The sequence below is a fragment of the Phalacrocorax carbo genome, chromosome 3 (assembly GCF_963921805.1).
Source record: "Phalacrocorax carbo chromosome 3, bPhaCar2.1, whole genome shotgun sequence".
NCBI classification, from domain to species: domain Eukaryota; kingdom Metazoa; phylum Chordata; class Aves; order Suliformes; family Phalacrocoracidae; genus Phalacrocorax; species Phalacrocorax carbo.
This window is the reverse complement of record NC_087515.1, coordinates 70,715,747-71,869,179: the sequence shown is the minus strand read 5'-3', so window position 1 is coordinate 71,869,179 and position 1,153,433 is coordinate 70,715,747. Positions and strand designations below refer to the sequence as shown.

Genomic DNA, 1,153,433 nt, shown 5'->3' with positions numbered 1-1,153,433 from the left:
TATATATATATTTTCTCATTAAATTGAATTATTCAGAGTTAAGTCTTGAAAATATGTAGACTTTTTTTTAGCTGTAAATTGCACTGCCAAGACTCCACTTTTGTAAAACCAAGCTTTGGTAGCCATAATTTATAAATATTATGCTGAATAAGAAGCATTGCTTTAATTTAAAATGGTATCCTGTTACAGTGTTTGAGACAAAAAAATGTGGCATTAAGAAAACAAGCTTCAATGTCATTGCCTTGTTTAAAACTAGCATAAAGAATAAACCAGCATACATGGCAGGATGTGAAGTGGACGGTGAAAATTAATTTATATCAAATGACTGGTAAGTGTAGAAATGTCTTTGCAACTACAGAGTTATCAGCACATAACGTCCTCTCAGCTTGTTATTTCAACCTGTCAAGCACAAAAATATTTTCAACAAAATGTCTTACTACAGCAAATCACAGCTGTAAATTAAGAACTTGGCTTTTAGAGCCAAGGTAAACACTGAGGGTCGTGTTCTGTTATTATTTATGCTGAGAAATCAGGGAATTCAAAGGGAATTCGAAGGACCTACAAAGTGCCTCTAGGTGTGCTTGGAGGGGTGTTCTTGTGGTCCTGCTGGGGCTGGGCTTGCAGCCCAGGCAGCAAGGAAACCTTCTGAAGCTGCTGGGTGTGAGGGTCCAAGAAGCCTAGCTCATTTAGCAAGCTATGGCCTGTCTGCAATGTCTGCAAGTGGGCTAGAGGCAGAAAGAAGGATCTTTTGTTCCTAGCAGGAAACCTTTCCTGAGATTCAGTGAAATGTCAGATATGCACAGATGAACTGCTTCACATTTAGTGGGATGGACCAGCTCACACACACCTGTCACTCCCTTGCCACTTGCTCTTCTTTATCCCAGGATGCTGTGAGGTGAAAGGGTGTTTGTGAGCAATCTCCACAACCTCCACGGAACAATGAAATATTTCACCCCTGCACCTCAGTTACCTCAGGTAACTTATTTTATTGAAGGTAATCTTCAGTTTGCCTGAAAATCAAGTCTAGGCTGAAAGGATGACTGACTGGATCCACAGGAAAAAGAATTTGTGTACTGCGTTTGTATCCAAGTACCTAACTTTGTATTGATGTTACTGGACATAGAGAGATCCAAAAAGGAGCAAAGTCCCTTCATATTTATTGTAGATCTCTGCTATTAACATCTGTGTTACTCAGGCCTAGATCAAGCTTCTTCAAATACATCAGCAGTAAAAGGATGACTGGGGAAACTGGGCCTGCGGCTGAATGAGGTGGGGGCCCTGGTGAGGCAGGATGCAGAGAAGGCAGACTTACTGAATGCCATCTTTGCTTCGGTCTTTACTGCTAAGGCTGGCCCTCAGGCATCCCAGCCCCCAGAGGTGAGGGAGAAAATCTGGAGAAAGGAACACTTCCCCTTGGTTGAAGATGATTGGATCAGAGATCACCTAGGCAAATTGGATCCTCGCAAATCCATGGGCCCTGATGGGACGCATCCATGTAACTAGTGTTCCCTAGGGGTCTGTACTGGGTCCAGTCCTGGTCAGTGACTTGGATGAAGGGATAGACGGTAACCTCAGCATGTTTGCTTCCCAGTTAAAGAAGGACAAGGAACTGCTTGAGCAAGTCCAGTGGAGAACTACAAAGATGATCAAGGGACAGGAGCATCTCTCTTATGAGAAAAGGCTGAGACACCTGTGTTTGTTCAGCCTGGAGAAGAGAAGACCGAGGGGGGATCTTATCAATACTTATTAATATCTGAAGGGTGGGTGTCAAGAGGATGGGATCGGACCCTTTTCAGTGGTGCCCAACGACAGGACAAGGGGCAATGGGCACAAGTTGGAACACAGGAAGTTCCACCTGAATATGAGGAAAAAATCCTTTCCTGTGTGGGTGCCAGAGCAGTGGCACAGGCTGCCCAGGGAGGCTGTGGAGTCTCCTTCCCTGGAGACATTCAAAACCCACCTGGACATGGTCCTGTGCCCCCTGCTCTGGGTGTGCCTGCTCAAGCAGGGGGGTTGGACGAGATGATCTCCAGAGGTCCCTTCCAACCCCTACCATCCTGTGATTCTGTGATCAGCAGGGCTACTTAAATCATCATAAACTAGACACCTACATGCTTAGGTGAATCTGGACTTTGTGCCCTGCCACTGAGCCAACCAACATCACAGTGTTTCGAAAATCTTGCTGAAGTGGTCAACATCTTGAAGAATAAACTTATTTTAATATGGAAAAAAAGGATCTGAAAACAGGCAACAGAAACTAGTCCCATATGCATTCCAAAGTGTATGTTTAGTATCTAAATCTGCAAAAGCAGCTATGATAAGGGTAAAATGAATTATTGGGAACTGTTGGTTTTCTCCAATGCATGTTTATCCTTTTTAGCTAACATTACAGGAGTTTTGGTTTGTTCAATTTCTGAAAACCAGCATACTGATGGAATAAAAAATAAAAGTATTTTCTGGATACTGAACTGCATCCAGTTCAGTATCTCCAGAAGAGCAATACAGCTTTCTGAGATCAGGTATTTAGAGTAATCAAATTCATGTGGTGGCGGTAGACCATGAAAGCAGTTATGATGAAGGAAGCAGCCATCCTTGAGAGGCATTGAAGCTGCTATTTAAAAATAACAACTGGTACTATTAATAGTATTCTGGCTATCAGTGTGTTCAGTAATGCCACAACGGTTCTGTGAGTGAGTGTTTGTAAAGAAGAACTTGCTGAGACAGATCAGAGCTTTAGTAACTTTTGGAAACTGTCAAGTAGCATCATCTGGATATGGCAGAGTGGTATCTGGAAGGACAAATAGGACACAGCATTATTCCTTTTGCTTTTTGAGAAGGGAGGTGTGAGCTACTTTGATGATAAAAGACCTCTCAGCATTACCAATGTAATAAGTGCTACTTTAACAGTCTGTATAAATAGAAAGCCTGCGCACATAGTATCAGAGTTTGGAATAAGAGTCCAAAAATATTTTATTTTTGTTAGAACAGGGACAAGTTTTCTGAGTAGCTCAAGATTTCATCCCTTCCACTGAGCTTTTTCAAAATTATTGCCACTTCTGAGTGGCAGCCTGAAAGATGATCTCATTGTAAAAAATTGTCCCATTGTAGGTGTTCCCAATTTGAAAAGCTGATCCTTCAGCCATATGACTTAAGTAATGTGGATGTGTTATAATGTATTATAATTTTCTCCTCAGTGGAAGAACATCAGGCATTAAAAAAAACCCCCAAAAACTAGAAAACCAAGCCAAAACCACCAAAAAATTCCTGCCTGAAATAATATAAAATAAAATGAATGCATATAAAGGTAAAAGTAAAAATTTGTCAGGGATCCATATTTTCAGTAAATTATAGTTAAAAAAAATAATGAAGTAAATGGAGTCTGGACTCCCATATGTTTTATCATTTCTTAGCAAAATTATTGACAACTTGGGGTAATGTAGATGATTTCTATAATCGTTTCTCTGATTCCATGCTAAGCTGTTTGGAATCAAATGAGAGCAAGCTTAGCAGACATTATTTTTTGCTGAAAGTAGCCAGAAGAGCGATTCATCAGTCAAATATTTTTGCAGTCTCAATAGTTGTAGACTACAATCAAATTTGAAAGAATATTTTTATCCCAAAAGAGTCAGGTTGTGTAACTAACACCCACATCAGAAGTATGCATTCCAAAATATCACTGATTTTAAAGCTATTTTGTGATTGCTTGGGGAGAAGGAAAGCTAAAAGAAATCACTCTGACTGGAGACAACACTTTACTCACTGAACCTTGAGGTCAGAGACAGGAGGTCCTCATTGTGACATCACTAATATCAAGAAATCATGAACCTAAGAAGTGTCTGTTATGATTTAGGAACTGTTCTGTTGCACGGAGAAATGAAAAAATTCCCTGCCATAGTGTCATTAGTGAACCTTTTTTGAGAAAATACAACAAACCTTCATCTGAGCTTGACAGTTTGTCCGAAGTAGAAGCTAGTGGGAATGGCCCAGACCTACTTCTATGCCAGCAGATTAATTTTTTTAATTACCAAAGAAGAGAATTTCACCAAAAGCCTCACTTGTTTTCAGAACAGGACTGTTTGCCTTCCATGAGTATGCTTAAAAATTTTAAAATTTGCCAACAGCTACTGAATATTTGAAATCATGTTGCACCCGGAGAACTGCTAAGGCTAAATGGATTAACAGAAGAAAAATGGGAAAAAAGTAAATAAAGAGCAGGAATAAAGAACAAACAAATACAGACTGAAAAGTAACGGGCTTTGTTCAGACTTAGTGAAAGCTATAGCTATTAAAGACTACTAGAATTTGTCTGTCACTGTAAAAATTTATAGTTAGAAGAAAACATCATTCCTTTGTGATTCTTACTAAGAGGTAGAAGGAACAACTGTAACATTTTAATATAAATATAATTTTTCCCCTGCAGTAGAGGCAATGTTTGCATTTCAAAATTAGCAACTTAAAGTTAAATTTCGATCACTTGTTAACAAGTAATTTTTCAGAAATTAACAATTACTCCAGAGCTAACGTCAGCTATTTCTCTTTAATGGGTTTTGGTGGCTGATTAAAACAAAATTGTTATTTACTTAAATAATGGTGCATTTCAGGTTCAACATTAGACTGATCCTATGATAAAACTAAGATGGCTGAAATCAAAGTTTTTTGGTTTTTTTGACAACAGAAATAACAGAATTATTCTTTTTTTTTTATGCAACAGAAACCTACAATTTCTATTTATCCTTAATGAACTGTGAACTTCCTATAACATTTCTTTCAAGTGCCCCTTAATTCAGTAACTCATAAGGAAGGGTTTGCTCCCATCCTGCAAACAACGGTGACACAATGAAGACTTATTACATATACAAACATTTGCTTCTTACTTAACTAAATGTGAAATATTGTATTCAATAGAAGTTTAGAGGTTACTCACAGCAATAAAGCATACAGGAAAAACCTCAGTTTTTTTCAAAAACCCTGATAATTCTGTTTGTAAACTTTACAGGTGACCTAAACAAAATAACTTTCAATAAAAGGGTAAATATAATCAGTCGGAACAACAATATCAAAAGATATATGACAACATTTCCCAGTAGGGCGAAAGGAAAAAAGTTTGCAGAAAGGGACTTAATTCTGCAAGAAACAACCGATTCACTTCTTTTCAGAGCCTGATGGACACAGGCTTAGCAAAAATGGGTTCACAGGTGTTGAAATGTTGACTTCATATGCATAGTACAGCATCGGAGGAGAAATAATAATGTATCAAAAAGATTTGCTTAGAGGTTTCAGGCAATAGGGGGAAGCTTTATTCTATCACCCGTAGCAGCAAAGCTACCTTTATTTTCAGCTTGGCTGTCTAGAATTTGCTAAAAATACAAAAGCTTAGCTCAACACACTTTTTTCCATTCAGTTTCTCTGTTTTGTCTGGCAGGAGTATAAAGAGAACAAATGCCTAAATTACTCTGGTTTCTGTTTTGCTCAATACAATTAGCTGCAGAGCAATGGCAGCATTATGAATTTAGCCCATGAAGCAAGGAACTTAAAAACATCCAATAAAGGAAATAATGTATCAGCTTTGATTTCCTTACATTGATCTTCACAGCTGTGATTCTGCAACTCTTCCTCATGCTCCAGAAAAGCCCTCCACTGCCTTGCAATTCAGCCTAATTGTGTCAGTATTTACTGGTTAATGTGAATGAGGCTTCAGAGATGAACTCTAAAGTAAAAGATGTTTGAATGATAGCTAGGTATTAGCAACTGGCAATTTGCGTTTCCCTACCTTTGACTTGTGGTGGACAGCTCCAAGACTACAACTCACAAGTCTGAGCAGTTGATACATGCAGTCCAATTCGTTTGAAAAGGAGTATTTGTAAAGCAAGGTGGTCATTGATGTGAACAAAAATAGACTGAAAGTGAAGAGCACTTGTCATCCCATTTTCCATTTGTGTCTAGGATGCAACTGGCATCTGTAATGTTCCTGAGGGCAATCCAGAGCTAGTGTCTTGCATTGTATATATGTAAAAAGTCAGACACTGACACAAAAAGTTAAATAATTTCTCAGATCAAACTTAAGCCCCTGAGGTTTCTCACTAGTCCCAGTTCCCTGTGCCTTCAGGAAAGGAACAACTTTTGGAGCAAGCACTGATGTTCCCACACCTCCCACCTCCCCATCGGCAGTTCTTGTACGAGAGGAAGGCAAAAACTGTTTCACTGAATCTCCCTGTAAATCTTCCGAGACTCTGAAGAAAACAACTGTTCAGTCACTGGGTTTGTGCTGCAGCTGGACCGGCAAAAAAAAGGGAATATTACTCTTTGTGTCATGTCTCTGTAGAAGATTGGTTACTTCTCCTGCCTGCCTTTCACAAACACCTTACGATTTGAGATAGGGTTAGAAAGTGAATTTGATATAGTTGGAGAATTACAGTTTGTTAGTCTATGGACAATTTGGGGAAAAGACACTTGTTTTCTAGAGGTGCTTTAAGGTGCTGCAAGGAAGGAGCCATTATAATTTAAAAGGTCCGCTTTGTTTTACATAAGTGATACCTGTTAGCAATTTTGTCACATGAAGTTTTTTTCAGTAACAGAGTCAAAAACTTCCATATCAATTTAAAAAACAAAGTTACCCACCTTTTGACTTCAGAGTTTCCACAGGTGCTGTAAAATAGAAGAAAACAGTCCAGGAAACAAATTTTACAAGCGCATAAGAAATTAAGATAGATCCTAACACCTCTTCCCTTGGTCAATATGCTCCCTATCTATGCAGAGCAGGCATTCGTTTTTTTTGTGCAGAGGAAAACTGACACACACATATGCTGCTTGTTTGGATAGTCTCATGACAGACGACTAATTAACCTGCAGATTAAAAGCAGTGGAAAACAAGGTCAATAGGTGAGTTTTATGTGGAACTTCAATAGCTGCACTATTTTCAAGTAATGAAGACGTGAGAAGGAGTAAAAACAGGTTTCAGAATAAGCAAATATCAGACACAGGTGGAGGGTATGCAGTAGAAATCTTTTAACAGTTTCATTAATTTGGAAAAGTTAAGGGTGGGTTTTTTTTTAATTTGTTGAAAACTCAAAGCACAGAACTCTTCTAGTATTGATACAGGGTAATATCCACTTTCAAAAGCCTGCCTTAAACATATTTTTTCAATTTGATTTGTTTATTAGTCTTCATAATTGGGTTAACTAAATCCAAATTAATCAAACTACCACATTTCTCTTCCTCCATTATTCACACCTCTATTCTGAAACACTGTGACAGGTTTTTATGCTACAGAAAAGGACAGATTCATTTTTCTATAAATTCACTGTCTACTGTAGGATTTTTTTTTTGCTCTGAATCTATATCTGAGAAAATAGAGTCATCTGATGAATGAGTCATCAACCCTGGCTGTAAAAGGAGTTGAAAATCTTTATGCTATCCCAAATTTGGTTAAACGGGAGAAGTAGGTTCCCGTCAGGAATAAGAACAGCAATAACAAGAACAACAATAAAATACACAGGCATGGATACTTGGAATAAAACCAAAATAAAACAACCCATATTTTTCCTTCCCTTCACACTCTGAAGCTCCTATTTCTGTGTTTTGGTCTCCATCCGTTTACTGTAACCGCCAAGCAGCCCCCTTCCTCCTTGAAAAGATAAACCTTTTCAAAGCTGAAATAAAAAAATGTCTCTCTCTTTGTTCTTCTCAGCAACGTTTGATGAGATCCCAGTTCCAGAAGACCAAATGGCTGCATGTCTGCTCCACAGCCACCAATTTGCTCAAGTAACTTTGATTAAACCAGGAAATCTTTATCTCTGGCTTCACTTATTTTGTCCCTTTACCTAATCCTGTCTCAACTTAAAATCAAACCAGATAAACAAGACTCTAAAGCTTACTTTCACAAGTCTTACCATGTACTTTTACTTCTTTCTTTGCTGTTTTGGCTGTAAAAACAAGCAAACAAAAAGCAAATATTGACTTTTGACAATTAATTTAAAACATTAGGATAATTGAAAAGTAAGATAAAAAGGGGAGAATATTCACCAGTGTCCATCATTTTTTCTTTCTTGTGTGGTTCTGAAAATGAAAAAAAATCCAAATTACTTTTCTTTTCTTTTCTTGTAATGTTTTCTCTAGTTGCCCTGGACAACCATTTTCACACCACTACTGGAAGTTGGATGTGGCATATTCCTTTGGACTCTCAGTTCAGGTGAGCCCTTCCCTACTTTCCTGCAAGTCAAAATAAAACCTTTATCATTGTCATCAGTCTCTTCACTGCTTTTCACGCTGCACAAGCAGGGTCACATAGCTGTAAATAATGGACACCAAACTATTTAACTCTTATAATACGGTGCTAAAAGGAAACTCTAGAAACAGTGTAGGTTAAAACATCTGCAGTTTTACTTCAGGGTGGTCTAAATGGAGGGCTGGAACCAGCTGTATGTGCCTCAGGACACCTGTGATAGAGTCCTTGCCTTTCTTCACCGGAAAGATTGGAGAATGAGCAGAGCATCTAGCTCACCTGCTGCCCCTCTGTAGCCATGGGGAGGGGGTCCTGGCCTCTTTTACAGGAATACACAGCATGGGGGCAGCGACAGCTCACAGGAGCTAATCACTGAAACAGGATCTGGGAGCTGAAGGTGGAAAGCTTCATCCACCTAAACCTTGTACCCTCTGGCAAACCATGACTGGGATTTACAAATTTTTTAATGGTAGTTTCTGTAACAGCTCTTACCATCTTGCCAGTATGTGTTTCAAAACCCTCTCAGAGAAGGAGTAGGAGGCATACTAGGGGGAAAAGTGAGAGACTGAACGTGTGTCTCAGAAAGTGAGCGTGATCTACCAGCCAGGGCTGATGTTCACAGTAACTAAAATGGAGATAAGCTTTTGCTGTCCGCAGATGATATCTGCAGATGCTTTTAAACAGCATATATAAAGGTTTTGGTGTGCAAGTTTGGATCCATGCAGGCACATTACCTAAATTCAAGAGTACCTGAGCTGACAGATTACAAGATAAAGGCAGTTTTTATTAAATACATACATTTACCCATGCTCATAGCTTTCCGGTATCTGATGACTGTATTTTCTCCATGTTTATTATAACATATATTTGTATTAATGCTGTGGTATACAGCTGACAAATATTAAGGTTTAAACAGTTTCCACTCTAGAATCAAGGTATAAAGTTCCATGTTCAAAGTGATTTTGAATGTTGTGCCCTCATTAAAAGCAAGCTTATCCTTAAATTTGAGCTATCCTTGAGCTCAATAAGCAAAAAGGAACAAGAACTGCCAATAGAAAATAAAAAAATTAATCAATAACATTAATATGAGTAATAGTCACATTAAATACTAATTCACAATCAATATTAACATTGAATGCACGGTGGACATATAAAAGAGGTATACTCCATGAAGAACTATGAAACTAATTGATATTAGAAAGGGCAGGCTGATCTGGAATATAAAAAACCACACAGTTGCTAAGTTTTAAACAAAATACGTCACTGTTCCATATTCCCACTCTCACTAAGTTTGTATGGAGTAATGTATGTAGTTATAACTGAAATTAAATGTTTATTTTTGACTGAGTTTTTAAATCTGAGGAGCCAGCTTATATATATTTCAAAGCAAAACATAGTTTCTAAAATAAAAATTTGCTTTGAGTTTTTTTTTTAAATAGTTTTATCTTTCTTTTTTTTTTTACCAAAAATATTGATGGAATTTCATCACCATTTCATAATCAATATCTTTCAGCCACATGTATACTTTAAAGCAAGAGTAGTTGACTGAAATCAGGGACACAGCTTTAATATGGTTATATAAAGCACATTTTATTGTATTTATCATATAATATAAATCTATTTAAAATACCATAGGTGCTTTATAGTCACATTGTATATGAGGCATGAGATTCAGTGGAAATGGTCGTGAAGCAGGTTGATGTGGTCAAAGCAATGAGCCAGGAATATGAGTTTCCAAGCAACATGGAAAAGTGATGGAGCTAGAGAGTGAGTTGGCATTAAATAGTTTATTGCCTGAATAAATGTTATATTCTTTTGATGGCACCCTGCCTTGGGTGGCAATCCTAGTATAGGTCAAGGAGGAGAAACATAGCAAGAAGTGAGAGGACAGAAGTTTGGGACTCAGTAGTTCGGCTGACTCAGTGAGCTTAATCATAACAACAGCTGCAGCTTTGGTTTTGTGTAACCCAAGTGCTCTTCAGAGTACCCAATTTCATATAGATATTTTAGGAGTCATTCTGTGAAATGAGAATTTTGATTGGTTTCTTGGGGTTTTCTGTTTTGCTATTGCTCAGGACTGCTTCCTGGAAACTGAAGGAAATGTAATTATGACTTTAGTGGTTCTGAGGCACTTATTTTTCCCTCTCATTTTAAGATCTGTCAGCTCTCATGAGATCAGGGAACAGTATGACATTAACAACACTCAGTAAGTGTTTTGCAAAGTATAAAATTTTCCATTTATTTAGCTTCACCTCCTGTTTTTCAAAACTGCAAACATTAAGGAAGTTCTATAGAGCTTTTATAATAATTTTACTTCCAGAAGCATATGAGGTAAGATCCTTTCCCATGGGGAAAAGAAAAAAAAAAATTATAACATAGAATTTGACATCAAGCATTTCTGGTGTAATCTGACAAGGTGTGAAATTTCACATGATTCCTTCCTGGTCTGATATTTTAATGGAATGAATTGAAACCTTGTATTACATGAGCCATAAACCAGGAAAGTTCAGACCTAGATCTTCCTTTTTGCTACGGGTTATCATTGCTTGATCTTGTTTTTTTTTTTTTTCTTTTTGTTACAAATGAGTAGCTAGTATTACACATGAAAGGATATTTCCAACAGTAGACACATTAAGCAATTGCCATGACATTTGTAATTCTTTTATCTTTATCTATTTTTGTGTGTATATGAAACTCTACAACATGATTTTGTTCAGGAAACTTTTTCTGGTAATACATTATTTTTCTACCATGCATGGAACTGAGAGTTGATTTAGTTTGACATTTCACTATTTTTATAAGCTCTGATGCTTTGAACAAATAGCTTTTCTTTTTTATGAAAATTGGCAAAGTTATGTATAACATGCCAATAAAACCATACAAATGTATTTTTTGTTTCATTGTTAGTGACATACTTGTAGACAGCCACAGGAGCAGAAGTGAGACAGAGGAGAACCTGAACCTGCCTCTGCAGTGGTTCCCTAAACCACACTCTTCCCTGAAGTACAAACAATGCAGAAAAGCATGCAGGCTGGCATGTTTGCTGTGGTGCACTTTAATCTTTATTATCAGGATGGATGGTCACAAACTGTGACCCTCTGCCATCCACCAGGAGAGAACAATTGATATCCCATCCTAATTTGTATAGCTATGTGTACACATATATCTATGTGTGTGTGTGCGCGCACGCACGTGTGTTATCTCCTAATTCAGATAAAGCAGTCATGTCCAAGAAGTGTTCAGAAAAATAAAAATTGTATATGGAATCACACAGATTGATAAAAAGCTTAAATAAATGGCATTTCAAGTGGATTTGCTGTTCTGTGCTGTGCACCACATGGGAAATAATCAACACTATTTGTTTGCACTCAGTAGCTGCATAAAAGTGTTTTCTGTACTGTTTAATTTTTGCCGCAAGTATTTCACAGAATCACAGAATCCCAGGTTGGAAGGGACCTCAGGGATCATCTAGTCCAACCTTTCTAGGAAGAGCAGAGTCTAGACAAGATGGCCCAGCACCCTGTCCAGCCAAATCTTGAAAGTGTCCAATGTGGCCAAGTCAACCACTTCCCTGGGGAGATTATTCCAATGGGTGACTGTCCTCACTGTGAAAAATTTCCCAACTGGTGTCTCCCCAAGAGCAACTTGTGTCCATCCCCCCTTGTCCTTTCCATGTGACTCCTTGCAAAAAGGGAGTCTCCATCTTCTTTGTAGCTGCCCCTTAAGTACTGGTACATGGTGATGAGATCCCCCCTAAGCCCCCTTTTCTCAAGGCTGAATCTATCTCAATGCATCTAGTTTTATATTCATTAAAGCCTACTGTTGTCATATTCATGCAATGTCTTGAATACTTCAATCCTTAGAAAGCAGAAATTTAGCCTGGTCTTGCAGTCTTGTAATCTCACTTTTATAGGCCATATGCCTGTCACTTCCCTTCTCAGACCTTCATACCATGTTGGTTAAGTAAAACCAAATGAGACAGGGTGTTAAAGCTCTCCAAGATATCCTTTCATTAAGAATACTGTGAACATAAGAAGCTAGATACAGACAAGGTCCCTTTAGCTCCTCCTGTCAAATGGAAAGGATGCAATATGAGCTCAGTCATGTTATTAGGCCTAAGTTAATCCACATGAGAAAGTTTTGCATCAAACTAGATTTTTCCAGTTCTTCTGCTCCCAAGAAGTACTTGTCCTGCTATATTGGGCTGCTGTTCTTCTTACTGGTTCAATATAGAAAAACTCACTACCACCATACGCTTTGATTTATAAAGCTAATGAACTGGACAAATATATGTCTTTCTGGACACACCAAGGAAAGCCCTTACTTGGTAAGATCATGCCATGCATATACCTGCTGCTCTATAAGCGAACATCTTTTGAGGGGGGTAACAAACAGTTTTTTAAATGGATTTTTGTGAAGAAAAGGAACACATGAGACAGTTCTCTCTATCAGTATCTTTGTATTAGAAATCTGCTACTATGTTGGGAAGTATTTGGGAAAAAACAATGTGCAAAGAAAAGAAAGAAAAGAAGCCTGGATGAAATGCAAATGCTTTTGGTCTATACTGGGTCTAGAGTTTTTCTTCAAAGGCAGAAGGCAATGGCATCAACACTGAGGATGGAAGCCTTTACCACTGAGAAATGTCTCAGGATCGCTGAATAAAGTAGAAGCCGGCAAAAGGACTTAAAGATGTCTGTGTAGACGATTATGCTTTTATTCAAGATTTTGACACTAGAGGGTTATACTTTGGTGATTTCGCTTAATAAAATAAATAAATAAATAAATAAATAAATAAATAAATAAATAATTGGGAGGCAGGAGATGGAGATGCTTTCTCATATCCAAACACTTGCTTTCATTAGTTGCCTTAGTCTTATTTTAATACAGCTTATTTCTTATTAAATACAGGTCATGCATCATTCTGGATGCATGACTGAAACTCAGTGAGGAAGTTAGTATTAGGATAGACACCATCAAATTGGCTAAGGTCCCTAATTTTGAGTGAATGTTGTCAGTCCTCAGCAAAGGCAAGCTAGACTCTCGTGTTTTCAGAATCCTCACACACCTCCATATATCAATTTTTGCTATAAAAGTCTGTATGAGGAAGAGGCTGAACTGGTCATACCTTGCTAAATCCCTCTTTATGTTTTAAAGGAGGCAACAAGCTCTGCCTTTTCCTTAGAAGGTCTACACAACCAAAAAACCCATCCTGAAGTTAGAATAACTGTAACAGTACATGGTCTTCTGTGTTATGTGAACATACTTGAATACAGATTGCTAGAAACCTTCATTCAAGCCTAGTACACTTTTTCTTACTCCTCAGCAGGCTAGATAAAAAAAAAAAAAAAGAGGTGATCAAAATGCATTGAGCACTGTCTCTCAGATGTAAGACTCAGAAACTAGAGTCATTCTTAGATTTCACATCCTTCTTTGAACCTGATAGGATCTATCTTCCCATACTTGAGTAGGCAGAAAGTCTATCTTTTTTAAGAACATCAGGTTGCATTAACACAGCGGGAAAGCAAATACCTCTTTTCACAAGGCTCAAGTATAAGTACGCTGAAGCCTAAAGACAAAGCTGTCACTCAGAAAACAGACAGACACTTTTTCCTCTCCAGAATCTGAAACGCTCTGTTAGTTTCTGCAAAAGTTGTGATAATCAAGAGTAAAAGATCCATCATAAAGAGGAAATGGAAAGAATGCAGATTTCTGATGTCTGTCCTGCCAGCCTGGCAAAGCTCCAGAAGTTCCTCAATTAGAGGAAAACCTTCCCCAAGGACTCAAATCACAGGCAAATCAGTTCCTCAAGTCAACACTCTCTAAGCACATACTTATGTAAGAAAACAACACACTTCCATCACTTTTGCCATATAAGAAGGGGAAGGTGTGGGTCTTATGGTTTCTCATCAGAAGGAGCAGAACCAATACAAAGTGCAGATGTATTCGTAGACCACAGGTGCCTAATTTCCTATTGAAATAAAAATATTTTTTAGTTGGAATCCTTAAAAAGAATTGATCCTTGATTAATCTTACAATTCTGACGAGGGAACTGCCTGTTTTCAAAGCTGATGTACCACCCATGAACAGCTCTGTGTGAAATCCTTACATGTTATGAGCAGAGCCTTTGTGAAAAGATTAGTTCTTAATGCCTATTGCTAGCACTAGTTTGTTTTAAGAACAAATTAACTTCACTAGTCTCAGGATTTCTGGCATGGCCATTCAGGCTAAGGATCAGCTGGCAAAAAAATTTATTTAAAAAAAAAATATTGTGATTCTTTAACGCAGAGAGTACTTCCAGCCTTTTGAGTACTCAGATGGTCAAGCTGCTCAGACGCAGAGTATTTCCAGTCAATCCAATGAATAGAAGGACATGTATTGGATTTAGAAAAATCCTGTGTTGAATCACATCTCTTTGAACCAGGAGAACCTCTAGAGAGGCATCACTCCAGGTAGAACTTCTCAAAGGAGGGCAACAAGCAACATGGCAAATTACTGAGCATGACATCAGGTGCAGCCATTGTTTGCATGCTCATAGACCACTGCAAGGTGAAGGTAATACAGTTTTCTCAACAGTCTCTCATTGTGAGGTAAAATGAGCCATATTACTTTGTAATTGATTTATGACAAGAGCATATGCACTGAGGGAGGTCGTAGCTTGGATGGCACTCAGCTCTTACTACTTGCTCATGCTTTAGCTTGTTCATACTCCACCTTCTTATGACAAGGGAACGACTTCTGCTTCAAGTTCTGTAAGCCATTGAGAATATGCGTCTGGAACATACATTTCAGAAGAGAAAGAAAACTTTGAAGTAAATACCAGTTCTAGGTTTTGCCTGTCATTAGGCCAACATGATGTGCAGATTAAATAAACTAATTCAGTAACAAAAACAATAGTTCATAAAAATTAGTGCAATGAGATCCTAAAGGAATAAATTTAATTCAAAGTTAATGAACTTAGTAGAGGAGCTCTTACTGTAGCGTTTGACTTAGAGCTGCATACTGATGTCATTTAGCCCAAAGAAGTAGGCTAGAATGAGACAGTGAACAAAAGCTATTTGCTCTCAGAGCCCAAGTCAAAGGACGAGCATGTGGTTAAATATTTCGAAAGGCTTCTTTGACTGCCTTAGCCAGGACAAGCAGCTTCTTCAGAGGGTATTTGCAGAGGCAGCATCATGGGGGACACTGACAGAAGGTGCTAGGAGAAATGTGCAGCTCAGGCAGTCAATAAAGTGCTCTGAGGAGTCTACTGTATGCACAAAATAAACCCAGCAACCACTACTTCTGAAATATATAAAGCTCCAAACTTGGGCTCTCCAAGCAGCTGTTATAGAAAAGAAAAAATGATCAGATTATTTGTGACATTCTGCAGACTAAAGTGGTACTGTGCATTAGTAATGGCTTGTTTTGTACATATGAGACTGGACTGCAATTTCTTAATACAGAAACTTTCAAATCTGTAGTTGATGTAAACCTATATGATGATGTGAGAAAATTAATATTTAAGAAACATCACAGTTAAGCATATTGTGTTTCCACTTGCTCTCTCGCTAAAACATAACACTGCCATGTCCAAGAACATAACAAATTATAGATGTAATATAATCATATACAGTATAGAACACTGTAGTCCACACCACTGCTCCCCTGGAAATCAAATGCTATTTTCATAATGGTCTCAATGATCAAGACAAGGTCCATTTATTCCCTTTCCCGTAAAGCAAAGGTACCACTCCTGAAAGACTAATACCTGGGAAGGTAGCCATATACATAGTGTATATTCAACAAATAGTCTGCGTTCAACAAAGCTTAAAGGCTTTGCTGACTCAAGATAGAGTTAAAGACATGTTAAGTGCTTTGCTGAAATTGGGCCCAATTCTTGCCATAAGTGCACTTAAATCATGAAGCAACTTCAGGACCATGAAAGATAGCCAGCCTCAGAACAAAGTACTTTAAAATGTCTTTTCCATAAAGATTACACACTTAAATAATCCTTTTAGCTCTGATTTGTATTTAAATAGCATTTAAATTTGACCCTCTTTTATTCTCTTTATTGTTACTTTCATGTATTAAATAATTTCTTTTTTGTAGTTAACTTGCTCCCCCTGCCTTGCTCTTGAAGTAATGCTATTTTTGTGCTAGTAATACAACAGTACTTTGCTGCATTCAGTAGACTGGACCATGGCATTTAATAATACCTGGTAATAAGAAAAGAAATAAGGCTGAATTTTTAGTACAGGTGTTTTCACAGCTCACTACAATGTGAAAGGAAATATAGGAAATTATTTTAATTCTATATGATCCTGAAGCAGAGGATAGAGTAAGGAAGGTATAAATGCAACAGTGTTGTAGTAGTATGCCAGGCTATGAGACTGGGCATTCCAACATCCTAGCAAAAGTAGAAAAAACATCCTGAATTCTAGGCCACTTACTCAAAAAGATTTTAAAAATTAGTGAATAAAAACTGGATTTCAGATTAAAAAACCTCATGAAAAATAAGCTTGTTCAAGCTCCATCCTGTATGTAAAGAAGTCAGGGTTGTAAAGTAAAATCTTCTAACATTAGAAAATTCTTCCCCTGTGAGGGTGTATGTTGTGACATAAGTCAAGAATTCATTTTTCCTTTCTGATTCAGAGTTAGATGATGATCCAGTTTATATAATCCTGTGGACAATTTAAGACCTCCTGGTCTGCAATAGTTCCTCAGACTTGAGATGGGATGAAAATGTCAGTGGGTTGGAATGATTTGTGGAATTTGTATCCATCCACGTAATAGATTCCTGCAGATATTTAGAAGCAGCTGAGTAATGGACTACTGCAATAGCAGCAAGGTTTTAGCTGTTGAGGGTATAGTGCATTGCTGGCAGACCAGAAGCAGAGTCAGCTGCGAGGCTTCACTAAGCCTAGCGGAAGCTCTCTGGGACAAACAAGTGAGGACCAAGACCCATTTCCTCCTACCCTTCTACAGGTTGCTGAGGACTGAGATCAGATAACTTCCACCTACTGTGCAAAGACAGCCAAGCCTGTATCTCTCCCTTTAAAACCAGAAAGAAACTGAATAAGTCAGAGAAGATATGATATTTACCTACCCAAAGAGTTAAGGTCGGAGTGAGGAAGAATTATGCTAACCTGGACCGAAAGGAAAGCCTCTGTGATCCAAAAGGACTATAGAATAATCCTGAACGTAAACCCAAGGACCCTGAGCAGCAGGATTTATACAGGTAGGGTTTCATTATTTTGTTTACAACTGCATATTCATCTGCCACCTGACTGAAGATTTATTTTGTCCAGAAATAAACTGCAAAGCCTATCCTTATGCATGCAATAAGCTACCTCTATCATTTATCCCTGAAGAGTTAAACTGTAAACCCAGAAAATAAACCCTGAAAATGGCTGTTCTTATTTTATGAAAAACTCTAAGAGGTTAACATCAGGGACTAGAAAACTGAACAGAGTATGCCAGCTACAAGAAGAAATTGCTGGGTAACACCAGTACCACAGGTATACATGCAGAGATACAAACCAGGGGTCGTGGCTGCTTATAAATACAAATTTCAGGGCACACAGAGGCACTCAGACATAAGATTCTGGAGATTGCAGGATGGCAAACTCTACTAGGGCCATGTTTACATATGGTGAGAGAGAAAGAAACACTATTCATCTCCTTTTCCTCTTTCCAAAAGTACTTACATGGGGATGTGTACCATATAATTTACATTGGTGCTTGATGTCTCTTCTCTTGGTTGATATATCTACACAAGAAGAGAATAAGTAGGTGGATGGATGATGGAGGGGGTGTAGTGCTGTGAGTAAAATACATCCCTGATGTGTGACTCAAGAGAACCTCCTGACTGTGAGGGACCTGAAAAAGAATCCATGATAATTTTGCCTGTTCCACTGTGTTGGTAAATCATTCAATAGATGTGCTGAATTTTATTACTCTTTTGTAACATTTACATGGTTTTAGCATTCTTTCTACTTAATTCTGTCTTACAGGTGATCGTTAAAAGACAACCAACAAGCCCAGCTCCTTAGCAAGCCTTTCCTCCATTTTAAAGCATACCTGCTGTCTCATAAACTTTGTGTTATTTCTTTCATTTTAAGTAGAATAGCACTGGTTATACCATATGGCAAGTACAAAGGTTCTTCCCTGCTGCAATTTTTGTTGCTGTTATTCATCTTGAACCAAGAATTGAAATAATTTGTCTTTTAAGTAAATACTTCCCATCACCAGTAGAACTTATCTTCCTGCATTAGGCAGAGAGATCTGAACCTCTTAAACCCATCCTCTGACCAGGTTTTTCAGTATAACCTCCATTCCAATATTCTGTACTTATCTCACAAACTCATTCCCTATATAATGTGTACTTTTTTTTTTCTTTCTGCTTCTTACCAACAGTAGGGAAATCAGAGACATAATAAAACTTTAATAATTCTAGTACAACCAACAGAGTCAGTTTGAGAGATTGGATGCAGCTGACATCATAGAATCATGGAATGGTTTAGGTTGGGAGGGACCTTAAAGATCATCTAATTCCAACCCCCTGCCATGGGCAGGGACACCTTCCACTAGACCAGGTTGTTCAAAGCCCCATCCAACCTGGCCTTGGACACTGCCAGGATGTGGCTTCCACAGCTTCTCTGGGCAACCTGTTCCAGTGCCTCACCACCCTTAGAGTGAAGAATTTCTTCCTTATATCTAATCTCAATCTACCCTCTTGCAGTTAAAGCCATTACCTCTTCTAATGAGCACTTAAAATTGGCTATTTGTCTGTCACACTTATTTTATTCTTTCTGGGTCCAAACTAAATTTCACTCATTTTCAAAGGGAAAACGGTGCTCAAAAAGAGTTTCTATTATGAACCCAAAGGGAATAATGAAAAAAGATGGTTTTTTGCATGTGTGTGGAGAGGAAGATGGGAAAAATTAGGCATTAAAAATCAGTAATTAGGCAGTTAAGTGACAGTACAAAATCTGTTAAACATACTGTAAAATTAAATTAAAAATTGCAAGACCATTCCAGGGAAGTTCTAAGCTGTAATTAGGATTTAATTTTTACAGTGTTGAAAAGAGTTAGATCTGATTTTTAAATCAGGCAAATCTTCGGGGGAAGCACTGTGACTAGTGCTTAAAGAAGGTGCAGGAGTGTTGTGTACAATGTGAGGCTATTCCATGAGAGGATTCACAGATCTCATCTACAGTTCTCATCCCTGATCCCAGCAAATGGAGTGTGCAGGGCTCAGTGGCACCAAGGTTTCTTGCTGCCTGCCAGGGAACCCAGTCACCCTTCTGTTAACTCAGTTGCAAACACTCCCTGTGTGGGTTGAGACTGTGCTCCCTTCCCTGCCCTGCACTGCCATATGCTTGCTTTCCTCTTGGTGCCAAAACAGACCCAGCAAAGTTACCAAGTTCAGGTGTGATGTGTCAGTGCCCCATTGCTGACACCTGGACCGCTCACACAGCAGAGAGTTAGTGATAGCTGTGGGGTGTGATATGTGAAGTGGTGTGGGAGCTCTTCCCTGGGATGGGGGCAAGGGGACAGGTTTCCTTTCCATCTGCCTGTCCTGCCAGAGGATGGCAGGATGAGGCAGCTGGTTGGCACCTACACCCCCAGGTCGGAGAAACCCTCCAGACAACACACTGGACCCAGCACACAGAGAGCGCCTGAGGAAAACCTGTGAAATAAATCTGTGCCCCTTCTCAGGAAAAAAATGATAGATATTTTGTAAGGCTGGGTCACTCTCATACCTGTTCTGCTGGCATAGCTGTGGAGGTGATGCGCCATGGTGAAAGAAGAGGAAACAGCATTGGGTTTGGGATGGCGACATCATAAGGCAGTGTAATTGAAGACTAGTGTCATGAAATACCTTCAAATCTGGTTTCTCCCTTCAGAATAACACCACTTGCATATACCTATGAAATATTCTGCTTTAAAGCCAAATACTATGCTCTCCAGCCCAGCTTCAGATGGGTGCCAGAGAGGTAGTTTTTTCCAGTTAAAAAAACCCCACTACATTTGAAAATATCTACTTTGAAAATCAAGTAAAAGATATTCTTTGGGGCTGGTTTCCTATAGCAGCCAGCAATTTCCAGAAGCAGAAGCTCTCATAGACTTCCAAATACCACATCCACTTTTTTTGCTTTCTTTGTATAAATATATGGAATTAAAAATAGTGCACAGTGTATTAGGTGGGTTTTCTTCACCAGTAATATTAAGACCAGGAGCATATGTGATATAGAAGCACTGGAAGATGACCAGCTGTGCTCTCAGTCTGTTCAGTCTGTTAATAGGACTAAACCTTCAGCTTTAGGCACTCTGGGGTACAGGTTGCGGTGTAATAAGATATATGGAAGATAATGAAATATGAAATTGGATGATGTATTTAATTTACTGTACTAATATGCAGCAGTCTAGTTACGATGTTGCCAAACAAGCATATTTAAAATTTTGTTATGGTGAGTTATTCTGGGGGTAAGTTAATTTTCAGAGAACAGTGTCATTTGGGGAGGGGAAACAAAAATGTAGAAGTCAAAACCTACCGCTCTTTAACACTTTTAAGGCAAACTGGATATTTAGGAATGTGTCAGCACAGACAAACTCATTATATTTTTCCATAAGAAGCCATGCCAGTTTTTCCCCTTTATCTTAAGCAGATTACTGTCATCACCATTCTTGCCAACAAGCAGACTCATTGGAATATTTTTCAAAGATTAACACAAATATTGGATGCAAGCAGGTGGAATGAATTAATTCTAAGCATATGGTTCTAACATAATGATTTCTGCAGTGTACTGTCGAGTCATCTAAGGGTCTAGCTACACGATGCACTTTGGCAACAAAGCTGCTTTAAGAAATTATCAGTTACACAGATATAAATGTTTGTGAAGCCAGACTTACTGAAATGATCCAGACTGAGCACCCTGACACACACACACATTTCTAGGACAGTTTTTAGCTCTAAGCCATGGCAATGGTGTGGTTGACATTGTTTTCCCAGGTGTGTTGGCACAACTGAACGTGGTGTCAAACAAACAGCAGGAAGGGACTGGGAGCGTCAGTGGGGAAATGGTGCTTCTTAGGCCAGCTTCACACGGTACAATGTACAGCTGTACTATATGCAATATGCTAACCTGTATTGACTTCAGTTCCAGGCTGCAAGTCCTTTTGTGGTAGAGAGAACTGAATATGTTCCTGGCTTGCACTGATCCTTGACCAATTCCCAATCTCCCCTACTGATACAAGTTATTATTCCCTTATTTGGTGGAGATGACCTCTGAGACAGACCACCAAAATGGTCTGAATTAGATAAAGACAACTAGAGAACAATCTTAAAGAAAAATAAGAAGAAAATAGAAAGACCCGAGATCCACATAGCCACATATAGTGGGATCAGCTAGAGGCAAGAAGCAGCAGAGGGAGTGGACAGGCCACTCCTGTGATGCCAGAACAGGTACATCTCAGCAGTACAGACTCTGGTGCAGCATCAGCCGCTCTACTTTAGAATAATATTATGGCTTTATATTGATCTAATTTAATATGCAAAATCCTGGGGTGTTTTTTTAGTTAATTTAAAATGTAGTAAACCCACAAATGTTCTGAACATCTGTTATTCACAGAATCACAGAATGGCAGGGGTTGGAAGGCACCTCTGGAGACCATCTTGTCCAGCCCCCCTGCTTGAGCAGGCACCCCCAGAGCAGGGGGCACAGGACCACGTCCAGGCGGGTTTTGAATGTCTCCAGGGAAGGAGACTCCACAGCCTCCCTGGGCAGCCTGTGCCACTGCTCTGGCACCCTCACAGGGAAGGGTTTTTTCTCATAGTTAAGTGGCACTTCCTGTGTGCCAGCTTGTGCCCCTTGTCCTGTCGTTGGGCACCACTGAAAAGAGCCTAGTCCCATCGTGCTGACACCCTCCCTTTAGATTTCATTATATTGGGTTTTATTAAATTAAGCAGAGACATGATGTGGCATTTTTGAAGATGGCTGTGAAACAGAAGAGATCAGAAATCAATAGAAGTTTGTAGATTTTTGCAATCCAATCTGAATTCAGATATGATTTTGTGCCATTATTTTGTTTAAAAAAGTTTGCTTGTCTTTTCAGGGTGTATTTATGATTATCTAAAAGAGCCCCAGTTTTGTAAAACCTACTGTGAGACCAGCACTTTGAGTAATCAGGTCCCTTTCTTGAAGGGCTCAAATACATCTTCACATGGAAACTAATTTCTGTAAATATTGCTTTTTAAATCCATCTCTAGATTCAGATATATTTTTTGGTCTCAAGCCCTGCAGAATGGCCTAATATGGCACCTTACAGGTGCCATGAGAGGACAAGCAACCATAATGTTAGAGATCAATGCAAATGTTGTTCCTTAAAGATTGCACATACAAATTGTCACCATTATTTAGAGCAAACAGAGAAAAACCCCCAAACCGCTGGCTTTTGTATAATCCAGCAGATGGTGCTATGATGCAATGAACTGGTTCAGGAATACGAGAAATGCACTGGATGTGAACATTTTGTTCCTTTACCTGGTGCTGCTGCTTTCTTGGTGGCTGGTTTGGCTGCAGGAGCTTTTGCTGGCTCTTAAAAAAAGAGAACAAATTAAACCAATTACTACAAAGCATTATATCTTAAAAAACCAGAAATCTGAGGAAAGGCTTCCAGTGAGGTACAGCCTGTAGCAATTTTTTCACTGAGGAGTTAGTCAAAGAGATTACCCAAGGAAAAAAAAGCTGAGTTGCCTTCAATAAACTCAAAGGCATCAACAAAATACCCAGCTGAAGGCCTAGTAAACACTTGCTGTTAGGCACTGAATCACTTCTTTTAGCTTTTTCTGTCTACTAATTCAGTATCTATTGGCAAAGCAGAGCAAAGCACATATCTAGGGGTTTGGGCATGGCCTCAGCACTCAGGCAGCAGCAATGGGCTGGGAGCCCCCACTTTTGATCTTGCAGCTTTGAGAGCAGAAGTTCCTGAACCAGCCTGCACCAGCTGGGGAGGATTCCCTGTTGTGAATTCAGCAGTGGTGCTTCTTGGGATCCCACAGCTATTCAGGGTGGCATCCTTTCCTCTAATCTGAATCTCTCCCTTATGAGAAAAGGTGAAACTGGGCTACTTCTGCAAAGTGCCTTCACACACAGAGCTACACCAGGAATCTCTCTTCATCCTGAGGAACTGAGGAGCATTAGGAGAACAACTTCATGTTTGATCCTGCACTTGAAAGAGCAACGGCTGGATTCTCCTAGCAGAGAAACAGGCCCTCTCATGCTGCGTAACTGTAGTTCTTCTGTTCTTGGCCTTTTCATGAAACATTTGCACTATCCTTTCTTTGCTGAGGTAGAACATTTCCTTGCAGAATGAAGGTCCAAATGATGAAAGATGTGTGCACCCCCAAGCAGACTTGGAGAATCTCAGCCCTAGATAGAAGAACCTGACTAGCATACTGGATTTATTTACTCTTTACTAGTGTTAAGTTAATAATTTTTATCCTCAGGAAATATTAAAACAGACTGTACTTAAACTACGATAATTTGACAAATATCCATAAGACAAACTTTCATAACAGATTTTTTTTATATCAACTAGAAAATCCTCTAACTTAAAATTCACATTTCCATATTGTGAGAGGAAATAATTAATCATTTTAATCACAATCTGAATTACAGAATGCCAAAAAAATGTTAGTTAATCCTTCACATCTGTCACCATGTTATTACAAAGAAAAAGAATATGGCTATGTAATTTTGAGTTCTTCGCCTTCAGTCTTTTGAGAAGTTCATAAAAGATGCATCAGATTGTCTTGTGAAACAGAATGAAACAAAATATATTTTGCATGTCTGGGATTGTTTTGTTTCCATCCATTTAAAAGTCTGCAACAGATAATTATATCCTAACTTAGTTATTGTCACAGCATTGTAATTACTTGGGGTGTTCACTGCTCCTTCAGGGAAATATGTAGAAGAGTTTACCTACTGTTACTTTCCTGAGTGCCTGTTCTTGCAGAAGAAGCAGGAGATCCAACACACATTCTGCAAGTGCCAAGACAGACTTAATACAAAACTGCAGGACTCCTGCTTTTATTCCCATCTGAGTTCTCAGCTAGAGCTTGCTGGACAGCAAGGCTTCTCTTATTTTTTTTTTTTTTTGTAACAACTGTGAAAATAAATTAAGCTGTGATTCTTTTTGTTCTACCAAGGCTTTTATTTTCATTTGAAATATTTCATGTCTGAGCAACTAAAATAATTTTAATTGATGACAAAAAATAAAATGAAGGATATTTTGGAACAAAATCCTCTGTAATTTATATATTTTTTACTTAACTTTTCAGTAACATGGAAACAAAAGTGCCAAATGTGTTAAACTTTCTTTTTATATGCTTTTTAGTTTGCAGGTCACAAATTATTTCAGTCCTAATGATTCTGCATCTTTGTATGAACAAATTTCAGCTGAAAATTTCACTGTGCAAATTTCACTCATGCGATGGAGCTGGGAATTTTTGCCATGACAGCTGCTGAGGAGTTCTCCCATGAGAGGAATCGTATGCCCAAATCAATAGATCCTTAAAGACATGCTTGCAAACAGACAGTTATTTCATTAACAGGACATTACTTGTAGAGTAAGACCATTGAATCATTTGTTCAGTGTTTCTTCAAAATTTGGGTGGGAAACCAATGCATAAGCTTTTCTTGATGACCAAAAGAAATCTTTTAGTAAATTCCTCCAAAACTGAGGATGGCAGGGATTCTCCTGCCATACAGGTCTGGAAAGATCATATACAGAAAATGGGAGTCAGTGGATTCTTTAACCCTGAATTTGAATAAGATTTCAAAGCTCCATAGCTTTCCTAATTTTTCTTATATACCATACTTTCAGAAAAGAGATCTGAGTCTTGCCAGTGAAATTTTTATTATCCTTACTCTGTTGAGGCACTGATGCTTGCAAATTTGTAGAAAAGGAAGATGTAAGAGTTCCCTTGTTAACAATACCATCTTTTCAGGGCGTTTTTTGGTTATTTATGCAGAACAGCCCAGCCCCTACCTCTCTTCTGCCTCAGAAGTCTTCTCAGCCTTTACCAAAATTACTGCCACTAAGAATGTGTTTGGCTGAGACCTCATCTGACATTTTCTTCCCCATGAAACCTTTGTTTTTGAAGACAGTGGTAGAAAAGAGGGGAAGGCAAAACTGTCAGTCACAAAGAGGAATGTAGAATTAGAAGTAGGATAAGAATGGATTTAGAAAGTAGGAGACAGCTGAAGTCTAAACACGTCATTTTTCAATTATAAATGGTTTAGCTACTTTCTTCTCTGTATTTTCAACAATTCAATAGCTATTATTTCAGATTATTGAAACGTGCTGTTTGAAACTACATGACATATAAAAGAGATCATAACCTATGGCACAGTAGTTTCTTACTTTTGAGTTCTTTGGACACAGCAGCTTCTTTTTTATCTGTAAGATAAAAAACCACATATGCATAAAAACATAGGAAGGCTATAGGTAGATAGAAAACTGCACTGTGTGCTTTAGAGCTGAAACAATTTACATGCTGCAAAGTGCATTTGAATGATGCAGTGAATCAGTTCACTTCTGTTTCATAGAACAGTTGCACTAATTTAACCTTAAGTGTAAATGCAACAAAGCCTGTGTGAAAGTGAATAGTTTTGTTTAGTTTCATTATTATAATATGTGAGATTCAACATGCAATTGAGTTACCATGGCTTACATGTACTAGATGACCCATGGTTGCTCACCATGTGCACATTGTCAGGTTGCCAAAATGCAAGAGAAGATGCTCTAGGAGCCTAAGAATAGAGACATCTAACGAAATGGCATTATCTTCCTACAGTTGTTGACAACCATACAGCTGAGGCCTAGTTTGGAAGGCTCTACGTAACACTTAGCCAAAACTCCAGCTGCCACATATTTCCCACATGCCAAAACAAACAGAAGTTTTACAGCTAAAGAGAAGAGAGAGAGAATCCGAGCCATCCCTTCATCCAGCCTGGAAGAAAGATCCCTGTTTCCCCAAACTTTTGCCAATGTTCAATTGAAGTTCAAGCTAATCATTTCATTCATATTTGTGAAAAAGAAAAAATAGAGCACCCTTACCAAAACTAAGCCAACATGGAGTACCTTATGAATCTGAAGAAACACAGTCAGTCCTACATACGGACCTTGTAAGAGTAGGCAAAATCTGTCCCTGGCTGATTTAAATAAAGTTAAAATAACTTGTCTATATCAAATACAGCATGGCCAGGCGGCCTACCCAGAGAGACTTAACTAAGCTGTTCAGTCTCATCTTCAGTTAAGGTGGCATTTATGAGCCACTTTTTTGTAGGACTTTTTCTGATGTCTGAGTGAATATTTGGAATCTTTATTAAGAAGATGTAAGTGGACAGAAATACTCAGTGATAGCTTCTCTCTCAATTATAATTCTTGGTGCTATTCTGCCTCATGGTTTTTATCTGGGTAGAGAAATCAGCCATTTTTATAGCCATTCTTGGGGCCTTATATACCTTTTTCACTAGTCATTCCTGTACAACTGAGAAATGGTTCATGGACGTCCTGTGAAATAGGAAACAGAGATGCATAGAGTAGTGGTAGAAGTTACTCCCTTGGGTGCCTTTGAGGAAATGAACATTCTCTCTAATAATCTATAGTGTGCCTAGAATATTGGTAGGATAAAGCTTATGTCCACAACATATATGAATGATAAATTAATTGTGCTCTTAAACACTCTTAAAAGTAATACTTCAGGGCAGAAGCTGCCAAAGTAAGTAGCTGCAAAACCAAGACTATCCCATTACTTATAATAATACAAAGTTGTTTCAGTTTCTGTTGCTCTCTAAATTGCTGTGAAGAAGTTGATATGAGATAAGGTAATGCAAATGACTGCCAAGTAGTCTAATAAAAAGTCTTGAAAAATTCAGAGGAAAATACATTTCTATTTGGGTGATATGCTGCTCTGAACTGAAATGTTTCTAGGTTAATCCTCTGCTTCCACTAACTCTCTGTGAAAGCATGTTTTGCAGGCATTACTTCAAAGTATGATAATTACCACATTTAGATGAAATTAATCATGAGGCAGCTTTCAGCCACATTATCTGGCTAAGGAGCCTATTGAAGCCTTCAAGAAGTGCCTATTAGTTGCCAGATATGGAAATTTTAGAAGGTGTATATTGCAGCGATATGAATCATTTATCACAATATTCTTCTATTGCTGGAGGTTATAAAAAAATAAATAAATTGGCAGCATCATTTAAAATAACAGGCTGGATATAAATAAAGCCCTCAAGTTCTTTCTTTCCTTTTTTTTCATATAACTCATCATTTATTAGGACAACATACTTTAATATATTCTAAACCCGTAATTTCTGTTAAAAGAATCAACGTGTTTTTCCATCATCTGAAATACAAAACATATAGGAAATTCTGAGTGAATATCTGGGCTATTTTTCCAGTAAGAAAATCTTATAATTTGGGGTGTTTTTTAATGTATTTTTGTTTTGTTTTGTTTTTTAAGAGCAGAAAAATTAATAGCTATTCCAAATAACACATGTTGGTATGAAAATGTAAATATTTTTATCCTTAAGCTATTTTTTTCAAGCCAAGGTGCCTAAAGATTGATTTCTAAAGCCATACTTATACAACTATGCTGGAATGATTTACAGAAAATTGTCCAGAGGAGGCTTTGTAGGATCTTGAACCATAGGTATTCCTTTGAAGGTATATAGCATTTACATCTAGGCACCTCACACTTGAATGAAATAAATGACCTAATTGCAAAGAACTGAACAATTGGTAGGTCTCACAGAAGGAGGGAAAACTGTTCAGGACTTCTGAAGTCCCTAAATGTAGTTACTTGCTATAAGGCACAAATAGCATGTAACTAAACAACTCAAAGGAAAATAATAGCAAAAATGAATTGAACAATGAGTTATATTAGTGTAATTTAAGTCAATGAGCATTTTCCCTCATTCATTTCTGTTTTGCACAGGTCTAGGGTTTAACTTTTAAACTATGGGCACGTGGTTGGGGAACATAGCTTATTTTATATCAGGTTTTTATATTTATTATGATTTTTTCTTAAAAACAACAACAAGGTCTCTGGCTTCTTGGTGGGTCTTTTTTTTTGGGTTAATTAAGAAAAGGAATTTCCAGAAGAAATTAACTTTTTCAAACACCAGTGTTAGGCAACATATGAACATTATTCTAAATACATCCTTGCCAATCAGCCTAGGGAGTATAATCTCCAGACCTTTAGGCTATTTTCTCTTTAAAGCTTTACATCTCAAGTCTGGCAACAGGAAAGGCAAGTGTGTGACATGAGAATGATGCCTACACTTCTTGGAAGCCGTGTAACTTCATTATGACCCATAGAACACATGAACATCAGTCTGGGCGCTCTAGCAGCCTTAACCAGTAGTACGGTCAAAAGCACTGTGACTGACATCGGTATCAGTGACAGAACTATTTAACATCCAACAACAGGGAATGCATTTTATTTTCAAGTAAAAACCCACTTCTACAACAATGTAAAGCAATAATAATAATAATAATACCCTTAATAGACTTACTATAGGTGATAAGACTTCAAAATCTGATGCTTTTGGTAATTTGGTGCCTAATCTGAAGCAGTCAATTTTTCTGTAGTTGTTGAGGATCCATTTTATATTCAGGTCTTCTTAAAGGGCTTATGCAAACCACCCAAATACTGAGCAATTAAAAGTTTTTGGATACCTCTGAAACGCCTGGCCATGGCCTTTTTTTCAAAAGCACCTGCAACAGGCTTTAACAGGCTAAACACCATAGCTAACGAAAGAGTTGTCAGCTGTGGAAGACTGTGAAGCACCCTCTTCTTTTTAGTTATTCCCAGGAGATATCTGAAGACAGTCATATTCTGGTCTGTATTCTTAAAAAGCAAGCATGGTTGTACAAATTTCCTTCTTCCCAGGTGAATGAACAGGTTTTTCTTTTACTGACTCTTGAAAAAGATTAAAGTAGGGTAAATTTTTTAAAAATTATTTTATTAAAAACACCAAATACTTAAACAAACATAATCTGACTTTGTTCTTATCTGTACAGGCTGGAAGGATCAATTTTGAATTTAAACAAGGAATGAGCATTTGGCAGCCAGCACAGGTGTATCTCAGTAGAACAGCAAAGCAGTATTTTATTCTTTTGCCTCTTTTTAGCACATAGCTCGATCTTTTCCTCAGGCCTCGATCAGCATTCTTTTGAAGTAAACTAGCAGTACACAGTAACTGCAAATGACATCTAAACTACACATGGGGCAAGAAAAAAAATCCCTTTAAGCTTATATAGTGCCTTTCATGCTGGTGAGTCCCTGGGAGGTTGGTAATAAGCCATTAGACAAGGATGCCCCAGTGCTCTAGTACTGAGTGTGGTTGCTTGAGTTTAAACAAACTCCCAAAATGGAATATTTCAAACATTGCTCTGAAGTGAATTCTAGATCTGGGGTTCACAAAACTTTTACACCTTTTTTAGCAATGGATTTATAATACAGTGTACATTGTACATTTGAGAACAGCAGATCTTCAGCAGCTCTATACAACCTATAGTTTTTTTATATAAAAAGAAGTTGCGGGAAATAAATGGGTCTTAAATTGTATTCTCTTGAAAAGCTTCTCTGTGCTTTTTCTTCCTAAAATTTCTCACTCAAATACATATAAGTGTATAAAAAAAATCTTAAAATTGTTTTTTGGATAAATGAATATTTCAGAGACTATATATTGATAGCTTTGCTAATGATGCACTGTTTAAAATAGCTGCCTGAAACCACTTTTACTATTGGAAGAATTATATTATATGTGGCATCTAAACCAGTTTTTCTTTGGAAGCTTACCAAAGAACATGATGGTAATATCAAATTTACAAACAGAAACTAATTTCAGCATCAGTTAAGAACCACAGTGAACAGAGTGGTAGCTAATATCCTAATCAAGCATTGTGTAAACCAATAGCTAAGGTTAAGGATGCTAAGGATGCAAGGGTTCCTCTGTATTGGCTGATCTGGACTAAGCACCAAGGCCCTGGGGAATTACTAGATGCCTCTGAAAGACATGACTTACTGACTAAAAAAAACTAAAGAGAAATTTAAAATGTTAAGCAGCAACTAAAGGAGGTATTCTCATCCTAAACCTCAGCTAGCACTGACCATCTACCTTCTCTGTCTTTTAGCTGATGATCACGTAATAGAATGGACTTAATCAAACCCCACTGATCAGCTAATGATCTACATAGGTCCACAGAAAATAAGTTGTGTGATGAAGATGCCTCACACAACATGACCATAGCTCTACCAGCTGACTCAAAGAAGAACGTTTCTAATAAGACTCGCACAAATCTTGTGTCATTGCTTGACTCTTACCATTTATTTTGACTTAGGTATTCAATTCACTTTGTAATTAAAAATAGGAGAGGAAAATAGAAGAGGGCAGAAAAATGAACAGAAATTTCAAGAATCAGAGACAATTGTGTTGAAAACTGAAATTATATATTCCAGTGTCTTGAAGTCAAAATTGTGCTGGTTGTCCAGAAAAAAAAACCAACGGTTTCTGGCTGTTATTACTGACCAAAGCAAAATAGAGAGCATGCTTTGGGAGCTCGGTTCTGGCTTTGCAAACGCAATACAATAGCAGAGCTTTTAAGACAATGCACCTTACAAATGCAACAGCTAATGTTCCCTTTGCTGCCCTGAGCAAGGGTTCACAAGAGCGGAAATAAAAATGATAGCAGGTGGCATCTGATAGCTAAGAATTTCCATCATGTGAATGAAAAACATGAAGTCGCCTAGAGACCCGCCTCAGTACAGTCTGCAGATGTACCAGAATTTAAAAACAATTTATTAAGTAGCAAGATTTGCCGTTAATGTGATTTACAGTGGTAAAAGAGCAAGACACCCCAGATAGCTGAGCATTATGAAAAATGAACTTCTATTGAACATACACTAATTAAACAAGCATTTTCAAACCTCCTACTGAAATATACTGTGGTCTAGCATTTATTTTTTCATTTACTTGGAGTTCTTAAAACTTATTTCCACAAACTAGTATTGATTTCAACTAATATTCCAACACTCTGAGAAGTGTTCAATTCTGAACTTTCTTTAAGAATTCGCTATTCAGTTGCTTTTTATTTTATACTATTTTTCACAATTTTACACTAAATGTATGGCATTAATGAAGTAATTGTAATCTTACCACACCTCAAAGCTTTTGGAAGTATTTTTGATTGTTATTTCAGTTATTTCTGAAACAGCAGATGCTCACATATAGGGGCATTTTATCAGAGCACCTACACTTTCTCTTGTAACGTCTCCATTTTACAATTAAGATTTTTAAAATTTCACATTACAGGGAATTAAAGCAATGTTGTTTCTTCTTTTCAATGGACTTAAAATCTAGGAAGGCTCTATCAAAATTGATCATACTAATGTAAGATTCATTTTTTTAACATACTTTCCCAAAATCCTAAAATCTGACATTGGCATAAAAGAGCTGTTCAGAAATACCAACGTTTCTCCCACATGGAAAATTCTGTGTTTCAATCAACATTTGGTTTTGTTCCCCATCTTAATCACTGAACATGATATTGCCGTATGCTCTGTGACAACTACAGATAAAATCTCCTCTTGCCTTTCCAAAATATCGTTTCTTGGTGAGCATAAGAAAAGCATCTCACTGCACCAGCGAGACTGAAGATGTGCACAAGGAAAAGCAAGGTACTGTGCCACTGCTACCTCAGAGCGGTTCCGTGACCCGTCTGGTGACAGCAATAAACTCCCTGACAAGAGTTTACCTAGCTTCCTTTGAGAATAACTTGGGACTAACAGGGAAATTTATTGGCAGAGGCCAGCAAGCCTTGAATCCCAGATTGCAGGTTTTGTGTTTAAATCTCTCCAGGCTGTGGAGGGAAATTCCACACCAAGTGCAGGGAAACTGCAGGTGACATTACTATTGCTGGGGGAAAATGGGAGGAAGTGGAGCTCCTGTAAGGTAAAGTGAAGTTTCCTCAATCAACATGAGACTGGACTATAAGAAACAATTCTCAAAAGGTATTGATAACCAACGTGGGATATAAAGGGGTTTGAAGAATTTAGGACTATGAAAAACTAGCTAATTAGCTAACACTTCTGTTGTAGGATGCAATGGCAAATTGGTGATAGTACTCTAAAATTTTGACAGATCATTTTCCGCTGAAGAATGAAAAATATTCAAGCCCTTCCTTCCACTCTCTGTGAAGGGTGCCCTCTCTCCTCACCCACATCTCTATTTTCTCCCCACTCACAGTAGCAGGCTTTTTGATAATTTCTTAATTCTTTGGTGTCTCCAAGCCCCTTCTGATCACCAGCCCTGACATGTGTTGCTTCCCCGCTGCACTGTCTCCTCTTATCACTATGTCCATTGCCATTTACAAAGGAGCTCTCTATTATGTGCAGCCACTGGACGCCTGCAAGCCGTGAGCAGCACAGCATCAGAGGCAGGTAGTAGCCTAAAGCCCACAGACCTTTCCAGAAAGTCGTGTGGCAATATGTGTGGCTGAAATACTAAATATTACCTCAAACAGATTTCCCAAGATCATTAAAAAAGTTTGCTCAATAAAGTGAAAAATAAAGCAAGTAGTGAGGGATGTGAGCAAACAAGTGATTCAGCTACACTTGTAGTAAGAAACAGCCTGCACTTTGGGAATGGCCAATTTCAACTGTACCAGTGATTCATGGTTCCACTAATTAGTGATTTCTCCTTTCTACTTTGTAATTGCTGAAATGGATTCAGTCTCCCCCACTGCAGAGCAGGTGGAAACATGTTCCATTGCCTTCTGCATTCATCAGGAGTGGTTTAAAGCAAAACTCTGGAGCATGATGTGAGATCACAGTCATCCATCCACACACAGGAAGCTGTAAGTGCAGTTAATTACACAAGCTGCAGTCATTTAGGGAAAAGGTAATGCTTTTTGTGTAGCAAATGCAGGTAATAATAATTCAAAAAATATAAGAAACAGACCTTTTCCTGGAATAAACTATCATTTGAATTAGTGTAAATATTATAACAGCTGAAATTTTTCTTCAGCATTTTTTGCCTTTTCCTGAAACAGCATGAGGGATACACCTCCTACATTTTTCTTAAGGAAGCTAAGCACCAATACTTTTTGAATGATTCACAAGAGATCTCTTTCTGCACTCCTCAACACATTCCAATTTCTTTCTTTCTGTTGGATGGATGTACAGATGACATCTGTAGACATTATCACTAGGCTGGAGATATTTTTCATACTTCTGAACATAGATGCAGTAAGCATTCTCATTCTGTGAAACGGGAGATCTTGAATAATGTAATGTCCATCCGTTCATTGTTAGGTGACACACTACCCTAATTACACTCTTGTAAGTGAAGCAAAATCTATGAGAAAGCAACCTCATGCAGAACCTACTGCAATCAAGCTAAAGATCAATGCACTTATAACCACAGCTATGTATGGCTCTTCCGCATAAGAACATCTGCTCATTCTATTATCCTAATCATTGAATAATACTTCATCCAACTTAGTCTCTCAGCAATATACAGAGCAAAGCCACAAAGTTGGCTCTGCCTCTTGAAAAACAGATCAAAAGAACAAGCATGGCCATTGGGAACATTTACTGAAAGGTTAAACAATTGTAACTAAGAGTGAAGTGTAAATGATGCCCTATTATAAGTCAGGAATACCTCGGGTCTATGAACCTTTCTAGGGAAAAGGCATCCAAGAGACTGAAGTATACTTTCAAATAAGTGACATGAAAATCTTTATCAAATATGTGTTCATTAAAACTTAATAAAAGATTTAAAAGTTCATTTCAAGATCAAGGGAAAATTTACTTTTTCATTTCAAGTGTAAAGCAAAAGAAAAGAAAGAAAATCAGCCTGATCTGAAACTCTGAAGATTCCTACTGACTTTACTTAGCTGTGGGTCAAGCCTTCAACTTGTCCATTGAGTGACAGCAGAAAATAGGTAGTGCTGCATAGGTATGTCATTGCAACCTGGCTGATGTGTCTGCGCATGGACGTTTCACATAGAATGATTATCCTAAATATCAGCCTTGCTGACTCAGATGTGCACCTTATTTTGAGGGCAGAGAACTCTTTTCCTTCATTAAAAAGATTAATTTTGCATTATTTGAGGCATAGGAATATGCTAAATCTGTTATTTCTGGATGTGACTGGAAAAATAAACATTTCATTAATCCTGAGACCAACATAAACAGGGTTGATGCAATAAATTAGATTCTTTAATTAAAGCTATGCCACCCGGCTGCTCACGTAGCACAGGTACTTCATTCTACATATCTGAAAGTCCAAAGTCAAACTGATTATTTGGTTACCTGTGTGGACTTTAGATTGAATATGTATGATTATTTCTAGTATGACATTTCCCCAAAAAGTTCTTTACAAGACTGACAATGCAGCGTCAGAAGAGATTGCCTGTCAGAAACTAAAATTACTCCTATGCTTTGCTCAAGGAAGATTCTCTTGCCAACTCATCAAAAATTGAGTTTGTAGTACAAGCCCAGGCCTCCTCCCTTTTCTCTGTGTTTGTTAAAAGCTTGACATTTCTAATTCTTTGCAAACCAGATCTTACCACCATCATTCACCATTTGCCTTTATCACATCACTTCCTGCTTTGTGCAAAGATGTGAAAGAACAAACAGAAAGAAACTGGTCTGGGCTGAGCAGCACTGAGCATAGCCTTGAAAGTGCTCAACTCACTATAGGTAGCAAAGGGGCTGCTGAAAGGTACTTAAAGCTTATTCATCTGCTGTTAACATTTCATGGACAGAGCAGGCACCTCAGACAGTGACTATTCACCTTCTTTGCTTCTAGAGCTTTCATTGCACAACACATGGAGGTGGGCAAGGATGGGAAGAGAGACAGAATTTCCTCTAAAGCTGATTCATACTAAGTGAAAGAGGTCAGTCTTCCACCTCAGAGTCTCCACAACAATCACAACAGAGAGTAGGTCTTATGCTGAGCCAGTTGTTACTGCGAGGTGAGGGAGAGACAAGGGGAAGGTGGGAAAAACTTGTTTCTAATTCTTTACCTCTTTGCATTTCACCTCGTTTCTAGCTCTTGAACACTAAACCCTTAACGTTGCCCTGGAAGAGCATAAGTGTTTGGTTTGGTCTTGGTATAAATAACATTACCATTCCCAGCTGAAGAACTCTTTCAACAGGAAATAAGGGACAATATTTTCAGAAATACCACAGTGACCTTGCAGAGTCTTTACTTTTTTCAGAAGTGGTAGAGGTGTTTAAGAGCTCAGTTCTCACAGAAAATCAATGGGATTTATGTGCTTGGCCTACTTTGACGTGTTTGTAAATCCCACCAGGTGCCATGCTACATCTTTAGGCACCTAAATATCTTTGAAATCATGTTGTCAATCACCGCTGACTACGGAGCATAGAATTCAAAGTCCATGGAGTGCTTTGAAACTTGTAGTGTAGGACGTATTTGAGCTGCCTTTTGTCTTGTCTCAGGTGCAGACTCCCTTAACCGCCAGTCACATGGAGACCATGGGAATTGTTTTTCTGCTGTGTTTGCATCTCTGCTTTGCTGGATTTTTTGCCTTGTCCTTCACTGTGACCCTGTTTTTATTATTCTGTTTTTATCTGATTTTTACTAAATAACCATATTTGTTGTCTCTTGATGATTTCTGGAAATATCAATTAAGAAAGCAGTCTTCCTATTTTTCCATGGAAGACTGAATACTTAGAGGATGACTACCAGTCATCCAGCTTACAAAGGCGTATAAAAATAATGAAGAAAGGAATTTCTATTTTTCCAATGAACCTGCAAGACTGTTGTCTCCAGCTGCATTCCTGCACTGACCCTCCACTGTGTTGTCTTTTAGCTTATCATGTGTATCTCAGGATATACTTCCATAATGTTCCAGGCTAGAACACACCATTGGGTTATCTAGCCTGACACTTTGTTGCCAGAGACTCCTATATTTCAACTAGGCACCTTTTCAGCTGATGTGTATATTCCATTAGATGAAAAATCATCTTCTGCAGACATCAGGGAAAGCAATATCCACCCTATGCTGTGGTAGTTTATCACTCTTAGCGTTAAGAACATGTGCCTCATTTTCAGTCTGGATTCAGTTAGCTTCAGCTCCCAGTCATTCATTCTTGTTAAATTCTTCCTACTAGATTAAAGGGAACTATAGTAGCCAGAATATTTTCTTTTCTGTGAAGGCACTTAGTATCTACAATAACAAAGTCACCTCTTTCTGAAGAGATGAATAGAATACTTGATTCCTCTATGTGAAGAATATCCTTAATTGGTAAATAACTTGAGTGACTTTTTTCTGTTCTCTCTCCAATTCGGACACTCTATCAACATGCAAGTTCCACTCTCTCTAGTGCCTTGTACACAGGTGATATGTCACTATGGTTTGTATTCCCTGTTGCAAGGTTTATAATTTCAGGGCTGTATGAAAAAATATCAACTTCAACTTGCCATTCACTTTGTCAGTTTCAAAGCTACTTTCCAGATGTAAATGTAAGTGGCAATATAACACATGAGGCAGTAGGGAATTGGGCCCTGAGGTTAGAAAGACTATATTTGGGTGTCACAAGAGAATATAACTCTGAGTGATGGGATAAAATTAAGCAAGGGAAAATTTAGGCAGGCTGGAATGAAATACTTCTTAACTGTGAGATCTATTAGGTTGGAGAATAATCTTCTGTGGGAATTGATGGAGGCCTAGTTACTTCAGACATTTAAAACTAAACTGGATAAAGCACTTGAAGATATTCTGTAAGGAATTATCCTACATTGCCAGAGGGAAGGATTAGATGACCTAGTAGGTCATTTCCATCTCCACTTTCTGCAATTTTGTTGTACAAAGCCCCACAAACAGGAAATCTTTCTCAAAGTCAAGAGATGCCACTAAACCCTGCCTGTGTCAGCAAAAGAAGAGTGAATAACATCACCTGCTGGTAACTGTGCAAGAATCCTTATCCAGCATTTCTGCAGGTTAGTAAATACAACCAGTGCTGAGGGCTGGGTGTATAGCTTCTGTCTGAAAACAGAAGCCTTTACTAATGCAAAAATGTCAGGAAACAGCAGGTGAGTTATGAATAAGATCCAGGAGAGGAGGAGTAGGAAAGAAAAAATCAGGATGGGCCTGACATGCATAATAGTGTCATGAGCAAGGTATTAGTCAGGAATGAATCAGCTTGTAGTACAGGAGATGAAACCTGAAGCTCCAGTCAGCCAGCTGAGAAAACTAGATGTTTTTTATAGGCTTTGGAGTATGGGCATTGATTCATATAATGATATTATCAATTGAAATCACAGTTAAGATGAGACCAGAGCCAGGGTCTTTGCTAAGGGTTGTACAAACACACAGCAAGCCAAGCCCTGGCCCCTGCAGAAATGTACAAGCGGATGAACAGCCCAGCAGAGAAAGTGGTCAAAAGAATATTGATAAGTAATACTCTAGAGAAGGATCATGCAGTTCTACAGTCTATAACTTGATCTTCCTTTTTTGTGTGTGTGTGCTTTAACATGATTTGTTCCTAAATTTGTCTCAGCTCATAACACCCTGTGCTCCCTTAATTATTGCTCTTATGTGTTCATTTGTCTGCATAAGGCATCACTAGGCAACTCATTCCTTATTATTTCTGTTACTTAATTTTTACCTTTGTCTCTCCTCCTAATCTCTCTAAACCTTCTTCAAATAAACATGAATTACAGGTTCTTTTACTGGGTCTGGCTGGGATGGAGTTAATTTTCTTCACAGTAGCTTGTATGGTGCTGTGTTTTGGATTTGTGGCTCAAACATTGTTAACACACCAGTGTTTCGGCTATTGCTAAGCAGTGCTTGCACAGCATCAAGGCTTTCTCTTTTTCCTACTCTAACTGTCCCCACCAAGTTAGGAGGAGGTTGGGAGGGGACACGGCTGGTACAGCTGACCCAGATTCACCGGAGGGATATTCCCTACCATATAATGTCATGCTCAGCAATAAAAACTGAGGGTAGAGGAAGAATAGGGGGAAGGACAGCTGTTGCTCAGCCTGGATGGGCACTGGTCTGCTGTGGGAGGTGGTGTGTGATTGTCATCTCACCACTAGTTTTTTTCCTCCTTCTTTCACATATTAAGTTGTCTTTGTCTTGACCCACAAGTTTTCTCACTTTTGCTCTTCCTGTTCCCTCCCCCATCCTGTTGGTGGGTGGGGAGTGAACAAGTGGCTGTTTAGCTACTCACCAAGGTCAACCCACTGCAGTGACTTATTTTTAATAAAAAAAAACCCAAAACAAAAAAACAGTCAGATAGGGTTATAGCTCTCAAAACTCGTACCTTCTACATGTTGTATCAGCCACTCTGAAAAAGAGCCTGGCCAATCAAAAATGCACAGTAACATGTATACGTGCACCCCAGTTCCTTACCACTGCAGTTTTTACCTTTTCCTCATACTCTGTTGAATAAGCCACAAGAAAACTCATGAATAGACATGTTTTGTTTTCTGTATGTGACCAGCCACTTTCAAAGTACTTTGGGTCCTCTTGGTCTGCCTTCACAGCTCTGGCTGCTTGCCCTTGTAAGCAGCCTAATTTGAGACACCTACACCTCACTGGCCCTTGCAGACCTGACATTGGGGTTCTTCTGAAAGCACCCATCACCCCCCCATCTGCTGACATCTATTGTGTGACATCTATCACATTGGGGAACAGGAGACACATGGCAGTGCCCAGCCTGGGCTGCTGAAAGCTGTCAGCACTTCAGTTATTTCCTAGCTGGAAATACACTCCTGGGAGTGGGTAGGGCAGAGTGAGGAGTTTCAAACCCTACTCTTGAGAGACAACAAAGGCATCTTCCTACAAATGTGTGCAAGCACAACCCATTTGCTCATCAGCAAAAATCTGGGATCAACATTTGGATCCCAGATGAAGCATTCAATCCATTACAGATGGATCAACCCAAAGCATTTCAGGCAGTGTGGTGTGCATCTACTCCTCTAGATCAGTGGCTATGCCAAGCATGGTTTTTTTTCTAAGTATACACTTATGTCATAAGGTATATTTTAATTCATTTTACTTTTCTGGCAGTGCTGAAAGTACTGTCATTCCAAAATGCTTCTTCTGAGAATAGTGTCATATTTGGATAACATTCTAACGTCTTTCTAGCCATGAAAGCAACAGGAAAAGAAGCATAGGGAAATAAGTAATAGGTTCATCATCTCATCAGCAAACTCTTTAAATAGCCACATTTGAAAGCAAACAAAAAAAACCCCCAACATATAGAATGAAAGAAAAAGCTAATTGGCCACCAGGTGTCAGTAGTTGTTCTCTTAATGAAATGGAAAGATTAATATCAAGACTGCAAGGGTAACAGTTGAGCCAAGGAAGTAACAAAATTAAATAGATTTTTTGTTGTTGTTCAGACCAGGAATTTGAAAACGATCAGAGGAATTTGTCTTCCTGTCTGTATAGAACACAATAACAAAGAACACATTGTTGGTGTATAAAATGGTCTTCTCCCTCCATTTCCTATTAAATCATTGCTTTTCTGCAAATTACAAAGCCTGTCCTTTAAAGTGAAGAAAGTACAGTTGATGAAAATGCATCTGTAGTCAAACCATGCAAAAAATCATTGGGAACTGGTAGGTCTTTTGTCTAATCACCTCCACTCTGCTCTACCGACCTAGTACTATAACATCGCTCCTCCAAAGGATGATTAAACATAGACTTTCCCCCAGCTACATGATCTCACTGGATAACAGGGTGGCAAGAATAACCTGGTTAACCTGGTTCTGTGGCAATCATAGAGTAATGTTTTCCATTTTTACATCTAAGATTAATCTTTAGGTTTTTTTTTTCATGACTGCAGGGTGAATTAACTTGATTGTTACAGTGACATCATTAAAATGTACCTCAGTGTTTGTAACTGTAAACCCCCAGAGGCTTTTCCTATTCAAGAGGCAAGGATTTACTTTGGTAGCTAGAGAGACATCTCCACTCTCCTCCTCTGCTGACACTGTCTGGTGTGAAACATATGACAGAGTATCATGCATCATAGATATACCTTTATCGTAGTCCTATCATTATCAACGATCTGGATGAGGGGATCGAATGCACCCTCAGTAAGTTTAGAGATGACGTCAGGTTGGGTGGGAGTGTTGATCTGCTTGAAGGTAGGAAGGGTCTACAGAAGGATCTGGACAGGCTGGTTCGATGGGCTGAGGCCAATTGGATGGGGTTCAACAAGGCCAAGTGCTGGGTCCTGCACTTGGGACACAGCAACCCCATGCAATGCTACAGCCTTGGGGAAGAGTGGCTGGAAAGCTGCCTGGTGGAGAAGGACCGGGGGGTGTTGGTTGACAGCTGGCTGAATATCAGCCAGCGGTGTGCCCAGGTGGCCAAGAAGGCCAACAGCATCCTGGCTTGTATCAGGGATAGATGCATCCTTAACACCGGTTGTGCAACCACTGCAACCTAGCTCCCGATTTAGTTAGGGGTTGCAATGGTCCTTAGTAAGGGCTTGGATGCTCTGTTGGGGGTATTCATGTACAATAAAATAGAAATCAGACCATGGTCCCTGATCTGGGGTGAGTAAATCTGCACATCAACACCTTGACTTTTTTCATCTCTGCTAAGCAGACCTGCTCAGGCAGGTACCTGAGTTTGATACCCTTAAAACATTTGTCACTGAAGGGCAGACCCTAGGGATTCTTGAATACTTGCCCAGCTGATGAAGCCTTGTGTTTTTAAGCAAAACCATTTTCTTCCTAAACATCATTTGCCTTGGTTGGTGCCCCTGGGTTTTCATTAGGAAAATAATAAAAGTGTATAAAAGTTTGGGATCTTTAATCCAGTTAGCTTTGGTTTGGCATTCATAAGGTATATGTTGTAAGTCTCCTGGACAACTGGCTTCGGTGGCATGTCTACTCCTGAATTTGCCTTTGTGGAAAGCGGAGGAAAAGGCGCTGTCCTTCTAAAGTAGTTCTAAGATTTACTATCAAAAAATGCTGCACAAGACCTAGGTATTTTTATTACCGTTATTATCTGAAATTATGCAGCAATAACAGGAAGGTAAGATCGTCAATGACAGTTGAGCAGAGCTTTAGTTAGCAAATGGTGTGATGATCCAGGCTGACATTTTCATTGCTTTATAAGCTCATTTATTACCTATTTTATTTGTTGTAAGAACCAAAACAAAGTGGGAAAGGAGTTTGCAGCAATAAAACTTAAAGATAAAAGCTGCATGTACACATAATGAATTTTTAGGAAAGCTGATACAAGAAGGAGCAGAGAAGCTCCAGACTGTTGAGACTGAGAAAGGGACCATCAGGAAATACTCTGCAAGCAAACTATGAGTACCTGAAAACACCAACTACTGCATAATCATTATCATGTAGGGCTGTGCACCAAAGCTTTAATAGAGAGGGTCTCCTTTCTCAGTCAGATTTCAGGCTGGACCCCTTCAAGCAAATGTGTCCCAACCACCAGGAGCTTTGGAAGACCCTGGCAAAGGCTTGTCTCTGCCAAGTCTCAGCAAGCGCCTTCATGGCGATTTGGAGATGCAGCTCCTTCTTTATCCAGAGTAGCGCTGGATGGATTTTTGTAAAATGTTTTGAAGCGTGACTGTGCGAGACCTTTGTATCCAACAATTATATTTGTTTAAGCAAGACCTCTGAGTTTGTAACAATGGAATTATCTATTTTTCAGGACAATTAACACAATGTTTTTGTATGAGCTGAAGGTCAGAGGATTAATGTGGTTTTATCTACAATGCATTTTTAAAAGCTAATTAAGAATCATTCAGTTCACTCTGTACTAAAGACTAAGAACATTCCACGTTAGATGACTCTTGCTCCTCTGCAGCAGCATAAAAAGAGAGAGAGAGAAAGAGAGGGAGGACTGGAGGAAGAAAGGCATGGAGAAAGAGTAAGCTGGCATGCAAATAAACAAATACGTCACAGGGATGCAATTAATGGAGAGCAATAAAAAACTCCATTCTGGTAACACTAGAGATAAAATTGTCTCCTGGACCAAAGGGCTAATCTAAAATACTAATCAGCAAAAATATTCAGTATTTGCAATCACAAAAATTCCGTGTTAGAGGAAGAGAGACGGAGAGGAATAGAGGGAGGTACTGCTCTTAGAGCATTATTTTAGAGATGTTTTCTCACCTAGTGCTTACGGAGCATTTCCTTCTCTCTCTCTCTCTCTCTCTCGCCTGACAGCCTGTACACACCACCGTTCTTCTGTGGGGAAAGCCTGGTTAACGGGCCTCCTGTCAGAGGTGAGTTTTCTGGGAGGAGGTATGCGAGGGTGAGGAGCAGAGGTGGGACTGGGGTGCCAGGCAGCCAGCTCCTGGCAGAAGGAGCTGCCTGCTGGTGTGGGGATGGATATGGGTGGCGTTGAGGGGGCAGCATGCCCCCCACACCCCTTGGTTTCAGGCATTGCACAGGTGGGGGGAAGCAAAAGGAGACACAAAATCAGAGGCATCCAGAGGCAACGTGAGGATTTGAAAAACACGGTGAGGAGTTTATTTTTAATGCAGCCGCCTCTGCCTAGTCTTTTAATGGGAAAAGGTAAGAAAATTGGAAGCTGTTCCTACACTTTTGCTTTTGGATGCTTATCTACGCTTCTGATTCAAGCGATCTGAGGTTCATTTGCTGTGTCTGCCCAAAGTATGTAAATACTATTGGACATTGAGGTGCTTCATTTCAAAACTGGGCTATGCACTACTGTTCTGTTGATCAAATGTGGCAATTATTTCAGGCTTAAAACCTTTTAGGGATAACAATAGGTGCTGCCAGTCAAAGCTAAAAAGTACACATGCATTCAAAGAGCAAGGCGAATGAGGAATAACAGCAACATGTGTAGCTAGAATGTATTATGGATTACCATCCTTTTACACAAAGGCTAGTAAACTCTTCAAAATGCAGCAACCTACAGAGCTAATAAAAGGGACAGAAATGTGCGGATGTCTCGGTTTGTCTAATTTGTGTCTTCCTAGCATTGGTAGCATGACTCACTGGATTTAGCAACAGCTTGTGAAGATGAACATATTAATAACTTCATGCTGCAGCTCTGCCATAAAATGTAATCTTTTACAATTCTGTATTCTCAAGTGAAATACAAGCTTAGACCCAGAATAAAATTAGAAAAGATATTTGAATTGTCAGCTTATTTTCTTTTAAAATCTGTGCTTATACATTTAAACATGCAACTTAACTTCATCCCCATCCCTTCCCCAGTGTGCCACTCCCTACTATAAAAGACTGAAGCATATTTAAATACAGGGCTACCAGGATAGTACTCCAAGTTATTCTGTGTCTTTCTGTGTATTTTGTATTGTACCAAACATAAATTAACATTTTTCTTGAATAGGAAAGCTTACGTAGACCATGTACACCTCAGTGGCAAAGAAGTCACTTGCACATTGAAATTTGCATATGTAATCCCTTTCAGCTTTTGAGAAAATTCAACAGATACAAATAATTAGATAACAGAACACAAGGCTTGCCTTGAGGGCATAGTAACTATAGCCCTGGAACTCTCAATCCTATTTTAAACCTTCCTCCATAGTTTTAGGCATTAGTCTAGTCTACAGAAAGGGTCATCTGAGTACTTGATGGCTTGTAGAAAGTTGTATAGAAAGTGTCTCACAAAGCAGCAAGTAGAACCAGCGTTTCTAGGTATTAAGATGAAGACCAAACCACTAGATTGACCATTGTGTTTCTCCTTGATTTTAATGAGACTTTGATTTTAATGAGACAGTTTCACAGACTGTGTCACTTGCTGGAGATATGTTTACATTTGTGCATTAAACATACTTGCAAATTGCTGAAATAACAGGTAAGAAAAGTTACAACAATTTTAGTGTAGACAAGACCCAAATGTTAATTTTTACTCTTATTGAAAAATGTATCTTTCTATGCTAAATAGCACAAACCACAATTGATTAGGTTCAGGACATTCACTGACTTAATTTTTAACTTAAAAAAAAATATTTTCTGGGGATGGATAAAGCCTCAGAAAGATAACTATCTATTTTCTACCACATCAAGTGGTTTGATATGTTGATGTTTCCATTTATTACTAAAAATGAGCTGAATTTGTGCAATAATTCATGCAAAAATCTATGCACTCCATTCAGTCTTTCCATGCCGTGCGCCCTTTGAAACTACTTATGCTCTTGATTGATTTAGTGTATAAAAGAAAGCATTGTTTCTAATGTTTCTGCAAAAATCCCAAGCTCATGGAATTGAAAATTACATATATTATATATACACATATGTACATGCATATATATAATATGCATAAAATACTATATATATAATATAATGGAAACATATTGCACTCACACACATATATATCTATATCTATAAATACACTGTGTATATACATATATATCTCCAGATTAGATTCTTAAGAGATAATTAATTACATAGGCCCCTATCTCAAATACTTAAAACCTGAAAGTGCTTACACTAACTAGCGAGATATCTACTGCAGAGAAAGACAGACTTGAATTTCTTACCTGCTTTTTTAATTTCAGGGACAGCTGTCTTCTCATGAGCTTTCTCTTTTTTTCCTTCTTTTTCTAAGATTTAATTAAAGAAAGTAATTCGATATGCTAGTACTCTGAATCATACACTCAAATATGCAGTCAGCCAAGCCCTTGTGGGCACATGCTGAAAAAAATGTGACTTATTTGGGAGTTTAGTTCACATTATTCCCTTATAGCACTTGCACCCAACTAGCCACAGAGCAATCAGCTGAAAATGAAAATTAATCAGTATGCATCAACTATGGATGATTTGGACCCTTAATAATTCATCAAAGGCTAGGCAAAAATCATCAGTGCATGAATGTGGTACCTTTTAGCTTAAGCTCCAGTAGCAATGTGGTCATTAAAAAATAATGAATGACATAAATATTTTTCCCATGAAAGCAAGACCTTAGTGGATTTTAGATGTTTCCTGGGAATGAATGATCAAAAATTTTAGATGGTTGTCAATGCTTTGCAGCTTAGTCACTGCAAGTTTTGGTTGAGATTCTATAAAATAAATGCATAAATCTACCCCACCTTCAGAAAGATGTGTACCATGAACCGAGTGATATCTCCCATGAGTTTTGTGTATGGCAGTATCACTATATCCTGATATACATAGGAACTACATTAAACTGTTTAACAAGCCCACAGATGGCATCAAACAGGACTTTTTATTTGTCAGAAAAAGTTTTGAAAATATCAGACACTGAACACATCAGACACTGAAGAAGTGATAACATGCAAATAGTGACTAAGCAACCTAAAGGACTATAGAGAGCCAGAAGCATAGGATTAACCTAGCGAAAAACAATGGGATTTGAGCCAGGAGTGGGAGCAAAAGCTGAGTGAGGCCAGTAAGAAACATTCCCAAACCATACCTTTCTTCTTAGTTTCAGCTGTAGCCTTCTTTACATCAGCCTTTTTCTTTTCCTCCTTTCTCTCTAAAAACGGAAACAGAAGTTCAGCTGACTACTTTTTCACAGAGATATCTATACACACACCTATGTATGTATGTATATATATTTGGGATGGGAATCCTTGACTGACTACAATAGGTTCTGGATTTGATAAGCTGGTCACTTACTTAGGAGTTTGCTATGAGCAACTCAGAAATACAGCTTAATACTCAGAGTGAACGTGGTGCTGAGGATACAACTGGTATGTTGTGTACTTAAGTAAGTACTAATTCAAGAAATTATGCCCATTAACCTGGTGTAACTAGGCTTATTGTAGTGATTCAATAGCCATGCACCTGTTCTGTTTCTTTTATAAAATCTGACTGAATGGGAGCAAAACTTGCAAGAATGTTGCTCTTGTAATGTACCACTAAAACATTGCACTTAGGGATATGTGCAGAATGCCATGAAAAGCCTGCATATATAATATACCTTTATAACACTTTTTATGACTTGAACCTTTGAAACTGTCATTACAGGACTTCTGTTATTCATGGAGAATTGCAGTTAAAACATCGTCTACAAAAGAACATGACTTGAATTTTTAACAGCATTTGCCTCTGTTTTGTCAATTAATTGGACAACAATAGAAATAAGGATAATGTTTTTGCTTTTTTTACAAAAACCTACAATTTAATTACTTATTCTATGATGTTATTAATTAGAAAACTGAGAGTTCAGTAAACAAAATGGGGAAACTATAATTCTTATTTTTCCTTTGGGAGATGAATGTCCATTTTGATGGGGGATAATACACGAGTACAAGAATAGCTAAAATAAATGTTCTTTTTAACTGCTCATCCTCAAGAAGCCAGATTTGTTACCTTCAGTTTGTGCTGCATGGCACTGGGTGTTGGTGTAATTAGTGGAACTATAGTTTTCTTTTTGTGATGTTTTACTGTTATGAATGTGGATAAGAAATCAAGTTTCATTACCATTTATAATGGCATAAACACAGGACTATAAGCTTTTAAACAAGAGTCTTTTCTTTACTTGACAAATATTTAAGGTATAGGAATATTTTCTGAAGCTAGCAGATCCAAGAAGCAAATATGCTATTATCCCTTGCATAAATTAACATGAAGATAAAGGAAAAATGAAGACACTTACTTTTCACTTCTCTAGCTACCATAACAGACTTTTCTTCTTCATGAAAAAACATATACAAACAGGGAATGAAAAAAAAATTGAAATACTGCACAGCATGCTTCCTAAACCAAAACAAAATATGTGTATGTTTGATAGAAGAATTGCCATTTTCATGGAGTGCATGAATTCCACAGTCCATGGTGGTTTCATAAATAGACTTGTTTTGCCTATCATGGAGGCAAAGTATTTACCAATATTCAGGGTCTCCCCAAACCATACTTCTGCGGATTTTCTAACAATAGTGTTTAAAGTTAAGTATCATCTTGACGTGTTCCATTTCTTTGTTGTTTTAAACCGATTTGCTCAATGTATTTCCCTTGTTATTGTCCTGACAAAATGAAGCAGAAAATCCTTGCATGTGTTTTACAGAATGTTTCTCCCAGTGTTTTGTGTGCTTAATTCTCCCTGCTGAAACCCTGAGCATACTGGACTTCAAGCTACAAATTCCTTTGTGTCCTGAGCCTGCTTTATGGTACTCAGGTCTCGTAAGCATGTATAGAGCATCAGAGTACTGCTCATCCTCCACGAGTTTGTTTGGAGCTTCGTTTTGTTGTATATTTTAATATTCTTGTTACTGCCTATCTCTACGGTTCCTAGGAGTCTCTCACTCTCTCTTTGACATGCTGTTCCAGAGACTGATGCTGGGGGCTGTGGCTGCCTCCTCAAAATGGAAGACTTTTCAGTCTCAGATTACACATAAGCTGTTCCACAGCTCCACTTTCCTGTGTCACCTATGATTTTTCACTGTTTCAGTTCCACATGCAATGCGCAACTCTTCTAATTTCTAAACTGTGGTTTAATTGTTTGCTTACTCTTCCTGATCTGACTGAAACTTTTAAACATATCAAGGCCATTAGATACTGCCAGAAAAAAGCTTCCTTCTAACTGTTTTCCTTCCACTAGCCTTCAGTCCTAGAACTAGAGACTGAAGCGCTGCTGGTACCTCTGTGGTTTCCATTTTTTTCTGAGTACCTGAATTCTGGAAGAATTAGATTTTTATTTTTTTATTCCTTATACTTCTGGTGTTAGGTGATGCATAGGAATAATTTGTAAGCCCAATGTCCTTACAACCAACAAGATTCTCTTTAATCAGAGACCACTTCTGCCCTTGAATTTGTAGCATTTTACATGATTCTGGGGCCCAGCTAAGCCACATGAAGTTTGTTCCAAGCTTCATAGCAGGGTTCAGAGCCTTATGTGTCTTAAGAGCCATAAGCTGAGACATGGAGCTTTGAGAAGTGGAGCTTTGTACGGAGGATGTACAGGAAGTAGCAGCAATTTTTACTGCAGATGACCTAAAGCACAAAGACTACATCCCTGGCTGCAGAGATTTTTTGCAAAGTCATTCCACCAATTAATCCCACTGACATAATGTTCTTCCGTCAAGCTCCCAAGCTGCAATATTCAGAGTGTCCAGGGAGCATAGAGATATCTATATTTGTTATGATTTTTTGAGAGGATGTTTACATAGAGGTATTAAAGGACTGTAACCCCTATTTCCCATTAGCACTGCCCAATGAAAGATATGCACTCTTGGTCAAGTTTGAGAAAAACGGTCACAGGGTTTCCATTCACATCTCAGCTGCATCTAGCCCCATTGATGTCCCTCACAGCTACTACTGAAAAAAGTTTATGTAAATTAGAAAGATGGACTTGGTAAATGGATATTACGGAAAGAGCTATTTCTGATTTAAGGAAGCAATCCCATTTCTTGAATAAATTTATTTCCTCTCAATTTGAGTAACTCACATTCGGATTGTTGCATGTGAAGTGTATTTTTAACACCAGAAAAAATTTGTCATTTCTGAAGCAGTAAATGCAGTGGGTTTTCTCCAGATATGTACTCAGCTAAATTAAGAGGCAGAGCAAATAATTAAATAGGAACTTATGCAGGCCTTTTCCACTGTAAAACATGAACTCCATCTGTTAATTGAAAGCACTTATTTTGTTAGCTAGGAACAGTAGCAGGGCTACAAATGTCCATGGATCAGCTGCGTATGTGTGAACAGTGGGCTACACAAGGAAACACAAGGTGCTTCTGATGATTCGGGCTTGACTACAATATGGAGTTCAAGTGCAATTGACTATTGAAAAGTCTACTGTTATTGTTACTTTTTCTTGATAATGTAATTAATGCTATTCTTCCACCAGGAGCACTAGTCCTGAACCACGTTTTGCATACAGGGTGTAAGAGATATGCGTACAAAAAGACCTCACCTTCAAAAGCCTGCAATGTCTTTACAAGAATGAAATAGGTGTGTATATGTGCAGATGGCAGCGTACAAGATGACAGAATCAGTCAGCAAGACAAACAATGGACTTTGTATTTAGTGAAGTTTTTTCTGTAGACTCTACACAGAAGTGGAGCTTTATGTAGTACAAGGAAGAATCCAGTGAGCAAGAGAAGTGTGAGTTAGAGCAGTGTTGTGCTACTGAATGGAAAAGTCAGGTAAATTTTTTTTCCTGGAGGTGAAAAATAAGAAGTATAGAACAGTTTTCTTGGGAAGTGACTGAAGCAAACAGAACAGCCCTAAAGCAAAGAAACATCTGAGGTGGAATTATTTATTTATGAATAAGGAGTGAGGGACTGAGGACGCTGGTGAAAATCCAAGTAAGATTCAACAGAGACTAAGAAGTGTTTCAATCTGAATTGCCTTTACCAGCTTTCACAATGTCTTTGTGTTATTCCCATGAGACATCAACTAACTCTTGGACAACAGGGGGAGGGGAGATAACAGAAACATGCTAACAACGCAGCACTTCAAAACAGGCCTGGTAAGACCAGTGTGCTACTGTGCCAGTGCTGAGTGGAATCTAAATTTAGGGATGCACGTGAGTCACTGGGCAGAGTGTCATGGGAATGCCACCCAGAAACGGGAAAAGGAAGGTGCTCTAAGAGTTTCTTCTCTCTATTGCTCCAGTTGCTCCATGTGCTTATGGAAACACTGACTCTGGAAGGAGTTGTCAGCTCATCCCATCCCCTCTGAGAAACTGAGGTAAGGAGGGCAAAAATACAGCCACAGGTACCTTCTAGTGGAGAGGCATGCGTATAACAAGCACTAACTAATAGGGCCATATGCCAGAAGTTCAGAGATGTTTTGGTTCAGAAAAGCCTTCTAAAGTTCAGATACTTATACAAGGCATATCTGCATTCATCTAAAACCCTGTTGTCACGAGGTCTCAGGCGAAAAGCTCTTGTGAGAAACTTTGGATATTGCCTGGCTTTGTGAAATACTACAACAGCTTTTCTTGCCTACTGATTCTGCTCCTGGCAGAAATGAGGAGCAGCAGAGATATGTGTATACTCACAAATAAAAGAGAACAAAACAAACATTAATTTAGCTTTTCCTGAGAAACTATAATTCAGACAGAATGCAATAACTTCATTCCAGGTAGAACTTCATTCCATTTTTCTGCAATCATCTCCATAGACTTTAAGCTGTCACCAGCATAATTTTAAAAGACCATTTCAAAAAAACCCCTAAATTGTATTTCTGAAATTTTATTTCCTTATTCGTTTTTGAGAGATTATGGCTGTTCTTCCTTTGTTTTAATTGGTGACTGAAATCGTTTCCCAGCTGAAGTCAATGAAAGTTTTGCTGTTGATTTTAATGGGACCTAGATATCCCCTTAAATATTAAACTCATTACCTTTCAGCTTTTGATGACATTTCTTTACCCCTTTCATGTTGCTTAGGGTGGTGACTGACAATGACTGGTCAGTTGCACTTTCGATTATAAACAATTTCACACATATTCACACAATAAGGCCCTTTTAAGGTTACGAATATATTTGAGGAATTAAAAAAAAGCTACAAGGAAATGTTTCTGCTCAGTGGAGGAGATCATGTAAACTAGTACTTTTAAAATTAAATCTAAATGTCAAGTAAAAGTTGACCTCAGCTGTCTCTGAAAAAAATATCTTTCTGGGGTAAGAGTGCTCTTCTTGGTCCAGTTATTTTGTCTATGAGAAATAACTAAGTCTTGTCTCAGCCAAACCACTGAAAAGTTAAGATCAAATAAACCTAAATAGTATTAATCTAAAGTTCTCCAAATGGCTTCTTTCCACACACAAACACATATACACATGTGTGTGCACACACTCGTGTACACTCTCTAACTTACAGGTGAGTGTTTAGGCCAAAATTTAGTGCATTTTTTGCAAAGCTCCGCTCAAACCGCACCATTTCATTTCAGCAGAGTAATGCAATACAATTTGTTCTTATATTGAGCAAGTGAAAGACTAATGTGGCACACAGGTCACTGGAGATCTAGTACACCCTGAAGTCCTAGGCAATCTCTCCAGACTGATTTTGCTTTTTGAAACTGCTTCACTGTTTTCATATCCCAATCTGAAACCCTATTTGGCAGCTTTGAAGATCGCTTATGGAGATATTTTTGAAGTCTGCAGAAAGTATGTAACAGTTATATCATGCTTGAAATTCTGAGCACTTTTGTGTGACCCACATGTGTTCCTTATTTCTTCCTGTTGTGATGATAGGCTCCTTTTTCATGGTTCTGTTGAATTAAGCACCAAAACTGTTTGTTAATAGCATGGGGCCATATGTTGCCCTCGCTAAACAACACAGTGGGGAGCAAAGGAGTACAAATACCAGTGTAATAAAGCCAGAGTATGCATGCCAAGGGAAAAAAGAGAGGGCATGCCAACTTCCATGACAAGACCAGCAGTAGAAACTCCATTGGACAATGGTCAATGGCAAATATGATGCAAATATGATTATGATAAAGAATAAAATTCCCAGGGGAACACTGACTTCTTATGATACGACCTTCCCTAGCAAAAGCCAAACCAACACAGCTAAGGCAGCAGGGTTAGCCTTCTCCCTCCTTGTGACTGACATTCCTACTAGGCAACACAGATGAACAGCAGCACTAATTGTGTTACCAGTGCTGGGAAGGGTTGTGATGATGTTATTTATGGGGCATGCTTTTGAGCAAGAATGTCTGAGGTTTAGCAAAATGGTGTGACCAGGTTAAGCAGGACCTCTTCTGCAAGGGTTTCCTTTTTCTTTCCAAAGGAACATGGAATTTCTGCATTTGAAAGCCCAGAGAATCTTAATCCAAGTAAGTATTTTTCATCTGCAGGTGCAATGTGTGCAAAAGATTATTGCTTTTCTGTAACACTTAAAAACATTTTAAAAAATTAAAATAATTTTCAGAGTTATTTGGTTTTATTAGGTAGATTTTGATGATAATTCATTTTTAAATGCATAATCTAAGATTGTAAATTAGAATGTTATTATTAATAGTGAGAAAACATAATAATGTGTCTAATCAAAATACACATACCATTGTACCTAATGTCTGTTTAATTTTTCCTGTCTTATGCCTGAATGAAAGTAGTACAGAAGAACCTCATGTCATTAAATAAAATGTCAAGGGCTTTCTAAAACAGTGAAGATTTAGGCTTTTTTCATCATAGCTAAATCATTAGAGTTTACTGCTTACATGTCTAATCTAAATCATTAACTAACTCACTTTAAAACTTTCTGCATATTATTTCAAAGGCTTTACTGTCTTCAGTACAGACTCATGGAGGTGTAGGGCCCATATTTCTCAAAAAACCTGGGTTTTATGCTGTATATACGTTACCCTGTTAAAACAATCTAAACTGTTTCTTTTCATAAACTAGATTAAAGCCTAGCCCATTTTATTATAATATTTCTGACAGAAACTTTTTTCTTATTTCTTTTTATTCTCTCTTGGATCAAAATTTATAAGAAAATGGATTTTATCCACAAATCATGCCAGTATTATTAAAAATGTTCTCAATTTAGAGAAAACTTCAAAATTCTGCATTTTTGAAAGGTTTCCGTTGTATCTTGAATCACTGTCTTTCACTAGAAGGATTTTTTTTGTAAGGGTAATGGATTTTACATTTGAAAAGAAAAAATGTTTTTATAGAACAATCTGTGTACAGAAGAGAAGGCGGCCATTGACAGACTGTACAGAGACAGATTGATTTGTACAAGTTTTATACACTTCTATAAGTCAAGGGAGCTTTGTCAAATTTGTATTGGCTCTAGTAATTTAGATACTCTTGGTTATATCCCCTAATGTTATATTCATGAATTTAGGTATAGACTAGAAATTCTTCTTAAGACAGTCAGATAGTGTACATTCTATACAGCAACAAAGATAGATGCAGATTTCTATTTCAATGCCAATTTAACCTCCACAGAAGTTTTGGAAGAAGTTAAACATATTTCAGAGCAACTCACTTTACTGTGTTCTGGAGAATCTGCAACTAAAAGATTCAAATAGTGATCTAGAGAAAATATTTTTTTCCTCAGAGATCCTCCAAAGACATTACAAAGAGTTTAAATTTTTCTTTTTTACCTCATTTAATATCAAAAGATGGCAAAGAACAGCTAGTATACTTCAGTCAAAGGAGGGGGATATGTCAGAGCACATCACATTAACAGCTCAAAACAGTTATGTTGATGACTACTCCGTAAGAAATGCTCTCCCATTCAAAGATACAAGCACAGGTTTCTAGGACAATATAACCTGGAAAATCATACTCAGTTACGATGCTGTTCAAAGTTTTTTGTGATACAATGTTCTTCAAAGAGGTACAAAGCATACTGTCTGTTTGAGATCGTATGTAATACGCATCAAGATGCCTTCCACTGAGAGAAGGATTTTGATACAGGCTTCTCACAAAGGTGGTGTGATTTTTTGAGAAAGCAAAGACATGCTATTCTGGATTAATTGCTATGAAGCCTTACTAATAACTAACTGAACCTCTGAGCTTAGTTTCAACATTACTTGTTTAACTGCAGCATCCTCCGGAGAGATTACCCTGCCATGTCAGAGAGCATAACATGGGAAGACTATCAGAAAGGAGACTCCCCCTCAGGTGAATGAGGAAATGGAGGGAGATAAAAGCTATGTGAGCAGAGCAAAAAAGTCAAGACCTGAGAGAGAGATTCACAGAGAATCAGTCTTCACTGCAAAGCAGTTTTAGGATGTTAGTGGATAATGAAATACAAGAAAGCTAGAGTTAAAACAGGTGGAGAAGACTCCAAGTCAAGGAAGAAGCATATTAAAGTCGAAGTTCAGATAGCCATGGAGAACAGATCTGTCCAATTACAGCCAGCACCAGCGTACTCCCTAGATGGCAGCATCAGAGTGTCAGCCAAGCTGAGAGTACTGCTTCCAAGTCCTTGTGAAAGCTCCATAAAAAAGATAAGATAAAGAATTTAAAATGTGTTCTTTTACTTCATGGGTTGCCAAACAAGGTTTCCAAGCTTGGAACACAAGTAGAAGTTATGTATCAATGTCTTTCTCTTCACAAATTCATTTTCCCTCTTTTTCTTGTTTATTGTTACAAGCATCTTTTGTTTTGTTACTTTATTATCTTCTGTTGGTAACCTGAAACTTTAAACTCTTAACTGAATTTTGAGTGTAAGATCTCAAGGCAGCAGTGCATTTTGAAAAAAGACAAACCACCATGAAATAGGAGAGCAATGATCTGTTCTTTTCCCTTCTGACCAAATGAGTACAAAGCATTTTTCTTTCCAACCAGGAGATATCTGAAAAGTTCAATTCACATGCATACACTTCAATTCAATTGATTGCATGCTACTAGAATATAGTGTACAAATTAGGATTATTTTACATAATCACCACTTTTCCAAAAAATTTACTGTGGAGGTGACGGAAGAGAAAATGGCAACGACAAGGAGAGAAAGCTTGAGTTGAGATTTAATACATAATAACAAAATGCCATTTTTCTAAGACCTCACAAATTCAACAGAGCATAGTTTCTACTGCGCATTGGATACTATCCAGGAAAAGCTTTCTGTCTGAAAGTATCGAATAATCTAAAAATGTTAGTGGCATCTGGCACGTATACTGCCACCATGTTCACTTTATCAGAAATCAAGAATGGTTCAAGATTACCTAGGAGGAAACAAGACAGTAGTGAAACCATCTCTGTCTAGAAAAAGAATAAAATCTTTTCAGCCTTTACCAGCTGCATGGTTTTGTATCTACTGTCTGAATATCACTGGGTTGGAAAGCCTAGGGTCTAAATAGATTGGTTTCATAAATTTTCTGTGTGACAACTGTTCTGTTACTTCCTACCATTTTATATTTTTTTCAGAGCTGGTCGCTTCTGTCAAAGACTGGCCCAGTCCTTCCATGTTATATAAAGTATATTTCTCAATTAACAAATGCTTGTACTTATTCCCTGTTCCGAGAACTTATTATACTCTCTTCAACTATATTTATCATAAGAAGAATCTTTCGTTTCAAACCATCCCTTCACCTGACCAGTGATATTTAGTGATGTACCAGTCACAATGGTATGTAAGCATTAAGAAGTCACAGACAGATGTCTCTCCAAATATTTCAGAGAACTAAATTTCTCTGCCTACTCCTCCTTTTGCCCTCTGACATTGTGCCAGATATTCCAATAAATTGCTTAATTATTTTCTCCAGGGCTGAAATAAAGCTTGAGGGTTTAGGATTCCTAAAGGCACTGTGACATACTTTCTCATATATGGAAACCACACAATAGGGCAATATAGCAGCCTTTCACAGCAGCATTTTGCAAGCAATTCTTCCTTCTTCATTTCCTCCAAAACTCTTGCATGAACAGTATTGTCTCCTAGTGACTGGCCTTGAGCCTTAAAGGGAATTTAATTGTATGATTCTGAGCAGATAATCTGCCCCCCAATTTGTTTGCTAAATGGGTGTCTAACTTACATTCACAATTACCTCAATTGCATGCATAAATGAACTAATGAAACACACAAATGTGTAACTGGTCATAAATAGTCATTTCCATGTGCAATTGCAGTAATTGCATGCTCCTCATGATTTTGAAAATCAAGAACTTAATGTTAATTTGATGCTAGCTCATGTTGTATAACAGTTATATTTAAAGATTAAGCTTATCAGTCAGCAAATGCAGCAGCCTTTTTCTATTATGTCTTTTTTCCATTATGGTTAATTGGTGGATAACAGTGTTTAACATTGCAAGGACTTCCTTTTGCTGATAAGCAGGGTTCAATCATTCCCTTAAAATAAGCAGGATTGCAATTCTATTTATATACTATATTGTGTCACAATAACTACAGTTTTATACTCCTTTAAACAGGGTGTTCATAAAGAAATATTCATTTGAGGTAAAGGAGATTTTGGGGAAAGAGGTAATAAGTCACATCATTATTTTTATCCATATGTTCTGATTCACAATAATCACATTACAGAAACATCTAGTTAATTTAACTCTTTGTTTTGTCATAGGTTCTGCCAAAATCTAACTCTCATTTTCCGTTTCCAAATGCAGGCAAATCTTGTAGCACTTGTTACTTATTCTGCTTCCATCCCATCTGTCTTTCTCTTAGATTGCAATTGCTTTCTGGATAACATAGAACTAAGACCTCTGTGAGAAAGATTAGCAAGTACCATGGTGTGACTGAATGACTCTGAAGTATTATATGAAAACTGCTGCAGAATTACATGAAAAGGCTCACATGTTTAGTACTATTAAATTGTATGGTATAGAGATGAAGAATGTATATTATAATAGTAGTTTTAAGTCTAGTCCATTTTAAAATTAAAATGTATATTTCAACCATTTTACTGATATGATTGGACTGTAAACAACATAAGTCTGTTGTGGGGGTTATGTTTTAATATTCTGAAGGTAAGAACTGACTTTGTGTTTTTCTTTCAGTGGTTTTAACAATAGGAATATGGTTGATAAATGCAGAGCCAGAAATATTATGTTCATTATTGCAGATAATACACAGAAATGTTACTGAATAACAATAGCTGAAAGAGTAATCCAAAGTATATTAAGAAGATAATGTTGATTATGTTTACAGTTAGATAGCAACTTAGGGCTGAACACCATCCAAAGCATTTTACAGATTGGGCCTCAATCCTGTAATCGATTTCTCTCAGAAAATCCCCTGAGCCATCTGTGGGACTACTATAAGGTCCTGTCATGCAAATACGATTGTACCATTCATGTCCCAGGCCTAATCGTTTCACAGAATCACAGAATCACAGAATGGTAGGGGTTGGAGATCGTCTTGTCCAACTGTTTGTTCAGTTTTGCAATATAGATTATATTTATAAACAAAATCTGTTAGAACAGAGAGTCAAGTTAATGAGTAGAAGTCAATAAAGGAGGAAAAAACACAACTTGCCTTCAATAGCTGCTGGTTTCTTTCTTGGACTATGTTCTAGAAGAAGACGAGGTGGTACCATTTCCTTATGTCCTGCACATGAGTATACAGGTTAAGAAGCATAGAAAATGCATTCACTAACAGGCTGAACAGATTCTCTGGAAAGCTTAGCTCCCTTCAGAATTGTTAATGTTTAAAATATTACACTGAGCATAAAAGCTATTATCTTCCGGACACCATAGGAAGGAAATGTATTTCTCAACAAATAAATTTATTTATTTTTAAGAGACACATTTTAAATCAATGAAGTCCAAGTGACTCAAGCATATGCTGAAATGTTTACAGTTCTATTTTTCTTCATTAAACTAAAAAACTCTGTAGAATAATACTGTGATAATAAGGTTACATATTCATGATGCCTCTTCCACAGTAAAAGCTTATTTTCTTCTCTCAAACAAATGATCTTCAGTTGTTCCCTCAAGTCCACTTATTATGAACTTCTTGAAACACCAGTAAAAATTATTATGTTTCTCATCCTTAAAGATTGTTCTTAATTAGCCAATACCAACCAGGTCATGCTCTGTAAACACTGACGAGGTTCTGATTCCAGCTACTGACTGAAACACCTCTACTGTCTCAGAGTGTTGAACTGGGACTTTCTGTGCTGTCTTAGCCTGTGTGCAGACACCATGCTTTATCCAAAATATTTTCACTTCATTTACCCAAAGACTCACAAACAGATCTATTGCACTCTTGTATTACTTATGCTTCTTTTCTGGTTTATAACACCTGTTTGCAGTCTCCTTATGTCTTTCTCTGACATTTATGCTCAGTAGCTATCATGTCATTGTCATTTGGAAGGCACAATTTGTTGTGGCCTTTGAAATAAAATTAAGTACTACAATGTAATATCAATTCAGCCATATGCACCAGCATACATACACTGCAACGAAGTCTGCATGCAATCAGGCTGTTAAATCTCAGCTCCAGCTCCACATCAGAAACTCAAAGCCATGCCTCATGCTTGGTGATAGACTCAGAAGAGAAATTAAGATCTTAATGAGCCTTGGAAACTGCAGTATCATACTTACCCCTGTTGTTTTACAAAGGTATGTATACTCATGGGGAATGCATGAGAAAAACATCATCTTGAAGACAGCAGCGGGATTTGAGCACCATGGTCTTAATGTTATTGCATCTCATCAGCATATGTACGATTGCAGGCAAATAATTTGCAAACTTGTAGTTTAGTTCATCTGGTAATTTGTGTACAATATCACATATGGAGCCACTCAAACTTGACTCACATGCCTAAGCCACTGACAAAATATCAACACATTGACAAAATCAATGCATTGAAGGCGCTGTGCAACAAATGGTAAAAATCTTAGGTTTTATATGTATTTCCTGTCTTGGCAATAATCACAAATGGGTAGTTACCAATCTCATCACAGCATGACTCTAGCCTGAAAATGAACGGTAGGCAAACTTCAGGAATCCAGATGTCTAGCCATGATTTTCCAAGTACTTTATGTCTTTAAAAAAAAACCTCAAAATTGCAAACTGAGCTAGTGAGACGCTGAATACCTTTTGTTGCAAACCAGAATAGAAAAGTTATATCCATAACCTGTCAACATATAGAAAATTCATTAATTAAATTCCTAGTTCAGAATGAAAACAAAAGCAATGTAAAAATTAATGAAGAATGGGTAAATAATCTTATTCTTTCTGCTAGTTTTGATTAAAGTCCTAGGCTAAAGTTTAGCTCTTTTTTTTTCTTTTGTTTTTGTTTAAACTAGATCACATACCCAGAGATGGAAAAAGTGATAAATTTTATAACTTGGACTAATTTTTTTGTGTGAAAGATGATAAACGGCAGTTGCTCAGAATGTTGAGTAGATCAGTAATGAAGGAAGACAGTCAATAATTTGGTCTGCAGTGTGGTATCTTCTGTGTGGGGCAATGATCTAACACCTCTAGGTCAAAGTATAAGCTGGTCCCATTATCTCCCTGTTCTTTGCCGTAGCAGCAGTTTTCTAATAATTGCACCAGTGTTAGTTAGTATAATGCCAGTGCGACACCACTTACTGCTAATGACTTGTCAAGTTCTATTTTATAGTTTTACAAGTTTTAAGCAAATAATTTATTTCATGCAAATTGGCCACATGATCCAATATGAGAGTGTTTTAAGCACCAAAAGCTTAAGCTTCACAGATCAAAAACTTTCCCTTAGGCCAGAATGTTTGTTCCGAGCAGGTTCCCATCCACTCTGATAAAAAGCTTTCCATGTGTTATTAAATGTCTCTCTATTCACTTTGATGGGAATGCAAAGGACAGTAGCTGAATAAATATTTTATCCATTCTTTTGATGAAATATGTTAAAGGGGATATCCTAGCTCCAATTTCTTTTCCTTTCCTTTTTCTCTCCTTTCTAAGTTTTAAAGCACAAGTGGTTTTCTGCAGTACAGAGAACTCATAAATAGAAATGAGGAACAGGCCTCAGCAGATCAGACCAACAGGATTGATGGTGTCCACTACCTTGACTCCAGCAGTGGCCAGTTGGACATGTATCCATGAAGTAAATGAGGCAAGCAGGATGTTTTTAATGATCCCAGTGGACAATCAGAGCAGTCCATCAGAAGTCATTATCCAGATGACCACTATTATTATTGGACATACAGTTATCTCACTGCTTTAAAAATGCAGCCACAGAAGAGAACTGTGGCTGCAAATTTAGTGTCTGCATATTTATTTCCATCTCATTTCAGATTTAGACTTTATTTTTCTACTCTGAGATAAACTGATAAGGTTTGTTTGACTTGATTTTTGCCTTTTTTCTGCTTTTTTTTAATTAGGGTTTGATTGCTCGAGGAGATGTAATTGTAAACACAAAAATGTGCGTATGTTTCTATGCCTAATAAGTCCATGCAGTTGTGCTACAACATTTCTATGCCAATCTGTCCATGCAGTTGTGCTACAGATATCTCCTTCATGTATGATACTGTAAACAGCTATCAGGCAACAAATTACAGCCGATGGAAACTGAAATAGCGAAATATTTTTACTTTAAGCTCATGGGAATGTGCCCAACAGGACAAAAGGTGTCATCTTAAGACATAAGTATCTTCCTCCACTTCCTGAAAGGAAAGAAATATGCTGCAACAATGAGCAGAAAGTTTAGGACACTAGATGGTAACATGGATACTTAATAGAAAGTAAGCTACAGTCCTCAAGCTCTGCGAAAATTCTGTCATCGGTGTTTATTAAATCACTTGAGATGTCATGAAGAAATTCATTCTGACTTGGTTTATGAATATTTTAGATTGTATATTACATGATAAGGAATACAAGACAAACTTTAATTACCTTACTTTTCTCAATCTAGGAAGTGTCTGTCTACATGTGTCAAAAATGTCATGTCCAAGCATTGAGGATAAATTGATTTCTTATGATAATAGCAAATCATGTGGGTTTTCTTCCTTCCCTGATTTGCTCAGTTCAATTTTTCTGCAGTGACCTTAAATTGACATAGATAAAGTATCTAAATTTATCTTTTTAAATCAAAAGTTCATGGCAGAAAAGAAAATAGTTCTAAAATTATTCTAAAATCATTATTATTAACCAACTAAAGGCATTGTAGACAGGTGAATATTCCAATTGGATATGGGGACAAATAATGCCACCACAGAAAGCAATATGCGGAAACACAGTTCCTATGATTGTGCACTTCCTCATATCCACATACTGGTTATCTGAACAGTGGGAAACCTACCAGCACCACCAACACTTTACTACAGTGTCTCTCAAATAACTCAGCAAAATATCTTCAGATAAATCTCATTCTGTTCAGATGTTACACCTTTCCCTAATGATAATAGATATAATTGAAATAGAGTAAGTGTGGTCTTTGCAGAGTCATTTGTTATGAAAAGTAAATTCAAATCAAATGTTTCATGGAGCTTGGCAGAAGACATGGATCAGCAGAACAAGGTAAGACTGCCAAATATGCTTTTAGAGGATTGAAATCTTAATGGAGTCCCACCATTCTGTCCAGGATTCCCATTTTGACGTGTAAATTGCTTAAAGTTAAAGATGATCCTCTCCCTTGTTATCAGTTGTTCCTCTTCAGACATTAGACTGTCACTGTGCTGAGGAAGGGTTTCTCTGCATGAAAAACTATGAGAAAACTTTTTAATTAAGAAATAATAGGTGAGGATCAAGAGGTGAGACTGTGTAACTGTTTTGTACAATGCAAATGCTCATTTTGGGGAAGCAATCAATTGAAATACAGGTGCCCAAATCGGCAATCTTTCTAAGAAACACAGCATAACATGATGGTTTTACGTTCACTAGTAAATTAAATGATGCCTAGGAATGTTACTGGGCTCTGGAATTCAGACATACATATCCTGCAACATTTTTTTGAATAGCCTCCAACAATTTTGACCTGTACCAATTAGCAATGTCTCAAACAATTCATTGGCTCAGTTCAGGAGTTAACAAGGGCCAGAGACCACTCCCAATATACAGCCGGGATGCAGCTGGCCCATTTTGACCTTGAGGAAGTGTAATGCATTCAGATCACTCTATGACAGAAGGAAGCACATTCAGAGAACAGTAGAGTTTAATTTATTAATGTAGATGTAGCCGACAAGTCTTAAAAATGATAACAAAACTGTGTCAAATGGAAAAAAATATTTTAAACAGGGTCTTAATGACCTATTTGGAACTCAGTTTTTGACAGTGGCAGATGGAATCAATGGATAATAAAATGAGGCTTTTAAGGAAGTCTATCCTAGTAGCCAACATATCTTTTGGTTTTTCAATTACACTCAGGATCTGGCTCTTTATTAAATGCATAATTGCCCAAGATACAGTGAAACTCTTATTTTCATGAGGTTGATATTACCTAAGGAAAACCACTGTTACAGTATATGCAATGATTACCAGTAGCAGTAAAATCCTTTAAATTTTCATACTCTGTTACACTGGCTATCAGCCAGTTAGTATTATGATTCATAAGAAAAGAAGAAAAGGTGAGATTATCTGGAAAATGCCCAATCTATCTATATGTTCCACCTGGGTTTAAAATACATTAAAAATAACACAGACAATATTGGAGCTCTGCATAGTGCCTGACTTATGTGTAAAGCGTGCTATTGAAAGATACTCCCCCCTTAACACACGGACAACAAAACCAAGCCTATTATAAATAACCTAACAGCCTTGGGAGGCCATCCACCTATTAAGCTAAAAGCAAGCACCAGTAGGTTAACACTGAAGGTGTAGGAAGGGTGGACGCAGACTGATAATCTAAATGCTCTTTTGAATGGAACAGAGGGAGGGATTAAATTTCCCTTCTCAAGGCACCAAGCAAAAAGTAGCAGTAACTTGATAGTCTTCTGGTTTTAATATGTAGAGATTTGAGTTTGTCCTATGGTTTTGATGATGCATTCTTATATATATTTATATACATTTATACTTATGTAATATGTACTATATATATGTACACGCATGAGCAAGTGTGTACATATGCATGCACATACATACACAAATAAATATTGATATTTATTTAATGATGTTTCTGAACAGAAAATGCTTTTTCTAGCCCTGCTTGATTTGGTAATTGAACAGGTGTGAGATTCCATTGGGGCAGATTCCTGGAGGTTAGTTGGTACGTTTTCACTCAGCCACCAAACCCAATTAAAGTCACAGTTGGGAATTTGATTTTTTTTTCTTTTCCTGTGGGTTTGTGCCTCACACAATGCAAGTGTGCATAACAAGTATATGAATTAGGCAGGCAAGAGAGGGATAAGTAAAGCTATGAGTGGGGTTTTCTTTGCTGTTTTAACCTACTGCCGATGCTGTTGGTCCCAGCCATAATTGTATGCAACATATTTTACCTGCATGACAGAGATGTGCAGTTAAATCCATTTGCAATATATCTGTTGAGAATTCTTTTCCAGAGATTTCTACCACACTGAAACTCCAAAATCCCTCTTTAACTCAATCCATATCTTGTGAAAGCTGTTCTAATTTTTGTGTTCAGTAGATTGAAGTCATTGAGGAGTTAAGTTTTAACAGTTTTGTCATTACACATTAAGTAAGAAGTCACTCAGCCTTTCCTGACATGTGAAGAAAATTGAATTGAAAAAACTGAAAATTGAATTGAATTGTCTCCACTTCCTCCCATTATTTATCATGTGCATTTAGCAGGTAAAAATAATCTTACATGTTATGTTTAGAAATATTGAAAGACGGATCTCAAAGAACTAAGTCCTAGGACATTGCAAATGATGGGTTATTGTGTGGAAATGATGGGTTATTACAGTTATTGCTACATACTGGAGTGCAAAAGGACTGTAAAAGCAGATTATAAAATGAAAATACATATTCAGCTTTCCTCCCTCTCCCCAAATAACTTTTAATAAATCGGTATCATATACAGTGATCCCTAGCATAATTAACACAAATACCAGGAGTTGGTATAGATGCATACTTTTCACAATATGAAGTATTCACAGGAAAATAATTAAAACAGAGAAAAGAAAACACTGCAATTAAATACTTGCTGCTAACAATTAAACAGAATGGAGGGGACTGATAAGCTGTTTTGAAGAAAGGCAATAGACACTGACTATGCCTTGGGATCACTGTTCAGTAATTTCTGAGTTATTTGTACTTGGTTTATCTGTACATAGCATCATTTCAACTGTCATTAGTCCAACAGCATCTCAGAAACACTCAGTGCTGAAGTCAGAAAAGCTATCTAGACATTACTTCAACAATTCTAAAACTTTATATTGTCTTCAAAAAAGAGTGCATATGCCAGGTCTTGCTAAAGAAAAAACAGCCTAGCATTGATAAATACAAATTACAGACACTATAATCTCTCACAATTAGAGATATTTGTAGATAATGAATATGTTTAATACAGAAATCATTTGAAGTACAACTGAATCCAAACAGCTGTGACCACAAGCCAAGAAGTTTTTGACCTCTCTCAATTTTTTTGTCAGAATGAAAGAAGTTAATGATTGTTACCTGTTTTGTCTGTACTTAACAATCACTTATAACCATTTTTCTGAAGTTAGAATTTCAATAACGGAGTTTGAGATTAGAGGGAATGAACGGAGAGATTTTATTAGATCAAATATCAGGAGTAGGGCACAAAAGTACAGAGGTTATTGGCTATTAACTCCTGTTCCTCACTCCCACTGAAATCAATGAGAGCTAAGTATTAGATAAGTGTGAAGTACCTAATATCTTTGAAGCTTAGGATCTGTATAATTAAGAAACTCAGCGAGCTTTTTCTTTCTTCTAAAAGGGCCATGGCTGTAACATTTTTGGGAATTACAAAATTGTGACATAATAATAGCAAAAAAAGAAAAAAATGAAATTCAAGGCTAGATCTTACACCCTTTAAAACATATGGTGATGTTAGGTTTGAGGCAACACTTCTCAGCAGCTGTGGTTTCTACAGCGAGACAGAATACATGCCCTGAACTGTTTCAGGCTCAAACGACTTCAACTAAAGCTGCTAGTTTTGCATAAAGGGCAGGCAGAATGATGAGAAATACTGGAACAAGCAAACCTATAATACTGGAGATAATGATTACTTTAAACCAACCACATCTTGGTAACTTCTGATTCTTCCTTTCCTTTTCCCAGGAAAAATCCTCTTTCCTATAAAGAGTTTATTTTTAGGACAGAGTCCTGGAATTCTCTGTAATGAGTTCCAACTCTTGTGTTCAAGGTCTCCTCTATTATTTTTGGGAAACTGACTTAACTTACCATGCCTTTCTATTCCACCTATAAATGGCTATAACAGAAAATGTCTTAAAGAAAAAAAATTAAAAAAGAAAAAAAGAATGCTGACAGCATACAGCGACTAAAAATTCCGAAGCTTAAATTCTATGAAAGTAGAAGTTGTAAAGACGGGGGTTTTGTTCTGATGTTACAATTACTTAAGCTTCTTTTATTTGGCACATTTGGACAGGGAATGCCCTCCATATTTATTCAAGTAAATATTTTCCTCTACATTTCTTCCTTTTCCCCTTCTCTCACTCCCAAAATTCTATAGCAATGCTGTTATTGCTACTGATACTTTCAGAGTGCCATGGCTGGTTTCTTGGCTGAGGCAACAGCTGCTCCTGACAATACCATTTGAAATCTTATAAAAACTTGTCATTTCAAGTCTTCTTTTGAGGAAAAGCCTTCCTTGCACATTTTTATCATACTTCTTGAATGTATCTAGGCTTTTTCTCAACCAGACATTTAGACGTTAACTTTTAGACAGTTAAATCTAGGTAAGTCACCCGAGGGATCCATTTATAGTCAATGGAGAGAAATTGGTACCTTCAGAGGGTGATTCATCTTTTCTATCTTAGGCATGTTTTTTAGGATGAAATTGTCCTCTGGAGGCTTCCATTTCATACCATTGGCTATAAAGACAGCTGAAGGTTAAAGTTTAGCAATTAACTTTTCGATATCTAAACGAGATGCAATGAATTGCAAACATCTCATTTTGCAGTTCTACATAAAGACGACACTCCATGCCACCAAAATATTCCAGGACTAAAATCAAGAGCTGTGCATGATTTTTCATACTGTAACTCTTGCCTAGTAACACAGTGCTTCACAAACCCCTAGCAGTTTGATGAATGAATATTACATAGAGAGAAAGGATTTTGTTGTTAAGGAAAACAAAACAAAACAAAAAGATAAAATCATTGTTCAGGTTTAATGTGTGTGGGCATCGTACGCCTTTTGAACTCTATGTGCTGTTTACTCTGTCAGATAACACTGAGTGTATTGAAGGACAAAGTGAAACAAGAGGAAGGAAAGTGAAGTACCAGAGGAAAGGATACTGTTTCCTGATGAAGAAAAAATAAATTGACTCATTCTAGGTATATGTCAGTAAGTCGCATGTCTTTTCTGACAAAGCAGATACATGCAGAAAGAAAGTGGATGGCAAAAGAAAGAAACGCTTGAACGGAGATGGCGAAAGGAAGGGACCTGCCACAGCTGAATATCACAGTGGCTGCGGACTAGATGCAGAAGGAAGCAGACATAAGCAAGGCAGGGAGAGAACAAGCTGCTTAGGCCACAGCTGAACACTCCTCTGTCCTCTGCATTGCATGTTCTCACAGCAGAAGAGGTGAGGAATTATTGCTAAGGTGGAAATACTCCATGATGGAATGTATCTTGTCAAAGCATTTGTAGATCCTGTCTATGCTCTTCTTATCTGTGCGGTATGGTGACTGGGTTACCCTTTCTGTTGTTAAAACAGAGCTTCCTCATTTTCCAGCAGAGAAAGCAGAGAATCTATATTTGGATGAGGAGATTAACTTCTTCCAGTCCCACAATGCAACTATAGGTTTTGCCTTGTTAATGAAAAATTCAGAAGAAAACCAGAAGCCTTTCAATATGCATTTTTCCTTCTTCATGATGTTTCAGTGTATTCAGCATCAGGAGGTGTTTAAAGGCAGGTTTGCATAGATGTCAGCTATTTTCTATTAAAGTTGAGAGAGACTCATTGTATGGTGGTTAACATCCGTAAGACAGTTTCAGGTGTATATTCTAAAGGTAATGGATTCATTAGCTCACTTATAATTTTAGAAATATATCTATTTTAGAGATATATAACCTTGGCTTATACAACTAACTGAAGGAGAGATTGTGGGTTGTCATGTCTCATCACAGACAGATGTTCACTTGTGACCCACGAAAGGTTCCTCGTTTCCTGAAATGATTGGCATTTAAGATGTAGTTGGCTGGCTTTGTTGCCTTAAGCAACTTCCTGATGGTCTTTATGGTTTCCTAGGTATTGTGTAAGGATATTAAGCAATTCATTAAGGTCTTCAGAGACTATTAGGTTGATAAGTGTTTAAAATACATATGCTGCAGTGCTCAGTGTTACAGCATCAAAATATTTCTACAGGTGTAGAAAAAGCAGATGTTCCAACCTGTGAAACAAGTCATGCCTTTTAGTGAGTCCCAGTTTTAGCTAGTTTAGGAACATTTGAAAGGGACGGACTGAAGGAGGCAAATTTTCAATGGTCAACACAAAATATCTTTTTAAGTGTTGGAAATGGTTGAAACATTTTGCCTAAACTAATCATCTTTACTGGAAGAATAATCTGTCATGGCAAGTTTTGAACCTTACCAGCTGCAGTTTGGCAGAGCCATGTGTAACTCAGTGACAGTCTTTCCTACCAACATTGCTTATAATGTCATCTCAGCTCTACCAACAATTGCATCCCACCCCTTTAAAGAACTAATCCTTTGTGCTGTCCAGGTAGAAATACTATCAGCAAAATCTGCAATATACATAATCACTGTCTGGATTCTTTTGCAATACATAGATTTTTAAAAACTAATAAATCTAGGCTTGAAAAGGAGGCTCTTTCTTTTGGGAATTGTGTTTTTCCCCTTAGTAGAAGCCATCCAAGCTCTAAGAAAGAAACATATGCTTTTATAGGCTGACATTTGGAACTTACAGTTTTTAGGTTTCTGAGTTGTGTCCTTGCCAACTATGCCTCAAAAATACAGATAAAACTACTTTTGGCTTTAATTTTCTGCAAATATTTTTCATATTGAATTAACTTCTGACAATGATATTGAGTGCTGAAAAAGGGTTGTGTAGCTCTATAATGGTTCCACCTTTTAACCTACTTGAAATACCATCAGTATTTGTTGTAATAATTCTAACTGGAAATCAATGAATCACTAAATGTAATAACTATTTTACAAGGTGACAACTTAAACTTGTTTTTACCTTTTTAATGTGAAACTCAATTTGTTTATTATTAGCTTTTTTGTTGTTGCATTTAATTTTTGTCTTTCCTTTCTACATAGCTTACTTTTCAAAACTGAAGTGGTTGAGTCTTTTGATGATCCTCCACAACATAACTAGCTTTTTTCAGACATTGTTAATGAATCTTTTGAAATTACCCTTGATTCTGAAACTTGATTACTGAACTATATGAAATAGTAGTAATAAAATATAATACAAGTGTGAGAATACTTTTGTTAGTCTAATCTCTCTGCCTTCACAGATTAGATTGGTTTATTTCCACTAAAATCAAGGATTTAAACTCATTTACACCAGCAAAGGTTTTGGCTTTCTTTTGTATCACATAAGTCTGACTCCTTGGAGTGGCTTGCAGTGAACTATCAAAGAAAGAGACCTGTTTCTCTCTACAGAAGCAGAATACCATGCATTCCCTGGGTAGCTGCTTCTGAGAGAGTAAAAGTAGTTTGAAATTTTTTTGGCAAAGTGACAATAATGTGCCATAAGAGTGTTGACAGATGCAGCTTTGTGTGCCAGCATCTGGCTCTGATTCACAGTGGGATGATATAAACAGGGAATAATGGATAGCTGTTTTGCCTCTGTGGTGCAGGATCATGTGCTGATAACATCCCCATTAATAGATCAATGTCATTTCAGAGTTTGACCAAATAGACACAGCTTTTGGGGTGAGAAGGGAGTTATAGAAAAGAACCTTGTTAAAATTACATCACATCAGTGGATGTCTTCTCATAGTTTTACATAACTTAATAGAAACGTAAAGAAGCAATATTTAGACTCTAAATGACATCTAAAACTATTGCAATAATTGCACATCAATAAATTAGTTAGAAATCAGAATTTTTTCAAGAATTAAAACTTAATTTTCAGTGTCTTATACATATACTTAAAATTTCTCTTCATTACTTCTTTCCTTTCAGACTGTTTGAGAAGTATTCAGAACTCTCCCAGATTACTAGAGGAATAAATGCTTCTGTCATTCAATCATCTCCATTTATGTCTTCAGCAGAAACAAATGTGTCAACAAGTGTTTCATTATATGAACAGCTTTTTTATAAACTGAGGACAATTAACTGTCAACTCTGAAGATGAATCCAGATGAGTCTCTGCAAATTTTGGGATACATTACTGCCCTCAGAAGGAGAAGACCTGTTAGCTCTTAGGTACCTTTCCTGTTTAAAAAGTAAAACTGGAAAAGTTTCACAGCTGCCAACTGTCCCTTCAGCATTTCACTAAAACCAATATCTGGTTTGCTTGTTTTCTGCTATGGGGGAGAGGACTATTGAGTAGGTAGCATCAGAAAGCATCTCTCCACAGAAAAAAAATAAAAATATTCTTTAGTGTTCTCTCTCAAAAGTGAAAGCCTATAACTCAGTCCACAGTTTTTCATGCTGAATTTCTCCACACAGGAAGAAAATAACTTGTTATTCTCTTATTTATTATGACTGATTTTTTTTTTTTATTGCACTGCATCAAATATAACTCCAGAGAAACTACACTGGTATCAGAGTTGCCGCTATGTAAATATAATATAACAAGGTGAAAAGTTACACCCTGTCATTGATATATCCACAACACATCCTAGTCTTTAATCAAGTAGGAGTGACACTTAAAATAGTTCAAGAGCCTAAAGCGTTTTGCTATCTGAACAACAGAGGGCAAGTATTTAACTCCAGTGCTACAGCCTACCCACAGCAAGTACAGGCATTTTTACGTTCATAATTAGGCACTTAATGCTTTCAGACTTTTTGCAGTATCTTGAGCTTGCAATGATCTTGCAATCAACCATGATCTTGCAATATTGATATACTTTTATACCAGTATCTCCATAAATATTTTTGTATATTAAATGGCAAGTAACATACTGACAATGGCTTGGAATTCTGTTACTACATCGTGTAATAACAATTATCTTGAAGTATTCTTTGACTGAATATTCTTGACAATGGAAGAGAAGAGACAAGCCTTGGAAGAACATTGTAGACATGAAGGACATTCAATCTGCCACTTCCTTCCAGGACCAAACAGACTGTGGGGTTTCCTATGGACTCTCACCACAACTTGCCTGAATTTCTTCACTGTCTATGTTTGTTATATTTTTTTTCTTTTTTTTTTTTCTTGACCATATGTGCAAAGGGTGAGTCTTTGATGATTTTTTAATGAGAAGGTGGGATGACTGTTTTACCCTATAGGATACGCTCTTGCCATGTAAATATGCCAGAAACACTGATGAATTTTTCCAAGGCAAATATTTTTCAACAGTATAAGATTAGCAAAATCGTCTACATCACTTTGGCTTTTAGACCCTAGCATGGAAATACGCAATAAACATGTGCGGGTAAATTGATGAAAGGAAATGGTATGGCCACATTCTTTTGCAGTTTAGCTATTATTGGAAACAGTCATGTAGTGGTATAAGCTCCATAGGGTAATTGATTCTTTTGGTGCAATGATTTTAGATAGGCTAAATTGACAATAATATCATGTCTGTGCTCCCCCAGTCTTTGTCGTCAATTAGGTAACTGTAAAGATCATCCAGTAGCGAGTCCAGTGTACTGTGAAATGCAGGTTGTTTAACCAGAACTAGAACACAATAAAACTATGCATGTAAAATAAAGTTCCAAGATATTAAAATGAAAACAAAATCTGACCATAAATATGCAGTATGCCTGTGGGAAACAAGGGTGCCGTGTTAACGATCAAATATCCAAGAGATGCTTATCACTCCTAATTCAGCAGTATGCAGCATGCACAACTACATGCTGAGGTGGGCATGCAGAAAGACCGACATGCAAGAATCCACTTTAGGTAGCTGCAAAGTACAAAAGGCATTTCATTGGAGCGAATCCTTGATCTGCCAGAGTAGTTCAGGAAATGCAAACGTAAAGCAAGCTGGCAAATGTTGCAGGGAAAGCAGGGGAGGAGCGGTAAAACAGGAGTATGGTACAGGGGGAATAAAACAGAGCAGATCCAGTTAACTTAGAGAAGCATGTGCTAAAAGAGTGACCAAGTAGTGACTCTGATATCCATCCCCATGGGTAAGGATTTTAAACTCTCAAAGGGCAAAAAAACAGTTATGAAAATCAAGTTAAAGCTTTCTGCTAAAATAGAACATTTTCTCCTACCAATAAAATATAGAAATATGAACAAGAACACTAGAAATATTACTCAGAACAAAATTCAGGAATACCAAATAAATTATCAAATTCACGCAATAGACTATATCCATGAACCTAGACAAAAGGAAGTCAGTGGCCGCCTCTATCAGAAAGCTGGCACTGGACCTCAGAAATACCCGTGCCAGTAGAATAATAAAGGTGTCAGTCAGAGCCATTGTGTCTCAGCATCTCTTAAAGTACAAGTTTTCCTCTTTAGGTTTTAAAGTTTTAGAAGCAAAACTTGAAAAATTAACCCTGAAAGATATGCATATTAATTCTTCATCTACAGGCAGCCAGAAGGAGTACAGAGCAATTTGGGCAGAGCAATTTGATAATGCTGAGACAGTACTGCCCGTACTTGGCTAAGAAACTGTAGTCCAGGGATAAATAAGATCAGAAAATCTATCCTTTGGAGGAAAGATGGTTCAGCAGTCCCTCTGAAAAATTGTCACTTATCACATGCATGTTAGCCAGAAAGTATAAAATATTCTCAAGCTCCATACTTCATCAGATAAAATCAGAAAGGAATTTATTATACTGTATACGGTAGATCTCAAGAGGGCTATCTACAAATGTCTCAGTAGAATCCAGGGTAGGTCACTGTTGCAGTCATGATATTCATAAGATGGACTTCAGGTTTAACATAATCTGTCTGAGTTTATGGCTAACCCCCCACTGATATCTATTGTAAAGGGCTGAGAACCGCAGACACTTTTCTTTGATAAAAAGTGAAATAAAAGTCTTGGAAGTTAATTGATATTGAAATAATTATTGCAATTTACAGGAGGATCTGCATGAAACTAGTTGGAATCAGGGAGAAATGCTGGCCAGAGAAGCAAGAAAACCGCCTAATGCTTGATGAAGCAGCTTAGCAAGAATTCTCCTTTCTCTGGTTTCCTATGAATGCTCCGTGTACAGTTTACATACATTTCATTCATTTTTAAAGCTAAGACTGCAGTAACATAACAAAACTTTGACCAAAATAACAATGTTTTGGCCTTATTTGTTAAAATCAACACAAGAGCATTAACTGACCTCCAATAGCTTGTTCAGTTGACTGTCAAAATGTATTAACTGATATCTTTTGAAAAGTATATCTAATTAATGAAACCCAAGAATTTGAGTTTTACTTTTAATTATTTGATTGCTATAAAATCCCATTTTAAATGGTCTACTTTGCTTTAAATTCTTGTATAAAATTAATATAAATCTAAAATAATGTAATGTTGTCAGTAATTACTATGAATATTTCAATAATACAGATATTCCAAAAAGACTATCAAATAATAAATATTGAATGGTATTGTTATTACTGACATTATAAATCCATGTATTGTGCCTAAGGAATCTAATGAGTGGGACATTGCTTTTAAAACTCAGGAAGACAGAAATTCATATTTGGTGCAAACAGTCCTACGAAAGCCAATATTCCTATGTGAAGGAATTTTCTATGAGGAAAAAAATGTGGTTTTCCTCCTTCATAAATGGCAAAATTGGGACTGACAGAAATGATTCCTGGTTTGAAAGGACTGCGACGTCAGGATGACTGTAATTAAATTCCTTAGTTGAATTGCATGCAGATCTCTTTGTTTGGACAATGTAATTTACCATAAAATATATAAACTGATAAAAGGATAAAATATAGCAGATTTGAAAGCTAATTGGATATTAAGGCTATTAAAGGGGCTTAGTGTGCTGGTGTTTTCCCCACATTTATCTATTCAAGAAAAAGAATTACTGCAATATTTCAGTTCACAAAGGCCAGTGTGAAATGAGCACGTTGCCTGAGAAAGGCAGTAACAAACACTGAGCAATGTTTGGTGGTATATTTGTCAATGATTTCTATAAAGAGCACAAAGCTGGGCGTACCTGGCCTTTACCTTGCTTCTCAGAGATATGGTCTGGATGTTTAACCAGTGCCTTTCACAGCTTGTGGGTTGGCTAAATCTTGTTTTGAAGGCAATGTTTTATCTTAACTCCCACAAAAATGTATCAGGCTCCATGAAAACAACCATTCACAGCATTTAACTTCAGATGCTTACAAATGACTTATCAGGTCAAAAAGCAGTTGCTTTACAGGTGGAGCCACAGGTAGACTTTTGGAGACCCTAAGTTAAGGGGCTGTCATCTTTCTTTTCACTTATAAATCAGATTATTTGAGCTGCTTTATGACTTATTTCCATCTAGAGTCCCAAGCTGGCACCCTAGCTGTTCACCTGTAAGGGCAGCTGACCACCCAACGACCAGCGAACATTTTTCAGCCGTTTAACCTGTGGTTTCTTAGCACAACTCTGCCATAGTACACTGAAGCAATACAAGTCAAACATTGGGAGGCAAGAACAGACAGTCATGTCTTTTGTCTTCTGAAATTCAAGTCACTGCAGGCTTTTCTCTCTGTCTCCCTGCTCCCCTTCATGGTCCTCTGAGTTTCCTCACAGCTGGAAAGGTCACAACTGAGAAGCAATCTTCTCCAAAACTCCCTTCTCACAGCATGTCTGCTCTGCCTTAGGAGAGTGCCAAACAGCCCAGGGAGCCATATGGAAAAAAGGGCTCTGACATGTATCAAAGCTGCTTGCAAATGTCAGGAGAACTATAAGAGAGATCTTGAAGATCACCATGAAAGTCTTTGTCTTGTGATTTATTAATGGTACAGCTGCGTAAAGTCAGAAACTGGTACAGGGCGATATTTTTAAAATCAAAGCATAACTGAAGGTCTCTGGAAGTTTTTGCTAACCTTTCTCCCACTCTAAGCATAGACCAGTCCCTCTGTTTGTAACTGGCTGTCTTTAAAAGTCCTTGAGGTGACATAATATTTTTCTCTCTTTTAATGGAACCCCCTATCTGTCCATGTCACTTTCTGAGAAGAGGCTATACAAACTCTCCCCCTCCAAAATCCCAAACTTGTTCATTTTTTTTCCACAAAATCCTCTTTCTCCCCATTTTGAGAGCCTATTTCTCAGATACAACCTTATGACTTCCCAGCTCTGAGAGGATGTGGGCATGCCAAGAGAGGACCTAAGCCACCTAAGGTAGAGATAAGAAAACACATCCAGTTCAGAGAAGTACCAGTGGAGAGCTTTTGAGCAAATAACTGACTAAACAAAGCTTGTAAGGCTTAGTGTGTCCTTAAATATTCTATCCTTGACTTTTTTTTTAATAAATATAATTGCTTATCATTCCTAGGATTATGTCTTCTCTATAGTATTCCCACTTGCACTGGATTTCAGAAGGAAGAGTGTCCTTTAAATAAGGTCAGGTTAGATTGACTTAGTATTGTGAGATGATGCTCAGTCATCATCAGTAGCTCTAGCTTCTTTTTTTGACTAAGAATTGTCTGTGTTAGGACAGATGAACATGAAGATGTAGGAAGAGAGAAGATAAAGCACAGAATTGATGGATCAGCTAAGATACTGTATATACTAAGAACAGCAATGGCAGTTCTATTTTTGAAGCATTCTGGGGCTAAGGCTTGCTATTTGTGGGGGAAAAAACTCAATAAGCTATTAACAATAAGCTCTTTCCTCTTGCATCTCAGCCAAAAAAAAGCACGGAAAATTTTAGCAATTTCTATAGCCTTCCATTGACCCTACTTTTAATATAATCTTAATTCATGCATTGTAGACAGAAAATTAAAAGCTTTAATAATACAGCCATTAGCTCTTATGCTTTATTAAAACTATTTGCACACTCTTTGTTGCACTTGTGAGACCTTTCAACAATACAAAACACACTTTTAATACATAAAGGAGCAGAAAATCTCAGGAAAACAGAAGAATATTAGAACAGAGTTCAATGATGTAGGAAAGTACCTGGATAAAAATCCCCTTGCGCAAACATGTCAATCACATAGCGACAGAATGCATATTGATCTAACAGAGCAAAAAGGAAAGAAAGAGTGATGAAGAAAGCAAACCTAAAATGTTGTTTCTATTTAACAGTGAAGATAAAGCTTGGCAGCGCAAAGACACATTTCAGGTATAGTCTTACTTATACGTTTGTTTTTTTTTTCCTGGCCTTCAAGTAATTCACATGTTCAGAAAGAGACAATTTATTGTCCAGATCTAATTCAAACCTCCCATCCCAGACTTCAGAGCTACCCGTGCCCCAGAGCTACCAACTCTTCTTCTGGGCTGTCAGGGCACAGTGCATGTCCCAGCTCAGCTGTGCGCAGCCTCTGTTCTAGCATGCGTCCTGACCCCAGGCACAAGTACTGTGCAAAGTACTGCCTGGCCACAAGTCCCAAAGGTTATTTCTTATCCTTGAAGATCCATTTCAAATAGTCATAGCCAGGTGATAGAAAAATTCAATAAAGTTTTATAACACAGTATTTTGTTAATATTGTTTTAACAGTATAATCAATACGTACATTTAGTGAATGGGAATATAAAGAGAACTCTGTGTACTTACACTCCTGCAGCAATGAGATTTTCCAAATTTTATCATTCCACTACAGAATCATTTTCCAAACACCAATCTTTACAAATATACATATATGCATATATTAAATCTGTATATATATGTATCTCAAAACTATGCTATTCAGAAATTAAGGCTTCTGAATATAAATGAAACTCTGATTTCAGAAATGTTGGTTGCCTATTGATTTCTCCTATACATAAGCAGAGTTGAAGACCTTAATAAAAAATTCTAACATTAAGAATGGTGAAGAAAAGTTACCAGTTGTAACTGAGTGCAAAAGGTTGCAATATTACTGCTGGATTCTCCAGTTGACCAGAAAAAAGCATGTTGCACCACTGGACTCTGAGGGACGTTAGCTTTGAAAGTTAACGTTGATGACTAAATGCCATCTCTGGTTAGCTAAGTTAGTTCCCAACTGTCCTTCATTTAAGCATATTCATCCATCTGTCCTAGACTGTTCTAGCACAGTTCCTAGGCTACAGAAGTTACAGCTCTTTCTCTCTCCACCTCCTGTTGCATCTCTCGCCTCTCACCTACAAAGCTACTTACTTCCTCTTTGCCAACTTCAAAATAAAATTATGCAGAGTTTGGAATACTTAAAAATTTAAAAATGGCATAACTGTTATACTTAAATGCAAAATTACATTCTCGAGTATATAACACTGATTGTATTATTTGCTTTCTTACATAGTTCACTAGAGCATCAGTATTAGTTGATGCTGAGGATTTTGTGATTGCTGCTCTGTTATGTTGACTGTCATAGAAGCCTTGGGTGGAGAACGGCAGCTTTCAAGTCATGAGTTCTTATGCAGCTGTAGAAATTAGGGAAGGGTTTACAAGCTCAGTAAATATCCAGTTGTTTCTGCTAGTCGATAGGAGCCCATGCAGCCATTTCCTGTTACTGAGATGGTAATAGTAGTCAGTATTGCAGAATCTAGGGCAAATCTTGCAGGATGCACACAGGGCTGTGGCTATAAACACTGCTCTTAATACCTTTCATGACTATTCATAATATTCATAATAGTCATGTTCATAATAGTTTCTTCTTTCATATTTAGGCATTCAAATGTATCATTTTGGCTGGCTTCAGCTTTGGATTCCACCCTTAAGGAATCTAAAGAATTTGGCTGCAATATCTGCCCTAAGTCTATGTGCTAATTTTCTGAAAATTAGTAGCAGCATATGTGTGAGAAAACAAGTATGTACAAATCTGTGCTCTCGATAAGGCCATCGAAAGCCACTGAAGTCAGCAAAGTGTTTGCACTGACTTAAATGCACTTGCAAATAGGGCTTCAGTGAATTTTAATAAATAAAAATGGACCAATGCTAATTCTTTAGTCCAGAAAGAAAATGGCAGAGCACAGCTCTTGCCCACAAAGCTGAGTTTTTATTACCCTTCTCTTGCCAAAACAAGCTGCCTTCATCCATGCTGCCCCCTGGGAAGAGCCCCTGGACTGTTTTGGGGCATTGTACAAAATACTGGTGGATGGCATGGGACAGAACTATGTTAGAGACAGAGCACAAGCTTGTGCTGTTTCTATTTAGGTTATGACATAGACATAGCCTGAGGGCCTAGCAGCTGACACCATTTCTTTGATATTAAAATAATAATTTTCTTAAACATAGTAATATAGACCTGGATTAACATAGACTGTGGATGTTTGGGTTGGTTTTGGTTGGCTGGTTGGTTTGGGTTTGGTTGGTTGGTTGGTTTTTTCAGATTTTTTTTTGTGGAAATGTAATTTGAATAAACTTTAAAAAAAAGCCTTAATCTTGATTGTACCTAAGAAAAAGATTTTATATTAAGCTTCTCCTCATAGGACTGCTTTAGTAACTCAGCCCCTGAAAACCTGGATTTATAAAAGAAATTGAAGGCAGAATATTAAACTCTGAATAACAAAAATAGCATTTCTACTGTATTTAGAATAAAAAGGTGCACTGTAACATCCCATTGAAGTTCATGGAAATTCTGCCAATCAACAAAGATTGAACCCTAAGGAATTTTAAATTAATATGGTTTTCCAAATGTCTCTTCATAGCTAGAAATTAATTTTAATTTAAACTTTCTTATTATAAAAGAATTTCACACTACAGTTTTCACCCTATAGCTCTGCAACAGTGGCACAGATTTTCACCCGAGTACTAATAAATCACAACAAAGTTTAGGACTAGATTCTTATTGAGAAAAATGGTCAGATATTTCTGTCATTGGACCTCATGTGATTTACCCCGGGAGATGACCTATATTTTTTTATTATTTTAATTTGTGTAAGGAATGATACAACTACAGGGAAATTGTAACATATCTTCAGTGTTTACTGTTATATTTTTTATATTTTTACAGAAAAACTCACAGAACTACTCCCTTGAGCAAGGAAAAGTAAGGTCTGTCGGATCAGGAAATCTTGGCAAAACCACATTGACTTCAAAATTATGTTCACCTTGGGTTACAGTGGGGCTGAAATATAGAACTGAATTTTCTGAGAGCATCCAGCTAGTCAACATATGGCAGAAAAAGGAAGGATGAAAGTAGAAAAGGCAGCTTTCACTGAACACGTGTAGCTCTATCTCCAGTGGTAAGAGCAGTTGAAGAGGTGCCTTCCTTTCCTCACTCCAGCTGCTCATTCCCACTTTCACCTGTCACAGTTTTGTGCGCAGTCATTGGGGTCATACTCTAAAGCAGACTTACAAAGTGATCTGTTAGTGTCTGATGTTAAGATGGATCATTTTGCTTATTTTCATCGGTGAAAGGGGGGGAAAAAAACCCACAAAAACCAAACCAACAAACAAAAAACCACCAACACTCTCTTACTGCTCTCTGTAATCTTTGACCTCTACTTACTTAAAATATTTTGCCGTCACAGAGTAAAGTGCCGCATCTGCACGCCATTGCTTTTTGAGAGCCTTATCCTGAACGGTATGGAGTGCATTCCACTGCGCACTGAAACTGTGTCAGAGCAAATGAAAACTGAAAGAGATTTGCACCTCCCAAGAGGAGCTCAACAATTTGCTGAACTTTCCCCTGGTGACAGCAATCAGCATGAAAGATGCTGCTTTGATTTTATGCCTCAAAGGCTCCAGTATTTCAAGTAAAAACCAAAATTAACTGGAATACAAATAAATGCTAAAAAATACTGGTTCAGCACACTATGCATATCAGAAAAGGGGCTATGTCTCAAAATCTTTCCCTTCAGATTTCTAGAAATATATAATTTAGGCAACTCCTATGGGGTCCAGTGCTGATGGCTATGAAATTCTGAGAGAATCTGCCCAGGCAGATTCAGATATCCAGACAGGGACAGCTGCTCTGGCGCTCAGGCATAACAATTTATCTGTGGTTATCAGCTGAAAGGATCAGATAGGTGCGCCACGCAATGCTGAGCTGTCTCTATTAACGTCAGAATAATCCTGTGCCTGAAGTGTGGCAATGTGTACAGAGAGCCAGGTCCTGCTGCCTTCATTCATACAAAGTTGTACCTAATGTCACTGAAGAGCCACAGGGAAATCAGGGGACCAGTCAGTGCAACTTGGGGTTGGAAGAACCGTGGCTGACCCTGACAAAGAGGAGCATATAGCTGACACCTGTGTTCGGCGTTGATGCATGTTGATTATTTGTTTTATCACTTAATTTCTTCCTTTCACTAGCATAATGGCATTTCTTTCCTTTTTAGGAGAAATTTGGAAGCTGGTCACACCAAATTACATCAGGCAGGTATATCACTGTGTCATACAATACCTGACAACGTGACAATGCCTCATATAATCTGATGTAATACAAATTGATACATTCCCTTTCCTCTGCTGCTACTTTCCTTATTGTTATGGAGGGTATATGCAGATGTAGAAACAAACCATAATTCGCAACAGGTCATTGGAAAGCATGTATTTTCCAAAATAACTTTACTAGCAATATACTACATAAGATGATACTGAGAAAATCCGTGAAGACTCCAGCTTATCTGAAGACAAATTGGTCCTTGTTAAAGAAGGATTTAAACTAAAATGAATCTTTAGCCATGGCAAACAGTTAGAACATTCTGGTTATTTAGATTAAACTTATTTTATTCTTGATAGTCTCCTTCTAGTGGTCTGATATTCATCTGGAATTTTTTGTACTGCACTTTTGTTTTTCATTGGTGGACTTTGGTCCTTGCCAGTTTTAACTTCATTCTCTCTGCTTCTTCCCTACTACCTTTTTAAGATCTTCGTCTGTTTCCTCCTGAGTTTGTTTACCTTTCTTTTCCGTTTTAGTTACAGTCTGAAGAGCTTTCTCCTCCTTAACTTTTGGTTTGGTCTTTATTAGCCCAACTTCTGTTTTACTCTCTGTCTGCTTGACCTTCTCAATCGTCTTTGCTTCTCCTTTTCCGTCTTTCACTTCCTTTTTAACTTTTGCTTCCACTTTAGTGCTCTTTACTTTCTTCTCCTCTGCAGGTAATAAAGAACAAGCTTTCAGTGTCATTCTTTCCCCCCATAATAATAGTCAGTACCATTTATTTTATCTTGTGCTATTACTAATGAGTTTTTCTTCATCATTAACACCTTGCGCAGATCTGATGAAAGCTATAATCCCCCCTAACCAGACAGACTTAGACAGAAATATAAGATGCAAGGCTGTTTTGTCTTCAGTCCTGTGCCAAGTGTTTGACCAACGATAAGCATAGTAGGCTTGGCAAATAGTATTCAATATTTCTAATGACAACATGCTAGATTTATGGTATTAACTGGCTAGACAAATGTGGTCATGAAGCAAACAAATATGGAAGGTAACTTCCTGGCTAAATCTGAGCAACTTTAGACTTCAGAGATGAGAGATAAGCTCTGTTGTAAGCTGTAAAAGTAGTTGATTTAAAGTGTGGCTATTTGTAAGGGTTGCTTTTATGCACTGATTCTAGGTCTCTGGCCAAGAAGTCTTGAGTTCTTGAGTCTCTCACTACACCAATTTCATAAGCTGAAAGACTAGGCTGAGACAGGCCAATTCATGTTGCACCTTGCAGCAGAGTGAGAAGGTTTCCAGGCAGAATTACTGAACTGCAAATATCAGTGGCTGAAGGTACATGGAGGTTGGACCATTCCTTCTGCTTGTATATACGAGCAGCTTTTTCTCATCTGAGACATGGATTATGATGAGATGTGTGTTTCTTGTTCACTAGTGTGGAAAAACCAATAGCAGTTTAAAATGCCACTGAATATGGTTTAAACTAATCTCTTTAGTGTGATGTTCACAATTCTCTTTTCTTCAGAGCTCTAAAGATCTCCATCCTTGAGGCAAAATTTGAGTGTTACAAAATCCATGTCTTCTGTAAGGCTCTGGACTTCTATTTCTGTTAAGCCACTGGACTGGCTAGACTGGTTTTATCAATATGCAAACTGAATAGCTCTACCTATTCTAAAACAGAATACAGATATTTACGCAAGGGCAATTCTTATTTACAAACAAAGCCACAGCATGATCAAATATTGCTGGCTAGTGAAGAAAGAATTTCCTTAAATAGTTATAGAGAAAATGTATATGCCAGTTCACTTACAGATAGCCCTACTTCTTTTTCAGACGAATGGTGGTTCCTACCTTTAATTCTCATCTTTGAAATCTCAACAGGTTTTAAAAGGGATCATGCATAGAACTAACCCCTGGATGTTCTAGAGACATTTTAATTTGAATTATATTTTAATTTTATTATAGTGTCGTGTAGCTGATTTTTCATACACATTATATTCTCTGCTCCAATAAAATAAAGTTTATGAATTTTAATGTAAATTCTGGTAAAAAATGTAGTATAAATAAATAAATACCTTTGGGAGGAGGTTTCTTTTCAGCTTTTTCATGTCTTTCACGTTTGTCTTTTTGAATTACTAGAAATGAGTACAAATGTATATTAGGAAAAAAAATCACAAAGAATGAGAAAATATTACTAAAACACAACAACATCCCTCGAAGTTTCACATTTCATCATGATTCCTGTTTTTCAGATTGCAAAATTCTTGCTTCTTTTTCTCAGATTCACACGCATTAGGGTAAAAAGCTTCAAAATATCTTTTGCGACTCACCTAACCAGAAGACAAGGCAGTCACACAGATCTGAACCTTTGTTGGGAATGTTTATACTGCTTATTCCAGATGACACAAACTTGCTCTGCCCATGCTCTGAGCAGACACAGGCTTGATCTTCTTGTGCTCCAGCCAACAAGAAGCTGTGCGACTACATTCATCTTACAGAAAGGGGTTTTTCTTAGCTTGGGCTCACTGTCATACAAACACAGCCACAAGCCGGGTGCTCATTTCAGAGCCCAGCTTGAGTGAGTTCATGTCTGTACAGGATACACTGTGTAAACACACACACTGCTATGTCCCAGAAAGGCTGTCAAAACTTTATGTGGAGACTTCTATCTTTCCTTTCTTGGTTGCCATCTAGACATAGTGCTGGAACAAAACAGCCTTGGGAGTTAATTACACTTCTTTTGAGTCATAACTCCATAATAACAACATCCTCTCTAACAGAATTGCAGCCTGGAATTGCTGCCTATATGAGCCATGAGTGATATTTAGACTTGTTTTTCTTTTTTTTTTTTTTTAAGATAGCTGTTTCTTAGATGACATGTTTAAATAGCATTCATATCAGTGATGCTTTCTGGAGCCTTTAACAGGGGCTGAAGAAGTACCCTGTCTTTTTATTGAGGATAAAGAAAATCTCCTGACTCTGGGGGAAGTAGCCACCTGGTTTTCAGCACGCCTGTTTCCTGAAGTTGGCCGGGGCCTGAGCATCCTCACTTCCTAGGGACTGCAAGTGGTTGAAATGGCCCCTCAGCACTGCTGGGAGCTGATCTGGTTTAGAGCAGATGCCAGACAAAAGGGAGGTGAGCCTGGCCATGGAGAGGTCAGCATACCACTGGCATAAATATGCCTTAAGAGGTGCTGAAGGCAATGAGTGTCCTAGTGCACTGAGTCCACCCACAGGGACTCACATGGCATGAAAACTACTCAAGAGAGGTTAGCATGTCTATGCATGCAGCATGTCTTTGCATGCAGCAGCAAATCTCCCTAGCTACAAAGTGGCCAAAATCTTCATAAAATTTTCCAGCTGGTGACTGGAGTCATGGCTGCTGTTAAACACATTAAAGCTCTAAGCGATTACCTGGTTAGCTAGGAGAAGATAAATGGGTAAACAGGCTGGCTGCTCGTTAGGAATATCTCAGTGATTCTTAGAAGTTATTTGCTTTTCAAATCTACACAGATGCTGTGGGCATTCATCTTCTCTGGATTACTCCAGTGTGATTTCACTTTATAAAAAAAATCCTACACTTTCAAGCTGTACACTGCAAGGCAAAAAAATGACCAAATATCCCTTTTAAAGAGCAACTGGACAATGTCTAACTATCAAAGTCTTTTAAGGCTTTAAGTCTTCATTCCACTTTTTCTCTTTCTTCACTCCCCCTTTCTGTTTTCACATTTCTCCTTAGAGTAAGGTTGAGTCCAATAGAGATTGGTTTGTACATTTGAATCTATCTGAACAGATTAAAATTAAACCTAACTAATTAATAAATCCCATCATCATGAGAGTAATCTGAATGGCATAACAGACTGATACGAAGATTCATTGGATATTATTTTTTCCCAAGATTTACCTGAGTAAAAGTAAGAAGAGACAAAGACTGAAACCTGACTTAATTTTAGAAATATCTGGCTTCCAAAAAGCAAAAAAGCAATGCATGTAAAAAAAACCAAACAAAAACAAAACTGAGCAAAAACATTCAAATACTAAGCAATAATAAATGTTAGTCTTTACAAAATGGTGTAACAGATTAGATTAGATTAGATTTTTAAATCCCCCTGTCCAAGTCATGGCTAAAAATGGAATTATCAGTCAAAAGAATACTGAAAATCACCTCTCATACAAACTATCGCTTCAGAATATATATGACAATTAGTAGATTTGTAAATCTTAACCAAAGCCACTTCTGCCATGGAGGACAGTACAAACCATGTACTGAAATGAAAATGTTATTGCAAAAAAATAAAGGCAAGAGAATTAAAACCTATTTTTTAATATGATGGAAGACCCAGACGGAGAGTTAGTGAACACTCTCGCATTAGGTCTGTACCAGATTGAAAACTGATACACAAGAGAAAGCCTTCTTTGCAGGCAAATTACTGAACTCCATTGTGGAGGAAGCGACATCAAGGAATGTAAATATAATAGTCATAGGCTTATTTCTTTAGCTGCACAAAAATGATTCATAATTACTTCTGTGCAATAAAACAAGAAAATGGAGCAAGAAATATATGCTGAGCAAGACTCAGGGGTTGATCATGACCTGCTCAAGCAAAAGTGAGAGCACCCCAAAAATGTAGAACATGGACTAGGAGAGCTCTGCACTTTAAATATTCATCTCCACAGTCTCCTAAATTATATAAGCACTAAAGACCTAAAATTGTATGAGGTCTAATAATAATCTACATTACCTTTAGAAGGTGCTTTCTTTTCATGTTTTTCTGGCTTTTCAGGTTTTTCTTTGTGAATAGCTAGAAATAATTAACAACAATATTAATGGCTATTGAAAAAGAGAAACATCACATTTTCAATGATAAAAAAGAGAAAAAAGTTTAAGAAACACAAGTAGGCATCATGACTCTCCATGCAAAGAACTAGAAAGATTGGTTCAGCTGCTGCTGTCTGCCGCTGATGCCATTCAAACTTTCAAAATCTTGTCTACCATCCCTGAGCTCTCTGCCATCAGCTGGGGGAGGAAACTGTAATCCCATGAAAGAAGTTAGTCAGGAAGAGTCATGCTTATTTATGTTTACTGGTTCATTTTGTTTGTTTTGTTTATACTGTCATTTACTGGTTTATTTTGGTTTATTGTTATTTTTGAGCTTTCTTGTTTATTACTTCGGTTCATTTCTGAAGGATTTTCTGAACTCCACATAACAACTAACAGTTTTTCCAGCTATGAATGATTAAACACTATAATTAATTACAAATCTAATTGCAGTGGCATTATAACTAATGCTCTTTGGGGTTTTTTGTTTGCTTTTAATTTCCACTTTACAAATTGAAATAAAGTACACTGTAGTGACTAGATTTCTGGCTCAGGTTTCACAATACACCTGAGCTGTGCAATAGTCACTGAGTGGTGGGTAGTCTGGAATGGTCCTCTATGTGGGCTCTGATTTGCTAAATGTTCGCGATTACTGTTTACACAGTAACTTATTCACAGGTGTGCAGAACTAATATTTGTATGTGTTCATATCCCCTGAGGTACCCTACAGGGACCAGGCGTGTGAAAACACTTAGCTGCCTATTTGACCATGGCATATGAGTTTATTCTAAGAACACAAAAATGCATGAGCATTGGTATGTACTCTCCAGCCTTGCGGTGGCGGTACAAAAGAAATTAAGAATTGTGGAAAATAAAACAGTGCTAGGTACATATTTATTGCAAGTAACTACTTAAAGAATTAGTCCTGCCCTATTCATGCCTATGCAACAGACCTACTCAGTATTGTATTTAAAATGTTGGGGTTTTTTTCACATGGGCTGCCTCATTACCTTTGTTTACCGGCTGTCAGTTGTTTTTTCCTGGATGACCATATTCTCGTACTAACTGTGAGTGTTGGAAATACTCAGCGATTACTGGGAGATTGTACTAATCCAGAGTATAATATATATTATATCCCTTCCTCAGAAAAAAAACCACAAAACAAACATGCAAAAAGAATACAAAATGCAACTCAGTCTGTATGACTGCAAACCTTTATATGATCTCATGATGTTTATTCATAAAGTTCTATAACATTTTTTCCAATCATGGGGATGCATAAATGGAAATTGAGTAGACAATTGGTTCTGGGGTACCTCAAAATGTAAAATGAGTTCTGACATTAAATCATTACCTGCACGTCTTTCCTTTTTTTCAGGTTTTTCTTGTCTTTCTGGTTTCTCTTTATGTGTCACTAGGAAAGAAGAAATGTGTTCGTATATATTTAAAAAAATGTGAAAAAAAACTTAAGAATCAAAAATAATTCTACCAAGATGAGCCTTAGGAGACAAAATGGTGTTACTTGTGAGCTATCCTGTGCATATTTGTACAGCATAGGTCGTACTGCACGGGTGCGAGCAGACAACTCTGGCTAACAAGTTACTGCTTACTATCCAAGCCGTGGTAACATCTCAGCTGTTTACTACAGTAACATTATCGCTTACAATTTTCTGTCCATTCTTGAAGAAAGATTTTCAGAAAACTGTCAAGGACTAAGGCAGAGCTCAGAGTAAATGCTGCTGCCTCCACTAGAAAGAGGACCTCACCTGGGCCACCCCATACTCTGTCAGGCAGAGGCTCATAAAAACCCTGGAATCAGTCCTGGAGCATAAAAGCATCACATGCGCAAATGATACATCTGTCACTTGCCAGCTGGCTTGAAATGGATAACCAGTAATGGATACAGATAGCTAGTAACGGGCACTAGCTGAGATCAGTCCTTGGCAATGATGATCTCAGAGCCGTAATTAGATGCCCAGTAAGTGCAAACTGAAAAATAACATCATGACAGTGGAAACTGTATTATGCCATCCACTCATTCATATAACATTTTCCACTCACTTTTCTTAGGATTTTACACAATAATTTTCCAGACAATGAGAAATAAGCATGTGGATTTTAGAGTACTTCAGAAAAAAATCAGCTCTGAAACTACAGGCTAGCTTTAACTACTGTGGAGCTTTCATCCAGTTTAGTACAACTCCCTTTGTCAAGCATGAGAAAATAAGGACGTTCTTTTACAGTACCATGAATTCTACATCTAACTAGAAGCAAAAGAATAAGGGTAGGGAATATTCAGGGTCTCACATTTTTTAGTAGTATAGTGATGAAATACATGAAAATTAGTTCCCAACATAGCTGACTGAGTTGCTTCTAAGTGACTGAGACATTTCTAATTATTTTCTGGATCATTAGATAACTTTCCTAAACTTCATCACAGAAGGTGATTAGAAATCAGAAGAGGATGTTATTTACCCTCTCCATTATCAAAATCTTGAAAAGGGAATGTATTTAAAGTAGAAAACAAACAGTTAAAATACAGGGATGCAGTGAAACTTTGGAGTTTCCCAGTCAGACTACAATGAAATGGGCCTTAAAAAGACACACATCCATAGTCATAGTTTTAGAATATAATGTACAGTCTGAAAGCGGTGTTTCTTAGTACTGTGAATACAGAGAATCTTTATACACAGTAGTGTTTTAGTAGAAATTGTAGCAATAGTTCACTAAACAAAACTAATACATTCACTTTAAGATAAAATACAGTTAGGTAGACAGAATATTAGTAGGAGTTATGACAAGTTAAGGCAGTATAATAATTCTTATTGTTCATTGGCTATCTGAGATTGGCTGGGAAAATTTTTTCCTCTTCTAAGAAACTTTTGAAAACATTAAATATTGTTCTCCTATCAAATCAAATTGAAGAGTTTCCCAAGTTTTTCACAAAATAACAGAAGCCTCAATGACACAATAATATTTTAATATAGGACATTATAGTCTTCTCTCTGTCATTTTTCCAAATCTCGAAAAAAATTTCTCTTGTTATCACCGTTCCACTTTTGAGTAATAGATATTCATTCTAACAGAAACCTGAACTTATGTGCCTGCCATTAACCTCTAGAGTCAGTCTTGCAAACTCAATGTATTTTGAATTATTCATATCAAATGGAAAAGCTCCAATCAGAGACTATTAGAAAGGCCTAGTCAAGAACAGGTTTCAGGAAGGTGCATGTTCGCTTGGGTTGTGAGACTCATGTTCTTGGTCTGAAATAAATCAGCTGTGGCTGGATATTGGGTCGTCCCTTGTTTGGGCGATTTATTATGACCGTTGCCCTATTTGCTCTTCCAGAGTGGATATTTTCCTCCTGCCTGAGACTTCATTAGTCACATTTTTATGTAAAGGACATATTCTCAGAAGGCTTAAAGTGTTTTGACAAGTAGGTATGTTCCAACAAAATACCAATTTGCCAAAAAATCCCTCACAAGAGGCAAAATAGATAGTGTCTCTTGGAGCCGAGAGCTAACTCATGAGTCGTGGGTGGAGAGGAAGCAGTGTCTTGATTATGACTCCTACAGCAGGCGGATATGTAATTTGTTGTTGGCAGACACCAACAACGAATTAGTAAATTCTCTCTAACACCCTCTCCCCAACACCTCTGAAATAAGTCTGAGGAACTATTTTTTCTAGAGCAAGTGTCTGAAGCAGAATGCCTCCAGGGACCACGCCCAGTGAGTTATAATTTACTCATCATGTTTTGCTCAGAAGTATTCCCAAAGACAAATATTATGCTTGGATTTGTTCAAGAAGAATAAAAAAGGTACCTATTTATGCTCTGGGCATCTTTTACATAAGTTAATGATATAGTAAAAACTCATTCATTAATCTCTGAATATAATTTTAGCCTTTCTGCAGAGAGATGAATTCAAAGTGCTTTTAAAAACCTCATTCTCCTTCCAGCTGGCTTTCACATCACCTCCTTGATCCTTAAACATAATTGGGATTTACAAGAAGGGTCTAAGAGTCAACAGATTAGACAGTTTTGAACCACTGGTAAAAAGACAAAGAACATCAAATGCTGAATACATACCTCTTAGGGGTTCCTTCCTCTCAATTTTTTCTTGTTTTTCAGGTTTGTCTCTGTGAATTACTAGAGATAAAAAAAAAAAAAACCCAAACACAATAAATCTGTAATATAGAGGTATTATGTACACATTATTTCACCAAAGTGATCAAGGAAAAATATTTGTTAATTTAAACAGATTTTAGCTCTGAGTCACAGGTACTAGATGATGTATAGACCTTCTTAATGTCAATATGTAATAATGATCCAAGAGAAATATTTTTCTTTGAATAAACCTTCAGATGTTAGACCATATTTTTGCAAAATAAGTGATTATCCAGCAACCTTAATCTAATCTGTGGGATCTGTTTCGGTCCCATTACACAAGCACCCTGACTTTAAGATTTCTGACAGAGGAAATTCTTTTCAGTCCTTGACAACATTGCTTTCTATTCTTAAAAAATGGCTAACATATTGCTTTCCATGCTCTTTTTTCTTTATTTTTAGCTGTTACTTCAGCCACAGGATGGATTAACAAGAAAACATTTCTTTGAATCAGAGCGCAACTTCAGGAAGAGCAGCTGTTCAAAACACAACCAACTACACGTCCTGCTAGAAGCAGGCAAACATGAATCCTTACAGACTCTTGCCCACTCAACTTTCAGACCATGTTTTTAGACATGGTTGTATTCCACATCCTAATGATTTAGACAGATAAAAAATGTTCCTTGTCAACCTCTACTAGAAAAAGACTAGTGCTTTGAAATTTCGGGGAAAAAATATTTTCTTTGCAATACTGAAGTCTCTGTCAACAAGTAAACCACAGAAAATCCATCTCTGATTTGAAGACAATGGTGAACTTTATACACACACAGAGTAATGTTTTTGCATAGATTCATTTCACCAGCTTTGCAGCAAATGTCATTTCACAGAGGTGCAAGCATTTTTTTTTTTCTGTTAAATATTACCTCATTAAAAAATAGGTCCACGACTTTAAGAAAACTAATTCCAAACATTCAGTAATTTCAGTATGCCTTGCAGGTGTCTGCATTATCCAAATACATTTCCAGTCATAACAGGTAAATTATTGTTGGTAACAATTAGCAGTTCAGTGGAAAGCGATGGAAGGGAGATTTTTCAAAGCATTTAAGGAATGTGGACAGACAATTTACACAAAAAAACAGCCTGTGAAGAATGCGGCAGCACCAGCAGTATATTACTGAATGAATTACAGAGTAACTCATTCATTTGCTTTAGGACATTAGTAGCATACCCAGGAACAGAAGTCTCATCTCTCCCTGTACTGTGTAGAACTTAGACTGAATATTTTTGCAGAAACTGTAGCATCCTTTTACATCTTATATTTGTATTAGCAGGTGTTAGCTCGGTGAAAAACACTTGGAGCCAGCGTGTTGTCAGTTTTGGATGGGTCAATAGCACAGTTTTGCAAACAGTAGCTCTGTGATGGTCAATGGCAGTGAAACATGAGCTTCTGCACATCAGACAAAAGCCCTTGTAGTCTCTATGCCAAAAAATGTAGCTCGACTATACAGAACAGACTGGCAATCAGAAACCTTGTTTTTAGCCACAGAACATCTTACTTGTATAAGGAAGACTGTTGTGGGATTTAAAAAAATTTATTCTAGTTTCTCCATAGCATTTCCTTATTTCATGCTTTTGAAAAAACCCAAAACAAGCCTTGAACAACACTGACTGAATTGACTGTCAGCAGACCTTAAAAGTGGACAGAATAATCTAATTTATCATCAAAATGGTATAAAGGGCTAAAATGCAAGGAAATATTAATATCTGTGTGGACTTCAGGCTAAAAACATGGAGAAGGGATCAGTTGGCTCCTTCTTGGGAAATAAAAGCAACTTGACGTATCTGGGCAGGGAGCCTGGAATGAGGATAAGCAGAGGCATAAGCATAAGCTATTTTTCTCTTCCCAATGATAGGCTGAAGGCAATCTCTGGTTAGTCCAAGAGCCCTATCCTGTGTGTTGATACCCCCATTGCCTCAGACCTTGCTAATCTCAGATTGTAATGTTTACCATTACCTCTTATGGACACTGTCAGAGCTAAGCTTTTGGGCAGAACCTTATCCGAGGAGGGCAGGTGTTGCCAAAAATTAAGGTGTTCATGTTTCAGGGCTGTGATGACTGGCCATTTTTGACTCTTCAGTCACAGTGCAGCAGGGACATGAAAGTCCACTGAAGCTTTTGATGTCACAAACTTAAATATGATTTTGCTTTTGCATGTTAACTCTATTTTTTCCCCTGAAACATTTTCATATTCAGTTTCATATGGAGTCCTAAAAGTTCTGTCATAGAAAATACTTCACTGCCTATGGATCTTTTCCAGATTTAGTCACTTGGGTATCTATTTCTTTGCAAAGGGCTTAATACATACCCTTTTTCAAGCCCCCAGTGCTTAAGTGCAAGCCTTATATTTTAGAAATAAGTCAAGCTGGCCATACTGCCATGTTTCTGTGAAACAAACTAGAGTTAATAAGATTTTCTTTTTTGCATGTAAAAAAAAAGAGAAAGAACATAAAAATGGTTTTAAGGCAGCAACATCAAGCACTCTTCAGCTGAAATATGCTGGAAATAAAACTGCTCATTCAACTTTAATTCAACCATTTTATTTGCTTTATGGCACACTTTGTAATTAGATCACCTCTGTAAAAAGATCGCATCTTTTCTGTCTTTAATAGGATGCTGGTTTCATCCAGAAAAAATAAGGATAACTGAAACTAGTTTTATGACACTTGTGTAAGCTAAAATTTTCCCATGACTTAAAGACATTTTCTTGGACTTCCTAGCAAATACCAAAAAAGCACGAGCTCAGAATAAACTGCTATTAACATTGGAAAAAATATAATACTCCAACCTAATTTTCACTAACCCAGATTTTTAAAATTGCTGAAACATTTTTATATGACTTTGGATGAAAATTCAGCCTGAGGCAAAAAGATGAGCATGAAAAATTTCATCCTCAATGACTGGAGTGTGGTAAATTTGTAAAAAAAATCTAAAATAGGAGCTTATAATGGAAAATTTTAAGGTAATTTAGCAATGTATTCCAAACTTAATTGTATAAGAATATTGCAATCTACTTCACATAAAATTAAAAACAAGAAACACAGCATATGTGTGTGAGTTTTTTCAAAATTTCAGTCACCTAATAGTATATTTAATTTTCATCAAATGGAAGACGTAGTGAAGGGGGATGTGATTTAGTTTTTCTTCATTAAAGTGTTTGAGCAGAGACATTCCCCACCCCAAAAAAGCAAGTGCAGAAAGAAGAGATGTAATAAGGAGGCACTAATTCCATACCTAAGGGAAGTAAAAATAGTTTCCAGCTGAGTAAGTCTTCAGTCTGCTGCTTAGTATAAAGCTAGGTGATGAGTGCAATAAGCATGAAGCAGAGATTGCTTGCTCCAGCTAACTGACTAAGTGCTTGTCTACAGAGCAACACTCAGAAAAGTTAAGATAAATGAACTAATACAATGAAGTTAGAGTGCATTAGTCAGACAGCATTAAATCTCTGTGTAGATGCTTTTATTCAAAAGTAAAGTAACCTTAGATGGCTATTAGTTAATTCTTCTTGAAGGAACACTCAAAAAAAAAAAAAAAAGGGGGGTGGGGGGCTTAATCTGGAGAGGCACAGTCTTCCAGGTCCAAAACAATAATCTAAGGAAATCCCAGCAATTACTGAACTGTGGAGGCACCTGTATTCATTACAAACCACCTCAGTCTCAGTTACCTGGGAAGAGGGAAGAGGGAAGAGGCTTGCCTCTGAGTTTGCCCTGATCGTCCCTAACTGGCACCAGACACGCACATGTTGCTCACTGCAGCGCCTAACCCTGTGCTGGATTTAGCCCTTCAATATGGAACGTAAATCCTTCTATAAGAATGAGACAATGTCTCATGAGTTACATGTTTGTACAATTTAAAATTAGATTAATTGCAGCCGTCAGAGTGTGTTACATCCATCTGAACTGAGATTTAGGTTTGACAGCTACTGGTGGTAGTCAAACTGCCCACAGCACTGGCTTCACCGAAGGCTGCTGTAAGCCTATACAGTTAAATGAATACTTGACAGCTGTACCTGAGCCACTACAGTTATGGTGCTATCTGTACCATGTTACCCAGTTTAAAGTTAACTCAGGTATATTTGTAGCCATACCTCCAGAAATCAGGTTAGACAGCACCTGTGTCAAATATAAATACACCATTTAACTTGCTAATTTTGTCAGTTTATGTGGGTTTCTAGTACACCGTGGATTTGTATGGGCCAGCTCTATTTATCTACTTAGCTATCTCAAATACCTTATCTTTCAGCTACAACAAATTAAACACAGGGACACATTATATTTGTCTTTATAATCTCACAATTTATCCATATGCTAAAACACAGACAGCTTTACTCTGTGATGTTTAATATTTGCATTATCAGTACGGTCCTATTAACAAGTCAACAGGAGTAGGAGTATTTACTATGCTACACATAGTAAATACAGTAGTTTTGAAGGGCTTGGAATCTATTTGTCATATCAGGCTGATTTCAGAGATACTTTCTGCAAAGAACCAGAGAGGCTAGTGTTCCTTCAGAGGCACAAGAGTGTCTGTCCTAAAATCATTGTGATTTAATCTGTGTCTATCAGAGGTAACCTTTCATCATCACATTGGCTTCTTCCATCCCTTGCTGTAACAGCAATGCATTAGTGAAGTGTATTTGGGAAAAACCACACAGTAGATCAACCTTTTCCCATGCCTTCCCAATGCCTATGGTAATAAGAGATATTTCCCAGAAAAGCAGGAGAATTCACTTCACTGAAAATATCAGTTTTTCATGAAAATCAGAAATGATCAGTCCATCTGGATTATCTTTGGACCTTCCATTAGACAGAAATTATATAGTTATATATACTTTTATCTGAATATATTTTATTATTATTCTTCCATGTTGCCAAAGTATTGCATAGTTTCCTCTTATTCATTGGTAGTAATAGTAATAAAAATTGTAGCACCTACTGTTAAACAGCCTTCAGGAGCCGCTCAGTCTTGCAAAGTCTGTGTGTGTCACAAAATGACAGACTCACTGGACAGCTGTCCCAGGCTAAGCCAGCTCCATCCCTCAGCCTCTCCCCTCTGGACACCTGCTCCAGCCCTGACCGTTGCAGTGGCCCCACACTGAACTTGCCTTGGTTTCTGGATGGCTTTCCTGAACTGGGAGGCCCAGAAATGGATGCAGCATCTAGGTGTGGTCTTATGAAAGCCCTTACCTACAGTGACTGGCCGAGCTCATACAGTCCAGGGTGCTGTTGGCCCTTGTGAAAGTACTAATACATCAAATACCGAATAGGAAAGACCCTATTTTGTAGTGAATTTGTGCTTATGTGTACACATAATCATGAAATAATTTAATTTCAGTGCTCTTAAGCATGAGCAAATGTTTTGTTGAATTATTTCTCAGAGTACTTCTTTTCAGTATTAAATTGACTAAGCGCAATAATTGAAATGGACTTTATTACTAGGAGTTTATAAAAATATTTAATTAAAAGCAAATTTTAGTGCACAAGTTTGCCTGGCTTTTAATACTGTAAAAATCTTTCTTATAATTTCAGCCAATGCCTTCTGGGACTTCCTTTCATTGTACCTGTTCCTGATATTTCAGTACAATCCTTTCAGAATGAAGCTTATGGGAGGAACTCCCTTGTAAATCTTGGGACTTGTTTCAGGGGCATTTGACTATTTAAAAACATACTTTAAATTATTTTTAAAACTCTAATGTCCCGATATTTTTGGGTGGAAGTCAGAAATTTGTTTGATTTTTTGAAATTTGTTGATTTTTCCGATTAAAAACAATAAAAGATTGTATTTGCACTTGCTTCCTGGAGGTACTTTAGAAGATAACAGTAAAATTCCCTAAAGATTCATGCCTTTATCATGCTCTAGCTTGAGGCCAGACAGAATGTTTTCTTGTAATTGTTCCTCCTGCACACAAGATGCATTTTTGAGACTAAATATGAAAATGAAAAATAGAAAAAAGCATATTTGTCCTGTGCTTCAGTAAGTAACTGTATAATTAAGGACTGCATTATCAGGCATATGCATAAAGGGACTTAACTAATGACACCTGAGTGCTTTTTTTCTGGTGTCTTATAACTTCTTAGTAATCATTTCTGCAACGTTAATGTTCTTGTGTGTAAAGCAATGCGCTTTGGTACAGATGAAATGGTACACAAGAGGCTGTTTTGGTCAAGGCTGCAACTTCATTTGTGTTTTTAGAATACTGTGCTTGAAAAGACCTTAACTGGGATCCCTTGTTAATGGATTTGGGTTTGTTATTGCCTGGCTAGCCCACTGATACCCTAAAAAATTCGTTTTCATACAACATGATCTATTAAGAGGTGGGGAAGCAGTTCTAGATGTTCCAGATGACCCTGATTAGCACAGAACTGGAAAGTTAGCACTAGAGGTGTAAAGTACTTTAAAAACATATAAAGAATATATACAGAAATTAATATAATTGTGTGAGGGAGGGTGTATGTATATGCACACTATTTTGAATAAGTCCCTTCTTGCTTCCTCCTGCCATTACTAAGCACAGCACTGGTGCATCAGAGAGATGCTCATCAAATTTTATGCGGCCTAACCTTTACAGAGGAGGTTTTCCTAGGCAAAAAATCTACACATATCCCAGGAAAATTCTTTGTTTACGTGACCTCTGAAACCAGTCCAGACTAGTTCCTCTGTGGATTTTTGGAAAGTGCCAGTTAGAGGAGATTAAACACTCTGAAAAAGAGTAGGTTCTTAAAGTGGAGACTTTTCTTATCTCTGATACACACCTGGCTCACTGTTAACTATGATTTCCTAACTTGGATGGCACCCACTGGCCTATAAATTTGCTTTCTTCCTTGACTAACACACTTCATGCATTTTCCACCAAAGCAAGTTCATCAGCACTCTACTTTCTTGCACCTTTGCTACAAAAAAGATTCCTGGATAAGTGTGGGCAGGAAAATCTTATTATGAATTTGCATTTACAATATAGCCACACAAACAAAATTACACTGTTTGTTAAGGTATACATGAATTTTTCTTCATTTACAGTCTATGACAACTGATCTTTGGGTGTTTCTATAATACAGCAGTGGTAACATGTAGTTAACACACACTGTATATTGCATACATATATGTAGGTAAATGAACAAAATAACCCAAAGTTACCCTTCGGTGGTGTTCTTTTTTCATGTCTTTCTGGTTTCTCTTTATGAATTTCTGAAAACAATGCAATGTAGAGTTATCAATATTAAAAGAATTTTCACACATGAAAATATCAGATGCATTCTCATATAAAAAGCAACTAAGTTCTTGAAATATTAAAGCAAAGCCATGACTTTATCATCTACATATTCAGAATTGTATACAATAAAATTCAATTTTATGTATACACACACACACACACACACACAGAGATAATATATATATGGACAAAAATCATAACATTGAGTGACTTTAACAATTATTCTGTTTTAAATTGAGCAATACAGCTATGTTTAAAGTAAAAAATAGGATTTGCTGATCTGCAACAGCTACAGAGTAACATCTGTTGGTCATGAATCAGAAAAAACACGTTTTTGCTAAACATTTTTCTGTATGTCCCTTGAATTATTTCTCAGGATTAGTATTTTATGTTTTCCAAATTACCTTTGGAAGGAAAAATGTTATTTTTACTACACATTCTAAATTTTTATAATGCTCAAATGCTCAATTGGTAGCTCCAGCACACAATAAAAGTTAGACTCAATGCTGTATAGAAATTACAGAGATAAAAGTTCCCAGGTTAGGGATTGTTGTCTTGGAGAATGACTCATTTTAATCATGCTGTATACCAACGCACTGAGAACTGCCTTGTTAGTAGAGGAAGTTGTGCAGTATTTACCTGCCCTTGCTATGCCATCTCTTTTGAACAAAATTCCTCACCTGTGACACTGATATTAAATTACTGGTATATACCTCGTAACTGATTTTTTTCCTACTATCCTTGTTATGCCAAAACCAGGATAATATAAAAAATTAAAAATACTGAATTTGAGAAAAAGCAAATGAGAATTAAATCAAGGTTGCATAGCACTTTGCATACAGTGGTGGAAATTTAAAGGCTGTTTATTATTGGTACACAGTAAAGTCATTAAGATTGTACAAAGTGTCTGGTTTTTGGTGCTGTGCACGTATTTCTTGCAGTAGGAGATGGATATAAAATACTGGATCAAATTCATCTTTGACAAAAACATATGCGAATCTCACTAGACTTTATGGGAGGTGCTTCCTTGTATTTTAGGGTAAGATTTGGTCTGCAGGATCTAAATAACAAGAACACTGACCCTGAAATTAATCCATAATTAATATTACATCTCAGCTCTAAGGAGCTACTTTAGTGCCTGTTGAAGACAACTGAAATCTTCCGCTTGTAACCTTAGTTATTTGCTCAGGTTGTAACAGCATGCACATTGCCAGAGAGATACAGTAGAAAATGGTATTTTCCCTTCCCAAGACTCTGATTTTTGCATAGATCTTTGAAAATAAATGTATTTGCATCTGAAATAATGATTGTGTCTGGATTGCAAGAAACATAACTATTCTATGGCATCAGCCTATGTTGTCTTCAGATAGAGAGAACTTTATTTCATGGAGAAAAAGGGTTACAAAGGCCAAAATATGTATTACTGCTAGCCACTCATGTATGGCAGCAAAACTAAGCTAATTATACGATGTCATTAAGCTAAAAGGGCTTCTTATTCAGTTTCCATCTTGTTCTTTGCAGCCTGGGTGTGTAGTTCATTTGTTTTTCTATTTGTTGAACTCAAAGGTTCTGATTAGGAAGAAATCATGCCATATTGATTTACTGTATTTCAGCTGAGCTTGGTTTATTTTTCTTTCTGCAACTATGTGAGGATTTTTTTATTTTTTTTTTTTTGCTATCAAATGAGAGAATCAAGTTGATAGATTTTTGAACTTTTCCCACCTGTTCTGCTTAAAAGGATTCACAAACTAGTTTAGATAGCATAACTGGTAGGAATGGTGCAAGACAAGAACAGCCAGAGGACTCCTGTCTGATTCTGAGCACATCTGAGGGGTTCTTAATGCTGCTGCTCCAGACTGCCTCCAAACCCCAACTTAGTGCATTTAAAGAAAGCTGAATCACTTCATCTGCATTGCAATATATAGTGGAGACATATCTCACGCAGTTCAAGAAGTCATCCTACACAGAGATATGAAGATGGCCCACTAAGTGATAAATCACATTCTTCAGGCAGAGATTCTACAAGGACGTGCATTCCTTGCTTGCCTTAAGGTGCTTCAGCTCCAGTGGGTTCCCACCACCTATTATATGGCTCGTTACGGAAAATAAGCCTCTTTTTCTTGAAAAAATAGATATAAAACTTTGTTATTTCAAAAAAAAAAGAAGGCTTTTAAAAATCGTTTTAGGGAATTTTTTATTGCTACTTTGACTGCTATATATATATATGCAGCAATGACTGTTGAGCTAACCATTTAAATCAGCCTCACACTGTATCAGCAGTGAAGCTTACTTGACACAACTACTGCAGTACAGTACACAAAAAGGTATCTTCTAAACAGCAGCTCTGAGAATCTCATCTAACTTGCTTCTGCAATTAGGATACCACACATCACAAAACTCCCTACACAAGTTCCTTGAAGTGAAATACATCTTCATAATGCATAAGTGTGTGCATATATATTTTTATATATTGCAAAAGGGGCCATCATTAAGATCTCTTCACAAGCTTCCCATTATAGTTTGAATCACCATAAAAAATTGGAGGCTGGAACACATCAATTTTGATACATTACAGCCTAGTTCTTCCCAGCACAAATAAATCTAGTCACAGTATATGCTGATCTTGATCAATTTACAAGGCAGAAAATGACTCTTTGCTAACTCCAAAATATTTAAAATAAAGAAACACATTAGATTATTGGAGACTTTTTTTCTATCCTGAGAGTTTTGATACTCTCTGCTTCATCTTTTATGACAAATAGATTTAATTTTTTAGTAATCACATCATATCTTATTGCTGAGTTGACAAAGTGGCTATAATGTCATAGAAGACTTACATGGCCAGTTTAAAGCATGTAATTTATCTCTATCAATGTGACACATTGTTAATAAATCCTAAATATTATGAATTCATGTTTAGGAAAATGACAGAATCAAGCAGCAGCAAGGATAATCTTTGTCACCACGGCAACCATCCTGATTCTTTATGAGATGACAGCATGGTTTATTAAATTATTGTAAGGGAGTATGTATTTTAAAAGCTGTATTTCATTGTTTGTTTTCTTTGGTTATCAAGCAGACATGAAAAATTATCTTCCCCCTTGCATTTCTTGGGTTTTGAATGGATAAGTACTTTATTTCCTTAAATATAGATACTGCTTGACACCAACTTTTCTAGACCTTGGGTCTTGTGCAGATATACAGAACATGCAGGGTGATTGTTTTAAATAACTCCAAGATGGGAAGCCAGTAGTGTCCTCGCAGATCATTTCAAGAGGCTGAAAGGAGATATATTAGACTATATTGCTGCTAGCAGGCTGCTATATCGATGTCCTTTTGACCCAAAGCAGGCCTTTACAATCAGCTGAGGATCAGTATCACAGACAGCTTTACTGAAAATCCCTGCTGACCATGCAGTTTGGGTGCTAGATTCCCCCACCTCTCATCCAGCTATTTTCATTAACAGCAGTTCACAGTGTCTAATGACAGCCCAGCACTGGCCGCACACGAAGAAGCCCCGGCTCTGGGAAGATCAGGGTGGGTGAAAGAGAAAAAAAATTACAGTTCCCTGAATCTGTATGAGCTAGTGGTACAGCACTGCAGATTTACGTCAGTGTGAATGAAGAGCACAGCCCCTCATGGTAGGGCACAAGGAGATTTTCTTAGTTCCTGAGACAGAGTTCCCTTCTTTGTCTGCTCTCGTTCTTCTGATTTTGATTTTTTGTTATCTCCTTTTTTAACATAATCAAATATATAGTATTATTCTTCAGTAGTTTATTTGTGTTTCATTATGATAACATCTCTGGGCATCAGCCCACATGAATTGCTTTAGGTACCACATGAAGTTATAACACAATATAATATCCCATCTCTGTAACACAGGAGTTCAGACTATAAGGGGGCTACATTTCTTTTCTTAGTGGGAAAGCACAGCCCTGCATCTTGCTTCACTAGAGGACGAAGTTGTGAGCAGCAACTTGGCCTTGCTAAAACTTCTCCTAGACCTCACCCTCTGCTGAGTTCCCCTCTTACAGATGAACTGTACCTTAAAAAACCCAACCAACCGAATAAAAAATGCCAATGATATAGGAGGCAAAGTGGGAAAAAAGGGATTATTGTTCCTGTCTGAAAGACAGGAATGCTTTGTGTTTGACTTTCTGACTTTCCCAGAAAGTCAGCAAAAGAACTGGGAATTTAACTCTGATCTCTGATGTTCAACATCATCCCCTCATGCTTAAAGCCATCCTGTTTCTACTTAAATACTGTCGTGAGGATGACACATAGGTTTAATGTATCTACTGTTTTACAGGTATAATTGAAGAGATAGAATTTTGCTTGAAATGATAATACATTGCTCTTTCTAAGCAAATTTTACCAGTTGGTCATCTTTTGCATAGTCTCTTACAAGTAACCCAGAAACATACACCTTCACCGCTTTGACATTCTTTCTCTTGTAAACATCTAAGTGTGAAAAGGAAAATGAGTCCTATTCAAAGTCCTGGTGAACTAGAGGTTAATAATTTGCTTTTGAGCAGTCAAAACCCTTACAGCTACTGCCAGCAATTTAATGGGGCTATATCCTTGCTAGTTTATCAAGACTAATTGGTAGCAGGCAGCTGATTATCCTGAAGAGTTGGTGGAAATAGATACTGAGGGCAAGGCAAGAGTGAGTGGTGTTAAGAGCTTTAGAAGATGAGAGGGATGTCATTTCTAATGTGTTTCTAGATGTTGTCTGTATGAAGAATTGTAGTCAACTCTCTTGCTGCTGGTAACCTCAGGAGAAATTTGCAATTGTGCAGCTGATGTCTATTTTTAATCTAGATAGTACCAGCTGGTCAGGGTGACAGTTATCCTTGTGGGGCTAGGAGAAGAATAAAGGAATTTGTGCATTAAAGCAACTTCCAGCTAACTACTAATATATCATGTAGCAGTACTCTAGAGGAAAGCAAACAAACAAATTTTGTGGGGGGCTGGGGGTGGGGATGGGGCAGCGGGAAAACGGGGAATTTTTAATTGGGGAGTTAAACTGGTGTATTATGCTTATATCCAAAGACAGTGTAACAGAAGGCTGTAAGTAGCAACATTCAGTGTTGGAAAGTCTGAGTGACACATATGACTAATTGAGGTGACTTCCCGTTTGGCTTGCTGGTAGCACAGTCTTATCCCCAGTGTTTTCTTAGACCTTGCCCTGTTCTAAGGATTCATGGCAACTTCAGGCTGGAGTACAGAACAACTTTTTCTGAAGCTGCGTGCCTAAGATCTTTCTTGAAAATGTGACTGGAGATGAATAGCCTCTTAACGATGAAAACACTGAACAGTTTGTGTGCTCATCCACTGTGTGAGATACCAGGCCACAGTGCCTCTTAAGTATGGTTTCAAAACTGTTTATCCACCTCTCTGGAAATCACAACTACAATTAAGAGTGAGAAATAGGGGTTTTTTTTTATTATTTTCTTTTCTTTTTTCTTTCCTATTTTGCAGAATTATACAGCGTTTCTTTCATTTGCTGCATAAGACTACTTTTGAGAGAGGTTGCAGAAGACCGTTTCTCATTCTTCTTGGTGAAAACCCACTGCTCTGGTGTATATTTACCTAAAACAACATGTCCTAAACTGTACACATTGCTGTGAAGTGACGTTGATTGGTTCTAAACCTATGCAGCAAAGCTCAGCTACTTCACCTTTGTTGCCTATGCTCCCCTCACTTGATACTTGGTTTGGCATCACTAAACAGCTATTAGAGATACAGAGAACGACTTGAATATTTCTGAACAATTTACCTATCTTAGGAGGATACAGCAAACAAGTAGGCTTTATGTTCCCCCAGGAATAGAGGGTTTTAACATGGCTTCCAGATATATATTAAGCCTTCTTTATAATGCCAGAACAGGACAAAATTAAATAGCTTAATTTCCAGTTGAACAGATATCCCATTGTTTCCATACTACTGTCGTTTCATTGGGCTGTAATAAAAAACCACTGTAGATGATCTGCTGACATCTTCGTCATCGTGCTGAGGAGTGCTTTGATTCCAGGGTGATGCTTTACCCTATTTTTCTTTTTACAGGACTATACAGCATTGTGAGGAAGGCATTTTCAAAACAGTGTGCATATTATTTTCGTAACAGCAAAACATCCCAGCCCATATAGAGATTTTATTATAAGCCACTCTTTCCTGATCTCCAACTCTTTAAACTGAATTTATTCCACTCCTCCTTTTCTTATTATGTTAAAGACAATTAAATATGTACATATTTTTCCATATTGCTATATTTGAAATAGCCTTCCTTTTGCTATAGAATAAAATAGCTTTAGCAATTAATGGTGAGTAGAAGTATATAATTATATTACTATGTGCTTATTAAAAGACTTTTATCACAAAATCACTGATTGGTGTCATTGACCTTTCCCTTTTGTTTTCATATGTTTAAGCACTTTCATGTATCTACCAGGACTGCTTAAAAACTTAATCCTGCAAACTCTTTCAATACAAATTTGCTTTTTAGAAAAATAGGAAAATATTTATTTTTCCTGAAAAGCTGAGATGAGAGGGAAAATTTGATAGAAGTCCCCAAGGCTGGAGTATTAGCTGTAAACATGGGAGCAGTTACATAGTTCTCTTAAGATTTGTTTCTTTGAGATAAATCCAAAAGTTGTACTACATCCTCCAGGAAAAAAAAAAAAAAAAGTCAACAAAAAAACCCCAAACAGTTGTGGTTAATTCCAGCTTGAAATCCCCAGTTTACCAAGGCAAATGGAACATGACACACGCACAACCATGTATTTTCTTTCTTTCTAAAGCCTAACTGATTTTATGCCTTGGGTTTTCTTTTCCCCCTGGTAAGGTAGAAAACTGCAGCAGAAAGCAACAGCTTAAAAGAAAGGGTTTTACGGGAAGGAGGGTACTTGCAACTATCTTTGACTAGTTATCCTGTAGGCAGCACTGGCGTCATTCAGGAAGACCATGGGCAGACTGTTTTATATGGAGGAATTTTAATGACTGCGCTTTTGAAAGAATTAAAAGTGGAAGATATTATAAAAGCTTCAACCCTAAACATTTTTTACATAAAAGTAATTTTTATTCCAAGTATATAAATATGTTAGGACAGGTTTTTTTCGTTCCCAGACTGCAGTTTGTACATTGGTTGTGAAATGTAAAAGGAATGTTAATTACACTTTGATTAAAAAACAACAAAAAAAAAATAGTCACAAAAAAAATCCGCAGCCCAAACGAATCAGAGATAGAGCCATGTGATCAAAACCAGGTTTTTCTTTTCTGTCTGTGGAAAGTAAAATTGTCTTGACAATTTTCTCTTTGTGGATCCCAGCCTGTAAAGATGTTATTGGACCGGTTTTAAATTATGTTTTTCATAATCAATTTTATCAGAGTCTGCATTTAATTTAATGTAATTTTATGCAGACAAAATGCAGACAAAAACTGTAGACCTCTAAGTAGAGCAAAATGATATATACGGTAATACAAAAAATCTGTAACCTTGATTAGCATCAAAGAAATCTTTTCCCATATAAATCCATTCAGAAGTGGGTTTTTTTTGTGAAAGGAGGAAAAAAATAAGAAAAATAAGTCACAAGACTAACCACAGTTCCTCAGCTCATCTTTAAAAAACATCAGCTCTGCAGATCCTACCTTAAGGTATTAGCCTGCAAATATATATTCCTATAAATTCCATCACTTTTAGATCCAATTGATTATTTTTTTTTAGGGGCCTGGCATGCGAAAGAGAGATACTTTCTGTGGGTCATGAGAGTGGGGCTCTACTTGCTAGTTCTTCTTGGCACAGTTCTCTCAGAAACATGCAGGATCTCCAGTTTCGGTGCTGTGGGCTTAACTGAGTTTTGGATGACCCTCTCACTCACCAGGTCCGGCACCTATTCTGCCTCAGGCACAGCAGGCTCCCAGCCGGGGGGCATCTGCCAAACACTGCCCTCTTCCCTCAGAGTGAGCACCTCCTCGGTGCTCTGCTGCTGGGGCACAAATGAAGATTGCCACCGAAAGAACATGTATAAGTTCTCTTCAGTTTTCCCCTGATTTAAGAGGATAGCTTAAACAGCTGCAAACCTCTGTGCTGCTACGCTCTGGCCAGGATTCCTACTAGCTTTGTGGCTCAAAGTTCTCTCTGTATCTTTTAAAAGTTAGCTGGCATGTTTGGATTAAAATGTTTCAACTCAAGTTGAAACCCGATCACTATTCTTCAACAGACAGAAGAACTGTAATTGAACATCCCTATTCCCTAGCGGTATATGGTTTTGTTTCATCTGAATATTACGGAAAATATTTTTTTTTACATTATAAAATGCTATTTTATAGTGGTTATGCTATTACTGTATTGATCAGAGTAAGTAAAACAAGCTGAGATTGTTAAAAGAATATTAATAACAGAAATGGATGCCACAGAAAAATGCAAAATGCAAAAAATACATATCTGGAAAAGCAGTTTAACATCTGAGAATTGAATCAATCAATGATTTTCATCTTTTAACACAGGGTATACTTTACAAAAAGATAGGCAAAATGCTTTGTAGTAAAGTGTAGCCTAGGGAGACAGTGAAAGCCTTTTAGAGAGATCTATAATAGCAACTCATACACAGAAAAGTGAACATTGCCATATGTTCAATATAAAAGAAACTGAATTCAGAAGGCATTACCAGTACCAATACTTCAGGGGTGAATGGAGCTGCATAATTAATGTCTAAGACACACATATAACAAGCACATTGGCAACTCGGTTTTCAGGTTGCATCTATGGTATTCTGCATTTTTTTTTTCTCTCCTCCATTTCCAATTTTTTGTTTGGAAAATGTTTTCTGAACATGAACTCAAGAAAACCCACTCATTTTCTTTATTTTTCCAGATTTGTTATTGTATAACAAAAGGACTTCTAAATGATAAAAGACGATGGTCTAATTTCAGTGGTCTGCCCAGAAATAAAGTTAGTTGCCACATTAGCTAGCAATGAGAATTTTTCCAGGTACTCTTCTGTTATAAACGATAGTAATAACAAATTATTATTTATATATAAATTATAGTTATTTTAAATTTTAGAAAACTGTTTTAGTAAAGAATTTTAAATCGTAAGATACTCTGGTATCCACCAGCTACCCTATAAGGGTGCACTTCTCCCATAGGTCCTGCGACATTTCTGTCACTCCCATGCTACATCTCAGATACTGTGTGGTACCTGAAAGGGCACTAGTCAGTTATGTTTATTCACCTGAATCCTGCCATCTGTGTTTCTAGTGTGGGAAAAGGTTATTGCTCAGCAATACTGAGTTAAAAGCAAAACTTTCTAATGTATACGGGACTTCTTTAAGATAACACATGAGAGGGACTAATCACTATGGGAATTTAGGAAAGAAACCTGTCTTTTCCAAAATATTATTATGAAACCTAACTGGTTCCGGCTACTTACTGCCATGGTGGTTTTGTTCCCTAATGGTAATGTACATAGTGTCTGTAGTCCTGTGTTCATAGAAAGCGGTAGAATGTAGAAGCTATGCAAGAACTGTCCCTGTTGAATTCAGTGACACCATGGTTTGGGGAGTTCCTGACTGGGGAAAATACCTAGAGCATGGAGAACTGTTTTGGAAAATTATCATGATATTTTTAACAGTTCTTATACCCTTCCTGAGGCATTTGCATTGGTCACTCTTGGACAGCGATAAGGACTTCTGTCCAATCCACTGAGCGAGCTGGACTTTTGGTCTGATCGTAAATAACCATTCTTATGTACTTAATAGATAAAAACAATCTGATGCACATTATAAATTGTAGGACTAAAACTTTGTCAGTATGTTGTTCTCTACCCTCTTTGAATACCCAAACCAGTTCTTTTTAGGGTTATACAGGCCACAATATCAAACCCACTTTCAAATTCAAATTAGCAAATCCCCTATGAATCTTCTCTAAGCAGCTTGTTCCTACCTCTCCCCTTTCCCAGGCAAAGCTGTCATAGATGTTTGCTTGATCACTCTTAAAAGCAGATGTAGGAAATGGTCTGGTTTGAGAGCTTTTCCTTTCAGGACCATTGTGTTTGTTTAGCTCAGATTAATACCCAGGTCTGAACAAACAGATAGTCTGTGCTGAAAAAATTCTGACTCTTAGCCTTGGGGTGGAAAGAGGGTTAATGGGAGTGAGTGTCTGGAGTCAGGCCTGGGGGAGCTACACCTTAGCCAGACATGCTGCGGGTAACTCAGTGCAACCGACTGTACCCTTAGAAGCTGCCATGTCTTTTAAGAAGAGCATGATTTTTATGTCTTCAGCATATCAATAGCCAGCCTAATACTCAGGCAACCATATTCTCATTTGAGCTGAAGAGAGAAGGATAAGGTGCTTTGCTGAAATGTTTATTTGTAATTAACAAAGTTTCTTGCAACATGTAACAGAGATTTCTATTGTTTGTGGCTTCTTGTTTTAATCTATGATTTGTTAACTGTGTTTTTCTAAACAAAGAGTTTTATAGCCAAGTAAGAAGAATAGGATCATTTCATACAACTATTTTATACATCTTTCTATCTCATACATAGGCTAACTCACAGAAATTTAGAGATCCTTCAAGGTAATAAACTTTCATTTGATTGTTTGTATAGAATAATCTTATTCTAATAAAAACCTATTTGGTAATACACAAGATGCTAACAGTGCCATGATGGTGCTTTATTTCTTACTCTGCTTTCTAAGTTCATTGTATTTATTGAAATGAAAATTACTTACAACATGATGAGAGAGAGAGAGCACACAAGAGAAAAAGATAGAGAGACAAAGAGAGGATTTAATCTAAGCCCAAATATAAAATCAAGGAAGGATATCTTACAAAAACAATTTACTAAGTTTCAAAGTATAATGTAAAAAGAAATAAATTACTCTGACCTTAGAATCTTTTTCAAAGGTTTCCAACAACTTACTCCTGAGACCACATACCAGATTCACATTTCCCGGCCAGAATGCATTGGCTATTATGAAGCAGAAGATGCTACTTTAATCTACAAGACCCACTGCTACATGTGCACGGCTTGTCAGGCACAGCCTGGATAGCTAAATGAGGAGTCCATGTTCGGATTTTAAATTTTTAGTTACCCATGTATAAACTGGAGTGAAGTTCCAGAACAGTTTAATAATGACATTTTTAGCCATGGATGACAATGCTGAAGTGTCTGCACTTGCCTATATTTTACAGACCATTATTTCCAATTTTGTGCACCAGGTTTCTCAGCTCTTCTCCAAACTCACAATTGATGCCAGTAACGTCCACCAAAAAATAGTAAATATTAATAGTAAAAAAGACCAAAATACAAGAAAACATACAGCTGTTAAATAACTGGATTTGTCTAACCCTGAAAAAATGAACAAGAATATCAGTCATAACCATTGTCCTAGAAAGAAATGAAACCAAAATCATATTAAGCCTGCAAGAAACTGTTATTAGGCTTCTCAATATCTTTTATGAAAATGATCTGCAGTTTTAGCATGTTGAGAATATGCATTGTTAAAAACTGCAAAGTCCTCTACAGAATAATCTTTCACTACTTCCACTGAAGAACACTTTTTTTATGGACAATATGAAATGTTCACTCTCTTCCAATTATTAAAGATAAATATTAGTGATAAGACTTGGACTGGCAAAAATAATTGCAGTAAAAAAGGCACTCGAGAGGCATTTTCATCCTTTCTAAAGGATTCTGAAACTGATATTAGCCCTGTTGCATGTGCAAGCCCATTGTCATTATTGTACTTTTATTATCTTTGCTTTCAATTTACATTGCTAGAAGGTGATCTCTGCCTTCTTTGGGCTCGTAATTATCATTACACTTTTCTCTGCTTCCTTCATCACTACACAGTGTCCTTACCACTCCCCTTGAATTTTTTTCAATATGTAATTATATTGATTGTGGTACCAGCAATCTTCTTATCTTTCAGTTACTATAGACCATTATAAAGTAAATTTTGTGCTAACATTTTAGCATTCATAAAATCTGCTAGTCAACAAGGCAAAAGATTGAAGGCTTGTCTATACACCAAAAATAGGTATGGAGATTTTTCAAAAACTCTCAGCCTTTTCATGAATACAACAATAACTGTGAGTTAGAACCAATACAAATACTTAAAAATCAGGCACAGCAATCATTATGCACATTTCCAGAGTGAAATTTGAGAGAGGCATCCTGTAAATATGTGCAAAAAGTCAAACGTCAATCTGTTCATCTTCTGGAGACAGCAGTAGTGTACTGCACAATCTCACTGGGTCATTTTTTTGTTTAAGATATTCAAATGCCAGAAGCAAAAGAGCCACCTAAAGAAAGATCGTTCACAAAGCTATAGATAACAGTGCTGTGCAGAGTGGAAGAGCCTTTGATACAGAAACGGTCCTTTACATGAAAACAGAATACTCCATATCCTAAAGACTTGGCTCTGATTTTGATACTCAGTCTCCAAAATAATTTGTATAGCTGGTCTTCTTTTGGGTCCAGCCCTACCAGCAGGCAGATGGGAAAAATCACAGATGCAATGCCTTGTTTTCTTTTCGAAATCTTTTCTTTTGGAACTTTTATTTCTGGACCATAGACAAGATAGCACTCATTAGTAAGGAAAAGCTAGTCAAAGAGGCGTGAACTGTGTGCTCAGAGGAACAGGTTGTGATGTCTGTGAGAGTGCTACCTGCATGAGCTCATCTGAGCTCTCACCTCACCTCCCACGGCTTTGCCTTCTGCGCTCATGAGCTTTAGCCCTGGGAGCGAATTTCACTGTGCCTAAGCTGAAAAGCTGTTGACTCTGGCCTTAAGCACAGACCTCTTAGAAAACTTCTATATAGGCTTAGACTTAGGCAATTCAACTCCCTGTTGTTTACATAATTTTAAGAGAAGTCTGCAAAGAGAGTAACAGCTCTGAGGAGCTCACAGCTGCCTGTCACTGAGCAGACATGCACAGTACTCTGCAATGGCCTTTCTAAAGGACTGTTGGCTTCAGGCCACATATGTTGTATTTATGTAGCCCAGAAAAAGAGGTGATGAAATCAAGTATAATCAAGGCCAGATCCTAGCTGCCAGGGTAAAAAGGAGACCTCCAGTCATCTGGAGATGGTACATCCAGGGAACGGAAAACCCCATGCAAGATCTGTTTTACAGCTCAGGCAGGTGAAGCATGTCCAAATTTGGGCCCTTTCACATCTGTGTATATGAGTTATCCTGTAAGATACCAGCTCCAGAGGAATCACCGGCTCCTTGTCCATTTCCTTCACCTTAAAGACAGAAGGCCTTCCCAGGCATTTTTCTCCAGAGCAGGGTTGTGAGCTTCAAATACTGAGAAAAATATTTCAAGCTGGCAGTTAGGTACTCAGCTCCTTGGATTGAAGACTTTTAGGTCCAGTCAACCATCTTATCCCTTCCAACTGACTAATTTAAGCAGCTTCCAGTTTATTATGAAGGCTTCTCTGAATTCTATTTCTACAACCTAGTGTCCCAAAGCAAAGTGTATGTCACTGATATCCAAAGAAGCTGGCATTGCAATGCCGAGCATGGTGCTGTCTATAACATTTTTATGCATTAAGCCTTTCCAGCAGTGAAGTACCTCCACAGTACTCCCTACCTGGTCAGCTACACTGGCCCATGGTGAGTAGACGCCTTCCACCCATGTATGCGGTGGCTTTGAAAGCAATGTGCTACAGAGTCAGACTCTTTGCACCCACTGTAAAACTAACAATGCATTTCTCTCTTTGGGAAAAGAGACAGGGCAATGCTGAGCCCTTTTTACTCTATGTTTTCTTCAGTCCTAACATGAAGGATCATCCATAGAAAGATGAATGCTCCTGGTCTTCAAGCCTATTCATTCCTCAGATGTCCTATTGAGACTGACAAAATATGTCATTAATCAGAAGCCTGATCCAGTTCCAATTAACTTCAGAGAAAACTGGATTGTAATCTCAGCACCAACTGGGGTGTTAGATTCTTCAGTATGGGCATTTAACTATTGACAATTTGATGGATACCAAATTCAGATCACATAGGGCTGGTTACACATCCTGTTATTATCAAGCTCTGCTTAATTTGGAGAAAAAAACACACCCTAGTTTTGAAAAGCTTTACATCCTATCACAGATATCTCAAGCCTTCTAACATATTTTCTTTTTGATTTAATAGAAGTTGGACTTAATTTTGATGTTTCAGCATAACAATTTTCATGTCTGAAAAGATTTACATTATAAATCCTACTTGCTTCACTTGTCTGCTCTACAAATTCAATGAAAACTAAGTAATTTTTTTTCAGAAGATTCAGAAGTAGTCCTTATTTTAGGGTTCACCATTGGCACAAGGTAAAATGCTTTTACAACACCTCACAATTATGTCTCACTAAATATTTTTTCTATATTATTATTTCTAAATATTATTTTTATCCATACATACATGTAATTCATATTGACATTAATAGGAGTCCCACATACAGGGCAAGGGTACAGATAATATTATTTCTGTAATTCTACTGTTTGTTTAATGAACATTTTTCAGATTTTCTGGGTAATAATGAAACAGCCAAGAACTGTCACAGAGCAGCAAAATACAGCAAGTATTATTGCTTAAGTTTCTTGTTTAATGATTTTGTTAAAGAACAACTTACATTGTTAGTAGACTGACATATAAGTAATGACAGAATCTATATCACAGATATATTAGTTAATTCTTAAACTAGTTGCAAAATATTTGCCCTCTATAATAAGGCAACTGACCCACCTTTTTTCAGGGGTGATTCCACTTCACCTAAACCAAGAGAAAAGAACAAATGTCAGAGGAGATATATCATAATTTGAAAAAATAATGTTTTTCCCAAATTGGCTCATTTTAATTTTTTTAAAAAATTCTATTCTTTATACGCTAAATGGCAAGCACTCTGTTCTGAGATTTTGGATTTTTCATAACACATCTCTGTTACCATAGAGGTTTTTCTGGGTCTGGGGTAGATAAATTCAATGTGCAGTAGTAACCAAGGAAACATACAAATCTGTGTTTATGCCTCTGAATGATAACTTGTGACTATAATTCACAATTTGCTTGATTTTATGCATGTTTCCATGCTTTAAGGAAAGGCCCAACATTTCTGTTTTAGCTCCAAATAATTAAATGCATATAAGGCTTAGCAAAGCTGTAAATCTAGCAACACTTCCAGTGAAATCCAAGGCAAAAAATACACAATTTCAGTAGAACCATGAGCATTTGATTGCTGCAGTGTGTCACTGCATCTCCATGCGGGACATAGAATTTAAAGGATTGAGCCTGGACAACTGTGGCAAGTGTGCACTGACCGCCGCACACAATGGGCAGTGAGTTCACACGCGCTTACTTTTTATGATATAATGCAATAAGTTGCCTACTGCCCATTCACGCTCCTGGTAGGTATTGATGAAATTCCACTTGGGCCAAAGACTGCGACTGGAGTTTTCAAACACTTCTTAGTGAGCATTCAGATCTTGCATTTTTGTATGTCAGGTATTTTATGACCTTTCCTGCTTTCATTAACACTTATCCACTTGAGTATTTGAAAGCTTGCAGGTGCTTTGGGAGCTATCAAATGGTAAAAATGAACACTTTTCAAATTTTAGCAAGCTCTCCATATTTCACCTTTTCAGTTTCTCAACCATATGAGAGATTGGCTCTCTGCTAGTTGTAAATCATATCTCAGAATAGGATGCCCAGTTCACAGACTCACACATAGCAGCTTATCTATTAGTATTCATATATGGTGCTAATATAAAAAGCTCATGCACATGTTTAAAAGGTAGAAATTTGATAATATGTCAAGTTTCTGAACAAATGGTTAGAAGTCAGTTTCAGTGCATGTTGCTTTTTAATTATGTTCTGGTATAGCCAAATAGAATATAAAATAAACTACTGTGAAATGAAGATGTCACTCCTACACTCACCACTTGCCAAAATGACCAATACGATGTGACATGATGATCCACTACTGCTCTGCTCATACCAAGGAACTACTTTTTTTATAACAGAAGGATAGCTATTTCCAAACTTGAAATGTTAGCAATTTACTTTCATTTATCAGATGATGTCAGATGAAGAATGTTACTGTAATGGCAGAACCATAATTTCTAGTAAACTGAATTATTTGCAATATGCCATCCAAAATCCCCTTAGTTCAGCCAAAATGTTTTTTCTTTCTACTTGTCTCTTTTTTCAATATATTGTCCTGTCATCAATATATCAAAAAAAAAAGTTCTAAGTTTCTTGGTCTATCTTGTATATTTAGTGGCGTTCTTTAGATTCTTGCTGATTAAAAGAAAATAGCTATTGTCATTCTCTGAAGCAATATCCTGATGCATGTTTTGGTGTGGCTTTGAAGTCTTGTATAAATTAGTACTCTTTACTTCAAGATGTACTAAGGGTAATATTTAATTCTGACAGCTTTTCTGTAATGGTACATTAAACACAAGATGAAAGCTAACAAAGAGACCAATTTACTGAAGCCAGTAGATGCTTTATTAGCAACAACGTTCACTTTTCATTTTGTTTGACCTTCTTGTCTGTGAGGTTAAAAGCTGAGTAAGCCAAGATAATGCATGTAAAACAGCAGTTAGAGCAGTTACAGAAGTCTTTACATTACAAATACCTTCATCACTGTCATCATCATCACTCCATACGATGTCAGACAGTAAAGAAATAAAGCCATAAAGCCAATCAGTGGATTCTTCCAATGTCTCATGAATGATTCTCAGTGGTTCTGTGCTGAGCTTGTTAACAGATCTTCCTGAGTGCAGAGTTTCAAACAAAAGCAGTTTGAAAAAAAAAACACAACACACCTTGTTCAGTGATTAAAGTTAATCTCCATTTTATACAGGACTAATTATACTACCTTGTTTAACAGAAAAAAAAATTGTGAATGTTAATTTTTATTATTTAAGGGTTTGAGGACAGCTCTCCTTCCTGTGCAAGACTGGTATAAACTGTATCCTACTGTACTTGCTGTTTGCAGAGTGATTCAGGACCCAGTGCATAATTTGGTCTGATACTGCACTCCAAGGTCTGGCTCTTCCGAGGCTTGGTTGGGCAAAGGATAAATACAGATTTGATTCTACCTAATATTCATATGTTTAGATAATCTCTTCTTTTCAGCCCAGTTTTTTTCTCTGGCCCAGGTCCTCGGCCTCTTGATGCCTCTTTAGGATTCACTGCTGTCTGTGTCCAACTCCTCATGTCTCCTCATGGAAATTGCTGAGCCCTGGCTTAACCACACAGACAGGTCGTATCATTGCCATAGAGTACACGTAAAGGATGGGAAGAAGAAAGCAATGCATACTTGGGCCAAAATAAACCTGAGTCCAGAATGAAGGGGAATGCAAAGTCCAAATTGGGACACAAAGACAGCTACTTCCATACACATACTCCCGTATACCTGGTTCTTCTCCTACAACTTTTCTAGAGTTTCTTTCATATACACTTGTGCACAACAGCATATTTAACTGGTTCATGTCTTACTGCTCCTGTAGGCAAGTAAGCTGGCAAACAAGGAAGCTGTGCAGTTTAATGTACTTGACCTTTGTGGGACCTCTGATGGAAGTGAGGCCCCTGCTCCCCACTGTATCCACTCCCAGGGAGAGCAACCATCAGTGGGTAAAACAAATATTCCCTTAAAGGCTTCTTCAATTGTGACTTCGCCAGATTTCTCCCTATCCTGTTTATGCTGACACAGTGTTTCAGAGGAACTTCCCAGCCTCTGACAGAGTATTTCTTCTGATCTTTCTTTCCAGCAAGCTTCAATTTTCTTGAAATCTGTTCCAAACACTGCTTATGAAGAGGAACAATGCTCATTCAGTCCATATTACTGTTGTCCGCTGTACTTGAAATGGCAGCCTGAATGATTACTTATCTGTGTGAAGGTTTCCTACAAATATAGGCAATGGAAGGTAGGTCATAAATATGATTTGAGTCATTGGCCTAGTCTTGTTCCTAGGAGTTTCAAGAGAAATATATACACTGAATTTAACAACACCAAGATGGGAACCATATCTCTGTTTACCTCTATCTTTCTGTATACAAATATTTTAGCAGGAAGTTAAATACAAGTCTCTTCAGAACCGCTTCTGACTGCAGTGTTCTGACTCACAAGACAAATCTTAGCAGAAATCAGAAATAGTCTCACATGGACTTGCAAGTTACAAAGACAGGCAAAGTGCAGGCTTGAAGCAACTTCTTTGATGGCAGTGGTATGAACAGTTATTTTCTAAAAGTGCTGTAATGAAATATATGAGTAACTTTATCTGAAATATAAATGTATCACAAAATAATTCCTTTTATTTCTAATTAATTAATCTGAAACAGAAAAGACCGGGCTGATTTTCTATTATTTTGCTTCTGCTTATTAAAAATGTAGATCAAAGAAATATCTTGGTTAATGTTTTTTGAAATTGTATTATATAGATATATGCTACTGAACAATCATCACATAAATAGTGTGCCATGGTGAAATGACATAATTGCAAAGAAATATGCATGATCTCTTCATTTAGTGTACTGTTGTGTGCACTATTGTATTCAGAAAGATTGAGTAGTGTAATAGGGAATATTTAGCTTGCTTATGATAAGGCATTTATTTATTTGCATTGGCCTCAGGCACTGAGATTTGGAGATTTTATTTTTTCAGCTGATTTGCCACAAATGCTATTCTCAAGTGTTTACCAGGAGAATGAATACCTATGTTTAGGGAGGGTATTAAAAAGTAAATCTGCAACCCAACCCCTGATGTCATTTGCACTTTATTCTAATCTAGAGGTGCTAAGGCGCCCAAGCGGACTAATAGAATGGACATGGCCAGAATGGTCTTAGCATAGCTGAGGTTTTGATTCACAAGCAGGGATGGTTTAACTTTGGACAGTTGCTTTGATTTCCACTCTGGCTATCCACCTACCCTTTACCCACTGGTTGCTTAGGGATGGCTCAGTTGCTTTTACAGCCAGAGGCTTTTACAGCTACAGGGACTACAGCTGTAAACCAAAAAAAATTGGTGTCAATTTATTTTATTACACTGGTCTATCAACTAACAGTTCAAGAACTGCTTCACAGGTAGCAGAGCTGTCCCCCTGGGCAGGCAAGGGAAATACTCAGAGAAGAACAAGATCAAGAGCAGAGGAAATTTTTCTAACCACCCCAAGGCAAGCCATCTTTGCTGATGAATCAGAGCCCTCAACATCATATCCTGGTCTTTAATTCTTAACATCTCCATAGCAAACTATGGAAAGGGATTAGAAATTGTAAATGTCCAGAGGCAAAATTCTCCAGTCACTCCTACCCTAACAGGCCAAAGTTGCAAATCCTGTTTAACATAAAAAGTTCAGAAAAATCAGTTTGGAGCTGTGTAGAGGACACTTTAATGGTATCCGCAGAACTGAATTTTGTACACAAACAGATACTGTGAGATCCACTTCTGGTCTGATGCAAGTGACATAGGCCTGGAAAGTTGTCTCCTTGTGCATAGGTCTTCTATTTAACTTTTGTTGTATTTCCTACATTTTTTAAAAATAGTGCTAACCATAATGATGTGTCCTAAAATGTTTAGGAACACCACACCAGGTAATGCTGAAGTGAAAATTACTACTGATCAAACCCATGCTTTTAGCTCTCTCCACAACTTTAACAATAGTAGGTTCTTTCCCTAGTAGAACAGAACACACAAGAAACCGGGGAAAAAAGCAACTCAGGAGGTAAAAAGTAGAGAGAAATGCCATTTGCCTCACACACATGCAAAGAAAGATAACCATTTCCAGAGGATTTGCATACTCTTTCTTCAAGAGTGAAGCTGAGAGAATACAGATTTTAATAACAAAGTTTGCGATTGATATTTTGATGTAAATGAGATTTTTGTATTATTATTTACAGATGTCCAGCAAGGGTACAGTATGATGACTTTTTTTTAGAATAGCCTTGGATTCAACACGTTTGGACTGGATTCGCTGTCCTCTCTCTGTCTGACTTTTCATTTCTTGGCAGACCTTAGAACACAAATTATTTTAAAATAAAACTCACAGTATACTTCTTTTGTTAATATATGTTATATAGTATGCAACATATAATGTGTAACTAATCTATAACTATAAACTATAACATATGATATATAATATATTGGCTATAAACTATAATTAATATATCATATATCATATATCAACTATTGTGCTGGGAGTAGCAGGGGCAGGATCTTGAGTTTAAGCTGTAAAGAGCCTTCATGAATCCAGAGTATTTCTCAGATTGATACAGGCTGTGAAATTCTACCTTTTGCTGAACTTGTTAATAGGGACTGAGCCAATTGTTCCTCTTAGATAATGTAGTAGAAAATTACTAAATGTCTGTCAAAGGAGGAAGGAGAAAAGAGGGAAAGGAAGAGAATGGTTACTCAGCAGGTTAAGCTCAGGGATGAAACATGCAATTAATATTGAAGACTTTTTGTTGACAGTATATAATTTCATTTAATCACAACTTAAATTCAGATTATCCTAGCCAAATATACCTGAAAGCCAGGTGTTGAATCCCTGGTGGTTTCTAGACTCCCTCAAAAGCCAATGCAGAAAGACATATTGTGACCTTCAGAAGGCAAGTCTCTTACCTTCCTCTGACACCTTTTTTAGGGCCTATATGAATTAAGTTCCAAAGATGCCCATCCCTTTTCTTTCACCAGGATGGAAAGGAAGCCTGAAAAATTAGCATGGACATGACACCTTATTTTCATATAACTGAGGTATGTGACATGGATCCTATTAGTAGTGCTGTTTCTTATTTAAATCCATCTTGTCATTGTACACTTTGGCTAAGCACTTAGATTTGTAACTTTACATTCATAATTAATTCCAGGTCAACGTGACCATTCACCTCGATAAATTACTTACATTTCAAAACAGCACTGATACTGCCAACAATGCTTTAATATAACATTTTATTTTGTCATGGCCTTTTATTACTTGCTACGGCATAAGAGATGTTTTTCGGTTCAGTAAAAGTTCAGCTCTACTTGGGCTGGCACTTTCACTGTTAAGATGGCACTTTCACTGCTAAGAGAATAATTAACAGGTTTGGATTTTATTTTTTTTTTAGTGGGTACTTCAGAATTTTCATTCCAGAACTTTCTGGCAACTGCTGAAATTTGGAAGAGTTAAAGCTGACAGAGAAAAAATCCCAGACAAACTGAAGGACTTTGTATACTACCTTTCAACAAAACTTTATTGTAGGAAGCATCAACTGAATTTGGTTGGAGAATATTCCTTACCTGTTGTAGATATCTGCAAGAAAATTTGGAAGCTTGTTTGGATTTTCTTTACTAAACATATGCAGATTTGGTGAAAATAATTGTTTAAGGAATACTTTCAGATGTGTTGTATTTTGAAACTGGCTTTCATGTCACTGCATCAAAATTAAAGTGCTATATTTCTTTGTAGCTCTCCAATGTTGTTGGTACAGAAACTGTAATTTGATTCAAAATATGAGAACAAGAATTCTGACCAATAATTTCTTCAGCTTTGAACTATCCTTGGCTCACAAGTTTAACTCTAATTGATTTGAAAATAGAGTTTGTATCTTTAGTGACAACTAATAACTCACACTTAACAGAACTTTTTGAAATCAGCCAATAACAGACTTCCAAAGTTACCTGCAATCAGCATTAGGTATGTTCTTGGAACAGAAGATAATTTTCATAAAGAGACAAAGTCACTTCAACTTCAGTAAAATTGTAGTACTTTGTGAACAGAAGAAACCTGTTTTTCATCATGACTGATAATGGATCCTTTAACAGTGGCTTTTGAAAATAGGAATTAATTAATCACATGGTATGATTTGTTGTAGTACCTCGAGCAAATTTGGTTATGTTTCATGGTCTGTGTCATTTATTCCTGTGAAGTGCACAACAAAAAGTGACTAATTGATTTATCTGTGCAAATCACTTCAGTCGTTATTCCAGTCTTAATAACTCTGCCAGGAATGTAGTCTCCTATCAATCTTTTTTGCTTGTCAAATAGTTAAAAATATATTCAGAGTTCAACCTATTTTAAAGGGATTTTTAATGAATTGCAGTGAATTACTTAATAATTGTCGGATTTTCATCAGTTATGTATTTTGACTCCAGTGAATTGAATGCAATTAAATTACAAATGATGGTAATTATCCGGTGTAAAGATTGATCTATGAGATATAATCTAATTCATTGATACTGACAAGGTACAGCTGATGAAGACAGAGAATTACTGTCATGTTTGATAAAATACAAAAGCCTAACACTAGCTTGTGATAAAAAAACATATCCTAGTTTAGTAAAATATTCTCTTATAAATATAGAGACACCTATATTTTAGTTTGAAAGTTTATATATTTTTAAGGTTTGTTATTATTATTTCTACTCTGTGGTCTTCTGAAGAGTAGTAGCTAACATATAGAACTCAATACACACATAAAGTCTTCCACTGTTAATATTCCAGTTTATCAGCATAGGTATCCTTTGGTCTTATCTCCCTAGTTCATAGACTAACATTTTTGCCACACTTACAGCACTAAGCTTCAGGACAAACTCTGCTGGGTATCACTGAATTAGAAGTGTAAAAATAATAACTTCATTTTGAATTACAAGTATAAAAAAAATGCCAAAGAAAAGTCAGAGTCAATGTTGTCCAGTAATTTGTATTTTATAGGTACTTAAATTGTAAATATGAAGACTACAGTCTGTAGCATAGATCTTCCCTGGCTCTTCCTAATATCAGCCTTAGATAATTATATTGAGGTCAAGTCCATAGAGAAAACCTCAGCTGAAAGTGGACAAAGGCATTTTTCCCAAAATTAGAACGAAGTAGTTATAACTAGAATCTACTTGCCAAAATTTAAAAAGAAATTCACAAAGTGTCACAAAGTATTAAGCAGTTTCAGGTACTTTTGACATAGCCATACACATGGACAGGAATGGAGGTTTAGGATGGGCTTTACATGTAATTTATATGACTTGATTTTATGTCAGCTGAAAGGCTTCTGGTTTGATGGATCAGACCCTAATTAGGTGGTGTTTTCTGAAAACTACCTAAAATAATTTGAAGTTTATTTTTCTTGTTCTAACTATTCAATTCTTTGACTAAGAACACTGATCTTAACTTCAGATTAAAAAGGCAATGCTGTTAAATAATTGTACAATGGTATTTTTAAAGGGCATTTATGAGGGTAAAATGAATATGTCTCAGCTTGCCACGATTTCCTGTGAATCTCCTGACTGAGGGCATCTCTTAGCCGACAGATCTATTTCAAGCATGATGTGAAAATCAAGAGGAGGCTATTGCGATCAACTTTGAGCCCCAGCCAGCCAGATTTGGGGGTTAGCGGAGAAGCAGTGCTGCCACATCCTGGCACTCTGCTCGTGCCCATGCTTTGTTACCGCCGGCCAGCAGACCGCACGCACACACGCGTACTCAGAACACTGCAGGCAGAACATCTTTACCAGGTGGTAAACAGGGATCATCGCAATGTTGTGAATAGGTGGCTATAGCGGATGGCAACAGGATGAACCCCAGAAAGGCCAATAAAAAAAAAGGAAGAAACACCGTTAGCAATAACGAACATCCTCAGCTGTCGCTTGACTAAAGGAAGCAGTTACAGAGTGAAGTGAGGAGTTATTTCATCTCTGTGGGGCTGCTGTTATGAAGCAGAAATTGGAGTTCATTAAAAAGAAAAACAATACGCTCTAGGTGTGAGATAGTACAGTACAAATCAGAGCAACGTAAAAACATGGTTAAACAAGGCACAGGTATTTTCACAAGTTACAAACATATTCTATTGCTGGAAAGAATATATTACATATAGTTGATTCTAGTTGAATTATTTTGATTTCTTCAACAGCAAATAACCAAAGAATTATATTACTGCAATTGTTACCGAAATGAATTACTGGGTTTGTTTGTTTGCTTAAAATCAGAAATTTCACAGATACCATTATGGGCCGGAAATTTGGTTTGTGTTTTGTATCCTATGCAGTGCATTTAAGCATACAAGACTTATCTCTCGCCTTAGATCCTTCCCTATTCATTGAGTCAGTTTCTGAAATCTCATATTTTTGACTTCATCACTTCATGAAGTTTGATCTATCACAAATTGTCTTCTTGTATATGCTAGACCATTTGGGATGATCGTAGTACTTGCAGCACTGCAGTATTTCACAGACTGTCATTCTTTCCAGTATAAACTCATTTTCTAGGGGTTTATAACTCAGCTGTAAGATTTGCTGCAGAGTGAAACATGAGAAAAAAAAGATGTCATCTGGGAAGCCCTTCTTTAAACTGGAATTGGGTTTAAATCCCTTTAATTGTTTTTATCATTATGGAAGACAGTGAAAAAATTATTTTGTGGGTTTTGGGTACATTAGTGGCAGTCCCATATAATTCAATTAAGAATTTCAATTAAGAACTTTGAAATATATAAGCTCTTTACTCATGTGCTGGACTGACACTTGTAAATACAAGAAAAATTGTATTTCAAAAGACTATAGCACTATTTTGATAAGTTCCAAGGTGAGCACAGAAAGCGCCAATCCCTTTTTTTTACATCCTACTCCTTAGCTCTGTGGGAGACTTGTCTAGGGTTTCTGTATGCATGGAAAAGCTTTTACCAATTATTTCAATTTGGTGAGACTATGAAACACCTCTTATACCAAGAGACAAAATTATTTGTTCCGTTAAGTTTGCTGGTGCTTTAAATTAAGCCAGAAGTTAATTCTTTTTCCTGAATAAGTGCAAAGCTATTATCAATTTTAATATTGGTGAATATACTGTCATAAAATACAGGATTAAATGTAAGTACAGTTGTCTTCTGCAGTTCTTAACATTTCCAGTTAACATGAGCCCAACAGAACGACTACAGGAATAATGTTCACAGAGAAAAATGACGGTATGTGTTCCTGATAATGATTTTTTTCACAAAAAAAAAAAGAAAGAAAGAAAGAAAAGAAACCCAGTAGAACAGCCATATTTTGCTGACTTCCACCTCTCTTAACAATGAAACAATCACTCTGTACCTAACAGGTTTTGCACCTTAGAGTTTTATCATGCAGGAGACCAGGAAAGCAAATGTCTATGTTTCAGTTCTACAGTAGAAGGTATTTGGAGTCCTGTTCTTTACCTTCCTGTGCCTTTTTTCTCCAAAATACAGATGTTCATGTGAATATACAATTTCCAATTTTTTGTTTCTTTGTTTTCCTCTACTGGAAATATTAATAAGTGTATCATCCTGACTACCCAGGGCCAGAAAAAAGGTGTATAATTTGGCCAGACATTTTGCCATTAACTTAAAAAGGAAAAAAAAAAAAAAAAAACAACAGAAAAAAAGAAAAGGCATTAAAGAGAACATCTCACTGGAATCCCTGCTGCTTCTTGTGGAGCTGGGAACTCCATGCCTCCATGCCCTCCTTGCTCCCCATTCCTGTCATTGAGAGGCATTACCGCTGCAGAGATCTGCCTTTGTTGTAGGTCTCTAAAAAGTCTCTTTATGGCTGAGCAAAGTGAATTATCCACAACAAAGAGTCTGCTATTTTTAATTTTATGAAAGCAGTCATGATAAAATGGCAAGCTCACCACACTGTGTGTGTGCTCTATATTTTCAGTTAGATTATTTTGTGGATAGTTTTGGTTTTCATAGATTTGGTGAGATTTCATTAGGTTTGATTTAGTCTGGCCTTTAGGTGACTGGCTAAATCACTATCAATTTACTCTGAATATTGAACACTCTGGAGCTGAAATTAGGGTGGTGTTAATTAGCTGTAATTGGTCACAGAGATGGCAGAGAATTCTGAACACTTTATTAGCCCATTAGCAAATGTGGATTCCTGCGCAATCAATCTTTAGGACTAAAATAATCTTAAATTATTTAGTTACCTTTACCAATTAAAATATATAATCCAGTTATGTGTACGAGAAATGCATGAAATACATTCATGAATTATGAAGCCAATTAACAAGGTGTATTTTCTAACACAAAGGCTGGTAGTGATAACAAACTGTTACAGAGCAAACATCAAACCAAAACGAATGGTTTTTTCTGCATTTCTGAAAAATCTGAGAATATATAAGAGATCTTCCAAAGTGGTATGTTACTTATTGCATATTTATACACATTACATACTGCATGAGATTCGTATTTTCTTATCTCAGGCTTTTGTAAGGCATGTCTCCTTCATACCACGCTAGAAATATTTCAGTCATGCTTATAGTTGTACAATACAACATGATAGGAATGCAACCTTTCATTTCTTCCTCAAAGGAATGAACATAACGCACTGAAGTGAAATACAGCAAAATTTAATTCCCTTCTTCTGGGTAGATAGAACAGGGGCAAATATTTCAGCACTGATCTAATTCTTGGCACATGCTTTCCTCAAATTCCACTGCCAAAGCTGACTTGCAAATCCCATCTCTGTTCTAAACTCTGAACAAACGGGCACATAACCACCAAGGAGGCACAGCTTTACACATGCACCCCATAATACAAGGTCCTCCTGCAATACTTTATATCATAACCAGCACCTCCTGAATACTACACAATACTATAGAATTTACAGTAATCATGTTCTGCATGTGTAGAATTAAAAAAATGTATCTTAAATCTTTCTGAGTGGAGCTAGAATACATGTCATCTAACTTCAGCTACCTAAAGCCTACGTGTTATCCTCCCTCAGTCCCTCTCAGTTCTAAAGGCTCCTTTTCAAATAGGAGGGTGCCTGAATAGAGAGGGTGCCCCAAATAGTAATTTTCCACATCTGTTTCAGGATGAAACCAAATACCTCATTTCCATACAGTTACTTCTGGGACAAACTTAATCTTTTACAAATTGTCAAAATTTCCAAACTTGATAGTTTACTTTTAAAAGAACATGAAACCATAGTAATCAAGAAGCAAAACCTATGGATTGGCACTCTGTAATCATAAAGGCAACGTGAAGTTTATACTAATATAAGAATACGTAAGAGCTAAAACACATATACTAATACTTTAAGTCTTTTTGTAACTCTTTGCCTTTAAGATAATGAGAGCAAAATTGTTAATTGTTGAAATAAGAAAACAATCCTTGAGTTCAGGTCTAAAATACTTCCTACTCTGCTGATGTGTTTTGTTTCTACTGAGCTCTACAAATCTCTGTGTAATCTAGGTAAACTCATAGCATTACATTTCCTTTATTGGCCAGAGGCTAGCAGCTCTGTGGTGTAATCAGAAGGAGCAAATCTGTGTGTATTCCTCAGCCACACAGTTCCCAGCCTGGTTTACAATGTCAACCCACTCCTGTTTTCTGCTACAGTCAGTCCTCTGCAGTACAGTCACTGCTAGCAGCTCTCCTATGGAGATGATAATTTCTGGCACAAAAACATGGTGGAAGTCTCTGGTGGGAGCCCATAGGTTAGAGCCAGCCCCAGTGTGGAGGTGTGTGGCACATTTTCACTCAGTGCTCCTCCAGATCAGGTCCTTGCTTCCTGCAAATCTGGCACAGTATGCTAGTATGCATAGTATGCTTTTAAGTCATCCCACTATAGAAACAGTGTGAAACACCTGCATGAAAATCAACAGGATTAACTGTACGAATGAGTGAGTGAAATCCTGACTACAACGGTCCATGAATCCACTCCTCATATGTGAGGATGAGAGTATCTCTCCCTTAATTATCTTTGTGTCTCCACTGAGATCTCTGGCTAGATGCTTTCTAAATACCTCGTGTGATTCTAACAGATGTTTTAATGAAATCTTGCAATCACATAGATCTTGATCAGAAGGTATCTCTAGAATTCATCTAGTCCAATCCTTCTCAGTGAGGAACTGTTGCCAACAAAGGATCTGGCCAGCCATGCCCCTCTGGTGAAATCTTGAACACCACCAAGAATGTAGAATCCACAGTCCCTCTCAGCAACCTGTTTCAGTGCTGCACTGCCCTCCTGGTAAAGACTTTTTCCCCCGCAGTGTTCAACATGAACCTCTCAGGCAGCAGTTTCTGGCTATATCCCCCTTGTTATATCACTTGATACAAGAAGAACATCATCTTGGTAACTGTCATCTGTCATCTTTGTATCTGCCCTTCAAAAAGCTGCAGGCTGCTCTTAGGTCGCCCCTCAGTTTCCTCTTCTCTAGACTAACCCAGTTCAGCTCTCTCAGCTTGTCTCATTCATATGCTATGCATACTTTCTAAACTTGAACTTCATGGATCTTCAGGTAAAGAAATGGGAAAGAAGCTGAACACACTGACTTAGGAAAGGCAAATTGGTATTTAAGGAAAAAATACACTGAATATTCTGTGTTTTATAGACTAAAAAATATACAGTTGAACATAATTTCTTTGGCATCTTTCATTTACATTTAAAAACTAGGAAATTAATTTCAATCATGCTTGCAAAACTAAACATACAGTTCTGAAAATAGCTATTCACTTTTTTTTATGCAGTACTGGTTATTCAAAGAGCAGTGTCAAACCTAAGAGAAAAATAACACTGGGTTTTAGTAAGGAGTTACATAAAAGTATGCTCCAAATTCTACTTTCTGTATGAAAAGACAGCATTACATCCACTGGAGGCAAAGGGCCAAACTGTTAAAAGGTGAAAATCATTCTAGTATCAATAGCTCCAGTCAGGTGGTCCTATGTGAAATCTTCAGCTATTTCCATGGAATTTTTATTAATCTGTGAGTTTCACCTGGAAAGATCAGACTGAGTAGGAACTCAGGAGTTGAAATGCAGGGGTCATGGTAAGAGCTATGTAGCCATTGTTATATTTATATAAATATAGAAAATAGTCTAATAAATCCTGGTCTGAAGGAGCACAGCAGTTCCTTCTCTTAACATTTCATTGTTGAGACCTGATTTAAATGCTGGCTTAATTAATCACGTATGAACAGAAATATATTTGGGAAGGAAAAGAAACAAACTCATGAACTCAAAATACTAAAGTATCATCTCTCAGAGATCTCCACAAAAAAATGGACTTATCTTGCAGATTAAATTTTACATTCTTTTATTTCTACAGCCTGGTCTGAAAATGTCAGTTTCCATGATCACCTTTGGGATTTAAACTCATTTAAGCAATATAGCATGAACATCAGATTTTTATCTGCTTAGAAAGTTTCCTTTGGTCCCCAGTATGAATACAGATTCTCATTGTTCAACATTACCCTGACTAGTATATTGAGCACGTACGAGCTGACAGCCAGTCTAGGAATCACTTAGTTTAGGAGTTTTGCCTGAGTTATGCCCTGGTTCCTGACTGCTTATTGAAAACATATTAAGAACTTGATTGACTGACTGATAGTTAATATGGAAAATTAAAAGCAGAATATGGCAGTTTCTCTCTCTTGGTTTACAACTATATTGTAACATTAAATGCGTTATGTCCAAATTAAAATCTGATGTCTGCTTTGGGAAGATCACTCAAAAGGAACTTTATGTTTTGCTGTGAGTCAAGAGAAATCCTTCTGAAAACAAGGGCAAAAAATTTAACAGAGGTTTGTGATATGTTTTCTTCACATTTCACGCTTCTATGTCATCCATTGATCCAGGATCAAGCGGTTTCTTTCAAGCCCTATGTCTCAAAATCTTTTTAAGCAAATCTTGAGGTCAATATTGATATATAGCAGGACAAAAATCTATGGATTTATCAGTAAACTAATAAAGTCCAGGAAATTAACTTTGAAACATCCACTCAATTTGTTTTGAATTAAAAGGCTCAAGTCTGAATTTCAATTCCTAGTTAATTATTGTGACAGATGTGATAGTTTTAGAGCTGGAGTTCTTATTTAAGAAAGAAAAGGACCCTAATAATTTCTTTTCTGTTTCATTTAACGGGTTTCCCTGTCATTACAGTCTGTTTACCCCACAAAAGTTTTGCTGCCAAAATGGCTTGCTGAACACTTTTCCCTTTACAAACATAGGTAATTAGTTTATTTTATTTCCCTATATATCATTGCTGGATACAAGACACAAAAATCAAGTAGCAATGAGGTAATTTCTATTCCCCATCCTTTTCTTCCCATTCCTCAACCACAGTCACAGTCCTTGTACCACACAGACACACCTTCATTTTAATCTTTGCCCTCAATAACCAATATTTACCCCAAAATCTGATCTTGTTCAGCCAGTTTGTCCTGTTTTAAACTGGGCTAGAATTATTACCTTATTGAAGATTGAAGACTTAGCTAATGTTAAGAATCTGGTCCTCTGTGTTTATGGTTTTTGAAGATGAATTTAGAGTTAAAGTTTATAAATGATCTTTTGCATATTTCTTGCTATTGAACTGTGTAAGCAGATGCCACAATACTCAAGACAACTATGAAAGATTTTAAAATATATTTAAGAAAATGTGAATTAATAATTAATTTTATTTTTTAAAATAATTTTATATAGAAATTGCAAAACAGAAGCCTGACCACACATGCTCATATACATATTATATTACTATCAATGTCCACATTTTCTAGGATGAGGATGGGCTGAAAAGTGAAGAGATTTAAATTATAAAGACATATGAAGTGTAAACTAATATGTTCTGACATTTCTCACAATATCTCCTCTCTTGTTAAACTCAGCAGAGACAGTGTGCTCGCTCTGAGAAAGTGAGAGATGCATATTTACATAATACATATTCCTTAATAAATTTTTAAATTTTAATATACAAGATGTCAAACAGAATATGCTGAATTTTACCTGCAAAGGCTTTGTAATCCACCAAGTCAAACATTACAATAGCTACTGCTGACCAGGTAACAATCAGAGCAACAACAAGAAGCCATGCTGCTGGTGAGCTGAACGTTGTCACGAGGTCTTCTTTAACTGATTTCTTGCCCGCTTTCATGGATGATGAGGGAACTGATCCGTTCTTACCATCTATTATTGTCGTGGTTGTAGACGTATGTCCTAGACAAATAGTCAAAGCAGAGGAAATAGAATGTAACACTTGGAGCCTAAAAATCGAGAATATAAGGGTTGTTTTGAAATTGCTGTGTAATCAGAATACTTAAAATAAATGTAAATATTGCACTGTTAAAGACAGATTCTTTTGCTTTCTGGAAGGAGTTTTTCCTGAACTGGGGCCACTTTTCGTAAAGTTAATTTGGGAGGAAACATGATGTGGCTATTTAGCCACGACGGGCCTTTTTGATTATAGTATGACATTTTTTAATCTGCCATGAATAGCTACAGACCTAGGAGAGTGATTGATAAAAGAATAAAATATTATTACTCTCCAAAGGACTGTCTTGTTAGGGGCTGTATGCCAGATTCTCAGGTGATGTGATTAAGTGTACCCCCATTGACTGTAATGGAGTGAATGTGTCTACTCTACTCAAGGTTTGGCTGGAATTCTGCTGTCAAGGACACGTATCGATGATAATAGAAATGTATATACTCCATTTCATCTAACAGAAACACAAATAATTTACATCTCCGCTATCTTTACAAGTTGTAAAGAGGCTTATAGCTGATTTTCAAATGCCCTTGTTTGTAGCTTTTTTTTCACTTAATGAAATACTCTCCTAAGAAACAAGAGTTACAGTGCCAAAGCAGACCTAATTCCAGAAAGCGTGGGCTTGGTACTATAAGGGTGGTAGGAAGGTGAGTACGTATGCTAGCTAAGTCAACAGTTGACACACATTCGCTGTTTAATGGACAGTTAACAGTAGTGACTTAACCTACTTTTTCCTGGGGTATTAAGAAATGTTAATTCTGGATACAAACCAAAATTACGGTAACTGAAATCTGACCACATTTGAAAATTCTCAAATAACTCTTCTTCGCAAAAGAAAGCAATAACCTAAACAATCTTGGCTGGCATTTGTTTTCCAGTATATACAATAACAATAGTACAAATATTCATAACTCCACAGTCAAAACCAGTAGAAGAACACAGTATCTCTAGTTAGCTTAGCTTACAATATCTGCTTGTAAACTACTGTTAAAACATTCAAAGATATGTTACATACGTTCCTGGTCTGGTTGATGGTACCGACTCTCCTAAATTAATGTCAGTGATTTCAGGGACCTTTGCCCACATAGAGGTCTGAAATTTCAAGGAATCAGGTGAAGCCTGGTTTGCTCATACTTTTGCTCCTCACCCTGAGATCTCCTATCTTCTGTCACAGCTCATACAACCCATAAAGCTGATAATTTTCTAGGATTACAGAGGTAAGGAAAGCAACAGAGCTGCTCTATAGAAAGCTAAAAAGATCTAGTTTCTCTTTTCACATGGAAAACGCCACATATGCATTTGGAAACTATCATTAGAGCTAAGGTACAAGGCTGTTGAAGACTTTCAGATATTTGCCATCACAACATGTATGTAGCCTCTGTTTGAGAATCACTATATTGATATTCTTAAAGAAATAAATGAAGAAAAGATTAGATCCTTGATATTATCCATAGGTACATATATTTGTCCCCCCCCCAAAAAAGGCAAACAAGTCTTCCAGTCGTTATGCTAATGAATATTGGTTTTGTTCCTTTTTCTGTAGAAAGTGAAAACAATACTTTAAAGTGATACTGAAATGACCTTTATGTTTCTCACATGTATCTGGAGAACTGGGAAGGGCGATTTTGGTATCAGAAGTTCCCTAACTTGTACTCTATCTTATCTGTAGAGTGTTAAAATTCATACCCGGAACTATTCTACATTTCTTTTATTTATTATGTAGTGAACTGAATATGTGTGTGCTTACCTTAGCTCTACCTTTTAAACTTGCCTCTGCACAAGCATCCTGACACTGATCAGTGCCTTGCTTCAAGATCTGGAAAGCTGCTCTGCTACAGAGCAGTGTTGTATAAGCAGAACAAGACTGGCATATTGCATGTTTTTTGTTACTTATTTGAAATTTAGTTTTACTTACAGAATGTTTATTCTGCTTATGAATAATGTCTATCTACCAGGGTAGAATTTATACGCGTTTTAAAAAAATATTATAAAACCATCACTGCTGCCATTTCTCCAAACAAATTTTAGATCAAACATTTCACAGCAGGAGAAAAAATCTGCCAAGTGACAACTAGCAATAAAAATCAGTTTCCTAAAGTCAAATTCAAAATCAATAGCATTTTGTTACCCTACTGCATACAAAATGCAAGTAAGTTGTGCATCCAACAGGTCATAAATGACACATTATGCATTTTTTTCCCTTGGGGATTTCAGTCAGAGTTTATGTTGTGTAAGAGAGAATAGAAATATCCTGTCTTATCTTGACAAATCTGATTAGTACCACATCATATCTCCAAGGACATACTGATGACAGATATTTGCACAGTTACAATACAAGCAATTAAAACTCTACGTTTGTATACAGATATAGACTTATGCATATAATTACCATTCTAAGGATCATTGCTCCAGGTCTCTTGCTAGGTAAAAATAGTTCCTTCCTATTTGGTATACCTAACACTTAAAATTCAGACTGCTATGTTCATGTTCTTTCTTTGGTGAAGAAAATAGTTTCCCATAATTTATCGGTCTGAGTAACACTGCAGAGACAAAGTGCAAGTAGGCTAGAAGGTTACCTACTGCATGGTTTTGGCTGTCGATGTAACCAAGTCAGATTTGCCCTTAAAAATTCAGGATGTTATACAACAAAATCACCACCATTACATTCATTGAGGTGGGAGTGAAAAGCTATTGATGCAAATTTGACTGGAAGTCAAGCTAAGAAAAATACTGTTGTATTCTAGAGGTTCCCAGTGCAGGTGCTTGCAGTATGATTCAGGTGCCTAAGAAAGGTCTCCAGTGTTGTTATAGATGCTTTATGATATCAGAGACATCCTCACAGGACTGGCAGGCAGCATGTACAGGACAGCAACTTCTGAACCGCCTGAAAGGACCCAGGCAGGATGCCCTAAACCACTGAAAAGAGAAATTAGATTTTTATGTCCCTAGCTACTAATATAAACAACATTGGCTGGAGAAGTTTATCTGACGACTCCTGAGGAATACATTGTTTGCTACTACATAGTCACAAGTAGGGTGGATGGAATATTGATACCATTGTAATTTCATTACTCCAGAAAGAAGAGGGGATAACACCAAGATGACTGCCCTCTCCACTACAACCACTCTGTTATTGCAATATCCATGGTGCTATCCTGATGCTTTTCTCTGCCTGTTCCTTGCTTTGTAGTGCCCAGGCGTTCTGCACATTTTTGTCCATCTCCTACCAGTGCTAAGCTCTTCCCCAAACCTGCAGTGATGCTATTTACACAGCTAGACCAGTAGAGAAAGAGGGGACCTACATATGGGTAATGTTTCCAATAATTCAGCCAGCACCAATTCTCCTTGTTCTCAGAAAAGTGCCAAAGTTAAGCAGAGCTACTGCTCAAGAGGTCAGTGGAGCTTCAGGTGCCCGGTGGGGGAATGAGAAAGACAGGCATTTTTGTGGATTTGAAATTAGCTGATGGAGCCTGTTTTCACTTTTACAATTGACAGGGTTAATTCAGCAACAGGTTAAAATCAGATTCCTGAACTTCTCCAGACATCCTTGCCACCTACATAATACACATCTTCTCTCCCAAGAAAAATTCATGGACTGTATTACAGCCAACCAGAATCCAGGTCAGTTTACTTTAGATGAACGCTGCCATGGATCAGGAGATTCATGAGCAGATCTGTTGTCCCTGCTTTGGGGGACGCAACATCTGTCACAGGAGCGGAGGGTGCATCTGAAAGCTGCTACAGTTTCAGCCATCCAATTTTAAACCACCACCACATGTCTGCTAGAGCCTCCTGGCACTTTGGGTTGTGATTGCTATTGATTTTCAATGAGGATGGGAAATTTAAAAAGTTGTATATACATTTCTATAAAAAGATTACTCCAGGGATATATACCTCTGACTCCACATCACAATTTCTCATGCTCACAGAACTACCCTATCAGGTCACAGATATCACCTTTACATCAACAGATTGATTTGCTAAATTCCAAACAGCTCAAACTCTGAGGTATTCACTATTCCTCTGGTTTCAGCATTGTCACTTAGGATACAATATGAAGACCCATAAGGTCTTGTGAGTATAAACAAACCTTGACAATTGGTGACAACTTTGAGAACACCGTGTGACTTTCAGAGTCCAGAGTGAGCTTGCAGTCCTGGCAGCTTAGATAACATACCCTTTGTATTTGTGAGTTGAGCTCTCCTTAAGGCATAATAAGCATGGGAGTCCATGGTTAAGATGGGCACTTGATTTTACAGTTCAACAATTATACCTTCCACTACCCCAGAAGAAAAACAAAACAAAACAAAAATTCTAAACAAAACAAAAAAGTACCCTTACTCCATTCAGACACATTCAAATGTAAAACAGTAATTTTCTGTATTTATGTTTTTTCAGAGTTATTTTATGTATTACAGTCCCTATTCTGTCAACAACAACACACATGCACGCAAAAAAAATCAAGTAAAATATTTAATGTAAAATGCCTTTTTAAGGCTGTGCATAGTAAATGCAGAGAGCTAGTCATGCTGGTAAAAGAAAGAGGCAGTTCCCTTTCAAATAATAATATTGTTGCTAGGGCAAATCAGCTGGGATGTGAGAAGCCTCAGTGTAGTATGCTGTAAATGAGAGAGCTGGTAGATTTTGACTTGTCTATTCCTCTCCCCAGATGAACGCTCCAATAAATAGACTATAGAGTATTCTGGATTCAGGTCATTAATGGCTCCTGTTCGACCTGTTCCACTTCACTTGGAATATTTAAATACTAATTAAGGGAGCAGAATAGAGAAAGAGTGATTGTATAAATTGACACTGTACATTAAAAACCGGCTCGAGCCTTGGGCTTTAACCTGGTGACCTTATCAATTCACCACTGTTGCGATGAGGCAGGCAGGAGTCTCAGGCTATGGTAAGGAGGGTACCGCAGGGAGAAGAGGACAAGGGATTTGAACCCTTCAGTGAAGGACTAGGCAATGGATATGCAATAATCTGCTGCAATTTTCAGGCCCAGCACATCACCCTTAGTGACTTTACAGACATCTGCAGCTCTCACAATAATCACTCTTTCCCATGCGGGGAAAATGCTTTCTACCACAAGAAAAGACTATACCTATGCCTGTTGATCAGGTGATACTTATGCCTGACTGTGGCATCCTCCTCTTTTCACCTCTCTGCTGTGGTTTTTGCACCCTTGGCTTATACAAATGGAAAAGAAAAGACAAAATTTCTGCTGTGGTTAATAGTTGGTAGCTTACTATAAAATATAAGTAACAATATTCTTTCCTGAAGTGGTCTAATGACTTTGTCTGGAAAACTTTTACATCATCATAAGCATGTAGCCAACTTCCCAGCACTTCCATAGGCACAGGGAGTTGAAAAGTCTTCACTGGACTCATGCTTTTTGCCTTCTTTCTACATTTATGTATAACAAAATGCAGAGCAGAGAGAAGAGAGGCCCTCAGAACCCACTGTACGATCCCGAACAGAGAGCCTCCACCATCTTATCCAGCCAGCTGCAGAGGCCAAGAAATGCAGGTAGTAGACCATGAGTTACAGAGCACAGAAGAGCACAGAGGAAGAGCAAGAGGTGTCCAACTGCCAAAACCTTTTGCTCTCCCCCGAATGCTGTTAAATCATGTGATTACAGTGGATTTAAAACCACTTACTATGGAGAATCTGTAGTCCTGATAACCTTCAGTAGGTTAGGAACCTAGTTAGATTCACTACCGTGCCACACGCTTTCTATTGGACATTCATGGTTATATAAAGGCAAGACTCTTCCTAACAGTGAGAGGAAGGCAGATAGAAACAGGGAAAGACAACTTAAATAGGCAAGTTCAGCTTGTCTTTGAAAGCTCCTCTCTCTCACCATTATCTGCAACAGGCTCTGTGAGCAGGGCAGTGATTTACAGTTCAGCCCAGAAATGGGTGGCAGGCACCTAGTGTAGGTCTTCTGAGTATGAAGGATCTTCTGCAAGCTGTTGAGCAGAAATGTGAACATTTAAAAAAAAGCTAATTTATTTAGAGCTGCAGCATAAACCTTCTCTTGAGATGGCTGACATTCAGCTATTTCTTTTCTTTTGTATCATACTACATCCCCGTACACATGAATGAATGAAAGAATGAATGAATGTAACTGGAATAACTGAAAGGGAATAATATATAAAAGGAGTTTCACAACTGATACCAGAATTTAGAGACTTCTAAATTTATCACACAGAGAACTGAAGTGTTGCTCTACAGTTTATATAATTAAAGTGCAAAAAGAAAAACCTCTCAACACATACCATGTACATATTGGCAAACTTCTCAAAATTAAAGGGTAGTCTTTCTGTAGGCTAAAGATTTAGAATGCTGGGACTGGGACTGCCTATGAGGGAACATTTGCAGATTTATTGGTGACTGATAGTTATAAAAATGTAATATTCTTTATGAAATGTGGAAAATAGGGTTGGAGATTATGCAGCAACCAATTCTACACAACAAAAGAAATAGAATAGAGATTATGGAATATGGAAAGGACAGTGCATGAAAATTAACTGAACAATTGAATTCATAAAAGACACTTATAATTACATATGGTGTTGTGTACTTTTTTAATTTCCTTTTCTATTATTATATCTGTATTGGTTTTATTTTTGATCAATAGAGAGCATCTGACAGTTTAAAGAAGTAAATTTTATTAATCTTTTCCATTCATCCTCTGAGAAATTATGTACACCAATCTTTTGATCTCATCGATTTCAATAAGAAGTTGGTAAAATAAAAGATACATCCTATCAAGCCATTTCATTATCTAGTTCAAAGAAAACATGTATTTCATACAGTATCAGTAAATAATACTCATAGCAGTACTACTACTAATAAATAGTATGAGGTGAAAGCTGTCTTCTAAGGTGTGATATATATTTTGGGATTGTAATAATGACTCTTTCTTAGAATACAGTACACTACCATGTGCTCTGTGCAAAAAACCCAAAGTAAAGAATCTCTGAAGAAAATAGTTTAACTATTACTAGTTAGAAAACCTCCATAACTCTATGAACAGAAAATTACTTTCCAACGATGTTCATCCAAATTATGATAGGGTCTGGGCAACTACATGAAAGGAAAAAGGACTTTTGAACACAAAGACATAATCTCCATCTCAGGAATTTCTCTTATTTCATATCCCTACATGCCAAGTAAGTATTCTGGCAGGGCAGGGGTCAAGCGTTTAATGTCTGAACTTATATTTTTTCCTCAGCCAGTGGCTGCTGCTGAAGACAAGATAATGCACCAGCTGGACCAATCCTCTGACATGCTGGTTGTTCTTGTGTTATTGCTGACCTTATTTTCATCAAATAATACAAAATAAATATCAAAGTCAAAGAAAAATCCATCTTAACAGTGTGTTATTTCTGTTATTGCTTCTCCATTGATCTTTATTTGCAAAGTTACTTGTATGGACACAGGATCTTTCCACTTTAAGAACCTGCTGTTTCTACCCTACTTGCAGTCATAATTGTTCCATTGTGATATTGCAACCGTTTCCTGTCAATCTATTGTGAGTATTGCGATGATTCTAAACGGGAGGGAGCAGCAAGCAAAAATGAACTTTTAAGAAACAAATCTGTTACTTTTATGCAAATGTCCTTTATAGTAAAAAGGAGTAATATAAAATGTATGGGAGGATTTTTTTTCCACAACGCACAATATTTCAAAACCTGCTGTGAAGTGCTAGTGACTCTAACGAAAGAAATATGGAAAACTCAGAAATGAAGCTCCAATGTTTTTATCTAGGTTTCTTACTAGTTTTTGCTTTTCTTATATTATGCATCATTTACCTGGTATAAATCACTTTTTGAAATAATTAATCAGCTTAAGCACAGCAGCTGTTCATCATACTCCAAGAATACCAAACCAAATCCTTCCAAACTGCACATTTTCCACCTAGCTACAATTATTTGAATACTTATTTCTCATTTTGCTTTTTTCTGAGGACAGCTACAGTGATTACTTTAAAGATACTTTTGTATATATAAAGGAATGGTTGTATCTCATGCAACAAGTCGGCATGCACGGTTAACTCCTTGCCATGCAGATTCATATGATGGATTTGGACCATTGCTGTACGCAACGAGTCAGAATCCCCTGAGGGCAAGCTGGTCTTCACCCCCATGGGAGCGCTTCTGATCAAGGAGAGAAATCCAAGTATAGCAATAAAGGATGGTTTGTCTGGAAAAGCTCAGAGTGTAGAATGGGATAGTACAGAGGGAAGTCTTCTACAGCTGGGAAATTCAATTTGCGGTAGCAACATGTAACTGAGAACACTTCCCCCCCTCCACTGGCCACCCCCAAAAAAACCCAACCCACCACCTTCATGCTTGTGAACCTAATAGGCAACATCTGCATTTTAGGGAATGCACCATTGGATCCCCTTGAAGAAATACTAATACTAGCTATTACTGGTTCTGGAATAGGCCAAGGTATGAACTGTAGTATTAGATAAATTACATACGAGGAAGAAGAATTCTATCTATTTGTACAGATGTCTTGAAGCAAACTGAGAAATTCAAGGAGGGGAAGTGGAAACCATTTTCAGTCATTACACTGTGTTTTAAAATACGATTAGCAGTAAAATAATTTAACTCCCTCTCAGATGATGTACTTCTAATCTTTGACTTCAGAGAGCCCAGTTAGATCAGGAGATGTCTGCAGGATTTAGGAGCCCACATTTCATTGAAAATTCAGACAAGATGAGTCCAAAATCACTGGAGAAGTTGAACTTCAGTAACTTGGAGCCAAATTTCCATCTTTCTTTATATGTTTGAATTTCATAGGAAAATTTGTCTCATATACCTTTGTGAGGAAGTGTAACAAATGCCTTCACCTCCTTCCAGAATTTCTTATAAAGAGCATTACGCCAATAAGACCTTTAACCTTCTGTTTCTGTGTGGTTGTTTCTTGTGTGTGTATGTGTTTTAAAGAGCTTCTACATTATTCTGATTATTCAAGTACAACAGACACAGAAGGGATTACTGGTTAGTTAGCAGTCTGTGTTGTTGAGACTGCTGAAATAGTCTTATATGACTGATTGTATTGCAAGCCTCTCTGCAATAATTCATACCTGAAATTACTTTAGAAAGAAAAGTAAGGGAAGCCCTAAGGACCAGGTTTAAAACATAGCAGATTTTATTGGGAAATTTTATAGATCATTTTACTTACAGCTATATCACTTTGTGTAGTAATTTCTTGAGAACTTAGCAGACCACAGGGGTTAACAATAATCAACACAGGAGAAATTACTTCTATAAAATCAAGACTGCAGGAAGTACAGTTATAAGAACAAGAAAAGTGCCTATTAATGCACTTTATACCAGCAACCAAGCATGGCAAAGGGACATTGAGATGATCCCTTTCCAAAAGGCAGTAGACTTCGCCTTTTCATAACCTGGAAGTTGGACATTTAAATTTTTCTCTTTGAAATAACTCCTCAGTTTGATATGTGTTTTACATTTTCTTTTAAAAATGCTAAGATTTGTTTAAAAATCAAATGCTTCATTTCCAGCTTCTCAGTATGCAGATAAGAGTGTAACTGAAGTCTAAACACACTACCCTAAACTAACAGCACCCTGAAAAATCCATAATTTGTTTGGCTCCACACCTGAATTTTGTTATTGATCTGTAGTAATACTTTCCCTTATTTGGAAACAGGTTGGTGCTATAAAACAGTAAAAAGAAGTTTTGCCTTCCTGTTCATCTTAGAAACCTGACATTTCAGAAAGAGATGCCAAAGGGATATTTAGATATACTTGTGAGTTGATATAAGCTGAGAGGTACATCTTATATTTTAAAATGTCAAAATGAAGGTTGGAGGAAAACGGTTGCCATTTATCTTTAAATAGCATGAAACCTTCTGCAGCAAGAGCACCGTATGCATTCCCTTTGTTATTTGTTTTTGGAAACTTAGCTCTACACATCCCCGAAACCTTCAGAGGGGATTAGGGAAAAACAATGACTATTTTTTTGTTATGGAAAAAACAAAGAAAAAAATCTGTTCCCATCTGTAAAATAATGATAGTCATAATAAATATTAAAAGTCACTAAGATAAGGAATAGGTTACAAATACCTCTGTTGTTGCTTGGACAAGTGTACCAGTGTAAAGAAACTCTGTGAAGAAGATTCCAGACCTGTTCTTCCTCTGGCAGAACTACTGTTACCTCTCAAATAAGTGCGTCTCTGAATGATTAATAAGATGACTTGTTTGATTTCTTCTATTCCAAGCTAACCTGACACTGGAGGTGGAGGTAGGACCAACTTTGTGCGTCTTAACAAGCTAATATCTACAGCCTCTGAAAATGAAAGCAGTTCTAGCAATAATTCAATATACACTCCACAATTTATAGTGCAAGAGTATCTCACATCACAAGTTTGCCAAGTCTTCCATACGGAGCTATCCAGTCATTACAGCATGCAGATATGGAGATCACCACATGGATACAGTTTGAATATATATATGGATAAGTCATATCAAAGAGAACTGGTCCCAACTGTCTCACCAGAGACAGAAGAAAAAGGCATTTTTAGCCAACAAGAATACAGAAATTTCTATACAAGAATTATGCAGTAAAAAAAAAAAACTATTGAAAAAACCTTGCTAAAAAGCAGAGGGACAGAATTCCTCCTTTAACAAAAGGAGAAAACAAAAATAAGTGCTTGTGGCAAGTCAGTCATCTATGTCACTGATACATCTCATCTATAAATGAAAATTTACTATGAATCTGTATTATAAGTTGTGATGTCTGGGAGAGAGAAAACTGAAAGAGGTCTACTGAAGAAAACTGTTACATGGCTTGCAAAAGAGTATAGCAATTTCAGGAGAGGCAATAGTTAGCTGTAGTCCATAGCAAACAGGAACAGATGAATCAAGGACCACCTTCTGTCAAGGAGTTACTTTCTAATAAATAGAAGACTACTCTATCTGTGTACTTACAGAATAGCTAATGGAAAGTCCACTACATAGGTACCTAAAATACTAGGAAACTAGCTTTTCTAAAGCTTGCTTTAAAACTTATGTGGCTATCAAAATATACCCCCAAAAGTCCGTTCTGATATACTATTTGTATTCAGTGTGTGTTCCCACAAGAAAGGATTCTAGGAAGCAGTGGCCGTCATGATAGAAATGGCTCCTCTGAAGGTTTTGTTTAGTTTTTTTCTTTTCTTCTTTTTTGGTCTGAAACAATGCTTTGGAAAATATCCCTTCAGTTTAGGGCATGAAATGGGTCTTGAACTGACACTGAGGAACAGAATTCAGTGTTTAGGTAAAAGTTAATGGTGTGTTTTATAATTTTCTTTTTGTAATACTGATTCCAAAAAATGGTAATCTGAAGTTGAAGTTTAACACTGATAGACTACATTAATATTATTGTTCATCTCTGATCTTTATTTGGAAATAGGTGTGATGTCAATGGGCAGCTGAGACACATTGAAATCACTGTCACAGTGAGGACAGTTGGTATTTTTTGAGGGAACATACTCAAAATACTTCTGTCATCTAAAGTGTGTTCTGAGATTCTCAAGAGCTGGGGAATATTTGCACTGTCTTACAAAGGTTTCTTTAATAGCAGATAATGCCAGATACTCACATCTTAGAATAAAACTTTGTTTTGAAGGAGTAGGAACTAATCTGGAGAAAATGGGTTGTTTTTGAGACTATTGAGACCCATTCTAAGTAGCAAAACCTTTGACCAAGTAGGAAAATGTCACTGTGCCCTCCCTTACTCACAGCCATTCCTGAACCAACTACCATGAATTAGCCATGTTTTAATCCATTTTATTCAGGATGATACTCTCGAATTTGTGAAAAACTTAGCAATTTGAGTTTGATAAAAAAAGATCACTACACAGTATTCAAGTATAGGTACAGAGTCTTAGGTATCTTTTTTCTCCCTATGCAGATATTTTTATGGCACCTCATCTACACACTGAAAAGAAGGAAACCCAAGAAGATTTAGGATTCCTGGAAGTTCACCTGAGGAAAAAACAAAATCACTTTACCAATCGCATCCATTCTCTGCATCCTTCCTCCTACCAGCCCAAATCAATCAACACCTGTCAGCAGAACAAGGTTGTGACCAGATTTTAGAAATTGTTAGCAATACCTGACTTTTACCCACAAGTAAATTAACAACAAATGAGACTATTAGTGAGTCTGTCTTGTTCTCATACCTAAGCCTGGAGGACTTCTAATACTCCTAATTTTCACACTACCACATTCTGAACAAACGAACACAGAAGAGTTGCTCAAGAGCACAATGAATAGCCTACAGGTTGGTTTAGGGACTCTTATTTCTGTGAGCTGGAAATCAGGCTTACAAACTGGTGTAATCTAATTTTATCTATTATAAGTGATCGGAGATTGACCTGCAATTTAAATCTTCCTATCACACCTCTTCAGATCTCTGCAGAGTAAATAAGATAAAATAGCAAAGACCTCAACTGACCGAATAGATCAGAGATTCATGATGGTCTCTAATTTACCCCAGTGACAAATGCCAAGAAGTGGTTACCTGGCTGCATTATTTAGCTCCAGAAATTGAGCCATCCTCTATAATAATTCCTAGAACTCTACCTCACTAGGCAGTGAGATAACCATGTGGCATATAAAATGAAACCTGATATCACAGGCAAGTCTGGATTACAATGTATGCACAAGTAAGTACTGTTCCATACCTCTCCACTATTACTTGTCTGAAGAAACTATGGAATCCAAATTCAGCTTTTAGGGGTCAGCTATGACTTCCTCCTGCAAAAATGAGTGCATGTAAAACAACTCTTTGATGTGTGCGCTTAAAAAGGCTATTTGTTTTATTTCCAAACTACAGATGAAGTTCCAATTGCTACATCAACTGTAACTTGAAACGTCATATACTTTGCATGATAGCCATGGAAATATGCACAGAAGATAGCAAAAAATGAAAGTTTTTTAAAGCATATATTTGGTTTTGTGTCTTATATTAGGCTTTTCATGTGTATAATAATGGCATTATACAACTTTTGTAATTTAGAGAGAAAATTGGCACAATTATCAACTGATTAATGTAGCTCAAGGTTTTCCTGTTTCCTACAAAAGAAGCAAACTTATTTTCCCACCTGGCAGAGTAAATCCAAATCCCAAATGAATGCTTTTTTCAAGTATATATGCCACAAAATTCTGTATTAATGGTTTCCACGTAAAGAAAGAATGACATATTTTAAGGCAACATTTTTTTCACTAAGCACAAAATTGCCAATACTAATACAGAACATGTTCCTAATGTTGTAAATATATCTATTTTTTCAGTATTAATTTGCTGAATCATAAAAGTAAAAGTGGCTTTTTCCCTACCTCCTTGAAAATGTAAATATTTATCCATACAAAAGCTGTAATACCTGAGGAAGATGTTTATGATATAGGATTCAGGCTTTAGAAAAGAAAAAAGAGTTTAGATCCATGGTTTGACTGTTAAGTGACTCAGAGAAGTGATATCCTAATCCTGAAAATGATTCATATGAAAGATTTACTTGTAGGCTAACAGTGCTTTAAACTTCTTCAGTGACAGATAAGATAAAAATCTCTGAATTCAGATTTCTAAAACAGTATATGATTTATTTTTAATATCTGTCTATATAGAGTATGTCTAAAATATCTCTTTATCATACTTACATTAAGCTCATATATGTATAACCCAAAACAGGGAGAATGAGTTAATGTTAAGCCTGTGTGTTTGTAATATACATTAAATAAAAATAATCTCTACTGAGACATATTTGTGAAATTATTTTAACAATGTAAGGTTCTAAATTTTAGAAAACAAATTCAAACTACACATGCTTGTGCAGAGCATAGAATGTTGCAAAATGATCGTTAATTTTAATTCACTCTCACTGCATTTTTCTAAAAAGCTCTAGCACAGAAATGGAACAGAAGTGTTGAAACACCTCTGAGTTGCCCTTTCTGGGCACCTTTCTGTCCTGTACATGGATGGGGCATCCATTTACTCACAGTTTTGGAATGTGAATCTTTCTGAAGTTCATAGCCTTTCTCAATTCCTGTGTCTGCATTGAAACACTAGACATTGATACAAGATAGCATTAAAACACTAGATGTTGATACAAAATAGAGTTCCACCGTATTTGATCATGGAAGACTAATTAACAGAAAATGAACTACACCAGGGAAAAATTTTGACCTGATTGGAATGATAGTTTCCTTATTTCCTCCCATGGATTCTCAGTCAAATAATCTTTAGCATCTGTTGTAAACATGCACAAGTCATCCCAAAACCCTTCAGCTCTCATTCACAAGCTATAACACCTTCCCACGTTCTCTGTAATACCAGATCCATATAGTAGGAGCTCTAGTATTCCTAGCCCACAGTAACAGCAGGTGCTACAAAGTTTCCACCCAGCTTGAGTGCCTTGCACGCTCATCAGACACTTGCAGGACCTTTGTGATGCTCCTGGCATCTCGCCCCAACCTTAGCCCTCTTGTGCTTCATTCCCTGACTCTCATGGTGATAGGAAAAGAACAAAGTTGCATATCTATTCCGGAAATGCCACCATGATGCCTGAAAAGGGTATTTGTGCATATTTGTCCTCATTTCATCCCACTCTCTTTCATCCAACAGAAAACCCCTTTTGTTCCATATCAATGAAATAGAGACAGCAGCTGGAAGGACATTTTTCAGCCTGGTATTGCTTTCCAAACTACCTGAGCTGTGTTCACGAATCCTCTACTGATGCTCAAACAAGTCTGTATAAACACGTCTTCCTATTTACTAAACCTTCACATAGTCTCAGGTCATATTCAAAATGTGCAATTCTGTTCTGGGTATTTTTATAGATCTTCAAATCTGGATTTATTTGCTCCTAGAAGTCTAACATTTATCTTCCCTCCAGCTCACACTCTGATGTAAGGCAGTACTATTTTCATTCAAAAGAGAGGAAACGATGGAGCAATTAAATGAAGAGCGAAGGCCATACCGGAAGTCTGGCGGGAGACAGAGCTGAACCTGGGTCTCCTGTTCTAACTTCTGGTTCGTTGCTCCTCTGCCTTGTTTAAGCTAAATATATCACAAATTTCCTCTGAGTGTAGTTGTTCATCTTCTTTGCCCATCTCTTCAAGCCATTTATACACATTCAGCATGCGTATAAAGATTCTTGAAATCTATCCGTCTTGGATTTTAAGAATACCAAAGCTACTGCTATTTTCTTATTTCAGGAAACTTCCAAGCAATTCTCTGAAGTTTCTTTAATATTAATACAGCAGTCTCAACTCATAACTTTGTCAGTATAATGAAAAGAGATAGAGATGTCCTCTGCAGATGTAGAAGTTGATAGTCCTTTCTAAATTTTTAAGAAAGGGTTTGAGAGCTACTTAGTTATTCTAAATACATCTTTGCAAGATTTTGCTGGCTGTTATATTCTGGTCAAAGGCCTATTCATCATCTAACCTTCCTTTATTAATTTCCTTTTGTATTATATCAATAGAGTGCAGCTGCAGCTGTAATTTGATAAGTGTTAATAAATAAAAAATGCATACTTTCATATTTATTGAAGATGAACATTTACATTACAGTCAATATTTCAGCCTTACAGCTTACATTGACTATATTCTTATGGTCACATAACTGATAATCTTTCACTCAGTAACAAAATTCATCCCCCCAAAAAGTACAATACATTCAGAATGCTCTTAAAGTATTATGATGCAAGACAAGAATAGACACAAAGTGTATCTAGAATGACTGATAATGAATTACATTCACAATACGAAATAGAAGTAGGCCATAAGACATTGTATTGCGTTTGCTATAACTTTTCTTGGCTTTTTATTTAAGGTAGTGCTTTATTTAATCCTTAGGCCAGTTGCCACAGAGGAAGCGTGAAAGAAACTGTATAGGATGGTGTTCATAAAGAGCTCTACCCACATACTGTACAGCATCCCATGTGCTCCCCAGGAGCTATGCAAGAAGGCTCCTTTCGACAGGTCAGTGGAGAAAATTTGAAGTGCCTTTAGGTTCTTCCACCATTGGGAAATGCGACAAAAGGTTCATCCCACCCAACCAGGAAAATAAGACTTAAATAAGAGATCAGCTGAGCCTATTTCCAAGTCCAGATCAACAGTTCATTCCTGCTCATCCTGCTGATCAGGGCAGGAGCAGTATTGTTGGCTTTTAAGCTAACAAGACATGTGTTGTGGGAAAGAGCTGGAGATTTTACTTGGTTACCAAATGGGTGGGTGAAGGTTAGATTTTCTTCCCTCTATTTCTAGAAATGCTCAGACCTGGAGGACTACAACCTGACAGAATCTTTGGGTATTCATTCCTCAGAGGGTGCTATTCCCTAGCAGACCACTACACAAATGGACTTGGAAGACCATTAAACATCAGGGGCTTGTTGAAGTCACCGTTCCAGTGGTCAAGTGCTGAAAATGTTGTTATTAGGTCTGCAAATATAAGAAAGTGTAAGATCTACTTGTCATGGAAAAAATATTGCCAGGATTTGTGTTATGCACAGTGTAGTTCTGTCCCAGATGATACTTCAGTTTACAGGGTCCTGCAATTAGTATCACCTTTAGTCAGGAGCTACTTCTCTGAAAACAGAAGTATAGATTAAAAAGAGTTAGAGTGCTGAAGTCTGCTGAACTTGCAGATTCATATAGTGGAAATTTGGGGCAGGTAACTTTTATACAGAATAAATTCAGATGATACCTTTGGAAGGCCACAAGCCATGTAAAAGGTATTTGTACAAGAGACCCATGGAAGATTATAGTCCATGTGTTGGGAAGTTCACATTATTCATATCTATGTCCACAAAAGTGTTCATGAAATGCTGGTTATAAAACCAATGAAGAATGAAATAATTTATTACTTCCTTATCTTCCCTCTTCATTGCCCTAGTGTCTAAGGAAGTTGGAAACACAAAACAATAGAAAAGTTTCTGCAACCAAAAGTAAAACAGCAACTTGCTAACCGATGACAAAGGAATAAAAGTATATGCTCCTTCACATAGAACATGTGCTTTTCTTTTTCAGCTGATGAGACACTCCTGTAATTCCAGTTTTATTCAAAACCATCGAAAATATTCTCCTCAATCACTGTGAGAATAAAAGATAATATTTCTACACTTAATGTAGCAGAAATGTAGTTTGATTCTTCCAATTAAAAGAATGAAAGGCATAAAAGAGGAAAGATTGAAAGCAAACATAGATATGAAGTCCTGACTGTAGCTGAAAACAAGAGAATCCTTTCCAAAACCAAATTAAGAGATTTAGCAAACTTCATGTAGGCAACTATCATTAAAGACCTAAGTAATTGCATCTACTTTTTGAAGAATTAGAATTATTCAGCTAGACAAATTGAAATAATTCTCAACAAAACTTTAAAGATAACATGGATTGTTCTGGTAGTAATAGCAACAACAGTGATTTCTAATGTATTGACTTATTCAATGAGTTCACAAATGCAAAAGGGTTTACAGTAAATGTAAAAAGTGTAATACGAATAGGAGTAAGATAAAGAAAAAGGTGGAATGATATCTTCAAGAATCTGAGTGTAGAGGAGGTATCCCGTAAAAATATAAACACTTTAGCTGAGTTTTCATTCACACTTACTTGAACCAGTGAATATGTGGAAAAGTTGTTTTCACTTGTATATTCCTCAGGGACAGCTGACAAAAGTTGTTTTAGTGAGGAAACTAATGAGACAACTATTATAATAAAATGTAGAATATATATATAAGTGTACACTGAGATTTCTGAAGTTTACAATATGATTCTGCAAAATCACAGCCTTTAAAACAGGGTGCAGTTCTTCATGAAGGGCACTAAGCCTGAAGATTTTAACACCTCCATTTCTGTCTGCAGAATGCCCAGAATATTCTCTATTAAAGTGCATACGTATTTACTCAAATAAAGCACACTCTAAAAGAGAATGTACCTACCTTTGGTATTGCTTACATTCAAAGATGAGAACTGAGAGGAGAAAGAGGAACACAGTGTACAACCAGAACTTCACAGGCTTTTGTAAACGCTCCATTTTTTTTAATCACGCTTTACATAATTTTGTTTGTTTTTATATGTATTCTTGTGCAAAAGAGAAAAAATCTGTGGCTTTTTTGGTGTTTGGTTGGGTTTTTTTCAGTTTAGAAATTGATCTCCCTATTACATAGTGAATAACAGGCTGTTCAACAGGTATCTGAGAAAATGATTAGTGCAGGTTGGGAAGAAGAATTTTCTAGGGATTTACAAGCTTTATTTTGCCATTCCTTTCTAATTCTTAACACAAGGATCTAGTATTAATCATGGCCATTTGTTAAGTCCTGTGTGCCTACATGACCAGGAATTCAGACTTCTGCACAATTGTTTGCAGACATCCTACAGGACAAGAGGAAAGGTGTCCCTTCCTGCTTATTTACATAAACCTAGAAAAACAGGGAGAGGAATTGGCTGAAAATGAGATTGCTGGGCTAGAAAACAGACACATAATAGCATTATAATGTGGTTTTTGTTGCTAGTTAAATAATTTCACCTGGAACAGCTGCTTCCTCCAGTGGGATATGGTTGACACTGGAATTACTCCAATGAAACCGATGTACATCTATTTTCAAGAGAAGACGCAATCCATATCTGCCTACCTAGGCATTTTCAGGGAAAGAAGGAACATCTGGAAGTTAAAACTGTGTTCACATTTGAGAAATTCCAAGAAAATGTAAACAGCCTAATGAAAGAATAAACAGGAAACTGGCTGAGTATGCAGATATTCAGAATCAATGGTTATAATTTGATATTTGTAAATATTGTGTTGCATTCAACATCTCTTAGAGCGGCCCAGGGCCACAGAGAGAAGAATGGACACGGGTTAGCTGAAATTTTACATAATGTTTGCAATATCTAGGGAAAGGTCAAATTATGAAAGAAATCTTGGGCCTTAGGCTTGCAAAGGTACTTGTCTAGTTTTAAATTTAGGCATCTATATTGCAGGGTCTGAAGCCTGCCTGTTAAAACTCATGAAAGATGAACATTTATTTAAAGACCAATTACAACTATGGTGAAAAATTCTTTTGGAACATGAAGATTTCTGAGACTGGAGAATAGGTTCAAAATCAGTGTAAGTACAAGAACTAAGAAGTACTATTGCTGCCTGTCCTGCTTGAAGTAGCGGTGATTTGAGGGAGCAGAACTAAGAATCTAATAGATGGGATGATTAGTGGGAGAACCAAAGGCAGGGAAAGGGAAGAATGAAAGTGGGATGGAGAGGTGTGTGCCTATGGGGTGCATGGGCTCAGCTGCCCTTTTCCCTGTACTTGGGGATGTGGGACCACCACAGCCATATAGCACTGGGAAAAGAGGCGACCCATTGCAAAAGGCTCTGGTGGGGGGGCAGCAAGGAAGCTCACAAGTCCTGAAGCCCACCAGATCTGGTTGTCTCCAACTGAGTGGAGAATGGAGTGATTTCTTTTCTTCCCTTTTGGGTTACTCATGTAAAAAAACCCAGCCAGCAAGGAGAAAATGTAATGCATGATATATATACCTAAATAGAGCTGGTAAGCACTAGAAATACCCTCAAGAATTTCAGTGTTCACTTTTGGAGAGTTGTAAAGTTTAATATTTACTTTACTAGAACATTAAAGATTAAAAATATTACCAAGAGGTAATATTCTCTAAAATATTAAGGAAATCAAAGAAACTTTACAAGTTAAAATTATTGTAAGATTCTAGTGTAGAGACTGTTGCTTGCTACATGAAGTAAAGTGATTATTCCAATGCAGTCCTGACCCCTAGGCACTACCACAGTAGATAATAATAATAAAAAAATAAAACAGATCCAATGCTACTCTACAGTTCTGGCAGCCTCTGCAGATGCAGTATTATTTCTGGTTTTCTACACTTAGCATGACACAGTGAAGAGTGGATAGCAACCATGTTGTAAAACTTAGTCATTTGTATCCCTTTTGCCTTTAGCACTTCACAGTGTGAAATGCATTAGCCAAGATGGGGCAACAAATGAAACGATAGCAAATATATTTTAAAAGAAACTTCCTCCTAATTAGTTTTTAAGACAAAAAAAACTAGTCCTTATCATTGTTTTGGCCATAAGGTTGAAATAATTCATTAACCCAAGGAAAATTACACATTGTCCCCACCACCCCCGATACACTAATATCTGTATATGCACATTTAATTTTAATTTTAAATGTGTGCTGAAACCTCATCAACATTCATAGCTAACATTGCAAAACAAAAAGGCTTTCCTGAACTGCATTGTAGCTATTTTCTCCATGATTTCCAAAGTTAATAAGGTCCCTTCTTTCCAGAGTAACAGCCACCTAGCAAAGTTGCCTTGTGATCTTTCTTACATGAGCGCTGTACAAATCACTAAAAGAAAACAACAACAAATCACTGGAAACCTCTGGTTCAATAGCAACTTGCAGGAAAAATGTAATGAAGTTGCATTACAAATTCTATGGATTTCTCACTTGTGATAAATGCAGGGAATGGGCAAGGTGACGGTGGTGTGTCTGGGCAGAGAACCCTGATGCTCTTGTTTCTGGAAGGGGAAGGAAGAGGAAGAGTAGGTCAGGAAAGAAGAGTTTCAGTTGTTGATGATCTGGAATTTCACCACTTCATCTGGTTTACTAACAGCAGAATAGAGTATCACATTCTCCAGAGCATTTTGAGTGGCTTTTATGTAATCAGTATAAAATTACAATGTCTAGAACAAGAGATGCATTTTAGGATAAATGTATCTCACATGGATTAATTATGCTTGGGTGTCTGATAACAGGGCTACTCTTGCTGTGAAAAAAATGCTTGTATTTAGTTCTGAGTTGACATGCCTCTTATTAAAGTGATAACTTTATCAAATATATTTACAGATTTAAAATTAAAAATAAAATTAAAAAAAACAGAAAAAACCAGCTTTTTGAGCCCTTCCTTTTTTGAAGCAGGAGGAAGCCTTGTATCCTCAAAATACGCTCTCTACTACCAAAATAACATCTTCATCAACTTTACAGGTTGCAACACAAATTAAGAGCAGAATATGTAGTGGTTTTGCTCCAAGTGATAGGATGTAGTCAGCCATCTAGTCATGCCCTGCCCCAGGCAGACAGGGGTCACATTCAACCTCTATCACAGATCTTTTGCTATACTTAGTGTCATAATAATACCCCTGGTTAAAAAAAAAAACAAAACAAACAAAAAAAAACCACAAAACAAACAAAAAAAAACCAAAAAACCCAAAACCTCCAACAAAATAAAACCAAACAACAAAAAAATTCCCCAAACTAAACCAACAGTAAATATTTAAAAGTGTGAGTCTAACTTTTGATATCTCCTTCTGATATACTCATATTTTTTAATCCTATAGTGAATGGTGGTGCAACAAAATCTCTAGGACAAAGAGGGTTTGAAGTTTTCCCTTGAGAAAAGCAACTGAAATTATACTAATTTCGTGTTACAATTAAAGTTTAAATACCGGAGTCGTAAAACTGTGAAATGTATATAGCCTGAACCATATCATACACATGCAATATCACCTCTTTGGGATGTTCTGTCCTGCATCATATATGCTCATGTACCAATTCAGTTGACTTTGTAAGAGTTACATACACCTGAAGCCAAAAATTAAGGTCCTATGTGTTATAAGAGGAAAAGGACAAAGCAAAATGAGGATCTTAACATTTGAATAGACGTATTAAATTATGCCTCTAAACACAGTAAAATAGTTACCAGAAAACTATATTTATGGTAATTGTGTCAATTGTGAATAACCTCTTAGTGAAGATTGAAACAAGATTTAGCCATCCTGACATGCATAGAGAACCAAAACTTAAATCTACATAATGGAATATAGGGAAAAAATGAGTGCATTTACATACCAAAGGAGGCTACAAAGGCTTAGATTCATTGTGCTTTTGACAATTTGACTCCAGGCAAAGGTACAGAGATACTTTTGAAGTTGTAAGAATATAAGCATATACAGGAAGTAGCAGGTCTTATTACATATTTGTAAAGGTTTTTTTAAAACTATCTTTGAAGATAGAAAGAGGAGACTTCTCTAGTGGGAAAGTTTTTCTATGCCTGACATTTTGTATTTTTCCTTCTTGTGGCAAATGCCTTCACATGGAACAAAGCAGAACTTTTAGGCCAGAGACAAGTTCATATTACGCTGTAGGACTGGTTCAAAAAAACCCCAAACCAGCCACAGGACTCAAGTAAGGCTTATTCCAGACTTAAAGCCACAGCTTTTTCATTCTGATTTCTAAGGGCAAAACCCAACACTGACCATGATTTTGAGCAACTGATTTGACTGAAATTGTAACACAGGTGAGTTTTAGCCTATAAGAGTTTGGGATGAAAAAACCCCTCTTCTATAGCTTTTCTGTTTAGCCTCCTCTACCTTACACGTTCTGTTTTGTAAAGTCATCTCTTTTCCTCAAAATCTAATGAGTCTGAAGAATAATGTATCTGCTTACTCTGTGCTTTACCATGTTCTTCTGATTATGTTTTGCATTTAGAGAAGGGACCAGAGTTATGCCTCCTGCATATTACCTGCACCATTATCCGTCAGATCTTGGAAGAGGGAGGAGAAGAGAAAGAGAAAAAGGAAAATCATTACAGAGCAAGAAAAGTACCAGAGGCTATAAAGAAAAGGATAGGATGTGGGACAGGACAAGATGTGTTGGCAGCATCATCTGGTATCTCTGCTTCTACTTATTGGTGTCATTATCTCTACCATTAGTCAAATATTTGGTAGCCATGTACTTGCTTCATAATTCATGAAATAGACTTACTTACATAAGTCAACTGTGTTGTAGGCACATATTAGAAATAAAACTAGAAGCTAAATCTTGCTGGTCCCTTTTGACCTCATACTGCCTAAACACATCCCCCCTCAGGGATCTAAAGTCTGAACGGTCATGTTCCCATGCATCAAAGCAAGATTTATATAAAGAGACAGGGTTAAGTCTAAAATATGAACTAATCATAATTTCCAATAAATATGTTTAAAGCTGAAAAGAGAACATGACAATGGGATCATATGGGTAAGAAGTATACCTAGTTGTCCATTCAGTTTAGATGCAGTGACTTTACAGTACAGATCTGCTTGTCTATTTTATGTTCCCTGTTACCAGTCTGATCTGCCAATGTAAAGCAGTAAGAATATTAAGCCTATACCTCTCTGTAAAGTTCTTTTTGACCTTACCTTTGAACTGGTTTTAAATTAGTGTGAAAGCACTGTAGAAAAAAATACTGCTGCTGTAATACACTTATCTATACAAGTGCAACTACTGAAGACATTTCAATATTCATCTTTCATAAATCTTCAAATGATGCTGCAGTGGGGGAAGGCAGGGAGTAAAACTGTTGGTGCTTTTTGAATCACAAACTGAAGTTTTCTTTAAATGTTTTTAAAAATACACCTTTTAGATATTTAATATGAAATTAAGAAAACCTGTGCTAAGGACTACAGTTTTACACTACTACTATCTATTAAAACAACTTTCATTTAAACAAAAAGCTATGATCAAGCCATTACAATTGTGAAGAAAGTTAAAGAAACAACTGAGGATTTGGAAATCACTGGCTAAACAAATGGAGTCAAATTAAGCTATCTTTTTTCTTTTTGAGTGTATAACCTGTTTGCAACTGGAAAGAATATGTTCTTAATTTCAATTTATTTTACTATTTAAACTCAATTATTTTCTTGTTCTATGCCAAGAAGTAATTAGGATTTTTTTTTTTTAAAGTAGAAAATATGTTTTCTTTCTCTAACCTTTGAATAAACATTATATGAAAGAAAATGAGCTCCATCAGTAATATATTCTTGCAGGATGCAGAGGCCAGAAACTGAATTACAAATAGTATATTTATTTAATAAATCGCTTCACTTATCAAAACAGATTCTATTTAAAATTGACTTTCCCTATATATCCGGTACATTTACAGTATACAAACAAACAGTTTTAAAATACTGGTTTTGTAGGATTATAATTGAATTCCGATTTCCATCCTAATGAAGCTTGGCAGAAATCACAAGTAAAAATGAAATCATTATCTAGTAAAAAAGATGCACAATTTTCCATTCTCTATCATAAAAAACCACCATGTAAGGCTAAGAATCTGAATAAATGGCCCCTGAATTATAGAATAAATAGACAGACATTTAGGTTATCTTTCTCTCTATGAGTAAAAAGCACAAATTTAGTGAGAAAGACTGTATTCAGTCACCATATTAGTAATCAACTGGCAAGAATCAGTGACTCTCTTCCATTCTTTTGGGAAAAAGAATAATAGATGACATGCACAAAAAAGATTAAAATTGCCGTTTTGAAATCCAGATTTCTTGCTTGCTGATTTAAATCATGATTAAAATTGGTGATTTAAAAGGTTTTTCAATCATTTTGATTTAAAGAAATCCATCCTCTAGTGCTTTAAATGTGGTTTAAGCTGCTAAATGGGCACTGTCCACTAGCTCAATCTGCTTAAACAGAGTAGAAACCAGGGTATATCAGCATCAGAAAGAAAAGGAAAGCTTCTCCATTTCTGTAAGCGGCTGACCTGCTTCAAAGAGGGCAACTCTGGTTTCTCCTTCCTCAGTGTGTCCTGGACTGAAGCCAGATCTGCATTATGAAATGTGCTTTAAACTAAACCAGCTTCTGCTTTCTGGAGCGGAGCAGTAAAAGCAACACGAATCCACCTCTTACTCAGTGTTTACTCAAAATATTTATGGACTAGGTTTTTTTCAAGGACTAGATACCTGAAGGTGTAGAGTGGGACTTTTGAGAATCTAAGTAGTTGCACAGACTTAATTTTGAAATCAGTGGGAACAGATCACCCTAATAACTTGAAAACGCTACCAGACTTTTAAACATATTTCTCATTATGTAAGTAACCTTACTACGTGTTCCAAATACTTATGAACACAAGGTTCTTTTAAAAAGAAAAAGTGAATAAATGAACAGACTTACAGTCAGCTGTCTGCACACAAGTAGCTTAAACCTCTGGTTTATAGGTTTTAAGGCTTCCTGCTGTCCGTACCTAGCTGACTTTCTAAGGGGCCACCTAAGGTAACGGGATGTTAGAGTTTCTCCGTACTGACTGAACACTCATAGGTATCATATCAGTGGTGAGTAACATTGCCCACAAATTCTTAAACCTAAAACTTAAGCTAACAAATTTGGCCTCATGCTTGCTTGCCTCAATAGGCTGCGAGAAAGCACCCAGGCTGCAGCCAAACTAACAAGCTCGGTTGTCCAGACCCACTGGCACAGGGGAATCCAAGTTCTAAGGAATTTCAATGAGAATTTGGAGCTTCTGTTCCCCCCAAAGACTTACTTTTTTACATGCAGTCCTGAGTTTGCTGACCTTTTTTCTCTCTGGGTAATTGGCTGTTGACTTTACCTGGTACTTCTGAACAAAAGCAGACTGATTCCTTCAAAAATGCCTTGCCAAAATTGTTGTGTTTTCTTTACCCTGCTGCAAAAGGTGTACTATCTGCTTCCCTATTAACACTGAAATCCAGAAAAAGAAAACATCTTTTTATTTTGCAAATTCGCTTGTTGCAAATAAATTCTATAGAAACCTCCTAACTCAATGCTTAAACTGCAGTCTAAATGAAGGCTAGGAAACACTTCACAAGCTTTTAGCCATCAAAATGAATCATCTAATCTAATTTATTCATCTAGGCCCCTTTTGCATTTGGCACAACTAGCACCTCTAGCAGCAACTCATGAATTACCATGAGAAGTATCTATCTCCCTCTTGCCTGTAGCGTGACTTCGTTAAACTTTTTGCCAACCAAAGACTGCTGTTAGCTTCTGGCCATCAGACTTGTTAAGTCGTTATGATTTTACCCTCTGGCTCTTTTGTGTTATTTCTCATACATTATCAGTTTCACGTATATTAATCTTCAAGCATACAGATCTTGTTAAATCTGCCTTTTGAAATGGTTTGCATCTTAAAACTTTTCATAGTTATCAAATAGCCTGAGAAAAGGACTGAAATCCAGAAGCTAATTTTGATTTTGTCACTGACGAGCTGTGTGTGGCCTCAGGGCTAGCCTGTCTCCTTGCAGCCTGCTCCGAGACAGAGGAAATCTGTAGCTTCACAGCTCTCAGCAGCAGAATAAGGACCAAACTGTGACTCATTGTCACACTCCTGTTTGACTCCTGCTTCCCTCTTGCTCCACTGGGGAAATAAGTTGTGGCAGACAAACAGCTGGCATAGAAACCTTGTCTTTCTCCTCTCTTCACCTCCCCAGATTAGATCAGTGCACAGTCTCTGGTGCATCGCAGCAGGCAGAGCTGAGTCTCTGTTCATTCTTCCCTGTGTGGAAGGATAAAGTGCCAGGGGACAGCCATCAACCTTGCACTGTGACCTGCAGTAGATTGGACTAGAAAGGACCAACTATAGGGCTGCTGTGGGGCTATTGTGCACATACAGATTAAGCTGTACATCAGTAGAAGCCATTTCTCAGAGGCGCCAGGCTTTTTGTATTCGTATTTCAGTGGTGACAGCTCTAACTACATCTGCCATTGAGTCCAGCCCAATCCCCGTGTTCATAAACACAGCAGAGTAGCATAGTTAGATACCAGTGACTTTCTAGGCAAGCTCTTAAGTGGACCACAGTAACTCCCTGTCCATTACAGAATATTCAGTAACAGCTGAAATGTAATAATAACAATATAATAATAAAAATAATAGTAACAAAAAAATAATAATAAAAGATCCTGAGAGTGTTGCAAAGACTGAGTACTTAGTATCTCTACTGAGATTTTTTTTTGTATACAGTTTTAAGAACTTCCATATCTTAATAGTACATTTCTGTGGTTGCAATTACATGTAATACGAAGATGCTGAAGATAATCCCTTGGAATCTTCTCCTAAATATTTGTCAGCAGGAGACCTAAGTCCTGCCAACTTTCTAAGGACATTTATAAATTGCTGTCTTCAGAGATCTCCTTTTATCTTTCACTTGGAACACTTCATCAGTATTTCCACAACTAACAATTTGTAGCTGTAGAAATGAATAGGCAGCACATGTGGCTTGCGATGCAACTAGACAGGCCAGGGTCATTGCTTGGTGGCTACATTTTTAAGCTACTTAGCCTCATTGTCATTACCATGATGTTGACCTGAAAGAGCACCCCATGCACCCCGTGCATCTGTCTCTGGATAGATCATGGTATTGACATGGGCTGTCAGAAGAAGGTACCTTGAGATGTGCACCAACAGGATCTCTCTGCCAGGACTGGACCATTCTGTGTGATCTCTCCAATCCAGCAGTCACACTGGCCATGGCAGTGTTGAAGCCTGCGTCATGTTGTGCTGTGCTCTGTGATGTGTCAGCGTGGTACCCCACAAGGCAAGGAGCCTGACAGTCTAGCTGTTGTGTGGCTGACAGTGTAAAATAGAGTTAAGAATACCCTCCACAAAGAACAAGTACATTAATCCTAATAGTCATGAAGACCCCAGCAAATCATGGGCTTGGATGTAGGATGAAACAAAATAAAATCAAAAAGGAGTTGTGTGAAGCAAGACGTATTTCAATTGTTTTTTATCTGTCCAAACTATGTGTTGCTGAAGTTTAGACCTGAACTTTCAGGCTGCCTTGTGAGTGCCAGCAGTAGCCCCAGAGGAAAATAAACTGCAGTGAAACATTAGCCCCAGGCTGAATTCTTAGTTTTCTGCCATAAGTAAACTCTCCACCTCGTGGATCCAGAATTTAAAAATCAGCCAATTAACATAAGTCCATTCCACATACAAGAAAACAAAACTAACTGAACTGAAGTACACTAAACTAATTATAAGGCTTATTTACCTGTCACGCTGAAGGTCAGGTTACTGTGGAGCTCATGCCCCTTATCACCTGAGGTTTATTGCTTTGCACAGAAAAATCACAGAAGAAAGACACATAATATTATAGCTAAGGAACACCTGTAAAAACATTATAAAATCACTATATAAACATTTTCATATTCTTTGGTTTATTTTTCTTTTCATTTAGGGCCTTTTATTTTCTTTATTTAATAAGCTATATGACTGAAAAGTAACTTCCAGACTGATTGAAGTCTTCTATTTTTGCTATTAATTTTGGACTAAAAATCTTGCTAATTTGGTTTTTTTTTCACTTGGAGAACCTTGCAATAGGCACTGCCATACTGCTCCTCTGACACTGATGGTATTAATGCACGCATTTTGGAAGACAAATATAATTTCCCCATTTCCCTGATAGCAGCTATGAAATAACCAATGTCTCCAATAAACCTGGTTAAGAATATCCAAGTAAACCAGTGCTAGCATTTGGGTCGGGGCTGTCAGGATGAGCCACCTGTTTTGGCAGTATTTGCTGCCAGAAGCAAATTATAGATCCATCCAACTGCTGATTAAAAAATCATACGCACATCGTCTCTTTGCTGTGGCTAAGCAGACAAGGCAAGGATTGTACAATTTGACATAGTCCTAACATCAGTCCTTTAGAAGCCAATGGGCTCACTCTCTAATAGCACTTAATGCGGATCCTCTTACAAATATTAACAATGAAAAATGGAAGATGAAAAGTACAACTTCCATATACTGAAACACCACAAAACCTTGACAAGTAGAATAAAAATAACTTTCAGAAGACTGTTTAAATGCTTTTTTTTTTTTTTTTTGTAGTGTTATTATTAAATTCAGATAAACAGTGGAGTAATCCGCACTGGAAAAAAAAGGCTGGAATGAAATTCAACTAAAATATTCAGTATTAAATTTAAAGAAGGTTGCATTTTAAATATATCCCCTGTCTGACCGGGGATGATAAAATATTGTTATGCATCTAAAATGTTATTTAAATATGAATGGTCAGGAAATATTAAAGTACATGAAATATTCATATTTTAGAATATGTATTTATCGGTTAATACAATTGCCTTTCATTCTTGCAGGCCTAGTTCTGGCGTACTTTTTCAGCACAACTTTCACTGACTGCTTTAGAAGTTTACCTGAATAAGGATTGCAGAGTTGATGGCTTTTACCCTTCAGTAACTTCATGTACAGTTCTCCTTATGGAAAAATCAGGGCCACCAAACAAAGTTATTCTGACTCTGGCAAATCTCCCATTGTAAGGGTCCACCAAAGCTTTACCTGAGCAAAGGCTTGGGGGTGGAACCACCTGACATTCCGCTTTTTGTATCACTCTGATGGAGCTGCCTAAGCAGTGTTCTGCAAATGAGTCTAACGCTATTTTTAGAGGTGTACAGAGATCTAGCTTCAGTAACTGGTAGAAGCTCAGGCTACAGGAGTGAAAAAGAAAAAAACAGGAAAGAAAAGTAGAAAGCAATCCAACAAACAAAATGAAATAATCCTGGAGTGAAAGCACTATTTGCTAAGAGCAACAAATCATATTGACACGCTAGCTCAGTTACACTGTCAAAGTACATATCATTTTTGGTTAATTATATTTGAAAATAGTTACCGTACCTTCTGCTGTAATCTCGGCCATGATGATGATGGTAAGAGATACTCTGTTAAAAAGGTCAAGATCTACTGTGGCAGCTTAGATAATACTTCTGGGTTTCTGGCTCTTGCAGGAGCTGCAGATTGAGGAGGAGGGAGGTCCTCTGCTTTTTCTAATTCTGTTCCTTCTTCTTTTGTGCACCTCTGAACTTTCTGTTTCCTCTGCAGACTCCTGCCCTCCGAGAGCAACCTAAGGCCTTCCAGAGGCAACACTTAAAGCTTAGTCTAAAGTATCAGCTTCTAACAAAAATAGCCATGCCTCACAGTGAATCTTCAGCATGTTTTTTCTAATATCCTAAGAACCATGCACACTACAAATAAAAAGGAAAAAGGCCCAGCTCTAAACAGGACAGGAGCTCATAGAAAGGCAGCAAAAAGCAAAAGAACTGGGAAAGAACTGTTTAACGCTCCTGCAGCCTCACTAGCATAATTGCAGTTCTTTGGGGGGTATGTCAGGAAACATGAAATATAGAGTTCAAAGTAACCTTATCCATCCCAGCTCAACTTTATTCTTAGCACACTCAGTGCTTAGCACATTCTTCCTGGCCTTATTTGGTTTGGGGAGGGTCCTATGAAGATTACCGCTGACTAAGGGGGAGGGTAAATTTAGGTGATTTCTCCACTTTGATTCTTAGTGGCAGTTCAGCACCAGTTAAGACACCGCTTTAAACCTATGAGATTGGTAACTTCTTCAGTTTGGATTTTTTTGGTACTCTTCTGATTTGCTGCAACTATCACACATACCAGTGATGTTCATTTAAGAATTACAGAACACTGTTAAAAATGTAAAAAGTAATAGTTTATATAGTCTAAATGCATGAAGGCAATATGCAAAAATATTAAACTGATCAGTTTTTTTCTAGGTCTGATTCAGGGAAAGAATTGAACAGCTCAAAAATTCTGTGATTTTAAATGAGATTTTATAAAACTGAAAACAAGTAGACTTTTAAAACAATTTAGAGGAACTAAAATCCTAACAATTTAAATAAGAATAACAATTTAAAAACCTGAGCAATCTTTTCATTGCATTGCTTGCAATATCACAGCTGTAGAATTATGTATGTGAGCAAGAGCTGAAAATGAAATTAACAGAAAAGTGCGCTCTAGCCAGCATACCTCTACATAAATGTCATCGCCACATGAAATCAGAAACCATCTTAAACAGTTCTTTCTAGGGAACCTATAGTCAGCTCGTCTCTGCTACATGGGCTGGCATTTGCACTTCTCATCTTTCCCCCAGGAGATATAAGCACCTGGCTCTGTGGCAAAGTATAAGGAAAGGAATCTACTTTACCACTGCACAAGATGCAGAAGTGAAGATTCACTGAACAGTTTACAGTCACTGCCAGGACTTTTTCTTTTCCCTTTAACACTCTTCAAACTTGCCGCATGTCTGAAAATGTTAACCTTTTCTAGCCAAAGCTTACAATCAGTGCTCCATCCCCTTTCTTCTTCAGCTCTACTGACCAAATCTTTTGCACCGACAGTTTTTCATTACTCAACACGCTGCAGTCAGTGCTTTTCTGATCATCCTCCTAACCCTCTGTTTCCTCCTTTAGCCTGTTCTTCAGAAGGCCCGCCTCACTAAGGCTGATGAAAAGATTTTAGACAAAACCTTATTCCTTCAAAAATACTCTTTCATGAATACCGAAATGTTCTGTGGAATCACATTCTCATCAACAAAACAGCTGCCCACAATAGCTCAGTGGTTAGTAAAGGGTGTTAGGACATGTGATAAGGTAAAGCCCTTGCCCTTCTTAGTTACTTCTCTCTCTTCTGCTGGAGCAGTTCCATTTTACATGAGTAGTTAAATATTTTGGGTCATCTGTATTTTGACAGCTATACTACTTTCTTGAGATGTGAGAGAGATCATCTCAGCTGAACACCCGAAGCACAGAGCTAATCAATATTGTGAAGTCAGGATTGCTTTTACATGTATTACTGTTCAAACTGAAATAAAATAATACAGGCTCAGTTTGGGTATATAAGAAGAGAGAACTGGGGAAAATATTAATGTCTGAATTTTGTTCTTGTTTTATGTCGCAAGATCCTGAGATTCTGGACTATACCCAGACATACCGGTTTGTATAACTGTACGTGTATGGTTGTCCCTCAGTGTTTCGATTTCAGCTCCTACCACCTGCCCTCTCACCTCCATGTCTTACTTTCTTTGTGTATTTATGCTCACCTTCAATAGTGGGCTGATATTCTGAAACCAAAATAAAACAGCAAAGGGAGTGAGAGAATCCAACTGGAAATCAATTTTCCACAACAGCAGCCCAGTGGCCAGAAAGAGAACTGCTTGGTAGTCTCTGCATCCCTTGTATGTGCAAAACATTCATTCTGGGAAGCAGGCTAAAGCTGTCATATGCACAAATATCTTACAACAAGTATAGCTCTAAGCAACTGTATTGGAAGTTACACAGTTGCTCCCTTTAAGGCAGGCAAAGTCACGGGAGCTGGGTGTCATATTTACTGGAGATAATCACTGCCTTTGCAAAAATACATAGAACTAAGGTAAAACAAGTTCTGCTTCTGTGTATATGCGTGTACATTTACTTTGAAAAATGAACATTACCATCTGAAAATGATACAGAATATCATATTTCATCTTTAGGAGTCTAGTCAAAGGAAAGTCTCAAAATTTTATTTAGGGCTGGTTAGAAGTTTTAAAATCTGAAGTTTAGTGTCTGGCTCAAGTGTAGGAGTTTCTTCTACACTAATCTGTGAAATTCACATTATGCAGAAGGCCAGCACAAAATCTATACAGCTCTTCATCCAACAAAGTAAACATTAATTCCCTGACCTAGCTGATACACTGAAGCTCACCCAGAATGCATTTTGTGGGAGCTTTCTCTGTCTTACCTGATAGGAAATCTTCTTTTGTAAAATGTCCTTTCTTTCTCCTTGTTCATATTTCAAACAATAACAAAACCAAAAAATTTAAAATTACTTTGGGTCTTGCAAGTGATATCCAAACCTGGACACACACAATTTCTCCTCATTTTCTTCCCATCAGGTTTCCAGCACGATGTGAAAATGCTTTTGGCTCGAGCTAGCAATAGGTACTGCCTTACCGCTCACAGGGACTACATGGTAAATGCACTGTCCCTGGATCAGGTCTCACGTTCAGTGGCCATGGAGGGAGTTGTAGCAGCAGGTTAAGTGTCCCTGCTCAAACCAGATTCCTGAAATACACAAGTCTGTGTTAAAGAAAATAAAATGAAGGTTCTCTTTCCTCTGTAGTTGCCTGGATAGGGAAAAAGTAACAGTCTTATGAAGAGGGGAGAAGAAAGTACTGTATGCTGTTACAGATGTCTGCATGCAACCATGTGCCTTGATCTCAGATAACGTGTATTTCAGTGTGAACCCTAACTGATAAATTAAACAAAAGCAACTATGTGAACATTTTATTTTGGGAAAATGTCAAAGGTTTACTATTTGACAGACTCTAATACCAACTCTGGCTTTTAGATTAAAAGTTGTGTTGTTCATATAATCAAAGTAGGTGTATACAAATACTTTATGAGCCGATTTCTGGGTTTCCTTGATGATATTACTAAAAAAGGAATAAGGAAAGACAATAGATGACATTGAATTACAAGATAATGAGAGGAGAGACTTTCCTACTGATACACGGAAGCATTTGCAGAATTGAGTAAAATTGTCAGTAAACAGGGAAATGCAGAACAATATTTGAGCTTGTCCGCTGAGACATTAGCAAGGAATTCTCAGAGTTTGGTCCTACAAAATCAAACTAAGCAAAACAAAAGGGCTTTGTACCTCAGTGCGTGCTCAGCAGCACAGCAGGATCAAGGAAAGAAAACTTAACCTTAACTCTGCTGTATCTGATGAATCTTGGTAGAACATTGCATCAGAAACAGTCAATAATCAACTGATAAGAACTAAATATAGAATGGAAGTATAAAGCTAGGGAGAGGGCGGACGGTACTGAATCCAATGAATAATAAAAACACATGCAGAAGCAAATATAGGATTAGAGTGATGTCTGCCACTGAGCTTTGACGTGCATATGAATTAAAATACTAATATTTGTTTGAGGCAACATCTGGTTTCCACTGAAAAAGATTTTTCACTCCTTTTTCTGTTTGATTTTTTTGTTTAGTAATACTGTTACTTATTGATGACACTTTCATTCCATTTCAGTGGTAATATCCTATGGTTTTCAGTATGAATAGGAGCACACATTCGTATTCTGATGCCCTTGAAGTCCTCATCAGTGAGAGATGTATTTGTGAACTTCTATGTGTCATTACACAACTCTAAAGTAACTGTTTTCCATTTGTGATTGACATTTAATGACTAACAGCTGCAAGATTTTTGGAATCAACATGACCAAAGTATAGCCTTATTTTGGTTATTCTAAAGTACACCCAAAGTACAGAACTAAACAAGACCTAGGTATCGGATCTAGGTTAAAGCTTGCTATATGTTCAAACATTCTCATAAATCAGTCCGCATCATTTTTCAATTAGAGTTGCATACATAATATCTTTAAACAATTTCTTCTTCAAATAAGTAGGAGACAGTTAGTTGAACTCCATAGTAGATCTGTCCTACATTTAGTGCTAACAACTGGCAGACAGTTAAGAAACCCTGTCTCTGTAGGCAGACTGGTCTAAATGCAAATCAACCTCTGCCTGGGGACAGCTGAGAAGCACACTGGAGTCACATCACCCTGGCATTCTGAGCTCATTAAGGGGCATTTGGTAGGTTAGGTTTCACAAAAAGAAATTACTCTAAAGCTACATGATAGAAACTCAGCAGGTACAGAAGAAAATATCTGTGACACTGAGTATTCCACTTTACCATAGACAATACTCCCGATTAGACATCATGCTGCAAAACTGCTGATGTAACCTCAGTCTGGGTGCGTGACTGAGTAACGAGCCATTTCCAACATCCAAAAAAGCCCACTGATTATAAAACTACTTCCAGGAAACAAGGTTCTTAAAAGATATCCTACTTGGTCTTCTTGCAACTGACTGAGTCGACAGTCAGTCAGTGGAGGAAATCAGGCTAAAGCAGCCCCCTTGTTTAGGGCAGGTTTTTTTTTCCAGTGTTCTTTGCTCTAACTGTGCCAAGTATTACTATGAGCTGGGTTCAGAGGGGGCATCTATTGCAGCACGGCAAGGTGGGCTGCATTTGGATAAGCTTTAGCAGTTCCATATTACATGCCTTTTTCTTTTCCTTTGATCTGCTTTATTCTTGCTGTTCTTAATGAGTATTGTTTTATTAGCACCCTTGTGGCTTTACTTTCACATCTAGAAATTTTCTCAGAAGCCATCTCACAGGTAACACAACCTCCATGATAGTGAAGAAGGGATATCTGGAACTGACCCTTTTTAAGAAGCAATGACAAAAAGTCCATTTTAATTGTGCTTTTCTTCAGGACAAGCGGTGTCCAAGGTTGGTGGTGTATGGAACATCAAAATTAGCTGATTAGTAGAAATGGGGGTTGGCTCTGATGTGACATGAATTACCCTTGTCAGGAATACCGATAGAGAACTGTTCTAATATCCTAATGAGCTTGGTGTGCTGGCTGGTCAAAAATGGTCTTTCAAAGTAAGATGTCTTCACTTCTGACAATTTTTTCCTTGAGAACAGGAATTTTTTAAAAAAAATCTACTTTTTTCAAAATTTTATTTTAAACCGAGTTTCTATGCTTCAGCATAGAACAAGACTCAGAAATGTATCACACAAATACATGTAGCAAAAGAACTAAATTATTCCTGAACTTCAAACTTCAGACCCATCTCCAAATTTCCACTGATACATTTCAAGTTAGTCTTCGGACTTTACTCATAAAAGGTTTCAGCAGAAATCAGCATCAAAAATATTTGGGTGGTTTGGCTTTTTTTTCAGGTATTATCACAGTTGAGCACACTGCCTAAAACAGATGAAAAGGAAGACAATTTTGGACAAAAGTCTGATGTGAAAAGACAAAGGAAAAATATACATGTTCTCACACCAAGTACCTGGAAAAAGATATGGGGTAAAACTAACACCCAGGTATCTTCACTAATGTGAACCCTTTTTGGATGCTCAGAACTACCTGCCCTTCACAACCAAGGAGAACTCTCACCTTCTTTTCCTTTTAATGGCTTGTTTTTCTGCTTGATATGTTATCTTACATACCATGTGCTCTTAGAGACTCAGGCTTGACTGGACTTCCCATAGTCATATTAGCAAAGGATTCCCCTTGTAAATAAGTCCAGTCAAAACCTCAGGAGCCCAATCTGGATTTTAGCTGTTTTGTAGCTTTTCTGAGAGCAGACACTCATGATCTAGGCACAGTGAATTAAAAGCCGCTTCCAGGATGAGCACCATTTGTTTGGAAATTCAACAGCAGAAGGTTATATATCCCAATCTTCTCTTGCAAGTTTAAGTAGGCCTTTTTGTCCCACATGTCCCTCTGTGTGTGTGATAGAGTTGCATCTCTAAGAGTGGTCCTGCAGCTGGTGTGTGTCTCCTGTCGTTTTTTTTTTAACTGCAGGTTTTTCTGTTATTCCCAGGTCCCTGTTTGCCCTGGGACATTAAGACCTGCTTGAGTTATGCATTTCTACAGATGGGAGCGATATCAGCTCCTGGCAGCTGATAAATCATTCTTTGACTCCTGAAACACAAAAGTCTGCAGCTGGAATTAACCTTTTGTGTGCCACAAAATCAGTCATCCACCCAGTAATACACAAACTTATGATGCAAAATATTAAAGATAATCTGTTATTTGTCACAAGTGTACAGAGAAACAGATACAGAAGAAAGGAGAAAAATATCGAAAGAAGGCAAAATATTTCAGCGATTATCAGCTATAAGAAACAAATTACACAACAGAAACCAGATTTATTTTTTAAAAAGTTTGTTTCAACAATAGCTATAATTTTTCATTGTATTCCCTCTTTCTTTCTCCCTCATTCTAGCCACAGTCTTGGGCAGATCACAGTCAGAATTGCAGATGAAGAACCCACTTCATTATTATTGTTATTATCACTATTTAAAAAGAAAATCTAACCAGGGAGTTTTTCATTAGGCAATTTAGCTTCTTTACAGAGTACAAGCAGAAGATATGAATTAGTAAATTCAACCTTGTCAGTACGAACAGCTGCAACTGCACTGAAAAAAGTATGTATAAAAAATAAAAGATCTTTTTAAAGGAGAAATAAGTTTGAGCATTAATGTCTTTACCACTCATCATAGCAGATATATACTATTTTTCCTTGAATAGTATGTCACCACTTGTCACTGTCAATCACATTAGATTCCTGTCCAAGCTCCAACATATGTCCAAAGTCAACTTCCTAGTGCAAACCATAAAGAATATTTGTCTGCAAAGCAGTTACTGAAAAGACTTGCTACGTCTTCCTTACTCCTCCCCCGTCTCCCTGAAAGAGCAGAACACAAATGAGCCAAACGCAGGGGAATACAATGATCCTAAAGGGACAGTTAAATCATTTCATTTTTCTAAATCCACAGTTTAAATGAAAATAAAAGTATTACCCCAGAGACACAGAGTAGAAGATCCTCAGCTGCGTCCCCAGAGCTCGGAAGGCAAGGCAAGGACATTGGGGACTTTTGGAAGCTCCCGGCTGCATTCCCAGGGCCTGAGGAAACCGTGCAGCTCTGGTACTGCTGGCACAAACCGCAGCTGCCAAGGAGCTGTTGGCAGTTGTTCCCTGTGGGGTGAAGGGGCTGCGCAGCCACATTCAGCAGTGCAGCATGTTGAGCTGTTGTGCCACTGTAAAACAATCCAGACCAAGACATGAGTATTTTCTGCATCAGGAGGATTTGGCCTCCAGTATAAAGGTGTGTGCTTGAGATAATTTTGTGGGTCTTGAAAATAATTATAACTCTACTTGTACATTTTAAGTTCATAGACACTTTTTGAAGTGGGCATTTGGCTATAAAATCCCTTTTTATGATGCCTTAAAGATTTTCCTCTCTGATCACTTGTGGTTATTCCCCTTTCCTGAGCTACCTGGTCAGTTCAGACTTCTGCTCAAATTCATGCCTGGTGAAAGGTTTTTTGAAGCAAACGTAACCTGGATATTTGGATTCCGCCTCTCCTAACAATGCCACCTTATGATGAACAAGGAAAAGCCATGTTTCTTGTTACTTAGGTAACAGACAATTGAGAGGGGAGCGGGTTTTTTTGTTTGGGGTTTTTTTTTTTTGAGAGAGAGGGAAGGTAGCTAAGGTTTTACTTAAACTCTGCAGAAGGTAGATATAACAATACTCCTATTCCCCACATTTCTGAGTAACAACAAAAAATATCATCTGTCTACAAATAAGAAACAGAGCATGACAGTTGGAAAAAGCAACCCTTTGGTTCAGATGCAGTAATGACAAGAGCAAGACAGCATTGAAACTGCAGAGATGCAGGACTGGAAGTACAATCAACCAGAACATGCACTTTTCAGACATTACCAAATTCAAGCTAAAGTTCACAATCGTGTTTATGTCCCGTATACTGCAAAGAGGCGTCTGACAGAAATTTGGGTGCTGCGCAGTCCTGGGGGAGGTTATGCATAGAGGCAGAAGACCACAAGCAGTGAGAGGTGCATGTCACAAGCAGGACTATGGTCCCAATCACCTTCCTTTGCTACCTGACTTGACAGACCTGCTCTGAAAATGACACCATCCTGCTTCCTTTACAGCCTTTGTCAAATGAGTCCTTCTTATCCCACTTTCCCCATTGTACATTTCTTTTCTTAGGTAAAAAACAACTCTTCACTTGTCACAGTAGTGCCCTGACAGTGACCAGCAAATGCTACTGGCAGACTAAATCCTAATGGTCTTCATAAATCACTCAAAGTAACGTTACCAATTCTTCCACTCCATACTAACACAAGTGGGCTAAGAAATACATTTGTTCCTGCTCTTTTCCTCCTAAAAGACTGCCATGAATGCATATTAGGAAGAGAACAAAAGCTCTTTTCTCTTGTCTGGCCTTGCAAGGTCTATCAATCCTTTCACTGGAGTCAGAAGGAGTGGTGGATCAGGCACTTAAAGCTGGTGGTCCCGAAGTAAATTCATGTCTTGAATAGTCCGGGTGTTTTCTGAGAGGTTAATTTAAACACACCTGTCACTCCTAAGTACAAGGCAGTTGGGGGATATTAATATTCTCTTGAATTATTTAAAAGATATTACTAATGCTTCATGTACCATAAGACTGTTATCTGCAAAAATAACATCTGTGTCAGTCATTGCTGGGCAGCTAGGATTTCGTCACTAACATTTATCAGTATTTCTGAGTCCTGAGTGTGAAGGATTCTGCCAGGTTACCAGCTCTCCTGCACATTCAGGTGTAAAACCCAACCTACAGACTCCTTCACATTGTTCCTTTTGATCTGGGATGAATCAGACAAAAGTATGGGGTTTCCTTCCAGAGCAGAACCTCATATAAAAAGATCAAAAATATTTCAGAAAGATTTCTGCTAAACAATTTATTTTAACCACCAAAGACTGTGGAGTGGGTAAGTTAGACAGTCTGGCATGATATGTGTCTTCTTTCAAGAGGGCAGAAATTGTTCCTACAAAATTTTTTTCTGAGTCCTGAAGAAGAGCAATATTATCTAATGCAATAACTCATGGAACTGAACAGAATACAATCTAATAACTAAAAAAATGTTCTCAAATAAACCCCTCCTGTGGTGGTGGTAAGGTGGCCAGGTATGTATAAAACACAGTCTTCACTTGCACACCAGCAATGAACCGTCACTGGGAGGAGAAATGAACGGCTATTAAAAAGTATGAAATGCACATTTTAGTTCCTTCATTCAGCGTACCTGTCTCCTATAATATATGTGTGATGCCAGATGAAGAACATTTTGCCATGGAAGTTATTTCTTATAAGTATCCAACTCTGTTTGAAGCAGTTCATAAAGGAGACTGTATCTGCATTCTGGTGTTTCCAAATGGAATGGCACCAGCACAGCAAACCATGCAACCCTTTAAAGGTATATTTGTCTCAGTGGTTCATCAGAGAAAAGTAATGTGTGCAGTACAAGTACATTTCGAACAAAGCAGTCCCTTTCCTGCTACAGCATGAATGGCAGGAGCTTTTTATCACCTGTTGCTCATTAGAGGAGAGGTTCTTGCACCGAAGAACCTCTTACTCTTGCTCACCTGACTAGACCAGTTGTAGCTCAGTTTTAAAAGTGTCAAAGATTGCAGTGAAAGCAAGTGGGAGCTGCTGGAAATTTCAAAAACAGAATGAAGGTTAAGTACTTGTATTGCAGATACACTTGCATTGCACATGCAATCAATACCTATAAATGTAAATATTTAATTGAAAGCATGCATATGCTATGATCATACTGAAAACCAATAATTTTTTCAAGTTATCCAAAGCTTTGCAGTCAGTTCACCAACTGTCTTTGTTTAAATATACAACATAGCAGAGAATTTGAGTCAGGTTATGGAAGAAATGTCTGAATGAATGAATGAATAAATAAATAGTAGCCACACATTTTAAAGGTCTAGTGCTTTATTATTTGGTGTTCTCAGTGCAAAAGGACAAGTAATATCTCTGTTACATTTCTTTGCAAATCTTGCTCTCCTTTTTCATTTACTTCTAAAGTAATTTTGTAGTACACTCCACAGAATTGAAACTTCATTTCCATAACTGAGAATATCAAGACATTGGCTCTCAGATTTCAGCTGAATTTTTTAAACTTTGCAAGTAGTTTGTTTTGCACTTCTTTGGACTATTACAGATATAATGTACAAAATCCTGTAGCTCATCAATAGAGCGATGGCCAGTAGTCTCACACAGTGGCAGCAGCTTACCTCATCATAGTCACTGATAGGAAGAAAATGAACTTCAGTGTGCAAATTACATCCTTCCCCCCAACATCAAACCCATGTTTAGATAATTTCGAAGAATTCAATTTTCACAGTAATATTACACTAATAATTTTCATTTAGGTCTTGGTTAGATCCCAATGTGTTGTATGTAGCCAACTGATAAGACTTGTGTTATTGTGGGAATGGGAATTGCTACATTGCTCCAAATCTGCGTAAACATCTAGACAGAGCTTTTGATTGGGCCTGCTGTTAAAATCTGGGCTGAGTAGATGCCTAAAAATTTCTGCTGGCACTTTCTGGATGTGTTCTGGGAGAGGCTGCCTTGTGATGGCTGGCTAGCTGCGCGGGATTCTGGTTATGTATATCCCAAGTCAAAATACTGGAAAATGTGGCGACTCAGGAGTTCAAGCAGAGGTCCAGATGTAGAAGCATATATCGCCCTGGTTTGAACAGTAGCAGCGTTGTGGTTCCTTAGTCTGTGGTTAGGCATGCTTGAAAGTGAGATCTACTACTACAGCAGAGCTGGAGGAGGCACAGTGAGGATCAAAGCTAACCATCTCACTTTCCAGATTAGTGCTAACCTTCACCAGGGGAGATATTTGAAATCAATACACCTTCGGAACAGTAAGCAGATATAGGTATATCAAATAATTTACAGATGAAATGTTCTGATCCAAGTGTGTTCCCTTGCCCTGGTCTTGAGAACTGTTTTGGGCCATATTTTCAGATTAGACAGCAATTTATGTCCACAACTGTAAAGAAGAGGTCAAGTACCCTGTTAGAATGTGTCTCACTTGGCTGATATACTTTTAACATTTCCATTAGGGTGATTTCCATTGTGCCAAAGGCATCTAAAATGAAACATTAAGATGTGAAAGCTAAATGATTATTTTACAAACCTTTGCAAGAATCTGGAACGTTATGTAAAGAAGTTTACACCTGTGATCACCTACTGTGTCTGTTGCTCAACACCAAAATAACATAGGGAGTATTCGTCTGTCACTATTAAAAAGAAATGAAACAGAACTATTAAAATGTAAGCTCACCATGAGAATTTTAAATACTTTGACATATTTTTATATTAAAAAAAAACACTAAAAAGCTATTTTTCAAGTGATTAACATTGATTAATTCACCACTAAAAGATTATTTGCATAATTTTTAGGATATATAATTAACACAGTGATTTGTATGAACACTTTAGTCTTGAAAGAGTTTTTTAAGGTTCTCCTTCCAAATCAAGCTGCTATTTTTGCATTCACAAACAGTAGGGCAAAATTAAATATATATTCACAGCTCTTTATACTGTCCATACTTAAGTTACACAGAGAATAAGAAAGTGTGTTTTGAGGGAAATACGGTGCCTGAGCCTTCTGATAGCTACACAATACAGTGTCATTAAGGTGGAAGAATTCCAGTAATAGTTGCAATTTTACTGGTTGTTACAACAGACCACTGCTGCTCACACCTGATCACTGCTGAGAGAAAGCCCAGTGTTTTGGAGCTTTGTGTTTTGTTAAACTCAGAAAGAACCAAACCTGGTTGTATGAGAAAGTATGTTTAGAAAGTGTGAATGCCAAAATGCAAAACCGAAAGGACAATGCAAGAGGAAGAGGAAGAGGAAGAGGAAGGTGGTATACTTAGTTTTATCATTTCTGACTTGAAAAAAGACAAAGACGATGCAGAATTTGAAATTTTCTGTGTTATCCACCCATTCCTTTTAAGATAATCTAGCATTAGAGTCCTTGTGATCCCAATGGGCCAAGGCAATCTGGTAACAGAACAAAAATGCACCTCCTTTGTTTATTTAATCTTTGGCTGCTGTGAAGCTCATACACTAATTTTGCAAAGACGGAACATTCTCAATACTCCAGCAAAAAGGGGAGCAAAGCTCCCTGTGAATTCAGCACAGTATAGAAATAAATTGCCTGGTCATATCTGCCAAGGAAGTACCAAAAAGATGGCAGGAAAAAAAGGATTCTTCATGTGAGCAGACATGTTTTTCTACTGCTGTTAGAAAAATCAGTCTGTAGCCAAAATGCCAGTTCATTGGTCAGATTGTATCAAAAAACTTCAGCTACTTCAGAGATCAATATCTAATCTACATTCCTCTCCTGACAAGTTTTAAAACCTTCACCATATTTTGGAGGATCAGAAAGTCTACATTCACTATGCTTGATGACTTGTCAGCAGAAGGATTTGCGTTTTTATTGCAAAAACAGGCACAAACATACTTGACCACAAAGATTTCCTTTAAAGGTTACTTATAAAATGACAGCTTCTTTTCTGTCTCATTTCCCTCTGGAAAACCTATCATTCACAAATTTGATCTTTTGTCTTCCAGATTTTCAAACGTCTCCTGAATCTTTCCAATGTCATATTGATTCTGTTATTAAGTTTGAGATTAAGTTAGTCTCTTCTTAAAACCCTTATTTCACTATTCTATCTCAAAGACTATATTAAAAAATCCCTTGCACTTACCATTTATTCCTTTAGCTTTAGAAATCATCTGCCACAAAATAATACTGGAACAAAATATTCCCCTGGTATTTCTCATGCACGTACCCCAGTCCTCCTCTGGTAGTTTGACTATGCTGCAAGGACATATAAAGCAGAGGAGACTGGCAAGCCGTTCTGCCTGATTCTACAGACTTGCTTCATCTGGTCCCACCAGGTTTTGTCCTTACTCATTTGGGAGCACCGGTACCGTGGCAGTTGATACTTGTGAAGAGCTACTAGACAGCTACCATTTTGAGCCCTGTTGCTCCAGTGAAGGTCCTCTACTACCCAGACAAATCTATTCCTTAGCTGAACAGAAATTAGGTGGATTCCTATATATGCAGGCTGATGAAGAGAAATGGATAGCTTTGTCTTGCAAGGGCCATCAGAAATAGGCTGTTCAACTACCCTTGGCATGGTTGCTTAGACAGAAGGTGATCATCACAACATAGAATACCTCTAAGTACATCAACAGTTAGACTAAGCTAACTTTATCCTGGTGGCAGGAGACATGAAATAATTTCATACAGTTCATTCAGTCTTTATCAGCAAAACTCCATCTACATTCACCAGATACAGGCAACACTAGCCACAGGCCTTTTGTCCCCTTCTGAGCCTCCGGGTACTGTTTCTTACCACATGGGGCCTCCACCTGTCACTCGAGGCAGGCTTTTTTTGTTACTTGGATAATATCACAGTATCAAGGAATATAGAGGCAATTACTGAAAAGCAGCTTCTCTTTGGATAACCTCAGAACCAGGTAGGCAGCTGACAGATCTACTGCAGTGTCTTTATGGTTACAGTGGTCTCATATAGAGACCATAGTTTCTTTAGTGACTGCAGAATCTCCAGTAACAGTTCGAGATGTAAGGCTGAATATAAACAACAGACAAAATCAGAGGCCACTAAATACAAGTTCCCCCAATTGTCAGGTTTGTCTCTTTTTTTAAAAAGAAAACTATGGGGCTAGTAATCCCATCCATCCTTTGGGACCTTCACTGTCTCTCACACCTACCTGCTTCCAGCTGATTTGACAGTCTGCCTAATTTATAAGGCAGTTGCATCAGTGTTTCTACTCTTTCCATTTTAGTGATTCAGCACACTCACCTCAGGTCTCTCTGTCAAATATCCTTAACAAACAAAACACAGAATGCAAGATATGGACATCTCTGTTTTTCAAATTTGAACCTAAAGTGTTGGCTAAAAACTAATTAAAAGAAAGTAAACGATCAAATTTAAATTTACATAAGAAGAAAGATATATCGTTCTGAACCAAGTGTTGGAGCACTGATGGTCAGTGTTGGGGACTAGCACAAAATTCCATGGAAAAGTTCTGCTACAACACCACTAGTCAGCTATACAAAGCTATGCTGGTCTTTCATTGCAAAGACTTAAATACAGCCTAGTAACAAGATGTATAACACTGCATATTGGGACCTATGAACCTACTTCTGCTCTCACTGTAAGGAGCTGAAATGTATGAGCTTTTAACTTTAATGTGGATGAGTAGTGCTATTAATGTACCTCTGTCACACTTCATTGCAGTCTAACACTTGTTTGGAAAGAGGGAAAAAAGCTTTCATGAGAATTGTGATAAATAGAAATATTCCCTATCAAAAACAGTCCTGTGGCTTTATCCTTCATTTAAGCCTTCTCTCAGGATTCCAGATTCTTATGTGTAGTTTACCCCTGACTCATATGATCCTTAAGACTCAGAGCATACTGAAGATGCTTCTGATATTGACATGGTTCCTTTTTTTCTGTTGCATTAATTATTTTGGTAGTTTGCCTATTGATGAAATCACTGAAGATTTCAACTTTACCTGCATTTCTTTGCAGCAACATAGAACAAGATTATGAATAGATTTACTTCTGCTGTATTTCTTCCTAAAATAAAAATATGTAAGCTGTCTCTCTCTCTCTCTGCTTTAAATATGCACAGACCAGTTGGCTAAAACTGTCTTGGGATATCTGAGAACTGAATATAAATAATTCTATTAATTTTCACCAACTAAAGACTAAATCATAGGTTTCTCCTCCTACCTGCTGTCCACATTATTCTTCGGTGGTTAGAAGCTGACTGAACTTATAGATAATATATCATTATCTTATTTTTTTTTATTGTAACTATTATTGCAACTACAAAGGAACTAAAAAGTTACATGGAATAGAAAGGGAAGTTTGAAGACAAAGGATTAGTTTTTAGCAGTCTCCTGGCAGGTCACTGTTGAGTTGCTCAAACCTAAACACCCTAAAGAGATTCAGGGTTTTGTTATCTTTGTATTGCTCCAGACCTAGGTCCAAAAGGACAGTGCTTAGTGTTTTGGTAAAAAGTGGGTTTCACCACCCTGCAAGAGAGCCCCCATTTCTGTACCTGACATCTCAGAGAATATGAGACAAGTACAGAGGGAGCAGACAGTGGAAGCTCTCATCCCCAGCAAAGGAGAGAATAGAGAAAATAACATATGCCTGCAAAATTTATTCAGAAAAAAATCCAAATATAATTTTAAGATGTGTTTCATTGGAGCAATCTCCAGGGCTAGAATCCTATTTTAGGGTGGAATTTCTAAACTTGCCTATGATCAAGGCTAGTATAAGAAAATGAAGCTGAGAGACCTGAACAAGGAGGCATTGCAAGGTACTAGGCTGATGCTAAAACACTTTCTTCCTTACACATATCCACATTTTCTTGAGGAGTCTAGTATTCTTGTCTCTGGAGGCTAGTTTTTGTGATCCTTCACTAGTGAAAGAAAACACATTTGTCTCCTTATTCAAATAACTTGCCAGAAACTGTGAATCCCAACTGTTTCTCCCTAGCAAAGGAAGATGTGGCTCTCTAACTGCCAGATAATCAATTAATTTTAAACGGCACACACCAGTTTTCACTTTACCCTAACAGGATTTAGTTACAGATCAAGAGCAGTAGACTTTTCCTGACCTCATTAAAGTTTAGAGTTGTAGAGCACATCATGAAGCTGTATTCCATAACTAGACTTCTGTGGGTTTAAAGAAAGACTTCAAAGAGGTTAGAAACCATTTCTTTCAGCGTATCAGGACTGGCATCATACTTTCTAATCATTAATGAAAGTAAAGCAGCAGCACCATCACACACACTTCATGGTATTTATTGTTGGGAAAGGCCCTAAGAAAGGAGCAATTAAATTCAATATCTTAAAAGTTATTGAAGTCAGATTGCCATTTTAGAAAACAGTGGGAGATATCAACAGGAAATGTGATAACAGGGAGGAACGGGAATTCATTTTGGAGGTAAGCTGCTGTATCCTCCATCTGCACTGCCATTAGCGAAAACCATCTTAAAGTTTTTTCCTACAGGCACCCCACGTCCAGAGGTTCAGTGAACACTAGCTAGGAAAGATGGGTTAGAACTTGTTAGGGTCGATAAAAGGTGAAGGGTTTACAGTGCCTGAAATACAGTAGGAGTGTTCAAATGTAATTTCTAGTCAACCCTTTTTCATCCTGAATTAGACTGTAATTTTTCTTCCATTGGGCATCTCTTATGATATTTTTAGGTTTTCTAGTAACAGAAGATAACAGCTTGAGTAATAAGAAATTCATTTCTCATGTGTTAGCAACAACCAGATGTTCAGTTCTAGGCAGCTAGAAGAAAGAAGAAGAAAGAAAAGCAACAGATGACATGAAAAAACTTCTCCTTAGAACCCTGATTCCTCTTGCTCTGCATGAGTGTAGCAATGCCATATAGAGACTTTTATGATATACTACTTACCCAGCAAAGAATAGGAAATACCTCATGTCACATTCACTAAAATATATTAGAAATGTGTTTGAGCCTGGCAACTTTGAAAGAATGGTTGTTTTTTTGAGTATGCAAGCACAACAGTTAGAAAACAGAGAATTTTTATTATCTTTTCCCCCCAAATATTAAATAACCATATAAGAACTGCATTCTTTTGCTATTTCTTCTATCTATCATTTTGCATTAATAACTGTAGCTTCAAGTCTATAAGAACCTTGTCCTTACATCCCAAAGGAACAGAATCAATCTAAAGAAAAAGTAAAACATGAAAAAGAGAGGATGAATATTTTGCTATGAATGAGACAAATATCTCTACTAGGTCTTTTCAGTGCTCCAAACTCTGGGAATATTTCATTACTGAACATTTCTTCCATGTTAGATCAAAGTTGTACACATTTTCCATTTGCCTCTCAAGCCTAGAATATTGAAGATATGTTAGCCTTAAGTAAGTGACTGTATTCATTCACTCACACTGGATAACAGATTGTATCCCTCACTATTTCTTCTCCCTGCCAACTCATTTTGCAGTGTGCTGGTAAAAAGAGTTTGTTGGTGGAGGTGGAGTTTCGCCAAAGTGGTCATTATTGGCCATCAGCATCTGTTCACTGTCCTGCACACAGGCTAGAGAAAACAAGGGAGGGATTTCCAACTCCCTGTCGTAGATAAGCGGTACAGCTTGCAACTGAGCCCTTCAACAAAGATCAGCCTATATTAGAGATATTATCCTTGGTGAATAGGAAATCTGGGAACACATTGGCATAGGTCACTTTATTTCTGTGTTCTGAGCCAAGGGTAGAACAAATTGTAATTTAGAGTGGTACTTCTTAATTAGGGGGTCAGTACTATGGAACTGTAGCAGGTAGCTTGATATTGAGCGGTCCTTGTCAGCTCCATGACAGAAAGAATTGACAATTTAAAGAACAGTGTCCCCTAACCTCCCAGCTGTAATAAGGATCAGGATCCAGGGAGCGCTACAGGACCCTGGAGGGGGAGGATATCTCTCCTTAGTGATCATATATGCACTGTAAAAGTATTTATGTCCTGAAAATCTTTCCAAGGACTAACTATTAGAAATGGTATGGAATTAATGACTGAATGACCAATTCTGAAGAAGATTAAAAATATTTATAGAGATACATGGCAACTCTATTTGCAGCTACATACTAAATTAGGGATTTGTAATAGCTAATAATAAGCCCTGAATACCTTTGACACTTGTAGAGGATAGATGAAAACAATGCCTGCCCACCTCCAGTGATTTCCACCATGGGTAGCTGGATGACCCAGATCAATCACGTCTGCCTCTGTCCCCAGCGTTCCTCAGGACTGCTGTAAAAGTTCGTAAAGAGCCTTCCTGCTTCTGTCTTCCTTGGCTTCCAAGTCACAAGAATTGTCCTCAACCTGGACCTGTAGTTTTCATAGCCCTTTTACATGACTAACCTCAGCCTTTACCTTGAAATCATGGAACCAAAGTTGGGGTAAGCTCATGCCAAAAGCCAAGATTTAGTTCTTTTCTCTCTTGTTTTTCTTTGTTATCTTTTTTTCATTTAATACATAAAGGAAATAATATTCATAGGTTGGAATATGCCATTTTGCCATCATTAATTATGTTAGAGTAGCAGTCTCGTGTTATTTCCTATATATTCATGTATTAACCATTCTCATGATAAATTAACATTAAATCAAATGAAGTAAAATACAAGGTAAAATAGACATAAATTTTGAAAAGTATACAGAAATGTCTACATAAGAATGTGAGAAAAGAAAATGAAAAGTAACTTTTAGGAAACTTCCTTAAATTTAAATATCAGAAAAGGAAAAGTAATTAATCAATTACACACAACAGGGAGTTTGATTATCCCATGATAGTAATTCCCCCAGGCCTTCCCTGCAGTTTTCGATCCAAGATATAAATAGCATCACAGTAAATGCTAACGGCTGAGTTTCACATTCATTTTCCATGCAATCACTGTGCAGATCTTAAGGGATGCATTCCTGACAATGTCCATCATGCCCTTCTGCAAAATGAGCAGAATTTCAGATGAGGAACTGAACAATAGATTTTAGAGAGAAAAAATATTCTGAATTTTTTTTTTTTAACAAATCTTGAAATAGAAGGAGCTGCTATTATGGAAAATCTCACACTTTCTTTCATATGCAAAGTGCAAAAATATATTTCCACCTCTGAATCATATTTATGAGAATACCAGAAATCTAATAATAATCATCATATTTCCATTAGTGTTTATATTTTGTACCCAGACTACAAAAGAATATTGCATGGCAGCTGGAAGGAATATAGATTAAAACTGTGTTAAAGAGTAACTCACTGGGCTTTCTATAAGATTTGGATATTCTTGAATCAAGAAAAATTAGTGAGTTTTCAATCAATTTAGAGAAAGTGATGGGAGGAAGCAAAGGGTTTTAATAGCTGGAAGGAATAAGAAACATTTGCCATTAGATAAGCAGATTTCAGAGAGGGTTTTATATACAAACTGTGTTTTAGTACTTTTCACCAGTATGTATTTCCACCCTCAAATTCAGTGTTCTCAATTTAAATAACAAGGTAAGGCAGCCATAAATATACGCTGGGAAGGCATCATGACAAACTGGAACTCCTTAGAGGCACAACTTACCATGTGTGATCAAACTTGACATATTCTAATTAATATACAGTCTCAGTAGCTTTCAGAGACAATGTTTCACTGGGTCCAGTGGTTCTGTTATCATTTTTCAACTTGCATCTCATGCATGGAGATATGAAATGTAGCCCCACTTACTTGCTTGAAGTTTCTTTTTTCAGCAAAGATACCACAAGAGACTACTTATTCCTACTCTAAAATTATAATTTTTATCAGAACAGAAGTCCACCCAGTAAAAAAAATGCCGTGGTTTAAGCCGGCAGGCAGCTAAACACCATAGAGCCATTCTCTCACACCCCTGCACTGGCATGGGAGAGAATCAGAAAAAAAAGGTAAAACTCATGGGCTAAGACAAAGGCAATTTAATAGGACAGGAAAGGAAGGGAAACTAATAACAATGATAAAAGAATGCATAAAACAAGTGACGCACAGTGCAATTGCTCACCACCCACTGACCGATGCCCAGCCAGTTCCCGAGCAGGGGCTGCGCACTGGCCAGCTCCCCCCACTTTTTTGTTCAGCATGACGTCATGTGGTGTGGAATATCCCTTTAGCCAGTTTGTGTCAGCTGTCCTGGTTGTGTGCCCTCCCAGCTTCTTGTGCTCTTCCAGCCTCCCCGCTGGAGCATGCTCAGCAACAACTAAAACATCTGTGTGTTATCAACATTATTCTCATCTAAATCCAAAACCACAGCACTGTGCCAGCTGCTATGAAGAAAATTAACTCTATCCCAGCTGAAGCCAGGACACTTTTCGTATTATCAGCCAACACATAACGCTGAACATTCATGATTAACAAAAAATAAAGTGTAGAAAATATGCAAACATTGGCCATAATTTTTATGTCTCTTACAGGTTGCTTTTCATTGGTGGTTGTCAAAGCCCTGTATCATGAGATAACATCACTGACTGCCATTTTCAGGCATGAGAAACGAAACCACAGAGAGGAACGTATATTTACCAAGACCAGCAATTACTAAACAACAGAATTTGGAATACAAACAAAATTTCTTTAGTCTCAGGCCATCACACTGTTTCCAGTTATTTCTATGATCACCTCTATACTTTTCTATAAACATTTAATAGAAATACTTTATCATCTATCATTCAGGTTATTCAATAACAGCTAGGCGCATTTGATGTTCCTTTGCAGTGCTAAGCTTGTCACAGGATCAAATCCACTTACAAATTATTTCCATTTCTGTTTTTCCTCAAAACACATTTACTTTCTTTTGTAAGTTTTAAAGAAAAAGAATTCAAAAATATTCAGAATATAAATTTAAATAATCACAGGAGGAACATAATTTCCTGTTGCAAAGACTCCCACTTACCTTCAGTTATTCTTTTTCTATTCTTATAACGTGCCAGATGTTAATTTGGCTCACAACCCCTTGCATACAGCCCTATTGCAACTTTAATCAAGTGATTAAGAGAGCTGTTATTTCATTAGTGCATCCTTTTACTGATCATTGTGACACATTAGTCATAGATAAAATGGATACCAGAGGCTTACTTCAAAAATTGCACATTGTGGTTTCAACTGCAACAACACTTTTGTTGCCTTTCAACCTGAAAAAATGTCATTGTTCTAAACAATCAGGTCTAGCAACTCTTCCATCTCTGTATAAAAAGCTTTTCATTCTAGAGCAATAACTATTACTTTTCTCTTTTTTATTATTAAAAAAAAAAAGAAAGAGAAAGGATCAAGCAGTGCAGATGGGTATTTTATTTTCTTATTTTCAAAGGTCTCTTGACAGGTGGGAAAGACGTTAATAATAATCAGCCAGATGATACCTCCTCCATCACTTGTGGTAAATTTGACCTAACCACTGAAAAAAAGCACTATGCTACAGTTTTCAGTTTCCTGTATTTGCTGGCCCATGTATGCAAATGGCTCGAGGGAATGGATGTGAGGAGCTGAGTATTCTTCATAATGGATTCTAGTAAGAAATGGACTCCATAGTGCAATCAAAAGTTTATAGGGACAAAAGCATTGCTATTAATAGTCAGAATTAAGGTATTTATATTACCAACTCCCCATTTTTTGAGCTATGTGTGAAAAATATGAGAAGTTTCCACACAGGTAACCAAAGACATATTATACAAAGGGTAGCCCTTTGTGAATGACATATGCCTCAGATTTTAAAAATTCAGAGTCTCTGAAATCCAATCTTCCCAGATATCTTCAGGTTCATACTATACTGACATAATTCAGCACATAATGACAAAAACTATTTAGGTGTTCACATACAGTCACGATTTTACCATTTTGGAGCATACTGACCAAGAGTTTGGGGCTCAGCCCCAACTGGTGTCCTCAAGGGCCACTCCACAGCCAGTGTCTCTCATTTCCCCAGTGTGGACCTGCAACTCTTCATATGTCTTCAACTGTCTTCATAGAGAGAAATCAGATTTGGTATTACAGTAAATGGGTCACTGAAGAATTCCTTGATATTAATCCTTAAAAGATGTGTTGAAGGAAGAATTTTTAGTAGTTGAAAGCAATAGCTTTTTTCTTTCTGCACAATTGACTACAGAACTCAGAGACCAGTGGAAAAAGTAACAGAGTTTTTTGTCCAGAACTGGATATGATCTAATCTAAGGAGTATGTCAACTTCCTTCAACACAGAAACAGGCCTTTTAATTTTGAACCAGCAGGAGGGCCTAACAGAGCAGGTCAATCTTCCTCCTCAATTTAAACCAGAATTTGTAAGATAAACAGATTTGTAAATAGTCATTCATTCCACCAAGAAAAGATGGCTTTCAGAATCGCTATTAAAGAAGCATTTGACATGCTATTATTACAGTCTAATTGCTGCACACATTCACAATGTCATAAATTTGTGAAAGGGTACGCTGTTACTTTTTGCTGGCAAGTGTATTGTGATGTAAAATGTGTGGAAGTATAGGGTATGAAAGAGCTATAGTGAAATTCAATTACTGTAGCATACATATAAGCTTTGAGAAAAATGTAGCAGGAACATGCAGCTCTGTGTTACTGACAGATAATCAAAGTACTGGCTGCTTTTCAGAAGTGTTGTAGGAAGGGATTTTCTATTAGTTTCTTTTTCTTCTTCTTTTTTTTTTTTTTTAAAGTAGAATATGTACTGCTTCTTTAAAGATTACACAAACAACCAAACAAAAGCCAAAAGAATAAAATACTTTAACAAAAGTCACATTCAGTCTTCTGTAAACCCTCCTGCCTCCAAAACAATTGCAGGTTAGCCCTGCATTTTATTATAGGTTTCATCAGTAGATTCAGATCCAGAGCTGTGATTAGGGCCTGAAAATCTTAGGCTGAAACTGAAAGATGCACTTCAGCTGCAAATATGTAGCAATTAAAATGAAATGAAGTTCATTCCACATTTTAGCTAATCACCATGGAAACCTATATTCATTGGCTCCTAATTGGAAACGTTCCAGACCTGGAAAACATTGTAGGCTTAAGACTGCATAATTTCTTATTTAAGCAATTGTACTATTCTTCTGTGTTTGTGACAGTACGCCATGGCAATTTTGGCAATAACCCTAGAGAAAATATATTTTTCTGAGAAGCCTGTCTTCGCAAGTATGTCTTTGCATTCTGGTGGGACTTCTACTCCTATAACATTGCTTCATCAAGCCACTTCTACCATTTGTGACATTAATACCTGAATACCCAGACACAAGTATTATAGAAGGCTGCTGTTCCGGTAACTCTGAGTTAAAATTAATACTTGAATACTGCTAAAACAAAAAAGTTTTTAAAATCCTTATTATATACTTTATATATACTTATTATCATTATTATTGTATATTTATTATTATTTTCTACTTTATATACTTATATACTGAGCTTTTCTAACAGATTTAAAGCTAAATTTTCAAACTTTAGTGTCAAAGGTTAGCTATCTTTAATATAATTTTTAGGAAGGTGCTTGGACTGCCGTAAGCAGAGATGACACACTGATTTCCATCAATGCATATCTAAATCCATCCTCCAGATTTGAAAATGTTCTAATATGCAAAAGTGATGAATATTTGTAGGTTGTACTAATATTACTAGGACCCATGCAGACCTTCTCTAAAAATCAGATTATTTAGTTAATTCATTTATTTTTCATCACCCCTTTACCTTTACATTCCTGAATATTTTTATCAGAAAGACAAATCACCATTTTATATGCATGTCTCTCATGTGTGTGTATTTGTACAATCTCAGTTACATAACTTTTATCAAAGATGGCCACAAATTCCAGTTGCATGGATCATAAAGGAGACTTTTAACCACAAGTTCCTAGAATATTGCTTTCTTTTTTGTACTGTGCAATTGCACTCTCTGGCTTTCAATTAGGACTGAAGCGAGTAATTTTCCTTGCCTTTCAAAATGAAGGGTTCAAGCAAGAGTTGTTTTTCTGGAGAGAAACCCTCACTGACTTTCTAGGTTAGCTTACCTGCAAAGTTTCCATCTTTTTCATTCCCCGTAATATATCTGTAACAGCTCACATATTTCTTTTCAAGTCCATCTGCATAATTGTACTCTTTTTGGATGATATAGAGCTAATTTTCTTCATAGTAGTTTGTATGGTGCTGTGTTTTGAATTTGTGCTGAAAACAGTGCTGATAACACAGAAATGTTTCACCTATTGCTGAGCAGGGCTTACACAGAGCCAAAGGCCTTTTCTGCCCCTCACCCCACCTCACCAGCGAGCGGGCTGGGGGTGCGCAAGGAGCTGGGAGGGGGCACAGGTGGGACAGCTGACCCCCACTGACCAAAGGGGTATCCCACACCATCTGGTGTCATGCTCAGCATATAGATCTAGGGGAAGAAGAAGGAAGAGGGGGATGTTTGGCGTTACGGCATTTGTCTTCTCAAGTAACCGTTACATGTGATGGAGCCCAGCTTTCCTGGAGATGGCTGAACACCTGCCTGCCCATGGGAAGCAGTGAATGAATTCCTCGTTTTGCTTTGCTTGCACATAAAGCTTTTGCTTTACCTATTAAACTGTCTTCATCTCAGCCCACAAATTACCTCACTTTCACCATTCTGATTCCCACTGTGGGGGAGTGAGTGAGTGGCTGGGTTAGGCTGAACTACCCACCGGGGTTAACCCACAACAATAATGAAGGCTGTATCTTTCTGTTTGAAAGAAAACTGTAGTCCAGTGAAGGTGTTAGGAAAACTTGTACAAAAAAAAAGTCCTCGCCAGGGATTATTCAGTTTGCTGTAGCACAGTGCACCGTTAGACAGAAAGGGGTAAGCACAGGCTGCAAAAAAAACCCCTGTGTAAAGTAACTTCTAACTTAGAGTCACGCCACCAGACCAAACTCAAGAGTATTTCTAAATTACAGAGGTATTGGTATCCGAACTAGCTGTCAGTTCTGGTTCATCTGCAACCACGCTGTTAGATTACAATGTAAATGCTTCCCAGGCTGCTATCAAAAGCACACTACAAATGCATTTCTTTTATCCATTACTATCTTCAAGAAGTAAAAATAAATCTTCATTAAGCAGTTACAACAGGGGCACAAAATACTTCAAATTATTGGAAATAGTTCTGGGGTTTTTCCTTTCTGTGCCTAGAAAGATTTAGTATTCCTGTTCCTCTTCCTCCCTGAAATTCAGACAAAAATACAAAGAGCAAAGGAATATCCAGAAACTTACAGCCTTACATGCATATATACAGTTGTCATACAGTGATCATTAAAGAGAACATTTACATATAAGTTCCATGGAGTCTGTTATAAAATTAGGTAGCATTAGTCTGTGCAAACTGATAGCACTAGTTTGTTGGCACAGCATTAATTCGTACAGCCTAGTTTTTCTCAGTGGAGTGGTACTTCTTTCTAATCTCTGTTTTCTGCTAGAAAATGAATTAAAACAGTTAAAAGAACATATTCCTCAAATATAAAACTAAAATTAAGTGTGATTGTGTATGAAAGCCATGATTTTCTGGTGGAGTAGGGTATGTTTACTTGAATTTCAGATATGTCTTCAAGTAATTTAACTAAGAAATACACAATTCTTTTTCATTTACACAAGGTTAACATTTGATTTTGCATGTTGACAGGGCAGTGTGTGACAAAGTCTTTAGTTTGTTCTTTCTCTGTGCCAAATCACCTTTCTGGGTTCAACCTCCCCTGACAGAGGGAAGCATGGAGAAGTAACGCAACTGTTTCAGCATCTAGTGAAAGCTTTTTTGGATCAGCTACAATGAAGGTGTGGAAGCATGTGAAAACATACCTTTACTCTTTTTGTTCTTCAGCTCTTGGTTTGGACTTAGCCTTTGGCTCTCAGTCCCTACACCTCCACCTTGCTCTCTCTATTTCACTTACAAGCTGCTGAGAAGGTACTCCTAACTTTACTATGCAAACTCCTTGTCATGAGTCTTAGTATTATTGGGTAATTTGCAGTGCATATTTAATTCTCTCCTTTTCTTACAATGGAAATTGCCTTAAATTCATGTCCAGTCTTGGGTGGTTTTGCCTATTGAGGTTGCTGCTGCCTCAGGTTAACTATGGCCAAGTCCAGGGTTTCAGGGTCCCTGACAAGCAGCACAGCCTTTCCAGCACAAAGAGCTGCTGCCAAAAGCTGCTCCCATCCCTTCTTCCACCCACTAATGACTGCAGCCTTCTGCTGTCACTTTTGCAAAAGCAGCTTATGTCCCTTTTTTCCCAAGCCCTTCTCTTTCCCCTAATCCTCCTCTTTCCCAAGGAATAATCACCAAATAATCCTGCCTGCATTTCCTCCACTGATTTTGTGGGCATGAGATGATAAAGGAACAGGACATCCATTTTCCTAGCAGCACAGGGAAGGATGGTGTGTTTCAACACCAGAGCAGCACTGTTGTGTGAAAAGCTGAAGTTCTTTTTCCAAAAAGTAGCCATTGTTATGCCTATTGCACCTCACTGCTCCAGCTTATTTGCTAAATTTGAGTTTTCACCAGGGTTTTGCTGCCTCAGTAGCCAAAAGATGTGAAAAATATTTCTAATTTGTTATTTCAGAGAAGAAACTTCCTGCTGGCTACTAAAATCTTAAATGAGTGTTTTGCATATCTGTCACATTGACTTTAAAACCTTCCAAGCTTTAGGAACCATTCATATTAAACATCATGGCCCAGCATCCTAATTTATCTGGAATTGAGAAAACCTTTAAATTTTGTTCTAGCACTCCTTCGAGTTTCAAGTCTTGATATATCTGAGAGCTAAAGTTTGGATACATAAGGCGGCTTCTGCTACATCTCCTGAGAACCTTATGAATAAGCAGTCTTTAGATGATTAAATGTATTCATTCATTTTATTAATGCTTCCTATCTCTGAGTAGTGTTCCTTCTTTCCAGAAAATGTTTAGCAAACTTTGACGTTTTTGTTATTCTAGCACTTAAGAGCATTCAGAAAGTGCTGATAGCTTGTGCTGAGGTATTCTCCCCAAGTCGTCTTATTGCCCTCAAAAGAGCCACTTTATTCCTGCAAATGGTTATGTGAATAAATGCATGTTTACTGCTAGTTACATTACAAAATGAGCATTTTTTTGAGTTCATGATCTGAATTCTTGTTCTCTAAAATCCATTCCCATAAACGGAACTCCAGAAAGACTGATGATGTTAAATTAGAGCATACCTATTTTAAATCTGATTGCTCTCTTAATGATTACATTCCTGTCAGTATCTTCCTTTCTATATGCTTACCACTTGCTCTCTTACATTGGCAAAGGGAACGTTGGGATGGCAAAGTGGGAGTTGTGAAATAAAAGGCTTTTTCCACTTCAGCTGTACAGAAAATGAATGCATGAAATTAAAATTAGATTTCATTAAATTAAAAAGCAAAACAAAAGAAATTCACTTCAGGTAAAATAATAATAAATATTTATTAATAATTATGTAACTTGTTAACAGCAGGGTAATAGATATTGCCTTGTTAATTTATATAGAAGACAAGTAAATAAAGGGCTGATTTGTAAAAAATGGTTGTGGTTGCCATCTCTTTCCCAGAAGTGCAATGTTTGAAAGAGTCTTCCAGGACATAGGAGGTAAAGATTTACTTTAAATCCCAGTCTTCAGCGATTTAAACAATAAAGCCCAGACTGGAATATCCCTGTTCAGGGATAATATGGGAAGTTTTCAGTTTTCATACCATATGTAACATGCTGTTTTGCCCCAAGTACTTTAATATTCATCTAGCTGCAGACAAAATGACCAAACCTTGTCTTTCTTATTTTAAAAGCCATCACGAATATCCAGGTTACATCACTCCTCATCTTGGGATTTTCTTCCCCTTAAGACTAACTGGGCAAGAACTTGTCTTGGAGCCATTTGTTGTCCAGCTGGGAGCAGCTGCTGGAGGCCGCATTCAGAGGGGAATGTTTCTCATTAGAATTTAAATTTTTGAGACCAAATACACCAATAAAAACAAACAAACAAACAAACAAACAAAAAAACCCCGACGACAACAACAACAAAAAAAAAAACAACCAACAAACCAAACAATGAACAGTTAACAAAACCACAATGTTTATGAAAGGAAACAGCTCCGTGCTTTTCAGAGTATACCCTTCTTTATACATTCTTCTGACGGTTAATCTTTCCGAGCATAACTGAATTTGATTTATGTTAGGTACCTGCCTTCAAATAATGAAACTTTCCTAAAATCAACATTTCACTTTCTGGAGATAAAAAGTTGATGTGTGAACAAGATACATGTGCATCTAGCTAAGTTAAACCCTTTCTCCTATGGTGGACAAAGAGATGCAGACAGGGAGATTGAAATCAATGTATTTTTTAAGAGAGGAATTAATTTTAAAACTTACAAGGAAGAGATAAGGGAAGACATATTAGTAGGGTTCTGAAAGCAGAGAGGGCACTATGATTTGAAAACCTTAAGATACCCATTTTATAAGGTTAATTTATATCCAGCATGTTATTAAAGTCATTTAATGGCATTCTTTTTCTTAAAAGACTGTTTAGGAGCTTGGATAGTACAATGACAGGTGCTAATAGAAAACCTAGAAAAATATAGTAATGCTACATTAATTCAGATGGAATAGGTTGGCTGGGCTTTACAAAGTTATTCTCGTAAACTTGTTACTTTATAATACTGTGAACAGCTAAGTAAATTTCAGAATTTGAGTACCATGATAATAAATGCTGTCCAAAATCTTTTTAACTTTTGTTAAAGATATAGAAATGAAAGGAGAAAACAGTTAAACTTTATGACATATAAAGAACTAAGCAAGGCTAATTTTAAACATTTTTTTTTCTATTACTCTGCTTTTGCTCTAAAGCTTTTATAAATAGACTTCTTGTATCACAGCTTTTAGATGGTAATAGCTGTCCATTTGGTATAGTGAAAAAAAAGTAAAAGCTGTTTAGATAGATGCTGTTGTTGCAGTCTGTGTCCTTCAGAACAAAAGAAGACAAACACAGACAAAAAGAAGACAAAAAAGAGCAGCGAAAAAAAAGATGCAGCTTCTGCTTCTGAGTTTCGCTTTTGGCTTATCGACTAGAGTTTAAGAACTTTTTAACTACGGTGAAGGCCATGCTCTCCTTCTGGCTGACCAGAAGAGGGCACATTCCTCCTTTGGGCATATGTACGACCCAATGCAAGTCTGGGCTGGGCCTTCCGTTCTCTAATTGTATTTTTGCAAGGTGTTTGAGAATGGGTAAGTTTCTTTCCCATAATGAAAAGAGGATCCTGTGGACTGGACAGAGGTTATGCTGTTCTAACCTGCCCTTCAGAAAGACGATGTGAACCTTCTAATATATTCAAGCTCTTCAAAATCATTAGCATACTTGGATACAGAAAGCTGAGAGGCTGCCTTAGCTAAATCGTGATGTCTGGTCACCCCACCAGAGACACACATCCTTTTCTGCTCGCAGCTGTGCTGACTGAAGAGGTTAATTTTGTCAGCCAGAAGCGGATGAAGTATTTGCTCGCTAGTCTGTGTGTGGGACTGGGAAAACCTCTTCCAGCAGCAGATTATTTCAGAACATTTCTTTTGCAACTCTGATCTGAAGCTGTGGCTGGCAAAACCAGGCCCTTTTTTATACAGAAGACCAAAGAGAAAAATATCAGAAAAAGAGAAAGCAGATAAAAAGACATGTGAGGGAAAGAGCTGTGGTATTAGGGCTTTATCTCATACTGTGAAGCTGGCATTTGCACTTAGTTGTCTCCATCTGGCGTGGTACATTCAGGGCATTTCTCACAATTCTCTGTGAAAGTTTTGGGTGTTTCAATGGAACCCCAAAGATCTTGGGTGTGGGACCTGGAGGGGCAGATCTCAGTTCTTTCAGTAAAGAAACTGGTTATGATGGTAGGAATATGCTATTCTCTTAGCTGGTTGTGTTGTTTGTTTGTTTGTTTTATCCACCAAATGCAGTAATTTTTGGTCCCACACTCTTGTCTGTTAGACATGATCCTTAGCACAGCCCTCTGTGGATAATTTTATGATAATTTTTTTTTTTTTTGGAAGAAAAGAACAGCTTGGCACAGTCAGTATAATACTGGCTTAACAATCTCTGTATGAGATGAATTCAGAAAGTCACAGAATTTGCATAGCAAACCAATTGCAATAATTACATCGACAAACCAAAACCATTAATTGAAGAACCTGTGTTTGAAGATAATGTCTTTAATTATAATGAGGTTAAATATTTCTGACAAAAGTGAATCCTTCCAATGACACGTGAGTTGGGAAGAGAATGGTAATCCATGTTGAGTTCCATGGCTGTAACTTATTATTCTTCATAGACTCAAACATGCAAGAGAGTTATATCAGAAGTTGCTTAATACTGATCTTTTTACCCTCGAGATTGTTGCAAATGTCTATCATTAAGGCAGCTACAGCTAGCCAGTCAGTTAGTGTCAATCAGAGCCTGTGAGGCATTTTACAAATTAGTCCCTATTGATATATAATGATAGATGAATTAAAAGCAAGAGATGGAGCCATTTGTCATTATAACAGCTAAGTTTCCAATTAGCCTATTTAGATACTTTTATTATATATGCCATGTGTATGCCATGCATTTTTTATTGCTCAATGCATTTTAATTGAATAACACAATGCTTGAAGGAGCTGACATTAAATCAGAAATCTCTGGGTTTTTTTAATCAACTGTGTGCATGGAGGAAGGAGGAGAATAACGTTTCTTATTTTATTCTTAACTTCATTTTGCTGTGTTATTTACTTCACATTTCTTCACACGCAGAGAGACTTAAGTTATAAACAAAGCCTTTCTGACAATATTTTGGGGACAAATTTGGTGATAACAAAAGGCAATAGAGCATTCTTGGAAAGAAATAATCCAGAGTAGAGTTATCTATCTCACCGATGTAGACTAGCTTAACTCTGATGATGATAACTGAGTTCCTGTCACATTTTACCAGTGAAGCTGAGATGAGAAGCCAATGCATATTTTTCAAACAGTTTGTTGGGATTACTTCTGCACACCTGTAGTGAACCTAGCTGGAACTACACTCTTTTGCAAGTGTGTTGGTGTACTCCAAAATTCATGGTCAGTTTGCTCCCCAGGATACTTTACCGTGTACCAGGGAGCAGAAGAAAGGTAGAATGACATTCTTGCAACTGTACCGCAGCATTTCTCTACTCCCTGGAGAGGCATCACCCAAAGCATAAAGAATCAATTCAGCAGCTGGCTGATAAGCTGCAAGAATGGAAAACTGATGCTGTGTCAGGAGTTGCTTTTCTCTAGTTGGAACAGGAAAGTACTGTTTTAATTACTCTGTATTGCTCTAGATTTTAAGTGGTGAAGTATCTTTGTTTATCTCAATTTCTAAAATGTAGCTCTTTCACGTATAATATTCTCTATCAGAACAGTAATCCTACCAAGATTATTCCTGAGTTATTTGCATTCTACATGCTGATTTTTGCATACCAGATCTTAAGTATTTTAGACATTGATTTATCATTGTTTGTCCTCTTGTACTCAGAGAAGATGATAGTTCCATTAAATGACTCTTGGATGATTCTGAATTTTAAAGTGACATAATGCCCTAAAGAATAAGGTGATTTTCCAAAGAACAAGAATACAGAAAACTTCAAAAATATAAAAAAGGAAATTATGCATTTCACATAATGATATAAAGTAGTTACACAAATCTGCTAGAATATGGAAGAATAATCACAAGTAAAAGAGGGAATTGTTAAGAAACTCTCTTTTCTAGAAGATTTATACTCCAAAGCTTCCTGCGAGATACTCTGTTTTGAATTTTCAAAAACAGCCAAGGGATTTAGATGTTAAAGTCCTGCTGGAAGTGCCTTTGAAAGTCCTCCCTAGGACAACAGCCTGGAAGGAATTTTGTGCAAGGAGTCATTAGGAGCTAGTGTGTACCTGCAAGCTGAGCAGATGTAGAATAACACCATCTGTATAGTAGCTCTAATTCTGCAAAGAATTTAGGCCCAAAATGTCACCTTCCTTTACTCATTAATCCGATTGTCCTCATTCACCACTGAACTTTCCCCTGTGTATACTCCATCTACAGGAAGAACACTCAGAGTTAACTGATTGCATTGGTTTTTTAGTTCGTAAAAAAACCCCATCCCTTTAATGAGAGCTAGGCTATTTACTGAATTAAGAGTGCTTGTTTCATTGTAACACCCTGCTACCACTTCTTGACATGAGACTGAATATTACATGAGCATGGTGGAGCACAGGTGCTGCAGGGTATGGACTGACCAAAAGGCAGAAATAAAGGCAGGTGAGAAGGAATCACAGGGAATGTTAAAGCCATGGGAGACTGCACAGAAATAAGTGGGACAAAAAGAGACAAAAGAATCAATATGAGTCAAACTCCTTTAAGGAAGGTGTTTTAAAAGGCTTTACAGGTATGATCCACCTTCACGCTGGCGGAACTCTGTACTGCTCTTAAAATAAAGGTGAAATTCCTGAAACAGTTTATGAGAGATCTTTATTTTCCTGATATAAATTGAGAATAAATGCCATTAAAATCATGAGGCTGAGAAGAAAGTTGATTGTTCTCTCACAGGGTAAATATGAGAAAGAAGGAAGAGTGATTTATAATGAAGGACAGAACTTGCATAAAAAAAAGAAAAAAAATCAGTGTACATTGGTGAGGAATTAAGTCAGGCTGGAAATGAGAAACTATCTAACCATCTTGAGAGCAGAGTTCCAAAAGGCTCAGCATGTGGCCCAGAAAAATAATCCATTTTATGCTGGAACATGAGAAATTTATAAGGGCAGTTGCAAGATAGTTTCATGTCCTGGGAAGTGATTATAAAGTGAAAAAAAATCCCCAAACTCCTCCTGTCAACTGTTCAGTCGGCCTGCTGTTTATTATTACATACTTAAAACTTTAAGCGCTATTATCTTCTCACTATATATTTGGACAGAGCAAAGAAGAATCTGAACCAAATAGAGCTAACATGGTAGAAATAATGACAAAATAACACTGAGGTTTAAAGAGAGCTATTTAGGGAAAATATTAAATTATGATAATATCTTCCATAGAAAATTTCAGTAAACCTGCCAGACTCAGGTAAGTTCAGAATCAGTGAGACGAGGCTATGACCACATTTATTAGGTAGAAATGACCCAAGTGAGTCATTTCTGTGAATGGGGAAAATCAAAGAAAGAATGGGAAATAGCTTCTTGGAAAAATGAGAACTTGGAGTTCACTCAAGACAAACATACTGTGTTTTCTTTCTAAGCACAACAGTAGGGTTAAACTCCTTACTTTGCAAGCACCAAATTATCCTAGATGTAGCTCAAGCTTTAGATTTACATAAAAATACCGGTGCGGTAGCCAAGTAACAGGAACCATACAAAGAGAAGCAGCTCTTCTTTGAAAATAAATGTTTCAGTGTGCCTTTACTATTTATTCAAATGCCTTAGTGTTCATGTAGAAGCAAGAGACTATTATCCTGTGACAATGTTCTGATCAAATCATATTATCTCTTAATTAAATTAATGTATTCTGCATTGCACACACTTATTAAAGTAATTGTTTGCGTAAAGCAGGGATATCATAGATATAAACATTCTAGTCATCTCAATATGATTCAGAGACCTTTGCTAATGACTTACTTGAGTAAAAGACTGGATTTGTCTTGCCCTCTGTGATAATAACTGACTAGAAATTGGGCTAAATTATTATGCAAATGCTTTACCAGGCTTACAAACCTAGCTAAAACTATGAAAGGAAGATTAAAGGAAATATTTTGCAATTGTGAGGTTTGGTGATCCTGTTTCCAGACTCAAATATCTAGGCAAAGTTTCAATTCATACAAAGCAAAAGTAAATGAGTAACAGCACTATCCCCCTGCCTCAAACACAACATAATAGATGGTCAGAGACAGCTTGTACTCTGGAGTCATGAACCTGTGTCTTCACAGTGGGCATTTGACTCAAATTCATCAATAGCTTCGAGATTTTCAGTACCATTGTCTCTGAGATAAATTTATCTGTTGTACATGTCTCTTTAGCAGGACACTTTCCAAAACAATGACATGGAGAGTCACCTCTTTTTTTTTTTTTTTTTCATTTATTACTCTCTCCCCAAGGCATACCTGAGCTCTCTGAAGGTTAGTGAAAAAAAAAACTGTTTATTTACACCAAGGATTTGAGAGAAAGCAACTGATTTTCTCTACATGTAGAAGTTTCCCCCAACAGCTATTAACTTGGTAATGTAATATTAAGTGAAGAATTGTCATGACATGTTTTTTGACTAGTACTATTTAACAAAGCAATGATACTAGTGTCCTGGACATCACCTCAGACATCCACTATATACAATGCTTGGGAATCCAAATCAGCCTTTGACCAAATACTTTTCATTTTCACTGAAGTGGACATCAATAGCATGGATTCCTGAGCTGACCTTGCCTTACTGATGTCTTTTATGCAGCCTTGATAATAATCTTAACCAGATCCCATCTTCAAACTTTTGCAAGGCTGGGTCTAGAAACACATCAGAAGATTATCACTGCTAAATCATACTATCAGGTGATACGCCTGTAATGAGAAAAAAAAAAAATACAGCTTCCTCACACATAGGTATTGCAACTCTAGTCATGCTCAAGTTACAGACTTTCCTTTTTGTATCGACCACCTTAACATAGCCAAATGTATACTCCTGAAGATTTTGCTGAATGGTTCAACTGGCTTTATAATACAGCAAAAAAACCCACAGAATTACTTATAAATTGTGGAATTGGCTCCCAACCCAGGAAGAGATTGGTTGCTATGGCTGCTGCCTGTGAAAGCAGCTGGCTTCTTCAGCATCTGATTATTGTAATATATTAAGTAGCAATCTCCAAGCACCAGAATTAAAAATTATATATTTTTTTATATATATATATGTAAACCTGCATAAATAACATTAAGGAAAACATTACCTATTTGAATATTCCATATCTCTACATTCCTCTTTCTTTAATGTTTCAGTTACTGGGCTCAACCAGATATACTTTATAGGACTTGATGGACAAATTGTCTCCTTCAGTATTGTGAATTCTATGCTCCTACCTCTGATAAATTCAGGTTGATGCTATGACATTTACTTTCACTTGTAAGGACAGGTAGGATAATTCATTCATATCTATTCCTCTCAACTGTTCCTTTCTTTTTTTACCATGAAACTGAAAAGAAAAAAAGAAAATAAGGAATTATTTGGATTCAGGGTTACTATATTCTTAATTTTGAAAGAAATTATAAATTGCTAGCATCAACCTATCTTTTGAGTAATTTTTGCATACTGTTCTAAAACAATGTGGTCAATTTTTCTTTAGTTTTTTTATGGGTCAAAGAATCAACTACAAACAAAATTAAGTAAGCATATTAAAAAAACCTTTAATTCATAATTCACTGAGACAGAGCTGATTGTCCTATTTTTTCTTTTCTTTTTTCCTGTTCTAAAACTAAAAACCAGAAGGCGTTTTGTTTCTTTGGTGCACAAGTCATTACTTACGCTTGTGTGACATCAACTTGTTATACTATAACAAGAATTTTCATGTTCAGCTACAACGACTTTCAGAGCAAATCAGTTGTTTTCAAGGCTTAAGCTGAAAATGGAGAAGTTCCAAATCATTACCTAAATTTACATTGTTTTCTCTCTGGAAATATATTTTATAACTTGCAGACTTTGTCCTATTCCTTTTGAAGTCAATAGGAATTTTGCAATTGACTTCGCTGTGAAAAGAGCGTCCCTCTAGTTTTTAAGGGATAACTGAAAGTCACAGAATCATAGAATCACAGAATAGCCCAGGTTAGAAGGGACCTTGAAAGACCATCTGGTCCAACCTTCCATGGGAAAGGGAGAGGTAACCAAGATGAGAACTATGCCATTCTGCTGTTAGCCTGTTTAGATATTACTCATTGCCTATATTTTATATTTTATTCTATTTTAGAATTGAAAGGATCACAACTTGTAGAAAAGACCTGTAGTCTTGCAGAGGATAGATGGTTATGGATATAAGACTAATGTTCTCTCAGAGAAATATCTTTTTATGCACATGTACTGCTGAGAGTTATTTCTTACATTTGAAGTGCAATATAGCAGCCAGTAAATGTATGTAGGAGCTCTTTTGTATGACAGGGGGTGAAATCCTGCTTCCCTTAATCATTAGGTAGAATCCTTCAGGAGTAAAGGACCTGACTAGTAATTCTGCTTTGAAATGGAAAACTTGGAGGGCAGAAGATTTCACCACTTAAAGGAACAAGGTATACTGATATCAGTCATCTTAGAATTCAGATAGCTCCCTTGTTGCAAAGGTTGTGCTAAATATAGGAATGGTTTTGACCTTAGGAAGAAAACCTCCAAAATCTGCAGAAAACCCTGGTCTAGAGAAGGTTTTTTGCTTGTGAGACTTCTTATATATCTGTAATTAAACAAATACTTAATCAAGGCCAAATTCCACCAGTTTACAGGAATCCTTGTTAGACAAAAATCTCATGATTTAGATAGTAGAACAATAGTTGCCAGATTTGGCTGATTTGTACTGTGAGTCAGAAAGAACAAAAGAGGAATATTATTCCTTTTTTTTCTGCAGTCACTCTCATGCTATCTTTCCCTCCCAGATTAAGAGCATTATCTCAAGAAGCAGAGAAAGAAAAGGAGAGCAAGCATTCATCTAAAACAAATTTAATGATTTTTTTTTTTTTTGCCATAAAGTCAGGTTAATATTTTTGGCAACTCATATTTTTCCCCCTGCAGCTGGAATTCAACAGCTCATAGCTGTCTGCCAAAGCAGATGCATAATCTAGGCCATTGCCTCACAACTGCTTTTGTGAGCATTGTTAAAAGAAACACTTTCTAGATAAATACTGTGGGAATCTTAAAATTAGAGAGTTTGAATAAAAATGACAGGATTCACTTGTCCAAGTTGGACCAGAGGATCCAGCTGGTTGCACAATTTAGGTATGGAGATATTTTTTCTCAGTTCTAATAAATAGACATTATTATTTCCTCTCTACTCATAAAATAAAGATCTAGCTAGTAGTTCTGATCCAGGGGATGCTGTATTATGTATTAATAAAATCAAGCATTTTTCACAGAATTCTATTAACTTGAATGTAATCATTATATTACCTTGAATACAGGAAGAAATAAACCACCAGATTTACCTGTTCACAGTCCCAAGGATGCTTCAGCTATTGTCCTGACTTTATACCTTTCTTTCCAAGTACACTTATACTGCTGGGATGACACTTTTCTCTCCCTTTTTAATTTTGCAACTTGCTTCTCACACTGTTCTGTTATTGCTTGTCTTTCTCTCTCCACACACATACCATGCACATGTGTGTATGTACCTATTCAAGAAAAACAGTTAGCAGTGTCCTCCCATTTTTGACCTGGGTGGAAAAGGGTGGGGTTTTGGGGGATTTAGATACTGCTATTTACTCAGCTGTCTCCTGCGAAAGCACTTCCACTAATATTCCCAGTAAAACTAAACAATTAAACTCATCAGTTTCAATAATGTTCTATCCCATGCAATATTTTTATAGTGCTGACAAAGATCTCCTTCAGATCAGGGCAATTTGGTGGAACTGTCACCTGTTACATAAAGTTTAACAATTTCTGCATTTGGTTCTCCAAATTTTTGCTCAAAGTACAGGCGGCTTAGAGCAGGTTGTTCAGGGCAAGGTTTCACAGACTTACTGGGAAATCTTCTCCAGTCTTTAATTACGCTCACTCTGTGTTGTTCTTACTAATATATACTCAGACTTTCCCCTATTTTAGCTTGCGCCTGTTGTCTCTTTTCCTTTCATTGGTGACTTCCAAGAACAGTCTGGCTCCTTTTTTTCTACACAGCCTGATTAGGTAGTTGAAGACAGCAGTAAGATTCCCCCTTAGTCTTCTCAAGGCTAAACAGAGTTCTCTCAACCTGCTTTCACATATAGTGTGTTCCAGACTTTAATCACCTTGGTGGCCCTCAGCTGCATTCACTCCAGTTAGACAACGCCTGTTTTTGCAGCAATGGCATGTTGGAAAACCCAGCATGGTAGAAAGCCCCTGATAGTGGAAGTCACAAGCTTACTGCTTCTTGCTCTTCCACAAGCTCTATACTAGCCTTCTGTCTGTTCCAGCTTATGGGATGGCTTTTTAACTAGGGACATTTTAGGTCCAGAAGCAGTCTGCCCTCTGCATGTCACAGTTCCCAAGCCAATACTCCTTCCCAGCACCAGAGCAGCTGAGGCCCGTGATACAGGTAGGTCCAAGCAGCTCCATATTGGTCTAGAAGTTGGTTAGAGCTTCCTAATAAGAGCTGGTATCTCACAGAGTAGCCAAGTTTTTTCTTTGTCATCAATTCCCAATCTTCTGAGGAAATGGCTGATCAATCATGCCAAACTTCACCCATTCTCCATTAAGTCAGTTCAGGTGCATCTATATCATGGATGGTGAATGTCTGGTTTCTGCGCTATCCAATAGTCTTTTTTTGTAGGTACGTAGATTCACGTATCTGTGTATCTACCCATGCATCTATCCCACAGTTTACAGAATTACAATTAATCTAGAGAAAATAAAATACCATCCAAAACACTGAATTATTTCTTTGTGGCCATTAATAGTGAAATAATCAGGACATTAGGTGTGAATTAAACATCACCTCTGTACCAACTGATGCAAGGAAGACCTTGGTATCTGCCTTGTCATGCTTTTCACGCTAAAGTATTAATTCTGTGTAGGCACAGTGTGCAGAATGACACAGAGCTTTTATTCTAAAAGACTCAGTATTCTCTAAAAGCTTCCCTAATCAATAACTATTTCTGACACTGATTGTGGAAAGAGTCAATGTGTTTTAATGGAATATCCTCTCTTAAAAAAAAGAAATTAGTTAAATGCACATAGTCCTACATCATGAATAAAGGTATTATGAAAAGAAGATAAAGGAGAGGAGAGGCAAGGAAGAAAAAACCCAAAATTTCTAGTTACCACATTAAAAAGTTTTTGATCTCTAACTGATAGAGGGTTATCAGGGAACAAGTCAGAAACTCTTGAGTATGGTATTAGGTAAACCTTAACTACATATAACAGAGCTTGTTGGCCAGTTTCACAGCTGCATTCATTAAGGTTCTTTCTCAAGCAGTATTGTAGTGAACATATTATAGTTAACATTGTCTTAAGGAAAAAAAAAAGAGTGATAATGAACTACAATGGGTATCGCTTAACGTTTTTATATTCTTGCCATGAAGACAGATGTGTTCCTTTTGTACTGCCTGATATATGTATCCCTGAAGCAATAACCACATGAGGTCACTGTTGTTCATACAAGAGTCACAAGCTTGAATCACAGAATTTTCAGATGACTGAAGCCAAAATGTGTGACTGGAAAATAAAGTTGCACGTATTACACATTAACAAAAGTATGCAAAAAGAATTCATCAGCACGGGGTATATTAAATGCAAACTTTAACTGGATAAATTACAATTAATATAAGTTAATAATTTATTTGAAAAACAGTTTAAAATTATCTCATAGTGGCTGAAAAGAAGCAAAGATATTATCTACTATATTTACTGGAACTTCCTCTGTAGTAGTTACTCTCTTCTGTACCTGGTTATAGAACGTTTGATGGACTGTGCTGACATAAAAACACCAAAAGAGTTTCAAGAAAGAACTAGAAGTTTGCAATTGTTTAACTGTTTATCTTTCATGTGAGAGATTTCTTCTTTTCTTTTGCTTTTACATGTGAAGTTTAGTGTCTTCAGAGGTGTGAAACTAAAAGGCTGAAATATTATGAGCAATGTGAGATGCGCTGGCATTAGAGAAGCAAGCAATTAGAGAAGCAGTGTTACAACAAACCTGTGTACTGAACTGTGGTGTGAAGCCATTCTGACTGTAAATTTTTGTCAATTCTTATAATATATTATACCTATTATGCTGATAGAATTTCTCTGAATGATTCATCCATTCATGGGATTACATCAACATACATTACCATAACATCTTCTCTTAAAAGGTTACATAATATATATGATGAATTCAGTCTTATGAGATTTCAGAGAAGGTACACTTCTTTTTTACTAAATTCTTCTAATTTAAGAATAAGGTATCATATTTTCTAATGCTGTATAGTCATGAAATTAAAAGCCTTATCGCGATCAAAATAATCAAGATAATAGAACTGAAAGAGCAATCAAAAATGTCAGCTGAATTTATAGACCTGCATAATTAAAATCTTACTCTCCAAACTGAATCAAATTCACAGTCATATGCTGAGATTCTTTCAGTAAGGCATGTTTATATGTCGATGTATTTATTGACATGCATTTAGATGCAAAAACATGACTTGTTCTACTAATAAAATAAAAGATAACTTTAAAAGTTGATTACTTCTTGCAACATCTTTTATCAAAGTACCATGCATATTAACTGGTACATTTGAGTACAAAAAAACCCTCTCTACATAACCTACAAAAAGACTTCTTTAATAGGACTTTAACATAGCAAAAAACCCAGTCATCCGCTCAACAGTTCTTGCATTTATTTCTTCATCTTTAGGCAGGTGAGTAAATAAAATTCCTCATATTATGTAATTATTTCATAACTTTGGTTTCCCATATGGGATTTAAGAGACCATGGAGAAAACTTAAAAATTTAACATATTCATCTTTGGTAAAATAGGAAGACAATAACGAATCTTAAAGGACAAAGCCTGTATAAAAAATGGATGAAAAAGTGGGTCAATACAGGACATTATCCCAAATTTCTATTGCCAGTTATTGCCTTAAAACTGCAAAAATAAATTGTCCTCATAATTAAATAACCATTAGCTTAAATTCTACAGTAGATCTGACTACACATAAAGCGACCTCCATGTTTATAGAAACAAAACATAGTATAATTACAAAATATAATTAACTGTACTAATTAAGCTATAAAATAGCAATAACTCTCAGTAAGTATCTCACTACAGTTTGCTGCTTAGCTGAATTTATGACTGTAAAGGAAAGCTAAAAGGACTAGATGCGGGAGTGAGTGCAAGAGTTCATCCTGCCCCAGAAGTCAACTAGATTTAGAAAATCTCTCGGAATACTTGGTGAAAATTCAGTAGCAACAGCATGTGCAGCAGATGGTTGTTCAACGGTGGAAATGAGTTTGAGTGTGCAAGGCTGCAACAGCTCTTCTAGTAGCTGGTGCCCTTACTGCACTCTGAAAGGACAAGAAGGGGTTTGTTAGCTGGGTCCCCAAAACAGCAGCTTAGCCAGCACTGCTCTCAAAGAGCAGCCAAGGCACTACCCAGAGAAATATTTGATTGGCGGGGAAGCAATAATAGGGTGTTTTCACTTCCAGAGCACAATATATAAAATTGCTTGATACATCATGCAGGAAGAGAGAAACCTGTTGCACCCCCAGACTCGGATCACTACCGTGGAACAAGTGAATACTTTTGTTCTGGCTCTTATGTCCAAATAGATCTTGATTTATTGGACTAGCAATTGTCCTAACATAACTGACCTTTTAAACCATACAAGCTGACAACTGTTGTACAAGATAAATATATGAAGGGTATTTTCAGGAACAAGCCATATGACAAACAATTTCAACTTAAAGTTGCTTAGGTGTTTATCAAGTAGGGAGTTGCTTCTTTCTTTTGCTATTTTTTCTAATAAAGTATTTCTGCCTAAGCAAGCAAATAAGCTAACATATATCCTGCTACCTTGCCTTTACTCTCTGTAATAAAAATCCTTACTGAAAGAATTTATCACAGGGTAAGGAGCATATTTTTTTGAGTGGAATCCTTCAAGATATTGGCAACACATCACTGGATTCCCCAGGAAAGAAAGAAAAAATCTTCTTTACTAGAAAATACATGTTTTACTGCCAGCTACTATTCCACCTAAAAGATCAACAACTCAGGAGACTACTTTTGATCACTGAGTGTTGTTGCCCAGTGTGTCACTCCAGCAGATGATGATGGGGCAGGTGGAGGGCACTTCTATTCATTTCTTTCAAGTGGGTTTTAATTTATTCTTCACCTTTTCTTTCACTGAGAATTTCTCTCCTTTGCCTCAGTAACCTACCTCATTCAGTGTGTCTGCCAAACCAGTGAAGAGGAGATGGGCTAAGATATTTCTGTGTGAGTCATATGCTGGTAATGGTCTGAGCTATTTTACTGTCTGAAGTGGTGTAGCTCTTTCATCTCATAGGTAGTTTTGCCACTACTGGTTAAAGGTTTAAATGAATGTATGGCCGGTCATTCTGAGGAGTAGCTGACACGCAGTCAGAAAATACATTGGAGAAATTTTAGATCAGTGAGGTTCAAATATCATTCAGAAGAAGCAAGCAAAAAAAAAAAAAAAAAAAGCCTTTCATCACAGCCCTGTGATCTCAAATGTAGCTTTTGTATTGTATCTCTATAGCTTATAACTTATAAGGATCAAATTTGTAGCATCCTTTAGAGAAATTTTTGAGATTTCATCATTTCAGTTGTTCTAGATTACGTTTATAAGAGAAAAATTAGCACAGTTTGTGTCAAACTACCCATAACTCTTTTATAAGTATCCACACCATTTAAACAAACGTATTATAAATTTTGCTTTTCTTTTTCAACAGATTTGTCATCCATCCATAGAGATGTAGAGATTCCTGCTAACACAGGCAAATCAGGACTGGAAGTCATTCAGAAGTCTAACAGGATATTATCATAACAATAACAATAATAATACTACCATTATTATAATAATAATTAAACTTGTGTATAACATTCATACAAAGTAAACAGTTTGTTCCAACTGTTGTGCAGACTTTTGGAGCACCTTAGTCTCTGTACAAAAGTTTCTTCTTCCAAGCCATGGCAGTCAAGAATCAGAGTCACAAAGGCACCATCTCTCTGATTGACAGAAAGTTTGATCCTATTCCTGTGGTACATATACCACTTGTATATACTTTCCCTTTAAGCGAGCGTGCTGTTTAATCTCCACCTTATCAATACACCTGGGACATGTAAATATGCAATTAGTTATCATCAAGGCATTTTTGTAATACATTTTTTCGTGCGAAATGTGTGTGTGCATGTGTGCACATTTTTGTGTGTGTAAACAGGGTCACAGAATAATTTAGATTAGAAGAGACCTCTGGAGGTCATCTTGCCCAGCCCCCTGCTTGAGACAGATACACATTCACTAATTAGGCTAGAAACAGCAAATTATTTATCTATATTAGCATCAGGACTGCTACAAAAAAGACACATATCAGTGATAAAATAGTCTAGTAGCTTGCGATTATGTACATTAAGCACACCATTTTTCAGTTACCTAACAGATACACATTTCTCTTTGGATGCATATATAGATATTTATATATATACACACACCCCACATATAAAGATACAAACACGTAAGTTGGAAAGACATACAAAAGGATGTGTAAATATACAGATGTAGCAGAAAATGTATTTGTAAAAAGGAATACGCTTATGTGAAATGATATAAAATAATATTCTTTTCCTCCTGAAAAAAAGGCAAAGCCACAGAGTCTACTAAGAGAGCTAAAAGAGGTCAGAAGATAAGACCACTTGTCTTTTACTTAGACCAACCTTTTTAAACAGAAGTGTTGTATAATGGAGCCTGGATACAGAATGTGACATTTTGAGAGCACATCAGTTGCCCTTCAGTGCATTCCGTATGAGCTTAACAAGTCAATGCCAACCTGGGTGACAAATAATTAAGACACTACTAATGAGGCTGTAAAAATCGGAGTCCTTAGAGATTTCTGATTACTGACATCTATTGCTCTTTGGTCATTATATGGGGAGAAATGTCCCTGAGTGAAAGTTTGAATGTTTCAAATAGCTTTTCCAGAGCACAGCTTTCTGTGATAAATAGAAAACAAATGTAGTTAATCATGCAGATATCAGAAAAACATGGAACATTATGCCTTTGTGTTCATGCAGAAAGAAAATGTGTCTGATGTAGATGTTTAGCTTTATAATAGCTTAATAGAACCAATATTTGGCATATTCAAATACCGAACTACAAACAAATGTGCTGTCACTCTGAAAGCTTTCATATGGTTGCAATTTTCAAATTAGCAAACTGAAAGTTATCTAAAAGGCAACATATTGTTATACTCTAATGGGCCATTATGGCATAACTTATTTTTATTTAGTTATCTGTTCCAGCCTAAATTCAGTTTCTCCAGATTTTGGACTTAGAAACCCCACAGGGCTTTTACAATTTGGCTTCTGCAAAGCCTACTCCTGTCTCAAGAAGTAGACATTTTCTTCTGGACCATATTACAGAAGCATGAACACTACAGGGCTTGGCAATACATGTGAGTAATTGTGACCTGTATAGGCATTTTTTTCCTGTGCTTACCATCCCTATTACAAGAATAGTGTAATGCAAAGACTCCCTTGTCATAGTATACCCTTGCATACAGTACAGCAACAAGACTGACCTGAGCCTATTCAGAGAGAGAATATCTGATCTCAGCACATAGGGAGAAGTTGAGTGAAGCCAGATTGCAGCCAATTGACCTGAAAGGAAAACATCCAAGCTCCTATATTAGTTCCATTGATGCTCTACTGGCTGAAAGACATTTATATTCATGATCATTTCCCTGTGATCTCTCTCCTGACATTTTATTTTCCTAGTTTTAAAGCAGAGAACATGGAAAAGGTTGCCTTCTTTATCCCATATACATAACCCTAACTCAGTAATGCTGTTTTCTCAGATTCAGCATCTTTCCCTGACCCAAACTTTAACTGCCCATGAAGTAGATGTCTATATATGAAAAAGTTGCTTTAAAAAAGCTGGCTTTATAGTCAATGGAAAGTTAGTCTGTATAGTCAACATGGAGTCTGCCTGAGGAGGCAATGCATCTACAGCTTCTTTTCATTGTAATTACCAGGTCCCTGTTGCTCCCAGAGATACTGCAAAATGATTTTTCAGAGATCCTGTTTTTTGTCAGATTCCCAGAATTCCCTCAATTTGTCTAATAATAACATATTGCTCAGTGTAGTTACATCTGAAAAAACAAACATTGAAAATATTACCTTGTTCCTTTGACTTTCGTCTGAAGGGCTGTTTCTTTAAAGCATCAGATCTTTCACTCTTACATATCAAATGACTTTCTGAATTCATTTTGATCTTCATTTACAAAATCAGAGTGTACACAAGTGAGGAGGTAAAGTTCTCATCTTTGATACTCAGAGATAACCACAGCTGGAATATTAAACTCAGGTCTAATTTAACATTTTTCTGTTCTCTACAAGTGTCTAAAACATTCAGTTCCATTCTGGAGTTTTATGCAGTGTCTACTGCAGTCTCTTGAAAGATTTGCATCGATGTCCATGCTTACTGTATTATGTTCCTGATATTTAGACTTTTTAAGAAATTGGGAGAAAAAGACCCCTGAATTCTGAATTAAATTTGGTATTCATACTGGTCAGATTTTCCATGCTGTTGAATGATCTGGATGTCCTTATTTCTACATACACACTGTATATAATCTTTGACTTTCTCTTGGTGACTTTTCTTTCAAAGATGTCTAAAAACTTTTTAAGATTCTTCTCAGAGCTACCTTCAATTTTTTTTCCCCGATGTATTTCTAATATAGAGATGCCCAGAACTGGTCACAGTATTTCAATTGTAGCCAGGACAGGAGTAATTATGTCCCCATTAATGCATGTTCTTTAAATATGCCAAGCAAATCTTTGTTTCCCTTCACAGATGCAGTATTAAAATTGTCTATCTGCTTTGCTGCCAACAGACACCTTTCATCCTTTGAAGAACAATGAAAATCAGGCTATTACCTTCTATGTATTACATTGTTTTATACTGTTCCCCAAATGAAACTGCATATGGACTCAGTGTTATCTGCAAAAATGTAATGTATTTTCTCCTATATAATGAATATGCCATTTATTCTTCTTCTCCTGAGCTTTTACTTCAGAAGGAAGAAAAGAGTGGCTTAGCGATGATTCAGTGGGAGTCATCTTACTGACTTTAGCTATTGACAATGTAGATAAACTTTTCAATTCACAGTTAGATGATCTTTCTTTTATAAAATCATTATATGACTTTATTTCTCTGCCTTTGTTTTAGAAGTAATTGTATCATATCTATTAAGAAAAAAACCCATGGTAGTTATATTCAAGCTATTTTCAAATTATTTAGGTAGAATTTGCTGTCCCTAAAGTAAAATTGTAGTTGAAATCTAACATAGTCCTCAGGATAGAGTTGGAGATTCAGTTGGAGAACTCCAATTTAGATCCCTACTCCCAAGACTGTGTGTTTAATAATAACAGGATAAAATACACCAATAGTACTTGGAGCAGGAACCAGACGCTGGAAGTATCTTCCCTCCCAGATAAAGACTTTTGTCAATTGTTTGTTACCACTGGTTTTCCTCTTTCTGCCATCTCTTTACAGAATGGCCCATTTTTACCATGAACATGAGGAAACATCTTACTACTATGGTATAACTGGTGATTAGGACAGTTTCCTTGACAACAGAGTAGTACGTAGCTGTTTCTCCAGATTAGTCACACCAGACCTAGTAGCTACATGCTACAGTATGAACCGTGTGAATAACTGAAGAAAAAATGTTATTTATCCATGCCACGTACAGGAGAGGTTCAATCACGTTTCCTCATCAGCTCACACTTTATAAGACAACTCTGACCCATTATATCTTTCATAATGAAATTCATAAATGACTAATTGCAGAAGAACATTTTTGACTTTCTGTTTCCATCTTCATATACACACCAACTGAAGACTGCAGGGAAGCAGCTGTTAGCAAGATTTCAGATAATCTACTGTTTGTAGTATTTCCTGTTGATTTTTATTCATGTAAAAGATCTAAGAAACAATTGTTTATATCTATATTACATGATCTGTACACAGACAACTTCTTTCAGACCTTTTGCCGAGGCTCTTTTTGAAGCTATCAGTGCTTTCAGTACTCTTGGAGGAAAAGCACTGCAAATCAACACTCCTGATTAACAGCCCAGGTTATTCCCTCTGGTTACCAACATTAACACAAACCAGACCCATAAAATCTTCAGAAAATAACAGCAAAGCAAGACTCTTCAGTATGCTGTCTCACCTACACTTGCAACTCCCCAAAACCCCCTACAGAGGCATGACTTAATGACTTCTCTGGGGTGTATCTCTGTTGCCTTCTGCTGCACAGCATGCTGAGCCCTGAGGCCTGCAACGTGCTGGCTGGTATTGCTTGAAGTGCATCGGAGATCCCATCTCGAAAGTGCACTCAGATTTCATTTGCAGGGAAACAGGAGACTGTGCAAAAACGTGGGGAGGAGAAGAAAAACTTGGAGAAGAGCTGGTGTATGCCCTTCTCTTGCCCCACCAGGATAACCTCATGCATCTGTGCTTGAGGTTTGCTTTCTGTAAATCAGGAGTCCAAGCCTGAGTCATAATGCAGCACTCATGCCTTCCACCTCATCATTCATTGCTTTCTGCAAAAGGAAACCTTTAAACTTTTTGATATATATTTCATTTTAAGATTGACCTGAGAATTAAAATCCTGGAGGAAGCCCCAGAGGCGTCCTTTGTTATTGGTATTCTATATTGTATCATGCTAGGTTTGCTAACTGATTTCCTTTCCTATGTTAAATCATTTGATCTCACCCAACTGTAAGTAATTTATCACACAAAATGTACTGTTATTCACTATGCCAACAAATAGAATGCAAATATTTCCCAGTTTGGTACACGGAGCATGTGTCACATCTTGTGACCAAGCAACAGCAGCACACTACATATAAACAAGAAGATAAAACTCCTTGACAATATATCAGTCATCAGTTATCACCTCTCTCTCAAGACAGTGTAATATAAAATTGCTTAATAATCACCTGCTATTTTTTTTTTTAATGAATAAGCCACACACAAAATTCTTCCCATTTAAGATAAAATGTACTCTTCCACTATTTTCTCATTATGTCTTTTCCTCAAGGAACCATCTGAGAATCTTGTGAAAAGAGGTTTTGGCCTATTTGAACAAGAGTTAAAATATCTATCTATCTATCTATCTATCTATCTATCTATCTATCTATCTATCTATCTATCTATCTATCTATATCTATCTATCTATCTATCTATCTATCTATCTATCTATCTATCTATCTATCTATCTATCTATCTATCTATCTGTCTGTCTGTCTGTCTGTCTATCTATCTATCTATCTATCTATCTATCTATCTATCTATCTATCTGTCTGTCTGTCTGTCTGTCTATCTATCTATCTATCTATCTATCTATCTATCTATCTATCTATCTATCTATCTGTCTGTCTGTCTGTCTGTCTATCTATCTATCTATCTATCTATCTATCTATCTATCTATCTATCTATCTTTTCACTAATAGATCTCTCAGCATCCCACCGATGATGGAAGTTTACATAAGTAATCAAAAGACGTTTTCATGACCTATTTGTTCTGTGGCTTTGACCCAATCTGTTGGAAGATTAACAATCCCCGTTCACGGCTGCTGTTTTTGGAAAAAACAGGGAAGCAGGTATACTGTGGGGTAATTTTCTAAGATGTTATAAATCTTCACATTGCTTGTATTACGACATGAATAGAAGGAACACTCTTAAAGATAAATATAATGTTTATAGACATTTATATGGCAGGTCAAATGGAAAAATTATTCTGTTTTATTGAGAGATAATGATTACTTCTTATGACTAAATTTTATAGTGCTGCATTATTTACAAAGCTCTGGGCAGACATTAAAATAGTCATTACCAAGGGGAGGATTCTCCTTTCATTCTGTCTCTGTTCTTTCACATAAAAGAACATATTGCAAATGTAAACACACTTTGAGCTGAATATATACAGTATTTTTAACACTCTTTCTGGCATCTTGCTGGCAGATGACTAGCTGTGATATAAAAAATGTTTTTGAGACAATTGTTTTATGTGCTTTTTACTGAAACTTTCTTCTGATATATATGCTGTCAGAATGCACATGCACAACATATTTATGCTCTGTTGACCATCCATATTTAAAATATACCAGCTGGATATAAGACAATGAATGCAGTCAATCTCAGATGTCTATGCATCTCAGCTCTGCACACTGAATAACTCCAGGTAGCTTTTTAAAACTTACATACCTCAACCCCTCTGTGTTTCTATTTTCTCCCCTGTGTCTGTTTACTTTATTTGTATGAACAAGAAGGAAAAAAGAAACTTGCGCATTTTATTGTTACAGGCAGGATGAGGAATTTCAACACAGACATAACTGAGGTGCCTCCTTTTAGTCCAGACTCCCCATGAACAGCCCCCGAAGACAGTGTGCTCCTCTGAGACCAAGCCTTTTTACTCATTTCTCTGAGCAGCCTTAGAAACCCATAAGTGGTACAGGCTAACAGCAAATGTTAGCCTATACTACCAAGAAGTCACTTTTCCCTTCTGCTGGTTGCTCACCTGAGCTAATCGAAAAGCCTGTGAACCAAGGAAAAGCAGGTGCTAACTGGTCTCTCTGTGCAGCTGTGGACAGGTTAGCTCAGAGACTGAAGTTGTGCCCACCGCAAGTGCAGAGCCACTCTCTGCTTCCCAGCACATGAAGGTGTAACTGTTAATCAGAAGTTTCAGTTGGCTGCAGTGTGGTTAAAAATTGTGTGGGCCTGCATGAAAGGAATAATCAAGACAGAAAAGGGGTGGGAGGCTGAGCTCCATTTACATCTGTAAAATGTAAAAAGAAGGTCTTACTCCTTTGCGAAAACCACAGCCCACAGGGGAGTGGATTATTGCTGTGCAATTGATGTAGCTGTAAGCTGATTGCATGGTGTGTGGGGTGGATGTGCAGAGATATGAGGGAGAGAAGGGAAGCCTATGGTCTTACGGACTGAATATGCTTCTGGTTAGGTAACGGTTCTTAAAACAGTCCCACTATGTTGACTGAGATGGTGGCTGCCATATGTATGCTGTAAAAATATCACCTTGAGTGAGTCATCCAAAATAAGCACATCAAGGAGAGATAAAGCAGGCAAATTTGGACAGAAATTAATTCCACTCATTTAAGCCAGTGTTAAAAAAAAATAAGTAATACTGATCATATTCCTTTATTTGTGATGATCTGCATTATCCCAGTCAGCTCTATCCACTTCTAGAATCTTGTCTGATGAAATGAAAGTGGCTTTAGTAATATAGTTTGCAGAGGGCATTGAGAACAAGATTGTTTATTCTTATGTTATAACTTTATTACTCTGCATATTTGCAGGAGAAGTTGCTTACTATAAGGAGAAAAATGAAGGTTTATAGCTTGGGTATTCACTTCTGATATTTATTCTTCACTTACATTTCATTTCCCATCTCATTTTTAGATAATTAGAAAGAAAGCTACAAATAGAATCAAGTCGAAGACTCACTTAGAATAGGGAACTTTGGCAATGTCAAAACCTGCCTGACTTAAGTATCTTCATTTTTTGATTGCATTTTCAATATTTTTTGATCAAACTGGTATAATGGGTAAATAGCAGAAGTTGGAAGAATTTCCAGTATCTCTGAGGCTTCTTCTGTTTTACCCTGTAGCCACATGTCGAATGTACAGCTGCAGTGATTTTTTGTCCCCCCGTGCTGTTCAAGCAACGATCAGAATGCTCTGACTAATGTTTTGAGAGTCAAGAAAAACAAATAAACAGGAAAGAAACACCAGGACTACCAAAAAGATCACCTTGAGAGTCTCCTGAAGGAATGATCTGCAAATAAACCACAGAGTTCTTACGAAAGTTTGGGGTATGGAAGCGATTTTAGCAAGTGAAGAAAGAACTTCAGTGAAGAAAGCTCAGTGTCAGAAGCAACACCTACAGGCAGTGAGAGCAAAAAGAAAGTGAGTCAATATGTGTGAAAAGAACAGTGTCAGGGAGTAAAACAGCTGAAGAAAAAGTGCTAAAGAAAAAAAGAAGAACAGGAACAGGAACAAAATGCGATTGGAGAATGTAGTTTTACTATGGATGATTTATTTATATGCAATCTTCCTAACAAGTAGTTAAAGATTACTCCAGGGTGGTTAAACCTTCTCAGAAAAAATAATCCTCAGAAACAGGCTGAGGGGGAGATTCATTTTGGACTTTTGCTCAGTATAATGGTAGAAATAGTACAGAACTCTCATCCTCAGAAATAAATGGTCTTTCCTTTTACAGTATTTACCACCTTATTCACTATAATCTACCACACTGTTTTGTGAGGGTCAGCCAGAAAGAGAAAGTTTTTTTATTATTTTCAAGGAACTGTAGGAAACTACTAGTAAAATTCATATTTGCTGAGAAGTCTTCAAGCCAAAGTTAGTCTACCTTGGTTAGTTGTGCTTCTAGCACAGCTGCATGGGATAGTAATACTCAGTAGCTGGCTGGAGAGATGGATGGGGAGCACATGGGAGATACATATGTGTTGTTAGGTGAGGGCACAAGGAATTGAAATGTACCTCAAGAATTTAAATACCAAACAAGAAACAAGACACATAATTTTCGAGACACAAAAATAGAGATAGGTGATTTGAATCCACAAAGACAATGGAACAGTTCTCTCAAGGAGGATGGTTTTCTCCAGAGAGGAACATAAAGAAATACCCAGAACCATCAGTAAAAGTCATAGGGAGAAGGGAGCAACAACAAATCTTAAAGAAAAATTACAAAATGTAGGAAAAACTGCAATAAAGACCCAGATTTCGTGGCTGCAGGAATTGACAAACCTTTCTCGTTTAAATCTAACCTCAAGGCAAAACATGAAAAATTGGAAAAAGCATTAATTGCAAGAAAACTGAGAGAGCTGACATTTGCCACAGCTAAAGAGAAAAATGAAATATAGTCCCTTTGAAATACTTAGTGAAATTAAGAACAACTGAAAAAATCTGCAATAAATCTTAACAGGATACACAAAATAGGAACTTTAAGAACACAGTTCTTTAATGTTCTAGCCTTTTTAATGTTCATTTTTTTAAATGCCCGAACGTATTAAACATTTTACGATACAGTTAAAGGCCCAATCTGTGTCCCAAAGAATTCAATTTAGATTTAAAGCACAGCTTAGAACAAAAGCATTTCATAAAAAAGGACTGGAATTGGTAATATCAGGCTATACTGTTCAGGTGGCTGCTTGTTAAGCTTACGTGAGCCTCAGTGGTTCGTGAAATCCATGTTTCATGTTGGAAAAAGCATGTCAGAGATTAATTTTAAAGAAAGGTTTAAAGAAGGAGAAGCTAATGGGATGAGTGAGAGAGAACAAAATAGACCCTAAATTTCTAAAAATAATCAGAGACTGTTACTGTTAAATAATCAGCTTGGCGGTAACTTCAGGAGCCCATTACTATAAAGAAAAAAGAATCATAATTAAAGATCAAAGCTTAATCTACCTTCACGGCTCTCTCGAAGGTTGGTGATAGCAGGGAAGACGTTTACTTCACAGTTTTTATGATGAGACGATAGGTTTTTTACAGCTTTGTTATAGCCACCTTCTACCAAAATATCTAATTCCTGTCCTGAGGAATTGTTTGACCTAAACTTTCCTTGTTTCACTCTGACAGAAAAAGAAAATAAATCTTAAAAAAAAAATAAATACTGTATGGGGGTTATTATTATAGCTAAACTAAAATACATTTAGTGATCTGAAAGGTTAATATTTTTCCAACATGTGTGTTCTTTTAGCACAATAACATTTTGCTACTATTATCTCCACATATTAAATCTATCTCAAATCTCTGTGTCAGCTATATAGTTGAAGAAAATCACCATTCATGAAAGATAAATGGAAAGAATCTTCTTCAAGTAGCACATATAAACCACAACATAGTTTGCTGTTATCCTGATGCCAAGGCACAAAATATGACACTGCTGTTTGATAAACTTTTTATGCCAGTGAGCAAAACCTGACCCATTAAATCCCTTCCCCTACTCTCTGTGAACCGAGTTAACCACACAGCTGGAAGCTGTTCCTGGGCTCTTTGTACCAGCTTTCAGGGCACAGGAGAGGAGCATCACCACACGAGAGACCTCTTTGCCTATGTCTTCCCCATCACACAGTGCTGAGGACTTCTGCCTAAAAGCCAGGAGGATCTGCAAATTCAGATGGTAACCCCAAGCACTGCTTTCCCCCAGTGCAGAAGGGCACTGCAGTCACTGTGCAGAATGGCAGGCATGCTCCTGCCTCTGTGGCTCTGACGAGGTGCCCGGCCACCACAGGGCTGGGGCAAGGACTACCAGGGCCCCCACTCCAACCTGCATGCTTTCTGTCCTGATCTCCTGCTGACTTTCCCACCCTCACAGCCTGCTGCAGGGGAAGGCTTTTGGAAATCTGGATCTCTTCACAGCTCTGATTTACAGCCTGATTCCACAAAAAATTGCACAGCATCTCTGGGGAGGACGTCAACTGTGGGCAAAGCCTTGGTGAGAGCAAGAACTTCTTCAGCTGGTCTCACTACCAGCAAAAACATAATGTGAAATTTTATCCTAAAGAATGTTTAATGGATGTGAATCATGGCAGAAGAAGATGCCTGATTCTGGAGAAATTCCTACTGCCTATCTTTGGCAGCACTCTGCTCTTGCTGTTGGGAATTAGCTTTCAGCCTCTTGACATGCATTGCACTGCGAACATCCAGCTTCTGCTGCACATTTTACCAGGCAGCAAGGCACCAGGGTCCTTTTGCAAATGTTGCCTGAGGATGATAAACTAATAACAAAAGGGGAGGACGGGGGGGAGGGGAACAGAGCAGTCATTTAGCACAAAATCAAGACACTAAGAACAAAATTAATCAAAGCTCCAAGGGATGTGAAGAAGAAAAAAAAATCTTTAATTGTTTATACTTCAAGGCTAGGAACCCAGTTAGTAAACAAGAATTGGAATGGTTCATTTATGAGCATGCATATGTCCTCATTGGTATTACTGAGACTCGATCAGGTGATCTGCATGACTAGAATGCTGAAATCATTGGTTGTAATCTGTTTAGGAAAGATGAGCAGGGCGAAAGAGTGGAAAATGACATTTCATGTCAAAAATGGCACTACCTCTTTCCGAGTGCGGACAGTGTAGAAGCGATCAATATTGAAGGTTTATGGGTGAATATTTAACTGGCAAAGCACAAAGTACCAGCTGGGATTTGCTGCAAGTTACCATATCACAGCAGGAAGCCAGGTGGTCAGCTGAGTACCTGTCTATAATGCAGGAGGAATACGTGGCTGTGTTATGAGAGGGACTTCAGCCTGAGTGACATATGCTGAGGAACTTCTGATGCCAATGTTAAAACTTACCTGGAATTTCAAAAAGTTATAGGTGAAAATTTGTAACACTGTAGTAGGCAAAATGTCATGGCTACATTCATGCAAATTCCTACATTTGTTGACTGCACAGAGAACAAAGCTCAGCAAGCAATATGTATTGCTTTAAATGGGTTGATTTCAGAGAGTTGAGAGCAATTAAGAACCAAATTAAATGGAGGGAAGAAAAAAAAAAAAAGAGTACCCCAATATAATGAGCATACATTGAAGTAGGAACTGGAGGAAATAAGTAAAGGAAACAAGAGTAAAAGAATACACAATCATTTTATAATGGTTCTCACCAGATCCAAGTAAATTGAGATGAATCAATTACAAAAGTGAAAAGGCAGTTAAGACCTGCCATGGCTGTTAAGGTCAATAGGAAGAGAGACTATTTGGGCTTTAAAAAAATATATTAAAAGCAAATAAAAGAAAAGAACAATATTGGATTTGTACTGGCAGCTGGGAATCACAGAATAAAGAATAATAATGCAGGCAAGCCACGTGTGCTCAGTGCATGGCTCCGTTCTGTGTTCAAGAGGGAAAAAAGTAGAAATTTTATCATAAGGCAATGCTGAAGTCCTCTCCATTCTAGTGGTCGCTCCAGAGAATTAAAAGGCAGTTACTAACAGTACACATTTCCAAATAAAAAGGTCCAGATGATTTTCATTGAGGAGTTTTAGAAAAACCTGGCACAGATATTCTCTGGACCATTAATGTTGATTTTCAATAAGAGTTAGAGCACCAGAAAAGCCCCAGAGAAAAGGAGGAAAGCTAATGTTGTGCCAATATTTTGAAGGGGTAAATGAGATGACCTGGGCAATTATACACCTGTCAGTCTAACATTGATCTGAAGCAAAATGATGAAACAGCTGATATAAGACTCAATTAATAAAGAATTAAAGGAGGATAACATAACTAATGCTGATCAACATGAGTTTATGGAAAACAGATCTTGTCAAGCTAAGTTGATGGCTTTTATTGATGAGATTACAAGTTTGGATGATGATGGTAACTGTGTTCATTTAAAAAGTTCAGACTTTTGTGAGCTTACTTTGATAACCATTTGATTAAGAAAACCAGAATGATGAAAAGTCAAAATAGTTGTTGACTATGCTGTTGACTATTGATGTTAAGTTAGTCAAAAAGTTAGCTGATATGTCTCAAATTGTAATTTTAAATGGAAAACAACCACTGAATATGGCAATAGCACCTTGTACTAACTACCATTTAAATTATTTCTACATAAAAGGAAAAAAAGAAATTGCTATGAATAGAGTTTGAAGATTAAAAATAATTTCAGTGGCATGTTGTGAAGAGGACTGGCTACTTTCTATGCAATTTGGGTAACCTGGCAAGCTAAACCCAAAGAAATGTATGTGTCTGAGCAGAGCAGGATGCAAAGCCCCATAGCCAAGAACGGACAAGGTAATTCAAAGGGAACCGCCGAAGGAGCCTGTCCCAGGAAACACCACCAGAGAAGCAACCGCAGAGGTCATGGGAGATGCACAAGATGGACAGGATCTCTTATCAGGATGGTGTAAGCAAAAAAGCTATGAGGCTTTCTGCATTTGATAATCCCACATTCCCTATGAATATACCGTATTAACTTCTGCTGCCCACATAACTAGAAAATATTGAACAGCTAGGGAGGATTTCAAGAAATGCTGTGAGAATGATTAAAGGATTGGAAACCTACCTGGAGGTAGAAAACACAGGGACACCAAGGTCTTTAGCTTATCAGAAGGCAGATTACAGATCGAAATGGTAACAATCTAGACAAGATTACAGACAGAACAAAACTTGTAACCTTTTTAATTCCTGAAGGGAACCCTTCAGTGTTGCAGACAGAAGTTGAGCAAGAAGCAGTTCTTGAAAATGAGCTTTAGACTAGAATTAAAATGCAAATTTTTATATCTGCTACTGAATTCATAGGATAAATTACATAATGCTTTGTACATTCTTTATTTTTAGAAAACTTTAAGTCATGTCTGGATCAGCGTTTCCCCAAAGTTTACCTCAATCACAAATCAGTCCAAGGAAGACTTACAACCCCTTGCAGGAGGCCAATCTGGGTAAACAAAGGGACTCCATTTCACACAGAAATGCATCAAAATGTATAAGCAAGCCCAAATACGGTTATTCTCTCTGATCAGTTGTGTGAGTTACAAGCCCACCCATGCTCTCAGGAAAACAAAATGTTTTCCAAGATCAGATCTTGGAAAGATCTTGGAAAGATCCAACGGATCTTCTGCACTTCTTTTACGTTTCCTTCTTACATTTCACTCTTCACAGAGTCCATTAATCTGCTCATGTGACAAAGTGAAATCGTGTTAGACACAAGCTGCCTTCTGTAGCTTGGTGTCTCTGCACCAGCTTCCTCCGTTCTCCGGCAGCCAGGGAAAGCCAGCTGTGCTGTCGGGAGCACGGTTGTGCTGGCAGGGCAGGGCAAGGAAGGACAAGGCAAGACAAGGAAGGGCAGGGCAGGGCAAGGAAGGGCAAGGAAGGACAGGGCAAGACAAGGAAGGGCAGGGCAGGGCAAGGAAGGGCAAGGAAGGACAGGGCAAGACAAGGAAGGACAGGGCGGGGCAAGGAAGGGCAGGGCAGGGCAGGGCAAGACAAGGCAAGGCAGGGAAGAGCAAGGAAGGGCAAGACAAGGAAGGGCAGGGCAAGACAAGGAAGGGCAGGGCAGGGCAAGGAAGGGCAGGGCAGGGCACCGAAGGGCAGGGCAAGGCAAGGAACGGCAAGGCAGGGCAAGGAAGGGCAGGGCAGGGCAAGGCAGGTGGACGCACTCGCTGGCTGGAAACCTGCACATCCACAGGCGTCAGCAAGGATGGCCGGCTCCAGTGTCGGGTGTTGTGTATAAATGAACATAGTGCCCTCTTTTGACGGATCGCAGGTGATAGAGAGTATCAAGGTTCTGCTGTGGTTGAGAGCTACTAGAGTTGTACCAGCTGCTCAGATGGTGACAAGATCTCTCCACAAAGGCAATATGAAGGTTCCTCCTATTTTTCTATTTGCCCATCAAGTTTCTTCTTTGAAGATGAGCCTTCCCCCCCCCCTTTTCTGATAGGACTCTTTTTTCTCCATTTCTAAGACTGTAATCACACTTCTGTCACAGCTTCATCACAAAAGAAAATGTCCTTGTGTTTTTCAAACATCAGGATTTTAGTTTCACTGGTAATCAAAATATTTGCTGAAAACAGAGCCCATTTATTCCAGAACTAAAATGTATCAAAATATTTTGTTAAATAGATTATACTAAATAAAAACTTTATAAATGGAAATCAGACTTGACAATGGCTTATGGAAAAGGCAACTTTCAACCATATTAATAGTAGAATGCTTAAAAATATATTGTTAACGGGCATGCATCCATGATTCCATGACAATGAAGCAAATAGAATAAACAATGGTCACAAAGAATAATTTGACCTCCACATTGGCCAGTTTTGAAAGTGAAAGGAAATTCCAATGCCAGGAAAATTATTTCTCCCTTGTGTTACCTTGCCCTAGGCAAAATGAGAACACATTTATTTTCCAGATGAGGTTTATAAGAATCAGAATATTTAAGCAACTTGCTAAAGGTTACGCAAGTTTATAGGAGACAGATAACAAAACTCTGCTAGGTGAATGTCCAAAGTACCTAACATATGAAGTGTTTCAAGCCTCTGTGCTCAGATCTACTGAAGCATAGGATCAATAATATTCATTTACCTATACAATGCTTTAACATCCACAAGTGAGAAAGCATCGACTAAAAATAAAGTAGTAATAGTATTCCTAGACTCTTCCCCCCCCGCACTGCCCCAAGAAAGAAAGGCACAGAAAATTATGGTGTTAGTTAAGAAAAACATTGTGGAGATTGTGTCCACAGAGAGCAGTGGTAAGCCTCCAGGATGGCAATTTTGCTAACCCTGCTGCTGTGTGAAGCAACACAACATTGCAAGGCATCCCTCCTCCCCTCCTATTCTTCCTTTTTTCCCGTTCACTACAGACAGCAGAGCTGTCTGGGAATTGCAGGAGCTGTTGCATCCTTGCTGTCTCTACAGCCTGGGCGGAGGACAAACTCAGCAGCAAGGATGCAGTGACAGCACTCGGCTGCTATTGTTTTGTGGCCTGGAGTAGGTTTTTGCTGCTTGCCGTGTGCTGCAGTTGGTGGTCCAGGAAGGTCAAAGACACCCTTGGGCACTGCTCTGCTGAGCTCTGCCCATATCTAATGGGGGCCCTGTGCTGCATCCCAGAGTAGGAGGTCAGCTGAGCACCTGGCTGCAGGACCCCTCGAGTTAGGTTCAGCATTCAGCCTCATGTATAATTTACTATTATTTTCTACTAGAATTCATAATAGCAGGTATGTGATGGCTACGTTGTCTACAAAGTCAGTGTATGACGGAGTGCCAGGGACACATCATTCTGTTCTTCAGTCTAACTGCTTGCTGAGCTTCCCTATCCTATTTCCTTCACATTTTGAAAACTGGCTTGCCCTTTTCCCATGCGCAAGAAGTTAGAATGCTACTGCTGCTACTTCATTCGCTCATTAGCAATTACAAAATACCCAGAAAATTCCCTTACTGGTTAGCATAGCTAGGTAGAAATGAAATATCACACTCAAGTAACTGAATACATAAAATGAATGGATTATCCTTACAACTTCTATTACTTATATCTCATCTAAGGTATGGTCATTGTTGAATAAGGAAGTTAAACCTTATTCTTCTCTTCACACCAGTTCCACTGACCCAGCAGTTCTGCACAGAAAGGGAAAAGGTGCCTGTTTTTTTCTCTCCAGTAGCCAGACTGCATGACATGGCCTCAGATCTCCAGCGCAGGTTGGTAGGAAAAATGGGGAAAAATAAGTTTTCCAAATAGCAGCCAAGCATTTTTTCCTCTTTACAGCAGCTGGAGTGTAACACTAGGCTTCCTATTTCTGTCCTTCATTTCATTCGTGAAACAATGCCCCTCCTAATTTGCCTCACCTTCTGGCTAGTTGTTGTCTGGTGACTTTTATAAGTCTTAAATTCATGCCTGAAAGAGATGATACTGGTCTCCTCATTCAGTTAAAACAAAGACTTGCTTAGAAAATGTACACATTTAAACCCACCTTTATGTTTCAAATATCATTATTTTCAGTAGAAACTGTTTCTTAGTTAAATGGCTTTCAGGCATCAGACTATTATATGACAGACGATTTTGTCACTATGCAAAATGTGAAACCTGTAATCAACTTGTTATGGCATTTCACAAAAGTATGTGACAGTAAAATAAGTAAACTGTCATTTGGGCAATCAAGTCTTGAAATCCTGCAGGAGGAAAAAAAGTACCTGACACTCAATCTTCATGGTGGGGATGAGGTTCAAAAAATAATTTAATACTGCTACAGTCTTACAGGTTTGAATAGAGTTTTTATTGCAGTGTGCTTAAGCCTGCAATAATTTTGTATTATGTTTTAATCATGTATTTTCCCCCCTAATTGATTTTTTCCCCAGATAATGGATATGTATGTCACACAGCAAGGTCTGCTCTGTTAACAAGGCGTTGGTTAAACTGAAACAATATTTTGCCTTTACTATTGATGACAACATTATCAATTACCAAGCACTCTCAGACTGGTTTGATATGGGAACGGATACAGTAGGCAGGAGCCCACGCTGATTTACCAGTGCCTGCGACAGCCTGAGCAGACAGGGTGATGGCAGCAGAGAAGGGCAAGCTCCTACATGGCTGGAATGCTTGGGATGAAGCGCTGCTGAACCCGCACTGTGCTGGCTTTAATGGAGTTCACATAAAAGTTTTATTAAAGGGAAGGGATATACAAGCTACGGTTCATGAGCCGCTTGTGACTCTTCATGCTGGTTCATTTGGCCTGTGGCTTGTTCTCAGAAGTCCTTGTTCTCCCCTGTGGCTGCAGGCTTGATGCTGCGGGCTGGCAGCTGCAGCCCCCCTGGGCTCCCCTCTCCCCCAGGCACTCCCCCAGGCTCAGAGAAGGAACAGGCTAGGGACAGGCTTACAACGGATTAGTAAGTCCTGTCAAATCACAGGGAAGGCACTGGGGGGGACACAGGCTTTCTGCCATTTTGCCATTGAAAGGCATGTTCCTCACTCCCCCCAAAAGAGCAGACGCCATGGTATACAGCCAGTAGCAATAAGCTCTTATAACTGGGACTGTAAAATGAATCTGTAGCCTCCTGTTTCCAGTCATCGGTGACAGACACAAATTTTGGAACTGATCTCTTCCCAGAGATGAAGTCTAGAAATAAGAATAAAATTACACTTGATTACGAGAAGAGTGTAGGGAAAAAAAAAGAAACTTATTTTGACATTTTTTTTTCTTGTGGCCTTTTAAAAATTACAAACCAACAGGTGAAACCACTGAAATCTGCAAGTTAATATTTTGCATGGAATAACCTTCAGTGAAGAACGCTGCACAGCCTGGCTCCACAGAAAATTGGGTTTGTTTTGACAAAGTTATGAACGTTTGGAAATTACTCACTGAGCACACACAACAGGCCTTTTGTTAAGTCTAACTGGGAGCCTACAAAACAATATTACTGTATGTACACAGCTGATCTCGCTGCATGCTGAAGCTGTGGGGCCTCAAGAACAGGCTTAGACTGGCCTGGGAAAGGCCCTGAACATTTGACCTAATGAGAGCTGAATCCTGTGGCTCACCTCGAGGGAGCAGGGAGCTCAGGGAGCAGTCCAATAAAGATCCGGGGCAGTGCTTTACTCACCCTTCCCTGCCTGCTCTACATAGTCACACCATAACTTTTTTTTCCCTCCCAATATATAATTTGTAACTTCTCTAATTGCACAGACCAAGCAAAGGCAAGCCCTCAGCAAGCCTAAGCGTGGTGATTCTGTTGGCTACAGGGAGGAGGAATCTTCTTTGACGCCTCAACAGTGGGTTATGGCTGGAGATTCTCACAGAGAACCTAAATGTCACTATTGTCAACAAGCTTAACAAAGATGGAGGAATGCCTTTCTCTTTAAATCTCAGCTTTTGGGAAGGTCGTGCTTGGAAAGGTAGCAAGACTGGAACAGCAGCAGAGGGAAACAGTGACGGAGGCAACACCAGAGCTCAGACAAAGGTCAGGAAGCAGTTCATGCAACTGACTTCTTCGACTTCACCTGCGTCTGCTGAGGCCTTATTCTCCTCCTAAGAGGGACCTTACCAAGCAGGTCTGCTCAAAAGCAGAGTCAGGACAAAATATGGTCCCTACCTATAAATCTGATATTGTAGGACAGAGTGAAAAAAGGCTACCCAACTCCTGCCGAAAAACGGGGCACAGACAACCCAGAGAAGCCTGAAGGAAGGAGAGGTCAAACAGATAAGAGTGACATGAAGAAAGGCAGCTTGTGTGGAAAGGTAAGCCACAGACCAGGGGGAACTGGGGAACAGTGGCAGAAAGAGACACATACTTCGAAGCTCAGGAGAAGGCAAAGAAGTAGAGATTCTTACTAAAAAGCAAAGGAGAAGGTGCTGAGAAAAGAAATGGATCAGGGAGCTCTGGGAAGCCATAGGAACCCATAGAGATCATCCTTTTGGACTCTGTCATTACTGCCCATGTTTTCCTTAGGAAACCTTCCACTGTAATAAAAAACCAGATCCGTTATGGACACACAGAGGGCACTAGTGTTAGTTTCCTCTCGAGAGTCTAAATGAGTACAAGTTACCCCTTCTCCTGCTAGCTTCCCAGCTCCCAGTCTCAGATAATCAGATACACTGTTCTTGCCACTTTGCCAGTTTTACGAGGAGACAATCGCTGTGGGTAAAAAAAAGTGTTTTCCATTGCTTTTTGACCACCCTGACTCCTCCGTCGGGCAGGATTCACTATACTAGAAGAGGTCAGTACACACAGGCTAACATGCCTGGGATGAGACAGAAATAAATATACAGCAACTGCAGAGTCTACTGCTACATCTTGTCCGGTTCAAATCTAAAGTTCAAACAACCATAATACCAGCTAATACCTGCACGCCAATGTCACTTCTGTAAAACGCATGAATGGCAAGCTGAAGAAGTCAAGAAAGACTATTAGAGTCCACAGGTACCTGAGCTATTCTCTGCCACTTGCTCGACATCTCTGCTCTCTCAGCCTCAGCAGCTCCACAGCTCTATTTGTTCTCAGATACAGCTCTCCCTAGCTATTGCCTCCTTAGGTCCTAAAGTGAATGTGTTCGCTGTGTTTGGTGCTCCGCATGACCAGTGATTTGACAGGTCAGTACCGTTTCTGATAGTGCAGAAGCTGACAATCAGAAGGATGACCTTATGGAGGACAACCAGTGTCACCTTTGCGTGTGTTTTGCTCCCCCGTGGGGTGCTCATTACGTTATGAGGCATTTTAGGAATCATAACCGTTCATTTGACAGGCTGCCAAGTATTTTGACAAACCTGCTCGGAAATTGAAAGACAAACTGCATGGGGTTCTAAGCTTCCAATTTTGCAGAATATTTGGGCTGCAAACAAACATCCACGTGCGCTCAGAAAGCCTCATGGTGTTCCTCCATTGTTGATGTCACCCCCAAAACTACCTCTGTTAATGGGCAGCTCAGCAAAAAAGTGACCAGGTCTGAACACAATGTCAAGACTGCTGCTGATGACACAGCAAGTAAAAGCCTTTGGAGGCTGATTGACACACCAGAATTTGACATATCATTTCCCACCAACTTTATGTACTCTGGATGCTTTTGATAGCAGAGAAAGGCTGGGCCATGCTACTAAGTGCACATGTTCCTCGTCATGACGGTGAGCAGAACCAGTTCCCTGATACCAATTATTATTTTTTTCTAAATTTTCCCGGTCTTGTCGTTCCTTCCCTCCCCTCACCCTGCAGCTCCCAGCCTCCGCTCCAGATCCCTCCCGGTCCTCCAAGTCAGCCTCTTCTGATCTCCCTCCGTCTCTCTCCTCTGCTCTGCGTGGGAGGGAGGGCAGGGTGGGGGCCGGCGTGTCCCCGGCGCTCTCCGGGAGCTCTCCCCGGTGCCGGCCGGAGCGGCGGCGGCAGCAGGCGCGGAGGAAGAGCCGGCCGAGGCGGTTTCCCCGGGCACCGGCGGCCGGGGCCCGGCAGGCGGCAGCAGCGCGCCCGGCCCGCCGCGGGGCTGTGGCCGCTCCGCTCCGCGCCCGCGCTCTGCCCCGCCGCGCTCCGCGCCCCCGCCGCCGCCCCTACGCCGGGGGCCTGTGCCTGGGCGGCGGCGGGGATGCGGCGCGCCACGGCTGGGCCCGGCGCTGGCGGCGCGGCGCGGTGCAGCGCGGGGGAGCCCCGGGAGGGGTGGGCGCGGAGGGGTGTCCCGCCGAGACAAAGGCACCCCGGAGGGCGAAGCCGCCCTCGCCCCGCCCGAGCAGACAAAGCGGCAGCCGCCCGTCCCCGCCGCTGCGCCGCGCCGCCCCTCCGCGCCCTCCGGCGGGGGAGCCCCCAGGCGGGGGGTTTCCACTGCTGGGGCTGCCTAATTCCTACCGGGAGGAGGAGGAGGAGGAAGGAGGGTGGGGGAGCGGCTGTGCCGTAGGCAGGAGGGAAGCCGCTCTCCGAGCGTGAAGAGAGCTCAGCAGCACCGCCGCCTCGCCTCGCCTCGCCTCGCCTCCCCGTCCCTCCCTCCTCCCCTCCTCCCCCCCGCCTCCCCCCGCCGCAGACGGCTGCGAGCCCGGATGGTTTGCGAGCGGAGTTGAGGGGGCAAACTTTGAAGCCCAGATGCCTCTGGGGCTGCGCGGCAAAGCGCGGCTGCTCCTGCAGGCACCTGCCGCCGCCCTCCCCCCGGCGCTGCCGCCCTCCGCGGGGGCGGCCGGCCCCGCTGCCGGCGGCCACCGAGGCGGCGGGCGCTGCGGCCGCGGCTAGGGCGGGCGGGCGGGCGGGCGGGCGGCGGGCGCGCCCCCATGCGGGTCCCGGGCTGGGGCGCGCCGGCGGCGGCGGCAGGCGGGAGCCGGGCGGCGGCCGGGCGGTGCTCTCCCGCCGCCTGAGTGGGCGCGGCGCGGCGCGGGACGGCGGCGCGGGGTGCCGGGAGCCATGGGCTATTGCAGCGGCCGGTGCACGCTGGTGGCGGTGTGCGGCGCGCAGCTGGTGAGTGGCGGCGGGGGCGGCCCGCGGAGGGGAGGGGGGGGGGAAGGAAGGCGGGAGGGGGCGGCGGGGCGGCTCCCCCGCTGCCCGGAGGGGGAGCCCCGGGGACGGGGGACGGGGTCGACACCGCGCTTTGGGCGACGAGGAGGGGGGCGCGGGGTGGGGAAACGCCTGAGGCAGCCCGTGTTTCCCACCCGGCTGCCTCACAGGTAGTTTCGCGGAAGCTTTGCCAGGGAGGCTGCGGTGCGCGCACGGCGGAGTTGATAAACTCGGGCAGTTTTCCCAAGCGTTGGCTCAACTTGGTACCCGGTTTCCTCTGGCAGGCCGGTATTTGGCCGGCCTTATGTAAAGCGGGGACGCAGCCGTGTCAGGGGTGATGCATAGCTTGCAAACAGTTTGCCGTACAGGTGTGCGTGTGAAGTTGTTACGCCTGAGCTTTTCTGCAGATGTGTATGTTTTTTGTTTTTGTTTCGATCTTTCCGACTTATTGGCCAGTGTACGTTAACATTGTATCGTTATGCTGTTACAGAACTAAAACGATTGTATCTTTATACTCACTTATAGAAGAGACGTGTGGCGGCACTTGTAAGCTCAGCTACCAGCCAAACTAGACTGAGTTTAAAAAGTGGGCACTGAGATACAATAACAAAGAGGCTGCCTAAAAATAGATCTGCTTAGCGAGGCGGTTAGACTGTGCAATTGTATCGTGGCACCTCAAAAGTGACCGGGTTTAAAGTTAGGAAACTAAAGAAATGTCCCTTTCTGCTTTCTTTTACATGAATTATTTTATTGCTATCAAACCAGATACTTGATGTATAGAATTCCTACGGACCTGGATGCAGTGACACACAGCTAAAGACCTGTCTGTGGAATATGCCCCATTTCTTATCTTCACTAGACCAAGTGTTCGCGTGCTAGCAGAACAGGTGCTGGAAGCACCTTTGTTAAGCAGTTAACCTTATAGCAGGAAGGGAATAATTCATGTTATTCCATCCCTCTACCTCTTACTGAATAGTTTTGCTGAGAAAGTGTTAGTCTGTATCAATGGCAACCAGCATTGTCGCCAATTCTTCTCCTGCAGACAGGTACTAAGAGAACTACAGAAGAAAAAACCCAGTAGATTTCAGGGACCTAAATCAGTAAAACAGTACATAGAAAAAGGAAGATGCGTTAGCAGATCGGAAATTCAAAATACCTGTTGTCTTTCTATCGGGTAGTATTTCTATAAGGGTAATCAACCCTTAATCCTTTTGTACTCTGGAAAACACTTTATTTGTATATGCTCTTCTCCACATACGTTATCTGATTCTTTGTAGCTGGATGTATCTTGTCAGATGTGATTTATTCATGCACACCATCTAAAAAAAGAATCTTGAATAGAAGTAGTGAATCTTGAGTGGAATGGTAGGAATGTAACCTTTTCCAGCAATTTGGAAACATAAAATTAATCACTGAAGTTCTTCAGATCCATTTAAGTTTCAGAGACATACTTTTCATTTTTTTTTTCAGGAAAGGGAACAGAAAATAGTTTAAATTGTACCTTTTATGGATAAAAGGTTGGGTTTTTTTTTAATGCATTCAACAAACAGGAGGTTATAATGACAATGGAATGTGCCAAGATGTTAAATTATTATTGTTTTGAAACTCTGTGAAGGAAAACATATTTGCTAACTCATGGTGACAAAAATGCATGTAGAACTTATAGTAAAAACAGGAGATTTTACGCATCCTGTAGGAATGTATCAGCAGGTGGATGAGCAGGGAAGCTGATGTAGAATTGTAGCATTACTGTAAGCTTTCTAAAAGTGATTGTAAACTACGGGGTCAAATATATGTATTTTAAAAAAAGTAAACATTGTATTCTGGAGCAGCTTTAGCAAACTTTTAACAAATTTTCATAAACTGAAACCAAACTTGAAAATTCTTACTCAGCAACAAAAGGAGGTGCTAGCAGCAACACAAACCTCTGAATCACGCCTTTGTAATGACATTTAGATAGGTTCAATGCAGGAATAATTGTTTACATGAGCAAAAGTAGTTGGGAATGGAAAAAATGACACAGTTTATTAAAATCGCTTGTCATGATCCTTCATGTGCCATATACCATCAGATGGGAACGGGTCATGAGGCTTAGCTCTCCTAAGCAGGCCAATGAGTGATTTATCAGTTGTTGCTGCTTTTTAGGTAAAGGCTACTTAAAGGAGCAAACGCTGTCAAGATTCATCCTCGAATTAGCAGCCATGTTAATGCAGATGCAAATCAAAACCAAAGGATGAAGAACTTTTCTGGCCTGAGGAGAGGAGTGGGGGAAGCATTTCTACAATGATAACCATATTTAAAAAAAATTGTGGGAAACTTCTAATGTGAAGATCTTTTATTACTGATACCTGGGTTTCAGTTTTAATATGGTCATGTATGAAGCAGAAAATATACTTTTGTTTGCAGAAAAAAGTTTGTAAAGAGAAAGCTTTCTTCCATTTTTTTTTTTTCTTTTAAATTAAAATATTTTCTTCCATCTCTGCAGAGCTAGGGTGTGGTGATCTAACTGGTCTTTGTAGGCACTGTACAATGAACAATGTTGAGGAATACTGCAGTTCAATAGACAAGTTGTTGCATATTGTACATATATAGATGATGTAGGTGTCTGTGAATGGGCAAAAAGAGGTGGTTGTTTCAAATACTGGTGTAGGAGTGATGCTACATCAACCTGAGAGACCCTGCACAAGCAGAATTATCTTCATAAATACATTTTAAATGCTTATAGCTAAAGCAGCGTACTGTACCATCAGATTATCAGAAAGCTCAAGGAATGTTTCTGCTCTCAAGGGCATACTGATCATTGCTCCCCTGCTTATTAACATACATATACCTTCCTGTTTGTGCTCTCATTTGTACTATGGAAAACAACCTTTGACAGCTCATTTTCCTCTGCGTTTGTAGCCAATGAGAAGAATTAACAGCAAGTAAGAGCTAATATTGCTATGTTAGGAACAAGGCATTGCCTTCTGTATACAAAGCTAATTATCCCAAAATAATATCTTTTCGCTTTTTTTAAGATTATAATTTTAGTCTCCCTTGTCCTTTGTCCTTCTGAAGAGAACCCCGGGCATCGGGGCTCTGATGTTTTCTGTTGTACATCAGCCATCCTAGTTGCATTGAAAGAATTCTTTGCGGTTGCATTTTGTCCTTTAAACCTCTTTATTTTTGGGTGTCTCCTTGTCTATTAATAGCTTACATCAGTAACACTAATATCTTGTTGCTTAGACTTTCTAATAGCAAAAGCAGGTAAGGTGAAACTGCCAAGATTCTTGTGCTTCTGGAAGGCTTCAAGAGCCCCATAGAAACCAGTTTGAAACTTTCTACGTGTCCTCTGTTGCTGCTTGGGGAAACTCAGAGCAGTGGCAAAACAGGAAACAGTACTGCTTGTTTTCAGCTTAGAAGCTGTCTTCCCAAGTGCAGTGATGAGAAAGGACAACATTTCATAAGGAAACTTCAAGCCTCCAGAAATCATTGCCTTATTGTTTCTATCCATCAGGCAAAGATCGCCATACTTTCAAGGCTAATTAAATGGCAGATAATTCAGCCTTTGCACTGCCTTCTCTCAGTTTCCATCTGAATTTACTGAATTTATTGATATAATTCTTTTTGTACATTTTGTCTGGTCTTTTAAATTTTTTTTTTTAATTGTAATACAGTTCAGATATTCCAGCTAAGTGTTAAAAAATCTGTAAAACTTGTGAACAAGCTGCCTATATACCAAGACTCACCTAGTGATCCTGGAGTATTCAGTCTCATGATTTAAAGCAGCATGTATTATAATGGGTAAAAACTCTCAAATTTCTGAAAATCAGTGTCTTTCACAGGAATCCATTTATGACCTTTGCAGTCTCTCCTTTTCCTCACTAACACCTCGCTGTTTGGGGCATAAGCACACTGACACACAACCTGGCTGTATCTCTCTCTAGCCTCTTCCAGTTACAATTCTGGCTGAAGCCAGTGTCCGAGGCAAGTCGTCGTAGCCAGACAGAATGGCAAAGGCTCGCAGTTTTGGTTGCTTGTGCTAACATAGGCCCAATCTATATCTTTGCTTTGAGCTAATGAAAAAAAATGATCTAAATGCTAACAGCTTGTATGGAAATGTCCTTGTTCCATGCCTTTCCACAAATAAATAATGTGAATTAAAAGAAAAGTCAAATACTGTATTTCAAAACCAATATCAGCTGAGGTAATTTCTGTACCTATTGGCGACACCAATGTCCATAAACACATATTTGGTTACCTTGTTGCACACGAAGGCACATATTTGATCTGCGACAGATAAAGTGATAGAACCACTCAAACCCAGGAAATGAATTATATACAAACTGGGAAGTAGTATCTACTCTATGTTTTCTGTAACTTCGTCTGATGTCATGAGAGGTGCCCATACTCTGTATGGCACACATGATATAAGAATGAGGAGTGTCCTGTTCTCTTCCAATTCTCACATGCATTATAAAACCGCGGTACATGTAACTACAGAGGACAGAGCTTGGCTCTTAGAGGAAAAAGTCTGCCTTAGTGAACAGTCCTGTAAAGTATTGGTTTACCTTTTTTAAACATGAACAGCAAGCATTCTTATGTTCCCTCAGACACTTCAGGAGTGGTGATCATGGCAAGTTCTAGTCTATATCACAAATGTACCTACAAGGTTTAGCACGGTGTAATACCATGATCCTTGCTTGGGGAAAAACTCATGTTCTAACAGTTTGCAGACTGACTTGTCTCTGGACCTTCAGGGAGGGAGGTTTGCCAGATTAGAGCTGAGGTGCCTCTGAGAGCAAAGTGAAGGCATTCACGTCAGGCACACACCTAGGATTAGCTACTCTGCAGCTTTATGTCATAAACAACATCTTTTTGTTAATATCAGCTCTTATATCATGCATGTCATCAGGGTACTTTCCGGTAGCATGCCAAACTGCATGGCTAGCGTAACTAGCATGTTTATCTTTTTCATTTTTGCTGTAGGGAAGTGGTCATAAAATTTTTGGTGTTTGCTTTCAATTGCTGGGTTTTGGGGAGGGTTGTTTTTTGTTTTTTGTGTGCTTGTTTTAATTGTGTTTCATTGTCGCTGTTGCTGATGATTTTCAATAGCAGCTTTAGAAGAGAAGTGTCTGCAGTTGAAAATTGTGATGACATGTACACGTTCCTATATTTTCTGCTAGCAAAAGGGAATTAAAGATGTGGGCTTTCCACGTGGAATGGAAGGTGATGTTGTTACTGCTCTTAGCCTGTGAATCTGTAGGTTTATCAATTTCAAAAGAGAGCAGAAAGAATTGGTTTCTGTGTTTTGTATAGTACTTATATTTAAGTACTGCCTTTGAAATTGTAACTATGTCAACAACTTGCGTCTGCGCCTTCTTTAAAGTTCTGCTTCTTGCTTTGTTTCAATTTTGATAGGAAAGAAAGTGAAAGTCTTAGTTTCATTGTATCCAAAAACCTTGTGATCCTACTGGCCATGAAAAGGAAATAGTCCTGTGAATAGCAGACTTTCAGCAGATGTATGTTTGAAAGCTATTGTATAACACTACAGAGTAGATTTTGAGGTGTTGCTGGGAATATATAAAACAAGGACTTGATCATGAATTCAGAGAGCTGACATCTTTTGTTGCTAGGAAAGAAATATGTACCAACCTTTTTGGGTCTAAGTGAGACCTTGATAGAAAAGTAAACACTCTTTTCCTATTCTGTTTATGAGATAAAATACCGAGGATTCATAACCAAACTGTTTTTTTTTCCTGATAACTTGAGGTCAAATGTAGTGATGCATACAAAAAATGGCTGTCAGAGGTACCGGTCCGTTATGTCATGTAATTTTAGTAGCTTGACGTTCACTATGAATGGTACAGTATTATTTTTCATAGAAGTGTGAATGAATAATAATGGTGAATAGCAATCATGCGCTTCAAGAAAAGCAGAGATTGTTGTTTTAAGTTACAGGGGTAAAAGACTTCAGACCAGCTGAAGAGTAAGTTTAATTCACTCCTTTTGAAGCTGAACTTCTTTGGAGTTCAGTGAGGAGACTCAACATTCAGATACTGCAATGATGGGTAGGAGGGAAATGTTTAAATAGATTGAGAGGAGAAGAGTTGAATAAACTACCTGAATATAGTGACCTAGAATAGCTAGTGAAGTTACTCTTCTTGTATAGCCATGAGGCAAATCTTTGACAGTAGGAATTAATTTTATATTGACAGAGATTTGAGCTAGCACCTTGAATGATGAGCAGCAGGGTGAGGTTTTTTTTTTTTTCTTTTTCTGTTTCTTTGCAAAAAGTGCTAAGTAAGCATTTTAAAAGACGCTAAAAACTCTCTGTAGTCGGTCTGTAGTCAGTGGAGAGAAATGTCTCATTCTGTAGTCAACAGAAAGGAAAAGGCTCCATTGCAGACTGGTTCAAAGCAGAAACATCATGTTTTGAGTTGGTAGTGATTTTACTGTCCCAGGCTGAGCTGTGGGAATGTATAAAATGCAAACGCAAACAATAAGGTTTGTAAACAAGCACTTGGTGATTTGTTCCAGGAAAGAATCTAAATCCATTTGAGGTCTTCTCAGTGTTCTGGCACGTGTGGTGATTTGAGTCTCAACATCTAGTTTCAGTTAGCATGCAGTTTTGAGAAAATTCTTTGGGCTTAGGGGCTGGTGAGGTTCAGCCAGTGCCTGCTCTGGAGGCTGACGTCAGTGCCCAGTGAACTACCTGGGTATGCCCGTACACTCCAAACTGCCTTTTTGGTCCCATGGTTCCACTGAGCTCAAGACATTATCCCAGGGGTACAATGCCAAAAGAGACAGCTATGCCCAGTGACATTTTCTAAGAAAAGGTGTGTCAGAAATCTTGAATTTCTACAGCATTTACTTATGGTTCTGAACTTCAGTGACATTTAATGGAGAATAACAATAGTGAGTAGTTTCATATTTGGGTGGGGACAAAGGTATTGATGGTGTCACTAAACCAGAATAATCTCTCTAGGCTCCTCTGCAGTCAGAAAAGGGACCCCTCTGGGGGCAGGTCAGAGTGCCTCATGCTGTTTCTTGCCCTAAACTGCCCTTTAGAGTTGTGTCGTAAGTAAAGTGGTCCTTCACCTTAAGTAGGCTTTTTGGGAGGGGCAGAGAGAGAAGAAATCACAGACCCACTGCATGTTGTTTTGCCACCCACACTAATTATTTACATTTTCCTCCCTCTTGCATTTTCACTAGTCATTTTACTGAGGACTCCTTGATTTTAAGGATGACTTTTCTACAGATTGAGAAATGCTGTTTTGGAAAGCTATCTGTCTCTTTGTTGACTGCAGAAGGAGGCTAAGGAGCCTGGATTCACCAGAGCAATGTCAGCTTTTGTGCATATGTTCCTTAAGATCCCCTAAAAAAATTAATGCTAAAATCAAATGGATAAAACCAATTTATGCTCACTTTGGGTTTTGGGTGATATTCTGTAGCTTCCAACAGGAGTAACAAAGACAGGGACCACTGTAAATAATGTGAGATCATAAAGAGTGTGCTGAAAAAATAAATTTAAAGCATCAAATAGTTTATTGTCATCCAGATTAATCTTCATTTATTTTTTTTTATTACGATGAATGAAAGAGAGAGGCCATTGAGTGCTACCTGACTTGTAAAGTAGAATGGACACAACAGTTGAAATGACATTTTCTTGCCCCTGTGGCAAATAAACATTTCACAGTTTGTTATTTTATCCCCTCTCCCCAGTTGTACATGTACAAGCTGGATGGCATCTGAGAATTGGTTCAGAATTTTATCATTCTATAACCCTCTGATAGAAATGACATTTAGAAGAAAAATTACTGATTTCTGTGTTCACTAAAAAGTAAACATGCATAGCTAATAGTTCTATTCACCGCAGATCATACTTATGCATTTTTAATAAAAACTTGATTTTAATTCATACATAACTTATGAGAAATGTTTATCAGTTTAGGGCTCTGCTGATTCCCTCTTAAATGTTTACACGTATCTGGATACCTTGAAAATGTCTTTCATTTGAGGCTCAGATTTACCTTTTATAAACAGAGTTGCTTCTCTGCTGCTTATGTAATGGTGTAATGTATGTAAGTAATACTGATTATTGTACTGATTGCTAAAATCAGTAAAAGTACCATTTATATGACATAAACAAATCTCAGATTTTCCAATGCTGTTTGCAGTAATACCTTTCCAACTTCGAGGTTTGGGGTTTTTTTTTTCTGATTTTTTTCTCAGTTGGGATTTTAGGCTGCATCTCTAGTGACAAGTCACCAGTTACATGAATGGGAATAAGAAAAGTCTGTCGTATCCTATATTCATACCATAACAGATTGAGGTCTGGTTTCCTCACCCTTCTTCTCTTATGAAGGTATTCTCATTAGCGGAGTTTTGTACAGACGGCAGCATATGAGGTTAATTCTATTATTTCTGAGAAGCGTGTCAAAATGATGATGCCTGTCATGTTTATACGTCATGTCACCTTTCAGAAGGCAAAAATGCAGGTCCCTTTGCAGATGGTCAGAGATTCATGCTGTCTCATTTAAGTCTGTAATGAATAAGCTCTGAACTACCTTCTGGAGGTGGCTGCCCCTTTCCATTGACTATACAGGGATATTTGAGTTGCTGCCCAGTTGGGAATGAAACGCCAGCCTCTCTTCTGCATGTGCCTTTATTTACTTTTTTATGTTGTTAAGCCTGCTCATTTTTGATGGTATCTTTGTACTAAAGAAGAGAGGATAGACTGTGAAACTCTGATTTTGTAGAATTTAGGCAGAATAAACACGAGTGATCTATAACATTTCTTCTGGATGAATGGAAATTGTGCTAGAGGTCTAGAACAAGGGTTAGAGGGCTGCCCCCATTCACCTTGAATAACATTTACTGTCTCTGAGTGACCCCACAGTAGCAACTGAAATTGGTATACATGAACAAGACAGTATTGAGAGACAGAGGGTCTTGAATCTGAGGTACTGACTGATATTTGTGTAAGAAAGCTTAACTGTCTTAGGAAATTATGTAATTCCTTTCCAGGTGACTCAGACCATGGGTCAATTTACTAATTAAAAATTCCTTTAAACTTCTTCACAGACGGACTACTAATTGGCCCTCAACAAGTATTTTCTTTCGTTTGATGATAAAAAGCTTTTGTGAGGAAGGGAAGATAGATGCTGCGATGCCCCTTTAGAACAATGCATGGATCTTTGAAAAGCCATTCTTCAATAATTAAGCAAAATGTGAAGTTTGCAAATTTTTGCCATGGCCAACAATGGCCCAGCATTTTTCATTATCCTCTGTCACAGTCTCCGTGGCAGGCTGTTCTACTACAGAGCACAGAAACAAAAGGACTAAAAAGCCCGTTGTGTGTCATTGCTGCCTTCACAAAGCCAGAAATACATTAAGCTCAAGATACTGTTCATTGTGCACTTGAGCCACCAGTGACAAAGGTGCTGTGAGTACCACTGAATATCAGGCAGTCATATGTCATTACATCACTGTTCAAATTGGCAGAGCAAATGACAGTAAAACAAATGAAAACATTAGCAGCTAAAGGAATGCAAAGAATAAGAGGCTTGTCTGAAAGAAAGAATGGAAAATATGGATGTTAATTTTGGCATTAGCAATAAAGTTGATTTCCCCTCCCCTTTTTTTTTTTTTAATTTATTTTTAAGTTCTTGGCCACACCCATCTCATGTCCTTGAGGCCAGTTAGCTTTTATTTTCTTTGACACAAGTAGCAGTTGCAGGCAGCGACTGCAGCTGGTAACAAGCCAGATGATGGCACTGGTAGTGTTAACATAAGACATGGGCTTCAGTGTGTCCTGAAAACAGAGTTTGTTGTCTTGGATTTATCAGTCTGGCTTTCCTGAGCATGGAGCTGGCAGTAAATTTGGTACTTGCAGAGGGAAAACCACAACAAACTGGAGCTGGACGCAATATTCAGCAATATACCTAGTAATGCCTGTTTCTGGCCCTGGCAACCTCTCAGAATATATACAGGGATGTTCTCTGGTACAATCTTTTTCTTTCTTTCTTTCTTTCTTTCTATTTTTTTTTTTTTAAAATGAAAGCCACCACCCAGGGGTAGGGTCGTAATGGCATCTGCAGAAGAAAGTTGTTGGCCTCAACTGCTGGAAGAGATGGTGTCTGTTCTGCATCGTGCTAAACTGTGCTTTTTCAGATGCATAATAAAAGTTATTTATGGACACCGATAAAGTGGTATCTGTTGTATAATATCACAGATAGGCATAAGGGCAATAACAAAAGGCAGCTGGTTTAGTAAGCTCTGTTTGCTGCAGAAATGTGCTGTTCTTTGCGAATTGAAATAAAAAACGTGGGGGGAGAATGCTGTGGGTTTTTTTCTGGTTCCTGGCATTTGCAATCCTTCTTCCTTTGCAGTGTGCTTATAAAGACAGTTATGTGGGTCCCATGTCAGTATTATATTTGTCATGACTAGCACCTTATTAGAGGACAGCTGCTCCTCTCTGCCCAGCACATATACGTAACTACCACTGACAATAATAGAAGTTGTGAGTGTAACCCGCCTCTGCGTTACACCGATGGGGGATGCTGGAGCTCTCATGGTTTCGGTTAATTAACTCAGGTGTAAAACCAGGAGTGAAGCAGTGATGGATCTGGGACTATTCACGTTCTTGTTCAGAGTGCAGTGCCTGTAAGCAGGCTTTGAACTTCCAGCAATTATTACTTGGTCCTTGTAACAGGTGAGTAAGAAAGGCACTGTCTCTTGGGTCGTGCTGAGTGCCTTCACTAGAAGGCCAGGCATTCAGGTCCCCATCAGCCTAGAGCAGCCACAAGGAAGATTGGTGCGCAGCCAATATTTCCAAGTTGTACGCGTTTTATGGTGACTCCTCAGTCTCTTGCTATTTCCATCAGGATTAAAAAACGGGTGACTGGCAGATTTCTCCAGAGCTCCTCAGATGCTGTAATGGTGCTTTGGCTGCTGTCACTTCTGCTGGATGAGTTTGGAACAATGAAGAGTATAGAAGTGGCACAGTGCCATCATAATGTTGTTAAGAGCTAATGTAAACTCAGCTGGAGAAAACCATGTGCAATGAACAAACTTGGGTTTGACCAAATTTGTTGGTCATGCCAAACCCAAGAACATATTCTCAAGAACTACCTCTTGGCTTTTTAGCTATTGTAATGAGTTGCATATATACATCCTTAAGCACTTGTTTCTCTCAGCTCAGATCTGCATAGTGGACAGCTCAGGCTGGCCTAGGGAATGTAAACACATGCCTCTATGTTCATGTAGGTTTCTCTTTAGTTGCTGTTCTTTGTTTGCTTTTCAAAATTTAGGTAATTTAGAAGTTCTGCAGTATTTGAAGTAACTAATTGGATTTCTGGGTGAACACAAGCCCTAACTTTTTTTGGAAGGTGAAAACTATTAGTCTTAAAACTGCAGCAACTATTCCAGACAGTTTCCTTACTAATTAAAGACAAGACAGTTATACAGAGGTACAGTGATGAATGGATTGAACGGTTAATATTTGACATTTCATTTTATGATTATACTATTTAAAAATAGCTAGCTTTTGACACACTGCTAGTATGTTTTTATATGAATTAGATAACCTAGATTTATAGTAAATCCCCTGTTACATATTGGTTAGAGATCTCTGGAGAATGACTGTACTGAAGATCCTAGCTACTCTGATGTTTGACACAAGTAGGGACACATTCAATAAAGATGGTTTGAGGAGGTGGGGCATTCATTTGTCCTCACAGCTAGACTGGACAGGTGATTGAGAGAAATGTGGAGTAGCATCACAGGCAGTGGTGAACTTAAAAAAAAAAAAAAAAAAAAAGAAAATTAAAAGAAGTTTTTTATTGTCTGAGGTATTTTAAATCTCTGTAAAAGTGAAAATTGGTGACACCAACAAGCGCCGGAAGAATACTTTAGAACAGCCCTTCTTGAGGCAGTTTGGAAGGTAGTATGTCATAATTGGAATTTATGGCACCATTTTTACCCCAGTGCAGCGATGGCTGCCAAGTTGGCCACATGCTTGCAGTGTTAAATGATTTCACAGTGAATTGCACCAATTTCTTGCCTACATAATCCAGCAGGAAGGTGGAGGAGAAGGTTTGTGCTCATGCAGAGACCTGAGACTGGCACTGGGTTGTCTTTGGTCTTCTTTAGCAGAGCATTGTAGCTTAGAGCTTTCATCCCATTTATTTTGAAGATATGAAATTTGTTGAGAGGAGTGTGCTGTGGCATGCTTGCTGAGGGAAGGATGGGTAATATTCCATGTCAAGCATTGACTTGCATTTGTGAGGAACCTGTCTTGATGAATGATGTGGTCCCTGCCAATTCTGTCTTCCTAATCATGCAGATCTTTCCTAGAGTGGTGCGAGTTTGTGTTGCCTCTTACGTAAGGTTCAACCTAGACCCAAATGATCAGTGTGCATTGGTGGGTAACTATGCAGTTCTGCTAAAGTATTGTGCTCTACATCAAAGCCATCCTAGGACTTGTATAAGGTCAATATGCTAACGCAGCGACCCAAATCGCTTTAGAACATCAAATTTGATAGAGATAAAATGTGCTTAGTGAATATTTTTTAAAAGGTCAAAAAATAAAGATTATTTATTTACTTCAATTGAAATTCAGCAGGTTTTAGGTTAAGGTAAGGGGCAAAGAAAATAAATCTCTAGAATTATATTATACTTGACAGAATATTGATCAATAATTGTCTCAGCAGGAGCTGATGGTGAGCTGAAAAGTAGTTTTACAAATTTACATAAATATTTCTGATTGGCACTTCCTTTTGTTACATTGGTCTGCCTAGATTTTTGTTCCACACTTGGTCTCCACATTAATGTTTCAGGAATTTTGATTAAAAATAGGTTCGAAAATTCTGTCTTTCAGTTAATGTTCCTACAGTGCAAGAAAACAAATACTTGCTTGGACATTATTAGCCTTCTAAAATTTGAAGAAGAGTGTTTCACACCTTGGTGGTTTTACTGGATTCCCCACACTGTGAGTAGTGCTACCATAAGGAAGTTGGCCTTGGAAAGGGAAAGCACTTTCCATAGGCATTTGATAATCACTTAGGGAAGGCGTGTGTCTATGAAATTCTTCTAACAAGAGTGCTCGTATTTGCAAAATATCATACAGTTATTTTCTTTTATAACATCTTTCTTCTTGTGTCTGCTTTACAGTCTCCCTACGATTGCAGAAGTAATACAAGCTCTTTCACTAGCCAGCTAGCATAATTTTTAAAGGAGGTATTTCTAGTGTGTATTATAGGAGATCTGTGTCATTTTCAGTACCTCTTTATTTGCTGCCATACTTTCCCATCCATTCAAGCAACTGAGAGGATTTCCTACCCATTACCTCAGTGCCTAGTCTTCCTATCAAGACGATGGAGGCAGGCAGGTGCCTCTAGGGAGGAAATTCACTGCTCCTTTTTAGCATTTAGCAAACTTCACTTATGTGCTCTAGATCAGGCTCTGAGACACCCAGTGTCTCTAACAACCTGATACAGAATATTGGGTCCTAAATTAGGTGCCTAGAATACCTATGCTTTTTCTGCCCCCATGCACATCTGTTGTATTCTTCTTTGTTCTAAGTGTAGAGGTATGGACAAAAGTTTTTTTTTCCTCTTTTTTTTTTTTCCTTTCTCTTTTTCCCCCCTCTGTATTTTCTTTTAATGCCTTCACCTTTGTAATCAGCTGCACAATAGCACAGGCAAGCTCTCCTCGTTAAGCAGCCCGTGATTTGCTCAGACCAGCTGTAGGGCCCTAGTCTCTTTTGGTGGCATGGTGACAGAGGATCTGGAGAATAAAAGACTACTTTGCAGGGGCCGTTATCACTTATCATGGCAGACAGGCTACATGATGGAGTGTGCTGCTTCTGAAGCAGGCCAACTCTAAAGCACGGCAGAGTTGAAAGGTAGATACTCGCACAGTTTTCCCCTACCCCCTCCATGCACACATGCACGTGCACATGCACGCACTCTGCATAACCAGATTTGTTAAATTATAGCATCTCCTTATGGATCTGCACAATACATCAAGAAAAAAAAAACAAACAAAAAAGATACTATTTCTTCAGACTTGCTTATGTAATAAGATTGATATAATTGTAAACAGAAAAGCTGTAAAATAGAGTTAATAAAATTCATCCTTATAAGCACTATTTACCCTCATAATGGTGACTGAGTCTCTGCTTTTCAAGAGGTGACAGGCACTAATGGTGTATGCAAGAGCAGTTTTCTTTCATGCCCTCTTTTTGTCACTGTTCATATCTTTTCACTACTTGAGTCCTACTTGTATTACTTCCTTGAAATGTCTTTTGTAGGGGAATAGACAGGGATCGGCGACCGGAAGATTACGGGATGTGACGGAAAGATAGACTCCTCCCCATAGGAGTGGCAGGAACAGGAAGCGCAAGAGCTATATAAGCGTGTGATGCAGCTAAATAGACGGACATTTTGCATCCATCATATTGGTGTCTGTGCATCACTGTCCCCAGGGTGGGTAGAGCCCTGTGTCCCGGAGGTATGCGGCCCAAGATAAGTTCTCCCGTAGAAGCGTACAGCTACAGTCTTTGTAGTAGGAAAAGGTAGATAAAGCCAGTTCTTAGTTGATATTTGTTGTATTAACTTGCCTTCTGGTGCTGCTATGAGGAATATTGCTTATATAGCTATAAACTGAGCTACATAAGCAGCAAGAATTGCCTACTAAGTAGTGACTAATAAACATGAAATATTTCTGTATGGAATCACTCTTTCTGTTTCTTTCATGTGTCATTGAGGCTTCATGAATCTTCTTGGTCTGTGATCTGTTTGGTGACGAGGCAATGTCTAGCCAAACAAATCCACCTACACTTCACTGGGCTATAATCTTTATTCCCACAGGTAACTGTGGTTAAAAATGTGAGGGAATATCAGTTCTGTTGCAGCAAAATAGGAAGAAAAGAGACAGGTTCCCCAAAAATAATGCACATCTTGGGAAAATGCATCTTTAGTGAAAGAAAATCCATTGACAATAGGTGAATGGAATGACAATAAGGCTTATTGAATTGAAGAAGTGCAGTTAGGAAAATAAGAACGGGTCTCTGTAGTAACAGAACCACCATGACATGTTCGAATGAAGGAATGGGGAGAAGAAATGGAAGGAAGAGAAAGGAAGGAAAATACATTACAGATGGGACTGATTTTGAATTTTGGGAATTTAATTTCACAGGAATGTCTTTCCCCTAGGCCAACCTCTTTTTATACTGCTCTGAAATCCCCAAGGTCGAAATGAATAACAGTTTTTCAGGGGTTCATGGTTCAGGTGAGATAAAGGGGCTGAAGGAAGCACGCCAGTTTGAAACATGTATTCGATATGTGTATATACATACAGGAAATGTATGTGTGTTTACCTAACAGGAAAAAATGGGTATGTCTCCGTGATGTGTAAAGATGTCATATTTGACATCAAATTCATATTTAAAGCACTGATGTGTCAGGTACTGCAGGTGTACTGCAGTGCATACATGATGACACTCAACATATCATAGAATTGGGGACTTTCAAACAAAAACTCACATACCTCTACAGTTGAGTTGGAAAACTGGGCTTCTTGTGGAAAAGGTTTTAGTAGATGTAGCTTAGGCACAGGCAGAGTCTTAAACAATACGTTGAATAAAGGGTACATATAAGCAATGGATTACATACCCATTTTCAGCTCAGTATTGCAACAAAGGAGACAGCAGCTTAAGCAAATATGCCTGAATGAAGTCATAGCTCTGAATGTGTGTTCTGTGAGTTTTTAAAATAGAATCTTGTTGAATTGAATAGAGTCATCTTCTCCTACGCTGCATGGGTGGTACTCAAGACTTTAGGAGAATGGATGATAAATCTGATACTAATGGAAGTATATTAGAAAGAGATATGAATTTATCTTGATGCGTATGTCACAGGTGAATTTCTCTTCAGCAGACCTACGAGCTGAGTAAATGATAAATGTTTCATATTTATGTCATTGAATTAAATGGAAAGGTCATTCATTCTGCCACTTCCTACTATTATTATCAGTGCTAGACTGCTAATTTGGGAGAAAAAGGAGGGAGAGCAGAAGAAAAGAAAAAGTAACCTGGGTAATGAGTGGAGGTGGAAAGACCCAGGCCCGTGCTGGGAACACAGAGATACAGAACTCTTCAGAGCTGGTGTAAACTCCAGAAGTGAATACAGACGGAGAGCACCCACTGCTGGGTCTTGCTGACCAGGGATCATCTCGTTGGTTCTGGCCATCCTTTAGAGCCATTAGGACAGCACCCGGGGAATGGAGAGGTCTGTAGAGATGACAGGGAGAGACAAACTGCCACATGCACACAGGGATGTCTTTGTTATGCCAGTAACCAGTATAGCTGACCATCAGAACTGATGTTTCCTTTGGTGGAGAAACACTCTGCATTTCTGTTCATTCCAGTCACCCATGGCTCTTTCACCTAACAGAGGAAACAGCCATTTGAGTGGTGTGGGTGGAAAAAACCCATACTTTTAGCTTATGTGCTCTGGCAGCAAGCACACACTCTTAAAGTTCATTTTGCAAAAAATACTTGAAAATATGCCTAGCCAGTAATGTAAAAGTTGTAACATAGACTGTAGTTAATATTGAATATATTTAGAAAGTCAACTAAAATTTGAGCTTCAGCTCAGATTTTACGATAAAGAAATCAACATAAATTGAGGACCCTGCATAATGTAAGACAAGCTTTTATTCATAAATTGTATAAACATTGATTTTAAAAGCAAAACTAAGCCCACACTAACAAGACACATGACAAAGGAAAGAATGCATTACAATTGGGCAACCGTAGTATTTTTAAAGCTACCCACAGTGAGAGAACTTTTGGCTAAGACAAGGTGGTAGTTTGCGGGTTTCTCCTGCTTCTGAAACCTGTTCCTTTTTGCTTTTTCACTCACTCAGCTTACAAATACATCAAATAATTTTCCTTTTCCATTTTCTTTTCATTTTTTTTTGTCAAGCAGTACATGCTTTGTAGTTGCTGAATGTATAAAAATTTGTGTTATTTTGATTTTGTGGGGGGTTAATTCTTGCTGATGTGAGCTTTTAACTTGACTTTTTCCTAACTTGATTTTAGTACTCCTTTAAAAATATCTGTGTTTGTTTCCTGGACTTTATTAATCACCACAAAAAAAGTTCTGTTCAAAATTTAAGTACTAAATTTCCCTGAAGGTTTACTGGTATGATATTGATATGTCTAGGCTAAATTGTTTTCCCTTAGTTTGCTCTTCTGTACTTACTCGTCCAGCTTGCTTTAGCTGCTAGTCAGGCCTGAGGACTACATATTTTGGCTGCTTTAGCTACTTGGAAAGCTAAGAAATAGTCAATATAGTGAAAGATGTTTAGGTTAATTCTGTGGGTCTGCCTTAGGTCCTAACACAGGGTAGTTGCTTGGTTTCTCTGCAGTGAACAGGGTGAGCAGGGGAGGCAGAGGTACTCCTGGGGTCATGCTGAAGCGGGGAAGGTGTCTCATTCCCCTTCCTGGCTGTGTTTAGGTCTCCACCCACTGCCCACGTTATGATGCCTGTGTGGGGTTAGGATCTGCGCTTGCAACCTGTGCTGGAGTCAGACACTGAGATCACTCTTTTCGTAGCGAGGCCACATCCGGAGTACTGTGTCCAGTTCTGGGCTCCCCATTTCAAGAAAGACAGGGAACTACTGGAGAGAGTCCAGCAGAGAGCTACGAAGATGGAGCATCTCTCTTATGAGGAAAGGCTGAGAGACCTGCGTTTTTTTCAGCCTAGAGAACAGAAGACTGAGGGGGGATCTTATCAGTGCTTATAAATATCTGAAAGGTGGGTGTCAAGAGGATGGGGCTGGACTCTTTTCAGTGGTGCCCAATGACAGGACAAGGGGCAATGGGCACAAGCTGGAACACAGGAAGTTCCAGCTGAATAGGAGGAGAAACTTCTTCCCTGTGCGGGTGCCAGAGCAGTGGCACAGGCTGCCCAGGGAGGCTGTGGAGTCTTTGGAGACATTCAAAACCCACCTGGATGTGTTCCTGTGCCCCCTGCTCTAGGGGTGTCTGCTCAAGAGGGGCGTTGGACAAGATGATCTCCAGAGGTCCCTTCCAACCCCCACCATTCTGTGATTCAGTACCAAGGGGAGGCTCAGTCCTTTCTGTCATGATGTGTCTGGAGAAGGAGTGGTTGTAGCTGTAGTGCTGCCCATGCTTCAAATAGTAAGTAAATTGTTGGTTTGCGCACACAAGAAAAAAAGCATCCATTTGTCACCCTCTTGAGCAGACTGAGGCTGAAGCCTTCATTTCTCCTCCATTTTTAGAGAGTACCTTTGCCAGTAGACCAGGAGCAATGGGAACATCTATCCATCTCTTATTGAGTTTGGGCCAAGAATAGGACAGAGAAAGGATTAAGAAGCCTGAGCTCCATACTTGTGAAATATATGTATTCCCTAAAGAAATGTACCTGGACTCAGCTCCTTGGATCACTCTACTCATTTTCTGTGATAGAATTATAAGTTGCATAAACAGTATTAAGAGCAGATCTGTACTGGGAATTTGTTTAGTGTGGTATTGAATTGGGTAGAAATAATCTCAGAGTAATGACATAAATCAGTAGGAACTGGATCTAAAGCCTTAACCCTTGATGCTTTCCCTTTCGGGAGTGATCTTATTTAATTTCTTCTTTAGTAAAGTAGTTCAAAGATTAGTTACACTAATCATTGCTGTTACCAGAAAAACCTAGATTCAGACCTGAGGACAAATGCCTCTTTATGAAAAAAAAAAGGTCTTATTAAAAACATTAACTGAACTCCTGAGAAGATTCCTTATCAAAACTACTTTTATTACAACACCAAGTTTCTTTGTCAGGAAAAGCAGGATTAAGGTAGAAGGATCAAACGACTCTTATTTCTTTTTTTCATTGCACTCTGAGATATGGTTGTTTCTATCATTATCATTAGTTATCTAAAAAAGCTTTTCAAAGCGAAATTTCTGAAGCTTCCTTTCTTCTGAGTTACTGGTCATGGTCTGATTTTATTCAGTGAGACTTTAAAGCCAGTTTCAACAATAACAAAAAATGAGTATACTTGGAGTTCTCTGTGCCTAGGAGAAATACTGAGTAAGTCTAAATCTGGGCAGCCTGATAATTGTCATAGCATTGCTCTTTTCTGTTCCTCCTCTTAGTTCTGTGCCCTCCCCTCAGAGCAGCGCCGTGTGCGTGTAGCCTGCCGCAGGCTGAGTTTGAGAGTCCCCTTCAGACGCAGGATGCCACGTGTGAGGGGCAGAGGGTAGCGCACAGAGCACTGGCACTCCTTACCAAGTTGTGGTCTTTTGCCTTTGAGTATACCACTGTGGCTTTTCTATTTCTCTGAATAGCTCCTTACAGCATTTTCCAGATCAGCTGAAGATACTCTGATGTTTTGCACAGAATGGAGTTTTTGCTGACCGTTGTCCCGTGTTTTACATCCCTGGTATCCCACATACAGAACTGAGCTGTTCTTTTCCTAATCTGTCCTTCCCTTTGGCTGTGTTGTCCTTTGAATCTGGAGGAAAAAAAAAAAAAAGGATGTTGTGGTTTATTTGTTGCATATCCATCTGATTACTTTTGCTATGAACTTACTCCCATCTGCCAGACAGGAAAAAAAAACCACCACCACCACCACAGAAAAACCTTTACAGTTAAAATGTATTTCTTTTTGACCTACAGTCTTCATATGTACAGTTCTGGTACTGTCAGATGGATGGTGTGCTGTCTGGGCTTATCAAAGGTCAGTGGTGTTGCTTCACAATTCCAGTGCCTTTCAGTTCAAGCAAGTGTGCTTTCAGCAGACCAGTTCTGAGTTCGTGAGAGCAAGACTCAAGTTTCTGAAAGCTGTCCCTGTTTTCAGTCACCCAAATCTGTTAAAATTTAAATGTAAAATGGACATCCAAATGGCTTTCTGGCAGCTTTGGAACTCTTAGCTTATGTGAGCTCTGCTGCAATTGCCAGAGTAACAGTCCATGAAACCTGTTTATCAGCCAAGTGATTCAAGGAAATTATTGGTAGCCATGATTATGGTTTTATTTTCATTGGCAAAAACATTAATTTAGTAGCTTTGCTATCTTGCCTCAGTTTTTCATCCAGACTTCCAGTAATAAAAAGTATGATTACTTCATTGGAAATGTGGTGCTTGCTATAATTCCTGGAATCTTCTCTGCTGTATTTTCTTTTCTCTGTCTTATTTTTATTTCTCTTATTATATGCATAAAAATTAATCAGATTATGACGTCTGGCATTTGTAAAGCTTAGACCGCTCCTTATATTTGGCAATACAAAGCTCATTAAGGGATTTTTTCTAGTTTTGGTTACTTTTGAACATAATGCCTTCTAGCTTTTACCTCCCCATTGCTCACCTGTATTTGCAATTGTAAATATTGTCAAAAAAGAAGAAATATAGTAGAAATCAGTTTCCTGACTGCTTTTTCACTTCTCCCTTTTCTTCTTCCATACCATCTCCCAATAAAGTTTTAAAGCGTATGTCTCTAACTGACTTACTTTTCTATAGGAAGTGATTAAATGTTATGTTAAATGTAATTTGTAGAAACAGATGGGCAATTATATGCATATCAGATGCTATCTCAGTATCTTTAAAATATATCCGTATATGAATGTTTACTCTCTTACAAGTTATTCTCTCTTTAAGGAACACTGATAAATAATACTAGTAGCTAGAATTTGTATGTGAGTAAAGATTAATTTAAGAAAACGTTAAAGCCTAATCTTTGTTATATTCAAAGCAGATTTTCCTTCTATTTACCTAGCACAAGCACAAGACCAGCTAAACTGAGTTTGTGAATATCTGCATTTCACGTTATAGTGAAATTATATCACGTTACAGTCATTGTAGACAGTGATTATCACTGAGTCTAAAGAAGACAAAAATAGTTATGGTGAAAAAAGATATGGAATATCTTCAATATTTGGGGACATCTGTCCTTTTAATTTGTATGGCAGTACTGAAGTTAGACTACGGCTGCATTCTCCTAGACACCATATAAAAATATCGGGTAACATAGATCCCCATCCGACAAAGCTGTCCAAGGGGCTATGATAGGATGCAAGTTTGGGTAAAATATCAAAGGTTACAAGCTTTCCAGCATTCCTAGTCACCTGGTGGAATATAAATATAGGCTCGAAGTGGTTATCACTGGTGCCGTTTCCTTAGGTGGCCATTGAGAATCTCCCCCTTAGTTCTAAAAGCTCTTCTAAGAACTGGTTGGAAAGCATAAGGATACTGTTATTTTGCCATTTATTTTGCCTCACCTTTTGCGGCCTAGAATATGAAAATTTATGGCAAATAATAAAGTATGAGAGATCCACTTTTATATATTTGAAAATTTTCTTAAGGAGTATAGTTTTCTGCCAGTGATAATGCCTGCTGAGATGAAGTTCAGATGCTAGTGGTATTGAAAAGAAAGTTGAGAAGGTGACTTGGCTTTAAAGAATGATCCTGTAAGTAAAGGGCCAGTGAACAAGTCATCATGCCTGTTCATCTTAGAAATCTGTTGAAGGGTCCCAGCTTGTTATCGCTAAGCTCTATGATACTGTAAAATGGCTTTGTTTTACTAACATCTGTGTAATATTTTTACTGACTTGTGGAGTTTAACCTCCCAGGGCGAATCCAGAAAAGTATAGGTTTCTGTTGTTCACAAACACTCTGGCTCTTGTTTATGTATGCATACTCTTACAGTGCATTGCATCTTCAGACTCTTTACAATGCTCAGCTAACTCATAGCAATATTTCGAGGACGACAGTCTCTCTGCATTTCACATGAACAGAAAAGCTGCAGTTGCAGCATTATCATTGATTAAGCAGTAATAAATAATTGTTCTGAAGTACGGTGTCAGCTTCATATTCAGCTCAACTGATTTCGAAATGCAAAACTTTCCTCTGAGAAGTTTTTTCTTCGATGTTAATAAAATATTACTTTCCAGGCAGCTTCAGAAATAAATATTGTTAGATTGATCAAAGTGAATCACCCATGTTTTCCAATTCAAACAAATATTTGGAAATGCTCATCATTAAGCTATGCGTGAATTTGGTCTAGCATATTAACTTTTGAAAAATATTTTATATAGGAAAGTTTAATCAAGAGCAACAGTGATCAAACCAGTAGCTATGCTGGTAGCAAAACTCAGTCTGGGTTAATAGCTTTATTTTGCTCTGTGTTCAGTCCATCTTTTTCAAGGAATCTTTTCAAGTGTTCAGGTTTAATTAAACATTGTTGTGGTTTAATCCAGCAGGCAGCTAAACACCTCACAGCCATTTGCTCACTCCCTGCCTCCCAGTGGGATGTGGGGAGAGAATCAGGGGGAAAAAAAAAAAAAAAGTAAAATTCATGGTTTGAGATAAAGGCAGTTTAATAGGACAGGAAAGGAAGTGAAAATAGTAATAATAGTAATGATAAAAGAATGTATAAAACAAGTGATGCACAATGCAGTTGCTCACCACCCGCTGACCAATATCCAACCAGTTCCTGAGCAGCAGTCGCTGGCCCCCCGCCAACTTCCCTTAGGTTATACACTGAGCATGACATCATATGGTATGGAATATCCCTTTGGCCAGTTTGGGTCAGCTGCCCTGGCTGTGTCCCCGCCCAGCTTCCTGCTGGCAGGGCATGAGAAGCTGAAAGGTTCTTGACTAGTGTAAGCACTGCTTAGTAACAGCTACAACATCGGTGTGCTATCACCGTTATTCTACTAGGAAGAAAATTAACTCTATCCCAGCTGAAACCAGGACAAAGATAGAATTTGGAATTGGTATATTAGATTTTATTATGTACTTTATCTTTTGCTTCACCTAATACCATGTATGCTTACCTTCAAATATTTTCAGTTTTTCATTTATTCCTTAACTTTGTCCTGGAAAATGTAGCACACACTGTAAAAGTTCTAATTGATTAATATTGTATTCTTTTCAATTACCACTATACGTTAAATATTACTTAGATATTGTTACCAAATGATTACATACTGTTCTTAAAATATTTACTTTTTTCAATGGTTGAAGTGGTATTCATGAAAAATTTACATATAGATTATAGCTCTGGCTTGAAGAACACACAGGACAAAAAGAGAAAAAAGTGATTCTCCAAGTTTGCTCTCCTGTCGAAGGTGGCTTTCAAAATTGTCATTAGCAAGTGCTCAACTTTGCAAAAAAATTTAGACTTTGGAACTGAAAAGTGGATTTCTGTTGTACAGGCTGACTTACTTTTTGAAGATCAAATCGCTGTAGAATTTTGTAAACATGGAAAGTGCTGGGGTTTTTTGACAGTTGTTTTGGATAGATTCTGGTTATTTATATTTATGTGGTGTGAAATCACTCATGCCCCAATAAATGTGTTTTTTATTCTCCTTCCTATGCTGAATCCTAGTTCTTTATCACTAGAAAGGAGAAGTAGGATTTCAGGCACAGTTCCTACACAGATTTACACCCCTGGGAAAGTGTCTAGTTTAGTTTTTCTTCCTTCGTTTGTGGCTCCTTATGCTGTGCAGGTCCTTGCACTTCACTGCTGCGTGAGTGTCAGTGAGGACTTGAGTGCTGTTGGCTTGCTGTAAAGGCTAATGCAGGGTTCCACTGTCTTCGTTTAATTCCCCTAAAGATGTGAAGATTCCCACCCTTTCCACCCCCAACAAGATTCTGACTTGAAAAAGTAGCCAGGGCTTTTGATACACAAGGATACAAGAATAACAGACTTCTGAAGCAACGATCCAGAATTCTGTCTGATTATTTCTGCCCTTAGGTTTTTTTAAAACACATTTTTTCCACCTACATTTAGTCTTCATCATTTCTGAAATATGTGCTGAGAGAGCTGTGTGATCATATGATTAAAGACAATATCATAATGCATATCTTAATGGTGTATCATAAGGTCCAAAGATTAAATCTGCAGAGGCTGCCTCTCATTTTTCTAAAATTTGCATGTGCCTTTTCTCCAAACATTCTTATTAAAATGTTTGCAGTTTTTCTTATTAAAAGCACACGCTACACATATGCACACAAATAAAAGACACTAAATTCCTCCATTTCAAACCCTATTAGCTGCTAGTTGAGTCTGCAGAATCACTGATAGTGATCATAGGCTGCTTGTCCTCCCTTATGTCAGTTATTAGTAGTGTCTAGTGTCTGCAGAATTCTTTGTGGATGGGTTTCACAGCTGTGTGCTGACAGCAGAGGAGCATTGAGACACGCAAGGTGTATGGTTTCTTTGACTCTGGGTCATGCAGAGGTGTTCATCCAAAGCCAAAGGATGCTTCCTGCAAAACCTGGAACGTGACTCTAGAGTTGGAAATCTTTATGATTATCTGCTCTCAGCAAGCACTTAAGAAACCTTTTGTCAAAACGTCTCATCTCCAGAAATAGTTGCTCAAAATAGCAAGATCTTGCCACTGATTACATACTTTGTTCATTCTTCTGGCTGTCATATGATCTGGATTGTTCCTTAGTGTATTGCCAAGACTCTGGACGACAGCTGAACTTCAACACCAGCGTCTCTTGTGACGTCGTGAGACCTGCAGTATCCAGACCATGGATCTTGCCTCATCCTGCACCAAATGTCTCCCTCCTTCATCTCTCTGTGCTGCACAGAGTGCCATTTTTCTCTTCCCACTTCTGTACTAGGTTTGTCCACATCCCATCTGTTGTATCCTTGCAACCCACCTACTCTTTACTCGCCTACTTTCCTAATTTGGCCTTCTTAAAATAAAAAGGCAAAGAGCTCTGCTCCAGTATATGGTTCAATATTAGAAGCAATAAACTATGATGTCTCCCTCTCCCAGCATCAGATTACTCTACCTGAACCACATCTTCTGAGCCCTGTTTCATGCCTCTATATTCCTGTTCTGCTTTTCCTACTTTTCCCATTCCCTCCCACCATAATCCTTCTCATTCCCCCGGGCCTCCTTCTTTATTTCAGTCCTCCCTCATTTTCCATCTTACAGCCTGTTTCCTTCCCAGTTCCTTGTTCTGCTTTGTGGGAGTCAGGCTGCCTCCTCCTTCATTTGGTATCATTTGGCATGACTGAAAGCAAGTAAAAACAACATTTTAATGCATTGACACAGAAAAAAAACCTCGACTGAAGTGAGGTGATGCTCTCAACTGTCGACCTCTTCTGGATACTGGTTTTCCACCTCAGAGACATGTTTGCAGCAGTTCCTGAACTTCAGTGTATATAGGCACATCAGGTGGACTCTATGCTTTAAAGATCCTGGTACTGTTTCAAGCGAGGTCTGGTCACCAGCTAATGGATGGAAGAAAGAGGTGGCTAGTGGAGCAGAAACTGTCCAGTGTCCAGCTTTTCATCAAATCAACACTCTTAGAATGGAAAATGCATCATGTTTAACCTGATAATGTTATAACAAAGGAAGATTTGATTGGTAAGAGAAATGGTGATGTGGAAGCAAGAGGCATCATATCTGATGTGTACTTGTAGTCTCTGGTGCGTGATTTTCTTTGATATATGAGATGTGTTTCTTTAAAATATGAAGCAAATGTGAACTTAAGCTGTGAAACTTTGTATTGCATGATTAACATGTGGAGAAAAATGTAATTACTGGCATGTATTTTCATCTGACTCTAAAATCTGTTAGGCAACCTTCCAGTCCCACATTTTGAAATTGAGATTCCTTTGCTACTTTCCAAATAAGTCAAATGTAAAATTGGAAAAAGCTTGTAATGTATTCTGGTAGTCCCTCTGCTGATTATCCTGACAGTGTGGTTAATAAAATCACTATGTGATATTACATCATACAGTCTTGGATAACAACTTTTGAAAGAATGCTTCAATCCTACTCAAATTGAAAACACCTCTGTGTGACTTATTGTACACCTAATCAGAGAACTTTGCACGGTTTCCTTCCATCCATTCTTGACTGCAAAACCTGCTTGTTTCACTAAAGAAACAGGAAGAACACTGGATTTTGTAAAATACTGGCAGTCAGGCCAACAAGCTGTTTTAATGGACTGGAGTGACACACATGGCAAGTATTTCTTATTCTCCCCGGCAGTTTCTGAGTCACAGAGGGGAAGGGAAGGGCTTTAATGCTGCTGGAGCCGAGGGAAGTCACAGTGGATGTGTCTATGGAGGTGATGAGACATATTCTGTGGCATCCCCACATGTTTTTCTCTTCGCTGATATAGATAGGATTAAGGTTGGGTGATGAAGCAGTTACCTGGTCCCTGGCGATGCTGTTTTCGGAAGAGCCCTGACATCGCGTGGGACACCGACTCAGCAGCATAGTAGCCACACAACGGTACTTGACTCTCACTGTTGAAGCGATTGGTCTGCATTCTGGGTAAAGAGCACCCTGAGTCCAAAATGTCATCAACAGGTACAAAGTCTGTAACCACATCCTGCTCCGTGAGTCATGCAGGGGTTTGAGAAGTGATGGGGTTACAGAGCAATGGGCACAGGCAATACTGCAGCTGTCAGTGTCTGAATATCAGAAATTCATTAATCACAAAGTTTGTCTTAATGTGATTGTCCCTGATCTGGGAATGCATTGTTGCCAGCAAGGTCATCAGGATTGCACTTTGACTCCCCATGGAAATAGTCTTTATTACTGTATAATTAATAGGTAAGTTAAATGGCTGAATAAAACAAGGCCTGGCATTAAGTCTGATGCTGTTTTTCTGGCAGCCCCTCAGGGCGGTGCTCTCCCTCTCACTGTTCCCAGCATAATTAAATATCATTCAGCCTTTGAAGGACTTCCCAGGTAGGGAGGAAAGAAAAGAGACTGATGGTAGCAGGGAGGATGTAGGGGAAGTAGAACATAGTGAGGGGTCTTAACGTGGCGGAGCAGGGGAAGCAGGGCCAGGATAGGGACAGCATTTGGGGCAGGTTGATGTGGTTAACACAGGTCCTTCACTTGTGGCTGAGAGCAACTGAGGATCTTAAGTGGTTCAAAAACACAGCAAGTCATGGTATCAGCTGAGGCACTGTAACATACTCTGCATATTTAAAAACAGTTATCCCTTCATCTTTCTGGTACCTTTTTTGCTAGATATACTTGTAAGTGCTAGGAAGGTGTTTCAGAAGGTTGGGGGACCATGTTTTCAGAAGTGGACACTGCTTTCAGATACATCAATTTTAAATGTATAACCTGAAATACACCAGGACGTAATTTCACATGGGGTTGTAGCCACAGCTCCTGTTCATTGTACTTTGAATGTTGGCTACGACATCTGTGGAATTTAAACCGCAAGTTTACTTTGGATGGGATTCATGAAATCGTTGTTCCCCTGCAAAACTGGTGTCCCTATATAATGGCATTAGGAAAAGCCTACTAGATTCTGGGTGCAATCTGTGCATTTTATTCAACTCTGAAAGAAAGTAAAAGAAATATTATACTGCAAGAAGAGCATATGATGCTAATTTACAACATCAGAAGTTTGTTCCAGTGGAGTTTACAATTTCTGATTATGGGGCTGTAGTTTATAGAAGTTAAAAAGCATTTTGTAGCTTATGATGTAAGTTAAAAACTACAGCTTTGCAGTTTTCATCAAGGCTCATTGATGATAAAGAGGGTAGAAATTTACTGTTAAGTGAAGGCCTGTGACTAATTCAGGCTTTTTTACCTCTCAGCAGGGATAAAAGGGTAGGCAATGGGTGGCACAGGATGTATTGAATTAAAAAGTTAAAAATACAGAAGTGAGTGTAGAATGGGCCTTAGGGTAACAATCAGAAAGCATTCAAAGAACAAGTGTGTTGATGAGTTTCCATCTAAAAGGTAGGTACTTTGTAGACAGATAGATTAGATAAGGGATCAAATCCTGGAGCTCATGGATTTAAACTAGCTGAGTTTGTAGCCCAGGGGGATTGCCATTCCTTTCCGGGATCCGTTTTGCTGCTGTTCTCCAAATACTACCTCTCATCAATTACACTAAGTATTAATGGCAGTACGTGGCAATCCTAGAAAGGATTTGGTAATAATTTTCTGGTAACTTGCATTTTCTGCAGCTTTGCTGTTGTCGGCCTTCATATATCTGTTTAAAGTACCCAATTTTTACTGCGAGGGTAAGTGCTTACAGCTAAATTGGGGCTGACTGCTGCTGCTGCTAAGGGCGGGATGGCCACAGAGCAGAACGTTGCTGCTTTTGACCTGAAAACTTGCCAAGCGCAATCTCTGCAGGGAGCCACAGCCGAAGGTCTGCAGGACCCCCGAACACAGCAGTACCACAGCTCTGGCGTATCTGTCTTTGTGCCTTGCTGAGCATGATCCCGAGATGGGGACAAAGGGGCCCTTTACTGGATCTTGCTTTTCTTACTTAGATGCCTTCATCTCAGTGGTCTGACTGAGCATCAGCTAAACGTTGTACAATTTATTCACAATGCTGTGCAGAATAAAGTAGATATACAGTGTATCTGTAGAAAAAAAAAAATATTGGTGAATCAGTAGCTGGAGAAACACTGTTATTAGGCTGTCAGCTGCTCTCAGCAGAGACTTTCAGATACATGGCACAGCAAACTTCAGCCAAGTGACCTAGAAAGGCATATGCTTTATATAGGTGTCAGCCCACTTCTCAGCAATAATGTATCGCAAGTTAATGGTCGGTGGCTGTGTGCTGACCTCTGATGGGACTACCCTGCTGCGAACAGATTTCTGCTCTTGCCCCGCCTCTGCTAATAAACAGCACAAGCTCTTACAGCTCACATGCACGGGGAAGGGGTTATTTCACTGGGACAATTTCTATTTAAGTTGGCCTCTTTCATATCTTTCCATAAAACTATTGAGGCTGAGGCTGCAGTCTGCTGTGCTGACCAGGGTTATAGCTGCCTGTTTCACTGAAGTGTCTTGACTGTCTGTACCCTTCTGCTATCTTCCATACATACCATATGCTTTTCAGCTCATTCACTATCATATTCTGTGTTTGCACTATGCCAGGTCTTGAGATCTGACTTGGATTTCACATGCTACAAGAATACCATTATTACTGTACTCTTCCTTATATAGGAGCTGTTGTAATCGTCTCTCTGTTTAAGGCTTCATTTCCAAAGCAACACTGTAATTTAATGCTTTGAAATTAGGCTAATTGAAATGTGGATACCACCAGCTCCTACCTCATACAATCACTAATCCTGAAGAACTGCTAGTGATAAAAATGGGGAGGAAAATATTCCAGATATCTTTGGTAGGATATGGATTCTCCTACCCCACCACTTCTGTTGGTTTCTAAGCACAACAGCAATTCTTAGATCCTTCAGAAACTCAGACATCGTGGCAAAATCCAGCAGGAACCCACAATTTTTACTAGAGTAAGATATTACCAGTCAAAATGCATTGATGGTGTAGGAACTGGGGCCTGCTTTGCCCCCAGCCAACCGTCTGGTGCTTTCAGGATCTCAGTGGGACCCACAGCCATCTGAACATGTGCATTTTTTCAGAAAAATATTATTTCAAAGACACGAGTGCTCTGGCATGCTATTTTCTGCTGACCTGCTTTGAGTAGTAGGCATGGTTTATCTTGCGCACTCCAGAGGCCCCCTGGAAGGATTATAATGCAATTAATTAACTAAAAGGAATATCATAATGAATAAAGAACAAGATATTGAATTTTCTTTACACGTGCGTCTCTTAGCTTCATAGTGTGTGCAATCTGAGTATTCATTTAATGTAATTTTTCTGTGTGTCTCGTTTTCCAGATTTCTTCACCTGCCTCCAGAAAGTTCATAATTAAGAAACATAATGAGGCCCACATGTTCATCAGTACTATTGAAAGCTCTCATAATTAATAGCAGGAGAAGGGTGTCACTGTTAAGTGCAGATCAAGCAGCAGTGATAGACGGGGCATACATGTTGCCAGCAGATTTTTGGAGATATAGTATCAGTGGTATGGAACAATTCAGAATTCTCTCTGGTGGTTTTGAGGGGAATACATGGTAGCATTTGTAGCTAAGAGCACCAGCCAGAGAAACTCACTTTCCTCTGTAAAGAACGAACGTAATCAATAGTGTAATGCATGCATATATACACATAGATGCATAGAAACACATAGATACCTGTGGACACATATGGAGCTGGGAAATTCCAACATCAAAGACAAACCAGAAGGCACAGAATAAACTTTGACATGAATGCACTGTGTACTTCTGTCATTGTTTAGGCAGAATCCGGCTCGTGATTTCTGATCTGACAGGTTACTCATACCTCAGTGCTGGATGGCCTATGTCAGGCCTTCAACCCAAGCTCTTTGATCAGCTTATATTGATATTTTCCCCCTTCCCACCCACCCTTACCTTTCTGGGTATCAGTGAGGCTGTAAGATTTTTCTTTTTAATTTGACATTTGAGTATTTTCATGTTGACTGTTTTTGTGCTACAAGAATGGATATTTGTGCCTCCTTTTTGGCTTTTTAATTACCTCCCCTGACTAGCCTAACCAGCTTCTTCCTAGCAGATTTATTCCTTATCTGCTAAGAAAGAGGTGATCAAAATTGTGCAGAACAACTCTGTACAAACTAGATTAATATTACACCAAGCTCAAGCTTTCTGTTTTACAAAGGATTTACTTCCACAGCCTTTTGCTTCCTTCCCTCCCCCCCTTCTTCCCAATTATTGTTTGTGGGACAGACAGGCTTGCTGGAAAAAAAAACTATAATCCTGTCCTTCATTGCCCTTTTAAGTTAATTCTCCGTTGTCTGTGAAGGACTGAAGCAAATAGTACTTATATTAAAAACTGTAGCTCTGTGGGTTCTGATGCATTCAGAAATCTGTTCGATGCACAGTCCTGGGAAACCATCATATTGTCCTCCTGGGCATCAACCTTTTGCAGATCTGTTTACTGTTTTTCTTAGAATGGAAACTTAAACAAGGATCAGATGACTTCCTTAGGAAGTTGGGGATCTCTTCATTAATACACTTATAGCCTTTGGGCTGGCCTGTACAGTTCCATAAAAATATCTGTTCTACTCAGGTGTTTACAATTTCAGGGACATTTTGTGAAATTTGTAAACTGAGAAGCTGATGCAGTCTGAGCAGTACTTGCTGATCTGGTCTTTTTTCATTTGGTTGTATATTTTTTTGGTGGTTCCCCCCCCCGGAAATTTTTAGCTGTGTAGAATGTCACCTGGTTTATTTGCTTCTGGTAAATTAACTGCAAAGGTTTCTGATTTTCAGCCTCTCTTAATCTTTAATACTTTCCTCCTTTGTTTCCTGATTCTTGTGTGCTGATGTTTGATTTTCATTTATTTTTCAGGTTCACATCTTCTGTGCTTGTCCTTTCAAATTATTTTAAAACTGTTCTTCCAAACTGTCTTTTCTGGGTAGTTACTTAAACATACTTCTGCAGTAGAAGTTTATCTTTTCTTACCTGAAGCCAGATAGCATGGTTTGTTTTTTTTTTCTCTGATTGTTGGCTGTTGTTCTCTTACCACTGTTTGTGGTGATATTCCTAGCACTGGACTAAAATAAACACTAAAATCAAATCTTTGAGCAGGCTTATAATGGAAGCATTTTTGTTGTCCTCTGTCCTCACCTATTACAGATGAGAACAGATGCTATGATTTGCTCTTTTTAGTAGTAACATGCAAAGGATTATGTTCAGGGTAATATACATTTCCTGGTTGTTTTGTAACAAAATTAAGGGAAAGGGTGGGGAAAGGCCAGTCTACCTCCTCCCACTAATGACTATGTCATACCCGCTGGTACTGGGAAATAGCAAAGATGGAGAGAGGTGGCTGAGCAGAAGAGCAAGCTGCAGTGACTGGTACTGCTAGGAAACTGTTCAGTTTTTGGAGAGCTTCCCCATGAAGTACAGTTACCAAAGACCAAGGAATTTTCTTTTTGTGTTTTAGGAAGTTGCTCTGCAACTGTCTTTCACTGATAGAGTGTTCCACTTTTATCTTAATCATACATTCCTTCAGTGCCATGGCACAGGAGTGCACAACTCCCATGACTTGTGATTCGCAGGGGCTTGTGAGTGGCTCAGATGCTGTCCCCTGGCCTGGGCTTCTCTGGGTGACCTGGTCACCCAAAAGCATAGCTGCACAAAGAAGCTAGCTTGCTCCTAGGTGCCTTTGATACCTCACAAAGGAGCAGAGACGTGGCAGAGACAATAAATGTTATCCCTGTCTTATAAATTATTTCCTTTGGCTCCCTGAGATGTGAGGTCTGAGTCTTCTCTCTTGCCTGGATAACTATTTTCGTGTAAGTCTTGAAGGTATGTGGCTTGGTCGCCCCTTTTCAAGTGAGTATCATAGCTAGCACCATATAATCCCGTCACATTCCCATAACTGCATCTTCTCAGAAGGCATGGCTTTTTCATCACACCAACGAATTGCCAGTAATGGACCAGGTTAACACCTTAGTTATCTATCCTTAATTAAGATAAAATCCCCAAACCTTGAGTGATTTGGAGCATTAAAAACAAATGAGCCAGAAAAGTTAATTACCAAGAAGGGTATGCTTAGAGTAAGATGGAAGATTGAGTGTGTGTGTGTATGTGTCAGTTTTGCGTTTTATTTTTTTCCCTAATGGAGGTGATAAGGAGGTTAAGATGAAATTTTGGAGAAGATAGGATGAGAGAGGAAAAGGGCCAAGTGTGGATTTTGTCACTGACATTTTAAGATCAGGGTCTATGAGAAAGGTAACTCTGGCAAGTAATGAAGGGTAGCTTCTCAGTATAATGTGGTTGATATATTATTTAAAATATATGTAGTTAAACTTTTTGACCCATACTAATGTTGGAATGTGAAAATGCAAATTTTGGGGCTTTCTCAGTGTTAGATTTTCCATTTGAGGTATTGTGTTTTTAGAAAACAACTATAAAGTGTAATTATAACATCAAGTATATTCTTATGCTAGTTTCCATACTCAACTTATTTGTACATTCCAAAGTAAATGGGTATCATGGGGAATTCTGTATCATCTCTCATGTTTTAAGTTTATTGAGGCTTTTGTTATGTTTTGCTTTCAACTTGTAATTGTGGCCATTTATAATTCATCCTTTGTATGATAATGCATGAGGATAATCCACTAAGAAGTATTCTTCAATTAAACTTGGATGGATGGATGGATGGATGGATGGATGGATGGATGGATGGATGGATGGATGGATGGATGGTGTTTTCTTGCTTCTCTGTAGGATTACTTATAGGATATGCATGAAAAGCAAATGAGTTTATCTAAAATACAGCTAAACCTAATTTAACTAATGTAGTTACTAGCTGCTTCTAACATCTGCGAAAATAATTTCACTCCAGGCTATTTTAATGTCAGCTTGCTTTTTGGGACTAATTGTGAACACGCGATACTCATCATATATCATGTAGAGTAAGAAAGTAAGGACAAGGTATACAGTGTACGTTTGCTTGATATCCTGAAATTACTTACTCTTCAGTTTTGCTTTGTCACTTTCTCCAGTCATATATTTACTGTTTATATAAATAATCTGTGCCTGTGTTTCCTTTGGCTTGGTGTTCCAGAGAGAAAAAAGTAACATAATATCTTTACGTGAGAGGAATAATTTTCTTTTCAAGAGGAAAGTAACTCTGCTAAGGTGGATAACAGCGAAAAGCCAATTTTCTGAAAAGACCATAGCCTCTTGCAAGCAGCCCACAGGAATTCTAGTTCAATTTAGTATGAACAGCATAAACACTTGAAGCTGAACTACAGCGATAGTCTGTTTGTGGGTGTGCGCACACTTGTCAAACACTATGTTTGAGTCTTCACTGAACTTTGGATCCAGCGCATGGTGATGGAAACAGGCTGTGTTGGCCCTCTACAAGGATAATTCTTCAGCCAATGAACATGTAAATGTGCCCACTGTGTTAATTTCATGTAAATCATCCAGACATACGATGTAAGTGATGGTGGAAGAGAGTCCATAGAACTCATTGTTTAATAACATGAATTGATCAAGGGCACCACCTTATTGACAGTCAGACCACCTTCTGAAATAACTGCAATAAATCAAAATATAACACCTCTCCTATGTGGTACTTCTGTGTACTGTTACTGTGTGTAGACTTCCTGTGCTGGAAGTGTGGATTTTGTGCGGTTCTGATTTGAAAAGTAATTCTCTGAAAATTACATAACAAGGCACCATTTTATATCATCTTTTTGCCTCTTGCAAGTGCACAATTTACAAGTAAAGCAGGTTTTTTTTTTTTATGTAGATTTTTTTAACTAGCTACCAGCATACCTGGGACTAAGGACTGAGATCCTCACCATGGGCTGTTAACAGTGCTAAAAGGTCTTCAAGATAAATCATCTTCAGTACCTTCATATTTGCATGTTTATAACAGATCAGAATTAGTAAGTGGTTCCTTTGACTCAGGAATGAAAAGCTCCAGTTTGTACTGTCTGTATTAGCTCAAGAGGCTTCATGGGACCAAAATACAGTGTTCATTTAATCTCAGTTGCTTGCGTATTGCACTAGTGCACGTGAAATGTAATATGAAGCTGCACCCTAGTTTTGCAGTGGTATTTCTTTAACATTTCCCTACGGAAAGCTGTGGCCTGCCATGTGGCCTGTTAGTTGCCAGTAACTGGGATGGGCTGGTTGCAGCTGGTTCCTACCTGCAAAAGGCAGTGAGTTGCATGAAGCTGCTGGTAGAATGGGCGTGCTGGAGGAGTCTAGTAAAGAGACTACAGAAAATTGTAGGATGGTGCAAAAGACAGGGTAAGGACACATGTCTTCCTAGGATTCATGGGGCTGAGCTGTGGTGCAGGGTGCAGTTTGTTGCTGGAGAGAGAGCAGTCATGGTGCTGAATACTTAAACAGAATGCACCTGTTGAATAAGAACTTTCCCACAGACAATCAGAGTTTTTAAAGGTATTTGGGTGCCAACCTAATCCTGATTTCAGTAAGAGTTAAATGCTTAAATAACACATCTGACACACATTGACGTCTTTGCTGTCTTGCGTGCTACTATTATCTGCATAGGCATCTAAATGGTAGGAAGTGCTGTGCAAATAAAGATACACTGAAAGAGAATATCCTCATTCATTATAAAAATGACCTTTGGAAAATACATGATGTATTAAAAAAAATGCTGTCAAGGTAATATGACCTACTACACCCATGCTAGACACCAATTTAAACAGAAATCCTGGTTAAATTGCATTTTAATACCAATGTCATTTTATTCCTCCTTCTCCTGTGTATTTATCAAGCAGTGATGTACAACTGACAGTGCTACTCAATGGCAGATAATTTTGTCGTTAAGCATCAGTGTCCTGGCTAGAATTCCACGTTTTCCATCAATCTTTGTTGTCAGGTTATTATAGATTATCCATGGTTGTTACAGTGTTTCTGTTACTTAATGGCATGTGGTAGATATGACACACTATCTGGTATGACGGTAGACACATGCATTTGTGTTGTGCATTAAACAACACTACGGTCTGACAGTTTAGCTCTCCCAGCATCTGGCATGCAAATGTTACTGGTCAAGATCTTAAATTAATGTGAAGCTATCCTAAGTAGGTGTTCATTTGAATGTCATTACCTTAATTGGTCTGCATAGACTTATGGCAAAATTATTAAGGCTATTGTAATGTTGCAGAGGAGCAGTAGGTTGAACACACTGCTTGTAACCTGTGACTGTAAACTTATTCCTAAGCAATTACAAGTGATAGGTAGTTCTGGGAGTTTAGGTAGAAGTATACTGTGGTCCCTCAAAGTACCTGAATTATTGTAATGGCAAATGACCCATAATTTGACAGTTAGTTGTTGGGAGGAAAAAAATGGGGAAGTCTTTTTTTTTAATTCACATGAAGATTAAGCTGAATTCTTCAATAAAATGCATTCTCCCCACTCTGTGTGGTAGCACTTGCAAGTTAAACGGACATCTTTGATCCCAAACCACAGTTGTTCTTCTAGTAGCATTTTCTGGATGTTTTCTTAAGGATTTTTCCGAGTTCCTAGAAAACATGAAGTGTTCACTTCAGCTAGTAAACAGATTTTCATTGTTATTTTAAGAATATGAATAATGATATGGTTTAATTAGAATACAAAATATGAAGAAGGGAACTGAAATGCTACTTTATATTATTTTTGACTCTGAATATTCTGTCACTTTTACAGCGTGCAGGGTACAAGCGTGTAGAAGCAGCATTTTGTCTGATGCAAATTCTTTCCAAATGGTTCTTTGAAGGCACGCGAGTGATGGCAATCAACGGTAAATTGATGATCTGCCCTAAATGGCTTTCACATATGAAGAATGCATGGTTGGTCCCGTCCTTAATGGACGCTGTTCTTTTTTTACTACACATTTTACCCATGGACCACTATGTCAAGCTAATATAAATTCAGTTTCAGGGCATGTTCCATCTATATGTTACATTCTCTTAAAACTTCAGATTTAAACTTCTACATCAGGCAGGGATTAAACAGACCTTTTGCAGACAAAGCTTGTGATTGACCAGAGTAGAGCAGCTGTAGCTCTGGGCACGAGAATGTACTTCATGAATCGGGAAGTGAGTCCAAGACACAGATCTCTGAGTATACAACCATTGGGGTTCCCTGTTGACTTAGCTAAAAGCACTGAGCTATTTAATTCTTTACCAAACTTGGGCTTAAAGCCTCAATATTTCACACACACCTGAATTCTGGAATGGTAGATGCAGGTATTCATCTTACCTTCTTGATTGCTTATTGCAGAGAATTTCAGAATGATCCTTTTCTATCTTTTATTTTAGTTTAAATAGATTTAATTTAAAATATTAGGCTTAAATATCCAAAATGTTCAGCTGATATCTTATTTTGTCATTCCTGCATATAAATACAGCCTGTAACCGTGAGCTTTTCAGCCTATATGTTCTGTAGCTGGTAGTCCTTAGTGGCTATAAAGGAGTTGTAATCATGTAAAAAATGTAATTAAGGAATTTTTTTAGAAAAATACATGTACTTTTTTTAGATCGCCCATAATGGCTCCAGTGTGTAAACATGTAATTATGGAGTTTTCTTAAATGCTTACTATTTACTCAATAGGCCGTGAGGGCTACAGAAGGAGCTCTTTATTGCTTTGCAGATCATTGAACTTATAGACGGCATAATAGCTCCTTTGAAGCCAACATGCGCTATTTTAATGTGGGTGCTGTGTGGAGTCCACATGCCCACATCCCATTTTAAAGCGAGAATAGTAAAATTATCTTCTCCTAATAGAAAAAGCAGTTGTTCCACGCTATGGGAGGCTTCAAATGTTGTTTTGAAGAACAGAAACCCTTACTGATTTAGGGAGATGGGGTTTAGGTTTTTGTTAGGTGTTTTGTGACTTTTATTTTTCAGCTGTGTGACCCAGATCAACATTTCTGCAGCTAAATAATGACTAACAGAATATAGAGCTGACATGATTTAACATTTGGGACACGAACAAACCAATTTTAATCTTCGGGAATCTGATGCTATTAGGCTTTCAAGTGCTGGTATGGGAAAGTTGCCAAGCTGGGGATCAGGAAGGGCAGGAATGGTATCGAGAGTCTCTTCTGTCTGTTGTTACTGGTAGTAGTCAACAGTGTTTTCCTTCTGTTCAACTTCCCAATTTCAGTCCTGGAGCTGGTGACTGAAGCGCCTGACATGCAGACCACTGAGCCTTTGGGGCTTTGCCCATAATAAGCCTAAATAAGTCTCTTTCCAGGACAGAGGTGAACAGGGAGAAGGCAGGAGCAATTTTCTGCATGAATGGGAGAGAGAAATGCTGTGGAGATACGCAGAAGAAGCAGGGCATCAGGGAGAAGGACCATGTTTGAAGCCCTTGCCAAACTGGAGGGTGAATCTAGCTGGCAGTCTGTGGCAGAGAAGAAAAGCAACCCACAGGTGGTATGGAGACAAGGGTGGGAGGAATGAAATGCCTTGTTAGTTCCTCAGCAATCATAGTATGGTTGATTCTGTGTTCTAAGAGCTAGCAGCAAATATAAGTTAGTTTCGAGAAGCTATTTCTGCAGTAAGAAGGGGAGAAAATGCACAGTATCGAGAAGACCTCAGTAGTGTTCTTGAGCAATGTGGGAACAGAAGATCAAAGCTTCCATTTCATAATTTCATTTGACTTCTGTGATATGTAATTAGCTACATCCAGATGCCTGAGAAATTATGTCTAAAGAGTAAAAGTGATACGAATTCTGAGTCTGACAAGACTAATGAGCTAAAAAGCGGTGCGTATTCTGATGACTGAGAAGAAGGATTTGTTCTTTTCTTCCTTCATAACAGCTTGTGTCTACCAAGTGCCTCAAAGAAAATCAAACTCCATCTCAAACCAAATCTTTTTGCCAGGGAAAAGAGTTGGGTCATTTCAATAAGTATATTGTAAATATCTTAATTTCATGTGCAAGTCTAAATAAAAAAGTTGCTCAGAAATGAGGAATGGATGAGTTTGGATAATAACTGTGCATAAATGTGAATGCTAGTATTCAAGTTGGAGAATTTAATTAAGATAAAAGTTCTTAAACTGCAGCAGTCTGTAAAGATACTTGAATGAGTGTATTGTGAATGAAGAGTTTGCTGTAATGTCAACATGCATGTCAAAGTTAGATACAGCACCATGAATTAAGAATAACAACACTGTCAAATTTTATGTATGTCTTTCATTTTGTTTTTATGAGGTAGTGTAATGATGTTTTGTTAGCTAATTTGTTGATGTTCTACTGTATACAAAAGGGCCCTTAGATGCACCAACATAAAAATATTTCCTATCAGTCATTCACAGAAGAGTTTATTAAAAAGCAACATTGTGATATCTGATTGGTTCGTAATCCAGTCTGTAGTTTGTTACTAGTGGCACTAATTGACATTGACTTGGTAGAGATGAATAATGTTCTCTCTCCTCTCGGCCCTTGAACTGGCTTTTCCAGAACCATGAAATCAGCATACAGGTTGCACTACTTTTACCTTTTATTGAATCTGTTGCACTGATAAATAAGGGCCTTGCAGTCTAGAGCTTTTCAGAATTGTACTCCTTTAAAATATGTAACATAATTAGGTATGTTAGTAAAATGAAAAAGAGACAAAAGAAGGCAACTCCTCCTATTCTCAGCTTGTTTCTTTTTCCCTCAAATGAACTGAAAATTGCTAGGATTGAAAGCGAAAGAGGTAAAAACAATGACATTTTGGTCATCAGACTTCTAAGTCTATATCTCATAGTCTATATCTCAAGATGATGTCCGCATTCTGACAAGCCCTGTTACAAAGATTTTGTGGGGAGAGGAGTAAGAAAAAACAAAATCTCCTTTTCTGTAGGAAGTGGCATGTGAAATGGGGCTACATGTTTAAAGATGACCCATCAAAATAAAAGTACTTACAGCTGCAATGCAGGTGGAAAAAGAGAGTTGTTCTCTGGAAGTGTCTGTCTAGTTCAGACATCTGTCTTAGGTTGAGATGAATGGTCCACAGGATAAACACATTTGTTTCCAGTCACCACAGGCAGGATAGAATTTCTAGTTTTGATAAAAGCAAATTATCTATAGAGGTTTGAAGTCAGACGATACTCGTTTCACCATGACTGCGTTACCTAGGAAAGCCTTTGTGCGTCACTTTCAGTGCATTGTTTACTGAATGTATTGCTCAGAAATCTCCATAATCTTGTGTACAGCAACTTTTAGAAATGAATACTGTTGCCGTTTGTAAGGCAAACAAAGACAATCATTGTGTGCTCAGTATAAAGCCTACCGTGTCAATGTAAGCAACATTTCAAAATGCCTCTCAGAAGAACACACATCAGTAGAAAGTGTATGGAAAGCCTTTCATCCTAGCAACTAACATTTTGCTAATCTGTTGTTTATTCCCACAGTGATTCTTCCTTCAACCACATGGATAAAATCATACCCTGTTCCCCATCTCCCAGTTCTGTTAATCCCTTTTTGTTTTGTAAGCAGCTCCAATAAAAGAGGTAGAGTTGTATTTCCAATACCGCTTAAATTAGTCTGTGTTTAGAACTGCTGTTTGGGAAGTCCCTAATAAAGAATAGAGCAAAAAATAACATGTACAGTAAAATCACATTAAAAGTCCTCAGACTGTGCCTAGTTTCAAAATACTCTTGTTTGTAGCATATATAAACACCAAAACCATCTCTGAATTCTTCAGCTCTGAAGTTTTGTGTCATTTTACTAAGGAGTGTTTTTTCACAGAGGGAGAAAACTTCTCTTAGACATAAAATCTTTACCTCAACCTCTAGGTGTAGACAGATGAGGTGTCCTCTGCAGTGTACTTCATAAAAAAAATATAGTGTCATGGGAAAAGTCCAGCTTCTAGGAAACACGGGTGGCCTGGGAAGTGCCAGGATATTGGACAGCACCCAAAGGAGAGCTGGGGCCGGAGCTCTCCTCAGGTGGGATGGTCATCCCAGGCCACGGGGGACCACAGGAAAATGCTGAAGGTCTGTAGGTAGAGCTGCACGTTGAGAGTGATTCAGTCAGACTGAGGTGGTGGGGAGAAAGGCTGTCATTAAGCACGCCAAATAGTCCATGTCGTGTAAGCTGGGCACATGTACTGAGATTCTTTCTTCCTGTTTGTACTTCCTCCTGCCTCCACCCCGTTTTCCTTCATTCCTTCTCCCACTTCTAGGGAGGAGTGGAGGATGGACTGGAGGAAGAGGTTGGGGAGGGTCAGTCAGTTCACAGAGAGCTGAGATTCAGCATCTCAGTGCAGTCACTACATTTTATTCAGCTGAAGCCGGGAGAGCTTTTCTTCCCTGGGCTATGCACAAAGATTCACGGTGGTGATACTGTTTCCATTTCTGCCTTATCCCTGAACTCATGGGCTTCCTTATATAAAGTTGTTGGTGTTCATTCTTATTTTACTTTAAGCACTACGGAGCACTACTTTATTCTTTCTCTGATTCATCCTTGCCTTTCCAGGCCTACTGATTTTGGAAATGGCAGCATGCTACTGAGCTCCAGCCATACGTCAGATATGTTTCTCTGTGCTCATGACTTACAAGCCTGTGACTTGCCCAGAGTTGCCAAGGAGCTAATTATATCAAGTCATCATTTCCTCTGGGGTATAATTCTCATCAGCGCATACTAACATTTTTATGAACTTACTGAAAAGCCACGACAAAGAAATCTGAACCTGTTCACGGAATAGCGCGATTAAATCCAGTAAATAACAAAAAATTGTAATCAGCCTCTTCAGGTGCCTTAAGAGTCTCGAGGAAAATGACGTACAGTAAAGATTCACTAAAAAAGAGAAAGAGTTGGGCTTCCAGTCATATTTGGAAGGCATTTTGGAACTTCCATTAATGGTATTAATGGGTCTCATTATCAGCTGCAAAACTAGGAATGCGGTTTGCTGCACTGAGGAAAAAATAGTGATTAATACATTGTAGAAAAAGTTAGTCCCTTGTCTGAGTATTAGCCTAGGAATGAAAAAAAGAGGCATTTGCAAAATGTTGGTTTTGTTTTTATAAACCAGGCTATCTGAATGAACATCATCCAGGCTGGCTGTTATGTGTCCCAGTTTATTTAAAGGTAGATTAGTTGCCAGTAGGTTCTTATGGCACTTTTGTCACTCTGAGTTTAACTTAGTGGTCCAGATCCTCTGGGACATTTTAGCTCTAATGACAGGAAGGTCTAGGATACAGTATCATCCAAGCCAGTTGTGAATTTCCTGCAACGTGCCCAGCACTGCTCACTGACTAGGCAATAAGATACGGTTTTGGGCGTACCAGCAATAAATCGGCACAAGATGTTTTCTGTCAGAATGGTTTTTCAGAAAAGATAGTGCTTCATCAGAATTCCAGTTTGGGTGAAATTTGGAAAGTGAACCATATACAAGCACCCACACTCTCTTACCCAGGTGCGTTTTCCTGGGATAGCTGGTGTTGAAATACCTCTATAGGAGATGAAACTCAGGTTAGTGTCTCTGTTATGCTTGCTTTAAAACTTGGTCTCCCAGGTCTCATGGAAGTGTTCAGATCTCAAGACTATTTGCTGTTCAGTATTATTGCCTTAGCTTGTTTTAAGATTTTCTTTAGTTCCAGTGCTGAATGTAGAAAGATTTTGAAACCTTGATATTTTTGTGGGAATAAAGCTCTGCTTCTTTCCCCATTCTGTATTTGCCAGCTGGTGTACAGCAGAGTGGTCCCAAAGCTGTACATGTGACTTGCCAGTTGAAAAGCCAGTACAGATTTCAGCAGTCCATCCCTTCTCCTGTGCAACCTGGAACCTGGAGATCGAACAGGATCTCCGCCAACGCTGTTATTAATGCTCTTGAAAAGGCATACATATTGTTAACTGTGTTTTGAGATTGTATGAGACTGGAAGGAATTGTAATCACTACTGAGGGAAAGAAAATTATTAAAAAAAAAAAGAAGAAAAAGCGATGGTGTCATCATTCAATTTGATGTGGAACAGCAATTTGGTTTTGAGCAATATACCAAGAACAGTTGTCACATCCTGGCTCAGGAAGGTGACAGTTCAGTTTTACGTATGGATTATCGGGGCATGGGAACGTTTGACAAGGCTGCTTAATTAACTGGTATATTTTAACAAGCTTGTCAGGGAACTCCGAAGCTTGGAGTGGGGAGAGGTTGCAGAATAGTGAACTTGTGACATAAAAACTTGTACAAAGTTACTGACCAGCACACAGGACCTTTCTCCGGGTTTTGGCACCTGAGAAATTTGTAAACATTCTGATGCAGTGTCAGTGTTTTTGTTGGTTTTTTATTTTAGTTTTGTTTTTTGTTTTTTTTTTTTTAATGGGCTTGATCTTCCATTAGAAGTGGAACCATTACAATTAATGAGCCACATAAATTTACCACTAATATTCATTCTGGTCTGCATTTTCTTACCAAAATTCCTGCCATTAAACAGGAATGAGTTTTGTCCTTACGCTTTTTCAAGCAGGATTTGGGTGACTCATAGGCTTTGTAGTGTTCGTATGCATGACTTAATTTCACCTCCAGCAGAGAACAAAGCATAAGTTAGATAGCTAGATGACCTAAACAGGAGCATATGGAAACATTGTTCTGTAAATTTTAAGTTGGGTTCTTAGTCTCCAGGTTGGCAGAGGTGCAGATTATCGTATGCAGAAGACAGCTACAAAGGAACCGGGCAGCTCCTGTTAGAAACAGATGGTTGATCATGCCAGAATGTATTTTTTGAAGACCCTTTATTCAGTTAAATCTCTTGTTTTCTCTGTCTTCGCTCCAAAATATCTACAATAGAATCTATGAAGAAGTCGACAGGTTTTTGTTTTTTGTTTTGTGGTTTTTTTTTCCCCTTTTCTTGTATTTCTGTCATATCAATCATGAATCTCAGGAATCTAACTAAAATAAAAACAAGGCATCATATGATTCTAGTGGAAGATGAAAATTTCCATTCTATTCTTCAATTTTAAAGTCTATGTTCCTTTCACTTGGTAGACCTCTGATCCTTTCAAGTGTTTCAGAATTTGACAATAAACCCATTTACCTGCAGGGAAAGGAAAAAAAAAAAAAACAAACTCCCAAGACTTTAGCTCCTTATGTGACATAAAACTTAACAGAAAGGTTCCATTAACCTGACCCAGGCTGCTCTTTAATAGACTATAGTTGATCCACCCTATCCAAAAGACATTAGCGTGCCCAGTGTCTGGAAACACCATCTTCTGCTTTTAGGAAGGTTATTGTAGCAGTTGTTAGGTATTTTCTGTTGAAAGAAAAGTATTACATTTTAAAATCTTTTCATCTAAACAAGCTGCCAGTAGTCATAGAAGGGTTTCGCCCTCTTCCTCAACTCTCTCCATCTCTGTAATTAGAACTGGGTTTGAAAACTAAATGATTGGCTTTGGCATTTGTGTCAAATCACAGGAGGAATAAGGTAAAATAATTTTATCCTGCCAAGAAACATTGTCTCAAAAACAGTAGACAGCTAACGAAGTGCCGGTTAGTCTGCTCAAACTGGGAGTCGAGTGAAATTCTTGAGCCACGTAAAGTCACATTTGGTGATTGCTGAGCTTAACACTGCTGTGGGAATTATGGCATGAGTCTCAGCAAGAAGGTCAGGTGGACACTACTGTGGCAGACTCTGGGTCAGGAGGCGAAGGGATCTGTAAGAAAAGGATCTCTCTGGAACAAATATGGACTTATGAAGAAAGCATGGGTTTATATATCCAAACAGCTGACAACTGTTACAGAAGACACAGCTGGGAAGAAACCTGTACCTTATTACTGATATTGAATATCCTATAAGAAAACGCTGCTCTTTTAAAAGAGAAGTAGAAGGAAACACTTTAAACTGCTGTATTACTCAGAGCTAAAATGAGCTAATGAGATATCATATGTATTATGCTCCTTGTTTAATAAAAATCTCATAACAAGTTGTGTAACTTGGCAAGAGAATTTGTCCCAAATGGAAGGAAAGATTATCTTATAATTGTTATTAAAAAAAAGTTTAAATAAATGCAGGGTATGTCCAGGGACTGTGCAACATACATAGACTGTTGCAGTGAAGAGGATATACAAGGTATACTTAGAACAGTTGTACGCAAGTCAACAAAGGCATGCCTTTCTTCCTCATGCTCCAGAGATTTTTGTCTGCTCTGGATAAACCCGAGCTAGTGTTTATGCATTGCTGTAGGCATGCGAGGGACTAAATGTCATTTTTGGGAAATACTACAACCAGAATGAGACATTAAATAAAAAACAGGCTACAAAGGCATTTGCAGTAGGAAAATAAGACAGTGAAATGTCTCATCTTATGAAGACAAGGAAAGTGGATTTAACAGAGTTACTTCTCATTCCCCAAAAAGAGTGGTCCTTCTGTGAAGAGATAGTACCCCATTGCATTTGCAGAGTGATTTTATATCACCAAGGGATTAAAAAAGGGTCAAATCCACTAAAGCAGCAATGCTATAGATTAAGACTACATTTCCTTTTCTCTTCACATATTTGAAGTAATTGCTTGGAATAGATTTTTTTTTGAGAGCTCAATATATTAAATATAACCCCCCCTACACCTTAATAACATAAAAACTATGACACAAACAATGCAATAATACAAATCTTATCTTTTTAATGCCTCTCATCTTATTGTCTGAACACAGCAGTGAAATGAAAAGTAAAGTTCTGATGTGTTAAACATGGAATGGTTCAAAGGATATGGCATGCATGTGCCAACAAACACGCACTCTTCACGGTCTGTGATGTATATATTTTAAGACATGCTCTTGAACCAGCTGGAAAAGTTCCAACACACCTTTGGTGGATTGCAAACTTTACTGTTAGACTTTTCACTGGGAATTTTGTTACATTAAAAAAAAAGGGGGTTTCCATTTGGTATTTCAGTAGGAACTGACTAAATGGGCGTAAAGTATTAAGCATACAATCAAAGTGCTAAAGGGCTTCCGTGTGGTCAATAACTGTGCCTGTTAGCTTCTTGTCGGGAAAAAATGGTGCAGAAATGCTTATTATTTTTTCCAGTTTTGGAGTAAAGCTTGTTTTTAAAGTAGCTTAGGACTTTTGTTCAATTAATCTATCAAAGATATTAACACAGGGTCTCAGTTATGTTTCTTGGTTAATTACTGCTTCAAAATGGGCAAGTGACGAGCACGAAATATCTTTGTGCTTAATCCTGAGAGATGATTTTGCAATAAATGTAATTTTTCTGTGACAGTGCAATACATATCTTTTAAAAGCTACTGTGATAAATACTTTCTGTGGCCTTTCTGTAAATGTCCCTTCTTTTAATTTTTGGCAATCTTTTTCAGCAGTGATTTAAACAGAACTTTAACTACCAAGCAGAACTGGTTAAATTGAAACCTCCCAGAGGTGTCTGTGAGTTCATATTTTCTCTGCAAAATACTGTGCTTGAATCCCTACAGATCCTTTAGCTTTCATCCTACTGAACTGAAGCAAATAGGAACTATATATTCTGGCTTCCAAGACAAATCAGCAGAATATCTCTGTAGTTCCATGCTCTGTAGCTCCTAAGATCTTCTCACAGCTTTCTAATTCTTCTAATAGGATATAACTAATTTTTTTTGGGGCAGCATTACACTGAAAGTAGGTAAATGCAGATTTAGACATGGAAGCCACTGCGCAGAAGTACGTCATTATAAATGTGTAACAAATCTTCATTTTTGCCATGCCCTGTTTGTTTTCACAGCTGTCAGTGCCTCTTCCTTTTCTTCCCCATATATAATACAGTAACTTGACTTAGATTCATGCACAGAAATCAGTCTCTACTGTTAATTTCTCTCACATATACTTCCACCTGTTTGTGGATATGTGAATTTGAGAGTTTGACTTTCGTAAAATTTTGCTTGTAATATGCATTAGCAATCCATTAGCCTTAATCATTTGTTTAGCCCAAAATGGGTTTCCATTAGCACCCTTGTGGAAACTAAAATGGAAAAATTATTTGCTCATGAAAGGCAGAAAAGGAGAAATTCAGAGAGATGAGTGCTTTCCTGATCTGCATATCTTTCTGATCAGCCAGCTGGAAAATAGGTCTAAAATAAGCATGGTCATTGAAAAAATCAGGAACGCAGACTACTCATGCTGTTTTCCCACAAGACTCTGTAGAAGTTTCATTCTTTGATTCCAAAATTATTTATTGTAGAACTGTAGATATTCATGACACGAAAGACTCTATTTGGTAGCAAGTCATCCACTCTAACTCTCTAGCAACATAGTTATTCTTTCACAGTCAATATGATGGTTGAAGGTGAATCAAAAATGTCCTTTAAGACAAGGAGGATTTACCAGTCTTTCAAAGGAGGGTTTGGATTTTTTTCCATTTCATTTTCAGTCATTGCTTTTTTTTTTTTTTTTTTTTTTGGTCCTGTTATGTAAAATGCTCCAGTATCAAGGAGTTCACACACAAGGAAGGGAAAACGTCTACGCTCAGGTATACCATAGCTGAATCGTTTTACCTTCGAAGGTCTATTATATTATGATATCTATCCTTTTCCTTTTTTCCTTAGCTTAATTTCATGTTCTTATTTCTTATTAAGCATCCTTTGTCAGGACTAGTCAGTGTACTGAACCTGTGTACTCGTTTTTCTCTATAAGGTATATTTGAATGCATTTGTAATAGTGTTTAAGTTTACATCAGGAGTGTGCTTTTGAAGTGAATATCCTGTTCATTCCCAACTTCAGGGCTATGGTTCTGAATGAGGATTTCAACTGGATCCTATTTGGATCAAACTAAACCAGGATTTTGAGGAACAAACCTCACGTGATCTTGTTACAAACGCAAACTCAGGCCTTGGAACAGGATTAGAGCTAGCTGAAAGTAAAAACCTCTCAGATGTGTGGGCGTCAGGTCCTCAGCATTAACTCTTTTGCTCAGCAAATCTGCTCCTAGTCTTCACTAGTGTATATGGAGGCTGTTAGTCCTGATTTCAGTCACGCTACACCTAATGATGTCTTACGCAGAAGGATTTGTTCTTAGAGATTATACCTCTGAGTGTTGTGTCTGGATTTCTGAATATCCCAAGTTAACAGATATAAAATGTTCTTTTAGTTTTCTTGTCTATCTCATAAACATTTTCAGTTTCTTCCCTGTGTTCTTACCACTGTTATCTTTTTCTGTGTATGTTATAACTCTCCATGGTATTATAGGTGCATTTTTTGTAAGGAGAAAGATTTCTGGGCTATATCATGATATTGTCAAGGATCTACAGGTACTGTTGCTATCCCCTTCTTTAAGTCATTGTACACTTTTTTCTCATTTGTCTTTCATTAATATTCTTAACATTCCTACTGTAGGCTAGAACTGAGACTCAAGGAAATTTCAGTTGAGGTCAGGCTGTACCATGGATCTTGTGGATGACCTTGGCCATATCATTCACTGTCTGTATGGCTGTTTCTGAATCTCTGAGAGAAAGAAATAGTTTTTGCCCAAATTTATTAAGTTTTGAGATGTATAAATTAAAGAGTGGGCAAAACCTAGATGTCTTAATTTCTAGTGATTTTCAGCCACCTTGTTGAATATATTATTCTCTTAAAATGTAAGAAGTTGATGTTTTATAGTATCCTGAACAAATGCATAACATTTATTTATCTCACTCCTCTAAGTTTTATTTTTTTCTTTTTCTGTGAGGATGGATTAGAGATATTATGTAGTCAGAGAGCAGTTCTCATAAGGCTTCAAAGAATAATATAAGACATTGGTATCATACAATAAAATTGTCTGGAAGAGGATTTGCTACTTTACTGAAAGAAATAGAACTGGATGCTCCTTGGTCAGCAGGCTTTCCCTTTCTCCATTACCTCCAAGGGAGAGAGAGAAGTATGTAGGTAGAAATGGCAGAATCATGGTAAACACATTGTCATCTATGTGAGTATTTCCTGTGGGTTGTTTTGGGTGTGGTTTTTTCTTTTTTTTTTTCTTTTTTCTTTTTTAATGCATACTCTGTGAATAGAGTATTTAACATAAATACTTGCCTTTATCTCTGTGGTGAAGGTGGAGCTGACTGAAAATGTTACATAATTTAGGCAATGCTGAAATAAAGCAGCTGACAATGGCAGAAACAAAAGCAGCTTTTTTTTCCAGGCAAAATTGCTGGTACTGAAATAACATTTCAACAATAAAACATAAAAGTGATACACAGTGGGAGATCATTAAAAAGTATCCTGTCACTTGAATCAGACCATGTATTGTAATGCAGATTATATTGATTTGCTGCAAGTTTCGGATTGAAACTAGAGTTTCCCCCAAGTGAGCACAGGTACTAAATCTCTTTGAATTATGGTGGCAAGCAGCAGGATAGTTGGTATGTCGTCTCTCTTACCAAAAACTTGATATCAGAAGGTTATTAGCAGGAGGTTTTCAGACTTATTTCTGAAAGCTCAATAAATTATTAACCAACTGTATTCATACTATTTGCAGTGGTGCCGATGGATAGTTTTTTTTAAAGAAGAGCAGTGCTGTGCTGTGCCTTTATTTTCATTGTAAAGTAGAATATTATTGATGTTGTTCTTTTCACAGATTAAGAGACATTATCTCAGGTAGAGGCAAGATACCCTTTCCCAAGACCTCAGTTCAAATCTTCCACATTTTAGTTCCCTGCAATTACCAAAGCTGTAAGAACATTCCTTGTTGCTTTTTGAAAATGTCCTAACTTTATCAGTTTTACCTTTTGTAGATACTGTATCCCACATCCTCAAAGGATGTGAGCAGGAATAGGAAAAGCCATTAACAGAAAGGCATGCTAAGACTATAGATGAGACTGCTGGAATTATCCTCTCAAATGATCCTCTGTGACATTTAAAAGTATCAGATGCGATAGCAAACTTCTTAGAGTTAATCTGATTGGTCTGTGTCATGCAAAATAGAGGTTTCCTCCCATTTAGATGCGATGATCTCGCATTCATGTCCTGCCAGCTGAAGCCCATGGCAGTACAGCCTGTCCCAGTTTCCAAGACGAGTCACAAAAAGTTCTGTGGGAACATACACGGTGGCTAATGTTCTGCTTTGAGTAGCTGAGGGACAAATGACTGAGTAAATCTACTTCTGCAGGATGCCAGTAGCAAGAGGCCTGATTCAGTTACGTTAAGGTCTCTGTAGGTTACCCTACTGGTATGAAGAAACCCGAAGGTCACAGAAACGAGCCTGGTGTGCAAGTAGTAGTCTACAGCCAGAGCAGAGAGCATAGTACTGCGTGTGTGTGCTTACGGCTCCTAAAGGGTGAGATCCATCAAAGACTGAAGTTAGGGAAGGGGAGGTAATTTAAAAAAGAGTGAAACTAGGACTGTACTGGGTGCCACTTTTGCAGCCTCTGACAAGAAGAGGTTGGTTGTTGAGGAGGACCACAGCAAGCACAGCTTCAGGCAGAGCAGCCTCAACTCCCACTGACTTTTGCTGCCGAGGACATAGTCTCATAGCCTCAGCCTGTGTCGGAGAGCTGGAGTACAAAGTATTGGTGATTCAATGCTCATCTTGTCTCCTCAGCTCTTTCCTCTGTTGCAAAAATTGCATATCTGAGAGCTGGGACTAGGGAGAGGAATAAGATCAGAATTGCTCAGTAGCTGGTGGTGATACCTTTGAGGATCACACCACCAGTACTAAAAACTACTGTAGATTTTTATCACTTTTCAAAGAAACTGCATTCAATTTCTGCTTTGCCTTGATGTATCATATCAGATCTGTCAGATACTGTTTCACATTAGATCTGGCTTTGAAAATATTATTTTACCATTTCTTTCCCTGAAAGACTTTCCAACTAAAGTGAAGGAGTATGTTGTGATTTTTTTTTTAAGCTTGATTTAGTACTCTGGAGCAGGCTCTCTCTGTATTCATATATTATTGCTGTTACTGAATTTAGCCCTCATGGAAGAATAGCCTTTCAGGCTGTGTGTCCCTGTTGCAGAAGAGATACGACATGAGCATCTGCTTTCCTTCCTTAGCATTACTCTGTCAGCACGTTCACCTTCCATCTCAAGGAGCCCTCCTTAATCATGAATAACAGTTCTTTCTCAGAGATCTGTTTCATCTTGGGCCTTTTTGCTGTGCCTGTTGTGGTGGTATAAAGTTGTAGAGGTGGGATTTTTCTTGTGGCATTTTCTTAATTGGGTTTTGGACTGAGTCTGCTATCTTGTGCAAACAAACTAATGAATATGGAACATGGTACAGGCAGTTCAAATCATCCTACAACCTTAAGTAGCCAATTTCTGTCAGTTTCTGAAAAAATAATACCTTTTTATAATTTTGGAAGGATTTCTTACACTAAAAACGTTGCTGAGCTGTACCCCCATATTGTGCCAGAACTTCAGCTGAATGGGTGTTTCTTTGTACTAATACGGTAATTTTGCATAATTTGTGGGTTTCTAAAGGGAAGGAGGGGATATGTCTGACCAGGTGCAAGTCTGAAAGCCTTTCAACATTGTTAAATTACTAGTATTTCAGTACAGGTTACTGAACATTGATTGAAAGGAAGTTCAAAAGGATTACAGGAAGAACAAAATCTAAATTGAGGACCTTAAGGTAATAGGTTTGTTCTTAACAGGTGTAGATTTTTGTGGCTATAATGATGTGCATGAGGTTACACCTTTATAAAGCTTTTTGTGTGAAAAGCTTTTCCTCTTAGATTATGCAGTTTCCTGCAAACAGGACTATTTGAAAATGAGCATTCATGATTTTGACTTGTCTTCTCGTATGTGATATACTGTGTCCCTGTTTGTTTCACATTGTTTTTATTTTCTCTGATGTTCAAAATCTGCTAGATAAATATTCTAGCTCTTGCCTGTTTTTTAGTAGATCAGTGTCTTTACCAAATGTTAGATTTTCAGCACACTATGGGATCGTGCCAAAAGTAATCATTGCCTTTTTCAGTGTTTGGATCCTGGATTTCAATTAATTGCTGTTATGTTATTTATTACTGTCTTTTAGAGGACTTAGTAATACATTTGTACCATGCCATAGCATTCTGGAGTAGAGCTAAATTAATGGCAAATTCATGGGAGAGAGCTAACTGGCAAGAGAGCTAACTGGCAAGAGAAACCACTGAATTTATCAGTCTGAACTACAGTTTAGGAAGGACTGTTCAATGTGGAGTTCATACATAGACTTAGACGTGCCAGTAGAACAAATGGCATTAGGGATTTTTGTTCAGTAATTCTCTGATGTTTAAAAAGGTCAGCTTGATCTGCACAGTTGCAAGATATGAATTCATTTCTGTAATCAATGTATTTTTTGTTTCAAGCTCTCAACCCTGATATTGTAGAACTGCTCTGAGACAGAAAATCATATTTCCTGAAACATATTCCTATCAACAGGGGTCACATTTGCCTCCTTTTCAGACATATAAACTGAGATTCTTTTCACCCAGTAAATGCTAAAAGCTAGTCATTTCACCCAAAGTGACTCACTCTCTTTACCCAATGGAGAGAAACAGCTACATCAAGGAAAGGCAAATGTCTTGCATCCTTACAATGAAATGAAGCACCCTTCAGAGGTGCCTGTTTCTCTCCATTGATTATAGAAGATCCTAGTCTAGAGCACAGCTAGTCTTAGCTAACCCATCAATGCCTAACTTTGGCAGAATGATTGTACTCTGGATCCTTACTTCCAAGTTCATAATTTGTCATTGAAGCTTCTCAGAAGAGCTGAACGATGCAACCAAATTGTTTGTTAAAAAATACTAAAAACCATTCACCCAGGAACTGAAAAGCTTTTTCTTAGCTGGAAGTTAGGCATGTCTGCCATTTGAACTCTTCCTGAAAAATGTATGATTAAACTCTGGGCTCTGGAAGAAGTCTTTGACAAACAACATTCTTGAATCATAAGAGCTACCAAAGTGAGAGAACTGAAAGGAAGGTGTATTGGGTTTGTGTGGCAAGGTTTTGGTAGCAGGAGAGCTACAGGGGTGGTTTCTGTGAGAAGCTGCTAGAAGCTTCCCCCATGCCCGACAGAGCTGATGCCAGCTGGCTGCAAGATGGACGTGCTGCTGGCCAAGGCTCAGCCCATCAGCCACGGTGGTAGTACCTCTGGGATAACATATTTAAGAAGGGGGGAAAACTGTGCAACTTGCAGCCAGAGAGAGGAGTGAGAATGTGGGAGAGGAACAACCCTGCAGACACCAAGGTCAGTGAAGGAGGGGGAGGAGGTGCTCCAGGTGCCAGAGCAGAGATTCCCTTGCAGCCTGTGGGGAAGCCCATGGTGAGGCAGGCTGCTCCCCTGCAGCCCATGGAGGTTAATGGTGGAGCAGATATCCACCTGCAGCCCGTGGAGGACCCCACGCCAGAGCAGGTGGATGCCCACAGGAGGCTGTGACACCGTGGGAAGCCCATGCTGGAGCAGGCTCCTGGAAGGACCTGTGGAGAGAGAAGCCCATGCTGGAGCAGGTTTGCTTGGCAGGACTTGTGACCCCATGGTGAACCACGGTGGAGCAGTCAGTTCCTGAAGGACTGCACTCCGTGGAAGGGACCCACGCTGGAGCAGTTTGTGAAGAACTGCAGCCTGTGGGAAGGACTCACACTGGAGAAGTTTGTGAAGGACTGTTTCCTGTGGGAGGGACCCCACGCTGGAGCAGGGGAAGAGTGTGAGGAGTCTTTCTCCCCCTGAGGAGGAAGGAGCGGCAGAGACAATGTTCGATGAACTGACCACAATCCCCTTTCCCTGTCCCCTTGCCCTGCTGCAGGGTAAGAAGGTAGAGAAAACTGGGAGTAAAGTTAAGCCTGGGAAGAAGGGAGGGGTGGGGGAGGTGTTTTTAAGATTTAGTTTTATTTCTCATTACTTTACTCTGATTTGATTGGTAATAAATTAAACCAATTTCCCCAAGTCGTGTCTGTTTTGCCCATGACAGTGTTTGGTGAGTGATCTCTCCCTGTCCTTACCTTGGCCTACAAGCCTTTCATTATATTTTCTCTCCCCTGTCCAGCTGAGGAGCAGGAGTGACAGAGCGGCTTTGGTGGGCACCTGACATACAGCCAGGGTCAACCCACCACAGAAGGGGTAAAGGAAGACCTGAAAACTTAATGTGAGTTAGCTGTTGGGTCAGTTGGTTAGATTCAAGAGAGATACAGGGAGCCTTCGTAGGCTGGAAACCCACACAATAAAAAGGAAAGACAAAACCAGCCAGTGCAGTCACAGTGGCATATCTCGTTTATTAATGACCCTTTAATAAAAGATTCTGGAAGAGTTTGTAGTCCTTTTATTCTTTCAGTTTGGCATGTTAACTGGCAAAGCTTCAAGTAATGGTTTTGCACTCAACAGAAGTCTTGCTCATGTGATAACCTCCAGTTTTAAAAGGAATATTTTTAATTAATAAAGCAAAAGATACAATTTACCAGGTAAGGGTAGAGGTACTAAAATTTCTTTCTAAAGAGAACGTCTATATTGAGAAAGAAATTAAGCAGCTTCATGTGCGCTTGCACATATTTTTGAAAAGGTAGAGGCATGAGAAGTATGAATGCCACAGTACCTTTCCTTTCCTAATGTATTCTGACTGTTAAAATCGTTAGACCCTAAGAAATCCAGGCTTGCTTATTTGTTCACTGTTCTTTTACTTGGGACTCATAAAATAATCTGCATATTGATAAATGGGTAGTGCATTTTCACAGTTGCTTTCTATAAATAAACAAAGCAGCATTAAAATATGGTAATAGAAGCACCAAAGTTTTACAATGATGCATTTTTCTGCATTCCATATCTCTTTTCTTGCAGTAATTGTACACCACATTGCTTAGTTATATAGACAATGAAATCTTTGTTTCTTTATGTTTTGATAGGTCATCATTGTGTTTGTTATTCCAACTATACTGGAAGATTGCCCTTCCAGCATTAACCAAAGGAAGTTTTCCCACTTCCTTCATACTGGAGTTAGTTCTTTGCCTTTTCCTATGCAGAATATACTTTTAATACTGCCAGAAACCAACTGGAAGAATGTCCTCACCTTCAATTCCAAAAAAAGTAAGACCCTCACTATCACCCCCCAAAAAACAAGCAAACAAAAACTCAAACCCCAAAACAATAATTGAGCAAAACCATAGAAAGCCATAGTGTTTTACAGGATTTTAATATTTTAACTTCTGGATTGCTTGTCAGGGGACTGGCATGTTCTGCAGGGGATTTCAGTAGGCAGCCACCACAACCAAAAATTTAATCAACAACCAAAGAATCAATCTTGTGAACTTCATTTGTGTTTAGAAGGACTTGATATAGAAGATACCTGTGCAACCTTAGGGAATTCTACAATTTCCCTTGTTGTTTGTTATCCACCGTACAAATACTTTGCAGTTCATCTTCCCGGTCTTGCCAATGTTGTAATGGTGTCAGTAGCAAGGTCAACCAGAATTGAGAATTCAACAGAAAAATTTGGAAAAAAACCCCAAGAATTTCTGCATAGCAAAGCAATCCAGCATAACCATATTGGCCAGCTCTGCATGACATGGGCTGGGATGAAGCTTCATGTAATGCTGAAGTATTTCTTGTCTGGTGAGTGGAAGCAGTGTCAGTGCTGCTGTGCTTCATCGTCTCAGTTACTAAAAGAGATCTGAAGTGCAACCCTAATTGTAAAAGCAATGTTAATGCTTTGTGACAAATTTGAAGTTGATTAAATGTTTATTTACTTTACAGGACACACAAAGAAGCGGTGTAAGTGTCTATCATTTATGACAAAGGGCTCAAAAGGTACAGCAGTCGCAGGAAAGCAAACAAGAGGAGAATGTTAGAGAAAAAAGGCTAAAAAAAATGTCAGCCTACCTCCAGTATTTCCTACTCTTCCTTACAGTTCTCTATTGCTTTCTTTTTTTAACCTCTTTTTCAGCTTTCCAGTAATATCTTCATACTCATACTTACGTAATTTCTACCATTATTTACTTATTCCTTTGCTTTACCCCTAGATCTTTGCTTTTAATGTGCCCTGTTGCTGTACAGATTGCTCAGGTCTGGGAGAGGACTTCAGACATAACAGGCAGAATTTGAACTCTCTGAACTGCCTCTTTTATGAAATGTATCACCTATAAAAGAACTAAAGAATATAACAATTGGTTTATTCAGAGGGGATATAACTGGTTCATAGGCACTCTTCTGTGCTGTTCAGAAAGCAGCTGTCAGACTAAATAAAAATACATGATAAAACAATCTCATCTTTTTAATTGATTTTAATCTAGCTGCATCCAGCCATAAAATGCTCCCCATTGATGATATGGCAAATAGTGTGAATGCAATTAGTTAGCAATTCAATGTGCCTTCCAGAAAACAGTCTCCAAATCTTCCTGGAAATAACTTTCTTCTGTCATAATGAACAAAAGTTTTTTCTGAGAAGTATGAAACCACCAAGTTTCAGAAACTCTTCAGATCTGTATTCTGACAATTTGTATGCTCTTTCTGAAATTAATATGAAAGCTTTAGTGGGTGAGGCAATGGATGCTGGTTTTAAAGGGAAGTAAATAACGGCGGCATAATCTAGCATCTAGTAACTCTTCTGAAAACATTACTGAAGGGAAAATTTATACACCGTGTCTTTATCTTTTGCCAATCCTGGCAAATGGATGATCCTGGAGAGTGTGCTGCAGAACTGTAATAACTCGTTTCACTTTATCTTACAGTTACCATGATTTGAGATAGCCTTCTGTTTGTATTTCTATTTTTGTAACATTTTGTGATCAAAAGGAAGAATATGTTACAATTATTCACTAAAAAAAGTCAAACCACAAGTGGCAATCAGTCCATTAGTGTACCGCATGCCATACCTAAGTGATTCTGGAGCATCCTCTGGTAAAGGGGAAAGTCTTCACTGAACTTCTCTACTTCTGATACTGCCAATTACATCAAACTGATTACACAGATTATTCTTTCAGCACTGAATCCATTACAGGCTGGTTTTAAGCATCCTCAGTCCCTGCCCTCAACCACTGTGCAACCCTGCAGTGGTTTCCTCTGGATCATCCACAGATTATTTGCTGCATGTCTTGCTACATTCAGGAGGGCAAACAAGCACTTTCTAACATATAGCAACAAAACTAAGATCAAAAGACCAAAAGCTATGACTGAAAAGAGCACCGAGGAAAGTCAAGAGTGATTGCCTCTGGTTAGCTTTGTTCTGTTTACCCACCAACCCACTGCCTTCCTTTCTGCGGTACAAATAGCCTTGTCATTGCTGATGACATGATAAGCAACAGTTTTTAATTTCCAAGCTGGTGCATCTGGATTTAGGTTGTTGGATGACTATTATTACCCTTGTTCCTTTGTTTTTTCACCTGAGCCTCTTTGGTTAATGGGAGTTATATTGAAACATGAAGGCAAAACTGTCATTCACCTGTTGTCAGTGGGAGATAAGTTCCTCCCAAGCTCTTATGGAAGGGTCGAAGGAAATTGTTTCCTTTGGAGTTTTTCTTGTACTGTGATTGTCTCAGGTACTAGTGGCTAATGAAATGGCTCCACAAAATGACCAGAAATGAGTAAAAATCAGACACCCAGTTCTTCTCAGTGTGCGTAAAGATTATTCCCAGTTTTACAGCTAGTTTCCCAGTTCCCATCAGTTTCTAACAGACCAACACCAGTCTGCAGCTGATTCTCCTGGTAAGTAAAAGCCTGATACATCTTGGGCTTCTACAGGACCTTGACTTCTGATTACCTCATTGCTTTTGTGCCAAATTGAGGTACCTGTCTTGTTGTTCAACATGCTTCAGGGGCAGCCTGGCCCTTGAAGTAACCCTGCTGCGTATGTTTTGTTGCCTTGCTCTTTGGTGTGCTTGAAAGTCTGCTGTTACTGAGCCTACCTTGGCTGCAAACCATTTCTTCCCTGCTCTCGTCAGGGGGAAATACCTCTTGATTATTGCTTAATCTCAGTTGATTTGCACGGCAGCATTTTACTCTCTACTGCAACAAGGTTTGAAATTTTTACTGGGAAACCCTTGAGACTTTTTTCATCAATGAGCTTTCACAGCAGAGTGAATCTATTTCACTTTCTCAGCACCTGCTAAGATTTCTTGAGCCCCTGGTTTTAAAATAATTTACTATTGTTGTATTGAATAAACTACAGACAGTTGTAGTCTATGTATTTCTACACAGCTGCCGTTAGTTCCAGTTGTGGTTGTACATGTAAGGGAAGGTAAGACTTCCCTTAGTTCCCTGAATTTCTCTTTATAGAGGAGAACTGAATGACCTTTATTAATGTGGCAGTATTACACATATTTCGTTTTCAAGAAGTTTCTTTGAAAGTAGAGTTACAGGCATAATATATTACTGTGACTAGGCATAATGAAATATCACTTTAAGAAAAAATTATTTTTAGTTGTCACCTAATGATCCTTACCTTTAGTTTAAGTAGTCTCCATGGAATAACACGAGGTTATTTTTGCCTGAAGGCTATTTCTATTAGATATATGAAAAATACCTGTAATTTATATAAGATAGTTTCTCTCTTTATTAATGATTTTTGCCTATAAGACTTTCAGCACTTTACATCCTTCTTAAATGTATTGGTCCATTTGACATCCCCTGGAAGTCAGATATAATTAAAAAAGTTTGAAAGTGTTTGTTTACTGGAATAATTTTTGAACTGTAGAAAGAATACAGTGCTCATGCTAAAAGAAATGCTGATTATGAATCTAATGAGGATTGCATTGCTAAGCGCTTCTGTCTCCTAAAAGGCAAGAAATGGATAGCCACAATATGACATCTTAACACCAGTGGATGAGTGTAACCGACAACTTCCTTTCTCTGAGTTTTGAACTGTTGTTGAAAGCAATGAGATGCTTTCTGTGTTCTGTGTAATGCAACGTCCTTGGTTGGAAAATGAAAATATGGAAATGGAAGATATTCTGAGTCTAAAAGCATAAATTTCCACTTCATATAGCGTGCATTTAAGGGCTCAAAAGAGCCAACTCTTAATGCTTTTTTTTTTTTTTCCCTTTTTAGAGGGGAATAAAATCCCTTCATTAATTCATTTGGGGGTTTAATTTTTTTTTGTTTTGGGTGGTTTGGGGATTTTTGGTTGTAGGGGTTGGGGTTTTTTTTTTAGATTTCTGTTTTCCCACCCCTGTAGCAATAGGTAATAGATTAAAAAAAGTGCTAATTATTTTGTGAAGCAGAGCTCCTACCCTGTCTTGCATGACACTTAGTGCCCATTTAGTGACATGTTTTGTTACCTGTATATACTAGAGTATGTTAGGAAAGAAGATACAATATAAGATATGTTTTACATAAGAACTGTTCCTGTTCTGCTAATTTTGTAATTTTACACAGAAGAAAAACTTCACTTTCTGAGGACAAGTGAAAGGACTGGAATGTTGATTTTATGGGAGTAACTGCTCTAGTAGAAGACAAATGTATTTGATTTTTAGTAGATTCTAGCAGACTGTATTTATTTTAGATTGATTTGACACATTAAAAAGCACCCATCCAGGATTGGAAATGCCTTTGACATTTATCAAAAATACAGCCGTACTCTAAGCAATTGTTGATTCTTTCCATAATTATACAGCCTAGGACTCAGCAAAGCATGTATATACTTTAAGTACACACTTAAATGCTCTGACAGATAGAACAGCTCGGCTACTACATGGCAGTGAGGAAGAATGAAATGGAAAGGTCATGTTCTGTTTTCTGTTTGAGTCATTCTGCCAGGGCAAAGAAACCAGAAATTGGACAAATTTTACTATGTGGATGTGGGACCAGCAGAGCCAGATTTTATTTCACTTTCTTTCAGAACAATGCCAGAGAAATGTGAAGATGCATGTGGCAGGAACTCATCAGCCTGTGACACATCTTATGGCTGTTAAAACATCTGGTGAAAATTAGGCCTAATGTGATCTATAAGAGCTTAGGAGCTGATCCTGATCAGGGAGTTGCAAAGAATACCCTTGCCTTAAGCATGGCTCAAACAAATGCAGTGTTACGATACTCAAAGTTAAGAAAATGTGGATCACTTAAGCATTTTTTTTCATTGATTTGATTCATTAGGAAGAGACTGAGCATTCTAGTTAAATTGATGGATACTTGAGACCAGTACTGCTTCCACAGCCTCTGTTCAAGTAGTCTTACTTAGATGAATGGCCCGTTTAAAAAAAAAAAAAAAAAAAAAAGGGGGGGTGGGTGGGGTGGAATTCCCAGTATGATTCTCTGTAGATCTTGCATATTCTCAGTTACCCACATAAATTTCTCCACTACTTTATGCCTTCAATTTTTACATATATATATATATATAGAGAGACACTGGGATGTAGGCCTCTTTCTGAAGAGGAATCACTGCTAACAAAACTGTAAATGTACTGCTCCTAGCTGAAGCCATCTGTGGGAATAAAGTGAACTACAGGATCTCCTTAATTATCATTTTAAAGGAGAAAAACGTACATAACACTGTTTTAAGTCACAGCTTAAAACAGTGACTCTGGAGTGTAGAAAACTGGCAGCCCTATATTCACTTAACTCTTTAGATCATATCTGAATTCTCAGTAGTTTCCTAGTGATCTCTAAGTAAGATTTCTTATAAGAAATAAGATCACTAGGAAACTACTGAGAATTCGGACATGATTTGATTATTTTATTATATGAATTAAGAAACCTTATTTAGTGGGGAGAGAAACTGAGTAAGTTTTATTAAGAACTCTTTGGTTGGGAAAATAACTGACCTTCTGCTGTGCATTGAAGACAAAAATATTTGTATCACCAGGACTACCTATAGGGGGCTTGTCGTCTGAAAAGTGAGGAATCCATAGGTGAATCTCACTCCTAAGGTAATGGAGCCTTCCAGAACATGCTGTCCGCATGCGTGTTGGGTGTCTGGCTCTGACCACTTTTAGTCTAGAACAGGTCAAGGCTGAAGCAGGTGGATTCTGCTGAATGCTAAGCACATGATGTGTTGCAGTGACCCCAAGAATACAGATAAATATGCATCCATGTGGAAGGCTGACAGCTGGTTTGGTGGCTCTAACCAGTTGGTATAGAAAAATAAATAGCCTTCCAATTGAAGAAAAAGAAAAACAGACTCTAGCATCATGCTGTCATCTTACTGATAAATTTTTAGGTCACAGGATCCTACAGCATAGCCATAGTCTTCCTTGATAGAAAGGAACCCCTTTCATTGAGGTACCTTTCTTGACAGTGTGTTTTTAATACAAAGTTTTGCAGGCTTTCAGGAATATATTCAGCTTTAGCCCTTTCAAGGAGGAGGAAATAGTGCAGGCTATGTTCCGTCTGTAATCTCTTCAAGTAAGCTGTGACCAAAAGACAGAAGTGTCTCTCAGAGATCCTTAAATTTCTTTTCTGTGGGGACTTCCTGACTGCAGGCTGCATTACAGTTGATAGGTTCCTATTGTATAATTCTACCTACCCTTCATGCATGCACAAACACAAAAGGATATTGAAATTCCAGCATGATACCTAGAAGTTCATTGAAATGGCAGTAACCGATACGTCTAAAATGATAGTGCTAGTAGTTCACATTGGACTGTCAGGTTGCCAGAAATGTTTTCTTAGGAATGAACACAAAGACAAGAACTCAAACAATATATAACTTTTCCAGTATTACTCTATCACATTGATACTAAGCTTCTTTAAAGCATGTGCTGACATATCTACATACTGCCCTGCCCTCTAACCACATTCAAGCCTTGTATCTAAACCTACTTTCTTTCCAGGATTATTTCGAGAATTTCCTGTAAGCCCCCTTGAGGTTGATGTTCGTACTTTGTTTCATACTTGCTTTTGTGGTGTTTTTTTTTTTTTCTCTTTTTTTCTTTTCTCTTTTTTTTCCCCAAAAGATGTATGCCTCTATGGGCTGAAGTAATAAGTAAGGTCACGTAGTCATGACAGAAAAGATCTGTTACTAAGTATTGAAAACAATAAACCATGAAACTAAAGGAGAATATCTTGCCTTTACCATCCTCTCAGAAGAGAGGAGTTTGATAAGGGACAGCCATGGGTAATTTCGAGGGTTGGTCATGATCTACTCATTCAAAAATGTAATATGCAAAAGAATTCACGAAATGGGGCCGGGAGTCCTTCAAGTATTCTATAGTTACAGAAAGATCCGAGTGAGAAACCATTATCTGGCTTTCTATAAAACAACAGTACCTTAAAAATAATGCTGTCCCCAATTGGGATAAAAAGTAAACATTTTTATATTTGGTTCTTGGTTTGAAACTGTTCTTGGTTTGAAATAAAATGAAATAATTCTATATCATTTCAGTTTTGCAAACTATTGCATTGCTGTAGACAGATTCCCCCACTCTCCAAATGTTGTTTTAGATCAAAGACTGAATTTTTCAGTTCAAGAAATAAAATTCTAGGTTTCTTTCTGGAGCTTTGAAGGTCAAAAGCTGTCTTTAAAAAAAATGACCTTTTGTTTAAAAGAAAATGTTTCATAAAAGCACTATGTAGCACCCTGGCTAGATTTGCAAACTTCACTGTTCTGAGATGAAACCATCCTACTTTCATCTTAAATGACACAGTAGACTGACTTGTTCAGAAAACTCTGCCTCAGGTATTGGTACAATACTTTCTTTTGCTAGAAAGATTAAGAGAACAGGTAACAACTCAAGCAGAGAATCTGAGATGCAGAGCAGTAAATACTGGATACCAATAAACAAATCCAGAAAATTAATTGGACAGATAAAAACTCTTGTACTAGAAATTTTATATCTTTCAGCTTTTTCAGTTTAATAAATATAGACAGAGCTTCAATAGTATTGATATTAATAAATGGAGACAACTGTGTTCCAGTATGTCAAAAGACTGCATGTCATTCCCCTCCCCAAATAAGATATTGACAAGAAAGGAGAAAAAAAATGTAGTTTTTTGAAATACCTTGAAATGTTCAGGAGACTCCAGGCACTGGACTCCCATTATTCATTTCATGAATAAGCTATTGCCTATGCATGCATTAAAACACAAAATAGAAATAACAGCATAATTCTTACACAGGATAAGGACTAAATAACATAGTAGAAACTGAAACAAAATGAGAGGCTGACTTAGAAGTCTCATGCCAGTGTCAATGCCTATTGCCACATGGGGTAGATTAACACAAAAGTATTTCTTAGCAGTGTGTCTGCTTGCTTTATTTTACCCTTTTCTTTCATCAGTTTGTTTCTTTCTTCCAGTGGTGTGAAGTACTCTTGTAAAGCTGTATCACTTCCTTTTTTACATTATCTGCTGTAGCTGGAAGTTCTTATGAGTGAGAAGTATACATGTTTTCATGGAGTCTCATTGTATAGTAGTTTTCATATGTAGGAGATGTATGGTAATTCCCCTTCTGCAAACTTAGCTCTTTAGATCCTTAAAACAGTCTCTATAAAACAGTCAGATGCAAATACTCCAGAGAGGTGCCTATGTGGAAAAAGCAGACTAGAATTATCCCACGCCGTTACACAGATGTGGCAGTGGCTATATAGCTGCTACCAAATTTTCCACAAACATGTTTGTGAAAGTTGCAAAACGTGAAAGTAGCTGAGCTCAAGAAGAGGAAGAAGTTCATAATGAACAGCATGAAAGTGGTACAGACACTTCTCGTAATGTCTGACAACTTAGTCTCAGTTGATTCTGGTATACATACTGTGGGAGAGCAGAGATGGCCAGAGCTTTCCTGGAGATCTGGCCACATTTATTCCTTCAGATGAACAACCCCAAAACACTAAAGGTGAGTAGCTCTTGAAACAGAGAAAACTCAAGATTTATTTATTGAGATGGCTTAAAATAAAGGGTTTGACAGCAGATCTCTCTTACCCCTCCCAGCCCACTGTTTGCACTGAGTGGATCCTGTCCTGCTGTCACTCCAGCAACTTTAATCAGCTTTCTGAGCTGCAACGAATTCTGCATTGTCTCTTCTGAACCTCTGTGAAAGTATCTTTTTTATCATCAGCTCTGAGGTTTGGCTTTGAGCCTGTTCCCTGCTTGTCTTAGGAGTCTCTTAATCTCTGCTTTTGCTGGAGGCTCCTAGCTTGCTGTGTTTCTCGATCATTCTGTGTGCTCTATCCTGCAATCAAACACATCCACTCCAAGACAAGCATCCGCTCCCATCAAGGAGGCTCCACACCCGTTCTCAGCAGAGCATATGCGGTATATGTGCTGCAACTGGCAAATGCATAAACCAGAATGGAAACCTTTCATCAGCCTCCCATCAGCCAACTGGGTGACGGGTTAACATGGCAACACTGCAGGAGGGGTAGCTGTGTGGTGAGTGTGAGGAGCCTGGTGGTACCAGGAGTCAGAGTGTTCAGGAGAACTGTAAGTGGAGTTATAGCCTGCTGTTGTACCCAACATTTAGGAAGAGGTTGAGAGAGAGATAATAACAACAAGAAATTAAGGAGACAGATCTGAAGGTCTGCTTACTTTCATAATATATGAATATAGTATGAATTGTTTGTGTTAAAGGGTTTTGGCTATCATTCCCTGCAGATTTATTGAGTGTAGGAGGCCAAGTCTCCCGTTCAAAGTAATGGTGAATAATGAATGACTGCTTCCAGGTAAATTCTTCCTCCCTCAGATGACAACAGAAAGGACCAGAATGATGTGTAGAGTCTGTCACTTGGTGATATGATTTTATTAAATAAACAGAAGAGTTCACCTATCTTTTAAAATGTAGCATAATATAAAATAACTGAAAAGAATAAAAATAAAATGTTTCTCAGCTTGATTGCTGATTATCTAGCTCATTTACATTGATAAATGCTTGGGAGGAAAAAAAACACCTGAAAAAAAGTAGAGCCAACCATCACAGAATGAAGTATAGCATGATGAAAAACAAATTTTGAGTGAACAAATTTACAATTGACCAAAGCATAGCTGCCATCTGTCCTTCAAACAAATGAGAATGCAGCTGCTCAATGATGTTACATTAGACTAATGTACCAAGGACTACAAGACTAAATGATGACATCTGAGTCATTTGGCATGTATGAAATAGACATTGAAATAAATCACTGTCCTGGAGCAAATATCTCTTTGAAAACAAATGATCCTGGCTCAGCATTTATTCTTGATCAGTTCCTTCTCCCCACCTCTGTTCCATAGTTGCCCTAACAAATGTGTAGCCACACACTATAAAAAGGCTTGAGTGGATGTGCCCCACATAGGCTGTGTAGATTAAGCGGAGACACATGATTCGCTAAATGGCAAAGGGACTTAGTGACTTAGTCAAAACCAATAGGAAAGTGCATGGGTCACTTTTAGCCATTTGACAGTTTGGGTTTTGTAATTAGGTCACAGCATTGGAATATTAACTTATTATGGTGAACTTAATTACATGCAACAGCAAGATTGTAAGGAAAGGATTTTAACTGTAGCTTCTGGATCTGCACTGAGTTCTATAAGCAGAGAAAAGCAGATGATTGATTTCCTTTCTTGTTTCTTTTGTAAAGGAGCCAAAATCATTTTATCCAAAGCCCTTTTTATTTGGATGTATAGACTGCAGATATCATTTTATAATGCTTAGTCCTAATGGATAAGTGGAGGGTGTCTTGTTGAGTGTATGCTTGTATAGTTGGTTTTGCTGCTACATTGCTTTCTGAAAAGCAAATTGAAGTAATTTAAGAGAAAGAAGATGTCACAGAGAGAACCCGACCTGGACTTCACTCAAATACACAAACATTGTGGAGAAGATAAAATCTGTAGTTTGAAAGATCTTGCTTTAAAATGCAAAGCTTTCTCCCACATCGATGTCACCAATTAAGAGCTTATTTCACAGGGGGTTCTGCTTTTAATTGTAGGGCACTACATCAAATTCCAGAAGATAAATGAACATGGAACAAATTTGTACTGGCTCTGTCAATAACTAATCTGACATCAGCAGTTTAGCTCTTGGACAAAGGGATCTTTGAGATCCAGAGAAGATGACAAAAGGGTCTTTTATTTGTGTTTAATTCAAATGTTAAATTTCTATCAGCTCAAGCACTATGCTTTTAATTAAAAAAAAAAAAAAAGAAAAAAGAAAAAAGAAAAAAAAGAAAAAAAGAAAGAAAAGAAGCTGATGTTTGCTTCTTTTCCAGAACGTGCACACATGCTGTTTTACTGAGACCTTTACAAGCTGCTGTTGGCTAGCCATACACTCCTGAGGCTGTTTTATTATTGTTCACCCTTTCTGCAGAAAACAAAATACAGCAACTTATGCCATGACATTTTGTGACATTTCCAGATATGAACATCTGGGAAGTTTAGTGTGACAGTGACAGCAAAGCTGACAATGATTTTCCAGTGCCACGTACAGCCTGGGCATCTGCAGTCATTGCCTTTTCATTTTATGTTCCTCTCCCTCCCTCCCTCCTTCTCCCACCCAAATGCTTAATACAGCCCTTCTCTATTTTGGCCTTGAAGATAGAATAATATCCCACATTTATTTCAAAGCTGTGCGTGGAGCATTGTACATCAAGTGCATCACAAAGCGGTTCAGAGCAAAAGGGAAGTGCATTCCAGCTAGCAAGAGGAAGCACAGCTGCACAAGTTGGTCTAATTGCAGTCATCGGGTGGATTTGATCATCAGATGTCTACTCTGCATAAAATGGAAGTTACACAGCTAAACATTAATTACTTCTATTATTGCATTTATATATTGAGATGAAAGGGAAAAAAACCCCAACAACCCACACATCTTGGGTAGTAAGCCAAAGGGATAGAAGGGAAAAAAACAACAACAAAAAATGCCAGACACTGGCTGCATTTAAAATGTAAAATTCTAGTTTGTGTAGTGAAAGGTGCATTGGAGGAAGGTAACGCTTTTATAAATGACTCAAACTGCAGCTTTATGCATTTATTAATCACTAATATGGCTAGTTAGTAAAATAATGTAAACAAATCACAGTACAAGGAAACTTTTAAGAAATGTTATCAGGATCATCTCAAATTAAAATGCCATTGATGAACATTGTTATGGGACAATGTAGGGAGTTAGAGGGAGCAAAAGGCAGGGCTGTGTATGTTTGTGTTGCATTTGAGCACTGCATCCAACAGCCTGTGTAAAGGACTAATTTTTGATGTAAAATTATGTTTTGCTTTGACCCAACGGTGTGAGGCTCAAACACTTAGTCAACATGTTGTTACGTCAACTTCATTTTCAACTTAAACTATTTATTTGCCTTTTCTGGTCTCTGAGACAGCTACAGAAATGGTTCTTTGTAAGGAACAGTCTCTCTGTTGCTTTGAGAGCCAATACTGAGTAGCCTTGGTGAAAGCAAAAATTACATAACCTATTTAGTGCGTTGTAGCATTTGCAGCGACAAGACCATGTGAAACCTCAAAACAATTGTAGCAACCAGGCCTTAAAATTACATAGTGTCTTTTAAAGATAATTTCAGAGACTAATGACTCAAATAAATACCTCCCTATATTAAAAAATATTCAAATGGAAGATTCAGTATCCACCTTAAGTTTTATTCTGTGAGAACCTCCATTTCAGCACAAGGTGACAGCAAAATAGTTTATATGTAATTATTTTTGTTTGGATTTACTGCAGTCAAACACTGTCCTGTGTTTGGCTGTGTTTAGACACAACAATGACCTTATATGCATTTTTCCTGCAATGAACAACCTTGAAATATTCACAGTGTTGCTTTAAAAAAAAAGTGCTAAAATGAAGAAAAAGGTAAGGTACAAAAGTAAAGAAGTAAAGGAAGGAAGTAATGTCTGTTAGTTGAGTATTTTGTTCATATCCTCTCAGAAAATTTATATTAATTTGTTCAGAATTGCTTTATGGCGAGAACAGAAACAGCCATATTGAGTCCAGTCCGCTATTCTGTCCCAGAAAGGACAGTATTCATAGAAACAGTTCAGCTTTGCGGATGGAAAATTATCCTCCTAGTCTTTATTATCAGAGATCCCCTGAAACACAAGATTTCCTCTACCTTGAAAAATACTGCATTTTCCCTGCTGTTGTGAAAATCTGGCTAGTGAGCTCATTTATTAGAATATTCCCTGAAGGCAAATGCTAAAGAAGTGTGGTAGCAGAGTGCAAAGGCCGTAACTTGTCAATTGAAAACAGAACTGGCAGATTGGGCCCACAGAGCAATTCCTTGCTCAGACCAGTGACGCTCCTGGAGGGCAGGCAGAGCTGGAGGATGTTTCTGTGTTGTGTTCTGGCGAGTGACTGCCTGGCCATGAGGCAGCAATGACTTCCGATATCTAGGTGATTTTCTACCTTCCTGTAGAAGTATATAGTGAGTCAGAATGTCTGAGCTTTTTAGACTGTCATTAGCCAGTGGCTGTTTCAGCCTGAGACAATTCTGATTGAAATAAAGTAATTTCCTTACCCAGCTGAATATATTAAAACAAAGGAGATTAATATAATCTTAACTGGAAAGCAGTGTGATGGATCACATTCCATGAAAGGTTTCTCCTTTGCGTCTTCCCCCTTTCCATCCTCCTCCTTCCCCAGCTTACTCTTCATTTGAAACTCTCACATATCTTCCTTTTACTTTTAAGGACCTTTGTGTTATTTTGCTTTGCCCCTTTTTATCCTGCTGAAAACCTAAGCAAATTGATAGAGCAAAGCCCAAATACAGTGTCAACAGCCTACAGAGAGGTTTCCTTAGAAGACAGCAGGCAGCAGACTTGTATTTTCTGCTTCACAGTATGGGGATGCAGCAAATACGACCAGCTGTTCCATGGAGAGTTTTGGCAGAGTGAAACCATTTTGTGCAATGATGCTCTGGCCTGGCCCCAAACTTTCTTTCTCCCAAGCTTCCTTATGCAGTGTACTGGAGAGCTGAGTTGGCTGGGGAATGCAGTGTCCCTGTTCCCCTCACCCCAGCCCCTATGCATCTTCTCTACAGTTTGAGCCACCTGCGGAGAAGAAATTTTCTTTCTGTTGCTTTATGTTGCTTTTGGCCCTTGAACACCAGTATCAGCAAACACAAGGTTCTTTGTGTCATTTCCTTGACTGGTGGCTGGTTCACAAAGTTGCATCATCTAAAACACCTACTCTGTGTTTTCGGCTTGGCTAAGTGACCCTCCGCTCACCCTGGCCTTCATTGCCCCCTCTATGGCAAGAACAGCAATTTCAGCCCTGTTCACTGCAGCTCTCTTTCTTCCATTCCTAGGCATTTCTCCTGATTTTTCACCTTTGTGAGCTAGCAAGTACTTTACAACATATCTAGAATTGTTACTGCTCTTACAGTGTGTATTTTCCTATCTGTGTTCATGGCTGGAATCTGTTCATAGACACATTTGGTTTTAGTTAAACTCTGAATTAGTTCTGACATAGTTTCTCAGGTTTTTGTGTGAATGTTGCTACACAAACTTGGCTGACTTCCATGTGACTATGTGTTGTAGTCTAACTGAAGACCAGTTTATCCATGTGCATTGGTGGAAGTTTAAAAAATCCTGATAATTGATTCTTGCATCTGTTATGGTCCCTGGATATCACCGTAGCAATATGTGGGTATTACAGGTACCCATGGGTGACCAGGCTGTAATGCCACTGGCACAGGCACTGTTTGAAGTCTCTTTAGTTGCCATGTAAGAAGTTGCCATCCTAGGAAGTACCAGTGCAGAAGATATACCAGAACTGAATCTGAAAGTTGGAAATTGAATGAAGTAGGAAATACCTCAAGCATTCTGGTGATGGGATCCCAGATAATCTGTCTCAGATGGACCATGGAAATTTTTGGAATTGACCAAAATACAAAGCGATATTAGAGGATATTTTGGCATCTGGTAGAGCCTGAAACTGAGAAGGTTCACTTGGCTTGTGACCCAGTTTTACATGACTGTAACCCTTTAGCTAGTTTCTTGTGCCCCACTTGTAAGAGAGACTCTCACAAACTTTTTGATTGACATTGGTTCTCCCCCCACCCCAAAAACAATAAAAACCACAGGAATGGTACTAAAAGTAGGAGCTGCATCACATTGCTTATAGAACTACAAAGATTGCAAAGTATATATTAAGCTAGTTTTGTTAAGTAGCTTGAATGTGAGTTTTGCAAACAATTTAGCAAAATATATATGGAAGAACACAAGAATATTACAAAAATCAAGGAAAATTTTTTAAAAAAATAAACTTTGTGGTTTTTCAGACCATAGCTCAAGTGACAACTGTTAGTTTTGGTTTGTGTGCTTGTTCTGTCAATCCATCTATTACAGGTTTGAGCTGTCTTACTGAGCCCCTGCCTGGGACTGCACACACACTGTTACACTCTCTGATTTTCCCTCTGACACGATGCTAGCTTTCACCCTGAAGCTCAGTATTATTTTATGCCATGTGTTAATTTCTTGCATGAATGCCTTATTTACCTTCATTTAGAGTATGCTGCAGGTGGAAACAGAACAGTATTTACTGGCAATATTTTTGGTGGCAAAAACCTGAAGGACAGCTCAGGGTCTTGCATAGCTCCAGGGTATCACCACTGTGAAAGCAATTTGGAGGTGTGATTTGTCATTAAGGACGACTGGTTTCTTAAATACTGGTGCTTCATAGGACTAGCCACGAGTATGAAGTTTTGCAGTCTCTTTGAAGCAAGCAGATCTAACAGTTTCTGGGCTCCATCCAAAAGCCACTCAAGTCAATGGAGTATTTCCTGCAATTTCAGCCAGTGTTTGATCAGGCCCTCAGAAACATTTCTTTTTGTTCGAGAGTGTCTTGTAAGAACAGCTGAACTCTTGGTGCTAAAATTACAAATTTATGTAATAATTGAGTAGGGTTCTGTTACTAAATTGTTATTAGGTATCAATAGCTGTTGTAGCTACTTTTTTTCCTTCGTGTAAGGTACACTATTTACTGCACATTATTCTGTTTTATAAGCATGATAGAAGTTGTATCCGTATGATTTATATCAGTTTTCCTATAACTCAGGTGCACTGACTTTAGTATTTGTAACTATACTGTGTATTCAGCAAGGGTATCTAGATATGCATCTACATTAAGACACCTTCATCCAGTGCAACAAGCTTTGTAGAAGATACGTTCAGTACTGTACCATATAGAGGGGTCATTCCTTTCAGAGCTTCTCATTGTTTTCCTTTGTTACTTGGGTAGGTTTTGATTTTCAAAGAGGTCTTTAAGACACTACCTCTGCATATATGACTTTTCTGTCATCTTGGAGGTTTTGTGTCTGTTTTGCTCTGCAACCATTTGACCTCTGTTAACCTCTGTTAATGATCCTCCAAACAATGGAGCTGGTAGTTTCATAGTAGTAGGGTACACATTTCTTCATTTAATTTTTATGGCTAAATATAAGGCTAAGTTCCCTAGGCTCTTTGGCCAATGTACATTTAATGTTTATATTTTTCCTGTTTCTCCTTCACTGTTCTCTTCAAAGGTTAATAAAACGGCTTTTCAGTGTTTAAAAATGTATTCAGGAATAGAGGGGTTTTAATGCTTATGTCTGTTTGTGTCTGTGATTATCAGGTATTGATATTCACGTGTGTATGAATACACGTATACATGTACATATATATAAAAACTTAAACCATAATTGTGATAGAGTGCAAAAGCAATGTAGCTAGATGTAAAGTGTTTGTTTTTAAACTTCTATGTCATATGCTTCTCTTTGCTTCTCCTTCTAGGAATGCAGAAACATGGTTTGCATTTGCCTTGAGGATCTATGCAGGGACTGCTTAAATTGCAGCTACAAAAAATTCTTATTACCTTTGCATTTCAAGAGCAGAAGTCCAGCAAAAGTAAAACCAGAAGGAAATACCTTTAAAATTAAGCATATACAATAATAGTACACTAATACATTTGAGCAGTATAGAACTTGCTGTCGTAAGATACCATATGAGTCAAAAGTTTAGCACAATTTCCATGAACACTCAAGCTTCAGGGCATAAGCTAACTTCCAAATTCAGATTTAAGAAGCAACTTTACTTATTGAAAGGTTATTCCATAATTGCCAATTTCATGGTTTCTTGCCCTTTCCTCTGAAGCATCTGATGCTGGTCACTGTCAGAAAGAGGATATTGAACTAGATGAATTGGTCTGAATCACTGTGACAATGGCTGTATTTGTTATTGTGAGGAAACGATCATTTCTGCTGGTATCTTACCAATAAGAGCACTTCTAACATGTAGGTGCTAGACTGAGAAACAATCTGCAATAACACACACATTGTGATGATTTTAGAAGGCACAACTTTAAAATGCAAAATTGCAAACTGATCAGCCTGTTTTTTATTGGAGAGAAATTAATTGATGCCTTGTATCTTTTTTAAAAGAAACATAATCCAGAGTTCTGCTCAAGCTAATGAAACTTCAGAGTTAGCAAATAATGTACAATACAGGATGGGTGTTGTATTTCAGATGAGCAACTTATGACCTTTTCAGGAAAACAAGCCTGAATCTTCTCCCAGATTTCAGACTTTTATCACAGTAATTTCTAGTCTGTAACTTGGGCTCCTAGATGATATAATAATACAAATAAACTGTAATAACAACACTTATAATTATTGTTTTTTTATCCAGTTGTTTACTTTTTTCATAATCACAGTAGTAGCAGCAAAACTAATACTCCTTTTAAAGTAGTGAGTGATGCATCAAAGAGAAGCAGATATGCTTCATGGGAAACCTTTCTGCAGTAGGTTACACAGAGGGCTTTGGCAATATTTTGTGTGTTTCCTTCTGTAAAAACTTTCTCCACTAGGTGTCCCAAGTACAAGGAATGTAAGACTCATGTCTTCTAGTTTTAAACATTGACCTTTTTTCCCCAGACAAGCATTCCTATTAGGATACATTCAGTGTTCATTTTGCTTACAGTTAAAGGATTTATTGTATTCCAGCCTAAGGACTTTTATAAAAAGGACATCAACAGCTAGAAAGGTGAGACTCAGGATACTTTTAGTAATCTTCTCCTTGATTCCTGCCTCATATCCATGTAAAATTGCCCTCTAGGACATCAGCAGGGTCTCTGTTAGCACTTAGCTGCAGGACTTCACAGACATGAAAAAAATAGCTTTGAAGAATTTTGTTATGACTGTCCTTAAGACTTAGGAAAAAGAAAGATTCATTCCTTGTCTTAGAGCATAAGTTGATCCTTCTGGTACCTTTGCATCAGATAAATCCTAAAGTTTCCAGAAATTTGTGAGAAAGAGAGCCAAATAGCTCCAAATTCTGCATAAAAATATGCACAGAACCTGTAAATTGTTGGACATGCTGTGTACTTCTGTGCTGTGGAGAAAAACACTTCCATTAATGAGGCCTCACTGGAACCTGCAAAAATATTTGGCAAAGACCTTGAATTGTCATTGCAGATTCAAAGGCAGCAGACAAAATATACATATACTGTGTGCCATTTGTGAGGGCAGAACAGACTGATGCAAGCTCCTGCTGAGAGGGAGCCAAGATGATCAGATCTGCTTGGTCATAAAAGTTATTCACTGGCAAGCTTGCAGTTTAGGATGTCAAATTATTAGGTCCTTCTGGCATGTTATGATTTTCTTAATTATAATAAGTTTACAGATTTTGTTGATGAGGTCACCACGGGAGCATAGAAAAGAATTTAAATCCCTAATTGCTGAGGGACAGTTAGCAGCAAGAGCACCTTTACAAACAGCTCTGGATGCTGCACGTTATAGTCAATGGAAATATGTGTGGTAATGAGCCGCTCTTTTCTTGGCTCTGGAGTTCTGAGATCCCAGGAGCGGTGTAGTCATCAGAGGAGGATCTTCTGTTTGGATGATGGGAATTAGTTCTGCATGAAAAAGGGCAATGCCCTTCACACTTTGGAGGATTCCTTTGCTGCATTTTTTTCTTTCAGCGTGTATATGGCTGCAGAAAAAGAAAACAGAATTTTCTGATACGTGGTCCACGTACAGGGTAGGACAACATAGAAAAATTTCTTCTTTGAGGTGGCAGAAGACTCTAGCGTCTACTGAAGGTATTATGAAGTACTCTGTTTCTTATTGATTTTGTCAAGTAACAGTCCGACAAGACTGTTTTGAGTTACCATTTTGCTATGCTTATGAATTTATTCACTTTTCCTTGCATTGTAAACTATCTTTTCTCATTCTCTGTGTTGGGGTACTCAACAACAGAGACTTCAAGGTCAGAGAACATTGTAGGTTGCCTCATACCTGTACCCAGCTGTTTTATCTTCTCCTTAGAATACACTGCCAGAATCTGTTGCCAGAGGAAGTGAATCTTCTCTGTATTTTGCAACGGGGAAGAAGTTCTCATGAATAAGAAGGAAGATTTTCTTTTCAGTATTTCATGATTTTCCCCCACAAAGTCTCCCCTACCTCCATTTCCCTGTTAACATCCAGAAAGGTCTCCAGCACTTCATTGTATTCTCAGATGACAGTCAGAATTTGACAACACCTACAGATCAACTTCATACATTTTTTTTTGTCTAGCAGCACTCCTAATTGTGTCTATGCTAGATAACATTACCTGTAAATATTGTACAGGCACAATTTGGACATATATGTAACAGTTCTGTCCTTACTGTCTTCTGATATAAAGAGCCTGGCAAAGTAAACAAAAAGAAAAAGGTATTTTTGACTAAGACCATGACGACCTGTATGGTTTAGGAGATATAAGCCCTCATGGCATCTCCTCTTTGTATAATTTATATAAGAATTTACTGGCCATGTAATGACAGACCTAGACTCCAAGTAGCCTACTATGCTGTGTCCAACACCTTCCCAGCACATACCCTGGGAATAATAGTTACAGATCAACCATGTAGTGATACTTTCCCAGAATTTTCTCAGCCTCCAGGAGGTAGTAGTCAGAGATGGCATCTCTATAGTTAATATACCTCAATGGATTTCTTGAAGTATTGTGGTCTTTTCTGGAACTCCTGGAACTATTACGGAGGCCCTAATCTCAGTGTTCAGATGTTCCAGTCTTTTTATGTAAAAAAAATTAAACCCTTCTAGAGTTTACATCAGACTTATTTGTGCCTTATCAAAAGAAAGTCCTGTTTTAGTCTAAAGATGATCTAAACACTTTTCAGAGATGATAAAGCTATGTTATTAAGGTAACTGGACTGGAATTTCTGGGTGATGCATAGTTCCATCAAACTACGTGTAGATAGCTTTTCTTGCCTCTTTGAGAAGCATCCCACTCACTGGCACATTTATTTAAAGTTGCATGGACTATTAATTAATTCCACAATATGTACTCATTTTGTAAGAATAGTGTTTTGCAGCCTATTTTTAGGGTAGCTCCAAAACCCCACAGTGTTTAGATCAAGTCACTGCATTTAAATTGTTAAGCAAGCATTAGAAACTCTGAATAAGAAAGAAAATCTACTTGCTTCTACAGCACCAGAAGTTCTTAAGCATTTGTTATCCATAACTTTATAATAGTGCATATTATTCTGCAGCTGGTTCTCCTTTCCTCGTATTACAAAACATGGCAAAGATTGTATTCTGTGATGGAGAAAGACCTGACTGTATCTTCACTTCTCCTCTTCCTGATGCAGAGATCACACTGCAACCTCCACCAGCATATTCCCTAACTGACACTTTGAAGCCTGAGAATACTGCATAGAGGTACACCATCCTTGGGTTGAAGAGCAGACATGTCAAGAGACTGTATTCAGCTTTCCTATTAATCACTAAAGTCTATTTTGCTCTCAGCTCTGAGCATTTGTGTGGTGCTTACCAGCTCAGTTACTTTTGTTATTCTTTTGAATGTGTTTATGCTTTGCTCAACTTTGAGAAAAGCGTGATTGTTTTTTCAGCCCTGGGAATCGTTTATAGTTTCACATACAGAGGAGTAAGCATAACCGATGATATGTAAATTAACTGCTTGTTTTAACCCAAAGAAACCATCTTTAGATGAAATATAATTGTAAGTACTCTAATTCTGCTTAGTGCTCTGCTGCACTAGTTGGGAGAGTTAAATGGTATAATCTTCAGTACTCATCAGAAGCTCTGGGCAAGGAATGAACGTTTTATGGCTTATCAATCAGTGGCTGCCAAAGACCTTGCAAAGAAAAAGGAGTTTTGGTTGGTTAATGTATGCATATCTGGAGAATTCTAGCCCTCTGAAGATAATATATCGTACTGCCTGAACAGGTGAGCAAAATACTAGCTACCACATTAGGAGAAATCTGAAACTGCACTAAGTACATTTTTTTAGAAAATCTTTATAGCTTTTCTTCTTAAATAGGCTATGTAGAACACCTGCATGAAGAATGGCTCTGAAGTACCCCAGTGCAAATACGTGGCTGTGTCTGGCTAGATCCTGGTTTTAAAATGACTTCCCCATCATTAATAGCCTGTTGATCTGTGGAGCTAACTTGCCAAATCATTTTCAGCAGCCACTGCCACACATGTCTAGACATCGGTGCTTTGGGGCTGGGTTCACTGAGGCTGCCTTCAGCCTTGTAGCAAAATAGGGTCTGGTTTCATCGCATCCAAACAGAGCTACCTTAACAGCTTTGCCACTATAATTTTTAACAATGCAAGTATTAGAATGACAATGTACAGGAACAGCTGCAGGTTCATTTGTATGAGAGATATGCTCAACAGGTCAGACTCAGATAGTGTCCAGTATCTTCACCCCGCTGAACTGACAAAAAGTAGTAAGATTGTGAGAGTATTTGATCCAGTAGATCAAATCCAATACATCCACTATCTGAACCTCTTAAAAAAAATTTCTTAATAAAGCATCTTTCTAAAGAAATGGCCATTTCAGGGTGTTCTTCAACAAAATGTTTTAGAAGGTGGGCCTGGTGATTATAGCAGTCATTGTCAAGGTGTAAGGAATTCTAACTTATGTGTCAGTACGCTAGCGAGGAATTTTAAGAAATTAAATCTTTGTGTTAAATTCCAGCATAAAATACCATGTGATAAACAGAGTAAAAGCTATTACTCATTCTCAACTGATAGGTGATTTACTCTATGCAAATTAAGTAGCACAGTGGAAGAATATTCAAACACTTCAAAAAAATTAATGAAAAGTTATGCATCCATAAATCATCAGGTTACTGGTTAATTTCGTCATTTTCCTATCTTATGCTGATGCATTTCGGAACTTATAGGCATATCAGAAAAAGCAAACCAGAGAGCTTACTGGAGTCTGAAAACTCTTCTAAGTGTGGACACAGCTAATCAGGAACTTCAGCCCCTGAGAACAGGACAGCTCGTTCCAAGATTTTCCTTGGGAGGGAAAGATGGTTCAGCTCAGTATCACATTCAGCAGCTGTTATTCTGGAACTGACCATCCAAGACAAGTGGGATAAAATACCTGCTTCTACAGGGATGTAAAGAAGATCATTTGGAAAAGAGTCAGAAATGTATCAGCTTTCAGAGGTTCATATTTCAGAAAGAAAGGCGAAAAAAAGGGCTGTCACCTTGCTGAAAAGCTTTTTTTGAGCAATGCAGTTGTGTTAAAGGCATGGGTCTGATGTCTTAAGAAATGTAAAGCCAGATCTATGCACATCTCCACTTTCACTGTTCTGTTGCCTTAGAATGCAGCTATCACTTTCAGCAACTGAAAATGCATGTTGGCAATTGTAAATCCGTATGTGACATTCTAGTAAGGAAAGACAAAGCTGTACAAACATAGGACCATAAATGCACTGACTTGCCTCCAGTGTCCCATTTTCAGCAAGAAAAGGAAATAAGTCTTAAAACTGTACATACAGCTTTCCTGCTGTATATTGCTATTATTCCTGATTCATTAAACACTTTCTTGCTATAATCAAACTTGTGGGAAAAAGGCCATAGAACAAATGTGGAAAAATAAAAACACAATTGCTTGTGCATTATTATTGCTATTAATCAGCACTGTGGGACTTATACAGTAGTATGACGTTTTCATAGCACATCTTACATGTTCATAAGCAGTACTTTATCTATGTAAAGTATTACAGACATGACAGCAATGAGAGACACCAGAAAAAAAGCAGTAATTTTATGTAGGCGGGTATCTTGGTTGGGCCTCAATTTAATGCAAAAGCACGTTCAATATCTGCTAGGGCAAACCCCATATTGTGTAAACAAATAGGTATGCATACTTGGATGGTCACCTGGACGATATCTGTATTGTAATGGGGTGAAAGGCCAGAATTTTTGGTAGCCTAGCAACAACACCGTTTTGGTTCAGAACCACCAGGGTATTGCTAGGCCTCAGTGATACCAAGCTTAGGAGCCCCTAAGCTAGTTACATTCAAAGCCCCAGCAGCAGCAGCAGAGGAATTGGGAGTCTCCTAGCCTGGGAGCTGGCAGATGTCTGCAATCAGCTCAAATTATCATGAAAAGCAAAGGGGTGAAGTCAAGTATTTTAAGCACTTCTGCCCTACGTAGCTTGGAAGTTACACTTTGGGAATTGAAGACTATAAGTTTGTTAAAATTACAGAAATACCTCAGGTAAATGGTACTGCTGAATAAGCAACCGTTCTGTGTGTGCTAGGGCTTTCCATCCTCTTCAGAAGATGTGGCTGAATGACATTAGTCAGGAGCAGGAACCAGAAGCAAGGTAGGATTGGTCAGGAGCACGAATCCTTTTTTTTTTTTTTTCAGAAGTTATTTGTGCAATGGTTGCTGTGATATCAGGAGATTAAGGGTCCAGAGAGAGATGTTATTCTTTGAGTCACTAAGTCCATAAATATAAGTTGCAACCTTATGGCTCTCCACTTTGTATAGCTGGAAGGACATCTGATTACAACAGGTGAAGAAAGTAAGAGATTAAAAAGCTTTTCTCCTACTTTGATTTAGGATTCATTTTCCTTGATTACTTTTGGTGTGTCTTCACTCTGTATTCGCCTAAGTACTTTGTGATCAAGAGTGAAGAGGTTAATTGACCTTTGTTCAGTACCAGCAGAGGTTATAACAGAGTTATTGCGTTGCGGCTGCTGTGTGGTAGGTGAACTGCTAGTGTGGAGGGCTGTTGCTTGGGGTGTTTTGTACAGCTGTTAGTGCAGGTGTTTTGAGTGTCTCTTGATAGAGGATTGTAGAAGAGCTAGTTTGTTCCCCTGAGCTTGGAGGAGGAAAAAAAAAAAAAAAGTATTGTGGAGAGGTATTCAAATGCTCTCGATTGTTCAGTGATTTAGTTTCATCATCACAGAAATACCACTGGTTACCAGCCTGAATGAAAATAGGGCCTAAAGGCTATACCATACTTCCAGGTGGACATGACTAAAAGCTCCAGCAAACTCAGGTTAGTGAGGGTTTTATGTGAGCATGAGAAGGGTGAGATTCTGCATGTATGTAAGGCTAGCTTTGAAACAGTGATAATGTCATCACATTATAAAAGATGTTCTCTGTGGCCAAGGGTTTAAAAAAGCTGCAGGTATTTATTCACCTCTGTTCAGGGTGAGTAGTTTGTATAGGTGGGTGGATTAAATTAAATTCCATTATGAGTTATTTCTCTACCCTGGTTCTGCAGCTTTCTCTTATCATCTCAGGACTGTTACTCAGAGTGTGTGGGAAGATGGCTGGAGTAAGATTGCTTTTTCTATCTGGGTGTGGGAGGTTTACCACTGGATGTAGTTATTTTATGAGTCTTTTCTGTGGTAGAAGGTTGATGCATGGGAACAAAGAAAAGCTCGTTGAATCCTATGGTAAATAGAGGATTAAGGACTTCAGTAGGTGTTATTTTCTAGAGCCATCTTCCCTATAATCTTGTAGGGCTGATTTGCCCCAGGGAGACTGTGTTAAACTAAGTGCTATCCTGGGGTGAGAAAACCAGGATGTGAGTGAAGATCTTGAATAGTAACTGCTACTGAGGTTTTAGCTTGTCTTGGAAATTGCAATTTTGTTTATTTACTGACAACTTATTAACAAAGACTGCAGTTGTACTAGTAGTCTGATCTCTTGAGGCATGGAGAAATAGTGAGCCATAGCCTCCCTTGTTTTGGGAATTCCTGAAATAGGTAATGTAATGGTCCTCAGAGTTTCAATTGCAAGAACTTTGATCCTCAGTGCAGTGGTAGGAAACAGATTAATCCATGGCAAGAGGTATCAACGGAATATTATGTCCCTGTGTTCACTACTAAATCTCTATGCCATTAGACAATAATGAAAATAATCAATAATAAATGCAAACATCCAAGCCTGAAGATATGTTCTTCTTGAAACACCGTGTTTACGAATGTGTCTATGTATGTATAGTAGCATAAGGATGGATGGTTTGCTTATATAAGCTTGAAACCTGTCTCCCCTGAAGCCAAGGGAAAAGGTTTCCCTGACTTAATAGAATTAAAAGTCTGTCATATTGTGTGGTCTTTGAATGCTCAAATGCTTGAAGACAACCATTTTTACATGATGGTTTCTGAGTCATTTTTAACATAGACCTAACATATTTTGAGGGAAAGGTTTGCTTTCAAGTAATTTGTTGCACATTTAAAATACTTAAAATAATACCCTATTGGTGGATTAAGTAGTTGACTTGTTTTCTCAAGCAGCATGACTGTTATGGTCAAAGTTTACCTGCCATGAGAAGTCAGACTAGGCTTTGGGTAAGCATAGGCCAGATGTGTTTGGTGGCCCAAACAGTTTCTGCATGTAGAAAACTACTTAAATATTTCACCTGTTTTAGCATCTGCTAGCTTGGGTGTGCTTTAACAATAAGGTACGTTTTGTTTATGTTTCTACTATGAAACCTTTCTTGCTTTCCATGTGAATTTGTAAATATCCTTTTCATGATCTTTGTTTTCTGCAAGTGAACTGAGGAAGGGCACAAGACCTTAGTTTCATCAGAAGCAATTTTGTTCTAGGTTATTAGTTGGCCATATCTTAAAGGCTGAGTGGATCATGGATCAGGTTTAATGGCATGGAAGAGGAGAAACATGTATAGTTGCACCTAAGATTTCACTTGGGAGCAGGAAGAGATCAATATAGAATTCTGGCTAGGGAATTCTAGTCTGTGAAATATGTGACCGTGATGTCAGCTATTTGATGTAAGGTGATATGATTTTTCATTTTTTTAGAAATTGCCCAAAGGCCATTGTAATAAAAGCTCTTCTTTTAATAAGGAATTACTAGATTAAATTCCTTGGCCAGTGTTCTGCAGTAGGTAACACTAGTTAATCACACTTAAAGCCTGCAAAGCCGAAGACATTCATTCTTCCTTGGGTTCAAGCTAGTAAAAATATCCTTGCCGAGGACTTAGAAAGTGAGCACTTGCGTACAGGATTTATGATAGTTTTTCACATTGAGCAGAGAAATAGGAGCACTTAGTTTTGCATTATTGAATTCTGTTGACCTAATATCTGCATTGCTGGTGGTCTAGAAGATGATCTAGAGAAGTCTTCAGCTGGAAAGCCAGATAGATTAAGTAAAAGTTTCCAGCTTTATGAGAAAACTAGAAATTATTTTGAATAGAGTTTTCAGAACAATGGAATTTCTTTGACAGCAGAAAAGATCAACAGACGACTGTTGATCCTGTATACATAGTCCCAGTGTTTATGCTCCCCATCAAGGAAAGGGGGTACGTTGTTTTTTTTTTCCTAAATTAGTTCATTGATAAATGAGCTCTCTGAAGTGCAAGATAGTGTTAGAAAAAAGAGCTGTTGGCCACTGAGGAGAAGTTGTGGGACAAAGGAAATGTGGGCAAACGTGGTTGGAAAGATGGTTTTGGTTAAGAACTTTTCTCTTTCTAACTTGCTTAGCTTTGTGAAATAAAAGCAGGTCTGCAAAACAGAAATTTACAGTGTGATCTAGGGTAAAATGGAGAGTCCTGTACTTTAAGAGATTATTTGTGTATGCTAGAACACAAAATTAAAATGCTTAAAAGGTCTCCAGTATAAGATAGCTCATTTGCCGGTCAGTTACTCTAATGTAGCTCAGCTGAAATCAACTAGTGTAAATAAGTGTCCTGTGTTTACTTGTCAGGTTGGGAGACAACTGTTTTGGTGGGTTTTTTTTTGTTTTGCTTTATGTATAATTGAAATGTTGCTTGGGGTGTGTGTGGAATGTTCTGGTTACAGCTGTGTTACATTTTGCGTGGCTCTGGAGTCAGTGTTCAATTTAAAAGATGTATTACACCTAAGAAGCATTTAAGAGTAAAAGGCTATATTTTGGGGAAATAAATGACTGTACTGTCATTTAAATCTGCAGCGGTGTTTACAATATAAAAGAAAAATCTGTGGGGAGTTTTGTACTACTGGACACCAAAGCTTCAGAAGGCTTTATAGCATTACATGTTCTGAGAGAAAACTGTGTTTTTATAGCTAAATTCCCAAAGTGGGAGATGCCTAGCTCTCCAGATAAATACTGTAGCTAAAGAACTATAAGAGACAGGAAGAGTAAAGTGCTTGGAAAATAAGGATGATTAACAGAGCTACACTTCTTTGTATGTGTATAATCTTTAATCAGCCTTAGGATACATACACTTTATAGTATTATTCAACCTATAATCATATACATTAGTATTTATAATCTGACAATAATGAAAGATTAGCTGTAGCTGAGAACCGTTTATCTTACTGGTGACTCCATTCAAATGAAGGGAAAAACATCTACCCTTCTGTACTGAACCAAGCTTGATAGCAATGTGGGTGGCTTCCCTAATGCTCTGGGTGTTGTGGCTTTCCATTTTCCATCTGATTGCTCTTTACTCCGATTATTGTACTTTTCCATAATGATAAAGTGATTACACACATAAAGAGGAAAACAGGAAACATACTCTTACATTCTGTTTTAACCCTTTTCTTCCTGAGTAGGCACAGCAGAAGGTTTTACTGTTGTCAGTACTTTGGTGGGGGCTGGGCTGATGTGCTTTCTGGTGGCTGAAATGAGAAAAACCTTGTGATTTTTAGGGCTGATCAGAGGCACCAGATATACCAAAGAACTGATACTCAAATGTATTTAGGAAGCCAAATCATGGTCAAGATAATTACAAATGCTTAAGCCCTTTTTGAAAATATCAGCTTTGTGATTTAAGACATGTTCTTTCTCCTCTCGCAACCACCATGTATGATGGAAGGGGAGGATAAAGCATCCTCCTTGAGATGGATGGGGAAATCTGCAGAATGGGAGTCTCTAATAATGTGGCGAAGAGGCCATCCTTCAACAGATGGACATAGCATTAGGGGGGTGGTAGCCGGCAGGAGAAGAGATCAGGGAAGCAAAGCTGTGTGCTCTAATGCTTGATGTGAACTACATTGGCTGGAATTCTTTGTATTGTCTTGCTCCAACTCCATCCTCCAGTTAATTGCTGGGGGAGAGGGACCTAAAAGCAAATTAGCTCTTAGGGTGAAAAATTTAGGCCAGTGTAGATTATTTCATTCAAATCAATGCAATTGCAAAACAAACCAGAAAATTCTAAAGCTTTCAGTGACACTGCATTTCCCAAATTATCTAAAGCTGCATTCTTTCTTTGGAGTTCCTACCTTACCTTTTTGGAGAGAGTTGAGAAGAATAGGCAATCAAGAAGATAACTAGGAACACCAGTGTTTGTATGACTAAGATTTTGGGGAACTAGAAGTTTTTCAGCCATAGTGTTTGCATTTACTTGGGCTATTTCTATTTACCAAACAATTAATTCTGTGCAGTTCTTGCTGTTAGTTCTTGGAGAGATGCTGACAGAAGAATGCCTGAATGAGATCTCTTGCAATCCAATTCTGCCAAGCCCTGGCTGTCTTCACAATCAGGACAGAAATTGTCTATTGGAGGAGCCTAGATTAGGCATTGAAAGATCCAGAGGTCTGACTCACTCATTATCTTTTTAGACTCAGATTAGCTGGACACTGTGCCAATATACCTGCTCGTCATGAGGGTAGCCAAGAGGTTGAGGGAGTTCTGAAGTGCCTTAGGAAAGGTATGTAGAATAGTGCCAGTGCACCAGAAAACCAGCCAGGGTCTTGACCCTGATTTAAGACAAGTGGTCCTGAAAGTGTGTTTTGGATCATGTGATTCAAAAGCTTGCAATTGCTAGGAAAATGATCTTCACTCTGAAACAACAAAACCACACCCTGCATTTGGATGCTGGTAACTATCTACTGGATGTAGGGGTTTTTAATAAATTATTTGAATAAAACCCAGAATAACTGACCATCTTCTAGTTCTGTCAACCTTGACCTAGGTGATAGTACTACCACTGAGACAAAAGGAAATTCAGTAGCAGGACAGTGACTGAGAAGCCAACAAAAGATTGGCTGTGCTTTGTCTTGATCCAGCCAAGCTTATTGTATGGCTTCCAGTTTATGAAGGTGGCCCTTGTCATACATTGATCTCTTGTGTATTTAAATGCCCTGCAGGATCTTTAGAAAATTTTTGTCCTGGTTCCTAGTTGGTAGTTAAAACACAAAGCTCCCTTTGTGTTTTTTGCTGGTATTACACTATAGTCAGCACATTGCCTGGCTATACAGGCATTCTCTGTCACAGTTTGGAGGAAGTTATTGCCAGTAGTGGGCACCAACTACAGCAGATAAAACAGTTTGAAAGAACTGTGGAAAAACTTTGAAGTTTCCTCAACAGCCCTAACATCCGCTTTAATTTCTCATATCTGCTGCCTGTAAATGTCTTGCTGGCTGAGAAAAAGAGTGTATTGTCTCTCATAAACAGCAGGACTGTTTGCCAGCCCTTTGACTCAACAGGAAAATTTTGAGCTTTTGCAAAATTTGCAGTTGAGCAGATGGACAGCACACAGGAGGCCAAAATGACACAAAGGGAGCCCTTAGTTTGTAGAGCACAGTTTGGGTCTGTCTCTAGATTATCAGCTTTATGTTCTCTGCAAACAAGGCTGGTACAGAGGAAAGGGTACAGGACTGAGACTAAAAGAAATCCTCTGTGATGAGTGAGAGTGCAAAATGTGGGTCAAGACTTTTAAACCTCCTCCCTAGTTTTTCAAGCTGGATAGAGAATGTGAAAATTGGAAGACTGGTACACAAGCTTTGCTCTCCTTCCTTACTCAGCACATGCCTTACAGTTAGCAAACACAAAGAGTTTTTGAATTGTTTCCGCAAAAAAATGTTGAGGCACATCATTATGACCTTGCAAAGGACATAGGGTTCCTTTCTAGGAACAGCTTCACTTTGAATTTTCTGAGCAGAGCTTAATGCACTAGCAATGCAGAATCTGGCTCAGACTTCACACAGTGATCCTGAAAAAGTGATTAATGCAAGAGGATAGTCTTTCCTCTCCAGAACTAGGAATAGAAAAGCAATTGAAGTCATAGGAAAGGGAAAAAGGAAAAGGAGTTAATTTTTTTTCTTTTTTTAAGAGATACGCTAAGCCTTAAGAACTCATCTACTCCTTTCCCTCCTCCCAAAGTCGTCTTCCTTTGGAGGCTGAGGCATCGGCACTTGACCCATAGGATTTTAAAGAAGAAACTCAGGACGGATTGTTCCCACAGGATTTCTTTGATACTGTGGTCAAATAGTCATAAAAATTTCAGACCTGCAGCTGGCAAAGGTGTGTGGGGGGGAAGTAAGCTGAAAAATAAGAAATACTAATAGTAAAAAGGAGTCTGATTCCCCTTAGGACAATACTTGTAGATAAATTCAGAGGTTCTTGAGGAAAACTCTGAAATGTCAACAATGTGGTTTTAAAAACACAACACCCAACCACCCACTGATTTTTTTGTTTGTTTGTTTACTAAAGCATTGTTCATCTAGTGAGTGTATTAAAAAGTAAATAAAAATAATAAGGGATTAAGTGACACTATATTAGATCTCTCCCTAGCAGTAACTCCCCACTTGATATTCTTCTGAAAGTAAGACAGCAGCAGCAGCCTTGGCACTGCCCTCAGTGGTGTGGTTGCTGCAACTCTAGAAAGTTAAGGTCCATGTGAAAATATATCTGTCAAAGGGAAAACCAAGTTTAATAAAACAAGAGAAGAATATCTAAACATGATCTTTTCTTTCTTTCAGCCCAACCATGTAATGAATGATTACCTATATACCAGGAAAAAATTAACCCGAAGGGGACAGAGACTGGGAAACTCAGTCATCTTTTTTCCCCTTTCTGTTTTATGGAGACGCTCCCCAGGAGGAGAAACTGTCCTTTAAGTCAACATGGAGTGTCATTTGGACTCAGCAAAAGGCAAGCATGCCCAAAGTGGGATGAGATGGCCTGTACAAAATTAATGAGCTTTTGTATAACTTAGGAGACATGCAAAGAGACTTCTGTCAGTGAAATGACTGCCTTCGATGGGATCAGTGTTTTGCCTCATGCCTTCCAAAACCTTAGGGCCACTTATGTGTTTCTGGAAAATATGACTTTATTTAACTAAGAGGAAATACTAAGGCCAGAAAAACACTGACAATAAGTTTCAGGAGGTTTTCTAGGACTCACCTACTTCTCTGGTCTCAGTCTAAACATGGATCTTAATGCAGTGTTGGCATCTTGTAGCGTTCAGGAGCTTATTTGGGACCAACACACTGGTGCAGGTGGATCGACTGTGGCAATTCATAATCAGCTGACTTATCTTTTTGATGTAGCAGATATAGAAAGAGTTTTGACAAATGTTTCTGAAATAAATCCATGTTAAATAGTGAAAGAATGATGGAAAAGTAAATTATTTTCTGTAGGCCTTCAACATGGATCAAAAAATCGGTTGGAGAGATGAGGCAAAGAGTAAGCTTGGGAAGAAGGGACCGACTAGGGGGACAGTGCTTTGGAGATTGTCACCAAACTGGTGTGTATACACATAGCTGGTATTCAGTTGGTACTTTGGCCAAGCTAGGTGTGTGAGCACTCTCCACTTCTCCCCCCTCATCCTCTGATCACTTCATCAGAGGTTTTTTTTTTTTTAATCAGTAATACCTTCATTTTTCCTAGGAAAACTGCCCTTGCATTGTCTAATCTGGATAGTATGCACTGTTAACGACTCAAGGTCAAACGATTTCCCTGCTGCCCAGATGGATGGTATGGAGTTTAGCAGCTAATGTGAGGTGGTATGGTTTTTGTATTACCAGTTCCTGGCTAATGACTGCACCTCAGGGGAGGACATCCTGTAAGACTGAGTTACATCAGGTACTGGTCTTCTGTGTCCGCACTCCTCGCTGTCAGGTGTCACTGCATGCAATGTCTTCCTGCTTGCCAGACTACTCTCACAGCTTTTATCACTTGAAAAAACTTAGGAATAAAATTGGCCTGCTTAGGTGATTTTGTTATACAGATTTGTTAATGGAACAAGAGACTTTCTTGTTTTTTTGAGGGGAAAAAAGGCAAAATACACTATTAAGATTGTGTTCAATGATTAAATCTTCCTTAGTGGCCCCAGTGTCATGAATAGGTTAAGGAGCTGAGTTATTTACTGCTACAACTCTTCTCAACATTTATGTCCTTTGAAGGCTTGTTGTAGCCATAGTTTTTCTATTTGTATTGTGGAAAGAAGTATTGGGGCCACCCAGGGCAATTATTCTGATCAGCAGTTTCCTTAACCTAAGCTGGAATAACTTCCTTTGTCTCCCTGTGTATTTGCCCCTATTTTATTGTTGAGTTGTGGTGATGTTGCACTCAGTTGTTATATGGCCATGATGATGGCAAGAGGGAACGAAGCTACTTCCTTTCTTAGCCAAGTTCAAGGCAAACACAGATGTTCTAGTTAAGAAACTTGCATGCTTTAATAGCAAGCTGATGTAGATGCTGAAAAGTTTGCTTTATGAGATTTTAAATATTAAGACCTTCTATCTACTAATTTCTTTGCTGTCAGCTAAGATTTTTATGTATGCAGTCCCTTACTACTTCTGGATCCTTCTCAACTGCACAGAATCCATTACAATTCTCAAATGAAAAATCCTCACTGTGAGGGAACACTCAACATGTAATAATAGGATTTTTACAATGTTGTTTTTGCCATATCATTCATGTTTTCATCTTTTCTACATAAGTTTTGGATTTTTTCTTCAATTTTAGGAATTGCTTTATATCAAAACCCAGACGACCTGCTGTATTTAATGTATAATATGCACTCTTCTATTCACAGAAGCTTGTAGTATGAATCTCTTGATTATTGCCTTATACAGCTTGATAAATGCAATATATCTATCTTCCTTTAATTACAAGTTCATGAGTCTCTAGCCAATTTGCCTTTTATGGTGACTGTTTGACCATGGTGGAGCAGGAAAGATGAAGAATGAGAAAGACTCTGTTAGAGGAATTAAACTTGAAATTAGAATTTGGCACTGGGCTGCAAGTTTAAGTATATGATGATTAGGAACCAGATTAAGATGTAGTTATGCAATGACACAGTTTTATTCCTGTTATTTTTGTGTAGTGCAAACTACAGGTAAGTGATACTAGCTTAGGGAGAAATAGAGTTCTCACCTCGGGAAGCATAAACACGCACTGAGGAATACTCTCCTGTTATGCCTGTGTTCTTGTAGAAGCTGGAAGAACACTTGCAGGCAGCCTTGCTTTGAGGAATAATAATATTTATATATCTGAAGTTACAAAATGTAAAATATTGTTGTTATACTTTCATCATATATGGCTTAAATCAGAATTTCACACACTGGCCTGAAATGTAGTCGTGCATTTAAAACCTTATGAAATACTCAAGAAGTAGTGGTACTGCCTTTATATTAACTATGTAAGAGCTTGAATGTCCCCGTTCTGGTTATTGCTTCTGTTGAGAGTTCAGATGAAGGTTCAGGTAAAGAACGAGTCGTTGTGCAGTGCATCAAACCCCTGAATTATCACACTGTTTCTGTGCAGCTTATGAACAAGGGTAAACACCTGTAAGTGGGATCTATAAAAGCAAAGAGCCTGCTTACAGCCCATGACCTTTTTCTTGTTCTCTCTCTGAATTGGTTTGGTATGACTATGCCTAAATGAAAAACAAGGCTTTTGGTCTGTGGGAGACTTTAATTATATATATTTGGGAATTGAGTGATAGCTCAAGACAAGCTTTATTTAGGAAGCAGCTGTCAGTATTTCTAAAGCTGGCCAGCAGGTATATTTACAGTAGTGTTTTAGTTTAAAAAACATTCTCTCCATGTGAAGTTAATTCTGTGATTATATCTGCTTAACATTCTTTGGTTAACATGTTGCAAACTGGTTTCCTTTTGGTTGAAGCAGACCTAGATGTGCACTGTCACAACAACTAACATACCACAGCTGCTAATAGGCACCTAGTCCATGGGACCATGCTGTAGCTACTTTGAAATGAAAAGTCCAGGTGGCATCCTTTGCTTCAGTGTAGTATTTGCTAACATAGTTGTTATAAATGGTGCCAGTGCTGGCATTGGAATTCAGGACTTCAACCCTTGGAAAACTCTGAACTGGAGCAAGTCGCCTAGACTTCAAGGACTTTTACTACCACTTGTTCTTATGACAACATCTCTGAAATCAGATCTGCAGTGATATTTCTAGATATCACATGGGGCACCCATGTTGGTGCCCAGTGGACTCAAAATATGATTACTATCAACTAATTTTAGACATCTTCAATGTGAAGACTTGTCTACAATAGCTGATTTATTGAAAGTTTGGGCAGTGAAAATAAATTAATTCATTGGGATGAAATTTGATCTATCTTAGATGCCTACTCTAGGGTGAAATGAGTTGTCCCCAAGTCATACTCCCTGACTTCAAAACAAACAAACGAACAAAACCCTGAAACCTAGGATAAGCAGCTTAAATGTAGTGGGCTACAATGACCTACAAAATAGGTTCTTTCAATTCATACGTCTGTGAGACTGAAGTCAGTTATGTTCCTTACTGATGCAGAGTAAAAGGTAACTGCTCCAGGGTTTGTTTTGGGGATGTACACTTTCAACCTGAGCACTACAAGGACAGGCATTCAAGGTATACCATGGGTGGAATTCAAAATCTGCGCCCCAAAGTGCTTGCAATGTAAGACAGCAGACCTATAAATGCATGCCTTGCTTGGTTTTTTATGTTGTTGGGATTAAACAGATGTTTTACTGTTTTGTCAGCAAAACATCTCTTAAGGGTTTACTTTCCCAATTTATTTGAGCCAAATCTCCAAAGTGTTATATTTCCATTTATAGAATGTACTGTTGTATTTTCTGAGCCTGTTTCACTCTGAGAAATGTGCAGTAACAACGCTTTTGCTGGCCCCTTGATATCATGGACACATGTTTCTCAAGCCGGTGTTTGTATGCTGGAATCACTAATTTAAATTGATTATCAAATCACTTCTCCTTCACAGAATATTGGGTGAAAGTGTGTTACTGTAGCAGGAAATGAGTCAACATTTACAAAGATACTGAAATAATGTTTCATCATATTGTATTAAATCCTCAGCAACAATAATACTGTATTATTTGACTGTTGCAGTATTTGGGTCAGGGCAAATACCTCATGTTGGTCTGTACAATACATTCTACATCCTAGAAATTACAGGAAATCATTTATAATCCTTCCTGAAAGTATTTGAGAAAGCTTACTAAAGTGCTACAGCAATTAAAATAGCCTTTGGGTTCACTAGTTGTAGTTAAGATTGTGTGAACTGTGTTTTCATTCTAAACTTCTAGTTTGTTGCTTATAAACTTCTGTAACATTTTCCTCTTCATGCTGGCTTTTTCCAGTCACCGTTCCTGCCTGAAGGTAGTCGGGGTGGTGCTTTATTGTCAACTTTTAGCAACAGTAACACTTCTGCCATTTTTAAGTGTGTGAAAGCTAGGAAAAAACCCTTTCACCTTCAGTGACTCTTTGGATCTGTGTTCAGAACACTCCACTAGCCAAAAAGGCTGGAGATAGAAAACTGAAATAGCTCCTACTGTGGAAAAGCAGATTTCAGTGTTCTGGTGAAAATCGGTTTTAGTTTGAGGAAGTGAGGAGGAAACTGCAAAAATACACACATGCGGTTTTTGTGCATATTAAATAAGCTTTTTAATGTGATTTGGTGGTTGTTAATCACAAAATATGCTTAAATAGGTGTGGATATTAACCAAGGCCACTGCAATAGGAAAGCTGTCAATTTTATATCCCAAATCGCATACTCAAATACTGAGCAATAACTGTTTGCTTACAGTGTTTCTGTAGGTCTTATCAGTGTCAAATAGATCTCCATTTTCAATATGTAGCTGTTCCACGTTAACCCTGAATGTAATCAGGCAACTAAACTTTTTAGAAGAGAGGAAACTAATATGCATTACATCATATCTAATTGTCATGAGAGTTTGAACATGTGTAGCTCTTCCTGAGCTAGAAAAGAAGCTTTATTGAGGCTTCAAATGCAACTTTTTGTTATATTTTTTCACTGGAAAAATATTGCAGCCTTTCGTTGGTTGTACAGTGTCTCTAAACCTTCCTGAATGGTATCTAAAGCTGATGGCAACAAGGTTGTAGAAATTCGCTTCATGTGACTGATGTGAATTCAATCCCTATGGTAATGATCTTAAACTTTAAGCTCTTTGGTTTCAAGGGAATTGTAGTGGAAATGTTACTCAATTGTTGGAACAAATATAGCGATATTAGAAGATACACGTCAATGTTCTGAAAGCTGATGTTTTTAATTTTGTGCAGTACATTGATACAAGATGTATTATTTATGTACTTAAGAATCCATGTTATGAAAAAAGTTAGATATTCAATATCAGTCTTGTACAGGCACAGTTAATATACTGTGCCTGGGATTCCTGGTCCATGATCAGTGGTCTGTTTTGGTAGTTCTTTGAAAAGGAGACATGAGAACTGAATTAGTGAAAGAAGCGTTGTTTATCGTCTCTGTCCTAGGGGTTCTGATTCTGTCCTGGGGTTTCTGATGGCACCTATAACAGTAACTTTTTTTTTAATGCAGTAGCTTTCTATGCATCACTTTAATATGTCTGTTCAGTTAAAAAAAAAAGATCAATGGTGAAATATCTTTTTATGGATTAGCTGGATCTTTTGATAGCAAGCTTTTTACTTTTTTCAGGGGTAGGAGGATGCACAGGGAATGGGAGTGGAACTGGCCCAAAATATTCTGTAGAAATAGATGGGTGTGTTATACGACAACATCCACCATTGCTGACCTACAATTGAATACTCATTGTCTCTCATTAACTTCAAGAGGAAATTGAGATATTTCCAAATGCCACCAGAAATAAAGAATATGAACTGATTGATTCAGTATTTTGAAGAATAGAGTGCAAAGCTGTTAATGAGCTGTAGCGGCTGCCTTCTCTAAAAAAGGCAAGTCGCTTTAATCAGAAAGGTCATGCATGTCAGATACCATTATTTTTTCCTCTGTTAGCTCGACTCTACCTCAGTCAGTCTGGAGGAATTAAGATTTCAATGAACATTACTAATAGTTAAGACACTTGTCTGGGGATGTGGATGCTTCTGCATTCAGCTCTGCTGAAATTTCTGTTGGAATTTATTGACATTGCTGTTAAATACTGCTTAAATACAACCAGCTTATATGTGTCACTGAAGCCCCTGGAGTCATGCAAGTGTTAAATTTATAGCACAGAAAATAGCTCAGGGATCAGTGAAGCACAGCTAGTTCCAGTTTGGGTTTGAATGCTAAGAGCAGCTTCATCAACCCCAAGGTTCAACTGAAGTAGTCGTATTTCTTAGATATGCTGGAAAGAAAATGGAAGGGTTGTGGCTCAATTAGGCTGACACTCAATTAATTTGGGAATTTTCTGTAGATAACAATTCTCTACTGGTGTTCAGGCCCTCCTAGATGTCTTCTACTTAGTTATTCAGTGCTCTAGAAGGGTTAGAGAACCTGTTTGGAGGGACTGTCCCAAAGACAGTATAAATGCAGACTTTTTTGCTGTTTGCTATCCATCCCCATTCCCCCCCCCCCCCCCCTTTTTTTTTTTTTGTGGATGCATAAGATGTATTGTGGCTAGCAACAATTTGTCACTGCATAAAAAACCCAGTGCAAATAAAGGCAAATACTTTCAGGTCTATCTTTATTTGGTATAAAGCACCAGTTTCTCTAAATGCATTAAGCCTTTTTGACACACTTTTGTGTGATGAGCTATCCCTGCATCAAACAAGTTACAGTCTTCAGTGGAGTGCTGATTGAGGACTTGTGCAACAAGTTTTCCTTTTCACAAGCTAGTGGTCACCTGGATTAATTCCACCTTCTTGGGTGTCAGTGAATGGTTCAGGTTTGCTGTTATTTTTGCTATCCAGTCAGTCTGATTTTTGTCATCCAAGTAATGCACTAGAATTGAATTTCTCTAATCTGGGGGGTTGTTGCTCCAACCTGTGATTTCTCAGGTAACCTGAAGGGCTTTTCTGGAACAGGAGATCATAGTTTCTCTCAGTTCTGGTATCCATCTCTATCACATTGTTTCTTGACTCCTGAACATCCTGGCCAGCCACAGTGTTCCGGAAAGCAGCGTCAAGTTATTTTTGTTCTTTGCTAGTCCTATCAAGGAAATGGTCAAACTGAAATTTTTTTTTCTAAACAGTATTTCACAATAGTATCTCCCAAATAACAGAAAGCTGTATGCAGGATAATTCAAGATAATACCTTTATTTTTTTTGTCATACTTGGGAGTTTTCTTTCCTATTATCATTTTATTATACATATATATGCAAAAAGAAGGATATGTTCACCCATTAGGAGTTGACAAAACTGATTTTGTCCCCAAGCCTGGAAATGGAAAAAAGTGAAGTGGGGAGAAAACCCCCACCGCTCATAAAACCTGAAACTTTTTGGGGAAATGTATCCCGATGAGTGTTTCACCAGTGCTGGCCAGGCTTTCTTCCTGCAAACTCCTTTAGCCAGAGCAGCAAGGAGTCTGTGAAGTTCCACAGGAATCCCCATCCTAGCAGAAACAGTAGCATTGCTGTCTCAGTGCTGTTGACCTGCAGTGATGCTGGACTGTATAGGAAGTCCTTTATCACACCTTGAGTGGGAAGGAGGATAATCATCTTGTACATAGATAAACAGACACATACAACTCAATGGGAGGAAAAAAGCAGCAGGAAAAAATAGGTTAAAATATATTTAGCTCATTATTGCTACTATAAGCCTTTTTACTGGACTGAGGGCAAGATTCTGCTCTGTGGGTGCAGGAAAGGCTGATAAGGGCTAGGTAACAGGGGAAATTATTGCTTTCAGAAATTGCATGGCAAACTTGCCATGTTGATTCTTCTCATTGCCTGGGAAAGACTGTGTACTTTTTTTTTTTTTATTCTTACATTGGGGATCTCTTGCCCACTCTGAATCACTTCAGTGAAAATTGGAGGCCTCCTTTGATTTCTATTTTTTAATTGTATGGTTTATTTTGCTCCCCTACCTAAGACCTTTCTTCAAGTGCAGTAAAAATTGGATATTTTAAACTCAAATCTTGAAACCCAGGTTATATAATCCAGCCTAGTGGTACAGGAAATGAGATGAATGTCCAGATACCTGAAAAAAAAAAAATCAAGTTTAAAACAGGGTCAAAGCAGCCATGTAGGAGGGAACGTATGTATGCACACCAAGCGCTTATTAGAAGTAACACAAATTGATAAGGCCTTTACCTGTGGGAGCTATTTTGTCTAAGTGAGGTCTGCATCTAAAAATTACTGACCTTGCATTCATCATCCCTTTTAAATAGAAAAACATCAGTCAGCACTTCTTGCATAGCTTCTGCCTGTGGAAAGGCTGTGGAGAACACATTTCAGATAGGACTGTGCTCAGCAAGGTAAGTGTGGGCCAACTAGGAGTACAGCATCTTTCCCCTCCAGAGCTACGATACCATACAGGAAGGCCAGTACACTTTTCCTAGTGTGACCTGTGTCTTCTGCTCCCATTTAAAGGTGACCTCAAATGTGTTTGGATACACAGCCAAGATGTTTTCCCTCCACTTTAAAAGTCTCTTACTATCTGAGTGGTCTGCAGCTCCAATGGAGATCTATATCCTCTATACAAATTATTTTTCATCATCTTCAAGAAAGATGGGGAAGTACCTGTGCAGCCACTAATTAGAGACATTAAAATAGGCTTTTCATGAAAAAGGAAGCTCAGCACTACTTTTTCAAGCCAAAACAGATAAAGAAGCTGACAATATTAGGAATTACAGGCCAACTGAGAGCAGCAACAACAAAAAAGCAGGGCCAGCACAAATTGTCATAACTGCATCAAAGACACAAAACAAATTCCTTCTTGGATAGCCAAAAGGCAACACCACCTTTGAATGTACTACTCTCTCAATGCAAGGGCAGCTATAGGATGTGACAACTCTGATTACGCTGAAAGGCCAACAGTGTTTTAGCATCTGTCAGCTTATTCTTATTTGTGATGCGACCAAGCTCTTTACTGAAACAAAGCTAGGAAATACCTACATTAACACTGCCCCAGTCTATTCCTCCCTAATGGTTTTTTTTTTTTTTTTGATTCTGAAGAAGACGGCAAGAAAAGCCATACCAGCAAGCATAGTTATAGGTTACCTTTTGGAAGGTGAAGCTCTAAATTGCATTTGGGTAGAATGAAAACTTGAAGCTTCCCAGTATAAATGCTCTAGGTCATGAGGAAAAAAGAAGAAATCATAAATGACGTCATCATGATGTCTTATGCAAGAGTGGCCTAGCTTAAATGCTTAATGAAGAAGAAGATTGAAGGTTAGAAGTAATAAAACCGTTCATTTTATTATTATTATTATTGCCTTTACTTGTGCTGTATTTTATAAGGGTCTGGTGATTAAACCAGGGCATGCTACTCAAAAGCATTTCAAACTTAGTCTGATTCTCAGCTTTGCTAGGGAGGTGCCAAAATGTCACTTAAATTTCTGTAGCCCTGTATTATGGTGAGACAGAGAAGAGAAAAAGCAGCATTTTACAAGCTGCCTGAGAACTTCCCTCAGGGCACCTGAGGTGCTACAAGTCAGGTTAGACTTGTACCATAAATCAAAACCCTGAACCTGATACTTGTGCTAACACCTACCCAATCTTGTACCTGTGTAACAGTAGTGATTAGGGATGTGATTTATTTAAAATATGTCCCCTCATGTCCTCTGTCTTCAGTGCAGCTATTATTAATATATAGGTGCTTATTCCAGTGGATTATGATATCTTTTTTCAAAGCTTAAATAGTTACTTTTATAGGTTTCCTCTCGTGTCTTTAATTGTCTGCACTGTATGAGTTGTACTTTTTTACAGTAAAAAAGTAATAATAATTATAATTCTGTAAGCAAAAGCCCTACTAATCTGTAGTCCCACTCAAGCAATGTTAAAGTACGTGAAATTACATTTGCATCCCTCTTGCTACTCCCTCAGACTTGTCCAGGGCAGTCTTGGTACAAATGTGGTCCCAAGGTTGCTGCTGGAGGCCTGAACAAGGAGAGCTCGTAGTGCTTTGCTTGCCCTCTAGTGGCATTTCAATGGCTGGGGATGCCTGTTGGGTTACACTCTGTGTTTAGTCAATGAAGATGCAAACCCAAGAGGTTTTGTTAGCGGAACATCTTTGTTCTGTGTTGTGTTTGAAAATGGGATCTATAAGATAAAGGATATAGTACAAATGCAAAGAGCTTCCTGGCCTTGCATGTGTACCAGAAAATGCTTTGGATGCAAGAGGGAAAGCTATTCTTCCGAATAAAGTAAGTTATTCTGTTTACAGGAATGCTCAACACATTAAAGGCAGTAAATTACAATTGAAAGTGATATGAACATTGTCTCATTCTTGTGTTGCTAGAAGACTTCTTTAATTTTATATAACTGACAGGTTTTTTTATTGACATTTTCACTTCAGTGATTTCTGTAGAATAACGTTAATTACAATTCATTAGCTGTTTTTAATTTAAAGACATAATGAAATGCTAATTTACTTGCATCTCAGAAGATTCCCTTAGCTTAGTCACAAAAGAAATAAATATTTGTTGATTTGCTTTAACATAGTATCCTTTTTTCTAAATTGTGTTTTGGTATGTTTGATAGCTAAAACTGTCTTCTGCCACCTACACTTAAAACTTTCTGTGTGCAGCGAGATGGTTACACCCTGTTTTCTAGAACAATGATCAAAATGCCAATGCAGATTGCGATCATGCAGCTGAATATTGTTCATTGCTTTTATGTAGGAAAGACAGCTGCAGAATGATGCTTCCTGTTCATTGCTCTCTGGCACTAGATACCTTTTGCCACTGCTACATATACTGTTGACTGTTGTTATCCCTCAATTGCTTCTTTATGAGCTGTGATGTTCACTCTGCAAGTCTGAAGTATTTTTTTTTTTTTTCAGTCAGTTAGATTTACCAAACTTCCCTGTAAAATCGACTCTATTGAGTTTGTCCTGCTTCCTTCTCTGACCAGCTCAAATGGTAGTTTGTGCATGTGTAAGACATACTGTTAAGGACCTTTTTTCAAATAAGTATTTCTCAAACAAAATGGTCAATGTCAAGATGTTTTCAGCCTGTTGCCTCTACAAGTTCTTGTACTTCCACAATTAAGCATGTGGTAAGATGATTGGGTTTTTTGGAACCGTTCTTGCAATAGAAATTTAGTATATTTTCTTCTTCTGTTATAGTGATTTTAGACATTATAATGGACATGGTAGCATTTTCAGTCTTGAGCTTTTATGCTGATAGGCTATCATTAAGAACTATTTCATTCATGTTGACACTTTAAAATCATCTACATTTACCAAGCATTAGCATAAAGTAAAAAGAATCAGATGCTTTTGTTACTAGCTAATTATATACAAAATATCAAATCTGCAAAAACAGCCTTCAAACACTTGCATGCTGAAATAAATTAATTAATTTAGCTTTATTAGATGTTTGCTGAAAGCACAAGTGAAGGGTAGAGTGTATTTATAGCAGGAAACCCATAACCCATGAACCAGAGAGTGGAAGTGCAGGTCACTGTCCCCATGCTGTATTCAAGAGTTCATATGTATCGCAGGAGACCTATACGTTGTATTCTTGCAAAGGCTTTCTCCTCTGCCAGCTGGAATGGTCTTTCTAAAACACAGCAGTGGACTGAAATGCTGGTGAATTTGTGACTTAGTATGACTAACTGATGCTCCAGTGATAGAAAACACTAACTTAGTAAGAAATTCAAAGCTGTACCAAGTTTGTTTGTGGCTACAAAAGGGTTTTTTTTTTGGAATGGTTCCTATGAATATGTCTATCTTAAAATTAATTTCCCAGTCTTTGGAGTGAGAACATGTATCATTAAAATATTTACACATTTTCAGGTGCTCCTTTTGCCTTTAACAGCTAGTATGCTCAAGGTTTTAGTTTCTTTTTATCGTGTGTGCATGAACTCAGTTTAGGAGATGGGATGCCTGAATGAACATTCTCAATGTGCCGTTTGCATGCAGTCACCCTGTCCCAGTAAGCCAGGATTTTATTGGATAGGTTGCTCTGTGCTGCTAGGCCTTGGTGTCCAGGAATGAGTGGCCTGTTGCTTTTACTAATCTGGATATAGCCAATAAGAATCTAATAATCTTTTCTCTGATATTAGTTAGTAGCTCATTAGTTTGGTAATGATGAAACTAAAACTTGGTGGTCTTGATCTTTTCTCTGTAGAGGCTCTAGGGAAAAAAATGCAGTTGAGGTGTGTTTGATTCCCCTGTCTGCACTGGAGAAGGGAGTGGTATTTCCGTGTCATTTCAGAAGAAATACACATATTTTCTTCAGGAAATTATGGGGAAAGCATATCAGAACAGAAATAGCTCTTTTGCTGCTGATGTATTTTGATTTACACCCTTGAAACACAAGATTTAATATGACTTCCAAAATTTTGGTTAGTGTCAGGTAGCTAGCATGCGAACCAAGGACTCCTTTTAATACCTGGATAACAAAATGTCCATTTTCTTTTTGAGTCTGCTCAAAAATTCTTGATTATTTGTAACGAGGATGAGAGGTGGCAGCAGACTATTGAAGTTTACCCATCAAAGCAATGTTTCACCTTTGTTAATCACCAGCAACAGGCTACCTGGCTCTCCTGAACCTTGACATCTTCAGTCACACATCAGCTTCTGTGTTACCACCAGGCTGTAAAGCAGTGGGTCCTTTGGATAAGCTTTCTGATTGCTTTGTAAAAGTGTAATAGATAATGTTTTGTAATGATGGGAATTTAACATTTATCCTGTGTAAAGCCTGAATTGGTCCTCGTCAATATACACGTAAAGCGGTGCTCAACACTTTCTTTATTGTTCTTTGTTTTCATCAGATAAGCTCTCTTTCTGAATACTAAGTGATGTTTACCTGTGAAATCAAGAGTTCCCACAAACCCAGCTTTTCCTATAATTTGGGAAACTAATATGGAAACTCAGTGGATTTGCATTTTTTTGTTTTGTTTTCTGAGACTGTTGTACACTTGATTCATAAGTAAAAATTCATTTACATGCTATACTGTTAAATTGGTCTTTGAAAAGAACAGAAATATAAGTGCAGAAAAATGCTTTGTAGTGTTGCATATCTTGAAGTTATTTTGCCTAAACAATGTAGTACTTCCATATGTCCCCATTTTTCAGATATTTTGCCTTTTGTTGCATAAGGCATAATGCTGAGCAAGACTTAATACTGAGAAAAGCAGAGAGATTGGTATGTAGGAACTGAAGATCCAACTAGAACGATTTATAATGACCTTTTTGCCACTCCTATTATCATCTGAGGAATATGAAAGTCAGTGGGTTTTTTCAGCTTAGTTAGAGGCCTCTTGGAAAGCTTTATTGCCCCTTTAACAAAGCTGAAAGAAAGTTGGAGCCAAAGGTAATGGATGAACCCTATCTGTTAAAAGGAGGAGGTTCTTACTTAAGCTTATGAAGGTTTGTTAGTAGGCAGGGGAATGATATTGCTCAGTTCTTCAGAACTGATGAGAACTTTTATTAGTTATTTGTCAGTCACCACTAGATCTATAAGTAGTTTTAAGTATGTGCACAGGAAGGATGTACAGTTGAAAGGTAGTTTTGAGGTGTTGGTTTAAAATACATGGCTCAATGTAGCATTGATTATGTTCTCCCACATCCGTGTTGTGTGCCTTCTGCAAAAGTACATGTTTCAGTTGTCTTCATAAGCGTAGCTAGGATAGCAATAACAATGCAGCAAAGTTAGTTAGATATTTCAGTCCTTGCTGAAGACCTTGATGAGACCTGATGAAGAGGGCTCAAGGCAGCCCTCTTAATTGTTGTAGTTGCATCATTGTCAGCACCCACTTGGCTGGATAAGAGTTAGCATATCTGCATGAGCTGTAACTGCATTTTAGTTACTGTGTTGAAGTTTTCTTGAACAGTCAGATCACTGGAAAAATACCTTTGTTTTCAAAGCTCCCAGTACAGGGATGACTTGCTAGTAGGCAGGTTTATGGAAAAGCATATATTTACTGAAAATAGTGTATGGCAGAACTCATAATCTGATTTACTAGCTTCAAGCAAATAGTTTCCATAAATGTTGCATATAAACCTACTTTACCAGGGGCTTTGAGGTTGACTTGTGATTCGTTCATATCCATGTATAACTTGCGTGGGTTTTTTATATGGTACAAATGCCAATCTGCTTTCTTCTGCTTATGAGTTGACCTGTTTAATTTCAGGAGTAGACATATTAACATAATCATGTGATTCTAGGGTATGTATGTCTCTCTGTTTATAGCAAACAATTTCCAATCAGAAAGCAACAGAAGATCAGATCATAATGACAAGAGAAAGGTGAAGCTATACTAAGTCTAACCAGAAGTCTGCCTGGAATAAATACCCCAGCCATAAAAACATGCGTAGGATTCCAGAAACTAATGATGCCCTTTCATAGGAGACCCTTGGAAGGAGAGGATGAGGGAATGTGGAGACACTGCTCAGAATCAAGCAGTGGTTCATGGGGAAGGTCAAACTGTGCTTAGCTGTCAAAGCTTATTGCTTCATCTTGCCATGCAAAGTGCTAATAGAGTTTGCACTTGCGGGGATAATAATTGCACTATTTCTTTTGAATAAAGATAGGAATGCTTCAGATCCAGTGAAAGTGAGCCTGACAGGATGCATATGATTGTTATCCTGATTATAAATAAAATACAACTACAAGAAAATAATCCATTGCGATCCAAAGGTCAGGAAATATTGTGCTGGAGATTCTCGGAGGGATGGTTGTAAAGAGTAAGTTTAGCCTGTTGAGTTGAATCTGCTTAGACTGCCTATATAACAGATGCAAATAGAGAGGGAGGGAGAAAGTTTAGAAAGGTTTCAGTAGGCCAAGGTTTGCCTTCTGTGATTAATATCTTCCTTCATTTGCTCTGGGAAGTGTGTAACAGGTAACACACCGAAACCAAGAAAGGGAGACGACTGGTAAATTTCATTAACATGGACAACCTCCAATACTGCTACTTAGGTCATCGAAACTCATAAAGGATTTTCAGCAGGGCCTCTGGCAGACATGGGTAACAACCACCTTTCCTTCAGAAACAGTTATTTCTTCATGATGCCCTGGAGCTACCTTTCTTACCTTGCTAGCATTAACCGTACATCGCCACTGCAAAGCAGCAGCTTTGAAGGTAAATGGACAAGAAGCCCAGTTAAGTTAAAGAGAAGGGAAGACTGTGTCACTGTGATACATGCTACCAGCCTGGTTTGGAGGGATGGAAGTCCACTTGCTTCGTATCCAGTAGTCAGGGTACAGAAACAGAACCACTGATGTATAAAGAACACTTGGCGATAATGAATTTGAATTAATGCATATATTGATATTTGGAGAATTTCCTGAGAAGAAAAATAAATATCTAAAATATTTGAAGCAAATCATAAGATGAAATTCCACATATGGCCAGCTCTGTGGAAATTTCTGTTGACCCTTTAGGTAAAACCTATAGTGTCTGTTATTTCTGTGTTAATTTATACAGCATAGCACCTGACTGCATTGTAAGTTTCAAATAATTTTAAATATTTTTCTGAAGAGGTTTATTTTTATTTTTATAGCGTTTGCAAGTGTGTGTTCTAAGTATGATTAAGTAAAGCTAGACTAGTAGAGAAAACTCTTTTCCTGAGTGGCCTCCATAAGCTATTATTTTAAAAACAATGCTTCACAGTGTTGCTTTTAATCTTTGTTTTTTAAGTCTTCCCCCCCTCACTTTAATTTGGGGTTATATATTTACATCACATCTTTAAAATAAAATCTGCATAATAAGAGGGATTTCTTGTATATGTTTTACTGCTGAGGATTGAGAGCTTAGTCACTTTTAAGACTTGAAAGCATTTCAGTTTCTGAGATGTAAATAATGTTAGTGTTTTCACACCCACTATTTAAATAGGTTTAACAACCATGCCATCAAAACTGCAGCTACTATGGCATTTAATATTGAGGCTTCACGTAAGATGAGACTTTTACTTTCAGTTCTCTCATAAATTAGCTTTCACATATTATCTGATTCTGCATCTCCAGGGAAGTGTGTACAGAGTTTGGCTCCCTTAGAAAGAAAACATGAGTTTTGAGGGTTTTTTATATGTTGAACTAGATTCTCTAGACATCAGAGTTAGTGCAGGACTTCACAGGTCTTGTCACCTCACAGGGGTTATTAAAATAAACCACAGTGAAGGTGATGATGGGTCTTATTTTTATTATTTTTTTTTTTTAATATCGCCAATGAAGCAAGACTTCAAGGAAGGGGAAAACCAACATTTAATTAATATGAGGCTGGAATGTTTGTAGCAATTTCTAGCTCTTAGTCTAAGTCATAAACAGTTAACCAGTTTTAAAATCTGTATCGTGTAGAAATCCAGTTTGAAATGCATGAAAAAATTTGGAGCCGTCACAAAGTTCGAAGGCATACAAACCAAAACAGTAACTTTTTCCTAATAGTAGTGTAATTCATTAGCAAAATGCTACTATGTCTGCATTCCCATTATGCTTATTTGGGAAATATCAGCTTGCTAGTTTGTTTTTTATACTTTTATCCACGGCTGGGTAGAACTTGTTTTTCTTTTATAGGCATATTGAATTATACTTCAATCTTATATAGCTATACTCCTCTGCAAAATCAACAACAAAGACTTCCTAGAAAACAGCAGTAGAATTGACGCTGGCATCTGTTTTCCTCTCCAAATGTCATGAAGTTCAATAATATACACCCTGAGAAATCAAGTAGGAATGTATATTTGGGGAAAACAGCAGAACAAACAGATTCTAAGAGGCATTAAGGACAGACCCACAAAAAAGTCCTAATTGAGATGGGAACATAAGTGTCCTCTGAACACAATAGCTGCAACAGCTTTTGAGCTAGTATGTCCAAACTCTAGCGAGTCATTAGCTGAAAGGACAAACACATGCATTTTTAATGTGCCTCATTTGGATCCTTCACATTCTGGCCAGCATTTCTGCCTTCCTGAAAATAGCTTATGAAGCCATTATGGCATTTTGTTTAAGAACATCACTTCTTTTTGGAGGGAAGCCTCTGAATAGATCAAGAACACTGATCAGGCCTTTTCAAGACGTTGCAGGTAATAGAAATAGTCCAAAGTGGGAACCTGAAGTATGCAGAGAACTCTGCATGAGTCTTACCTTGAAAAGAAAAGTCTTTCATGACTGTTTGCAGCTGTGTGTGCATGTTGTGTTTATTTTTTTTTGAATGCCTCTGTCATTGACGTAATGTTATTTCAGTATACTTTGCAATGGTGGGGTGCGGGGGGAAAGACGTACAACCCTCTTTCTACCACCTCTGAACATCATTAGAAATCAGAAAATAGCAATCTCCAAATATATTCATAGCAGTATGACAAAATCCTGACCCTGCTGAAGTAAATAGAAACTTATAAAGATTACAATAGTATCAGAATTTTACTTTTAATTATCAGTACTTACAGTATGTTCACACAATGCTCTCCCAGTATAGATTAGTAATTGCTTGCTGCCTAGAAAGTCTTTGTTCAATTATATCTAGGAGAGAAGAGTTCCCTAGAGCTGCTGATATGTGATGATCCCTTTTATAGAGTCTAACCAGTGTTGCCAAGGGTTTCACTTATGCTATCGGGTCAGATTTTTAAAAGGGATCAAAACCCAGTGTGATAATCATGTTAATATTTGGTGTTGAAATGGAGCTGAACATATCTGAGAATCTTGGCTCGGGTTTGACTTGCAAACTGTCTTGTGAATTGTATAGGTGAGAAAACTACCAAGTGATAGGAATGATCTTTGGAAACTAGTGAAATGAACATTCAGTAAGAATCAAAAATATCCGTAATGCCTAGTTGAAAGCGTTTACTTTAGTGTCATTTGGAAAATTTACTTTTATCTTAAGAATACTGAAAGATTCTTCACACATGAGAACATTATTTATGTAAAGCATTCACTTTAATAATAGCCCCCACCCCAGCCCCTGGAGGTGAAAGAGAAAACCTGGAGAAAGGAAGACTTGCCCATGGTTGAGGAGGATGGCCTCAGAGATCACCTAGGCAAACTGAATCCTCACACATCCATGGGCCCCAATAGGATGCACCAATGAGTGCTGAGGGAGCTGGCAGATTCTGTTGCTAAGCCACTCTCCATCATCTTTGAAAGGTCGTGGAGTACAGGAGAGGTGCCAGAGGATTGGAGGGTAGCAAATGTTGCTCCAATCTTCAAAAATGGCAAGGAGGAGGACCTGGGAAACTATAGGCCAGTCAGCCTCACCTCCATCCTTGGAAAGGTGATGGAACAGTTCATTTTGGAGGTCATCTCCAGGCATGTAGAGGAAAAAAGGTTATCAGAAGTAGTCAACATGGATTAAGCAAGGGAAGATCATGCTTGACCAACCTGATAGCCTTCTATGATGGCATGACTGGCTGGGTTGATGAAGGGAGAGCAGTGGATGTCGTTTACCTTGACTTTGGCAGGCTTTTGATGCCATTCCCCATAGCATCCTCATAGGTAAGCTTAGGAAGTGTGGGTTAGATGAGAGAACAGAGAGATGGATAGACAACTGGCTGAACAACAGAGCTCAGTGTGTCATGATCAACAGGGCAGAGTCTGGTTGGAGGCTCTGGGTGTTCCCTAGGGGTCTGTGCTGGGTTCAGTCCTGTTCAACATATTTATCAATGACCTGGATGAAGAGACAGAGTGTACCCTCAGCAAGATTGCTGATGACCAAGCTGGGAGGAGTGGCTGGTGCACCAGAATGCTGCCATTCAGCAAGACCTGGACAGGCTGGAAACTTCTTTACTGAGTGTGACAGAGCAGTGGCACAGGCTGCCCAGAATGGTTGTGGAGTCTCCTTCTGTGGAGGCGTTCAAAACCCACCTGGATGCGATCGTGTATTCTATTATTCTATTATTTGGTGTCCCTGCTCAAACAGGGGGGTTGGACAAGATGATCTGCAGAGGTCCCTTCCAACCTCTACCATTCTGTGATTCTCTGAATATTCTTATTTTATAAAGGCAAGAGACAAGAAATCCTACCTTGATAAAGTGAAAGGGAAAAGGGAATCTCTTAAATGTTTTGTGGGAAACTGGGATCTTTTGCTTTAGGTCTTCAGCTTGTGCTTTTTGAAAAGCAGAGGGAGCGGAGTGTTTGCTTTTTAAAAATGTTTTTATTTACTAGAATGTCAAAGAGAACTAGAAATCAAACTTGTCTGAAAGACAAAATATAAAATTGCTTTTGATCTATTCCAATAGAATAGATTGACTTTCCAGGAAGTTGAATGCTGATTTTAAAAATGTGGAATCAGAGAAACCTAGACATATGTGGATACCCGTATGGTCACTCAAATTACTTGAGTGGTTACTCAAGTGCTAAATGAAAAGGAGAACATAAAATATTCCAGGCTGGAAGGTTAAAATATTAATGAATCATGAGTTTCAACATCATGAAAGGTCTAAAGATATCTAGATGTTTTATTCAGGTTCTTTTAAAAAGATTTTAGGTGGAAAGTCACTTTCTTGCCTTTGCTCTCAAAGTAATGATGGACATATGTATAATCATGTTCTGTCTTCACAAAACAACATAATACTCAAACCAATAAAGAGTACCTGTTGATGGTCCTGTTCCAAATAGGGTCTTCCATCTTGGAGACGTGACTGACTGTGGAGGCTTCCGCAGTGGAAAGTGTATTGGGATGTGATGAGTTGGACATCTAGCGATGAAACTTTTGTTATTACTTTGAGTTTTGTTTTTGCAAGAAGCACAGTAGTTGTGAGGGAAGAGAGGAATAACGTCAAAGATCTCTGTTGGAAAGAGTTGACAGCCTCTGCAGATTTATACTGAATATGAATTCACAAGCCCAGTGCAGATGAGAAGGTGCATTCAGTTGAATTATAAATAGACGATAGTTAGCTTTGAAATGCATCCATTTTATTCTGAGATTCTAGCAAAGTCCTGCAGATATGCAGCTCCAGTGAGAACTCTAAAGCTGGTAAAAAAGAGAAAATGACAGGGGTTTTACCTGGAGTCTTCTGACAGCTGGGGGGGGGGGGTGGGTGTGGAAATCCATAAAGTGTTGTGGCGGGGCGGGGGGGGGGTTTTCATTGTTGTTTTGTTTTTGCGTATTTTCTACAAACAGTGAAGGAGTAGATTAAAACCACCTTTCTGTTTTCAGGAAACAAGTCCTTGTACTGAGAGAAACATGTTCTGTGTGACTGGAAGTGTATACAGTTCTTGAACCCTTCTTTTCACTGTGTCCTTTCTTACGCTCAGACGCAGTAATCCAATGAGTGCTCCAGAATAAGCAAGGTGCTATTCTTGTCTTGCCTAATGGAGATGGGACAGCAAAAACTATGCTTTTGATTTTGCCAGCAGAACAGAAGATAAAGACCCACAAGCTGGTACTCACCTGAACACGCTGTTCAGTACAGGGCTTTTCATGATGCCAGTAGCAAAGGCAGTGCTGTGTGCTGCCCAGCCTGAATTGATAAGGTTTGTCTTGTAGAGGGTGACTAGGATGACTTGGATCCAAGGCTAGCAGGGTCCCTGTTTGACTAGAGTATCTGCAGAGTAGACTATTGCACGGCATAACCCTGTCCTAGGTGCAGCAGAAGCAGTGTGCCATCCTAAAATATATATAAAAACAAGCATGTTACTCTTTGCATGTGGAAGAATAATTCTTTGCAGACCTCCCCTGGCTACCACCTGAAGCAGAACTACATTTCTTCAGCATCTTTTTAAGTATTTATTTTAGTGACTGAATGGACAGCATATCCTTCTAACATGCATCTCAAACACGTGGGAAGTTTTGAATTCAGATGGACATTTTTTAGCTTTTTAGAATGTGACTGAAACAGGCAATCTCTGTCCCATCACCAACCATGAAGAGGTAATATGTGTGTTTTGCTGCTAAACAAAATCAGAGCACAGCCCTGTAGATTCTTCAAGTAATTTGATGTTGCATCAGGAGACAGATGGCAATAATAAACCAGCAGAGAGCTGAGAGTCTTCAGCTTGTATCAGGAGCGTGTTGGTCTCTTAATTGTCACCAGTTTTGGACCCTATCCAACCATAAACTGTTCCTAGAGGGGATGTAAGGGTGAAAGGAAATGCAATTATTGCTTCTACATGGAGTGCAGAGGCCTTCAGCATATTGCTTTACACAATTCATTTTCTTCACAAGAGCTATGATGGCTTTCCCAAACAGGCATGTATGAGTACTTACACACTCTGGCATTTGTCTTTGCACAGGTAAGAGATAAAGTGAACACAATATACAGTATGATATTGCAGATAGTTTGTGAATGGGATGGAGAAAGCATCAGTCTGTGCAAATCTGATAACCAGGCCTAGTGCAGAGGGCCTCCAGGCAGTAGGTGAGCTGGTGTGTTCCTAGGTTGACACTGCCTGACAAACTCTGGTTCTTGTGAGGTTTCTGCAATACTGACGTAGTTATTTAGGTATAAAGTAAAAGCAGACATATCTTTAATCTGTAAAAAGGAAAGACTAGTGCTGTTCCTCCTAAGAATTTACATACTGTGTAACTGAGGCCAGGAGAGCTATTCGCCCCTTGATAAGATCCTTTATTATAGCTTCTGTGCTGCTACTGGATTTCCATCATAAAATAACTAGATAAACTATTTAATTTGCTGCACAAAGCTTAGATTTTACAGTTGTGTTAGTACTTTTTGATGGAATTCTCAATCATGGTGCTGCATTCATGTTAGCTTCTGGGTTTAAAGGCACTTTTATTATTCCCAATTCCTAAGAGTCCAATTAAGAGCTTGTCTTGGCAGCATTCAGCTGCAACCCTACTTGCTAAGACATTCTAGGACTAATCCTGTCAGTCTTTGGATGGCTTATATTTTTCATGGCAAGTGACTGCCCTCTATCTTCTCTTGAGTTGGATGTGTGCATCTCATCCCTAGAAAGTGAACCAGGCCCTTCAAAAGCCAGTGCTGCATGTGATGGTGGTGCTACAAGTTATAAGACCTATTAGATCACTTGGTGCTGTCCAGATTGGGTAGAATTTTTAGGCACAGCCAGGATTTAGCAGGGCAGAAAGAATTCTTATGTCCCCTGTTATGACTCCCTTATCAGCAGTAAGGGTCTATCATCATGTACCTGGCTGCAACTCCAGCAGAAATGTTTGGGTTGGTCCTGCAGTTTATCTATATACAACAGATTATTTTTATTGTTTTTGTTCAAAGAAGCTTTTGCAGCAAGTGTCTGAAAGATGTGATAGTAATTAAATAAATAAAACCAGCATCATAATTGGAAAGGAATTTTTAAGTATTGGATTGCTTTTGGCACAATTATAAATTACTTGGTGTTCATGATTCTTTTTTGTTTGTCCAAAACAAACTGTGAAATTTGCAGTTCTCTGGGTCATAAAATCCCCCATCACTATATGAATCCAATTATTAGGCTTGTTAGAAGCAAACAACATGCAACATTACAAATCTAAAACTGAACAAAACCTAGCAATAATCATCTCTGTTCTTTTACCTCTCACTGTGTTCTGAGCATTTTTCTTACTGTTTCTCAAGCTTCCAGGCACCATTTTCTTCCAAGAAGTCAGATCTCCATTCTCTCTGGGTGCTTATCAGTCTCTCTTCTGGTGCTTGTCTCTCTGCTTGTCTTGTACCAGTGCTGTGAATTTTTTTTTAATTATTGTTGTTTTTTTAAGGCAACTGAAGCTATTGTATTTGAAATGTTTTGGGGCAATATCAGTTCTTTAATGCTAAAGAATGAATATTGTGTTCAGTTTTCTTATTGCAAAACACTGAGAACAAAAACACACTATTATTGCAAAGTATTCTGCTGGTCTGTACACAAGGTCATATTATCTTGAGAGCATGCTTCTTATGATTATTTCCCAAAATTAATAACCATTTTCTTTTACATACTCATTTTTCCAGTGTGACTGTTCTAATGCCATTGTGCCACTGCTGAGGGTACTGCACATTTACATAACAGCCTTCCTTGTTGAGTGTACTTTGGAAGTTAGACAAAAAAATATTTTTTATATGTAAATTGAGCACATTTGGTCATTGAGATACAATAAGCACAGAGCATAATGATACCACTTTTATAGCTACATTTCAAAGTACAAGTACACTTCATCTTTTTGACCCCTTTGTTCTACTGCTGGAAATAGATGTTAGCTGCTGAATGAGCTTCCATAATGTCACATAGAGTTTTTTAATCAAGGACTGAAGAATCTTACTCTATGGAACAAAAATAATAACAATTCTGCAGGAGGACTGAAGCTTTAAGATATTTTTTTTTCAGCTTTTGCAATAATTAATTGCAGTGGGCATCAAAGAGTTTCTGCTCTACAGTTTGCAGGGAACTCTCAGTTGTCACTCAAAGCAAGTACTGAATCTATATAGCTACATTGCAATAGCTGACATGTAACAATGACAGATATTTTCTCTGTCAAAGTATGTTTGCTTAGGTTTAGAAAACTTCCCCTCCTCCTAGGAAAAATCCTTTTGTTTTGTGGACCTTTCTTTGATAGCATGCACAGCAAGACATTTGAAAGGAAGCAGATGTCCAGGGTGTGATGCAAGGTTAACAGTTCTGGTAGTGAGACTTACTGGGGTCTTGGGGCTTCTCCTCATGGACCTTAGACACTTCCCATATCACCCAAATGCTGGATGGTGCAAAAGCCAATTGCTCTGATTACCTGTAGTACTTCTCAATGCATGGCTGATGAACAATATTTTGCATTTCCCATAATTTCCTCCTCCTCCCCCCCCCGCCCCGCATGCATTTCCTTTTTTTGCTTCTACAAATAAAGACAATAGTTGTTTCTACTCAGTCTAGTACTGTTGTTTGCCTTTTCTAACAAACAATGTGTTGAGAAACTTCAGGAAGCACTCTGTAAGGAGTAAAAACACCCAATACAACCAACTAAAAAAACCCCATAATCCTAACAAACAACAACAAAAACCCCCCAGAACTCTAAGTATGGAGTAACTTGTTTTAAGATGCTACATAGGAAATAAAATTTAAGTTTAAGACTGGCTTATAGATGCTATGACTCTACCTAGTATCTATCATGTATTATTTGTCTGTTGTGTGTGTATATATATGCATATTTCTTAGGTATATGTGTACTACACTGCATTTTATTTCAGTGGTGTTTAATTCTCAAAATATCTATACTTAAAACTGAAAGTCATATCTTAGAAGAAGGGGGTTTTTTTCTGTATTTTCCCCTTCTGCTCGAGAAAACTGCACCCAGGCCAGCTCCCACCCAAGTAAGTGAAATATGCAAGGCTCATATGCATCTTTAGGTTATAATTCCTCTTCTGTCCTGTTTTCCCACTTTTAAAGATGGTACAATGGGATGCAGAGAAAGGTTAAGCTGTTGGTCCATAAGGGAGAAATATGTAATTACACTGATGAATTTTGCATGGTAATGTTGCGTGATTTGACTGAATTGTTACCCATTGGGTAGTCTAGGTATCTTCACCAGCCTTTGATACAAGGGCTTTAATTTCTCTGGTGTTTGGTTTGGGGTTTTTTTGGTGGTGAGTGGGTTTTTTGTTTTGTTTTAACTCTACCTCTAGTCAGTGACCCAAACATTCACTCTAGAATATTGTTTGTTCTTTCCTTGGCCTGGGCAAAGTGTAACAGCCACTGAAGCCTTCCCAAAGTACCTGATGATATCAACTCTTAAGCTCTTGTATGCTTATCTACTCAAAGGCAAGCTTATCTTTAAAAACGTAAGTTGCTTAAAGTTAGATTTCCTTTAAAGAAAATTATTTCTGTAATTTGTCCATTTTATACTATTTCTTGTTAAATTTCATCACCTCTTCTCTGCCTCATAACCTATTGCATTTTCTATCGTTAGTGTGACTAGCCCAGGAAGGCACATCTTCCCTGATTTCCTTTATGTGGTTTGAGTTTGTAAAGACTGAAGAAGTAAAAATACAAAGCAAGCAATGGAAGTTATCTGATGGGATTCATGTGAGAGAAAAAAAGCTAGGTGGTCTAGTCAGTTCACTAGTTCTTGCTTGTGCTCTACTAATTTTATTGCCTGTTGTATTAATGTATTTATTCAAAACCAATTTTGATATTTTTAATCTATAATGAGTGTGTATTATAATTATTGAGTTATCTGAGACTAACAGGAATGCCCAACCAAAGCATTAAGGGTGTGTTCAGGATTGTTCTTTATATTATCAAGTAATAGATGAAAAAAGGAAAAATGAACAATGGTATCAATATCTGGAAAGTATAATTATAAAATTGCGTAGCTAGGTAATTATTCTGTACTGGTTCTTGGAAAATAAACTCAGTGGTCTGAGGAACTTGTCTGTAAAATTTATGAGCTGGATCATCACGTTTTGTGTAGGTAGGACATGGGGCATTTTTTACTTCAAAATGACTGAAATATTCTGAAGGCCGTTTGACAGTTTTAGCAAAATGAACATTTTGGCTTAAGGGGATGGCATGTAAGCAGCTCAGTCTGAGGTGTCTGAAGTACTCGCAACTAGACGTAAGGAATCCTGAGTACACATGTGGCGAAAAGCCTCTAGAACAGGTTTTTGTCCACCCTGTTGGTAGTTGCTATTGAGTCTTCATTTCCAAAGGACAGTCTGTGGTCATGTCTCATTTGTGTAGTGGCCACAGACTTGAGAAATATGCCTGCTTGTGGACCAATTTTGGACACAAGTACTAAATCCAGTACTTACTGGGTTAATGTCCAGGACTCGGGGCTCAGGCCACACTCTCAACCTACATGTCATTGCAATTAGCCTAGAAATATGGATGATGCTGATGCTGCCAGAGAGAGCCCAGCTGGACTTCCTTACACGTGTCAGCCAGAACAGGCTGGTAGTTAGAAGGAGGATCTGATTTATGTTGGGAACCAAATTTTGTGTGGAGTCACTAAAGAAGAGTAATGCAAAACCCTTCCCTCTCTCCACCTCCCACTGTGCTTTCTGTGAAGTTAAGAGCAATAAAACATTTTAAATCTGTCCTCAGACACCCTCATTTGCCTCGCAAAGCTTTTATTGGTAAGTATCGGCTGGCTGATACTGTAGTTTTGCAGGCTGAGTTCAGTGTACCATAGTAGACTGAACAACATTTTGCATATATGATGTATCACCTTGATACTAGTCAGCCTGTCTCATAAGCTAAAGTGTTTTACTGGTTGATTTCATAGTTCATTAAAAGACTTGCATTTTCCTCCAACAGCTGAGCGGCAAATGAAAATACCACTGGGTTGCAGAGATTATGCTACTAAGTAATTCTAGCCTAACTGGCCATGCCTCTAGTAAGTGGTAAAATCATTAACTGTGACAGCACCATTATTAATAACATCTCATTCTTCTTATATCCATGTGCCTTGACTTCAGCTGCTTTTCTTATGCATATTATTTAACGCTATTTTAAATTATTCCCTAAAAAAGAAGAGGGAATGGATTTAATTCATCTCCTTATAAAAAGCTCCGATGCTCTGTCTTCAAACAATTATGTCCTCAAAATTGAGATGGAAAATAAAGCTGAATTATTCACTTTTTTCCAAAAGACATTCTTATGCAAGGCTTGATTTACCTTGATTAACATAGCAATTTACCACACATTTCAAAAAGTGTTGCTAGTATTTTTAGCTCAAAATAGATTTAGATGCCTTAGAATTTCCTACCATGTGCCATCAACACTGTTCAGACTTCAAACGCTATTTAATTTTTGCAGGTACAATAAGATTTCATTTTAAATAGGCTTTGATAATAACTAAATCGATGAAGTGATATAGTGTTAAAGTTGTCTTTATTTTTTAATTTCTTTATAAACACTTCATTGGATAACCCCTTTAAAATACATTTTCATCTAAGTTGTGTGACATCTATGAGGTAAATATGCTTTCCTCCTTTTCCCTGGAAGTGTTTGGGGCAAACTCAAATGGTGTAGACAAAATGGTGGCTTCATGATGTTAACAGTCAATTCAAAATCTGAAAATACAAGTAACAATCTGAAGTAGGCCTGTAACTTTGTTTTTGAGTAAGAATAAGGGGCTTTGGTTTTATTTTTTGTTTTCTTCCTTGCAAAACATCTTCTAAAATGGCTTCTAGAGATAATAAAAATCGATGCTCCTGGTATAAAATTATAGATTTAAATAGCAAAGATTTTTTTCTTGTTTTTACAAATTCCACTTGTCCGTATAGTGCTTATAAAAGATGAACTGGGAGCATGATTACAGTGTTTTCCAGGGACCATGACTATAGTAAGTGTTGTTGCAGTGTAAGTCTACAATGCACTAATAATTCTGGAAATTTCTTCCATAAATTTGAACGGTCTCTGTGCCCATTTTCAAGAAAAAGACACTAACTTTCCCTGAAGGTTTTGCAAGTTATAATATGGCTCTGAGTCCAGTGAGGGTTTGTTTTTTTTTAACACATTCTTGGAGAAGTAGTTTGTGTCCTAGGGTTACCATCATTTCTGAAGTCCTTTTTACAGTAAACAAACAAGTTTGGTGAAAGCAGGTAAGCATGAACTGAAGAAAATGGTGCCAGTGGCTTAGAATATAACATCAACAGAAAAAGCAGCAGAGATCAAAACCAAACAAGCAACCTGCTCACCAAACAAAAATCTACTCAACAACAGAGAGAAGTTAGGGCAAATCAAATGTTTGTTATGAGGTTTAAAAGGAGCAAAAGAAAGAAGTAGCCACGCCTGAAGTCTTGTTCTGCCCCCCTCCCCCCCCTTTTTTTTTTTTTTTTGAGAGTATAGAAATGTGTCTGTATTATACACACAAACTATCATGACTGTCCTCCGGTCTTTCTTAGTTGGACACTCATTTTCAGAGGTTCCAGTCCTTTCAATGTGTATGTGACTGTCCTTATACAAAACTTCCTTGGAGCACTGGTGAACAGCAAGCTGACCCTGAGCCAGCACTGTGCCCTTGTGTCCAAGAAGCCCAACGGTATCCTGGGCTGTATGAAAAGGAGTGTGGCCAGCAGGGTTATCCTACTCCTCTACTCTGCCCTAGTGAGGCCACAACTGGAGTACTGTGTCCAGTTCTGGGCCCCCCAGTTTAAGAAAGACAGAAAACTACTGGAGAGAGTCTAGTGGAGAGCTACCAAGATGATCAGAGGACTGGAGCATCTCCCTTATGAGGAAAGGCTGAGAGACCTCGGTTTTCTTCAGCCTGGAGAACCGAAGTCTGAGGGGGGATCTTATCAGTACTTACAGATATCTGAAGGGTGGGTGTCAAGAGGATGGGGCTGGACTCTTTTCAGTGGTGCCCAATGACAGGACAAGGGGCAATGGGCACAAGCCGGAACACAGGAAGTTCCACCTGAATATGAGGAGAAACTTCTTTCCTGTGAGGGTGCCAGAGCAGTGGCACAGGCTGCCCAGGGAGGCTGTGGACTCTTCTGTGGAGACATTCAAAACCTGCCTGGATGCATTCCTGTGCCCCCTGCTCTGGGTGTGCCTGCTCAAGCAGTGGGGTTGGATGAGATGATCTCCAGAGGTCCCTTCCAACCCCTACCATCCTGTGATTCTGTGAAATGAGTTACCCCCTAATCTGGCAGGTAGGTAGATTTGGCACAGTAGGAGCTGAGTGGCTTTTAGGACTATGTACAGTTGCTCTTCACTTGTCATTCAGTCATATCTGTAGGAGCATGGGCAGCAGTTATGATTAGGAGCTAAAACAAGCCACTTGATCTCTGTGCTTGCTCCCTTAGCATTGGTTTGTGTAATAATTACTACTCTGCAAACCTTCATAGGAGCAAAAAGGTGAGATTGACACAACAGCACTGACTATTTCTGGATATTAGGTTTTTGAAATTGAGCCTGTTAGAAAGCTGGAGATAAGGAAGGAAACAGCAGATATTATTTATCACAGTAATTTAAATTTTTTGTAGGGAAACATTTGACAATATGCTATACAGCAGGTTAATCTCTGAATAGTGTACTGTATTTTCCCCAGAAAATATGATGACAACCAATCAGACAATTTCTGCAGGGATTAAAAGTTGGCTTAAGGCAGGAGTTGAATCACATCTCCTAAATGGTTGAATGTAAAAGTGGGATGAGGCACTGAAACATTTAGATTGCCATAGGAGAGTTGTTATATTAGCAGTAGGGTAACTTCAGCCTTATTTTAGTCAGTGTTTACATTTTTATGACCAGATTGTGTGAAGCAGAGCTCCACTAAGTGTGTTAAGGCTGGATACAGAATGTGCATTTAGCTCCTGTAGTGCTTTCAAGATCAAACAATTTTTTATAAAGTGCAAGACCCAGCCTGGCAGGGATGGCAGCCAGGTGCCTGTGGCAGTAACAAGACCACGGTGCTCTGGTGAGATCTGAAGGAGAAGCCAGAAGGAAGCAAGCATCCAACCAGGACATCGTAAGAGAAAAATAAAATAGTTAACTTCCATAACTTGTATTCCTTAGGAAAGAAAATAAGACAAATGGAGATCTTGTAGAGATGGTAATCATTCTGTAACTAACTGATGGACATGCATAGCTACAATGGTAACGGTGGCCAAATAGTTGAAAATTATGGGTAATGCACTGTTTCTTAGATACTCTTGGACCATTTTTTTTCTTCCTACTACTCCATATAATGAACCTGATTTTTTTCAGATTAGATATGAAAATATATTTTAAAAGTATTCCAGGAACAGTACTGCTACTGGTTGGCATATTCAAAAATCTAGGTTGAGTCAGAGATTTTGGGTTATCTTTTAATGGTCTGTATTGAAATACATAGATTTTATGAGATAGAGTATGAAACATCTTCTCATGGCGCCATTTCATAGACTGGAAGTGTCTTATGCAATTCCCTGTGGCTTCAGGGTATGCTGGATCAGGCTCCCCAATAAAAGTAGTCAAATACATCTTTGCTTTTTAAAAAGAAAAAAAAAAATTAAAAAGAGCTTTTTATATATATTGCTGAATTAATTTTCTTTGTTAAGCCTCTCAGGTTTTTGCTGTGTGTGGGTTTTTTCCCTTTAGTATTAAGTAGGCTTTAGCATACACTTATTTTAGTAAACAACTAAACAAAAAAAATCCCTCCAAGAATTGCTCCTTTCTCCTATTTTTATTATATAGTGTGCTACTTCCACTTTAATACATCTGATTTTATTACTAAATTGAATGTTTTAAAAAAATAAGTTTTTATGGTGCCATCCTGATTCATTAAACTGCATCTCATAGTTCACTGTCAATAGAGAAAACTTAAAGCGGTTCCTGGGGTTATTCTGTCTTTTTCACATGCTCTTAAAATAGTCTATCTGCACTTAAGAGGTTTTCTTCTAGAGCTCAGCCTGAGCTACCTGCCTAGGAGATAAAGTACATTTCCTTAGGCTCAAAGTCAGTTTCTGATAGACCGTAGCCAGACCTCATTTCTTATAATTTTTTCAACTTAATTTTTCCTAATGTTTCTCCATATCATGATTTTTCTCATTAACTCCTCTCCTAATGGTACCATACCACCTGAGGTGCTTCGACACTTCATTTCTACTTGGGCTGTGTATTCTGGTTCAGTGATGCAGGCTGATTCCCATTCATCACTAGCACAGTATTATGCCTTCCAGAATAAATCTCCTACTTTCCTAATGTACCAAATTACTGAAACCAATTTTGGCCGCCTCTTCGCATTTCTTAGACTGATCAGTGACTCTTGAAACCTCTCCCTGTCTTTACAGAGCAGCAGATCTCACTACCTATCTTTTTTTATACAGGCAAACTAGACTGAAAGGGAGCAACCCATGTGCTTAAACAGGGGCATCAGAAGAATATACAACTTGGTATCTAAGACCTCAGCAAAGGCTGGGGAGGTAGGATATATAATTAATGGGAGGCACTTCTGGAGTAGCAGCTGGAGGAGACACAGGATACTTTAAAGCACTAGATACCTGTTTTCAGGCTCCCAAATCACTACCCAGAATTACACCTATGAAATAAATTGTTATTGCAGTTAAAAAACCAAAAAAGTACTCAGTCCAAAGCATGGACTTGATTTTTTTTAATGCATGATTTTTAACAGTCATAGTTGCAATGCCTTTTCTAATTGCAATTTATTAAGTTGCCAAAATGTGTATCTGTACATGGTTAGGTCTTCTGAAAATCACCAGAAATATTTAAATAAATATGGCCATAGTGAAGAAAGTAAGACACAGGGTGTCTGCAAAGATCCCATTTGTTCTAGCAAACGTGAAAGAAAAACTTTTAAAGGCAGTAATTACTTCTGAATGCGCTATGGTCCTGCACTGGGGTGGGGGAGGAATGGTTCCTAAACCACATACACTTTAAGTCTCACTTTTTATTCTTTTTTTCCTCCTCTTTACAATTCCTTCAGCCTGAGGAGTAAAATAGCACTGAACTATTCATAGGGAATTTAATTTTCTGGTCTTTGTATTGCTGGACTATTTTAATTTCCTGATAGTACCAGAATATAACCACTTTGAAATTTCAGGTTTAATTTTCTTAAAATTGTGAAAGCATTTTTTTTTTTGTAGAAACGAGGCTTTTGGAGGATCTTTCCTTTCCTTACAGAAGATCCTTATCTTTAAGGGGAAGGGGTAGGGGAACGAATATCCACTTGTATTAATGTTGGAAATAAAGTAAGGCTGCAGAATAATTTTCTTTCAGTGAAGCATTGAAAATGAGAAGGGATGCTTAAAAAGTGCTAATGAAGGACTCGGTTATGAAGAAGCTGCAGAACTCAGAGAGCACCCAGGAAATTGACACTTACTCATATTGTGGTGAAACACATTTGGTCCTATTGGGTAAAATTTTTTCATGAACTGAAGACATCATTATTTCAGCTGTTGCATAGCCTTGACTCCCACACACAGCTGCACTGATATTTTGGTTTGGGCATGCAGGAGTAAGCATTGCCGTGGCAAATATCTCCTCTTTACCCAGAATGGTTAGAAAGGGGAAGGGCAAAACCTGATGTATCGCAGGAATACAGGGAAAAAATGTAGGAAAAGATTCCCTGAAGAATCTGATGCACAGTGCCTTCCTTGTTCAAGGCTTTAAGAGCACTGTCTACCCTTACGTGTTGTTTCATCTGTTCTGTTCAATAGAGTGATTACACAAAAAAAAGTGAAGCATTATGCTGCTTTTAATAAGTTCCATGTCAGTGAAGTGACATTTCTTTGTTGGAAAAAGCCCAGTAACAATGGCAATTAGCAGATACCTCTGTACTGAGTATTTTCACATCCTAGTTTGAAATGAAACAGCACTTAAAAAGGATAGAACAACTAATGATAACTCTAGGTGTATTCAAGGCATAGTCTTTATAGGAGCAGAGGTCTTGTTCTTTGAGTTTTACTATGGTTCTAGGCAGAGACATCTGAAGAAATTTGGCTAATTTAATGAATATGGTGTTACCTCACACTTGTTCCATTTAGGAAATAGATGAAGAGCTGTTTGGTGGCTCCATCATTAATGACAAACACCAGCCCACAAAAGAAACATCTAAATTATTAATTGCCTGATCAGCAACTCAGCTGGGAATTTCGTTGGGTCATGAATGCTGGCATGTTGTCAGGGAAACAAGAATAACTTAACCAACTGCTTAGATCTGTTGAAAGACGAAACATTTTTACATTTTCTGGTGGCTAATAGCTGAGCTGGATTTGCAAATGGTTGCTTAAATGGAAAACAGTAATGCTTTTGATTCAATGTAGACAACTTAGACTATTTAGGTCTTCAGAGTCTTGATATATGGGTTTCTGGTTTGATTCATAGGAAATTCCTTGAGTTTTTGTCATTCTGCCCCTTCCTCACCTTTTCCCTACTCTAACCATTAATTGATACCATGCATGGAGACTTCTTGATATCTTGGCCACTTGCAAGCAATTAAATAGCGCTCTGAAGCTCAATATAGATTAGATTCCCAAATATGATGAGCCAAAACTCTAAGTGGTTCAGGTGCCACTGTTTCTGCTTAACATTTTATTTGAGGCTGGCTGCTCTGCCAGCCACATGCCCTTCAGGACCAGCAATGCGTACTTGCAACGCTTGAGGCAGTTTCCCTTCATTCTGGCTAATAAGACAACCGCCTGGAGAAGCAAGCTGAAAATCATAGGCAGGAGAAAAGCTGTGTTCGACTGGGAGTTAGTAAGATTCAAGCTATGATTTGGAGAGATGGGAGGCTATTCTGGTTGGCAGGAGGACTTTCCTGCCTGCATTACCTGTAGTTAAGCTGTGGTAAGTTGTGAAATGGAGTCTGTGGCTCTGAAAGTCTCAATTTCTTTGTGTCAAGCTCATTAGAATTGATTGCTAGTCCATAGGGCTTGCCTGTTCTCCTGAGCATTTGCCTAGCTGGAAAACCTCCTGTTGGGAGGGGTAAAACAACTATCGCAACAAGAAACTCTTCATTCCAAAACTTTGTCCACTAAAAGAATTGGTCCCTCTTCACTTGGTTGTTTCCTGGTTCTTATCCTGTCTGCTAGCACTGGCCAGCAAAAATAGGCAAAGGACTTTCAGTCACCGAATCATAGGAGTAGGAGCACTGGACTACTGTACGTAGCATCATTCATTTGACCCCTGGTTAGACACTTACAGACTAGATGATCTATGACCATCAGTGACTATAATCAGTATTCCCCAAATGTTAAATGATCTATTATTCAGCCACTGATCTCTTGAAGTTTTTGTGCTAAATAGGAGCAATCATGAGCAATCATGCCACTGAACATTTACTGAGAAGGCAGATATAATTCTCAAGTCTCAGAGCGGTCTAGATTTCCTGGGACAATCTGCAAGAATAACAACTGATGGGAAGTCTGGAATCAAAAGGCATGTAATAACCTTTGACTAGCAAAATGACAATGATGAAGCTTTAAAGTATTAGTTTTCTTCAGGATTTCATATTAAACCATGTTAGTGTTACACAGCAGTCCTATCATATACAAAGCCAGGCTTTACTGAATTGTCATCATTGTGGCTAGAATAACTATCAAAGTAATTTTTCTCTTCATTTTTCTATGAAGTGTTGTAAAAATCTGATATTCTCAGCATGGATAGATGAAAATATGTGGGGAAAGGATGTACATAGTGTTGATCTTTACCATTCAAATGTGCAATAGAGAAATGATATATTACTGTTTTGACTATTCCAAGTCACTGCTTCTTTCTTTTCACCCCTGTACAGGCTCCCATCCCTTTACCGTGCTTGAAATGACATAGCTTGCATAGTCCTGCTGTATTCCTGGGTCTGAATACTGCCTTAACAACAGAGAACAACTCACCTCATTTAACTCAGCTAGTGGTCTAGACCTACTTCATACTTAGTGGCGAGAAACAAGTAGTTTGCTCCACCCAACAATGTAATAGTGCCTTTGGTGTGAGTCCACTGACTTCATGGAAATGTACTTCTATTGACAAGAAGAGGAGTCTGGACAATCAGCTCAGATATCTGAAGTGTTTAAATCTATATCTGGGCAGATGAAATGCACCAAACTGACAAAAAGTAGGTAAAATTGTAGCTTGTATTTGGATATGAAAATAAACCATTTCTCAATCAGAGTTTCTCGGATCCTGAAGTGTTTCCCTGCTGGTTAGGAGGCTTGAATAAAAATTATTCTCCAGGTAGCAATCTAGTGTTTTGCATGACAGAAATTTCCATTGGTATGTATTGTGATATGTACATCACTGAATCTAGTTCCAGCTGTTTTTTTCTGTTTATGCTACAAAGCTATGCTCTGCACATTCACAAGAGAAAAATGTCACTTTCTTGCCCAGACTATCAGAATTTTCTCTTAGAAAAAAATAATGTACTTCATGTCTTTTCTTGCTTAAATGTAGGAATAACTTTCCTTTTACCTGGGGTAGTAAGATTAAAAAAAACAAACAAACTTCTCCAGCTTCTCTTGTTTATATTTCTGTTTGGTTCTTTTACAAGCAAACCTTTTACAAATGTAACAATGGTAAAATACACTCTTTACGTTGCCTGTGAGTAAAACGGGGAAGCAAAACTATACCCCATAGTGTTCAGCATCATCAAATCCATTTCTTCTCTATTTCAAAGTAGTGTTTTTTTTAACTGCTAATGAAAGCATTATAAAGATTGGCTTCTGAAGGGGGAAAAAAGCTTGCTGCTTTTTTTTTCTTCTTTCATTCCCTCTACCATCCAGTTATGGTTCAGAAACACAACTATTTTGCTCTTCAGGGCTAAATTCATTTGATGCACTATCAAAGTGCATTCAAATTATCAAAGTCTCATTCTTGCCCTAGAATATGGTATTGAAGTGAGAGTGCTGATCTGCTGGCATTTCATGGATAGCTTGGAAATATCAAGCTAAGAAACTGCAGATGAAATTACTCATAGTTTCTGCTTGTAGGTTATTATCTGTTTTCCCCTCCTACCATGTATTAAAGTATTATTTCCCTGTAGGTTGATTGCTTTCCCTCTTACTATCTAGTCAAAAGCTTCAATTTGTTATTCTCTATAGTGATCACTTAAACTGGGGGCACTGAAGCTTTCACAGCTGAAGAGCTGCTTTAATATCAAATACAGTTAGAAAACCACAAAAGCCTTTTATACAATAGGGACTCACAGAAGAATGCAAAAATGTTTATTAGTGAATTTTAATGAGAACTGTTATGGTAAATTAAGATCAGATTATCAAATGAGATTTGAATTTTTTTTGCTAAGTTGTACTATCACTGAAATATAATCAATGCCACTCATACCAGCCCATAACTCTGGTGGACCTCCGCGACAAAGTCTGGATGAAAAAGAAAAGGAGCTAGACTATATATGTATGTGAGAACAATGAGGTTGTCAGCTTTTGATGCTGTTCCAAAATCTTCATGATCATCTACCTCCTCAAGTTTTCAATGCTCTCCAGAGGTATTCCTCAGCAGCTAGTGTACTGCTCCTTGCTATTATAATACCCCCACAATATCATTTGATACTTCAGCTTGTCTCTAGTAGTGTTGGAATGGTATGATGCTTTCACTCTGTGTAAATTAATGACTTGCGTGACTTCAGTGTTCTTCATGTTTTGTTTCTAATGCTCAATCTCTGTTACTAAAGAGGGCAGGTCAATAAAAAAAGTGGGTTAAGTAAAAGGGAAAAATACAGAAGTCGGTAACAAATAAGAATTAATATTTTTCAAAAGCAGGTAAATACCAAGGATTGGGAACTTCAGAGATATCTAGGCAGCTTATTCCCATTAATACAGGCACTTGTAAAGCAGTCAAATATTAATGTTCTGGTGTCAATTAGTAAAGTTTCTCATCCTGCCTCTCTGAACCTCTTGGTGGTTTTGCTTGGCTGGGACATGGGTCCAAAACCAATGATGTTTTCTACCTCTTTTTGACAAAGTGGCTTACTATCCATTGAAGGTGGTTTGTACACCTTAGCAAAAAGGTTATTGTTGTGTTAAGTGATACCAGCTATTCAAGAGTAATGGGTAATAGAAAAAAAAAAAAGTCTTTAGACAAAATCTTTAAACAATTACTTAAAAAAATCTTTTAATATGCATTATTAGACCCGGATGGGTGATGCTCCTGGAAGAATTTTCACTATTCTTCTGTCTAGACATTTGCTGCAAAACAAAGAAAAGAGACTGTGAAGTACAAATTGATGGTTAGAGGTCTTGCAAGGTCAGCATGAAAAGCCTCAGGTGTGATTAGCACAAGGATGCTTTCCGTGAAGCATAAAGATCAAATACTAAGTCTGAATTTTGTGTGACAAAGATCAAGACATTGCACAGATGAAGAGGGCTAACAACAGAAACGAATGTTTTCTGTTCCAGCGTTTAATAAATGGTTATAAGTGCTCACAATCCACCAAACTTTCTTAGAACAGGCAGTATCACTTTTCCAATCCTGAAAAAGGGAATGGTGCTATTAGTTCACAGCTCAAAAGCTGAGTCATCAACAGCTGGAAGATTTCAAAAGAAAGCAATGGTGTCTGGCAAATAGTTGGATTAGAGGGACCATCGGTGCCTTGATCTGAGTGTGCTCACTGCGGAAAAGGCTCCCAAGAGCTTGTCTTTTGCATGTAAAACTTCTGAGAATACTTTTATTTCTATTTCTTACTGTCTAGGCAAAATAGAGAAATAGGAATATTACCAGTTTTATGACTTATAATTTCCATATTTATAGATTAAACTCAATAATTAGGTATTTATATCATCTACAGTAATTAATTTTGTCTGCCTAACGTTGTAAAATATTCACACTTGACATGTTTAACATCTTTTTCTCATGACTAATTAGCAAAGCGACAATATTCACTTATTTCAGTTTTATGCAGAGAAGCGGCATTATGGTAAAATGACCATTTATCATTAATATATAGAGTTGAGGAGGCTGTTTCTTAATTTTATAATCCTTTCAAATTACATATTGCATTATATTAATAACGTGTTACACTGGTATTTTCGCAGCTCTTTTTGTGCAGTTAGTAGGCATCCCAGTTTGCAGTCCCTTTTCCACTTGATCCTTGGCACTTAGTGAATGACTGCTGCTCTTATTGCAACTCATTTGGAAGGTTGAAGAGATCAGGATCTCTGCCATTACTTGTTTTACTATGTTCAAGGATAAATAAGTGAACAAAAATATGCTCTAAAGGTTTTCAGTACAGACCCCTATGAAAGTGACTTGTTTCTTGCTGTTGTCAGACTTTAGAAGTCTGTGTCTACTGGAGTTCCTTAGCTGCAACGACCATCTAGGCCAATAGTAGGAAATTTTCGGACTGTGGCCTGTAAATCAATTTGTTGGCTTTTTTGATACTTTGGGGTTTTTCTCACTTTCTTGTATAGAAAATGCTATAGTGTATTTGTTAAAGCCTTTGAGAAAGCTTTCTGACTTCCAGTGAGGAAAAGGATTTCTACCTTTGACTTAAGTGACTTGTTTTCTGGTGCTTAATGTGCTTAAATTTTCTCTTTCAAGTTCTGAGAGAACTCTGAAACCTTCAGAAACTGAGGATATGTCCTACTGAGCCGTTGTATTTGCTTTTAAATTCCACTAGTTTCGTGTTTGGCTTTTTTTCGCCTAGGGTGTGACATTCATATTTACATTCTGCTGTCTTTAGAAAAGCTTATGTTGGCCTTCAATTTGGCCCCAGTGCATACAGCCAGCCCTCTTTAGCACTTGAGAGGGACAGCCTCAGGATATCTGAGACCAACTCTGTAGGATATGGTATTCCTCCATATCTGCCTTCTCATCCATAGATGCTCCTTCAGGAAGCTTCTTATATCCGTAATTAGCTAAATAACGACAAAGCAGAGGCAAAAAGTAACATATCTGTTTTCTTATGCCATACTAAATAAATATACTCTTTCAGAACTTAGGGCCAGATTTTATGGGCGCTCATATTAAATGGCAAGGCACTGGCCTGTGGGCTTTCTCTCTGTTCAACAGAAAGCCAGGGTTAGTTCACGATGGTGGTTGGTAGTGGTGAGATATGGACTCATGGGAAATATACTGCAGTGCTAATGGTTTACTGCAAGCTTGTCAGAAAGATTAAACAATATTGGCAACAGAGTTCATTTTTTGGGTTGTGCCTGTTTGAACACTTATAAAATGAATCAATTTCTACTTCTTATCATACATGTTTGCCCTTGTCTGAACAATCGCTGCAAAACACAGGCATGAGAGCTTAATTCTTTACTGATAGAAAACAGGGATGGTAACCTAGTAACCTTTGTCTCTTTCAGAGGCTTAAAGATGAGGCTAAGTGGTTCTTTCATGGAGGTAGTGATTATAGTGTTTCAGTTTATTCTTTTTAAATTAAGTTTAACTCATTTTTAAAAAATCAGAGCTGATATAATGTGGTTTTCAAAACGACTAAACCAAGATCAGTGTTGCTACAGCTAAATCCTTTCCTTTTTTGCCTGCTACACATAAGTAGCATACAAAATTAACATGTTAGTATTGTCATGAAAATACAGCATGTGCTGATGTTTTGTCTGTCCATCTCTTTGCTAATGTGATAGATCACAAAATCTAGCCAGTGAGTGGTTTCATTTCCATAGATATCTAGATACAGATAGAGAACATGGAATAATATTGTTTCTACTCCCTCACGTATTTAATCCTTTCACCTGTACAAGTAATTCATGGTTTTTTGGAACTCTTTTGCAGAGCTTGGAGTGTTAGCCAAATCTCATTCAAGACAACAGGATGACTTTAATGGATTTCAATAGCTACACAATCTTTCATCAGTATTACAGTATTATGTTTTGGAAGCAGCATCTGGCTTTTATTGCTACAGAAATTTTCAGTACAAAAGCTTAAACTGCTTAATTCTGGCTGTTTCTTGTCTACCAAAAACTTGTTGCCAAAGATGGAGTCCTATAGTAAGGCAATACTTTTATTGGAAGTATTTTATTATAATTAGAAAAAAATGCATATTTACATGCTTTTCTGAGAAAACATCTGTTTCTAGGTAAAGAGATTTAAAATCTTCCAAGAATCACCTACACCTACCCATTTTTTTGTGTTGTGTTGGAAGAACTGCTGAGAGACATGAAAGGAGCATGAGAACAGAAAACACTCATTTGAATACTTGAGTTTGGGGTTTTTTTTTACTTTACCCATTGCTTCTTAGATGTCAGATTTACTTTTAAAAGATTCAAATTTTTTTCTTATTTACATTACCAAATGATTGAGTATTATCTAGTGATGAATTAATAGTATAAGTAGAAAGATTAATCTGCTAAGGTATAGCAACTTATTATTTTCACTTTGGAGTTGGTGTCTGTTTGATTTAAGAGTGAAGACCTACAAGCAGAGATCATGAGTTACTTCCTAATAGATAAATAGAAGATAATAGAAGTAACATATTTAAGAAAATAATTTTTCCTTTAAGGCATGTTTTGGCCATTCATGCATTATCTCTCTTATTTAGAAATGCTCTCCTCTGTCCACTGCCCGGATATGTTATTTACGTTAGAAATGTTACTTTTACAGTGTGGAAAGCACTGTAAGATTAATAGATTTTCATTACAGTATAATTCTAAAAGTGATTAGAGAATTCTAAGGAAACTTTATAGAACAGTCAAAATAATAATTCTAATTTATAGGCATGCTTATAAACTTCCTGGGCAAAGTCTTTACTCATAAGTAAATAACTTGCTTTTTTAGGCTTGAATGAATAATAGAAGCCGCTGTGAAAGCGAATAAAATTAAACAAAGACATTCACTAACACATTGAAGGTAGGGAGGAGAAGTAATTCATCTACTGTAGGTCATAAAGAGGATAACCATATGTGGAGAGCAGTAAGAATGCTGAGACCAGTAACCTGATTTTACTTGTGAGACAAGTAGTGTCATAAAACCTAGCAGAGCATAAGTGCATGGACACTAGAAGTATTCAGTTTGAAGCACTGTGACGTTTCATTATGGAGAGTACAAACCCTTAAAAATATGCTTGCCCTTTTCTCCTGCTAGGGCAAGACTGTGAAATCTTGATAAAACAATATTTTGGTAAAATAATCCAACGCTGAACCATGGTAATGTGAATTACTATAAGATGGACCTAGTGTGTAACAGTAATTCTATAAGACAGAGACTCAAATTTATCTTCTACATATTATACAAGGCTAGTAAACTGTCCAGTAACTTTAGATTTTACGGATCTTTCCCTGTTTTTCTTATTAGTTTGATGATAGCCCAGTCAATGGTAAAGGAAAATAGATGATAGCTATTAGGCAGCCTGCGTCTCCTTAAAAAAAAAAAACAACAACAAAAAAAAAACCCAAAAACCCCAAAACAAAACCCAGCAAACCAAACAGAAACCCCTACACCGAAACCACAAACAAAATCCCCTCTAAACATTGTAGACTTCATTTTTTTTTTGAAGTAGAAATTATTGTCTTATGATTCTTGACTACAAATTAAAGATCTAACTTCACTGTAGATTTAATATCATCCTGGGCATTAAAAATACTCCTGGAATGAAGTGAGACCAAATTTGAATAAGTATTGAAGCATCAGCCTTACTTTCTAGGGCCTGCAGAGCTCTGAGTCCACAACAAGTTCTGGCAAATAGCTGGGAAGCACACACACTTGAAGGCGTTATGGTGGGGGCTGAGTTCTTTTTGTTAATATATCTTTAACAGTTACACAGTACTGAGTAAGCATCCATGAATTTACCAGTTCTTAGGAAACTGGGGAACAGAGGTGATTAATATGCCTTGTGTAATTGTAAACCTGTTTGGGTCTAGGAAAAGACAGCATAAAGTGGTTCTTTATGGGATGTGCCTCTTCTGAGTTTATGAGATTATTTTTAAGAGGAAATCATGTAAATATTTATTAATTTAGAAATAAACAAAGAGAGAAATAAACAAAAAGGAGAAAATAAACACAGGAAGTCAATGCGTTTGACAGAAATATTTTTTTTTTTCCCTCATGTTTGAATCATGTTCAGAAAGGATGAGGTTGGTTAGATTTATGGAAGCTCTAAAACAGATTTTTATTTCCACGCGTATATGTAGTGGAACTATAGGTTTTACTTTTTTACTAATACATTGAATCTACTGGACTAGATGGAAATACAGCTATGACTTCTGGGCCATTAAGTAAAGAAAACTAAATGCATAACAAATGTATGCTATTGTATGCTCACTTTCCAAGCAGCTCATTTTTGAGTGGCATCCCCTTGACTGTCCTACAAGCAGAGCTGCTGTCAGTCTTTGGGCTCTGTACATTCACAACATTCAGGTGACAGCAAACAACCAAATATTTGTTAACAATATATTTTAAGTTAATTCTAGACTTCAGTGGATGTGATAAAGGAGGTTTGTATGCATCTGTGGAACAGCTGCTGAGGTTGGCTTCTTGGGCATTAACACAGATAAACAATTTCAAGTATGAGTACTCTGGTGAAGGTGTAGCACCCCTGGCTGGGTGCAGAGGTCTGCGTACTGTATGAAGGGACAGGGCTGCTGTGATCAGAAATAGGAAAGGTAATTTCAGAGAATTTAAAACCTGAAATAGAGGATATTTAGTTCCACTTGCAAATTCCGATAAGCTGCTCTGTTGAAAGAGTCTTTGTAAGGGGTAGATGTCAATAGTAATAGCAATAGCAGCAACACAGGTGTACCTCTGTGCCTGTAGGGGACTTCTCTGTGAAACAGTGAGCTGACACTTGACTGTACTTTAGTCAATAGCAATATTGCCACTGGTTTCAGTGGTTTCTGCAAGTAGTCCTCTATATCTGCCTTGAACCCTGCATTGGAATAATTTCCAATTTCTCTAATTATCTTAACTTTTTTCATTTCAGAAGGATAGTTCACCTTGGACCTCATGAATTAATGGTTTTGTTATGGATCAAATTAACATTTCTTGTCACAGAGCTTGCCTGCTGAAAGAGGAAAAGATCTCTTAGGATGAATAAGTTCAAGTGTCCATCTGACCTACTTTATGGGCAGAAATCACCTATCCTCAGGCACATACAGCTCTTACAACATTTCTGAACCTTAGTTAGTTCCTTTTCTGTGAGTATGGTATATTAAAGCTAAGTGGCTTTAGTGTTTCTGAGATCAAACGTAGATGCCACATAGAAATTTACATTTAAATATTGAAAACTTTGCATAGCCTCTCTCATTTGAAGTTCAACTGTATAGTCAGCAGATCCATATGGATTCTTACAAAGAACACTGATAGTACTTCTTCATATAGGGCAAGTTCATTTTGCTGTGAATTCAGAAAGTGTATTGGGGTGAAAAGGCAGAGGGACTGTAAATGTTGAGGAAGCCATTTGTACATTAGCAATTTGTACAGAAACCATTTGTGGTCACTTTCTCAGACAGCTTCTGTTTCCTGGGTCCCTCATCTTATTGCATTGTGTCAGCCTTATTCCAGCCCATGGTCAGGGCTGGGTGACGGCGTTGCTGACACCCTGGCAAAGCACATCTGTAGTCTCCTTGACTTCACCTGGGGGAACCTGCCTTCTTCGGGTATTGTACTGTTACAGCTAGGATGAGTCCTTGTGTGTGGAGGTGAAAGAAAGATCAGAAAGATCCCACTGCTTGCAACGTTTTAATCTATTAAAGACAAAATACAGAGCACAGAGGTGGTTTTCCCCTTTTTCAGTGTAGAATGTGCTATGTCTAAAATAGGCAAATAATAACTTTGTATCATTAATCATTAATAGGCTAGTAGCGAAACACAGGATCAACTTAATCCTTTTGGACATTGACGAGTGCACACTGCCACTTTAAATAATGGCATAAAAGGCATCATTGCTACCCAGTATGGATTTACCATAGTAAATGAGTTTGAGTTACTGTATATATTTTGCACTCCATACCCTGTTATCAATAACAGTCCTCAGGCCTCACAAAGGGCAACACAAGCAGGAAAAGAATAATTGCCATTCTGCATGGAGCCAGTTTATTGATGAGGTGGACAGAAGTAATATTTTTAGCCTGCTGGGTGTCCATCTGTAAGCAGTTTCCTGGAGCTGCCACTTCTCCTTTCTCTGGAAACTGTTATGGCTTTGTCTGCCCAAGGAAAATAATGAGATCCATCTATCAAACCGAGAACAAACAATAAACTCTATACCTTCCAATTAATTTGTTTTTCACCTCTGTTTACCAATGTGCATGCAGTTAACTATCCATCATATTATATGCATGTAAAGAAGTACATTTTTCAAAAGGCTGAATCTATTAACCCTTTTGCTAACAAAATATATCTGCATGCCCTCCAGCTAAACAGGAGACTTGGAAAAAAAATCAATCCTTTTGAAGTGCCAGAACCTAACAACATAGAGTGCGCTGAAAAATCATGCTGTCCAATCTTATGTCTATATCCTCTGTTATGTTAATAAGTTATAGTCCATTAAAAAAAAAAACTTTTCATGAAAAAGGCATTTCAGTCTGGCTCAAGATCTGCTGTAATGATTCATTTCAGGATGTAGTATGTCTGTATTAAATAGAGAGATCCCTCGGACAATGTGTTGAGCTGGTACTTGAAGCTGGAGTGGCTCCTACACCACATTATGATAATTTACTTCTTTGTCCTAGCTTTACTTCCCTCTCTTAGGTGGTTTTCTACTGTTCTTGCACAGGGATTTTCAAAGAATGTGGGAATCGCTGTACCAGATGCTGATCAAGCTATATAGTCATTTTTGCCATTGATATGGTAATGTGAGAGCTTGTGGGGTTTTTTATCCAGAACATTGGTCTGTTATGGGGTTTTGCTTTTGTGTCTACAGTCTTGCCATTTGCATAATTAAGAAGCACTTGAATCCAGGTATTATTCATCTACTTAAACAGGTTTGTGTGCTATTTCCATGTGTAAAACATGCAAGTTTAATTTTTCAGGACACAGATGGCGTATGAAAAAAACCTAAGAAGCCAACTAGACAGAAACATTAGAAATCTGGCACTGTACCACACACACACACACACACACACACACACACAAATATGAGGAAATCAGCTCCTAGGAATCAACTTGTTCCTAATGTTTCATTAGCTTTTAGTGCCTAAAAGGCTTGAACACTGAAGATGATTCAAAACATTATAGTCAGCCTTCTCAGAATATGTCTGGGGAAATGCCTAGTTCTAGAAAAGAAGTGATGCTTTAGATCTTGGGAATCTGGCTGGCTGACTATGAATAATGTTGTATGAATGGCTCAAGCACTGTCTCATTGCCACTAGCCCCTCTGAAAAACAGTAACATTCCACTGGGGAAGAGCTTGCTTGCTTTTTTAAAACAGAGGGGAATCTATTGTGAAGGAAAAGGTTAAAAGACTTCATAACTGGAGTGTGACGAAAGGAAAACAAGATGAGAAAGAGATAAAGCCAAGAAGAAAATGTCTTCCTATGTATTTCTCTCTAAATCTAATCAATTTCTAGCTGCCCTAAGTTAAACAACTGGTAGATGGCATTTTATGCAGATGAATCAGCATGTTCCCAATTATAGTTGTATATACAATATCCAACACGCAGTCAGCATTTTAACTAGTATTTTTTAGCAAGCTGCTCTGAGCTCACCCACAAATATTTCATAGAGAGAGGTCTGTACATTCTGAGTAAGTGTGAATTAGAGAGGCAGATGTATAACCTGGGAAGACTTCCAGATTCATCTTTCTTAAAAATGGATGTGTTCAGCATTGGCTACACTGATCAGGATTATTCTTTGTGCCACAATCCATCATCAGCATGATGATAATTCAGAAATAAGCCCAGGCTCACTAACAGATCATGTGTTTGTTTGGTCCTGGCCTCAGCCATTGGAATTGGTAAGTCTTTAAGGAAGGAATGTCTGACCTGGTGCTCTCTTGTTATTTCTGTCTTGATATTGGCTAGCCAGATACTCAGCTAGTACAAATTGGCACAGCTCCATTTGATTTAATGCTTAGCTAATGATCTGCATTAAAAAAAACCCCTGAAACCACAGCACATTTATTAGTTATAAATTTCTTAAACATCTGAAATTATGAAAAGTTCTCCTGCAATTCCCTGCATTTTTGGCGTTTGTCCTCCCATCTGGTTGTACGATTGTGGTTTCAGATTCTATCCTTTATTGCTCATGCGTTGTTCATTGCTGCTACTCTGCCTTTTTCTCTGAAGCAGCAACAACTTTGTATATAAAGCTGCTACATAGTCCTGGACTCCAGTGTACTTAATTTAGTCTGAATTTCAGCACAATTCCTTTAAAAGCTATCCATACAAAGTGCTTTACAGTAGGATCACACTCTTATTTCAGCAGAGCTGGAATTGTTTGATAATGTTGACATACACATACCACTTCGCTACATCATCTCACATACACTGTAATGTACCACAGGGGATTTTAACAGTCATTGCTATTGTTTTAGTAATACCTTCCTGGATAACAGTTGCTAATAACACAAAGTGCACGATTACTCTAGATTGGCAAAAGGCTATTAAGCTCAACAAGACTGCTGTGGAAGGGTATGTTTTGAAGCAATAGGTTCAGAGGTTCCAAGTACTCTAGTCCTAAAGTTTCAGTATCAAATGGGGGAATATATTTTACTAAATTTACTTGCATAAATCTTATCTGAAGTGTGAGTTCTCACAAAATTAAGACTAGAAAGTAAATGTTGATGACATTCTTTTGCCCATATAGGGGACCACAGCTGAATTAGGCAAATCTTATTGAAAATCTTGTTCAAGAGAAAAAGATTTTAAGACCTGATTGTCAGCTGAAATAATGCTGAAGAATGTCACTGAGACCTAGAGAAGATACATGAATTCATATTTTCCCAGAGTAAGGCCTACATTTTATAAGGGCTTAGAATATGATGTGGTGAAATTGGAAGAATTTGGTTTAAGATGTTTCTGTAAGATCAATCTGTTTCATATGGTCAGATTCCTAAAGCCAAAGTGTTTAACAATCTGATTCTCTCACTATTTATAGTTCACTTCAGACCATAGGCCATCAAATAATGACAAGCAGTTTTTCCTGAGTTATTCTGAACCTACTTTGGTTGCCAAGATATTAAAGTTTTTTGGCACTTAATGAAACTTTACTCATGACATTTTATATCGACTGCTCAAGAGGCCGACTAAACTTCCATGCATCTACTGTCCAGATGCAAGATTGATAACACTAGGTATATGTTGCCATAAAGAGAAGAATATTTAGTGTAATTGGGTTTTTTGTTTTGTTTTGGGGTTTTTTTGTTTTTAATTCAAGATAATTTAAAGAACTAGTGCTAAATAGGGCAGAAGTGCTACACGGCTGCCTAGAGACAGTGTGTAGAAAGCACAGTATTTGTGTAAGGGTTGTCGGGGGGAGCAATGCATTAGTCTGAGTAATGTAGGCTCATTTCTGCAAGATGATTATGGAAAAGGCTTTGCAGAGATTTTTAATGTGTGTTGCATACTTTCTAAAAGAAGGCTTACTATGATAGACTGGAATAGCTTTGTGTCTCCAGGTACTATAATGTCATGTAGTGGTGGGTTGTTTTTTTTTCAATTGCTTCAAATATTTCATAATTGAATAATATGACTGATAAACTTTTGCAAGTAAATGTGTAAAAGGCAATTTTCCAAGCACAACACAGACCCTTCAAGCTCCGCAAGAGATAAGATGCCTGGCCTCAGCCTGCTAAAGCACTTAAGTACGTGTGCAGCTTTAAGTACCTGGCAGTCCCATCATCTCACATTTTAGGTATCAAACCACTTACACCAGTGAGACTATTTGGGTACTTAAGTTTATTAACATGCTTAAGTTGTTTGCTAGATGGGGATAGGTTTGAGGAACCAAGGCCAGAAGAGTGCTTTCTTTAGGGATAGAGCCTTGCACAGTGGGAGGGAGATGCAACCACATCTTGGATCACTTTCTCTCCTGAATGAAATAGAAACTTTCTGTAGATGCTACGGTAAGAAGCTCTGTAGAAAAAAAAAAACAAACAAAAAACCCAAAACAAAAACACAGCAGTTCAAAAATTGAAAAATGGGTGCACCTGCTGTTTTTTTATTTTAGTTTAATCCTTGTATGATTTTAATTAGTTTTTCTAAATTATACCTTAAAAATGCAGCATGAATGATCCTTAAGCAATATCTATCCACTGCTGCATGATTAATACATTTTTAAACCAGAAGATTAGATGTGGTGCCCAATGTGTGATGGACTGTAAATTGTCAAGAGAGCCTTTGAATACTAAAAATACAAAAAAGAGAATAATTTGTTATGAAGAATATTCAGACCTGTTTCAGATAATATTATGGTATATTAAGAAAAAATAGAAGTACAGCTATCTTGAGTTACTGTTTTTTCCTTTTCAAGTTTGTTTCTTGGAAATAAAAAATACTAATCTGCTGGAGAAATATTTTCATTGAAAAAAATAGATTGTTCTATGAAAATGGAGTCTGATTCTGATCTCCCTTTTACTGATGCTAATTGCAATGTTTCACTTAAAGTGGGGACTGTCAAGAGACACCAGACAGCAATGGCCCACAGCATGTTGGCAGGAAGCTGAAGAAATACAGCAAAGGACAAAATGACAGATGAAAAGTTTTGGTCAGTGGAGAAAAGCTTTCAGCATTTTTTAAGAAGATGTAGATCTGGAGAAAGTATGACTGTTAGGAGATGGGAATCAGAAGTTCAGGCATCATGAGGCATTACAAGATGGAAAAAAAATCATTAAATATTTAAGAGGAAGTGCCATATCTTTGTATGCTTTTATAGTCTTTTGAATTTGTATGTAAGTTAATACAAATATTTCTGGGAAATAAAATCCAAAGTGGACAGTACTTATAAAGGTCAAAAAGCAAGCTCCAAAGATCAAAAAATATTTTAAGCCTATTACCTTGGTACTATGTATACTGCTTAATTCCATTACTGACCTGATTTATTAGGTGTTGTTACTAGCCTGCATAGGTATACTTACCTTCTGCTTTTATATCTTAAATCTTTTTTTAAGCAAAAAAAAAAAAAAAATCATTATGTGCAAGTGTTCACAAAAGGCACTGCATAGATATGCTACAGAACCTGAAATTCATACTTTGCTAATCAACTTTGTCATGCAGACAAGCCTGGGTTAACTTTATAGTAGATGCTAAAATGACATGGTGGGACAGGTTTTGTAGCCATAACTTCATCATTATTAAAGCAGGAGAGGTTATTTTCAAATCAGTCCAAACTGATACAGAATGGTTAGCTTGTTCTAAGAAAAGTCACAGGAGAAATCATGAGCTTTAGCAGACAAATAGAAAGGAAGAGGGCATAAGCGTGCAGACAAAAGAACATCTATTGCTTTAAAGGCATTAGAAGCAGGAAGGCAAGGAGAGGTGCTGGCGAACTGCTCTGCAGTGTCCTTACTTTTCTTACTTTCTCATTGTACTTGAGAGTAGCCAAATTGTTGATCTGACTCAGTCTTCACCACAGGGGATGATGAAGACAGACATGCTTGCTGTTAGGTGTTTCAGCCAGTAGAAGTGAAGTACAAACAGACACTGAAGTCTTAAAAAGAGAATATGTTAACCAGTTCAGTTTAAGATTGTAGCTTACTGGTGATGGATGATTCACCAGTGTTTCAAAGGAATAGGGCACAAGGAATGAAGGTGGGTAAGGCGCTATAAAAATCTGTCCCTGATGAGTCTTCTGTGTTTAAATGATCAGAAGGTGCCACATGTTTTTTTTAGAAGACAGATATTAACAGTTAATCTAGGAGTTAGACTACTTTAAACCTTACTTCAGTATTTCTGAAACTGTTAGGAAAAAAAAAAGCCAGATGTAATTGTAACAGGAGGAGAGGTAAGTTATACATCATAGTTCCATTAGTAATGAAAACTTATACTGTTCAGATTAATTTCAGGCAAGTATATTTACCAAAACTGCACTAAGAAAATGTATTAAGTGAGTATGATTAATATTTACTACAATAATTTCTGGCATGTAGAGCAGAAATAAAACAATTCTATACTTAGAGTTACAAACAAAAATTCATAACTTTCTGCAAGGGGGATCAGCTCTAGTTTCGGCAGCTGTTGTCTGCAGATGTTAAAATAAACATTGCTTGGTCTAGATGCATAATATTTGTGTTCTTGAAAGAATTTAGAAATAAAATTTTTCCTTTGGAGGTGTTAAACTTGCCTGCCTGGTTAACAGAAGCCAATGCCCCAGCTATTCCCACCAGGACGTGGGCTCCTGCTACTTACCTCTTAAGATAATTAGAGTTTCTCATGTTTACATCTGAGACTTCAGACACATAAATGAATTTATCTTTGCAACACCCCTGTTGATATCTGGTGATCCAGACCTGAGCTTACCCCAAATCATTGTACATGTTGATCTGGAGGAACCCCGGGAGACTAATCTTCCCTTCCTGCGCGGAGGAACCATACTGCTTCTTTTGCCTGTCAGGTTTTATGCATGAGAAATAGGGCGAATTTTACCCATAGGGTTTGCCTTTTTACTTTTTAGAAAATAAGATGAAAACTTGTTATTGAGCATATTTTAAAGTCATCCTTGTATCCTTTTTCTGAGGTATATTTTTCCTGTACAAAGCAAGCAGTAATAAAAATTTCACTTTGAAAGAATACGATAGATGTGAAATGGTGCCAATAATTTTAATGTTGTGTTACAGGGTTTTGAAAAATGAAACAAGATACTCAAAGCAATTAACAAAGATCAGATTTCCATTCTAGATGCTGAATGTGATTAGAAACTGTAAATGAATAATGCTTCATTCCAGCTGTTCTGGGAGCAGGTTTTCATGCATCATAGCCATACTAAGCATAGCTGTACTTCTATTTGTTTGCACAGCCCATCAAAATACCATTTTGATTAATGGGCTTTACTCTGTTAGAGAATTGCAGAGTTATAAACTATGGGTCTCTTTTCGTTTTTCTTTTTTTAGAACAGAGAGGAACTAAATCTGTGATAGATGGTAAAAGTTGTAGAGATTCTGTTTGAATCAGAAAGTCTTTGGAAAAAATTCGTATTAAGTTTCTATTTAGCAATAATATTCCAAGGTGCATTTTGATTCTTTGTTTCACAGAAAAGACAGCTTTATGTGTATAGTCTGCAGCAGTAATTGCAATAGCAGCTAAAGTTTATTGCCTTCCAATTCTCCAGCATAGTGTGTTTTCACTCATTTGGGTTTTTTCTTTTTTTTTATATCAGTTCCAAACCCTACTAAAGGAAAAAAGAAAATCCGCTGGCAATTTTTTCATGGTGAAGAGTCTCTGGCTTTGCTGCCAGTTCACTAAGGAAGCTGTTTTTATTAGGCAAGTGAGGAATGTAGCAGTCTTATAAAAACAAATCATGGAGAAGCTCTTGGCGTTGCCTGAGATATCTCGAATTTTAGTGCTAATCTTATGGGAACTGTTTTCAGTAAATATCTAGTCACACCCTAGTGATAAAGTCATTGTAATTCTTCGTGGTGTTTTCTTTCCTGTTGATTAGGCAATGCTTAAACTGTCAAACTATATTCCTATTTAAAGTAGAGCTGTCAATCTGGAAATGGGAATTAAAGGTCTTCCAAAGAATTTTTCCCCATTTACTTTTTCTTCATGTTAATTGTGTAAAAGAGCTTTTGTCTGAATGTGCTTCCAGGGCTTTAACCATTCATTTACTTGCTATGAAGCAGCAGCCTCTCACTTATTCATGTATTACCCAGGTAACATTAAGTAATTTCCACGTTAACTTTTCTATTTGCTTACAATAGTTTTATGAATGGCTGTTCTGTTGATTCCCTCCCAATCCCTTCTTTTCCTTTCCACATCCCCAACTCCTTCTTCCTTTATGCACAGGGGTTAGCTGACAGCCTGCCTTCTAACACACTCTTCTGCTGCTCCAGATATAAAGCAACGGCTTCCCTTGTCATCTAAAGTTTTATGTCATTACCTGCTTCCGCTCACTGATAGAAGCAGTGAGGAGAGAATTGCAAACTGCTTGGGATATCTGCATACTTCATGCTTTGTACTAGGTCTTGATTGTCCATTGCGTTGTTCCCTTTGTCATCTGTTGCATCACTGCAAATGGGAAAGCTGCCCCGTTCCAAATGGAAGCAAAATTTTATTTGTATAAAGTCATAGAAAAAGGGGAGTAAAGCTCACCTGGTCAATCATTCTGTCCTTGGAAAGAATCATATCTTCATCCACCTTACTTGCAAGATCTTAAAAGCTTTTGGTGAGGGAGACTATATAATGTTTGCAGGCAAACTGTTACAGTACTTCACTGTGTTCATCAGTAGGACATGCACCTATATATACATGTGTGTGTATGATCATATGTCCAGGCAATTTAAAACTCCCCCACGGCAATTAAAGGCCCCCTTTCTACTCATCCTGTCTACAGTGGAATCAGAGAACAATTAATTTTCTTGCTTGCAGCAGCCTTTTATGTGGTTTAATCTCTTGTCATATCTCCAATTTCCATCTTATGAACTGGCCAGCCCCTCTTCTTTATATCATTTCATCACAAATATAGAAGCACAGGAGTATAACAGAGTTCTAGGTTTCAAATTCTGTGGGTTTTGGGGTTCTATTTTAAAAAAAGCAGAAACTAAAATAATAATAATTAAAACATATCAGTTGCCAAAAGACTGTTGGGTTTTTTTCTCATCTCTTTTTGCCTGCATTTTGTTTCCGTTACCAGTATTACTGCATGCAGCTTTGAGGACTATTTTTAATTAACTACTGCTTCATCAAGGGTGAAAGCCCACAAACATTGTGCTTTTGTGGACAGACATCAAAATGGAAGCTTGTGTGTTAATTTCTCTGCAATAACACAGCTTTGCTAGGAAACAGGGTGATTAGGTGTTGATTATATAATTTCAGACATGTCTTCACATTCTGAATTATTTTAGTACTGCTTCTCTAAAAGCAGTGCTACATAATAATAATTTGGTATAATACATTGACAAGCTAATTGTGAAATTTGACTTTTAGAAGTAACAATATACAGGTTAATCTGATTCATCTAAGCTCTTGTTTTTTTTCTTTAAAGAGATTCTACTAGGCAATTGTAATTATATTTGCAAAACTCAGAATTTTAGCACAGAGAATACTTAAATGCCAAGGAACATATTTATACATACACACATATATATGATATGAGCTATATTGCCTCTTTTTCATTTTGAGTTGGACATATAGTGAGTTTGAAGTGAAAGGTAACCTGTTTTCTCCTTTCTCCAAAAGTTTGTTGTAGTAGTAAATGCAGGCACCTCATCCCCAGCAGCGTCTTCAGCTGGTGCAACGGATAAGACACCAGACACTTTCTAGACACAGGGTTTCTGAGTGTGTCTGCAGCACCTTGTTTCCTTATCAGGCCCCTGCTCCTGGGCTGCACCGGTTCTTCCATGCCCGGGATGGGAGCTGAGAGCCCCACGCAGAGGGAGGGGGTGTCAGTGGGGCCGGGGAGCCGCATCCATGAGGTGGAGGAACAGAGTACGCACGCATCACACATCACTGCTGTGTTCGTACACCTCAGCACCCACCTCCCCCAGGTGACATCCTCTCACTGCATGAAGAATTATTCTTCAGAGGCTTTCCTGTCTTCTGCTAATCAACAGAGCTAATGTTATATTCTCCCCTTTTTGCTTGTATCATCATCCACTTGGCTTATTTTCCTCTAGCATCAAACTCTCTCTAGCTTTAATTCATCTCTTACACAGATAAGTCAAAAGCTGCAATTATTTACAGTGTGTGAGGAGGAGGGAGGGAGTGCATTAATTTATAAATCATTTTAAATTTACTATTCATAAAATGTGGCGTATGGAGAGCTCTGGCCTCCATCCATTCAGCTTAGCCAGAAAACAACAGACCTGTTTAGTCTGAAGTAGTGCCAACTATTTCTCTCTCCTACAGCAGCCTCGTTCTGCAGGGACCACCTGAAAGATGAGAGCTCTGCCTTTCCCTGACCGTGCACAGTTTATGGCTTTGCTGCTGGAAAAGTCAATATCCCTTCTAGTTCTAATGCTGAGACCTTTTCCCTGCTAGGGGACTGAGTTGCGGCTGTTGGCTTGTTTTTCCTAGACCAGAGAAATGCTTCAGTGTTGCTTTCAGAGTGGTAGTCTGGGGAGTGGTGGCCTGGAGACAGACATTGGAATATTCTGTACAGGGTTTAAGGTTGCTGGTGGTCGTTCGGTTGGAACTGTGGGGAGGAAAAAAAATATTGGCATGTTGTCTTAGAGTGTATGCTGTTAAATTACAGAAGACTCTGAGTAATTTTCTGAGATAAGCAACATGTAAAGAACACGTGTGGAAGGAAGAATAAGTGAGTTCTACCAAGCCTTTTGTCAAGATATGAACTAAACAGCACAGTGGTGGGAATGGCTGCCAAATATATTTATTAATGGCTGGTGAAAGAGAAGTTACAAGTAGGCAAATATCCTGTAACTGAAGAGAAGAAAATCAAGACTGCAGCTCATGAAGTATCCCCTGCGTAAGGAGCATTGCTGGATTGACGTGGATAGCTGTTATCCAGCTGGGCTTTGCACAAATCCCAAAAGACGTCAGAGAAAATATATCATAAAAGTTCATCAGTGCTGGCATATGCAGTAAGCTTATATCTAGATACCTATGTGGGCTTCTGCAAAAGATGGATGATTCATATGACGCATCCAGAGAAAACGCCAGGAACCGGCTGTTGTGACACCCTGTAAAAGCCCGTGCCCTGTCAGCAGCTCTCTCAGACTGGATCCTGGTTCTGGCAGCAGCTGGTGACAGGGAGTTGTCCGCCAGCCCCACATCTCTGGGTGAGCGCACACTGTGCAGTCAGATTGCAACCTTAAAACATGAAATGCATGACAGCAGCTCTGGCATTACTCATGGTGGTGATCAGTGTGATACCCTTGCTCCTCCTTCCCACCTCTAGGACCATGTCGAAACAAGTTTAAACTATTGATTTGCTTTGGGGCCATCTCTTTGACGGCACAATGCCCGAATGTAGACTGCCTATATCTACCCAGGTTTTAAAGGAGATTGTTAGTTTCTTCTTTAAACCCAGCTTGTTTTCAATAAGTCTTTTTTGTCCCAGCCTTTCACATGGGTGATGTGTTAGGGATGGCCAGGGCCATGCTCTGAAGAAGTTAGAGCTAAGTTTTAAATTACCTAGATTTGCCACATTTCGCCTCTAAAGAGCCTTTGAAAATAATACAGGGACAGGTGCGGTCTTCTAAATTCAGCTGGATTCACTGCAGGCACTACTACCCAACTTCAGGTTGATGGTGAACTTTTACCACCCTTAGAGCTCCACAGTTTAAAATTAGCTGAGCTGGTTCATCTATGTCTGCCAATGAAGTAAATTTAAGTATCCTGGGGCGATTTCTCCCTGCAGAGTTTTGAGCTGTTCAAAGGTCCTCTAGACAGAAGATAGTATGCATGAATCCTTGTGCTTCAGTCCACATGCACTTGGAGTCTCCCACTCAGATGTGTCACCCTATAAGCAGGGAATTCTCCTTGTTGCATAACTGAGGGATGATATATATTTATCCCACATGTTTCCGAAACTGATCCTTTCTGTACTGCCTAGAATGCATGTGGAAGCCCTTGGGCATAAAGCAGCATAATATGGGGATCATGAACAAGCTATGCTGAGACTTACTGGTTCCACTCTCACTGAATCAGTTCTATGAAAACAAATTGCTGTGGGATGTTCATTACAAGAACCTCCTTTGCAGCTGCACTTTAATAACTCTCCTCTCTTTCTATCAACAAGAGCAAAATTTGTAAATAATGCTTTGTAACATAGAGCAGTGGATTCTGTGAGAGTTTTAAACCTAGATATCTGATGCAGAAAGGGAGCTTTGCAGCTCTAAAGAGTGCACCACACTTTTGTAAATGGGTCTCTATAGTGTTATAGTAGGAAATGAATGACCTGCAGTGGACAGCAGGGGTTCTGCATGAGGTTTAAGTACTACAGCCTGTAACCAGCGGTATTTTTAGAATGCTATTAACCTCAGTGAGAACACTTGCATGGTTTAGGTGCAGCATACTCTTAAATATTTTGCTAGAGTAAAGGGGTAGTATGCTTAGCATCTAGTAATTTCAAATATTGGATTAGTGCTAAGGTTATACAAATCCTTTTGTTTGCTTTGGGTATCTTGAGTTCCAGACTATTTCTTTGTGAGGATATGCACAGGAAGTCATTTCAGACCTGTGTTTTGGGAATTATGTATTTGTTTTAATAATGTGAAGGCTGAGGTGCAAAAGAACTCATTTGGAAATGAGTAAATAAATGATGGGGGACTCAGAATATTTTATTTTCTTAATTAAAGTGAGAGTTTATGGTGCAAATGTGTAGTTAGAAAACAGGTAATTCTCAGCTGACAGGATTAGATTTTCTATAGAGAAATATGCATTAGAGGTTGTATTCAACTGTATTATTGCAGCATCTTATTTCATAAATTGAGCTAAATTGCTATTGCTGGTCATCTTATAAATGCTGTTAGAGAACTGGTGTAGTAGCACTATTATTACTATTTTCTTGCTGTAGATAGTAATCTTTGAATAGAACTAAGTATTACCCATGGTCCCCATCAGAGACAGTGGAAGAGGGGGAGGCTAGTCTTTTGGTGCACACAAGGGCCTTAAAAGTTACTGTACTACTTTTCATTTTAGCTAGTTCATTTAGATCTGAAAGTCATTTATGCCAACACACAATCGGTCTTAGAAGTATGTAGTGATCCTCACCGGCAGGAACCTCAGGAGCAAAGCTGGAACACTCCTCTATATTGTAAAGGAATGGACTCCCTATGGCTTTATATAATATTTCAAAATCTGAGATGATGATAAATGTAAATGTGAAGATTGTGTTTTATAACTAATTTTACTGAAAATATCAGTTGTACAGTAGCGTAATGATGGGAATCCTTAATTGTCTGAGCTAATAGAGAGTATATTATAAAGCTTTAAGAGTCATGAAATTCAGAGCGAAAAGCAATTGACAGCCAACAGTGGAAGCTTCAGTTTTAAAGTATTGAACCATAACTTCTGAAGAAAAAATTATATATATGTAAATCAGCATTCTTACCATAGGGAGTAATACAGAGAGAATGTCTTACAAATGTTGCCCATTGATGCTAGTTTCTTATCAGTTTTAAATTCATCTTCCACAAACTAACCATAAATAAGTGCAAATAGTAAATTTTCACCATCCAAAACTCTCCAAGTTTTAAAAGAAATTATTAGAAAGAAACTGCATTTCTAAAGGCTGTATTTTTAATCATATAGGCAAGTCAAATAAATGAATGCTCTCTAAAACTTTTCCTAAATCAGGACTTAAACCTATCATTTTGCTTATGTGTGCAGTTAAACCCAATGAATCTACTCCAGAGTGGAAGTTACACATTAAGACTGATTTAATCTAACAGTTCAAATCTACTTGAGGGGTAGGTGATGATTCTCTGTCCCACTGCCTCAATCCTGCACCTGGTGGTCCTTCGCCCCCATTTCCTCTGGAACTTATTGGCTTTGCTGAGTCCAATTCAGCTCACTAACTTTGTAGAAAATCAGACACTTGCATTTTCCAGATCGCTATTATTACCTTTCATTTAGCAGCATGAATCAGACTGGGACACAAAGTGGCACAGAATGATGAGAGATGGAAGTATAAAAATGGTATGAGCAAGACCACTTCTTTACAGAAGCTCACGGTGGCTCAAAATAAGATCTGTAATGTCATCTTGAGCAGAACAGCTGCTCAGACTGCATGATATGGCCTCTGAGCTCTAGATCTTTGCAATTCTCTGTCATTTTATAAGCTAGTTAAAGGAAACAATATATGAATAGTCCTTCATTATGTAACTGGGGGCTCATAACAAAGATGGAGAGAGACTTTTACCAAGGTCTGTAGTGACAGGACAAGGGACAATGGTTTTAAACACAGAGGGTAGATTGGGACTGAATACAAGGAAGAAATTTTTTACAATAAGGGTGGTGAGACACAGGAACAGGTTACCCAGAGAAGTTGTGAATGCCCCAACCCTGGAAGTGTTCAAGGTCAGGCTGGATGGGGCTTTGAGCAACCTGATCCTAGTGGAAGGTGTCCCTGCCCATGGCAGGAGACTGGAACTAGATAAACTTTAAAGTTCTCTTACAACACAAACCATTCTGTGATTCTGTGATATTCTGGAATTTTAGAAGCAGGGTGGGGGGTGGGTTTGTTTGTTTTTTTCCCTGTAGCATTTTTGATTCTTCTACTCTTTCTTTGCTACTACTCTGTAAGCGTGTAACTGTAAGTGTTGCTGTCTGTGGTACAACTCCTTGGTGTTCTGAAGCATCCCTGAATTTAATGTACTGACCTATATTGCCTCCATAGGCTTGCTTGAGCCACTGTTGCTGTTTGGTCCCTCAAGCTGCTGTGTTTTAATCTGTTGAGTATAAATAGTGTTTGGAAGAGCATGAGTTTTGAGGCTCATTCCTGAGGAACATAAGCTCTCTGTAATACTCCTTCTCATGGAAGGATTTCATGAGACGCTGATCTGGCACTAGCTCACACATTGATCAGCTGACTGAATGACTGGCTGCCACCAGAAGGAAGAAGCCTTTCTTCCCACTCCTGCCTGAGCTGTTCTACCCTGTGGGCTGTGCTGGTCCCACAGGGAAAGCAGCAGAAATTTACCAGAGGAAACATGGCAAATTTTCAGGGTGGGTGGATACATAGAGTTCAAGCAGTTCATTAAAAAATAATAAATAAATTTTTTAAAGTCTCAGTAAACCACAAATTTTGTTGAGGTATAAGGAGGAGAGTGGGGACAAAAGGGCAGGTGGAAACCAGGCACAGTGGCTTTCCATGATATAGAGGCATTAGCTCAACTGCAGGAGGTGCTGAAGAGGTGGTCTGGTGCTCTTGCATCTCCAAAGCAGTGCTTCGCTAGGTAGCATGCTCACTACTCAGGAGGCAAAGAGAGGCTCAAAGATCCAAGAAATAGCAAAAAAAATCCTGCATGTTATATATTTCCTGCATGTTTACTCCTCTGAGGCAATTAGAATATTTTTTTTGTCAGTGGTTACAGGTACCCAGACTCTCTGGTCTCCCTGTTCATGCCTCACTTGCCTTGTCTTTACAATACTATCTGTGTAGATCTTGTACCTCAAGCAGTAAAAGCCCTTGCCTTGCACTATTATCTTCTCTGAATACTGCAGTACTGCAGTAGTTACAAGGACTTATCTTGGTAAAAGTGTGAGCAAAGAACTGGGAGTATTTGTGTGCTCGTTTGCCATCCCCTTTAGCATGCTCTTTTTTTTCCCCCTCTTTTTCTAAAATGATGATGATTATCTATTGTTTTAAGCTCTCTCACACAGCCAAGTCTTGTGCAGGCTCTGCTATCCCATTGTTTTGGTTTTTTTTTAATTTTTATGTGAAAGAGTGAGCATTCTAGTGAATAATATCCATTGTTACATGTTGGGAGGCAACATAGCACAAGATCTTTTGAAATTTGGGGACTGAAACGTTGGCAACAAAGGCCTTTGAAATTAAAACCATGTTCAAAAACAAAAAACGAGCTTGCAATTTTATTTTATTTATGTGTGTATATATAAGTTTGTGTGTGCATGTACATATGTGTATGTACACACAACATTTTAGAAATATTATACACATGAACACCATACATGTATAGGGCTGCTAAAATGTAACATGCTTTAATGACCTGACGTGGTCAGCAGCTCCAAATATAACCTCCAAATCACTATTGCTTACTTTATGGTCTTGCTCTTCAAGTAAACCAAAGAACAGCTCATTTACAGTCGAAGACTACTGTTTTCACAGCAGTTCTGGATGAGCAGCACCTCTGAAATTTAGAGACTGGAATAACTTATTCTTGTCTAATGATAGATTGGTTTAGTTTAGTTTAGGTATTTGAATTGGAATATTTGTCTTAGTCTTCCTTTATCTCTCCAAGATATATACTTCACCACATTTTTCAATTAAAAACAAAGACTCTTGGGCTGAGTTGCTAAATTTCAGCATAAATTTTTATTCTGAAGTTATAAGCCCCCAAAAATAGCAAGGGGGAAGATTATAACTGTCTGACACTACCTTATCTATATAGCTGAGAACAGCATCACCACAATAAAAGAAGATAGCAGTGTCTCCCATTGATTGTTGTTTGATGAATGTAAAGCAATTTACTGGAATGCAATTAGCATTCGCAATAGCGTTACCGTGGGGAATTTTTTTATGCTGGCTTTGAATTGAAAATCTATACATTTTCTGGTCATGAGTCACTTCTAAGGAAGCTTTCTTTCTTGTTTCTTTTTTTTTTAAGGTTTCAGAACTATAATTTGTGGAATGCTGAAAGGAAGTAAGCCTAGAATTTTTATGTTTAAAATATGCTGAAGGACAAATTGTACAGTATATCCACTGCAGTAGATGACTTGGATTTAAATTTGTAATGCTGCGCATTGCTGGGGAATTAGGTTTTCAGAGTTTTTATGGAAAGAAATACATCTCTTGAAAAACAAATGGCTTCTAGATATGGCAACCTTGAAATAATTTTGTAAATTTATGAATTAGACACTTGAAGTACACAGATTAAGTGAGCAAAGCAATATGGTGAAAAAATAAGATCTGTGTAGGGTGCCAGGGTAACAATACTGCAAGAAGTAATAATGCTACCTTTTCACAAGCATCCAGATCACCAATAAGAAACGTACATGCGTTCAAGTGCTTGGTTGGATGCACCTCTCTGTCTGCACTTTAAAGAGGTGTAAATATAGTTGTGTCCCAGTTGTGATTATTTCTGCATCACACAGAAATCGTACAGAGATTTTAGAAAATCTACATACAGATGTGTTGATTCACAATTTGAATTTTCTGTGGTCATGCATGTGAATGACTGTGTTACTGGACAAATCTCAGCTGACAATCAGAGGGTATCAATAAAAAATATGTGTATGTTGTAGGGGGGCTATCAACATCCTCCTGATGATGACACATGAATACAATAGTAAAAGTAATCTGTATGGTGCTTTTTAATGGTTTCTGTATGTTATGGGCCAAGTGCTGCTCTCCTAACTCAAAGACTACCACAAAGAATTATTTCCATAGAGAACTAGCTGTGAATGTTTGTTGTTTTCAAAATACAGTTATTTTTAACACTCTAGTTAATGTCATCTTGCTATAATGGTCTATAGTGTACCTTAACCACTTTAGGAGATGCTTCTCTTTTATGTGTTTGACCTTAGAGGTCTTACAAAGTCTCATTCTCTATTGCACCTTGTGTACCTTAATCTCCGAGGTCTAGAAAGAATTGCTACTGAATTCCTGGATACTATATTAATTTTCCCACAGGCACATTATCTTCTGAGCTTTCAAAGGATTTTTAAAAATAAAAACCTTTAAAGAAAGCATAGCAGATACAAATAGGAACAAAGGCATTTCTGTGTTTATAAATATAATATAGTGCTAGGTCTTGTAATTTCTTTTTTTTCCACTGAAAACTTCCTTCAGTTTTAATGGTAACAATGGCACTGTAATTGTAACCTTTTTAACTGGTGTTGGCATTAATATTTTAGTGGAGTTAGAATTGTCTGTGTGCCCCATCATTGCCTTGCTTAGGAAAAAGAATGCTACCCCCATTTATTCCCATTCACTGCTGTGATCAGGCTGCGCTCTGGCATGTCTGCCATCTTAAAGGAGAGGCTAGAGGCTTTGGGACACGTCTTATGTTGATAATAAGCAAATGTAATTTAGAAAGACTCACTAGGATAGCAGTGCAGTCCATGCTTCCTGCAGAATTAACTCTTTGCTGCATTTTCCTTTAACATCAATAAGCAGTTAGCTACTTCATATTTTCCACAATTTCTCCTTGAGGAAAAAGGCTAGACACTTTTGCCACATTGACACAGCCTAAAATTTTCTGTCACTTAAGCTCTATGAAGAGCTTAAATCAACCAATATGAAATGCAAGACGCAAGGAACGAGGTAAAATTTTGACCGTGTGAACAGAAACCTTGGTAATTTTCTAAAAATAAAAATTAAAAATAGATTTTCTATTTCCCTGGCTGAAATACCAGAGACTTGGTACTGCTGAGTTTCAAGGCTGGATGTGTTCCAAATATCATTACTGCAAACAGTTTTCTTGAGGAAGATGATCTGTATTCTTTATATATTAAACTGTTAAAGTTAACCTGTTTATGCATCTCCTCTTCTGTATCACTTTCTTCCTCAGATGAGAAATTGCATTGCTGTGCCTTTAGTTTCCCCACCAAACAGCCCTAAGCCTAAAAGCAGATAGTGGCTTTGGTCTGTATGGGGCAAAATATTTTCTTTCAGCCTGCACTGTCACTTTGTGTTTGAAAGGCTGGTGTGGCACTTTCAGATATGTTCATCCAAATTCTGTCTTAGCTGCTATTCTTCTGGAACACACGTATTACCTGGGCTTTAGCAGAGTTCAGCATTTCATCCAGAAACTGCTTAGACTAAACCATGTGTGTAATACTTGTAATTGACTGCTGGGTGGTATCTACCCGGTGCTCAGGCTGGGGAAGATGCTATGCCGCTGCTGCTGCTGTTCTCTGAGCAGAGACATACTGTGACAGAGGGACAGGCTGGCTCAGGAACTGTCACCTGGCACGAAGGCAAGAGTGTGCCAGGCAGCTGTTTAAGTTACTCTGCTCTTGTGTGATAAATGACTTTTGGCTCCCGATAACTTTAACTTAACAGAAACCAGTGCACAGCAGGGGATAGGAGCCACTGCTTGTTGTGCTATTGATTATCTGATTAGTGTTGTCTTGTCTCTGTGAACACAACAGCTCCTGTTTCTTGAAAGGACAGGACTTGCGGCTTCATGCAGAGTCTTCTCACAGGGGCAAAGGCTGGTCTCCTGCCCTGTGCAAGCTCGCTGCCATTGTGGGAGCCTCTGCCTGAAGCATGACAGTATTTCCCTAAAGATCATATGGGAGGGAATATGAGGGGCAATTGCTCCTGTACATACAGGGAATAAGCAGGAAGCAGAAGCTCCTTCATGGTAGAATTGGGATGACTCCAGGAGCTCATACAATATCTTTCCACTTCATGTGAGGCAGGCATCCTAAATTACCAGGCATAGTGCCACTTTCCCTCCACTCACCCTGTGCCCTTCAAGCATCCTGGACAAGGATCCTTTTGAGTTTTTTTATTTTATCTTTTTAAGGACCTTCACCAGAGGTAAAGGGTAACAGCTGTTAAGCAGAAACTTTGTGGTGCCCTTGTAAGGTTAGTCTGTGCTGAGCCTATTCAAGCTCTGTGCAGTGTTTTGATTTCTTGTCAACTCTGGTTTTAAAAACATTGGAAATTACTCAGGGGAAAGAATGGATTTTGGAGATCTTACCTCTCTCTATCAGCTATTGTATGCTGCCCAAGCCAGAGAATGCTGTTGTACAAGTAGTGTGAATCTGTGAAGTACAGTTACGGCAAGAAAGGTAGGCTAGAGGGATTGCATGTGGAAACTGGAGGACTTTCATTCAGGCTAAGCAGTGAGTGCTCCAGATTTGCCAGTGAGTATGGGTGTTTTGAGAACAGATAGAAGCAAACATCATTGGCTTTGATTAAATATGCAAGCAACCCCCTTAAATAATGAAGTTTAGTAAAAATTGGAAGGTCAGGGATTGCTTACCTTGCTGGGGTTAAAAGTCCAGATGGTGTATATTTTTTTCACCAGTACAAAGGGGGGAGTAGGCAGGAGGAGGAGTCATAATAGGTTGCAGCTACTTAGAAATGGTAAACTGAAAACATTTAAACCTGATTTTAATGCAGCATCTGAAATGATGGAGGTAGCCCAGCCCCTCTAAAAACATGTCATTATCACTGTGGAAATTGGGATTAATTTATAAAACTAAATAAGCAAACTGCTGCACAGATTGGCATTACCCGTCAAGAGGACAGAGTAAACATTGTCAGTTCAGCTCATCAAATCAAATACAGGATTTGAAAAAGGTACACTGAGGAAGAGATCATGGAAGCTTCAGTCACAGCATTTTGCCCAGAATTGAGTCTTGGGAGTAACTTGGAAGAGAAAACTGAGCTCCGTCTGCCAAAAGTGATGCATATCTTGAGGTCTCATTTGCATCTTTTTCCTGATAATGAACTTTGCAGACAGCTATCAAGAACAGGACACGAGCCAAAAGAACCACCTCAGGATTTATTAGTTAAAAGTCCTGAATGGGAACAGTAAGTGTAATTTGTTTCAGAAATATATTCTGACGTCATGTGTGTTCCTCTATTTCTATCAACTACGTTTTGTTTGGTGCTGTTGGGATTACAAAAATACAGTATTAATTCATAGATGAAGAATAATTTTAGCAACTTGCTGTTAACATGTTTGAAAAATACAGAGCAGAATAATAACAGAAGATGGAGAACAAAGTGGAGGCATGAGAGTGGTGTCCTTTGAAACCACTGTGTGCTGAAGTTGTATCAGTACCTGAAGCAGCAGGAGTTTTTCTCAACGGGAAAAATGCCTCAAAATGTAATTTCCTGTGTGAATGAGATAAATGAACTAAGGGCCACAGCTGATGAAATTGGGCTGTAAATGCAGAAATGAACATATTAAAGTTAGCTGTCCAAACATATAAGAGGAGCACATCTGGGAGAAGAGCCTGGGCAAGGATCGTGGTATATACTTTTCATGGAGATACTTACGAAACCCTTTCAGAGTGGCAGAAAAAGACATGGCCATCAGGTGCTGTGGAACAAGAACATCCAGAGAACTGCTCTGAAGGGGAATGCCAGTGCCTCCAGATCTGAAAGCCAGGTTCAGTGCCTTGCAAAGAAAGTAGCTGGGTAGAGAGACAAAATTGAGAATGCACTTAACTTATAAGGAATAATATGTACTTGGCTGTTCAATAAGAAGTAAATTACAGATAGGCAAGGTCTGAAGTGACTGATAAAATGGAAATTTCCTGAGGATTTTTTAGAAATTCTTATTAGATCACATATTCTTCATAAAGGATGGGCTAAAGTCCTCTTTCATTTAAAAATGATGACAGCGTGACCATTTCTGTTGTACACAGTACACGTGAAAGGAAGGTAGACGGTCAGATATCCAAAACAGCCTTAAGAAACAGGGAAGTTAGAAGTGGCCCTATGGGAAGACTGCTTTTCCTAATCTGCTTTGTGTTCCCCAAATTCATGTCTCCATTGCATTGTTTTATATGTTGTCTACAGAGCCTGCTGCAGTCTGAACAAGAGAAAAAACAACTGCTCGCTTGCTACTGGTAATTGTTACAGTCTTCCCCTATTGTGGTTTATCTTCTGTACCTCCCCCAATAAGAAGGCAATGCATTTAGGAAGGTAAACCAAAAATATCTGACTGTTGGAATACTAACTGCAGCTAAAAAGTATTATTAACTTCATTTAGGAAGGCTGAATTTTCTGCCTTTAAGTTTGGCTGTAATTGACAAATGTCACCCCTACCTCCACAATTCTTCACGCTTTATAGCCATAACAACCTGCTAGCCTATGCTGTCACTTCTGCAAGGCTGAATGTTACAGCACACTGGTGGGTAGAAGAATTACCTGACTGCAACTTTGAGAGCAAAGGGAAATCTAATACTGGGCTTTATTCATTATCTTCCTCTTGATATGAGAGAAATTATATATGACAGAGAAATGAATAATGGATCTTTTAATGTTGCGTAACATCCTTGGGCATACCATAAAGTGCCAAGATATCTTGGCTAATAGCTATTGCTACCAACCATCAGCAGTAAAAAGCTTCTCCATGGACATTAAAGCTGCCATCAAACCTATTATACAAGAATATGGCTGAATAATACAAAAAAGAAAATCAACCTGTTGTAAAAATGTTTCACTGTAAAACACAGATCACAACAGATAATTTTAGATACCTCTCTAGATAATCAAGAGAACACATGAGTCTGGTAAATACTCCTCATGGCACAGGAAAGAGGAAGACTGTGTTTGGGAAAAGGTGATCTACTTTTCTGTGACATCAAGTAATGAAATCAGCTGTTACTGACTGAAAGGTACAAATGGAGTCAAGTCCCTGAAACTATGTTGTTTGCCTAATTAAAGAGTAAATAATCATTGTGGAACTGGTTGTGACATCTCAGCTGCAAAGAAGAGACCAGAAGCTTGGACACATGCAAAGTCAGCTTTACTCAGCAGACAGAAGTGGTATGTTTGCTATGTACTTGATAGACACCCGTTTCTGTCTTACCCATTCATTAAGAATTCTTAAGAAGCTGGAAGGATGAAGAAATGAATATACTTTCTAGGGAAAAATAACACTCATACAGTAAAAAAAGATGGTCCTATCTCTCTTTTTTCAGAAAAGCAGGTTATTGAAATGAAAGTATCAAGCATACTTTGCTTCAGTCTTTTTTTTTTTTTTTCCCTTGAAACAGAACCATCCTCCATGGGCAAAGATAAAAAAGAAATTTAAAAAAAAAAAAAAAAAAGAGAGAGAGAGAAACCCCACCAGAAAAACAGGGGAAATTAGTGAAGAACACAGAAGGGACTGCTGGCAACTAAAATGTGTAGTAATATGAAAAACCTCACATAGCACAGGAACTGAGAATTAAGAGACAAAAGTATTTCATCTGCCCCTGGCAAATAAAACTGCAACAGGTATCTCACAGGAGAAGTTCACAAAATGGGAAGTATGGCAGGGCAAGTGGAGGTCTTCTGACTCCTGAAAAAAGAACCACCAAACTTCTGATGTTTGAATATTGGGACACCTAGCTATTAGCATTTTAGTGCTTTTGAGGATAGAAGATCATGGAATTGTGTTTGTGTTTTGACACATTTGATATTTTGTAATTCTCCTTTATATCACCATGCATCTTACTGAAGACTGATTTGGTACTGGTAAATGAAAAATGGCACTGATTTGTTATAAATTTTTTTCTAAATGAAGGTCTGATAATTCTGAGTATTATATCAGAATGATTTGGTTAATTTTTTTAACAAAGTAGGCTCCTCTATTCTCATCAACTCTTAGCAAATATAGCTGAAATGTAGTATGCTTATATTATTAATATATGGGGAGATTAAACTGTTCAGGACAGATTATCTTTTTAAAAGGCGGAATTACAACTGCCATCATGTTTAATATGGACTAAAATGAAGAAAGATGCACACACATTCAAATTGTCATTAGCAGAATTTATAAGGGCTAAAAGAGAAGGATACATGCCCGAATTGCCATCTCGTAAGGGATTGTGGAACTTGTGGAAATATCCTAATGAACATTAATGTAAGTAGTAATGCTGGAACAATATTGTACCCTGCGTGAGGGGGAGGCAGTGGCATAGCACAACGCTGCGTCTGTATTTCACCTTCACACATGAGGTGCACCATGTCTGCAGAGGACATGGAAGAGGACTCAAGGTGTGCTCCCAGAAAACAAGGGATTTTTTAGGAAATAATTTACATTGAGGTTTCCTTGGATTCTTGTGTTTCAATATTAAAACAATGAAAACTCAGTAGTAATGACCCCTTTTCTCAAAAACATGCATGTTTAGTAGTTTTTTGTAATGAAATATTTGTAAACATGGAAAGATGCACCAACATGACCATAAAAAAAGGCTCTTGAAAGGCATATAGCTTCAGAAATTTTAGAAATTAGGTTTATTAAGAATTAAGGATGACTCAGAGTCTTTGATGTATTACTGCTTTGCTCATGGTTCCCAGTAAAAATAAAATAATTAACTTTTCCTTGTACCAGTATAATTAGTCTGCCATATTAGAACTTCAGAACATGCTCAGTTTGTGTTGGGTTTGGGTTTGTGGTTTTTTTTTTTTTTGAAGTATTGAAAGCTCTTCACAACTTCCAAAGTTTTAGGGCAGGGCTGCTGATTTTCTAATCCAATTTGAACTGCATTTCGTTTCTTTGTGACTGGAAAAATATGTGCCTTGGTTGTTCTTGATCTGAGCAGTTTTAAACACAAAAACAGACCTATCATTGTCCAATATTTAGTAAGATTAATCACTGTGTAACCTGAAAAAAAAAAAGTTACTTTAAAGTCTGGGAACTTGTGCTTCTGCAGAGCTAAAAAAAATTTTCTATCTTGATTACAAACTAGAAAATTCTGTTTCCTTTGGTTTTTTATACTTTATTCAATGTCATCTAGTTCTACAAGACTCTCTTGAAGAAAATGTTTACAATGTGGAAACTCTTCTGGATGCAAAAGTTGCTATGAAGCTGTTTAGCGATTTGAAACGTTAAAACATCTCTCATGAAAGAGCAGTTGATTTGATCACACAGGTAGTAGACAAAAATTGTAGAGATGTGGTTAATTTGTTCTAAATGCACACACATCCTCAAGAATTTACTACCTAGATAGTGCCTCTTCTTGCGAATTTGCACTATATTATGTGAGAATATCTATATATTTTACTGAAAATTCCTTTTTTTGTAAGAGTAGTATGGGCTCTAATAAGCATTCAGTCTGTCAGTATACAGGAAACAGCTCTTAAGGACTCCAATTTTATTTTCTTCCTTTTGGAAAAAGAGTAGTAAGTGAACATATTTTTCAGCAAGCTGCTTTGTATTAAGCATCAAATTCAGTAGTTCCCATGGGTGCTATTAGATGTACTATCATAATGGCTGCTGTAGTATTTGAAATAGCAGTTGGTGAGGCTACGGCGTGTGTATGCAATAATATGAATGTTCCTGTTTGTGTGAGCTTGTGCACATTCATACCTATGCATGAACATTTTTCATATCTCTGTTCATTCTTTGATCAATTTACTTTCATGGGTAGTTTATGAACCAGACAAGGTCATTCATGGGAGCTCGAAAATATAAAAACAAGAACACCACCCTACCCCCCCAAAAAAAAGAAAAAAAGAAAAACAAAACAAAACAACCTGAGACAATTAAACATTTATGTAATGAAGTAAACAACAGCGCATGCAAGAATAAGTCATTACTCTATTTGTTAACCTGATTGACAGAGGGGAAATGGAAGTGATATGCTAGAGTTGCAGCATTCCCCCTGTCTCTAATGTCTTACAGTACTCTGCCTTGCATTAGATCATGATGGCCTGTAGAGCAGTCTTTGCAAACTCTGCAGTCTTTGCAAAGTTGCTTGAGTTGTTGTCAAGACTTAATTAGACAAATTAGGATACAGAAAGTGAGAAACAACTGTGTAGCCCCACCTGCCTGTTTATTCAATTAAAAAAAAAAAAATCCTGATGACTAGGTAAACGGCTCATGATACCCTACATTCACAGCTATTTTTTTTCATGGTAACTTGATTTATGCCAATTGTCTTGGTTTAAGTGAGGTCAAGCCATTGAATGAATGAATTGGATGCTTTACAGCGTTAACATTATCTCATTTCTCTTTTCTTTGTCGCGCATATCTTCTTGAAATATGTTGCCCAGTATGTTCATACACACCATCACAGTCATTACAGTCTACTATGTGGTACAGGGTTTCTGAAAATGGTTAATGGCTTTGGCCTTATTTCCTATTTAATGACCGTTTAATGTTTAATATGCCACCTAATTTGTCATTTTAATTTTCCCCTCTGCAGTTGAACTTGTTTACCTTCAGATGCTTTACAAACATATCATTATCTTATTGTAATCATTGTCTGAAAAATTAATCTGTAGTTGATTTGTTCTTCAAAGTATGTGAGACTTTCGTACTTGTTTTTTCTAGATATAATGCGTAATGTCCACCACTGAAAAAGAAAATCAATGTATTTCTTAAAAAAGAAAGTAAACATGGTGCTTCTTGTCTTAAATAATCTGTACAAGCTGCAGATGAGGTATGGTATCATTTCATAATCCATCCTCTCAGTTGTGCTGATTTGGCATTATCTTGCATCATATCAGGATTGCGCTAGCAGGGGCTGTACCGTGAGGCGTACAAGCAGTGGGCAAACCAAGTCTCTGTGCTGATAACTCCAATTCTGGCATGCACATTCTGTACTGCAGATCTTAGTGTCTCTCATGTTTTATCTGGTATGGCAACTTTCTGATTAGTATAATTAGTGTGTTGAATTTGAAATGATAAACATCGCATCATTTAGGGGACTTTTCGTCTTCTAGAAACAGGGTTACCTTTGAGGTGTTTCTGGCAGTTGAGGTGGCTGTAACAGTCCCCGACAGCCTGCCTTGCTCAGTCCTTTCCCTGGAGCAGCAGCTATGCTGCTGCTGTCATCCCCTGTGAGGGGGCAGGTTTTTGTGCTGATTGAAGGCCTGTTTTTGAAAAGAAAATGCACTAAAAATCTGAAAGCTGTTTGTCTCTCTTCTGCACCTGGTGTTTTAGATTTCCACTGAGTAAATTGCAACCTTTTTTGCTATGCTTTTTTTCCCCTTTTTTTTTCCCCAAAGGCTTAGCCTTTTGAATTTAATAATAAAAATCATAGAACCAATTTGCCAGAGTCAGAAAAAAATTGTACAGTATACGAAATACCTGCATTCACTATATACCACCTGCAATTGCATAAATTAAAATGAATGTTACTACTAGCAGTTATTCTAGTAAAACAGTCATTTTACTATAGTTATATTCTGAATATTTGAGAGCTGTGTTGTCTTTCAAGTTAACTCTTTGGCAGACATTAATGCTTTAATATTAATCTATATTTAAAAGTAGTATCTATAAGTAATAACTACAGATTTATATCCAGCTTCTCTGGGGATTCAGAGATTAAGTTGGAAGAAGGCATTACTGTATTTTAAGAAGCTTCAGGGACAAATCCATGCTCCTTACTTCTGTTTTGACAAGGGAAAAAACCCAAACAGTCTAAGGAACTCCAAACATATACTTAATCTTTACATTATCCTTGAAGATTAGAGTAAAAGGCTAATTTTCAGCTGACCTACACAGTTTTTCTCAGATCATCCTTCCTAAGTACCGCATGTTACGTTCCCTGATCTCTGTGTAGAGTTGCTTCCTGCCTGTAATAATTGTACTTTGGTTTTGTTTCTTTCATAGCACAAACCTACGATCCTAGGGAAGTAACTGAGATACAGTGAAATCTGTGAACAACTGGCAGTTCTGAGATCCTTTGTACCTTTCAGTAGCTACTCTTACAACTAGGCTACTGCTTTTGTCACGTATTTAAATTATGTTTCATGGCTTACTTTGGGGAACTTCAGTGTTTTACTGCTGAGAAAGCTTTTGCACCTGATCCAGAGAATGCACTGCACTAATATGATTTCATGGAGCCTCCAATTGGATAAAGAAAATGCAATCATGTAATTACAGCCACAGAATTTCAGTTGTGATGATGTTTTGAGAAAAGGGAGAAAAAGCCTCTCTCACCCAAAGCATCCAAGTGGCCTGAAGTGGTTGCATACGTAACTGCCAGAGTATGAAAAGCATGATATACTAGAGCCATCAAAGAATGGACATCTGAACAGATGACGAGAAAGAGTAAATGTCACTGAAATAGAACAGATAATGGCTTTTTGCTGCCACATAAATGCTGGGGCCACAAGGTGAAGCAGAAGACATTTCAAAACAGGCAGCATTGATCCTGTGATAACAGTCCCATTACCATGATTTTATTTCTGTGACACTGCTTGATTGATACAGATGTAATCATTTAATTTCCCAGTTGCTGATGCAATAGAAGGGCACAATACCCCTTTCCTTGCACAGTCAGAAGTCTCACTCCTGCCTCTGTACCAAAGCTAACATAGCAGGGTGTAGCCTGATGACAGAATACATCTGTGTTTTGCTTTGAGACAACCATATGTAATTGTGTGTAATTACATATTTTTGTGGATTTTCTAGATGCTTCCTGAAGCTTCCTAATCCTAAAGTTACGCTGATAGTAAATTATGGATGTGCATCTAGCAGTATGATAAGTCATAAATACTGAAGCTGCTAACAAATATAAAGCAGTAATTTTATCAAAACCAAAACCAAAAAAAAATTAAGGAACAGTTTTCAAATGTAGAAAGTTCATTAAAGCCAGAAAAATCACACACCGAGCTATATGAATTCTACTTACTCCAGATCTAGCCCTAAAAATGTTGTGGTTGTGGACATCTTCTTTTGATATTTTATCTTAAGAAGTAATAAAATAAGTATTTTCTTTCTAAGAAATGTTATTGTTAATAAGGACAGCAGTAATTAGATATCTAACAAACATTTAAAAGGAAAATGTGTATTGTGTGTGAGCATGTTTTTTTCTTTTTTGGAGTGATTAATGACTGTATAGCTGAGATTGTTTAAGGATGTAAGTGGGCAAATGTCTGTAAGGAATATATATTTCATTAGACCAACTGATACAGTTGGAGGAGGGAGACAGACAAGATTCCTGGCACACAAACACTTTTCCCTGCATATGTTTGCTCTGTCATTCAGGACTGCAGTTCAGAGACTACAAAATACGCCATACATCTTTGCTGAAGTGGTTAATGTTTATGTCATTAAAAGTAATTTCTCTAATTTATGCAGACATATTTCAAGTTTTAAAGAAGTTCAAAGTATAATAGGCCTTTTCAGTCTTACAAGAATTTATTTAATAATTTGCCTTATCCAAATGACTAGTAGTGCTGTTAGGAGGGGGGGAAAAAAAAAAGCACTTGTGCAATTATTCTGGAGATCCTATTCCAATGGAGGTATTTCTTTAATGTGTTTCTGCCTATATTCTAGCCAGTACCTTCTCCTTGTCTGTTTGAAGAGTAATGAAGATCAACACGCACTGGAAGAGGACTAGAAGAGAGATCTCCTGGTCACTACCCAAGAGACTCCCAAGTAGCTTGATAGGTACAAAATCAGAATAAATAATGGAAGAATATGAGCTACTAACTTATAGGTGACATAAGCGTACCTAGTTTGTCCACACTTTCATTACTATAAATAAAGACATCGGGTGATTAGACCTCTATATTTTTTTCTCTTTTTTATCTGTGCAGTGGAGAAATGCTTAACTGTGCTGCATCTGGGGTACTGTCAAGATTAATTAGTTAGTGTTTGTTCAGTGCTATAAAGAGTATTATTGATATTAACCAAGCATGAGATGGTTGAAGTTATTTAGCGCTGCTGTTCACTAGAACATTTACAGAGGAAATTTACTGTGAAGATATATGTTCACATAGGGTTAGTTCTCATTCATTCTGGACAAACCAATCAATGAGTAGAAGATTTAGCTGTTTGACAGGTTGTCTAGTTCAGATAAAGATTATTATGGCTTTCTACAGTAAACATGCTACTTACAACATGCTCCACATTCACTTTTAATTGAATCTGAATTCTTAGTGAATTGGTAAAGCTAGACCTTTTGAATCCAATTCATTAACAACCCCAATACTAAGTCAGTGTAGATTGTGCAAGGACAGGGGAGAATCTGAAATACTTGAGTGGAATCTACCACAACAAATCAATTAAAGGCTTGTGGCATCCCGTTTTACAATGTTTGATGTAGTCAAACATTAACTTAAACTCAGGTTCTTAACTTTTCTTCTGGTGGCATCCTGAATTTATCCCTCATCTAATTCAGATATTAAATATGTTCCGCAGCTTGTTTCCCAAGACCACCATGTCCTAAAATGCTCTTTGCTTCATTGTTGCCGTGACATTTCAGGGGCTGGCATTAAGTCTTTTTGCAGAAGTAACTAGAGCGCATTTTATAAAAGGGGCTTTATACAGTTAAGAACAGTGTATGAAGTGTTGAATTGTGTATGCATTTTCAAAACCAATGTTCCTGCTTTGTAGAAATAACAACTAATATTACAGTTATCTGCAGCATTCTCTTAGGAGAATCACTGAGTTCCCAGACACTGTTCTAGAGTATTCCTGTTACCATTTTCACAGAAACACAGAAATGTCCTGCCTGTTTTTTTGGGGTTTACATTAAGTGTGTGATCGTTTTAACTAATATTAATGGGAGTTGCATAGAGCAAACATCTAAAATATTTGGAGATTAACCTCTAAACATAGAGCAGGTTCTGCAGCCTTAGAATTGACGAAACGTCTAACTCAGTATGTTGCATCACAGCCCCTGAATATGATAAAGTACTTGCTGAGGTTTCATCTAATCAGTAGAAGAATTTCTGGAAGAAGGTGGAGCTTTGAACTAATACCAGAGTGTGTTCTGCATGGCTTTACCAAAGACAGTTAAAAACAAATGAAGAAAAAGTTAAAACATTTCTGAAGTATACCATATCAAAGGTATTTCTGTTTTAGTACTTTTCAGGGTATTTTCTGCCTGATTTTTAAGACAGATGTGTTTTAGAAGATGACAAGCAAAATAGATATTCTGCAGAGCATAGTTGCCTATATAGTAAAGAATGAAAAATATGTTGCCATGACTGCTATTATTTGGGATAACTCTTCTATTATGAGATTTAAATTTTCCCCTGACCTCATATGCCTCTCAAATCCATAATAGATAGATTCAAGGAAAAGTCATCAAATTCATGATATCTTGCTAGTAGAGCTGTTTCCACTGCTACGCCATTGTTTTATAGGGAAAAAAAAAAAGTAGGGAAATAAGTAATAATTCTCTTATAGCTGAAGTGTTTCAGAGAACTGGTAGTGCCTAATTTGTTTTGCTTGTTTATGATCAAGTCTGAGGACAAAGAGGTCACAGGCAAGCCAGTAGAGCAAATCAGTCTCAAGACTGCTGTTGCGGTGAGTCTGCACATGGATGGGTAGGATGAAACTCATTGGAATAAAACCTATATCTCCTCAATCTCACTGTGTTTTGGTTTTATTTGTAGTAGTCTCCGAGAAAGATGTGTAGTGTTGTTTTGTAGTTTTATTAGTGTTAATCAATAATGCAAAAAATAAGCTCATTTAAGTAAAGTAGTAAATTTTTCAACAGTGCGAGAAATTTTTCCCACCAATAATCATAGTACTGATTTAACCAGGACATATTAAATTATTTTTATTCTGAATGTGTCATATAGGACCATATTTAGTATATGATACAGGATCGCAGTTCTGTAGATACTTTTCTTTTTATAAGGTGGCCTCTTGCACCGGTTAAGTGCTCAGGTAGACAGGTTCCTGGTTTTGATGTTACTAGATTTTTTAGTATCTGTATGGCTTATGCTAAATGGGTGTATATGTAAATCCAAATAAGTAATGAAGCATGCATACATTCTTCTTTATAATCTATATTTAAGATCTCCTTTACTTCATGAAGGCAGGTTGCTGGATTGCTGTTTATAGTGGGGTTTAAAACTTATGAATATTCATTACATTTAATATGTCTTATATCTGATTATCCTGAAAGAAGTACAGTTCCCATAAATAAATATTCAAACAAGCAAATGAACTGCAGTAGAAGAATAATATGTATCAGTGTTATCCAAAGAGCAGTGAAGCAGGCACTTCTAATGAAAGATAAACCTCTAAATAAAACAATTTTTTTTTTTTCTACATATCTCTTATTTTCTGAATAGGAAAGGAATACATCATGTGGAAGTGAATATGACTTGACTAATTAAAAAGTAGTCTAGAATCACAAAAATAGAAGGAACACAGATATTCCCTGAAAAGTCCTGAACATGTTTTTAAAAATCTGTATTCACCATGATCTCTCTTATGCTTCAAGCTGTATCACAGTTTATATCATAGAGTTGCATGAATTTTGCTTACCTTAATATGCCCTAAATGCAAATATTCAAGACTGAGTGGGAGATGATCTCTAGAAGCATAAATTGAATACAGATGAATGTTTCAAAGTGTAATCACAAATAAAATTAAAGGGAATTAAATAGTTCTCCAATTCTAAAGTAGTATAGAAAGTCATTTAGGAACAATTTAAAATGATAGTTTGGTGAAGAGTTTTTAAAAAACTTTTTAAAAAATGGATCTGGAAAAGCTGAGGAAAGCAATTATGTTCTTGTGGGTGTTCTAACTGCTTAGGGTTCTGGTAGTGCACTGAAAATTCAGCTTAGATATAATTCCTATAAATGCTTTCAGATCAAACAAACTTGAACTAATGGGAATTGTAAGTTATTTTTATAATCCTTTCAGCGATAACCATGCACACCACAGTTAAAAGATAAAATTTCTCTCTTAAAAGAGATGTTTGGAAAAAACTCATGGTTCAAATTTTTTCCAGTGAGTTAAACGGAGTTATGTTCTTTTCTGCTATCATGACTGCAAAATGAAGCAGCTACAAGAGCTTTGGAGGGGATGGGTTTGGGTTATTGGTTGTTTTTTTTTTCTTTGGGGTGGGGGGTGGATGGATGTGAGGGAAGCTATTTTGTTTTGTTTCATGTTCATTGTATTTTGTGAATAAGATTAGCACCAGGGATGCCCATGTCTGAATCCTCACCCTCCAAAATGGTTTACTGAGGAGGAACATCTTTATTGCTATTTGTATTGAGTTCGTACCGCAGTACGCTTTAGCAATTCATTGCACCTTTCTCCTGAGGTGCTACCAACTGCAAAGAAGAAAGTGGAGATGCTGGGAGCAGGTACCCACCAAACAGCTGGCTTGGCAGCTCCTGGCTGTGCTGTTTTCAGGGAGGTGCCGATGGTATGGCAATCCCAGATGCGGCCACCGCACCCTTCCAATATCCCTTTTACTGTGGTAATCGAAGTGCTCCCTTCTCGACTTGGGAAGTTAGGGTGCTTGTAGGACATTCGTCTAGGAGTCCTGTCTCTGTCTCTTTTGACCCAGTGCACTATAAGAATCAAGCAGACACCATTTCTGAGGCAGTCTCTCCAGTATCCCTGGTGCAGGTTGTAACTTCAAAGGTACAATGTAGCCTATTGTGCACATATGCTAACAGATGGGTTGCTCCAGACCACAGCATTGTAAATGAAACACTACAGTTTAAACATGCCCAAGTTATGCTATGGGTTAGGGTGCATATAGATGAGTAAGACACACCAGGGACAGTGCAGTAAGACTCAGCATGGATTACTCATAATTAGGATAGGGAGAATGAGTGAACGGCATACTAATTACAGAAGCCTGAAACACCAGCCTTAGCATCCCTCTGCAGTGATTTGCAACTACCAGTTCAGAGTGCTCAGTGGACAGCCTGAGCAAAAGCCATGGATACGTATAAAAATAAATTTGATGAGTTAGTTTTTGGAAAATCTTTGCTACTGCTGGCCAGATCTGTCTGTGCTATTGCCTGATATGAAGTCTACGTGAATCTTTTACTGTTAGGTTAACGCAATTTCCCTAATATCCACTTAAACACTTTTGCCAAGTATAATGAGGGACCCTATTTTAAGAAAGCAATAATTTTTTTCTCTTCAAAGTAGCAAAGGGACTTGTTAATATGGGGGAGGAATGGCCTTGAGAGAGAATAATTTTCCATACAAGTTGCGGGAAGGTTTTATGAGAAAGTATTATGCAATGGAAGAAGTGATCACTGAACTTCTGATGACAACAAAACAATCAGTTTCTTAGTTCATATCTTCTGCTCTATTGCTGCTCTCTGCATCGTATCAACTTCTTTTGCCTCTTCTGTTCAGTTAGCTCTAGGATTATGACAGTTTGCAATGCCATCTGATTAGCCTTATGTCCAGTGTCCAGTTGTCTAGATGATTGTCAAAGAAGTACCTCCTTTTTTTTTTCCCATGCAGCCCTTCAGATTTGTGCAAGGGTTTTGTATTTTAATATAGTTTACCTCAGTTTTATGAAGGAAGGAAGACAAAATACAAAATTTGGGACTAGTATGAAAAGCAATACTTTTTAGCTTTTATACCTGTTTTTTGTTTTGTTAATGTTCAAGTCTTGGACCTTGGTTCCTTCAAAGTGATTCAGCAAACAGGTCTATATGGAAACACAGTCCTTGCCTTAGGTCTTGCCCAAGAATATTCTAGACAGGATTCACTCATCTGGCTTTTACCAAGTACTCCATCCTAGTCCTCTAGGCAGCAACTTATTGTCAAGAAGACCAGAGCTTCCAGAGGGCAATTCAGTTCACATATGTTAGACATAATTTTTTTTTTGATTGAATGAATGCCTGTGTAGAGGTCTCTGCTGCTTCCTCTTGGCTACAGTGGGAGCCCAGAGGTCTAGGTCAGAACAGATGCTGCTCTGGGAAAGCTGAATTTAAGATCAATCTGCTACTTTTCATCAGTATTCTCTCTTTCCTGATGAATCTGACTTTTAGCTTAAAACACTGACGTGGGGGGAAGGGCAGTTTATTTTTATTAATTGAGATGTTTTTAGGAATCAGGCTCCTCTTCTGTACTGGATGTCTCTTAATAAGGCAACTGTTTGACAAAGGTAGAGAAGTTGCATAGTGTGGCAGGGACTGGTGTCAGTGCCGTCTCGGTGACCACAGGAACTTCAAGGGAGAGACCTCAAGCACCTCATCCTTCCCTGTAGACTGTCTTTCACGCTTACCTGTATTTTTATTTTGCAGAGCAGACATCTAATTTTTCTTTTAGCCGTGGTCCCCAAGTGTCACTACTGCTTTCATGTCACACCAGTTCTTTTTTAATATTTAGCTGTTAATGACTCACCTCTCTTATTTGTGAAAAAAGGCTTTGTCTTCTCATCACAACTTGCCTGTTCTATTTCCTGTTAGTTTCTATCTCTTTTAAAACATGTTCACAGTGTTTCTTCTTTTTCTTTTTTTAAAGTATTTTAATATAATTCCCAGAATATTAGTATCTTAAACAGGAATGTTAAAAAAAAAAAAAAAGTTGGAATATCTTCCTTCTCTTGCTTAAGCTTTTTTTTTTTTCCCCCACTTGATTCTGTAGTTCTTTTAAGGTATTATATTCTTCTTGCTTTTTAAAGCTAAATGCAGCTGTCTAATAGACTATGTGGCCTTCTCTTAGTACTTTAATTGGTATTATACCTCCTTGACCCAGAAGAACAAGGGCACTTTTTCTAAAGCAAGCAAATTATATACTTCAGGTTGTGTAGCAACGTGGTGTTGATGAGCAACTCCTTTAAAGGACTTCTGTAGAAAGCACTTTCAAATTACAATATACTGAACTAATAACATCTACATTTTTTAGTATGGTGTTCTTATGCTGCTGTTAACAATGCAAATCTAATCCCATCATTAAAGTCAATGTAGTACAATTTTCTATACCTAAATTTAGATCTAAAAGATTTCAAATAATTTCCAAATATTGTAATAGGAGTAATTATTATTAATCTATTATTTTCATTAGTTAAAATCCAACTTTGGGTATATTATGAAAGTGAGAGATAAAACAAAATAAAAAATAGGCTTAATTAAAAACAGGGACAAAGATAAGTCATGATACAGAGTACAGCTCCTAGAAATTATCAGGCAAAAGATATCTTCTTGTGCAATTGGGAGTGGAAATACATGTAAACCTATCCTTCTTATTTCGCGTCTTCAGCTATGTGTATGTAACAAAAGCAATGTTGGTTAATCTCAAAACTTTGATGTGGCTGAATGTCAGAATTATGCAGCAGTGTTAGAGTTCAAACCATCTCTTAAACTCTGTGGGGACTGGGGTGGTAATTAAAGTCCCCTTCCATCTCCCCAAGGTCTAACCATTAATTCCCCTTTCTTTCCAGAGAGGGCTAACATTCTCCTTCATGCTGCTCATTGCCACAGATCAGCAGAGCTTATGGTTTCTGTAACCAGGGACTGGATGTAGGAAAACAAGGACTTTGGCGATTGGAATAAATTGGCTGCCAGCATGGGACTGTAATTGAAGCACAAAGCTAGACAAAGCTCACCTTCCCTCTGCCCAGCAGAGAGTCATTTGCAATGCTCTGTGTCACTAGCACAGGCATGGAAGATGTCAGCCTCACCTTTTTTAATTAGGTGCTGAAGGCTAAAAATGTTCTCCTTGTATGCGATAGAAAGACAAGATAAGGTACGCATGCTGACTCCCACATGCTGCAAAACTAGTACGGTTGCATTCACTGAATGGCAATTGAGTTAAAACCGGAAAAATGTAGCTTCAGTGCAGGCTTTAGAAGGGAAAGCCAGAAAGAACCATATGTTTTACTTGCATACAGAAAACTTCACCTACCACACACTGAGCTCTAATAGCGGCAGTGTGTCCCGATCCAAACCTGCAGACATGGACAGGGTCATACAGTTCTCTTGAGCTCTCTCCAACTGCAAACCATTGAGAGAGCTGAATAATACCACAAAGGAAAGAGAGCTATAGTTCTGCTAGCAAAGACATTTTGTCACCTTTTGAAACTGTATCTTCCTGTAGCAATTCAGAGACACTTTAAGCTGGGAAATAGTATATGTATTTTGGGAGGAATTAAACTTCCTAAAGAAGATGTAGAGTATTAGGCAGCCAGCAAAACAAAGGTATTTCACACTTAAATAAAAAGACCAAAATAATTGTGCTGTGAAAAGTCCCTTGGCAAAAAGCTGTTAACACATTCTATTCTTGCTGAGTTTTCTCTCATTTAAAACCATCTCAGCTACTCTCTTGAAAAGCGCTACCACGCTTAAACTGGAATGTTGCTTTATTTGCATTCTACTCAGAGAGGACCTAAATCAAAAGCAGTGGGCAAAATACCGGACAGAGCAAAATATTTTTAAAAATAGGCTCCTTTTCCTCAGATGTATGGATTCCTGTGGGACACTTATGTAGAGTTATGAAAAATTAAATGTGTTGATGGTGATCTTTTCCTGTTCCTGACACCAGCTGTCTAGTTACATCAGTGTAGCTACCCTGTCAAAAGAGTGCTGAAGTATGTGATCTTCCAGGTCAGCTTTCCAGTAAAGAAGTGATGACAAGAACTTCACAGAGTTCTTATATTAAAGATAACTTATTTTGTTTGCACACAGATATCAGTGTTTGACCAGAGGTGGCCCATTAGGATTCTAAGCAATTGTTTCATCTGGTTATCTCAAACCCACATGATGTAATATAGTCATGGATACTAAAGCTAAGAATAAATTCTGGTTTTGGTATATCTCTCCCATGCAGGGCAGTGTATAACCCAGCCAAAAAACACCACATGCTTTCCCTCCAAGGATGAAATCACTAAGCAATTAAGCAAATCAAACTGTAGTTATCTCCATCTGGTGTCACCTCCCAGATCAAGTGTTACAGTTCAGTGTCTACAGGTTGCCTTTCTCATGGGGATGACTGGTGTCTTCAACCCCTGATATATTGTCTACCTTTAATACTGGGAAAAAAAATCTCCTGAGAGGAATGTGCTGTTCAAGTATAGAAGGAAAAAAGCTCTATTAAACCGGATTTATGCCAATGTCAATTCTGTTGTTGTTGGCTTTGGGTTTTAGAGTGGTTTTTTTTGAAGGGGTGGTAGTGCCCAGAGTTGGGTGGATTGGCACAGGAAGGTCCAGTCAAAGTTTGCAGCTGAATAGGAAATGAAAAGTAAATGTAGTCAGATGTCAAAGATTTCAGAGTAGAGGAAAATTCCTCTCTAGGGGTTCAGCATTGGTTTATTCATGTGAATTGCTGTTTCTGTCTGTTTTCATAAGCATCTTTAGCGACCTCAGAAGAATCTCTCTCTTGTCGATGTACTTAACTAAAGAGATTGGTTTTTTTCCCTGCATCATTGCAAGTGTAATCTATAAGGTACCGCGTACCTATGTTGACAAGTTCTAAAGATGTTTTAAAATCTTTTTTTCCGGTATTGATAGTTCCACCCACTCTTCAGAAAATGAGTGTAGTCTTTTCTTTTCTTTTTTTTAATATCATCAACAAAGCTGAATGAATTGAACATCATCCACAGATATTCAATCTGCAGGGTAGGAGGTCTCTTGGATAAAAGATGGCATTCGAAAGCTCTGCATCTTTAGTTGATTTTGTAAAGTCAGTGGTGGTCACCCATACATATGATGGTAGGATCAAGCCCTTCAAAGTACCTGTACAAGGTTTTCTGATTGTTTATGACTCTCAACATCTCTTAGAGTTATAACCAGTTGCACAGTCAACATTTTTTGCTACATCAGCTACATGTCCTTGTAATGGAGTCCTTCATCCATAATAACAAAATCATTTTCTTTCTGGTAATCTAAAGAGTTGTTCTCCTTCCACTCAGCCCTTCTTTCACTAGGTGAAATTTTTTACAGCAATAGCAACGATGTGTTTAAAATAAAACAAATCCATAGTTGTGAGGGGAAAAAAATTATATTTTTCCTAAAAAAACCCCAAACAAACAAACAAAAAAAAACCAAACCCAGGAGATTTCTTTCCGTACATATTAATGAAAATACATAGGGCTTAAAATGAGTCCTTCAAGAATCAGATAAACCTTAGTTCACGTCATCTAAAAAGTGGAACCAGTGTTATCCAAGGGGTAGTAGTCAGTGAAAGAGTAAAGTGGGTATGCACCATACCACCTCATTTAGTCAACACAGAGATGGCAATGAGAAAGGTGGTGGGAGGATTTGTAGAAGCTTTCAAGATGAATGGTAGATTTTCCTATAAATAAACAAAAAAGAGCGAGAGTGTTCTGGTGGAGAGGGAGTGTTTTACTTAAGTTGAACATTTGGTGTATGGGCTTGGTTATTACCCAAGACAGTAAAGAATGCCCTGGCAAGTTTATCAAGGAGAGTTCAATTTAATGTAAAAATCTATCTTTTGGAGGCAGGCTGTAATACCACCAGATTTTTAGAATTTTATTTTTTAAAAAGACCCTTGAACCTAGGTCATACAGAGAAATGTTTAGAATTGTATGGCCACAGAAGAAGTCTAATGACTAGGTTAGTTTCATAAGGAGAATTGTGTGACAGCAAATCTTATCAACTAGAAGTTGAGTCAGCAGATTGGGATTTGTGATGAGATGAGAGAGACAATCATTCAAGGGTGCCTGGATGAAGAAGAGTACAAGTACAAATGAAGAGGAGTGAATGAAATTGATTACCCATCACTCAGAAAGATTAGTGATAATTAAACCACTGTGGCAAGATCTGATTTATCACAGCACCACATCTCAGAGCAGTTATGGTTAGTGATGAAAATAATGGTTATCAAAAGTAATGTTTACCTTTAGGAAATCATTGACACAAATTAGGTCATATCTGTTTTTCTAGTTGATGGAGCCCTGCATGCCCTGCATACCATCATGCCAATGTCTGAGTTGTGTCTACAGTAGTGACTAGTGCAGCAAGAACAACGACGTTTTGATTTGCCATGTTCTGTTACTGTTCTAGGCATATATATCTGTATTTTCTGTTTTCTGACAATGAATTTGGTGGTGGTTGCTAGTCTTAGGCACATAAGTTGAATCTGTATCAAACAGACAACACAAATATTTCTGTACAGCCATCCCAGACGACTGTCCCAATGCCCACGCTGTTACTAATGGAAATTCATGCATTTGTAGTATGTACGCTGCTGGAGGACCTCCAAGGGGATGTGTTTTCCTCCTGAGGAAGGCACCCTGTGTCCACATAGCATGAGGGGCGCTCTACCCTGGCATATTACTTCTGCGTTGGTTCCACCTGAGGAGAAAGCATTTCAAGTGAATTTCAAGCACATTTCAAGGTGCAGTTGAGTTCATACCGCATGACTTAAATACAGATGCAGTGCAATACATTTCTATCACTATTTGCAAGTGAAAAGGATGGCGTCAGTGCACTAAGTAGGTGATGTAGATGCATCCTGTGCAGCATACATTCCTCCTGCACTACGACTTTCGTAGTCTTTTTGCTAGTCCTGCCAGACAGATAATTAGGAAAACCTCTGGTTAATTTCTGGCCTTAGAAAATATTATGATTGCCTACAGAATGAAAGTTTTCTTATTCTTCTGTCAGGGCAATTCCCAGTTTTACATGCTTTATCTGTGATATGCTGTATTCCAGTTTTTCTACATTTTACAATAAAAGTCTACTCAGTGAAGCGTCAACACAAGCTGAAGGACAGAATTATTCTTGGTATACTAAACCAGATTGTATCTACGGAGATACATAGATAAGAGGTTGGTCTCTTTGGCATATAGAATATTTAGATTGGTATAGCTATGACTGGCAACTTGAGCATATAAGCATCTTATTGCTTCCATCTATGGCATGACATAGTTTTCCAAGAAAGCGGTACAATATTACCTCAGATCTAACTGTAGCTGCCCTTGTTAATATTGTGGATGAAATCTTTTAAAGTATGTGTGTTTGTGGTGTCTGTTCCACCTAAACCTGTTCTGGGGTATAATTCACCTTTTGAAAGTAGCATTGGGCAGAGGCATATACATATTTAATCTGGGCATCAAGTTCATTTGTATCAGGTTTATTTTTCCCCAGGGCATCTATCCACCATCAGTGATTTGTTTAATGAATGCATTTTAGCTATGGCTTCAAATCTCACAGGATTACAGTTCTTAAATATTTTAATGTCATTAGCTACCACTGGAAATCTCAGTGTAATTTGGAATAAAATGTACCAAGGTGTTCAGTGTTCTTTTCAGTCATGTATATTTTTCCTGAATGTAAATTTTAAAGGGAGTTGTTCTACGTACACATTGGAAGTTTGGCAGCTTTCTCTTCAACATACAGCAACCTTACTTAAGAGAAAAGACAGCAAATGCTGGTTGCAATTACTCTGTATGGATTATGTTTAATTCATGTATCCTTCCTATCAGAGTTTTTGTTTTGTTTTGCTGTATGTATTGTTTAGAATTTATTCTTGATCTAGTCTTTTCTGGTTTTTTAGTGTATGTAGGCCTTTGCCATATTTTCCTTGAAGAGTACAGCAAAATGCTGCCCATAATCTTTCTTGCTGCTGGTTCCTATGTTTGGCAGCATGCAGCATCACAAGCTGATTAATTTAATTGAATGATTCCAGTCAGTCACCGATGAAGCTTATGAAGGCAGTGTCTTTGAAGTGTCACAATTAAGTAATATCCACACCAAGGAGATGTCTCTGACAGGAACATACACTTACACTGACATCTCTGCAGGTTGATGCTGTTAATCATCTTCCCAGAGACATTATTTTCAAGTTCTACTAGGTTTGAAGATGTTAGTGGTCCTTCTTCAAATAAGTAGAATAAGAAGTTGAAAACAGCTGTAGTGCAAAAAGCAGGAATAATGTCTCTGTTAATAAATCTTTAACCATGAGTATAACATTCTTTATCTTTACTTGAGGGGCTGTACCTGTGCAGGGGATGATTATCTGAGTTTCACAGATGTCCTGTTAAGAATTGTTGGGTTTTCTGTCCCTTTTTGTTAATTGATTCAGCACAGAATTTGTGGAGAACCTGAGTTTGCTTTCCTTGACCTTTAAATACCAGATGAGTTTATATGGCAAGCTGTGCTCCTTTGACCGAAGACACTAGATATCTCAGTGAAAGTCTTCTTAATGTTCTTCTCTGTATCATAGCATAAGTCCTTTAGAGCTGTAAAGACTAGAAATTCATCTTGTAATTTAAAGCAAATGTTTAAGCTATGGGAGGTATACTTCTCTGAGCTAGCACTGGGAAACGTTCATCTACAGGTGCACAGGTCAATGCTTCCTTGTCTGCCTGATTCTACCTGTGACAAAGCACTTGAAATGTATATGAGTGCTGAGTGATGCTCTGATTCAGCAAGCTTTTCTTACACTGTGGTGCAGCTGTGATTTGGACATACCTAATTAGTCTGGTATAAGTACACAACAGTTCTATCTTTAGGCTCTGTCCACAAATTTCTTTTAGAATGGTTTTTTTGATGGGGCAGTCTCTTTTCTTTTGGTATAGAGGATCATACAGCTGCTGAAAATATAGAAAGCCATGATAGGCTGAAATAATTTATAGGAGGAAGTAGAACAAGGAGAGAAAGAAATCAGTATAATACCAAAAATGTTAGCTACACACAGGTCTTTCAGAAGCATTGGAAGGATGCCTGTCAACCATAGTATTTCACCATATTATTCGATTTTTATTTAAAAATATTCATCTGTCTAACTCCATTTATTACATATATAACAAAAGTAGGAGTCACTTTTTATTTTGACTTTTGTGAACATGATTGACCAGAACTGTATACAGTACCCAGGGTTGAGTCCTGCCAGTGCCTTGTAGACTGTCTTCAATAATTCCTTTACCAGAGCTAGTGCAGGGTTTAATTTCTGGGTTTTGTGCCCACATTACATCAATCACTTATACTTTACTAATCCATCTAATTTTTATGATCTTATATTCTTAAATTTTTAATTTATTGCAGAAATTCTATTAGTCATTAGTTGACCTTATGCTTGTTTCCATTTCTATTACTTCTGCTTTTGTGATCAAATAATTTTTCTCCTGTGATACTCCAATTCTCCTCTGAATGTTATTCTTCCTGAGTAAGAGATACTGCCTGTTGCAATTTTTACCCAAATTGAGGTTCTGGGAGGAGGAGGAGAAAATAAGAAAAAAAGTAACTCCAGATATTCTCAGACCTTTCTTTTCTAAGATGGTGTCTATATTTTGGTGAAAAGGGCGTTACTGAAGGTACCCACCATCTGCTGTCCAGTGAGCTATTTTGATGGTGCATAATCTAATACAGGGTAGTTTTTGAAAGTAATAAATTCTTTTATTGCTATAAGGCAAAAGCAAATTAAGAGTGCAGAGATAATTCTGGTTTTAGCCTTCTGGATTCTAATTTTAAAATCTTAGTTGCAAATTGATATGATATTTGAAACTGATCATGTTGTTGATGATGAAAATAATTCAGCATCTGGCTAAGTCGATCCACTTGTATGCACTTAATGTTTCATTTATGGATTCATTTGTTTTATTTAATTAGCTGGGCTCTTGTACTCATTCCCCTGAAACACTGCAACGTAATGTTTATGGAAGTGCATGTGACCTTAGAGATATACTTCTAGCCATTCCCTTGTCTTCTGAGAATACAAAATCCATATGGTGCTCTCCGAAAAGGAAAGTGTTTATGCTGCCTTGATGCCAAATTAGTTGTCATTACATTTGAAAAAAGGTGAACAGTTTGAGGCAAAATCTAATTATCATCTATTGCTGCTTATATTCTTTGTGCAAATTGAACATTTACTTTTTTTTTAATAACAATGCAGAAGATCAAAGTACATCTTTGTCAGTTTTGCTTATTATTGCCATCTATGCTGGTGTCAAACTCTGGTACTGACAGTCTGACTGACAGAATAGCTGGAGAGCTAATTACTTGAAATAGATTTCATGAAAGCGATTAATAAAGTGTTGTCACAATTATCACGTGTAAAAACATGAAAAGAGTGCTGTATTGGAGCACTCTGTTTCGGTTGAAAACTTTGTTTCTATTGAAGAATGAATGCAACCTGACTGAAACTATTTACAAACTTGTAATGAATTTTTCATTCCAAATAATCCATTAAGAAAGTGGATAGCTTACATTTAATAAAGGAAAAGTTTCAACTTTTCAGCTAAAAACATTTCATTTCAAAATGCAGTTTTAAAAAATGATCAACATTATTCACAAAAATCTACTCCTAAATTAAATAAATCATTCAATTTCGAACTAAGTAGTCAAGTTTCATTTGATACAAACTGATTGCTTGAACAAGCACAACTGTTTGAAATTGATGTAAAAAAAAAGAAATCACCCTCTTTTTAAGCCTACTAATCAAACCAATATCACTAGAATAGAATAGTATTTCAAAGGCTAAGCATGTTCTTGGAAGAAATGTTGTCATTTAAGAATACACTTGATCAACAGTAATAAAATTAATATAAAATTGTTAGGAACAGAAGGCCATAGGAGATCATTATGTAGGTCTTAAGTTCTGTACTCTAAAGCAGCAGATCAACAAACAGGCATCAAGCAATTACACAGTTCATGATGGTCCACAAAACACCTGCCCCGTACAAAACAGGCCACAAAGCATTTTCCAGTATTTTATATCAGTGAAGTTCACTTGTTTTGAAGTTCACTTGTTTGAAGTTCACTTATTTTATCACAGTGAAGTTCAATGTACTTTCAGATTCAAACAAATATTTGTGGAAATATTTTCTGTTCTTGACTCGGCTCTGGCCAAAAGAAAAATATTTTCATTGAAATTTGAAATGACGCATTCAAAACAATTCAGGGCCAGATTTCTAAGCTCTCAGTATCCATTTGTGGGCAGCAGAGCTAGAAAAAGTTAGTGTCTTATTTTTGGTTTATCAAAAGCGTGTCTCATGGTGGCATTGATGACCAAATTTTTCAGAGATCAGCAGCTGAGATGCTGATTTTCCCTTGACAATCCTGTCTTGACTGTGGGAGTCAGAAAATGCTGGCAATAGTGAGTTCCCCGCAGGACGCACCTGCTGAAGCTTCCAAGCAGAATTCAGTTTGAGGGACTTTTACTTGTATAGCTTTTTAAGTAGGCTGCATTGAAAGAAGATTTCTAGAGTATGTTGTGTTCACAGATGATTTCATCTACAGCTAGATTAGTGATTGGTAGACTTGATACCCTGTTTGGGTGTGCTTTCACATTAGGACAACATATGTCTTGAAAGGAGTATAGCTGGACCTCTCTGTTCTCACATAGCTAAGAGAATTTTCGAGCTGAGCATATTTTATGTGAATGTCAAATAGTCAGCTGCCAAGTAATGACACCTCTGAAATTCCTCAGGCTTGTAACACGTAAATAAGTTTGCAGGTAAAATTAGAATTTACTTGGTAATATTAGATAAATACTATCTTGCCTGAGCTCCTGAAAACCCCATTAATATCTTTTATATGTAAAATACATGACTGGATTCATTCCTAACATCTCAAATACAACCTTGTAATTTAAATGGATTTTTAATGTGTATTAATTTTAATGAATGACTGGGAGGTTTATTGGAGGGAGAGAGGGAGGTAAAGCAGTGTGTCTGAAGCCTCACTGGCTAATCAAATTGCTATAAATAACTTTTGGTATTCTGAGTCCCCACCTCTAGATGATTTCTTTCATGATTATCCAAGAAGTTAAAGAACTGGCACCTGCAAAGGTTTGCTTTCAGCTGTTGGGAATGGTCCTGAATGTAAATCCTCCCCCCATAACAAGAACCATTCAGTAGAGGTTATAAGTAAGTAAGAGGTTTGCAGCATGCCAAATCTTTGCTCTGTGTATGCCTGGCAATGAAAACTCATCTTACTTAAACTGGTGTAGCCTGACATTCATGCTCACGCTTAACTATCAGTCATGGAAGGAAGGCTGAGGGGAAAAGAGTGTGTGACCTTGCTCAGAGGCCTGATTTGTGCTTGCTCCATGCAGTCCATACAGCAAAAATTGAGAAACTTTCACACAACTTTCACAGAGATTTCAAAGGGAATGCAACAAAAGGTGGGACAACGCAAAAGTGAGTCAGAGGTATGTGGACTGGGAGACTTCTTTCTGCAACTGAATGTTGCTAAGAATGGCTGTCAGTCAGTCCTACATCAGCTCCAAAGTCTTTTCTTCTTGTTTAGAATAGATCAGTATTATAGTTTGGTATTTTAACAACAAACTAGATAAATGTTACTGTAAACAACTGTAGTTATAGTTTCTATTTTGAAGGCATGAGTTTGACACCAAGAAGTTGATTCAGTTGTCTGAAGTAATGAGAAAAAAGCCAGTGTGAAAGCTGGCTGGGAGCAAGAAGTGTTTGATCCTAATTCCTACATATATTTAAATAACCAACTAACTAATTTCACTTCTAGTTTCTATATACTTTATCTTGGATCATTCTGACAGACTGCAGTCTGGTCCTGTTTAGGTTATGCGTTTGTTCTGGGGTTTTTCTTTTTTTTTTTTTTTCATTGCAGTCCTGCATTTCTGTGCAAATACAAAATGGGAACTTTGGAGGGACCACAGCAGGTTGAAAGTAAGTGAAATTAGGTTTAATTCTCTGTATTCACATGACATTAAGATATTTGGAATTTTACTAGTTTAGGCCCAGACACACAAAGCTCACTCTTTTTTCCTAGTTTTTTTGCGTGTAGTCTCAGCTGAGAAATTGGGTATTGAGTGGGCTATGGAACAGGAATCACCTGTGCCCACTGGAGATATCAATTTAAAATTAGAGATATTTTGTACTGGTGAGCAAATGTGAGCTGATTGGCAACAACAGGGCTCCTAAAGGCTGGTCTGCAGCTTAGATGCCATCGTGATATAAAATGGGGGCTTAGTTGTCCAGACCTAAAGTCAGAAATCAGAGTCTTTGTATTCTCCCAGTTATTTCTGTCTGAATGAGAGAGGGAAGATGTGAATCTCTTTTGCATTAGTCTGTGGCAGCCTTAGGGTTGAAACTTTGAAATGCACATTTACGTCTGGTCAGTATGGACACTATATTTCCCAAGAAAGGTTTCAAAAATAAGTTTTCCCTGGTGTGCCTAGTTAAATACCTTCCTCCTCATCTTGCTTTGTTGTGCACTGGGCCACACACCAAATTGGCTGTATTTCAGTGCCGCCGAATGTGTACACTTTGATAAGCACATTGTAGCAAATCTTCAGGACGAAAGGCACTGTATAAACGTCAAGTTATTTACTCATTTTAAAGCATTTCATCCTCCAGAGCCATAAATTCAGCACCATTTGCTAACACAAAATTAGCTTTTTAATGCTCTAGGACTCTCCAACACTAACACATATTGTAACATCCACATCTTTGCTGCTGGGGGGGACAAAGGTTGATTTGCCTAGAATTCAAGTGCTTTATTTGTACTGGATTTAGAATCACATACCTGGCCATACCAGGTCTCAGATCAGTCACCCTGCCTTCTCTTACGAGCAGTATGGACCAAATATGCTCACATACGTATAGTCACCACTCTCAGAAATCAGAAGGAGCAGTAAGCATGGAAGCAAGGCCAGAATAGGACTCTAAGTTTTTTGCTGATAAAGTCAGCATAGGGTACTGCCTTGTTTCTGTCTTATTACTATATTTGTTTCATAGAAGATTTATGGCTTCTTATTTAGCAATTAGCTGTGGTCACCTTAAAACTTGAAAAAATGGCAGAAAGACTTCTTGTTTATTTCCAGGCTGGTGATGTATTACACACCTTGTGTTTTATCTTTGTTGGTGTTCCATCGTGAATTACTTTTTTTTGTCAGACTGTTTCCTTCAGCTCTCTCTTGCCTAAATTTGTCTTCCTACTCTCATGTCCTTTTCTTAGAAGAAACAATCAATAGAAAGTGCTTTTAGCAGTAGCACAGCACAGTGGTTTACTGCAGTGTAGGTGCTGGGTGGTGTCAACACTGCTGACCTTCTATATATTGGGATTTTGGTTAAGCAGCAGATATCATGTGGTGCTCCTTTAATATGTGTCTTTATGGTGCCTGGGCATGTCTAGAGCTGGGCTTTGTTAGTACATGTTTGCTTTAGATTCTGAAAGAAGATCTAAGACAGAGTCTTATTTACCATTTTTTAAATGCTTCTCAAAGTATATTTGTTCACATATAAAGCATTTCTATTAACAATATAACACTGAGAAAAGGGATTACAAAAATATCAAGTATGAAAATCCATTCTATCTTCACTGGATTTTTACTGTTATTGTCAGTGGGACAGGGTTTTATTGCTTGTTCCTCATTTTAGACCTGTAGGTGTACTTCATATGTTAAAAAGCTCTGGGATAAGGGCCATTTTGCATTTAAGCCAGTATGCCTGAGATCTAAACTCCTGAGACCTAAGGTCTGGAGAGAATTTAGTCAGAATTCAGAACTACCTACAGGTCATAGTCAAGAGATACTTCCTTGCTTGGCAATGGCCCTACTATTAGTACCCCCAAAGAAGTGCAGTTTGGCAAAGAACGGGAGCCACAGCCACATCCCAAGAGATAATGGATGTTTCTGTCCTAGATGGAAGACCTCAGCTCTGGGATTTCTTCAGCTCTTGTGGACTTGAATCTGTAGCGTGCCCAGTTGTGCCAGCTCTCCCTGTGGGCATGCGGTTGTGGGCAGGGGGGAGGGTGGTCCAGCCCCGGCTGGAATCAGGCATCATGCATCTGGGACTGTAGGAAGCAAAGCACAAGGAAGAGAAGAGCAACAGGGAGCCTGGCTTCAGTGGTCTGCAAAAGGTCTGGCATGAAAGGGATCCTAGATCCGTTCCTGAGGGTATGGGTACACTTTGCACAGCACTCACTTTGAATGAAGAAGCAAACTGCTATCTTTTCTGCATCTTATTAGTTGCTTCTCCACAGGACAGTGAGGCAGATTCTTGGCTTTCTTAGAGACACCCAAGAGGAATTCAGAAAAAGGAAAAAAGCCTGAACTAAAGTAACACTTAATATAACATCTTATTTTAATCTGGTTTTTTTGATTAACTCTGATTAACTAGATTGCGCTTTCTTTACCTGCCTTGGGAAACATTTATGCATGCGGGCAGCAGAAAGAAGTTGAGGGCAGCCTGTCACAGCTTACATGGGCTGTTTCCCAGGAACTGTTCAGTGTTGAAACTCAAGGAGTCAAGCTGGGTTTTCCTGTTGCAGTGAGAATCTCATCTTTCTTTTCTACTCAGTACGTCTTCCACTACTGCACCTTTTTTTTTTTTTTTTCCCTTTTGTATAATTATAGCAGCAAAATATCTTTTGTCTTCCTTCAGAATTGTAATGTCTGGATGAAAGTAGGAGATGTCAGTCTCCAGATGGTTTGAGATTTTCACAGGCCTAAGATAAGTTGCAAGAGAGATAAATTTTTAAAAATACTGTCTTAGAAACACAAAACAGGATGTGCTGTTACTACACTGGATATAATTTTTGTTTTCTAAGGAAGATGTAGCTTGCCACAAAGCTATGACATAAAACCTCACAAATTCTAGAGCCTTCATGCTCATTCTTTTTCATTCCTGAAGTTACCTAGGATTGATACCTGCAGACGTAAACAGTAGAAACAAAGAACCAGAATGGTAACTGGGTAGGTTCCATGATGAAAGCTATAGTCTATTTCTGGAACAAAGTAAATTATGATAATGTAAACAAAAATTACTACCTGAAGTGATCTTTTAAATACCTTTGAGGATCAGTTTAAAGTCATTTGGGAGATTTTGTTTTTAATTACTTAATATTATCTTTTTGCCTTTTTACTTCCTGCCTACTGAAGATAGCGTGGCTTCAGAAACTTTAGTAAGTGCATTCTTACAGATATGTGGGAATAGAAAGAATTTGAAGGCACAAGAAAAAGCTACACTAATGAAATGCCTAATATAGATAAACACAGGAAGTGCTGTTTTGCATTTTGCCTGCTTATTTATTGTTCACAGAGACAAGTAAAGGTCATTTTTTGCTAATGGCATTATAACCTTGACCTCCTTGGTATCAAAATGTTAAATATTGTTAAGAAATGTTTCTGAGAGAGGAGGATTTTAATTATAATAAATCTTTATGTTTTCATTTTAGCACCAGTCCATTTTCTTTCCGTGCTGAAGTCCTCAGTAATTTATTCATGACCTTTAACTGCTTTTAAGAAATGTAGATTGGGAATTATTGCTCTCCTCACCATTGGAAGTGCCAACGCAGGAATGCCTTGAGAAGCTTCAAGGGATTTTATTAATGAGATCCACTTCTCACATTAGAATAAAACAGCTGAAGCTGATGGTATTGCTTACCCTGGTGTATATGTGGAAGATCAATATTTAAAATCACATGGAGATTTTAGATGCTAGATAAACAAGTAGTCAGACCACATAAGGTTATGCAATTTATGATGAATAATCTGGTTTGTTTAGGATTAATTTTCAGCCTTGTGATTCTGACTTCTCTCTTCCTAAAAGTAGAGACAGTAAAAAAAAAAACAGCTGAGTTCAAAGTTTGAGTAAGAAAAGAAAAAATTTCTCCAAATATGTGAATGCATGGGTACGAGTATATAGCATATCTACCTATGTATATGTCACGTACCTTCAGAAACGCAGATGTAAAAATGTATTTCTTCCCCAAATACCTTCATCACAATGAACTAACACTGTAGACAAACTTCAAAGAAAGATTTAGAAAGTAAGCACCTGGAAACTGTTAACATTTCTACATAGCTTGCTTTGTCACTAAGCAAAGCCTGACAACGTGGCAGTTTGACAAGAGTGGAAAGCTCAGGAACCCTGTCTCCTTTATATTTCTTTTACTTCCCATATTATGATCTACTCTGGGTAACTCCTTCATCCTCTGATGGGAGTGCCTTGGAGACAAGGTGAAAGAGGGGCAGGGAGAAAAAGGTTGATGTCAACTATGTGAAGATAGAGGCCATGAGAGGAAGAAGGAAACTGAGAAGCAGGTATTTAGTTTATGTGCCGAGACTAGAAGCACAAGCCATCAAGTCTTCAGAAATTTGAATTTGCATATGGTAGATTCTTCCACATTTTCACAGGCATTGAGAGTGCCTCCAGCAAGGTCTGCGACAGCTGTGCACTCCCTACAACTGCAGCTCTCACCCCACATAGCAGTGCTAGGGACACAGGAACTGGAATACTGGGATTTGTGACCCTAAGCATTCTCTGCAAGCTTCCAGGTAGCATGTATCTAACTAACTAACCACTCTGATGACCTGTACCTCCTAGTCACTACTTGAGTTTGTGAACTTAATATTTTATCTTTGGAGATGAAAAAAATTATTTAATTATTACCAAACACAAGTTCAAATCTCTAGTGTTTAGTACATTCTGGAACTGGCAATCCTTTTTAGTATACTTAATTTAATAATTAATGCTTTTTGACATAGTCCGTTGTGTGTGTTAGATTTTTTTATAGGCAAATGTAGTTAACCTGCCTTTTTAAATTACTTCGTTTAATCTTATTCTCCACCTACTTACTACTCTGCAGTAAAGTAAAATTACAAGTTTCAGAAACCTTTTCTTCAACTCATTTCAAATTTTGTAGAAAAGTTTACTTTGGTTCCAAATACAATTTACCACTGAAAGAATAATGCACTTTTAAGAAGGATTACTTTAAAGTTATGATAAACTCAGCTGTAACCTTTTTTAGGGGAATTACTTTTATTGTCATGTTTTGTTAGAGGTCATGAGAAGCTCATGTCCTATGTCTTTTCTAATGACTAAGTGATATGTTCCTTACAAGCAGTAGAAGTATTTTTTCCAGAATAGTGTCTTGTGGCTGAAGTAGAATTTTATTGTTTTACCAATGTAAGGGATGGCACAGTGGAACCCAGGCCTAAGGTTTTGATCTCAGCAGTATAAATTAACAAATGTACTGTAGAAAGACATTTATTGTGATTTGCTTTGTTCCCTAAATATGCATATGGCTTCTCTCCCTTTATGAACACTTTTCACAACAGGATTACCTGAGCATCTTTGCTATTAACAAGCAATATTTCAGCTCTTCTGAAGAAATCCTTAACATTGTAACAAATTCTTGAATAGCATCAGGCCCACACGATGCATCATATCACTAAATTATAGATCTAGTTGCAAAATTTGGTTTGTGCTTCCAGATTGTAATACTTGCCAGGTGTGCTCAAATTCAGACGTACAGCTCTCAATCATTTTCACACAATCAGTTTTTACTGTATTATATGCATGACCAGTAAGCATTTACCATTAGGTGCCTGGCATTTAGCATTAGAAGACTTGATGACTAGTTATTTGGCAAACTTATCCTATTTAGGTTTAAATTTTACATATTAGGGTCTACCTAAAAGAAAATCTCATCAGAAGTTAATTGCATAAAAATCACTATCCACCAAGTGAATGGAGAGAGAGAACCCAGGGGAGTCTGTTCCCCAGATGGCCAGTGCCTTGGGATGGCCTCCAGGGTTCCTATACACAGCTGTCCTTCTGCTAGCTGTAAATGTTTCTAAAAACCTCCGGCAGTTTCTGGAGTGGTGTTCCAGTGGGCGGTCATCCGACAGTCACCTGCCTGCTACTGCTGCTACTTACCCTGCTACCTCAAGCAGAAAAACTATGTGGTAGATCTAAAATCTCCACAAATGGCTGATGTTGGAATACTGATGTGAGTAAAACATCAGATAATGGGGTTTGGTTTCTCACTCTGCTTTTAAAATCAAACTAGACAACTAAGGAATATTTTGCAGAAATAGCTAAAAAGGGCTCAACTAAAGTGATAAAAGCAGAGCTTAACCTCTGGAAATGACATTGCTCTGGATGCTTCTGCAACTTCAGCTCCTTCCCCTTCTAACATACTTGTAAGGGTTTTTTTCTTGTTTACACTTCAGACAAAGAGCAGGATGGGCCTACTCTGGCAATCCATCAATACTGAGTAATGAAAGTACTTTTTTATTCTGACTTCTCCCTCACTTGTTGCGCAAGTTGGAAAGCGTACTGTTTAAGCAGGCAAAGGACTGCAGAAAGGAAGGGATCATTTCAGGATAGAAGTAGTTGCCATTTGCTCTGAGAAATTGTATTCTACACCTGCCACTGACATCAAGTTCCCATCTCATGCCTGACAGGTAATTAGAGCAGACTTTTCCTAGGTGTGATTGTATGTTCCTCATTTTTAAGACTCCTAACCTAAGATTCAGATTTGCAGATGTGAAGCTTGTCCTCTTTGTTGGAAAATGGGCTTCATTGTATGAATTGCTGCACGTGCTCAGAGCCTTGAAAATCTGGTCTTAAGTGTCTCATACTGATCCTCAGGAAATAGCGTACTCCTTGACCTTAATCTCTCTGTGCTACAGTTGTAGTAGCCAAGAGTGTAAAGGCTGTTGTGAAAATAAATTAGTGAACTTTTCAGAAAATCATATGAAGCACAGAAAGAAGCACCAGCAAAGTAACTCTGAGAAAATTAATAGCTCTGGGAGGAAATTAATATCTCTGTCTTTAGAGCAGAATGTGAATAGTATGCTCTAGCTAATGCATGGAGACACATGTTGAACAACAAAGAGAAAATAAAATATTGAATTATTACCTGCTTAAGTGGGTACTGTCCATCAGGAGCCCTGAATAAAGTTGAGATTATGCAGAAAAAAAAAAGAATGCAAAGACATAATCATACTGCAAATGGGGCTATGTAAGAGTTGCACAGTCAGCCTCTGGAATTGCTTTACATTTGAGTACTCAACCTTGCAACCATTTTAGTGTTCTTTGATTAGAATTTTGTTTCATAAAAACGCATGTGCACATAAATCTGTGTATATTTCTGCACAAATGTTTATTACACAGATTCTAATTGGGTGATTACATTCTGTTTCTGTAACAAACTAGATTTTTCCTATTCAAGCTTTAGTTTTAGTAGACCCTAGAGGCCTAATCCAGGCTTCAATTTTACTGTTCAAGCATGATTATAACAGCCTTTTCACCACAAGTGTTAATACTATTATAAATTATTTGGGGTTAGCGCTCAATATGTTTTGCAATAAGTTTCTTAACGAAATAAGTCGTTAGTGTTTTGACTGTTAAGGTCTTGTCCTGCAACTGGAGGTAATGTTGTGTATACCAGCTGGCCTTTCCTGGACATTTTGAAGTTTGTATGTTATTATTATCCCTCGCCCCCCTGCAACCTGTACAGGTTAAAAAAAAACGGGCTGTGAGATGTCAAGGTAAACCTACGTTCAGTTCTATTGCCATGCTTGTCTGTGGATTCTGCCAAAGAATTGATTCACGTGAATTCTAAAAGCCACACTCCAGCTCACACAGGATTTGAATACAGATGAGCTTGCAGCAGAACAGCAGATGTCTTCACTTTGAAATAGTGTCAAGCAAAGGAAACGGAAAGTCGTTCTGTGTGTCCGTGTCTCAGGGGAGTTAGTCTGTCTTCACTAAGTGCATTAGAGATAAGGAGAGCTTGGTTTGTGCAGGTGATGCAGAAGAAAGTGTGGACACCACTGGTACAAAAAAGTAACTCAAAACTGGAAAAAAAAAGTCTTTAAATTGCTGCTGCTGGAGGAGGACTTAGCTAGAGACAGGAGCATCTTGTCCTTATTTTGAAAACTTCTCAATCCCATCTTTTGCCAACTAGTTGTAACTGTCAGTTATTGCACAGCCTGCCGGAAGTACATGTCAGCTTTCCAAGTCAGAGAAGTGTTAGCAATCCATGTTTCCATACGTTTTTGGTCCTGTTATAAGAGGACTCCCAACCAGCACATCATATTAAAAGGTATAATAGCAGCACAATGGTTTGATTTTTAGAAACTAACAAATCCCTTGCAGTGACTGCAATCTCCTCTTGACATAAGTTCTGAAGAACCTAGAAAGCTAGTCTGTCTAGAAATGTAACAAACTGAGTTTTCTATTTTGCAGAATATTCTGCAAAGTCTAAATCGACAAGCTTCAATGTTGAATATTTTAAAAATATAAGTAAAGTTAAAATAAAGGACATTTTGCTTTAACATAGAAATATGCTTCTGAAACAAGAAGCTTATTCTGAAATTAAAAATATGTTCCATTCCCAAAATGAAATTTGATCAAAAAATGTACACTGCTGTAATAAGTTTCAGTATTGACAACGTGCCTTTCTGTGCAGTTTTTCCAATATCTAAAATACTTTGTGATGAAAAATTGTTCTGCCAAAAATTTTCTAATATGTTCAAGTTGTACCACCCTTTTATCTAAGCCATAAGAATAAATGTATTTCTTTGATATGGAAATTCATTTCTAACTAGGAATAGGAAATCTCTTTCTGAGCATATAATGCTTTCATTAAAACTCATGCAAGTTTAGCAGTTGTGCATGTTGATGTACTTGAACATAGTTTTCTCAGTCCTATCAAATAGTATGACAAGATTATAAGATAAAAATATATATGAGGTTCTGTTTTAGTGACAAACGTTCAATTTTCTTCTAAAATGAATGGACTTTAAGAAGTAGAAATATACAGAAAGGATTTTCTTTTTCATTAAGTTAGAGTTCATTCTGATTTGGATTTAAAGCTTAAAAAAAAAATAAAGACATCTATAAATTCTGGATGCCTTCTCAGGCATGGTGCAGAAGCACCATTCCCCATTTTGGATTCACGAGAGAGGGAGAACCTGAAAGTGGCTGGGTCCATGTAGTCTTGATGTCTTGAGTTTGTTTGAAAGCACGAACTCCAGGGCTTCTGCATTCCCCAAATTTCCTCCTTGGCTTTTTAGCTAGGCTATAGGATAAGTGAGAGCTTTTGAGATGACCCTTAGCATCTCAGCTCTTGTATTCTTTTCTGCCTAATACAGTATAAGGCCTGGAATCTCAAGATATTCAGATGAATATCTGAAGCTGGCAGGTAGAGTTGGAAAACATGGGTTCTTCAAATTGACAGAAACTGAGTGATCTCCATGAAACATAGTTTCAGTGAACCAGTATTTTCCTACAGAAGAACATACATCATAGAACCTCCAGGGACATCTTTCTTCCATAGCACAGCTGTTTTGGCAAAGCTGTCTGCTGAAGCCCTTTCTTACAGTAGGAGAGCTGCAACTAGCCAAATGTCTTGGTGCTCTAACTTTATCTCCTTGGCTCTGTCAGATGTGGCTGAGTAGAAAAAATGGGACCATTTTCAGAATGCTTAATACTGACAACCAACAGTGACTGGAAAAATCTATGGAGAGGCAGGGCAGTGCTGGACAAGTGATTAGCTGAGTGATTGACATGAAAGTTAGGGCTTATTGGGAGGCACAATTTGTGCTAACCATACACATTGCTGGGTTCTAACTGAGCAGTAAAGGCCTGATGTTGTCAAGGATTGTTCAATGACCGCAGCAGGAACTGGAAAAGCAAACAGGGTGTTGGGATGTTTAAACAGACAGATAGAAAATAGGGCAATGTTACATATAAGTCAATTATAACCACTCAGCTGGAATACGACATTCAGTTCTGGTCAAAAAAGATAATTCAGAAAATAAAGTAAGCATATGAAGGGATGCTGAGTAGAGAGACTTCCATATAAAACCTCAACATATTATTTTAATTTAGAAAGGATTAAAGAGAAGAAATGATAGAAACGTGTAAGTAGATACACACGGGGAAGATAAAACATGCTTTCATGCTTACCTCTTGTTATTGCATAAGAAAAATGGATAACTGAGAGAAAATAAGGAACAAAAACGTACTGTTGTAAAATAAAAAAATTTAAGCACAGACTATGAGTGAATCTCATTTTCACAGGCAGGATAGAACTGAAGCCAAGATCTTAATACAGTTTTTAAATGAATTAGACATTTGAATGCTTCTTTCGACTTTTTATTATATTAAATAAAGATTTTGTAAGCAATGTGCCTTTCAGGCTTAAGAGTTAAGAAGAATCATCCCCAATAGGCAGATTATTCCATAACTGTTCATTACTTTCCCCAAGGCATCTTGTCATGCTCTCTGTTTGAAACAGTCTACTGGAATAAAATAGTGTTACAACTTGTTAATAAAAGTACAGTCCCATATTTTGAATGCAACATTTTAAATTATATTAGGCCTAGCTATGTTTAAGCACTTTTCAGACCTCGTGACTTAAGCTTCGAGAAGTTTACAGGCATTCCTGTAAGCTCTTGCCATGCCTTCTGTCAAAGAAGACTTTCTGCTCTATCTCATTCTCTGTATATCAGTGATAGAGAAACAGAAAATACGAACAAGAAGCAATACAGAAAACAAGAAAAAGGTTTATCAGCCAAAGGAAATATGAGGCAATATACAGTACAATGACTGACTTGACTGTAAAGTCCTTCCCATTTATGAATCTTCTCCAACTCAAAATTAATTTTGAACTCTGACAGAGGCTCTTACATGTTTGCTACATGAAAAGGTCATTTTTTAAAAGGTTGTTGGTTTAGCACTTCTTTTTCTTTAAAATTAGGTTGGGAAAATAAAAATATTATTCACCTGAAACATCAAGGCAACCAAAACATTCAAAAACATCATCAAGCATTTAAGATACTTATGATTAATTAGTCAATCTATTAATGAGAGATGAGGAGCAGTCAGAAATATTTGAAGTGTGCTTAATTAATATTTTTTATGATCCCTTGGTTTTTTCAGTGTTGTTTGCAATTTCAGGCTGTGAAATCAAAGATTTACAAGCTTGCTACACTTTGCACATTGAATTGTGCAGTTGCTCATGTGGACTGCTACACAAGAGCATACACTGCTGTGGTCTGGGGCCCTTCACAGCAATAATCTCTCCTGTCACAGGAAAATAAGGCATATACCTTGTTCATGCTTCAATACTAGATGTAGTAAATAAAATATGGAATGAAATCCTGCCTTCCTGAAACCAGTTGAATGACAGTTTTGTTGGTCACTTCAGTGGGATCAAGATCAGAACAGAGGTACTCTGACCTATTAGACTCTTGCGTCTAGAGATAGCCAACTGTAAAAGGATATAAAGTTGGAATAAACCTGTCATAAGGTTTCTCCAGAATATTAGCAGCCACTGAGTTTGAGGTGCTACTTTCATATTTACTAGTTCTAGCAGTTCTTTCTCCTTTAATATCTCCAGCCTCCCCTTATATTCATATAAACTTTTATCATCCACATACTCTTGAAGTAGTATTCCGATAGCTACACATTGCATCAACATCTCCCTTGGCTTCCTACCTACTAGGTTTTATTTGATACCCGCTACTTTGTGTATTTCAAAAGATGGTGAATGGCATAATGATTTCTACTATCATACAACATAAAGCAAATTAAACACCTCAGTCTTGCTTTTCTCTGGTAGAGATAGGCCAATGTGTACTTCTGAAAGATACAAATGGTCCCACTGAGTTTTAAGCTGAAATTTTCACTGCAATAGAGAATTTTGCTCTATTATTGATGATATGATAGGGCCCTGTAAATTCCTTTTATTAAAAAGAAAAAGGTCTTAAAGCCTGTGAATATTTGTTTTCGTTATAACGCAGAGCTTTTATTTAGGGATCAATGATAAAATGGAAAGTACATTTCCTGAATTGCACTGAGCATGGGCAGGAGTTCTGCTGCACCCAGGCCCTTAGCGTTTGTTACTGGTTTGCTGTGGGTAGCTCCTCTGTCAACATACTTGTCCCTGCTCATTGCTTGCCTGGAGGCCCCTAATTTTCCTTCAGTTTTATAGTGGCCAAAGAGGCAGATAATGCTTTCTTTAACATTTCATGCGGGTGTCCAAGAGAGTAAGTGTTGAAACACTTAGATTAACGCTTTTAATATCAGGGTCGTTGTATTCAGCTGACACCTTGCACTAGCATAAGCAGGTCACCAGCTGTGGGACCATGGCAGAGGGTGGTAGGGTAGGGGAGAAAGGAAAGAACAAGCTTGGGACAAAATTAAACAGCAGTGCAAGTTCTCCAGTGTGTGAGAAATAGCTAAAGGTACCATGCCATAATATTATGGCAGACCAATATGAACTATATACAGATATCCATGTATGCAGAATTTACGAGATGATGTGGGGTTTAGGACTCGAATGCTGTCTCTCAAAATTCAATGGGAGTCCTTCCACAGACTTTAAGGAAAATTAAATGATGCTACTCTTCAGCAAGGTGGTTAAGAACAGGCCTAGTTTTCAGGCACATGAGTAATTGACTTCAGAGGGACCTGGTACATGTGTAAGTACCTTAGTGAATTGAGACTATATTGAATGATGGGCTGTCTGTTAGGACTAACAAGGATGTAAAGACCATAAAATCTAATGGAAATGGCAATATGAAAGTAGCAGACTTCAGTCTCATGAAATTTTTTGCTAAACATGCTGCATTTAATTTCTTCATTTCCATGCAGGAAAATCTTTCTTGAAACTCTGTCTTCTAGTACTCAAATGTATGGTGAAATGGTTAACATGATTCTGACAGAATTAAATATGCTCTTAAGGCCCAAAAGGAAGCAGGTTTCAAAACCAAAACACTTACAAATGATACAGAATCCAGTCCTCATTACAGCAAAAAGGTGAATGCTGGAGTTTGTCAGGTTGGTTTGAATTGGTAAGAAATGTCAGAAAAGATATGCATTATAAAAAGTTACCGCAGGGGAGTAGGGAGTTGTTTAGTGCATGTTTTTATGCCGTCTGCACTCATTTCTGTTGTAACGAAACAATGGAATACGGTATCTGTAATTATTCAAATAGGCACATTTGCAGTTGTAATTCATTCTTTCACATGCAAAACTATTATTTAAAAAAAGAAAGGGAAGAAATAAGCTTTTAATGGTTTTAAGTTAAAAATACCAGTTCATATGACAGAACAAGTTAAAATTGTCAAAGAATTTAAAGGTTTTTCTTTTGATTTTGCTGATCTTAAGTTCATTTAAAAGTATCGTCCAATGAGTAAAAACTAAATTTAAGACAGTAAGGGTAATTCTGTTATGCTGCCCTTTGTTATTAAGACTTTCTTTTGTTAGAAATACTTATGCTATTTGATTTAAAACACTGGGACAAGCGGTCTTTCTCTTACCCTGTTCAAGTCTTACTGGCCAGAGCTTTTAGACATTTCATCATAGCTCGGAAGCCTTCAGCTAACAGAAGGCAACAATTTCTATTCCATCTCTTTTTCTGTCTGTCAGGGTAGGCTGGTGTATTGGTTTGAATGCTCTGGTTGCGCTTGTAACTGCAAAATATCGTAGTGTTTGTTACAGAAATTTAAATGCTAGAAGCTTAATAGTTTCTAGTTTTATAATAGTGTAATTTTACACAGTAACAGCAGTATAAAACTTGAAGAACACAGCAGCAATACAAGCCCTCTTAAACAAGTTTGTAAGAAATAGATGCTGAGTAATGGTGGGTTTCATCCATCATTTATTCAGTTTGAAGTAAAAATCTCTACTGACTTTGACTTTCGTAGGCAGGTATTAACTGTAGGCGATCTCACTTTCTGAGAGTTATTTTACAGAAAGCCTGGTATTAACATGTTTTTTATTAAGTCCTGTTTAATAATAGTTTTATATTGTTTGCTAACCATCTGGGCATCTGATTAGATGCTATAACAGTCGTTTGGTCTGAGCTTCTTTACTTGTGCTGTGAATTATAAAAGATAATGACTTGGAAGTGAAAATACACAGTCCACATGGGTAGCGCAAGCAGTTGTTTTAGCTAGCCATGCCATTCTTTGTATTCTGATGTTTTGTGTTCAGAACTGGAATAAACCCTTAGAGTCTCGTACTCTACAAAGAATGTGATGTACCGTGTGTGAGGGTTTGCTCAGCTTTGTACACTGCATGACCAAATCTGCAAAAGCAAAGCAAAGATAAAAGCTTTTTTCTCCTGAGCATTTTGTATTCATAGAGACTAATAGCCAATTAAGAAAAAAGGAAATATTTGATAGCTAAAATCCAGTAATATTATCTGTCCCAAGTCAATTTGACATTTAATATTTTTTTCCTCTTCAGCAATTTTACTACAAGGCACAATTTAAGCATTTAAAGAGAGGGACTAAACTGTTTCCATCTTGCATAGTTATTTTTTTCTACATAGATGGTATTTTATCATTACAGCAATGATGTTTATTTACACACATAGATGCTCCATAAAGAAGATTCATTTGTATAGTAAGGGCTTTATTAAGACTGATAATGACCACCTGAAAACTTATTATTATTTTAAATAACTTAAGACTATAGCAGTGTTGGATTCTTCTTTCCAGAACTGTGAGTGAAAAAGAGCAGAAAGCAGTTATAAGTTTTTGTGTGTGCATATATTTTGCTAGATTAATATGGGATTATGGAATAGCTTTGTAAATTCAATAAGAATACCTAAGCTGTCAGGAACATATCTAAGTTGTCAGCAACAATAATGACGTAGACTCGTGAACAATCAATGCCTACTGAAAGTTTTGATTTTTAGTTAAATAGATTCTCTGAATTATTGCAAATCCTTGTATGGCCAGTAGTCCTAATAAGTATTTTTTTGATGGACCAGTGTGCTGAAAGGAAAAATAGATGTCAGTAATTGATGACCTTTTGTAACAGTTAAATAATTACTTTAGAATCTTCCTGAGATATTAATTTTTTAAAAGTGTTTCGTATCAATACAAGTCGATTCTCAAAGCAAAATCAGCAAATGGTAACCATTGGGTTAGAATTAATAGCTGTACTTGGTGACAACCAAAGACTGCTCATTTTGAAGCCCATAAGTCTGCAGGCACCTTCACTTTATCTGGTATTACTGTTCCGTACCATCTTTTGTAGTTCATGACTGGCAAAGAGAAGCCATCTTTTTACTGAGTCCCTTTCACTTTCAGCTGGTAAATACATGGTAAATACAAAACTGAGCTGAGCTATTTATCGTGTACTTTTGGCAGTTGAAACAGTGAATATACCTATTTAAATACACCCATATAACATGTCACTGGCATTTAAGGTATTAATTAGGTTGTGATAAATAACTGTCTTTATCTGTTAGGTATGGAAAATCAGTGCTTTTTACATCTTTTTTATAGGTCACCAGAAAATTGTTTGTCATATGAAGTCTTCCTTCGGTTGAGTGATAATCCAGAGAAGACCATAACATGGCCATTTTTGTTAGCAGATTTTTTTGTTTGTTTGTTTCAAAAAGCAATTACAACTTATCACGGTGGAAAAAAAATTACAGTCACTAACAGAATAGAAAATACCAGCAGACACAAAATGTGTAGACCCTGACCTGTAGTATTCTGGAAGCAGGGTGGGTATATGAGAGGAAGGGTCACTGCACACTGCTCCTGTTCTTAGCCTGTCCTCTCAGCACCAGCCACAGGCCACTGCCCAAACAGCGATAACAAGATAGTCAGACCTTGGTCTAAGTATAGTATAATTGTGTCTAGTTATACCTTATTTAATATGGGTCGGAAGAAAATCTCAGGGAAATTATCGGAAAGGTCACTGAGGAAAAAGAAAATGGCACCTTCTTCTCTTAATGTTCTACAGAGGTCATCATAATCTTTGGCAGAAATTCGTTTTACACGTGAATGCCTCTAGGCAGGAGACTTTCCTGAAATCCACCCCTGAAATATCTATCATCTCCATTAGCTTTTGTGGATTCTGCAAATATTCTTCAGCTCCTATTCCCTTATTCGACTACAGTTACTAAGTTGGAAATTACGAAAATTAAAATGTATCGTTTGCCCTGTGCCTAGGTAGAAATGTCTATACTACTTTTTAGTTATGGACCTAGAATGCCCTCGTCACCTTCTTCCATACAAACAAGGATGTGATGTACCCTGTTCTGGTATTCAGCATTCTCAGTCATCCCTAAAAATGTTCCCTACCTTAAATCAGATCCCTAGTACTGCCTCTCCTCAGGCTTTCTTACACAGTCAAAATGGTTTTTAATTGGTTAAAATCCTCTCAGCTCCTGTGGTTTACATTGCAAAAAATGTTGCCTGTAGGGTTCCCTGGTTTAATAGTTCAGGTCTGGTTTACAAAAGCACCTCTGGTGTTTCCCATTACAGACTGAAAAAGAAAATGTACTCAGCTAAATCTCTGTAAATATAATGATCAAGTAATTCATATATATAATCCATGAGTTGGAAATGCTGGCGTCAGTCCTGTAAATACAGATGTCTTTTTAGATGCATGCCTTTTGTTTGTTATGCTTCAATGATTGCATTCCTGTTGCAAAATATTTCTTCATCCTGGGACAGTGAAAAAGACTCAGTGCTTCTGTCTAATTTTCTATCCAGTATAAATGAACTATGTTGAGCATCTTCTTTTGATTCTATCACTTCTGCTTATTAATGCTGAGTTATGAGTGTAGAGCCTGGGAGCAGGACATTTGCAGCCTCCCTGTCTTTACCACCTGTGACAGAGGGATTTACATGTTCCTTTCTAAATCACATCTTTGATAAAGTGGGATTGACAAATATTTTGTTTCTCTTTGGATTTTGAAGGACATATCCTCATGCATATTCAGCGTTATTTGATGGCTTTGTGAGATAACAGAATGGCCATGGTACTGTTTCTCCTGTACTAAGGAAAAAACCTCGCCGCAGGAGCAATGGAGAGAACACATTCTATTCTGCACTAAAGGACTCTTGCAGGTCCTGGTTAGCGTGTCTCAAGGAAAGGAAAGAGTGTTAATAGGGCTGGAGCTATAACTAAGTCCTCTGCAGTTTTTGTGGGCCTACTGAGAGCGAGTACTGTAAGCTCTACCTGTATTCCTCTCTTCTACCCAGGTTTATACACAGGTTAACCACAGCTTTACGCCAAGCCCCAGCTCCAGAGGACAGCGATATGCTACAGGCAGACTTGCTTTCATTTCCTCTGGGGTGCTGAACATTTTGCTCTAATTTGGGAACAGAAGCTTAACTCAAAACAGCAGAACACTTTTATTTATGTGTGTTCTTAAACATGTTTTGTCAGTCTTTGATCAAAACTTACATTCTCGGTCATGCATGAGAATCCTATTGTACCAGGTAGTGTATAAACACGGCATGAAAATATTGCCCTTGCTCAAAGAGGTTATAAGACAAGAGGTGGCAGGTTGCTACAAACAGATGGGGAAGTGGGTTGAAACAACGAGGCAGAGCTGCTCAGATGAAGAGGCAGCATTACCAGCCTACCAGCAACTTAATCACTGTCAGGCAGCGGAAAGTTTCAGGAAGGGATTTAAAGAGGAGTCACTGTGGATGCTTACAGGGAACTCCTGTTAGACATTAGAGACAACTCTGAAGACTTTGTATGTTTGAAAATACAGCTAGTTGCAATTAAAGCGTCATCATTTAATCAGGGGCAGAAACTGTGACAAGTGAAAAAAATATATAGGAAAATAATATTCTATATAGTGCTTTTAAAACTGCATGAAGTTTATGCTTAAATGGCTGCATAGTGGTGGTATGATCAACGCAATGCCCTGGAAAAGTGATCCCTGCAAAACCAGTAGATATTTGAAGGATGCAATTGGCTTTGTTAAGGCAAGAATTTAGTGCCTTGCTGGATAGCTCGCTATTGTTGTGAAAAGGGTCTCTGATAAATCATGTGTGAAATGTAGGAAAAAATCTGCATACAATATTTTTTACAAGTGCAGTTCAAATAATTGTTCTTATTTCTATTTGCTTTCAAATCGAACATCAGTTATTTTCCTGCGTTACTTAAAAATATCAAATTAATGTGTTTAGGTTTTCCCCTATTTGTAGTCCATTATGACTAAGGCTATAACAAAGACTTTCTCATCGTTCAGCTATTCCTTACAAGATCAGCATGAATACCTTCATGGAGCTATTTTCCACATACTTTATAGGTGAAGTAGTTTTCCGGCATACCACTTTCCATTGAGGCATGACACACTGATTGAGGTAAACAATTCGTATTGAATTTAGCAAATTGTTTTGACTAAAAGGATTTCAAAAAGTGAAAACGTCAAAATAAAAACTTCTCCAGATCTCTAGAACAAAGTATTCCCATTTCTCATCTCAAAATACCTTTTTTTTCTGAAGTTAGTCTTTATTTCTCAACTATTTAACTAACAAATGAGTTTCAGAATAAATCAAATGAAATATTTTCTTGACCTGAAGCACCTTTGCTGTATATGTTTTTTTCCAACTGTAAAAATGTTTTGGCCTAGTTTGTTCATTAAGTCTACTAGTGAGGCCTTTTTTGTTTTCAAAATGTATTTAAGAATAGAGTATTGATCTGTCAAACATTATAGTGTGATGGTGGCTCAAATTTACATAGCATGCAGAATTGTTATGTATATTGTCTAGATTTCTACTGTATCAAATATCTTTGGATACTACACATTAGGGCAGATGAGTATAATAGTTCTGTAATTTTCATATGCTGCTTTAGCTTAAGCTTTTTGTACATACTGGATTTTGGGTGACCTAGAAGTTATATAAAGCAATGAAAAACACTTGTATATCAACTATTTATTTTTATCATCATCTCTGTCTATAATGAGAACTCTTATGCTACCGCCAACAATAAAAGTGCTTCATAGTTTTAATCTTTAATTCACCACCATATGGGATATATATTAGCCAAAACTGTCAATGGAAAAAGTGTAAATTTATTACAGGACTAGTTTTGTAGGCATGAAATGCATTTAAGAAAATCTGGCGAGGATCCACAAAACTATTTTTACAGAACTGAGGGATTTTGTAAATGGTACGAAAAAATTGAAACCGTGTCGCCCGAGTACTATTTCTCATGTGTAGCCCACACACTACTAATAACTATGTAAAAAATGTTTCACTCGTGATGCGACTTCACCTCACAGCTCTGCAACAAGAAAAGAAGCACTGCTCTCTTTCTTTGTTTTTAAGCATCCGTATTAATTCCAAATTATTCTCTTGTGCCAAATACTGAATTGCTGCAAAAGCTCTTTGAAAAGTGGTGTCTCCTTCTTTGCTGTTTTTTCGCTATCTGTGAAGATGGTTCTGCGTCTTCTAAGCAGTACACACGTGTAGAGCTGATGTAGTGGGAATAAGGAGTGCCATGTCTGATTCATTAGTTGCAATTACTTATCATTATTCATTATTTATTTTGATTTATAATGGATAAAAAGAACCTACCCAGGGCCATTTTAGCATGAATGATAGATGGAGTCTCATAAAACGATTAAACTGGCAACTACTGCTTGTCTCTTAAGTGGACAATAATTAATCTAAGATTGAGAAAATTCCAACCAATGCTTGCCTCAGTCTTTTTTATGCAACTCTAATTGCAAAATCTGGCCAATCTTCCCCAAAGCTAGGAAACCTCTGGAAAATTTTTAGCAAACGATGAAGAAACAAATTAAGGCCTGGTGTACATCAGGCACTTTTTTTTATCACAGTTAACAAAACTTATTCTTCAATGTCAGCAGCCAATTCAGTCTAGAGTCTGCAGGGAACTAAAAATCTGTCATGGAAAGGTTTGAGTGAAAAACACTTTTGTTCTTGCTAAGGGTATCTGTCAGAAGATCTAGAACCTCTTCTACAAGCTGAAAATGGTCTTTCATAATACTAATGTAGCACAGCTGCATGCTGAATAACTAAAATTCCCCACCAAAACCAGGAAAGGACATCAGCTGTTAGGATGTCAGGACATCGTCAAATACAATAATATTGTATACCAGTTAATTTAATGTGTCCTAAAGCAGTTATATTGAAACGTACTCTATATATGCATGTATATGCTAGTATTTTTCAACAACTTTAAATCAGAATTATACTGGAAAGAGAACGTATGTCCACAGTTGATGTATTTTCACTGACTCCATGGCTGTTGAACATTTGGGTGCTACACTCTTTCAATTTCTATCTGCATAGTAGTGCTATTAACTTTGCGGTCCTTTGTAAAAGGAAATCCTGGTGCCTAGGAAAGCATTGGAAATATAAGCAAACATTTCTAAATATCTTCAATTCAAAGATTAAAAGTTTAATTTACCTATAATTATGCAAATATTCTTTCCCTTTTAGTAACAGGAAGAATTTCTTGAAAACGGCTGCCTGCCTGTCCTGAGGCAGGCATATCCTTATGATATGCTTAAAGGAAATTAGCTGTCTATTGTTGATTGCAGTGATTTGTGAGCACAGCAGTTCTCTGTGTTGTGACTCTCAGTACACACAAATGCAGAGCAGTATTTATCCTTGGCAGGCAGTCTCCAATTAAGCCAGTATTTTGTGAAATCATAAGAGCTGGAGGTCTTCATGTCTGTGCCTTGAAGAGAAATGAAATGTAGTGACCAGTCATGTGTGGGACATTCCTTTAGTAAGATGAAGTCCCTATAGTTGTAGGTAACAGGAGCATGGGCATTTTTGGTCAGTAAATCTTGGAGGCGACAACACATGCCCTGGTGCCTCCCTGAGTCTTTCTGTTGCCCAGTGTGGTTTTTGCATGAGAACAGTACGGGCACCTTTCAGCCTGTGGGAACACCATGCATCCTTCTTCTCTGGCAGTCACACAACAAAATATGGTGTCTTGTTAACTGGAATTATCTGTCGATGTAAACACATCACCGATACGACAGGCCATTGAAAGGATTCTACTCAGCCACATAGGAAGGCAGTATGTCTTAAGCACGCTATTGAATATACGTAAGTATTATACTAGTTGTTCTATCAGCTGTAGAGCTAATGAGAGTGCCTGGTTTCCGACAGACTTTTGTCCTTTAATCTCTCAGATCTGTCTTCCATGGCAATAACATCTGTTCCTTCCTGGGTCTGCCTGTGACACCCCTGCAGATAAAGCATTTTGTCATTAGTCTGCAACTAGATATGTGCAGATTGCCTGGCCCAGCTGCCTTTAGATGGGATGTGTAGCTGTTATATTCTGCCTACCTTCCTCTCAGGAAATTCTATCTCATGATGTAGCTATGTCCACAGTTATCTGTTAACCTCCCCTTTTCCTTGACTCCCATTTTATAAAACCTTTTAGGAAGTCAAATTCTCTTTGAGCCTTCTACCATTCTGCTAAATCTACTTGAAATTGACCCATTGGCTCAGAAGTTATTTGAGGAATGACAGGGAAAGACAAGAGGATAGCATAAACCTTCTGTTCTGAGACATTTTAAAAATAAATCTATTTCTTAAAAGTCTAATTTTAAATATATGTGAAATATCTTAAATGTATATGATAAAATGTGGTAATATTTATATCTGTAATCAATAAAAGGAAAATAATCTGTACTCACTATGTTCACAGATACGTGTAGGATCCAGTATATACTATTTAGTCTGCAGCCTTCACCATATTAATCCTGTAAGTAAATTTATGAAGCTCACTCTCCCGACAAGAGTACACAATATTTGAATAATTTTTTTTAAGCAGTGTCTTGCTTGGATGTCTTTATCAGTGTTTATTGAGCAACCTACAGGATTTTGATTAACATATTCAATGCCAGGATTTGCACAGAGTTTATGCAAAAGTGAGAGCAAGTGTGGTGACCTGTATCCTAGAATCATTTTAGACTCTCAGATCTCTGCTTTGTATAGCTTCTTGCAATGTTTTCACACTTTCTATATTCCAGGACTCCTCTGAGCAAAGGCTGATGTTTTAGACTTCTCCTCAGTCACAGATTTTGCTGTATAAAGAGTATAAACAGGAAAGCCGCTAGAATTATATTACACCTACCTAAAAGCACGGATTGTACAGGAGGTAAAGAAAACACTAACACAGATGAGAATAATTGGCTTTATTTAATACTAGATAGATTTTTTCCCTCTGAATTAAGAGTTAAAATATGCATAGACAACATAACAAATTACCTCCCTCTGTGCCCTGACACTTCATCACTTAATGGATAGATAGGTGGAACTTCAGAAATAAATTATTACCATTAAAAAAAAAAAAAAAATCAAGTGTAGGAACTTGATTACCACTGCAGGAATTGTCCCAATATTAAGTCTGCAGCGTGTGCTGCATATAAATGCCTGGTTTGTGTGGTAAAGGTCAAGATGGACGGCTCTGCTACTATGAGCTTACTAATTAACCAACACTGAAACTATCCTTGTCACGAGAGAATAGTAATCTCTGGTACAAATAAGAAGCAAATGCTTTTGCTGCTTAGACCAAAAGATGGATACAGAATCAGGGTGGATGCCACTGGAACAAAAAAGAAAACAGTTCACAGAAGAGTATTAGGTGCCAAAAATGCTTTGTCATTCTTTATCAAGAGTTTGGCCACTATAACATTACTAGACTTACAAGTTTTTTACTAGTAGCCCTAAACTGAATGAACAATGCAAAAGCGAAGCAGAAAGGAAGGGCTTAAGCAGACAGCGCTGCCAAAGTCCATTAGTTTTATTCTAAATAATCCATTTTATGCTATTCTTCCAACATCTCATTTAAAGCTTCCAACACTTACAATAACTTTTGCCTGTGCCTTCCCTTCAAATGTGTATATTTATATGCAACAGTGAAAATAAGTTAGGGAATTGTTAGAAAATTAATGTTTTATGATCAGTTGTGGTAATTCTGTTTTGTTTTATTTTCTTAGAACAACCTTAGCTGAAAATCAGACAAATGTAATACAGTTTTTCCAGCCAGCCTCATTTTCCTTACTGGGTCTAACATCACATTTGTGTGTGAACACCTGTTTTTAATAAATAATTGAAACTGCTGATCTTATGCTTTTCAGAAGTGTTACACTAAGATAACTGATATTGGAAAAGTACTGTGAAGCAAGCTTTACATCTTAAGAAGCCAACTATTACAATAACTTTTTAATAGGAATCATAGCAGTTAAAGGAAATTAGCTATCTGTTGTTCATGGCAGCAATTTGGCAGTGCTGCAGTCCTCTGTATTATGACTCTCGGTACATAGAACCGTATTTCCTACTGTTTCTATCCCAGCCAGCTTACAAGGCTAAGTAATTGAAAACAAAATAATACATTTCTACGTGTGGGAAATATAAATAATTTTTGTTTTGAACATCACAACGTATTAGAAAGGATAATATTTTAATCCTGTGAGGATGCAGATTGTAATGATAATTCCTAGAATAACTGTTGATTTTCTTGTAAGGAGTATGGATCCCTCAAGCAAAGAAATGTATATACTTTCTTTTTTTTCTTCGTCAAGGACAAAACAAGTCTTTTTAGCCCACAGATGTCATTCAGTTATTGACAGTGTAATGCCCAGGCCACCCAGTCAGAAGCTCACAGCTCCTTACAGAGCATTTAAACCACATGAAGCTCTGGTCATGTCAGGGGAGATCTCCACTGACAACAGAGTGTGTACTGCCAGGCAACCCTTTCCAGCCTAGTGGGTTTTATTCAGTAGAATTTGTGTACAGCGTTCAATGAACATTTAAAAAGAGTCTTTAGTAAATGTGTAATATTGTGAACTTAATAGGGAAAGTATAAATGTCCTTAGGTCCAAGATGCTAGTTATTTTTACTTGTGTAGCAGTATGGGGAAAATCTCTGGCAGTAGGAAAATTACTCACTAACCCTGCCTCCAGTATTAAGGAGAGGCATACAGTCTTCCTAAGAACTCTCTCCCTTTGCTGACACAATTAAACATCACAATCTTTATCATTTACAATGGATTTTAGTGCTTCTTGTATTGGTATTTACTCCTGAGCTATTCCTCTGCTTTACCCTGCCCTGGCTCTGTACAGCTGGTATAAGAGGTTAGTAAAGCTGTGTGTCCCAGCAAAGGGGTCTATATATGTGCCTTCCTTGACTTCCAGCCAAAGTGGGATCAACGTGAGTATCAGCCACACATTTCCAAAGACAGAAAACTTGGGTTCATGACCCATAAAGGAGCCACAATATAGTCTATTTAGATCCCCAGTTTTACAATTAGGGGACCAGGACCAGAGCATACAGTTGCATCGTAGTCTAGGTAGAGCCTTGGAGAATTTTGGCTTAACTCTGTTGTTGTTGTTATTCACTACCTTTTAAAGTACTTGTTCTCCACAAAACAAATGTGATAAAATGGTCATGGCAATTAATGGTAATCAGTAATAAAAAATCTCCAGCAATATTTATTGTTGGAAGCATGATCACTCCATTATTATCTTTGACTAAAGTTTATAATTGTTATGTGATTTCTGGATAGCTAAACTATAAAATGGCAAGCACAGAAGCGTTGCAGGTGCAGGTTACATGTTGTATGGATATTGTTTAACTCCAGAGAAACAGCCAAGAAGGGAGAAAAATAACCACATAAAAGCCCTATGAGTTGAGTGAAGAAAGTCTTCCACTCCTGAAAACATGATGTTCATGAAATTCAGGTAACAAGACGAGGCTCTCCAGTCCTTTTGAAGTCAGATATCCAGCTCACCATTACAAGTATAGAGAGACAGTAGTCTGCGTTTGGCGCATGTCTCCTTGACCTTTGTTATGCATAACCTTCTACTGTGGACATGCACCTCATGGGGTGTGGGTTGTACCCACACTTACTACTTTACCACTGGTACTTCTTACCTCCTTCACTGTCTGGCAGAGAGAAGCCCCATGTATGAGGAATGGCAGCCTGGGCTCTTGGCTTTTCATTTCAAGAAAGATTGAACTCATCAATTTATGTCCTAATCCCTATTCTGAGTGAGCACATTAGGCCACAGTGAGTTAGAAGCAGAGAAGTCATGATGGATAGCTCTTTGGAGGGGGCTGAGTCTCTCCTTATGTCCAGGGAACTTAGAACAAGCATTACTGGGGTTCCAGGTCAGTCCCATGAACAGGAACGTATTCTTCTTAGGACTGCTTTAGACAAAGAAATAGCACCGCAGCAGCAGCCGGGAGCCAGCTCAGTGCTAAACAGTTTGCTAGAATTATGTTTCCTCATACTCCTTCTGGTCCTCTGGCTCTTTAGTGCTCCCTGCCTGGCTACCCACAGTCTAGCTGAATGGGGGAGGGTGGAAAACACATTCACCCCAAGCTAGAAAACAGACTTTATTGGTGTGGACCTAGACGAATTTGAGGTACTTAAACAGCAATTTAGATAGGCAGATCTGGTTTGTTAAATGAGCATGGAATGATGACTTCTCTCCCACACCTGGAAATGCATCTACCTGAACGGGATTACAGCTGCTGCCCACAATCTCTCCCTTCTTTGTCAATGATAAGGAACTCATGAGTCCTTAGCAGATGGTCTAATAACTTGATGGATTGCTGAATTAATATTTACGTGAATATTTAATCTGCTTTTCTAACTTCACCAAAGTTTTATATAATGTTCTGTATTAACAATAAAATATACATAATAGCAGGTTAAGATTAGGTTAGAATAATCTATTATTAGTAAAAGGGCTGGTTTCTAGAAAAAAAAATCAAGAATTTATAGTACCTGTATGACATGATAAACAGTTTTAGTGTAGGACTCAAAGGGAAAAAGAAAACAATGTTGATATTAAGGAAAATAGAAAACAATATTTAGAGGATTTTTTTAATGCAGGGAAATGTTTTACATAATTTTTAAATTATCTGTATGTATAAAACAGCCTTTGTGTAATGAAACACACAGTAAAGCTTGTAAATCTCAAATGGACTTTCATGTATGTTCCTCATATTAATGCATTCCATATAACTGTTGCACAAGTTTTTGGTTCATATTTCCTTATACAGTGGCAAGGATAGCGTACTAGGAAATAAACATGTGACTCCATTACTAATACCAGTGAGGTAAGAAAACCACAATGGACCAAGTTTTTAAACAAATTTAGATAGTCTTTGCTTTCAGTGTGGGCCAGACAAAGCCATCGGTAGCTTAAACCTGCCCAGTTTCTTTGATATTGGTAAAGTTCCACTTAATAATACTGGCAGTATACTTCCATCATTTTGTTGAAAAAAAGAGAGCAAATATCAATTTTGGCCTAGGTATTAATCTGTGTTACTGCAGTCATTCCAAACCATTGTTTCTAGAAATCTGGAAATTTTGTCCCCTCAATGTATGTCTGATGATTACAACTGAAAGGAAAATCTGGGGGAACTGATCATTCTGTGAGTATATTTGGGTATTGTAGCTGAAGTTTCATTCCTATTGAATAAGAATGGTTGCAAATAAGTTTGTTGCATTATTCTGTGTGATCATCTTGAAAAGAAATACATATGAACAACGTTCCCTTTAAATTGGGGGGGGTGGGCGAGCATTATCTGCGATTGTATTAAAATCCTTTTCTTTAAGCCTCTATGAGAGCTCCAGAAGATAAGCAAAACATACAGAACAATCCCATGTAACACTAGGTCAAACTGTTTAGTACACAGCTGTAAGTGAGTAAAGGTGCTTACTAATTATAGTGAAAGTGATTACAGAAGAACTATAGAGATTAGTGCAAAATAGAACAGAGGCACCTGACAGAAATGAGCACTGTACCTAGAAATAACAGCATGAGAAAAAGCCACTGTCTTGGATTCTTATTCATAGGTTAGTCAGATAGTTACAGTAAATATTTTTCATATTTGTCAAGCTGAAATGCTGTGGAGTTTATTTTTAGAGTATTCATGGTTTATTTAGAATTAAGACCTATAATTTCCAGCAGCTGTCATTCTCGGTATAAGGATGCCAGTGCTTGTGCCCAAGCGGCAGTCTCATTAACAAAAGCTCTGCTAATTTGCATATCAGCATAAATGTGCTATAAATCGTCTTTTGCTGTAGTCTAGATAACATTTTTAAAAGACTGTTGCTATCTTGGGCGGGGGAGAAGAATAGTCTGTTGGGACCTGTTACCATGGTAACCAGAAAGCCGACTTGCTATAATTTGTTGTAATTTTTAAAAAAAATCTAATACTGGTTTACTTTTTACTTCAAAAAATATAATGGAATCTCCAATAAAGTATCTGCACAAAACAGTGTTGTACTTCTACTTAGTGTTGATATTCACTAGAACTGTATTTTTGGAAAATAATGTGGTTTATCTGTGATACTTAAATAATTTTTTGTTTTCAGTTGTAAGTTAAAAGATTTTATCATTATGATACTACCTATGAAGTTAAGTTAGAGTATATAGGTCTTGGTCCCTCCTAGTGAGTATATAGGAAATACTTGCGTAGGCTGCTTTTAATAACACTCTAGTGAAAATTCTGGTTCTGTGTGCTTGTATGTTCTACTTCCACCATTGGCAGTGCTGTATCCTTCCATGCTGTTGTAATATTTTCACTTTGGGCAGTTGTTTTGCACCAGTACCTAAAACCTACACCCAACACAGCTAGAAAGGGTAAAAACTAAAAGCTAGCTCTCAGAGTAGCTCTACCTTCCCAAGTGCTGTTTGAGCAGCTGAATGGGAGGAATTCCTGCAAATCAAGGCTCTTTTGGAAACAAGGAAAGAAAGGAAACAGAAACGTTAAGTCAACTTTTCCCAGATTGGAAGAAAGAGTTGCTCTCTTTAATTACGTTTTAGAATTGGAGAACTTTGAAGTCAAGGATTAGCAACCTTCCTACTTTGGGATTTAAATAAAATAGCTAATTAGCCCCTGAGAGAGAAAAGGAGTCCCATGAAGTTGAGCTTTTGGCTTTGTTTTATGTTTCCATGACCTCTGAGGATTATGAAGGTTTTGCTTTGGAAGTAAAGGACTGTTTTGTGGGAAACTGTTACTCAAGGGGATTCCTGCACGAGCTGATTAGAACCTGCGGTGTCTTTGTGCACAGATTGACCAAGTGCAGATTTCGAAGAATTAAGGCCCAGATACTGAAAGAAAATGACTTCTGTCAAATGCTTTGGCTCTCAGTGCTTGCTGAACAAAACGTATATTCTCCATACAGCCTTCAATTATAGTAATTGCCTTGTTCAAGTAAAGACATTTTTATATTTTGCTCATACTTTCAAGGAAGGATGACATTTACTGTTAATTCTTGAGGGAAAGACAAATTACAGTCTCTTCTTATTCTATTCCTTTCTCTGACATTCTCTGCAAGATCTCTCTTCTACTGCAGTTGTAAAATACCAGCCTGTTTCAGTATCTGAAGTTCATAGGTGCATTCAGACAGTGTATACACAGCCCTTTATCCTAATATTTGCAAATTTAATGGAAAAAGCTTTTGAATACAGTGAGTTAAAAAAAAAGTGAACTTCATATCGCTATTTGTCACGTCCATATCAGTAATTGATGGCCATTTCAGAAACCACCATTAACTTAGAATATCACAAATGAAATGGAGAGCTTTCAATATCAATCAAAATTTCAATATAGGAATAGATTAAATAGTTTCTGTGTTGAAGCCTATCCATTTGGAGTATCACCCAAAAGGCAAACTGTTTTTTTATAGAATTTATATGCTTTGAAGCATCCTTCCTTCTATCAAGAGTGAATATACGATATAAACTCAGGAAGATAATTTTCTGTAAAATACATCTAGATTTTATGAAGGAGTCATAATGGAAGAAAACAAAGTGATGCAATTAGTGCAAATCAATCAGTCTGAAGCTAGAAGAACTAAGAATATCTTCTACCCATATTTCTGCTCTTCAAAATTCAGCACTTTCTCCAACACAATTTCATTTGGGATCTCCTTACAAATGAACTTTGAAGTGTAGTTCAATCTCATATATGACATTTTGTCAATAAATATCTTTGAGAATCTGTATGACTGTGAGAGAAAAATGTCAGCAGGATTTCTCCTGCAGGTACATATCTGCCATTCTGCTAAGTTCTAGCTCTTCTTGGAGTTCTTTGAATTCCTGTTTTATCATGTCCTTTATAGGGAAAAGGCTTTCTTCTATGGTAATTATAATCTTGAGACAGTTCAAAATATTGAACTGGCTTAAAAATAACACTTCCTTAATAAAGAGAGACCTGAGTCGAAGGGTAGTATATCATTATGTAATTAAAAGGTACATTAAAAATTCATATGCACAAGAGATAAGACTTCAAAAGTTAAAATTTAACTTTTGAATCTCTGATTTTTTATGAAGGAAAATTAATTTTACATGAAAGAAGAATCTTACATGGAACTTAATTTAGGAAGGAAAAAAATATTCTCCATTGTCCTTATTACAAAAATACCTGGAGTTCCAGATTTGGGGTTTTGTTTTGTTTTGTTTTTTAAAACATCCTAGTCTATTTTTGTGCTATTCTTATTTCCTCTTTGGGTGCATGGTTAGCTTAAAGTGAAATTGTTCTAATTTAAAGTCAAATTGCCGTCCTTTTCTTTATCATAATAAAGCCTCTCTGTCTCATATAACCTTTCTCCAGAATAAAGCTTTTACGTTACTGTGTTTCAACAGTGCGTCTGGCTTCATACAAACACATTGTTTGAAACAACAACAAACAGAAGCTTCATAAACTACTGAAAGTATAGATTTTTCTACAGCCAGGGAAGAAAAACATATTGTCTATAAATAGTATTCAAAGCATTTATTTTTTCTGCTGCTCTTAGAGGGAATATGTCTTGGTCCTGAGAGTATTGCACCTGAAACAAAATGCACTTGGATAATCTTCTATACCAGGTTTTACCATAATTAGTTTAATGAATGATAATCAATTTAAAGTTCTATGAACCAATTATCACTTCTTCTCAAAGTCTAGCAGAAAACATCCTGTTTGAAAAAGCTGCTAATGTCTCCACAGGGTGCTGTCTTTGCTGCTATTTGTTTGGACCAACTCACTATCCTCCCTCCCTCCCAGTTTTCAGGTGCCAATACCCACTCAAAATCTATGATATGTTATCAGTAAGGTAAACATCAGAAACTAATTCAGGTGAGGTAAATGTGGATAGTAAGAAAGGAAAGTTTTATGGCAGCACTGTGTTTTGTAGTTGTGGACAAGCTGTATGGGAAAGGAAAGGTCAGATAGGGTTGGGGAATGTGAACTCAACATGAAAAGGACTGGTCTCAGGAGCTAGAAATATAGATCAGGAGGATAGAGGAAGAAGGCATCAAGAATAAAGTGAAAAAACCAATCAGCAACAACAGGAGTGATTGGACAGCGTAGATGCTCAGCAAATCTACAGATGACCCTAAATTGGGGAGAATATAGTTGAACTGATGGAGGGAAGGGCTGCCATACCAGAGGGACCTCAACAAATTACAGGAATGGCTTGGCAAATCTCATTCAAGTTCAACAGAAATAAATGGGAAGACTTGCCTCTAAAATGGGATAATCCATGGAGCAGTACAGTTTGGGGACTGACTGGATAGGAGCAGCTCTACAGAAAAGGAGCTGGGGGCCCTGATGGACACTACATTGAGCATGGTTCAGCAGTGTGACTTTCTGGCAACAAAAGCTGACAACACAGTAGTAGCCCTGTCTAATAGCGGCCTACATTAGCAAGAGTGGAGCCAGCAGGTCAAGGAAAGTGATTATTCTTTTAAACAAAGGACTGATCAACTTACATCTAGAGTACTGGGTCCAGTTTCAGGACTCTCAGTACAATAGAAATGTTGACAAATTTAAGAGAGTCCAGAGGAGGATCACTAAGACTGTGAGGTGATTACAGCACAGGACAGACAAAAAAGGCTGAAGGAGCTGTGCTTGTTTAGCCTGAAGAGGAGAAGGGACGGATGGGGAACAGGAATATAACTCCAGTCTTTACTCACAAATGAAGATTACAGACAGGAACAGGCTCTTGGTCACTGCGAAAGGAGGACAGTTGCGGGTTGCACCAATGGAAATTACGTTGAGTTATGAGAAAAATGGGTCTTACTGAGAGTGGTTTGACAGTGGAGCAAGTGTTAAAAGAAGCTATGGAATCTCCACCCTTGGAGATTTTCAGAACTCAGCTGGAGACTGCTCAGCGCAACCTGATCTAACTTTGAAGCTAGCCCTGCTTTGAGCAGGAATTTGGACTAGGTGACCTTCAGAGGTCCCTTACAAATTACTTTATGCCATGTTTCTATGATTCTGTCTTTCTGTCTAAAAAATTCTTAAAAAAAAACAGGTTTTGTTCTTTTTTGAAGTTCATCAGTTATGATTGCAACCTACAACTCCGTACATATAACACTTCTATAACTCTCTCAGTCAAGTCAGGGGCACAGACTTTATTCTGTGTGCCTTTGTATCTTTGATATGCTACAAAGCAGTAATTGGAAAACCTGCATCAGAAAAGCTGAAACACCTCTGCATTTCTACGATGGTACGTTTTAGTACTCCTTGCCTGAAGTGTTTAGCTATTGTAAGCAAATTATACTCCGTCCATGGCATAACGGCTGTATACATAATAAATATTTTGTTGACCTGCTATTTGGCAGCAGTTGGCAATCTTGTATTCTGACACTGACGAGTGTCAGCTGCACATCTGGCACTGCATTTCAGGGAGGTATATCATGGACATCTCAAACTTTTGACCTACTAGAAATTTTCTTTAAAAGGTATTAACTTACATCTCTACTTTATAACTAACCACACAAAAATATTTATAGAGATGAACTTTAACTAAGTAAAGTATATATGGGCAGCTGTTTGTCAGGTTGCAGTAGGATACACACTTTGCTGGCATTGGCAACGTAGGCAAGCCAACATCAGTGAGTTCGTGCCCACTGTGGACTAATCTGCCATAAAATAGTGACTATAATGAAAGCAAATTAATTCTCAAATTTATTTTTTTTAATAGCTGCTAAGTTGCTATTAATTTAGAACTGTACAAGTACTTCTGACTCATTCACATGCTTAGTATGTACCATGTATGTACTCTCTAACAAACCAAGCCGTTATCTGGTTTGGGGGGAGGTCATTAGTGGTTAGGAGTATATATGCTTCAGGGAAATTAATATGGTTCTTCAAGGGGAAAAAAGTTGTATGTAGTAATGTAGACTAGTTTCTAGAGGACTGTTGTATAATAATACCTTAGTGATGTGTTTTGCTGCTGGTGAAATTCTACTGCTCCAAGCTCCATTCTTGCCCTGACTTGGTTGAAAAGCTTTCCCTAGTCTTCAGCAATCTGTTGTCCTAAAGTGATGCCATTCAAATAGGAGCTATGAAGGTTTTATTATTCATGGTCTAGAAGATCCATGGCATGGCCTTGACACCATATACTCTGAGACATTTAATGACACAGAAACTTCATACCTTCAGTTAGAATTCTACTTGCATATAGAGATTCCCTGAATTGTCATATCCTCAAATTGCATCTCCTCTGTTACGTAAATGAAATGTAAAAATGGCTTACAGCTCCTGCAAGATGCACTGCTGTACAAAGAGCTGCTCATAAAATTACTGAATAGAGTGAATGGATTAAGAACAGTCATGCTGTTACTTTCAGTGGATTAAATCTCTGTGCTTTTTATTTCAAGTTAATCAGCACTTTGTACTGCAGGACGAAAACCCAACAACCCTGTTCACTAAGCCTCAATAGCAGGAATCATTATCATGCCAAAGAACTTTCATTGCCATGAATAAACTGCTGAACTTTTAGAGATGCCAAATTGCACTTCCTAAGTATGTACTAATTCTGTTCCTTTTGAAGTGAACATAGAGTTTTATTACATGATGTATTCAAAAGTTTAGAGTTGGAAAAGTTTCACAAACAATCTAAGCCATGTTATTCACCCTGTCTAAATTGTAGTACACACTCTATATAATACACCGTAATATACTCCCACACATGATATTAATTCTTGCTGAAGGTGGCTGGATGACAGTGTGGTGGAGGTTTGGGTTTTTTTTTTCCAAATTGCATGTCTTCATAAAGAAAAAGATTTTGGTTTTGACTTACTGAATGCACAAAAATCCCATACTACTTTGTGTTTTACCCTGCAACACTTAAGCAAGTAAGGAATATTTTTTATAAAGATAGAAGATGCACAGAAGTGAACCTTAATAGAAGCCCTTGTGCAACATTAACTCTGACATACTACACAAAGTGCCTCTCATAACTATTATATTTTACACATATTGCAACTTTTCAATTTTAAGGTGTATTTACAAACTGTAGCCAGTCTTTTGAAAAATATGTACCTAGTAGTTCTTCCTGGCACAAGTATAACATTGACTGTGCCCTTATTAAAAAAGCATAATAAACTTCAGTTATTTTCTGTAATAAAGGCTCACAGATGTGTCACATCAATATAAAAACCTGAAGAATGATGAATAGATGATTCTAAACAAGTATCGTGTCTAATACCAGTTGTATCAAAGTTTCCCAGATTTGTTCAGAGTATTTCTTATTTTATCAAACTAATTTTAAAAAATGGCTGAGGGCTTGTAGGAGTTTTAAGCCAAAGTATGTTTATGGCAGCTAAGGTATTTTGGAAATATTATGGGAGTTGACATTATTTCTACTTCACTCATGTGTTGTAACCCCCTTTTCACCCCCATCTTCTAGAAGTAAATATTTCCTTTGTCAAACACCTTAAGACTAAATCCTTGTTTCAGCACCCAAACAGGTGATGTTTCTGCTGTCAGTCTGTACCTTAAGCCTCAAAATGGAAGAGTGCAGGGAAAACCTACACCTGTTTCTCCTCATCATGGATAAGTAATTATTTCTAATCACCTTGGGTAAAATTTTGGGGACACTAAATCATCCCAAAACTCTTATCATCTATTACTAGTAGCCCTCCCTAGGTGAGTCTTTCCCCTGCTCCCTAAAGTGAAACGTTGCTTGTAAGAATGACCAATATTACTATAATAACTTGTGTAGGTCCCAAACTAACTTTTCCTTACAGTTTCTAACTATATTATATGTTATTTGGAGTATTTCCTTAGTTTAAAAACTAACCTAGGCTGTAAAAAAAAAATTCTATAAATAAGAATTATTTTATGTACAATCTGAAGAAAGCCCTATATGGGGGCATAATGTAAATGCTAGAATTGCAAATGTCTCTCAGCCGAACTAAGGCCCACTGTAGCCTCATAGTAATGGTGTGACCCCTAGGTAGGTAAGAAGCGTTAAAAAGTGGTCTGACTAGACACCCCATACATTCACATATTTGCTGCATGAGGCACTGCATGAGACTACTGGGTGTTTGAGATCACATTCAGCAGAGTTGAGAACAGATCTCTAAATTCTCGGTTCAGATTGGGTATTAGTTTGCTCGTGCGACACAACTAGCTAGTACTAATGTGGGGCCATGGTGATCATCCTTTTAACCCCAGCTTATCCTCAACAAACCTCTGTGCGAAAGTATAAACAGCTGCCAGGAAAGATAAGAAGAGAACACATTCTTCTGGCTTACAGCTCAGTGTGCTTCCCCTAGGCTACAGGGGATTTTTTTTCTTGGAAACATGTAGCTGAAGGATACTAATTTTGTGCTGACTACCCAAACAACAGACAGTGGGATTTGATTGAAGACCTGATACTTCCGAAATGTGAAAGCCTTGATGTACCTTTTCTTCCTAATCATAAAGCACCCATGTTGTATTAAGCACAATTAAGCTCTTGAGATTTTTGTCTTCATCTGTGTTTGATGTAGTATTCTGCTAAACATTTCCATTTTGGACAGGAAATAAAGATCGTAAGTGGGAGAACCTCATACCTGTTTCTTCTGTCTTCCTAGGCGCTTTTTTTTTCCCCTTTTATTTTATTCAAGTTATTGTTCCTCTAATGTTTTCCCTAGTGCATCTCAAAGGTTACAAATATAACAAATATCGCAAGGTGGATTTTTATCTACTTGATTTTATCTTGTTTTCTGAATTTGTCATATCTCTGTACAAATGCTGTTAAGGTCATGACAGATGGGATCCATTAAACTCCCAAATCTGTGTAAAGTCAAAATTACCATGGAATTCTTTATCATCCTATCACAAGTCATAGTATCATCCTCACTAAAAGGTGTTAAGTCAAAAAGTCAGTCCTGTTTTCCCTGATTTTAGCAGCTGTATCTGTGTGCAGGGTAATCCTTGACCCTGCTCAGCGCCACTTCCCAGAGGCTTGCATGCTTTTAGATCTGCCAGCATAACAACATAGATTGTTGCTCTCTAACCCATTTCTATCAAAATGAGACAGCATTAACACTAAGGCTGCGTTGAACTGGGCCATGCTGGCCCACTTAAGGACAACAACTTACATCCACAGATACATGCTACGCTGTGTTTGTGATGAAGGGCAGCGGGGCCTGTGTGCCTTTAACCCAGTTCAGCTCTAGGCAGCGTATAACATTCTGTCACAGCCTGAATGATCATAGCTTTTGTAACTTTCTGTTTGTGTGTGCACTTAAAAGTGATATGGACTTATGATATGGATTACAGTAGGTCAAGCAATGCTTAACTGTATCACTTCTGCACCGGTTCTTCAGTCACTGGATAGATCTGATGGTTCTTTACCAAAACACCTAAGCACCTATGTATTAGAGAACAAAAGGTCTGGGATATCATCCAAAAGCCGTTAGAAGCAGTGGAAGGTCCTGTTTACTTCAAGCTTGAATAGGTCCCTAATAGGACATGCCATTTTGGTGCCATGGTGTTGATGAGGCAAGGGAGGAAGCTGAGCTATTGCAGATTAGTCAGGGCAGCTTACGATCTTTATGCTTCAAAGCATGTATGCAGTTGCCAAGCCAACAGAGGAGGTCAATTCTTTTTTTTAATTTTTTAGCTAAGGGACAGGCTGCCAGAAACAAATAGCTGGTAAAATTACGATGTAAGCTAAGTATGGGAAAGTTGTTACCACAAGAAGTTTCTCAAATTCCCTGCTCTTCAAAAATATTGCAAGTACTTTATGGAATAAGCTAATGTGCATCTTTCAAAAAATAATATTTTTAACATAACTTTTTTTATATATACTAAATGATAAGAATAGAGCTTGGTTAGTGTTTGCAATAAATCTTTCCTTTTTAGTACTATTTAGCTGAATGACTATTTACTCTGATAAACTTTGCATGAATAGCGGCACAAGTAACCACAAGCAGACACCATTTAAAGCCCAACCTTATTTACTGGAAGTGACAATATTTTCTTCTTGACACAGGACCTTTCCATACTGCTTGTAGCTGCATGGACAATTTATTTAAATTATTTGGTTAAAAATACTTGCCAGATAATAAAGTATTGCCATGAAACATATTGTCTTGAACAAAATTGCTTAATTTCAAAGTATTCTTATGCATTCCATGCAACAGAGTTAAGCACCTTGCACCCACCCAGAGCATTTCCCATGCTTTGCTGTTACAGTTTCTTGTGTGGCAAGAACTGATCCACCCATGTGCTGCTTCCCCATTGCTGAACTCAGCAAATGGTGTGTGCAGAGCTCTAGCAGATGGACCTCTCTCGTCTGATGATGCATGTTGTCTTATGGACCATTTTATAGCTTGTGCTTGTTCAGTTTTTACATTAATAGATACACTAATAAATAGACTACACATGTAGTTCAGTTCTTCACTTCGGAAATGTGAAAGGTGTCATGAAAAATAAATGACTGAAAAGAAGGTGAGGCCAAATGCCTTGAATTCAATGAGGCCATGGGAGATTAATGCCGGGTGATGTATACCCTTTTTTCTACCACAACCCCAAATAAAGAATGGCATATATTATTTTAAAAATAGAGAACACTGTTTTATATTCTATTAAAATATGTTATATTGGTATGACTTACACTCCTGAGCTGCAGCCAGATCCCTTTCTTGGATGTACTGAATTCCGTTCTGCCAGCACTTTTTTGGGGAGTCTCTGAGATGTGGATTAAGCTCACTGTGACCTGAAAATCTTAATGATTGCTAAAAGCAATTAAATGTTGCTTAAAAGCACTATGTGTAAGGCCTGTTCAGGCCAGGATTTAAACTGTAGTCAGCTTGTTTGCTTCTGTGGTCAAATAGAAGGACTTTGCAAGGAAAGGAAAACATACTAGGGAAATTTGTACAGTAGGTATAACACAAAGAGACTTGGGAGGCAGTGGCAGCAGAATAGAACAGGAATATAAGAGAAAAACATGCAGGCATCAGCTTTAGAGAATCTCACCTCAGATATGCCAAGCAAACAACAAGATTATTCAAATTTGCATGAATCTCTGTCACTCAGAATATTTTAAAGTATTTAAAGCAATCTTGCCCTGTTTGAAAACAGAACAAAACAATGTGAATATGTCCCTGCGCATTCCAAACACAGTTGTTTGAAATAATGTCTTTGAGGATACAGCAAAAATGGATTAGGCATCTCTTAATTAAAGCAAACTTTGAGTGAAAGTATGTTTTCATTCTGGGTTTTGTGATAGCAGGGCTGTGGGCCAGGACAGAGGTTTGGGCCCTTAGTAGTTCTGACAGCTCTCTAGTAGCTAGTGTAAGCTCTGATTCATTCTGCTTTTCTAGTAGGGATGTACTTCCATCACTTGATGTTAAAAAAAAATAGTCCTATAATTGGCAGCATCAGTTGTCTGGGGACTGAGGGAAGAATTTTAAATACAGCTCTTCAGGCTGAAAGGATGCCTAATGTTTATTCAATTTTAACACAGATACACTTATAGAAGCCTTTATTTTAATGTTGTGGAAGGTCATCTTTTATATATATATATAAAAAAATAAATATATATACACACACACTTAATTTTGGGGGTTCAGAATGTGTCCATGGTATGAGCTAAAACCCCACAGCCTTGGTTCCCATCATGTATTCTGCTTTTGTGGGGTGTAGGAAGTTACTGGGAGGCTGGGCTGAACACTTTATAGGTCACTGTAAGACCTCCATAATAATGGAATCTATACAGGTATGTCTCTTGATTTCAGAAAGAGCAATAATTTGGTTCATATTTAACCCCTAGATTCATCCAGCCTGGTGTCTTAACGTCAGGGAGTGCAAGTCAGAAAAGCCCCATTGATACTGCATGGTTGAGAGAAACAGCTTTTACTGTAAAAGAGCTTCTTGGGTTCTCCTCGCCGTGCTGTGGTGCGTGGCTGTGGCAGGAGGAGGAGAGAGGAGCTGGCATCCTTTCCCTTTCTCCCAACTGTCAAAATCCTCCTACATCCTTGTGTTTTTACCAGAACTTTCTACCACATCCTCACCCATCACTCGGCCTCTGCAGCATATGTCCTTTTGTGTATTATGGAGTTTTCTTGGCTTACTAAGTCTTTTCATGTTTGAAGCAGAAGTACCAATGTTTCTACCTTTCTAGAACAATTTTGACAGCTGTAAAATTCTATCAGCTGTAAGAATACAGAATATAATCCAACCTGAATCAGTGACAATCCCTGTGTGCATAGAAAGAAAAAAATATGCCTGTTTAAATATCAAAATCTTTGGTAAAATTATGTGAAGGGACAGTTTGAAGGAAAAAAGTCAAACAGTATAGAGTAAAAAGCTTTTCAGCCTTTAATCCTATAACTGTATCTCTGTATTTCAGTTCATACAGAGCAATGTATTCCTATGCAGCAGTGTAACTCAAGAATCAGGTGATTTATTCAGAACAGCAATAACTGATCTTTCATTTCTTTATTTCAATTTATTCTTTTTATGCTCCAAATAAAAATAAATCACTTAGGAAATTTGAAGAAAAAGGTTTTAAAATCAAGAAGGATACACATTTTATTATTAGATATTTTTTACTCTCTTATGGTGTATATACTTCTATATTTCTTCTAAACTCAGAGATATGTCTAGAAAAAGTTGAATAAGGTGCATCTACATATATCAGCTATGAAAAAGATTAGAAGTGATTAGGAGACTGTTCATATATAGAAGGTTAAAAAGCTAGGGGTCCTGTTTTCTTCTTTTTCCAGAGTTTGCAACTGACTTTACACTGAAACTCTGTATTGGGCAAATAGCGATGTAAAGACAACAAGAGAAGAAGAAATGTCAGAAATGATGATTGTTAGATTACTAGTTTGCCTTGTACACCCATGTGGACAGAGATGCTTACATTATGTTCATCAGCCCACTACACTCGATAGCTGGTGAGGAGTCCATCTTCTTGTAATAGCTTATTGACTGAGCTGCAGCATCCTCATAATGGAAGGGGGCAGAAATGACCCAAAGGCAGATAAGTTGACAGAATGACACAGAAAATCTTCCTTTTGTTTCCTTAGTCCTAGAAAATTATCTCTGTCCCTGAAAATAGTCAGTGTTAGCTTAGGTCCATTATTTTCTCTGAATTTGAACCAAACGTAATATGAATGAGTTATATCATGGTAAATACCAACTTCTAGACCGAGTCTTGCCAGTTATTCTTCTGGGAGTTGCACAAGTGTGTATGTTTCCAAGATACCTAACTTTGAAACATCACCTTCAATAAAATATTCACTTAGACAAATGCACCATGCAAAGCTTCAGTTTTGAATTACTGCATGTTTAATGTGGTAGCTGTATAATCACTTTTTCCAACAATTTCCTAGTGAGATTTGACCTGCAGATGTTGGATCATTGCAGTCAATGCTATGAAACTTAAAATTCATCACGTTTCATCAGGTTACAGAATTATCCCATTGTTTCACCTCAAACTTGCACACTCTAAAGGAAAACAGCGCTGTTCACAGAAATGCCTTAAAAAAAAATTCTCAGTGAGAAGGTTCACATGGGGAGGGTAAAGTTTTTCTTGCTGGCAAATCGTCTACAGATGATTTTACTGTTTATCAGTTTGTGAAGGATTCCAAATTCAACTTGTCTCTTCTGGAGTTGTATTTTGCTGCCAATCATGCAGACACTTGTTTTGTGCTCCAAAGTATCAGCCTGCAGATCACTTATGAGGTCTTCTCCTCTGAGAAGTGCCTCCAGTTTTTGCTGTTTGCAGTCTATGATTAGCATGCTAAGTCATATGGTAATTTTCTGTGATTTAAATTTATATAAAAGTGAAAAATTGGACACAATGTCTCTTCCCTGGAAAAATATATATCAGTGTTTCTTATTGGCTTGGATAGGAATAAAATTAAGTTGATTAACTACTAGGTATATCACTGAAGAAAATATAATGGTAATAAACAGATTTGGGAAAGGCTCTTCTGTGAGCTCTGCTTTTATCTGTAGTACTATAGTGAATTACTCTGCAGGTGCCTAATATTAAATCAAGATGAATGGAACTCATAGGGTTTCTATATTTTTGTCTACTTTTGCTGGGTTTACTCATTTATTGTTTTTAATATTTTGTAGAAGATCCAGTCATGGCTTAGGACTCCCTGTGTGAATACCAAACAAAATGATGGTCCATACCCTTAAAGTCTGACTGCATGTCAGGAAACTGCCCTGCCAGAGATGAAAGAAGAGGCAAGACTGATCAGTATGATAGGCAGTATGTTAACAATCTAACAGTTATCAAATTTTGGGATGACTTCAGAACAAAGAGAAATTTTATGAAAGGACATAAAGGAGAAAAATAAGGTAGTTCTGCATGTGTTTACAAGGAAATCTTCCAAAATTTGAAAAGCGAAATAGGAGAAAAGAAACAGATGTTTTTAAACGTAGTAAATGGATGGAGGCTTGGATCATGAGCTAATCAGTGGCAGAAGTCAACCTTTGTGGCTGATGAGAGATAAATGTTCTTGATGTTGGAGGCTGGTATTTGAGTCAACAGTGAAGGAAAGGCAACAAGTGGGATCGAGTGAAATGGATGCCCCTGAGCACCTCACAGGAAACAAATATCCTTGCAACAGTGTTATGAACAGAGATAACAGAGCAAGATCACGTGCACCCAGGTCAGAAAAAAGGATGATACTGTGATTGAGACTTCGGATGACAGACACCTTTATAATTTTTATATGCATGTGCAGGTGGAAAGGCAGAAAGTACAGAAGATGTTATGGCAGTAGGAATCTGCAAGGTTAAAGCTAAGTAAGTACTTAGGTATTTGCAGGATATTCTCTGATTTAATATCTTAATTAATGATTTCAAAGAACTGAATGACATGTTAATCAAATTTGGAGATAATGAAGGTTGACAGGAGATGCAAACATATTTAGGAGAAAAGGTATCCAAAGACTGGAAGAAATAGTGAGAAAAAACGTAAATGCAAATGTAGTAAAGTAGGATAGTTTACAAGGTGCTGGGGTATTAGGAAAAAAGGCCAGTGATCATTAAAAAGTTAATATCTTTAGGTCAAGATATGTGACAGAAGCATGGGAAAAAAGATTCAGAGGTCTAACTTGAGAGTTCATTACAGATTGCCAATGTTAGGTAATAAAGTTTGGTAGAATATTGTTAGTATTACAGGAATAAATGTCCTTTGGGAGATTTGAAGTTGCCTGATTAAAGAACTACTACTGTAAATTATAATAGGTTTTACATATTTTTACACCACATAACCAATCTACCATCAAAAGGGTATTTGATATTGTACATTGGCAAGCCTTTGTATAAGACCTGTTGTTTAAAAACAACCCTGCATATGGATGTTCCTAAAATGGATCAGTTTGGTGGATTATGTAAAGAATACATAAAATCTATATAAGATTCTTAATTTTAGAAGAGAAAATGTGAATAATTTTGTAGAATGTCTAGTGAAACTAAGTGGACTAAACAGTTCCAGAATTTAAAAATCATGAATGCAAAAGTTCTTTGAGCTAAGGGAAGATACTTTATAAGGAATAGTTCAGGTTCACAACAGATAAATAAATAGGGTGGTTTTTTTATTGTATTTTTTTAAGGAACAGAATGTAAGCAGATAACTTCTTTTTTTAACTAGTCAATATGAAAGCTACGTATTAGAATTCAACACACACTAGGAGTGTGAGAATTGCCAAATATCAAACTAAGCTACATCATACAAAAAGTAATCAAAACAAGAGGTCTTTAACCATGCAAAACTGAGAACAAAAAAAAAAGGAAGAAAATGGTTCTCAGACAGATGTTAAAAATGGCTTATTTGGCCCCTATTCTAAGTTAAATCTTGTCAAAACTCTCAGTAAATGCAGTGGTATGGAATATGGAGAAAATTATGAAAGTGAGGACATGGAAATGTGATTTACTGCTTCACAGAAGAAAAAAAAAGCTTAAAAAATTCTATGGGATCTGGATGGGGGAGATTAGATATGCTTCATTCCAGAATTTTGAAAGAACCGTATTTGAAACCACAGGTCTATTTGATCAACCTATCCCTAGTCAACCTTTACCAGTTGATACCATATACAGAGAGAACAATGGTAAAGCTTGCATTTAAAATTTAGAGGGAGACATTAAATGATTTGGGATAGTCGTTCATCTGACCTTAATAGCATGCAAAGTTTTAGAACAAATTTCAATTGAAATCATAATGAAATGTATGAAGGCAATTAGAAATGGGACAGAATGCAACATGTTTTTAACTGCAATTTTTCTTTGATAAAAATTTTCTAGGCAAATGACATGCAGTAAAGCTCATCTATTTGGACTTTAGTTAAATATTTGATACAGTGCCAAAGAGTAAATTAAAAATAGGATTACTACAAGAATTTTAATGTGCTGCAAGGAAATTACTAAAGGGGAGAAAACCATGTGTGATATTAAAACAGACAAGATACACTGCAGGGGAAGTGGGTTATTGTGGGAGATTTTTAGCATTGTTTTTTAACGGTTCTCATTTAATACTTTCCTTAATGACCTTAGTCCAAAAGGTAGGAGGATGTCATTGGTATTTGTCTGTGGTACATGCTTAGAACGATTTTGTCTATTCAGAGAAAAATTGCCATAGGAAAAGGGAAGTATTTTAAAAAGTTTGAAGACTAAGAACAGGAACATGGAATTAAATTTATTAGTGCAGAGGATAGTCACAGATTTAGGAACTGTTGCAAATTTGTCCAATAAACTGAGAGGTATTCAGTAGGTGAAGAGGAATAAGAGTTGGGTGTATTAGATCACTGAATGATCAAAATCATTCAGATGCGAACAAAGAAAACTCAGTTGCGGGGTTGGCTCTGAAAATGAAAAAATGCTAATGTCATTGTAGAAGGAAGTATTAAGGCCTCTGCTGAAAAGCTTTGTAAAATTGAGGTTACTAAGTGTAAGAAAAAAATGAATTCACATTCACTGGTGAATGACAGCATTCCAAAAGAATCAAGCAGGGGGAAAACAACATAGTAGAAGATACCAAGGAGCTGAAAAAAACCTAAAGCTGAGAGCAGATATGATTGTTTCCTATAAATCCACCACAAGGATAAATACAGGAAGGAAGAAAATTACGAAGTTACAAAGTAGTTACACCAAAAGGACTAATTGGGTATAAACCGTCAGTTAATTATTTTAAGGTGGAAATTAGAAGATTTCTAACCATGACAGTTTTGTGTTTAAAGCTTTCTATCAGAAATAGAAGAATAAGAAACTAACTGCTTTTAAGATAGTACATATTTACTTCACAAAATAAATTACACGGAGTACCACTATATTAAAGTCAGTGAGCCATAAATTCTTTTTCAATCCAATGTTCCTTTCATAACCAAAGGGAAACTTGATACAAGTATCTGAAGGATATTTCATTTTTCCTTTCCATTGTTGATTTTAGTGTGGTATATAGTGATAACATTAATGTAAGGGTACTGGAATATAATATCAGAAAAGATAAAATTCCTCTCTTCTTTTTGGCTCTGAAATAGCTCTTTAAGAAAAGTGATGGTAGCTTCATCTCTTGGGACTTTTACAACCAGATTCAACATGCTACTGAAGAAAAATACTTTAGGGAACAAACTGACAGTGAAAGGAAGAGGCTTAATAAGCAGTTTTTCCCCTCCCTGCTTCCTGGAGTGCCAGCCCTTCTGCTGTTCTTTGCGCTGGTGTGGCATCTCCAGGTCTGTGCACAGTGCTACTGCCCTTCTGAGTGCAGAGATTAGCAAAGTAGCTAGCGCAAATGTTCGGTAGCTATTTTCAGATTTAAGTAATTTTCTATTTCACTTTTTTCTTTTAATTACAACAACCGCTCGTCCGTAAATTGTGCATACCCTTTGATTGTTAATGGGAGATTTAATTTTCTGGTTGAATATTCTGTTGAATATTCATTCTGATTGAATATTTGACTCAAAGAAAATGGCATTTTCTGGAAACTAAGAGTATATATCCAAGAATTATTATGAAAAATATAGTACTACAGGAGACTCCTCTTTTCTTTCTTGTTTTACTATGAAACCAAAAAAATGGACAAATTTGTCCATGAAAGATAAGTGCGTTCAATTTTCTGTGAGAAACTTTACTTGCAAATAAAAGCAAAGGGTCTTCTAAGACTTTTCTGAATGTAATCAGTGTTGCTTTGAGAGTAGAGCAGAAAAATCCCCAGACTATCACATCAGAAATACCTGCTTTTACTCTCACATTAAAGCAGTATTTAAATGACAAAACATACCACAACTGTAGACTTCTGGAGTCATTGTCTTTTATGTAAAGGTAAAGTTTCACAAGTTACAACCTGCAGGCAGACCATTCAGCATTCACAGAGCCTTTTAGACTTAATGGTGTTTCATTGGAAGCCAAGCAGTCCATGTGTACATTTTAGCTTTCAGGAACATTTATACTGTGGGGAGCAATTCTGCACTGGGATGGAAAAGGAAGTAAGCCGTAACCTAACAATATTTCTTATCAGCAGCCCCTTTTCCAGAATTTGTACAAAACCTTTATCCCATTGGCTCAAGATCTTAGAATATGACTTTTTTATACTTGAATAGATTAACCAAGTTAACAGTTTACCCTAGGACGATTGAATTCTCACTTTGAAGGTCCAATTTTGAAAGAGAAAATAAATTCATTGTGAACTTTTTTTAGCACTGGTAGGGGGAAGAAGAAAATTTAATTTCCTGGGTCCAGCACTGAACGACAGAAATTGTCCAGTTTGATTCTCCAGATGTCTCTGTGAATTCCTAGTCTGGCATAAAATGAAAGCAAAACTTAACTCTTTACTTTACTGTACCTGTCACAAAAACAATATTCCTTCCTATCTTGAAGAAAGTATTACAGTCTTAAGAAAGCATTTACTCTGGTCTTTTTGTTTAAAGCCTGTGCTTTTCTTTAGGGATGTAGTATCAGTACCACAATGCTAATTTTTGTGTTCTTTATAGAGCACTGAGGAGTTCATTGAGGTCAACAAGAAATAGTAGAGTTGCTATTATTTAATGGCACCATTTTCACTAAGACCGAGTTGCTAGGCAAAGTATTGTTAGGTGTACTATAAATTTAACAATAACATATTATTACATGTGTAAATGGCCTAGAAATATTCCGTTTAATAAGTACATCTTGTCAGTTGACACACAATTATGTTAATGCAATAGAATTGGAGAGTAATTTAAATGTAATTATCATTTTAGGGCTTAAAAGATAAATCGTACAGAGCACGGAACTTGTTCTCACAGAGTACATCTGAAATACCGTTTTACCTTTGAAATTCATTCTTTTCAAATGGAATAGAATAAGAGTAATATGTAAATCAAAACAGAATCATGCTGCTCAGTGCTTTGGTTCAGTTCCAAGTTTAGACTTGCACAATTAAGACAATCAGTAAACATAACCATAACCAAGGTTCAGAATAATCATATGTGTATCATGGCTTCGTTTTTTTCTGTTTTACTAATGAATAACATAATAATAAATAATTTATCTGTATTTGTAACCCTACATTAAATTTCTTATCAAGCTGACTTCAGCATCTATCTGTCTGTCTATCTATGTATATTCCTGTCTTTCATTTTTATAGAGATAGCTTAAGATTCATTCACTGCCATCAATATTGTGATAACACAAGTTTTAGAAAAAAAATAATAATAGTGGATTATTTACTGATTTCACTAGATACTTATTGTTTAATGTTGGTATTTAGAAATCAGATTTTGTTATGAATTAAATTATTATGAGATATATAGATATTTTTTACATTTAATGTCTTGTTTTGTGTTTAAAACTCCTCTCTTCCCTTTCAGAATATTTTAGCCTTTTTTTTATCCACATGCATTTTTATCATACACAGTGCAGCTAAATTTAAGGTGCTGTAAACCTTAATTTATTTTTTTTAATGAATGAGTGCTTACATTTTCAACCTTAGTACATATGATTATTAGTTCTTTTATCACAGAAATAGATAATTAATTATGGTCAGTCCTCAAGGACCACTTTTATTCGCTTTGATCTTTTTGCTTGTAGTTTACTAGTGAATAGTTTCACTAATCGTTGAATGTGTACAATGTTTTTTTAATGCTTGTTTTCCTTGAGGAATCCGTTTCTTTTCCAAAGTATACTTGTTGTTTGGAATACATTCATTAATATTCTACTTAATTTTTTCCTTTTGTATCCACAGGCTATTGTTCGTCCTTTCTGTGTTCATACATACTTTTTCTTTTTCTTACATTGTTACCTTGAATGTATGTGTAGACTGGAATCATGTTTTTTCTTTTTGAGGATTATCAGTTTACGTTTTTCACCCTTGGCTCATTTTTCCTATTCTCCTTAGTCAACAACATTTTTGTTTCTGCTCATCTTCATATTTTCTCATTTTTCTCATGTTTTTCTATGTGTTCCTTACACTGAAAAGCCAAGAATACAAGATTTATGAAATAAGAGTGAACATGGAAGGATAGACACAGTTATAATATGAAGTTACACTCTCTGTCAGTAAGGACTTAAAAATTCATTGGGTTTATGGAAGTCATATGATTATGTACTTGCTCTGTATTAGAATTAAAATCTGCTGCATGCCTGGGATGGAGACACGTTCTCCCCGCGTTTTCTGTCTTTTGTCGTCAGGTGACCCATTTTCTCAGTTAATGACTAATAATCATTAGGCTGTTATATAATGAGGTGAGGGCTGGCACGAGTCTCACAGTTACTTTTATCCTTCCTGCCATCTTTTTACTAGAGGTGGCTGAATAGCTGTAGTTTGTGCTGAACTCTTGGGCATTTACACCCTGAACAATCCTGTAGGACCAGGCACTTCATGGGATTTTGACATCTGGTTTGCAAGTCTGAAATGGGCTGGGCCAAGACAGAGGCACAGACTCGCTCACCTCTGCAAAGGTTACTATGGCATTTGCATATATCACAGTAGAAATTCAGCTGTCTGGGTAATTTTCTTCAAGAAGTTATAGGCATTTTCAGCCTTTCAGACCCACTTTTTTTGTATTGTGCTTTCAGACTTAGGGCAAAACCTAATCTAGTCTTTTAGATGCCTAATATTAGCTTCCACCACACATCAAAACTTTAGGTATCTGTCTCAGGTGTCAGTATAGTCAAAAGTTTAGTAGCATCTCTGGCTGCCAGAACAACTATCTAAATTGCTTACAAATTAGGTGGCAACAGGCTGATACCTTGAAGACCTGTGGTGTAGGTATGGATGCTTTAGCCTGCGAAATGTGTTTTCTCTGTTCTGGTCATGCGTCTGACTTAGCCAGCTGCAGAAGGCAGCACAGGTTTGCTTAAGCTAGTTGTCTGCCTCTTGTGCATGGTGTTTATGAACGAAGTAAGAAAGATTAGTCACTTCCTGGCTACCCTCCTTGCATTGCCACCTTTTCTTTGCCATATAGTTTCAGCAGGAGACAGAGAATTCTTATGTGCAGGATACCACTGGACGGGCCTGCTCCATGCAGCGCAGTTTTGGAGAAGACCAAAGGCTGTATGCAGCTTAGAATGAACATTGGATGCTTTATGGATCTGTGCTTAACCTCTAAGCTGTTAAACAAGTGAATAAGCTCCAAATCCAACTCTTTTAAAGGAATTTAAGCAGAATTCATGTCTGTCTTCCTGATTCCAGATCATAACGGAGCCTTTGGTAAGAAATGTCATCTCCCCTGCCTTTTGGGGCAATTCTGAGCATGCAGAGATGACTAAACAGGGTAAGACATCCTGGTTACTTTAATCCCCTTCAGAATTAGGCTGCTGGAAAGTGGATTTGTTGGAACTCAGTTTGGGCCCCACATTTGGGGACCACATCCTTAGAATACTAAGCAAGGTCTTCGTAATTCAGAAAAAAGAAAATTATTTACAATTGTGTCAAGCTGCACCATGACAAATATTTCAAAAATCTAGAAACTTTGGGAGAAATCCTCAGGCTAATGTTAAGACTGCTCTGCTCTGTTTTGTTTTAAAAAGTCACTTGCAACACAACTTGTTTGGCAAATGGAGAGTTCATCTTGTGTGTGACATTCTTGTACACTTTTTTAAGCAGCAGGGATCTCTGGCTGTCAGAACGGTCTATAGGCATACGTGTTTTTCACTAAGGGCACTGGCATTATTCCAGCCATCTGTTCTAGAATAAATTCTATCCAGTATGACTTTTTAAAACCAGTATGTTTTTTGCTGTTTTGGTTATGTTTGACAATATTTTATTTGAAAAGTGTCCATCAATAAGTATTGGCCAATCAGCACAAGCTACCATTCTCCTCAGGAAAACCTGGTCTGATTCAGGTTTCACGCTGCAGTAGATGTAAAAATGAAGTTTAGTAATGAAATTTTACAGAATCAGGATTGTAATCAGAATGTATTGTTATGAAGGGGGTAAGAAGAGGGAAACTGCAAGACAAGCAATCCAAAACAAGTTTAATAATCCCAGTAGCTTAGTACAAGCTCATTCAAATAACAGAGCGTATTTTAAGAGGTATAAATTAACACTGTACATGAAATTTTGAATTCTGAGGTGCAAGCCTTATCTTCGCCTGTAAAGTATAGCTTTCTGAAGCACAAAGTAGCATTGAAAATTGACTCAGAAAAATATACCATCTTAACAGTACATACAGAAAAAAGTTAAGGAAAACAAAGAACTTCTTAATGAAAACTAGGGCTGCTGGAGGGAAATCAGTTCAGCACAGGTATAGGTTATCTAGAGTGGCAAGGGAAAGAGGAAAGAAATTGGAGTGATATAGCTTGGCAAGAGCCTGTCCCTCCAGGACTCTGAACAAGAGGTATTTGCCTCTAGATGACATGTTTAAAAAGCCTGCTGATGTTCTCTAATATTTCTTAAAGCATTATCATCCTCCATCGCACAACAGTTACAGTATCAGAAACAGAAGAAAACTTGCACATAAGATGATTTCAGTTCTCTGATGGAACTTCTGTAAATAGCTTATATATTCAATATAATGTGATGTATTGGATTTGGTCAATGCTACCTAAAACTCACTTATATTTACTTCATTCATGCATTTCCTGTATTTCTTAATTCTTTACATTATTCTTCCTAATACACTATTTTGCCTAAAATAATATTGTAAGTTTTGCAAAGTGATGGCTAGCCAAAGAGGAAAGGCACTGGACTAGTGGCACCACCGAGGGTAAGTCTGCAAGACTGCAAGGGAATTTAATAGCTCTCCGTTTTTCTCTGATCTCCTTGATGGCCAGAGTATACACGCACCCCTCAGTACATATGTGACTCAGAACGGCCACAGCATCATATCTTTTCCTCAGGTCATTGCTGGGACCTCTGGGAGATGGGACATACAGAGTGTATACAAAGATTGAGGCTTATCATTAGTATCTGGACATATTGCTGGACAATCAGAAGGTCATAAAGGACAGCACAGGGAGCAAGGCTATTGTGGCAGTGGTCGTTTAAGGATGGTGGTTTAGATGACCTGCCCATCACTACAGTTGGTCAGATTTAATGTCTACATATCAGTCCTTTTGCTCCAGGTCAGAGAATTCATATTGAAACACCAGGGTTTCACTGGGGCAGCAGTGTGTCACAAAGAAACCTAGGCTGTAAGTGTCAATGCAGCAATGGGCTCAAGGATGTATCAATTCATCTTCTGTGCTTGCCAAAGCTGTGGGTTATGCCTGCTTTAGAAAACTCCAAGATAGGGATGTTTTGGTTACCTGTTTTCAAACCTATGCAGTAAAACGAAGTAGATCTTATGGATTAGAAGACTGTTTCTGAAGTGCTTAGATGAGGGCTTACCAAAGGTTCATTGACACCAAAGTACAATTACATAACCTTATTTCAAAAGAGGTTATTAGAAAGTTGACATTTTTACTTTATGCAAAGTGTATAGTAGAGAAAAAAATGTAAACCTTCCTTTTTTTTTTCCTGAGTTCTATATCTGTTGATCACAGGAAGAATTCAGAATTGAAAACTGTTTTCATGATGTGTCGTTCCAAACCATTAATCCTTTTTTAAACTGTGAAGTATTTTCTTCATCAGTGAAGGAAAAAAAAAATTAAAATCTGTTCCTTTCACAAGAAGAGCAAGACAACAGGCTTTCTTCTGCTCCCTTTTCAGATGTTAGGTTAATTTTGTTGCTCCATTTTCAGAAAGAGCAGAGACAATAACATCCACAGTATGGGAATTACAATTATCCTCATTCTTGCAGTTCCGCAAGTTTTTAGAGCGATCTATATCCAGAGAAATAAACTGTAAAGCTGTTCAGAAGATCTTTTTCTGAAGGAGCTATTTCAAATCCAGAAACTTCAGTCTGTAAAGAAAACCACCACAAAATTATCTAATTGTTATGCCACAGATTTCTTTTTATCTCAGCTCTTTCATCAGCTTGTGAGTTTGCTTTTTTTGGTTTTGTTTTGTAACAGTACCATTTTCAGTCTCTTCTTGTCTTTTCTCCTTGAAAAGTAATACTCATCCACAGTTTGATCTTTTGCCAAAGAGCTTTGTAGTCCGTAAACCCTTTTCCCTCCCTCCTACTTTCTCCGGAGTGATAGCTCTCTGGGAAGTGTATTGCTTCCTTCCCAGGCTATCAGGACTAATCCAGTCAGGGACCCCTGCTCCTTACTAAGACATATGGAAGGTGCTACAGGCATTTAAACTGGAATGTGCTTCACCCTATTGACAGTTTCTTGGTTTGGCATGTGGGAATGATCATTGATTTATCTTGTTCAATGTTCTGCCTCTGGCAGTGGCTTATAACACACAATGCCAAAACAGAGATCATACACATGGCACCTGAACAATTGGGTTATTTTGAGTGAAGTAGGATGAATTGATTCTTTCAACTTGAATGTGAATATTTTTTTCCAAATATTTCTGTAACTGGTCTATCTATGACTGCAGCATGCCTGAGAGTCCCTTGGCTGGAGTTCCTTTGTCTGAAATAGAAAAGATGAAGAGCTGGTCCTGTGTGGTGACATAGGGTATTCTGGAGAGAAAGCTTGATACATGATACAGGGTGAGATTCAAACAGAGCCTGTCCTCCATGCAAGGCACAGAGAGCGGAGCGTCCTTGTCAGAGTCCTTCAGGATCACAGTATTGGTATGAAAAGCACTTCTGGCCAATTAGGTTGGAAAGATCACCAGTGCCTAATATCATGTTGAAATTCATTGCAGGTAAGAGAGATTAAAGAAAGGAAGTGTCCAGATCCCTCTTTCTTTGCGATATGTTTAAAGATACAAGGCTTTATCTGTAATAAAATATCTGACCAGAACAAAAATGCTGTCAGCTGTTAGCGTGTCTGCGTTTGAAAACATTTCATGATTTCGTACAGCTGCACTTAAAATATATCCAAAGGCAGACTAATAGTTTGTGAGCATTGCACACAGTAATCACATATGGATTTTTCTGATTGCAAATTGATGGTGGTTTTATGTTTACATACAAGTCAGATTTTGATTTTGGGTTTTTTTTCTGTTATTTAATCTTATCATTTGGGGCTTTTAGAGTATAACAGGGCATCATGTTTTCAAATGTCAGAGCCAGAGGTATTTTTTTAGCTGGCGGGGTTTTTTGTCAGGGTGGGGAGAAATGGGCTTAGGACTTGACTAATTAAAAGTGATTTGTTTTCATGATCTGGATGAAGTGTTTTTGCCAGATGCCTAAGATACCTCTGAGATTCAGGCAGAATTTTGTCGCGTCATCCAGGAAATCCTTATCAAAACACAGCTTGGATCTCTGGCGGCCCTGGGTGTACGGTTTGATAAGTGAGTCCCATTTTCTTGTCCACACACCAGTCCTTTGTAGCAAGGGCATTTATTAAGGAAACAGATGGGGAAACATCAGTTATCTTTTGTACCTTCTGTTTTCTATAAAGGCCAGCAAGACAAGGCAAGCTTAACCAAAATAATTGAAAGCTTCGTAGAAAAAGTCAGGTAAGTCAGGGGAGACTAGATTCACTACGGCTCCAGTAGCAGTATGGTTTCTGATAAAACAGAGTTTTTTTCACGTAGGTTAGTAAAACACCTCAAATTCTGAAAAGCCATAGACCTTATTTTTCAAAGAAATTTTGATCAATGAAATTACTTTATACTGATACAGGCTGTTGTGCTAAGTATACATGTAGCTGGTATAAACCAACTCTGAACAAAGGTTATTTAAAAAATGAGGGCCTCAGAGATGGTGAACCACCGCCCCAGTTTTTATGGACTTCTGCAGAAATGGTCAATAATTATAAAAGTCCTAAGAAAGTTATCTTTAATTAGAATAACAATTACTAAAAGCAATATTTTTGGTCTAAAAAAATAGCTTCTCTAGTGGTAACTCAGGTCTAATGTGTTTATGTTTCTCTTGGTTTTGTGGTGGGTTGACCTTGGCTGGCTGCCAGACACTCACCCTGCTGTTCTCACTCCCCTTCCTCAGCAAGACAGGGGCAGAAAATAAGATGAAAAAGCTGGTGAGTCAAGATAAAGACAGGGGGATCACTCACCAATTACTGTCACAGGCAATTGTGATTTAACCCCAGCCAACAACTCAGCCCCACACAGCCACTTGTTCACTCCCCCCTCTGCCCCCCCCCCCGGTGGGATGGGAAAGAGAATAAGAAAAGTGAGAAAACTCATGGGTTGAGATAAAGACAGTTTAACAGGTAAAGCAAAAGCCATGTGCACAAGCAAAGCAAAACAAGGAATTAATTCACTCCTTCCCATGGGCAGGCAGGTGTTCAGCCATCTCCAGGAAAGCTGGGCTCCATCACGCATAACGATTACTTGGGAAGACAAACTCCATCACTTTGAATGCCCTCCCCTTCCTTCTTCCTCCCCCAGCTTTATATGCCAAGCATGACGTCACATGGTGTGGGATGTCCCTTGGGTCAGTTGGGGTCAGCTGTCCTGGCTGTGCCCCCTCCCAGCTCCTTGCACACCCCCAGCCTGCTCGCTGGTGGGGTGGGGTGAGGGGCAGAAAAGGCCTTTGGCTCTGTGTAAGCGCTGCTCAGCAGTAACGAAAACATCCCTGTGTTATCAACACTGTTTTTGGTGCAAATCCAAAACATAGTCCCATAGTAGCTACTATGAAGAAAATTAACTCTATCCCAGCCAAAACTAGCACAGGGACAAAACAGCCTCAACTTGGGGAAAAATTAACTTAATTTATTGCCAATTAAAATGGGTTTGGGTGGAGAGAAACACTCATTGCTCCCAGGCGGCGTTTTACCCTTCCTTACATGTGCTTTCACTGAGGCACCTCCATCACGGCTGCGGGGCTCGGCCGTGCCCGCGGTGGGTGGGTTGGAACCGGCTGTGTCCAGCTTGGGGCAGCCCCAGCCGCTCCTCACAGGGGTCACCCTGCAGCCCCCGCTGCCAGCGCCTGGGCACCTGCACCCAGCTCAGGTTTACAAGTAAAATGTGAGTTAATTAACAATGCTAGGATGGAAATTATATGACTTGAAGACAATTTGTTTCATCTGAGCTTTGTTCAAGGCTGGGCTTCATACTTCCAATAACTATGAGGTTTTTACTTTTGTTCACTAATGAGAAATTTCTTAATTTTTGGTGTCAGATTAAATAAATAAAAAGGTAATCACCAAAATCTGAAGTGATTTCTCATAAACATCCTCCTGAGAAAAATGTCAAAGAAAGTGAATAGTACAGCTTAATATGACTTCTCAATTTTTTGAGACAATCTCTGCTATACACACACATGGAGTTACAATAGCTTAATTGGATTCAGTAATGAAATGCTGCCCTAGCAGGTATTGTGCAATCAGGCAAATTTGTGTTAGGCAATAACCCATAACACAGGCTCTGGAAGAAGAGCATGGGGTTCCTCAGCAGCACATACTGCCACCAGTGAGGGACAGAGCGAGGAGCGCAGTGACATGGGGAAATGGCACAAGTTAAGAAACTCAATGGGATTGAAAAATATCAGGTTAATGTACATGATAATTCCATAACTCTTTGTTTTTAACAATTTTTTGATACTATCTCAAATGTTCGTGCAAAGAAATTTAATATTTTTCTACAGTGTGTTTATATTAGTTCACATTATTTTGACTGCGTTGAAATACCTGATGATGTTATCCTTCAGATGATATCGCTATGTTGCCTGCTGCAGTAGTCATAATATCTAGATACAAGTAGATTTATTTTTCTCGTTGCCTACATTAATGACCCAAATGATTAAAAAACACACAGATAGGAAGCTCAGATTTCTAAGTCCATATTAGACATGTATATAAGTAACCTTTTTTGCAAGTACTACCTGCCCACCTAGTCCAGCTTACATCCATGTTTTCTGGCCTTAAATAATAGGAAAAGAGGCTTGATTCCCTACCTTATTACTTTCCAGATTTACTGTCCAGATCTCTGTCTGTTTTAATCATTACCTGTTTGCCATTGGTATTGCTTTCCAAGGCAATGAAGTCATCATATCATAGCTACAGTAATGCGGTTCATCTATGGACTTCTGATACCAGCTAGCTGCAAACTGCTTAGTCATTTCCCTTTGTGGATTCACAACAAGAAGAAAGTGCTGTAATCAAGATTTGGATGTCTCCTAAAAATATTTTTTAAATTTTTCTTTTTTCTTCCTCTAAGAAGATATGTCTTGTGTAACATAATGTAACTGTAGAAGGTCAAGGAGCCTAGAACTCATACGTACCTGCATCTCAAGGAAACTGTGCAAAGTCCTAGCTAGATGATACAGGGAGGAAATTCCCTTATCCAACCTGTTTGCCACCATCATTGGCATAAAAAGAAACAGCTCATTCATGTTCTGTGACCCACAGCAAATAGATTGCTAGTTTAGGTATGGAAAGCTTCAAGGTGGAGATTAGGTATATAGGAAGCCTTATAAGGCTAGTTAGCAACAGTCTTGTGTGCCTTGCCCACCACTCATTATTTCAGTTACCTCTGCTCTTTTCAAAGCAGAACTTGAATTTCTTAAGCTTAGCATAAGCTATACATCATTACCTGAAATTGGTACACTTTACCACTAGTGCCAACTTCACCTTCCATTTTTTAACTTAAAAAGGCATAGCTTTTTTACTGGCCACCACGCAGTGGTTGGCAGGTGGCCGATGAAGCACTCAATGTAGTTTTCCATCTGCTGTTCCATTCTTCCTATACAGGCTTCATAGGACAGGTATTTTCTCCTCAAGCATTACACTTTAAGCTTGCAAAAGACTTTTTCCGTCTTGTGCGCCAACTTGCATGATATTGCACTAATCTGCCATATCGGAGTGATATTTTTTTCTTTTGAAAATATACTCAGTGATTTGTTCTTGCAGTGACAGTTCTGAGTGGGAGTCTATCCTGTAGCAGTTACCAGATGTGTCACCTCTTGGTGCTGTGCCAGCGAGTGTTCAACCCATTAAAGGGCTACTTAAAATAAGGAAGCATTCATAATTTGGGTGTTTTTAAAGCATCAGGAACACCAAAACCTTGTTATTAATGCACCTCAGGGTCTTACAGGTTTTCATGGCAAACATTATTAGAACCAGGTGATAATACAGGTAACAGATGCTTTTAGAAACAGTTAAGCATCTCTCCTCTGCTTCTTCATAATGAAAGCGCCACCTAGCAGTTGTCTTCGGTGCAAGCAAAAGCTGCGTACTTCACTGGTTAGGGCTCTCAGCAAGACTGAGGACATGTCAGCTATTCCCCATGCTGCAGTACTCAGTTGTTGTTTGGGTGAATTTTGGTAGGTCTCTATCCTTCTGGTTCTTCAGTTCCTTATTTTTAAAATGAAGATAGCGGTGTTTCATGTGCTTTTGTCTTCCGAATCTATTTATTTATTTAGACTTGCTAATGACCACAGAGGAGCAGAACAACTGAAGAGGAATAGTTGAGTAGGATCAGCACAGCAATACCTGTCCCAGGACAGACAAAACAACCCGTCCCAAAAGATGGATGAATCCATACTGGGCCCAAGGTTTCTTGTAGTCTCATTTTATCTACAAATACTTGACTTGTGCCTCAGCTTTGCCTCCCCTGTATCTTGACATGTAAATGGAGCCTCTTCCAGTATTTTTCAAAATTTTGAACTAGGTTTGTTCAGCATCAAGCTTATGTAACATGTGCAATGAGAATAAAATGGAAACAAATGGATAAGGAGTTGTAAATAAAGGAAGTGACTTAATTTTATACTCTCCTAATTCTTGGTCTTTCCCACTAGCTACTTGAAAGCAGCTTTTTACAGGACCTGAGAAGAGACTAATGTCCTGCATTGTTACTGAAATGTAAAGGGGGTATGTCTCTGAAATGATTGTGTTTAAAGTAATTTTACAAATAAGTTTAGGCAATATGGTTTTAGATCATACTGGTTTTGTTCCTGACCCAATTTAAATCTTAACACTTCCAAATGTCTGAAGGCATAATATTCTTTGACTTAAGCATACATAAGTATACACATTATTGTATGCTGTCGATGGGAATAATTTTAACATGATTTGTGATTTTACAGTAATTTCATTGCAATTTAAATTAAAAAAAAAATCTCTGAGCTGCTTCAAATGGAAGATAAAAAAGCCATATTAGATTAGAACAAAAGATCACCTAAGCACAGAAACTTGCCTCAAGCGGCAGCCAGTAGCAGTTGCCTAGTGAACAGTGCAGAACCCTGTACAGAATGGCCATTCCTTCAATTTACCCTCTCGGGTTTCAGCTATCAGTAATTATGAGACTTCTTAAACCAAAGGCTGTGGCCAGACCATCATTTTTAACTGCTATCAATGGACTAATTGTCCATAAAATTCTCTAATTTTTTTCTGTCAGAACACAAAAGCCTGTGGCAATATTTTTCTCAGTTTCATTATTCACCCTGTGAAAAAATATTTCCTTTATTTTTTTTGTTTTCACTTTTTCTCACATCATCATAGCTGGCTGCCTCTATGCCTAGTACTAAGAGAAATAACGAAACTTGTTCCCTACTTATTTATTTTATAACATCCTTGATTTTAAAGACGTTTTCATGTCCCCCTACAGCTCTTGGTTACTGACTTCATGAGTCCTAATTGGTTTAGTCTGTCCTCAGTAGAAATCCTCCACTGTTCTGATTATCCCTGTTATATTTCTTTGTAGTTTTCCAGTTATGCTGTGGTAGTCTCTTTGACAGTGCAGTTCTCTCTTTCATAGCCCACTCTTCCCTGCTGATTTTTAAAATCTGGGTTTTGTTTATCAGCAAGCTGACATTTTATGCTATCTGGAATAGTTTTACATTTTTGTGAATAGTAATAGTTAATTTAGAATAATTTACTGTGTATGTTAAATATCCCACCCAGGGATGTACATAATTTTGCATTTACAGGAATTTATCTTATCTGCCATTTTGATACCTAGTCATTCAGTGTTGTGATATCCTTTGCAACAATTTGCTCTCCATTTTAGTATCATCTACTGTGCAGATTTTGAATAGTCAGAAATCTTCAGCACTTCCACACATAACCTCTTCTTACAGTATTCTTTCTCCAAGTGTTCAGTATTGCCGAAGCTTTATGAAAAAACTGGTATACTGGGAAGGCTCAGTCACAGATTCTTAACATCCTTCAGCAAAAGTAATGTTGATTCTCCCACTACAAATTATATTCATCAAAACATTTTCCCAATCTAATCTAATTGTAGTCTGCAATATAGTAAGAGAAGAAACTGGCTGAGTAACATTTGACCAAATTTATACTCCATCACATTGACTGTTTATAGGACACTAGCTGGTGTCACCTCTCATTCCTGATCTCTTTTTACAAGGGTGGAAGAGAAATTCCAGTGTATAATAATGCTGAAAACTAATATTTCCTTTAAAGATGTTTAACCTTACACATTAAACTGATACACAGAATAAAATATTCAGAAACATTTAAATAGATAGGAACCTAATAATTAGAGAAAGTCAATTAAATCTATGGTTCCAAGTGACTTCACCTTGAAATCCAAATTTAAATACTGCCTAGGTGAGTTACCCTGAGTTTAAAAAGATTTTGTCTGAATCCCATGGGGAATCTGTGGCAGCCCCTGGAACAGCATACAGCCTGACAGTTTATTCATGGACTATCAGCTATATCAATTAATTTAGTAATAATTACAACTCTTTTAGATGAAATGGATGAATCAGATTCAGTTTGTCTCACTTGGGTACCCGCATTTAGTCAGACCGAATGTCCCTCTGGAGGCCTTTAGAGACACATTCGTTCATTGAGTATATCAGAAATTTGGTGGAGCTTCACTACCTAAAATGTAGACAGAAGCTGGGGTCCTAAATTATGTAGATTGGACCTCACTTCTGCTTTCTAAATAGAAGTTATGACTGTGATGGGCCAGTGTCTTCTTCCCTAGGAAAGTAGTGGCATTATATGGGGAAGTTTTATTTGCTCAGCTGTAAGGGTTCTACATCCACGTATGTGGTGAAATCTACTTCTGGGCAGAGTATGAAGGAAGAGACTTGATCACAGTTTAGCGACATTCACCACAGCAGGGAAGGTGGTCTCACCTAGGGGAGGGCAGCTATGCAGAAAGCAGTTGTTCCTACCTGAGCTTCTCACAAAGCAAGAACATGAACATCACTTCAAAAATATCATAGACACTGACAACCATTGGCAGCTCTGGGCAGAAATCTGCTGGCCCTTTGGTTAGTTGTCCACAATACAAATCTGTCTTTACCCAGGAGTTTTACTTTTTGGCATGATCTCTTTGTATAGTGAGATAAGTTAAGGGAAAATTTGATGACTCCAGTTTTTTTCTTCATATTTTCCCAGATGTGCAAAAGCTTTATCTGTTCCTTTCTTCTCTCCAACCTGTCAATAGCAGGGCATTTTGAATAGGCATTGATCCTTGCTTTCCTTGGCTGCAGTAACAGAGCAGCAGGGGTGAAAAAGGTTGACTCTGCTTTGGTTATATTTTTCCACTCAGAAAGAAGGCAGTTCTCATTAATGTAAGTTCCTAACTATACTATTTGCCAGGGACGTCAGTTGCCTACATCTTCATTGGAAATGGAGTTCTAATCAGCATGTCATCAGGCTAGAGATAAACCACAGGATAAACCATTACCCCAGTCAAAACAGTGCCATACAACACAAAGCAGAAACCAGCAGGTGCAGCATTCATTGCATAAAGGTATGTTCTTGCTTTAGCAGAGAAGCAGCATACACAATATTATCAGATTATCTTTTCTTGAGTTAAAAATACTCTCTCTAGAGAGGTTACCACTCTAAACCACTACAACTAAGAAATGTGCAGACACTTGGTGTTATGTAAATGCTATTTTTTTCTATTGCTTCATTAATAATGGGAGTCCACTTTGAAAGAGACATTGTAGTTACTCTCAAATAATTGGATTAAAAGCTACTGTCTAGCAAGGGTTAGAAAGTCAGCAGACATGCATCATTTAAAACACTGACTAATATGATTATAGGAAAAAGCTCCACTGTTTGATTTTTTACAATCTTGTGTAAGATAGCATATGTTATAAAATTTAATTGAACACTGTTAGCCTTCCTCTCCTTCTCTAATCCACTGTAAATTGGTCAAAACAATTACAAACACCTCTTTTTTGACAGGTCATGATTAGATAGATGATTGTTTTTTGTATAATTTGAGGAGGTCATTTACTAACAAGCCAGAGTACTTAAAATCACTAGATTTAAGCAGCTCAGCTAAAATTGTCAGCTCTTTTTTTTTTTTTTTTTGCTAGACACTGTAGAAGAGTCTGGCTCAGGCAATGTAATTTGCCTTTCATAGTCTATCACAAGGCTCATGATTATTTCTTACAACAAAATATTCAGTGCAACAAATTAGTAGATTCTGCTATGTTGGTTGGGCTGCATTCCAATTCCTGCCTTAGTGATGCTGTCTGCCTTCAGCACTGCCAGCACAATAATTATTGCTGAGTTTTCTAGACCTCATCAAACCAGCAAGGTGATCACCCCCTTGGAACAGCTGGGGATATGAGGTATGGAAAAGTGGAAAGAAATTGCTGCAACTCTGTGCTATCATGCCAGCAAGTGCCACTTGAATGATGGCAGCTATTGGCAGGGGTAGTGCTCTGCTGGAGGAGAGCTTGCAGCAGTTCTAGATTATAGCTTTTGCTGCTTCCAAGGAGTATTGCTGTGGGCACTGCATTAAAGAAAGCAAATTGGAAGGTGGGGAAAATGAAGATTTGAAGTCAAATGTAGAAGGGGAGATGATGTTTTATGACAATGAAGCTTTTTCTTTTTTTTACTCTATGTGATTGGCTCTTTTATGAAGCAAAAATCTTGCACAAACACCATAATATCAGCTATGAAGGCAGCCCTCTCCAGCCTTCGTCACGAAATTAAGGTGCCAACTGGTGTCAGCAAACTGTTATTCTTGTTCCAATACAGAGAAGTATACTACTGTTTATCAGTATTTTACCATATGAAGTACAGAAGCAAAGTAAAAAAAAAAATCTCATTTTAGATATTTGACTATACTGTCATCATCAAAATACCTGCTGAGAGACTGCTACTGTGCTTGAGTGCATATTTTGGATAAACAAATGGGTTTAGTCCAGGACACTCAACACTAACCTTTACACAAAATAAACACTCAGTAAAAATCAGTGTTTAACCTCTAGTTGATGTAAATTATCTCCGTGTAAATCAGAGAAACATTATTGACCACAGTAAACATTTATGCAAATACAAAGGCACATTATATCCCTCTTCAGTATCTCTGTTTCCTTTCCTGTTTCTCTCTTTTGTTTGAACATTTTAATTTTGATCCAACTGCATTTTATTTTCCGCACAATCTACTTGCGTGGAAGTGTAATATTTTGACACCGTTCTCATCTCTGGGGTACTGTGGCACCCACTAGCAGTTCACTGTGGAATATTGCAAGCATTCATCATGTGTGTTTAGTCTTTTGTCACAGCTTTGCATGTATCCTTTTCCTTGTCCCTCACATTTTTAACTTTTCAGTCTTAACATACTGGGAGTGATTCACTGTCTCTTAAGCCAGAACTTTGTTATACTGCTCCATTTTTCACTATTTGTTACCTTGTACGTTGATAAGGCTTGCCTGCAAACAGGTAATATTTCAGAAACAATGTGCTTAAGAGGAGGAGATATTTGTATGCATACATGAATTGGCATACTAAAAAGAGGTCAACCTACAGTATTAGTACATCAGTCATTACAGACTAGCTTTTTATTCATTACATTTGTCATCAGGGCTGGGGAAAAGGAATGGCCAGTCTGCCTTTTAATTTTATTATAGCCTTAAGGTTCGAAGAGGCAAAAGAATGAGACTGTAATCTGTACTGCTTTCTTGCATTACAAGGCCGTGCTTTCTAGGGTCAGGTGATGGGTTTTGTATTTCTTTAAAACAGAAAGCTTAGGGTCCCATTCATTTAAACATATTGTTTCACAAAACCAGGAAAAAACCCTAGTTTTTTCCTTGAAATTTTTAATGGGATCTTTTTGAGGGCAGTATCTGACTGGCTCACTCTAGCTGTCCACAGAGGTTGGAATGGGGACCCCTACCCCAATTGCCTTATGACCTAAGGTTTTCCTTGTGTATAGTAATGACTGTAACAGCATAGTGTTTCATATGCCGCTTTCTTTTCTTATAAACATGTTCCAAGGCAGATTGAATACAAATGGTGAAATATTGAAAATTGCTGCAAATTGGGTGGCTCTAATCAATGATTCTTGAGCTGAATCAACAGCCTTGAATTAGCCTATGAGAATGCTCCATTTTCTTTGCAAAAAAAGGCTTCACCCTTTGGAGAGAAAATTCTGTTTGTGGAACTGGGTTGTAGACAACACCCGGTGTTCCCCATCTGTGGTCAAATTTAAAGGTGATGGACCTGGGTCACTGGGCATCTGGAAGATGAGATCTAAGACCTTGTGCTTGTCCCTGGGACTGGTGCAGAGAGCAGATGACAAGTCTGACTCTTAAGGTAGCCACGTTGCAAAGATGCATTGCTGCCTTCAGCACTACTTGGAGTTCCCTAAGGACTAATAGCTTTATACACAGGTAACAGGCAAAGTTTAGCAGCTACAAATTTTTCTGGCTATATCTGATGGCAATTATCTCTGTTCCATAAAGTGGTCTGCGTAGTCTAAATGTCAGTTTTCAGGTTATGCCAAGGCATGAAAATGTAGCAGGGGCTTCACATATTCTATATAAGAATAATGAGTGTTCCAGCAGAGGCATTTTAAGAGAGACATTTCTGTAAGGTCAGACAAAGTCAACATCCTGCTTATCCAGGTTTAGTTGTGGAATGAGTGACTGCAAAGCAAGGAGCCCTCTGTGCCTTACAGTTCTGACATGGATTAGTTGTCATTTTCTTTCTTGCTTTGTGGACACTCTTATATGTCTGTATACAAGTAAAACCACCATAGTGACTCTAGATTGTCTATTTCCACTTGGTGTAGTCCTCTGATACCAAATGCGTACTTCTTATTATCACATAAGACTCAGTCCTGATGAGATAGTGAGTGATGCCTGCCAATACCACTCAAAATTATTTGGCTGATGAGGTTTCTTTCAAGTGTGCTGAGGAGTAGAGACTAATTTTTTGTTGTTGTTGTTTGAAGGTAACTCTTTTTCAGGTATTAGGCCACATTCTATTTTTGACTGAAGAAACATACACAGAGGATAGTTTCACTACCTCAAGTTAAGATGCCCTAGATACGTCCTCCTGTCAGCTCCAAAACAGCATTATCGCATCTTTGTTGAGTTTACAAATGTAATATACTGTAATTTGAATTACTGTGTAGAAACTAGTTGTATCTTTGTGAACAAAAGCAAGACCTGTTTTATTGTCAAATATCTCCATAAAGACAGAAACAATTTGAAAGTATTAGATAAGGCTAATCTTTCTGAATGCTCTCCGAATGCTTGATTTTGCCTTCAGGCTTTACTGCAGGCAAATTCAGATTGTGCAATTATAGAATATTATTAAAGCTGAATTCAAAAGTATTTTTATGCTCAGAACTGGCTCAAGGCTTCTCAGTAGCATCAGTAAAATTGAATTTTGCCACCTTAAAGATGAGGTGTGGGAGCCAGGGCTTCAATGCTCTTGCTAGCAGAAGAATGCGATGCAGAGAGAGAGAGAGGAATAGGGCTAAGGCAGAGAGGTGGAAAGGAACCACTGAGAGATCAGTCTTGATCTTCCCATTGTCAGTGGCAGAATGGGAGAAGATGGGGTTGGGTGTGTTGGCAGTGTTTAAACCTATTCCCACCAGTGGTCACTAACCCATCTATCATGATTCCTCCTTTGGCCACGGTCACAGCTAGCCTGTCTCTGCAGACCTTTGACATAAGCAAATAGGCAATAAGCCAAAGACCATGCTCATGACCTACCTGACTTTGTACCAGGTAGTCACATGAAGCTAGCAGTTCAGAGCACTGCCTCCAGTATACACTAGGTTCCCAGTATATTTAAGTGGTTTTGTTAATCCATGATCCTATCTTAAGCCTGTACAGTAAACTGGCACAGCTTTTGTAGCAGGGTCCTGTAACTGGTGCGGGCACTATGTCGCTATACTGCTCCCAGGCCTGAGCTGGCAGGCAAGGAGATGTCAGCTGTATCTGCCCTGTACGCTCTCGTTTCAGAAGCACAGTGGAGAGGCAGCCCTCGCATCTGTGCCCCTGTGATGCAGGTCTTTATTCACCAATTCTCTAAATCTGGCCTTCTAAAAGTGAAAATGACATCTAAGCAAGTATATTAAATTTTTCTTATATATTCTGTCTTTGTTAGAAGATCTTTTTCTTTTTTTGGCGTGTGCAGCTCATCTGATTTTGAATGTTCCTAAAAAACACATGGGCAGGTCTTACTAAATGCTTATTACACTTCTAGCTGGCACCTGACAGCTAAGAATTTTGTGTAATAACATTATCTTGGTTTTAAGGTAAAAATGAACCTTATAACTTGACCCAATTTATCAGTTTGAGTCTGAACCAGTTTTGTGCACGTTCAGTCATTACCTTCCTGCATTTGGTGGACCGCAGACGTGTCTTATTAAAATAATGCATAAATTGTTATTACAAATGCTCATTAACAGAAAGTAAAATACTTTATAAGGATTAAAACTCTTAGCACCTCTAAGTTATTATTACTTAAGTTCATCCTGTAGCTGACTTCTATGATATTTAGCCTCATGGGTAGAACAGCTCAGATGAGATTGATTTTTCAAATTTTCTTTCAGGCATGCAAAAGTATGTGGTTCTGAAACATATCTAAATCTTTTTACCATTGGCCAGACAGAAATAAGAAGCTCCATAGTCTTAAAGCATACACACTTGCACACACACACACACACACAAAATTTGCTGTAACGTGATAACATTTGTGATCTAAATTGTAGCATGAACTTAAGACCACAACCCATTTAAGCCAGTCATTGGGATCAAGTGTGCAGTTGTACATAAAATTTTGCTCTGAAGAAAAATTAATGATCTGAAATACTCCTCTGGTTTCGAGAGTAGTGAAGTCTACTATACCTCACGACGTCTGAATTTTTGTTGTTGTTTTAAGTCATTAGCAAAGGTGACTTGGGTTTTGTACAGTAAAAAAACCTACAAACATCTGAGACAAATTATCTCTACAACTCTGTGTAGCTATATAAAGTGTTGCTATGAATTCAAGTATTTGGTCCATGTTTTAAAATTTTACGTCTTAAGTGCAACACTTATTTAATTAGTTTTTTATCATAATTCTAGCAATATAGTTCCTATAAGATTATTCTAAAAATAATTTTGGGAAGCAGTATTAAACATATCAAATCATTGAGTGTAAAATTAGGGATTTTGCCCATTTTTTTCCCATCATTTATCTCTTTCATGGATATTGCTGTTTTATAACTTGTATCAAGAAAGTATTTTGCAAGAATAGAACTTGTTGACCAAGCATTTTGCCAGCAATTTCCTCTTTTTTTCTGCCTGCTCACACAGGAGGTGATTCTTTCAGGGAAGTATTTGGAAGACACGGTTTTGATTTTGTTATTGAGTCACTGGGTCTCCATGTATATATGGTGGAGTCTAAATGTTTATAAATTGTGAATATAATACCCTGAAGATATGTTCAGTGCACAGTAAATCATTTTTATTTAAACCTACTGTCAGCTTCACCAGCTCAGCTTTAGCTAGAATCTTTCTTATTTTCATGTCAGGGGTAATAATAACTGAAGTGTTATTTAGATAACAGTTCTGCTTCCCGTTAATACATAACAGAAAACCTACTGTAGAAGGCTTGTATTTACCAATTTTTTATTATTGCTCTGTTCAGTTAGAGAAGGCAGCAGCTGAGACTGAGAGTAGAATACACTCTGTACCATACCCACAGAGAGCCCTGCTGTCCCCAGTAGGTCACAGCAGAAATCCACTTGTACACAACATGATGCAGGGATGTGGTCCTACACAGGATTTTTAAAAACTATGATTACCTTCTTATCAAGTGTGGTGAAGGCCTATTCCTTCTCTCAGCAGCATCGAGTGGATTAAGGACAGGGGCTTAGTATTATAGATGTGATTCCTTTAAGGAACCAGCGGACAGTTGAAAACTAATTCCTTCTTGATTTTAACTGGAATTACCTGTGCTTGCAATGGATTTTTATTAGATGCGCCGAGAACACCATTGTGTCCACAGCTCTTCACAGAACTTCATTCTAGTTTTTCCTTTCATCTTACAAAAAAAAAAAAAAAAGAAGTCTTTTTTCTTTCCCTGCTGTCTTGCAGTAAAGGACTTGACTCACATGCACATGCACACTTGCAGATGTATAGGTGTATTTGTATGGATTTGACTTTCAAAATATTATTCTGTTTTTCTGCTGGGTAACTGTGGAGAATTCATTGAGTAACTGGGCCCTGTATCTCAGGATACTATCTGAAATTTTGATGAAAAATTAAATGAACCTCTCAAAGGAATGGCACAAATATATGCATTCTGTCTCAAAACGATGATAGTGCTGGGGGACAGTTAGCTGGGATGTTAGATGTGGTGCAGGTAGGCTTTAGCATTAGAATTCTTTCATAAGACACAGGCCCAAAATACTTGTATTTACTGGGCTCTTTTTAACTTCTTATGCCATAAAACCAAGAACTGAAAGTCATTAAAAGACAGTGCGTCTAACCTAAAAACACGAGCAAATGATTAGAAGCTGTGGGCATCTGATGCAGCACAATTGAGCTGAGGGGACATAATGAGTTACTGATTAGAGCTTAATTTCTGTAGCTCATTCTTAGCCTGCACCAGTCCTGATATAAACCATGGTTGCTTAATTCTCCTTCACTGCAATTTAAGCTAATACTCTCTTCTTCCTTTGGAGTGGGCTGAGGGCCTGTTACCATGACTCAGCTGGTGAGACCGTCACTGAGTGTGACCCTGTCCCACTCCCCCACCCTACAGCGTACTGGGTGCCTCTGAGCTGTGTGTGTTGTCCAAGGGCCCTGGCTGGCGGGGCCATACATACCCGCTTGTACGCGTGTGCCTGTGTGCACTTTAATTTATGTCAATGCAAAGTTTTGATTCTGCATCATTGTGAAGTAGTTATGGTTGAGTTTCTTCTCAAGGAGCTTTCCGAGGGAAAGCACTTTGTCATTTTCCGTTATGGAGTTTGTGTTATAAATCATCTTTTGACTGGTTTCTCCTTTGTGGTTCATGTCTGAAATTTTAGTCCAATCATATACTTTAAGAATCATCTCAAAATGGTTTTCTTTATCTGGAAATTCAATTCTTAGATCCCGCAAGGTCAGTAACACTGTTAACCTATTAACAACCAGCCTCTGACAAGAATCTCGGAATAGTTTGCACTATTCCAACTTGACAATATATAGGCTGATTTTATTTTGTATTTATTTTTAAAATGGTTAGCAGAAGTCTGGAAAAAATAATGCATTAGTAAAAATGGTTCACTGTAATTACATTTAACTCTTCTATAATTTTATCAGTGATCACGTAAGATAATCTGTCTATGATATTTTATTTCTTTGGAAGCCTTAGAAGATGACACGGTGGATGTTCATTTTCTAACATTAGGAACTGACTCTTCATAACCCTACATTTTGGATTCACTACATTATTAAAATGGAGTTGAATTAAAACATATTTTTCTTTTCTTACCATAGTGTACTTTTTCATCCAAAGCATCCATTTTTCCTCTTTTATTCTCATTTTAAACTCTTGTTTCCAGAAGAAGAAGAAAATGGACAATTCTTTACCTATTCCTAGACTTTAAAGATTAATATTTCTTTGTCAGACCTTTTCTTTCTGTAATGTCCTTGAAACATCATTAAACATTTGAAGCTGCTGGATATGATTTGGAGAAAGAAGTGCAGTTGTTTAACCAAAATTTTTAAGTTTTTAAAGGTAAGGAAAGAAATCTTCCAAAATCAGGTCTATATTTTCTTTTGCTATGTAAGGAAATCCCTTATGATTCTAGCATCTGTGGAAGAGGAGGAAGCTACATAATACTGTTTTAATAGATTTTGTCAGTACTGTGTCCTACTTTTCACTTTTTCTCTTTTAGAAACACAGACCCAATGAGATATTTTTTTTAGTAACGCCACGTAGTAAGTCCATATTGTTTTTCTGTGTGTTTGTAGGTTGTTTTTATTTTCTCTCCACCCTATTCTCTTCAGGAAGTGGGAATAAAGGTCTCGTTCTGTCCTATATTTTCTATTTGATATATCTGCTATACACCTTGCTGCAGTAGTCTGATCTTCTAACAAACAGCAGCTGCATTTTATCTCTGCACAGCCTACCAGAACGCTGCCATTTCACCTATCCAGCAGGCCCCACACACAGCTGATTCCTTGAAGTGGCAGGAGAAAGTCTAATAGCAAGTTTGCCTATGGCAAACGTGAGGTAGATACACGGGGACAGGGGTCGTGCAGACTCGTCTCCTTGTTCTGCACAGCCAATATTTTCGCACTGCCTCTGTGCCGTGTTTTCCGGTAGGTGCCCCCACCTGAAGTTTCAACATGGGCACAAAATCTGAGGGAGTGATTACTTGGTACTGAAGAAATTGCTAGTCAAAACAAACAAAAAAAAAGTAGTACATTGGCATGTGGGAAGTGAAGATTGACACGAGATAGCCATTTATCCAGCACAGCCCCATAAATTACTTTGGTGGATCTACTGCATCTTTCACCAAAAAAAACTCGAAACATGCTTGATGCATGATAGTGCAGTGTCCTTTTAACTTAAATTTACAACAGGAGTATTATGTTTTCTACATTTCTGTGTATTTAACAACGTGCTGCAATTTTCCTCTATAATTGGCATACCTAACTGTATGATTTCCTACTGGTTGAATGATTTGCGTCATTCCTTGTATTTTTTTGCTTGCTGGATCCCTAGTGTTACTGTACTAGAAGCTTGTACAGTCTAGACTGTTTTTGCTACTGGTTTGCTATTGTCATTTAACCTTCGTTCAGCTGCTGAAAATAAGAGTTTTGTGCTCAGAGTGAGCATTTTCCTTTTGTTACCTGCTTAACAGTACCTTAGGTGTAGCAGGTCATTTGACGATACCCTTGATAGACTTCACACAGACCTCCATAACACATCTTTATGCCACATGTTGGTCTTTTTTATATAAACGATTATGTCAGTAGTCAAGGAAATATTTCTTACTGATAAACTTAGAGGAACAGGGAGTCTAAGATTTCATTACGTTCTTATTATAGCTTGGCCTTCCTTTTCATTCTTCATCACATTTTCACCATTAGAATATTGTGTCTTGGGATTCTGGGAACTCCTCTGTGATGCTGCTTTGCTCTGGAGAGTTGTAGGACAGCACATATCAGTTCATTGAGATCCTGGAAGAAGTAGGACCAAAATCTCTTTCTGTCAATAAACCTGTAAAATAAAATGCTAGGCAAAATACCAAGACTGACTATAAGCTGGATGCATTGCATGAAGGGAATCTTTGCTGTAGAGAGGAATTCAGTGGTTGACATGAAATCCTGACCTTCCAAATTCAGAATGATATGGCTGACAAACTTCCCCAGGGTTATTTTGAGAATCCCTGTCTTAAAGATCAACAGATGCCAGTAAGTACTATATAATTAACACTCTTTAAATTTACAGTGCTGGTGTGAGTGTAGGCTGTCTTTTTAATGGCAAGATTTCTTACTTAATTTCAAAAAGCAAATGTTGGTGTGGCAGTGGACTGTGGCATGAAAACTGAAAAATTCTCCCATAGCTATATCATGCAAGAACAGTGGTGAACAGTAGTTAATTATTCATTTAGTACTTGATCTCAGAAGGTGTTATTTTTTAAATGAATGGAGTTTGTGGCAGATACACCTAATTCAGTTAATCCACAAGGTAATATAGACTGAGTAAATAGTCACCCGTCATTAATGAAACTTATAAAGAAGCAGCCTGCTTTTTCTTTCTTTCTTTTGTGTGTGTGGTGTTGGTGCTGTTGTTGTTGTCATTACTATTTTTATTTTTATTTTGTTTTTATCATTCGCATTTTCATGGAAGTCATCTATTCACTGTTCCAGTTAGTGAAATTGTTGGGATGGTGTCAAAGAAGCTCCTTATCGTTTCTTTTAAATTTGTTTCACCATTACATTGCCTTCTAATATTCACATCAATATTATTTTTATCAAAACATGCTATTCAGCCTATGGGTTGGGCTGTATTTTGATATAATGTCTGAATACTAATTAAGGGATACCTACTATTTTAATTCTGAAATTATTTCTACTGATATTGTTAGAAATGATGTTTTTCTACTTTCTGATCTATCTGCTTGGAATGTTATTGCTTGAAAACAGTTATCAACAGCCCAAGATTGCCCCTTAATTCACTTTTTAAGGTTAAGTATGTAGAGTCTTGGGCAACAGCTTATACTTCTGCTGATGTTTGTAACAGTGGGAGGAGGTAAACTAGAGTAATTATCAGTAGAACCAGGTCAAAAAGTTGCACACGTTTGGTTACGGGCAAAAGCTCACTGACAGGGTATCTGGGCAGAGAGGGAAGAACAAAAACCAAAAGGTAGGTAAATAGTGGAAGTAAAGAGACAGGACTAGGCTGAAGGATGGTGTTTGTGAAGGGAAGCAAAGTAGCTGAGAAGAGGTCATAAACCTGCCACTTACTTTCAGCACCGATACCGATACCCTAGAATATTATAGCATTCGTTACCGTATATAACAAAATTATTTGTGTTTCTCCTCCTGCAAACACACCATACTAGTGAACAGTTTAGTATCTCAGTAGAATTGCCCACATGAATATTTTAGCTAACAGCATATAACTCAGTAAACTGTCAGCGAGAAATGCAGCTTTCATTAAAACAAGAAGGTGAAACATTGCAAACTCATTTCATTTTACTGCTGATGGAAGTAATTTTTTAACTCAGGGCAATTATCTTGGGTATGGGAAGGGGAAATGCCCTAACAGATGTTTTCTGGTCTGTTCTAATCTATTTATGCTTTTGCTTTTTAATCATAGGTTTCTGTGCTCGAGAGGCAGATATTTGACTTCCTTGGTTATCAGTGGGCACCCATCCTGGCAAATTTTATACACATTATTGTAGTCATACTTGGCTTATTTGGAACCATCCAGTATAGACCTCGTTACATAACAGGAGTGAGTATTTAATTTTATTTATTTATTCTGATGTGCATGTTCAAAAAAAAAAAAAAAAGTTCCAAACTCTATTGCTTATAAATCAAATGGAAATCTTACCTTGGTTTAACTTTCTTCTGTAATATTTTACATTAGTTATGCTTTTGAGACACCTGCAATAATTAAGTAAGTGGTAACAACCTACAAAAGTCGAAAGTCAGTATGATCACAAACTACATGATAATATGAACTTTCAGGAAGTTAAGTCAGTTTAAAGAATTACATCATCCTCAGAATTACAGGGTTTTAGAGCTAGAATAAATGCTAGCCATAACTTTCTGAGATATACAGGGCATCTCTAACAGGGCCATGATTTATTTTAGTTACTCGTTATTGTTATTAACCATCGTTGTTGCAGTGCCTGTTATGTATATCACTCTTAGAAATTATAGACCAGGTTGAAAATGAAGTATAAGAATATGGTAAGAAATGCAGGTTTGATGCTTATGGACTGAGGGCTCCAGAATAAAAGCAAGGATTTGGACACTTATATTTTTAATCCATTTCTTTTCCTTATTCAGCTACCCCTCATACACACTCACTATTGCTGTACTCTCTGGTACAATACAGTGTTAATGAAATCCTCATTTCATGCTCTGGGTTTGGTTTTTTCCCCATTTGTAGGCTTATAAAGACGGAATAACAAATCTGAAAGCCATCATTCAGAACACCTTTTGTTAGAAATAGATTTGCATAACAATATTTCTATCAAAATTGATTGCTAATTCAGTTAAAGCTTGTCTACTTTTCAGAGACAGACAGCAGTCAAAAAGATGTGCCCGTACACAACTATATTTTAATGTCAAATGAAAATAACTCCACCGAATCTGTACTTGCTTCTGCAAAGTCCATTTCCTCTTACACTGTACCCTCATATACCAGTAATCGCTCAGGAGATAAAAAGGTTTTGCTTGTACCCCTGTGCTACCATCCGTATTGCAGTAGTGTGATGCTAACAGTAACACATTGACATTTATGTCTGTGTTTCTGTCTTATTTCTTATATGCAGAAAACATGTGTCCATATGCATAATGCCTCTATGCATGCACACAATTTAATATATTCCAAAATGTATCAACATTGAAAAATATATTGCAAGCCTTCAAGATTTAGTCACAACCCTGGGTGTCACATGAATGTGAACTGGAGCTTTCTTCTTCCATTTCTAGTGCTTTGACCAGTACAAAAGGCTTGAAAATAAAAAAACACAGTTCAAGCAAGTGTCAGTTAAATAGCGTAAAAAGTTCCATCCCAAGACTATTTCAAGGCATAAAACCAAGCATAAGCATAAAATGCTTAGCTGAGCTAAACAAAAAAGCTAGATTTAAATGGCCTTTTCAACAGGAGTACAGAAAATTACCTGCTGTAATGATGAGTGCATTGTGTATGGGGAGGAATACCAGCCTTATAAATAGGTACCATTCACATGAGTTTCTGGATGATACTGTTTGTGCCACACCACCCTACTAATTTTCACACATATCTTTTCTTAGAGCTCCCCCTCACCCTCACTGTGTAGCCCATCTGGCTTTGTGAGTTTGCCTCCCTGTATCCTCTCATTGAACTGGATGGAACCAATCTAAGATCCAATTATTTGTCTTGCTCAGATTTTATAATAGACAGCTGAATCTGCCATCTATCACAGACTGCTTAGATAAGGAAACAATGATGAAACTTTCATCATTCATTTAGTTGGATCAACAGAGGAGTGCTGTGATTTTTTAATTTCTACTGCTGCTCTCTTTGGAGAGTACCTATAGTCAGGATGGGGGAAGTGGTACTGGTCACTGGAGGGAGAGATAGGGGGCCTGCATCCTTTTCTTCAGTTCTACTGGGTGCGGAATAGGCACCTTATTGAGGCTGGACAAAACTCAGTGGTGTCATCTGACATCAGGAATAAAGTTATGAGTTCAAGGGCAAGAAGAAAGACAACAGCCTAAAGCCTGCAAGGGTGTAACTATGAGGTTTTCAGGTGAGTGAATGTAAATACTCAGACTTCAATAGATTCTGCAAGGGTCAATCTATCTTGACTGGACCCTGTAGGACCCTTAATCCCCAGTCACATTAGCACCTCAAGTATAGCTTGCTTCAACCAGACTACAATAAATTTCCTTTTTACTGCGCATGCTTCATGAAGGATATCACAAAAATGTTTTCCAGAGGTTGTGAATCATAGGTTAAAGAGAGCAGGGAGGTTTTATGGTGAGATTTAAAGAAATGATTCAGTGGCTTAGGGAGAAGAGGAAATAAGTTTTAGACAGATGGGACACCACAAGTTAAAGTGTGTCCTTGAACTCTCAAGAGTCACAGGGAAGCTTATAAGTGGATGAGGGGAACAGGTGACTGTGTGGTTTCAGGCCTTGGAAAGTAGTTCCAATTATAGGGGATGCAGGAGTTGTGGTGGACAAAGAGGACAGGAAATTGAAGTTTAATATCATCAGAGAGGTTAATCTTAATATAGGTTTGGCAAGAACACAATAATTTTTTTGCTTGTAAACCTAAGCCATTTACCAATAAATGAGCAATTGATGCAGGAGGTGAAACATCTGTTCTGAGGGTGGGAATGACTGTCTTTTCAAAAGATAGTAATTAAGTAAGCCTTTTTTTTGTGAAAACAATAATGATAAAAGGCCTGCTTAGCAACACTATGCTGAAACAGAGAATAAGGATTTCAGTAGGAACAAAGGTTAGCCAGTGTAATGACTGAGATGTAAATGTGCTTTTTAGCAGTGCTATCACAGGATCCATCAATGCAAATGCCTGAGAGGTAACACCAATGCAAATTATTAAGGGTTCTGGAAAGAAGCAGTGTTCTTCACCTGGGTAGGGCTCTGTCTGGAGGCTCAGTTTCTCCCCATTCCTTCTATAGAGGGATTCCAGATGTGCTGATATGCTCAGCACATGTTCCTTGCTCTGCTATGGATTATTAGTCACCTGACTAATCTAGTGACCTTCTACAATGGAGTAACTGCATCAGTAGACAAGGGAAGAGCTATGGATGTAATCTATCCAGACTTTTGTGAGGCCTTTGATATGGTCCCTCACAATATTCTGGCTGCTAGATTGGAGAGATATGGGTTTGTTAGATGGACTGTTAGATGGATAAGGAAGAGGCTGGATGGCTGCATTCAAATTGTTATACTCAATGGCTCATGCCCAAGTGGAAACCAGTAACAAGTGGTGTCCCTCAAGGGTCCATACTGGGACCAATAGTACTTAATGTCTTCACCAATGACATAGACAGTGGGATCAAGTGCACCCTCAGCAAGTTTGCAGATGACACCAAGCCGAGTGGTGCAGTTGACATGCCTGAGGGATGGGATGTCATCCAGAGGGACCTGGAGAAGGTTGAGCAATGGGCCCATGTGAACTTCATGAAGTTCAATAAGGTCAAGTGCAAGGTCCTGCACCTGGGTCAGGGCAGCCCTGGTATAAATATAAGCTGAGGGATTAATTGATTGAAAGCAGCCCTGTGGAGAAGGACTTGGGGGTACTGATGGATGAAAAATTGGACATGAGCCAGCAATGTGTGCTTGCAGACCAAAAATCGTATCCTGGGCTGTATAAAAAGAAATGTGACCAGCAGATTGAGGGAGGTGATTCTGCCCCTCTACTCAAGTCTCCTGAGACCCCACCTGGAGTACTGTGTCCAGCTCTGGAGACCTCAGCACAGAAAAGACATGGACCTGTTGGAGCACATCCAGAGGAGGGCCACAAAAATGATCAGAGGAATTCAACACCTCTCCTGTGAAGAAAGGCTGAGAGAGTTTGGGTTGTTCAGCCTGGAGGAGAGAAGGCTCCAGGGAGACTTTATTGCAGCATTGGAATATAGAAAGTGGACTTACAAGAAAGATGGAGAAAGACTTTTTACCAGGGCCTGTAGTGACAGGACAAAGGGCAATAGGTTTAAACTGAAAGAGGATAGGTTTAGATTGAACATAAGGAAGGAAACTGTTGCCCAGAGAAGTTGTGGGTCCCCCATCCTTAGAAGTATTCAAGATCAGGCTGGATGGGGCTTTGAGAAACCTGATCTAGTGAAAGATATCCCTGCCCATGGCAGGGGGGTTGGATTAAATAATCTTTAAAGGTCTCTTCTGACCAAACCGTTCTGTTTTTATATGGTGCTATGAAAGAAGAAAAGTAAGGAAATGCCACTGAATGAACTGCTGTTTTCTGGTTCCTGCATTATGGAAAACCTTGGCAATCTCATTCTGCTGTTTTCTTACCATTTCTAGAAAGCATTCTCAGAATATATAAGGACAAAATGTCCGGTTTGTACTGAATGTCATTCTCTTTTCCAAACAGAGGAATCCCCCTGACAGGTGCAGCCCACCTGTGGTTCTCCAGTGCTACAGAGTTAGCACTGTAAAATTAAGTACTTTGTTTCTTCACTGCCATGGGAAGAAAATAATGTCTAGTGGAGCTTGACAGTGACATAAAGACACAGAAAAACTTTGAAGTGAATTATGAAATATAATAATTTGAGAGCAGTCATGTCTGGGAGGTAGATTCCACTGTAATTTCCACTGTTTATTTGTACCTTCTAGACCTGTTATATTTACTTCTACAATTAGTTGCAACAAAGAGAAGTTTTTTAGAGTTCTGTAGGTTTCATTGGGCAGTGTTATAGACAAAGCAGGAGTGATAAAAAAGCGAAAGAGCATTTGCACTGAAGAATAAATACTCCTACCTTAGGCATAAAGTGAAGATCCAATACCAGTAAGAGAGAAAACTTTTAATCCAGAAGGAGTTATCTTGTTTTAAACCTGTGATAGTAGGAGATTGTACAAATTGTTTTCTCATAATGATCTATTTATAGCATAGTTCAAGTGGACTTTGGTTGTGTGTGAAGCAAAATTATGCAGTGGGCAACAACATTACTAACATTTTCCCAGGGATTAATTTATTCTGTTCCAGTATTTTTGCTTCTTAGACATAATAGTAACACTCCCTAATAACAGTGAACATAATAGGGACTCATACAGACCACAATATACTGGCAGAAGAGAACAAGGATCTCAGTTTGACACAAAGCAAATTTGCAACCTTTAAGAGCAAAAAGAATCTTGTACAGCATAATACCTGGTCACATTAAGTCTGAGAGAAAAGGATAGATTATTACTGGTACATTACTTAACATGTAATTGCTGATATATATTAAAAAAGAGAAAGAGGCAATTACCTTATGTCTGAGCTTCCTGCAGCATCATCAGTCTGCCAAACCATTAGGCTCCAGAGAGTATAACTGAGTTAATCTATGCCTTTTTAAAGACTAGACATTGTCAATGGCTTCAACACCCCTGGTGGGATCTACTGAATGCCTTACATGACAGGTAGCCCTGAGACCATGAGGTATGTTTTGAGTGTTTCAGTTGTATATTGCACTTTAGTAACTTCCATGTTTTTAAATGTTTAAAGCATTACAGGAAAGTGTAACAGCAGTTCATCTGTCATATGTACACACCAGGATACCATCAAACAATATAAACCATGCCATAGAAAACTGTAAAGCCAAGAATGACAGGAATCTACAGTTCTAGAGCCGTGCTCTTTGAGCTACTTTTTTGAATTTTAAAGACAGACTCTGTATAGTCAATGATTTGGCCAGAATTTTTTTGTGAGAAAACATTTCAGGAGACTGTTTTGCTAAATCTTGTCAAAGAACCAGTTTTCAGTTCTTTTTCCTGATGAAATAGTTATTTATAGTAAAAAAAGATTCTGCTTAACATTTTGTAATAATTGAGTTCTTCTGAGTTTAATTTACCTTATTGACCACATCTGATTTATTTTCCAGATACTTGTTTTATTTAAAATAAGAAAGTGCGTGTACTCAAGCTCACTACAGGGATTCTTAAAAAAATATATTTTACTTTTGTTTTCTTTATAGCTATTTGAAAAAAAAAATATTAACCTATTTAATAAAGAGGAGGATAAGTGAAATGGAATGGTCATTGTCCATTCTGGTCAGCCTGCAAGGCAAAAAGCTCCTGAAGTCTATGAAGTCAGACTCCTCCCTGAGACTGCTCTCTATAAAGGGGTTTCTCAGGAAGTACTTTTGTCTCAATCCTGGGACAAATCATTCAGTGCTTCCCCTTAATTGTACTTATGTGATGATTTACTGTGTTGCAGCTAAAATGTAGACATTTATTTATCGAAGGAGGCACGTAGTCACACAAACTACTTCTATGATTTACACACCTTTGCTAAGCAAACGATAATTTGGGGATGTAAGCAATAACCTTCTGCATAATCATTTTGAGCTAATGCCCAGTGTTATTCTAAGTACATTTAAGTAAATAAAGACCTTGAACATTTTAGTAGCAGCTTTGTCTGTTGGCTGCCACAGGAGACTCTGAATCAGGATACTGATTCTGTTTCAAAATGTGCCATTGGCAAGATGTTTTGTTTGCTAACATGTCGTTCAAGCACACATGATGATATTCCTCAGTTTATTCCTTGATTCAGTAGTTTGCCATGGATAATAATGAATGTGAATGTTTATTCTGTAGTTTGTATCTATGCTTTTCAATGTATTCAGTTACTGAAAACAATATTGCTAATACTCAGCATAGATTTCTGGTAATTTTAATTGTAGACTAAGCAACAAAAGAGTTAGCTATATAAATAAATAGATATTATATCTACTTAACTTTCAAAGAAGGCCAGCCTCTTAAACTCGCATTTCTGGCCCAAGTGTGTTTGCAAAAACAGAATTTCTTTTCTGCAAATATCATTAATACCAGCAATAGAATGATTATTCTTTTTTTAGAATATCCTGACACTATATTTACTAAAATATCGCTCAAAATGAACCAGAAAGCAAGCTGAACAAGGCTGAAGTAAATCCACATCAAATTGGAAATGGTACTTGTAGGAAACGTTTTTCATTATCCATGCTGTTCTCAGTGTAAAATTTCCAGGATATATTGGTTTCAGTCAGGCTGAAAATACCATGATGCAAGTTGATTTGTATTTTAGTACTTACAGGCCAGATCAAAACCAGGAAGTATGTGACCACAGAGGTTGTACGTCCATGTTAGTAGAAAAATCTGTGTCAGTAAAAACTTAAGTAATGGTTAAAAAGTCAGAGCTAATCCATATATATATGCTCTGGAAAAGTTAAAACAGAACAAAAAAAAGAGATGTGTCTCAATGACAAGAAATTAGAAAGAATAGTAATTTCCCCAAATAGTAGAATCCCAGAAATTAAGCACTATGTAGTAAGTGTGAGCCTTAAACAGGGAGGACAGAATAGCTATTCTATTTGGGAAGTGCATGTTTATAAAGAAGTTCTTACACTTGGGAAAGAACTAAGTGGAGATATTCACCCAGTAGTTTCAAGTCACAGTACTATAAGCACACTGCCATTACATTTTCAAACAGAAAGATCAAAAATATTCAGAAAATACAAACTATACAAGATCAAGGAGATTAAAGCATTCCATTTAGGCCAAACTTTAACAAAACAGTTCCTCAGTGCTTACTTTATTTTATTCTTGGGAGTGTTGATTAAAAATTAGTCACATAGAAGGTTTGCCTTCTGTTGAAAGTAAATCAGATGAGTTTGTTAAAAAATAATTATATCTGAGTCATCAAAAAATGGTGAGTACAATATTAGTGGTCACTGTGCCTCAGGAAATACTGGGAAGCAAACATTCATAACTAGTCCTCATCCCAGTGAAAAATGGGGAATAAAATATTAATCATAGTTTAGGATCCCCAGAGACTCCTAAATTTAAAAGGAGACAAAGCAAAGAAGAAACAGCACGCTCATATGGCTACTTAGAAGAGATGGTTAACTAAAATAAGCGTCTATCTGAGAGTTTGTGTCTGATGAAGTAAATTAAAGAAAATTACTAAAATTATAATACAGCATAGGATTGTATTGAAGGAAGAAAAAGCTTTGAAAAGCAAAGTGCATAACCAAGAATATGAGGACAAACAAAAAAGGACAGAATAAAAATACAAAACTTAAAACAACACTCGTAAACCTTCAAAATGAATATTGCAGAGCCATTTTTGGGACACTCCAGTAAAGCTCCAAATCATAACATGAATTAAGACTGTTACAGTGCTGGAGAATCCACCTCGACCCTGAATTAACCCCGAGTTTCATGTGTGGTTTCATTTTCATTATGCCAGATAAATCGATGCTAAATGAAGCACTGGTATTTTATGGTATAGTAATTACTTCATAGGGGCACTTTCATGAAATGCTTTCCGTGCCATGAATAGCAACGTGAATCCTCCTTAGCACTTTCTGTGATAAATATTCAATATTATTAACATTCTTTTCATTACAGAATTTGTACTAAATAGTTTGGTTGAGGGATGCTTGCTGTTTGTTGAAGCTCACCTTCCTAAAAAGGTCCTTTGTCCTGGTCACCTTCTCAGTAGTCCTCTTCCAGATCTTGTCAGTGTTTTCTAACATATCTCCTTGTTCAGAAATACCTGAAGCAAGAGCATGTTATTACAACTTTTTCTCTTAAAAATTCTTATAAAAGATTACTGATAACAATTTGGGTGTCTTAAAAGAGTAGAGATTGGGATTGTTTTTACAGTCTTTCACTACTGGGTGCTACCTCCATAAGAATGACCATTGTAAATTTTGCTAACTGCTGTTTTACTGGAGAGTTTTGCTCACTTCTGTCAGATGCTGTGAAAAATTGGTAGGGATGTAGGTAAAAGACTGCCTTTTGGACTTTAAACAGCATTTGCTGAAAAGAGATTTCAATTCACAGAGAGGTATGCTGTTTAATAGCGTGCTTTTGCTGTTGTGTTAAAAGATTAGATTTTAGTATGTTGTGGGTTTAAATGTGCCTTCATTTATATAGTTTATATAGTTTATTGGTGGAGTATTAAATATCAGTCTAAAACAGCAAGTCTGCTTTTTTACCTGATAATCAGTCCAGAAAGCTAGTCTAGGCTTCTATTACAATGGTCTTTTGATTTTGACTTCTCTTTTTAGAAATATTTTGACAACTTGCAAGAAATCTCAACAGATCTCAAATTCTCCAGCCCTTGAGATTCAGCTGAGCCTTGGGCAAATATCTTGGAGAATCACTTCCAGTATAATATTATACAGAGTGTATCTGTCTTGACTGTATGGAAATATATGAAAGAAGGTAGCCTACAGTAAATTTCTCTGGCATTTTCTGCCTTTTTTGGCTCTTAACTTTAAAACTTTCATACTATTTAGAATAAAGTCCACACAAGGGAATGTTTTTTTTTTTTTTTTTGTCATAGAAATTGTCTGAGTAAAATTTGACTGCTTTCATCTGCTCTCTTCACTGGAACATATTTAGGTGTGAGGCATTGAGGTACAAAAGGATTAATCTAAAGGAAATTATGAAAAGGAAATTTCTTCTCTGTTCAGAAAACCTGACCCAACTTCTTCTTAAGAAAGCATAAAATATTCTTTCAAGATTAAAGAGTACCCAGACAGTTAGTCTGCCAGCACTAGGAAAGCACAATGGAAAAAAAAAAAACAAACCCTGTTGATCAGAGAACTAGTCAAGACATAAAAAGGAAACAATCCAAGTTAAGAGATCCTAAGTCTCTGTTTCCTCCAAGTTTTGTATAGGACATTACTTTTTCAGAAGTCCCCTACTGTTAGAGTTCTAAAGAGAAAAAGTGTACCAGCCCTCTGGAGTTTCATCATAGATAATTGAGTGAGAAGCTGTCAGACTCCAAGAGGCCTTTTAAATAGTAAATATTTTGAAAACACAATAAACTCTTCTCACTTATTTGAGCATGAAATCTATTAGCTTCTTAAAGACACTGAATCTTGAAAATTAATTTGGGATGTTTTGAGAAAATATGGTCAAAAGTACTGTGGACAAGACTCCAGAACAGAGTTTACTTCAACAATACTTCTGCTTGGAGTCTTGTTTTCTTTTAGATTGAGATGGATTTTCATCAATTTTCAGAATGTTTTTTAAGTTTTCCGTTATAACAAATCCTTTTAAAGACACTTAGCTAATACTGTTTCTTAAAGTGATATATATGTTGAGCATTAGAAGATGGAAAATTATAATTTGCATCATATAATGAAGTACAGCATTGATTTCCAGGAAATTTCATGCAGAAACTGTTCAGTGCATGAAGCTGTCTGATATTTTTAATTTAAATCCTTAACTATTAGTTTTATAGCAGGTTTAACTGGTGTAGAATTCAGCTACATACATCCTTTCCTAATGCTTTTATCCCCTTTCAATGAATCCTATTCACATTAAAAAAGTGGCTGTTCAAAATATCTCTACCTCATCCATTCCACAGAAAAAGAAGATGGTTTTCCAGGGAGTCTCCATGAGGAGTAAAGTTCCATGTAGAAATGCTAATAACATCTAATGTATTTTCTTTTCATTCAAACCAGAAGCCTCATTAACAGAATCCCTGGAAAGGTGCCAAAACATGAAGTTCCTCTACATTTCATTTTCTCTTTCTTTCAAATAGACCCTTTGGGTTGTCACTATAATGATGAGTGGTTTTATTCTACAGATTTTGTGACTTTTTCTTTTTTTCAGAACAAGCACCCCTTTCTGTTAAAATAATGGCTAATTGGCACTTTGTAGTTGAAATACTATAAAAAGCATGGAGAATGAATGACTTAACTGATGATGTTTTTAACAGATACTTAGAGGAAAAGATTAGAAAGAAAATCCATGAGTTTTACTACCTCTACCTAAACTGCAGTTGAAAGCACTAAAATTCTCTCAAAAACCCAATTGTTCTGGTCCCCCTGAGATAATTAAAAATCAAGCAACGATAAGGTAATGTTTCCACTGCTCTGAGATGACCCCTGTAGTTCAGTGCCAAGCATCTCTCTTTATTAGAGTAATCAGATTTCCTTGTATTACCCACAGTTGCTCCCATACCTGTTTCTATGGATTTCCACATTGTTTATTTAGTATTTTTTCTAGCTGGCATATATCTATTACTGCTGACATTCACTTGTCTAAGAGGCTATAGCTTTATCTTTTTATCTTGTATGTGGTTATAGCATGCATTCATGGTGTATCTGTCCACCTCAGCACTTTCAATGTCTCTGTCCTTGTGTCACACTACTGAAGTAGAGAATTACTCCCCTACTGCTTTACAAAGTGGGAACTGAAACACTAAAAGACTGAGGTATTTTTTCAGTACCAGAGGAAAGGCTGTGAGAGATCAACATGTGAATCCATTTTTCTCAAGTTACAAGCCAGTGCTTTATCCACTGCATCCTGCAAACATAAAGATGCCACAAACTCTCTGTAAAGTCTAGGAATAAAGATTGGGATCACAGCTACTTAACAGTGTGGAATACTTCTGTAAGAAAAAAGAGTAATAAAACAATCTTTGGACAGTATCTCTCTCACCAAGGGAAAAGTCTGCTGACACCTCATGCTGTCTTTGTGATAACTCTTTTGTCAGACTCAGTGGCTGTTGTGATGGCATCTGGGACCTGTAGTTGCACTCTTTCCAGGAAAAGATTAACATATTTTAATTACAAGCTTATACCACAATAAGATAAGCATTAGAAAAGAATGGGAAACATCACCTCTGGTCCAAACTACCTATCCAAGTCTCACATTCCTGTTCTTCGTTGCCTTTCCTTGCAACAGGCTGCAGGTTCAGAGCTGCTTCTGGGCACAGTTGCATAACAGTGGCTCTGCTGTCGCTCTTCTTTCTATTCCAGCTCCTTCTGTACTCCTGTCTTTGTCTTCCTCTATTCTCTCCACTTTGATTCAGCCACTAGTCTTTACATGTATATTTAAAATGGCATTGTACTGCATGTAGCTAAAACAAAGCTGTCCGTTTTAAATTAAATTAGGTCTGATAACAGTACTTACCAATATTTTGCACTGAAACCCAGTTGTTGCTTTGGCCAACTGATTAAGATTTAGGCAATCTCAGTCATTCAAGTGAAGCTAACTTCAGTCATAGTCAGTTTATATCTCTGCACAGGATGACCTGCCAGCACCTGGATTCTCTCCTTAACTTTTTTTTCCAGTAGTTTTTTCTAGGCAATGTGAATGGTTCTCTTCTTTTGTGAGTGTCATTGTCATCCTGAGGTTTTGCTTCAGGAAGGGTGCATTGAGGATCACTACAACACTATTAATTTACAAATCACCATTTCCAATTTAGAGAGAAGATGGAGATGATTTTCTTCAGTCATATTCCGAATGTGACTTTTTTGCCTTCCAAACAAGAACCTATATAAAAATCTTTCGGTAAATCTCCTTGTCACAAATCTTCATTTCAGAATTTCAGATATGTTTCTTACTTCCCATCTGTATTTATCTTTTTCAATTTTTAATGTTTCCATTATGATTTTCAACTCCTGAAGCTCCACAAGAAAATGGACACACTACTTTTTTCAAGCTTTGCCTGTTGCTATAAGTAGGATTGCCAATGAAGATACATTTTTTGAATGACACTGAAAGGCAAGATAAACAATAAGTAGAGCTGTAAAATGCACTATTAAACATGTTCCAAAAGTTTCCTGTTTCTGTAATTTAGCTGTCAAGGGCACTATTTATTTGCAGTTTGGTTTTATGGGTTATTGTGCATATTTGGGCATAGACGTTAATGTCACATACATTCATGTTGGATAAACTTAAGTATAAATAATAAATTTAAAATAATAAAGATCACAGTGAATCAGTATTTTATGTGCTGTGAACTCACCAGGTACAGTTTGAATTATAAATGTCTCTAAGGATAGAATTTTGCATATCAATATAAATTTTACTTCTAAACAAGTCTAGAACAGTAACATTGTAGTTTTACAAGTAAACACTATGATTCCCTCTATACCAGTTCAAGCTACCAATGGTGCTGCTGCTCAGCTTGGTTCCTATCTGCAGTTTCTTCACTATTTCCAGTCATATGGTTAATTAGATTTTGTATTTATTTATTTATTAATGAAGCTCTACAGCTCTTTTCAGCTATTTCAGTATCAATTTTAAGTGAGTGCAGAGATAACGAATTTTGGTTTTCATTTTGCTTTATTCAGACAATGAGCCACTTAAAGATTCTGTGGTGTTTCTGCTCTGAGACCAATAGGTGTTTTGATTGCTTTTGTTTACATTATGGATCAAAAAAACCCCAACATTTAGCTGTGGTGGGTTGACTGTCCAACCAGAAAAATACAGCACTTATTAGAAATAGCTACAGAGGTTTCCAAGTTAATTAAATCACCAGCTTTGGGAAGATTCTAGGTGTTGATCCTTAGATAAAAATTTTTGTTAAACAATAACATTCTGTAACTAATGTATAAACAAGCACAATTATTGCAGCCATGTTTCCTTTCTTAAATGTTTTAAATCAGTGATAAATCTGAAAATAAACCCATGAATTTTAAGGTGGCACCATTGATTTTAACTGTCTGCTGTTAAGCAGTTTGGCATTTCTAGTCTAGATCTAAAGTAATCTTCAAAACTTTTCTATCATAGAATGGTTTAGGTTGGAAGGGACCCATGTATAAGACCCAAAAGGTTACTCATAGCCTGTGGCACTGGGCACTCTGCATATTTGACCTTAGCTATGCATCTGCCTGAAGAGCAAGTTCCATTTGAAATTTAATGTTGAAACAAGTGTGTCACTGGTTTTACTTTTGAGTTTGATTTTAACTACTCACTACTACTTTCTGTGAAACAAGAAGCAACATTCTGCCTTGCTGAAACACCTGCTCATAGATTTGAAATGTTTTTGGTGATACAAAGGGTACAAAGGTCCTGGGTTCTGCATCGCTTGCTGTACTAGTTAATCCAATTTTGGATTTCATCTTGATGTGTTGTACTCTGTAAAAAAAGGTTAGATCCAATTTCTGTCTTGAGAGACTTAACCTGGTAATAAATTTAATTGCTAGCATTATCAGTGGTTTTGCCTGCATGTCTTAGGTTGATTGACAGTTCTTTGCCCTCATAAAAATGTCATTGTTAAATTCACATAAGTATAGACAGTGTGAATAAGCAGCCTTTTGCGATACATGTCTGCTTCTAAGATATGTCGCTGTTTCTGTGTCAGAAAATGACTTTATTGACACTGACTTTCTACCATTTGATAATTAAATTCTAGCATAGCTGATTCTACAAAATAGGCATTGTTCAACAGTCTACATTTCAGCTCAGATACTGATAAGGCCGCAAACAAACAAAACTGCGTGTATTTTTCAGAGACCTAAAACTGATATTTAGGTTTATTCAGGGTACTGCACAGGAGTTAGATTTATGACAGAAATTTAGGAATCAATATTTTAGTTTAGATTAGAGATGCAATCTCTAATCAAAGTGCAAAAATGTATAATGTCAAACAAAATGCAAAATGGAAACAAAATCCAGTCCACTCTGAACTTAGAGAAAGTCACAGGATAAAAAAAAGAACCTACATGTTGTTGTCTAAAAAGCCTCAGAAGGCCTGATCTAAGAAAAGGCATACACTGTACACAACTGTGAATAAACTATTCCTCTCTGGAGAACTTACCCATAAAAATGCGGTAGGCATGTTACTGCTTAAGAAAAATTGTCAATATATGAACATTGAATACATATATTTAATTTTTGTGTCTTAAGCCTGGTGTGAGAAGTAATAATTAATGTAAGCTGGAAGTTACAATAAGTTAAATAGTGTGAGTGCAACGTCTGAAGCACAGCCACTGACACCCTTTTTGGACCTGAAGATAAAGTCTGTACGTTAAATTACATAAAAACTAGCAAAATCATCATGAAATGAGGTAAAGAAGTCTTAATCCTTATATGCTCCATTGCACCTTAAAAGATGTAACTGCATAGTAGAAGTATTCCTGTACAAACTATATCACTAAGAGTTTCTAGGAACCAGAAAGGTCTGATTAAGTCAGGGCAGTATTGCATATGTTCATGTATGACAATAACCAGAGATTTTAAAAACAGTGTTGCATTCCCCATTAAACTAGTCTTCATTCCACTGGTGGGAGAGACAGGACACTCAGGTTCATCTCTTTCTGCCATCTGGGAAACAGAGGTGCCAAGGAAGTACTGGCAGTGTTGAAATCAATGAGGATTTTTTTGTTGTCTTCAGAGGAGTTAGGTTTTTCTCTCTGTGTGTCACCAGAGCGATCTTGAGCTCTGGCTGGTGATAACACCCATACTCTGCTGGTGGCAGGTATCCACATTCTCCTCGCCATCTCCCAGGGGCTGCACAGGTCTCCCGGCCATCCAGTTGCTGCTCTGCACATTCAGAGAAGGGTACCTAGAATCTCACCTTTCAAAGGAAGAAAAATCCTTTTGTAAAGAACATAGGCTCTCAGGCAAGGCACTTAAATAAGAACGCAAACTTAAGTTACCCAAGGAGAACTGGGGATTTTCTTAAAATTTGCAGTTGCCTTGTGAAAATATCATATGGACAGGATATAATTTTAATTCTGTAAAATGTTGAATGAACCTATATAGATAAGTTGACCGACACGTCAAGGGTACTTTGAAAAACTGGAAATGTCCTGTCTTCAGAATTACTTATTTTCCAAAGTTATGCATTGCAAATATATTTATCTATGTGTTTTTAAAATTTATTCTTGTTTTACTTAATTTGCTTATATTGAGTGGTTGTGGCTCTCTTCAAAGAGATCAGTTGGTTAAAACACTCAATGTCATGGGTTTTTCCACTATTCCTGCTTCATCTGGATACAAAGATTTTACCATACTGATTTTATCGTCAATAAAAAGGGACAGGCAAAACATTGCAGTAACGTAAGTACAAACCAATGAACTGGAAAATAGTTGTGAACACAGTAAATGTGGGATCTGAACATTCACTAGCATTTTTCAATTGGTTTGTTGCTATTGCTAGAAGCCTAATTTAATTACAAATTAAATTTGACTTGGAAATACATTTGTTTTGACAATGAATTACTTTCTACCAAGATATTTCAAGTCTAGCTATGTGGACAGGGTGGTAGGTGAAAATAGAATAACTCAATACATTAGTGACTGCTCATCGAAGATATGAGGGAATTAGATTTAAGGTTCTATAGGCTCTGAATTGCTCCTACCTATCCTGTGCTGGTGCTGTATTATACGGCGTTCCTGACAACTTCTGTTCTGTTGTTAACTTTTTAAGCGTTTTGTATTTTTTTCTCCAATACACTTTGAAAACTAATCTGAAATGTCAAATCTCGTTTTGTGTAATGGGGAAGTTTTTTTTTTGGACAGCTTTGTTAAGCATCCTGTGGGAAATTTTTTTGCTGGTTTTGGTTTGGTTTTTTTTTTCAGTGGCATCTTAGACTAGGTAACTATAACACTTTATGCTTCCCATCTCATTTAAATCTATCAAGGTAGTCACAGTCAGACCCTGCTTTTATACTTGAATGGGAGGACAGTTTGCATATCATTACAGTGTAATCTTTATCATAAGGAAGTACAAATATCAGAGAAATATAAGAAATGTAGGGGTTGACTTAAAATGAATAATCTATCATCTGTCTCTCCATCTATTTTATGTAATCTATTTGAAGCTCCAGGGTGAGTGGTGAGTGCTGAATGTCAGTGACAGCTGTGTTAAACCAGTCAGGAATATTCATGAATATGCTTGTGCGTAGTTTTCAGTTTAATTTCTCTGGTATTTGGAACGAATTTTACCCACTTATTGGGAAACATTTACGCTTACGAATGTTTACTTGAGAAGTCAAACATGAAAAGCAAAGGGATTTTTGAGAATTAGTTTTTTAGTAGAAGGCTATTTTTTTATGGCAGTCTTCAAAGGTCTAATGCCCATTAGGACTAGTTAGTTTATCAGTCTAGCATAGATAAGGTGTGCTATTTTCTTAGCCAACAGCACATAAAGTAGTAATGCAATACCATCATTGTATCTCTGTTTTAATTTTTCTGAGCTAAGTGAGCAAATGTTTCCTTAAAATTGGGTTAACTCAGAAGGCCCTTCAATGCAACTTAAGAGTGGGGCATGGTTTCACCCCTTTATTTTTTTAGCAGAATGCCATTAATTGCCGTATTGTTATGGCTCAAGGCCCAATAAAATTTTGAAAATAAAAAAAGTGAAAAGGTACATTTCATTCTTAATACCAATTTAGCAGGTGGGTGCCACTTTAAACAGAGTTACAGAATTAGTTCACAGTCACCACTTCTTTTGAGCTTCCAAATTCTTCCAGGACAGTCACTTGGAGGTTTCCTACAGCTCAGTCGATGTGTGTTAAAGGCTTATTTTTTATTGGGAAGAAAGATGAGAGAAGACTGTTACCACTTTCTGTAGAAAATATCTGCAAAAGAAAACAGCCTGCAGAAGGAAAGAGGAACATGGGCATGTGTACTGCAACACACAGACAGCATCATGATGCCATAATAAGGCCAGTACAATACAGAATTATACAGACATTATAGTTGTAAGGGACCTCAGGAGGTCTCTAGTTCAACCTCCTGCTCAAAGCATGGTCAACACTGAACTGGAGAAATTGAGGTCTTGAAAACCTTCAAGGACTCACATTACTTGTTTTTCATCTTTTATACCAAAATTAAAAACCCATTTCAAACTGGTCTAGGTGGTTGAGATTTGCATCAGCTCTTGTGAAAAGAGGCTTACTATCATAGCTTTAGGGACAGGATTGTAGCAGGATGCATAAAGATCTGGATAATACAGCCATGTTGAATCCATCTTAATACGCCTCCTTTTGAAGCTAGACTGCACTGCTTTCAGTTACATTTCTAATTACATGTAGCAAGAACAAGACCATAGGAAAAGGAGCATTTAGAAAGTGAAGGTGTATAATGACTGTGGTATGTTGCAGTGAAAGCTGATTTCCACCCTTGTAAGCCTTTCCCACTGCAAAACTTCTGGGAGGAGTAGTATGGTAGGAGAATGGGGAATTATATTGTTAACAGTTTAACTACTTGGAGTTTTCCTGAGCTATAGATGAAATATTTATATCTACCAGAGGGAGAAATGCTATTAATCTATTCCTCATGAAAGGCTTCTAGTCAACGGTTGTGTGCACGCTGTGGTTGTCACCAGTGAAAATGGAAAGCTTTTAATATACATAACAGATAATAGTGGTAATTGAAATTTTCTTTCTTTCCTTTCACTAATCCAGGGAATAAACTGTATTTTAAACAATAGTGGCTGCATTTTGGCTAGCTACTTATTTTAAAATTCTTCTCTAATTTTAAGTTTTCTCTCGCCATTTATGTAATTCTATATGTCTTCCCACAATAAACACTTGTCCAGTTTTGCTGTAACTAAATTATATATGACCTGAATGTAATTCCAATAAGAATTGCAACCCACAAAATGCAAGGCATAACTGAATATTCATTGCTAACTTTTTCTTTAGAAGTTTAAAGACCCTTTTGCAAGCAAAAATGAGTACAACATACCACTATTTCATTACTTTTTACAGTCTTTAGCAAGTTTCACAAATATTGTGAAAAGATACTAAGAATGTTAAGGGTAAAAAAGGTTACTGTTGATACTAATGCAAGATCTAATTAGAAGTTTTTCACTTCACTCATTCATTGAAGTAGTTGAACTACCCATTCTTCGATTTTCTGTGAATAGACAGCTGTGTGGAGTCATGAGAGGCTTGCAGAAGTGAACAGAGGTATTCAGACAGCTAAGGAAGCAGCCTACATACACCTACATGCCTCTTTTCAGTTTTTACATATCCATAAAACACTGAAATCAGCAGGACTACTTAGGCATGAAGATAATTATGAACATGTTTGGGGAATTGTGGCTCTAAATTGTGATCCACAATATGATTGACTGAAAAGAGGATTTCCACTGGAATTTGATGCAGACCTAAAACAGGTCAACAAAGACAACTTATCTTTTTAAATTAAATCAAATTTAAATGCAAACCTACAACGTGAAAGGATGTTTGCCTACTGAGCTTTCTACCCCTCATAAAAAGAATGATGACTTTGCATTTCTGATCAATGGAGGATGTGCACTTGCAACAGGAATTTTGAAGACATCTTACCAAATAAACATATCTGGTCAACGTTGCAAAAACACTTTGGAAAATATTTATACAATGTATCAAATTAATTTACATTGCTCCCCATATCTTCTCTTCCTGGTAGTATTCTCATAAATGACCTTCAGAAGCATGAAATTTCAAGGCTGAGAGACAAAAAAACCCTCCATGATTATAATCATGTACATTTGAATATTTCTTGAAGTTGAATGCAAATCCTACATTCATGTATAATATTCTTAGTTCACTGTGTTGATTATTCAAGTAGGTAAAGCAGCCATGCACGCATCTAATTTCATATGATTTATGAAACAGCCTAAACAAGAGAAACACATACTATCTTCACCAAAACAAAGCAGAAGATCAAAGTATTACTGTTAAGCTTGATATCTAGTAGCCAATGCATTAAGAAGTTGCCTTGTATGATGTTGGAGTCAAACTTTTTAATAATAATGTATTTACATAAATATCTTTTGATTAATTGTGAAGTTAAAAAGTCCAGTCCACCAAATTTTATTTCTATGCATTTGCAATTTTGAAAATGCATTTATGAGCATTATCACCTGCTTATTCAAGTAATAAATTATACGTTCTCTGGAAAATTGCAGACTAATTTCACACCTTTTAGTTTAACTAAGCTTTCTTGGCAGAATGCTGGGATTTGAATTATCACCCAGTAAAATGCATGGTCTGAAAGGTTGCTGCTGTTAATATAATTATTAATCACTTTTGTTACAGTAATTTCTAAGAGCCAACCAAGAATGTGCTTTATGGTGCTAAACAGTGTACAAATACAGCAACGGTGGGATGAGATAGTACCTTGGAGAGAAAAGTTAAAAATTAAGGAAAGAACATAGCAATCACAGTGACAAAGGCAAGAGTAACGCTGAACTGAGGAGATGCTTCTTGTGTTTTATGGCGAGGACACACAGTGGCCATACACCAAGCTCCCATTTTGAAAGCAATCCCCCATTTAGATCCTAGCACCTAATAACCATGCACTAAGTCAGACTGGACTTTTTTTATGGTTTCCTGGGGATGTCAAACTCCTTGGAGGGACTGGGAACAGGAGCATCACCCCATGCACACCCTCAGCATGCTGAAAGACACTGCTGGAACAGAAGAGAAAAGCATGGCCGTGCAGAGGCTCAGCACAGAGAAGCCCGATCATAACTGCAGAAAGATCTCAGAGGCTGATGCTCCCTGTCTGGCTTCTTTCCATGATTCTGAAGGCAGGACAGTTCCTCTGAAGTTTTACCTCATTTGCCTGGGGAACAGAGAGGGATCACTGCAGCTCTGTTTGTCCAGTGTCTGCTGTTTGAATGCTGCCAGGATACAATTATTATGGAAGAGTTTATTGATTATCTTAAAATAAGAGCTTGCAGATAAGTGTCTTTTCAGCTTTGTCTCCTTTTCTAACAAGATGACATATTAGATGCCATACAAGTTATTAAATGTCTAGCCTGTATCAGATACAACATGTCACAAAAAGATCACACAGTTATCACAGGCCAGCAGGCGTGAGGATTTAAAATCCTTGTCTGGATTATAGCCCTTGTATAAATACGTGGGAAGCTATTGCTTTCAGTGGAACTTTGCTGAATGTACCAGCTAAGAATTTGCTGTTAAGGGCTGAAAGTAGCACTGATAGGATGCTTTTTCACCTGTGGTAAATGAAAAGAAATGACAACAACAACAAATCAACAGCATAACTGTAATAGTAATTGTATTAGAACCTGAAAATAATCAGTATCTATTGTGTCAACACCTTCCTCCCTTTCAAAGTCTCCTGACACTGCAGATGCAGAACTTAGCTGAGGTCTTGCTTTTTGTTTTTATTACATGGACTAGATTCCCATGGAAAAGGCAAGCTGATTACAAAACTAAATCATGTTTTTTATCCACTGAACAGAAATAAGCATACTGTAGTCAACATCTGTGTTAGCATCTGCAGTATAACCTGCTGTGTACCTCATCCTAGGCTAACAGGTGAAAGAGTAGTTTAGTTCCAATATTAACGTATGTAAATTTTCCATGACCAAATATTTCAACCTTTGGTCTATCTGACACATCTAATCTAATCAAAATAGGTGTTTTTACAGCACTCCCTACTGTAGTTTGTGAGTGTCTTACAAATATTTTACATTATTAGCATTTTAAAACTGAGAAAATTAAGTTATATTTCTATAAAGAAGTATATAGATATAAAGGTAACATCTCTCTGGCAGCATAATCTGCTGCTTTAGGAAGTTTTTTTAACCTCTTAATATTTTTTTTCTTCTTAGTCTATTGTTTTCATAGAGGAGATTTCATTACATCATTGCAAACACTGGTGGTGGATTTCAGTTTTGATGGGTACTGTCTGTTAGGTACCCACCACATTTAATAAAACCAAACCCCAAAGTTTATTCTTCAATAGGATTACATTTGGCATTGCATTTTCTTGAGCCAGGTATTGCATGCTTAGCAAGTACTTAAGTTCCATTGACTCCAATGGACTTTGTTTGAAGTTAATAATATATGTTTTACATGTATTTTTGAATGAGGATTAAATTAATCATGCTAGATTAGAGCATTAGATATCACAGAACTGTAGAAGATTTCAGCCCATGCAATAGATATTACATGATGATGATCCCAGGATTCCTTATTTTATTGCTGTTACCTGACGGTAAGTTGATTGATCTTGTCACAGAAGAGAAATGGTTAAGAAATCTTTGATTTGTCCTCCTGAAATCTTCATAGGTTTGGACGTGGATTTAGAATCCAGTGTGAAATTTCTGAATCTCTTGGAAATGTTTTCAGTGCCAGCTTTATATTTTTCCACTTTACTTATCACATAGCAAATGTACTGTCAAACTTTGCACTGTGAGGAGCTTGCTAAAGGGGAAACGCAAATGGACATGCAGGAGTAACGTATGGCATGCACACAGAGAGAGTGTAAACATTAGTAAACAGGTTCCACAGCAGCTCCAGTATAGGTCATTAAGAAATAAGAACTTTGCAGGGAAGTCATGCTAAATTGTAGCATTCTGCCTCCAATTTTTAGCCCTTGAAACAAGTGAACTGTGAGTCAGGTTTAATTATTAACACATTTGGGTGGCAAAGGAGAAAATACTGAGGGATAAGAAATTAAACAAAACAAGTAATTGCTTGTGTGGGTGGTGAGAAACAGCAATGTTTCTGTTACGAAGGTAGAAACAGTCGTCATAGATACAGAGAGTGCTGGTTCTGGAACCAGTTAAAACGTCTGTGGAAAGTCAGCCAAAATGTGACATATTGCTCAAAATGAAAGGAAAAGGACAAATGTGTGGGGAAAAAAACCAACATGGTGGAGTTCACAGTCTATGGCTATTCAGTTTTGCTTTCAGTGGTAAATACAGCAGAATTATTGCATCTCTGATTCCCAAGAATTTATGAACTCATGATTTTGCTTAGAGCTTAGGAACAGAACAGACACTATGAATGGAAGTTATTGGGTACTGCACTAACACTACAGCAACAAGTGTTGCAGTTGCAATAACTGCAAACGTTTTAATGCTCTTCAAAAATTCTTTCAGCTCAATAACCTTTGATGACTTTAGAAAAAGTTTTTAAAATTTCACCCAGGAAACATGATAAGATGATGCTGAGGTGGTTGTTTGGGTTTTTTAAAATTTGTGAAATCTGTTGGAAAATATGGCAACAATTTTTTCTGATTCTTTTGCTTGCAAATGGGTCAATAAAGCCATTGAAGCTTCTGAGACACTTGGCCATGAAGCAACAGGAGGTTAAAGATATGACTATAGATTCTTTTAGTAAGGAAATTACAAGAAGAAAATCAGCAGATATCCTTTATGGGGGGGGGGGGGGGGGGGAAGAAAAAAAGTAGTTACTGTGCCAGGGAAGACATTACAGAGTGCTTACCTGGTCTTTCTTAAGACATCAACACAAGGCAGGAAATCTCATACTACCGGGAAATCTCTAAATATGCCAGAAGCAACTGACAAGTGTAAAGCTATTCTTGGAGTACAGCAAAGCTACAAACAACCAAAAAAATTCTTTCAACAGTATGTCTGACAACGAAATGAAAAAAATTAAAGACACAAGTTCAGTTGTGAAGTCAGCCTCTGATAGAAATGGTGTTAGGCTGATATTTGAATTTTATTGCCTGCTCAGGTGACGTTTGGATTACTTTCTGGGTATATTTGCACTGTTTTCATTGCATCATTCAAAATTAATCTGAGCTAAAACAAAAATATCCTTATAAATAACATTGGAATAGGAACTTTGTGGTGGTATCTATAATTTTTTTTTTTTAATCACATTAACTGGAAAGGAGGATAACATAGTAATGAAGTAGCATTTATACTGATGATCTAATAGCAGTCATGTAAATGTAGTTAGGTATATTTTCCTCTTCCAGGTCTCAAACATTTCCATTAAGGACAAAAATGAACCCTTATTTGTACAGTGGGGTTAAATCCTTCTTTGTTGTTATTAGAAAGACAGAACTCTGTTTTTTCTCCTTTTATTCATGCCATGCCGTATGCACATTTAGGATTTATTAACATTTTAAAGTTCCGTCTTCTGGCTAGAAAATGCTGATCACAGCTTAAAATGTCATCATAAGAGGGCTCTTTGAGTAAAACAGCATCCCTTTTTCTCTGGAGGCATCTAAATTTGTTGCGCAGCTCTCCCACTTGAGGATAATATTTAACAAGCAGGAATAAAAATATAGTTTTTTTACACAGGGATCAAATCTCCAAGATGTTATTTTGTGTTATTCATTATTTTTCTATCTGCAACACATTTTTTTCTTTGTTTTGCCTTAGACTTTTAAGCCCTGATTTGGAGTTTTCAGAATTACAGGGGCTACTGCATAAGACTCCTGTCCACCCATAAATTGCCTTCTGTAGCATTTATCCTGCAATAAGAATGATCTTATCCAGATAGAGGGTAGTTATCATTAAGCAAGTGCATTTTAGACGCTTAGACAACTGATCTTTTACATACATCTTTCACAACTGATCTTCAGTTCAAGAATCAGAAAGGGTTATTTATATCACATAATAGGTTCCTGTTAGGTATCTATTACTGAAAGGGTTAGAGCAGGTGTCCTCTGCATTGTTTGGGAAAGTTTTACCTCTCCCTGAAAAATCTTCTTCTTGGTAAACTACCATTTAAAAGTACAATGGATGTCAGAGCTATTTCCAAATCAAGACTGGTTTTCATAGAACCGTTCTTTAATAAATGTTTGTCTGTGGAGGTGCCCAACCCTTGTGATATATCTTTAAAAAATACTGCACTGTGGATAATAGTCTTGGTATCTTCCAGTTGTGATACTAAATGAACCCAAGCCTTCTTTTGCTTTCTAATTCATAAGAATTAATATAAAATGAGAACATTAGCCATAATGCTAACTCTTACAGCGTTCTGTTAATTCACAGAATCCCAGAAGCACCCTGTCCAGACGACTCTTGAAGGTGTCTAACGTGGCCGAGTCAACCACTTCCCTGGGGAGATTATTCCAATGGGTGACTGTCCTCACTGTGAAAAATTTCATTACATCTCTGTGTCCCAGACATGCTATATGTATCCATTTAGGGTCCTTGTCTTACTTGCTTTCTAACATGTAGAGAGCAAAGTAAGGAAATTAATCATGCAAAAGGGTATGAATTTGCTGGACAGGGCATTGTTTCTTTCCCTTGATTTCTTGTGATTTCTTTATCACCATGCCAAAGCCACAAGGTTTGGAATAGATTGGGTATCAAAAGGCATATGGGAAGGAGCTGCAGACTTGCCACACCAAACAGATATTCTCACCCAATCTGTCATAGCAGTGATTTATACATGCTGGCTACAGATCATTTTGAGGAAAGATTCTGAACTGTGCAATTCATGCCAGTCAAGAATTTAGGGGACTAACATGTTTCTTAAGACAAAGATTTGGGACTTTCTTGTAGCTAAGCAGATGTTCCCGTATCTTTCTTTCATCAATAGAAATGTTGCACTGTAGGATTTTAAGGCTTAATTTCTTCAGGTTTATATATAGTGGTCTTTCAGTTTCCACAACAAAAATAAGGTATTAAGACAGAAATCCCTCCTGAATCAAAACTATTGTACAGACCAGCCTCTGGCTTCTTTCCAGTGAGAGTTAGGGGATCACATCTGCAATCTGCACTTGAGACCTTCTATAAGACTTGCCATTTATTAGTTTGAATGTTCTGCAAGAATATCCTATGGGATAACTAAAAAAATATCCACTTCGTTGCTTCCTAATACACCTTCAGCAGGCAAAAGCATCGGCACACTTAGAAGAACAGCTCTGGGGTAAATAGGGAATGTGAGTTAGATATCCCAGCTGCACAACAGCCTCTTATGATGCTTCATCTGCTTTCTGCAGCATTTTGCTCCAAAATTAGTGCCACGGGAATGTCATCACGACAATAGGCACTCACTTAAACTGGGAGCAGACAAGGTTGCCGCAGAATTACTTCAGCCAAAGACACTGCAAATGTTGGAGCTGGGCAGAGGACCAGGGTGCACTATCCTTTTCTCCCCATCCATTCACCCCTGGGCAAATATGGTCTCAGGCTGGGTGAGACACATGAGTGTTCGGTAATGGGAAAGGACAGAGATTTCTAAGGATTACCCTCTTCCTAGGTCTGCCTTATGCTACTCAGCCCAGGTAACACCGAGAGCATTTGCATAAGCCCTGAGATGAATCCATGTTGATACTGCTAAGTCAAGACTTTCAGATTCCTTTGGACCAATTCTGTCTGGTGGGACAGAGTTGATTTTCTAATCTTATAGCTCAGTCTATGTGACAAGTCTATGGGTTCCATATTTCCTCCTTTTCATTTTAATGCCAAACTGCTTCGCAGTTACTACCATTGCTTTTCTATGGTAGTGTGGTCCGGCAGCTAAGAGATTGCAAATACAAGCTAATTGTTCTTTTATATTTCTTGCCATTTCCTTAGTGTTCTGGGACAGGATCCAGCTGCCATGAAAGTTTTCTTAATCCTCCAACTCTAATTTCTTGCTGACCACTACTGACCTGATAATGATACTCTGACATTTTTCTTCTTTTTTTTTTTTTTTTTCCCCTCCCTTGGAGTTTTATACTTATCTTTCTGGCTTTTGTTCCCAAGTGCTTATGTGAGGCACAGAACCTGTCTACATTTTAGAATTATAATTTTCTTCTTTCAGTGAAATTACCATTTTTATGCCTTAAAAATGTGACCATATTCTCCAATGACCTCTTGTGGCTTATGTATTTGAACGTTATCTTATTTACTTAACCTTTCACTCACTCCTTCCTGTTCTGAGACTTCTCTCTAACTCTCTTTGCAGCATTAATATTCCTGTCTTCCTTACTCTCCTTTGGAAATTCTCCTGTTTGCTCTCTGAATTACTACCACTATGGGATGTCTGTAATGAAGGAATGAGGGCAAAAGAATTTCTAACAGTGAAGAGAGATGACCAGCAAAAAGCAACAAGATTTGGGCAATCTACTGAAATTTCTTGTAGACAAAAGGACAGCAGAGCTTTTCTCTGGGACTCTGTTTCTTTTGAAATATCATAAAAGATGGGGACATATCTGCTGAACATTACTGAAGTGCCAGCAGTGCATTTACTCAATGTCTGAAGTTCTAAAGGAGGGTGGGGAAAAGAAATGACTGGATCTATTTCATGATTTACGTAGTGATAGTCGGGTTTGACAATAAGTGTTTACACATAAAGTTGTCTAGCATTTTCCATTATAGGACCTTGATATTTAACCACTTTTATAAGCAGGCTACAGCTAAGCCCTTCAAATGAAACTTTTGCCTAAGTCTATTTACTATTTTACAGTTAAGGCAACCGAGCCGTTCTGATCATCTATGTCAATGGAATTAAAAACAAAAAAATGAATGGATTTTTTTTATAGCCATTATACTGAAGGGTTCTAATTTTTTTTTGTTTTTTTTTTTTTTTTCAATGTCAGTCCAACACTTGACATGGAAAGAGGGAAGAGATGCCACAGGGCATCGTTTCAGATTGTCATTTGTCCCCGTTGCAAATTCATCTAGGTTTGTTTGAATGGGCAGTGATTTCAAATTAGGGTATGGCAGCAAACTCTAGGCAAGAGAGCCAGCATGCAGCCGTCCATCCCTCAACAGAGCCACGGCGCTGAAGGAGCAGGCTCTGCTCCTGCTGAACAGACGGACGAACCCTGGAGGCTGCACAGGCCCTCACTCTGCCTGTGCCCCTCCTGGCTCAGGCAACTGGCACCTGTGTGGGATGGAGAACAAAAGAGACAATCCTTTCATTGCACCAGCCGTGTGGAGGAGAGGAGGGAAGCCATCCTTCTCTGTGGGGGAAGGGAGGAGGGCAGAGCACAGAAGCCTCTAGCTCAAATAATTGTGTCTGGTGGGGTGTTGCCTCCTGTGATTTTTGTTGCCTTTGTTGCACAGGTTTGCTCTGAGAGGCTGAGGGTCTGTAATGGCTCATGTATAGATCAACATCTCTCTGTAATAGTGTTTTAGGGTTTCTTTTTGTTTTCAATGTTTCCTTAAAATGAGATAGAAGTATTTATACCTATGTATTAACAGAAGAATTACATGGGAGCTAAAAGAGCTTTATCTTGCTGCCATCAGCTCATGTGGAGGACACTGCTCATCACACATTATTAACTGTGGCTGCCTGACTGCATAACACCCACTATCCACAGTATAAGCACAGTTGTGAAAATAACTGCACACGCTCTTTTACATGCACTGGAGCAAGAGTCTATTAAAGCTGCAAACGCAGCACTGAAGACTGAGAAAGTTCCAGAACTGAAGCTGCCTCCGTGACCTTTATTTAGCCACCTGTGTTTTTGAAATATGCAACAATCTTTAATTGCATGATCAAAGTGAGCATCTCCTTATTAGTGCACAACATGGGTTTGTCTCACTTGTAATGAATAATATGGTTGCCTTCAGCGCCCCAGACTTATTTGCGGCAGAAATTTCTCAGCTCTAACATGGGACTAATAACTATTACCCTGCCCAGCCAGGGTCTTAGGAATGTAATCCATGCTTAAGATGAACTCAGAAGGTACAGTAAACCAGCTAGCCTAAGAAAATCTGACAAGCAACTGATTGTGGATGACATTCAGTAAATAAAGCACAAAGCTGGACTGGGTGATGAAGATAAAAAGAAATATTGAAGAGCAGCATCCAGTAAACCTCTGCAGAGATACATGAAAAAGAATTGGATGATGATGTAAATTAACATGGGTAACTTCTCATTCTCACTTTTCTTAATTTTTGGTATTTTACTATAATTCCCTTTGGATGCTTGGAAGCATCTTTTTTTTTTTTTTTCTTTGCATGAAATACATTATTGTTCTTCAAACATCCAATCAGTCAGGCCAGCAGCATATTCTAATTAATTCAAGCATGAAATATAAGCATGAACTTTAGCTTGCATAGTTACAAATTTTTTCAATGGTCACAAAATTATCCTGTTGATCTTAAGGCAACGGCGATTAAAAAATGACAGTATTTCCCTACTGGGTATTTCAGTACTTATTTCCACAGACAAGGAGGAGTATGCACTTAAGCTGGCACTCAGAAATGGAATTGGAGGGAGGGAGGGAGGGAGAAACCCATTCAATTTTCATTGTACCTTACAGAACTTGGAATAATTCAGGACAGTTTCTTAAAAAAAGCCTTGCTTTTCCAAGCAAAGTTATCGGTCTGTCATGCTGTTGTCTCCTGTCATAAAACTGTCATCACAGTCTCTCTGATGTGGCAATGCTGGGGGCACTGGCAAAGCTTCTTGGCTCAGTAGTGCTCAGATTTTGCATGGCAAGCTAGGTTGCTGCAACGAAAGTCACATGGCTCTTTTGCCACACTGTGGGAGCTACCATGCCTTTCATTACTAATGTCATCAAATAACGTCTTGACATCTGGATATATTCTCACCCCATTTGAAGTATCAGCTGTTTATTCCATCACTGGTGACCTTTCTTACCTCCTTGTAATTTGTTGAGCTATCATCCTTTCAACAACCTGCTTTTCTTTTTATTTTAAGGTGCTGGGAAAGGGTCTGAGTAACACTGAGTGTTTATCAAACTAAGGGGTGTGCTTTTGCATCTGAGCTGTGCGTAAGGTCTTAATGCCAAGAAAGATCTGTAAGAATCAAAGAATCAGAGGAATCCTGGGTTGGGAGGAACTTCTGAAAGTCATCTTGCCCATCACCGCTCTCAGCAAAGCAAAGTTGTGCAATCTTCTGTTTCAAGGCAGCTTTTGGATCCTGTAGTCATACCATTGGGTTTCTTGACTCTATTTCCTATATCTTCTAATGTTGTTATATCAGAAATTATGCTGTAATTGATTGTATTAATGCTATATGACAAACTCGTGTATCTTGTACCTTGCAAGTCAGTTTAATTCCCTCATCATGCATTACTCAAGAATTTTTCTAAAGACTTGTTTAATTTAAAGGTTAAGTAATCTCCTTAGATTCCGATTTGTTGAGTTAGGACTGCTATAAAAAGAATATGGAGTCTAGCCTTAGCTTGCAATAACATCTACACTGAACAATAGCTGTTTTCAGTTGATACATCCGAGTAGAACTGTAGCTATTTTTTATTTTGATTTTCTACACTATCCACATATTTTAATGATGGATTTACAAGAACTCTAGAAGAGTATTACTCCAGAGCTTTTGGTTTGGGGTGTTTTTTTTTTTTTACTAAATCTTTTCCAATAAGTCCCCAACCTTTGGGTCTTTCATTAATCACCAGTTTCTTGTAGAAAATAATCTTCTGAACTTGTAAATGTTTCTTGCCAGAACTATTTTAACTACCTGCTTTCACCTTGTAATCGGCAATCCATGCAGTTTTTTTGTTTGTTTCATCACAGGCAATAACTAATGATTCCATGAACCATTTTCCATTGAATTCCTCTTGAGAATGTGAAAATTACAGACTTTTTTTTATGCCTAAAGAAATAATGTGATGTTTTTATTAGGGTCTACTCTGTGATTAAAGGTTCACATTCCAAATAGTTGCAACTTCTTCTTTTACCTTTATATGGAGATCCAATTTTATTTTATTTTATTGTAGTTAGTTCTGATACAGTTATGGTCGCCATGGAAGTTTGTGACCCTGACTCGTGCAATGAGGGGAAATAAATTTTTAAAACAATACGTTTCCTAATTAAAATATTGACTAAAATACTGGTACAAATAGGGGGAAAAAAAGGTTCATTACATTTCTGTGGGAATGGCGTGTCATCACCGTAGGACAAACTAGGCCTATTTAGAACATCTCAGCTATGTGTTGCCATATAATAATCTGTTTGAATCCCTTTCAGTGTCATCTAATTCCTTCATTTGCAAAGCTTTCCTTGTTTCAAAATGTGTAAAATGAGGTGAGGTTGCATTTTTGTATGCTTTTTTGTCCTCTGAATTAGTGGCATATGGTGCACAATACTTAAACTATACTGCTAATCTGCCATACTCTCTGAATTTTATTTTAAAATGGACTTTTTGTCCTTTATTTTACATTGTGATTCATCTTATAACGGCTTTGTTCATCAGTGACTTATCTGTAGATATTGCTTTCTTTCCCTTTGACTACCAGTACCATATCTTTCTTTGTAAAAGAGATGTAAAAATGGTTTTGGCAAAACCCATCTTCAGTGAGTGCAGAAAAATGCACAGAGACATAGTCTATTAGTATCTCAGCACTAGCATTTCTTTCTACAATAGAAATGGCACTTTCAGGGTTATACAGGCTACCCATGTAAAACCTTTATTTGGCACCTCTGCATACTGAAACTGTCCAACTAGCTGATAAGTGGGCACCACGCCACTGAAGCAGATGGGCATAGCTGTAGAGAGCCAAAAGACAATGTATGTGCATCAAGTGTGGATGTTGGTGGCAGGCTTCCCAGTCAGTGATGTCTTAACGATTAAATGTCCCGAGTTTTTTGCATCTGTAGTTACAGAGATGGCAGCCTTACTCCTGGATGGTCTATGAAAATGTCTCTCCTATTTTATTTTTAAAATATAAAGGACTTTCTGAGAATGCTTGATCTAGAAGGTACTTGAGACAAGAAGGTTAATGGTAAAGGAAGCGGTAAAGATAACCTTTCTGAGTCCAAAAAGGCATGTGCTCTCACCTCACCAAAAACTGAGGTGCAAACTGGAGTTCCGGAGGAAAGAGAGTGAAAGCATTATTTAGGGTATTTGAGATATGCAGTAGAGAGAAGCAACAGGTATTTTCAGAGAAAGAAAATAAGATACAATCAGAGAAATGCAATTACCATAATTTTACCAAAAAGAAGGATTTGGAGGTTACGTCATGAATGAGACTCAAAGCCATGAATAAGGAACAGCATGGTATTCTTTGATTGTATCACACTTAGGGAAATAGAATTTGGCCAGTCTATATTAATAAGAGGGCTGGACCACAAAATTACCTGATTACATCACCAGTTTATTCTCACAACTGGAGAAACCTATTGCATGCAATATTTTTAGCTAATGCTTTTGATGCAAGGTGAAAGTGAATGAAAAGGCAGTTTCCCTAAGATATGGTAAGAGAAGGCTTTTCTTTGTTTCCTGAATAATACAGAACCAAACATGCACACAGAGCCAGGTATAAGCCTCCCTGAGGAAAGCCATAAGTCATCCAATAAACAACGTGTAAAGTTTTCTGGTGATTTCAGTAAAGTCAAATATTGATTGATTGGTAAATGAGGAAGATATTTTTAGACTAGTACTTCCTTTGAATATATACAGTCTAGTTGCAGCGTGAATTGAATGATTTTTAGACACACATAGTCTTGGATTTCCCTGAAGGAATTAGAAAATGAAGTCCATTTTGTATTTTATGCTCTTTTAGAAGGAGTGATGTTTGAGTATCTACTTTTATTTTATTGTTATAGCTTCAGATTTATTCTTTACCTCATTGACTACATTCAAGATTGAAAAAGACTGAAAAAATAAGCCATGTTGTATTAAAACATACTGATCTTGCCAAATCAGGCAGTCTTGCCTGCCTGATGTACAAGAAGGGTGTAAAAGAATCACAGAATCCCAGGTTGGAAGGGACCTCAGGGATCATCTAGTCCGACCTTTCTGGGAAGAGCTCAGTCTAGACAAGATGGCCCAGCACCCTGTCCAGACGACTCTTTAAGGTGTCCAACGTGGCCGAGTCAACCACTTCCCTGGGAGACTATTCCAATGGGTGACTGTCCTCACTGTGAAAAATTTCCCTTTCATGTCCCATTGCAATCTCCCCAAGAGCAACTTGTGTCCATTCCCCCTTGTCCTCTCCATGGGACTCCGTGTAAAAAGGGAGTCTCCATCTTCTTTGTAGCTGCCCCTTAAGTACTGGTACATGGTGATGAGATCCCCTCTGAGCCTCCTTTTCTCAAGGCTGAACAAACCCAGCTCTCCCAGCCCATCCTCATATGGCAGGCTTCCCAGTCCTTTGATCATCTTAGTGGCCCTTCTCTGTACCCCTTCCAGCCTGTCCACATTCTTTTTGTATAGCGGGGACCAGAACTGTACACAGTGCTCCAGGTGTGGCCTGACCAGCGCTGAGTAGAGCGGAATAATGACTTCTTTATCTCTGCTGGTGATGCCCTTTTTGATGCAACCCAGCATCCTGTTGGCCTTCTTGGCCGCAGCAGCACACTGTTCGCTCAAGTTGAGCTTCCTGTCCACCAGAACCCCCAGGTCCCCTTCCACAGAGCTGCTCTCCAGCCAGGTGGATCCCAGTCTGTGCTGCACTCCTGGATTATGTTTTCCCAGGTGCATGATCTTACATGTTCTTTGTCCTACTCCCTCCCTCCCTATGGCTCATTAGCATCACTCAGTGGGTCAGTCATGGTGACAATCTCACAGGTATGCACCTCCTACCCAAGGAAGTTGCATCTAACCCTGTGCTCACCATACAGTTTCACGAAAACAGTTTTTGTGCCTCTAGAATTTGGCTCCACCCACTCCAGCTGCCTTAGCTTTCTAAACAAAATTCAGTCTGGCTCCATAGTACTGTTGGCTCTAAACAGCTATGCTAGTTGGGGTCCCTTTAAAGGCAAAAACTCTGCAGATCCAATTTATGTATGTTTGTTGTCTCCAAAGAATGGGAAGTGACCTTTGCAGTTGACTGGTACTATCAAAACAGCCACCAACTCCTGAAACAGCTGTGCCAGCCAGTGACCTTGAAAGTCTGGGTGTTCTGTTCTCCAACCCTGGAACACAAATTCTCCTAGTATCTTAGCCACCCCTCAATTTTTTTCCAAAATTTTGAGCGGTCTTAGGAATTTTTGAAAACTTGTGCTTTAGAAAATAGTTCAGAGTTCAGAGAGAGGTAAAAAAGCACCTGATGGTCCTCGCTTATTTTTCCCATGACAAAGATATCTTTAGCTTCAATTAAATCTCCTTTGGATTATGAACGACAAGGACTAAACTCAAAGCCTTGTGAACTCAATGGTCAGGCGCCTCATGGCTTTGACTGTTAAGGCGTTAAGTCAAAGAAAATGGAAGGAAGAAAACAATACCTGGGAAGCTGAATACAAACCTCTCAATTTATCAAAAAGATCTTATTGTAAAATGCTTAGTTTTAGCAAGAATTTTGATGTATTCACTGAAGGAGATGGATTCCCGTTATAAATAGTTGCAGTTGGCACTCAAATACTGAGCCATCAATAAAAGAATCTAGATAAATGTCAGTAGAGCTCTGTTCCTAGCAACAGTATCTATTGATTTTATTTTTTGCATTCTGTTAAAAATGAACACTGAAAGAATTCTGAGTGTCCTGGTTTGTATTTTTAATAGGGAATTTAAATGGGCACAGCTGCTGAAAACTCCATTAAAATAAACTGTTCACTGATTGATTTATAATCAAGATTTTTCTTTTTGGGTGTTTGTGAAAAGGCCAGATACGCCAAGGAAACAGTCAATACATTGGTGCAGCTCCACCAATATGCTGATGTGTGAAGCAAATTATGGCTTCCCACCTTTCCAGTAAGAAACCCTTCTCTTTAGATTACAGCAAGAATATATTTTTTTTGTTTATTTTCTCTGGACCAGAAGACCTTGCCTTCCTGGTTGCACATTGTCCAGTTCAAGCAGGAGGGAGAGACAATGTTCCCACCCAGCTCAGGTCACTCAGCAGAATAGGTGAGTTCCTCCTAGGGCTGCCTGAGGTTGAAAAGGACCTAGAGAAGTGGTCCTCAGCTGGTGAGGCTGGTTTACCCTGAGTGAAATGCAAGCATATGGCAGGGTGAGTGTGGCACAGAGTCCACATGGAGAAGTACTGCTACCCTACAGAGGGGTTGGGCAGTCAAGTGAGGCTTGTTGGACCGCTTTCAAGAACTGGTACCCTCAGGGAAATCTTTTGGTAGGGTGGTGGTCCCCAGACTGGTCAATGGCAGGTAGGGAACAACACCGGTTCTTGCTAAGGGACTATTCACATATTCTGCAGCAAAACACATATACAATATATTCTTGAGCATTTTTCCAAATATTTCTTATCAGTTGAGGCAGACTTGTACATACAAAACCGTTCTTCCACCTATCACTTTTGTGCTAAATGTGTGGGATTGTTTTGCAGTGGGTTCATTCCACGGTAAGAGTCACTCTCAGGCGGAGCCTTGGATAAAACAGTAGCAGTTTATAGTAGCCAGTAATCTGTTCATGTTTCTTTTTCATTGGTAATTCATTGTTAAAGCGATCTGTGGTGCTACAAGTTTCAGTGAAATTTTACAGCAACAATTCCTGCAGTTTTCTCCTACGATTTAATGACAAAAAATATCCATAGAAGATAGCTTGAATTTTTGTGAATGCAATTTCTACACTGACCACTATGTAAAAGGAAATCCAGGGCTTGAAATGTTTAGTGTCTTAAGAATGGTCTAGAAGGGAGTCTTTGGAAAAATAATTTCAAAATATTTCTAGCCCTTGAATTGAAGAACCAAATGAGCTCCAACATCACATAGTTTTGATTTCTATCTTTCATTTCTGTGTCAATTATAATATGAATTTAACAGCTGATAAGAACTGTTCAAAAAATAATGCCATTTCAAAGCCATGATTTCAAGTTTTTAGATCTTCTACAGCATTGATTTCTACTGCTAGTAGCTCTTGAGGTAGATCCTGGTAGGTTCATGTTAGAATTAAGCAGAGCGATAAAAGAGGATCTAAAAAGCACTATTTTAAGGTTCACTATTGCCTGACCAGCTCAAGTTATGCCTTGAAAAATAGAGATATTACTAGAATTCTGATATAAAGAAAGCATTTTGAGCTCTATTTAAGTGAGAATTATCTGTATATCATTTTCCTGTTACTTACATTTAATTCATCATTTCCATTTTGAAAGACTTCATAATCTCTTCCACAAACAAAAGAATGCTGAAAAAACTAGGAAAGTAACATAAAAGGAAAAATATCAACCCATCTGCAAATATATGCATGTATATGTATGTGTCTGTAGCTGGGTGGATATGTACTATGTTGCAGTAAATTGAGTATTCAGATATTTGAAGTTGCTTCCTGCTGGTAAATGTTTCACAACAAAGATGTGATCAAAAGAAATATAGGAATTGAATCATGAGTGAAGCCAAACCAATTAAATCTCTACTGCTAACTCAAAAAGATAAAATAAATGTCTTGTTAAAATTTCTGCCTTACCTTACTTTCTTTAGTAGATAAAATGCACTTTTGTTAAAAAGGTCATGAGCTCTAACATATGAATGCAGAAGAAACCTAAAAAAAAAAAAAAAAAGGAAAAAAAAGAATTTGAGATTACAAGAAGAACATTTCTCTGGCCCCCATTTGTTAGAATAATGGCAAAAACCCTTTTTAAAGTAACTCCTTAGTTAGAGAGTACTTCCATTTGGTGATATAGATTATTTGTAACACTCTAGTGTAACACAGTAGATAGACTGAACAATGCTAAAATGTAAGTTAAATATTTCTGTGTGCTTACTATTACAATTTGGCTATTAATCCTGATAGCATCATACAAAAAAAAAAAAAATAATAATTTAAGAATAGAGTTGACTACACAGAGAAAACATTGCATATCTTTCTTATGAAGGCTGTATGAAGGGGCTGATACGTCTCCTGAGTTGTTCATGGTTTCTTGGAATGGAGGTTTGTCGTATAGTGTTTAGGGTAATATTTTAAGATGGTACAGTTGGACACTGAAAGAGAAGCTGAAAGACAAACGGAAGTGATTCAGTACCCAAAAGAAGCTGCCATGTAAGCACTTCTCCTAGTCTTTTCCACAAAAACCTAAAGAGCTGTGAATCTAAGAAATGGAAAATGAACAAATGAATGATTCAAGCTTAAGCATTAGCAGACCAATGGTGTGAGTAGAATACAAGAGACAATAGTTCTCCGACAATATCTCTTCAGCAGTCATTAGGGGATATTTTACACTGGTGACATTTAAAGTGCTTTGTTCTTTCTGTTTATGTGGAAAAAAAGGGAGTGCATATCTACATAGTGCAGAGTTGCTATCTCATTTTTGATGTCACCAGCACGAGATTTTTAATGGGCTCTGCGACGTTGGGAATTTTGCCTTGGAAGAGTTTAGCTTTTCAAACAGCAAGGGTGGAGTGATCTGTGTCAAACACTGAGAATTGAGCTGAGCCCTGGAAGTGCCTTCTCCTCTCAACTGACTGTAATAGAAATCTAGACAGTGCTCAGAGGAGGACATCTGCATTGCAGACATCTAAATGTGGGCAGATGGATGGCACTCTGGCAGTAATGTGCTCTGTAGAAATCCAGCTTCCCTTATGCAGAAGGATTTCAAGCTATGTCTTCAGAAAAAAAGTAAATCTCTTCTGTGCATTCTGGGTCCAGCATAATTTTGTCACAGAAGAAAATTGAAACAAAACAGAAGCCAAAAGAAGAAAGGAGCCCACTGAGTCTCACCCAAGCTGTAGCTCCCGATTCCTCTTTGGAGTCAGGCTATGTTTTCTGATCCTGCTCTGCACTGGAGGCTTCCTGCTGACCTGTGTCTCCTGCTGGCTTCTAGAGCTGGACTCTCCACCACGCTTTGCTGCCCACACCCTCATCAGCTCTCAGGGAAAAGCCACAAGCAATGGGAATGGGAAGGAAACAGCAAAATATGCAGGGCAGATTAAATTAGGGAATGGTACCTACTAAGTGGCTGCATGAAGTCACCCCGTAGACTGCTGTCATTGCCACTGCAAATGGACTTCTCCCAGGAGAGTCTAGGTGAGGTCTTTTACTAGTTCAAGGCAAGTGGTAGAGAGAAGCATTTCTAAGTGATGTATCTTCATAGACAGAGGAAATTAGGGGAAAATAACTTTAGAAGCAAAGAAAATGATAATTATGGACAGTTGCTACTGTCAAATACTGTGTTATCTGAAAGAGGAGTTCCTTTCCAGACATGCTGGGCTTGAGGTAATCTTGAATAACTCAAATACTCTTGCCCAGGTAGCATTAAAAAATCCCATTTTTAATTACTATGGCAAATGTAGTAATTATGATCTTAGAAATTGATTTATTTTCTTTTTCCTGAATGGAGCATGGAAGGGTCTTGGGGCATAATATTTTCAGATCTGGACGACTCTAAGATTCAAATTTTATGCCTTTCTAAAAAGAAAATAAGTAGCAAATCACTAATCGCAACAACAATTCAATTGTTTTGAATTGCACAAGGTGTTATCTTGTAGTCTGGAACCCTCAGTCAAATGTGATTGAAACCGACTCACAAATTCAAAAAGAATTTGGGAGCAAGAGAAATGCTGTGTAAAGTTCTGTGAAAAAACGTGCTAACATTTAAAATGTTCATAGTTATCAGAGTTGCTTACTGTTTATACTTGAAAGGTATGTGACATGTTTCTCCTTCAGGAAAAGTGACGAGAGTATTAGATGTGAGTTCTGGTGACCCGGTTTATATCAAAGGCAGTAGTGGGCTACCTGGACCTTTGTTTCTTGTGCCCTTGTGATCATTTTTCTACTGAGCTGTGGAATTAAGTCAAGTCACTTAATTTCTTTGACCTTCATTTTTCCTGTTAGTAAAATGGAGATAATGTGACTTAGCCAACTTTGAGAGAAGTGTGAAGAGGGATGTATGGATTCTTAGTACTGTCACAAGTATTTTAATATTTCAGTTTCCCATTCCCCAAGAAAATAGACATCCAATATTAATTTGTGATGATTCATAGCAAATTTCCAAACCTGTAACTCCATAGTATCAATAAACCATAGAGTAGGTAATTTTTCTCGTAATTCTTTGTAGGTGGTAATAAATTCACATTTCCTTGAAGAATGGTAAGCGTATTCTACCATATAAAAGCTGTATTTATATAATTTATTTTACAAAAAAAAAGGCAAAAGTAAAAGTTACTACTTTTACTCATTGGCTACAACTTTGAAAAATAAGAAGTATGTAAATCTCCAGTCTTAGCCTTTCAGTTATACCTTTTGCCAGTGTGGATTTCCATAAAAACAGTAAGCTGTGTTGTCATTGCTATACCTCCTGCCAGTATCTCCTGCTTGGTCAAGTGTGGGTTTATCAAGGTTCTCTTCTTGTTGATAGGTGACTGCTGCAGCATTGTGGTGGCTTCTGACAGATAACACAGCTGTCTTGAACTCCTACATATGAAAAAAGAAATACAGCTATAGCCCTTTGAAGAACTCTTATAAAATGTGTTTCTAATTAGATACATATAATAGAGAGTACCAGAGGGATTTGTTCATTGTCACAGACCTTCAGAGTTCAATTTCCGCAACAATTTGCTGAAGCACATAGACAACAAGAGGCATTTATGACTGCATGTGATCCAGAGATAAGAGATGTACTAGATCTGAAGCATCTGAAATAAGAAGCAGTGGGAAGCAGAAGCATCCTTGTATTTCAAAATAATTATACTCAGTGTTTATCCGCAGAATTCAGGCAGCAAACACTTAATAACTTTCAAAAGGAAGCAGTTTAAAACATAATTTTAAAAGACATTTTTAAACTTTATCTGTAGTCCAGTAACAGCAAATGCTTTTTAAAACAGTCTATTTGAAAGTCAGATAAATTTGTCATTTTTTTGGTGATAGACTAGACAGTGGAAAAGAGAAGTTTCACTTCTTCATGTAAGCATAAGACTCTCTGGAAGGACAAGCAGCTCCAAAGTGCCTTGGAGTGTTCTGCTGGATGTGGTGTGCACAGGGAGTTTTTAATCAGCTGTTGCTTACATGCAGTGTGACAAGTTGTGCCATGAACAGCTGATCTAATGAAACCTGTTTTCCAGTGGCTCTCTCCCACATTATTTTCCCCTTTGTGTTGACTGATGAAAGATGATCTTGTAAGCCTGTCTTTGAATGAGGACTTAACTTGAGTATCTCCTCCCATTTCCTGAAACTTTTGTGAAAAAATGTCTTTGAATCTTCAAACCTTTTCTCCAGTGTGCTTAAAATTGTTCAGGAGCACAGAGGGTTTTTCAAGGGAAGAGACATCACACATGGATATTACTGCTTAAGTCTCATTTCTTTGAGAAACCGGTCAAAATGCAGTATTTAAAATTTTTGATATAAGAAATCCAATTTTCTTTGTGTGTCAGAAGGAATACTTCTATTAACTCCATCAGAATATATGTATACTTGTATACATCATTAAAGTATTACCATAATTGGCAAAAACTTGCAAGTTAAAATTTTGCAAAGTTAGAAAAAAATGCCAAGTTAAGGTTATTGAATCTAAATTAATGTTTCCTTCTCTTGTCCTGGGAGTTATAATGCTCCATGTTACGTGTGAAGACAGGTGTACCATGAGCAAGCTACAGGAAAATGAATGTTCAATATACTTAATGTCTCAGAGTTAGGTTAAAAAAAAAATAAAATAGTGTGTTAAGACCACACATCTGAATTAAGTTCCTATGTTCCAAAGTTTTATGAGCAGCCTACACTCAAAGACTAGATGTGCATTAGAGAGGCCATGAAAACTCCATCCCTGGAGCTATTCAGACCTCAGCTAGACAAATCCCTGCACAATTTAACCTATGCTGGTCGTGCTTTGAGCAGAGATTGGACCAGGTGACCTCCAGAGGGTCCCTCCTGACTTAAATAAATCTGAGCTGTGACCAGATCTATGGACCAGGAAAAGCTATCCTAAAAAGTGTGTATAATCTGTATCCTAAAAGTGAATATAATCTGTATGCTTTAAATTACCTAAAATTGCTTTTGTGTAAAGCAACTCAAACCTTTAAAACTGTGTTAGCTTCCATTAGATCAAAACAATAGTAATAGCTAGGCTAGTTGGCAATTATTTGGTTATCTGTAAAATAAGAAATTGGAACAGGCCTAAATTTTACTCATGTTAGATATAGTCTCGCTTTAGATTTCCTGAGAAAGAACAGAATTACATTATTTTCACAGTATCTAGAAGATTAAGTAGAAAATGGCATGTTGAATGATAGACAATCTGATGCAAAACAGTACTTCCAAGGGAAATGCAAGAAGAATCCTACATAAGTTGTTACTGAATTTAACGAATAAGATTGGCATTCATGACAAAAAATGGTTTGTCATATATTTTTGTAAGGGATGGATAATGTACAGTCTAAAATATTGTCTGCTTATTCAGAAGGTGATATAATACACAGGTGTGCGGAAAAGATTGTTTCCTGATTTAAATTTAACAAAATTTAATCAGTACAGTTTGGAGAAAAGACAACAGAACAAGAAGAGTAAGTCTGTAAATACTTGAGAGAATTGGACTGGTGATAAAAAAGAAGGAAATAGCCCTCAGCTATCACAGGTAGGGAATAGTGTCAAGTCTCCATCATATTTCACACATATGCAGTGCCATGGGTCTGTGGAATGAAATTAGCAAACATGTAGAATTGAATTGTGAACAACTAGAGGATAGTTACAAGAGCCATTAGAAAAACAGTTGTAGATCCTGAGGTTTATTAGATGATGGAATAATTTGTCAAGGGAAGTTCTCAAGCACAAGCATTAGGTAAGAGTAGCAACAGCAGGTCAAAATTTATTAAACAAGATGCTCCAGTATTAAGGCAGGGAAATGTATTTTCCAGTCCTAGTACATAAGGTCTTATGAATACAAAAAAGCAGCAAAGTAATGGACAGAAAGAGAGAAAACGTACTCCGCTAGTCACATCAGATATGTGAATAAGTTTGGCAACCACCAATGAACAGATATTGCTTAAGCAAGAATACTTCTCCACAATGTAAAGCAAAACCAAACCAAACCAAAAAAACAAAGAAATTGGCCATTTAAAATATGGTCTACCCTCAGGGTGTTGAATAATTTTGAACCATGCTTTGGAATGTCACAAAATATGTTGACAGAGGCAGCTGCCATGACTAAATCCCGACATATTTTGTAGAAATACTGCAAAATAGCATATATATACACATAGGTTTAGATTCTTATGGTTATATGTATCCGTTTAGTTTCTTGACACTAAACCCGAAGTGTTGCAGAATGCAGTGCCTACTTCAGTTAGACTTCATTATTTAGTAAGTTACATTTGAATAACTATTTGAATAAACAGCTGCGTACTTCTCACATTTAATTGATATTACATGCCTCTCTTGATATTGCAGTATTCCCCATCTGAACAATAAGAAGAGATCCAGAGTAGTCTCAAATTCAAATGTCAGATCTATCATCTGTTTTCTCAGACGCAGATTGTCTGGTGTGACTGAGTACTCACTAGGTCACTCTATATTGTGCCTGTGAAAGGGAAGAATTTATTCTTGATTCTCTCTTATATGTAATGTTTTTATTCATATGCGCCGTATTTATAGTCCTGTTTTGTCTTGGATAGAACTAGTGGTCTAATGAACTAAGTTTAACCCAGTTGATAGTGAAATTATTAATGCCCTGTTTCTTTCTTCCTTCCTGCAGTATGCTGTCTGGCTGGTCCTTTGGGTTACATGGAATGTGTTTGTTATCTGCTTCTATTTGGAGGCTGGGGACCTTTCAAAGGTAATTTACCATTGGATACATTTAAGCCATCAGCATTGTATTAACATGCCCCAGTTGAAAGTTCTGTTTTACTCCACCTTTCAGTGTTATCAGAATGAGGGTAGTGTGATCAAAATTTGGAGTATTCTGGGATTGTTAGAAACTTTTAGTCTAGACAGTGACAAGCATATACCTTCTGATGCCCACAACAATATGGTATATATATTTTAAAAGAAAATTAGCTTTTTTCCCCCTCAGTAATTCTGCAATGCAAATTTCACCTCTATGAGAGACATTAATTAGTGATTTCATGAATACAAAAGATTACCATCTCAAGGGTAAATAAATATGCCTTGTACCATTTAGCTGTTACTTAGCTGGGTTCCTTTCAGGGGTCTTATACCAGACCATAATAATTGTAAAACAAGGTGCCTTTCGTTAAATTAAAATGCAAACTGAGGTGCCAGAATAGATTGCCATTTGGCTACAGCAGTGTTTTTTGTCTTTGTGCTTCGGTAGGAATGCTATGATTGAAGACACAGTCAAAATTCATAGGAAAAAAATATTTTCCTAAGAATGACATATTTATAGGGTTTTATTGACACTGTAAGTGATAACATCTGAAGTGGCAGTTGCTAATGGTCTCAAATCAACATCTCAAACCAGAACTCCTACATTCTAAGGGGTTCCCAGAAGGCTGGCAATTTGTGGGATAAAAGATTAGCAGCGGTAACAAATTATTTCGTAAATAAGCTTCAGGTAAGTCTAAATATTGCTCGCCATGCTGAATTATGCTCACAGTGGTGCGAACTGACCGTCAATGAAAGTCCCACATGTGAATGAGATCACATTCTCTTCTTGACTCAGATATAATTGCTGTTTCTGATTAAAGGGAGTTTGGCTCAACTGTAAATTACAGATGTAGTTCTCTGACCCTTTGTGAGTTACTGGTAATTTATGATCCAGAAAGTTAAAAACAATTATAGGAAGAATAAATGGTCAAAAATACTTCCTTACCTATATTTTCTCTCAAATCACCCCCAAAGTACAAAAAAATACTAGGGACTGGCCTGTTTCATCCCCATGTATTCCGTTTCTTCAGAAGATGTAGACTTCAAAAGAATCAGAATTTCATTTCCTGAGGGTGTAAAGTAATTTTCTGTAGGTAAAACGTTACACTTTCTGGGTTTTATACCTTCAGACGTGCCCAATCTCATTAAAAGCTTGGCAAAAACACAGTAAGTAAAAGAACCTACATATATTTTTTTTATTTGGTTAAAATGCTTTCTGTATTGCTAAATGAAGTAGTGCATACAACAAACCAGGCACCTGTTGTACAATTATACTCAACCCAATCCACCCTTTTCCCACCTGCTTGTTTCAGCCACCTGCATTCCTAAACTCGTAAATGTTGGGATGCTTATCATGTCTGGGGAAGTGTAAGGGGGTGGGAAGGAAGGGAGAAAGGAGAAGCAGCTGTTCAAGCACTGTATTTTAATGGATATAAAACTGTCTTAAGAACACTAGTAAGTGCTACTTGGAATAAAGGTGGGCCAAAACCAGCGTTTAAACCTGGAATTGATTTTTTCTGAAGTCTACAGCTGCATCTTCTGGAGCATTTCCCAACCAACCATATGGTTCAGGCTTACTTTTGAAAGCAGTTAAAATTTTTATTTTGTCGTATTATTTGTTCCAGTTATATGATCTGCCTTGAAATACCCAGTAGAGTATATTACTTTCAATTTAGTTGGTTTTCAGAACAACAGCTTTGGTAAAGAGAGGGAGAAAGTAAAAAGTTCCTAGAAAAATGGATTGAAGAAATGGACACAGATTGACTCATTGTCTACAAAAGGTCTGATTCACACATGGGGCATCACTGTTCTCTTACTTATAACTGTGCACGGTAGATCAAAACTTGCCCACATGATCAAATCTTCTGCAAGATCTAGGGCCTAGAAATATATTTCTAATGGAAAAATACCCAACTGTTTGGATGGATAAAATTTATCCTCCCATTCTAGATCCTTTAGAGGCTCTGTTTTACAAAACCAGGTATCTTAAAAAAAGGATAATTTTAAGTTTTACATCTCTCAGTCATATTCATACCTATTGCACTGAATATTCCTTATTATTTATATTTTCATCTGGGAATAACTGCAACTTCAAATCTGTAATGATACTCCTGTGTATTTTTTTGAGTTGGAACACCACATAGAACCTGGGAAGAAATCTGGGTCTGAATCGTTTCTAAATAGAGAATAAAATATAACCTTTAGGTAAGTACTAAAGGGATGCCTCTGAGGTTGTAAACCGTGAGAGAAGATTCTGCACAGCATGGCTTTAGGAATTGATAGGTTAAAATTACAGCCTAATAACAGTTCAGCTGGGTATAGTTTATTTTTATATATATAATTTATAGCTTTCTACCAAATAAAATAAAAGAAAGGCTTTTTTTTCTTTTCAAAGTTTTGAGAACAGCTTTTATTTTATGTGTACTTGCATCAATTTTTCCATCATCACTTGCTGATAAATGGAGAGGACATATTTCCATTGTTAATGTACCTTATTACAAAAGGTTTGCTAGCTTCATCCTTTTTTATTTTAGTTGTGGGGGTGGAGGTCATGACATTGTTACAGCTTCTCCTTATTACACTGAAACAGGCCTGCAAAGACAGAAATTTTTAGAACAATGAGGTAATCATCTCCAAAGAGGCTGAGGAGGCTCAAGGATTATTAGTGAACAGCCATGCAAATCTGTTTGCACTGTACGCCATTACAATCATATATATCTTTTGGAAAATGGCATCACACCATGTATTTTCTGTCCTTGAGGCACCCTTGTCATTGCTGAAACTCTTTCACAGCAAGCTGGAATATTTATGGCTTAGAAGGTATGTAGCAAAGAGGAAGTGCAATCACTTGTTAACTTTGTTATGTGGATCTGTGAATGAATGCCCAGAAAACCCACTTCTCAAACTTACTTTTTGGTATTACTCTCCAATAATATTTAATTAGTCTGTGTGTTGTTTTGCTTGCTGGTGAGTGCCATACTCAGCATAAGTAGGACTTCACGGTTTCAGGAGTGGTAATATTTATTTTGGCCTGTGGCTAGGCAAATGTAGCATATGAAAAACATAACCTCTTCTCTTGAATGAAGCATATCTGAAGTACACTAGTGAAGCAAAAAAGAAAAACATAATAGAAAGCATCCCTGAGAAAAATGTAATATTTCAATGATTTAAATATATCAAGAAAGAGCACAAGGAACCAGATTCAACTATCTCAGAACAACAACAACAAAAAAAAACACCAAACCCCACAAAAAGTTAACAGCCTGTTTAGCATTTTTTACTTTCTCCTTCAGACAAAATTCCCATTTACTTGTATGGGATTCAGCTGTGACCTCTGAATAAAGATGCTCAGTAGAAAGAGTGCTGCAAATACTCAAGTAATGAAGAAATGGCACTCTTGCTTAAAGGCACTTAAAAACTTCCCCTAATGATGTCTGAGGATCCCACAAGCAGAATAGAAGCAGAGTAAGAACCAGAACAGAAAGAAGCAGAATAAGAACTATCAAATTCCCATTTTTGGTTTGAAAATGAGTAGTCAATTTTTTTTCTGCAAAGAATGCCTGGCTGAGGTTGCACGAGTCCCATCACAAGTGTGGGAGCACAGAGATGATGCTGCTGTTTGAGTCAAGGTGGAGGCTGAACTTGGGGTGCTGGATGAAGGAGACCAGCGGGGGTTCAGGGTCCAAAGCAGCCCTTGCTGCACATGGTTCCAGCCTCATGCCAGTACTTTTGGTTGTCCTTGCATGCGTCCCTACTTGTGTGTCCAGATACAAGAGCTCTCCTCTCACTGCCACCTGGCTGAGCTCTGGTATCACTTTGCTGTAGTCCCTACAATACCATGTGAAGGTATTCAAGAATACACTTTCTGAAAACTCACTTTAACTGTCAAAAATGACTTAGTTTCTGTTTGTGTAGTATTCTTGACATCTTCCTTATTTATACTTAATAACATACAAAGGTTACATTTAATATATTAAACCTTAAGGTTGTACTTATATGTCTTTTGACACAAAAATTAGGTGTTTGAAAGTCAAACACTCCAGTATCAAGAAACGCTAGAATTAAGGTTGCCTGTATAAGCATAATTCAGCTCTCTCTGTACATACATTTTTATATAGCTTTTAATTATGCAGTCACAACTGTATATTTTTCTTTTTCACAATCCTTTCCTTAATCTCTGTACAGCATGGCCTATTTTAGAGATGAAACAAGTTTGGGAATTGAGTAAGGTTGTCATACTGGATCTTACTCCAATATTGTCACAATCGGAAAAAGTTTAATAAAGGGGCAAGTAAAAAAAATAATAAATTGTGCTTTTCTTACCATGTGTGGCCATTACATATTTTGGTTTTTCCTCATTGGCCATTATGTAGTTAATTTCCATACTTGATGCAAGTAAATCCTGTACTTCAACTCTGCTCTGAAAACATGTAGAATAGTACTAAGAAAGCTTATGTATAGAACCATGGCATCTAGGAACCCTAAGCACAATGGCGATAGTATGTACGTAGCTCGCCATGTGTAGTTAAAGTGAAATTCCTCATAATTTTAGCACTCATTCTACAGATCTGAGTTGCAAGCTACTGTTCTTTAAAAAAAATGTTGCTATTTACATTCAAATGAGGTTACTTCCTTGCTATATTTTCCTGAGCTACAACAGGAGGAACATGAAAGAATAGGAGAGATTAAAAAAATACACTTATTTAAAATTGAAATTATTAAATGTGATACAAAGAACTGAATGTATTGTAACTATCAAAATGTAAACTAAAGAAAAAATAGGTAATCAGGTTGTTTTCTGTCAGAAGCTTTAAGGGAAATAGAATGTTTCCGAACACATTTTTTCCTACTCATCCCAAATATCTGCAAATATAAGATAACTTAGACCCACAAAATCACAGACTAATTCATGTTGGAAGAGACTTTTCAAGGTCACTTAATCCAGCCTCCAGTCTCAGAGCGGCACCAACTTCAAAGTTAGATCAGGTTGCTCAGAGTTTTAGCCAGTCAAGTTTCAAAAGTCTCCAAGGATGGAAATTTCACAACCTCTCTAGTTCTTAACCATTCCCATTGTGAAAAATTTTCTCCTGTTATGCAGATGAAATTTCCATTGCTGAAATCTGTGACATTGCCTCTTGTCCTTTTACTGTGTACCTCTGAGAACAGTCACGCTCCATCTTTTCTAACACCCCCTTTAGGCTTTTAACTGAAGTTGAGTACTTCAGCTTTCTTTTTATCCTTTCTGTAGTTGAGTTCCTATTGCCATCTACACACAGCTGTTGCACCTCACTAAGAAAAAAGCTAGTTACCATGTAATAAATAATCAGTTCAATCTTCACAATTCTACATACTTTACTGTGGAAGGAAAATGAAGGGTCTTCACATATATGTAAAAGTATAAAGTATCTTCAGTAAAATATGGAAAGATGAAGGTTATCCTTGTTATCTGGAAGAAGTAATAACGCATTCAAAAATAATTAGAATGCTTTAGTGCAAAGACAATTCAATTTATATCACCATTTAAGTTGCCTGATACTGTTTTTAGGGAAATACTGAAAACGTTCCATATAAACCTTGCATTCAAATAAAATGCTGAAAATATATAACTCTTCTTTCCTGCTGAGGTAAGTATGAATCAGGAAGGTTAAACAGAACTTGGTGAAGACTCCCCAGTAACTAATATGGAGCAGGAGGAAGTCAGTATATTGGCATTGCTGGGGAATGCCCCTGGGGAGAAAGACAATTCTGGGAGTGCAAAGGAACTACTGGAGAAATGGAGAGCTTGCTGCTGGTTTATTGTCTGCAAGTATTACCCACTCTGCAGGTGAACTGCAAGTTTGTTTACCACATCATGAAAGCACAGTAATAAAGACAAATATAAGAAATCATGTAAGTGGGATTCCCCAACTGCCAATGTACACTGTGATTAAAATCAGTGTTTTCATACTCATAGTTATGGTTCATAATAAACTAAGGCCAGAAGGGACATCAGGATATGGCTAGTCCATTCTCCTGCCTACATCCAGGCTCAGCCATCAACCTGGACTATGGGAGAGCATCTGATGTAAAAAGATCTGAAGGAGGAAATAAGCAATTTATAAATCCACCTACAGCTGATGTTCATGCATTAGCAACTTTTCACCACTGGTAAGTCCACTTTTCCCTTGTTGACCTGAGATGTTAGTCCAGGATTAGCCAGATATAGCTGACTTTTAGTTGCTGTAGTGCAGTCCATCCCTTCTCTTTCCCATTGGATGACACTGAGAGGAAGATGAAGAGGCAACAATGGTCATAGTGTACAACGGTTCCCAATAACAGACAAATTAACGTCAGCCCTGCATTGCTGGTGGAGATAAGTGGAAGAAGTGGGAGGAAATATGGAGCCCATGTTTCCTCCTACTGTTGCCATTTATCCCCACCATCTTATCCAGCAAAGTTATAAGGATCAACCAGAAATAGACACCTGTTAATATTTTTCCACTTGAATATCCCAACATTGGCAAGGGCATATCCACCTATGCATCTGACTTTCACATGCTCTGAAGTGGCGTTTATATCCATATGCAAATTAACTGCAATAATGCAAATTACTTCAGGATATGATTTGCATAGCTTGTCACTCATGATGCTTAAAAAACGTACTGACTATGAGTGCTGAACTCTTTATGCAGATAATATACTCTGATTTTAAAGGGACATTTTGATACCTAGGTGAGGCTGATGAAAGAAGGAAACAAAAGAAATGAGTCATTCATCTTCAGTGTAACTCAGCTGTAACAAAGCAATGAACTTTGCAACAAGATTGAACTTAACACCAGTTACATGTTCATTCTACATTCATGTCCATTAGTATAATCATTATACTGCTTTGATTCCATATTTACTAATTATTTTTGTAAGGCAGTGGTCATTAACAGTTAAATGTCAATGTTGCACATACTCTAATAAAACAACCTGCAGGATGTTTAATTTTGAACATATTACCTTCCTTGGATATTGCTTTAACAGATGTCCTGTTAAGATAACAGAGAAATTAAATTAGTTTTCAACTCAAAGCATCTGGTTAACTTTGTAGGTAAATGCCTTTGAGCGGTAAATCTGACCAGGGTTTTCAGATAAATAGCTATCAGAATGTTTTAAGTAAATTACTTTATTTTTTCACTTCTATTACTCAGGGCAGATTTGACATGCTTGATCATATATCTAACAGATGAAACTTTAAAATAGTGCTGGCAACCAGCAGTGTCAGGTTATTCTGAGGGTAGTTTCATGGGCAGATACTATTAAGCGTGCTTATGGTTTCAGATAATTTAGTTTTGCAGCGATTTTTAAACTTCAAGATCTTTACCAGCTAGAAGATAACTGATTATAAAATTTAAACTGTTTATTACTGCAGACATAGCATATGGTAGAAAACATTTAGATAAAAGTGGAATTTTTAATCTCTTTAATGGTGAAGCAAATTATAATAGCAAATCATTCAAAGTATCAGAAAATATGAATTATGGTTGTATAGATTTTGCTTATTGTACAAAGTTTATCTTTTAAAATTCTGGGTTATATTTTATGTTGAGTTAATGAATAAGCATGCATCTGCATATTAATTTCTATATGCACACTTTTTCCCATAATCTATAATGTAAGAACTATAAATAGTTATGCACTGAATAGAGGAACACATTAAAATGAGTAAGTGTAGTGACTGATCAGATGATAAGTCCATATGATAATTTACAGATGTGTGTACATATTGTATAAATATCATATATGTGTGTACATATGTATTAAGTCCCTTAGTTATACTGTTAAGATCAATAAGCAAATATTTTAGCATATGCCTTACAACTGCATATATTACACTTACATGGAGGTTTTAGTGTATACCTAAAGGCAAGGCAGTGCCATGGATATTCTGCAAATCTTTCAAATGCTACAGCCAAGACATTGCAGAAAAAAACCCAAATGTATATTTATGAGTTTATTTTTTAATATTTATTAATTATATTGCAGTACCATCTAGTGGCCCCAATTTGATATTAGGGTGTCATTATACTGTGAGCCCTAGACACACATAATATAAATAGGTGCCGTCCTAAATGGTCCATAGTCTTAGTATGTGATGAAACAGAATGAGAAGTGGGAACCAGCAACTAGGAGACTGTAGGGACAGTGCAAACCACTGTTATATCTTAAAAATTCTTCAGAAAATCTGGATTTTCCCAACTCTCTTATCAGGTTTTCTCCATGTTTCTCATCCCTGGGAGGACGGGTAGACAAGTGATGCAAAACTCAGCTTTTGATTGGGTAGCATTTCCTGGTCCCCCTCTGTAAGGAAATCACTTTTGAATACCATAGCGCACCATTACTACCATCTCACCAATTGTTTAAGGCACTGTGGGAAAAGCTGTTGATTTTGCTAAAAATGAAAGCATGAAGATAAATTTATTTCTAGTGGAAGCTGCTCAGAAGATCACAGCTCAAGAATGCACGTTTGCTTTGACAGCTCTTCTGGGGAGTTGTCTGTGCCTCTCATAGACAGGACCTTTCCTATGTGTACGTAAATCAGGCTCTGGAATCAGCTATGGAGAAGGGCTGAAGGGTTATTTACCATAATTGAAAGCTGGGGAGTCTGCCAGAACACCCGCACATGTTTTGTGAAAATATGAAGACATACGAGAATGTGTTCTGCTTTTTAAAACTCAGTTAAACTTCTCTGTTTCATGGTGTCAGCTTTTTGTTTCATTTTTTTTCTTCTTTTTGAGTACATATGCAATACTCTAAAATATTCTTTAACAGCTTGTTGTTCTAAATGTAGATGCAATGGCTAGAATATACTTTCTCCACATTTACTTTTCCTCTGAATAAAAATAAGTAATTGACCTTCTAATTGTAATCCATCAGATAAGCTCCATCTTGTGAACCAGGGGTCTACCAGAAATTTCAAGGCAGCACTAAACCAATACAGTTTCTGAGGAGCTTCGTATTACTTAGAGTTTCTGAAGGAAACCATTCTTATCCTTATGTCACTGAAAACTATGCCAGTGTAAATCCAGTAGGAATTCTGTATTGCTTTCAGCATCTTTTCACGTATGAATAAGCATTTCTTGAACCTGGGAAAGCAACGTGAGCTGTGAAACACTCTCCTTTTTTGACCCTGTTTAATGTTGTCCCTATCCCATAAAACAGAGTGAGTGCAGCCAACAAGCAGTGCAGTGTCATTTTTACCACACTCCTTTCTCACCACCGCGGGGGTAGCAGCGAGCTCACAAACCATACGGCCGTGCACTGAGAACGGCTGCGCTGGCTGATCATCTCCTATAGTTGTTCATCACGTTATAATGCTCTGTGTTTGCAGTTGCCCTTCTGCTGGAGGGACCCACTCCCATGGCCCTGCCAGAGCCCCGGAGCACCTGAACATTCATGATCTGTCTCTGGGCTAAAATACAGAGTGTATCTTAAGCCACTCCTGTCAGCCACATAAAATATGTTATTACACACACACCCAACTTTGCACTGGAGCAGGTGAGTAGCTCCAAGAGAAGACACTAATAAAAGCTAAGGAGGCAGTAATATGTTTACACTCTCACAAATATTTCAAAATTAATATCTGCCCTAGTCACAGAGCCATGCTGTGCTTTCTGCACCCCAAGAGAATTTATGCTCCAAGAAGAATCTCCTTAAACATTTTAACAGATATTTCCAGACATATGGTGCAATGGAACTATTTGCAATACAAAAGAAATTAAATTTTCCTCCTGTAAAATCACTACCTCAAAACTGTATAATTAATTTTAAATATAAGTAATTTTTTCTTGTCATTTTATTGCTTTCTTATTCCAATTAAAGGAACGTTTCCAAAACTGCTACTGAAAGGCAGCAATCTGTGGTATATGGATAAGTGAATTAACTAATGTCAACTTTAATAACTCTGTAGGATTTGATGATGAATTTTTATTAATTGTCCATAATAAACCAGAAAAATTATTCTCTGGCAAAACCTCTTTGACTTCGGTGCTGTCATTCTGCAGCTGACAGCACGTTCTCAGCTTGTTCTGTTTTGTTGATTCCATATGCTCAGAATGAAGGACTAGCTATGACAAATATTTGGTCTCCTTTTCTAATAACCCAATAAACTCGATGATTACCTTTGTGAATTTATCCCCAGAGTATGAGTTCACTATAATGTTCATGTTTTCAAAACCTGCTCCTGCTATTTCAATGACATTAAGCTTAAGGGGCATCCTATCTCTTCAGGAGTAGGCTGCTGTACTGACTGGGCGTTATATCCCATTTACCAGACTACCACAAACAACACGTATTTGGGTAGAAATTGGATTCTGCTTTTGAGGGTAGGATTTGATTGATTAAATAACCTTATGAGTTGAACAAAAGTGTGGTTTGTTGTGGGTTTCATTTGAAAAGCATGTTCTTTAGCAGGCTACAGAGTAACTCAGGCTATTTTTCTTACACCCTACAATAGTTGACTAATTCAGCAATAATGAGATGTTCAGTAGCGTGCTGTGTCTGAGTATCTCACTTGTATCTTTAAACTGCCAGTGAACCCTTTTAAAGAAAAACTGCTGTTTGCAATGTAGAGGGAGGGTAAGATCACAGTGTTCAAAACCATGTGGAAAAAAAATAGTTCCTCCTCTACAGACTATAGAGACATACCTCACTACTCAGATGAAAAAAAAAAATGGTGTTGGGTTTGTCAGGCTTTCAACCATATCTTAAAAGTGAAGGGCTCTCCCTATGTGTGTAAGGGTCCTGTCTATGACTTCCAATCAGATGCACAAAGAAATCTCTGTCTTCCTCTTTCTCTCTTTTCTTGACAATTTTATATTTGTCACTCCTCTTTTTTCATTCCTCAGCTTATTAAAGCTGAACCCTTTTTTTAATCTTGGCTTTGCTTACCACTGGCCCATTCCTCTGACGCTTAGCACATCCAAATATACTCCAGCTGGTTTTGGCTAAACAGGCAAGTTTTATTTTGATTTGGAAATATGGGGAAACATTGTATATAGACTGTGGTTTCATTTAGGTATTTCTCTTTAACTGCCACTTGCAGAATATGCTAAATGTTGTAATTCTGTACTTCACTGCCCGTTATAACCGCATGCACCTGATTTGGTTCCCACAGATGTTTCTAAAACCCAAGTACAAGACATCTGTCCTGCAGCAGCAATGATGGGGATTGATTTGCATTAGGTGAAGTTAAGCAATTGGAGTATTTTTTTATCTTAAGGTTTGACTTAAGGATTTTTAAAATTTTTTTCCCCCCTCATTAAAATATTCAATATCATGGTTACGTAGGTGTGTTTGCTCTTTTATATGGTGCATATGACATCATAATATAAATTTTAATGGAACGTTGTTAAATGTATTGCAGATATAACCTAGATAATGTATGGTATAAAAACTATTTGCATAAGGATTCACAGAAGAATAATGTAAAAAGTGGTACTGTGGGTTCTGCAAAGGTTATCCATGAACATTAGGGTCTACACGAGTGCAGTTAATCCAAGGTGTTCAAATGGCCATGTAAGAAATAGTGCTGTGGGCAATATTGAAAGAAATTCCTCCATTGGAAAAGTTTCTCCTTAAGCCTGGGGAACTAATCACTTACTTTTATTGAGAAACAAACACATACATACATAGATATACATATATTTGATCAGTGTTTTCATTTGACAGCATATATATGCCGTCCTGTGTCAGATTCTTTTTCCTTATTATTATTTTTTTATTTCTTTATTCTTATAGGCATGAATTCTACAAAAGAAGCAAATGTTGCTCTTAGCTCTTGTTTATTTTACTTTGTTTCATCAGATGTTTTCTTGTGTTATTGGTGCCCTGGTTTACATTGTGCAAAAATATCTTATCTTCTTTTAGTTATTCTGTCTTGAACAGTTCTCATTCTACTTGCCAAGTACCATTAGAGCATTTGTGAATGGTTTAAAGCATTTCAATCACATAAGTAGTTTCAACTCATCACCAGCATATAAAATATAGCATAATTTGTGTAGAATCAGAAAGCTTTTGAGCTTTTGACTGTGGACAAAAGATGATGGAGTTCAAAGCACAAGTTGTTTCCTAAAACTACAACTTCTGGCTGTTGTGTTTGCCTTCCTGAATTCTGTGGCTTTAATTTTTAATACAGGAAAAAGTTATGAGCTCAGAAAGCTCTTTGGAAGAAGAGGTTACAGGAGTGCTTAGTAACAACAGACTGTGATACTATATAATTAGTTTTTTCCTCTTCATTAGCATATACAACCTGCTACAGGAATGAGAATATAATGATAACTGCCAGGCTCTTGGGCTTCCACACTTGGAAATAGTGTAAAGTACAAATCTGAAGTAATTGGGGTTCTTTCAAGAAATGCCTTTCCACATATTGAAAGCAGGAACTTGTAACAGCCTATGGAGACTTAATTTTGGTGTTACATTTCTCCCAGAGTATCTCCAGGAGATAATAGTCCTTATCCTGATTCAGGTATCAAAGTGAAAATGAGTGCAGCAATCTTTAACTTATCATTAAAGGATGTTTCTCTCTGTTACAGTATGTAGCATTAATGATAGATTCTGCAGAGGACAGTTGCCTCTATATGAAAAGTCACTGAAGACTAAAGTTTACTGAGAGAGTTTACATGGGAAATTTGTTTGATTCCTGTACCCGTTCTGTTTAGCTTTAGGCAATGTTTTCTGTTGTTTTTCACAAGCACAAAAATGTATCTGTTAAAGAGAATAAATAAAAAGTGATATAATTTTTTTATACTGATATCATTGTATACTATGAAAGACAGTACTCCCGTTTCCTATCATAAAGAAGCATGCTTTCAAAGTTGATAAGTATCGAGTACCATCTCTTCCATGGCATATACAGAGGCAGTGCAAAATATTAGGAGCATAAGTGACAAATTGCATATGAGTGTTATTTCACATATAAATTAGGCCTTTGATAATGCAAACTCTAAAAATTATTGTCAAATAATATTCACATAATCTGCTATTTATTTAAGATGGTGGGTTATAGGCGTGAAAACATGGAGTCAAGGAGACCAGCAAGCCACTGTGACTCAGAGGCTGATGGTGTGTCTTCGGCTGCTTCTCAGCAGAACATGCCACCTTGTGCTGCCATTCTCCTATGCCCATGTGACATGCCCCTTCCCATGTGTCTCTCACTCCTTTTTACACTTACTTTGTTTTCCTAGACACCTGCCTGATGCAGGTAGTGATGGGCTGAAACACCCTTTGGCGATCCCTGCTCCTCTCCCTAGGCTGCCAGCATAGCTCAGAGTAGATACCTGACTTCTAGACACCTAAAGTTAAATGAGCTGAATCCAACCCTAAGTGCCCATCACCCATTGAATTCATGGTAGTTAAGCACAACGGGATGCCTTCCTTTAACACCAAGCTCCTCATATATTTAAAAATCTGGTGCCATGGAGCCAAAACTGCATTTAAATTGGAATTTGAGTGTTTAGTCTGTTAGAAATTTCTGAAAATGGGGTTTGAGTTCTAGCAAAAAAATCCTTATGCTTTTTTGAAAATCCTGCATTTATTGATTTGTCATCGAGAAAAGGAGAAAGAATGGCAATGGTAGAGTTTTAATTTATAAACATACTGAAAAACTGCTGCATGTTTTCAGTTGGAGTTGCATAGTTTATTTGAATCTGCTCCTTCATTGATTACCAATTTGTTTCAGGGTAAGCCAGTGATGCTGCACATGAAATAAATTGAAAACCTGCCTACCATGTCCATGAAACAATGGGATTCAGTTTAGAAAACCTTATACAAAAAGTCACACCAACATGCAAATGAATAATAAGCGTTTAGGTTTTCAGTTCAGAGCATGGAATAGCTGAATTTCAAAAACTGTGATCCTTAAAAAGGCAAATGAAGTAAGTGCATGCTTCAAAGCAAAGAGCAATGTCAAGAATTTGTGGCTCTGTATTGATTGGCACCATAGAAGACTCTCATAACAAGAAAAATAGAAAGACTGCATGAAAAATTCAAAGCAAAAGATCTGATCTGAAGATTTCTGATACTGAGCAAGGGATATATATTCAACCTACTTAAAATTTTAAGGGTATATTTTTATTAATGGCTGTTTTGTTTCTGTAGTATTTTCTTTGTGATGGGCTTCATGGTATATGTTAGATAAGGTAAAAGGGGAAAAAGGCCAACTGTTGAATATGTAAGTCCTTGAGCAAATAAATATTTTGTTTTACTTTTTAACAATTAAACTGTATAAATATAGAACTCTTGTATCTTATACATAGAAAGCCACATGGCACTATGTTAAGTGTAAAGTCCTTTGGGATGCTGATTTGACTTATCATTAGAATGAAGAAAAAAAAAAAAAGGATAAGCAAATTACATATTCATATGTTGGTGATGTATTTAGAAAGGTATACCTTTGAGTCCAGAATGTCCTGCCTTCTTTGCTCCTCTAGTTAGGTGATGCTAAACTACATATAGTAGAATTATAGAGACATAAAGATGGAAGAGATCTCCTTATAATATTTCTTGCACATATAAATTGATAATAATATTTAATCTGTCCTTAACACTTGCTTAGCTAAGTGATTATCTATAAACTAATAAAATGGATTGCATATCATAACCAAGTAGCCTGTTTTTCCATGCAGGAAGTTTTTCCTAGTGTCCTACCAAAATTATTTTACTGAATATCTTTGACCTTTCCTGGACAGGCATGAAAAACATTGTCTTTATTATACACCCTACATGTTGAAAGGCATTTATCTTGCCGATTCTTCAGTTTTTTCTCTTCTCTAGGCAAATTAGATAAATTTCTTTCATGTTTCCTTATTGCTCATATTTTCTAGGTCTCTTATTCTTATTGTTCTCTTCTAGATTCTTCCCATATACTCTGTAGTTTTTTAGCATGCAGTATCAAAAAAAAAAAAAAAAGATATTCCAGCTGAGCCCTCACCAGCACCAAGTAAAGCAGATCTATAGGACCTCTAGTATTTTATCTATAAAGCTACCATTACAACTTTACTGAATCAGATTTTCTGGGTTTTGCACAGTGCTACAGTGTTGATTCTCATTTCTGAGTCACTATTACAACGACCTGCAGTCCTCTTTGCTATATTTTGCTACCTTGCCAATGTTACTTACTTCCAATCTGTCTGATTTCTCCTGCCTATAGGAAGTACCTTGCTCTTTTCTTTATTTATCTTGTTGTTCTTGGGTGACCTCTTTTTGCTGAGATCATTTGGATTGCAGTCCTTTCCTCTGCAATATTTGCTATCCTGCTTCTGCATGATGTAAACAGTGTTCAATTCTATCACCCAAATCATTAATGAAAATACTAATTGAATGGAATCTGGAGTGGAAACCCACCTTCCACTTCCAACCCTTTCTCAGCTTAACAGCCAAACACTGATAAATACTTTTTGTGGACAGGTTTTAAACCAGCTGTGCAACTGTTGCATGGAGATTTATATCCATCATGCATTTTCCTATTTTTGATGTAAGTGACATCACATGGCCCAGTGTCAGAAGCAAGAATAAAGACAAGTATGTCCTACCTACTGCTCCACCTCCCCAAAACTGCCACAGCCAGCTCACCTGCCATAGCTGAAGAAGGGAAGCTATTTCAGTATGAACTGCTCTGGAAAGCTCATATAAGTATCTTTTTCATCTTTCAATTTCATAAGAACACAGGGGTTGATGTATTAGCAATTTTGTTACAGAACTTAAGGATTGAACACAGACTCACTGTTCTAAAACTTTAAAAAAAAAAGGTCTGTCTTTCTAATTCTCTGTGGTTGCTCTTTCAGCTTTCTAATTAGTTCCGGTTTTTCTTTTTTTTTTAAACTCCAGGTGAAATCGTGTCCCTATTGAAGTCAATGTATCTTTTTTTTTATTATTTCATTGACTAAAATGAGGCCAGGAGCTGACATAGACTCTTCAAGGGCTTCTCAAAGTGTCAAGTTTTATCCCTAAAAGCATGATGATGTCTTGAGAATTCTGCACATCAAAAACAATTTCATAATAGAAGAGAAGATTTCCGTTTCATTGATATGGAAATCATGTTATGGAGCATGCAACATGCAAGCATTCAGTGCCTAAACTGACACCGTGTAAGGCATGCATAGATAATTTCCATCCTCACCAAAATGTTGTTAAATTAGATTTAGTAAAAAAGACGTACTGGTATTTATCATCACAAAACACAGATAAACATATGAGTAATGGTATGAGTTCTGTTTTGGTTTTTGGCTTTCGTATTTCAGTGAACTTGGAATATAAAAGATATGCAAATGTTAGGGGATCTGAATCTGTATGTGAAGAAGTAAACATTTATTAATCTATTAAATATCATCTGCTCACTGAATGAACCAGTTATTTAACCGCAGAAAAGGAACATGACTTTGTAGTTCAAATCACTTGACTGAACCTTGGGACATTTAAGTCCATTTTTCAGCTCTGACTCGGATTTCCTGTAAAACAGAGCTGATGCTGCAACTTCTGCTCATGGTTCTTGCCACTGTAAAACAAAGGTGATTGCAGCTGCCTGCGTAAAAATGACACCACCACAGTGACGTTAAACTTAGTACTCCTCAAGTGCCTCACAGAACCAGTGGACATGCGTATTCTGATGGCTCACTATGTGTAGTCCTGTTCACATTGCAGAATTACTTGAAGCCTTGCTCGTAGAAATGGGTCCCATTAAGTTTTCTCATGTATGGACTGTTCCTTTCCTTAGTGAAATTACCGCCTATGCTAACAAGACAACTAGTCATCTATACATTTAACCTTTCTTCTGCTAACTTTTGTGATGACTATGTATGATGCTTATCATACTTGTATATTCAAGTTATTTACACAATTTTATGGAAAAAAAATTCTCCTCTTAGAAACTATTCATTTCACCACCTAATGACCGACAGTAGTTTTGGTCCAAATATATTTTTCTTTTTACTGATTTGATGAGTATAATTGGATTAGATTAGTCTATTTGGCATACTGAGTTTCCAAGCCACAGGGCATTTGATTTCTTTAAGAAGCTGGTGAGAGTAACCTGAAAGATAAGGAAAATCAAAAGTAAGATTAACCACTTTTATTTCTTCTTTCTGTATCACTTGGAAAAAGAAAATAAAAGTGCTATCCTGAAAAATCACTGATAAAAACCTAAAGAACTTCAGGGTTCCTGAAAGTTGAATAACTAAATTTTTAAAAATTATATTTTCTTGGGTTTTGCTGACTAATTCACAATAGTCAGTGAAAAAAATATTAGTAGGAAATGTGTGGCAGAATCCTTGCAATGATTTCTTTTGTCTGGATTTGGGAGAACAGCTCTGGAAAAGGTGCCATATTTTGCTATAGAAAAGGTGATTGTCCCTGACAATAACTATGGGAAATCACTTTGAGTAAAGAAACTTTAACAGTCATTCCTATGGCATGAAATTAAGTTTAGCTGACTCTTTTTATAAGAATCTCAGGGGGAAAAATAGTCTAATTTATGTTTAGGCATCACTTTACATTTCAAAATAACCCAAAATAAATTTGTAAACAACAGATATAGGAATCACATAATCCATAGCTGAACCATAGCAGTAACTGGAGGTGGAGTGTAAGCAACTGTTTTTAGGTCAGAGAAGAGAAGGAGGATATCCTACCCAAAAAAGAAGAATCTAAATGTGCAGGAAGTGATTAAATTCTGATCATCTGCCTTAACACAGAGGCCAACACCTCCCTGCTTTAACAAAAATAGGATGGGACCTTTAGCAACCACAAACACTTAAGTATTAGGCAATTCATCAGAACTATCAGTAAAGGGAAGTCTATCAAAAAACCAGGTTTTTTTCAGGCCAGTGTGGCCTCCACCCACAGCTATCCCTCCAGGACACCCGCGGGCTTTCTGTGGGAAAGAACAACATACTGAGAGTAAAGTAATTTCCAGTGGTACAAATGTAATTGGATAGAAATGCAGGGATTTTGCTATAATATTCTGTAAGTAAAATGCTGCAAATTTCCCATTTTCTTCTTTTTTTTTTATAGTAATATATTACTTGATAATCAATAAACATATAGGAAACAAAAGATAGAAAACAAAGAGTTAATTTTCACAAGGGAAGAACCACCAATGGATCCTAGCAGGGTTTGTGCTAGAACCTTTGCTCCAGCAGAATATTTAGCATTGGTCAGGAAAAAGTGATGAATGAAGTAAGGTGACAGAAATAGCTGAGTACACAGAGAGCTTCAGGTTACTCAAAGTTAAGAGGCAGGACAGAACTGCAGACTGATCTTGCAATCTTTGTGTTCCACAAAGTAGCGCTGATAGGACATTTTGGCCCTGATGATAAATATACAGTGATAGGCTCTAAATTAGCTGTTACCAGTTAGGAAAATTATCTATCATGTGACTAGTTCTCTGAAAACATTAGCTCAACACTGAAAAAAACCCAACGTTAAGACCTGCTAGGAAAGGAGCAGATCACCAGGCAAGGAATATCATATTACTGTCGAAAAACATAGTGAACCCCAGTATTAACTACTGTGTTCACTTCTCATTTGTTCATTTGAATCAAAAATAATGAATAAAAACGTTCAATAAGAAGGAACAGGGATACCAGAATGGTTGTATGAAAGGTGAATGACTGTCACAGCTTCTTGGAATAAAGAATATTTTCCTCCAGTATCTGCTTTACGCTTACAGTGTCAGGGCTGTAGTTTCGGCTTAGGCTATGGTTCCCCTGCATTTTTTGAGACATGTTTTGATTTGTTGCTTGTAAATATTGCCCTCTTAAAAACAGCAGTGAAAAAAAATCCAGTAAAAACCTGAGGGACAAAGACAACTGACCAAAATTATTTAGGAATTTTCTTGTAATTACTTGTTTATGCTTTTGTAGCTGGTGAATCACCCTGCCTACCTTCCCTCCCTCTCTTCTGCTCCAGTAGAGCAGAGAGGACAGTGGTGATAATCCTCTTGGACTGAAATATTTTACACTTGTTTGGTAGGTGATAAATGCTGCATTCCAAGGGGATTAGCACAGTGAAACTTAACTAAAGGAGCGAGAGTTTCTGCATGCACACTAAACAATTCAGAGCCTTGTTGCATCAACAATAATATCCATATTTTTTTCAGTGGGAAAAGCTAATACAGAAACAACAGCCACATTAAGTTAACCAAAAGCCTTTTTTGAAAATAAATTATATTATTCTACTGCAGCTACTGTGCTGTGAACACATTTAATTGTGGGACTTTTTTTTCAATAGTTTACACTAATTTGTGAACTTCAGTTAAATCTGAACTGAGTTAGCAACATGTATTGTGTCTTCTCAGGAGAGGAAGGCAATTTTAGGCAACTTAATGTTCTAATCCAGATGAAACATTTGTAATGATCAGCATTACAACCACCATAAAATCTTAATAAACATATATCCCAATAAATGCAAAGGGTATAATATTGTAAGTGAAACATTTCTACTTTTAGTGGTTTTCTATAATTCCTTTAAGCATTTCAATTTCATTAAAACCTGTCCTTGAAAAGACATGCTGAATTTTCAAGAAAGGCAACTGGAAGGACATTTTGCATTTCCTCCCCAAATCTATATGCATTTAAAAATACTGTTGAGAGCATTCAGATTTGCTCCTTACCTTAGTTTAAATAATGTAATAACTACAGCATGCTTAAAACGAGACATCAATTTGATGATTACAAGCTGTTTTAACTCCCTTCTTCCAGATATGTGCAATTTATGGTTTAAAAAATGCTGTTGCTTGGAATTTCTTCAGTCTACATAGAATAATGAGGCAAAAAACCTGTTCTAACTTTGAGTCCAAACAATATGAGATTTAAAGGACCGTTTAGAAAGAGCGAAGTGAAATTGTTTTCTCTTTTCTTGATGTTTAAACACAGAACATAATCAAAAGTCTTACGGAAAATGTTAATTTATGGACATTTTATATTTTACTTCATTTTTCCTATTTTGTCATGTACTATCCCTAGTCATGTCCTAATACCCAGGAGGAAGGCTGCAGTGGAACACCAGCAAAAAAGAACCCACTAACCCATCTATATTAGGTATTTCTACTGCCGGATGGTATCATACAGATAATTTTAAATTGTGAGCTTTATGCTAGAGCTGAGTGCTCCATCTGTGATGGACTTCTATCTGCCCAAGACGGAAATACTGCTTTTCTTCACTTTCCCTGATAGAGATTGAATGCATTATTTTTAAAAATGCCATGCTTTGATCACAATTATATTTATTTTGAATCACCATTGCAAGACAATGTCCAGTGAATTGATGCCAACACACTGAGGCATGCTTGCTCCCAGTTGAAAATTACTTGTCATTGTAGTCATTATTCAGGTTATTGCCATACCTGATCTCAGTATTGAAAATGCTGGGGGGAGGGGGCAATTCCATAATTATCTACTATTTCCCTTTTAAAATGTAGTTTATGTGGTTCTTCCTCAACAACATAGGATTACAGACTAAAGAAATGTAGCCACATTGCATGAACCTGTTGCTATGTGATATAGTGTAGAAGATGAAAGAATGATAGGCCAGAGTGATAGAGGACATTCAGCCCAGATGTGAAGTGATTGCTGGGAATATTGGCATACCTCCCCTGGAATACTGAGATACCTTCCCTTCACCAGTCTCTAATGACTCAGTGTGCAAAGTGCTCAGACTATACATACTGTAGGCTGTTTTAGGGCAAATCTCAATTGTTTTAATAATTTCATTGAAATGTTAAAAATCAAACCAAAACAAAACAAAAAAAAAACCTAGTGAAGGCAGAATTTAGAAAACATTTAATGTAAAAATATTTCCTGTCTTCAGTGCCTTGAGACGCACAGCTTAAATGGTAGGCAGTGCATTTAAACTAAATATTAAGCTAGGAGAGGAAAATCCTAATAAGTCACACTAATGTATTTTTCTGAAGAAAATGTCATTCTTACTGTTTGAAAAAAGGTACCAGTGGTGACTAATTAGACCTTGAATTTAATGCTAAAATATTATAATTTTTTTAAGCCATAGTATATAAAAAACCATCATAAACTGCATTTACTGTGCTTGGCTTAGAATAGGTTATTTCATGGCTTTGTTCCTGCTTTCCAATATGAAATGCACTTACGATAGCAGAAGATAAAACGATGCCTCCTCTGCTGATTTAGGCTATAACATTTAAATGCTGCAGTATCTGGAAAAACTGTCTGCATCTTAGTGGTAATTGTTAGTAATTTGTTGGACTGCTAGAAATTTTCTCGACACATGCAAAATAGAAGAATAAAGTATTTCTACGCTAATGCTACAACACTAAAAATATCTAAATCTTGTCAGAGAACTGATTTGATGGTTAACACCAAAATTTTTCCTTTTCATGTAATGTAAGTTTTTAGCACTTTAGACAAAAATAATTATGGTGGCAATAAAAATGCACAGTATTGGAAAGTCCATTGAATATATTTCCATGTAGATTAAATATTATGTGCCTTTACTTTCAAATTTGTGCTCTTAAGGATGGAATAAAATTTCTTAACATAGGGTGATATCTCATAGCCAAAGTTACACCTTAATCACCACCCTCAAAAGCTGGTAAATGTTCAGTGGAATTAGTCAAAGTTTTCTTAAACACGTCCTCTAATAAGGAGGTTTACTTGTTTTACCTCTTTGCTTAAGACGCATTTCTAAGTAGTTCAAATAATGGATATAGGACTTTGGAGGTGGGCTTTTTTTGTTTGTTTGTTTTTCAGGACTGACTGTATGAAATTCTCTGGAGATTGCATAAGACTGTATCTGTGTGTGAGAATGCTGAGGGGTTGTGCATGGGGTGACTTTTGTGAGGTACACACACCAGCAGAAGCAGCATGTAGGTAGCAGGCTCAAGATTTAAAAAAAAAAAAAAAAAAAAAAAAAGGGTGTAAAAACAATTCTATGCAGAAAAGCATACATATGAAAAAATATTTTTCCTCAACAGATCTGATATTTGGGGCATTCCTGTTTTATTGCCAAAATCAGTGTTTGTTCCTTTTTATTGCCTCCTTACAGTGTTGGTACAAATATGAACAGGTAGACAGGTTTTTAAGCCTTTCTCTTGTCTAATCATTGGCATTATTTAGTGAGTTACACTTTTAAACCCCTTTGAAGGTTATTAGACACCATTCTTGGGACACATTTGGGACAACTGGGAGCTGTAAAGGACATAAATTATCTTACCAAATCTTTGCCTGGGTAGTGGCATAATAAAAGAAAGCACTGTTTGCATTCAAGTCCTATGCTGAATTTTGTGTTACTTTATTCTTTCCTCTAGAAACCATTTAGAGAAAGTAAAATTGGAGCTGTGCATTTAATGTCTTGTGTAATTCTAGGATCACATCTTAAGAGTTGTGGTTGTAGTAGTAGTGCATATCTGTTGTAGCAAATCCTTTTGCTGAAACAGCCTGGCATCTTCCTTTTACCTTGAGGATCATAGAAAGCAATGTAGTTTTCACCAGAATATAAGGTGAAGTTTTTGCTTCTGAGGATGAAAAGTGTAATTATTAAATGTGGTCATTAAATAATACCCCTTTTTTTTTTTTTGCTTATACATTTTAAAGGTTGCAGGAGTGAATTTAAATTGAGAATATTCTCAGTAATTTTAATATGATGATGCTAATAAGGGATGTCATGTCTTTTAATATATACAAAAAGTGTAAAATACTGTAAGCATTCACCTGCCTGTGAAAATTTAATATGTGAAAAGGAAGGAAAGTAAGGAAAAAAGGGAGTTGAAAGTGTTACAAGAGAGGCAGGATGATGTACAATAAGAGCTATAAAATACTTTTTAAATGAGAAGGATATAGTTTTTTATTGTTACTGTAAAGATAACATATTTAAGTCATCCAGTTTAAAAATAATGTGACTTGTCTTACCAAAAACATGATATTCATTAATTTCTGGTGGTTTTTTAATGGGAAATCTTTTCATTCAGTCCAACTTTGCATCATCAGATGCGTCGTCTGTCAGAAAAAGTAATTAAAATGCTAACTCCTGCTGAGGAGAAAATAGACCTGTATTTTGTTGGGGGATAGTAAAAAGGTCAAAGGTATTTCTTGGAATATTATGGCAACTTCTCCTTTATACTCACGATGTACTCTTCTGTTGAAAATTGCATACTTGTTGTCTGAGTTTTAATGCATTTTAAGACTGAGAGAGCCCATTATGAACGTCTAGTTTGATCTTTTGAGTAATGCAGTCCTTTGATTTTTACTAAGTAATTTTTCAAATTATGATGGAGTTTCTTCTTATCTTGTAGAAATAAACTTATTCTTGTCTAAAATATTTAAGTGATGGAAAATCCTTTGTTCGAGATAAGTTGTCCTACTGAGTAGGTATCTCTAGTGTTAAAAAATTGCTCCTATCTCATCTGAATTTATTTAGCTTCTTCTTCCAGTCTGTACATCTTGTTATACCTTTGTCTGGTAAACTTAACAGCTTCCATCATCAGAAATTTTCTGTTTATATTTGTATTGTCTTCTTTCTTGCACCACTCGTACTTTATCGTCTTTACCAAGCTTAAACTATAAAGATTACTGCTCTTAAACTATTAGGTTAAATTAAAGAGATTGTGACTCTTAAATCTCTCACTGGAATTCAGGCTTCCCAGATCCAGAATAACTTTTTGAGCTCTTCCCAGAACTCTTGTCACTTTTTCAGTATTCATTTGGAAGTGAGACATGAGTGTTGTTTCCCAGTAATGGTCTCAACAGTGTCAAGAACAAGGTAAATAAAGGTCCAGTTCAAACACGCACATCCTACATACATGTTCAGAGATTGCATCTGTTCTCTTCTCCATTTATTTACTCTGGGAATTCTAGCTCATTAACCACTACAGATCTCAAAATCCTGTCTGAGAATGATTTTCCAAAATATGGGCATTCATCAGAAAATCTGTGACCTGCGTTCCTAGTTCCTCATTGTAAGATATTAAAATGCATTATTTTGAAAAGTCCACCTTACTGTGTAATTGAGGTACATGTGTAGCACTGCCTGCTCCTTATTACTGTTCATCATTCCACCATTTTTGTGTCAACTGCATGTTTTTGCTAACAGGAATGTGCAATTTCTTATGAATAAATTAATATTGGATAGTAATTGGTCAAGATCTTTGCACTAGCCCACTAGAAATTCCTCTTCGGACAATTGTTCCCAATTAAGAGCTGTTTTCTGAAATTTGCCAGTGAACTAGTTTTTCAAATGATTAGTATGTGCTACAAGGATTTTTGTATAGTGCTAATTTTTAATCTGAATGTTGTGCAGGCAACTGCCCTTACAGAAGTTGTATTATGTCAACATACTTTCCTCTGTGAACTGAACTTGTCACCTCATCAGAAGTTTTGACAAGATCTGTTTTCCATAAAACTGTGCTGATTGGCACTAATTATGCTACCATCCTTTAATTCTTTAGTACTTTTATGTTGCATCAGCTTTTCTGTGACTTTGCCCAGAACAGACGTTCACCTAACCAGACTATAATTATTTGGGTCGTCATGCCTACCCTTTACAAAATATGCTGCAATAGATAATTACAGGATTTTCCCCTTTACATTATGTTTTATAAGCATAGCCTTAGATCTCCATGCAGAATGGGAAGTACAGTTTTGTGTAGCATGTCCTTGAAAAGGACTCAGATTTGCAGGCCACAGAACAGACTGTCCCACACCGCACAGAGTACCTGCAATAGACATGGAGAGGCTGAATATTGCTTACTTTTCACATGACATAGAGTGCATACTGATGATGCTACTGGAAAGGTTATAGCCTCCTTAAACTCTTCTCTGCTCCATTAAGTTGTCCCATATCTCAAATAATCTCTTTCAGTAGTATGTTTTTAGAGCCTCTGTCATAGTTCAGTATTGTTATCCCTGTCCTGTCTGTTATGGCAGGACATCACAGAATATATGTCCCAGAGATGCCATGAAGATGGATGAAGATCACTACACAGAATGTGTTGCTTTCAGTGATGAAGAATCAGATCTAAATGTACTTAGAAAAGCCACTATAATATTTATGGATTCTGGATCTTTGGTTCTTAATCTCCTGATCTTTATGCAGTTATACTCTCAGGGCCAGATCCCCAACCAGGGTTAAGCAGTGTCTACAGGCAGTGCTCTGTCAGATGCCATGATGCCACTATGATTTCTATAGCAGCTGAACCGACAACTTCATTCTGAAATGGCATTAACAAGGTACTTTGCCTTTTAGTCCTGCAGAAGAGTTACAAGAGTTGCATGGCATTACCAAAACCATTTCTGATGTCTTTAAGTTAAGTATTTACTATGCAACTGGAGTGTTTCCAATTTTTTTCAGATTAATACATCAAGAGGTGCCCTGTGTAGTCATACTGAAGAACAAAAACCAGAAAAGTGACAAAATCAGAAAAAAACACTTGATAAAAAATATGTAGTATTTTCATGCCTGCTCTTGCCCCTTCAGTGGTGTGCTTTTAGGAAACAAAGCGTAATTTCTTCACTTTACAAACCCAGCCTTCTCTTGTGCAATAAATGAGGTTGACATACATAAAGGGAGTAGTTATGATTTGTAATGATATTTTACCAGCCATTTTGTTGCCATCTTCATCTTAGAAAATAATTGGAGGACAAAGTGTTCTTGAAATGTGTCAGCAATTCCAAGATAAGTCCTCTTATTCTGAAGTTGCACTGCAACCCATTGAAAATTAGCAAATGCTATATATACAGGCATTGAAAATACTTTACAATAACCCTGTTTCTTTGTGGAAGAAGAAAAGTGTAAACAAAATATAGTTGATTATCCAGATTTATAAAAAGTGTTTTAAAATGTAGAAGAGGCATAAATAAATTTCGGAGAAGGTAAAATGTGATCTGAATACTATGCCGCAATTGAGGATTCATAGCAGCTGTCACCTTGAGCAACAGCTAACACATGTTCTTGCACATGTACATGTACAAAGCTTAAAAAGTTGTTTTTTACAGATAAAAATACTGCCAATTAAAACTGCTAATTGGGATTATATGAAATAACATGGAATATTTTATACACTTTATGTAGTTTGCATTGCACTGCAAGAAATCTGAATCACCTCTGGTCCAGAATTCTCCTAAGGAGACTTTTTTCTTACAAAACTTCTATTGCTTATTGGTGTTAGGAATTGAACAGGTCACTTTCATCAGCTGTTTCTGTAAGTTTGCTAAAATTATGAAAGGAAAAAAAAATATTAAAACTCCCACCTGTTCTTGAGGCAATATATTTGTGTTTGATTCCATGTCCTGGGAAAGGCTCAGATGTGCCTTTCAAAACTTTATTGTAATTGGTTTGCAAATTCCTTGAAATAGGTTTGAGGTGTTTTCTTTTTAAGTGAATCCAGTAAATATAATTTAGTAATTTTTGTATTTATCTATCATATTTATTGGTACAAGTAATCTTCTGGTCTTGAACAGCATTGAATTACCTGTGATCTGTGGACAACATATGTATTATCTGTCTATTATATAGTTATAATCTGTGAACAGCATGTGTATTTTCTGTGGTCTGGGACAAAGTAACTTGAAGGTGCATTGAGATTGATAAGTCTGAGGCATAATGATTCCCCTCCAAAGCTATGGATATTTGTGATTATCAGCTGAAGCATCCTGTTCAGATTTCTGAATCTGATACACAATTTTCCTTTAGCCTATTCATTATCTAACACCATAGCACATGTGGTAGAGAAATTCTGTTTCTAAATTATAAAATGTCTAAAAGCCCTTGAATTTCAACTTTTTCAAATGAGTGTATCATACTACTCAGTCATTAAAGAGGTTCTAATTAATTCACACATTTAGCTGAGACCTACTTGTCAGTTACTCTGTCTATAGAATCATAGAATGTCCCAAGTTGGAAGGGACCCACAAGGATCATCGAATCCAACTCCTGTCCCTGCACAGGACAGCCCCAAATTCACACCATATCTCTGAGGGCCGTTGCATTTGCCTTGCACCCAGCCTTAGTCTGCATTTTATTAGTGCTTATTTGTGGCCAGAGGCTGTTTTGAATCCTTAGCAGTAGCTCTCAGTGTGATGTCTGGCTTCCCGTAAGCATACTTTGCATTTCAATGGATGGTTTAGTGTTTTGAAGACAACTGTTTAACTTGGAAAGCCAAACAGCCTCTTCCTGGGCAACTGCATAGAACTCTATCCAGTCTGTATCACCTGAAACTGTACTTCTTGGTTCTCCATGAAAACTGATTGAGTAAATATTATTACCGTATGCCATCTCAGGCTGCTTTTTATATAAGTACTATTAATGTATTAGCCTTCCATTGTGATCTAATGAAGATGACTAAGTTTTGCCTGCAAACAACATCAAAGAGCCATGTGTTCATATGGTGATGAGGTGATATATGAATTTTTGGGAGGCTTTTATTTTTGTTCTCTAGTTTTACTCAGCTTCCTTTTACTATTTTGACACTTGATTGTGCTGCAAACTTCAGGGTTATCTAATTAGAAATGCATCTGGTTTAAATGGAGTTCCAGTTACGATTACAGTTAATAAAGCTACTTTGCTACCTAAAACTAGGTTCCCAAATTAGAGGTAACTCTTGGAAAATTGCTAATGTATTGCTTGTTTTTGGAATATCTTTTAATTCCAGTATTCTTGATGATAGCTTTGAAAGCAGTAGCTTCACTGTGGTTAAAGTATTGTGTGTCAATGCAGAAAAGACACAGAAGATTCTTGGACAAGAGTTGTCTGGACAGGGTGCTGGGCCATCTTGTTTAGACTCTGCTCTTCCTAGAAAGGTTGGACTAGATGACCTCTGAGGTCCCTTCCAACCTGTGATTCTGTGATTCTGTGATTCTGTGACTTTTTAGATTCTTGTATGTGAGACTAGTTTCTCTTAAGTAGACTAGTTTTTTCGTAACTCTAATCTATTTTCATTAGCGGTGGTTGGAAAAACTTTAAAAATTGTCCACAAAGGGTTAAAAAGAAGGCCTATAAGTGTAATTTTTTTCCATAAGCTACTGTGCTCATATATTTTAAAATAATTAGCATAGTTTTTATGGTTAGACTTGTATTATTCTTTAAAGATCTGAGGAGCAAAAAGTCTTGTACCCTGTTTGCTTTTTTGTAGGTAAAAATTAGGAGTGCTTTTCCTCCCTAGTTTCCTTCCTATAGAAATTCAATGTTTAGAAGGTATTTCAGAGACTTGACAGCATTATGACATAATAGGTGTGAAGGAATTGAAACCTAAGTAACTAAGATAGCATGCTCCATAGTTAAGGATATCTGTTTTCTGGGAAGAAGTTTAGAGGGAAGAAGAGAGTAAAAGCACACAAAAACCAAAGGACAGATTGCAAATAGTTGGGAAAAATTGGTGTATTGACAGGAATTTTTTACACGGGTACAAAGTTAAGGAATTTTTTCTTACTTTCATTCCCTTCCACATTTTTGTTGTGTTTTGGATCCATTTTTAGCTGTTGGAATGAGTTTTATCACATTTTGCTATATTTTTATACCATAGACTAAATTGTATTTCAGTTTCAGGAGTTGGAAAGGGGAAGTACAAGGAAAGCAGAAGAAAATTAAACACCCTTAGTGCTCATTTTGAGTGAGAGGTCTTTATTCCTGAGCTTATCTGCTATCCAGTTTCTGGAGACAGTTTACAGAGATGGAGACTTGTTTCTTTTCCTGACTCTTGAGTAGAATAGAGGGAAGAAATTGAGCTGCCTTTAATTTCACTTTTTATGTTCAGTGGAAAGCAAGAGCAGAGAGAAAGAACAGTCATGTCAGGGCAGGGCTCCTTTTTTACAGGGTGATTTCCGATTTTTCAGCCTTGAGATCCAACGGATCAACTATGAAATTCCATGACGCATATGCAACTTAATGACTTGAAAATATTACAGTTCCAGATAGTTTTGGTACCAAGGAAAGTAATTTTTCTCTTCCATTTTTTCTTTGATTTTATAAGGTGACAAACCTGTTTAATTGTAATCTCTTTTTCGGAGCGAGCCAAGAATATTGCTATTTTTAACAAGCATGAGAAAATGGAAGGTATTAAAATTAACTTCTTGAGGAACAATCACAACCCTCAGCAACCCTTTCTACAAAGATGGTACATCTTTCACTTTGTTCGTTCTTCATATAAATACAGAGCAACATGTATTTTTAGGAAATGCACATACAACAATCTTTTCCAAACGTAACAGCAATAATACCCAAAACATGATACTCCACTGCAAATTTATCTTTCATTTCACTCTTCCTTAGGTCAAGGTGATTAGGGAAACAGACGGAGTAGCTGTTACTTACGTTGCTTAGAGTGTACTCAATGTACGAATCAAAAAGTATGGAAAGGCTAAAATTATGTTTAATTTCCTTCTTCCTGAAGAATTATTTCTATAACATATACATGTAATTTTCTTTTCAGAAAATGAAATCTAGACAAGTGACGGTTTCATGAGGCTAATGATAATTCATGTCTTAAATACTTGTCTTTAACTACGTGTCACCTTTTCATACAGATAGATTATTCTAGTACATGTACATAAAAAACGCGTGTACTCTTTATGCTTCCCTTTCAGTCTGTCCTTAAGATTTGTGCTCATTGTGCTGCTATCAAATAAATGATCTACTAAATGTTAAATAAAGGATACATTATAATGAACTGTTAAATTAAAAATTTTCAGTTCAATATAGATTTACATATATCTCCAGAGACAAACACAGGCGACCCTACCATATTTGAAGGGATGCTAATGAATTTTAAAGACTAGCATTCAGGCATATGGAAAGGGAAGTCCCAATTTATTGTTCTTTTGTGAAGCCAGTATTACACAGAAGCAAGTAGATGGTCATACACAACTTTTAGACCAGGCCCACTGCCACATTAAGTGCACAAAGTACTGGTTACTGTCTGAAACAGTAGCACAGTACTATTTGTGACATAACTTAGTTGTTACACATTATCCAGGTTCTGCATAGAGTAAGAGCAGCATTCTCTTGAAGGCTGCCTTTATAAATATAAATTTTCCTTTAGAACACTCATGCCTTTGATAAAAAAGAGTATGTATAGTGCTTAGCCTTAATAAGGACACTTTTTTTCCCTCCCTGATGAGCTCTCATTTGCAAGCAATATAGTAATTATGAATTAAAACTCATTATATATCAGAAACTAATACATGCTAAGGTACTCTGCTGAAACATCACAGGAATAGGTTAGAAATAGTTGTGCAAACTGCATCCTGATAAGGCAGTCCAGTTTTCTTTGCAAATAGCTTGCCACAGGCACAGTATTAACAGAACAGGAAGACAAATCAGGCATTTCAACTCCCTGGCTATTCCTTGATCTGATGGGAGCTGTTCCTTTTATCTAAATTACATGTTTTAAGGGTGCCTAATAATCCAATTACACTGCATCTAAAAACTCTGGCCTATCTTTCTAGGAAGAATGCCAACAGTAGTAACAATAGGCCAGAGTAGTTTTCAAGAATTGTCCCAAAACACTTCACATAAGCTTGTATGCTTGTGGTGTTCATTCAGTGCCCTAAAACAGTCTTTACAGTGGCATGTACCAAATCCTCCCAGCCAGCTCAGCAGTTTACCACACAAGCAAAATCTAGCATTTATATCTCAAAATGCTATTTTGCCTTCTCACATTGGAAGAAGTTCCCCAGATATTTTATAACTGCAGGTCTTGTCTGCACTGATTGTGTCTCCCCTGGAAGCTGGCACACGGAGTTACCAAATGGTTTCTCAATATTTTGCTGAGACATTGGTCTGCCACTGAACAGAGGGAAGAATGCCAAATACTGTATCACCAGTGCTACTTTCCTTAGCACCTGGGATTTTCTTTGGAAAGTTCCCAACCACTTATTATGCAGGCCAGGATCTGCTTCCCTTATGAGATCTGACAAGATCACCACCTGTAGAGACACAGATGGTAAGGTATTCCCATCATCACCAGCATCCACAGGCAAATGAACTATTTTCTGTTCAGATCTGCTTCCAAGAAGACTTAATATTTGATGGATATAATTACGTTAAGCAAGCCTGAATCCAGGACTGTATACAGAACTATATTTGAAGTGCATAGACAATATATCACAGTTATGGATATACGACAGTGCTAATCTCTAAAATATGTGTACACAGCAAAGAGGTCCCAAAACATGTAAAGAACTCTGTAATTCATTATTTTGTTGGTCATCAGTTATAGGGGAAAAAACCAAAACCAAACAGTCCTACCAACAAAAAATAATAAAAAAAAAAAAAAAAAAAACCCCACCTTTTTTTGCAGGGGGATTTCGGTACCTTTCAGAGAACCTGGAAAGAGGCCTGTATATACATACATGCATATACATACATACATACATATATGTATATATATGAATTCAAAGGCTATGGACCTGAAAGAGTAATCGGAGAGATACATGTCTCACTATCAGAAAAGAAACTTTAACTCAAATCTCCCCTCTGAGTCGGCTGAAGTAACAGTGGAGCCCACAGGAGTGGTTCCACTCAGAAGGCAAGGGGGAGAGGAGAACAGAGACACCCTATGATAGTGTGTGGAGCCTAACCATGGAAGCCATTCCCACTTTCATTTCTGTCTCAATGAATACCTTAAGATTTTGCAAATCGGAATAGCTTCCAAGTATGGACTTACAAGGAGGTACTGCTATTAGATCTACCCAAAATTTCAGCAGGTGAGGCTGAGAGACTTGTGTTTCAAAACACTTTGTAACTGACAAAAGGTGGTATTTATCTGAGTGATGGGAGAGTCTAAATCAGGCCAAGAGGATTTAAACCCCTCACATTCATTTTAAATTGTCTAATCACTATCCTATCAAATACTGAAGAAGAGGCAAAAAATATAATCTGTTCAATTTTACAAGTGATTTATCATAACAGAACATTTTGTTAGGAAATGCTGGAATCACTTGTTTAAACATGCTTCTCATTTGGTGCCCTGCAAAGATTAATTCTGCAGCAATGATAAAATGCAACAAATGAGAGGAATTAACAAGACTGAAGAAACAAAATATGCAACAAGTGAAACTTTACTGTCCAAATTACCTATACATAAAGTCAAGGATTTGTGCCATCTGCCTTCTCTGTTTTTGAACTCCAGATATTTTTGAATCCCATCTCTTCTGACAGTTGTTGCTTTGCAGTCTGTTAATCTTTCCAAAATCTTGCTGGATTTTCCTTTTTTTAAAAGATCTATTTCCTCTTTCACAGAAGTAATTTTGCAATTCTTCTCTTCCCCCATATCAAGATGCCTTTCTCATATAGCTGAATTGCAGTGCTTTAGCTCAGAAATTTTACAGTCCTTTTCATTGATCACAACCCGTAACCCTCATGGAGCACTTAGAATTCATCTACAGCAACAAAGATGAGTCTGCCTTGATATCATTGGCCTGCCTCCTTTTTCTGGTAGCTTTGTTGTCCTTCAGGGCTATCATTTCACCAGCAGTGAAACTGTGCTTATAATATAAATATTTCTATCTGGAGTGTAGATGAAAGGAAAATCAGCCTGATTAAATTGCTAAGAAATGTTATTCTTCTGACTCACTTTAGGGTGGGAGCAGACAAGTGTCTGAAGACATATATTTTTGTTTCTCTTGTGTGTTCTCCAATCCATAAATAAATACAGGGCAGAATATCAGCTACCCAAAGGAAGGAAACACTCCCATAAAATGCTAAGACAGACTTGCTTGCATACCATTGTGTGGTAGCCATCATCTCAAGCCTCTCTGCAATATGACACCATTTTGCGTTACAAAACTGCTGCAATTAGCATCTTTAAACATAACCCTTTCAAAGTATGCTGTTTAGCTCAAATTTATCAGCATTTTCATTGTATAAAATTCCATCTTAATAATCCATGAAGGTCAAGCTATTAGCAAGACACACACAAGCTCCCAAAGAAGCATGCCTGAAGCACAGTGGAAAATTCATGACACTTAAGTGACTTGGTTATAATTCCTTTTCGTCTCAACAGCCCTTAAAACTCTCCACATGAAAACAGCCATAACCTTATGACAGTTGCAGGGCAGTGTGTTTTCTGGACATTTGCTCACTTGACTTTTTTTTAACCTAAGGGTAAGGTACAGAGTCAGTATATTTGAAAAAAGTTAAAGGCAGAAATAGACTTCTTTTTCATAAGAGCCTTACAATATTTTCAAAAAATACACAACTATATAGATGCACTAAATTTGCATATGCGTCGTATTTTCTGAGGATAGCCTGGATTTTTATGAACAGAAAAGGAAAACCATTTCAGTTTGTATGTCCTTTTTTATGCCCCACAGTATTATTTCTTACAAATATTTGTTCAGGTGCCTTTCTGAAATTGTTTCTTCCTACAGCTCTGAAGTCTGCATGAGGCTGTGAACTTTACACATTAATTTATCTAAGAGGATAAATTCCATCAGGATTATTTTAACAATTTGTGTTTCAGTAGTAAGATCTGAAAGTTAAAGCATTTGACCACAAGTGCTCCCTGAGTTTTAATCCACTCTTGGTTTAGGTTCATGTCATGGTTGTAAATTGCCTTCTCAATGCCTTTAGTGTTGGATTTAATAAGAAAATTTTGAAACACTTCATTTATGGACCTAATCTTGATCTCCCAGGGATCTTCATATTTTATTTTTAGTTTACATTTAATTCAGATTTGTCTCAGATATTTTTTCTGTATATTGTGTGTACATTTTTCTAGCTTACTGATCCATCAACTGTGCAAAATTCCATGTCATTAGTAGAGTTAATGGGGCAAGCAAGTGCCCATTGTCTAATGATACATGCACTGTGATACAAAAGCAGATGAAATATATTTAATGGAGTTTAATAAGGAAAGGTGGGGGAGGTTTCTGCTGCCCAGGTCAGTGTTACGAATGACAGTATTCAGTGCTAAGGGAGTAGAAAAAAGGCCGCTGATGTCAGTATTCAACCATTTAAAATAATTAAGAAAGGCACATGCTCATTACCTGCTGTGTTACAAGTATCAGGTTTGAGCACCTTTTCACTTGCAGCTTACTGGTATTAACATGCCTTCTAAGGGGAACTGGTGGCTTGAGGCATTAAGATTTTGCTCTTGGAGAAGCACTTTTAAGCTAGGCTTAGGCATGCATTACATTGTGGCCCAAATAGTAACAACTAAATGGTTTCAGTTTTGAGCCATGTTATCTACTGCTGTGGCTTTCATTTATTATTTGTTATAGCATGTTTTCTACTGTGAATTTTGCCATGGTCAGGGTGGCTGGTAAGATCTGTGTGGTCCACCTCCATAGAGCTGTACCCTGCCAAAATGAACGCAGTGAACAGGGAACACGTTAGAACACACCACTTCATTATGTCATCCACCTACAGAAATTATTACCTCCTGTCCTGTCACCTACATAGAAGGGTTTACGTGCTTGACTACCTACCCACAGGGATCAAGAAAATAAAATTTTATATAATAACTTCAAAAGCTAAAAATAATCAGCTGGAAAAATTCATTCATCCTAGAGCACAAAAGAAACCAAAATCCAATCATTTCAGCTTAGGTCATCTTCTGTGCTCCACTTCCAGGGGCCCAAGGAGACATGTTTCAGTTCAATGTAACCAAACAAAAACCCTGACTCCTAATTGTGATTTGTATTCCTAGACAGTGGTCATGAAATCCCTAAGTGTCCTTGAAGTTCTAATGAGTAAAGTCAGAAGTGTAAGTCATTTTCTTTTACATGCTTACATATGTTTCTAAGTGTTTCTGTCCTTTGTCGCTTCATGTAAAGACTTTGTGGGCCTAGCTTGATATTTTTTACTTTTTAATAAGGATGGCTATTTGCTTAAGGACAGCAAGTGCTTCAGTGCTGGAATTAATTAATAATATTTACATAGTGCATATCAAGAAGGTGAATCAGTAACTTAACTGGCTGTTCTGTGCTAACTAAATATCTTTGACATTACATAATTCTGATAGTTGGTTATTGACTTTAACTTTTCTAAATAACAAATTCATAGAACAGTTTCGAGTTTAGAGCAGCAATCTCCATAAATACTCTTAGTATACCCACCCTATTTTTCTGGTTTGCACTTTATTAAGAATGGAAGAAAAGGAGAGCAAAGGGTTTCTTCTCCGCTGAGGGAGTATTGTGTAGTGAAGATTTTCTTATATTTTTGGTCAGGTATATATTAGGAGACTTAAAAGTCCAAATGAGAAATTAACTTACCAAGAACTGAAAGTAAGTGTAAATTCTAAGTTCACAGAAGTCATAAACTCAGATTATTTGCCCGGTAGAAGTAAGCCTGATTACCTTTCCCTCTCTGCCACCATGTCAACTCTGTGTGTGTATACATGTGTACATGCATCTGGTTAGCGGAAGTCAAACTGCAATTTTTTATGGGAATGTTAGACCTTGCAAGGTGCAGTGCTCTCCAACAAGATCGACTGTGAGTCTTATTTCTACCACCAGCCTCTGTGACTTCATACAAAATTCCAGAATTCTGATAAACTGTCATGGGGAAAAATGATAAAGTGATTTATACTCAATTTCGCTGGAAGGGAGAAATGCAGGGGCTGTCAGTCTGGGTCTTCAGAACAAATGAGTTACAGTTCATGAGGCAGCTCAATAAGTCTATCATTTCCCATCAGCTCCTATCACTGACAGCCACAGATTTACTGGATGGGGAAAGGGAAAATGGCTGAGTTTTGGTGCCAGGTGAGTCAACACTATTACTCCATCAGCCAGACTTGTGTAGACAAGAGGCTACCATGAATATTTGATAGAAGATTCTTCCCAGAAGTGCCTGTAGAAAGCAGTAAAGCTGTTCTTTCATTTGTATAAAAACCTCTTTCTGTCTCTCTGTTTGGATCCTGTTGAAAATGTCCATTTGTAAACCGCTAAGGTTTCTCTGATTTATTTTGTGCGTGAGCATTTTTTTCATTCAGGAGTCTGTTTTGCACCACATGGCTTATTTATAGCCCTCGCAGAATGAAACAAAAGAATCCTCAGTCTGCTGGGATTTTATATACAATGCATTTGTCACTATCTGCCTCACAAAATGGCAATATGAACACAGCCTCAGAGCCACCTGTGCATGCCCAGAGGAAAGAGACCTTTGATCTGCCACAATTACAAATTGTTAGAAATATGTATGTTCCACTTCCAGACAGAAAAAGGTTCGGGTCAAAGCTGAAGAACTTACTCCATATATATTCATGTTAAAATAGATCAACATAAATGACTTCTATATAATCCCAGCTTTCTGTTGCACAAAACTTTCCTGGCAATTGCTGGCGTCTGTTCAAAGAGCTGCTGTGTATTCTACCTGCATTTTTTTGAGGCTGGTTGAACAGCAGGATTTCTTAACAGAAATCCAGATTTGCCTTCATGATACCCACATGCTAAAACGTTTAGGTTTTTTTAATCTTAATGATCAGTAATGGATTTAGTCCCTAGATGTCAGCATTAAACATTCTCTTAGGCTGGATTGTTGTGCTACAAGGGTGAGATAATACCTGCAGGTGTTATTGCCTGCTTGCTTTTTAAGACAGAGATATATACTTCCAAAGGAGAATTTAATATGACAGTTAGAAGCAAGACTGTGATGTTCTCAGCCACAGTGATATACCTAATTCTATGTGCAAGTCTATGTTGTGAGTCAAACACCACTATACCTGAATCAGTCATCAGAACTATCTCTCTATCCCATAATTACCTACAGAAATGAAACATTCTGCAAGCCTTTGCTTGTGTCTGTAGCTTAGACAAAATATTTTTAAAGTATCTGTTCAGTTAGAGAAAGTCCTTCCACCACACACCTATTCAGAAGAAAAGAGTTGAAGAGTTCACAAAAAATGAATCCAAATGATTATTTAATATGGCTTTCATTTTAAAAAAAGCAGAACAAAACCAAAAACCAAACAAATATCTCCAACATAAGATAGCATTTATATATTTTCTCAGAGTCCTCTAGGCCATCTATTCAAGACAATCTTTCCTCCCAGATCTGCAGTTCTTTTCCTAGATAATTAATAAATATATAAATAAAAGCATTATATCCCCAGAACAACCATGGACTGTCTTCATTTGTGATTGTGTTCCTGAGTTTCCTCAGGAACCTAAGGAAACTTAATTTATTATTTTCATTTTAGAATCTGAGAAGGCCGTACCAAGGTTATCCAGGCATTGCAGCTATGACTAACCTAGCACCAAGAGAGTTAATGATGTCAGATTTTATTTGAGACAGATGTTTCTTATCTTGCTATGAAGATTTAGAATAACCTGAAACCCTTCCACAATTATAGGAAAGTACAGCTAACATACAGAGTGCTAATGTTAAAATGACGGGTTCTCAGCTGAATTTCTAAACTAGTGCTAACTGTTTTGGGTTTGGTTTGTTTTCCCTAGAAACCAAATATGTTTCTGGAATATACTTTGGGTGTTTTTTCCCATGTGCTTGAGCCTTTCCCATCATTGCTAATAGGTACCATTTCTTTTTTCAAATACTGCTCTGCTTTCATTTGCTTTAATGATTGAAAGCAGTGATTGTACCAGCTCTATCTTTAATCTTTTTCTCTTAAGCTTTGAGAATCTCAGTAAATACACTTTCTAAAAGAGAAAAAAAAATTCAAAGTCAGATCAGATTAACAGGTTTGTCATTTCATGAACCATTTTTCATCTAGGAATGATAAATACAAAGAAGTATTTTCTGATTTGTATTTCTCTCCTGGAGCTATGATGCAGACTGATGATGAAAACCAAAACTGTGTCATAAATGGATCAGACTCTGTGTAGACAGAGTAAGAGATGTTCAGGATGACTGCAGTCATAGAGTCCTCATGTTGATGTATTTGTCATCTGTCATGTTAAACTCTAAGAGTACACAGCAAAATCCACACTAATCTAGTCTAAGAAGTCCTAACAACTATTGCCACATGTTTTTCCACTTCTTTTTTTCTTGATTTATTGAAATGCAGGAGATAATGATGTTATGGCTGAGCCTGAAAATTCTCTATATAGGGAGCAGGAACTCATGGGAATCCCTGCATCACTTCAGTTTTTGTTTTCTGTACCGAAGACATTCTATAGAATTCTATAGAAGACAGAAACTTTCTTCACATAGCTGACCATAGAGGTAACAAACTAGGATACCAGGGCTTCACGATCCTTATCTCTGTAACAGTTCCCTGCTCTCTGCAGTGACTGAAGCATTGAGCATGAACTGGAAGAACTGCATTTTTATATAATGTCAGATGATTTTCCACAACATGGAGCATCCTGAATCTTTGTGAGTGCATATTAAGGCAGAAAGGCAAGGCGGGGAATGGAAAGGAAATGATGACAGAGATGAGGAAAGAAGGGGGAAACAGAAAAAGCAGGAGGAAAGGGAAAAAAGGGGAAAGGAGGAAATGGAGGGGAAACAGAAAGGGAAAACCATACATGGCAGAAAGTTTCTCAATTAGCAGACAGTTCTGGAAGAATCTTGAGATGGCTTATATTTCTCATTTGAGTCAAGATCTTGTCTAATTTTATCCTGTTTTCCTCTTCACAGTGGAAGAGGTGCCCACCTCGACTGAGAGTGCTAGGAATGTATTTTTCTCATAGTTCCCCCTCCCATCTTGCCTAACTACAACTGACTGTCAGACAAATCAGAAGTTAGAGATACCTACCCTTTCTGATACATTCTTCAAAAAGCTCTGATGACACCTGGTACACCTTCAATTTGTCATATTTCCTAAATTAACTGCATCCTTTCTGAGCTTCTGTTTTCAAAGACCTGCAATGCAAGAGGAAGTGAATTTTCAGTTTTAGTCCATAGTTCACATTTGAAATCTATTTGTATCACAAAACCACTATGAAAGCTGGCAAGAGGAACAGCAGAGGAAAACCAGAACTGAGACAAACAGGCATGATGAAGGTACAGCTGAAGAGTATCACATGAGCAGTTTCTATATTGCCTGCCTGTCTCCCTTCCCACAATTTCTGGCACTGGTCCTCATATTTCTTTGAACATCTTGTTGCATGACAGTCTTATTCCCTCCCTCTGACTTTGGTCTCCCAAGGACAAAACAACAAAATATGTGGGTTTTTAACCAAAGGCTGTGGAGAACCAAGGGATCTGGGGTCACTGCACAACATCCTGTCTTCTGTACTTGCAGCGGTCCTTCTGTACAAATATTGCACATTAAAGTCGTCTCCAGGAAGAAGAAAGTGTCTTGTGAATACCTCATTGGCAGTTTTGCAGGTGAATATGTGCATGATTATATGACATTATCTCTATTTTATTTTCTAGTAGAACCATGAGAGTTGTTAAAGGTAGAGAGACCGTGAAAAAAAAGATAAGAACTTACTAGAAGGTATTAATTGCTGTCACAGTTATTTATGGATGAATTATATAAATTCTGCCATAAAACTGGGATTGTAAGAATGCAGCTGCTGAGCCATTTTCAAACTATATGCAGTTATATCGCTAGTGATAGGCAAACCTGGCTACTCGCCAGATGGCATCACTCTACTTTTCTACATAGGTTAACATAGATGCTAGTTTTTTACAGGGTGAGAAAGTGTATATCTTACTCAGGGAGCAAATAACTTGCTTTCCAGTAGTTGAATCACCCCTCAGATCTCTTCATTTTATTCGCCATTTTCCATTAATAGAGTGCTGTTTCTCCATAGCAGTTCAAGGTGTAACACGTCAACTTTCCCATTTCTTGAAGTAAAATCATCATAGATAGTGTATAAAGAGCAAAAGATGGACCTAATCCATGGTCCAGGTAAATGAGGACCACAGTAGGCATGATGTTGTTTTATTTCTTTGAGCCTTAACATTCTGAATTTTCCAATCATGTTCAAGAATGAGAATAAAATCAACAGTGAGCAAAGACTTAAGTGTTAATAAAGTTAATTCAGGAAGTGCTTAGACCATACTAAATTATCACTGGTGCCAACAGAAGCCTTGAATGTTAACCGTATAATGATACTATGTTTAATCTGATAACTCAGAGGAGTAATCAGTAATATAAATATTACTTTCTTTTAATCCATAAGAAAAAATAAAATTAGGCAACAATTAACTGACAGACATTAAAGGCAAAGACACATCTTGAAATGGCTGATTTTTGTAAGGGTACCTTCATCCTTATGGCAGAGAAAATTCCAGAGAAAGGATAATTTTTGTCCTGTCTTTTCCCCATCACCAGATAAACAAAGCCTAAGGAAATTACACAGGACTACCTTTACTGAATTTATATTAAATGAAATCTAGCTATACGTATACAGCACTCCTCAGACACAGTTTTGTCGATAACTAGAAGTGTGCAAAGCTTTATGAAACACCTGTTTGTGAGGGGTAATTCACTTGAACATTACAACACTATGCACACTACAACATCTAATGAATAAAAAGTCAGGGTCCAAAGTGGAGTCCAGACCACTCACTCATGTTTTCTGCTTAGGCTAAAGTATTTCTGGAGATGAAATAAGGGATGCTCATCGTCACCAGGAGGCAAGGGACAATTCCCTCTGTGTTTTGTTTTAGCTAGTTTCAGAGGTGCGGATGTAACGGATGCAGATGTAACAGCAATGCCTCTGTCCCTTCCTGTCTCCAAACTCCTTGTATCCCACAACACCTTACCTCCACTGCTCCAAACTAGTTGCAAGTTTGGAGCAGTGGATCAGTCAATCACCCCTACATGTAAAGATCTCAGTCCTCAGCCTCTCTGTTTTCTGGAGGCCCCAATCTACCCCAGCCCTTCCCTCCCCATGCTCATCCATCATTCCCTCACTTACATCGCCCCTGTCCTCATTACCTATTTGGTATACCCAAACTACCTAGGCCTTTTTCCTCTTCAACCTCAGTTCCCTGCTGTACAAATCCAACCACTTCAATATGTGTCCCAGCAAGTGTTGCTCATCGGTCATACCCTGAGGCTGCCTCACAGGGCTAACTCCCTGCTACATTTCTGTTGCCTGTCTGCTCTGATTATGCCTTCCAGGTAGTTGCTGGAGTTGGCCCATACACCCCATTGCATGGACCCACCATGTTTCCTGCTTTCTTGTCCACAAGAACTTCTGCTCATGGAAACATCTGAGCTGACTCAATGCACATCGGATAGACAACTCAGAGAAAAGATGTGGAATGTCTGGCACTCCTATACAATGCCTGGCAGTAGGATCCTCAGAGCATGATTCAGACACCATCTAGGAGAGAAGCAAGGAGGGTAACTGCTGTAATATCGATGATGGTCTAAAGGGGAAGCCGCACATCACTATGGCCTGGCTGTCATCTGCTGATGTGAAGCACATGCCACTCTGGGAAGTTCTCCCAGGGTCAGGGAGAGAGCCAGCCCACAGGAACATTGACTCTTCATTTTGCACAGTAGCACTGGGATTACATGGGTGACATGGCAGTCACCTGCCATGAGGGAGATTTCAGGTTTTCTCTCTGTCCTGGGAAAGCCAACCCAAAACCTCCAACCATACTAGAAAGTGATTTGGCAGCAATATTCTCTTTAGAGGTAGTAACACTCTTGATGCTTCAAGTACAACCTGTTATACACCATGGATTTCAGGATTATTTAGACTTGAGAGAGTGGAGGTGTGGCCCTGTAATTCAGAATATGGGGGCCGAGAGTCTCAGATGCCCACAGGAAGATCAGGGGATCTGAGGTTTGTCTTCCTCCTTATCTTCAAAAGCCTCAGTGTAAATTGGCAGGTTTGTCTGAAATATCTTGATTTCTTCAAACTGATGTTTGCCAGTGGCAAACATTTCATTTGGTGAATTTGTAACCAGCTCTCTTTCTCTGTGAGACGTTGAGAAAAATATGACAAGAGACCAAATTCACGTCAAATTTATTTCATAAATGGAAATCTGTCAGTTCTATTGGCAAGAAGGACTAAAGATTTGATTGTCACATAGAATTTGCAACAATCCAGTTCCAAAAAGCTGAAAAAACCTGCTAACATGCAACATTTCTTCATATGCCTAAACATACAGATATATACAGGAAACACTGATGCACACCAAATTCCATTACTCCATTTTCTCTGAAATATGCATTTAAAAATAAAGAGATTGAAGGTCTCCCTTTTTCAACACAATGACAGTCACCACATCTCGTAGTTCTTCACTGATTTGTTGGTATTTAATGTGAACTATTTCCTTCCCACTTGCATCTAGAAATAATTATTTAAGCCTAATCAAAATATTCTTTTGAGAATCATTTTTAGGCTGTTTTAACCAAATTGATTTCAACAACAGCACAGTGCCTCTGCACATGCCTACCATATTAATATATACTATAAAGCCTAGTGAAGATCTTACCTGAAACACTTATAACTGTTCTTGCCTGTATCTCTTAACTATTTAAAAAAAATTTTTTTTTTATCTTTAACAATGGAGTCATGGGTTCTTTAGAAGTTTTGTCTATTCTTTCTTAGAAAGCTGGCTATTCATAGTATATATTACCAGAGCTGTGAAGGACATGGAATTTCAGTGCTTTCATAAATACTATATTATTAATAGTTTGTTTCAGTGGAAATAGAATATTTAAAAATATTTCCTTTTCAGCTGAACATTTTGCTTCCTGTTTCAACTTCTTAATTTTGTGTTAAAGATTTACAATACAAAACTTCAACTGCATTTTAAAACAAATAAAAATAAAAATATTTTTATCTGTGTTTAAAGTGAGCTTCCCTAAATCTGCCGATGTTCTTATGGAACATTTTTATCATAGTAAATGAGCATTTCACAACAGAAATATGTTTCCAAAATCTTGGTATGTTTTTAATTGTCTTTGTGCATTTCTGGCTGTGTTAGGGCATTTTGTGAAATTCTTCCACCTTCCTCTGAGCTTTTAATGATCCCTTCGTGTTCTGTTTAGAGTTTGTAATCCTACACTTCGAAGAAATGAGTAAGGTAGACTAACACACTTCTTTCCACTGAGTTAATTCTGTGCAATTTCTACTGACATTTTTCAGCCATCTTTGCAGCTGATGGTCAGGGTCTTTGTACTAAACCTATGTAGTTTCTTTATGATGTGTCTTTTGCTTTTCTATTTGCATTTTCATACTGGCTTTGCTACGCTTTACTACCTTTACTGCTTTCTTCTGCTTTATCTTTGCTTTTCTATCTTGTATATCCCACTTTTTAGAAATTGTACATATCTCTTACTGTAAGTCATTCAATCATTTTCTTTAACTTTATGATTATTATTCTAGACATCTCACTTTTCTTAATTCATGACACTTTCCTCATTAAAGGATAAAGCTTGACTACTAGTACTTGACAGGGCAATTAATGTGGTGCTTTTTGCAAGACAAACTGTGCTTGTTTAATATGCTTGGCTTGTAGTAGTTGGAATTTTATTTTTCTGATTACATTGGGAGTGGAAAAAATCAGTATTAAGTCTTAAGTGTAATGTCAGATTTTACTTCTTTTTTATGACCTGTCCCTTATGTAAGAAAAAGAAAAAAAGAAAAAAAAAACCCAAACCAAAGTGCATGTTAAAGCTAGAGGGTTTGGGGTTTTTCCTCTTAGTGTGATTTCATCTATCAAAGTAGGTGGCCTAGTTGTTCAGCATACTATTCTCTGACTCACACAGCAGCTGATTGAGTGAAATTATATGAATTTTCATCCCAGTACTATCAGGCTATTTCAAAAGTGGTATAAAATGGGTATGTCTGCTCAGAGGAGCCCCAGGAGTTAATTTTTTTTCCACATAGGGATCCAACAGAAGCTCAAATAAAGCTTGTCCTTTTTACTTTCCTTAATTCATGTTACTTTCTTCACAGTGGGATGGGATAATTTTCTTCAATTCTTTAAAGGAGAAAATTGTTTTGTTTTCCTCATTGGAAATGAGGACTTCCATGAATGCCTAAGCTTGTATGGGACTGTGAATCATGCTCTGAGAAACCTATTGCCCTATTTTAGTCTGACTTCAGGAAAAGGCAGCAGATTTCCAAGATTTACTTCAGTGCCCTTGAAATCAGAATCTGGATCATCCTGATTTTCAGAGCTGGGGGACCTCAACTCACAGAATCACAGAAACACAGAATGGGTGATGTTGGAAGGGACCTCTGGAAATCACCTAGTCCACCCCCCCGCTCAAGCAAGCTCAGCTATAGCAGGATGTCGAGGACCATGTCTGGTTGAGTTCTGAGTATCTCCAAGAATGGACATCCTTAAGCCTCTCTGGGCAACCTGTGCCAGTGTTTGACATGGTCCCCAGAGTAAAAAAGTGGTTTTTTGTTCAGAAGGAATTTCATGCATTGTAATTCATGTCCATTGCCTCCTGTTCTTTCACTGGGCCCCACAGAAAAGAGTCTGGCTCTCTCATCTTCATTCCTTCCCATCAGGTAAATTCCTTTCCTTGCTTGATTGATGAGGAGTCTCTCCCTCCCTGTTGTGGTTCAGCCCCAATTGGCAACTAAACACCACACAGCCGCTCACTCACTCCCCCCATCCCTGTGGGATGGGGGAGAGAATTGGAAGAGCAAAACAGAAAAAACTTGTGGGTTGAGATAAGAACAGCCTAATAATTAAAATAAAATAGTAATTATAATAATGGTGATGATGACGATGGTGATGATAATAATAATAATAATAATTATTATTATTATTATAGGAAAAGGAAAAAAAACCCACAAGCAATACAACCACTCACCACCCAACAAGCAATGTTGCCGGTCCCCAAGCTGCAATTGCTGCCAGCCCTGCCCAGCCAGCCCCTCCCAGTTAATATACTGGGCATGATGTTATGTGGTATGGAATATCCCTTTGGCCAGTTTGAATCCACTCTCTTAGCTGTGCCCCCTCCTCTCCCCGGTTTTTGTGCACCCGGCAGAGCACGGGAAGCTAGAAAAGTCCTTGACCGGTACAAGCACTACCCAGCAACAACTAAAACATCAGTGTGTTATCTCAAGATTGTTTTCATACTAAGCCCAAAACACAGCACTGTTCCAGCTGCAGTGAAGAAAATTAACTCTATCCCAGCTAAAACCATGACACTCACCCATCATTTTTCAGGACTGCTGTGGGGAAGATGTGTCTCAACAAATGTGAATCAGACACTAGGCAGTGGTTAATGCATCTTGGGTAACTGAGAAGCACAAATCTCAAAACATAGGCAGTGCCTTTTGGAAAAAAAGGAGACTGGAAGGAAAAACTAACACGTGAATCCTTTTATCTGAAATCTGAGCAGGTTATAAACATTCTCAATGTGTCATTGTTCTGTAAGTCAGAAATTATGAACATGAATAGAAAGTAGATTTAAAGAAACTGTGATAGTGTCTGCTTGTACTTGTCTCATTCTAAACCACCTGTAGTAAGTTCCTGCTCTTTAAATTTGGTTTCAAACTGCAAACTCAGAAACATGTCCTGAGCTTGAATGTGGAATTTCTCTTAAAATTAGGTCACAGAAAAAGGGATCTGAATCATTAAATGGTGCTCTCCATATCAGAAGAGGAAAATCAGAATCTAATGTACTGTTCCAGACTTTGAAGAGCTGAAACCTGAAGCTGAATTTTAGTTAGCTGAAAATATCTTTTCAATTTGGAGTAAACCAAAAAAACAACTGTCAGCACAAATATATGAATCTTTGATAAATTCATCTCTCAATCCCTGTCATATTCTGCACTTAATGCACACATAGACTTCTACGACTTTCATAGTAATGTCAAGGGAATATTCATTCTAAAGGATGTATAGATATATCAATTTATTTCACGTCACTAAGTCCAGTAGTTCAAATGATAAATATTCTAATGTATATTTAGGATAAAACATACTATCAGAAAATCTCCATCTAGAAGGTGAAATTAACTGGGAGAAATATTTTTACTGATAGGACATAGTTTTTTGTAATGCAAAATGCTCTGGAGAAAACATTGGGAGTTTGTTGGCAGACATAAAAAGGGAATGGGGAAAGCATAGCAGGATGAAGGCTTAATTGTTCAAAGTTGTTAAAAGTCATTTCTATAGGACAGGTTGTTAGAGAAAATAAAATATTTATGCTATTTTTATGGTGATTTGCTATTTCCCAGAGTTTCTTTCAGACTTTTGCATAATGTAAAGGTATTTACAGCAAAAATATTTTTAATTTAATCTCCTTGCACTTTTTTTCAAAATCACTGTACTACTTAAATGACCTCTTGGTATTTGAGAACTTAAGGTGTATGTGTTTCAAATTGCTTAAGAGTTGGAAATCTGCCGCTTAGGACCACAGTGAAGGAGTTCATAGTGATGCATGAAAAATAGATGTAGCCCAGCAGTGAAGCAATACAGGAGACAGCTAAAACACACGTCAGCAAAACTGGAAATGGAAAAAACAGTTAAAATCATTATATCCCTCAATGTAACCTCAGTTTCTCAGTTTTACTGAGATTTTGCATGTTCCCTCTACATATGTAAATTCATTGAAATAAGATCCAGTTATGTTCAAAAGTAGAACTCTTATGTTTAGAGTTTTCCACAAATTATAATATATATCTTCCTTTATGCTGACATACCCTTTTCATTAATGCATATACAACCTAAAGGAGTTGGGAAACAAAGCGCTCTCTTCTTTTTACCACTTTGCTGCTGCTTGACTTTGGGAAAGTCATTTAATACTTTGGATGAAAATTTTGAGGAAGGGATCTCTGAAGTTTGGCTCCTACATATTTCAGTGCTAGTGACATGTTTTTCAAGCTACTGAGTACAGCTGGTTGTTGTGTTATCATATTTATCTCTATGGAAAATTTTGACATAAACAATCTGTTTACTAAAATTCACAGAGGATTGTTTTGTCTTCCCAGTGAAGGACTGTAAATATGACTTTCAGAAACACTGCTTTTGGTTAAAAATTTGGAGTAATTTCCAAGGAAGACATTTATGGACACATTCAATGAATATGTTTGCCTAATGGAAATTATTTTTCCAGTTAGAAGGGTTTGGGTGATTTTTTACGATGTCTGTGCTTTGATCAGTCCAACAGCAATGATTGCTCCCTCAGCTGGGTTTTTCTCTCATAGGGAAGGGAGTATGAAAATAATATCAACATGACTGTGCTCTTTATACTTGGGTGATTTCAAAATTCTTGCATATTTCAAAATGTTGTCTGCTACAGGGGCTGGTTGAAGGCAAGGAAAGGAGGACATAACGCAAAGAATGCAAAAGCATTCCCTGCCTCTCTGTCTTTCTTCACACAGATTCAGAACAGTTATAATCCAATGAAAACTAACAATGCAGTAGAAAGTCTAGTTAGCCATGCTTATGCAAATAATGTTTTCCACTGTGCCAAAATTAATTGTGTATGTAAATGTGCATACTGTAATAATGGTACAGTAGATGGAGCACTGGCATGTCACATCTACGGCCATTTAAATCTAACCTGAGGTTTTAACCACAATTAGAAGAGTGTTTTAGGGTTATTACCTGTTAGACAGTAGTCTCCCATTATCTTTAATAAATAAAACATAATTTATCACAATTAGGCTTAATTGGCAATTCTCGGTCTGTGTTCAACAGAATATCCGGACTGAGATGGCATGGACAATCACTTTATCCCTTCCATCCCCAAAGGTGATTTTCATCAGGTCATTTCCAAGCTCAGTGATAAACAGTATGAGGATCTCATTTTAAAAAGTCAGAATTATGAATTCTGTAGCAGCAGCTAGCACACATTTCATTCTTTCCCAAGTTAGGCATTCTAGGCAATTCAGTTAGCAGACAGGACACCTCAGTCAGAAGATATCTCAAACTATATGACATTAGATACGGAGAATTCAAAAAAAATTTATTCATAAATAAGATCATATAGGTGAGTGGTGTTGCATACTATGATGGCAAATCTTTGGATGTTTAGAGAGAATAAAGAAAAGGTAACAGTATCTTGAATTTTGCGAGCTAGTCTGTCCACCACTTGGACTGTATTTCTGGAAAAGCTGCAACCCCATTCAAGCTTTTTCCTCTGCTCTGGAATGTTTGAAATCCTATTCCACCACTGATGAAACTGCGGCTTATGCACAAGTGGCTCAACTGACTTCAGTGCATTTGTTTGTCTCGAGGACATCCTTCCTTATCAGCTGCATTTAACTTTCACCAATTATCTACTGTAGCAAATTTTTTTTTTTTTTTTAATGGCAATCTCTGTGACCCAGCACTGACAAATGCAAATCTCTGGCACACATCTGCCTGTCATTTGTGCAGTTGATTCATGGCAACAAGTGAACATGTGGGAAAATGAACAAATCTAGTTTTTATTCCTTTTATATAAGTAATTTCTGTGCTAGGGTGAAGCATGAAAGCATGGCCTTATTTCAGAAATAAAAAAAAAGGAAACTCCTTGCCTAGCCTACGATATGTTCAGACTGGACTAATCTAAAGGACAATGATCCTCCTGAGAATATGACAATAGATGTAGACCTTTGTATTCCTTGAAATGTAGTGATTATTGTCTTCCTGAAAAATAAGTCACATAAAGTGACCTCATGGTGTATAGGACTTGCTTTTCAAATTTGGTATTAAAGATACCTGTGGATAGTGATAATGTTGTATGTGGAACAATAAAATCTGCCACCCTTTCCGCATAGTGAATTCTTAAGCAAAAGCAGTATTACATCCCAGGATAAGTTTTGTGTTCAAATTATACAAATTTTTTTATTATTATTTTCTTTCAAATACTATGAGTGACTAAAACAAGAGTGTTTGTGGGTTTTTTTGTTCTTAAGGGAAACATTGAGAAGTTATAATTTCTTCATGGGGTTTAAACACAGTATTCACTTCCAGATGCCATTCTTTCTAGCAATCCCTTCCCATTACACCAGCATCACCTTTTTCAACCTCTGTAAGTACACTTGTTCAGCATCAGAAACATACACTTGATCTTGAAGAGAAGGAAAAATAGATGCAGATGTGGGGAATGTAACCACATTTTTTGATAAGAATAAAATATTATACGCCAGAATTTATTGTTTTGCAAACTGGTGGAATGAGAAGGGAATAATTTGCCTCAAAGCACATGAATGCATAGTAGTACAGTATCTGAAGAAAGTTATATAATGAAGAATCAATGTTTTACTCTTTCACATGAAATATAAGTTCTGTGTCTTAAAATGTGCTGGGTTTGACCTATGTGCAATAGAGAATTTAAACAGCTACTTCACTGAAGTAACAACACGATACACTTACATAGCATCTTCCCTAAAAGGGTCACAAGGGGCATATCTGTGAGCTTTCAGTATGTCAAGCATACTACCTCTGTCTAATTTCTAGTGTGGTGGAAGGAAAAATGAATGTTGTTTAGGTCTCCTAAACAGTCTATGCTTCAAAGGTAAGTTATGCAATAGGTATATATTTGATTCAAATCTAGGACTCAGTTTGGGAGTGAAAGAACATGAGTATCTGGCATTGTTTGCCCGGGCTGCTTCACATGGACAAATAAAAGTCAGCCAGGCTTCAGTGTTATTCTGTTCTGATAATATAATTTTTTATATGGATATCTAGGCAGAAATACTTTTCCTCTGCTTTCCTTATAGAAAAATTAATTCCATTAATTTTAGTATATTGATCTTTCTTGTAACAGTGAAGTTTGCTACGTGTAAATTCTATTTTCCAAATGGGTAAATGAGTCCTACAAACTGACAACTAGTAATGCATTTCTTTGTTGCTCTTCAGATATTATTTTTAACAAAACATTATTTTCCATGTTTTTAGACCTATATTTATCCTTATGCATATTTTAACTTCCCCAGTAGATGTTTGCTATCTTCTGTTGCCAACCCAGGCACCACAGTAATATGAATTAGACCAAAATTTTTATAACAGACTACAGAAAGGGGAATATTCTCCACAGAAAGTAACAAAGAAGTAATTAAATAAGGGGTGCTTTCCTATATCTTGATCTTTAAAGCCACAGTTATGAAACAACCTCAATGTGATTTCTAACATATATGTTATCATATATAAACATGGTTTTGTAGGGTTGATTTGAACACCACCACATGGATTAACTAACTAAATGAACAGATTTTCAGCTGCATCAGTTTTCAGAGGAAATTCCAATTAGCTGAGCCAAATTTAGCTGAACATTTTTTCCAGGACTTCTCCTTGGGGAAAGAGGGAAGAAATCAACTAAAATACTCTAAATGATAAAAAATATAGACAATTTTTCAGTGGCATTTTATCCTGCAGAAATAAACTTTCAACATGAATTACTGAATGTTGGAGGTGGAAGTCGATTAAGAGGCTCCACTCTGCCTATTAAATAATGCTAAAGTAACACAAAAGAAAAAAATATTCAATGAAAATTAATGTTTGAGGTCCCCCAAATTAAGAAAACCATTTTATGACAATTTTCCTCCAGACTAATATTGCCTTCCTCTAGCGGGCAAAATAATTAAATTTGCTTCTTTACTCATTCACTGCTTAAAAAAATTCTCATAGCCACAACACTAAAGTTTAAAAACAATGATTCAAGAATCTATAAAATTTTAATTATGCCTTTATAAAATTAGGTGGGCTTGCCAAGTTATTTTTTATTTTAATTACTATATGTGAATGTAGAAGTAGACATGCTGGCTTGTAAATTGAAATGTGACACAAATAGAGAGTTTAGCAAGTAGTCTGAGCAGAAAACTGGTTGCCAGTCTGTGTTTTCTCACTTGCTTTCAGAGGCAAAATCTTGCCATATTTAACTGTCTGTGACAATGCTGATGCAAAAGAGCTAGATAATTGTAATTAACAGGTATTTTTGTTCTTTCATTAAAAGACTTGATATATCTTTCTAAAGCAGCAGTTTGGTTGTTGAAATTGGCCAAGTAGCTTTTTCTTGTTGAGGAATGTTCGCAGGAACCATTTTACTGCTGAAAATAGTTTAAAAGTTCTTTCAGCTGTTTCATCTCAATGTTAACTGCAATGTAGTTATCCATAGGAAATAAATTTAAATTGTTTGTTTTATGGCTTTTTAACTAGAAAGTATGTACACTTTAAGATGAGAAATTAAAAGATGAAGTCAGAATAAGAGGTCAGATTTAGGCCAAGTAAAGCAGTTGATAGCAAATTGCTAGTAATTTTTTAGATTAGATCATTTTAAAACATACGTATAAAAATGGACTCTCTTCTTCTCACACACCAGCTTTCATAGTAGTATAATTCTGTGGTGTTTGGAGGATTTTTATAAAATCACATCTCAATAGGTAGTTGAGATAAAGAGGCAGTCCTATTCAGTGGGACTCTCTCCTGGTATTCTGATATTGGACTGCATTTGCACGAGGAAGGGGTGAGGAAGGGTAAGATGCAGGAGCAGTGTTTAAATAAGAAGAGCATCTAGCCCCGTGAGTTAGAGAATGCAAAAGATGGGAGACTGTCAAGTCACTGACAGTTTTCTTGTTACCCCCACCCTATGGGAGAGATGTTGCCTGACCTGGAGTGTACAAATGCCGTACTTCGTTCTACAGTTTCCAAGTTTCACAGCAGCATCAGAGTCTGGTGCATGAGAGCAGATCAGTGTGTAAGCTGCTCACTGCTGAAAGCTGGAAGAGTGCACCAGCGAAGAATGACTGGATACGTGTCTATGCATATTCTCCTTCCAAAACTGGCCTATGTCTTAAAAAACACTGGATGCTCTTACAGTTGAGTGTTGTATTGGATGAAGAGGGTTTGTTTTCACTCTCTGGGATCAAAGATCAAAGCAATACTGCATATTCAGCCACCAAAATGCTATTCTAGGCTTTTTTACGGTAGAAGGCTTTGCAGTGGCACAGCCTTCATGTCATATTGGCACGACTTAACTTGTGTCAGGTTATATTTAAGAACAGACTGCTAGAAGAACTTCAGAGTACACATGGTTTAAGCACTGATATTTGGCCACAGATGCCATTGTGAGATCCCAAATTGCCATTGTAAATAGCTAGAGTATTAATGAGGAATTAAATCTCTTCCCAGTAAAAGATGGAGACAGCATCTTTTATGCTTCCCTGCCCTGTCTGAACTACTTCCCTTTTATAACAGCTGCATTTCTGCCAACTGCTTCATCTTTGCAGCCAGGAACTATAAAAGCAAAGTGTCCTTGCCATTTGGGAAAGATGTTGACAGGAGGTAGATGCAATGATCCCCTGCATACTTATGGCATCAATTCTTTCCCAGCAGCATCCCATATGAATAAGTGACTAACTGCCAAATGCCATTCTCTGGAATGGAAACATTTAGACAGTGTCGGAGAGTCTAGTCTGGGTCCCTAAAACAACAAAACTCAAGTTCACATCTCGGCATAAGAATGAGTTTAATTAGTATTAAAACCGAGTTTATTACTAAACAAACTAAGTGGGCTTAAATAAGGATTGAAATGAATGTTTGCACATCACAGATGAACTTCCATGATACGTATGATGTGAAGGAATGACGTAAATTGAAGCATTCTATTCAGCAGTAAGCTGGCCATTGAATTTAATAAGAATACAATTTATTTTCTAAGGCTAAGAGGACAGCACAGATCAGTCTTTGGTCCTGAAAGTTAGGCTATGCATTTCAGTTTCATGTTGATTGCAGGAATTCTATTAAAATTTAAATTTAAAAGGCTTCCTGTGCCTGAGTAAACCAGATCATAATGTCAGACTACCCCCTGTCCTAATATGTAGTGAGGATGAATGCCCCAAAGTAATCTGGGTTTTCAAACATTACAGTGCAGACCTGGTAAGTACCATCTTCAAAGCGAAATCTGTGTTTTCTCAATGATAAATTTGGGCATGCAATGTGTGTAACTGTAATGCTTGGCATGCCAAGCAGATGGTAAAACAGAGCTCTGCAGGTGTCAGTATATGGAATATACAAGGATGGTTGATCTAAGAAGCTGAGACCTCCTGCAACATACAGGTGGTGAAGCAGCCTATAATTTTTTCAGTTCATTGTACTTAAAAAATTGTAGTATGTCTTTATATTAGTAACAACCTATTTTGCATGGATGAGAGCAATGCAAATGATAACATTTGGAAAGTTCTATTGTAATGTAGGTATGGTTTCCATAGAAGTCCTTGAAGCTAGCATGTTATTTACTAGCAATTATTGGAATATGAATATTATTAAACGGTGCCTACTAGATATTGGGTGATTCAAATGTCACTGCAGAGGCAGCTATTTGAGAAAAACAAAATTACAGTATCCTTAGGCCCTCCAACTGAAATTATGGTTGTCCACTGGAAGCAAGTTCACTCTCCTTACAGGAGTTTGTGTAGTTTTCCTTTCTAGATACAGTGTCACCAGGCGTCAAAGCTAAAACTCCTCCCTGTTCTCATTTTCTGTGTAGCCTGTGTTGCCTCTTAAATGACTGTAACTTTTCAGTGAAGAAAGAAACATATCCTTGGAAGATAGGCTTTAGAAATAAAAATGGCAAACATTTCACACTGTGTAGAGGTGTGATATGTTACAAGTAATCTTGGAAGAAATGGCATAGTGGGCAGAGTGCAGGTGGAGTGTTCAAAGCTGCATGTATAATTCACACTTAGTGTGGTGGGTGCTATAAAAAAAATCAATACATAAATTCCATGGCAGATGGAATTTATCAAATACCTCTGCTGTTTGTCACCTGAATATCACCAGTACGTATAGATGCATTTGTGTAATTTAATCTTCTTTTCTTCTAGAAACACATACTAAATGCATATTAATTCCTGTATAGAGAACTAGAAATGTTTAGTGTAAAATATGACTAGGGTGTTTTGAGGTTTTAGCTGGAAATAACTTGCATAGTGCCAGAACAGAATGTATATTTCCAAATATCATGTTTACTTCTCAATGAGAGATCTGTCACATCACTGCTTCATTTTGTACAAATGTACAATAATTACTTAACCTGTAATAAAATATGACAAGACAACAAAACCTATTAATAGTGGCAATCATTAGTGCATCATAATTAAATATATTATGCTTAATTTCCGTAGCTAGGCCAAACGCTGATTTCTGACAAGCGGAGCATTCTGGTTTTGCCATTTGATTGAGATCACAGGGTATTCCTAAAAGACGAGTGTCTGAGTTATCTATCTATGTTCTTACTATGGTAAATAAAAAATGGCCTTTGGACTTTGATATGATATTGAAAAATGTCATATTAAAGGGAAACAGTAGGAATTTGAATTACAATATAGAATTTTCAGTTTTCTGAGAGGGACCTTCCTGCTAGTTCAAGTTGTAAACACCTGAAAATCCAGTGTAAATCGATGTTATATTTATTGTGTGGCAGTCACTTTAATATGCTTGCCTTGAAGCCTCAAAAGCAAAATCCTGTGTATTAATACTATGACTTCAGAAAAGTGGGGAGAAAAATAACCATTGATGCTTATAAATATGAAGCCTGCAGAGTATAAGCAAAATAAATTTATAGAGAAAACCTTGAACAATTCCTACAGCAACATCAGCCTAGCTTCATTCTGAACTGTTGAGCCAGAAATGTGAGAAAATGAAGTGACTGAAGCCTGTCAGAAAAGAAAAACATCTAGTAGAGTGATGATATGAATCCACAGATAGCAGCATTTAATCCTCTATCTTCACTGCATTGATTAAAGGCTGTTACTATTCAGGTGTATTGAAACCTTCACTGAAGCCATGGTGGAGATGAGCACAATAAAAAGTTGTTTGTCATTTGTAGCTCAGTAGAACCCTGAAGTAAGGAACCGATTTCTTCTTATTTTGCATCAACTGAGTTATATTAGATGGCTCATGGAAAGAAATATATATTGTTTATGTTTCTTCCCATAAATACCTTGGTTTATAGTACACGTTAGCAACCAGATTAGGTAAGACCTACAACAAGGCTAAACTTTCCAAATTTAGCATTACCTTATTGCGACATCTTATAGCTTGAGTTCATCCAGTTTGCATAAAATGGTGCATCACATTTGGCCTCATTTGGAGTTGAATCTGGACCTTGTAGACACCACAGCTTTCAACAAGCGCTGCTCTCTCCTGATCCAAATTGATATTGGTATTTCATGCCAACTGCAATAGAAAACAGACCTGTTTCTTGACAGAAAAGATTTCAAAATTTATTCGGTAGTTGAAACTTAAAGGTGTTTGGGTTTTTTGTGAGAAGACAGCAATTTTTATTAAACCTTCATCTTTTTAGCATTTCACAGCTTGAGGACAGATTAACTGATGAAAGTCAGAGACATCACCCCCGGGATACTCCTGTGGCCCAAATGACTGCCAGGGAGGAGGCATTTACAGGAAGCTTCTTTTTCTGACTCAGAACTGAGTACCTAAGCTGGGTCTCCTACATTTCAGTCACACCTCCTACATATACAGCTGTTTGGTGCTATGAGTAGGTCTTCCCAACAACCTGTGTAGGAAGTGCTCCATTTTGAATAGGTAGTTCAGGGAAGTTATTTCAAAAGTTAAGTCTGACCTGCTCTGCCTTCATTTCATTGAGGATAGTCATCTTGCCATAAAAATCTTATTTTAATACCATTATTAAATATATTATTCATGACAGACCAGGACCTGTAAACATGAGGTATGTGGAAAATGCCCAAACAGCCTGAGTTATCCAATATTGGAGGCTTGTCAGGAGGTTGACATTTGTTTAAGTGAGATTCAGCAAAACACAATAATAAGTCTTTCTACTGCCTTACATGAAATAGGTCCTGTAGTTTACAGCATACCACAAAGAATGACTTGGCTATACTGTCAGGAGAACACCAGGGCAAATGTCTGCTCTGTCACTCACATACATAGTAGCAGAAATCAGATAAAGAGCATTCACTGAAGTTTAAGGGTAAAATAATGATTTCTTCCAACAGTTCTTAAATTGAATTGGCATTATTTTAAATCCATGAACTTAAGTTAATTCAGAATTCTTTTTGTATCTCAGTCAGTTAAAAAACAGAATATAAATTTTGTTCCTTACCCCTCAAAAAAACATTAAATGGAACAAAAAACCCCTTCTAATTTATGTGAAACTGTTTTGAAATATGACTTATAATAGTAGTATTTGACAAAGCATGATCCGCCTGACAAAATCAAAAAACCCAAAATAATCTGCTATGTTGCTGTCTTGTTTCTGCTGAAAAGATTTCAAAAATTAGTGGAGAAATCCCTAGTGATTTTACAAGGTAACTTCCTTTTACCAGTTGAAAACTCAGCTTTTTCTATATCTTTTGTCCTCTCTCAGTTCTTTTTAGACATCACTGCAGAAGAACGTGAAACTTTCAGCAGATATTTGTTGAACTGTTAGAATACGAATACTGTGTTTTGAGTTTGCAGTGTGAAGTTATAAAAGTCAATAAATGTTCAGGGCTTTGGATGGAAGGAGTTTTTGTTTCAAATTACATCAGCTAACAGTAAGCTCTCATTCTTCATAGAATAAAATTGTGAGTAATTCAGCATTCTCTCATGTGACTTTAATTAAATATTATTATATAGAATTTATTAAGTTGTGATCAAGAATATTCTCTCTAGCATTTTGCAGGTTGTTGAGAAATCTTTCTCTTTTACCATTTAAAATTGTTTGTGTCATTCTAGTGGACTTTATCCATCCTTACACAAAGCTTTTTAAGTATAGCAGAAAAATGTCAATCCTACTAACGCAAATTCATACGTCAGGCATAAAGCCAAAGCAAACTGGCTGTTACATATTCCTAGTTTAAATCTGGTGCACCTGAATATAATTAAATGCAAATTGTTAGTTAAAAACAAAATACTGATCAAAGAATATCCCCTCAAAGTAGCTTCCCTAGTCACAAAATTTTGCAGCTTTTTGCAAGATCCTCAAGATGAAAAATGGCCAAAAAGAGAGCCTGATCAGGCACTTGGGTCCTCTTCATTCCTTCCACACAAGCTGACCTTGCTTTGTCAATTTAAGAAACTCATTACTGCAATGAGTTATTCACATGGTAGCAACAGATAATATAAACTAGATTGCTAGCCTTTTTAGTCAGCTAGAATGTCAAGCATATATATTTTGGTCGTGCTGTGTATTTTCCAACAACTGCCAATTAACCTTAAGGTGAAATTCAAGGTGTTCGTACATAACCCTAACTGTTTAACATCCCGTTTCCTGCAAGACAGCTTTTCAGTCTCTGCATAGCCATGTTGCCTGTGTTCAGTTACCTGTCCCATGGGTAGTGAGGTTAGAAGTCACATGCTATTCATACTGTTGGGCTCACGTTTCTGGAATTGATCCTTGCTGGGTAAGTGTCAGTATGACTACTTTTAGAACATAAAATCATAGAATGTCCTGAGTTGGAAGAGACCCGCAAGGATCATCAAGTCCAACTCCCGTCCCTGCACAGGACAACCCCAAATTCACACCATGTCTCTGAGGGCCTTGTCCAAGTGCTTCTTGAATATCGTCAGCCTTGGCACCGTGACTGCCTCCCTGGGGAGCCTGTTCCAGGGCTCCACCACCCTCTGTGGGAAGAACCTTTTCCCAATACCCAACCTAACCCTCCCCTGGCACATCTTCCTGCCATTCCCTCGGGTCCTGTCATTGGTCACCAGAGAGATGAGATCAGTGCCTGCCCCTGCTCTTCCCCTTGTGAGGCAGCTGCAGACCAGATGAGGTCTCCCCTCAGTCTCCTCTTCTCCAGGCTGAATAAAACAAGTTACTTTAGCCCCTCCTCATACTGCTTCCCCTCCAAACCCTTCACCAACTTCGTGGCCCTTCTCTGGATGCTCTTTAGTAGCTTTATATCCTTAACATACTGTTCAAGTTTTCTACTTTGCTTCCCTTGCCAGTTAGATTCCCAACAATTTCTTTTCCAATTCTTTGATCCTTCCAGGGAGTTAGTTCTCTTGCTGCAAGGGATCACATAGTAAAGGATTCCCTATCATAAAGAAAAATGCACCTTGTAATTTTCTTCAAGTTTAAATCATGTAAAGATCCCATATCATGGAAAGGGAGTTTTAGAAATGTGTATGTTAATAATTGCAGTTAAAATTTATTAGGATCTGTGCTACTGTATAGGTTTAGGAGGAAAATTTTCTGCTAAGCAAGGAGAAAAAACAATGAGTCAGTCACGATACAGGGTAGTGGGAAAAAATGGAAATTTCTATATCAGAAATGTGAATATTTTATATAGTCTGAAGCAGTTACTACTGGACTTCAAGAGAAATGCTTATTATTAGAAAGCCAACCCAACCACTGTTATAATACTTATACCAGTGCATGTGATGCCTTGCAGTAGCTTAAGAGGAATAGAACTGAGAGAGGATAGTGTTCCAAGTCTTCCAAATGTAATCTTCTTATCACCTATAATTGATTGGTGATAATACTAATATTTATTTTTTTACTTTTATTTACCTGGTATAAGATAAAAGAATAAACAAAAATCTGAGCAAATGTACATTTTCTCTGGTACTGTGTCTGTGGTTAGGTAATGAATATTACAGGAGAACAAGTAGACTTATTTCTCCTTGTGTATCCTCCCAGCCTCAGTTAATCAATATTTTAAGGACTTTCTGAACAAGAATTTGCATCCTGTTTATTTGGTTCAGTAGCCTATAATGAACCTTTCTTCCATAAACTTCTGTGATAATTTTTCGAGTCCATTTAACATTCTGGCATTCAAGGAACCTGATAGCAATGAATTCCACAACTGAAATGTGTGGAGCATAAAGAAAGGCCTTCCATTTTTTCGGTTTTTTATTTCATTTAGCGTACCCTAGTATGAGAAATAATGAAAAAAATAACTATGTATTCACTTTTTCCTCTTACCTGTCATTGCATATAAGTTTACAGCCCTGTCTTCTCCAGGCTGTACAGCCATAGACTGTCAAATTCGCCCCTCCACGGTTATAGCTTCTTCTCTTATGGAAGACATTCCACTTGTTCAGCTTTATTCCATTTTCTTCATTATTTCAAGTTCTTCTTTCAGCTTCATATATTTGAAGACCAGGAAGTAGAACTAGGCAAATTATCCATAGTAAGGCTACACCATGGCTATAAAGTGGCATAGTGCCATTTTGGTTTGTCCTCTATTTCCTTCTAATACTTTTTAGCATTTTATTTGTCTTTTAAATACATCTGAATATTGAGGTGAGATTTTCAAGGCTATCGCCCAAGTGTTCTTTCTAGACTAGAAGGGCTAGAAATACCCAGACTAGAAGCTACCTTCAGGTTTTATCAATGGTGAATTTCATCGGTTTTTTTGTTGTTCAGTTATTCAGCATTACAATATCTTGCAACTCTGTTGCTCTGTTCCATTTCTGACTGTGCTGAAAGTTTTCCTATTGTAGAAATTAGGAAAAGTTTTGAAGTGTCAGACATTTGCACATACTGCATGTATTCACTCTTCAGTGAACATAATTCAGTTCAGGTGATTTGTTTCTCTTCAGTTTAGCATGTGTAGATTTACTTTCTCACTTTATTCTAAAACCCATTCTCCTGGTTTTCCAGTCCATGACATTTTAGAATCATGCCCAAAAGGAACAAAAAAGAAAGGAAAAACAATTTTAAAAAATCTTTGTAGTGAGCACCATTAGAAAGAAATAATTCTTCTAGGTTTTCTGCTGGATCTTTACTTCTTTCAGTGCTCATACAACACACTGGTTGTCTATAGGCACCAAAGACTTTTTTTGCTGATTGAAGAACTCTTCTAATGAGTCTAGAAAAAAAAAAAAGGGTCCTTTTCTGAGTTTAATGCCTTTACAAAGTACTTTTTCACACTCTCTTTTTGGCCTGTGTTGTTGTGCTTTTGTATTTAACTTCCCAGATACAATATTCTTTCTGTTCTTCCAGTGTGGATACAAATTACAATTTCTGAAGGATCTTTTACTGCTAATACCGTCTTTCACTTTTTTTTTGGTCTGCTTAATATCTTACCGATGACTGTTCATTGTTCTGACCAGCATATCTTTTCTGGGGCACACAAAGTCACTTGAATTTATGTAGACTTGGACAACAGACAGCAAGCCTAGAAATTACAGCACCAGCCCCTGAGTCGAAGCACCACATGGTTGGCTAATGCAGACACAACCATTGCTTACTCTGAAACTCCTTGCTGTGTTTTGAACACTACCCATGATAGCAGCAAACACTTTATCTTTTAAGCTTTTCCTTTTCATTTGTTTTTAACAAACATTCTTGCATTCTTTTTTAGAAATTAAGTGTTACTCTGTGGGCTTTATTTTTTTGAATGTGTTTCCTTCAAGGATACAGATAATGAATGATTTACTATGGCTATTATAAAATGGCTCTTATAGCCATTATGTCTTAAATCAGATTTTGCACAGCTATACCATTTAACACAAAATGCTAAATAGAATAATTCATATATATATTTTTATATATATGAACATGTATCTATAAAATAAGTATAAAAATAGTTGGAAAAGAAAATTTACCTAGCAATGGAATACATCAAAGACACAGGATTCCACACTGAGAAGTAGGTACAAAGTCTTCTAAGATGATAGAACATCCTTAAAGAAAAGCATTTTTAATAAAAGCAGTTACACATTCATCTACTACAGGCAAAATCCTAAATCCATCATAAATATAGCTGCTATTATTATATGACAGAACAGTGAAAAGCAGATGGACCTTATTTGCAATAATGTAGCTGGGCTGAAGGTATTTTTCCGCCTCTCTTCCTGCGTTAATAATGACAGGTGGTGTTGGAGATAATTTTAACCAGATTATGATGAGCTGTAGTTCAGATTCAAAGACTTTTTTTCCAACTTCTCATGCTTGGTATATGGCTGAACATACTTTTAAATGCAGTTCTTCAAAAACAGCATTTGAAGATTTTTGTGTGTGAGAGCTGATGAGGTGCTTGCCTTTTCTGAAAAGAATTCTTTGAAAAACTTAAAAAGGACATATTTCAAAAAAAGATTCCTCTGACTTTCATGTGAAGATACCTATATTGATATGAAAATTCTTGTAAATGGAATTTCCAAATAGCAGATTCCCCCTTTCTGAAAAAAAGGATCACAAACGAGATGAAGAACAAAAAAGAATCCTGTACTTACTTTAGACCTTGCAAGCTAACAAGGTAGTGTATTAATTGCCAAGTGATTGCAAGGAAGTGTTTCTTCTTTCTAAGAAAAAATAAGTATATAAATTTATGTGGTACTTAGTTTACCTCACAGCTCAGTGAGCTACCTTCAAAGCTAGCTCAGCCCTTGAAGAGAATTTCAGTTTCTTGACTCACATTCTTTGAGTTTCACCTTCTGTGCTATGTGTATTTATGCATATGAATGTATGCAGATATGTGCAAATGACTGCATATGTTCAAACTTTCTACAGTGGTTTAACTGTATGTAGCGGGAAAGTAAAGTAAAAGAGTGCTTAGATTATAGTTTATAACTTAAGTGGGGGAAGAAATTATTCATTCAAGGGTTAATACCCATAACAGCTCTATTCCGTTGAGTGAAGATACATATTAATGAAATATTAAATAGAGAACTTGTGCCTTCTGTCATTTGTTTGTGATGAAAAGTTTCATTTTATGAAATGCTGTCTGTTTTCAAACATCTGAAACTGAAGATACAAACAAAACCAAAAATGCATTGAATCTAGCCACAGATCTATTTTGAATGACATCTGAATTACTAGGCTGCGATAGTGAAAAAAATGGTAGCTACAGGTATTTGATCATTTCAAAAGACCTCATTTGTTTGGGAAAAACAATATAAAGAATTGAGCATGTACCCACTCATTGGCTCTGAATAATTACAACTTCTGCAAATGTTTGTTTATTTTGCCTGTTGAGGCTAAGATTTGATGCACTTTGATTCTGCCATCTGAAGTCCATCTGCAAAAGTTTATATCATTGCAAATACATTAGAGTAATAATATGGTGCTGCCTGAGTATGTGTCTGAATTAATTTTTGTCATCAAGGAACTATTCCTGTCCTGAGGGAGAGCTGGTGGCAGATTCCTGGGAGCCCAAGGCTGAGACTGAGGTCATGAGCTCCTCCTTTCTTCTGTTTGTACATCAAGTGACTTTCAGTTTTGCCCAGCTGAATCTTCACCCATAGTTGCAGCAAGCTTACAATCTGTTTAAAAATGCAGTTTAAGCAAGAACAGGTCACATGAGTAGTGAGTTCTCTTCACCTGGGCAAGTTATGACTTCAGAGAATCCTTAGAGGAGTCATAGTAAGGTTTGCCCTTCTCAACATGAGCTCGCTGAGACCCCTGGAAAATGATTCAGAAAACAAAGACATTTGTCCCAAACCAATTCCCTGTCATAAAGAGGATCTGCATAAGGCTCAGTTTTCCTTTAAAACACCTTGATGTATTTAAGGACTGTTCCAAATCAGTATTTTAGCTTGTTCTTGGTATGAAGTGTTCAGTAGATCCTTGTAACATGCTCACTCACATGCACAAGTGCAGTTGCTCTGCACAGTAACACTTTTCAGACATGGCTTTGTTAGTTATTGCCCAAAATAGCAAGATCATTAGCAATACCAGCAGATATCTGCTGATAAAATTGATAAACTTACCAGGCTACATGTTAGATTAAAAATTCAGCCTTGAATCTGTGATACTGTTATCTTGGTTCAAGCAAATATAATAAATCTAACTAATTTAACTAAATCAGTAAATGAAGTTGTGCAGCTACTTTTATTGCAGTTTAAATAAGGCATTTTTCAATTTAGCATAAATTGGAATCTGTTTAAGCTAAACTGAAATAAACTGCTTTTAAACTGAGTTATACATCCACAATGGAGTTTAACTAATTCACTTTCTAAAAAAGCTTAAGTTAATAAACAACAGATCTCCTGTGTGAACAGAACTTTATTCTTCCTGTACAAAACTGATAAAAGACTGTTAAAGAAGGTTTCCTTGCCTTAATAGAGACGTGTAAAAGGAGTCATATTTGACACATAGTAATCAGATCACCTCTGTACTTTGCTGAAATATGCTCAGCTAGAAAGTAAAGGTATGAAATAAAAATTTGACTTGGTTAGAATACAATAGGAAGTGTAAACACTAAATAAATCTTGAGTGAGAAAATATAAATAAAAGAATCACAACTCTCTGAAAAGCAAGTGCTTGTTTCATTAGGGAAAGGTAAGAACAAAATGAACAAAATATCTTGGTTCAGGGCCAGAGTCTTCGCTGTAATGAAGACAGTGGAACTGCGATGATTCATTTGTATTATCTAATGATCTACCTTCTTCTAATATACTAATAAAATTTGCTTTCTTTCATACCCAAACCTGAATACAGGCTAACAAAGTTTTTAAGAAAAACATTTAAGCTAGAGTTATTAGTCTTCAAGCATGTGCTTCAGTTTTATCAAACTCCTGAGTAAAGAGAGACTTGAGCCCATACTTAAGGACTTCTTCCATCTGGGACTCTGCACCATTATTAGCTCTAACAGTGTAAGTACAGGTTCTCGGTGTTATGGTGGAGTATAACTGAAAAGAGACATTGCTTTTAACTTCAGAATAACAGAGTACCTCAGAAATATTTTTATTATAGCAGCCTGAGGCCTCTCAGTGGACGAGACAGGTCTGGAGTAGTATAAGTCTGCTGCAAAAAAAGAGCACGTTCTGCTTTGTCTGTATGCCATGGATCATACCTATAGGGAAACTGTATTGAAGATCACTTTCATCAGGCTTTGATATTTTTTCTAGATCTGACTTCACTGTACTTTTCCCCAGCAAAGAGCAGCCACAATTATGCTAGGCTGCTCAGCAGCACTCTTACATGTGCCCAACGCAGCACAGTGGATCTCCTCACTGTGACGCCAGAAAAGGAAAAAGGGGCTAAAGACTCTTCTCCAAAAAATCACAAACACTTCATGTCTTGAGCCATGGCATGGTTCAGGCACCATTTATTCATGACTTAGGTTCATCTTGAATCTTTCACTTGAGCAGCCCTGCCCTTGATATTGTCTTGCTGAGCTCTCCATATCTTCTGGAGCTAAAGCGTACTGTTTGTACACAGAGGAGAAAGTGATGGACACCTTCTCACCAAAAGGAGAGACTTGCCTCTAAGAGAGGAGCCTGCCCTTGAAGAGGCAAGGAGCTGGAGGTTGCATCAGGACAATTAAAGGGAGGACTGTGACCGTATTTTATGGTTGCCCTATAAGACTGTATCAGACAATAGAGAGGAACAAGCCTGAGGCCATAGGTAAGATTGCAAAGAAATTTTGGTTGATTAGTCATGAGGGGGAAAAAAAAAAAAGATCAAGGTCCATCTTAAGTAGGTACTCTCTTACTGTCTTTCCATAGCAGAAGGCTGACGTGGCATGTCTAACTCTTTTAAAACTGTATGTTTCATTCGGGATAAAATGTTGCCAGATTTCAGTTATTTAAAAATAAATAAGCAGCATCTTGAATGCAGATAAAGGTACCCAACTCAATTAGGAAGAAATTTTTTTTTCCAAATCTGAAAGCAGGCGTTATCCTCCTTCGACAGAAAAACACAGCTGTGCAGTGCTGAGATACTAATGCATTCTGCATTCAGCAGATTGTAGGGAAAACAGGCATTCTTATTTTGGATACAGTTCAAACTTTTGTCAGTGTCTTCCAGCTTCTGAGGTCATTTACATCGCTTCATTACAATGCACACACATTGTTCATACCTTGTTATATGCCAATTGACTATAAGTAAGTATTTGCATATTATTGCTCCGTAGCTTATTGAGAGGCATTTCATCTGAGAATTTTAAATATTTAGTGACCAGGTGTTTAACTGCCAAATACAAATTAGCATGTCTGTTTCTTATGAGGAAAAAATCCAACCAATCCAGTAAGACACTCTCAGTACCCAACCAGTGAAGTGTGTAAAAAATGTAGTGAGCTAAATTCTGTTCTCATTTAAAACAGCATAAATATGCAATTATTCCCCTGAAGCAAAAAATGCACCACCAGATATATTTGATTTTAATTAAAATCAGAATGTGGACTTTAGTGTATCAGTGTGTTAGTGATATTTTATGTTAAAACACAAATACAATGGATGGAATCACTAGTTATGGGAGAAATAAAGAAAAAAAAAAAAGAGAAAGCGTACTTTAAGCTTTTTGTCCATTGTTGTTTTCATCATTTTCCAATTATTTACATTTCATATTTGTTCTGCTTTGCTTTCAGTGGTTTTGGTTTGGGATTTTTTTGTTGTTGTTTGTTTAATTGATGGCTGTCTGTTAGTCTTTTTAACATGTACCTAAATGAAAATAGCTTGGTTTTCAAAGTCATAAAGCATTTTCTGCTCTCCTTGATTCAGTAGCTTTCATTATTTTACCATGGAATGACTATTAAGATGAATGTAATGGGATCATAAAAAAGACAGATGCAGCCCTGGGTTATGTCAGGTAGAGTATTTGCACTAGAAATGGGGAGGTATTGAAGCCATTTTAGAAAGCATGGCTGAATCTTCATGCAAAATACAGGGTAGAGCCCCTGTGTCTTGTCGGTTGTGTTTTCACCATGTTTGTGGTTGAGCAATGTTTGCATCGAAGAACTAAGTTTTCAAAAGCAACAGATGTAAACAGAAGCTATTGGGATGATCAGAGGTTTGGAGAGCTTGGAAGAACTGATTAAGAGAGTTCAATTTATTCAGCTGAATAAAGAAAGAAATGTAAGAAAGAAGGCAAGAGGAAGGTGTTCTTTTCCTGATATCTCTTCCTGCCTCTGTGAATTAGTGTATTAGAGACTTCCTGAGGTGTAGAAAGCTGTTCCATACTACCAGCCATCCTTGTCACTTTATGTGTACTGCGAATAGTATCATAACCTCATGTCTAAGATAAGTGGCCTGAAGTGTGTACACAGTATTCGAGATTTCCATGATGTATTTGTGCAGTGGCATGATTATGTTTTCCGTTTTGTCCCCTTTTGTTTAGTTTCTTGCTTTGTTTATGAGAAGATAATTCAAATTTTCTATTTGTCTTTTCATTGTTATTGATGTTTTGAGTTCTGTAATCATTCCAAAATCTCTTTCCTGACTGGTAATATCTAATTCAGAATCCATTGATGAATTTATAGAATTAGAGATTTTTTTTTCCTTGTGTGCTTTACTTTGCAGTAGTTGGCACTGAATTTCATTCACATATTATTTATCCAGAGATCTAACTCGTCCCGGTCCTGGTATGCAGGCTACATCTATATTACTAGACCTAAAAAGATTCAGGCAGGGACTGGATCACTGGCTCAAGTCCGTATCCTTGCATTGTTTAGCCAAATCCCTGATACATTTTTTTGTCCTGTGCCAACCAACCATTGCCTAGACAGTTGACAAGCGCTGTTTGGAAAAGATGGCTGTCAAGAGGCTTTTTAAATGCAGCTATAGGGTAGGAAATATGTAGCAAGCAAGTTTAGCAACATGTGTACAAGCTACACACTTTGGGCTGTGCTCTGGGCCAGAAAGCAGGCCCTGATCTTTTTTATTTACTACCATACACATTGTCATAGCAAACAGGACTGGAAGAGACCCAGAAAATCACAATGAATTTTACACATGAAACTCCTAACAGATACTTGTGTAGCCTAGTCTTAAATGTCCAGTGTTTTTACAGCCATTTGTATGGAGCTTCCAGATCATGACTGCATAGCTTAGCTTTATAATTAAAAGTTTTTTATGATATTGAAGGAAAATAATCTTCTTCTGCATAAACCTGCTGCTTTTGTCCCTATTCTTGTATAGAGGTAACAGATCAGTTGCTCAGCAATTGTTACTGTGTCCCCCCTCAGATTTGCCTTCATGCTGCTGAAAATCTTGAACTGTTTCTTTAGATTTTCATGACTGCAGTTCTTCATCTCTGCTCTGCTGTGGGCATCTCTGTGAGCCCACAACTTTTTTGGGGACTGGTGCCCAGAACAACTGTTTGAAATGCTCCAGTTGCGTCATTGTCAGTGCTGGGATGAGAAAGAGATTGCCTCATGTGTCGTACAGAAAGTAATGCTCTTTTGCTTCTTAATGTGGTTATTTGCTACTTCTACAGCTGTGTGAGAAAAAACTTCTTTCAATTGGCCTCATGTCTCTGAGACCTCCAGCAAAAGTAACGTCTGTTTTCTTTGCTTCCTTTAAATCTCTCAGCCATTTTAAAGAGAAGCATCTTGCCAAATTCTGGATGTCAAAACAGCTGTTAGAATTAATTAACATACAAGTCAGTGATTCCTCTAGTTCTGTCTACCTGTCCTTCCTGAGTTAGCTATAACTTGGCATTAGTTATTCCAGTCAGTGTCCTGCTGATTCTCAATTATCATACGTTTGACCATATAATAGGATTTGCAGTTTACCTGCATGTTTCCTGTACTTCTGACCTCACTGTACAGATATCCATCAGTTAATTCCTCACTGTCCAAGGCTGTGAAGAATAATGTAATCTCACTACCACCACAACCACCACCATGACTTTAGCCTTCTGACCAACAGCCAGTGTTTATACTTAGCATAGGTTTTTGTCACTGGCCACCACTACTGGTTTTCATTAGAAGTTGCAAAGCGGTGTGATATTCTCAAGGTGAAGATATTCTTCCCCTTTTTCATGACATGACCTCTCTCCCTCCTTACCAGTTCATTGAACTGTATCCCAGCATCAAAGCAGCCACAATATTCTTTTCAGCATCATTGCACAATTAGGTATTCATCTCCACATTTCACTTGCTTCTCACTGTGCATGTCTTCTTATTCTTTCCTAGCAACTAAGGATAGACCAAAATCTCAGAAAATGCAGCCTGTGATATGAATTATATCATCAGATCTTCAGGTCCCTGTTTGTTTATCTTGGTATAGCCATTTGTAAAACATAATATACAGAGAATAAATGTAACCTATGTGAAGTCAAGTAAATGCACAGGGCTGACAAGAAGCCCACCCAGCCCTCCCCTCCCCCATATGAGAGAGTTTGTACCAGTGGTACTTAGAACAGATGTACTTCCCCTAACCTGAAACTGTTTTTCTTCAGGGATATGCCATTACAAAAGCCCTTCAGAGGATGTTCAGAGAACTGTATTTCTTATGTTTGCAGTATAGCTGATTCCTACCAACTATCTCCAAAATTTCTGGGTGCCAAGACTATCATTTATTTTAAGCAATCTGGACTATCTTAATCAGATGCCTATATTTCATTACAGGGTATAGGCATGCCTTCTTTATTCACAGACTTCGAAAGAGAATGATTGATGAATGGAGTTTCTTAATCAGAGTTAACGATTAAAACTTCAGCTTTTAATACTCTAGATTATGGACTCATTTCTTTTACTATTTTAACTTAAAGCACTGCAGACATAAATGTTTCATCAGACAAGTTTAGAGAGTCTTCAAACTAGCAAAGGATTCAGTTAGGTCAGATGACAGCTAAAAGTTTGAAGGATCTCTGGTTGAAGTGCTGAGGGCTGTTTTATGTTCCTTTTGCATTACAACCCCTTATTTGGAGCCCGTTTTTCAGCTATATAAAAAGCACATTTTAGTCTGGAAGACTTCTAGACACTTCCCTTTGTCTGAATCACTGAGGTAGAGAGAAGAGTGTGTGCATATAGGAGGAATGAGTTCTTTAAAATAAGCAACACTTCTATGAATTGGTAATGTAATAACCATGACCACTAATGTTCTCCTGTATCTTCCAAATACAAGTGAGTAGATATTTTGTTATTATAAAAATAATTTTCCTACAGTGTTTTAGTCTTTCTTTTCTTCATGTGATGTTCCACTGCTTGAAAAAATATATATGCTTAAATCTTCATCTGCTGACAAGCAGTGATCTGGTTTGACATAAAGGCTCTAGCAAAGACCATTTCTTTAAGGTAAGAATGCCAGTTGTTTCTTTTTGGTTTATTTATATCTGGGGGGTTTTATTATCAGTATTGTAATAAAAACTTTAAGTGTTCTATGTTTTTACATACCTGCAGTGCCAAAACAGAGGATTTTAATACATTAAGTAATTTTAAAAGTTTAGAATGAATCTTAAAAGCTAACAGCTTATGCTTTGTTTAACAGAAAAAAAAATCTAAAACATTCAAGATGTAAGAGATTAAAAAATACATGTTAAGAGGAGCTTGATAAAAGATCCATAAGGAGGACTATAAAGCCATTGAGCACTAATCTACTGTAACTTAATATATATTGAGGATTATTATTTTCAATATAATTCTTGAGTTTCCTGTAGAATACAATTACTCTTATAAATTTTACTTGTCTAATTTTATTTTTTAAAAAGCAAGTAATACAGTCTAAAAATAGATGTTTCTGGATTCATCTTCATGCCTCCTGTTTTCCATACTTTTAGAACTTTGTCATGTGTACATTGTCACACACACCACACAGAGAAAGTGAGCAGCTACGCCTCACTGGCCAAAGGCAGTTTATTTAAAATTCCATAAAGTTTTCTGCCTCTTCCATGACAAATCATTCAGAATGGTCTTCATTAAAAAGCTGCCTCTTCATGAGAAAGCTTAAAGTAAGTCCTGTACATAGTTTCCCTAAAACTTACATCTCATCTTTTAAACTTTAAACTCCGGGATCCCAGCAATCATTAGCCTCACAGGGAAAAAAGAGGTACCCTTCCTTTAAACTCAAAATATTAGGATGCAGCATTGTAAATATCGGACTGTCAAAAACGTGATTCTTTCCCAGCTAAGCCTTTAACTGATCTTGATTAAAAAGATAACTGTTTCTGAAGCCTGATGTACCTTAAATACTGTAAAGGATTCCATGAAACCGTCTCCAAGAATAGTTAAGATAAATGGGCACAGAAAGTTGTCCTATGGCAACAGATACTGTTTTTACAAGTTGTGCTTACAAGAGTCCTGCTTTGAGATTTTTTAAGTTTTGAACGCCAGCAACAACTCGTGCACAGAATATTAGAATATTAATTTGAAAAACAGAAATAGGTGTTCATATTAGCTGTTTTCTACAAGGCTTATAAGTATGTCAGCAGGTATGCCTGGGCCTCGCTTTAGCTTCTGGCAGTTCATTTGCCTTGTTGTGCTATTATTTATGTCTACTTGATTGCCAAAATCAAGAGGATGCCCAAGCTAGGTTATGTTTTATTTTTATTTTATTAACTCCAGCCTTGGTCTCTTGTTCCCTTTTTCTTGCTTAGTGCCATTACAGGCATTTCATTTATGGGTACTAACAGCAGTTATGAAAGAGCATTAAAAATGATTGAGGGTCTGGAAGGGACTGATTTATGAGGAAAAGGAGAAGAGCTAAATATGGAGTGCTGGTCTAAATAATGATTCATGAATGATGTGCTAAATATCTGTAAGTGTTTTAAGAGGGTAAATGAGAGAGGAATCAGGTAGGGTGGTTCAAAGAGAAGTAATCGGGAGTGACTAAATGGAAATAAGTAAAGGAAGGATTTAAGCATGTTTTTCTTTATAGCCATATTTTTCTTACAGTAAAACTGCGTGCAGTAAGAAACAATCTCCCAGGGGTGCTCAAAGCAGTGCTGCAACTTGACTGGATCAAACACACCATCAAGATGCTTTAAGAAACCACTCTTCTTTGAATCAGTAATAGCTATACAGGTTGCTTTTCTATACATATCTCAAAGTGCTCTGCAGCCAGTACTTAACACTTTATGACACCTTTTGTGTCAGGTGAGGAAAAAATGTTAGTGAGCAAAATCAGTCTAGACACAGATGTTTACAAATTCTGACATAAATCACTCACTGGTTTCATCTTAAATGCTTTAGTTTGAATCACAAAATTGAGAGGAAAGAAATGCTTTCTCTACCAGCCTAGTTATAGTGCTCAGAAAACGTCAGTCTCTGGTTCCGTCCTTTCCTTTATTTATAGTTATTTGACACTATGTCTGTTATCTCCTAGAGGAAGGGCCAGTCACCCAAGCATATAGCTAAAAACTATGAAGTTTTTGAGGTGCGTTATTCTTCTTTTCAGCTCATTAAGCTATCCTGCTTCCTAGAAAGTTCTTCATGAACTGCAGAAAGACACTGAGAGTGACTGTGTGGCATGACAACCCTATCAGTCCTCTGGAAGTTGGACAATATGTGTCAAATTCCTCTGAGCAGAGGAGGGAAGGTAACTTTCAAAACATGGCAAGTATTCTGATACTGGTCATTCTGGTCAAATCACATGGATATTCTGAGATTGTGTAAAAGGAACCTAGAGAACTAAATGTTTCATTCACCCCCAACAACATTTTATTTTCTGTTTTACACATAATATTGTATTCACTTTGATCTGCAATTTTTTTTCCCAGTTTGTCAGTTCAGCTTCCAAACAAAAAAAAAATCTGACTGACAGCTGCCACTCATATACAAAAATGCTGCTGTTCCCTTATAAGTCCCAAACATCCTTCTACCTGCAAAGCTGGATGACCTAGAAACATTCACAGGACTAAGAGTAGTGAGAAAACCAACCACTGAATATCTCACAAGAATACTGGTGAGACAAGGAGAGGGAACTTTGAATCCTGGGAAGTTGCTCTCCTCTTTTTAGACGATACAGCATGCTCTTATTTTTGCAGTGTGGAATTAAAAAGACAGAGAGTAGTGACTGTGTTTCCCCTACTCTGACATTTTATAACCTTATTTCCCTATTAGAACATCCTGCTGGGTTGGTAATGTTCAAAAAATGTAGTTCTGTTTCAGCCTTTCATAAAATGCACTTCTCAGGAGGTGAAGAAACAGTATAGGATGTCATATCTGTAAGAGGACATGGAACAGAATTGCAGAATCACAGAGTGGCTTAGGTTGAAAGGGATCTCTGGAGGTGATCTGGTCCAACTGCCCTGCTCAAGCAGGTCCACCTACAGCCAGTTGCCCAGGTCCGTGTCTAGACAGCTTTAGAATGTCTCCAGGGAAGGAGACTCCTCAGGCTCTCTGGGCAACCTGTGCCAGAGCTCAGTCACCCTCACAGTGAAAAAGGGTTTCCTGATATTCAGAGAGAATATCCTGTGTTTCAGTTTGTGTCAGTTGCCTCTGGTCCTGTCTTTGGGCACCATTGAAAAGAGCCTGGCTCCATCCTCTTTGCACCCTCCCTTCAGGTATTTATATACATTGATAAGATTCCCCTGAGCCTTCTCTTCTATTGGCTGACCAGTCCCAGCTCTCTGAGCCTCTCACAGAACCACAGAATGGCAGGGGTTGGAAGGGACCTCTGGAGATCATCTCATCCAACCCCCCTGGCTGAGCAGGCACACCCAGAGCAGGGGGCACAGGAACGCATCCAGGCGGGTTTTGAATGTCTCCAGGGAGGGAGACTCCACAACCTCCCTGGGCAGCCTGTGCCACTGCTCTGGCACCCTCACAATAAAGAAATTTTTTCTCATGTTTAGGTGGAACTTCTTGTGTTCCAAATTGTGCCCATAGCCCCTTGTCCTGTTGTTGGGCACCACTGAGCAGAGTCTGGCCCATCCTCTTGACACCCGCCCTTCAGATATTAATAAGCATTGATAAGATCCCCCCTCAGTCTTCTCTTGTCCAGGCTGAACAAACCCAGCTCTCTTAGCCTTTCCCAGCCCAGGTGAATCCCAGCTCTCTCAGCCTCTCCTCATATGAGAGTCCCTTAATTATCTTTGTTGCCCTTTTGTGGACTCTCTCCAGTATGGCCACATTTGTCTTGTACAGGGGAGCAAAGAACAGGACCCAGCACTCCAGGTGTGGCCTCACCAGTGCTGAGCAGAAGGGAAGGGTCACCTCCCTCAACCTGCTGACACTGCTCTTCCTAGCACAGCCCAAGGTACCATTAGCTGCCTTCGCTGTAACGATGAACTGCTGGCTCATATTCACCTTGATGTCCACCATGATCCCCAGGTTCTTTTCTGCAAAGATGCCTTCCAGATGGTCATCTTCCAGCATATACACTGGTCCCTGGAGTTATCATTCCCCAAGTGCAGGACTTCACACTTGTTTGTCGAACCATGAAGAGGTCAGGATAATGATGCTCAGTTTTTAAAGGAAAGACATATTTTTTCCTATAATTCCTTTTTACAGACATCCTCTTCTCAATTTGCACTTTAAGTTTGGCTTTGCACCATTAACAAGGAAGTTCTCTTTTCACAATTGGCCTGCTAATATATACCCATCCAAATCTTGCCACGGATCCTGCCAATTTGGACTGGACAAGACCCAGTCAAGATCTGTGGCCTAGTCAGGAATCAGTATGTTTGATGTGATTTTTAGTTTCTTCGGGGAATGTTGATATCTGAAGATCTTTTGATTCTTAGCATGTAAGAGCTATTAACTTTCTCTGTGGCTGCTAATTTCATGTCTTGCAGAAAAGACTCTCCATTACCTTTCATATTTTTCTTCTTTTACTTCATACTTCTTGCAGGAACTAGAGGAATTGTTATTAAGATAATAAATTATCTCTAACAGTATCAATGAAACCACTTGAGGAGAAGAATGTTTTTTTTCATCATCCAATCCTGAATCCTAAAGGCTATTTTGGACTTGCATTTGTTTATGTACCAGTGTTAATTACAGAAGCAAGTAATATATTAATATTTTATTTCTAGGATACAGTAGTAGGTGTAGAGGTTGCACCATATATCATCTATGTTCGTAGATAAGTATGACTAATGCAGTGTACAACAAAAAGAAATCTATCCTGAGGTACTATGCATGAGTCACAGAAGCCATAGTATTATATTTAGCATAATAATCAGACAAGAAATAACATACTCTTAAAATGTAATGAGGTCATTTAGTTAAAAAGTGTATTCCCAGTCTGTGTCAAGCTACAGGCCAGTGCTATATGTGCTTGGTTCTTTTTGTTTTTTTTCTTTTAAATTCTTTCAAACAACCATGTGCAATGGAGCTATAAATTACCATAGCATTAGTCCATAACATTAACAAGGTAGTATGAGGCGTCTTCAGTTTTGTTTCATAATCATATTGCCTGCATATTATAGGAGTCATTGTGGTGAAAAAAAATATCTTTAATATAGCCTGCCTTATAGGTGAATAATCCTTATTGTATCGCTGTAGGCAATAGAGAGGATCATAAAAAAAAATGCTTCAGAAATGGTCAAGCCCAGATACTCAAATACAAACAAGTAGGAGATTTACCTTTTGAAAAGGTCTGGAGTAAGCAAAGGTGCGTTGCTTCTACCTTCTGCTTGGAAGAGAAGTAACGATGGATTAAACACCACAGGAACTGCTGCCATGGATTCCTCTCAAACGACAGTCTTGTCTAGTTTCTGAGCTATTCCTGGAAAAGGGAATACAGGTTCTAATAACTTAAGTAAAAGAGCAGGTTGCAAATATAATTCCTGTTCTTTGGGGGTTTAGGGTGTAATTTTTCCCCTTTTCCTTCTGGAGTAGTATAGCTTCTGAAGAAAGGGTGTGTTGAATTAGTTGCTTCTCCTGTCCCCTATATATATCTGAAAAAAGGACCTCTCTTTTTAATTTTTTTCTTTTTTTTTTTTTTTTTCCTACAAAAAGGTACAAGAGAAAAGCAGTGGACTGCCAAGAAATGAACATAATTTTTTACTATAAGCTGCAGTGACATGTTCTTTCAGCTTGGTTTGTACCTATCTCTAATGTTCAGGAAAATCAAATACTGCAAAATCCTGGTATTTTGAACTATTAGTGAAATTTTATGTGGAGAGGAGACCTAGGTTTACTCAAGAACATGCTTGCTGAACCACAAATAATCCACTATAAAAGAAAAGGCTCTCTAAATGTTAATGTCATCATTCTTTTATACATTCCATAAACTCGAGGACTGTGAGGCTACAGGGTGCCATGTAGGATTCAAGAGAGACTCACTTGCCATAGAAAGGTAGAGATATTTCAATACAGGATTTGAAATCATAATAGGGAATCTTTTTTCACTTGTCTGTGTTTGTTTACTTTCTGGTTTTGTGAGATCTCTCTCATCTGTTAATAGCTTACCCATAAACACAGGGCAACATTAATTATGCTAATATTTCAGTTGCAAATTACATTCTTTATTGCTTCAGTCCTGGAGCTAGGTGCTAGTCCTGAGTTAGCTGGCATTGTTGGCTATTATCTAACAGTGCAGAATTGGACAAATTGCTTTAAAAACAAACAAGAAAGCTAAGCAAAACAAAAAATCCACCAGGAAAAAGGACAAAGAGGTTTTTTCTGGAAAGGTTTTCTATTTAGGTCATTAATCACCTCCTAAAATAAATCTTAAAAAGTAATCTTCATGGTGTGGTGTTTGCTATCCTTGACACTGGACATGCAAAAACAAGAGGTTAGTTTGAAGATTTTTGTTTAGGATGTTTTGCACTTTACACAGTGTACAAGATACACAGAATCTGATTTTATCATGTAGCAGAAAATGAAATGCATTAACATTAAGCAAAGTACTTTGTTGATACTTATCTTGTTGAAGAAGAGGTCTTCAGACTGATGCCAGCATGTTCGGTAATTAATTGTGGTGGTCAAAAACCATGATGCCATCAAAGACTCTCAACTTCTATATAATGCTAGTGTGTTTTTATCCCCCACAGAGATAATGACTGGGTTGCTAGGAAACTTACTTGAGTTTAACAAAGAATAATGTAGGCATCTCATCTATGGAAATGATGCATGAGCCAAAAGCTGTGTTACTTAAGGAGCTACTTACCCTAAAATGCCTTTATTTTTGGTTTACAATGGGTGGTCAGGTGCACCTGTCTCTTCACAGAAATATTCTAATGTATTCTGATTTGTTAGAGTGTATAAATGTACATTAATCTAACTCCAAAGCGCAGACTTCCCTCAGACATGATGGGACCATTTTATCACCAGAAACACACAAGTATTCAAACTGTATCAGTGAAAGAGCAAAGTGACCCTGCCTGTCTTGCCTGAGTCTGCCTCTAACAAAATAATTCTGCAAATCTAACACCATGTAAGCAGAAAGGGGGAGGGTGAGAGAATTACCTTTCTTTTTTTTTTTTGTCCTTTAAGAGAGAGACCCTTAGTTTGTTTCTCTTTGCCTTAGCCCTGAAGACTAGGCTGTCTTTGTGTGCTGTTTGGTGCTGCCCCTTCACCTATGCAGTCTTTCCTCTACAGCTAAAAAAGAGGCACCTTCAAAATGTTCTGCCTTCCCCACTCAAATACAGTAATCCCCAAGATCATTCAGGCAACTCCTGGGGTAGGAGCCTCACCTAAAAGATGGGATCTCTTAGATGCTGCCCCCATGTCAGCACCACCCTTGCACAGGGTTTAGAAAAGATTTCTATTCAAGGATGAACCTATATGAAGGCAGTAAAGACACTGATATGCATCTCTTACTCTAGGCTCATTTCCCACCAGACCACAGCTTTACTCTGATTCATTCCTGTTACCCACAACTTTAGGCAGACACAGTCAAGGTGATAATGTGACTTGTAAAAAAATCTATAGAAACATTCTGTGTCTTGGTTGAATGCTGTTGGCTTTATCCTTTTTAAATTGTATTAAAATTTTCTGTGAGCGTTCTCATCTCAGTGTAACCATGGCAACATAATTACCTTACCTGCTATTTCCTTCTTTCCCTGTTATCAATATTTTTTTCTAGGGGGTCATAAGTGTATATAAAAATAAAAACCCACTTTAAAATAACATTAGGATGCTTTGTTGACATTTCCGTCCTTCCAGTTTTATGATCACTGAGACTTAATTTGCTTTCGGCAATGGGAGTATGGCAGCTATCACTTGCACTGTGCAGGCCACTTTTGCATTGTTGAGATCACAGAAATAGTATCAAAAACTGATGTGTGATGCTCCTCAGTAGAACAATTTATTTCTATTTCTTGCTGTCAAAATAATAATGATATAAGTTTAAAATAACAAGTCAAAGGGAAAATGAAAACAGACCTTATGGGCTTCAGCCTATTTACCAGATTCCTCACAGTTAGCATCTGAAATCACAGGCATTCAGGACATTGAATATAGGTTCTGAATGTGCTGCTGAATATAATTTTTTAGTTTTAAGTATCATTTCAGAGGGAAAATTATTTCTTTAAACTTCAGTCAAAAGTACTCACTTTGCTTATCAAACTGATTTTCCTGGAGACTTTGGAAATGCCTCTGTGGAACTTAAATCACAAGCTTCTTGCTGGTTGGTTTTTTGTTTTTTTTTTTTTATGTGCTGGCATTAAATGTATGTTTTGGTCCAAGAATAGCTCCTTATAGAAGAACTATTTATATAACCAACAACATTAATCTGAAACAGTGTGGTAGCAGAGAAGTATCCCAGTCCTCGGGCATCCCAGAAGAGAAAATATAAGATTAAGAGAGAGTGTAATCTACATTAAAAAAACTTGCAGATATTAAAATTGTGAAAATAATGAGAACAGCATTTTTATTGAAATGAATGCAATTGCAGAACTGAGATCTGATTAAGTAAATGAATGTGGCTATCCTGACTATAAGAGAAGAATCTGACAAGATGGGAGAGGAGAGACTTGTGAAACATTGGAGGAGTAAATCTGGTCAAATCACAAAGGTCCTCTGAAACACAAGCAGTTTATATCACACCACCTGTCTGTATATAATATAGGTTAAGCTATTATTCAGATTTTATGGTGTAGGAATGTAACTGTTCTAAATGTAAAAGCAATAATCAATATTGTAAATGCGATTATTGTTCACTGATTATCATAAAAATGAATTTGTGAATTTGTCCAATTCTGCATGACTGAGTTTTGAAGATGGAGAAAGAATCAAGGGATTCTTGTTTTGAAGAGATCTGAACTAAGAAATATTAGTCCTTCATGAGACTGAATGAATTTCTGATGAACTCAAAAAGCCTAGAAAATTGGTTTCTTCGGATTCTTCAAGATCAAATATGCCACTGACTGAAATTTTGTCTAGTGATGAGCAGAAAATTGATGACTCTGATGTTCCTGCAAAAGAGACATTTTTATTTCATCGTCTCCATTGAAATATAGTCACAATGTTAATTGATGTTTCTTCTCTAGAGCTTTCAGCAACATTTTAACATCTGCTATATTCAGGAGTAGTTTTTATTCATTTCGGTATCCAAAACACTGCAGAGATCAATCTGCGCTGTATGACATAAAAACAACTGAAAGGCAAAAGCTTCAACTTCATGAAAAAGTTAGAGTTTCCTTTTATATTAATAAAATTGCTTTCAACTGAACAAAATTAGCATTAAACATAGTGAATGGAAGGCTTACATGCATAAATTTGCTAACAAATTTGGCAAGCAGGAAAAATATAGGTAGTGATAAAGGAAGAACTAAGGCTTAGGTCTTGTGAAGGTTGTTACCCTCTAAAGCACGTATTGAACAACAGAAGTACAAACTGTGACTTAAAAAAAAAAATAAAAAACCTATCCAGATTCATCTGACCATGAAGGCATCACCAGACACATCACTGACTTAAAAATTGTTTAGTGCCCACTGACCCTGCGCATGCCATCATTTTTCGATCCTGTTTCCCACCTAAAATCTAAGATTTGCATGCCTGTATTCTCTAAAGGCCTAATATCTAACCTAATATAAACTGAATTTTTGTGGAAGTCTAGTGGCTAGGTTTCTTGTATAGGGATCAGGTTGTCTGGATTCAGTTCCTTTCTTCCCATAACAGCATTCAAAACAAAAAAAAAAAGTCTCCCATCTCCTAGAAAGATGCTTTAGTCAACAAATTATGCAGAAATACTTCAGAGTCAAAATCTCTCCATCATTTTGAAGCAGAGACTTTGCAGTGAAGAACTCAAGAGAGGGAGTGTATAGAGGAGGGAACATGAGTCTACAGCCTTGTGATCGGCACATTCATTTTATGATAAAAATATACTAGTTCTGTTCAATTTGTGCGTTTTGTATTTCAAAATCACTTGCTTAGGTATTGAATAACATCTCCTAGAGAACAGATTCAAACCCTGACCTCTCAGCTCTTGATGGGCATCTTGTTACAGTACTTCTTAAAGCCGTGTGGATCCAGTGATACAACTTCAGAAAGAAGTATCTCTAGCCTGAATAGCAAATAGCATAACATCTCGTGATTTTTCTGGAAATACAGATTTTAGGTTGGACTTTTACATTCAAGATTTGACAGAGGGGGTTGGATACCAAATAGAAAGGAATTACTTAACATAGGAGTGTATATAAAATCAATAGAAGGCATTTTTTATATAAGGCCTTTTTTTATATGGCCTAACATTTCATGTTAGCTTGTTCAGTGTGTGAGATTTTTAGGTTACAGTTCTAGTACTCAGCCCAGTAAGTCCAAATTTCATTGGGGATCAATGTGCTTAAAATTTAAATGCTCCAATACCTAACTTGTAGTCACCTAAGTTGTTCATTAGAGCTGTCACTACATAACTCAACAACTATAGTAATGCCAGACGGTTAATCAAGCACAACCTCTGTTCTAAAAATCCATACTGTCATCCATAGAGCTAACTGTTCTCACCACTAAAATACCCCATACAGAACTCTGTGTCCAGGTTGCTAAGGTTGCAGTTTGTAAACCCAGGGGTTGCAAAACAAGATCCGTGTTAATTTGGCATTACCACTCCATTAGCCACAAGTGCAGCCCAGTAGGAGAGATTTTCAGAGCAAAGCTGTTGGTGCTGAGGACCTGACTTGCACGTTATGGAGGGTTCAGGATAAGATCCTGTGGATTTAGTGCCTGCATCAATAGGAAGTAATTGGGATGTTCCTAGAGTGCATCTGGTTTATTTTGCCCAAAAGGGCTTCTGTGCAGGATTTCTGGAACTGCTCTGCAGTATGAACTAAGGCACAGCAAGTGAGGTGAACTGCAGTCCTGTCCCAAACTGAAGCACTAAATTAGTCTCACCCTTGTGATGCAAAAAAAAACTGTAAAATTGGGGGATTTCAAATCAGTCTAAAAGGATTCTTGGATCTTGAGCCATTAAACCGTGTGGCCTTATAAATGCCCTGGGGCATCTGGTTATCCCTGCAGGCCAGGCAGCTCTGACATGGGTCATGAGAGGAACACCCACCTCTGCAGCGGTAGTTGCACACCAGGCAGCACAACCCAGACTGGATCAACACCTACATTAGGGAACCCCTACCATCCCCTTGGCAAGGCCTTTAGTTCAATACTAAGGCACCAGAATTAGGCACCTTTTATACATAGGTGTCTTGTGTGTCATGCTATGCAACCATGCTGTCAGTATTGTTAACGGATACACAATGCTGTGGTGCACACAATGGAGTTGGAGCAAGTCTTTTCATCCAAAAGTAGATACTTATCATCTGGTCATCTGAATCACTCCTTAGGCTCCACTGACTGTATCTCCGCTGACTGCAGCAGAGCATTACAGGCCCATATAATGGGAATGTAGATACTTATCACACAAGCAGACATTTAGGTGAGACACGAAGTCAGGCGTCTTAATCTTGCACTGGATTCTTTTCTTGAAATCAGAACTTGGCCATGCTGAAGTTCCCAAAGAGCTTCATAAGGATCAGCAGACTATTCTCATTTAAATAATTCACATTAGGATTATTCAGATCAATATGAACCTTTATAAATGTTGAGCCTTTTTGAAGTAAATTTTGAAAGGGCAAATAACTTCAGCAAGAGAATGTCAGTGTCTCACAATAGACTCAAAAAGCTGGGCTCCCTTCAGAAAGAAACTAGATTACTTAATGCTGTGTGTTATTTGCAGAATGGTGAGTTTTTCATTGAAAACATGAATTTATTTTTGGTTTTGGAATAAATACGCTTATGGAGTAAATTTAGGATTTTAGTTCTACACAATTTCAATAAGATTGTAATTTTTAGAAATGATCAATCTGCAGGGAAATCTTTCAGCCAGTGAAAAATTCTCCCTCTGTTCAGCTGCTGTTATTCATTCCTCTCTTGCAGTCAAGCATTCCTCCATGTGCTGAGTGACAGATTGTTCCTCTTCACATGCAACAGACACAGACAGTGTTTCACAGCTGAGGGGCTGGGGTCATTTCGCTATACTTAAATCACTTGTGGTAGCTTTACAGCTTTTGTTTTACTCTGTCCACTTCCTTTTACTTCCTTCTTCTACATCACTGGAAAGCGGAAGACAGCTCCACTTTAGGATCATCCCTGGAGGTGTCCAAAAAACGTGTAGACATGACAGTTCAGGACATGGTTTGGGAAGCATGGTGGTGTTGGGTCGACGGTTGGACTTGATGATCTTAGAGGTCTTTTCCAACTTTAATAATTCTATGATTATATGACAAGATCTCCATGCCTTACAGAGGCAAGAGTCCCTCTGTAAGAGGCAAAAGAAAAAATTTAAGGCTATAGATGGGAAAGGGGGGAAAGGCTGGAAGATGGTAAGCAGGGACATCTGTGTTTTACAAATCAGCTTAACTGTAGGAGAATAGAAATTCAACATGATATTATTGGAAGGCTAACTGCAGAACAAAGCTGTTTCTTAAAATGTAGCTGATATGGAATTGTATCATTTGAAAAGGAAAACTCAGAAACACAAAAAGGAAATGCTCTGGAGATGAAAGTGATAAAGAGGGTAAAATACTGAAAGTTTTTTGGAAAGGAAGTAGATGAGTCAAAATACAGATGGCGGTATCTGAGTATGAGAAAATCAAATCCACAACACCCTTACATCTTTTTTGAGGAAAAAAGCATTAGTAACTCTGGCAGTAACATTCATAAAGGATGTGCCATATACTCCTGGGAGGGGAGAAAGAAGAGAACATGGTTTTGTGTTTGTGTGTGCATCTGTCCGTATTTGAGATTTTTTTTATAGGCTAAAAGTACCCTTTCTTTCTTCTCCAGGTTTGTCCTTTATACTGAACAACAATAGAAAAAAAAAAAAAAACAAAACACTTTTAGTAATTAAAAGCTCTAACCCAGGAAATAACAAACTGTGAAGGATAAGTTTTACCTGAACTACTACCTTAACACTTGAAAAACGGCTGAACGTCTTTCAAAAGCTTTGTTGCCCTCAAGCATTTATATAGTACTGTGGTCTGACACTCAGAAATCACTCATCATTTTTAAGGAAAATCTTTATACGCTAGAATGAGTAGCACTCATTGCAGTCCCATCAGGTTGTTTCCATTTTTAACACAGAGAGTAATGTTGTAACTAAAAAGTGGACTAGGGTTTTTTCATGTGTGTGTGTGCTGCTTTTTATATATTAGGCAAACCGTAACATTTATGCATTATGCAAACCTCAGAGTACTGAGGGAGCTGGCAGAGAAGCTCGCCAAGCCACTCTCCATTATTTACCAGCAGTCCTGGTTAACGGGGGAGGTCCCAGGTGACTGGAGGCTTGCCGATGTAACACCCATCTACAAGAAGGGCCAGAAGGAGGATCCAGGGAACTACAGGGCAGTCAGCCTAACCTCGGCACTGGGGAAGATTATGGAGCTGTTCATCTTGAGTGCGCTCACCAGGCAAGTGCAGGACAACCAGGGGATCAGGCCCAGCCAGCATGGCTTCATGAAAGGCAGGTCCTGCCTGACCAACCTGATATCCTTCTATGACCAGGTGACCCACCTAGTGGATGAGGGAAAGGCTGTGGACATTGTGTGCCTGGAGTTTAGTAAAGCCTTTGACAATGTCTCCCACAGAATCCTCCTAGAGAAGCTGGCAGCTCATGGCTTGGACAGGTGTACTCTTCACTGGGTAAAAAACTGGCTGGGTGGCCGAGCCCAGAGAGTTGTGGTGAATAGAGCTAAATCCAGCTGGCGACTGGTCATGAGTGGAGTTCCTCAGGGCTCAGTTTTAGGGCCAGTCTTGTTTAATATCTTTATCAATGACCTGGACAAGGGGATCACATGCACCCTCAGTAAGTTTGCAGATGACACCAAATTGGTGGGAGTGTTGATCTGCTCGAGGGTAGAAAGGCTCTACAGAGGAACCTGGACAGGCTGGATCGATGGGCCGAGGTTAATTGTATGAGGTTTAGCAAGGCCAAGCGTTGAGTATACCTGAGTCACATCAACCCCATGCAACGCTACAGGCTTGGGGAAGAGTGGCTAGAAAGCTGCCCAGCAGAAAAGGACCTAGGGGTGCTGGCTGACAGCCGGCTGAACATGAGCCAGCAGCATGCCCAGGTGGCCAAGAAGGCCAACAGCATCCTGGCTTGTATCAGGAATAATGTGGCCAGCAGGAGTACGGAAGTGATTGTGCCCCTGTACTGGGCACTGGTGAGGCCGCACCTTGAATAATGTGTTCAGTTTTGGGCCCCCCACTACAAGAAGGACATTGAGGTGCTGGAGCGTGTCCAGAGAAGGGCAAGGAAGCTGGTGAAGGGTCTGGAGAACAAGTTTTATGAGGAGCAGCTGAGGGAGCTGGGGTTTTTTAGCCTGGAGAAGAGGAGGCTGAGGGGAGACCTTATTTTGGCAACTACCTGAAAGGAGGTTGAAGTGAGGTGGGTGTTGGTCTCTTCTCCCAAGTAACAAGTGATAGGACAAAAGGAAATGGCCTCAAGTTGTACCAGGGGAGGTTTAGATTGGATGTTAGGAAAAATTTCTTTACTAAAAGAGTGGTGAAGCGTTGGAACAGGCTGCCCTGTGAGGTGGTTAAGTCACCATCCCTGGAGGTGTTCAAAGAATGTGTAGATGTGGCACTTCAGGGCATGGTTTAGGAGGCATGGTGGTGTTGCATTGATAGTTGGACTTTGATCTTAGAGATCTTTTCCAACCTTAGTGTTTCTATGATTCTATGATTGTATAACCTAGGGCAGATCACTGCTGATATAATTGCTACAGGATTTGGCGAGAAAGGGCCTTCCCTGTTTTATACTCTTGAAGATCCAGACTTTGATTTCAAACAAATTAAGTACTAGAAATATTTGTTTGAGATAATTTCATGTTCAAATTGTTTTCAGAACTAAATTAAACTAACTTTAGCATTGAGATTATAGCTAAGCAATTTGTTTTTTCTCATTAATTTATACAATTTGTTGAAAACTGCAGTTTCATGGTCCAGATATATTCAAAGAATTTGGTCAAAAATAGGAAATGGTTTTCATCAAGAAAGGAGACACATCATTTTGTAATAGCATTGTGTAGATAATTATTTTGACTTTTCTCTTTGGAAAAAAGAGGGTTTTTTCTTTAAGTATTTCTAGAGTATCTTTTCAGAAGATCTAATCAACCTGTCAACATGAAACAAATGCTCTTGAATTAAATCATATTAAAAATAAAATAATAAATAGGCTTTGTTAGGTCCATTTTTTTGTGACAAATATTGAATAAATTACTTTTGTACAAGTTGAACCATGTTTGCAGGCTTTGTTCATGTTATTGTTTGGCCACTGATTGGAGAAGCGCTTTTCAATTTATTTTTGCAACTGAAATCCATGTATAAAATACACCTTTTTATTTTTATGATTTATGTGACCAAATAGATAGAATAGTTTCACTGAAAAAGTGTTTCTTTTTCAGAGTGCAATTACTTCAAGGTATCATTTTTGCACTTTGCATATATAATACGAATGACTAATACAGTTCCTTGCTTTCAAACACTTCATCTGTGCTTGACATGGAGAAAATGTCATTCATTACATGGCTGCTAACACAGTTTCTGTTCATTGACCCCAATTATACAAACTATCACTGCTCAGGCTTAAGAAAGCACTTAGGCGCACACTTGAGTTCCATTAATAAGAATTGTTGAATGGGGAAAGGCAGTCATAGGCTTGAGTGCTTTGCTGAATAGGGGCCATCTTAGGCACTAGCCCTGCCAGCCTTAACATCCCGTGGTACAAGAGTAATCTCATTTATTCCAGCAGGGCAGCTCACACAAATAAAAGTTCAAAGTTAAGTACACATCTGAATATCGGAAGAATCTGAAGCTTAATGTCTGTCTGTGCAGTTAACTGCAGATAACTGCAAGCTTACCTCACCCACAATGCAAATTGACTGCATACATACCAGCTCAGATCCTAAGTCTGTTATGGTAAATCTGGGAGGACACTACTAGACTATTTCTTGCGCAGCTACTGTCTCTGCTCTTTTGGGCCATTGTACACCATTGCACAACAACGATGCACATCACGATTTCAGTTCTGGGATACAGGTGAGGGAGAAGCCCTGGCAACAGAAGAGTCCATGCCTCTGCATTAAGCACCTATATCCCAGAAAAGTCTATGAAGAAAATAGAGTGGCTAAAAAACATCATTCAATTGCCAAGTTCATAGCTTCACCAAGGGCGAGTCCTACCTGACCAACCTAGCGGCCTTCTGTGATGGAGTGACTACATCAATGGACAAGGGAAGAGCTACAACTGTCATCTGTCTGGGCTTCCGTAAGGCCTTTGACATGGTCCCCACAACATCCTCCTTTCTAAACTGGGGAGATATGGATTTGATGGGTGGACTGTTTGGTGGATAGGAATTGGTCAGATGTTTGCATCAGAGGGTAGTGGTCAACAGCTCAATACCCAGATGGAGAACAGTGATGAGTGGTGTCCCTCAAGGGTCCATACTGGGACTGGTACTATTCAATATCTTCATCAATGACATAGACAATGAGATTGAGTGCACCCTCAGCAAGTCTGCAGATGACACCAAGCTGAGTGGTGCAGCTGACATGCCAGAAGGACAGGATGTCATCCAATGAGACCTGGACAAGCTGGAGAAGTGGGCCTGTGAGAACCTCATGAGGTTCAACAAGGCCAAGTGCAAGGTCCTGCACCTGAGTTGGGGCAATCAATATAGGCTGGGGGAAGAAGAGATTGAGAGCAGCCCTGTGGAGAAGGATTTGGGGGTACTGGTGGATGAGAATCTGGACATGAGCCAACAGTGTGCACTTGCAACCCAGAAGGCCAACCATATCCTGAGCTGCATCAAAAGAAGCATGGCCAGCAGGTCAAGGGAGGTGAGTCTGCCCCTCTGCTCCACTCTGGTGAAACCTGACATGGAGTGCTGCGTCCAGCTCTGGAGCCCTCAGCACAGGAAGGACATGGAACTGTTGGAGCGGGTCCAGATGAGAGCCACAAAAATGATCCGAGGGCTGGAGCACGTCTCCTACAAGGACAGGCTGAGAGAGTTGGGGTTGTTTAGCCTGGAGAAGAGAAGGCTGCCAGGAGACCTTATTTCGGCCTTTCAGTACTTAAAGGGGGACTATAGGAAAGATGGGGGCAATCTCCTTATCAAGGCCTGTTGTGACAGGACAAGGGGCAATGGTTTTAAACTAAAGGAGAATAGATTTAGACTGGATATAAGGAATTTATTTTTTACAATGACAGTAGTGAAACACTGTCACAGGTTGCCCAGAGAGGTGGTGGATGCCCCATCCCTGGGAACTTCCAGGTCAGGCTGGACGGGGCTCTGAGCAACCTGATCTAGCTGAAGATGTCCCTGCTCACTGCAGGGGGGTTGGACTAGATGGGACCTCTAAGGGTTCCTTCCAACCTAAACCATTCTACGATTCTATGATTTTATGTGGAGCTGATGGAGGTAGGACATTGGAAACATCTTTCCAGCTCTCACATTGGACAGCATTTCCCCAGTAAGGGATTCCTCATGAACTTCTCACTGACATCAGAGGCCAGGGCCAGATAGGTGCTTTCTTATGAAAAGGAGATGGTGGCCAGGGGAAAACAAGGAAATTAAAATAATTTTATTTAAAAAGTTTTTTTTTTTTTCTGCAATATACACACATTCCAGAGAAGGAGGGAAGCTAAGTGTAAACATCTATGGTTAAAAAAATGTTAATCATTACATCCATCTGTGCAGAGCACACAGTTTTCAGATGGGCAAAAAATCTATAGGGAGACTGTGTATAATTCTGCACCAAATCATAAGCCAAATTTATAGTTTGTCATTCACTTCACTATCCTTATTCCATGATCTTGTTGCTGAAGTGGTTTTTACTTTCACATGATAGTCCATGGAATTTAACACAAACATTCTGTCTGTCTTGATAGACTCACCCATCCTTGTAGATGAGATTATGCAAAACAGCCTTTCTCTCCCTTATGTTACCATGAAAGCAATGCACTGATGCTTCAGGTGCAGAACTTGTCACTAAAAATATAACCTGCCAACAAGGCAACAAATGTATAAATTGCCTTTGGCCAGCCATCATATTTAATTGTTTTCCTAAACTGTGTTACCTCCTAGGCACATGCTGCAACACTGTTGTAGCAGAGCAGATAATAAAGCATCATGATTTTTCAGGGGGAAGAAAGGGATTTTAATGAAAATGCCACGTTTAATAAGAAAACTCAATAATATTCAGTCTTGGTTGTTCCAGCTGAGGTATTAACGTCTCGTACTTCTTTCTGGAATTCAATAACTGAGAGGGAAAATGGTAGAGATGGGGCATTAAAAAATACTTGGCTGTGCAAGCGTATAAGGTCACTGGAAATGTTAGTGGAACTGATCTAACAGCACTTGCTCTTTAAAGATTTTTTGCACTATTTTTCAGGTTAGCTAGAAGGGAACTCCTCATCTGCCTAAAGGCTAAAAATTATAATGCAGTTTTACTGTAAGGCAGAAGCTGTATCACATGGAGACCAAGAAAATTCTGAAACAATTTGGAGTGCAATGTCTTTGTACTACCACCACCTTGTACGCAGGGACAGTGGCTGAATGCAACTGCTCTTCAAAGCCATGGACTGGAATTGGGGAAGACCTGGTAGTCAGATATTGAAGCAAGCAGTGTTTGCATTCACCAGCTCTTTCCTGCTCTAAGGTGCTATATTTGACCTAAAAAGTCCTTTGTAGAGACCTGCTGACTAGCAACCTGTTCTGTGGAGTTATGTGCTTAATATAACAAACATGAGCAAACCCATTCTCTTTCATGAGACTCACCTATGTATAAAATTAAGAATGAGTGCTTTTAGACCCCAGGACATGAAGTTATCATTGTCACATATAATTGTGATCATTAGAGATATTTCAATTAGAGACTCAGGTGTGAATTAGGAGAGACTCTCCTGAGCAGGTGTCTGACAGTAACTGACTCTTCTTCACTACTTGCCTCTAACTCCGCAATTGCTGAAGTAAGGTTGCTGCATATGCAGCAAATCCCTACACATAAGAAAGAAACTGTGGGCAGCAGCTGAAAGGTACTTTGATAGAAATTTTAGCATGTAGGACTTCCTAAATTTCCTTATTTTTCCACTAAAGTTATGCTATTTTTGGTGTATGCACTTTTTTTTAAAATGACAGTTTCACAATACTTGGGAAGGCCAAAGTTTTGCCTATTCATTTTTTTTCTCCTTTTAATTTTAATTGCTGGATATAGCTTAATGCTCAAATGAATAAAAGAATAAAGAAAAAAGAAATGTTGACTGAAACTGAGTAACACTTTTTTCATCTCAACACTTTTTTCTTTCTGAGCAAGAGAGAAAATTTACAACGCTACTATTTTTCATATATCACTTTGTTTACAAAAAAGTGTCAGTTTAAAAAGAACAAGTCTGAACATTTTACAGTGGCCACTTTTATACTTTCAAAAGGAAAATCTCCAGCTTTTTCTTTTGAAATATTTTTTCATATTATACCCTTCAATTCTAAAAGTAAAAATTAAACAAACAGAATAAAAACCTGGATATTTCAAGTCATTTTGTAAACCAAAGTAATGCATTTCTTCTAACCTGGACAAGAAAAAGCTTTGAAAAACAACATAGTAGCAAGTTAAAAAGAATAAACATCTGTGGGAATGTAGGTTTCTAATTCAAGGCTCAACATTAAGCGTCACAGTGTATTCAAGCTGAAATGTACAGAATTTAGGTAAATGCCCAGTGGACCATGCTTCATTCATTTTAAAAAGCTGCTGGAAAAAGGATATTTGGGTAATGATGATAGTCCTTATCTTTTACAAATACTGTAATAATTAAAGCTTTTTCACAGTTGATGTAAAATCTGATTTATGGCTCTCTACATCAAATTTCAGGGTTTCAAATCCTGATCCGCTGCTTCCATGGAAAATTTCTTTAGTAAGCGGAGCACAAAACAGCTGGGAAAAAAATGGGAAAACCAAAGCTGTGCCACAGTGCAGCAAAGTATACAACATTTATAAAGCCAAAAAGAGAACACAAAAACATCTAACTCCTTAGTCAAGGGGTTAGTTTACTCCCCTTGAGGGGAGAAGACCCAGTTCAAGTCCTTGTCCCCAGGCTGTTTTGTGTATTATTCACTAGAGAATTATTGCTTGGGAAAAAAAATAAGGTATGTAAGTCACTGCGACATAAATAAGCTACTTTGAAACAACAACAACAAAAAATGTTATTTCCAGTAGGTTTGTTTTTTTCTTTTTTTTAAGGAAGAGAGAATGTTTAACTGTTCATTAGATTGCATTGCAGAATGGCATGACATGAATGTTGATGTTGCATTTGGTGTCTACTCATACTGTATTTCGAAGATGATAGTTTTTCTTTGGATAAGCATACTTTGGTGTTTATCTAAAAGGAACATAAGCAGAAACACTTTGAATGACCTTATCACAGAATAACTCAGTTTGGAAGGGACCTCTGGAGGTCACCTAGTCCACTCCCCCTGCTCCAAGTAGGATCAGCAGGATGCCCAGGACCATATCTAGATGGCTTTTGAATATCTCCAAGTACTGGGACTCTACAAACTCTCTGGGCAACCTGTGCCAGTGCTCAGTAACCTTCACAGTGACAAAGTGTTTCTTGATGTTCAGAAGGAACCTCCTGTGTTTCAGTTTGTGGTCACTGCATCTGGTCCTTGGGCACCACTGAAAAAAGCTTGGCTCCAGCCTCTTTGCTCTTCCCCTTCAGGTGTTTGTGCACACTGATAAGTCTTCTCCGAGCCTTCTCTTCTCGAGGCTGACCAGTCCCAGGTCTCTCAGTCTCTCTTTATGTGACAGATGCTCCAATCCCTTCCTCACCTTAGTGGCAATATGTCCATGTCTGCCTTGTCCAGAGGAGCCCAGAACTAGAGCCACCACTCCAGGTGTGGCTCCACCAGTGCTGAGTAACTGAGAACCATCACCTCTCTTGACCTGCTGGCCCCGCTCTGCCTAATGCAGTCTGGGATACCATTGGCTTTCTTTGCCACAAGAGCACATTGATGACAGGACCCTAGGTCCTTTTCTGCATAGATGTCTTCCAGGTCATCATCATCCAGTCTGCACTGGTGCTTTGGGTTGTTCTTCCTCAGGTGCAGGACTTTGCCTTTCCTCTTGTTGAACTTCATCAGATTTCTGGTCATCCATTTTCTTAACCATATATATAAAATATTATTATCCTCAAATTACAGCACTTTATCTTAGGTGATGGCAACTTACCAAGTGTTTGAAGTAACAAGTCCTCACGTAGCAGTGAACCTTTGCTGCAAAGTAACAACTGATGTTTATTTTCTAATTGAGATCTCAGTAATCTCAAAATAGAGCCACTGAAAGGTGTTGAGCTTATCAAGTACAGTATAATGTTATGAATATCTCCTGTTGACTCATTTAGAAATCATATAAGCGGGGGGGGGGTGGGGGGTGGGGGGGTGGAGGGGTGGGCAGATTTCCTTCTTGAAGAATGTCCACAGCCTTCCTGGACTCCCTTGCCCTTCAGGACTGCCTCCCATGGGACTCTGTCAACCAATCTCCTAAACAGGCCAAAGTCTGCCCTCCAGAAGTCCAAGGTGGCAGTTCTGCTGAACCCCACCTCCTTACTTCTCAAAGAATTGAAAACCCTATCATTTCATGATCACTGTGCCCAAGACAGCCTCCAGCCATCACATCATCCACAAGTCCTTCTCTGTTCACTAATAACAGGTCCAGAAGGGTGCCTTCCCTAGTTGGCTCACTCACCAGCCGTGTCAGTGAATTATCTTCCACACATTCCAGGAACCTCCTAGACTGTTTCCTTTCTGCTGTACTGTATTTCCAGCAGACATCTGGTAAGTTGAAGTCCCCCACCAGAACAAAGGCTAGTGATTGTGAAACTTATCCCAGCTGCTTATGGAATATTTCATCTGCCTCTTCCTCGTGGCTGGGTGGTCTATAACAGACTCCCACCATGATATCTGCCTTGTTGGCATTTCCCCGGAGTTTCACCTATAAACACTTGACCCGGTCATCACCATCATCAAGCTCTAGACAGTCAAAACACCCTGCAGGGCTCCTCCACCTTGCCTATACATTGCCTATACCTTCTGAAGAGTTTCTAGCCATCCATTGCAGCATTCCAGCTGTGCAAGTCATCCCACCATGTTTCTGTGATGGCAATTATATCATAGTTCTCCTGATGCACAGTGGCTTCCAGCTCCTCCTGTTGGTTGTCCATGCTGCATGCATAGGTGTAGATGCACTTCAGCTGGGCTATTGATCACACCACCTTTTTGGGGAAAGAAGCTCTAATTCCAATCTGACCATTCTCAGATGCTTCCGTGGTTTCTAACAAATCCATAACCCTTGTGTCTTTGCTGCCACATGGATTTCCATCCCCTATTTCCACTGAGATGGCAGACCGAAGGACCTTGTCAGCTTACCACCACCCAAGCTTATCTCTAGCAAGCCTGGTATTATCCCTTTCCCCCTTCAAATCTAGTTTATCTACTTCTTTTTTTGATTTAACTCTCTGTTGTATCAAATGCAATAATAATAATTAATAAATAATAATAATACTACTAAATAAATTGACTTGTCTGTAGCAGTGAAAATCAAGGATCAGACTGGAGTTCTTGAAACGATGACAGGCAGAGTAGTCATTGAAGCAGAAAGGCTCCCCTGCCCCTATTGAAAAATGTTTGTACTTAAGTAGCACTGTCACCTTCCTCGGGATTTCATATTCTAGTGCAAGCAGCAATTTAGCTATGGTGGCTTAATCAACCCCATCTTGACATCAGTCTAGTTTTATGAGTTTCAATAAATATATTTCAAAAACAGATGTAAGATACCTCATCTTGTTATTCCTAACATCTAAGCCAGAGTCAAAAGAGTATGCAAAAGCACCTTGTTAATGCTGGACATGAGCAGCATGCTTGAAATTTGGGTGATGAAACACCAATAGCAAGAAAGAAAGAGGTTTAGAGGAAAAGGCAGGACACCAGTCTGTGTGTGCAGGGCTAGAATTATTCCTGTAATTCTACCACTCTTGTAAACAGCTCTTATAAATAAAGAAACAGTTCAGACTTATCAAGCACAAGTCCTCTAGTGTAATTAGGTAATGCACAACACATGAAACAAAGTAGAAGGGATCTGTCTGCTAGCATTCACAGCAAGGAAGAAGGGGTGATTAATAGGAAAAGAAAGCAACATATTGGAACAGAGCAGCAGGAAGCATGGAAAGATTCAGACTACCTGTAATCCTTATTTCCAGGAAAACAGAGCAACCCTGAATAAACAGGAAAGTGGTGGTAACAAGAATTAAGTCCATGTTTGTAGCTGGTTTGGGGGACAATGATATAAAAATGAGAATATGAAGATAAAGTTCATTGCTACCCCTTTTAAAAGACAGATTAAGAAGTCAGTGAGACAGTGTGGCTAGACATAACTTTCTAAATATCAAAGGGCTGGCAAACCCTTGAGTGATGCCACGCAGGAGAGAATAGATTGGATACGACCTGTCTTTTAGGGAAAATTGATCTGCATCTGACATCAGGTGCCCAATCTAAACATAAATCACTCCAGACTCCCTCTGCAGTGAATAGAGAGAAAGAAAACTTCTCTACAGAAGCAGTTCATCTTATCCTAAACAAAAGTCAAGGATTATTTACCTCTACTTTTCATATAGAAATCTTCAGTTAGTTCAGATTTAAATGTGAAACTAAAGATTGGGTGAAATAGATTTCATCAGTAAAGGCCAGAGTGATGCCATTTAAAAATTTTTTGTTTTGTTTTCTTTGGAACCAGAAACAGGTCTCAGCAAGTTATTTATCCCTACAGCTGCCACAAGGCTGCACCTAGGAAATTTCTAACATATTTGCCAAATCTGTTAGAGTTTTTCAGGGTTTGTCAAATCTGTTTGTTAGTTTTTCAGGCACCACCACAGTCCTAGATAATTTGTCCCTATTTTCATTGCCTGTAACATTAACATTAAAAGACTATTACCCTGGAAAAGCAATTCTGTAAGGATTATTGAACACATATAATCCACCATGCTGCAAGAGTATTTCAGGAATTAAAGGCAATATATTTGCCCCTTCTTATCTGCCTCCCTAGGCACCTGCTTCTGGCCGCATTCTGGATGCATTTTTGGTCTGACCCATTACAGCCATTCTACCTTTCTAATGTTGCTCCTTAGTTTTCTCTTCTTAGTAAGGCTACACAGCACCAGTCACTCTGGAAGAACACAAAGTTAGCTTTCGAGACATGCCAGAGTCAAGATCAGTTGTGAGATCTGTAACACCAATTTCCAGGAGGGATTATTTCAAAGAAACAAATTTAACCACATGAAGTGACTCCAAAACAAGGATGACTGAGCTGCTCAGGGTAAAAGTTAAAAGGTGACAATCTCTGCTGGAGAACAAAAGTGCCTGGCTAAGCTTCAAGAGCTCAAGCAGCAGGACAGAAACACTAAGTGTTTAGGCATGCAATGTCCAGTGGAGATATCATTAAGATCAGTGTGATTAGAAGGAAAGTATTCACTCCCTATCCAGTGGTGGAAAGAGGGTGAGAAATAATATTAGCCATACCTTCAAGGCTTCCTGTATTCTGATTATCCTGGCAGGCCGGTGTGAGTCCAGCATGAACAGCTGTGCTCCTTCTCAGGCAGTGTCAAGTTGCCAGGGATGGCCGGGCTTTTAGAACACAGTACAGTTTCTTCAGAATAAAAGAACAGAGGAAACAGATTGCAGAGCAACAGGCAGCTTACAGTTACGCCTTGCTTTCCTAACACTGCCTGTTGCACCTGTAGGAACTCTTTCTCTTTAGTTTGGGATTTTTTTGTTCTGGCTTGATGTCCCCTATCCTACGACAGCAATACATATTATGTTAATGTCTATTGGAGTTATGCATAAATTATAGGACCAGGTAACACCCAGGTACTGTAACACACTTATATGCACAGAAACACATATAACAGTTGCACCGATGCAATAGTTTTTGAATATTTCATGTACCCATAGCATCTGTTATATGTCAATAGAATATTCAGTATTACATGCTTCCAAAATATCTCATCTGTTACAAACGTGACACCCATTCTACTGCTGCGTATTGCAACTATGCTATTAGATCAGTGAAAGACTTGATCCCAGCTGATTTGTGTAGTCAGCTGCAATGCAACACCTGCCACACTGAAAAGCAGAATTATTATACTGAAGGAGTAGGAACAAGTGCTAGTGTTATAGAAAAAGAAAACATTCTGAGGTCAATGGCCAAATGCAGTAATTTGATAAGAAATTCTTGAGAAAGAGAAGGTTTGTAAATATTTGCAAACATTAGTGGCACCAAGTCATAAGGAGCTGGACAGAGAAATTCTTATATTTAATTTCAGTGCAGAAACAGAATGTTCTCACACTAAAAGAGGAGAATTATAAGGGGCTTGTACAGCTTGCAAATAGTTAGCAAAGGCATAGTGCTAGGAAACAACCACTAAGTAAGAAAAATGTGAATTAGATCCTGGATTGAAGTATGCAGCACTTTGCTGGTTTTGATGAAGCTCAGAAGAAAGAATATGGCAAATTTGTAAAGAAAAGACAACGCTGGCCATGCTGAAACTTGCACAACCTTCTAGGAAACAGTGAGAAATTCACATAAAATGAGGTTCTGCACTGCACCTAAACGATTTCTCAAAACGTGTAGAAGATGTCATCGTGAGTCCAGTGATCATGTTCACACCTGCCAGTCCACCCAGGAAAAAGTATTTTCTGTATGTGAGCAAAGGTTAGCTGGGTAGATAGGGTGCTCCAAGAGAAGGGAGAATGCCCTATAAACACAGAAGAAGGGATACTGGAAAAAATCAACAAAGTCTGTTAGGAATGACAAAAAGGGCAAAACATTTTCTGATGCAAGAGAGTATTGTACAATGTTCCTCAGAGGAATCACAGACAGTAAAAGAAGCTGTTGAGATAATGTCAGGCTAAGTAAGCAGCCTTTAACAGCAAAGAAGTTGAGGCTCTGGGACTGAGGAATCCTATTTTGTTCAGCCACACTTCAGATAAACCAAGTGAAAGGCATCAGGCCCTTCAAGGGTTCAACCCCCTCACCAAGGGTTTCTGCTTATGTAACAACACCACACATTAAAGGATGAAAATAGGGAAAGCTGCCCTAGATTGGGAGCAGTCCCTCCTCAGCAGCAATAACAGCAGACACAAAAAGGGTTATTGTTTTGATCAGCATAGCTGAAGAATGGTCTTGATTATTAAAGGAAAAAAGGTTGAGAGTGAAGGTCAGTTTGTTAAATTACCTGTATACTTGTATGTCTGGTCCCAGGAAGTTAGTTAAGAAAGTTCAGAGAAGAACACATTTTCAGGAGTGAAGGGAAGCAGAGGGTAGAAAAAAGGGTTGACGAAGGTGCCTGGAAAACAGTCTACATGTTGTAAACAGCTGTAATGGTAGGCAATTACAGTATCCCTGTAAACAGGTTTTGTGGTATGAAACTTGTACTTTAGTCTTACATGTTCTTATACAATGCAAGCAACAGACATTGACACAAAGCTGAATACCTTCAAAACATGAGACAATAAAACATTTAGGTCTCCTTTCAACCCCTTGCCTTCCCATAGACAAGCTGTGCCTGTCCAAACTGTCATCTGGTACAGGCTGGGTGAGGGAGTAGCAAGAACAGGGCTGCTCTGGTATGGGGGGATGAGCTGAGGGGATGAGGGTGACCACGGTACAGGCAGTGCCCTCAGGAACCTGGATGCAGTCCCACAGCTCCAAGCAGGGTCCACATTGCAGCAGACAGGGCTCTTTGACAGTCTTAGACAAGAAGAGGTAATGGGTCAGGCCCAGGGTCCATCCAGGTGAAGAGCAGGACATGGCCAGAGTCAAGGCTAGCCATTCATAATCGAGCAAGCCCAAGGCTTAGACACAGACTGCTCTGCTCCTGGTGTGGATGCGGTCTCTTGCAACTTTAGGTATTTTGCAACAGGGCTATGTTCAGTATGCCAGAAATGTTTAATTCAATGTTAGCAGTTATTCAATGTTAGCAATGTTTTTTAAATGTAAAGGACCACACACTTTGAATTCAAACTAGTGGCAGATGGTCCTACCATGCTTTACTGAGTTTTTTGAACTGATGAGGATACATTATTTAGAAAAATGTAGTCAATAATTTATCACAACTCATATGGTATTAAAAGACCAATATTGCAATAATGCACCAGAAAGCTTTGATTTCCCTGGGTTAAATTAGGAGAAAAGTGTGTTTTATTAATATTTAAGAACTGTTCTATAACTGGCCAGACCAGGTTCTTATTGATAAAGTGTAACAATATCAGTTGTATGGGTTAAGAACCCTCAATGTATTCCATATTTTGTAATGATAAAAGCATGGGGTTTCAGTTCTGTGAGATTCTAATACAACAGCGTGACCTTAAATCCTTTGAAAACTGTGAAGAAGCACAGATTTTATAGTTTTGCATAGTTTCATGATTGGTACAGATTGGTAAAGTGAAAATCAGAGAGGTTCCACTTCATAAATGCATTCATTCGTATAGGTAGAAAATGAAACCAAAGAGACCTCTTAGGGGTATGCGGAGCTTGTGTGGGGTCTGTGGAAGTCTCTGACTTTCTCAGAAGAGGGAAGAATTGTGGCATAGAGTGGTACAGTTACCAGTCCTGGAACAAGTGAATGGGAAACTCAGTATTATGCAAAGGTGGATGTAAGGATTTGTCTCTATAAAACTCCACATTTATCACATCAAAAGTTGTTTCTGTCTTGTACAGCAGCCCTGCAAGTGGTCCTTTGCATTTGGCTATAAAAGTATTCAGTCTCAAAATAAGCATTTTTCTCAAGCTGCACGCTGGAGCAGTATGCTTCCTTACTACAGTTTACACAGAAGTTGAAAATACCATAATAATTTTTCTACTTCTTGTTTCTAAAGTACACTCTGAATTGTACATGATGGCTGGATTAAACACCTTGTTGGAAATTAAGAGTGCCTTGCAGCATTTTCTTATTTTGAAAGCAAGATTCTCTGGACTAAATTCTTTCCGATAGGAATTACCATTGATTGTATAAATGACTCTGGATGAAGTATATTTGCAGATACTACTAATAACAATATGTTCCACTAATGTGCCTTAGAATTGCATCCCAAAAAGCACCCCAGTGGGACTGAAACAAAGAATACAAAAGTAGCTGAAGTGCCAAACTGGCCTCTTGTTAAAGAATCATTTGCTTTCTTGTCTGGCTGACCCTCACCTACCCTCCTTTCACCACTAGACATGCTCGCTCTCTTTCTCTTACCTCCCCTCCCAGCTGAAATAAGAATTATATTTATGTGCTTAGAAGCTGAAACCACCATGTGCTGCAGCACTAGGGAAAATATCTATGATGATGTTAAAATATTTATACAGCTGGATTCAGTAAGATGCAGCATCTCCTTTTAAGTTAACAAGCTTCTGTCAGCTGTTAGATACAAAAAAAATGAAAGACACCTTTAGAGCCAAAGCCCCCTCAGACAATTTCTGTGGTAATCTTATGAACTATGTAATTCCCAACATCATTTAAAACACTGTGCAGTGCCACATCCCAAAGACAGACCAGAATACGTGGATAAGTGCATGTAGAATACACATATACTATTCTTAATTCTCTATGGTTGGAAAGATTTTGCTTTAGTTCTAACTCTGGGAAAAGAAAACATTTCCAAGAGAATATGAAAATAATTTGGTCATTGTCAAGGTGAAACCAAAATCACCTATGTCTTTCTCTGTATATACATTCTAGCTGGTAAGATTGGAGAAAGCATTTTCCTCATAGCAGCAGTCAGAGCTGGATTGCTTTTATGTGTCTTAGATAAAGCTGTTAAGCCAGGACTAAATTAAAGGTTAATATACAGTATTTATTCCCGTTGGCAATATCATTATTTTTGCACTGACAATAACATCTGAAATTACTGATTTGAAATCACTGATTTAGAAAACAGACAAAAATCTATATGCACGACCACAAGACCTTGCTACTGCACAATATTGTTGGCATATTTCAGCACACACAGACTGGCTGCTCGCACAGAAAAATGTAGAAATCATGAGCAGTGGAGGCTAGCAAGCTGCAGAGTGAATCAAAGCCCCTTATGGTGTGTGCCTGTCTGTAGACAGGTGCATATACATATATCTCATGGTTTGGGAAACTTAATTTTCTTTGGGAGCAGTTGGGAGCGGACTATGTTTCCACACAGAACCTAGACAAGCCACTGTCTTGCTCTGGTCCAACAGCAGCCAACGTTCATGGCCCCTTCCCTAACACGGAGTCTGAACATCACGGGCTGTGCCTGACCACTCTTGCAAGCCCCTGGAAACACCTCATCCCCCAAGGCAGTTTCCTAAAAACCTCTCAAGATTAGCTTTTCATCTTTAGCTCTATTGTGTAGTTCTGGCAATAGTGTCTGGACAGTGTTAGTGCCCTGTGCTGCACATGCATTTGTTTGCAGGAAAGTTCACCTATTCCACAGAAGGGACAATACAGAAAGCCAAAGGCAAGTATTTGTGCAAGCTTTTTTCTCATTGGTTTTGGACAATGCTTCCTATTTTAGATGCTGAAAAGTTGTACAAATTTTGACTTCGGGATTTAGATATGAGTTCACAAAAAGGTAATTTTGTTAGCCCCTCCCTGAAGTTAATAAAGGAACTACGTCCATTTTTTACAATTGCAAGGATATCAAACAGGTGGACACTCAAGAAAATGGTGCTCCTGACAGTTTTACTGCAAAGAGTGGTATGACAAAAATGTCAGTTTTATTTAAAAGCCATAAGGGGTCGTTTGTGGGGTCAGTGCCCTGGAGCAGACCTGCCAGTTCCCTGTCTAATTTGGACATGGGTTGGGATCCGATTAGGACAGAAACTAAATTATAAGCAAACAAATAAAATTCCCAGCAACTGAAAAAATGGGTTTTGGCTAGCTCGACTGATAAATAATGACAGGGTCAAGTCAGCTTTATGGATTAATCTGGATTGCTTGGTGAAGCAGGCTCATTTGAAAAATGCAAACAATACCAAATCCAAGGTCATGCATCTCAGAAAAAAAGGATGTAGGTTATTCCTGTGAGATGAGAGAATATCTTGGATTGCATTGATGCTGGAAATGATTTGGAGGCATACGAGATTAAGGAAAGTCTGGGTTAGACGCTGTACCTCTGAGGATAAACATGACCTGTGGATATAGAATACTGCATTTGTAAATGGCTGTTAGTCTCCTGAATGCAGTTTTGCTGTCAACATTTTTAAAAGGATAACGAACAAGAGAGGTGTCGGAAAAGAGTGATTAATAAAACATAGCAAGAAATACAGGAAACTCAGTTTATTCAGTTTGTTCACAGAAAATAAAGCCAACCTGGATAATGACGAGAGAAATTCTAGCAGACATTTTTTTAATCTAGGAGAAAACAATGTAAAAACTAATGATTGAAAATTCTAGGTGGATAAATTCAAAGCGCTTATTTATAAAACAGAAGTAATTAACCTTCCCTAAAGAACTGGGGGAGCCCTCATCACTTGAAGTAGTTCAGCCAAGATTGTATACTATTTTGAGTTCTGTACAGAACGCCGCTGGAGAGTATTTTTGTACTTGGTGAAACTGCCTGAAATTCTCTGTCCTGTTCTACAGAAAATGAAATATCATATTAACAGTCCCCTCTATCTTTAAAAACTACATTTCTGGTAATCTTGACCTTTTTTTCCAAGGAGCTCAGCACTGCAACTTCCTGAAATCCTCGTGACATTTAGCATCTCCTACTTCCCCTTCCATTTTGTGGGCTAGTGGATAAAATAGTAACCAAATGCCACAGGAGAAGCATTGATTGTAGGCACATTTACAGCAAGATGTTTCTATGGATGTGTATAATGAATTAGGATATACAGCTGTTTTGAAATCTTACCTAAACCCCTGAATCATTGTTCACTCTGCATATTGAGGTCTGGTCTGCAGCTATCTGCATTCAGACAGGAAATAATTACATTTACATATGCAAAGGAAATCATCTCCAGTAACCTAGGTCTTGGAAGCAAGGTCATTGTATTAAACTGATTACTTTTATCAAACTATCCTTAGGAAAAAAAAAAAAAAGAAGAGCAAGAGAGAACAGACTCACCTGGGCTTCCATAGCCCTTCAATCAGTGCTATATTTAGAAGCAGGGGTCACAAAGTTTGAGTGTGTTTTACATGGTTCGTTGTGGAGTCTGAGTCTAATTGCTTCTATTGTCTTTGAGGATGCTTTTCATGAAGTAAAGCATCCCTCATCACAAGCAATAGTGCCACAATTATACCTTTCAACAGCAGAGTCAGCAAGGTGAATTACGCATAGCACCCAGTGAATAAAACTGTCTTTTTTAGGCAACAATGTTGACAAAAAACTGAATTTGAGGCTAGATTTTGGATCATAAAAGAGGGGGTTTTTGCCAGATTTTACCATGAATTCTGGAACTGCAAGAAAAAGAACAAAAGAAAATCAGTTTTAAAATACTTCACAGATTAGCAAGGTTTGCTTATTTATTTTTATTAGTTAAAAAAGAAACAGGCTTGCTTTGATATTTTTGAGCACAGAGACCCTTGACTTTGCATCCCTAACTAAGACATTGAGCACAACAGTGGTCTCAGGCATGTGACATTTTAACTGGTGTTCATTTGATAAAAGTATCAGACTTCAAAAATGTATTTCTTCACAAATGTTAGTAAATGATTTAATTTTAATGAAATGTTACAGTTTTCATGTTCTCTTTATAAAGTTATAACATCCTACCATGCTGTCCTTTATGCATTAGAATTTCAGAACTGAAAGCTACCCATACATTAAGCAGCCTGGCTCACAGCAAGGTGTTCAACTTGACATTTTGAAGAGCATGGATATTTCTATCCCCTGTTTTTCAGCTTAATGTATGATAATTATGCATTTTAAAGCATTTTTACTTACTCTAATTTATTGCTTTCCTTCCAAGCAGTACTGCTCTTGAGTCTCATAGAACATATATTTAATGACAAGTATAATTAATATTTTTTCCAAAGCAACTCCTTTCTGTATGCTCTGTTGCATCCAGTGTTATTTCTCAATATTTAATATAGGTAAATTTGGGGAAAAAAAGAATACCCCTCAAGCTCTTGGTTATAGCTTGCTTTATACATACAATAGGAACAGAAATATCTGTGCTTCAGTGAAAATCAGTATCGTACATACTGTACATTTTTCAAATGCACTATGTACTATAAGATATCCACACTATGTGCTTAAGAAAAAAATGCAGGCCTGGGCTTCCTGTGTAACTTAGGCTGTGAAAAATTCTGATTATCTCTCTTGACTGTATAGGTGTTCTGTCTGCCTAATTTTACGAACCTGAGTTAGTCTAAAATAGCCAGCAGAATTAAACTCCCACTCTGATTGACTTAGAGGTTCATAAAGTAATGCAGTATTTGCCTGTGTCCTGTGACTATATCTGCTGATTTATTTCAGTCACACTCACAGTGATTTTATTCACAAACATTTGTACAAGGAAGACCTTATTCATCAGAATAGTCAAGAAAAGGGAATGAATCACGAATAGTAGAAAGAATAGATTTATAGAGTATTCACAGCTAGTAAAAAGCATCATGACTCTTTATTAAAGCCCCTTTCTTGCCTGTATCACAAGAGGCATCAAAAACTGTGGATATTCATGTATAAGTCATTAACAAACAAGGCATTTTTCCTGTTTATAATACATAGGCCATCCATTATTGGAGCAGAAATAATATCACCTGATTTCAGTGATTGATCAAAGTGCACAGAGTAAATAGGAAATAATCATACTGACCAGTTATGAATAAATTCTACAGGAGGTTAAAAACTGTGCATACAAACTACTACAAATAAACAAGTACAAAGATTTAATTAACAGCTTGCTCAGGGGTAGTTTGCAGAATGACTATATTAATCAAAAAACTTGTTCTCCATAGTTAGTAAAAGCAGTAAAACTTCACTTTTTAATGTTCTATTGCAGTGTTTGGACAAGCAAAATATGTTCACACATTCAGCCCTCCATAAAGTTGGGAAAGTTTTGTTTTATACTGATAGTTAAGAAGAGGGGTTGGGTAGTTCCACTACTTAGGACATCATCTTAGACAATGAAAAACAATGTGCAACATGCAGGACCCCAAAAAGGATTGAATATAAATGAGCAGATAAAGAACAAGTTGTTGCTTGGGCAGAGTAACTCCTAGGACCTGATTTCCCATGATTTTCCATTCTTTACATTCATTATTTCTGTGGCTGCCCTCTGCCAAAGCAACTTATTTTTCCACAATACTCTTCTTTTCCTCTTCAATGGCCTCTACAAATAACCCTCAGGTCTTCCCCAAATCATCCCTACCCTCATTTCTCATCTGTGATAACACCTCAGTTTGCCAACAAACAACCAAAAAGCATTTACACAATGCTGAGCACCCTGTCACTCTGTTTGCTGCCCACCTGGTTGGGCAAGAAATTCTGGCTGTGCTGAGTTGCAAGCAACGTTTGCGCTGATTGCCTGGTCCAGGTACATGCGCTGCCCAGTGAGCCACCAAGCCAGCCCGCAGGAAAAACTGTAGACACATTTTAAGCTTTCTCTCAGTGGATACAGTGATAGGTTGTCTCTCCTCTTTCTTGTTTCCTCTCCATGAAACTTGTACAATTTTAATATCTAGATGTCTCTGTCAGATTTTATTAAAATCTGCCAGGAGGCTCAAAAATTACATAGGGGAAGGAAAGAAGGAGTCATACGGAAAGAGAAAAAAAATGACAGAGAGGCAGTAGGATGCTGGGAGCTTTTTTTTCCCTTAGAAAACTAATCTAAAGAAGTTCCTGTAATATACAGTTAAGTACAGAGCTTTAAATATTTATTTACTGGCTAATTAATACACAAGATATGGGATTCAGGACACAAACAGTTTATGTGAAACACTGGCTATAATTGAAAATAACAGTTTTCCAAAGACAGATGATGTTGTGTAGGATCTGTGGCAGGTCTCAGCAGGCAGGTGGTTAGTGTGAAGAATGAAAAGCCTGCAGAAACGTTAGTAGTAGTCGACTAAGAAATTCTCATTTCATCTTCAGAGTGGTGGGAACTCAAAGTGTATGGCACATTAAGCTTTGGCGGTTTTTCACTGCGTGGCAGCCAGAAGTCCAGGAAAGACACAAGCAGACCTGGTTATTGAGAGCAAACATGGACACAATAGATCTGTCAGGTTCTCCATCTCTGTGCTGAGGCATCCTTTGACACAGTCAGTGAGGTGCCTGCCAGTGTCTCTATTATAAATGTCTGGGCATTTCGTGAAGGGATAAAAATACCAAAACAAACCCAAAAAACCCTCAATATAAACCCCCACGTGTAAGTAAACTTCTATGTTTCTTATAAGAAATCACCTTCTGACTGATGGAAATGCCTAGCAGTCTTCACATATAGCGTGCAGAGAACAGAGAGAAATTTTTGCACCTGGTGATAATACTTTTCAAGTTTCTTACTGTTAGAAAAATAAAAATACAAAACAGAATAAGCTCCTCTTCTGTTCCCCCAAAATACCCAAGAACTCCACCTCTTATGAATAATAAGTTAGCCAGATGCTTTTTTATTCATGACACTAGATGATTTTTTATTAATGACACCTCTTCTTTGTGTATTGCCTGGTCGTATCAGTTATCAACCAAGACTTGCTCTGCCAGGTGCTGTACAAGCAAGACAAAAAGATAGTCCCATGCAAAAGTGTTCACTATTTAAAGTATAAGACAAAAAAAAAAAGAACAAAAAAACCCCAAAAAGCTAGGCAACGTAAGGTAACATAAATGTTAGAGGTGGGTGAAGTTAACTTTATTTAGGATGTTTTGTCTGTAACTCCGTGCTTCCCTGATTTTCCCATATTTCACTTTGGCTTTGGTTAGCTGGTTGCTTTTGTCTAGTTTCTCTAGTATTTGTGGGTTTAAGACTGCAGTATTCTTGGTTTTGTTTCCATTTGTTTTACAGATATGTATTTACAATCATGCTCAATTTTATCAGAAAGCTGGGAGATGGAGATTGTCCAAAAATAGTATTTCCTTGTGGTGTGTGGCTTGTAATTCTTACCCGCTCCCAGCCAAGGACCATTTTCTCCCCAGGCAGCAGTCCTTAATATCTTCCATGCAAAAATACTGCACACTTGCAAAAGGACAGTATATCTAGGAATTAATTTCCTGCATGCAGGATTTGGTATAAACCCTCTTTACCTTCTCACGCTGTGTCTCGAAAGTACAGAGGACCATCAACCTCAGAGTGTGGTTCTGTTGCACCACCTGCCTCCTTTGCTCCTGCAAGGGCGACAGTAAGCACAGCGCTAGTAAAGGTAGTAGATCAGCTTTATCCACCCCACCTTTAGATTTCCATTCCGGTGGCTTTTAAACTAGTTTCTCTCCAATGTACAAGTCTTAATAATTTTTTGTCTTTTCCAAGTTTTCCACAGAGCTGGATGAAAGGAAGGATGCAGTACAGGTATCATACTGTATATTCCAGTGTTTGTTCCCAGTGCAAGCAATTACATTTGCTGATAACAAAATGCATTTATCTTCAGTGGCATTTTAGATAGCTTCACAACCTGCTGCGTATTCTAATGAAACCTGTATCACTACCAATTAGACACCTGCAGAAGAAGTGGGCTATGCAAATGCCTTGCCCCCCAAATGCTATTTTCCCTCTCTCATTAAGCTTTCAAACTAAATTATATCACAGTTAATGGCTAAAGACTTTCCCCTCAAATTCAGCATTGCATGGAATTTAGCCAAACATCTCCCACTGGTTTTAAGGAGTTGTGTGACTCCAGGTCTTTGGAAATGGATTTGCATTGCTTCCCACATGCCTAACCTAACCCTACACCTGACCACCTTCCTTTCCTTGCACACGCACACAAACTGAAATGCACTTCCTCCTTCCCTCCACCCCTCCTTCCTCCCACCATCCAACACTGTGACAAAGTATTCTGGTGGGCTTGGCAAAGTGCAGATTATTGTCAGACTTTTAATCTTTGGAGGCCCTTGAGTTCAAATGTAACTAGATGTAAGTCATGCTTTCTGTAAACAAATATTTGTTAGTTATATACACAAGGTAGAGAATAAATAGCAGGTATCTATAAGGTTATATTTCCATCAAGGGTTTCCAATGATATCATAAACCATGAGAGAAAAGCAAACATGATTTATGAAGTTGCCACAAGTCCCAAGACAGAACTGTATCTTGATAATTCACACTTACCAGTTTGTTTCATGTGCATCTTGGGACCTGTTCTAAGCCCTGCCTGGGACGCAGTCCCTGTCTTGCTCTTACAAACGTTGCATTAACCTTTTATCTGCTCCTGGCTCCTGCTGTTGCTGCCCCATATTCCAATTTGTCTGGCTCCTGCTCTGGTTGCTTTCATCTCCTTCTCCAGGGTGCTCTCTGCTGAATGCCTTGGCAGGAGCTGTAAGCATTACCCCATATCTTTTAATTACACATGCAAGCATATTTCTGAAAGCAAGCTGTGCATTCGTAAGTCAAAACTGGATTATGAGATGCCTAAACAGTTTGTGCTCACAAGTAAGTATAAAAACAGGATCATCTCTGAAAATGTGGACAGCACAGATTTGGTAGTAGGCTTTAGATTCCTCTTTCACAATTTTGGTCATATCATTTTAAGCATTTCTTGAAGAAAAAATGTCTCAAGAACAGCTAAACAGAAATTTAAAATCTGATTTACAATGCTAGAAGGAGGGTAGTGATCAAGTATTTTACTGAACTTTGACATACTATCACTTAAACAAGAACCTCTTCACATGCCAGTAATTGTAACAGAAAAACCATCAGAGCTCTGCAGAAAGAAAATGTGTGTCTTTCCAGGTTGGACTACCCCAGCCACAAAAGTGAGGGTTACTTCATTTTCTTTCTATCTGCAGCTATCATAAAAATTGAACATGCCTACGATTTACACTTTTTTTTTTTTTTTGACAATTTCAGTGAGACCAGTTGTAAGAATACCCTTGGTTTGTGTAAATGACAACACAAATTAATGTCACTCTGTCTTCATGCACATTCTTGTATTCGAAAACCGTGAAGTGGAGGACAGGCTGAATCTGGTATTGAGCTTCACTTCCCACATATAACTTTACATTTTATGTCATGGCCAAAGCTAGAATGAATTTATGGCATTATACCACACTTTAGCTGACCCTAAAGCAAGTACGTTGTGGGCTGAGCCTGGTGGGCAGCTCAGCCCACACAGCCCCGCTCGCTCACTCCCCCCAGGGGCTGGGGGAGAGACTCAGAAGGGTAAAAGTGAGCAGACTTGTGGGTTGAGATAAAGACAATTTAATAGGTAAAGCAAGAGCTGCACATGCAAGCAAAGCAAAATAAGCAAAATATGAAGAATATTAACTCCTTACCAGCCAAACCCAGAACAAACATGGATCTAAAATATAAGTGGGCTATAGATATATATACACACATCCCTATCAGGATTACTTTACATCGAGTTATGTAACCTGTTGACAGTATGCGTTATACATGTATTTAATTATAGAACATATAGTCTATTAAAACACAGGTCTCTTTAACAGTTTTGGGTATTTTAAGAGAAAAGGAACAAATAATTTTAGCTTTGCATTTAAGTTCTTATATGAGTTTTTTCCCTTTTATTCTCACGATGGTATTAATAAAAAAATTTCCCAGTTCTAGTAGCTTTGAAAAATATGGGCACAAGATTGGACAGAGGTATTACTCTGATAGAAAAATCAGCAGTGTAATCTTTCTAGCTGTCTCAAAAATGGCAAGAAATTTGCACAGTAACGTTAACTACAAATATTGCCTTTAGCACAGTTCACTGTAGCTGGCTATAAAGCCAGCATTTACAATGTGAGCTTATCTTTATCACAGAGACCCTTGCTCAAGGGGCAAACTATGTGAAAAGGGATGTCAACTGACTATTTAGTGAGCAAGGCTTGCGTTTATTCTCGGGATGGTGGGTTTTCTTGTATTTCTTTTGTTAGCTTGCAGTAACACCTGTCTAGGTGACAGAAAACATTTGAGTTTGCTTTACTTGCTATTGCTCACAAAACCTCAGAGAATAGAAGTGTGCAATTATTCTGGCTCTTAAGAAAATGAAAATTTTAGATACTGCAAGGAACCCTATTGTTAACCTGCTTACCTGAAATATTTTCCTGACAACATACAAGATTTTCCTGAATCACAAACAGGCACTGTTGTCTGTCTCAGAATGAAATATTAATTGTTATTGATTAAAATATGGTTCTGTTGTTAACTCAGTGTTGAGGAAGATATATTCCTTTTAAGCTTGTTTTCTGTGTAGCCTGCTTAAGAAGATGAGAGAAGTTTATGATGCTAGCCTGGGTGGACTGTTTTTTCTATCACAGTCCTGACCAAAAACCCAGGGCAGTGAACGGACAGATTCCCTGGGTGAGTGTAAGGGAGTTCAGTACCCAGAACCCACTGAAACAAGTAAACTGTGCTGCTTCATAGCAACAGCTTCAGCCTCTCTCAGCTATCAGTGTAGGGTGCAAATTCCTAAAAACTGAAAAAGTTGCACTTTTAGCAGTTATCTTTCTAATATTTGGTGGTTTGCTTGAATTTCTCTTTCAGGAGTTCACCATGCATTTACCATGCAGATACCCTTCTATCATATGAATATCCTAATGGATCTCAAAAATATTAATTAAAAATGTTTTAATTACAACCCTCACATTTGTTAAAAACTGATTGAAGATGTGACACACCTGTATCCAAAAATGTTCAGAAACCAACAAAGGAAAACAAAAAGTCCTAATGTTTTTAAACTTAATCTCAGGATTCTGAGAGAGAGGTTCAAGATTTTTATATATTTGAGGTTGAAAGCCAACCCAGATATATGGGGAGAAAATTGGGTTGGACCCTTTCTCTCACAATTATTCTATTCTTTCTTAAGCCAATATGTGTTTCTACCTGAGAATGTTTAGAGTCCTTCAGTGGAACAGGAGAGCAATGTGAGAAAGACTGATGATCCTGCTACAGGAACTTATCAGCAAACAATCTTCTTTAGATCCCTAATGAGTCTTTCCAACCTTCTCGCCAGAATACTTAGTCATACACAGGTTAGTAGTTCTGTCAGGCTCCTTTTGGGCTATCTGGGGTACTATGACCTGCTAGTAACCATCAAAACACTAAGGCTTCTCTAGTCATTGAAGAGACATTGGCATCTTCAAAAGGTTATTCATTTCATCTGCCTTGGAAGCCTATACATTACCCTCAGTAGGCCCGCTGGCTAAGGGAGCTTAGATGATAGATCAAAATCTGTCCTCAGGATGACTAAAATTAGGTGGGCTACACCCCAGTCTGTGTTGGTAGCATTACATAATGATTGCATATTAAGAAGCATTTGGTGCCGTTCCCATACAGCCAAATGTACTTTATCAACTTTTGTTTTGTTTTATGGAACAACTGAAGGATTGTTTTGACAATATGCTATTGATCTGGAAGAATCACAGTCAATAAGTATTATAGTTACTCAGTGATTAGATTATTAGAAAAATAAATTAGGAACTATGCTGCTTGCAAATAACCAGTATTTCACATGATGCGCAGAAAAAAAAATTGTATACATGCGTGGCATATTGTTCATTTGCAAAGACAGAGACCTTTTCTAATGTTATAAATTTCATTTATTGATCAGAGATCATGATAAAGTGGTTTCTTTTAGAGTACTCTTTGTCTAAGCCCTCTCTTTTAAATTAAGAATCTATTTTACATTACCACAACCCAACATAAAAACTATGTGCCTGCATGAGTACAAGCAAGTCGCTTCTCTTTCTTCTGTTTCAACATATCTGACTTGGCAGCCCTTCTTACTGAGAAAAAAAAAATCTGTTTTCATCTTTCTCCAGCTGATCTTTCTGTTCAGGTATAGGAAACATACTGTTTCCTATTGTGGCTTATGCTACAGGCGACTCTGACATTTGCATTTGTACATCATGTGCATTTTGAAACAAAAAAAGTGACAGCTTAACTCCATGTTGAAAGCAGACTTTTGTACTGGTATTGCTCTATAGTTTGTTGTTTTGCTTTGCTTTGTTTCCTCTGGAAGATCTCACAATCTGCTGCAAAGAATTTTTGTGTTAAGAAAGAAAAAAAGTACAAATCCCACAGAGAGAAAGTAGTTGGTGCAGAGCAAAATTGTCACAAGGCACCAGACACTGATAGAGATTCAAGCCTTTGGGGCTGCAACAGTAAAAATACACCAAGGTAGCCATAGATTCCCTATAGGGGAATTTGTCCTTTCCAAGCACACCTCAGACATTGTCTTGGTTGAGGAATGACAAGGTCTGAAAATAGAACTGCTCATCCTTAAACAAAGTAGAAAGAGGTTATGATGGAGAAATACACAGAATTCAGTATATAGAAAGAGGTTTCCAGACTGTGACATGCACTGCTCTGGTCGCCCTTGTAAATAGCAATAATCAAAAGCATCTGGCTGCCTGTGTGCATATGCTTGCCTTACTTGGTACTAGGCAAATGCCAACTCACAGATAATCACATGCGGACAGCTGACAGAATGAAATGGATAGAGGCAGAGGGATAAAGATGGTTTTGTGTAAAGTGGAGAATGTATGGGGGGCTGACACTGTGTTATAAAGGGGAGACATGTTAGGAAAAAGGTTTTAAGGACAAAATAATCCATATGCTGTTATTTTCATGAGGTTATTTTTAATGCAAAACTGTCTAAAAATTCAATATCTACAATGTAGAAGTTCAGAAGCCAAATCAATATAAATCATTGCTGCTCAGGTCTGTCTCAGATTCTTACTGAATGACTAGTTGAATACCGAACCTGAAGCAGGGCATATCAACTGCTTTATCATAGTTACAGGGAAATACCAGAGCAGATAATTAATTAATGACCACAAGATTTAAGAGAAAAAGGGCTAAAAATATTAACCCAACCAATTCTGAATCTTATGATAATGCAGCCTTAAGAGTAAAATTATGCATCTGTGGTACAGAAAGGTGTTGAGGACAAAACCAAGGTACAGGGAAGCACAGTGCCTGTCCAGTGTCAGCCTGCATGGCTCAAGCCCTTCATCCTGTGTTAAGCACATGAATACAGTGCTGGCAGTGCGTCCAGCATTGACCAGTCCTTGCAGTAAGTGGAGCAGATGGGCCACAAGTGCTGTAATGTGCTGAGAGGAGACCCTTTTATTTCCATTCCCTCACAGTGGGTGCAGCTGACCCCTGAAATTACAAGTTCCACCAACCAGAAAGCATGACATCTCAAAATCTCATCTAGAAATGTTGCCTTCCTTCTGTTCTCCCACCTCCTCCATAGCTGTGAGTAGAAGAGCTTTGTCAGAGCCAGCATGCTCTTGACCTTCTTGAGTGAATAAGACAAAACTTTAGCCTTGAAAGACACACTAGACTTTTGGGTCCCCTTTTCAGCTTTCTCATATTTAGCTGGATGTGTGCATAGCTATCCCATGGGTTCCTACACTCCTAGTAGGAAAACTGGGAAGGAAAGAATTATTCTGCATCCAGCGACAAATATTCCCCAGCATATTTTTAATATGTGCTCTCCCACTTGTTGCTGCTGTTATGCTAAGCACTTTTTGGTAACATGGTAGAATTTTTCTTCTCATTTCCAAATAAGCGTGCATTTCTTTTCTCTCAGAACTCAGTGACCTGATAGGCAGGTTCACTCACACATCTTTTTTTTTTCTTCCAGTGAGGGAAGTGTCACGTACCAGTGCCCAGAGAGAGTTTATGATGCACTAGGCTCATTATTGCCTTCCACAGACATTTGCAGACATCCTTTGAAGTAAGAGAGATGAGCTTGAGGCACTAAGGAAACCACACCTTTGCCGTGGTCTCAGTGTTCATCCAAGGGTGAGCCAGGGAGCTACATTATCAGAGGGCCTGAGGACAGCATTCGTACAGAGCAAGAGCAAGCCTACTGCAGTGGTTTCACAAAAACATCACAGTGTATATACACCACAAAATGTTCTCTCTTTCTTAGGTGGTGTTCACTGCATGAATGCAGGGTTTTCTACTTTAGTCCCCTTGTTAGCTTAAATCTTAATGTATCTGTGGCACTAATGTATGCTGTAAAATATGCAATATGGATGACTTAGTACTGCCAGGCCTTAGCGTTTGATAGATGATTTTTGAGTCTTTAACTTTAGAAATTTAACACCACATTAGTTCTAGTTTTTGCCTTTGAAAGATAAGCTCTGTTAAGCAAATTTTTGCTTGAAAGTAGTTGAATGTTTGGCTCTTTCAGTGGAATCAATCCTACTTCGAAATTTTTTTCAGGTTTGCTTATTATACCATACTTTTTAAATTGAAGTGAGTGTACCACTCATAAAATGTTCCATGTTTCTAATCTACAGAATAATGCAGGTAGTATCTACTCTCCAGTCCATGAATTTCCTCCCTCCGGGTTTTATGAAAGTACAGATTCTGGAGAACAGGAAAGTAATTCATTCTTCGTACCAATCCAGTCCCTGGCCTTGCATCAAATGTTAAAAGTAACTTTCACAAAATATTTCTTCCTTCCTCCCTGTTTTCTCTGAAAGATTCCATAAAATAAGTCTGTGAGTACTGGTAGAAAACATCCATAAGGGACTAAAGAAAAAAATCATTGTCTTTTTTGTGTTGTAACAAATGTAAGCAAGGAATGAAGCAGCATAATAGGAAAACATAAGGAAACTTTGAGAAATGCTGTTCCTACTGCAGAAAGGTATATGGTGTCCTGTTCTTAAATAGTACTTTGAAGTGTTCAGCATATGTGACTAAACATCATGTTTATGCACAAATCAAGAAGCGAGAAACAGGTGAACTTGAGGACTTTTTAATGAAAATCTGTATTTTAGGGTGTATCAATATAATGACAGATGCTAATGACTAGATGTGTCAAATCATCACCTTCCCATCTCATGCTGACCAATATTCTGGTCATTAAAAAAAGACAAAACAAAACAAAGCAGACAAAAAATAAAACGCACACACACACCAAAAAAAAAAAAAAACAAACAAAAACAACAAAAACCCCAAACCTTCCAGAAGATAATATCTGCTTCCTGGAGAATTTTGCTTCCTTTAGAAAAAAGATTTGCAGATGCTCTGCATCAGCACAAAACGAATGTCTTCTCTGTTCCTCTGCTTATTCATCCATTTCCCACTGCTCCCTGCAGGGGAGGAGAGGTCAAGAAGTGATTCCTGCTATCTACCTGCAGCCTTCTCTCCTTACCACATCCTTACAGGCTTTATCTTTCCTGTGTTGCTCTGAGATAAGAAAGTACTATCTTCTGTTTAGGAACCAACAAGTGTAAGAAAGAGAACTGGGGTATTTCCCCCCAATTATTAACATACTTTTACTAAATCTTGGAAATTTGTGCAGATCTTTTTGCATCCTGGGCCAGTGCTCCTATTAACCGTGACTGGACCCAATATCCAGGTAGCATGTTTGCTTGCTTAGTTCTTCTTACCTCCCTCTACTGTGGTAAAGGAGAATATACTCTGAGAAAATTTAAAATAATGGGAATGCTCTATTCTAATGACTGAGTACTACAGAGACCATCAAAGTGAGTCTGCATGCCGAGAGCAAACAGCATGTCGGATGTTGTACAAGACACTAGAGAAAGATACATCCAAAATTGTACTGGATAAAGCTAGTTTTGTAAATGAAATACACTGCCAGAAGAATTAAATGAAGTCATCTCTTGTCTGATGAGATGGCCTCCATGGGTATCCTGTGAAGATTTCTTTAAGTTTCCCTGAGAAGCAGATCATGCCAAATGAATACATGGGTTACAGCTCTGCAATACTTATTTATAGCAGCAGAACTCAGTCTATAAACAAGCAGTACATGCCATGCCATTTGCTATGTTATCTGTACTTTACTGCGATTAGGACAAACAGCCAGATCCGTCCTACTTCTTGCATTTACAAAGTAGCCCGAGAGACATTTGATACGGCACTTTTCTGTGAGGGATAAGAACAAGCTGTGCAAAGCAGGCTTCACCCACCCCCTTTTCTCTCTTTGATCATTACTCCTTTCTTTAATGTTGTTTTCAGCCAAATAAAAAAAAAAAAACCACCACATGACCTTTGAGAAATGCCAGGAAAACATTAGTTTCTCTGTGCCGCTCCAGTTTGAGGACATCAGGTACATCCTTACTCCCAGACCTGCTCAGTGTAGCGGCTCCGAGAGGTCATGCTGAAGTGCCTCTCGCTGCACTCTTGGGGGTGCCACACACCCCTCCTGACCTTCTCCGACTGCTAAATGTGTCTGTGGGAGTTTCGCTAATGAACAGCATTGCACCATCCGTTTGTCTCCCACCGTTGCACCTCCTTAGTGTGAGGAAGGAGCAGCAAGCAAATGCCAGTCCAATACCTCAGTCTGACTCACAAAGCAATACAGTGGCTGCTCCTGTGTTTTCTGCCCTTTTTTTCCTTTCCAGAATGTCTCAAATGCATTCTTTTTCAGAAACATCCCAAAAGTGTAGAAATTTTAAATGCATGTAAAAGAAATAAAATTAGCAATGTATGTATGATAGGAACAAATAAAGGAAAATTCCACAAATTAAAAATTGTAGCTTTTCTGCATGCATGACTGCGTGTGTAGATGCCTGTGTCTTTAAAATGTTAATTTCAAACTGGAAAAAAGGTTATCCGTGAATAGTTACAGAGGTGGAAGTTTCAGATTTTTTCATCCCACAAGTTTAACAGCTGAATCTTTAACAAAAAGTCTCTTGGGCATAAATTGTGTGTCAGGGCTTTTACATTGCACTCATTCAGTCAAAAAAAAAAAGAGAGATGTATTCCATTATTATGATTGTACTTCCTTTTAAATTCCTTGGGACAAATACTGTTTTCTTTCTTCTCTCTATAGTTTCTAGTACATTTTTACTCAACTATAATATAGCATTTGGCATTTTGAGGTGCCCTGTGCCAGAAATACACATTTTATCTCGCACTCTGCATAAAAGGAAAGATAACAATTTAATATGATATGTAGACTAACGTACTCAATGTTTATCTGTACCTAGTAAGGTATTTTCATTCTGTAACTACTTTATTTGGCCCTTAGGAAAGTGAAGGAAAATATTCATTTACCGACGATTTCAAAGGGAAAAAGTCTAACAGAGGACTGGACTGGGCACCCTGTCCTTTCTGATGAAGAGCAAAATGTTGCTGCACTCGCCATAGAGCAGCCTGGAGGGGGCTGGTGGCAAAAAGCATGCACACGTTTACCTGTGCTGGTCAAACCACGCCCACTCAAAATAGATGTGATCGTCTGATACAAGGCCCAAACCAGTTTAGCCACACCTTGTGTGGCTACACCAAATTCTCAGGTTTGGGTTAGGGCAGTTTTGCTTTGAAACTCCTGCCTCTCCTACACGCAGTTTCCTTGTTTACTGTCAGCAATGCCTGGGTTGGCTCCGTGCTGTATTTATGGAATGGTACCGGGCACAAGTCACCGAAGACCCATGTTGATGTCAGCCCCAAAGTCACAATGGGCGAAGCACTGGGCAGGGCATGTCCTGGGCCAGCCCTCTGCTGACACCCAGGTCCTTCATCCAGCTGTCCCTCTCTTGGATTTGCCCCAGGAGCCCCTGCAGACCGTCCCATTGCCGGTATTCATGCCCGGGCAGTCTGGATGCTCCTATATTCCCGCAGACTGTGAGAAAGAAAGAACTGGGTTTGGGCCCTTCACAAAGCAGCATGACTCTTCTTGTAGGGCAGCATGGTTCAAAAAGATACTAGGAAGAGAGGGCAGAACTAAAAGTCTTCCTTGTCCCAGCCGCTTCATGTCCCTTCTTGTAACATGTATACAGACAAAAGCAAAATAGCAGCTCTGCAGAGCAGTTTTTCCCTGCTCTCCAGGGAAAAGTAGGAGGTTAACAGTAATGGTGAAGCACTTTTTTGCCTTTCTAGTAGGACCAGAGTCTCAGCTGGATTAGGTTTGTAGGAATGTATTTTTCCTTGCTTTCTGTAGGCGTGTGTAGATAGTTTAAACCAGATCGAGCAATGACTCTGGTAAAACAAAATACAAAATGGAACAAACCAAAGTACTAACAACAAATAAAAATCATGTCATGGTTGTGCCAGATACAGCCAGAGGAACAAAAGAGCTGTTATTTGGTAACATGTTCCTTACTTTCTGATGATATGTTTGCTCCTTGCTCTGCATTTTGCAGCTCTTTATAGGGTTGAGTGGGAGCGGATGCTGTGCTTCCTTTGTGAACAGCTGTGCCAGTGACAGAATTTGAACATATCGGGCAGACGTTTTATTCATTAAAGCTAAAAAGCCATTTTCTGTAAAGTTGAATATTGAATGATGGGAGCGGTATCTTGTGTTAATATTTTTTCTTTTGCGTGGTACCAATAAAAGATCAAATCTGTTTGGCACATCAGACATAAGAACAGCTGCGTTTTGACAATAGTGCAGGGAAAGAGATGACCATATTAAATTGTATGTCCCCAAATCTTCCAAAGCAAGAAGCACAGTTACATTAGAACACTACAGAAACTCAGTAGGTTCGCTTGGATTTTTATTCAGTCATGTGCTGTCCAACTATTCAAACCCTGTCCAAAGGACACGGCATTGCATGATGTACTTCAAAGCCAGAGCCTAGGCTTTAGGCACTATCATCAATTGATTTATTTGGAAAAACAGTAATGGTAAAACACATTTGCAGACTGTCCACATGAAAATTCCTGCATACATTTCTTTGGGCTTGACTCAAGATCCATGAAAAACCTATTGTAGTGCTCAGGCCTTGTGTGAAGAGCCCTGACTATCAGAAGGAACAAAGTAGGAGGAACAGAGAAAATAAAAATAAAAAGAAGGGATTGACTCACTGCTCTAAGACCAAGTCTGCATTTTGTATGAATAGGCAGAAATTTTTCATTTGTGACTGATACTGGCACTTAGCAGATTTTGCTGTTTTGAGTTTTTGTTTTAATTAAAAACTGTGGAGTATTTTCTGGACATATAGGTTTCCCAGAAGAAAAGAAAAAAAAAGTATATGGTCTTTGCACTTACTGCACACAAGACAGATAATTTAATCAATCCCCCTGTTACCTGCATTTGTCTGCCTACAGGGAAGAACACAGAGATACCATCAGCAATTTGAAATAATTGTCGTTTAAGTATGAGTTGGATGAAAGTTCATTTCAGTGATGATAGGTGCCTAGTGCTCTTACTGTTGCATTAACAGCAGCCTTAATTTTTGTTGTTGTTGTTGCTTGGATTACAAGAAGGAGCAGGGGCAGCTGTAAAAAAACAGATCACAGGACACAGGACTCCCTCCTCCCCTCTCCCTACCTCCTTTTGCTTCCCCACGATGTGAATCAATGGCCTTAACCAGAAGAAAGCAGTGCATCTTTCTTTTCTTTCTGTGTCACCAAAAGGATCTGATCTACGTAGCACCTTTTTAAGCCTCTGTGCTGAGATCCTGTTTATGGTTTCCAGCTGCGATAAAAAATCACACCTCCAAGAGCTTGGCCCTGCAGCAAGGAGCTGAGCAGCACCCAAGATGAAACACAGGCTTTCTCACTGGAGTGGGATCTATTGTGTTAGCCGTCACTCAACAGCAAACCCTTTAAATGCCACTTTTTGCTCAAACATGGTTCCTGAGCCTGCTGTGGAATAGCATTAATAGGAGAGGACACTAGAGAAGTTATTAAAATATATATATTAGATTTATGTAGCAAACAAAATGTACTAAATTCTCCTAGCTCAGTAAAGATCTTTCTTAAAAATTTCTTTATATAGTAAATAAGATACTGAACCAAAAATTACATTAAGTCTATATAAATCGTGGAGTCCTGTTCAAATAACAGATTTATGCAGGTAATTCTACTAATGGGATTGACAGCTATCTGCAAATATCCCAACTTTTTCAAGAGGAAAAAAAGTTTCTTCATTTCGAAAGCATCTGGACATCAAATAATGTACTACTTTGATCCTTACTTTCAGTTAGGAAGAGGAGGATGGTATTCTGCATGTAATTATCAAATACGTTTTCAAATAATGCAGCAAGATATTTTTAAGGGATTTTTTAATAATGTGAAAAATAAGACCTTTGGTTATCTTTCGGAAAGCCAGAACAAATCTGGCATATGAAGTTTCATTTTTTTCTGCCCAAATCATCTGTAACACTTGGAAATTTAAAAATCCCTTATTGAGATGAGTTAATTCATTTTTATCAAACAGGAATGAGTTTATGCAGAAGAGGTATTGAAGAATTCCTAGATACATTTCTTAAAAAGACATGTGAATTCTGCACCCCACAGCTTATATAGCTGTGTGGGTTTTGGTAATTACTTATGAGTATTCACAGTACTAAAGCTCTGGCAAAATAGTCAGTAGAGAGGCTTTTATGATCAAATGCTAGCATTTAATAAAGTTTCTCTAGAAGTTTTCCTTTGTGTTGGATCAGAATCCTACCCGATTAAGCCAGGCAGAGGGATGTGTTTTCAGAAAACTGGGGGGGGGAAGGGGAAGACCATTCAGTGTTTTGTCTAAATATTCTACAGAAAACTGTTTTGTAATTTGCAAGATGTGGATCTGAACTCAAAATTAGAAGGAGCAAATGGGCCTTCATCAACCTCATCATGACTCACAATTTAGTGAATGTTTGTACTTTTCCAGAAAAAGATTAATCTACTGATAGCAATGTAGCTGTACTGGGAAGGTGTATGCCTCTCCCACAGCCTGCGGTTGGCTAAGTGTCCCACACTGGATGCTGTGTTGCTGCAGCTCAATGGTTAGTCAAGATAGCTGAGACCTGCTCAAATACGTGCATGTACTGCAGCTGCACCTCTGATGTACCCTTGGAGGGCCTAGGAGTCCATCTAATAATACTGCATCCAGTAGCACATCTCCAGATGATTTCCGTGCAGAGACACTCATGCCCAGGTTACTTCTGCTTTGGTGTCACATGCTTGTCTCCTGCGCTGATTGCTTTTTTCCTTGTAGACTATAAACAATAAAAGTGTTATGCTTGATGGTCAATTGCTGGGGGCAGGTCTAGAGATGCACTCCTCAGCATGATACGTTTCTCAGTGGTGGATGTCAGGTCTACATCGGGCAGCAGGGTAGGAAGGAGGAGCAGCGGGTCCTGCCACTGAGGTGCTGAGCACCGTCTAACGCTCTTGGTGAGAGGTGGAGTTCACTATCCTAGGCAATGCAACATGCCACAGGGCTCCTTGCTGCCTGGATGTACCTGCTTGGGTGGGCATTATCACCTATGTTGCTCCATAGTTCTTTTGCCTAGAGAAAAACTGCCTTCCACTCACCTAGATAACCTCTCTTCCATACTCCTACACAAGTTTAGCTAGAGATTTGCAGCACTCTTTCAAGGGACTTCTGAATCCTCTTTCTGCTACATTTGTTGATTGAATAACTTGGTTTATGTCTTCAAATAATACTTACTAGATTTAGTATGACCAGAACAATTTTGTTGCTCTCTATTGTATGTTAAGTTGGAGATAGTAATAAACCAAGTGTTGAAAATTACTCTTTGCTGAAGGGATGCAAACACAGTGATGCCAAAAAACTCTGGAGGGGCAAAAGAAGCCTGTAGGCACAGTGTTCAAGACAAAGTATTCTGGGAGGCCTTATAGGTACACTGAACATCTGGAAAGCCTAAAATTATTAAGCTGGAAAGGAGCAAGCAGAATGGGAAAAACAGATGATGCTCTCTTACAGCTGACAGGAAAGATCTTTAAAAAATATTATTTGAAGAGGGTTATTTATTTCTGATTATTTTATCTCAAGTCCATGCCACTGATTTGTGTTTTGATATCTGTTCCTTCTCTTAAATGGTTCAACCTTTTCCAAAGTCAGCAATGCCTCTGTTTCTGTATTCCTCATGCTTATATACAGCATGCAATCATTAGTGCAGTCTGCGGCTGATATTTTACGCTCCTCCACACTCAAAAGTAATGAGAAACTATTTTATAGCCACACATATCTTCTGACTGTTTACCTTACAAAAAGAAAATTTTCACAGAAGCTGACAGAATCAGAAAAAGTACTGAAACTATTGTTAAGAATTATATTTATTCCACTAGGATTTAGGGCACAATTTCTTTTATAACTTATCTTTTATTAAAAGCTTTGATAGCAGTAAAATATACTATCAATTATTTTGCGATGTTCATTTATCTCTGAGGAAATTTTCAAGGCCAACTCTAACATGAAGCATCTAAAGAGAAGAAAAATGCTGAAACTGCAAATATCCATATCTAAAGTAGCAAAGGGTTTCCAAAACTACATGTAAGGTGTCTGTTTTATTTCACGCTGGGGAAATTGTTCACCACCTGAAGAAATTTTGTGGCTTCCCCAGAAAGAACGATCTGTAGAGCCATGACAGCAAAAAAACAAAGGTTCTGCATTACAGATGATGGATTTCCAGAGGTTCAGTCATGACAGGGATGATCTGTTGGTTTCAGAATGGATGAAATTAACTTCTTCAGGCACTCTGTAAACAGAAGTCACTGGATTGAAATCTACCTTAAGCTCCCAAATGTGGGTTGTTACTGATAACCTAAATGACATGCAGGGAGCAGTCTTGTTTCATTGATGTGTAATTTTCTGTCTTCCCAAAGCTCCAAGGAAGACTTCTGGAAAGGGCAAATATAAGGCACAAACTTCAGAAGAAGAAAACAAACATGGCACCCTACCTCGCACAAAGACCACTTTCAGAATAACAACTGTGTTGAACTGTACCCACTGCTGAGCAAACACATACCAAAGCTTCACCTTGTTCACTCAGAATTACTTTGGGATTGGGTTTGGGTTTTTTTAGATTTTTTTTTTTGCATTCCAAAATTATAGCAGGATACATGGAAACCAACCCCAACCAAGTCTTGCTATTAAATGTCACATCAGGGCTTCATCTTATGTTGCAACAAAGGGAATAATTTCTGATGCACTTTAATATATACTGCTGCACCTGCTCAGAAAATGAGGTAGTCTTATGAAATTTTACAGGAAAAATATATTTCATTATCTCACCTCTACTAGGGAACATACTAGGCTGAATAGCTGTAAAGTGTATTTAATGTTATTTTAAAAGATAAAAGCAGTGGGGGGGGGGGGGGGGGATTTACATTTAAATCATATTTCAATCAACCTTAAAGGTGCTGTTTACACAGTAAGGGTATAAAATGTTAGCTCATTAAATATGCACCATGTTTTGCATTGCAGCAAGGATGTGGATTGTAGTTTCGATTTCCAAGCAAATTAAACCTGCTGCCAGAGAGCACACTACAGCAGGATACAGTGGGCTGTGTGGAAACCAATTTAAACAATTTATGGTAGTGCTTAAAAGTTGGGTGAATTGGATTTCAGATAAATTCTCAGTTGCAGTCTTAGGTTCCTCTTACAAGAGTAGAAGGAATCCTCACTTTGTGTAGGCATGGAATATTTCCTCCTTTTCTGATCACAGATTAAGGGCTATACTTTCACCCTCCATGCAAAGAGTTTCAGCCATGAGTTGGAGTGGGAGATCACACAGAGAAGGCACAAAATATATAATGCAGTGAGACAGTGTCCAGGACTTAGCAGCAACTGGCTGCATCTTTCCACATATGCATGAGGGGTTGATCAATTAATGCAGGTAGCTTGCAGACCAGCTCACTCATCCCTAGACACCTTCTGTGCAAATGCAGCCAGCCCAGTCAGTGACCCCATGTTATCCTAGTTTCCTTTCTCATTTCAGCTGATAGTCACATATAAATGGTTTTTCAGGCTTTTAAAGGCTGCATAAGGGGCCAGAATGTGCATCTTCAAAATTAACTCATTCCAGTCAATCTGCCTCATAATATGGTTTTCCTTAATCCTTATGCTATGAAAAAGAGGAAGGCAAACCTGCCTATCCAGTGCCTTGTGGGGTTTTTATAAGGTGCAGTTAGTAAACTACAACACAAATGAAGTTTTCAAACACAACTTTCCGTTCCTTGCCAGTGCTCTAATGAACAGCCAGGGGCATATCTTCGTACATAACTTTTTATGGTATTCACTGTGCTTAAAAAAGATATACTAAGAATTTTCCATACACCGATTCATCATCCAGCTGAGAATGCAGATAATTCATCTGTTGGGAAAAATGTTTATGATAAAGATGAGGCCATGGAGTAACTGCCAGCATTTAATTGAAAAATATCTCCAATAACTCTATGTGTAACATAAACCAAAACAAAACAATTTTGAAGATAAGCAAATGTCTAAGGTAAGTTAATTTTATTGAACAAGTATAATTCCTTAGTAATAATGCCTTTATGTCTTTAGGTTAGAGGATTCTAAAGCCCTTTACAGACCGCATGCAGTCTTCACTGTATTCATAAAAACAAGGCAAAAACTTCTAGATAGTAGTCTTAAAAATTAAATGACTCAGCGAAGTCTTTTTATAATTATTTCTCGAAAAGAGTCTGGGAGGCTTTATATTGCCATCATATCCTCCCAGTCAACATATTGTTAAATTGCTGCCACTACTGAAGAAACTGGGTTCTGTTTGTACAACACCCAGCCATATTTTCAGCCATCTTATCTCTGGACAACAATCACAGCGAGCCCAATTTCTAGCCATAAACTCTATTTTTCCAAAAGTGGCATCTGTCTCCCAAAAGACTCCCATCAGACACTCCTGTTAGCATCCTTCAAGTTTCCTCTGGATGATTCTGTCATGCAATTAGGTTACTGATGGGCTGCCGTGACAAATAGGTTGCTGTTTGCCTTTTGATGTACTTTTGATTTTGATGCTTTAAGTATTTTCTGCTTCTAAATACTGTCTTCTGGGAGCTGTACCCACTCTATTTTATGTTTTGAATAAAATACTTGCAGCAGCGTCTTTTCTTTGTAAATCCAAAGAGCAGACTATAATGTGTCATATTTTTCCCAAGAGTGAATTCTATTTTGAACAATACTTATTGTATTGTGGAATAGTCTGTAGATTAAAGGATGTATTTAGTTACTGTTTTTTGCTGGCCTAAGAGAGTTAACCAATAATTCTCAGTCAATTACCAACAATGTAGAACTGATTAAATAGTCAGTGACATCTTTCCGTTGGTAGAATAAATGTTCTCATTTTTCCAAAATATCTAAATAGTAATATTTTCTGTGCAGCCTTTGTTTGGCTCTGCTACCTGTGGCGTATGATACCGTCTTTAATTATTTTACGATTTACTGTTTTTCCTCAAGATTTCTGTCTTGTTCACTGCACAGTGAAATGAATCTGCAGATAAATCACATCTAAGCGGTGAAAGAGACTGTTGTCTGGAGGACCTCCTTTGCTAAACTTGGAACAGTAAGGCAGGAGCCTGCAAGAGAGGGAAAAAAATAAGACAGCTATTTCTGCCTTGCTGCCCTGGAGGACTAGCTTCTACTCTTTACTGTCTGAGTCTCTGAGTAATGTTACTGTCCACTTTCTAGCATAACTTTTGCCTAGTAACTGTACTCTTTTTCTTTTTCTTGTTCCTTTTTTTTTTTTTTTTGCATTAATTAAGTTTGCACCAAGACATTTTTCTAAGAGAAAAACGAGTAGAACACTATCATAAAAATTTAAAGGATGGAAGGTCAAATTTATCTTTTTATTATTCGAGTAATTCTACAGTTAAATTCAGTAGCTAGTTCTGACTGCTTTAAGCTATGTTGGAAGAGTACTAACTAAGCAAAGCATGATGGTATTTAATTTGAGTTATAGAACTGCTTTATTGTACAAGATCAATGCCAAACAATTGTAGAATACACTCCCAATTTCTCACTGATGTAATTTTCCAATTTCTTCCTGTCTTACTTTTGCCTGGCTTTCCCTACAACAGTGTGGAATAATTCAGGTCAAAGAGACTTAATTCATTGTTAAAGCTATTTATTTCAATTCCAATCAGTATAAGCTTTTATAAAACTAACTTCAAAACCTTGTGCATTGCTGCTTTTCGTTACTGTGTTTAATCAATAAATTATGAATGCAGATTTAAATGACATAAATGTGAGGATATTGCTTTTGAATTTTGCAACACATCTAGAGGCAAAGAAATAAAATGGCCCCTTAAAAGAACTGTTTGCTACTGCAGGTGTTTAGGCAACTCTAGCTCTTCTACACATAAGCAGTGACTACTGTGTTTCATTGATGTAAATGCATAACAGAACTAATGATCTGCCCCTAAACAAGTCAACTGATCTGCCAATGAATTTGGGTTAAGCAGTGAAGGATATTGTTGTCTGAGGGCTCCAACTCTAGTTTTATTGTATTCTTTTCTCTTAGTTGCTTAACATCCTTGTAACTTTAAAAACAAATTGCCTTGGTGTAAATGAGGCATAATTACTTCCACTTTCTAAACACCGACTAACTTTTTAAGGTAGAAATACTAACACTTGATAATAGTCTACATTCACACTCTTATTTAGGTGTTAAAGGATGGGTTTTCCCAGAGCAGTTAAGTGCTTTCGGAATGCAAGTCCTACTAGTTTTAAATGAAAAGCCTTGGTCAGCATAAGGTAGCAGAAGTGTTTTAGAGCTCTTGATACACTGGAAGTCAAATGTATCAGAAGATGTCTATGACCTAAAAACTTTGAAAATATCCAGGTCATAAAATAAGAAGAGATAAACAACTAGAAGTAAAAACCATAAAATAATAGAAATTAAAATTACAAGCTTTACCCTGGTTGGCCTATACTCAAAGTTCCTCCCACCAGTCTTTCTTAAGTATCGATGTATTGTACTTCATTTTTATGCTTTTATCTTTCTATTGCAAGGAAATCATTAACTCACCAAAAGAAGAGTTTAAGTTAAAAGAGTAAATACTGACATGTAGGAAAGAGGACTTCTAAGTTTTTTCATACAAAAACTCAACTTCTCTCTGAACTTGTTTTTAACACCAAGGTTGCTGCCTACTTCATAATAATGTTTACCAATGTGTTCAATGTCTTCTGCACAACTTATGTTATCAAACTACTATTACTTTTATGAGATAAGGAGGCATAAGTAATTATGTTATATACTACTTAATTTTTTTTTCATCTACAAGAGGTTGCAGACTTTATTAAGGATGTTGCCTTTGTACTGCATACTAAAAAAAAGTAGGAGAAATGATACTAAGTAGCAAATATAACTGCTTGTTCAAATATTAATATACTCCCCATATAATCATTATAACTAAAAGGAAAAATTGCTTTTGAGCATTTCATATTCATCAGTAGTTCATGAAAATACATAACAAGTTATGACACATCTAATAAAGATGAAAGGGATGAAAATCCTTGTGAATTTTTAATATGGATAATAAAGGGCATTAATACAGCTTAATTATATCAATAAATAATTAAAATTACTTTTTAAACTATGTTTTATTTTTATGTGAAATAACTTTATGTGGTACTTTTGGAGGGATTATATGCATGGCATTACAATGCCAGCAACTCTACATGGGGAAGTAAAAGTTGCTCTATTGATTATCTGAGTAAATATGGCCATTTAAAATATTCTTAGAACATTTCAACCAAGGTGCTAAATATTTTTAAAACATCCTTTTAAATCCAAAGTTTAGATAAATATTAAACAAGAATGAAAAATCTCAATGGTCTGTCCTGAGGTTAGATGGCTGATTGGGCTGCCATTCTTAAGGCAAATCAATTTCCATACACATCATCTTACCAAGGATTAATGTGGCTGGCTTTGCCGTGGACATATTTGGTTATCAGTCAGCTCAGGTACAGATGAGTGAAAGAAAAGATAGGTATTTGATTTAAAAGCAGAGGCTTAAACCAAAGTTCAGTACTAAGTCCCTAACTTTACTCCAGTAAATTATCATAATTTTATTCCTACAGCAAAATAAGCTAATATTTCATAGGAGCATTAACTGCTTAGCTATTCAGAGTTGACACACTTCTAGCAAGATCCATGCCAAACGACCAAGTTGAAATTTGTCTTTTTCACCTTTGCTGCATTTTCACAGGTGAGTGCACCAGTGCACCTCCCTTTCTCTCTTTCTTCATCTCTGTCTGCATTCCCTAGCGGGAGCCTGCTGGCACTTACCTAGAATCATAGGATTATATATGTGATCATAGGATCACAGAACATCTTAAGTCAGAAAGGTTCCATAAGGATCATCGAGTCCAACTCCTTGGTCCTTGCAGGACTACCTACAACTAAACCATATGACTAAGAGCGTTGTCCAGATGCTCCTTGAACTCTGCCAGGCGTAGTGCTGTGACCACTTCCCTGGGGAGCCTGTTCCAGTGACTGACCACCCTCCCAGTGAAGACCTTTCTCCTAATGTCCAATCTGAACTTCCCCTGACATAGCTTTATATCATTTCCATGTGTCCTGTTGCTGGTCACCAGAGAGAAGAGATCAGCACCTCTGCCTCTGATGCCCCCCTTGAGGAATTTCTAGACCGTGATGAGGTCACCCTTCAGCCTTCTCTTCTCCAAGCTGAACAAATCAAGTGACCTCAGCCACTCCTTGTAAGTCTTGCCCTTGACAACTTGCACCATCTTGGTTGCCCTTCTCTAGACACACTCTAAGAGTTTGATGTCTTCTTATATTGAGGTACCCAAAACTGCACACAGAACTTGAGGTGAGGTTGCACCAGCGCAGTATAGAGTGGGACAATCACCTCCCTCAAACAGCCAGCTATGCTGTGCTTGATGCACCCCAGGACATGGTTTTGGCTGCCAGGGCACACTGTTGATTCATATTCAACTTGACATCAACCCAAACCCCCAGATCTCTTTCCATGGGGCTGCTCTACAGCCTCTTATCCCCCAGTTTGTATGTAACCTGTACAACTTACTATTGTAACTGCTTTGGGTTTATTAGCTATGTGAGTTTCTCCCCTTCTGGTGCTGAGAGCCAAGGGAAACAGTTATTACAACCACCTGAATCAGCCAGTGCAGCAAACTTTTCCGGGGAAATTTTTTTTTTTTAGAAGACAGATGTATTACTTGCAGTACTGCCACCTGATGACAGCTTCAACATATCTAAGTGCCTCCAAAGGTCCAAAGGGATTTTGTATCCAGTGAAGCTGATTTCTGCCTTCTCCACCTGAAAAGTTCCTTGGAAGCCTGGCAGGTGTGTTTCTTAACAGCTCTAGAGACCATTAGTCCTTCTCTTCAAAGTACTCTCTTGGTCTCAGCAGTGGTCAGGCCAAAGCCTCAGAGTTACTAGTTGTGTCCTGTCCCATGCATAAAGGAATCACAAGTGTTCACTGACAGGTGACTGTCTTGAACTATCCCCATCCTCCTGTTTGAAAGATCCCTACAGAGAAATCTTTAAACTGCAACACAGAAAACACTATGCCAATAAACAGGCCAACATCTATATTAATAAAACATCGAAATCCCTGTATGTTTATCACAACCTCCACATAGTTAACTTCTGAAATTTTTATTAGGTGCATAATACTTTGTGGAGTTGTCTGTATTCTTATATTAAAATAAAAAAATCCGTGTCCAAAGTAGTGGATGTTGACAGGAATTCTGAGCTTATGGTAGGAGCCAGGCTGCATCTTTGCAACAGCACAGCAACACCTGCTTTCCAGAGATAGAGTGTGACTAGTGCACTTCTTGCCCCTGAGGAAACATTGCCTCCATGGCCTCCCAGCAGAGTAAGATTAAGATTTTTTTTTTTTCCCTCCATCTACTTACAGCTGAGGGTAATTGAATAGGTCACACAGATGAGAAAGAGGGACAATGTCTCACTGGTAAATGATCTTAGAAGTAATGAAAAACTTAAAGCGAAAAAACCCACCACCACAGCTGCCTGGAGGATAACAGTTTCATAGACATATATAAACTCCCCTCTCTTGTGTAAATATTCAAGGGAATTATTTAATTGTCTATTACATTAAAATAAGCCACTCCAGCTGAGGTAAAAGTTTAGGATCTAGGTATAGTGACTTTATTTCACAAAAGATTTATAACATCAAAACAACGCTTGCATTCAAATTAAGAGGGAAAAGTATACAAAAAATCCATGTACCTAGGAAGTATACAAGAGAAGAGGGAGAGGAGAAATAGTTGTCCTTGCTTCTAGAAAACTGAAATCTTTCATCCAGAAATGATCAGATTTGAAAAGGAGAAGTGTGGCAGAGTGTGTCCACTTTAGTGAAAGTGGATCATGCCATTTCAGACTCTTAGCTGTCTCCCTTTGCAGCAGATGACATCCACAGGTTCCTTCCAACCTCAGCTGTCTATAAAAGGATGTATCCTCTCACACAAGGAGACCTCTTGCCAATCAGAGGGAGGCTGAGGTGCCCCATGGGCCAGACCACCTGCTGAGTTGGCCCTCAGGGCATGGCTCAGAAAACCTTCATAAACCAAGGTGCACATCCATGGTGCGGTTCATCAGCTCCTGGCTTGTACCATGTTTGGGTTGAGAGAGAGAGCCCAGGGCTACGCATGTATTAAGTGCACAAGGTTGCAGCCTCTTATCCAGCTTGTCCTCAATCTCTTCTATGCTTCTCCCTTCATCTTTCTGAATTAGACCCGACGCATCTGAGGGTCTCCTGTAACACCTGTAGATGATTACACAGTCTTCTGTAACTGTTTGAGTCATTCAAGTTCTTCTTTTTTTTTACACTCTTAGAAATACCTTTTAAAAGGCTCTGAGGTTTTTGGTAGACATAGGATAATTTTAATACAGGCAAGCAATAGTGACAACAGCCAATACTAAATACTCTGAATTTGCAGTAAGGATAAGGCATGTGTCTTTTGGAACTTCTTCAGAAGTCCCTCCTATCCCACCACTGACTGCTGCTTATGGAAGGCCTCAGGTACTTGGCATACCTTTGCATTTTTCTATTAATTTCTACATTTGCCTTTTAAGCCTATAAACTTTTTCTGGAGGTCAATATCCCACAGCTGAATTACAGTTGTGTTACACCGGTTTATGTTTGAACCTTTAACTAGCTTTTTTCAGCAAATGTTTCAGGACAAATTGTCCAGGGGACCATGCAAAGCTATAAGATAAGGGGGTCGTATCTGTTGATGTGTTTCCTTTCCTTGCTACTCAGATCATCATGGTTTCAAGCCAAATAACAAAACTACCTCCTTTGGCATCATGCGCTTTTGACTTTGTGCTGATGTAAAGATCAAGGTTACAATAAAGAAACTTGATTTCTTATTATTTCATTGCCTGGACCCATGAACAGAACTTGGTAAGTACCATTCAGTACTCAATGCCTTAAAGACAAAACTGTATTTTAAAACTAGGTGAAAGCTCTAAAACCTTGTGTCAAAACGTTTTGACTTTTGTATTGCTAAAGCTCCATCTTAACATGATGTTTATCTAAGATTTAAAAGCCCTTATGATTTTCCCACTGTCTTCAGCATTTAATTAAAAAAATAAATTCTCTCTTTTGATGAATTTACTCAAAACATAACTACATAATCATCACAGAAGGGAATCTCTATCTGAGGTATGTTTGGGGTTTGTTCATGCACTTGAACACCTTTTAAACAATCCAGCTAGATGACACTAATGCTATTGCTTATGGAAGAAGTTCAAAATGACAAGAGTATATAAAGGGATACTGCCAAAGCAATAAAGGAGAGCAATGTTAGTAAAAGTTGCATAAAGCCAGGACTGAAATTCAGTTTTGGTTCTTTGCTAGTAATATTCAGCATTACCACACCTTAAAGAAGACTATATTTCTCAGTGCACTAAAATTGAATCCTGCTCTTTAATGAAAAATACTTGATCTTGTAAGCAGATACATAGAATAGCATTAAAATACCTCTGTTGACATAGTAACGTCTGTAATCTCTCTTCTTCTGTTTTATTTTTCTTTTGTGAGCCTGTCTGTAGGAACTACATATCAGACCATAGATAAAGCATTGCTTGGGTTGTTCTTAATCATTTAGTGCATTGCAAATGTACAGATTTGAAGGGTTTTTAATTTCTTTACTTCCTTTTGCTGGATTTTGGGGTGAACTATGGGTACCTAGAATTCTGGGAGAAGGATGTCTTTACAAAATATAATCTCACAGGAGACAGTTAGAAGACTTTTTCAGAGTAGACATGCCGGTGATTAGATGTATCTCAGCTAAAATCCATGCTTTTGAAAATAATGAGCAACTATGTGGTTTATGTAGATTTGAAACATCATCTATTGCAAAATAGAAAAACATTGCCTTTCACTTCTCAAGATTGCTAAAGCTATGTTAACATTGCATATGTGACACAGGGTCAGAGCCCCAGGCTCTCATCTGCCAAGTCAGCTGTCATGGCCAATTTACGTCCGTAGCTTCATTCCCAGCTTGGTCTCGCTGTTCAGGCAGTGCAATTTAGGGCCAATTCCACTCAGCAACTGGTTGCTGTTAAGGGGCAGTGATTGGGTTCAGTCGCTCACAAGGATTTTCTGGAGCACAGGCACGGCTGTTGCGAGGAGGGAGCTTTGTTTTTCAAAAGGAGGAGTTCAGGGTGAAGGCTTAGCTGTTTAACTTGCAACTGGGTGCTGCTTGGTCAGATGGGAACTTTGGGGTAGGATGAACATTATTAATTGTGTTCAGTATTCCTATCACCTCATGGTCATAGGCTGAAATTTTACTTCATTGTGTTCTTAATACAGTCTACTGTTTTGGTTTACCTGTTTAAAAAATATTGGTGGAATAACATCCTATTTGTTTTTGAACTCTGATCTATTTTTTGTGTAACCAATTTTTTGTTTGTGTAGTTGGACATCCTGGCATCTGAGGGATTTCCCAGATTTTCTTTAAGTTGAATAGTTTACAGAAAAGTGAGAATAGTCCAATGAAGGGTACCCCTAACAGGGGCTAACAGATTCAAATTAAGTTGGTAAACTCCAACTCATCCACCTATGCTAACTCTAAGGGTAACGCATGCTTAAAAAAAACCAAACCTAGAGTTTAATATGCAGCCTAAACAGTCTAAAATATACTTCTGCAAAGAGAAGTAAGGTTGCAGCCTTCCCACCATGAGAAAAAAATCAGGCATAATCAGTGTGCAGTTGATGGAAGGCGCTCAATAAGTGTGTGGGTCTCGATGGGACAAACCATGTTGAGTAGTACCTTATGCAAATGCAGTGAATAAAATCCCAATTACACTCCCTAAGAGCAATTTTGAGGATTTCTGCTGTGGATTCTGGTGAAAAGGAAGCATTGCACCACTGGCCGAGATACATTGGCACAGCTCTGACCGGAACATATGGTTCTGAATCAAAGCCTTTGTAATATTGTTTTACATGTCTAGGATTATATGACTTACTCTTTCATCTCTTTTCTGTTTGTTCATTAAATGTAGGCAAGAAGAAATTAAAAATTACTCTTTGGGCAATTTGTGGCAAAAGATTTCAACATCAACTAAGAGAGAAGACATGAAAGAGAGTTGCTGAGCAGTTAGATTCACCAGCAGAATGTCTTTCTGTTGGTATATAGAAGATAAAAAGCACATGAGTGCTGCAAGTGAGAAAAGCTGTAGGATTCAGGAAGCCGGTGATTAAAAACTCTGAGGAAAGATGGAGAGAAATTATCAGCCAAAAGCTTAAAGACCTGGGGTGAGCTGCAACTAGAAATTAGACTAAATCAAAATAATAAACTTTAGAAAATTCTGATCCTTGGGAGGCAGATTGTTTCTTCGCAGTAAAATATTAAATCTGTGTTCAAATCTTTCAAATGCCTTCTATAACCAGGGGAAAAAAATCTGAATTATGAACCTTCATTGAATACAGGAGGTTTTGAATTGTGATTTCAGTTCCAAACTGAAGTCAACTATTTTCCAAATGTGAATTGGGTTCACATGGGCTTGACTTACACTTTCCTGGAAGCTTTAGATTCAGTCTACTGCAGCTCTGTGCAGTTCTGTGTCTGTGTCTCGGTGGTGGGGATGGGGGGATGTGTGTGTTTTAAATAAGTAACTAAAACCTACAAGGGAGGGAAGTGCATCTTACAGTAAGATGTCTTAACCTGAAATGCTTATCTCTGTTTAGTGGTGTTACCTGCTACTATAGTCTTGACTATTTCTTTTTGTGAAGATTAAAATTTGAGTTTAAAGTTTATTATTCCTTTAACATATTTGTTTCCATTTACCATCATGTCTTCTCCTTTATGAGAAAAGCTTAACCTAACAGAAGTGAGTTAGAATATTCTACTTTTGTACTTTTGCTGAAGATAGCAGAGCAAAGTTTGCAGTGAATTCAGGCCTTTATCATATGAAATGGAAAAGATGCTGTCAGGATTAAAGCAGTAAAATAAACAGAAAAACTTACTTCTCTTTCCTCTGCCTTCATCTGTTTAGGAGTTCGAAGTCATACAGCCTTAGTCAAAAGTAATATCAGGGTCCTTTTTATTATTTATTTTTTCTTTTGAGGAGTCTGTAATCACTTTTCAAATACTGCACTTCCAAATCCTTTCCTGAGACAGGCACACCTTCTCCTCTGTAGTTCTTGAGCATTGAGCTTTCTTCCTCTCCTCACATGTATTATTTATGTGACTACGCAAGAAAGCTGAGAGGAATAAATTGGCAGATCCGCCACTGCACACCATCCAGCAGAAAGGTTAGGGTACACAGCACCACAAACAGTGCACCATAACTTTCCCGGTTTTGTTGAGAACTTTGCAATATTTTACCTCTTTATGTGCAAGATGTCTGACTTCTGCCAAAATACCTGGAAATTAAGCACGACAAACACACACTTGTAAGACTTGTATACAGCAATAAATGAACCCAAACAACAGCAATAATTCAGGGCACACAAGATTTTCCTTTACTACTTTTAAATAAGAAAAAATTCTAGTAAAGAAAATTCAAAGGGGGATCGTTTCAGGTAAGATATTTTGTGCAGTTTATTCATAACTGATATCTTCCTTAGGCAGAATTTTCTCTCTGTCTAGCCACTATGTAGAAAAAGGAGAGGAATAGCTATTTTGGTAGTTTTGCCTACACCTGTTAACTAGGTGACAGGCACAGTGGGAACAGTAAACTTCTGTGAATGTAGGCCAGCAGTAAGTTGTTAGCTTTCTGCAGAGAAAGAGGAGAGTATTTGTATAATCTCTTCCCTGGGATGTTCCTGGAGTGGAAGAGCACCATAACATCTGCTGGAATAGGCATTCCCACACAGCTAAAGAGCTGCTTAACACATTCAATCATAGCAGTCCCAAAAAACCTCCTTGACCTAGTCTAGCTCTAGGCATCTGCAATTCAAGCCTACAACCCAGTGCCTACAACCCAGGTGGAAAGAAATCATCTCTGAGGTGAACTGCCAACCTGTCGGTGCAGTGTGTTGGTATGTGCAACTGTGAAATCCCTCAGTCAAGGCATGGAGACGCTATTATCTGAAAGAAGCATCCTAAAAATTTAAAAGACATTGAAAATATAAAATTCAGACAAAGTTGTAGTTGCATTAGAAGAAGTGTACAGCTCTGAATGATGTTTCTAAAAGGAATTATGTGCATGCAGGTACACAGTGGGAGCCATAGTTCTTCACAAGTGTTTATCACAGAATCACAGATTGGAAGGGACCTCATGGATCATCTAGTCGCTTTCACCATGTTTTCATTCTTAACTACTACCAATAAGAGAGCAATGCAACAATGACATTTTATGAAGGAGAGAGAAAGCTCTACTTACCACAGATGAATATTTAAAAACAGAAAGTCAGAAGATATATGAGGAAACTTCTCCTATGAGCATCTCTATTAAAGAGTTTCTCATCTTTAATAATTGCCTTCTATATTCATAGCCTCCTTCAGAGCTTTGCATGCCATTTAATTCAAGACCACTTCTGCTAGACTGTTGTTTGCTGATAATCCTTTACTACTATTCATATCCTGAGTGTTGTAGTAATATCCTATCAATATCAGGCTGCATTTTTCTTATGTGCTTTACAAACACATATAGGCTGCAAATAAACATAAATACAACATGACTTTATCTCTCTGTTTAAAACAAACACTAATTTTTTTATTTTTAGTTATAGTTTTTGTCACTGTGAGCTTCACACGTTTCTTTCTTTAGTTTATTCAAATGTTTTCAAGCCATAAATTAGGACAAAACCCTGGAATATCATTTCTGAACAGGGCTGCACAGTATATTTTAGCTAATATTTTCTTCTATAGTTTGCATTTCTTCCTGAATCTGAGCTCAAAGTAAAGCTGGGGAATGGAAATTCATGTATTTACCCTGTACTACTCAAGTAGCTCACAGGATTTAGCAGGGCATCCCAGGTCATTGTTACGTGCCATGTTCTGATCACTCCAATTACAGTTTTCCTGACCTGAAAAAACTTTTCGAACTGCATGTCTTTTTTCATTTTTACGTTGGATGAGAAAAATTTATGGTCCTCCATTCTACCTGAGGAGAGAGAAAAATCTGCATGAGAGGAGAAAAGGCAGAGAAAGGACAAATAAAGAGAAACTGAACCATGTTGCTTCTCAGTTGCTGCACACTGAGAGATTCATCTTCCCTTATGTCTCCATCTGACCTGATCATCCAGATTACCATTTTAAGTCAATATAGAAAAAGATATCTCTGGAGTGTGATTTCTCTGCCCTATGTTATATAGGGCAAAGACCTATACATATATGAAGGAACAAAATGTACTTACCTCTACAAGGGACTGTCGTCTTAGATTGTAAAGGGATTCCAGACATCTTGCTTAGCTCAGCTTTGCTAGTCCAAAAATGATTACATTTTAGATGTGTAAAAATAGGTGGGACAAATCCAACCCCAAGTTCCTAGAAAAGAGTTAGATCAAAGCAAACCTGCACCTTACTTCAGTCCGAGTAACCATGTTGAGTAAATAAAGCCTGCCTATATGACACTCAGGTGGGATTCTACTGGTGGCAACAGATAACTCTATGTTTAAGTCAGTCAGCTTTCTCTCATTTAACAATTACTGGAATTGTAGTTAATAGAGTTAATGGTATCTAGGATACAATTCATCTCATCTATGAATAATCATCTAATACAGGTCATAGAAATCACAGCTTAAAAGTGAATGTTTGCCTTCACTGGCTGTAAAATGGGAGTCTGTAACATAGCAGTGAAGGAGGAGCTTAGCATCGGGGTGAGAGCATCAGGCTCGTAAAGTCCTGGATCCCAGAATGCAGTCCACAGCTTTTGGGTACAGACCAAAGCTACACCGTATGACCAAGCATAACATAGCCTAGAAAAGTTATTTATTCTGATGTCTTCTGTTGTCTTCACCCTCATTTATTCATTCAAGCTAAGTTATACTCTCTCATAATTAATTGGGCTAAAAGCATGCTCACGGACCCTTGTAGCTGCTCAGCTGACAGGAGGCAGCTTGTTAAGTCACCACAATTCAATTGTGTTTGATCGTACTGCTATAACCTGAAGCTTTGGCTTTCCTCTGCTGTGGGTTTAAATCACAAGTAACTTCCCTGAAGATGTTAGATTTATTTCACAGTATAAAACCAACATAAGAAGAGAATCAGGACCTCAGGCCACCCAGCTTATACAACAATAAAAGGGAGAAGGGGAATTTATGGATGACATCAGCAAAGAGGGTCATAAAACCAAACTTACAGCTTGAAATAGCAATACTAATTAAGAAAGTAGATTGCAGAAGTTGGAGGTTGTAATGTAGATAGCAACACAGTACAAAACCATAAAGAGTGAACTTTTCTTTTACTAGAAATCCAACTGTTGAACAACAGCTAAAACCTACATGACTCTTGAATCATGAGTGGTTTAACTTAATCAGAGACATATATATCCTGCACAATGGAAACATACAGCTCAGACAAATCACTTAAGTGAATATGAAGCCTTTAGATACCTAAAGTATTTCCTGTCACATTGTAGGAAATGAGGCATGAACACAATTTGATAATTCAGTTAAATACATTAAAAAGCAGAAGCAAAACCAACATACCATACTGTTCAACATTACAAAACAATTATTCTATTCAGTCAGTGCTTTAAAAACAAACCCATTCCAGAACAGCTGGAAGCCTGCAAGTGACATTTATAACAATTGCAAGCAGTAGTTAACATAATGTAGTAAAAGAAAAGATTGACTCTTCTGGTCTTTTTTTCCACATATTTTACTTTTAAATTTATATTTGGTTTATGATTTTCCTGTAATATCTTGCCTATTCTTTTGTCTCCCCTGAAAAGTTCTAATTAGCAATTCTTACTGGCTTTGGTGCACCTGTCACTAGAATTCCTCCTAATGCATTTCAGCATTAGGTCCAGAGTGTCTTATACCACTACACGTATTTTGCTTGTTCGTTTTAAATTCAGATACATCCTTGTTCTTACAACCTGCTCTTGCAGGTTTCTCTACCAAAATGAATTGTGCCAGGTATGTTGGTATAACAGTGCTCATAGCTGATGAATTACTTCTAAATGTACCTGTGAATAAAGAAGCATTTCTGTTGTGGGTTTGTTTTGTTTTTTTTTTAATCTTGACAAGTGACCTCCTATCAGTTTGTGCCATTTAGGGCAGATGTCAGTAAAAAAGCAAGGTAAGCCACACCAAAGAGATATTCCATGATGACTCATGCCTGAAGAAAAGGAAAAGCATCTGGGAGCAGAATGTAAATGCTCGGTTTGAAATGCTCTAGCCTGTTCCTGTTATCTCGGTGAAGATGAATCATTAGACTGACTAATACCAAAGCAGATCTGTTCAGACTCAGATTCCCAAAAGCAGAAATGACCCACTGAATTGGACTGATTGTGCTAATACGTCAAGACATGGTGCTGACTATGAATGCACCTGTTTGTAGTGTGGTAGTATGAAAGGATATTTTACTTAAATGAAAGGCCAGAAGCTATAAAGTCAGACCAATGAATGAAAATGATTCATTGATGAAAGGCCAAAACACATCATAGTGGTTAGTCAGTCATCTCAAGTACCTTTAGGTAACAAAATTAGGGGGTGAAGCGTTAGGAGACATATTTACTCAGGTGTCCAATGGACTTAAGAAATGGAGAAAAAAGGCTGAAGCTGCTCTGCTGCACAGAAACTGCTCCAAAGCCAAGTTCGTAGCCAGATTCAGCAATTGGGGAACCAGTCCTAGAAATGCCTTGCCAAGCCTGGGGAAAATGGAGGTAATGCTACATTCCTTACAATACACTCAGGTTATATCTACCTGCCATGTGGGTAAGCTCCAGACCTCATCCATCTCATCTGCTGTTACTAGGGCTTTTGTGCAGTTGAAGTCAGGCGGTTATAAGGTGCTCGGATTTGTCCTAGGGAAGCCCTGTGCTGCTTCTTGCTGAAACACAGGGCGCTCCAAGGCTGCCTGCACAAACAATGTAGCACAAGCTATCAGGTCTTGGGGGTGCCCAGGACTTCAAGCGCTCAAAACAGCTGGATTGGGTGCCCTGTACGCACCTCCATAAGCTTTTCCATTGTGTAGTTGTACCACCTAAGTTAACCTCCTGCTGAGTGTCCCTGTAGAGGTTTCAGCCACACTCCGATGGCTGTAGAAGTGCAGGGAGACCAGACTTCTAAATTAGATGCTTCAGCCTGATTCCCCAGCGCTGAGCAATGAAAATCTCCACTACCATGCCCACACTGTCTGATTCCCAGCACCACAGGGTGCTGTAAAGAACTCATGCAATAGTTGCAAACATGAATTTTAGCCATTGCACACATATACAAAGTATTTGAGGCTTTTTTTTAAAGCTTCATATTTGAGGGTGAGGGTACACTGGGAGGTTTTTTATCCATTTTCCACTGATTCCTTCCAGCCCCTCAAAGAGGCATACCAGACTTCTGATTTCAAGACAGCAGGAGAGCAATATGGGCAGCCCTAAAGCACCATGTAGTAGTACTTTTATTCCTCCCAGACCCACTTAGATTTCTGCATGCAGTTCAGCTCATCTGAGCAAGAATTGATTAGAGTTTATAGTGCTCCATACACATCCTGTATGCAGGAATTTTCAGAGGAGACGACAGCCAATGACAGCATGTTGGAGAGATCAATAATAAGAAGATGTTTTTAGAAATCTTCATCCTTAAATAGATTAGTACAAGCCTAATGTACTATTAAAGAATATCCTGAAAGCTCAGTAGATTCTTACTTCTCATGTTGCCAGACCAAGAGTTTTTAGTTGTTGAGACTTCCTTGTTGTACCATTTTATTTTGCTGCTGGGTCTGTTCCAATTCCCGCAGCAGTCAGGAGAAATCAAGCCACTAGCAGTGGTTGAACAGTTCTCATGCTGAAAAAAGCAGAGTCATTAATATAGCTTTTATTATGGCATACCCTATATTTTATCATAAAATTTTCTTCCATGTAACACCAACTAATGCCAGTCAAAGCTCTTCAATGTGTAGGAAGTTACAGGTGACTTTTACAAATTTGCATTAGTGCAAAATCTGGTACTTCATTGATGAGATATAATCACAGTTATTTACCAGTAAGGATAGGCATGTCCACATCTTCATATTTGCTTTTGTATGATGGAAAGGTCCAGAGATCTTCTCTAACAGTGTTTAAACAAAAAAGATAATGAATCCACTATCTGACTTTCCGACCTTGTTTTTCTCTTCTTGTGGCCCGTGCTAGGAAGAGTGAGACATCATACAGCTTTTAATAAGCCTCTGGTGGTCAGTTTTACCTATAGAAATAATTCATAATTTCTTTCCTTGCCTTTTTATTTTAAAAGAAATTAATATTAAAATGAAAAGAAAAAAAAATGACTGAACATTTTCCCCATGGATTTCAGGATGGTATTCTTTATAATTCTTTTTTTCTCAGCTTAATAATTATGGTTGGGAACTTGTTTCTCCCCTCTTTCCGTATACCTGACAGAGCAAACTATAGAAACTGCTACGAGTTCAGATTTTACTGTAGACTAAGCCTTGTCTGAGATTTTTCATCCAGAGCACAGCTTCAGCTTGTGACAGCTTCTGACTCTGTGTAACCTGGGTTTTATTTCAGACATTCTGGGTTGTAAGTCTCTCACATCTCACTGAACCTTATCAAAATTAGTGTTGGTGTCTGTAGTATTCAGAAAATGAAGGAAAGGTCAATACCATCAATTCAGCTTCAACTGAGGTCATGCCAACATCCAGGACAGATTCTCATGTAAGATATGATGACTCATCTCCTTGAAGAAACCTGCAGCGCAGTTCATTCCTTGGTTATTATAGAAAGATGTATTTAGTCATCAAGGTCTGCTGCTGCAATGAAAGGAAGGAAAAGAAAGAGTTGTCTAGCTCTCAACTTTGGGAACAAAGCTGGTTTAGTTCTCTGTCAGCAGACATCTGTATACCTGTCTGGTCACAAAGCAGGTGTTGTTTATTCAGGGGTGTGATAGGTCTTACTGAACACAAAAACATTATGCATTTTATCAATATAGTCATGTTCACAGCCAGATAGTGCTGTATACAGTAAAATCAGGGTGAAGCACACAATCTCTCACCAACACAGTCTGATAGATAATAAACACACAGAGAGTGAAAAAAGTGGAAAAGAAGGAAAAAAGTCAAGACAACTTTTGCATTTGGCATAATGCCTTCTTTTTTGTTGTATCTTTCTCTTTTACTAAAAGCTTCAGGGCAAACCTGCTGGCCCCAGAAGTTAAAACCCGGAGCATACAAAGCCAGAGAATACTCTGTACAGGGGTCCCATCCACAGAATGATGAGCCTGAAAGCTGTGGGAAGGAAGGAAACCTCTGAAGGAAGCTTCAAATACTAGGAATCAAAAGAGCTGCTCTCAGAAATGTCACTCTTCTCATTTCAAAGTTGCTGATGGCTACCTGGTATACCTATAGTCAAGTAGCCCGCTTCAGTATGTCCCTTTATTCCATGTGTCTGTACAGATTTAAAGAAAAATCTTTTCTTTTTGTCTGAAATTGCAGGACAGACCCAGATATTTAATAGGAAGGATTTATAAATTAACAATGCAGTGTGCAAGAGTACCAAATATTGTGCAAGTTCTAGTCCATAGTGAATTAATCATATTTAAAACCATGAAGTGAAACAAAATATTTCCTACCAATAAAATTAAGCCTCATTGGGAACAAGTAAGGTCTAATCATCTGATATATTTGGATTGTGTTTAAACAAGACAATAAGGCATTAGGAGCCTGGAAAGTAAGGCAAGGCATACAGATAATGAAATTGGTGAAAAGGCAACTGAGGAAACTCCACTGATCGTTTGATAGTTAGTGTTGTAATACTTCCAACCTGTCTTTTGTTCACAGTCTTGAAAGACTGGTCCTAAATGTAATTTTCACTGTGGTTTCTGATCATGCTGGAAAGCTGAGGATGAGGCAGCAGGGACAGGAGAGCTAACCGCATCACTGGCAGTGGCATCCCCGAACTGAATCTGATCGCTTGTGGCACAGGGACATGGAAATATTGTGCCTCCTTATACAGGTGGCAAAAAGAGAAACCTCCTGTTTCCTTGTAACATCCGCCTGTGGGCTTTTCAAAATATTGCCTGAAATCCATAGCAGCTCCTCTTTTATTGCAGTCTGATGCTTTGAAATTCTGGCATTACTTTGTGTAGGAGTCACTGGCTGCAGCTGTCTAACAGTGAGTTGTCTAAGGCAAAGCTAATCATCTTGAGGTAATCATGCGGGTAGGTGGGAAGATTTATCCACAGAAGTAGCAGTCACTCCTCAGTCCTGCCAAAGAAGCCTAAACAGCTAGCTTAGTCTAGAAACTTAACTATTATTCAGCCAAAGATAGGTGAGATGAATCTTAACCATCACACATAAAATTATTCCTATTCAGTATGAAGCTATCCTTAGTCATGGTGTGCCTTAGGATGATAGATGCAAGGCAGTACCTTTCACTGACGTGGGTGCAAGAGTATTTCAAAGCAAGAGTGATTCAAAGCAACACCAGGGGAGGTTTACAGTGGACATCAGGAAGCATTTCTTTACCAAGAGGGTAGTCAAACACTGCAACACGCTTCCTGGAGAGGTGGTTGATGCCCCAATCCTGTCAGTGTTTAAGAGCCATTTGGACAATGCCCTTTATAACATGCTTTATCTTTTGGTCAGCCCTGAACTGGTCAGGCAGTTGGACTAGTTGATCACTTTAAGTCCCTTCCAACTGAAATTTCTATTCTGTTCTATCCTACCCTATCCTATTCTGTTCTGTTTGCAGTCATGAACTTCCTGTGGGGTTGGCATTTTGCTGCTGAAGGTCAGCAAGAAAAGCTCAGGGTCTTGTTAGCTGATCATTTTTACGGTCTTTAAATGGGATTATCAGTGATCATCCTTAAAGGAGTTATAAATTAGTCTTTTAGCAGTCACAACTTTTCTAACAAGCTGCTCCTGTTCTTCCAGTTTGGGAGAAAATCTGCGCAGACTGAGTGAGGAAGCCCAGGCAAAGTTTTTATGTCCATAAATTTTACTTTATTTTGACTAGTGATGTTAAAAGGGGGACATATAGTAGTGATTTCTCTGCTCAAATTTGTAGGTAATCTCCCCCTCAGAAAATAATAATTATACATGCTAGTTTGGTTTTTTACCTATCATCAGCCTTTGACATCAGCTCTGCCTTACTGCATTGCTCTGGAATTTTCCCTCAGATGTGTCCCATACCCCATTGGGCAACCACCGGCATAATTAAGAGAACCTTAATCATGCTGTCTCTCCGGATGTATGGTCTGCATAATCTGGCAACATCTGTAGGAAAAAGTCCAGCTCTGTCATCAATTACAGTGTGTTGATAAGACTAAATTATATTTGTATCATTTGTCTTGGAAGTGCAGGTGAATACATGAACTGGTGTGAATGCCCTAGGTTAGTGGATAGTTTTAAATTTTTATGATCTCTAGGAAAAAAAAAATATTTGGTTTGGATGCAGATCTGAAATCAAATCCCCAAAGATTTTCAACCTTTTTTACTGCACTCCTTTTCCTCACCTGCTTTCCGGGGGCAAAACAGAGTGAGAACATGAAGCAAATTACACAATCCATTCTGTAATTTGTTCTGAAAACCCAAATTTGTTCTTAAGCACCTGTAGAAAAATGGCATGTTTGAATGAAATGAAAAATAACTGAGGATAAAAAAGATATTTTTCATTGTGAAATTTCTTTTTATTTAGTTGTTACTGACTTCTTGTTGCTTTGATAAAGCATCCAAATGGTAAGAATTGGTGATGGTGAAAATTACAGATAAAGGGGTACGCACGTTATTAGCAGTACAGGCTGATGTTCTTTCTGTTGATAGTTGATATATTTTTCTGCCTGTTCTTCACCTAGAATCTGTTCATGTGATTTCTTCTGACATACTTAAAAGTCTGCCGTACATGCATGTGGATGAGAAGAACAGTGCCTTTTATTTTTTACGTTATCATATAGATTGCACAATTCCCCTGTGTTTCAGTATTTGCAGTGCTTTCACTCCAAGGTTAAGGTTAAAAAGAGTTGATTTTAGAACAAAGACAAGCATTGTTATTAATTTCCAGAAAGTATCAATTTCTGTTGGGATATTGGGCAGCAGCTAGAATAAAATAAGGTAAGGTATTATGGGTCTCCCTTTATAGAGAATTTTCTTTATGGTTGTAAGCACCTACATATACTGCAAAATTTCTGTGAATACTGGAAGTGTCTATGTGGGAAAGGATAAGAACGAGCAGTGGAGTGGAGCTGAACTGTCTGCTTAAAGAAACCTATTGTGTCTTTCTCCATTCATTTGTGGAGCTACATAGCACTACTTAGCTTCCACTAAGATACCCAGAAAAAACTTTTTTTATTACAGCTCAAGGTAATTTAATGCAATTCAGGGTGTTTTCTTTTAGAGTGTGTTGCAACAGCCTCCTGCACTTGGAAGCTGGGGAAAAATATTAGAGTAGGAATAGTCAAATCTGCTTATATGTTAAGAAGCTTCATACATAATATAGCTTTGTCATTTCCATCAGTAAAATAGAACTGATATTAGCTAACAGATAGAGCTACAGGTAAAATCTATCTTCAAAGATCAGCTTGATGGTCTTTTGTAAGTTATCAAGGTCATTAAATCTAGACCTGATGTTAGAAAAAGCAAGCTTGGAGATAAACAGAGATCCTACCAGTCTGGAATTGTACTGGAGCTCTTTGATTCTATTACATGCATCACAAGCTCCCTGGTGCAGCCCTGCAGAAATCTGTTCTGAAATGAGCCTCAAGGACCATGAAGAGATTGATCATTTATATAAAATAATGTTCTTTTTCTGGTTTATTCTGTTTGTGCAACCGCCGGAAAAACATTTCCTTTCTCGACAAAAGCATTGTTCACCATCCGACAGGTCTTATGACACTAAAAGAAATATTTTATTTTGCACCAGTAGATAGAATTATTGTTAAATACTTTGCCATTATGTTAAGTAATGTTCTGTGAGCCTCTTGGCTTCTAAATTTTTGCTTGAAAAGGCATATTAATTGTACCTTCTTTTCCTGTACGATGGATACAACCTGATGTGAGGATTTATAAAAGCTCTGATTCATTTCAAGTGTATTGAACAGAGTTTGACCACTGAAGTTTACCAAAAAATAAAAAAAATAGAAAGAAAGAAAAAAAAGAAAAAAAGAGATCATTTCAGATGGATTGGCTTCTGGTATATGTAAGTCCTTTAAGAAAACCCTAACAAACTCTTTAAGTTTAAGGAAAATTGTGGAGTCCCCTCTGCATCTTGTAGCTCCTCTTCCTCCTAGTCGTTGCTTTGGGTTTTGTTTGCTATTTCAGAAACATAAATATCACACTGGAAAGAAGATATCAATGTGTTCAGGAAAAAAAAAAAAAAAAAAAAAAAACACCAAACCAAAACAAACCAAAACAAAAGCAAAACAGGGAATGTCATTCTTCTCATTCTTTTGACACTAATTCAGCAGGATGTTTTGGCTTATACCTAACCTTTGCCTTTGGAAAGCATTAGACTACAGGTCCTAAGTACCTTGCTTATGTGAGCCTTCAAACAGACCAATTTTTTATAACGTAATAGGTTTTTTTAACATAATTCAAGCTTAAGGAATTCCAGGATCTCATATATGGTTTTGATCTTCTCCATTTCTGTGGGAGTCACCACTGGCTGTCTCCAGTAGTTAGAGATGGTGGAGGAAGTTGACAGAGAGTTAAAGAGTTTGACATATTAGCAAAATTGCTAACAAATGAGTATTGTTTTTCTGAGGCAGCTAATCCTCCTTTCTCCAGCAATACAATTTCTTTTCATCTTTAGGTGAAACATTTACACATTTGTAAACAAAAATCTAGCAGTGTGAAAGTCTGCCTGGGATAGCAGATGTGATATACTTTCTTTCATGGATTGTATTATTCTTATAAACATACTTTCAAACTCTTTAATAATTTGACTTTAAAAAATAGTCCTATCATATTAACAAGCAAAACTGTAATTGTCCACAATACTAATAAACAAAGTAATGTAGTAATTTTTTGCTGTCATAACTCTGATGTTATCATGAGAAAGGAGATCTTGACTCTTAAAAGGTCATTTCTCTTAAGCTGTAGGAGGACTAACAAGCTAATTATAAATCTAGCTGAAGGAAAGACTTATGGACTCACTCTATAATTATGCCTAGAATTCATTGTTTTTACTCTGAGAGGATGGTGAACTCAGTGGAATCTACTGGGATTTCAGACACTGTACTCAGACTATTAAAATAAATCCTTAACACTGTTACCTAGAATTTTAATTATTCTTTTTCTCTATAGATCAGGTTATTCCTCATGTAGATATTTTGTTTTAATTATTTAATTGTATCAAATACTTAATGATGCAGTTTTGTAATAAAATGTATTCTAATGGTTACATGTATTTCAATATATAAAGGTATATAAATTTGACCTAGATACAAAGGAGGACATGCTGATATTTTGAACCCAAGAGGAAAAAAGGATGTGTTCAGCTATTTCCTGGACTAGGGTTTTAGTTGCAGCATAAATGAAGAATAATGGGAGTTGCAAAGGGGAATATTTCTCCCCTACTGCAAAGTGACTGGGAAAATAAAAGGAAAAAAAATGGAAGCTCAGAGATTTTTATAATAAACCTTAGAAGCAACATGGGGGTGGATTTGAAAGGCTGCACTTTTTAAATTATTTTTCAAATTCAAAAAATAATCTTTTTTCTCTGTTCATTTTCAAGATAATTTTAAATCAAATTAATGACCTTTTTAGGTACAATCAATAGTCCCTGGATATGTAAATGATGCTTTCTAATCAATATATAGGAATAAGCATTAAGGTAGAAATATTATCATTGACAAAAATATCCCCACACAGCTGAGAAAAAGTGGAGATGAACTTTTTTTTTTCTAAATATAACCTTGTAGCAAATTTTTCCCCACAGTGTGAATTAGCGATTGGTACTGAAGGACAAAAAAAATTAGATTTTAGATATACAGGTACAATTATTATACTAAAATTAATATCAGTATGAAAGATACTAAAATGTACTAAAATAAAACTTTTCTTTTGAAGGCTTAAACTGCAGTTCAAGTAACCTGCCATATTTATTGATCGATAAGGGAAGACTACAGCAAAAGCTTTGAAGTATAAAAACTTTCTTGAGGACTAATATGTAATTGTCAATAAACTGAGTTTAATGTCCTTAATTCATCCTGAACAACACTTCCTTTTGAAAGCAATTAATGTAATTTGATCCATTTGTCAGGCTGATCAAAACCAAGCTCTCCGTTAACATATGAAGAAAAAAAAAAAGAACTTAGACAAAGAATTGGACATGTTGACAAAAGTGGGTGGAAATGTGCTTTATTACTTTATTGGCTATGTAGAAATTTCAAACCAAAAATAGAATTTGGGATAACGTCATGTTGTCCCCAAATGCTTTAATAAGTACAAATGTGAGAGAAGGCTTTGAGATATTATTGAAATACACATCCCAGGTTATTTTACAAAGTATAAAATTCCCGTTCAAAAGCGTGGCTTTTGTCCAAAGGCAATTTCCCTAGATGATCAAGAAAAAACTTTGCCTTTGCTAACACAACTGTGTAATGCACTTTCTGCATGTAGACTGACAAATGCATTGAAAAGAACACCAAATTTGTTCGGTTTTCCCTGACCCAACAGAAAAGTTTAGAGGTTTTTTGATTAAAATGCATGTTTGACCTTGGATTATTAAGTAAGAAAAAAAAATTGAGTATATATGAAAGAAGTTTTATTTTGATAGACTTTCTGTTCTTCAGCCTGTCATCCAATAAAGCAGAACATTTAAGTCTTACCATCAAACAGCTATAACTACTCTGTCAAGCATGACTTTTTAAACCTGTCAAGTAGTCATTCCTTTTCCCTTGCAAAACATCTAACTTCAAGCTTCCTAGCCTTCTTCCCAAACAAAAGTTTCAGAAAAACATGCAGTAAAGTCCCACTTTATAAAATTTTTTTTGCAAACTCTTACGCAAAGACAAATCCTGAAAGATGCTGCAAGTAACGTTTCTGATGTGGAGCTCAGATAACTGATGTTTCTGCACTGAGGTCAAAGTTTTTTGTAACATAATAGTTATAACAGGAGTTATAACAGGGGAACTTTGGGAAACAGCTAATATTTTGGCCCATTGGTTACCACCTGTCAAGAATTGGGTTGCTATGGTATTTCATTATCAAACTGTCAACATTTGGTTAAAAGTTGTATTCTTTAGTTGTAGCACAGGTTGTGTAATTAAAGTGTTGTCTTTCTGTACTACCATCTCACAGGAAATTCTAACATAAGATCTTTATCATTAATAAGCTACTGAAAGCAAATGTAAGCAACTTTGGCACTGAATAGTGTTAGGAAATTATATATGAAGCTGCCTAATATATTCTGCTAAGAAATCCCTGTTTTCAGGAGCTTGTTACTTTGCCTTAGGTCAACTTTTCATGCTGAAATTTTCCATACTTTTTTTCAGCTTCAGGCTTTTCTTTTTCTTCCGGGGAGATAGGTGTTAAATTTCAGCAGAGATTCAGATACTTCAAAGAGTGAGAGTAGTTGGTAGTTCTACCAAAACAAATTTTCAGGTACTTGTCTGACACATTCTGGCCTTTAGATTCACTCTTTACAACAGCATTTTGGCAAGAAAAGTGAAGACTGGTGTTGGAGATACACATCTCTTCTCCATTTGCAAGTAAATTCGGCCAAATTAGTGGAGCCTTAAAATACCCTGGTACACCTGTTTGGTGAGTGCTGCCAGGATTTGCCACAACTCCCCTGTGGGTGATCCAGGCACCTTGCTCCTCTGGTCTCACAGGGTGCCAACTGCACTGAGCCCACCAGAGCCCTCCCAGGAAGAGCGAACCTGTTCCAGAAGCAAAGACAAGATGCTTAGGATCAGCAGATCCTTCCCATGTGGCCTGGGGCGATGGTGAGCTGTGAGCCAGAATTCCCATTTGCATGCTAATCTAGCTTTTCCAGGAATAATAGATTACACATGTATATCTTCAACTCTCTTCACTATTTTATAGGACCTTCTGTCAAATACTATGTTGTAGGCAGACAGCAAACATTGCTTCTGTATCTTACAAAAAAAAAACCCAAGGTATTGCACAAACTCTCTTCTGGAAGATCTGAGGCTGTCACTCCATAATCCCATGGCAAATTTTCTCTACTTAGCCAGGGAACTGTAAAGAAAAAGTGAACCCTTTCAAGAAGATCCTTTCAAGAAATAAACCTCCTAATTCTTAACTGAGGATACTCTGCGTTTTGAAGATCGAATGGCTAGGTAAAGATTAGCAAAGAGTCTTTATATACATTTGGTTTAACTGTCATAAGAAGTTGGGACCATCCAGATGTATCCGCAGCTGGGGTTGGTTCCAGGTTGGGATGTTGGAGGGAGTGCCCATAGTTCTCCTTCAGTGGCAGAGAGTACCAAACCACTGAAGCATCTTTCCACAGACAGATAGGAAAAACAGGAGATATTTCATTTTGAAGGTTCTTTGTTGCCCAGCAGCTTTTTGCCAGTGCCTCTGACCCTAACCTTCCTTTTCTCTAACAAAACACCACAACAGAAATTAGGTATAGAGCTGTTTTTTGCACAGACTATGCAGTTACTAACAACCTTGGCAACCCATAAAAAATTTTATATAGTTTTGTGAAGGTTTACAAAGTCATATGACAAAAGGGACCAAAATGTTCCTCATGGCTGGATCCTGGGCTTTGTTCTAGTTGTCCTCTGAGGAGAAGGTGCTAGAAAAACCACGTAAGAGACAAAGAGCCCAAGCCCAAGATGTCAGCCTCTCTGAGCACCATTGCTGACCTTACATCACCTTCAAAAGCCCAAAACCCTCTACCCCATAACTGCACAGCTATAAGCTTTGTCTCAGGACCCTGTGATAACTAAAATGAGACAGCACAGTGAATGTGCAAACTGAACTAAGATGATACAACCACTTTGCTCACAGCTTAAGTAGAAGAGTTATGGTCCTAGGAAAGAAGACAAAGAGCTCTCTTAAAAATCCTTCTCACCTTCACACTTCCCTCAATATCTTGCCTTTGGGGATTTGACAAAGTATAGCAGTATATGGAAAGACATACTTTACTGTAGTTATTTCTGATTTGTGTCCAACTTCACACCCAAGGTAGAAGAAGGCACCCTATTCCTCGTACTAACTGAATGGTCAAAAAAAAAATAATAATCTCAAAAGACAGAATTTTTTTATTTTACCAGAATGGCAAGTTAACTCTTCCCATTGACTTTAAAAAAAGGAGACATGAAATCAAACTACACTGTGTTTTCTGAATACCACAGTGAGCCCTCAGATGAGTTGGTGGCCACCTCTGTACAGGTAACAGAAAAGGACAGGTAGTGACTGATATTTGGAAACAGTTGGACACTTATATTTCTGAAGTTTGTCCCTCTATTTCATGTCCATAAACACATATTTTGAGATGTAAAAGGCCCAGGAGACCTCAGTCCTCAAAGTGAAGACTTGAACTTGCTTATTGAAACAAGTTCACACTATCTTCTTGTAATTCTCCAGAAGTTTTTACTCTTCTTTGAGAAGGAATATTAACAAAATTTTTCTAAGGCATAATGAACTCTTCTAAAAAGCTCAGTAACACGCTCCATTTTGAATGTGTTTTGTACTGGCCTAGATTATCACAAAAGTTCACAAGTTTTTTGTAAAACAGTAATTCTCAGGGAAATTAGCAGAATATCAGAAATAACATATATAAGTTCGAGTGTGCTTTAAAAAGTATCTGCCTGCAATTTCAGAGCTGCTGACAGTGGGTCAGAGCAGGGAGGCAGGTTTCTGCAACCGCTATAAAATTGGGCAAAGCCTTCTGCTTTGTCCTGCTTGGCCATAACATTTCTTAAGGGCTGGTTTTAACAGAGTTAATCTGAGTAATTAGTGGAGCAGGGTTTTCATCATTGCACAGAGTGGCGCCTAGGAAAAAAGATGGCAGATCATCTCAAAATGTGTCAAAGCAGGAATGCTTTCCCTTGGAAAAAGGAGTGCAGCTTATTGTAAATGCCAAGTTCAAAGCAGTTCTCAGCTGCGGTCAGGCATCCCAAGACTAGTAAATACCCAGCACGTCATAGAATATGCGATTAGAATGATTTATATACACAAATAGCGAACAGAAACTTATTTTGCACCCACCCTTTTTCCCTCAGAACAATAGGAAAGGAAACAAACCACATATCACAGATATGAGTCATGTTGTTTCAGTCACTACTGGAGAACAGCCAGAGATTACAATGATGAGATCAGTATGAGGCTCTATATTGAATGAAATGGTATTGCTTAGCGACAGCAGAAAGGCTGAATTTGTGACAGCAGTTCTGGAGACTTACACTAAGCACAGAGCAAGGTGGAATCAAATGGTCATAAAAGCATCCACAGCCATGTTTCAGCTCCGTAGCTGGTATCAGTTGCAAGTTGCTTTTCTTTGTTTTAGGTTAAACACAGAGGGTCTGTCTACATCATGATCCTTAAAAACTTCATGAAGCTGGATGAAAGCATCAACCTATAAATTAGGCCTAGAACAACAAGGCCTAAAACTTAGCAGAAACACAGAAGAGCAAATCTCCTGGTTTTAGAAGGCAAAAAAAATCTTTTTACTCTTTGTACCGAAATGCAAGACACAGACAGATTTCATAATGTTAGAGAATATGTTACAGAGAGAAGAAAGAAGCTGTTAAAACACCAGGACATTCTCAGCAAGTCTCTGGGGCTAGTATGAAATGATTTGCTGGCTTTATAGTGCTTCGTAGATTTTCATTCACATTGAATGTCTGAATTTGCATATAATGGTTAACTCTTTGAATTCCCTCTGCAGCATGTTATTATTCTCTAATCCTTTACTTTTCTAAGAAATTAAAATGGTCTTTGGTAAATCTTTTGCATCTGCCTTTGCAGATATCCAGGCTTTGCAGATTGGCACATATTTCCCAGGCTCATACAGAAACAAGCTCCGCCAACATGATAAGAAGACAATAACAAACCATGTGTCTAGAATACAGTCCTACTGGGTTTCAAATCAATTCTGTGTAGGATAGTATTAAGACCTTTCTGAAAAATCCATATTATTCACTAAGCCAAGCACACAGTGCCATTGAAATTTATGTAGTTAATTCTTCAACTTCTACATGGGGCGAAGTCAGCTGGGGTAAAGAATATGGCTGTATTATATTCAGAGAACAGACACAAATGAAATATGGAGCAAATGGTATAATGAGTTGCTGAGAAGACAAGGTCTAATTCATTATTTTTAGTGTCACTGAAGATATCCTAATAACATCATTTTTGGATTTCTCTGAGATCAAATGAAAAAATGGAAGTTGGGGTTTTTTTGGATAGAAGAAAATAGCCTCAGGAATGGAACAACACCTCACTATACAAGGCCCTGTACAAACACAGAACAAATTTTAAATCTGAAAATTTTAAAGTATAAAATAATATTTTAAATACTTCAAGGGCTTTTTTCCTATAATGGAAAATGTTAACATTTTATTCAGATTAATTTAGTGGCAGATTGTATTCTGCAGGATTGGCCCAAATAATTTTGAATTTACACAATCTGAAACTCTAAAAAGTGTTTTATAATGTTGTGGTGCAACACAGCTTGAGGCAGTTCTGAGGTCATGAACGACTGCCACACATTTTGATGTAGGGTCTATATTACTGCACTTATTCATATGTTGATATACTTCATGTAGCTCCACGGCATCTGGGATCTGAAAAATATTACTCCTTTTTGAGATCTAAAAAAAATTCACGGAACTTTTGAATTCCTTGTCAGGTTTTGGTAAACTCAAAAATTTATTAAATTGATTTGAAAATAATTATTTTCTAAATGCTTTGTCTACAAAGTGTAATAAGATTAAATTCTAGGTATTTCCTTGGAAGTAATCAACAGTGTGCAACAAGTTTTCAAGTTATAACTCTTGGGGGGACAATTTTTTTATGTCATCATTTTTCAGCTCTACCAGGCAGATCAACAACTAAAATGCAGCAAATATCAGGTGTATTTTGGTTGGTGAAAAGCATATGATGTAATTCCATGTATTTAAAGCACACTTCATTAGAGCATCGACTGCTTCCTTGCTGGCAGTAAGAGTTTTGTTATCTCTGTATAGATTTAAATTCTTATGTCCAAGATATAAGACAGTACAGTTGCCCATGAGAATATGAAAGTAAGTACAGCACAAGTTCTACAAAGGAACAAGTGAACACACAGGGGAGTGCTCTGTCCTAAACCATGGGTGTATTGCTAATTCATTTAAAAACATAAAAGACACAAATCGCCGATCACGACCCTTTCCTCATGACACTTGTGACTCTCTAATATTATAAGAGTTGTCTCTTCTGATGTGATCTTTTCACACAGAAGTCCAATATAACTGTTTGAGGAACCTGCATATGTCTTCTGGACTTCTGAGGCTGACTTCACTTTATGCAATGTCTGTAACCTGCCTATCTCTTATCAAAATGTTTTGCTATGAACCCTCAAAGCTTTTCAGCATATGACCGACTCCAAACAGGTTGTCTGTGAGGTGCCAGGGCTGTTCAGGAGATGGGACTGACCTGACAAGAGGGTATGTCCCAGGAGCATGACCCTGCCTCCCCATGCCCCTCAGATCTGCAAAAGACCTGCACTCATGGTTCTTAAACACTTCTAATTGCCAAAGTAATGGGCATCCACAGCACCTTTTCTACAGCAGTGGCAGTATCAATATCTGAAGCCACAAAGACTGTTGAACATCATGTCCAACCCAGCCCAGGGCCATTGCTTTTGAAGCAGGGGTAGTAATCCCCAGTCCCACAACACGCAGTAGCTGCAGGAGATGAAGCAAGTGGTTGAATACTTGTCTCTTATTTGACTCAGAAATTTAAATATTGTTCCAATCTCTCAGAGCCTGCAGTAATTAAAGTATATCAGAAATGCCTGTGGGATGACCCTTGGCAAGAAAACGTGAACTTTGACCCACCTTTGTGTTCTTTCACCCAGTAACAATGAAGATATTTTAGCAAAAGTCTCTTCATTGCAGATTGTAAATCTATGAGAAAGTAAGGACCTTCCCCTCAACTCATTTGTGCATGCTTTCTCCCTAGCATTAAGTAACAATCTTTTAAGGCTGTACTACTCAGAGTCTTAGCTTCATTCTTATTCTATTGCTACTATTAAATCTCTGCAAATCTCTCATAAGTAAGGAGAGATGCTTCTTTAGCTATGTGGTAGCACTACTTTCTTTTTCACAGAAGGATAATATAGAGAGGATTTAATTATTTCATTAATACAGGCTTTTTTGCTTTTATCCCTATAGTAGGCATATAATTAAGCTTGATATAATAGCAAAGTTTTGTTCCTTATTAAAGTATTGTCATTGAATGAGTTATGTAGTTGGAATAAAATTACAAAGACATTTCCAGTAAAAAAGTTAATAATATGACTCAGTAACTGTTGTGGGTTATTTTGGGGGGTGGTATGATAGAAGAGCAATAACTTTCAATTCTATGAAGAATAACTCAAAAAGTATGGTAACGAGCACAATAATTTATCTGTTTTTAATGTGCTTGTGCCAACATACTGTTCAGCCACATAGTAGGAGAGTAAGGATGGTTTTACCATGACCCCTGGTGGAAATTGGGTACAGAGGATGACCCTCAATTTAGGAGAGTTTGGGATCTTGAACCTCTTAATAAATGGACTGGAAAGGCTCACTTTATTCTCTGAATGCCCTCAACTGTCTTGAGAAAAAAAATGAGCAAGAGAAAAGCAAAACTTAAAAAATGAGAACTAAGGGAACACAGGATCACATAAACGTAATTGCTACATCACACTTCAGCTACAGATGTGCCATGAAGCATTTTATTGCAACTCACATCCTATTTCTGCCTGTGAGGTTTGTGCAGAAAGTACCATTCCAGCGGGTTTTGTCATGCAAGTGTGCTTTTGTGTCAGTAATTTGCTAACTCTGTCACCTTACAGAATGTAGCAGCATTAATCTTTAGAGTTGCACATTAACATTCCCCAAATGGTCACAGTAGTTGGAGCACCTGCATGTGGTCTCTCCCTGCTGCTGGTGTTAAGCCCTTATCTCACAAAGATGATCTGCCTTTTCATCTTAGGTTTGGGCTGAGAAAGGTGGAGTTTCTCATTAGAAGTGTCACTCCTGCACAAGGCTTCTGGCTCCAACAGTTCAAAAACTCCAGAGTGACCAACACACAATTATAAATCTTTAAAATATCAGTCTTATTGTGGGCTCTCCACATGCACTTATGCACCCTATTTTATAATATTTGTTAACATTTGTGGGTGCCTAAGGAGCGGCACTTTTCCTAAGCAGGAGGGGATGTCGTTAGCTCCAGCTGACCTCATGCATATTTCCATAAACTGCAAAGCCTTTGCTCCCATCCACATCCTGGCTACATACAGTCCTTGTAAAGACTTTTTAAAATCTGGCCTGTAAAGAGCTTCAGTCAGTTTTCAAAAGGGTCTAAGATCCGTAGTAAATGGATCTTATAGTTCTTTTCAAATGGATCTGAACAGCATGACTCCATTTCTCATCATATTTCTGTTCCTTAGACAGGGTTGCCATATGCTTTCCTTTGGTAGGTATAAAGGTAATTAAAATGGAAAGAAACAATAAAAAAAAAAAAACCTAAGCAGTCATTTGTCAGTGAATATATCTCTAAAGCTTGCAACGGTGAGATCACATGCCTTACCTGTGTTACACAACTGACGACGCTCCAGGCTGCCATACATCAAAAATCTGGACTCCACAGTGACGTTATAGACTAAGCTGGGGCCAGCATGCATGCTAGTAGCACAGAGGTCAGCTAACACTGTGCCTAGACAGGGAACAGCTTCCAGGAGGGGCACCCAGTTCTAATTTCACAAGTACTCATCAATTTCTGTAAAACCTAGAAAAGGCAACATGCAGCCATGGTTCCATGAATCCACCCATAAATTTGGGTTTCTGCAACAAAAGAAAAAATCTGTAGAACAGATAAATAGATAAACCAGAGCAAAACCAGGTTTCCGGCCCATCTTAGAACACAAGCTATAAAATATTGAGACAAAAACACCCAGCTTTATGAGTTTAGAACTCTTCTCTTAGATGTCGCGCTTACACCACTGTAACTTGGAAAAACTATGAAAGTTGTCAGAAGGTACATTTCATTTAATTTTTTATCTCCTTTACATATGTCACCAAAATTCATGTAATTCTGAAAAAATGCAGAAGATTTTTTAGCAGATAAAGACTCAGCAGCCGATGTCTGGAAATATCTATGCATGCCAAAATAAGAACTGCGAGGTGTATTTCCATCAAAAAAAAGTCCATGTCTTTGTAAGGAATGATCTAATAATACAGGATAGATTAAAAAAAAAAAACCAACCCAAACTTGGAATTCTGTTTTAAAATTTATTTATGGAGTTTTTTCACACCTTTCCATGAAGTTTTCACTGGTGTTATCTAAATCATTTTTAGGCTGCTGCGGTGGTATGCAATTGAGAAAACTGTGCCACATGGAGGTTACATTAATAGTTTACATCTTGATAGAGTTGATATATTTGCCTTGTAAATATATCTAGTAATTGATCTGGAATGGTAAAAAATTGATTATTATTCTCATTTCCTCCATAGTGAGGGTTTTCATACACTCAGAACCAGGTACAAACACAATTCATTTGGTATTCAGCACTATCGATGGAGCAGAACTGCTCACCAGGAAGGAGGGGCGGGAATTGCTTATGGTGGTGATGCTACCACCAGAGGAGGAAGTTTTTATAAGCTCTGAGTATCTATGCCTTTGCAGTATTCATTGTTGTGGTTTACTTGGAGGAAGATGAATTTGGGGGCTAGAAGCCAGCTGTGGGCTGACAACTGACACTCGTAGCCACAGATTGATAATATATTGTCATTAATACAATGTTTGAGATGTCATCTGTTACATAAGCAACATGGACTATAAAATACTCTCAATGTAGCAAACTTTCCTTTTTCTGAATTATAAAGTACTATTGCAGAGACACCCTACTGTGCGCTGTACAGAAGAGTTTACAAGTTATGTACACTTGCAATTATATATATTTTTCAAGTCATTTGACAGCTTAAAATGCAACCTGGTCATCTGACATGGATCTAAATGGGGTAACTCATAAACATACAAAAGATAGTGCAGTAGTCTGTGGTTTGGTTTGTTGGTTTGTTTTTGTTTTTTTTTTTAAGGAAGGCTTTTCTCTAAAAAAATATTTTGCCAGAAAATGTTGGAATAAATTCAGACAGTATATTCCCCTTTGGAGGAAACCTAATTCCTCTAGCATTAGCAGAGATACTGCAAAACACAATTTAGTTACTCCTGTGGCTATCTAGCCATTAGTGACAATAATCTAGAACTGTACAATATTAAATACTTACGTATTCACTAAAATCCTCAGAGGTGAGGATTTAAGAATAAGTCAAAATTTCCTGTGCAGAATGTACTTTTCTAAAAGCATTTCATTTACAGCACCATAAAAGGTGATAAAAATTGCATTAAGACTTTAATTTCCAACCCGATCAGGCTCATGAAAAAAAAGGCTTCTAATTGCCTAAAATACATTTGGATCTACTTCTTGTTCACTTGTATTAATTGTTAATATATGAAAGGGAACTTCTAGGCTGTTGTTAACTAAAGCAAATTCTAATCTTGTATCTTCATTAAGCAAAATAGAGGAGACAGGCAATTTGGTCTAATGGCCCAAAAACAAAGTTGGAAAAGAATAACTCTCCAGTCCTAATTTGGCAAAATCAAGTCACTTTCATGTCTTGGTTTCTCCACCTGTAGTGATTTTACTACTGCCACTATATACCTCATGCTATTCATTAATTATAAAGTGCTTTGAAAATATAGAGAGTCAAATGTTGTTATTAAATCACTAAACAAAATAATTAAACTGTCTAAACAGAATTACAAAGAATAATTAGCAATTAAAGAGGATGCTATTATCTGTGCAGTGCAATGATGAGAGCAAAACTAGAATGCAGAACCCATCTGAATACAGAAGAAATGAGCAACAGTGAAAACTTATGTAAGTTTCAAATCATTAAAATGCACCTAAATTATTTCTAAATACATTTTTGTCTCAAATTATATGATCTAAGGCTTTGAAAATAATTTGCCCTTCTATTAACAAATGAATTTTGTTGTTCAGCTTCAGTTTTACATGATCAAGCAGAAACTCTTTCCAGAAAGAATCAGTGAAAAGGAAGCCTCCAAATATTTAATCAGCATCAGTCATAGCTACTTAGAATATATAGGTAGTACCAGATTTGCAACATATCCTTAAGCTGTGTGTTCTTAAAAGCCCTCTAGCTATATGCATTCAGGTCTCATTGAAAGTCACTGAGAATTGTACCTGGCATCTCTGGACAGAATGTGACATTTATTTTAGAAATATATGCTTTTACAGTTTATAAGTAGGCAGGTAGATCATTAAACACCATGTCATTGCAATGGTTGTATTGACAGAAGAAGAAAAAAAAATAAGATATGACCTGTAACTCTGAAAGAAAACCCAGCAATTATAGCAGTTATTCTCTTAAAAGGAAAAGACTAATTCTCTTTGGATAAACAATGGGTGTGATTTTCTGCATGGGTGTGGTGGCCTCTTTGAATTGTCCTATTGGAGGTAGTAGTAAAGTATAACATATATTTACAGAATCAAAGATTATTCCTAGAAAGTCCAGTTTGAGACTAATATCAATCAAATGCTTAAATCAGCAAGCTGGGATCTGGGAGGCTTGTTCAGATCCATGCTTTGCCACAAACTTCATCAGTCAAAGCCTCTTAGATCCAGATTTTTCAATGGATTTAAATGCCCGTCAAAATAAACGTGGGCACTTAAATGCTGTGGAAATTCTGGGCAGCTCTCACTTCTCCACAAAGAAAAATGTGATAAGAATATTCTTCTACAGAGACATGAAACTGTGAACATAAGTACAGTATCGTGGTTTATTCAGACACAACAACACTACTTAAAATAGGTGAAGTTGCAGAATCATATGCTCTTCTCTGTAGTAAATGTGAAAATACCAATATTTCTATGCTGTCCCAAACAATAGGCATATCAGGGAGCTGCAAAGTCAATAAAGAGATGCAAATACCACATGGTTTGCATATAGAGTCAGGCTGCAGAAAATTCAAATGAGCTGCTTTATGCAGGCACCAGTCTGCTGACTTCTCACCAAAAATTAAGAATGTGGAGGACGCATTCAGTTCGCAACGCATTTTCTCTTTTAGAAGCTTTTCCAGATTGTCGTGTCATCATTAATCATGTAAAAACAAACAAACAATAGAGAAAGGTTTCTTCCTTTGGGTACAGTGGAGAGTGGAAGCAGTACAACAGGATATCTCTAAACTGTATTTTCAGATAGGGTAGCTTCAAAAATATTGAAAAGGAAATTATTTGGTGACTAGACCTGATCACTAACACAAGATAAAAATGTTGTACTGAACAAAACTTGATGTCATTTCTTAAAATAGAACATTAAAATCTATCTTAGTTGCCCATCATAAGATTAACCAGGTGAAGGCCAATAAAAGAATGGGGTGATTTCACAAACACACTTGTGTGACAAGCTGACAAAAGTCTCATTTTGATGATGTAAATACTCTAAAGACTTTCTCTGAGATGCTCTAATAAAAGTCTGTTTGAGTATTTAATTAAACATCCCAAGGAATCTCAGGAAAGATTTAAAGAATGTTTAGATATTAGCACAAATGTGCAAAGACCTATAAATTCCAGGAAACAAACAAGAAATATTAGTATTTTTTAATCAGAAAAGTACATGATTTAATATGAACTCTTACATGAATAACTATCATATGACGTCTCAATTCTGAGTAGTTGACCAGTTACTCTAGTGGAGAACACATAAAGGTGAGTTCCTTCATTTTTTTAGAGTGTTTAATGATACCATGTAGACATCAGATGGTCCCAGCCTGAGTAGTGAGAACCAGTGAGCACACCAGTGAAATGATTAGACACAGGCAGCTCAAGGCAATGAAGGGAATCTCAATGCACTCTCCAAGAGAGATAAGCAAAAGTAAGTGTAGAGCAGGGCTAGAAGTGTAAATGCTGGTCTGGCACCCAGGCTGCAGAGCAGGATGCCAGACATGTGAAGAGCCTGTGATCAGAGATATAACTTGGGGAAGGCATGCAGTCATGAATGAGGTAGCGCAGGGGAAAGGCGAGAACTAGGAGTAAGAATAGAGTGTTGGAAGCCACCAAAGTAACCTTGCAATGCCATGTAAGAGGCAACCAATGAATTTGCTGGATATGCTATATCACTCGGGAGCTAAAGCAGTCCTCTAGGAAACTGACTGTCACTGCTGGTTGACAGATGCTGGTAGTTGCCTGATAACTCATCAGAGCACTCAAGACCTACTTATTTTCCTTACAAATTAAAAGACACATACTGATCAAGGCTCCATCCTTTTACTGTCTGGCTTAGGGGCTGCATAGGTTGACTGGCTTTGCTTAACCATCCTTTTTCAGCCATGATCATACCACATGGCTCTCAGCTGCCCAAATATGCTCCATTGTCCAAACATCTGCCAAAGTTTATTGTATCCTCATGAAGTACTTCACCTGTTTCAGTTTAAGAGAGGCAGATAAGTTTAACGAATGTAACTAGTTGGTCTTCAGTCAATGGACTGTTATTGGCAGAACTGGTTTTGACTGACAGATCTGAGAAGTTGGTAACCCCTAATATACTGTAGAAGTGAGGAGGTCTTCAGCCACCCCAGATCCAATGGACAAAAAGGTGTTTCTCAAACCTACCTTACTTGCTGTTTATTTTGTTTTTAGACTTGATATAATTGACTGAATTCAATTGACTGTGTTCTAAGGTATTTTTGTGGGTTTTCAGGTGCAGGCAGGTGAGCATTTTAAATTTTTGTTTATAAAAAAAATGAAAACCCAAACCACAAAAAATTCAAAGTTTTAAGGCAAGTAGAAATAAAATTCTTTATTAAGCGTCCCTTTTGAAATACAACACCTGAAAAGCATTAGGACAAAATGCATTACAGCTTCAAGAAGCACAATGACATCAAGAAACACTAATGCTATAAGAAAGAATGATCAAATGTACTGACTAAAAACATAAAGAAGTCATAGTAGCCCATGCCAGCTCTGTATCATCCTGTCTAGAATGTGCACACTCTGTGAAATATAAAAGGATGGGCAGAAATAAAAGAATTCATTTTGTCCCATTTATTGGTCACCTCCTGTTTTTCTGGATACTGCTCAATAATAAGGGAATATTCTTCTCTATCTCTGTTGAGTTACATTATCTCAGATTAATTTCACATGTTTCATAGAAATGTGCCTGAAGAAAGGACTATTACATGACGATCTGAACTGAATACTGATGTGGCATTAACAGCCTTTACAAATAAAGCTTAGGGGTTTAGATGACAGAGTAAGCTAGGTCAAGTCACAGCAAACTAAGCCTTTTAGCATTGTGTATGTTCAAGTCAAATTTATTAGTTTCTAATGAAAAAACTGACTCAAAAGCTTGGAGGGCTTTCTGGTGAGTAAAAATAAATGAGCACAGCCTCTCAGAGGCAGAAAGATCTAGTTTAAATCCCATAAAAGAACACTAGAAACAACCTGCCAGAGGGATGAAAAAAATGTTTAAAAATAGTAGCGACAATAGCAATGCGCTTTATGATCTTGATGTACCAGAGGAGGCAAGTTTGGAATCAGTACCTTTAAACAAATTAAAAAAATAAACTGGCCTATGTGAAAATGTGCAAGGGCTTTTTTGCAACAATATCTGTAGGATAGGTTTTATCCTTATAGTTGATGAATAACGAAGAAAGTCTAACAAATGTTTGCAGAAGTTTGTCCGGCAAATAATAAGACTATTCACAACCGACATCCATTGAAAAAGTACTTGGGCAGTTGAAGCATTGCGTATTTGGAAACCCTAGAATTAAGTTTGTTACACAGCTGCAATTCATTCCTTATGTACATAAGCTTTATAATATGGTTCTCACATAATGTTTGCATCCCACTGTTTTCTGCAAAGGTATGTCTCACACCTATGTTCATTCACACAAGGTACAAAGTGTTAACTTAGTGCTCACCTGTTTTGGGTTTTTTTTCCCTCTTTGTTCAATAAGTATCTTGTGATGTCACTATTTTGTGCTATTCAAAATCTGCTACTTCTGCCTCAGTAGATGGCCATCAAAAAAGGAGAGTGAAAGAGAAATGGCAAGACATTAGGCCTTTTGTTTCCTCCTTACCAAACATATTGGCTTGAATACATATTAAAGTTCTTTCAGCCACCTTTTCTACCAGGAAAAGGGTAGTATTACACTATATGCCAGAGCAAAGGAAGTAGAAAATTAAGTATGACCTTAAAAAATCATTTTAATTGCAAGGAAGATGTGAGATGACATTTTATGTAGTCAGAACCATGACAGCTTTATTTTGTTTAGGTTAAATACTGATAGCCATATAGTCACAGCAATGTGGATCTTGCCGCGTGAGCCCGTCCAGGGCCTTTAAGCAAGTGGCTGAATTACTTTGTGCACCTTCTTAATATTGTTATGTAAAATTAGTTAAATTAAAGCTAACTAAGGCACATACATCTAAGATGTAAGCTCGCACTGAATTTCAGCATCACAAGACAAATTTTTCCTCTTTGGGTGGTTCAGTTAGTGTGAGCTCTCATACAAAGCCCACACTGAAATAACTCATATGTCAGTTTGTAACATAATTATCATAATGACTAGATGATAGATGGGATTCCAGTAGAGATTATGAAACTAAATATTCATTAGACCAATTGCAGTATGGTTATCTAAGAAAACTCAGGGTCTGGATCAGTTAAAACAGAACTAGAATTTACTTATTTCTTAATATACAATTTCCTGATTACGGAAGAATCTACAAGATGTACTCAAGATTTCTGAAAATAAATATTGCTTATGCAGTATGGTGCTAATGGTGTCTAAAGGAGGGTTGAACGGTAAAGATTCTGCTCTGAATTTATCAGATGTGTTGAAGCAAGTATTATATACCAATATTTTTTTTTCTTGACCATAGTTCTTTAATATAGAGGTGACTGGTCCTTCTACTGTCTGTTTTCAATGCACATATTGCATGTACAAGATATGTGTCAGTATGATTTGTTGCCTTCCTCTTGGTCAGATTGCAATGTCATTTCACCAGATCTGTAGTTTTTCAGGCTGATGTATATTCCTATACTCAAATGTTACTAAAGTGAATGAAGCAGAAACAGAAGTCTTATTTTAAAGATAGTTTCCATTAAATTAGACAGTTTTCTTTTTACTGATCCAATTGTGATGATTTGAACAACATACTAACATCAGGGAGCTTGCTAATAAGTATTTTCAATAAGCTTTATACTCTTTCTGCATACTAAACTAAGGAAAGAAGTTCATTATCTTCATAGACTAATTTGAAATAGATTTCTAACTCAGACATCAGATAAATATAGTTTTGATTAAGATTTGTGAGAATAATACAGTAACACATTAAAAGATTAAACTTTTCACAGATTCCACACCGTTCATCCTTTTCTATCCATTTTTTAAAAACCTTGATACAATGAATGAAAATGTTTCAGATATGCTCTTGATCAAAGGAAATATTGTTCAGTTTTTATTTAAGGCAAAGGAATATATACTTGCCTTTTCCTTCTATGGGCAGATTAGCACCAGCGTATATAGGCAGTGATACATATCTATATGCATGTGTCTCTGCACCAGTTCAGTTCTGAGCGTTTCTCCTAAAGATGTTTATTCTTAATGGCATAGAGACAGCCTAGGCAAATTTTCAGTTATATTATGCAATGTAAAGATGGCAGCTTTCAGAACTTGATGCCATTTTCTAGCAGTAGGCAGAGGGCTTCTTATATCCCATTTCTGCAATCCATAGTTTTGGTGAGAATGGCTAGACAATGTGCAGGGCTCGATAAATAAATGAAGCTCTAACTCTGTAAAATATATCCAGTAAGTATGCCTTCACTGGCAATATTTTCCATCTTGTCTGATCAAGGAGTTTATTATCTTCCTTTCGGGTTTTATCGAAGATTTAGTTCTATCTTGTTATAGAACTTTTCCATGTTTAGTCAAACTGTCTGCTCTGTATCAGAGGAATAATATACCTCTAAGAAAGTAATAACAGGATTTTAATAGGAAATGTAAAGTATGATTGTTCACTTTGATTCATCATTTAATGGTAATATCAGAAGCTCCATTTCACAGAATTATATCCAGAGATACAGTGATAGTGTCTGTCACTACCTGGGAAACACTGCCACTAATGACTGATTTAGAGAGTTGCAATATTGAACAGGACATGGCCCTTGCATGTAGAACAGAAGTCATAAACTTTGGTTTGCTGATTATCAGGAGGACAGGTTGTATGTTAGTCCATTGATTACTATCCAGTTTGAAGCTAGAAGCAGGAGCCTTACTTGCTGATATTTCAAAAGCATACGAACTCTGTGCAGGGATCAAGAGCCACTGGACCTAATACATCCGTAGGCATGTTACATGAGTATTGGCTGATAGTTAGAGCTAGTGGCAAAGGACATTAAGTAGAGATTGGAATTATTCAGGATAAAGACCACAACAGATATGTTGGCAGCTAAGAAGTGAAATAATAGTGAGTAGGAAATTAGGACTTAACAGATATGAAACTCATCATCTGAATATGGGAACTAGGAAAATTACTTTTGGGTTCATACAAAGAAAACAGAATTTATACACATGGTTACCTGCCTCACTAACCACAGACTAAATTAATTACATATAGGCTCACTTTTGCAAAATCTAGAAAATATCAAAGGCCACTTTGTTTGTAAGCAGATTACAATTTAAAGATTCAAAATCAAGTGATATTATATTCTAAGCTTCTGAATGAAACATGACCAAACATGCTCAGTGCTACTACAAGCTATTTCTGATTCCAATAATTTTTGTTTGTGTTACTGTATTTTAACAAATCATTTTAAGACTACATTGAACATTAAGAGAAGCTAAGCTTCAAGAAATTGTACTGGCTTTAGATTTAGGTGGGGGGAAAAATTTCTGGAACCCATTTTATCTCTATTCTGCCCTTATTTAATAATATTTAATAAAATAGTTCATAAAAACACTTTATCAAACTTATTGCACTTTATTTTTTAAAGTCTGATTATGTCCCAAATAAAATTTGCCCTTTTCATCTCTCTGAATGCTTCACTACTTGTTTGTAACACTGTTTTTCTGCCTAGTATTAATATATTAAATATCTTTTTTTCTGTATCTGAGGCTTTTTTATAACTGAGCATACATTACTTCCTCTTTGTGGCAATTTAGTATTTGTGTTCAAGCTAATGTTGTCAAAAAAACCAACAAACCCAAGTGCCTTAAATTTCCATTATGTTTCCTTTTAGTGAGTCTGTAGCTTTCAGTTTGCAAACCAATTCCCCTTTACAGAATTAAGTAAAAGTTTCCTGCAAAATTTACTGCTTTTTAATATATTTTTACTTTTTTGTGGCTATGTAAATCAACTTTGTTATGCCAAATATGAATTCTACAGAATATTTTTATATTATTACAAATATACTATCTCTCTTGTTTTCTTTCCAGTTTTGGCGTTGGCTATCAGATGCTTCTCAGAGAAGTTGGTGGTTAGTTCCAGAGTGAAAGTTTGGAATTTTTGAGTTTTAATCCAGGGCAGTACAGCCATAGCAAAACACTGGCATAAGGCTGGGAACTGACTACAGCACTGCTGCAGTTACCCAGAGGTAGCAAGCACCCATCAATCAACCATTTAGCTGGTCAACCCAGAAACCAGTTTTCCAGTATCACAGACCCTGAGGAACCTTGCCTCAGAGTCCTTAAATTTCTCAAGTTACATGAGTTCATAGCTGATTAGTGCCAAGCTTTCAAAAAGCTCAATAAGTTTTGGAATCATATATACGTCAAAGAAAATAATCCCCTTAATTTTCAAGCAGAATGCCAGTATTCTTCCAAAGGAAATTCAATATTATGTATTTGTTGTGGTTTAACCTGTAGGCAGCTAAACACCACACAGCCATTCATTCACTCCCCAACCCCCACAGTAGGATGGGAGAGAGAATCGGGCAGTGACAGGGCGGGAAGTAGGATTTGTGAGTTGAGATAAAGGGAGTTAAATAGGACAGAAAAGGAAGGGATAATAAAATAATAATAATAATAATAATAGAATATACAAAACAAGTGATGCACAATGCAGTTGCTCACCACCCACCGACCCATGTCGAGCCAGTTCCCAGGCAGCAGCCCCCTGTCCAGCTTTCCCCCAGTTTATATGCTGAGCATGACATCACACGGTGTGGGATAGCCCTTTGGTCAGTTTGGGTCAGCTGTCCTGGCTGTGCCCCCTCCCAGCTTCTTGCGCACCCCCAGCCTTCTCAGTCATAGAGCATGAGAAGCTCAAAGGTCCTTGACGAGTGTAAGCACTACTTAGCTACAACTAAAACACCAGTGTGTTACCAACTTTATACTCATACTAAATCCAAAACACAGCACTATGCCAGCTACTAGAAAGAAAATTAACTCTATCCCAGGTGAAACCAGGACAATATTTATCTAAAACTATTTTTTTTATGCATGAGGGAATTTGCAGCTTATCAAATAGTTGTTCTAATGCCAGGTATTTCTAGGTGAAGCATCATCTTAGCGCATTTAACTGCAGGAAACTTGCAGTTGGCTTGCAGGTTATATATATACATAATATTATTTATATTTCATCTGATTGATATGTATTCCAGGGTATCTATACTTCTGATATAATTTCTTAAGCATATGGAGTTGAACTGAATGCAGAGATCTACCTTTGGATGAGTATCTAGATGTGTTCTAACACCAAAGGACTTTCGAACAAAGGACGTTTTAAGGTATGATTCACCTCATACTGAAGAAGACTTCTACACCTGGTGAGATGACTTACACCCTGAAAGTGCCTTTTCAGGTCCATTAACTATATAGAGGACTATCTCAGAAGCAGGCAACCAAATCTAGAGAAACACATTCCAGCCATTACAGGTCATACTCTGTTTCAAGAGTTTCACAGAATGGACTGTGCAGTACTATAGGAATCGTCCTATCAAAAGATGGGAACCTAAGAAAGAAGAAAAATTTTATAGTGAGACATTCACTTAAAATTACTTGTATAAATAAGGCTCCCTTTTCTTGCATTAAAATTGCTCTTATCTGTTAGAAAACCCCAGGAAAAAGTGTTATATTTAAATTCAGTTATGTTTATGCTTTACATGTTGGGTGTTTCCAATTACTATATTAAATATATCAATTCACAGTGGAACAACTGGTGATAAGTGTTACATATTTATAAATATTATGTATTTCCAGAACCATACTTTTATTCATTAGGATCATAGATTCACATTGCTGAATGACTCAGTAGGTTAATGAGTGTATGTCTCCAGCCCAAATATGTACGAAAAGGTTACAGAAGTTTGTCTATCTTGTTCTTAAATGCCAACAACAATAGATCACACAGAGTCCCCAGACAGTCTTTTCCAATTATTTCCTCTCCCTTGGCTTCAGAAATTTTTTCCCCCAAGTTCTAATTTGTATCCTCTTTGCAATGTAGTCTTGCTGCTGGGTCAATGATAGATATCGCTCCATTATAGGCAGGGAAACAGGTTACTCAGTTCTTTTCAAGAGCTAGTTATGCTCTCAGTCTTCTCTCTTCTGAGCTAGGAAACCCCAGTTCCTTCTATCTTTCTTCATAGGTCTTGTTTTCAGACATCTGCTCATTCTAATTGCTCCCCTCTGGCTCCTCTCCAGTCAGTCCTCAGTTTTTCTTGAAGTCTTTTGAGTTGAAGCCTTGCCAATACTAAGCTAACACGAAGTGCATCAGTACTGCAGACTGCCCTCCTGTTTATACAGCCGAGAAGGATGACTCCTTTTCTGCAGCAATACGACAGTGTTGACTTCTATTCCATTTGCAAACCATGATAACCTTCCTTCCACTCCCTCATGAAAGAGCAATGCCCAGGCTGTTATTACCCATACTGTGTTTGCATTATTTCAACCTAAGTATTGTACTTTCCACTTGTCCTTGCTGAATAGCACTCTCCAGGACAAACGTCACGTTTCTCAAGATGATTTTGGATGTTACTCCTTTCCTCAAACATACTTGTAGTCTCTCAGTATACACTTAATAAATCTTTTCTCTTTTTAGTCATTCATGTAATTAATCAAAATATAATAGTATTGGACGCACAACAGACCACAGCATAACATCACTTGATACTTCTTTCCATTATGACCAGGAACTATTGAAATTTCTCTCTGGGTATAGTTTTCCTTTGTACAGGATGCCTTATGGGTAGGTCAGAACAAAAATGGTTTTGACAACATTAAACTTTGTCTCATTCTCTTCAGTACGCTAAGGAATCACAGTATGTTTACCGAAAATAGCAGGAAAACCACAGCCAGAATGAAAAAGATACCCATGTCACCATCAATACGGAAAGATATATCAATGTGTTCAGTGTACATCTTGGAAAGTGTTTATCTGAATGTCTGGTCTCAGTGTAATAAATTTAATCTTACATACTGTGAGAGTCCCATTAATTTAATGGAATTATTTGGAGTATAAAAAATTAAATTCTGAAGTTATCTTGAATTAGGCTGTAATACTCTACAGATTAAAAGACTGAAAAATATGTGAGGGTAACTTAATGATGAAGTTTTACAGGATGTTTTGTGCTCAGCTTAGGTGATAAATACCGTGTGTTTAATACTATATTGTAGTGCTGAGGTTCACTAGGGCAGAACCAAGGAGTTTGTCATTTCTTAAACTTTGAGTACTACACTATATATTTATTTTCAGGCTTAACTTTGCCATTCATTTTTGAGATTAGATCTTTTTTTTAAGAGACGTATGCCTTAAATGTAATAATGCTTTATAGATCACTCTTTCAGATTAAATTAAAATATTTATTTTAGGTTGGAAGCATATAGGGCTTTACTGCTACCTTCTCTGGGAAAACTCAACTCCCAGTTAAGTCAGAATTGCACTAATGCATGTTGTAGAAAACTGCTTGGTACTAGGCATTCAGGGAAGCTTTAATACCTCCAATGTTTTTAGTCAAGAAAGAAAAAAAATCAGTGATATTGATGTAAAAGCTATGTGTCTTTGAGCAAACAAAAGACCTCTCATAAGTATTTTATGAGATTTTTACTCCAAAGGAAGAGACAGAGCACATGTGGTGTAATTCTGGCACTTCATAGCAAAGTGATTATATAGCTACTGCAAAAATGAATTATTTATTGAAGTTTTTATATTTTTCCATTGGGCAGATATACATTTCCTTGAAAATATTTTTACCTAGTCTATATTTAATAAACCAGATATACTATGTTTATTCCTTGACCAAAAAAAATGAACTCTACTTTTTTGAATTCAGAGTGTTTTGCAATATTCTTAAGCACCAGGAAATCAAAGAAGAGCTCTTTGTACCATTCTTCCCCCTGTGACTGTTTTATTGTGTATACCAGCTTTCCAATTCAAAGTAATAAAAGCATCGATCTTCTAACATCTTGACAGTGGAGTTCCTCTAACTCTGCATTAGCACTAAACACAAACAAAAAATTTAGTATAAGCAGCCCCAAGAGACGCTTCAACCAGGTTTCTGCATTTCCCCAGGCTAAATCAGCTCCTGAAAACTTAATTTAAGAAACTGACACAGACACTACAGTTAGAATGGTAAATCTACTCCCTGACAGTTTCTTAAATAAAGTTTTCAATCACTGATTCAGTCTACAGAGATAGAGTTCTGTTCTAGTTACTCCTCTCAAGCTGCGCTCATTAAAGATCATTGCTCCTAGTGTTTCATCTTAATCCTGGCTGCAAACTGGAGGGTCTTTGGTACAGAGCTGGATACCGAAGAGATTTTCCTTAAGTGAAATTTTAGTTAGCCAGCATGAAATGCTTGTAAATAAAACATGCACACCTAAGTACTGTGATGATATGATTCAAATGGAATGAATGTAAAAGACAGAAAACATTTTGAAATAAGTTTCCTAAATTTTTGAGCACTTTCATTTTTTTTTATTCCCGGTTACTTGTGATATTTCCTTGGCAAGATAGTGAGGAGCCCTAATTGTAGCTGCATCATTAAAAATCTCTACAAAATCTTTGGAGCCAATATTTATGCCACTCTAAAGCAACCCTTTCCTCCCTGTCTCATTGAAGGAGACGTGTCCAGGTTGTATCAAGGCAGAAAGCAGGTAAGTTAAAAACCTATTCTTGATTCCTGGGAGCATGTTTTCCCTGCAGAGTAGCATACAGGTCAGATTTGAGTTGCTGTGCTTTTACTAGTCCCATACTCCCCAGTATGTTATAGTAGGATTTTCATATTCATGTTGCAGGAAGGCAATCCATTCTCTAATTGGGCTTTTTCTGTCTGTTTTTTGGGCTGGTATTTTTCTCTTTGTTTTTTGAAGAACTGCAACAGCACTTCTAAGTTTTCAAGGAAAGACCCTTTGAATCACACAATTATTTAGGTTGGAAGGTCACGTTGTGCAAGTCCCTCCTCAAAAGAGAGCCAATTAGATGACATTGTTCGGGTGTTTTTTTGGTCAAATTTTTAATATCTCCAAGGGTAGATGGAGTTTTTACCTCATCTCTGGGCACCTATTGTAGTCTTTGGCCTGGTTTAAAAAAAATAATAAAATAAATCCTTACATCTGGTCAGAGTTTACTGTGTTCCAGCTTGTATTTGTTGCCTCTTGTCCTTCTGCTGTGGATCTCCAAGAGGAGCCTGGCTCTGCCTTCCCTAGGCCCTCCCTTTAGGTAGTTACAGGCAGCAGCAGGATCCCCACAAGCCTTCTGCTATTAACACTGAACTGGCCCTGCACCCTCAGCCTCACTTCTGATGTCCTGTGCTCCAGGACGTAACCAGCTTGTTGACCTTTGCCAGACTGGTTCCAGGATGTCCATGTCTCTCTTGTACTGGGAGCCCAGAACTGGACGCAAATCTCCAGGTGTGCTCTCATCAGTGATGAGCAGAAACAAAGGATCACCTTCCTTGGCCTGCTGGTGACGCTCCTCCTAACACAGCCAGTAGGTTGTTGGCCACCAGGACCCCAGATCCTCTCCTGCAGAGCTGCTCCCCTGCCAGTCAGTGCTCGGCCGCCGAGAGGGCTGCATTCTCATTGAGAAGTGAGCAAACTACCGGTGGTCCTGGGTGAGAGCAGAGCAAGAGACCCCCCCACATTCAACCTATCTTGGGACCAATCAGTGTAAATCTGAACTGAAAGGTAACGGTCCTTTTTGCACAACCCTGTGAGATGGAGCAAAACATCCAAACGTAAGTCTTCAGTGACAGTGGAGCTGACACCTGATGTGAACTGTCACTAAACTATCATTAATACATAGCTGATCTAGGAATTATTTTTTAAGGGTGCCTGCCAGATACTAGATCCTACACTTCAGTTAATTGGGTTTTCTACGTTGTCTTTTATAAAATACCTCTTTTATGTTTGGGCTTTAATACCTGAAGTAAAATGCAGAGACAAAGACTGTTTAAAAAGGAAATATTTGAATCAGGCTGCATTGTTTTTCTTTATATTAATTTTGATTTAACTCTTAAAAAGAATAAACTTTTACAAGGCTACACTGGAAAATGCAATACCAAACAGCCATTGTTACGTCACTGAATAACATGGTTTATTTGTTAACTGCTATATCTTCTACAAAAAAAAAAAAAAAAAAAGAACCAGATTAAAATATTTGTATCTAAGAAGAAAGAGAATTAAATCACAGGAAACAAAAGCTTATGTAAAGAGTTTTAGGAAGAAATAGTGTGATATCTGGAAAATTACTTGTTACCACCTAATAATACCATCAGTTCAAAACTGTAGTGCTGCCCACCGAATCTGCGTAATACTTTTTGTACATCTTATATGTATTTTACAGGCTGGTATATATATTGTACGAAGTGGTGCTAAATATAAGATTAGCCAAATGATGGATCTTTTTATTGAGGTGATTTTGCCATCCTAAATTAGGTGTTCTTGCATTATATATACACATATATATTCATATGTTCTTGCATTATATATACACATATACTCATATATGCAGGTAGTCCTCTATGCTTTAGCAGCATTGCATGCCATGTAGTTAACATGTGAAAGAGTGACTATTCCTCTATGCTATTCATCTATGGATTAGCACCTTAACTGGTTTAAACTGCTACAGTTTCTTTTGCAGTACATGAGGTACTCTCCTTCATACTAGCTAAAAAATATCTAGCATGGCATCATAATATTATTCCTCAGGGTGTGCTTCTGAAAACTTAATAAAAACCATACATTTACCCAAACTTATGCACTGAATCTTTTTAAATGGCTTTGAATTGTTCTTAGGAGGCTGCAGTTTACTAAAGTGGAGGGCATTGTTGTGTCAGCAATAGCTCACAAGAGGAAAGGACATGCACTTGAAACGTTTGCTAATATCAGCTTGTCTGATACTGTGGTTTGTTTATTAATGCAGGTGAAAAAGTTTCTTTTTAGCCTGTTGCCATGAGACTTGTATTGTCAGAATAGAAGTTTGTGAATAGCTTATTTTTCATTTCTGAATCAAGGAGATTTGAACCTGCAACACCTATACTGGATATGTGGCAGTGTTAACATTTTCCATTCCAGTTTGCAAATGCTGCCTAAATGCCCTAATAAGTTGTGTTTGGAAAAGTGTAATAGTTTCTTATGAAAATGTTGAAACACATTTTTTGCAGTGTTGTTCAAATTCTTTCCTTTTCATTTTGAAATCTAAAATTAGCTAAAACTGGAATCCCTGAGTAGTTTCATTTTTCAAAATTATTTCTGAGGCACAGTGTAGAAAAAAAAAAAAGAACAGGAGAAACTGTGCATCTTGTTTCTTAGAAATAATTCAAACAATTCTCAAACGCGGGATGCAGACAATGTACAAAACACCTGTAATCCACTCTGTGCCCAAGATAAGTTAGATCTTATTATTTCTGTACTTAGATGACAGTAGTGCATGATGAAATTAGTTTTAATAAAACTAATCTGTGGTCCATGCTGAGTGGCATAATATCACACCACAAAAAGAGAGAGCAATTTCACCTACTGTTAAATTAATTACTGCATGTAAAGTGAAAAGAGTTTGATTTATCAAATCTGAATATAGCCTTAGGTATTCTAATAACCATCATCAACTGCAAGGACATGAATGAACTCTTTATGAACTGAAGTTTATCAGAAACATATAACATGGTCCTGTGACAAATGTTTTTCATTTAAAAAAGTAAATAGAACCTTTCAGACAGGAAAAAAAGGTGGTTTTCAAAGTCTGTGGGGTAAGTATAACTCAAGCAAATGGAGCTCTTGCCACACGTGAACACTGAAACCTGTGACACAGTTTTTCCTATGTCATCTGGTGGAGTTGCAGCTGTGCAATCCCTTGAAAATGGTAAAAGTCACATTCAGGTGTAAAATGTGTCAAACTAATGGTCAGAAACACGCTATAAATACTCAGCAGTGTTGCAATGGAGACTGCTATATGCAGGGTTTGTACACGTCATGCTGAGTATGTGTTGGTGTGACTTTGTTTTACTGTCACAAATTTACAAGCTACATGAATGCTGTGGAGCTTCAGATCTGACTCTGATTCTGTGGATGATGACGTCTATCAGCCTGGTCAATACTGGTCCAAGTTATACTGAACGAGCCTGAAATAGTTGATGCAGGGATAGTTACTCCACACCATTTCCTGAACAGGGCATAAGGGCTATATGGCGCTGGCCCACACTTCCACTTCTGCATCTGTGCTTCCTCGCCATCAGCCTGTGGCTGACTTCCTGCTCAACATCTTGTCTCAGCTCTCTAAGCAGCTTTTCAGAGTCCTTCAGGAATACTTAGCAGTCTCTTTCAGCTGGGTCCTTTCTATTGACTGCAGAGGAAGTCAAATCATTTAAATCTGGCTATTTTATTTCATACTGAGAATGCAAGTGGGTTGTGAGGACTAGCTATGCATTTCAAATTGATGCTTTAGCTCATCGCAACCTCCCCACGGAAGTAAACACTTCTGAAAATATTCACCTGGGCTAGATTTGAGTCAAACTGAGTAAGAAGACTCAACATGCTTTTTAGTAATTTCCCAACTCATCCACGTTTCTTTTTAATTATTCTGAAATCTAAATGCATATAAAATCACTGCCTGCTGGAAGTGCTTAGAGTGCTATAGAGCACTAGGTACAACATGAATTTATCCTCAGCCTGGTGTTTCATTAAGCCTTTCTGCAAGACAATGATCTTATGTTTTCTAACACCGCTTCTGGGATAACAATGTTGTTTCTGCGGTCTGAGAACTCTGTTCAAGTCTGCTTACTGTTTCCTGCACATGCTGCAGGTGGTAGATTTTCCCAGATTTGACAGCAGGGGCTGATTCAAACAAAAACCAAAATTTCTGTGTGATAACACAGGGACCGCAACTTCTCAGTGCCCATGATAAGTGACATTGGGCTACTGGGATGGGCTTAATTCTCTTGTTCTGCAGAAAAATATTCAAAGGATCTTAGCCCAGAATACTTTTAGTCTAATAATATTCTGTTTAAATATGAAAAATATTCATGGGATAGTAATAATCATTTTAACCTTGCAATACAAACTGAAAGTTTCTCTTTTCTTTTTATGATATTTTTAACTGAAGAGCTATATAGATAGACACTTTTTGAACAAAGATGTTAATGAAAAATATTGGTGCTACCAAACTGACAAAGTTAATATTCTGGAGTTTATCAGGTATCTTTTTTTTTTAATGAGTTGAAACAGAGCAGCAAAAAATCGTTAGGTTTGTCAATGTACGTATTCCAATACTAGAAAAATATGAAGATGTTAATTCAGATAATATTGATTGCAGTTCTAACAATTTCATAAGATTATTGGTACGAATCATATCACAGAATAGTAAGTGGCAATATTAATCCCTGTATAGCAGTACTTATGCTTTTTGAGGACTGTTTTATGGTATTTTATTAACATAACACTCTTGTTTCATTTTAGAGAAGAAAATCAGGACACCTGAGTCATCTCCTTCTTTTATGCTGGTATCTTTATAAGTAATTCATTGAAATCTTTGGAAGTACATTGGAAATAAGATACATTTGGAATATTTTTTACATAATAATGAGAAAAGCTGACAGTGAGATAACTTTTATTAGTTTTCATGGATGAAGTTCAGAAGTAAATCGTTGGGTGGATTCAGACTGGTTAAATCTTACCTGATTAATGGCATATATGTAAATTAATTTCCATATCTGATTTGGAATTATACTGGTACAAAGTGATTTTGTAAGAGGAAACTAAAGACCAGAATTCCAGGTTACTGAAAGAAAAAATTGAAATGAAAGGAAAAGAGTCACACACATACAAAAAAGTCAGTTCAGATGGAACAGGGTAAAAAAGATCAGGAACATTAAATATCCATGATATCTACACAATTATACAATAACTGTTTCCTGTATATTAACTGTGGATTAAAAAGTAAAAAGAAAGAAACATAGCTGCTAAGCTCTATTTTGACCCTTCAGTGAGGGCAGTTTTTTTCTTTAGACAGGAAAAGTTCTGCTTGCATGAGAAAATGGTACTGCCTGATGGGAGCAAGTTTTAGTGGAAAAGTGAGATAACAGAAGAAAAAAAATGCCTGTAGAGGCCTCTGTGCATCCAAGGCATCTGGAACTACAAATGCTTTCAGACCCTGATCTTTTATCACTGAAACCTTGTGTGATCGTTCAGCCTCCAAGCAGCCTGCTCTTGCTAGTTTGAGCTTGAAAAATGAAACAAGTGGTTACATGGTTGTATTTGACAAAACTTGTACAGAAGCTTGGCAGGTTTGCACAGATTTCAGCAATTCCTAATTAGAAAAATGGAAGTAACTTATTTCCCATGACACAGCAAGCCACAACCATTGAAGTTGGTACAATTTAATTTCCCTGAGTCTGTAAGATCTCCTGAACTTTCAAAGATAATCACCCTGAAACACTGCTGCCTCTTTTTTCTCTTGGCACTGAGTTTGGGATCAGCTTCTCTAATCCGCACCTAACAAAATTCATCAAAACAATAATATATTGTAATTACTACATAGAGATAGTAATCTTACTAATATGGACTAGTAGTAACACAATACACACAGAGCAATCTTCAATTTGAGCACTGCTGTCCTGCTGCTACTTCTTAATGCAAAGAAGGTTGTATTCATTTCTGGCAGCTCTTACAAAGCTTTCTGCTACCATGTTCTGTCATCAGCTGTCCTCAGCCAGAAAACATTGTGTACTTTCCATTTAACCCCAGCAAAAGTTGTTATCTACCATACTAAACACAGGCACAAAACCATTACAGCTCACCATACTTTACAAACTATGATGAAATAAAACTACAGATTTAATCTGAAGATGTCTCAGCTTCTAATCTCTGAGATCTGAATCTCTGAGACCTCCAAACTCTAGCCTTTGTATAACCCAGCAGTACTTCTCCTGACCACTACAAACACCAGCACATCTTAAGAATGTCAAAAAGATGTCCTACTAAGTATTTTCCTGGTTTTTTCCTCTTTGATGAATAGCAAAATCTACTTTAATGCACCAATTTTCATTAACAGGCTTTACAAATACCAGCAGGATTTACAAAAACAGCACTGTAATCATCAATAAAGCTCATACAGATGTATTTCTCTGTCTATGAAGGAAGCAGCTGTTTGTTGAATTTAGGATAATGAAATATTCCTTGACATACGGACTGTGAACACCACCATATCGGCATGCCCAATGCATATCAACAGCTCTTGTTAGGTTTCATAGCTTCAAGGCTTATCAGACCATTTCTCTGCATTTCCCTGAACAATGTTTGAGCCACAGATGTTGGAAAGAAAACAGACAGCAAATACACTGGAGAGTACAACAAATCCCCACCTTGCAGTGTAGACATTGTCTATGTCCACTAAAACTGTATTCAAACAGAGAACAAAGTAAATAGCAAGCCGAGTTTGTCCAAAAATAGTTCTAAATGTTTCCAGTACAGGAGACATTAATGATAGATACATCATCCACTTACACAGTTCTACAAGGGGATTCAACTCTTTATCCGTTTTCTCACAAGAAGTAAAACTTTTTTGTAATCTGGGTGACCTTCACTGTAAGCAACAGAACTGCTCTGCTAATGTGGCTGCATACAGGGGCGGATGGCTTGAAGGTTTTAGGCAAGTTCAAAGACCATAACAATTTATACCTGAAAAGTTTTAACTGTGCAGCAGCTGCCTTTGTAGTGAATAGGCTCCTTCTGAATTTATTCTTACCCCACATATTTTGGGGATAAGAATTTACAGGGTCTAACTTACATGTTGACTTCTCAAAACCTGATTTCATCATCGTTTTTATTGCAGCCAAGTTTGACCTGAGCCATGGATGATATCTAATCTTACCAGAACCAAATTTCATGTCTGTTTATTATTTTGCTTTCTGAAGTTGACCTTGTTTGTTAACTGGTTCAATACATAATCGCTACGCTCCTTGAAAGCCTTCTCAACCACATTATTCAAAGTTCTTTAAGACTTGAAGTTGGGGCTTTCATTAGGATTTATTTGCTTTTACTATTATAAAGCACTAAGGAATATAACATTTCTGTGACAGATATCAGGTCTATTTTATGAGCAGAGGAAACAACACGGCATTTTACTGATTACTCAGAAATAGAAATAGAATACATATCTTGTAAAGATCTGTAATTTTTCACTGGTAAGCACTAACAGACTATCCTGAATAAAAGAAGATTATTTAGTCCTAATCATAGCATTCAACTTAACTGCCAAAAGATGATTTGAGGGCAAGGGAATTTTCTAAATATAAAAAATTATTTCAGAAAATCATCTGGGAATAAGTTCAAGGATGGAAGAAAGCTGGACTTTGTGAAGTTTTATTTACATATGTAATTATAAATATTTTAATGTGTGATTATATTTCCTCTGTAACTTGGAAATTTTCTTGTGCTTTTAACCTGTAATGTTTTGGATTACTCCACCCTTTGTATGCAAACACAACCACCTGTAGAGTAATGATGTCCTAACCAGAGAGCCAGTTTAGCTCCTCCTTGATCCATTTTATCTTCATCTGGCAAATGTGTAACAAATACTCAGTTCCTGCAAGCCAGTTTATCCCTCTCTTTTTCAATGAATACATTTTTTCATCCTCTGTCTGCACTTTGTAAAATATTTTTAGTCCATCATGATTCTTCTGAAGGTATTGCAAATGATAAAATAGAGCCAGACAATGAGTCCTATTCATTCATGCTGCATCTCTGATGAGAGATTAGAGGTTAAGAATTTTCCATGGTAACTAGAATTGCTTAAAGGCCTTCTGGCAATAACATGAAGGATTCCAATTTTAGTAATTCAGGAATAAATCTATTACTTTAAGCAAAGTTACTCCAAAGATACCCATTCTTCAACTTCTTACACCAGGTGAGAAGGCCAGTGTGCTACTGAGGGGCTGTAACAGCCCTGACTTCAGAAAGAGAAATAGTCTTCTGGCTTCGATGTAAGGTAAAAATGCCCATTTCCAGGAAACATCTGGCAGACACTTTCTGGTGTCTGCAGCTTTCGTAGGGAGGGGTCCAGAGAGAGGAGAGGTTTGTTGGGGGTGAAGACTTATAGCTATAGGCAAATAGATCTATTGTGGGGAAATTTGCATAGTCTATACAAATATTCACTGTTGCTTTGATCACCTTCAAATGCTTAAGGTTAGTTGCATGACTAAATTCCTATGAAGCATCGTATTTTTTTCATACAGCTTATTATTTGCTGGATTGGGCTGTTGTGAGAATGTAGGGTAATTATTCTTCGCAAACGTATTTATGGTCCTTCCTGCCACCTGATGGCTGGGTGTGCTCATGCAGGGTAGTCATTGAAGTATTTTTTTAATGTACAAAATTTCTGCACTTTTAGACAGGAACTGCAACTTAAAGAAAAAATATTCAGCTACACTACAGTGTTAAGTGTAATCACAGATTGATTGATGTGTCAGTCATGACATTATCCAAAACCTCTCTGGATGGACTTACCTTTGCATGAGTTAGTGCAAAAAAAAAGGAAGAAAATAAGTGAGACTGAAAAGAATAATATTTTTTTTGAAGGGAGAGAAGTCTGGACACAACATATCTGCACAGAATGGCATTCCATTTTTTTTTTCTTTTGGCACGGTAAACCTAATTAAACAGTTACGTTTTAAAATCTTTATGAGAATCTTAATTATTAATGTCATCAACAGGCTGAAAAAATGTAGGTTAGGTGTGGGGAGACTTTGGCTCTGCAAAGACATTACTTAAAAGCAATTTTTTTTGCATGACTTGGCACATGTACACGCAGACTAGACAGTCACACTTACAATGAGGTTACACTTATAAATTATCTATAAAGGGTTGGTAAACACTGTAGGCTATTACAGAATCCACAAAGTCCATGGTTTTGTTATAACTATGTATGACACCCTCAACTAATGTGCAACCAAGTATAATTTATGAAAGTCATATCCGTAGTATTGTTTATGATGTATATTAATCATTTATTAATCCTTTATGAACAATTTATAAATGCAATCTTAATAGAAAACATGTCTGACTAGTTACTCCGTTGCATTAGCTGCATCGGCGTTAGAGGTTGCAGGCCTCTGCCCCTACTTTTCAACAAGCTAACCAGTCTTTAGACAAGGCAATACCCACTAGCTGTTTCCTTACAGACTCCTAGGAAGTTAGAAATCTGAGAGAGGCATTATGAAGAGGTTTTGCTTGTAAGCAAATGTACAGAATCCTTTTTTTACATCTTCTTCAATATTTCAGTAGAGCTATCACAGGCCTGCTTCACAGAGTCCATGGGACAAAACTCCCTGCAGATGACTCATACATATTAAAGTCTATGAAGTCTTGATTCCGGAGGACTCTTGTATAGTTTGGTACATCAGCCCACCAAAGTATGGGTCATATTTCTAGAACTGAGCAGAGGAGGGTGCTGTGTAAATGTGCACATCCGCCAGTCCTTATTGTTTCTGCAGGAAAATGGACAACGTAACAGAAATGACTGCTGTAGTCTAGGCTACCATAATGTCTAGGAACAGATCCTGTCTTGCAGGATTATTCTTCTGCTCCAAAGCAATTCTGCCAGCCAAGGTACAGCTACTTGTGCTTGCTGCAGGCAAGCTCCACTAACTTTCATGTGGCAGTGCAGTTTTATCACTGCTCTTTGCTTCTTTATGCATCCTGTGAAATCTCTCACTGAGGCATTTCATACCAGAGTACCATCCCAGTGCATTAATTCTTCACTTGTTCTTTTGCAGGAAACAGATCTCATTCTGACCTTTAATATCTCAATGCATCGTTCTTGGTGGATGGAGAACGGGCCAGGCTGCACCGTGACCTCAGTAACCCCAGCCCCAGACTGGGCACCAGAGGATCATCGTTACATCACTGTCTCGGGGTGTTTTCTTGAATATCAGTACATAGAAGTGGCTCACAGTTCTCTTCAGATCTTCCTTGCAGTAAGTGTTTACAGATAGCTTCACTTCCACCACCTTTTCTAGATTTCTTCCTGTAGACCTCCATTACCAATGGAGTATTGTGGCAATCATTCGCAAACCCTGGCACTAAGTGTTAGTTTTGTTATGAAACTCTGTTTTCTTGCAGCTACTGCAAGACACCTGTACAAGAAAAGCCCCAACATAAATGTTTATTGCTGTGAGAGCTGCTGACATGGCACAGTCTGTTTTCCTGACCTCCATTTTGACCACTGACCATGCCACAAATCATTTATAGATGGTTATATTCAAATTACACTATAGGATATAAGTTGTGACATAAGAAGCTACAGCTATATCTGTGAAAGCCAAATTGAATATAAAAGAAAAGCCAAAATGAAAGAGAAGTTTTCAACAGTAAAAATAGATTCACTGATCAGTTTGCAGGACTTAAAACTAATCAATTTGTCTTTAAACATATTAATCAATATGCCTTTGAGGTGAATGGGAAAGATTCTTCTCAAAAGAACAAAATGTTGTACTGGTGTGAAAATGAAAACCAGAAATCTTAAATTTTTTAGGAGGATAAGAATACACTGTTACACTGGAGAAAATTTATAAGAAATGAAACAGCTTGTTTGGGGGGAAATTGATAGGCTTTTCAACCATATTTACCTGTACTAACAATTTTGCCTTGTGTCGTCTCTGACCTAGGTGAAAAGATGACATAAACATGGAATTAATTACCTGAATGGCAATCTGCAATTTTATGTTTGTTCTAGTGATACAAACATGTTTATGCTCAGGTGGAGATATATCTGACTGCAAATAAAACTGCTACTATACATCTAGATTTGGAACAATGCCTGGGTACATGACTTCCGCTGTATAAAAATTTTGGTCAAGAGATTCCAATGTTTTGTCCCAAAAGGGACCGTATTAGTGAAAGAGAGAGGAAGTCTTGTTAGCAGATCCAGAAGTTAATGTAATTTCAGTTGGACAGTCCATAATATAATCCATATAACATGGTCCCCAGCTACCCAAAAAGTGAGCAGCTTTTCCATCTGTCTGTTCCCCAACCTAGCTGTAAATGGCCAAGTACCAGTTGAGTTTGGGGCAATATATTTCTGTGACAATACATCTCTGCATGGGCTCTGTGTGTAAAAGGTTGGTGGCTGATTCACCTGAAAGCCCAGCTACCTTCCTTCAGTAGAGCCATCCCAGCTCTCCTCCATGTTCCTCAGCTCGCTGTGTTGTAGCAGAGCAAAGGGACCCTGACCGAGTATGTAGGAAGGCAGGCACTGGATAAGTCTGGAAGAGAAAAACACCCCTTTCTCCAGAAAGTTCCTACCTGTAATTTTGACAAGCTACAGCTTGTGCAAAGGAGACAAAGAAAAAAGTGCATCGAAATCAGCATGAATAAGTAAATAAGATTAAAATAGCTTTACAACTTTATTTACAAGCAATTTTTATCAATCAGACTTAACTTATATAATCATAGAATCAAATCATTTAGGTTGGAAAAGACCCTTAAGATCATCGAGTCCAACTGTAAACTTCGCACTGTCAAGTCCATCACTAAACCATGTCCCTAAGCACCACATCTACATGTCTTTTAAATATCTCCAGGGATGGTAACTCTGGGCAGCCTGTTCATGTGCTTGACCACTCTCTCAGTAAAGAAATTTTTCCTAACATCCAATCTAAACCTCCCCTGATACAACTTGAGGCCATTTCCTCTTGTCCCTATCTCTTGTTACTAGGGAGAAGAGACCAACACTCACCTTGCTACAACCTCCTTTCAGGTAGTTGTAGAGAGTGATAAGGTCTCCCCTCAGCCTCCTTTTCTCCAGGCTAAACAACCCTAGTTCTCTCAGCTGCTCCTCATAAGACTTGTTCTCCAGATGCTTCACCAGCTTCGTTGCCCTTCTCTGGACACGCTCCAGCACCTCAATGTCTTTCTTGTACTGAGGGGCCCAAAACTGAACACAATATTCAAGGTGCGGCCTCACCAGTGCCCAGAACAGGGGCACGATCACTTCCCTACTCCTGCTGGCCACACTATTCCTGATACAAGCCAGGATGCTGTTGGCCTTCTTGGCCACTTGGGCACACTGCTGGCTGGTACTAAGCCAGCTGTTGACCAACACCCCCAGGGCCTTCTCCGCCAGTCAGCTCTCCAGCCACTCTTCCCCAAGCCTGTAGCATTGGATGAGATTGCTGTGACCAAAGAGCAGGACCCGGCACTTAACTTCATTGAGCCTCACACAATCGGCCTTGGCCCATCAATCCAGCCTGTCCAGATCCCTCCAGAGAGCCTTTTTACCCTCCAGCCCTCCACGGAAGACATCCAGGCTTACTTTTCTGCCTTATTTTTCTGTATATAATGAATGAGGAACAGGAAAACATGAGGAATAAATAGTTCAAGCTCAATTCTGTTCCTCATGCGACAAGGTTTTTTGTCTATCTGTGCCTAAACAGAGCTGTTTCTAGATTAGATCATTCTTTGCAAGCCAGGGGAATGGTTCAGAATAACAAACCATTGGTATTCCGCTAGCTGTAGCCAACTACAGCTGGTTTTATATTTCCAATCATGTTACTGTAAATGTGATTATCATCATGTGATCTGTACCGTATAAGTATACGTCAATTGTCCAAACCTGGTGCTTGCAACTTTACATCATTTTCACCTTCCCAGCTGTGGGCATGGGCTTCTTTTTCAAACACAAATGCTAGTATAAATTCACTATTATATTGAATGTGGTGAGAAAGAGAGGAATTATTTGGTACTGCTCAGTGACATATAACACAAAGTTAAAGGAGCAGATATTGCTTGGTTTTCAGCAAAATAGCTTTCATCAAACTCAAGCCTTAGATCAGATTTATCTCCAGTTAGTAGAAAGAAATTAATCTTTCCTTTCAATTTTCTATTATAGGCACTTAAGTGGATCTTGCACTTTAAGTATAAAACTATAAATTGCAACCTATAAATGGGTTACTTGCTTTCTATTTTTATTTCTATAAGTTCATGATCAAGCTAATGTTGCTCTTCACTTTTTTATGGACCAGTAACACTGCAGCATGTTTTTAAGGATGTTTTCTACTGTTCTACAGATAAAAAGTTACAAAGACATTCAGCTACACTGAGGACCACTTATAGCAGTCTTTGAAAACATTATACTGAGTGTATTTTGTACAGCTTGCCAGTAAGCTCAGAAGGAATCCAGCTACAGAAGGTTAGGCTTCATACAGATATGATATTTGCTGTGGCTTACTTAGTGGAAAGAATATGACAGCTAAGATAAAAGCTATAAAAACCCCATGGTTTATACTTTCTAAAAAACAACTCCCAAGGCGGGCTGTGGAATATTTCAAGGACTGTAGACAGATATTCTGTTGAGGAGGTGCAGAATGCTCAGAGTCTCCAAGAGACCACCTCTTCCCCAGAGCAACATGTCCTAGAAGCAAACAGCACCATATTGTGAACCATGTGAATGCTGCTGCTAATTTTGTGCAAGCCAACACAGATTTTAGTTTTTTATGTCTGAAATTTTGGAGAATTTTAATTTCTCCTACTGCTTAAACAAAGTAGTAATTAAAGCAACTGGAATGTTAAATGCTCCCAAAGGTCAGGAGAGTCCCAAGTGTGCAGAGGGGTGGTGTTCATTGTGTAATACCAGCCTTAGAGACTAGAGACAGATGTGTTGATGCACAGATATTTTGTCAGCTTCTTCTGAGGAGTGGATTTTGCTCAGGATAGACAAACATGTGGACAAAATTGCTAGTTTAGCTCACACTGAAGAAGCAACAGAAAATTCAGTTCAGGGGCCTCTATACTGTGACTGGCAGAATGCTCATGGTTTAGAAAAGCTTTAAAATGGGGATAAATTATTTGAGAACTCATGTGTGCAAGAAAATGCTCTCATAAAACAAGGATTATCCCAATTTGGGTATTTAACATTTATGTATGGAATTACTCACTCAATTATTGTGGTAGTTGCCTCTCTGAAGAGGTACACCACCAAAATCTCAGTGCCACACTCCATGCTTGTCAGTTTTTACTCTGTGCTCCGTACCAATACCTCCCATTTTGTTCATTTGAGACTGAGCCACATTGCTATCACTTTATGTCTTACCGTCTTCTTCCAGCAAGTTAAAAAGAGAGAGGGGTTCAAAGTGAAGAAGGGAGAATGCAATGGAGGGGAACTTATTTCATTCTTAAGTGCAGCTTTGCAGCCTGCAGTGCTGCAAAATAAACAAACATATTTTCAGGGCACCACCTGCAGCACGCAGCTGTATAGAACTGAAGAGAACTGCTAAGGGTGTGATTTGTTCCGCTTTGTGTGAAACTCCGGGGTCTGGGAAAACATGTGGGGAAAGTATTTCCATGAAACAACTCCCTCCTTTCCTGCCCTCCCCAATTCTTGGTGAATATCATAGTTGAACTGTAAAGGTGAGAGCTTAGCTTCATCACACTTTGACAGAAACAGTAATTTATTTAACATTGTGCTGATACATGGAGAAAAAATGCGTAGTTTCAGCCACAGCCAATTTGTTTGTTTTGTTGAACAAAGCTAACCCTCAAGGCAGCCTGTGCTCACACACTGAGCAAAATCCACCTCTTGACTCTTCTCTCCCAGGGAAGTTCCGTTTACAGGGCTATGACATCTTAACCACCTGGACCATCCAATGTGCTCTCCAAGCACCAGAATTCTGCCTGTCCTTGGTGCCTACATATTACCAAAATGAACTGGTCTGGTGATGGCATGACTTGGATACCCATAAGCTTCATATATTAGAGTGTCCTTATGTGCTTAATGGTTATTGATTCTTGCTGCTTACATCAGAGAAGCTATTTCATTTTCAGGACTACTGGGTTATCAAGGGTAGATATACTTAAATTACTGATCTCTGGAGACAATTGTTCCAGGTAAAGAATGAGGTCAGTGGTATTAATGGAGATTTGATTTGCTACTGGTTTGTGAAATTTGAGTTGCATCCTATATAATATTTAGAGAGGCTGTATGTAAGTTCCCAACCACCCCTAAACAATAGGAGGTACTGCTGCCACTTCACCATGGGAAGGGTAGTGCCTGGGAGGGACACAGTGCAGGGTATGCACCCTTGCTAACCTTGGCATGCAATGTCGGTGCTTAAGGTGGTCATTGGCTCTGTGTATAAATAGTATATGCATCCCAGCTTTTTGGTCACACAGCTAAAAAGGGGTCACAAGCTCACAGTTTCACAGGCACCCACATCCATCAATGTCTAATTCTAGCTATGGATCCTACATACAATTTTCTTCATTTGCACTTTTTATTGAATTCTTGTCTTATAACAGAAGGTGGAAATCTTTTCAGTTCAGGCCCTGAGCTGTAGTTCAGGTCAGTGGGTTCTGCTTCCAGGACTACCAAAACATCCTCAGGAAAGTAATTTCATCTCTCTCTGTGTCTTCCCAAGTGCTGCAGAGAGGAAAGCATGCCTAAATTTTTCATGTTCAGTTTATAAGACACTGTACCATTTGCATAGATAGGGATCTCTCAGATACCTCAAAATGCCTCTAAATGTGGATGACACCCAGTACAGTAAGGCCTTTGTGTGGTACAAGGAAATTGTAATAACAGTAATTGCACTTCATCCAGAAATGGAGTTCAGATTCTCTATGTCTTCCTTCTGCCTGTGTTTTACTCTTTGATTATGCATGACCTGCCCCCACTCCCACAAGGCTGTTCTTGAAAAAGCCGACAAATTAAAATCCATTTGTAGATCAAAACTCTGAAAATATGCAAATAATATTGCATGATAAAAAATCAGCCTTGGAGATAAGTGTGACAGAATTACATATCTATTTGCCAACGCAGGATTAAAAGTATTTATTATGCTTGTCTTTTCCTTCTCACTTACACACTCACAAGTCTATTGATTTTAGTGGAACTAAGTGCCCGAGTTATGGGAATAAGACTAATGTGAAGACATCACCTTAGCCAATTTGTTTTTTAGTTACATAGCCCTCGAAAAGATGAACTGTGTAATATTATTCCAGTAAAATGAGTGGGGAAAAAGCATTTCTTATGTGCTGTATCTACATTATTGATGGTAACTTACATACCAAATAAATAACACCATAAGTAAACTGTTACATAAAAGTATTGACCATTTTCATAGTGATCCTGTCCACTGACTTTTATGTGCTGTGTATTAGTCTTAATTCCTTTTTGTTCCTTCCTGTATTTATACTTGAGTATATGCTTCACAGAATCATTAAAATTATTATTTCATGTTCTAAAATTTGTAATATGTAATTATCCAACCATACTAGTTACGGTAAATGTATACTATTTGGGATTCTGCAAAGTCTGCATCATGCATAATACCTTTCGGGCTCTGATGCTGTCAGATTGATTTAAAACATCATGAAGCATAACTGTGTTATTAAGATGCAATAATACAGCTATGCAGTTAGAATGCCAGCTTCAAAATCTCTGCTCTGTTGCAGACTTACAGTATGACCTTTGGCAGGTTGCTTAATTCATGCCAATTATTGTCTGTACTGTACAAACAATGGTTCTTAAATATTTCAGAAAGATGTTGCCAGGATAACTCCATTAAACATTGCAAGGTAATCGAATATTACAGAAAGGTTGTCCATGCATGCATTTAAGCACTTAGAACAGTAGAATAGCGTTAATGTTGCCTGCGTCTCTCAAGTATTAATAATAATTAGAGTCGGGTGCTCTTAAAATCCTTAATGTTAGCATAGCACAGGTGACTCATGCCCTTGCGGGGAGAAGGAAGAGGTGGGTAATAGCGAACCCTCAAAGGAATTTCTTTACTGGACTGTCTATTTGTGTTTTAGACCCACATGTTCAAGTATGTTTCTAACAGCAGAACACTTTAAAGCTGTGCTGAGGACAGTATGATTCCAAAGCAAAGCAGCAGTTCCTGTCCAAAAGAGCTAAGCTTCAAAGTACAATACAAGCCGGCCAACCCATGTGGACAGAAAAGAGAGGAAAGACAGGAGAACAGAGTGGGAATGCTAGTTTGCAGATTCAGTGCGCCTCCTGTTTGGCCATTGTCAACTTTTTCATAGGCATGATAGAAAAGCCCTAAAAAGGGCTATGAACCAGAATAATGAGTAATTTTGCATTATCTGGTAGAAAATTCTCCTAAGAGGCAGTGAAAAAAGAAAGTGTGTGAAAGTCTGAAATTTACTAAGTGGCTGACAGCGAGCTGCTGGCTCATCAGCAGTGCACTCTCATACTGACAGGAGGGAACAAGCCAGGTGGGACAAGCCACAGAGAGCCTTGCAGCGGAATGGGGTAGTTGACTTTCACTGGAAGAAACTATGGAGAAGAAATGGAGGGATAAAGCAACCTGTGGAAAATCATTTCGGCAGTTGCCTTCCAGGTGGGCTCAGTCTACGCCGGTCGGAGCAAGGAGAGGACATGGCACACAGAGGCAGAAGACTGGCTGAGTGAGAGATCAGGAGGGTGCCAGCAGGACAGCAAATGCTATAGCAACAGAGACCTTGTAAAACTCCTGCATTTAGAGAGGGAAAGGGAAACCAGCCTTCTGCAAGGAAAAAGAAAAGGACATTCTATCTCTTTTTTCTTTTTCCTTTTAATTTTTTTTTTTAATTTGGGAAGACATTGATGAGACCTGAGCTGAGAAAAAGACTAGCAGTTTCTCCAGAGACACAGCAAACGACAGAGCACAACTAAAAGAAGGGAGTAGTGGGTGTAAAACATGTGGGTGGCCGTATCAGTAGGACAGACTACACGATAGGAGGAGGGGCAAAAGAGCAAAGGCAGGGGAGATGAGGGAGGGAGTCATAGGAATGCATGAAAAATAAAAGCTGCCTAACTGATGATGTTGTTAGGAATAAAGCAAACTGCAAAAGGGTGTTTCTGGAGGTCCCAAAATATGCATGAGTGGAACCAAAGAAAACAAAATTCAGTCCTGGCTTGCCCAGGTTGAAATGCTAAAAGTAAACCGGCAGGTCCTTTTGTCAGAGCTACAGAGACTCAGGGCAAGGAACAACCTAAGAACTTGTACTGTATTATAGGTCTTCACTGAGTTCAGATGGATAACACTCATGTTTTAGGAAGTGTCACCAGCTGACATAGGCTTTGGGTTCTGCTAATAAACCAGCATATCTCATTCTGGTGCTCAAAATACATACAACGAGATATGCTGGGGGGGGTGGGGAAGGTAAAGATCAGGCCTACTTGCTGCTAATGCAAAAAGCCAAAGCTCTTGCCAAGCATCTGACCCTCAAAGGTAGCAGTAAACTAACGCTGGATTCTTAATTTTCCAGTCCTCCATTCCTTTCTGCTGACTAAAAGTGTCATATAGTACACCTATTTGCAGTAATAAGCCTGCTGCCATTTTCCTTTCTAGCCAACACAAAGGTCTTCAGTTGTGCGGGAAGCACATCTTGCCCATAAAAGCCCTCACTCAGATTTACCCTTGCTTATTTTGTTTTCCCACCTTCCTTTTGACAGCAGCCTCCACCTCTTCCACACACATACACTCACGCACATACCTTGCACACCGGCTGCCTCCTCCTGTGCTTGTAGCGTGGTGAGAATATTTATATATGAGAAAGGAGACGAGCTCATGTAAGCAAGTTTTGACTCTTTGAACCTAATGGGGAAAAATAACATTATTTAATTAAGGTGGAGTTCCTTTCTAGGGCAACACAATGATTGAAAGAAAATTGATTCTTAATTATATAGATTGGTACTTTAGAAAGACTTTTTTTTCACTGAAGGACTGGGCAAAACTAGCACAATGGGAAGAGGGTATGAATCATTGTAAAGTGCTAATTTAATAACATTGTCGTGCCATGTTAGCAGAGGAGCAACACCAGGTTTGGGCGTCTTTGACATTGCCTCAGAGCACAGTATATTGCTGTTTCTCTGTGTGACAATAATGTTAAAGCACATGTCATTAGTGTTTTGAAGGGTTACTATAAGAAGTGATTTCTTTATGCTTACACATATTAGGTGTTGTAGCTTCTATCAAATTTTACCTTCATTTCTTCTCTACTCCTTGCAGAAAACTGAATTGTACACATTAAAGCATAAACAGTTTTTTAATGATCAGGGGGCTTTGTCAGTAGAATTGTACTAATTCATTTTCCTAAAGCCTTCCCTTCTTAAGGAACCGGGCTCATATAAAGCTAAGTTATACGATAATTGTCTGAAAACAAGTTTGCCCCAACTCAGTGGAGAGATGTGAGCTTTAGAGTTACCTCACCAACGCACACAGGATTGTCTCTGAGAGGTTTATTTCCCTGATGGAACAAAAGGCAAGAGCACCAGCATGAGCGGAGACTGGAAGAAGCAGCTCTGCCTCTCACAGATCCTCTTGCACTAGCAAAGGCAAATAGTGAATGTGATTTGGGGGGGGATCAGAACTGTGATAACAAAGAGCTAAACATTAGACTCATTACTTTGAGGCCTCAGGGAAGTTTCCTGAGAATTCGTTTTGACCATCTCATATGTATTCCTTCACACAGGGGACTCTGATTCCGGTTGACCCTGTAGGGTAGATAGTTACATGACACAGCAATGAGATTATGGCTCCCCAGGTTCACGGCTGTCCTGGGGCTATGCAACGCTCATGGTGCTGTGCTGACGGGTGATGCTGACTTTCTGGCTTGCTTCCTCCCACAGCTGGGATTTAAATTATTCCTCTGTCGTTGTACTAGCCCAGTCCTATTACCATTTTTATGACACTGTCATACCATAAGAGCTGCATATGAACACTTTCCAGCCATATGCAGGTCAGATGCCTTGAACTGGGGTCTTTTTGCCTAGTTTTGGTGACCCTTTACAGGTTTTTTATGTTTTGAAGAGATTCTGGACAAGGAACCTAATCAATTTTATTTTCTTTCTCTACAAGTGAATTTGCATGGTAGACAAACCAAATTACACATGCTTTAGATATAAGACTAATATTAAGAAAAATGGCAATAACAATAAATAACACAAGCTTCTGTAGCCATAAGTATTCTATTACAACATCTAATTAAACAAAAGGAATCCCTCTTCACACTGAAAACTCATAGTCAAGTGGCAGGTTCACCAACCCCATTCCTGAGCTGATTCTGAAGGTACAATAAACACATAAGTGCTGCTCCTTAGAAATATATAAAAACAACCAAAAACATCCAGCCTACAGTTACACCTCAGTATTGCCATGATCGGTACGCTTGCTGATACTATAGTATTGCCTTGTTCTGCCATATACAAATGTGACAACCATTATTTTGCCATTTTGCTCCACACCCATAAAGAACGTCGAGTTCTGGAAGCAAGAGGCCTCAGTCCATGAGTTAACATAATTTCTTCCTGAATATAAAAGAGGGAGTAATAAAACACACAGGCAAGTTTCTCACTTGGTTATGGAGAATAACATATTTTCCCAAAAAATGCAAAAAAGGCCAGTACTATGGCTGGTTTTCAGGTAAGGCTTTCAAATTTGTGTCACGACTTGTATAGTATAGTTTATGTTTCATTTTTGCGTGCTGTTAGCAGAGCTTCTGCTGCAAAAGATGGACTGAGTATATAAAAGTATAACATTTCTTTTGAAAATGTAGAATTACCTGTTTTGTAGCTTTAGTCATGACAATTCTGGTCACAATCCCATGGTTCAGAAGATTGGATCTGTTAAATTCACTGAAGACAAACAATGCGAACAACTGCATCTGAACCTGTATTGAAGATACTGCTCAATGACAGATTCCTAAATTTCTATAACACAAGTTGAGTGCTTTTGGTAGAGTTAACTACCCCACTAAAAATACTAACTGTGCCTAGGGAAAATGGAAATCTAGGAAGTGTTTAGATGCCCCTTATCTTTAGAGCATGCAAAATAAAACCAATAATATTACCTTATGAATGCTGTAACTTTTTTCCCCATTTTCTAGCACAGACAGCTTAAGAAGTTTTTTGCTTTCCAGAAAAAAAAGTACCTAGCTTTCTGTGGCAACTGTGTACCCTAGGACCCCTAGAATAAATGTCCAAGGTAGACCAAGAAAACTGTTCTTATTATTCTTGATGACTGAATTTTCTCACACAATCTCAGAAGTAGAGCTGACTGGGAATTTTTTGAAGAAACATGATTTCTAGGGGAAATGCATCAGCCTGGAAATGTTTTCTCTTAACATAACAGTGTCAATGAACTTTTCATGTAAAGTTTAGACAACTGACGATTAACATAGTACCTGGTTTCCTGCTAGATTTCTCGTCTGGCTACTTGGGCTCTGGACTTTAATGGTACGTTTATATTTAGAGAGGACACATCCTAAAAACTGCAACATGATTATCCATAATGTTTAACTTTTGCTACAATCCCTGTCATGCACTTGGCCCAGACCAGCTACCACTGTCCCAGACACTGTCAGGGCACGGATGCAGGGGTAGCACAAAACAGAGAGCATCTGTGATAGCCAGTTTGCATCTGTTCATCTTGTTCTGGGGGATAAAAAGGGCTTATCTGTGTGAACACAAGCTGTGCCATACCATTTGGCCTCTAGGCCAGAACACAGTCTCTGGGTTATTTCAGTTGCTACTATGTCTATGTACACTTCTGTACATCCACAATGCCATGGCAATTACACATGTAGAGTTTGTGTTCCCTAGAGGTGTAGTAATACCAACACTAATCAGATCTCCAGCTAGTGTTTGAGTCATGCTGTAGCCCCACAGCATGGAGCCCAGGAAAGGAACAGGAACTGTAGCCTAGTAATGTGGGGGGAAAATTCAAAATTTGTAGGAAAAATTCAAAATTTTTAGTGCTTACATAACATGCAAAACAATGTGTGCAATAAAGAAAGGTCATCTGTAGACACGTCTTAATGATCCTTAGCTCTCTGACTTCTGCAGTGTTGTGGTTCTAAGGGGACTGGAGTTTGAGATAGCTTTTTGTTGTAAATTTGCTGAAGCTTCCACCTGAAGCCCAGATTTTAAATGACAGGTAATATTCATTAGTGAAAAATGTCATTGTTCCATCCACCTGAAGAAAATTACTCTCCTATGAAATCAGAGGTAATCTCTTCTTTGCACATATTCTGAGTAGATGTCAGCCAATTCTCACCACTTCTTTAATAGATGTTATCTTCACCACTGGTTGAACAGGTAGAGAGCACATTCGTGCATGCCTGATGTGTTTGGGGGGCTTTCAAGATGTGCTCCTTAGCAGCACCATTCACCTAAACTGTAGCACTATTGAAATATCAGGTTTTTGGTACTCAGCTGCTTGAAACTGATTGGCATAAAGAGATTCACATTTTCAAAACCAAGAGACCATTTTTTTCCCAGCAGGCAGCATCCTTTCACCTCTACCCTTGAGCTCTGCCAACTTAACCTCTATTTGTTTCTGAACACAGTAAAGGGCATAGCTATTTCTTACTGTATCCAAATTAATAATGAAATGTTGGGACTTTTCCTCTACGTTATTTTATTTTTGGATGTTTGAGTTTTCTGCGAACAGATCGGTCATGTGGGCATAGTCACAACCTAAGGAAAAAAAGAAGCCTCTGCAAAACCACAGGAGCATTTGTCTGCTGGTAATGATTGTTGCCATAGATGGGAATTCAACATTGACATGACAGAATTTATTTTTCCTTATATGTGGACAATGATCAAGTAGTGACATCTGGAATCTACCCCAGAGGTTCAAGTCAATAAAACATTAATAGCTGCCATTTCCAGTGAGGAGGGTGTAACAAGAGCACAGCAGAGGAATCTCTGACATTTTTGCACCTATTGTTCTTTCTAACTGTTTCCCTTCTACATATTCTTCTAAAGATTAGGGGAAAAAAATCTGGGACTGAGATGTCATTCCCTGTCTCTGATTTGGGTAAACTGCTGTTCAAACATCCCTGTTTTCTGTGAGCGCTCTGCTGGGAAACGGCTACCGAGAAGGGGCTGGATCCTCTGGTCCTCCTCACTCCCACTGAAGCTGGGAGGAGCGTGGACTGACCGCACACAATTGATTCACAATAAAAACCAGGCACAGAAATCAAAGCAATGTCACACAGCCTCAGCTGAAGCACTCACCAAGAGATTACCAAGGCTTTCCTTAGTAATTGAATTCAGCATATTCAGCCATGACGAGTAGGGGGAATAGAAGGACAGGCGAGCCTTGCTTCAGGCAATCCTGTTCTTCCCATCCCTCTCATTCAGTGAATAAGTATTAATAGTCACTTATGCGTAAGAAGAAATAATGAGGTTTAATGAATCTCCAAAGATCAGCTACTTCATAAAAGCAAATGCCACACTTTTATCAGTTAAAGGCCTCCAAGTCCAACATCAGCAACAGAGGGAATTTTTATTTTAAAGTAAATTGCACCCAGTTTCAGTAAATTATCATAGAATGATTACTCGACTTTTATCCAGTCAATGTTATGGCTCCCTAGTGAATTGGTTTATTGTCAGTATGTCTGCTTCAAAACATGTCTTCCCTAGAAAGCATTCCTTCATTCGGCTTCTGCCGCTGGAAGCAGGCAACAGCTTGAAGCTAGCAGCTGCTCTTGAACAAAGCAGGTAGAGATGCAGAAAGGCTGCCGAATCCATAACAATAAGCACATCATGACATAATTACAGTAAATCTCCAGAGTGGTCTGTACACACAAAATGCCATATGTTTTGGGTAGAGGAAGCGTGCATTAGTAAAACCATGGTATAACGTAAGCATTTTCCATAGTAGTCCTGTTAGCGTGAAATTGATTTTTTATCTCAAAAATTAGCATCGACAGAACAGAGGATAGCACTTGAATGGTCAGCTAATTAGACTGGAGGGATATAGTAAATATCTGGAAGGGCAAGAGCAGGTGATGGAAAGGTTGGGGGGGATTTTCCAGTTGTAACTGTGCATAATCTAATAGCTGGTGCATCCATTTAACCTTTCTTTGATATGGTCTTCTTTCACCACTGCGTGTAATAGCTGTTCTGTTTTCTAAATGTCTTCATTTGACTTTGAACAGGTTAATAGGATTTACTGCTTCCACAGCCTGCCTATACAAAACAGATTGTCAATATGGACAATACTTTGTGGTCTGTCAGGGAATAATAGACTGCTTTCTCCATCCCTGCTTTTAGGAAGTGATTTAGTTTCCTGAAGATTTAGATACAAATGGGAGAAGGGCGGGGGGAAAGTATTTTTTCTGTGTGAGTCTAGCGTGAGCTGGCACTGCTAAATAGCCACTTGGCATTTGCTCTGTCAGCTGGTGGTGCCTGCCTCATTTTCAGATGGCAGCCTCCTGATTCTTTGTTAGAGATGTCTGCAGAAATTTTGCTGTGGCTAGGTACCAACTGTACAAAATGCATAAACCAGATACATTTCAAAGATTGCAGTGGACTCCTGCAAACATTTTCAGTTACAAACTGCATGAATTGATCTTGCCTTCAAAAGCATTAATCTCCTAAATCATTGTTTTGTGCTCTGTCTGAACCTGCATTTTAGGTTTCGGTGGCTTTGTGTTTTGTAAAGATGTTTCTAAAATGACTGTGTGTCATAAGAAAAGGATTTTTCCCCGGCTGTTAGCTCTTTCTTGCTATGATTATTGCTTCCTGCTGCAATGATCAGAATATAACAATGCAGCAGATTTTACAGGAATGTAAACTGCATGAACTAAACAAATTGTCATTTCCCAAAGTATCAGGTCCTTTCCAAATGCCGTCTGCATGTTTACACCTTTATGAGTTGTGAAGCTCTGACTGACAGAAAGAGGTTAGTGTCATTAAAAATGGTGATACTGGTTATATGTAAAACATAGGTAAGCAATATGTGCTGCATTTTCAGTCTCCTTTTGATCTTGGAAATAATACTCTCAGTGGGAGGTTCACTGTGAGCCTAAAAATTACCAGAAGTAGTAGTCATTTAATGCTATGATTTTTAAATATTGGGGATGAACAAAATCCCACCACAGTACATGGTATTCTCTATCTTGGGATGCTCCTTCTGTGTAGCTGTTCAGCTTCCTTAAACTTGCTGATTCATTTTAATTAAAACAATCTAGAAAAACATGAGCAAGAAAAAGGAATTAGGTCTTTTGTTTCCTTGTTGTGTAATTGTCCGTAAACTAAAAAACCCAACAGATTTGTTTACAAAGTCATACGAAGGTGTTATCCTTTTGCACGCTTACTGGGAAGCACCTCGGATGGTGGAAGATGTATAATCTCAACTTGGATACTAGCAACAGTCGATGTACTCCCAGAAAAACAAAATTAACCTGCCTGTTTCCAGTCAAGGGGCAGCCACAGATGGCAGTTGCCATCAGCGGACTGACCTAGTACCCTGCACTTGAGCAATGTTTAATCGCATGGGGAGTTTGATCTCAGAGCACCTCTGAACTTTAGGCTGAACTTGGCAAAGGCACCTTCTTCAGCACTAGCACACTTAAGAGCAACAGGCTCCGTTTGATCCACAGCTCCTTAGAGGGCTCGACTCAGCACAGGAAGCTTTGAACAAGTCTCGGGGGGGGAATTTTGAGGAGGGTATGAAAAGTGATTAGACCACTAGCCACCTCATAGAGTGATTCAGTGGCATTTCTCAGTTAGGTTATGCAGCTGCATAGATCATTCAGGAGCTTTATAATTCTTCCTCTAACTTCAGGTATTTAAAAAAAAAACTTTACTGAAATGAAAAAGTAGCATGTTTCCAAAAGACTGTTAAAAGTTTTTTCTGTCCTGAACCAACCACCATCTGGAAATATTTAAGCAGCGTTTGGAGCTGCTAAAAATATGGTAGGATCTAGAAGGAGATAGTTGCTGTATCAGAACTGTTGTTTGTTGCAGTTGTTATTGCTTGATTGTTGATGCTGTTGTTGTTGTAATTTGATTTTATCATCTGTAATTATTGTCTCTGGATTTGATCACTTAGAATATCAAATATCATCCAGGGTGAAATCAGAAACTAAGTATCATATACTGCCAGATTGTCTTTGTAGAACTGCCATTGTATACTATAAATTTATGTTTGTTTACCAAAGCTACCTTAGCATTCCAGATATGTGACAGAGCATCTATTGAATATTACTGAGCTTTACACAAGTTACCAGAATACGGTATGTGTGTTTGATATTTTTTACTCTCATTTAAAATAAATGGCACTTGTCAAAATTGCAACCTGTTAACATAAACTTGGGCATCATTCAGCCAGCCTCCACACACAAAGGCACTTTGGCTATACTTCATGCAATATGGGGCCTTTGTTTGCTCTCCTTCCTGACAAATGACTACACTGAAGCTACAGAGACAGACAGACTGCCATGGAAGAGCTTACAGCAATTTGGAACATGCATGGGGCTGGATTTTTTCAGCACCATCTCCATAATAATACACCTGTGACTAAAGCAGGTGATTGGAAGTGGAGTGGATGCATACAGACAGATGGATTAAGACAGTAGTAATTGTGCTTTCACTTGATTATAATATTAACAGGCTCCAGGTGATTTCTATTTTTTACAGCGTCACTCACTCGACATATCCCAGCAGGCTTGGAAGCAGAGTAGAGATGCATCCTGCTTTTCACATGAACCTGTTTCCAGCATGAGCACTTAAAAGAGTTCTTCTGTTGAAAAGCAATTAGCTTCTGCAGTCTAGGGTGCCATTTAGAATCCAGGCTCATGTGTTTCATCATAAAATTGACCTTTTTAATTTTTTATGTCTGAGATTCCCCACTAAAAGAGTAAGCATTAAAAAAATACAACCCTAGAGAAAATACTGAAGGCACATGTAGAATTTATTAAAGGATGTCTGGCCCTGAAGTGCTGCAGATAGCAACTCCATATGAATATAATAAATATGAAGTATGCAGTATTGTGTGCTTAATTTTTAAATAATTGGTGTCATTAGGTAGCATAATGATACCGATTACATAAAAAGCAGAGGGAAGCAATATGTGCTACATTTAGAGACTCACATTTTTCCTGTAGTAATTGCTTTTCCATACAAATAGTATCTGCTTGTTGATACCTTTGAGTAACTGTGTACTAATTATCCTAATGTTTCAGAGTTTGTTTTGCTTTTTGTAACACTGCCTATCTCAGAAGTACACTTTTTGACAAAATTTTGCATCATTTTGATGTAACGGAGACTTTCAAAAGACATCGACATTCAGGACAGGCAAAAAAATACCTCTTCTGCCCAGACAACTTGAGTAAAAACATTGCCAGCAATAGTAGCATCTTCCCTCCATCTCCAGGAACTATCAAGTTTCCATGGAGACATTAGTGTGGTTCAATAGTGCAACAGTCCTCAAGGTTTAAAGTGCAAATAGATGTTAAGCATTAGGAATTTCTGACAGAAGCTGACATAGTTTTAGACCAGTCCTTCAGTATTTTTGCTCTAAAATTTAGTGGCAAGTTTTGCTTGCATCTCTACTCCTCAGAAAGAAAGAGGACATGGCAGAATCTTTAGCTCTGCTTGGAAGTGGTTTGAGGTCAGCTAAGATTCTTGAAGCTGACCTCTACTCCAACTTATGATCCAGTATTCAATACCCCTACAAAATGATCCTCTGTTGTAGTAGGGTAGAGACACAGTGCAGAGAAGAGCAGATTTAGGAAGAAGCAAGAATATACATATATACAACATACATACACATATATGTGTGTGTATGTATATTATTATTTCATAGAGTTTAATTTGGCTGACTGCCTCACAGTCACAGTATTTCTTAGAAATGAATGAAGCAGAACCCACTGCAGTCTATATAGAAGAGATCTTCAGATGATGTGCTGTAGAGCATAAATATGACATGTAAAGAAATTTTCAAGATTTATGGCTTGTGTCACCTATGTGGCTGTATTCAGCTTCAGACCCAGCCCATGCTGGGTGGATACTAAATTGTAGAAATTCAGTAAAGACATTGTTATATAGACATTATATAAACATCAGAATAAATCAGAAGCCCATCAACATCAAAACTCTATCTCTGAGACTGCCAATGAACAATGTTTCAGAAGAAGCCATAAGGTAACTCAGTTCCCATAATAAATTTACTGGTAATATTGTACTCTGGTCTGAATGATGATACACAATAGTTTTTGCCTGAACACAGGCTATCCTTTAAAAAAAGTACCAAACTGCTTAATTTTCTGGGAGGGAAAAAAAAATAAACACCAAACCAAAAAAATAACCCCAAACAAAAAAAACCACAAGAAAACCCATATATCCTGTGCCATTTAATCTTTTCAACATCCCCTCCTTCTCACCTCTGAAACTTTTCCATGCAGCACACTAGGTCACTTTTTCTTTCTTCCTTTGCTCACTGTGGATGCTCTAGCTCATTAAATTGGATCACCTCTTTCTCTTTTTATCATTTCCCAAGAGCCCAGTTTTGCACTTCTAGAACTGGTTAATACTTACAGCTTTATTTCTATAGCCTTTCTCTTGTCTTCCTTGCTCTTGCTGCCAAATGGGGCTGGTTTTCTTGCACCCTTTTTCTTGATGTTTGCTGAATTACCCTGAAGCCGCCTGTTTTGCCTTAAAGCTTTCCAAACATCTGAATTTATGTAAATTACTCTGGCTGCGATCACCCTAACATTTTCCCTACTTGTGTGACTTATACTTGGTTTTCTAACAACTCTAAGAAGTTTCTAAAAACTTCTCAGTTTTTACCCCATGGTGTACTTACTCTGTATGTTTGTCTTGTGTTATTTAGACACTGAGTCCTTTGGGGCACAGGATGTCACTTTATCTATGTTTATAATATACAGTGTAAAATTATTGCCCCCCATAAAGCAATAGTGAGGGCACAATTATTTGGCTGATAAATCAGTTTGAAAGAACACTTCCAATGATTAATGACCCTGTCATATCTACTAGGACACCTAATTGTTTTTGAGGTACTGACAAATATAACAGTTGTTAATTATACCAGCCATAGCCTGCTTAGTGCTCAGACAATGTTTTACTATCATCGCAATGGCAAGGAGTCTCTGAAAGTTACTTTGCCATAGTTTCCTTCCCTTTGCAATACATGCTGTAATAAGAAATTTTGTGTTCGGGATTTTCCTTGTTAATGAGTTATTTAAGCTTAAGCTCCCATAAGCCACATTGTGAGAAGAAGCACAGGCAAAGATGGAGGGCTGAAGCAGCCAGCAGAAGAAAGCACTGTACTTAGAAAACTAATTTTCCTCTAAGTATGGTAGATTGCAGCTCCCTGAAGCAGAGTCCTTGCTTTCAGAAAACCAATTTCTGGCAGATTGCAGAGGTTATTCCCCTTTGGTTTTCCAGTATCAGACAGGAGATGGGAATGGAGGACCCTCTCTCAGGGGGCTGGCAGCCTCACAAAAAAACAGATGGGACCTGACAGGCTATTTCCAGGAGATGGAGTCTCTGAAGCAGGAAGGAGGGATGCCTGAATGACTATGGGGAAAGCTCCTGCTTTTAGACTGGGTGAATCAAGGACTCTTTTGACAGAAGGCAGAATCCTTTCAGAGACTACCAACTGTCCTGTTTGTTATGTGACAGTCTCATCAGCCAACGGTTGTGTTAAGAATTGTGAAATATTTGGCTAGTGTAACGTTTGACCTGTACAACAGAAACTGTCTCTACTTGTTTTTGACAAGGACTGTTTGTTTTGCTTTGTTAATTTGTGCCCCTCCCTTAATCTCCAGCCTCCATCATGTAAAAGACCCACCTCACAGATAACAACATATCTCCTCACCCTGTGTCATCATTTAAGTTTCACCCACAAGGGAGTCAAAGCATCCCACTTTTTCTTATTTCTTACAAATCCTTTAAAACTAAAAAGAAATATTTTCTGAAAATACTTGAAATTTAAACAGTTAGAGGTCTGCTCGTGACAACCTTTGAAATTCTAATCACTCATCTTGAAAATGTAATTGAGTGTTTGCAGAAGCTGCACACTACGTCTGTCAGAAAAAGGCTGTCCCCAAGGAGTTAGCTCTCTGCTTCACAGGCATGCAGGCAGGTACTCTTCTTCACCAGCTGCAGGAAAGCATGCCAGCTCTTTAGCAATTGATGAGAATAAGCTTCTGCAGAAAAAAGAAGGCTGGATGAAAAAGTCCGATATGTAGGTCCTGATCTAGTCTGCTGAACAAAGGTGCTAAGTTTGTAGTGATTGGAGAAAGATAGATGCTCCAGAGGGCTGTTGAGCTCTTAGATATACATTCTGCTTAAAGCAGAGATGTACTAAAAATGCAGATACAGGTTTGGGCCATGGTTTGTGTGCAAGACAATGTGTATGGGCTCTTTCTCAGTGCAGGAAAGGACCTGTAAACAGAGGTTGAGGTCTTGTATACAAGGGGTGAGTGAAAATCCACATCAGAACCAGTGCTCATTTCAAACAATTGACCCTGAGACAGTGCTTCCCACCCTTGGAAAAAAGGGAGATGGCAATAAAACCTCACCAACACAGGAGGCAGGAATCTAAATACACCCCAACCCCAAGTGGTGAAAGTTATGGCAGAGGATTAAGAGTCATGAGACCATACAGTGATTCTGCAGCTTTAAGTCACCTCCTGTCTTCCTGCCCCTGGGCTGTGGCAAGGTCTGATGTTACCCACACTGAATCACTGCTGATTCTATGGGTGCTTCTGAGAGCTGGTCTATGGGCACAGCACTTGCAACACTGTGCCCCATGCTCTTATTTACAGCTAGGGGATTCTTAGAAAGTGACTGTATCACTGCACCTTGCAGAGCTCTTCCTGGGGATCCTTTCCTCACCTGTGTCTTTGACCCAACCAAAAGAAGCCAGTGTTATGGCCAGACATCTTTGTATCTTGCACAGGCATTCAATAAGTTTTTAAGCAGCTTTCTGTCTTCCAGGAAAGGCACTGCATCCTAACACGTTTAATACAGTTATTGTTTGTTGCAATATTAGAAACAAGTCTCTAATATCTTTTGCCATCATAAACATGTATTTCAATGAATTTCAGATATGTAGGAAATCAAATCTGGCATAATGTAAACATTATGTAAAGTTGGATTTTTGATCCACAGCAATGTATTTGTAGTTGCACACCCATTCACATTACAGAGATATGCATATGTTCAAGTTTTAATTGAGTCTTTGCCAATTCCTCTTTAGACCTTTATTATCCCTTTCTTTTAATGCACTTCATTCATCATTTTTAAAAATTAGACCAATTTAGTAACACAATTTGAATCCATAATTGAATTTGCTAGCTACTCCCAGACTTTAGAAGTTAATCAAATGGCATAGTTTTAAATACATTTTCAGCACTTGGGAAAAACTATGTCAGTGACCAATCAGCCCATTTAAAATGGGAAACTCTTATGTCTCATTCTCAGCCAGGTTCTGTACTGATTAAAGTTTCTCTCTGCACAAATAATAGACTAGACTTTTTCCGTTCCCTGATAAAAATTAATAACATAAGGCTACGCGGAAGGATTAATAAAGTATAATTCCAGTTAAAAATGGGAAATGACAAATAAATGAAAAATGCTAAGTGAGGTGGAAGAGAGACTTGTAATTGTGGAGCACTAGAACCATATGTCAAATGCCTTCACAGGAAAAGGCAGAAAAGGAAAATCCCACCGGTAGCTCTGTGAAAACGCCAGCACAACTGCTTCACTTTCTTACCAGAGTGCTGTGGACTCACCAGGGACACCTTACCTGGTCTAGCATTTGACAAGTTAGTGTCTCTGTTTATGTGTGCTGTCACCCAGACAATCTTTTCTTCCCATTCTCTCTCTCTAGGCCTGAAAAAAGCTATTCAAATTAAGCTACCAGAAAGTAACTCAAGTAAATTAGGCTGGACCAACATGTGTCTCCTATCAGAACAACTCAATATATCAGAAAGCTGGCTTGTTTTAGGCCCTGATATGTTTGAACTGTTGCTTCTATCAGATTTGCATGGATTTGTGTCAGACATGATTTGAAGTCTGGCAAACAAATAACATGTGTATATAAGTAACATGATTCTGAGGATGTGCATGTGTCTGGAATAGCAGAAAAGAAAATGTTGGATTTTCATGGAAATGCAAATGGAAAATAAGGATTTGAAAATTCATGCAATGCCATTTCAAATATCTTTAGAACCAGATCATTTTCCTGCCCCAGCTGTATAACTTTACCAGCAAAAACAAAGATGTTTATGCTGTTATATTTAAAATAAGAAATCTGAAATCTGCTCATGAAAATGGCTTAAGCTATAGTGGCAGAAAACTGATTTTGTTAATATATTGTACATCTCTTTTAGAAACCTTTGCTTGTGTGGCTGTATTGATTCTCAGTGCAGATATATGCTTTCATTTTAATATTAGCCCTTCCTTTGTTGGCTTGTGGGCAAAAATGCTGAGCAAAGGATTCAACGCAATCAGCATAATCCTCTGCCCTTCCTCTCAACAGAAGTAACATTGTTTGTAGAGCATAAAATATATAACTTTTAGCACACCAGAAAGTCTTGCAAATGACATGTTGTGGCTTCACAGCATATTTACTTTCAACTCTCTCACCTCCTTTCTTAACAGCTTTTCTGGGTAGCCCATAAAGCCACCCCAGCTAATGACACGTAGGCAGCATGGCTTCACTGGAGACAACAGGCAGTGCGCCCTAGATGGCAGGAAAAAGAAACTGGAAAAGGAGAGGCCAAGTGCTGGCAGTGAAATGAGAGACATTTCTTTCCACTGCTCTTACTTTTCTTTCTTTATTTTTTTCCCTTGCTGTTAGCATCACCCAAATCTTTTCATGCCAGTTCCTCTTCCTTTTCCTCCTATTGCCAATTTTACAGAACAAACCAACAACGCAACAGCTCCCTAGCACATGTGCAGTCAAATCTTCACCCCATTTATGCGAGAAAAAGTTCAACCTTTCATCAGCTTCAGAGCTGTAACACTACCTACCTCTCAGAGAATGAACTTCTTTCAGGGCTTTGATACTGGGATGCCACAACAGTAATTGTATTGCTAAACAATTGCTGGTGGAGACTCCCTCCTCTGTGCACGCAGTCACATTTTTCGGCTCCCTCACCTAACTCAGCACTGTCATGAACTCAGGAATTGTGCTGCTGCTTCTTCAGCAGAAAAGGAAATCAACAGCATCATTGCACAGTGATGTTTCACCACATTTTGACATTTCATTAATTGGGAAAAGCCCTAGAATGGTTCCAAATCAGTGTATTATTAATTTAAACTCTTTCTGCATATTTTTCTCCTAAATAGAATATACAATTATATTAGATATAACAAAGAGTACTGTGATCATTTGTGGTTCTTTCTTTCCATTAAGTAATTAAAATGGGGAGAAAATTACATTTAAATTCCTTTTTTTTTATTTAGCAGTTATTTTGAAGGCGTTCAGAATAACTAGTGTTCCTGGCACCATTGTTCCTGTGTTGTCCATAACAGAAAGATGCAAACTAGTAAATTAAGTTAGTTATATTTTTCTAGCTAGTCCTCACTTAGGATTTCCAATAGAGATCCTAGAAATATTGGACTAATTTTATCTTTAAATAGCAAGATGAAAAAAGTCTGAGAGCATTGGTTGTTATAAAAAAGACCATTTAATTCTCTGTGGGTATCAAAGTAAGTGAAATAATACTTAGAGCTTCAATTAACAACATTTGGCTAAAGGCCAAAGAAAAATTAACAAAGATCTAGAGTATACTTCTCAGACTGATTTTTCCTGATAGAATTATACTTTTAAAAGTAAGTCCTACCAGACTCTAACTCCCCAAAACCTGGGCTCATTTCCAAACTTAAACTTGAAGATTTATCACATTTCCACCCTCTATTCTGCTTCCCAGGCACTATCTGCTTTCGGCAATTAATACAAACGTTATGGGGTTTGATTTGCTTCACTGCAGCATGTGAACTCAATTTCTTTTCATTTGTAGTTTGAAATAGCATAAGCCTCTTTGTGACAGACTTTCACATTGCACTGGTACTGCTTACTGAGCCATGCGCTTACGCCATCACAGTCAGCTATGCGGACCGCATCCCTTTTGTTTTAGTCTAGATACGCTCACTTTGTGCCATGTCAAGGCAGGAATTTACAGACAAGTTTTATAACTGGGTGGGAAATGGGGTTTTCAGCCACCTGACTAATGACACACATAGCTTTAGATGGGTTAGGATGGAAGTGGAGGAAGCCCCACAGCTAAGATTACACAACTACTCCAGGGATTAGAGCTTCATTTATTTTCATTGTGCAGAATTATATTCTTGCAAGGTATCTGACATGTCACATATCTCAGGTTGTTCCCACATTCATTTGCTCACACCCTCACTTAGAGACTAGCAAATGTGTCCAAGCAAACCAAACTTTATAGCCATCAGCTCCAACCAAACTTCCACCAGCCTCCACCACCAGCCATTACTGCTGCAAATTCTCCTCGAGCTATCTGGTGTCTTTGACGGTAGCTGGAGCAAGTATCAACATCAGATTTGAGCTGGTATCGGTAAATCCTGCAGAGGCACATTTCAAACTTGCTTCCTTGCCAGAATTTCTGCTCAGGAAGAAAAGCATTCATTGGACACAGAAAGGAAAACTGACTGATCAAACGCAGTTGAGAGCACAGTCATCCCACGCATGCAGATGTATACAAAACTCCTAGGTGGTCTAGAGCCAGCCTGCTCCAGCCACAACTGAGAACAGGCTGGAGAGCTTGGCCACCAATGTAAGTAACAGCTCTGAGGGCTGCAGCAGCAGCTGAGCACAGGGACAGCTGGCCATCCCACAACCAAAGGAAGCATCCTCTTGGGATGGGCTGATAGGGTTTGACAGCCGCTCTGTTCTGGCCCACCAGTCCCAATACGTGCATCAGGTATGACAAAATGAAAATTACACCCTTTGTCCTTAAAATCCGTCTCTCATTCCTCTCTGTTGCACTTTTGAATGTGCTGCAGGAGTTGACTGCTGTTGCGTTGCAGCATCCATTGAGAATTTTCAAGATGACAACCATTCCTCACTCATCATCAGAGCGTCTCTTACCTGTATTGATCCTCACAAGATTTTTTTAACAACGTGAACAAAAAGGAACTCACTTACGTTAGATTAATGTAGCTACACCCCTTTCTGCTCTCCTTTATAATAATAAAATCATCATCAGTCTGGTGTTAAGGGAGCTGTAAGAAGGAAATGAGGAACTTCAGAGAAAAAGTACATCTACCTCACACAACAGAAACCATCCAGAAATACCCAAGCTAGCCCTGACCAGCCTAGTTCAGAGGCTAGGAGCCCTGTGCGCTGCCAGAAATCATCTGCCTATGAGGCAATCCTTTCTTTAGCTCAGTTGCAGTACATTTTAAATTGCACAGTTGTTATACTCAAAGTCTTACATGCTTGATACATGCAGCTAAGAATTTATTGACGCCAATTAAAGATCTAACAGTCTTATCAAAGCGCAACAGTTATTATTAGCCCTGTTACAATGGTACTAATAGTCATAGCCTAGATTATCCAATTACTGAAGGAAAATCTGATTAACAACGCCGTTAAAATTGTTATGCAAAAACTTTCCAGTACCTACACCTTTCTCTTGTGTTATACTCATCCTTCCAATGTTCTTGGGCATCTTAAGGCCACGATGTTAGTTTTACTTGAACTGTATCACAGTCTGAAAGAATGGTATCTGAAATGCAGTATCCTTTCTCCTAGACCACCCTGCTGTTGAAAAGTCAGGCTTTAAAATTAAATACACGGGGAATATGGAAAGATGATAGAGTTATGCATATTCCCAAGATAATTTTTTTCAGAGGAAAACACTTTTCACAGCTTTTTTCACAGCCTTTTAGGGGGAAAAAAATTTTTCTTTCTATCCTATTTTCCTCTGAAGTATGAAAAGGTAGAAAAGGCAAGAATGAAGAAAGCTGAGGGGAAAAAAATTAAAATACAGTATTTATGTGATAATATATGTGAAGAAAATTAGACATTCTTGAAAGTTAAACAAAGATGCTTAATCTTCCATTCATCTCTACCATTAACAAATACGTCTGGTGGTAGGAAAGACATCTGAAAATGTAAAATTTATCAAAACACAGTAACCCAAATACAATGGAGAGTTTTCAGATGTAGGTTAATCTCATATCTGATTTCCCCTTGGATTTGCTGACACTAAATCGTCTGAGTTACAAGCTTCCTCTTAGTACCGTACTCTGGCTGTCCTCATTGATACCACCCGAGAGTCAATGGGTGCACATCTTCAGTTTATGGCAAAGATTTTTGCGCTAATCTCAGCAAATGTTGTTTACAAGATTTGCCTCCATACCGGGGGACTGTGGACCTCCTTCAGCCATAGCATTTACAAGGCCTTCTAGTCAGAAAATATGCAACCTGGTTTGCTTTTTGAATAAGTAAACACCTGCATACTCAAAAATGATAAGCGTCACTGAAAATACAGGAGTGAGGTGAAAAGCAAAGAAAACTGGTCTTGTCCACTGAAGAGCCAGAACTGAAACTTGAGTTACAAGATACTTACACAGTAATCTCCAAAAAAACCCAGTATTTATATTTATTGAGTTGTGCATGGAACAGCTGAATGCAGTTTCTATAGAAGCAATGTAAACGTCCGCCTTTCAGGGCTGCGAGATAGATCTCAGCTCCTGTACATATTTCAGAATATCCAGGCTGCTAGAAAAATGAGACTTAATGTCCAAAGAAATGTGAGTAGGAACCCTGCTGTGAAAATTTTTTTATCGTAGGTTGGCGCTGACATTTATAACAGCAGTAAAGCAATTGTTGGAGCTTAATAGCATGATGCATTCCCAGTTACTGCTATGTACACATATCAGCCAAGATAGCCTCTGCTATCAGCCAGTATCATCCAATCTAGGTTAGCAGTCAAGAGACAATGATGTGTCATCTTGCCACAGTTAAAAATAATTCTGTGAAACTTAGAGTATCACACAGTTTGTCAAGTATACTTAATTGAGTTAAAGTATCTCAGCCTCTGATCAAATCCCTGTGGTATCATAGTGACATAACAGGCAACAACACATGACAGTACGAATTACGGAGAGTCTTAAATGATAGGTAAATAATTTGAATTGCAAGAATGGAAGTGCATCGGGGGATGCTGGGAGTGCTATAATAAACCCGAAATGCAATGTTCCAATGGTATCGCATCTACTTGCATTCTTGATCTTGTTCACAGTTCCATTTATGTACTGATGAGATATACATGAAATTACAAGTTCCAAATGAGCCAATTTGTTTTCTTCTTTTAAAATCTGAATTCACACTGCTGTGATTTTTGTCTGATGCCCAATTTCAATTTACCAAGAATTTCTAATGCATCTCATTTCTGTGTTTCCTATTTAATGAGACATATACCACAGAGTGGTAAACTGTGAGCTGACATTGTTTTTCAGGTTTTATCCAGCTTTTTAAAAAAAAATCCTGGTATGATTCTCCTCGCCTTGCTTTTGTATTGCCACTGTTCACTAATTCTCCATGGGGCTGACTGGAATATTAAGACTTGTCACATTCAGCAGTACAGTGTGTTCTTCCTGGATTACAACTACTCTGAAAGGCAATTGAAAGACCAGAAAACAACTGCCATCCTTGTGAATTGTTGCTTTTCTGTAAGTTAGGAAGGAAAAGAAAAAGTGCCCTAAAAATGATAATGAAGTCCATATGAGTCCAAAGGATGTCAGGCGCACATCTGGTGGGAGGAAACAGTTCCTAAGCTAATTTTATTATCAGCTTATGCAATTTGTGGCAGGTTACTATTCATTTATTTCAAGTCAAAGTCATTCATTCTTTGACAACTTAGTCCAGCCCACACATGGAGACGTGTTATCTGGTGTAGGTCATTGATATCTCCATATGCAGTCGCATGATCTGGATATTTAAATCATCAGAGAAGCTACAGAGACTTTTCTTGATGTGCTGATGAACCAGAGCCATTGGCAGAGCAGAGTGGACAAACTGCCATTTGTGCTTTTTCCTCACTGGATTAACACTTTTCTAACCATGGGAAATTGAGTCTCAGAAAACTGTACTATTTTAGGAGGACTGCCTTTTGGAGCACAGATAAATGATATGGGAAATTCCCCTACTGCCAATGCCTGCCCTCATTTCAAGAAAGCAAATGGTGGCTAATGAGCTCTGTAAATACGCCAGCTTTCAGTGATATTAAAGACAAATGTGGTTATATCTACTTTCCAGTTGCTAGTAAAGCACTGTTAGTTGCTCCCATTTCACCCAATATTTAAAAAAAAATAAAGAGAAATTTCTATGCCACATCAGAGGGTTTATCACCTTCCAACTCAAAGCTCAATAAGCTACTAAATTATCGAGACACTCCTTAGAGCCTTCAGTTGGCAGTCTTGTAATTCCTCCTCATCTTTAAAAAAAAGATTTTTTTATTTCGTTTACTAAGTACAAAACTGAAATCTTGTTTTCTGGTATAAGAAAAGGTTTTTAGGAGCAGACACACCCCATAGGTTGTCTTTCTCTCTAATTCTGTAGCTGGGCTCAGGTTGAAGAAGTAATTCTTTTGATCTTTGAACAAGCTATCCTCTTGCAACAGCTGTATTTCTCTGTTTCTAGACTATCATGTAGAATCAGGATGTACATCAATTGCACTTTTTCCCAGGTTAGCTGTCCTCCAGCATAAGTCAAAAAAAAAAAAAAAAAGCAGAGTAAGTACCATAAAGGCAAGAGGATTTTTCTACTCGAGTTTTATCTTGAGTGTGCATATATTCTCCTCTTGTGATGACTGAAAAGCACAAGGAATATTTATCTGGTCCAACATCTGGCCTCATGACATCATAGTTTAGTTTTTTCATTTGTTTTCCTCTAAGAAAGACTTTTCTGACATGAATAAATTGTTTAGCATAGACGTCCAACAGCTTTGTGAGATATTCTTTATTGTTTTTCTATCATTTGGAATTTACATTTGATTTTCATTAACTCAAGGAAAGTTACCTGAAAACTGAAAAATAATTGCATGCAATTTTGACCGGTATCACTGATTTTATCCTAGTTCTTGTGCTTTTAAATATGGTATGTTTATCATAGCTAAAAATATTCCTTCTCGCACTTTTTCTAATAGGCTTTCAGTTGTGGCGTCTACCACAACATCTCGCTTACAGCCTGCTAATACAACACCCAGAAAAATCACTGTCAGATTTCACTCCTCTTTTTTCAGTGTGTTAGAATGGAGCAGTCTGAGAAATAATGAATATGAATCGTGCTGACAAATTATTATTTTTATCATTCCATGCAAAAAGGTCTAAGACACTCAAGACCCTCTCTCCATAGAAGTTTAGAGAGGAAATAATCTGTGGTAACAGATTGTGAACAGCTGTTGAACAAGGAAGAAAATCATGTAATCATATCAGCACTTAAACCAGCAATAGCTGGTTTATAATGGAGGAAAACAGGAGAAGACATTCCAAATACCAGAGACAGAAAGACACAGATTGCCTTCCTAAAATCTTGTGTTCACAAGGGTACTCTTGTACTTACTCTTTAAATGTTATTCATCATTTTAGACATTATCGTAGGATGGTATCAATACCTGCTACATTTTTTATACACTTTCAGATTCTTCCCTCTGAATTTCATTTGTCTCTTCATGCTCCAATGTTTAGCATTTTCATTTGTACCTGTTTATCAGGTATAGCTGAAAACAGTAAAAAGGCATAGCCACTGTGTAACTACTGATGTAATAAAAAAAATTGGAGGATTATTTGCAAAAAAATGTAAGAAAAAGATATACAAGTGGAAATCAGAAGAAAACTTCATGTTTTGCTTTGGTTTGTTTTTTGCAAAAGCTGTAGGAATTGAATTTCTCTCTGATATGAAAATAAATTAGGGAAGAACAATGTTTCTGTTTGCAGACAGATTATCTGTGCCAGAATAAGAAATATCAGATACAAACTCAAAATACCACAGTGCTGAAAAACAACTTTGCATCAACTGTTTCATCAGATCTTGAATAATAATTTTTCCAAATCCAGTGTAAGCATACAAATATTGCTGTGTTGTCAAACACATTTGTAATCACTGGTATTCTTTATTAGTATTTATTGTACTGATTTTGGAAGTAAATGTGAGATGCTGTAGAACTTCCAATAAAACAAAGTTTTACCCCAGGATACTCACAGCATACACGAAGACAATTATCAGAGGACAAGTCAAGATTAGGTTTGCTGCAGCATATTCAGAATTGCATAGATGTTTGATTTTCAGGTTCCCTTTAAAGCCAAGAGAAAGGAAAGGAAAATATTTTGTTTCATTCGTCATTTTATTTCTTGCTAAAGCAACAATACTGCCTTTAGAAAATAACATGAAACATTTTCAGAAAATAATTAACTGAAACAGATTCAGTGAGCTTCACACAAATTGGTCAATAGTTTCAATCAGTTTGAATTTGTATTCTTCAGCAAATAAAACATGAGAATAAAAATGTTGCTGAGCTCTATCACTCATCCCAACATAGCTAACAATTTTTGCTAGTGCTACTGGAACAACTGCACCATCTGTTGATGGAAGGTCACAAGATCATTTTAGCACTGAAGTACCTGAAATCATTTCACAGAAATAATAAACCTAGCATAAAGCCGAAGCATCACTGATGCCTCCTAGGTTTGCACAAGTGACATGGGAACACAGACATGAGAGCAAAACATTCAGGCAACAGTCAGTCTCATGCTGTGCCTTTAATCTTAGAGCAGCCTCTGTTTAAACGTGATCCATTTAAAAGCATAAAGTTGAAGTATTTTCTATTAAGCATCCAAGAGATATTAAAGTTCAATTAGGTCCAGTACCATTCAAGGCTAAAAGAAGTATTGTGCTTCCTTCCCAGTAAAGGACAACTGTCTCTCACAATTAAACTAGATTTTCAGCACATTCAAGAAATGTTGAGGACCAGAGCATTGATTTGAGCCTTAACCAATTTACAACTGCTGAAGTGTATCAGGATGATTGCAGGCTTACTTGTCTACAGTTTAATTGGCACCAGTTCTCTAGCACTGGTGGCAAGCAAAAAAAAGGTAGAATCGCATGTTCTCAAGCCACATATTACAGAATATTTTTTATCAGTAAACAGATTCAAATAGCGATATTCTATCTCTGCCAGGCTCAAGTCCTGGACACTGCATTGCTGTAAAGGTAATGCTGTACATACTTTACTGTGCTGGGGAACAATATACATTAGCAATGGAGCATTTCAATAAGTCTATAAAAACCCCTAAAACAATTGGCTTTCTTTTTGCCTAATAGAGTAGATTTGTAGTTGCCATCAGCGAGCCTAATAAACTACAACTATCAGTGACTCAATGAATTATGCAATTTAATTCAGGGAATCACTTTGAAGTACAAATATGATTTCTGCACTCAACAGCAAACAAAAATAGAAATATGAATTTCTGTTATTGCTGCTTTCACTATTACTGCTGTTTTCATAGGACCAGCTCTGGCCATTAGATGCACAGAGGGACTAATCATCTAAAGGCGGGCTTTCATAGAGTAGGGCTATTCACGTTTGATTAGTGACATTCAGACTATGTCAACCAAATGTAAAATCCCTTCACAGGCAGTGTAGAGAAGGCTCAGAGGTGATTCAGAGCATCAGTCAGATGCCTGCTGTCAGACAGCATGATTAACTATTTGCTGCCTTTGCTCTGCTCATGTCTCACGCTATGAGTGCCTGGAGCCTGTATTTGCCCAAGCTTTCACCAGTAGAGTTCCCTTAACATCTAATATTTTGGGTTTGCTCAGAAGTATCAGTCTTGCTGTCATTGAGCAATTAGGTAACTATATTTACTCTGTGCATCCCTGGCCTCTGATTTTACAGTTAACTGCAGGTGATGTCTGACTGCGAAACACACTTGTGATCATCTGGTGACCCCACACTGCCTATCACTGGCACTTGAGAGCCATGCAGCTGAGGAACAAATATGAGGGCTGAAATCTGACCCTCCAAAGAGAAAATGATGGTGCGTTTGCTTCTGACCTCACGATTCCAGTGCTTACTAATGGTGGGGGCAAGAAGGCTGCAACGAGCCTGATGGCAGCCATGCTAGAATCACAAGGTGTGAGCCCAGACCTAGCTGGAGTCCAGGACTGGACCCTGCACCGGGCCCAGCAGCTGCATTCAGATCAAGGGCCAGAGCCCAGGACTCTTCTTTCTCCCACCTGCTTAGAAAATTCATATTTCAGAAGTGAACGCCAGGACAGAAAATGGGAATAAATTTTTCAATGTCTAGTTTTTATTAGGGCAGCAAATGTTGGGTTTAAATTGCAATGAGGAAGATACAGAAGAAGCATGGTACTTCTATGCTGAACATAGCAGTAGGGAGTTACTGGTATGGATCAACTAGGCTAATCAAAGAATCACTACCAGGGGAGGTTTCTAAGACACTTTTCCACTCATCCACCAAAATATCTGTCAGGAACAATATAGGTAGAGCTGACTCTGCCTTGAGGTTGGAAAGGCAGTAGATATGCTTCCCACCCTTTTCCATACAATCCCAAGTATTCTTTAAAAATGGATTATAAGCCTGAGAGGTGGGACCCAGAAAGCAGCTCTGCACATATACAGCCATGTGAAAGAGAAGAAGGAAAACTATGTGATTATCAGAGAAAAAAATTTACTTTTCCCCATGAGAGGGGGCAGAGCGGGGCTTAGTACAGTGGTTGCCACCTTTATTCTTAGACTGGTCCCAAGTTCCTACTGTTGCTACCCAAGGAGCTTTCTCCAGGCTGCTACTGTTGGCTTTCCTTTCCATACCATTTTTGGACTCGGCATGTTACCTTCAGGATAGTCAGCATTGGGACCTGGAGAGTGAATGGATGAAGACATATGGACTATATTCATTCTGAGCCTTTCTCTGCCTGGCTTCTGCCTCACATTAACTCACCATTAATGGGAGCCTGGGGTGGGGGATTGCAGATCAAGGGGGACAAAGGCAACCAAGGGGAGCCATAGGGTGGACATGGGGAGAGGCCACCTGCAAGACACATTGTACACCGTGGCTGTACGCATTCCTTGAACACAATCTCACTTGAGTTGAAGCGACAGAAGTAGCACTGAAGGGCTAGGGAAGATCAGGGCTAGAGATGAAAATGAATGGAGCATAATCCAATTTGCAGCACTGCCTCTTCCTTCCCATACTGCTGCCTTGCATTAAAGAAGAAAAAGAAAAGCACTGGCAATCACAAGACAGACCTGCTACTACCATGTCTCCATACTTTTGTGTTGTCAAACCTCACTAGTTGACACATCTGGTCTAGAAGAAAATATTGCATTCTCACTGAAGACAATGTAGAATAAGCAGTGAAAATATTTAGAGCTGCTAAGGGAAAATGAGATAGGTATCTGGGCTGGAACTAATGGAGGGAAGAGGAGTTCTCACCTTTCAAAATAATATGTTGTCACTCACCAGGATCTGCACAGACCAGCCTGCCCATCATAACGGGGTGGGGTAGCTGTCATGGATATTAAGAGAGGTGCTGAACCTGCCTACAATTGCAATTGCAGTTGAATTAATCTAGAGCAAATCCTACATAAACTAGTGCTTGCAGTGCAACGCCTCTGGTCCCAGGCTCTTGGTGCATGCCACAGCCATCAGCTCCAGTCCTGACAACCTCCAAAGTACTACCAGCTGACAGGGAGTAAGGCACCATGACATCTTTCTGTCCTTTCCCTCCTCATGGCTAGTAAACTCCCACGCGAGCCAGAAGAGATATGGAGAACAACTCTAAGGTTGTATTCTGGCCTAAAACAGTCATTACTGTCTTGGGGTTAATTTCTGAAGGGAAAAATTTCATCTTCCTGAGTATTCAGAATGAGGGGCTTGAAAGGAAAGAAGTGCTTGCTGTGACACCTTTGAGAGAGGTTCCAGGAAAAAGCTTTCCAGAGTATGGGCGTGGGACATGCGACTCATACTGAAGAGAAGAGATGATGGTGCTGCAGTGTAGCTAGAAGAGGAAATGGCATTTTGACAGTTGATTCAGTGAGTACCTTATGCACTTAAAGATGTCATGGCCTTTTTCCCTGGTATTCACACATACACACAAAAACCTGCATCATGGCCCATTTCAAAGCACTGCTGCAGTTTAACACCAATTCCAACTCCAGTGGAGTAATGTTAAGTAATATTTGGTTTTAAAGGTACTACACAGGAAATATGTCCAAGGGATTTATGTCTATAACTCTTCTGTACTGCTTTAAACACTTTGTCCCTAAGGGTTCTTATTCACTAAACTGTTTGTTTGGTTCTTGTGCAGCACAGACATTCAAAACACCCCAGCACTGCTAGCTTGTTTATCAAGTAGGGTGGCCAGACGTTCAGAAACACCAGCAAAGACTGAGGTTAAATATCTCCCTCAGGGGTTCCTCTTCTGAAAATATTTTATGACTGTGGGTTATTCTGAAAAGTATTAAGCTGCCTTTTTTGTCACCTTCCTGCAGAATCACACAGAGCACAGGGAAACAGAGGCAGAATGACAAACAGGGAAACTGAGAGATCAAGAAAGGGCAGTTCTTTACATTTCAGAAGCACGCTATCATTTTTATGAATATAAAAGACTAGAACCTGAAACAGAAGATAAGGAATTATAGTTTAACATACAATATCATATTATAATGCAAACTGTTTCTTAAGCTCAATGCTTAACTGAGTTATGAGGTTGAGCTTAATGAGATTCAGCCTAAGGTAAAAAAAGATTAAGACAGCTAATGTGAATAAGCACAAATTATTTCAGATATCCTGTTACAAGAACAGGAAGAAAAAAAAGAAAAAGAGTAGGTCTTTCCAGAATTTGATATTTTGTCTTGTTTGGGTTTTTTTTTTTTGTAGTTTGGTGACTACTTATGTATTTTCTGTCTTCACATATGTCCTTCATATATGTCTATACCCTCTCCTACTCTATGTTTATTCACATTTTCACGATCAGGCATAGGGTGATCATTTTGACGTGGCATAGACTTTTCCATCTGAAAGCAGTTTCAGCCACCCATTAGGAAACTTCCTTCCTGGTGTTTTACCTTTAAAATGTTTCCAAACTTATTTCACTAGAAGAGAGGGGGTTTTTTGGTGGGTGGTTTTTTTTTTTCCCTACTCCTGTGCTTTGGGGTTTCTTCCAAGAACGTATTTGCAGTCATAATTAAGAAATGTGTTAAACCTTCTGTCAATTAGCCTAATTGATGTAAAAACGTGACTGGGACCTGAGAGAAATGAATTTCCCCAGCTGAACCTTATCAAAGAACAGCTTAGTGCAAAATAAGGAAGAAATGAAAACATGCAAGACTGACAGAAAAAAAACTTGTGATGCTTTGAGATAAGGTGAAAGAAAGAAAGTCTGTGTGCAGACGGCTGTGTAGGTGTTTTAAAAATAAAAGTCAAGTCTTTTAAAAATGCTTTCCTTTTAGTGCATAGGCCTGATATAAAGCCTTTAAAAGTAAAAGTAAAAATGAGGAAGAGATGCCTGTGAGATAAAAGATTTATCAAGAAATAATATCAGAATGTGGAAAGAACGGGAACTGTAAAAAAGCAGTTGTTAACAGGCCAGAAAAATGACTTGCGTTTTTGTTTCTCTTTTTTTCTGGAAATGCCTATTATGGAATACAGCGAATACAGAGTGCGTAGGGGGTGTGATGACAGAGGCCTTAGGCATACGATGCTATTGACAGAACTGAGTGTAAGCTGGTAAAACCACAGGTAATGGTGAGCACATGAAGCTCAAACCTGAATGAGAAAGAGCTGCTGCAAACTCAGGTGTACATGTGTGGTGGAAAACATTGAGAGAAATAATAGGCTCAGCTGCCAAAATATTTTTAAAATATTCCAAGTTTCCCCTAAGAAGACCACCTTTTCCTTCAGGTCTGATGACTTAAATTTGGCTGAGAGCCAGGTACTAAAGCATTCCAATTTTGTTGATAGAGAAGTTTTATTTGTACCTGAAATTACAGAGAAATTCAGTCTCTGAGTCAGGATTAGAGCCTGTGTTCTTAAATTCTGCTCACAGTCTGAGGACACAATGAAATCCTGGTAAACCGCTTCATCTGACCATATCTCCCGTTCCTCACTTGAAAAGAGAGATAGTAAGTTACCTGCTACTCTGTTATAAACTTGTTGTAAATTCCTTGGCTTATGTGGGGGGAAAAAAAGAAATTATTTGGAATTATTTATTTTTGTTGGCTTGAAGGTATATGTAGGAAAGACAGTTCAGATTCATCAATTCTGATGAAGAGCTGGACAAGTGGTGCTACATGCAGACCAGCTTCTACTGGGCAGGTTTTACAGTATTTAATCTAGATCTCAAAAATGGCTCAAGAAGTTGCTAGATTATTTTTTGTGTTCTGATTTCTGCTAGCACACTCTTCCACTGCCATAAAATGCCTATGTCTCATCCATTTACATTTTTCTTATGGTGAGGACAGAAAGATCAAGCAGACACAGCAGGAAACATTCTTTTTGATGCTAGTATCTACACCGAGCTTTCCTTCACCCAGTGTTTTAATATTTACTTAACTAGTTACTAAACTAAATCTGGACATAAAACCTAGATGACATTAATGCTTAATGTTGGTGTGCCATGATATCAGAGCCTTTAAAGACTGATGACTGGATGTTAGGCTGTGTTTCCCATAGCATCTTTTTCACCATAGTTAGTCTGAAGAGAAAAATGCATTCCCTCTGTGCAGAAAGTCAAAAACTGTAAGAAGCAGGGAGAATGGAGCAACAAGTATGGCCAAAATAATAAGTTTGCCAAAATAATATGTTTACCAAAATAATAAGAGAGGGCCAGAGAGAGCTCAAGTACTGAACTCCTGATAAATTATATTACTTGTTTTTCAGCCTACGCCCTGCCTCTGTTTTGAGTACTCCCAGTAGCATTTTCTATGACAGTACATGCACATATTTCTGGAGAGAGCTCCTTTCAGAGACCTCTCCCAAAAGGCAGGATGGATAAGACAGCACTATGTTTAGCTCCTTCAAGCTTGCACAGTTTCCCAGTGTTATCCCCAGATGTTTCAAACCCTCAAGCACCCCCCTCATACCCTCCTGCTACATCCAAGAGACACGACACAATCCTCACTTTTGCATCCCGGAGTAGTTTGCAGAGTTAAAGACAAGATAAATTCAAGAGAACACCTCAACCCAGACATCAATATCAAACAAGAATGTTTTCTGCTGTCTTTCCTCTGTCTTTCCACCTTCACTATGAGAAAGATTTGGATGTCTTTGATAAAGCACAGCCACTTTATGGTATAACAACAGTACACTAGAAGGCAAAACCTTGCTCTGTTGGGCTGAGACACAGCCCTCATCATTTCAGACAGTTTGAACAGAAAAAAAAAAACAACAGAGAAGATGGCATTGACTTATAGCTCTAAGTCCCACCTTGTAGGACTGATAGGAGTCTCGGTTAAGTGCTACAGAGCCTGGACGCAGCCCCTGTGCTCTAGCTGGAGCTGCACGAGAGCAGTGCAGGCAACAGCCAGTCTACAAAATTCAGCCTTGAAGCCAGAGATTGGCCCTTGGCCCTTTCCTATTTAGCAACATATCCATAGCCAGAGTATGTTTTCCCTGCATTGTTAATTACCCAGGTCTCAGGAATGTACTCTATTTTATGAAGATAAAATATTCCCAGTTCTTTAGGCAGCACAGTGCCTCTGCCTCATTAGTGTGGCCCTATTCCATAAGACATTTGATTTATGTCACTGTTCAACTTCCTGCCATTGCTGGCTCTACAGATCACTTCTTTTAATACGTTTCATGAAGGCTACTTGCTAATGAGGGAGGGCCCCACCAGCGGAGTGCTGCCCCGGTGTATTCATAGCCTTCAGTCTCTGCACCTGATCATTTCACAAGAGCAAATGTCTGGCCCTGTGCTTATATGGTGATTGGTGGAGAGGAGCTGTGTTTGCCTCAGGCAACCTCCTGCCAGTGCTACTATGCTTATTTTGAAATTTTGTCCCTCTGCACATTTCATACTAATCCACAGCCCTCTGTAGAATAGAGAAGTCAGAAATAATATGCTCCATAAAAAATGAAAAATTAAAGTAAAAAAGGAGGGAAAGAAAGAGTCAAGGTGACAAGTTCCCTCACTCTCTTCTCTTTGCCCTACTCCCAAGTACGCTTTGCCTTCTTTAAATCCTCTGCTTTTTGTTTCAGAGGTATATTTTAAGATATTACATTCTTCCTTTCTAGAGATTCAGACGCAATTCCTGACATAAGGGTTGAAGCTTTTGAGATGTGCCTTCTTTCCTCATACATCCATATTAAGTATTAAGCTGAGGTCTGGAATAAGCTGGTTACTCCTCTCCTGGGATTCTTTGGATTTAATTTAGCACTTATATAAATAGCAATGCAAATTACATATCTAGTGAATTAGGTGTAGTAATAATGGTGTAATATGCACCATGCTACTTATTACTGAATGTGCAAATTGGAGTTAATTTACTCACGAAGAAAATAGTAAAAGAGATCATAATACAGTTGAAAGTAATTGTACTATGTTGTACCTGACTGAGCTAGATACTAATTGCAAAAACCTTAGTATCACTGCAAGTTTCTCTGTTATCCGTCCACTAAAGCAAAGAGTTCATTTTTCCTCATTTGTGGGATTAATTTCTTTCATGAATACTACTATACACTAAAAATGTTGTATACCTATATTGTATGCACCATGTTAGAGTCAAAAATCATGAAGCCAGAAGAAAATGCTGCAGTTACCGAGTTTGACCTCCTACATAACACAGGGAATAGAGATTCCCTGAATTAATTCCTGCCTGAACTACAGTTAAAAACACATTTAATCTTGATCTTAAAATGTCCCACAATGGAAAGATTCCCACAATTCTAATTAAAGATCTTAATAAATTAAGTTAATTTTTTACTTAAATGAATTTCACTTAAATATAATTAAATTAATTAGACTAAAGAATAAAGAATGCTTAAACCTTTAGCTTGTCTTAAATTTCTAGCTTTCAGTCCACATGCTAACAATACATTTATCTGAAAAACTGTATCATCCTGTCATTAGCAACATTTTTCTCCCTGTTTTTATGATTTGTGATTACGTTTAATCGCCTTTGCTTAACTAACCTCCATAATCTCCTCTCCTTAGTCCCCTAATCATTCTCACAGTTCTTCTCTGAACCTTCTCATTTTTTTCCAAATCCTTTCTGGGGTGCAGACATCGAAAAATAGAAAAATATTCTGAAAACTAGTATGAGTGGTACCACTGTTAAGTACAGACAAAATGTAACATCCTTGTTTAGACTCAGAGTTCCCATTTGAACAACCACAGAGCACACAATCTCTTTAACCACCGTGTTAAACTGGGATTCCACATTGAGCTAATTATTCACTATGAACCACAGGTCCGGAGCCACTACTCCGCAGGCACCCCATCTGTGAGCCAGGCTTCCCTGCCTCTCCGTGTTCAAAACTTTATTTGCTTGTGATTGGAATAACAAGAGGTCCAGATTTCTCTGAAGGAGTGTCAGCCTTCTAGTCTTTGCACATTCTAAATTCAGTTGATTTTTAAGATTGTTGCAGAAACTCTGAACCTCCTACTTTGTTCTGCTAGAGTAGGATTAACTTCAAATCACCAGGCTTCAGTCATCTAAAAGTTAGTATCTAGCCAAAGATAGACAGCAAAGGGGCCTCTTTCCCAGCCATGGAAAAAACCAGACACTTCTAGAGAGATTCATCCCAACCTAATTTAGACAATTTAGATGTCTGAAATAGGTGGTAAGGTTTGTTCACTCTATAAGTGCCCGTCTCTCACCAGTGACTACACAGGAAAGCTAGATAGCATTTGTTTTTGCATTCATGAGGAAAAAAGGAAGATAATTATAATTGTCATCAATTATATTCATGATTCTGGCAGTGAAAATTTCACAAGCTGCTAGAACAATGCTGAGCAAGTGAAACTTGAGGGCAAAACCGAGGTCTGACATCTCTATCATGGCCATTCCCCTGTGTCACAGGGAATGAAGCAACAAGCACGAATATTTGGCTCTTAAAAGAAACATCAGTACACTGGTATTCCATTAATCCCTCACTAAGCACAGGGATTGCCTTGATATTACCTTGGCATTTTGTAAAAGTGTATAGTTCATGACAAAGATGGTGTAACTGGAAAATATTGCAAAGTTAGTACGCAGACTACTACATTATGTTCAAATGACATGTCATATTAAGGTTAGCTGTAAACACTCATGCTAATTCAACATTACAGAAACCTGTGATTAGATTACATCTTTCCATGTGTGATATAGTGATTGACTGGGGGGAAAATGGAGTTGATGGAAATGGCACAAGAATTCAACAGATAGATGGTTAACAGAAACTATACGACCACGATTTTTGCTGCTTGATAGCAGGAGAGTAGTTGACCTATGGAAGACAAAAGATACTATATCAGAATACAGAACCTCCCATGATAACATCTGTCAAAATCAAGATCAATGTGAAGAAACCATAGATGATGAAAGCGTGCAAAAGGGTGCATGTGAAAGATACAAATGATGATCCTAAACTGACTGAAAAGATATTCTCAGGGAAGAACCTCAGCGGTGAACGACTGTGCCTGACTGAGGCAGCAACAAGGACAATGAAGACAACTGCACTATTTAGTGGGCTCAACAGGACCTCGAGATCAAGCAAATCAATATAAGAGTGAAGGGAAAAATATGCCATCGTCAGAACCTTCATATCTGGTACAGAAATTTAATGTTCTGAAAAGAAGGTTAAAAGGAATTTGGAAGTATGTCTCCAAAAGAACACAGAAGAGTGTTAGGATGACTGTCAGATTCAGCTCAGACACATGGAGACTCACTATCCAGATTCTGTGTTGAAGTTGCATGAGATGCCTTGATCAAATGATCAGAATGAGGAACAAAAGGATTCCAGAGCAGGCTTTTGTGCTAGATACCATCCTCCAGGTAAAATAAATATCTTAATGAATCATGCAATTAAAATCTCTCTGAACACCAGTAAGACTTCACATCTGTTTGCTGCCCATTGCTGCATGCTGAAGATCAGACTGAAATTCAGAGGCAAGCACCTGCTAATCAGGCATATATTAAGCACAAAGTCTAATACCTTGTCATGGGATTATGCCTTTGGTGGCAATTTTGTGGACTTTTCACGAGAAACTTGTGAGCACCCAGGCTTTCTGGGCACATAAACAGCCACCTGCCTCTGCAAATTTGCTGCTTTCATTGCAGAGGAACAGCAGGCATCTGAACATGTGAACAAAGGACTGTGAAAGTTGTGAAAGAAAGGTTTCCACTCTCATAAACTGAGAATGAGTTCAGACCTAAGCACACACATATCTCCTCATCCTGATGCCCTGGTTTCCAGAGGGAAAAAAGAAATCTGGGCACATGTGCTAAGCAGGATTCATGCTTGTTCTAACCAGGTCCCAGTTGTTCAAGTGAAGGAACCAAGACCACCAGATTACAGCACATTAGCCAAACTGGTCGTTTAGACACAGCCTGGAACATTTTTGAAATGGGATATTTCTGCCCTAACGAATTTTGAGTTTGAGGTCTGTTGGCATTTTCAACTTTAATTTTAACCTATTTATCCTATTAGAGACTCCTATTTCTAGTATTATTAATATATCTGATCTGCTTCAGTTCTTTGGGAAACAGAGCCCTGCCTATTGGACCTGTGTCAACTCTGGTTTGTAAACATCTAAGCAAAGGATCTATTTTATTTGGGTAGTACATTCATATGTCAAACCTAGCAAATTGTACCTTATATCTCTAATAAGGCATGCTGCCACTCTAGTCCCGGTTCACTGGATGTTTGCATGCCGTTTCATTTGTCTTGGCATAAAATATTGGGTTTTTTTTCAGACTCTCTCTGCTTTTTCTCCATTTTCTATAACTCTGAATTTATTCTGCAATGTCTCTGGCCTTCCACTGGACTTGCATACCTAATGCATTATACCTTGTACGTTTGCATGTTCATACTCCAGACTTGTGTTACTGCAGATTGATGATTTATTGCCTGTTAATAGTCTTACACATTTTCCAAGAATTATGCATCTTTTTGAGCACTCAAAATATAGTAGTGTTTTACTGCACTAAACGTGAAAACCCAAACAAATCTGTGAGTTTAAGAAAGTGTAGCTCATCTGTAACAAGAATAACCTTTACAAAGATAAGGGGGTTTATTTTAAATCTTAGATCAAACAATATATTAATGCATATCTTCAGAATTACAATAACTTTCCCAATGATGTGCATGGCATTTAACAAAGTAATAAAGCATAATAGGGATGGAGTTATTAAAAGACAATTCTTTTCCTCCATAGTGAAGGATTCCAGGATCTATTCACCCAATTAGCTAGGACTATCAAGAAATGTTACTATTTAATTGAAATTTTCTTGAGTTTGTCTGTGTGGACAAAATGTAGCTGTCACTTTGCATTCACTGATAGAATTTTGTCAAAAGCTCTTAAATCCCAATTTCAAGACTCATTCACACACTTCTCCACCTAAAGGTCATCAATGAGCTCCTAAGCCTCTTGGTCAATTTAAAAATGGGGCTTCTATGTCAGGTTTACTTTATATAAAATATTTGTCCACTATGCCCAATTTTTTTCTCTTATGTAAGTATAAGCATGGAAGAACTTGCTAAACTTTCTGTCTATATCACAGAGCAGAATTTGGTAAAATGGATTGCTATTTTCCTGCAAATACATGGCCTATAGGAGTAATCACTTTTCACAGTGATTCGTAACAGCAGGACATACATATTTTTGCCTCAATTATCGTCTCTGGCACCTTGTCACTGTGGAAAGCAGAAGTCCAAAGTAGCTGGTAAGGGCTATTCACTAGCTCAAAGCAAGGTTTTTCCACACAGCATCATCAACTATTTGTCAGAATCTGTCTTCACCTCTCCTAACAGAGAGCTATTTCCATATTTACCTGGCAATGCCAAGGTATTTAAGAATTTTATTTGTTGGATGAGTTATATTGCAGGCGATTAAGGTTAGGTTTAGGTGGGGTTTTTTTACTATTTATTTGTTAACCACACAAATTATGCAAAAAGGCATGATCCATGGTGCTCCAGATGTGATATGCACAATGGCACAATGAAAGATGAGGACGCTGGGAAAAAAACAGTTGGTGAAGGCACATACTTTTGTGTATTGTATTGCCGTGGTTTTAGCTGGGATAGAGTTAATTTTCTTCACTGCAACGGGCACAGTGCTGTGTTTTGGACTTAGTATGAAAACAATCTTGAGATAACACACCGATGTTTTAGTTGTTGCTGGGTAGTGCTTGTACTAGTCAAGGACATGTCTAGCTTCCCGTGCTCTGCTGGGTGCACAAGAAGCTGGGAGGGGAGGGGGCACAGCTAAGAGAGTGGATTCAAACTGGCCAAAGGGATATTCTCTATCATGTAACGTCATGCCCAGTGTGTTAACTGGGAGGAGCTGGCAGGGGGAGGAAAGCAGCAGTCGCGGCTCGGGGACCAGCAGCATTGGTCGGCGGGTTGCGAGCGATTGTATCATTTCTGTTTCTGTTTTTTTCCCTTTTTCCCTTTTCCTTTTTATTATATTATCGTTATTATTACTATAATAATCATCATTATTATATTTATTATCTTATTTTAATTATTAAACTGTTCTTAGCTCAACCCACAAGCTTTTTTTTTGCTTTTGCTTTTCCGATTCTCTCTCCCATCCCAGAGGAGTGGGGGGAGTGAGCGAGTGGCTGCGTGGTGTTTAGTTGCCGACTGAGGCTGAACCACGACATCTATAAAGCAGGATGGTTTCAGAAATAATACTAGCTGAATACCTAGCTAGTGACCTGATAATTGCATAATAATTCCAAATAACTAACTTAACCTCCTAACTCAGGAGTTTTGATGAAGCAGATTGTCTTCAACCTCTACCAAACTACATATCTAGGGATGGGGCCAAACCACAGTGTCACTTGTGTGTCAGTAGATGGTTTAAGGTGTCCAGGATCAAAGGAGATGTAACAGACAGCTGTTAGACAGTATGGACATATCCTCTAATTCCCAGCATTCTCTTATTCACGTTAGATGATATACTATGCCACAGGGCACCAGTGAAAAATGGAAGGGCAGGTCGGCACGCCTGTGTGCACCCAAGCACCTGGTCTCTTTTTCTATTTGTGCTGGAAACTCTTCCTTCCCCTCTGACAACACACTTTATGCCTTCAGGTACTGTTTCATTTTTCTCTGAAACAGTTCTCTAGTGCATAATACTGCAATTAATGGTTTTCCTCTTCTTCTGGAACATTCTTCTGATGCTTTCCTGTAGGTACAACTTTGTTTACTGCTGACTAACATAATTTATCTGGACATTTGAAAATGGGCTAAAACATAGACAACATTCCAGATGAAAGCTCTTGAATTGGAAATGTTTAGAACTGACCTGTGACAACAGATTTTTTGTTCCTTCTTCTGAGAGGTCTAACTCAATCACCATGTATATTTTCCCTAAAACAGTTATACCTCTTCCATTAACTTTTAAAGATATCAGTAGAACTTTGTCCACTTATGGTGGATATATAAGAAACCAGGGGAAAAAAATCTCATTAGATATGAGGTGTTTTGGCTTTACACTGTGTTTAGTGTTGTTATGCCGCTGCACAGCTCTGCCGTCTTCAAAGATGGCTGTGTGAGTTGGATCTCATTGCACAGTATTGTATTGTATTCTCTCATGTCTTGCCAATTATTAAATTATCCTCCCTTCTGTTTATTCTGCCAGGCCAATAGAACCAGATGAAATAAGGTCATACTTCTCAATTTTGGCACTGAACTGGTGATGTAGAAGAACAAAACATCTAAGAATCATGTCTTCTCTGACCCTCAGTAGGATATAACATTGTCTTTCATTTTTCAAAGATTTGGTGCATCTGTTCAAGTCAATAACACTGACTCACTCTCTACCAAAGATTCTCTGTCAGAGCTGAGTCTGAGAATTACAAAAAAATGACACTATAAACAATTTGAAAATAAAAATTAAATATAAACAACATTAAAAATAAAGCATTAACACACTGCTGTTATTTTTTGCAGAGTACTCTAATATAATGGATTAATAACAATGTAGAATAGAATACATAGCTGTAGCACTTTTTATGTTTTCCATCCAAAATCTCAAACCAAAATTCATAATGCTGACTGGAACTTTACAGTGCCCTGGTGAAACAGGCACTATTACCTCCATTTTATGGATTTTTTAAGAATAAAAAGAAAAAAAAATATTATTGTGTTGTTTTGAAGCTTGTGTTAGGGAGTACTGTGGCTCTGCATCACAGAAGTGGGAGCTTCTGGAGTCTAGAAGAAAGGTAGAGCATTTTCAGGGACAAAGAAGGAACACAGCTGCTGTACCAGCATGGTGACTACTCTGTGTGCTGCTGCCAGAGCAGAAGGAAAAGGGCTATGGCTTTTTCTCTCGCCTCATGCAGTCCATTGCCAGTGTAGAGGCTGGATGGAGATTGTCCTTCTCTGCTGGTGCAGAAGCTTCCCCTCACCTCTCCTGCAGGGGCCAAGGCATTCCATTCTGCCACTGGATGGGTTGCCTTGGGTGACCTGTGCCTGGAACAGGTGACAGAGCTGCAGCTTTCACCACATGTGGGTTAAAAATCCCACAAACCTCACATTTTTCATGACGACTAACATGTCAAAGTACTGCTGTCACTTGCGCTCTTTCTACCAGAGCAGCTTCTGCATCAGCATGTTAAATAGCCTCTTACTGAGACCTAGGGAAGATATGTGTGCTGGCTACTGAGAGCCACACAGAGCTTCGAAGCTTCAAGCTGACAATCACTGCTGTAGAGGATAACAAGAGACGTGCCAGGTTCAGATGAAACATTTAGTTTTAAATGGGCATCTGATGTCTGTCGATGGCAGAGGTCTAATTTAGACTTCCTTGATCACTGTGGCTGGCACAGTCCCAGGTACTGCATTATATTAACAAGGTTCATAAACTGTCAGATATAACTCATCCACTTAACTCTCTGCAATGAGACACAGACTCTGAGGACATGGCCTTTCCGAGAATGTTCTCCCTTTATAATTCGTCATTCCCCCCAAATGCCTCATGTGATATGATGTTACTGGAATCTTCAGCTAAAAGGATCAAGTTTTTTCAGTCACACGTAGTGCAGAATTTATTCATGCATCTTCTGCCACCCCAGGCAGTGACTGGGACCTTTGCAACCACGCTATTTCCATTCGGACCAAGGAGATCACTATTTTTCATGTTGAATAAACAAGGGAGTGATCCCCTACCCTTCAGCAGAAGGGCTGTAGGGGAAAGGTGCCTTTGGCCATGGAATTAAAACTATCCTTCCCCTTGGAGGCTCTAGAGGGTAATCTCTCTTCATTCCAGCTAGGCTGCATGATGTGATATTCCTTTAAACTCTCCAGTGGTTCTACTTTTGCAGGAAAGGTTTCACAAAGCACACTGGCATTTGTTTTTTGAAGCCTACTTAGCTGATCTTGCTGAATGGAAAAGGTAGTATTGAAACATATTTTTTTTATTATAGATTACAATGGTGGGAAAAGCCTGTAGTAGGCTAATGCTGAGAGGAAAAATAGCATTGAAACATGAGCTGAGTTCAGTTACTTTAAACATTAGATGCCACAGAAAGAGGTTTTATTGACCTTGAAAACCCCCTGACACTTGATGCTGTTATATTGCGCATCTAGAGCAAAATGTTTGTGCTAAGCAATGCATTTGCTAGATGTATGGATCCTAGGGACATGGAATGATGTGGAGCACCCCACGTAGGCTGCTTTCCATTTTCACAGAGATGCTTCACTATTTCCTTGCTCCAGAACATGAGGCTTCAGGGAGCTATTTGGTCAAGATAAGTTCATTCTTCCTCATCTTCCTTACATGCATTGCCAGAGAGAGAGGCTATCCTATCAGTTATCCCACTTTCCCATCTTGTGCACAGGCACTGACAGCCGGAGAGCACAGGCAAAGCCTCCCCCTGACTTAGTCACCTTCCTGGCAGCTCTGTGGCTGATGGCACTGTTAGAGAGATCTGTCTATTCCTCTGCTCTTAGTTCGCAATTCCCACTGGGCTTGTGAGCGACTCCTACTGTATTGTAATAATCAACAAACGTTCAGGTTTTATCACTTCAGGCCCTGTTCATCTACAGATTTTCCTATGAATGCCTTATTTCGTTTGCTTTTTGTAAAGGTGGTTTATCCCCAGTTGGCAACTAAGTACTACACAGCCACTTGCTTACCCTCCCACCACCCGCAGTGGGATGGGGGAGAGAATCAGAAGAGTAAAAGTGAGAAAACTTGTGGGTTTAGGCAAGAACAGTTTAATAATTGAATAATAATAATAATAATAATAATAAATAACAGAATTTACAAAATAAGTGATGTACAGTGCAATTTCTCACCACCCACTGACTGATGTCCAGCCTGTCCTTGAGCAGCAACTGACACCTCTGAGCCAGCTCCCCCCAGTTTATACACAGAGCATGATGTCATATGGTATGGAATATTCCTTTGGCCAGTTGGGGTCAGCTGTCTCCTGGCTGTGCCCCCTCCCAGCTTCTGATGCACCTGGCAGAGCACGGGGAGCTGAAAACGTCCTTGACGTAGTGTAAGCACTACTTAACAACACCTAAAACATCAGTGTGTTATCAACATTATTCTCATACTAAATCCAAAACACAGCACTATGCCAGCTACTGGGAAGAAAATTAACTCTATCCCAGCCAAAACCAGGACAGTAAGTTAAAGTAATGAACTTGACTGTTCAGGTTGCTGAAGAGCTGCTTCAGCTAAACTGGGCACTTTGCATACTGTACATCAATCCGCCTTGTCAACACTGCCATCACCAGCCATCATAGGACCATTTTGATCAGGGCCTTGTCTGTTACACTATGACCACCACCATGAAGCCAGTGTAGTACCAAAGCTGTTATGTACCATGAAGCTTCCTGACCCTACAAGTGCCATCAGAGCCTTCAAATAAACAGCAATTCATCACAGGGAAAATAAATAACATCACAGGGAGAGTCAGTTGTGTCTGGAAAGTCTCTCTCACCTCTGACGTGAAATGATCTGGCTCTTGCCATTTATGTGACAGCATTGCTCTAACTTAATCTAACATGTAATGATGAGGAAGAGCAAATTACATGCTCTTCCCTTTGGAACCTTCACCCTACACAGTTTTCATGGTTGGCCACAATCCTGAGAAACTGGCAGACACAACTTATTGCTCCCTTTCTCATCCTCTACTCACTATCCTCTGAATGCTTCTGTTTCCTGGATCTGAGGGCCCAGTGTCCACACTCACATCATCAAGGTTCACTTGCCATATGGGTGCCTCAACATGGAGGGATGGGTTTTCACTGAACAGAAGAATTCCTATGTGTTTATTTATAAGGAATTCAGAGTTCTTTTGTACCATCAAAATATTTCCTCCTATACAATCTGCACAAATTTTAAATATCTATATTTTTTTTCCTACTGTTCCTCAAAAGAGTGAGTAGCATTGATAATCAACTGTTTCATCTAATGCAGTTCAATTTAAAATGCTAGGCATTCATTTGGTGAGCTGTAAGCAGTCTGTGGCTTTATTAGATCTGCAGCATGAAGAACCAATTTTTCTTATCCTAATCCTATGGCTGGAAAAGGTGACACACAGTTAGACATAATGATAAGAAAAGCTACTGCTGCCAAAGGCAGTCAGATACCAAAGCCAGATGATTAAACCATTCCAAAGCATTCCCGGAAGACAAGAGGGGAGAAAAGGTCCAAAGTTTTTTCTATAAAAGTTTTCTTGCTATAAAACCTTCAGAGCAAAGCCCACATACAGACACACACGTGCTTTTGCTTTATAATTATTAACAGAATGACCTGGGTGATATGTATTTTAAAGCCTTTTACTTTAGGGTTTTTTGTTTCAACCTCATTCATTGTTTTGCTGTTTTGCTGTTGCCGAGTCGATAGAGGCAGCTGGCCTTGTTTTAAAATTAAATGGGGTGATTTGTCCCATTCTACACAGCTCTAATGGCTAAATCCCTTTGACGTGAACAGCAGTCACTGCACACTGTTGACCCCTGTACAATCAGAGCTCTGTTCTAACAGTGACAAGTTGGTTTCAGAGCTACACCATGAGAGGAAACAGAGCAATAGACTTTTCCATATTCAGGACTTCCCATAGCCTCAGTTTGGATGGAATTAACAAAATATGTAACCAAATATATCCTTTAACCCTAATTAAGTAAGGAAAGGAAAAGTAGAGACAATTCCACAAAAGCAGACAAGAGAAAATTAAAACTTCACTATTTTTAACAGGGTTTTTTTCAGCACCGATGTCTTCAGCCTGCACTGAGTAACGTGCGCTTGAGCTGCACCCAATATTTGAACGCAGCTAGTGGAGAATTTGCTCCTGGCTTCCTAGCCCTATCATTGCCCTAAATTGTGATCTGGGGATTAACACAGGTCAGTCTGCTGTAGCCTCCCCTCTGCCTCTTGAGACATAACAGCTTCAGCTTCCTGAGGGAATCAGCAGAGTCCCAGCTGGGGCATTTCACCTGTGGGGGCAGGAATGTAAAATTCAACACTGAGCCTGAACCTACAAGATGCTCTGCAGTTCAGTTAACACAGAGGTCAGGAATAAGCAATCCCTAGTTCCATCTCATACAAGCTGGTAGTCCCTGTATTTTGGCTTGTCTTTGATGTTTGAAGCGAGAAAGAGGACATCCGTGTTTTTAGCCATGAGATGAAATCATGGAAAAGTGCCAAATATCATGTGGTTATCAAAAGCATAAATCACACTGAAATACCTAGGAAGAGGGAAGTTTTGTAGAAAGTTTTAGATCAGATTTACAGAAAAGTCTCACTAAACTTTCAGGAAATTTGGGTCAAGCTGAGTGTCTGTAACACAGCTTCAAAACAGGTAAGTATCTCTTGCTTTCTAATGTTGCTAAAGGTTTGCACAGCTCATATCTGACAAGCCACAGTGCTGTAATTTTCAGTGCCCCTGTGGTCTCTTCAATTCATCAGGTGAAAAAGCTTGCCAGGGAAGATGCTAAGGGAATGGGTGCCCTGAACAAGATAGAACCGCTCTCAAGCGCCCAACAGCATTTCAAACGAAAGCGTTCTAGCTGGTCTTCATGGTGATCTTCAAATGCTCATACAAAAAGGAAATATCCAGAAAATTGAATAGTCCACTGTGAAATAAAGAAAGACTCTATGCTAAGCACCTTCTAGACAGCTGATATAAAAAAGACTGTGATGCATTGGTTGAAATAAATGCAATTTTTATCACACTTCTATTTTCCAATGTGTTTGGATTTATCTGTATTTATGATTCATATTTTACCATGCCTGCTGAAAAAAAAAAAAAAAAAAGCACAAATCTCTGGGGCAATTTTCAGCTTAAGAAAAGAAAGAAAAAGAATTTGACAATTACATAGACTAAGAAATTATGGGTTTGTTTTGGTTTGATTTTAAATTTCATGTTTGTCCACTAGATATTATTGTGGACATGGTAGTTTAACCTTGGCTTTTTAAATAATAATTTTATTGAAGTAGATTTTATTTTTAATAATTATTTTATTACACAGAATAAAGCTATTTGGCCATACTAGTGAATCATTCTTTTCAGACAGCACACAGATAGTTAATTGTGTAGAATAAATGACCACAAGGCCACATAGTCTACATTCTCCATCAGGAATCTGTTCTGATATCAATAGTTTTCCAGCGCTCCTTTTATGATAAAAGATAGTTGAACTTGGAGGACTGACAGAGTTCTCATAATGGTAAATGTAAGCAGAAATCAAAGCGTACCTCAACAGAGTAGTTTCCATGGAACATAGCTTCAGTTTTATATTAAACTCTAGCAATGATGTTCACTCACTGATGCTGCACTGCTGCAAGCAGTGGCATCATGCTTGAAAGGGTTTTTGCAGGGGGTGGTTTTAGAACCCCCTTGATGCTGACTGAATTCTACAGATATTGAGAGAAAGGTCTCTGCCTCAACTTTTCTGCTACATAATGAGTATGGTTTTTTTCTGAGAATCAATATACTGGAAGCTTTCTAGATAGTAATTCTCCAGTTTTTCTGTTGTCTAATGTACATATATACATCCACCCTCCAAAAATCCGTTTTAAAGAAACACTGTTCTCAGAATCACAGACTCACAGAGCAGTAGGGGTTGGAAGGGAGCTCAGGAGACCATCTTCTCCAACCCCCTTGCTTGAGCAGGTTCCTTAAAGGCACAGCATTACGAAGGCTCTGTAAGTGCAGCCCCTGTAAGCTTAAGAAACATTATTAAATTGCACATGGGTAAACATGTAATGTCACAGCTTTGCCATATAAGTTCCCACGGCCAAAATTAACCTCCGTGTAATTCTGTATTATTATTGCTTGAACTAACCCATTAATTTTTTGCTAAGATCTTAAAACCACAGTGTTCGTAGAAGCTTGCAAAAACTTAGTAATGAAAAATAAACACACAAGCCTCAGAATTATCTGTTTCAGAAGATATTTTAGCATCTTCCCATAGGAAAACATAATGGTTTTGTGTTTTTTAAATTTGAAGTCCATTTCTCCTGACAAAGACCCGTTATAGAATAAAACATGCTTTTTCAGTGAAGCCAAGACCATGTGCTATTTCAATAACCCTTAACTCATTCATCTTCATCTTGAGCCTTCTCCTCATCACTTTATCTCACTCATATCTTACCCACTTTTAGTTTTTGTTTCTCTTTGCTGTCATTCTTTTGTCTCAGGTGTCCGGCTTAATAAAGATAACTCCTAATAATTATCTATATAGATATTACTTTAAAAGAGGGAAAGGTGGGGCCCTTGACCAGGAGTGATGGGGTTTCATATAATAGCTTTTTTCCCAAATGTGGTGTTATTTGCAGTGTATGAAAACATTCATCTCCATAAAAGAAGTGAGAAGAAATAGCAAGACAGGATTTTGATCAATACTGATTCTGATTAAGCTTGACCACAGGACTTGACATTTTGAGCAAGTCTAGAAGCACATGGACAGAAAACTCAGGATCTAAGAGTCTAGCAGTGTAACAGGACACTGCTGACTTGGGCAGGGAATATTCTGTCAAGTTTTTTGTTTGTCTTATATGGCTATAATAAAGCAATAAAATGCATTAACATAATTCTATAATTAATCTCATTGCCAGACCTTCAGTGGTGCTGTTATATTGCTGATTTATTTTAGGCTTTTGCTTGTCTTCATTTTTGACTTGGCATAATGAATGATGGTTTTATCAAGGTGTTTACAGATTAAAAAAACCTTTAAAAATTTTAAAAGATGTTTGAGATCATTGTATACAAAGATGGCCATCAGATGCCATCAAAGTAACACTCAGGGAGCTGGTGCAGGGACGGGCAAAGTGTCTTTCTTAGAAAGAGCAGTGTTCATTTATACTCTCATATGGACATATCAGGGAAAGTTGTAAAGAGCAGATATTTTTCAAGCTGCAGAAAATGAGGCTTATAAAAATATGCATTCACTAATCACTGTATGTATAAATGAGCAGGAGTGTTGTTAACGGTTCCTTCTCCTCTGGAGGCCCATACTACAGCATTAAAATGTGAATGGGACAGATGTAGACACCTAATCTGGATGGGTCTGGGATCCAGATCTGGTCTTCTGTTCATTGCACTTCTTTCTTTTTATCGCTACATGGTTTATAAAAAAAAGCTCAGTTAATTAAAAAAAAAAAAAAGGATTAAAAAAAACAAGTTTCCAAGCTAGCTTTCCAACTTCTAAACTGATTTTCTGAGACAGTCAGGCTCATTCTCTTCTTTCTGAGATACTGAATCAGGAAGACTCTGCTCTGTGCAATTCTCTTACTGCACTCAGCACTGCTGTGTTTGAGGCCTTCCCAGGAATATATTAAGCGATGTGACTAACCTCTATCATTTGGGTTTGTTTTTTTTCCTCTCATCTTCTTCTCCAGGAGGAGGAGTGCGTTCAGTGGAATGTGTTGCTTAGAATTTATTTTATTTATTTTGTGCTGTAAAAAGGTACATCACAGTGTGTTTTTCTTAGAGAAACAAAGTCAAAGAAATGCATCTTGCACTGTAACAAACATGGTAAATTTTGTGAGAGCCCCTCATCCGTGTGGGAATTCATTAATTAACACTGATTAGCTGACTGGTCCCCAGGAAAGTTCTGCTACATGCATAGATGGGCTGCATCCTTCCTACAGGAAATCTGACTCCACCAGGGAGGAAGTATGCTCCTGGTCTCCAGCCCAGAGGTCTCTGTAGTCACCACAGGCTCGGGCCGCTGAGCATCCTCAGAGTAAAAATTGCCACACTCAGCTCTGAGTGTACGCCCGCTGCCGCCGAGGCAATTAGAAGATAAATCTTGAATGGCTATCACTGGATCAGAACTCATAAATTGCTTGGTTAAAAAACACAAAAACCTAATGTTATGTTCAAATTAAAACAAAATTATTATGTGTACCGAGCAAAGGGTTGGATAAATGTGGGAGAAGGGGAGGTTTATTTTATGAACTCTGATTATCTCATGGGAAACAAACTTCCATTTGTATTTAGAACAGAACAATTTCTAGCTTTAAGGCACTCTTTTAATCAGCAAGCTCATCTGATGAAATGCTGTAGGATTTACTTATATATCAAAGGATTTCCCTAGACATTTAAGGGATGCAACTGAATACAATTAAAAGATCAGTTGTAAGCACAGTTTGTAATACAGTTTGTTTGCTGTGCTTTGTGAGAGAAGTTATAACTTTAAGTTACTTACTTTATAGTTAATACTGTGAACTTCTGGTGTTTTAGCAGATAATAAAGTACAGAACTGTATTACAAGAAAAGCTTTGCCATTGCAGTCGCCTACTAGAGATGCAACTATTCAGCTATCTTGGATCTGATGATCTGTAAAAAGAGAACAGAGAAACTATTAAGCCAAGGTTCACATCGAAGAATGGAATCATTTATGAACAACCTTTCTGGGCCTAATTTGTTGCTGAATTAAACCTCATGTAATGTCATTGAAGTCAATGGTGATATGCAGGGCATAAGTCAGTGGAGCAAATTAGCCTTCTGTCTTGAAGCCAAGAAACCAACGGAAAGACTGATCCAATAAAACAGAGATTAAATGCTGATATTAGCTGAATGCCACTGTTCTTGGTACAGTGCGTTCTTGTGTCCAGTGGTGAATATTTCATCCTTCCCAGGTGTAAAAACTTCCCAGCAGCACTATAAGGCAGATTTATAATAAATGACAAAATTAATGATTTAGTTCTGTTGTAATGCAGCTTCTGGGCTCCCAACAGGAACATATCCTGACTGCAGTGTGATCTCCAAATCAAGTCTTGATCTCTTCAGAAAAGTCTTGGGGTTGGCCTTCTTTTTTTTCCTTTAGCCATCTCTCACCCATACAGATGTTAGAAGCTAGCATTCATAGTTATGGAGATCTTTCTACATAGAAAACTGAAAGAAATACCAGGAATATCTGTGTAAGAGCTGGAGTAAATTAGTCATGGTCACTGCCTCAGTTATGAAAGCACTAGGAAATGGGATGGATTTATTTGCATTTCATGTGTACAGGTAATATTAAGGGCTCTAAGAACCCACAACATTGCAATGATTGTAGGTGTGCCTTGGATTAATGAAAAAAAAAATCCATTTGCATTAACTAGCATTCATAACAATACATGGCCTTCTCTCAGGTTTCACCCTTTTTACTGTCTGACCCACTGATTACTTTGTCTGAAATTAAGATCATCATCTCCTTCAGCCAGAGATTATGGGTTTTGCACCATGCACACAGAGAGCTCGGTCCTGCCTTTAGGCACTTTTATTATCCATACAGAGAACTAATTTCCAAAGTCTACAGTTGGGTTTTCAGCTCATGAAAAGATCTCTGTGAGGTGACCTGTACATAATAACACATTTCGACAACACGGCTCACTTTTCACTACAAAGAGATCAAACAACCTAAATTCTTTTGACGTCCTACCATGCAAAATTCAGTGATGAGCTGAAGGATGAAAAATGGTTTGTTGGCCATCAGTAGAGAAAACTCTCCAGACCTACATGTAAGGGAAGCCGTGGAAAACATGAAACACATGGCACATGCTGCTGCTCCAGTATTTGTTCTCTTGCTTCTGGTGTAACTTCTCAGAGATGCTAGAACTTGGTGGAAGGACTAGCAGAGGACTACATGATACTTGGCCTGTGGCCATTTATTCCCTTTTGTTATTTTTTCAGGTGATAGTGTAAGATAAGAAATCTGCCATGGTACTTGAGAACCACTCCAGATTTTAATTTTCTTTAAATCCTGTTGCTTCTGTTTACAATTCACTTCTGGCCATGCTATGAGAGGGATGGAGGGAGCAAGATACAAATTTGCCAGCTGCAGCATGAGATGCTGAAGTAAACATATCCAGACCTATCCAAAGTGCTACATATGTCTTGAGACCTGGGGGCTATTGCAGATATGGGGACAAGTCCCGCTAATCCACAGCCCTAATTTCAAGTCATAAAATATCACTATAAAGCCAGGTTATAATTGCACTGAATTCAACCTCAGTTTAGCTGGCAACGTTCTGCTAAAGAGTTCTGCTAAAGGATCAGGTTTTGTTGGATAAAAAATCTGATTTTGACAGAAATATTTACATTTTCAGTGGCTAAACATCCATCCACCCAACCACCCATTTGGTTTTCTGGTTATCCATATTTAAAAAGAAGCCAATTCTGTTCTGGACAAAATTTTATCAATTTTTTTGGAAGTTTTACTGAAGGGTGCATTTCTCAAGAAAAATGCAAATTTTTTGTGATTATTTCCAAAAGAATCACATAAAATAAGAAAGTGCTTATTATTAAAATTACCAAACTGTTGTAAGGAATTATCATTATCTCATCAAAGAGAGTCTGGTGAATTTTGTTATTTCTGTTTCTGTTGTTGCTTCTCTAAACCAGCTCTTTTTTTTCTATCATTTTTGCTTTACATCTAACACTATTACATTTTGTTTCAGCTGGCGGGCTTCATCTATGCCTGTTATGTTGTGAAATGTATTACCGAAGAAGAGGACAGCTGTAAGTACTAAAGCTTTATTACATACAAAATGAATTCTTTTTTTTTTTAAATCAGCCTTCCACTATGCTGGCTCTTGCTGACTTCAACCTAAATGCCTCATAATACTGTAGCCAGAACAAGCTTTCTGTCCATCCTTCTTGATCTAAAATTTGCAAATGCCTGACAGACAAAGGAGTCATGAAATGCAGCCTTAAAAATACATACTAATTTCTTCTGAAAAGATCATTGCAAATTTTTTTCCTTACAGCTTAAGACACAAAAAAAGCAAAAGTCCCAATTGGCAAACACAAGCTTTTTATTTTTTTTTTTCATTTGGAGTTTTTCTTATTCTGGATTGTTATTAACTATCTTCACAGTAATCGGTTACCACAGAGGGTATAGCTCTTCTGCGTTGACTTCTATGTTAGCTTGTAAAAGCACTTCTGGCTAAAAAAATAGCTTTAGATCATTGAGGACCTTCATTTACGAGAGGTGAAACTGTGGAGCTCCTCTTTGTCCCTGCTGTTCCCAGGGTACAATTACAAGGAGTGAAATGATTTCATATAGATGTATGTTTGTGTTTCTTCTGCTTATTTGTATCAATAGAAGCCTGTTGAGCAGAATTTGCTCTTATTACACGCTATGGAGTCAAGCCATTTTATTTTTTTCTACTCTAACCTTGATTTTTTAAAAAAGGCCACTGCCACATTTCAGTACACCTTGGGATTCATACTAAAACACTTTCAAAACAAGTATCAGAACTGCATGTAACTTTGATAAAATATACATGAATCCTAGAAAGAGCTCTGCCACAGGAAGCTAAAGGGGTTTTATTTGATTGAGAGCATTGCTAGGGCTGGTGGGGATTACTTTGTCTGTTCTCCTGCGTAGAAAATAGCTGTAACCCTATAATCTATTGGCAATACAGTGCCACTGTGAGATGTCAAGGGGAGATTTAGTGCCAAAATCACACCACACTTCGGAGGTCTTTCCAACTATGCTCATTTCAGTTGTCTTTATTTTCTGTGGAGGCAAGGAAGGCAGGCACGAGAGTAAAAAGAGTTTGGGACAGGCATGTGGAGCAGAGGTATGTCACAAACAGGTCTTGTGTTTTTAGTTGTATGAACTTTATACTACTTTCCCATTAAGTGCATTCACTATCCACAGAGCTGGAGGAGAGTGTTTTCTTGTCCCCCAAAACAAAATCCCATTTAATATTATTCTGCCCTCTCTTCCAAGGGCTTAAAACATTTTTTTTCTGTCTTCTGTAATGCTTTAGGGCACGATATATGTAAAAAGTGAGGAAGGGACTTGTGACTTGGTTCACCAAACAAGCGCAGAAGTCAGAGCACGTTTGAGAGGTTTCTCCGGTGGTCTGTGAGGAGGCATTCCTGGCAGCAAAGCACCGCAGCCAATATGGTACTGTTTTCTGCTCACTGTGGCAGGAGTTACCTGTTTTTCAGAAGTCACAGACTGTCGTGCTTCTTTGAACTTTTTCTTGTCATCATCTTGCCTGTTTTGAGGCTCTTATAACATATGTTAGAAGACCTCAGCCAGGCCTCCTCTTCTAGCCAAAGAGCCATCTTACCCATCTGTGAGCATCTCTCTGAAGTACTGGGGCAAACCCCTACCCAGTGCAATAAACCCAGCTCAAGCTCAGGTTCCGCAGCTTCACCTCTGGTGAGGTCGGGAAGTATGGCCAGAAAAAAAGAGAAAAAGGGAACTTCTGTGGGTGAGTCATCCCAACACTGCAATAACGTTCAGATCAGATTTGGCCCCTGAAGGTATCATAAAATTAAAGCAGCTTTAATTTCTACTGAGACACTGCGTGTAGCAGAGAGTAAGAATGATTCTAGTTCTCACTTTGCTCAGACATCCGCTGGGACGTGTGCCGAGTGCTCGCTGTGACTGCCGGGGGCTGCAGTCCGTACAGACACCCCCCGCTCAGGTTTAATTTTAGATTCTTTTATTTCCATTTAGACATGTTTTCTCGCCTTTTCCGTCCATTTTAGAAACAAATCCATCTGTCGTGCTCCTCTGAGAAATAATGTAACCCTTACGGATGCTATGTTATTTAGTATTTATATTGCAGAGGAAGATGCCTAAGCGTAACTTCCTCAGTACTTTCACAGATGGGGTCGTCTCATACACACTGAGTGAGTGAAAGAAAAGCTTTCCGGAAAAGTGGAATATGTCCCAGAGCCATTGCTAAAGCTTCCTGCATATGTGACCCTTTGGTCTGAGGTCACCTCAGATCTCCTAGCTGCATTTCAACTCCCATAGCCTCTTCTTTCACTTTTTCAGTTCCTCACCCCTGCATGCTGCTACGGAGCAAGATCTGTGGCACAGAGGGATGAAGACACCCCTCCTGCCCACAGTGCACTGCCTCCCCTAGACTTGCTGGACATCTAGCATAGCAGAAGAAAGCTTTACTCTGCTCCCCCCCAACCCCTGCCTAGCATCCATTCCTGGTAAGGGGTGAGGCTGGGCTTGTATTTGCATACAGTTTGGCAGCTGGTGTTCACTCTGTGTGCTAAAAACCTGTCAGCTGTGAAAGATCCTCTGGTAAAACCAGTCACCCAAAACAAACACTTCCACACCCCTGCCCTGCTTTCCCAGCTTCTGAAGTGGTCTGTGAAGAACAGAAAGACACTGCTGTCTTCTTATCCACCTCCATATTCACAGACATCACAGAAGAAATCTAGATCTCTGGTTTTCAGGACCACCCATACCTGTAAAAATGGGATGCCTCACCGCCAGTCACAAAGGTTCATAAGGAAAACCATATTGGGTCACACAAAAAGGGGCATTTAACTCCAGATCTGATGAAACAGAGACAACAGAGGAAGCCTTTCTGATGAGACAGAGACAACAGAAAAAAGCCTTTTGCATCTCATGATGGACATGGCCGAACACCCATACGCTCAATTCCATTTCTGCTTTGTTAATGGGCTATGGGAGCAGCAGCAGTCCAGAAGGGGAGCGAAAGACCCAGAAACACCAAGCCTGGCAGGAGCAGGCAGCAAGGCATGAGACTAGGCAAATAGTTGTGCAACACCCAAAAGCCAAGCAGGAGCATGTTCCAGATTTTAACCAGAGGAACATATCAACACTGCTCCAGAGCAGAGAAGGTACCTCATCTTATGTTGGCACAGGGCCTCAACTGTAGAAACACAATGAAGTTACTCTTAAACTGCTTCAGCTGAATTAGCTTTGCTCTCAGAGCAATTGGAACAAGCTGAAAGAATTACTATTTCACCATTCTTTATGCAGATTTTATTAAGAGAACAAATGAGCGAGGGTAGAATTAAGCAAACATTTCACTAAGATTAACCTGCTCTAACCTCACTAAAAGATTAGGAATGGAACAATACAGTGATCAAATCAGGGTCATAACTAGGGCTGAATCAGCAAGTCTAGAGGTTTTAATTACTCACACATCAAATAAATTCAGCAGCAGACCCCCTAAATCAAAGCACAAGTTTGCACTACCTTTCATGAGAACAGCCTGCTTTGGGTTAATCCTGCATCAAGGATTAAAGAGGGAGCTGCTTTCCCTCCTGGTACAGTCCCAAGTAGTGCTCTGACGCTGGGTTCACTGGAGCCGAATTGCAGGACCCATCTCCAAGGGTCAGACAAGGGTAGCTTTTCCCCTGCTACTTTTCTTGTCAGTCATTTGTCACTCCTAAAGGTGTCTTCTGCATCGTGTTCCCTGTGGCTGCATAGCGAGGAGGAACTCTGAAGCTTGGAGCACCTTGGGTCTCCACCTGAGAAAGACAAGGCAGAACGGGTACCCAGCAGGGCTGCTGCCAACTCAACTCTCTCCTTTTTTTGCTATCACCACTGGTATGGCTAAGCCATTGTCATTCTTACCTCATTAGCATTATTAGCTGCAGCAATTAAAAACAAAGTATGAAAATGTCATCAACAATCATTACTTGAAGGCATTCAATGCCTGTAAACTTATTGGAGTTCTTCAATATTTTCCAAAATCATATTAGGCCTGCATTTTTCAAAGACTGCACAGTATTTTTAATAACATTGAAATGTTTTTTTTATGTGCATTTCCTCAGTAGCAGTTTGGCTCCCTGCTATAAGCTGTTACTGCCTTACTAAAAGAAAATTTTATGTGTTTTTGAAAATATTATTAAATATACAGATATTTTGTGGAAAACCCTGGAATCTAATCAATAAAGTACCATCCTCCTGAGGCTTTTTGTCTGTATGCAATTAAAAAAGAAACATGGGTTACTGAAGTGGGAATTTTGCACTCACCTTGCAGGTTCTGTTGAGGGAAAGGGGACTGGCTTGTTATCTAAAGGGACAGCTTTGGCTGGAAAGAAACCCCAGCCTAGAGAAAATCACCAATTCTGTCTGTGTCCCATGGTGAAATCCTAATTCAGAAGACTCCTTTGCAGACCCAGACAGGGAGAAGAAGCAGCATTTACCTGCCATAACAAAATGGCAAGGCAATCAGAGAATAAATATGGCCTGTCTGACTGTTCCCTGAGTACCATGAAGTACGACGTTTGCACTATCTCTTGCTAGCAAGGATCCAACTTGTGCATACACTGTCTTCTTTTCTCTTGGCATTGTTTCCAGGTAAACTTCAAAGCAAAAGAAATTGCAACTAGGTTAAATAGATTTTTGCTGCATATTCCCTTAAGCCCAGCTCTTCAGGATGTCTGGCACAGAGCTAAAGCTCTAGATAACCCTTTAAAATTATTTCACACCTCCCATAAATGCTTGAATTCAAGATTCTATTTGAACTACTGAAAACCTTCAGGAAGACAGTGCCACGGATGGGGGATACCTGTCCATGAGCAATACAGCATAGTAATTATGTGCCAATAAACTCAGTGCCAAACAACAATCCACTCTGGGATCCTGGGCCTGACCTAGGAAGCACAAAGGTCATGACAAAGATTTTCTTTTAAAAGATGATATTAAATTCATCAGTTGTGAGAGATGTGAAATTTTGACAAACATATGGGATAGGTAGAAAAGCGTTTTATTTTTAGCTCTGTTACAGGCTGCCTTCCACCTCTGGGCAGGTTATTTAACCTCTCCATACTTCTGTTTCCCATATTCAAAATAGGAAGTAATGACAGGGACAAACTCACAGGCGTGTTGCTTCATAACTTTGAGCTTCTGAGATGAAAGGCACTATTGAAGTGCAGAATATGCTCAGGTGCCACTTTATTTCTGTGCCAAATGCTTTTCACAATCTGCTTAGCAAGGCATTGCAGAGAAGTAATACCTCCGCTGCTATCCCTGATTAAAAATCTCTTAAACAAAGACAAAGAGAAACTAGTAGCAAACGTTTGGCTATTAATTCTGCTTCTTTATTTGTCTTCCCATTTCGGTGAATGGTGAACATGGCTGTAAACTCTGACACTACCAGGACAGGAGAAAGATAGGAAAGAAACAGAAACTAAGGCTGAGGTAGATGGCTGAAAATGACTGCAACCACCTTTCTGCATCAAGGCTGGGCTTGAATGCATCTCTGGAGGCTGTTGCCCTGGGCAGCCTGGCAGGTCTCTTCCCCCCAGCTGAAGGGTGACACCACAGCCGCAGTGTAAGCTGCAGCCCCACCAACACAGACTTATCTGTTACACTTGTGTAACACAGCACAAAGAAAGGAGGTACCAGGTCTATCCAGCCCAATATCGATATCCAGCAATGAAGAACATCTGATGCTTACTTCTATATCTATGTGCCATACAGGCACATAAGAACACATCAAGTTTGTGGTTGCTCAAAAATCCTGACCGTAATTTGCAGTTGAGGGACTTCCTTAGCCAGAAGTGGTCTCATCATGTTTCATTGCCCACTACAATGTTTTCTTCTTGAGCATGTACTCCTATATTTGAACTAAGAACATTTTTATCAAACACAGCCTCCTGAGGGAAGGAGTTCCAGCACCTCAGCTATAAATTTGGTTAGTTTTGCACATACCATTTGTGTAATATGTCCTGCATCTTTCTCTGGAACACAATGGTGTCATGGTTTAACCACAGCCAGCAACTAAGCACCACACAGCCACTCACTCACTCTCCCCTGGTGGGATAGGGAAGAGAATCAGAAAAGTAAAGGTGAGAAAACTCATGGGTTGAGATAAAGACAGTTTAATAGGTAAAGCAAAAGCTGGACGTGCAAGCAAAGCAAACCAAGGACTTCATTCACTCCTTCCCATGGGCAGGCAGGTGCTCATCCTTCTCCAGGAAAGCAGGGCTCCATCATGCATAATGGTTACTTAGGAGGGCAAACGCCATCCCTTCACACATTGAATCATAGAATATCCTGAGTTGGAAGGGAGCCACAAGGATCATCGAGTCCAGCTCCCATCCCTGCACAGGACAACCCCAAAATTCACACCATGTGTCTGAGGGCGTTGTCCAAGTGTTTCTTGAATATTGTCAGGCTCGGTGCCGTGACTGCCTCCCTGGGGATCCTGTTCCAGGGCTCCACCACCCTCTGCGGGAAGAACCTTCTCCTAATATTCAACCTAACCCTCCCCTGGCACATCTTCCTGCCATTCCCTCGGGTCCTGTCATTGGTCACCAGAGAGAAGAGATCAGCGCCTGCCCCTTCTCTTCCCTTGTGAGGAAGCTGTAGACTGCGATGAAGTCTCCCCTCAGTCTCCTCTTCTCCAGGTTGAGCCAACCAAGTGACTTTAGCCCCTCCTCATACGGCTTCCCCTCTAAACCCTTCACCAACTTCGTGGCCCTCCTCTGGACACTCTTTGTATCCTTAATATACTGCCACCCAAAACTGCACACAGTACTCAAGGTGTGGCCACACCAGCATGGAGTAGAGTGGGACAATCACCTCCCTCAGCCAGCTGCAATGCAGGGCTTGATGTACCCAAGGGCACGATTGGTCCTCTTGGCTGCCAAAGCACACTTGGCTCATCTTCAGCTTGCTGTCAACCAGAACCCCCAGGTCCCTCCCTGCAGAGCTGCTCTCCAGCCCCTCGTTCCCCAGTCTGTATGTACATCCAGGGCTGCCGTGCCCCAGGTGCAAAATCCAGCGCTTGGCCTTGTTAAACTTCATACGGTTGGTGATTGCCCAGCTCTCTAATTTGTCTAGATCTCTCTGCAGGGCCTCTCTGCCCTCGAGAGTGTCAACAGCTCCTCCCAGTTTTGTGTCACCAGCAAACTTAATTAGTATGCCTTCCAGTCCCGCATCCAAGTCATTTATGGAGACGTTGAAGAGTACCGGCCCTACCATGGATCCCTGCGGAACCCCGCTAGTGACTGGACACCAGCCTGGTGTGACCCCATCTACTACAACCCTTTAAGCCTGACCCATCAGCCGATTGCTCACCCACGGCATTACGTGTTTATCCAGCTGCATGCTGGGCATTTTGTCCAGGAGGATACTGTGAGAGACAGCATCAAAAGCTTTACTGAAATCCAAAAAGATTACATCCACTGGCTTCCCTTGGTCAGCTAGCTGGGTAACCTTGCCACAGAAAGAAATTAAGTTTGTTAAGCAGGACTTTTGCCTCATGAACCTGTGCTGGGTGGGACCGATGACTACATGGTCTTTCAGGTGTTTTTCAATAACCGTCAGAATAATCTCCGTAATTTTGCCAGGCACAGAAGTGAGACTGACAGGCTGTAGCTACTGCGGTCATCCCTGCTGTCCTTCTTGAAGATTAGGACAACATTTGGCAGCTTTCAGGCGACTGGGACCTCTCCAGATTCCCAAGACCATTTAAAAATCATTGAGAGAGGTCTCACTATGACATCATCCAGCCCTTTAAGTACCCTCAGATGAATCTTATCAGGCCCCATCGACTTATGGGGATCCACTGGAGCAGCAAGTCCCGCACAAGATCAGGGTTGATTGGAAGTCTATCATTCCCACAGTCATGGTTCTCTAGCCTAGGGCTCTGGGGGTCCCAGAGCCCATCACCAGTGTTGAAGATCAAGGTGAAGAAAACAGTAAATGTCTCTGCTTTGTCTATGTCCCTGTTTGTGAGGTGACCATGTTCATCAAGTAATGGGCCAGTGTTATTTCTGGCCTGCCTTTTGCCATTAACATATTTGAAAAATCTATTTTTATTGTCCCTCACAGCACTGGCCACCCTCAACTCCAGTTGAGCTTTGGCTGCATGAATTTCCTCCCTACAGTGGCGAACAACATCTCTGTAGTCCTTCCATGTCACCTGACCTTGCTTCCACTGGCCATATACTTTCTCGGTTTTTTTGCCTTATTTCTAGAAGAATATTCCTGCTCAGCCAAGCTGGCCTTCTGCCTCACCTGCTTGACTTCCTACATTTTGGAATTGCCTGCTCTCATGCTCTTAGCAGATGGTACTTTAAGAGTGACCAGCACTGATGGACCCCCTTCTTTCTTCCCCCAGCTTTAGTGATATGGAATATCCCTTTGGTCAGTTGGCATCAGCTGTCCCATCTGTGTCCCCTCCCAGCTTGTTGTGCACCTGGCAGATCATGGGAAGCTGAAAACGTCCTTGACTAGTGTAAGCACCACTTTGCAACCACTAAAACATCACTGTGTTATCAATATTATTCTCGTACTAAATCCAAAACACAGTACTATACCACCTAGTAGAAAGAAAAGTCACTCTATCCCATCCAAACCAGGAAAAGTGGTCATTCCATCTTCACCTTTTCCTTCACCTTTTCTATGCTGCCACAAGTTTCATAGACCATCATCAACTGCCTCCCTCCGTTATGTGGGAATATGACAGAACATGTGATTGCTTTTTGGTAGGTAGGAGAGTGTATCTGCATCTTCAAACCCTTTGCATCATTGAAATAATAGAAGTGAAATCTGTCATAAAGGAGTAGTTGTACCATGAGGAGAAACATATTTACATTTTTGGGCCCCTCACTGATGCCGCAAAAAGTCACAGATGGTATTCATACCACATACCTACAGCACATATAATCAGGCCTGCAGTTTAAAGGAACAATCAAGATTACCACAGTCAATTGAAGCAGGGATGTCACTCCAAAGAGCAATTTGCCCTATCTGTGGTAGGCACCTCTCTCACAACAGGGAGAATCACTGGTCTAACTTGTTTGGTTAATGCTAGGCAGTCTGCAGAGGGAACGCAGGAGCAAATAAGCATAGGAACAAATACAAGCCAATATTTTAAATACAATTGTTCTCCAACTGTTGAACAGGTCATTCATGAATGAGAATTCAATGAACAAGCTACAAAAGCTGAAGCTACAGCTTGTTTTTGTTCAGCTGCACTCTCCAATTTACAGCCTGTGGCTAAATTAGAAGCTTTTCCCATTTGCTTGTTTCATGTAGTGTGGTGACTGCTACATGAACTAAGTAAACCAAAGGGAAGGAAATGGGATGCCTTTGGCTGTCAGGATGCTGATGGATGCATGGAGGGAGAGAAGCCTTTGAAATCCCATGGTACTGCCTCCTGTTTGTCATTCTAAAGACAGATGTCTTGGAAAGCCACGGTGCCCCCAGGAACATTTAAGAAATTCCCTGAGATGGCTGTACATCATCAACCTTTTGCACATATCAATAGCTGGTTCCTGTGTCATTATTTCCAGTCATGTTCTGTCTTGGAGGGGACCTTTCACGGAGCAGCAGGCTGGTGTTGAGCATCTCATTCTCACCGGTGCAGAGCACAGGCACTCTGCATCCCACAAGGCATGCTCACTGGTTAGTAAGCACAGGCTGAAAATGTCTGAGCTGCAGAGTGCAAGGCTGAAGCACAGAAGGGAAAGCCTATGGTGGGAAGATATGGCAACTGAAACTGTCTGCATTCAAGGTGGAAACGGACCTGAGTAGTCCAAGGTGTCAATAGGCCTTGACAGACATTACACAGCCTGATCTGTGATCATTTGGCACTGCACTGCAGAGAGAAACAAACTTAAAGCTCTAAGGAGGTGCAGTTTGTTTAAATAATAGCGAGTAATTAGTCTGAAGACAAAATCAGTGATGGCATTTTATAATTACAATTAATTTAAAGGTTAATTTCCTTTGGTGCTCAAATCTTATTTAAAACATTTACCAGGAAAGGAAATTAGGATGTTACTATCTAGATGCATAGAATGCTTCTGGGAATCCATGCCTATTATCACTAGAAAATTAGGTTAGACTCAAAGTGGGAATTTCAATTCATTTTAGTGTATAATAGACAGTGGTCAGGGCCTTGAGTCAGAAGGGTTGCTTAGGGTAGACTGTACGATTTGCATTTTCTTTGTTTGTGGGATTAATTGCAAATGTTTCCAACAAAAGGGCTGGGTTTATACATGAACAAGCTTGACATGAAAAGAAAATTGGTTATGGATTGCTGCCTTCGTAACTAATGAAGTTGATGTTCAAGGAATCCCTAGGAGACAGGGCTGTGGTACGAGGCAAATATATAAATAAAATCACACAGGGGAAAATGGTGGTGTTGCTGGCTCTGTCTATGATAATTTCTCTTCTCCCTCACTGTCTTCCCCGCCACTACCCCTGCATCCATCACCGCCTCCTGTGGTGATTGTCAACCTCAAGTTTAAAAAATGTCTAAATAACATAATGTAGAGCTTGAAGGAAGCCACATTTCCATTCCAGCAGCTCATCACAATGGGATACTGCTTAATAAAATCAATGCACTGTAACAGCCAGGCGATACACTTACCTTGCATCATTTTTTTTAACTATTCACCACTCATGTTTTATCTTTTCAAGAAAGACAAGTTGCAGAAGCACTGGAAAAGTTCCACACATGTGAAAAGGGAACGAAGAGTTAACATCTTTTTTACAAAGAAAGATACATTTCATAGCAAAAGGTTTTGAAAATATTACTTGCTTTGTCATGAATTAATTGTTTCAGGAGGGGAATACAAAGAAGTCCAGGTCAAGAAACAATGTCCCACATGGTTGCATCAAACTGGTAGCAGAAATGAGGTAGTAACTAGTGATGGTTCTGACATTAAAAGCCACAGACAATTTGAAGAGATGCTCAGGTTGTTGCCACAGCTGAATAGGACACGGTCTTCCTCGCTATGGAAATGTTTTGACATAGAAAAATAAACAAAAATCATATTCAAAAATCAGGAAAAATAAGCAAAATCTGAGCCTCAGCACAAGATGAATATTGCATGGAAAATGGTTTCAGACAGACCATCATGTTTTGTTTCGATGTCAGTGAAAGATGTCATTTTGATGTGAGTCTGTTGCTACTTTGCACTGAATGTGAAGGCAGGCTTTGGAGGCAGGCCCTCCTGCGCTGTGCCTGGGGCAGCATCTCCTCCTTTGCCCTGATGGAGTGAGGGCAGCTTGGGCCCCATTAAGTCCAGGAAGACGAGCAGCCCGCAGGCAGCCATGCAGGGCTGCTGGGCCCCTTCCCCACCCCGGTTTCCCAGCCTCTGAGAGCAGCTGGCTGTCTCCTTGGGGGTTCAGCCAAAATGAATGGGTGTAACAGAGCAGGTCCTGGCCAGCCAAGCTCAGTCTGGACTGAAGGACAGCAACATCTCGGAGAGGTGCAGTGATGAGTGGCTGCGGGTAGACTAGACTCATTAACCATTTCCAGTGGCCCGGAAAAGGGCACCTGCCCACAGCCTCTTAGCGTCTCCCCTGCTGAGACAGTCAACGTGAGCTCCTTGCAGTTTCTTACATGCCTCGGACATAGCTTTGTACTAAATTATTTTTATCAGCATGCCTTCTGTTAAAGCTTTCCTTATTACTTTCCTTTTAAATATCTAGATGGGTCTTCATTAGCATTGGATTGTTAGCTTTCATAGATTTGGGCCTTAATTCTCCACTTTGCTGCACCTGCTAATGACTCTTATTCTAATTTATTAGTGCGGTGGTCACACTTGGAGGCCACTGCCCCAGGTATTTTCTTTTTCCTTTTTTTCCTTTTTTCCTCTCTTTATTGTTTGCCCATAGCAATGATCTGGGTAAGAACAATTTTTCCTAATGATTCATTTGATAACTTCTATGATAATTTAGTCTACCCCACATTTTCTTTAATTCTTAGAATGATTTGTCAGTCAAAAATACTATTTCAGGGCTGTATTTTTTGCTCAGTACTCAAGCATGACATTTTGAAAGCAAATGGCTATTATCCAGGAGTGTCCAGGTCTATTCAGTTTAGAAGAATAATATATTCCTCAGACTATTAATGTTCTCATAGCTGAGTGGAGGTCTTTTACAGACTTCTTTACTGAGCATTGGACAAGTGCTACTGCAAGCTTGGACAAGCCTTGCAAAGCCTTGCAGAGGTCAAATGGCAGCCTACCCAGCTGAACCGTATTTCCAGGACTATAAGCTTGACAGGTGGTTTGCTGCATTTATCAGATATAAAAGGAAGAGCTGACCATTTCAGTCCAGTATTTCTCATCATTGCAGCTATGCTCCAGCCATTTCCTCCAGGCCTCTGGCTCTTGCTTTTCTCTTGCCTGCCCTATCCCTGGTCCCTGTTTCTGCCTCCAGCTGCCAAGGCCTCACTAGTGCCTCCCTTGCTTGGTTACTCCTGGCTGCTTTCATCCTGGCTCCTTTCTGTTCAGCCATGATCCTAGTTCCCATCTCCCTGACACAGTGCCTGCTGCTGCCAGCCCTGCCTTACTGAGGCATTGCTACAGAGCATAGTCTTCCTCGCCTCCTGCCCTGAGGCTCTGCCACTGACCCGACCCTTCTCCACCTGGGAGTCTGAGATGTATTTTAGCTTCTCTAATTTCTGGACCCTCAGCATCATTTATCCTGGTGTTTTCTGCTGGGTACAACCTTGAGCTAGGTTTACCTTGAATGCAATATCTGCATCCCTGCTTGGTCCTAACTATAGGGAGTATCAGGCCCAGATCCCTGTGAGTACCTCTGTAAGGATGGTGACACCAGGTGGTGCTTATTAGATTTCCAAACCTCTGTATGTTCCGAGTCCTACATCTTATCTCAGAAGGGCTGATCAAAGAATTAGCCAGGGGATCAGCAGCAACAGAGACAAAAGAAGATACTGCAAGCCCTTACCCAGTGAGAAACATGATAAGAATAGGGAGGAAAAGCCCCACTGAAATTGGTGTAGGGTTTTCCTGTGGTCATCATAGGACTCAGAAATGCCATGAGGTTTTGGTCTAAAAATCTGAGGTTTTAGTTTCACCTTGCAAATGGGTGAGCTAAGAGCACTCAAAGGCAGTTACAGGCTGTTTGGCAGAAATGCAGTTCATTGCACCGCAAGAACCAGACTGAGCGTCCAAGTCCATACGCCATTTCTGAACCCTCCTGTGCTGGCAGGAAGGGCACAGCCTCAGGGATTGGCAGATGCCCTCCTGCCCCCTGCTTTGCCGAGGCTTGGCTCTACCCTGTCTTGTGAATCTAAATCACCGGGCACTCAGCACAAAGACCAATAATGTTTCATTATCATTGTAAACAAACTTTATTGAGATTATATTCAAGCAAACCTCCTCCTGTGTGCTATATTGTGGAACAGCCACCAGGCCATGCTCACAGCATAAAAAGCAGCAGCACTAAAATGTTTGGAAGTGTCTTCACCAAACAGCAAGGTGGGTAGCAGGATACTGGCAAAGCTGCAGGACCAAGGGTGTCCCCATATGTTCTTTTATATTTTTTTCCAATATGTCATTTCCAAAGTTATTAAAACCAAGCCTAATTTTAGTGCCCTCCATTTTGTTTGAATTTGGAGAGTTTCTAGCTAGCAGCATTTGTACACAGCCTTCTCTTACCTCACATACTCACTTCTGCACCAACAGTGCCTCCAGTGATGTTATTAGCTGTAGTTCGTTTGCCATCTCGCCTCTCTCCCAGCTACTTGTGCAGTGGAGTTCCTTGCTGTGGCAGTGAAGCTTAATTACTGCACCTCCAAGGCCTGAGTCCAGGGGGTCAAGTCTCTGGTCTCCAGAGCCAGTGTACATGAGTTTAAGACCTCACACGTCAGATGTAGCACAGGTACACCATGTGTTCCCTCTCTGCTATACCACACAGGAAATATGTTCAGCCATGACAGGCATATGCAAGAAGCACCCATGTGCACATGCACATACTCTTCCCTGCTCATTAGTGCTTTTTAAATTATGCCATCTTTATCATGGGTAATTGTAAATTTTTAATATTTTTTTAGTGCTTTAGATTCATTAATATATTAAGGACTACCATGATGCCAAGCACTGTACAAATATGACCATCAGCCCTGTTTCCTGGAGCTTGCAATCTAGATATTAGACAACAGGCAACTGGTAGGTATGGGCAGAAAGTGAGCACAAAGAAACTATGAGCAAATATTATTCACTGTTGTAGACAGCAATATAAGTTCATTGGCAACCTAATTATTGCCAACAGAGCAAAGAATAGTTTTAGGAAAAATAATGAGGGAACTGTTTTTGAAGAAATTCTCACAATGAGAGAAAGTGTTTGGAAATTTTACCAGTATGGAGGTCAAGCTAGCAGAATGGGAGCAGAATTTAGCTTTCAGAAATGGAAGGAAGAGAGATTAATGTGGAGTCTCCACAAAAAGCTTTAAATGTAAAAAGATTTAGTTTCTATTTTATGGGATATGGAAGATGAAATCGATAGCAGGATGTGGAGAGGAGGAACCTAGCCAAAGAGATGAGTCCTGGAGCTTTCATTTCCTTAACTCCACATTTGGTGAGTTCCAAAAAAAGGAACGATTGTGGTGTTTGACACTGAGAGCCCTGGGTAAATGTTATAGCTGTGTCAACAGATAGAGGAGTCTTCCTCTTCAATATGCAAAAATAATCTTTGGAAATTAAATCGTGCTCAGCCCAAACCAAAGTTGACATCTAACTTACACCCTCAAGTGACAGGCAGACTTGAGGATACAAGTGCCATCGTTCACTATGAGAGGTAGCAGAGAAGGTTAGGGAAGAGCAACTAAGAGTTCTGGTTTTAGCCATGCTGAACTGGAATTGATGTTTAATTATCCATGGGTAAATATCACAGAGAGAAGCTGAGATTTCAGTTTATATAGAAGGAGCAGAGTGAGCACAATCCAGGTACTCCATGACACCTCCAAGAGCTGACGACAGCAGAATTTGTGTTTGCAAGTGCAACTACTCAGTTTACAGGAGGTGGAGAAAAATAAAAGGCAGAGGTTTCTGCTCATGGGACTCCATCAGGGTGCTGGAGGGAGAACCATCAAGAAACGAAATGAATGATGAGAGGAGAAAGGTGAGCACCTGCAGAGGAGAGAGCAGAGGCTGGTTTCGGGAAGAAGAGAGCAGCAGCTGCGCAAAAGGAGGCTGGATGATCATGGAGAGGACTGTGTGAGCTGGGTTACCAGTACCCAAATTTGGACAGGAAGAGGTGAGGTGATCTGACTGCAGTTCCAGCTGCATGCAAGGAACAGAACACAAGATAGGATAAAATCTTCTACAGAAATGGAGGAAAGTAGCTCTACAAACTGTTTGAAACCATCAGGAGAGAGAGAGAGAGAACGGAACAAGTAGGGATAAGGGTGGGGTTGATTTTCTTATGAAAGGAATTTACTTGTATTTGTATTGGGAGGGAAATTGAAAAAAAAAAAAAGAGATCAAGAGGACAGTCTGTCACTGGGACAAGCACAGGTTTCACAGGACAAAATTCCTGTGACTGTAGTAAAAGAGAAGGACAAATGAACTGTAAAAGGAGTGAAAAAAGCTCGCAAACTGAAGAAAGGAGGGCTACTTTACCTGTTTACTCATACAAGAAATGGGAGAGATGGTGTGGAGAAACAAGTGGAGATGGGAGGAAGGAAGCAAATAAGGAGGTGAAGGGGGTGTCTGGGATGGAACTAATAAAGCTGGGGGACCCAAGCTGCTTCATCAGGGAAATGGACAAAGCGAAGGAGGAGAGGAGGAATCAGTGACAGTAGTCATCCTTGTTACAGAATTACTACCAAAGACATTTTCACTTTTAAAGGAGAAGCCATGTGCAGGAAGTGGGTGCTCTGGTGAGGGCAGGGTTGAGCGCTGGCAGCACATTGACTGCTGTGAGAGGCAGGGCTGCATGCATCAAGGGTAGGGGTGAGATAATCAGCAAAATAAACATTAGTAACAAAGGAACATAGTAAGAAGAGGGTTTGAAAGCAGTCAAGAATTCATCCATCCTGTGGGTCACAGATTGGCCAAGTATGTGTCTGTTTCCCAACTTTTCCCTTTCCTTTTCTCTGCAGATAAAGACACTCACCTCCCTCCTCATTCCTTAAACTCTAGATCCTTTCATAGCTAGTCTGCATTGATTTTTGCATGCCAACTAAAATGCAAGGAAAGCCATAGCATCAGTCACGATTCTATACACATATGTCCTAAATGACTCTCTGGGTCAGATCCTAGGCTAAGGTAAATTATCATTGCTTCAGTGAAGTCACTGAAACTATAAATATATATATTAGCTGTGGACCTGAATCTTTATGCTTCTGTACTTATATCTTATACAGGAAAATTTCTCTAAGGAGAACAGTGTCTAGTCTTCTGGTTTCTGTTCAATAACTTTCCTTTTGCTCTCTACAGGAAGATGTTAATGCTTTTAGTTTGCACTGTTTCCTTTCTATTTGTCCATCTGCTTCTCACTGCTAGTTTTGTAGAGTCCCTTCTCCCATATGTATATCCATGCTAATGGGGTCTTTTTTGTGCATCCCAGTTTAATGGTCCCTCTATACACCACTAACTTCAAGTATTGAAAAATTAAAAACCCATTTATGCCTCTCATCCTGTCCTGATATGCAATGGAGATATGGGGACCGTAAGCAAAGGCTGAAACTTCACATCCTGATGGGTACTTAGTAATAGAAAATATGTCCTATTTGAGCCATATGTCCTGTTTGTGTTACAGTTATAACCACAGTCATATGACTGACAAGCCTCTTAACACCGGCAAAGGAACAAAACACTCTGGCTGAATTTCTTGTAACACATTTTACAAATAAATAGTACTGTTATTATCTTATTCAAGTCCAGCTAGGAAAATAAGCATCTCAGCACCCAGTATTTCAAAGAAATGGGATTCTGTATTTGTTTGTATATGCATGTGTGATTTTACTAAAGCAAAACATGACAAAAGAGCCACTTCTGATAACAGTGACATGTAAGATGAATGTAAAATAGAAGAGTCAAAAATGTGTTTGATGGACGAGGTTAAGGACGGAAGCCTCTGCAGTGATTCAGCTAATGAGCCTTGTTTTATTCATCTCATGTTACTGCTACCAGGAATGTCTGTGTTGTACGACACTTTTAGTGACCTTTCAGGCACAGCCAGCATAAAAAGCCTGCAGAAAGGGCAGCATTTTGCATGCTTTAAGAAACTAGCTCAGAGTCCACAGGGAGCTTTTAGCACAGTCTGGACACCGCAGGCTTTACAGTGCTGAGAAACTGCCACCATCAAGAAAACTAGCTACAAATAAATTACTGAAATCATTTTGTATTGGAGTTCACTTTCCATCATGTACCTTTACCTACCTTGCAAAGTTTGTTGTTGTGCGTAAAAGGCCATTGTATGTCTACAACAAGGTCACAGTAATATCCTCTGCCCTACCATCATTTGGTTGCACATGTGGGAACTTCCACTGTCAGTTGAACACAGAAATGTGTCTGCAAGCTTGTCTTGTTTGTCACTTGACAATCTGGCTTGTTAACGCTCTGTGTTTACTCTGTGCAACAGGGCAAAGACACAATGCATGCAGAGATATCTGTCATGCATCTTTCTTCCATGCCCACACAAACTCATTTTACTCAAAGAAATCTGTTTCTTAACATGCTGGTTTAGGTTTCTGAAAACAGCCTTAAAATCACTCTTAAGACCTTTTACCTCACAACTGCAAAACAGTTTCTGGTTTACTGGTTGCTTGAAAAGTCTTGGGAATTGCACAAGAAATGCAAAGCTGGACAAATGCATATAAGCAACATCCATAAAGTGACATGGGTTGACACCAGTGAGACACTCAGTCCAATACATGCATTTTCTGACTTGTTTTTGTCAGAAGTCAAGAGTGAGAGAAAAAGGAAAACTGGGCAAAAGAACAATAAACCAAAGCTACAACAAAGACATGGCCAACCTTTTTGCTCCAATCTTTGTATTTGAATAAGAGGGTTTTTGTTTCCTCCCAGCCTAGCACTTCACTCAACAATATTCCTATAGTGAATTCTTCATTCTGTGCCTATAAACTTAGTATGCTTCCAAAGACATGATCACATGGTAATATTCTGATGGTTACCGACAGTGAGTAAGTAGGAAGGAAAAAATTACTTTTATCTTGATTTTAGCAATATTTTGACCCAATGAAAGGTTTGTAAGTGGGCCAGGGAAGCACCGTCCAGATGCAGTCATCATAGGTTGTGAGCAGAATTGTTTAAAACCCTATTTGAAATTTAGTTATCAATCAGCTAGGTTGACATTTCAGATGGGATCCCACTGGGTTCTCAGCTAGGGAAATAAATCTCTTCATTATTTTTGCTAACAGCAAAGATGATAGAGGAGAGAACATTTGTAAAAATTTCAGCTAAACCAGACTGGAAGGGGTATGAGCCCTTGTGAAGATAGGATTAGAAGTCAAAATGATCTTGAGAAGTGGCTTGAAACCAAGAAGATGAAATTCCATACAGACAAGTGTCTTCATATAAAGTATGGACTACTTGGCTAGACTACAGTTAGTGTCAAAATATAAAAATAAAGACCTGTTTGTTAAGTGTTTGTATGACACTGTTGAAAAAAGAAAAAAAATACAAACAAGAAAACCACTCCCCATGTTATTCCAGATAATGTACAGAAAACCTACCTGGCAGTTGTTCCAGTTAGTCCTGGTTTGTGCACCACACAATAAGGAAACCATAAGCATACCGAAGGATATTCAGGTTTGGAAATTTAGAGGCTTGGAAAACGTGGTCCATGAGAAAAATTTGAAAGAACTAGGTGTGCTTAAATCAGCAAAAGATGGATAGCATGAAAATACTTTTTGAAAATGCTTAAAAGCAGTTATCAAAGAAAAAATGGCTCATTTATCTTAATATCCATAGGGAGAAAAAGGCCAAAATGTAGAAAAGTACTTAATTTGCAGGAAATTACATTTAAATTAGACATTAGGAAGTTAGGTACAGGGAAAGGCAACACAGAGAGATTATAGAACCTCCTTCATTAGAGGTGTCAGGGATTAATTTAGTAAAACATTATTCTGGGATAGGAGTATACGTCATGTTGCCACAGAGCACAGAATTAGCTAAAGTATTTCTGCAGGGGCCATTCTTGCCAGGGAAGAAGGTGGATGACAGGTTCAACATCTCCATGTTTGCAGTGGAGACATACCGTACCAGTCCAGTGTTTTGGTGGCTCTTTGCTTGCAAAGTAATTGGTGGACAGAAGGGTACAAGGATTTGATTTCGGAACACGTCTGGAATGTGTGTGACTGCATTGATAAGTGTGCACACATTGAGGGGTATTTTAGTATAAAATAACCTCATAAATTCAATTTTTAAGAACTCCAGCCACTGTGAAAGTTCTCAAACCAAGGGTTATAAATTTACATTTTGTGATTTTTATGTGAATGTTAAGAACCTTTTTTTTTTTTTTTCCTTTTAATGTACACAGAGCCAGTCTGTCAGCAGCAGTGTCCGGACCTGTGAAAAATGCATTTCCATACCTGAACTCTTTGGCCCTTTTCTATCACAGTAAAGTCAAGTTCACATCTGCTATGTAAAAGACAGCATTTCAGGGATGAGAGCTGCCCACAAATAACCCCCAAAAGCCAATAGCTGGGTCTCTTAGTGCAAAAGAAGCAAAGGGTGTGCTTTTACCTGTGTAAAGAAAGTATTATAGCAGAGAAACAGGGGTGTCACTCTTAGATGAGATTGAATTGCCCTGGAAATTGTTTAAAATAAACATGAGAAGCCCATTGGGGACTGGCATTAATTCACATGGAGTGTGAATTGATAAATAACTCCCACACTACAACCTTCCTGCAGACCCCCAGCACCTTGAGAGAAATGCTGGTTTCCTTAGATCTGTGAAGCCTCATCTCTGAAGCTCAGATAAACTGTTCCAACCCTCTGTTGGTGCATTTCAACCCAAATGTCAAAGCAGGGAATCAGAGAAACTTCTGTCTCTAAGACAGAGTCGGATCAATGTACTCTCTCCTCTACATCACTGAACCACAGTATGACAGCAGGACAGACACAGTAATCACAGTCAGAAGCAATGCAATGCATTCATGCCAATAAATAAATGGGTTTCAGCATTTCTAATATCTGAAGAGCATGTTGTTTTGTACTCCAGTGAGGTAGTCTACTTGAAAATAGAGATGTGTGGCTATTTCTGATAGACAGATGGCTGTTATAAACTGTCACTGTCTTTCTGTGATTTTAAAATTAATTTTATATTTAAATTTTTAAAAGGGACTTTGCCTTTCTCTATTTTTTTACCCTTTTTCTGCATCGCCACAATTAGCTGGTCTAATTTTAACAGCTTATTGGGGGTCCAGTCAAAAGTAATCCGTGTGCTGGGTGATTCTTGAATGATAGTGCCTATCACTTCTTGAAATATGTTGCTAATGAAAGCAATTTTTCCCCCTTTCAGTTGATTTCATAGGTGGATTTGACTCTTATGGCTACCAAGGTCCACAGAAGACATCTCATTTACAGCTACAGCCCATGTATATGTAAGTACCTTACTTTTGAGATATTCTGCAGAGTGCCAAGCTGATATTAAAGGATCATTAAGCTGAAAGATGACGTGACTTAAAAATTCAGAATAGGCAGAAGCTTTTTTTGAGAGACTGAATTCATGCTACACTTAAGCACCAACAATACTTCTCTGTTGAATTATAATGATTTCTTATGGCAGGATACAATGTGTCACAGTTGTTTAAATAACACCCAGCTCTCACATGATTTTCCCCCATTTTCATTCAAGTAGTTTCCACTCAAAGGCAATGAGAATTTGTTTTATCAAAAAAATAGTCAAATTTGACAAAACTTGGTTGCAAAAAAGTGGGGTTTGTTAAGTTTTGTCAAAAGTTCAGTAACTTGTTAATTTAGTGGATGCATTTAGCACTTGTCTTACCAGCCCATCTGTTCACTGAGGCACCTCTGTACACCGTTTCCAGACTCCACATCCAAAAAAAAAAAAAAAAAAAAAAAAAGTAACAACTTATGGCTTTTAAAACCAGCTTGAACAGAAGACAGTATTCTACCTAACCAGTAAGAGTGACAATGCCATCCGCTGCCTAGAAGTGTGGCCTGATATATTTGGGGATTAAATGGGTAATCAAATCTCAGCACATACACACAACTGGACTACATTCACACTGGAGAGAACACCCATCCAGACCAGTCTAGGAATAATCGTCTCCAAATATTTCTTGTAGTGATGCCAACTGCAATTCAGAACAGTCCGGACTGCCCAGATAAATCTTACCTCACTGCTGCAGCCTCTTGAAATGTTTTTTTTTTTATTTACCATCACTGGTCTATATGGTAAAAGCACAGCACAGAACAGCTCACAAAGGGGCAACATTTACTTTTTTCCTTTGTTTCTCTTCTGAACATTTCTTTTAAGGGAAAGAACCGAATACAGGCAAACAATATCCATCCCAACATACAATTCCATTCACCCTTGAATGTAATTTCATTTATTCTGATTAGTGGAAGCAAGTCTGCTAATGGATTAGAGGATTTTTGCATGGAACTGGCATTTATCCCTTTATCAGTGGTACAATCAATTCTGCGGTACTGTTTAGGATTGGGCCCTTTGGGAGATTTGCTAGGAGCTTTTTAATAATCTCAAATTACAATAGTGCATATCTCCAATGCCATCTTAACTTCAGCTTCCCATCTGTCTGTGCTCAAGTAAAGATTTTTCACCTGCACTTTTGGCACAGTGCTGCGTATTTAGAAAATGCTATTTCCTTCCTAGTATTATGTGTGGCTCATAGGTACTTATAACAATTCTAATCCTATTTCTTTCTCAGTATACCATACCTTGTCATCAACATATGGAGCCCTCTAGCTGAGATATTATCCCATCCTCTTCTACTCCCAGTGTTTCTTCCAGAACAGCAGATTGCATTTACTGGGCATCTTCATACTGACTGGGAAGAAAGCTAGACCTGTAGAAAAAAAGAAGGCAATATTTTTAAGCTTGTAGCTGAGACAAAGAGATATATGTTTAATCCATGTAAACTGTGTTCCACCTTATTTCAATGCTGTGTTGTCACTGAAGTATAGGTGATTTTGCTGCCTGAACTGAGACACAAATCAGCGTGTAAGCTGATGTTTTGTCCAATCAACCCACAAACGTATTGCCATGTCTCAGCCACAGTCAAACAAAGACACTTCATGTTTCTCTGACTGCACAGTATGTGACAAGGTTCTCTAGAATTGCTACAGTCTGTCCTTAAGAGGCTTTTACAGCATTTAGTAATACCTTTCTATTTTTATAGCTGAGGCACACCAGGAACACATGCATATGTATTCACAGTGCAGTTGCTCTGTAAATGTAGGCAGACCATTAGGTAACTGAGTGACAAATTTGAATGTCAAATTAATCAAGCCAAGGTTTGATCTGCTTGTAGCACTATTTACAACAATATTACACACTGGAAGTCAAAACACACTGGTATGATAACAGCAGGCCATACTCAATGTTTTAAAGCTTTATTTGTTGGGAGGAAGGGTTTGGTTCCCTAGGGATCTTCTTGACCAAACGTCACTGTTAGCCTCCATAGTGTTCAAGGAGAAAAAAAAAATACAGGACTTTACACAGCTCTCTGGTCAATGTCACCTGCACTTTACAATGCTCAGCATCTCTAGGGGATGACTGAAAGATAACAATCTTTAAACAAGAAAGGAAGAGGACAGGAGAATAGAATAGAATAGAATAGAATAGAATAGAATAGAATAGAATAGAATAGAATAGAATAGAATAGAATAGAATAGAATAGAATAGAATAGAATAGAATAGACCAGACCTTCTGCTTTATGGGGTCCATTCCATACTCTCACCACTGTTCAAGGTATAATCATATTCATCCAGGATACAATTATACCCATACTTATCCATATAACTGTATTCATATAGCTATTTCCACAACTGCTACAAAATGTCTTTGAATCCATAGGCAGAGGAGGATATATTAAACATCATCCTGTTTAATTTCTGCAAAAGATCACGAAAACATAAAGAAAGCTAGTTGCCACCTCTGCGTCCTCTATTATTTATGCTCACGTTGGGTACAACTCATGTGGAGCTCTGGGTTTATGAGAGAAATAGGAGATAGTTGTCTTTAAACCATCTGTTGCTAAGTATCTCCAAAGGCACAATAGCACCTCTTTTTGTTGTCTGTGGTGTGGTAGACCTTATGGGTGTGCTTGGCATGCTACAAAAGTGGAGGAGAACATGGCCTCATCTTTGAAGAGATCAACAAAATAATATCAGCTTCTAATGGTAGTACAGATTCTGACAAAATGCAAATTTCAACATGTATTTCAGTAATAAGTACAGAGAACGCCCATATATTTACCAGATCAACTCATATACAGAAATATACAAAACTTAGAGAGTTGTGTGGTAGCTGTCAGTCATCATCCACATACTGCTTGCTGATGTGAATTGATTTAGTGGATTGTGATGACAGAATTCTATCATCACAAACTTTTATTTCAATTCAAGTCAGACATATTTACATCCAAGTGCTTTAAATCAATTTTAACTGTTTTATACATGCACAGTTTAATTATTATCCTCAAGGAATGCTGGGTTTAGTAATTACTAACTGTTAAGACACACTGTTTTGCAACCAGTTTCCTCCTGTGTGCTAAAGCTAGCACTTCATTTTGCTAATTTGAAGGTTATACTGAACCTACACAAACTTACACATGCAATTAAATAACGATATTGATTTATTCAGGCTCTTCATGTTTACATTTTTATCGTGTCAGGACTTTTTTAACTACAGAATTATTACTTTTTATTTGTGATATCAATCAAGCTCTACTTACCAGAACATTCTAATCATTTTAGATGCACGCAGTACATTTCTGTGGAATTTCATCCATTATGCAAAACTACCATAAATGAACAGGATACTTAAGGGAAAAAAAAATCTTGATTTATGAAGGGGAAGCATTATCTGTAGATAGTGAATTGAGGTGACTATCTCTGGCTACTGTTTCCTTAAATAGTGTAGAACTATTAGATTCAGGCTCATTTTGTTTCTTTCCTCTACATTTTAGGCTTTGAATTCCAGTTACAACTCTCCTTATAATCCTTCCCAATTTCACATTGAATTTGAATTAGATTATTTTTTTAAAGAGAAAAATATATTCAATTTAAATTATGTTTTAAATAAAACACTGATGTTTTGGGGGAGAATTCTTACCATGATGTTTATCTACTTGTTACAAATGGCTTTTTTTGTTATTTAAGTGCCAACAGCGTGCTCTATGCTGTACAAGCCAAGAAGCCTAGACAGTCCCTTCAAAACGAATACGCTTTTTAAACAGAATGGGACAGAACCGGTCCTCATGTACTTCCTTGCAGTGTGGCCACAGATGATGTCCTAAAAAGCAGCTTCCTGGAGTTCTGTGCTGGAGATGCCAGTGCTCATTCCCAGACCATGGGACAACAACACAATAAGATGGTGGAAATCAATTGTCAAGAGAAAATTCTGCTCGAAGAAGGTGACTAAACATGGCACCGATTCTGATGCACATGGTTGTGGAACAAGACTGCACTGCATGATCACTGCTCTAAAAAAAGGAGGAAAGAGGGAGGGGAGAGAGATTTTTCTTTACGTTTTTCACAATAAACGTGTTTGATCAAGAAAATAAGTGAAGCAAAAAAAAAAAATCATGCATGTGTGATGCTGATGTGTAATGCACTGGAGAAATTGCTCAAAAGCAGTTCAGCCCTGAAGTGAAGCTTGCTTTCCTCATATTCTGTGAAGTCTAAGAATCTCTGCATTATAGAGAGATATATATACAAACATACATACTATATATGCATAGAAACACACCTATACGAACACAGACCCCTTTATATATGTGTGTGTGTGTATATATATATATTATATACACCCACTTATGTGTATTCTGTTACACAGGACTATAGGTGGGCATTGCTTTTCACCAGAAGGCACGATAGTTTCTGGATAATAGGATCCTACCTTTCACCGAACGTCAGAGGAAATTTGAGTCAATAACTCAGGGATGGAAGGGGGTAGGAGTGGTCAATGTATTTGCCTTACTACCTGGTCCCGTATTTTCCCTCTGTTCTATTTACATCTGCTTTATGCTGGCCATGGTCTCCTAGCCTAAAGCTGTAGCTATTCATCTAGATGATTTCTCATACTGAAGGTACCAACTTAATTATTCACTTGAAGTATAAGTGAAATATAAACAAGACAGAAACAGCACCTAGAGTATAACCAATATGAAACCCAGCAAGTTCACGCAGTACAAATCTGCTGTGCTATTATCTCCTCATGTTTGTGGGATTCAGACATTATCTGCAATATTTCATTGAAATAAACTACCAGCTAAGCCTTGTCTAGCAACCAACACCATCTTGTCTGTTTTAGACTGAAAGCTGGAGTTGGAAAACACGTGTTTGGGAAAGGACTCTTCAGGTGTACGGGGCTGTGACACTTGCACACGCACTCTGCTTTGCGAGTAAGCCTTGGGCAACTTTCTCAGGTGCCTTCGATTCAGCCCTTCTGTCCTCATACTGCATCACTTCTTGCTTTTACAAAGACAGCTACATTTCTGATGGATTATCATAGGTTGGGTCATCTTCCAGTTGACTCCTGGATATATAGTTAAGACTATAATTAAATACCACTTCTGCCTAGAATGGTCTAGAAAACCTCTGCTGACTTCTCTGACAACGTTCCAGAGAGAGCCAAGCAATCACCTGAGCAAACACCTTGCCTTTCTGTCCTCTTCATCCCACGTGCAGCTGAACTGTTACTGGTGATGGATTACACTTGTTTGCAGAAGGGCACGAGAGCAGTGGGTGTGTGGTGAATTATACGTATCTTTCTTTTTCTGTCTTTCTTCTAGGTCAAAGTAAACATGGGGATTACTCAACGTGGGCTGGAGGACCTGTCAAAGAAACTTTCAGGATGGCCCCCTGGTTCTTCAAAAACAAAAAAATTCCAGGTTTTGTGTTAAAAAAAAAAAAAAAAAGAAAAGAGAAAAAACAACAAAAAGCTGATTGAACAGTGAGACAAAAAACAATGGACACCTTCAGCCCCTCTTTCTAACAGGTATTAAGGGAGATGCCATGGCCCCCCACCTTGGACCCTCTGCTTCCCAGCACCAGAGGGCCAGAGCAGAGGCGTTGGTGCCATCTTCTGGTTCTTCCCTACCCTGGCCACTGCCAGCATGGCCCATCGGGATTAAGACATGAACCCAGCCAGTTCGGTGCTTTCGGAGCCCCCTCCACACTCCTGGCCGTGTCGAGTCTCCTTAGTCAACACAACTCTGAAAATACCGGGATGACCTTGCAGCAGAAGTCAATAGACAGCGCATTGTTTGCCCTGAAGGCTGTACAGTTCATACTTGCCTTAACCCAACTGCGTTGCACATCAGAGAAACTCAGTGCAAGCTTTCTGAAGTAACGTCCTTCAGGCTCAACATGCTGCTGTTAATTCTGAACGATTTCTAAGTCAGTGGTTTTCTTTTGTTTGGTTTTGTTTTGTTTTCATGTCAGGGAATAAGGCTCTGTTGCTCCACAGCTCCAGAGCGACCGAGTAGAAAACTGCCAGCTGTCTGAGAAGTGCTTTACTTTTGAGGCTCCACAGTGGTCAAGAAACAAACAGTTTATAATGGTCAAAAAAAAAAAAAAAGGAATGAGACCTTTTGGGGGTTGGGGTGGGGAAAGGGGTAACATAAACTAATAACTGAACCTACTGGAAATAAGCAGCAGAAACAGTGCTTCTTAATCCCGCTGTTTTTATTTATCACACTGTAGGTGCTTTTATAGCTATCTCTAAATGTCTTTTACTAACTACAGAGACATCTGCAGATTTCTATCAACAAAGGCCAACTGAATATGTACTAGCTACGTTTACTCTTTTATATCTAATTTCAACTGAAAATTCTCTGTAAGTGAGCTTTTTTTTCTAATTGCACCATAAGGGATCCATCTATTTTATCTTTTGGTTTCAGTTAGGGAGGGCGGGAAGGGACTAGTTGAGTTGAAGAAATATTGGAGAACTTTTTGTGGTATATCTGGGGGATCTGTTGTGTGTTAGAACGTGTATTTTATCTTCCTGTATTATTGTGGCTGAAAAAAAAACTGTGCTGTTACGTAGTTGGCAACAAGATGCCTTTGGGAATTTTGCTAGTAGGTCAATGTGTATATGAAATACTCTGAACTCCTAGGAACATATGTTTTGTTCTACATCTGATCTGTATTTTCAAGCACTTAGGTGGTTTTCATTAGGAAAAACCCAATATTTTGCTTTCCAGAAACTTGGATTGTCATTGTTTCTTTGCTCAGACCTTGCATAGGCAAACACACGCACCTACCACACCCGAGGTGACCACGTAGCGTTTGAGGGCAAGTGGGAAGGTCAGCACTTGGAAAGGCTCGTTGCTTGGAAAAGCAACTCCCTTTCCCTTGCTGGCTAAACTCTTGTGCCTGCACAGTTCCCGAGCTCCCACAGCTTGTGCGCTCACGCCACTCATCCATCCCTGTACCAACCAGTGCCCTTTGCTGTGTCTGCATGGATGTACAGTGTCACAAGCAACAACTCTGGACAATGACAGAGGAACAGGCATTCACCAGTGAAAAACAAGATACGGGACATGTTCAGGAACTGTACTTGCATTTATTCAGTGAGATTTTTATATATATATACATATATATATATATGTAAGTGTGTGTGTGTGTGTATGTCTATGTATATAAAATGCACAAGGAATAGCTATTGACAGGGGCTGCATAACCCAGGAAGCATCTGATGCAGGGGGCCAAGGGCTCCAGCCCCAGATCCTGCTAGGGATTTCCTGCATGAATTGGGCACAACCCCTAGGCCTGATCCCATAAAGCATTCATTGCTGATTTGGATCTCAAGTTTAAATTTTCAGACTTGGGTAGCTGAAATTCTGAGTTCATTCTGGGTAGGGCTGCTCTTCACCCCCTGGAAAATCATGCAACTTCCAAGTGCCAGGCCGATATTTCCCGTAAGTTGAAAAATTTTTAAAGTTTCTACTTTTATTTAGTATTAAATATAGCAGATGCATAGTATTAAACACAATGTAGAGGTTTAAATGGAATGAAAATGTCATAACAGGGTATTTTAGCTTTCCCTAGATACCAGTTAATCAAAATCATATTTCTATAAAAATCTTTTTTTTTTAATGTGAAAAGAAACCAGTTTAGGCACATAAGCAGCAATCCAGTTTTCAGAAGATAATTTTTCATACCTTTCAGTGATTTCCCACAGAACAGTGGCTACTGGTAGTTAGCAATTTTAGAAGTCAGACAATTTAATGAAGTGTCTACATGTAACTTTTAGGCCTGATTTTAATTTAGAAAATTTTGGCCTTAATTTCTCTGTGTCTTAGTCTTCCCATCTATAAAACGGGAGTAATACGTGCCTCACAGGTTTTTCGTGAGGTCTGAATTGTTAATGTTTGTAAAGTGCTTAGGAAATAGGAAGCACATCTAACTATTAAGGATATACAATATAAATGCATATTCATATATTACATATAGAGTAGATATACACACACTCACATACGCACAGTATACATATATATACACATACATATCTATATAATGTTGGTATTCATAACCCTGCTTAAGTTGCAGTTAGAGCACCACCATTAAAAAGAAATTAGGACTGTTGACTACTAAACTAGATGATTAGTGGACAGATCTCTCTGGAAGCAGTTTAGAGCACAGTAATGTGAGAATATCTGGATGACATTTTTGATTTGTACAGCTGTATCCTCCTCAAAATCCAGTAAAGAATGTTATTTTTCTAGGCTGGGCTTTTGTTATAAACTTAAATATTCAGAAGGCAAGAGATACAATCCAAATGTGTCTTTTTTTTTTCTTTTCTTTTTGGCATTTGTTAATTCTGAATGTATTTTTAACAAAAGTGATTTTTTTGACTTACTAGTGTAATTTGCATTTAAAAAAAAAATAAATGGAAAAAAATATAGGTTTCCAAGCTATTCATGGCCCCCTGCTGCTATTCACAACTTACAGAAAACTTAGAATTATTATTCCCAACTGAGCAACGATGCAGGATAAGGTATCCTATTACATTTACATGATGGCAGTCCTGATCTGTGCAGTGCGTGGATGTGACAGTACTGAATAGAAATTGCCAGGTCATGACACCATTTTAACTCTGTCATAGGTAGCAGGTTTTTTGATTATCACTGACACTAAAGGGTTTCTTTTACAAGGCTGACTGCAATAGACTTTTCACTTAGGAAAAAACTGGGGCTGGGGGGGTGGGTGCGTGATGTTGCCAACTCATCAGGAATTTTAAGCCTATGATAGGTTTACAGTTGCCAAGAGTGTTAAGCATTGCAAAAGTAATCCTTGTTAAGAGGGAGCTATGTAACATGGATATTTTCACTGCATTAATTTTCTTTTATATGCTGTTCATTGTCCCTACAGTGAAATGATGAAACCCTGTCTTAGGCAACGGCTTTATAGAGCTCACATACATTGACAGCTTGCCTGAGGTCATTTAATAAAGGTGGAGCAGAACGGTGTACATCTCAAGACACTCGGTCATGCTCTCCTACAACCATTCCCTAGAAAGAGAGTTCATTAATTATTGTCATTAGAATTTTTTATGCTATAATTATAGTGCAAGTGGTACTTTTCAGTCAGGTAAGAAAAAGAGTTTGTGATCCACTTGCTTAGTTTAAATACTGGCTGTAACTCTCAACTGCCGTACAGCATTTTGACAATGGCTAGGTGCAGTATGTATTGATCCTTGGATGTGTCCAGATAGGAGTGGCTACTAACTCAGTGTCTGAAGGTTTTGTTCACTTGCACTCTAACCTTATATTTGAGCACACTGATAGTAGGCAAAGCAAAAGTCCACACACCATTAATCCTTCCAGCTTATAATATTTTCATTTCCAGTCCTCTCTTTTCTTTTCCAATGCAAGACTATTTTTCTCACTAAGATGGAAAGACCCATGAATAGTCTATGTGTATGTATTGCTTGCTTGCTTTCTACTGATGATCCTCTTCAACATAGCTGAGACAAAACTGATAGACTTTTTGAGTTTGTTTTCTAGCTAATCTGAATCTGGCTTCTTCCCAGTGCATGTGGATTGGCAACAAACACTAAAGGTGAGGCAAGTTTTACTGAAGAACTGATGCATAGAAATACTGCAGACAGCACTGTGTCCACTGCTCCTTGGAGAAAGACGTAGATGATTGTTATGCTAATCAGCATGCTCCAAGCTGTGTGCAATATTAAATGTAATTACCATGCATAAAAGAAACTGCCCTTTAGACTGCAGTTACTCATTCATGTGTAGAAGTGGCACAACACAGAACGAGTCAGTAAAAGAGATTTCCTGTAGTCACTAATACGCTTCATTCCCAGTCATGGACTGGAGAAATCATCATGGTCTCATATCCTGACAAGTCCCTCTGTTCAGACCTTCGCCAAGAGGAGCAATTGCAGCCAGTTGGAGTTGTGGCCTTGCATAGCTGAGCGGGATAGAAAGAAAGATATTGTACCAAATGTGGAGTTTTAAGTAGCATCATACACGCACTTGTTGTGCATCTCCCCATATGTACAAAAGATGGTCTTTTAAAATGTACTTTTCCTTTATCTCTCAGAAACCTAGACAGATAAAGTCTTTTACAAGCATCTTCCAAATCCTGCCGAGATGACTCAAGAGTTTTTTCATCAGGTCCTATCAAAACATCATCTTTTCTGCTCTCTGTTGAGTAGAAGACTTAGCTTTTGGCACTTCCAGAAGCTTGGGGATTAATATTTTAGATCAGTAGCAGTGCTGTGAAACCTGAGAAATTTAAAAAAAATATATTTGTGGTCATTTCTGATTCAGAATTAAATCTCCTGTAAAAAAGCCAGACTTATGTATTCACCAGTGGAAGAGGACCTTTGCTGCCCTCTGGTACTTAACCACTTTCCTAGCCTTGCCTTTGTCCCACAGCCAAATAAGTTATATGGAGCTAAATGTGAAGAAGCATGTTCATATTCAGCTTGTGCTCTTCAATAGTCTCATATTCTGCCACACAGAATGGTATTTCATACGTATTTAATATCTTTCTCCCTGTCACCATCTTCTTGTCCCATTCTCACTCGCCCTCTCTGCCTGAACACAAATACCCCAGATACCCTCCCCAAATTACATACTGCTCTTTGTTACATCTGTTGTTTCAAACTCTTCACATAATGAGAGTGATGACAGTCATGGAGGACAGTGTCACTGTGGATACATGCAAAACTGGAAGAAAAGGAAGACTGGAGAAGAGAAGACTGAGGGCAGATCTTATCAACACTTATAAATATCTAAAGGGTGGGTGTCAGGTCATGGGACTAGACTTTTTTCAGTAGTGCCCAATGACAGGACAAGGGGCAATGGGCACAAATTGGAACACAGGAAGTTCCACGTCAATATGAGAAAAAAACTTTCCTTCCTGTGAGGGTGCCAGAGCAGGGGCACAGGCTGCCCAGGGAGGCTGTGGAGTCTCCTTCCCTGGAGACATTCAAAACCCGCCTGGACGCGTTCCTGTGCCCCTGCTCTGGGTGTCCCTGCTCAAGCAGGGGGGTTGGATGAGATGATCTCCAGAGGTCCCTTCCAACCCCCACCATTCTGTGATTCTGTGATTCTGAAGCACAAAGGTTACACACATTCTCCGAAGGCCCCAGAAGCAATGAGACACTTAACAGAATGGCAAAGCTTGGCCATGTTACAGAAGCCATGAGGTACAGCAAGCCCTGTTACGAATCATTTTCAAATGTGCAATTACACTTGCTAAAGCTGTAGTTCAGTAAGTACAAAGGGAGTCATAAATATCCAGAGCTATGAAAGGCATAGTTGAACCAGAAGAAAATTCATAGAAAATGTGTTTGTGAACATGTTAACTAAATCAGATTCACATTACAGTCTCTTCAAAATTCCTCTAGGGCTTTTTTTCTTCCTTTTGCAAACATTTGGATGGTTGGTTTCTATGCACACAGGTGAACTTTTTGTTCCTAGGAGAACATGTAAGCATGTGCAATTGCATTAACTGATACAGGATTCTCGGTATTCATGCATCTATGTGCATTCATGCTAAATGTTGGCTTACTTCTTCTCTCAGTCATACATACATACACACACACATATACACCTGTTATCTGAGTATATTTCATGGTGGGGATAGAAAAACACATACACAGCCTCTTCCCTTTTCTACTCAGCTTTTCCTATCCATTCTCTCAAGAGATGCAAACTCTGAGTGTTTATTTTTCAGATAGGCACTCTGTATAATAAAATTACAATTTCTGGTACTTACTGAATGTAGAAGCACCGTGCAGTCTGTGAACACAGTAAATAAGACAGTCCTTTCTACAAAGAGTTTGAGACGATTTCAATCCAAAAAAAAAAAGAAAAAGAAAAATATGATCTCAAAGTCCCACTCTGCTGTTAAATTTTGATTAACCAGAAAAGTGGGTGCCAAACAACTTCAGGAAAAGGAGAAGGGTGGGGGAAAAAAGGGAACTTGGAGTACAATTATAAAATGATATGGTTACTTTAAGCATGTACGTATGAGAGTTGAGGAAAAGAATCAGCCAATTATATCTCACTACAGTACCAATTAATTTATGATAGCTCCATATAGATATATTATAGCATATCCTACACTTTGGAGGCATCTAAAGCAGTAACTATAGAAGAAGAACAACACTGAAGCGACTGCAAATTGATGTCATCACAAAAGGTTGATGGATTGATTCAATTAATCAGTAAGTCATTTCTGAGAGTTCTGCAGGGATTTATTTACCAAACACTCACATTGTTTATTTTGTTCTCTGGAGGGTATGTGTACTGTCATTTTTCTTCATTATTCTTCTTGTTTCATTCATCAATTTCTGACAAATATTTTCATGCTGATATGTGGCATGTTAGGCAGGTAAATTGTCCACATTTACTGATTTAAAGCAATACACACACAGCTTCCAGTAGCCAAGAACTTTTGTTTATTTCCCTCAGGTCCTGAGAAATACTAGCCATCTATAATTAGTACAAAGACGTGTTTTCCATTTAATCTTTGCTTTTATTGTCTCCTCAACATGACAGGGATGTAAGGTCTTGTCTAGCATAATGTGGGTGCCTGCTTAAACTTTAGACATAAACTTACTATGCAAAGCATTTTGAACACTGTTGACACTGAATAAAATAACTGTTCTATCTTTGGTTTGGCATTATATTTTGTAGTTCAAATCCAAGAAAACAATGTAGGAATGTTTTAAGAATGTCAACAGTTTCACTATGTTTTTGATAGGATTAGATAACTTTTCTATTTTAATATTGTCATAGTATGTGCTTCAAAGTAAATACATAGAAATAACTGAACTAGACGGATTACGAAAATTGCAGATGCTGGGCATGACAGAGGTCTGCGAAGGATGAAGAACTGAAACAGAATGGAAACCATGCTTTGAAAATGCTGAGTCTCATTTGGACAAATATTTTTACTTTAAACTATCAGGAACACTGAACCTCTAAACAAAAAAAAAAATTCTCATGTGTTCATTGCATACATATATATAGCGCAGATGTAATTTTCAGGCATATTCAGCACTGGCCAAAATCTGACCCTACTTCTACGTGGCTAGGAACAACTTCTCAGAAAAAGTAAAATATCACAGTCCCAGTGACAAAAGCCATGGCAGTCTGCATTGTGTGACAGCCTTCCCCAGTGGATTTAGAAAACTCTGCCCTATCTAATAAACTGGAAGGCATCACAGGGATGGAAGAAAAAAAAAAAAAAAAGTACAAAATTTAATGACTAATGAAGATGTTAGCAAAGTGAAATCATGGTACAAGTCTGATTACAATCAAAAGGTTTGTGGTGCAAAGGTAATGGTGGGGAGACTGCCAACACCATGGATAAGATGTCAGAGGAAAAAAAGTCAGCATGAAGGAGGGGCTGAGCCCTCTACCAGGTACCCCCCAGCTGACTTAAAGGAGTAACTAGTGCCTGGACTGCATGGACAATGATGCTGTGCTGCCTCTGCTGCCTACAGAGCTGGGATCAAGAAAGGCCGCACATGGTCAAATTGTAGGTGGTAGTAACACATAGGCAATGATTTCAGAGAGCCATATAACATGGCCAGCACCATTTGCCTCTATCTTCCCATATTTCTCTATCAGTTCTGTTCTCTTGGGGTTGTTTCCAGCCATGCAAATAGTCACTAGAATTCTTGTTATTAGATTTTATTTTTTTAATTATTTTTGCATCAACAGTCAACAACTGTTTCCTTCTTCCTATCAGATTTGAATATTACACTGCCTAAAATAAAATGAGCTGTAGTTTTAGGTACAAAAGTTTTAGTTCTATCCCCAGATCTGGTTCATAACAGACAGATGGAGCCAGACACTTCTCAGTGGTGCCCAGTGACAGGGCCAGAGGCAATGGGCACACACTGAAACACAGGGGGTTCCCTCTGAACATCATGAAACCGTTTCTTGCTGTGAGGGTGACTAAGCACTGACACTGGTTGCCCAGAGAGGTTGTGTGGACTCCACCCTTGGAGACAGTCAAACCCTGACTGGTATGGTCCTGGGCAACCTGCTGTAGGTTGCCCTGCTTGAACCAGGGCACTGGACTGAAAGAGGATCCTTCCAGCCTCAGCCATTCCCTGATTCTGTGATTCACCTCTCATTTAAGCTACATCTATTTCCCATTGGAAATATTAATAGCATCTCAAGAGGATGCAAAAATCTTGCTTGTTGTGCTGAGGGAGTCTCAGAATTAACCTTTGTAGTGAAAATAAGAGTTTTATGTAAATAGAAAAAAAAGCTTTCAGGCAAAACAGTTTCTAAAATGTATTGGGTTTTGTTTTTCCCTTCTTTAAGTCTCCTGCAGCTGGCTATCTTGATGAAATCCCAGTTCCATTAAGGTCGGTAGGAATTTCGCTGTTTGTTTCAGTGAGAATTCTGGATCTTACTTTTTGCAATTAAGATGCCTGAATATTTGCTTTGCTCTAAAAACAAAACCCCACAGCAATTACTCCCAATAATTTTTAAGTGTGCTACAAAATTTCTGACTTTTTTCCCCCTCTCATGCTCAGCATTTGAGGAATGCTTGGTCTGGTGATATAAAAATTTTATCTATACTCATTTGTGCTGACCTACATAACTTGCTCATTGACACATTTGTGCCAGTAAAATCTTTCTATCATTCCCACTCTTCTATGCATTTCATTTCATGTGAATGAATATCACTCCAGGGGATTAGCACCCTGGGAGACTTTCTGCAAAACATGAGTATTAAGGAGGAATCAAAAGATATTTGCATAGCTATTTGGCCAATGTGATAATGGGAATCTGCTACATGACCTCTTTTCCCTTTATAAATAAATGTTAAATATTAGTTGTAACGTACAATTCTCAGTCTAAGTGTTTCATGTCCCTCTAGCTTCTTGCTCAATTGCACAGAGCTCTTCAAACTAGATAAGTTTTCCATTGAGCAAACTAATTGAGCAGCAGGGAGATTTTTGCACATAAACAGAAAGATAAAGCACAACCTCAAAAGATGGGCTAGTAATATCCAGTGCTTCCGGAAATCCAATACTTTTGCCAAAAGCATCACTCAGTCTGGAGTTTCCCCTGTGCAAAAATGCCTCTTCTTCATTAATTCAGAGCCTGAAATGTAGCTCCTGACAAAACTCTGTCCAAGTAGGCCCCCACCCTGACAGTCACCAATGTGTGCAACCTCATATTCTACTGCATACGAGAAACTAGCACTGCTTCAGGCCTGTTCCCTTGAGCTTGTCTTTCTTACACCTGGATGCTTGAGACTGTTGCCCCACAACAGTCTCAGTTCTCACGGGCATGTTGGGTCATTAAACTGAACCGCTGGTCAGTGCCAATTAAAATTAAGCAGGGTCTCTACATCCTTAGTGACAAAGCATCCAGTGTGTCAGTGGTGCTGTGCCATGTGAGCAGGGAAGGTTCTAGGCACACATGGAACAGAGGAGTCCTTCAAGCAGGGGCAGCCAGGAAAGGCAACAAGATCTGTCTCCCTGCTCCTGCCAGAGCCCCAAACACCCACACCCTGCAGTGACTCTAGCACCAGCAGTACCCAGAGGTGACCAGCGGTACCGTCCAAGGGGCACATCCTCCTGGCATCAGCAGGAAAAGCAAATCTAGATCTGCAGGAAACTCTTCCCAACTCTCTGTTTAAACTCAGATCATGCCTTTCTAGTCGGAGAAGCAGTCAGACTTTTGTCTGGCTCCAGCTTTTATAACTGAGGTGACAAAGCTCTGCCTTGCCTCACTCCTCAGAGAATTTGTACTTGCTAAAGAGTTAGTTCAATTAGAGGAGGCAGTTTTGGCAAGCAGGGACAGCACTCCAAAACTTTTGCATTAGGAAAGCTATAGCTCAGGTGCACTTCTGAAAAATAAACTTTAGGTGAAAAAACCTAAGTCACTGTTTGAACTTGAATATATTCAAGCCTTTTTATATGGTGGTTTTTTTAGTGTTTTATTGCTTTTATTGCTGCTTATTGATGTACTTATTTTCTTTACTTATTTATTATTTTATAATTCCCCATTTCAGTGAGTACATTTTGCATTTAGAAAAATCAAATGAAATAGCAGGAAAAATTGGCAGGAAAGTGTTGCAAACCACGAGCGGACTGCCACATTAACTATGAGGATCAACCCCAAAATCCAACCCCAAGCTCAGCCCTACTGACTTTTTACACTGAAAAAACCTCTTCAATCCTGGAAGCCATCCAAAGTGTGGCCAGAAGTTCTGTTTAACTCAGGCTGTTAAACTCCGTTTAACTGGGTTGACTAGTTACTCCCCCAGACCATCTCCCGGTCCTATTACCTTTGCTGTAGCTTGCTTTCTTAAGGGTTCCAGGCTTATGAAATAGAAGTTCATAATTCAGTTTTTGTCCCTGAATTATTCATTTTCTGCACTTCACTTTTGGTCTGTATTGTCTATAACAGAACCTGGCGAGAGAGACCAGACAGTTTCCTAGAAGGACCTGCTGGCACATGAAACTACAGGACTATCTGGGGAAATACAGATGGGGAAGGGTCCCTCAGGCTAAGCCTTCTCAAACAGTACGGGGCTGTTTGCAGTTGTAAAGAATTGGAGTCAGCAGCCCAAGCTGTCCCTTCAAGCACCTTATTTCTGTGGTGTCCGTGAGGAGACCTAACCTCAAACCAGACCCCAGTTTCACTGAAAGTCAGTGGACCTTAAACTCTTCTTGGGTATTTAGGTTCTTAGGCCTATTTGAAAGCCCCAATAATTTTTTTTTTCATTTTCAAATTCCTCTGAAACAGAATAGAAAGACCTCTGAAAACCAGTGCTCTGTGATTAGATCCTGTGGACAGGTACACTTCACTCGTCAAGCTAAATAAATGCAGTAGTTTGATTCAACCCTCGGGTTTTGAGGCTCCACATGTATTACACTCTGCCAATTTCCCTGAGATTTTTCGCAGCTTGTAAGGAGAGAGAAATAGAAACTTCATCCACATCTGTGCTGATATTTTTATTTTGCCACTGGTGACTTTCATTTGAGCTCCCGATGTAACTGATGCATGTCAGTAATAACAAAAATAGCTGATCTGCAATAGCCCACACACTGCAACAGTTGGTCCAATACTTTGTAACCCTCTAACTCCATCACTTCAGAACCCCTTCCTCTCCCATCTGTCCTAAACGAGTGGGAGAAGTTTTTGCTAGAAAATGTATTTTTTTTAAAGTACCTCTCTGGAGGATAGCATAACAACTCTGCCTTAAGAAGAATGCTGTTATTCCTTCCTGTGTGTCAGAAGGGAAGCTGCTACTAATTATAGCTAAGATCCTGTCAGCTTTCTGAATTCGCTAGTAATTCTGGTAAGATCCTGAAGAAAGTGAGCAAACACATTAACAGGAATGTGCCAGCAGCAAGTCACTATAATTCCCTTCCCAGCTTTCTAAAACCTACTGTGGGCTTACAGCAGCCGCAGCTTTGCGCCGCAGCCCACGAAACACCTGGGGCTGGTGCGGGTGGCCTGATCCAGGCTGGCAGCTGTCTCAGAACAGGCACATCCGTAGCGGGCGAGCAGTGAGATAGCTGATGATTTTTTTAATGTAGCTGGAGCATGCTGGAGATTCAGACAACAAAGGGGAAATTCTGTCACTCAGGCTCCTTCACCTGATGAGCTAAGTGGAAAACACCCTTCCTACTCCTGCTCTCTTAAGTAAAACAGGGTGTGCATTAGAGTGTTGCACCAGCCTCCCTGGGGTATAGCTGGTTATACCATCCTCTTTGTAGGATCTAAAAGGACAGAAATATTTCTGCCAAGACGCCTAGGTACAGTTAGTGTTTTTGCAGAGCCAAGTCTTCCCTAGGGGCAGTTCCTGCAAGCCTGGGCACACAGGAAACACATGTAAACCAGAAAGGACTGCTTCGTGTGAAATAACCCAAGCCATCTTCATTACTGGCACCCTCTCATACCTCTCTGGAAGTATATATGGGCCTTTGGGGGAGTGAGAGTGTAAAACACTCTCACTGAAGGCCCCTGTTCTTGCTAAAGGAGCACTAAGGGGGCTTAGTGAAAAGCAGAATCCAGTCCAACACTCAGCAGGAGGGCATATTAAGTACCCTCCTTCTTCAAAGCTTATTATTGCTTTTCATAAATAACAACAGGTGCAGTAGCTGATTTTTTTCCCCTCAAAATACACAGCAAAGCCTATTTTGTGAGGGTTTGAAAGACGGGATTTCTCAAGCTTAAGGTGACCATGGAACCTCGCCAGAGCGCAGCAGCTCTCTTACCCTGGCCATGGTTTGATATAATTCACATTCCTGCACAGAGGGCAAGAGAATTAGGGGAGGCGGGGAAGAGCAGCAAAGATTAACAGACAGTGAAGAGTGCAGTATATTCAGTAAAAGCTTAATGAGAGAATCCCATGGTAACCGTCAGGCTTTGGCTTTTGTGCACAGCTATCTGCAGAAATGCCACCGGCACGTGTGTGGTTTGCTGCTGACACTTTCTGTTAAAGAGAGAAAAACTGTGATGTCTGGATTACTCACAGCCTTGGCAATGGGACTTAAAGCTAGGGGCATTGCATGTGCTTGTGAGCATCGTACATGTACTCTGGTGTCCTGGGGAAGGTGATGTCAAGGTACCAGGTAGTATGTACAGGAGCCATAGTATGGCACGGACAGTTAAAACGGAAGATAGTGAGCTTAAACTGCTTTTAGAATAAAAGGAATTTTTTTTATCTTTTTCAAAGAAGGTTTGCCAACTTTCATAGAATCAAGGTTAAGAAAATAACTTCAGAATCCTTCAACATTTTTTACTGCATATATAGTGTTTTATTTTTCCAACTAGCAGGTACCATTTAATATCAGGTACCAGGCAATTCCATACCTGTCTGGACTGAGTCCAGAGTCTTTTCTCCTGTTTTCTCATCTTGAACAGCCCAACTTCACCCTAACTTCCATCCAGATTACTACCAGGCTTTGGTCTTAACTGCACTGAAAGGAAGGGAAATCAACAGCGTTGCATAGGAACAAATTATCAACACATGCAATGACAGCTCAGAACAAAGGTCTTCTTCCAAATCCCCTCATCTGTGACAGCTGACAGTCTCACTGTCCTTCCTACTGCACTGGCTTCTGGGAGCAGTGATCTAGGATCAGACTACCCTGAAATAATTGTAACAGGCTTTCAAATTAATAAAGACATAAAAAAACATTCTGTTATTATCAACTTAGACTTGGTCCATGCTGATAGCAGCCAAGAAACACTATTTAGGGGGCGCTTACTATGCCTCTCTTGAAAAAGTAGCATTATAGAAACCTAACTGCATGAATTACTGCAATACAACTGTATTCTGTCACACGCTGCCACAAACATGAAATCTGCAGATGCCAGCCCACATGTTACTGCTGATGAACTGCAGTGGCACATATTACATGGGGAGTGGGAAAGTCTTACTGCAGAACCTGGAAGTTTGGGGCACTCTGTTGCTGAGGAATTTGCTCTCTTTACACACCCATGATGGGTTTGCAGGTCTGAGTCACACCAGTGAGTCACGCTGTCAGGCAGGAGTAACGTTAGGTGTCGAAGTCAGTACAACGTTCAGGTCTCAGGCCACCTCTGTGCCTCCCCGCTGCTTTCTCCCTGTCTTTGGCTGATAGCAAGGGATAATTCTAGCCATCAGCTTGGCAGCCCATGTTACCAGTTCTTGTTCGTTAGTAGACAAGTGCCCTGGATACAACCAGCATCTTCCAGGGACCTTTCCCAAACTAAAGAGTAAAACGTTTAATATTTATCAGGCAAGCAGAAGAAAACATCATGTTAAAGGGGAGATATTCACTCTAGAAAAGATGGAAAAAAGTCAGGGAACCATTTATTGTCTTTGGAAGCGAGTACAAAGGAAGGAAATGACAGCACACCCTAAAACTGCTTCATGTGCTGACTGAATCTTGGGCTGTGTTGTCTGGTTTGCTCAGCTGGCAAAACTGACATGACAGTTTCACACTCATCAGAATTAGGGCCTAATTCCTTAGGCAGACCACCTCTCTTGGGTATTGTCTTTCCAAATAAGACCCTAAGCTGATGTAAAAAATTCTGCTACTGTATCTTCTTATTCACAAAGAATCCCTTGGACTGGAAATGCTTCCCTTCCTTCATTCCATGGCTTGTAATTTTGAAACTTAATTGAAAATTGTGATACCAGCTCTGAAGTTTCTTGCTAATGAAATGCTGTCTGTCACAACATAAACCTCTAATATGTAAAGGACCTTCAGAAACCCATTGAGAAACAGCCCTGAGCAACCTGCTCTCAGCATCCCTGTTCAGGCAGGGGTTGGACTAGCCCATCTCCAGAGGTGCCTTCCTACCTCATCCATTCTGTGATTCAGGAAAACATGTCTTCTTGCAGCAGGCATCCTTGTGAACCAGTAAACAGAACTTTTCATATAAGACTAGCATGGCCTTTCTTACAGAATCAGGGTCTATAAACTTCCCTGTTGCTTAGGTTTAAGCACACAAAATTGTAAAACGCACTGTGCCAGGATCACTCCTTGTGGAAGATTTAAATCAGAATGATGCTCAGTACCTGCCTTGAATGCACAAATGGTGATGGATTCAAGCTTTAAGACAGTAAGGTCTCTGGAACAGACAGTAGTCCAAATCCTGCCTGTGAGATTTGGAGGACCTTGTCACAGCAAGTTGCTAGATCTTGAGCTCCTGTGTAGGTTGGATTCTCCTAGACACCCCGAGGAGGCAGCTAATGCTGTCCCACTTCTTTCTTAAGAAGGGTACCAGAAGGTCATCAACAGCTGAATAAGGCAGGCAAGTGTTGGAAAGGAGATGTGTGCATAGCAGTGGAAGATCCTTAAAGAGTGAATGAGTTTTAGAGCAGGTGGTGTACCACGTAAGTATATTTCATATCAAGAGAGGTCCTGGTCAGGTTCTACAAGATCAAACCATGAGATGCCTCACTGCTTACCTAGATGCAGGTGGACACAACTTTAATTTCAGTTGATGTGATTGTGATGTTCACTCCTTATATGGGTAACACAAGTCCTGGCATAGGACGTTGCATTTAAGAAGCTTGCTGTGTAGAGTAAATGTCTCACATAGTAAGTAAATGCATCTCTGGAGGGAAGATGAAGTTCAAGAAAACCACAAGGGCTGAATCAGGGTTAGGACGCTAGGAGTTAATGTGGTTAAGCCATGGAGGGGAGGCACCTCAGCAGATGCTGTTGTAATCCCCCTGACTTTTAAGTTGGGATTTTCTCCCATGTATGTACCAAGGTCTGTTCTGTGCATTCCAATGTGTCGTCACTAGGTCAGCCACAGAGTGTGTAGGCTATGAGTTGTATTGCCTGTTTTCTCCCAGAGGTAGGTGGCTTGCTGGGAATCACCTTCCACATGTCACAGGCCTTGTGTGGTCACCACCTGCCATGCTCATACTGATACAAGAGGCTCCTAAGTGTCTGTAATTTCACCCAGAGAGGAACCCCTTCTTTGGCTCGCTAACACTCAGCCCTGGGTGTTCAGTTATCTCACTGGAGTGTCATTGGCTCTTATAATCTTGTTTGGAAGGGATTCTGTACACTGGCATTTCTACTTTTTCTCCCTCTGTTCATTCAGCTGTTTTATTTCACCTTGATGTGAGATTTTGGAAAGGAAAAGACACTCTTTTCACAGGGGTTACAGCTTTGTGCTTTCTGCTTGCTGGAGCCTGTGAAGATGAAATGTTTGACTCCAGAAGTGTATTTTAGCAGCTTAACAACCAAAGAGGCAGCAGTCTTGACCACCTCGAACAGTATCAGAATCTGCTTGCAGGTTTGTGCGCACTTCAGCCAGCCCCTGGGACGGCAGGCAGTGCTGGTGGCTGGTTCTGCCTCTGCTCGTCTGTATGTGCCTGTGTGTACATGAAATGCCAGTGCTTTGAAATTTTTCAGATGTGTCCTGTGGTTCGCCATGTGAAGCAAGGTCATTATTGCTGCTTTAGCTGGTGAACATTGCCTTTGTTTCACCCAGTCCGGAGATCAGTGATGCATTGTCTATTCGAAGTACTTTAGAAATATTTTTGTAATAATAATTTAGCATGAGGTTAAGGGTATCCTCTAGGTCAGTTATCCATTGCTTCTGGTCTCTTTAAAGTACGTCATCTGTTAGTATAGGAGACTCTGCTTCTGCCTCTAGTCGTTTCTATATTGGAAGTATCTATAAATTCATTAATGCAGATTAGCTTACTCAAATGTTTCAAATGTTGCCATACACTTTTCATTGCCAAATGAAAGAAAAAGATACAAAACTTCAGCATGTCCTAACCATGTCTAGTCTTTCACACACATCTGGGACCGGTCAAGTATGTTTGATCCTCAGACTTCCCGTAACATCATTGTCAGATTCATAAAACTTTTCAGATGCCTTGAAGGAGTTTTCTTCAGTGTCACTGCTTTCTTTCCTTTCATTTTCTGCATTAACTTTGTTTTTTTACATTCCAGAAGTCCTGATAGGCCAGGAGAACTTGGTTTTGGGCAAGCCATCCTGACCTATTCTTTTAAAAGATTCATCACATTGATGCTCTCTATTTTTCCTCAAAATTTCTGCTCCTTTTTTTTGCAGACATGAATACATGTTGCTACAGGAATTTCTCTTCTGGGCTTGTATTTCACTTTGAAGTCATGTCTTTGTAGGTTTATGATCATGTGCAAAGTCTAGATGGTGCAGAAGCTTAAGATTTGTCAAGAAAATCCCCTAAGGTTGGTGATCTATTTCAGCTGTGCACAGTATGTACTGACATCCAGTGACAGTGGTAAATTCTTTTCTGTTTGAGTATAATTTTCTTGTGATACTTCTACATTCTCAATCCTTATGCCCCCAAAGTGTCTCCTGCAAAATACCTCTTCGTCCACTATTTATGGCATATCTACCTTTTCAGTGCTGTGACCTGAATTTCTACGAACATACCCTGGAACACATTCAGTGACTTTGTTGCTGCCATTTATTGTTGTCATTTATTGTGGTCTAAAAATGATACATCCCCTACATTCTCAAAGTTCTCATCAAATTTTCCCAATAAAATGTGCTTTTTGCTTTTTATTTTGGGCTTCATAGCAGGGATCTGTATTAATCTGTGCTAGGTAAACCATTGTGATTATTATGGATTCTGAATCTTCCACCAAGAAGTTGGAGAATTGAAAATGCTTTATTGTTTCACTTTGTTTGAAGAGACCAGAGGTATTTTTTTCCAAGGTCTAATCAAAGTAACTCACACAACACCAATTTTTATTTTGCTATGATTCAGTTTTAGATGGCACTCCATCATATGAGTAGTGCTATTAGGTTTGTGTTGAGTGTCTCTCGATACTAGATTGTCAACAGCAAGGACTCCTACTCCATCTAATATTTCACTGAACCCTTTCTGGACTTGTGCAGATGCTATATGAATATACCAGAAGGCATACTCTGGAAGAAGCGTCTTCTAGAGAGGCAAGTGAGTGTACTTCAACTCCTCCTTTGTTCAATCTGACCCAGTGTCCAGAATCAGACTGTAATTGCTGAAGAGGGCCTGTAAGTCATGTCCTCTAGGGTGGTTATACTGCATCTGGGCTATAGAGAGGAAGAAAAGACAAGCGAGACACTTGCCCCAAGGGTTGTGTCCTGTGTGATCACATAGTCTAGCAGATAAAAGGAGAAGAGTGGGAGCTGCATGGTAGCTCAGGCTCAGCAGGGACAGTCTCCTTGGTTTTTATGCTTGGTTGTGGTAGCTATGGAAGGCCCGTATTCACTTATCTCATGCTAGTGTTGGAATCTCAACCAGCTGCTGAGGTTTCCCCCTTACTCAGTTACGCTCAGCTGTATGTTGCTGTCCCGTCACTAATGGCAGTCATTATGGCACATGTGCTAGTCACACTGCATTTGGAAGCAACTGAATCCCTGGAGTTGGGGAGTCATCAGGTATCATTTAAACACACCAACAAAATCTTCCTCGATCTTTTCTGCTGGAAGACAAGTTCATAGGCATCCCATAGACTATAAAACTGATAGCATGCTTCTTAATGCTAAGGCAAATGTTCTTAGGAGTGGATCTGCTGCCATAGCTATTGCACAGGCATCAAGATTGTCCAAACACATCTAAACCTGCATTTCCCAGTATGCCTTCATGACATTATCAGCCTCGCTGATACAAACTGTACGAATGTCATGGCTGAGATTCAACATTCCAAGTTGTTCTGCCTATTTTGGCAGACCAGTTCAAGTAACATAACCATGTGGCCTAAGTACATTTTCTCAAACTGCATTGCAGCAAAAGCGAAACTGGCTGTGCTGTTGCTAAATTCTGCATCCCTGCTCTGCAAGGACCTGGGCTGTACTTTTCTCTGTGCCTATGTTGTGCAGAGTGCTTTGCTCTTACACAGTTCATGAATATCTTTATCGTACAACACTGGCACAACTTTCCTCCTCTATTGACTCTTCTACCTTCCTGAAAAGGATGAGTTTGGGCTGGCATATGTCCTGAAATCCTAGACAAATGGTCACTGTCCACACACAGGGGACCTTTGTCTCATCCTTAGAGCAGGTCCAACATAACCAAAGTTCATTAAAACCCCTGGGCATGTGCTGTCTGATTGATCTGCACATGGACTGCAAATCTGGGCAACCGGAGCATGCACAGCCATTGCCCAACACATGCACAATGCGTAAGATGCTTGCTGTTGATGTACCACATTTGTCTGCTTCTTGTCTGGGGGCTTTTGTTCAGAAAAATGCAAGGCCAAGAGCAAATTTATCTACTCTTGGAATACCACCTGTTTGGCAGGAAGCCCTGCTTGGGGCATTTTGTTTTTTGAATGATGTGATCTGGCAGACACTACATGCTTCCTGTGATTGTGGTCTGCCACGTGCTTTCCTTCAACTGCTTTTCATACCTTGATTTTGTCTTCATACTTTTTTTTCATTTGTACGTCTGGTTTCTGGCTATATGGCTCTCCATCATATATATTTCATGAATGATTCTTATGGCCCAGGAAGTCATCTTTGGCTCCTTTCCCGTTTTCCTCTGTTCATACATTCATTGTGTCCTCCCTTGTCTGAAATTGCTCTCTTCTTTCTCTTAGAGATGTTTCATCTGACCACTGCAGCTGTTGTCGCTTTGTTCCTTCTACACATATTTTCCCATTTAAATTCATCTGATGCCTAAGAACCATTTCTTTTGCTTATCTCTTTGACTCTTTATCTTAAATTGTTCCAAGAGACTCTTTGCATCACCTTCATATTATTTTCTTTCTATTTCCTATAGGAAATGTCACCTTGCTTGTACATGACAGTTGGTTTCCTTTCCCATGGTTCAATTCTGCTGTCACCAGTGCTTGTCTTGGCAAACTCTGACTAGACTTTTCTCAGCACCTTCATACTTTCTTCCATCTTGACCCTTAAGTTTTGTATGACAATTTCCAAACCTGGCATCAAGTAATTTATTTTCTTCTACCAAATCCTGCCTAAATACTCTTGTCCTATCCTACAGGTCTAGTCATGAATGGCTAATTAGATTCTTCTTCTGTTTTTAAGGAAAAAAACTGTTTCTTCTAACTTATGCAGGTGTCGCCTTATGTTATTGTCATTTTCCAGTTTTTCTTCCTTCTCCTTGACTGCACTGCTTTTCACTTGTACCAATTTTAGTCTCTGCACTCTTTCAAAACATTTCTGTAAGGAAGCATTACACTTTGTATTGGTGGAATTACAGAAGAATCAAAATGACCTACCTGTGTGCACATGACATTTCCAAAACACCATAATTTAGTGAAATGAAGATGAAATTTTATCAGCATTATGCAAAGTCAGTGCTCTTTGAACACCACTTTTGGCCCATGACAGATTTCAGTTCTTTAATTCAGTGGAAGAGCAGCTCAAACTTTAGTTCAAAACCTCTCATCCCCAGTAAATTTTTCACAGCTACATTGACACTATACCACTAGTTCAAACAGCAATTTGGAAGCAGTCTTTGTTCCAGAGAGCTATACAAACACAAATTCCAAATTCTTTCAAAGCAACTTACTAGGAAACATGAAAGCATGGGCCGAGCAACTCAAGTCTGGAGTATGCTGGTTGCTGTTAGGATGATTCAGTGGCAGGAAAATAGCTCAGGTTTCCCTGTAACTGTGGTAATATAGTCTGTACAGATGATTACCAGGTTGTCATCTTTAATGAAGGTGAAAACATGCTGACAATTCAGAAATGTTTTCTCTTCAGCTGTACAAATGCTGTGGCAACAGATTACAGCTGGATTGTAAGTACTTAACAAGACCATTATAAAAAGGAAAGAATAATTGGGACGAGAGGGGAAAAGAGAGAAAAACATGGAAATGAATTAATGCAATGAAAAATAAATACTTTTCATGACTCTAATATTTAGAATACAACAGCAGAAACACTTGTCCATGACATATTCTCCTTACCGTTTTATGTGCCCGTTATAAAGCTGTCTTTCTGCTTTTACTTTTCCTTCACTAGGAAGAAAAAGTAGACAAATGAACTTCTGCAAACTGTAACTATTATATAGAATGACACACCAAACTTTTCACCGGATGCATTTTAGATAAGTGTTGCCATTATTCTGAGTTCCAGCGTAACCCATAGTACTTTAATTTTGTTATGGTGACATGTGCTTTGGACATCAAACAGTCTGTCTTGAGGTCAAAGATTATTGTGGGTACAAGCACAGACCTCAGCTCTGATTTGCAATAGAAATTTAAAAGCAAAATTTAGTTAAATCCATTTCTGATTTCATTGAGGTATTTTCACCTCAGAAGGTGACTAAAGATATTCAGTGCAGGACACAAAGTACGAGCAATGCCTACACAAAAAGATTTTGAAAATATCTGCAGAAATTGAGTGAATGTGTGTTTGCCTGTTCATGCATATGTATGCATGTTGCAGGGGGAAAGAGAGTTAATTAATAGAAGCATTGCAGATGACCCATCTTTCAAGAGTACAATTCACCGCTCATCTCAGTGCTGTCCAATAGCCAGCCAAGTATACAGATCTTTTAAAAGGTTGGCAAATTGAAGGAACTTATCCTCAGCATGGAATAGGATATTGACTCACAGTCTTTATTCTAGCTCCTGGTATAATATGTAAAATAGATTTTGTCTACGGGAAAGATTAGGACACCTACACCAGTTTCTCCACCCCTGCTTTTCTGGTCTGTTGATGATGCCACTGACCAGGAAGCAGGTTCAGATACAGATACCTTCTCCCAGACCTTCCTAGATCACCTCTCCCATCATTGATCTGAGTTCAGGATAGAAAGTGTTCTTGGAAGCAGCTAAATAGCTTTACAAAGAGTATGTGGCATGTTTGTGCCACATAGAGGACCTCTTTGATTCCAATAGGTAAGAAAAAATGGCCTACAAAAAATTAGGGTATGCCTTTCTGGTCTAATGCCACATTGTGCATGAGCAGTTTCTACAAGGACACAAAAAAATTTCAGTGCAGCTGTATGCATGTATGCATCATGCTAGGGGGTTTAATCAGGCTCTACATCAAGTACCATGGCAAATACAGCAGAATCCTCCATTCATTTCTAGGCAGTTACAGTCCAATAAATAATGAACTAACTGGTTGTGCATATTTCAAAATGTCCTAGATGTCTATCAAGGTCATTGAAATGGAATTCAAACCATATACATTTTAAATAAATAAATAAATAAATAAAAACCCCACTGGGTAGGCGTTGTAGCAGAAAATATTTTCTAGGATGAAGAGAATGGTCAGTTTGGGACATAAATGCAAGGAAAAGACAATACAGAAGGCACTTGATTAATGTTGTTTATATAGAATTTAACAGAAGTTGCTATGCTGTATTTCCCATTTTCTGATTTAAAAGTGCTAATCATAAAGTATATTTACATCCAACCAAGCTAGCAGGCAAATTACCATGCAAGGAGAGTTCAAAGTTCTGCTGTGCTGCTATTTGCTATGAATCATGCACAGTCTTACTATCTGACACCATGTAAACAACTATTTTAAAAACAACTTCAGCAGTAAATACATTTAATTCCCAGAAGACCCACTACAATTGCTTTGCTTAGTGTCAAGGAGTTTGATTCACAAAAGAAACAGTTGGTGCTTATCTGTAAATCTATTTAGCACGAGAAGGCAGGTCACCATTTCAAGACCTGTTCATCAGTTTGATATCAGATTTTTTTCAACCTCTGTGGATATCATGGTGGGGAGAAGAGGGTTTTCTTCCGCAGCTCCTGTAAGCTCTGCGCAGGCAGCAGCAGCCTGTGGCCAAAGGGGCCGGGAGCTCAGCGCCAGCGGGGAACAGCCACAGCCGCCTTCCTGCCTGGCATCACCTCACAACCAGCTTGAATCACCCAGTCACCTCTTTTCTCCTGGCTAAGGGGCAGACATTTTGGGCATGAGTTCAGAGGCAAGTTCAAACTTAGGCTGCTGGATTTACAATGCAATGCCATGTTTGCTCTGGCATGTGCGTTTGCATGTTGCAAAGTAACTGGGAGAAGAGTTTGCTATTTTTGGAGTAATCCAAGAGCCTGCTTAGAAATGTACCATGTTCAGCTAGTTTGAAATTTGTATCTCCTAATACTCTGTCCCGTAATCCATTTTCTAGCAACGGCTCCCCTGTTATTTTGTACAAGTTTACAGTTTAATATATCCTTTGGCAAACTCCATGTTTAAAGCATGCTGGCATAAATCAGTTTGAAAGAGTCGTCGTGTTATGTTGTGGCTCAGGTTAAGTAATGCCAATCAGTCAGGTCTCTGACCAAACAGACCTCTGTCATACTCCTTGACTGTGCATGATCTCTGAATTTGCAGGCATCCATAAGCAAACTGTCCATGCTGCAAACTGAACAAATGCTACATAGTTGTGATCTATTAGTTCTTCAGCTAATTTGTCTCCCTCCACTCCTGTCTGCCCGCAGAATCATCTGGAGACATGTGCGTAGTTCATTTTTGCAGTTTGTGATCATCTTTAGCCTGCTTACCTCAGAAAACAAGGCTTAAGCAATTCTGCAGCCTGTGTTTAAGGGAAAACTTTTGAATTTGTTTGAAATAAACTAGCCAGAGGGGGAGAGATCACAGTTCTAGATGAGTTCTGCATAGGTGGGGTTTGGGTGGGAGGCATTTCTAGATAGACATAGCTGGTTAGGCTTGAAAGGAAATTGAGGGAGTGGCTAATATCACCCTTCAATTTGGCATCTGCAATGAAGAGAGACACTAAAACCAGGTTCCATCAGTGCTCAGAGAACAAATTCTTGGGCCCCTAGGACGTTCGACATTATGTGGTGCCTGAAGGATACAACTGGAGACATTGTGATATATGGTTGGTAAGCACATGTTGCAAAATATGTTATGTAAGTTTGGTATATTGTCAAAATTTTACTTTGTAAATTTATTTCAGTAAAAAAACTATTGAGGCCACTGTTTCCCATGATGATTTGACTCTTCACAGCAGTAGCACCAGAAGGTGCTCAGAGCATCAGGATGGACAACCTGACTGTAAGAATAAAATAGGTCACTTCACAAAATGCCTGAATGTTTTAGACATTTTAAAAATTGAGTGTATTGAAATACGGGATATTCTACCTTGAATACACTTTGGACATTTTATGAAATTATTTGTTTCACAACTGCCCTGTCATATAAGTAGCCTGAACTTGTGAGACTCTGAGAGCAGCACAGTTTTGCTGTCTGCCATCACCCATGGGTCTCTTTCAACTGTGGTGCTTTCCACATTCCTGTGCCTCACTGAACATGCTTAAAGTTGCAGCCACTGCTTCCCCAGTGTCTTACCATGAATTTTACTAAATCATATTTTGTTGTTTTCCTAGCCTGATCCAACCGAAGGATGTTAAAAAAATCCCCAAACAAATAAACAACAGTAAAAACCCATGTGATCATCTACTTTATGAGATTTTGGATCAGGTTGTTCTTACTGTTTGCATTTTTTCTTTTGTCTTCTTGGGTGTTTGCATTTATTCCCAGTATCTACATATCTCAGCAGTATGTATACTATCAATATAACTCATTGCTACATGGAAGATAAAAACTCCCCTGGTATTTCAACTTGCAGAGCAGATGAGTTGTTTCCAGCCCCCAACTACAGTTCAGGCTGTGTAGCAACCTCATGTTTTAACAGTAGAGACTCTCTGTTCTAGCCCTGAGTTTCAACCAAGAGACGATCATAACCTTTGCTCCTCACTTTAGATTATTCACTAAGTTGTTAAACAGTATCAGTCCTCAGGATGGCCACAAGCCTTTGGCTTTGAATGGGGAGCATCTATATTTACTGTCACGCTTTGTTTAGGGTATTGCAGTCAGCTTTCAATCTGCATAACAAGTTTCCCTTTCCAAGTCAATTTGAATTAATTTTGAGATTACAATTTTGTGCGACACAGTAATTAAAGGCAAGAGCGTGATCCAAACATAGAGCATCTACAACTTTTCCTTCACTCGTGAATGCTGTGATTCTATTTTTAAAAGCAGTTAATGACTGTGGCAAGGTATATTCCTTCCAAAACTAGGCTTCTTGTTGCTTGTAGCTCTTTTATACAAGAAGAAGAGAGGAGCCAGACACAGCAACTATAAGCAAAATAAGGCACCTCCTGATGCCTTTTTGATCTCCATCATTCTTGACAGCACCAGAATGTCATCAGTGTTAAATCATAACTGAGCAACAGTCCATAGAACATACTGTAGATAGCAGTAGCTTGGACAAGGAAGAGTTACCTCTCAGCCCAGAGATCTTGCCTTGCTTTACAAAAATAGTAGGCAAAATAAAGAAATGGGACATTTATACCTTACACTGAGCTCTTGATTATTTGATTCCAGGTTCTTTTGCACTCTTGTGCCTGTGATCTGACATGCAGTCAGGCTCCCACACTCAGATTAGACTGCCCTAGAGAGCAAAACATATGGGACAGCCTCACCAGAAAATGTAACACCAGCAGCTACTCCTAGTATTATGTGCTAATCTAGCTAATCTAGAAAAGTAAAATTAAATTTGCCTTAATATTTTTATACATAAAACAAGCTTGCATGGATAAAATAGCTTTGGATCATTAACAGAGTGCTGCATATGCAGTCTGCTGAGACAACAGCTGGGTCTGTGAACAGACCCAGGCTAAACAGACTAAACAGCGCTTTGCACCTTGTGTATTGGACAGAAATAGAAGGGTCTGCTCCCATTGATCTTATTGTACCTTCTTTTGGGGTTTTGATATACTTTATCTTGATCCCATCAAGAAATCTTAATCCTGGTCCATAAATGTTTTTACAAGAGCTAAAAGTACCTTAACAGCTCTCCCCTTGCCTTTCTTTAACAATGATAAAATTACAGAGTGAATGAGACATGCTGCAGAGAGATTATGTACTTCAACCTGGTGGAAAATGCTTTAGAGTTACAGGTGAGATTTTAATACCTATCTCTTCTCAGAAACCTAGTGATATCATGCCTGCTCACATGTGATAGATTCACATTATTTATGGGATCAGTAACTCATGGGTTTCTCCCACTATCACCTTTTCCCTTCCCCCTCTCCTTCTTCGCAAGGTATTTTCCAGTATACACCATTAAACTGGAAAACGCAGCCTGTCAGTAGCCTCAACGCATTCCTTGTAGCTCAGAATAGTGCTAAGGAGCTTGATCTGAAATTATGGATATAAACAAAACTCAGGTAAATCAAGACTGGGTCAGAGTTTTCTCAGAGAAACCTACCATTGCAGGCCATGCTTATAATCTTAATTAATGAATCTTCATGCCTAACATTACTGAGGCTCTTTGTCAGAACTGCCAGTTTCTTGTTACATCTTTTGTCCTTTTTAACTAAAAAAACTTTGAAAGAGTAGTAGAATCTGTGAAAATATGATCTTAAGTCATGTAAAGTACATGGTACTGAGTAACTGAAACAGATAGGCTACTTACTCATCTGTCGTAAACAGATATGGTTCTTGGTAACTGCCTAGTGCCATCTATTGACGAAAGAGTAAAGGTTGAAAGCTTTTCTTGCAAAATGTATGCATGCAGCAACCTTCAGCTAGACAGCACAGGAGGGGGGAAACGGCTGCAGAGCCTCCAAGGTACTTCTGCTGAGGTTTGGGCATTATGCCTGTTCCTCTTCCCAGACCCAGAAGATCTCCCAGGGGCTGCAAGAGGCAGGATCTTTCCTTGTGCTCATCGTGTGCTTCTGTACAGACTTGGTATCCACCTGATTCCTGGTAGCATTTCTCCCTCATGCTCAACATCAGTAGGGAATAGAGGAGTCAGTACTCCCCCAGGATCCATGTCAGCTGGCAGGAGGTTTTTCCCACTCCACACAGGAGAGAACTGCAGCCATCTAGCCGTGCTTCATGTCTCACTGAGTATTCTCATAGCCAGGAAAGAAACATCACACGGGTATGAATCATTTCCAGATCAGGAAGCCTATTTAAGCCTCTGCACATGAGCTGGCTACCAGTGGAATTCAAGGATTCAGTACTTCTGTTGAAATATTCGGGCACAGAGTCAAGTCATACATCCACGATTGCCCCACTGGCTTCCAGCTGTCTCTCCAGAAGGGCATGGGTTTCCGCAGCTGGTGTGTCATAGCTGCTAAATCACTGCAGACATCTCAAGTGACATCAGACTCCTGTGCTCAGACAACTGAGTCAAGGCACTAGACAATACCACCCATGGACTCTTTTGGTTGATTCTTTGCCCCAGATGAGACACCTGTATTTGCTATGTTGAACAACACCTTAAATGCCTCTGACAATAGTTGAAGTCTAGACACAAAGGCCATGTCTAGGCATCTGAATTTAGATGCCTTCATCTGGAGCTGAACCTGAGCTCATGTGTCCAAAAACCATCCAGCCACTCAGTAGAACACCGCTTGTTCAACACTTCCATTTAATTCTTTCCCTCATGTCTCTGCTGCCCTGGCTCTGGTCAGAGACAATCACCTTCACTGAATTGTTAAAGCTTCCCATCTGAAAGGTTTTATTTACCAATCAACAAGGGAGAAAAAAAAAGTTTTGGAAAGACAAGCATAGAGGCTGTGGGATTTCTGGTATATATCTGTAAAACAATATTAGGAGCTATTCGATTCACAGCTCTTCTGTTCTGTCTCCATCTTGTTGCAGGACCCGTTTACTGTTGCTGGAGGCAGTCGTTGATGGCAGGAGGCTATAGACATCTAAGCTTTATCTCAGCGAAGAGATCAAAGGACTGGACTAGATTTTAAATTATAAATTCCAGAGCAAAGAGACAATTTTGCTGTTACATAAGGCAGCATTCAGGGACTCAAGGCTTTTGGAAGTGAAAGCTGTAAACAAGGAGTGCATGCGCATGACTGTATTTTTTTAAGGTCTGTGATTTTGTAAAATAAATAATTATACAATAACTTTTCTTTCTGAAGCAAAGTTATTGCTCCCATAGTGTTGCAGGCACGACAATTAAGTTAGACCTCTTAGGTAACCACACGGGCATCAGGAGGCAGCAGTCCACGGCATGATCTGAGAGCAGTGCAAGCCTCCTGTGAGAGAAAGATACTGGTAGACGTTGAACTGTGAATGTACTCTGGGCGACCAAGAAAGATCAGGAGAACAGTTTAACCTCACCACTGCAGTATCTAGACCCATGCAGAAAATTAGCATGGAGGCAGAGAAAACAAGGCAAGGGCACAGAGTCAGCAGAAACTCTTTCTGTGACAGCCACACCAAGCGTCCGCAGAGTGGGAACAGAGCGGCGGATGAGCTTTCCTAGTCCTCCACTAACCCAAGCGACTGAATAGTTATTAAGCTCCTTAAAACTGGTCAGGTTGTTTTGCTGCCAAAACATGCTGTCTCTGAACATTTGCACTGACATAGTTAGGCCCTTTCTACTAATTGAAAACATTAATCTATTCATAGGTAGCTTATACCCACCCAATCTGACTGAGCACAGTGATAAAATACAACAGATACTTCTTTTCTGAGCTTTTAACTCTGCTTCTGTCTTTGAATCGCATTAGAGACTCTCAGCAGGTATTAGAGTCCCATTGAGCTAGACAGCCCACCAGGATCATACATAACAAAACTCTCGCCTCCAAGTTTTAGTGATGTGCTACACACAGCATTATATATTTCCAGACCAGGGTCAAAATGAGCAGTTGCCAAGGCAGAATTAGTCTGGTTAATGCAACTTTCATTCCAGGAAAGTAAGAGAAAGCAATTCTTCATACCTCTGTTTCCATATAATAGCTACTTTTGTATAATGATCAGAGTAGGGTAAAATATCGTTAGTGATCCAGAAGAACAAAGTAATAAAAGGGCTTGAGTAGCTTGGAGGAAAGAGAATGCACTGAACTTTAAAAGATACTTAATGCATCCATAAATAAGCTAAGATAATGTTATATACAGCTCATGTGGACTTTCATAAGGAGCACTAGGAAGAAGAGAGTAATGACTCATAAGAAAATAAAAACTAAGAAGGACAAAAATACACATTTGCTCTTCCCCCGCGCCCAAATCTCAGTAAAAATCAGGAAGGTGTCCTAAAATAGTACCCTCCACAAAAACCCTGCGGTACTTATTTGGCAAATGAAAAAGTCTTCAAAATGTTCCTAATGCTACATTTCATTGCTATGTGTTTTTTTCCCCGCTGATGAATACCATGATATCCATAATGTATAATGTATAAAGATATTTTCTTTATATGCATGATTTACTAATCCAATTGGTCAGAAACATTTAAACGGTACAATGATTTTTGATTTTACAATGGCTTTTCTCCCAAGCAGTGATTTTTAAAAGCAATAATTGAACATGTCCAGCCTCCCAACATCCAGTGCTTTCATTAATACTGAAATATGTCCCCTATCTATTTTTCCTTCAGTCAGAGCATAGAAAAGGAGAAGAAAACACTGGGGAAGGAGGGGAAGGAAAACCAGAAGAATTATGGTAGGGATCGATGTTGACAGAGGAGTCCCAGGGTTCCCATCTCTCCTCTGAGTGCTCTCTATTCATGTCATTCATGCCTATATGAAGTCAGTGAGCAGCCCTTGGAGTCAAGAAGGGAAGCCATGGGGTTATCCCAACTATTCAGCTACAACAGTGTTCTCTTTGTCTTCTGATTCCTGTGAAGTACTTGTTATTTCATGGGAAGCAGAGTAACTTCAACAGGAGGGATTTAGGTTGTTCTTACTGGTACACTACCAATCCACAGCCTGAGCCAGGCGTTTCGGGGGGTGGGGGTGACTTGTGTTACTACAGGCAGAAGAGGGCACTCTTTTCTGTCCCAGATCACCCTTCTAGTAGTACATAAATGAGGGTGTTCTATTTTGATTTGCTTTTTAAGGTAAAAGGTGACTAGTGTACTTCCTCTGCAGCCTCACCGAAGATCATCCCCAGATTAGCTTCACCAGGGCAGGCGTACGGAGAAGCACTGAGTTGGGGTCTTTCCTGAGGATGATGGATGAGATGGAAAATTAAAAACACTGTTCTGGAAAAGTCAAGAGTTCATGTCTAGTTTTTGCTTAAAAATGTTGACTTAAAACATGTTCTCCAAAATAGTTTTTACTCTGAATACTAACCAGAACATCTCTGACCCACAGTCAGGGTTCCTGGGGTGCACAGTACAGGAGAGGGCTGGGGCCTGGGAGGGAGCAGCCAGAAGACCCCCGGTCCAGCAGCGTCGTGGCTGACTGTCCTGCCAGCTACCCGGCAAAGCTGAGCTCGGGGGCACTTTCACTGTGGCTGTGAGCAGCAGAAGTAACAAGGCCTTGGAGCCAGGGAGCAGCACCACAGCAGGAGCTTCCAGGTCACAGCAGCTTCCTCCTGGCTGCCAGCTCCGGCTGTTAGCATCAAACAAGCTGTCTTAGCACTGACCATGGTTTGTCCTCGTTGGCACTGAGAGTCATGAATGGGCCAACAGCAGCAGTGATAAACTGGTTACCAACAAAAGGAAGTAAATTACAGCTTTTTCATGGCTGCAACACAGCTTTTCTCTATCTTGGTGCTTTCTTAAACTGAAATACCACCTTGCAGTTCTTCATATAGATCCACATGTACTAACGGTGGAGTCACTGTCAGAATGTCCTACACTCCTACACCCAGGCTCAGTGTAGGTCAATACTTCCCTTGTTCAAAGCATGAAAATCTGGTCTTTGCAGTCACGTGTGATGCTGCAGCCCCAGCAGAATGGTACTGCCCTACTCCAGCAACAGAAATCATGAAGGGAAAAATGTGATAGCATGGGCAGACTTATGGTTGTAAGCCATGTATTGCAAGGAAAATCCTTATTTAGGAGTGCATCTGGTCCCTCTATTTTAAACTATGGTACAGTAAGAACCCAAATTCCTTATGGACAAATGCTGAAACTATCTGCAATAGTTCTTCTACTAATGGTGTTGTGGTTTAACACCAGCCAGCAACTAAGCACCACACAGACACTCACTCAGTTTTCCCCCTGGTGGGGTTGGGGAGAGAATCAGAAGAGTAAAAGTGAGAAAACTCATGGGTTGAGATAAAGACAGTTTTAATAAGCAGAAAAAAAGTGCCATGCACACAAGCAAAGCAAAACAAGGAATTCATTCACTCCTTCCCATCAGCAGACGGGTGTTCAGCCATCTCCAGGAAAGCTGGGCTCCATCACACGTAACAGTTACTTGGGAAGACAAATGCCATCACTCTGAATGTCCCCCCTTTCCTTCTTTCTCCCCCAGCTTTATACTCTGAGCATGCTGTCACATGGTGTGGGATGTCCCTTGGGTCAGTTGGGGTCAGCTGTCTTGGCTGTGCCCCCTCCCAGCTCCTTCTGCACTCCCAGCCTGCTCGCTGGTGGGGTGGGGTGAGGGGCAGAAAAGGTCTTGATTCTGTGTAAGCATTGCTCAGCAGTAATGAAAACATCCCTGTGTTACCAACACTGTTTTCAGCACAAAACCAAAAGATAGCACCATACTAGCTTCTATGAAGAAAATAAACTATGTCCCCACCAAAACCAGTACAACTCATGAAGATAAATGCTTCTGTTTCCCTTTTTTCTCATCAGAGTAACTATTTTCCAAAGATAACTTCTTTTTTAACAACTGAGCTCTACAGATATAGTGTTTTGGACAGCGTAATTCAGAAAGGCAAGATTATTTGAATTGCAAAATGTGTAACATGATATCTAAGAGATAATCTTGTTTTAGACTAGAATAGATGTATCTATAAAGTATGCTTTCCAGCAGAAAATGTGCAGTAAGATATGCCAGTCTGCTTGATCGATCGGTACAAAATCCACTCTCTTTGGCAGTAGGTGAGTGCATAGGTACAGCCCTCTTGATACAGTTTGTTGGTTTGGGAAGCTGGGTAAGCAGAGCTATTGGTATTGGTGTAGCTAGATGAACCCAGATCTTCCTGTCAGAGAGAGTTTATTTCAGCTGATTAAAGCATTAAGAAACTTTCTGTTTAAATTTTCCACCTAGAGAAAACTTTTTTATGCATCAGAAAAATGAACTCAGGTGACAATGTGTTTACTGGTATTAGAAATATCTTTACAACTCTTCATTGAGACACTATTGTGATGCTGAGGTCTCAACATGCTATCTTTGATAATACATGTGAAAAATTCCTCCAAACTTGGCCAAATTAAAAGACCATCACAATCCCACAAGTACAGCAAAGACTGCTGAGTCTTTGAATTTGAATAATAATTTGAATATTCCTCCCGCAGTTGTTATCACAGAATCACAGAATCGCAGAATCCCAGGTTGGACGGCACCTCAGGGATCATCTAGTTCAACCTTTTTAGGAAGAGCACAGTCTAGACAAGATGGCCCAGCACCCTGTCCAGAAGACTCTTAAAGGTGTCCAACGTGGCCGAGTCAACCACTTCCCTGGGGAGATTATTCCAATGGGTGACTGTCCTCACTGTGAAAAATTTCCCTCTGGTGTCCAATCGGAATCTCCCCAAGAGCAACTTGTGTCCATTCCCCCTTGTCCTCTCCATGGGACTCCATGTAAAAAGGGAGTCTCCATCTTCTTTGTAGCTGCCCCTTAAGTACTGGTACATGTTGATGAGATCCCCTCTAAGCCTCCTTTTCTCAAGGCTGAATAAACCCAGTTTTGCCAGCCTATCCCCATATGGCAGCTTCCCAGTCCTTTGATCATCTTGGTGGCCCTTCTCTGTACCCCTTCCAGCCTGTCCACATCCTTTTTGTATAGAGGGACCAGAAATGTACACAGTGCTCCAGGTGTGGCCTGACAAGCGCTGAGTAGGGCAGGATAATGACTTTGTTATCTCTGCTGGCGATGCCCTTTTTGATGCAACCCAGCATCCTGTTGGCCTTCTTGGCCACAGCAGCACATTGCTCGCTCATGTTGAGCTTCCTGTCCACCAGGACCTTTTGACAGAGCTGATCTCCAGCCAGGTGGATCCCAGTCTGTGCTGCACTCAAGGATTGTTTTCCCAGGTGCATGATCTTACACTTGTCCTTGTTGAACTTCATAAGGTTCTTGTTGGCCCACTCTTCCAGCCTATCCAGGCCTCCCTGCAGAGCAGCTCTCCCTTCCGGAGTGTCTACTTCCCCACTCAACTTGTTGTCATCAGCAAACTTCATCAGGCTACACTTGATCCCATTATCCAGCTCACTTATAAAGATATTGAATAACATTGGGCCCAGTATCAATCCCTGGGGGACTCCACTAGTGACAGGTTGCCAGTTTGAGAAAGATCTATTTACCACCATGCTTTGGGTGCGGCCTGTCAGCCAGTTCCCCGCCCACTGCACAGGCCACTTGTCTAGGCCATAACACATTAATTTCTCCAGGAGGAGACTGTGGCTTTTTTTTCTTGTGGCTTTTCCTTACTTACCAGATTTCATATGCTATGCCCTCAGAATGAAAAATCTTTTTCCATTTTGGGCTACAGCAACTGTCTTATATTTTCTCTGCAGTTTCTCTGCAGTCTTTCTGCCAGGTTTCTGTGGGATATAAGAAAAAAGACACTATTTCACCTCTATTTTCCTTATTTGTTCCTCCACTCTTTTCTTACCACAGAGTTCAGTATAAGGGCGAGATCTCTGAGGGACAGTGCAGTGAAGGGTAGCTGTATCCTTACAAATCTTCTGCTGCAGAACTGTGACAGCGTGTAGTGAATGAGGTTGGTGGTTGCAGGAAGGGACACGGTGATCTCACAGGAAAAGGAAACAAACATTGCCCCAGTTCTGTCAGCTTCAAAGCTGGGAAATGGGTTCTGCACCTCTCTCCATCACAGAGTTTACGTGATCCTGACCAGGGCATTTAAACCCAGTTGCTCACTGCTGGGCACTCACTGTGCCCAACTTCTTTCTTTTCTGGTTAGCCATTATGAGACAACCAGGCTTGCATAAACACCAAATGCTAAGCTCTGACACTTTCTTCTTCCAACTATATGTCACCTCATCCATTGGTACTCTGTTTCTCACTCTCTTTTTTGATCTTTCTGTCAACAAGACAGGTCCTTCTGTGGGAATCCTAGATTTAACTTTATTATAAGGAGTGTATGTAACAATGGGTTAGAAGTATATCAGTCTAGCTGGAGTCCATTTTAGGCTGAGTAATACTGAGCAGTGCTAAGTAATGCTGATGCTACCAAGCTAAGAGTTAAGGTGTTGACCCAAGCAGTAGCTGCATATAGTGTTACAGATATTACCTACTTCTAGCAGTTGTTTGCAAGCTGGGACTGCTTCAGACCTGAGATGGCACATGGCACCGGCCTTGTTTTATGTATCTGTGTGTCACACACATAAGCATCCCAGGAAAACAATGGGAGAATAAGTAATGCAGTAAATTGGGTTGAATTTGGTGCATAAGAGAAGCTTCAACCAGGGAACAAAAGGCCCCAGTGGTAATCGTCTGGCTAGGAGTCTGCCACTGTTGTGCTGCCTATGGCGGTGCCTTGGTGAAGGAAGCCGCAGTGACAGTATGGACTGAACTGTGTGTGACAGAGATGTCAGACTCCCTTGCAGAGGCAGCTTTTGAGGGAGAGGCATCAGCACAGTAAATGCACCTATAAAATTAACTTCAGCTTTTACCTAAGGAATGATAGCTTCCTGATTAAATCGCTGGTTTAATCTCTGATTCTACCAGGCAAGTTCTGATTGACCTTGGAGTGACACTGAAAAATGAAATCCTGCTCTCAACTAGTTTAATGCTTCCACCAGAGCCTGGATATGCAGCTCTTCTTCAGCAGACTTTCAAAGGTGTTTAGAAGCCCTAGGGTGAAGGCTGGCATTTAGTAGACAGATAAATAAGCATAAACATGTTCTAATAAACTCCCTTTGAAAATTAGATACTTAGCCTGTTCAGGCATTTCTGAATAACCCAGCAGGTGCTGATCTGTATCTTCATAAGTTTTCGAAAAAATTTAGCTGCTTCTGCCACCTTTTTAGTACATCCCTAACACACTGAGGTGCAATGACTATAAATTCACTGCTAGCTATGAACTGTTTGAACCTGAAATAACGAGAAAACTTTTAAGTCCCTACATAAATATACAAGAAACAAATGTTATAGAGCTGACCAAATTGCTGAATTTCTTGCACTGATGATAAACGCACAGGAGAGGGGGCTGTAGGACCAGGCTGATTTCACTGAAGGAACCATGTAAAGCTGAACACACGATGATGGCTAAAGGATCATAGAAATAATGAGAAAACAGCTTGAACTTTAATGTCAGCCATTTTTTTTTTAAATGTTTCTAAATTTTTTGTGTTATATGTAGCCAGGACATAAAGACTTAACATCAGTGAATGCTCTTCTTCTTACCTATATGTTCCAACTGCAGAAATGTGTCGTACAGATATTCTTGACTGCTTTGTGTGACATAAACACCTTCTAGATTATGAGATCAGTGTGGCATAAGTGTTGGTGAGTGCAGAAGGGGTAGGCAAGTGGAAAACAGGCTCCTGGAACTGCTGAGATAGGTCAGCTTGAAAGAAGGGAATTGGAGATCAATCAGGATAATTTTACATTTATCCAGTAGATACATGGAGTTCAGGGATAAAAACAAAAAACAACTTTCCTACCTTAATACATCTGTTCTTGCCACTTTGTTGTGTGCACAAGCTCTGTTACAGGTTGCTTCTCTTCAGATTTTTTCAAACTTAATTTGCAAATAGTGTAGCAATAACAGTTGCATCCCCCAAAAGTTATAACTTTAGTAAGATTATCCTCAATCTGATTACAGTGGCTCAAGCATTGCACCATGAGATAACTTTCTGAAAGATATTCCAAAAACTGACCCAAGAAGACGCTTTCAGCAGATTTAAACACAGGAATCCACTCTAAATGCTCCCTCAAATAGAAAAGAACTAGTAAAAGAAAGCTCCCAGCAACATTTACCAGGAGTATCTATCATGACTTTATGAATAATCTGGACTGTTGTCCAAAACTGTAATATATGTGCTGATGTTTTGTTTCCCACATGCAGGGTACTTTGTCTTGTGCAGACAGAGTTTGTTTTCTTAAACTGAGCTTTTGGAGGCTACGTCTTCTGTAGTGCCTGACTTATATACTCTAATGCAGCCTTGGCATCGCATTTCAGGTGCCTATGATGACATTATCAGAGTTAAGCCACATATTACAGACCTCTTTTGCTGATATTTACGATGTGCTTGGAATCACAGACGTTCTGTCTTTAAAATCAGAGAAGACAGAAATTTAAATGTCTTCTTCCATAGAAAACCAGCCCTGTGGAATTGTATTCTTTGCACGTTTTGTCACTTCATCTTCTATGGTAATGAGAAGCTGGTGCTCTTGATTGAAGGGCTTGGCCAACAACTAATTCATGGAAGTGTTTTTGTTTTTTTTCTACCTCAGAGTGAATACTTGAGGATTTTTCGCATTTTTTCCTAGAGACCAGTAATGACTCATAGTTGCTTTTTATCTGACCATTATGTTTTTCAGCCTGTGCATACTTACAACTCACGATGCATAATTGTAGGACCGTCTGAACAATGGATATTTAGCATCAGTGAAATTCTATGCATAGCTAAGTACTCCTGGACCTGCTCTAGAGACTGGCAGAAGTGAAGAAAAATGGGGTCCTCCTACCCCATCCGTAAACAGGGACTTAGATGAAAGCAGATGACTTGCCTTCCTGTTGCAAGGTACCTTCTCTATTGCTTGGTAGAAAGTCAGGACTAGACCAGATGCCTCCCTGTTAGGTGACCTATGTTGGATGAAATGAAACTCCTGGTCAGGGCTAAATCAAACCTTGTTTGAACTGAAAAATTCCCTACATATTTTTTTTGTAACCTAGGTAAATTTTGGCTCTTATTTTCCTCCCAAGCCCTATTATGAGATGAGATAAGCTATGTCCCTGAAGGCTTAACTAAAGCAGATGCCATAGTTATTTTCATTAAGAACTACAGTGGGCGGAGGAACTGTACCCAGCTTCTACACAGTAGGTGATTTATTAGATAGCCCGCTCAAGATGTGGGGGATCCACATCAAAGCAATTCAGTGGGAAACAGAAAAGCAGGCAGCCAAAGCTGTCGTCCCTGACAGCATGATGACCACAAGTACAGTTCTCTTAAGCTGTAGTTTCAGTGAGGCCAAGTAATCATAGAGTATGATTAAGACAATCAAACCACAAGGTAGTCAAGGATACAGATCTTTCATTAGTATTTGTTCTTGGACATAACTGAGGACATTGGAGCCGTTGTGATTTGTGACTTGCCTTTCTACATCATAGTGAGTAAATCTCTTAATTCCTCCCTGCCTGCACTCCTCAGTTTTGCAAATGGTTTCGCAGATGTGGGAGACTGTCCTGGCTATGCTTATACTGCTTGAAAGAGTGAACTTCAGACAACTGAAGGCAGGACAAGCTGTGGCTCCTTGCCCACCTTTTACACCGTCTCCCCACATCCCGAGACAGCCAGCAGCACAGATGAAGCCTGTAGACTGCTCATCCCGAGGGGCTCCAAAAGACTCATGCTGGCTGCCCTGAGCCCGAGCTGGACAGGGCTGTCTGAAGGGAAGAATTAATAATTTATTACTGGCTACTAAATATACCAGCATTTTTTTTGCTACAGTTTCTTATCTTAGGTTCCCTATTCTCTGTTTTTTGAAGTGCCTGTCATAAAGCCCCAATGTAAACTGTGCACAGATGACATTTGCAGAAAAATTTAAGTAGTCTTGCAGTATCCAAGACCAGTGCTGAAATCTCTTGCACACAATCTCCTGGCACCTAATCTATGAGATCCCTAACAGATAGAAGCAAGTTAAGTGAGGGATGATCTCCTGTATTAGACCAGCTGGTATAGCTGCAGAAAACAAGCAAGCTTTCAGGCACAGAAGCCCTTCTTCCCGTCTCAGGGAAAAGCTCCTGATTCAGAGTAAAGAAAGGCCTATGTGTCCCAGACAGAGGCGTCTGTCTGAGCCTGGAGGAAGGGTTGTGTGCCCACGGCCATGGTGCCTGTGCTCCAGCCCTGCCCGATGGGTTTTGCTGCTGTAGCAGTCAGACTAACAAAAGGTATTATTTCTTCCTCAAAAATTGCTGCATCTGTGTCCTTAGACTATCACAGTTACAACAATGTTGCCATTTGTGTAAAATAAAACCCTAAATCATCCCACTAACAGGGAGAAATTTGTTCTCTGCCTTGGTTTGCCTTTTGTCTTTCAGTGAATGTAACCCTGTCCCCTATTGCCCGTGTCTGCATCCAGTGGATACTAAGGGAGCATCACGGGAAATTAAAATTTCCCTTTGGAAACATCTACCTTCAGCTATTGTGCAGGGTTTGTTTCCCTCCCTCCTCCAAATAGCAGCTTCTGAAAATTTTAAAGGTCTGTTTAACCTTCAGTGTTCTTACACAATTCTTGCATTAAGGGGAGGAGGAAAGAAGGAAGGCAGGAAGACAGCAGGGAACAGTAAGCTTGAGTAGCATGAGTATGCTACCCATGCTCATGGTTTATTTTGTATAATGTTTGCTGCACAACAGTCCATCTAGCTCATTGTGCTCTTGTCAAAAGTAGCCATAAAAGATTGCTCAGGGAAGAGTAAGAACAGGATGAGTATGTGCAATGCATAGCCTTAATGTTCTTCCAGCCATCAATTATTTCCAGCTTGGGGATTTTGGGGCCATATATTGCTTCTGTGTGTTTAGTATCTCCTCTATGAACTTGTTCCATCTCCCCTTTTAACATCCACCTCTTTTGGTTGAGAAGTTAGATCCATGTCTCACGGTAAAAAGAACTCCTCCTTACTTCACATGTATGTACATTGAATTTCATCTGCCATTTTTCTGCCAGATCACTCAGTCATGTGAAGTCTTGCTGCATTCCACAACAAATTTGACCTGAAACAAATTAGGGTCAACCACAATCTTTCTTTGCTACTGACTGAACTATGGTTGTCTACGAATATGTTGAACAGTACAGATTTCTGGATGGATCTGAACTACATTGGTAAAGTCCTCTTGCCTTCAAGGACTGCTTCTTCCAATTCTGTTTCCTATTCTTAAATGAGTTCTTTCTTTTCTCTTCCACGGTAGCTACCTAGTTACTGTATTTTAGATAGTTGGTCTGCTGCTAAACCAGAATATATATGGCAGTCAAAGGAAAAGATGGCAAAGAGTACACAAGCAGTTATGCAAGCACAGGAGCAAGGTGAGATGACAGGCTTAGTATGACCTCCCAGCCTGTCTCTCCCAGTGCTTTCAAGGATAACTTCCGCAAATTCTGACTGCATCTACCCACCTGGAGTCAGAAAAGAGCATTCTAGCTCAATTATTGGGAAAAAAACTTGAGATCACCTAGTCCTCCACCTTCTGAGGTAGTCTGCACACCCTCTAGGCTTAAGGAGTGACAGAAATCCAAGCCCACTGAAGGATCCACAAAGCAGCACAGCCTGGCCACCCTGGGTCTGGACCCCAGCACTGACACTGCTCACACACGAGCTGAGCTGCTGAGACTCTTTGTACGCTCTGTGTTACAGCAAAGAGTCCCACTTCCCTGCCACATGCAGGGAACTGCTACGTGGAGATGTCCTGCTCACAAGAGATGAGCCAACATGCTTTTCTCACCAGGGATGGGCTACGGCCAGAGTCAGAAGGTGCCTTCCCCACACCATCCCAGCAGACACCTGCCTGGGTAGTGTGGTTGCAATGCCTAGACTCCCCCCAGATCCTTGCCTCATGTGTACAGCATTTCCCCTCCCTTCTCTGTCCTGAGCTCTTCTATATTGCTGGTGATTGTCAGCTGACAAAATCTCCCTGGAAGCCAGTTTCAGGAGAGCTGGAAAAGCTCTAGACAATAACATCATGCCTCACTGGCTGACATCCCACAAGTGTGTGTCTGACTCCTTGTTTTGTTTTCCTTTCCACCCCTAGTCCAAAAGAAAATAAAAGTCATCGGAGCTTATTCTAGCCAGCTGGCTACCTTAAACAGACACCAGCCCTGCTTGTAGCCCAGATGCATCAATACTCAGAGACAACTCTAACATCTGTGGTTTTTATCTGGATACAAAATATTGTGCTGTACCCACCACGCTGCCCCACTCCACTGCCACCAGTGTAAGTGCCACCTACTCTCAAATGCTCCGTCCTCCTCATCCTCACTGCCTTCCTCTTCCTCCACTGGCTTTTGGCAAGGGTCCTAGTCAGGGTAAAGTCCTCCTCTGAGCACAACCATTACACTGGCATTGTTGGGAGTAAGGGAGCCCTCTCAGGCAATCAGTCTTGTTCTGGAGACCAAGGGCATATAGAAGATACATAAAGAACATAGGGGATGTGAGGCAGCAGGTTTTGGACTCGTATTTCTTTTTTGGTTCCATACACACAGCTGAAACACAGAGCAGAGCCCTTGCCCTGGGATGCTTTATGGATGGTATCCCTCTAAACACTCCATGTAACTAAAAGTTTAAAGCTCCTGCGGAACCAGAGGAGACGATAGGGTGGGCTGGAAAGACCCTTCAGGAGGGATGACAGGTCCTGGTTTACTTGGGGGACCCTGTGGTGCTGTTGGAGGCAACTGAGGCGGGGCAGATGACTGGGCAGGACTCGCCTACCTCTCTCATGGGGGCTGACTAGGTGGGCTGGAGTAGAAGAGCATGGATGTTCCTGCAGCTGAGCAAGGTTTCTTCAGAGGGCCAAACCTGGAAACGTGTTAAGCCTAAGGCCTGCTCTTTTTTCTTGTTAACTCACCCACTTCAGGCTATTCTAGAGTTGCTCAGCAACTCTTTTCAAAAGCAGCTGGTGTGACTTCTGCACCACCCTAGAGCATGGAGCCTGCAGGGAGGCTCTTCTCTGCAGCATCGGGGACATCTTCTTCATCTCAGCCTCTGTGGGAGGAAAGAACAAAGTTATTTTGGGAACTGAATAACAACAACAGGTTTTGTCTCTTGCCAGAAATAGTGCGCAGCATTTGTCTCCTGACTTGCTGCCCTGAAGAGAGGACTCTCGCTGGAAGCCCCAGCCATCCCACGCTTACCCTGAATGTAAACCCAAGGGAGGTGTTCACAGCCACGTTCCTGGCACTGGTCAGCTCTGGCTGGCCCAGGCCTGGGTATACTTTTAAGAGTGGTACCACGTGGGGTCCCCTGGTCTCTGCATCTTGAGCTTTCAGGCGGGCAGCTAGGTTTGCAAACCGAGCGCTCACCACGTAGAAGTACAGAGAGGTCCTGAGGAAAAATTATGAAGAATAAACCCTCCAAGACCCTGAGTTTCTTCTGCCAGTGCCAAGGAAAGGCTGGTATGGACAAGGGTCAAGCAGAGCCAGTTCTGTAGATGGCATGTTCAGTTACGGGCTGACCTTGGTGAGACAAGTGTTTCTCTGTGTTAATAGGACTTTTGTGAACCAGGGTGCCAGGAATATCTGATAGCCACAACAACACTGTGGGTCCAGCTGGACATTTTAATGCAGCATAAAGATCATAGGACAGACATGGATGCTTGTGCCTGGATAGATATGGGACATGCATGGTGATATTTACCTACACTCATAAGGCAATTTGAGATTTACTGAGAGCTGCTACATTCAAAGTCTTGACAAAACTTTGAATTACAAAAACATTTTCTTTTCATTTCTAAATAAAATAGCAGCACTGCTTAACAAAACTATTTTGGGCAATGTACTTAGTGTCAGGTTGACTTCTATATGACTCTGTAAACTTAAACATGGCATAACCCTAGCTCTTGGACTCTTTTAGTAAGTTAAGGTAAACTATAGCTATGGTTCTTTCCAATGTTTAAGCAATATAACAATTAAGGATTGTTAGTATTATGTTTCTTCCTTTCCAAATTGAAAAGCACCAAATTAGGACATTTCTACCTGGTAGTAAAGACAAATAAAATTAAACTGTGTTCTTCCAGTGATGTAGTGATAATTTTAAAAAAAAAAAAAAGAGACAAACTGATTGTTTGGTAAATAAAAACTTATGTAAACTTTCATATTTGATAGGTAGCAATAAATAAATAATTTCTTTATTGTTCTACACTGAAGTAGATTAAATCCATTTACCTATGTTTCTCCTTGGCTACCCCATGGCTCTCTATATTGGCCTTATATTTAATACTTAGTCACATATTTTCACTACAGACTCATTTATTCTTATTCTGTGGCTAGAAGCACACCACACATGAATTTAGGTACTACTACTGGATTTCACAGGGAATGGAAAAAGAAACAGAAAACTCAGATTACTCACCATTAAGCCTCTTCCAAATAATTTGGCAAAAGCATTCCACATTTTCTGTCACTAAATAAACAGAGAGAAGCCAAACGTTTTGAAGTTTCAGTCACTAGGGACCCCCAGTGACGTTAATGCTCCTGGAATGTCATTTGACTACTTATATCAAATGGGTTGTTTTCTTTGTCCCTGAATAGAGCTTCTCCTTTAAATAAAATAGTAAACAATAATCATCATTACAATTCTTCATAAAACCTTCTAAAATTATCTATTAAGATTTTACTCTCTTGTGTGCTTTTAAGGATGTTTAGCTGAATATACGAAATGGAAAATTTCCCTACAAAGCAGAAAACAGACCAGGGCCAAGGGGGTGCTGAGGACAAATGACTGAAAATCATCTATCAGATCCTAACTAATACTTCTTCGTAAAAGGCAGTAAAGTAAAATAGCAGAAAAATAATAATGGAAAACACCCTCCCTATGTCCAAATCTGTAGAAAAGCAGGTGATGTAGAAAAGCTGATGTACCAGGGAGGCTCCAGGCCTTCTCCTGTACGTGTACACACTGTCCCCTGTGCTGCCCATAGTGTCTCTCCCATTGCTGAGTAAAGTGAGGTGATAGAGTTTCACCCTGCTCCCCATGTAGATCCTGGCTCTTTCTGCTGCCAGTACCTGGGAAGCTGGGAATGGCCTAGAGGCTGATCCTTCAAAGCAGGAAGATGGGAAAGTCCCCAGTTAAGGACATTTAAGGAAATTGAAGAAAATGGTAAAATTCCACTGAAAATAAAAGGACTGAAGAACATTTTAAAATCCCATTAGCTTCAACAAGAATCTAATATTAAAGGCAAGTGCATAATTTTGTGAATAAGGATTCTTTAATGACCCTTAAATCTACAGCTGTCTCATCAACATTATCTAGAGTGGAACCAGAAATTATTTCCAGTAGTCTGATGCTAAACTACTTGAAAATTAAACTTTATGATGAGCAAGGGACAATGATTCATGTTAGAGTTCTACAGTTCCTTTTTTTCCTGTCAGTCAAAACTGAACCTAAATCTTCCCCTCGCACACACAAAATCCTTGAGAGTTTTCATTACTGCCCATTTTTATTAATTTATTTGTAGTTTTTATTTTTAAAAAAACAACTAGATAGTAGTTATCTAGTAGCTATGTTTGCCTGGTTTAAGACTTCATAAAACTCCCTTAAAAATTGATGGTCTCATAAAGTAGCAGTCAAACATGTAGAAATCATATCTTTCATAGCTTAACTGAGCAAATCTATAAAATAAAACCTATGTAGCTTTAAAACATCATCAGCATGTGCTGCCAGCTGTCATCCTACTACAGGCAGGTGGTGTATCCTGGAGTGCCCCATCCGTCCGAGCAGAGTCAGCACCAATGCTCCTGTCCCTCAGCAAAGCTGAGCGAGTTGAGCGCCATGTGTGGGGCGGGTGGCCACACAGACAATGCCTAGAGGTGGGCAGCCACAGAGCCCTGGTCTCATGTCCCAGCTGCGTGTGGAAAACACCCCAAATCACAGACCCAGTAGTCAAAGTCCTGTATTTACGAGGAGTGTTAGCCAACCTTTTCATAGTGCTGGCTTCTTATTCAAGTCAGGCCTTTTCAGGCTGTTCAGTGTTCCCTAAATACTTGTTGAAAGTAATCTGTGAGAGGAGAAAACCCTGATCTTATACTCTTTGGCAGCTTGAAAGACCATAATGATACTGGATTTTTGTTTTCCTTTAAAACTGTAAGACAGGACTATAACTGTAGATCTTGTATTTTTTAATTCTCTCATCTCTAAGCTTCATTCACCTTCTGAGATAGAGAGACCTGTTAATAAAATAAAAATTTGTAACAGGAAGTTTAAATTTTTTGAGTGTTTTAGGGTTTTTCAATAAAATAAGAAAAACCTCTGGAATGCCTGTACATTTAATATTTCTTGCCTTTCCCCTTGTACTCCTACTGCTTCTACCTCTCTTTACATTCCACTCTGAAGAACAGAGAGAGAAAGAGCTGTACTATAGAATAAGAGGTCATTAGTAGTTTTGGCCCTTCCTATTTTTGCTATTTTTAAGGAGAAAATTTGCTTTTTCTCCTGAAACATTTATCATATTCTACAGGTTTCTGTTCTATATGGTTGTACACCATGTACACCATGGTTGTACCATGGAACTCGGACTCGGATGTTCCCCAACAATATCTATCCTTCTAGTAGTTCTTACCTTAAACACAAGATGTCAGATTTTCAGCCCAAATATCTTTAAGCGGGTCAAAAATGTTTTTGGCATTAGATAAACTCTAGTATTACTTGAAAGAAGAAAAACACTAAAAAATTAAGCAAATAATGATTGCGCAATCTCTTTGACTGGAATCACAAGGCTTTGACTATTAGTTCTTTGTTTTTCTAAATTACTGCCATGCTGGAGATGCCAGACTAGGAAATTGGATCTGGCTCTCCATATCCTGAGACCGGCAAAAGGCAGAACACAGCATCATCGTTTGATCTTGGTAAGTTTTATTTAATCACCAGAGGCCTGCTGTGTCCCTTCTATGCCATTCTGAAAGACCATACAAATGGGAGGCGCAGACAAAAACATATATGTAGAATTACGGGTTTGGAATAAATCATAAAATCTTTCCGTTTAGATAAACTCTCTGAAAGTGGAGATGTTTGACAATAGGGTCTTGTCCATTGCACAAAAGTAGAAATGGTTCTGAGACATGAAGCAGGATCTAGACCTAAATGTTCCCAAAGCTATTAACGTGCAGCGCTGTGGATCAAAACTAATGCTACAATGGAAAAGTGCTTCTGTATTTAATCTTGTGGTCTCTGATCAGATCCAGCTCTAAACACATGTGATCTGGCTGCCAGCTGAAGGCTCCTTGAAGGAGCATATTCCTGGTTTGAAACTGCAGAATGCCACTCACATGCATCGTGCTTCCTTAACAACTGCTCTGTAGCTTTCACTATAACATGCATTTAATAAAATTTCTTTTTTGCATAAGTTCCATGTTGATTTTACACAGGGTCCTATATTTGATAAAGGTTTGCTTTCTAGTCAGCTGATGCATTTCACTGATGATTTTGATTACAAATCTCAGAGCCAGTAGAGAAGGGAATTCACCCTTGTAGGTGACTTGGTAGGTGAGGGAAGGTCCTCACACCATGTTTTCATATATTGTTTGTAATATAATCTAGAAAATATTAACCGCGGTACTATATATGTACTACATACGTTTAAAAAAAATGTTAAACCCTTCTGTGTTTGTTTTCCTCTAGGCTACAGCCAAACCTGTTTGAATGCTTTAGGATTTGAAATGATAATAGAATTAAAGCACTTACAGTTGTTCCTTATTTTGGTGCAGAGCTTAAAGATGATCAGTGGAAGAACAGAGAAATATGAATATTACAAGCAAAATCTGCAAAGCAAAAATCCGCAGCAAACAGCTTAATCACTTAATATATGGCAAGATATCAGGAAGGCGAATAATCTCCTGGAAGCCTCCACTTTCAAAAACAGAGAAAGAAAATTCAGAAACAAATAGATCTATACTGATAAAGTCACAGAAGTTTGCTTCAGGAAGCAAACCTGTAGAGGAGCGGAGGCAGAACTTCCAAAGGAGAGGGGCAGAACAGGCAACCTACTTGTTTTCCTCCTGAATTCTCTGCAACAGGATTTCCTTGTCACATCATGCAGAACCATGTAAATATACCCCCTTTGGCTACGTGACAGGAATCATTTCCTCCACCGTGTTTGCAGGGAAGGAAAGCAAAAAAGAGAGGTCAGGATCTTGGGGATTTGTATTAGCAGATAGCACTTAGTCAGGAAAGGGATAAAGATTACAGGGGAAGTGGTGTTATTGGTCTGTAATCCTTTTCTGTCACATATACTTTTTATATTAATCATAAGAAATATGTGGAAAAAATTAAGCTTTACTATTTTTCACTTTCAATTTCTAATTGGTGCTTAATTCAGGGTATAAAGATTTCAAAATAAACCTAGAACAAGCTAACAAGCTGAAATTTTGTTAGCATCCACAAATGCGAAAGTAAAAGTTTTCCTGCCCAGGTTTTCAAATATTTCTGTGAATATCTCTACCCCAAAGAAAGAAACATGGGAAAACAGGCATTTTAAATCACAGCAAGTTTATTGGCATGTTCTTAGCTGTGTTCTCTCTGCTGCACATATTTAAACGCTGAACTGTAGCTTAGATTAGATCATCTAGTTTTAGTATTATTTCACATTACACCACAAAACCAAGGAAAGTTAAAATGGTATGACTGTGTGCCTAGGGCATCTTTTCACTTTCTGAACTGAAAGTTCAAGACATCCGTTTTCAACAGCCTAAGAAGTGTGGACCTTGCCTAAATGAAAGCAAGGAGACAGCTGCACTGGAATCCTTTAAGTGCTGTAACCCCATTCACATGGATGCAGTTTTGCCAGTTCAAAGCCTTAAGCTTTCTAAATAGGAAAGAGAAAAGACTGCTCCCATATAAAAGCACCCAACATATCCACATCCGCACTAGGAACAGCATCAGTATAATTCCCAGGCAAAAGACTGTACTGCAGGCAACGCTGTTAACCTGGAAAAAGCACGTTGGCTTCCTTAATGGTCTGTTTGCAGGAATTGCTGTGATTCTTCCCGATAACGCTTCTGTGTATCTCAGTGCTCCAGCAGAGCTGGGACCCTAATTCATGCTTAACACAGTCACACAGAAGAAATCCAGGCTCCTGCAGCAGTGCCATGCCTAAGCACTCAGGTGACATGAACAACTGCTTTTATCAGGTCTGGTCAATGTGCAGAGGTTTTTCTGGTTACAAATCAATTCATGAAAACCAACACCAGAAGAGACTCTTCTAATAGCTTTGAGTCTTAGTTCCCACCTATGTGATGTGTACTCTGTACACATTTGATGGAAAGATAACTTCTAGAAAAGCATCTGTCCTTGAAGACTCTAAGCACTATAAAATCTATACTAGACATTTATGTTGAAACATAGTAGTTTATTTTTTATTACATTAAGACATTTATTCAACAAGACGTAACACACTCAGGTTAAAACCCTCTGTACAGATGCTCCGTCCTTAACATTAGTTATTCACCAGCTTTTAGTCACTGTATTTATTTCCACTCTGCTCATGAAATTATTGAGCTGTGCTAGGACTTGGACTAATCTCTACTGAACTCTACTGGAAACAGCCCCACCTGATGATCCTTTCCTACTGATAGCTACTTCTTGAATTCAGTTACCAGTTTTTCATCTATTTTACATGTGTACTACTTCAGTTGCAATGTGAAGTGTTTTCAAACAAGAATATTATGCAGCATTAAGATAAACACCCATTTTTAAATACATGCATACTTAGTCAATTTTAGACATTTTAGGCCAATTTCTTGTCCTGTTCATGTGACTAAGGAAGCTGGGAAGACTATCTAGAGATACATGATATTAACATACACCGCTAGCTGACATTTAAATAAACATTTCTTGGTTTGGGTATTGTTTCATTGGCATTGACGCAGGTTATACCAGTTTATCTTCACTGGTTCTGAACTGCACCGATTTAATTTCTGATTTAAAATCATGCTGTTAGTCCTGTGTTCGGATCAATTCTTAGCTTACAAAAATTTACCATATACCTCATAGTTGTGTTCTGGAGGAACCACAGATAAATATTTTGACTGAAAGATAAGAATTACTCGATAAATGCACTTCGTTAGTATTGGCAGCATAAAGAAAGCCTACAGCTGTTTCACAGATGAATTGTTTAACCAGCAGTCTTCTAGCGTTAGACCTTTTCACATACAAAAAGTTCATAGGTGATAAAAACTTAAATATGACTGCAATTACACAGTTATATATTGATCTCCCACGGGTGCTCTCTTCTCCTTATTTTTATATTCGCTCTTGTAAGCAGATTGAATTGCTCCAAGTAGCAGGTGAGGTCACACTAAATCAAACAATCATAAGTAGTCAGATACCTCCTGATCTAATTAATATAAGAAACACTCTTTATTGCAATTGTATTTACTATTTTTTTTAAAATCTGCCACTGTTCATGTAAAAGTGAAACTTCTGACTTGGCACTGAAGAAAATTATGGTGAGTCTTATTCAAGTTTGTCTGAGGTTTAAAGTTATACCAGTGCTTTTTACCCTGGTGCTCCAAAGCTCCATCAGAATAGTTAGTCTTGTTCCTTGTCCTTATGAAAGAGATTCACATAGCAAGAACCCATCACAACTGTTGGCTTCCCAGCAGACAGGCACGAGTGGCTCCTTGGAAAGGCTCCTATGATAGCTTAGCATTTTTGAGATTTTTTTTTAATGTCACTGATAAGCATACCAGATCCACAAAACAAACTGCAGGGCTTCCACCGCAACCTTGGCTTGCCAGCAGTCTCAGATTCCTCTCTGACAGCTTAAGGATTTTGTATTCTGTCCAGACAGTATCTTCAAATGTTACATTTTTTCCACCCAGTTATGCTTTCCTGGGATATGAGGTTTACTGATACCCTTTCATAACTCCAAGGATTGTTTCAACATCTCTTTTTCTTTTTATAACTCCATCCAGGACTCAATCTGCAAACCAACAACTAACCTTGTTGTTAGGGCAAGATGTACTAACGCTGCTTCTAAAATGGCTACTAAAAAACAACTTTTGCAGGGAGAGCGCAAACCGTTTCTCACCTATACTTACCAAATTCCTAACTGAACTTAACTGTTCTTTAAAAACTGTTTCCTACTGCAGTTCATTGATTGCCCTAGTTGGCCTGCACCTTTAATATTATTACTTTTGGCATGTTTTAAAACAAGATATATTAGAGAAGGTAGGAAAAGACTTTTAGGAACAGTCTTTTCAAGGTTGCCGAGTACTACATGCAAAAAGTTTATGTTGTGTGCAGACTTATTAATGGCATATGTACAAATGTATGGCTGTTTTCAGCTGTATACAGTAATTCCTAAGGCAAAATGCATGCCATTTATCAACACTTTTTTCAACATATGCAATGAAGTCTTTAAGAATCAGCCTGTAGCTTAACTATGTGGGAGCAAAGAATGTCCCATGCAAACAGTCCACAGCAAAAACAGTGAAATTACCTTTCAAGGAAATTATTTAACTGCTTCCCTGTTAATTGCTCTGTCTTAGCAGCCCTTCAGAAAAGAGGTGCCACCTGACACTGTGTTGTGTCACATATTGGATGTGTACTGCAGCAAATAAACTGTTAGGTTTTGTCAAGGCAATTTGCTGCCTGTTCCCATTTCTGATGCTTCTCAATCCCCATTGCAGTCAAACTATCTATAGAATGATCAGTACAACATACAGAATAATCAATATGCCACTACTTCAATTTTGCAGAATCACAATTCCTTTTTTCCATCCAACTGTGAAGATTTTCTGACCAAGGCACCTCTACAGTGAAGCTAGCTTTACAGGCTGGAAAACACAGGGGGGTTGCAAATTAGGGTCAAAGCCATAAAACGAACCTTTATTTTGACCTGTGATGGTATGAAACCAGCATCATCTTACTCTGCAGAATGACTTACTGAGTGTAAGCAGACGTTACTTCTTGTGGCAGTAATAAAAATACATTTGTGGAAAGGAATTACAGTATTATGCTCCTGCTGGTGAGTTAGATTTTATTCTGGCTATTCTTTCCTTAGTAGAATTTTCAGACCTGTCCTACAAGTATTTGCTTTGGTACATTAGGTAAAATCCCACTGGAAATCTGGACACATTATCTGAGTGAGGGAAAATTTTTAGATTCCTGCCTTCTTACACAAAGAGACTGTGAGGCTGAAGGTGGGTTAAGTTCCTGGTGTTAGCTTATGCATGTAAAGCCCTCATGGCACACATGTGCTATTCAGTAATGACTACAGCCCAGCAGAAAAATTCTTGTGAATGTGGTGTTCCCCAGTCAAATGAAGTAAAAATAGGGAGAAGTATCTGAACATATATAATTTTACTTTTAACTAAAAAATTTGCTATTAATTAGCTAATTTCACATGACACACTGCATGTTGAAATGACTGTATTTTGTCTGTGGTATGGCAATACCTCGAGTCCTCAGCCGAGACTGGGGGGTTCACCGGGCCCTGCGGTGCTACAGCTGCAAACACTCCTTGTCACACACGGCTTACAGTCTAAATAATTGAGACAGGCAAAGGGTAAAAGGAGAAACAGAGATACAGGAGGATCTCGTCCAAGGCCACACGCTGGTCAGTCACAGAGCTGAGATTAGAACGGGGGCCCCCAGGCCTCCACTGCAGTGCCCTCGCCGCAAGACCGTGCTGCCCGCTCCTGCTCGGCTCGCAAAGGCAGCCCTAATTGTTACAGCAGCTCCTTGCAGAAGCAAAAAGTCTCTACGGAGTCACAAAGCATGTAATGGGAGCCTCTGCCGATAACAGAGCGTTTTGTCAAATTACAGAGATGAGCAGAAGGAAGCCTTCAAAACCATTCTGAAATTTGGCTTTGAGAAGTAAAGAAGCATAATTAAAAAACAGCTAATTTGAACAGCTTTATGTATCCCCACTGTCTGATCAGGTTAATTACTTGATTATTTTCTGAAATCCTTTTAAATTATTAATATTGTAAAATAAACCCTCTAGGACAAAATGATAAAAGCATAATTTGGTAATCTTCTAATAAGGGTAGACAATTGTTTTAAGAAATGTTCAACTGTTTTTCAGGCCTGAAGCTAAGAAGGAAAAGATAGCGATTGGCACATCAGAGAATTACTCATGATATTTTTGAAAACGTAGCTGCTAATAGAATGTTTTGTATTTTACAAAACATTATATTTGTGTGTCATTTTGCATAGTTAATTAAAACAATAATAGCTATAAAATATATTTGCCCCTCAGCATAATTTACTCTCGCTGTGCTGTTGTCAGGTAATCCTGTGGCCAGCTATTACTATAAAAATAACTTCAAAGGCATATTAATAAATATAATGCAGTAATGAAGGATTCTTTCTCTGGGAGAGTCTAAAAATGCTGATGTAGTTTGGAACGGTCTCATGCCCATACTGCTGCTGACAGTGGTAAATAACTCAGAATTACTGCATCGCATCCAGGCTGTGCATCAAGGCATTTCATTCCAGATTAATGTTGATAAATGATTTGGGTGTTGTCTGCTGTTAAGGAGATCGGTGACTGTGGGATACATAGAGCATAGCTTGACTCAGGTGCAGTTCTGGGACTAACAGTGAATAAGCCCACCTGGGGAAGTGATCCATAGTCATGAGATTACCAGCTCAGTCTCTCAGTTTTAACTTCAAGAACTTAAAAATATATACTACTGCTCTATTTAAAGCTTGGGGTTTAAGTATCTTGCTTCACTCAAGTGGTTCTTTGCATTTGCTGAAGGTGAAAGTGATTCCCAAGTCGCGAACCCAGGTGACATGAGGGATGATAATGTAGTAAGACAGTCTAGGAAGAATAAAAGATTTGGGTGAGGAGGAGGAGGAAGTTTCTTCCATCAGCTTAAGCTGATGCTGAGTCTAGCCCTCAGTGGGAAACTGGATTCAGCAAGATCAGGAATAGAAACACCATCATGAATCTGTCTACAAAGCTATAGGCTAAACACAGAGCTTTGTGGTATTTTCAGGAAGAAAAGATGTGATAGGAAAAAAGAGAAAGATACTAAAAATTAGTGATGCAGGCAGAGAACGAAGAAGAAAACAGTGTCTCAGGAGTAAGGAGGATTTTGAAGAAGTGTGTAGGATACATCATTCCAAGACAAGAGTTAAGGAGGATGCATCAAGGTTGTAAGTGCCCTTTGAAAGATTACTTGAGATTTTGGTAACATCTGTATGGAAAGATCCCTAAATTTCAGTAAAGTATGTTCTCTCCCTAGCCCAGATGTGGATAGTAAGCACATATGTGTCCAAAAGGTTGGATTCATTTAGGTGACGCTTTTTCTGCTTGAAGAAACTCACGTACATAAATATATCTATCTTGTAATTCCAGTGATGTGCCAATGACTATGTTGTCCCAAAGGTTTCTAATTAACACATATGCAATAGCTATTTATTGGAATTTCTGGAGAAACTTTCAAGATACATGGTTATATTTTGAAGGTTGTTTCCACAGTGTTAGATAAAAAAATGGCACAGGCTGTTTTCAAAATAAATACTGTAACAATTAAACTAGGCACACAGTCATTCTTCCTGATTTAATTAGGATGTTCGTAAGAAATTATTCTAGCCCATGCCTTTTGCTAACCTATGCTTTCCGTAGAACATGCATGACTCTCTCACGTCACAAGGTGAACAGAAGCCCAAGGAGTTAACTCTATTTTCCTTCTAGCTGCAGAAACATACTGCATAACTATTAAAACCAAGTACTGTCAAGGGTACTTTCTTCTGCATACTGTAATTCAGATGCTAGGAGGATTTTTCCAGGTGAGTTATACGATTACATCTTCTTTACCACCAGATAAGTTGTGCCCATGTATCCCACCTAACTTCAGAACCGCAGATGAAGGAGAAGCTGTAAGAGTTCTGTTCTCACTGGGTGGTCCCAGAGAACTGTTGTCATGCCTGCTATACCATTGCCACAAGCTTTTGTCACAGAAGCTTGTAGATACTTTTTGGTGCAAACTGACAAGCCAGCACAGCCAGTTTATAACTTTTGAAAGGAGGACCATGTCCAGAGTGTAAGTGGTAAATATGGGATGTAGTCTGGAGAATGTAAGACAATATATTATACGTGGAGTGTACAGAATAGCAAGAATTACAAGTGTTGAGGGGCACACATGAGAACCTGAATGTTTATTTCATTTTCAAAATAAAGATAAACATTTGGTTAAAGACAATTTGCAGAATATTAAGAACACATTTGCAATGGTAGGCCAAACAGAAAATGAAAATTCTAAATACTTTGAAAAGACACTAATGGGAGGGTAAAAAATAATCTCCCCCCTCCCCCCCCAAAGCAAGTTCTACACCCAATGACCCAGTACCACTCTGCCAGTTACTTACTGCTATGCATAGGAAAATATGTCTTCAAATTTCCTCAGAGGCCATCAGCATAAGCCCAGAAGAATGAGTTAATTACTCATCCTAAAAATATTAATTATTTTTAGTAAAAGTAATTTTCATGGAGTCTCAAGAACTACAGCCTTGGGAAATTGAGTCCTCCTTTTATATATGTGTAGACACACACACAGAGATATATACAGATATATACACATAGCTGGTACAGACAGCACAGCCTGCTTTAGCGCTGCTGTATTGCTAAAAGTATCCAATCAGTTTTTAAATTCACTATAGAGCTGCTTCAGCAATTGTGCATAGTAATGAATTCTGCAGTTTGCTTATATGCTGCATAGCCTAGTACTTTTTTTTGCTGAAGTTTTACGTAAGCTGTGCTCTTTGATCAAAGGAAAGAAAGGAAGAGAGGAGAGAAGGAGCTGAGGGAAAATAAGGAAGAGTGGAAATTCTCGGGCAGTACTTTGTAAAATTCTACAAATTGGGAAAAATTTAACTCATTGATGCAACAGTCACCACAATTTCTTTGTTCAGTGTGACTAATAAAAAAAACACAACCCCTAAATACAGGCATTACCAGAACTGTGGCAGTCAATTCCATTTATTGTTTGAAAATACAGGTGCCTGCCCTGGATCTCAGCCATGGAATTTAAAAATCAGGCATCAGTAAAAGGACCACCCATAAGCGTATCTCTTCCAATCAAACCCTCCAACAGTTTTAACAAAAAGATGGATTTTGCTGTGTCCCCAGAGGTAAGTAAATCCAGGTTCTGGTGGACGATGGTGGATAAAGCTTGCCAAAACTGGGGATCCCCCACAGAGAATGAATGCCCTGTCAGCTGCTTCCTCATACTTCATTTGCAGATCTCAAATGTGTGAATCTCTGTTGAATTCGACTTGGTGGTATATCACAGGCAGAAAAGTAATCTTTCAAGCAACCAGACTCAGTTCCACACAAATGTGCTCACGCACAATGAAGTTCTCACAAACCAAACAGTTCGGCGAGAAAAAGGTTTATCTCTGCAGCTAATTTATTTTAATCTGTTATCTTATGCAAATCTGATAGCACTGCTATCTTTTTAATATCTTCCATAAGGTTTAATTGAAAGTCATGCTCTACAGAAAGTGTAAAATGTGTGGATCTAAAATCGCATTTTAAAACAAGAAGGTTTTAGCAACACAGTCATTCTGGATGCAAATCTGACTCATGGTTTCTCAAAACCTGGGCAACAGCCAGCCTAAGCTACATCATGTAGGCTGTCAGTCAGCAGCAGAGCAGCCTGCTTGGGAGCCACGCATCCAGCCCTGTACGGGCTCCTGCTTCATGCACCCAGGCACCTACCGGCAGTGCACCGGGCAACAGACCCAGCACCCCTCGCTGACCGCTTGTTCTCCCACCAGGTCTCTTGGGGAATTAGCGAGCGCCATGCAACACAGCATCCAATTTAGTTGGATTGTTTGGGGCTTCTGGGGAGTTAGGGTGGTCTTTTTTTCAAAATTCTTTTTCCTTGAGGTCATTCGAATACAAGTCTGTGTGAAGGCATGGTGGGAAAGGCAACCAGTAGGTACTAGTAGGTCTTGTTATGTTTACCCCAGCCCAATATTTCTTTCTGTCTAGTACTATATGATTTCATTTTTTTTTTTAATATGCCTGAGAGAATATAAACAGAATATGGCAAAGACTTGTTGCAAAGCATCCATATGTCAAGGAGCCATGTGGCAGGGAGTGGCGGGGCCCCCTTGGGGACTGCCAGGCAAGTCCTCACCAGCCAGGTGCGGTCCCACTGCCCCAGCCAGAAGCAGGGCAGGATGGGGGGCACCGGGGGCAGCTGGGGGCAGCACATCTGCCCACTGTTCACAACTGGGACCAGCAGGACCCATGGCCAGGCACAGGCCGCTGCACTATCCTCAGTCCCTAGTCCGGCAGGGCACGGGCAATTCTGTAGCTCGTATTTTTGCCTAACGTTTCCCCTCAGCCAAGTATGATTAGCATTGCAGTCCTGAACTCCCCAGGACCATTTTTCCCCTCCTGTGCTTTAGCACACACATTTCTGAATTAACAGCTGAGCAATGCTGCTTACTCTTGCAATGACGTTGTCTGTCTACTTTTTTTCTTTAAGCTCCAGCTTCTTGAATGGCAGGGCTGCAGGAAACTCTGATGTTTATTCATTCATTAGAAGTTTTACACTTTTTATTTTCAAAGTAAGGTTTGGGAGCATAACCTCTAGAGGCTCAAATAAGAAAAGCTAAACAAAGGTATTATTTAAAAGAAATAATTCCTCTGTATGATTTTCCTGCAGGGGTAACTACAGTCTGGCATTGCACAAATTCATTCACACTGACTTTCAGATCAGCTTGGGTCTGGAAGAAATACCGCCTTTTCAAGCTGATGAGCCCCCCAGCCAGCAGATGTTGCCAGTTGCCACACAGAGAGCCTGGGGTGCCTCCTGCTTTCAGCAGGGGAGGGGAGGGCAGGCCCCCCCTGCGGCTTTCTGGGGGGCTCAGCTCCCCTCCAGAATGCATGCATCCTTCAGTGCCATGCTGGGCCCTCCAAACCTGGACTGGTCCCAACCAGTGTCCTCGACACGCCGCGCTCTGGGACAGCTGGAGGGCTGCTGAGCTCAAGCACGGAGCCAGGCAGACGGATGGAGCCGCTCTGGGTCCTGCAGGGCCTGCGTGAGCCTGAGCTAATGAGCTCACTGGCGTTGAGCTGACAGCACACAGACACCCCTGTCATCTCCCCACTTGCAGTCTTCCTCCTCCTCGTACTCTAGCCAGCCCAGCCCCATGCCCTCTCAAGCTGAGCAACCGATTAACTTCTGATTAACACTCTAGACAAAGTTCGGGATGGAAACCGCACTGTCCCTGCGAAGTTACACCGTTGCTGCAGGGTCAGCTCCATGACATCTGCCCGATGTGATGAAGTAACTGCTGATGTCAAGGTCTGGAGATCGCGCCTTCAAGCAGAGGCACTGGCATACTGGCAGACTCTCAGGGCAGAACGCGCAGATGTTCCTCTGAGCCCCTTAACTGAGAGCACCTGAACAACCAGACACCGTTTGGGACCTATGTGGATCCACCAGGTTTTAATTCTTTGAATCATTTTTGTGAACGTCACCGTATCACTTGCTTTTCGTGCGCAGCCCTTACAGGCACAGCTTATTCCTAAGGGCACATGGCAAGGCCAGTGGTGCTTCTGCTCGCTACTGTTTGTTTTCTTTGGGGACGGTTTTTAACGGGGTGCTCGCAGCTTGCTCAGAAGACGCTGCTCCCGGCGCGTAACGGCGTTATGGAAGATAAGCGGGTGTTTGCTCCCCAACGTCCCCCCCACCTTGCTTCCCTCCCCTGCTTTCGAGGAGGAGGCGGTTTCAGGGGAGCGGCGGCAGACGCTGCCCCGGCACAAGGAGGGGCGGAACGGGGCGGCGGCCTGTGTACCGGCACACGGCGGGGAGGCGGGAGGACCCGCGGCGCGGGGCGACGCGCGGGGACGTGGCCGTGGCGCGTAGGCAGGCACGCGGTGTTTACGGTTGAATGAGGGGCGAGGCCAAGGAGCGCTGCGTCAGAGTGGGGCGGAGGCAGGGGCAGGGTGGGCAGGCTGCAGGCAGGGGCCGGGGCCGGGGCCGGGGGCGGTGACGCGCGGGGCGGGGCGGGGCTGGGCGCGGCCGGGCGCGCTGCCCCGCGGCACTCAGGGCTGCCCGCCCGCCTCCTTCTCCCCGGCATGGGGCTCGGGATCCGGCCGGGACTCCGCCGGCGACGCTGACCTGAGCGGCGCCCGCCGCTGCCGGCCCTCCCCGCCCCGCGGCCCCACAGCCCCGCAGGGAGGAGGCCGGGCGGCGGCGGCGGCCGGCGCCCGCGGGCGGTCGGGCGGCGCGGGGCTCGGGACCCGGAAGCAGAAGCGGGGCCGGGAGGCGGCTGGATGGGAAGGATCGGCGGCGGGCGGCAATGGGGGAGCAGCAGAGCTCGCTGAGCGCCCCGCGGGCGGCCGCCGCCGCGCCGCCGCCGAGCCCGGCCGGGGGCCCGCGGGCGCCCAGCCCGGAGGAGCCGCCTCCGCCGCGAGAGCCGGCCCCGGGCGGCGGGGCGGACGGGCCGGGGCGAAGCGGGGAGACGTCGCCGCCCGCCGCCGGCCCCGAGCGGCGAGGGGCCGAAGAGGAGGAGGAGGCGGAGGCGGCGGCCGGGCCGGAGCAGCCGGCGGCGGCCCTGGCGGAGGAGGGGCCGGAGCCGGAGGGGGTTAACGGCCGCCGCCGCCCCCCGCGGCGGCACGTGTACTGCACCGTCTACTGCGTGGAGAACGACCGGCCGGCGGCGGCCCCCGCCCCCCCGCACGGCGGACCTAGCCCCGGCGTGGGGCAGCCCCCGGCGCGGCGCGGGGTGGCGGCGGGTGGCGACCCTCTGTCAGCGGGCGGCAGCATCGAGGTGGTGGACTTGTACCTGCTGCCGGAGCCCTTCTCCGGGCTGATCGCGGGGGAGTTCGGGCCGCTGCTGGTGCTGAGCTGCCGGGTGTGCCTGGAGGAGAAGCCCATCAAGCCCCTTTCCTGCTGCAAGAAGGCGGTGTGCGAGGAGTGCCTCAAGCGGTACCTCAGCTCCCAGGTACGGCCCGGCGGGCGCCGCGAAGGCGTGCTGAGGGTTGGGGGGGCGGGCGGGGAGGGCGCTCGGCGGGGCGGTCGCCGCTGCCGCCCGCCGTGGGGCCGGGGGCCGTGAGGCGCAGGCAGCTCGACCATCGCTCCGGGCCGGGCGAGTTGACTCGGGTGGCGTGGGGACCGCACCCCGTCCCGAACGGAGAGCGTTTGGCAGCCGCCTGCCTCTGAGGTGCTAATGCAGCGCCCGGCCGCCCCCGGAGCGCTTGCCCGCGCGTTGTTAGGCAGCCGGCCGGGTCGGTCGCTTTTCTGTTTGTAGGCTCTTTCCGTCTTTATAAGGGATTTTTCTCCTTGAATTCTCAAACTCTCCCTGTTAACGTGGCTGGCACCAGCCGCCTTTAACGGGGAGTGCGGGGAACGGTAAGGAACAGAGTTTGGGAGCGGCAGCGGCCGCCCCTGAGGCGACGCCTGGAGTCGGGCTGGGGGTTTGGGCCGCCGCCCCGCAGCCCCTCGCACCGCTCGGCGCCTTGTGCTTGCGGGTGTTTGGCGTGCCCTTGGCGGACTCTGCCGCCGCTCGTCCTGCTCCTGTGAGCACACATCGTGTCTGGTGCTACGTCAGTCATGTAAGATGAAAATGGGGGGGGGACGACGTGCAGCCATTCGTGAAGAGTCACAGTTGCAACAGTAAACAACAACTTTTTCTGGAGGGAGAAAAAAACCAAAGCACAAGAACTTTTTCCCTCCTGGTCAGATAGCTGCTCATCCTGAGTAGGTGGCTGCTCATGTATAGGCCGCTTATTTCTTTATCCCTGTTTTGTCAGTCAGGATTGCTGTTTCAAACCGAAATCGTCAGCCTGAAAACAAAGCTCTGCTTTCCCAAGTGTTTTTAGTAGCTTAGTTTAGCATCACAAAACACTTGTGCATTGTTTCTGCCGCTAGTGTAGGCATGCCCTAACCCTAGGGAGCAATGGGAGAAGTATGGGTACGTGGGAAAAACAAAACTAGATAAACCCTTTGCTTACCACCTTTTATGTTTGTATTCAACAGAAGCTTCTGGGACGTGCTCGGTCGAGATGTGCTGCTGTGGTGGTAGAATGAAGTTTTACACCTGTTGGGGCTGGGAGCTGTGCTGGGGCAGCCTGTGCTCCCGCTGGGCAGCGTGCATAGGGACGGGATGGGTGGCCACAGCTACCCCCACGCACTATAAATAGTTGTCGGGCTGTTCTGACCAGGGAACATTTCACTGCTTGGAAATTGCACGTGCTGGCTGAAGAGAAGCATGTGCTCCTCTCTGGGCATTGGTACCCTGTGTAGCATTTACTGCTGCTGGTAGCATTTGTTCTGGCTAATAGTAAACTAATTAGCATTTTTGCGAACCGCCTTTGTTATGTTTAGATAACAAGGAAGGGTTTAATGTGAGAACTGATGAATGGGAGAAGCAGAGTTGTGTTTCATATGTCTCCTGTAACACTGAGACTCGGGAACACATAGTAGGACTTTATGCACAGAGCCCAGAATGGTTTGGTTTGCAGTTAAGTGGTGGACTGGAAGCTGTCAGCCAGTTCTTAGAGCTTGTGCCACCTTCGTGTTTGCTGCTGAGGTCATGTGTTGGAATGTTGTCTTACTTTGAAACTGGAAATTGCAGTGTGGTGTGATGTCAGGGTGGTCTTCTCTGGCTTCTGCAGGTGCATGCAGCCAGCTGCTCTACAAGTTGGCACAATGAATTGTGGTAGTTATTCCCCATTAAAACAGGTAGTAAAACGTTTCAAGGAACGGCAGGGCAGAGCCGTCAGTAATGACCTCAGATGATGAAATTCAGATGTCTGCATTGTAGGCTTAAACACTGAATTCAGGTATCTACGCTCTTTTTTTTTTTTAAATCAGTGATGAAAAAGAGGTGGGGTTAGGGTATAATTTGTCTAAAAGAGTTGAAATGCCACTAGATGTGCCTGTCTTGTCCTCTTTGCTTCATTTGAGTAAGAAGGGGTGTAGGGTCTTACAAGGCTTGAGGAAAAAGTTGTAACAGAGTGAGATTCTGCCCAAACACCAAATAGGTTTGGTATTAGCTGTGAGCTAAACCAATACAGAAGGTAGTCTACAGTGATCCATGGAAGATATGTGATCGAGTAGCTAAAGCCATAGTGAAGAACTCTTCTGCAAGGTTTAGGCTGGACTGTTGGAGGATGACCTAGCAGCTTGGTGGCTGGAGCAGCTGGCTGGCCTGGGCCCCATGAAGTGGGTTTAGCATTGGCCAGCTGTTGGATGCATATGCAAGGATGCCCTCTTCAAGGAGGCCACAACTATTGCTGAACATTCTGCAAAGCTTATCCCAGCAGCTATTAAAAGGTCTGCTTGGCAGATAGCCATATGGGTACTTACTGCTGAGCATAGAAGATGGAGCAGGGATACAGATGTGGAGGAGGGGATGTGTGCAGCAGGGATACCGATCTTGAGGAGGGAGATTCACAGAGCACTTCTGTGGGTGTGTTGTTATAGATGCTGTTATCAGGCAGAATTTTAGTTGCTTGATAAATTTGTTCAGGGAAAAAGGAAACAAAATACTCTCAAGTAACAGTCCTGTGTGTTCTTTCCCTATCTTCCTTTTTTGAAAAGAACAAGAAAGTGATATTTCTTTGAGAAGAACAAAAAGTGATGTATCCTTCCTTTGTGCTGTGGAAGGACCCTGTGACTTATTCTGAGGAGAGAGAAAAGGCTTTTCCATGTCAGTTATGTTAGAGGAGTTTCTGGGAAGGATGAGTGGAAAGGCAGTATAGGATAGAAATGTCACCTTTCATCTTTAAGACATAGCACTTCATGTAGCAAAGAAAAAAAAATTTACTGAAAATTCAAAAGGAGTAAATGTTGAAAAGCTGTTTCTGTTTGACAGTTTTAACAGATTTTTCACTTCAGGTACAGGCAGCTTGATCTAGGGATGTACCTGAAACTCAAAACAAACCAACTGAAACACAAAACCCCAAGCAGCAATATGCGCTGTTAAGATCTGGCTTCCTTGTCAGAGAAGTAGCAATCTGTGCCCTTTGTTTGAGAGGACATTGGCTGACTCTGTCTCTGGAGAAGCAGTGGTCTTTCATGCTGAAAATGTGGAGTATGTTGGCAGAAGTATAATGCTTAAAATAATTCATGTTGCCTTTAATATCTGTGTGTGTGTTTTCCCACTGAAGAAAGATGGATTCTTGATGATGGTTTCATTGTGATTTCTGAAATGATGGTTAATGGAGTAGCAAAGTAAAACCCTGTTAATGCAATCTGGCCTATTCTATGCAAACACATAACAGCATCAGAGCTTCTGCCTTGGAGCCCTTTATAGATAAGAAAATCAACTGAAGTTTTAGGCATTATTGAAGATTATCCAGATGAAAACACTCCCACTACAGAGTTTGCTTGTAGTGTTACTGGCATGCTGGAAAATGAGGGTAATTGATTTAGGAATGTCGCATCTGAAGGTCCTTAGAGGTTAATTCCAGTCTTTCTTATCACTGGCACCTTCCTGCATAATCCCTTTCAAAGATTTAATGGCTGGAGCAGAAGCTTAGCAGGCGAGCCTGGAGCACCCAGGCTGATCTGGAGCCTGACTTTTGGTAAATTGCATAACTTCATCTCTGCCTCAATTTAGCTATTCTCCTGGCTTAATACTCACAGACCCCTCAGGGCTTTTCAGGGTCTGACTATGGCCAGTTTATCTACCATTCAAAACAAAATTACTATTACTTTATTCTCTTGGACCCAGAGAAACTGAGAGAGGGGAAGGTATGGGTGATGGGTTAGCATGAAAGAGGTTGTGGCTCTTGCACCTCAGGACCTGATATGGGTCCCAGAGAGCCTGGGTCAGGCCCCAGCAAACCATAGCTTCAGGAATTGATGCAGCCCAAAGCTGTTCTTTGTTGTTATGTTTGATCACAAACATCAAATGGATGAGGCTGAAGAGTGGGAATGTTTGAAATGTCAGTGCTCTTCCAGGACCGTGGTGCTCATGGAGGCCATCTTCATGGGCACTCAGGTATGTGCCAAGTGAGGTTGGGGTCAGAAAGGTGGGGGAACTGTTTCCCCTTTGTCTGGGAACTGTGGGCTTCTACAGTCGTGCACCCAGCATACAAACTGGGGACAGGGGAGAAGAACAGGGGTGCTCAATTTCACAGATGTAATATTGCATTCACATCTCCTTCAGTTCCCATTTTCCTCTCCATTTAACATAGCACCAAGCCTGGGTTATTCCAGAAACTGTGTTCAGACATAGGTTTGCTACGTGAGTGATTCACTTTTTAACATCTCCTTGCTGCTTTTATGTCTGAGTCATATTTGCACCTGGTTCTGCTTTTTGTCCAGTTGTGTGTGGACAGTGGGATGGTGGGAGTGGGGTTTGTTTGGAAATTTTCTTTAAAAATAAACAAATAGGTATGGGAAGAATTTTTACTTGAGAGGGAGAAGACCTAAAGTTTAACTAGGTTTTTATATTTAACTTATCCCAGCCTGGTAAAGAGGCTAAGGTTTATATGTGTTTTCTCATCTCCCTAATCTGTAATCCTGACAAGTGCTATTCAGAACAACAAACTTGCTCTTCACTTTTTAGCATTATCTAAACCAAAATAACACTTGCTGTTTCCTAATATCTATAAAGTACAACATGTTCTCTAATAAATATTTGAAGCTACATGTATGTCATTGTATCTATACTTGTTTCACTTTTCCTATAAAGTGCCTGTGAAAGTTTTATAGAAACCTTAGTGATTTGACTGCCTGCTTTTTCTACATGCAAGTTAGGAAACCTGATAATCCAGTTTTGATCCTATACTCATTAGCGATGCTTTATTTTGTAAATCTTATAATTCTTTGGGAGCAGTCATTCTTACAGTAAAAGACTTCGGGTGAATTAATTTAAACAGCATACTATATTCTCAGTCAGATATTATGATGCTTTAATTATAGGAACTCCAATGAGATTAGTGGCCATGAGTAAATTGGAAGGGATTGCTAGGGGTGGGGAGGGGCTGCATCCAACAGCATTTTGTGCATGGCTGGTTTTGGTGGGACTAAAATCCAGGTCTCCTTTCCTGAGCGTCAGCTGTGGAGGTTGTCTTCCCTTTGCCCGGGACCTGCTACCAGTCTTCCTCTGTCTGTGACCTGAGATCTTGTTTTTGACCCCTTTCTTTTCTGTGCATGACCTCTTTCTGAAAGACCTGGGCAAAAAAAGCAGCAGACTGTTACAGTTAGGATTTTTGTGGGGCATGTGATTATAAAGCCACGTAGTGAAGAGGAGAATTTAGGAGCAGGCTGTATTGCCTAAAACTAGTACTGGCTTGGAGCTGGAGGGGCTTGACACCTGTGTGCCTCTTCAGGTGTCTGACGGTATCTTATAAATGATACACCTTCAAAGCTGTAGTCTGGTTGCTGATGAAAACCAGCCAGCAGAAATGTAGGCACCAAGTGCTGAATCATCTGATGGTTAATAAGCTGCTTGTGCCCTGAGTCAAACCAGAGCTCAGAACGGCCACTGTCATTCAGTGGGGGAGAAGCTCTGTGTTTGCAATTGCTATTAATCCAAAAACATACTCTGACACTAGCTAGTGAGTTGCTAGGATGGCTGCTGACTGGCTACCAGGAGCTGGTGGCAGGACGAGTGGCCACCCTCCAGCTGATGTTGCAAGAACACAGAAGTTTCCAAAGGAGGAAGAGAGGTGCAGGAAGAGAAGAGTCTATATTTATTACCTGCTCTATTACAGGCTTTCCAAACCAAATCAGCTGCTTCAGCCACTGTAACATGGCTATGTTCTGAGTAGAGGGAGGAGGCAGATAGACCTGGTCCATCAGCTGTGAGCAGCCTGTAAGCTGCAGAAGGACCTAAACCTCTTCACTGTCATTTTCAGCAAACAGCTTCTGAAAGTCTACTGTTCTTCTGCTGTATTGTATGCAGAGGCAGTGCTGAAATATTGCTGCATAGCCAGCTGTCCAAGGGTTACTGTCACAGCTCAGGATAATGCCCGAGTACCTTTAAGATCATGAGCATTCATCTTTAAGGTTGCTAGGCGTATGGCTGGCTTTTAGTCACTCTTGAATGCTTGTTGATGGATCCAGTTTGGGCCAAAACTTGTTTGGAACAACATTTCACAAAATTAAGCATCGCTGGAAATACTTTTAAATTCTTTTTGAAGAAAAGTAGTTTTGAGCAATGTTCTTGAATGGTAGTACTGCCTAGTTGTCCTAGTGTGTGTGTCATCATGCCACCACTTTGTGTGGTATGTTTGTTCCCTCTGTGAAAGTAGCTGCAAGCTTACTCTACATGGATAGCTATGACTTCCTCTTGTTTGGATAAGTCTTTGCCAGATGTAGGACTGGAATATGTGGCCATAGAGTGAAGGGGGAAAAGAGTGGCTGTTCTTACAGCTAAGATTTCTGTTAAAATTCTAATCTGTAGGATCAGAGATGTTGGGACTAGAAAAGATGGTGCCACCTTTGAACAGCAGCAGGAAGGGTTTTGCTAATGGGGGAAAGCCTGAATTCCTGGGGTGAGGATAAAGGGTGTCATGAAATTGTTGATGTTGGTAGCAAGGGGTGAGGTTAAATGGCAAGTCCTCTAGTGGTGCTGTGAATTTGTTGGTGTTGATAGTAAACCTGATTTTGAAGGGTAAAGACTTCCTATTAATGTGAAATTGCAGTGGGAGATGAGAACTGATTTGTTTTAACTTGGGTTGAAGTCCGATTTTGAAAATGTGGAATTTCTGGGAAGCAGAAGCCCTGCTTGTCAGCTATCTCCCATGGCCAGTGTGTTGTACCTTGCTGGTCGGTCGGAGGTGTTGGCATTGGGGACTGTAGACAGGGTGAGCCATGAGAAAGGACACTATCTGTGGTGTACCTTCCCTCCCACTGCTCCCACCAGCTGCTCCCAGGAGCTACCAGATGCAGGTATGGACTCAGTCCATGAATTTTAAAGTGAAATGAGTTGAAAAGTGAACTGTTGGGTTTTAATTGCCCAAACAAAGAGAAATGAAGGAGTTAAATGGTGGTTGGGAAGGCCTTCAGCTCACCTCTGCCTGGTTCCTCTGTTTTTCCACCCAGAGCAACTGTTCTTTCAACTGCTCTGGGGCCTCTTGGCCCTTCATTCCTCTCTTCTTCTTGTACAAATATCTCGCTTCCTGCTGTCTAAACCAGCCAGGCTCAAGGAAAGTACGTATCTTACAAGACCAGGATGTAAGTACATTGTCGAAATGATTAAGAGTTGTAAGGGATGTAATTTCTTCAAAAGAATTTTAACTGGTGAAGAAGGGCATTATTTACCCACCCTTGTTACACTGGTTTATCTGTCTTTCAGTATGCTTTAGCTGCTTGTGCTTGTTTATCTTCCTCTTTTTTTTTTAACACTTTCTTTACAAATTCTATTTAAAAAACCCAGTCCTTGCCTGTAGGATTTTGTTAGCCAAGTACCTATGACTTTTTTCTAGTATAGTCTATATTTTTTTCTAGTATAGAAAAAGTGACAAATTTATCTAGTGATGAAGAGGCTATTTAAACTTTGAGTCCATTTTTAAGTACTTCAAAAACTTTTGCTAGGCAAAGAAATGCATTTTATTTGGAAGTTAATGTGAACATAAAAGCAAAAGCATTCCTGTTGAACAGCCAGTTCTTAAATGTACATTTTTCTGCTGTGGCACGCATATGTTTACTGTATAGGTAAATAAAATTTGTGACAGCAGTTACTTTATGTAAGTGAAATAGGAAAAAATTAGAATGAAGAACAAATTCAAGACTTTACTCATAAAGAAAGCTTTATGGATTTCTGTGCATAAGGTCAAAAGTGTAACAGTTTAAGGCAGATTTGGAACTGGACCTGAAATAGCTTCAAGTCCACGTTTACCTGAGTAGCTACCTCTCTGCTTCAATTTAAGATTGATGTATATTTTCCTTGACAAGCTTGTTGTGATGTATGGTTGCTCCTGTTTATTTACTTAATTGTGAGAAAGGCTGTGTGCTTCCTAGATTACAATTTCATGAAAAGATAAATTTCTGAAGCTATCCCACTTCCTTTTCCTTATGACCTTGCTAGTAGACTGTAGTGCACTTATAAAACATCAAGTGTCTCTTCTATAAGGAATATCAGATTGATATAATAACAGAAGTACTTTTCCCCTTCTCTGGACTTTTTTCCCCCAGCCGTGTTTTTATTAAGTACAGTACAAACTATATTGGATATAGTAGTGGAAAACAGAAAGGGTGGAGTTTAATATTCTCAAGCCTAGTTATGCTGATGTTGTGCGTTGTTTTCTACCACTGACATGGTACGAATGGCATCAAAGGCAGGTACCTCTCTAGTTTAGTTGATTTGGTTCCCTGATCTTGTAGGAATGGTGGTGTATCCACTCAGGGATGTAGGATGGGGATCTGACTGACTCTGTCCCTTTAGCCTGTAGGAAAGGGAAGTTCTATCCAAACTGTTTGAGCTGTGATGTGGCTCTGTGGGGTTGCTCACACAATACAAGGAAGGAAGAAGAGCGAGAAGACTATTGCCAGGATGGGAATGGCTTGATGATGTTGTAGAAATCGGTTTGCCCCAGAAGGTGGGCTTGCTCAGGGTAAGCTTTTGTAAAACAAAAGGGAATCATGAGGGCTGGTGGCCTCCATATATAAGGTGGATCTTTGGCCTGTGTTTAAACCTGCAGCTGAATTCTGGCCAGTTATTGTGGTAAATGGTGGCCAGAAAGTGAAATGGGACTAGCTCTATTTGTGGCTTCCTATTGGATGAGGGCTAGCAGGAAATAAATCTAACCTTGAAAAGGAAAAAAAATACTTTAAACACAGCTTAAAGTACAGAACTTACAGGAAAGTAATGAGTTAGTGCTATACTGGACTGCTGCAGACTTTTATACCCTACAGGTAGCTAAGAGGGGTGGAGTAGGTAGATGCAGTGTGCCATCTGTGGCACGATTACAGAAGTGCTGTGAGAAGTGCTGATTTCCTGAACAGGCAAAATGAAGTGATTTGCTACTGTCAGTACTATTGCTGCTGTATGGGGGCAAATAAATGGTGGGAGAGAGCTTCTTAATGCTTTCAGCTATTTTAATGTTGCTTGCTGTGTGAGTGCGCTTTGGGGAAAGGACTCCTTGTGCATTTCCATTCCAGCACACCTGTGCAGTGCCAGGAATAACTTGTCTGCTTAGAAGTACTCTTTTGGAGGTCTTAGGGCAGCAGGTATGTAGACTGCTCAGTGCTTTTTCAAGTGCATGTGCAGCTCGGTTACACAATAGCTTGGAAACTTTGCTTAGTTAACTTTATGGTATAAGCATGCATCTTAAAAAGGGGAAAGACTGTGCAGTTTAAAAGTTTTTTTGGAATGGATGGATCCACAAAACAACAAACATGCCCCATAGTATTTAGATGCCAAGTGTTGCATACCAACTACAAAATGTAGATGTTAGGACTCCAGGCAGAGTTATGGTGGTAACAGTATATTTTAATGTGGCAAACTAATCCTACTCGGATTAAGGCAGAAAAACAATTGTAAAACACTGGAGTTCTGTCTAAATGTTGTTGCTGTTAGAGGCTTATGAGTATTGACATATACACAGCCATCTAGACCTCAAAGTGGCCCAAGTGAAATACGTTATTAAAATCTGGATATTTCAAAGTACACACATCTGGTCCCCATTCATCTCACATAGGGGCAGTTGTATTTCTCAGTAACACATAGAGTGGTTGTCAAACTTCTGAAGATGCACGTTCTTTCAAGGTATTATATGGCATTGTAACTTTCTTCTAAATTACTAGCATCTCCCCAGTCTCTTCAGTTTTAAACCTTCCTTGCCGTGAGTTGTGACTATTACTGATGGACATTGCTGAGTGCTTTTGCCCCAGTGAAGTAGGTATTTCATGTGATGGCTTGATTTGTCATTCTTTTTTTGAGAGTAACTCAGCACATCCTGCCTGAAGTATTCCAGAGTGTAATGCTTCATGAGGACCTCACCCAAGCCAAGACAGGTAGTGTGAGACAAGGCCAAGCTATCACTTCTGGTAAATGAGTTCTGGATCTCATTCTTTTTCCTTCTATATCAAGAAAAGCAGACCTTGTCTACATTAATTTTAGCCAGCAGTACTGCTCAACCCAACCTGCAGCTTGTTCCCTCCTGTTTCTTTATCATCTGATCCACCAGCAGAAAAAAAATCTGGTTTAAAAGTAACCTTTTACAAACATTTTTTTTACTTTTCCTAATCTTATTAAGTCCCTAATTGTCTCGTGCACCACATTGAAATGCTTATTCCACCACAAGGTGGTATTGAATAAAGTGTTCATGGATAAGAAGGGACACTTATTTTGGCGACTGTGACAGCCTGACAAGATGACTGAAAAGGCAGCGTGAAGGAAGGGGACAGAACATGTTCAAAATGACAGCATGTGGAGGTTTTAATTGGAGCTTGATGAAATTAAACCTGCAATTTGGTCCTGTAGCTGCATCATTTCCTTTTTCACAATCCAGACAGAAGTCATGGCTTGCCCAGCACCTGAAGGTGCGTCTGCACCCACAGCATTTGCGCGGGTGTGGTGGCACGGTCCAGAGTGCTTCTCCAAGCTGCTCGCAGCGCTGAGATTCCCAGTCCAGGCCAGGCTGGTACCCACCAGTCTGGTGTCTGCTGCCTCTGGCATCATTAAATAAGAAGCTCTCAGCTAGCTGGAGTTTTAAAGCACCCCCAAGTGTTTTACAGCATAGAACAGATTATTCCTAAGGCAGTTTCACAAGCAAAGTTTTTCATGTGAATATTTTTGCAGATGGGGAACCTCTTTTTTTTGATCTTGATTGTTTCAACAGGTTTAGTTTGCTGCAGCCAAACAGTTCCAAGTATGATTATTATTTTCTTGAGAGAATTTTTTCCTGCACCAAAGAGCTCTCAAAAGAAGTTCCTTGTTGCTCCTCATCTCTTTGAATAACAAGTGAAAAGATGCAGAGCTCAAAATGATATACGGATTTTGGGGTTTTGTGGGGTTGTTTTTGCGGAGCAGGGTAGGTGGGACTTTTTTCTTTTTTTGCAAAGACACAGAATGCCTGAAGGCTGTTATTAAATGTGATGTTATTTAAAAATGCACAAGAGAAAAAGATGCGGTGCTGTCATGGAAGAACTCGTATGCATCATCTTGAGATCTTTGCTTGTGAAGGTTGTTTTTGAACTTGGTCATACAGTCTCTTGGTACAAGTACAAAAAAAACCTTTTTTTGAAGGCAACCAAAATCAATTCATTACTATTCCAGTATATTCTTTTCCACTCTAATTGATTTTTAAAATGTTTTTATATTTTTAATGGGTTTTTTGTTTTATGCTTTTGACCCATAAAAATTTTAAGCCTGTTTTTACAATGAATATAGGATATTTTTTTTAGCATTATGTAGTCCACACTTCTAGCATGTGCATTGGCATGAATGGGCTGTAACTACAGGTTTCACAAGCTAGAACCATGTTTGTTAGTGAGAAGTATTGGGATGTTTGGGGGAAGGGGAGGAGACAGGGAGGGGGACCCTGTCCTTGCCTCAGTGATGAACTGGCACCAGATGGTAAGTTTTCTGATACTACCTTACCATTTAGCTTGTATATTGAGTTTTGAACTAGGATAATTTTGTTTTATCAGTCCTTATGGTGAAAAGAAAGATCAAGGAAGAAGGTTTTTGATTTTCATTTTTCAAGTAGGAGCCCTCCTGACTGTTGGAACATTAGTAGGAGGCAGCAAATCTGGGTTAATGATGACAGATGATGCAAGTGGCTAATAATGATGGAGCCACTAAAAAGGTGAATGCAATTTGATGTAGTGGAGAGAGGAGAGCAATGAGGCTATTGTGTGTGGCAAAGCTTTATTTGGAATCTTGGGCACCAGGGTTTAATAAAAAATGGCAGGAACTGGGAAGGACTGCAAGGAGAAAAGTGCTATTGCTCAGATGCAGAACTGCTTATTTTAGCATAACAACTGGGAGGAGAAACAGCTTCCCTCTCTAAATGCAAGAGGGTGTAAGCTGGGTAGGACTTCTAAAGAAGTTTTGGCACAACACAAACTGTAAAAATTGTAATGAATTAAGTTAGGCTAGAAATCAGCACGAGCCTATATATTAGCCTGTATGTTTGGGATAGAAGGGAAGGACCTGGGAGAGTCATTCCAGTCTCTGAATTTGGGAAGAAGGGTGCAGTATCTGAGCAGTTATCAAAGCCAGCACCTTTGTTCTCAAAAAGAACTGGCTATGTAGCACCATTATGCGCTGAATTTTGCCCGGTCGAATGGGAAGGCCGCTTGCGCTTCTCAGTGCACTTTATTGAGGAGAAGCTTGAGTCCACTGAGGAAATGGTAGAATTATTGTATTGTCTGGTGTTACTTTTTTAACCATTGAAAGCAGCAAGGGGTTTTCTAACACTCAATGTGTACCTGCAAGCAGTGCACTTCAAACCATGCTTTGTGTTTGGTATTTATTGGTCTATAAGGAATCTGAAGTCAAATGTCTCGCACTGTTTTTAGGAGATAGGACTTTTAAATAAATTTCAAAATTGTGTTTTTGAGACTGGTTTTGGTTAGATGGATCTGGCTGAATCAGAGCAATTTCCAAGTAGTCCCCTGCCTCAGCTGGGGGAGGAGACTGCATTGCTGTTACCTGAGTTGACCTAGGCTATAGAGGATGTCTTTGTGAAATGACTCTCCAAGGGAATTCGTGCAGGCTGTTGTATAAAGAAACTTACAAGAGAGAACAATTAGCAAAGAGGAGTGATTGTTTTAGTTTCCACATATTGCTTTTATGTGAAAACAATGAACAGAATATGTGGTTATGGTACCAGAGAAAAGCTATGTAGCACTAAAAAACAGTCTCTGAAATTGGGTGGTTTGGGTGTGGGGTTTGTTTTGAATGTTTTTGTGTGAAATTACAGTTACCAGCTGGGTGAATGTACTGTAAATTACTGGAAGGTGGTAGCTGGTTGTTGTTGAACTTCCTTGTCTTTCTGTTAGTCTCTAGTTTAGCTGTATGATTCACTTGACAGGCTGCATCCTCATCATTATGGATCTATATCCTGATGTCTCATTCTAAGGTATTTTTCCTTCCAGTTTTTGATACCAGTATCTGACAAGTTTTGTGGAAGGATTTTAGCATCCTTAAAGTACTTATGCTGCCTGCCAGGTAGTCTTTTGGTAGCTTGAGATGATTGCAGGGTGATTTATTTGGGATTCAGGTGAAATCCAACCTGGTTCTGTGCCTGGACTGGTGTCCATAGGAAGGAGCTTTGCGGCTGAGATGCAATAAATGTTGAGTTTCTCTATTCATCACTGAATATACCTGCAGGCTGCCTGAATTAACTTGTTCAAGCTGTTATCTCTTTATAGGTGCTATATGCAGAAGCTAGATCCACAGGGAAAATCAACAAATCTTGCACAGGGGTAGAGGGTGGATACCCAAGTACATGTATCTTGTGTCTTTAATGTTCTGTATTTGTTTACACCTTTGAAGATGTGTAGCATTAAAGAACACTTTTATTCAATTCTTGTTAAATTAGGTTTATACAAGACTGCACTGGTCTCCTGCAGGGTTTTAGTTTCACATAGTGTCTCTGAGTTCACCAGTGAAGACTGGGAAGATACATTTCATGGAAGCACTAATCAATTTAATTTTTGGCTCTGAAAAGAGTATCAGGCACTAATCTGATCATGACAAGCCTACTTCTAGATTTGAATAAACCTTACACAAACATGAAGACTGATATATGCTGACACCAACGGGCAATGAAACATGAAAACTATTTCTGAAAGCTGTAAGCTTATAATTTTTAATGGATTATATGTAAGACATGGTGGGAAGACTGGTGAGACCTATATCTGGAATACACCAAATAGTAGTATATCTTGAAAACACTGAAGAAATAAGGAAAGGCAGATAAAATGAAGAAAATGTCAGGCCGATACGTATTTTGAGTGGGTTATAAAACCTTTATTTATGGCAGGAAGTTGAGCTTCTTCAGAAGGTATATGCTTATCTAATGAATGCTGTAAAGAACCTGGAGAGTGACCTCTTCTCACCAGCTTCCAACTTTTGCTCTCTTTCTTCTTCCCTTTCCTGGATGAGCTTCCTTTCCACTGTCAGAAGCTTTTTAAAACGGCATTTCCTTTCCATAGTGATCCTTTTGGTTACAGTACTTGCAGTCATGCTCTGAAAAGGTAGAGGTTTATATAACTTAAGACTAAATAATGTTATAGATTATTCATCAATACTATTAAAGTGAAAGTTCTGTAGTGGAAGAAATCTAGCACCTCTTGTATGCTGTATGACTTTAGGAGAAGGAATTGTTAATCAACCATGGACCCTTCTTATCTCTGTTGTATTGTTGGGACTGTTTGTCTTGGTTTTCTTCCTGACAATGTATAACTGACCAAGAGATAAAGACCTCCTTGCAGGACTATCTTTCTAATCAGATGTCACGTCCGTTTCTCCAGCTGCTTTTGAGCAAGTATGATCCACATAGCAGATTTCTCCGAGAGCTGGCCACACTTTGCCCTGGTGGCATTACACTGTAGTGTTAAACTAAGACACTTAAGCCAAGGCTGAACCTTCATGACACATCAGTTACAGCTGGCTTAAGAAGCACTTGACTGTTCCTTGCTATCTCTGTACACCTCTGGAGCGGGGGCTGAACTATGTTCACAACAGTGAAATTGCACCTTTTTTGTGTTTTCTCTTCCCCCCCGTACAGCAGTATCGTGGGAAGCATTGTTACTTGGGCCTTGGAGAAGTTGGGATTTATCTCTTTTCTGGACTAGCCTATGTTACTCTGTTACTCAACTGTGATTTCAGCACAGTGATTTTGAAGATCAAGATCGATACCACCAACAGTATCTGTATAATAGAAGCACTAGGCTAAAGTTTTGAAATTTGAAAGTATAAAATCACAAAAGCCTGTGACAGAAGATCATCTTACTGTTGCATTGATCATTACAAAACATTTTTTGAAGATAGCTCCCCTCCTTCAATTAACTGAAGAACTCTTGATTTTGTTCTCCCTTTCCTTATCTGTCTCTCAGGCTCTATAAGCCAAGAGAAGAGGGTGTGCAAATTCAGAAGGAAACTAATAGCAAGAGTACGAACATAAAAATCCAAAAGGAAACATGAAAGGAGAAAGGAAGCTATGCAAAATGTATATATTCCCTCTTTCATGGAATGATCTGTAATTTAACTCCAGTATGAAGGTTTAATTGTCATCATAAATATTTGTATTGTTACGGTAGTAAAAATCATTTGATATAGTATTTACAGGTTCAAGGAAATGTCAACAATTTTTCCTGGAGTGCATGTATGTTCCTGTCCTGCTGTCCAGGAGGTGTGGGTGAACCAGAACACAGCAAAACCAGCAGGGTGGAGGTGGCAGAGGAATTAAATTGAAAGGGACAGGAAGCCTTTTTCTGGATGCAGGGCCATGACGTAGGAGCTGAAGGCAGTCTGCATGCCAATGGCAATCCTGTAAGGCTTCTTATGTAGAGGATGAAGGCTAACTAGGGCTGGCGTGGCAAAGAGTAAGAACTGTTTGGTGTGGGGAGGCCTGGTGCAGGAAGACCAGAAGAGATGTGGGGAGCAGAGAGGTAGGGTGGCTGCTGGCTGGGGTAGGCTGCCTGCAGGCTGCCAGCTGAGGATGCAGGGTTCTGCTTGCTGTCTTCATTTGCGCTGCCTAGGATAAGATCTCTCCTGGCATATCTCTCTCTTGCAGCTAGTACTGCTAGTGGTTATTCCCTAAGTTCAAGTGTCAAGTGTTTTGGTCTTTTTTTCCTACACACATGCAGATCATCTTCCAGCTTGCTGACAAAGTACATAGAAGTGGATACTCTCCAGTACAACTGGTTTTGAGGAGGAAGATTATTACAGCTTTCATGATTCTAGGAGCTGTGAGATGAGAGAGAATAATGTAATAGTTCAGGTAGGAAAACTGTTGGGTTTTTTTCCTGGCAGTATTAGAGACTTCCAAGGCGACCCTAGCCAAGTCCCCTAATCTAGACTTCTCACAGATGACTACTTCATGCAGTGACTCAGCTTGTCAATTCACCTGATTCAAGGTCACTAGGAGCTATGCTTTGAGGTAAATTATGGTGACATTAGGAAAAAGACATTCTTGTTTGCAAGACATTCATATGCTGTAATGAGGAACTAATAACTTTCTTTAGAGGTTTGCTGTGTAGAAATAGCTGAGGATGTACATAAATAGAGATCATAAAAGCATCTTTTTAATTTTATCATACTTTGTCTGGTGAAAGACTTGCTAACCTTTCTTACTGATTTCCCATTTGCAAAAATGTAATCAAATGGAACTGTAATTTGCACTTAGCTTTAAGCACAGCTATTTGTATTTTGGAGACTTGGCACACAAAATGTGCACAGTGAATGGAAATTAGCACTGGTGTGGGGTTTCTTTTTTCCTAATTTTACTAATGTTTACTGTTTTCCTGATGTATATAATTTTGTCAGACTTCCTTATGTAAGTTGTTCACTGTGCAAAATTTGCACAGTTGTTCTGCATGGGGAGGCATGAGATGCAACTGACCATTTGGGGAATCACTGGTCAGTTGGAAGACTCAAGCACTTTTCTGTTCTATTTGAACGATATATAAGCCTTTTCTTCAGTCTTCTGTAATTCTTAGCATACTTGCATTAAAATATTTGTACTAAACATGTATTACAACAGAGGTTGAAAGTAAACTCCAGAGACCTCATTATCAAAACAGCTTTATAATTAGGATACCCTATGCACCAGAATACAACAAAGGATTAATTTTGTCTTTAATAAAAGATGTTTAATTAAATATAAATGATTTCATAAACTGTTCTTAAACTTTCCCTTGATACTCCCGTACCATTGCTTGACAGCAAGTGGCATGTGGATTTAAGTGTAGGCATCCTTTGGCTTTTTCAGATTTGCCATTTTTACCTAACTGACCCAGTATTAAAGGATTATATTTTAATATAAATTTTAAAACATTTGTTTAGGTTTTTTTCTTGCTGTTGAGGTAAATTACCCTGTTCCCAAATGAGGCTTGACAAAATAAATAAGCCTTTTATAGGCTCTTTCAGCTGTTCCAACTATGTCACCTTCAATTTATGTAAGGCATGCATAGAGTATGGGAGAGAGGAAGGTCAAAGAGTGGCTTTCATTCAGTTAACCACTGAATTTCAGAGGTGCCATGTTACTGTTAGTATCATTAGTTACTTGATACTAAAAGTTCAGTAAGCCTGTAAGAAATGATGGAGTTGCACAGGCACTCAGCAGGACATCAGCTGATCACACTGGGCAGGGAGGACTGCCAGGGACTAGCTCTGGAGGGATGCTTCTGCCATCCCTCCTATCCAGTTGGGAATAAGGGGGTGGGAAAGTCACTGAGCCTGATGTCTTGCCACCAAGGCAAGTGCCAAGACATGTTTTAACAAGTACCAGAAATGTTAACTGTCAGGGAAAGCCCTTTATTGGGGACTGCCAAGCTGTTTTTTCTGTCTTACTGGTGCTGCCAGAAATTCACAAGTTTTGTGATACTTATGGTTCAAAAACTTACAGCATATTGGGGTGGATGGGTAATCAAAAGTAGGCACGTGTGGACAGAAATTCTGAAATTGCTGAATTTACTAGGAAATTAACACAGCCACGTTTGTTCTCATGCAGTGTTGTTTTGATTCTTTTAGAGAAATGTCAGTGCAATTTGGAACCTATTTCTGCAGCAGGATGCCACCCGTTTCCCTTACTGCAGGCAGCATTTTGGTGAAAAGTGCATAATAAACACATTGCTTATCTTGGTGTTTGGGTGTGCTCCCAAAACCACAAAAGGCACAAATACAAATATTGCTTCCTTTCTTTTGCACAGAAAATCTATGTGCTTTGGGGCAGCAGTTTCCTGGGCGGCAGCAACAGCAGTTCTCGGTGGCAGCTCCTGCTGTTTGGTACAGGTGAGGGCTAAAAGGAGACTTTACAAGTGCAGAGCCTTCCCAGGATGAAGGTGCAGGAACAGTTCAGAGGGTAGCCAGCCTCTGTATGTGTGTTATTAAATTGAGGAAAACTAGGTGGATTCACAAAACTTTGAAGAGCAGACTATTTTTCCCCTTGTGCATCAGGTGAGAGGACATTATGTTCCAGGGAAAAACTGGAGAGAAAAGATGTGACTTGTGGGAAAGGTAGGGACTTCCTAGGAAAGGCTGAAGTGGGTGCTGCCGCTTTTTTTCCTGAATTTTCCCTTCTTGTCATCTTCCTCTCCCCAAACAAGCTAGAGCAGCCATGACTGCTTTTCCCTTTCTGAGGTAAACCACTGCAGCTAGCCAGGCTTCTACAGAAGCTTGTATTGGTGGCAAATGATTGTCAATGATTGCTTAACCATAGAGGGTTATTGCAGTTTGCAACTATTAGTAGAAGTATTTGCTCTGGAAGAACTGCTGAGTTATTCTTCTAAAAAAAAAAAATAAATTTTTTATGCCATTAAAAATCTGAAACAAAACTAATATTTTGAGAGAGGTCATATTTGGATAGACGGGTCAGTGGTGTTGTTTAATGTCATGTGGTGTGCTTCCATTTCAATGAAAATATCAATGAAATGCTAAATCACATACTTTCAGAAAGCTTTTGTCTCCTTGATAACAAACATTCTATTTATTTTCTTGTCTCTTTGTCACAAAAACTGTCCATCCTTTCATTTTGGTCTTGCGAAATTCGTGGAGATGCATGTCCTGTGTACAAGCCCACTCGTGCTCTTTCTGTTACCATGCTCTGTAATGATTCCCTTATCCTGGGCTGCTTCAGTTCCTACCTGTTAACCTCTTTCCCATTGATGACTGTATATATTCTTCGGAAATAATTAATGAAACTAGAATCTCTTCAACTAGTGTTGAATTCAATTACTACTGGAGTCTGTGGTTTCAGAAGTGGAGATAGATATAGTTAACTTGATACCTCTTTTACCTAACTTCACCTGCCCACCCCCTGGTCCCCAAGCTGCAGCCCTTGCTGGTGGTGGTTCAAAAACTCTTGGTATCTACTGGGTAGGAGCAAAGCCACTTCTTTAAATATTCAATGTGGCAACCTAGTTTCTGGAGCCCTGCATAAGTTAAATGCTGGCAGAAGTGATGTTTCAAGGTATCTAACAACCTGTTTATCACTTTACAAAACCTCATAGGCAATAATCCTTGATTATTTTTTGGGGGGTGGGGTGGGGTGGTGGTTTAGACAACTTTGAAGTAATCTTGTTTGTAAATAGTTAGTATCTACAGAAATGATAAATAGTGTTTTCCTCCAGTTGAAAGCTGTTTTTTTCCTACCATAATTGCTTTTAAGTTGGAGTTCCTGGAGGTGGTATCTTTACTTGTAGAATAGAGTATTTAGTAAAAATTCTTTGCAGTGTATGTCAAGGTAATGAGGTGTCCTGTTCATAGTATATCTTTTATAATCATTGTTTTATTCTTACAGGTAACTGCTTCACAGTGTTTTGTAGCATGTGTGACAGTTGTTGGTGAAGTTCCTCCCTGCTTCCTGGTCCAAAGTTGCTGAGGATACCTATTAACTTAGTTGTTTCATTACAAGTCATGCATTTCATCTTAAAAAGCCTAGTTACTTCATAACTGTTCCCTTTGCTTTAGCTTCACAGATAAGACTCTTGTATCCTTCAGGGAGACAGCTGAGAGGAGACCAGAAATAGTGCCACCAGAGAAGTGGAAAGTGTGAAGACCATCTGAAGGGCCACAGGGTGGCTGTCAGGGCAGGCGCCAGGTTCAGCCCTGAAGATCAGTGAAGGATTTCTACACATGCCATTGAGCATTTTAACTGCTTGTACAGAATGGGAAAATATACATTAGTATTCATAAGCCTAATAATCACCTAGCTATGCCAAAATACAGGCTGCTTTCTGAAGAACAGTGATTTTAGGGCATATATGTGGAAAACACTGGTGCATATACTCAGGTGGAGAAGGGATCAGGTGCAGCACTCCAGCCCTGGTACTGTAGTTGCCAGTTTTTACTGAGGGGAGCTGCTGAGCATATTTCACTCTTGTAGCTTCCTAAAGGTAAACAAAGTTAACATGAGAAGTACTTGGTACATGATCTGAAGGTGTAGATTGACATGACAGGTAAGACGACTGGTGGCCAGCTACCTCTGCAAGAGTCTCTCTCCTTGTCCATGAGTTTCCCACTTTTCGCTTGAGTTCTGAACTAGTGATCGTATGTCACAGGGAGAACTAAATCAGCTGCCTGATCAGTTGGAAAACTAATTTAAAAACACTTCAGTCTCATGTGTTAGCCAGTTGAAGCTTCTCTCCTTGCAGCCTCATGATCGTTCTCTAAAGCAGAGAGGGAGAAGGGAAAGGTGTATTGACTTATTCCATAAATTTTTAGCCATTAGGTGGGGTGCAGTCTGAGATGATGGCAGTCTTGGCCTACTGTGACCTGATGGAATGGCTGAAGGGGACTGACACCTGGGGAGGGATACCTGGACCAGCTGATATGTGAAACGTCTGGCTGGACCTGCACCCCAAACTTCTCAGGCCCATGTAGGTGTTTGATTACATAACTGGAGATCTTGAGTTAAATACCCAGTGATACAGAGTAAGCCTAGCATAACATCCAGAAAGAGAAGTCTGTGTGGATGGAAGTTGTTTTGTCTTTCTATTCCAGGCCACTCTCTCTAATCAGGCAAAAAGGATGGTTGCAGGGAACCGAATTCAGTGATTACAACAGTTATTTTGACCTTTCTCTTCATATTCGGCACTGGCTGGGACTGTTGTTATCCTTAAAGGAGCAAAAGTGACTAAAAACATGATGAGGCAGGGAAGGAAAACCTTACTTTACCTTGTGTTTTTTCTCCTGCATGCAAGTATTTCCACAGTCTGATCTGATCACAACAGGATTTTTACAAGAATCAAATCTTTTCCTCACAGTTAACTCCGAAGTTTTAGGCAGGATTTTAATCTGGGGCGTTTTGACTTACTCTACCTCTGTTCTTCACTTGTGCCTCGTGGCAAAAGCAGGCTCTCAGAGCACAACACTACATGCAACAGGTCTGACAAATCTATCAATGTTTTGAACTAGTAAAGGGTTTGTAGTAAAGGTCATATTATGTTGTTACACTTTTTTAAAACATAAATTTACATACATAAACAGCAGATGACTGCGTAGTAGTGGTATTGGTTTGGGGTTGGTTTTTTTAGAGAGTTTGGAACAAGTGGGAAGTTGTAACTTCTCTTGTGGCAAAGCTGGTGTGAAAATGTATATTTTTAACAGCCTAATCAGCTGATAGAACTGCCATTAGGAATATAAATGAGCTTGCTTCATGTTTACTTTATGAAAAAGTGGTAAGAATAATATATTGTTCTGAAAACAGTTACGGCTTGTTTTTCCTGGTGTAAAACACCTGTGTTGTCCAATTCCCGCCCTTGTTTTGCTGTTTCTAATGATTTTGTGATGTTGTAGAGATTGTAGCGGCTTGTGACAGAGTCTGCAGCAATCAATACACAAACGCTCTCTGTTAATCAAGGTGAAGTCTGTCTTCCAGCTTCAGTTGGGACCCAATTCTGGAAGACTTTCGGGAAGACTGACGTGACACAGTAACAACCCCCAGCTTACAGCCAGAGTCTGATCAGCAGGAGACTTAACTTTGATAGTTTGGCTGTTAAATTTGCTGTTTAGAAGTCACTACACTGGGGCAGAATTGTTCTCTCAATTTTCATTAAGGGATATTTTTTTCTGTGCCATAGTTTTCTGCTGAGGTATCTTAGGTACAAGTTTAACTATTTGTTGATGGATAATTTGCTCATAACTGGGGTGACACGTCTGCTTTGCTTCCACTTCTCCAAGTATGGATCAGAGCCACTGCTTAAGCTTTTTCTTCAGACAGCTGCCTAGAGAAGGCTGTGCTCTTTGCACTTCTTGATCTTTTGTGTTTGCTCCCTGCTGTGGCTGTATCTGTCACTGCATTAAATATGTATTAAAATGTGGTTTAAACAATACATCATGAGAAATAACTTCATAAAGTCATGTGAAATTAGAGCTTTAGCACAGTATCTGGGGTTTGTCCAAATGATGGTACGTGGGGAGAAGCTTGGAAGTCCGTTCTGCGTTAGCCTTTCCCAGGAATTATTTATCCCTGAACGTGGGTCAGCATGCACACCAGTCCTTTTATTGTTTAAGCTATGTGAAAATCATCAATTTGTTACTTTGTGGTAGCTGTACCAGCATAGCTTGTCACCAAAAGCAGCTTTGTTCATTGTGACTAGGTACTGGTAGGATGGGATCGGTCTCTTTTGAAGAAGGCAGAGCAAAATAACTATTATTCATATCTTAGCTATTTTGTAACAACTTGATTGCATAAACCAATTTCTTTAAGTTACCTTGTTTGTAAGGGAAGCCAAGTGATGGTATTTTGGCCTCATATATGCCACCTTGAATCTTAGAAATGGGGTATGTTACTATCATTCCTGACAATCACCTGCCAGTTAAAAAAGTGCTTTTTTTCCTGTTTTTCCTTGCACTTATGCAACTCTGCTGTTTCTATATTCAATTTATCAAGTAAAGAGGGTGCAACTTGGTTTCATGTCTGGTAGTCCAGAATGAAAACACTGATTATTAGTACATGCATGAGAACTCACCTATAACCTCAGAGCTAGCCAAGACATGGAAACTAAATAGTTGTAGGTAGCTTTCTTAAGGAAAGCAGAACACTTTAAGAATGGCTATAAAATGCCTGTCCTGTTTTTTCTACAGGCCAGGGAATGTGAATGATCAGGGTGGTCAAGAGAAGAGCTGAGAGAGTTTTATTAAAAGTTCTCACTATTTCACCCACATCCATGGCAACTCTGTTAGTTTTTGTGGCCATCTTCTGGGATGGAGTAGTGAGATAGGTGCGAGCATACTTCTCCTCTCCTACCTCCTTCCCTTGATTGTGAGAGCTTTGCTTTATTTTATGCTAAACACCATTTTTAGTTGAGAAAATATTAAGCATGTGAAATGTTTCCATAGATACAACAGTAAAACATAACAGCAGCCACTGCCGGTGAAACCAAAGGTTCAGTTAACTATTGCTGATGATACTAGCTAGGCTCAGTAATGCAGGCTGCTGAACAGGTGGTGCAAATATATGGTGGTTTGGGCCCTGTTTTATTGGAAAGGGAAAGGCTGGTTGGCAAGTGCGAACTCAGGAGCTTTTTCCAGCTTTTGTGTCTGATTGGGACACTGCCTAGTAAACAGTAGAAGAATGAGCTATTGGTATCCTCTTTTTCAACATAAATAGTTGTATGATAAATTGTCACTGTTGTTGATGGATTCTGCTTGGCTCTGCCTTTGATGTTTCTCAATGAAGACTGAGACCACATATTTTCACTCTTCTATAACAGCTTATGGGTGCTAACTTTTTGTCCATCTTTAAGAAAAGCATGGGAAAGGATTTGGTTGTGATACTAATTATTGTTAATAGGTAACAGTATTATTCCATTGGAATTGATCTGAATCTGGGTTAATCCAGTCTGAACCCGGTGGAGCTTGGAGTTTGGCTGTTCAGGACTTTGATGTGAGATGAGGAAACAGCTTATGTACCTTTTTAAGCATTGCTCCTGTAAGAGAGCAGCACGTACATAAAAACTATCTGCTCAAGTAACTGAGCACACTTGTGGTTTAATCTTCTTAACTGGAAAGGAAGAATAGGATTTGGGGTGTTTTTTTGTTTTTTTTGTTTTCTTTTTCCAATTCATTGTTTTCTGAGGTAAGTATTTAAATGAATTACAGTAAACAGATCATTATTTCAGTGCTTTTGGGAGGTCAGGCATGCTGAAAGTGATGGCATGGCAGGGGGAAGGCTCCCACGCTGCACAGTCAGTGGCTGCTGCCATGCCTGCATCCCGTCCTGTTTGACCTGTACACTCCTTGCCTTCCCGGGATGTTAGCCTGGGCTCTTGCAGTTTGTGCCTTACCAGAGCACTCAGTTGGGCAGGATAGACCTGGGTTAGGCTTGGCTGGTAACAAATTCAAACACAGAAGACAATTTCTACAAGTCTTATGCCAGCTGTAGAAGAACAGGCTGTTCTCTGAATTTAAGTCTGTCAATTGAAGAGTTAACAGACAGATTTTTGTCTTATTTTACAAGAATCAGCTGTTGGAGTTGGCTTGTTTTTGTTTTGTGTTGTTTGGCTGTGATATTTTCATTGTGATGCTGGAAGCTCAATAAACCATTGCCTTATGAAGGACTTGCTTCTTTGTCACTTGTATTTCCTAATGCCACTGAGCCCTTGCAAGCAGGGCTCACTCCTGAGATGGCCAGGTTATTCAAGCTTATCATGGTATGCAGATGGTCTCCTGGCCCTTGCTTCCTTTCTGCAATGCCTTCCCACACCTGATCGGCCTTAGTGTGGTCTTCTGGTCCCGCTCCTAGGCAGGAGCAGCTGCCTCTGTTTTGCACCCCAAAAAGGGCAGATATCCAGCTCGGTCCTCAAAGCTCTTCTTTTGTGAGCATCTTTGGGTCTTTTACTAAAAGTGAATGTATCTTTTAAGGAATAGAAAAATTTATCATACCCATACTTCGTTAGCATTTGTAATCTTCATATGTGGACAAAATAAGAAAGCTTGTGTTCATTTCCTTGCTCCCTTTAATGAATGCTGAGAGACCTGTGGGTTTGGGTCAGATTCCTCTAAGGTTTGCAGTTTCTGCCACACTACCTCCCAGGTTACCTTCCTCTACTGGGATTTCCCCCTCCCTCTGCCCCCACACACGCCCCAGGAGGAGAGATGAAAGATTGCTTTATCTTGCACGTTCCAGGGCTCCCAAAGGTTGTGAAAGCTTTCTGCTAGCTGATCTCTGTCGAACTCTGGCATGCCTCTTTGTCAGTGTCCCAGCTCAGTGGGCAGCCATCCAGGTGTACCAGGTTTTGTCTGGCTATGGGACTAATCACCACCTCTGCTGTGGGTTTCAGCTCACCGCAGATGCCAAAAAATCAGAGCAGAAAGCACATAACCTCCATACACACTGATGACATGCACTAGGTTTGATGAGTAGCAGCAGGCAGAGGCATGACTTAATGCTGCGTAGCTTTTCTAAATGCACTACTAAGGTAAAAGTTTCCTCTTTTAATTTGCTTGGTGCTAGAGAAAGCAACAGATGAAAGGGCAGAGAGGGGGAGCTCATGCGGGTTGATAATTGTTTACATCTTGTGAAGGAGAATGCCAGTATTAATTTGTTGGGTTTTTTTTTCTACAAGTACTTTTCTATAAATCCTATCCCTATGTGAACAGGACAAATAAAACCTGAATGTTCCCTTTGATATCAAATCCATGTAAGCAGGTAACACCTGCTCCTGTGGAAGGAAAGGAGTAGACCTCCGTGTCAGCGTGTTGTCAAATGAAAAAGCAAATTAAGAGGCCTTTAAGAAAAAGATTTTGGTTGAGTTTAGGTGTATTCTGAAGAATATCTTGCTACTTTATCCTCACAGCTTTTTTTAGGAGAGGTTTGAACAGGAAACAGACACCGTGGTTTGGCGTTTTGCTCCAGGTTGCAGAGGCCAGTTTTGACAGTTAAGGTTTTGGTTGGTTTCTGGGGCTAAAGCTTCTCTGGTTGCTGCCTGCGCAGGTGATGCCAGCTGTGGCCCTCACTGGTGTGTGGTTGCACCATCCCCGCAGCACCCCTGGGATGTGGGTTTGTGTAAGCGCACTGCCAGAAGTGGTCCCCAGAGTGTTATGGACAAAGCTGGAATGTCAGCCTGGGGGTGAGGCTGTGAAAACTAGATGAGCTTTGAGAATTTAAATTGATGCTGCATTTAAACACATATTGTAAAGCATTCAGAAGACATGCTTTTGGAACTGAAAGGTCAAACCTTTGATGTGCTGGTGGTGGAGTGGTTGGATTGCAGTTACATGTGCTGTGATTCCCTTCTAGCTTCTTGCTATTCGAGTGCCTTTCCTCCTGAAGGATGAGATACTAACATGTTCTTCAAAGTTCCTGAGACTCTGCTTCTTTGTGTTTGGTTTAATGTTGACAATGTGATAGTTAATGCAAATCTCTTGCTAACAGTGCAACTAGAAGAGGTGGTGTCTGCTCATGCCTGCAACATTTGAGCACAAGTGACTTTTTCTGAATGTCGCATGGAGCAGGAACCACCATGTCATTGTCATGGCTTCATCCAGGGGTGTGTTACCAATGTGAAAGGAGAACAAAGACTTTGTGTCCTCAGAGGACATCCTGATGGTCCCTTTCAGGGTTGATCTGTGTGAGCATGTGACACAATAGAAATCTGATTTTTTTTTTAGTGGGAGTCTCTGGTTGTACTTTTATTAATAACAAATGGCCATTTAAAATACAACTTTAAATGGACATTTGTCACAAATATATATGGAAATTCTTTGGGGTTTTTTGTCTTTGAATACCTGTCAGATATTGGTGCTGGGAGAAGTTAAGTTTCTTGGGCTACTTTTAGTCCCTGAGGTGGGGAAAAGTGGGATTTTAATTTTTTTTTTCTCCTAGACATCTTAAAGGTGCTGTTGACATATGCCACCTTCTTTGATTTGCCTCAGTCACCTTCCTCATTCTCCACTGACTAAGAAGAAACGAGTGGCCATTCTAGTTGTTTTGGTAGTCATTCAGATATTTCCTGGCATAGCAGAAAATATGAATTAAAACTTAAGAAATAAAAATTACTAATTCAGTGCCAGCATGCAGGAGTTCCTTATCACTTTTAACTCTTCCTGGATCCTTTTGAGGTCAGCATTATATGCCTTGCTAAGGCTAGTGAAGCCCTTCCCTCCTGAGGATGGGAGCAATAACTCTTGACTAGAGTGAGGTTACAGGTGATGGTTGGCAGAGAACACAGTGGGCAACTTAATGAGAAAGGATTCAGAAAGTAATTTATTTCAAGTCTGCTGTATCAAGAAATGAATAAAGGAGGAATAAAAGTGAAACATACGCCATGGAGGATGGTTTGTAAAGTAATGAACAACAGGGAGGAACTTCTGTGAAGATGTCGAGTGGAGTGGAGATGGCACACAATAAACCTTGTCTGTTTTGTCTGTTTTCCTGTTTGGTGGTGATACAACTTAAGCACCCCCTAATCTAAATACTGTTAGTTCTAGCTGTTCATTCTTGCATGTCTTGCAGCACTGAGGATTTGTACCGTTGACAGTAAGGAGGGAAGATGGATAGACTGAGGAAGAGAATCTATTTCATAGGATTTTTTTTTTTCTTCTGCCAGGATATCACTGGCACAAATCAGAGACAGGGATTGCTGCAGTTATACTCAAACCACAGAAACAGTCATGGAACCACAACCTTAAAGGCAGGTAAAAGTTGGCTTAGTAAAGGCTTAGTAAAAATTGGCACTGTCTTTGGTTTGCACTTGGTGAATCATGTCTGCTTGGATTTCATTTGGCTAGTACCTACCACTATGGAGTCCTGAACCATGGAAAGCCCTTCAAGTATTTTCCACAATTATTTAAAAAAAAAAATAAAAATCAAAATTACAATCTCTGCTTCCCAAACGTATGAGAAAAGTAATTCTTCACTGATTTGCAACTTACCAGCAAAAATGAAAGATCAATGCTACCAGTGAACTAGAAAGCAATGGGATTTTGCTTATAAAGGGAACTTTAATCCATTTGTTTCTTCCCCTGTAGGATATGAAGGTCCTGTAGACCAGACAGTCTCTTCACTTGCATCTGTGCATTTCCAAAATATTTTTTTAATCTATAACAAGATCCTTGGTAGTTTACAGGGGACAATTTGATGCACTGGTAGGAATTGAATTTTTCTGTAGAGGTGCAGATTAGACATGGCACTGTTCCCTTTCAGCATTAATAGGTGAGAAGTAAGAACAATTTAGCATATGCATCTCTGAACTAAGAGTAAAGTTTCAGTTAGAAAATGCTCATTTGTATGTGTCTATTTTAAAGTAGAAGGGCCCCTTCTTTAAAGAATATAGCTTTAATACAGCTGCCCAAGTATAGCCTGCAAAAGCTATGTTACACCCAGCTTGGGCCAGGATAAATGACAGGTATAAATCAGTGCTTCCAGTGTAGTTTGAACTTTGCTTTCTGCGTGGCTAAGAAAGATTTCCTTTAAAAGAAAGTTGGGGGGGCAGAAATAATTTTCTTACTTAAAGTACCATGCTGTCTGTTTCTGTTTTCTGGTATCACTGCATTTTGGAGCAGTAAGCAGACCAGTGTAGAACCTGGGTCCTGTGTTGTGTGTGTCCCAAAATATTTTCAAATATCAGGAATTACAGGGGGGATGGGATGGATGGGGGCTGTGTGTGTATGTATTACTCTCCTGAGAGTCAAATGTTACCTTTCTGTAGGATGGAAGCCATGAGAGCCTGCTTTCTCCTTATGAATTGTAAGCAGGCCTAGCACCTCCTGAGGTGCTTTACAGAAGTGAGGCACAGCTGGGTGTAAGAACTGGATGCTGCCTGACATTTAGCACTGTACTGCAGCTCAGCTGCTTTTAGGCATATCTGCGTTGTTCCTCATGCTGTGAAAATATATTATGCTGATGTGTATACTGAGAGTTCTTAAGTTCTTAATAAAGAGTGGTAGTTTGAAATTTAAAGACTTCTTAAAAACTTGGGGGTTTGACATAGTGATAAGCTGATATTGAAGGATGAGGCTCTTCAAAATTTCTTTAAAAAAAAAAATCGAGGAAAAGACTAAAACCAGTTATTTTTGCCCATGTTATAAGAGATTTCTTTCTTGCCCATTCCGTAGCACCTCCTGGGTCTGCAGCAGCAGGTAGCCTAACAGGCTACCTCCAAAGCTCTACTTGTATCAACTGCTGCTGGTAGTGCACAAACAAAGATGGACTGTCTTGGTAAGACAAGGCTCCATTGAAGGTACTGCTAATAAGTAAACCAGCTCTGTTCACTTCAGTCCCATTCAAAATACAGGAAAAGGATCAATCTTTGCCAAACTTGAAAAGCTGAAACTATTACTGAGTATAAAAATGATTTACTTCAAGTGGGTGTAAAACATATTTTCAAAATAAACACTGAACCACACTTGACTCTTACATACATTAATCATATTCTGTGTGGGCATGAAATACAGAAAGTGTTCAGCTTTGTATTCCTTCATTTTATTAACGCAGGTTTGTTCTAACTAGCATTTACTATAAGCAATGCTTCTTAAGTACCAGCTTAGATGCCAGATAGTGTGCCTTCTCACTGTGAAGTGTTACTCTGTTGTAGCTTAGTTTACTCACAGCAAAAGAGCTTGCCTTTCTTAGTATTTCCCTAGTGCTTAAAAAAAAAACCCCAAACCCAAAACCCTGAAGTAGTCATAGGTGGGATTAATTTAAGTATTTGATTTTAAATTGTTGTACCTATGCTTCTTTAAACAGAAACTTATACTAATCCTTGCAGTAGTGCAATAGCTTTTTATATTTCTGTAGCAAATTGTTTTCATACTTGAGTGTGTTTGAGTGCTCTACTGCTGGATTGATGATCATCTTTTAAGCACAGCTCCATGATGTACTGGGTGATTCTTCTGAGAAGAGTCACTCTAGTGATGTCATATGCTTGAGTTAAATTTTCACGTGCTGCTACAGGTGAATTAGTGTCCCACAGGTATAAAATGTGGACATTGCCCAGCACGCAGTTTGTGGGGTTTTGAGCTTTTTTTTTATACATTTTGGTACATACTTCTCCTGTTCTGAGCTGTAATGAAATTCAGGGAAGTTCCCTCTTAAGAGTGGGTGTATTGCTGGGGGAGCTGCCTCTTCTCTGTACTGCGGGCAGATATGCCTGCACCCTGAGCTGAGGCTGCACAGGGTAGCATGGCAGTGATTGGTTGCTGACATCATCTCTGCTGGGCTTTGTCCGGGGACAGGCTGCTGCTGTCTTCACCCTGCTTTTCTTTCTAACATACACGTAACCTCTTTGCTCTGCTTGAGTTTAGCTATATTGCTAGGACAACAAAAGTAGTGCAATAAGGGATTTTTTTTTTTTAATCAGTATGAGCCTTGGGGTTTATACCATTTTGTTATGACTCTTCTAATCCTCTCTCCTGACTAAATTAATTAGCATTCGGTTAGAGCCCATATGGCTCCATTGCTGAGGCAGCAATGACAGGGTTGTGTTGGTTTTTGAGGTTTTTTCCTCCTTTCTTAGCTTAAATACTGAATTACTGGAGTCTCTGAGGAGTCTTCTGGTCCCACTATGCAGCAGCAAGATCTGCATCCAAATCTGAGGTGTTTGTATCATATTTAGTGTATTGTTTGGCAGATTCCCACAATAGAGCATGTTAAAGAATAAGCAGCCCAGGGAAATCAAATTTGTCAACCTTGAAGCAGTAATTCCTAGAAGGAGATGCTGGTTACACCATTTAACCACTTATTTTTTTCTGCATGGAGATACTAACTAAGGAAGGAATTGGGCTGGTGGTCAGCTCCACTTGTACAGTCAACACTCATTCATTCCAGATTACTTGAGGCAGACAAACATGCTCAAGCTGGGTCCTTGCAGACTCTCAAGATCCAGCAAGGTTTATTAACTCAGGCTCAGTGCCAAGCAAACGCAACTCTGCTGCTCCCAGAACAAGTAGGATCTGCTGTTTTGGCATGGAGTCTGAGCTGTTAAAGCCTGCCAAGCGTGAAGGGTGCAGACCTCGGTCCAGCGCTGTTCTCAGGTCCAGGAGCACTGGAAATGTGTTGCAGATATCGGACCATATGGATCAGCTTTGGACCATCAGGGCTTATTAGATCAACAACAGTTTAAGCCCTGTTAAACCTGCTTCTGTATGTGCTTTTGTTTTGGTTGTCTCTTAGGTTTTTTTTTTTGAGGGCTTGTTTTGTTTGTTTTGGGAGTTGAGTTTAACTCTGAGTTCTTGGAAAATCTATTAGCTTGGTCAGCCCCAGGCTCAGCTAACACTTTCTGCATATGCAGTGTGGCATATGAGGAGCTTCTTGGAAGCAGACTGTAGAGGCGCTGAGCTTGCTGAGCAGGAACCAGGCTCAGGGCTAGCACTGTTAGAGCTGCTAGGCTCTGATCCTAAACTGACTTCAGTTTCTCTGTGCAGTGATTCCCAGTACATTGTGCAGTGAAACAATACACAAATGTTTCCATTGCCTGCTTTCTTACAACCTTCATGAGCTGTGATAGTGGAGCGTTGACTGTTACACAAAAAGCATGGAGTGCTGGATGAGTGCTGCTAGGTAGGACTCGTGTTTTGGTTTCATGGGGTACATAGCCGTGGTGCATACACTGAGAATATACGTTTAATAATGGCAGTTGCCATAAGGGTAATTAGCTTTTCTGTTTGTCTTTGAAAATACCTTCTGGAAAAACTGCAGTGTGCTTGGAGTAATTGAAAATACTTTTAAGACAATATGCTTGATACTCTGTGGATTGTTACAGTACTTGAAATTTTTTCCACAAATTCACAAATGCTTGCTTACTTTTTCCAAAGAAAAGGTCATACAGCTCTTCTGTGTTTTTCCATATGCAGGTGCAGCTGGGACAAGCGGATATAAAATGCCCGATCACAGAGTGCAGCGAACACCTGGATGAAACAACTGTCCTCTATAACCTGCCCCACGACGACATCATCAAGTATAAGTATTTCCTGGAACTCAGCCGCATTGACTCCAGCACCAAGCCATGCCCTCAGTGCAAGCACTTTACAACCTTCCGGAGGAGAGGCCACATTCCCACCCCTGCCAAATTGGAGAACAAATACAAAGTGAGCATGCTTGCCAGGGCCGTGGGCTAGATGGTGCTGCAAAAGTGGGACAGCGTTTGGTGGGCGTTAAATGAGCTTTCTTGCATCACTTGGGCTGTGCACAAACTGGATTAGGAATGTGAATCTGGAGTACACCATTGATTAGCTACTTAATTGATTTCTAACAGTTTAAGCAGTTGAATTTCGGTCCTTATTTCTTTGGCAGGTGGCATAAGTTTGTCCTGACATACAATTTTAAAGTGTGTTTTCTCTCTGACATGCAGACAATATGGTCACAGTCAGAAAAGACTGGGGAAGGAAAGTTATCACTATAACTGATAACTTTCATGGAGCTGTGTGTCTAAAGATTAGTTTTTGCTGAAACTCTGAGCAAATGAATTCTGGACATTTATGGTGTTAGGCTGTTGGCTTGCTCTTTCCTTAGAGCTAGAGCTCTTGTCTGTCCTGCTGCTTGGTTTTGATTTCTTCAGTCCCTTACCAGAGGTTATACGTTACTGTAGTCTCATCACTCACAATACAGACATCTTGAGAAATATGGGAAAAAACACTTTTCCAGCATTCCACTTTGCAGAAGATTTGCTTACACTGTGATTTCAATCAAAGATAAAAAGCAAGAGATTACATTTAAAACAAGTTTTGATCTGCTGGTGGTCCATCTCATTTCAAGACGATGAAGGTTCTGTCTGCAGCATCATGCTCTGTGTTAGTTTTCCATCCGGTTATTAGACTTGTTATGGTTAATTTCATGATTGAGCTGGCCTTTCCTGGACAAACCAGTTCTCCTCAGTAGGAGCTTAGATGACTGTTTAGATAGCCCTAATTACACAGCATAAGATCCAGTCCAGTATGGGGATTAAAAGGTAGAAGGTTGTGTATCCAGTGGAGTTGAAACCTTGGTAAAGCAAACTCTGAGTTATGAGCTACTTATGTATATCTGTCTAGTGCAGGAAATATATGCCACACTGTCTGGACTCAACACTTTCAGATTTTTGGCATCTTAAGTGGAAGTAGAGAAATTAGAAAATTCCTTCTGCCCACAGCCATCCTCCTTCACCTATCCGCTTAGCATTACCTCGGGTGTAGACAGGATGTGCGGTCCAGGGTAGGTCAGATGATGTAATGCTTCTGCAGCAGCCTGTCTTAAGGCGCCAGAGGCTGTTACTGTCCCACTGATGTGGGTCACAGGTGGTGCAGCTGTTGTATCATGGGATGCCAACTCTGAGAATGTTCCTAAAGGCACAAAATGGGTCATTCTGCCTACCAGTGCTGTCATCTGAGTTAAAATGCTATAGTTAAAATGTTCCCATCATTTCCATGTTACAAATCATAATCAGAAGTAATGGGAGGCTGTGTGATATGTGAAGTGTAAGCCAGAAGCAGTTCGCTGGTCCTGTGGTGATGCAGTATGTGTAGCCCTGATCTGCAGAGCTCAGCTCTCCTCCTGGGAACAGACTCTGGCAAACTGTGCCCTTTGAGCTGTGGCCAGGTGTTGCCTGGAAGAATGTCTAGCTGATGCTGGTCAGAAATATAATTAGGGAAGTGCTAGCAAGCGGCATAGACGATCATAGTCCAGGGCTTCAGCCTGCTCCCTAAAACTGTTGTTTTCTGGCATAGGTACAGTTCTAGTGACTTATTTTAAGCTTAGTGCAAGGAAGAGTTTTGCAGCAGGGATAAAATTTAAAAGGAAGACTATATCTAAAGGTTGTGTAGATGTGAGTAATTACACATACACGTAGCTGTGGACCATTATTATCTCAGTTTCCTTAGATTCTCATGTGATTGTTTATATGGTAACTTGTCTGTGCCTTGAATTATAGGCTCTTTAGAGGTACAGACTCATTTTCTCCTGCATAAGCATAGGAGACGTTTGACTAGAGACTGGGAGACTCACATATTCACATGCGAGCAATATAAACAGCAGTTGCACCAGAGGAATTCTGCACCAGCACTGAAATGCTGCCTTCAGAACTGAGTCATGCGTGGGGAAAGTCTGCACACAAGCCTACTAGGAGGATCACTGCACACAGGGCTCAGTGCCAGTACCCTCGCTCTCCTATACATTGCAACAGGAAAACACTGTAAAATCCAAGAGTACCTTTGAACAAAAACTTTTGAAATAGAATGTCCTGAATTGGTAAGGGACCCGCAAAGATCATCAGATGCTACTAATGCCACACCTAAAATTTGATACACTATTTAAAATTATGAGTAAACTCAACATCTAAATTTAAAGAGATAGCAAAGTTATTGATAAATTAATTTTCCTTACTGTAGCTGTTCTATGTAAGCTGAACTGATCTTAAGCCCAGCGGTTCAGTTTGCTGCTGCTGTTTTTCATTTCTGAGATCAAAGTCTTGGTGTGCTAAGCTATAAAGTTAGCTGGTGTGTGTATGTTGAGAGAGGAGGAGGGGAAGGAAAGGGAAACTTGCTATCCAAACTGTTCTTCTGACATCAGTGCTACTTAGGACAGCACAGTACAGCAGTGTGACTATTTAGTTTCCTGTATCAAATACTTGTATCACAAATGGATCCATCTCTAAGTAAGGAAATACCTGTGCTCCCTCTTTTATGACCTAAATTAGAAGTGTAAGACTTGGTTGTAGGCAAGATCCTAATAAACCTTTGGTCAAAGCTGGTATGCCAAAGTGCAAAGAAAATGGGCAAAAACTGGAAAATTGGTAGTTCAGGTCCTGTGCATGGGACAGATATGTATTTCACGAGAGTATGTTGGCTTGTTCTGCAAGAGGTTTTTTTGGGGCAGGGGTTGGGTTTTTTCTCCTAATTCCTGGATTTCACCTGTTGTTTTATGTTAGTTTCTTGACCTGCCACCTGCCATGAAGAAGCAAGTCTTGATTCTTGGACTCTTTCTGCCTTATCAACCTGTGAGGTTCATAACGAAGTTTTCTTGTTCACTTCTGTCAAGAGATACACATTACGTAAAAGGAAGGGCTTGAGTGCTGACTTTGAAAATGTAAATGTTTTTTCAGTGCAGTTATTATATAACAACTATCTTGTTTGACCTACTCAAGAGTTTCTGAAACTCATTGCTCTAGAACTAGTAGGGATCTGTGCCTGCAAAGGTGCTGTGATAGAGTGGATCTGTATAGTTCATATCAATCAGTTCCCTCCTTTTTTGGATCAGATTTTACCTTGAGTAGCAGATATCTTCATGGCTACACATCACTTCAATCTGCCTTGAGCCTGAACTGCTATGGATGTGGTGATTTTGCCGTGCTCTCCCTCTTTGCTCTCAGCTGTTCATTCCTGCCAGCTTGCTTTTGCTCGTGTTAGTGTTTTGGTATCACACTGGGAGCTGGATCAAAGATCAGCTCCAATGGGATACAAGATGTTGTTGCTCATTTTCAACTGGTACGAGTGTAGGGATGGGTTGGTGATGAGGAGGAGGCAGCTGTTTTGGCAGGAGCCCGTATTTATTTTGGAATAACGTGACTGTGTAGCTGTAGCTAGTGATTGTAATTCATGTAATCAGTTGCACAATTAATTCAGCCATCCTATTATATAGCTAGCATTCCACTAAGTGGCAGAAAATCCCACTAAGCTTTTTACAGCTTCAGGCTCTCAGAATATTTTTAATGTGCAGTTAGTTCTGCTATCGTCATCTCACATCGAGCGGTGTTTGTGTGGCTGTTACTGATTTTGAAAGGTCTTTTCCTGGGAGGTGAGGAAAATGATAGAGTAGTTTGCAGTAAAGAGGCTAGCTAAGAAAATGGAAAATGTTAGCCTCGAAGGTCAGTGTTTCATAAAGCTGAGAACCAAAAGTGTTAGTATGAGAAGTTGTGTAATCTTTTTTTCTATTTCAAGGGAGACTGACCTCCAGATGGCATAGAAGTTTGTGTATACATCCATCCTCTGAATTTTGATCAACTGAAATGGAAGTCATAAAATAAATGAAAAAATGTTTGTGTGAAGGAAAACATGTTGGAAAAAACACTAGATAAACATTTTGTGTTTTTTCAGATATGGTTTGTCTGCTTTGCTGTACTATAATACATTTTACTGCTTTAAATTATATGTAGATAACATTTCTGTGTCCTCATTATGATGATTTCATTCACAAATAATGAAACATAAAGCAAATCATACTTGACTCTTTTTCTTTCAGAAAAGCAGAGAAAGACCGAAATAAGAATCGGAAAGACTGCTCGATTTACCCTGTTGTGTTCCTGTTTCTTAAGCATGCTGGTGTCACACTGCATCCAAGTTTGAATAGGTTTAGGGTTTTGTTTTGTGGCCCCTAATTCAAAGTAAAATAAGGTTCATAAGTACTTAAACAAACATGCTTTTCTTTGCCTGCTTAATGTATGTTCGTACAGTATTGAACAACAAAGAAGTGGCCCGTTTGAAGTGTAAAAACTATTTACCAGTTCAGTTTTGTGGGTCAGGGGTGGCAGGTGGAAGAGGAAGTAAGGAACGCCAAACATGGTAATGAAGTAGACCGTTCCCACTGGTTTACTTCAGTTAGTCAGGGCCTTTCATTGTAACAAATGTTATTCTGAGTTCAAGCGGTTATAGCCTCATGCTGTATTTTGGTCCTTTCTAAGTAATGTATTTAGAAACATCTGATGTCAGTGTGCATGTATTAGATTAAATATATATTTCCTGCTGTATTTCTTGCAATTATATACGTGCTATAATAGAAAGATAGAGCGTGCAGATTTAAAAAAAAAACAAACAACCTCAAACCCACAAAACTTGTGTTTTAAATTATGTTGGTATTTTGTTTAAAAAAAAAAGCTTTAACCTGCAGCTTCCCAGATCTGTTGGTTTGGGTTTGTATTTTTTAACATTCAGATATTTGAGATGGAACATGGGTATTGCAACTGATAAAAGCTTTCAGGTTGGAGAACACTTAATTGTGGCTACAGGCTTCATCTTTGGCTGGGGCATAAGAAATACTGAGTAATACAATGCAATGCCTGCTGTAATCTGTTTTCCAAGCAGCAGGTCACTGAACATGCATTATTGAAAAATGTGAATTCAAAGCTTGGGGGAGGTGGGGTGAGGGGGGGAAGAAGGAAAAAAAGAGATTGGGCAGAATAGTAATCTAACATATCTTGTATATTGGTTTCTAAAGGATTGTAAAAACATAGATCAGTGCTTGGTGTTAGTTTGGTTAGTAGCAATAAATATGCTATTCTCTGCATTCTTCAGAGTGAGTTTTCCTCTTTCCTATTAAGCTGGTTGTATTAGGATAATTCATCTGGGAAGCAGAGATGCAGGGTAGTGTATTTCCTTTGGTTTAGCATCTGGGCCAGTAGACCAACAAATCAGAAAAAGGGCACCGCTTATTTTGTATTGCTTCTGTTTTATACTTTATCTTGGCCGCAGACATTACTGTGTTTTCATGCAAAAAGCAATAATGTTTGTAATCCACACGTTGCAGCTTTAAGGGGTTGTTTCTCTACAAACAAGTTTCATTTGTTATTCTTTCTTGGTTTTGTGCTGCCTACCTGTGTCTTCAGAAATGGATTCCATTGAGAGGAAGCATGTGATAAGTGCAGTTTTCTACTGTGTGAGGTATCTTACTGTGTGCTGTAGCAAAAATGTCACCTTGTAGCTATAGAAAGCAGTAAGTTATACTTGCACCAGGAACAGGATATCAGATTTTCATCCATTTTAATATTACACTTTCTTTGAGTCTGCTGGATATGAAGCAAATATTTGTATTCTAACACTTGTATGCGTGTTCAATTTTTTTTATTACTTTTTTTAACAAGGAAAATGAGTAGTAGAAGGTAACTGTCTAAAATGTTAATGTGTTGTAATAGGAAGAAAATCTGTCAACTTCTTGATGCTGCTTCCCTTCTTTGTACTTTAGCCTTATGCCCAGGCAAAGAATCCTGGAGGGGGAAATGCTGACTTATGGGTAGTGAGAAAACTGTTAATTCTTTTGATCATTAACTGCCATTCTTGTACTTGCTGATCTATAGATCTGGATTGGCACAAAGGTAAGCTAAAGTGATGCACTGAGCAGCATATCATATAGTCCACTATTAAAGGTAAAGTACTTGGTTAAACAATGCTGTACAGACAGAGGTACATCACTTTACACAAATGAAGCTATGACTGCTAGACACTGCTGCAGTGTGAAAAAGCATTTGCTTTCTGCAGGTGAAGTTAAAGAGAACCACTGAAAATGGGTCAGCTAAGGTCATAAAAATGCTCAGCTTGAGCCATTGTGTCAATTAGGTGTTTAATATGAGCCACTGAAGACAAGACACTAAATGCTATATCTGTGTATAGGACTCTAGGAAATAGTATTAACAGTAGCAGATGGCTTCATTTCTCATTCATGCATCAGAGACCAGATCAGCTTGGTATTAGCGTGCTGGTAGTGACGGATGTAGGAGTTGCACATATAAAGAAATTTTGGCTGGCCCCCAGCAAATACTTAAGGGAGATCAGAGGGCCTACTTCGGACTCTTAACTGGAGCTGAGGCAGCATACCACCATTTGGTGTGTCTGAGCAGAGCACACGGCAGCTGGTGGGATACTTTTTGGGGCTTCATATGTGACTACACCCTAGGATATAGTTTCCTGACCAGCACCCCCACACCATGCATGGCCAGCACAGATGCATTTGTGGTTCAGTGGTGTACCAGGTCTGGACACAGATACAACCAAAAAGCCTTTTTTTTTTTTTTGTTGGTTGAATTCCTAAGCCCTCCCCATCAGCTGGTACAAAGCCAGGGCAGTGCCAGGCATGGGCTTCAGCTGGAGCTGGTGGACAGGGCTCAGCAGTTCCTTGAGAGATGTGCCTACCCATCTTTCAGGCTGAGATGTTTTGCTGCCAAGCACAGCAGAAGTGAAGATCTTGCAGGAGCCTAGATGTGTCTGTATCTAATGTGGCTTCTAGTTCTTGCTCTCCTTAGTCATGATCCAGGTAGGAGGCCTGTCTTTCATCAGATAAGCTCCTGCGATGTGCTTCTACTTATTACTTCTACAAACACAGCAGCTGCCATAGCTTTTTTTAAAAAAAAAAGCCAGGCTCTGGAGGAAAGATGTGATGATGGTACCTGTTTGATAAAACAATTTAAAACCCAGGGAGTGGGAAGAATAGATCCTTTCTCAACTGAAGGAGCTTGGGTTGTGGTTTTTGCTGTTAGGCGTGGTCTGTAGCAAGTGGGCTGTTTGGCACAGCATTTGCTCAGCCTTATGCAATCAAGAACCAAAGGAGGTGCCTGACTTACGGGTGGTAGTTGTTGCCCTTTGTTGAGACCCTTGCTCTTGGCCCCTTTTCTCGGGACCATTTCTAATATAAGCTTCATAACCCATTCTGGGGTCTGTAGAGCCCCTTCAGAAGACCAGCTACTCCTTGGTGATAGCCTTGGTAATGAAGTCTACAACTAGAAGACTGAGATCCACTGCACTGAAAACTGGCTGCTAATTTTTAGGTGACATCACACATATATTGGAGGCAATTGAATAAGCTTCCTGGATTTTGCCTTTTGGCATTTGAAGCCACACAGTGAATTCGGGCAGCTGTTCCTATGCTTTAAACCAAGCTAATTTTGCTTTGTTTGACTGGGGCCTTTCCTGGCTTTAGCAATTAGTTCTTTATTTTCTCTTTTAAAAAAAAGAAACAGAACAAGTTACCTTCCACAACTTCTTGGCTTTTTAAAACAGACACTTCAAAAGATATTAGATCTTTGAGCAGCTACTCTCTTAATTGAAGAGCAGTGGGTTTAGAACAGGCTTTCCAGTTGGGTCAGCACCCAGCTTGCAAATGTGTGGTGTTTTCTCATTTGTACAGATCCAGTGTCCCTCTTGCCAATTTGTCTGGTGTTTCAAGTGCCACTCTCCCTGGCATGAAGGCGTTAACTGCAAAGAATACAAGAAGGGAGACAAGCTGTTGCGTCACTGGGCCAACGAAATCGAACACGGGCAGAGGAATGCCCAGAAGTGTCCAAAATGCAAGGTGAGCTGCTCTCCCTTGGTTTGCAGGTAGTGCCTTCAAACTGTTTAAATATGTATTAAGGTAAATGTTTGTAGCTTCTGCTTGGCATTGGAAATAGAATTCACACTTGCTGTGCGGATTCTTGTCAATGACCCATTGAGGAAAATCAGGTCAGATGTTTTACTTGCTGGTTCCTATACTGGTTGGGCAGAATCCCTGCATGTAAAAGAAACATTAGGGATATCCTAATAGAAGGCTTTAATGTATGCTTATAATGAATGTGTGTTACCATACAAACTTTTCTGAAATAAAGCTTTCAATCTTTAAAGAAACAGAAAGCTTTAGAGAAATATGGTGCTCTTTGTCAGGTTTTCTGAAGAGCTTGGGTGAATTGAGTTTCTGAGTAAGGCAGAAAGTACTCTATCAACAATTTAACTAAGGGAGACTTTGGCAAAACCAGAGGTTTTTTTAGAATTAAATGTCAGTTCTTCACAAGCCTTTCACATAAATTAGTTTAATTTTCAACAGACTGAAGTGTGGTCCTGTGCCCTAAAAACTTCATTAATCTTTTCCAGATATGAAATACTTCCCACTACTCAAATGAGATGCAACAGCCCCGCACACGCCTGCCCCAGCTGCCTGTAACAAAGGTGGCTGTTACGTTTGTTCACTGTTTCTTCACAGCACTTACCTCCAACTACTGACAGAGTAGTACATCAAAACCTTGAGAACACCATGGTGGTGGGAGTCTGCCTTTTTTTTTTTTTTTGAAGGGAATATGCAACCTGAACCTATCTATTGCTCTACATCTACTTCACAGAGGGGACAAAGTAAGGAAACTGGAATGTTTAGTAGGAAATAAATACCAAATGGGAAGATTTACTCCTAAAAGTCCAAAGTATACTTTTGTCACCCTTTGAGCCTTACCCTGTGCAAATAAGAGAATGTTTATCGGTTTACTAAGTATCTTATTTTGGTCTTGGATTAAAAATGCCTGTGATGCCATAGCTAGAAATGGAAAGATTTCAAAACACTAAGCAAAATTCAGAAAACTCTGAAATCAGCAGTTGGTTGTTTACCCTTCATCCCGCGCACATATGACATTTGAACAGAGTTTTAACAGCTTGCTGTTTGGTAAGAGTTGGTAGGTTTGAGCCGGTTCTAAAAATGTTTGCTTTCTGGGAAGTTTTACAGTAAAATCCTTTTGGAAACTTTGTTCCTTTTAGAGTGGGAAGAAGTATCTGTTTTGTTTTTAATTCTTTGACTAATGTCCAGGCTCAGATTTTTATGACAGTGCAAATGATGTAACTATTGAAATAAGTTGTCCAAAAAAAGAAGAAAATGCACCAAGTAAAAAAGTGTGAATGTGGAAAAGCAATGGAAAGAGAAAGGAACTAAAACTACTAACCCTTACTTGTTTATCCTTAATAAATTTTAAATTTAAAATGCCAAATGTACATCTGTTCTCACCATCTTCAAAAGAAAAGGCTGAATGCTTGAAACTTATGCAGGTTAAGTCACTAATTTTGAAGTCTGTAGTTGCATGGGTTTGGCTGTTAATTCCAAAAAGACTTCAGGTTTCTTTTCATAATCAAAAGCAAATAAAACCTTCACTATGGTGGGAGGCAGTATGGAAAGTTATGAAACTAGGACAGAAAAAGAATGTGTGTTAACAAGTCCTTTCTGGTAATGTGGTATTATAAGTGAATATCAAAGAAGGGAGTTCAACCTTTTCTTAAACTGCTTCATTACCCCCATTCCTGATATTTTTCTGCAGAGGTGAAAAAAGTTGTTCTTGCCCTACAACCTCCAAAATGTTTATATCAGCATATTGTTTTTGTTTTTAAATCAAATCTATAACCAGCAAGTAATCAAGAGAACCACTTAGGCAGTGGTACTGTTCTTTTTTCTTTTTTAATTCTTAATTAGTTATTGAGTAGTTATAAAAAACACATCTTATGCAGCATTCTTCATCTTTGTCACTGCGTTAATAGATGTCTGGACACATGGGATGAACATACCAACAGTTAACTATTTGGGGTCAGGGGATTGGAGCAAATACTTTCTCTGCCTCTCTCTCCAGCCATCCCCCCAAAACCCCTATATAGAAGAGCATTAAATCAGGTGATGATCATATTTCCAAATAAAATAGTGACAGAGAAAACAGAGTTGGTAACATACTGTTTCATTTATCGTTAGGGCCACAAAAATGATCCAGGGGCTGGAGTACCTCTCCTATGAAAGCAGGCTGAGAGAGTTGGGGTTGTTCAGCCTGGAGAAGAGAAGGCTGTGGGGAGGCCTTCCAGTACTTAAAGGGTGACTTACAGAAAAGATGGGGGCAACCTCTGTAGCAAGGCCTGTTGTGACAGGACAAGGGGCAATGGTTTTAAACTAAAGGAGGGTAGATTTATACTGGATATAAGGAAGAAATTTTTTACAATGAGGGTGGTGAAACACTGGCACAGGTTGCTCAGAGAGGTTGTGGATGCCCCATCCCTAGAAACATTCAAGGTCAGGTAGGACGGGGCTCTGAGCAACCTGATCTAGCTGAAGATGTCCCTGCTCACTGCAGGGGGGTTGGACTAGATGATCTCTAAAGGTCCCTTCCAACCTAAACCATTCTGTGATTGTTCTAGATCCACATAGGCAATGTTTCAGGTGACAACATATTTTATTTTGATATGTGTGTATATTCTATTTAAAGAACCTCTTTCATGTTTTGATTAAAAATTTACAGCAGCCAAAATTGACAAACAGAATGAGGAAAAGTCAAGAATACATTTAAGTTACCAAGGATGTCAGTGCAAATCAAGGAGTATGTATTTCTCTGTGGGCTCACTGTTCCGATTAATATGAGCATTATTAAATAAGTCAGGCATAGTTTTTAAAGGCACTTTTCAAATTATTCCTCATCCTCTGGAGGGAGGAGAGTCTTTGCTTGTAGATGAAGGGATAAAGCTGTGCACTAGCTCTTCTTCAGGAGGAGTGGAGGAGAAATGGCCACTCTCATGTAAGAACTCTTGGAAGTTATTTCCCTGGAAGATCTCTGTGAGGGGGCATGTAACATGCAGAGAGGGTAAAGCGAGGGTCTAAAATAACCACTGTGCTACTTCAGTTGTTTCCTTAAGACTCTAAGCTCTGTGTGCTTTGCCACTGGTCTGTAATTTTCACCCCTCTTGTTCTGGGAGCCATTCTTGGGTTTCTGAATGAGTAAGCCTTTCTGTGTAAGGTGAGGGTTTGTGTTTAGGTTTGAGCAGGCTCTGGGTGCAGGATGAAGCCAGTAACGCTGACTGGATGTTTGGAGGCAGAAACTCGGCTTGCAGTTGTCATGCGCTCACCTTGCCTCCTCCGCCCCCACCATGCTGCTGGGAAGGCTGCAGTTACAAGGCACCCAACCCCGCATGGCCGCAGCTAACTATAGTGAGCCACATTCCTGGCCCCATGCGTTCCCCCGGCTGCCTGCTGCATGCCACAGTATTGCCAACGGAGTAGGAACACTTGTGTGATATCTGACCCATCGGTGATTGCTTTCCCAACCTATGGATTTGTAATCCGTCTCTGTCAGTGGATTATCCTGAGGGGAGGGAGGCATGTCCATGTGAACCAGAGGTGAAGTTGATCTGGTGAGATGTCATGTTGTAGGCTTGAAAGCAGCCTGACCGAATCACAAAATTTTCATCTGGCATTGTCAGTCTGCATGCACGTGATAGGAAGTCCGAGCCCCACATCTATATAGGCAAATACCAGTTGTTCCAAATTTGCAGCTTTTGAAGGCAGTTATGTGCAGATAAGTGTTCACTAAAAATTTTTCAATACTTTACTTTTTGAAGCAGCAAAGATGAAGTACATGTAATTGCAATATATGTCCATAAGAAAATAAATTCTATATCAATTTTTTTTGTTTTGAGGTCAGTATTTCTGGAGGATTTAGAGCAGAAACAAGTAGATTCAAGTGTGATTTAGGAGTGGTGCCTGGCTAGAAGGATGGCAGGCAGTGTCCAAGAGGTGGGTATTTCTGAAAGCTATTGATGGTACAATGTATAAAGCTATCGCCAGCAGCTCCTTGAAGTTCTTACTACCAAGAAAATTAATTTATTTTTGAAATGTGAAGTAGTTTTTACATCTAGAGTTTTTATAGGCTCCAGGCCTGTACAGATTTTCAATTATGATGGATGGTAACTTAATAGATTGTTGAATTCTCTATTTTCTTCTCCAACTTACCGGTCTTAATTCAAAAAGAAAACAACCAGTTAATTCTCATTAGTGTCATAAGATCTATTTCCCTCATTTACATTTTTAAAATGTAGATAGGTTGCTGAATCAGCAGATGAGGAAAGGTACCTCTAAAATTACAAAATTCTGTTTAGTTGCTGTCTGAATTTCAGTCCTCTGAAAGACTAATTGGAATTAAATTTTAGTTAACCTGTTAATAGATTGAGTCACTATTAAAATTCCTTAATTTCAGTTCAAGGTAATGTCTTAGGAATTAAACTATGACTTCATGAGTAGTGTCAACATTTTTTTTATTATAAAACCTGAAAAGTAAAAGCAAAAGTCAAACTGACAATATCCTTTTTAGAAGACAATAGTGTATAGCTTCAGAAGTTATGCATAAGTTGGTACAATATTGGGTAGACTTTTCCTTCCACTTTGCTTGCAGTCAATGCTTAAATATGAAAGTGTTGAATTGGTGTATAAATCTCATCAGCAATGGTATTTTTTTTCAGGTGCTTCTGGAAAACAGGGCACCTGTGATACAGCAGGCTTCCTCAGGGTGGAGGGAGATAATTGCCTTGTCAGTCTATTTGCATCCCTTCTGTGGGATGAATGGAAGTCCACTGATATACTTGCTCACTAGAATGTAATGTTTTGTAGACCAGTCCTCTCTTGTGAATGTCTTTCCCTTCTTATGTGTAAAAGAAGCATTTGTAAGTACAGAAATATGAATTCTGAGATCACTGCTGTTGGCCCAGGCATGTTGGCAGGTGTACCTGGAACTACTGTTAACTACACCTGCCCTGGAATCTTTTAGCAGAAGTATTGCTGGTGGAAAATATCACTTTGTTACATGTATAAAGTGCCAGTTGCAGTAGCTGCTTGGGTGAGCAAGATTTCTCAGATCCTACATGAACCCTGCTCAGCACCAGAGAACAAATGCACTTGACCCTCTCGAGAATGTCAGATGCCCCAGGTGATGCCTTGTCTTTACCTGTACCTCCCTGCTAAACAAATACGTGGAGTTATGGATAAGAATTTCAGGAGGCATTCATTCATCTTTTGCAAGTTTCAACAAAAAAAATTCCAATTGTATGTAAGGGAAAAAAATATTCCCAGGGAGGGTGGTGAAGCATGGGACAGGTTGCTCAAAGAGACTATGACATAGCCATAGTTGGAGATTTTTAATATCTAGTGGGATGAGGTCTGAAGCAATCTGATCTGACTTTGAAGTTAGCTCAGCTTGGAGCTTGGGGTTAAAATAGATGACCTCCAAGGGTCACTTCCACCCTCAATTATTAGGTAACTTTATCTGCCATTCCACTGTGGAGCGTGGTCTCGGGACAGCAGGGTCTTTAGCAATTTTGTGAGCTAGGACAAGTGTTTGTGTTTACCACCCTGATAACTATATTTTTAGTTGGCAAGGTTTAGAAGTAGCTGTGTAATCGTAGTTGATTTAGTGAAATACTCAGCCCCAGGACTACCTTCTCTCCTAAGACTTTCAGAACTGTTAACTAAAACTGAAGCCTTACCAAATCTGTGCAGAGTCAATAAATGTACCAGCTTTGCAGAAGGATACATGGAGGTACAGGAATGGAGATATTTATGCAGGCAATCAATGGAAAGATAGATGTGGAACCTAGGCAGCCCAGCTTCATACTGTACTGTGGGCATTATGAAAGCTTGGAGTAATTCTTTTGTACTCTTTGTGGAACCTTTTTATTTAAAAAAAAAAAAAAAAATCCTCTTCAAATCATTCACTTTAAGAGCAGAGCCTTTCTGGTGTTTATTACAAAATGCCAAATCAATTTGTGATGGTAATGGGAAAGGGAGTGGGCCGCAGGTGGCATAAGAGGGAAGCCCATCTGTGGAGGGATCAGAGTTCATAACTATATTTACTGTGCTGATTTTATTTTTTAAAAAGTTTTGGTGCTAGTGTGTCTAATTCAGTAATAAAAACAAGTTTTCAGTAAGGGCAAGGTTCACTTAGATTCTCATCTGACACAAAAAGTGTTTAAACAGGGAAGGAGGACTATATAGAAAACTATGCATGGAAATCTGGAAACAACTATACCTCACATTCGATGCTCTGAAAAATGTCTTAGAAAACCATTATTGTCTTAGAACAGCTGCAGTATTAATTAATGCAAATGCTGAGTTAAGCAGGGGGTGGGTTATGGCATCTTTTCATCTGATGCATGGACTGCATGGGGTAGTGCCTACTTTCCTGTCCTTAGGGAGGGGAGAAAATAATCTTTATTTCTTCTGCTCATACAGATCCACATCCAGAGAACAGAAGGGTGTGACCACATGACCTGTTCACAGTGTAACACTAATTTCTGTTACCGTTGTGGGGAGAGATACCGCCAGCTCCGGTTCTTTGGAGATCACACCTCAAACCTCAGTATCTTTGGATGCAAATACCGCTACCTCCCCGAGAGACCACATCTAAGACGATTAGTGCGAGGCTCTGTCTGTGGTGAGTGGATAGGTGTTCGTTGTGGAGAGCTACACATTGATGTGATGAGAGGTGGGGGGAAGCCAGTAATAGTTAAAAAATACTGTTGGTTTAAAGTATTGGCAGCCTGTTTAGTTATGGTGGTTTATTAAATATATTTAAATATATAACCCTTGCACTCTCTGAACTCTATGTGAATAAGTATTGTGTCCTCTTCTGATAGCATCTGTTTCCTAACCCTTTTTAATAACATGTAAGCAAACTGGAAAAATATGGTCAATATATATGTTGCTGGCAGTGATCATTATTCTAAAAGCATATTGGAGAAGTGGATCAGAGCAGGAACCTTTTTTAAATGAACCTCTTTGTCAAGGATTGTTTGAATAAAGTGTTGTTTGGATTTGAACCTGACCTTGTTTTGAAAAACCAAACCAGTCAGGTTAGCCCATTTAAATAAGAGGACACTTATCTTTTAACAGTTAGCTTTGGTTCAGATAAAATCTAGCCTAAAACAAAATACAATTATACACATGAATTTATCTCTCTGGCATATAAACCCAAAAACTTGACTTTTTAAATTTTTTTTTTTAAAAAAGCACTCCTAATTTTATTTTTTTTAATCGGGTGTATACCTGTCCTAACCTATAGAAGCACAACAAAAATAGACAAAACAGTAGATTATTACCTTAGTTCATATCTTGCATATGTGTTAACTTCAGACATTGTAGTGAGTTTACAGCATGTAAACTATAATGTTACAGGAAATGGTCATATTAGGTGTCAAAAACAGGGGACGTATTAGGGAAAATAGGACCTTTGGTACTTTGACTTAAGGCATAAAAATAGGAGATGCCTTGGAATTCACCTAGGATGAGGAAATGCTTTGAGCTTATCAATTAGTGATGTTGAATGTAGAGGTAAAGGTAAGAGACTGGACATGAGAAAACACCAGTCAGCAGACCTGCGGTGAAAACAATACCCCTGAGCCGAAAATGTTCCAGTAAGAAAACTAGGTGATTTCAATTTCAGAGTAACACAAGAGCTGGCACACAGACTCATAGGCCTGGCAATAAGAATGCCCATCTTGCTGATCTGCAAAGTTGTGGGAGGCTCACACACCTGGAATGCTTGTTTAACAAATGGCAATACATCATCCAGGGCCATTAGTTTAACCTCAGGAACTTGCAAGGCTTTAGAACAAAATTTGTGAGAGGTGAATTAAAGATAGAGAAATAAATAGGAAAGTGGATAAAAATTCAAAACTACTGGATGTGCCTACTCTGATACGTTTTGTAGAGATAAATTCCAACACATGGGAAGATCTAGTCTAGATTAAAGACAATGCTGGCACTATAGCATGTGGGTACAAACTGTTCATGGATAAATTCAAGCTTAAATTTCAAGGGTCGTTTCAAAGTAAGGTTTCAGAAGAGCTTCCAGTAAAAGCCACAACAACAAACAGTGTAAGCTGTTTTAAAATGGATCTTGGTATATTTGGCGGAATTAGTATCTGTCATAGCAAAGGATTGTGCTCAGACACATTACCAGTTCTCTGCTGCTTGCATGCAGAATCATGGGTAATGTTATTCCAATATTAAACCTTCTGTGTGTAACTTTAAACATAAAAAGTGTTTCTTTATTTTGGCACATCTATGTTTTGATAACATTTATTATTGTGTTAATTTTTGCAATTGTTTACCTGAAAGGTATCTGAATGTGCAGTTGGCAGGTTTCAATGCCACATACAAAGTCTGAAATACAGGTACACGTACTGCATGTGCATAACTGCTATTAAAATTATTTTCTGTTTTCCCTGTGTTTTTACGAAACATTAATGCACAATCTTTTCCTTTTAAAAAGAAACAGCTTTTACTAGTACAAAAGAAAATCAGTTGTTTTGCAAACAGTGACTTGGAGGCAGTAAAGAAATGTGGAACTGCATGTATCAGTTAAAGATCAGTGGTGAAGATGTATTTGTTCATATTTATAAAAACACATGTAGAGAAGGTGTAAGATACTTTACTTTCATTTCCTGTTTGCAAGTGTACTTGTGGTTTGCCTTAATTCATAAACCAAGAAAGATTAGCAAAGCTTAAAGCGTCAGCTTAAATTTCTCAGAGTTTTCTGTCAAAAATTTCTCTCCAGGACTACCTCTGTCATACAATGTTATTTTCCACAGGAATGGCCATCATTTGAATAGAGGCAGAGCTAGCTGAACCTGCCAGCACATGTAGTAATTGTCCTCATTTTTACAATAGTGTAACACCCAAGTTGAGTCATTCAAAGAATTCTACATTGATACTTATGACCCTAAATCACTCGGTCATCTCTAGTTTTAATATTGATCCTGATAAAATGTATGAATAACCACCAAAACACACATGTGGGTGTACACACACTTTTTAAGAACGCATCATGGTGTTGTAAGGTTATTATTTCCTGACATTTTTTCTTTCAAGATGGTATAATCCCAAACTGTGGTGCAGTGTCAGTTCAGTTTGTGGATTCTGCCATCCTGAGTGGCGGAAATTAGACAACATGTGTTATCCTTGTAAAAATTCAACAGAACTGATCTGTGCAAATTGGGTGAATGTAAAATTAGGGGGAGTAAAAAAAGATCGCAAATTAATTGTTAAGTGTAAAGGTCTCCATAATGAATTTGTCCCAACAGTGATCAATTAGAAGTAAGATCTCACTCACAGGGTATTTCCAGTAATCGTTGTTTTACACACTTCCTTAGTTCACAGAATCGCAGGTTGGAAGGGACCTCAGGGATCATCTAGTCCAACCTTTCTAGGAAGAGCAGAGTCTAGACAAGATGGCCCAGCACCCTGTCCAGATGACTCTTAAAGGTGTCCAACATGGCCAAGTCAACCACTTCCCTGGGGAGATTATTCCAATGGGTGACTGTCCTCAGTGTGGAAAATTTCCCTTTCATGTCCCATTGGAATCTCCCCAAGAGCAACTTGTGTCCATTCCCCCTTGTCCTCTCCATGTGACTCCTTGTAAAAAGGGAGTCTCCCTCTTCTTTGTAGCTGCCCCTTAAGTACTGGTACAAGGTGACGAGATCCCCTCTGAGCCTCCTTTTCTCAAGGCTGAATAAACCCAGTTCTCCCAGCCTATCCTCATATGGCAGCTTCCCAGTCCTCTGGTCATCTTGGTGGCCCTTCTCTGTACCCCTTCCAGCCTGTCCACATCCTTTTTGTATAGCAGGGGACCAGTTAGTTAAGGTTTGTATCTGAACCGTTGCTCAATAACTATCAATAGACGTATCCTTCACTAATTCATACAGTTCATAAATTATTTATAGTTTTGGCTTCCACATTATCTTTGGTACAGGCTTAGAATTTCACTATGTAGGTTATACTACATAGTGTAGAAAAAGTACTTTCATCCCTCTGTGTGTTTGTGTGATTTGTTTTTTTAATAGATTGCTGACAATTGGTTACTACTTTTATCATAAAACTGAGTAAATAACTTGCTTACCGTCTCATAATCTTTCTTTTACAGGCCCTCCATCAGATTCTTCTTTGTCATGACCTTTGATTTTTTTTTTTTTTCCTTGCTTTGTTTTGAACTGAAGCTTCCTAGTAATCATTTAAGAACAAGTTCAAAATCGAGAAATGTTTAATTCAAGTTAGAGATCATACCTAGGCTCAGAGATGTTCCAGTAACTAGAACGGTAAATGTAAATACATTTAAGGCTTTATCAGTCAAGAGTGGATCATTATCATCAGCAGGTGCTACTGTGCATTCTAAGAATCAGCAGAAGATGTTAGAAAGAGGAGATGGTAGCAGAGAAGTAGGCCATTAGAAGTGTAGAATCTAAATTTAAGTAACATGTAGCAAGAAATGAATGTTGGATTTCCTGTAGTAAAATGCCTCTGCTACTTAGCTAAGTAGTGGAAAATAAGAGGACATTATCTTGGCTGTCAGTGGGAGGGCAGTGAGGTGTTGCTAGATACATTTTCTTCTGTGGCTTTCTATTTTATTCTCTTGCTATGAAGAGGAAATATTTAAGCAAATGTGGTCATTTTGTAGTGAGGTTTTTTTGGCTCGTTTCTACCAAATCTGGGTGTGTGGGGGTGTACAAAGGAAAGAACACTTCATGGCAGGCTGGCACGCTATCATGGTTTCTGTTGAGAAACAAATGTTTGTGCCTACAAAATGTTGTATAATAAAAATAAGGGAAAAGTGTTGATGGGAGCATAATTTTAAACATACTTTTCTTCATAAACCAGTGGTTTTGCAAAGGTAATAGAAATCACATGGAGAAGAAAATAAACTGGGAGCAGAAGTGGTCTCTGAATGTGACACTTCTCTCCCCTCTTCAGCCAGAATATTTTTTCAAGAAACTTTGTGACTAGTACAGTAAGGTGAAATTGCTTTTATCCTTCAGTCCCAGTGGGCTTAGAGATGTCATTCTCATAGTAATTAATTGGCTAAGCTCTTGAAGGCAGGATGTTTGCTTATAACTGGAGTTAGTGATGAATTGCACAGAAAGGAAAAACATGTTCAGCTGTCTTAAATGTACTTAAGATGCCAATTAAATACCACCTGAATTCAGTTGGTTGAATTATACTCAAAATCAATTGCCAAGTACTTCAGGGATATGTAGCAGGACACACAACATGTAATGATGCTATTAAAGCAAATGAAGTTTTTTGCGTGGTAAACAGCATTTCTAATAGGATTCTGAAAGCAGCCTGTTTTCAGATCTGAGTGGTATGCACTCCTGCCCCAAGACAGAGTGCAAGATTCACTTTCTGTATGCATGGCTTTGAGCGCCGCAGAGGAAGCATGCATTTCTAGGATCCAACCTTTGTTAGCAACCTTTACCGTTTAAGTTGGTCTGATTTGTAAGAAGGCTCCTATATAGACTTGATAGGACTCTCTAAAAACAGATACAAACTTGTATTGGAACTTAAATCTGCACAGACTGTTTTGATCTGTAAGTAGATACTTCTAGTGGCCCTGTTGCTTGAACATATAATGATATTTAGACTTGGAAGACAAAACTTTTCTCCTATGCTAGTGATTAAATTTTTCTAAAATTAGTATATGAATTTTTTACATGGCAAAGAATTCTAAGGATTTATGGGGACTTGTATATATTACCCTAAAACCCGCAACCAAACTCAAAGTTATGCAAGGGAAAAAAACATTCCCTCATATTTCCTTAAACGTTTCCTCATTTTGCACAAAAACATCATTGTCTACATGACAAGTAATGCAACCCCTCTGAGGTACCTGCAAATACAGTTTTTAGATTACCACAGATGTCTAAATTTTCATGCTGACTAACCCAGTAGGGAAATTGTTTACCATTAATTTGAGCAGAATTGTAAAAAGGATCCCTTTTTAGGGTTGTTCTATTTTCAACTGTTTCTTTTTAAGTTACCCTTAAAAGCTGGCTTTGAACATTACCAAACTGGCTATCATAACCTATTGCTGAGTTCACCTCACAGACTGATGATCCAAGATTTTATTCAGCTCTGAGGCAAGTTTTACATTCTCCCTCTCTGCTAGCAGTGTCGGAGCTAAAAGGCAGAGGACAGTGGATCTTTGGGAATTTTAGTGCCTGCAATAAATGTCATTAGTCCCAGCAGCATTTCTTGGTGTGTCACAATTCCCTTTGATTAAAGCCTCATAATCCTCCACACTACAACAAATGATTATGTGAAACTTCAACTGGATGTAAATTAATGTTCAGTTCAGACGTGTAAAATGGAGCACTTCATAACTGTTTCATACCATGCTGATAAAAATTATTGGAGTAACAGATACGTAGCTGCTGCTTTGCAGTGATTGCTGGTGTTTGTACTCTTACTGATGGTATCTTGTGCGTGTCTTGTTCACTTCCTGTTAATTTGTTCCTTAATTTTAGTTTACAAAGGTAAAGAAAGATAAAGGATTTAAATATGGTAGATATATAAGGAGAAGCTGTATTTTGTTTTGTTTTTAAATTTTAACCTTTAGAAAGATTGCATTAATAACCAAAAGAGGATATTGGCCCATGACAATAAAAGGTCATATTATCCTATAAAATCTTGGAACTACACAGTAGTCATAACTTCATATTCACAGGCAGAAGGAAAAAGACACTCAGTCATGCTTTATTTCAGGTCTGAGTTGGTTTGTAAAATGTAAGTCAAGTTCTTAAACTTAATTAGCTTAGGAACTGTTCTTTGTGTCTACAAAGAAATTACTCCAGTCAAAAGCTAGCTTAGCCCTTTCTGCAGGCTGTGTTTCTGTGTACTTAGTCACCAGTTCAGTGGTTTTCGTTTTTAATAATTTTGGTACCAAACATCATAATTTTCTGACATTCTAATTACATGGTTATTAATAAAGTATAGAGAGTGCATACCATAAAATAATCTTTTATAAGCTTTACTTTGAAATTGTTAAAGGCTCTGGTAACATCTTTAATCACTCATTTTTGGCGTTTTCTTGAGGTTTCCCATCAGTCTACATTCCTTCTCCTGTCTACACTTGAAAACTTTGACTTCAGTGTCTATAGAATGTAGCGCAGTAGAGCCCCAAGAAGGTCTACCATTGGGATGCCTAGCAACTAGAGTAATACCAATGATATTTGCCAGTTTTTTTCTTCTAGGAATTAATGTTTCCCACCCACAACACTCCTATGAAATTTAAAAGCTATCAAAACGGAGCTTGAAAGGAGCAATTCATTTAACAGCTGTAAATATTTCCAAAATACCTCACTTTGCCGTCAGACTGCCCAAATTAGTGGCTCAGGTTATGGAGAGGTTTACATCATTATGGAATGAGGTAATCCATTTACTGCAATCTGATACAAGTGACTTGAGAGAAGGAGGGCCAGGGAAGAGAGAGGTAATGAACTCACTTCTCCCTTTCTAGAGGTGATCTTTCAAACACATGCTTAACTTGGAGAATTGCTTAATTCCAGATCTCTGATCACGCTGCTGCTGTAGCAGTAAAAATGCCTGCCCTGCTACGTTTTCAAACAGCTGAGACAAGTGACATCCTTGATCCAACTGCTCAGCCAACACCAGGGAGATTCCACCAATCAGTTGAAAGTGTGCAAGGTTGCAAGGCGAGAAAGATAACTTGGATTCAAAGTTCAGTTTCAACCTCAGTGTTTCAGAAGGAGCCCTGCCTTACATCCATGCATTTCTGGAGATCATGAACTCATCAGAAGTAAAGAATATGAGCATGCGTTATTTGTTCTTAGTCTTATGCGCTAGCTGGTGTGCTGCACAGCCTTGCTGTCTTACTCATGTAAGAGCAACAACATATCCTTTTAAATGTTGATTCAAAACAGACTTGGCTGTGGTTTGATTTAGACCTATATCACAATTGTACACGAGGACTTCACCATAGCCTTTTAAAGTGAGCAGAAGTATATATAGAGGTGATAGTCTCATCACTCTGAGCTAACCTAAACTCTCCAAGATGCTCGTTTGCTTGGCATCTTTCCAGGGTGGTTGCTGTGCAGTAGGATTCCGGAGAAGCCAAATGATAGTACCTTTATAACTATCACGATCCTATTGATGCCTGAGGGATTTCAGAATGGAAAGGGAAGTAAACACAAGCTAACTGTTAATGTACGAAATTAGCTGTGCCCGGAGAGTTGTGGTGGGTGAAGAGGGCAGAGAGAAATGTGTGCAGAGATCTGGCTGAGTGGTGATAGCTCCTAGCTGGATTTGTAGAATGAATTGACAAATAGGAATCCCAGTAAAGTATTAAAGAAATGAACCAGCTTTTGGGAGTCTGATATAAAAATATTTATGGATGGTTTGAAGGGGAAAAATAAAATGCCTACTTTGAATTGTTTAATCGATTTTGCATTTCAGCTGGAAAACTACTCATTACACCCCTAATACTGGTTCTGGGACTGGCACTGGGAGCCATAGCTGTTGTAATAGGTAAGAGTTACGTATGTGAATGAGTCCAATTCTGATTTTTGCAGTGGCTTTCTGCACAACATCTCAGTATTTTCGTCTCAAAAGGATGGACGCAAAGTTCATAGATACCATTCTAGTATAAAGCATATGACATTTTTCTAAAAAATTTGTCTTTAGAATCTTTTCTTTTTCTTACCTGTATTTTATGCCTGTTAAGTTTGGGGGTTTTTTCCCATTTTGGTTTTCTGAACCAAAATCTTTAACTAGTATAGTTAAACTAGTAAAAAGGCCAGAATAGTTTGAACATAGTCCTGGGGGTGGGCTGGCTTGGACCCTCCCTTTAATCACCCCAGTGGATCACAATTCTAAGATCTTGGCCATGTGTATGACAAGATTTTAGGGGCACTAGGCATAGTCCCAAGAGCTTTCCAGCTTGAAGATGCAACAACAACAGCAAAGCAGAAAATTGGGATGAGTCAATCTCAATCTGATTCAGTGCATAAGCTGCCAAATTGGATTCCATCACCAAAAAAAAAAATGGTACTGTGAACTCATTTGATATAGTATCAAAGCTCTGTTAACGTGGTTGTATTAATGTGGATGTAGTTATTCTAGCAAATCTGCTCTTTGCCTGGTTTAACTGAATTCTCCCACAGAAATTAAATAAGCTGTAAGGATAAATGTATAATTTTGCTCATGTAAGTGCATATCCACTCTTTATGTTGGCAGTAATATGTCAGCGGGGATCATGCTGCCTCGCAGCTCTTCACTAAACTACTTACTCCTTTGAAAATTGGCAGTGCTTGCCCAGCCCTGAGGCGTGTTGGGATGTGGCGCCTTTATTTTGATGTAATAAAGCCAAAATATACTAGGCTGGTCAGATTAATTAATAAGATTGTACATAACCAATCAGCACATAACCAAAACACTATTACAGCTTTTCTAAAGTACATTTGGCCAAATAAGGAATATTGCTATTAATTTCAGTATTTAGGCTAAGAATACATATTGTTTTCCTTACCAATATTCTGAGTTGGATTCACTGAAGATTTTATATATATAGATATCTATCTTAAATATTCTTTTTAGTAGCATTTTTATGCCAAAAACTATAGGCAATAAGCACTTCTAAATGCCAGTAAAGCTTATTTTGGTCAGTAATCTGGTGAAATGTATGCTGGGAAAAAAACCCACTCTTTTGCTTATATTAAAAATTAAGAGGGTTTTGCAGTAATACAGTAGCAGTGATAGCAGTAATACCCAGTATGCCATTAAAGTCCTGTCCTAGGTAAGGCTGGCTAAGATATGCTCGAGAGCAGCACTATGAACAGTTCAAAAACATTGATTATTTATAGGAAAGTTTTGGTTTTGAAGTAATTACAGCTATATTTACTGCCAACACAACTGTTAGAGTAATCTCTTTTATAGCTGAAAACCATTTTACAGCATTTACAAGGCTATTGAGCAAAGCAAGGACCCTGGTGACTGTAGCAGTCTGTAATATGTTGTTATTGTGGTGGTGTCTGAAAAGGAAATCTTGCACCATTTCAGTTGGCTGGTGGCAAGAGAGAGAGGGAGATGCTTCTTCACTTATTCACTTGCATAAATCTGATTTATTTCTTTAGTTTTTCCTTACAGCTTTCCTTACAGCTTTCCTTCTCTCAAAAGACTTTTAAGAATAAATACTTCCCTGCCCAGGCAAGAATAAACACTTGGTATTACTGAACAATAGATGAGGATGTTTTTAAAAATAAATAATATTCAAAAAGTAAAGCTATAACATGCTGCCTCTACTGCATGTGAAACTGGTTGAAAACTAGCTTAGTTAAATCAGCCTTGGATTTAGGTCTAAGGGTTGCCAAAGTGCTTTTAAAAGTTTTAAGTTCGTATCTTATACCAAACAGCATTGTTCAGGAATTAATTTGTCAGAGATGAGAGTAGGGTTGGTCAGAATTTGTTGTAAGGTAAACAGAAAGTGTAGCGTAACTCATTACTGAAGAGGCTGTTGCAGGTTAATATTTTTTCTGCTTGTCTAAATTCTCAAGACATGGAAAGCTGCACCTGAATACTCTATGTAAATTGAAAGAACACGACGCACACCACAAAGGATTGTTTTTAATTATGGTTTTCTTCTTATTTTCTTCTTTTGGCAGGTTTATTTGTGTTTCCTATCTATTGCCTTTGTAAAAAGCAGAGGAAAAGGTCACGGACAGGTATGCCCTGGTAAGGATGGACCTTACTCACCTGAACTGAGCTGGTCCTGCAAGGGCTATATGCGCTTTGTGCAACAGAGCAATACAGTGCTGGTAACAGCATCAAAGCCAATGCCCTGGAAGAGGAATGGGGGATCTCCTGCCATCTTCCCTCAACCGAAAACACTACTGCAGACCAGAAAGCCTCTTTGCTCTGATGCACTCTGAACAAGATGGGTCCCCTGACTGCTGCTTTTTAAATGTTATGGGGTTTGTTTTTCTTCTAATTATTACCTTGGAGGGGGTTTTTTGAGTCTGAGTTTCTGAACTAGACAATCAAAGTCTGTATTGTAGCCACAACTCTACTACCGATTTGGCCTGTGAAGAAAGCATTTAACTGTTAACATGTGCTCCGTTTAACTTCAGTGTCAGCCTTTAAGGGGGAAATGCTTAGAAGTGTTTGGACTCTTACTGTATACTGAGCATACTACTTTTGGTATTAAAAATTACTTCTGTAAATAACTTCCATCACACAGCATTCTGTTCAGCATACCAAAACCCCGTCACATGCCAGAGCACGACAGCTGGTTATCTTCTGAGTCGTCCTGCTAGTGAGCAAGAGTGTAGATTGCCACCACCAAACTGCAGTGCCTCAGAGGGAAATATCCTTAGTATTGAAGCTCCGTGATACTTACAGATATACTGATTGGTTTCACTTTAGTATTTAATTTCTGACAATCTATTAATATTGATTGGGGGGGTGATAGATTTGTTAGAAGGGGCAACATTTTGAAACTTTCCCAGTACAGAAAAATTTCAAAGGGTTTAGACAGCAAGAATCACCAGTAGCCTGTTCTGTCCCAAGATATCCCTGAAGTGTGTGATGCAGAAGGTACAAGAAACTGTGTTTGCAGGGAAGCTGGACATGCGCTCTTCTGTTCTGACGTGGCATTATAATACATGCGCTACACACAAGTTGTGTGAATATTGAGTTGCTGAAATTTTATAACTGAAGTAGCACGGGTTTTTTGTTCGTTTGTTTTAAGTAGGCTACGTAAGTCTTAGAGCATCCACTGATGTGTCATGAGGAGAACGTGTGATTTTTAGGTAAGGGGAGGAGTCATGAATTGTTAGGAGACCATTTCATTCTTATTCTCTGCTTCCAGTGTTTCTCTTCCTGGCACATTACAGATCTGAAGAGATTAGCTATCCTTGCTCTTTTTTCCTAACTTCAGAGTACTGCTGTTTGCTACCAGACCTCTTTCTCAGCGCATCACCACAAAAGTAACGTAATTCTGTGTTAGGAATCAGCTACTGAGAATTTTTTCACTTTTAGTTACAATCCAAATTTAGAATACAAATACAACTTAAAAGAAAAAATAGAATAAAATAAATTTGTATAAGCAGAACACTGAATAAGAGAAATACCGACTTTATACTTTAAAAATACAAGCTGATCATAAAAGATTATTTGAATTGTACTGTGAAGGTACTTTTTTTTAATGTGTGTGTTTGAAAATACATAAATATATTTATGCGTGTGTATATATATGAGGAGAGGGTGAAGCAGAGAGATGGCCAATGTCCTAAAGAGTCTACAGACTTCAAAATTTAGGCCTGCAAATAGCATATCATTTGAGAGGATGTACTTTGCACAGATTGCTTTGAAAATTGTTATTAAATGTGAATCTAGTTGTAATTTTTACGTCAATAGTATTCTGCCCCACCAACATAATACTGTTATAAGATATTCACTTTGACTTCAAAGCCTCGGTGGAAGAGGCTGAATTTTGTTTACCTGGAAACACAAATATCAGCTTACTGTAGTTGTTTAGTATGCTTGTTTTCTGTCAGCTTCTGGTTTTGTTTTCTTGGGGTTTTTTTCATGTTGAAACCGTGTGTACAGGCACACCATAGCAGTCAACAAGTACTTAATATTTCTATTTGAATTTAAGGGCACATTGACCCTGTTGGCCCAACAGTGGAAGTAGTACCTTTCTAAGATTTGCAAACTAAGCAGGGAAGCAGTGACATTTAGAAATGAAGTTCAAAGCATATTGTCATTGCAAATCCACCCATTAATTAGATTTCTCCTTCTGTGACACATCAGGTTTTTTGTGTTCTGTCTGAGGTTGGAAGCTGCCTTAAAATCGGTCTTGGTTTTGAGTGTGTTTTCTGAGGCTATACATATCAGTTGTCTTTGGCTTACTCAGGGATTTTTATTCCTTTCTTTAAATGTCAAATAATGAAGATATTTTTGTATTATTTAGAAAAACCTTCAGACCTCAGAGAGTGAGAGAGAGAGAGAGATATTTGGGTTTGCAATGCAGTCTGTAATATGGTGTCAAACTATTCCATTTGAGAATATTTTAGTACTTGAGATTATCTGTAATTAACTATACAGTGGATTAATTTCCTTTCTTCTCCTGGTTCTTTATAAATATGTGAGGTATTCTTACAGTCTTTCTAGATGTTTTTACTCTGCTGTGTTTGCCATTTTATAGTTTCTGATGGGAATTCACTAAGATCTGAAGTTAAGATGCTAGAATAAAGAGCATAAAAGGGAAGATAATAGATCCGCACTTGTTTATATTCAGAAAGCATGTCATTGTGGGTGGAGGAAAGGAACACACATTTCAGCTCCTACATTATCATTTCATCTAGGCCATTTTGATTTTATTAGAACTGATTAAATCAAAGGGAAATGGTTCTTCATTTTCTACGTATAGCAGAATGAGGCATCTCTGACCTTGTAAAGATGAGAGACTATAATGTTGCTTCCTCTGTAGGAAAAAAAGGTACGACAATATTTGCATGTGTTTTTCTGTAGAACATGAAAAATCTTCAAAAGCCAGGCCGAGGAGGGATATGAAAGTCTTTTTCCATCTATATAAAAATATTCCCACTCGAATAGTACATAAATACAAATTTTCATCAATGTTATGTGACATAACCAACTGAAATATGAAAAGTAGATTAGTACAAAACTTCATTCAATCAAATGTTAACTTTTAATAAGCTCTTCTCATATCATAGGACATCTTACATACATCAAAGTCATGTCTTTTTTTACAAACATTAATATATCAGTTTGAAAGAAATGGAATGAACTTTGTAAGGAAATTCAAGGATATTTTTCTTTGATATGTAAATGTGTTTTTTCTCATAACTGTACTCTAAAGAAACAATCAGACTGTTCTACTCCATCTTTATTAGCAGAAAACTTCATCAGGCAGATGAATAAACATGCTAAGGCAGATTTCGTGCTGCTGTATGGTGGCCATTGGGGTTGCTTTCATCACATTTAATATCTAAGATTATTTATTCCTGTGGGAAGTTCTTGCTTACTGATGTCTATATTCAGACTAGGAAATGCTTAAATCCATTCTGCACTAGTCTTCTATTTCTAGCTTGCCTGGAAATGATTTGCCCACGGGCTCAGGCCTCCTTGCGGGCGTGCAGTCGGGCCTGGTGCCCTCCCCATGGCGCCATGCTCTGGGTGCGCAGCCCTGCTCCCGCCGGGGAGGGCTGGCTGGACACGCCAGTCAGGAGGCGGCTGCTTTCCCTTTCTCTACTTTCTCCACTGAGAGCAATTAGTTGTATTTCACTAATTGGGTCAAGTTTCAGGGGTGCTCAACCATGTCAGTGGCAAGGTGAGTCTGGTGAGGCCTCTCAGAGCATTGTTAGGTATTTGCAGAGCTTATCAAGGAGCTTGCGACTGGAAAATAATTGTGCTTTTCCTTGTGTCAAGCTATTAGCCAGTGAGAAGAAGAAACTGAGTAAGAATACAAGCGAGAGGGAGAAGTGCAATTCTGAGTAGCCTTGTGGTCTAGTTGACCCATCAGTTTTAATTCCATACAAAAAAGTTGTAGTATTCAGTTCTCACCCCCTCTATAATAAACAGCGCATTCATATCTTTCAAATGTCATTAAAATACAGTGCACTTTGAGTGATCTGTTACCCTCCTTTGGGGCAGTGCAAATGTGTAAGGGAGGATTTTGATGTTACTAATGCTGACTTTGTAACTCTTCCTGGTATGTTAGCATTGGTTTTCTGGGGTATTTTTTGTTTTGGTTTTGGGTTTTTTTGGTTGTTTTTTTAATTTACATTTATTGCTTCTGAAAGTTTGATTGACATGAAGTTTCACTTTTATTAAAAATACTCATTCACAGGGACTATTGCCAATTTGACTAGAAGGTGTTTTGGATCACCAGCAGATATTCCTTTTAGCCAAGGGGCTTTCTGCTCTTCCAAAGACTGCCATAGTTTGTGTGATGTTCAGATGGCAGGGCAGTGATTCTGTCAGAGGATACAAATTCTCCAGTAATTGAATGGTTTCCCCTGCTAGTTAAATCTGAGAAACTGTTTCACGTTCAATGGCCAAATAGTTTGCCATGCAGACTCTTGAGTTTTAAAATTTAGTTGTGGTGCTTTGTTTCTTGAGCAAAGCTTGCATCATTCATAATACTTGGTATCATGATTGGTAGCTCCCAGTTGTGGATAAGAACCATGGATTACTGTTACTTTCATAATCTGTATTAGATCTCTGATTTTGCTGATGGAAAGAATCCTACCTGAGGGAACTGTTTCAGAGATAACTTCTTAGTTTCTTTTAATTTTGCAGCCTTACAGTTGCAGTGGGTCAGCTCCTTCCCTGACATCAGTCATAGCCCTGTTAAACCAGAGAAGTCATACCCATTTTTGTGCTAGCATGGAATTTGGCCCCAAATACTTTGATAAAAATATCTGGAAGCATGTTCATAGCCGTTGTGCAGCAACTTGAAAATCTGGTTCACTTCTGAGGAAGTGCAAACTACTATGGAACCGTTTCTCTGTTGCAGAGTGATGCTAGTGCTGTTTAGTAAGTGCAGGAGAGGGCAGGGAGTAGGGAGGAATTCCCAGAAGACATTCTTATTAAAGCAAAATATCAGGCAAAGAAATGCTAGCTTTTAATATAACCGAGACCACCTTAATGCTTTGAGTCACCAATAAAGTTAGAAACAACATCCATAGACAGTGTTAAATAACATCTAGAATTCTGCTTTCTTCAGTGTAACAGCTACTAGCACAGTGTAAGAATTGGAATTACAGCTGTTCAGTATTTTTGGACTTAATGCATAAACTTGAAAAAGAGGGCACACAACATGTAAAAAGTTATGTTGCTGATACATTTGGTGGCTTGTCTTGCTACCGTTATATGAAAAACCAGCTGTACCTTCATTCAACGGGAAGACTAGCAATGTTTTCACTTAAGTACTGCTCAAGCTGTAACACAACACCCTCAAAATTTTTCTTGATAAAACTAAAAAAATGCAGCTTGTTGCAGTTACACAGGACTGAAGCTTCCTGGCTGATTCTTCCTTATCGTTCGTGCAAAAGGGCTCAGGATCTATACGTTCTCCCTCCAGTAGGGACTGGAGTGCTTATATTAGGCAGTTAGTCACTGATTCTTCTCTTAGCCTGATGGTGAGATACCATAAAGTAGGGAAATAAAAACTGATCTTAGAGTGCATGCTCTGATTTCAAAGGTAAAAATGTATAATAAGCTTTAATTACTTACTCCCTAGTAAACAATAAATACATAAATTTCTAAGCATAATTCCAGCTGTTAATTTCTAAATATATCTGTTAAAAATAGTTATCACAACAATTAGTTTATTTTAAAAAAAATGTTGTGCAAAAGAAAACCTTTTTGGAGCTTATTTGGCTTATCAGAACTTGAAAAATTAATCTGAAGTGTTTTGGATGGATGATGGTGAGAAATTTATAGTGTAAAAATATTTTAAATTTTTAACAAACAGGGATTTTGCACATAGCTGCTTAAATGTAGTTGCATGCTAATCCCATTCAGTGTTTATCTTGTTGAAAAGTTGTCAGACTGAAAAGAGCATTGTTGGAACTTTAACCTACCGTCACTGAGCGTGCTGTTACTAATACAATGCCACATTTACCTCCTTTTTAGAAGGAAAACCTACTTACAGAATCCAAACAAGCTGTTCAGATATTTTAAACCTGTCCTGTAAAAGTGCTGACACAGTCAAGAAACGTTTTCATGTTTTATGCAAGCTCTGGATAAGCAGATGGATTCACTCTTTAGTCATGGACCACATTTTTGCATTAAAAAATGTGCTCTTAAGAGTTCTTCATATCACTTTACATTCTGCCGCTTTGTGTCCAGGAATTGCAAGGACAAGGGTAGATTTACATTTCATTGTGTTTACTATCTCATAATAACACGTTTACCATGTTTCCATTTGTTATACACTCTATTTCCAATACTCTTTCTGTTCCGAATTTCGTAATTTAAAACGGCGTTGTGAAAATGGCTGCAGATGAAGTTGGACCTGGGAAATGTGATCTCATAAGAAGTCGTTTCAGTAATGCTTTGCTGAACTATACTAGTGAAAGATAATCTGTTGTACTTAAATTCCTTAGAAGCAAAATGCTGAAGTCTGTTTCTCTTCAGGGCTTTTCATTTTGTGTCTTTTAAAATTTAAACACCACAACCTTCTTTGTTACATAACTAACCATCTGAGTCCAAATAACTCCTTTGACTATGGTAGGGATGAGAATACTAGGTGCTGAGAAAAAGAGACCATGATCTCTGTTTTGTAGGAGGTTATCCAAGCTGAACTTTTTCTTAATTCAATGACAATTCAATGACAAATCCTCCCCTGCCCCCATCTCTCTTCTGTTAGATATTTTAAGGTGAAGAATTTCCTTTAAAATAGGGTTAATTTGAATGGCAGGAGGTGAGGGTAGTGAGATGATAGATCACATCCTTTTTAGTGTACAGGCTTCTGGCACAACTAGAGTGCTGGCCATAACACTGCGGATTCATTCAGAAAGCTATTTCTAACTCCACGTTCGGGCTATGTACAAACTAGATGCATCAGTGATTAGAACTTTCTGTAGTATATTTATTTGATGGCTAAGAAGTTACAAAAAAACTGGAGGTAGGCAATACCCATGTAATCAATGCTTCAGTTCCAGTAGTCGGTATATTTTGTATAATGAGAAATTTTAAATGTGTAAGTGCCTTATTGCTTGAAACAAATGAAAGGTGTTCCCCTCTGTAGAGCAATATGGGAATTTCTGTTACATGGACTCTTATAGGCGTGTTAAGCCAAAGTAACCAATACTGGTTTGTTCAGAAAGTTGAAAAATGTTATGTTAGTGAAGAAGTTATCTTTTTATGATTTATAAAAGTAATCTGGCATGCTTATTTTAGTTCTGATGATCTTGCTCTCATGTCTGAAGTTTTTTAACTTGCTGTTCATCCCCCCCTCCCCTCTCCCTTCAGACTTCTGCAGACACGCATCTTGTATGTGTTGTCAGAATGGGTTTGGTCTTCCAGCATAACCAACCCCTTCATTCTCTTCTCAAAAAAGCTACATTTCTTTCAGCTGAAGTTAGGTTAGACCACAGCCTGTGGTATGTGTACCTTCAAACTCCATGGCTCAAAAGATCCCTGTTCGCACTAATTAATGAAGATGGAAGAGCTGAGGAGCGTGGTGCACAGAGGCAGTTGTAACTAGGTCAGGACTCAGAGCAGTTTAACAGTACTTCAGTGGTATCTAACTTGAAATAATATATGCTGTTAATATAAGTTGGCAGTTCTTCTGGGGTGGGTGTCTTGATGGACTGGACCATCAACAAGCTTGGTGGAACAGCTCGGGGATCTCTGCCCAGCCCTTTATTGCATGGTGGGAGGTGTGCTCTGAAAAAGTAGTATTTGTTTTAGCACCTTCAGATACCTTCAAAATGGATACTGTAGGGTTTATCTCTTCTGGGGTTTTCTTTCCCAGAAGACAATGGAATTTACCTTTTTATGATCTAGATTGCTAAAAACCCTGTTTCTTCTTACTGACATTGCTCCCACTTTTGTCCATCAATTGGAAGTCAGGTGCCAAGAATAAGCTACTCTTCTAAAATTATCTTGCATTACATGAACTTCTGGTAGAAAGTACCTTTTTAAAATATTAAAGTTATAAAAATATAATTATGAGAAGGAAATGGGCTAATAATGGGGGAGGTAAGAAGAAAAATGCTTAGAAGGTCCATATATTGTAGATTCATGATCTTAAAATGGTTTTACTATATTCAGTTTCCTCCACTAAGAATTTGTGAAGGAAGGAAGGAAAAGGGGGAGAAACGAAGATGAGAAGAGTATCTCTTGGAACCTTTTCTTCTCCTGAAATTCCTGAGTTCCTCAGAACCGTAGGAGATGCTTCCCCTCCACCCTGCTGCAGAGTTCTTAATTGATAATACAGCTGTCACTTGCAGTGTTATTGCTTCATGAAGCATCACACCCAAGTGTTTAATCAGGATTAAGGTTGCATATCTGAAGGTTTTGGTGACAGGGAATTTGATTTAGAGCCATACTGCAATAAAATTTTAAGTGAGTTATCACTTACAGATGTCATAACTTCTACTTCAGTATTATCTCCAGTTTTTAGGCATTAACTAAGTAATTCTATAACCCATTGAACAGGAGGCGCCAGTATCAAAATACTTCTTCAGTCTTATGAGTTACTGTTTATTTTATAAAAGTCATTTCCTTAAATGAAATTCTTCTGTCTTACCAGCAGGCACACAACCAAAATGCTGATAAGGTTTTTCCATTACCTTTCTCTTGCATTTAGTTGATAACTATTTTTGTTGTTGTTGTTGCATAGTACTGCAACAATGGTCTTCATGCTGTAATAACTTGAAGAAAATATTCAGTAGTCTTGGGCAATATTTTACAAACAATCAGTCTTCAAGTTGGTATTTGAAATGTATACCAATAATCACTGAGTGTGCTACCTTTGTGGCTGCTTTAGTTCGTGTCAATGTTTGTAAGGGTTACTTCTCGCTACCCTCTTCAGAGTGCCTTTTGATTTAGGAGGTCTAGAGACGGTTCACTGAAGTCTTCTGTTGAATCTACCTTAGTAATGTCTGATTTTTAGACTTGTCCTGATGAATGTATAACTAAAATCCTGTTCTTTAAAAAGCTATAGTAGACACAGGTTGTATATGCACATGTACATGCATGGATACAAGGGAAGGTGTTCTGCCAATGTTTGTCCTGCTGGACAGGACCTTTTGAAAGTGAGTGAATTTTTTAACAGTTTTAATTTCAAAATGTTACCTCACTAGTATTCAGTAGTAGTTATGTCTCTGTACTGCTTCACTTTGCTAATTACAATCACGATCGTGGTAGGCAGTTTTAATTTAAAAGACTCTGAATCTGGTGTCCATATTGAGAGTGGAGTTCGTAAGTGAAAACTTACCGTACTTTGCTTCCTTTAAAGGCATTCCTTTCACTTACACTGATATCCCAAGCCCCTCTTACCAACAAGCTGAAAAAGTGCTTCCCCATGACGAAATGGAAGAATGTAAAGTAGCATTTGAATGCACTCCACCTGTCTTAGAATCAATATTCAGAAATAGGGGGGACTGTGGGTTTAATGTGTTGTGGGAAGACCTATATTGTAGAGTTCGTTCACTTGCACACAAGGGGTTTTACAATGTCACCTAGTAATGTCTACCTAATAAAGTTTTGAAAAAGAAAAATAACTTGTCTGAATGTTTAACTCTTTCTTCAAACGATTTTATGCATGAGTGATAGTTAATGAGCTCCAAGGAGTGTCTTGCTTAAATCTATAAACTTTTTTTATTCTTATGCTTAAAAAAATCCCACTGAATGAATTAAACTTCAGAATCTTTGTGTTCACATTGTATTACAGTCACTTCAGTTTTTAACAGCTTTAACACTGAAAACAGTCTCAGAGGTAAAAAGCCAGTTTACGGTGATGAATAGTATTTTTATATAAAATACTCCCTGCCATTTCGTGTCATCTCTGGGGCACTGCTTTCATTTTTAAAAGCATCTTAATATGCAACACAATATTTTACCTACTCATGAAGTGTTAAAATGTTAGCTTAAAATAACTCGATACAAAATGAGAAGATATGCTGGAATCCAATTTTCCCATTCCCTTGTAGGGCTACTTCCTAAAGCTCAGTCTCTTTCAAAGAAAGTTTTTAGAGAAAGCAGTCTGTAGCTCTAAACTTGAAATATGTAATTCATTAATTGAACTAGGTGTGCCTCTCTCTGGAAAGGAGCTGTTTTCCGTTTCCACGCTTCATGAACTAACAATATTGATGGATTGTTTTGTCTGTGTTGCAGATTTTTAACATGATGCCTAATTATGAAATTGCATTTGCGTGTTCATGCACAGGCAGAGAAGGTGGCAGACAAGGTAGCACGCTTGCCTACAGTTTGTTTCTGTAGCAAATAAAGCTGAAGAACAATTCACTGCGGTGAAACATGCAGGAAAAATCTTGAGGCCTGTGCTAGGGGCCTCTGGCCAAGGACAAGCCTTTCAGCCCTCTCTCCAGCCCCCTCCAAAACAGCTAAGATTTGCAACCAAATGTCAAGGGCAATCATACCAGAGGTTCCTTATCTGCAGGAATTCTAGCATACAGCCTGCAGCACTGAAAGGATGGTTGGTAGGCCAAAGAAATCAGTATCTCTAGACCTGAGACTGAAGTCAAAGACTAGCTTCTCATTTGCAATCTCAAGCTGTTTGACAAAAGACAGAAAAGCAGACTTCAATTATAAACAGGGTAGGTGTCTAGGTAAATAAGACTAATGTGCTCCACAGAGAACAGATACACAACCGTAATTTTTAGACACACCTGTTCAGATGACTGACTGTGCTTTTGCAGGTGCTTGAAATAGTTGTTATAGGAATAAAGATACGTGTTTTTCCTAAATCACTGATGCATTTATGTCTGCTCATAAGAAATTATACTTAACCATTAATAACTAAAACTAACATTCCAAAAATGGAGTGGATATTTGAATTTTTCATGTGTTTGCTTAGTGGTTCAGTGGGATATGTGAAATACCAGCTAGTAAGAACAGAATTAGAATTGGCAGCCATGTGGGTAAAGCTGCCATGCTTTGGAAAAGTCAGCATGGCTTTTATGGAGGAGTCTTGCCTTACCAACCACAAAGTTTACCTGTCAGGTCAGCAAGTCATCTTGTTTATGTAGTCTGTCTGAGTATCTAGAAATCTGTGTTGGAGTTCCTTACTAATAGCCTCAAATGCAATGAAGCAGACATAGACCAAGAAAGAGGATCTCACATGGACAATGTGGACATTGTGTGGTCAGAAGGTACGAAACAGTTGCAGTAAATAGCTTCTGCGGTGAAGGGAGGAAGCCAGTTGGACTCTGCAGAGATCTGTGCTGGGCCTTCGCTCTTGAATGTATTTGCAAATGATGTGAAGAAAAAGGTAAGTGATGAGGTAACAAATGATGCTGCTGATGGAGAGTTATCCAGGACAGCAAAGATGAGAGCTGGTAACTGATTAAATGAATGGTTTTTGGACAATAACAAAATGGAGGAAGGCTCTTCAGCAAGGGAATGATACAACTGATACATAATGGTTAGCACGATTGCAACAAAGGTCTCTGAGTGACGCCGAAAAGACAAAATAGCGACGGAGTATTCCTATATCTGAAGAGACACTGAACTAGGGAGTGTCAAATGAGGCTAGCAGGAGCTGTAACAAAAAAAATGGGAGTCTGTGCAAACAGCAGAAGACTGGTGAAAACTCCTGCCAAAGGATAATGTAAATGCTGAGGGCTGAAGGGGAAACTGGAGCAGTTCACAGGAGAGAAATTTGTGTCCAGTCACTAAACGCACAGATACCTTGTCTGTCTGTTTGGAGGCCTGTACAGTAGTAGGTGGTAGTATTTGTTTGCCATATCTTGCATCCTTCCCCAGACATCTGATTTTGCCGACTGTCAGAGATAAGGTGTTGGGCTCCCTGAAGCGTCATTCTGACCCATTATTTCTAGGTCATCCTCTTTTTATCTTTATATATTGGGAGTCACTATGTAGGGAGTATGTCATGGTAGATTTCAGCAGTGATCTATTGGGATGAATGGTGGGGATGGACAGATGGCCTCTCCCATCCTACTTGGTAGAAAACACTACCCCACTTCTCACATAGAGATGCTGATTGGTAAGATACAGGTTTGCAAAGCTGAGAAGTGGTGAAAGCCTGTCCACTTTGTAGTGTGCTATTCTCACTGTCACCTAAATTTGTTCCACCTCACCTGAGCGATGCTCTTGCCTCAACGTAATTTCTATCTAGCTTGTCCACTTGCCCTCTTTTGGAAGGTTTCTCCTCTGTTTTTTTCCACTGGCTTTTTCCTCTTCCTTAACACTTTCTCTGATGGAATACTGAAATGGTCCGAATCTGAACTTTGTTTTTGCTGCCCTGTAAGAGTGATGGACACATACATGTCCACGTTCTGTGCCGGCCCAGACTTCACCTCCTTGACCAACTTGGAAGTAAATAATATTGCTTCCTTCTAGAAACCTTTATTTTGTAATGAGGCACCTCCAATTCTAGGTGCCCATTGCCCAATTTTGTCTGCCTTCTGTCTAATCAATCCCATTTTATTTTTTAAATTATGGTTTCTATTTTGTTCTCTTTCATACTAAAAAATGCTGGACAGTCTCCCAAATCTCGTAGCAGATAGGAGAAAAAGTGCAGTAAATCAGAAGTATAAAGCCAGTTAAGCCTGAAAAGCAGCAATGTGTGATTAAATAGGACTCTGCTAGAGATTCCCCTCCTGATAACTGTACATTCTCCCCTTGTTTTGTGATTTTATTTGGGTTTGGGTTTTTTTTAGCACGTGTGTGATGCATCCAAAGAGTTACCTGCATGGTTGTTTTGGGTGGGACTTCTGCTTCGGTTTGGTTTGGGGGGTGGGTTTATTTTGGTTGGTTGTTGGTTGGTTGTTTTTTTTTTAAGGAATACGCATGAGCATGTGGGGTTAGTGAGGGGTGGCATCAAGTTTGAAACCTTGCTGAGGATGGTTTCTAGCGATAACAGCTGTGTTGCGCTACTCCCCGAGTCACGTCCCCAAGGGCACCGTGCGGTCTAGTGAATAAAGAATCATTTTGGCATCCATGTGCGTGTCCTCAGCCATCCTGTGCCTGCCCCTCCCTGCTTAAAACCCGCGATGCAGGCTCTTCTTTTAACTCATATCTTGTCAAACAAAAGTAATGGCAGGCTTGAGTCTTCGATGCATCACACCACAACAGCTCTGCAGAGCAGATGATGTTTGCTGTGAGAGGGAGCTGCGGGAAGGACTGCCTGCCCACGCCAGCAGTGCGGTGTGCCAGCACCCACCCTCTGTCCCTGCTCACAGCTCTCCACAAGCCTTCCTCATTTTAATTCTCTTAATTTCAAACAGTGTCTATTTTAAACTTTAGTTTGACCATGTATTTATTAAAAATACTTTCCAAAACGTGGCTTCATCTTAATTTCATTTTACGTATATGAGGGGATGGACAAGTCAAAGCTAATAATAAACAGGCAGTGGCAGATCTTTGCCAGATCAAAGCAGCATTAATTCAGCAGAGCTTTCCAGTAATGCCTTCAATTGTTTTGGACCTTTAGTGTCTGCTGTTGCCTTTTTCTCAGATTTCTTTACAACAAGCATGCCATGTTACCACTCCCCTCATGATGTTATTTTTAAAAAACAGGTTACTTAGATTACAGGCAACATATAGCTTTCATTTAACTATCATTTATTTATTCACTGTAATCTTGAATTAACTATTTTGTGGCTTTGGACCTGAAAAACAAGCGGACTGATGTTATCTTCCCTGTAGCAGTAAAAGGAGACAAGCTAGAGAAAGGCTGACTTTCCTCTCCTACAAATGAGCGTTCAAGGACTAAACATGATTGTCAGAATTGTACTTCATAAAAACCAGCCTTCCTGGGGACCCCTTGTCAGCCTGATCGGGGATAAATGGGAGCAGCTGTCTCTGTCAAAGCTATTAATTCAGCTGACAGCCTGGCAGATGAGGAATGCTGCAAAAAAGGTGGCAGAACGTGAACTGCAGTAATTGCTTCGGCTGTGGCAGCCCATCTGGAACTGCCATTTCCCCCAACTACTTGAGGGACAAGTGTGGGGTATGTGCATGGGAACTCAGCAGGTCCCGGAGCCATGGTCTCGGTGTCCAGGTGTAGGGTGCCCGCTCCTCCTGAGCGGTAGGTCCAGTCAAGTCATAGCAGAGCTCTGCGCATCCCCTTCTTGCTCTGGGAGAAGGTATGGGACCCACTCCCATCAATACGCATAAAGGTAACATAGTACTGAGTTTTGCATTTTGGACTATCATCTTTTCAGAGCACTATGTAGATATGAAAAAAAGGGCATCCTTCAGCATAGAGTTTCTCTGTCTACTGTAAAGTTAGCTAACAAATATTTCCTAAGTTATGGCACATGGATTCTAGAAGAACGCATTTACATAATGCAGTTGATGGTGCATATGCATGATTATAGAATCACAGAATGGTTTAGGTTGGGAGGGACCTTTAGAGGTCATCTAGTCCAACCCCCTGCAGTGAGCAGGGATATCTTCAACTAGATCAGGTTGCTCAGAGCCCCGTCCTACCTGACCTTGAATGTTTCTAGGGATTGGGCATCCACAACCTCTCTGGGCAACCTTAGCAACCTGAATCATGAGGTTCACATGGGTCTGCTCCTCAAGGTTGTCACGGTCCCTCTGGATAGCATCCCATCCCTCAGGTGTGGCAACCGCACCCCTCAGCTTGCTGTCATCTGCAAACTTGCTGAGGGTGCACCTGATCCCATATTACTATGGTGTGAAAGCTTCTCCTCTCTTACATTTTTAAAATATGTATATATCTAATATGTAACAATAATTTATGTCTTGTAATAACATATAATTATGTCCTATATGTTCACAGAGACATAGATAACAACAGCAGGCCAATAGCATTAATCATTCCTTGCTAGTTCGTCATGTTAAAGAACAAAAGAATTTCAGTGAAATAATTTAACTGCTGCCTGTTTTCTTGTTCATGTTCTAGGAGGTTTTTATTATGATTTTGCTAATTTGCTTATTTCAGTGGCATTCTTTGGCACTGAATTATCTACATTCCAGTGTGGAAATATATTTCTTTGCTTCAGTAATTGGTTTTTATATAATTATTATCCACCACATTCAAGATAAGAATAAGGAACTGGGAGATTGTGGTGGATATGAATGTGTGTATACTGAAAAGTTAAATGAGAACTAAGAAAAGTCTTTGAAGTTGTAAAGATGATGATAACATAGGATTAGCAGGAAAGGAAAATCACTGTTGTGAAGGCACATGTGATAAGAATTTGATGTTGTTTAGGTTAGAGACTGACCATGTTAGATTGATGTACCTGAAAAACTTAACAGAATTCACTGATGAAAAGCAGAGTCCAGTCATTGTTTCTGCCAGTTCCCGTGTTTGTTAAGGCAGACAATATTTAAAATTAGTTGTTTTCACCAACAGAAAGATTATCAAAGTCTGGTTTCTTGTGGATTTATTTTCTGTGCCCTTCCACCATAACTTGTCTTCACCTAGTGCATCCTGTAGGAGCACACTTCTTCCCATTAAATGTCTTTAGTTCTGCCCTATGTTCCCAAACTTCTCACCTAATGTCTTCTCCCCCTCTCTAGCTCAGCAAGAAGTAGCACATGCTCTACCCTTTCCTGAAGTACACAGGTGCCAACTGATCATTTCCTAGAGATGTGCTGGCTGCCAGACCAATTCTCAGGAGCTGGCAGGCTGGCTGGCCTCCCACCAGGTAACGGCAACCTGGTGCTGCGCTCTTTCTCCCAACTGAAGGACTCCTACTTTAGTCGCTCTTGCCCAGGAACTGATCTTCAAAAATCATGTAGGAACTTGACATCTTCGAGTGTCATTACTCTAGGCCACCGCGGTGTTAGAAGCCTCATTTCTTTAGAATCCCAAGATAAAATGCAGATTTTCACACGTGCATACATAAGATTCTCCCTTTAACTTCAGTGTGTGGTTTCATTTTTTTGAACATTAGTATTAAAGCACAGCAGTGGAAATTAGATCATTGAAAATGTGCCAGCTCTATGGTGGATACTGCTACTAGCAAGAGGTATGAAAATGTATAAAGATGAGAAGAGGTACATAGACAAACACAGAATAAATTCTAGAGCTAGGAACAGAAACTAAAAGGTATACCGATGACAGTTTTGACCTGATCTTTTCCTGGCTATGGAGACTATTTCTTCAAGCATCGAGTCTGAATATATCAAGAATCTCCAGAAAAAATTTCCTTGAACTGGAATTTTCTGATTCCTTTGTGGTGCTCTGTGTGTCACCAGCCAAACAATTAACAGAGAAGTATATCAAAGAAAAACTGCTAATAAAAATAAATTATATTGCTTTCCGGTTTTTATTAAATAAAAATTTTTTATATCGTTTTAAATTTTTCAAAATGTGATATGTATATAACAAATGAGAAATGACTTAACAAACTTAACTTTTAATCATCACTGTTGCACAGACTAAAAAAGCCATGGATCTTCAGCCATGGATCATTTGTGAAACTGCACAAATGTTTCAAAATCTCCAGATAACTTCTCAGCATTTGAATTTATTCTTTTAAATTACTCCATTAATTTCTTTTCTTCTGTAAAGGCTCTAGCCTTAAATAGTTCAGAGTTGTGTTGTTTTGTCTTTTTTTTTAATAGAAAGAAGCTGTTCTTAAAGGATGCTGTTTCAAATTCTAAGAACCTGTTAGAATAGTTTCAAGTTACTGCTCTTCCACTAAGCTGAACTGCGTTTTTTTATCACTCAGTTTATCGTTATATTTAGGTCAGAAGCAGGGACTTCTGGATGAATAAGGCTTTGATCTGCAAGGATACCTGAGAAGTTGGGCTACCTGTGATATTGTGCTGTGTACCTGTGTAGAGGTAAACATCTGTGTATGTCTATTGTGTACCTGCAATAATTAATTATGCACATAAAGACTATACAAAAAGTGATGTCAAATGCATTACGGGGCTTGCCTTCACCATTTTTCCCCTGGAGTATTTCTGTTGTTGTAAACTTAAATGCCACAAATAATCTTACCAATATAGATTCTTCAACTTTCTTAGAATTATTTTTCTACTATCATAACAGTTTCCCCTCTGAGATTTTCCCGCGTTGGGGAAAGAGACAGTGTTCAGCTATCTCACTTGACCACGTTCAGTTAAGGTCTCACTGTAATTAAAAGAACCAGCCAGAGATAGTAACTGGGGACTTAAGAAACTCAGGACAAAGCAATAGACCAGCATAGCTAAAACAGAGTAGTTATGCTGTGATAGCTATGCTGCTGTAAGTGCTTCTAATGGCCATTCTGTTCTGGAGTAAAGTTACTTTATTTTGGAAAGACCCCTCGATTTGCTTTTTTGGAATACCAGTCTAGAAGCAAGTGCCCACCCACATGTTCCTTTCTGGCCTGGCAAGAGTGGAATTTCTAGTTGGCTATAATCTCGCCTGTCGTTTTGGCTTAGTAGAAAAGTATCCACAAAATTTTGGTTCAGCAGGAGCTATGGAGTCCACCAAAGTCTGTCTCCTTACCTAGATGGAGGGTAAAGTCAGTAAGGTAAAGAGTTCACTTTCAAAAGCCGCAATATAGTTCAATATACCTATATATGGAAAAAGCTTTCTTATTCAGTCTGGTTATGTTGGCAAATATGTGAAGCCTTAGGAGACAAAGCACTTCATTTTGCTAAAGCTCTCATGTTCATGCCCACTTATTTTATTGAGAGCCCACTATGCCAGAAAAAGGAAATGATCAAGTGGGTTAAGAGATGTGCCATTAGATTTATTGTGTGTTTGTGGTTTACATCATGTTTGAGTAATATTGTATGACACACTCTTCTGTAACCAGGCACTTAATGAATTTGTATTAACAAAAGTTAAAAATGACCCAGTAGAAGAAGAGCACATCAAGCATATTTGTTATTATAAATCAGATTAAGGCATTTTTATGAGACACTTTGCATGTAATGCAAAGGAAGAAGTGCAGCCATTTCACTGAATAGGAATATTGTGCTCTTTGCTCATAAACAGAAAACTAAACTGGAGTAGACATAATCACCGCGCTACCGTTCAGAAATGAACTGAAATGGGATAGGGTCACTGTATGACCGACCTCAGTGGATTTGATGGATGTGAGGTATTTCTGAAAAGCTGCCATGTACTTGGGAGCCTAGCGTCGGCCTTATCTTTTTGAAGAATGCTGCCCACACTCATATTTTAAAGGGGAAGGAACTGCTTGAAAAATGGGTGTCAAAAGCATATATCTTTGACAGATTTTTGCAAAATAATGGTCTATAATTATGCTTTCAAAATAGATTGTAGCCAGATGCATACTCTGCATTTTCTTGTGCATGAGTTCAAAGGTAGTTGAAGTTAGAATTACCTCCCTTTTTTGTGTGTAACTGCACAAGAAAGATGTATTCACCTACCACGTGATTCTGCTGACCCTGCAGAGACTTTTGTAAGAAGCAACATACCGTGTCTCTCACGGTCCTCAATATGTCACTGCCTCAGCCCAGAGGCTCTGGCTTTCTGCAGACTTGACCCAGTCCATCATAAACAGAAATTTTTGCCTGCTTCAATTCTGCCCTCTGAACATGTTCCCAAGCCAGAGAGCCGCAGCATAAATACTGTGTCCTGACAGGCCTCAGATATCCGTTGATGTAGTTTGCTATGGTGTGTACAAGCACAAGCTGCTCCATGTGTTAAGCCGTGATGAGCCACAACCAGATGTGTTCGAGTGGTTTGAATTCTAAACAAGTCCCATTCCTACTCACCCCGAAGAACCAGGGTCTTTCCAGAGCGACTTGTAGGAGCCAGGAAGGGCTCTTAGCTGGGAGCTGTGTGGCACCAGCTGGGAATAAACAAGCATGAGAGTCAAGGCTACCTGAAAATGGCCCAGCGTTCTTAAAACATGAGGAAGAAAATTTCATATCACTCCATTATTTGTTCTAGAAATTGCCTTGGTAGCCAGGTTTTTTTAGACTTACGTGCTCAGATATTATGTCTAAATTTATATTTTTAGATAACTGATACAACTCACAAATAGCAATCTCTGTGTGTCACATTTTATCAATCTACCCAGATAAAACTACTTTAGCTGAAACATTACTGCAGGTGGTACAGAGGCTGACACCAATGTTATATACTCATAATTCAAAGTTTTAGCATGTCTGAACATACATACTTCTTTCAGCAAGAAGGTGACAGCAGTTTGCTGTTGACTCTGTGGAATGCTATCAGGCACTAAGCATGCAAATTTCTATCTGAACACATTATTTTAATACGGATTTTTATTTTATTTTTTAAGATTTATTAGTTTGACCTGAGAGACAATAAGGCATATGAGTGACTGCATGCATGGAAACATTTGGTTAAAGAGATGAATGAAACTTTCACCATAAAACACCCTAAATATTTTCTTCTGGGCATTATGACCTCAAGCTGGTGGCTTCCATTTGGCACTAAAGCAAAGGGAAAGTGGTTTAAATATTCTGCAGAAAGAAAGATGATGTGTTAATCACCAGATTGAGATTGTAGATAAATATTTTTTTCAATCTCAAAAAATGCATTTTTTCATGACCTCTCCCCCTGCTGCCACTTAGACTTTTGTAAACTGGTTTCTCCATTAACCATAAATATCCTCCTCTTTGCTACCAGAGAGCAACATATTTGCTTCCAATCCTTGGTCACTAATGGGTCATTTTTCTCCTAGATCTTCAGTTCTTTTCTACTTCTCAATAGGAAGTGATCAACATTTCACACCAGACTGTGGACATTAGGACAGCACGGGCAGAACAGAGCGGGGACAGCCCCTCTGAGGCAGATCCTCCGGAGGCTGTAGTGTTCAGCCAAGCAGTGGCTTTCCTACTCACTCACAAGAGTTTACCTGAATCAGTAACTCCTGTGCTTCAGAGTTTGTATGAGCAGCTGTGCTGGATCAGACAGAGTCTGATAACATATGACGTGAGTGGTGTATGAATTTCTTAAGCACTCTCCCAGACTCTGCAGGGTCTTCTGGAGCAGAAGTGGTATTTTTGTATTTTGTTGTCCCTACAGATATTTTCAAATTAAATTTCCCCCTCATTTTTGAACAAATGGAAATTCCTGTTAATCACAACATCCCACGGCAGGGCTTTGCATGGCTCAGTACGCATTACTTGAATCAGTATTTCCTCGTGATTTTTTGGAAATCGTGACCTCCTACCAACACTAGAGGCCGATACGTGTTGTACGAGAAGAAACTGTGAACTACCAGCCCCTGCTCACTGCCTCCATGTCAGTCATGAGACTTCTGTGTCCCTGCTGTATATATTCTGTAAAATTCTCCCCGTCCTCCTTCACCCAACATGTCTTTTGCAAGCTGAGGAGCCCTGGTCTGTGAGGTGCTTACACAGGAGAAAATATTCCAATACTTTGACTGTCCTTCTTGCTGGTCTCTGTTCCTTTTCCAGTTCTGTCAGGTCTTTTTTGAGATGGGTAGTATACTACAGAAGGTAGATGACATGTGCACATGGTCCTGAATATATGGGAAAATATGGAATTGTATAATGGCTTAATCATTCTTCATGTACGATTGGCTTTTTTGACTATTAATAAGTAAGGAAATGAAAGTTCTTTGAAAACATCTGCTCTAACACCAAGGTCCTATTCCTGAATCTAGTTAGTCTGTACTAGAATGAAATGTGGGTAGATTGCTACACAGTGAAGAGACACTAGAGGTAAGAGGTTGTTTCGATTTCCATCTTGATTAGCTTTTTTTTTTCCTTGTGGAAAAAGAAAATTAGTTCTGACACCATTTTTTTTTAGATGAAGTTGTTTGTTACTCCATGTTCCCTCAAATGTAGGTTTTTATATCTAGATATAGATATAGATATATATGTCCTATACAGGTGTCCTGTCTCTTCAATATTATGATCTGAAGAATAGCTCTAGTACATTAAAGCAATTATTATTTCTATTTTAGAATCCCATCTCCAGCAGTGAAGAGCCCCTTGATTATTGCTTCCAAAAGAGCTACAAGAAACTATGCAGTGGGCAGATGCTCAGTAATCTGGCAAGAGGAAAAATCATCCTTCTAAATATCAATAACTAAAATACTGATATATGCCCAGATGGGAAAGGGCTTGGGTCCTCCCAGTCCTTTCTCACAGTTCCGGAATTCTTGTATAATCAACCAGTTTTTGAACACCACTTGCCTCTTACCTAGAGGGATAACCAATGTTTTGTTAAATGATTCAAAATCTTCCCCTTTCACCTATCCACCAACTTCTTATGCAGCCTGAGAACCAACGGGCAGATTTTTTTGCAGAAGGAAAATTCCCTGCTTGTCGTTTTTCTCTAGCCACAGTAGGAAGTTAACTCATCAGAAAAACTTTCAGCCTGCTAATTGACATTGTGGACATATATGTATAGCCAAACTCTTAGACTGAGCAATGTGTTTTGCTTTGATAGTTATGTAAAATCGTAAAATAATTAAATAGTCTATTTCTTATAAGCAGATTATTTTTCCCTCTAGCTTGTATATATACATGCATTATTACATGTTGCAGTACCATTATTACATTAAAGTTATATGTTACTCTGTACATATTATATATGTATGTACATAATTTGAATCCTGTTAAGTATTGAAACTTGGGGTTTAGTCCTGTTCATCTGATTGTACTAGGTTCATTAATTCTAGTGTTAATTCTCACACATGTTTAAGCAGCAGCAATGACAACAGTGCTGTATTGAACTGTACGTGCAACTATGATGAGGCATGTTTGCTAACAAATTCTCCCCACCATAGGTGGCCAGAGATTAGGACAGCCCTATTCATTAGCTGAGAATGGAAGTTTACATGCCAGAACCCACTGGAAGTGCTATCCTGAACCAAGCATCCCATCCCAGCTAAGCAGGGTGGGGGCTAAAAGGGAGAGTTGGGTAGGAAAGTAGGTTGGCTTCCACAGGACAGCAACATTCATTCAAACAAAAAACAGAGTAGCAAAGCCTCAGAAACTGAGCTTTTCATTACTACATGCTGCTTTCAGCACAACAGATGAAAAACTGGAGCTAACTGAGCAGTTGGAAGTAAGAACTGTTTTCCAGGAAAAACCTGCCTTGAAAAGTGCTTTGTGTGCACATTGGAGTGGGGGAGGCAGCTGTGTGCTTTTGCAGTTTGATTCTAATTGTGCTCTGACAGGCTTGTATCTTCAGGCTGTTGGGCTGGGGCAGGGGCTGAGAACAGGTACTGTTTAATATGATTTGATTAGACTTTTGTGAAGCAATTTAAAAATACAAAAATAGCAGATAGACACTCTGTGTAATAGTAGTGAGATTATTGTGCCAACATATGTTTTGCAAATACTTCAAAAGTTGTTTGAGTTACTGCCATTTTTGAACATGGTTTCTGATACCAACAGCCCCCCCGATCAGAAGTCAATCAGGAGTAAATATGACTGCTGACACCTGGCTGAGACACTTCTACCATAGCTTAGGTGTCAGAAAGCATGGTTGCATCCCTTTCCCAAATTGTAGTGTTACAAGGCATCTTTCACAGGACTGGTAGATAATGTCCCATGTGCACAGAACAGTGCACGCTCAACAGCTAGGCCTGGACCTCAGTGAAACTCTCTTGCAGCTAGACAGCATCCTAACACCTTCAAGGTGTCCTCAAGACAGATGTCTTCTGCACTTTTCCTCCTTACACTGTTTTCCTTCTGCACTCACACTCAGCATAACTTTCAGTTTTCCTCTGCAAACCTACCTTGATGCACATTTGTTTCCCTGCCTCTGAAGACAAAGTACAGCCAATGAGGGCACATGTGCTGGTGTGCAAAGTGAGGAGGTGGTTCCCCAATGGGTTGTTCCTGTGGTGCTGTGGTAGAAGGGTGATGATGTGGCCTGACCTGGGGAGGCGTCAGGCTGCAATCTCGTGCTGCTCCAGCTCTGGAGTTCCTGTGCATCCTGTATGTCATCCTGCCTGACTCCCTGCTGAAGGCTGACAGAACGTTCATTCTGGGCATGTGCTTGCTCAACATCTTTTGTAAGAATCAGGAGAGTGCAGGTCTCCTTCCTTGGCTAGAAACACCAAGCAGTCGTGATGCCTCGGGAGCTCAATGGAGGCCAGACATAAGTTCCAGGGAGCAGGAATGGATTCCACTGGCAGGGTATGGACCCACTGGTATTTCTGAGGTACAAGAGCCCCATGCATGCTGGCACAAACAGATGAATGACAAAAGTTCATGCAGTGAGATTCACCGGGTCTGTGGGGAATTATTCTATACTCTCAGGAGGTACCTACAGACTCTTTTAAGCATATAACCTACAAACTCTCTGTGAGCTGAAAAGGGGACCTGTGAAGGATATTTACTGCAGCTTTCATATCAGCCCTTAGGGAGATCGTGATGAGCAGTCCAGTGAGGTTGTAAAGGCACAGCGTGTTGTTCATGTCCATCCTGAAGCGGGGCAAGCCAGTGGAGACCTTTTCTCTGAGGCTTAAAAAGTGCTATGTGCAAAAGGTTAGAAGTAGCAGCACCTGGGCAGTCTCCTCCCCGTGACTTCTCCAAAGAGCAGCCATGCTACAGCAAAATGTCAGCTTGCCTGTAAATTCTGCCTCCAGCCTCCTTAACGCAAGTACATACAAGCTCCTTCTCTCATCCCATCTTTGCTGTTTTTCACCACACCCAAGTCCTAAGCACTAAACATGGATCCCCACCCACATCCTTTCTAACTACCAAGACTGTTCCTCTTCTAGTGCTGAATTGCCCCTCAGCCCTAGCATTGCCCTCTGTCCCGTACCAAATCAATCCTACCAATTGCACTGTGCTAACCTATGCCAAGAGTCCCCCAAAAACCCTTGTGCTTGCTCTCGCCTAACTCTGCTCACGGTGACGCTAAGCCAAGGACAAAGAGTCAGCCTCATTCCACTGCTGAGTAAACCTGCTCAGATATGCTAATTTTATCCTAGACGCAAATATAAATTAGAGTCTTGCAAAGGATGAGGACATGATGCTGATTTTGGAAAGGAGAAGACTGTGGGGTAGACACACTAACAGGGATGTGTCTGTGCAAAAGGAGCATATTGGAGACCTGTAGGTGCCTGGCTGTCCTTGCCTACTGGGTGTTAACACCAAGTGGATGGGCATCTGGGAGGGGGAGGCCAGCTGAATCCCTGGCAGATATACACATTTAAAACGTTTTTCAGTGCTGAAGTTACAGCAAGTGATCGGTCATGCCTAATCTTCAAATATCAATGATATCAAATGATATATGTATGTTTCCTATGAAAATGAAATACAATTCAAACTTAAACGGTATTTCAAAAGGTGACCTGGTTTTAAAGTGTGTGTTTGTGTGTAAAACACTTAGCACCATCAAGTGGTAAAACGGTGTACTGCTTATTCATGGCAGCCTCGATAACAAAAAAGGGGGCGATTATGTAGTTGCATGTTATAAACGTGCCTAAAGAACCTTTGAATAAATTTCGCTGGGTTTATTTGAAAAAGTTCCTGAGGTTTTCTCAGGAAAAGTACCAGATTTAAAAGCTTGTGTTTCCAGCAAGTCTAACTTGGATCAATCATTGTTTCAGCTTGAATATATCATAGTAATCAATGTTGGTATTTTTCAGTCTAAAGTACTGAGGTTGGTTTTATTTCCAGGCAATCAATGTGGAAATAATGCTCATTTTAAGATAAAAGGTGGTATAGATTTCTCTGTTATTCTCTTTTCTTTGTGATGCCTTAAAAGTGTTAGTTCTATAAAATGGCAGCAGGACTATGGAGGCAGACAAAATGAGTAGAAATGACATAAGAATTTAAAAGAGCACAATTAATTTGGCTCTAAATGAATAACAACAACAAAGTCCTTTGCTAGGCCAAACCCAATTCTGCAGGTCTGAAGAGATTTTAAATTATGCAGTAATCAGGCATCATTTCAATTAGTACCAGCCTTGGTACAGATAACACTTAATATATGCATAAGTTGATTAAAGAAATAATTGACCTACCTGTGGGATAAAATGATCTATAATTATCCCGGTTGATTGTTACATAAATGTTTGCAATTTTGTCACTGTGTGCTTGTCAAATAAGGATAAAGGAGGACCTTTTTGTTCTACAAAAAAAAAAAGAGAAAACCTTGCTCGCATTAAAATAACCTTCTTCGTCGCTCAAATATTTATTTTAATGAGAAACAGACTTTAGTGGATGAGATCACACAAGTAAAGAGAAAGAAGAGACAGGCAGATGAGCTGATCTCTGAGAAGGAAACGGAGATAATTTGTGCCAAGCAGGAATTAAAAGAGCAGCAAACCAACCTGAGTAACAGTGAACAGAATATCCTTACGTTACAGTGAAAAGTAATTTTCCTGCTATCACTGAATAACTCAAAGCATTTATTTGGATTGATTCCTCATGTTTATTTGAGGAGAAATATCTGATGCTGAAAATATCCCCATTTTGCTGTGGGTGCAGGAGATAAAATCAGCTAATCAGAAAATTATTACTCTTATAGTTTAAATTCCTTTCTTTAAATCTACTCTTCAGTCACATAAGCACAATATTTCAGTAACAGATGAAGACTTAATTCTCTACTGCTTGTTTGAAATCAGTGTTAACTGATAATGGGAAGTAGAGAGCATCTGCAGACTCAAGTAGGCTCCTTGAAAGCCAGGATCCTCAGCATCTTCCTACATCCATAGCTTGTAATGTTACACTTTTCATGTATCTCTTGGACTTCCAGAAAGGGGCATGAAACTTTGAAGGGCCTTTTGTGAGATCTTGACTGAATTTTTGGAAGTTACATGCAGAAAAATACTTCAATTTTTTAATTTATTTTTTTTTTAAATACTGGATAGACTAGACTGCGGTAGCTTGTCCAGTGTCAGGAAAGGAGAATGCGCTCAGAGAAAGGCCAGTGATTCCAGCGGTAGGCAGAAGTACACAAAAACGCTCTCTCAGTTTGTCCCAGTGTTAGATACTAGAATCCCAAATACATATACAAAAATAAAACGGCACTCCTTAATGCTTAATCAAGACCAAAATATGTAAGGGTGCCTCTTTCAAAGTGTCATACAAGACAGACAGACAGACACCTTTCAAAGAACACTGGGGCCAGAGACAGGGAGAGATGCTGAATTTTACAAAGCCTTCAAAAATGCTTTTGTATAATTCCCTTGTACAGACCTCAGTCACTCATTGTAACAGCATGATTGATAGCAGCAGTCTGCTGTCATCCTCCAAAATGCAGCACTTAGTGGGGAAGAGGAAGGGTTGCTGCAGATGCCTGCCTTGGAAAGTTTTTGTAGGCATACTCTGAGTAATGGAGTGTTTAATTTCAGGCCTTTGAAAGGAGTCAGCTCTATGGATCGCACATCCTTCAGCTTGATCCTTATGTCACCTTGACTGTCCCTGAATTTACAATTTGCAACACAAAAGGAGTGAGCAGGGATGTCACTTTATCGCATGGATCAAATCACGGCTTAAGAAGTGGAACTTGCTTTAAGAAAAATGCAGAAGTACACAGACATGTTAAAAAGGAATATGTAGTCTGTGATTTAATTGTATTTATATATCAGGTGAAAAATGAGGAACGGCTAGAGCCTTGCTCTGTTTCTAACCGTTCATGATTAAGCAAAAGATGAAATCAGAATTTGCGGCACTTTTTCAATAAGCAAGCTACCTTTTATCCCAGAGTACTGGCATCCCAAATTAGTGGTATGTTTCACAGGTAAGCTGTCGGTTAACCAGAATTTGAATACTCATTTGATGTTATTTGGCCTCCTTGTATGTGTACCCTTACCACGCTAAAACAATGTTGAAGAAGAACAAACAGCCATAGAGCAGCCACCTTCTAAAAAGAGAAGAGAGGTTCTGAAATTGCAAATGGCTGTGCCTGACATGGAAGAGAAAATATTTTTTAAAATAGCGATGCTGCAAGAGCAGATAACAAGCAGTATCAGGTGATTTGGTTTATGGTAGTTGGGATTTTGAGGGCACGGGACTCAGTTCTAGACCCATTCTATTTTCAGTCATTGATTGTGCTCTTAGGGAGGCTGAACTCACTCTGACTGGGCACCCAGTTCTCTGAATGCCCTGTGCTCACCGTGACGGATTGCTGACGGTTCTTCCTTATTCACTTTTCTTTAAAGAGCAAAAATAATGAAACTTTATTCTGATGTTAGCTGATTCTACAATTGATTCTGCAGAGGCATCCTTCCTACTCTAAACCCTTCTTAAAGAAATGTTACATTTTTTTCCATTCTTCACAAGAATCAGTCTCAAGTGTTTTGTATAAGTTGGAAAATTTTTGGAAAATTTTTGAAAAACTAATCTTTCAGTGAAGTGTGATTCATATCTTTGCATCATGATGCTAAATGAATGCATACGTAAAGACACAAAATTGAGTTTATATATAATCCATTTCTTCCTGTTAGTTACAGTTATTTGTTAAAGAATTACATTTTTCTTTTGGTGACCTAGATAATAAACAGGCAGGAATGTTGTCAGGTTGGTTCAGTCACATGGCAGGATGCACTTTCACTTCAGTCTGGAGATGTAGGATTTAAGGCCCAGAAATGGGCATTACATCCAGCAACACAGCAATAATTAAATGTGCTAGGCCTTCCATCACTATCAAGAGCAGTTCAAAGAAAGAACTCCTTTAAGAGGTTGAATTAAATGCTTCTCAGCAATAGCTTGTGTACCAGCTTCCCAGTGCCTACATACATAGATGAATGCTTTATAATCCAAAAAGGAGTCTCAACAGTCCCAATCAAGAATTCCACTTCTGAGCTACATGTGAAAAATAAATTCTATCCTTGCTTTTAGGATAACTTCTTACCTTTTGGATGTAAAGCAAACATTCTAAGAAGACAAAAGTAACTGTATCAGTTCTGCTGAGTTAAAATTAAATTGCATTGGATCTGTCATGATTATTTTACCTGTATCAGAGATTGGTTTTGACCCATAAAAATTTTAATTGCCATGATATAGAATCACCAAGCTGACTTAATTAATAAAGCATCATTTTTCAGTATCTGTCAAAACTGAAAGTTGTACAGCAGGACTGGCACATAACTAGATAAATGGACAGAGAGGTGGACTGAAAACTGTCCGAACTACAGGGCTCAAAGAGCCGTGATCAGCAGCACGAAGCCCAGCTGGAGGCCAGTTACTAGCAGCACACTGGGCTGCGTGAGGCAGAGCGGTGCCAGCAGGTCAAGGTGGGGTGATCACCCCCCTCTAATCAGCCCTGGTGAGGCCACACCTCGAGTGCCGGGTCCAGTGCTGGGCAAACATGGGCATATTGGAGCAAGTCCAGCAATGGGCATGAATATGACTGAGAAATTGTTATTTGAGGAAAGGCTGAGAAGGCTGGGACTGTTCAGCCTGGAGGTTCAGGAGGGATCTTATCCCTGGGTATAAATACCTGATGCTTGCACTATAACTGAGGCAGCCTATGGGCTTTGTGTGGTGCTGTGGAACACAGGCAACACTGTCTGCAAAAATGGAGAACCCAAACAAGATGTCAACAAACAACATGTGTGTGGGGACAACACAGAGGAGCTCCAAAGGGATTCCAAAGACAGACCACATGATCAAGAAAAGCCAGCTGATGGGCCCATGAATCAGAAATTATACTTTAGGTTTCACAGAGGGCAGTTGGTGGGGAGGCGTCCCTCTGCCAACATTTTGGGGGGGAACTTACAGAGACTTGTGGGACTATTACAAGGTGCAGGCTGGGGCTAAGTGTGCTTCCTTATCCTCGGGTCAATGTCCTTGTACAAAGTTTTTGTCTGCGTGAGTTAAACTGATTGTCCAGTGTTTCATTTCTCATGGGTGTAGTAGAATTGTGTCAGTAGACGTGTCTATGCCACCACTTCTGTGGAAAGCTATTTGCTGTGCTCTTGGGGAGGCAGGAAGCTTTGAGGGTATAAATTCACTTTATGAAGTTAATTTCTGGTCTGAACAAAAGCCTAGTCACAACCTGACTTGCAAACCAGGACACTCACAGCTTACACAAGGTGGCAAGAATGTCCCTTAAAAGAAATGAGGTGATTGTAGCAGGGGTGGATGCACAAGCACGCAGACTTGGCGAATATGCACCACTTATCCAAACACAACATGGCGTTAAGTACATCTTAACAGTGACTCTTCTACAGACCTTTAGCTCACATCTAGCTGCACAGAGCAGGATTCAGTTGGCTGAAAACAGGCTCTGCCGTTTCACTTCAGGTCTTGCAAGGAATCTCACCTGGCCTGGAGCTGCTGCTCCCAAGTAGCAATGGCCTGACATCAGGGCTCTGCTGCACCTCTCTGCTCTACTGAGGCATCTCAGACTCTCTGGGAACTCCCAGGTGATGCTAGATGTTTGTCTGTAGGTAACTGCATGCTTTCCATGCAGAATAACTCAAGTGCTTAAAGTTAAATGTCTAGTAGTATTTTAGATATCCTAGGGTATCCTGCGTGTCCCAAGACGCCACTTCACAGATCTCCCATATGCCACCTCATGTGGGTATATCTCAGGTGTTCTGGGACACCTAAAATGGTTCTACATGTGCATATTTAGGCATCTTAGTTGCCTTTCTACATTTAGACACCTAAGTTTAGTTGTACGCCACCTGGTGCAGAAAGATATCATAAAGGATTGAACTCAGCTCTTGCGGCTGCAGTTCATCTGAACCACTCTAGAGCTCTGTGTCAGCATGGCAGGAACCCATGACTAGAAATGCTGGGTTTCTACATATCCTTTAGAAAGTCCTAAAAGCATAACGACTATGGAATTGCCCTGCAGGAAATAAAGACTCGATGCTGTAGCAACAACATAGCAACACCTCACAGGAAAGAAAGATCAATTTATATTAAAATAGTCTGATTTCAGTCCATCACACTGTGATATCCACAGACACCAGGATGTGTGTAAGCAGTCTGCTGAGCATTGAGGCACTAAGGCGCTATGTCCAGGCAGCCTGATTGCTTGCAATGACATGGGAGACAAGGGGCATCAGGTTTGGAGCCCCTCCTCACACTTCCTGAGTTTTTCTTAGGAGCATGCTGATTTGGATGTCTCTTATCACATCTTTCAGAAAATTACTGTGGTTTATCTCTCTATCTTGTCCACCCTCTGTGAGTCCCCGGGATTTAGTCATTGTCTCCATTTCAGATCTGCCACCTGTGGGTGTCAGCAACACATCCCATAGCCCTTCTCCTGTTGGTAGTTTGCTCTCATGCATTCACACTGGCTCTCCATTCATATCAGTATAAATGTTTTTAATACAATTTTCCACAGCCCTGGAAGACTCCTGAGCTTCTATTTTCTAACGAGTTGTAGGCACTTTGGTACCTGCTGGCAAAAATGACAGTTAGCTTTTGTGAGCCTTGGGTTTTATTCCCAAAAATCTCCCAGGCTTCTGGTGTATTTCAGAACAACATATTTCAGCAACATATTACAATAAACTTCCCAGTTTCCTGGCCTAAAATTACAAATGAAGTCTACAATTCACTTATGCAATCACTTAATCTGTAAATTCTAGCCTGAGCCTACCTTTATATTCTCTCTCCCTGTTTTACTGGATTCTGGTGAACTGTCTGGTCTGCCTTCCCGCTTGCTCAGCTTCCATCGTTCACCTTACGTTATCCCTTTTCATCCCAGACAAACTGGGAAAAAGGCTGAGAGGGAGGGGAAGAGGCACTTTCTATTGATATGACAGACAGAAATCTGTTTAGCAATGGAAAAAAGTATTTATTGCACTTCTAAATAATCTAAATGCTCTCTGTGAGTTGTCATAATATTCTGTCACCGACTGTCACGTTATGTATTTATCAAAGACTACCTCAGTGGCTAATCAGAACTTTATTGGTTATAATAGAGATGTCAGTTGACATCAGATAAAGACCTTAATCCAGATTCTCTATGCAGCATTTATAGTTGGGACCAGCTGCTAAATTTCTCCTGAGATTAGGAGCACAGTGATCAATGCCAGGCAGCTGATACGAGGTTCAGTTCCACAGATCCCTGTTAGGAGAAAGTCATGATGTTTGAAGCAAAACTGAGCTGTGGAAGAATCACACAGACATTTTTAATTCATATTCATACGAAGAAAATAATTTTCTGCACATGATTCCATCAGAGAGCATGTTTCATACAATGCTAAGCATTGAAACATAACTTAAAAAAACACACAAGGTTTTTATCTTCATTCTTACATTCTCTTAGTTACAGATGGAGGAAAAATACTTCATAGTAGGAAAAAAAGAAAAACTATCCAAATACTTTATTGTCAGATCATTAACATAATTTGGAAAGTAGTTTCAGAACCATTAGAAAAATCGTGAAAATCTGCTTATAAAAGTGGAAATGTAAGATTTCGAAGTCAGATTAAATCACTAAAGAGCAACCTCCCCAGGCCTTTTTATTGGCTAGAACTGTCTTCTGCTGCAGGCCTGGCATGACATCCAGTTCCAGGTGCTATGGCTCACATGAAGGTAAAATAAACACATAGAATGCACTCCATATGATTTGGCGTGTTCCTGGTACAGCTCACGCATTGTTACAGTCCGGAAGAAACCTTAAGAACATCTGCTAGTGTCATGAATGAGTGGAATGCATCTCACTCAAAAGACATATGCAGCAGTATGTTTTATTGAGGTAAAAGAATAATTTGACAGAGTTCAATGAATTTAATGGACTTTAATGAAGTTTAACAGGGGTTTGCCAAGGCTCAATAAGTCTGATAGCAAGGTTCACCTTATTAATTACTGCATGGAAGAAACATACAAAGGAAAATTGAGTTAGAATCAAGTTAGAATGATTCACACAGAGACTGGAGACACAAAGAGTAAGGAAGACCCTCCCATTGAGTCACGAGGTTCAGAGTGGATCCCCTTGCTTTCTAAACTCCTTATGGAGTCTAGGGGCAGCTAGGTCCCATCTTAGTCTCAGACTTGGACAGCGGTTTATGTCTAATGGAATTACCTATAGAAAGTTTATAATGATTGAGTAGCTACATGGAATAATAATGTTTCATTAACATCAATTCAGAATGCTATCAGTCACTTACCAAGGATCTGTCGTGAGTAAGGGATCTCTCCACCTTGGGCAAGGAAGGATTTCTTAGTCTCAGGTAAGGATTCTCAATCCTTGAGAGGCATCCCTGCTCAAGGGAAGAGTTACCTGGCGTGCAGTCCATCTGCAATTCAGGGAGAGCTCAAATTGGACTTATCCAAGGATCTGCCATTGGTAAAAGGTCCCTCTGCCTTGAGGCAACCTGGAGAAGTGTCCCAGCTCAATGGGAGATTATTGCCATGCAGTCACACTGCCTAGCAGGGAGAGCTCAAAGAAGGCTCAACTTAGGCTGTCACATTTATGGAATAAAGTGGTTGGCTCAAATCACATGTGATGGAAAGGTGGGCATGAGACTCTTTGTACCCACAACCTTCTTTGTTCCTTGATAAATGAATCTTGGAAAAGCCACCTGCTATTCATGTGTTAATCGCATGATCAGTGTTCCAAGTTTATACACATCAATGCTCACTGTGTCACTCTGGTCCTTTGTGGGTTTTCAGGGAATGGATTGAAACTAGAGGAGATCTTGGCCTGGCTAGAACTCAGGCCTTTTCCTCCTTAGAAGACTGTATGAAACCACTGCTAGTTTGGTTAAGGGGTCAAGTGCACCCATCACAGCTGGACCAATAAGAAAATTCTATTTCGCAGAATTGTGTTCTCTTAATAGAATCTTATGAATCAGCAACACATGTAAAGCAAAATACTGTCACAAAGTAAACACACCAATATGAGAAAAATAATGTAGTGCTTCTTACTTCCACTGCCCTCAGCCCCAGCCCTGTCTTCTGCTACACATGATTTCCTTGGTTACTGAGAAAGGAAGAGGAGAGAGGTTTTAGGAGAGGTTTCAACTTGATATAAGAAAGAATTTTTTTTACAGTGAGAGCAGTTAATCACTGGAACAACCTCCCCAGGAATGTGGTAAGAGTCCCCATCGCTGAAAGTTTTAAAGATGCGATTGGATAGGCTGCCAGGTAATCTAGTCTAGGATCACTTTCCCATGAAAGGCTAGACAAGATGATATTCTGAGGTCCCTTCCAACACGGGCTGTCCTATGGTTGTGTGGTTGTATGAATGAATACTTAGTTACTGTAGTGGGTTGGCACTGATGTAAACACCCCCACCACATGCCAGAGTATCAGTCAGAGGAGCACATGGTGCCTCTACTCAAAGGCATACAAGAAAGGGTGGAATCATTAGGGGTAGGAGGCACAGGAGAGGACTTGTGGAAGGGAGCTTTGTTGGACACACTATTGGAGAGGCACTCTTGGGAGGAGAAACTCTGTGCTGGAGGAGATATGGCTCTGAGGGACTGCAGCCATGGGTGAGCCATGCTGGGGCAAGGACACCCCACAGGCGACCTATGCAAGGGCAGGGAATCCCCTAAGGGGCTGCAGCTGTGGGTAACTCACACCAGAGTGTGGGCACCCCCAAGGAGATGCAGCCTCTGGAAGAACCCATGCTGGAGCAGCAGAAACAAGTAAGAAGCAAGGAGAATTGGAGGAAGAGACTAAGAAGCAACCAGTAGCAAAAAAGAAACTATTATGCACTGACCCCAATCTCCTGCACCACCCATTGCCTCACGAAGGGGGCTGAGTGTGATGTTGGACTGAAGCTGAGTCTGGGGAAAGAGAAGGAAATGTGTTTCCCTAAGTGTTTGTCTAGTTATCTTCATGGACTTTTTTTTTCTCAATATCCAATTTGGTAATTAAAAGTAATTAAAAGTTTATGCTAAGTACATTAAATTAACTGAAATTCTCTGAGTTGAGACTGTTTCGCCCATGGCACCTACCCACCCCTGAAAATAACAAGGTTTGACCAGTGAATAGTGTTAAGAGACTGCTTTGTGCCGCCTTTCACTGTGACCATGATGACATTACTTAGTTTCCCTAGGCTGCAGTTTCCCATTTCTAAAATGAACATATCATTCAAAAGAGGCATTGTAAATATATTTTATTCTGCGATCCTGAGGTGAAATAGGAAATCATCTGACAATAGAGTGTGGGAAGACCCCCAACTTTGGAGAAGTTATTTATGTTTTTTGTTAAGTAGTTCAAAATATTTGCAGAGCCACAATGGCTGGGCTGTGCATGCACTCCGAGGGTCATTTGGGGCATGCAAATACAGATAGAATTGAAAACACAAATTAGAACAGTTACAATTGTTCCTTAATTTCTTCTAACCCTCATGGCAATGAGCTAGCAATTTTCAAGACCTTGCCTAATCTAGCTCACTAAAATTCATTTCATAACCTCCTCCCCTACCCTTTTGAAATACGTGTCTTTAAATTCATCCCCATTTTTCTAAAATAGTATTCTCTTTGGCCACCCTGTACCACAGCTCTGTTGAACGGTGAATTTTAACTCTCTACATTTCCAGCCCCATCTGTTTTGTCACAGACTCATTCTCTTTACAGTGAGCCAGCATGCCTTGGTGGTAAGCGGGAACTAAGCCTTCGCAGTCCCGTGCGCCACATGGAAAAGCCCTGTTGGGTCTGTCATCTAAAGCAGGCTGAAGTGAATGTTACTTGCTGTGCCTATGGTTCTAGTAGCTCCATATACTGGGAGAAGGAAACATTTCTTGATATGAATATACAGTTAAAGAACTGAGTGGAAGGACTGGCTAGACAAATATAAACTGAAGAAAGATTTTAAGTGTGCAGAGATCCTGCAGTTCATTCTCCAGCAAGTCTCTTTCAAAGTCATCCTTAATTTGAGGCCACAAGTTAGCAAAGAAATGGAAGGATGACGTTATTCCCCTCACTAGTGTTGCACATGAATTTATACTGTGTGAGTATGGTCCCAAAAGTCTGGCTCTTTCAAAGATGTCAGGCTCCCCTGACAAAAGCATGTGTCCCTTCAGCATATGACATCCAGACACAGTATCTCAAAGAACCACAGTTATGGTTTTCTCTTCTCTGTTTTTCACTCCCAAAATGGAAAATGTTTTGGTTCTGTAATTGGTACCTGACATGGTTAAATATATAGAAAAGACCTGTACTCTGCTACTCAAGATTTCAGTCATACCTCATGAATATCTAATCTTTTAGAGATTTACCAGTGATATAAACTATTAAACTAGAACAGTGTTGAAAAGAGAAATGTATAACCAAAGGCACAGCCTAAGAATATACCAAGATTAAAGTTTTACTACAAACAGATTTTTAAGATAACTCAGTAGGCAGCATCTGCAGAATGAAATATTTCTATGTGCTAGATTAAAAAATTACGATTTTTCTTTTAATTTGGCATACATTTTTAAAGGCAGGTTATTTTAGTGCCTTTGGACATTTGCAACAAGCAAATTATAAGAACTTAAAAGAATGTGAGGAAAAGTAACTGACTGACTGGCTGAGTTCCTTACTTTTTTGGGGGGATCTGAATTTTTTCTTATTTTTTTTTAGCGATAGAGTAACTAAAGTGTGTTTAAGGTAGCCGCTTGTTCATCTGAACTTACAAATTTAAAATGACATTCATAAATGGAGCACACTTTGATTGTTTATATTTATTTTGGTATTTTTCTGTAAGAAGGTTCATACCAAACAGGTATTTACATAAACTCAGTCCTGTTGCTGCTTTAAACAGCTGGTGGGACTGTGAAATATGTTTTCTTACAGCTGTAAGTGGAAGATGCTGCCCCTACCTAACTGTGTTTTCATTTCTTTTAATGTAGTTGCGCTTTACAATGTATTTCAGGAAAGGGCACTCAAGGAAGGCAGTTACTCAGCTCACTCTTCCAGCATTAATCAGCTTCTCCCAGTGAAGGGTCATGAAGATGATGACCAAGAGTTATCAAGAGGTTTTGCAGCAGAACTTCCAAGAAATCATGGAAAAAGGTGTTTGAGACTAACTTGACTTTCCAAAACCACTGTCACTCTTTTCCCAAAGGTGAAAAGTCTGATTTTTTTCTAACAGGAGTGGTTTTAGGGGGTCGTTAAGTCCAATTACACCCATACCAAGGTCTTTCAACAAACTCTTCAATTAAATCACATTCATAGTGTCTTCTATGTACTGAAGAATATCAGACAGAATATTTTTTTTCCATGGTCAGTAAAAATATATTGGACTTTTCAGTTCAAGTGAACGTAGTGGGAGCCAGCTTCAAAAGAAACAAGGACCTCAACTACCAGGTTATTAATCTGTGGAGCTCTCTGCCATAGTATGCCTCTTAGAGAGCTCTAAAATTTGTGGGCCCATGGAGGCCAAATATGTTCATGGAAGAGACATCCACTGAGATTCACGTCCCTGAATTAGAAACGGTTGGAGGCCGGGAAGTGTAAGGGGGAAAGCATGGTTTTAAATAGTGTCGTGGTTTAGCGGCAGCTCAGCCCCACACAGCCGCTCGCTCACTCCCCACCGGTAGATGGGGGAGAGAATCAGAAGGGTAACGCTCGTGGGTTGGGATAAGAACAGTTTAATAATTAAAATTAAAAGAAACAACAACAGAAATGCAATGTAAAGGAGAACAACGAGAGGCGCAAAGCCCCGGGGGAGGGGGGGGGAACGAACCGCCGGAACAAACCGCGCGCGCCACGCCCGCTCACCGCCCGCCGACCCGACGCCGCGCCGCTCCCGAGCCGCCACTGCCCCCCCTTAATATACTGGTCATGGTGTCACGTGGTATGGAATGAACCTGCCATTGGCCAGTCGGGGTCAGCCGCCCCCACCATGGCCCTGCCCCTCCCAGCCCCCCCCCCCGCCACGCGGCAGAGCACGGGACGCTGGAAAGGTAGCCGACCCCCACAGTGAGGAGAATTAACCCCTTCTCAGCCAAAACCAGCACAAATAGCTATTGTGCTAAGGGGATCTTTCATCTGCGTCTTTCCTCCGACCCAGTACAGCTGTCTTGGGTTCACATATCTTCAGAATGCATGAGAGAAAAATGTCTTTTACAGCCTTCAGGCTATATCTGAGACCCATGTGCGGGAGGGAGACAGAAGGACCTGGGAACATTCTGTGCTTCCAAGAATTTAATATTGGATATCCTAGTGCCAGTATAGACATCCCCAATGGTGACATCCCCATGTTCCCAAAGCTCACCTGGCAGGTAATATGTCTTCACTCATATCAATATCTATCAATGTCAATATAGAGTTGGAAAGTATTACAGGAGCTTGTATGGACATACGTGTGTATATAGTAGATAGCAAATGGTGGAGATAAATCTGTTACTTTATCCCTTGTGTAATAACAGCTTCATATTTCAGAGAAAGGAAGAAAATGTCTTGACTTAAATGTTGCAGCAAAGTGCAGGTGGACAGATGAACTGAAAGCTAGGCTGGACAAGGCGGACATGGATAATATTGAACTGCAAAGAGTGTTACAGCTTTGTTGATAGACCTTATATCTAAATTACTAGCCCCTGTGAGATGGGGGAGAGAATCAGGAGAGCAAAAGCAAGAAAACTCATGGGTTGAGATAAGAACAGTTTAATAATTAAAATAGTAATGATAATAATAATGATTATGATAATAATAATAATGATGATGATGATATAATAAAAAGGAAAAAAAACCCACAAGTGATACAACCCCTCACCATCCACCAACTGACGCTGCCGGTCCCCAAGCCGTGATTGCTGCCTGCCCCCCCTCCCCCCCGCCCCCCAGCTCCTCCCAGTTAACACACTGGGCATGACATTACATGATATGGAATATCCCTTTGCCCAGTTTGGATCCGCTCTCTTAGCTGTGCCCCCTCCCCTCCCGGCTCCTTGTGCACCCGGCAGAGCACGGGAAGCTAGACATGTCCTTGACTAGTACAAGCACTACCCAGCAACAATTAAAACATTGGTGTGTTATCAACGTTATTTTCATACCAAGTCCAAAACACAGCACTGTGCAAGCTATGGGGAAGAATATCAACTCTATCCCAGCTAAAACCATGAGACAAGGTAACGTCTTTTCCTTTATCTAACCTACGTCATATGAGTACGGAGCCTTAGAAGAAAATATGTGCAACTTTCAATAAATGCATTAAATTCAGCTTTCTTTGAAGCGGGTGAAATTCTCATATTTAACATATTCCCTCTACAGACTTCCTTCATGGGTTTTTGGGATGCTTTAGGCAGAGCCACACATTTCATCCTACACAAGCACCAGAGGAAAATCGAGTTAAAAGTGTTGCTTACTGTTAAGAGGTAAGGTCTAGTGCGCATAATATTGTTCTTCAACAATATAACTGTATAGTTTAGCTTAGCGTTATTTTTTATATTGTTATGTATTGTTCTAGTACCTTTCGACCCATAAAGCCAGAACCCCACTGTGTGAAACTGCAGACCAAGCTGAAGTCCCTGTCTATAAAACCTACAATGCAAGTAACATTTCCTCTCTGTTGCATGCTGTAGTAACACTGACATTTCACACTTTGTAATTTTAAATTGCAAGATTGACCTAAACATTAAGTACACATAGAATAAGAGATGAAAATCAAAAGAACTTACTAAAGGCTAAGGAAAAAACTCTGAAATAATATTGAACGTATTCTATTTTCATTATGTCATTCAAAAATTGGGACCCACAACACGCCAAGAACTGCCCGTTTAGCACAGAGCATTTAGCAAAGAACTCAAGGACTTCTGAATGGAAGGAAATAAACTGTAATGTCCGGTCTGAACACATGACAGTGTGGTTTTCCAACCTTTTAATGAAGCAAAAGAATGGATGGCCTTTCCATGCATGGTGTATTACTCGAAAGTTTTAAGCTGCCCATTGCTGGGGGATCTAACTTTTTATCCCAGCTACAATGTTGTGCTCACTGAGGCCTGCCATTTCTCTTACAAAATGCATGTATGCATATGCTGCAGTTTACACTACTAAACAATCATTCAGCCTGAAGGACAAACAATTTCCACTGGTATTTCATGGTTCTTAGACAGTGTGCACTTGTGTGACTTATTCAGTACAGTTTTTCCCTGTTATTTTCCATGGAAATTTAATACGAGTTTAGGATACTCCACATCATGCCTTAATCTCTGTCGGCAAAATGCACGCCCAGGGAGATCCACTGAAGGCTGACACTAGATTGAATGGTGTCACTTTTGGGTTGGAGGATAAAAACCAGCCAGTGTAATGCCATAAACATAATAAATGTATTTGATGCCTTTTACTATTGTATTGTGAAAATGGTGTAACGTGAAGTGTACAGAAACACATAAGTATTTAAAAAATTTAATAATTTGGCTTTTGTTTTATTCTACCTTACCTCTTAAAAAAAACAAAAAACAACTCTAATTCCAGTATGATGGGAGAGACAATGACCTTTCTCAGGTGTCCTGGTTTCAGCTGGGATAGAGTTGATTTTCTTCGTAGTGGCTAGTATGGGGCTGTGTTTTGGATTTGTGCTGAAAACAGCGTTGATAATGTGGAGATGTTTTAGTTGTTGCTAAGTAGTGCTTACACTAGTCTAGGACTTTTCAGCTCCCCATGCTTTGCCGGGTGCACAAGGAGCTGGGAGGGGGCACAGCCAGGACAGCTGACCCCCACTGACCAAAGGGGTATCCCACACCATGTGACATCATGCTCGGCATATACAGCTGGGGGAGGAAGAAGGAAGTGGGGGGTGTGTTTGGGGTGATGGCATTTGTCTTCCCAAGTAACCATTACACGTGATGGAGCCCAGCTTTCCTGGAGATGGCTGAACTCCTGCCTGCCCATGGGAAGGAGTGAATTAATTCTGTGTTTTCTTTTGCATGTGGCTTTTGCTTTACCTATTAAACTGTCTTTATCTCAACCCATGAGTTTTCTGACTTTTACTCTTTTGATTCTCTCCCTCATCCCACTGGGGGGAGTGAGAGAGCAGCTGCGTGGGGCTTGGTTCCGACTGGGGCTAAACCACGACATCGAGCAACAACTAAGCTGCTACGATTTGATCAAGACCGTTCAAAACAGAAAACAAAGCCTGAATTATGTCAATGTCTTCAGACAGAAAAGTGGAACAAATTCTCTCACAAAGCAAATTCATTGAGGAATCTCACCAAATCAGTGGTATATGTGAACAATATGAAAATAGGTCCTACTGTATTGTAGGTAGAAAATGAATCCGTTACTTTACAATTAAATGAAATAATTTCAATGGGATATTAATTTTATAACCAGATTTACCTTTAAATAATGATTTCCTAACTGTATGTTACAGGAGAGTATTAATCTGTAAATGACTGGTTTCTTTTTCTGTAATTTCTTTTCCAGTAAGAAGCTGAGATGAACATATTACTATGGATCTCATAAAGATTATAGGTTTGTTTACCTAAAGATATTTGTGGATCTCTTGAATGTAGAACTAGTTTTTGTTGATTGCCAATTCTTGTTAAGTAAAACACTGCGTGGGTTTTCTTTACAGTAGAATGAATTTCTGGTGTGGAAAAATAAGTAATATATACAAATGTCAAGAATAAATCAAATACAGCATCTAAAAATTTAATAATTTTTTCTGTTGTTCAGCAATGTGAACAGCATATGACCCGGTAGGATTTTTAATTATGCTTCTGCAAAAACAGTGTTGGGTGTTCAGTTTTCATTATGTTTCACAGAAACTCCTTAGACTGCTTTAAAAACCTCTGTCTATATTTTCAGAAAAGCACATGGTTCTAATTACTGATAATTTCACAGGTTGAGAGAAATTTCTCAGCTTTTTCATGCATTTGTAGCTGGAGTTGGGTTTGGGTTTTTCATGTAGAAGTTGATGGCATCTCTGAGCTCAGATCTTGTCATGGTGGGATGTCTCTTTATTTGAAATGATACGAGTACAGGAATTCATTCTTCTGACAACCTCTGTTCTGCTTTCGCAAGCGGTAAATTCCAGCCTAAGGAGCTGTCGGATCACAATGAAGAGAAGCTTGCTTAGAAAAAAAATTATCATAATTCATGTTTTACAGTAATCCAAATTCAAAATCACCAGCATGTGTATTTTAAAGCAAAACATTATTAGATGTATACAAATTAAGGCTGCCTTAGTCTTAGTTTTCTGATTTGTTAGAAAAGCAAAGTTGAGAAATAAGTGAATTTGACACTGCTATGTTCTACAATATTTTATGGAAAAGAACTTATTTTCTACCTGTAAATATTATTTTTCTTTAACCTTACTGCATAATAATTTCCTGTGGGATTTGTTTTTCTTCAACAAAAGTATTACCTCTTTGTATAGCTTCACAAACGAATACCAAGACTTCCTCCAGCTGACTGTACTCTCTTGCTTTGTTATCTTTAATATTACAGGCCTTGAGAAGCTCTGCATCCTCAGCGTGTCCCAGAAGGCATTCGGTAGCATCATATACACAAATTAGACATGGTGTTTGACTGACGAATATATGGATGATCAGCCATGGCAAATGCAGCATTGCTAAAATAAGTATCCTGAATCCTTCCACAAGTGAAGTTAACACGGACTGGTAACAAAGCATGGAAGTTATGTTGGTATGAGCAAAATGTAGACTAAACCTGCACTGCACTGTTAGCTACATATTGTCACCCCAGCTTCCAGTGGCTTGTAGGATACAGACCTAGGTAATGGGAAAAAATTCATTTTTACGTAAGCTGCTAAATATCCACGACAGCATAGGGACTGTCAGCATTCCCTTGAATGTACTCCCGTGCTTCTGACATAGAAGATACTACTTGAAACCCATGGGAACTCAGGTGGGCCGAACACCCGCTCCCTTCAGGCACCGACCGCTTCACCCTGCCACTGTGACACGGGGTGCGCCTGTTTGCTGCGGCGGGGAGCGTGGTGCCGCCGGCCCCCTGGGGCTCCCCGCTTCCCCTGGGGCGTCGGCCCAGGTGCCTGTCCTCGGTGGGGAACGGCCATGACATGGCAAAGGATGGCGAAGAACCGCCAGGCCGGGTGCTGGCTGGGGACAGCTTCAGGGCTGAGGGCTGGCCTGGGCGGGGGGCACAGGCACCACTGGGCTATGGGAGAGGGTCGCCGACACGAGGTTTGTCCTTGGGACACTGGGGTCTTCTGCGGGGAGGTAACACCTCCGACCACTGCTACTTTTGACCCTTCAGCTGGAAGCTTTGTACTCTTGCCTCTGAGTCCAGTATTTAGATTTTTACAACAAAAGAAGCAGGAGAGCCAGCAGGCGGCGGCCGGGCAGGCGAAGGGTGGTGAAAGGGCGTTCTCCTTCGCGGTCATCCCCCACGCCCCGCACGCAGAGCGGCCGTGGCGGCGGGGGTACCGCCGCCCGCCCCCCGGCAGGGCCGGCCCTGGGGCGGGCACCGGTGCGCGGCGGCGGCGCTGCCCGCGCTGCCCGGCAGGTGGCGCCGCCCGGGCCCCGCGGCGCGGGGGAGGGGAGGGGAGGGGAGCGGCGGCCGTGGCCGCCTGGCGCCGGCTGTCAGCGCTCGGGAGCCGCGGGTCGGCGGCGGACGGCGGGAGCCCCCGCGCCATGGAGCCGCAGGCACAGGGTGAGTCGCGTCGGGATGGAGCCCTCGGGCGTGGGCCGCTCGTCCCGGGGACGGCGAGGAGAGCCTGAGGGGGAGCCGGGGCCCGGGGGGCCACCCGACCCCCCGGCGAGGCGGCCGGTGAAAGCAGCGTCGCTCGGGGTGCCCGTGAGGGGCTCCCCGGCACCGCGCTGGCGGTCGCGGCCCCGCGGGCCTCCGCGGAGCGCGGCAGAGCCCGGCCGGCTCGCGGAGCCCCGGGCGCCCCTCGGCTGTCCTCCGCTGAGTGCCGGTGGGGGTGGCGGCGCCCGCTTTCTCCGCCTGCCGCTCCCGGGCGCTTCGCGGTCCCGGAGCCGGATCGTAACTTTGCGTGAAGTTGATCTCGGCGAGGGTGCGGAGTTCTCGTGGGCTGCGGCTGAGCGGTGCCGGCTCCCGCCCGGCGGCTGAGCGGTGCCCTCGGGACGGCGCCGCGGGGCGGCCGGGGAGCTCCGGGGCGCCTCCAGCAGCGGCGGCCCGGCTTACGGCTGAGCTCTCCGCCGAGACCGGCTTAAAGCGGGACGTGCCGAAGCGTTTCTGCGGTTTCGCCTGCACGGCTTCCATTAAAGCGAACGCTTTCTTTTTCTCTTGCAGCAGTTACGATTAAGTGAGCTATTCTTCTCTCTCTGGGTAAAGTTAATTGGCTTCCAAAGAACGGAAGAAACTTTTCATGCAAGGTTTAGATGATGTTTGGGCCAACCAGAGGTATTTAGCGTACGCAGATCTTGATCATCTTTACGGTCTTGCTTATCTTTTCTGAAGAACCTTATGACTTCGCCACGCACGTCCTGAAGTCAACAGTCCTAAGCAGGTGGTACAAATATTTCTGGGAAAGCAAGAATGTTTGGGCACCACTTCGTGTCATCTATAAAATAGGGAGGTGGGGTAAGGGGGAGACATATGCTCATTGAAATTAACTGACAAGATCGCCTTCCAGAAGAGTTAAAAACTGTCCTAAACAAATACACATAAAAGAGGTAAATGCTGATTGCAAACACGGTTGCACGTAAAGGAGTACATTAGGAAATTTGAGTTCATGGTGCTTGTGAAGGAGAAAGCCTTTCCGGCAAAAGCAAGGTGTACGTGGTGTCCTAGTGGATACGTGGCTGAAGCTGACTGGCAAAATAAATAGATCTGTGGCTCAGTTCCTGAGGTTTTATAAGTCAGTATTAAGACTATAGCGTAAGACTGTTATTTAAACTAATTTTCCAGGTACATCTGTACAAATACTATGGTGGGAGCTCCTGTGCTTTAAACAGGAACTTCATTTGGTAAAGGATTTGATCGTTTCTTGTTTTGTAGAACTGATGGAAAACAGTATCTGATTCTAATTAGCCAGATAGCGGTATATGTGCATGTGAATTTTTTACATTCCCTGACTAGTAAGATGAGCAATTACTGAGCCAATAAATATGTTTTGCTAACGTGTTCTTGGTGGCAACTCTATTACTGCCAGAGGTCTTACAGTTCTTCTGGATGAATGTCCATTGGCTAGTGAGACAATATAAAAGCATTTTGTATTGCTTAATTTTATCTAATTTGGGATGCTTTGTCCTTCATTTTTCTGCATGCAATGCAGGAGCTCAGGAGCTTTTTCTTTGGGTTTTGTTTTTTTTTTTTCAATCTTGAACTTAGGTGACAGAGAAATATGGGACTTTTCAAGGCTGTACTCAGTTCTTAAGTTACTTTTTTTCTTTTGTTTCTCACCTGTATGTTTTATTTCTATAGTTTCTCAGAACAGCCTGTCATTACTTAAAAAATACCTTTCTTTGATACCCTAGCGGTACAAGCTAAGATCTGTGTGGTAGGTGTTTGCATGCCAGCAAGCTTTTGTTCCAAAACGTCCCTCTTTCCTTCTAGGCTTAGTTCAGTGCCTGCTACTGCAGTTACGGAGCCTTGCTGGCAAAAAGAATTTAACGTGTACATGTCTAATGCCGTTGGATTCAATTAAGTATATCTAAGCACTGGCCCGAAATCTGAAGTTTTCAATCCCACTATGCAATTTGCAGAACATAGTTATAGGAGGTTACTAACAAAACAATAGCAAATTTGCTTGGGGAAAAAACCCACTTCAGGTATCTGCTTAAGCAGAGGGAGAAACACATATACATTTTAATGAGTTGACAAATTGCTTCTAAGGAACCTTTAGATGCCCACAGAGGAAAGAATCCTGAATGGTTTGTTCCAGGGTGCTCTGCTGGGAGTAAAAGCTATACATTTGAAAGCACTGTTGAATTCCTCATATTTAACACTAAAGATTTTCTTCAAAAGGACTTTTCTACATAATTGTGGTGTTTGTGCCATTTTATATTGTCCTGAAGGGAGGCTATGCCTAAGTAGATCAATTTCATTTTCAAGAAATACAAGTATAAAATGTAGATTTCTTCAGAGCACAAAAGGAATTTTTGTCAGTATTTTTACATAGCAGCATGAATCAACTTTATAAATCTTAATGCAGCTGTTGACAAAAAAAGGTATTACGCGTAACTGTACCAAGGTACTGCATAGAGGTCACAGCTAACATCAGGAGTTTCTGTGCGATTGAAGGCACAACATAACATATGTCCATGACCCAAAATCTGCAAAAGTTAAATGCTCTGATGTTGACCTTAAAGCAGTAGGGAGATTTCATGGTCTGAAACGGAATTACTGTTATACTTAGGTATATTGAATATTCCTTGCAGCATTCATGCTGATTAGATGAGATAGTCTACCAGACAGAGAATAATAGCAATTAACTTTCAAATATTTTCTAAAGAAATAACTGTTCAGTGTAAACAAATTAATATGTGTAATAAAAATCATAAATTGTACTTTACATAGATTGTGCCTTTAAGCCTCTGGGTGCTTTTATCTTTGGTCACTTTTTTCTTCTTAATGGTCCCAGAGCTAGCTGATCCCAGGAACACACCAGCAATACTTACGCTAGGTGCTAAAAATTCCATAAGAGCATCTTTGTTTTCTGTCCTATGTCTGTCAGTCGTTTTTAAAGTGAAAAGTTGGGAAGTCTGAAGAGCAATGTTTCTCTCTGAAAGACAGGCAAATCAGAACTGTGTATTTGCCTCCCATTATACGCATTCTGCTCTAGGTCCAGATTAAGTGGCTGACCTGAGTAGTCCTGCTTTCTAGTTTAAAACTGTGAATGTCCTCTGATAATGACAATGCCGTGGATGTCTTCATCTGTCTCTCATCTGAACAACCCATGTGACTTTTCACACTGGAGATTTGGAAAGCAGGAGAGAGGACCGCGCAAAGGGTCAGGAGTAATTGAACCAGCCAGTGATAACCTGCATATTTGACTGCATGATGGAAGTCTCAGCTGCTGTGTTAATAAGATCACATGAAGATGAGGTCAAGTGAAAATGGTAGGGTTGTAATTTATAATAGGCTTTTTAAATATTTAACAGGAGTGCCCAGAGCTCAAGATAATTCCTCTTTCATCCTTTTTATACTAAAAGGAGAGAAAATGTATGCATGGAATAAGTTATCGGGTATATTGGATTTTAAGCAAATAAATGTCTGAAATCAAATGCAGTGCTTCTGGTTTACCCTTCTGAACCTGTACTGCTTTCAGCTTGGTGACATTTGTCACAGGACGAAATTCAGTTTGCTGAGGCTGAGAAAAGTTGAATGGTCTCATGCTACACATGAGAACTGAGAGTAGAATATAGTGAGATTTGGAAAAGAGGCAGGAGAGAGATGCCTCCTCTAAAATCTAGGGCCAGTCCTATGAGGCAGTGTAATTTTGCCAGTTTTACAACCATGAAGATATAAAATGCAGAACACGCAAAACGAAACACATCAAACTCTAAAACACATTTTTAAATTCTTGCTCTATTTTTTCTCCTGTATCTTTTTATTTTCACAGGACTGCTGGTATGACTCCTACTTTGAGGCAGCCCAAGTATAGTCTGAGCCTGCTCTCAGTCTCTGTTCTCAAGTGCATTAGTGGAAAGATGAGTCTGCTGACGATGTTCTGATGTGCCTTGCTGACTTTTCCAGTACAGGACAGAAATGCGTGGAACTTTTGAGGTGCTTTGCTTAGGCCTTGTGGCGCCTGAAGGTCAAGGGTGTGGCATAAGCTTGGCAGATGATTGCAGATGGGTTGAAGTATGTTCTGTGTGGCTGTATTTAGAAATTTAGATATTGTTCAGTAGCTTGTTTTAGCATAATCCTGAAATTTGGGTTTAGAAAGACTGTAGTCAGCCTTTGTTTCAGAAAGTGTTTTTAAGGATAAAATTAGATCTTTCTTATTAATCAGAAAATACCGCTTGGGGTAATATATAAATACAAGGTCTGTGCAGGCTAGTTTTACCGGGTTTTATTTGTATCTCCTAGAAATGCACAGTGGCATGCTGAATTTTAGAAACATAGTCTGCTGTAGTCATATCGCTGCTCTCTAAACTGGGCATTTTGGCTGCTGCATTCTCTACACCCATCGTGTACGAGAAATGGTGAGAGGGGACTGACAAATCTGGGTATCAGATATCAGGCTGACCTTCTCCAAAACCGTGGGCATATTAGCTGATTGATTTGGTTTTCTGGGACAGAGGTAATGCTGCTTAGTCATCTTTGAGATCCATGGATGAAAATCATATAATAGCTAACTAGGCTATCATCATGACACTTCTGCATCCATGGCATGGATGACATGGAGTTGCACGTGGATAACTATAAAAGACACAGTCATTTAGCAAGTGTTTGTATTGCACTTCAGCACTAAATCTCCTTTTCTTTCTCTTTTGCTCTTATTCCCTCTCTTTTTCACTGTGTAAAAAGAAGTAGAATGTCAGCAGTGAGGATCTTTCTGCAAATGCTCTTATCTGAAAGTTTTAAATGAATTCAAGAATGCGATGTACATGAAGTGATGCTGCCTCCAGTACCATCTTATCATGATGATAAAGGTCTTACACCTATGAGTCTTCCATTTTCCCTCTCCTGCTTGGCACATTTTACCTTTTCTGTGCTTATTGGACTTAAACTCTGGATAAGTAAAAAGCCTTCTAAAAGAATGTTCTTGTTAATTACTCTTGTGCAAGATTTCTTGAACTTTTTGATTCTTTCTTCCTTATTGCAGTCAAAGGGTACTGTGTTTATATTAATGGCATGGTAAAGTGAAGGATCTGCTATTGGATTCCCAGGCAGGTGAGCAAGTTCTCACTGCGAACAGTCGCATAAGATACTAGGAGTTTCGGTGTTGTCTCCGCATTAGCTGTCATTAAGTTTTCTTACATAAGGCTGATTGCTGAAAGACATCTCATTTTTGTAGCCGAAAGCCATGGCTTTTACAACAACCAAGTAAGAATAATACAACAGTAAATTTTATATAGACAGTTTTACAGAAATAAGGAAAGGTCACGATTACATGTGTGTATCCTGTGGCCAGATACAACAGCTTCTTTCATTTAGCCTGTTGTTCAAGTAATGGACTTTCAGATGCTTAGGACCTACATAATCAGGGATCCAGTTTTTGGGCAGTTTTTACATCTTTGCATTTCTAGTCACTGAAGGAGAATCCAGGGAGCTTGGAGAAGCAGGTAGTGGTTATAAAGATCACAAGGAGGTCTAATGTGAGTCACTTCCAGAAAAGGGAAGGTAGCACTGCACCTTGAGCAGTTGGTTCCTTCTGAAGCAAGGAGGGCTAGCAGGAAGATGCTTTCTTCTGGGTTTTTTTTTGGTGGTCTTCTGGAGTTTGGTTTTTGTGAAGTTGTCCTGCTATCACCACTGACTTACCTTGGCATGCAGTTATCCCTGCTGTCCACCAAGAACCTAGTCAGTAAAGTGTTCTAAATTAATGACAGTACTTAAAATGTGTAATGGCAAGCAGTCGCTTTTCAGTAAAGCAAAATTAGACAGTAAAGGCAAAATTAGACTTTTAATGTTTTTGTAAGATAATAGAATTTAAAGTACTTTTAACAACAACACATCCTCAAAATGCAAACTCAAGGTTCAGATTTAGGAAAACACAGGAACTAGGGCTCTAGTGGTGCTTTTGGCAGAAAGGGATATAAAATTACACTCTGAAAACATTATTTTTTTTTTTAAATTCATGTAAGCATAAAGCGTCTATAGATACAGTGTTGGCTTTCCCAGTAAAAAGTGTTTGCACTAAATGTTTTTGTAGCAGGCAGTACAGTTTATTTTCATGTGCTTTCTTGCTGAAAGGGCTACTTCTGTTTGCTGGTCAGTGAAGTTGTTATTTGCTTTCCCAGGCCCCAAGGGACCAGATCCTGCCAAAACTGTTTCTCTTTTGAGAATCATTCTTTCTGGTTTTTTTCTTTCCATTTCTAGCATCTGATTTCTGCCTGGGTTTTGCTTTAACTTGTGCAACACCCCTCCTCTTTAGCCATCTGATATATAAGTTCTCTCTCTAATATTAATGCTATGCTTTAAAGTTGTATTTAATAATTGCCTAATAAATAAAGTTACCAATTTATAAATTGTAAGTAAAGTATGGAAAACATGATTAAAAACTATGTAAGGTATGAAATTAAAAGGTTGTATCATTTATATTCTGTAAGTATTTATAAATGGTGGCTGAAGAGAGCTGATGCTTTTGATGTTTGCTTCTTCAGGAAAGGGTTAGGTTTTTCTGTGTTCACCTGTTTGTTCAGATGTTGTCTTTTCACCTGTTTCCTCACCAGGAAACTGCCCTGCCGCCTGGGTGGAACTAAGGCGCTGCAGGTTAGTGGTTACAAAAAGGTTACTCAAAACCATCTCGAAGTCTTAAAATACTTTTTGCACAGTTGCCTTGGAATAATTGTTTTCATTGTGCTTTAGTAATAACTTGTCATCCTGATGTTGGCTCAGGCATTTTAGGTGCTTATTTAATTCCTCTTCCTATGCTTCGCGCTTTAATTAAAATGTTCTTAACTCCACTGAGTAGATCACAGATAGGTCACTCTAGGAAACGCTGGCAGATTTTTAGAGAATGAATTGGAATGAATGTGTTTATTTAAAATATCTCCTGAAAGCCTCAAATGCTTTATGTTCTTTCTCTGCTGGGTTGGTGCATGCTAAATTTTGATTAAAAAGTGATCAGAGATAGTTGTATTTAAACACAACCAGATTTTCCTTAGAGACAAGTAAAATGTATGTACATTACAGAGTTAGAGGGGCAATTATGCCAGGAACAGAAGATTATCTTCTGCTCAAAGTATTTTAATAGGCAGATGGCAGCTATTAACTTATTATTGTGGGAGGGAGGAATCAAAGTCATAATCAGGGGGAATGATGTTTGTCATGTAATTAAACTATCCAACCAGTGCTGTTATGTGCATGTGAGAATACTGAAGAACCAAGGAAGCCATGTGGTCTTGCAAGAGTAAATCCGCTAGTCGCGTTGTGGGTCAGGTGGTACAGAAGCCGTGACAGCAAAGAAAGAAGATGGTGAAGAAGGAACAATTACTTGAATAGCCTGACTGATAAAAAAAAAAAAAGGCTGCTGAATAATGTCATTCATATAAACTGAATCACAATGCGGTTTTGAAGATTTAAATAAGGTCTTTGCAGAGTTAAATAACAGATATTGCCAGGAAACTGGAAGTCAAATACTGCAGGTAGAGGAAAAACATGTCTTCTCTTGTGGTTTTAAATTACTTCAAAATAGCGAAGCACAGATAATAAGCAATGTAGATGAAGTCTGCATTAAGCACAAAGAATAAAGAAGAGCATGTAATGATAATGGTTTGTACCCATTTGAGAGGAGTTTAAATGTGGGAACTAGATTTAGGCCTAGATCCAGAATTAGAAGGCTGCTCAGTTGTGTCCAGGTCTGTGTAGAAGTATGGAGCATGAACATGTCCTGGAAGGGAAGCAGCAGTATTCTGGTCATGGTTACGTGCTGTACGTGGGAATCAAGGGCAAGGGAATAAGATTTTAGCAATTAAGTTGAGTAGGGATGGAGATGTGAATGGAAGTTGTTAGCAGAGATGCAAGCTTTGGGAATACTAGTTTATTTCGGAAATGTACGATGTGTTATGTCCATCCTGCAACAACATCCTCAGAAAATCTTACATAAGGTAGTAGAAGAGCAAAGAGAAGACAAGGACTGTCTTGTGCTCTCTTTCTAGACCTTCCTAAGGTACTGAAGTTACAATAGGCATGATAACAGACTGGGTGATCAGTATGGAGTAGGGTAGAGGTTTGGGTGATGTTCTTACCCCTGAGTGTGACCCAATGCAACCTCGAGTTGATAGCAACTCGTGCCACGTGCCTAAACCCTTACCTTCTCTTACCAGTTGGCCTGCTATTACCTGTATCCAGAGCAGCTGTCAGAAAAACTGACCCTCTGTGGTTCAGGGCTTATCTTCCCTGTTGATCTTCAAGGAGGAAAAAAACACTCTGTTGGTGATGGCTGCCATTTTGGCTGGTATTTGGGGGTAAATCAGGGACCTCAAAGACTGAGCCAGTACAGTGTGACTGGAAGTGCCAGTCTTTGTCTCCTGGTCTGATAAAGAGCTGACCATCCTGCGATATGGACATTTGTGTAACTCAGGCCAACTGCAGAAGCGTGCCTCCTGTCTTCAAACCCTACCCAACAGAAGGAAAGGCCGAGAAACTTGTTTCTATGGGAACTTCATGGATATCCAGGGCCCTAAACCCCAGATGTCTCCACCCACAGCCTCACCAAGCAAACACATTTCTTTGTAATGGCGTGCTACAAAACACTGAGTGGGCAAAGCCACAAAATTAATGATGCCAAAAACTCTGAAGGCCTTAACATGGAGCTTAACATTAAGAGCAGAATAAGAAATACTTCATTTCACAGTTCAGGGTGCTGGCAAAAAAAAACCTGGAGGAAAAGCAAATGAAACTTAAAGTTGAAAAGGCCTGGCTAGATGGTACTATTCTGATTGAGAAGTATTTTGTGTGGCCTGTGCCCAGAGAATTAGTGTAACACTAACTCCAAATTCCAGGTTTATCAGAGCAGCCCTCTGCAGCAGTGGCTGCCCAGCTGCAAGGCAGCGCATTTGCAAGAGGCAAACTAGGCACAAATTAGAGCTGCTTTTCAATATATTTGGAGTATGTGTTTTAACAAATAAAAATTTGTTTTATCTTAAGCAAAGGGCCTGTGCAAGGGAATACATGGCCTTTGTCTTTGGTAAAATGGATTGTTTTCAAATAATATTAATAGAAATGAGCTTTATTTTTATTGGTTTTAAATGGGAATGCAATTGTATTGCAGGTAGGTGTATCCAAGAGTAGGTCAAGTTTGTTCAGGGAAGCCTGGAGGGGGTCTACACTGTCAGATAACCTGCCTTAGGAAGGCAAAAGTGCACTGGTGCAAAGTAGCTAGTCTTAATTACAAAGGGTTAAGGGGTATTGCAAACGAAGCAGGTGGTGCTTAGAAGTTGAGAGGGAGGACACAAGACCTTAAGCCTGTGCTGAAGTCAGTCTTGCAAGGAGATGCCTGCTCTGAGGAGCATGTTAATACAGTGCTTCTTCTTGGTGGCCATGAGCTCTTGCATAGTCTACCATAAACACTTAAGAAAAACTCTGGGGACAGGAACTGTGCCTTTATCCCAACCTAGTGAGTGGTTTAATGTTATTGCCAACCAGTAGGCAGAAAGACAGCCCTGGTCCCTAAAAACTGTAATCTTTACTCTCCCAATGTGAGAGATAGAGCAGATGTAGGGGAGGATGATTTGTCCCTTCTCTCTCAGCATTCCTAAATGTGTATTTTAGTATATGCAACAATGCTGAGACATTTAATCTGTATTAAAGCAATGGGAAAGCGATGGGAATAATGAATTTGAGCCTGAAGAGAATACATCATCTGTTGTGTGCCCAGTTTTAATTGTTTCCTGTGTATTTTCCCTAGTAAATTTTCAAGATCAAAAGTGACGCATCTGCCTTGCATGTTGAAATAGTTGGAGGGGGATGTGGGGAAAGCAAAGCAACCTGCTGGCTGCAGCAAGATTTTGCTCATTTTTAAATTAGATTTATAAAGGTCTTGTTGTTATGTGTTTTGTGATCTGAGGGGTACAAATTATAGCTACTTGAAGAATTTATTTTTCAATTAAAAATATAATTTTATCACTTCTTGTAGCACAGATACTTCATTAAAGTTAATTGAGGAGGCTTGTGAGTGTGAGTTTAACTATACTGTAGTTAGATTGCTATCTAGTGATATTCTTTTGCACCTGGCTTTAGAAAAGTACAATAAACCAACCCTTTCTTAGGAAAGAAAGGTTATTAAATCCTGCAATTAACTTTCAGTGATTTTGATTCAGTGAAGCAGATGTGTGAGCTTAATTATAGAATTGATGGGATCGCTGTCACTTCTACCAGCTGAGGATGGGACCCAAGGTGCCTGTCTATTCTCAGATTAGACAAATGTACCTTCATGTATTTTTAGTGTGAAAGGGTGGGTTTAAGAAGTTTGACTGACAACTTCCACCTCTGACTGTCGGCATTGCCATGTCACAGCTCTTATCTTCCCCTACATTGCTTTTTTTCTAGTCTGATTATATATGCTTTATTCCTTCATTTGTTTTATGCAGGCTGGTACAGTTTCTAGAGTACCTTATTTGTAGAGAACGAGTCCCTTTTGTGACTAAGTGTCATCCACTTTGTCATGCCCTATTATTCCATCGTGACTTCATCTTTTTTCTTTTTTTTTTTTTTTTTCTGTTCTGCCTGAAGAAAGAAAAAGAGATTATAACCCTTCCACTTGTGGCATCTTTTTCTTACCCTTGACCTCACAGAAAGTTGTGTAGAATGATCAATAGAAAGCACAGTAAGTGGTACAATACTGTCATTACTTTCGGTATTGACATAATAGAAAGAATAGACGGAAAGAATGCTGTCTTTAAACTGTACAAAGCAATTGTTGTGAAATGTATTTCCATAGCTACAGCTTAGAAAGCAATGTTGCCCTTGTCTTCCCCAGGCAGGCAGGATTATTATTTTATACAAAGAGAGCTAGCTATCGGATCCAGTTAATAAAATCATGCCTGCCAAGCATTTCTGGACATTTCAGATAATTATTTTGCATGGAAGATCAGTTCTCAGGTTGATCCTTGGTACCTACTTTTAGTAAGTGATATAATTTTGGTTTTTTACCATGATTGTTATTCTCGCTTTTACCCATTGCACTTCTGTCTTTGGGATGATTATCAAAATCCTTACCAGAGTGTATGGCTTATCAGTGCAGTGGTCAAGCTGTGGAATCTGTTTTCTGCCAGTTGTTTGTGTGTAGATTGTCTTTCTTCACTGGCATAGATTGGCAGCTGTGTCAATGGCTTCTGGGGGAAAAATAAGAGACACATCCTCAGTGTATGATTAATTTATTTTTGTTTTACTAAAACAGAGAAAAGAATTAGCACACTACAACTGGCTGTTTATCCAGGAGCTTCAAATAAAATTGTCCCGTTTTTTGGAAACCTGACAATCTATGTCATAGCTACGGATAGATTTATTAATGCCTTGTTTTGCAGGGCTTAAGAGATGGAATGGAAAGCCTTGGTAAGGTCTGTAATGAGCTGCTCCAGGACAACTGGGGACACTTAATCTGAGATGGTGGACTGTGTCCTAGAGCTCTTGAATGCCCAAAAGCTGTACTCCCTCCCTCTCCTTGACACCACTGCTGACCCAAAGCCCAGGGGAGAGGAAATGCGAAGACACTTGCCCATCCATATCTCTCTTACAAGAGAGCATACTCTGAGGAGGAGGAAGATTGAGCTCCCATGGTCACAGGAAGTAGAATCTACAATTTTGTTTAATATTTACATTCTTGATCTATATGACCTGTGTGTCTAGAGTTCTTCCCATTCTCTGAACTAAGATGAACCCAGCATCTAGTCTTATTTTCCAAACTTAGATTCAGAGTCAATCTTCCTCTATTCTAAGTCCTCTCGGAGAAAGGCAGGCTGTACAGTAATTTCTAGGCTCAAGAAATTCAGGCTTGACCACAGCTAGAACCAAACACAGAAGGGAAGATCTTCCTTCAGGTAGTTTGTTTTCTAGGTGGATCCTCCCATAATAACTTTGGAATGGAAAAAATGGTACTGGAAATCCTTGCAATTTTAAATAGTTTTTCTGATCAATTTAGTTATTTACTGTAAATGCTTCTAGTCCCCTTTTTTCCTCCTTAATCTCTATATCCGGCATTAAGACTACATTATAAAGAAGATCAAAGACACTAATGCAATGTCTGGACAGTTTCTTTGTTCTACTTACCATTTCATCCCTTTGAAGACTTAATTGCAATTTAAATTTGTAAACAAGAGTTTTCCAATTTTAAATAAGAAACAGTTCTTTGCTGTTTCTCTTATGCTTGCTATGTTCTTAGCTTCAATATAACGACATGGCAAAAGAAGCTGTAACGTGATTTTGTTTACTAGAAGGGTTATACAATTAGAAGATATTTTCTCACTATTTGACATGAATATTAGATAACAAGGTAGGCATGTTATTTTTAACTGATTGAGCAACAAAAAATTAGAGCAGTAAAAGGGCTTCAATTCGTAACAGTTTTGTTAGCATAAAGGTTCATCTATATATTTCCCTAAAATAAATGTCAGACAATGTACGTGAGCAAAAATTTGGCATTTTTGCCTTTAATTTTGCTGTCATTGTGGTTAATTCAACAGACATCACTGCTAATAGTGTGGGGTGGGGTTTTCTTTGGTTTTCTTTTTTAACAAGGTCAACATACAAAAATTAGCCTGATATGTAATACTCTAGAACATGAGCCTGAGATGAATATGGAGAAGATACACAAAAAGTACCAATTAAAACACCTTCATCCAGTTAATATTCAGATACCTGAATGAGTCTAAAAATCTGTCTTGGATTTTATCGTTGTATTCTTTGGTTAATTTAAATTTTGTGGAATAGTTACAGATCCTGTAGTTTTTAAGTGGTTTATTTAATTGTCATCCCTACAATTCTCATAGGAAACATGCACGGGTACAGACCAATGCTGAAACAGTTTCTTGCATTTAATCAGATTTAACAACAGACTGTAAAACTAGTTACTAGTCTCAGCCACAACTTTCCATGAGAAAACTCAAAAATGCCCATGAAGTGTTTCAGTATGCTGTAGCTCCCTGTACAGTTGTTCTATTATCTTGTTGTATGAATCTGTCAGAAGATCACGTTAAATGTGTTCCCCCATCTATCCACCCCCTACTTTTTCATTATAAATATCCTGATATGAAGGGTTGTTCACTCAATTGTTTTGAGCTGGATTCTTCTGTGTGACTTGCAGTTCCTGATTATTGATAATCCCATACTTTTCATATTGCCTGTGTATTTTATCTAATTATGTGTGACAGTAAGTACTAAAACTTTCTTTAAAGTAAAAGCCAAACAGCTCTCTGTGTTGATTTCTACCTACTATATGCTTTCCCATACTTTATGGGTTTTTTGATTTGTGGGGTTTTTTTTTTCTTTTGAAGTAACATATGTCCAGACAATTGCTAGTCTGCCTGTTTGTGGAGGTTAAATGAGTTACACATGAGTATATTCTTAGTGTAATTTGTTGTAGGAATGTAAGATTGTATGAGACCATAGGGACCTTCAGATCTTGTCCCCAGCAATCTTAGGCCACAAGAAGAGGGGCCATCTGGAAGAGATAATGAGGGAGGTGGGCTGGGTCTTGCATCTGTCTCTGGGCGGAGTCCTGTGATGGCACATCCCAGTGTTTAGTCTTGATTGAGCTTTGTTGCAAGTGGAAGAGTGGAGAGAAGGGAACAGGCAATGACTCATCAGCTAACCATGGAGTATAAGGGGTGGGAAGTTCATGGAATAGTTTCCAAGATGGCGTCTGCTGCATTGATGCCTCTTTTTGGAAGAGAATTGTGGAGCACCAGGTACAGCAACCGAAATTAAATTTGGGATAACCAGGATTGACTTAATCTGGGTAAAATGGAGGCAGAGAAGAAAATAGATGCTAGTAAGTGGTGGTGTGTGGGCTCTGTCCTCACGTCCTACCTGTTAATGGCCTGCTTGAATGACACTTAGGAAACCTCTACTTCAGACGAATACATGGAAGTCAATGCCTAAAATATCATGCTGTTAGTAAAGGACAAAAGAGATACAGGACATCACCAATGCAATGGCTTCTTGTGGTGGCTGGTAATCTATTGGATGAAGTTCCTAATCCATTCTGGGAAGCTTGCAACACCTATGCTACAAAGTGAAGCAGAAGCTAATCACCCACCCAGCAGCTAAATTGCTATTCTAAATGGGTGTAAAGTTAATTTCTGATTCTATACCTTTATATTGGTGTAATTCTGAAATCATAGCAGCTGTGCATCTGAACAATCTTAATAATCATTACAATTCCAATTTTTTTCAAATTTTGTCTACATATAGAAATAAGGCATGATCTTCAGTGTTTCTGAGAAGAGTGGGGAAAGGGAGCAGGCAATATAGCTTGAATGTGACTCATCCATGAAGAAGCACATACATACTAGTCAGGAAAAGGAGAAGCACTGGGAACCTAAGAATTTTTTTTTTTTCCTCTTTTTCTGCTGCCGAATGTCCATCAAGATTTTATGTTAACCTTGAAAACATCTCAGCTACTTGAACTCTCTTCCCAAAGTGACCAAACCTTCCATGGCTCATAGCTAATACTTGTGCATCTTCAGGCAAAAAATACTGTCTCTCCCAGACCAACTAGCTGTGTGTTGTCAGGTTACGTAGCTGGGCAGGAGAGGAAAATGCCTGTCCAGGATTTTGAGATCGTATGAGAGGAATACTTACAGGTGGCTTATATGACATACCTTGAAGTGCTCTGGAGGGTGCTAGGCTGCTCCTCGGAAACCTGCCCTTAAGAATGGCTACATCATTGTCAGGGACTCACAGAACTCCCCTCGGTCTGGAGACCCTAGTTTTAAGTGTGTGAGATGACAGTAGCTAGAGAAAGAAAGCAGTAACTGCAAGAAATGCTGTGCTGTCTTTGCAGCATAGCACAATGCAGATACCCAGAAGCTCTGAGCAACCGGTATTCCTGTGATCCAAAGCGGAGGTCCTAGCTCAAGGCTCCAGAGCAGTATTTTATGTTATCAGCGTGCCTGAGCTGGTAAGCTGTGCAACATGGCATGGCTAACTAGCAGAGTACAAGTTTGTACTGATGCAGCTGTAGTCTGAGTTTGAGCTGGTGGATGCTGACCTATATTGTGCTCCATTTCAAATATAATAGCATCCTAATTGTAATCCCTTTGCTTCTTGTTGCTGCTTTAGCAATGCCGTTGACTATGTAGAATGTGACTTTGATTTAGCAGGCTTAAAGCATCATTCTGTATTGGTCTGGGGAGTATCAGATATCTTGCAGTTCTAGAATTACTGTGGGTCTCAGTGCAGTGAAGTCAGTTAAATTTATTAATCAGGGGTAGGAACCCTAGCAAAGTAGGTTCTTTTAGCGTCTTTACTTTTGTGATCATGCAGTTAAAACTGCTTTAGCTCCCTGCACATAAAACCTGTTGGTAATTTGGCAGTAATGGTTCTGACCAGGCATATATATGTCACTTCATATGGAAAACTGATTTAGCCATCGGGAAATGTTTCAGTTTGAAATTTTATGCTCCCTATATTTTGTCAGAAGGAGCCTTGACTGGGAGCTAGTAAGTAATAAATGTTTCCTCAGTCCTATAAGTTAGGAGAAATAATAACTAATTTTACAGCTTCCCCATACTTTCAGCAAGCTACTGGGAAAACAGAGCCTTGAAATGTTACCTGACCAGATTCGCAACTTCACAACAAGCTTCTTTTAATAAGCAGCTAATGACCATTTGAATACTATTATTTAAGATAGCCTAAATTTAAATGAAAAGATGGGTGTTTTGTAGAGATCAGCAAATGGAAATCAAGGTGCACAGTAATAGCTATCATATTCTAATGTTGCAGGAAAGATTTGCCTTGGACATCTGGTCTGTATTTTAGTTTCTGCGAGAAGTTACCCATTATTTATACAACTATAGATAGATTATGACTATGTATAGATATATAATTATCTATATAGATATATTTAATTCCAGGTGAATTGGAACCAGTCCTTTCTGGTTCCAGAAGTTCCTTCTACCCCCAAAGAAAGAAGTGCGAAACTAACATGAAGAGCTGTGTTACCGGCTCAGCTGCAGCAACTGAATGTATAAACTGAATGTCTGCACATGCACATGGACAATTGTCTGCATTGCTGAAGTGCAGGTTTCTTTTTTTTTCTGGGTGAAGTACATAATTGTTGGAAATGAATGCACATGACGAAGTATAAAAATGAGGTGTTATCTTAAAATTCTGGCTTTTAGATGCCTATATCTGACACTTTTCGATATAGTGTAGAAAAATACTTAGATTATAGGACTTGGCTCTAACATTTTAGCTGAATCAACTCATCCGTGTATGTGTTGATGAATTGTTAGATTATGTGTTTAACAAAATATACAGCTAGATGAAACACACTAAACAGGATCCTACCTTGTTGCTTAATTCTTAAAGAATTACTCCTGTGGTTAATTCAAGACATATCAGCAATCCCACTGAGCTCTTGTATTCTATTATACTTCTGTAGTCGGTGCATATATAACCAATGTCTGAAAGGAATATTTCTCAGGCTGACTAGTTGAAAGGACCCTGCAGGGGAGGCTGAGAAGCAGCTGTGCTTCCTGCATGGAGTAGAAGGTGGGAGAATATTTTGGGGTCAGCAATGCTAGCAAGAGGAGCTGTTTTACTACCAAAATCATTACCAGTTCTTATATATATTGGTGTGAATTTGCTGCAGGTTCTTTTTCTCCTTAAAGGCTGCAAAACTAACAAGTTGTCTTATGAGAAGGAAAATGTCGATAGCTGAATTTCCTATGGTTTTGTGTCTTGTGGTTGGCTGACTTCCTTGAATCAAGTTAATACAGTAGTTCCTCCTGAGGCTGTGCTGAGCTCCTGGGTAAGGTGCTGTAGGAACCTCACAGAAGGTGTGCTTTTGTGGGATGGGTGCTGTGGTGCTCAGACTTACAAGCTTGGACATTTTTTTCCTGTTGTAAGCAGATTTTATGAATGACCCTTCTTCTCCATTTGGTTTCTCTGATATCTCATCTAAGGATGGGCTCATCTAGTATTCTCTCTGTCTGTGAAATCACTTTAAATCTTCTCTACCAATGGACTGTTTCATTAAACTTGTTTTAAGAGATGTCTAACTCTGAAATCTAATACAGGGCTCGGTGGTTATTAGAGGGGAAATAGGGATAGGCACATAAATAAAAAAAAAATTACGAAGAACAAAGGATTGGGAACCTTGCCTGCATACTTTGCTGTGCAGTTGCTTGAAACTGTGGATGCTAAATTCTCTAGGATGTAAATTAAGGGGACAGAGTTCTAGGTTTACATTCTCAATAGGTGGAAAGATTTGAGATCTGCCTCAGGAAGTCTGTTTTCTTCCTAATGTGTTCAGTTTTTTATTCCTCCCTTTCCTAAGCTGAAGACTAAGACAGGTAAATTAGAGAAATGGTCTGTGAGGGTAGCCCCAAACACTGGTGAAGAGATCTTTTCAGGTTAGATTCAAGAAATGAGTTTCTGTTGCCGAAGTGGGGAAAGAGACTGAGAAGTTCAGATGATGTAGCACTGGAAGTGAAGCATACTAGCTATGCTGATAGACCTAGCCCAGGACTGAAGTGGTCAGCTGTAAGTGGTGAGAGGATACCAGTGAAGCTGTTTTCAACAAAGCAGAATGGCAGCAGAAAGTGAAGTCCAGGACTGAGAGCTACTAAGTGTGTCTGGAAGAAACAAGGATCATGAGGAAAAGGCAGAGATTGGGAACACCAAGGGAAGAGTGGGAGACTACATTGCTTGTGATAGTGCTCATCTGAGGAAGTTCAGAAGTGAGACTGAAAGAAGACTGCGAGCCATGGTATGGTAGAGCTGTGAGGTGACTGAAGCGAAGCGTTTGTGGAGGGACAGCGACCATAGAATCATAGAATTGTTAAGGTTGGAAAAGACCCTTAAGATCATCGAGTCCAGCCGCTAACCTATCACTGCCAAGTCCACCACTAAACCATATCCTCAAGCACCACGTCTACCTTTCTTTTAAATACCTGCAGGGATGGAGACTCAACCACCTCCCTGGGCAGCCTGTTCCAATGCTTGACGACTCTTTCAGTGAAGAAGTTTTTCCTAATGTCCAACCTAAACTTCCCCTGGCGCAGCTTGAGGGGAAGACTCTGTTACTGGCTTGAGCAAGAAGGTGGAGACTGATGGGCTAGACTAGATTTTAGAGGACTTGGACAAGAAGCAAGAGATACGAATTGGGACTGGCAGTGGATGAGGTTGCAGAGGATCATGGAGAAGATTGATGTACATGTGCTGTTTTGGAATGGGTTGTAACTTCAGCTCAATCTTGAAGTTTGAACTTGACCATTGGGTCTAGTTAAGTGTTACTCAGTCATCTTTGGTTATTTTGGCCCATGTTGGCTTCCATATCTAACCATTGTCCAGCAATTCACGCCTCTTTACCTAGCTAATCCCAAATGAGTGCTGTCCCCTGAGCACAGATCTGCCTTCTTTTTAGCTCCAGGATTGCCTCATTTCACATCTACCCCAAGGCTTCCTTTAAGGGTTTTCAGCCTTAACCCTGTTGCACCTGAGATTCTTCCCAGCGTTTCCAAGACCTGCCTTGTACTGCTGCTCCTCTGTCCATGAAAAAAATACTGCTTTCAAGATCGTGGGGACTAAGTTCAGCCTGATTCACATAGCAACACTATTAGCCCTCAAATACCGAACAACAACTGTGTTTAGGGATGGAGGGGTGTTAATGAAGGTGTTTTGGTAGTATTCCATCTGAATAAATGTACTCTTCTTTTGTTGTGATTTCAGCAATCTAGGTTTTCCTGGCAAGCTGCTTTTTGGGTAATAGCTAAGGTATCAACTACTTCTATATGCCTTCATGTTTTTAAAAGGTTTTGTGCTTAAGGGTGTTGATTTATACTCCCACATATGGTGTAAGGCAAGGGTTCAGCACCTGTGTTGCTGCTCTTTATCTTCCCGTTCAAGTTGTAATTAACAAGGCTGAGTTCACCACATTGTGCTCTGCAGTGAAGTCAATGGTTTGGATCAAATCAGTTCTGTTCAGTTAAATAGGTGGAAATCCAGGTACACTGGGGCACTCTAGGTGGAAGAAATGATAGAAAGCTGGAGGGAGCTTTGCTTTCTGTATGAAAAATATTAAGTACTCAGTTTCAAGATGTTGAATACTCCAGACTTGCTGCTTGTAACCTCTATTCCCTACTGCCAAAATTCAACATAAATTCTAATCTCTATGTCACAGAGTATACAGGCCTCTGTGGACCTGGGAAAGAAGTTGTTCTATTCTGTATTAATCAGTATACAGATGTCAAGAGTCAGCTGAGATGGCTGATTACCCCACTAAAGAACTGAAATACAGGGAAAAGTGTTGTCCCAGATGTAGCCTGGAAGAGAATTTTCTTCCACAACAGAAACAGATTGAAAGCTTTAAAACAAGTTCCAAAGGAGCGAGAATGTTTTCTGTTATGTCATGTTTTGCATTGTTTTGTTTGCAGACAATGAAGAAAGAGAGGCTATTAATGGCTGGAACCCCAGCAATCATTATTCTCTTTACTGAGTGATTGGGAGATAAGTTATATTTTGTTTCCTCTGTATATATTATACCAGGCAGGCCCAGGTCTCGCAAAAATTTATGTATATGCTTATCTTGGTTATCATACATATTGATCCTGATCTTGGACATGCAGAAGAAGAAAGTAACTGGAGGCCCAGTATACTTGTTCACCCTTCACAGGTTTAGACTGAGCAATCAAGGTATGCTTCTCTCTAATATTTAGAAAATGTAAACAGTAGATATGGTATTTGCTTCTGCAAACTCTGTACATCCATAAGGTTCTCAAAGTGCTGCAATCAGAGGTACTTTTAAAGCAAATTTGGCTCAGTTATGTACTTCCAATTTGCTCAGTGTAATATTCACCATTCACATTGGTGATCCACATTAACCAGCTTTCTTATTTTGAAGAAAAAGCTTTCCTTTTTCCTTGTCTTCTGTATTGTTAAAAGCAAGGAAGTGCCTCGTCAGGGACTAGTGGGGTCCAAGGTGATTGCTTTCTGGGAATGAGTGGTGCTTTCACATATTACATTGCTTCTGTGCAGACATTACCATCTGAAATTTCCAATAGCTTTTCAGAAGCAAAGAGGAGCAGAATCGAAATGACCTTTTGCAGGAGAAGGTTGTTTTGCTTTTCTTTGATTTCTTCCCCCCCCCCCCCAGTATATGAATATTATTTCATTCTTAGATTTTAGGGGGAGGTCAGTGTCATACCTGAAATAATTGTTAATAGTTGTCTTGACCTTTTAACTCTTTACTTTAAGGCCTGCTGGAAACCCAGTCTTTCAGTGAAGCAGATGAAGATGTGGTCACTGATGTTGATTTCACCAATATGATTTCTGAAGAAGAAAAAGAAGAGTTAAAGATTGAGCTAGCCAAGGTAATGATTTTGAATTTCTGTGAGTGTTACTGTTTCTCCTTCCTTAAACTGGAAGATATTAATTGTAGGATGAAGTACACATCATAAAGGTATATTCTTCCTTTTTAATAAAATTATTCTAGGCTACAATAATGTGAAGCTATTAATTTCCTTAGATAGTTTTTGAAGATAAAATATCTTCTCCTCAATAACTGTAGAGAGAAAGTTAAACATACCTTACCATTTTAGGCAAGACGTGCCTTTATAAATAAACTTTCCTTTATAAAGAATGAAAGGTGTTCTTATTAGATCTCTGGTATTGTTACAGTGGTTGTGACACCTGATGGATAAGGTGCTTTATGTGGTGCTCAGAGGAAAAGCTAATGATGATGGTTACAGAGGAGACTGATGATGATAAGCACAGTAATTTCACCATGTTTTTGTTTCCTTTGGCACTGATGTGTTTAGAGAGGGTTATATTTTTGGTTTGCATTTGTTCTTTGCTTAATTAAAGAACTTCAGGAGATGCCACCATGAAGATGTTTAAAAATAATACTTAATAACAAGTAGTTGGGATGAAAAAGGTGTGACCCATGTGGTCTTTTTACTACAAAGATTAAAGAGATTGTCTAGATTTGGTCTACAATGTGAGGGTGGATTCAGTTTTAATTACTGCTGCTGAATACCACAAAACCAGAAGTGAAATTCCAAAATGGAAAATGAGGGAATGGGAAACAGTGAGGGTTTTCTTATTTTAAGTATGAAAGAAATAATAGAAGTCACAGCTGTATGAAGAGGGGGTATTGTTTTTGTCTTAATTGAAACAATGAATTTTTTTAAGACAGTAGGTTGGAAACTTCACATAGCAAGAATGACATAACCCATTTGAATAGCAGGAAACACAAAACTTGGGACTGTGAGCATATACCCTCAAAATGTAAACTGGCTAGGGAAAAAACATTCTTTCATAATTGTTCTGTAGTGCTCTGTGAAGCATTTGCTGCTATTACACACAGAATGGGTGCATCCAGAGGACAGCTCTTTTGCAGGGATTGATCCCTGTCTTTTATACAACAGAAATATTTAAATTAATTTTAAGTTGTAATATTAAATACTCTAATAAGTCACATTCTTAATGACTCTCAGGTCATTTACCTTCAGTGCTGATTTAGGATTTTCTAGTGAAACAAAGTCCAAACAATTGGGTTTTTTGCTTTAATGTTTTATCAAGCCTTGTGTTTCTGAGTTGCTAGTTAATTTTTACTTCTTTGCTGATCTGGTCACATCTGTAAATAAGAAGGAAGCTGAAACTTTACATGTTTGATTTACCACGTAGCAATGAGATATGAGTCGGGATGTTCGTTATTGGCTTTTCGTCAGGACCAAGGCAGCGGGCACTCAGTGAAACACAGGAGGTTCCCTCTGAACATCAGCAAACACGTTTTTACTGTGAGTGTGAATGAGCACTGGTGCAGGTTGCCCAGAGAGGTTGTGGAGTCTCCATCCTTGGAGATATTCAAAAAGCTGTTTGGGCACAGTCCTGGGCAACTGGCTCTAGGTGGCCCTGCTTGGGCAGGGGCTTGGACATTATGAGCTCCAGAAAACCCTTCCAAGCTCAGCCATTCTGTGATTCTCTTCTCTTTTTTTCTGGTGAAAGGGACTTAAGAGGCAGATGGCAACAAGGGAAAAAAAAAAAAGAACTTGCAGCCATCTGAGAATGATATGTCTCTCTGAAGAGTTTCTGGGCATCCTTCCTGCTTGCCAATTCCTGCGGGAGCAGAGAGTTCTCAGTGGCTCATGGTAGAAGTGCTTTAATTCATGTATGAACACAAAAGTGCAAGATTGCCTTTCAACTATTACGAGCTTAGTTGACCTAGAAATTATTTTCTGAATTGCTTGCAGCAGTTTACTGGCATACAGCTTATGCTTAGAAACAAAATAAAACTGATAATTATGCTAAGAAAGGTTTGGAAAACTTGAATTTAGAGTGAACAAAGTCTAAACTTAAATAAGGCTTATGATTCTTAGAAAAGACTGTAAAACACATGTAAGACCTTGACTCCTTCAGAGAGAAACCTCTGTGGGAATTCGCTAATGTTTCCTTTTGAAAAGCTGTTAGTCTTTATTTTCCAGCTCCCTCTGCTCCACCGGTGGTAGGTTTGTTTTCTTCCACATCCTTATGTGTTAGGTAATACCTGTTTGAGCCTGTAGGAACAAGCACCTTTCTTCTCATTGTTCTGAAAGGTTCAAGTCTTCCTTAGTGCTGCAATCACTTACTAGCTGATATAATGGGGAGCTGTTGTGAGCACCTGTTGTGCATGTATTTAAACAGAAAAAAATATGTTCCATCTCTGTTGTGTATCTGCTGTTTATATTCTCTGTCGTCTTCCTCTTCCTCCTTCCCTCCTGACATTAGGAGGGGAACTAGTACTACTGTTTTTTGACAGGTTTCTTTTATACTCTTTTCCTATTGCCCTGCTAGTAGTCTCTTTGTACTGGAAGCTTTTCAGAGCATGGACTAACTCTGTTCTTGTATTTGTGGTCTGGCTAACAGCAGGGCTCTGACTCTAATCGATCCTTGGAATTTCTACAATGCAAGTAAAATGAGTAACTCTTACAGGAACTTAGAACAGTAATTTGAATTAACAGAGGTCAGTCTGACGCTACAGAATAATAGCAGAAAATTGTAGCCTGAAAACTTTATGTAAGGCCAGAAGCTTGTTAGCAGAACAGATTTTGTTGGATTTTTTTCTTTTTTCCCCTCCTCCTCCCTTGGTGTGAGGAGCATGGTACATGACGGGGGCTGAGGTTTTGAGCTATCTTGCTCACTGCTGTCAGTTGTCCTTCCATTATGCTCATCAAACTAGTCATTTACTCCTTGCTGTCTCCCCCGCGCCCATACCTTCACAAAAGCAGCTACCTGGTTTGATCTACAAGCTTTCTAGCTGATGCACAGGTTCTAAGTTCAGCTATGTGTGTTACTGCATGTTTATTCCCAGTTTGAGGAAAGATGTGAGTACCTTTTCCTGCAGAGTTATGGCTAATTTTCCCTGATGTCTCTGGGTGCTGTTCACCGAAGGAAAAACTGATGAATCAACAAGTACTCAGCCTGGAGGTATAAAAGTTGAGCTATATGATTTGGTGCAGATGTGAAGTACCTGTTATTTTTTGTGCTATGTTATTCTGTTCACAGTTACAATTACTTTCTTTAAAAGGCTACCATAGTAAGGTGCTCACATTTCCTTACAAATACTTTATGTGTTTTAGTATACATGTTAGAATACTCAGAATTTTGAAAAGGGGTAATAATCCAATAATAATCACTAGCTTACTAAATAGAATAGCTAATCAAAATTTAAGAGTCCCCTGGATTGGCTTCATTGAGACACAGTTTTTCTGTATGTTGCCTGTAACTTTCTTTGTATCTTCTGACATAAAATGGAGTATGTGAAAGAACGGTATACAGAAGATGCAGTCTTGTGGTTTGATTTTGGTTTTTTTTTTCCTGAAAGCCAGTGAAATGAGGAAAAGATTATTTTCTTCCTCACAAAGTGAACTTCCTTCTGTTATCAAGTACCCCATCGTAGCTGCTCTTCCCGCTAGTGATAGAGTTGATCTTTCCTTATTACATTTTTTGTCTGTTACGTGTTTTCCAGCTTTTCTTACAGGATATAGCTATGCAGAGAGTTGATGCTCAATTCTAGCACAGGCAGGCAGATGCATGCTGCAGGCTGGCTGCCACAGCGGTACCTGTGGTGGTGAAGTGAGCCTGCCCTGAGGACCCAGGGTGTTTCTGAGCCGTGGTTCCACAACGTGAGAGGTTTTGTGGCACTGCCCTTTCAAACTTTCTACCCCTACTATGTTCACCTGCGTGCCTCCCGGCTGGCTTTGGCAGCATGACTAGGAGGTGCTGTGCTGTGAGCTGGTGTGACGCAGCTGTGCAAGGGTGGATTGTGGTGGTGCAGCTGAAGACAGGCGTACCAGCTCACAGGGCTGGTGGGAGTTCATTCGGACAGCACTGGCTCCAAGACCTCCATGTCAGGGGACCATGGCCTTGGTTTCTTTGATGGCTTTGCTGTAGTTGCAAGCTCATTCTGAAGTTTCTGTCAGCATGTTATCACACTGCTGGTGTTGGTTGCATAACTTGCTTTTTATTTCTTTAAAACAATACCTGACAAAGCCTGTCCCTCAGATACTTCTTACTCCTAAGCAGCCCTGTCTGCCTTCCTTTCAGTAGTGGTACATATAGCAGACCACAGCCTCGATGGGTGTAGTGCTCCTGCTGCTTTAATTGATCACTGCCTTCCCCTCTTCTCCAACTCCAGCCACTTGTTCCTGCCCCTTGTGCTGTGCCCACGCAGGTACTTGCACACCTCTCCGCACTGGATCTGGGAACTGATCCAGCTAAAAATAGCCCTTGTTGTTTCTGTGATGGCTTTTACCTGGTTCAGCTCCCCCAGCGAGGCGGGCTGTGCAGACAGCCAGGCCAGGGTTCTACACGTTCGGGTGGTGTAATGGTAGGGAAAAAGGATGGTTAATCTGACTTAGAAGTACACATTTATCTATGATGGCTTCTGTTTTCTGTTGGGGCCCCTTAATATTTTGATCACTTACTGTCTTGATCTTTAAAACAAGCATACTAAATACTCAATTTACTATTCAGCTTACTATTTGACCTATTCAGCAGTATTGTTCCAACCAATAGCTGAATCTTTCCACCTCCACATTTTATATAGTACCGTGTGTATCTCAGAATATAGATAATGCCAACTGACATAATTTTTTATTAATAGTAGTTTGTCCGAAATGCTTCATTTCACTGAATAAGTACTTTCTGGTATGTTTTTTATGAAGTGTTTTGCGAGTGTCTACTGGAAAAAATTAAAAAGGTTATATGTTAGAGAAATACTGGGGTGGGGTTTTTTTTCAGGCATCCCACGATCTTAAAAGGACCTTCAACCCTCTAAAACATACAGTTTTCCCTAAAATAATAAAAAAAGGCAAAACAAGAGAAAATACTTTTTTGTGTTTGTGTGCCGAACTTACCTGGACTTTACTGTCCTTCCATATTATTAGTCAGTCACAGGTTTCAGAGAGTCTTCTGTCACTGACAGCTGAGCACTTGAGGGAGGCTTTGTATCTTCCATTATTTTAAAATGATGGAACTTGAGGAGGATTTTGTCAAATCAAAACTAGACTCTGATCTCTAAAGCAAAATAATTGTTTAGTACAGTCAAAAATGTTCATAATTATGCCATTGGGCACATGGTTAATGCTTGTTCGGGGCTTTACAGCTTTAGGTGTCTATTCAATGGAACAGATGGAAAGTAATTTTAATAGGAGCCCTGGAATGTTTACATGTCCAGGTACCTAATGATCAGCCTAGTGCTAGCCGATATGGAGAGCATTAATGTTTAAGTACATGTAAGCATGCTGGTATGGTTTTAAGTTAAGTTCTTTAGCAGTGTTACTCAGGCAGACCTGTGCAATAAGGGGTTTGCGGTGGGTGGGAAATAACTAAAGGGAGCTCTGAACTGCTGTCTGAGGAATGCTGGCGTTTGTGATTTCTTCTTTCTGTAAGCATTTAACCAGTTATCCTCTCGGAAGATAAACTCGCGCTGCCTCTTGACAGTGCTTCATTTGCAGGTTAGGAATATAGTGCAGCAAAAAGGACATGGGAAGGAATAAAGCAATGATGAATTCTTACGTATTCTACCGGTGAAGTGTCAGTATCACAGGCATCGGTGAATACTGGTATCTGCTTCACTGAAGTCATGATTTTGCCTTGTGTTCATAGTCTTGCCGCTTAATTCCTGAGCTGCTTGAGTAATTTAGATAGCAGATAGTGACAAAAGGGAAACTGATAGCTGGGGGTTTCAAGGGTGAGACTTTTCAAGAACAATGAGCACGAAGCCAGTTTTACAGGGAAGTAGAATGCAAGAGTGTGTAAAAATAATGCTGGTATTGACATCCTAAATGTAGCCCTGGAGGTCAGCAACTCATTCTGTTGGTGCTTGTCTCATTCCCTGCAGCCTGTGGAGTTAAATCACAAGGAGACTGTGGTTCCAGGGAACTTAACATATGGTAATCAGACACATTACCATATGTTATCTTATTAACATATGGAGGAAGGAACACAGTTGGTAAGGGAACTTCTAAACCTGAAGTGAAAGGCAGCTGCTGTGGTGTCACTTGCCCTTGTTAGCTTCAGTACTTTGAGCGCTGCTTGTGTGAGTTAGGAGGCTTGGGATGAAGAATGCAAACCCTGCTTGCGGGTGTGCTGCCCAAGGGGGAGGATCCCGAGCCAGTGGCAGGCTGATTCAGTGGTCCCTCATTTCAGTCAAGTGTTCTGGTCCCTGCCTTGCTGAAACACTGGCTTGGTTTAAATGTTTGAAATAACGTCTACTGCAGCGAGAATTGTATCCCTCTGCCTGGGCTGAATGATGTCTTTACCACTTAGCACAGTTTGCTTAATGACTAGGAGCTCTGAAAAGACTAATCTGCTGTATTTTCTGAATTATTCTATCCTTTGGGTAGGACCTGTTCACTCATATTAACAGTCCATCTGCTAGAAATTTTTAATTTACTATTTTGAAATATGTAGGGCCTAAAATATATAGATAAAACTCATGTGACAAGGACGTAACTTTATGATACTCTCAAGTCATGTATTATCATGCAATTTTTTTTTAACCTGTTCCTAAGAATTTTCATCAATTTTATTTTTTCATGAGTGGAAGACTAAAAAAAACTTCAAATATGAAGTTAAGCCCATGGATTCAGAGAGAGATATCTGCCTGAATTATCCAGTCTTCTGTTCTGCCCATTCCCATTTTACCAGTGAATGGAGAGCTGATGTTTGAGGCTGCTAATGCTCTAAGGCAGATCTTGGTGAAGTCGCTCAATAGTCCCTTCCTGGAGAATTCTCTCTTATCAGATGTGTGTGTATGATGGTGCACATAGGTGGCATAGTTTGAGACATTCATTTAATGTAGTGTCAGCTCTGTTCTGGACATGTCTTTGTGATCTCCTCAAGCACTTGAATCTTTCTGTCTCTCTAGTCACCTACAGAAAATGCAAGTTTATGTGAGAACTATTTAATCTCTTAATATCGTATGTGTTTATCATTCTGTGAGAACAGGCTAACATCTTTCTCCTTCCTCCTCCCTCTTTGTGTCTCTCAGCTAGAGGATGAAATTTCAACTTTGCGGCAAGTGCTAGCAGCCAAAGAAAAGCACCTGGTTGAAATTAAACAAAAGCTTGGCATAAGTCTGATGAATGAGCTGAAGCAGAACTTCAGCAAAAGCTGGCATGATATGCAGACCACTTCTGCGTGAGTACAGACCTTGCACAAACTCATTCTTTTATGTTGTGTAGCGTGTTGGGGGTACTGTCTTGATGATCCTTGGTGTGAAATTCAGCAATTGAAACTTGCCAGGGGGAATAGATAGCAGGGACAAACATGTCAAGCTTCTTGGAGCAAGGAGACCTGGAAAAAACCCTTCCACAGTAGCAACATGCTTTGCTACTGTGTCTTGCAAAATCACAGCAAGTAAAACTGTTGTGGCACTCAGAAGGTATCTTCGTGTCCCATAACACATTCCTACAGAGTCCTTACTGAGGAGAGAAGGGACCTTTTTTAATCTCAATGTATTCTATTTTTCAACTTCCAAAAGAATCTATGTAAATAATAATAATAATAAAAATTACCCAAACATTAGCAGCTATTAAAAAAAAAAAAGTACCATCATCTGAATTATAAAGAATAGTGGCAGGATTGTTTGGGGTGTGACTCTGTGTAATTCCTGGTTTTGGTTATCCAAAAGAGGAAAAAAAACAAACCACAAAACCCAAAAAAAAGTGTTGGAGTAACTGTACCATCTTTGAGGTTATCGTAAATCCTACATACGTTGGGTTTTTTGTTTTTTTCCAGCAGTGTGTTCTCAGGCAAGTCCCTGAAGTCTCTCACAGCCTTTGTTTACCACTGTGTAGAACGGGTAACTACTTCACAAGTGTTCAGTGAAACTCACCTTGTGTAATGTATAAGCAGCTTTGGGTTCCCAGGGTGAAAGGTAGTGCAGAAATGTGAACAACTGTTACTCCACTGCTGTGGTTGAAATTATTTTAACTTGATTTTTTTTTTTTTTTTAAAAACCAGATCAATTATGCAGTGGAACTCTGTAGTCTAAGTCAGTTGCTGCTTTCCAGGAGGGTGCTTTTTAAAAATGCACCAGTTATTGGATAAGGAAGCAGGGAAGGGAGGCTATTTGAGCTGCAGCTTGCTGCCAAGAACTGCTGGTGCAAGCCTTTCACCTCACATAAGGAAGAAGTTAAAAATATACATACGGACATAGTGGTAAAACCTATCCTGAACCTGCCACAAAAAAAAAATGTTCAAACCCAGGATAGGTATTGTTACCTGTAAGCGTCAGGTACTTTTTTTTCCTCCGTATCTCTGGTGGAGCATCACTGAGTGAGATGGTGAATAAAACTATGAATTCCAAAGCTCTAGGAAGGCCATGATAATTACTGAGGGACTGGTCTCAGCTTCATACTGATCTTTACCCTTACACATATGAACATACCATATTCCTCTAAGACTTTTTGGGCTGAATTAATAGCAACATTGGTAGAAGGAACCACCCACCTTTCATCAAGTGCCGTCTGAAAAATTATTTGATTTTTTTTTTTTTAAGTTGACAACTGAATTTGACATTTTTGGGGAGAAGCAAGAGTGAGCTCCTCTACAACAAAGCTGAGCTGGGAGTCAACAGCAAAGCAGGCAAGGCAGTGGCATCACCCATGAAGGAGCAATCCCACAGTACCTAAACAAAGAGAGCAGAGCAGGTCCAGTGACAGTAAACAGGGTTAAGTGAGGAGGTCAGATCTCCAGGTGAGTCTGCAGTGAGGAGCTAGGTCCAAGGTCAAGCCAGGCAGTCAAATCTGTGGGTCAGAATCAGTGACATACCTGCACAGATACAGACACCAGTAACATATCTCAGGCAAGGACCAAGGGCTTAAATACAGCCTAAGCTTTAGTGTAGCTCCCAAGTGATGCAGGGAAGACTCTAACAAGGCTGCTCCCAGCTCTGTCACCGCAGTCTTACCCAAGGTTATCAGTTGTGCAGTGTGACAGCTGGCCTTGAGCTCAGGTGGCCAAACCTGTGGGAGCAGTGGGGAAGAGTTTGCAGTGCCTCTTTGTGCACTCAAGGCCCTGACAAAGACTTGGAAAAAATATGTTAGGAAGTACTTTTTTACATTATTATAATCATTCTTTGTGTTTTAATTAAAAATCAAATAAGACATAAACCCCTTAATAGGAAACATAGTGTGTATGTCTACTGTCTAACTTTTGGACAATTTCTCAGCTAGGCCCTGTGTTTCGAGGCATGTCATTAACAGGGGCACCCTTGCTGGCTCTATGAGGATGTCTGGCATATGCTAGGAGAGCATAGTCTAGAGACACTGACCTTTAGAAGAGAAGAGAGGCACAAGGCACCTGAATTAGAGTTACTAGGAGACACTAGCAAAATTTTGAAACAAAAACTTTTATTTTTACTTGAAATTTGGTAGCAAATTCCAAGACAGCTTTTCATTTTCCCTTCACGATGTTGACATTTTCCACAAGGACAGAGAGGCTTAGGAGACTTTATCACTATGGTAGCTGCTACTTTTTTTTTTTTAAGATTGGTCATGGTCAGAGTTTCAACAACAACAAGCCATTAGGCGATGAGTGTCCATAAGTAGTTATGTGGAACTGAGCAGCAGGAATCCATTTGTGCCTTTGAAAGTCCTGATGTCCACTGTCCAACCGCTATATAATTCTGGCTGATGCACATGCCAGTACAAATCATGGTAGTCCAGCATTCTTCAGAATGGATGTGTTAAGTAATAAGGTGATTCATTGTTGCTGCACCAAAATAGCAATGGGATGGCATTACTCACTAAGATTCTCTGATTTCTTAAGGACGAAAATCCTGTTTTAAAAAATAAAAGTTCAAAATATTTACGTGTCTGTACTTTAGGCTTCTAAATCCACGATTAGTCATTTTAAATCTTAAAAACACCTGTTTTTAAGGAGGCAAATTTTGCTTTCATTCCGTCTTGCTGGGTTTTGTAACTGCTGTGCTTTTCTGGAAGTTAAAACTGCTTTTCTTTAATAGGGAACTTTTCAAAGCCACAGAGAAAGAATTAAGCACTAAATTTTTGTCCTCTTATTGTTGATAATCTTTTTAAGGTCTCCATTTAGAGGTGCATTCTTAGGGTTAAAGTGGACTTAGAGGCAGAAGGGTGGACTTCTCTCAGAAAGTAAAGCGTGTCTGAACAACTAGTTAAGACTCATGACCTAACTCGCAGGATGAATGCCACCTGGAATGACTGAATTTAAACTTGAGATTCTGACTGTTTAGGCATTTACATTTTACATGGTTGGCCACGGGTGGTTTAAAGAGTTAGCATGCTTGACATGTACGTGTCAGAAATTGTCATTAAAGGATTGTTAGGATTAAAAAGAAAAAAAAAGTCTCGTTTTCAGTCTACTTTTCATACTGAGGAAAGCTAGAACTGGAGGTCAATGGGCTGATATCCTCGATACAATGAAGATTCTGCCAGGCTCAACATACAGTTCTGTACAATGTCTGTTTCCTTGTCGTTAATTCATGCTTTAAGGTATGCCAAAGCAATTCTAACTACCTCTAGTAAGACACTACATTTGCAACAGTAATGTGCTGCTTTTTTTTGCACCAAATCAGCTTTGTTTTCCTCTAAATAAAACCTGTGATGTTTGCATTTTTCAGCCTTGTATGAAATAAACCTGGAAGTCGTTCACTTATTATAACCAGAATGATAATGTATTTTTCAAGTTCCTTGTTCATTTCCTCTGCTGTTCTTCAGTGCACTGATTTTTAGTGTACTCTCTGAGTTTTGGGGAAGGCAGGGGGTTCTGCTATAGAGGATATCAGTAACTAGAGAGCAAATGATTGCCTCAAGTTTAATTTGCTTTCATGGTGGTAAGGCATCTTGGCAAGGCAAGGTAAGGCAACTGGAATGACTTCCCCCACACACCTTTTTAAAGATCAGGTTTCCAGTGAATAGAGGTGGGTGGATATTCAGATAGCTTCTAGCAATGCAGTTTTCTAACTTACATTTTAAACATAATACATTCTTATTTAGAAGCTAGAAGCAGGGTAATGTTGGCAGATAGTGAGGTTATTTATTTTAGCTTAAGAAATCATTAAAAACGTCTTTACAGGGATATTTACAAAGGCCATAATTGAGCTGTTCTAATTAACGTTTCACTACAAAGGAAAGGTTTTATGTAACCTGAATGCAGTACATTTACTTAGTTAAAGCTCTTTGATGGGTGGTGCTTCAATAAAGTTCCCACAGCGCTCTCTAGCCTACCGTGCTTCAGGTTTTCACTGCATAGTGCATTAAGGTAAGAAGATAGCTTCTGTATAGATTGACCTGGTTTTATACAGAATCACAGAATAGTTGAGGTTGGGAGCAATGTCAGGAGGCTGCCTAGTCCAACTCCCCCTTTCAGAGCAGGGTCAGCTAAAGCAGGGGGCTCAGGACTCTGTCCAGTCATGTTTTGAGTATCTCCAAGGATGGAGACTCTACAGCCTCCCTGGGCAACCTGTTCCAGTGGTCAGTTACCCTTACTGTGAAAAACCTTTTTCTTTTGTTTACATATTTCTTGCATTCAATTTGTGCCCATTTCCTCCTGCACTTAAAGGCAAACTCTTCTCAGTGGTATCTATCTTCTCTACTCCCTTTTATCAGGTTATTTATACACATTGATGAGATCCTGCCATGAGCCTTCTCTTCTCTAGGCTGACCAGTCCCAGCTTTCTCAGCCTCTCCTCATATGGCAGATGCTCTAATCCCTTAAGCCATCTTTACAGCCCTTTGCTGGACTTGCTCGAGTATGTCCGTGTCTGCTTTGCACTGGAGAGCACAGAACAGGACCCAGCACTTCCCATGTGGGCTTAACCAGGACTGGCTAGGGGGGAAGGATCACCTCCCTTGACCTGTTATCACTCTTCCTAATGCAGGCCAGGATACTCTTAGCCACCTTTGCTGTGAGGGCACGTTGCTGGCTCACATTCAACTTGTCTACCAGGACCCCAAGTCTTTTTCTGCAAGTCTGCTTTCCAGCTGGTTGGTCCCCAGCCTCCACTGATGCATGGGGTTATTCATCCCAAACTGCAGGACTCTGCATTTCCCTTTGTTGAACTTCATGAGATTCCTGTTGCCCCATTTTCTTCAGACAGTCAAGGTCCCAACTAACAGTATTCTTCAATACAATTACAAAAATTGCATTGCCTTATATAGAGAGAAGGTTATAAGTGTTAATTTATCCTCCTCGCCAGTCCCTCACATGAAGCACTAAGGATATAGATCCACAAGATACCTTGGCCTATGCTAAGCATATATGTTGTAACCATACTCAGCTTTGTCTGTTCCTCAGCTTTTAATTTGGTGCTCTTCTGTACTTCTCTGGAAAAAAAAAACAGTAGGTTGTTAGCGTTGTCCTCTCCAGAAATACTTTGGTACTATTGAGTTTCTAAGGAGCAGTTGTATCTATAAAATTACCCACCAATAACCTCACTTAAGCCTATAGTTTCCAGAAGCTTCTGTGTCACTCTAGAAATGTTAGCAACTGTCAGAAGGCATAAGCCTCTTCTGTTTTAAATGGGTAACTTTTCAACCCATGGATGGAATGTTAATATAACCACAGAGGTAACTTCTACAGAGATGAAAATGGTTGGGTTTGCTACTACCCACTCCCCCCACCCTCCCCCCCCAACCCCCCACCCCCCAAAAAACCCCAACCCAAGACTCTAGATGTTCAGAGTGCTGTAAGCAGCAGTTCTGCTGTAGCCAATAAATTATTAGAATAGCTGAAAATTTAAAGAAAACCCATTCTCTCCTTTCGGGCTGTAGTAGTGAAATGTCTGAGAGCCCTTCTACTTAGTGATTCCAACCAGGGGACTGGGAAGCTTTTAGTGTGGTAGAAAGTGGACCCATGCAAAACTGCCATCTAGGATAGGAACTGCAGAGCTATGTTTTCAAAATTACTTTTCATCTTTTGCTCTCACAGAAAAAAAAAATTGTCACTTGTTTTAGAAAAGAAAGATCTCATGAATTAGAGGCCAGAATCAAGAGAAGTGTAAGTGCAAGCTCTGAACAGCTCGTCTCCTAGGCAGTGCCTGGGGCTTTCTCAGGCGGTGGCTGTCTTTTGAAGCCTTACTAGGAAGGTTTCAATATTGCTCTGCTCTTACATGTAATACTTAGCTGAGATTTGGGACAAGAGCATTCAACATGGATTTGGCCTTTCCCTCCAGAGACAGAATAAGGCTCTCTTCACTGACTACTAGTTGAAAACTATGTGAGCAAGTTTAGTTCTGCGGATAGGGAGCCTGACGGCAATTGCATGGGTTTCCACAAATAGTAGGAACTTAATGTTTTGTAATTCAAATTTCTGCGAGGTGATGAGAAAATAGAAAGTAATAGTTGTGCTGGATGGACTTACAATCTATGCTACCTGCAGTCTTCATTAGTGTAACTTTAAATATATAGTAATGTGCTCCAGAAGTTCAGAATTTTCTCGGGAAGTCAGATATAATTTGTGGACAACCACAGCCCTACTGTGACTTTCAGGAATTCAGTATACCGTGTTCCCACACACATACTTGTTATGAGTGGTAGTAAAAGAAATGTGGGTGTTTCTGTTCATTGCAATGTGTAATCACCTTTTGACATTTTCTTCTGTAAATTTGCAAGTAAATGCAGCAGTTGTGTAAGTGAAGAAATAGGCAGGTGGGCTTTAGCAAGCATGTTACCTCTGTGTGAGCCTGTGCTATATGGGAGTAAAGGGAGCCTCTCGTTTCCACTGACTGTGCCTTTTGGGTCAGATCAGGCAACGTTCATGCCTTCTTCAAAGACAATTTTTTTTGCCACTTTTCCACATGCATCTCTGGCCTTGAACTCGGAAGGGTGGAGTAATGGAAAATAAAGTTGGAGAAAGGACTTTGAGAAGTTAACTTAGCCTGTTCTTGTTGTCACTTTTCTAAAAGATGTGCGTCTGCTTGTTTACACCAGAAGCTTCAGCTAATGGAAATTCCCCAGCAATGTCAGGTGGTCTGTTCCAGATCAGCGAACATAGTGTTAGTTTCTGAGGGAAGAACCCACTGTAATTATGGTTGTGCACCAGAAAATAGGTACATATATATTATAGATATCTGTATGTATATCTAACTGTAAGGAGGGGAGGCAAGGACTGAGTGTAAACTGGAATCTCTGAAATGAGCAGGATTAAAAGTATTCAGAAAGGGGACGGGGAAAGGAAAAAGGAAAGAGGAAAGGGAGAAATGGAAGGAAAAGGAAGAACAGAAATGAAGCAAAAGGAAAGAGAGAGAAAGAAAGGAAGTGGAGGGAGGAAAGGAAAAGAAAGGAAAGAAAAGGAAAGAAGAAAGGGAGGAGAAGGAAGAAAGGAAAGAGAGGAAGGGGAGAAAGGAAAGGGAAGAAGGGAAAACGGAGGCTGGGTAATGTTTAACCTATGTAATTTTGTTGATCTAGCATCCAGTATGGAGCCCACAGGCAGTGTTACTGGCATAGTTTAAGGTGTGATGAACTGTGAAGTTTCAGCCTGGAATGTCTTAAGCTCATCTGTGCTTAAGGCAACATATTGTGCCTTTTCTACCTGGAGATAAACTGTTCCACAACTGCTTGTTTTTCCCCTATTCTGTGCTGCATTGCACAGATAGTGCCTTACACAACTGGATCCCCAATTTTTCCCAAGGTTTTGAAGATTACAGCGCAGGGCAGCACAGAATATTTGCCACCTTTGTCTGGCAGCTTTCCTGGCCCGTGACTCTCTCCAGCCTACTGAACAGGCGTCTCCCGTGTGCTGCGCGCAGGTTTCTGGCTGCAGGCAGGTGCCCTGGGGCCTGCAGAGGTTCGGTTCCCTCGGCTCTGCCCTTCCTCTCTCTGTAGGAGAGGAACTACCTGGGGCATACTTCCTTTGACTGATGTAGGCGTATGTACCCTTCCAAGTGCCAGCACAGTTTCAATTGATTCTTAACATATCTGGCGAAGGGAAGAATATCTAAAAAAAGTACATCTGTTGTTGTTTGTTTCTGAAGTTGGAATGAATTTCAGGTAAGCACTAAAAAATAAAAATACCCAACCCCACAAGACCTTAGAGTTCATTTATGGGCAAAATGGCAATACGAATGCTCTTAGAGTATGTTTCATGTACATGTTATCTGTCATTCATATATGCATTTATTTCATTTGAGCATTAGCGTAATTTAGTTAACGCTGAGCCCTGTTTTTCACAGAATATTGACAGAAAAATAGTTTTCTAGCTGAGAGTTTCTCAGAGATCCAGATGCTTTACATTGATTCCAGAAACATCAGTCTTAAGCTGACTAATGGTTTGAAAACTAAAAAGAAACGAGCTCCGTAGGGCATGGCTTGTGCTACCAGGCTCTGCTGTACTGTATGGTTTTGTTGTTAATTGTTTGCATTTTGTTGCATCTTATGTAAGCTTTACCACAGAAAAGGGTTTCTCAAATGGATTAATTTTGCCAGCAAGCATTGACGGAGAGGCACAGTGATGAATGAAGGTGTACTAATTAGCAGATGTACTAATTTTACAGAAGCTGAATTTAAATTCTTTATAATTTACTGCAGTAGGTTGAATGTGTAGCTTGCCATGCAAAATATTATATAGAATATTATATTTGTAGCCCACTTCTGTCAGCAGTGCATGTACTGTATCTATGAAGGAAGGTTAGATTTAACTCTGCTATGTGAAGGGCAATTCTGTGCTGAGTTGAGATGAGATCAAATAGCATGCAGTATGATTATCCTGTCTTATCCTGCAGATGACATTGGTCATTTAAACATCTAGTTCTCTGACCTTTCTATATGTCTGCTGCCTGGCTCTACTCTATATGAAGCAACTATTTCATTGCATTTTATGAAACAGTGTCTTCTTTCATTTGCTTTCACTGGCTATAAAAATCAGCTAGTAAGACCTGGTTACCATATGATAGTACAACCTAAATGCAGTATATGAAACTGTCAGGTGAAGATGCAGTCAAAATATGCTGCAAGTCTACTTTGCGTAATTAGTATGTTACAGTACTGGAGGTGTGAGTTATCTTTAAAGCTTCTTTTAAATGTATTGAGCGTATTATCAGAATATAACTGCAATATCAGCATATTTTATGATAACCTCTAATACTCAGTTTTATACACAATTGATTTTTGTTAAAGAAATACCCTATTTTCAAAACCAAATTATAATTGGGAGATGATGGAAGAAATTCTTAGGTGAATGTCATGTTCAAAATTACGCTGGTGAGTTTTATTTACAAGTTTACAGTTGTGACAGCAGTTCAGATACCATGTTTGTTTAATCTTTCTTGTCTGTGAAATACGTTATAAATATTTACTAATTTACTAGTGCTAAGTGACAATCATGGAATATGATCCTTGTTAGCCACTACCAGCAACTCTCTGTGCTATGGAGTATGTTTAGAAGCCACAAAACCAGAGAAGGCATTTCTACTCTAACTGCATAAATCAAGTAGCCTATTTCTACTTTTCCTCATGCTACTGAGCATCTGGCATAATGTTGTTAAACTCAGGGAGGAAATGGTGACTTCTTTATTAGTATAAGAAAGGCGTAGAGCCTAATGATGTATTTGTGTAAAAATTAATGCTGTGTGTTGGATTGAAAGTAGTATTTCTTGAATCTCTGTGTCCTAAATTCTCTTGAGTTGGTTTCTGCTGGATCATTTCTGCCTTAAGGTTTAGGGTCACTGACCTTATTTCAGCTGATGGCTGACTGCCTGTTGAGATGCTGTCACCTGTCCTGATGAGCCGGGTGGTCAGTACTTGCTGAACGATTGCCAGCAGTGTGGCTGCTCAAAGGATGAGTGTGTACAGCTTTTGTAGATGACTTCGCATGTTGGAGCAGTTGGTGGTGTTAGGAGGGCTTAAGGCATACGTACGGCACTTTTTCCAATGAATAAATGTTAGTAGGTCTTACCTGGAATATCCAACTTTATTTCTGCTCTTAAAGGTTTCTGAAAATTATGTAAGCTGTTCAGTGCATTAAAATGAAACTGTAAACTGGTGTGTGTTACACGAGGATATGAAAATTGCTGGCTGAGATTATTGATGCTACATACAATTGAGAAGATTCCCAGAAGTCAGAGAGGATATGTTGGAGATCATTGTTACCAGAGTGTTTGGCAAGGTGTCAAATGAATGCTGTAAATATGGCATAACTATGATGATAAAAACATCTGAGCCAAAATACTGTGCTGTATAGCAATACAAAACACAACTAACTACCACAAGTGCTCCGTGGAATGATTATTTATGAAGAAGGCATAGTGATATATATAATGCTGGAGAGACAGAGGTGGGGAGCTTGATTTTTAAGCTACCAGTGAGTTCTACTGAGGTGCAAACTACTGTTTCTTGTCTCTGCTGACAGGTGTTGCATGTTAACACTGCATTTTTACCTTTGCTGGGTTTTTTTTGTTCCTTAAAGCTCTTCTTCAGCATTGCCGGGGGGGAGGTTCATGTCAAAGGTCATTTTTGCTGAAGTTGGTGCTGAAAAAAGACCAGTTGTGTAACAGTCTTAGCTGGATTTACACTGTTATGTAATGTCAAAAACATTAGGGACGTAAATGCAGTCTCCATGTCTTCCTTGCTAGTGGAGATACTGGGGAGGATGTTGGGTTTATGGGATTTACAGAGAAAACACAGTATTAGTTGGAATGCCAAAATTAGTGTCATTTCAGCCAATTCCCAGAAAGTGCCTTCCGACCAATGTAATGTTCAGAAATATGTACGGGACTCTGATATTTCTCAATTAAAGTTCAGTCTGTCTGCTGTGTGGGGCATTTGGGACTCTTCTCTTAACAGTTTTATGAAGTGTGAAGAACCTGCAGCAGAAAAGTAAGATATGGAGATGTTTTTTTCATACGGCTAAATAGGCCTGTGAAAAAAATGAACTCCAATGTACCTTTTTTAAAAAAAATTAGTTCAGAAGGCTATCTGCAAAGTATTTTACTAGGTATGGTCAACCTGTACATAAATAGGTTCTGCTACCAAGGACCTTTTAGGCCTGGAAATTAAGCTGTGGACTTCATTTTGTCATCAGCAAAATTCTACTTGTGCTGAGTGGTTTAGGAAACTTCTCTGTTAGGAAAATGTATAAAGACTTGTACATCTTAAGAAATGCCTACATATATAAAAACACATATGCACACAGGCCTCAGTGAAGTAAGAGCATTGCAATCTTGCTATGTCCAAGGCGCAGGGAAAAAAATCTTTTTGGTCATCCTTGTAGTCTGCCAGAAGAAATAAATCAGGCATAACCAGTGCTCCTACCTTTCTAATTGTAATTTGTGCTCCTTCTATCACTGTTGCAATGTTTTAGCCCTTGTTGTCATTCAATATGGTGCATGTGATTGATTCGGCTTATTCTTGATATATTTCTTAGGATACAGGTATATACAGTTACATATTTCCTAGAAGACTCCAGTTTTCTAGATATTGGGTATCCTGGTCTAAGTTGCTCCCTGTAGGCTGCCTGCTAGTCAGTGAAAACAGGGACAAAGCACCTGCATAGGGCGAGCCATTTCACCGGGCAGTTTCAGAACTTGTTAGGTCAGTACTACGTAAGATATTTTGTGGCTTAGGAATGTAAAATCAACGTATTTGTGTTGGGAAAAATTAATTGCTGATAGACTGTTGACTGAAAGAATCGAGCATTACTCGGCAGCTGCCTTCTACCTTGTGATTTGTAAAACACAGTCCTCAACAGAAGACTTTCAGCAGTAGGTACTGCTAGGACCAGACACAAAATGTGATGTGCTGTATTGCAAATGTTAATCTTCTCTTATTTCCCCTCCTGCCTCCACAAATTTATATTGCTTTCATATACCTAAAAGGAAGAAGAAAATATTCTGTTTCAGGAATTAGGCAGTGGAATTTTTTTGTTAATCTCCAGTGTATTTTGGTACACATTTGCAATCTTACAGATTTTGTTCAAAGGAGAAGTAGAACCAGTGGAATCGTATTTCTGAATCTTTCATGATCTTTTCTTCAATTCTTGTGTGCCAACACACACCACAGGATACAAGACTGATTATAGTGCGCTCTCCTTTTGTTACTAGGTCAGTACTCCTAATTCTGAGCTTGTCTGCGTCACTGGGAGTATCAGATAATTTACTTGGAAGGAAGCCTCTGCCATGCTCAGAGTTAGTTTGCTCAGCAAAAAAGCATCTGTGCAGAAAAGCTTATTGATTACTCTGAGAATGCAACTTGACTCTGCTGAAGGGTCTGTGTGGGTCAGAGCATACGTTTCAGATCAGTAAATTAAGATGATTCTGTGTTTGAATGTGCATGCTATACATGAAATGAGTGACTTCTAAAAGGATTCAGTTCTATTCAGAATATGCATTCGCTGTCTAGATTTTTACACCTTTCTCTGCCTCTCCCAAAACCTTCCTTTAAAGAAATTAAAGAAGTAAAATTGTAGAATATGGAAACAGATTTGATTTGTCTAATGTGAAATATCAACACATCATTTTGAAGTGCATCTTTTAAATGAACCCAATAGGTATATGTGTGAAAGAGCAGAGATATATGTCCTGATTCTTTTCTATGCTTTAGACAGCAGATTTTGCTACCCAAGTTGGTGTCAGCAGTGAGAATGCTTATTTGATGTAAATGTACTGAAAAGGTATCAAACGGGTATTCAAAAAATCACTGCATTCTACTTCTAAACAGCTTGTGCTGACCCACTCAGGGGATGTTATCTGCAAGGGGGAGAGACACAGCAAAGGATTGCTCTGGAGGGCATTTTGCTCACATTAGGATTAAACTGTGTTTAGGAAGCTGTGCAGAAGTGGGCATCTCTGTAATTTTTGTGCTACAGTAGTTATGTTTCTTAATGTTTCAGCAGATAGGAGTTTAAGATGTGGAAATAAGGGAAAAGGGAATTAATTTCACGGAATTTCAGCCTCTCTTTTTTAATATTTATCACTATTTCTGTTCTGTTTTTTGTTTCCAGTTACAAGAAAACACATGAGACCCTGAGCCATGCAGGACAAAAAGCAACAGCAGCTATCAGCAATGTAGGAACTGCTATCAGCAAGAAGTTCGGAGATATGAGGTATAGGGATCTGCTGCTTCTCTGGTCTTATTTTGAGGACAAAAAGTATAAATCGTCTTCTTTTCCTTCTACATTAGTGTTTTAAAGGTTCAAGTATTTTCTAGTCAGAGTATTTTATAACAGTCACGGTTTCTACCAAAAAGAAGGGATAGCGATGAATGAAGATAATCTTATTTGAGTCCTGGTTAAAAATAAAAGTGCAATTTGAAATCCTTTTGGAAGAACTTTGTAAGCTTAAGGAAAGGTACAAGTAAAATGGAACAAAAATGCTGTTAGATCTGTGTTAACCCGATTTTGTTCATACATGGATTCTGGAGACCAAATTCATTTGAAGAAAACAAGCCTGCCTTGGAGCTGCTTGTGCAAAGATAAATAATAAAAAAAAAGAATTCAGGCTATTTTTTATCAGCTTTGTCAAGATGTACACAGGCAAAGTTCTGCAGTTTTATGTATGAAAATAGGTATGATGAAAGTAACAGGAGTTGAGGTCAGGAGAACTGTCACTTAAATGCAACTTAAATGTCAGGCTTTGTATGTTGATGTATGTTTAAAAGTGTTGGTCTTAAAGTTCCTCAGAATAAGGGCATAAATGAAGAAATTGTACATTGTAAACCAGCACTTCAGTTTTCACCCTGGTAGCAGGATTACGAAACTTCTTCTCAGGTGTTTTAGGGAGTTGATTTTTTGTGATGAAATAAATGGGCAAGGGCAACTCTACAATGTCTTGTTTGAGCTGCAGAATTAGGGTCTCATGTATTAGAGGTATTGGTATGTACTCATTTTTGGGTCATTTTGCAATCTAAGAGGTAACCGTATCCTAAGATCTGTGTGAATCCATTTAACAGTATTACAAATATATATGGTGGGGTTTTTGTGCTGCAAATGGCTGAAGCATAGTTGTTGGCAGCTAAAACTTTTTTTTCCACTTTTTTACTTTCAATCTGAATCTTAAGAAATCTTTAGAGTCCCTCCTTTATCCCTACCTTTTACATACAGCTTAATAAACCCTCTGCAGAAGTACTACTGTTTTTCTAGGTGAAACTAAACAACAAAAATCTTCATCACTGTATGATCTGCTTTAAAATGTCTTTTTCCATATTGCAGTTTAAAATGGAAATCTAGTGAGTGACTTGCAACCAGGGTATGAACATAAACCAAGAATTATTTGACTCGATACAGTTAAACATCCATAGGAATAAGGAGGCATGCAGTTACATTTTCCTAGTACATTTTTTTTAGCATTCAGCAATCTGAAAGCTGAAAACTTTCTAAAACAGAGATTTGAGCTTTCATTTAAAAGTCTTTGAAAGGTTTTTCTTCATGATTTTTTTTTTAAATTTATTTTAACTTGTATGAGCCTTTGACATTCATAACACCTCACGTCTCCCCAGATGAATAGATAGTAATGTGGTAAAGAAGTGCATGGTTTATTTGTTTGTTCAATCTTTCCCTATTCTGAGTCTCCCTGCTCTTCCATTATGAGGAACAGTGAGTGTAGTCCTTCTGCCGTCCTTCATGTCACTCATGATTTCCTGTGGTTTTATTGTATTTCACTTAACTTAGTGCTTTTTCAGGCTGAGACTACAGTTGCATGAGTTGCTTTCACAAGCCTTTTCCTCCTTTGCTTATTCTTACTGCCTTCCCTGCATTCATAGTTGCATTCTGCATTTTTGAGAAGTGCATGAGACGTGTGTGCTGCATGTGGCACCGACACATCCTCTGTTTCATTTTCTGTTCTTTCCCAACTTTTTCTCCTGTAACAAAGACAAGCCCACTGCTCAGTGAACAGGTCCTGTTGTTGCTTCCATGCTTGAGATCCTACAGCAGTGACAAAGAGTTTGTGTGCAAATACCTTGAACGCTGGCTCTTGATCAGAGAGGGAAGGATGACACTGACAGTTCAGTACTTCTCAGGTCCTGTTGCCTGTGCTTTGCGTAGTGTGTGAGATTAACTGCAAAGGCAGAAATGTCTTCACTGTAATAGAGCATGTTTTTCCTTTAACATTTCCCTTAATTAATCACTGTTACCAAATTCCTTTGTCTTACCAATCAGTATCAACCCCCACCCCCATGATGATCATGCTTCTGACTAGCGCTTGGAAAGCAGATGGGTGGTATTTATCCCATTAGCCCTTTAGCCAAGGGCTCAAAGCAGAGGCTAAGTCCATAAACATTTTGATTGAGAAGGTTGTTTCTAGTAGCTTTCTCTGATTGAAATGATTACCTTGAAACTGGTTGGGAGTTCTTCAGGAAAATATGAACTACCAGCTCTGCCATTTTTTGTGGGTGCTTACTGGTTTCAGTTAAGTTCTCAGTTAGGAGAGTTTCTTGGGAGAGTATCCCATAGTTACATAACTCATGGCATGACTTGGGCCTTCTGCAGCTGCTGAACATCCTAAATCTGGCGTAATGGTCGGTATGCTTCCCTCAGAAACAAAGCCAGCCTGAGGTCTTGGCTTAACTTGGGCAGGTGCAGTTCTGTGTGGGGTCACACTGTAAATCTTATCACTTAAATGACCTGGCTGTAAAAATCTTTCCCTCCCCCACTGCAGTGCCAGCCACATTTGGGGGACTAAACTGTAAAGGGACATGCGTCCTTTGTTTCATTGTTTGCTTGCTTTTTTGCTAATCCAAATAATTTTATTTCAGTGATCTAATATGCGGATTATCACTGCCCCCTCCCATAATGCTGATTTAAACACACATCAGACTCTGGCTAAATTATCTTGGTTAGGCATTAAGGCTGATAGCCACCAATGGCATCCAGATGCAAATCCCTGTTCTGCTTTCATTCAGCGCAGACACTTGAAACTGATTTCTAAAATCCAGATGGTCATCATAATTCCCAGTATGTTCAGCAGTCTGGTTTCTTTGGCCCTTACCCCCTGCCTATCATGATGGTTATTTTGAGAGGGCTTGTAGTCAGTCTGACTCTAAATATTGAAGCCTGCTTTCTCTGTGAAACAAAATTGTGCTTTCCAGGCTGCCTGCTATGTCAGCTATACAGAGTACCACATGAAACACACATTTCTGTTGTGAAGATGCAGGGTCTTAATTAATAACCTGAAAGATACTTAATCTTGCATTATCTCTAAAAATATTTACTAAAATATCATATATCAGGAATGGGCCACAGCTCCCACGAACTCCCCCGAATGTGCTGTTTTGCTCTGTTAGAATTCAAGAAGATGAAATCTACAAGGAAGAAAGAAAAATGACAAAAATCTGTGTATCCCAGAGAACAGAGAAGGCACCCTCTTGGGACAAAGTGCTTTTCATGCAGCTGTTGTGCTTCTCTTTCATCCTCAACGCAGCTTCCCAGTGTCGCAACTCTAATTCATTTTGTGCATGAATAATCATTAGCCTTTTACATCTTCTAAATTTTTTTTAAATTATTAGTGCTTCTAAGGTTTCTTTACAGTTGTAATGCATTCTATTTAATATTATCATGTTACTAGAAATAGCAGAAATGCGTATAAAACTGGTATACACATACTTCTGCTTTGGGATACAAACCAGGCACTAGTAATATAGTTAAGATAATAGATTCTTCATGAATCACTCTTGTGATTAATGATATGCCATCAGGACTTTTTGTTGTCCCTCCACCCCCAACTCATGTTATCTCCTCTGACATTTTCTGACATGTATAAGGAAGACAAAGGTGAAAAGGCGAGTCCCAGGTCACTCACAGGGCAGTAACGTGGGCTCAGATCTCTCAGTAGAGGTTACACTGGCATTTCAACATGGCTCGTGCCACATAGAGCACAGACATTGATAGGACATTGGGGGTATTTATCCCTTGCTTCTTCGCATACTGGTAGAGTTTGGATCTTTTCATGTGATACTGCTGGACTGCTCTTCAGCTGTCTATGTGGATCTAAGAGTTTGAGCCCTGCTGGTGGCCTTTTTAGAAATTGTGATACCAAGTGGGCGATTTTCTGATTTGGTTTTTTTTGCTTAAAAAAAAAATATAAAAGGAGACTACATACACTACACTACTACATGCACACTGCCACATACATTACTACTACCCAAGTAAATGCATTTAAAGATTAAGCTAACAAAGGCGTGCATGCAAATTAGGATGTCACCAGTTATACTACTTATACATCCTTCATTCAACTGTCTCATACATTTTCTTTAATTACATGATCACACAGACCCCTTTCAAATTCAGTGCCTGGGATGGGCCAGCTCTGAAGATGAATAAAGGTAATATAATGCCTCATTCCTGCCAGGAGCTGGAAAGCACATGTGGAAAGAGGCAGAAGACTGCAGGGAGGGATTACCTGGGTTTACAACTGTGGCAGTTGAACGTGCCCCTCAGAGATGATGAGAATCAGCACAGAAGGCACATGAGGTCCCAGAAGGGTGGAAGAAAGCAAAGTTCATCCCTCTGGAAAGGGGCAAGGGAAGTTCTGGGAAATACTGAACAGGTACTGGGGGAATGCATTAGCCCTCATATTTTCTAAGCATCTAGAAGGTAGAAGATGGCAAAAATGTAGAAGGGTTTGTCAAGAACAATTATCTTGAACTGACAGCACCTGTCGTAGAGGACGGAGGGGAGGCAGGAGATGTGATAGAGCTTGACTTTGATAAGACTGTCCATACTGTTTTCGCTCCTGTAAGTGAACTAGAGAAATACTACAGTTTAGGTGTTACTGCTTTAGCAGGAAGAGGGCATAGGGAGTTGAAAATTTTTTTCAAAGAATAGGTCTCAGTAGCTCACCATAATGCAGGATTTTGCAGGCATCTGTTCTGAGTCTGTTACTCTTCAGCATTTCCATTACAGGTTTAGATGATGGCATCATATGTACACTTAAAATGCCCAGATGACTTCAGTGGGAGGGAATGCAAGCACTATAGACAGCAGGATTGGAATTCAGATTTATTTTAAATGGTAAAATAAAATGCAGTGTTTGGGAAAGTGTAAGGTGCTTTACTGACAGGGAAAAACATCAAAAGCAGAGATGAGGAGCACTGACCAGCCAACTGGGCAGTGGCTGTGCAGACAAGGGCCTAGCAAGTGCTAGGCTAGTGGCTCACAAATGTAGCAGGAGTCAAAGCTGTCATGCCGTCATTGCTAATACATACCTTATTCCAGCAAGCATTACAGGAGTGTTACCTGTAGGATTTGGGAGAGAATTGCTCTACTCAGCTCTGATGAGGACTCAGCTGGAGTATGTAGCTGGACTCTGTAGATGAACTGGAAGGAATAGGGAGAAAATAATTTTTTTTTTTTAAATCTGCTTCAGAAAATACAGCCAGCAAGTGTTTCAATGAGTTGGCTTTTAGCGTAGACAAATGTGGCTGAATCTGAAAGGAGAGGGAGGATGTACTAAGTTAATGTGAGAACAGAAAGAGCATTCAGCTGTACAGCTGAACAGGGGCACAGGTTATTTCTGAAGGCTGTGAAGTCTCTGTCATTGCAGGTTTTTAGAAGCAGGTTAGGCCAATATCTGTTGGAGATGGCTCAGGTATAATTAACCTGCTTTAGTGCTGTGGGAGTTGATCTTTGCTGTGCCTTTATTGTTGTGCCTTTTTGGGTTTTCTGTTGTGGTGGAGGTTTTGCACAGCCTTTTGCTGGGCATTTCCAGGATTTCCATGATCTAGGGATGATCTGGGCATTTAAAACTGTTGCTGAACTCACTGGGAGCTGAACTCCTTGAAATAGTGCAGCTGTCATACCCCAAAGTACCATTCATAAACCTCTGTGTCTCTGATATCCCCTATAAAGGAAATACTAATATTGTCTTGCTTCACAATGTAATTTCATAAGCATGTCTTTTGCTGATGGCTGAAGCAATTGTTTTCTCTCATTTCTACTGACACTTGCCCCTTCCTTTGTGCTGGTTCTTAGAGCTCTGCAGTAACGCCAGTTTCCCCACCATATGGCTGTACAAGTATCTGTATTACATGGAGAAGGGGGTGGCTGTTACTGGGAGTCAGCAGCTAGCAAAAGCAGGCTACCTATGACAACAGTATTACTTAAGCCTGTCTAAGCAGAAACGTATTCTGAAGATAAATCCATGAATGTTTGAGAAGCACCAATATACATAATGATGAGCCCTCTAAATAACCCTGAAGAAATCAATGCTTTTCTTCAGAGGAAGGTATGAATATTGTACAGTAAATAATGCATCACACCACACATTGAAAAAGGATGTGAAAAATAAGTATTGAAGAGATGTTCATTAAGTGTGCACCACCTATCTGGCTCACTGCATGAGGCAGGTGTTCCCTTGAAGCGGTCTGTAATTAAGGACTACATCAGTAACACACAGATGAAGGAGAGGCTGTCTGCCTCATCGTTTCTCAACTTTGGAAACCTTAATGACATCCTTTGAATATTGTATATCAGTGTGCCTCTCCCAGTTCTGCTGCCTTAATTAAGTTTCTTGTGAGCTGGAAAACAGTGTCAAAGTGCCTCAAGTATTGTTTTCAACAAGGAAGAAGTATTTTAGAAAATGTCATTTTAGGAATTAAAAGCCCCTTATTTTTTCCATACCCGTCTCAACTGAGAGATGATTAAAAAATCCAGAAGGAAAAAAAAAGGCATTTGCTGCTGATGCACATCTACAATTCCAGTTTGCCTCAACTTTGTCTTTCAGGAGATTAAGGTAGGATTTTGGGAGGGAAACCAGATAGCATGGTTTAAATCTGATCTGATGAAGAGAACACAAAGTTTAGCAGACAAAACTTCTGTTCTTCGTTGCACAGAGAATAGGTGACTGCGTAGTGAAGGAGTGTGTGAAAATTTTTGCTTTGAAGGAATCTCAACTGATCCACATCCTAATGTGAATTCCAGCATCAAGATTTGAATGCAAATTATTTTATTTTTCTCCTCGGGCAGTTTGACATGCCACAGATATATATGTATAATTTTGTTACATTTTCATAATACTTTTAACTCTTGCTTTTTTTTTTCCTTGTGCATCCACCACAGATCGCATTCAATTGGGTAAGACACATTACTCTCCTTGAATACTGCCTCTGTATTTGACAGGATTTGTTTTATGGAATGTATGTAATGCAGTAACCTCTTTCCTTTCGGCATCGTTATATATGATAAAAACATATGTTACTTACACTGTAATGCCTCATTTTTCCAGCTTGGTGAGCTATAATGAGGAAAGGACTGGACTAACTGGCTAGAGTGTGTTTGCCTTGCTCTTGAGTAGATGAGTCTCAAACTGAAATAATGAACACATTCAAAAGACGTTGCTCTTGGGAAAACCTATTTGTATGTAATCCCATTCTCTCAACCATATTTTTTCTGTCAGAGGTTGGAACATAAACAGCAAGTGCTCAGTAAAAATTCTGTTCAGCCAGCAGAGTTTGATAAAGATTGTATAAAGAATTTAAATACCTCTTCTTCAGTAAAGTAAAAGTATATTAGTCATGAAGTGTACATGGTGAGTCTTTAAAAGTCTTGAGTCCTGGGGAAATTTCCAACAGTAGGCCAAGTTCTTACCATGATTAAAAGGGTTCTTTATATTTAGAGCTTGAATTTATTGATGCTGTAAAGCACTTCAATATATGATGAATTATAAAATGATTTTATGTGTGCTGAAAGATTCTATAAGCGGTCTGGCTTTACATCAGTTCACCCAGCAGAGGGGCTGAACAGCCCCAAATCCCCTGCAGTCCCTCTGGCCGTGTGGCATCGCCAGGGCATGGGACAGCTCAACAATTTTTCTGTTCAGCGAAGTAATCCAACGGGGGTTCTTATTTCGCTGAGGAGACTTCAAAATGGGGGATAGGTTGACCTTCCTATCTCACTCTGACATGAAACCAAAATGTAACATTTAGCAACCTCTATTAGTAAGGATCTCTGTTCTCTCCCTCTGCACTGATCACCGTCACAGTTAAAAAAGCTTAATGTTTTAGGCTTCTAGTAAAAGAAGATGTTGTCACTGTTCCTATAACTGGCATCCTTACCTCTTTAGAGGAATTAAAAGATGAACTCAGTGAAATGTGCACTTAGTATTCAGATTGTCTGTCACATGCCATCTCTCAGCTGTGTGAGTTTAATTTGGCACAATGTAATCTTCTTCCTTAAACCTTCGTATTTGGAATGTTTTGCTATTAGAAGAGGAGCAGCCTATGCTGAAATACTTCCAAATTCTTATTTTTGCCTATTTGTCATGTGTTTCAAGACTAAAATGGCAAGCATGCTTGTTTAATTTAACTAGGATTGTTAAAGATTTGCTGCACTTGTGAAATGTTTGGGCTAATCTTTCGTAAGTCTGAAAAATTACGTGAAAAATTGAACATGAAAACATTCGATTGTCTGCTGTCAGTTCTTGTATATCTGAGCTTAGCAGAAGCCTTAAAATATACACAACACCAAACAGTTTGTATAAAATTTCTGTCTCACCTGCTTGCCAGACAGCTCTTTACTCCCCCCTGCCCCCTCTCCCCCATTTCTGAATCTTTAATCTGGAAAAAAAACACATCTTTTGTGTATATATGGACACAGCCCTGCTCTGAATTTGTACAGTTTAGAACAAACACATGTGCTGTTTATATGAGAGCTTTCATTTTTAATGCCATAATCACGCTTTGCTTGATGGCAACCAAATGTTAGTGTCCCTTAAAGGCAAGATCTCACTGCTCTCAATCAGACCAGGCTGCAGCTGTCAGTCAACACTGAAAGTAGCCATGCAGGAATTTTTGAAACGATACATACCCTTGCAGTGCACAGTTTACTTACACTGTTCAGATCTAAATGTACTTATGGCCAGTTCTTACTTCAAATAAAGATTCATATTCAGAACAGGCTTAATGCTTCCCAGCAGTAGGGAATAGGCAACGATACGATAGCAGAGTTGCTTTGGTGGCTCAGGTAGAAGAATGTGACGAATACAAGTCAAGCGGTTAGGGTGAGTGGCCATCTGCAGGGCTGGAGGTGTGCAAGAGCATTTGGGGATCCTTCAGTGATGCAGAGGCTCCATCCTTCACTTGCCAACCTTCTGATGCTCTTGCTGCTGAGAAGTCTAAGGAGGGAAGTGCAGCAAGGAAAGCTGGATGAGAGCTGTGGAAAACAGCTTTCCACCCTTGGTAGGGGTGAGGTGTGAAGGAGGAGGTGAAACATCCTAGAGAGACAGGGACAGCAGCAGCTGCCTCTCTGGCTGAAGAAACCCCTTGTTTAGGTAGCCTGTTAGGAGCCTATACAAATTGGGGGTTGGCACTGGCTGTTTGGCCTGTCTATATTGTATGTGCAGCAAAGGCAGGCAATTGCCTGTGTACCTACTGCCTTGAACCAGCTCTGTGTACGTTCACAAGCCTGAGGTGCGCTGTACTCACCCAACAGAGCTTATCGCCAGCCACTGCAGAACATGGAGGTAGCTCTCTGTTCCTCTGTCTCATGTTGCATGTCTCAGTAGATGACAGGGGTCTGCATCATTTAAATGAATATTGCCAGGAACTGTTTTGCATCATTCTTTTGAGCCCAGTTAAATTGCTGATCAGTTGACATGAGAAAGTAGTGGTAAGATCTTCGGTGCTGAAAGTGAGCTGGAATTCACAGGTGAGTTTGACAAGCTGTTGCCATCAGGAGAGGGAGAGTACCAGTACTCTTGAAGAGGGAGAGAGAGAGATATTAATGTTAATTAAAAAAAATTAAAATTACATGTTATAATCATATTGCAGACTGGATCTTACACCTTTTTTCCCTTATCTTTTGCTTTCATCCCACAGCTACTCTATTCGCCATTCCATAAGCATGCCTGCGATGAGGTAATATGCTACCCATATTCAATTTGCTATGGTGATGTTCAACAGTGTAATGAGGGGGGATTTGCATACTTTGATCCTGATCCTACAGTTTTGAGCTGGATGAATAGTCCCACTTCAATCAATTAAGGTTATTCATGTAGATAAGGGCTGCAGGACAGTCCATCTGTGGTTTTTCCTTTTAATTGTATTAACTGTTTAATCTCTTGTACAAGCCTTTGAGTGAATGAAGCAGTTCTGAGATGTATTTGGGTGGTTGATTGTTATCAGGTCTGTATTACCGAATCTGAAATTCCGTTGTTTTGCTGTCTCTAGAATGTTATCCAAAGCCCATTAATGTCAGAGATACTTTCTACTCCAGCAGGCTTTGGCTCATGCTCCTATAGAGGGATTTTATATGAGTGCTTTCATATTTTAATGGCTATAATCATGCTTTACTTGACTGCAGCCAAATATTGATGTCTGTTCAAATAAAGCTCTGACTGTTTTCAATAAAATTAGGATTCAGCTTTCTTTTTATCCCCTCAGCCTCTAAATATATGAATATCCCCACTCCCTGCCAAGTATGTGGGCAAAACAAATCTAACTACATGATGGATGCTAATTCATTCACCTTCAGCAGGTGGATGGTTTAAGGCAAGCATTCACCAGTGGGACCTATGGGTCAAATGTAAGTCATAAAACTCAATTTCTCTCTCCTTTTGACCCTTCTTGCCCTATGAAAAGTTTGTCACCTATTTAACAGAACCCAAAAGTAAATCTGCATTATTTTCCCAACTGGCTTTCATTTGCCATTTCCTGAAATTAAGGTCAGTTTAACTCAACCTGGTGAGGAATATGATGTAAATGTATTTGCAGAAATAGAGGCCATCATCAGGTTCCTGCTAAGTTCCCAGAATGTGCAAAGAGGTTGAACTGGAACACTAAAGTTCTAGCATCCATTGGCTTCATCACTTTGCAAAATGAAGCGTCGGCTCCTGCGCGTGCTTGCCTTTCCCCACGGATGACACAGAGGCATGGGCTCTTCTTTCACAGAAGAGAAAGTGGGTTTGCCTCATTGTTCCACTGTGAGGGTACCCTCCGTTACGGTAAAAGATCACTTATGTTTCATTTCACATAGGAACAAATGGATGTAATGTTTTACTACGTCCTGTTGGCCATGTTGTTAGGAGATACCCTGCACTTTCAGTGGTAGTAGTTCCTATAATCTCTGGATATAGCACAATAGACAGGTGAGGGAGAAAAAAAAAAAAGCTGAAGAACTAAACACTTGATTAAGTAACTGCTTCATTATACCGCACTGGGCTTAGAGAGCTCCCGTCACCTCTTGGTTTCTTATGGTAAAGAAAGTATAAGAGGAACCCTGCTGGACAAGAGTTTCTGAGCTGTAGAGTCTTCACTAATACTGAAGCACCAAGTACGCTATAATAGAGCTCTCAGTTGTCAAGCAAGGAGCAGAGAACCAGAAGAAGGTCCCCTTTACTCACTGTAGATTTGCCCAAATCCTTTGTGCTAGCTAAACTGCTGGAGGAGGAGACAAGCTTTTGTACTCACTGCAGCTTGCCTGCTTCTTGCATGTCTTCCTACGTGGGACAGGGATTATCAGTAGCGGGGAAGCTGCTGTGGAAAGGGAAGAGACATCCATCTAAGTAACTGAGGGGCAACTTGAGTACAGACCTCTATGGGGATCTGTACTCTCACTGTAAAAGAGCATGTGCCTTTTATTCATAATATTAAGTGGCAGATATTAGTTGTGGTCAGTATGTTCTGTTTGCAGGAAGAAATGTGAAAAATTGAATGCATTTAAAATGAGGGAGAAGTGATGTTTCAAGTTTTGGAGAAAGAAAGAACACGGTTGTGAGGCAAGCTAGCAAACCTAGTATGTGATTTGCTTTAAGAAGGAAAATCACAGCTCTTGCTTTTTTTTTTCTTATTTTAAGATATGTTCAACTCACAGTTTTGCCAAAATCAGTGTTGTGTTCTTTTCTATGGGGAGTGGAAGTCAGAGAAAAGCTTAACTTTGTCAGAAGGGCACCCTAGGAACAGTCTCCCTAATGTCTTTGTCTTTGAAAGCAGCAGGATACACCTGCGGTCACAAAATCATGGAGTGGGGGGGGGTCAGGATTCCTCAAAGGCATTTGGGACCTGCTTCCTACGTAGTTCCAATCCCCTTCATCCTAGCTTCAGGACATTGAACTGTCATCTTTTTAATTATCTAGATGATGAATTTGATCGAATCAGCTGAAAAAAAAGGTTAATTTCTTTACAGCAACCACACAAACGGGTAAAACCATAGAAATGCAGCACTACAGCCAGCGTCTTCCAGCTGTTCTTCTGAGAACATGATAAATATATCAGAGGGTAGGCAGGCCAGCCACTGTTCAGTTTCAATTACTGGGCAGGTTCTTTTGCAAATTTGTAGCTAAAAAATACTCATCTGATTACTGTAATTGGATTTGACAACAGAGCACAGATGACTGTTGGTACCCTGTCAGCCTATAGCCCTGTGCTGCCAGCCAGCCTTTGTCTGTCCTGCCTGGAAGAATTGATTGAACTGTGGAGTTACTCCATTACGTTTGCAACTGACTCTTCTTCCTTCCTTCAACTTTCTTTATCTCCTAGGAATTCTCCAACTTTCAAATCGTTTGAGGAGAAGGTTGAGACCACTGTCACAAGCCTTAAGGTAAAGGTTAGAGGCAGAGTTACATGGCTACGCATGTTAAAGTGTGGCAGCTTAGTTATCCCTATCCGTTGTACAGGAGACTGATTAAATTTGCTGTTCCATCAGGCATTTCACAGAACTGCAAGAGCACTGATGGAAAATGAAGTCAATATGCAAAGAAATAGTCTTTCTCTGCTTTGTTACTAAGAAATTACTTCTGTTGTCTGCCAAAGTAACCAGGTGGTCTCAGACATGCCAAAAATACGGCCATACTAAAATGGAAAGCAGAGACACCTCGTAAGGTGTGCCCACGGTTGATTGTGCTGTGCAAGGCAGAGTCATGTGCAGATGCAAGGTCAGATTTTGAGGGCAGTGTGACCCCATGAGCTCTGTGCTGTGCCCTGCCAGACAGGCACAGCCGCGTGCCTGCAGAGTGAACTTCCATCCCTGAGCCACGCTCCTTCCAGTACTAGAGGTGTACTCACCAAGTGCCCCTTGCTCGGCTGGTGGGAGCTGCCCTGTAACTCAGGTGTGATTCACAGTACCTGTGTGGTTCTTAGCACTGAGCTCGTCTTTCTTTAATGCAGATGTGTTTCCTCTCAAATTTCAAAACTATACTGGCGTATTTGCTGTGGGACAGGAAGATTTGATGGCAAAGTCGCCAGTTACCACTAATAGCACTTGTTAAGGCTCTTATTCAGCAGGACAGAGCATGGCAAATTTGCAGTGAGCTCATCTTTGCTGCATAGTAAGGCACGTTCAAGGCAGGAACAAGAGGGTTTGTCTCCTAATGGTTCTTATTCATTAGATAAAGTCAAGTTGTGTTCATAAAATGGCATTTTACTTTGCTGCAGTAGATTCCAACACATTCCAACTACAGTCTGTCAGAGGACAAAGGCCAAATTGATCACCCCTCATTTTAGGGGGAACCGAAAATACTAGATTAATGTCAGAGGGTGCTAAAACTTGTAAAGCATTAAAAAAGCAAGAGAATGGTCTTCCACTTGGGGCAGAAGGACATTTCTTCTTACAGAAAATGCAAATTACAGCTAGAACTGAAGCAGCAGGTGCACAGCGAAGGTCTGTCTTTTCCATGCCACTGTGAAATCGTACAGCCCATAAAATTTTCCAGTCAGTGTCTGAGGAAAGTAAGCAGCAGAGAGCTTGATTTATTTTTATGTTTCTAAATAAGCATGTCCATCAAAGAATGCAGAGTTGCTCTATTATTTTCAGATTTTGAGTGTTCACATTTATCTAGTGATAGGCTGTTCTGACAACTTCTCGGTCATGATAGTGTAGGGTAATGTCGCCTTCACTGCGCTGTGTCAGAGAAGGAAACATCATTGCAGTTTCACAGGTGGGAGGCAGCATCTCAGGGAAGACGAGGGGCATCCCGAGGAGCTAGAACAGAACGCAGACCCTCCAGAGCCCCAGCTCAGTGCCTGTATATACTTTCCTATTTGTTCTTTTCACCTTAGGCGCAAATGCTTTTTATACTCAACCTCACTGTAGGAGAAATCATTCATGCAGTGGGGTTCATCAGCTTGGAAGGTCTGAATTCCTGTCTGTTGCAGTGAAGTCTATCGCTTATCCCTTTGTGTTCCTTCTACCCATTTAGATACGGGATGCAGCTCGTTGGAACACCTGAGCTCTGAAATGGATTTTTTGGTTTGCATTTTTCACCACTCACCAGCTGGAGAAGAGGAGCACTTTTTGTACTCATTTAGTCACTAAACCTACTCTCACAGCTTTCAGTAGTACTCCTAGCTCCCAAGTTTGTTTCTAGGCTACTCTAGACTCCACAGATCCATTCCTCCTATGGTTAGGTCAACCTGTGAGAGAGACAGCTTAAAGCCTTTTGCCTTGCTTTGAGGGGTAAAGGACAAATGTGAGTGATGTCCTTTCTGCATCGAGGGAGGGGTGTCTGTGTTCAGTCACCTCAGTGTGTCATTCAGAAGGAAGAAAAGTCAATTCAAACTGTACAGCTCTGAAGACCATTTCTTCTGACGTGATCTGCTTGAGGAGCCTGATCTTATTTTACTGATTAAGGTGTTCTTCTAGAGGAGACCATTTGTCATGGCAGCTCGTAGCTGCCAAGACAGAGCATTCAGAGTGCTCTTAGATCATCCTTTAAGGAATCTTTAATTAAGCAGGACAAAACAAAAAAGTCTTGAGTCTAAAGTCACCTGCCAAATCCCATGAAACCTTCATTGTCCATCTTTATTGGCAAACCTACTAACAATTTCTGGAATATTTTGTTTCTGTATTCTTTCTTTCTTTCTGAATTCTTTCTGCAAATGGAGAAAGGAAGCTGGAGCCATGGACCTGGGTGCCACCAATGTAGGCTGTGGACAACTGGGACTGTCTCATCACTGTTCTTCCTTTTCCCTGCCTCTGTTCCAAGGCTTGCAAAAATAGGAAGACCGGGGGGGTGGGGGGAGAAATCCCAGGCTGTCCCTTCAATTCTAGGATTCTGTTGTGGTCTGAAAAAGCAGAGAACTTCCCAGAGAGGCTTCTGAAAAAGGAAAAGAACAGCAGTAGCCTTATCATCTTCCCTGCAGCCCCCGTATTAGCTACAGATCTTCAATAGTCCTATAATGTTCTGTAATCAGCCAAAACTGATGTTCAGATTTCATGTATTTACAAGTCAAATTTCAAATTTGATTTTATTTGCTCTTTGAGTTTGGACTTTGGGTTCCAGCTTTCTTAGGAGAGTGTGTATTAGTTCAGCTTCCCCTGGAAATCAACAGGACCTGGGTGCCTCATTCTCTTCAACTTTTCTGAAAATCAGAACACCAATGAATTAATTGTTTGCATAAACCCTGGGGTATTGGCCAGAAGCATTCATTAAAGTGACTTACATTATTCTTGTTTTCAGAAGAGCAGGCAGAAAAGCAAATAGAAGATGAAACTGAATGTTTCTGATTTTTAGGTGTCCAAATTCCGATGCACCTTATCTGAGTCATTTGAAATAATGCAGGAATAGTCTACTTTCACAATCACTCTGATGAGTCCGAATCGATGTTCTTCTGAGAATTTTAATTGGCAAATAAAACTTAATAGTAGATTTACTAGGCATTGGCTGCCTTTTCACTGCAAGATCTGAGCCTACCACATTTGACAACGTATGTATTTTATATTGCTGTTTGTAAAAATCAGTGACGGACCGATACTTTCTGAAAGTTGGCACAACCTGCTAGACTGGAAACAGATTTTTACTTCTTGAGATGGGAACTTTTAATAACAGTGATTCAAACTGTCAGAGCAAGTATCGAGCCTGCTACTACCTTATTCTACTGAACTTTCAAGGTAGGCAAGCTCCTGTGCTAGCTGGTGAAACAAAGGATTACATAGGATTAACTCTTTGGAAACTTAGGACACAAAGTTCATTTAATTAAACTAATCTTCCTAAGCATTCAGTGGCTGACAGGCTGGAAAAATGCCAGCTTGTCTTTAAGTCCTGCTGCAGTTCTAGGATGGAGTAAAAAGTTTTGCCCTATTTTCATGCTTGAAACAACTTTGGGCATATCAGCAAGCCGAACCACAAAAGAACACTCTCTTACCAAGGCAACCCACTCAAAACACCTTTGTCTCTTCATCACTTCGTCTTGACCATTTCCAAATGTTTAGATAAAGCTCTGTGTTTGTTAGAAGAACTATTTCAGAGATTTAGTCATATTGGTTTGTATTTTTAATACTTAGATTTACAAATTCAGCAAACTGAAGCATTTTGACAGTAGCTGACCTGTGAGCACATGGTCATATGTTTCATTAATGTAATTTGATATCTCTTCCTCCCACCTCCCCACATGAAAATGCTCTGGGAAGTTTTATATATCAGTATCCAGGTAGCTACAAGCACCTAAAGGGAGACAAGCTGCTGATTTTGTTCTTTGGTTACTATATTCCTTCTACTGTCCAAAATCCTGGAACGGTTTATGCATTCTGAGAGCAGCTGTGTTACCGTTGCTGGCGGATGGGCCACTTCACTCAGCAAATGAGCCGCTTCATTTTAATACCCATCTCTTGTCCAGCCTGCGTAGACCTGGAAAAAACAGTGAAACCACTGTCAACTCCTCGTGTGAAGAACTGCACTAAGGGTACCCGTAGGAGCTAGGATCCTGCCTGGGATCTACTCAGGGACTGGTTCCTTTAAGCGGATGATAAGTGCCACTGGGAGATTTTATGATTGTAGCCTAGAAGATTAGAAATTGGGGGAGGAGAAGGGTTGCTTTATTTGACTGTTTTTATAGCTTTTGTTCTAAGAAAAACCCAACCCCACATGTTCTCTGCCTGCTTTGCACTATTCCCGGCCCGCCATAGCCACAGGGTGGAATGCAAATGGGACTTGCTACAGTGTGAGCAGAGGAACTTGCTGTTCTCTTTGTTTGCCTTGTTTCAGACCAAGGTTGGTGGGACAAGCCACACTGGGGGCAGTTTTGAAGAAGTTCTCAGCTCTACGGCCCATGCCAGCGCTCAGAGCTCTCTTGCTGGCACCCGACTCCCTGAAAGCGAAGAAGAGCTTCAGTGTTAGACCACAGGCCTTCCTGAGCCTCACATGCCTCTCTTCAGAGACTTGCCCAGCCAGTGATTTTTAGACCTCCCTTGCCACCCAGCTTGTGCAACAAGGTTTTGTCAGCTTTGGAAAACTGCCTCCCTGGCCTTGTGCTGGAGAAACATTTCCCCTCTCTGTTTGTATTTCGGATGGGTCGTTTTATCATCAGGTACCTCGTACACCATAGAAGCCACGTGCAAGTCATTGACGTACAATGCTCTAAATTCTATCTGAAGTGACCAAAATAGTTCTCATTTTCATGTAACTTCCCTCCAACAATATCCCAGTCTCTGTTTCTTATTTCTTTTAGTTTACTGTTTTCTCTCTGTTGGTTTCCAACTCCCCTCTCGGTGCCACATCAGACAGATGGACCTAGAGCTGTGCAAAGATTTCTGCTGCCAGCAACAGTCCACATACCAGCTGTCTACCAGCCCTACCAGGTGCCCTTTGCTCTGTTACATGATCTGTTTCCTAATGGAATTAAATCACTTATTGTCACAACAACCTTTTTTTCCTTTGGTATACAGGCTGGCATTGCCCTTGAGTCAGCAGAGTTGAGGAGGACAGGAAGAGACACCCAGTTATTCATATAGAAACTGAACTGATTGCAGCTGCTGATTTAAGATGATCATTGTAGCTGGAAAAGCTTCAGTTTAAAAATATGTTCCCTTGCTTGCTCTCTGTGGTGTGATAAGACTTGACAGTATAAGTTCATTACAAAGGGAAGTGGAGCAGAGGGAACTTCTAATAATTTTGCCTCCATATCTTCCCCTCAAAAATAAGGGAAGGTGAATTTATGAGCCTCAGTCAAGATACAGCCTTAAGTGAAAGAATACAAACCCAACAATTGGCTTAAGATGTGCCATAGGTTAGAGAGCCCATGCCTTCGGTCTGCATTTCAGAGCTGCTAGCATAGACCCTGTTATCTTACAATGCACAGGAGGAGCGAGTACTTCACTTCTGGTGTCAAATTTTGTCGTGCTTCACTCCAGGACGTAATTCCATCAGCTGCACTGTATCTGCTTAATCATCAAAAGCCAGTCATCTCTCAGCTTTGCTTCAGCATGTTTTCTTGCATCCTTTTAATATTTTTTCCTAAGAAAAGAGCAGCACGCTTGTGACACTATCCTGCTGTCTGCTGAGCATGTGTCAGTCTGCATGTTGGATTACTCAGTTCGCCAGACCGAGATGAGCACAACTTTTTCAATATGGTATAGAAAACAGTCTGGCTACTTTCAAAATGGATGCATTTTTTAAGCATATGCCAAAGCTTCAAAAAAAAAAGCGTTAGTGAGTTTGACATTACAGGCTGCTTATAATCTTGTGAGGCTTTTTTTCCTGTGTGGCTTTGGTTACTCTTTTTACAAGGTTGGCAGTCCTTTCATAATGTTCTACTGGACATAATTTAACTTTGGACATTTATATCAAATGCTTCTTTAGTGTGATTTTAGCATGGAAGCAAAATTAATTAGGTTCTTTTAGTACAGTTTTCTTGTGATAGTTTGCTAGCTTATTTTGTGCTTTTGTGCATAAACGTGACTTTATTTAAGTAAAGAAGATATTAATGGTCACCTTAGTTTGTGTAAATGAAGTTATTGATATTCTCATTAAAAATAAATTCTCTCTTACTCTTTTACACTTTGTGATGTTTTCTTCTTAATTCTGTGTGCTTACCAGTATTACTGTGCGTCTCTAAGCTTTGCTGTGTCACAGCAGAGTATCAAGGGAAATTGCAAGAACACAGTCTGCTATTCCTACAGTTTTTAAAATCTGTTCAGTCCCTTCTGGACCTGAACTTCCCCATGGAAATCTGTAGCCAAAGTTTTAAAAATTTTGAGGTTCAAGGGAGAAAAATAATTGACCCAAGTTCAGTAAAAGTGAAACTCATGGCAGAAAACACCTTCCAGGTCTAAAACTGTTGACCTTCTTTTGAGCAGCGCCAGCAGCCAAAGCAAGGTTAACAGATGGAGTCCGAGCACTGTCATCTTCTGCAGGACACTGATTTAGACCTTGTTTTATTTATATATTTATGTATATACACATAAATTCTGCTGGGAAAGCAGTAAATTGCCTTTAACTGTATTCATTAAGAGCATAATTTAAAGAGCTTGTGTGACTGTGACACAGTGGAGGTGGGTTGGCCAGACAAGCTTCTCTTCCGTATAAATCCTTACGTGTTATTGTCATTACAGCAGCTGCCACTACTTGTAGGCTCAGTGCTGATATGAAGCGATCAGGAGAAGGACATGGGAGGAGGGGATTTCTTCTCGTAGGTCGTGTGTCCACGGCCTGGCACACTTCTCCGACAGGTGAACGGTGCGCTTCAGTACTGCATTAGGAAGCCTGAAGCCCCACAGGCTGTTTGCTAACCTATCAACCTGCCATCCCGGCTTATGCTTTCTGATTGCACCTTCTCCTCCAGTCTCTTTCCAACCAACTCCTATTTCTATCAAAATGCAGTGCCCAAAACCGACATGCAGTTGCACCTGCAGGGCATAGAAGGGAATGTAATTTTACACAAAGCACCTGCTGGCTTTCTTAAAGCAAACCCAAACCCCACACAACATATTCAAACCACGCCTCTTTTTCCCATGGCAATAGTTACCCTGCACCATTGCACCGCTGACTGGGTTCAGCACTCCGTCCCCTGGATCCCCTGCAGAACGGCGTGTTGGCAGCCAGCAAAGCCTCCTGCTGCGTTGGAGGAATCGCCTGTTCTGCTGGGGTAGCGCTTGCGCTGTGTTTCTATCGTGCCTCTCTTTAAGGCCGCTTTTCTTCTTTGTGAAGAATGTTCACTTCTCTTCCAGTGCATCTGAGCTCTCTCCTGCTTGGCACTCAATACAAACTAACAGGGACCGTGGTCTGTACGCATCTTGGTGGAATAAAAATGCTGAACGATGGGCCCTGGACAAAGCTCAGCGGGCCCCACCCTGTCACCCTGGCGGTATGACAATCAGCCGCCACCAACAGCAGTTTCCTATTGCCCGGTAAAGTGCAGCTTGTTCTTCCAGGGCCTCCACGGGGCACAACCGCTGCCTTGTGGGGTTCCCGGAGCAAAGCAGGCATCTCACCTCTCACCTGGACCAATAGGCCGTGCAGATTTTGCGCCCTGTGCCAGCCGCGAAGGCAGGCGCTCCCAGCAGCTCTGTGCAGCGCTCTGCGCCGCTGCCACGCGATGCAGCACGAGCTCGGGCCAGGCCCCTGAGGTCTGCGTAAAGGGCACATTTCCAGGAGTCACGGTGCCTGAAGGTGTGTGCTCAGCTAGATTACCTACCTTACAAGGGGCTGGCAACTGAATATAGGTCTATGCTGCCTCATTTGACATGAGGCTGAAGACAGAAGCTAGCTCCAGGTCTCTACCATGTAATTTTTCCAGATGCAAACTTGCATTCTGTGGTAATTCTGAGATTACCCTAATCTCCCGCTGCACACACGGCTCAACGGTTAGTAGTGCAGGCTGGCCTCGTCATGGCATTTACCACCACTACAGCTTTACTCCACAGCCATACTGTACTTCTACAGTAGCATTATTACCTCAGCTAAAAACTGTCATTTACAGCAGGATCAGTACTGGCGGGTAACAGCATTAACAAGGGACAGCCAGCTTCACGTGGACACCCAGGCTTTTGTGTTAGATGGCACAAGCTCCAAAGGTCCCTCCCAACCTCAGCTATTCCGTGATTATGAAATTACCTGTGCAAGAAAGAGTCTGTAAAGCTGCCGGTCTGGGGTGAGGGGGAGTCAGGAATACTGGCCTTACAGAAGTCTCGGCACTATTCCCTGACACAACACATGAGCAGTGGAAAAAGTGTGCGGAACACTGAATGTATTGAGAAAAATGTAATTGATGAGATGATCGCTTTTATCCACCATCACTTCTTAAGGCTTATGTGCTCCAAAGAAATCTCATCTCCAAGTCCAGCTCTGTCAAGAGCTTCTACAGAAATAAATGTCTTGCCTCTGTCTAGCACAGCGAACAGACACCAACCCATCTGATACAGAAGGTACTGAAATCCAGACACAATTAGAAGTCACAGAACAAGACCACCCGTCCCAGTCACTGCATTACATGAACAGATGAGACGGCAATCAGCTAATTTTTAAACGTGCCTGAATTTCCTCAGTGAAGAATCTATTTGTAACTGAGACTGCATCAAGCAGAGGCTGATATAAAAAAGAAAAAACCCAGACAAAATGATTCAAAATATTTGGTCCTTGACACAACCTTTGGTCTGGGAAGTAACTATCCTACCTGCTCCTACTTGAGTGGTCTTGGGATTCTCAGCAGTGAATGCATAGGAAAAATAAACCTGCTGGCAGAACTAGTGATGTTATGGGAGGTAAAACAATGCACAGAATATAAAACAAAATCTTTATTATGGCTACGGAATTTAGGAACACTTCAGGAATGTAGATGAGATGTAGCGGCTATTTTTTTATTCCTTTCTGTGTTAATCAGAGATACGAGCTCGAGTATTTCTGGGTGAACAAACTTCCCTGCAAAATAAAAGAAAGGGAAAGTTAATTAAAAATACTCTCATTTTCCTATGCATGAAAGGTTAGCAGTGATGTTGCTTTAGGTTCAAAATAAATGCCAAGTTATTCTTTTAAGAAAGAGAGTACTCCCGTTTTACTCCAACTATGGAATAACTCTAAGAGAAGTTACAGCTATTTCCCCCAAAAAACTTATAAAAATATATCATGCTCTATTAAGAGACTTAAGAGCTGAAAAAAGGCTGCACCCTGACCAGGACAGTCCCACGCTGTGTATCCAGCTGGCAGGGAACCACCCCAGTTACAGGTGAACGTGGGGTATCTGCTCTAGGCTCTACAGAGACACTAGCTTAGTTTAAGTTACAGAGTTCTAGTAGGAGGGCAAAGATGTCAGTTAGAAAATTAAGTATGCCAGCTATGCTGATGTTGCCCTTTTTTCCTTTTTCCCTAATCAAATTATTGCATTTTTCAGAGAGCTTATAATTTCCCTGAGGAGTCACCAAAGTAGGAAGGGGATTTGTCAGCGACTGTGCCTGGTGATCGCTGGTCCTCTCCCCAAGTTTGTCTGTCCCTAGTTCTTTTCCAGGACAGGATGACTTGGCATCATCACAGTCCTCTTCTGGTGTTCAGCTCCCTTGCTAAAATAAAAGACTATCATTTTACCAATTTTTCCTTTCCACTATCAGTTTATTTTGGAAAGGATGAAAAGCAGTGGATAGAACAAAAAGTAATACAGTTGCACGTAAAATATTTCACTGAGCTGGTTCTCACATGTACACAAGACCACAGCTGGTGTAGGGATAATAAATTCTACTTCACTGTTTCATGGAAGACTAACAAAGTAGAAACAAGCTGCTGTCAGAGCATCAGTGAAGAATGAAGCCTCCTTTACATCCCCTCTGATAGTACAGGGAGATCCTTAAACGCATGCAAGTCTAACGAAAGCTGGGCCTCTCTCTAGGCATCCAAAGTAATGTGAAAGGAACCTGGCGTAAATGAGACCCAGGTTGGTTCAACACATATAAATAAATGTACGGTATGTTCACTCTGCAGTAAGTTTCCCCAAAAATATTTAGGGTACTTGAGCAATGAGTAAAATAACTAGTTCTCATTGCTCTGACTGTCTATCAGAAAAAAAGGCAATTTATATATTTCATTTACAAAAGGAAAAAAAAAAAGTCATACCAGCAGTTGAATCATAAAAATCCTGCAGTCTGCCAGGTGTGTTTTCCAACTCTTCGTACTCAAACGCTTGCAGTATCATCTCACACTGATCCAACTGTTTTACAAACTTGGCTTCTGCAGTACACTGGTTTTCATATTCCTGAACAGATTTGCAGTTATAAGAAAAAAATTATGTTGCTCTGAAACAGAGTATTAGAAGCTCTTTATACATCTAGAATTTTCTCCATTCGTACAAGACAATCCGTAAATATCCGTGACAGTTACATCTTTCACTCTCTCTTTTAAAAAGACTGCTATTCAGCAGAACACTTGCAGTAACTATGTGCTAAATTTCTATTAAATATAATAGAACTTAAGAACACAATTCTTTTGCATACTCCAACTTAAAAACATACCGAGTGTTTTGGCTGAATCAAGGATGATACACAATATACAAGTTAGGTAATAGGCTCCATCTAATAACATTTTATATAAAGACATCTTTTCAGGCCTAAGGCTATGAATTACCAGTGTGTGCCTCTGCATTACTATTACCTGTTTTTAAGACCTGTTTTGCACTTTTCTCTACCACTTGCTGTTTTTATAAGGCGTTGTTCTTTACATTTCTCCTGCCACTCCTCCTTAATCTCTTTGATCTAATCTGTCTGAGCTGCTTATGTCTTCAGGTCTCTCCTAGGAGACTGGGAAGGGAGTCGTTAAGGGGTTTCCTCCCCTTCAGACTATAAATCCTTTAATCTCTATGCTATCTTTTCCCTCTCTCCAGTCATTGTCAGTATGCATTTGTGAGTCATTCACATTTCTAGTCAACTTGAACAATTTTCCTGTCATTTGCTTCCAGTGATGGCGGCAGATAGATTTGCCATTTCATTTTCTCTTTTCTAAATCTACTGCATTTTATTTGATGTCTCATCAACTGGTCTTCTCCTGACTTCCAAAACCAACCAAAGAAAAAAGCTTCTCTCTGTGTAGGTTACCACCACCTTGTACCTGACCCTGTTCATCGTCACCACCACCGATAATCAGACCAGAGGCTCAACTACACACGGCGCCCATCTGTGCTTTCAGATCCACACAACCCGTGATGCACAGCAGTTCTGCAGATGAGAGCAGCACAAGTGCAGGAAGGGTTTCTCCTACTGACCAAAGAACATGGCATCTCCTTCTGCATCTGAAGAAGACAACTGTGGGTGCGGCTGCCATCCACAGTGGCAAGATCCTGGGTTGTAATTCCAGCACAGTGATGCTCAGGTAAGTGTCATGGTCATTTCCTTGCCTGACAGACCATTAGGAGCCTCTTTGTTCTTTCGCTTATTGCTTTACCTTTGAAAGTCAGAAATCCAGATTTTGATAGCCCTGATTGATAGCTCTGGTTTTGCTTATTTGATCATATAATCGTTTGATCATAGAATCATAGAACCATAGAATCGTTAAGGTTGGAAAAGACCCTTAAGATCATCGAGTCCAACCGCTAACCTATCGCTGCCAAGTCCACCACTAAACCAGATCCTCAAGCACCACGTCTACCCTTCTTTTAAATATCTCCAGGGATGGTGACTCAGCCACCTCCCTGGGCAGCCTGTTCCAATGCCTGACAACCCTTTCGGTGAAGAAGTTTTTCCTAATGTCCAACCTAAACTTCGCCTGGCGCAGCTTGAGGCCATTTCCTCTCATCCTTATCGCTTGTTACTGGGGAGAAGTGACCAACCCCCACCTCGCTACAAACTCCTTTCAGGTAGTTGTAGATATATACTGCTCTATCTGGGTTTGAACAATGCTTTGAATTTTCAATTGCATTTTCATCATTATTTTAGTAATCAATTTCATTTCAACATTTTTACCTTCTTTTCCTCCTTACAATCTGAGCTTTGCCTCATCTTTAAATTGTTTAAACACTACTTCATATTTTCTTAAATCTATTTATTTCTACTCTTTTTTTTTTTTTTTTTTTTTGCCACCAAAGGGAACAAACTCTTGGCAGCATTACAAAGGAGAACTTCAGAACAACTATGGCTGTCTCCTTGTACAGGTCTGTCCCACCTCCAGCAATTAATCGGGAGTATCACTCTGTTCCCAGCCTGTTTGTGCCATACAACCCACCAGATCTTATTCATACCTCAGCTCACATTAACCTCAAGAAACATCAGCTATTATGTGTGCAAATGTGCACAGTGCTCAAATAAACACTTACTGCTTCCTCCCCGCAGGTGTTTAAGAGTGCGAAATAACAGTACACTTTGGAGAAACAGTAAGTGGTTTCGCAAACACCACAGTCTGTCTTTTGAAAATTACTCCCGTGCTTTTGCTCTTGAAAATAAAAAGCAGGACAGAGCTGAAGTGTGCTGATTCATTTACTTTAATGTTTTTTAAATGTATTCTGCATTAAGTTATGAAGTGAAAACATATCAGAGGCATCTTTCTGCTACCTTTCTCCCCTAAACTACCCTTGCAGGGTGCCCACCAATACAGCCCAAAGCAGTAGTCCTTGTAAGGCTGTAAGGGAGAGGTGCAGAAACGAGGGCAGAGCAGCGCAGGAAGGACTTGCTAAGAGTGTCAACAGACCTTGTCCCAGCCCCTGTTCAGCTCTGGGCCATAACTTCTTTCGCTCACAAGAAGAAATCAGAGGGAAATGCCCCTGGCTAACTGGGAGCAGAGTATCATACCAAGTGATCAGAGGCTTCTTATTTTCTGCCTTTTTTTTTTTCCTTTTTAAGAAGCACCTCATTGTTCCACTTAAAGTAAGACTAGAGGGACTACATGTGAATATTAGATTTTTAGGTTACACTTGCTGCTATGTGGGTTACACTCCTACTGCTGCATTGGAAACTCAACGCCAATAAATTATCCTGAAGGTAGAAACAAAGAGCAAATGATCAAAAGTGTGCATATGTTAGATTATGGTTAATGAGAATGATAAAAAGCTAACGTGCTGAAAAACTAATGGCATACTGAACCAGCTCTTATACAATCATAAGAGAAGACTGAGGCAAAGAAAAAGAATACATGCAAAAAAAAAAAGTCCTACAGGACTAATCTTATGTATCAAAAACTCCTTCTCCTCAATTATAACAGCTTCCCAAGGGAGAAGGAACCAGTGATCACTAAACAAATGCGCACACATTATTTCCCAGATGTGGTTATGCTGGTTTACCTCCTTCACCTTGAATTCTAGCACTGAAAACCCATCCCCATTGCCAGTTTCACCACACAACTACTGCAAGAAAAAAATCCCCAAAAACAGGGTGCTGTAACAAAAGGCAGAAATTGGCTGCAAATATCTGAAATTTAAGTACAGTCCAAGTGGAAAAGTAAGAATATCAGCATAAAGTACAGTTTCAGGTCACAGAGTCCAAGAAACATATAATGCTTTGTTTGCAACAACATGTGAACAAGAGATTGTGGATGCATTTGTCCTTGTGTGACTGTGTGCCAAGACAAGATAAAGCACAGTAATTATAAATTTGAATTGTTTGCAAATAATCTAATCATCCTTAGTTCGCAAGTAAGACAGATCTTGTCAATTAACAGCATAAGTTCACATCAAAAAGTTGAATCACTTTCAACTACAAAAGATACTTTCCAATACAATCATTTAAGGAACCCAAGACCAGCCCAGCAATCTGTGTTGCTTGTAGAAGAGCACTGCTCTCTGTCAGTGCACCACATTTAAGTTTAAACCAGAAGTTACTACTAAACATTTTAGCCTAATGAACTGTATCATAAAGAAATGGAAGCCACGTAAATTACTACTTGCAAAAAAGAAGCAGAAAATACTCCATGGCATCATCAGCTCCCATTGTTTTACCAAGTTTGGGGATTCTTTTTGAAATGGATTCCAAAGTGTCCTTGACTCATACCATTAGCTTTACCTCCCAAGCAAAAAAATCTACCTTGTTTGAGGTCAGAATAAAAGATGACAGTTTCACAGGTAAACAGAAGGACGACAATGGGTTACCCTGAATTTTACCAAAGGGTTGAAAGAATGCAAGCTTACTTCCCAGAGTTCATAGATTTCTTTTCTGAGGTCCTCTGATAGAAGCTGGGTCAGTTGTTGCATAGCTGCCTGAAAAAAAAAAAAAGAAGCCATTTCCATTTATCCATTTTTTGAGCAAGCACAATTTTACCATTATCTTTTTTGAAGAATTAACTACTTGTTACTGAGTCTGTAGAAACATACACTACACAGTATATTATTCTAAAGTGCACGTGTACATAAAGCTGCAAGAGAAACAGCAGGACCACTCAGTGAAGAATCTTTTCTGGGATCTGCCTAAGTAAATCATTTGAGAACTAGTCTAAAACACAAGAAAAATAACCTGAAAGTGCATCCAATATCTTCAAGAGTCCAAAAAGAAGCCCAGAGCAAAACAGGCAAGTCAAATCCCAGGGAGCTGCCATCCATTATCAGTTCTCCCTTCCAGATTTAACTAGCGAACCCAACATTTCAACTTTATAGCTTATAGGTGCAGTTCCTAAAAGCAGCTTCAAAATACTAACTCCTGGTGTTGACAAGCAACTGCCCCCTCCCAAACACTCAACTAGCACATTTCCACTAGCAGGGCTGAGAACAGCTACTGACTGCCAGGCAGGCAACACAAGAAAAGCCTTTGAAAGTCTCCAATTTTGAAAAACAGAGAAAGAAAAAAAAAAAAAATCCATTTAATACCCTCCAGCAGTAAAACACAGTGCTCCCAGACCGAGATACTGTCTGTTCAAGAACGAAAATCTTGGTACAGGGTTTAAGGCAGTATCAAACTGATGGTACAACCACCAAGCCCAAATGTTTTGCATGCTCTTCATGCTCACTCAAGCTGATTAGTCTAATTTCTCTGCTATTTCTACTGTTTTCCTAGTAACACTAAGGGCTGCTTCCAAAACAACCAACATCACAGGCAAGACAAAGGTTTTGTGCCATGATTGCTTCTCCACTTCAAATACAGAGTACAGTTTCATACTATGGCTGAACTGAATCAGCTGCTCCCCACACCACTGAACCATCAAAGTCTCATTCCTTCCCACCTCCTTCCAGTTCTGGAGCTCATGTGATTTCAAGGTTAGCAGGGCAAAATGACTTACCTGGAAAAGAAAAAAAAAAAAAAAAAAACCACACCAAAACCAACAACCCAACCCAAACAACCCCAAAGAAAAAAAATAAATCTTTTTTTTTAATCAAGTTCATTTTCTGCTGCCTTAGCCTCAGCGAGACTAACTGATTAAGCTTACTGCACAAGCAGCAAACTTCAGAACCAGCTCAAAGTCAGCTGTAGAGCAAAAGGAAAAAAAGAACTCTGCTGCAGAAGCAGCATATTGATAATTCAGCTAAAGCCACCTCATGAAACCGTTACCCTTGGTGTATTTCAAAGTCAGCCTAAATGTTTAATGCTTGACCCTCCTTCCCACAAAGGCGCCAGCAAAGCCCTCACTGAGTGAAATAGGAGCAGAAAGAGCTGCAAATACTTAAGAAAACTTCTTAAACATACCTAGGCATCAAAATATCTTTTTCATTGGCTAAAACCAAAGGAGAATTCCCTCTAGGCAAAGTTGAAGCCTGATCCTCACTGACAAAACAATCTTTGGAGGCTTCCAGAAAAGAGGGGCTTTTTTGTTTAGTGTAAGACTACACCAGGAAGTACACAGAAAAAAAGAAATGCCAAAATTGCAGTCAGTAAAGATAGTACTTCAAGAACGCTGAATACCTTTTTGATCTTTAATTTCCACTTTCTTAGCAAAGAGCTTGCTTCTGGAGTTAGTCATAGCCCCCCCAATGCCAAGTTTTAAACAGATAAGCATAAAAGCGTGGGTGGGTGAGAGGGAATAATCACTGCAACGTTTTTTTCACACTCTTTGAAGAGCTAACTGTAGCCTCTGAACAGTTTCCGAGGCATCACGTCGCCCTCTAGCTGTGGCTGAAGGAGTGGTTTACATTTTCTTCAAATAATGCAACGAACCAGAAATGACAAACCAACAGGCCAAAAATAAAATAACACCAGGCATGCTGCGCTCAACGACTCATGACAAAACTAGACACCTGTGTCTGGAGTCCTGTGCAAACGGTTTAAATAAAGTCTCTGTCACAACCACACTATCTGGCACCACGCAAATGATCCGCCACAAACTGTCATCCACCCTTCTCAGTGCACCTACCCCCTGCTCCCCACCTCTTGGTAAGGCTGGTCAACACGACTAATTCAGGCTACCAAAAATCCAGCCAGTTCAGGAATAAATGGCCAACATGAAGATTACGTCAAAGGTTCTCCTTCCATAACTTTGTACACGGTGATGTTACACATACAACGAAAGTCACAATGATTTGAAAACTGAGGTGGTTTGTGGCATACTTGTGCAACGCCAATGACAGACTTATGTTGCTTAGAGGGTTCCTTCGCTACCACCAGAACATTAAAAATATGCAGAATGCTTTGCAGGTGTGGCTTCACACCATATGTCCATACCTCTTCTCTCCTGTGTTTCTCCTCTTTTGAGATATTATCTGCAGGAGCAATATCCCCAACAATGCATTCCGCCATATCGTGAACCAAAGCTAATCGTATGCATCTGACAAGAAGCAAAGACAGAATAATTAGTTTTTCAGCATTTTCAGTTATATCTTGTTATTCATAAAGCTAAGAGACTACATAATTTATCCCCTTCATACATTTTACAAGTTCGTTGGGGTTTTTTTTTTTTTAAAACTTTACATAACACTTTTCACTTCTTTGTTAAGGGAAGTAGTTTCTACCTAGATATGATTTTGATTCCTGAGTTCTAGCTGCTGCTGCCTGTAAATGTAAATTTAAGCATAAATGCACTTCATACCAGAGCATAGCATTGAAAAGTAATGTACTTAGCTTTCGTATGCTTGGCTTTCAGAGATAGTGTGAAAACTAACTACATCATACACTTCACATTATTCCTGCAATGGGTAGAAGGTAATCTGATTGGAGCCATCCCAAATTCAGTACATAATCTGACCCTCACAGCTTCGTAGCTATGCCAGTCAGCAGCAGAATACTGCAAAAAAAAAAGCCTTCACAACCCTCCCGAAAGGACAAAGCAAGCACGGTCCCATACTAGACTTGACAACCCATTCAAGAGTGATACTTTCTCTGCTCTGCTAGATGATTTCTGAGGCTCCTTACTGCCGCTGAGTGCTAACTCAGTCTGTCAAAATCCACACGGCATATGACTTTGCCTTTGCTATCTGTTGCTTCAAGCTGTTTTTAGTGTCCTCAGCTCGCTTGCTGGCTTGAGAGGCCAGCTCAGAGCCGCTGCATTAAAGGCCATAATGATGTCATGCTCAGTATATAACGCTGAGGGAAGAAGAAGTAAGAGGGGGATGTTCGGAGTGATGGTTGTTGTCTTCCCAAGCAACCATTACACTTGACGGAGCCCAGCTTTCCTGGAGATGGCTGAACACCTGCCTGCCCATGGGAAGCAGTGAATGAATTCCTTGTTTTGCTTTACCTATTAAACTATTTTTATCTCAACCCACAAGTTTCCTCACTTTTACCCTTCTGGTTCTCTCACCCACCCTGCTGTGAGGGGAGCGAGCGAGCAGCTGTGTGGTGCTTGGTTGCCGTCTGGGGCTAAACCATCACACCTCAGCACTCACAGTTTAGCAACTAAGTTTTTAGCCCCTTTCAGCTCTCCAGGTAAACAACACCCTCTCCAAAAGACAACAAGAAAGGGTTTCAAACTACTTCAGTGTGTTTTAAAAGCTCTTCCTCGGGATGGCAGATATTTTTAGCACTTTGGTTGCAGCTCTCCCATGACGTTAACATACGGTCACGATCACAAGAGGCAATCTCACCTGTCCTTGTTAAGGCTTTTGTCTTCAGTCACCAGAGCCATCATCGCCATCCTGTACATGTGGTCGGATACGCTCTCTGGCTTCGCCACGTTCCTGTACACCCATCCCGTCCGCGGCACCCTCTGCGCAAGGAGAGCGCCGCGGCAGCGCAAACGTTAAAACCTCGGGCTTTGTAGGACCTCACCTCAGAGGCACCAGCAGAAGTTTCGCCCCGCCGTGACCTCCACGCTCCGGAGAGCTTCGGTGCCTCCGGGAAACCCCCGCCCCAGAGCCCGGGCTGCCCCGCGGTTGCGGCGGGTCGCATTACCAGCGCCCCTCACCGGCACGGATAAGGTGCCGGGCCGCCCCTGCCCTCCGCGGCCGGCGGCCCCCAGTAGCGAGGCCGGGCGCCTGCGCCCCGCCCAGCTCCGCAGGCGCCGCGGCAGGCCGGCACCCACAGCCCGCAGGCCCCGGCTCTCCGCCGACCGCCGCGCCCCGGCAGGCCGCACCGCACCGCGCCGGCCGGGCCGGGCGCCACCATCCTCGCCCCCGCTCCCCCCTGGAGGCGACTGCTGGGGAAACCCGCCCGAGGGCGCCGGCCCGCCCCGCCGCAAGGCCGCGGGCAGACACCCCGCCGCCCCGAGCCTTTCCCCTCGCCGCTCCCGCGGCCCCCGCGCTCGCCTTGAGCTGCCCCAGCAGCCGCAGGAAGGGCAGCAGCCCGCTGCTCGCCGCCATCTCCCGCCCGGCAGCCACCGCCTCCGCCCGCTCCTCCTCCTCCTGCCGGCCCCTGCGGCGGCGGCGGCGGGCGGCGCCGGGGGAGCGGGGAGGGGCGGCTGGCCGCGGCCCCGCTCCCCGCCCCGGAACCGTCACCGGCTGCCGAGTGTCGCGGCGGCGGCTGCTGGCCGGGGCGGGAGCGGGTGAGGGGGCCGGGAGGGTGGCGGCGCCGCACGCCCAGCGCTCCGGCCCCTCAGGGCGCCATAGGCCGCAAAGAGGGCTGTAATAAAAACGACTCAGCCTGCGATTGCCACGCGGAAAGCGGCGAGAGCAGCCGGGCTGCTCCGGGCCTGGCCGCTGCGGGGAACGGGCAGGGGCAGGGAAGTGGTGCGTCCTCTCCTGGCGTGCAGAAGGGAGAAGTCCCCGGTGTAAAGGAGGGAAAGGGCATCGTGCAGGCAGGATAACCCGTACTTTAGTCAAACCCGACCGTTTCAGTGACCTTCAGCATACTTAAAAAAAAAAATCCCAAAGCAAAAAAAACAACCAACAGTAAAACAACATCAGGAGTTGAAAACAAACCAACAACAGTAAATCGTGCAAACCCGCGTTCGGCCTGGAGAAGAGACTGAGAGGAGCCCTCATCGCAGTCTGCAGCTGCCTCACAAGGGGAGGAGGAGGGGCAGATGCTGATCTCTCTGGTGACCAACGACAGGACCCGAGGGAATGGCAGGAAGATGTGCCAGGGGAGGGTTAGGTTGGGTGTTGGGAAAAGGTTCTTCACCCAGAGGGTGGTGGAGCCCTGGAACAGGCTCCCCAGGGAGGCAGTCACCGTGCCAATCCTGATGATATTCAAGAAGCACTTGGACAACGCCCTCAGAGATATGGTGTGAATTTGGGGTGTTCTGTGCAGGGACGGGAGTTGGACTTGATGATCCTTGCGGGTCCCTTCCAACTCAGGACATTCTATGATTCTATGAATTATTCAGAGAAGAGGGGGTAGTTATCGGAGTTGCTGCACTCAGAGTTTTAAATTACTTTGGGGGCTTCTGGGGTCTGGCTACAGGCGCATCCATCGCTTTTACAAGCTGAATAACACACTGAATTACTTTGCAAAGGGTGGATTTTCAAAGCACACTTTATTTCTTTGCTTTTTTAATATTGCCAACTGGAATAGCAGATAACGGTTTAACTGTGGCAACAAAATACTCATGTTTTCAAAAAAGAACATCTGCAATTTGCCAGATATCAAAAAATGGCAGTTGATTTTTAATTTTTGCTCATATCTATACTTAAACACACTCCCAAATTAATAGTAAAACCTAGCCAACATTCTGGTGACTGTTCTAAGGCTATCCTCCCGCAGTAAACAGGAACCATAGACCAGGAAAGTATCAGCTTTTTATTTGTGAACATTCATAAACAGGTTGGTTGGAAAGGACCTCTGGGTGTTGCACAGTCCAGCCTCTCCTCACTGAAAGTAAATCACCTCTGTTGCAGTTTTGTCTTGACAGCTCTTGAAACCATCCAAAATAAAAATTTCATGGTTTGTCCAGGTTAACTACCTTGCAAGTAAATATTTTTTTCATAATGTCCTCTTCGGACCTCCTGAGCCACTTCTGCCCATGGTTTCCTGTTGGGTTGGCTACCACTACCAAGGAGAGTCTAGTTCTATGATATCTTGTAAACCCCCTTCAAGTAGCTGTAGGCTGCTGTTGTATGACCCCTTATGCCCTTCAACAGGCAAGACAGGCCCAGGATTCCTCACCTCTTCTTCAAGGTGATGTAATTTAGATCCTGATCATCCTGGTAGCCTTCACTGGAGATGCCCCATCTTGATCTGGGAAGCACAAGACTGGGCCCTATGTCCAGTCAGGGCCTCACAAACACCAAGCAGAGTGGGACAGTAACCTTCCTCAGTCTATTGGCCATACTCCTTCTAATGTAGGCTACTGTGTGACTTGTCCTCTTTGGGATGAAAGATGACTGCTTGCTCATATTAGACTTGGCTTTCACATAACCACATGACCTGGTTTCAGCTGGGATGGAGTTAATTTTCTTCGTAGTGGCTAGTATGGGGCTGTGTTTTGGATTTGTGCTGAAAACAGGGTTGATAATGTGGAGATGTTTTAGTTGTTGCTAAGTAGTGCTTACACTAGTCTAGGACTTTTCAGCTCCCCATGCTTTGCCGGGTGCACAAGGAGCTGGGAGGGGGCACAGCCAGGACAGCTGACCCCCACTGACCAAAGGGGTATCCCACACCATGTGACATCATGCTCGGCATATAAAGAAGAAGGAAGTGGGGGTGTGTTTGGGGTGATGGCATTTGTCTTCCCAAGTAACCATTACACGTGATGGAGCCCAGCTTTCCTGGAGATGGCTGAACTCCTGCCTGCCCATGGGAAGGAGTGAATTAATTCTGTGTTTTCTTTGCTTGTGCATGTGGATTTTGCTTTACCTCTTAAACTGTTTTTATCTCAACCCATGAGTTTTATTACTTTTACCCTTCTGATTCTCTCCCCCGTCCCACTGTGGGGAGAGTGAGCAAGCAGCTGCGTGGTACTTGGTTGCTGCCTTGGGCTAAACCACAACACCACAGGTCCTTTCTGGCAAAGCTGATAGCCAGCCTGTTTCTTCCCAGCCGATAGCAATGGAAGGGCTTATTCTGCCTTAGGTGCAGGGCTAAATGATTCTCCTTGTTTGTGTTTCTCCTTGTTAAAAATACTAAGGCTTCTGTCAGCTCAGTCCTTAAGCTTCTCGAAGTCCCTCAGAACTGAAGCTCTGCTGCTTAGGTTGTCAATTACCACCCCCAACCCCCCCAACTTAGCCTTACCTTAAAATATGCTGAGGGTGCATCCTGTCCCATGGTCCAGGTTTTTGATGATGACAGTGAACGATATGGGCCCTGATATCAACCCCTAGAGTACTCAGCTTGTTATGGGCCTTCAGGCAGATTGCCGCATCACCAGTTGCCACCCACTGAGCCCGTCAGCCTAGGCAGTTTTCAATGCCTGTAATGGCCAGCTTGTTCATGCCAAATTTCCTCAGTTTGTGAGTGAAAGTGCTGGGGGAGATTATTTCAAAAGCTGTACTGAAGTCAAGATCTATTGTGTCCGCTGCTCCCTTCTTGTTCATGTAGCCAGGCATTTCATCATAGCATGCAATCAGGTTGGCCAAGTGTGATTTGTCCTTCATAAATCCATGCCAGCTCTTCTTAATTGCCTTCTTGTCCTGTACAAGCCTCTTTCTAATAGAGCTTCATCAACTCTTTTTGTGTATCTTGCAGTCTCTGTGGCTGCAAACTGAATCTTTCTGGTTTTCTGAATGGCTGTCAAATACCTTCTGAACTCAGACAATCATAAAAAAAACACAGGGTAATTTAATAACTTGCATTTTAAATAAGATGCTGTATCTAGTTCAGGAATGCTATTTTTAAGGCTAGACGATAACAGCTGCTCTGTCTTTTAACCCTTCCTGAATCTCCATAGTATAGTATTCATAGCCCTTTAATCCATTTGCTTTTGCAAATTCGTTAATATAGGGGAGCCTTGTACAGCACACATGCGGAAGCATGATTTGCAGTTTTACTGTGTGACAATTTCTTTGCCGCTGCTGTCCTTAAGATATGTTTCTAGAACAAACTCTTCTATGACATTAACGAGGCTGGGCTCGCAGGCCCTGACCTTGGCTGTCCATTTAGTTTAGAGAATGCTGTCAAAAGCAACATACCCGTATTCACAGATTGATTTTCTAATACACTTCATATCTCTGCTCCATTTGAACCCTTTGGAGATGTGAATGCTCTGGAGACCTGAGGTTTCCTGTGGTGTTCATAGGAAAACTGCTGAGTAACAGGATGGCAACGAGATCATTTAACATCGTGGTGGAGAACAATTTCTCAGGCGTCACCTACAAATAATGTCTTGATTTAATTTTTTCAGCAATGACTTCTTTAAAAGTGTACCCTAACATATCTACCATTTATGTGGGGTAAAATGTACACAAAATACACTTGTACTTAATATAACCATTGTAATTCTTTTGAATTTGTTTTTATTCTATTTTTGTATTTATATAATTTTTGTAATATTTGTACTTACATAATTAAATGTATTTATGTAATATTTATGTGGTGTAATATTTTTATGCATATAATTCTTCTGCATGCACTTTGAATGCTATTTTCGCATATTGCTTATTTTCACTGATGTTCTACACAGTCATTCTGGGACAGTACTAGATGTATCGTTAATCATAGAATCATAGAATGGTTTAGGTTGGAAGGGACCTTTAGAGGTCCCATCTAGTCCAACCCCCCTGCAGTGAGCAGGGACATCTTCAACTAGATCAGGTTGCTCAGAGCCCCGACCAACCTGACCTTGGATGTTTCCAGGGATGGGGCAGCTACCACCTCTCTGGGCCACCTGTGACAGGGTTTCAGCACCCTCATTGCAAAAACTTTTTTCCTTATATCCAGTCTAAAGCTACCCTCCTTTAGTTTAAAACCATTGCTCCTTGTCCTGTCACAACAGGCCTCGCTAAAGAGGTTGCCCTGATCTTTAAGTCCCCCTTTAAGTACTGAAATGCCATGATAAGGTCTCCCCGCAGCCTTCTGTTCTTGAGGCTGAACAACCCAAACTCTCTCAGCCTGCCTTCATAGGAGAGGTGCTTCAGCCCTCTGATCATTTTTGTGGCCTCCTCTGGACCTGCTCCAACAGTTCCATGTCTTTCGTGTGCTGGGGGCTCCAGAGCTGGACGCAGCACTCCAGGTGGGGTCTCACCAGAGTGGAGCAGAGGGGCAGACTCACCTCCCTTGACCTGCTGGCCACAATTCTTTTGATGCAGTCCAGAATACGGTTGGCTCTCCGGGCTGTGAGTGCACCTTGTTGACTCATATCCAGCGCTTTATGAGCTTTTCCAAGTACTTACCAAATGCATCATATGTAGTATTAGGCACATGGCCTCTCTGTAGGCTGGAGGACCACAATATAGGACAAATTTTAGCTGTAGTAAAATCTGACATTATTTTATTCTTGACTAAGTAGCCTGAAAACAGAAACAAATTTGGGATGCTCAGCTCCATGTGATTTTAAGCAGCTTTTTTATTTAATTCAGAAACTTTGGCAAGGATTTGCAAGGTCTCCCTACAAGATATTAAGATAGTGTTATGGCTTAAATCTCAATCTTTCATCAGTCTCAGATGGCTTTTTTTCTCCATCTTTTGCTGGAACAGATGGCAATTCCAAAGGAGAAGTTCCGATTACTTGTTTTGTTACCGCAGAGTAATTATTATTTTGTAGCTGGAGATGGCGCTCTCTGCCCACAAATTTCTGCTTCCACCACATTTGCTGCTGCCCAATGCCAGGCTGAAATTATGCTTCAATTTCTTTAAGAAACAGAGCGGGGGAAAGGGGGATGCTTTACATACTTGGCGCGGTAGTATGAAAATCATCTCCACAAATGCCAGATGACTGGGCACAGACCCATCAACTGCTCACAAGGTGGATCTTAATCAGCTTGTGGTTTATGTAATGTAACACCAACAATAACATGAGGGATTTCAAAAACTGTTAGGTGTTCTGCCAACATGGACACTGCAAACCTTCTGTTGGAAAAATATCTTCAGGAAAGGTAATTAATTGATTGGATTCATTTGTTACCATCTGGCAGGGGAAAAATAAAAAAATAAAAAAGAAAAAGTTGTGTAGTTCACTGGATAAAGCAAAATGATTGTTATCACAGACCCAAAAGGCAGAAACAATAGCCTCAATGTCTTCCTTAAGAGCAAAAAGGTTGAAGAGCACCTGCCAGATGCTGTAAATGATCATTTTAGTTCTCCAGACTGTATTATATCTTTCTTTACCTGAGGCAATCTTAGCAACAATGTAGAAGCAGCCAGTGAAAATTTATTGCGAGACTCCTCAGTAATGGTACAAAAAGAACAAACCACTGAAGTGACAGGTATGTGAGTGCCATCTGGCTGTCACCCCTCTGTCACACACCTCACAGGTGTCCTTGTGCCCAGGGAGCCCATGCTGCCCTACACAGGCTGTCAAAGCAGGGGAGAGAGGCACTGTGCACTGATATCTGTGCCGAGGGCTGGATGTCTTCTGCTGAGACTTACTCTACGTTTCGAGCAGGAAAGGTCATAGGAGATAGGTTAACATTGATAGTGTTAACTACGGGATGGTTATTTTCTGTAAAGTTTGGCCAAGTCCAGCCTAGGGGTACATGAAGAACACTTAATTTGTGCTGGCCATCAGCACTCATTTGACCACAGAGCCTAGTGTTTCAGGAGGGCCCAGCCTTTGGGTTTGTGCCGGAATGCAGGCACCTGTGTGTTGCCTGTAGGAGCGATGGATGTTGCCAGGCTTTGCAGAGTTTTAGTTCCAAACATGTGCATGGGAACTGATTAATACGGTTAAGTGTGCATGGCCTATAAACTGGCTAGGCTCCCCTCGTGGAGCCTTTGTTAGGGGATGCCGCTGTGAAGGTCAGTAGACTCAACAAGGACTGGTGGTCTATCTGTTGGTACTTGTAAAGCTCAGGAGCTCTTCTGGTGTTACAGTGTCAGAAAACTTGCCAAATCTGACAGGCTGGGGGGGAGTGGTGTGGGGGTGTGTCACCCAGCTGCCCCCATACACATGGCAGCATGAGGCAATCTCAGCCCATAGGCTATCAGTGTTGTGGAACAACCCAGCAGGCTGTTTTCTCTCCTGTGATCCTGCACATCAGGTATGGCTGCAATCTGCGCTCTACCTGCAGATGCACAGCATGGAGGGAAAGGGGACGTTGCAGAGGAGCGCTGCTAGAGCTGCCTTTTGCCAGCGGTGGTGCAACAGCCCTGTCACATGAGGCCCCACACCAGAGCCACCACATCAGAAAAAGTGAGGGCACAAAAAGGAAATGAGGAGGTTGTTTCAATCTTTGATGAAACACGTGCAAACAATGGAAGGTATATCTGAAGGCTGAGGAGAAATTACACTTATGGTAGCCTTCCTATAGTCGGCAATAGCTGACCAGAGTAGCCCCATTCAGTGTAAGTAACCTGTGGGATCACTACCAAAAAGAAAAATGTTCTTCTCTGCGGTTGCATAACATCTTGGGCTTTCCAGTGATTAACAAGTGTTTTTCCTATCAGAACCCTTAGGATTAGCCTATCTAAATCTACTGAATGAAGAAAAAGTGGTCTTCCCTTAGTTGTGTACCAGATCCATGGAGCCAGGAGCAGAACTTTAAAACAGCGCATTTAACAAAAAAAAACCAAACCCAAAAAAGTCAATTTAAGAGCAAATCAATCTTACATGAGCAGAACATTTCTAATGTAAAAAGGCAGCTGAATTAGAGGATTAGGTCACACTGCCCGATTAACATCATTTGATCTTCTGCTATTGAAAAGCCACTGGGCTTCTCAGAGAATGGAAGCATTCAAACTTTAAATGAAACCACAAGCCTGGCTTAGAAAAAAAACTGCTAAACTGAAAACAACTTGCCTTGGTTCAGTAATTGTCAGTTTCTCTCTGCTGCTCGGGGATGCATCCAAATCAGGATTTAGAAATCCCTTACATTTCAGTATAACAAAGAAGGGCTGCAAAACTGAACGAGGGCATCTCAGGCACTACCTGGGAGAGGCCTGCAGCATGTGAAGGTCGCCTTGCTTTGCCATCTCATATTTATTTCTTGTTTAAAGGTGGAAGAAAGGTACTCAAACATCTGTTTAATGTTTGTTTTCTTTGTTCCACATTCACTGTCAATTTTGCCTTTTTAACTTTTGGGAGGGAGGAGGCAACGAAGAAATTAAGCTTACCCTGGACTGCAAGGCCCACTCAGGATCTGAGCAGTACCCACTGATAACATTTGATAAGAAAGCAAGAGAGGAAGGGAGTTCTAATTACATTTGTTATTTTTTTAAAAGATATTTGTTTTAACTTGAATGACTAATGAACATTTTTAATGAAGGAAACTTTTGTTAAGGTTTTAACTCTTGCTTGGGAGCCTCCAAGCAATATCGTAACAGATCAGCCTTGATCTTCTGGAATTTTCCAAGGTAAAGCAAGAAGGAATGAACTGTTATATGATATAATTAAGCCTTTTGTCACTGAAAACACCAAGAACAAAAGTAAACCCCATATAAAAAAATCCTCTGGCTACCTCTCATATCTTTTCTGTTAAAAAGTTTATACTGTTTTCACTTATTCTACTTAAATGAGTTTTGAAAAGATTTTTACAGTCCCCTGCCACTGTCAACACTTAGTAAAGTAAATAGCAAGCAGACAGAAATTAAAGATTTTATTTCCTATCTCTAATGACCTGATGATCGGTTTGCTCAAAGCGGTTTTCTGTGCTTTTTGGAAATTATTAACAGTATTCACAAGCAGTCTCTTTTTTTATTGTTTAAAAAAATGCTCATTTAAGATTCATGATGTTATTTTCGGCCATGGCGTTATTTCAGTTGCTATATATGGAAAAAAGCAATATTTTAAAATATGGAAAAGCTGTGAATATTCTTCTTGTTCCCCCCCAATCATGTTTCTAGGCACTGCGCATTCATCTAACGAGCACACAGATCCTGCTCAGTTTGCTGCATTTTCAGCAGTCTCCCAAATGCCAGCCGAGTCAGACCCTGCTTAGCTTCCAAAATCAGATGTGATCGGGCACGTAACAATGTAAAGAAAAATAAACCCTGAAAGGCACTCTGAATTATAATGTAAATTATTTTCTGACATGCAACAAAGAACAAAATGGAAGTTTTATCACAGCTCTGCTTCCTTTTGAGTGCCCCCACCCACCCTTATTACTGTGAGCAACATTTTCTCAAAATAAAGGCACACTGATTTGTTTGTTATTTTAGGCTCTGAGAAGAAGGTCAGCCTGGAACGCTGTCCAAATATATGCCTCTGGTCTCATTAAGGACCTATAAGCGTACTTATCTCCATCTGTTGCAAAGCAGCTCATTGTCTTCCAGGGAGAGCTCATGATACTGTACAACTCTGTGTATCACTTTATACCTGTATGTGCTCATGCATCTTGACGGGATCTGAATGTGCTTCATTCCCGGCGGTTCTCACACAGGGAGAGATGCACGTAATTAGCTGCATTAGCCTCACGCTCCCCCAGCGCTTGGCTATTATTTTGCCGGCTGGCAACATGGCTCTGAAGCCCCCCTTCCCCTCTGCCACCTGCATGCATGGCAGCCGCAGCTGGGCTCTGCCAGCCCAGGTGGGCACCAGAGCCCCAAGGCCACAGCGCTCTGCTGCAGCTGCTGACAGCAGGGCCCATAGCCACAGCTGGGGGCTCTGCTCCCCCCTCTCTCATGTGACCGATGCAGCTCCTGCTCTAGTAAAAAAAAAAAAAAAACCTGCATGCTATTTTTGTCCAAATATTTGAGCTCCTCAGACATCCCTGAACACAACACACCAGCTATTGGCATGCTCTTGCTAATCCAAGGGAACATTTTTGCACGGGCCTCTGCTTTCTAACCTGAGATTGACTTCAATTATCCATTATTTTGTCTTCCTCCCTGTGAGCCTCTTGCCGAATGCATTGTGCCACCCAGCATATTATTAGTCAATCATCACAGCTTACGGGGCGCTATACTTTACATCTTGGCTTCAGTGTCATTCATGTGCACCGAGTGGAGACAGCAAGCAGTTTTAAGATGCTGGGTAGATTTAAGCATGCTAGGGCCTGTCTGGCCCTGTAGTAAATAGCTTTGCTGACATTTAAGCTGCACATGGCTTGATGTTAGGTCAAACAAAAATGTCACACTATAATCACTTTTTAAATAGCTGTTTCCGGCTCAGTTAGTACTGTATAGTTCCAGAAGAGAAAGCACTTACAAGCTGACAGACAGAAAGAGGAACCGTCTGTATAGGATGTTTGCCTAATCCCATCCCTGCCCTTGCCTGTAAGGCTTGGAAGCTTTGTTTGTTTTTTGTTTTTTTTTTAAAATTGCATATACAATTTAATGGCACCACACTTTTCAGCTGGGCAGGCTCTAAAGAAAACTCATGGATAAGTTCTGGGGAGAGTCCTCTGATGTACCTGTGAGGGGTTTGGGTGGCCGAAGGGGGGACCCTGCCCTCAGCATTTGAGGCTGATACTGCCTTGGGACACTATGCTGCTGACATGCCACTGCTGAGAGGAGCCATGTAGGTAAAATCCTAATAAACGCTGAACACTGAAACTGTGAGGGTTTTCACATTCCCTGATACAACTCTTTAAATTAGTCTCTGCCTCTGACCCAGCCCGTGGAGGACATGGACCACAGGGGAAGTCACGCAAGACTAGCTTCCTCTCTCAGCCACCTCAGTTTGATGTGCGACTGTCTCCATATGGTTTCAGTGAGGCTCTGGCATCTTGCCCTGCCCAGAGCAGGCACTAGCACTCCCACGGGGCACAGCAATGGCTTGACACAGGGCACAGCAGTAGTCCCTGGGGGCCTGCTCCCCCAGCCACGTGGGCAGGGCAGTGGGTCAGAGCATCTCGTGGTGAGGCTGAGGTGTGTAGGTGGCTTTCCTCTCCACAGCCCAGAAATGTCTGGAGGGAATACCTGCACCCCACCACTCAGAGGCCTGTCCAAGGTAGCTCCTGCTTACCAGTCCCACTTTCCCCAAATTTGTCGTTTGCCCCACAAGCCGTCCTGGGGCTTATGAACATTTTGGTTTGTGACAATGGATGGCAGTCATCAGAAGGTGACAGGTGAAGTTTTCCATTGTGGAACAGTTGCAGAAGACAAAGCATGAGAGATCTACAAAGCTGAATGACAGTGCATCATCTTTTGTCCAGGAAGAATGGTGTTGGAGGAGCTGTGGAAACCCATGAGGTAATAAAGCAGTCTTGTCATCAGCAGTTTAGCAGGAAGGAGGAAACCAGCCTTTCTTGACTTCCACTGTAACCTTTTTCTTCTTAATTTGATCTCTGGCTTTATAATGGTTTGTTCAGCCTTGAGAAAAGGAGGCTTGCAGGGGATCTCATCAACATGTACCAGTACTTAAGGGGCAGCTACAAAGAAGATGGAGACTCCCTTTTTACATGGAGTCACATGGAGAGGACAAGGGGGAATGGACACAAGTTGCTCTTGAGGAGATTCCGATCGGACACCAGAGGGAAATTTTCCACAGTGAGGACAGTCACCCATTGGGATAATCTCCCCAGGGAAGTGGTTGACTCGGCCATGTTGGACACCTTTAAGAGTCGTCTGGACAGGGTGCTGGGCCATCTTGTCTAGGCTGTGCTCTTCCTAGAAAGGTTGGACTAGATGATCCCTGAGGTCCCTTCCAACCTGTGATTCTGTGAATAATTTCTAACGAGCTGGGAGGCTAAGAATGCCACCATGAGAGTCAAGCCCAAGCCTCGAACACCCCTGATTGCTGCTTCACAGAGGCTGCTGACCCCGGCTTGTAGGTCTTAATTGCAAGTCATTTCCTTTCCTGATTAGGTCAGAACAGTGGCACCAACCTGCTCGTGTTAACATGGAGATTTCCTGCTATGTTGATTTTCCTCAGTATTCTGAAGCAAGGTGTATGCTATACTTTTTAAGTTGAAAAGCAAGTTTATTCCTGTAGAGATATATGTCCAAGCTGCAGTTAGACAGTAAGCAGTAAACCTTTACACATTTGTCATTTCACATCATAGTTACAGCGGGTGGTGGCTACTGTCTAATCACATAATAATGAACACGATAGATAAGCAAAACTCTTCCGGATTCAGACTGTGGAAGATAAGCTTTTGCCAAATGCTGTTACAAACTATGGGGCACTATCAAGGGGGAGCTGGGAAAAATATTATTGCCTCCAAGAGGTAGGGCAAGATAATCTTCTGTTTATGACTACCCAACATTTCTTAACCCAGAAGTAACTTTTGTTACACCTCAAATTTGTATCAGCAAATCATTTTCTTTTAGGCACAGTTTAACAACTGGGATCTACTGCACTCGCTCAACCACCGATGCGAAGGCAAGTGCTTGCAGTGGTATGCAAGCTAGGGGAAGCCACTCTGGGGCTGGTGGAGAGTTCATCCTGCCTTGGAGATGGGTAAGGAAGAAACAGAGGGATGGAGTATATGCAGTGCAGAGTAAATTTATGAAAAATGACCGTGCATTCAAAGTCCAACCACTTCTCCCTATTTTAGGCCGTCTGCCAGTACAAAGAATGAAATGGGACTAGAGGAGCCAACTGTGGGTGAGCATTCCTGAGAAAGCATAAAAAATGGCAAGCACGGAAAAAGAAATGCTGTGATTTGTGATCTTATACAGATTCACCAGCCAAGAGGACTCAGGCTGAGGAAAAGAAAAGGCCCCACGAACATTTCAGATGATAGAGACTTTATAAATGCAAGTTTACGCTTTGTGTTGTAGAATTCTTCTTTCTCCTAAAAAACACAGCCCAGGGTAGGGGTGGGCAATGGCAGTTTTGTTACATGCTACATGTAAAATGATGTCAAATCATCATGTATGCATCAATGAAATGCAACATTTAGAACTGTAAGCCATACCCCTTTGTTTTGTCTCCTCATCTTCAAATAAAGGCTTAGAGAACTCAGGCAAGGGATAATTTTCTTCAGCCTTACAGCATTTAAAATGCATTAAGGCATTCAGCTGAAAAGACACTTTCTAGGAAATCAGAATTGAATAATTGGATATTATTTAAACTATGACAGTTATCTGGATTTTTTTCTTGATAAAAATACTTTCTCCTGTACAGCACATACACTATATTCAGTAGTATGTGATTAGTAGGCACGTTCTTGCAACATCACACATCATTCTTAATGAAGATCACAGAATCACAGAATGGTTGTGGTTGGAAGGGACCTCTGAAGCTCATCTGGTCCAAACCCCCTGCTCAAAGCCGGGTCAGCTAGGGCAGGTTGCTCAGGACCATGTCCTTGACTGTCTCCAAGGACGGAGACTCCACAACAGCTTTTTGTCATCTTCAGTGACAAAATATCATAGAACCATAGAATCGTTAAGGTTGGAAAAGACCCTTAAGATCATCGAGTCCAACCGCTAACCTGTCACTGCCAAGTCCACCACTAAACCATCAGCCCTTTGTGCCACCTTTAAAAAGATAGGAATTTCCCATATGCAGCTGTTTAAGTGAAAAAAGAAGAAAGACACACTAGAATGAAAACTAAAAAGATGTTAACATTTCCACATTTTGCTTTGCTGACTCCACATTCTTTAGTTATGTGTAAAAATTTATGCAAGGATTTTATGAAGTGCTTCTTTACATCCACAATTTTACTGTTTCTTTGCAAGTGGATCATAAATCCAGAAAATGTTTTAAAGCTAAGACCTGCAGCCACTTACCATTGAAATTCCATGGGATTTTTCAGTATTTTTTTCCTATGGGAAGTCTAATAAGGTAGTATCGACCTGAATTTCTGCTGTGCAGAAAAATACTGATTTTAATTTACCTGCCTTTTAAACTAAGGTTTGAACTAGGTGAGGCAAATATGCAGGTGCTTACTTCCCCCCCCCCCCCCCCCCTTATTTTGGACACTTGGTCTTGCATAGATTTGATATTTTAATGCAAATTTAATTTATAATCAAGTTGCAGGTTGTGTGGACATACCTAAATAGAAGGCATGCTTTGTTGTGAAGTGTGCATCTCGGTTAGGCTTTTTGACCAGGTACATTGGCAGAGGTTATATATGCCTTCCTAGACACAGTTTTGTTTCTGCTCTGTGAGAATACGTATTTCATTTTTTATTGTTTTACTAAGAGTAAAATTAGTGAATGCTTTCATAAGCAGAGGAGCAAGATCCCGGTCAGAGATTTCTCTGAGTGTGGAAGCGGCACAGCACGCATATGAAGACTCAGGAAAGCATTTCCAGACTGCTGTAGTTGCAATATCCCAGTGCAAGGCACCCTGATAAGCTGCTGTGCAAAAGCGCTCCGTTCAGGGCACTGACAGGGCGGTGCAGCGACATTAGGAAGATGACAGCAACGCTTGAGCGATTATTCAATGTGAAAAATATTCACTGCTTTTTGGCTATTTGGAGGGTCATTCCAAATAATGCTACAAAAGAGTCACATTATAAAATTGTTGGGGTGAGATTTGTAATTGTCTTGGGTAACGTAGTTGGCTGACCTTTGTAAAGTAGTTACTGTGCAATTCACAATTCACAATAAAACCTACCCCAATAAAATGTCTGTATATTGGCTTCTTTGGCTGGCTGCTTTTTTTTTTTTTGGTTAATAGGTTTGATTTTTACAAAGCTTGTCAGTAAGATTCTTGCTCTCTTAAAGTTCTGGAATTTTTTTTAACTATGTGAACATTTCAATCAAACTAAATACGACAACTTAAAGAGGTGCAGATGGCTGTCGAGCTGAGAGGCCTGGCTGTCCAAATTAACTGGTAGAAGGGGAGGCTTCTACTTGGCTGACTGAAGTCCAGCTCTGCTAATTTAGTAGTGACTTTTTCCTCAGCCTCAGTGGCTTAAAGTTTTGTACCTTCCTTGGTGTGGATTGTGACTCTACTAATGGTAAGCATTTTAATTTTTTTTATAGTTATTCTAAGGGGCAAGTGTAAATCCCTCCCAAAGTCCCTGATTTCACAAGTATTTTGGATATTTTTTTTTTTTCACACTGTAGTGTCAGTTATTCATTGCTGTTATTTGACTTTCTCTTGTGAACATTCTGGTATAAAAGGAAAAAAATAATAAGCATGTCCAGAAAGGTGAAAGATAAATCCTTACTTCCTCACAAAGCTTTTTTCCTATGAGCTAAGATTTTCTTGCTTTTGTTTTCAGTTTCAATTTTTTTCTTCAATTTCTTTTCAATCTTTCTTTCTTTCTTTCTTTCTTTTCTTTCTTTCTTTCTTTCTTTCTTTCTTTCTTTCTTTCTTTCTTTCTTTCTTTCTTTCTTTCTTTCTTTCTTTCTTTCTTCTTTCTTTCTTTCTTTCTTTCTTCTTTCTTTCTTTCTTCTTTCTTTCTTTCTTTCTTTCTTTCTTTCTTTCTTTCTTTCTTTCTTTCTTTCTTTCTTTTCTTTCTTTCTTTCTTTCTTCCTTTCTTCCTTCCTTTCTTCCTTTCTTTCTTTCTTTCTTTCTTTCTTTCTTTCTTTCTTTCTTTCTTTCTTTCTTTCTTTCTTTCTTTCTTTCTTTCTTTCTTTCTTTCTTTCTTTCTTTCTTTCTTTCTTTCTTTCTTTCTTTCTTTCTTTCTTTCTTTCTTTCTTTCTTTCTTCCTTCCTTCCTTCCTTCCTTCCTTCCTTCCTTCCTTCCTTCCTTCCTTCCTTCCTTCCTTCCTTCCTTCCTTCCTTCCTTCCTTCCTTCCTTCCTTCCTTCCTTCCTTCCTTCCTTCCTTCCTTCCTTCCTTCCTTCCTTCCTTCCTTCCTTCCTTCCTTCCTTCCTTCCTTCCTTCCTTCCTTCCTTCCTTCCTTCCTTCCTTCCTTTTCTTCCTTTCTTTCCCATTTTTTTTTGCAATTTCCTGTTCCCTCATAGCTTAGATCCTAGCACCTATATTATAAGGTAAGTGTTTTAGGTAGATCGTGTCTAAACCAGAAGGTGAAAGTACCATCAAGCAATAATATTTCAGAAAACTGAATTTGGCTTTTTGTGAGTTTTTTTGTGGTCATTGTGTGGTGATTAAGGGCTGGTCTTGGATTTTAACTTTTCATTTTTTAAATATGTACTTTTTTTTACACAGATTAAGGGGACATTTCTTTTATTGTGGCCGATGGCCGAGATGCTCAGTTTATAACTGAATTACACATTTAGATATAAAGTTACAGCTCCATTTCATGCAACTTTTTGCTTTTAATTTGTGACTTGCCACCTATGAAAAGGGAAGACCTTCTACAGGGAGCGGCTTCCATACAATCCTGTGTTCCATTGCTGGGAAGCGCTTGCACGGCGTTCTGCGCCCTCCCTGCCGAAAGTCCGTTCCTGTTATGGGGGTCTTTAGACCCAGGGAAACATTTTCTTCCCCTCTGAATGCTGCTGTGATAAACAGACTGTACTGTACCAAATACAGTTTGTTGGCACTGGTTTGAGCTTTATTCTGCTCTTTTTTTCTGGTTTGGTTTTTTTTTGTTTGTTTGTTGTTTGTTTGTTTGTTTGTTTTTTCATGGAAACATTTCCGCAAACCTTTCTGTTGGCTTCTTGGCTGCAATATTCCTGAAAAACAGTAGACCTCTCGTAACTTGCAAAACACAGAAATGGGAGTGTCAATGAACGGTTGGAAGCAGTGTCTCCAAAGCTTTGTTTACAGGTGTTTTTCAGCCACTCAGAAGAGCACAGAAAATGCCACGGTCACTGTCTGTAATGAACACAGCTGAGATAGAGGCTGGGCAATACTCACAGCTTGTCTTAAGCAATTCCCTGACCGAAAATATTCCAGAAAAGAGGTTATAAGTAATTTTTAAGAGTAAATATCGTTCACACCAAATACAGTTCACACCAAGAAAAGACAAATGTGTCACTTTTAAAATACGCTAATTAGAAATCATTTTCGATCAATCAGCCTTGCCAAAATAGTCTATAAAAATAATTATGAAGGACACTTTTATTGTGGGAATGGTCTTCACTGCTCCAGCTATCAGATATTTAAAAAAAAAATGTTGTAAAGAAGCATCCCAAGCCAAAATTTTCAGGATGCTTCCTGTCCCACTGGAGTTCTGCAAGTTTAATTCAGTGCTATTCTATTATTATACCCAGTGTATTTTTCACAAATTAAATAAAACCTTTAAATGCTTTATCCAAAGCATTGTCCTCTCTTTTTTTTTTTTTTTTTTTTTTTTTGCTGATAAGATGCCCCTGTTTAGATTTCCCCCTCATTCAGTCCTTAAAAACTTTTTATGTTCTGGGAGGACAGACACTGCGAGCATGTGCCGCTAGAGCTGGGTGTGAGAACTCGAAAAAATATTTGTCTTCAAATCAACAGAGTTCTTTGGACTTTGGGATTTCTTTTCAATTTTTAATTAAAATAGGAACATTAGGTCACGAGCTATCATTCCAAAAATAAATCTTTCTGAAAAAAAAAAAATTTCTCAATCCTATCTCTATTTCTTCATCCAAAACTATTTGTTGGATTTGACATAAATTCTTGCATAGTTTCAACATGCATCTGCTTCTACTGATAGGTAAACTGCATAGGTAAAAAATCGACCCACTCCAAAGCTGACTTGCATGTGAGAAATGCATCGGTTGCTTAAACAACAGCAATGATTAAAATTGCAGTCAGTTTATCACCCAGTCCTATGAAACAAAACCATGTTACCTTTTTAAAGAAGAATATATAGGTACATGTTCTGCTGTTCGCTTTTGAATCACCCATTGCTGCCGCTTGATCACAAATTTTAATTACAGAGACAGTCTCTGCTAGTAATTAATTGCTGTAACTTGTGCGTGCCTTTGTGAAGCCCGCAGTGTGCCTGCAGATAAGCAAGTAATTAACACTTTTATACAAGTGAAATGGATTTCCAGTTGTTGCTGTCTCCCCCCTCCCCGCTACTCTTCACATGCATTTTGCTTAGGCATTAGGGATGCCTCATGGCTTACCAAACCAGAAAGCCTTGTCTTTCTCCCTCCACCATTCAGAAGGGGCTTAATCCAAGTCAGGCTGCTGAGCTGCTGCACCTGCCCTCGTGCTGCTGTGCTGGTGGGAGAAGCCTTTCGAAGGATAGAATGAGCTTTTTATATAAAACAAGGGAATCATAAAGAGCATTTGGGCAAGAACAGCGGTAGCAGTTTATAATCATATGTAACACTGCCAGGGAGTCTGTACTGGTGTTAAGAGTCTGTAGAAGTATCCCAGGTCACTAGCTTAGCTCAGAGAACTAAAGGGAAAAAATGTGACCAGCAGCATCCAGTGTATATGGGCACGAACTAGGAAATTCAGAGGAATCTGTAACATGGTGTATTACAAGCAGCATAGAGGTGCAAACTAGTCCTGTGATCTGCTTATCTGCAGAAAGCTGGGACTCGATCCAGCCACTTTGATCCTCCGAGAAAGGAGGGAATGCAGCATCATGTACAGCTAATTTGGTAGAGTTCACAGAGAGTACAGCTCCAGCCCTAACGTGGGCCGGATGGCGTGACCCTGCCTGCTGCTGTGCGTGGAGAGCTGCCCACCTGCCCAAAGCACGATTCTTCTCTTTGGCAGCTGAGTTGCCTTTCCGCAGGGTGGGATTTTTTTTCTTCAGCTTTGCTTTAAGGAAAAAATCAATGCCTTGCACTTCTTTTGCACCAAAGGGGGACCCACCTCTTGAGCACAGTAGTTCTCTGTTTCCAACGATGTATTTGGAAATCTTTACAGCATTGCACTGGAGCCAGTGCAATTTCAATGCTTTATTTCTCAGAGGCAGAGCAAGTATGGAACATATTACCTTACCAGGGAAAATCCTGACTTGGATTATTGCTCTGGCACTTTCCGAGTGGTGTTCTCGCACTATATCCCAAAGTGCCTCACAGAGTAATAAATTACATTACCCACAACCAGTATGACCTCAGTATGATCCACCTATGGCCAAGAATAGCTCCATGTTACTGTCAGTTAATTAGTGGTGGTATTCGTTAACCGAGGAAGTGAGAGCCAGGAAGCTGTCCTTTACTTTTTGTGGACGGTGTCATGGGATGGCACAAAAGCCATCTAACCAGTCACTGGCAGCTGGCCGGAGGGAGGTCAGATATCTCCAGTTCGTTCCTCTGGCCCATGAGGGGCATGGTGCACACACGGTCACCCTTGTGTGCACTCCACATGCATGGTCATGCTTGGGGTTGTCATTCCACCTTCCTGCAAGCATGGCCTGAGCTGCTATCACCTTAAGCTCTGCACAGCTCTGACCTTAAACGCTAACCTTGTGTAATCTGACGGGGTAGCTCCCCAGTCCTGCAGCCTGGTGCTGTCTAAGTTTGTGCGAAGGCCCACACAGGGCTTGTCTTGGGGCGTAGAGAGACTGGTACATCCAAGCACCCTCAGCACGTTAATACAGCACTAGGCAAACCCAGTCAGGCAGTTTGATGCCTTTCTGCGGGCCATCCAAGGAGCTTTTCTGGGAATGAAAAGTAAATAATCCTTATTCTAGTGTGAGTGAAAAAGGCGTCTCTGCTTGTGCAGCCTGATATTGTCAGTGCCCAGTCTTAATTCTTGCAAGCCGAAGTGACAAGCTGAGATGCAAGCTGATGAAGTGGTGTAGGAACAGCATGCGGCTTCTTGTGCTCTGGAGGAAAAAGCCCACGCTGCCCCTCTTAAGCTGGAAATGCTGAGGTGGGTGCTGCTGGCAGCATGCAGAGGGACTGATGCTGCTCACTTCCCCACACACAGCACAACCAGTGCCCAGACCTGCCCTTCTAGCCGAAGGCATCCTTCCCCTGCAAACAGAATGGGAGCTGGGGCATTAGGAGGATTTTGGTCCATGTGAAAGGCAGGCAGAGGGCACGGCAGGGATGTCTGAATGCAGCTGTCAGTCTCAAGAACCCGTAGATATGCAGATGTTCTGATGGACTTCTCCCTGAATGCTAACTTTCTTGGTCTTTCAGCTCCTTCCCAACTTTTGACAGCTCTCTGACAGCCCACAGGGCTCTTTGGTATCACTCTGTGTTCCATTCAGAGTTCATCCCCCTCTCTAAACCCCCTTTACTCTGTCAGCAACCTTCTTCACCCTCCCACAGACAGCAGACACCCAGTTCCATCCTCGAGAGCTTTTTTTTTTTAACATATGAAAAATGCCTTCATTCTTTCCCCCCTCCTCTTCCACTCCACTCCACTCCACTCCACACCACATATTCTGGAAGTCACCTTCAGACCACACTGGAGTGTTACCTCTATTGCCCAGGGCTGGGATCATGTTACAACTTTCCTCTTCTCACTAAAGATGTGTGCTCTGATTTGAACTTCTCCAAAGTTCAGGGATGTTTGGAATTTGGTTTTTTGGCTTGGACCCCTCTCAGTGCCTTGTGTTGGCATCTAGGAGTTGACAGAAGTTGTCTGCGGCCAGGGAAGCCACACCTGCAGGATGCAAGTGACCAAGAATAAAAGAAAAAAATCCCAGCGCTCTAATGAACGAATTAAAACTGGCCCTGCAATTTGGAGACATACCAGCACTTCTTTCTTTCCACCCAAGCCAGGTGGTGCTTACCTGGCTGCTGGAAATCCCAACAAGCCAGGAGATTGCAGGAGGCCAGGGTCACACACCCTGGCCTGATGGCACATGCTTTCATATTCTTTCTTTCCCTGCAAGGGACCAGACTAGGAGAAGGTGATGGAGAAGATCCTCACAGAAAGATAACCCCATTTGGCATGTGGCTGCTTTCCTTCTGCAATGGCTCTGGGGAGGCTGGGCTGCAGAAGAGAAGAGATGATGGACAGAACAGGGATTTTTTTGCATTCTATTTGTTTTAGCAGAGCATGGTTAGACAGCTTGGCTTTGCCTCCAGGTCAGGACTCAACAGATGAGACTTGTTTCAAAGCCCTTAACAAAGTGCAGGCTGCATTCCCTTCCAGGCAGAGTAGTATCACATCCCTCGGGGTTACGCCTGCTGCTGCTGGGGGTCTTGAGCAAGGCTGTCCAAGGCTGTGCTCTCCTCATGGCCCCAGCCCACCCCTCAGGGAAGGGGTCCTGCAGTGCAAGGGTGGGGTCTGTGCAAGACTCAGTGAGCCCACCCGGTGTCAAAACAATCAGGGCTGTCATTTTCTCTCCTGCCTACAGGAACTGAAAGCTTCCTTCCTGCCCTTTCCTCCTGGCAGAAAATAGGCAGCTGAGAGAGGGGCCAGTGAGGGCAGGGATAACCAGTGGTCCCCGCACCCCCCTGCTAGGAGGGAGCTGTTGCAGCCCAGGCTATTTTTAACCTGTTTTTCTTGCACACTGGCAGCCACGTCCCCCATTACTTTCTTCCTTCTCTGTGTCTCTGTGTGTCTTTACAGCGCCTTCCTGCTACCGTGAGATGTGTGAACTATATATGGCCTGGGAAATCTGTGGCAAGCAGTATTTTTAAACCGTCCAGGCCTCCGGTTTGCATGCTGCTGTGACGCAGTTTATCTGACTTTGCAAGTTTCTCATGGGAATGCAGGGTGCCCAGCGGCAGCCTGCAGTGCTTGGCTGTTTATTTTTTGCCCTCCACGACGCAACCCTTGGGGCCTGGGCTGACATCTCGAGACCTGGGAAGCAGTAGACCTTGTGTGTGCACAGGGGAGGGTTTAAGCCCAGCTGTCGCCATGGTGCAGCTTTCTGGATGTTGGCTGCAGGTCTGCGAAGTGAGGTGACTTTTCTGGCTGGGCAAGCATTGCCAGTGAACCTGGAGGGCTGGGTATAGGGAAGACCTCCCTAAACGCCTGCCCTCCTGCAAAGCACGTGTCTCAGCTCAAAGTCCCTGTTCATACCCTCCATGGAAACACTATCGCTTTGTCATATTTGAAAGTTAGCACTGCCAAATCTGTTGGTACACTACTCAGTCCCCCTGTAACCTCCGTGCCCTTCTCTGAACGCAGCGAAGAGGCTTGTGAAGGGTGGTGTGCTGCTCCTGAAGGGTGGCGCCCATGAAGGCTGAAGCCAAGGACATCAAAATCAGATGGAAGGTGAGGGGAAAGAGGAGATGAAACCCTGGCCAACAGGTATCTGGTGTAGAAAAGACTGAATTAAAATACAGGAAGAAATATTTGGGAGCAAAGCCTTTGACTAGGTCCACTTACCCAACAGACCTTTGTTCCTGCCTCTTCTTCCACAACTAAAATTCTCCCTGAGTAAAAAGGTGCTTTTGAGGAAAAAAGTTTCATTATGATTTTTTTTTCTTGTTGTCACCCTTTAATTTCTGGTTTATATTCAATGGAGAGAAAGTAAAATGCTGGTTTGAGACTCTTTGCTGGAAACATCCTGTCCAAAAACATTCTTTGAGCATTTTCACTGTGAGAAAGGGCAGGAGCCACTAGTATTGTCTGGAGCACGAACATCCATTTTTCTCATGGTGCTGTTTGGTGCTATTTCTCATGGCCAGCTGGACAAGTGTAGGAAAGCCTCTGTGTTCAGGAAACTTTTTCATGGATGATTATCTTCTTGGATTTATAAACATTTAGGTAAAACAAACAACATCAAAGATGCAAGTTTAGCAGGATTAAAAGAAAGCATGAGATGTATTTACCCCCAATGGGTAAGACAAAGGAGACAGATAAACCGTCGTGACTCCACTAGCGAGAATGACCCCGAGGAACGAGCCCAGTGACCATAGTAAAGATGCACTCTCATTTAGTAAAGAAAATTTGGGATAAAATTCTCTTGAAGGTGGAACATTAGAGTAGAAAAAGCAAGGATTTTATCTTACTTGGCAAATGTTGTTTTCCAAGTAGATGTTTGCTCTTGAAAACTGGGGTTTTTCTTAATGTGGCACTATATCAAAATTTGACTTTGATTGTCTTCTTTCTATCAGAGAAGGCCTTAGTTTAAGCACACACATTATTTTGGGATCAAAATGGTTTTATCATTCCAGAGATACTTTCCCAAGTGTTCCCATGACATGGAGTTGTCAGTGGACTTTTAATTCTGCAGATGACAATTAGAAAACAAGGCCTAAGAGGAAGTTCACTTCTGGGCAGTGAGAGCACATCGTGGGTGGCCGTAGACACCACAAAGCCGAAGACTTCAGCCACCTGAGAAATTAAATAATGAACACTGACTGAGGAAGCTTGTGGGCATTACTTCATTTACACATAAAACCAAAAAATTGATTTATAGGGCACGTGGGTGGCTGTGACATCACCAGCAGCCAGTCTGGAAGTCTCAGCTGCATCCAACAGACTAATGCCCTTTAATACCATTTTTTGTAGAAGAGGATCCCACAAACCTACCTTTCTGCTTTAGGTTTCTGTTTTTTGGTTATTGCTATAGGTTGACTGTGAAATATTGACTCTGGGCTGAATTGCGTAAGCTGCAGCTGTATAGGGTGTGCTTTGCATTGGAGGCATAGGATGCATGCCGAACGTTTTTCCAAACAAGCATAACCCTGGACAGCTGAACTGCTGCTGCATTTTTAACAGGGATTGGGAGCTGACTAAAGGGGTTTCTAGAGATCTGATATGCTTGAAATATTTTATGATGGTGGTACTGGCTGCTCAGAAGTTGGCATAGGGCGGTTCTATTCCAGAAATTATCCTAAAGAGTTACTAACAGTCCAACAAACAATTATCTGGAAAAAAAGTATTGCCTAATGCTAAAAAGCTTGACAACAGGTGTTGAGTAGCAAGAGAGCAACAGCCAGCGGTGGCAGAGGGCATCGCTGCAGCGCTCATCATTGGGAATTGTGAGAGGAGAGCCCTCGGACTGGCTGTAAATGAAGGAAGAACCACAGGAAGAATCAGGTGATTTTGCAAGGAGAAGGGCAGGAGGCTGATCAGCCATGGGAACAGCTGCTGGCAAAAAGAGGAGTCGCGCAGGAGGCAATGGGATCCTTGCGGACCGTGGTTATTCCTCGGGGTCTGGGCCTCCACGTACACAAACACAGCTATAGGGTCCTTCTGAGTGTAATCCATCTCTGATGCTTTAGTCTCCGTGCAACTCCTCTATCACTCCAAAACACACCTGTCACCTCAGGGAGCGGGTCGGACCATGCCTAGCTCATATCCCTGAAAAAGCACCCTCTGCACACTGACCCTGGGCAGTCTTGCTGAAAGCATCTCCGAGCTTTCTTTAATTAAAACTTTGATTTGGGCTCTAACAAGAGAAAACAAGCATTGTCTGGTTCCAGCATTCTGATCTGTCAGTGTAAGCCAGATGTCATAGCTAGTTCATACAGCTGCTCTCGGTGTGGCAGCCATGACCTGCCACACACCATGGAAGGGAAACAGTCAGGGGCGAGCCTGGTAGCTGTCTCAATGCCTCTGGCTTTCATATTTAGTCTCACAATGTGTTTCCTGGTCTTGATATTCTCACTCCTCTCTCTCCTTTATTTTTACCTCCTCTTTCATCCCTCCCACCTTGAGACTTGGCACACAGCGCATTACCCGAGAAGCAAAAAGAAGGAAAAAAAAAAAAAAGAAAAAGAAAGGAGGAAGGAAAAAAAAGCCTATGTCCCTTTGTTTGTTTCTAAGGCAACAGGTAGGAGATGCAGAGTGCTGGCATCCTCCCAGCTGCATGCCTGCAGTGTCGGGGCTGCTCAGTGCCCCACAGCGACTGGTGGGAGGCTGTCTGTCTGTCAGCACGGGTGCTGGGGAAATGGTGTGAAACAAATAAGCCTCGCTTGTGCTCCCATGTCAGCCCTTTGTGCAGGGCTCCCACTGTGGCTGCCCAGTACCCGTCTCCGCTTGCTGGGCAACTGGAGGCAGACAAGCCAGCAGGCAGGTGAAAAACCTGTCTTGGGTGGCCTCAGATGCCAGCCTAAAGGCTGAGACACACTAAAAAAACAGGGCTTGAAATAAATGACTTCCTCCTCCCAGGGCTACAGCGGGTCATGCAGGAAGGGGGACAGGATTATCACTTCAGGAAAGAGAAGATGCATTTGGCGGTTACAAATTATACTGAAATAGATAAAAGGGAAGGCTTTTCCTTCAGTTTTTTCCTTCCGCCTCTGAACTTCCTTCACCTGACTCCATCTGTTGTAAGCAATCGGCACGGGAGGGCCTGTGAAGCAGAAGTCACGGTCCAGTAACTGGGGCAGGAGGACACTCAGGTTGAAGTGAGTTTTAGGTGGGCAATGCTGAGCCCACGTGAGCTATGCAGGCACCGCTGAAAGCCATCCTGGGGCCTCTCCAGAAGCTTGTGGGTGCAGGTAGGGGCTTGGCCTAAAGCAGAAAGAGGCCTGTGGAGAGGTCAGATCACATCAGCTAGCAGGCTGGGTCCTGCCCCTGCCCCAGCAGGAGGGAAGCCTCAAATCACTGTCGGAGTGGCTGGCCACTAACACTTTTCCAGCCTTCCCACCAGGTTAAGGCTGGGGAACATTTTCATACAGAGAGGTCGCTTTGAGCTAGGCTGCTGGCACATACAGGAACATGGCAGAGGAAGACAGAAGTTGTGATCAAACTGTGACAAAGGTGTCAGAAAGCAAGAGTAGATTTACTAGAGGCAGGCTATGAGGGCTTGGCCTCTCCCCTGCCTTTCCTTCTCTTACTGGCGGGGCAACATGCTCCCGTGCCATGTGATGTGGGCTATGCAACAAGCCCCAAGCCTATAGACTGAGGATGGCGTCGTGATCACTCTCACTGATTACAACTTTGGTGCTCCCACCCTGTCTTTGCCTGGATGCTTTTGAATGCTACAGTTACTTGGAGAGGTTTTGTTGAGCTGACCTGCCTCCATTTGCTCAATATTGACCACCCAAGTTCCCATTGTCTTCAAAACTAACAAGACTTGCAGAAAGCTCTTGCAGAAACCTCAGAATTTATTTCTGAGGTTTTTTCTGAAATACTAAGCAGCTGACCTGTCTTCATGGTTGTTGCACTAAATTTCAGAAAAAGCCCAATCAGTGTCCTGAACACTTTTTACCAATAAATTTGACTTCATCTGGCTTCAGCTGACGTCAGCAGAACCACTGGTGCCTGAAAGAAAACTAAGGTGTTCGCAGGATCCATAAAGAGTGCAGGAATACTATGCCCAGCAATAAATAATTGCAATTGCTGGGTAATCTATGACAACAGAAATGATGCCGGAGTTCAAAGTGCCAGTCTTTGTGCTTTCAGAAGCTACAGTAGGAGTTTCCCTGCAGGCAGGTGTGTTGCAAACGTGAAATTATTGTCAGGGAAAACCAGTGGAACTCCATCACAAAGAATGACAATATTTCTTTCCTAGATTATAATGACTAAATTTAAACATGAGGGTAATAAATCACCTCTTGCTCAGTCTAGTTGAGTCTTCCATATGTAATAATGACTTTCGCAGGCGGAGTGGGTTAGGTATTGGTAATGAATAGCAGGCTGTAAATTCTCTATGATTGCATCTGTACATGTATGTGTGGTTATGGCTGTGTGTCTGGAAGGTGTGAAGCACGTGTGTGAATATGTGCTTGCAGAAGCAGAAATACCCTCTGTGTGATGGTTGCAGAGACCCACCAGCATAGCTGCACATACCTGCTGTTCTAAGAAGTCATTAATTTAGAATACAGTGTCATGTAGATTGTACACAGGCTAGATTAAACTGATTGTTTTATATGTATATACCCAAATAACCTTGTATGAATAGACAAAATCACCAGGAATTCTTATTACACTTACTTACCATTTGTGATATATATAGGAGGGTTAATAAGTAATTCTTGGAGCAGTAAAACTTTGCTTGCTTTAGAAAGTTTACTTGTCTTATAATAGTAATGCCTTCTATTTCTAATTTAACACTATAAAGACATACTTTAAAATGCATTTCAAAATAATCTTAAGCCAGGTTACTTAGATTTACAAATTAGAAGCAAGTACACAATATTACTTCATTCAAGCTCCAGACAAGGTTTGGAAGGTGTCTTGAAAAAGGTCATAGATTCATAGGAACAATCTGATGTGTACAGAGATCTAGAACTTCCACTCATTGGAATGATAATGTAAAATGTTAAGAGTTGGGGGGTTTATGATTGTTTCTTTTTTAGATTTGGAAGATAATGTGTCCCAGATCTGTTGTACCTCATCTTTATTTATATCCAAGCCTTTTGTTTATGTGCATCTTTTATTTTATAGTGTGGCTCCTTTCGAAAGAAGTGTGATGAAAGAGAAAATTGAATTTTTCATAGAAAAAATGTTCTTCAGCTTGACAGAGGTAAGGAACCGTAGCTTTTATTTTACTATATGGAGCATGATTACCTCAAAAACCTGTTTATTTTCCAGCACCAAGCTTTCTTATATTCAAGATGTCTTTGTCTCTCTGTTTTTCACTTTCTGTCATGGTATTGTTTTAGGATTTCCCGTTTTCTAACAAATCTGCATATTGCAGACATGAAACCCTGCCTACACAAAAAAACCAAAACCCAAGGTGATGTTTTTCCTGTACAAGATAGATATAAGTAATTCTGGGACAAACATGATGAACAGTTATAGCACCATAACACCAGGAAAATGTGATGATTTACCTGTTAAGAGAGAAACAGAAATACGCTCTTTGCCCTAAACAATACTCACCAAAGAAATGTGGGGAACCCCTGTGTTTACAGATCAGGCACGGATCAGGCAAAGAATAATCCAGGTCTGTGCCATCCCATTCATGAGAGACTCCAGCATGGTCTGAGCAACATGGAGTCTATGGTTTCCGTGGCGGGAGGGGAGGTATTAACTAACTGTATGACAGCAAACTCAGGAAAATGTTGAAGCATGTCCCAGCTTAAACACTTGAATAATCACAAATGTTTATACAGAACTGCTTTACACTGTCTGGCTCATAATATTTGGTGTTTGTCCAAATACATAAATTAAAACTAACTTCTCCTGGCTCTCCTAAGGGCACCAGGACATTTCTGTCAAAGAAAACATGATTTGTATAGCACATACCCTTTGATTGCCCAAAACGTCTGTACTGAGACATGCTGATTCAAAATATGGCTTCTTTTTCACAAACAAGATACAGGAGGGCTGCATATGCATCCACTGTGCAAGCACCATTATATTTAGGTCACTGCCTTTACAGTGATTGTAATGGGAAAAGACTATTCCCCAAGGTTTTGGGAGAACAGCTGCTTTCTAAGACAATTCCCCTGCAAAGGCTTTGAAGTGGAGGGTCCCTCTGCTGTCTTTTTAAACCAGGTAGGGGTGCTCAAAAGTCTGCGAGTGCAGCTGCCTCACAGCTGCCCAGGAGGGGGCTCCTAGCATCTCTGCTACTTTCGGGGATGGTGCCGGGGCTAGGGCTGAGGACCTTTTGGCAATGCACAGCATAGGCGCCATTACTGATAGTGCCAGCTAATCCAGTGGGACTGTGGAGGCCCTATGGCCAGTGTGGAGGTTAGCTCCCTAGGGATGCTCCAGCTAGGGCCGGGAGCCCTGAGCGAACATGCCCAGAGGACCAGCCTGTTTTTCTTCCTGGACAAGGCAAGGCCTCAGAGGCACAGTACAGTGTATCACCCGGGAGTATCCAGCCCAAGAACATCATTCCCCTGAGAACTAAGTGGCCTTTTGAACAAGGCAAGTGCCTTTGGCAGGAAACTCACTGGCAAGTACATGAACAAGCCGTCTGCTCCCACACTGGCGACGGGGCCATCGGGAGCAGAATGGCAGTCCCTTCCTCCTGCCCCCTGCGTGTCCTACTTTAGGTTTCATTGGAATAAAAGTAACCTTTATACTCTTTTAAGAGTTAAAATAATTTCCAGAGCTTGCAAGATGCGGCATTATGCGATGCTGAGAGAGCAGAGACTTCTAACTACGGCTGAAACAGCATTAGCATTTGCTTTTTACCCTTCCTCACCCTTGTGCCTCCACCTGAGCTGAAGGGACCGTCTCTGTGAATGAAAGCCCACTTCTGTTTCCATCAGCTTTCTCTGAAAAGACAGGAGGAAAGCTAAACAACTTCAGCTACAGTTGTGCTCATTACAGGGATTTTCAGACACTTGAATGGCTGTTGCTTTACTTTATAAACTGCATTCCATTGCCAGCTTATAAATTACTGGTATTATTATACCTCTCCTTTCAACATTGACTATACTCTTTGCCCACTGAAATGAAGATGGAAAAACAGGGGGAGGCACAAACACCGTTTTCCAAGGCCAGTTCTCATGTTCTCATGATTTCGTGCCCAATAGCTTTCTAGTCAGCGAGGCATTAAAATGCTGAGCTTTCAAGCCAGTAAATTGCAAAAATAATCTGCCGGTCTCCTCAGCACAGAAAGAAGTCTGTCCAGCTGGACTGTTTTTACATATCCTGTCAGGCAGAGAAAGATGTCCACCAATTGTCACCTCCTCCTTTGGCTTCTGAGGCAACTCTGCATAATTCACTGAGTGTGCATAGATGTTGCTGGCACACACGGCAGCGCAAGCAGCAGGGAGGAAAGCAGGCACTACCAGAGGAAACGGAGCATAATGAGAGCACAGCTTAGCACCCTCCCACATATGTGTATGCACACACATATACACTCACATCGTGAAATATGAGAACGAAGGGAGAAACCAGAGGGCAGTGAAGCATAGCTGGTGTCCAGGAAGAAGGGGCTCAACTGTTGTGGCTTCTTTTCAACTGCAAGGATTTAATGCAACGTTAATCTCTAGTGCTCTTGACATCCCTGATCGCAGTCTTCTGATTTCATCTGAGTCGGCATTTCCAGCACAAATGTCTATTTTCTGTGGAAGAATTGATTCCATGGGAAAAAAAGACCCTAAAAATCAGCTGGATGCTGATATTTATTTGCCCATTAATTAAAAAGGAAAACTCTTTACACCCTTGAATGATGGGATTGCAAAAAGCACTGGGATAGCTGAGGTTGGTTTTAATTCGCTTGATTTCTGGCATTTAAGGGGAAACATAAAAGTGACCAATTTAAGTACATTTGAGAAGAGACATTATTTGAAAACAATTAAAAGATTTTGAGTGGATTATCAGCCAGGTGCCTAAGACTCAAATCTTTTGTTATTGATACCAGCGGCAAAGCTAATTTGGCTCAACAGCAGCAGGCAGCAATCTCTATGTATGGCCATAATCTGATACCTGGTGCTGTGATTATATCTCATTCTCCCAATTTACTGAGGGCTGAATAGAGCCAGCACTTAACAAAATCCACCAGCAAACCCTGAGGCTCCTACCTTGCCTTGCCACGCAGCCTGTCTCTGCTAGCAGTGAGCTTGTGCTGTCAGGGCTGCATGTTGATGCAGTTGCTGCATTTTGCAGAAGGCATGAGTGCTGCTGCTTCAGAAGAGGAACTGTTACACTTTTATGCTTGAAAACACAGGGTGACTGTTGCAGTCACTTTGCCATTGCAAGGGCACTTACCCATAGTGTCACCAAAAGAATACTTCAGGCTTTTTAATTGTTTTCCAAAGCAATACCGTAGTCTTGTAAGTTCGACGATGCCATTGAAATAAAAGGAACACTGGGGTCTAATTTAAGACTGGGCAATATGTGAATATGCTGAGCTGTCAAAGGAAATGAGGGAGAGTTGACTATATGATCTTATCTACCCCTAATGTTTCTATCTACAGCAGCAAGGCTGGGTTTATCTAGCTGTGACTCTGATCTCCTGCTCTGTCAGAGAGCTCATAGAACTGATTTTGGAGCTAAGGAATTACATCTCTACCAAGGGATGTACTGCTCTTCTACCCTGTTTCTTTTTATGTGACATGGTTCCATGCTCTTAGACAACAACAAATTTCTGCTGCATGTGAGAACCGATGAGCAAAGTGACGCTTATCATCTCTGAAGCATGACTGCTAGCTGTTTACAAAATCCCAATAAAAGGAGCAAATTATTGGGAATATTATGTGATAATACCAAAATACTTATGCTTGTCTAGGCTGTAACCTCCTTCTTTGGTCCAAAACCTTTCCAGTAAATATGGTCCATCCATCAACATGGTTGTCATGCATGGTTGACAGTAGAAGTCCAACTGCTGCAAAAATGTGCTGTATGCATGCTAAGTGGCAGCTCTGTATATGGTAAAATTATCATTAAAAAGAGTCATGGAAAAATGCCTAAATACATATTTATTATCCAGAAAACTGTATTTATTACAATGTATTTACTGTGCAGTCTAATGCTGTTTTAGCATGGCTATGTGAACGGGAAAGCCACATGGAAAAAAGTTCAAACAAGACAAAAAATAGTGACTTTAGAGAATAAATTTGGAGTGTAAAGTTATTATTTCTCCCTTCAAGCTGTGGTTTCTCATGGCTTGCTGGAGCAAACAAGTAACCTGAAAGCTGAAAAAAAAAATACATGTACTTGAAATGTGTATCTAAACACTTGGGGTAAGCTGTCCTTTGTGCCAAGTTTTCTTTCACATACGCTGTATGAGAATTGATTGCCTTTGTGATTTTTATCCTAGCTGAAACAAATGCACATGTTGTTCTTATTTGTATGAATGGCTAATCCATTTTAATATGCTGTTTTGACACATGTACATGACTTTTGCAAGTTAATAGAGGTGACTCACATCCGTCATGCCTTCCCTTCGGTACTTTTTCCTCTATACTGGCTTATATTAAGGATAACAGGGAAATATATCCTTGTGCCAATGCTAATGACGTGGAATTTTTTGAGGCCTGATATACATCAACTTGGTAGAGTACCAGTAACCCCAACATGCATCCGTTTTGGAATGACCCTCTACAAAATCACCAGTGTATGAAATTCCTGTAGGCATTTTGTCTCACTTCCTCAGCTTGCCCCCAAAATGCCTTCTGCTGGAAGCCTCTGCATGGGGGTTAGGATGAGGACAACCTTTAGGTACAAGGAATAGTCAGGGAGATTTGTGATGACTCCTCAGTATTTTTTCTTGCCATAAAGCGAGGGTCAGTCAGGCATAAAGTGGCACCTCAGAACATTTCTTTCCTACTTCATTCGTACATCTCTAAACTTTTTCTCTGGATATTAACTGTTTTCTCTGAAAATAAACAGATAGCTTAGAAAATCTCCTGCAAGTTGGCCCATTAGTCATCAGAAAGAACCAAAGGAAAGGACTCACTTGGCCTCACCTTATGCACCTAATTTTGGTGTCATTGCCAGATTCAGAGCAGGAGCCTGAAGTGGGAGCTGTGAATCATCGGTTGGAAGAGCATCTGTCATTCCACTGATTATGGTGGGAGTCTAAGGAGAGTCACCTTGGGCAAGATGTGGTTTTCCTCTCTGAAGAAGTCACCAGTTCTATTGAATTTAAACCCGTACTCCCAAACACGTAATCAAGATATTCTTAGGAGAAGAGGATAATCTTGTGCTGCAAGAGATTGGAGAACATCAAAATAAGAGTAATCAAACTATAAGCTTTGGGGGGCAAAAAAAAAATCTCTCAATGGAAACCGAATATTTTCTTGAGCCCTGATTGTTTCCATCTGCACTACACCCTGGCTATCCCATGCAATTGTAACTGATTAGCGGGGAGGAGGAAAACAATTTTCCAGAAATATTTTGCTGCACTCATGCAATAAGTACATTCCGGTTCACAATTACTTTGTATGTAAAAGCCAGGTCCTCCTACGGTTTATGTATGAAAAGAGTTATCTAAACAGGGGCTGTGTACAATGTAGCTGCCAAGGTGCTGACCACATGAATACCCTGTGACATAGATTTGGCAAGAATGAGATTAGCCTTGTTATCTTGGCCAAATTCCAGAATAAGTAACTAAGGTTGGACAACCTAATTTTCTCTCAGTTTCAGCAGGAGATACTGAGCGTGCTGCTGCTGCTTTATATTTTAGGTAGTTGTTCTCATTATACAAGGGGGATATAGAATACTGCCCTCTTGACATCACTTTTACACTGGCTCTCCAGACAAGAAATGACAACCATACAGGGCAATCACACCATCACATGGATCTTCTAATTCTTTCCTAGTGCTGCTTAATAGCTGCTTCCTTGCAGTCAGGTGAGGGGAAGGTCCCTGTACCCTGAGCAGGCTTCAATCTGGAATACTTTTTATTGACTTCAGCAAATTATCTGCTTGCAAAGTTACTGAAAAGATCTAAGGAGAAGTTTGTCCCAGGACCATCAAGTCTGGGTAGTAGTACAGGGTGTACTGAAACTCATAATGGTCTAATACACACTAGTAGATCAAAGGTCGCCATTTAAAATTTTCCTGGTGCTGTTGGCCAGCACATGGCATCCTTTCTTCTCATTGAAGGGTGAGTCCTGCAGCAAAGAACAAAGATCAAAAAGAGCTAAGTAGCTGTGACTGACAGTTAGAGATTGTTATTGTCATGGTAGGAGGCACTAGATGTCCACAAGAGAGGTCTGGGATCCTTTAGGCAAAAGTTCTGTCCCAAAAGTACACCCTACGCATGCCTTTGTGTAGGCAAAGACGTCATGCTAACAGCACATGCTACTGGCACTGTTAGTTCTTTCAAGAGAGCTGCTGGATACATGGAGCTGGGCATGAACAAGGGAGACTCTGCGTTGGTCTCTGATTAGAATCAGTGCTTGAGACAATACTGGTCTTGCAGAGCAGGCATTGGCATGGAGTTAGGATTCCTAGGAGATGGAAATGACTTTTTCTCCCAGGGCTACCACTCCCATTAACTGGAGACATGAGACCCTCCCCCTTTGTTACAAATTTGACTTGATATCAGCCTCATTACTCAAGTTTCCTTCATTCACGCAGTGTGACAGGCAGCAGAATACTGGCCAAACATCAAGCAATGGGTATTGCACCCTGCAGCTAGGATCCAGAAGTCACTAGCCTGTCTCTCTATATAAACAAAATACTTCTAAAATATGATATTGTGCATTTGCTAATTAGCTATATAGGTGACTGTACATATTTCATAGCTATGCACAGTAACCACTATGCTGCAAAAACAGCTGACCACACAAATATCCTCATCATTGCTGTTGGAGCTCTTTCAGCTTGCAGGCGTTTTTAGCTAAAGCTGCAGGTCTCTTTGGGCTAGCTGGGTTGTAGACCTCTTGCCTTCATTACCTGTTAACATCCACAGTACTTGGCATTATTCAGCATCTTTGCTTAATGCGGAGTGGGCAGTAGATGACAGGTTCCCTACTGGTAGTAACATACTGTTTTCCCAAGTAGCAAAGCCCCAGTTTATGTCCCAACTGATCTTGTAATGAGTTGGGGGTTTGTGTGTAAATAAAACCTAAACTAAAACTCAGATTTGAAAACCAAGTTGCCATTCGATGCAGTGTTACAGCATATCACAGGACAGCCTCGTCGTGCCTGGCATCAGCAGCTGCTCTCTAGATTCCTCTGCCCTGTGGGACAAGCACTCATTTCAGAACATGTCAGCAATGGCTGTGCTACCTCCTCCCACCAAACGCTCCCGAAGAAAAGCAAAGTGCTCCTGCCAAGCCTCCCATGGGAACCTCGCACCACAGCCTGAGCAGGCTGTTGGAAGTCAGCCCACACCTGAGGTGAGCTCTGCAACATGACTGCTGTATGCTGATGAGTACCCAGGGCCCTGCAGCAAGAAGAGGTGGGGGAAAACTCAGTAAATTGGAATCGTGCAAGATTCACTGTTCTGTGCAGTTCAGTTAAGCTACATGTTGACAGTGAATTTGTTTGAATATGATGCCTGAAAGGTACAGAGGTACAAGTTCACATGAACCAAAGTGAAAGAATAAAAGGGGTTCAGTTTTAGCATTAATGATGATGTGTCACAATTTAACATGAATATTTCCTAAACTCCGTCTGACAAGAAACTAGGTATTAAAAAAAAATAATGTATTTTAAATGCAGGTTTTAAAAACTTGAAAACAGCCCTAAAACAGGATAGGTCATAGGCTTCAGTAAAAAAACGTTCTGGCTTAACTAGGTATTTCTTAATATTAATTCAGTCTGCACGCAGTCAAGGCTTTCATTGATATCAGTGGGAATTGTCATGAAAAATGATTTGACAAAGGTTGTGCAGGCTGTTTGATTTTATTCATTTTTAATAACAAAAAAAATATTAATTTCGTCTTTGCTTCAGTCACATTGTAACACATAGTACTTCTCAATGCTGCTTACACAGGGATTTAGATGAAAGTACTTTGTAGAATATGGCTTTTTTTTAGAGTTAGGAGAGCTGCTAAAATTCCATTCTTTCAGTTTTAAATCTGACATTTCTTTGTAGGCTAATACAACACACCAATATATACATGCAAGTACATGAAAAAAGAAAAACCAAACCCGAACAAAAAATCAATGCAGGCAAAAGAATCAGATTGTCAATTAATTAAAAATTACTTTTGAAATATGCCATAGAACAGCCCTGTCAGTTCATGTCCATTCAAGTTCCCATCCATTTTCATTCATGTATTTTATTTGCTGTTCAGGGTCTATCTATCCACTTTTTCTATTTAATTAAATAGAATATTTTCTTCCAAAATGTTCCATGTGCCAAAAACTAATGAAAGCCAAAGCCTTCTCAGCTATGGACAAGCAGACCCCATTTTCTATGGGACAAATTCACCTTCTGTTGGAAACCCATTATAGCAGCTTTCCAGTACTTAAAGGCGGCCTACAGGAAAGATGTGGAGGGACACATTATCAGCAACTGTAGTGATAGGATGAGGCATAATGGTTTTAAACTGAAAGAGGGTAGATTTAGATTAGATATTAGCAAGAAATTCTTCACTCTGAGGGTGGTGAGGCACGGGAACAGGTTGCCCAGAGAAGCTGTGGATGCCCCATCCCTGGCAGTGTCCAAGGCCAGGTTGGATGGGGCTTTGAGCAACCTGGTCTAGTGGAAGGTGTCCCTGCCCATGGCAGGGGGTTGGAACTAGATGATCTTTAAGGTCCCTTCCAACCCAAACCATTCGATGATTCTATGAAATTACAGTACACATAAATGTTATCCAATATACACAGCAATGTTTTCTGTGTCACCAATTCTAAGTGGTTCATTCCCCCCCCTCCCTGCCCCCCCCAAAACAAAAACACCCAAAAACCCAGCTGTTGTAGAAAAGCCAATTTTCCAAAAGTTCTAAAAGTTTATGATATCATTTTATTATACAACAAGTAATAGAGAGCATTTCCTCAGCCATATTATTTTAACTTCTGAGGGCATGTGTTGCATACTCAAAACCTTAGCTTCCCTCTCAAGTCAGAGATGTGGCATGAATTAGATAAATGACACTGAAAATACGGTGGGCCAATTCTTTCTCTGACATTACTGTATCATAATGGTATGCTACATTTATTGGTGAAACAAATATCCCACTTTTCCAAGATTTAGATACCTCTGTACCACATGTCTTATCCCCCGTTTTGTTATTCTTTGTTTCACACGATATTTCCTTGTAGCTGTTGGAACCTCAGCAGACTGGTGAGATATATCTGCTGACTTATTTTCCTTTTAACTATGAAATAATACCTGTTTTTAATGCATAATTTCTTTATATGAAAAGGCAATTCCAGATGTTGAAGATCCCACCAAGGATCCCACCAAGCCTTCTCCTCTTAACACTGAACTGGCCTGGCTCCCTCAGCCTCTCCTCAGAAGTCCTATGCCACAGCCCACAGCCAGTTTGGTGGCCTTTGCTGGACTGGATCCAGGATGTCCATGTCTCTCTTGTACTGGGGAGTCTGGAACTGGACCCAGCCCTCCAGGTGTGCTCTCATCAGTGCTGAGCTCTGTATGAGGTTGATATACAAGCAACTCTAGAAGGCAAAGAATCTATTGCACTCTTCGTTGCACAGGTAAAATAACTAAGCAAGGGCAAAAAAAGTGTGGGGGGGTGGAAATTACTTCAACAACAAGACAAGGCAAGCTTTCTGGAAAATAGAAACAGAAATGCTTTATCAGAAAAAAATGCATTTGGAATACTTCTAAGAGTCACTTCAGAAAAAGAGTAGTGGTGTGTAAGAGGGATGCTGTGACAAGACTGAGACACACACTGATTTTATTCTGATTTCAGCATGAAAATATCAAAAGATGGAAGAGTGATACTGTAATGAAACTGGGATCAGAATCACTGCAAGCTGCAGAATTTGCAGTAGTTCATATAGCAAATAAAGGCCAGAATCTTAAGGAACAAATTCAAAGCAAAAATATATAAAGAAAGCCTGATGAATCAAGAAACAAGCAAAACTTGTTTTCTACATGCAGACAAGAAATACACACATTTTTCCTCATGATTTTTACCCGGAAGTATCACAATTTCATCTGCTTCTTTCCTGCTTTCAGACAAAACCTTCTAGGTCATCCCCTTCAAATGTTTATAGAGTGTTTGCGCTAAACAGATGTTCACAACAAATAAATATACAGTGAATTAAAATCATCTTTCTCAAGCCGCTGAGACTTTTCTTAGAGGTACCTTACAATATTTGTTCTCCATTCACACAGAGAATTCTTCAGGAAGAAAAATATAGTCAACTTGGAATTTGTAATGTAAAAAACATGCGTGTGCATGCATTCATGCCCACATAAATGTATTTAACAAGCATTTTAATATTGGTTTAACTATTATTTTCTCTCTTTGCCTCAATGTAAATAGAAGAAAAGAAGATGACAAACCTTTCCATCTCATTACAAAGTGATCACTTCCACCACCTCCTCTCTGATGTCCTCCAGAAGAAGGCCAAATCCTATTCAGGCTTACATACCTGCAAATCGCTTAGAAATGTACAGGAGTTCCTGAAACTGCTGGTGGTAGAATCCGCACACAGACAAATTGAGAAACTAAGAGCCCTCCTAGGACGACTTGCCTGCTTTCCATGAGACTTTATGCTTTCGCCAGCCATCAATGTCCATTTGCCATTGCAGCAATATAAAAGACTGTGAGAACCCTGTACATGGGTCAGTCCTAACAAGCTGTAAGGCAACTGAAAGAAGCAAGGGTGGAAATTATATAGAAAATGCCCCTTATGTGGACAAAGCTTCTGGAAAGTGAAGCGACTTGCCTGGGGTTACGTGCAAAAACAAGACCAACCGAGCTCCACAGCTGGCCGGGCCTGTGTGCATGCCTCAGTTGCATATTTCTTGCAGGAGAAACTCCTCAGCTATGGTCTAGAGACTCTCGCAGACTTTCTGATTCAACCAGTATGGTTACCCATAACAATTTCATTAAACTATTTCTGTACAGTCTTTTGCTTGTTAGTCTTTCCCCTGGTAGAAGACTATGTTGAAAATAGTATGTTCTATGCTCCACTCCTAAAACAAACAACATGCAGATAAATATGGTGCAAAGCACTTACCACAACTGAAAAATAAACTTCTAACCACAGTGAGGGAGGGGAAAAGAGCTGGGTATTTTGTGGTCCCTGAAGGAAATTGAAATCTGCTTTTTGGTGGAGACATGCTTCAAAAGATGAAACCAACCAAATGAGGAAAATGTCTCTTTTTCTTGGGTATGTGCGCAGCACATATTAATGGTTGCCATAAGTTAAATGGGAAGTACTATTGATATTATTGTCTGTTTGTTATTAAATAAAATCCTTTAAGCTTTGTTCTCCTCTCCAGTGGATTAAAGAAAGACATCACCCTGAATCAAGTCTGATCAAGTGGTGTTTTAGCCTATCATGCCGTGCTACAATACACTTCAGACAGTGGCTGCTGCAAAACATTTTGTTTACTGCCTTGTTTATTATTGTTTTTCTAGAGGAAAAATGGTCCCAAACATAATTTCTTTTTCTCCAAAATTCCAATGGTCTGCTATACTTTAAAAGAAAACAGATGATAAAGGCTTCTTATAAAGTTTTGTGAGTTCTTTAAGGGACTTCATATGTCAGCTGAAATTATTTATGAAAGAAAGAAAAAGAAAGAGAGGAAGGAAGGAAAGAAGGAAGGAAGGAAGGAAGGAAGGAAGGAAGGAAGGAAGGAAGGAAGGAAGGAAGGAAGGAAGGAAGGAAGGAAGGAAGGAAGGAAGGAAGGAAGGAAGGAAGGAAGGAAGGAAGGAAGGAAGGAAGGAAGGAAGGAAGGAAGGAAGGAAGGAAGGAAGGAAGGAAGGAAGGAAGGAAGGAAGGAAGGAAGGAAGGAAGGAAGGAAGGAAGGAAGGAAGGAAGGGGAGGGGAGGGGAGGGGAGGGGAGGGGAGGGGAGGGGAGGGGAGGGGAGGGGAGGGGAGGGAAGGGAAGGGAAGGGAAGGGAAGGGAAGGGAAGGGAAGGGAAGGGAAGGGAAGGGAAGGGAAGGGAAGGGAAGGGAAGGGAAGGGAAGGGAAGGGAAGGGAAGGGAAGGGAAGGGAAGGGAAGGGAAGGGAAGGGAAGGGAAGGGAAGGGAAGGGAAGGGAAGGGAAGGGAAGGGAAGGGAAGGGAAGGGAAGGGGGAGGTGAGGGGAGACTAAGTTAGTGGGTGTAGTTAGTGAATTTGTTTTTTAAATTGCAATTACTAGGATTTTCTAGACTAGTGTTTGTATAAACATTCAGAAAGATGTTTGTGTTTGTGTGTACTTCAGAAGTCCCCAAAAGGATTATAAGAAAATAATTTATATATGTTATTGAACCAGACATTTTCATGTCTCCACAGACTCTCAGATGATTCATGTCCTTTCCTAATGACAATAATACAGTAGGCTTTTGGCCACTAGTGAGCAGAGCTGGCTTGGGCTGGTGACCTGGAGATGAAATGTTTACTGCCAATCTCCTGGGAAACCATCTCCCCCTACAGGCACCTTTAAATAAATCTTCCCTTCCTTATTCCCAAAAGACACTTTGGAAATATGCCAGTTGAAGCTATTGAGAGTACTTCCAAAAATCCTTTTGTTTAATACTTGTTTTCATAAGTATTTTGTGTAAGACGGGCAAAGTTTTCTTTCCTTAAATTTTAAGTAACTTGCAGAACTTAACATGTTTTTCTCAATGTCTTATGCCGTAGCCTGTGGCATGACACTTTGCCCACAAGCATTCCCACATTAGACACTGCTTTGGGGCATGAATCCCAGCTGTCATATCTGCTCCAGGGAGGAATCAAAAATGCATTACATGATCGTAGTCCAGCTTCCTCTTCCATGTTGCCTTCCACACTCCAGGTACCCATACTTCTGCAAACCCCATATTAAAACTGAATTCTAAGAGGAAAAAAAAAAAAGATGAAATATAAAACCAGTCCTGATCTAAGCTACTAAATTCAGTTTTAAATGAGGGATTATGAGAGAAAATTGCTCCACCATAGCCCAGCATATATATGCAGTATTTATGTGTAGAAACAGAGAAATAGAACCTGACGCAAAGCTGTATTCTTGGAGATCAGCTAATAGTCTCCATGTTTAATACTCCCAGAAGGCAACGCTTAATATTCACATTGGTTTCATTCAAATACATGCCCATCTGTTTACGAAACTGTCATATAAAAACAATGGCTCCAGTTCTCAATGCACTTACTCAGGCCTTTGTGAAACCAGTTACTGGAATTTTTATCTGGGTTAAGAATTCAAAACAGGGCACAATAAATCAGTTATAATTCAAATTCTAATATGGTGAAACACTCAGAATGACAGCTGAGTCTAGGGTTTTTTATTGTTTTTGTAACTTTCAGTGCTAAGAGAAGATCCCTACCATACTGTTAAATGCTGTAGTGTAACACTCACAATATGTAGTTTTTCTCTTTACGTCTCCATATGTGCAGAGTAAGTTATGTCACTCTATCTTCAGATTTTTACCAGTTTGTATCTCTTAAAGACATGGATGAAATACTTAGCTAATTGCAGACTCAGATACCTTGTGTTTTGAATTTCAGCTACAATTTCAGTAAGTTTGTATTCTGCTAAGAAAAGAACAAGTAAAACAGCAAATTCATTTTATATGGGTGATCCACTCACAACTTTGTCTTCTTTTTAATCTTCTGATCCACAGATGCCTAAAACAGAACACTGTAACTCAGTGTGTCTATGGTGAGGGCAGCAGCAATGCTCCTTCTGCCGTGTGCAGCAAGCTTATCCCTTGGTGGAGGGGATAAGACACTTCTTCAGGCTCCAAACTTTGAGCTGACTTGCACTGCACTTCCCTTGCCAGTTCAGGACCTGTGGTCTAGTCTCATCACATCATTGCATCAGGCTTACCCACAGTCACATCTCTGTATACAGATCTCTGGGCCAACGCAGCTCATCAGCCGCTCATGCTCATGACAGCTCCACACTTAGAGGGTTTGGGCTTGGCTGATGCCTGAAAATCCAAAGAATTTACATGACTTTCATTGCTGACAACCACCAGAGCAGACTGCACTTCCTTGTCTCTGAGGAAGCCAGTGTCTCACTTTGAGGATATTTAAACTCGAGGGAAAGGGAAAGAAAAGATCTCACTTTTCCCTCATTTTCCTAATGAGATGGATGCAGCCTCCCATGGAGTGGGCAGAGAGACCTCTGTTCTCCTAAGCGTCTGAGCAATATGATGCTGCTTCCTTGCAACTGGAGGTAGAAATCACTTGATCAAGGTCCCATTTTGAATGAGAAGGTCTGTTAAACTCAGAGGAAAGGACTTTTGCAGATACAATAAACTGTGAATGCTGCTGAAAGGAGAGATTAGGGGATGGAGAGCAAGGATGCTACAGAGAGTGCTGAACAGTGTTGAAGTGGGGAAGACTGGTGGGTTCTTGATCAAGAAAAAGAATAATATGAGAAGAAACTTCCACAGAGAAAGTGTCCAGGAATCTCAAACACTAAGGAGGAAGGGATGCATTACAGGGAGCTTTTTTTTTTTGTTTGTCATGCCCTTTTTCATATATGGCGACGTGTCCTGATGTAAAATGAAGAAAAATCAAGGAAGTTGTGGCTTATAGTTACTGGGAGTAATTTTTTAGCTACAGTGAGATGGCAGTAATACAGCAACACAATAAGGATTTTGAAATCATGAAATGAATGAAATATAATGTGCCATTGCAAAGAGCAACAGAACGTGTTGGGATATCATCTCTGAAGAAAAGCAATTAATTTTAGACTTTAGAGGAGAACCAGGTATTTCATCAAACTGCCTGTGTATATCATGATCAGATGAGGAGTTGCACAACCTACAGCCTGCTGCAAGCCAAATTTGAAGAGTAATCGCTGTTAGCTGGGGTTGTTAGAAATCACGTACTTGATTGCTCAACAATGCAGTTGTAATTAGAAGAGTAAGGACAACTTTATGGAACAAGAAACAATTTAGGAGTTTTATTCTCCCCAATGGGATGGTGAGAACTGATGAAGCAGAGCTTGGTTGCCTCCCTGCATTCTTTCTCACAGGGCATTCATGTATGCTCTGTTACAGCCCTGGTGTGGGACTGCAGAGCCTTTTGAGACATCTTCATAGACCCACTACGGACAGGTGGGTCTCAAAGATAGTGATGGAAAGGGAGAAAAAAAGGTGTAATTTTGAATAAGAGAGTTGGAATCAGTCACATTCACAAAGAATATTAGGAATTCCTGTGATCAGGCAACTCAGCAGGGATTTCTAAGTATGGAAGGTAGCTGAAGGATATTAAGTGAGCTGCACTAGCGACAAACCATTTCTTCTTTTCTATAATGGCTTCTCCCTTTTTGAGCAGCATTACAAATTTTTCAGATTTTGGTAAATAAAGAACAGGTCTGTTTTGGGAGGCTACTAGAAGAAATGAAGACCTAGCAAGAAAAAAGCACAATTCTAAAGAAACAGCTTCATTATTGACCCTCAGAACTGAGTAGCCAAACAATTTCTTTGGCTCACAATTTAGTTGTTTCTAGCTGTGCAGTGAAGATTCCTCCATTATACAGGGCACTTTTGATTTTTTTTTGGCAAGAAGACAAAGGATTGATAAGACAGTAGAAAATGGATGTTGTAAAATGTAGGCTGGGAAAAACAGCAGAGAAATCTTTCTGTCCTGGTTGGACAAACGTGGTCAAGGCCCTGACAGTAGCAGATGCTGAATGTAATTGCTAAGAAGGTTTTAAAGATGGATAACAGGAAGAATAGACAGAATAGTCTTTGTTCTCACCTTATGTCCAGCTATGGCATTTGTATATTAAAACTATAAGGTTCTGGCTGGCTTGATCTTCCATCCTCATGCATTTTATTATATGGCTGCGGATTTTTTGTATGTAGCCTTTTGTAGGTGGTTGAAGAGAAGACAATACCAGACCCTTCCATGGTGAAATAGGGTTATCTTGGATACCTATTAGCACACTCGCTCTCTGCATCCAGTAGGCATAGCAAGGTTCTGTGGGGTGGCCAAGGTGGAAAAGGGTCTATGATCCATCACTGCAGGTGCCATGGGTTTTCCAGAGAGATGGAAAGGATGCTGAGCAGCTTTGGAAGCAGCACAGTGCTGCTGGAGACCTTACATAGCTCCAGAAATTAATCCTAGAATCCTAGAAATATAGAGCTGCAAAGTACCACAGGGGATTATCTCTGCCCTCCTTTTACTCAGAGGTAGAATGACATTTGCCAAGACAATCTGAATGGGAGGCTTATCTTACCTCCTTTCAAAAATCTCCAGTGGAGAAAACCCTCTATCCTTCCTAGGCTGTCTGTGCCACTGTTTCAATATTTCTTTAATAAGAATAGCTTTTTCCTAATATGTAACTTAAACACCCTTTACTTAAAACTAATCTAATTATTTCTTGTCCTAAGACTAGTGAACACGGTGAACAATAAATTAATCTTCTTTATAACTGTTTACATATTAGAAAACTGCCATCATGTCCTCCCTCATTTTTGTCCATTCTAGACTAAACAAACTCACTTCCTCTGACCCTTCTCATAGGTCAAATTTCCCTAACCTCAGCTCCTTCTTCCTTCCATTCTTTTTACTACATGCTTCACATGGGGTAGTGTCCCAGGGTCCCAAGGTCAATTCATTTCCCTAGGTGAGGTTTGGACTACTGAGGTCTCACCAGAGGAAGAGGAGACAATAACCTCCTATATTTTACAAATAGAAGTTCTGAAGTTACACACCAGAACTCTTCCGTCTTTGCAGTAATACTGTTCATCTACAATAAATAAAAATAAAATGTAGATGGGAATTCCAAGGTCCTCCTTTGTCTTGCTGATGGATGTAAGGATCTTGGTGACTTCTCAAATTGGGCTGTAGCTTCATAATATATATTGGTCACATTAATATTTTATGATTACTCTTCAGTTGAGGTTCAGGAACTGAATTGTACAGTGAAAATATATTTGCCTCCAGATAGGCAAGATGGTAGAGTGACAGAGGTAGACCTGTAGTACTTTCATGAAGACAGACAACCTTGTGTTACTTCTTTATATACTTATAGTGTCCTATATAATACCACTGTAAACAAGCTGTTTGAATTTGCAGTGCTTTTGATTTTTTCAGGTTCTCTCCAGCAGTACGTGTGAAGAGAAATACAATCTTTCTAGAAGCTAAGGAGGGAATGGCATGCAGCCTGGACTTTAATCTTCAGAAGGTTCATGCGCCAAAGAGTAAGAAATGGCCACTCATCTTTCAGAGTAACTAAGCAACACCATGAAAAAAGGAAAAGGATTTCAACAGAGAAAAGCCCATACAAAGGTTGTTGTCCTTCTGCAGCTCACAAGGCTACTTTTACAGGGGGCTTTGTTTTAACTCAGGGATTCTCTTTTGGAAAAATTCAAGCAATTGTACTTTCCACAGGGAGCAAGTTCAAGAAATAGCTATATGGAAAGATCCTCAAGGAATATTTTTCAGAACATCATCAGGCAGTCTTGTATTGATTACATGGCTGTCTCTGTGGGGCATTTTGTGCATTCAAAATAATACCATTCCCCGTAAGTGCAGGGATAATAGTGACAGACATTTTTAAGGCAAGCTGTTTACCAGAAACAGCCTACGAGAAAAACACATAATAGACAAGACTGCCCCTCAGGCAGTTGCTGTGGATTGAAAGAGACTCAGAAGTCTTTTGGGTTTTTTTCCATATTATTCTGTTCCTTTACTACTCAGGATGAAACTGAGAGATTCAAGACCAAACTTGTAACTTTTGGAGTTTTTGAGACCTCACAGGCCACCTTGTCTTCTCATTCAATTAAAGATATTTTTGCCAAGTACTTTGTTTCAGATCGTAATAGTTATTATAGAAGTTATCTTACCTATGGCCATGCTGTTGAAGTTCAAGCTGGTTGTTCAGTTATTGGCTAGCAAAGTCTGGCAAAATGGCAGCTCTGAAGAGGTTGGTAGACACAGGAGCAGAGGAAGAGACAAGCAACTGTTTTTCAGTCTCAATGTGAAAACAGAAAATGTTTGACATGCTGCCTTGGCATCTGTGTAGTGTCCATAGCTGTATATAGAGGGATATATATGTGTATATAGAGGGATATATATGTATATATAGAGGGAAGGAGGAAGGGAGGGGAAAGAGAGAAATACTCTGAGCAGAGCATTCTCCAGTGGGAAAGCACCCCAGAAGTGCCAGAAAGGCCTGTTTCAAAAGCAACATATTAAAATCCACAGGATGCTCCTCATTTACGGCGGTTGACACTGGGTCATGTCATGAGCACACAGATACAGGGTTTTAATTCATGTGTGAATTACAAAATCTCAAACACCATGACTTAACTAACCCTAGCAATACATCACCAAGATCGAGGAAAAGGGTTTTGTATCTGTTGTTCATGATTAGTTCTGTTGAGGACCTGCAGTAATTTTGGGTTTAACTCTAAAGCATTGAAACTCCTAACAGTTTAGTCATTGCCATTAGTAGTATGGGAGGGGGAGAATGATTCTTCCATAATTCTGAACTTGGGAAATGCCCATGTTAAATAGAGACATTAAACAGGATGGAAGAGGACAGTCAGAAAGCTGTAAATTATTGTGTCCCATTTAAGCCCCTGCACAATTGCTTTTTATTAGAAGCACTTTCTGGGAGCTCAGGTGTTTGCGACCTAATACATAAAGGCCTTAATTTAAAAGACATGAAGGTTGAGAGACTAAAGGCAAGGCATTCAAAGGAGGGATGTATAGTTTTGTCCTGTGCATAAGTTGTTCTGGAAAAGCATGTCAGGAGTTGAGTCTTCATTTTGAAGATTAAGATTTCCCACATTTTTATATGTTAGCCTTTTATTTGTGTTTCACGATTTTTTTAATAAACATTATTTATTAGTGGACAAGTTGCCTCCTGATGTTCCCCTAAAAAGGCTGGTGTATCTGGTTGGAGCTTAGTAACCAGAACTCAGCTGCTTTTTGCTAGGACCCCACAAGTGCACCACCACTGGCTTATTAGACATACATATTTGCATGTAGGATAGCAAAGATGCAAAACTTTGTTTCAATGCTAGACTCAGGTTTCCTTCTGCACTCATGAAATTTGCACAAAGGAAACACTGATGTTCAGACTAGTGGGTTAGATGGTTTTGCTTTGGCCACAGACATATTATACTTATTAAGATTTAAGGTAACATTATTGTGAGTCATTTAGCACCAACTGATTTAAAATAGGGTATGAAGGGACTACTAAGCTTTCATGCATTTTTTAAATGTACTTCCTAGCCTTTTCTCTGCGAAGAAACACAATTAAAATATAAATTATTCCCCCAGGGAAAGGTGCTAACAAAGAAATGGGATTAAAGTATTAATTACAATGGTAACATTAAAAGATAATTAGTGTTTATAAATAAAGGGTGAGGTTTCACGACTGTCTTAGGCTAGGCTATGAGCAAACCTGTGCCAAAGCTATCGTCCCTCCTTCACTACCTCCTGTTACACATCTCCCCATGTCCTTTTACTGACAACAGCAATCCTGGGATCACACACCAACTTAGATCCACTAGGGAAGCAAAAGGAAAGTGAAAATAAAAAATATTCTTATCAGAACTCCTCACTACTTAGTGGTGTATGAGGGTGAAGGAAAAGCTGCAAGAGCTTAACAGAAAGCAAGAAGAGGGAGAAAAATGTTGAGCACTTTGGGCAAATAACTTCAGCTGATACAAATCTAACACCAATAGATTCAAGTGTATTTGTATCCACTGAGGCTGATAAAAATCAGCCGTTGTTGTCAAATTACTACTGCAGCTAATCTCCAGCAACCACTGTCTTCATCAGAGCCTTTATTTCTCATGCTCCCACACACGGCAATGTGTTGCTTACCTACCATCGCTGCTTTTCCAAGCTGACTGAGAAAACAGCATTGGATTATTTGACAGTGAAATGACTCTCACTATAGCACACTAATGATGCATAATTCTGCCTACTATCTAAGTTAGTCACCCAGATGTCCCTGTAGTCAGCAATGAGACAAGATAGCCAGTTTCAGGTCTGGTTTTAAGATAGTGGGGAATAAATCCCCTTGGGGCTGCCAGCCCTCTCCATGTATCATGACTCCAAAGTGCTTAGATTTGATGTCATTCAGGACATCATTGGTCAACAAGTCCAAAAAGTTGTGCTCAGCTTCCAAAAGGGAACTATGTTTCTTGTGTTGGTTTTGTTTTGGTTTTGGTTTTGTTTTGTTTTGTTTTGTAAGAAGCTTGTTAAAAAGGAGCTAGAAGATGCAGCTAAGAATGTGATATGGATAATAGTGCAGGGCTCAGTGCTGAAATCTTACTATTGATTCCACACTTATAATCTATTAGGTAAGCCTTGGAAAAGGTTAAAGGGAAGCTGATGTGATTAAATGGAAAAATAGGGTGCTTGATTAGACACAAGATGCTCTTCAAAACGATAAAGTTGTATCCAGGTAAAGAACATATACAGTAATATGCATGCTAGCATATTAAATATGAAAACATAAGTAAACCAAAAGAGAGCAAGAAGCAAATGCTGAAGGAATCAAAACCAGGACTAAATTCTTCTCGCACATCAGGAATGAGCAAAATGCCCTCTAGAGAGTCCAGAGTCTAAGTGATGATTACACAGAGAACTTAAATGCCATATCAGTGTGTGATGTGCTGGTCCCCTTTTGAAAAGGGTATATGAAAACTGTAAAAGAGCAATAAAGATGAGAAAAGCATGAAACGTCCTCTCCGCAAGATACAGCTGAGTAGTAGTAGGAGTCTTCAGGATGGAAAAGAGACAACTTGAGTGAGATATGATAGATATGTGCAAAATCATGAGTGGCCTGAAGAAGATGCTTAAGAATTACCTTTTTCCTGCTTCTTCCAATATTTAAACTAGGAACCATCACACAAAGGCAGTAAGATCCAGATTTGGAGCAAACAAAAGGAGATGGTTCTTCGTGCAATATAGAACTATAGCTGCTGTAGTCCAGGGAAAATGCTCACATGGGTTCAAAGATAGACTGGACAAGTAGCTGCAGGAAGGATCAACTGAAGGTTATTAAACAGACAAACTGCATCAGGTCCCCAAAAATTTTCCTCACCCAAAAAAAGTTGGACATGACAGAGGACTTAAAGAATCATATATTTCTGTCCTGTCCTTATTGACTCCTAATCATCCATTTATGGAGCCTGTTGGAGAAGGAAGACCAGGTAAGATAGATAGATATTTGCTCTCAACTAGTACAGACATTCCTGTGGCCACTCCTGCATCCCATGCTGATAAAGTGAGATGGAAGCACTACCTGAGACAGACACCTTATTTTTATACAACTAAACTAGATAAAGTGAAGCTCTTGTCTTGTTTATGTACAGTGCAGAGACCTGCTCATCTTTTGTCTTGGGATTCTTTCTTGAAAAATGAGTTGATCTTTCTTCCATTTTCAAGCAGTTCACAGGGTCACAGGGTCTTGGACAAGTACCAGTCCCCAGTTCTTCCCATCTAGTTTCCTCATGTATTCTTTTAGGTTATTGTAGGGGTTGGGAGGGGGAGGGGTTTCATTGTTTTTGTACCTCTCAGGAGAGTAATTTTCTGTTTCCAAATTTTCCACTTCCAATTGACAAATGTTATTTCATCCAGTATCATTTTTAACACATAAGCCAGTCTAGTGCTGCTGGTTTCCTATCAGCTAAGCCCAAAGGATTCTGGCAGCATAGTTCAAGAGGTGTACTTACTTGTTTAAATGTGTTCTCCTTCAGTACAAGGTAGAGGGTTTGTATGTGTGTACACATACCTGCATAGTTCAGCAGGATAATATACACTGCAGCAGCAACTTGGAAATGCATAATCCTGTGTACAAACTGGCAAGGTCCTAGACCATGAGGTAGCTTTCTGCTTTGATATATTTTAAAAATACTTTATACTCAAAATTCTGTATATTGAAGACATTTTTTCGCAGGCTGTCTGAACAGAAAGCACCAGGTACTTGAGAGCAGATTCAGAGTCAGGACATGTATTTTTTAGGACAAATTTGTCAACTACTTATAAAACCTAATTTCTAAGCCTGATGGACTGTACTGTGGAAAAGCACTGATTAGTTAAACTTACAGAGGAGTTTAGGCAGATGACTGTCAATGCACATTAAGGAACACTGCAGGTACGTCATCAAGAATATGACATGACTATAGAGGCGAACAAATGAAAAGGGCTTTTTAAACCATTAAAAAGAATTCCAGCTCCACATAGTGGTTCAGGTGTTTTTCTTTTATTCACTTTTATGTGTGTGGATGTGTGCATATTTCATCAGAGCTGGAGGAATTATTTTTGAAAACAGGAGACTGTAACTCCTCAATAAAAGAGCATATACTCTCCAGAAAAAGTGAAAATGTGTAAAGCCTTAAGTCAAGTTGTCCCACCTTTCCTTCCCTAGCCCTAAATCCCTCCATCTTGCTAAGAATGTCAGAATTTTGCCATGGAGGCAATGACAGTATAAAGTAACTAGATAAAGTCATTAAAAGCCTATGCATACAGTCAGTTGAAATCAGCAAGGGGTGTCATGCTCAAAGTATGTGCAAATAACGTGTATAAGATTGCACAGACATCTGGTAGAGAGAAAATTTTTACTTACATCCAGTACTGAGACAGACAGTAAGATTGCTGCCTTCAGAGCTATAAAAAAGAACTCATATGGTTATCCTGAACATGTGGTTGCTCAGGAAAGATGTTTCTCAAAGGCTGTCAGGAAAGGGAAAACACAACCCGGACTGCTTTCGTATTTCCCTGTTTAGTGGTTTACAATAGTTGGAATTTGGGGCCTGCTATCTATTATAACGGAGGGACTGTGTAAGTCATGGCATCATCTGGTTTAAAGGCCCAGAGCTGCTGTTCTTTTCCATCTAGGATCAGACAAAGCGGCATGAGGCTCCACATAATTAAGAGCAACTATCCCATAGCGGCAAGGCAAGCATAAGAGATTTCACTGGGAAGCAGGACTGACTGTGGTACTTTAGAGACATGATTGTAAACAGAAGAAGCAAACCAGAGAACGTTTAACAGGAAAATAACACCCTGACCTTCTCTGGATTAAACGCTATCAATCAAGTTTAAATTTAGCTCCTACATGGTCCCAGATGAAAAGAAGGCAGTAGGGGCAAGGAAAGCTTAACGCCTGAGAATATTTGTATTGCATGGCAAGGAAAACAAGCCTAAAGTCAACAAAGGGCAGCCTGTAAAAACAAATAGTCCTGATGAGAACGGCGCTGCCACCAGAAAGCTCGTTAGCAGCCAGAAGCAGAAGAACTGTCTCTCTGCTGTTTCTTTGCTGACTGCCCCCAGCCCAGCGCTACCGCGGTGCCTCTGACTCAGCTGCTGTCTCCCTCCTCACGTAACCCCTGAGCATTTGCCAGTACCCACACAATGCACGCCCTCAGCATGAAGAGTGTTTCCCCGGGGTGGGCTGGGCTACAGTGGGAGGCAGGAGTGGAAAAAAAGCAGGAAATATCTGAGGTTTTTCTTAAATAATAGTAATATATACATACACACATAGTAATTGTCTTTATCTGTTCTATTTTGCATGTAAAATGATGAGAATAAACACTGCCATGCCCACCAGCAAGCACATGGGATTTCAGAAATCATGTGAATTCCAAAACCAATGTCCCATCTGTCATCACCTATTCACTGCGGGGGGAGTCACAGCTGTAGGGCAATGAGACACTCCATTTCCTCCAAGTACATGGGAAAACACGACCATGCAGCTGGACAGAGCTGAAATATTTGGTGATCATTAAGAAACAAAAAATACATCTCTTAGCCTTGAAAGAAAATACATAATTTTCAAAAATCTTCTTTTAGGTACCTGAGAATGAGCAGTTTGATCCTGTTTTATACTGGTCACAAAGGTCTGTTCTGGAGATCGAGTTCATCTTAACACATGGTGGAGTTTTAGGTCTCTGAGATTACAAAGTAATTTCTGCAAGGGTTATGAAGGATGTCAGCCACCATTTTTTTGTTTGCAAATGCCATTTTGTCCTTCTGTCTTCTCTGTTTAGACCACCAAACTGCTGGACAAATGGTCAAAAAGGTAGAAGTATCTGGGGCATTCCTCAAATGTATAAATTTGAAAGGGAACCTCTGCTCTCTACAACAATGTGAATACTTTTCTGCATCATCATACCACCTCTCACCTCCCCAGCTCCACTGCCTTACTTGATTCATAGAATCATAGAATCATTAAGGTTGGAAAAGACCTCTAGGATCATTAAGTCTAACCATCAACCCAACACCACCTTGCCTCCTAAAACATGCCCTGAAGTGCCACATCTTTCAGTAAAGAAATTTTTCCTAATATCCAATCTAAACCGCCCCTGATGCAGCTTGAAGCCAATCCTTTCCTTCTTCAAAGCCACTCATGCACATTAAGCAGCTAACACCTGGGCAGAGTCCTAGTGCCTTGACTACTAGTATATATTTTCATACGTAAACATATGACCACAGACAGTCTGTATTATTCATGACCTTTGTGGGTTTGCTTGTATTAGTGGAAACTGAGGTTAGCAGATGCATTGCCTAGGTCAAATGCATTGACCAAGTCACTATCTATCCCTCATGAAGAAACTCACTGGATCGTGTATTACCTGGAATAGGGGGCAGAGCAAGGCCCTACGCAGTTGGGGTAAATGCTGGTTCAGACATGTCCCTTATAAAATTGGTGGCAAAGTTCCAGTTAATTAAGCAGAGAAAACCCTGCCCCAAGGCTCAATCTTCATTTCCTTACCTGTTACCTGTTCTCTCAGGGCGCAATGGGAAGCTGAAGCCTGAGATAAATCTTTTGCATTTAAAGCACCTATATTTGTATAACACACTAGTACACAGCTTTGTATTGCTTAATTTTCTGATATCTGTATCATTTATTTGTCCACTTAGATGCATGCAAAGTAGAAAGGACCTGCATCAAACTAGAAGACCCATCCACCATATATGCAAATTTAGAAATAAATTTAAATGCAGTGTAAGAAAAAAGCAACTAAGACTTGATTCCAACCTCTTGGAAAACACATTTAAAGTGAAACAGAATGTAGAACACTCTTCTATATGCAATTTTCTTTTTACAAAAGACAAAAGCTACAGGAGTATAATTACAGTTATGCAGCTAAAGTATCTAGAATTTCTGATAATAAATAAAAAAGCTTGAGGTTCAAGAATTTGCAATGATACTTATAAATCTATCACTTTAGGGCTTTGATTTCATAAATCTATGATCTACAACTGGGCTTTCTTAAGGGTAACTTTTACCCTATAGATTGTACAGTTAAACAAGATTCATCCTGACACCATTCATGTTCTTTTGCATTTTTGGCATTGCCTTCAATGGCAACAGGAACTATAGCTGAATCAAATTTTCTTTTGCAGACAGAATGAGGAAATTCAAGACCAGGGCCAGGTACCTGTTGTACTGCATCGGTTGAGATGACCTGGAATAAAGAAGAAAGAAAAAAATAAAATCTACAGTATTAATTCATTTGTTCATAAACAAAACTGATTCCTCCATGCCTGAAAATATTTGCATACTCTTGCTTCAGGTTTAGAACAACAGTTCTGTGAAAATTAATTTAAGGCTCTTCCTCTAAAAAATTTCAGATAATAAAAAGAAAATATGAAACTACCAAGGAAGAAAGGTTGAAAGTTCTCTATGTCGCCGTGAAGAATGTGGGAAAATCACAGACAGCATTAGACTGACATATTATTTTCCAGAGGTATTTAAAATAAAGTCTCCTTTAAAATCCCATGAGGAACACCCTTGTCCTAGTATGTCTCATGGAAAGAATGCTGGCAAAAGTCTTTGAAAAGTCACACAAGTGGTAGAATGTCCATAGGTAAAAAACATGAGGTGAACCTCCTTCCCAGCTTTACAGCATGGCACCAGACTGGTATTTACCTTCCAAAAAGGTGCTCTTCTGACTTGGCAGATATAATGATGAGGAGGAAAGAAAAAGAAAAAGCAAACAACTACAGGTTGAAGTTATTTCAGGCTCCACACATGTTCATCCTTGTTTGCTCAACAGAGGCTGTGAGCAAGCATGCTGGCTCATCTCAGTACTGGTGGCAAACACAGTGACAAATGCAGAAAAGCACCTCCGGTTTTTCAGGGCTGTAACCAAACTCTTACTGTCCCAGTTTGGTAGCAGGCACTCTAAGATGTGGTGTAGAGCAGTGGGGAGCAGCTCCCATGGCTCCAGTTGCATGGCATTGCAGGGTGACCCAGGGACAGCATTATGTTTCTCCCTGACTGCAGACCTGAATGGGAATGGAGGAAAAAAAGGGCAGAAATGGTAGAAAATCATGGCAGGCATTCTGTATCTCACACTGTTTTATTGATGTTAACTAGCCTTCAGACAGCCCTGTCAATAGAAGTGTTTGAAGATCGGTTTGGGCGAAGGTATGCCTCTGTGTGGTGCACGAGACCTGCCGCAGAAGTAGAGCTGGTGGGTCTTGACCTCCCTCTCCATCCTCCTCCCTAAGGGCCCGACTGCCATCTCGGGCTGCCTGACTGCCCTCAGGAGCTGGACAGCTTCAGGAGCGTTTCTTGTATTAAACCCTTTTCACAGGTCAGTTACTTCCCCCAGTTGTACTTCGCCTAAAAATACCCACATCTTGTGGCTTCTGTAGTCACATAACTTCATGGCTCTGTTATTCCTTCCCCAGAGGAATGAAGTATGTCAAGCTGCTGGCAGTTAAACTGTATTTAAAGACATTTTTATTTTCTGAATCATATTCAGTGTGATGCTTGTTTTAATTATATTTTATGCGGAGTGCTGTAAGATGCATGCATGAAAGCCTGTCCATAAATAAACATGTCTTTAAAAGTCCCTATTTATTTTCCTTGAGTCAATTCCTGCTCCTTTCCCGAGGTGCACAAAAGTCAGGATATATGGTCTCCGAAGCCCAACCACAAAACCCAGACACCACACGGTGCCAAACAGCCCCTTCGCACCGCTGCTGCACGGTCTCGCCTGTGCCACGGCACTGGGGGGGACACCCGCCCTGAAAATATCCATGCTGGGGCCACCAAAACGGGGCGCAAGCAGCCGAGACTGCCTGGGGGGTTCAACCGCTGTGTTTTCTGGAGGGGCAGGCTGTCTCCAAAAGCTGCCCTTGGGGTGGTTGTGGGGGGAAATAAAAAAGCCAGGCCAGGGAAACACACTGTAAACATCCTGCAAGCGGCCACCTCCTGCTCCGGGAAGCCGCTGGCAGCTGCAGGGGCTGTGCATGGCTTGGCCCCGAGTGCAGGGCCTCGTGGAGGTGCTGTGGCCTGGCCATGCCCCATGCTGGGGCTCGGACCCCCTCAGGGCACCCATGGGCTGGGGGAACGTCACCTGCCATGGGGCTGGGGTGAGGGCAGGGGCGCCAGGGTCGGCCTGGCGCGGTGGGGGGATCAAACAGCAATGGCAGGCATAGGCCTGCCTGTCAAAGAACCTCTTTGAGGCCGATAAAAAAGCAATTCATTTTCTGTTCCCGGTTGGGTCCTGTGGAAGAGGCGAGGCTGAGAACAGGCCTGTGAACAGCCCTGGTTGGAGGGCAGCCAGGGGAGGCCACCCCGCCAGCTTTCACAGGACCTTTTACTGCCGCCGGTCACCAGCAGGCAGCCTCAAGCACAGCTCGTGCTGCCCGGCCATGGCAGCCCTCCACCCTCCGGCCCTGCGTCCTGCGCCCCCGGCGCTGCCTGCAGAGCCGGAGCCGCCCTGTGCTTGGCTCTGCCAAACCAGCTGTCTGCCGACAGGAGAAAATAATCTGGGATCAAGGACAGGAAACTGGATCCCCACACGCAGGCGAGATGAGAAACTCATGTTTTGCAGCAACTCACTCCCCCTCCCCGCCCCACTGATGCACTTCCCCACCAAGTGAAGAGAAATGAAAATAAAACGAAACAAAAGCAGGTACACCCTGACAATTTTTTTAACCTTTGTATGAAAAAAAAAAGAAAAAGAAAAAGGAAAGCCTCCAAGTGCATCTTTTTCTGGCATCAGTCCACTCTCCTGCTCTTGTAACCATGACAGCTCCTGCTCCCTCCCCACAAACAGATGTGTCTGTCTGAATCCCCAGGGGTTTTACGGAAAGGTGTGCCACACGGAAAGCCACCAGCGAAGGCCAGGGGGAGGGCGGGAAGCAGCCCTGTACAGCTGCGAGCCCCAGAGACTGTCTGCCTCTTCTTGCTCCTGCCCCTTGCGCATCTGTGTTTCAACACCCCAGTGATCCCTCACACTGCTGCTGCAGCCCGCGCTGCCTGGAAATATTTTGAGCGACCAAATGTGTTGCTTAGAAGAAGAAAATGGCCTTTGATATATTTCTTAAAAAGAGGCAATTAAAGAAAAACAACCCACAAGCCTTCTGAGCCAGCCGGCCAGCTGGAAAGCAGCTACCAGTCGGTCCTGGGCAGAGCGATGGCCGACTGCTGGGAATGAGTGGAACCATCTGGTCCTGCTGCCCTCTGTCCCCATCGCCCCTGGAGGGGTGTTTAGCGGGGGTGTGCTTGCTGCTCCAGTGCCATTGCCCTAGCAACACAACCAAAGTGTTTGTCAACGTGCAAGCAACATGAATGATGGTGCCTTGTCCGAAGAGGTCTGGATTGCGTGTGTGGTTCTTCTTCACAAAAGCCGGTTTCACCACTTGCTTCACAAATAGTCTGAGTGGGAAACCGGGAGCTGGGAGGGAAACTTTTCTGGGAGTCAAAAGCATATTTTTCTTCTAATTGCATAGGAACTGCCCTGGCCTCTTGGAATCAGTGGCGTCTAAACTAATAAATAGTACCAGTCTAAAGATGAAGAGAAAGAGCCACAATTTTAACAAGTGTCTTCTATTTTTAGGTAATAACAGATCTCCTGCAGAAGTGCTGGAAGCTGGCTATGCCCTGCCCCTGGATTGTATCAGCCTTCTGAGGGCCTTTCTATTTCCCTAAACTTTTACTGAATTAGGTCTAAGGAAGCTACTTATATTTTCTTATTGTTTTGCTGTCAGTAGGTTTAAATGGAAGTCTATTTGCCAAAATCCTATTTTTCAACAGTGATTTTTTCCCAGATTGGATCAGATGTCAATACTGTCTTTAATGTGAAGGAGCAGGGTCATGCCTGGACAATATTGTGTTCTTTTAATGAATAACACAGGTTTCCACATCTTACTTTTCACCCTCTCATGTTCCCATAAAAAAATCAAATTCCTTAGCGCTATCCCTTATGACACTTTCTTCTTCTCTCCTTTCCTGCTCTGGTTCACGTCAAAGTGCATGTTTTCCCATGACCAACTCATCTTGATGCACGTCTTCATCAATTAACAGTGCAGTTTCTCTCCATAAAAAAAAATAATTGTGGCAACACTGTTCATAAAAAAGGCACAAATAGATGAAACCTTTCCTTTACCTGGCAGAAGAATGACACAATGGATGAAAATTGCAAGAATTTGTTGCCTCTGTGAGACATAGCCGAGTCCTTCTTCATTCAGTGAACAAATCTAAAGCAGACAGATCTAGTAGAAGAAAATAGAACTCAGGAGAAAACTGATGAACTAGATGGAAAGACAAAATCCTAAAAGTCCTTATGCAGTTTCAACCTAATCCAGGTGGCACATAAACTTAAGGAAACTCTATATCCTAAAACTATGTAGAGACACCTGAAAGGTCTACCATGCGGAATGAACAAAAGTATCTTGCCTGTAACAGAGTTGGACAGCCAAGTTCCAATTGACAACCAAGCCTGATCAAGGTCCAGAGATGTGTCTTTCCTTTGTCTAGGTCCTTAGAGGTGCTCAATCAAAAGGTGTTTGTAGAGCAGTCTCAAAACTCTACTATGAACAGGCTACCTACAAAAAGTAGCATCACTGGGTTTTGGGTTTGGTTTGTATCAGTCCCTTTAAATAGTAACTTTACAATTGGATTACACAGCTAGACTGTGGAGGACCTGAGCTTGGCTTTTCCCTTTCAAATCCCCACTTCCTACGAGGCTGCACTGACTGCTAGACTATAGCTTAGTGTGAGAGGGGCTTTCTCTGCCTCTCCTGTTCATGCTGGATTCATGCTGGGAAAAAAAGAGCAATTGGGTATCTCGGAGAGCTGTTAGTTCCTGCTCCAAGGGGTGTATTTGGCACAATGGCTGTTCCTCCCTCCAGTCGGTTCTAGTTTACTATAGGTAGAGTTAGCACGTTAACTTTAGGCTACTTTCTGCTTTGGGTGCCACAGGGTGGGAAAACCAAGGTGCTACTCATAAGTATCCTGCACCCTCAGCTAATGCTGTGTATGTACACTGCAGGGAGTCTGAGGTAACACACAGGGATTCCGAATTTCTCTGTGGAGTAGAAAATCTAGGCATTGTGATGCCCAGATTTTTATATATGTAAGGACAGGACTCAGGTACTACGACCTAACTTCATGGGCTGACTAACAGGTCCTGTGAGGATGGGAGAGCCACCATCATCACCTGGTGTAGTATGTGGTTGTATCACTCCTCCGCACAGCCTTCTCCCCATCACCTTCCAGACTCATACAGGCCTGTAGCTCCCACTGAAGTTGCTGAGAGCCAGGATTTATATGCATAAATACGTCATTTTCTGCAAAGAGCCCAAAGTCTTTGTGGGTCCTCTAAGTACCCCTCCAGAGGTTTCTAGTGTCCCTGTATTTATACTGTATGCTCCCTACAGTGAAGCAGAGGGCTGAGTTGAATGCAAAGGGAGAGAGACAGAGAGCAGAGATTGTCAGTAGTATTTCTTGGTAGTCATCAGAGTACAGCCCGAGATGTTCCCCATACTGTCCACACTAACATCTGTATACAAGAAACAGAGGGAGTTGTAGCCACAGAGGGAGGTGTGTTTTATGTGGTATACTTCTGTTTGGAGTATGCTGTTCTGGATGACTTCAGTGCATTTTCACAAGTAAACGATGTTCTTGTGTTTGTATTAAAATGTTAATTAATCTTTTTTAAGTTTTAACCCTCAGTTTTAATGAAATATGAGAAAAACCTTGCCCCCTGCAGATGTGTATCAATCTACAAAAGATGTAGTATGGCTTGCAATGCCAGTAGGGCTGGTATAGGTTCTCTGATGCTTAGGTACGGGAATTTATGAAGCATATTTACTGTTCTCCCATGTGGTCTGGTTGAAATAATGTCAAGAGTTGAAGATGGGTTTTGGATGTGATAAACATGAGTAAAAAAGGAGTGTCAAGTCTTTAGGATCACTAAATTGTATGAACAGATTTCAAAAACAGGGAGCTGCTTCAGTCAGAAAATACTGTAAAAATATTGAAGGGAACTGTTTTATTTAGGCTGAAAAATAAAGCAAAGTACTGGCAAGACTTGGTTAAAGAGTGGAGTTCCAAAACTATTTTACCCTTCACATAAGTGGGTAATCTAGAAGTGATAGAGTAACTGAAAATTTTCCATCACTATTCTTTAATTGAAAAATAAAATTTTAAGTACATAAGTACACCTAAAAATGCGAACATTTTGTAAAATATAACCAAAGAAGAAAAAAAAACTACAAACCTTATTATGGTTGGGAGAAAAATACTTGCTAATCAGGAATTTAATGCTTTAGGACAAAAGTTACTGTTTCAGAGAGAAAATATTTTATTTACTTTTTAAAGCTCTAAAAATTGGTGAATGTACTGCAAAGCTGCCACTAGATTTTATTAGATCTTTTATTAAAGTCCAGGATATACAGAGGGAGGTGACAAGAATGAAAAAGCCATTGTTCCTATTTGTCTACCTTGTTCTTAGTGGTATTTGTCAGTGATGTCTATAAACTGTGTAGGTCTGCATTTCGTGCTTTGTACAAATGTTTCTCCATAGACGAAGTGCAACTATAAATCATACTTTTGGACTAGTTGGCATGTGCTTCAGGAGCTTTGCTTCTGTGAGTTAAGCATTGTGAGATGAAAACCAGATGACTAAAGGTTAATATAAAATTTTCTTTTGCATGCAGTGGATGACCAGGGCTGACACTAGCCATGAATCACTCATGAGAAAGATAGAGAAGCACCTTGCACAATCCCTCAAGGAAAAGACGGGGAGAAGATGTAAAGCCTTTACTAGGAATGAAAATACTGCTAGAGAGAGATGAGTCAAACCAAGAAAGAAATGTGCTCATTACATGCTCAAGAAACCAATTTGTTACGAGTACTCATGAACACCAGCTGCAGATCCCGCTCTGATCACAGAATTGCCTCTCTGATAACTCCATACCCTCCTTTTCTGCCAGGACTTTCAGTTTCTGTGTGTACTGCATTTTTTCTGAATGAAGCTCTTTTTGTCAATAAAAGGCTTCATCAAGAAGTTGACATTGTTTCCACTCTCTGTATCTCAAGTCTGAACTTTATTTCTGAAACTACAAATCTGTGATTATCCTCTAACAAAATAATTTTATTTTCCTTATCTGAATTTCTACTGCTTTCTCTGAAACATTACCAGGATCCGTCTCTGTAACAATCCTTCTTAACCAAGCCATAATTATTCCGTGTCAGCTACTGCAATTCTCATTTTAATGGCCTCCTGAAGCCATACTCACTAGGCTTTAAAGTGCCCAGAAAACTGCAGTCAGACCACATTATTTGCTAAGGGGCTTAATCTCTTCTCTCTTCTCTTAACTTTACTCACTTACTATTCCTCTGCCCACAGAATTAAAATCAAGTGCTAATTATTTTAATTCTCTTTTGGGTCACTCTATGTTCAACCTGTGGCCTAAGTATAATTCAATTCTCCTACCCTTTTTTATCATTCACATGGATCAACTTCTGTGAAATACATACAAGCTAAAGATAGAAAAGTGGAAAACTTTTCTAGAGCTTTCTGTGAATTTTCCCACCTGAAGAGGCAGACGAAGATGCTTAGCCTTTGAAGAAAGATTTTCATTTTGAAAAGGAGGCTACAAAAATAATCTACATTTTTCAGTTCTTTCCTGGATTTCCTGTGAGTCCCAGGAGCAGAAAAAAATTAGATAAATGTACCAGTGTTATCTCAAGCAGTCCTATGCCTATGCCTTTCCCTTCTTGCTACGGGCCCCTTCCATTGTAGAAATAATGGAATTAGCTCTTTATTTCCATCTTCCCTTTATTTTTACACTCCCAAGCTTTTTAGACATCAATGTGCCTAGCTGATGGCTGTCCTCAAAAAAACTGTTCACCTTTCCTACTTCCAGGAGAAAATACCATCTTAACGACCTTGTATTCCTGTTCTTTCAGGAGGCAACAAATCTGTATACAATAAAATTTATTTTTCATTTTTCTATATGTATCTTAACTCTATCTTTTGTACCCTACCTTCTTTCTGCTTCTACAATAATTTCCATCTCCATTTCTAACCTATGACATAATGAAGGATCCTGTAATCAATTAAATCATATTCTTTTTAACTAGTAGATGGGTATATTCAAGGGATTGATTTCTGGGTCAATCAATACTTCTTAACAATGGGCTCTTATATCTCCTCATATTCATGAAATTATAGTGCTAAATTCTTACTCTTGGTTTCATTGCTCCAGCAGTCCTAAGCACATCAACCATATGTGGCTGGAAAACTTTAAAATTAAACATCAGAGGAGTAGGGGGAGGAAAGTTTCCTTCTGCCTCTCAAGAAAATGCATTGTTTAATTCATTCAAATACAAATGGAATGCTTATACTAAGCCACTAGGATGTTCCTAATTTCTTAAAGATGTTTCTTCATATGATGAAGCATCATCTGACCCAATAAACCAATGCTAGCCTGAGCTTGTAGGTTCACAAAAAAATAAGCATTGCCTAATGACCTTCCCACTTCCTTTCCTTTTGGTTTTCTGTATAAATGAATCCTTTTCAGGGGAAATGTTAGAATGATATTTTCGGATCTCCAAACAATATAGGATCAGACCACAGAATTAAAGTATTTTCTTTGTCTTAAGATAGCTTTTTTCCCTAAGTATGAAAAACCATTTCAATCAGATCAATGGTTTCCTTTGATTTCAAGTAGAAAGATAATTAAATGGTTAAGCATAAAATTTTCTGGTATTATTGTAAGAGACAAACATTTTCATTTGATCACTTTTTCAGTTTTATGTTAATTTGAACATATTCTAAAAATTACTATGTTTAGCTTATAAGGTGGGTCACTGTACTTGGAGTTCAAGCAAAAATATCAGGTGAACTAATAAAATAATGTCATTTTATGGAGGCAGTGGAAACACTGTAATTTTTTTTAAACCCTGAAAAATACATGCTAGCTTAGATTTTATGTAGAAAATAGAAAGTCCTCCAAGTGACAAGAAAAGGTTAAAATACACTTTTCACTGCAGTCTCCTGGCTGGTTCCATCCATTACAGCTTCAGTCAAGGATAGCTGTGATTTTAAACAATAACATTTACATTTAACATAGTGGGAGTAGACGAGCACTCTTTCCTAATGATGTGAGAGACTTAAATTGCTTTGCTACTTCTGTTGTCATGCAACTCTTGTGTTATTGACCATGGAAATAATGAATGCTCAAATGCATCTGGCAGCTTGCGTGGCTATTTGTTTTTTACGGGACTAAGGTGCATCACTGAGGAAAATACCCAGGAGCTACTGCCTTTGTGAGACCAAAGGGGTTCATACTAGAATTTTTGATTAATAAAAAAGCTGGTTTTATAAGTCTAACTCTCAAAATATTGGCCCTAATTTCTACTATCATCACACTTGTGTTTCAGTAAGTTTGAGCCTGATTTAAGTAGATAAGAAGAAGGAAAGTGGGCCCCCAAAATCAAGGTATCTGTTATGTTACTAAATAGACACTTTTGATATTTAAACACTGAGGCCATCTAACTAATTTATCCTACTCTGTGCAATCAAAATAATCTACCTTATTATCTACATCCAGTATGCTTTTATGTTGGTATCAAATTAAAAATCATATACAGTTAAAAATTTATCTAATAGGGCTATATATTAGAGCTCACTATTTATTAATTGTGACTAATACTGTTCACTTTTCTATTAAAATAAACTTTGGGCCTAACTTTGGGCATGAGGAGCTTGGCTGCTGCCGTGAAGCTTCTCTTCCATGCAGAAAAGATAAGAACCACCCCAGTGACAGGGACGTTCACTTTTCTTCTTATCTCGGTTCTCTATACCCAAGAACGGATGGGGGTCTCCATAAAGTAGGGACTCCAGAACAAGGACAAGACTCCTTCTATGACTTGGCAGACCTCAAAAGGGTCAAACATCACTGTGCAGACAGAGTTTGTGGGAATCCAGCCTTTATTTCACCTCCCTGCTTTCTCTCCAGCCCTGGGAAGGAGAGGCCTGTGGCTAGGTGGCACCCCAAAATATCTCTCCTCCTGGCATCCTTCCTCAGGCAAGGAGAAAAGACGATTTGAATGAGCAGAAGCATGATGGCCGGAATTGGTTCCCTTAGGAAAAACTTTCTGCCCCCTTCTGCTTCTCTGTGTATGCTTGGGTTGTTCTGTCTCTGGAGGCAGAAAGGAGGAAGATGGCTCATCAGAAAGAGCTCTTCTTGGTCATAGAATTGTCTGAGGTCTGAATCAAGACCAAGTCACCTTAGTTCCTCAGGAAAACATGGTGAAAGCTAGCAACACTGTGCATGGGGATCCGGCAAAAACTTGCATATGAGTAAAAGGTGCCTCCTCCAGACTTTTTTGAGGACTGACTGGGTCTCATGCTCTCAGTTTTCTGTTTCCATAAGGACCAAATGTTGCTTTAAAAGTGGCAGAGGAATGAACAGCATTTAAAATAAGCCAATTTAAAGCCTGGGCTTTTGCTGAGCTTTTATAATCTGCTGTTTACTGGAAATATCTCTGTGTGTGAGATCTTTCCCCCTAAGAACATATGTCCTTCCTGCTTGTTCAGACTCTGATCCTAATCTCAATTGTTTGATGTCATAATCTATAGTATGGGAATGCAGAGAAATGCCTTCAAAAAACCTCCAGTACTAATTAAGAGAAGGTGCCTTCTGGGGGTTTTCTGTGTGCAATACTTTCAGGAATGATTGGAAGAAAGCATATTAATCAATTTTGCAGATGACTTGCAGTGGGAAAAGATCATAAACCACTTAAAGGCTGGGAGTAATACAGAACACAACTTTCACAAAACAAAGGAAGAATCTAACATCACTTGGAATATACTGGATGTCCAGATCACTTCCCATAGCTAGTCAGCAAACATTTTTGAAAACATTTTAAAAACCAGTATAGATATGAGAACGAATTGATGACAAAGAAATAAACATATTCATGCCTTAGTCTTTGGAAGCACCAGGAATAAACAGCGGTGCTTTCAGTATCCAATGTTATGCTCCTAAATTCCAGAAAAGACATTACAAAACTAGTGCTGCTATACTGTGTCATTATTCTAGCAAACAACATGAGACAATAGCAATCATATATCCTGTTCAACCATAAGGTATTACAAGTGCCATTTTCTTTATACTGATATTAACAATGAACATCTTTAGAGTGCCTTTTCATTTCAAATCCCATAGCAAGATTTACAGTCTTCACTTCAGGAGAAGATGACTTTTTCTAATGAACCCAAACCACTTTTTCCTGTCATTCACTAGCAATTCTAGTTACCTGTACAGATGGCTTTCATGGAGTCTTGCTAACTCTGTGTGGCTGCAGAAATGCAAGTGTCATGTGGATGTCACAAAGGTCAGTAATCTGAAGCTTACAGCAAGTTACATCAAATATCATGCATTTGCATCAACATGCAAATGCTAAATACATTTTCTAATTTTGCTTGTAATCTGTGATTTGCTGTAGATGCTATTAGCACAATCTTGTCAGGATGCATGGAGTTGGAAGAGTCTAGGCTTAAATAACTGCAGCAACAGGATTGGTAAAATATGCTTTGAGAAACTGTTTCAGGCCTCTAGACACTACCATCTGAAAGTTTTCCCATTATCTTTTATTTACAAAATAAGAAATATTTAATATAACTTATTTCTGACTTAAATAATTTTATACCGTTTTCTTTTTTTTCTAATAGCTCACATTTCAGAAATTTGTAAAGAATCGTGACATCTGTAATTGCTATGATTTGACTGTAGAAAATAGAAAATCTGCATTATATAGTGTTTTAGACAGGGCTTTTGATCAGTGCTTCTTTATCATCTGGGGGAACAAACACAAGAATGAGACTAAAGAGGTCTCATTCTATTACATGGTCCCTAGTCAAGCCATTTTAAATTTCTGTTTTAGTTTCCTGATTTATAAAAAGGAGATTAAAAATCTACCTGCCTTAAACAGATACTATAGGAGTTAATTGATAATGTCTGTACTCTGCTTTGAACATCTAAAAAACATGTGAATTATGAGTGTTGTTTTCTTTTTCATCTATTAGTCTATTTATGTCTCACATTGATTTTTTTCTCTTTCTTCTCTAAACTCTTCCTACAGTAATCTTGTTTTTCTAATATTGAAACGTCCAAAGTTAGCTTCTTGCTTCAGTCTCACCGGACCTGGAAAAATTCTTCTCTGGGACTATGTTGCTCTTTCTTTTTATATTCCTTGTGTCATGCTTACTCTTCTTTGTTCATTTTATTTTTCTTCACTGTATTAAAAGTCAGATGAAACCTTTGCCTTATCATATTTATTCCTTTTTCTCCAGATTTCTTCTACTGTCTCTGAATCATTTATTCTTATTTCTTTTCTACCTGTTCATATACAAGAGTTTTCTGATTATGCTGTACATGGCACCATTGAAAAAAAAAATCAAGTGAATTCTAGCTTATGCATTTAAAAGACTCTGAGAATTTTGTATTCTTCTTGTGTAAGATGGTTTTCTTATAACTTAATTATCATAAACAAGAAGGATCAGCCCAAATGAAGAAAGATAGAATGTTCTCTGCTGCTGGCTTAAAACAAGGCGGACACAAGTGGTATGAACAACATTGTCGGCAGCAACCTCATTTGTTTAACCTCAGTGCATCAAAAAAAAGGAATAAGTTTTTTGGAATGCAAATATTATTGTGAAATGGGAAAAAAAGAGGAAAGGAAAAAATATAGGTTACGCATGGCTGCTTTTAATGGAAATAGTATGATGTCGTTTCTCCCTTTCTTCATGGTTTGAAGTCAGTGATCCCCAGAGAGAAAAATTCTGAAGTTGTAATGAAAAGGGATCATTTCAGAACACATAACAGGCAGTTCCCTCTTCTTTTATGTTCTAGCAAGAGAGAATGTTTCCATTGTATGTGGCTTTTTGATATATGACTTTGAAAAGAATACTCAATCCTTCCATGAAAAGGTTGAATATTCTTCTCTTTGCTTATTTCCCATTCCTGAATTACATTGAAATCCCACTCCCTGGTTATTCATAACTTGCTAAAGTTTCCCTGTAAGTCTTAAAATTGTAGCACGCTAGTCTAGTAAAGACATTTTAAAAAGAAATACCAAGCTAAAACAAATAATGTATTGCCAAACAAACAATATCTGAGACATAGAGGAGGGAGAACTGACCCCATACTTTCCTTTTTTCTTTCTCTCATGGTGAGTACAGGAAAATTTATGGCAGTAAATGGGATTGCTTACATTAAATTGTGAGGCAGTTTGTTGGTGCAATGCATTTCAAGCTCAAAGAATACTTGGAGGCTGAACTTAAGACATTCACACTATGCAGTACTTGCTCCATTTAACAATTAAATCCTAAGGAGTCAAAATTGTTACTGGATTACTCTTTTGAAGCCTGGCTTGAAAACCAATCCAATAATCTTATAACTGTCTCTAAAAGAAAACTGGATCTTCAAGAAATCCATGTTGTAGACCTTTCATTGTCCTTCTTCCTGAGCTGCCAGTGCAGTTTAGCGTTCAGCAGTGTGAGGAATTTCTAAGAAAATTGAACTAAAAATAGATCTCAAACAACAAAAGGTGAAGTAAGAAGTGTGTGTTTATCGAAGTGGGGGTAATATGGTAACATCTGCAAATATTAGCTGAAATTTTTAATGCTCTTTTGATTAGGTTTCTTAGAAATAATTTCACATGTTAAAACTTGAAATAGAATTGGATATGGTATTCCTGCATGGCAACTTGAGCTGCCTGATCAGATGTTTGCTTTGCAAGGTTATGTTCTAGTATACTGAAAAGAGAAGTGTTCTGTTCATCTTACCCAACATTACCTAAATATGTACCCTCATAACCTTTGTAAAAAGGGTTTCCCAGCTGTTTATTTTATGTGCCATTTTCAGGACGAGATGACTCTCCCCGTGAATTTTTCTTGCTGTTGACCAGGAAAGGGATTTAGGCGATCAGTCGAGACTTAGCTGATTATTATTTCTCTTATATACATGGCAGAACTGCATTCCATCAGATCTCAGGTTGGGACTTTGAATACTGTTTACAAACTTTTCTCAAGCAATATTGAAAGACTACAGACATCATAAAAAATGTGTCTATAGGATGAACGCAGTGTTTCACAGCAGAGGTATGCATTTCTTTCACAAAGACCAGGGAGCACAGGGACTCAGTGCTGACAGAAGTTCTAGTCCACAGACTAGATGACTTTTATGAACACGCTTCTGTTTTAATGGAGGATTTTTTGGCCTTAGTAGTTTTGTGAGATTTAAATTGTCTTTTAAATCAAGTATGCAGGATTTAAAGTTTTAACTGACATGCCCAGGCAACTTACATCTGCATTAATTATTCCGGGATTTTCCAGCAGTGTTTTGCGGTACTCATTTTCCATTTCTATAACAAATAAGACAGTGGCTGTTACTGAGACACCATAGGTTTAACTCACCCAGTAGGATTTCAATCAGGGTGACTTCCTAACTTTTCAGTGCATGCTGACGAATAATAATCGCATAGTTAGTAAATAATTTTGTAAATTCCTGCTTAAGATTATATCTCTCTCCTGTCCCACACACTCTGTAAGAGCTACCACAATCACTCTTTTAATGCAGGCTTCAGCTGACCTAACCTGAGACATAAGAGGTTAGCACCTTGCCTAAGCTAATTTTCTAGACAACTTTTACTTCCAGTGGAGAGAAACAGGCAACCCCATCTTAAAGCAGATAGGTGCACTGAATCACGTTCCTGAGGCTAATATCACTCCTTCTGAAAAAGCACAGATGGCAAATGCAGACAAGACACCTAACTTGAAGAGAGATCAGATGAATCCCAACACAATGAAGTCCATACTCTATATTTTCTTGGTGCAGAATCCTTTTCATAGGGTTTTCATGGAACATGGTAACTAGCATTAGGGTTTTTTGAGAAGAGCCCTTTCTATTAGAAAGACAATGTTTCACAGAAGATAGATAAATGATCCATCTTTTCCCTTTTCTGTTCATTTCATTTCTATCACATAAGTCCCTCTGACTGCATTGGGTTGGTTTGTGAAGTGTCCAGAAAGGCTGAGGAAGGGTGGTATAGGCAAGGGCAGTCTCAGCAGGAAGAGTAGCTCAGAGAGAAGAACCTGGCATTCAGATGGGGCTCACATGCTGCTGAGCAATGAGGGTGACAGTGAGGGTGACAGTGAGGGTGACAGTGAGATGAAGGTGTTTCACAGCAGAGAGTGGGAACAGCTGGGGTAGTAGAATGACACTGAGTGGTGGGGAATGACGAGAACCGTAATGGGAATAACTTGGGTTATCAGCTTAGAGGGAAGAGGTAGGACTTGTATAGGGCTACTGTTCCCTATATCACTTTACACTCCAGCCATAAACACTTGAAAATCATCAATAATACAGGTTTAGCTCATCCCCAGCCATTAAAATGGGTTGTTTCGGTAAGACTCCACTTCGTCTTATATACTTCAGAGCTAGATTTGTACTTTTCATAATGTATTTCCTTGCAAGGTTTCTACAACAAGATCATTTTGGTCACTGTGGTTTGGGGATAGACTTGACCAAATTCAAATCTGTGTAACAGCCATTTTAATTACAGAGCAGTTAGCGATTACAGCATTTTCAAATGGCCCACATTCATGACTAAAATCCAAAAGGCCCATACATTAAAATCTGCAGCAATCAAGTGGTTAAACAGCATTCAACAAAATGAGCTTGCAGTTGGATAATGGATAAAGAAAATTTGAATCAACATGCTCTGGTAACCAATAACCATACACTGAATGCCAGCTGAATATTTAAACTGAAAATGCAAAGCAGAGAAGCATAACAACTCGATTACAAACTTCCTTTCTATAAAGGAAATATTGTTTTAAGTGAGCTGTTCTAATGATCAAGTATACCACAGGAATGTGTCAGCAATTACAGCAATCAACACAGAATGGTTTTTTTCAACTTCTCTTTATCTAGAATCTCCTAAACACTAAGGGGGGCTATGTCCTTTGGCCCCAGACTGTATGCATGAAAAAATGCTGGAAGCCAACTTTAAATAATTAGTCCTAAAGGAATGCATATACTCACTGTGTGATCTTCTATCTCAAGCAATATTGGGTTTGTGTAAGGATGATGCAACTAAGGGACAGTGTAATCTGCTGAGGAAGATGTAGAGAGAGTGGAAATAAATCATACTTTTTGAGATAAGACTTGAAGCTTGTGACTACGTAACAAGAACCAGTTCAAAACTCATCTGAGCATAGGCAAAATTGATGTCTGCTGCCCCAAGCACGAGGGCTTGTACCAGGCAGGGGCCTGATTATTCCACCCATGGTCAGAGCTGGAACAGAGCTGCAGGAAGAGGCCAGGAGGAGCAAGATGGGTACAGCTTCCAAGGGATGGTAGAAGCGAAGGCAGAAACAGTCAATATTGCCTCAGCAAAAACTGCAACCCTGTGTTTTCTGCCTTACTCTTCAGCAGCATCTTCCATCCTTTCCAAGGCTCTGACACTGGCAGGTTTTGCTGCCCTATTGCAAGCAAGAATTGTACCAACTATTTTGAGGTGTATACTGGGACTGGGTTGAGCAGGATCATGTGAAAAGAGTGAAAAGGAAAGAGGAAGGAAGAATTTCTTAGGAACAAAGTACTCTGGGGTACCCTCTTAACACGGTGCCTGACATATAAAGCAGCTTTGTGCCAGACTGAATAGTGAGTACATGCCGGAGGTACTTCACCTTTGTAAACCCAGCTGGGGTGCTAGAGAACATCATTGTTCTAAGTCCAGTGACTGCCATCTTCAGCAGCTGCTGCGCAGAAATTGCCATCTATAGCAATTACTTGGTGCGTTTACAACACATTGAATTGGAAATTTGGAATTAATCACTTGTGACCTTATGAGGGTTGGGAGCCAGTTCCAGTCAGGAGCTCTTCTGTCTTCATAACTCAATGAATGGCCTGGCACTCCACTGACCATACTTCTGACTTATTTCAATATAACACAACCTTATCAAAAAGTTGTCCAGGTATGAAAAGCCTGGAGCGTTTTAAAATGATAGTCAGGATACTTGAACAGCACTAATTTCAGACTCTGAGTCAACCAAAAAAGGTAACAATTAAATAATTTATTCTGTAAAGATGGGATACAAAAGAAAATACATGAACTTCACCTAAGGCAACCAGAAAATCCTAGTGCGAATGCTGTTATATAAGTATGCTGCTATTACTGGAGTGTCACGTTTCATGCCTTTATGAAGCTTAACACTGTGCATGATTTTTGACATGAGAGGATTTTAGCATGTGACCAGGCTTGCAGGTGAGGGAACAAATAAATGGCAGGAGGGGTAGGTATGCCATTGTAGCAACTCTGAACTGTGGGTATTTCAGATTTTTACCACAACATTGCTGGAATGCTGGGAGATGTTCCAAATTACCTCACTAGCTCATCATGGTTTGTTTGTTTTTTTTTTTAAGAAAGTCAGGGAAGATGACATGAGCCTGGGGCAGCAGGCAAACAAAGAAAGAGGGAAAGAGACAGAGATGGAGGGGGAGAGGGAGAGGAGAAGAAGAAAGAGAGAGAAGAAAGAGAGGGAATGGTGTTTCAGAACTGTTCTTTCACTTTTCAAATGCTTTTCCAAAAGGTATCAAGACGTATTGAGCCCCAAGGCAACAGGCTAAAAGCTCATCTATGTTGTACGTGGAGAAAGCAGGAATAATACCACAGGTTTCAGCCATGATTTACAATTATATGAATGAAAGCTGAATCTGGCAGAGCTCCATCTACTTAATGAAAAACTTGCTGAAGAGGAGAAAAAGGACTGAAAAATGACTGATAGAAGATTAGCAAGAACTAGCACGAACATGATTACAGCACTTGTAAATCTATCAGTGACCACCATCTGATTAGTAATAAATATCTTGTTTCCAGTTTTTTTAATTGCACTCTTCCAATTTTGACTCCACAAAGCTATTATTATCTGCCAGTTTCTTGTAGATGTCAGAGCACATAAAAATCTTGGACAAGGATTTGAAACCTTCCAGTGTTATTCAAGAAAAGCATCTGTGCATGGTGGTGCGACAGAAAATATGAAGATAATAAAAGGAAAAGCAGATCCAAAGGGACACCAATAACCACTTTGCTTCTCAGCTCCTCATAACTCTATCAATGTTTGCTACAGCCCAGCATCTCACTTCTGAAGGCTCCTTGAATACAGGGAAAGCATGCAAGGAAATCAGTTATTTGATTATCTCCTCTTTTGTACCATTCCTTCTGAGGGTCAGGCCTCTGCTTAAAAATGCCAGATAGCAACACTATATCCTCAAAGGCATAGAAATAAGAGCTGAAAAGCCCTCTTTTACATCACTTAACATAGTCCCTGCCAAAAAGAATTGTTCCCTACAGTACATTCATAAGTGTTTCCTACTATCCAGCTCTAAATGACTGAAGTGATAGGGCTTCCGTTGTCTCCCTGGGGAGGTTTCACCACAGCCTATTCAAGCATGCTGTTAGGAGAGCAAGAGACAGTGATTTCATTGTGTATCACATCTCAGGGTTTCTGCTAAAGGTTGGCTCCATGCTGCACCTGGAGCAATCTGAAACATTCTGATGACGCAGTGGTAAAATTTCCTGTTCACTTGTCATCATGAACCTGATGGGCAACACCACCGTGAGCCAAAGTACAAGTGAGCCAAATTCCTACTCAGCTTGGCTTGAAACAGATTCCATGCTAGGATATGGCCCTCAAGTGAAAACATCTTGCAACTCTGCTTGGCTTCAATCCATGTCCCTTGGAAGTCAGTGGACAAGGGAGAAAGCCTTTTAATAAGCTCTTTAGGACAATGACTAGCAGACTGTGTGCGCCGATTATCATAAGTACATAATAGTAGTAATAATAGTAGTAATAATAATAAAAGTTGTCAGAAGTCAACTGTGTAGTTCTTTCAATAAATTTACAAGATAAATTACTTAGGCCAGGGCCAGAACATGCCTAACTCCCTGATTATGAAAGAGATGGAATTAGTGTAGTATTAATTGTTTTCAAGAGATTAATGAGTTACACATTTAGGACAAAAGCAATACTTCTTTAGTGATACAAGGCCTAATTTTTACCTAACCCTTCTTCTCTGTTGGAGTAACTCCGCTGAATCCTGTGGGGATTTTCCTGACTGACATCAGTGCAGTGGAGCAATAGTACCTTGATGCATAAGCCTGGCATCTTTGGTAGCATATACAGTGCCTATAACATTCCTTTCTGCAAAATAGTACAGATGTTAGTGGTCTGCTGGCACCAGAAATTACCACAGTGGTATAAAATATTTGAAACCACTAACTGGATCATCTTTCCTCCATGTGATTAAATATATTAGAAAAAAGTTCTCTTTGTAACTTATTAAAGCTGCTACTCTTCCCAGCCAGATAAAAAGAATCTTAGCTTAATAATGTATTTTGTTAGTCTATTGGGTTTTTTTTAGAGAAGTACCCTTAAGCATCTCAGCACAGGGAGCACACGTTACTGAGGGGTTATTTCTTTGTACTTCTTCTGGGTACAAAATCAACCTTCCTGAACTCCTGATAATGATTTCTAAAACATTTCCATAGTTCCCAGGGAAAAATGCTTAGCATTTTTAAATGCTGCTTCCTAATGCTGCTGGAACACTAGAATCATATTAGCTGCAGCATTCTGCAATTTTAAGAAGTTTACCTTCTCAGAAGAGCTTAGCGTTGGCATAGTTCTGTTTCCTGTGAGGTAAATGAGAGATTTCTTGCAGCAGATACAGGTAAATGCTGACCACAAAGTCTCACCCTTGGTGACTCGTCCCTGCTGCAGCTAACTTCCAGGAAAGCCGATATCACAGCAAGCATATTGGCTGTTTTCAAACTCCTTTGCTCCTTTCACTTGTACATAAGATCTATAAATAAATTCAGGCATTTTGGTTTCAATAAGCTCTATTCATAATGACACTATCCTTAAATAGCAGGAATTCACTATAGTAATATAATGAATTCTTTTCTGTGTGTTGTTTGCAAGTTGATTAAGTGCAATCACAGTGGCTTACTTCAGAATTCTTCCTTTATGGAATACATTAAAAAATAAAACAAAACACGGTCATCCGTGAAGGACTTCATAAAATGTCCAGGCTGTGAAAGGCAGTCAGCAATCTGTGCAAGTCACGTTCAAAACCTTTGTTTGGCAGACTTTCCCAGAAGACTGGCAAAATGTTAAATAGGAACTGTACATGGAATTAGAAAGGGAACAGAATCAGCTGACCTGAGAAAGATCTGAACTCCTAGTTCTTCCCACAGCCAACTGTATCATACAATTTTTTTCAGAAACATTATGCCTGATAAAATCTCCCAGGCCCTGAATATTCACTGCTCAGTCATTTATTGTCCTTTTTAATAAACAGGTCAGGGGAGGTATTTGTGAACATGGCATATTTTTTTCCAAAGCCATCAGGCAGCCAATATTTTTCAGTACAATACCCTACTTGTCTTGGGCATCTTTTTCATTCTGAACAAGGGCGTGAATGTTTCAAGATTAGAAAGACAAGAGACTTATTTATGTTTATCCCTCTTTTTGTTGTACCATTTCTTTGAATACTCATTCATTCCATTCCATCATCCTTACCTTCACTAGCTGTTGTAGCTAGCCAGGCTTCTGCATGAATTATTACAGTTTTATTATAGAATATCAGACCCTCTGGGACCCACTACAGTAGTAAGCCAACCTTAATGAACAGTTTTCTACTTGCATCTCTTTGCAGTGTAATACAGTGCAAAGACTTGGAAACAGTCCCATGGGTGATGCATTCAAAGCTGCCCGCACATTAGGTACTTACAGAAGGCAAGAGCCTCAAACGTATTTGAACTTCTTTAGTGTTAGTCCCAACCCTGGCTTTATATTTCGAAATTAATCAGAGTCCATCTGTTTCAAGCCTTGAAATTTCATTGACTTTTCTAAGCAGGTTAGAGATATTTCTGTCCTCTTGTCAATTGCATTACTTTTGGCAATACTTAATGGGCCTGTCCTTCCTCCGTCACCTATACGACACCTCTACGACTCAGTGATCCACAGGAATGCAGCAGCGCCTGTGACGAGCTGGTGGAGATGAGAACACAAGAACAGGAAACGGCTGTGGCAGGAGACTGCTAACACTCCTGGGTGTATTGGCTAATGCTGTGCTGGGCCATGATGTCAAAGTTAAGCATTTAGTTATTCTTAATGTCTTCCTCCTGGACAAGTACTCAGGGAACCCAAGACAGAATGATCAACTCTTTACTCTGCCCTGAGCAATGCTGGACTTGATTCATAAATGCTGCTGTGGAACAGGCGCTCTATAACAGGGACCAAAATAGGCTCAGATCCAACACCTTAGCAGGACCAATAAAACCATTCAATATCTGTGCCACTGTGTCTAATTTCAAAAAGGGAAATTGTGTAAAAATGTGTTTAAAAATATGTAAGACTACGTAAAAAAAAAAACTTTAACCTTTTAAGGAGTAAAACCTTTACAGGTGGCACACAAATAATTTAAAGGTAGTATATCAGAGGCACAGAGCAAACACATACCACGTCTTTAAAAAGACCATGAAATACCAGAAGAAAGCTGGTAAGACGCCAAGCAGTTGAAGAAGGCGTCCCTCAATGTGCTAAGGTTGTGTTGAATTCAGGAAAATAGCAAAAACCATAAGTTCTGGAAGGTTTAAAGGAAGAATACCTCCCCCTGCTGCAAAAAGGGGAAGTTTGAGGAACTATTTGCAGGAGACATGAACATGCATAATAAATTGTTTTTCAAACATGTTAGGAAAAAGCAGCTTGCCAGAGAATCTGTAGGACACGAGATGATTTAGTCATGAAGAGCAAAATTACATTCTCTTTAAGACACATGGAAAATTAAGTTTCCACTACAGTAGCTTGGGAATATTTCTACATTAGGAACCTTCTTTGCACAGGATGCAGCACATGATTTGCTTCAAATTGGTGCTAAAAATTATGTGAAACTGCAGGAAGACCTTGTCATAGTAATTGGCAGGTAGAATTCAACACAGATAAATGCAAACTCTGCCTCCCCAACCCCTACACCTACCAGGATAGGCTTTCAGTTACTGTTACCACTCAGGAATAAAATCTTCATGTTGTAATAAATACTGTGCTCACTACTGTTCTGCTGAGGCTTTTTCCTGTGTTCTGGCCTTGTTATCTCAGAAAAGATGCAGCAGGACTACAACACCCACAGAAAGGAGGAACACAGATGATCAGCAGTACAGAGCGGCTTCAACGCAAGACCCAAATAGGCTAGGAGCACTCTTATACCTGGAAAAAGGGTGAGTAATGGCCTTGAGATAGAGGTCATGAAGGACATGGAGGTGGGAATGACTCTTGGGAGGTTCTTCGAGTGCAGGAACTAGAAGATATCAAGTAAAGGCTGAGTTTTCAAAAAAAACCAAGAGGAAGTATTGTTTCACGTTACACATAGTCAAGCCATGGATTTCCTTCCACAGGATGTTGTGGGTGACCAAGTTTATATAAGTTCAAAACTGATTGCACAAAATCACTGAAGAAAATTCTGTCAAGGATTATTAAATGCAAAAATGCCACTTGTGCTTTGAGAGCAGCAAATCACTGGAAGCTAGGAGAACACTGTGGGGATGTACCACTGCATACCCATTTTGCTCTTATACTTTCCCTACACACCTTCTACCAATCACTGCCAGAGGCAAGGTCTTGGGGAAGGCAGCCCTATGATCTAATCCAGTGAGCCTTACTTTCCTCCTACTTTTTGAGACAGCTTGTGTGAAAAGGAGATCCCGTCCTCTCCCCTACACTACGGCAAACCACTGCTGGGTGAGCTGCCGTTCTGCAACTTAGATGAGGCAATTGGTTCTCAAGGCGCTCTGCCCTCAGCGCTCAAACTGAAGAATTTCCTTTCATAATGTTAACAACAAGCTGGAGTCTAAACACAGCTGAGGAGGGTACTCCCCCCTTCTTCCCTCTCTGTACTGCCATTTATTTGACACAGCACACCTGTGGCAGTGGAGGAGATTTGGAAGGCAAATAGCATGGGGTAGGGTGATCCATTTTTCAGTAGCTTAATACAGAGAGAGACCAGGATGAATGGAATTGGAGTCAAACGTTTACCTGGGGATGTAGGAAGCTTATAGAGATAGTGATATAATGTTGATCTAGTGATCTCTACAGTGTGAGTAGTATTTTACACGACTATATTTTTATGACTAGAACCAGTTAGTTTTTCATTAATTCATTTTTTATGTATAAAAAGCTCCTCAGGGAGCCCTGTGAAACAGAATACACATGCTTTTTCAGTCTGTTATGACATCTGAACTTATACAGCAGACTGTCACTGGATTTTTCTAAACGTGCTTCTTTTCGACTCACATGAGAAAGAGAGAGGCTGGTTGCAATCAGTTACTCAGCCTGTCAGCTCTTCAGTCAGTCATACCAAACTAGAAGGCTGGCTGTTATGTTACACCAAAACATCAGCCCCATTTTAAAATACCTGAACCAAATGTTGGAAGCGTTACGGTCTGCTTGCAAGCCTTAGGAATCAGCAGGTGGAGAGCAGAGTCCGTGCACAAGCATCACTCCTTGCTCTACTCTTTGGAAAGAGGTCAGCTCCTGACATGGACACAGATGCAAGTCTCTTTGCCAGAACCTGCTCCCTGGGCTAGGGAAAGCATGTGGGAGGAAGGTGGTACAAGGTATGCAATCCATTTGGTCAGAGAGGCAAAACACAGAAGGGATGGCCTCGAGTAGAGTGACCAGATGTAAGTTTATATTTCCTTTCTAATCCAAGGGAATTAAGAATTTTTTTATTGGTGTTGCTTTTCTCACAAAGCTGGGATTTTCACTTCCATCTGTAAAAGACCTCTGCCAGAGGTGAGCACCTCTGGAAGTCTGGCTGAACTGGTGCATACATGGAAAGTAGGATGGATAGAAGCCCACTGCTGTAAAACTTCCAATGACTGATGTCTTTCTGAGCAGTCACTTGGCTTGAATGTTGTAAGGAATTCTGAATGTAGATGCGTGATGACATCAGAGCCATCCAGGCCACATAACCAACTGACTGTGTACCACAACCGAGCAGGGAAAAAAGTATCAGTGTTGTTTTTCTCCTGTGTTTTAGCACTCTGCAGAGCATATGGTAGGCTGAGGTTATGGATTATGGTGGGAAATTTTCCAGCTTTCCTTTTTCAATCTCTACCTTTCAATTATTGTGTCTTACCATTAATCGAGACTTGAACTCCTTTCAATTGGCTATTGGTGCATGATTACAGATCTTTTCTACATGGCTATACAGCTTCTAGCATTATGAGGCCTGTAGATGCATGCAACAGCAGTACAAATAATAGTAGAAACATAGGTAGAAAAATTAATTATTAACTACTTTGTTCATTAAATAATGATCTCAATGCATTCTGTAGTGATGAATGTGATTTTATGGGAAAATGCCATCTTGGTAAGTCAGTACTACATACTAAATGAGGAATTTAAATGAGAATACACTTGGAGTTGAAAAGTAATTGCATGTTACAAGGAAAATACCTGTCACTTTTTCATTCAAGGAATTCACAAGAGGGACATGCAGCCAGTGAAGATATTTCAATGGAAGTGGGTTGTCTATAAAGAAGTGGTATTCACTTACTCGATTTACAAACACCCTCATTTAGTATTCTCTGACATCCAATATTAACAGATTGGTCTTGATCACAGTAATCAGCTCAATTGCAAAAGGTTTCTGCTATATATAACCCTAATGATATAGAGCTGCTGTTCTCAGCAGGTAAACAGAAAACCAGAGCATGAAAGAGGAATGATACAGAAGTGCAGCCCAGGTGAGTATAGTTAATAATGAAAGTACTTGGCTTAAACCGAAGTTTTAAGGGAAGAAACTTTCTACCAGTAGTAATAGCAGTGATGCAAATGGACCATATCTAACAGTTCTAACCACAGAAAATTATCTTTATGTATCCATGCATACCTGGCAGCTCTGCAATGGAAATTTCTTAGATAGACATATTAGAAACATAGCATAGAGTTTCCCTCCAGCAACACAGTGAAATAAACACAAATCAGAATTTAGACCTACTTAGTCTGGAATTTAGGAAGTTGATTCTGTGATAGACAAAGCACTTTCATTTAAAATCTTCTCCCCTCTTGAAAATGTGGTAGTGGGTACCACAGAGCACGCACAGCATGCATGTTGTCAGCATGGCAGCAGTGGGAGAGACAAACAAAACCCAAATGTACTACCTCATTTGCCCTGGTTCTGCCAGTGTGTGCACCCAGAGCTCTCTAAGAAGCAATGCTTTCTGCTGCATTGTCAAGTATCAGCTTTACTAAAGTTTTCATGGTGTGAAAAGAGTACCAGTTAAAGCTTGGGGGATCGATTTCTCTCCTATTTTGAGGGGGGGGGGGGGGGGGGGGAGCTTAGGGACATAATAATTGAACAGGCTTAAAAATGAAAATAAAATGTTGCAAATATTTTCCACAACATGTCAGTGGAAAGTTGCTGAGCTAGTTTCACTCTGCAAAATTTATTCTGATTTTCCTGAAAGACGGAGAAAATTGTTCTCCTATTACAGATAGCTGTGACTGTTTTATAGCATACCTCCAAAAGACCATCTACTCTGTGTAAATGCAGCCCCAGTCACCTTCCTACACATGATGGGAGAACAGACAAGTATTCATTCTTCTTGCACTTGCTTAAAAGAGAGGAAATGGTACAATTTTGTCAAGCTTTTTTGGTTAAATGTGTATCAGATCAAAAAATAGACCCAGACCTTACTTAAAATGGATTTGTGTGTCAGCTTCTAACGTCCAGCAGTGATGTTAATGGCAAGGCAGATTAGAAAATTGAAAAAGCAGTAGGTGAACAGGAGTTCATACAAAAAGAGGATGGGAAAATATCCAAGCAAGCGGCACCAGCAAGAGAGTTTATAATTGAATTAAATGATGAAAAGAGTAATGGGTCAAGTGATGAAAACAACAATACAGCCTTTCAAGGCAATAAGGATTAGAAAAGCCATCTTCCAACTCACAGAAAATCAGTCCTTCATTCTGCTAACACAAGAGCAATTGTAAATCCTGTTGATTAAGTTTGCATGCAATGAGATATTAGATTTGCTGTAGGATCTGCAATGCATAGTTTAGCAACTATGCTACAAATGCACAGTGAATATTCTGACTAATTTTATGCCCACAGGATGTTTACGGAGCACAAGTGTGAGTTAAGGTCATCATACAAAAAGTGCACTACAGAAACGTTAAGATTGTCCAAAAGTCTTTTCATTTTTCTTGACCTTTGTGCGACATTATGATACAGGCTGTCAAATGTAGCACGCAGGCCAATAACTGCTGTATAGAGACCAGAGAAGCAAAGCCACCCCTGATTTCCAACAGCACCTCTGACCAAGCTCATCCTGTAGCCCTTCCTTCCCTGCCCCCTACCTTGTTTTCGCTTCATTCCCCATGGGCAGAACTGCCTCATTCCTGACTCTCCCATACAGAATTTTAGGCATACATTTTCTTTTGGTATTTAACATATTTTTCCTTTTCTAAGTTACTTTGCCCCTGTTGTTTGGTTTGCTTTGTACAGCTAAATTTATTCACATCATGACAACCTGCGGTTGTAAGTATACTTAGGAGAAAGTATACAGGAAGAAAGCATGTAGACTTCTGGTATACACACAACAGCATTGCATTATCTAAGGTTTTAAACTGACTTTAGTTGTGATAGTCTTCTTCTGATGTCTTTTCTTATCACAAAGCTGCCAGAGGTCCAGAGATATGTTGGAGTTTTATGATATGATATTGCTCATAGTAATCTTTCTATTACTGCAATTTATGGTTACAAGAATTACAGAGAAATTTAGATAATGAACCTTTAGTCACTTAATTTGTCTGTTAACAAGGTAGAGTTGACTGTCCAGATCACCGAGCTATTTGCAGTTTCCTGTTTCATTTTTTCATATCCTTGGCCCTACTTGTTTTTCTCAGGAGTTCAACATCACCCATAAAACACAAGCAATTGCCAGCAGTTTATATGTGAGGTAATAATACCATAGAAAGACAATTCTGAGCTTGGAAAATGCTCTATTTTTAGAAGAAAACAGCAGGATAGATCTAATTAGACTGCACCAAAAGAAGAAAGCGATAGAGAGATACTAAGACAAAATGTCTTTTCCTAGACTGCACTGACATGAAATCTGGGATTGCATTAAGGAAACCAGCACACCGTTGAAAGAAGCAAATGAATCTCCAACAGAAAGTGAACTGATTTAATTTGTAACGACTATAGGAGCTGCTACTTTTTTGCCTTATATGTCCACATGTTGATCCTGGACCAAAAGCTTTCTTAAATGGGTTTTTAGTGTTATTGCAGAGATATAACAAAGGATCTATCTGTGCGAAGATCTCTCTTAAAACTGCAGTTCTGTAAGCATAGTGGCTACCTGTGACAACTCTTGGTTAGTGACTACTTCACTGATGATCAGAAGACTTAGAACAATAGCTAACTGTCTGACCAAACTAGATTAATTAGCTCTACAGCTAAAATATAATAGCAGCAGTGTATCCTCAGCGGAGGTTCAATTTACGTAGCTATTTTGTTACGTTTTAGCTGTAGAGCTAGTTAGTATATTTTGTTCATGTTGTGTAAGATGCTGCATTGTGTCCTTTGAGTGTTATATTAAGTTGAATTGTTAAAATCCTTCACATTTTTTCCTGTATCTGGACCGCAGTGGTTGATAGAGAAAGCTGCTAAGACAGAAGAACAAGACATTCCTATGTGAAAAAATATGAACAAGTAGCACAGGACTGTGTTTGATACATGAAAGAGCTACAAATACTGAACAGATAAAGTGAGGCTTATTATCTCTTACTTTGTGCTTCAGGAGGCTGAATATGCTGAGAGACTAAAGAGTTCAAGTGCTGTAGCAGGAGTAATCTGGAGAGGAAGAAACATTGCCTAAGTGCCAGGACTGTCAGGCTGTCACATTCCTACCTGGCCTGGCTCTCAGACAGAAGGGTGGCCGGAGGTCTGCAAGTGTCTCAAACGCTGTGCACACCACCAACAAACTCTGAAAATGTTCACACTCCAAGGTTTCAGATATTTTTTTTAAGTAGTATTTCAATCATCATAGTTATTATTCAAGGCTTAGTGTGGCTTTTTTTCTTTTTGCCTGTAACTAAGATATCTAGGCTGGGAATATGTTACTTGGGGAGTGTGTCGGGGGTGTCTGTTTTTCCTCTAAATTCTTGATTGAGTTTCCTGTTGCTTGATGCTAAATGGAATGCAAGGTGGGAGTCAATATCTTCTGTAGTCTGAGAAGTAACTTTTCTCACAGGCAGAGTCTCCACAGCTTTCTGATGAAAGCAAGTAAGCTTCTTGCTGTGGGCAATCTGGTGCAGTTCCTCTCAAGTGGATGAAAATCTGGCTTTAAGGAATTGTTTAGCAAGTGTTTTTTGTTTTGGATATTTTCTCTTTTCAGACCACTTGTCACTATTGGTCAGTCAAACACTTCCAGCAAGCCAGGAACACTCTGTTATGGAGTCACTGGTACAAATATCCTTGTCCCAGCTAATGCAATATTAAATGCAAAAGAACTTTACAGTTTTGTGATATGTTTTCAAGTCTGAAAGGAGCTCATTTTTATTAAAGAACATGCCAGGGGTCTGGAAACTGTCATCATACGAGACTTGAAAATTGTTGTACAACAAAGATCTTGACTTTTCAGAGTTTGGGACATTTTGGAAAGTGGCCTGGTGCTTGTCTGGTTTTAGGTTTGGGGATTGACTACCCTTTGTTTGCGTTTTTTTTTTCCCATTTCTAAAGCTACTTCCAGTTCCATAAATTTTTCTTCAAACCTTCCTGCTTTTTCAAGGTCTCCACTTACATTATGTGCTCCTGACTAAAGTCAGGATATATGTGTGGAGTCAAGTCTGTTCTCTTGCATGCTGCTGCAAAAAAGGTCAGCTTTTTATCATTCACCTATCCCCTTGCTTTTCTATTTTTACATGAATCACTTCATTGGCAGGCTATAATTTATAGCTTTCTCTCAGTAATGTAAGTGCAAATGCTTAATTTTACTGACATAAATTGTATGCAGAGGACATTCTTAAAGTTAATCAGGCTTACAACCTGCTCTTGCAGCCTTAATTTGTACCTTATACAAGAAGAAAAATAGTAAATGAAAAAAGAATGGTATAAGTGAGTGTGACAATTAAAATGGGTGGGTATGGAAGAGGGAGATCTTTTCCTTGGAAACTTAATTAACTCTGGGTGAATCCCACAGAAATTCCCTATAATGAAATAATCTACAATTTATCTCTCAGAGCGTTAACTCTTTATGTTTTGGTAAAATAAAAGAGAAATAAATATATAACCGTCCTTCTGGACGTGGAATTAAAGAACAGAAAAGAAAACAAAGAGCCCTAAACAATGAAAAGTTTATAAAATGAGAGGCACTGTGTATTGAAGTTTGGGATAGGGGCCAGCAGGAACCAGCAACATGTCTCGGTAAAACAGGAAACCCCAAATCCAGTGAGCTGCTTTGTAATTTAAGATGCCGATCTCAGTGTCTGTAATGCTAGCAATGTGTAGTTTCTGACACAAAACCAGTGTGGGAAGGAGGGAAAGCGACCTGCAATGTGGGATTGTTTGGCTTTTAATGAAGGGTAGCTGAGAAGTTAATTGTACCCACGCTTATTTTTATGAATGTGGGTAACCTGATCCTGTGACATCTATGGATGAGGCTCACTCTTCAGCTTCCTGTGAAGCTTGGCACGGGGGCTGCTATTGTGCACAGACTCACAGGACACCAACGCTATGGAGGCAGCAGGCAGCCCTTGTTTGCTTTCGTCATTCAGCTTCAGAGCTGTGATTAGGTTTCTTCTCCCAATCTCATGCATGCTTTCCCCAGGAATAATCAGAACCAGTACATGATATATCTTTCTGTTAATAGAGTAGCTATGTAACTTGCAATACAATTCTCTTATTTTAAAGATAATTCCTTATTATTTGGAAGCTCCAACTCATGTGGTTTAAGGAAAAGAAGCCACTGCATTCACCTACCAAAGTAAATGTACTGGCGTTAGAGTTTACTGTCTTTTTCAGTGCCACCTTAATTAGCATCAGGCCTGTTAGGTCAAGGATCTTGTAGATCTGTCTGAGAATCATTGCAGAGGGAAACACTGGGGACTCCTTCTACCATTAACATAATTTGCCTCACAGTATTATCTGGATTTTTTTTTTAATCAACTGAATCCTTAATTGACTTAAAAACCCTTTGGCATCTGTTTCCCAGATACTTAAAACAGCAGGGAGAAAAATCTTCATTGTTTTGCATGGTATGCTATCAAAACATCAATTAGAAAGAGGAGGTTCATTTAATGAATAACCACCTTGACAATAGGAAAGAAATTAGTGCTAATTATAAGCATTCTGTACATTTATGAAATATTGCTCCCACATATCTACTGGAAATCTAGCATCTTCTCCAGACATAATGGACCCAGTTTGCTCCCAGATGTTCATGCCATTCCATTCAGGTTGGTGGTCATGATTTAAAATGAACACATTCTGGCTTTTCCCATTATACCTCAGAACTAGGAAACTCCAGCAATGGAGAATGTGTTCAGAAATGCCAGGAGCACCTGCATCAGTGCCTGCCTGCTTAGTTGCCAGAGTCAAAAAACACTCCCAAGGTAGAGAGAAGATCAGTTAGTACAGCCTGTCTTGCAGCAGCCTTCATTTGAAAGACTCCTATTAAGCAGAGGACTCTGAAAAAGTTGACTTAAAACCATGGAAGCCAAAGAAAGTCTTTTTCTGCTCTCCAAGAATATTCCTGTTGGACTACAGGAGCCAAATAGTGCAGCCTGCGAGTAGCTCCCTTGCCACAAGTGACCCAAACCCACTGATTGCACCTGCTTTGTGCTAGAGGATGGTAAGGAACCACAGTTTCTCTTTTCTGAAGAAACTCCAAAAAATCTTGGCTATTAATGCTTTTTAAAAGTGAAAACTGTCCAGTGATCTTTTCTGCAATTTCTAAAATTTCATGGCCCCAGCAATAGGTAAAATACATTCAGGTTTCCGAAGGCTGATGTTGGTGGGTCAAATCTATAAAGCAGAATATATGACTCTTGCTTTTCATGCAAGAGTAATTACTATTAAAATAGTAGGGGAATTCAGCCACTAATATCAGCACTATGACATTGTGATGCTTTCCTTCATTGTTACTTCTGCATCTTGAATGAATAAATTCCTGTGAGTTATTGATCTGTTTCAGAGCCGCTTTAGAGAGAACATCACAGTCCTGGGTGAAATCTTGGACAGAAGCCAGTCAGTGGAAAAACACTCAGGTCAAGACAATATTTAGTTTAAGATCCTAGTTTCTGTAATCGTATGAGCTCACTCTAGATGAGGGACCTGTGCTGTAGCTCTGAAGCCCTTTCTTTACTCTAGACTTTTGTTAGCATGGATCAAAGTCGCCTTCACACAAGTTAGTTTTCTTTCATTAGCTCTCATTGATAATGTTGTACTGTCAGAGCCAAAGTCAAAAGGAAAAGAGGAATATCCTCCATTTACTTTACACTGGAAGTTATGTCAGAGTCTCTTTTGTGACTCAGTAAGATATATTGCTAAACAGCCTACAAAACATCAGTGGCCACATACACAGATATATATGTAGTCTTTTATTTCTCTCTACTTGTGAATCCTTATAATTTCATTGTATACAAAAAGTAAGTGTATGTAAATACAATTGATGTGTATTTCAGAGAATTTTTATACATGAAGATGCGTTTAGAAACTAGAAGATGTACCAATAGCTATCTGTCCCTATTCACCTAGACATAGTTGAATCTGAGGCAAAATCACAGACTCATAGAACAGCCCAGGTTGGAAGGGACCTCAAAAGATCATCTGTTCCAATCTTTCATGGGAAAGGGAGCCTAAATGAGATTATCTAGCATCCTTTCCAGTCACATCTTGAAAACATCCAGTGGCAAGGACTCTACCATGTCCCTGGGTAGGTTGTTCCAGTGATTGATTGTTTCAACTGTAAAAACTTTTCTTATACTGAGATGAAACCTCTGCTGGTACAACTTGTGCCTATTGCCCTTTGTCTTCTCTGTGTGGCGCCTTGTGAAGAGAGAGCTTCATCCTAGCTGTAGCCTCCCTTTAGGTACTGGAATACTGTGATGAGCTTCCCCTTGAGCCTTCTCTTGTCCAGGGAGGAAAGACCTAATTGCATCAGTGTTTCCTCATACAGCAGTTCTCCAGCCCTCTGATCCTGTTCACAGCCCTCCTTTGGACACTCTCCAGTCTGTCTGTGCACTTCTTGAATTGTGGGGACCAGAACTGGACACAGGACTCCAGGTGTGGCCTGACCAGTGCTGAGTAGAGCGGGATGATCATGTCTCTATGTCTGCTGGTAATGCCCCTGCAGATGCAGCCCACAATCTGATTTGCTTTTGTTGCAGAAATGCACTGCTGACTCGTACCCAGCTTGTTGTCCACCAGGACCCCCAGGTCCCTTTCAGCAAGGCTTCTCCAAGGCCACACAGATCCTAGCAGGTACTGGGCTCTTTGGTTATTTACTAAATTTATTATTGTATTTAATTTTGTCATTTAAAAAACAACTTATTGATCAGCACAGTATGACATTGGGATATTCAAGCAGCCTATGCTTCTGAAAAGGTAGTGACAGTAATGAACATTTTTTAGGCCCAAGAAAAAATTAAAAATATCTCAGGAAACTTATAAAAAATATCTGAGACTGACAGAATAGGTCCAACAGAGAAACATTCACATGAAGCTAGCTTTGGTAATAAAATTTTAATGGGACAGATTTCATGTCATACTAGGAAATGGGATTTCTCACATCAACTTCTGCCTTGTCTTTCATTCATAGCTCAACTGAAACTCTGTAATAAGAGCTGTGAAACTTTCTCTGTTTTTTAATTTTTGAAATAATTCTGAAAACAATCAGCTTAACATGGGTTTAAAAATCAATTTCCATCACGCAACCATGTTCAAAGCACTCTTTCAGCTTGTGTATAATCTTTTTAACAGAAATTGAGGTCTTTCCTTCAAAAACTTTTGAAGACAGTTTAATCAGTCTGAAACATGAATCCAGATTGGAGCTAACTGGAAAAATAAGATGGGCATTTTAGAATTGGAGTGGGATGATTCGAACTGAAACAAATTGACAAAATAAATAGTAATTTGTCGAAGATTTTGGTTAACCTGAATACAATTCTTTTTAATCAGACAGCACTGCCCACTTCCATACTGATGGTGATTTCAGACTGTGAACAAATTTGAAAACCAAACAACACTGTTTTTTTGGCCAAGGGTAGAATAACGGAGCACAATTCTTTGTTGATTTACATGAAGCCACAACAGCAAGGCTAGATTAAGTTAACTTGGAAATGTGGCCTATTAAGTAGTGGCCAGCTACATGCGTTGTTCAGCTCCACTAAACAGTTCATGATTCAGAGGAAATTTAAACCTCTGATTCAGCTGCATGCAATGAAAAGATTAGGTTTCACCCTTTCTTCCACTGAACAAGTGTAAAGTCAGCTTTTATTAGCAGTCCAACTTTATCCTTTGTATTTTACCAAAAAGCAAGTATTTCCAGTCAGTCTTTAAGAATGTTGTTGCTCTTCTAACTGCTACAAACTGGTAACATAGCAGAATTCAATAATAACTCTTTTTGCCATCTCCAGCTACCTAAGGTACTCTGTCTCATTCTGGTGGGGTATTACATGAATGAAGCCATACCATCTTAGCCACTTCATATCAGGGCCAGAGTAATACACAGGGTGGGAAAGGACATCCTAAGTAAAGTTTGTCCCAGTGCCTTTCTGGGTCCCAAGTCATACAACCTCTTCCATAAATTTGTCAAGCCCCATCTTACAACAGCTTGCCTAGGCACGAAGCCTGTCAGCCCTTTGGGAACACCAGCTAGTGCTGACTGTTAAAGCATAGCCAGAAACACGCCGTACCTGTCCACTGGTGTTGGTCCCAGCTTCCCACAAGAGCACATAAAAATCTACTTGCATAGGACACTGATTCTTCATACCAACAGATCCAGTATTTGCAACATGAGTGAGTCTACCCAACATATTACTGAGAGGTCTAGGCTGAAAACCCTCTCTTGAAAGCCTCCCTCTGAGGTGCTGGTGGCTGTCTTGCTGCTCCTGAAGAGAATCCATGTGAAGGAAAGGAAGTCTTAACCCCCAGCCTGAGCCAGGGTCCTTTGTCCCCCTGGGCTCGCATGGCTTCACCAACGTCACTCACACCTCTGGCTTTCCTTCCATCCACACCACGCCTTGGAGGTGAGACAAGCCTCTTCAGGAGCATCTCATGTTAAAGTTAGGGTATTAACAGTTTAAAGAGAAGGACAAGTAGGGCTCAGACCTGGGATTTGATTTTGATTTAATATCCAGTGTGATCTCATCCAAAGAGCAAAAATTAACTGCCTCTGGTAGATGTTCCCAATTTATTTTATATATCTATCAGAAGTAATGCGTTGATCTGAACCTACACCAAGCCAAACACATTCCACTACTGAAGTGGTATCAGATCCAAGAGCAAAAATCCCAGGGTATTATAAGGAAACTTTCTACTGACTTCAGCCCATGCTGGCCTGAGCCCTTATTTGGCAATTTTCCTGAGTGATGAAAAAGGAAGAATCAGCATGCATCTTCTCCTGGGAGACAGAAAGTATCTTGTCTGCCTCTTATTCAAGCTTTCAAACAATAATTCTCCTTTATAACTGTCTATTGTTTCTGGCAATAATTATGGATATAAAGTCAGATAAGTTTGGTGTAAATTAGCATCACTCTGTGAAGTCACTGGAGCTGTGCCAGTATCTACCAGTTGAAAGCATGGCACAGAATATGATGTCCCTGGAACTGTGCCAGTATATACTAGCTAAAGGCATGGCCCATAATTCTGTACATCAGTATCTTCGTGCTGTGCTCCTTTATCAACAGCTGCTACATATTCTAAAACCAGATAGCAGAGTCCTGTCTTCCAAGGTCTGTGAGGCATGGGCTGTTTTCTCATTACAACTATTTTACAGGGTCTTTGAGAAACAGATGCCATATGTGATTAAGGTTTCCGGGCCCCTTCCCAGTGCAAATAATAAATACTAATTGTATTTGATCCATCAAGTGCCTCTTCATGTCAGAGGCTTTTTGGACCAAGTGATCTGTCATCCTTCTAAACTCTAAAAGATGCGGTGAGTTTAAGCTGCTGCCTTCAGCTCCTCATACACAGTCATTTGGTACACAGGAGGCTCTGACCACTTTACTGCATGCGAAAGGCACCTGCAACTCCTGCCTACATCTGAGGTACATTAGAAGACAGGTGCTCAGGCATAAGGGATATTTATATTCATTCAATGATTAATATCATTGCATATGTAAACGTTTGATGAATATCACCTTATATGTAGTCATAGATTATTAAGGTAACATTTTTTCCCTGCTTAAAACACCAAATTCTAGGCTCCAGAGGATATTGTTAATAATATTTGCAATCTGCAGTCACTGCGTTCTGCCCTGTATTCTAACACAGGACACGAGCTTCACTCCAAGGTATTTACAACTTAATGTTGACAGAGGTAGTAAAACGTCTTTTTTCTCTGCCTCATCTAATTTATTCTAGAGTCAGCTACACATAGCTAAAGCTTGTATCGGCCACCCCCATACTAATACTTGAGCTGGACCACCTAAAAGCACTTCTGTTACACAAATACAAATGAGGACAATTGCTAAGGATCAGTGTTCCCCAGCAGACAATATAACCTTTGTTCATCTGATATGTGCTTGGTTTTTGTGATTTTTTTTTTCCTCTCAAAGAGTGGTAGAAAAAGTACAGCCTTCCCGTTTTGTCTTGGAGCCTGGGATCATAAGACTGTTGAGTGTGATTTCTTGCCTTATCTAAACCTCTCAGTGATGGTCGCTCGGGAACAGACAGGCAATGCCACAGACGTTCCCAGACAGGAAAAAGTGGCCCCAGAGGAAAAGATTGAGCAGGTCTTTGCTTAAATGGATCTGACAGCTTTGCTTGGAGAAAGATGTTTGTCCCTGTTTATGGACATGTCCTTTTCCCCCCTTATGATTCCCAGGACCAGCGTTACTTTTTACTGTGTGTCTGGCTGTCTGGGCAGGGAGACTGAGGGTCGTGTGTCCCGCAGGCGGTGGGGATGGGTGAGAAACAAATCCACCAAGGCTGCTATTTGCAAAGGGCTTGAGTCTTTTCCATAACATTTCAATCATTCTATTTAAAGTTTAATACCCCAATGATGGGAGTCTTTCCATTTATTTCAATGGAAGTAGGGTCAGTGGCTGCCCTAACTTGCACATGCATATGTATTTTCACATGAACCCTCCGCAGGCTGGAAGGCCAAAAATGTCAAAAACGTTTTGGTGGTATTTAAGTAACAAAATGGAAATCAATTGTTAATAAACTGTTTGTCCAGATTCACAAATTTGTTTTTCAAGTTGTGTTTTATATAATTTTACCTGCCAGATATGATAGGGACTGTATTATTTTAAAAACCGGAATATTCTGTGGACTATTTTTTGCCATCAGTATTTACATTTTGAGTGCGTCTAGCAGAAGTAAATGAATCTTCAGCCAGAGTTTAATTTTAGAGAGGATATATGGTATCTTGCTTGAAGGTTTTCTTAATCAGTCAGATTTGTCCTGACTTTCAACTCCAGATAAGAAAATAGACTATTTTATCACAAGGTTTTACTGTGTGGGGGTTTTAGTGCCAACCAAAAATGGCTCCCAGTATCTTAGTTATTAAAGTCACATTTGCTAGTGATTATAGTTATTTCCTGCATAAAATGAAGTTTCCACAAATACTTAATAAGTCAAAAGAAGTCAAATAAATGGCATGCCTCTGGAAATACGAAATAAATTAATATATTTCTGAGACTTGAGTATCTCCGTGCACTGGGTTAAATGTGTGCAGGAGCTTATGCTTATTCCTGATAAAGTCTAAAACATCCTGGGTCTAATTAAGCTTCCCCAAGTACATTGTTCCCATCTTCCAAGATGCTGAAAAAATGCAGTTTTCAAAGCTGGAACTGAACACTCTTTCCTGTCCTTTTCCAGCTACAGTGCCTGATGGGAGACCAGCCTTTACCTCTGATATTTCTCAGGGAGATCCCTTGTTCCCATCTTGCCCTGCTATCATACAGATCTTCGCAGGACAGCAATATAAACAACCCCCTGGCTGGATCCTGGGCAAATGGCAAGGGTCAGAGGGCTAAACAGGAGGCAAAGGATGATCCCTGTACTGATGGAGGATAGAGGCAGGGCATGAGGAAGGACAGGGGCTCATGTGAGTTCACACAACAGAGAAGGAGCGCGTCAGCCACCACACACAGGGGAGTGTGTTTAGTTAATAAGCAGCAGCTCTGTCTTTGCTTTCTCCTCTTTGGTGTGGAGGAGCCAGCCACTTTCCACCACTAGATAGATCTAGAAATTAGCCTTCTGCTGTGATCATAATACATGAACTCTAACCGCTTGTTAAAAACCCAGAGATTTTTATAATACCTGCACTTACTTTAGTCAGTGTTTTTGCTGAGATTTTTGCTATAAACTTTTATATAACATATATATAATATATAACTTTTTTTCCTAAATGCTTATCTAACAGATACTTTTTTAATACTGTTACTGTAAATCAGAGAAATATGGTTATTGTAAAATTATTGATATTAACTTGAGTCCACATATTGTAGGAATAATCTTTTGAAAGTGCATTAGGCTGGTCAGAGATGAAAGGAACTTTTAAAAATGACAAGACAAAACAAAACAAAAAGCTATTTCAATGCTTTTTCTTCCCTTTCCCACAATCTTGTATTTCTGAAATAAGTGCCTGCAGGGCTGGATCCTAACCTCTTTGAAGCTGAAGGGAAATGCGCTGTGGAGCTTTTGTCTGAGCCCTGTGGGTGCTCCCTGTGCCCCAGGTTTAGAAGCCTACCATAGCTGCCCGCTGCAGAGTGGCTACACTTGGTGGTTGCAAGAAGCTGATTATCACAGAGATTTGGATCCTGATAGTCCTGTGTCTTTTATGTTAACTTTCTTTCATAAAGACAAAAGAAGGTGTCTTTACTTTGACTTCAGAGAACGTGAATAAAGCCGAATGTAAGAAGAGTATTTTGGAATAGCCATAATGACTGTCAATGAAGAAGCAAAATCTAATAAGCCACAGCAGTATTACAGTTCACAAAACAAATGAAAGACTTGATGGAAAGCTTGAAGTCCACATTCAGAAAAATAAAGGCATAATCCTTGATGCAGACAGAAATAATTATTTGCTTGCAGCTTTTCACTGGAAAGCACCACGAACTTGTGAACGCGGACAGAGTATGGTCTACTCAGTTATTAGTGACCACACCCCACCAAATAATGGCAGAGTTTTAATTATATTGAGCCATATCCTAAAATCCTATTTAATTTTTAACTCTGGCAAACTGTCATGAAGTTGATCAAAGGTATCAACTGGAGGACTTAGCCTACTGTTGTTTACAAATAGACATCCACCACATAATTATCTGAGTAGATTTGGCCAAATGGGTTTGGGCAGCTGCAAATTAGAGTTTTGCTGGTTTGTTCTCCTTAATGAAAATCTCATTAAAAACCCTGGAGATACAAATGATTTGCAAAAAGCAACATAATCAAGGCCCTGACTGTCCACCTGGCTCATTTTTCACATCTGAAGTGTCTTCTCAATCAACCAAGCTTTCACCAAACACTTCTGTACACAGCTGAGTTTGTCAATTGCTGCCAGGAGTGCAGCTAAACTGGACATTGTCATGACGTAGTGTGACGTGCTTGTCTTGGAAATCGGTGCAAGGAGTATAAAGGTCCCCGTCTACCCTTGTTTGTCCCCAGCTTCCACCATTTTCACAGCCAGTTGCCTGTCCACCAGCCCACGTATCTTCATGCCATGTATATCACTGCTCATTGACTAGAGGAAGAAGACAATTCCAGATGTATTTCTGCACCTGGTTACTCTCTGTAGGGACTCTCCCCTCCAGAGAGTTCAAGGGTTGAGATGGGCTCCTAAAGAGTCGTTTGGCTATAGATGACGTTGCAGGTGAGCTGAGTATGATTTGTCAATAAACATTGACCTGCTTACATTTTTGCCTGCTGTTTCTTCCAGCAAAATATCTGCAGGTAGTTTTCCGTTGTCTCAGGTTTACTTCTGGTGAAGTGGAACATGCAGGAGGACTCCAACATTTCTAAAATATCATCTGCAAATGCAATCAACACCCTGTGCAACAGTATGCTTAATCTCTGAAAATGGGAATGAAGCAGCTACCCTCAGCTGCCCTCTCTTCTCCTCAGCATGAGCCTTTGGACTATTGGGAAGGTGAGAGACCTCAGAGGCTTCTAAAACAGCCCAGATGGTGACACTCGGTTTCCCTCCTCATTTGCCAGGGGGCTCACAAACACCCCTTGAGGCTTCTGAACAGCCTCCCGTTGGCTTCAGTGGGAGTTGGATTGGTCCCACAGGCACAAGTCCAAGTCGATTCCCAGCGAGGCAGTGTTTCTGGCTTCTGTTAATTGGGAACTTGGAATCTCCTGCTCTTTTCCAAACCTAAGGGCTCCAGCTAGGGTGTACAAAGTGCTTGAGCCATGCCAAGAAGCCAACTAGAATAATTTTCTTTGCGAGAGTTAATTATCTTAAATTGGGTGCCCTGCTCCAAGGGATTCAACCGCAGAGGCAAGCACGAGAAAAGGAGTCTAGCCAGTTTTGCATGAGTGATAGTGAGGACTGTGATTATGCTGGTCTGTGAGAAATCTGGGGCTGGCGAGCAATCTGCACATGATGTCATCTTTCCCGGACTTGTGAAAAGGTTGCAAGGACCTGCTGCAAACCCTCCCAGAAAGGCTTGGTCTTGTTGCTCCTGGATTTGGAGTGTATGGCTGCCTGGGCACACAGCTTATTAGGGAGATATGTGTAAGGCAAACAAACCCCACTCCAAGAGCATGTTTATCTCATGGCACAGAATGCCGCATGCCCGCAGATCAAAGCCGGTGGGAACAGATGCTGTTAGCAGAGCAGCAGCTGCACTCAGATCCTGTCCACACCCTTCCTGTTTGCAGTAGCCTACCCAGGGGCTATTATGTTCCCAACAGGGCGATGATTGCCCCTCCTTCCCACCCCTGCTGCCATTCTCCAGGGAGGGTGTACTGGCGCTCGCCTCGCTGTCTGCCTTCGGGTTCTCATTGTTTCTTTCAGAAGGTGCAGATAGTGGGCTAGACGCTCCTTGGCTGGTGCTCTGATAAGGGTCTGGAAATTGTTCTCATGTGTTACACAGAAGCCCGCTTGAAAGAAGGAACTCTACCCAAAATAACAAAACTGACCTCAAGGGTCATTATTTTCTTTTAAGGAAGGAGCTTGAGCCCCTCCAGACCGAGGGGAAAGAAAAAAAACCAAAGGTCAGTGTGGCCAAAGTCTGTTTTCTACTGCACCGGATTAAGGTGGCATTGAAGTTAGTGATGTTGCTCTGCTTTCCTGCAAGTGCTCTGGAGACCAGATTCCAAATCTGCATGCAAGGAAATCCCTATTTCCTCACTGTCCTGCAATTCCACCTGTTGTCCGAGTCATTTACATCAAGTTTGGCTTAACCAAACTAACCCTAACTTTGAACAATAATAGTATAGTCTTTCTTGCACTACTGTAGAAAGAACTGCACTCATTGTAAAAGGAGGTGACTTGGAAAGCAGGTGTTCAGTGAAAAGACCTGGGTGAAAAGGAGGCATGTTCCTTTTCAGTGTGGCTGTCTAATAACCTTTGATCAGTCTATTAGTTCATGATCGATTCAACCTGTAAAACACAGTGGACTTGCCTCCGATTTTCACTTGTGAAAATCAGGAATAATTGCCACAGGCATCAATAGGGCTAATCAGTGGAATTTAGATTTTAAAATGCCTTTTGATTTGTATCTGTGGCAAAGACAGAAGTCCTTCAGGCAGCTTTGGTCTGGCATTGTCAAGCAGAAATACAAGCATTTCTACAGGTAAAGCATTTCCCACGCTGTTTCCAGTGTGAAGCCTAAATGGTTTGGAAGAGTCATCATCTTCAAAAGACCATCTTAAATACAGTGCTGGCAGGTACAGTTTGTGGTTTCTCTTTCTGTGGGGCTTGCAAGCCCAACAACAAAACCAACAGAACTGGGTATAATCTAAGGTCACTTCTCTCACTCAGGACAAATATGATGTTAAATAAAATCCTAGACTGCCCACTAGCTTAGCTTCTTGACAAGTCTTTGCTTGCTGTCTTACTGTCTCATATAGGTGAAAAAAAGCAGCAAAGAGATTGATGGCAAAAAAGTTGATTGCTTTACCTCACATTAAAGAGAATCATAGGATGCTCCAGGTGACCCAGCCAGTATGCGTGAATGGACAAAGTAATGATAAAAATACAATGGGCTGATAAATATGAAGTATGCTTTGTATTTTAGGATCTCCTTAAGAGAAGATACGATAAGAGCTACTCTTTCAAAAACCAATTTGTAAATTAACTCATTCAGAGTTACAGCAGAGAGTGGCAGACACTTATGCACCGCGGCGACAACATTGGACCATGGGGTGCCTATTCTGTAATATGCATGTCCAACTTCCCCTAAATGCTCTGTTCCTTGCCCACTCTTCAAGACAGGATATTGGATCTCACAGAGGGCTTTTAACATTTTTAATGTCCCCAACATCTCTAGATTATACTTTTCACTATTCAACTTCTATCCTTGCAACCCACTATGAAACCCTCTAGATGATGGTTTTCAATGGGAGTGCCAAATGCACTGGCATATATGACTGTATCTATGACAATAAAACATGCTGAGATCTGGTAACGTACACTCAGTCATGAATATTTTTAACTTTCTGAAGGGTCCCTGCCGCAGTTTAGCCATGCCGATTAGCAATTATCCCAAGGAGTTCCTGGTCACAGCTCACATGTGGCCTGTTCCTAACAGGCAGCCTACCTGTGGCCGCTCCACTTTGGAGATAAAGAGAGTCTAATAGCTACGGACATGGCCACACTGTGTCTCCAGCTTCGGGGTCAGAGAATGGGCTTTAGCACTTTTTAATTACTGATATAGATGTAGCCAATGGCTTTAAAAAAAAACCCTTTGTGTTTTCTTGATTAACCTTTCCTTGAAGTAATACTGCAGAGGGAAATTCCTTGCCCACAAATCCCAGATCAGGTTCTCTCTTTCCTGGGTGTTTTCTCTCTATTCATTTATTTTCCCTGACGGCTTATTTGTTTTCACAGTGGTACTTGCCTATCTGCCGGCTTGTGCAAGTCAAACTGTCCTTTCCCATTTCCTCTGTCTCTGGTGTTTCCTCTCTCATCATCATTTTACACTGTGACATGTGCGGAAGCAGCTTTCCTTTCTCATCATCACAACCATTACGTGCCGACTGCAGCCATGCAAGTGGGAACAGGGAGGAAGGCAGCTCTGCCTGGTGTTCGGTGTTGGTCCCTCCCTCTCCTGTGCAGGGACTGTCCTGTGCTGCAGCCATGGGCAGGAGGTAAACTGCTACAAACAGGGTTTTCTCCCAGGGGAAGAAGAAAAGGCCAAGAGACTTGGTGTTTCACAGTGATCAAAATAGGGGAAAATTATTTAGAGTGGTAAATTGGCAAGGTGTGTTGAACAAGAAAAGCCATTCTTTGTAAATTTTGGGGGCTGGCCAGACCGTCTGGGTTATGCCAGCTTTCTGCACAGCACTGGCCATAGGATTTCAGCTGTATCCTAGAGCTGAATTCCTACTTTTAAAAGGTGCGTGGTTTCTGACAGTTTGGAAACAGGTTAGACTTTAAAAGGTATTACTTTTGATCTCCACTGTCAGCATTATTTTGGCATTTAGTTTTTTTCACCCAAAGTCTCTGTAAGGCAAGAAGCTGGTCTCTGTCCTGCCTTGCACAGTTTCCTCCCCTGCACAGGGGCACAGCATCAGCAGGATAGTGCAAAATATCCCCCAGGCACACACACAGGCTGCCAGGATGGGATGCCCAGTTTCAAATGCCTTGAATCCCTTCCCACTGTGCGATGAGTTGCCGGATTTCTTTTCTCTGACTGGTCAGACTAACAGGATCATCTAAACAACGGAACCATCAGATGCAATGTGGCAGCAGCCACAATGTGCCCATCTCATTTTGCTCAGAGGAGAAGTCGTCCCACACAAGGACAGACTGTTTCTCCTCTCCGGAGGAAGACAACAGCTTTGCAGCCTTAACCCTGGCTCTGACAGCTGGAATTGGACAGGATTTCTGACACAGTTCCACATTTTTTATTTTATACTAGCTGACCATAGATGGCTTTCTGATCGGGGCACTCAGCACGCATTGTTGAAGTGGCGGAGGGGTGCAACCCCGACCTTCAGATTATATTCTGGAGGCCAAGCACCCAGTTTGTAGATGTGTGTGTCTTTTTCTTGGATCTAGCTCCAAACAACTCTACTAACTGTGAAATACAATTTAGGGAGCTAAAAGCCATGGAAGGAAAGCAGCAACACAGACAGTAATGAAATGACTGCCTTATGGCTGCCTTTCCCACATCTCACCCAGGTCAAGAAACCCATGGGAAAGAATTTGCATATTTACAGTACAGCACAATCAAGCAATAACACCAAGATATTTTGGAAGATACTTTGGATATTTGGTTATAAATGACTGCCGTGTGCATGGCTGTATGTGTATGCACATGTGGCAAGTACAGGCGTGCAGACATGCAGACACACAGACAGAAACATAGAGAGACACACCGCATGAGGTGCCAGAGTGCTGCAAAGTCTGGTTACAGAGAAATGACATTTTGGTGTGTTTCCTAGTTAACAAATGAAAAAAAGTTTTTCAAACACCATTCATGATCCCAGCATAAGCCAAGAGTCATCATACATATGTAGCTGTGTGTTTCATCCTCCGAAAGGCTGTTCCTTGGCAGAACAGCAGAGAATAGCATGGTGTATAAGAGCTCCACATCATCTTCTTCTTTTTTAACAGTGAATGACAGTGTTACTGAATAGTTAATGGCATACAAAACTGAAGAAGTTAAGTTTCATCTTGTTTTCATGGTTATGCTGGGACCAACCTCTCTTAGATTTCCTAACAAGCACTGCTAGTTAGTCCATAGATTTCACTTAGGTTCTGCATCCAAAGAATGAAGTGTTTGATACAGAAAGCACCTGTTTGTGCCAAGAATCGTAGCATTGCTTTCATAGGAACTGGTGCTGAGAAACTTCAAGACTGAGCTGATACTTGAAGAAATCTCTGTGCTGCTACAAGAAGAAATAGCAAGGAAAACGAGCTACAAGACTCTCCCCAGGAGGAGAGAGCAGGATGCTCCCGGAACTTGCCTTCTGCTTATCTGGAGCCTTGACCCCAGCCTGCACCATTTGATCTGCATGCCTGCGACTGCTGGAGACTTATCTCTTGCAGCAGGAATTTGCCTGTGCCTCATGCACCCACCTTACAGTCCACTTACAAACTGGATTATGGGACTAACACTTCAACACTCACAAGTGGGAAACCTGAGAGCAGGTCATGGTCTCCATCACAGGCGAGGTGTAACAGAGTCAAGTGGGAGGTCAAGCAGAACTAACTGGGTGAGGTACCGCATATTTCATGACTCTTCCCAGCCATAGAGAAGCTAAGTGTTGTCAGTGTAAAGGATCACCAAAAGTATGTTTAGTAGCTTAATAATTAATTACGTAACTGAATATGTCACTTTATCTTCTGCTATCCTTCCCAAATTTGATCTCTACAGTACAACTCTAGACAAGTAATGGAATATTATTTTATGTCAATTTATCTTTTTTTTTTTTGTCACCTTGATTGCAGGATAGCATAAGTATTTTCTGGCACTGACAGCCAGTTGTTTTCTATATAAATTCCAAGAGGCAATGATTCTTTGTGATCCAATGGCAGAGATGACAGCACACACATAGACTGCACGTTTATGTTGCACCACAGATTACAGAAATGTCTCTGCTGGTGTCAGCGGGTACCCAGCAGTACCCAGGCAAGCTACCTAGTCTCCCAGTGAGGGTGCAGGAAGGCACCTGGGTCTGATGAGGATTTACAACCCAGAGGTTAGAAGGCTCTTCAGAGTCATTTCCCAAGTCTATGAGGATTCAGACCCATGTTGTTCACCTTCCCAGAGCATTCTGCAGCTGGCAAGACTGCTTGGGTTAGGGAGACTGGCAAGTACAACCTTCTCCAAAAGCAGTGGCAAGTTGCAGAAAAGAAAGGAATGGGTATACTATAAAATTATAAGTTGTTAAGGGATTGGTCTCCCATCTAAGAGGAAATATAAGCTTGATGGCAGGTTTTTTTTGTCCAGTATGTTATATTCTGGTCCACAATTGTTTTCCCTCCTTCTTTTCCCAAACTGGAATATTAGTAATTTTCTGCATCTACTATATGTGGCAATTCCAAGTCGGTGTTTAGGGTAGATTTAGTTTTCAAAACTCTTCTGTTGTATTTGAAAATGTTGATTCTTCCCACTGGACCACTACCAAGGATGTCATTATTCTAAGCCAAACCTAACAATTTACCCTTGGTTATGATTTATAGGCTTCCAGGCTTTTTATAGAGCTCAGTGTTTCTTAAGGCTTGTGCCGGGGCAGTTGTCCTTTCCAGTTTACCCTCTTGGCTAACTGGCAGCCAGTGAAAAAATATTTCTTAAAAATGATGGGGGGGGGGGTGGGGTGGGTGGGTTCCTGAGCAACTTCTCAAGCAAGTTTTTGAGTCATTAACCACTGTGGGGGAGAGAGGAGCAGGCAGAGGCAGGAGGCTGCGATCACTGTGAGCAAGCATTTGGTTTTGCCTGGTGACACATGGCTTTCTAAATTAGAGGGCTCTGAATAAAATAAAAAATATCAAAGCCATGTGTCTGCTTGTGGGTGCCACATTCTTTAAGATCACAGTGGCCGTCCTTCTGCACGAATGTCACAGAAAAGGCTCAGTTTCATCCCGTTTGAATGATGTGGCAATATTGTGAAACGTGGGGTGGAAAGGCGTCCCAAAAACAGTCAAGCGAAGAAACCACCAGAGAGCTGGAAAGCGGCTGTAGAGACCCAAGTGCTGTCACTTTAAAAAGGCGACGGGCCTCGGCATCTTTGAAATCATTTATCACAGAAGCCGTAACATCTGCCACCATCTTGGATTCATTCGAGAAGTGCGTCTCAGTAGCCATTTTAAAAATGTTTGTTTTCAATTCAAAACACATAATTAAGTGCAGGCCAGGGAAGAATATATGCCTTGAGCTGCTTTCCCTCATCCCAGTTCAGAGCATGTCTTTTTCACAACTATGCGCTTTGAATGGAAAGCTTTCTTTTCTTTTCTTTTTTTCTTTTTTTTTTTCCTGCAGGGCCTGCTGTTTCTCAAGAATAAATTGAAAGTAAGGCTGCAGATTTAAAGGAGCCCATCCGATAGGAGCCTGAGCATCCTGGGGCCAGAGGGGCAGCCCAGCCTCCCAGGGCTCCAAGTGGCTCTTTCCTGCATCAGAGATGGAGCTCGGCCCCAGCAAACCACAGCCAAAGCCTTGCTGTTGGATAACGAGGCTATGCCTTTTGTTTAATTAAGCCATGTACCATTTTGTAGACAAGAGACACTCGGATGATTTGTGGTCGTGGAAGGAATGAACAACCTTGTCACTGGTCTTCAGAGAGGCTACCAAAAAGGTAGTTATGTCCTTAATATACTGTCATAGAATCATAGAATTGTTTAGGTTGGAAAAGACCCTTAAGATCATCGAGTCCAACCATTAACCTAGTGCTGCCAAGTCTACCACTAAACCATGTCCCTAAGCACCACATCTACACGTTTTTTAAATACCTCCAGGGATGGTGACTCAACCACTTCCCTGGGCAGCTGTTTCAATGTTTGACAACCCTTTTGGTGCTGAAATTTTTCCTAATATCCAATCTAAACCTCCCCTGGCACAACTTGAGGCCATTTCCTCTTATCCTGTCCCTTGTTACTTGGGAGAAGAGACCAACATAGACCTTGCTACGACCTCCTTTCAGGTAGCTGTAGAGAGCAAGAAGGTCTCCCCTCAGCCCCCTTATCTGCAAGATAAACAACCCCAGTTCCCTCAGCCACTCCTCATAAGACTTGTGCTCTAAACCCTTCACCAGCTTCATTGCCTTTTTTTGGACATGCTCCAGCACCTCAATGTCTTTCTTGCAGCAAGTATCCTTAATAAACTATTCACATACTTTTTCCAGGCTTCGTAGGAGGCACTTCAGAGGGACAGTGTGAAAACAGTATTTGTCTGTTTACATTGCCTTCAAGTCAGCCAACTTTTATCACCATCAATGACACATTGCAAACAAGCCTGGGGAAAAGAAAAGTAAATGCTCAGGAACGAGCAGCTCCAGGCTGGCTGGGGATGGGCTGGACCCGTGGCTCTGACATCGCCTCCTAAACAGACGGGAAGAAAAGCAAGTCACTGATACGGGGATGAGTTAGAAGCTAAGGTAGTGCAGGTCTCAGTCTGCTGCTCCAGAGAAGAATACGCTTTTGTGCGAGGTTGGTAAAAATCCAGAAAAGTCTTTAGGAGTCTCTGAATTTGGTTCCCCTTTGTGAGTCTGAGCCTCCAATTTTTCAGGTGCCTCAAATTCGCCATCTGAAAACACAAGTCACCTAAGTTCCCTGAACGACCAAGGTGCTTAGATGCTGGGGCTACATGTGTGCTGGTACACCACCTACTTTCCTCAGGTCAGGTAGGCACAAGGGAGTAGGTAGGTGCTCAGGATGCTTAGCCCCAGAGACCTGCCTTCCACCCCCCTGAGCACTGTGGTTCTGGGGCTGAGGAAAATCAGGTATACGCATGGACCAGGAGCTGCAGCATGCTTTAACCACCGATTTTCAGGCTGAGATGATTTCTGAGTGATGGGGGGACTGGGACTTTGTAACGTGTCATGGTGAGCAACTATGTGCAGCTTATGTTAATGAAAACCAGAAATAGATGATCTCAGATTTCAATGACACTGTGTTTTTAAACATGACATCTTTATTTTAAAACACAATATGTACAAGGCAGTTCTTTCCTGAAGGTGCCTGGCAAAAGCTGAATTCAGAACTATGTAAAGAGAGGAGACCCCCTCATACATCTGCAGTGAAATGAAGAAGCAATGAGGTTTTGAAAAACTTATGCTACAGGGTTCTGTGAGTGAGAGATACCTTTTTTTTCATGAACGCATATGTTGTTGCACTAATGATTAAATATATTCACTGTTCTGGCAGTGTTTTGATTAGAAGAGGAAAAAATGGAGGAAAAAAGAGGAGATTAATGAGAATACTCTAGTACTAATAACAGGGTGCCTGCAAGAGACACCTTCTGTCTGTGGTCATGGTATTGCACAAAGGAGATGGGATGCATCTGTGTTGAAAATAGAAGTGTCTGCTTGGTGTGTGTGCTCCTGGCACGTGTTTGGGAATAGGCTGCAATTCTGATGTGGTGAATCTGAAAGCAGAAAAAGCAAGATACCTGCTGCTACCTGAGCTAGCGCTTCCTAAACATGAAGATAAAGCATGCTTTTAATTTTTGACTACACCCATCTTTTTGAAGTGTCCCAAAACCATGTGAGGGGGGATGGTGCTCTAGATTTCAAGGAGGGGGGATTTGCTTTCTTTTTTCTTACAAATCTGGTTTTCATGGGCTTTCTTCTTTGGGCACGCATTCCAGTGTTACAGATGAGCACTGAAATTACAGGGGTGAGAACGCAGCCAGGAATGAGCAACACACAGCCGTACGCGCAAAACAGAAAACATCCTCTTTGACTAGGTGATAATTAGAAAGGCTGCTGCATTGCTGTGTACACAAACAGAGCACGTCCCCTTTGGGGATGTATTTTCTTTCCTCTGATGTGAAAATATTAATGGCTTTTTTGTGGAGGGCAGATTTTTAACAGCTCGCTGACCTATTTTTAAATAAAACTTCTGCCTGCACCAGAAGCTGCTTCCAGCTACAGGCATACGACCACTGCCCAAATGGGTCTAGCTGGGACACTGGAGAACTGAACTAGTGTCTGATTAGAAAGGGTTGATAGCTTATCAGTGCTCCGTGTTACTTGACTAAAGCCAATTAAAGGTCTCTTGGAAATAAGCTACTATCTCCTCATCTTCGGCAGAAACATACAGACTGATAACCCTGTAGCCACAGCTGGTGACTGACAGGCTGAGTCCACTATAAGCCGCTGAATTTTTCTTCCATTATAAGGATCATCTTCCCCTAATAAGCTTCTGTTGTGCTGAATGCATGGGTTTTCCTCCGCATCTGACCGAACCGCTGCATTTCCTTACCATGGTCTGACCATAACTCCATCAGCTGAGGATGCCCCACCCAGAAAAACCATACCTCAGAACACAGTCTGTAAAGGAATATTTTATGAGTAGCTGTGGATATACAGTTAACAGGTATGAATATGAACCTTTCAAATTAAACGTATGACAGGTTGAGACAATACTGCTTTGGATGCCTTGCAGTGTCAAATATGACACATCCCTGCATTTTTTAGGGGAAAGGAAGGAATATGGAAGGAATATGGAAGGAAGGAAGGAATATGGAAGGAAGGAATATGGAAGGAAGGAAGGAAGGAAGGAAGGAAGGAAGGAAGGAAGGAAGGAAGGAAGGAAGGAAGGAAGGAAGGAAGGAAGGAAGGAAGGAAGGAAGGAAGGAAGGAAGGAAGGAAGGAAGGAAGGAAGGAAGGAAGGAAGGAGGGAAGGAGGGAAGGAGGGAAGGAGGGAAGGAGGGAAGGAGGGAAGGAGGGAAGGAGGGAAGGAGGGAAGGAGGGAAGGAGGGAAGGAGGGAAGGAGGGAAGGAAGGAAGGAGGGAAGGAAGGAAGGAAGGAAGGAAGGAAGGAAGGAAGGAAGGAAGGAAGGAAGGAAGGAAGGAAGGAAGGAAGGAAGGAAGGAAGGAAGGAAGGAAGGAAGGAAGGAAGGAAGGAAGGAAGGAAGGAAGGAAGGAAGGAAGGAAGGAAGGAAGGAAGGAAGGAAGGAAGGAAGGAAGGAAGGAAGGAAGGAAGGAAGGAAGGAAGGAGGAAATTAAAGAGGTGAGAAAACAAAAAATACATTTTTTTTATATCCTTTCTGTGTGCATTGGCTGCCTGAAGAGCTGTAATCACATTCAGAGCCAACCCCTCTTGCCAGGGCACAGCAGAGGGAGGCTGATGGAGCTGACCCTCTCCAGCTGACCCTGGTTACTGTCCTGGTCTAAATGGAGGTAAAAATATCACAGCAGCACTGAATGTGCCTGGGAAATCATATATAAACTAAGTTAAGAGACATGTTAAGCAGTTGCAGTGCTTGCTGGTGGATAATTATTTCAAATTCTGTGTGATCTCCAGGAAAAGGGAACTATGTGAATTCAAAGCATTACTCAGTATACTTCAGTACTTACTTTAGTAGTAGTAGTACTCTCTAATTTGCTAGTAGCTAGTTACTACTAACTAAGGTTAACATAGTGAGGAGGACATTAAGGTCAAAGCCAGACCTTGATTTAGGCTTTATGTTTTTATTTAGACTTACTTAACATTCCACCTTGCATTCTACAGAGGAAAGGACAGAGGTTCATAAAAGTTAACGTGTCTTTTTAGCATTACTATTACCAGCAAGGGAAGAAGAGGCAAGATAGCATTTGCTTTCAGAACACATTGCTCTCAATATCTGGATGTGATTTTGTATTCAACCAAAACAGAAAAAGGAGATCATTTGATGAAAAGGTTCAACAGAATTTAAATGCAAATTGTGTAAGAGCACAAAATGTTTTCTCCCTTCCATATACAGTGTGGCAGCAGACTAACATTGATGTATTTAAATGCATTCAAAATGTATAACTTGCATTTCCCCCCAAAGTTTTAGAATATATACATAGCTCTCAAAAGGGGCTTTTAAACTGAGATTTATGTAAGATTCACAACACACACTCCTAAAAGAGCACAGTTTAAGAACTGAAAAATTTTGTGCACAAATTTCCAGATAACCAAAACTGTGTTTGGTGAGACATTAAATACCATTACATTCTAACTTTGTTGCACTTAAAAACAATCAGGTAGGAAGAAGCTGACATCAAGATGTAGTAGTGGTCAGGTTTGCAACAGGGTTTGTATTTTTTAATGCAGGTATATGCAACAGCATTTAGTGTTTCTGCAGTGGGTCACAACCCAGCACGATCAGGTCCTGATTCAACAAAATTCATAATAACATACCCAAGAGTTATTATCTAGCAGAACGCATCAGTGCAATCCAACCTTCGGTCCTAACAAAATTGGTAGGTCTCCACCACGTTTTTGAGTCAAGTGCATGCTAAGGTGATGTAGTCAGGATCAGGGCCACCCTTCCCGACCCAATATGGCTGGGGTTAGAACCGCCTCCCTGCCTGACCCTGCTCCCCTGGTTGCTGTTGGTCCTGCAGCAAAGGGCTGGCACCCCCTCTGGCCAACTGACCACCAAAGGCAGTCAGGAGTACTGGGCAGCCTGTGCCCTCCGCAGAGCTGCTGTGGCAGCCCGGGGAGTGGCCGAGCATCACCAGGGACAGGGGCAGGGCTGGCCAGGGGCTGTGGGGCAGCAAGACAGTGGAGAGGCGGCCCCACAGCTAGCACAGCCCCACCAGCTCAGAGCCAGATACAATCAGTTTTCCTGGGGCTGCAGGAGCACAAGTTTTTCCACAAATTAACAAGAACAAAGGAAACAAAACACATGGTTTCATCTTAATTACAACACAAGGTACAAGAAAAAGCTGTTTCATTTTAAAGGTGTGTAACTAATTCTTGGCTAAAATATTTTTCTGGAGTAGAGGTCCTCCCAAAGTAATACCCCACAGTAGTAGTTTTAAGTCATAAAGATTCCAAGGACTTGCTAAAGTTTTTAAAAAAAAAAAAAAAAACGTAGGGGCAAAGCAGTGTCACTGAGCTGAAATTCCTTTGACAGATGTAAAGGTCTCGATGACAGTTATTTTCCAGGTCTGCAGCTCAGCAATCATGCCTCTGAACGGTTTCCCACGTGAAGTGTTTGAAGAAGTGGTCGACGTGTGACTGATCTCTAAGGCCCACCGCCTGGTCTTCTTTAAGGATGAGGCAGAGGCAGAAGGAAAGGTGATGCTGATAAGGGAATCTGAACCAAATGTTGTCACATTCTAGAGATGATTAGTTGCCCTTGCTGTGACTTATTACACAACCCGAGAGTCGAACAGGAAAACCTGGAATAAAATGTAGCTGCAAGAGTGGGAGATGCTTTTTCAGAAAAGAGCAAAAACCAAGAGAGAAATTGTTGTTGATGCCTAAGATCAGGTCAGGCATCAGAGCATTCTCTGAGCTGTGGGATAGATGTGATGCTGCAGAAAATCTCCTCCCAAACTGGACCTACCATGATCTGCATTTCTATCTTCACAACCTGCTGATTATATAAAAAACCTTGTCTTTAATTAAAGAACAGGACAATGTATTTAAAAGGCATTTTTGATCGATCTGGTTTATTTCAGATTTTACTTTTTTCTTTGCATACTTTAATGAATGAAACCTTTGAAGCCTAATGTATATAATAGAATTAATAGACTCAGATTTGAATCCCTTTCTAAACATCAAGAAAATGTTTGTATGTTTGCTTATAAGAAAAATTATTGATTCATATATTTCATATATGCAATACAGAGCTTAAAGAAGGTGCAACCTTGCTCCTATATCTGCATTTTCTTTTAAAAAGACTCTTACCCATAGCCATATTCCTAATCTTGGGATTAGATACTTTTTCTATGTATCACCCTACAGTTTGACTATGATAATGGGGTATTAAACTCAAGAGAAAGAAAAGAGAAGGGGGCCTGGGATTCTGGAGGTGTTCTTTGGTCGAAACACTCTGGTTCACTCAGGAGTGCTTACATGTCTATTAAACAGTCCTGTTAAAAGTAGCAGCAAAAAAAGTCTGCTGCTATGGGAAGTACTGATTTGTTACATGAAACAAACACCAAAGAACAGCCTATACATGATCTGTCATGCATGACCACTGCTGCATGGCTTAATTTGCAGTACAAATACCGAAGTTACATTAAGTATAACTTCTCAAGACATCTGCCATCTACTCACTCATTAAAAAGTACCTTCTGGACTGTTTCGTTACCACAGAAACTAGTACAAGTTTTTCCACTGATTTCAGGACAGGCAGTGTCACCCCTTATACCTACCTTCCCGCAGATCCAAGGAGGGGCAAGAGCAGAGATCCCTACTGGATTTGTAGGGCTAAGATAGCTCTGTAGCTTAGAAAAGGTGTGAGTCAACGCTGTTTGGGGCAAGGAGTGTCATTCTTGGTATTAGTCACGGCTTATGAAACAACTAAAGTATGCTCAAGCTTTTCAAAAACTTTTTATCAAGTGTGAAGACCCTGAAGCAAGGATTTCAGGATTTAATGTGCTACCATTATTCATTTTTAAGTATGTATTTTTTGTAAATATGCATTATTGTATGTGTTGATACAACAAATTGGTGTGCAAGCGCAATGGAAAGTGCAAGTTTTCCTAGTGCGAGGGAAAAACTGAGGATCTCCTTCTTAACCAGGTGCCACATTTCTCTCCAGCCTCGATACCTATCACATACAGCCTGGATTTGTTCCACCTCTGGATGCCAAGCTGGCTAGTAATTGTTCCCCAGCTTACTAGTTAATTGCTGAAATCCTGACTGAGGATGGCAACCGATGCCATGCAGAAACGCCAGTCACTAATGCATGCCCCAGATGTCCAAGGGATCCTAAGAAGCCTTTCAGAGTATGAAGGAGGATTTGGTCCAAACCAGATTTTAAGTGCTGTTCAATAGCCATCTGCTCTAGTTCCCCATGTACAAATGGGTCTGATATAACACAAGTTTGCAGTGAGTGGTGCAGCACCCAGTTGCCACTGAAGTTAGTTAGTAATCTGAAGAGCAGCCTTGGAGCCAAGCAGATCTCCCTGGGGACACCAGCCAAGAAGAGGCAGCAGCTCTGCCATGACAACCTCAGCATCCTGTTGCTCTTTTCTGGGGTGGCTAAACAGACATTTTAAAGTCTGACCTTTATCAGGCCTGCAATTGCCTAAGTAAATAACTTGGTATTTATAATGAACAGAAGAAGATCCATGGTCTGGGAGAGGTCAATGTGTGGGCTTTACCTGTTACCTCACTCCTATAACTCTAAAGGAACTATGATGAGATTGAGGTTTTACCACAATGTAAATTGTTGGTTTGGTTGGCCCAAAAATGCATGTCTGGAGGCAGCCAATTGGTTAGCGCTGCTTTGGGAGCAGCTGAGGCGAGTGCTGTGTGGAGCTGAGATGACTGAGATCAGCAGGAATTTGGGTCGGGAGTGTGGCTGTGACAAAGAGGATCTATGGCTCGAAGTTTCCCATCCCTCCACCACAGGATCATGACTCACCATGTCAAGGAAGAGGTCATAGGAAGGAAGAGGGCAACAAAGGGACAGAGAGAAAAAAAATCCTATCCCCTTTGTTCCTCCCTCCCCTGGTGTTTTACCTCAGCAGTTTGAAAAACTTATCTTTTTTATCTCCTTCCTCAAGCCTGGGGAATTTTAAAGGCATCGTGTGCTACCACCATACTTTCTTTTACTCTGCTACTTCCCTTCATCTCAGGCACTTGTCCTCACCTAGCTCCGGATACGTTTGTATTGCGGGCACTGGCAGACGACAGCTGCCTTCAGCACACCCTCATTTCACCTCCATGCTCTTCTTCACCAGGTCCTCACCCCCTGCACATCCCCATCCCTTTGCTGGCAGACTCATCAGGGTCTGAGCGGCCCATCCCTGACTTTGGGGCCAAAATACATTGGAAGCACAGTGAATGGTGCTGCCTTTTGGTTTATTTCAGTTGCACAAATAAGCAGGAAGCTTTACAACATAGTGCTGCAGCACAGATACCCTGTTTGTAAACTCCTGCCCCATGTTCAAACAGTGCCTGCCCATCAGGAGGTCCTGCCCGTAACAATAACCATACTGAAGCCCGTATGGACATTGTAAAATATGTCTGTGTGGAGAATGAGGATACTGGAGCTGTAGAAAATCTTATGTTGCTTTGAGAGATGTGATGGGCAGCTTGCATAGCTCCTTGTGTGATGAGCAGAGAGAAGCCTCTGCCCAGATGTCAGGAGGGTCTGACTGAAGTCTGAGTGCAGCAAGGAGAATCTAAGAAGGATGCAGCTACATATGACAGCAGGGTGCTGCAAAAGCACTGCTCACAATGCACACCAAGCGGTTTTTGCCCTCTTTCTCACAGCTGTCATCTGTGAGACTGTCAGCTCATTTAGGTATATGGCTTCATTCTGCTCTGTTAAATCAAGGCTTCACTTTTTCTTTTGCCAGGAAGACAAGCTCAGGATTGTTTTTTCTTCAGACATGTTATCCAGCTGTCTTTCTGGTTAGCTGACATAGTCTCATTTCCACAGTCAATGAGTCAATGTATTTAGCAAGGAAGTATCACCCCCATTTTACAGGTGTGAATGTGAGACACAGAGTACGCTGAGCAACATCACCATGCGAGGAGAATTCTGTTTCACCAGCTTGCTTCAATCTGTTAGATTGCTTTTCCTAAAAGCAAGAGGAGATGCTGAACTCAGAGGCAGTGGGCACAGGAGGGAGAGAGAAAAAAGGAGAAGAAAGGAAGCTGTGGCATTGACTGAATGCTGATTGCTTGCCCCTCTTTGCTGTGCATTAGCTTTTATTTAGAGGAAGCTACTGAGGCTGTCAGTCCAGACTGTCAGAAAGTGATGGAAAATAGTGCGTAATAATCTACAGGAGAAAAAACCTCAGTCAGAAGGTCACTGATGGAATCAGTCCAAGTGGACACACACGGTTCGCTCCACATCCCCCATAATTTATACCATAAATGGGTGCAAGACTCATTTCCTATGCACATACCTTCAGCAGCAACTGTGGGCAGGGGAAGAGGGGACTTGCTCTCCTCTCTCTGCCTCTTGCAGCATTTCCCTCTGCCTTCCTTTTTCTCCCAGTTTATGCAGCTAGGTCCTGCTGTGTCCTCACGTTGCTAAAGGGTGAGAGCCTGCCCTGCCCTTTCAGCTGCTGGTTCAACCTTCACTTTTGTGGGGCACATTATATTATAGTCTGGTCTAGCTCTAGGCTAGATATAGATTTGCCTGCAGCGCAGGAGAGTATTTTAGCTGCTGGGCTTGCAAAAGGCATGCACAGTGATAGTGTCAGCAGCTCCTCTGGTTGCTGCTGAAAGATGAATCTGAGCTAGCTGGCCCCAATACATCAGATACCAAGACTGCGGTGAGGAGCTGGGAGAGATGAAAGAAGGAGATTAAAAAGTGGGAGGGAAGATTTGCTCATTCTGTGGAGACCAAGACTACTCAAATTCAGGTTTTTGCATCCCTGACCCCAAGGTGACCTGCTGACCTCTCCTCCCAGCCTGACACCAGCCCAGCTGTTTCTCCTGAAGGAAAGGGGCCAGACTCACCTCCTGCTCTCTGCTTGACAGTGTATCCAGGCAGACTCCTTCCTGCCAGAGTAAATACAATTAAAAGAGCATCATGCACAGGGTTCGGGCCACCTAATACCAAAGAGGTCAACAGGATAGGTGCCCCAGAAAGCCCCAATGTGACAATGCCATCATAAAAAGCAAGTAACTGCACATGTGCTACTCTTTCGAGTTTCCTGTCTGCATAGGTAAGAATTGTTGGGCACTGCTTGTTCTCCACACGTGTGTAAAAACCTGTAAAATAAAGATCTGACACAATGCATGAGGTTATGAATCCAGCTTCCAAAAGCTGCCCGCTAATCACTTTCATAGTCAAAAGGTCCCAATAAAAAAGTTGCGGCAGCATGCAGCACGAAGGCTAAATCAGCACGGACTAGCAAAGAAGCAAGAGATGAACAGCTAGCTTCTGACAGGAAGAATTTATTCAAGAGGAAAAAGCAATATTTAAGAATCAGTATAGAAACTATCTAGTCCACAGCCAGGACAAAGCAACTACAATTATGTGTGCTCGTATTGGGAAGGAACAGTGGTTCCATTGCTAAACTCCTTCCTCAGGCAATAGATCAAAGCAAATTATACACCCATAAGAAGAATTTCTACAATGCCTCACTAATTAAATAGCAGTTGGTTCATGTAATACTGAAATCAAAAAACATGTAAACAAACCTTGAGACAGGGTTGAATATTTTCCATGCAGACATGAGCCTGAACAAACTCTATCTTGCACTGTGCCTGAATTTTGCAGAAGTTTGAATCCAGAGATGGATCCAATTTTTGTGCCTCAGATGCATCTCCACTTAATTATTCAGTTGGAAGGGACCTTAAAGATAATCTAGTTCCAACCCCCTGCCCTGGGCAAAGACACCTTCCACTAGACCAGGTTGTTCAAAGCCACATCCAGCCTGGCCTTAGTACTAACAAAAGTCAGATCCTTAGCAAGGAAAATACAGTAGCTTGAAGGAAAATGCAGAACACAGGCAATGACTGATGACAAAATGTAAAATTAGTTCAACTTCAGTGATGTTTCAAAACTAAAAATGAGGCTGCCTGGTGTCACATACTTTGACGCAACTAAGTGCACACATTCAGGAATTTTTAAGCTCCTGTAGGTAAGAAAAAGAATGAGCATTTCAGCAACAAAGCCAATAGCAGTACCTTCCAGAACAACTAAGAATTTTCCCAGGCTAGTGGCAAGGCAGCAGCAAAGACCAGCAGCATCTTTCTTTCACCCTTCCCTCTGAATGAATTTACCTCCAAGAAAGTGGACAAGTGCTACAACATATGTGGTGCTGGGCTGGTCAGAAAGGAACAAAATGATAACTAAAGCTTACCACAGATTTTCATAGAAAAACTACTGAAAGTCTATGAGCCCTGACTCTGTGACACCTACAAATATCTTCCATCTGACAGAGGCAGAGCCTGTGTTTTGAAGGGGCTATCCCTGCAGCCACATGTGTTCACCTAAAAAGATACCTAAAAACAGGCAGCTGGGGATTTCTTGGCTCTTTTCCATTTTAAGTGCGTAGTGGGAACTTGCAGCATCTCTGCTTTCCATTACCAGTTTCTTCTTGTTGATTTAAGGATTACCTGCAATGCCTCTGTCCATCAGAGACCCTGCGGGGAATACTAGGAGTGTTTCCCCTCCTTCATGGCAGAGACGTCTCTTCTCCCTGATCAGCTTCTGCTTTGCATATGCTGGTCCTGCTCTGTCTATGTCTGCTCCAGCAAATACAGCAAGGCCAGGAAAAAGGCTTAAACACTGGCCCACAGCTGCCCCTACCATTTGGCTGTTGGCAGGCTCCTGGGAGCAGCACTGGCGGCTGCCTCCTAGTGCGCTTGCGTTGCTTAGGCGCAGTTTACAAGTGCCAAGAACCATTTTCTCACAGCAGAGGTAGCCCTGTAACCTCCCAGTTATTGTCCCTTCCCCATATTCAAGGACCATCCCACCTCATCCCTGATTCCCTTCCTGCTAACCTGGGTCTGAGCATATGCACACAGCATATTACCACATCCATTGCTATTCCTGTTTTTCCCTTTGAATCATAACCCTGGAGCCCTGCATCTATAGAGAGCCAAGTTTCTCTCAGAAAGAAGATTTACAAAATGAGAATTTCCTTCTCAAGAGCTCATACGCTTAGTCCCCACCTGCACTCCTAATCCTACTGGTGACATCAGGGAGAATGGGCAGACATTTGAGTTTTCAGTAAAAGACAAAAGTGATTGGTCTCATATTCATTTTCTACACCCACACCCATCTGTTCCCAAAAGAGCAAAAGAGGAGCTTTTTAAAAAAGAGAATAAGCAGAAAAAATAGCCAAATACCCTGCACACCCAGCAATATGACAGAATCACACTATTTCTGAAGCAAACACTTCTGAGTTTCCCGTAATGACAAACTGGATACACAGTTCAATTACCCTTTGGATGTGGTAACTGGGAGCTGGAACAAGCAGCCAAATGTTTGGCGTGGACGTGGCCTCTTGCCAAGGGCAGGGTAGGGCACTCACCGGGGCGATACTTTCTCTCTCCAAACGCAGAGTACCAGGAAAGCACATCTCCCTCCCAGGGAGCCCCGGTGGCCACAGAGTTGGCCCAGCTTTACAGGCAGCCCAAAAAATATTCCCATCCTTTAGGGTTCCCCCAGGAAAGGACATTCCTTTCCCAGCTCACCTGTGCCAAGCACTTCCCTCTCAGGGCAGCTCAGAGCTCTGCTACCTACCACAGACATCTGCAGATGGCTTTTCTGCAAACACCTACTTCTAACCAGCTTAACCTATGCAGACTTTTGCTTCACTGCAAAAGGACTTTCCTCTTAAATACATGTTTGAAAAGTCCTTGCACACACATACACACATTCACATATACACTCACACACACTCATTCACATATACGGGGTTGGGGGGATACCAGCCATAGCCCGAGGACAAGGATATTCAGCACTGGCTTAAAGCATAACTCCACACCATCCCTCATTTTTTGAATAAAAACTTAGCAGAAAAATGCCATGGGAGGAGAAGCCACAGGGCTGTTATAGCTTTAACAGACCCTGAGTGCTTATCTCAAGCTGAGAGAGTGATTTCATGGCAATAATTTGTTTAAAGTGTTGCTGATTGCTTCCTATTTCTTCCTAGCAAATGACTTTTACACCTTTCTACTGTTGCTTTTATATGTGCTGCTATGGCAATTACACTGCGGGAGGCTGTGTAAACATCACACAGACCCTTTTATCTGATTACTAAGGGCCACAGAAGACACTCCTGAGACCTGATAAAAAGTATTTTCATACTTTTTTCCCTTCCTTGAAAAAAGTTGCTACCAGAGTTTTCTCTATTCTTACAGAACGCATTCAAGTATACTTCCAACAGAGACTGTGATCCCTGTAAGTAGCCTCTTTGAAGGGAACTTCAGTAAAGTAATGAATAAAATTACTGAGAGGTCCTGGAGGCAAGGAATTGCCCCTTCTCTGCTGAAAGAAGGATTTCTTTCATAAAATTATTTCAAATCAAGTTGACTCTGTCAGAAGAACCAGGGGTACACAGTGATTAGGGTTAATCAGAGGAACCTCTGGTTCATCCTTTTATTCTCAAGTGCCAGTGGTAGGTGTCAGCTCTCCGTTTCTCCTGTCTCTGCTAGGAACAGGTTGATGCAATGATGGCTGGAGTCTGACCAAGGCGCTTTGCATGTTTGACTGGGGCTCCAGCCCAAGGATTTGATTTGGCCCCTGAAAGTTTTCTGCTTTATCCAACTTCAAATTTTCTGCATTCCCCACTCTGTGTCTCTCAGAGATCTGACCCCTGTCAGATCACCCGTGAAGCCCAAGCATCATCACACAACCAGATCTCTGACAGATCAACCAGAGCACATACTATGGAGTCTGTGCCAGTTTTAGGCTTTTTTTCTGCCAGTTTTGTTCTGACTTTAAGAGGACTTAAAATACCTGAACCAGCACAATGTTAGAGCAGCACAGGAAGATAATACAAGACCTGACGTAAATCCTGCTAGTACAAAGTTGGGTTGTCAATGTTTTTTAGCTCATTTGTGCTGACTGTGTGAGTTCATTCTTGATCAGTGTTTTGTGTTGTGTGACCACAGTGGGTTTTCTTGGGTTGGTAATTTTTTATGAAGAAAATCATTATATTATTCAATGAAGAGTGAGAAAAACACTCTGATAGCAATTAGTAGCATGAGAATGACAGAGCATTAAACCTTACAGGATGATTAACTTAACAATTAACTATTGTAGCTAGCACTGTGATTCATTTTAATCCTTGACTGTCAGTTGTTTGGGGGATTTGGTAATTTAACTATAACTTGTATAAAAAGAATTATTAAACTCCTACATGCTCACCAGCAGATTATATACTCCTTTCTATGATTTAATGCAACATAGTCTAATATAAGTAATGAAATATTTTTTCTTCAGTATTCCATATGAATGGGATGTTTCAAATGTCTTATGGATGAAAGCGCCAAAACACAGAAGAAAATTCGTAAGACTTTTACCTGTAGGCAAAATGGGAAGAACATTCCTCAGTGATGTTATCATGGATTCTTAATCGTCGTTTTCTATTTTGTATATATTTTGTATTATTATCCCATTTCACAATCTCTGAATTCATATTTACTTTGGGATAAAGGTACATTTGAAAGAAAGCACATCAGTTTACTTGTGAAAGCTGCCATTTCCAGTCACCCTGTCCCAGGGATAAAAAACATACATACAATGTTGTGTGGGTAGCACTCTTAGATTCATCCAGTTGTGTTCTTTACCTTTGGCATAACCCAAGGAAAGTTTTCTGAATTGCAGGTCGTATTAGCTTTCCAGATCATTTACTGCCATGCTGGTCCTTCTGCTGCTCATCTACCCCTACTGATACACTGTCAATAATACGCAATGACAGCCTCTTATATTAGCCCCCAACAATAAGTTACAGGTGTTTTTTTCCCAGTGTTTAAAATGTGTCATCAATACTAGCAGAGAACAGGACTCCAGTAGATACTGGATCAAACTCATATTCAATAAAGGCAATAAAGGACTTTATACACATCCTTACCTACACATAGAGTTCTCTCGTCATTTCTGCTTGCACTTCTGGGCAATGAAATAACTCTCTAGCTTTAAGAGAAGAGCTGGTACTCATCAATAGGCTCTACAACATCTGTGGCAAGACGTGCTGTGTGCAGCATGATGTCAAGCAGAGGGAGCGTGAGCTCGTTAGGAAGTTATGAAAGGAGCTTCCTTGTTCCTTGGACTGAAAGCCCATTTCTGGCTCCAGGTGGTAAAAACATTAAAATAAGATGGATTGTGCATTATTCTCACTGCTTATTTCACACAAGCACAAACTGGTCTGGTACAAGAACTGTCTGTCAAGTAAGTGAAATGAGATAAGCAGGACTAACACAGTATTATGCACTTAGCATAACAGTAACTCCTGTAACATTATCTAGATGGCTACATAAATTGCTCTTAAGTACTCCAAGTGTTGTTACGTGCATTTTCTTTACAAACAGGCTTGGTAACATTGTTCTTCCTGGCCTTTGCACACCCACGTACATGCTCCTTACGCCCTTAGAAAGAGAACTGTAACTGTGTGAAATAAAAACTGAAACGATTACTCACAGCAGTACTATCTAACTGAAGCAAAGTCTTCAGAGATCTATTTGCTATGTACGTCCATGGGTCTATGAAAATACAATGCAATACCGCCCTCTATTAAATAACATTCATTTGCCCAACATAAGCCGGGTAGTGGAAAATCCTGATTCAAGCCCCAAGATTTGTGTAAGGATACTGCTCAGACCAAACAAAGAGGAAATTGTTGTACAGTATCTGATATTCATTTGCAACCCAAAACAGAGCCAACTAATTCATCGATGTGCCTTAACGTTATCAGATTCAATCCTAAAGCCTCACTTGGTGTGAATGATGGCACTATTCCACCACAAAAACTTGTTTCAGCTTTAAAAAAAACCCAAATTGTGCCAGTGTCTAGTCAAAGCTCCTTCCCAAATAGACTCCTCTTCAAATCATTCTATAGCAATAGGGCTACTTCTGACCTGTTTAAGTGGAAGAGGAAGGGTACTTAGAAAAACTCCCATCTCCCCAGCCAGCTTTAGCAATTTGACTGCCATGTGGTATGGTTTTACAGCTCCCAGAGAGAGATGTGCAGGGCCCCTAACCTGCTTTTCCCACATCAGGTGCCCTTCTGCCTCCCCTTCCTATCAAGGGACCTTAGAGAGAAGATCTACACAAGGGGATCCCCTCAGCTGCCTGCCCGTAGACACGGAGATATGATGGAGCCCCCCAGAACTCTGAGGACAGAGCAGGAGGCTGGCAGGTGGGACCTGTGCTCCCTGGGCCAGCAGCGGGAGCACCCTGGGTGGCGTGGAACATCAGTGCCCACCGAGGTGGTCATCTGCTAGTCCCAGGGACAACCCAGGGACAGCACAGGCAGGGACTCTTCCCACAAGGCAGTAAGGAAGGGTTTGGCTGTACAGACACAAGCCATGCCACAACACTTACTTCCAAGGGCAGAGACCAGCCCCTGGTCCATTTTATTTACTGGTGCAGGTGTAACCCTTGGCTTCAACAGTGACATTTCTTGCATGGTCTACCCAAAGGAAGTGAAACAATAGATATCAAATAATATCCTACTCTAATATATTAATATTATCATGTCTTACTATGAAATAAATATGAACATGTACATTCTCTAGCCTTCTCCAGTGGCATCTGAGTAATCACAAATTTCTCCTTAAAAAAAGAAAACAAAACACACACAGAGAATGAAAATTAATTGAATATTTCTGACAAAGCTATTTCTCTCACTTCTCAAAGATGTTTAAGATTTTCTGTTGCCCATCTCTAGCTGTCCCTTTAGAAGCTCTGGGGATTTGTGGAACAATAACTCCTGAGAGGTTTTTGCCCCAGGGATGCCCCCACCTCTGCACCCAGCCAGCCTCAGCTGCCATCCTCCTCGCAGCCTAAGCCAATTCCAGTTAACAGAGCTGGCTGGGAGCAGCTGAAGAGTGGCCACAACATCTGTCCTACCATCCCTAAAAGACGGGAAGGCACTTCTAATCTGAGTGGCCGCAGGGAATTCTCATTGGGCTTGGGCTCCTAAATCACTGCTGTAAAAACTTGACCCCCAAATATGGAGCATGCTGTGTAGCCGCTTGCTGCAGCGTGAGGAAACTTGGATTTCTCTGTTCTTAGTGGTTTAACTATGCTTCCTTGCTAAAGCAGACATTTTAACCAAGTTTGTCTCTGGAAGCCTGACAAACATTATCTTTGCAATGTTTGTTCCTAAAATGGCCTGTTGCAGGAAACACTTAATAATTCACATTCCTATTGTATCTCGTAACATATAAACTTCGTGCCTATAATTCTATTCTTTAGAGTAATTGTAAATCATTACATTTTCTTTCACACTTCCATTTCTCTAGTACTGGCCAGACAGCAATGGATATAACCCATAATTCACAAGGTATATGATGAAGCGTAGATGACAACCAGTAGAGCCAATCACATTGCTCGTCATGTGTCCTTCCAGTCTATGCTCCTCTTCCATTTAAAAATAAGAAACTGTTGCTTGGTTGGGGGATCTTTGTTGTTGTTTTTGGTTTGGGTTGGGTTGTTGTTTTTTTTGTTGTTAAAGATCATTTTATTAGGTCTGCTTAAGTGATGCCATGATTACATACAGTCTGTGAACACTTTCCACTGAGACTCCAGGAACTATATGGTCTCTAAATTAGCCATTCTAGGAGATATTTGTCTTATTTTCTACCTCTACAGAAAAACTACAAATCTTAGAATATAAGAGGCAATAACAAATTCTTTTCTTGTTTCTTATTAATTCTCCAACCTAAAAGCAGCTGCTGTAACATTTTATACCAGTTTCTACTAGGGTACTTTTCAATTTACTAACTTCAGTGTAAGACTTTGTTTTCAGTTTAATAATAGAAATGTAAGTTTATTTCCCATTGGGTAAGAATTCTTATACGTAAAGGTTATTGTCTTAGTGTAGCCATCTTCCTCCTGGAGAGATTCATGAGATTACATATTCTGGTCCCTGTAGGCAAAGTTATTAGTTCTCTGTTATCTTTCATCACTTGATTTTTCACTACACAAGTGTTTAGTACAGCTGTTCAGATAGGAGCATTTTTGATATTTCTGTTTAAGTATATTCTCTTGTCCCAGTGTTTAGAAAATCAACCTATAAATCCTTATCTACTGCATATTTCAAAGTCATTACATACTGTTAAACCACAGGCAAATGAGAGGTACCTGTTGCACAGAATGACCAAGTTAGTGGCATTCCTTGGAGGAATGACTCTTCATTTTGATTTAGGAGACTAAAATATAGCAAAGTGTTCAATCTGCGTATCAATCAAAATGACCACATTTATGTAAACGAATAAACTCCCTAATTTTATACTCAGTCCTGCTCCCCTTTGTTTATTAGAAGTGCTCCTCTTTTGATAAAAATGTTTTCTTTTAAAGGCACAAATGGTAGAGAACTAGGACAATTTGGCAGTACGTCTGGCAGCAGACAATATAATACCTATTGTTCTTAAACCTCTTTGAAATATGAATAAAATCTGCCAGAAAATTAGAAACTTGGCTGACTTCACTCATCATCAGTGGTTTCATATGACCAATGAACAGTAAAAGTTTGAATCCCACTCCTGGAAGGAAATACCAGTTACCAGTACATTACCTCGAGGCAATTCCACTCCTAGCAAAATACAAAGCTCCCCCAGTTGCAACGATGCAAGGTCACAGTGGGTGAAATTATGGAGAACAGACAAAGAACTAACTCTTAACTAAAAGAGATGAGGTGGGAATAAAGAAACTATGTGACGATTTCTGTGTTATGAGTACAAACTATGCAGGTGCCTTCTTTGCCTTTCTTCATTGGAAAGAAGAGGTGGAGGGTGAGCTGGGAGGGCTGGAAATAGTAAATGAGGTTCTGCCTAGAGTGTAGACAGTTTTGGCCAGTGCTCAACCAATACAATGGCCTATAAGTCATCATCCCTGTCAGCATAGATCAACTCTTGGGCTGCTCTAAACTATATCAGAAGCTGGAGCCTGTAGGTTTAGGGAAGCACTACGTTTCTGCAAAGCCTCCTACTTCCATGTTTGCTCTTCACCTCTTCTGCAATACAGTTCAGTTAGTCTATACAAGCTTTCTGTCTGCTCCTACAGTGCCTCTGACATGTTCAAGCAGGAGATGACAGGCATCACAGCAGCATGTGCCATCCGTGTTCCCAGACCTTGGCAATTATATTATAGGCCCTCATCTGCTCAGTGTTTAATATACAAAACATTGTTCAAATGCAGAGACATATTACACATGACCTGTAGCACATGATACAGCAACTTTAGCATCCTACAATAAGAGCTCCTCTGAGATGGTCTATGCCTTATTGCCCAGAACATTTACTAAGCTGTCAATAGTCTGCATTTCACCGCTGCCCTGATTTCTTTTGCAGCTTTTCCTTCTGTGTCTTATATTTTTGGTAGCTTAGGCCAGTAATGTATTACTGAACCATATAGTCAGAGGAGCCTTCGGTGTCCTGTCCTTAAATCCAGACAGGAGCAGAACTGATTGGCAATACAGTCCCAGTTACCCTGCCCTGCTGTTGTGCAGCTGGTGAACGACAGGAAAGTTAACCTCTAGCAGGATAACTCTAGCAGGATATGATCTGCTGTAAGCCTTATAGTACACTTTTTAAATTAATTTGCCTTAGACAGGAAAAGATATGGGCCCTGTAGATCCTTGAGTACCTACTTTTAGGTCTTTGCCAGAAGACATATCTCTTTTATCTGTCTTGCAGAGAAAATTTCTCTCATTTCATAACACTGGAGGTAATACTTCAAAGATATGCATTACAAATTGAATGACAGAAATTTGAATAGTATTCAATTCATGGGACCCCTGTTATTGGCCCAGGGAGGAGAACAAATTCTGATACAACCATGGTGCAGATTTTCTTCGCACTAATTCTGGGTCCTCCTCAGAGGATGTACTGATTTAGTTACTTCTACTGTTATTACTTTTGACATAATGTGTAACAGGTTTTATATCCCAGAATGCTTTATCTCTGTGTTGAATTTTAAGTTTGCATGGAAACGCAAAATAAGAATGGTCACAGATACTTCCTGTGGTCAGTAAGGTACAGAGAGCTAGCCATATAATGTGGTGCTTTCTGGAACCAATCCTCTCCTGCAGGATAGCCCCGTTATTTTAAAGAAACATTTCACTAAAGTTACATTAGCATAAAAAGTTGCAAAAAAGAAGTGAGTATTTGGCTGCATTTTTACATAAGTCACCTTATTATCTGGTTCATTTCCAGCTTAATAATTTGCAATTAATTTGCAGTCTTCTGCAAAATAGCAAATATTTTATATTGCTCTTCCTTCTTTTTTTTTCCCCAGAGTTCCTTTAAATATCTCTGCCACAATCCTATTTAAGTAAACCTCTATACAGGCACTTTGGAGAAAACAATGCCCCCAAAACAAAACAAAAAAAACCAAACCAAAAACTGTTTTCTCTGCCCCCATGACTTGAGAAGCAGAATTTATCCCAAACATAAAGCAGTCAAAACCACATCTTTAGTCGTAATTAAGTTGCTCTGCTGTGTTGTTTACAAATTTACCAACTGTAAAAGCTGCAAACATCCACCGTAGAAATAAATAAAAAGCATTTAAAACCATATTTATAACTACCACAGTGTAAGCAAATTACTTTGTGAAGGTTGATACCTAGTTCTGTACTATTCATTTTAGCTTCCTGTAGATTTCTGTTTTAAATTTATTTTAAGATGGAAATTTACTGCTTGTGATTAATATCAAAATTTCTTCTCTTTCCCCAGGATGTCCCTCACTTCTGCCAACTCTACTGGAAAGCCAACCCATCTTAATTTAAATAACTCAAGTGACAAAATAAGAGTCTATCATGGTGATGGACAACCTATGAGGTACACTCATTACGTGTCTGCAGATTGTCAAGTAGTGAGATAGCAGCCTTCCTTATTAGTGGGAATACTAAATATATTGCCATGCTACCAACTTGCAACTTTGAGAAACCAGGTCCAATATTCTAACTGTTTGAAGGTCTGGCATCCCCTTCCTTCTGCAGCTGTCTTTCTTGATATCCTATCATGAAACAATGCTCAGCTTGCAAGAATTAATAGTATTAACCATTAACCCCAAGCATCTAATAAAGTTTACCAAAAAACAGGTGTTATATTCAAGACTACATCTTATCTTCCTTTGAGATATCTATTTTTATGAAGGAATCCCAGATTTCTTTAATATATTTATTATTACAAAAGGTATTTATTATTTCCCAGGAAAATACAAATTTTGTTGCATAAATTTTACTGCACAAAACACTGGTAAGGTATTAGAAAGTCTTTTGGAAATTTTTTGCTCTGCACTGTTCTGTGCCAGCCTGTATGTGAAAGCTGAAGTGAATAGATCTTGTTCTGCTACTGGTACACCACAGTGACCCAAGAGTATTGTAAAAGTGCCCCAAAGTCCTTGGTTCTGGGCTTTCTGCATGGTTAGGTGGCAGGGACTTCATGAGGACACTGCAGCCAAAATAGTTTTATTCAGTATATTCAGCGCTATTTTAGACTGAAAAAAAAAAAAGAGTTTGTAAACTAAACCAGATCATTTTACTTATTGATCCATTTATGTTTAAACAGTTTCTGCCCATTAGTAGCTACCAAAAGTGGTTACGTCCTTCTACTTTTCATTTTTAGATCAGAATTTCATTACAAAAATTACTTCAATGCGTATGTTTAGTATCAGGAATTAAACAAAGGTCAATATGTTTAAGATTATATGAGATTAAATGAAGCAAGAGAATACCCCCAGATTTGAGAGTTATTTATTCTCATTTAGTACGTTATTTCCTTCAGAGATTTCCCTTGTATATATATATATATATATACAGAATAGCTTTGCTCTTAAGTAGTTTTATACTCCTATACTTCTGTGCTGGCACACAGTTTTTTATCCAGCATTATATCAGGGTTTCAGGCATGCATTCGCAAGGTACATAGGTGCAGTTTTGATAATCCAGACCACAGACCACATGTGGAAAATTAAGCACAGTTTTAACAAGAGGGAGGTTCTCCTCATCCCAGTCAGTAACGCATCACATGCTCTACAGAAACTAGCCGTTCCCTTTCAGAACCCCAAGTAAAGCTGTCAATTCAATACTGAGTAAAAAGCAACAAACAAGAAAGGAACACAAAATACCCCAAATTTCACTTTTTTGTCCTTGTCTCCATGACAAGTTCTCAAACACTCTCAGGTCTTGTTTGCATTTCCCCATTGGAACAGGCTTTGCTGACTGCACCTGTACCCAACAAGTCCTCCACAACCTCTGTGAATTAATAGGTGCCCTGGGGTTTTTGCCTGTTAATCACACGTGATCCTCTGCAATAGGTCTGTATTAGATTGACACCTACTACCACGGTTCCCACTGAGCCAGGGCAAACATCAGACAGGGGCCATGGGGTGGATCCTTCTCTCAACCCACCCAGCGCTTCCTAACTTAGCTTCATACCTTGGCATGTTTGGGCATCCCAGTCATTTGTCCTAATTTTCAGTCCTAACGCTGGCTCTGGTGTCGTGCATTGTATTTTGGGTAATCCAAAAAAAGGAATTTCTAGTGCCAAGCCTACTTTGAAGACAGGTAGTTGTGGAAGCGTTCACTGAAAACCTAGCCAGAAGCTCCTTGCCATGGCGGTCCTCCGTGCCTATGAAGGCATGGTACAGAGCAGTCTATCTCCTTCCTTCCCAAAAGCTGTACCCTGGTGGGAGAAACAGGGGAGGGAAAGGTGAACTGGAAAGGGGGGTGAAGAGAAATAAACGGTGAGAGGGAAAACATGGTAAGGAGAGAAGAGCCTTGCATAACCTTTGGACTTGTTGCAGCCAAGTCACAGTTGTTACAGTTGCAAGCTCCCAGGGCTTGCTGGGCCATTCAGAAAAAAAGCTCCCACAAGAAAGGGATTTTAACTTCTAAAAAAACCTTCACTGTTACCATTTATTGTTACGTTCTGATAATTTCCAGGATTTCTGACAACATTCCAGTTTCCAGGTGAGCCATAGAAATCAATATAAGAAATTAGTAAAACACTTGTTTTGTCTTTTGTTTCCATTGATAAAAGAGGCCATTAGCATCTTTCAGCTAAACAGCTTCTACCCCATTCCTGCGTACAAGAACACATAGCAGCAGCACCTCCATGTGGGACTGATCCATTCACCAAACCCCTAAAGCAGGCACAGTGGACCATGAGCTGATACTGCAGACCTCCATGCCTGCTTAGTGAAAGTTATTTTGTACATCCTGAACAGTAAGCATGCATTACAATACTGTCTGTTACATCAGTTAAAAGGAAAAGGTCTGATCTTATTAAAAAAAAAAAAGCAAAGCCTACCCCTATTTCAATTGGTGAAACATTACATAAAGAAAGAAGAGTCCCAGATTAAAAATGGCACCTTTAAAATAGATCTTCAATGTTTATGATCTGAAGATCTGTATCCTTCAGAAAGCCACCAACAAGCAGGAAAAGCCGCTTATACCTCAAGACTTCTGTAACACAGCCTCGCAAAATCAACCTTTTGTTCTCTCCTTTAGCCTTCTCCTTTCTCTATACATCTTTTTTTTTTTTTTTTTTTTTTTTTTTTTTTTGGTATAGAAGTAAAAGCAAAGCCATGCTGGATTTTCTCTCCCCCCCACCCCTTTCTTTTTGATTATGGGCTAAAGACTGAGAAAGTTTAGTATTTCTTTTTCTAGAATTTTAAGCTTAAGAGAGTCAAGCAGAAGGGAACAGGAAGCCCCAGTGAGCACAGATCATCTTGTGTTTGAAGAAAAAAGAGAAGCTGGAGCACAAGGACGGTATTGCGTGCTCTCCCTGTTTGCTCCATAATATCCTAGATTTACTTACAGCGCAAAGACAAACCAGTACCGTATTATGTATAACGTCGTTTCTCAAGAATGCAATGTCCCACCCTCTCCCGCTCTCAGCTTTAAACTTGTTTGATGAACACCAGTTTTCCAGTAAAGACAACATGGTATTTGGCCAGAGTGGCGGAATAAGAAACATTATTCTTTTCATGTTGGACACTTGCATAATGTTTCTCAACATCCGAAGTCGGGTTTATGCAGGATTACAGGAATCCTCATATTATTTATGAAAGATGACAGCATGTCGTGTGATAATGTTTAGGTTAGTCATCATGCAACCTATAATAGCCTACATGGAGGGAAATATGAAATTTTACTTAGCAAAGTGAAACATTTAATTAATTTCATCTGCGAAACAGTTGCTTCTTTTTTTATTTTTTTACCTAAGCAGTAAATATCTTCCAACAGATTCACAGGGCAGAGACTTGTCTTAGAGTGACAGCAAAGAAAAATGCTTGTTAATGCTCTGAGCCTGCCATGTATGTCTCACACAGCCAGGTTTGTCACACTGTTGATCTCAGATCTGCGTGAGAAAACCAGATTGCACACAACCCTTCGCAGCTCCTCCAGGCCTGCAAAGGCTTGCATGGTCTACACTGGAGAATGGCATCCTTCTCTTGAAGAGAGAAGGCGAAAACTCTCAGCTCATCACCATCACCTTCTCCTGTATTGCTGCTACCTTCACCAGCACAGGTGAGACATCCTTCCAGGCAGAGATGAGGAAAGAGCAGGGAAAACCACACATGAGACCTGTTGAGATCAACACTTCCAAAAAGTCTCCAGCTGACTCTCTGGGTGCTGTCAATAGTGTTAATCACAGATGATCTTCTAGAGGCAGCGATATGAGGCATAGATTGTTTTCATTGCAGTACAACCATAAATAATTAAATGCAATGTAATAAATGAGCCTGTCAAAACTAGTTGGCATAAAGTTAGACCTACTAACCTGATCTAACTGCCAAAATCAGCACACAGCAAATCTCCATCTCTGAGCTGACTGCCCAAGGTGCTTAGGGGGCAGGCTGTGCGTGCCCGTGTCAGCTACCCAGAGCAAAGGTGCTGCTCGAAAGTGCCCCATGATGGCAAATGGATGTCCTATAGGACCAAGGAGTGTGAAGGTCAGTATTTAATTGCTGCTGCACACAGGTCTGTGCCATAAGTACAGCCTATCACTGTATTTTATTGGGTTTTTTTTTCTAGATAGAATGAAATACTTCAGGGAAAGCTGACTCTCTGGTAAAAGATTCTTCTCGTATGTACATACACCACTTTTTACCTGCATGAACTGTATTAATAAAATGTCTCTGGTTGTGTGAAAATTTACTTAGGGCCAGGAAGTTAAAACAACACCCTTATCTCAGAGGCTTGAGCATTTATAAAATGTGACTTTTCCCCTCCTTTCATTGTGCTAAAAAAAAAAAAAAAGAAGAGGAAATTAATCTGCAGCTGACGAAAACACACAAAAATGTTTCATAAAAACCTGGCATTTTTAGAAGATGACTATTGGCCACACATTGATGATGTTATTGGAGTTTTTCCTTCAAGCCCAGACATTTAATCTACATATTATTAACACACAAATAATTTACCAATTTTTTCCTACTAAGCCTTCTTTTTCATATGGTTATTGGTTTGTTTCCTTTTAGACTGTGTTTCAAGTGTGATTTTTAATGAAATTTCAGTAAAAATATACCTTTCAAAAGCCAAATACTTTTTTTGGGAAATGAAAAAAGGCTCTGAACAGAGACCTTGCAGACTCAAATCAGCCTCAACGCTTTCTATGCTGCATTGTCCTATTTTTGGCTGACTCTCTATTTCATTGAATCTAAAAAACAAAACAGTAAATATGTATTTGCTGTGTATGCACACATATAGACGTGTAAAAACACACAAATATGCACACACACACACTATTTGGCTAAGGCCAATTTAAAAAAAAAAAAAAAAAGTTGCTGGTGCCTGAAAACAGGGATCTCTGCTGGGAATAACTGTGTGGCTACAGCACGCAGCAGTGCTACCAGGAGTTTGCTCTCTCCATCTATCTGTGCTTAACATTCAGGGGGGCTTACAGATGTTGTCACCATAATCTGCCAGATCAAGACAATGATGTCTTGATAGCCTCTTCCTGTTGTAAGGTAATGCATTCACTTTTTTACTGTGCAGTTGGATGTGTTTTTGAGAGGATCCTCCACCCTGCAGCAAAACCAGAGCTAAAATAGCATTTCAATGTTTAAATTTTTGTTGATGTTTACACACCCTTGTCTTCCTCTATCTCTTTTACACAAGGACAATAAAAAGAAGGGGATATTTTCCTTGCATGTACTGATACAACATAAATATTTTGAACTTTATCATGTAGATAAGGAAAAATGATCCTGTTTCCGCCTCCCTTTTTACATTGAATTTTGCCAAGAGCAGCTTCATTTAGCTGTTGTCAAGCACGCTGCACAAAAAGAAAAAGCGTGTACGCTGAGGGTGGGTTATACCTGAGTGACCTTAAAGTCGGAGCAAAAGAGCAACAGAATGGATGAATGTAATGCTAAGGAAGCTGCGAAACTATCTATCATCCACCACCTTTCAAGGATCTTCGCACTTGTGATCTAATCTTGGTTGCAGGACCTGCGGCTCCAGAAAGGCCTCCAGCCTTGACTTTAAAGACGTCAGGAGACAGATCCAAGTACCACATCTCTTGCTTTCCTCCCTCCCCGCTGGCAGCGGGTGCCCGTGGGTGCCGGGCTGCGGTGCGTGCCGTGGGGCGGCGCGCCTCTGCACGCTCGCCAAGTCTCCCCACAGCCCAGTGCTGATAAATACACCCATAAATCTGCTGCCCGCTCACACAGGGCTGCAGGCTGGCACGCACCTCCTCTCTGCCCGCGTTACATGCTCCTAATCAGTCTTCCTGCAGGAGCAACAATACCAGATCAGGCAGCAGCACATTTTTGAGCTGGGTACCTGCCTTAGTGGAGGCCTTTTCTTTTGAATTGCAGCCCGCAGCCAGCTGGACAGAGTGGCAAAGCGGCTGTGGGCACTCAGTAGGAAAGTCTGGGAGGAAGGCAGCCCCGTGCGGAGAATGGCAGGAAAGCCGCCCCGCTTCCCGGTGGCTCTATCTGCTGGGAGGCAGCGCGGCGCCTGGAGCCTGCCTGCCCTTCAGGCGCTTCCCGGGATTTCCGAGTCGCAGCCACGGCTCCCGCCAACAGCCAAATATTTCACTCTTGAGACATACTACACTTCCTGGTATAGGATGCACTTGCATGTCTCCCAGTGACCTTAAACACTAATAAAGGAGTCATAATATGACCTAGACAGGCCTTGAGAGCCAGCCATAGTGCGAGTGATTGAAGGGGAGGTTGAATGGGTGGGTGCACTTGTCTGCTCTTTGTTCAGCAGCTTTCGAGTCATATTCCTTTCCTTTTGATTACACAGAGGAAGAGATTTTAAAATACATTTATGTTGCCCTTTTGCCAGCAGCAAAAGTTAATTCACTGTGCTGGAAGGGAAAATCTAAGTGTGCTGACAGTCGGGGCTGCCCAGCAACTCCCTTAGCCTTGCTCTTGTTCCCCACAACTGCGTCCTACCAAGGAAAACATCAATGCAGTGCAAACACTGATCCTCCTACACAGTCACTAATCCCCACAGCCTGCGCAGGCAAGAAACAGTTGTGCATGTGTATCATGGACCTTTTAAGGACACTTTGCAGTAGTAATCCAAACAGAGAGATCCAGCTCCTGTCCAAATCACAGACTGAAGAAATGGTGGGGTTCTTGATGTTGTTGGACCAGATTTTCATCTGCTGACAACAGACTTATCTGCATTCAAAACAGCGGAGGACTTAGGCCCTTTGGTGTAAGGAAACATAGCAGCTATCGTTTGCTGTTTCCTGCCACACGTTGAGTTTTGTACTGCCTTGGCCCTCCAGGCTAAGCAAGAATAAGCAGAAAGGGGCTAATTTTGGATCATGCTGGCAATCCAGCTATCAACCATAAAATGTGCTCAGACTTGCTAAGTAATGAGTGAATGATGACTTTGTTACCAGCAAAATGGTCAGCGTTATACAGATCACATGCAAGTGGAGGAGAAACGAGACCATCAGGAAAAGAGGCAGACTTTCTCGTCAGCACAGAACTGTTTTAACTGCTTTAATAGCTCTAAAAATACTTAAATTGACCGTGAACCTGTTATTTAGATCTGTTTATTTGTAAAAGGAAGGATAACAGTCTGTCTTCAACTCTATATTACATAAGATCAGCTGACATTTGCTATGATATCATAGACCAACAAAATGAAATAACTTGCAGAGAAAATATTGACTTACTTTTTCTGAAATGAAGCCAGCAGACAGAAGAGAGATGAATATGAAATAAGAGAAAATATCAGAGCAGTCATACCCAGACTAAATTTAGATACAAGTGATGCATGACCTAATTCAGGAAAGCTCAGGAAAAAAATCTTAAGCATTATTATGATTAACATAAAAGCTTTAAGTTGCAGAAGCCAATCCTTAGCAAATGAACAATGCAGTGAGACAATTCTCACAACTGATGAAAACTTAAGTGCACCATGATCTCATCGTCCTCCGATACTTTCACATAATTCCCACTGATTTTGACAAGAGCTATGCAGACATTTCGGAGGGAGGCCTTTAGTTGCATGGAGGAACAGGAGGCAGAACCTGTACACATGGCAATTCTTAATGCTTGCTGTCACTGCACAGCCCAAGAACTCAAAACATGATAGATCCGCTCTCAGCTAAGACCCTAATCAAGTAACCTTACATCTGACATGCCCTTGGAGTATCAGTCTGCCTTCAAGACTCTTTCCCAGGATCTGACTGACAAGGGCAATTAATCAGGGCTGGGTCCACTGTAGCCAACAATGTGACACCAGTGCAAAGTTGGTGAGAAGTCCACGCCAGACCTCTTTTTCTGCACCAACTTTATTCTTGACATAGCGCTGTTGCTCACTTACCACCTCATTTTTCAAAATAAATGTACATTTTTTGAAACAGTTGGTAGGACATGTTTCTCAGTTTGATTCATCCAGTGGACTTTAACTGCAATTTCTACAAAACCCTATACATTCATACAAAGAGAACAAAGCAACGATTAATGCCTTTGAATATTTCTGGCTGTCCCAGAGACGTCTCCAAAATTTCCTCTGTACATTCAGAACAGTCCCCTGTATAACTCTTCTAGGGTCTGACATGTCCACTTTGTTATTTTAATTCACCATCATGGCTACGGAAAATGCTTCTCCTGACATTTTCTCAAATTATTCATTTTTAATCTACTATGTCTAAACAACAAACTATTATCTGCCCCTGATCCTAGACTTGGAGGGGATAAAACGCCGTCTCCCATGTGCTCTAGGGTTTTAGGATGGCAGAAGTTTTGAACATCAACCTTTCTTTAACATTTATAGGAATTGACCCATTACACTGTATCCTAACTCCTGAGGTTACACCTGTGTTCAGAAATCATGCCAGATCAAGGGCTTTAGTGAGGATCCGATTCATTCAGTGTCTGACCTGTACATAGTAGAATTAGATTTAAAAGGCTTTGGAGACCTTGCCATTTCTTAGAGAATCCTAGATTTTTGTATTATTTCTGTTTCTTATGGCACCTTATAAAGCAGTACTTCTGTCTCCTGTTATGCCTTACCAGACCTATGCAAGCAGGATTGTCCAACGTCCCCCCGCAATGCTCCAGGCCTCTCCACTTTTCTCCCTGTTGGCCTTTTGTCTGCTGTTTCTGTCATGTATTTCTGCACAGCTTTTAAATTTCTTTAAATGCACCACTATTTGAGCCTCAGCTGATCTCAATTTGTATGTCACACAAGAAAAAAAGAAAACAACCCGTCTGAAATACCATTTGTTTTTTACTGTCTGAAATGCACCATAAGTTCACCTCATGTCATGTGCGTGTTTCCATTCTCCTCTGCATCAGTTTTTCCATGGAAATTTGCACCAGCGTCATATAGGATAGTAACGCCCTGTGCCTGGGCTGCCCATGTGTGAGCGCAGGAGGGGATTGCTGGGAAGGTAAGTGTGACAGACAGACAAACGGCCTGCGGCTCCTTGGCACATGTGTTTCTCAAGCTCCAGTTGTGAGTTGACATGTTTACATTTAAAACCACTCACAGATTGCAGTGGGTGCAAACAGGCATCTTCAATTATTCATGTGGCCTCTTCCCCATAAATAAAATATTAAGAAAGAAAGAAAACTGCCTCCTAGCCTGTTTATTGCCAGGATTCGTCCCATCTTGTTGCACTCGAGCAGAATAGCTACGAGGAATGCCTTGGCTGTCGTGAAAATAAAATGTTATGACAAATATGCGCAGGCAACGGTCAGGTAGCTGCACTCCCGCTGGGGCTGGGAGAAAGAGCCCGGATGAAGGGATGGCTGCGCAGCAAGGGGGAGGTCAGGGCCCTTGCCGACATGCAGGCGTGCTTCAGTACATCATCGCAGATTTGCTGTCACCCCAAAACAGTAGATGCTTCAGCCCCGCTTGACCTGGAGGTGGGGTGGGATGCATTGCAACAGCCCCACAGCCTCCCCAGCTGCTGCCAGCACTCCCACCAGTTTTGCATTACAGTTTAGCCCAGGTGATATCTACGGCACATCCATTTCCCGCATACCCCAGTGAAACTCCAAATCGGTGCCAAGGGATCTTCTTTTGGGCCACAATGCACGTTTCTTTGTTCAGTCAGACATTTGTCCATGACAGTAATTCATCACAAAAAATCCCCAAGTGCAGCAGTTATGTCCTATGTGAATCTGATGTAAGTTTAGAAACAGCTTTGGTCTAGGTAGATTTAAGGTGGCATTTTTTTAAGCAACTATTTTTCAAAGTTAATTTAAGGCCTATCTCCCTCCAGCTTTTGATGAGGCTAATGGTTTGCTCAAGCTGACAATTACAGCATTTCACAGGAGGCTGGGCTTCACACTTCTTGATTCATGGATAACATCCCCCCAGCAGACATCCCTGTTTGGCATACGGCAACATAGACACGGACATGTGGTCATGGGCCCCACACAGGGCACAACACCACTTCTATGTCTTTGCCCAGCGCACAGGTGAAAACAAGAGTTTCAGTACATGCAGAGAGTGCAGGGAGAGGTTTTGCCCGTTCCCTTTAAATTTTGAACTTTTATAAACTAATAAAAAGGAAATTGATAGGCAAATAAACTAATGAGAGCAGAGGAAAATCCACATGTTCGGGAAGGCCAGTCTCCTGCAATAATCTGTGGACAGAGTAGTTCAACAATATTTAGATAATTTTCTTTTTCACTATTCCCTAGGAGCTGTATTCATGCTGCCTTCAAGAAGTGGTGCCTCTGTTTAATCAGATTTCTAATAAGCCTAATATTTAAGTTCTCAAGAACAATTCGAGATTTCCTTCCAGTGAACATTAGAAAATGATACTGTGATTAGCCTTGATATCTCTTTGACTGAGACTGCTAAACAAAACAAGCAGCTGGCACAACTATTTGGTTTGGGAAGAAAGAGAAGCAAGAGTAATGACAGCCAGTTTCCAGGTTTTTATTGGAGGAAATGTTTTTGATAGAGAAGTCCCATCCCAGATGTATTTAAGTTCACATACTAAATAACACAAGTTGCTTCTAAAACATGGAAAAGTTAATAAAAGCTGATTAAAATTATTTCTTACAGCCCTCTATTCACTTCTTTCTTAATGTAGCCGCCAAGAGTTAAAAGAATTATGACACAAAAGATAACCAAAGGGTCAATCCTGCCCAAAGATATAGTAGTCAGTTAAGACAAGAGCAGAATTTTGCCCAGCTTAACTTTTGAACCATAAGGAGTTTGTTAGCATAAAAAGAGACAACTTTATTTTTGTGAGGAATGTGATGCTACTAGAGCTCTTGAAGAATAAACAAAATCTTTTCCTGCATTGTGCCATACAGCCTTAGAAAAACAGTGAGCTGACTTTCTTCTCATGTTTTTTCCCACAAGTGATGCACAAAGCAGAAAAAAATTGCTGAACAGATTCTGAAATTTCAGGCTGAACAGGCAAAAGTTAGAAAAAGACTTGCAGATTTAACCACTGTGACACTGAAACAAGTGACACAACAGACCTATGCAACTTTACATTTTTGTATTCCATGGTTCAGTTTAATCCCTCTTAAGAAGAGTAGACCTAGCACTGACTAGAGGGCTGCTGTTTTTTCTTCATGTTGCAGAAATTCAGATTTCAAAGTGTTTTTTACTCTGGTCTGAAAGTGGCTTAAAAGTAAACATCTGTCTTTCATCAGCTGGTTGGCAATTAAAGAAAATCTATCATTAACCCCCCCAAGTACCTCTGCAGATCCTGGGTCACTGGGAGCAATCGATATTTGGGGCTCTCGAGGGTCCTTGGGTACGGAGGAATCCAGTGCATGTATACCTCTTTCTGTGAAGAAGGGAGTCGGGAGTGCCTTTCCGCAATACAGGTGGGAGACAGGAAAGAAATCAGAAACAGATCCTAAAACAAAACGTCACCTACAGTATATGTCTGTTCCTACATGTGTTCCTAGCGGTGTCCTGAAGACAGACATGTAATTTTGTTTTTAAAAAATGAGGAAGAGTAGCATCTATTACAACTGAACAAAAAATGTACTTTATGGTATTTTTACGTGTAAAAACACATTCAGTCCTTCCTGTCATTTGCCTTCTCTCATGTTTAGCACCCAGGGCTATCTACTGTTCTCTTCTGAAGCAGCTTTACGAGTTCACCTTCTAGCAAACACTTGAGCACATTCAAGGTGCAGGTACTTGGCACTCCAGGACATGATCCCATCCAAAGTAAAGTGGGAAGAAAAGGCATTTCCTTCTTTCTTTGACATGCCACCTAATACATTTCAGGGAATACGAAACGCAGAGGAGAGGAGTCAGTCTGAAATCCCCTGCTCAGTGCCTCCAAAGAGGCATTTCCATGTGCTTGGGATAGGCACTAGGTACCATTTCTTCAGAGGGTGCCATGACACTGAGCTTTATCCCCTCCCAAACTGGCTACCCCAGGACATGCAACATCCAGACTTGACGGCCTCAGGAAGTTTAAACTATTACCTGTCAAATGACTGCTTAGCCACAGGGGCAGGGGGTGGTTTGGGTGCTGGTGTTCTCCATCTGCTCTGGTCCTTTTCAGCCAGGACAGCAAGATCCCTTTCACCAGCAAGTAAGCCAAAAAGTGACGGTGGTTAGGCTTGGGGAGACCCAGGTGCTGCGACCCACTGCTAGGACACTGTGTGGGTTGCATCCAGCATTTAACACAACACATAAGCATTCAAGGGACAAATGCCTAAATATCTTTCCACCTATTCTCTTTTGTTTTACTGGGATTATTGTGCCATGCGTGCATATTGCCATGGCATCTGAGTGGTGCATTTCCAGTGGTACAGAAAGCACACTACATCTAGACCTATTTTTTTTTAAAAAAAAGATTTCAGTTTGCAAGTCAACTAGACACTTTTGAAAATGTTACTCGCAGTCAGATTAAACTCCTTGGCCTTCCCCCAGAGAAGCAGCTGGGATGCCTGGGACCCACCAGCACAGAAGCAGTTAATTTCTATGAAGACTCCGAGAAAGAAAAACAGTCTAAGAACAGCCTTGTGTTGGGAGGAGGGCTAGAAAATGAGGCTGTTGCTGTTGTTTTCATTGTATGCACTCTAATCAGAGAGAGTAAGAACAATAATGCATGTAATGCTGATTTTGGACCGTTTCCATGCAGCTTTTCCCAGGCTAGGCAGCCTTGGGAACCACTGATAGTGTGGCACACCAGGGGCACAGCCTCAATCACCAGGCACAGGGCAGGGCAGCCTTTTCTGCGGATAAAATATGTGAGGGATGACAAGAATCTTCCCAGCATGGGAAGTGGCAATAACAAAAAAAAAAATATACAAGGGGCTGAAGCTGAGTGCAACATCCACTGCAGAGCATGCCTGCAGGCAACACTCAGATTTGAAAGGTAGACTGCTATTTTTCATTTCCTCCCCCATTTTGTGTTTGTTTGTTTGTTTGTTTGTTTTCCCTTCTTTCATTAGATGCCCCCCTCCCCCTCTCAGCACCACTTTGAAGCCAAGATGAAAGAAATGCTGCTGGCATGGAGCGCACACAGGGAGACGGACTGAAGTGTTCTTTAGTTTAAGACGCCATGGCTTTGTTTTTTTCCTAAGTAGGGGAGGGATGGGGGAGGGGAAAAGAGGAGAAGAAAGTTATTCAGCTAAAAACAATATATTACACTTCATTGAAAAGCATATTGTACAGCTTGGATTGAAACATGGTCCTAATTTTTCAAAGCTTTGCTCTTCAAGGACAGAGGGTTTGGGGTAACTAAGATGTGGCATACTCCCAGACAGCAACGGCCCATATTTTATTCATAAAACCTGTCACATCAGTATATGATGAGAATTGACACAACAAGCTGTAGCTTTGTGACCTGTTTTGAATAAGTCGGTCAAATCAATGATGTTTGTCTGTTAGTAGCAGAAATTTATATGACCACTGCAGGGTGGAAAAAAGTCACTTGCCACCATTTTTGTTCCTAAAACAAAGAGTTGCTTTTGAACAGCAAGAATAAAAGGATCAACTTGTTTTCTTTTCTTTTCTCTAGGCAATTGATTTCTTTTGACATCCACTTTTAAAAGAAGGAAAATCTGGCAGTGGGAGGGGTAGAATTCACACACCTCTGCCTTGACAGTGCAAATACTGAAAAACACGATTAACTTTGAGTGGCTGAAGAATTCAGATCTTTGGGGAAATCCTGGTGCCAGTGACATCAGCAAAGGATGTGTCAGTGACTTCAGCATATCAAGGAATTCAAATCCTACCGAGTTCATTATGTGCCATCCAAGAACAAGGCCCTTCCACCAACCCAGACTTGCTCCAATGCTGGGAAAGTTGTACAAAGACTTTGTAAAATCAGGGGGAAAAGGAAGGTCACCATGGATGATTGCAATATTTTCTCCTGCCTTCAGCTTCCAGCCCTTGCCCCTATAAAAGTGTCATTCACCACTAGAATTTCATGCTTATTTAATATCTGTTAGTCACTGTTAAACTGCCAACAGCTAGCTAAATTCACACTAATGTTCTTTTAAATATGCAGCAGTCCTACCATTTACAATCATTATGGAATTAAACTGTAGAATTAAACTCTCAGGTCAAATACCTTAACATATATCTAAAACAGCATTAATTAGCATGTCCAAGGATTTTTTGGAAGCCCTTGAAGAGAGCAATTACAGCAATTGGTGAATATCCTTTGAAGGGTGGATTGCATGCAGCTTAGCAAGTTAGAACTTCTGACTATTAATTTATTTTGAACTAATTCTGACCCTGCTTCTGTCTGCTAGCTGCAAGCCAATTTTCAAAGACCAAGTATACTGGAGGACGAAGTAAGCCAAGTTTTCTGGAGAATAGAGAGCAGTAAGCCAGCTCTCAGAGGGATGGGGCTGGTTCAGTATCAGAGATTAATGGAGAAACAAAAGAATCACAAAATCGGTGTTATCATGACCTGTTACACAGAAAAATAATTTTATAGCAATATGGTTTGTATATGGAACAATCCACGGTCCATGTTAGGAAACAGCACAGCCATTGTAAGAGTTTCTTGTCACACCAGTAACAGAGAGGATTTGTTTCAAGCTAAGCAGTTTCCCAGCAAGTAGCAAACAAGGGAACAGACCCATTTGCAATTGTGGCATCACAAGAGAATCAAGAGCAGGCCTTTAAATGACAGACAGATTATAGGGCTTGAGGATGTTGTCTGACTCGACCCCAGGGAAGGACCAGGTATAGCTAAACTACTCCAGGCATCTTTATGGAATCTCCTTTAAGATCGCAAATGATGGAGATTCCTCTGTTTCCCCAGGTAACATAATTCAGTGTCTAGCTGGCGGCACATTAAAAATAATTCCTAAGACCTTCCCCAGTCTCCTTTATTACTGTTTGGTATGCATGCATCACATTCTTCTGGAAGGCAAAACGCATTACACATTAGCGTTTTCATTTGGGCTGCCTTTATCCTTATCATTACCATTAATAGATCCAGTCAGGCCCATCTTTCTTCCTAATGAGTCCAGGATGATGCGATTAAAGCCATAATATGCTCCAACTCTTTCATTTGCTGCATTTTGTCTAGCCAAATTCTAATTGTAGGACTCCCTTTTGTGATTACCATGATACGCTTCCTATCGCCATTGTTTCATAAACACAGGCCCTTTCAGAAGCGTAAGTAGGAGGAGATCAGAAGAGGAAACATCCAACATTTAAATCAATTGCAGTAACTGGGTGCCAAGACATTGGGCAATGAACTTTGCATGTCAGACAACCACATGGACCAACCTCAGTCTGAACTGACAGGTGAATAATCCAGAACTGAAGTAATTTTAACTGAAAGATAGAAAGAATCAAACAGAACAGTTCCGTATTTGGTTATTGTCCCGGTACTACACAAAATCCAGCTACAAATCAAAACCAGCAGAGTGAGGAAAAAGCTAGGATCCATAAAGAGTTATTTTTCAATGTGGCAAGATTAACAGAATTCTCCAAAATTCTCTCTTCTTAAATCAGTGGGTTTGATGTTTCCTTGGAATAATTGTAAAGCAGTGACACAGGAAAGGCACAGCAAGTTGTAATTCTTACCTAGCATCCAAGAAACACTCCAGTTACTGTAACCACCAGAAAGACGACTGAAGTACCTTCCCGAGGGCCTCAGTAAAATACCTGTTTGATGTGTCTCTAAGACAGCAAACTCAAATTGTTAGTGCTACTGGGAGAGTTAACTTTTGGAAAAGAGATTGGACAACTATATGAAGAGTAAAAATATAGGGAATTATAAAAGAAAATGCTGAAAAAATCCAAAGGAGACATTAAACCTGTTGCTTCAGGATTTAGATGACTCTAAATATTGGCGGTAAGGAAGAAACCTGCTGGTGAGGAACACAAATCTGCCTCTAAGGCAAGGTTTTCTCACCAAGTGTCTAGTGCTGACTAGTTTTCAAGGTAGCAGATTGAACAGGATGAGCCACATACTGGTCCAAAATGAGAACTACCATGTTCCTAAAGGAAAACAAAAAAAAAGAGATATTTTAATAATTCTAGACTCAACCTCAAGGTAACACCTTTTCCATTTTCACCATCATATCTGGCACGGAAATGTTTATGATTGCTTGTCGCTGCTTAACCTCTTTCACTAACTTATTCTTTTTACCAGCTGAGCTCTAAGTGTCACCTGTAACACTTCACCATTATAGTCCTGGCTTTAGCTTTTTAATCACAGCATCCTACTCCCAATACTACACCTGTGTGCTCATCAACCACAGCAGGCTTTTCCTGGCTGTGTGCCTGATCCCATGAAGCTCTGCACGCAGAGCCCTGTAGAAAAAGGCAGTACCCCCTGCCTCCAGCACCCTTAGTGTAAGTCCCTGCGCTGTCCTACAGGGAAAGCAACTGTGATTTCTATGAATCCTTGAACTTTGTCTAGCTTACATGGCCTAAAACACTAGATAACTAAATTTTGTTAATTAAACCTGTTAGTCCTGTCAGTGAACTTTGAGTTTCATTAAGTGTCCAGCAAATGATATTGGGAAGTCAGCCCTTGTCTCTACTCCATTACAAAGTCTGGGGATGCAGCCTGCATGCTTGTTCAGCAGCCTCCTTGAACTCTGTGAGAGTTCGTGGTCGAGTGTATAACAGGAAAGTATCAGTTGAAGAGATATTCTGCGTTAAATAATTAAATATTCTTCATTAAGTAACACCGAGATATTAAAATTCTATGTTGATTTTTCATGCCTTGTGAATGCCTTTGACAGGCAGCAGGTCCACGTGAGTTACTGACTGCCTGCAGTACAGGGCAGAGGCTTTTGAAAAGGTTACAGGAGAATCCTGGTATCAGTTAACAAACGTGTGTGAGTGGTATGGTCAGGGGAAAATATGTCATGGATTACTTGTAAGAAAGAGAGTAGGTGTGTTTTAAAGGACAAATAAATCTCCACCTTTGCAGACTCTCAGCAGATCACAGCAGGCAGCTAAAAGGTTTGTGTCACTACTCGTGAGCTGTTCTTAATGGACTTGAAAACTTTCCCTTGTAACATTAGTCCAAAGCTAAGGCTTACTAGCCAGAGCAAAAACATCTGTGTTGCCATGACCCGCAGCTTTTAAGGGAACAAAACTATTAGTGTAGTTATAAATAACTTCTTTTGAAGAGTGCAAGTCAGTCATACATTTCAGTTTTTCCTTTGTGTTCCTTATAAACAAAATATCCCTTAAAATAATTGTGTTAAGAGTAAAGACACATGAGATATATGACTGTGACAAATAATGGCCTCTTGTAATAATATGGGAGTCTGGGGTTTTTTGCATTCCTAGTATAATAAAGAAGATCATGGGGTTTTTTAAGGAGTGTAACAACATCTGAGAGGAGGATGTGAATTGCCATTGACGTTCGAATCTCTCAGTCAATTATATGCAGGCATAATTCATAGTAACTGCTACACTGTCTTCTTCTGACCCTGCCAGGAGCACAGAGAAGCTCAGAGAGCAGGGAAGCTCGGACCTCGGCCCCCTGAAAGCCAGGGCTTGTGCCTCCAGCACAGCAGAACAGCAGCAAGCAGGGACAGGGAGCAACGTGGAAGCGATCGGATGGGAAAAAGGTGGTGACATTAATTTGGTCGAGAGGTCAGATCCTTGCAGTCTTTCCCAACTACTCCCACTCATGGAAACTTTTCTGTTCTTGTACTTTTCTGGTGTGGTTTGGTTAGACCTGCTACGCTGCCTGGAGTGCTTATCTAAATGAAGGATATTATGCTTTCTGTCACACTGTCCTTTATCTGCAGCTCCCACCAAAATCACCATGTTATTCTGGAACAAGTAACAGGTCTAATAATGAGAATAAATATCTGAAGGCAATAACATCATATTTAAATGGATGCTTTCAGCAAAGGAATGCAGATTCAAAACTCCAATAAACTAGCAAGCAGAACTGTGACCCCCTCTCTTGCTGTCTGAGGCGCAACAGGAGTGTCACAGAAGTGGAAGGGTGGTGCAAGAGACCGGAGCAAGCCCTTTTCCACCAGCAATAAAAGCAAGGACAGTGAAAGGATTACTGAAACTGGAACCAGGGAGTTCCTGACATGTGCCATGGCATTACTGAGTAGAAAACTGGTTGAAAACTCTCTTGGCACTTTGGGGTTGTTGACAGAGAGAATGAAAGACTCCTGAGCAGGTACTAAAAGACTTCCAGAGTACTTTCCAAGATGTCCCTGTAACAAAACTATGGGTCTCACTTTGTCTGTAGATGAAACTGCTGCTATGGAAAAGCCCCAGCCATCCAAACAGGAGATTTTGATCACTTTTTTCTTTCCTCACTGGGCAACAGCTACAGATGCCAGCATGGTGTGAGCCAGGGATGCTTTTGTGAATCCCAAACAATGATTGATCCAAAGTGTAAGGCAAAATGTGTAACATTTTTGCTGCTTGGAAGCCAAGAGGGCAGAGATGTTAATTTTAAAAACCTGTCACAGATGTTACAGATTGCTAAACTAGGGACTTGATTATGAAGTCCTTTTTTCAGCTTCTGGAAATAATTTATCTAAGTCTACCACTACCCGACCTATGTTTCCTCCCTTCTGGTTAGTGGTGTAAGGTGGAGGTAGCCTTGAACATGGGGAGACCAGGGTTTAATTTTCAGCTCTGTCATTGTCTTCTGGTCTGACTTCGAACATAGCATTTGAACATGTATCAGAATAACAGGATGGTAAATGTCTCTGCCCTCCCATCCAAGGCTGGTCGTGAGATCAGTGACAAAAATGTTTTGGCCCAATGCACTTTGCTCAAATGGGAATCTCCCGCCATCAGCATATTCCCATTGCAAGACAGCTGCTAAATGCCTTGCAAACACAGCTGGCAGCCCTGGGAGGACTCAGGCAGACTGGAGCCCTCTCTGCGAGGCCAGAGATGCATGCTGCTGCTGGAGGGACTATCAGGACGTCCCCGGGCTGCCATCAACAAGTCACCACCCCCATGGACAGCCATGGCGGGGTGACTGGTTCAATGGGAGCCCGGGGATGTCCCGGCAGCAGCATTGTGGGCTGCTCTGCTCAGACCGTGTCTACTCTCGCTCCCATGCTCTCCCCCAGCCTCTTATGTGAAAGCAGTGATGACAGTGGGGACAGCAGCAGATCCTGCTCAGCTCGCTGCCGGTCTGAGAGCAGACCGTTCTGCCTATTTTCATTACATCCTTTACCATACTGGGTCTTGGACCACAGATGTGGAGTAATTGCTAGAAATGTTGTTTGTCTTGAAACTATACTTTCTAAAGCCTTGCATAAAACAGCTTGGTTATTGCCTTCACCCTCAGTATAGACAGTCTCAGCAGCAGGGGAGCATCCTCCCATGCTGGCGCGCTGGTGTGTGTTTAACTCTGTCTCTTTGGCATTCTTTCGGCTGTGCTGCAAGTCAGAGAGACGGCGTAGAAGACAGACTGCGGTTGAAAGGAGAGGAGGTTTTCTGGTTCAGTGTCTCTGTCTTTGCCTTTGTCTGTTACTATCACACAGTGATTGAGTTACAGCAGTGCAAATGACGCTGTGGGAATGTCTCTGTCCACTGGCTGCAGAAACAGAGGCACCCCCCGGCCAGACCTACAGCAGCAATACAGGGAAGCGAAGGAGGCCTCCACCTTTACACCCCAGGTAGGCTCTGTGGCAGCTTTTCTACATGACATGCCATTAGTCCCAGCCTTCATGACACTACTGCACAACACCAAAGTTTTGACTTTTCCTCCTAAATCTGATTTCCCACATATCACTTTCATAAGTGACATGGCTTAAAGTGGCCCTCATTTTGCTAGTGTCTATGCTAAAATATATCAAAGCAGCCCAGCTTTCGAGAAGGTTCTTGAAACTCCATTCATTCCCATACAACTGAAGCACGGAAGGTCCTCAGCTAATACAAGGATCCCACCTCACCCACAGTCCTTCTATGAAGCCTGTAGAGACTGTGTAAAAGGCAGTGATGTTCTGAACTTTTAAAGCATGAGCTCTCTTCAACATGGAAAGAAAATCAATTCTATGAGCTGTTTTTTAATTTTCCAGGTATAACTGGCAAGCTACACTTGATGCTAAAAGCTACTACAGGTAAGGACTGCCATATATATTTATGTAAGGTTTACTAATAGGGTAGCGATCTGGAGAAAATCTGATTAGCTGTTTTTCAGACACAGCAAAGGGAGTTAGCTGAATTCCGTAACATTTATTTCCATGAGCTCTGTTTGGCTGTGTTTACTCCTGCCTCTAGGGAAAATGAAGTCCTGATTTTCAATAGATACTTTGAAAACAGCAGTATACACGTCAAGTAATAAGAACAGGAAGTTAGCTGCATATAGTTTTTTCCTGCTCATCTTTGCTTCAATATTTGGATACTTTACTCTCTCAATATATTTATCCTTGCAATTACCCCAGGAGATCTGACATCTATACAGACTATTGTACTAAAAGAGGAAATAAATGTTATATCATGTTAGCTGAACATGGCTTCCTCAAGCCGTACCTGGCATCCTAATCACCAAACCAATCTTTTTCTGTAAACTAAATACATGGGTTCTGAACAAGTGTTGTAGAGATTATTGTTTCAATGACTGAGAAGTGATATGTTTCGGTGGGACTCCTTTCTGACTCTGCACATATGCATATGTGCATGCATAGAAATCCATGTGTTAAAACAGAAAACCAAGATTCACTTTTTCTAATCTAATCTATCTCTGTATGATTTTACACTCCTTTCTCCCATCTGCTTTGTCTCTGATTTGCTCTGTAGTTCTCCAAGCTGGTGGGAACTTCTGACAGTTTCTGAGATCTTGAGCTACAGCTGAGCCAGCGGGATGGAGAGGTGCCATAAAGACTTTCAAAGAGCTGGCCGATGAGAACAGATTAGTGACAGAGCAGTTCTAAACACAGAGATGTGAAATTTGTACAGCAGAAAGATCCCAAAGCTTTTCAAAAAGCTTTTCCCGAGGGATTTGCAGGCTAAGTACATTAATTGTTTCGACAATTTTACTCTTTCTGTCAGGAGTGAGTAAAAGCATAAGTGAAGGCTAGCCTGGAAAGAGAGCATACCACAGACTCAGAGGACCACTTTAGAGGAGTATAACCAACCCAAACACCAATATGGTCACAATACCAGAGGCACGTCTTCTGGATCTATAATGGCCATGTAGCCAAAACAGAATATCTGGGTCTAAGGGCTCTAGGTTCAGAGGCACAATGTCCACCAATGCTGAAAGAAGATAAAGTCCTTATATCTGATCCAGCCATGGTGCTTCCTTGTGCTGGGTAAGCAGTGCCATAGCATGGTCTTTTTATATGGGGCGACTGCAAAAATCTAAAAGATTTGGTATCTGATATTTCTAGGATTAACATTCATTCACTTGTTTTATTTGGCAGTCCTACATCAAAAAAAAAAAAAAAAAAAAAAAAGACCAGCCAAACAAAACGGAACAGTACTATAGAAACACAAACAACTCAGAGAGACACTGTGATTGTTTTAGTTTTCCTGTGATGCCAGGACTGTCAGTCTGCGCCCTGGCTGTCATAATTTGTAATCTCCATGCTAGGATTGCTCTCTTCAAAGATTCTCTTAGGAAGACAGGAAAAGAAAAAAAGGAGAGAGGAGAGGAGAGGAGAGGAGAGGAGAGGAGAGGAGAGGAGAGGAGAGGAGAGGAGAGGAGAGGAGAGGAGAGGAGAGGAGAGGAGAGGAGAGGAGAGGAGAGGAGAGGAGAGGAGAGGAGAGGAGAGGAGAGGAGAGGAGAGGAGAGGAGAGGAGAGGAGAGGAGAGGAGAGGAGAGGAGAGGAGAGGAGAGGAGGGAGGGAGGAAGGAAGGAAGGAAGGAAGGAAGGAAGGAAGGAAGGAAGGAAGGAAGGAAGGAAGGAAGGAAGGAAGGAAGGAAGGAAGGAAGGAAGGAAGGAAGGAAGGAAGGAAGGAAGGAAGGAAGGAAGGAAGGAAGGAAGGAAGGAAGGAAGGAAGGAAGGAAGGAAGAAGGAAGGAAGGAAGGAAGGAAGGAAGGAAGGAAGGAAGGAAGGAAGGAAGGAAGGAAGGAAGGAAGGAAGGAAGGAAGGAAGGAAGGAAGGAAGGAAGAAAGGAAGGAAGAAAGGAAGGAAGGAAGAAAGGAAGGAAGAAAGGAAGGAAGAAAGGAAGAAAGGAAGAAAGGAAGAAAGGAAGAAAGGAAGAAAGGAAGGAAGAAAGAAGAAAGAAAGAAAGAAAGAAAGAAAGAAAGAAAGAAAGAAAGAAAGAAAGAAAGAAAGAAAGAAAGAAAGAAAGAAAGAAAGAAAGAAAGAAAGAAAGAAAGAAAGAAAGAAAGAAAGAAAGAAAGAAAGAAAGAAAGAAAGAAGAAAGAAAGAAAGAAAGAAAGAAAGAAAGAAAGAAAGAAAGAAGAAAGAAAGAAAGAAAGAAAGAAAGAAAGAAAGAAAGAAAGAAAGAAAGAAAGAAAGAAAGAAAGAAAGAAAGAAAGAAAGAAAGAAAGAAAGAAAGAAAGAAAGAAAGAAAGAAAGAAAGAAAGAAAGAAAAGATAAGAGGAATGAGTCCTTTAAGTATACCCCACAAATCATATTTCTGTATATATCTGTATATATCTGTACACATTATATCTGTACAGCATATATCTGTACACGTTACCAAGGGAAATTTCTCACAATGAACTTTGATGTATTGAAAAGAGGGAAAGATAAAAGAGGAAAAAAGAAAATAAAAGAAGAAAACCTGTGGCATAATCCCATGGGAAGACCATGTCCAAGAGTGGTATTCTTGAGGCTAATCTTCCTTTATGTCCTCTCTAACATGCACGGTAAGAAATAATTGCAACCATTCCTCTCGAGTCATATATGTTGGCAAAAATTATTTCACCAGAAGAGCATTCTTTTGTGCAAGTCCCTGAGTGCCTGCGCAAGGCTGCAAGGCAGCGCTCACTCGCTCGCTCTCCAACATTCCTGCTCTCGAGTGTGTGGCATTCGAGTACGGAGCGCGTTGCGCTTTCTGGTATAGCAAGTAAAGGTGACTCTCACTGTTACTGTAAATTAACCTGTCAACACTAGCCAGAGAGCTGCAGCCAATAAAAATAATGGGCCTGCTAATGAAGAGCTGTTGACATAGCATTTCAAAAAGCCAAGTTCAGCACTTGGGGCTGCAAGGGCACCAAATGTTTTTGCTTTGGTTTTTTCTCCAAGTTTGCTTGGAAAATACAGAAAAGTGGGGGACGTTCAGCATTATTTCCAGCCTGCTAGTGTGTTAGGGAGGGCATGGATAGCCTGAGGATTTTCAGCCCCAAAGGCCACCTGAGGTTGTGTACTTAGCTTGCATATCTACATTGCATGAGAAAATCAGTAACCAGGGGGTTATATGTGTTCCTAAATCATTTTCAGCCATGATGCTCCTTAAAGTGGACCTTTAGAACTGATGATTGAAAACTGAGCTCCCAGTGTTCTCAGCCATTGTGAAATTATCACATAAATTCATGTTCTCTCCCTTGGTTGCAGAAGGCACTTGTGTATCTCTATGCAGAAAGCAATGACATCTTAGTTTTCTCTTAAAAGCTCCCCTTTGCTGCAGGATCAGAAGTACAGGTAGACTTGAAAGTGGAAGACCATAAGCACTTCTTTGTTCAATGTGGTTTTTAAGTAGCCATAGGTCTTCAAAGCTGTTTGTATTCCAGCAAGTTCCATTACAACTACTATGAAGTGTTTTTATAAGTATTGTTTCCAGCACTCAGGAACAATTCCTGCTGTGCTCCTCACCATCTTCAATTGAGCTAGTACATGCGGAGCTCATCCCGCCCGCTGGATCAGGGCAGTCCCTTAACCAAAGGGAGAAAGTACAAAGGACGAAGGAGCCTGTAAGCAAGCTGTGTGGTGGACTGTGGGAGGGAAAGGAGTAATTGTCTCTGCCCTGGTGGCTGGGACAGAAATTGCCTGTGGAGCGACTGGGATTCAATTCAGTCATTCTCACTGTTCCATGCTCCTCTGAGTCTTCCCAGCACAAGGCCACATGGTTAGAGCAATGATGTTCAGGTATTTTAGGCTCAGTCCCTGCCTCAGCTAGACACTAACTGAAACATTGGACGAGCCAAGAAATCTTACACGAATGGGATGACATCTCTTCTGCTTTCCCACCCAGGATCTGCCTTATCTGTGTGTCGTAGCTGTGAGGTCCTCAGGCCAGGATTGCCTCTCTCCCTGTGTCTATGCAGTGTGTGCTACAGGGATACCAATGTCACTGAGAGCCCAAAAAAATAACCATAGATGGATGTCCACATACAACTTCCCCTTTTTATCTTTTAACAACAGCTGCTACCAAGCACATCTTTATCTCTGTTCTACCATCCTCTCCGGATAACTTTACTGAGCATGAGATAGTGGTCTCCTGCCTCCTTTTGATGTCCTCAGTTTCCTGCACCAGGGTTTGGCAGAGTCTCCATTACAGGCAGGAGGACTGATTGGCCCATAGGCCAGAAACGTATTTCACAACTCATTAAGGTTTTACAACTATTTGACAGTAAAAGAGTTGCCTAATACCCACATAGAGCTCTATACCAGTGAGAGATCGTGTGCCCTGACAGAAATGCCATAACATGATTCCCATCTCAAAGAACCTGCTGTCTAACTAGCTAACTCTTCATAGAGTGCTAGCCCTTGCCTCTGCTAATTTGCAGTACAGCTTCCTAAAAAAATTATTTTTAATTCAGTGTTTGACTGAAAACTACTCTAACGGATTTTTTTTTCCAAACCATGATTTGATTTTGGAGATCTTTAACATAAAGAAATTTAGAAATTAAAGGCTAGATTTACCAAGTGACTTTAAAAACCTCGAGAACATGTTGTGCCCTGATCCTACATCCTTAACCAGGAAAGTTCATTTGTTGCAGTATTTACTGAGGAGACACAAATTCAGCACTCCTTCTTGTGTCTCTACTGTGGAGAAAAACACGCACGCATTTGGGGCCTTTGCTTCTCAGGAGCTTGTCTCAACACTCATAAAAGGTGCTCTGCGGTGGAGCTCTCCCAGTATTTCTAACTGAAGCTTCATCCCAATTTATAGAAAGTAATTAAAGTAATTAATTATCTACTCAGGCAAGTGCAGTAGAGACCAAAATATAAGAGTGGGTTGTGAGGGAGGGATGTGCAACTATCCCTTTCTTGTCTGCCTTGTGAAAGCCACTAATTAGCCTCATGAATCAAGCTTTCCAAAATTTAATGTTTCCTTCTGAAAATGTTGAAATGAACCAGTTGGACATTTCCAGGACTTATTTGTTTGTTAGTTTTTGCATCAGCCAAAATGAGTTGTCCTGCCTGACCCAGTCTCAAAAGCCTGAACCTTTTTGGGTGAACGCTTGATTTATTGGGGAAAAGAGAACAATTGCAAAGTCCTGGTCTGTGCCCCTTCCTTCTAAGCCAGGTCCAACAGCTGGGGAGCAGAGCCCATCCTCCATCCTGCCTGGGCATAACGGGCAGCCTCTGACTGGCAGCGAGAGGTTAGCTACTTGTGTGGCAGCATGTGGCATTTCTTAATAAAAAAAGAAATCGCCAAAGCAAAAACAGATGATAGAGAGTAGCCGTTGCTGAGATACTACAAATAAGTAAACAATCCTTGGGCTTTGTGCTATTGCTATTTTTCTTTAATGAGGATTGTGGGTGGGAGGCCCTGGCACCTCTTCAGCGCACCCAGCCTTGAAAAAGAGCTCTTTCCTACCCTGATCAGCTTGACAAAGCAACAGGAGTGGTACCTCCTGAGCAACTCAGCTCACAGTTGGGGAGTATTTCCCCGTTTTGAAGGTTTCTGTTGCTGACATCAGAATAAAATATGAAAACCCTGCCTCTTCTCCTGGATCAAATTGTGCAGTTCTACTCCCACGAGAAGAAGCTGCTGTCAGGGACTTGGCAGGCTTCCCAAAGCTCAGTGGCTGAGTGACAAGGAGTAGGGAAGGGCACTGTACCAGGGCAAGTAATGGTTTTTTAGCCTATTATTAGGTCTTTAAAACTATAGAGAAAATGTCTTCACAGGCGCAAATCACCTCAGTTGTAAGCTGATGGCAGGGTGCATAAAATCTCATTTTGAGGACAAACCAAACTGTACCACATCAGTCATGGGCTTTCTGGGTACACTTGCAAAATATTTTCCTGCCCTCTTCAAACCTCATGTTTGTCCACTATGAGACAAGTTCAACAAAACAATGACACCAGTGGGAAAGAGGTACAGACTTGTCCCTGGAAACACCCTCAGGCTACAAATTCTATATCCAAATATCCTCCTACTTCAAGAAGTGTCTAGAATGAGGCTTTTTTGCCAACTACAATTGCACTTACACATGAGTTTAACAGTTCTGCTGTCTCTGGACCTCCATGTCTACTTCTTTGCACAAAACTGGCCCCATTACTGGAAAAGAAAAATGAGACGGTTATTTGATATTCCAGCTGGACACCGAATGGATTGTTCTTTGTGATACAAACCAGCCTTGTGGGACCCCACAGAAAAGAGGGCAGCATTGCTTTTTCACTCCTCCTGCTATTGCTTGTGTGCCTTTCTGTATATACAGCCCTGATGCCTCGTGGGTTTTTTTTAAATCTGTCAATAATGTTGTTTACGCTTTTCTAGTGAGAAGACAGAGTACTTTGAGCTTAATTCAGGAAAGGAACTACACTGGGTAAGGGCTGCTGTCCTTGCCAAACATCAGTTTGAACGTGAAGGTCTGTAGCTGCTCCTTTGGGGTCCTGCATTGCCTGTGTAGACTGCTTCCTCTTCCTGATACCTCAGTAAAGCCCATTGCTATGGCTGCCACTATTCCTTTCCTTTCAAGTAAATGTACAAAAAGTACTAACTGCAAACATTAATGAATGTACCTTTATGCTTGAGGGAAAAGCAAGAACAATGTGGGCTGACCAGACCAGCTGGCTGCTCACAGTCAGCTACTGCCAAACAAGGTGCAAGGAGGGGAAACTGACATGCCCGCCAAATGCATCACTCTGGGTGCCAGCTCAAAGGGCACGTGGTTTCCCATAGGCTTGTGTTTCAGATCCAGTGTCCGGAGAGGAGTAAAGTTTCTTCTTTGGAAAGCTCTCTCTCCAGTGGATTCTCAGGTGTCTACTAGGGTTGCACTCCTTCAATGGCATTTCTCTCAGGTGGGGCGACACAATAGGCTTGTGTAATTTCATGAAGCTTGCAGGAATATCACTAATATCTTGGTGATCCCTACCAACTCTAGCTGAAATTGGCCAGCTAGTTTGAAAGATATTGACAGATGTCAATATGAGCAAATGCATGCACACCATGCTGACTGGTATGTTGGGACCCTTATTTCCCATAAAACCCAGCTACGAAGGAAAACAAAACCACAAGTAACATCATTGGCATTGAGGTCAGCAGTCCCCTTCCCTGTCATGGTGATGAGGATACCCACAGACCTTACTGTCCCCGATCAGTCTCCCCTGGGCCTCCTTTCTCCCTGCCCAGAGCCCAGGACCCCAGTTCAGTAGATAATCTGGGGCTTACAGACAGGGACTAATATCACAGACTTTTGGGGGAGGAGGAAGAGGGCAAAAATGATAAATGATATCTCTGTTTGTCAAGGATTTATCACTTCATGTGTTCAAAAAGTACAGATGCTTGCAATGACCCTAGCCAACAAGCAGATCCTTGGGGCATCTTCCTGGGCAAGGAAATACTGAAAACAAACTGATCTGTGTGGTGGTGGTGAGCCTAAGGCTAAATAGTTCACACACAAAGTCACAACTGTGTTTTTATACAAGTCTTATCAAACTAATTCATGAACAATGTTTTTTAGCAGAAAAGCTTAAAATAATAAGTACAGCATTGTGGAATATGTTAGCAAGGAAAACATAATATTAAATAACTCCTAAAAGGCTTAAGGCCATGTAATAATCGCTGGAAGCTGAACAAGCTTCCCTGAAACAGAGGCATAACAAATATGTTCCTCCTGCTGTAAACAAGATGACAAACACAGAATCATAGCATTATTAAGGTTGGAAAAGACCTCTAGGATCATCAAGTCCAATCGTCGACACTGGACGTATTCCTAAGAGTTTGTTTATGCTTAGCTATCTACATGATGCTTTAGGTTAGCTATCTGGAGCGATGGAGAAAAGGAAGAAAGGCTGAAGCCTACAGCTGGTAGCAAATAAAATGAGAGGTTAAAAATCACAGAACCAGTCTCCAGGGAGCTGAGGATGGAAAATGAAAGGTGTTAAAGGGTGGCAGGAGGAAGTGTCAAGTACCAGTGTGGGAGTATTTGTTATCTGAGCCCTGTTATGAGAAAAAAATGCAGAGGGACAAGTTGGAGCTCTGGCATGGGTGTGCCTGGAACTAGAGTAGATACATAAGCTAAGGCTCCTACCACCCTGAGAAACCAGCACAAGGGCTTTTGCAAGGATAGCATGGTACTCTTTGGATAGCCAGAAGCCAAAATGCGTTGGGATCCTGTAGTGCGCTCATACTCCAGTACTAAAGGTGACGAGCATCATATTCTATTTTGCTGAGTTGAAATAAGTGAGTTGATAATTTATTTTCTCGATCATTGTGCAAACATTTGGCTTAATGTCCTCTGTAGTGTCATTATCATATTTTACAGTGTGTTCTTTGATGCTTTGTAGGCACATCCTTCAACAACCCCTGGGTTTTGTCCTCTGTGTCAAAATCCTCCATAAGACCTGTCAAAGTTACCTGTGGGCCGAGCCTATAGGATCACAGCTTCCCAGGACAGCTTCATACCTGGGGACAATGGAGCTGTCAAGATCCACGAGTCCAAGCCTTGTGCGCAGCTGGCAGGGGCTCTGCAGCAGCCAGCCTTCAGCTGCAGCACGTGCTTGTCAAAGACAGCAGGAAGGCTCAGATATCAGCATTCAGAGGCTTTGAAAAGAAAATGCAGAAACATTGTGTACCATTAATCCTCCATCCTCCACTTAGAGCTCAGAATTAAAAACACACGAGAAAATTTCTCTCAAAAAAGGGAGATGGAGAAAGACACAGAAATCTCCTTCTGTTCTTGTTTTTTTTTACAAGTTGATGAGCTATTCAAAAAATGACATGATGAGCACAGTAAAAGAAGCCAGCAAATGACTGCCAGGTTATTTTCACAAAGTCACAACCAGACCCTGCCTTCCTTTTTGAAAAAGAAGTGCTGCTGTCATTACCTATAGATCATTAAATTAATCTCTTCATTTGTGTTTTTAACTGCAAACCTAGGAAGAAAGGCTAAAAAAGTCTCATGTTCCTTACCTGACATAATGCAGAAAATAATAAAAGGCAATTAATTTTTATCGTAAAGGAGGCAGGTATGTAACTTGCACTTACAAACATTTGTATCCAACCACCCAGATACTTTGTAGTACATGGCTTTATGGATCTAGTTCTCCATTCAATTTTTCTTTCAGTGATTTCAAGCTGTAAAAGTCCAAACACTTCCTTCATGCTTCAGGACTATAATGGGCTCCCAGTACTCCAGTGAACACGGAGCTGAAACCAGTGCCTAACGTGTGAGCACACTGCTCTGCTCCTTTCTAGTGTAGCGCTGAATAGTTAGCTACTCAGCTATTCAGCACCTGTGGTTTATGCTGCAAACACAGGATTACCATTGTTCAGCCCAAATCAGTGCTTTACTGTGAATTTTTTTTCTCTTTTTCCAGCAAGAAAAAAACCTGGTATGGCTTAAACCAGGCTCTATGTCTTTGTCCTGAAGAGGACTAGAGCATGGTGTGTCCCTTCAAACCACCATGGCAGGAAGATTAAATTAATTTGTGAAACCTTCAACTTCAGTGCTTCTTTAGCTATATTTTTAATGTGTGTTTGACTGTTTTCTGTGTAACATATAAGCACCATACCTTCCCGTACTGCTTTAACTGACCCATAGCCTTGAGGCTGACACTCTATAGGTACAATTGCAGTTCTCAGTTCAGGCCTGAGACATAGCATTGAGGACAGAGGGAATATGATGGCTGCTTTCAAACGTACATACTCAAACAAGCATCCCAGAGTAGCCGAAAACGGGTGCTTCAGCTTCTGCGCATTTGCAGGCTTGAAGACCTCTGATTAGGAAAGCATTTAGTTAATCAGAAACACATGCTAAAAATATGGACTTCAATTATACTAACTTCAATGCAACTTAATTGAAAATGTGCTTAAATATTTCCTGTTTGAGGCCTACAAGAACAAGAATACAATTCTTCAAAATATAGGATGTTTCATTGTGTGGAATCTTAAAGGACTTTATGTGCTACATATGCTGGCATTATTTAGCCCTGAAAAGCGGTTGCTTCTAAGGTGGAACATTTTGTGTGCTGTGAGAACAAACAGTGACACTGCAACAGCTACAGACAATGAGTATATCATGCCCAAATAAAACCACTGTAGGAAAACAGACAACCAGAACATAATTTCTCAGCTTGAAATTTAGAGGAGATGCTAACTCTTACAAAAAGCCTTACTGGAGCTCTGACAATGAGCATGGAGGTCTGGAGCCCTTAGCTTCATGCCAGGACACTGATTAATTTCTTACTCCCAGGGAAGAATGACCTCTTGCTTAATGAACTACCAGGAGAACGTTATACCTTGTACAGCATTTAGTCTTCCTGCAAGGTGTCCTACCATAGGGAAGAGGCTGCCTAGCAGTTTAGAAAATGTTAGACAAAGTTTTGTCTCTGCTTTTTGCTGCGGTTGTTGCCTTCCACTTAGGCCACTTAATCCTTTGCATTTATTTCTAAAAACCACTCTGTGCCATCACTTCTTCAGCAGAGCTTAAAAATTGATAGCACGATACGTTTCACAGCTATGTGCTTTGCCTTACACATAGCATCTGTCTCGTCCGCTTTCAGCAGCACACGCAGCAGCTGCACTGAAACGCTGCCCAGCACACGTGAGGGGTTCACGGGAAGGCAAGGGGTACTGACAGGGCTGAGAGCGTGCGCTGCCCTTCCCGCACACACAGGCTGCAGTGCTTTAGCCGTTGTGGTTTGGTAAAACTTCCAGACAGAGTTCTATTAGCCAGAGAAGTATTTTTGGTGGTATATCTCTTTCCTACATGGCTAGGATATAACAATATCTACCATCTTTATACAGCTTCGCTATATTTACAGTAGATCCTGTACCAGAACATTCATGATCTTTCTTTAAATTCACCATATTGCAGTCATAAAACTTACGTGTCTTAGGTGTTCAGCTCAAAACAACCTGCTTGCATTATCACAACAGAAACACATTTTGGAACATATACTCCAAACATTGTCAGTCTAGAAATATGGGAGGGGGGCAGGGGGAAATTAGTTAATGCCCTTTAAAGTTAAGTAGAATCTAATTTCTTCTCAGTTTTGTCTCAGTTGTTTTTCTGTTGCTTGATGCCCTCTTTGAGGAGTGATATAAAAGACTTTTTAAAAGGACATTTGCAGCAGATTGGTCTGTGATGTGAATTAATCCCAGTCTGTGTTCTTAAAACATTCGACATGTCAGAATTTACAAGGCAGCTATGCAGCAATCATTCAAAATAGATTACTGCATGGCTGAAACTACAATTCTACAATATACACATGCCAAAAGACATAAAGGGCAACAAAGAAACATACTCCAAATACAGCAGTAGTAAGAGGAAGATGGGAAAAGAGTGGGACCACCATGTAGTGCAGAAGGAATGACACCACTTGATCACACAGGTGAAGGCAAAATATTAAAATTTTGCATCAGCCTTCAATACAAAGGTCACATGCAATCACACAATTAACACAATCTACATCAGGACTCAGCTCTCGGCCTAAGAAGAAGATAGAGAATATTTAGAAAACTTAGTTGTTGAGTTGTATTGTTTCCCAGATCGGCTTCCTGATTAATTTTATCTTGGGGTGTTTAAGAAATGAGCTGAATCCACCTCGGAGGTTTACAGGACTCAGATCGGCAAATGCAGAATGGGCATTCGTGCCACCCAGTGCAGACCATCTGAAAGTCAGGCATCTTTAATAACCCACATTGCACAGTCACTGGAGACAAGCGTCTTCTCCAGAAGGTAATTTTCTCATCCTAAAATGGTTCCTAAAATGACTCTCTTGAGGCACCAATCTGTCTCCCATAATTACAGAGAGAGCCTTGATAACTATTTTAAATTGCACATCTAATACTCCCATCATGTAAACTGGATTGCACTTACACCTTCAGAAAAAAGGAGACACTATTGGATTGTAGGGCAGTCATCTTTATTGTAGGAAAAACACTAGAATGAAGAAACAAACTCTTTGTTAGTGACTGCAAAATAACAAGGAAAGGAGTACAGTTAACATCTGCATTTCAAACCTTCCAGGAGAGCACCGTCCTACTGGATACACACTAGTGTGGGGTGGGTTTTCTCAGTCCATCCCAGTATTTCATACTGCATATGTAGTAAGAAGCTAAAAACTTCCCCACATTCTCTAACCAAGAAGCAATTTGTGAATGGATAGCATTGGCAGCTGGATGTGCAGTGAGCCCTTCTGGCACCCGGGGGCTCCCTGGTGCCCACTTGGGCAGTGTCCTCTGGCACCGCAATGCCACATGTCAGAGGTGAGGGGCAGAGAGAGCAGTCACCAGCTGGAGGAAGGACAGTGCCCGTCCCCCCTGCTGCTGCTGTAATGCCTTCTCTCAAATAACCGCACTGATAGGCAGCCAGCTCGATTTCACCCCCGTGGTGGGCTTTGGCTGCAGAAACTTAACTCACTGTTTGGCTGCCATGAGAAACAGCTCAGGCACAGCAGTGGATGGGGCAAGGCCACTAAGAGCGGATACAAGGGAAGAGAAAAGAGTGGTGCTTCTGCCAGGGAATGGTACGAGAGTAGTGTCATAGGAAAAACGTTTTTATACAGCAAGCATACAGTCTCTTATTCAGACCTTTCTTGAGCAACAGCTTGCAAGGAGGTGTCCAGTTTTGGGCCCCGGCCCCCCAGTTTAAGAAAGGCAGGGAACTGCTGGAGCAAATCCAGCGGAGAGCTACCAAGATGATCAGGGGACTGGAGCTTCTCCTGTATGAAGAAAGGCTGAGAGACCTGGGCTTGTTCAGCCTGGAGAAGACTGAAGGGGGATCTTGTAATACTTATAAATATCTAAAGGGTGGGTGTCAAGAGGATGGGACTAGACTCTTTTCAATAATGCCTAGTGACAGGACAAGGGGCAATGCGCACAAGGTGGAACACAGGAAGTTCCAGCTAAACATGAGAAAAAAACCTCTTTCCTGTGAGAATAACTGAGCAGTGGCACAGGCTGCCCAGGGAGGCTGTGGAGTCTCCTTCCCTGGAGACATTCAAACCCCACCTGGACACGTTCCTGTGCCCCCTGCTCTGGGTGTGCCTGCTCAAGCAGCGGGGTTGGATGAGATGATCTCCAGCGGTCCCTTCCAACATCTACCATTCTGTGATTCTGTGATTCTGTGATTCTGTGAATGCTCATAATTGGTCTCTTCTTAGTCCTTTAACGTGGTATCTATTGAAGCCACCTCTGAGCAACTAATCCCATGGCCCTGACCCATCACCATGTCTTCCGGCAGGTTGGGTGCATGTCATTCAGACCACTATGTACATCTGGTGTGGGAAGCACCCACTGAGGCAGGCCCCGCAGGGAGTACTGGGCAGTAAGGTTGCACATGGCTCTCCACCTCCAGGGTCCATGCAGAATTGCAGGCACTCAGGGAATCTTGCTGATATGAATCTGAACACAGATTCCTCATGAATTTAGGTTCTTTCATCCTCCAGCAGCCTCTGCATGGGTGTCCTATGCACCTACCTTACAAGCAGATGTCTTTACTCAGCTATCCCCCACACAATAAAAAACAGATATCAGTGCAAATGTTTCAAAGCCAAGTATAAAATTACCTATAAAGAGATGTAGTTGAAATAAAATATGCATGGACCAATACCTTTGTTTTAACATAATGTCACACTGCTACTAATCCTATTTAGAAAAATGTATTATGGAAATAAATTTAAATATAGAGTCAGATCTTTGGCTGCTTGAGATCATCAGCTGGTTGGCTGATCCCTGATGTATTTTCAGCACAGTTACTGTAATTGACATTTTCTCAGGCTGACTGACTTTGATTTTTGTTTGTTTGTGTTCCTGTGCCACAGCCCTCGCTGCAAGGACTGAGGAGTATCTCTCTGCTGCGCAGCAGAGCACAACTCACAAAACCCAGTGCAAGGGTGCACCCAGCATGGTGTGCCCTCAAAACAGTAGGACAATATCATGCAGCCTCCTCTGAATAGATGTGGAAGCAGTAATTTATAGAATTACGTTATTACTGGAATTGTGAAAATAACTATTTTCAAATATGTCTTATTGGTACTGAATGACCATATGGCACTGGTTCTGGACCTGTCAACTTCCATGGGTCGAGGTGTCTGCACTCAGGGTCTCTGTAACTAAAATACTTCAGACCTGGCCCTGGCTCAGCTGACCCAGCTTGTGTGTCTCCATTCCCACAAGATGGATGTTCCCTAACCCTCTGGATTTAGAAGTAGTGATGAGCAAAGAATTGAGAGAAGAAGAATATGCTGGCTAACATACACACAGCATTAGCACAAATAATACTAGTTAAATAAGGCAACATCTCCTGGATTCAGCTGTTCTGCAGGGTCCCTGCACGGCAGCCATCAGGCAGCAGATGGCAATTCAGCTCATGAGAGAAATCAACATGTTCTGAAAGTCTCTTTGTGCTGTGCCTGCACAGCACCTAGCATGCCGGGGTGCTGGTCCCTGTCAGGCTCAAAGGCACGCATGCTGTGGAAACAGTGCATCAGTAACCTCAAATGGTGGGGCAATGCTGCCATTTCCTGAAGCACATAGTGTCATTCTCACTATCTCTGCCTGTCTTCCAGAGAGGCAAAATACAGCTGATCAGATACTTTTTTAGGTTATGCGGGGGATTCCAGCTCCAGCCTCCCATATATCTTTTTCTCCTCTTCTAGCTGCCTCGGTAATAATCATAAAAGCAAAACGAATCCAATAACAGGAATGACAATGATGGCAACATGCGGAACCATAATTTGTTCTTTAACCAGCAGCTCAGCTGTCTTGGGCTGGGCATAGGACTTGCTCATAGACAAGGTGTGATGGACTAACCAGGTTACCAGGTTTGCAGCACACCATCTGCAGAGAAAAGCACAATTTTTTCTTGCAGTCATAGGTCTCAGATGGGGCAGAATGCAGAGCATCCCTCTAACTTTAGTTTAGGGTTTTCCTTAATGATAGTGAGGATGAAAGAGAAATGACTAGTTTTACAGAAATACCTAAATACAAATATATGCTGAAGTATTGTGCTACGTGGTGTCCTTGGTGCTCTCACAGAGCAGGCATATAATTAAAGAATCACAGAATCCCAGGTTGGAAGGGACCTCAGGGATCATCTAGTCCAACCTTTCTAGGAAGAGCAGAGTCTAGACAAGATGGCCCAGCACCCTGTCCAGATGACTCTTGAAGGTGTCCAACGTGGCCAAGTCAACCACTTCCCTGGGGAGGTTATTGCAATGGGTGACTGTCCTCACTGTGAAAAATTTCCCTCTGGTGTCCGATCGGAATCTCCCCAAGAGCAACGTGTGTCCATTCCCCCTTGTCCTCTCCATGTGACTCCACTGTCAGGGCTGTGTTAAGATTGCACTGATGATAGATTAAATCCATATCTGGCTTTGTCTGATGCTCTTATTTCCAGCATTTACTTTGGAACTGAGAATCATAGAATAATTTAGGTTGGAAAAGACCTTTAAGATCATTGAGTCCAACCGTAAACCTAGCACTGCCAGGTCCACCAACTTAAATTACCTGTCTGTTCCTTTTGCCTGTGCTGTCTAGTTTCTTGTATTTTCAGTCATAGGGTTAAATTTTGGCCAGTCACGCTGCTGTGCAATTTGCAAGATGCAAGAAGAAAACATCCCTGAAGCAGAAGTGACCTGATTCCAGGATGTATTGTGTTTTAATTTCATTTTTTAGATTTTCTGTAAACCAAATAATTTTCCCACAAGGTGAAACAGACGTAATAAATTTTCAGCACTTGCCTTTGTGAAGGGATTTCACTCTCATAAATTCAGTGCATTGTCAGGTCAAACATTCCCTGGAGAAACTAGGGCATAGATTACAGTTAAAGCCATGAATGGCACACGCCGACCTATGGCTATACCTCTGGCATTCATTTTAGATATGTGACACCTTGAACTTCAAAGAAGAGATCATTACAATAGATAAAAGAATGAACAGGGGAGAGGACAGTAAAATACAACATTCACTTCTGCAGTTGTTAGGCACAGAGCCAGCAGAGTCTTCCCACATGATTATAGAAAAAAGGAAGTTTTTGTAAACTTAAAGGTGGTAAGGAAGCATAGTTGCATCCCATTATACACCAAAGAATAGGAAGGATAACTTTTTCCATTTTTCCTAACAGAAACTGATCTTTTTCTTTCATTTCCCAGAAATTGGTCAAGTTAAAAAATAAATATATGAGCAAATATAGGTTCTTGTATAATTTTATATATATCTTATCTGTAATTTTAGAGAAGTCCTACTTTAGCACCTTGACATCATTAGGAAAGTACTTTCTACTTTTGCATTCCAGACAAACCCTCCCAACATGCTCTCCTGTACTTTGATGGAGGAATGCAGTGCTTATAGAGATAATGCATGTTAGTATTTCGTGAGCTGTGCTTTCTGCCCACTTGAACCTCTAGCGAAAGCGGCAGGTTCTTCTCTAAAATGACTAGATCTTCCCAGTTCACTAGTTTTTCCCATTCCTGAAAGTACTGCAGAAACTCATAGGTTTAAACAGAGATTAATAATAGTTTTTAAGTGTATTTTCCCCGTTCTGATAGGGACACAGCAGCGCAACTGGACTGTTGGCAGAATAAAGTGCTGTGAAGATAGCCGAAAAGTGGCGAGTAACACCGACATAATGCGATTGGCACCAGGGACACAGGACATTGCACCAGTCAGACAAAAGGGCCTTTAGAAGTGTGTTTTAAGCCTCTAGGGTTGATTTAACAGACACAAAGTTTACTGTGGCACAGAGAGCACTCTCACTCCATGGAGTCAGTGGAAAGCAGTCGGCAGGTCCCATCCAAGCTGCTGGGGGGAAGGAAGAGAGAGAAAAAAAAGAATCACTGTATTTTCTGAAATGCTGCCTCTTTCCACTTCTGGTCTTCAGCTAGTTTGTGAAGTTTCACCCCAACAGAAGACAACGGTTTAGAAGGGCAAAAAGCTGCCCTGCAGTTGGTGTTACCAGTCCCTGAGATAAGCTCTGGGAAGCTGTCCTGGGAATGGGCTGCCCTGAACAGCCCGTGAAGAAAAATGCCTGCCTGAGCATCCCTCAGCTGCACTGCTACTAGTCTGTGGCTGGCTGCCCAATGGATCCCATGTGTCTTCTAGAAGTTAGCAGCTGTGGGGTTGTCGTGTGATAAATGCCAAGATTGGTTCAAGACTAATACACAAATATGGGGAAATTCAGCGTTCCTTCCTAGGACTATTCCCCACATTACTTCTCACATTCAAGTACACCAAGACTATAGAAACAAAGTCTTCAGAAGAGGATGGGGAATGCAGTCATGAACTTCAGGGGAAGAAAAAAACCCCACCACTGAAATACAGTGGATAAGGTAAATAGAGTACCCCTCTCACCTCTGTCTAATGCCCTTGGCAGAGTTCTCTCTCTAACTCTTTTTTTCCCTAGTGATGAAGACTGCCTTGCAGCTCCACCACCTCTCACAAGACCACGTCAGTGCAGAGCAGTAGCACAAGTTTCTCTTGGTAGGTCTGTCTCTAGTCCTTGGGGGTCCAGCTTGTGTAGACTACTGTGGGAACATCAGTCTCTTACTCAGACAGTGTCCCAGCCTCCCTGAGGGGCAGAGGAGGTGAGGAAGGTACTGCTGTCCTATGTGCCACCTCCCACTGCAAGGTCCTCCCTATCATCAGCCACACTAGCATCCAGTCCATTGCAACAGAGACCCCAGAAGTGGGGACCTCTGCGGCAACCTTGAGCAGAAAGTCTTGAAGCGTGGAAATGATGTCTTTGCTACAAGATAACACTTCTGTTAAACTCCCAAAATGCAAGTGCAACTATGATAAACTGCCTCATTAATTTCCCTTTTGTAAATGAAGCTCTGTACGGCAGCACTTTGCTTTTTTTATCAATAGAGGGAGTAGATAGCTTTTTCCTCCCTAAAGCTTCTGGCTGTGGAGTTGCAGGTACTTTACTGAGAGTAACATTATAGCAATCCCTAACACCACAATCTGAGGACAGATGCTGAAGTCTCAATCAAACATGAAATTATTATCTTACATTGTGCGTCCTCGCAGTCCTTTCATTCTGGCTTTGTTGTAAGCCATACCATTACAGTTATCACAAAGATCACAAAGCCAGAACTAAAACCTGTGGAGGGAACCCAGCATTCATAAAAGCAATCAGGATTGCTCAGCCCTTCACAGCATAGCTCATGGAGCATGACCCAATTTCTCCATTATGGCAGCAGTGATATTTAAAAGCACGTGGTAGCTATGCTGTCAGCCTGTAGAAGGAAGTGCCATTTTAACTTCCAGCAACTCCTTATGCTTCCAGAGAAAAGGAGAACTTTGCCCTTGCCTTTATCCATTAGAAATGTGTGGCATCCTGCATTCAGCCCTACCAAGATGGAGCGCTGGAAAAGAAGAATGGGAGAATAAGCCACATGTTGCAGCTGTATAGCCACACTTAAGGCATCAGTAGGAGACACTTGGGTGTCTCTCACCAAGACTGATATGTAAAAATCTATGTCAAAACAATGAATGAACCCAGGCAGCCATGGATCACTGACAGCCTGCAGACCATCAGG

At 39.2% G+C, this 1,153,433-nt stretch overlaps 5 protein-coding genes and 1 long non-coding RNA gene across 10 annotated transcripts in view; 4 read left to right on the top strand and 2 right to left on the bottom strand.

Annotated features, from left to right (window-relative positions):
- TRDN (triadin) overlaps positions 1 to 156,240 on the bottom strand; it is a 230,491-nt gene extending 74,251 nt beyond the window's left edge. Inside the window, 19 exon segments of the mRNA XM_064447367.1 lie at positions 6,619 to 6,645; positions 7,890 to 7,922; positions 8,023 to 8,055; positions 22,747 to 22,800; positions 25,631 to 25,666; positions 44,775 to 44,837; positions 45,668 to 45,726; positions 57,080 to 57,155; positions 74,843 to 74,902; positions 79,686 to 79,877; positions 81,243 to 81,302; positions 83,910 to 83,969; positions 85,341 to 85,400; positions 88,075 to 88,134; positions 95,285 to 95,335; positions 110,099 to 110,125; positions 111,987 to 112,124; positions 126,056 to 126,265; positions 155,804 to 156,240. Of these exon segments, the coding sequence (XP_064303437.1) occupies positions 6,619 to 6,645; positions 7,890 to 7,922; positions 8,023 to 8,055; positions 22,747 to 22,800; positions 25,631 to 25,666; positions 44,775 to 44,837; positions 45,668 to 45,726; positions 57,080 to 57,155; positions 74,843 to 74,902; positions 79,686 to 79,877; positions 81,243 to 81,302; positions 83,910 to 83,969; positions 85,341 to 85,400; positions 88,075 to 88,134; positions 95,285 to 95,335; positions 110,099 to 110,125; positions 111,987 to 112,124; positions 126,056 to 126,265; positions 155,804 to 155,825 (1,321 nt within the window). The 5' untranslated portion in view covers positions 155,826 to 156,240.
- A 63,922-nt stretch (positions 156,241 to 220,162) lies between these two features.
- Positions 220,163 to 770,010, top strand: NKAIN2 (sodium/potassium transporting ATPase interacting 2). Of its 2 annotated transcripts, XR_010372212.1 has the most exons (8): positions 220,163 to 220,316; positions 465,105 to 465,242; positions 507,098 to 507,178; positions 684,756 to 684,956; positions 740,868 to 740,928; positions 761,414 to 761,495; positions 765,263 to 765,516; positions 766,897 to 770,010. XR_010372212.1 is itself a non-coding variant. In XM_064447366.1 (7 exons), the coding sequence occupies exons 1-7, from the start codon at positions 220,263 to 220,265 to the stop codon at positions 766,904 to 766,906; spliced, it is 627 nt and encodes a 208-aa protein (XP_064303436.1). In that variant the 5' UTR covers positions 220,163 to 220,262; the 3' UTR covers positions 766,907 to 770,010. The 2 variants fall into 2 exon arrangements, 1 of the variants encoding a protein (XP_064303436.1); XM_064447366.1 differs by lacking the exon at positions 765,263 to 765,516.
- Positions 770,011 to 823,806: 53,796 nt separating this feature from the next.
- RNF217 (ring finger protein 217) lies at positions 823,807 to 890,645 on the top strand. 2 transcript variants are annotated; one of them, XM_064447363.1, is made up of 6 exons: positions 823,807 to 824,749; positions 856,178 to 856,411; positions 864,186 to 864,350; positions 870,822 to 871,023; positions 878,838 to 878,909; positions 881,042 to 890,645. In XM_064447363.1, the coding sequence occupies exons 1-6, from the start codon at positions 824,105 to 824,107 to the stop codon at positions 881,113 to 881,115; spliced, it is 1,392 nt and encodes a 463-aa protein (XP_064303433.1). In that variant the 5' UTR covers positions 823,807 to 824,104; the 3' UTR covers positions 881,116 to 890,645. The 2 variants fall into 2 exon arrangements, with proteins under 2 accessions (XP_064303433.1, XP_064303435.1); XM_064447365.1 differs by lacking the exon at positions 864,186 to 864,350.
- A 27,152-nt stretch (positions 890,646 to 917,797) lies between these two features.
- On the top strand, positions 917,798 to 922,499 carry LOC135312870 (uncharacterized). The gene is made up of 4 exons (XR_010372487.1): positions 917,798 to 918,099; positions 919,088 to 919,191; positions 921,242 to 921,289; positions 922,268 to 922,499. It is a non-coding gene; the product is annotated as an uncharacterized LOC135312870 (long non-coding RNA).
- Positions 922,500 to 923,348: 849 nt separating this feature from the next.
- On the top strand, positions 923,349 to 982,695 carry TPD52L1 (TPD52 like 1). 3 transcript variants are annotated; one of them, XM_064447360.1, is made up of 8 exons: positions 923,349 to 923,452; positions 943,796 to 943,911; positions 951,075 to 951,223; positions 964,001 to 964,102; positions 971,051 to 971,065; positions 973,807 to 973,845; positions 976,465 to 976,525; positions 980,907 to 982,695. In XM_064447360.1, the coding sequence occupies exons 1-8, from the start codon at positions 923,434 to 923,436 to the stop codon at positions 981,036 to 981,038; spliced, it is 633 nt and encodes a 210-aa protein (XP_064303430.1). In that variant the 5' UTR covers positions 923,349 to 923,433; the 3' UTR covers positions 981,039 to 982,695. The 3 variants fall into 3 exon arrangements, with proteins under 3 accessions (XP_064303430.1, XP_064303431.1, XP_064303432.1); XM_064447361.1 differs by lacking the exon at positions 971,051 to 971,065; XM_064447362.1 differs by lacking the exons at positions 971,051 to 971,065; positions 973,807 to 973,845; positions 976,465 to 976,525.
- A 2,722-nt stretch (positions 982,696 to 985,417) lies between these two features.
- On the bottom strand, positions 985,418 to 995,367 carry HDDC2 (HD domain containing 2). The gene is made up of 6 exons (XM_064447359.1): positions 995,206 to 995,367; positions 994,546 to 994,667; positions 993,188 to 993,290; positions 990,730 to 990,798; positions 986,739 to 986,877; positions 985,418 to 985,556 (listed from the first exon to the last, which is right to left on the bottom strand). The coding sequence occupies exons 1-6, from the start codon at positions 995,257 to 995,259 to the stop codon at positions 985,462 to 985,464; spliced, it is 582 nt and encodes a 193-aa protein (XP_064303429.1). The 5' UTR covers positions 995,260 to 995,367; the 3' UTR covers positions 985,418 to 985,461.
- Between the last annotated feature and the right edge of the window lie 158,066 nt (positions 995,368 to 1,153,433).

What these genes read in the sequence shown, in the direction of transcription:
- HDDC2 (XM_064447359.1), bottom strand. Translation starts at nt 995,259, where the DNA reads ATGGCGGCGAGCAGCGGGCTGCTGCCCTTCCTGCGGCTGCTGGGGCAG. An exon ending in GGCTGCTGGGGCAGCTCAAG is followed by an intron (nt 994,668 to 995,205) that starts GCGAGCGCGGGG and finishes CTCCTTGCGCAG; the next exon opens with AGGGTGCCGCGGACGGGATG. An exon ending in AAATCTATGAACTCTGGGAA is followed by an intron (nt 986,878 to 990,729) that starts GTAAGCTTGCAT and finishes AAATCTGTTCAG; the next exon opens with GAATATGAAAACCAGTGTAC.
- NKAIN2 (XM_064447366.1), top strand. Translation starts at nt 220,263, where the DNA reads ATGGGCTATTGCAGCGGCCGGTGCACGCTGGTGGCGGTGTGCGGCGCG. An exon ending in AGGCTGGGGACCTTTCAAAG is followed by an intron (nt 507,179 to 684,755) that starts GTAATTTACCAT and finishes GTTCTTTTGCAG; the next exon opens with GAAACAGATCTCATTCTGAC. An exon ending in TACCGAAGAAGAGGACAGCT is followed by an intron (nt 740,929 to 761,413) that starts GTAAGTACTAAA and finishes TCCCCCTTTCAG; the next exon opens with TTGATTTCATAGGTGGATTT.
- RNF217 (XM_064447363.1), top strand. Translation starts at nt 824,105, where the DNA reads ATGGGGGAGCAGCAGAGCTCGCTGAGCGCCCCGCGGGCGGCCGCCGCC. An exon ending in AGCGGTACCTCAGCTCCCAG is followed by an intron (nt 824,750 to 856,177) that starts GTACGGCCCGGC and finishes TTCCATATGCAG; the next exon opens with GTGCAGCTGGGACAAGCGGA. An exon ending in AGAAGTGTCCAAAATGCAAG is followed by an intron (nt 864,351 to 870,821) that starts GTGAGCTGCTCT and finishes CTGCTCATACAG; the next exon opens with ATCCACATCCAGAGAACAGA.
- TPD52L1 (XM_064447360.1), top strand. An exon ending in TAAAGATTGAGCTAGCCAAG is followed by an intron (nt 943,912 to 951,074) that starts GTAATGATTTTG and finishes TGTGTCTCTCAG; the next exon opens with CTAGAGGATGAAATTTCAAC. An exon ending in ATAAGCATGCCTGCGATGAG is followed by an intron (nt 973,846 to 976,464) that starts GTAATATGCTAC and finishes TTTATCTCCTAG; the next exon opens with GAATTCTCCAACTTTCAAAT.